This window comes from Lissotriton vulgaris, chromosome 4_1, assembly GCF_964263255.1.
Source record: "Lissotriton vulgaris chromosome 4_1, aLisVul1.2, whole genome shotgun sequence".
Lineage (NCBI taxonomy): Eukaryota > Metazoa > Chordata > Amphibia > Caudata > Salamandridae > Lissotriton > Lissotriton vulgaris.
The window spans coordinates 178,031,674-179,185,106 of NC_141691.1; the positions used below are offsets into that span (position 1 = coordinate 178,031,674).

General features: G+C 44.4%; 1 pseudogene; it reads left to right on the forward strand.

The window, feature by feature from the left end:
• The first annotated feature begins 487,811 nt into the window (after positions 1-487,811).
• Positions 487,812-488,516, forward strand: LOC147718550 (baculoviral IAP repeat-containing protein 5.1 pseudogene; annotated as a pseudogene).
• Positions 488,517-1,153,433: the final 664,917 nt, after the last annotated feature.

Below are 1,153,433 nucleotides of genomic sequence, written 5' to 3' on the forward strand. Positions count from 1 at the left end.
GGAGTCGGCGGTTGAATTGGGTATGCGCCTGTGTGGCACATTTGATGTAGTTTGCGATCTGATCCTTGCGAATGTCAAGGGGGATGCAGTGAACTTTCAGGTTGCTAACGCATTGGCGTTGGTTCCCGAGGCCGAGAGACCCCGTCGGTTAGCAAGGATCATTGTGGCTGCTTATAAAACGGTTGGCCGCAATGCGAAGGGGCTTAAGGCTTTTCCTGATAAAGAGAAAAAGCAGCCCCAGGGTCAGTCTTCGGATACTAGTGGTCAACCTAAGTCCAAGAAACAAAATTGGCCCAAAAAGCAGAATCAGGGTAAGCAACAACAACAACAAACACAGGTTTCTGCTCCTGCGTCTCCGTTGCCTGCGCAGTCGGATCGAGTTTATGATTTGCGCGATCGCGCGATGATTAAATCACCTGAAAGGTTTCAGGCTTCTGACCAACGCTCCCCTCGTTCCTTTCAGGACTCATCGGCTCCGTCAACCGGTGGTGGAGGGGGCGGCAGGGGCCGGGGTGGCCAACAAGGACGTGGTCAGCCCCGCCCGCGTAACGGTGGAGATCAGCAGGAAGGCGCTACGCCCAAGAGACCACAGTTTGCCACGAAGAAAGTCGCCACCCTGACAGCGCATCGATATGCCCCAGATAGTAAGAACGCGGCTTCGGAATCTGACGTGGGCTCTGACCTTGCTGGACAGCGCAGCAGAGATTACCATAGTGAGAGAGGCCCTCCGTCCACTGTTGAAGGTGACAGCGACTGACACTTATGTTGTAATTGAAACTGCTGATACGCATGTTGCTCCCCCTGAATGTCTTTTTGAAATTGTCCTGTTAATCGAAGGTGACATGCAGCGAACTGTAAAAGGGGTATTTTGGGAAAATCTTTCGTCTACGTATGACATTTTGCTTTCGGAGGCTGACTGGCCCCCACTTTTTGTTCTCGCAGCTCCGCGAGGGGAGGAGGTAATCCTTCCCAGTTTCGCGCACACTGTATCGAGAGTGGAAGCGTTGCATTTTGCAGAAGAGTGGGCTCTGGCGCTTGCGCCGGCTGTGTACCGCAATCAGTGTGGCTGGGATAAATTATCTCCAAGCCATGAGATTCCGTTACGGTCTCAGCCGCAGCCTCAACCTTAATATCCCATACGGCGTGAAGCCAAAGCTTCAGTCGCGGCTATCCTTGAACAATTGGAATATCAAGGTGTAATTAAAACGTGTGTGTCACCGATGAATAACCCCCTCTTTACTGTAAACAAGCCGGACGGCTCATATCGTTTGGTTTTGGATTATAGGCATTTAAACTCGCATTGCCGTAACTGCGCAGTACAGAATACTCATGGCTCTGCTTTGGTGAATAGTCTTGAGCGTAAACGGTTCAAAACCACGCTTGACATTTCCAATGGTTTTTATGCACATAGATTAGATGGTCTAAGTTCCCAATGGACCAGTTTTACATGCGGCGGTGTGCAAAAAATGTTTCGGCGTCTCCCAATGGGCTATAAGAATAGTCCTGGGGTATTCTCCGCCCGCATTGTCTCTCTTCTGGAGGGCATCGACCCAGTTGCTTGTTCGTATGTGGATGATATTTATCTCACGGACGACGATCTTTGGGAGCATTTGTGTCAAGTAAATAGCATAATTTGTAACTTTGCAGATATAGGTTACAACTTTAACTTTGCAAAGTTGCACATTGCAGAGTACACAGTGTTGTTTCTAGGCTACGAGCTTAACAACGAGGGAAAGGGGTTAGCGCCTCACTTCCTGGAGAAATGCGCACAGTTGCGCTCTCCGACAAGACTGAAAAAATTACAATCTTTGTTGGGTTTTTTGAATTTCGGGAGGACTTACATTCCGGAATATGCCCAGTGTATCAAGCCTTTGTATGCTTTGATACAACCATCTTTCTCCAAATCATGCTGGCTGCCTGAGCATTCAGCCATTTTGCAGTGCTTGCAGGCTGATTTGCTCGCTTCTGAATACTTACAGACTCGTGATAACCAGACCAACCTGGTGATAAGAATTATCCCTGGGGCGGTGGGTTTCACGTACCTGACTTTTAATGAAGGAGATACAGTACCTATTGCTTACAAGTCACACTTGTACACATCGGCTGAATTGCGTTTTTCCACTGTGGAGAAAGTCTTGACGGCTGTGCAGATGGCTATTCTTAAAGAACGTGCCCTGTCACAGGGAAAACGCATGTTGGTTGTTACCCCGTGTCCTGCCTTGGAGGCCCTGAAGGGTTCACAGAAGTCAGACCTGATCCCCGTTTTGAAGAAGATTATACTGTCACGACTTATTCTGTGGGGAAGCTGTGTCAGAATTCGTTACAACATTCCACATTAGCTGCAGTTAAACTACATCTGTCTCAATTAACTAAAAATGTGGATTTGAACGATTTTATAAAAGGCCCAGCTAAAGGTAGATCTAAACGTTGGATTTATGCGATTTACAATGAAATTTGGAAAGTTTCTCAAATTGAGGCTGCTAAGCGCCTGAGGGCAATTGATCAAGCAAATTTAGAAAAAGTTCTTGCAGTTGTCGATAACAGTATTAACACTCTTTCTTCCCGAATTTACACGTTGAACAATATAGTGTCTTCTGTTGTTGACATTGTACATGATGAAGTGTCCGTGTTGTATCATGGTCAAAATCAATTGCGTTCTGTCATGCAGTTTGCTTGGACACTACAGACTCTGAAGGCTGGTCGAGTGCCTTGGAGTTATATGAACGTCTCATCACTATTTGCCCGGTTTAATTTGACTGACAAACAGCGCATGCTTTCCATGCGAGATGCATAATTTTCTATGTTACACATTGAAAAATTAGAATCCTTGCCCTTTTCTGTGGCTGAGGTAACTGCTGCTACATGGCTTATCCATGGTATTATTACCTTACCTTTTGCTCTGTATAAATTTACAAATTGTATGAGATATATTGCTATAGGGCGATATGAACCATTAGGCAGTGCTTTCCTCCATGAGACATGGTCTTTACCATACACATACAGATGTCTACAAGGAGGGGAATAAAGTGAATCTGAATGGTGAAGAATGTACACAGTCGCATGACCGTTCACTAATATGCAGACACATCCAGTTGCATAGTTCTTGTAATCAGGACAAGCCTAATTTAGCGTGTGTTTTAAAAGGAACACCGGTTCCTGCAATAGTTCCCACCTTCACTTTATTGTCTAACGGTAGTTATTTACTTTTGAATAACGAAATGTGTTGTGGGTTAATGGTCGGTATCGCCTATGTGGTTACTGTATCAGAACGTGTGGTGTGTTGCAAGAATGTGTTATATCCACCCGCGCATGGGAATTCAGATGTTTCCATTTGGCCACGAATACCAACCTTGAGAGCGGAGTTCAATAGTTTGAGCCGAATAAGAGCCCTATTGTCTCAAAAAGAAGTGGCCCTGAGCTCGGCCCGTGAAACTTATGTCCTTCACGGTAACTAGACATAATATCGACTCCATAATATCGAATGGACAAAATATCGAGTTAAAAATATCGACAATAATAAAATATCGATATCAAAATTATCGTTGGTCAAAATATCGACTAATATAATGATAAAAAAATATCGTTTACAAAAATATCGACACAAAAATATCGACCAGACAAAATATCGATAAATAGTCAAAGTGAAAAATATCGAGAATATGTAGAAAAAATGTTAAAAAAAAATAATAATAATAATATTAATATAAATTGTAGTTAATGTTTCGGAGCGGGTTTTGGGTTTATAGGGGAATAGGGTGGGAAGTAATTTAATAATAATTAATTAATTAATATATGTTTGTAAAAAATGTTTTTTATTATTAATTAATTGGTAATTAATTAATATTAATTAGTTAATTTATTAATATAATTTTTTATATATTTGTTTTAGTAATTAATTGGTAATTAATTAATTGTAATTAGTCAATTACATTAATTAGAGTAATTTTTTATTATCTATAATTTTGTGTTATTGTTAATTAATTAATTTGTTTGGAAAAATTATTATTAATTAAGAAAAAATGTTATTTTTTTTTTTAATTAATATTATTATAAATTGTAGTAAATGTTTAGGAGCGGGTTGTGGGTTTATAGGGGAATAGGGTGGGAAGTAATTTAATAATAATTAATTAATTAATATATGTTTGTATAATTTTTTATTATTAATTATTTGGTAATTGATTAATATTAATTAGTTAATTAATTAATATAATTTTTACAATATTTTTTTTGTAATTAATTGGTAATTAATTAATTGTAATTAGTTAATTACATAAATTAGAGTAATTTTTATTACCTATAATTTTGTGTTATTGTTAATTAATTAATTGGGAAAAATTAATATTAATTAATTAATTCAATTAATTACAGCTAATGTGCTAATATATTTACTTTATTGTTATTGTTAATTATTAATTAATTGGTAATTAAATAATAATAATTAATGTTGTGTAAAGGGGTATTTTTTTGGGTTCAGGGTCAGTTTTCAATTTGTGGGTAAAGGTGTTTTGTTAGGGTTCAGGGTCAGTTTTCAGTTTTTTGGTAAAGGGGTATTTTTTGGGTTCAGGGTCAGTTTTAAGTTTGTGGGTAAAGCGGTTTTTTAAGGGTTCAGGGTCAGTTTTCAGTTTTTGGTAAAGGGGTATTGTTAGGGTTCTGGGTCAGTTTTCAGTTCTTGGGTAAAGGGGTATTTTTAGGGTTCCGGGTTAGTTTTCAGTTTGTGGTTAAAGGGGTTTTTGTAAGGGTTCAGGGTCAGTTTTTAGTTTTTGGGTAAAGGGGTATTTTTAGGGTTCAGGGTCAGTTTTCAGTTCTTGGGTAAAGGTGTATTTTTTGAGGTTCAGGGTCAGTTTTCAGTTTTTGGGTAAAGGGGTATTTGTAGGGTTCAGGGTCAGTTTTCAGTTCTTGGGTAAAGGGGTATTTTTTGGGTTCAGGGTCAGTTTTCAGTTTTTGGGTAAAGGGGTATTTGTAGGGTTCTGGGTCAGTTTTCAGTTCTTGGGTAAAGGGGTATTTTTTGGGTTCAGGGTCAGTTTTCAGTTTGTGGGTTAAGGATTTTTTTGAAGGGTTCAGGGTCAGTTTTCAGTTTTTGGGTAAAGGGGTATTTTTAGGGTTCAGGGTCAGTTTTTAGTTCTTAGGTAAAGGGGTATTGTTTGGGTTTTGGGTCAGTTTTCAGTTTTTGGGTAAAGGTTTTTTTTTTAGGGTTCAGGGTCAGTTTTGGGTTTTTGGGTGAAGGGGTATTTTTAGTGTTCAGGGTCAGTTTTGGGTTTTTGCGGTACAGGCGTACAGGGTAAAAAAATAAAATTATACAATTTAAGCTACTAAATGAAATTAAAAATAAAAATATTACATTACATTATTAAGTTTTTAATTTATTTAAAAATTATATGTATTAGCACCTTCCCTGATATTAGCTAGATTGGAGTTGGAATAGTAATTATTAATTGGTTAGTGTCCAGCACCTTCCCTGATATTAGCTACACTGGAGTTGGATTAGTAATTAATCATTGGTCAGTGTCCACCACCTTCCCTGATATTAGCTTGACTGGAGTAGGAATAGTAAATAAATATTGTTCAGTGTCCAGCACCTTCCATGATATTAGCTTGACTGGAGTAGCAATAGTAAATATTAAATTGTTCAGTGTCCAGCACATTTGCATATATTTTTACATTACTGTGTTATTATATTAAAAAATAATGCAAAATGGATGTTTTCATTTTTAATTTTTTTATGTGTACTACAATACAATGACTAACAAAAATAACATAACATTATTTTGAAATGTAGTATTCGCAGAATAACACATTATCATTTATATACATGTTGTAAATTATCACACAAAATTATTTAACAACATTTTTTCTGTAAATACATTTTTTTTTCATCATTAACTTTGAGTTACAAGTATTTATATTGAATTAAATAAAAAACAAGTTTTTTTTCAGCTTCTTCCATTTATATTTAATAATGTTAATATTATATATTAATATTATTAAATATATATTTTTTACATTTACATTTTTTATAAAGTAACATGACAATTATTATATTTGCTCAAGAAATGGAAATACAAATTAAGAAATTTTTTGTTACATATTTCAGACAATTTTGTTTTTAAATTAACAATATAAATATATTATGTTGTAAACTTTATAACAGTATAGGGGAACAATATGTTTAATAATAATATCTGGTATTGCCAAAAGATTATTTATGCAATTATATACTTTTATAATACTTAGAAATTATTATAAAACATTTTGTAATAATTAATAAAAATAATAACAAATATATTTATTATTATTATTATTAATTACTAAACATAATCATTTATTTCTTCTTTTCTGAAAAACATACATTCAGAGAAAATAAAATACATTATTTCAGGGCTTTGTTTATATATTAAATGGTTATAATTGTGATATTAATAACAATAAATTAGTTATATTATTTATTATAATTAATTATTACCATTAACAATTATAATGTTTAGTTACAAACACAAAGTTATTCCTATAAATGTACACAATAAGAAAATATTTACATATAATATTTCAAGTCTTACATAATTTTTTAATATTATTAATATATATTAATTACTATATGTTAATTAATATTAAATATATTTATATTTTTTAAACATGTTAAATTATAATGAGTCTAGTGTATTAATTTGTTAAAATAACAATGTGTATGTATTATATTTTTTAACTATAACATTGTATTGTCTATGATACCTTTTCAAAAATGGTTTAAGGGGACTACTTTTTTACCGCGTAAGGTTATTGCGCTTCATTCAGGACTGGAGAAGCTCGCGGTTGGGAGTTGCTTCGCGCGGAGAGAGGTAAGATTATTTTTACATACAAATTATAACTGAGTGGTAATGTTTGAGGGTATATTCGAACTGTGTAGTGTTTTTGTGTGTATGTATGAATTGCTTAAGTAGCGTTTAGGTGAAATGTCGTCGTTATGGATGCGTCGTGTATGTTTTAGTTCTAGTGTTATTTTAAGTGTTAGGAAATGTCTTCTTACATGGTTACTGTTAATTGTGAGTGTATTTACAAATGTTATGGGCTATTTGTGTGTGGGTTTCGTTATGTCTGTTTTTTTACAGGTTCCGGTTCCTCGCATGAAAACTACATGGAAGGAAGCGTGTTTTTTTCCGGAGAAACTAATGTATGACTTATTATGGTTATATTTTGTCATGTATCTCCTATTTTTCGTGTTTGCCAGGAGCGGATTTTACAAATTTTAAACATTTTTCGGGTTTTTGGAGGGTTTCGAATTGGATTGATACATTGATATGCGTGACCGTTTTTTAAAAGTTGTGTGTATATCACTTTAAATACTAAAGTGTCCACACTACTGTTTTTCGGGATTTCCTGGAGCGTTTATTTCTTTTTTACTTAATTTTCGGGTTTTTGAGGGTTTCCCATATTGGAATTGTCCTATATTGGAATGGATTGTATGGATTGTATTTTGCTTGATTACGTCTTTTTCATCTACAAAAATTGTAAGTATTTAAAGTACTTTTTTTATTGGGTGGGAAATGTCGATCTTTATGTAATGTGTATGTGTGATGTACTTATAAATATTGCATATTTGTTCAGAAATAATGTCCCAAATTTTGATAAGTTTGTTAAACAAATATGTATTATTTATAATTGTTTACAAATGTTTATGATTTGTAAAATTACCATTATTGTAAGAAGACATTAGTATATTTTGTAGACATTTTTTATAGTAGACTTTTAGCTATTATTGACAGGTATTCTAATCCTCTAGTTGTAGGATATAGTGTGTCTTGACTTTGCAGTAGTCAGAACATTTGTTTAGTTTGTTTAGTGAGTTTTGGACCAATTTGGGTCACAGATTGTTCCATTCTTAGTTCTTGATAGCTTTGTTCTTTTTTCAAAGCTTCTAGTAGGTTATGGAATGTGGGTTTTCCTCTGCTTGTGGTAGCTTGGAAAGCATTATGCCACCCTTCTACACTGTTGTTTGTTTTAGCCTCTTGGTTTAAAGTACTATGATAGACATTCCACCAAGGGATTTGGAATTTGGGTTGGTGTCGATGTCCAGATCTGTGCAACCTTCCCACCCAAGTATCTTCGAAATAGTCCAGTAATGGGGTTAGTTTATCTTCATTCCTCTTGTAATATGTGCTGTCAATTAATAAATTGTAGTGTTCCGCTACATCGGTAACAGGAACGTAGGCCAGTGCTATCAATTTTTTAACTTGATAGGCAAAGGTGCTATCTGTTGAGTATAGTATACTTAAAGTTGATTTTTGGAGATGCCTCCATATGCTCTGATTGAAATGATAATAGCAACCCTGGATTGCTGTGTGGGGAAATGTTCTCAAAATGCTATTAATCATAGCTAATTCGAAATCAATAATTATTTTTTGTGGAAAATAATTATTGATTTCAGTTTTGAGAACATTTAATATTTCTGTATAAGTGTTTCGCTGTTTGTTGGGTAGCAAACAGTAAATGAAAGGTATGTTAGAGTTATGGTATAAACCGTGGATGGAATATAGTTGATAAAAAGGTTTTGGGCATGGTTTAAATGTTCCATCCATCATCCATTGGGGACACTGTTGGATTTTCCTAAATTACTTGCAGTTGCAAACATAATGATTCTGTTTGTACTGCTTTCATTGTCAAAAAGGATAAATTTGTCTTTATTGTGTGTGATGCCCATTTCTGGTGAAATAATATTTTCCTCAAAAGTAGTAGGGTTGGGTTGGGTTGTGCTAGTGAGTCTTTTAGTGCGTGCAATTGTGCGTTTCAGGGAATCAATAGAGGGTAGTTGACCTGAAGCATGGGCTGGGACTTTTAACAGTTCTTCTTTAAGGATTTGTGTTGTTGGTTTATCACTTTGTGTGCTAGCACTTTTAATACTTTCTAAAGCATCTCTTATTTCAATTTCTGTGACATTTGGGGGATGATTGTGTTCCCTGGTAAATAACACATTAGTTTCCTCAGTAGTAGCCCTCCCATAACATTTGTTTGAGTAATATTTGGTACACTTCCAAAAAACTTTTCTACCACTTTGTCTTTCCTGATTATACACATAACCCATATAACATAATAGTAATTTATTTTTCTGTGACATAACAAATTCTGCACCTTCTGTCATTTTGTTTTACTTGTTCTAGGAAAGAGTAGAAAGAAACAAAATCAAAAAACATATATTTCACTTTGTGGTGCAAACATAATTAATGATGTATTTATACTAACAGTTACTAAAAGTAGTAATCACAAATGCAGAACTGTATTTTGAAGTGTTTTCTTGTATGTATTTCTTTATTTACTGTTGGTATGAAAATATAGAAATGCTAAGTTAATGTTTACACATAACAAACGTTTTTCCTAGGAAAAAGCAGTTGTCTATTTTGCTTAGTAGTACATTTGATGTCAACATTACATATACTTACTTGTTTAAATAGTTGAGTTGTAGTATTTGGTGGAGTACATCAAGGTAGTAAAGTTCAGATCTGTAGAGAAGATAGAATAAATAAATGTAAATTATTATAAATAATAGTTTGAACCGTTGGGAAATGGAAAATATTTAAAAGTATACTAACTTCTAAAGAAGTAGTTTTCTTTGCTGTAGGTAGAATAGCTGTATGATGTATTCAGAATATCTATAGAGGAAATATAAATTATGTAACATGGTGTTAAGAACATAGTTTGCGTTTTTTTCGGAAGTTTTAGACAAATTACAAGTATACTTACATTTTTTACAAGGGTAGTCTTGTCTTTTGGTATAGTTGGTGTTGGATGTTTTTATAGGATCTGTAGAATAGATGTATGATGTATTCAGAATATCTGTAGAGGAAATATAAAATATATTACATGGTGTTAAGAACATAGTTTGCGTTTTTTTTGGAATTGTTAGACAAATTACAAGTATACTTACATTTTTTACAAGGGTAGTCTTGTCTTTTGGTATAGTTGATGTTGGATGTTTTTATAGGATCTGTAGGGAAGATGTAATATGCAAGATATGTTGTTTAGAAAATAGCAGTTTTAATATTGGGTGTTTAATAACAAAAACATATATACTTACATGTTTAATTAGTGTAGTTTTATACATTTGTAGTGTAGAAATAGGAAAAGCTCAGAATATCTGTGAATAAAATGTTTAAAATAAAGAATGAAGCTTGTGAAATAGTGTTTAAAAACAGCAGTTGGTGTATAACAGAGCATTAATATATACTTACTATCTGATTTTCCAGGTGAAGAAATATGAGCATGTATTAGGAATTTATTTGGAGTAGTTTCTATCAGAAATGTAGGAGGAGATAAAAATAAAATAAGTGCAAGAGTTAGGAGAGATAAGTAAAATAGTACACTACTAATTTAGATTTCTAAATAATGCACTGTAACTTACTTGAATAATTAGCTAGTGAGCTGGATCTTTAAAGATGTTTGCTCAGGAACAAAATCTTCAGAGTGTTGGCATCTTCTTTTTATAGAGTTAGAAGCAACAAATGGAAGAATGCATGTATCCCTTTTATAGTATGTGTATTTTGTGTGCTTTGATTTGATTGGTTGTAGGATGTAATGAAGCATTGTATAGGCTAGTTTGACATTTTTTTTGTTAATTGGTGTGTTTGTTGATGTGAGAATGGTGGTATGTGGTGATTTTCGCATTAAAGTTAGTTGTTAAATAAAATATATGTGTAAGTGAAAATAAGTAATGAAAATGTTTGTTAAATGTAAAGAATATTTTTAAAATGATAGAACGCATTTAATAGAATGTATAGCAAATGTAGATAAATAGGAATGTTATAAAAGTAACAGGTATATGTAAAATGTATTTTGTATAGAGCAATGACTTTTATTGATGATTAATATGGTATTTTATACATGAAAGGGTACAAAAATGAACTCGATATTTTTTTGTAAACGATATTTTAGTAGTCTATATTTTAGTTGTCGATATTTTTGTAGTGTTAGGGGTAATTTCATGTAAAACGATATATTTGTAGTCGATATTTATTATTGCGATATTTATGTTCTCGATATTATTAAGAGTCGATATTTTTGACTCGATATTTTTGTATAGAAAGTCGATATTTTTGTCGTCGATAATTTTTCAACGATATTTTAGCAAGTCGATAATGTGACCGTCGATAATATTTCAGTGATCCGTCCTTCACATAGCTAACACACGGACAGAGGTGCAGGCACTTTTAAATACTGATTTGCTGTTTCATTTCTGCGAGCTGGTTCATCAAATCTTTAATGCCTCCTCCATGTCTGGCCTGGCACATTTTTTTAAATTGGTTAGCAGTGGTCTCGTGACTACGTTTGAAAGAGTATTTGGTATAATCCCTGCGTTTTTCCATTCTATATTCGCAAGCTTGTTTGGCGGATTCCCTGTTTTTCTGGCTTTGGCTGCAGGCGTTCTGGTGATATTTTGCTTTATAAAACATGGATGCCCATCCTGCGCAAGAAAACGCTCAGCCCCTACTGATGCTGTTTCGCAACCGGATGCTTGATTACTATGGCTCCTTACCGCTTGCGACTTTAAGCACGGCTTTTGGATTATCGTTTCGATTTTCCTATTTCACATGTGTCCAGCCTGTGTTTCATTGCCTTAGCTGTGATTTCGACTGGGCCATTGATTTGTGTCTCTGCTTACCGACTTCTCCTGACGTCGATCAGCTAATGAGCCCCGTAGTTGCTCACGAGTTGGTTTGTTCTGGCGAAAGGGTTATGGCCGTGGCAGCGACGCATGGACTAATGGGTCAGTGGGACATATCCGCAGTGGCGCATGACTTTCTGGCACATAGCATTCTCGAGAACCCACTGAGTTGTCCTCTGATGTTGCTAGAGGATTCGGTGCTGGAGGAGCACGTTTGTTCTTTCCCATTACTTAATTGGATGGCTGAACAGTTTTCGGATGATGACAGTGATTTCATGTTGGAAGCTGTGGCTACCTATTTTGCATATTCTATCCACCCATGAGTGGCTTTGGAGACTTTCACTATTATGGAACGTGACTTTTTAGTAATTCTGAATGGTGCCTTTTCTATTACGAACGTTGGACTTTTTATATGTTCTGGGCCTATGATTTTATAAATGGCCTCAAGTTCAAGTTTTTTATAATTTTGTGTGGCCACTATAGGCATTCATACATATTTTGTATTATTGATTTTTATATACATTTACATACATTTAGCTTGGCTCAATATTATTGAACTCTGCTTTCATGTTTTGCCTTTCTTATAGTATTGGCTTAATTTTTTCCTTTTTTGACCGTCCTCGGATCATTGGGGGGGGTGTCATATGGTTACTACGTTTCTATATATTGTGTTATGTTAGCATGAGTTTATTAAATGTTTAAACACCATATTTTCCTTCGGCTTCAGTTTGCACACGACACCTAATTGTCATTGTAGCTTTCAACCTAGACGAAAGATGTCATTTATTTGAGAATAATATGTTATTGCTCTGATATCAGTCGTGCTTGGTACACTTGGTACAAATGTCTGCACACTGAGAACTGCACCCTCTAAGAATAACCTAACACAAGGTTGCTGAAGGCCTGATCCTCGCACCACATTAGACATAACACAAATAATGTTGCTGCCAACATTGGGCTCTACGCGGGTTTAAGATAGAGTTACAGGGAATGAATCAACACACTTGATGCTTCGCATGCAGAGAGCTGGTAGCTGTTGATGTGATCTACTCCTACTGAAATTTAGAGGTATGGGCCCGCCCTGCTAGAACCCAAATGAGACCTTCTTAGATATAATATAATATGCTAAATAGGGTGCGCGAAATATAGGTGATACAGAATTCTATAGAGTTTTGCATTATAACATGCTATCACCTTTTGCTTACTATGGATTAGTGACTATGCTGCTAACTCTGATTTTTATAATATGTATTTTGATATTATATAAGATACTGCGTTTGAGAACTTTGCATTGAAAAATAAACATTTCAAACTTGCACGTGTTTTCTTTGCCTCCCAGTTTCGGTTTGTAATGATTATATAACGAAAGAGTGTTCATGTGTTCCACGATACCTGAGGTACCCTAAGTTCATGTTCTGGATTGTCTAAGTCATTGGGAAGTTATTACTCCCTATGAGACACTGTAGCTAGCTTGGTAAGGGGATTTCTGAAACTAAAGTGAGTTTTGGGTCACCCTAACTCACCCAGGTTCTAGATCTCTGTCCACAGTTCTGTGGGAGAACGGAAACCCTGCTACAGTTCCACATCTACAGGGGGGCTGGCAGTACCCGACTTTGAGGCATACTATTTAGCAGCACAGCTGCAGTGGCTTGTGAGATGGTTGGCAGACAGCAGAAACACCTACAGGGTACACTCACTGTTTGCCCCGGAACCCCCAGTTCTAACAAAAATACTATTAAGACTGAAGCAGGACCCATGCAGGCAGATGGAAGAAGAGACAGCAATCATGAGGTGCTGGGCGAGAGGGCTACGGAGTACGGTCTGTAGACTCCCTTACTCCTTAAACATACCTATCAAAATGCTCTGACTGTTACCGCATGGGGGGAACTGGGCTGGACTGGATGACTGAAAGGCAGTGGGACTACAATTGATTGGGGACCTCTTTATGGAATCCAAATGCTCCCATTTGAGGACCTCCGTGAGGAGTTTGACCTTCCGCAGGGACATTTCCTACTACATAGCGCCATTAGGGCGGCATTCTGGAGACACTCGGATATGGGGATGACAGAACCCAGGGCATTGGACTGCTGCAGATATGTGGTTCTTTCAGCAGGTAGGATAAAAACGATCTCCTGCATCTATAGAGCCATCGGATGGGACATACAGAAACCTGTGGAGCACCTGAGAGCACAATGGGAAGAGGACTTAGGAGTACGGATTATAGAAAAAGACTGAGACACCATTGTAGAGCATACCTTGAAGATCTCCAGAAGTGCTAGGTTCAAGCTCATAAACTATTATGTGCTTCAAAGGGCGTACCTCATGCTAGTCAGAATCAGATGCTACTTACAAACGGAGGAAGCGGTTTGCCCTAGATGCAGAGATAAAGAAGTGCATATCCTCCACATTTCTGGAACTGCCCGGGCCTGAGGGGATTCTGGGAGGAGATACGAAAGACAGTTGAGAACATAATAGATAAGGAAGCTCAGCACACTCCAAGTCGATGCATATTACACTGGTTCCAACACATGGCCAAGATAATGGTCACAGGGAGGTTTCAAGACTTAGCATTTGTATTAGCAAAAAGGGAAATCATGAGGAATTGGAAGTTCAAAAGAGGCCCGCAAATAGAGGACTGGAAAAGGGAAGTGGGCAAATGCAGAAAATAGAATCTTATTGCGTGCAGCGCACAGAGGCATAGGGAACTTAGACACAATGAGAGCTCGGGGGAGTCTAGTGGACGATTTACGTACATCAGACCTAGGTGACACAACAGACAATCCACCAAATTCGCCACTGCAAGAAAGGGACGATAAGATGGAGGCACAGAGGGCCTAAGGTAAAATAGGCACTGGGATGACAGTCGCCCCCTCTATTTAGCCACACACAAGACCCCGAGCAAATTTTGCACAGATAGATGAAGAATCTTCACACACTGCAGACATCTATATATAAAATGGAACTCTATAAAGACATTAAAACAGTAAAGAGGAAGAGCAATGTAACATAAACAAGTGAATGTTAAGAAAACTGCTCAATTGTATGTTATGTGTACCAAATGGTAATAAAATCTGTTTAAAAAAAAAGATTGATGCAAATAGAGGATGCAATGGGTAAAGTCCCAGAACGGCTAGCTGAAGCCGAGCAATGAGTCTCCAGTCTAGAGGACAAGGAGATAATTCGTGAGCAGGAAATAATAAAAATCAGGCTAAATATGGAGATACTGGAATCAAAGTTGCAAGACATGGAAAATCTATAATAGACGGTCAAATTTATGGCTAGTAGGTGTCCCAATACCAGAAGAGGGACTTCAGACCGAGGACTGGGTTGAATCTCCATTACAAAAAGCCATCCCAGAACTCTCAGGTGATCTTATGATCACAATAGCTGATTGGGTACCTTTCCATCGCCCCAACAAACAGAAATACTGATGCACTATTCTAGTAGACTTTAGGATCAAGCAAAAGACTCTCTCCAAGGCAATTGCAAATAGAACTTTGTCAACACAAGAAATTCCACAATTCAAGATGTTTTCGGACATGTCAGAAATAGCAGCTAAAAGGCAGAAAGAATTTATCCGGATGATTAAGTTGTTTAAATCAAAGGGGCACAAATAATTATTGTTCAGCAATGAAAGTTGAAGGTTCTCGTAAATGGCAAGTTCCATCTACTGGACAATGTAGCAAAGGCGCAAGAACTGGTACAGCGAATATCAAATCGATTATGTTCTTTTCTTTCTTCTTTCTCTCTATTATCTTTCTTTTACTCTTTGGGGTGGTGGCTGGGCACTGGGCGACATGATCGCCCGGTGGAATGGCGCAGCACCAATGGGTGCAACACTATGGTACCCAGTACACTAGGAGGGGGGGGGGGTTTGGGAGGAGATGTGGGCCATTCTTCCACACTTTCCACAGGGTGGGGGTCTCACTGGGGATTTGTGTGTATGGGGGCACTGGGATTGTGCAGAGAGGGTTTGCAGGATGAAAAAAAGGGGATAGGTATTTTAAACATCAATACGTCCACGTGATATTTGGAGCCAATACAGTACAAATAAAGTTAATGAATGGAAACACCATATTAGTTCTCCAGGCATTACTGCTACAGAGTATCATCATGCACTTTATACTGCTGCAGAGCATTTTTGTGCACTTTATATGCTAATCGCACTGCATTGTCACTTTATCTGGTTTTTACATACAGACATTTTAACTTGCTATGTCATTCATTGTTAGGTGTTAATTATATTGCAGTGTCATTTTATCTGTTCTATATGCACATACACTTTAATTTACAAAAAAGGCTTATACACTGAAAGACACCTCAACGTCTTTTGGAGGTTATATTAATGCTGAATTCAATTAAGCACTTTATATGCTATTTGTATTGCATTGTCACTTTAGCCATTTCTTATGTACAGATATTTATAAGTTAAATTACGTACTGTTAGATGTAAGCTGAATAAGGAGAATAAGCGGCAAGAATATTTCAACTCTACAGGGATCTCTATTGATGGTCAAGATATTCAAGCACGAATATGGTATTTTATTGTATCATTCTTTTTGGGTGCAGATATTTTGGCTAAAACATCTATTAGCACATTGACCTGTTTTAAAATGTGTTTTAAAACAGAGATAAATATGCAGGCACACTGTATTTTGAATATAATCTTTCTCAACCGCTGATCTCTTATTAGTATGCAGCTAAGGACTCTGTAAGAATTCTCTTTTTTAATGCGAATGGTTTGAATAATAAAATTGAAGCTGGGGCTGTTTACAAATGGATTAAAGGCAATTCCCCAGGCATTATATTGATACAGGAAACGCATTATGTAGATAAGAGGAAGCTCTCATTTACCATGTTTCAGCAATGGGCAGGCAGTAGCCATTGTTCATCAGCAGTATCACCCCAAACGGGGGTAGCAATCTTTTTTAACACATTTTTCCCCTTGCCGATCTCATATTCCCAAATAGACAAAGAGGGAAGATGGGGGTTAGTTATTGGCTCAATTAATAAAACCAGACTGGCTATAGCCATGATTTATGCCCAAATAGAGCCAACCCTGCATCCCAATTGAACCTGTATTACGCATTGCTGCTACTTCTTGGTATGGTCATTATAGGTGGGGACTTTAATTACCTACAGAATCCTGGTCCTGATTCATCTTCCGGGGTTTTGAAAGCAAAATAAACAACATCCAGGTGAGGTTTTAGTGGAATGTATGGAAAAATTAACTCTGATAGACATCTGGCGGGCAAGATTTCGTACAAAAAAAAGAATATTTGTGCTTCTCAGCCAAATATAACACTGCTGCTAGGCTGGACTACTTTCTAATCTCTAAGAGTATAAATTTGGTTAATTGTACTTAAAAACAAAACAGCTTCTCAGATCATGCTTTAGTAAATCTTGAACTGATCGGGCTTGGGATGGTGAAGAAAATAATATAAATGGACATTTAACCTAGTATATCTAGAAGATGAAGATTGGTGTAAGAAACCCAAAGGGAGATTGAATGCTTTTTTTCAGTAAGAATTGAAATACGGCCACAGTAGAAAAAGTGTGGGAGGCCTTTAAAGCTACAATACGTGGAGTTATAACATCTAAACAGATTGGTATTAGACGTGCTCAAAATATAAAGAGAGTACATCTTGAAGATGAAGTTAGGCGTACTTACAAACAATATTTAAGGGAGAAGAGCAGTAAAAATAAATCTCCTTTAGAGTCAGCTAGTCAAGCCATGCAAAATTACTACTATGAAAAAGTATATATGGCCAATTCTGTCTGGCAGATAAAAGCTAAAGAGGCCGAGATCTGGGTTCATGCGTTGACCAATAAAATTACTAAAATCCGCATTACAAATGAAGAGCAAATACAAAAGGCGTTTTTAGAACACTACAACACTATTTATTCAGGTAGACAGGAGGTGGGCAACCCGAAACTAAAATCATTTTTGTATTGCTTGCAAATTCCAAAATGACAGCTAAATGAAAGTACAAGCGTGACCGCTACTATTACACTACAAGAAAGCAAAGTAATTGTTCAATCCATGGCTAATGGTAAAGCATGTGGGGAGGAGGGCATTCTGGCAGAAGTAAAAAAAAATAGGGCCATTTAATCAGGATTTAGTTTTGTTAGCTAATTATATTTTAGAAGGATGGAAAGATACCATGTTTCTTCCAAATGGCTGAGGTAGTTAGTTTCCTGAAAAAAACAAAGATAAAGAGGATGTAAATTCTTATAGACCTATCAGTCTGTTTAACACAGATTATAAAATCATAGCCAAACTATTAGTAAATAGAATGAGCAGCTGCGTATGGTCAATTATACATAAAGACCAGTTTGGATTTGTTACAGTCCGATATCTATCTTTTAATACTACCGTTTTAGTTGTGGCCCTGGACTATTTTACTCAAAATAAAATCCAGACACAAATTATGCTACTAGATACCAAAAAGGGTTTTGACCTTGTGTGCTGCAAAAGTCTGTTTTATATATTGGTTGAATGTGGATTCTCCTCTGAGCTGTAATCTCTAAATTTTATGAGGGGGTCACAGCTCAAATAATTGTAAATGCCAATAAAGTTAGCAACTGCAGAGTTGTTAGAGGGACAGCACAAGGTTGCTCTCTATCGCCTATACTTTTTGCATGCTTTATAGAGCCCCTTGTCATATCCATTCACTCAATTAGCAGTTCAACATCTCCAATGCTGGATAAAACAAACATCAAGATTTATGCGGATGATATTGCCCTCTTTTTAAAACCTGACATTGAAGTCCAAAATCACACATTTAGTATATTTCAGGAATTTCAATGTATCTGGGGATACAGAAAAAATAAATCTAAGACAGAGATACTGCCTTGTAATTCAGCATCTGGCTCTTTATTGGCAGAATTGAATCTAAGAGCCAAAGAGGTACCTAGGCATGCATGTTATGAAGAATGTTAATGATCTTTATACCTTAAATTATATTCCTTTTTTAATAAGATGAAAGACAAACTGATAAAATGGAAAGATCTTCCTATATCAATAATAGGTTGAGTAGCCATAATCCTTATGATGATTTTACAATTACGTAACTTTCTCTTTATAGCTATTCCAAATGCTGTTCAAATGAAGTGTTTTAAAGAAGTGCAAGGCCTGTTTTTCACTGTTATTTGGGGAAATAAGGTTTCGAGACTCGCTATGGATGCACTTTATAGGCCCGGTGCAGAAGTGGGACTAGCTCTTCCTGACCGGAGAGAATACTACTTTGCGAATTTTACACATGCCATGTACAGAACAATGAAGTTGTTAAATATTAATGGTATGATAATTTATTTATAGATCTAATGCACAAGGAATATGTAATCAAGGATGTAATGGGTTTAACAAAAGTTCCCCAAAAATTCAGATGCAAAACATTACAATGGAATATTAAGTTTAAAAAAATGCTTTTTAGTCAATATGTGATCCCAATATTAATGGAACTTTGCTCTCTGATATATATATTGACCAAGACCCATTGCTAGATGTGGTGGTTATAGCCAAATTGAGAAGTCAGGGCTTTAGCAAAATAGGGGACTATTTAATTGGGGACTGGAAAACCTGGACTAAAATAGAGCCATGTGTTGAACATAGTAAAATAATTCTTCAATGGTCTTTTGTCATAGTTAGACATTTTCTGAATGAACGTAATCCTATACATATTAATGAGGCCAGCGAATTAGCAGGGCAACTATTAGACCCTGAACACCGTAAACCGATCAGTGGATGGGCCTCCTTCTTTCGTGCTTGAGTCGTAGATTAATTGTATCATGATAGCACAGAGAAAGTGGGAAAGAAACTCAGGAAGGGCATCAGATCTCTACTATGGCATGGAATCAGATGAATACGTTTAATGGCTCATTATTGAAAACAGCCAATCTAAGATGAATACAATATTACTCTAAGTGGCTTCTCTATCAACCGCCAGATTGTTTGCATGAAATAAATCCTCAGATTTTTACAAGCTGGTTTCCCTGCAATATGGAAGGAGGAGGGAAGTGGACACATATCATCTGGGAGTGTTCAAAGTTAAGTAGATTTTGGGGAATGATTAATCAGTACTGCTGTAACATATTGAAATCCCCACACATGCTAGATACCTAAACAGTGGTGTTAGGATACTCTCCCAACTTAATAGCTACACTTTGCAAAAAAAACATATATATATTTTCTTTCTGGCAGCCCGGTTGCAAATGCTAGACAGGATTAAGGAATGTGAAAGAAAATATGCTCTAAGATTGAGTTCATAAAGGAAGTTTATGACTCTTTGAGGAAATATGTGTTAAGAGACAGTAGTTTCTTGGTATGCTGTTGGGTTGGATACACAAAAATCATAATATTATGAATTATGCTAAATGATTCTTGTTCTGAAATATGTACTATTCAAATTGTGCTTCTTTTATTGTATATAGTTTTTATGTTATGTTACTGTCCATTTGTAGAGCGCACATCCACCAGACATTCTCTTGGCGCTAGGTAACCAGTTAACTTCAACCCCCTTTAGTGATAAGCCTGTCTAAAAAACAGTGTTTTCCGGAGTTTCCTAAATGTGACAAGGTCCAACAAGGCCCTTAGGTCCAAAGGCAGGCTATTCCATAAATGAGGGGCAATAACTGCAAACCTATGCCTGCCAATCCTTTGTTTTTTCCAGGGCGGAATTGTCAAGAGGTGCGAGTTACAAGGTCTTAAAACTCTGGTTGGGCAGTATTTAAAAATTCTAGACTTCACAAAGGCAGGGTAGCTCAGGTACAGGGACTGAAAAAAAATGCAACAAGCTTTACACATTTATCTCTGTATAACTGGCAGCCAATGAAGGTCGGTCCTTGCCTGGGAGATGTGGCAACGTTTGGGCAGGGTGTAAATCAGCAGAGCAGCCTGATTTTGAATAAGCTGGATGCTGCTGCGCTGAAGAATTTTAGGGAGGCCCAGGTAAACTGGGTTTGATTAGTCTAATCTAGACATGACTAGAGCTATGATTACTTGGATGAAAGCCTCCCTAAAAAGTCAATTATTTATCTTATTTATGCAACATAGCTGGCAGAAGCAGGCAGAAGTCACGGCTCCGACCTGCTGCCTAAAAGAAAGTTACCATCTATTATGACACCCAAGCTTTTAAAGCTTTTTTGGGCGTGGAGGGAGAGACCATCTCGCTAGGCCAGAACGAAGGACACCAATAGTTCACCTTACTTTGTATGAGCATTATCTCTGTTTTATCTGGGTTCTGCTTCAGATGATTGCTGTTCATCCAGTCTCGGATGAACAGCATAGAATCCTGAAACAAGGGGTGAGAGGAAGTACAATCATAAATTGAAAATAATTGTTGCATGTCATCTGCATAATTAAAGATGTTGATTTCTTTATGTTTGAGGGCATTATTCAGGGGACAAATATAGATGTTAAAAAGATGGAGAGACAGCGAAGAACCTTGAGGAATCCCTCAATTCAGTTGCACCTCTGAAGATGAGTAAGGAGGTAGCCTAACTGATTGAGATCTGTCCCTCACAAAGGAAGGAAGCCAGTTCAATGCTGAATATCAGAAGCCCGCGGCCCTGATCCGGTCTGCCAAAACTATGATCGACCGTATCAAAGGCCAATAACACCACGATTTGGGTGTTGCCATTATCTACCTCTTTTCGCATGTAATCAACAACAGACATAATCACTGCTTCTGTAAAGTGTGCTGGTCGAAATCCTGCTTGTGCAGGATCCAAGAAGGCTGACTCTTCGATGAATAGAAATAGATGACATGCTATGTGGCACTCGAGTAGTTTGGCAAAACATGGTAAAAGCGAGATAGGCCTGAAGTTTTTCATACCTGTAGGATCAGCACCAGCTTTCTTTAGAATTGGAGCAATTATTGCTTTCTTCAAGGACCAAGGGACCACCTCCATATTGACAGATTGGTTAAGAAATGACAGTATATGGTCAGGCAACCAAGTACATACTGCTTTCAAAATCCTCGGGACAGATGTCAATTGGTGAACCAGACTGTACCTTTGTCAATAGGAGTACTCTGTCCTCTTGCATTAAGTCGAGGAAGCAGGGAAGAGTTTGACTATTTACCAGGTCTGTGAACAGATTATTAAGTGGAGGATAGGGACGGATGTTGTTCATGATGGCCTCAATCTTATTTACAAAAAAGGCGTTCAGAGAGTTTCACAGATCTTGACTGGATAAAATCGGCAGTGTAACTCAGTTACAGTTAGAAAGATCAGAGACAATCCTGAAAATCTCTTTAGATTTATTAGATGCATTCATGATTCTGCCTGTAAAAAAGCTTACTTTAGATTGCCGCTATAGATTTTTATGATTTTTACGTTGCTTAGTGTACTCTCTTTTCAGTTCTGGTGTGTATCTCGACTGCCATTTTCTTTCTGCTTGTAGAAGGCTAAGCTTGGCAATTTAAAAATCATCCGAGAACCATTTATTGGCCTTGTGGCGTCTAGGTTCTCTAGTTCTAAGGAGGGGTGCATGATCATTGCTGGCCGCTCTCAGCCAGCTTGTGATGTCCTGCGCAATAATTTATTATTGTACGAAGCCCCGAGGAACTATCCTTAAATAAAAATATTTCAATGTAAAAAGGAAATAAGAAAAATGTACTATAATCAGTGGATGTAAAACAAGTGCACTGTATATATATATATATGAGATTAAGGTTGTGTCGTGAAACTTGTATAAATAAAGTTTTTGTTGAGGTGTGGGTAGTGGCAACTGCCCCTTTAAATAGGCACTCTGCACATACATCGCTTTCGCCCTGTTGAAGGCTATGGTTGAAATGTGTAGGCCATTACAACCTGCTGCTGCACATGGTTGTTTCAATAAATAAATAAATAAATAAATAAATCATCTTCAGATAATTGTTCAGAGGTGCTATGCCCTGCTTTTCAGCGCCAAAGGGATTGCTGTGCTCTCGTTCAGTGGACTGAGATGGAAATAATATGCGATGACTGGATCGCACAGACGAGCACCTGGAAGTAAGGTTGAGGACGAATCCGGTGTGCATCAATCAATCAATCAATCAATCAATTAGTGTATTTGAAGAGTGCACTACTCATCTGTGAGGGTCTCGAGGCGCTAAAGGGGGGTGCTGCTACTGTTCGAACAGTCAGGTCTTGAGAAGTCTTCTGAAGGTCAGCTGGCCCTGGTCTGTCTCAGGTGGATGGGGGAAGATGTTCCATGTCATTGCGGCGAGGTGACAGAATGATCTGCCACTGATGGTCGTTCGGTGGATACGTGGAACGGTGGCAAGGGCGAGGTCGGCGGAGTGAAGCTTGTGGTTCGGGGTGTAGAAGGTGAGTCGTTGAGGTATGCTGCTCCGGCATTGCGGAGTTCTTTGTGAGCATGGCTGAGGATCTTGAAGGTGATCCTCTTGCTGATGGGGAGCCAGTACGGGTCTCCCAGGTGGGCAGTGATGTGGCTGTGGCGGGAATGTCTAGGATGAGGCGTGCGGAGGCCTTCTGTATGCGTTGGAGCCTTTTTTTAGGAGTTTGTCCATGGTTCCCACGTAGAGGGCATTGCCGTAGTCCAGACTATTGCCTGGGAAAGGAATTGAGTGATCCAGGAAGCTGAGTTAGTCGGTAAAGAAGAGAGAAAAACACCTGTGATTCAGTGAGTGCCGAGCAGGCTTTGCAGGGATGGAGAGCGGTTTTTCGGTGGCGTCTAGGAGGGGGCGTGGCAGGTGAGTCTCGATACCACCCCTGATCTTCCCTGCAGCATGGCAGAGAGTAGGAATAAGGAAAAGATTATCGTGCAACAAGGGTATTTTTCGGTGGTAGACTTTGCATACAAAGTATTCAAATGAAGGCGTGACATGGAAGTCCAATCCAAATGTTTATCTATATTGGAAATGTGGATTAACCATCATTAAATACGGGTGCCCCAGCAGCAATGATTTATGAGACGACTAGACCTCTTTTTATGAAAAACACATACTTAATTTGTGCCATCCACAAAAATAACAATGACGCAAACTACAAACAATAATGTTGCTTAAAAGAATTATTCACTGTGGAATACAATTCCAGCCATTATAAATACTCGTTGAGAGAAAAAGAGAAAGTAGAATTAAACGGGAACCTGAACAGGGAAACTGCATAAGAGACTGAAGCAAGTGCATACATTGGAACCTGGTCTTATTAATGAGATAAAATCATACACAACAGATCTCCAATGGAATGAGGAGTATAAAAAGGAAAATTATATGAGAGATGTGAGGAACAACAAAAAACAAAAAATATAAAAAATACGGGCCATATGTATCATAGTTCCGTTTTGCGATTCCTAAATAGCGATTTTTAAGGAATCGCTATTTAGGAATCGCAAAATGGTATGTATGAAGAAAATCGCTTTTAATTAGCGATTCCTTAATCTTCCGTAATTGCGAATTCGCATTTTGCGAATTCGCAATTAAGGAATAATTTCCAATGCATTCCTATGGGCCAGGAATCACAATTTGAGAATTATTGCAAGGGTGCAGGGGTGTTTCAAGGATACCCTGCTGCACCCCTGTAAATTACATGTGTGTGCATATGGCGCACATACATGCCCCATGGGCATGTATGTGCGTCACATGCCACAATCAAAAATACAAATTAGTGTATTTTGAACAGAAATCGCAATTTACCACCAACTGGAAGTTGGTGGTAAATTGCGATTCCTTAAGCTGAATTTGCAACAGTAAAATGCTTCATACATAGCATTTAAGGAATCGCAAAACTGCGATTTCTTAAATGCTATGGCAAATTAAGGAAACGCAAGTATTTGTGATTCCTTAAGATGCGATTGTTTGATACATTTCAATTCGTGCTAATTAGCCTTTTGCGATTCGCAAAGGCCGAAATTCGGCGAATTTCGGCCTTTGCGAATCAAAAAAGGCTCTATACATATGGCCCTACGTTTGGACCTTGTATTTTTCAAGGTGTTATAATAATGGTGAATAGATTCAGCAAACCTGAACAAACTACGAATGAAATGTTTGTAGACAGTAGGGCATAGGAACAAAGAAGACGAGATTCACATGACTAGGATAGGGGCGAGGAAGTGATCCAAAACTAATGTTAAAGGAATTGAAAAAAATGAGGGTTGCAGAAACAAATAAGCGGTGGGAAAGTGCTACTTTTCAAAAATATATTGAATGTCAACGAATACCGAGAGGTTTGTGGATATTGATTTTGCCAACCTTAAATGATATGGATCCAGATCTATTTACTCAGTGGCAAGCTGATACAATAGAACCCTCAGTGAAACCTATGAAAACCCTCCTCATCCATGCAGATAGAAAAATGTCAACCATATCAAAGTTAAGGATTTGGAAAAAAGTTTAGAGAGATTTGGAGACACGGAAGAAGGCAAAAAACTGCTTGAGGACTTAGAAAAGAAAATTGATAAATGTAAAAAAGAATTTCAACTGAAAAAGCTTAAAATGTTTAACAGAGAAACAACATATTATGCACCGGGAAGAATATACACATTCACTAGCCGATATGACATTCTGCATAATAGACAAAGGATGGATCAAATGAGGGGCAGAGCAGATTTACAGTCAAGTGTGAAGAGCTCAAAGTGAGCTCTTGAGTTGAGGGGGCCTCTGAAAACTTACCAAAGCTGGATTTCTCCAGGGAACTTTGTCTCCGCCAGATGACAACGAAGGGGAGGAGCAGAGGAATAAATCTACCATATAAAAAAGAACAAGAAGGCGTCAGAAAAGGAAAATGCGTCAGAAGAGGAGAGACATAGAAAAATCAGAAGGATCAATGAGAAAAGAAATAAAATCGGTAGAGGAAGACTTGGTGATCAATCTTTCAAGTATTAAATTAAGTAGGAAGCATTTAGGAGTCCTACATAAGGGACTATATTTTTGTCCAAAATACCAATTTGGATTTGGCAAATGCCTGGATCAACCTTTACAAATTCTTTTGCAAACCGAAACTTAGAAAATATTTTGCCACACGGAAACATCAGACACCTGCAGGATAAACAACACCAGTACTGTCTATACTGAAACAAATAGATTAATCACATTTACAAACACTCATGAATTTAGAAGAGAAAGTTAGAACTGATGAAAATTACTTGAGTGATAAAGAACTGTGTGGGTTTAACATTGATACTAGCATGTCATTAAGCAGTGGTAGTAAGAGTAACTCAAAATTCTGACCTTAATTGCCACCAGGAAATAAAGTGTATCTCTTTCAGGAATTGGTGTCAGATGGTTTAAGAAAGCTGCTTGTCAAGGATGCAAAGGAATACCCTAGTAAAAGTAGAGAAAACATGACAAAAGATGATTGGTCAGCTCTAAAGCAATTACAGGAGAACCAAAATATAATCATAAAACCTTCAGATAAAAGGGGGAACATCGTGATAATGGACAGAAGTCAATATGTATTAGTAGTAAGAAGGCAACTCAATAATCGCGATCATTATGAAATTACCAGGTAATCTATTAAAGGAAGTGATGAAGACTTTCCATAACAAATTAAAGAAATGGCATGACTTGCACCTCCTTGATGATAACCATTATCACTACTTAAAGAAGGACTACCGCACTTTACCAACTATTTACTTCTTATCAAAAGTTCATAACAACTCTGACTCCCCTCCAGGAAGACATATTGTGAGTTCCTATGATTCCTTTTTTGAAAATGCCTCAAGGTTTGTAGACAATTTTCTTTTCCCATTCGTGTCAACTCTTCCTTTCTATCCTAGAGATTTGATGGATTTCTAAAATAGAATAAATGACATCCCTTGGAAACCCAATTATATAATGGCAACAGTGGATGTTGTCTCATTGTATAATTCAATAAGGCATAAGGATGGTTTGACAGTGAGTAAACATTATCTGAAATCAAGGTCACTCAGTTTATTGGATCACACAGAAATGCTGGTAGACTCATAATGTTTTGTCTAACAAACAGCATATCTTTATTTGATGGAAAGTAATATATACAAAAACAGGGGTCAGCCATGGTGTCTTCCTTTGCTCCAACGTATGCCAATCTTGCAATGAGTTATTGGGAAACTGAAGTAGTTGGAGCAGGAAGAAACATAGAACAATTGAAGAAAGTGGTACTATAGCTCTGGTTTATCGACAACCATTTTCTGCTACAGGAAGGTGAACAAGCAGAACTGATTGACTTTTTGGACCCAAGGTTTTAAATTCACATATGTAATCAGCAAAATGACTTGACCTTTCTTGACGTCAAGCTATATGTAGCAAATGAAAGGATTTGCACAAAGGCCTTTAGAAAACCTACGAGCTCTAGCAATTTACTTTTTGCGAACAGCGCACATCCAAAAGCTCTAAAATGGAGCATACCTTATGGCCAATACCTGAGAGTAAAAAGAAATTGCTCAGATGAAAAAGACTTGTGATGGAAATGACACCGAGATTCACAAGACGTGGGTATCTAACTTCAGTATTGATGAATGCTTTGAAGCGAACAAAAGAAAAGAATAGAAATTATCTCATATTAACGTAAAAGAAAAAGAAAATGGACCAGAATAAAGAATGCATAATCCAATATATCATGGATTTTAGTAACTCTATGAAAGATGTAAAAATATTGATGAGAGAAAATTGGAAAATTCACAAAGAAGATGCAGACCTCAGAGATGTGGTAGGAAATCATCCAAGCATAACGTATCGAAAGTTGCAATCATTGGAAGATCATTTAGATCATAGTTATATGTCAACTCGAGACCAATCAGGTAACTGAACAACACCAGGCAGATTTGGCTTCGATAAATGTACTAAATGTAAATCCTGTAAAAGGGGTGACAATAGAGCTGAAGTGAAATTGACCGGTGTAAGAGTGAAGAAAATCAAAGAGAACCACTCACTCAGTCAAAATACTTTATTCAACTCTAAATAAGGCCATACAAGGTTGCACATACATATTTTACAGATTATGAAATGACTAGTATTTACTACGAATCTTAAAAAAAATAGAAAGATCATTTAAAATGCAATATATAATATAATTTATTCCTAGGGAGAGTAAGTATTCCATTGCCAGTTTATAATTTCTAATCCCTGCTGCAAGTAATAATGGGCAAATAAACTGCTTCCTCTAGGGGGTGTAAAAACTACAAAATAAAATAAAATGCGAAGTTATTTGGCAACTCATGTAGTCTATGTACTGAAGTGTGAATGTGAAATGATGTACATAGGAAGCACTATCAACAAATTAAAGCTTCATATACTACAACACATTCGAGCAATTTCAAAGAAAGGCTTCACTTCGGTCATCGCAAAACATATTTGGGAATCTCGCAATGGTGCTGTAAACACATTTGTATATTATGGAATCCAATAGTTATCATCTAAATTGAAAGGCGGCGATGGAGAGCTGAGACAATGGAGGGCAGAATCAAGATGTATTCTCTCCATTGGTACTGAAAATAAATCCATGGGCTTAGAACATGGATGCAGAACTGTGAATGCACCCTTCTTAGCTAATAATGATATAGCATTCATAGAGATCTCCATTAAGGAAAAAGAGTGGATAAAACATTACTCTAAACTATATAACAACCCTGTATCAGGGGGGGGGCGCTAGGTGGCACACATGCAGATGGCCACACACAAGTGAGGCTCCTGTCGCCCGGGAGTTTTATCCTGTTATTTATCCTGCTCAAAGGTTCACTAGACACATGCAACGGCATCAAATGAAGGGCATTAACACTCAGCAGACTCGCTGAAAGTTTGGAGTGCATCGGACTACGGGTGCCACCATTAGCGCAAGGTGAAGCTTTGACCTGGAGCAGAGGTGGTGAGCAAGGCCGCAGCAAAGAGCACTATAGACCATGGCTGCGCAGAAAACGCTCAGAACTCAGAACGTGGGCGGACACGGAGGGCCCCAGGATTTCGGCGCATCGCTGCGGCCGTGATTGCGGTGTGCCTGGTGGCGGAGCCCCGCCGGGAGCCGGAAGAGTGCTGGCGGAGGTCTGGAGGTACTGGGAAGGAGAACCGCGGCGAGCCGGAGGCAGCGGGACCTGTGGCAGCTCGGCAGGGGAGACGGAAGCCTGCACTGCAGCCTGGACACTCCGTTTTGTGCTCGCTCCCCCCCCGCTCTCCGATAAGGGGATTTGATGTGCTCCCCCCCAGGCGGCTGGCGCGGAGAATCTCCTGTGGCAGAAAGGCCTAAGTGCCTACCGGGAGCCAGCCGCCCCCCTCGCCTGCCTGATGTAGTGCGGTTAGCACTCTAGTGGACGCACGCACACGCATCCATGCATCCGCAGGCCAGGCGTGGCCTGCGGGGATCAATAAAAGGAAGGCGTGCGCTCGGGCACGTCACTTCCGACTGGGACGATTGTGTGGTTCACTGGCTGGCGCTGCGCGTTAACACCCCTGCGCAAGCGGCCATCCATGCCTGGCAAGGCCCACACATCCCCACACAACATTGGCGACGAGCGGAGGGGGCCCAACCCTCGCCCGTACACCGTGCTTTGAGCGGAGCAGTCTGCTCGCCCCCGCGGTGCATACCGCATGTGACCTGACGCACTCTCCTGCGTCCCGGGAGCCGGCGCGCTCCTTCCTGCCTGCCCCTTGCCTGCTGGAGGGCGCCGATCGTCCGCCCTCGCTGCCCTGCCCCGGGGGAGAAGCACAGAGCGTGTGCCTGCACCGGCGACCGCCGCGGAAGGCTGTGTGGAGCGGTCCGACGAGGCGCACGTGGTACCAATCACCACGCATCTCGCGTGGTACGCGAGGACGCCGCTCCAAGCAATTTCTCACGCATTTGGGGTGAGAAAACGACGAGACACACCTCAAAGCCGCTGTGGATACTGCGGACATGAACCTCATGCAGCCAAAGACTGCCCCGCTCAAGGTCAAACCTGCGGGAACTGCGGAATCCCCAATCATTTCGCGTCAGTCTGTCGCAGAAAGAGCCAACCCAGGAATTCTAAGAAACCGTGGACACCCACCAAAGCTGTCCGCCAACTATCACTTATAGACCCACCCCCGGAGAGAGCAGACAAGTTCCTACCAACAACATATGACGAGTCAGAATCGGAAGACGAGGAGGCGTATGTAATTTCCTTTGCTCGGGAGCTAAAACTCAGACGACGACCACAGCCAATGTGTGTAGTGCAGGTGGGAGAGAATGAGGTAAAAGCCGTCATTGACACCGGCGCCACCGTCAACGTCATGGGGCTGCAAGAATTTAACAAGCTACGCCCTCGTCCGGAGGTCCTACGCTCCAAGACTAGAATCTTCGCCTATGGAGCACACACTCCCCTCCCTCTGAAGGGAAAAATCGTAATACCCATACGAGCTGACGAGGCTGAAGTGACCGCAACGATACACATTATCGACCGAGAAGCCGACACGCTGTTGAGCAGCCACACGGCGGAGGACTTGAAATTGATCGCCTTTGCTAACCGCATCTGGAACCATCAGGTAGAGGAATTACTGGAGCGCTTCCCTGAACTGTTCAAAGGTCTGGATCAAATGCGACCCTATTAAGCTCCATATCGACAAGTCTGTCACCCCTACAGCCCTACGCCATCGGCGAATACCGTTCCACCTGCGGCCGCTGGTGGAGAAGGAACTCGAAAAACTGGAGAATATGGGGGTCATTGAAAAAGTAACAGGACCTACCCCCTGGGTTTCCCCCATGGTCATAGTCGAAAAGCCCAAGCAACCTGGCGAGATCCGACTATGCATCGATATGCGGCTGCCGAACACCGCAATCAGAAGGGAGAGACACTTAACACCCACGATGGATGACATAATAGCCGACGTGAATGGATCGAGATGGTTCTCGAAAATCGATCTCAATGCGGGCTACCACCAACTGCCCCTTGCCGAGGAAAGCCGCTTCATTACGACATTCAGTACCCACCTTGGCCTCCGGCGGTACAAACGCCTCAACTTTGGCATATCTTCGGCAGCGGAGGTATTCCAGAACACCATCAGGGAGCTGCTGTCAGGACTGCCGGGGGTAATCAATGTGAGCGACGATATCCTCATCCATTCCGCCACCGCATCCGAACACTACAAACAGCTGAGGGATGTGTTAAAAAGACTGAGCACCTATGGAGCAACCCTCCACAATGAAAAATGCCAATTTTTTCAATCGTCGATCGAATTCTTTGGTTATGTTTTCAACCAGGAAGGGGTCCAAATTGATCCAAGAAAGTCAAAATCCATCAAAGACGCCCCAGCTCCGAAATCCCCAACGGAGGTGAGGAGCTTCCTCGGGATGGCCACGTACTGTGGCCGCTTCATACCGGGACTGGCAACCCGCAGCGAGCCCCTCCGAGCACTAACGAAGACGGACGCCACTTGGACATGGGGCCCGAAGGAACACGAGGCATTTCAGGGCATAAAAGACGCCCTCCTTGAAAACGCAACGCTCTCATACTTTGACCCCGCCAAGCGGACCGAGGTCATTGTGGACGCAAGCCCAGTGGACCTAGGGGCAGTCCTGACACAAGAACATGAACCAGGAAAATGGACGGCCCTGGCTTTTGCCAGTAAGGCGCTAACCCCGACCGAGACCAGATATGCACAGATAGAGCGAGAGGCCCTAGCAATCAAGTGGGCCTGCAGCCATTTTAATCTTTACCTGCAAGGACAGTCGTTCGTGATGGTCACCGATCATCAACCCTTAGTGCCGCTCTTCAAGGGCACTGCCCCCCATCCGCTGCCACGCATTGAGAGGTGGGTGATCCAGCTGCAAACATATGACATGGAAGTGGTATATAGACCGGGAGCCAAAAACCCAGCCGACTACCTATCGCGCCACCCACTACCTCAAGAGCCAGTAGCTGCTGATGGAGATTGCGAAGAGTATGTCCAGTGGGTAGCACTCACATCCTGCCCCCAGTGCATGACCGTCGAGGAAATCAAGGAGGCGACAGTGGACGATAACCCGTATATGAGGTCTCTGCAAGCGGTACAAGAGGGATCCTGGACTGACTACTTACATCCCCCCAACACCTGGACGGCCTCGGACAAGGAAGCCCTCATGAAATTCTGGCACATCTGCCACGAGCTCAGCGCCACGGAAGAGGGTATACTGCTGAGAGGGACACGCCTAGTGATACCAAAACGCCTCAGGCACCGAGCCACCCAGCTCGCGCATGGGGGCCACCAGGGTGCCACGAAAATGAAGGCGCGCATGCGCGAGAAGGTGTGGTTCCCCGAACTAGAAAACACCGTGGAAGAGTATGTCAAGAACTGCATGTCCTGCCAGCAGACTAGTGATCCAGAAAGGCCGCATAATTACAGAGGAAGCATGCACGACCCCGTGGTCTAAAGTCAGCGTGGACTTTGGAAGCTTCCCTGGAGAGGGCCACACCCTGGTAGTCATTGACTCGTACTCCAAATACCCCATTGTGGAAAGAGTGCCATCCACGGCATTCACACACGTGGGGCCAGCGCTAGAAAAAATGTTCTCCTTGTTTGGATTCCCCGGCGAGGTCAAAAGTGACAACGGGCCACCATTCCAGGGAGCGGAATTTGCCACATTCTTGAAAACCAGAGGCATCACCCACCGGCGCATCACTCCCCAGTGGCCACAAGCCAACGCAGAGGCAGAAAGGTTCATGCGGACTCTCAATAAAATGTTCAGGATTGCAGTGGTAGAGGAAGCTGACCCGGAGCAAAGACTACATGAGTTTCTGAGAGAATATCGAGGAACGCCCCACTGCACTACTCAGAAGAGCCCGTGGTCCCTCATGTTTCAAGGCCAACGCAGAGACCTCCTTCCCATCTCCACAGGACCAACACCGGTGAGGAATGACATGAGGGAGGTTCAGGAACGCCGACGCAGGAACAACATGCGAGTGAGCCACCGGCGCAGAGCGACACCAAAACAACTACATCAAGGAGATCGGGTTGTCATCAGGAACAGACGCCCAGGGTGGAAATTTCAAACATTCTACGAACCAGGCCCGTGGACTGTAACCAACACGAAGGGAACCATGGTGACTGCCAGCAGGGAGGGGGAAGAAGTTTCGAGAAACACCTCATGGTTCAAAATGGTCCCTCCTAGCCCGAGCGCGGACACCGAAGCCATGGATGGAACCAACGAGCCACCTCGAGCAGCGACACAAGAAGAAAAGGGCAGCTCAATAAACGACACCCGAGGGCCGGTGCCAGAGCCGGGAGGGGGAACATCGATCATGTCCACCCCCAACCGGAATCCATCGCGCAGCGGGGAACGAGGGCCAGGCCGCACCCCACGATACAGTCTGAGGCCCAATCCCCGCCCAAGTCAAAGACTCAACGACTACGCCTGTCAGCTGAGACCCTGAAGCCTTCATCAAATGGACACGCAAGTACAGAGCGCCTGATCTAATTCATTGTGGCATTATGAACAGTTTGGTTTGAACATTTTCAAATTTGTGTATAGTTGGATAGAGATGTAGTGCCGTTAGCACTCTAGTGGACGCACGCACACGCATCCATGCATCCGCAGGCCAGGCGTGGCCTGCGGGGATGAATAAAAGGAAGGCGTGCGCTCGGGCACGTCACTTCCGACTGGGACGATTGTGTGGTTCACTGGCTGGCGCTGCGCATTAACACCCCTGCGCAAGCGGCCATCCATGCCTGGCAAGGCCCACACATCCCCACACAACACCTGACACCTTGGAAACCGGAGCTCGGCCCAGCACTTACCGGAGCTGATAGCTGCTGCTGCGGCTGAGGTGAGGGGAGTGCCTAGTAATAAACGAACACCATAGAGGCCTGCTGAGGGACTGTTTGCAAGTTTGTCCCCTGAATTGGCACCAATTTATACCAGGGTGCCAGATGGCCGCCATTTTGAGCAGTAGGGAGCAGGACATATTGATTGGAGGCTTTATACTGTGGCCAGGAGAGCACCCCTCTGTATGAGATGTGGCTACTGGGGGGAACCACTGTGAGTGACCTGGGGCCTGAGCGGAGACTACCTGCCATCCACTCCTGGGAGCAGCCAAGCAAGGAGGGCCTGCTGGGCTTTATGCATGGTGTGGCGCCACTGGAGTACTGCCCTTGGGACTGCTGTGCCTGGGCCGGTGGCAGATCGTGGTCTGTGATTGGCCCTGCTTAAAGTTGCTGCACCTTTACCAACGCGCCTTGCACCAGGGACGCTGACGGAGACCCCCCGACCCCACGTAGCCTGGTGGGTGTATTTAGGACAGTACAGTTGAGCGCCGATTGCTGGCTTTCACAGACCCACTGCTTTACTCTACCTGAAGGGAGATGAAGAGGCGCTATAAGTACACTTGACTGCACCACACGTTGGTGCCAAGATAGGAAAGTCAGACAACAGAAATTGAACTTTGAGGCCACCAAGAAGGGTGCCCAGAATGGCCAGGAAGATCGGAACGCAGAGTGAGGAGGAGATGCAAGAGGAGAGGAGGCCATGCATGGTACTGATGTACAGACTATCCTGCACGAGGTCCGACAAGAATTCACCACAATTGTGGATAAAGTTGATCACATCTCTTCACGCATGGACGCCATGGCGCACAAATTGGAGGGGCATGAGGACCTTATTGAAGAGATGGAGAGGCGCATCTCGACACGGAAGACACAACAGCCAGGAATGTCATGCAGCTTGCACACATGGACAAACTGCTTAAACTTATTGCAGCAAACAACGAGGATTCAGAAGCGAGCAGTAGGCGCAATAACATTCGCGTAATTGGTATTCCAGAATCAACCAACATTAGAAAAATGGAAGAATATGTGGAAAAATGCTCCTGGCTGCCATTGGGGCTGAATCTTTCTCACAGCAGCTTATGGTGGAGCGGGCTCACATGTCCCTTAGGCCGCGACCACCACCGGGTACCACTCCCCATCCCATAATATCACGGCTCCTAAACTACAGGGACCGCAATGTGGCTTTGCGTGCAGCAAGGAGCAAGCGGACATTGTCGTATGAAGGGGACACTTTTTCAATTTACCCGGACTTCACGCTCATAGTGCAGGAAGAAAGACGTAAATTTATGGATGTCAAGATGAAGCTGAGAAAAGCATAGATTGATTATGCGTTGCTGTACTCGGCACGTCTCCTAGTGACGCATCAGGGCAGGCAGCGGTTCTTCACCAAGCCACAGCAAGAGGAGGATTTCCTCAAACACATATGGCAGATGGCGCGAAGTGATGGAGAAATGCCGACATCACAACAATCGGCATCAACCGGTGCAGAAGAAGACTCGCAATGAGAAGATGCACATCGCCCTATTTAACTGTTATGATAATAAGTAATATGCTGTGTTGGTGGGTGGTAGGTCCCACACCAAAGTGCATCAATAGTATTCTATGATGGGATAAAATGAGCCTATATAATATGCACCGGGCACCCACTGCCCTCTAGGGTGTGGATGCTCCACCTGTGGTGGGCTCTGGGGGCAGGGGAGGTCTGTGTTGCCACCTGGAAATGACCCCCGATGGGTGACCCCCCTGGGTTTGTAAGTTACATGCCAGTTGCAGGAAATTTAGGAATGTTTTTGTTAAGAGTGGGTATGTGGGAAGGAGGGTGGGAGACTTTTTCTGGCAAGTTGGGGCTGCTTCAGTGGGTGGGGGGAGGGGAGAATATTTTTTTTTCTTCAGGTTGGAGTAGAACAGTTTTGCATCAGGAATCGCTTTGTTTCAGAACTACAAAGATACAATCTAGGCCGCGAATTGAGCGTCACAGATGGCTACCAGATGTGCTGCATGCCGGGGTCCCGGGTAGGGGCTGTATTCCCTTTGAGAACATACAGGTTGCTGAGGAATATTGAGACCTATGGCTGAGGTGAACGCGGAAGCGCTAAATGTCATAACATGGAATATGAGGGGGCTGGGGGATCCACGAAAGAAAAGGCAAATTTTGGCGTATCTAGACAGGCATCGTACACACATAGTTATGTTGCAGGAAACGCACTTCACACCCCAAAAAACTAATATCTTTGTAAGCAAATGGGCAGAACATCGAATATTCTCCTCTTATTCCTCTTACGCGAGGGGAATGGCGATCCTTGTTAAGAAACAGGTACTGTTCCACCTGGCAGGAGCCACTTGGAACTCGCAGGGTCGCTATTGCCTAGCATGGAGACAGTTGGGTTACGAGTCTGTCACACTGGCCTGCTGCTACAGGCCAAATGTGGATGATCCAGATTTTTGTGTCACATTATGGGCCAAGATCTTTGATATAGGCTCTAGTCACATAATATGGGGGTTGATTTTAATGTTACATATAATCCTACTTTGGACAGATCACAAACCTTGTCCCCACCATCATACTAAAGCGTGCGTAACGCTACAAGATACCATAGCCACATATCACCTAACAGACGCTTGGAGGCACATACACCCATGCGCACAGGAAGGGACACACTTCACAGCGCAGGCAGCATCATTGGCACGGCTGGATTATTGGTTGTTGTCCCATGGACTGGGCCCAGCAGTGGCCGGTGTGCGACACTTGCCCAGAACTTTTTCTGACCATGCCCCGGTGGCGCTTACTCTTTCCAGCGCTGAATTTGGCATACCACGCAGCAGCTGGCGGCTTTATGCCCCTAGTTTGTTAGATACAGCTTTCCAAGAAGACCTGCTGGAGGACATACAAGTTTTTTTGTCCGTAACAAAGATACGGTGGATAGTGTTGAAACCATTTAGGGGGCATTCAAGGTTACACTTCGTGGGATATGCATAACAAAGGGATCAGGGGTGCTTAAAGACATAACGAATTCACTGCAAGTACTGGAGGCATGACTGAAATCCTTAGAGACCGAACTATCCATGGACCCGAACGGCTCTGCTCAGGGCCAGTTTCGGGAAACACTCACTGAATTTATGAACACAGCACAGTGAGAGACCATATTTAGGGGTAAATACTGGGTGGCCCGGTGTTATGGAGAGGGGGAGATTGTTCGGAAACCTCGGTACTCTGGTTATATTTTGGGATTGGAGGGAGTGGTCTATCGAGACACGGACAATATTCTTAATGCCTTTATGCGACAATGAACGCCTCTACACTACACAGCAGGTGGGCGACATGGAGTTGGACAATTTTCTGGGAGTTGTGTCACTTGGTTGGCTTAGCGATGTGCAGCATACCTTTTTATGCACCCCATTCGAATTGGATGAGATCAGGGACGCCATTATGAGTATGCAGTCCGGGAAAGCCACTGCAACGGATGGTATCCCTGTAGAATGTTACAAAACAAACATAGACTTAATGGCCCTCATCCTGCGGAAATATATGAGGACGTGCTTGAGGTTGGTCACCTCCCCACATCCATGAGGGAGGCTCTTATAATTTTGAGATTGAAGCCTGAAAAACTGCCTCGGCAATATGACTCCCATAGGCCCCTGTCCCTTCTAAACTGTGACGCCAAAATACTGGTCAAATTGATAGCTAACCAACGGAGCTTGTTGATGGAATACTTAATTCTCCCTGACCAATTGGGCTTTGTGCCCGGAGGGGCCACCTCCCACAACCTGACAACACTATTTTCCGTCTTAAATACCGTCTCGCTGGATTTGCCGCTAGCTGCAGTCTTTTTTAGACGCCACTAAGGCTTTTGATTCCATTGAGTGGGACTACATTTTAGGGGTGATGCTGCAAATGGGTTTTCTACCTTTGTTCCTCTCTTGGATCAAGCTGTTATATCAGAAGTCATTTGCAAAGGTGCTCATTAATGGCCGTATATCACACACCTTTCAGATTACATGGGGCACCAGGCAAGGGTGTCCACTCTCCCCGCTGCTCTTTGCCATTGCCATAGAACCGCTAACGGCGTGACTGAGGCAGCATCATAATGACAAGGCCTTAAGATGTAACATGCAGCAAATACTTATATCATTATATGCCGATGATATCACCTTATACATCCGGGATCCGCACCACAATTTGAACCCGATTCTCAGGGAATTTATAACACCTCGCTTTTCTTTAGACTATCCCTCGGAGTGGTGTGATGAGGAACTGCGCTATTTGGGAGTGCGGGTAACTAGAGACAGGGAGGAACTCAATAAGGATATTAGGAACTTCTATCCCCCATCTTAACCTGTTCTTTGCAGAGTCTTTAAGCTCCCTCTCTTGTGTTTTGATTCCCACAACTCTTTATCTATCAATATATATAATATTTTAAAGTAGTGTTTGGAGATCTCATAAAATGAATGTTGAATCACATATAGATATCTTGGTAGGACAAACATTTTTATATTTGCGATTTTACCCATGAGGCACAATGTTAGCCCTTGCCAAAAGCACACAGAACCCTTCACCCTGTCTACTACTCTCCCTGTGTTTAATTCCAAATGTCTCTCTGGTGTATTTGCCAGCCTAATTCCCAGGTATTTGGGATCAGCTTCTGCCCATGGTAATCCCATCATTGGCTTACCGGCCAAATATTGGGCCGCTGCGAGGAGCTCGGTAAAACCACATCTAACCAGCCATGCTGCCAAGCCACGCCCCTACATGATGCTCTCTTTTGGATGGAAGCTCGATCATGAAAAAATGCACATTGCACTTTGCAAATATTCATTAGCACTTTTTGGAGTAAATCGCTTTAAATGACATCTGCCACTTTAAATCCAGTTTCGATATTTACAAATATCCACTTTGTGCAACGAAAACCTTGGAACATCAATATGGTGTTCTCTCTTCTTTGTATATAGAAATGGATCATCAAAGTGGGCACATTGCACTTTAAAAGCCTTACAAGCTGCTATTGCTATGACAAAGTGTTGGATATGAAATCATTTGCACTTTATGGAGATTGGGACTAATTATCATATGGAGAGTACTCAGCACTTTAAAATCTATTTCAGAGTTGTGCAATAAGAGCATTTTTTTCAAAAATATATAGCACTTTAAATCAGTTTTTTCTATATTGTGCAATAGTGTTTCATAAATAGTATGTACTTTACGTGGATACTCTATATAAGGACTTTATCATTAAACAAGCAGAAGGCGCTTCATGGTTTTTTATAAATTGTCATTACATGACATATATTAATTGATACTTTATTCAGAAGGGAGGGATTTTGGAAAGAAGATCATAAGGCAGTTTTCTGACTTATTAGCTGTATAACAATGACTCTCTTTAGAATAAATAGTATTGAGGACTCCCCGTAATAGTAACTGTGAAAGTACAGAAGCAACAGGATTTGATGGTGAGCACAGAGATATACCCAGCAATCTAAAATATATAAATAATGACACAGAGCCTTGAAAAACGCATAAACAGTTTTGTCTTCTGTAAATTTAATAAAGCAATAAAAAATTACTCTCTTTAAACACATGGCACTTTAAATTTGCCTTCAAGCATTGACATTGTGCAATGATACTTTATCTCTATGAGGTCTTTGCACTTTATGATACTTGTCTATATAGGAACTCAAATGGTGTAACCAGCACTATGCACTTTATAAAAGTCTATAAAGTGCGATCATTATGTTATATGATGTGATATGCGATAACCAGTACCTTGAGAGGATGGAGGACAATTTTTGATGTGACAGCATAAGGCATTAGAAATCTGGATTCAAGTTGTGGAATAGAAACTTTCTCTAAAATGATATTTTGGTACTTAAACAAGGAGGATGCATGTTTAAAAATCACTGTGAAATCCCAGAAGGAAATTCAAAATAAAGGAAATGGCTTATGTTGCTTTCCATAATCCTCCTCATATTTAGTTCCAGTGAAAACAGGATTTTGAGAAAGACACCTTGCACATTAATTGTTTGTTGTCATTCATTAAAATGAGATTTAAATAGATCTGAATGTAATTTGGTACATTTTGTAAACTTATTATTTTTTTTTTGTCCTCATTCACCTCAGGTATTGGTCACTTTTACCTTTGCCAAAGACCTCTATAACTGGGGAAGACTCCGGACCCAGCCACAAAATAGTGATAGGGAAAGAAAAGAGAGGGAAAGAAGGCGCAGGCACTAAGAACACCATTCAGCTGTTAATGCATCTCTCTCAAACAACATCCAGTTTCCTTGAGGGCTCCCTAGAAGAAAACTGTGGGAGGGGGGACCTCCACAGCCATGTCAGAGAGCTCTATAGCCATAATCATTGGACAGGGGGTACATCTTGTTACCTTAAATGCTGTACACTAAGCCACTTCCTGGCTACTGTTACCCCCTACCCAGTTATTAAGAATCCCCCCCTAAAAATTCCTCTTTTTGGACCCATCACCAAATTAATCCATTCTGGACATATAGAACATGGATTCTAGCCATGTTGCGTGCTGTGGCGGTGCTACTTATCCAACTTCTACAAATCTCCCTATTAGCTAGCAGCAATGCATAAAACAATAAATTCCTAGATGCACCAGTCACACCCTTCGCAATCCCAAAAATGATTTGTTCAAGGCTGACCTTAATATGTATTATCAGAATACCTGTAAGTGTCGATTCAACCTCATGCCAGAAGCTTTAAATCTGCGTGCATTGGAAAAACATATGTATGTCTGTCGTTTTTTCTAAGCCACACTTTGCACAAGCCGCCGCCTTTCCATTCCCCATTTTGGACAGCTTCTCTAGAGTGAAGTTTGCTCTAGGGAGTGAGAAGAAATGGTTCCTTTTAAAAAATGCAGGCTTAACAATAGAATAAAGAGTATGCATCAGTACTTGCCACTTATGTTGTAAATTGCAGATCGGCAAGCATCTACCCCAGGTGTCTTCTGCCAAGGTGAATTCTCCATCGAAGTTGTCCTGCAGAGCCCAATACCACAGGGATACTTCTTTTACACCCAGAGGTTTATTAGCCAACATCTCCTCTAGTTCTGTAACAACTCTCACTGGTATTTTTCGTGCCTGTGTCCAGCTCTTAAGTTGTATATATTTAAATAAGACATTTTGCCCTTCATAAGGTCCTTCATCTCACTCCACTGGATTAACTGTCCATTTTGCGTAATCCCACCCCAGACCAGGACACCTGACTCTCTCATTGACCACGCCAGCTTATTCTTAAGGCATTCAGGAGTACCTGGAGAGTCCCATATAGGTGCATGGAATGAATAATAATCTACTCTAAGCCGCTTACATATCAAATACCACATGTGAGAAGTTGGCCTGATATGTGATGTCCACTATTCTAGTGGGCACCCTGTATCAGTCCAAACAACCCTTATGGTGATGGTTGTAAAGTCAACCTTATAAACCAGCTATCCTAGTGGTAGCATGGACAAAGCAGTCTTTGGCTAAACTCAAGAGGGCATGTGAAGCCAGCTGTTTTACCATATGTAACCCCATTAATACCAAATGAAAGGACATCACACAGGTTATATATAAAATGTATATGTATTTATTTCTAACACAACCCCTCTGAACTCTTTATGAGGTCAGAGGCACAAGCACATAACAAGATACTTAATTATCATACAATAAGTTGCACAATATACAGTAGCACCCTAGGGGCACATCAAAACATATACTAAAATAGTAGTATAAGAACCACGTCACGAACAAAGGATAGGCCTAGGGCCTAGGGAATGGCTGGGGCTACACTGTACTACCAAAGGATAGGAAGTAGGAGGCCCAAGGGAGGTGTGTGCAGTGTCTTTACACACACGCAAGTTACCATAGAGTTAGAATAGGAACAAAAGAATTGGAAACTAGTTCTTTTAGGTCACTTCCGGATGGACTAGGAGAAAGCTACTGAAAACTGTGAGACTAGGATAGTTAATACCCACAGGAGCACTAGAGTACTCGCGTTACCTCACCCACAGGAAGCGGGTGCATAGGTGTTAAAGTGTGTCGGGTTTCGTCACTGAATCCTATGCAGCCTTGAAGAAAGATGCTGCAGGCGACCAGGAGAGAAGTGTCCGGTTGGATCCAAGGGCCGATCGAGGATGAAGAGTACCTGAAAGCAGAGGGGACAGAGTCTGGGTCACTAGCCAGTGACCAGGAAGAAATCAGGAAGGAAACGGGCGATGTCACGAAGCAATCAGGTGATGTCGTAAAGCTTGTCTCTGCAGCCACGTGGTCCAGGAGATGTCGACGACAACCAGGAGCTCAGCGCGGACTATCCCACAAAGGATCTCACTGTCAGCGGTGTCGGCTTCCGGATTGGAGTCAACAAGCCTTGGCTAAGGCAACCCACATTGGAATCAAAGATGGCTTCTGGATCAGACCAGCAAGGTCCGATGGGCTTCTCCTTTTCAGGAAAGCAAGGGCCAGCCGGGAGAAATCCGGCCAGTGGTATAAATTTGTAGGTTCATCGTCACAGAGGCCACTAGCCAATGGGCAAGTGACCAGACAGACGCATCAAGCAGGAAAATGCAAAAGGGCCCCACACAGCACTCGTGGAGTGTGGAGTTCTGGTCTTTGGTGCAGATGATGCTCGGGGTTTGGGCTTCTCAGTCCCCAATGCATAACTTTGAGGGTGCCTCAGAAGTTGCACGGAAAGCAATTCACTTTATTTCCAAGATGGCCGGTCCCACGTCTCGCGTTGGCTCCACGGGTCTCAGCTTTGCTGTGGCTGTGGATCGGGCTGAAGGAAGTCTGGAAGTCTGGGTCTTGTCAGGCTCTGTGTTCGGGCTCTGGCAGGAGCAATGACAAAGCAAACTGTTGATCGCTTGATGGTGCCTGCTTGTGTGTGTGGTCACTCGTTGACCACACAGGAGATTCTTCAAGTTTCATTTCAAGTTTCAGTCAGGATAAATCTAAAGTCTCTAGACTCAGCTCCTACCTATATACTAATCTAAGGGGCTGGATTACCGACTAGGTCCCTCCTAGCAGGTTACACCCCTTTCCCTTTGTCCAGTTTCGCACCAGAGTTGTGGCTGGAGTGCCCCAACAACTGGTTTGAACCGGACTATGCATGGGACACCTTGTGTGCCCCAGGCAGTGTCTCATTTCATTCAGCCCTCCATGCCCCAATACACTATGGCCTGTCTGGGGTGGTGCTAGCACCTCCCAAGACTGGAAACCTATTGTCCAAGCCTCCCTCACTGGAAGGACTCCCAGCAGCAGGAGGTCAGACTTGTGTCTGTGGCACCAGCATCCATTTTGTGATGCTGAGTCTCTGGTTAACTTTAACCGGGTTTAGTGGGAACAACATGTCTTCTCCCTCTAGAAGGGTGGAATGCTACCCCCGTCGCCAGAACTGGCGAGGGAGTAGTACTCCAAAGCGAATGGCACCTTACACGACATGTTTTGATAAAGCCAAACCAAAGTTAGCATTCAACCGCGAGGATTATAATGCACTTAAGAGTATATGGTATGGCTATATCATAGGACAGCTATAAGGGCATGGTTCCGTAGGCTGCAGACAGGCTCAGCTCATGCTAGAGCCTCATCTCACATAAAACCAAGCACTCTGCCTCCTGGATTGCTAAGGCCTGCCATAGGAGTGACTTATAGGTATATATGTGTCTATAGGTAAAGGTAGGTATAGGGATACTACACCTAAGCAAGGGGTGATTACACAACCTTGCCCCAGCTGAGTGATCAGCCAGGTGTGTCAATGTGAGTGGCCAACCAGGGGTGGCATAATACATACTGCAGCCCCTGGTAGGCCTTGGATGCACCTATGCCCTGGGTACCTATAGTACACTGTACAGCGGCTCATAAGGTGACCCAATGTCCTAAAGTACATGGTATTGAATTTAGAGAGAGCACAGCTTGGCAGCTGGGCTGTGGGTCTGATTAGCGGCCCACAGCCACATTAAGTCGAAAACCAGTGAAGCAAAAAGCAAAAAGTGGGGTGACCATAGGAAAGCAGACCCTACTCTCCTACACCACTTTCTCAAAAAGGCTTGTAACACCTTCATCTTAACTTTCTTAAAAAAGTTTGGGTCCCCAATCTTAAGGAGGAAACCATCATGTCCCCCTCTACTCTCCTTTGTCATACTAGAAAACATATGTCCAATATCCAAAACATCCAAGGTACTGAAAACCATTCTAGAATTGGAGATTTGAAAAGCTCAAGCATATAGTTAATTGTAAATTGTAAATTGTTGTGTCTTGTAAAGCGCACTGCTACCCGGAGGCCTCGTAGCGCTATAGACCGCTGGGGAACCCGTCCTGGCTTTCCCTGTGAGATAGTCCCTCCTGGGGGTCTCCAAGGTGAAACCAGGCATCCCCGGCGTTTGTGTGGGGCCGTTGTGGAGATGAGGCAAGCTAATGCCCAGAGTTGCCGAGTGTGCTCCCTGGTCGGAGTAGGCACCGATGCGAGAATTATCAGTCCGCTGATCCTGGTCCAAGACCCTGCCGCGTCGGGAATCGAACCCTGGTCCCGGGCCGTTCTCTGCACTCGGGTCTGCCGCCTCTAACCAGTGAGCCACACCTCTCCACACAGTTGGATATCTAGTAGTGAGAAACCCCTTTTTTCCTTCTGTCTCCGCAGCTTTTTGCAAGATATTCGCACACCTTTAAATGCCCAGATGAAAGAATGTATAGCCTGTTGGATTTTGTCGATCGTTAGTTTCTCAAAATGAAGTAGTATGGTGCTAAATAGATATGTAATTTTTTGGCAATATCACCATTTTACCAGATTAACTCATATAAAAATCGTGATGGGAAGATGTACCCAACTCTTTATTAGTTGAACTATTTCCTTATAGATTTTTAGTAGGTTAATTTCCGAGATTTTTTTAATGTCTTCAACTATTTTGATCCCCAAGTATTTCATGTCCTCCGATTCCAAACCATGATCTCAGTTTTAGCCTCATTTATCTGGTATCCAGAAATACTGCCTAACCTTTTAGCTAGCTGGAGGACAGGTGTCAATGTAACCTCGAGACCTGAAGTGAAAATAACTTAGTCATCTGCATATAGAGCAACTTTCTTCTCCCAAGAACCCCAACAAAAGGGGGGAATGGTAGTTGTCTTTTCAATTTCTCTGCAAATGGCTCTATATGCAAAATAAACAAAAGGGTCGATAGAGGGCATCCGTGTCTTGTGCCTCTTGTGATAATTATAGATGTGGTTAGATTGCCATTTACTAGAACTCTGGCCATGGGGTTTTGATATATTAGTTGTATTGAGTAAACAAAGAAGGGGGTTCCCCGTGGGTAGCTTTAGGATATGGGCAGGTAGTATGGGGGAGAAACCAATTTGAATAGAAAGAAAGGACACCCTACGGTTATTGTCCTAACTACATCAGGACCCGTAGTTAAAATCATCTACCTGGACCAACATCCCGATCCATACAACACATTAACCACCTATGTGTTGTACTCGCCAGGATCAGAAGAATGAATGGTAGAATGAATGGTGAATGGTATAAGATGAAATAGAGTGGGAAGAGATTGAAGTGAGTGAGACAGTGTGTTTGAAGTGTGGCCGGTACTGGGTAGGACTATCCTCCCTTTCGTTGTTGCCCCCATATCTATGTATGTCTTATTTATGATCTAAATGTATTTGTGATACGAAAGTTCTATTTAATGTTTATATCCTTGCCATCCTAAAAAAATAAAAATATATATATTTCTAACATGAACTGTAGAGTCTATTTGGTTTGACCATGTGATTGTTATGTGTAGTGTCAGCTCCTAGGTTAATCACCCCTTCACATATATCTGTTGGACCCTCTAGCTAGGGCCTTTATATCCCGAGGCAGGGTGTCCTTTCTTTCTATTCATATTAGTTGTATTGGCCTACATAATCTATCCCCTAATTCTAATCTCTTCGAAACCATTACCAAATATGACCATCTGACCCTGTCAAATGCCATAGCGGCATCTATTATAATAACCACAAGGGGGACAGAGTGAGCTGTTGCCACATCAATTGCTCCAATAAGCCCGTGAGTTAGTTCATGGATATGCCTCCCTATGATAAATCCCTTCTGATCTCTATAGATCATCCCACCAACAGCCTTACTTAATCTCCCAGCCAATATTGAAGTAAAGATTTTATAATCCACATTCAGAAGGCATATAGGCCTGTATGATTCGCGGTTTGTGGGGTCCTTGCCAGGTTTTAAAATAAGAGAGATCGTCACTTCATTCCAAGATCTTGGGAGTTGTAACCCGTTATCAAAGATCTCGTTAATTACCACTGTCAAATAGGGGATTAAGAATTCCCCCAAAATCTTATACAGTTCTACTAGGATACCATTGAGGCCTGCAGCTATACCCCCTTAGATATTTGTATGGCCCTCCTCACTTCTTCCTCTGTTACCTCCTGATTAAGGCTCATTCTCCGATCTTGATCTAAAGGATTTACAGACTGTATTAGCCTGGCATCTACCTCCTCCTCTGAGACCTCTTCCTCTTCCGAGTAAAGGTCCTGGAAATATTAAAACAGGCCTCTTCCACCTCGGAGCCCCGAGTTAACATTGTACAATTCTGGCCCGACTTAATACCATTTATATGATTTCTATTTTGTAAACTTATTGTCCATATTTGTGAATCAGCAGAGAAATACAAGGGCGATAAATTAAGTTATAGCTATCTTGTTTAAACACAGGGAAACTTCAAGTTTTATCGGGATGTAATATTGGAAGTAAGGTACAATAATTGAATGTGAACTTTGCTAAGTCTTCAGGATGTGCACTAGGAAATATTGGTTCTTCACCATACTTCTGTCTTGCTTTTGATTTTTATCTTGAAAAGAATGTGAGCTTATTGACAAATATGCTGAAGAAAAGAAAAAAACACAAAAAGGAAAAAAAGAAAAGATTGATGTACTATAATCAGTGGATGAAAAACAAGGGCATTGTATACATGAGATTATTGTTGTGTCGTGAAATTTGCATAAGTAAAGTTTTTGTTGAGGTGTGGGTAGGAGCATCTGCCACTTTAAATAGACACTCTGCACATACTAGGGCCCTGTTGATGGCTACGGCTGAAATGCGTTGGCCATTATACACTGCTGCTGCACATGGTTGTTTAAATAAATAAATAAATAAATAACATTACATTTGTAAAGGGCACATATTACCCAAAGGTCTCAAGGAGCTGAATAACAGATGTATATTGTTACCCAACTCAATAGTGCTCATTTTATTGACCTCAGATGGATGAAAGGCCAAGTGGACCCGCCGGGATTAGGACCTGTGACCATGAGGTCGAACACAGGCCCCTACAGTGGATGCATTAGTCCACTATGCCACTAGACCCGGCTCAATCATCTTCAGATAATTTTTTGGAGGTGCTGTGTCCTGCTTTTGAGCACCAAAGGGATGGCTGTGCTCCTTTTCAGTCAACTGAGATGGAAATATTATGCAAAGACCGGATCACACAGACACGCAACCCAGAAGTGAGGCAGAGGACGGATCCGGTGTGGACAGAAGAAATTGATAAATAACCTCAGGTCTCTGCCCTGGCCAAACAGAACTCAAATTATTATAACACTGATCCGACGAGGGCACACTGCACTACAGACTACAGTACGATTAACTTTTCTTTTCTTTTATTTCAAACGGCCATCAGTGCAAAAAATGGATGACAGTTGACGCGTTTTGGCAACCAGCATTCTACTGGACCATAGACACAGGGCTGGCTCTGGATCGGTGCAAACGGTGCCATAGCACCGGGTGCTGGCTTCCTAGGGGCTCCCTGTTTGCATGTTTATTATGTTTCTAAAGTGCCTAGGGCAGTGTTCCTTTCCTCAGCAATTACCATGCCTCACAAAAATGTCAAGATCACTCCTGTGATTAATGTCCTTCATGGAGAGAGATCAGAGTTTTGTATAGTTGAGGTTTTGACTTATGTGAAGGTAGTGCAGAGGGTTAATATGCCTGCTGCAACGAACATGTACCAAGTAGATTACAGAGTGCATATAATGTAAACAGGTTAGCAGGTTACTGCTGTTAAAAGAGACGTCTTTTTGTTACTTGCAATTTATAACTTAAAGTCCTAATAAAGAACAGTGAGCTATTAACTTTCTTCAAAGAACTGCATAGACACTGCAAAGTATACAGTAGAACATTGATTGAAGTTGCAAAAAGGGTTAATTTGGCTACAAATTGATTCTTATTAATAAAGGAAACTCCCAACTATGCTGTTTCTTTTTTGACTCTGAGTTTGGGCTTCTCTTGACCAAGCACTCTTAAACTATTTAAGTACGGATACCCGGCACTCTAAAGTGATTTATATTCTGTGTATTTAGTACAAAGCGAAAAAGTTCTGGATATTGACCCAAATACTACTGGCTACGTGCTGCAGGTCCAGATAATCTTCCCGCCGTTTTAATTAAAACTCAGATAGATTGGTGGGCAGGATTTTTTTCTCACATGTTTGCAGCAATCCTGGACTCAGGTCATTTTCCTAAATCCTGGAGAGGGGCCATAATTAGACCCTTGCATAAAAAGGGGGAAAAGAAGGACCCTAAGAACTACAGGCTGATCAACTTGCTGGATATTGGCGAAAAGATTTTCTCAAAAATTATCCTTGGCAGGTTAAAGGAGTGGGCGGAGCGGCAGTCAATAGTCCCAATAGAGCAGGGGGGCTTCAAGGAAGGGCACTCTACTGTTGATCACTGCTTCGCACTGTGGGCTGTAGCGAGGAAGTCCATGGAGCAGCAGGGCAAATTGTTTTGTTGCTTTGTTGACTTTCGCGCTGCTTTTGATTTGGTGGATAGGGACTGCCTGTGGGAGACATTGCGAAATTTTGAGGTTCCTGCCGACCTTTTGCAAGTAATCCAAGAACTGCACAGCCAAAATTGGGCACAAGTAATCAAAGATACCTCTGGTGGCCTTACAACGGAAATAGAGATATATAATGGGTTGAGGCAAGGCTGCGTTTTGGCACCGTTACTCTTTGCCATATTTTTAGCAGACTTGCCTCCTCTCTTGGGCACAGCCAGAGGTGCAAGCCCAAAAATAAATGGTAAGCACCTGTCCTGTCTGTTGTACGCGGATGACCTTGTAATAATGGACCAAACAGAGGTGGGGCTTCAGAGGAAGTTAAATGTATTTAATGAATATTGCACTGCAAAGCGTCTTACAGTAAACATGGATAAAACAAAAATTCTATGCTTCGGGAAGAAGTGTACGAAATTTAGCTGGTACTTGGGCCAAACTAAATTAGATACTGTAAGCGAATATAAATACCTCGGAATATGGTTTACAAGGTCCCTGAGGTGGGAAACCCACTTGGAAGCTCAGAAATTAAAAGCGCATTTAGCGGTATGCGGGCTGAAAAGATTCAACAATAGCTATGGCGATATGTCACACAAACCTCTATTGACTGCCTTTAAGGCTATGGTCCCTCCGCAATTCCAATATGGGGCAGAAGTAATCTGCATTGACGGGAAAAGCTCTTGGGATAAAGAGGAGGGCAAATGTTTAAAATCCCTTCTATCTCTTCCTGGGTCGGTAATGGTCCAGGCAGTTAGATTAGAAGTAGGCCTAACCGCATGGAATGTCCAGGTGCAGATGAGTCTTCTTAGATTTTGGAATCGATTGGGGCAGGGGGAAGTTACAAAGGTGTCACAATGGTGTATGAAAGAAATCCAGACCAGTGAGTTAAAGTGGGCCAAGGCAACAAGAAGTAAACTCCGGGCCATTTGTGACCACCTGAATGTGAACATTGACCCTCTGACACTCCAAACTAATGTAATAAAGAGCGTACTAAAAGCACAGGGAAAAGAAATTTCAAGGGGCACAGACCAAGAGTATTTGAGAAAGAAGGACTCCGTGAAATTTATGAGCCCAGGTTGGGAGAAAGACTTAAGCTTTCCATATATAGACTTGCTACCAAACCGTTGGTTAAGGATAGAAGTTCTTAAGTTAAGAATAGGTATTAACCCGATATTTTTAAATAGTGCAATTAAATCAGCTTTAACGCATCCTGATGGCAAATGTGTGTGTAAGCTAGGAATGAAATGTAATATTTTGCACATTTTATTGGATTGTGATATGTTTTTAAATTTACGTAAACAGTTCCTTCGTCCGATATTTTTAAAATACGAGGTTGAGGTGCGTTCTCAAGCACGGGAGCTTCTAGTTGTTATGGAAAATTTAGACATTGCAATAGCCATCGGGAAATTTATGCTGGGTGTTTATAAGTTCCCGGTTTGGCAGGAGGCTCAAAAACAGCAAGTAGCTTTATAATCCAAATGAATCCTTGTTTTAAACTGTATAAAGGTAGTTTTTAGGATAATTTGACTTTTTATTGATATGAATATGAAATTGTGATACGTTGATTTTATATGACAAAGTAGGTTCTCTGGTTTATAGATCAATTGGTCTAAATAAACTTTATTTTTGACTTGACTACTGGCAACAGACAAGTTTTGGTTCTCAAAATCAAATGAGTTTTTAATTCATAAATATTTTTGAATCATGGTGATTCTTAAAACACACAAAGAGTACAGTTTCAAAAAGAGTTCAAGTACATAGACCAAAAGACTCCCCTAATTTTGATAACTAGTCAAAAGACTAAGAATGGTAGTTATGTCCTCTCCATCCTGGTCCACAATGAGCAACAGCCGACACATGTTTCGTCACGCCAAGTGACTTTCTCAAGGCTGCAAAAGTAATGATGTTCTTAGCATTGATTTGTGCGTACACATTTTTTAACTTTTAAAAAAAAATTCTTACAAACATTTGTTTAAACTCTTTGTCACCAACATTGTATACTCAGAAAAGAAGATACCAAGAGAGTACACCATGTGAAGTGAAAAGTTGGAAGTGGAAGATAATGTGGAAAGTAAAGATCCCAAGAGTAAGATCCCAACAGACTTTATTACATGAGTTGTGACTGTATTCTACCAAACAAGAACAAAAATAGAACCCACATCCACACCGTGCTGAAAGAGCAAGTTACCATGCACATTAAATGAGTTAGAGACCCACTGAATTAGTGTTGGTTCAAAAATCACTGACCTTTGTCCCAAATTCTAAGGGATATTAGATACGATGGTACAATATAATTTCGGTTGAGGCAGTGAGCAAGAGTCTAAAGCAAAGGGCACACAAAAGAAGATAATAATTAGTCCATCCAGGTTTACTGATGGAAAAAAATAATTTCCCGAGTTCTGATCAAAGGGACAACTCACTTTGTGATAATATTTCAAGATCCTCCCAATTTTAAAAAAAACGCCTGTATTGCACGATCCGGTACGTTTCTCACCACTTGGTATAATACACAGAATATAAATCACTGTAGAGTGCCGGGGTATCCGTACTTAAATATTCTCTTTCATAGTAACTGCTTGCCATTTACTATAAACTTTAGCATCTAGGTAGTAGGGTGCATATTTATCCTGAGTGGCACCAACCCCAAATTGTTATTCTTAGTCTCATTGAATTTACAATACATCATACTTGCTTGACCCCATCTGCTATCACTTGTATGTGAGGTGCGCCTCCTTTACATTGCTACCAGGAAGTTATTTATAAACTCTTAAAGTATAATGCCTACCAGTATGGATGACATGTGACTCCTACACTTTTAGTCCTTTGGTTTAAGTAACATTCCCTATACATCCCTGTGTAATGTGTGTATGATGCCAAGTGTTCGACACCTTACACTGGTATGAGTGGTGCTATATATCTAATTCAATGCATCTGAGAGAGACTTGGCCACTGTTTAAGGGGGGTACTGAGAGAATCCGTGGTGGAGGTGGTCATTGTAGGGGCGCCAACAAACATGGTTGCACCGGGCGCCACCAGCGCTAAAGCCGGCCCTACATAGACTCCTGTTTTCTTGAACATCATTTAAAGTGCTCTTATGCTATAACACCTCATTACTGTTTATTGTACAAAACTAACTAGACTGTAAGTCTTCCTTTTGCTTATTGGCAATTCATAAGAGCCATTTTTCATTCATGTAAAGTACAAAACACCCCTTTGTAAACAGAGTTACATCTAACAATGTTTCACAATAAAACATTTTTGAATATAAAATATTTTGTTAGTATATCCAATTTACAAAGAAGGCAGAACCTCAATTGAGCATTAAAGTGCGAGTGCTTCAAAGAAGATACAAAAAATATATATTCCATATATAATATAATATATGCATTCACACGTTATGCCAGATATGTCTTATTTCATATGATGAAGATATTAGTCACTTTTTAAAGAAAAACAAAATTCAATGGTGTTTGATGTACTAGTGGGGTTAAGAGGGCCACAATAAAGGAAAGAAGAAGGAAGCTAGCCTGGACAATTAAAAGAAAATATTTCTAACATCCTAAAAATATTTTCCATTTCTTGACATAAGAGTCATATCAAATAAACTTTATTCGGTTTTAGACATATAAAACCATAAAAGTTGACAATACATAAAATGATTATAATTTTCTAAAACATCCACAGAATTTATCATAATATATCACATGGTCGGACTGTAACATAAAACCTGGCACTATTGTCGAGGTGGCCCAGGACTCAGGGCATCTTTCTCTAGCCATTGCGTTAATAACGGCTGTAAGCACAGGTGCCCAAAAGGGTACATCAGATTTAAACGGTCCGAGGGGATACCATCAGGTCCCAGCGCTTTATTTCTTGTCAAGCCAGCAATACCCTCCGCAACCTCCCCCAATCCAACAGTTAATACTGGAAAATCTACCCCTCGACCAAGCTGGCAAGATTGCTCAGACAGGCTTTGTTAGAACCGGCTGTCTCTAGTTGGCAGAGGTATACACTTCTGACAAATAGGGACACACCTTTTCTAGTCAGGGCAAGGGGATCACACCCTTCGATAACCCCTGCTCACCCCCTTGGTAGCTTGGCAGAGCAGACAGGCTTATCATAGAGGCTGTGTGTTAAGCATTTATGACCACATACAGTAATAAAGTGAATACACTACAAATGGACACGACACAGTAGTATTATAAAAATAAGTATTTTTATATAAGGCTTAGCACAAGACCAAATAACGACAAAAATGTACAGTGCTTAGCAACAGGGTAACCCACACGGGGGCTACACGACGTCGAGGCAAAGTTAATCCAAAGGTTCGGCGTCGACCGCGAGGAGCGCTACGTCGAGCCCGGAGTCACACGGACCCCCAACAACACAGTACCTTTGGAAAAGGAAGCACACGATGATCAGCGGCGTCGAGCAATCCGGCGCCGCGGCTTCGGTGTCGATCAGGCCTCAGCAGGCGTTGTCGTCGATGATGCGGTTGCACAGAGTGAGCAGCACTCACGGCGTCGAGAGGGCACGAGGGCGATGCGATCAGCAGCGTTGCAGACACGAGGTCCCTTGGAGCTGGAGCCGAACTCACTACTCACTGGCGTTGCTGCTGGCGTCGATCGGGCCCGGCGGCCGGCGTCGAGGAAGCGGGACACTTGAGCCGTCACTCACGGTGTCGAGCTGGATTCGGCGATGTCCGTCGGTGTCGAGATTGCTGGCTCTTTCAGAGGTGCTGGATTCACAGGTTCCAGCAAATAGCACTTTAAGCAGATGAAGTCCTTTTGCCCTGTGACTTCAGCAGGAGACTGGCACTTTTCCAGTCCTTGGAGATTTTCTTAGCAAGCGTGAGAGTACACACACAGTTCCTCTCTCCTGGTTCCTTGGCAAAAATAAAGAAGCACTGCAGGATTCCCCCAGCAACCGGCACACTGGCAGAAGGGGCAGGCAAGTCCTTAGATCAGCAGGCCTCTTGTCCTTGGTTTCAGGGTTCCTTGTCAGAAGTGATCTGATTTCTTGGCTCAGGGGTCCTTCTCTTATACCCCTTTTCGGCTTTGATCCCTTTGTCCATGCAGGGGAATTTCCCAACATCCTGGGTCTGTTGTGGGTGGAGCCAGGCAGAAGAACCTGGCCTATTCACTGAGCAGGGCTGGGTCCTCAGACGCCCAGCAGGCGGTGGAGCCGGCATTGACACTGGCAGGAGCAGAGCTATCGGCCTCCTGGTAGGAGGTGGGGCGAGGATAGTCCATGGCAGGCACAGAGCCATCAGCCGCTTGGCAGGAGGTGGAGCCAGCATTGTATCAGGCAGGGCAGGCTATCAGCAACTACTCTCCCCCTACTCTCAACGCAAATGTCCCACTCATCCCATACTGACTCATCCAGACCTGTGGAGCCACCCAGCTCCTGTCACACACACGCAAGACCAGCAGAAACCAGATATGGTTAGACAAGAAAATAGACACTTTCTAAAAGTGCTATTTTCAAACCCAGAGTCCAAAAACCATCCACACCAACGGATGCGTAATCAAACCCCGAGTTCAGGGATACCAAACTCGACATTGCACCACGCTCCCCGAGCCAGCTAGGATCATAGCATTAATAATCCCGGCGGCCCATTCTAACTAATGGAGAGCAGGCTACCTCGCAATAGTGAAGAACGAAGATGGCTGCAATTCACTATTAGGACATGCCAACTTGGTCAGGCGTGTCCTACCTTATACTTACAATGCACCCTGCCCGCCGGCCTACCATAGGGGTGACTAACATGGAGTCAAGGGAAGGTTTGAGGGGCTGGCAAGTAGGTATACTTGCGCAGCCTGCGTGACAGCACTAGGCTGCACGTGGGTCTCGCAATGACCGGCCCGTAGACATTCTTTTACGAGGCCGCTCCTGTGGGTGGCACAACATGTGCTGCGAGCCCACGAGCGGCATTTGTATTTACAAGCCCCGGCACTCCTGGTGCACTAGACTAGGGACTGACAGTAAACCAAATAGGCCAAACATGGATACAATAGATACATCAATTTAACATAGGGAGCACTTGCGCTGTGGCACTGATCAGCAGTGGCACAGCACCCAAAGCATATACCAGCAAAACATCGTAAAACAGTGGAGGCAAACAGAAAAAATGGAGGAGAGACTCAAGCCAATGATGTCAGGTCTAACATGTGTCCCCTCCAGCTGAAATGTGGGGAGAACTACCCTTGACCTAGGGGGTCCTCTTCACTAAGGCGGAAAAATCTGGACAGACCATCAGCATTGGTGTGATCGGTACCAGGGTGGTGTTCCACCGTAAAGTCCATCCCCTGTAAGGAAATGGACCACCTCAACAGTTTCGGATTCTCACCCCTCATCTGCATCAACCATCTGAGGGGCATGTGGTCTGTCTGAACCCGGAAGTGAGTCCCAAACAGGTAGGGTCTTAGCTTCTTCAGCGCCCAGACCACAGCAAATGCTTCTCTCTCTATCGCACTCCACCTCGTTTCCCTGGGAAGTAACCTCCTACTGATGAAGGCTACAGGCAAGTCTCGGCCCTCTTCATTCACCTGAGCTAGAACAGCCCCCACGCCATGCTCTGAAGCTTCCGTCTGGACAATAAATTCTTTCGAAAAGTCGGGTGCCTGGAGTATAGGTGCTGTGCACATTGCAGTTTTCAGGGTATCGAAGGCCGTTTGACAGGCATCAGTCCAGATCACGTTTCGTGGCTGCTTCCTGGAAGTCAGCGAAGTCAAGGGGTGCACAATGTTACCGTAATCCTTGACAAACCTCCTGTAATAACCCGTGAGTCCTAAGAAGGCTCTCACCTGAGTTTGGGTTTTGGGCGGCGCCCAAGCCAGGATGGTATCAATCTTGGGTTGCAGGGGGGCAACCTTGCCGCTCCCTACTTGGTGCCCCAAGTACACCACCGAACCCTGCCCAATCTGGCACTTACTGGCTTTGATTGTGAGGCCTGCTCTGCGCAGGGCCAACAACACTTCCTGGAGGTGGCGCAAGTGTTCCTCCCAGCTGGCGCTGAACACTGCGATGACGTCCAGGTAGGCGGCACTGAAATCCTCCAGTCCAGCCAAGACCTGGTTGACCAACCTCTGGAAGGTGGCAGGGGCATTCTTCATCCCAAAGGGCATCACCCGGAACTGGTATAGCCCATCTGGTGTGGAGAATGCGGACCTCTCCTTTGCCCCATCAGTCAAGGCGATCTGCCAGTACCCAGATGTTAGATCAAACGTACTAAGGTACCGGGCAGCCCCCAACCGATCGATGAGCTCATCAGCTCTGGGGATGGGGTGTGCGTCAGTCTTCGTGACCGAATTGAGTCCTCGGTAATCCACGCAGAACCGGAGTTCCGGTGAAGCACCAGGCGCTGCAGCCTTCGGGACCAAGACCACTGGGCTGGCCCAAGGACTGCTAGAGGACTCAACCACCCCTAACGCAAACATCTTGGAGACCTCCTCCTTAATGTATGCTCGAACCTTGTCAGTCACCCTGTAAGCCTTGTGCTTCACAGGAGGGCTGTCTCCGGTGTCAACCTCATGGACACACCAATGAGTGACACCCGGAACCAAGGAAAACAGATCCGGGAATTGTCCCAACAGGTGGCAACAATCCTGTTTCTGCTCAAGGGTCAGTGTGTCAGAGAGGACCACACCATCCACTGACCCGTCCTGCTCTTTAGCACACAGGAGGTCAGGAAGAGGCTCACTCTCCTCCTCCATTCCCGCATCTGTAGCTAGGAGCATGCCCACTTCGGACCTCTCTAAGTGGGGTTTCAAACGGTTGACATACAGGACCCGCAAGGGGTTCCTGGGAGATTTCAAGCCCACCAAGTAGGTGACATCGCTCTTCTTCTCCACAACCTTAAACGGTCCAGTCCACCTGTCCTTGAGCGCACAAGGTTCCACAGGGGACATGACCCACACTTCTTGACCAGGCTGAAGCTCTACCATAGTGGCATTCCGGTCGTACCAACGCTTCATCTCCTCCTGGCTGGCCTCCAGATTTGCCTGAGCAAGTTCTCTGAAGCGCCGAGTCTGGTTCCGAAAGGCCAGCATGTAGCTGTATACATCCTGGGGAGGTTTCCTGGGAGATTGCTCCCAGCCTTCCTTGACCAGACTCAAAGGCCCTCTTACCGGGTGACCGTACAAAAGCTCAAAGGGGCTGAACCCTAGAGACTTCTGCGGCACCTCTCGGTAAGCAAACAACAGGCATGGCAAGAGGACGTCCCATTTCCGCCTCATTGGTTCTTCAAGACCCATGATCATGCCTTTCAGGGTCTGGTTGAATCTCTCACCAGCCCATTTCCTTGAGGGTGGTAAGGAGTGGTGAACTTGTAGGTTACCCCACACTCCTTCCACAGAGACTTCATATAGTTCGAAATGAAGTTGGTGCCTCGGTCTGACACCACCTCTCTGGGGAACCCCATCCGGGAGAAAACACCCATCAGTGCCCGTCCCACCACGGGGGCCGTCACTGTTCTGAGAGGGATGGCTTCCGGGTACCGTGTGGCATGGTCCACCAAGACCAGGATGAACCTGTTGCCCAGGGCTGTCTTGGGGTCCAGGGGCCCAACAATGTCAATACCCACCCGGTCAAAGGGGGTACTGACCACTGGAAAAGGTTGGAGGGGAGCCTTCTGCTTCCTTCCACTTTTCCCACTTGCCTGGCAAGTGTGACAAGTCTTGCAATGGATGTCTACATCCCTTAGCATCTGAGGCCAATAAAAATGGGTGACAAGCCTGTCATAGGTCTTGTCCTGCCCCAGATGTCCAGCTAACGGAACGTCATGAGCCAAACACAGTAGGAAGGCTCTAAAGCGCTGGGGTACCACCAGCACACGGGCTGACCCAGGCTCAGCAGCCTTAGGCTCGCTATACAGGAGGTCGTTCTCCCAGTACACAAAATGTGACCCTGACTGATCACCTGAGGATTGGGCTGAGGCCTGCTGCCTCATGCCCACAAGAGAAGGGCACACTTTCTGTTCCGCACAGAATTCCTCCCTGGAGGGACCACCATCCTGCTGCCTATGGGTCAGCTCGGGCAGGTCTCCCAGTTCGGCAATTTGTTCCCCTGTGGGCTCCAGGGCATCCCCCTCAGGGTCTACCTCCTCCTGGACCACGGGAACTACGGCGGACGGTTTCTCACGCCCCCTGCCTCTTCTCTTCACAGCTGGGTCCTGGGCCGTACTTTCAGGCTCCGGGACCCCATCAACACCCTTACTCGCTGTCATCGATCGAGTGGTTGCACACACCCACTCTGGCACGCCCAACATTCTCAAGTGCGTCTCCCTCTCCACCTTAGCCCAAGGGGAGTCTTCTAAATCATTGCCCAGGAGACAATCGACAGGCATGGCGGGCCTCACAGCAACTTGAAGAGTACCTGAAACTCCCCCCCATTCAAAGGAAACCTGAGCTACTTCACACTCTTTCTGGGAGTTGTCAGCAGCTATCACAGGGTAGAATGCATGGGGAACCACCTGCTCTCTGGACACCAAGTGACACTTGACAGCTGTCACACTCGCTCCGGTGTCTCTGAGAGCTTCCACTCTATGGCCATTATTGGTCACCCACTGCCTATATTTACTAATGTTACTAGGCAGAGGGGGTGGAGGGACCATTTGCATGTCTCCTAGCGAGACCAGGGACATTTCTGCGGGACCCCTCCCACCATGGACAACCACCTCCTCCCCTCCCAGGGCTACACTCGCCAACTGACGGGGGAGTGCACGCGGCGGTGCATTTGAATCCTTTTTGGGACACTGGGGGTCATAAAACCGGTGTCCCACCTGCCCACAACCGTAGCAGGTTAGGGGGCCCCTATGAACAGGTTTACCCGTCGGGGCCCCTGGCTTCTTCTCAGGGGGAGGCTGGGAACCTTTCTCTTGGTTCCCCTGGGGATTACTTTGGGGCCCTTTCTGAGACTCCTTCTGTTTACCCTTGTCCCCCCCACTCTTCTGCTGGGGACCCTGCCCACCTTTGGCTGAGTCTCCCACTGGACCCTTGTGGACCCTGGTACTGACCCAGCGGTCCGCCTCCTCAGCAAGTTTTCTAGGGTTAGATATCTTGCTATCAATCAGGTGCTGGCGCAGCTCTGGAAAACAGTTATTAGACAAATGCTCCCAAGCAAACAAATCATAAAGAGCTTCATAACTTTCCACTTTGCTGCCCTTTACCCAACCATCCATGGCTCTGCAAAAATAAGACACATATTCAACCCACGTCGTACCAGGCAACTTCTTACATTCTCTAAAAGCTTGTCTGTACTTCTCGGGGGTTAGGCCATACCGCAACATTAAAGCATCTTTCATATGAGCATACGACATCCTATCCTCAACAGGCATGTCTAACAGGGTATCTCTTCCCTCATTCACAAAGCGACCCCACAACCCCGCTCCCCAATTCTTCTCAGGGACCTGGTGGGCCGACAATGCTAACTCATATGCTTTAAACCACTGACCAATATCTTCGTTCCTATGATAATCTTTTATCACATCTTTGGGAAAGTAAAACTTACTTTCTGCAGGCCCAGATGGGATGCTGCCACCAGAGGGATTCAATTCTAACTTCTTAGCTTGGATGTCCAACTCCCTCAACTTGGTATCACGCTCCAAAGCTAACTTCTCTCTTTCAAAATCTAACCTTTTGGTCTCCAAATCAGCTTCTCTTCTACCTCTTGCATTTTCTAACTCCAACTGCCCATTTATCTTTAGCCTTGCCATTTCCATGTTGTATGCACGCTCCTTCGCCCTTTCTTCTCTTTCTTCAGGGGAAAGACCTTTGGAGGAAACACTGCTTCCGGGAGAGGACTCGGGCCCATTCGCTGGCGCCTCCTCATCCCCTTCCACTGGCGGTACCACAACCGGATCAGTGGGATCTCTGGCCTCTAACCAGGCTTGCAATGCTTTGAGATATTCCTCCTTAATCTTGAGGCCCTTGGTAGGAACTTTGAATTTCTTGCAAAAGGATTTCAGCTCCTCCAGTTTGTAGATGTTTATCTTCGCTCTGTCGAATATCTCCACGACAACAACAGGGGTAGTGACTCCGGTGTCACTCATGGTCAAAACTGGCAGTGTTCAAAAAATCAAGCTTCAGAAAAGCGGAGAACCAAAAATAGGATCCTTCCCAATTAGATTGTGAATGCGCTATGGTCTGCTTTCACTATGTAGCGCACACTAATCACTGCACATGGGTCATAAATGCAAGGTCCAAATCCGCACCGCTGCATCCAATGTTAGAACCGGCTGTCTCTAGTTGGCAGAGGTATACACTTCTGAGAAATAGGGACACACCTTTTCTAGTCAGTGCAAGGGGATCACACCCTTCGATAACCCCTGCTCACCCCCTTGGTAGCTTGGCAGAGCAGACAGGCTTATCTCAGAGGCTGTGTGTTAAGCATTTATGACCACATACAGTAATAAAGTGAATACACTACGAATGGACATGACACAGTAGTATTATAAAAATAAGTATTTTTATATAAGGCTTAGCACAAGACCAAATAACGACAAAAATGTACACAATCTTAATAAATACTCTGGGAAGGGAAAAATAGTTCACGGTAGTTTCTTCTTTAGGGCAAAGTCTTTCGTATCAAAAGTAAATCTTCTTCTTGGAAACACAGTTCTTAGCAACAGGGTAACCCACACGGGGGCTACACGACGTCGAGGCAAAGTTAATCCAATTCCGGACCATTTCATCCCAAGATAAGGATAACGTACGGTATACGATACCGGTTCATGACCATATTTTCTCCCGTTTTTCATTAACTCCACAGAATACGTTTTGAGCTTTGTGGCCTCTCCCCTCAATCCCCGTGCAGCAAGCATTTTCCCATTGAGGAGTGAGCATTTTTTAATATTCTGGCAATATATGTGTAGTGTGTTGTTTGTCTTGTGTTGAATGTAATCTTGGTTCAAGTTGGTATAGTATCACGTCGGTAATCCCTGGCACTAATAATATTGAGTCATGACTTAGGCACACACAATATGGCTTGTGTAAGACTGGCTATTAAAAAATAGAAATATATATGCGTGTTCACTCTCACACCCATATTGATAGGTGTGCCCTTCTAGGAACAAATAGTTTCCACTTAGAAACAATGCTGATACACCGCACTATGGATAACTCACATTAATTGAATGTGGAATGACTCACAGATAGAGCGGACTACGTCACTTCACTACGTTACAGGCATGTAAACAGCCTTTATGACTTATGATCCTCTCTTTCTCCACAGGTTTTTTGCAATTTTTATTGTAACCACTCTTGGGTTACAATTATTTTTACCCACTTAGCAATTTGCTATTTAGGGTCCTGAAAGGGTTGCAGGTATGGCAGGGTGTTAGTGTATCCTGACCACCCAACTCCTTTTACATCATTTTGGTCCTGAAGAAAAACCGGTAACTCCCATTTTGGTTTGAAACATGTAGACCTAACACATACCACAGATACACTAGGTCCTATTAAAGCCTTTATTGTATCAACATACACTGTTTTTAATATTGTCCAGTAGTCCTAGAATAAATAATCTTTGGATAAGTCATACCAGGACAATTTTTAACTCACTGACTTTTTTTCTTTTTCACATTCATCACTCACATACCCGCTCCACTGTATCTCAGGTGTCGCAGCACAACTTGACGGCACTCGGCTGTCAAGGTGGCCCCGATGATGAAGCATGTCACCGACCAGGTCGGTGAGTGAGGGGTTCCTTAAAAACAAAGAAGGACTTCTTCTTTTTGAACACTAGTGTCTCATTCCACCAATATTGGTTGTCTAACCTTGTCTTTGGTGGTACTCCTTATTTTTTGTTAGATAGTTACCTAACCAGGGGATTAGGAGTACCCTTCCGTCCACCGAAGTGGATAAAATCCCTTTGCTCTCTAACCTTGTTGAATACTTCTCCAGAAGTGAGCCAACTGAGCTGACATTCGGTCTGGCTAGTGGTTTTATTAGTAACGTGTGTTCTTTTGGAAGAAATTATATGGTCAGGGCAAAAGGATGCTCAACTTTAAAATATATATATATTCTTCAAAATCAATTAATTCCAAATCTTTCTATTTCTGTAACTTGAGATCGTACCCCTGGGTGATGATTTCCATGGGATTGCTTTTAAGTTTTTCATAGTGTGCATTATTTCCTAGTTTTCTAGATTGGAGCTAGTAGAGTCCTCATCTGCAGAGCTTATGTCTGTGCTATCCATTGTTTCTAATGTTTCATAGCCAGTACATTTGTCCATTACAACTCTATTTCTAAAGGCATCATATTTCCTGGCAAATGTATAACTTTGTCCACTGGCATAATCTAATCTATCCCTGTTGAATGTATTTTCTTCTCTCTTCTCCACTTCCATTTCATGTGTGTTAATCTTTTTCTCCATTGTTTCCAGAGCTCCTTTAATTTCTTCATTAAAAGCATATTTCCCCAAATATTATTCCAATCCCTAACGTTTGCAATTACTTTTTCCTGTTCCATCTAAGTATGTATTATTAAAGTCTTCTTTAATCAAAAAGAACATTAATTTGTATCAGCTTACCATTGTTTGATTAAATCTCCAACAAGATAATTTAAAGTTGCCATTAATAAAATCCAGAGGCCCCTTGGTGCCCCTTGGTACCCTCTTATGTTCGATGTACTTCTTGACCGTGGTTATTTCCCAACATTTGTTAACTCTCATCATTTATCTATATTCCAAGTCTTTGATAATATTGTTCACTGTTCATTTACTTCCTTTTGTATGTACACCTTTAGTATTTGTTGCCAATGCTGAGTCAGTATTTAGTAATTCAATTGCCCTCAGAGCCCTATTTATGCCTCTATCTGCCATATTGGCAATTTTCGAAGACCCCTTGACTGTCCCATAATGCACTAAACAAATATTGGTTTACGATTTCCACTTTATGAGTCTGATTTTCCCGATTATTCTAAGTACCTGGTGTAATATCCAATTTGTAATCCTTTAAAATTTTTCTGTGTCAACTGAACTGTCGTTTATCTGAATAGTTGCTCAGAGTGTGGAACTGGTGCAGTTCAATCACCTGCAGTTCTCTTTCCAGTGTGGGGTTGGCAGGAACCACCCGTCACCACTACCTATGCAGCGCAGAGTACATCATTACCCCGTACCACCATATGGATTTCCCACTAGTGTTTTCCTGCTCACCGCTTACTGGTATCCGTTTCTCTGTGGTCGGCGAGGATGGTGCACAGATAAACAATCGTTTTGGGGCAGAGATGCCAGGGAATCCTTTACAGTACTCCAAAATCCCTGCCAAAACCAATGTCTCCTCTCACGCCTTGGGTGCACTTGATGTGCAGCACAGTAACTGCACTCAAAACATTTGACAGTCTCTGTCCCACTGATCTGACAAGGACATATGTTTTCACATCTTTTTATTTGATTTTAATACACCATCTGCGCAAAATGGACCGACGGTCTACCCGTTTCTGCACCCAACCTTCTTCTGGAGTATAGAGTCCTGTTGTCTAGAATGTCATTTAAAGTGCTTTTGTGCTATACCATTCATTGCTGTTAATTTTACAAAACTAGACTGTGAGACTTCCTTTTGTTTATTTGCAATTGATAAGCACCGTTTTTATATATATACATGTTTACATAGAACACGTATTCTAGAAACAAAGGTACCCCTTAATTTTTGATTTGGTGGTCTGGGATAAAAGGGGAAAACTGAAATATATATGTATACAAGTACATCCCACTCGACCAACACTGATTGTACTCTGGCTAATTAAGGTTCTGTTGGGCTATCCCTTTGATTTAAATGATTACAAAAAATAAATGAAAACATCAATTCATATTTATTTATTATTTTTGTTATTCTGTTTTTCAATCATCTTGAATGATAAAAACCCCATAGGTTTTCTTCTTTTTTCATTTGAAGAGTGCTGGAATGTTGCGAACTCTTAGGCCTGATGGAATTACCCCTGATCTCAAATATTCCAACATGAATAAGGCATGTGATTCTGTTCTTTTTGCCTTTTACTTCAAGTTCATCAATTTTGTCCATTCTCCATTATCCACATTTGACACCACTACCCTTTTATTTGTTGTCTGTAGTTCTCCTATTAAGGCAGAGAGGTCCTCATCGGTAAAGCCGAACGTTCTGAGGGCTTCCATAGTCTATGTTTAAGGGAGGGCTAATATGAACAGGTAAACCCAAAATCTGGTCTCTGTCTTTAATCTTATGCCAAGTGATTAGATGTTTAAATATGTAATTGCCTATCACTAAATGCTAATAGTTATAAAAAAGTGTGAAAAGATCTAAAGATATATGTGCTTCAATAAGTACTGTCAAAGAAAGTATATAAATTAAATTTATACAGCAATAGAGGCTAAAAATAATTGCACTATTGCATGCCTTAAAAAACCTGTGATTAAACAACCACGGATTAACACTCTAGAAACAAAGTTAGCCCTTAGTTTTTGATTTTGTGGTTTGGGAGAAAAGGGGAAAACAGAAATATATATGTATACAAGTACTTCCCATTCGACCAACACTGATTGTACAATTGCTAATTCAAGCTCCTTTGGGCTATCCCTTTGATTTAAATTATCCCAAAAGATCTACAAAAACATCAATTCATATTTAATAATTAATTTTGTTATTCTGTTTTTCAATCATCTCTTTCTTTAAAATACATTTTGGAATGATAAAAACCCCATAGGGTGTATTCTTTTTTTAATTGTGCATTACAAAACGTGAAAGATGCAAGTTTGATATAATCCTTGTTAAATATGCAAATTTGAAAAGAATAATAATGCACTAAATACATACATAACAAACTTAAATTTGTCCCCATACCACAATCACATTTACACTCACCTCACATACAGTCATTGCATACCAAACATACTCATACACACTTCACATCACATTCAGTATTTTCCAGCTAAAAGATGGCTTGCAACAAAAAACACATGGTGAGAATTCTTCATTAATATCCATGGTTATGCCACCAACTGGAAAAGAATTAAGCCGACGCACGTTTCAGTGGATACGTATGATTCAATCCACCTTCATAAGGACCACTTGCTTTCTTTTATTTTATGCAGCGTAGGTTTAATAGGGAATCTAAAAATGAAAAAGGGATTCGAATCATTTATAGTGCCCAGAAATAATTTCATTTAAGGGTATATTTTTTGTTTTTCACTGCTCTATAGGTATTGATCTAATAGGTATAGGGAAGATTTCCTAGTAAAGAAGTGCCACACCATGCTTCTAAAGAAAAGAAATTGAAATCATGAGGAATAGATGCTCTACTGTGAAGTGAGGCCAGTCTATTAATATAAGGCCTAGATTTGTCATTATAAACTTTTTTTGGGTGAGCTGATGTGTTGTTACCTTATGTCCCTCATGCCTGTTTACTGCTTTTATAATTGTGTGACTAACCAGTAAGTCTGTATCTGGCTATTTTTCTTTACTCATTGTCACGCTCATATATCCTTCACAAGTTACGCATTGGTAATAGTCCGTCTTGTAGTGGTTAGTGCTCCAACATTGTGTGGTCACTATAACACTGTAGTAGACAAAAGAGAGTCATCCTTTCTCATAATTGTTTTACTTTATATTTTCTGTATTATCCTTTTTATTAATAGGACTTGGCGTCACATTTGTAGAGTGGGTGATTTAAACAGCTATGCAGGATCCATTGTTATGTTTCAGCTCTCTTTTTTGGGGTTTATAATATCTAAAAATGAAAAAATAAAAAAAATCAGTTATAATTGTTCTGACTGCATATTTTGTATCCTCAATTTTGATCGTTCCAGAGGATACTGTTATTTTTGTAGGTTACGCAGTACTATTCCTTTATTTTGTCTTAATTTAATTAGCCTATTTACAGTGGATAGCATATCGATAAAAGTCTATGTCATAATTCTCAAACGTGGCTTCTCTTTTATTACCACTATACACAGCTGCTTCTCAAACAGTAGGAAAACATACTCTATGCGCAAGCAGCCTATTTGGATCTTTTCTACTCTCTGCGGTTATATTTGGCTAAGTTTTTATCGCCTTAAAGCACATTCCAATATCGGACTGAGCAGATTGTCAGTAAGTCTGAGCTGTTACAGAAACTGATTGTATAAGTCTGTCACGCTTATCTAATACAACTGACATGTTCAATAAATTTCACGTAATGATGTATATATCTGTGTCATATTCACAGTAATAGATATCACTATATACCTATAGTAATCAGTGGTAAAAGATACTGTACTGTCGTTCTCATTTGGCTTGTACAGTATGTAAGCAATGTTTTTTTTTAATTTAAGACAGAAAGGCGCTGGATTTTGAGACATTATTATGCTAAATACGTTGTCCAGGATAAGGATGCTAGGGGAGAGCAAGGAAGGAACGGACCAAAAATTCTGGATGTAACCTGTGGTAGCATTGCCACAGAAGTGACCCCCCAACCATCTCCTTCACCTTTGACAGGTGTTACAAAACTAAAAGCCATAAGAATGGGTGAGAAAAACCAGGAAGGAAGCATGGAACTATTAAATAGTAATAGGTACCAGGTTCTCTCTACACAGGAGCCAGAAACAGGAGGAGCAGCTCCAAAAGGGGCTGCTCCCGAGGGAGGAGCAGTCACCATCCTGAACACTAGACAAGACCCATTACCCTTCGTTAGTCCCCATGCAGAGAAAATCCTAAGAGATGATGAAGGAGATGAGAGCCAATTTTGCAACCTCAGAGAGGAATTAAACAAAGATACAAGAAGGTTGTGAGGCACTTGACCAAAAAATTAACATGCTCATAGACAGAGTGACTCGGGTGGAGGTGGAAGTTAAAACACTGAGCAAAATGGCAGAGGCTAATCACGATGAAATAACCAGGTTGAAAACCAAAGAAATTGAGATTAGTGAAAGAATGGAATCCCTGGAAAATAACGCTAGGAGGAATAACTTCAAAATCCTAAACATGCCAGAAGATATTAAAGGGAAAGATATAAAGCTTCAGCTTTTGGGGGATAAAATTACCTGGACCAAAACAGTTAACCTTGCAGAAAATATCCAAAGGATACACCGAGACCCCTTTAGGAAAGGAAAACCCAAGAAAAATCTTAATCAACTTCAAGACATATACTCTGAAATAGAAAATCCAGGGCGAAGGTCTTAAGGCTGGCTCGTTTTCTAAGGATGATCGGTCTTGCAAAATCAGGTCAAACATATCCAGAATAACCCAAGACAGACAATGGGAACTGGGCCAGCATATGCCACAGCTAAGATCGCTCGGTGCTACTGTCCAAATGTACTTTCCAGCTTCCTTAAAAATAATGTGGGACAATAAGATGCATAATACGAGAGACTCAAAGGAAGTTGAAGGCGTTATTGAATGCATTAAAGTACAACAGAAGGACCACTCCTCAGATATAAGATATAAGTTATAAAGTTGGACTTTTACGGTGATAGATGTCAATAAAATAAAATAAATCATGTTTGACGGGCAGGGAGCTCAAAAGGGCGGAATTCTGCCCAGAAAAAAAAGAAGAAAAATTAGGCTTTTCCACGGAGGGGGGAGGTCTAGTGTATGGAATGCATATTAGAAAAGTTTGAAAAAGAAAAAAAAACATAACACTGGGTGGGGAGCAAAATGGGGAAAAAAGGAAAAAAAAGTCCTAAAGGCAAAACTAAGAGGAGGAAGGACCCCCCTAAGAAATACAAAGGGGATCAAAGAATATGCTAGCCGCTGGTAGATAAGCCAAAGAAAAAACTGTTAACATCCTATTGTGAAACACAAATGGGATCAGGATAAAAAAACGGAGATTGAAGATCCTGGAATACTTCAAAAAATATTGACAGTGAAATAATCATATTACAGGAAGCACATTTACTAAAGGATGAATGGGCATTGATTTGCAAAAATCAAAGATGGGTGGATCACTGTATATGTACAAACCAGGAGTGTAACGTAAAGGGTGTAGCAATTTCATTTAAAAAATCTTTGAAAGCAGTGGTCGAAAAAGCAGAAGTAGACAAAAAAGGAATATGGGCAATTGTAAAAGTGAGGATCTACAATAATCTCTATACAGTAGTGGGATACTGTGGCCCTAACATGGATGACTTTGAGCCTCTCCAAAAAATATATTCTCTTCTAATAACAACCCAAGCCCTGATAATAATTGGGGGGGATTTTAACGTAATACTAAATCCCAAAGAGGATAGATACCCAGCAAAAAATTAGCCCATCTACCAAAAATGAGAACATGGTGTGGTATGAATCGGCATGTGTATCAAGGACCTGGGGATTGTGGATGTATGGAAAGAAAACGGAAATACAAATCGCAGATTTACTCTTCAAAACAAAAGGCTAGGTCATGCTTCTCGAATAGATTTTTTTCTGATTGACCGAAGCCTGGTTGACTGCACAGTGAAGGTTGAGCATATACCAGAACATATCTCGGATCATTCAGCAGTGCAACTTAGTCTTAATTTAAAAACCTCCCTCTGCAATCAGAGATGGACAGTGGACAGAGTTATCTTCGCAGATACATCCTGTACTGACAAGCTAGCGGAACATACAGAACTATTCTTTCAGCTGAACAAGGAAGGCACAACAAAACAAATAGCCTGGGACGCATATAAGGCCTTTATCAGGGGGAGAAATATTACCATCACAGGGCATAAAACAAGTAGAAAAAGACTTACATCAAAGAAAATGAAAAAGATCTTATAGCACTGGACGCAGAGCTTAAGAAAGTAAAAACCGCCCATGAGAAGGTAGTAATAGAGGGAAAAAAAGAAAGAAAAAAGGGTAGAATTTGCGGATTTCCTCAAAACAATAGTTAGAGACAGATAGAAGGCCAGGAAATTATCGAATTACGAGTATGGAGAAGGTTGTGGGAGAATTCTGGCATGGAAGACAACAACAGAATCAACATGCAATAGGGTCATGAAGATACAGAAGGAAGGCCAACTCCGCTGTTGTTTAGAAGATATTGAGATCAGGCGAGAATTTACAGAATTCTTTGACAATCTCTATACGGAAGAAATATCTAGAACTAAAGAGCAAATAAAACGTTTTTTAGATAAAATAACTCCCTCAGCGGCCCCCAACCAAAGAATAGCCATCAATCAGGAAATTTCTAGAGAATAAGTCTTAGAAGCAATAAAACGCCTAAAACGAAGGAAAGGCGGCAGACCCAGATGCGCTACTAAACGAATTATATGTAACCCTAAGGGAAATACTAGCAATTCCCTTAACAGAACTTTTAAATGATATCTTCTGAGGGTAAAAGGACCTTCCAGATTCATGGAACGACGCAATAGTGAGTATCTTACTAAAACCAGGGAAGGACCCAGCCAAAAGGGAGTCATATAGATCTATCTCACTATCTCACTACAAGATGTACGCACAAATAATGGCCAAAAGACTAGGGGAAGTGGCAGGGTCTTTGATTCATCCAAATCAGAAAGGGTTCATTAAAGGCAGACAAATCTATGAATTATCACACACGCTCATCAGTGCTATAGACGTTGCAATTTATAAATCCACACCATTGGCAATTATAACTTTAGACGCTGCAAAAGCATTTGATAGGGTCAGCTGGCCTTTTCTGAATGCCAACCTTGCCAAATGTAATCTTAGGGATAACTATGAAGGTGCAATCACAAATACATATAAAAACCCTGGAGCTAAGGTACTGGTTAGTGACGCTCTTACTGACAACATAAAGATGAAGAGAGGCACAAGACAAGGGTGCCCCCTTTCCCTATTACTCTTTATTTTTTACATAGACCCTTTAGCGTGCTTTTTAAGAAGGGACGAGGAGATATTACCTTTTAAACATCAAGACTGGGAAAAAAAGGTAGCACTATATGCAGATGACTTAATGGTATTCACAGGCAATTTAAACGTTTCGCTCCCAAAAATAGAAGAGATTATAAATCAGTTTGGAGACGTCTCAGGATATCTTGTGAACCAATCTAAATCTGAGATCTTAGAGTCGGATCCAAACTCTGGAAACACATTAGTGAAAGAAAGAATAAAATATCTAGGGATAGAATATATTAAAGATATAGATGGGATAGCCAGCATGAACTTTGATAGAATCCATGAAGATACAAGGAAACTTCTTAAGGCTTGGGCAGGTTTTACAACTGTCTTTTTTAGGGAAATCCAACATAATTAAAATGAGCATACTACCAAAATTCACGTACTTATTGAGCTCTATCCCGCTGGATTTTAAGACAGAGCAGATAAACGAAATTGCAAGGGGAGTTATCTAGTTTCATTTGGGCGGCAAAGGGTATAAGAATTGGCTGAAAAAAATAAGAAGGACTAAGGCGCAGGGTGGAATCGCGAATCCTGATATTATCGAGTACTGCAGAGTCTTTCAATTTAAAAATATAAGGAGACTACTGATTAATTGGGAGTCATGGCCGGCATATATGAAAGCCTTAGTCGATTCAGTCGGAAATCATTTTCTTTATAAATTTGGTCATCCCAAATATTTCAAAAAGATCAAACTAAAGACTTTGAGATCAGCTGCAAAAACCTGGTATGAAGTAAGAAAAACCCTAGGAACTCCTTACTACAGCAAGCATGCACCAATCTGGGACTCCCCAGGTACCCCTGAATGTCTAAAAGACAGACTTGTGATCCCTTGAGAGAAGGAAACATAAACAACTGGGGACAGTTACTTGAAAACAACAGAATCATAGACTGGGAGAACCTAAAGAAAGAGACTCATGGAACACTAGCGAGATACAAATACTTCCAACTCAACAGTTGGATAAAATACATAAAGGAAAATCTACAAGGGGATGATGATATTGAACAAAAGTTGTTGGACACAAAGCCCTGTAACCCCTTGCATGCTCATGACGAGCTCAGCTCGTCATGAGCTACAGTGCTCCGGTGCTCATGATGAGCTGAGCTCGTCATGGCCTTTAGAACGCTCGCACGCTGGGCTAATTCTCCTGCTGTGCTGAGCGTTCTAAAGAAATGGGTGTGGCCGTGACGAGCTCAGCTCGTCATGAGCACAGGAGCACTGTAGCTCATGACGAGCTGAGCTCGTCATGAGCATGGGAGCGCTGCGCACGCCCCCCCCAGCCCCTCCACCCAGCACAGCAGGGGAATGTGCTGAGCAGGGAATGGGTTAAAAAGGAAATATCGTTTTGGTACTGGGCACTTATAAGAGCTGGTGAAACTGAATACAAAGCCCCAGAGGAAATCTGAGGAAAAGCCTTGCCAGATCTGGACATCCTCCAATATTGACAAACCTCAATGGCAATCTGCTGACACGTGGAAAAATCCGTTCCACTGAGGAAAAATCCCCTGTTCACGGCACATAGATCATATTGGACACTGAAAAGGCTGACTAAGATCAGCAATAATAAGGTAAAAAGGTGCCCCAAATGTGAGGAGAATAGAGCAGATGAATAGTAACATGTACAGGTACTGCATACAGCTGGAGGAATTCTGGAGACAAACGGGTAAGACTCTCATCCGAGATGCTGGAACAGCCCGTGGAAGCAGTTATTTTTGGGATTAAACAACAAAATATAAATTATCACACAATGACTAAAGATCAGGAAAATATCTTCATCCTATTAATACTGCTAGCCAGAAGAGAGATATGCATCAAATTGGTGAAAGATATACTACCAACACATAATGAATGGCTGATTTCCATACAAAGGGTGTACAAATTAGATACACAAGGGAAAAAGAGCAAGAGGTTTAAATTCTGGAATATTTGGGAACAATACAATTTAGTGAACAACAGTATGTCCAATGATTAAGGCAATGGCAACAACGATTTCAAGCTGGGCCTTGAATTGAGTAGTCATTATGACTAGCTCCCCCAATCCAACAATCTTGTGCCTGGAGACGGACAAAAAGGGGCCCTGGTGGACAAGGCTAGATGTATCTTCTATATGATACTGTAAGGATCCGATACAGTGGGAACAGATTGTTTAAAGGGGCCCCTGACTCCTCAAAGTCCTAAAACTTTGCTTGATGGGGAAAAAAAATTTAAAAAAATACTTTTAGTCTGAGATGTCGCGGACCGGCTTTAAAGCGCATGTCGAAAAAAGTCTGCTGAATAGGTTGTCAATCAATCTAGGTTGTCACTTACTCGCTTTGCTTTTAGAAAAAGGTACATGAATTGACTATCTATATCCTGTTGATCTTCTCTCCTACTACACTTTCTATTTAAGGACGATAGTGAAGCTCTTCCTGTTCGGAAACGGTATTGTATAACGGTAGAGATCTAGTTATTTGGGTCACTATGTCGCCAGGGGCAAGTCTCTATTGTCACACCTTGTACCTTAGATAAACTGAAAGAAACTTATTTCAAACAATATAAGATTAACATTTCTTACCTTCTCTATGTAGCCTATAGTGCTATGCGGACTCCCACTGCCTGCTAACCCGCTAGTCAGGAACTAAGAGAGACGACGCCATGAAACGTCTGCTTGTATTGTGCGCCGAACTCACGTGACTTAATACACCACAATTCACCACAATATATTTGTGGTGAATCGGCTATAGACCGACAGCGCCATCTTGAGTGGTAACTTTAAGCTTATCACTATACGCTGTTAGCGATCAGTGGTAAGGAAACCATCCTGTCGCTCTTGTTTAGTAGGTACAATATGTAGGCAAAAATGTACATGTAGTATGCATATGTAGTATGATGATATTGTCACCGCAAGATGCTACCAGATGACAATAAATTACTCGCTTTGCCGCAATGTTGTAGCTACTAAGGAGATCCTCACATATTTAATAACCAGAACTTTTTTTCTCACGTTCACCTATTAGCCATTTCAATCACTAAATGTTTAATCTAAATTTTCGTCCGATTAAAACTCAGACGCCATTTTTGAATACCTTCATTGATCTTGGCACTATAATGTGAAAAGAGATACCGGGCTGTTAAATAGACACAGTCTCATGCATGTTGTTGACATGTAATTAAAATGACCCACAAGACTCCATTTTGTGTTGCCATGCTCTCGGCAACCTGGTGAATAATTTCTTTCCACGTCCCTGTTGAAACTTGCACAACCCTCCTTCCTCCTTGTGGTCGAGCCAATTCCGAGAAGCTGCCTGTGTACCTCACCCCCCAGTTGTGTCAGAGACTAAGCCACATCCTGCCCACCATTGGTAACTCAGCCTGTCACAACCAACTCCTGTGCTCTGTGACCACACCATCTGGTCAAGGAAGCACGAGGCTGTGCCCCGTGACCACACCATCTGGTCAAGGAAGCACGAGGCTGCGCCCTGTGACCACACAATTGGGCAAGGAAGCACGAGGCTATGTACATTGTGCAATCAGAGACAGATGTCCCATGGCCACGATTGCACCACATGAGATTGACGAAGAACTTGTCTGATGAGGTACTTGTCAAATGTGGAACTATGTATTGTGCAAATGGGCGTGGCTAGCGCTATAAGTATGTGTGCGCTGCGAAGTAAAGCAGCAGTCTCGTAGAATTGTATTTGTACCATTCTTGGCCCCTGTCCTTAGCTCGAGCTAATAAATAACTCACTTCCCTCCACGGCTGGTTGTCCTGGTCTCTTTGGTAATGTATGATTTAAGCAAGAAGAATCCGTAGATTCTAGTTGTCCCCTGCACCGCTGGCTTTGACTCCCCTAGTGGGGGAGGGGTCTCTAAAAAGCCGGTTCTACAATTTGGCGCCCAGCGTGGGGCGTCTTTGGTCGTAGTCATCGAGCCTGGTGGTCGTGAGGGGTCCGTGATCGAATTCCAACAGAGGCGCGCCACTACATCGGCTGATAATTGTCGTTTTGGGCCCGAGGTCTCCGATTGCGTGATTCCTCCCTCCAGTGGGCTACCCAACTGCGGCCCCGACTGACGCCCCAGCTCTAGTTCCTAGTTTTTGGAGCTCAAGACCTTTGTGACACTTGCCGTGTGATGGAAGATTAACGGTCAGGTAAGAGTGGGAGTGGACCACTTATCTGGTGAATTGTATTTTGGTTTTGGGTATTGTTCGACTCTTGCAAAAGCCGAAGCCAGAGGATAAGTACAGTTGTATGCTGTAAATATTAGATTTTACCATTTGATGTTTGGAACGAGGATACACGTCTAGAGATGCCTGGATTTAGTACGTTTCGGAAATGGTGTTGTTGTTCTTGTACACAAGGACTCCGCATTGGAGGAATCTTGTCTTATTACTCCTTTGGGGACCCCTAATCATGAAGTCTATAGTAAACATGATGTTGGCCCGATTAGGTTTTCCTCACTTTGGCACAAATATACAAAGGGTAGTGCTGAATTACAATGGCCAAAGTACGGTAGTTTTGAACCTCCTGTATTAGATAATTTAGAGGTAAAGTTGTTTCAAAGAAAAGCTAGATCTGTGATGTTTGATTCCTTTCTGGTTTGGCGCAAGGAGTCCAAACAGAAAGAAATCAAACTCAAAAAGAACGAAGCTAAAATAATGCGTATGAGTGTTATTCAGAAAGCCCAGACTCATGATAATCAGAGAATAGAAGAGGGTATAGTAATACAGGATAGATTAAATAGAATGCAGGTAGATGGATGTTACATTACAAAGAAGGTCCCCGAAAAGGCCTGGGACAAGGAGGATGACCCTCTCATGACCTCCATGTTGAACACCCCTCTACCCTATACCCCCACCATGTATCCGGCCCTTGGTCCCACACAATTGACTCCCGCTACTGCTCCAGTTGTTGCCCCTGCCCATGCCCTGGTTTGTCAGATTCCTCAGCCACTTGTCCCCAATGCCCGACTATTCAGGCCACTGTACCAATGGAAGTCCACCTTTCCCTTCCCCTTGTTGCACATTCCACTGGTCCCGTACCTGTCCAACCTAATATGCCTTCAACTCCTATTGCAACTAACCCATTTCTTGTTGACTGTCATCCGACACCTTCCCCCAGTGAAGGGCTATTAGCGAATGCCTGGTCAGTGGTCCGTGATTATATCCCTTATGTAACTCTGCATAGACCACCCACTCCCAGATGACGCACCTTGCTCAGACTGATAGGTAGTACACAGGAACGACTCGCTATGAGTCAACAAGCTTGTATGTGGATGGAAAATAACACTATGTACACCGCTCAGGATATAGGGATGACAATGGATCAGTGGAAACGCATTCAACAGATTTACATTTTTAGTGAAATGTGTGACATACTGATCCAAAAGTGGGAGGATTTTGTAGAATCAGGTCCACCCCCAGGTCTGTCCGACCTTCACTACAAGGTTGAAAAAGGGGACATTCAGGGCCCAGCACTATTATGTGATCTAATCACGCTGGTAGCCTACAGAGACTCCTTATCTGATGTTACGTTAAATAAGGGTCTTCCAATGAGGGAGGTACAGCCTGTTTGGAGAGACCGTGTTGTTGGCATAGATGGCAACCCTGACACACTGGCAGGTTTTAGACAAATGTGGGTCCATGTCCCTTTGAAAAGGTCTGACGTCCTCCAACTTAAAAGCCAATTGCCTGACCCAAGTAAAAATCCAGCAGGTTATTATAAGGAATTGACTCAGACACTCCAATCTTGCGTAATGACTTTAGCAGATATAGATATGTTAATGGGACAGGTAGTACCGACTGAAGTATGGTCCAAAATACGCCATAATGATCAGACAGAATTTGGCCATACGTGGAAGGAATTTGAGGAAGCTGACAGAGATTGAACTGGTGGTGAGAAACCCGATCCCCTGATCTTAGCCCTTCCGGCCCAGATACTTACTGCCATGAAAAAGATGTTGACACCTCACCGTATCAATTGGGACAGATTAGCTGCTTGGAAATAGAAGAAAGATGAAAGTGTCTCTGACTTTTTCACACGATTCGAAAGCACATTCACCGACTATAGTGGACAGGACATGACTTTAGAAGGGGGACACCGACTGTTTGTGGAAAAATGTGTGTCCAATCTGTTAGCAGAGCTTGGGACTAAGCTAAACATGTCAGAAAGTGCATGGCACATCTCCACCCCTTCTGGTATTTTGACAATGACCCAGTATTATAGGAATAGGGAGAATGAAGAGGAGATAGAACGGATAAAAAGACTAAAGACTTAAAGACAAAGGTATTACTCTAACAAGCATACCTGATCCAGTCCCAAAACAGAGGTGCCCCTAAGTTTCAATGAATAGCTCAGAGACCTGCCTCTGTGACTCCTCGCCCACCGCTGGGACCCAACCAGTGCGCTTATTGTCGTCCAGGAGGGTCATTGGCGCGACGAGTGTCCCTTGTTGGCCCAGAACAACTTTGCCCCTGCTGACTGCTTTACAGGACAACATCCCCAAAGAGGATGAGGGCGAGGCAAACCTAGAACGCAGTTACAGTACAGGCGCCCCCTTATGCAAGAGAATAGATTTGATACCGCTAATTATGAGGACCGCAATCATTTTACTGAGGATTATGAGCCTTAAGAAGGGACAGGGTTTTTGTCCCACTAGGATTGCCAAGGACAAGAGAAGGGACCCGTGCCTATTCCTGTTGACCAAAAGGGATCGTATGTCCATGTAACAACATTGGGCTCTACAGAAAAATTCTTGGTCGACACTGGTGCAACCAAAAGTTCTATTGCTAGGTCTAAAGTCCCTGCGGCCCCCTTGTCTGGCACACATAACATTTCTGTGGGGTTTTCTGGCATCCCAGTATTCAGCCCTGTTTCACAACCACTGGAACTAACAATAGGACCCTACACAGTTGATTCTCCTTTAGTTTTGACTTCCACATGTGGCGAAAATTTGTTGCGTTTAGATCTATTAAAAAGATTACATGCAACCATATACTGTTCTCCTGATGGGGTTTACATCACTGTGGGTCCCCCTACCACACACCCAGTATATTTAGCCTCCTCAGATCCCATTCTTCAGGAACTTCAGAATGTCCCTCCTGCTCTTTGGGCCCAAGGTGATACTGATGTCGGCCTTTTGTCCATACCCCCCTTTTCTGTTAAACTGAAGGAAAATGCTCGCCCTCCCTGACTTCCCCAATACAAAATACCCAAAGAAGGGGAAAGGGCATTACTCCAGATCATTTCTGAACTTGTATACAAGAGTGTGGTTGAGGAGACAAGAGGAAATGTGTGCAATAGCCCAATTTTGCCTGTCCTAAAACGCACCAATCCTTCCAAGCCCCCTGTTTATCGTTTTGTCATTGATTTGCGCGAGATAAACAAAATAGTAGTACCCCTGTTTCCTGTAGTCCCAGATATCACCACTCTACTGACTATGGTTCCCCCGTCTGCATGTTTCTTCTCTGTCATTGACTTAAAAAACGCCTTCTTTAGTATACCCGTTGATGAACAGAGTAGGGACCTTTTTGGATTTTCCTTGGCAGGACGAAGTTTTAGGTTCTGCAGAGCTCCACAAGGATATGCAGAGAGCCCCTCAATTTACAGTCAGGTCCTCAAGGGCCATCTTGATTCCCTGACCCTACCCCAAGGTACTGCATTACTCCAGTACGTTGATGCTTTGCTTATAGCGGCAGACACCAAGGCGTTATGTAAAGAAGCTACAATGAGAGTGCGCCTGCATCTGGCACAGTTCAATCAGAAAGTTTCCCTCTCCAAACTCCAATTTTGTCGACATGAGGTGACGTACTTAGGTCATCTCCTGTCGAAGGAGGGACGCCGCCTCACCCCTGAACGAATAAAACAATCAGTAAGATGCCCCCACCAAAAATGCAGAAAGAAGTACGTGCTTTTATTGGTATCACCTCCTACTGCCGCCAGTGGATACCCAATTTTTCTTTACTCATTAAACCTTTATTGACCCTCACACCTAAAGATGTTCCCCACCCACTCCCTTGGACAAATAAGTGCCAGCATGCATTTGAAGAACTGAAAACAGCCTTGTTTCGGCCCCGGTGCTAGGCACCCCTAGTTATCAGAAGCTCTTCACACTTTTTGTACACGAGCATAATGGTTGCGCATTGTCAGTGCTAACACAGTGTTTTGGTGACAGACAATGCCCCTGTGCATATTTGTCTGCAGTTCTAGATCCCTTGGCCAGCACACTACCCAGTTGCTTGAGAGCAGGAGCTGCAACTGCCATATCCATTTGCTAATCTACTGGCCTGGTCCTTGATACTGCACTTACAGTTATGGCTCCTCACGCAGTTGACACTTTATTAAATAGGACAAAAACTCAACACCTTACTAGTGCACGTTGGTCCGGATATGAATTGACTCTCTTAGCCAGTCATATCACCATCCGCCGCTGCACTACGCTCAATCCAGCCACATTGCTACCCTTTGTTGATGATGCCGCTAATTCTGATACGCATGATTGTGTCCTCCGGATGGAGGAAGAGACTTAAGGCTGTGCGGATTTGATTGACACACCCCTAACTGACCCTGATGGTACCCTGTATGTGGATGGTTCTTGCTTCAAACTTCCTGATGGTAGCACAACTGCTGCCTATGCTATCACCACATTACAGACAGTAGTGGAGAGTGAAAGAATACCTTACCATTCAGCCCAGGCCGCTGAGTTAGTGGCACTAATTAGAGCCTGTGAACTGAGTACAGGGATGGCCGTCAACATCTACACTGACAGCCACTATGCCTTTGGAGTGGCCCATAATTTTGGGCGACTATGGGCTGAGAGCAGATTTTTTTACTTCTCACGGTACTAAGATACAGCATGGTCATCTGGTCAGCAGGCTGTTAGAAGCATTGACTCTTCCTTCAAAGATAGCTGTGGTCAAATGTAGCGCCCACAAGAAAGTAACTGATGACATAAGAAGGGGAAATACATTTGCTAACCAGACTGTAAAGGTAACAGCTAAAGATGTCTCTGCCCGTATGTATGTAGCTGGCCCCTCAAACTGGGTACCGGAGAAAGGGATGCACGAGGATACTATTGAGAATGTGAAGGAAATAAAGGCAGAGGCGACTAGAGAGGAAAAGGCTCTCTGGGAAGAGCAAACAGGCCTATTAAATAAGAATGGCTGTTGGACGGATCTTTCTGAACAACAGCGATGGTTGTTACCCGATACCTATGTTTTGCCAGAGGTCACTATGGCTCATGGCCCAGCTCACATTAGTGCAAAAGGTATTTGCAAATTGCTAGCTCCGGTATGGCAAAACAAACACATCCCAAAACATGCTGAGAGGTTAGTCAGGAATTGCATGATTTGTTTGATGCATAACCCGGGAAAAGGCACACCAACACATGCTGGGAAATTTGCACCCCCATCTTACCCCTTCGAAGTGCTCCAAATAGATTACATACAGATGGAAAGATGCAACAATTTCCGATATGTCCTGGTAGTTGTGTGTGCCTTTAGTAAGTGGATCGGGGCCTACCCCTTTAAGGGTAACACTGCTATAAGCACTGCCAAAATACTGTTGAATGACTTTTTTCCCAGGTTTGGGATGCCCAGAATTATCTGGAGCGACAACGGAAGCCACTTTACAGGGGAAATAATGAAGAAAGTGTGTATAGGGATGGGGATCAGACAGAAATTCTTGCCCCCAGTCAGCAGGTTTGGTTGAGCGCCACAATGGAACACTGAAATTAAAAATGGCAAAGCTCCAGGCTGACACAGGACTGTCTTGGCCGGACGCCCTGCCCCTTGCCGTCCTATCAACTAGAGCCACGGTGCATTCTCGTACCGGACTATCTCCGTACGAAATAGTGTTTGGTCGGCCAGCAAATATTTGGGTAGTACCCCGCCCAAAGAAGAACTCTGACATTTAATACCCATTGTTGATTGATTATTTACATGAATTGACCACTAACCTACGTCTCATTCATCGTCAGGTACAAGATATCCTGCCACCCAAACCTGAGGGCACTGGTCACACCATCCAGCCAGGTGACTGGGTCTGCATCCGAAATTTCCAGAGAACAAAGAATTGGGAGCAGAGGTGGAAGCCGCCCCAGCAAGTGCTGCTGGCTACCAGGTCTGCAGTGAAGGTGGCACGATGAAAAAACTGGGTCCACGGAGTGCATTGCAAGAAGGTGCCTCTACCACTACCATACGACCAGTGGGTCAAGGAAGGCTTGGGAGACGATGAATGTGAGAAAGTCCTGCGCCTTGTACCCTTCAGTGACGCCAACATTGCCTGGGCTTCATCTGAACGAGAGGACCACGACATCCAGCAATATGCCGTTCCTCCGCACCTGAGGTTGAGGGACACTCAACAGCCAGAGCCTTTGTTTCCTGATCAAACAAATCCCAGGTCCACCCAGTACAAGTTCCGAACCAGAAAAAAGGACTGAAGACAGAGACAAAGGTCTCTGTCCTCTGCTTGACATGGTTTGACAAATCGCTACAGGGCTGTGATACACCGTCATTTTTTTTTTCAAAACCATTTTTATTAGGAGTTCGATCAGGTTTAAGCACAGCCCTCCACAATCAGGAGGAGACTGTCAACAGTAGATACAAAAAGACACATCATTGTCATAGCATCGAACCCAGTGCATAAAGCGGATTTTGCCAAACTACTCCCACCCACCTACCCCAAAACACCCACCAACCCCGTCCACTACCCACCCCTTATCCCGCCCTAACCCGGTGCACGTGATCATAAGTCAGCCATAAGAGAAGGTGTACAAAGGTGGAGCCGGCCAACGGCCTAGGGTGCGGGGTCAACATCCTGTGGCAGTGCATCGTCCATGTCCTAGGAGGGTCGTGAGTCAGGCCCCTATAGTCTGCCCACCGTTTCCATATTTTGAAATGTTTGCGGGGACATCCCCGAGCCTCAAAAACTGGCTGTTCCAAGCCCATAATGAAGTCCAGGCCCGCTCTCCAGGCACTGAGGGGGGGGGCCCGCTCGCTCTTCCAGGCCTGTGCCAGGTCCCTCTTCGCTACCACCAGTCCCAGCAACAACAAATGGCGCTTGTAGATGTTACCCCCAACATTTTCTAGGACATGAAGAAGGCCCAACCTAGGCGTACGGGGCAGGTCCCACCCCAACACCTCAGACAGACAGCCCCAGACCCCGGCCCAGAACCGAGTCAACCGCACACAGGACCACACAGTGTGAAAGAGGGTGCCTCTCTCCGAACTACATCTCAGGCATTCCGGGGTTGCAATCAGGCCCGCCCGCCACAAACGGTCCCTTGTGAAATACGCTCGATGTAGGTATTTGAACTGAATGAAGCGGAGACGGACTGCAATAGCAGCCCCGCGGGGGGATTCAAGGGCCTCGCGCCAATCGTCTTCGTCCAAGGGACCGACATCAGCCTCCCACAGGGCCTTCAGTGTCGAGAGCGAGGGGGAGCAGTGTGTGACCAAGGAGCGGTAAATCTGGGAGACTTTTTTGTCACCCAGATCTCCCATAAACAGTTTCGCCTCTATGGGACTGAAGTCCGGGAGCTGTTCCAGCCCCACCAGGCTAGGAGTAAGAGCGTGGCGAAATTGAAGGTAACGAAAGAACTGAGACCTGGGCATGTTGAATTCAGCACTAAGATCCTGAAAGGATTTAAGAGTGGTGCCGGAGAGGACATGCCCCAAGGACGAGACCCCTATTGCGTCCCAGCCGTCGAAGCCCTGCAGCGACGCCAGCGCCGGCAGCAGGCCATTACGCCACAACGGAGTCTCCGCCGTCAGTTTACCCCACCAGCCCATGCGGTGCAGGGCCCTCCGCCAGACAGCAAAAACCACCTGAGTGACTCGCGGGAGCAGCCGCCTCCTCCTGGCCGAATACAACAGCGTATGAAGGGAGGCGTCGCCCATTAGAGAGTGTTCCAAGGCATAGGCTGGGTCACAGCGGTCCCCATACCACCACTCGTTGAGCACTAGGAGATGGGAGGCCTGATAGTAGGACAACATATCCGCGGTAGCCAAGCCGCCGCAGTAAGTAGAGAGGAAGCACGTACGAAGCGCCACCCTGGAGGCACCTCCAGCCCACAGGAACCTGCCCAACGCGGAGTCAACACTGCGAAACCACTGCGGATCGATCGGGTAGGGATGATTCTGCAGTTGGTACAGGAGACGGGGCAAGGCCACCATCTTAAAGATGGCCGATCGACCGTAAATGTTAAGAGGCATACGCGTCCACGTCTTGATGTCCAGCTGGACCCGGTCCCAAACCGGTTGAATGTTCCGGCTCCACGCCTCCGTGGGCGAGGCAGAGAGGAAAACTCCCAGGTATTTCACTCCCTCCACCGCGATCCGAAGGGACGCAGCCCATGGGAATTCCACCGCGCCACCACCCAGCACCCATAGGGTCGACTTGTGTGGGTTAAGAAAGAGCCCCGACGCCTGACCAAAGCCCTGCATCAAGTCCAGAACCCACGGGCCCGTATGCTGCAGGTCGGTCATGAAGAACAGCACATCGTCCGCATACAAAGCAATGCGGTCCGTATGATCCACGCTCCAGACAAAGCCGCGATAAAGCGCATCACTGCGGACCCTGGCGGCCAGCGGCTCCATGGCCAGCGCAAAGAGGTAGGGGGAAAGCGGACACCCCTGACGCGTGCCCCGAGTCACTGGGAATCGAGCCGAGGCAGCCCCCGAGACCCGCACCGAGGCCGTAACCTCAGTGTAGAGCAGGCGGACGTAAGAGATGAAAACCGGTCCGAGGTTCAGCAGAGGCAGAAGGGTGAAGAGGAAAGTCCAGCTGACTGAATCAAAGGCACTATCGATGTCAGCCAGTAACAACGCCGCCTGATCCTCCGAAGCCCCGATCGCATCAATCGCCGCCTGTGCCCGCCGTATATTGTGCCGTGTTGCCCGGCGTGGCATAAAGCCAGCCTGATCAGGATGAACAAGGGCAGAGATATGAGGAAGCAAGCGATTCGCGAGCGCCTTGGCCAGAAGCTTGGCCTCGAAGTTAATAAGGGAGATGGGGCGATAAGAGTCATGGCGGTCCGGTGGCCTTCCCGGCTTCTGGAACACAACGATTTCGGCATGACGCCAGACCGGTGGGAGGCGGCCCTGCTCTCGCGCCAGCTCCAGGGCACGCAGGTAGTGCGGCCCGAGCTGTAGATGGAACTTCCTATAGAATTCACTGGGAAAGCCGCTCGGTCCCGGTGCCTTGCCCACATTCAGTTGACCCAGCGCTTCCCCGAGTTCCTCAGCCGTCAGGGGGAGATCCAGGGCGTCACGCACCTCATCAGACACAGTGGCGGGGGGAACCAATGTGAGATAATCCGCAATAGCAGCGGGGGAGAGAGTCTCCCGGGAGGCATATTGACGCCCATAATAGTGCGCGAAGCTCGCGGTAAGAGTGGCCGGGTCTGTAATTGCCACACCTGCGGCATCGACGAGACCCGGGAGCGTAAGGGGCTGCAATGTCTGTTGACAGAGCCGATGGAGCATTGTGCATGACTTGTCGCCCCACTGGTATACCCGGCTACGGGTGGCCAGCCACGCCTGGCGAGCCTCGTTCAATAAGACTGAAGAGTATGTTTGCTGCGCCTGCAGGAGCCGCCGCAGGGCGACTTCATCCGCCGCATCTCTGTGGCGAGCCTCTAGTTCATCCACCCGCCCCGCCGCAGCGGCAATGCCCTCCAGCCGAGTCCGACGAGCCGATGCACACCAGGCAAGATCAACACCCCGCAGAGTGGGCTTCATGGCCTCCCAGACAGTCACCGCATCTACACCCACGGCAAGGTTGTCCTGCCAGTATTGGGCGATCGCGCCATGAAGATGCTGGGAATAGTCAGGTCGTTGTAGATGCCACGTGGACATCCGCCATCTGAAGGGCTTGCGCGGTCTATGTAGGTCTATCTGGACTGCTACCGGGGAATGGTCGGAGAGCCCGCGAGGCCGAATCGCCGCCCCTTTAACTCTAGCAAGGAAGGCCCTCGGAACAAACACATAGTCCAGGCGCGAAAGGGAGCCATGGACCGCTGAGACGTAGGTGTACTCGCGACGCTCCGCATGTAAATGCCTCCAGACATCTGCCCATCCTAGCACATCCATCATAGCCCCCAACCGCGTAGGGGAGGGAACAGGCGCCACCCCAGGCCTCCGCTGCCGGTCCACAGCCACATCCACAACATCATTCCAGTCGCCCCCAATCACCGCCAAGGAGTCGGGAAGTTCAGTCCACAAGGCAAATAACCACTCAGCCAAGGCCCATTGCAGGGGGGGGGCATAGACACATCCAAACACCACAGGTTCCGCACCAACCTTCCCCTGGACAAACACAAAACGCCCCTGAGGGTCGAGCCACTGACGCTCGTGGGTGTATGCCAGCCGCCTATGAATAAGAATGGCTACCCCCCTGGAACCCCTGGCAAACCCAGCATGGAACACCTGGTGGAAGCCAAAGCGCTGGAGACTCAGGGCCTTCGTGCCCAGCATGTGCGTTTCCTGGAGCATGAGCACATCTGCTAGATCCCTCTTGGCCCAGCGAAGTACCGCCCCCCGTTTAATCTTGTCCAAGAGACCCCGGACATTCCAGCTAAGAACATGCATGGAGGCGCCAGAAGGCGCTAAACGAGGGACATCAACCATCGTCACGACTCACCCAGCCCCACAATCCCCGGCCCCCGGCCCAGGCCCCACACCCCAAAGTAGCATAGGTCAGAAAGATCACGTGCACCCCAGAGAACAGTACCCCAATACCCACACCCCCCACAACGCCAACCCCCCCAACTCGCCACCAAACAGCCCCAAACCCCCCACCCCCACCCCAATACCTCAAGAAACAATGAAGTATCTGTCGCGGCATACGGTACGTCAGGCACAAAACAGAGCGCCCAAAGTCAGGCATGCCAATGGATCCCACACAACCCCCTAGCACCAACCAAGCACACACCCAAAAACCTCCCCCAACCCCAACAGGAGAAAGCAGCCCTCAAAACATGCCCCGTCCTCCCCCCCATCAATAAGCACAATCAATAACATTGCAAAACATAGTGCATTTGTACACAGGAGTCCCAGCTAGGCACTTAGGAGTCAGGTAATACTGCACCAGATAAGGTCCGAACCGTCGTGCAGCAGGTCGCCGCCGCAGCAGGCGGCCACAATAGAGATGCAAGAGTCAAGGGTCGGTGAACAGAAGTCACGACCCCCCGCCAGAGTGATCCGTCTCCGGCTGCGTGTCCCCCAAAAGGGGGTCCCTAGACAGGGACCTCCGCCTCGAACGGGACTTGCGGTGCGGCTTCCCTTTGGCCTGTTGATCGCTCCGCTCCTGAGATGAACTGCGGGAGGAGCCGGAGTGTAGCCCCGGCTGGACGTGTGGCCGAAGCCAGACCGCCTCGTCCGTCCAGGCAAAGACAGCCTCCGGAGAATCAAAGAAGTGGGTCCTCGAATTGTAGATGACCCGGAGGCGGGCCGGGTATAGCAATGAGTATTGAAGTTTCAGACCCCGGAGCTTGGCCTTGGCCGCCAGAAAGGAATGCCGCTGCTGTTCAACCAACTTGGTATAGTCTGGGAAGATCATGATTTTGCAATTTTCAAACAGCAGGGTGTCCTTGAGTCTCGCCTCCCGGAGGATGGCATCCCTGTCGTAGAAATTCAGGATCCGAGCAATGATCGGGCGAGGCCGCTCCCCAGCCGGCGGCTTCTGTGTCAGGGCGCGGTGGGCGCGTTCGACCACAAAACAGCGTGACAGGGTGTCCGGGGGTAACCAGCTCTCCAGCCACCGGGAAAGGGACACATCCATAGGCCCCTTCTCGCATCCCTCCGGAAAGCCCACAAAGCGCAGATTGTTCCGCCGTGCCCGCCCTTCGGCATCCTCCACACGGAGCGCCAGGCCCCGCTGAGTCTGCTCCAGGTCGGCCACTCTCTTCTTCAGGGCATCGACATCGCCTTCTACCGTCGTGACCCTGGTTTCGGCCTCCGTGATGCGAGCAACTGCGTTGCGGAGGTCCTGGCGCAGCAGCATCATGTCGGCGCCCACCGCGCCGATCTTCGCATCCAACATATCACGGGATTGCGTGATGGCCGTTAACAGCGCTGCATTGTCCGGGCCCGCCGCCTGACTCCCTCCGGCAGCCCCGGCACCATTCCCGGGGCCGGTGAACTTGTCGATGGGTTCCGTAGTGGCTGTATTGAGACCGCCTTTGCCTCTCGTCATGGCCGCCGGCGGGGTAGGCCGGCGATAGATACCCGCTATGGGTCACCCCACGGGAGCTGGTAGCAGATGGGACATCCACGGCACCGCCGTCCCTCGGGTTCAGCTCGCCCCAGTTCGTCAAGAGATAGGCCAGACCCAAGGGGGGGGGCACACTCCACCAAGGCGCAGGGACCACCAGGCAAGGGCCCAAGGCTGAATCGCCGGATTGGCGCCACCAGATCGTCCGCCCCAGGGAGCGCCGCTGCCCGACGAGAGCGTCTGGGCAGGCCGATCAGGATACACTGCTGGTCCACACCACCAACGCGTTGGGACCCAACTCCGCTGGGTATGGTCACGAGCCCCCAGTCTCTCGGCTCCAGTGACTCCGCTCCGGCGATGCGGACCGAGATGTATGACTCCCAGCCGGCGTCAGGGCCCCCTGGCGGGCAGGAGGAAAATCGAGGCCCCGGCTCACCACGCGGCAGGTAGGCCCAGTATGGACGGCCCCCGATGGTCGCGCCAGCGGGGTTCTGGGGCTCCAACAACCACACCACCGGGATCCACCGGACTCCAGCAAACTCCTGCACTAGTAGAGACGGGGGAAGAGGGTGTAGGGCAAGGATAAATTAGCGGATAAGGATTGGGCCGGCAGGAGCTCTACAGAGCCGCGTCCGCCATCTTCGCCCTCGAAGCCACGCCTACACCGTCATTTTTTATTTGACCGGAGCCAGTACAGCGGACCGGAGCGTGCCAATAGGACTGCCGGAATCACTGACCGGTAAAGCAACCACCAATCACAGGCAGCAACTAGGGAAGACTAAGTGAAGCAGACGATGAACAAAATTAACCCTGAAAGCTTGAAGAGCAAAGAAATAAAGAAACAAGAATACATAAAGACAATACGTGGCCAGTACTCGATCTGCCTAATCGTACTAATGACTATTTCACTGGGCCTGGCCTGCCTCAGATGGATAATACACGCTGCCCTGGCATCACCTGAGCCTCCTACCTCTTCAGAATCGCCTCATCAACATGTGTCATTACCCACCCATGAGAAGAACAGAAGGACAGGTTTCTTTAACAACACTTTCATTCAAATGTTACACCAGCACCAGCTTGTGGTGAACACAACAAACTGTTGGGTATGTTGGTTGCTGCCCCATACTGCAAGCACCGGAATGTCCCTGATTCCTGCTCCTTTCTATCGAGCTGGTTCGGCCAACAGCTAGTACACTGTGTTCTTTGACGCATTCTATTCAGGTGACACATCCACACAATCCCTGGGGAAGATCAGTAGTAGACAAGCATTCCACCACATCATGGCTGCGGAGTCGCCAAGCATGGATAAAGATTCAGCAGAAAAGAATGAATATGAGAACAATCATGGGTCTTTTTATCCATCGAACATCTACAATGGTGGGGGAAAGAAAAGACTGCCACCTCTCAGGGATCTCCCTGTCTACCCACATCCTGGACAATACTGCATGAAGAGCAGTGGAACAGTATGGGTGGGAGAAATCGACTGTGCCTACACACTTCAGCTCAATGGTTCGACTCTCCCAGTTCTGGTGTCTTCACTGAATACCTACTTTGTGTGTGGGAACAAGGCCTACAACTGGCTGCCCAAGTCTTGGGCAGGCACCTGTTACATTGCTTGGTTGCTCCCCCCCACTTACACAGCCGATGCAAAACACCACATCCAGAAGAGAGGTGTGGCTGATACTGAATACACAACTGGCCAAGAATTTGGTGACTTTGCTAAAGGGTTCTTCCCCTTTTGGTGCCCTATGGTCAATAGTCACAATCTCCGACATCTCACCAGGGTGGTAGAGGCCACCATCAATGTGACTGCTGGTGCCCTCAGTAACATCACGGCTGAACTTCAAGCAGACCGCCTTATGACTTTACAGAACAGAATGGCGCTTGATATAATACGGGCGGACCGTGGAGGAGTCTGCACATTGATCAAAACAAGTTGCTGTATTTACATACCTGATAATGCACCGAGAGTTTATCAATCAATCTAGAAGCTCCATAAGATTGCTTCCGACATCCATCAGGATGAGGGTTCGTGGTCCCTAACAGGCTGGTTTTCGAGCATGGTATCTCAGTGGGGATGAAGATAATGATTTTCATTGCCATCATTGCAGCCGCATTGTTCTCCTGCTGCCTTTGTGTTCAATGCATGCCCGCGCTGTGTGGGCTCTGTGCCACCTCTTTGGCACACAAACAAGTGAATTCACACCATCACAATGCCATGATGATGATCAAGAAAGAGGTCCAGGAGATGATGGACATTGACCTAGATGACGACTGATTGTTGCCTCTGCATGGCAAAAGGAGGGACTGTTGAACTGTAATTAAAGTGACCCACAAGACTCCGTTTTGTGTTGCCATGCTCTCGGTAACCTGGTGAAGAATTGCTTTCCAAGTCCCTGTTGAAACTTGCACAACTCTCCTTCCTCCTTGTGGTCGAGCCAATTCTGAGAACCTGCCTGTGCACCTCACCCCCCAGTTGTGTCAGTGACTTAGCCACATCCTGCCCACCGTTGGTAACTCAGCCTGTCATGACCAACTCCTGTGCCCCGTGACCACATCATCTGGTCAAGAAAGCACGAGGCTGTGCCCCGTGACCAGACCATCTGATCAAGGAAGCACGAGGCTGCGCCATGTGACCACAAAATTGGGCAAGGAAGCACAAGGCTGTGAACATTGTGCAATCAGAGACAGATGTCCCCTGGCCACGATTGCACCACACGATACTGACAAAGAACTTGTCTGATCAGGAACTTGTCAAAATGTGGAACTATGTATTGTGCAAATGGGCGTGGCTAGCGCTATAAGTATGTGTGCGCTGCGGAGTAAAGCAGCAGTCTCCGTAGAATTGTCTTTGTACCATTCTGGGACCCTGTCCGTAGCTCGAGCTAATAAATAACTCACTTCCCTCCACGGCTGGTTATCCTGGTCTCTTTGGTAATGTATGATGTAAGCAAGAAGAACCTAGGTGTCCCCTGCACTGCTGGATTTGACTCTCCTAGTGGGGGAGGGGTCTCCAAAAAGCCGGTTCTACAATGTGTTTTATTGTATATGTAAATTTGGATAAAAATGGTACTTAGTTTTTTTGAGTGATTCTGAATACTGTCATGACTTTGAAGCTAATAGCTGTGTAGATTGACAGGTAAGTGGTTAAAAAATAAAGAAATTATTGTTATGAGGCTTTAACTCAAATAGATATGCAAAATGTTGATACTAAAATGTTCCTGTTTTTATATATGTGCATTGATTTATCATCCGGCGGATTTCATATTATTGAAATTTGTAATACATTCAGATAAGAGTTTACATTTATTGTTTAAATAAATGTGGACATGTACTATTTTTGCTTCATTTGTCTCACAAAACCCAAAATAAAAATGGATAAATACTGGTAAAATTAGTGAAAAATAAATATGGATGAATACAGATGGAAATGTCAAGAAAATAAGTACCATAGAGCGGGGAGCCCTCTTATGATAAACAATTGTTAAACATGCTATCACAAAGGTTTGTGCATGACAACAATAATAGTGTTCATATCAAATCAAATCAAATCAAAATCGAGCTTTATTCGATCATATACATATATAACATATACATATAATCATAAAAGCAAACATCAAAATCTATAGAAAAGATAAATCACAATATAAAAATACAGATCTCAAGGGAATGATAAAACTGTACATTTTAAAATATTTATACAAATAAGTTTAAAAGGGGAAAAGGGGAAAAGCCCATCAGGGATCAAAAAACATACTTTTCCTCAGCCACACAGCTTTCTTCAAAAAGCTAGAAACCCTCCAAGCCACAAATTCATTCTCTAAATATTGCAATTGCACGAGGGCTGGACGACATTGTCTTAGGCCGAAGGAACTCAGAATTGGAAGTATCCAGAATTTCCTTAATTCATGTTAAAATTTACAAAAGAAAAATAAGTGAATGGTAGACTGTTCTGATCTAGAGTCACACATACACCGAGGAAGTTCTCTTGACCAGTCATTCATTAGCGGGATAGTCACAATTCTGTGGACTAAGCCTAACCGGAATCTCATTAATAACATTCTGTCATGATCTTTGGAGAAAAGATTTAAGTAAGGTTCCATGTCGAAGGTTGTAAGCCTTAGCTGATGGTAGATGACTGTGGGTTTTGGAGCTTCAACTGCTAATCTCACATATCCCAATATAGCCAAGCAATCTCTCTTCAGGTATTTCCTTGACATTTGTGTCATTGAGTTCCGTTTTAAATAATACTCAGGATGACCAAGATCTTTGGCAAACTGGAATATATACCTGAGAATTTTCAATGCTCCATCTAGCTTCACTCAATCGAGCAGGATATTGCAATTTAATTGGGTCTATTCACTAGACTAAATTCTGTGCCAAAAGAGTATGTTCTCAAGTTTAATAAGATCCATAATATATGAAAGACCGAACTCCTCATAGCAAACAAAAGAAGACGTACCAGGTGGAACACCAAGAATAAATCGAAGAAAGAGATTTTCTACTGTTTGTAGGGAGTTGGGCCCTAAACCCCAGCCCCATATACCGCAGCCGATACACACTGAGCCTTGTATATTTGTTTAAGCTCCCTGGGTAGTTTCCTCCCTAATCTTTTGTTAAAGGTGGTCAAGGCACTAATGGATCTTTTAAAGGACAATGTTACTGTGCGATTGCTTGGCTCCAAGTATGGTTGTAGCTAAAGAGGACACCTAGATATGAAAAGGTCCTTGTATTAGCTATCTTGTTTCCATCCAGAAAAATGTCTCAGCCAGTAGTGCTCCGAGACCCAGATACACAATTCATTGTAAAGGTCTTAGATAGGTTTATTTTTAATCCCAGGTCACCCATAAAAGCACTAAAACTTTGCAGGCCATTGCCTGTGCGCTTTAATGACCCCGTCGTTGGCTTAGAGGAGAGCAGTGTTCATATCATGATTGATTCCCCTTGTGAAGAAAATATAGTGAAACTGATTCTATGTAACCTATGGCCCACTTGGGATCCAATATGGCATCTGATGATGCACATACGTGCTTAACGACGGAGGTTTCCCTCCAATGACTTCCCACATCAGAATTTCATGAAATCTTTCTGCATGACTATGGCCCACTAGGTCCCAAACAGGGTTTCTTTACAGTATATTATCATTGCACATGCATCGTGATTCCTATTTTCATTTTGGGCATCCGGGGCTCTTGAGAATGCATATATTTATTATACCATGCTGAACAATATTTCCAGCGACTATTGTGTAATTAGATGTAACAACCATAGGAAGAATGATGCCCTATGTCAAAACTGCAGGACAATGACTAAATATACTAATAATTCCCTCATTATTGTCGGCTTTATAAGCTCACTCGGAGAATGCCACACACAACACATGCCATTGTGCAAGGAACAAGTGAGAAATGATAGATATGCGAAAATGCATCTATATATTTGAATGATGTCATTCAATATAATGGAGCAGTAAATTTACAATATTATTATATGTCATTTGGATTTCATTTGTATTGCAATCTTATTTTGAGCACTATACAAATACTTGTGTATTTTACATTACAATCAATGTCTTTATTTTGTTCTAATTTTTACATAGTCTATCTACTATGTGTTTTATGTTGGTGATTGGTTTGCGCTATTTATTTTTCAAAGTGGATTTAACCCACACTTGCGAAGGGCGGAAAAGTTGAAACTCGTTGTCACAGGTAACGTAAAAAATTGGATATTTCATTGTGAGGAATGTATTGGATTATTATTGCGTGTATGAGCATATATATATATTCTATAGTTTGTTGTCTGCTGGTGTTCTTCCTGAATGCTGGTGGTACAGGTAAAGGCATTGCCACTAACTCTTAGACACAAAAAAGATGTCCTCCCCGTCAGAGAAAAAGGATTGCACTCCAGAATATAAGTAATCACAGTTTTTATTTTGATCAGCCCTTTTCACCTAAAGAGCACCATATCTACAAACAATTGATATTCACCATGTGATGCTAATTAGACCAACATAAGTTAAATACTTCGAAATGTCTGATCTTGCAGTCTGAAAGGTAACATATCACAAGGAAATACAGCAATGTAATAAAATCATAACTTTCAGCTGTAAATGCAATAAGAAATAAATTGAAATGAAAGTGTAACTTGAGATGTCATCAGTAATGTCATCAGTGATGTCAGTGACCATGTCATGAGTGATGTAGTATGTGAGGTCCTAAGCAGTGCATTGTGGGAGCATATGTTATAGTTAGCTCAGGTAACTATAACTGTTGAATTTCAATGATTTTGTGCAAGTGAAATTTGAGCCTAACTATAATGTCCTTGAAACCTTAGGGTTTTCTCAGTGGATTTCAAAGTTTTTTTTAATTCTATTTCCTAACTATAAGGCCCCTGTAACTTTTGTTTTTTTCAGTTAATTGCTAATGTTTTTGAATGTTATTTCCTAATTATACCGTCCCTGTACCCTTTTTTAAGTGAATTTCAAAGGTTTTTATTATTTTATTTCCTAACTGTAAACTGTAACCTTTGAGAGTGGGTGTGTGAGTGGCAGTATTTGTCAGTGAGTGAGTTTGTGAGTAGCTGTATGGGTCTGTGAGTGGGAGTGTGAGAATTTGTGTGTTTGTGATAGTGGGTGTGTGAGTGGATGTATATGTCAGTGAGTGGGTTTGTGAGTGGGTGTGTGAGTATTTGTGTGGTAGTGGTAGTGGGTGTGTTTGTGGCTGTTTGGATCAGTAAGTGGGTATGAGAGTGGTTGTATGTGTCTGTGAGTGGGTGTGTTCAAGTGCTTGCAAATGTCTGTGATGGATGTGTGAGTGGCTATATGGGTCGGTGACTGGGTGTAGGAGTGGCTGTATGGGTCTGTGAGTGGGTGTGTGTGTATCTGTAAGGGTGTATGAGTTGGTATGTGGGTAATTTTGAGGGTGTATGAGTGAGTGTTTGAGTGGATTCTTGAGTCGGCGAGCGTGTGTGTGTGAGTGCTTTATGGATCTGCGAGTGGGTGTGTGAATGGCTGTATGGGTCTGTGATAGGTGTGTGAGTGGCTGTATGGGTCTGTGAGTAGGAGTGTGAGTACCTATAAGGGTGTAGTTGTGGGTCAGTGAGTAGTTTTGAGGTTGTGAGAGGGTGTTTGAGTGTATTTGTGAGTAGGTGTGTGAGTGGTTTTATGGGTGTGTGAGTAGATGTGTGAGTGTCTGTATGGGTCAGTGAGAGGGTTTTGTGAATGGTTATGTGGATCTGTGAGTGACTATCTGGGTCTATAAAAGGGTATGTGATTGGTTTTGATGGTGTGTCAGTGGGTGTGTGAGTGACTGTACAGGTGTGTGAGTGGCTGTGTTGGTCTATGAGTAGATGTGACAGTGGCTTAAAGGGTGTGTGAGTTGGTGTCTGAGTGTCTGTGTATGTGTGTGTGTGTGTGTGTGTCAGTAGCTATGTGACTGACCGGGCCTGAAAGGAAGCTAATCAGCCAGGAGCCCACAGTTTTGCACAAAACGTCTACCCAACGGTAGTACTTTCTACTGGTTAATTAGTAAATGCTAACTCTTTGGGTAAATGTCTAGTGCATAGTCAACACTACGGCTGCTTAATGGACCAGGAGGAAATGTCTCCAGTGACGTTCTGTGCATTTAATTTTGGCATCGTGATTCTTCCTCATCTGTCTTTTTCCAGAAATCTGTTATAACATGAAATCACCTACAGAGAAGATGACAAGACGACAAAGAGGTGAATCTCTGAGAAACACGAGCATTTCCTCTTAACTATATAAAGTAATTCCTTGATGTTGGAGATGTCCACATATTTATCACATCAAGAAGGTGTCACCAAAATCAGCGGGAAACGTGCTGGAGGGCCTATTGGTAAACTGTCCATCATACTGGCAAGAGGCAGGAAGAACTTTTGTATTCTACTAAGGAGGATGGGCGGGCGGGGCAAATGGGCAAGGCTTCTAGGTGATTTTGCACACTCTTAGTAATTTAAAGGGAGAACCATGGACCCCGATTTCGCCAGAAGAGGACAAGAATGATCCCACTCATCACAGTCACTACAGATTGCGCTCTGATAGATAGATGATGCATTCACCACCACCAAGGATTTCAGACAATTTTTCAGTGAGGAATTGCTGAGAAAACGTATTTACTTGCCTTCTCCAAGCCCAGGTACATAGGATAATTTGTCCTTAACTGGAGTGGAGCTTCAACTGATACACCTGCTATATTTATATTTGTAAGAGTTTCTCATTCAAGTTTAATTTGTGTAAAATCAGCATCAGGGCCAGAAAGAAATCTCAGCTGCCTATTTATCTTACAAGAGTCCACTATTTTGCACAAAATGGGTCTGCGGTTGGAGCTCCAATGCCCCTGCTGTCCCTGCCACTTTCCCGCCTCCAGGGTGAGCTGGCATTGCTCCTGTATACAGAGCGCATCAAATATGCTGCTCCCTGCATTTAGGAGCTATTATTTCATCTGCTCTCCTGTCTGAAAACAGATAAACAGTATGCTCTCACTTGACGTGAGCTGTCAAAGCTCCCTCTAAGTGACGGTAAACTACTATGTCCTAAGGGTGGGCAACGGAGGGCATAGGGAGTTGGCCCTCGGGGGACATAGTTCCTTGGACCATGGAACATTAATGGCTCTAGGCCTTCTTTGTTTATGTAGAGCCATCCCTGGGGAGGTGGTGGTCCCCGGGGGCAGGGAGGGGCAGGGCCAGGCCATGGGAGGGAGGGAGGAGGAGGATTGGCAGGTGCACTTTTAAAATAACATGCGCACTTAGGTTTAACCAACCCATCTCTATTGCACAGCCGGGTTGGAGAACCAGCACAGTGCCTGAGTGAGCATTACTCCAGCCTACTCAGGCCAATCCCAACACTGCTCTCATGCTTGAAAGCAGCATTGGGATTGGATGAGGAGTCTGGTGCTGGCCCAGTGACTGCTGGTCCCAGGTAAGAATTTTTGTTTAACTATTAACCCCCACTGGTACTCCCTCCACCTGCCACACCACTCCTGATCAGCATTGACCACCACTGCACTCTGCCCAATCCAAAGCTCAACTCCCTAACAAAGTAAAGTAGATCTCTTCAATGCCCACTCTGCAGAAAATAATAGACTTCTTATAAATGTCCTAATCACTAATGACGGATTTAATCTTCTGAGTTTGACAGAAATCTGGTTTCCCAACGACTGTAGCTCTATGTTTAAAGACTTGGTGCAGGATAACAATACAATTATTAGATGTGAATGTTCTGATAGATGGGCCGATGGGGTTTCCTTAACACTTAACATGCCCCTGAAAATGAGTTTGAAACCCTACTGGCACTAAGCCATTTTGCTTAGTATTGAAGGCAATCATAAATTCCCCCTGGTTTGCATTCTATCCTACTGAGACCCTCAACCCCCACATTGATTATTCCTCATGACTTGAAGAACTCAATCAGCCAATCATTGGAGTCACTTCCCCCTGGGTGAAGGGTTCATGTCCAGTCTTCCTTTATCAGGAAGCAGGGTAGCGGCCAGTAGGGCAGCAGAGTAGCAGGGCAGCACAGTGCCAGTGCTTCTGACAGCAGAACAGCATAGCAGGCCTTCTCCTTTATTATCCATCGGTCCAGAGGTTCATTGAAGCGTTGGGTCTGATGTTTCATTATGACACAGACTGCAGACATAAAATGGTTTGGACAAGAAAATGCCAACTTTTTAAAAGTACAAAAACAACACAACTGCCAATACTGGAAATACTAATTTCTTATTTGACAAAGATCTGCTATGAATAAAACATGGCAGTCTATTCAGAATAGACTGCCATGTGTGTTGTTTTTGTGGTTTAAATAGGCTTAGCCTTACTGTAGAGGAGCCAAGACCCTGTTTTGTTCCTACAACTTTCTAAAAGTGACTTGAAATCTGAGTTTACCATTTAAGAGGTCATCAGACTGAAATTCTTTAGACACTAAACTCAAGATTGCTATTTGTAGCCAATTGAAAGTCATCACTCATTAAATGTAATAAGGTAACCCATTATTATCCTATGGGATAGGCATGTCCTGCAGCAGTGAAATACGAATTTAAGGGTTTTTCACTACCAGGAAATGTAAACATTAAAAGCACATGTCCAACTGTTTAAATACACTACACCTGCCCTATGGGCTGTTTAGGACCTACCCTAGGGGTAACATGTATTAAACAGGAAAGTATAGGCCTGGAAAAAGGTTTATTTTACCAGGTAGAAATGGCAGTTTAAAATTGCATATACAGGCTGCAATGGCTGGCCTGAGACTTTCTGGCAGACTAATTTAGCAGGTGGCACAATCAGTGCTGCATGCCCACTAGTAACATTTAATGTACAGGCCCTGGGTACATATAGTACCACTTTACAAGGGACGTAGAAGTAAATTGAATGTGGCAATTGGGTGTAAGCCGATTCTACCATATTTAAAGGAGAGAGCACAAGCATTTTAGCACTGGTTAGCAGTGGTAAAGGGCACAGATTCATAAAAGCCAACAAAAACAGATTCAGAAAACAGGAGAGTGAAGGCAAAAAGGTTTTGGATGACCCCGTAGGATGAGCCAAATCTAATAGTAATTTTTAATATATCTTACGTTAAAAATGAAGAGGGTATATATTCACAACAGGTCAGTACAGCCAGCTGCAATTGAAAACTAAGGGCCTGGAGTCCCATAGGTCTAGTCAAGTCAAAGTAACTTTATTTCGGCCAACATGACCTAGAAAGTACAGAATTGACAGCATTAATTTACGAAAATACATCAGAAGAATTAGGGTAGAAACTCAAAACATTTATGAGGATTAAAAAGACGTATAAAAAAGCATTATATAAATACGTAAAATCAATAGATATTTGATTTTAAAAAGGAGGAAGGCTATTTATACAAAAAGGGCATGTCACAATTCCATGAAAAATTTCATTTAAAGTGCATAGTGCTTTTTAAAATTAGATTGATCAAGCTAGGCGTTGATAAAAAGAAGAAGGAGAAAAAACTGTTCAATTAAATGATATATTACATTGTGAGAGGAGGATTTGCGAATTAGTAAATTTAAACCTGTCAATTACTAATTCTAATCTAGTGGCTCATTAAGTGTTTTAAGAAAGACCCTTCTTGCACACCACATAGAAAACAAAAACCCCGCAAACGAATAGACAATTGGGATGTTGAGATCATATTTCAATATCCTGAACACTTCATTGCAACGTCTACTGCCCAAGTTTCTACAAATCTGTATCAACCATCTTTTTCTCATTTTACTGTATCCCGGACATCCCAAAAAAACGTGAAGCTCAGATTCCTTGGGATAGTTACAAGCAGTACACCTATCCTTGTTTTGCGTTTTCCACTTTGAGGTGAAACAGCGGAGAGGTAAAACCCAAAATCTAAATTGCAAATAAAGATTTGTAGCTGTCGGGGGTTTAATGAGGTTGAGAACCTTTTCAAAGTCAGAATTGTCCTTAATTTCCAAAAAGGTTGAAGTTAATTTACCTATATTGGGATTAGAGTATAATAAGGCCATTCTATAGTTCTCATATTTGGCCTTCATTTATTATTTAGAAATTTGGGGGCAAGATACCTCTGGATCAAACCAACATTCCCCCAGACCCATGTCAATTAACAGATGTTTTATATGGGAAAACCAGGGAAGTCTGGCAGCACCAATAATTTCTAGAACTTCGGACAATTCTTCTCTGTATGGTAGGAGTTTGGGTGTCGACTATAGGCGGCGCCAGTATAAAAGGGGTCTGAGACATAGCACTTCCTCCAATTCCATCAATCCGAGGTCTAGACGTAGTGGAACTAGAGGAGTACTACATGGTAATCTAAAAAGATTCCTAATATATTGATTCTCAATCTGTAATAAAAATTTAGGTTTACAGTGGCCCCAAAAGTTCTGCGTCATACAGTGCACCCCCACATTCCTGAACCTTATAAATTTCCAGCACCGGGCTAACAGCGCTCATATCTGATTTATTAAATACCTTCAAAATTCCCCCTGTTGACTGGGCTAATTTTAATGCTGACTTCGCTATGTGTGCCCCCAGGTCCATGGTCTCAGTGATGGTAATGCCAAGATACATGAACGATGTTACTCTTTCCAAGGGATCACCATTAAGTGAAGGATTTGGATGAGTACTCTTTGGTTTGTTAAAAACCATAAATTTCGTTTTCTCGAGGTTGATCTCGAGCCCTCTTTCTTCACAGAACAACTGAAATCTGTCCAACACCCTTTGAATCCCCATGGAAGATTTAGACACCAAAAGTGTGTCGTCGGCAAACATCATAGCTGAGATCTTACGTGAAGCTATTTTGGGGGCATCAAGATCTCTTTCTTGCGACAATGCGTTAATCAGACCGTTAATATAAAGGCTGAACAGTGTAGGAGCGAGTACACAGCCCTGGTGTACACCACGTTTGATTGGTATGGGTGCTGATAATTTTCCATCCCTGCCAAATCTTATTTGTGCAAAGTTGTTATCATGCAAACGTCTAATGAGATATATCAGATACACCGGGGCCCCCATCTCAAGTAAGACAGACCATAATTTATGCCTTGGCACCAAGTCAAATGCTGACCTCAGATCTACGAATACTAAGTACAAGCTACCCCTCTCCAGACAAACCGTCTTCCAGTGGAGTAGTTGTAATCTTAATACTTGGTCCAGGGTTGACAGCTTTTCCCTAAACCCTCCCTGGAGCGGAGAAAGAATGCTGTCAACATCCATCCAGGATTGAAGTCTGAGTAATAGGACTCGTGCAAAAAATGTTTGGGGAATGCCTATTAAACTGATTGGCCTATAGTTACTTGGTAGTAAAGGGGAACCCTTTTTAAAGATTGGAATTATCTCTGCCCCAGCCCAACTTGTAGGGATTTTCATACCCATCAAAATTGCATTAAAGAGGACCCAGAGATAAGGGGCCCAGATGGCTGGCTCGCTCCTAAAAAGATCCCCAGGGATCTTATCCAGACCAGGGGCTTTGCCTGGGGCTATTTTATCTATTGCAGCCTTAACTTCCTGTAGTGTTATAATCGGCCCTGGGGTGTCAACAGAGTGATGATCGCATGGGGCAAATCTGAGTTCTCCTTTTCCTTATAAAGAGATTCGAAGTGTTCCCGCCAGACCCCTTCTCCTAGAGTCGGTTCTAACGCTCTTCTGGGTACCGTCGAGCCTGAATTTACCACTCCCCAGAACGTTCTCATGTCTCTTTCCCCAAGAGAAGTTTTTAGTAGGTCCCAGTTTTCCATTTCTCACCTGCGTTTAGCTTCCGGGACAGCTTCTTTATAAGCCCTTCTCAGGGTTTTGATTTGGGGCTATCCTTTGATTTAATTGAGGTCACAAATGCGCTTTTAGCTTTCCGAACAAAATTTGTTGTACCACGGGTGGGGCACAGACCTACTCTTTTTTTATTTGGTTGGGAAAAAGTATTCTAATAAAATGTCTTTTAATTTTTCAAGGTTTAGCCCAATCGCCTCTTTGTCCATAAGGTCCCTATTTGAATTATATGGGGTAGAGCCTTCTAAGAACACCGGTAATAAAGCATCATAAAGGGTGCTCATATTTTCCTGTGATTGGATAAAATTGACCCATCGTACTCGCCTCCTACAGTTTGAAACAGTTATCCCATGATCGTCATGGGGGTTGGCACAATGTGATACCATAGGGGTAACTGTATGGAGGTCGACTACTAACGCATCGTGGAGGCTATCAATACGGGGACAAATTCTAAAATCAATAAAAGAATCCATGGTACAGCACCCATATTTTTGTCTAATAAATTCAAGAAATACTTATATTTTTGTAACTTAAGATCCGCCAGCATCCTATCTCAGAAATTAATATTTAACAGGGTATAGTCCAATAGGAACCCTCGGTCCTTACTATGGAACGTGACGGCACATGATGTTTCGGAAGGCGATCTACCATTGCATGCTCTAAATTAGTGTTTTAGAGTAAGGCAATTCATCTGAATTACCAAGGGTGTCCATTTGGTCAATGGTGGGCAACTAGATTCTGGGATTTCAAGAAGGAGGTCCTCCTTGGGAGTACTATCACAATACAAGCCCGAGAGGGGCTCGAACTGCTGTTAAATCCCCTCCTAGTATAACCATGTGGTTTAAAGGAATACTGGATAGAACTATATCAAGCACCTTAAGAGTAGAAGACTCATTTCCTATAAGTGTATGTCTTGAGTATACATTGATTAATATGATAGGGCTATGGAGAGGAAACTGCAGTTGAACACATAGTGTATCTCTAGAGGATGTATCTAGTTGAATTGCCGTGAAGCCTAAATGGACACCTACCCATGTGATTAGTCCCCCGAAGGTCTTCCTATGCCAGCGGAGTTTGCCGGAATATGGAAAGAGGCAAACCCCTGCATAGTGACCTCTCCTCTTGCCCTCTAGTATACATATATCATGTTCCACAATTAATAAATTCCACTGCGGGTCGTCTAATTTACTATTAATTCCTGCTACATTCCAGGATAAGACTTTTGTAATATCATCGTTAACTGATTTCTTATTACCAATTTCCAGAGCCAAGGGATGGTGGTTTATAGGTCCTGAGTGTAAAGCTGCTTGTATATCTGCCTTATCAGTGCTTCTCACAACTGTGGGACAGGGGGAGCCTACTGGCAATACCGACCCAACCCCTATTAGTGGACTGGTTCGGGAACCGCTTAAGTACTATCCGACCTGACCTTCCTGTCTAAGGGTATGGGACTCAGAGGGGTGCACCCCAATATCAAAATTATCTAAATTTGCAAGGCTAACCTCCTGGGCCACTGCTGGGTCTAACATCAGTCAATCTGCCCCTTCTAGGGGGCTAAACCTGTTTCCAGTGGGTATGTTAAAACTGGGCTGGTTTCTCCAGTTTTGGCCAATGTTTAGCGAACAGTGATGACTATTTAGAGATCTCATTTGATTACAGTGCTCATACCGCTCAGGAGCTCTGGGGGGGGGGTGGAAAGAAACCCAAAGGGAGTAAAAGAATATTACCTGTGTTCATACCAGACACTGATGCTAAAATTCTTTCTGTGGTTGCAGGAGTTCTAAAATTAATAACTATACAGTTACAATGGATATCTTTGTGACGTGCACCAATCCAGCCCACCCTTCTAGTAAATAAAATCTCTTCTGGATTTTCGTATCCCAAATCACTATGGTTACTTAACCAATGAACACTTTTATTTTTTAACTCTTGATGAGATTCTGTCTGGCGCTTCCTTAGCCCAGGTACCCCAGCCAGGATCAGCACATTTAGGGTTGATGCCGGCGGAAGATTTATGTTTGGTGGGTTAGAAAGTTGGTTGGTTTGCTCAAAAAGTGGACGTGCTACTAATTGTCCTTGACCAGTAATCTTTTCTTTTTCCCCCACACTACCTGTTACTAATGGTTGGGCCATTTTTCCCTTTGCTTGATTTGGAATAGGATTAACTACTCCCTTTTCCGTAGTGGACCCTGCCTGCATTTGGGCACCTGGAATTATATTAAATATTGGGGATAAAACTCTTCTACTTCTAGGGGTATTGGGTTTATCTCTCGTAGGAGTATTTGTAGTATTATTACTTACTTAGTTAACACCAGAACCTGGGCTGCTATGGGAATTCCCAAGGACATATTATCAAGCCCATTATCGCCGTTTTAGCGGCAGTTTCCTGTCACTAAAGCAGCGATACTTTTATCGCAGTTCTTGATAATATGCCCCTAGATTCTTCCTGTTTTCATTGAAAGTAACCACTGGGACACAGCAATATGGCCTCCCTCTCTAGTAGATTGTCCTTTGTCAGTATCATCATTTAGAGATCTGAGATTGATCTTAGAAACTGATCTCAACCTTGGAAACCAAATCATAAATGCCACAAAAACATGTGCTCTCCACATTTGGGTCCTGATAGGAATCATACCTTTTCTCTCCTTTATTCATGGGATAATGGTCACCATGCCATGGCAATTAGGCCTACCTCGGTTTACCTAAAAAATCCATTAAGTGATCGTAAAAAATCAAAAAAACTCTAGCCAGTAAAGTTGTTAGTCTTAGGAAATCTGCCTCAGTTTCCACCCTCTTATACCAACTTCATTGGCTCTCTGTAGAGAGGCACATCAATTTCAAGGCTTTAAGTATGTTGTATAAAAGAATCCATGGTACAGCACCCATATTTGTATCTAATAAATTCAAGAAATACTTATCTTTTTGTAACTTAAGATCCGCCAGCAATGCCACTTTTATGACTCCTATTTATAAGTATTCAAATTTGACTTCTAGACCCTTTAGAGATTGGGGCGCCATACTCTGGAATAATATTTCTAAATAAATTAACCGCATCGCTGCTGCGGTGATTTTTGCGCTGTGCTGCAAATGATCATTTTGCTGTTTACATGACGAGCTCAGCTCGTCATCAGCACACGACACCCGTGGGTGATGACGAGCTGAGCTCGTCATCAGCATCGAAAGGGTTAAAAATCCTCCTCCCCTAAATACGTTTAGGAAGGCCTTAAGAAAGAGACCCTTCTGTAATTGAAGCAACCCAAGTCCATCAGCAAATCTACATCTATTTGTGCTGTATTTAGAATCAAGATGCTCATGCCAGGGTGATATTTGCACTCAATAAATATCCCTACATAAATAAATAAATAAATATATAATAAATAGATGCATAGATATTGCTAATGACAGTATGAAAACAGGGAGTCCAATGAGAGAATTCAAGATTCTAATCCATTAATTGTTTTTTTAAAGTAATGTTAATCTTTAAGAATTTAATTTAAAAACATTTTAATTATTTTCTGTAACCCGTGCTTTACCGAAGTAATTTTACGGAAATTATAAGGCAGTGTTGCAATTTAAAGCATAACAGTGGTAAAACTGAATAGAAATGTGCATAGCGTGGTGATTCTGAACCTAAGACTTTCTGAATAAGTTGTGGCACATTGTATAAACTTTAAAGCATAGCATAAGAGTATCATTGCGCACTATCTGATGAGTTTTGAAAAACATTTTTACTGGGCGAGTTTGTGATCTTCGGCAAAGATTATGAGGCTAAAGGGGCTTTGCCTTAGGTATTTTCACTGAAATTATTGTTTAAAAATTGGGAAGACTTGGTAGCATTTAAATGCAGTTTTTTGCAATGGCTGGGGTGGTTTGCCGTTATGGAATTATGGAGTAAATGGCCTTTCAAATCACCTAGGATTTGGAAATTTGCCTAAACTGGTTATAATTTGACTATCTTCCCCAGAATTTGCAAATTGAGTCGCAAAACAACTATTGGGAAACATTGGGAAAGTGCATAATAAAGGCTCATGTTTATGCAGCAGTGGGCATTCAAACACATTAAAAAAAGTTGTTCTAAAGCAGAGGTCTCCAAACGTTTGTTGCCGAGACCCCCCTGTCAACATTTATAGGCGAAAGGACTTCCTCCTGACAAAAATGTCTAAACCTCTAGGCAGGGCTACTGGAATTATGAGGCAGGTGAGTACCAAATTATGCAACAGGCTTGACTAAATTGTGTGAGTAGAAAATGTAAATAATGTTCTGTGATGCTGCGTATTTTGGGATAGCATTGCTTTATTATTTTGAAATTTTTTAAACACAGTAACACTGAGGAAAGATGTCACCCTATCAGTGCCAGTTTATAACCAAAATACAGCAATTAACATAAGAAAGATGTCTAGTCCACCTTTGTGAAGGGCCTCCCACTCGACCGGAATACGCGCTGCCACATTAGAAGCTCACCTGGCCATGGCCGGGAGCAGCAAGGGTCCCCTCAAACCCTGACAGTCTTGTGCAGATTTAAGCAGTTTACGCATGCCCCTTTCCTCTCACCACTTCCTTCCATCCCTCTCTTCTCTCCTCTCCCAACCCCGGATCCCTCTCTCACATTGCAGGCAGATGGTTATTAGCCCCAAGACACTTTTTGCTAACAGTAGTGCACTACAAATGTAAATAATAACAGGCAGAAGCAGGGGATCCACTACACCTGAACTTCGGGGGGTTTTAACACTCCCAGCCATGGCTGGCCCTAGCACTGGTCGCACACGGTACAACAGTCTTTTCACCTTCTCCATGAATTCCCTCACTACCACTCACCAAAAATACATCTCATCTCTCTATAGCACCTGTCATACAAAATACTCATAATTTACTCACACTCACTTCTGTGATGTGAATGGTACATCTTCTGTGTACCAGGTACTTTAACCTTCTGCACTGTGTGGGTGACAAGAGTGCCCATGTGACTGCACGGAAAGCAATGCAACAGTGTGAGAGTAGGGTAAAAGGAGTGACTACAAGTTGAGTGAGGTGACCATATGAATTTGGGTTCGGCTGTAAGTGCAGAGTGGGACAAATTAGTGCATGGTTAGTGATGGCCTTGTTTGGATGAGCTACAGATTGAGCAGTGAGGGGGGGCAGGTAAGTGAAGTGTCCCATGAGTGCAGGATGACAAGTGTGCTTGTGTGCCTGCTGGGTGAGGTACAGAGTGAACAATGCAAGCACACAAGTGATTACTGTGAGAGCAGGGTGAGAGCAGGGTGAGCGGTGAATGTTGTGAGTGCATGGTGATCAGTGGGAGTGCATTGTGAACAGTGTGAGTGCAGGGTGAGCGGGTGAGTGTGAGTGCATTGTGATCAGTGTGAGTGCATTGTGATCATTGTGAGTGCAGGGGGAGCGGGTGAATGGTGTGAGTGCATTGTGATCAGTGTGAGTGCATTGTGATCGCTGTGAGTGCAGGGTGAGCGGGTAAATGTTGTGAGTGCATTGTGATCAGTGTGACTGCAATGTGATCACTGTGAGTGCAGGGTGAGCGGGTGAATGGTGTGAATGCATGGTGATTGGTGTGAGTGCATGGTGATCAGTGTGAGTGCATGGTGATCAGTGTGAGTGCATGGTGATCAGTGTGAGTGCACGGTGATCAGTGTGAGTGCATGGTGATCAGTGTGAATAGTGTGAGTGCATGGAGATCAGTGTGAGTACATTGTGATCAGTGTGAGTGCATTGTGATCAGTGTGAGTGCCTGGTGATCAGTGTGAGTGCATTGTGATCAGTGTGAGTGCATTGTGATCACTGTGAGTGTGGGGTGAGCGGGTAAATGTGAGTGCATGGTGATCAGTGTGAGTGCATGGAGATCAGTGTGAGTGCATGGTGATCAGTGTGAGTGCAGGGTGATCAGTGTGAGTGCATTGTGATCAGTGTGAGTGCATTGTGATCACTGCGAGTGCAGGGTGAGTGGGTGAATGGTGTGAGTGCATTGTGATCAGTGTGACTGCATTGTGATCACTGTGAGTGCAGGGTGAGCGGGTGAATGGTGTGAGTGCATGGTGATTGGTGTGACTGCATGGTGATTTATGTGAGTGCAGGGTGAGCGGGTAAATGGTGTGAGTGCATGGTGATTGGTGTGACTGCATGGTGATTTATATGAGTGCATGGTGATCAGTGTGAGTGCATGGTGATCAGGGTGAGTGCACGGTGATCAGTGTGAGTGCAGGGTGAGCGGGTGAATAATGTGAGTGCATGGTGATCAGTGTGAGTGCATTGTGATCAGTGTGAGTGCATTGTGATCAGTGTGAGTGCATTGTGATCAGTGTGAGTGCATTGTGATTGCTGTGAGTGCATGGCGATCGCTGTGAGTGCATGGCGATCATTGTGAGGGCATGGCGATCATTGTGAGGGCATGGGGATCATTGGGAGGGCATGGCGATCAGTATGAGTGCATGGCAATCAGTGTGAGTGCATGGCGATCAGTGTGAGTGCATGGCGATCAGTGTGAGTGCATTGTGATCACTATGAGTGCATGGTGATCAGTGCGAGTGCATTGTGATCGCTGCGAGTGCAGGGTGAGCATGAAAGTGAAGGCAAGAATGAGAAGTAAGTTGTCTGAAAGCAGGGCGCATCCCCAGAAACTTGAAGTGTAGGGTTTCAGATATAAGTTAAACTATTGCTATAATGGCATTAATCAGGGATTGAGGGTGGAGAAAATAAATAATGTGCTGATCCTGCAACAAGCCTCCAGTCTTATGATTAGGGTTCCCAGCTCATTATTTTGATGGCCCAGAATAAGCAGTCACCTAAAGCTGTATTTTTAGCACTTATCTGTGAATACTTAGAACAGCAAATATAAATTGAAACCACTTTTAATTGTGTCACTTTTAATTGTGTTCTAGTGCTTCCTCAATGATCCATGACTGAAAATTAATGAGAACAAAGACAGAAAAGTCACATAACTAATTAATACATACTTTGTTATTTATAACTCAATTTAGTGTCGAGCAGGCATTTTTCTTTTGGCAACCCAACTTTATATTCCTTTTCATTAAATGCATTCTCACACTACAGCAAGAAGTGTAAAAATACAAAATGTAAGGAATAGGCAGAGTGGGGGCCCAGGGGGTACTGGAACCATAAAAAACATTAAGCCTCTGTAACCAGTTTACAAAGGCATGTAAATATGCTAATGGTCTTTAAAGACCTGTGAAAAACTCAGGCATGCCGGAGTTAAAACTCCAGACACTGCCCAGCAGAGCCCCCAGCAGCTCGAGTTTCACTGCAGCAGCCCGGACTGAGACACAGGACGTGGGAAGAGGGGGGCTGAAGCCCTAGAGGCCAGGGCAGACGTGTCACTGTGAATGCGCGACCCCCTTCACACCACTCCAAGGCCCCCCTGGGGGTCGCGCCCCACAGTTTGAAGACCCCTGTTCTAAAGACATAGGCCACTGACATGGGGATAAAATCACAGGACAGACAGCACAGAAAAAAGGGCACACAAAGAGGTGTGGCCTGTACTGTCATTATAAAGCAGCACATTAGGGGATCCAAGCGATTCTTGAATGGGAGGCCCAAGTGGGTCACACAGAAGCAGGACAAATAAAGAGAGCAGGTATGGGCGAGTTGGAGAGCACAAGGAAGTGTTGTAACCTAGCTGGGCAGGGCTGTCTTGACTCATGCTCTGCTCTGTGGCTTCTCTCTTCTGGGCTACTTGTGTAACTATTTTGGCTAAGCGGAAAGAGTCACAGTTGCCCGGGGAAAAATAATCCCTTCTCTCCTTTTAATGCCTTATGGTGAGGACCTCTAGTCAGCTATTTCTCAATTCCTGGACTGATTCCCACACTGGTCATAAGTGAAACACACCTGTTTGTGCATAATGACTGCAGAAATCAAAAGGCGATCCTGCCATTGCTTTAAACTAAAAATATATTGTGTGAGGTGACTTCCATAAACAGTGGGGCATCCTGATGTGAATCTACATGTGGAATCAAGAATGCTTGTCACCGCTGCATTACTATTACATTAGTATGATACCTTTCATTTACAATACTTTTCTGCAGTGCCATTAATCCAGCCATCAGGGCACCAGAAAAAACCTTTCTCCGAAGGTGTACCAACATTATTATGTACTGGAAACTGCCAATACTCCATAGCGGGATGTCATACTTTTTTTTGATTGGTTCACCGCTTCTCAACAAGATTAATTAACCTGTAGTATTGTACGTCCCAGCACACCACCCTTCTTAGAATGGAAGCTGTTCACTTATTAAACAACTGGTGACCCAGATTCGTATTATATAAGAGTAATACCTGTCAGCAGGTACCACATAGCAGGTTGATTTCTATTCACAAAGTTTGGGTTGCCACTTTAGTACTCCATGAACATGGGCATACATCATGTACATTACCCACAGGGGCTCTAAGGGAGGCTGGGGCTTTGTCTTCCACACAGATATCGATTTCTAAGTGGTCTCGATGGTGGCAGGCGTGGAGAGGGTAGATTGTGGTGTGGGTCGTGGACTCCTTACAACAGGTGGTACAAGACCGGTTCAGTTGAGCTAGATCTGTGCAAGAGTTTCTGCAGATTTGTAAATATTCTATTCAGATTCGCTCTGCCTTGGAATTGGCTCTTCTGAACCTATGTTGGTCACTCCACCCTTAAAGCATGGTGGACTCTAAGACAGGGTGAGGGCTCACTGCAACATGGCAAACTCAGAGAATTATGCATAATCCCCAAACATGGTTGCAAATGTTGGAGTGGAATACTTCCTGAAAGGGGTGTAGACTCAGAGGGAGGGGGAAATCTGTCAGTTAGTGTAGATATCTGTCTGAAAAGGAGTGACCACTTTCAAAATGCAATTTATGCCATTTGAAGTAAAGCATGTTTTACTCTACTTAGCTGTGATCCAGTTTCAATGGAATTCTTACCAAAAGAATTATTTTATCAATACCATACCATACTGATACAGACTAAGACAATCAGTTAATTGACTCTGGATTTTTCGTGTGTCTCTAGTTATTTTGAAACTATATCCAATAGGATATTCACAAGAAAAGCAGAGTTTGGAATGCAATAACACATAGAGGCACCAGTTTTACACCTACTTATAACAACTGTATTTGGTTGGTTTATTCAAACCGCAGCAGGTCAGCCATAAGTTTGCCTTGGTCATCTTGTTTTTCTTTCTCCATCCCCAAGGACGACCCTGGTGCACCATATAGAAGGACACTCACTGCTTCCATTTGACAGACCTCTATCACAAGTCTAACGGGTGGATTTAGAAGTTGCCAAATGCGGGACATACACCCAAAAAGCAGCAGATGTCCTGTCCCTGATTAGAGTCTACTGATATCTATGCCCTGAGTAAAGCAGACAGGGCACTCGTCACATTTTAGTGAATGTGCTTTTGCCGAACTCTAAATCAGGTTTTAAGACGCTAATGTGGAGTAGGGTAGGGTGTATCTGGTCTTTGCTCCCTAGGAAGTTCCCAGCTGCTCAATTTTTTTTGTACAAATCTCTTTATTTATTTTATTTTATTGGCAGATATGGTATTAGTATGCATTAATGTCTGAATTGCCATGACCAGTCTGTAGGAATTCAAAAACATATAGAATCTCAAGTGTAATCCTTACATACACTTACCAATTAAACTACACAGTAAACGCAGGACTTAGAATCAGAACAATGTTCATGACCATATAGTTCCAGTCATCATGTAGTACAAATATATGATTGCATATCTACTTCTACTGGCCTTTACTTTTGGTAGCATACAGAGAAGGTGAGACATCAGTATTATTAGAAGGCTGGCCAATGCCTACAAATTGGCCAGTTAAGGCATTTAATATAGATAGAAGTGCATGAACTATTAAAAGAAACCTTTAAACATATGACACAGCTGTTCAGCCCATTGTGTCCGATCATGTCGGGTATACATTCTGGTGTTGCTCCTATTGTCAGTGGTCACCCGATTTCCCGCACCCTATAGGCATGTGTCGGTGTATGTACACTAGTAACTTGTACTCATGGATTTAAAAACCAGATACCTGCTAGAAAAGGGGCAATGGCTAAATATTATTGGCGGATGAGGGAAGCCAATGATAACACCCAGGCCCATTTCTGGGAAGAGATAAAAAAACAAGCCAAGCTAAAGAATTCAATCATTACCATCCTAAAAGAGTCACTTTTGGTCCTTCAACTCAAGAAAGCATGGCTCACAATTCCCACATATTCAAAACAGCAGCGAATAACGGAATTAAAAAGGTCTCTCTGCTAATGGACAAAACTACTTTTGCCATGAAAAGTCACGCATGGGGCGTGATACAATCATATCAGTTGCTGAAGCCTATCTGAACACTTCTCACACCATAAAAAGCACTTTTTGACGTTACTGCGGCTGGGCTCTTTTCCCACGAAAGACTTAACTCCGGAGTGGAAATGCAGCTGGCCGACCAAGAATGCTGCCTATGTGGACAAGGAGAAGAGTCACTGCTACACCTTCTATGTATTTTCCCCTCATTACTAGAAATCAGAAAAACATTGCTCCGCAAGTTGCTGAGGCAGGCACAAACAAGGACATGTAGAGGGGCAGTCATACTATGTCTCGGAGGCTCGTCAATTCAACTATCTTGCAGAGCCATAACCTTCTGGCAAATGGCGGCAAAGGAACTGGATAAAAAAGCAAATGAAATAACTGGCGCAGTCCAGAACTGAACGGCCAGCTCAATTTTTAAATAGCATCCCCATCTTGCATTTTATTGTTTGTAAAAAAAATTGGAATAATATTTTATTTCACAATCAGATACCTGTAAAGCTATCGCGCGCCGATTCTCAAGCACCTTATCGCGTTACGCATGTACTTTGAGCATTATCAAAGATTCCTCATGTTGTATTTACAATGTATTATAGTGGTTTGTATACCCTGTTATGATTTTAATGAAATCAAATAAAAGTATTGTGACTGACTAGTAACTTGTATTCTGTCAGTCCAGAGTGTCACAGTGCATCTACACTCCATCCCGCGAACGTGTTAGTTGTTCACCAATTGTGTATCAGTGGAAATCCCATTTACCATGTCTGTACCAAGCTGTAAAGCAATATATAGCTCATCCCAGCTTGCTGCAATTGAAGTCTTATGCAGTCCCAGTGTTTCCACCCGTCTGATAGCAAGGTTGGCCCCCTTGGCCCATGCTAGCATTGAATCTCTTCAGGCAGTTATGTTAGGAGAGTCCGGTGAGTTCCATTTCTTAGTAATCAGTCTTTTGGCTACTATCAGCCCTAGGTCTAAGAATCTGGAAGTGACCTTTGTATTAGGTTTTCTATGGAACTTATGCAGCAGATAGGTGGGCCTATGAAAGGATAGCTTGCGACCTGTACAGTCGTATAACACTTTTGCTACTGCATTCCAGTAAGTACCTACCAGGGCACAGCTCCAAAGCATGGGCACTAGGTCGGCTTCATTTTCAGCACACCTCAGGCATTCTGCATCCATGTGATGTATATATTGGTTGATATTAGCAGGTGTAAGGTATGCCCTGTGGATTATATAACGCTGTATTTGGCGGAAGCGTACATTCCAGGGTATACCTCCAACACCCGGACCTAATTCTTGTCTGCAAGTTGGTGTCCAAAGTCCATCTCCCACTTTGGGCGGAGTGTCTCCAGGCCAATGACAGCATGAATCCTCAGAGACGCTGCGAACCAGTGTGTTAAATGACTACCTGACCCCACAACATGTAAGTGCTGCATGGTGAGATGCGTTTGTAGGTCCACAGTGATGTCTCCCAGATGGCCGTTAGTGAGGCCACCAAAGAGCGGTGTATTTGAAAGTGGCCCTGTGGAAGCCCATCCTCATCTATTAGTGATGTGTAAGGTGTGAGTACCCTCTCATGGTAGAGATCACCAAGCGTATGAACGCCGTTTTCCTGTCATTCTTGAAGTGCTGTTCTGGAGATCACTGCCTGTCTACTCAGAGTTCCCTCCAAGGGTATCACTGGCGCATAAGGAGTCACCTAACGGGTTATGTAGAGACTTCTACAAAAACATCTGTAGGCAACAGAGAGAAACAAGGACTCAGGCGACCTCAAACGTGTTCCTAGATAGAAAAGGTCCTCCAAAGAGTAGGGTGGCCTCGTAGTGGCCGTGTCCCCACGATGTTGGTCTGAGAGCCATCGCGTCACCCACTGTAGCTGGGAGGGCAGATAATAATGTTCAAGGCAAGGAGCTGCTAGCCCTCCTTGGTCTGTCGGCAAATACAGCTTCTTCAGCGCCACTCTGTCGGGCGTTGTCCCATATAAAATCTCAAATCTGTTTTTCGAGGGAAGTAATTCCCAGCTGCTCAATTGAGAGATCCCCACAAGCACACAGAAATCTCACAGCCTTCAATCCCAGCACTGGTGCAGCGATTGCAGTGCATGAAAACCACTTTGCTGAGGAGTCACCTGTAGTGCGGGTGGCATAGTATTTCGGCTCTGTACAGAAAAGATTTTTGTTTTTCAAAATGGCACTTTGTTTATGAAAGCTAACAAATCAGTGGCATGGACACACTGGAAGTTGTTTTCCTAAACATCCGGGTCATTGTTTGAAATCTAGTGATGGTCACCCCACCCCAAACAGGGCAAGTTAACAAGAAGGAACCAGCGCTCTGAACTGTGACTTCAACATACGAATTTGTATTTGATTGGCCAGCTGCATCCGCTTAACTCTGACATTCCAGCCCTTTGTAGCAATGCATGCTAATGTGCTAGAAGAACTGCTGCTATATTTAACAACAAAGAACAAATTATCTGAAATGTGACTTCAAATTACTGACTTGCAACTGCACCTTGCTCAGAATAACGCTTGGAGATATTGCTCTGGAGGAGGGAGGGAAGCAAGTGGCCTTATTTTTTGCCATGTCCAAGAATCGACTGACTGGTCAGCTGCATCTTCTTAATCCTAACCCTCGCTAACAGGCCCTTTTTAGCTGTGCATGCTCATGCGCTAGAGGAACTGCTGTTGTTATTTGCCAGGAACAAGCTCTCTGAAGTGTGGCTTCAGCTTACTAACTTGTGACTGCATTGTTTCATTCCTCATCACCAGCCCAATCAATTCTGTCCCCACTGTGGCATCCCGAGAGCTGTGACTTTAGGATCCATTTGAGTGACAGGCTGCAGCAGGATTTGAGGATTTACTGCAGGAGTAGAGAATCTTGGTTTCGAGGATCTACTGCTAGATTTGAGGATCCTGCAGTCTATAAAAGCCATGCCCAGGGCCTGAGTCGGTTCTGTTGATGAGAGGAAGCCTCTGCTTGGGATCAGCCCTTCTACTGTGTTCCTGGCTCTCTAGTCGACATTATCTTCGAAGCAGACATTAAAAACATCTCCCCAGAAGTGTTCTGTTTGCTGTGTTTCTTGCAATTGCCTCTGCAGCATCACCTCAAAGACTTTCCTTGTATCCTTGGAATTATTGGACCTCTCCCAGCGCTATCTCCGGAGGCCTTGGGTTAGTGATAGCTAGGGAGAGTGGATGTCACATCTGAGCTGCCCACATAATACCTCCAATCACTAGTGTAATTAATCATGGTCCCAGGTGGGCCCCCCGTAAGCTGCGACAGTATACCATAACAAGACAGACTCCAGCAGGGTTGTACGAATTCCTAGTGGCATCACCTCAAGCACTGTCCTTACATTCTTGGAATTATTCAACCTCTCCCAGTGCTCTAAGGTGGCCAAAGAGTAGTGATTGCTAGGGAGAGTATTACTGCTTTGTAGAGTCCAACACCTTCCCTGCTTTTGCTAGGTTGAAATGGGAATAATAAATGTGACTTCCTTCAAAGCTCAACACTTTCGCCACTGTTGCTGACTGTGGACATAGAATAGTAAATCAGACACCATCAAATCCCAATACTTGCTATACAATTACTCTGATTGGGGCTGGAATCATTAATTCTAATCCCTCCAAAGTCCAGCACCTTCCATACTGGTCCTCCTACTGGTGTGGGAATAGAAAATCTAACCACTTCAAAGCGTGCCATTTTCCATACTGTTGCTCAAATGTGAGTGTTAGTAGTAAAGCTAACTCCTCCATGGTCCAACTCTTTTCTTGTTTCTGCTTATGTTGTGATAGTTAGGGAAAGTGATTGAAATACCTGAGCTGCCCAGTTATTACCTCTATCATCAGTGCAGTCAATCCTGTCTCCTTATGGGAATCCCAAAAGCTGTGACAGTATGTCCCATCAGGGTGACAGGCTCCAGCAGGATTTGAGAAATTCCTTCTGCAGCATCACCTCAAAGACTTACCTTACATCCACAGTATTATTCAACCTTTCCCAGCACTATCTTCGGAGGCCTCAACTTAGTGCTAGAGATACTACTTCTAGGGAGATATTAGAAAGAGTATTGTTGTTTTGCAGTGACCAACAATTTCCCTAATGTTGCTTATGTTGGAGTGGAAATAGTAAATGTGACCCCTTCAAAGGTCAAAACTTTCCTTACTTTTCCCAAATTGGAGTGAGAATAGTATACCTAACACCCCCAAAGTTCGACATCTTCCATACTGTTTTTCAGTGGAATAGTAATCTAACCACTTCAAAATCCAACACATCCTCTACTGTAGCTCAGGTATGAGTGGGAATAGTAAGTATAACTCCTCTACAGTCCAACACTTTCCCTGCTTTAGCTTACATTATAATAGGAACAGTAAATGTGACCCTCTCCAAAATCAAATACATTCCATACTGTTGCTGACTTTAGAGTTAGAATAGTATTAAACGTATTTAAAATAAAAAATGTATCTGAAGATATATAAAAGAAAAGTAATAAAAAAATACAACTGTTAAGCTCCAAAATAAATATGAATAAAAAAATATATGAATATCCTTCCCACCTAACTATAGCCCAAAAAAAATAAAGAATTACAATTAATTAAAAAAAACAAAAATGAAACACTATTTATATTATATTAATTATTAGATTAATCAATTCACTTTAAATCATAATACATCAAAAACTAATTTTCAAATTTCATAAATAAATAAACTGATCAACCAATTCACAATTAATTGAATAGTAAGTAATTGAACTAACAATTAATCAATCAGAGAATTTACAGAATTATTTATCAATTCATAACTTAATTAATGAAAAAATAAATAATAAAAAAACAATAATTTATATTTTAAATAACTATCCTTCCTAATCCCCTACAAACCTAACAAACAGCGGCTGAATTAAAAGTTACTAGTTACATGAAAAAAAAATCAGATTCACCTTAAAAACTGCAAACCATTCTAATGCGAATACATCATAATAACGCACTGTATAAGATATATTGAATTGATTAAAAATCTGTATTTATACAAGTATATTAAAGAAAACAATATTATTATGTATAACAATATTTATTACAATGATATTATATACCTAAAAAAATTATATTCTTATCTTCTATAAACAGTCCTACGGTAGTTTTGAGTTGACAATATTTTTACATGATATTCTCGTATCACAGTATTTATTTTAATGTTTTGACGGAATACCTGAATTAGATTAGGAGTTTTGATTGTCAGTAGTATAGAGGCTTAATGCCAGCACTGATGGCTTATAACAGAAAATGTGTCTACAGTAGCAGCTCCTCGAGGGAGGGCTGCAGGGCGGTGCGGGGGGCTTTGCGAGGGGTAGTAAACTACAGCGTACGGCCAAACGGAGGCAAGTAAATAAATAAATAAATAAATAAAAATAATTATATTGCACGCCCTGCATCGCCATTTTGCGCCCTTGCAGGGTGTCAGAGCTCTTAATGTAACATACATATTATACGTTGAGAATAAATCATGTACATGTGTAAATCAATGTACAAGATGAGTTACATGAGGCAGTGAGTGTTGCAAATTGTAGGAGTCACATGTCCTTCATACCTCATTGTGGTCTTTTAGAAGGATTACAATTTATAAACTGCCGCTAACAAAAGGATCTCTGTGTTTAAAGCAGTAACCCACTTATCTATCCACATAAAATACAAACCTGTGAGTTAGATGAAGTGCTTTGCAGTAGACACATTTACCTTCTCTACTACTTTGATTCAAATCTGGGACTTCACAAAATACAGCTCTTTCCAGCAAGTGCATTAACTAACAGAGTTATCTCACCATTATTATTATTCCCTGAGATTTACTGGGCACCTTAACAGCAGATGCCTTAACATAATCAAATATTTTAAAAAATGTAGACTTTGCAACCAATTAAGCATAACAGATCTACCACCATGATGTTCCTGTTGCCAATGTCTTTGTGGCAGGGTTTAAAAAACATAAATGTATTAGATGAGCCCAGATTTTGGGTCGGATTGTGCCAATTTTTGGCAAAACCCCGATGCTAAATCTCATTTGTTAAATCACATAAGGCGCTTAAATGTACTCCTGATATACCTGATAAACATATGTGTCAGGTCTTAATATCTGATGTCACTTCTTGTGATGTCACTTCCAGTGATGTCAGTTCTTGTGGTCTTGTGCAATGTCACGCAGTGTGACATAATGCGCTGTGATGGCACGTGTCAGGATTTCACTTGCATACTGCCTAACCTGGTTAGTCCCCCACTTCTATTTTTTGGGACTTGTACCCTGTGCAGGGTACTGCGCAACTGGAAAGTTGAAAAAAAATGACGTTCCAATGGCGCAATCCCGATGTACATATGCCCCTCTGATTTTGTAAATCATGGAACTTGGTGCTACCAAAGCAACTTATTTCTGTGTTCTAAGTCCTGTTAACTTTACTTTTACATTTACCTGAACTGGAACTTGTTTAAACGTCATTTTGGTGTCTTATATTTAATAAAATGCTTGTGATACTGTGGGCCAGTATAATATCCTGACACTTTAAAACTAGTTTTAATTCTAGGTTGTTAGTCACACATATGAAAGGCAGCTCAGTTACATATTCAGGAACTTTGACAATAAGATTATTGCATCAGTCAAGATCTTGAACTGAACATTTTCTTAACGTGAAGGCCTCGGCCCAGCCGGAGACCGGCGCTGATTTGCATTCGCGGTCTGACTTGCGGAGGTGATTGTCGGGCCTTCCGGATGCCAGTCTAATGAGCTCAGGTGACCAGCTGCATCAAGCGCCTGTCCATCACCTGCACAGAGCAGAAGTAATGGTATGCTAAGTCCCCCCTTGTCTTCAATAACAGCCGAGAATAACTGTATTAATTCGGACACATCTGCTCGCTCGTGGTTCCCGGGGCACCTACGCCCAGGATTGACACGTGAGCTGTACCAGATTCATGGACTCTGACACTCGCCTCCACTTTGCGCTCAGAAGCATCTTGAGAAGAGTTGACATCCTGGTAATGGATCACTTCCTCACAGGCTGGAGAGAAAGGGCAGCCACTGATGCAGGAGGGTGTTGAATATACACAGACCTGGAGTTTGCTGCTCACCCTGCATGTAAAGCAGACACAGACTTGGATCCTTCTGCCCTAGAAGTGTTAATGAGCTGGAGTTAGAGCTCAGCTCTAACCCGATGCAAACATGCAATGACAGTTTCTCTGTCTAACTAGGGTGGCTGATGCAGTATTTTAAACATGTGAGCTCATTAAATGAACACCTGGCGCAATGGAGTACTGACAACTGTTGTGCCTGTTCTCAGTATGATGCACTGAAAACAATCGGAAAGTAAGAACAAATGCATATCATTCAGTGAAATGTCTCAACCTTTGCATTCTTTGATGTGGTCAGATGCCTATACAGGGTGGTTCTGATCCAGCCTGTGGAGGTGGGCAATATTTGGCAAGGAGGATAGGGTGAATCCTCTGGGAGGAATGAAGGCAGAAGCTGCTATGGTGGGACAATAAGAATCAGTTCATCAGACTTTAGCTTTCCACATTTTTCAGCTAACTGACCAGAAGTAGGCTGCCCAGAGCGCATCAGTGCCTGGCAAATGAGGCATGGGCTAGACCAGCTGCAAGGATAGGGAGTCATCATGTGCCTGCTGCAAGGATCAAAGGGTAGGAGTGTTGTTGGAACTGGGGGTCTCTAGTTGGCAGAGTTAGGTACCTTTGACCAAATAGGGACCCTTGCTTCTAGTCAGGTTAAGGGGGATACACACTTTAGATAACCCCTGCTCACCCCCCTTGGTAGCTTGGCACGAGCAGACAGGCTTATCCCAAAGGCAGTGTGTAAAGTATTTGTACCAACACTCACAGTAATAAGGTGAAAACACCACAAATGGTCACCAAACCAGTTTAGAAAAATAAAATATCTTTATCTAAACTAAACAAGACCAAAACGACAAAAATCCAACATACAGATACTCAGTAGAATGTCTTTAAAAAGAGTTGTTGCAAAAATAAACTTGTAGATGGTAAATGCAACACTTTTCTCTCAAAGTACCTTAAATGCGTAACACAGGGAAGGTGATGCGTCGACTCTTCCTGCGCTCCGATTGCGATGAGAGTAGATGGCGCCTCAATGCATTGCTACGATCGGGTGCGATGCGATAAAATGGCGCCCTGGTGCGATGAGACAACGTGGATGAGATTCGTGCACTCTCGATGGACATGCGGCAAAATCAGTGGTTTCTTGAGCTGGGACAGGCCCTGCGACACGCTTCTCCGGGGATGCGACGGCCAACAGAGGCAGCAGCAACACACTTTCTTGGTGATGCCATGGTGGCTGCTGCAGCGGCGGCATGCTTCTCCCTTTTTGCGTCGCGCTTCCAGCTCCCAGCAGGAAGGGCCTCACACACAGTTACAGGCTCCTCAGGGCAGGTCAGAACTTCCAGCAAGGAAGTCAGGGAAACTGGGGGTGTAGGCCTTTTGTGCCTGGGTCTTCAGAAACAGGAGTCCAGCTCTTCTCAGGCCCTTTGAGAGTTTTCTTCAGATGGACACATCACACAGCAAAGTCCTTCTTCAAGCAGGGGACAAAGCACACAGCAAAGTCCCTTGATCCTCTCCTCAGCAAAAACAGCAAACTGTAGGCCAGTCCCAGACACACAGCAAGGGCAGTACTTCTCCTCAGTCTCTTCGGCTGGTCTTTTTGGCAGGGATTCCTCTTGATCAAGAAGTAGTCTTGGAAACCGGTGTTTCCATTACAAGAAGCCAGCTTTTCTCAGGCCCTTGGAGACTTTTTTTTCAGGACATAGCACACAGCACAGCCTTGTCAAGAAGGGGGACACAGCACACAGCAAAGTCCCTTGTCCTTCCTTTGGAAGAAATAGCAACTGCAGGCCAACCCCAGACATACAGGAAAGGCAGTACTTATCCTCCAGCCCTTCACATTTTCTCTGCAACAAAGGTTCCTCCTTAGTTCCAAAGTAGTCTAAAGTTCAGGGGTTTCAGTTCTCATAGTTATACTACAAAAGTCTTTGTTCTCTATGTGTGAGTCGGTCCAAACCAGTTCTGGGTTCACTATGCCAGTGCATAACCTCTTCCTTCGTCAGTGTGGGCCAGGGTCATCAGACACACCACAGGAGGTGGAACCAGCATTTTGGAAGGCAGGCACAGCCCTATTCCGGCCCAGGTGCTACTACCTAGTGGTGACTCAACCCAGACTCCTGAAGCCACCCCATCCCCTGTCACTCTCAAACCAGACAGTCAATCCAAAAACAGGCAGAGGTACACAGAAAGGTTGAACAAGAAAATAACCATTTTCTAAAAGTGCTATTTTCAAACACAGAATTTAAAAACCATCTTTACTAAAAGATTTGTTATTAAATTCTGAGTTCAGGGATACCAGACTCCAATTTTTAATCTCACTCCTATATGAAGATATATAGGTAAACATATTACACAGCATTCCCCATTCTGTCCTATGGGCAAGATATCCTTTCAATAGTGAAAAACGAACTTGGTAGTAGTTTACTATCAGGACATATTACATACACTAGTACATGTCCTACCTTTTCCATACACTGCACCCTGCCCGGAGGGGTATCTTGGGCCTACCATAAGAAAAGGGAAGGGTAAGACCTGGCAAGCGGGTACACTGGCCAGGTCAATGTGGCAGTTAGAAAACTCTGCACAGGCACTGCAGTGGCAGGTTTGAGACATCTCTTTGGGGCTACTCATGTGGGTCGCACAATCAGTGCTGCAGTCCCACTAGTAGCATTTGAGTTACCAGCCCATGCACACTCAGTGCACTTCACTAGGGACCTACTGGTAAAACAAATATGCCAATGATGGATAACCAATCACAATAACAATTTACACAGCGAGCATATGCACTTTAGAACTGATCAGCAGTGGTAAAGTGCCATTTCCAACAAGAGTGTACATAGTTGATCAAAGCCAGGGGTGGCAGTTATATGTGGTTTCGGCCATTTACCCTGCCATGGGTGCTGGAAGCACTGGGAGAAAGAGTAGGTCTAGGGACGGAGACAGGGGTACATTGACCCAGAGATATTGAGTCTGGACTTGTGCCTCGTCTAAACTTCAGGCAGCACCAAGATCTCTGTTTGTGATAAGGGTAAGTGAACCAGAGTTAATGAAGGGTGCAGGCCTTAGCTGGTGGGATTGCAGCACTGATTGTGCCTCCCATAGAAGCAGCCTGTAAAATATGGTTCAGGCCTGCCATTGCAGAGCCTGTGTGCAGTCTGCCATGTTGACTTGGCAAGTGCACACACTTGCCAGTCCCTAAACCTTCCCTTTTCGACATGTTAGTCACCCCTAAGGTAGGCCCAAGGTACCCATGTGGGCAGGATGCACTGTATGGGAAATGTAGGACATACCCTGATGTGTGTGGCATTTCACTATTGTAAGGCTATCTGTTTTCATAGGTCAGAACGGCAGTTTGATTATAACATCTTATAAACATAGCTGACCCAGGGCAAAGGATTGGAAAAAAAGTTTAGTATGCCTGAATTCAGAATGTTAAAGTGCATCTTTTAGTGTGGGTGATTTTAACTTTCTGTGTTTGAAAATACCACTTTTAGAAAGTAGGTATTTTCTTGCCTAAATAACCAGTGTGCCTCTCCTAATCTCTGTAATAGAAGACAAGAAAGATCTAGCCAACAGAGCGCATGGATGGATAATGGTGGGAGATTACGGCAAAATACGACCACAAGCATATCTTAATATCGGGATGAAAATAAAAATCAAAGAAAAGTTCCTGAAACTGCGTCTTGGAGCTATCCCGATATTACCGCACCTGCCACCATGGGAGAGATCTCACGCCTCAGCCTTGTTTTGCCTGTGTAAATCTGGCAAGGAGGACATTATCCAAGTGATATGCATTTGCCCGAGATTAAGTGACCTGAGGCGTAAGCTGTTGCTACCATTTTTTAGACTACATGCTGTTCGGACCTGTAGGCAGGCAGTTAAACTGTGTTTTTCCTCCAGCAACATTAAACTGAACTGACAGGTTGTGAAATTCTTTGATTTAACAATGGAAAGACTCAAGCACACTTGAAAGACTCATCGGGACTTAGTAACAACCCTGAATTGACAATAGTAATTGCTGTATTTTAAATCATTTGTACTGTCATATGGCGTTTTATATTTTTGTAAAGATTTTAATTAATCATATACAAATAAATATTACCTGGTAAATATTACCAGTGTGCCTCTCCTAGATTTGTGTATTGCATGTCTGGCTTGTGAGTGACAGGAGCAGGCAGAGGGCTGCGGCTCCAGCAGGGCTGGGCTGAATGGGACCTGGGTTGAATTTAGAGTAGGGGGAGGAGATTTCCTTTCACCTGCCTGGGCCAAGTCTGCTTTCAATAATGTTGTCTCAACCTCCTGCCAGGAAGCTGCACCAGTGAGGACAGAACTGGTTTCGGCTGGGTACAGACACTCTCTGCCTTCAGAGACAAAGGATTTGTGTGTAGAAAAAGAGGGACCAGACCCGAGAACTTTAGATCACTTCTGGGAAATCAAGAGGGACCTTTCCGAAGGTGAAGAAACTGGAGAAGCTGAAGGAGGATGACTGCCCCTGTGCTGGTTGCTGTTTGGGGTTAGCCTGCAGTGGTTACTTGTTGCCAAGGAAAGGAGAAAAAGGACTTTACTGTCTGCTTTGTCATCTTGAGGAAAATCTCCAAGGGCTTGAAATTGAGTGTGCCTCCTGTCTGAAGTCTCAGGGACACCAAGTCAAAGAAAAAATCACTTTTGGGCGATTCAATAGCATACACAAATACTCAAACTTCAATCATACCTTACTCATATATCAACCATAAAAATGCCAAAGAGTAGTATATAGATGTTTTATTCACTAAGTGAATGCATAAAAAATATATATTTTTATATCCAGCAAGATATCTAAATCTAATATACAAACAAAAAAACAATATAATACACGATATTTAAAAGAATCACTTTGTGAAACACATCAGCAAGATGAATATTTCGTAATTCGATATTATAAACAATCAGTATTTAATACATAATTAAAAACATATCATATGTATGTGAACAATTCATATGTGAGCCTCATAAAGAACACCAAAATAAATAAAAAAATGGCCAAGGGCAACACGTTTCGTTGGCAGTAACTGGTCCAAACCACCTTCTTCAGGCTTTCTTATACAAATGTGTACAAGACTCAAAACATCTATAAAAAGAAGATAAAATGTATCTAGATATTGCATTCAATTTACATGGCAATAATAATACTACCAATAAGCAATTGTTAGAAAAGGCTTCTCCTTTAAATAAATCACCCATATACCAACCCAATGGGCTTGAAATTGAGCTTGCCTCCTGTCTGAAATCTCAGGGACAACAAGTCAAAGAAAAATTCCCTTTGGGGCTATTCAATAGCATACACAAATACTCAAACGTCAATCATTCCTTACTTATCAACCATAAAAAATGCCAAAGAGTAGCAACTAGATGTTTTATTCATTAAGTGAATGCATACAAAATATATATTTTAATATCCAGCAAGATATCTAAATCTAATATACAAACAAAAAAACAATATAATACACAATATTTAAAAGAATCACTTTATGATAGGCTCATACAACGCCTGGCAGAGATAGGGCTAAAAGATCAAGCACTTGGATGGGTTCAGTCATACCTATCACTGAGAACACAGAAGGTGGCATTGGGTCGCATGGTATCTAAACCCACCAAGATAAAATGTGGCGTTCCTCAGGGGTCGGCCCTGAGCCCGCTTCTATTTAATGTTTACTTGGCACCTCTGTTCACACTCATCTCAAACTGGGGGGTCAAGGCAATATCTTATGCGGATGACACCCAGCTGGTGTTTCCATACTCGGAGGTGTCGGAAGAAGCTTTTGCGACTTTTAAGGGGTGCCTCCGAGATGTGACCAGCTGGATGAACGCTAATAAACTTAAATTGAATGCTGAGAAGACAGAGGTCATTTTCTTTGGCAAGGGATCGCCCCCCCCCCCTGCAGAGTTTTGGTGGCCGGTGGAAATGGGGATGTCCCCGGCGCTGAGCCAGAGCGCAAAAAACTTGGGAGTCCGCTGGGATAGCAGTCTCTCTTTTGACTCTCATATTCGGCAGGTAGCAGGATGCTGTCTATCCAAGCTGAGGAATCTGCGCAAGATCCTGAGACTTCTACCAGAAGAGTGTCGTAAAACTGTAGTCCATGCCACAGTTACATCGAGGCTGGACTACGCCAACGGACTCTATCTAGGTCTTCCCCGATAGTCAATCCAGCGCCTACAGTTGGTGCAGAATGCGGCTGCGAGCCTGTTGAGGTGTATTCCCTTCAAGCACCCTGTCTCTCCGCATCTTCCGGCACTGCAGTGGCTTCCAGTGGCCAGTAGGATCAAGTTTAAAACCTTGACGCTGGCCTTCAGGTCCCTGTATGGCATCTGTCCTAATTATCTGAGAGCCAGGCTACCTAGGTATCACCAGTCGAGGACCCTCCGCTCCAATGGGCTGGTGCAGCTTGTGGTCCCCCGAGCACGAAGAGTGCGGCTGGGTGGAAGAACCTTCTCGGCCAATGTGGCGGGGCTATGGAACTCTCTCCCTCCTGCATTACAGCAGGTCCCTTCTGAAACTTGTTTTAAACGACTGCTAAAAACCTGGCTATTTACTACACTATGCTAAGATCTGCCACCTGACTTATGGCTAGTATGTTCTCATAGCGCCGGGACACCTCCATGTGAGGTAGCTGTTCGAGCTCTTACAAGACTCATTATTATTATTATTATTATATTGTGAAAAACACCCAAAAAAAAAAAATGGCCAAGGGCAACGCGTTTCGGTGGCAGTAACTGGTCCAAACCACCTTCTTCAGGCTTTCTTATACAAATGTGTCCAAGACTCAAAACATCTATAAAAAGAAGATAAAATGTACATAGATATTGCATTCAATTTACATTGCTATAATAATACTACCAATAATCAATTGTTAGAAAAGGCTTCACCTTTAAATAAATGACCCATATACCAACCCAATGGCATTATCATAAAGAAACCATATCTGTGTTTCATACATTACACATTTCCATTCACTCACCAATATCTTCACACAAAAGTTCCAGCTCAAATAGAGTTTGGAATTAATGCCAACGAGAGGTGATAAAAAACTCATTAAAAGGCATTATCCTCAGAAAGTGTAGCTCATCCCTTTTATTCCATGTACTTTTAATCTATAGCTCAAAGTGGCAATGTAAATGTAAATGTGTTGTACTTGTAAAGCGCACAGCTGCCCCAGCGACGGGGTGTCCTGGCTGCACTCATACCGCTGTGGAACCCTTCCTGGCTTGTCCTGTGAAATGTCCACTCCTGGGCACCCCCAAGGAGAAGCCAGGCATCCAAGCGGTGCTGGGGCCTTGTGGAGATTAGGAAAGCTATTGCCCAGAGTCACAGAGTGGGACACATGATTAGACTAGGCACCAAGGCTAGAGTTATCAGGTCCGGGGAGATTGAGTCCAAGGGCCGCCGAGGCAGGAATTGAACCCTAGTCCCGGGCCAGACCTCTGCATCAGGGTCTGCTGCTCTAACCATTGAGCCAGGATGAACCTGGCTGTCAAGTTTTGGATGATTTACAGTCTTCTAGTGAGTTGCTTGGTGATCCTTGCATAGATACTGTTCCTGTTGTCCAACTTGCTGATGACTAGGGCATAAGTGAAAGCTTGGGAGACATTTGACCATCTTCCTCAGCATCTTCATGGTGTGGAAGCAGGATGCAGAGTCAGTATTGACTTGGGTCTGGGTGTGGGTTTGAGTATGGCCAGCCACCAATTGGAGTCCCAAGGTGATGTGTTCTTACTGATGATTACTACTTCTATCTTGCTGATGTTGGCCTTCATTCCGTCTTTGGCATTGTAAGTGGTGAACTTGTTTCTTCTTTGGGGTTCTTGTTTGAGAGGGAGATATGTGTGTTGCTGGGGAAGGAGTAGTGGTGTTGTGTGTGTGGATGGCATTGGCCGGATGTATCATGTATGCATTGAAAAGGGTGTGGCAGATTGATGAATCATGAGGCACTCCACAGGTGAGCTTGTGAGCTTCGGGGGAGTAAGGTGCCAGGTTGACAGCTTGTGTTGTATCTGTTAAGGAGCAGACCCACTGGAGAGCAAATCCTTGGATGCCAATTTCATGCAGGCCTCTGATAAGGGTGAGGTGTGAGAGCATATCAAATTCTGCAAAGAGATCTAGGAGAAAGAGGGCTGCTGTGTCTCCTCTGTAAAGAATCATGAAGATGGTGTCTGTTGTGGTAGTGAGTGTTTTTTCTATATTGTGGTTAGGCTTGAATCCGGTCTGTGTGGTATTTAGGTTCTGGTGGTTGCTGAGGTGGTTGGTGAGGCATCAATTGATTAGTTTCTCTAGTCTAAGACCTTTGACATGTATGGTAGGAGGGATAAGGGTGTTTAGTTGGCTGCATCAGTGAATGGTTTCTTGAGCAGCGGTGTGATGGTGGCATGTTTCCGCCTGTCCAAGAATGTAGCTGAGCCAATGGAGGTGTTCAGAATGGACATTTGTGCTTCACTTGGTGGGAGCAATGGTCAGATAGGGCCCCTGAGTGGATGCTCTTTATAGTACCAATGATTTTGACTGTGGGGAGGGTGTGCCAAGAGTTCAGGGTTAGTTTTTCAGCCATGATTGTGACATGACAGGGTCTGGTTGACAGTCGAAGTTACTGAATAGGTAGTAAAATTTGTTACAGAATCAATCCTAGAGCTTGTAATGGTCTTGTGCTGGGGCAATGTTGCTGGACGCGGCAGGAGACAAAATGAAATCTTTCATGATGGCAAAGATTTCTGTGCTGCTGTTAGTGCCAGCGTCAATGTGATCAGCAAGAGCTGTACACTTGATGTTCCATATCTGCTGGTGGTAGAGTCTTAGGGCTGATTTGAAGATGTCTTTAGCTGAGGTGTCTTGCCTAATTTTCCATTTGCGCACCAGTTGCTTGCAGTGGCATCTCATCAACCTTAGCTCCTTTAGGTATCAGCTGGCATGTGGCCAGGCTCTTGCCATTGGGTTGCTCTTCAGGGGAGCCAGAGTGTCAGTGAATGAGGTGATTCACCTCTTGAGGTTCTTGATGGCTTTTGGCAAGTTCATGGAGAGAGCAGAAGCCCACACCTCTTCCAACATGCTTTTCCAGCGGTGGACGGTGGTTCTAGTACTGGTAAACACAAGGAGATGATGAACAGAGTGCGGGAACTTTTCAAACACTTAGCCCCAGTCACGGATCTGGGTTGAATCCATCATCATTCTTTAGCTCACCATGCCACCCCAGTTCAGACTCAGCAATATGCACATCAGTCTTGACCCTGTTCCTTTTGGGAACAGTTCAGCCTGAAATGCCAAGCCAGGTCGTCCCTGGACCAGAAACAAACATCCTTGGACCGGTTTTAGGGTAACACCCCTCATCAGCCAGGCTAGCTTAAATCCAGTGGCAAAGAGAGCAAGGGAGCCACGTGTAGTGGTCTTAAGCCTGTGTTGGTGTGGAATGTGTATGCTAACCTAATGGCGCAGTCTATCCAGGTTAGGTTGGCTTGTCGACTGTGATGTTGCTGATTGAGGAGATAATCAGGTCCAATAGGGGGTCTGGCAGTGTGGGTTGGTTTGGTAGCATGCTGGATGAGGCCAATATTTCTGAGGCTTTCTAGAAGGGCTGTGGAGTTTGAGTAGGTGCGGTCTCTTAGGTGAAAGTTCAGATCTCTAAGTAGGATGGAGTTGCTGACTTTGATGACGAGGTGTGTCACAAAATCTGTGATGTCAATGGGGAAATTGGTGCAGCATCTTGGTGGTCTGCGTATGAGGGTTCCGCCCTGGGAGAAGTTGGCTGTGATGCGTATCTTTAATGTGAGGTGTTCCATGTATCTGGTGGAGTTGTCCATCTATGTGGTGTAGCTGATGGTATCTTTAACCCCTTCGATGATCATGACGAGCTCAGCTCGTCATGAGGTACACCTCTCGTACACTCATGACGAGCTGAGCTCGTCATGAACAATGGGAATCTATTTTGGTCAGCGCACAGGGTAAATCTGCACCGCACCAATGGTGTTAAATATTATGGGGACTCCAGCTCTGGGCTAGTGGTGATGATCTTGCTTAGAAATCCTATAGCCTACGAGGATGGCTGCTATGATGTCTACTACAGAGTTTCAGTTTGGCCATGTTTCCATGAGAAAGGTCCAAGGAGTGATTGTTGAGTTGGCCCCATATCTCTGTGGAGTGTTTAGTGACCAATCGGGCTCTGAGGAGAATGTATGCAAGTGTGCCATGTTATGTGGTTGGTGTTTGATTTGTGTGAGTGTGAGCAGTTGGCTGGTTTGTGTGATCGTGCAGAGTACTGTCTGTAATTGGTGCAGGAGTGGTGGCTGTGGGGGGTGGGAGAGTGCATTAGAACTTGCAGGAGGTGTATGTGAATGCTCCATTCATGCTGTGTGGTGTGGCAAGAGTGCAGTGATTGGTAGCCAGGTTTGAGAGCATGTAGGAGTATGACATGGTAGCAGTGGTAAGTAGTAAAGTACAAGTAAGAAGAAAACTCTTTTGGAGCTAATAGACTATATCACATATCAATCATTCCCAATCAAATCTTTAGGAAGAAATATATCTTAATCGATCTTGCACACACCCAAACTGTGGGCCCCAACAAACAGCTACACGCACATTGGTGAACTTCTCAATAAGTTTATAAAAATACAATTTTATAAAAAATACATTTTTCTAAAAAGATATAGAAATACAATAATGTGATTGAAAATCGCAATTAAAAATTACAAATTACAGTGGTAAAACCAGGGTTTCTGTTGCTGGGTACGGTCTATGCCCAGGATGGATTGCCTTTGGCACCCCTTTGGCCTGCAGCAACTATTTAGGAGGTCCTAAGAGGGGGAAAGAGCGCTGGGTGGCGTGGATGGGAAACCAAAGATGTAATTTCTTCTACAGATAAATGATCGGAGAGAAGTCCCCTTGCCTGACGTCTTAACGACAGTTTTGGTGGGAAACCAGATATGTAACTTCCTGTGCAGGTGGATGATGGGAAATCCAGTGAAGTCACTTCCTGTGCGGATAGGTGATAGGTGATGTCAGAAGATTTCATGGCTCAATTGGCCTCCTAATGGATTGAGGGTTGCCCACGTGGAGAAAAAGTATGTTTTTCGACACGTCTATGTAGAGAAAGCTTTCATACAAGGGATGGATGTGCCAGAGTGGTGAATGATGACTGATTCTGACTGTGTTTTAGGGTTTGTGTATATGGAAACAGTGGCAAGGTGTTATCTTTCTACAGTTATGGTCTGCTGTCTGTAACCTGGTTCTCTTTGGCTCTGTCTTGTCTATCACGGGGAGCCTAATTTCCTGGTCTCTATCTATTAGATAATCAACATTTCAGACTATTAAGGATGGTCTCCTTGTGGTTGTTATGTTATGTGTATTTGTAAAACCCACTGTCACCTGACAGGGTGTCCTGGATTTTTGGTCGAAGCACCAATGGGACCTCTTTCTCCAAACTAGACACTGTCTGCTCCAAGTTGCTTTGGCTTGGAGTCTGGACGTCACGTCTTGGGTCTTTGTCCCATTACATGTCACTTTGAGCTTTTTTTTCTTAAGGTTGGTTAAGTTCTAACAAAACACATCTAGTCAATAATGCTACTTTCCTGTTTCACTTGTTTGATTTTTTCTAATTTCGAAAGTATGGGTGGAGGATATGCCTGTTTCAAGAAGTAAGGTCAGTCTGTGATCAGAGTTGTATATTCCTTTTATGGGGACGAGTTATAGCCCTAATTAGTACATCCAAAATACTTAATGGCAGGGTCTTGGAAAATGAGTAAAGTTGTAAGGGCCCAATTACTTATTGCTAATCTTTATTTCTAAGAGTCCAGGGGCCATATGTAGGTAGCCCAATACCGGTCGGTAATGGCCAAAATTACCGAATGTCGACTGTTACCGACCGGTATTTAGGGATTAGAGATGTAGGTGGCTGGATTTCAGGATTCGGTAATTTACCGAATCGGTGTTTCAGGAATCGGTAAATTACCGAATTCTTAAAATACCGAATCGGTAAATTACCGAATTCTTATGTGGTGAGCACTCTAAGGGTGCATTTCTCATTCAAGGATTCGTTATTTACCACTAACTACAAGTTGGTGATAAATATCGAAAACCTTTAAAAAAGCAATTTTGTGCTTTTTTAAAAGTGCCATGGCATGTATGTGTGCCATATGTGCACACATGCATGATTCAGGGGTACAACAGGGTGTCAATGTGACACCCTGCAACCGTTGAATGTGTTCCCCCTATTACCGATTCGGTATTTACCAAATCGGTAATGGTGTATGGCTTCCCATTCATTCCTAAAGGAATGAATGGGAAATACCGATTCGGTAAATACCAAATCGATATTACCGAATTTTAACGATTCGGTAAAATCTACCGAATAATTACCTACATACCTTTTACCTATTCCTAAATACAGGATCTGTAAAATTCGGTTTTTAAGAATAGGTAAATAGGGATTACCTACATATGGTCCCAGGTCTTTCTCATCACAGTCCTTGCATTTCCACCCTTTAATAGGGCCCTGATAGGCCCTCATCCACTATTGCTGCTCATTGATAGTAAACAGTATCTGCAGTGTGCCAAGGGGGCTCCTGTAGAAACTGGAAGGGAGGAGATTAATTATGAAACAATGAGGTAGGTATAATTAAAGATTTTGTGTGGTGCTATTTTTTTCATAAGTTTCAAACAAGTTGATTTTCTCAAGAAGAATCACCTCAATAAGTAAAGACTAAGGGGCATATTATGAAGCACGGCGATAAAATTATCGCTGGTTTAGCGGCAGAAAACTGCAGCTAAAGGGTCGATAATGGGCTTGATAACATGCCCATGAGAATTCAAATAGAAGCCCATGTTCTGGTGTTAACATGGGATTCAATTGGAATTCTCAAGGGCATATTATTAAGCCCATTATCGCCGCTGTAGTGGCAGTTTTCTGCCAGTAAAGCAGTGATAATTTTAACGTCCGTCCTTGATAATATGCCCCTAAATTAAGAAATTTCAATGCTCAGAGTAATGAGGATTACTGGTACGTAATCTGGCTATTTATGCCGCAAAAATGTAGTACCATGTACAATCCTCCAGCCAAACAGCTTTTTCTGCTTTTCTAAGTTAAATGAGAGTGGAGGAAAGGAAAGTGAGTGACTCAGGGCTCTATAGAGTACAATGTTTGAAACAAGTGTGTTTCCAGTGCGTGAAAGGAAGTATAAACCGCCTATTGCCTGGAGGATAGATTTTCCCCACATTAAAAAATATTTTCTCTCTGGACTTGAGGATTTACATCCTGTGATTGACTATGCTGCAGGATACAGGAGGTCCAGTTCTAGATCTGTTTCCAGAGGCTTGTGTGTTGAAGAGTTACAATTGCTCTATGTGTTGAAAGCATGAAGACGGATTTGCTGTACTTGCATGGTGTGTTATGTTTTGTGCATAGGTGTTTGTGGGTGAATGTTATTACTACTTTTGTTAAAAGATACCTGTGCATATGTGAACAGTGACTGCACTTCCACTGGTTATATTGTGGTATTGGGTTCCCAAGGCCTACATGCTCCGCAGAAATACCCACTTACACCAAAAGAACTGTTGGCACGGAAACTGAAAAGTACAAAAGACAAGTTTATTAAGACCCCATGGGGTGGTGGTACATTCCTACAGCACCCTTCGGCAATGCAAGAAGTATCACACCGAACGCTTCTTTTATACAGATTTACAGTAATAAAAAGGTAGGCGGTACATGGTTACAAGGTTTAGGTACATATATGGTCATTTTTGGAACACAGCCAACTCATGGGAGGGGTTACAACACCACTGGTCAGTTTGGTGGAACATTCTTAAGGGGTGACTGGTCAGTCGGAACTGTGCATGTACAGGCTTGACCGTTACTAAAAATAGCCTGTTGCTGGGCAAACTCGAGTGGTCAGTGGCACGGACAAAGGACTAAAGGGCATGCTGACCACGAGACCGCTCATTCCCTAAGATGGCCGCCGTAACATACAAAATGGCGTTTTCGAATGAGGCAAAGTTAAGGGAAATAACGTGTAGCAAAGCTAAGCGCTAACGCAGCCATCGTCAAATTACGACAGACGACCCTTTTAACGTTTAGCTGAAGCTACCTCATAGTGGACGTAGTCGGGATACTCATCTTCTATATCAATTGTCATAATTTGCGCCACTTCTTTATGAAGCATCAGTTCATTTTTAGCAAGAGCTCGTCTAGATGGAATACAAGCTGATAAACACATGGAACATAATGCAGGACCACATTGTATACATAAACACAAGAAGAATAAGATCCCAACTATGATACATAAGATTGTCAGTAGCTTCCAGCCCCATGTACTAAGCATAGACCAGAACCACCCCGAAAAGGTCCATGTACCATTGTCCGGATGTATTTCAGCAGCAATTTTATGCAGTTTTGAGATTGCATCATATACAGATGGTGAGTTGTCAGGAACGTAAACACAACAGCTACTTCCGATAATTGTACATGCCCCCCCTCGATCAGCTAGAACAACATCTAGGACCATCCGGTTCTGGAGCGTAACAATTCTAGATATTTGAAGCTCTTCTGTTATATTTCCCAATGCAAAAGCGGTATCATTAGCTACAGCCTCAACAACACGGTTCAGTCGTCGTATTTTCCGACTGTTGAGAGCAGCCCCCACAAAGGAGAACAAACCCAAATTGAAGTCTACATATTGTTGTAGTGCAGTAACGGTCTGGTCAATGTCTTCCAGGACTACAGCACGTTTAACTCTATTCAACACAAAATCATGGTACAGTACATAATCATTATGGTACATAGGTGGGGCAATGAATACAGGGGGCAATACAAAAGAGATATAACATGTACCTAACCATCCTAACGGGAGACGATGATAACCTTTATTGCCACAAATGAAGTATGTATTTCGAGATGCCACAAAGGATATGCCATTCGGGCTGTCAAATGTAAGTGTGGTGTTACATTCACTTTTTCCAACCGGGATTGTACCTTTATTTTGTATGCAAAGATCAGCCTTAGTCTCTATAAAATTAATGACATGAGAGCTGGACATATTTATGTTCCGTTGATTACTGTAGACTTGGGGTGCAGACACATTGTCGGGGCGGTACTCTTCCCATTCGAATCGAGTACCCTCAGCTTGTGGATAGCCATCCCGATCATGATAGCATATCTTGTTTAAACGGAAAAGCACCCCCCCTTTTGTTGGCCAGCGCAAAGTGAACAGAAGAGTATACCAAGCATTGCAGGAACCATTATGGGAAAACGGGAGTGGGATGAGTGGTGTGCCCCCTTTCTTCTGATGCCCAGGCAACATTCCACACACCCAACAGTTAGAAGGGTTCGTCATATTGTGAGTATGATGCAAGATTTGAATGAAGCTATTGTTCAAATAAGTCTGTTGGTGCCGTTCTTCATGATAGGGTAAGGTGAAATGAAAATGTTCAGATGGAGCCGGGGTAGTCGGCAGCAAATGTTCTCGTACAGGCACCACAAGTTCTACTACCCAGGCTATCACTGCTATTACCACAATTGTCAATACGAACAGTATAGCACCAATAATTCTTTTGTCTCGTGCTGCAGAAGACGCCATAGTTCAAAAGAGTTCACAATGTCTCAAATATACAACAAAAAAAATAAAAATGAGAGTGCTGAGCTCCGAGGTAGCCGTTGTTTTCTTCTCCGGGGTCAAGACGGGTGTCGCTACTCTTGGCAGAACTGATCCCCCCCCCTTGAGATTGCCGGCTTCCGTTTCACAAACCTCAGAGCAGTAACCAACCAGTCTCGCACCAAAAAAAAATCATCTTTCTATCTTGGCCGCAGATTATAATCCTGTTGTCCAGAAACGGTGTGGTCCGGGAAGCCTCCCTCCGATTCGGCCGACGTCACAGCTGGGCTCTTTTCCTCGTCCAAAATATCTCTGTAGTCGGACAGCAAAGTAGGAATCACCAGGTCCGGAGAGACGCGACGGCAGTGAGTTGAATGCACCCACCGCTTCCTGTTGGTCACTCGTACAGCCGTTCGAGTCGCAAGCAAGACTTGCTCAGGGCCACGCCACCTCGGTTCCAAGCTGTTCGCTCTCTCAAACGATTTGACCATCACGAAGTCACCAGGACTAAGATTGTGAGCCTCTCCAATGGAATTGTCAGGGAGCGCTTCTCGAACCTGTTGGTGAATAGAAAGTAAATCATTTGTTAATCGTGCCAGATAATCGTTCATCATTATACAAGGCACATCATGTAACAATCGCGGCTTAGGAACTCCCCATATATTCATAGGCCTTCCAAACACCACTTCATAAGGTGTGAGGCCAGTTCGAGAGTGGGGCACTGATCTAATAGCGAGTAATGCTAGCGGCAAAGTGTCCGGCCATTTCAAAGACGTGGACGCCACAATCTTAGCCAGTTTTAGTTTCAACGTGGCACTGTACCACTCGACAAGACCTGCTGACTGAGGATGGAACACAGCATGGAACTTTTGCTGGATCCCCAATCCCTTTGGCACATATTCCACAATTTTCCCAACAAAATGAGGACCATTATCGCTCCAGAAAAATTTTCAAACTCCAAATCGAGGGAAGTACTCTTTGAGCAGAACCTTAGCTGTTGTCAAAGCCGTATTATCTTTCGTGGGGAAAGCCTCAACCCATTTGCCAAAGGTACACACCACCACTAAGACATACTTAAGGTTATTGCAACGCTCAAGCTGAATGTAGTCCATTTGTAGTACCTCGAATGGTGCGGAAGGTGGAATGAACCCTCCTTTCGGAGTATGTGTCCCTTTTGCAGGATTGTGCTGTAAACATATCAAACAAGTCTGCACTACTCTCTTAGCAGTATTGGCAATCTCAGGATGCTCCCAAACTCGTGTTAACAGTCGAGCGATTGCAAGAGCTCCAACATGTGCCAACCCATGTGTCATCTGGACCATCGCTTGCAAGTAAGCTGCAGGCAATTTCCATCGTTCCATATCTTTACTCCTCCAACAACCCTCATCATCCAGTACTCCCTCTGCTGCCCAGGATGCAAGTTCTGCTTCAGTCGCTGATTTTTGAATGTCTAGTATCTCTGCTCTAACATCATGCCATCGGTCGGCCTGCGACTTCACTACATACATGGGGGAGTCATTTCGTGACATAGCTGTTTGTCTTGCTATACTGTCTGCAAAAGCATTACCTTGTCCCACTTTGTCAGTGACCTTTTTGTGTGCACTGCATTTGATTATCGCTACTTTCTTTGGACAAAGTAACGCGTTTAGGAGATCACGCACTAATTCTCCGTGCATAATGTGTACTCCATGAAAAGTCAAAAACCCACGCTCTCTTCAGAGTAGGCCGAAGTCATGCGCTACTCCGAAGGCGTACCGGCTATCTGTGTAGATGTTCACACATAAGTCAGCACTCAATTCGCAGGCTCTTGTCAAAGCTATCAGCTCCGCTGCTTGGGCTGATTTCTGGGGTATTCGTGCTGTTTCTACCACCGTCTTAAGTGTTGTGATCGCATATGCAGCAGAAGTTGTGCCATCTGGCAGCCTCAAACACGATCCATCAACCCACAGTTCCCCATCCACATCTGAACGTGGCATATCCTGTAAGTCGACACGACCCTTTGTTTGTTCCTCGGTCAGGAAAACACAATCATGGTGTTTTTCCTCCTGACCCTCTTCAACCGGATATGGCAATAAAGTGGCAGGGTTCAGGGTAGCACATCTTTTCAGTGTGATATGTGGCGCCAGGAGTGTGAGCTCATATCCTGTTAAACGTGCACACCTCTATTGATCTCAGACAAGCCTCTTGCTTTTGTTTATTTGGATCAATGCAGACCCTTACACTCAGATAGGTCTTATTAATACATCACATAAGCTTTGGATTGTTGTTCACAATTCCTGTGGTTATGGCCACAGAGATTGACTGATGGTCAAACTGTTATAAAGGACCTGCAAGTCTTTTTTAGCACGTAAGCAGTAGCCACATTCCATCCGTACCTATGCTCAGCGTTTGCCTCTAGGCCTTACAGAGATACCATGGGTGTGACTATGCATTATTATTACTCCCCATAACATCTAGAGGGAAATGCAGTTGGGGAGAGAAAAACCATGATTTAAAGCAGTCTTTAATGGCTAGTGCTTAAGTTTCAGGACACAGTTGGGTCCACCACCTGTATGGGGTACAGAGAGCCTTAAACAATCAACCAAGAAGATCCTTTGGTGGTCAGACTCCCTATGAGGTCCTGTTTGGGGTTAAACTGTGAGTTACAAACCTTAACAGTCCCAGTACAGTGGCTGCGGAAATGCCTTTTGATATCAGTGAACGCTTGGATTCTTTGCAGGACCTGAACGACTTTCGAGTTGCTCAAAGCAACGTCCAACAGTAACGTTCTGCCACTGGTGAAGTGATGGAACCACCGGCAGCTCCTGGTTGGATTCTGAAGATAGGGGATATAGTGCGGGAGAAAATACCATACAAAAGAAGTTCAAGCCTTTCCTAGATGTTGAAAGTACCTGAACTGTACTTTTACGGCCTCTTACTGGCAGCAAACACAAGAGACGTGCTTCCGTGATCTCATCAAAGCTTTTTATGTGGCTGGTTCTAGATAGTAGACCAGGAGGCATCAATGGTAGTTACCTGCCGCCTCTCACTACCATGCAGGAAATCTCTACGCAAGTTGTAACTAACAAAGAAGTTTGTTCTCCCTGGCTCGGGACAACTAATACTGAAGTTGCATTACTTCCAGTTATGTCTACAAACACAATAAAAGCATCAGGTGTGACTACAGAGAATTCAACACAACAAGCAAAAAATGAAGTTGTTTATAACATCCTACTAGAGGAGTTACCCTGCCAGTTCTACACAGCTCCACGAGCCTCCCACATTTGCACAAAATGTCTCAGGCTACTTTGTCGACTTTGAACACTTTTCTTTGGATCCGCAGATTCACCTCCAAAACCAGGCCTACGCAAATTTTTAATTTGCCTTAAAAAGATATACATTAGCCCACCCTGAATATACATCTGGATTACAATTTTGTTAATTTTCCTTTTTTTTGGATTGGTTTTATGACTCTCTTTTTCATGCTTCTGAATGGACACTATCACTCACTGTATTTGAAAGTGAAGAAATGTATGATGGTACATCTAATTATGGTGAAAGGTTTTGTTTTCTCCATTATGGTCGCATTCGTTTACATAGAGCAAGTACTCCACATACAGTATTTAAATTACACACAATGGGAACACTGCCCTACACCACCCCCTGGTCACAATCCATCAGACAAGTTAGTCCTATTATTATAAACTTACAACTTCCCTGGAGAAGTAAAAATATGCTGACTGGCACAAAGTAGATTTATTCCGTCTCTTTCCTTTCCCAGTTGTCAACACTAGGGACCCTATCACCCGGGGCCAGTGTACTTTTTGAGGAGGGTAACATTGTCCCCCTCCCTGGCCTATTGCCAAATGGGGGGGCATCCAACAAAGGGTGGGTGCACTGCTGCCCTCCCAGGGCACCCACCACACTATGGTGGGTGCTGCACTGAAAGCACAGAGGCCCCCACGACCTCAGGAACCCAGCATTACTCATAGACACAGGGAGCAGCAAAAGCTGCTGCTCTCGGCGGGCTGGAGCAATATTCAGATCTGTTTATAGGCCTGCATCACTGCGGGCAGGAGAAAAGATCTGAAGTCTGCTCCCAGCTAGCGGGAGTATTTTGAAAATACCCACCAACCGAGGAAGTACTTCTCTCGCTTGGCTAGAGCTTTGGAATTGCTCATGCCATGTGTGAGAAAATATGGGTTTCCGTGCCCATGCACGTGTGGGCAGGGAAACCGCTATGTCCCAGGGGTGGGAACCCTGTGAAATAGCAGGAGCCGGCCCTGGGAGATGGGGTATCCAAAACAATTGGTGGCTCCAGGTCTTTTGACCCCTTCATATTTATATGCAGGCCAGGCCCTGCGAAGGAATTCCATGGGCCAAAATATGCCCAGGGAGTAGGCCCAGACAACCCACTCCCCTTATCAATATCAGTGAGGAACCAATAATAGGGTCCCTGGGGCCATTGTCAGCCTGGGAGGGGGTCACATGCCTCCCACCCAGTCAATTTTAAAGCCCGGGCCCCAGGGCCAAAATTATCCTGAAGAGAGGTGCCATGCATTTCCCCCTCCCCAAAATGTATTAATACCCCCGGGACCTGGCTCACACAGGGGAATTAAAAAACAAGCACCTGAGACCATGCATGTTTTTTTTGATTTCCTGCGAACCCCAATCAAATTTGTGGCAAAATTGAAACAAACATTTTCTTTGACCATCAATGGGGTTACTATGGGACCCCATGACCATGCCTAGGGGGTTAGGGAATTCTCACCCTACCCCTTTTGTAGTTTGTTTTGGATTTCTTGGGACTATGGTTGAGTCCCGAGTCTCAAGATGGCTGCAACCTCTTCCTAGTTGTAGTGGTCGCAGCCAATCACATCTCAGCATGAGATCTGTCGGACCCGTGGACACACCGCAACCCTAGATATACATAACTACTTAGACAGCAGCTGAAATGAGTACCAAACTAGTTTAGATTCGTCAAATGGCGCCAAAGCTATTAGTAAAACAAAAAATGCTTTTCCTATGAAACTAGGTTGAAATCTTTATTGTTAGAACCAGGATCCCTAGTTGGATGAGGTAGGTACCTTAGGCCAAGCAGGGGCCCTCGTTTCCACATCAGGGAAAGGAAGCACACCTTCTCAGAAGACAGAATGGGGGTTTGGGACCAATGTCTGCACCAACTTTGGTGAAAAACTCCAGCTAATTGTCTAGTAAGTTTGAGCTGTGTACTGCATTTACCAGGATGCAAAAGGGCGAACTGTGCTGGGACAGTGAGGCAGTGTGCTCCCAACCCCCATTCTGTTTAAAAGGCTCCCTTGAGTCAGCAAGCTGACGAGCTTTGGAGATGCACCTGTGTGCCTGTGAGTGGTACTGTGACCTGAGAGGAACTTGGCAGCATTTCCAGCAACCCCAGATGATTATTCTTTGCTCCCTAAAAACTGCTGTTCTCTACTGATGAAGGGCTCAACCCAGAAACACGTGTCTCTAGAGATATACAGCAATGTCTGCACCAACTTTGTTGAAAATCTCCAGCTAATTGTGAAGTAAGTTTGAACTGTGTACTGAATTTACAAGGATGCAAAGGGGAGAACTGTGCTGGGACTATGAGGCAGTGTGCTCCCAACCCCCATTCTACCTTCTTGGAAGACCCCTGCTCACCCCCTTGGTAGCTTGACACGAGCAGCCAGGCTTATCTTTAAGGTAAATGTGTAAGGTATTTGCAACCACGCTCCCAGTGACACCACAAAAGGACTCCACATGAGTTTCATATAAAAACAAGTATAAGTTTATATAAAAAGATATACGATGAGACTACACAATAAAAATCCAACATATGCGTATTTGTAATATACCTCCTGGCCAGTTATTAGGTCAGCCAACAATGAGATCAGTTCACTAGAAAGTTCGGACAATTAAAAAAAGTATTTTGATGATATGCTGGCACATCTGCATAAAGATGAGGAGGTTATTAAAACGCGTATGGCTTATAAATTTCTAAGGGACAAATTAGACTATCAGAATGGCCAAGACTTTACCATTGCACAAAAATATGATGCAGTTAAAGGTAAAAACAAAGAAGGTACTCTGTTCATGAAATCAACCAGTGTGAACAACATGACACCAGTTTCTACCTCAGCATCCGAACTAATTTTGGCACCGGAAAGTGAATCCGATAATGAATAGGCAAGAGCCAGTTTGGATTTGGGCTTTATCAAACTGTCATTTGCCCAAGAAGTAGATTGCCTCCACCAAGATCGGAGACAAACACTGCGCCCCCATGCTCAAAGGAAACAAGGCGCAAAAGAAACATCCAAAAACTCAGAGAAAGATGCCAGTGCAGCAACAGGCGGAAGATAGGCAAACAAAAAAACAGCGCATGTGAGATGGAAACTCTACTAAATGAATGTGGCGTCACCACAGAATCTAATGCAGTGATCAACCTAACTGACATTGATGTAAACATGGCTGAGAAACAAATGTTGCCACTTGGTCTATCCTACAGTCCCAAAATCAATTTCAATTATGCAGAAACACGTATAGATGTTTTTAGATTCATAGGCAAACTGAAACTGCAGAAATCTAATCTATTGCAATCAAAACAAAACAAGAAACCTCAAGTACAAGTGACAAACTAACACTCAAAGTCCAACATTGCTGGTTGCAGGGGACGTTGATCTATTGTTAGATTTATACCAGTTACGGAGCGAACAGAATAACGGCGAGAGTATGAATGGAACAGAAAAAAATCAGTGATTCCATACGAATGCCGTTCAACCTAAGTCAACTTTTCAACCTGTAATGCTACACAACAATTAGGTTATTTTCCATGATCAAGTAACAGCTGAATTGAAGAAACTTTATAAAATCACTGCGTGTGCCCAACGTAACATCAGCCAGAAAAATACCTACTATATACAACTAATGAAGAAATTGCAAGGCAAGGACAACATCATCATACGGCAATCGGACAAAGGGGGCAATGTGTTTTTTTTGTTGTTTTTTTAAAATTCTGTTTATTGATTTTCAAAAGCATAGAATACTCCATGCTGCCACACAGGGCAACATACCATCATTAAAAACAAAAAACACAACAAAACAATTGTGATTTAAAATGCCACATACACTTTTATGCCATTAACTGGAACATACACCCCACCAAATTATACTGGTTAGTGATCAGTGGTGAGGTCATAGTGATTCTGTGCTAGCATGTATTGTCGCAGTGGTTCTCAAATGTCTTTGGGTTTAGAGGAGGACGGCAGTTCTTCAACATATAGCTCAAGGGTCTCTCTGCAATACACCATGTCTTTTATCCAGTGGTCCATCTTAGGGAACATCTTACTTTCCCACGTCAGCGACACACGTCGCTTAGCTAATAACAAGGCAATTTGCAGAAACCTCCCCAGCGTGCCTTTAGCTTGCGTAACAAAACACAACAGACAGACAGCTGGTGTACACTGTAGCATCTGACTCAACATGTCCTCAAACACTGGACAACCTCTGTCCAGTATTGAGCAACAGGAGTACAGCGCCATGCTAGGTGCCAGAAATCTGCATCCGGTTTATCACACCTCTTGCAGTTGCTCATGACTCAAAGACCTAGTCTATGCAGTCTGGACGGAGTGTGATAAATCTGGTGGATACATTTAAAATGGATAATCCGGAGGTTGTCGTTAGGGGTCCGCCTGCCGGTGAGTCTATATATGTGCTCCCAATCCATGAGTGTAAGTGGAGGGTCCAATGTGTTATTCCACCACGCCAGACTTCCATCTTCTACTTGGACTCCCTCGGCCCTCATCGCCTTGTATAGCTTTGTTACCTGTTTTCGTTTTGAAGGCGTCAACAGAAGAAGCTGCAACGATTGCAAAGCGGATGGCTCCTCAGGAGAGGAGTCGTAATGTGTTTTGAGGGCAAGTTTTAACCTCTTCTGTGCTCATGGCGAGCTGAGCTCGTCATGACTCACGGTGCCGCTGTGCTCATGACAAGCTGAGCTCGTAATAATACGCGCGGCGCCCACACGCTGGGGTAATTCCACCGCTGTGCTAAGCGTTTGATGAAAACGGGTGTGGTCATGACGAGCTCAGCTTAATAAGAAGCCAAGTTTGCGGCAGCAGTCCCGGTCCCCGTGAGCACTCTCGTCTCGCTCGATGCACAGAGCAGACAGCGGGAAGCCCAGCAGGTGGCAGAAATCCCTACTGCACCGTTATCGACATAGCAGCCATCACTGCTATAACCTGGTCGCTCCAGCAGTTACGGCCCACCACTCTGCCTAGCAACCACGGAGGTTTTGTGCGCTACCTTTCCCTCTCAATTAGGCCATAAGCCGGGTCAGGCGATATTCCAATGGCCAGCTCCCTCACCAACTCTCGCTGCCCTCACCAGTAAGTATGGGTGAAATTTGCGAATTTGCGTTCCGCGAATTCACGCGAAATCGAATTCGCAATCCGCAAAATCTGCGAATTCGTGCGAATTTGCGGATTTTTTTTTGCGTGTTCGCAGGGTTTTTGCGTGTTCGCGGGGTTTTTTGTGTGTTCACAGAGCTTTTTGCGTGTTCGCGGGCCGCTTGCATGGCGAAGTTACCCATGCCGTCGTGTATAGGCAAACTCCCTCTGGTTCACCATTGCCACCCTCTGGTTCATCACTGCCACCCTCTGGTTCACCACTGCCACCCTCTGATTCACCCCTGCCACCCTCTGGTTCACCCCTGCCACCCTCTGGTTCAGCACTGCCACTCTCTGGTTCACCCCTGCCACCCTCTGGTTCAGCACTTTCACCCTCTGGTTTACCACTGCTACCCTCTGGTTCATGACTGCCACTCTCTGGTGCATCACAGCACCTCTGGTTCACCACTGCCACCCTCTGGTTAACCACTGTCACCCTCTGTTTCAGCACTGCCACCCTCTGGTTCACCACTGCCAGCCTCTGGTTCACCCCTGCCACCCTCTGGTTCACCACTGCCACCCTCTGGTTCATCACTGCACCCTCTGGTTCACCCCTGCCACCCTCTGGTTCAGCGCTGTCATCCTCTGGTTCACGACTGCGGCCCTCTGGTTCACAACTGCCACCCTCTGGTTCATCACAGCACCTCTGGTTCACCACTGCCACCCTCTGGTTAACCACCGTCACCCTCTGGTTCAGCACTGCCACCCTCTGGTTCACCACTGCCACTCTCTGGTTCACCACTGCCAACCTCTGGCTCACCCATGGCACCCTCTGGTTCACCACTGCCACCCTCTGGTTCACCCCTGCCACCATCTGGTTCACCCCTGCCACCCTCTGGTTCAGCACTGTCACCCTCTGGTTCACCCCTGCCACCCTCTGATTCATCGCTGTCACCCTCTGGTTCATCACTGCCACCCTCTGGTTCACCACTGCCACCCTCTACCGAGACCTTTTGTGATGCAATGGCAGCACAAAAGATGCACCATGGTGCTGGGTATTAACAACGTGACGATTCTGAGAGATGCGTCACGTTGTAAAGCCCTGCGCCATCACGAGGCGTTCCGGCGCAGGGGAGGGCGTTCCTATGCAGGAACGCCTCCTAAAAATGGCTGAGTGAAATCTCCGAAATTTCACTCAGCCACTTTTAGGCCAATGCTGCGTCAAAACCCTGCGCCTGCTTGAAGCAGGCGGAAGGCTTGATGCAGCATTGGGGAGATAGGGCCCCCCAGAGCATTGCTGGAGCTGCATCGCAAGCGCGACGCAGCTCCAGCAATGCGCTGCTTTTACGGCACAGATGCGTGACGCATCTGTGCCATTTTTGCCACATGGTGCGCCGCATTGTAAATGCGGCACACCATGGGTGGCGGAGCTGCGGCGCACAATAACTGGCGAATCCCAGGGGATGCACCCGTTATTGTAAATTTGCCCCTATACATTTAGCCAACGATGGAGCACTTACTGATTAGACAGTAGAAAGTACTCCAGTTGAGTAGAGGTATTGCACAAAAAGGTGGCATCTTCGTAGACAAACACGCAGGGCGGGATTCATTCTGCCCCCTGTTAGACTCGTTTTTTGTGCCCTTCTGCACTCTGTTAGACTCGTTTTTCCCTTGATTTTCTGCCATTCTGCCCCGTTTGACTCGTTTTTTTTGCCCTTCTGCCCTCTGTTAGACTCGTTTTTCCCTTGTTTTTTGGTTTGCCCTTCTGTCCTCTGTGAGACTCTTTTTTTGTGCCCTTCTGGCTTCTGTTAGATTCGTTTTTTCCTTGTTTTTCCGCCCTTCTGCCCTTTGTTAGACTGCTTTTTGTGCCTTTCTGCCCTCTGCATCACCACATCATCACTCAGCAACACCACATTATCACCCAGCACCACTACATTATCACTCAGCACCACCACAGCACGACTCAGCACCACCACAGCATCACTCAACACCACCACAGCATCAATCAGCACCACCACAGCACCACTCAGCACCACCACAGCACCACTCAGTGCCACCACAGCATCACTCAGCACCCCTACAGCCTCACTCAGCACTGCCACATTATCACTCAGCACCACCACAGCACCACTCAGCACCACCACAGCATCACTCAGCACCACCACATCATCACTCAGCTCCACCACAGCACCACTCAGCCCCACCACAGCATCACTCGGCACCACTCAACGCCACCACAGCATCACTCAGTGCCACTACAGCATCACTCAGCGCCACCACATTATCACTCAGCACCACCACAGCACCACTCAGCACCACCACATCATCACTCAGCACCACCACCACATCACTCAGCATCACCACAGCACCAATCAGCACCACCACAGCACCACTCAGTGCCACCACAGCATCACTCAGCACCACCACAGCATCACTCAGCACCACCACATTATCACTCAGCACCACCACAGAACCACTCATCACCACCACAGCATCACTCAGCACCACCACAACATCACTCAGCACCACTCAGCACCACCCCAGCATCACTCAGCACCATCCAGTATCACTCAGCACCACCACAGCACCATTTAGCATCACCACAGCACCACTCAGCACCACCACATCACCACTCAGCGCCACCCCAGCATCAATCTGCACAACTATTCAACAACAACGGGTTCAAATATGTTCTCTCAATGTTTCAAACTTTATTACAAATGTCACAAAAAGATGTTAATATTTCACTTCTGTTCTTGGATTTTCGTCACAATAAAATACACTGAACATAATCTTCACAAAAGTTATTTACAAAAGTTTAAGCTATTGCCATCATAAATTAATATCACTTTTATTTAAGTATTAATTATTTAAAAAAATTAAAAGCCATTGTAATTTGTAATATCAATACAGCTAAGTCACGTAAATACAAAACATGTTGCATTACAAATGCTATAGGTGTCACATTTGCGAAAGTTATAACTATTGGCATTGTAAATGACAAAGCTATTAATTTAGCTATTTTCAAAACCAACACATAAATAAAAAAAATTGTCCTTTGCAAGACCAATAGCTCAAACTTTCCTAATGCGAGACCTATTGCATTGCAAATGCTTGTTTTTATATTTGTCAGTGCTTCCTGTTGAGGTTTAATTTTCGTGACAGGCGCCTCATTGCCTACTTGTAACTATTCTCTGACCATGCTTCAAGGGTCAGAGAATAGTTGCAAGTAGGCAACAAGGCGCCAGGAAGCACTTACAGGCTTACAGCAGCAGGTGCCCAAGTTGAAGTTAATTTCTTTGTAACCCTTTTGTAAAAGGTTACAAAAAATTGGCTTCAACTTTTGCACCTGCTGCTGTAAGCATCATTTTAAGACCCTAGTGTAATTTTCCCGATTTATGCCCTTATATAGGCATTATTCACATTACCCTTACATAGGCATAGAAATCATAACCATATTTAGACATAACCCATCCAGTCCCAAAACGGCATGGCTACTTCCACTAGTTCTAAAAAGCCACAACGATTTCTTGGAAAACTTGGCTTCAGCAGTCACAAATTTCTTGAATATTGATTTGTCCTAGAAATCATGGCGTTTTCAAAGAACTTCGATGCCCTTGGGGTCTTTGGTGACGTTACGTCAATCCAGGCACTTTCAAGTTATAAATATGCCTACACTTGCTCTGGCAAACACACAGTGGTTTGGAGCAGTTCGACTATCTACTTGCCCGACGCATCTCGCTACAACAAGTGCCAAAGGAAGCCGACCCTCCAGCTGACGCACTGACAGAGAGGCTGCCTTTCTCTCACTGAGAATTAATCTCCAGTGTTTCCAAGCTCCCCTTGCAGGGTGTTGGGAAATCGAGTCACGAGACAGAGATACCAGACCTCCTTCATTCTAAACCAAGGTACCGAGCTGATTAGACGCTAAGAGAAATCTTGGATAGATTCTTGGCAAAGAAGCTAAACACATACTTACGTCTTCCCTTGTGCTAGACATAGGTTAGGTACATCAGGGTAGGCGTATTTTAGAAGCACCAGTTGAGTACTTTTAGTCTTTGTTATTTATGTATGTATTTTATGTTTTAGAAACCATACCATGCCTTAACAGTATTATTTTATAATACTCTTCTTGCTGTACGCATTATACTTTACAGCCAGTATTACGATTGTGGCAGTTCATTTCTTCTGCATGAGAAAGAGGACTGTTCAATGAATACTTTTATTAAAAACGCCTGTCTCTCTATGACTCTACACCTCTGGTGAAACGAAGCATGCACGATTGACTGAGTGAAATATCTATCTATTGTTTCCACGACTCTGAAGATCAGTTTTATCTTGGGGAAACAAAGTTGTCATGTTTATGCGGTTGTCAGAAACTGATCCCTTCTTGTTTATTCTAGAAAGTTTCTAGTGACCTCTGAGCTAGCTGGCACTCAAAATTAAGTCTAATATATTTGATAGAGACCTAGTCAATCAAAGTCCTACGTCAAATATATAGGATAGATTATTCCAATATGCAGAGCCTATTGGGAATATAGGAACTACAGTACAGTATCCTAAAGCCGGGGTCCGACCCTCGCCAGGTCTATCGCTGCAGCAACGTCGCCATGCTGGGAGAAAGCGGCGTACCGGGTTCCGGCGCACTCACCTGACAATGCAACTTTGCCAGCAATCTACAGGCCCCAGTCAGCAATCCGGACTCCCGCCGCAATATCAACAAGTCTAGAGATGAGTAATGTGACCAGGGATTCTGCATGCATTTTTATTACTCTGGATGTCACGTCACTGTATACAAGCATCAGACATCAAGATGGGGTCAAAGCCATTGAACATTATTTGACCAATGGGCTTGTATATGCATAATAAAATGTTGGTTGACATGATAGTGATGTGCTCGGAAAGCAACTTTTTCCTCTTTCAAAACCAGGTTTACCAGCAGACCAGAGGTGTGGTGATGGGGCTTGCTTCTCGCCTAGTTACTCCTGCTTGCATATGGGCCTATGGGAGGAGCAAGTCCTCACATAATTTATGCAGACATCTTGAGCCAACACATTTGCCATTGGTACAGGTTTATTGATGACCTGTTCCTGATTTGGAGGGGACCTGAAGATCTGGCACTCCATTTCATAGAACAGATTAATTCCAACAACCTTAGCTCTCACTTCACTGCACATATGAGTAGAGAAAGAGTCTGCTTTCTTGATGTTGATGTTTTTATTTGTGAGGGAAAAGTTGAATCTATAATGTACAGAACCAACGGCTGGGAATGAGATATTACATGCTACCAGCCATCATCCCAGACACCTTATCCAAGCATACCCTATGGAGAGATGCTGCGCACTGAGCACATCTGCAGCACCCCATATGATTGCGACTTGGCCCAACAAGAAAGTAGGGAAAGGTTCCTTGCTAGGGGATATTCCTCCAAGACCATAGAGAATACCACATTATCAAGCGTGACCTCCAGACTTTATACTGATATTTGCTGTCGTTTTCACAACCAAAAACCATTTCTACCACGGCATCTTACAGAGTATCAAAGCACTCAGAGCCAGAACAGTAAACGGTCCACGCATGAGTCCCTTGTTGTTTGTTTTTTAGAATATTTGGATATTTGAACGCTATAAGATCGTATGTCCCTTTTTCGTGTCTGATGAGACAAACACTAATCATTTTGACTGGACTATGGGTAAATTCTGACAACATTATCTAGGGCCTGGGCCGTTTACGTGTTCTTTGAAGATTATTCTAGGCTAAGGACACACGCCACAGATTCAGAAGAATACCGTTGATCTTTAGCCTTGAAAAAGTCGTCAAAAGACGAAACACGTGTCGGCTGTCTCTGTTCTTCCTCTCCGTGCCAACATTGAAGATTATAAGAGAATAAAAGAATCAATGTTTTTTGTATACGACTTGTTCTGTTTTAATATTGTTCACTTTCCTTTTAGACTCACTGGAGTCATTGGCTTTGACTTTGTAGGTTTGTGCTCTGTCAAACAAATGTGTGTATTGTGTTTGTATAGGGGTATCCTTTGTACATAGCAACACTGTTGGTTGCACAGTGTTTTGACATAGAGCACACTGGAGAATATCCACATCATCTCTCTAACTTTGGGGCAAAACTACTATAGATGTGCTGGCTGAAGTATACCACTGCCATCAAGTGCCTTTTCTGATAACCATAGAGAATGCCATTGCCAAGACTAACAACATTGAGAGGGTGGACACTCTGATATCAAGTCCCATGACAACAGCACGAGCTCTACCAATCCAGTGACGCAAATGATTCTTACATATAACATACAGCACCAATGAATCTGCAGAATACTGGATACGAACTGGGTGTTGGTAGGCAATTATTCGGTATTAGGGGACCAGATACCTAAAACCCCTGATGTAACATTTAGAAAGGCACGATCGATGAGCAATATTCTGGTTAGAAGCAGTCCAGAGATGGTGACGGGTAAAACCTGGTTATCCTCCTGTAAGGGATTTGTGAAATGTTCCTCGTGCAAGGCATGTAGATTTGCTACCAATAAAACATCATATGCTAGCTCCTTTAAAACAGAAACAATACCTATAACAAAGCTGTTAACATGCAAAACAGAGTATGCAATATATGTGCTGGAGTGTCCCTGTGGCCTGTCATATGTGGGCAGTACCAAGTTGCAGGTCCACAAGAGGATACTCCAGCACATCAGGGCAATCAACAACTGTGACCCCGCGTACCCAGTTGCGAGACATTTCAAGGACAAACATAATAAAAATCAAGAGTTCTTAAAATACTAGGTGTTAGATACCATCCTTCCATTAAGAAGGGGAGGTAATCGTGAGGCCCGTCTATGTCATTTGGAAACTAGTTATATCCTAGAATTAGACACAAAGACACCATCTGGTCCAGCGAGGATTTTCACTCCTGACTGTAACATACTTGAAATTTTATGTTTGCTCTATTTGCACATTTACAAGATTATCTGACAAGCGTTTTATATTTGCTTTTATGCTTCTTCACTTTTTAGTTTCCTTAATATTAGCAGACAAGATTATCTGACAAGCGTTTTATATTTGCTTTTATGCTTCTTCACTTTTTAGTTTCCTTAATATTAGCACTTAGCACTTTAAGAAACATGGGTGGCTTTGCGGGTAGCACGTTTACGCACTTTGACAAAACAGAAGAAGAATTGAGTCAATGCCCACTCAAGGCTGTATTAATTTGCAACAATACTCAATAGATACTCAGTACTAAAATTTCTGAATGGCATCATTTCGCAGGACTTGACTTAATTCTTATTATTAGATTAAGTGCAGTTGGTATTATGTATTTACATGTCATTAACTGTTTACAATCTCTTATTATCTTTTTGATTGTTTGCCAATCTTACAAATATGCTACATATTGTGCTTTTTTAGATGAAGTTTTGGCGTAACCCTTTTTAACATATTGAATTGTTTTTAAGGATTTTTTATTGTTTGTGCCTTTACCTCTGTATTTATTGAAATTACTGGTCTGTTGCTGCTATTTGATATTTTCGACGATCGTGAAACTATTCTTCTATGTCTATTGATCATGTGACAAGTCACGAGTGATTGCACAAGCACTTTATTCAAGAGAAAGCACTTCACATGCACGTTATGTGAACAAGACCTCTGGAAGGTCGAAACGCATCCTGGCGGAAGTGCTGGGCATACAAATGAAATCCTGAGCACTGAATTGTGGGTCCTAAAATTGGACTGTGTACGAGGACTTCTTTGGCTATATATATATATATATATATATATATATATATATATATATATATATATATATATATATATATATATATATATATATATATATATATATATATATATATATATATGTATATATATATATATATATGTATATGTATATATATATATATACATATATATATACATATATATATATATATATATATATATATATATATATATATATATATATATATATATATATATATATATATATATATATATATATATATATATATATATATATATATATGAGACAATCCCTGCTTGCTCTCGCCTGGAGCCCAATCCTGGATACCACAGTGCAGAAGAAGAGAGGAGACCCAAGTGCAGGTGAGCAGTGTATTTTATTTAGTTGGGAAGACGGCACACCTCAGCATGACGTTTCGGCCTTCACGGAGGCCTTGATCACATGACGCATGCTAGGGAGGAGGCAACTTTTAAAGTGCAAATGCTGGTCTTAATGTTAAATCATTGGTGGAACATGGTCACATGCAAAATATCTTGAGACATAGACATAGACAACATTTCAATGCTGATTGCAACGCAGATCTCGGGATAATCCCTGATTTCAGCTTAAGTCGCAATGTGCAAACAACAGTAAATAAAGTGATTGTGCCATACTGTCATTTTTAGCAATACAAGTTAAAAATCACCGGATAATCCAATTTAAGAGATTCAAAATGCAGTGCAAATTTGGCAATGTGCAAGACGTCAGTAAAGTGCAAATAGTGTTATGTAACAAATTGTCATATCAATAAATAACAATTAATCCAACTTGATCTAAAATATCATGTTAAAAGCAGGTGTAGAAAAATAAATCATTTATATATATATATACATATATAAAACCATGAATGTACAAGTATATTCATAATAAATATATATACACCAAACATACACTATTTACACAAGATGAGACCTCAGGTGACCAGAATACATAGCTGCCTAAATGCATTTTAAGCCTGTACACCGAGATCGCAGCATCCTGACTCCATTCTACGCACTAGCCAATCATGTGTCTATGTTCTGCTAGAGGGTAGAGAGGAGAGGAGATGTAAACCAACCACTCGGATTGGAGAACATCGCAGCCTCACCTCCCCTACCTCCATACTAAGGCAAGTAACCATAAATTGAACAACACCATTCCAGCATTACGCATAAGAGTGAAAAGTGAAGTGAAAGTTTTTATGTGCATTTTTTTGAGTATTTTATAAAGTTTTTTATGAATCTTCATTTTTTCTATGTTATCATACTTTATCAAAGTAGATGTTATACTTAGCATTTGATGCATCATCATGCAGCCTAAGCCTAGGCTGCACTGCACACTGAAACCATACGCACCACTAGACATGTACTAATCATTGGACAGAGAATTTCATATATTCACATCCAGTTGGATAACTTGGCAGAAAAAATAAGTGGATGAGTTTGGGATGGATGGTTCAGAACCACTAGGTACACTTATGTTGGTAATTCAGAGACAAGTGTAAAAGTCTTCTGTGGAATTTAATCCCCCCGGGGCTCGACTATCCATTTCCAGTATATACCTGGTCTCCAATTTTCTAAGGGCACCATCCCTGTCACCTCCTCTTCTTAAAGGGCCCACACAATCTACAGCATAGTAACGTAGGAGGGTGCTATCATTGTTGTGGTGCTCCTTGAAATGGCGGGCCACCGGATACGCCGGGTCACTGGTGTTGATGGCCCTTATGTGCTGGAGTATCCTCTTGTGCACCTGCAGCTTGGTGCTACCCACATACCGCAGGGCACACGGACACTCCAGCACATAAACCACATATTCACTCTTGCAAGTCAGTTGTTTTTTGATCTTGCGTGCATTGGGGGTGAATGGGACTGCATATTCTGTTTTATTAAGCCCATGCTGGCATGCCTTACAGGAAGAGCACTTCCTGAAGCCTTTGCTCTTATCAAGCCAGTTCTTCCGTGACGAAACCTCTGGGCTGGATTTAACTAATGCATCTTGCATTGAATATGCTTTCCTATAGGTGATTGATGGTGTAGCTGGAATTTTGTCACCTATAACGGGATCACATTTGATTAGGCCCCAGTGTTTAGAGATGATTTTACCGAGCGCCCTATGCTGCCTATTGTAGGCCCAGATCAATCTCACTTTTTGATCCTGGGAGGTAGTTTGCGCAACCGTGGCCTTGCGTTGCAAGGCTTCACTACGTGACAGGGCATTTGCCTTAGTTATGGCCTTGTCAACCACTGCAGTGTTGTACCCTCTCGCCAGAAATCTGGACCTACTGGCTTGCTGAGCTAGATGGCATTGAGCTTCAGTGCTGCTCAGTCATCTAATACGCAGCATCTCGCCATACGGGATACTGCGTATGAGATGAGCAGGGTGATGACTGCTGGCATGGAGTATTGTATTTCCTGCCGTTGGCTTTCGGTACAACCTAGTTTCAAGTTTGTCTCTTCCAGGTGAAACTGTCATGTCTAGAAAATGTACCTGTTCTTTGCAAATTGTTGAGGTAAACTTCAAGTTATAATCATTACAATTCAACATTTCAATAAAGTGCTCAGCTTCTAGACGAGTGCCCTTCCAGACTAGGAACACATCGTCTATATAACGATACCACCGTAGAATTGACCGCCTGGCAATGTCAGAGTGTTCGCCAAAGAGGACCTGTCTCTCCCAGTAGCCCATATGGAGACAGGCATAACTGGGAGAGAAACAGGCCCCCATGGCTACACCCCTGACTTGCTGGTAGTATCTGTTGTTGAACATGAAGAAATTATGGTGCAAACAGAATGAGATCATAGATAGTAACATGCAATTATGATCAGCCATGATGATTGGTCTTAGTCCTAGAAAGAATTCTATGGCTCGCAGTCCGTCTTGATGGTTAATACTCGTATATAAAGACGTGACGTCTAATGTAATGAGCCACAAGTCCGAATCCCACTTGATGTCTTCAATTTTCCTTACAAAGTCATTTGAGTCCTGAACAAAGGATGGTAAGCTCTGTACGAACTCTTGTAGGAATGAGTACACATAAACAGTTGTCTTCTCAAGCAAACCCCGCATGCTGCTATTATTGGCCTACCAGGGGGTTTCGCCGGATTCTTGTGGACCTTCGGGATTAGGTATAGGACTGGCATGACTGGATTGTTGTTTTTGAGGTACTTGAGTTCATCCATACTCAACAGTCCAACAGATCTCCACCCCATTAACAATGAATAAAAGTCTTCCTGGGCTTTCTTAATCAGGGTGATGTCACTGTGTCTGTAACAATCCGAATCATTCAGCTGAGAGAGGGCTTCCTCCAAATATAGTTTTCGCGGCCATAAAACTATATTCCCTCCCTTATCAGATTGCCTGACAATGACATTCTCATTTGATTGGATCTTTTGGATGAGTCGCAAGTACTGATCATTCTGTGTGTATTTCTTACGTTTGGATTTGAGCACTTTTGAATGTAACAACTTGATGTCCTTTACAGCAGCATCATGAAAGATGTCAAGATTGTCGTATAGCATCACTGGAGTATAAGTGGAGCGTGGTTTGAAAGATGTTAACACCCCTATCCTATTTGGCACACATACTGGGGCTTCCTGGAATGTTGATTGCTCCATTCTTAGGGATTCCAAAGCCTCCAAGCCTGGGGCATCACGAACTTGCAGTCCTTCATTCGTTGGTTCAGTCCTCATCTGGGTGCTGCGTGTTTTACTACCCATGAAATGTTTCTGCAATTTCGTCTTGCGGACAAATTTGTACAGATCAATCCTAGTGTCCACATAATTAAAATCGCATGGAGGACAAAATGTTAGGCCCTTTGATAAAATGTGATGTTCAGCCTCTGATAAAACCATGTCAGTCAGATTAATTATAGAGGGGGCAATGTCTGTTACTCCTGATTGAGTGCTCACTTCCTGTTCCATCTTTTTGTGCTCTTTTTCTTTTTCTGCTGATTTTTTTCTCCCTCTTGATTTGGCCTTTCGGCGTTGGTAGCGCTTGGCATTGCGGATTTTGTTCCTGAGTGCGACTGGGTTCTCGGGCGTAGAGTCTCGCGCCAGTCCTTCCTTATGCAGTCGAGTTCCTCTGCTGGTGTAAGTTTGGTAAACCCCAATTGCCCCTCAGTTTGAGACAAATTGGAGTCTGAGTCACTATTTATGCAAGAGCTTAAATTCGACTCGGAAGAGTCATCCTGCTGTGCTGCCCCTGAACCATGCCTTTGAGTGGGGCGGTTTACTGCTGCCACAGCTTTGAGTCGTCTTGAGGCTTTGATGGCATCATATTTTTTTGCAAAAGTAAAAATGCACCCTTCCGCATAGTCAGCCTTGTCTCTTTGAAATTTATAGGCCATTCTTTTGCTGATTGCCTCCTCTTCTTTTTGGAGCCTTGCCATCATATCACTTCTTAACTTTGCACATTCACTCATGCAGTCCCCACTAGATGACTCAATATCCTGATTTAACTCTTCAATGTTAGACTGCGTTTTGAGACGGTCACTCTCTGCATAGCGCACTAGTATCTGGACTAACCTGCGCGATGACTCCAAGTTACAATCCGCCCACTCCCTGAGCATTTCTGGGTCTGGGTCTTCGTAGCTTGGGGCTAGCATTACTCGCAGACCCCGCGGTATCCTATTGACCTCCAAATAACGACTTAAGGAGCGGTGCTCCCACCATTTTGAGAGCTCTCGTTTCATTAACTTTTCCAGTTTTTTAAATTTGTCGCGAACGCTGCCAAGTTCATTTGCTGGTACATTTTGTGCAGATGGTACAGAGGACCCCCCAGCCGGGGAGTCATCAAACGCATTCAGCGCTGCCAGTTCCCTTGCTTTCAATGCGTCAGCTGACATGCCGCTTCCCTGCTTCTATAACACACAATGCGTTCTCACAGCCACTCAACGGATTAAGCAATTGCAGACCGCCGAGCAGCCAGGCACAAACTTCTCTTACCGGCGTAATCTGTGCTTGATTCCAAACACCGCAACCCGACTTCAGATGTCTCGTAGAGAGCAGGACGCTCTCCGTGCTCCTCGTCAGGTCCGTGCACCAGATCGGCGTTCACAGTAGCCGGGGGCTGGAGCTATTACTCCCTAACGGGAGAAGACAAACGACTTCCGGGTCACCAGAGGTCTTGGCTTCCTGTTGCTCCGCCGCTCGTAGGAGAAGGGGTCATCCAAATACCAGCGAAGCACTCTGCCGGTTTGTAGAGATGAGACAATCCCTGCTTGCTCTCGCCTGGAGCCCAATCCTGGATACCACAACGCAGAAGAAGAGAGGAGACCCAAGTGCAGGTGAGCAGTGTATTTTATTTAGTTGGGAAGACGGCACACCTCAGCATGACGTTTCGGCCTTCACGGAGGCCTTGATCACATGACGCATGCTAGGGAGGAGGCAACTTTTAAAGTGCAAATGCTGGTCTTAATGTTAAATCATTGGTGGAACATGGTCACATGCAAAATATCTTGAGACATAGACATAGACAACATTTATTATTAGATTAAGTGCAGTTGGTATTATGTATTTACATGTCATTAACTGTTTACAATCTCTTATTATCTTTTTGATTGTTTGCCAATCTTACATATATGCTACATATTGTGCTTTTTTAGATGAAGTTTTGGCGTAACCCTTTTTAACATATTGAATTGTTTTTAAGGATTTTTTATTGTTTGTGCCTTTACCTCTGTATTTATTGAAATTACTGGTCTGTTGCTGCTATTTGATATTTTCGACGATCGTGAAACTATTCTTCTATGTCTATTGATCATGTGACAAGTCACGAGTGATTGCACAAGCACTTTATTCAAGAGAAAGCACTTCACATGCACGTTATGTGAACAAGACCTCTGGAAGGTCGAAACGCATCCTGGCGGAAGTGCTGGGCATACAAATGAAATCCTGAGCACTGAATTGTGGGTCCTAAAATTGGACTGTGTACGGGGACTTCTTTGGCTATATATATATATATATATATATATATATATATATATATATATATATATATATATATATATATATATATATATATATATATATATATATATATATATATATATATATATATAGATATATGTATGTATATATATATATATGTATATATATATATGTATATATATATGTATATATATATATATGTATATATATATATATATATTTGCACAGGGTCTCCCCGGTCCCGGGGAGGGGTGGAGTCGCTGAAGGACGGAACTGACACGCTTTTTTTCAGTAGTGGTTGTTTATTTCATCATTCGTGTGGGGGATTTAAACAACAAAAAGCAACCAACGCGTTTCGACAGCGTCCGCTGTCTTGATCACGGTCAGTTTGGGAAAGGAGCTCACAGTTTTTGTAAAGCACACACAGCATTAGGTTACACCCATTGTTAATTGGTCCCACCCACATCCTCAGGTGTTATGGGATATGTAGTTCCATTATGTTGTGTTGCTGTTGCGCTCAAAATATGGAAGTGCCAATAATTAGTAAAATGGTTCAGTTATAATTAAAATGGATATATATATATGTGAGACAATCCCTGCTTGCTCTCGCCTGGAGCCCAATCCTGGATACCACAGTGCAGAAGAAGAGAGGAGACCCAAGTGCAGGTAGGCAGTGTATTTTATTTAGTTGGGAAGACGGCACACCTCAGCATGACGTTTCGGCCTTCACGGAGGCCTTGATCACATGACGCATGCTAGGGAGGAGGCAACTTTTAAAGTGCAAATGCTGGTCTTAATGTTAAATCATTGGTGGAACATGGTCACATGCAAAATATCTTGAGACATAGACATAGACAACATTTCAATGCTGATTGCAACGCAGATCTCGGGATAATCCCTGATTTCAGCTTAAGTCGCAATGTGCAAACAACAGTAAATAAAGTGCTAGTGCCATACTGTAATTTTTAGCAATACAAGTTAAAAATATATATATATATATATTCCTCTCAAATGCCCTGAGCTTTACAAGCAAGGAATCAAGAAACGAAATGGATGCAAAAAACTGCAAGCAGCCTCGAGGCTTCTAAACCGGATGGTAAAGAGCTGCATTGTGTGACCTTTGTAAAGCTCAGGGCATTTGAGAGGAAGATTAAGTACACTGCAGTCCTGGCCGTGGCAGAGGAGCACCATTTCCGATTAACTATATGGAAAGGCTAGGAAGGAAACCCTTTCTTTCTGTGAAAGCATGTAGCTCTAGGCAAAACGAAGCCTGCAGTTTTTGAAATCCAGCCAACTTAAGGATATAATAAGCTTCATAAAAAAACACAGAGACAATGAACTTTCAAATGAACTTTTATTATAATACTCACCCCAAGAACTACACGGACCATCATGCCATCGGGCAACTGTGTGCCACGCCCACTGGGGGCGATGTTCTCAATAAAATAATCAGAGAGACAAAACTGGTGAGGCATTCATTTTTTCTGTGTAGCCCCCAAGAGGAAGAGGCATTCTGCCTCGAAACGCGTCGAGAATCAAGCAAGGAATCAAGAAACTAAATGGATGCAAAAAACTGCAAGCAGCCTCGAGGCTTCTAAACCGGATGGTAAAGAGCTGCATTGTGTGACCTTGTAAAGCTCAGGGCATTTGAGAGGAATATATATATATATATAAATCTCTATTGTTAGAACCGGGAACCCTAGTTAGCGGAGGTAGGTACCTTAGGCAAAGCAGGGACCCTCACTTCCATGTCAAGGAAAGGAAGGACAACTTCTCAGATAAACCCTGCTCACCGCCTTGGTAGCATGGCACGATCAGCCAGGCTTATCATCAAGGTAAATGTGTAAGGTATTTCCAGTGACCCAATGGTGACATCATAAAAGGACTCCACACGAGTTTCATCTCAAAACAAGTATACGTTTATATAAAAAGATATACGATGAGACCACACAATAAGCGAACCCAACATATGCATATTTGTAATATACCTCCTGGCCAGGGATTAGGTCAGCTAACTCTTGTAAGTTCCGGTGGTATTAATGAGCAGTTCTAGGTGATCCTATGCAGTTTGTAATGCTAGAATCAGGCACTTTATGTTATGTCAAAATCATTTATATAGCGCACTTACACCAAACGGTTTCATGGCGCTGTGAACAGGGTGCAGCAGTGGAGTGGTAACAAAAACCTACTCATATGCCTGAAAGAACAGATGGGTTTTTAAAAGAGTTCTGAACTGAGTGTAAGAAGATACTGATCTAAATTCCATAGGGAGGGAGTTCCAAAATTGAGGAGCCAGAAAAGAGAATCTCAGACCGCCATGCTTCTTTCTTTTGACAGAGGGGGAGATAAGCAGGTTCAAATGAGAAGAGCGGAGTACACGGACAGGAGTATAACAATGTATCAAGGAAGAAATAAATGCCGGTCCTTGGCCGGCCAGGGCTTTGAAGATGGTACATTTCAATTTAAATAAACAGCGTTTGGCCACCGGGAGCCAGTGAAGGCTCTTCATCAGAGGGCGAACATGTTGATGTCTGGGTTGATGGAAAATGAGCCTGGCTGCTTGGTTTTGTACCACTTGTAAGCGATGGAGCTGATAGGCAGGAATGCCAACATAAAGTGAGTTGGCATAATCAATGTGGGTGATATCCAGTGCAAGAAGGACCAGAGTTAAAGCTTCAGTGGTTTAAAATCTACAGAGTTTCCGTACTCGCCGTAAATGAAAAAAGCAGGAGGATACCACTGTGCCGATCTGAGATTTCATAGACAGATCTTTGCTTATTATTTCCCCAAGACTTTTTACAGGTTCAGCTGGGCAAGGGGGATTACCTAAGCGAGGAGGCCAAAAATTCGAACTCAAAGGATTGGACGTGCCTCCAGTCAGAATCAGCTCAGTCTTATCAGGGTTGAGCTTAAGTTGGCTGACATACATCCAGTTGCTAATGAGGTTCATGGTGGATTGAAATTTGAAAATTAGACACTGAAGTGGTAGAAGAATCAATATCAAACACCAACTGAAGATCATCAGCATAGTTGAAGGCGGCAACGTTACTGTTGCGAAGAGACTAGATCAAAGGTGACATATACAAATTAAAAAGAAGTGGTAAAATAGAGGACCCCTGGGGGACTCCGCAAGTCAACCTAACCTTCTCAGCCAAAAAATTGCCAAGACGAACTGCCTGAAAGTGATTGTGCAAGAAGGAGGAGATCCACCCAAGGGCCAGTCTCTGGATGTCAACATTATTGACACGGTCGATCAGGAGATCATGATCGACCGTGTCAAAAGCAGCAGACAAATACAGGAGTACCAGTGCCTGGGTGATATTTTGGTCGGCCCCCTTCCTAAGTTCATCCATGACTGCTAGGATGACCAGCTCCGTAGAATGTGCTGGTCTAAATCCAGCTTGCTGACAGTCAAGGAATTGTGAATGTTCAATAAAAGAGCTGAGGCAGTTAGCTACATGGCTTCTAAGATCTTACTGAGGTAGGGAAGTAACGAAATGGGGTGAAAATTGCTCAATATCAGAGGATCGGCGTTGGGCTTCTTCAAGATGGGAATGATTTCAGCAAGTTTTACAATATCAGGGACAATGCCTTGTCTAAGAGAATTATTGAGGAGTGCAAGAGGGAGGTCTGGAAAAGTGGAGAAAGCTTCTTGCAAAATATGCAGAGGGCACCAATCTGTTGGGGAACCTGAACTGACTTTTTTTAATAGGACTACAAACTCCTCTCTGGAGATCAACTGTATTTGATCCAGTATCTGAGAGTTTTTAAACAGAGAGGGAGAAGTTGTTAGCAAGACAGGAGAAGGAATGCTGCTATTTATAGTAACAATTTTCTCCATAAAATACGAATTTAAAGAGTCACTGAGTGTTTGTGAAGGAATAGGTCTATCACTCTGTCTGGTTGTGAAACTTTCTCGACTATAGAGAAGATGTCCTAAGTCTTAGAACCGGAGTTTGTGATTTTCAGAGAAAAGTTAGATATCTTTGTCTGAATATTGGAATTTCTATAATCTTTTAACAGAGAAGTGTAGATTAATTTTTTTTCCGGGGTATAATCTCGTCTCCATCTGCGCTCAGATTGCCTGAGTGCAAGTTTCTTAATTTTCAACTCGTCGAAGAACCAATGCTGAGCACCATGGGGGCGTTTAAGGTTTATTCTCTTGAATGGGGCAACAATATTGCCAGCTGTTTCAAGCCAATGCTTGGCGCTGGTTGCCTGACTACCTAAAGAGTCCTGTTCGCTAGGGGAGGAGGCTTTTTAAAGCACAAAAGTCGCTGATATTAGCACGATTCCAGTTCCTGGAGGGTGGTTCTCTAAGAGTGGAGATTTTATGGGGAGAATGCAGTCCAAGGAGAATGTAATAATATGATGGTTTGACCACGGACATGGGGAGATTAAAAGTTGTGTAATGCCCAGGTTTGAGGTCCAAACTTGGTCCAGAATATGTCCCTTAATATGAGTAGCGACCTGTATATGCTGGGTATAGTTAAGTCCGGATAAGAGATCCGTAAATTCGAAAGGCCTGGAGCTCTCTTTTACATCCGTGGGCCAGTAATTGAAGTCTCCTATGATAATAATCCTAGCATTGTTAATGATTATTTGGGAGATCATTTCACCTAGCAATTGAGGGAACTGGGGCGTATGGTGAGGGGGTCGATAGAAAAGACCACAGATATAAAAGAATTGGGGCGATTCAAATTTTAGAATGAGGCTATTGACAGAGGGTATGCCAGCGACTTCAAGGGCAGTGAACCTAAGTTTATGACAAGTAATAGCTGCAATCCCGCCTCCATGCTTCCCTAGCAGCCTATTGGCCTGAAGTATATAATAGCCCGTGGGCACTGCTGCCAGAATGTGGGGTACAGACTCAGTATTGAGCCATGTTTCCGATAAAAGAAGTATATCAGGTTTGTTGGAATCGAGTAATTGAAATATTTCTAATTGGTGTTTCACTAGCGAGAGAGCGTTCAAGTAGCTAATTGTCAAGGTCTTTTTTTTCCCTAAAGGAGGCAAGTTGCCGGTAAAGATGAGGTTTTAACACTAACAGAAAAGTTCTGCTGTGAAGGTAAGGCAGAAAGTTCAGGAAAGGTATTCCTGAGTTTAAAAATTCCCTGTGGAATGCAAGGAGGCCTTAGTGCAGGGGCTGATAGGGCAATTATCTTGTAAGCGCCTCAGTTCCATTGCCGTGTAGGAGATAAATTGGGCATAATGAGGGGCCCCTGGCCCCGGCTGGCCGCGGACAGGCGCAGACGGGCTGCGCATGTCTGCTGCGGGTTGCTTGTATTATCTGATTTAAGTAGGGAGGGTTGGGACACTACAGCGCCAACATCCTTCCGCCGGAAGTGAGTGTGTGCAGTAGAATTAGGCTAAAAAACTAAATCACAGAACCTCCCTCCACATCAAATGAGTGGAGCTCGCGGTGGACCAGGGAGTCAGAAACAGGTTAAAAAGTAAGCAGCAGTTCAAAGATATTTAGTGCAGAACAAATCCTACACCAAAAGCATTTTTTTAAAAAATAGCATGTGCAAATCAAGTCAGAGTCACCATACAATGCGTGCATCTGCTCGCAGGGCCTGTATCTTTGGAATTAAGTAGGGAGGGTTGGGGCACTAGAGCGCCAACCTCCTTCCGCTGGAAGTGAGTGAGTGCAATAGAATTAGGCTAAAAACAAAATCACAGAACCTCCCTCCACATCAAACAAGAGACGCTCACGGTGGACCGGGGAGTCAGAAACAGACACTTTACAATGTAAGAATAATACAGTTTGTGATGTAAACTAATGCAATGCCTAATATAATCAGCCAGCAGTTCGTTATGCTGAAATAATGCAATGTGTGATGAAACAACCAGGTAGTTGGTTCTGCAAACGAATGCAATGCGCAATACAACAATCAGGCAGTTTGTTACGAAGAATTAATGCAATGGGTAAATCAACAATCAGGCAACTTTGTTATGCAGAATTAATGCAATGCATAGTGCAACAATCAGGTAGTTCGTCCTGCAAACGAATGCAATGCGTAATGCACCCCGGCACCGATCACGGTGCTTCAGACGGTCTCTCCGCCCCTCTGACTGACACGCGGTCAGTTTCCCTTACCATATGCCCCCAACACAGATCTGTTGTAAACCACAGTGCAGCTCCCCGCTCAGGCCCGGTACTGCTGCTCCTTGGCACGTACGGGCCACAACATAAGCTGGGACAGAAGCTCGCGCATCCAGAAGGGAAGAGGCTGAGAGTGTCTCTCTCCGAGCTTGGTCCCCACCCCAGGCGCGGTCACACGTTACCTGTGGGGTGCGACCTCGCTCTCCTCTCCGCCTCTCGTGAATTGGGCCTCCGATGAGGCTTGGTTGTTTCCGGGTCGATGACGATAACGAAGAGCTCAGGCTGCAACAGGGCACACACAGCGTCGCTGAGACTCCCTTGTGCCTCAGGTGTGCACGGTCACTGGGCAATCCTTACAAAGGACTCAGGCTACACGAAGCACACACACACAGCTTCGCTGAGACTCGATTGGACTCCAGATGCCCATGATCACAGAGCACATCTTATGAAGGTCTCAGGCTGCAAAAAGCACACACACAGAGTGTCGCTCAGACACTTCTGGGAACTATTTTGTTCCTGTGTTTCCACAACAGTTAGCCAGCTCACCACGGGCCCTTGGGGTTAAGTTACTTCAGGACACAGCACAGAAAAGTCCTTTCATGTAGGGAGACACATTACATATCAAAGTCCATGTAGCCTCTTCCTTGGTTAAAACAACAAACTGCAGGCCATCCCCAGAACACAGAGCAAGGGTCAATCCTTTCCTTCAGTGTATTAAGCTTTTTCTTCCTTGGCAGAGGTCCCTCTTGACCATGAAGTAGTTTCAGTCCAGTCCAATCTTGAACAGTCCATCCAATTCCAATTCCATTCCAGTTCCAGTTCCAAAATCCAGAGTTTTGAGCTCTCATAGTTATACCGCTAAATGTATCTGAAGTCTTTGTGTTCAAGGGGGAACTGAGCCCTGTTCACAACCACCTTCATAAAAATATGTGTTATCACAATGTGAGTTCAGGCATACTAAACTTCACCTCTCCATCTTAAGCCTTTGGGAAGATAGGCTCCAAAACATATTACACATCCTCCCCATTTTGTCCTATGGGGAAGATGGCCTTTCAACAGTGAAAAATGAAATGGAGATTTTTCCACTCTCAGGACATGGTACACACCTCAGTACATGTCCTACCTTTCACATACACTGCACCCTGCCCAGGGGATACCTTGGACTTACAATAGGGGTGTCTGATGTGCATAGAAAGGGAAGGGGAAGGGGAAGGACTGGCAAGTGGGTGCACTTGTCAGAACAACGTAGTAGTTTACCAAACTGCACCCAGGCACTGCAGTGGCAGGCCTGAGTTTCTCTCTTTAAGGCTACTTGTGTGGGTGGCACAATTAGTACTGCAGGTCCACTAGTAGCATTTGCATTACTAGCCCTGGCACACATAGTGCACGTTACTAGGGACATTACTAGTAAGGCAAACATACCAATCATGGACAACCAATTACCATTATACTTTACACAGGGTGCACTTGCACTTTGACACTGATCAGCAGTGGCAAAGTGCCCAAAGCATCTAAGTTGGCAACACCATGTCATAAAAAAGGTATGGGGGAAAGCAAAAAGTTTAGGGAACTTCAACCAAAAAGGGCCAAGTCCAACACAACCCCTTCCCAGCCAAAAGTCAGGGTAGACCAATCATCTACCTTGATGGGCTTTCCTGCTTAGTGCGCTAGAACATGGACACAGGCACGCCACCGCAGGGACACCCTCCTGCTCTATGCCTTCCTGACCCCAGGGGATTCTCTTGGTCACTACTCCCTTGGCCAACTATGCCATTCTATGGGTACTTCCTGGCAGTTGGAGCCTCTTTAGGGGTGCTCTAGGGGTGGTGCTCCCTTGCCAATCCCCACCTAGATTGGTACCGCTGGAATACTGTCCCCAGTTATCCTGCCTCCCATGTTAGAAGTGGGTTTACCCTGGTCACTTCAAGGGGACCTAGCCCTACAGGCTGGGCACTGTCCTGTGGGTTTTCCTACGGAGGGACACCTCCTTCTCTTAACCTTCCATTTAGACTTCTGTGCCTACCATTTAGGGATGGCACCCATAAACTTCAGGGCCGCGGGGGCACTGGTTACAGATACCACATGTCCTCCTGATGCTAGGTGTTCTTCCTCGCTGTCAAGTAGGTACTTTGCCTCCCACCTGGTGCTCTTCCAAGGAACCCTCCAGTCTCTGGGTTGGGGTGGTGAACCTCTGGGGACGCTGCTCACACTCCCTCCCTCTCCTTTGAAATAGGGTGCTAGCCCGCATGCCACCCCCATTACTTTGGAACCTCACTACTCTACTTTGCCTCTCTTCCCTCTCTAAGGCTTCCTCAGACCCTTGAACCCATGACCAGGGGTCAGGCTCATGTGCCAGCTCCCGGGAATTGAAGAGCTCGCATCCTAGCACGAGTTTGGCCAATCCTGGAAAACAATTAATGAGCCTAGGCTCCCTAGGGGCAAATTTAAGCAACCCCTTCAAATAATTTTCAGTGCTAACCAACACCAATCGTCCAGTACATGCTTGTACTTATCCACACTTGGCACTGGCTGTACGCTGCCATCGTTCAAACTGGACTCTGCCTGTTTAACGGTAATGTCCAGCTCCCTCATGCTTAACTCATGAGCTAAAAGAATCTTTTTCTCTTCCAGGGCGAGAGCATTCCTACTCTCCTCTGCTCGCTTTTCACTTTCAATGAGCAGCTTTTTCTCCTCTGCTTGAGTTTTAAGTTTTAAAACCACCAACTCTTGCTGTCTGACCCTCTGGTTTTCCTCCAGCTCCTCTGGGGAAAAAATCCTCCCTGAATGGATACTACCAGCCCCTGAGGCTGGTCCCTCCACTGGCAAATCCTGTGAACCAAATCCATTCCCTGGGTCATCCTCATCCACCTCAACATCACCCGTCTCCTGAGCCCCTTTGGCTTCCCACAAGGCCCAGAAGGCTATTTGTAGCTCCTCCTTCTTGGCGCTACTTTTCATTGGACAAAGCTCTGCAGAATTGCCTATATTGATCAACTTTGTAGGTAAGCAATGCCTCAATGTCGAACTCAAATTCTTCAGCCTCGCTGGCTACTTGACTCCTCTGAGGCTTGATGTGTGGCTTAAAGGTTGCTCAAAAATAAAACCAAAAAATCAAAACACAATATGTGGTTACGTCGTGGTCTGCGCTAACCTTGTGATGTACACCAATCACTGTGAGTGAATTTGCAAATACACGTACAATTCCAAACCCGCTGACTACCAACAGTAGGTCCCAACTGCTACTTCCAATGTTAGGTCCCAACTGCTGCCACCGATGTTAGAACCGGGATCCCTAGTTGGCTGAGGTAGGTACCTTAGGCCAAGTAGGAACCCTCGCTTCCATGTCAGGAAAGGAAGGACCCCTTCTCAGATAACCCCTGCTCCCCCCCTTGGTACACAGCATCTCTGAGACTCCCTTGAACTCCTGGCGGACCGATCACAGGGCAATTCTTCCAAGGGTCTCAGGATGCAAAAAGCACATGGACACAGTGTTGCTGAGACTCACTTGAACTTCTGGTGCCCACGTTCACAGGGCAATTCTTCTGAGGGTCTCAGGCTGCAGGAAGCACCCACAGACAGGGGCGCTGAGACCCTCTTGAACTTCTGGTGCCCACGATCACAGGGCAATTCTTCAGAGGTTCTCAGGATGCAAAAAAGCACATGCACACAGCGTCGCTCAGACTCGATTGGACTCCACGTGCCCACGATCACAGAGCACGGCTTACAAAGGTCTCAGGTTGCAAAAGGCACACGCACACACCGTCGCTGAGACACTTCGGGAAAATGTAGTGTTCCTGAGTTTCCACAACAGGGAGCCAGCTCACCTCGGGCCCTTGGGGTTAAGCTACTTTAGGACACAGCAAGCAAAAGTCCTTTCAAACAGGGGGACACAGCACACATTAAAGTCCCTGTAGCCTCTTCCTTGGTTAAAACAACAAACTGCAGGCCAGCCCCAGAACACACAGCAAGGGTCAGTCCTTTCCTTCTGTCTATTCAGCTGTTTCTTCCTTGGCAGAGGTTCCTCTTGACCACAAAGTAGTTTCAGTCCTGTTCAGTCTTGAACAGTCCATCCAATTCCAATTCCATTCCAGTTCCAGTTCCAAAGTCTGGTGGTTTCAGCTCTCATAGTTATACACCTAAATGTATCTGAAGTCTTTGTGCTCAGGGGGGCACTGACCCCTGTTGAAACCAGTTCTGGGTACCTCCATGCTGGTGACACGTTCTTCCTTTGATTAGTGGTGGTCTGGATTCTCAATCACTCAGCAGGGGATGGAGCCATTGCTTTATGGCTGCAGCCCAGGCCTCTTCACCTCTAGGGGCTACTCCTCCCCCCTACACTCCAGATGCAGGTCAGCCTGTTGGTGTCTCACCTCCTCCCCTGGATCAAGACATTCCCCAGATCCTATAACTTTCAAATCCAGACAGTCAATCGACAACCAGGCAGAGACACACAGACATGATAGAGCACAAAAACTCAGCCACTTCTAAAAGAGTGATTTCTAAACACTCAATGCAAAAACCACCTTCATATAAAGATGTGGTATTACATTGTGAGTTCAGGCCTACTAAACTTCACCTCTCCATCTTAAGCCTTTGGGAAGATAGACTGGAAAACATATTACACAGCCTCCCTATTCTGTACTATGGGCAAGATGGCCTTTCAACGTGAAAAACAAAATGGAGATTATTTCACTGTCAGGAATAATAATAATATTGTCATTTGTAGAGCGCAAACAGCTACCTCCTAGGACATGGTACACACCTCAGTACATGTCCTACCTTTCTCATACACTGCGCACCTCCCAGGGGGTATCTTGGACTTACAATAGGGGTGTCTGATAGGTATAAAAAGGGAAGGGTAAGGTCTGGCAAGTGGGTGCACTTGTTAGAACAACATGGTAGTTTACCCAAACTGCGTGTAGGCACTGCAGTGGCAGGCCTGAGTTTCTCTCTTTAAGGCTACTTGTGTGGGTGGCACTATTAGTGCTGCAGGCCCACTAGTAGATTTTACATTACAAGCCCTGGCACACATAGTGCTCTTTACTAGGGACTTTACTAATCAATGCATTAATCAGGGGATTAGAAAGCGCGCTACTCACCTGTGAGGGCCTCAAGGCGCTGGGGGGAGAAGGGGGTGTAGCAGCTCCGGATCAGTCGAAGAGCCAAGTCTTGAGGTACTTCCTGAACATGTGCACGGTCAGGGATTATCTGATGTTCACAGGGAGATCGCTCCAGGTCTTGGCTACGATGTAGGAGAAGAGTCTCCCGCCTGTTCTGTTTCTGCAGATGCGGGGGCCCTCTGCCATGGCGAGGTCTGCGGAGCGGTGGTTATTCTTGGGGAGGTGGAAGGATACTCTCTCATTGAGGAATTTGGGTCCGATGTTGTTAAGGGATTTATAAGAGTGGGTGAGGAGTTTGAAGGTGACCCACTTCGCCACGGGAAGCAGGTGGAGGTCTTGTAGGTGTTGGGTCATGTATTCGTGATGCGGAGTCCCAAGGATGAGTCTGGCTGCAGCGTTCTGGATGGTTTGGAGTTTGTGTAGAAGGGTTCAGTTGATTATGGCATACAGGGAGTTGCCGTAGTCGAGTCTGGTAGTTATGAGCCCGTGGGTGACTGTCCTTCTGCACTTTGGGGGGATCCATTTGAAGGTCTTGTGGAGGATGTGGAGGCAGTTGAAACTGGTGTAGGCCACGGCGTTGTTCTGGTGGTTCATGGACGAGCAGGGTCCGAAGATGATGACCTCGGTCTTCTCTGAGTTGAGCTTCAAACAGCTGTCTTTCATCCAGGCTGCCACGTTCCACATTCCTTCCTGGAAACAGAGTCTGGTGTCTTCGGGTTTCTTTGTGAGTGAGAAGATGAGCTGGGTGCCGTCGGTGTAGGATACAATGCTGAGCCCATGCTGTATGACGATGGCAGCGAGGGGGGCCATGTAGAAGTTGAAGAGCGTGGGGATGAGTGATGATCCTTGGGGTACCCTGCAGTTAATATCGGAGGGTTCAGAGAGGAAGGGAGGGAGTCTGACTCTCTGGGTTCTGCTGGAGAGAAAGGATTGGATCCAGCCGAGGGCGATTCCTTGTATCCCTGCGTCGTGAAGTCTGGCTGTGAGAATGAGATATGAAACCAGAAACTAGTGAAACTAGTAAGGACATACATACAAATCATGGACAACCAATTACCATTATACTTTACACAGGGAGCACGTGCACTTTGACACTGGTCAGCAGTGGCAAAGCGCCCAAACCATCTAAGTTGGCAACACCATGTCAGTAAAAGCGTTTAGGGGGAAAGCAAAAAAGTTCAGGGAACTTTAGCCAAAAAGGGCGAAGTCCATCATCTATAATATATAGTCACAAAAAAATTCCAAAGTTACAGGGACGTTATATTAGGTACAGATGTCACCGTACAAAACCATAGAAATGCAGCAGTTAGCTGAGCTAACCATAATTTACAGCTCCGAAATAGTAGCACTCATTAATAGTACACAAAGTATACTAATTTAACTTTTGTGGTATCTTGGTATATATTTTTAACAATCAGAAACTTTAAAAAAACACTCACAATCATTTGGGATGCCATCAGTGATGCCACTGACCATGTCATGAGTGATGGAATATGTGCGGTCATAAGCAGTAGATTGTGGGGGTGTAAGTTATAGTTAACTTAGGTACCTATAATTGCTGAATTACTCTGGTTTTGAAGGAGTACAATGTCAGCCTAACTATAACGTCCATGTAACCTTTGTTTTTTCTGTGAATGTCTAAGGTTTTTTAAATTCTATTTTGTAACTATAACGTCCCTGTCACCTTTGGTTTTTTCTGTGAATTTCTAAGTTTTTTTAATGCTAATTCCTAACTTCAACGTTCCTGTAACTTTTGCTTTTTTAAGTGAATTTCTAAATTTTTCTATTTCATAACTATAACGTCCCTGCATTTTTTGATATAATTAGATATTGAACATTATATTTGCATGGTGCACCACATATAGTTATATTTGTCATCTATTAATTTAAAAAGTACATTAATCATCTCACTTCAAGATATTTTTGATTTTGGCGATGACGTCGAGTCTAGCTGTTCAGTAAGATATTAATTGTACTTTTCCCTTTGTATTAATTTGTCGAAAAAAGTACATCAAAAATACAATTTACTCGTACATGGCGAAAACAGAAAGTCGCAATGACGATAATCCCAATTGACATCAATGATAAGGTCACTGATGATATCATTGACAGAACCACTCATGCTCCCATACAACCTCTGGTACACCCACTCATATACCCATACAACCACTCACATACCCATTCACAGACCCCTACCAGTAAATACATACCCACTCATTCCTCCACACTGATATTCACACACCCACTCATTTACTCATGCACCCACTTGTGCAACCATTCACTCACCCATACAGCCACCCACACAACCAGTCACTCACCAGTTCAGCCACTCCCTTACCCACTCACTCACCCATACAGTCTTTCAACACAGCCACTTACTCACCCATACAAGCATTCACATACTCACACATTTTATATACACATTCACACATCCGCTCACTCACCCATACATATATACATATACTCACACACAAATGCACTCACCCATACATATATATACAAACACGCATACAAAGACTCCTCTACCTATGAAGGTTGACACGTTTCAAGCATATCAAAAGGTGGCCTCCTCATTACGGAATGCACTAGTGAACACACTTCTTGAAAGCAATCAACTCAATCAAACAATTGAGCCTTCTTTCAAAATTATGGAGAACAGAGAGCTTATGTTGCATTCCATAGGGGGTGCTCTCCAAATAACCCTTTGTGAGTCAGTGTTGTTCCTGCTAGATTGTGGAAATGGTCTCCTAGTTGGAACAAGTCCCATCAGAAATGTCAGAACGCACAGTTTACTGCAATTGGCTTGTAAGAGGAAAGCAACTATGACTAGAAAATTGAAATATAGACACTAGTCAACCAGGCACGTACAGCCACACAAAAACAGAAAGTCCAGCAGTTGAACCTCACAAGGCATTGTAAGGTTCAAGATGCAGAACGATTTGGACACAGCCATTCTCGCTCACCCACACACATGATGGGCAAATATGTTGACCAATCTCATATCTCATTGCCTGTCAGATTTCATAGTTTGTTTTCAGTTTTGACCTCAACGCCATTCACAAGCACATATTATTCCATATAGAAAATACAATGGCTATGGATCTATTGGAAAAGGTCTGGTAAGGGCAGGGAAAAGGAGGGTTAAAGATGTAAGTAGTGAGAAGCTTTTTGATACAGGAAAGTATGAAATAAAAAAATAAACATTCTGCGTTCCTTCATGCATATTGGATGCCAAATACATGGATTATGGCACAAATTATTTTCATGGCTGGCATTACGTCTTGCATAGAAGCATGAATGAGTCTGTATTTCACCAGCGGAACTGCAGCAAAGACGTTATGGTTATTTTAGATTTACCCATAGGTGAAATACTGTTAATTGTTATTGGAAACTGTCAGAAAAGAAAATACTTTTTGGCTTGCAACATCCTTAATTTGGTATAAAGAAAGCTCCTGTGGTATGGCTCTCTGGCCTAGTAATGCTTTCTGTGGAGCTAAGAGTGCATGGGCTTTCTGGATGCTTTCTGGACGGGGCAGGTCGACTACTTACCAAGTTGACCACCTAAGAATTAACCTTCTGCCCTCCACTCCTAAATCTGTACAACATCAGCTTTCAGAGGAGTCATCCAGACTCCGAACACATTCCTTATGGTGAAGACTAACTTTAAATGTGCCCACTGGCTGGAAAGGCAACACTGATCAGTGCAGAAGGCTGGGCGGTGGTGTGGCACTTACGTGGTGGGCTCTGATGTTTGAGGTCTCCGGATGTGGTTTGCATGGGATGGCCATCTTCTGGTTGTTAACGCCTTCACTCTACAATGGGGATGAAGCCTTTGTGTCTATTCACAGCTATCTTGTGCAGTGGTAGGGGTTGAAGCTATGACAGAGTGTCAGACTGCCATTAAAAGGAGCTTCCAACATCTTATCTGACTCACAAGAGGCCTGTTTGGGGGAGGGTAGGGGGGCGGGGTGAGTCTGCTTCCCATTTGTTGCAGGACGCCAGATACCGAGCAATGGTATACTCTTGTGAAGAGCTGAGATGTGAGTACTCTTGTACTTCAAATTACCTGCACCCCTTGGAAACGCTACTCGTGGTTCTCTAGTCATGAAAGATCTAGAGAAAGTCAAAGTTCAGCCTAACACGATAGAGCATGGTTCAGATATAAGGACCATGTCAATCCTGCTGAAAAAGTTACCTTCTAAAGTCCAGCTTGATGAGTTCTGTTCATGATGGTGGATGGTGGATGGTGCGAGAAGCAGGGAGAGCGTTGTGGATGGTCGTCGCTATAGCGCAATGAGCAGAGCGGGTGTTCCAGATGGTCGTTGCTGTAGTGTGAAGATCCTGTTGGGTGTCGCAGATGATTGTTGCTAGAGATCTGCATTCGTAGTTACCAAGGGTGAAGTGCGAAGTGCAGCTCCTGTGTTGCCATTCGTTGCTGGCACTCACTGTAGCACAAAGAGTCGGGTTCACCGGAGTTTTGTGATGGTGGTCAATGCTGGAGGCAAGAACTTTGAGTGAACAGGCCAGTTCGCAATTGCAAAGAGCACACAACTTATGGTTTTCTTCCTTTCTACATAGAGGAGTTCCACTGCTGCCCTACCAAGGCTCCAGGACCTGAGGGGCACCTCTTGGGATCAGGTAAGCACACCAGCAGTGGCCAGTAGCGCTCAGGCAGTTCCAGTTGTAAGTCTAGGCAGCAGGTCAGCTGGGCAGATGCAGCAAGGAGGGCAGGCCTCAAGCAGCAGTGCAGCAGAGCATTCGTCTTCTGTAGTAGCCACAGGTTGAGGAGTATACTGAAGAGAGGGTCTGAGGTTCCTCTTTTTATACCTGGTGCCCACTTTGAAGTGGGAGAAGGCTCTGGAGTTCCCCCTTACAGAGGTGTCAGGAATCTCCTGCCTCCCTGCCCTCTCTCCAGTCTGTCTGCGGGCACAATATTCTAGTGTGTAGTCCTTTGTGTGTGTGGTGAAGGAGCCCCATTGTATTGCAAGAGTGGCAGGTCACAGTACCGCCCCCTTTTCCTGTCAGAGATGGCTCATCCTCCAGCATCCTCTACATTGTGTGGCTATCTAAGAGGAATAAATAAAGGCTAACTGCTAACTATCCCTCCTCATGCGACACAGGAACCCAGAAGCAGGCATAAGAATTACTTGCTGGATGAGAATACTATGAACTGGAGGTCTGAATTTAATATCTCCAAGGAATGTCCTGTCGGTAGTTTAAATGTGGAATGTAAGGAGCATTTATTGTTTTTTTTGTACTATGTATCCAAGGCAAAAATATAGATGGATAACCCCGCTTTGTTACCTTCTGTGATGTACAAAGCATTTTTCCGGTCCCAAACGACCCTATGCGCGGAATTGGGCTGTTTCAATCAATCAATCATGTACTTGTTAAGCGTGACTACTCACCCGTGGTCCGAGCTGGTCTTTCTGGCGCAGGGGACCACGGCGAAGGAGAGCTGGGGTGATCTAGGGTCCTTTGGGGTGCTTGGAATTCTAGTCGGCTGTTCAGGTGTGCTGGTCCGGCTTTGTGTGCGTGGGTGAGAATCTTGAAGGTTATTTTAACCTTGATGGGGAGCCAGTGGAGTGTGCGCAGGTGCTGGGAGATATGTCAGTCTTGGCAGGTTGAGGACCAGTCTTGCGGCGGGGTTCTGAGTGTTTTGTAGCTTGCTGGTGAGGTTTGTGTTTATTCCGGCATAGAGTGTGTTGCCGTAGTCAAGTCTGCTGGTGACGAGGGCATGAGTGACAGTCTTTCTGGCTCAAGGAGGATCCATTTGAAGGTTTTACATGGGAGGTTGAGGTATTAAAAGCAGGAGGATGCAAAGGAGTTGATCTGGCGGTCCATTTTGAGCCTGGAGTCAAACATGACTGCGACATGACATTTATTTTTTCAAATATACATAATGCAAAATGTGATTCAGTAATTTGATGCCGAATCACAATGTGTATTTACGTCTTCTCTTCCAAATGTCAAAACAGTATGGCATGTATTACTGTTTTGCGACTGAATTGCGTTCACAAAACAGTAATACTTTAGCACCATTTTAAAAGTGGCGGTAACCCATTCGCAAATGGGAAGGGATTCCCTTGGGTCCCCTCCCCCTTGGAGAATGTTTTTTAAGAGCAGGGAGTGCAAAGTTGTGAAAAGGATGGCGTATCAATGACACCTAGCGGACCCCCCTCCACTGCCATATTGTGGGAATTTTTTTGATGACTCTCTGCTTTAATAAATAAAAACGGACAGTTTTGACTTTACCATCCTCAAGTAGTTTTTGGGTGTTTATTTATATATGGGAGGATATTCTTGAGGATCCACCTCCATTACTCTCCTACTGGGTCAGATGGTGACATATATTGCCAATTAGTGGCACATACTTTTATCCACAAGAAAAACATAAAAATCCCTCCCTTGTTTGCGTATAAGAACGTTATGCTATTATTCTATTTTTTTTCCAAAAAGTTTCCACGGTTAAACACATAGATTTAATTCTTGAGCTATACGACATGCATGTCTAATAAATTAAGGATGCAAACATGGAAGACACAAATTGAAATGCTTAGTTTTGTGAAATTAATCAGAAAAGGGCCTCATTAATTTTGCGGCATGCGGAAAGAATATAAATATAATACAATATTGAGTGGCAAGCAATTGCTATATGACCTCATTATAGTAAAGATGTAAATTATATAAAGCATACATTGATTTACATACTCACCAGCAGAAAGTATGCATTAGCAAACTGCAGTTTGGTTTGAAGGCCATGGTGAGGTATTTGAAACAACATTTATTAAAGTATTCCATTTTTATACTAATGATGTTCAGAGATATCTTTCTATACTTGATGATTCTACATATTTGCTGCCTGTGAGAACATGCCAACATGCTAAATTTGTTTTAATTTCAAAACTTTAATGTGCTCTTGTATAGAGGACACAAATCTGGCTGGGCCACTCATTCTTTCACATTATGTTTACTGACATGTAAACTGTCAAATCATTTTTGCAAAATAATCACCTTGCCAACCCTTAAACTACCTATTTATTACATTCAAGTCACCCATAAAGTAGGCCCTAGACACCTTATAGGGCAGGGTGCATTGCAATTAAAAGGCCGGACAGGTTTTTTTTATGTTTTACATGTCTTGGTAGTGAAAACCACCTACATTTGTTTTTCACTACAGCAAGGCCTTCCTCTCCCATTGGATAACATTGGCTTACCTTATCACAGTCAATAAGTGATTTTTTTTAAACAAACTTTATTGATGACTTTGCCTCATCGTATAATGTAAGGGATAGTCAACAGAGACTTTCTTTTTCTCTTTTATTACAATAGTTATAGTATATATGTCGTATACAGATTCTGCGTATTTTACTCCGTGTGACATAGAAATCGAGGATCATGGTCTCTGGTGACATTGTTGGTAATAAAACAGTAGATTTTTAACATAAGCATCGTCAATTTAAAGCCATGTACATTTGCAATTAACAAAAAGAGGAACCTGTTCAATCACGTTTCCCCCCCCCTCCTTAGCCCTCCCACCCCGACTCCTGGTCAATCCTACTTCAGTTTTCATGGCAATCAAGGTGAATAACTATAGGTGTATTACTCCAAGGGCTGTAGTATCTCAAAGTTAGAATGTGTTAGTATGGGTTTCAGGACCTAGGGATGAGGAGTCGCATGGCGACCTTGTGTGTTATGGGGTCAGGGTATCTGTAGGGGAGATAAATCAAGCGATTACAGTTCAAGTAGCATTGCCTCCCATTCCATCGAGATGAGTTGCTTCCTCAGCCCCTTCTCTTCCTCCCTACGAAGAGCTGCACCCTCTGCCCTCCCCCTTTGAAGCATTTCAGCCTGCCAAGTGGATACCGCTGGACATCTGGGGGACTTCCATCTCATGGTGAGGGCTCTTACTGCTAAAATGAGTGCCAGATCTAAAAACTTTAACCGTACCTTTTGTACCCCTGAGCGCCTGCGGAGGCCTATGAGGCAATTTAGAGGTTCATCCGGGACCGGGAGTTGCGTAACTGCATTCAGCGAGTGGCGTACTCCCCATCAATAATCCCGGAGGCAAATACAAGACCATAGCATATGAAGAAAGTCCGCCTCGTCTCCCCTACAACGGAGGCAGCAATGGGAGGAGTCCGGAAACATGCGATGGATCCTCTTGGGGGTAAGATACAAGCAAGCATCTCAGTCCATCGTTATTTTGCACACCATGCCATCTCCAGGGCCCTGTAGTTGTCTTGGGATACTCTTAACCTGAGAGGTAGCGGGAAAGACACTTAAACGGACACCAGAGGATCGTGAATTCAGCGGGACCCCACAGGAGCAACCCTGCACTGAGTTTAACAGAGAAACGCGGCTAATTCAGAGATGAGAGAGACCGGACCAGGTTCCAAAATGGCATCACCTGCCATGCTTGTATCGGGGAAGCAGAGGCTCTGAACTGCAGCGCCCACGACTGCAGTGATAACATCTGCCCTTTCGGAGAAAATCTCTGGAGTTCGGCACCTGAGCGAAATACGGCAGTACCGGCGGAGTACATTCAATGCGGGGATAAGGTGGAGCCAACTATACGAAGACTCCACTCCCATCTGAGATACATGACGGAGTTTGAAAGGCGGTGAGCCGGGCCTTGGAGGGGGGCACCGGGAGTCCCGTTGGAAAATACGGGTGGCCAGGGGTTCCCAACATAATCCTCAATAGACCTTTTGGCAACACACTTTGAGGGGTATAAGAAGCAGACCATTGCACACCTGACTCCAAAATGGAGCTCGCAATGGATGTTCACCAGGGAGCATAAGGTGGCATGGGGCCCGGTCACTGCCCACAAAAAGGAGATGCGGCCTCAGCGGAGATACCCGACATATTTCTGGAGCTCAATAATACATGTAGCTGTAAGCAGAGATGAGCTGTGTTCATCATACCCCCTTCCGCCCTTAATTGTGTGGCACATTTTGAACAGCAACAGGAGGTGGTGAATGCCTAGCTGCCCCTCCAGTCCCCTTACCCCTTGAAGAGACAGTGCAGGGGTGATGGGGGTCCCTTCACAAGTTCTATGAGCAGTAAGAATGAAACCGGAGGTGCACCACGCCGCCTGATCTTAAAATGGCGGCCGTCTGTCCCCCTTTGCAGCTATATTATTACAATACTCCACTCCTCTGGAGGCTCAACCTGCTCCATTGCACAACCCCCCCACCTTGAATGCGGGGGTCGCACAGCGTTCACCCCTGAAAGCCTGCCTTGGCACCACCTCTGGCGATCTCTCTTTCTGCACCCCGGACCCTTAATGGCGGCTGAATAGGCATCGAGGAGAAGTCTCCTACTGAAACAGCCTAAGAGACACCTCGAGAAGCTGCGCAATTAACCTTGGGGCCCTGTGAATACATAGGGGAAAGATAAAAATGGGGACCGCCAGAATGAAACACCAGGGGCAGAATCCCTTGCCTGATCCCAGGCTGGCTGCCACAGTGGTCCTTTACCACGTTGTGCTACTACTCTTGGACACAATTGGACATTGACCAGACCTCGAGCATATCCCCCATCCGGCTCACCCATCAGGGCATGGAATCTGTTAACTTGCCTCTGACCGTTGAGACCTAGCAGTTTGACCGATGCATGATGGAGCTACCTTGATAACTATAGAGGAGATGGGCTGTGGACTTTCCCCTCGGCCGTCACCTACCCAGCCGGACTTTGGGCAGACTTTCCTTCGTATCTCCTCCGTATCTTCCTCCTACCCTTTTTGCCTTACTCCCCTACCCTTCCACGCTCCTTTTATCTTGTCTTCTATGCTCTTTAAATGTTTTTTTGCAACAAATATAACTTGTAACTGATGTAACTTTGTAACTTTCTGGAACCTCATGTAAAGCACTCTGATACCTCCAGGTCTAGCCAGCGCTATATAAAACTCATCAAATAAAAAAATAAAAAAATAAAAACCATCGACTGGATAAACTTTAGTTACGTGTTACTCGACACTTTTTTGGGGTGTTCTTGCATACATTTCCATGCCTTCTTAGTAATTTCAACGCTAGAGTCCTCGGACCAATGTGCTCTAAGGGAGGTGAGTGCTCGGACGCCTATGTATAACCACCGTATCAGGTGTCCTCCAGTTCCCATGTAGTATAAGAGATGTACCAGGCTATGCTGCGGGGGTTTATTCCGCTGTGGGGCCCAAGTATTCCTAATGTAATGTGTCACTGTAGCGTGTAACAAGTATTAGCGTGGTGGTGCACCCGTGGCCTGTAAAAAGGAGTCATGATTGAGTATGGTGCCATCGCTGAAGAATGCACCCACGTCCTCCATCCCATTATCTACCCAGCCATGTATCCTGTCCCTCGTGAGTCTTCCCTGTGGTGTAGGAATACCCAAGATGGGGATGTTCATGGCATAAGGGGTCGAAGAGGCTGTGAACAATAGGGCCTTCCTTCAGCATTGTAGGGTGGTCTTCAGTAGGGGAGGGCAATATGGAGGAATCTTAGCTTTCGGTAAAAGCAAGGAATGTAACTCGCCCAATCTAACCTCTGTGGCATGAACCCAATCTCCTGCAAATTTCTCCCCGCAGTCCAATACGATAACAACTGGAGCTGACTTGCGTAGTAGTAGCTCAGAAAATCAGGAACTTCCAGGCTGCCACTTCGGGTCTCCAGTTGGAGTTTCCGGAGGCTTACTGTTCTGCGGCCAGCACCCCAAATGAGATTAACCAATATAGCATTCAATGTGTTAAAATGGATTGTGGATGAACCACGGGTAAATTTACGAAATAGTATAATAGACAAGGCAGCATCAGATTTCGTACAAGAGTGTGTCATCTGCATAGATGGATATTAGGTAATGCACCCCATCAATGGGCATGCCGAGCTGGTCCGCTAAGCCTCTAAGAACTACAGATAGGGTCTTCAGTGCGAGCACAAACAACAGGGGGGATAGTGGGCATCCCTGCCTTGTGCCCCTGTAAATATTATATTGATCCGAGATGTAATGGCCGGTGCGTGCTCTGGCCGTGGGGATGCATATAATAAACAAAGCCATTTAATATACGTGTCCGGGAACCCAAACTGTCGCAGTGTCACAAACATGAAGTTCCAAGAGAGGGAGTCAAAGGCCTGCCTAAGGTCCAGTGCTATGCACCCTGCATATTGGAAATCCTTTGGGGTGGCCTTTATTACAAAGTGTAACCGTCTGGTGTTGAGATAAATATTGCGTTTCAGTAGTAATCCGCATTGGTCACCGTGGACTAGTGTATTAAGGTATGGCTGTATGTGATTAGCAAGGGCCTTAATTTTATATTCAGTGGACAGCAAGGAGAGGGGTCTATAATTAGACAGCTGTAAGCCATCTCATCCTGGTTTGGGTATTGATGTGACCAGTGCTTGCATGGTGGTATCTGGTAGGTGACTAGTCTCAAAGGCCACCTTGTACATGGATTCCAGTGTAGGTACCATGGTCTCTGAGTAGGTATGGTAAAACTTGATTAGGAGTCCATCAATCCCAGGCACTTTGTTACGATTTAGACCCTTAATTGCAGCACGGGTTTCATGTTGAGTTTTCGGGCCATCTATGTCTTTTTTGTACGTCATCGGGAACCACCGGAAAGGGAAGATCTTGTAGAAACTCTGTTGTGCCCCTTTTGCCTTCTGTTCCACTCGTTTTTTGTGCCCTTCTGCCCTCTGTTCCCCTCGTTTTTTGTGCCCTTCTGCCCTCTGTGCCATTCGTTTTTCCCTTGTTTTTGTGCCCCTTTTGCCTTCTGTGCCACTCATTTTTTGTGCCCTTCTGCCCTCTGTTCCACTCGTTTTTTGTGCCCTTCTGCCCTCTGTGCCATTAATTTTCCCTTGTTTTTGTGCCCATTTTGCCTTCTGTGCCACTCATTTTTTGAGCCCTTCTGCCCTCTGTTCCACTCGTTTTTTGTGCTCTTTTGCCCTCTGTGCCACTCGTTTTCCCCTCATTTCTGTGCCCCTTTTGCCTTCGGTTCCACTCATTTTTGTGCCCTTTTGTCTTCTGTGCCACTCGTTTTCCCCTTGATTTTGTGCCCCTATTTCCTTCTGTTTCCTTCGTTGTCCCTCACTGCCCTCGCCGCTGGGTCCCCTGCGGCCCGCCCCCCCTGACGGCCCACTGACCATTCGCTGCCCCCGAACCCGCCTCCCAGCTACTCCTCCCTTTAACCACCCCATATATGTCAGCCGCTGTCACAAGCCCTGTGCGACTCCCTCGCCACCTTCTTACACCGCAAGATAGCAGACATCCATGACAGCTTCAACACCTAGACAGCCCCAACAGACAGCAACACAACAGACCCTCCGCACACCATCGACCGCGACCCCCTGCTAGCCTGGGCCAGCATAAGCATCGATGACACCATCAAGACCATGTGCACAATCCACTCCGGCTCTCCGTCAGACCCATTCCCGCACCACGTATTCAACTGAGCAAGCAGCTCCATCGCACCCCACCTGCGCAACGTCCTCAATCTCTCCCTCGAGACCGCAACCTTCCCAGAGATCTGGAAACACACGAGATCAACGCCCTACTCACAAAACCTAAGGCAGACCAAAGAGACCTCAAGAACTTCCGGCCCATCTCTCTGCTCCCCTTCCCAGCCTAGGTCATCGAGAAAACTGTCAACAGAGCGCTTACCCGATACCTCGAAGAAAACAGAATCCTAGACCCTTCCCAGTCAGGGTTCTGCAGTAACCACAGCACTGAGACTGCCCTCATCGCCACCACCGATGACATCAGGACCCTGCTGGACAACGGCGAAACAGCAGTACTCATCCTCCTAGACCTCCCTGCCACCTTCGACACTGTCTGCCCCCACACACTACACGCACGCCTCCATGCCGCAGGGATCCGAGACAAGGCTCTGGATTGGACCACCTCCTTCCTCTCTGGCAGAACCCAGAGCATCCGCCTCCCCCATTCCATTCCAAAGCCTCCGAGATCATCTGCGGCGTACCCCAGGGATCCTCCCACAGCCCGACGCTGTTCAACATTTACATGGCCCGCTCGCACACGTAGTCTGACAGCACGACCTCAACATAATCTCCTACGTTGACGACACTCAGCTGTTCCTCCCCCTCACCAAGGACCCCATCACCGCCAAAGGCAACCTCCATGAAGGAATTAAGGCCGTCGCCGACTGGATGAAGACCAGCCGTCTGAAGCTGAACTCGGACATGACGGAGGTCCTCATCCTCGGCTCCAACCCTTCAGCCTAGGACGACTCCTGGTGGCCGACGGCAGTGGACGCAGCCCCGACATCCACCAACCATGCACGCAACCTGGGAATCATCCTCGACTCATCGCTTTCAATGACAAAGCATTGTCAATGCTGTCTCCTCCTCCTACTTCAACACACTCCGCATATTCCGCAAGATCTACAGATGAATCCCAACAGATACAAGAAAGATAGTCACCCAGGCCCTCGTCAGCAGCAGACTCGACTACTGACGCCCTCTATGCGGGAGCCCCGACCAAGCTCATCAAACGACTACAACGCATCCAAAACACCTCGGCACGACTTATCCTCGACGTACCACTCCACGCCCACATCACCCCCCACCTGAGAACCATGCACTGGCACCCCGTCAACAAGAGGATATCCTTCAAGCTCCTCACCCACGCACACAATGCACTCCACAAAACCGGCCCAGCCTATCTCAATAGACGGCTCTCCTACATCCCCAACTGCCAGCTAGGCCCCTTGCGACCTCTAACTCGCCACCGTCCCTTGCATTCGAAGAACCACGGGTGGGAGAACCTTCTCCCACCTCGCCAGCAAGACATGGAACACCCTCCGACTCAGCTTACGACAGACCCAAGACCTGCTGACCTTCAGGAGGATACTTAAGACCTGGCTGTTTGATCAGTAGCGCCCCCCCCCCCAGCTCCTTGAGACCCTTGCGGGTATGTAGTGCACTTTACAAATGATTGATTGATTGATAGAGGGGCCTTCCACAGGAGCAGGGCTGCATAAAGCGCTTCAAGATGATCATGAAAGGCTGTATTTATTTATTTTTGTGTGTGGACTATGTGACCTGTAAGTGTACGGATTCTAGTTATGACTGTCGGGTCCGGCCTATCCCTAACTATGCGGGCAAGCAGTGCACCTGACCTGTCTGCTTCTGTGTGTTTCCGTTGAAGAAATGCTCTATGATCTATTGTCTGCAGTGTCTCTAATGTTTCCCCATGGTCTATGTGGGCAGACTGCAATGCTCCTTGTTTGTCTGGGTCGGATACCGACTCCCGATCTAATGTATCCAATAGTTGTTCGATGCTCATTAATCGTTGGTGCGTCTCCTGTCTGGCCCCCACTAACTGTCTGATTGACGTTCCCCTTACCACCAATTTCAGGGCATCGCAGTCAATTAAGTTGGAGGGGGCTGTGTTCCAGTTTTCGGCCAAATAATTAGTAATAGTATTGGAGAGGGTTGTGCGGAATGGGGCGTCTTCTAGTAATTGTGGATGTAATTTCCAGGTGGGCACTGTACCCCAGCCAAGTGTGAGCTCTAGGGGTTGTGGTCGGAGAAGGTTTTTGCTAAATATGTGGATTTGTGGGTCCTAGTAATGATGGATCTAGAGCATAGGAATCGGTCAATTCTGGTATGGAGACTGTGTACTGAGGAATAAAAGGAATATTCTTTGTGGGTAGGGTAATGGCATCGCCATGCATCAGAGAGTGTTCACCCCTCCGCCCATGTCATGAATTGGTCAGCCAGTTTGCCAGCGTTCGTGCCATGTAAGCGTGGATGTGACCTGTCTAGGGCAGTGTCCAATTCAGCATTCCAATCCCCTCCCAGTATCCAGGAGATACCATCCCAATCCGCTAATACTGTACCCAGTGAGAGCAATCTCTATTAGGACTTCACCGACCTTTTACTTGGTCTGAACTGCAGTCAGTATATCACTGAGGCTACCCATAACAAGGGTCATATTCTTGACCAAGTTTGGATGGCCAACCTTGATATCTCCCCCCCTCAGTCTATCCCTGTTCTTGGTCCGATCACTTCTTTATCTCATTCTCTATCAAGCTCTCTCTGCCTGTTCACTCTAGTCCCATCACTAACTTCACTGCCCGTAATTGGAAGCATGCCAATCTCGAGGAATTCCTTGTCACCTTAGCCTCCACGGCCCCTCTGGATTTGGCCTCATTGTCTGATCAGGCCTCCCAACTCCTGCAGTGGTTGGTATCTGCCTGTGATAAAGTGGCCCGCTAAAAATTATAAAATCCAAGTGTCCTCTTGATGCTCAGCGGTGGTTCACTGATCAATTGAAACTGGATAAACTGTCCCTCCATCAAGCCGAGCGCCGTTGGAGGCGTAACTATGACCCTACATCTAAAAAGGAATATGTCAACCTACTGAAACAGTATAAAAAATCAATTTTACTGGCTAAAACCTCTTACTTCTCCCAGGAGATCTTGGATTCGGCCTCCAAGTCTAAGGACATCTTTTCTATCGTGGAGGAGCTTACTTTGCCTGATCGTGTCACTGTTCAACCTCTACCTTCTCAAGCCCTTTGTGATTCTTTGAATTCATATTTTATTGAAAAAATTGTCACTATCAAGAACAATATTCCCTCTCCCTCCTCCCCTACCCCTCCTCCCTTGCCACCCATGAATCCCTGTCGTCTGGATGTTTTTCCCCCTATCTCCCCGACCGAGTTCATCTCTTTGTTAAATTCAGTGAGCTCGGGCTCTCCTAATGATTGCTGCCCCCCTCAAATCCTTAAAGAAGCTTTCTTAGCCTGTCCGGATCCTCCGCTGTCATTGCTCAACAACTTGCTTGCCACCGGCATAGTCCCAGCCTCTTTCAAACAGGCGGTTGTAGTTCCCATTCTAAAGAAACCCGGCGCAGCTCCCTCGGTTATGATTAATTTTTGACCTATCTCCCTTCTCCCCTATCTGGGGAAAGTCTTGGAGACTTATGTCACTCGTTGTCTCAGCACATTTATTGAGGGTTCTTCTTTTCTGGAAAACCAGCAAGCCGGCTTTCGACCAGCTCATTCCACCGTAGCTGTCATTGTGGCTGTGATGGATGTGTTACAACAAGGTGCCGACAAGAACATCGCCCAGGCTCTTGTATTACTGGATCTGTTGGCTTCGTTTGACACGGTCGATCATACCATCTTGATCGACCGTGTCAACAATGCGGGCATCCAGGGCACAGCCCTTGCTTGTATCAGATCCTTTCTGCACCAGCGTTCCCAGGCAGTTCACCTGTCTACTTTCTCTGCTTCTTATTCCCCCCTTTCCTGTGGAGTCCCTCAGGGCTCTGCTCTGTCGCCACTTCTGTTCAACCTTTTTATGCATCCCCTCATGGTTTCCCTCTGTCACACCCCAGATACTATCTTTAATTATGCTGATGACTTACAATTGATTTTTCCTGTTGATTCCTCCGCCTCTTCCTGCACTAACTTTCAATTCACCATGCTTGCTATCTCTGAGTGGATCACTACAGGCAGCTGAAGCTTAACCCTAACAAGACGGAGCTGGTTCTGATGGGTGGGCCAGCCAACCCTTGGAATTCCAGCTTCTGGCCTCCCACTCTCGGGACCTCGCCCTGCCCTGTCAACTCGGTAAAGAGGCTTGGTGTCATTATAAGTAGTGACCTATCTATAAGGCCTCAAATTAATGCAGTTACATCATCCTGCTTCTTCCATCTGCGCAGGATATGCAAAATCCGTAGGTTTCTCACTACTGAGGTGATCACCCTTGTCATCTCGCCCCAGCTCAGGAGACTGCATTGGCTTCCTGTGGCCTACCGCTGTATGTTCAAACTTGGCTGTAATGTTTTTAAGGCTCTTGCCGATCAGGCTTCTGCCTTCATCACCTCTAGCCTTCAGCGGTACATCCCCTCGAGAGACCTTCGGTCCATCTCTCACAACCTTTTGATGGGCCCAAGGTACAAACGTAAAAAGCACAGTGGCTCGTGTTTTTCTTTACTGTCCCCCACTCTGTGGAATTCCCTCCCCATTTCTCTCAGACTATGCCCCAGTTATGTCCACTTTCGTAAACTTCTTAAAACGCACTTCTTCCAGATAGCCTATTGAGTTATTCTGCTGCACTGCTTACCCGCTGATGTCTATGAGCGCCATGAAACCATTTTGGTGACCGTGCGCGGTATAAATGTTTTTAACATAACATAACATAACAGCCTATGTAAGAAATGGTCCTGATCAAAGTTAGGGGCATAAACGCTACCAAGGACCACCAGGGACCCATCAAGTGTGCCTTTCACCAGGATGTGTCTGCCCTGGACATCAACCCGGTGCTCCAGCTCAAGGAAATGGACCCCATGGCATATCCAAATGGTCAGATCCCTAGCAAAGGCTGAATAATTAGTCGAATAAATGTGCCCTCTCATTTTTTGCGCATTTATTGTGCTCCAGATTCAGTTAAATGCGATTCTTGGATGAACGCCACCTGTGTCTTATGCCTGAGGAGGTATGCATGAATACGGTGGTTTTTCTGGATTGCCCCCAACCCACATATATTCCATGTGATTAGGTTGTAAGACCCTATGGTGTTAACATTCCTGGACATGTGTGTAGTGTGGAGCTCCCTCGTACGTGGAGCCGGTTGATGAAACCTGACCAGGAGTACTGTTTCCCCAAAACCTTAACAAAACTTGGCGCAATGCCTGAACTACGCTGGGCCCATTAATAGTGTACAAGTAGTACAACACAGATAACAATGCGTAGGCTAGTAGGGAGGCGGCCATCCTCAAACATGGTCATGGTCACATAAGGGTCTGTAACTCGGCGGCTCTACAGAACTCCACCCCGGGGGGGTGTGCGATAAGATATGTTGGGGTCAGTGTTTCCATTGCAATCAATCATATGTAAGGGTGTTCCGGAACCCCCCCCTATGGCAGAACATAACCCATAATTGTAGGGGTGCGTACTCTATACCAATTTAGCAATTTAGCATCTAATTTGAGCCCTTTACAGTACCAAACAGAGCACAGCAGAGTGATAACCTTCATATAAACAGTACAAGTTAAAGGATATGATTGTCTGTGAGGCGTGGAGGCCATGCTATCTGTAGAGGCTAACACCACTGCATCTTTCTCGGGTAATGTAGACTTGCCGTCTGTGGTCAGTTATCAATCATGTCATCAGCTTTCCCGGGTGTGATCGTGGGGAAGAGAGTTATACTGTGTTCGGTGTCGGAATGAAGAGTACTGTCTTCTGAATCCGTGGGAATTTTGTTTGAGTCTTCAAAAAATGCAACCGCAATCGCTCCCTCTTGTTCTCGTGACGGGCCCGCACCTCCTTTACCTCTGTTGGATTTCTGGGAGCGATGAGCGTTCCGTTTTGGGAGTTTGTCTGAGTCCTGTGAGGAGAAGTCCGAGTGGCTGAGTTGGCTAGAACCAATGCACATTACTTCCATCCATTCCTCGGCCACTGCTGGACTTTCAAAAAAGTGTTTTTTTTTTGCCATGAATAGCTTTTCAGCCGGGCTGGGTATAAAAGTACGTATTTGAGTTGTGCTTTCTGGAGTTTTTTCTTTACAGCTTGGTAGGATGATCTCTGTTTTTGGACCAAGATGGTATAGTCTGGGTACAATGATTACTGTGGTTTTTGATCTGGATTAGTGCCTTGTCTCTCGCTTTATGTAGTAAGACGTCACGGTCCCTATAATTGAGAATTTTCACTATCAGAGGGCGGTGCTGTGCGCCATGTCTGGGTTGTCTGGTCTGAATTCTGTGGGCCCGTTCAATGCAAAAGTACGGGGAGAGCCCTTCAGGTGCCACGTGGTCTCTGAACCATGACTCCATAAAGTCTGCCGCCTTACTCCCTTGGCTGCGTTCCGGCAGGCCAATAACATGTATATTATTGCATCTGTTTCTGCCCTCCGCATCCTCCAACGGGTCCATAAGTATTGTCATCTGTTGCTGTAGTTGTTGCAAGGTAGACAAGTGTTCCGCAACTCTAGGGGCGAGGTCTGTAAGAGATTGGCCCTGATCCTTGAGCGTGTCAGCCAGCTTACCATGGTCCGCCCTGAGTAGCGTTAGTCCTGTGGTGAGAGTACCCATCTGTAGCTTGAGCGCCGCTCTAGAGTCTCGCATTTCCTTGAGAAGGAGGTCTCGGACCCTTCCTATGATGAAAATCTTCCACTAAGCTCAGAGCTAGCTCGTCTCTGTGAGTAAGCCAAAGGGGGTGTTGCAATGTCCCGGGCAGTGATATTGTACTGTCCTGTTGTTACTCAGTGTGTGCTGGATGAGTATTGACATTGAGCCAAGGAGTAAGTATTATGGCGTCACGTTAATTAGGCCAGGACAAAAATTAGGGTTCTAGCAGTAGTACACAGTGGCGCACTAAGGTTGGCGGGTAGGACCTCTGGCCAATATCAGCTGGTGTGTCCCCTCCTGCACATTAGCTATGTTGCACAACGCGGTGGGATCACACTGTATGCTCCCCAGGCAGTGTGTAGGCTCAGCACGTGGAATGTGGGCCCAGGCCCCGGTGGGATGCTTACTGCAGTGCTGTATCTCTGTGGGAGGCGGCATAGCGAGTACCAGGGGTCCTGCATGAGGAAGCTCTTCACTGTGGGGGAAGGTGGGGGAAGGGGTCCCAGCTACGGCCAGTCTTTTTCGGCACACTATGAAATCACTTCCTTGCTAATATTTGCGATTACTCACACGCATTTTGGGCCATTTGCATCATCATCAAGTTTTACGATTCTCAAATAGCGATTTTTAAGAAATCGCTATTTGAGAATCGCAAATAAATATGTATGTACAAAATAGCATTTTTTTGCGATTTCTTAAAATTCCTTCATTGCGATTCGCAAATTGCGAATTGCAATTAAGGAATACTTTCCCATTCATTTCTATGGGCCAGGAGGCCCATATGAATGAATGGGAAGTTATTCTCAATTTGCAATTCGCAATTTGCTAATCGCAAATTGAGAATAATTTCAAGGGTGCAGGGGTGTCCAAAGGACACCCTGTTGCACCCCTGAAATATTCATGAGTGCACATGTGGCACGCATACATGCCCTAAGGGCATGTATGTGCGTCTCAAGGCACTTTGAAAAATGCAAAAATTTGCATTTTTCATGGAATTCGTAACTTTCCACCAACTAGAAGTTGGTGGTAATTTGTGATTCCTTAAGGACACTTTGCAAATTTTTTTAGCGTCATACATTGCATTTAAGGAATCACAAAATTTGCGATTCCTTAAATACAAAATTTGTGATTCCTTAAATGCAAATTTTGCGATTCCTTCTTTTGCTCCAGATTTTGGTTTATACATACCATTTAGCAAATTCGCATTCGCAAAGGTCCCTTGTTAATTATTTATCAGTTTTACCTCCATGTCAAGAAACGTTAGGGCAGTCTTACTCTTGGTCACTGTGAATTTGATGTCTGGATGTCTTGTGTTAAGCCAATCATAGAATTGCATTAACGTTAGTTCAGTGCCGTTCCAAAGACACCAAATATCATCTATGTACCGATACCAATTCAAAAGATGTTGTATGAAGGGATTATTTTCATGAATTAACACTATCTTCAAACCTGGCCATGTATATGACTGCCATTTCCAGGGCAAGAGGACAACCCATGGCAGTCCCTTTAGTCTGAATATAAAAGTTTTCATTAAACTTGAAACAGTTCTTCTTTAATGCCATTGTCGCATGCTGGAGGATTAACTCGGTGGGTACATGCTGGGGATGTTCACTCGTGTCCAGATATGTTTCAAGAACTTCAAGCACCTCTTTCTGAGGAATTTGTGTGTAAAATGATACCACGCTGAATGAAACAAGTAGTTGAGAGCTGGAAACGAAATGGAGGCCCTCTATTTTGTTAATAAAGTCCATCATATGCCTCAGATATGATGGAACTTGCTGGAGAAAGGGCTTTAGGAAGATGTCCACATATTTGGAAATGGGCTCTAATAGGTAATCACACCCGGAACCTATTGGTCTACCTGGTGAATCCATTAGTTGTTTGTGGATTTTTGGTAACAAATACATCACCGGTATTCGGGGATGCTTTGTATTTAAGAAGTCGTATTCCTTTGGACCGAGTATTCCAGCTTTATAAGGCACGGATGAGGATAGATTTTATAACTTTCTGGATTTCTTAAGTGGAATCATGCCTTAAATTTCGATAACAGACATCATTCTGCACCTGTTTGAGTACATGTACATGTTCTTTGGCCAAAGAACTAATGCACCCCCTTTGTCAGCTGGCTTTATCACAATTGAGGTGTCCCGCCTGAGCTCTCTTAAGGTCTTATATTGTTGTGCTGTTAAATTGTTCAGTTGGAAAGACTGTTTTTTCTCAATTTGCTGGATTGCTGAGAGTACAACTTGTTCAAATGCCAGGATTTGTTTTGGGACTGTGTGAGGACATGGGATGAAAGTAGACCTGTTTACTAAGCCTGTTGTTTCTTTTGGAGTTGTATTTTCTTTATTGTGAAAGAAGACTCGCAGCCTGATTTTTAAAAAAAATTCCACTGCTTCAATTTTGAGGTGAGTTACATCTGGTTTACGTCTAGGTACATACTTCGAGCTGCGTTCAAGAACAGAGGTTTCTGCAGGAGTCAAACTTTTATTAGAGAGATTGGCAATTGGAGAAGGTGCTACAATTTGTAGAAATGTTACCTGGTCCTCATTTCCCATGGCTGGGCTTTGAAACATACTTTTTGTTGTTGTTGGCGTTTCTCTAAAAAAACTTTCTGCCTTTGTTGAATACGGTTGGAGGAGCCCTCACCGGGATCTGAGTCCCCCATTGAATCTGAAGATTATGTTTTGGAGAAAGAAAGAAACCTATTCTTAGATCTTCCTCTGTAGTCAAATAGGGCTCTTCATGATTCCAATCATGGGTAAAAGTCCTCCTTTGAATACGGGTAGTCCACTTCAATATTAAAAGTCTTTTTATCCTTTTCAAATTGTGCAGTTTTATAATTAATTGTGTTATCTTTAAATTAGTTAGTTCTTTGTCAATTTTTTCGAGCAAGGTCTTTGCTTCTGCTACTGTGTTGTTATCTGTTATCGCCTGTAAGAGTTTTTCAACTTCAACCACTTTAAAAAAAAAAGAACAAAAAAAACTTCATCCACTTGTTGCTTACAGATCCTTTGGGTGGTATCAATGGTATGAACCAGCAAGTCACGACTGCATTTTGTGCTAATGAAACTAAAACCCTTTTTGTAATCTGGATCTTCAGTAAGGATGACTGGAGTGTTTTTAACTTGTAGTCCCCATGAAATTGTGCCTGCCTTTAGGTGTTACAAAAGAAAATAGCCATGAAGTTCAGTGCTAATAATTTTCTTTTTCAAATGAGTGAGTTGGTCAGTTTCATTTTCCTGTTGGGCTGTAGTGATCAAAGTTATAGGGGAGAAAGGAGATGGAGCAGAGATTACGTTTTGGATGTAATCCTCTGTAAATAACAGTGTAGCTTTTTGGTAGAACGCTGGCCTTCTGTTTTTCTACCCAGTTGGTACATTCAGCCTCTGTCCTGGATGACATGACTAGGTGTAGCTGGCAGTTGGTCTTTGTATTGCTCACAGACAGTGAGACAGAGGAGAGTAGATGTTGGCAGGATGGGCCATCTCTGATTTGATAGGTGGGGCACAGCTGTAACCTACCACAATTGCACATCACAAAGAATCTGCCACAGCACACTCAAAACGGGTTTCACATTAGTCCTTTGTACCCTCAGACATGTTTAGGACAGGGCAGAGAGACAAGAAATTCCAAACCTCTTTGGGAGGTGGAAACCTCCAGAACCTTATCCTACTTCATAGCTGGCACAAAATATGAATATTGGACCCTCAGACTCAACTCTTCAGATCACTTCTGGACCTGTGGGCTCTGCCATGAAGAAGGTTTGCCCTGCTGACCTGCTTACTTACCAAGGACTGCTTACTGCTGAGGCCTGCAGTTGATGCACCAGGACTCTTCTGTTGCTGGTAGATGCCCTGCTGAAACCCGCGTGCCTGTGCGGACTCAGCATTTCAGTACATCTCCAAGGGTCGTTAGGCTGGCCCCCTGTGCAAAACCACAGAGACATAACAGGCTTCTTCGACGTATCTCCATGAATCTCAACCCAGGGCTTTTGCAGCCTGCCATCAACTCTAGCCCAGCATGATGCAGCTCTTTCTCTACACATCTTACTGCGAGTCCTCGCAGCCAGCAGCGGCTTCATTGATGCCGACTCAGCTGGATGTAGACACGGGCCCATGGCAAAGCATCTCATCCCCTGTGCTGATGAATTGCACTGCAAGTCTCCACAAGACATACCAGCTTCCTCAACAAGGATGCAGGACCTCGCATCACAGCTCCTTGTCAACATTATCGACTATGACACTGTGCAACACATCTCAACGCCAAACTTTGAATCGCAGCTCCTCGTCGACGGCTCCTTGATGCTGGCCTGCGCATCCCAACTAAAGGACTTTACATCTTGACAGCCAGATCCACAAGGTACTTTTTCAGCACACTGAACTAAGTCATGTATCCAGGCTGTGCTCCATTGCAGTCAGCCTGAGCTTGTGACTTGAACCCGGTTTACTGCAACCATATAACCGGAGTTAGTGTTTTTTCTTCTTAGCGCTTGATTTTCACAAAACCTTAAAAAATTGAATCTCTCTGTTTCTACTAATTTGATTTTTTATTGTTTTGGTCACATATAATTATAAAATTGTATGCTATGTTTATACATTCATGTGGGATTTTTCTTGTGCAGTGTTTTCACTTCATTACTGTTTGAAGTGCTGCCTAAATACTTGACACATTGCCTCAGAGTTCGGCTGGCTGCTTTCGTGCAAAGCTACCATAGGGTTAAGCACAGGTTAATTTGTGGTTTGCTTGTGTTTCTCATTGACAAAAAGTGTGGTTGCTTCTTGAGTAGGGTTTCACCACCCTGAGCCTTTAACCCACTTTCCTACACTGCAGGACATCTGATTCACCACCTGTGTCACCTAAACCATTCCCATAGTGCCTACGAACAGCACTCAAATACCAGAACCAGGCAGAGACTGTAAACAAATAAAACAAGTGCCCTGTCCTGTAAACAGGATGGGCAAAATTTGCTAAGACTTTGCGTAGGCTTTGCGTCACAAAAGGGTTGTGGTGGAAATCACGTTCCAATTTAAATCATGATTTTGTATGGGAAAATTGCATAATTAAAACACAGCAGTGCTATATACTACTTTGCACTACTTTAAATCATGGGAGAATGCCATGGATGGGAAATGGGTGGTTCCCAAGCAATCTCCAGTGGGGTTTGATGCATATCCTAACCTACTAACGATGGTAGACAGGGAATTTACGCCAAAACAATTACCGATCCTCAAGGCAGGCGTTAGTCCTGGCATCCTTGGTGTGGTTTACACCCTAACTTTTTATTTTAGCCTTCAACCCTCCTGCTTGATGGTTTCTGTTTTTTCTGGCTTTAGGACTCTGCACACTTTGCTACTGCTAACAAGTGCTAAAAAACAAGTGCTTGTGCTCTCTCTTTGCACATCGTAAAATTGGCTTCCAACTTTAACATATTTAATTTACCTGCAAGTCCCTAGTAAGATGGCACTATCTGTTCCCAGAGCCTGGTAATTAAATGCTACTAGTGGGCCAACATCACTCTTTGTGCCTTCCACTTAAGTAGCCTGTGCAGACTTAAACTGCCATTTTGACCTGGCAAATTACACCCTTTGCCAGGTCCAAACCTTTCTTTTTATTACATATAAGACTCCCCTAGGGTAGCCCCTGGAGAGCCCAGAAGCTCTCCAGTGGTTGAATATGTGCTTTTATGCTTTACATACCCTGGTAGAGGAAAACTCTTAAATCTGTGTGTCACTACTGAAAGGTCTACCTCTCCTATAGGATAACATCAGAGTTACCATATTACATAATTTCCAAATGGGAACATGTAATCAGTTCATCTTTGGTGTCTTTGGAATTGTAATAACACATCCTAACTCGTGGTGAAGTTGGATTGTAAATTATAATTTCAAAATGTCACTTTTAGAACATTGGCTTTTTTCTACCTTAGCCATTTGGTGGCTCAGCCTATCTCTGGGTCACATGACCGGGTGTAGCTGACATGACAGTTTGGCTTTGTGTATTTCTCCTAGATAGCCACACATAATGGGAAGCTTAGGTTTGCCTGGATGGGCCATCACTGGCAGGATGGGACCGAGGAGCTGAGCCAAGCCCTGCTTACACTTGAAAAGGCTGTGTCCTGTCACCACACAAAAGGGCTGCAGATCCCCTGTAGTTAGTCTGGAGCCAGGGTCATGAAAGGCAGGGCATCTGTGCACTTCAAAGTCCTGCCTCTAGTATCTTCTCTCCACTTCGAAGTCACAACTGGGTCTTTATATACTGGACCTCAGACAACAGCATTTTAGTTCACTTCTGGAATTGTGGATACTCTGCCAAGAAGAAGAACTGCTGTGCAGCTGAAAGGACTGCCACTTTGCTGGACTGCTGCACTGGAGGAACTGCTGTCATGCTGTGCTGACGTGCTGCCTAATGCCCTCTTGCCTGGGTGTGAAGGACTAGACCTGCATCTCTTGAACCCAAAACCCAGAGTGACTCAAAAGGCTAGTTGGCTGGCCTCCTGATCTGAAGCCTCAGGGACAAAACAAGCTTCCAACAACCTTGCACCTTCACCCTGCCATTTGTGAGTCTATCCAGCTAAGTGGTGCAACCCAAGTCCTGAACACTTTGATGATGACACTGGACTCCACATCGCAGTCTCGTCTCTACTTGGAACCAACGTATTGCCCAGACTGCATGCCGCAACCTCGCCACCGGACTTTGCATTGCAAGCCCCGTTGAAGGGATCCTCGACAGCAATGCAGGCCTTCATATTGCAGTCTCATCACATCTCAGAATCGACCCATCTCTTCAGCTGTGCAACGCATCTTTAATCCAGATCCTCGCAACAGTCCGTAAACCAGGATTTAAGGTACTTTGTACAGCGGGCCTAACTGGATTCCTGTAGCCTGCTAACATTCCATTGAAGTCAGCCTGATCTTGTAACTTTGTCTTGGTCCAGCATGACCAGGTTTCCACAGTTAGCACTGTGTGCTTTTTGCAGCTATTTTTCTGAAACCTTTAAAATGTAATATCTCTAGTTCTACTGATTGGATATTTGTCATTTGTGTCTTGTTTTATTCATTAAAGAAAGTTATATTTTCTAACATGGCGTGTGACCCTTTTTGTGTGGTGTTTTTCACTGCATTACTGTTTGCAGTGTTGCACAAATATTTTACGCATTGCCTTTAAGTTATGCCTGACTGTTCTGTGCCAAGGTACCACAGGGCTGAGGCCTGGTTAATATATGGCCAGATTGCCTCACCATGACAAGGATTGTAGTGTCTGCTCACCAAGGCTCACATCCCAGTCAACCACCAACCCAATTTCTTACAGCAGGATTAACAGTCCAGCCACTTTTAAAATATTTTCACATTTTACCAACTTTGCACATGTGCTGCACTGTACAACACACATGCAAAATGGAAAAAAGTTTAAATCATAGTTTTGTGCTTTGCTTGCCCTAATGCACTGTGACGGTGTGTGAGTTGACACAATGCAGCAGCCTAAAGACTGCCAGTTCTGGGCGTAGGGGGTGGAGAACAGCAGCTTCATTTATTAGCAGACATGAAACTATTCTTTTCTGTCCCTTTGAAGTAACGCAAAACTGGGACTTTTGTTTATAAAAGTTACCCAATTTACCCCTTGTGCAGAAGCACTTCTTGTCCATTAAGTGTTCCCAGTCCGGCCCTGAACACAGGAAATCTTTTTGATAATTCCTTTCATTAAGAGTTACTGCAGTGATTCCATATCAGTGAGATTTTAGACTACTATAGCTATGTCAGAAGACAAATGCCTTGGTAATTTAAGAAATACTAGATCTCGTTTTGAGTGACATTTTATTTGTTGTAGTAATACCACAAGCGGTAAGTGCTGATACTGCATGATGCAATATTTACCGTGAGCTGCTTTACATTTTCCGTTCATCTCACTGGAATGTGGAAAACAGTAATACCTCTTGAATTCCCGCTTCACTGAGTTGCAAAAGGTGGCACATTGTAGTGTTCTTTGCATAATATTCAGAAGGTTTTCCCTGGTTGCTTGTTGGATGAGAATTTGAGCCAATGTGGGTCAATTAGACCTGCCAATGGACTTTGGAAGTGGGATATCAAGATACTCTATGATGGCTTTGCACAGCCCAAATAACTTAATTCAAACCAAATTCCTCTCTTGCAACACAGGTAACATTCTTAGAATTCATTTCATTAAATTGTAGAATAAAATCGACTGCCAGCAGCATTAGAAACAACATCTAATTAAACCATTCTCACCTACTCTATACTTGGAAAACTTTTTTATTTGCAGTTGGGGTGACTTAGACTCATTATCACCAAGTCTTAATCATCATCCTAACTTTGGCGTGAACATTTTCATTGAATGCAATTAAGCTTGCTTGTTGTGAAGACATAAAAGTTATTTTCTATTGCCATCACAGCTAGAAATGACTGTTTGAATACAAAATCCGTTCATGGTGTCTGAATTTTAGCTGCAAGCCACAATATTTGTCCTATTTTCTTGCGGTTTGCTTCATAAGCTTCGCATTAGAATTGAACAGGCAGATGTGAATGGCGTGCTTTCTGCTATTTGTAAGATTAACGTGGTCTCCAGGTTGGTGGTCTCCAGGTTGCTGTGTATTTCTTTAATTTACTAAGGGGCTGATTTACGGTTTGGTGGATGGAGTACACTCCGTCAGCGTGGCAGAGGAGATTACCTCTGACACCCTGACGGACTACTATCTTCAATTACGAGATGACCACCAGCCCAGCGGTCATCTTGTCATCCAGCGGTCATCTCTGCACATTGGAAGACACCTCCATCATGGCGGTTCCTATCAAGGTACAAAATGTTATGTACTATGCATTTTACTTCATGTATGGAGCATCGTTCTTTCTTGTGCTGGCTGGCTCATGCCGCTAGGGAGCTGCTATGTTGAGTCTGGAACCCTGGTGGCAAATAACGGTTTCTCCTGCCAGGGGTTGGTTGACTACTGTCTATAATCATATAAACTATGTTGTTCTTCACAAATCGAAAGGTTTGGTGGTTGGTCGCTGTTGGTTTTAATGGACGTTCACCAAACTTAAAAAACTTTTTGGTTTTCAAAAACAAACTCCCTACTTCTTAAAAACACAAAGGGTTTTTTCTTTCCCTCACTAAATTATTTGAGAACAAAACAACAAATATCCAATCAGTCTCATTGGAAATATGCAATTTTAAATATTTAGATAAAAGTAACAACAAAAGGCGCAATTAGGCAACTTAGGGTATCTGGTCACACTGGATTGGGACAAAGTCACACGTTCAGGCCGACTATGTGGGAGGGCAGGCTAAGCACAGGACCAAGATTGGCCCGCTGAGGATGTCCCTAATGCCTAAATACCATGGTGTACGGTCTGTGCGGTGTTGCTATCACATCATTTGGTGTCGGTTCTAGTGAAACAGTGCGACTTTGCGGGGCATTGCGTTGCTTGGCGTAGATTCCAATGAGCCTTGCAGGTCTATGGTGAGGCTTTGCTGTGCTTTGTTTCACTTCTCATTGGTTACAATGAAGCTTGCAGCTGTGTGGCAAGCTTTATGTGGTGTTACGTCGCTTTTGCCAGATTTGGTGGAAACTTCCGGTAGGCCACAAGTAGTTCTCTTCCATATTAGCCAATAGCCCAGGACCGAGGGTGGCAACACTTGGGGATCAAGAACTCACACCAGCAGAAGCCAGCAAGAGGGGTTTAAATTACTATCATTCAGACACTAAACATGACTTTCCTACCTATTCCCAATCAAAGGTTCTTACTTATTGAGTGTAACAAGGTAACCCAATGTTTTCCTATGGCAGAGGTAGGCACAGCAACAATGAACAACGGGACATGTAAATCCTAAAAGTACATGTCCAACTTTTTAAATACCATTTACCTTGCCCTGTGGGCTGTTTAGTACCTACCCCAGGGTGACTTATATGTACTAAAAAGGAAGGTTTAGGTCTAGCAAAAGGATTCTGTTGCTTGGTCGAAATGGTAGTCTTAAACTGCATATCTCAAGTATCTGAAGTAGTGTGGCTCACTGGTTAGAGGCGGCAGACCCGAGAGCAGAGGACGGCCCGGGACCAGGGTTCGTTTCCCGGCGCGGCAGGTTTCTGGACCAGGGTCAGCGGACTCGATAATTCTCTCGCCTCGGTGCCCACTCTGATCAGCAATCACACTCGGCAACTCTGGGCATTAGCTTGCCTCATCTTCACTAACGGCCCAACCAGACCGCCGGGGATGCCTGGTCTCACCCTGGAGATACCCATTAAGGGACCATCTCTCAGGGAAGCCAGGAAGGGTTTCGCAGCGGTCGAAGCGCCTTGGGACCCTACGGGTAAGTAGTGCGCTATATAAATGCCAATACACATACATATACATACTGCAATGGCAGGCCTGAGACATGTTTAAAGAAAGCTACTTAAGTGGGTGACACAATTACGATTTAATTTACAGGCCCTGGGTACCCATACTACCATGTTACTAGGTACTTACAAGTAAATTGAATCTGCCAATTGGGTGTAAGCCAATATTACCATATTTAAAGTCGAAAGCACAAGCACTTCAGCACTGGTAAGTAGTGAGTGAAGTACACAGTCCTAAAAGAGAGCAAAACTGGTTCAGAAAACAGGAGGGTTAAAGTAAAAAGTTTGAAGGTGACCCTGTAGAGAGGGCCAAGTTCAACACTCATCTTACTGCCTCCATTGCTCTACAATAAGCATTCACAAAACCATTGGTTTTGGCTTTTTTGTAATGAAATAGTTTCGTACCGCACTAGTGAAAGATTGCTAAACCCCCAGGAAAAATTATATTTTACTAATAGGTCTTTAACTGTCTACAACAAGACAATTTGTGAAGTCACTTGTTGTAATCTGGTACCCTCTTGTGACCAGTTGTGGTCTAAGTAACTGCCATTGGTAACCTTAATGTTGCACTCAGTGCGGTTTTACCAGATTTGTATTGTATTGCAGAATGTATATAGCACTCTATATCCATGACAGACAATCCTGGTTTGGCCAATTATTGCCTACACTTAAGTATGAAGTATTGCAAAAATCAGAAGGTAGGAATACAGTCGCACTAGTGAGTACATATTTTTTCTTTAGCAGGAGTTTGTCTCATAGAACGGTGCGGTTGAAAGTAGTCAGGTTTTTATTGTTCTCCATAATTCAAGGTGTTTTCAAGTCTTCTTATTCTTACAGAAATCAAAATGACATAATGAAAGGTTGTATTGCAGTAAGACATTTTGAGGGACAAAATGGTCAGAGGTTGGTCAATTCTAAGAAATAGCAACCAAGGGGTAGCGTTTTTAAATGTTGAGCCAGGTTTTCATCATGTAAGTGATACAAAGAGGCTGAAAATATTTCTTTGGAATCTACTTTCCAGCACAAAATGTGTTTTGTGCTGGAAAGTTGCCTGAAAGTAATGCAAAGCAGTGCTTTGAGCAAACTTAATAAAGAGAGAAAAGGATGGAGCTCCGGGTCCCAACGGTATCCCTTTTGCCCTCTACAAAGAGGACCCCCTATTATGGACCACCTATCTGACAAAGGTTTTCAATGAAATTATCCATACAGGGCAATACCACAATCCTGGAGAGGATCACTTATATCGCCCGTGTTCAAAAAGGGAAATTGGCAACTACCGGAGAATTACCGTCTGATCACCCTGCAAGATACGGACGCCAAGTTATTCGCTGGTCTCTTATTATCAATTTTGACAGATTGGGTCAAGGAAATGTCAATACTTCCCCCAAACCAAACCGGCTTCATTAAGGGCTTAGGCACCACAACCAATTTGTTAATTTTATCAGTTTTAATGGATAAGACACTTTTTTCTAAGCAGTCACTTTAATTTTGTTTTTTCGATTTCAGATCGGCCTTTGAGTTAGTAAATAGGTCCCTCCTATGGAAAAAACTCGAGGGCTACGGAATCCCAGGCTCACTACTGACTCTTATTAAGCTATTGCACTCTGATAATTGGGTCAAGGTGAGGATAGGTGATGGCCGAGCTTTGACCAATAAAATACTGGTGACTCGTGGCCTTAAACAGGGATGCGTGCATGCACCTTTACTTTTCAACTTATTTGTGGCTGATCTTACTAACTCATTAAATGAGGTAAACTCACATCCACCTAGGGTAGCCGGGAAACAAATGTCTAACTTGCTATACGCAGATGACGTGGTGTTGCTGAGCCGCACAAAAGTGGGACTGCAAAGACTGATCGATCGTACACTTAAATATGAAAAGGATAACCAAATGACAATAAATGAGACAAAAACAAAAATAATGGTTGTGACAGGAAGAAAAAGACAAAAGATGAAATGGTTGCTGGGACAAACACAACTAGAGCAAGTGGAGAGTTATCGATATCTCGGTGTCCTTTTCAATGAGACCGGAAGTTTTGTACCACAAAGGGAAGATATTGTAAGGAAGGCGAATAGCTTGATAGCTGCCAAACTATTACCATCCTTAACATACGGTGCTGAAGTGCTAAACGGGAAGGATGCTGTGCTTATCAACAATGCTGTGGCAAAAACCTATAAAATATTATTCACCCTACCATGTAATGCCTCACAAGCGCAAATAAGGATGGAATTCGGTATGAACAATCAGCTATATGCCCGGCAAGGCCAAATATTAAAAGTTTGGAATAGGGGAAAAAATTATCAGGACAATCAATTGTCTATAGCTTTGTGGAGAGAGGTTAAAGACAACCAGAAACTGCAAGCGTAGAAATACCTAAACAACGCAAAAGAAGAATTTGGAATATCAGCAATCTGGGAAAACACAATAATGCAGGAAAGCTTTAATAAAACAATCAATAAGCTGGTTACTCACCTATCGCTGCTAAAAGACAAAGCTCTATTAGTAAAACGCAAGCATTCATGGCCAATCATAAACAGCTAAAAAAAAAAACAAGTCCAAGCTTACCTTCATACTGCATGGTCAGTCCAAAGTAAGCGAACATTTATTGGAGCACGCTTTGGTCTATGGCCAGGTTTGTGTCATCTTCCACCCTGGAAGTCAAACGAGGGCAATACGTTATGTAGACTTTGCAAGGGGGGAAAAGAAGACATTGTGCACTTGGTATGTCTGTGCCCTGCCATAGACTCAAAAAGGAGACAAATCCTCAGGAGGTTGTTTAATGCACGAGATATAAGAACCTGTAGACAAGCAATAATGGCGTGCTTAAGCCCGAATGACCTACCAATGAATGTTGCTTTTGTAAAAATTTTAAATGTGATTGCCAAAGGTCTTAAGGAAAATTTTTATCTAGTTCTACATATATATATATATACTTTTTTTTAATGACATTTACTATTTACTATTAAATGTGTATTGATGCTGATATTTTCTCTATGGTCACATTTTTGTAAGATTTTAATTAATCAAACAAATAAACTTAAACTTAAACAGTGCTTTGAGCTGCTTTGCATTACTTTATGTTACTTTGCATTAAGAGGGAATTCCACAGGTGGTACGTGGGCCTTTCCATGCATCCACCGTGATTTGTAATGCAAAACTCTACCTAATAATAATTGCAGGAAGGTTTTGTATGGCAACATAACTCCTCTTTGTTTCAAGTGGCAAAAGAAAAAAAAATGCATTTCTTCAAACTTTTCTGTTTTTGCATGTGTTTTACAGTATGCAGCCCTCATCAAAAGTGGAAAAAGTTTTAAAGTTTGTCTAGGCATAGTATTTTGCATTGGAATTGTGCCTTTTCAGTACACAACCTGTTCCAGATATGACACAGTCATCTTTTCACTCTTTTGCAATGGTGTGTACATGGTGCTCGGCAGCCTGCTTGTGCACCAGCCCTAGAGAGAGAGACCTGGACAGAGCCATATGTTAGTAGACAGGGGACTTTCCTGCTCTCTATAGCAGCTTTGGTTGGTGTGCTGCGTTGCATGCATTTTTGGTAAATCTCTCCTCTATTTTAACAGTAGGTGTTGAGCATTTTCTGAAGGATGTGGTTCAATACTGTGGATAACCTGGTGTGCTCCTGGGTAGGTAGGTTAAGGAATTGTTTGGCGGCTGTGTTTTACTTTGTAATCTGTAACACGTAAATGACAGCATCCAAAGTATAGCCCCTTGACGTAATCAAGATGGAAAAAAGCAATGGTAGTGGTCAGTACTCTTTCAGGGACACCTAGGTAAGGAAAGATTTGCTAAAGGCATCACATCATCTAGGCGGAACCATTTTGTGTGCGCAGTTGATTGGCAGGTAGAAATTGGCCAATTTTTCAAATATATTTAGTTCAGTGTTTAGACCTCAATTGAGGTGGGTAAATAGTGTCCAGTAGTCGACATCTTGGAGGTACTTACCAATATCTGATGAGCGTTCAAGGTTTAGTCAGATTTAAATATTATCAGCATTGTTGAAGCAATGGAACGTAAAAGAAGTGACAAGGTTAGGGTGAGGGCTGAAATATACATTAATGGGACGTGAGGTGAGGACAGATCCTGAAGGACTCCTGATGTGGAGGGGAATGCCACCAGAACAAAGGGAGAAAGTAAGATGATAAGGGATTTAGTTGCTAAGTAGTAGCCAATCCACTGAAGAAACATCCCTCAGTATCACCATACTGGTAAGTCGTTGAAGCAATGTAGGGTGACAGGCAGTGTCGAAAGCAGAGAGGTCTAGCAGTAGAAGTAAAGTGACTCATTTTAACACAACAGTTGTGTGGATGTCCTCTCATGTGTTGATGAAGGGAGTTCCTATTGTATGATCAGGATGGAATCTAGGTTTGTGATTCTACAGAGCATAGTTTAATTTGACGACTGCCAATGTATGGTGAAAGGTGTATCTTTGATGAATTTACTTAGCAAAAGGCTATTAGATATGGTCTATAATAAGAAATGCCTGCAGTATTGATGCTTTGTGTTTTAAGAATTAGGTTGATATAGAAGGCGTTGAAGACATGTAGGCATCCTCCCAAGGCAAATGAATGGTTAATGATTGGATGGCTGCTGAGATATTAGGAAGGATGATATTGAAATATGGGCCAGGCATGGTTTTGAACGTGAACATGTGGTGCCACATGCAGTGAAGTGGCTGGTAAAATCATAAGATGAAACTGGGTTAAAGAAGAGTAATCTTAGTTGATGGATGGGCTAAGAAGACACAAATGTGATTGGTTCAACTGATTTTTGCATTGTGATTTTCACGTCAAGACAGTTGCTGAGTTCATTGGTTTTCCATCTTAAGTAGTCTACCGGAAAATCACATAGTTATTCAGAAATAGATACTCTGGAGGCAATGCAATTTGGTTTCCGGAATACCATAATTATTTGGTGAAGTTGATTTGATGGGCAGGTAGCATCTGAGATGGGGGAGCAATTATGCCTTGATGAATTCAGTAGTAATGCTGGCATAGTAGTTTGTCCTTTGTCTTAATTGTAGTTATTTATTTTCTTGCTGTGTCTTCAGAGGTTTTATGTGAGGTGTCCACTATCAGGCTTTCCATCAGTGTTGGGTAGCTGAGGGAGACTTGAATAGAATTAGGTTGATAAGAACGGATGAGCCACTTTGTAAACCCCTGCGCCACATTATACCTGTGCTAGGTATAATGTATGCAGGGTGGGCATTCTGACGCAAGTAAGCCTTGTAGAAGTGACGCAGTGATATGCATGAGATTTTACTGCATCACTTCTAGGACGCAAATGCATCCATATCTTATGCCTGCCTCACAGCTGGCGTAAGACTGATGCAGGCACATTTGAAATGGGACTTGCCCATATGAAATGACCCATTGAAACATTCGTGAAACACTCCAGCAATTTGTCATTTTTGTGCCTAAAGATACGTCAGGAATACTGACGTATCTGTAACTCCTTGCGACATGATGCGTCATACTGTAAGTACAACACATCCAGCATGTCGCAAGGAGGGCGCAATGAAGAGTGACACATCGCTGTTTTCACGCAGCGATGCGTCTTTTTTCATAAATGAGATCCTCATGAGTCCAGCCATCCAAATATCTATATTTTTTAGCCTTAATATCGTTTAAACTACTGAACGGATTACACCAAATCATAAAAAGCACACTTTGTCATCAAGATCTAGCTTCCTGTCGAATTTGGTGTCATTCTTTTTAGATGTTTTTGCTGGTGCCCATCTTAGAAGTCTATTGAAAATGAATGAGGATTTTGCATTTAGAGACCTCCTTTTTTCTCTGCCCCGCCAGCAGATCATTTCCAAGAAGGAGCTGTGGTTTGGAAAGTTTTGTGCTGATTAGTTAAACGGGGCCAAAGTTATTAGCAAACCCAATAAACCTCCATCTATGGAAAAGCATACCTAACTCGCGGACTGGTGCTCTTGTCGCGGGGGTGTACCCGAGTTATTTATGGTAGCTCCACAGCCCCATAGGCAGTCAGACCCAATGAGAGGCACTCGCGGGGTGAGTTCTTAGTCTATTTTCTTTGAACTAGTGCAAAAACAAACTTGTTTCGGCTGTCACCTTCTTCAGTGTCATTGGGTGCACCGGAAATGGCCATTATTTAACATTTATGAATTTATTAACCTGAAAAAAGGACATTAGGATCTCCTTGCTATGTATAGTACAGCGCCATCCTAACACAATCTCACTTATAATCGGTATGACTTTTGTGGCAATATTTTGGCAGTATTTTCAAAGGTTCTAATACTGATATGTGCATTTTTACCTTTACAGGCTGTTGTATTCAATATACAATAGTGTCTAACACACCTTCAAAGTTAATCGTGATACAGGTATTATCCATGTATACCCATTAACAGCTCAGTCAATACTGGACTCGATATCTCGTCCTTGATGAGCCCGGTGTCAATTCAATGTGATACCAAGTAAAACAATAAAACATTGGCCCCAAATTTGGGTTCACTACATTCCGCCCTGAATAGGCTTCTTTTGCCTGCCATGAATAAACTAATGTAGGCAAATTGTGTCCATTTATGGGCTAAGAGTGGATTGGTCCTATGTCCTAAATGATTATAAAGGAAAATGGAACATGGAATCAAATTACAGAATTCATTGGTTATGAAGTAGAGGCCAAGATCCAAGTAAGGCAAAAGGAAAAGAGAGAAAAAGAAAATATAAAAAGAATATGTATACAGAAAATAATTGAAAAGGTATGGAAACAATATAATAACAATATACGAAGAAAATAGAATATAGGAAAACAAGAGAAATAAGGGAAAGAGAAAAGAGAAGAAATCCAGAGAGAAAGTCTAAACCTGGGAGTTCATTCATACACATAACCGATTACTCTTCAGATGAACTGCCAGTTCTTCACTTGCTTCATGCTTTGTGGGCCTTGGTCTGTAAATCAATTATATATTGGGATTCAAGTCTTCTTAATCTGAGGATTGTATCCCTACTCCTTGGATTAGCAAGGACATGATCAATGCAGCAGAAGGTCCCTTTTGCTGCGGTGTTCCTTGATAAAATGTCTAGCAAACCAGATACGAAGCATCCCCATTAGTAATGGCTCTCATGTGCTCTAATGATGCGTACCTTGGTGGGGTGTATAGTGCTGCCGATGTACTTTAATCCACATGGAGATGTAAAGCAATAAACCATGTACGGTGTCGTGCAAGTCATGACTTTATTAAGGTATCTGTGCTTATCCAATCATGGAAGTTTAAAGGAAAAGATTCTCTTACTATTGCAGCACCCCTTGCATTTCCCACATGGGAAGAAGCCAAATAATGTTTTAAGTGTGGATCCTATTGCTTCTTTTTCATGATGACTATGGACCAGATTGTTACTTAGGGGCCTGACTTTTCTAAAGGTAAACAGGGGGTTAGGTGGTATGTCCTGACCTATGATGGGATCTGTTTTCAAGGTATGCCAATTCTTGCACATGATGCTCCTTAGATCATTGGCATTCTCCGAAAAGGTGGATAATATCCCGAATTTACTGATATCTTCAGTATCTTTTGGTGTATCTTTTAATAAATCTAACCATTCAAAATCAAGATGGCCGCAATGTAAGAGCTCAAGGCTAGAGCTCCTGGGTTCGAGATAACTTATTCTTTAAATCCCTGAATAACCCTGGCCGAAACAACCCCCAACCTCCCCCCCTGGACACCAGGACACTAAGGTTAATAGAGGATTTACAGCAACCTACCTCTGCAGAGGAGAACCAGGGGTCCAATGCGCCATCCGGACCTCTGGACTGCCCAGGCGAACAATGGCGGTGATTTTGCTGAAGACACATGAAGGAGAGTGACGACTGAGGCCACCGGGAAATACGCCGGACCGATCGCAGCGGGTGATGAGCGAGGAGCGGAGAGCAAGGACCTACTGTGTGGCAGGGGTAGCGAGACGACGACGACGACGATTGAGAGCAGAGGAGGAGCGTCGCCGACGAGTGCATGAACCGGAGGGGACCAGCGGATCTACAGCGCGACGTAGGTGGCGATCGCAGGAAGAGAAGGAGTTAAATGACTGTTACTCAGGAAATTATGTGGAAGTGCTCGGAGCGGCGCGCCTGACCCTAAAATGGCGACCGCTTAGGACATAAGGGGCACCAGAACGCGCTTGACAACGAAGAAAACGGAGGAGACCCACTGCACTTCACTTAGAAGCCGGGGATGGCCTCAAGGAGAGAAGGAGATAGACAAATACAACAGTAGAAGTGCTGTAGAAGTGTCCGCAGCAGCGCACCTGACCCAAAATGGCGGCCGCTTAGGACATTAGGACGCTGACTCACTTCTATGCCCGAACAACGAGATAAACAAAGGAGACCTATTGCACTTCAGCTAGAAGCTGGTGATGGCTTCATGAAGAGAAGGATACCAATAACTACAACTGTGGAAGTGATCTGGAAGTGTTTGAGGTGGCGCGCCTGACCCAAAATGGCGGCCGCATAGGACATCTGGACACTGATACACTGGAATGCCCTCGAAGTTCAACCATTACAGCGGACATCTTGGAATGGTTAGCTTTGCGCAATAAGAACACATTTAAGACTAGTCCTACTACCCCTATCTAAAATTACAACTCCTAGGCGGCTTCTTAAGTATATTACTCGAAATAGATAATTACATACTTAAACGTACAACCTCAGTACTGCAACAATCTAGGATTCTAATGGAGAAAAGTCAAAACATATCCCACAACGCAGAGCAAACATGGGCGTAAGAGACCGGGAGGCTCTTGGCTCGAAGGCTACGAGCATAAAATATCCAACTAAATTATCTAAAAATGCAGCAAAAAAGTATAAACATAATACTCTAAGGAAAATCCCTGACACTCTGTTCTCTGACCCTTACTTTAATATAGATAAAGGCATTATAATGAATGACCTAATATTCTTCTCAAATAAAACGGCTAAATGGCGCAATGCCTTCACAAGTATGCTTAACATAAAAACTATGAAAAACATCCCTCATGGAACAAAAATAATGACCTCACCCTCAAGAAATTGTGAAGCCGAACTATGCATTACAATATATAAAACTGGTATAGTGCTGATACAAGCAGCGAACAGCGAGCTAGATAAGTTCGACAAGGTATTCCCAACCTTAAAAGAGATGCTAGAGAGCCCAAGATACCAACTACATCTGACCTCTGCAGAAGCCCCTCCTGTCAACAACAATACCATTACCAGAGACGCCAATCGAATTTGAGGTCACCAGGATCAAGCCATTAACTCTAGATTTAATAGCGAAACAGGCCTGAAAATATTGGAGAATGAGACTGAAAGGACAGGATGGTCGTCTAGTTATGAGAACAATGGACAGGACCAACCCCAAAAGGAGAAGTCGACGCCACTCCCAAATGTTAAGATTTCTTGTACGGAACAGACACCAACCTCGAGTGAATCACTTAATGAAAATCGGGAAACAAACTAGGTCGAAGGTATCAACCTCCCTTTACCTCCTTCTAGCACGGTACTAGAGTCACTCAGATCCTCACCCACAGAAACACTCCCAGCATCTCAAAACCTAGATAGCACTACTATCATTTCAAAAAGAAACGGAACAGACAATCAAACAGTGGATATAAAGAAAAAGACTGCGACATTAAGAACTGACCAAAAACAGGGAAGAGGAAAATGCAGAACACGGATAGACAGATTAGCCATTTCTAAGAAGTCACGCCAAAATCAGAAAGATATTAAAGAGCTTCAGAAACTAATCGGCAACATGGCACAAGATACAATTAGTTCTCTACAAGCGATTGAAAGAATACTGGAAATGACGATGAGCACTCACTCCAAGGTCACGCACATACAAAATCTGGTACACTCCTCACAAAGAAAGAGCAACAAGATAGCCATGCCATTAGCAAAAAGGCACAACAGACCACATAGAACAAAATCCTTGTCGAAGGAGGAAACTCTTGCCCTAATCCGTACTTATGAACCAGCGGACAGTAAGAGAGAGGAGTGAATCAAAACAGTACCAGTCGACTCTAATAGAACATCCAGAAACAATGATAAGAAACCTGACCTCAACAATTTACATCGAATTCAGCTTATATCTGAAGCCGAAGAGATGAACCATAGTAACTCTGGGAAGTCAATGACATGCCTCTTACTCAATTGTCGATCGGCAACCAAACATGCCTCAGACATAGCAGACCTCATCATCAAAAAGGAAATTGATCTGGCAGTCCTTACAGAAACATGGCTCTCAGAATCATCTTCGCCAACAATGGATCTATTAGTACCTCCTCAATATAACATTGTGAGACTAGATAGACTAAAAAAGACTGGCGGAGGGATAGCCTGCATTCACCGAGCGGATATAGAGGTCAACCAAATACATTCTGATCCACTAGAATCTTGTGAATACTTAGGTCTTAATATAAGATCGGCAACAAATCAAAGATGCAACCTACATGCGTTCTACCACCCACCTGGAGAGAATGCAGAGTTCACAGAGCAGTTAATGGAGATCATAACGGCCAACTCTAACCCTGATGCTAAGAATATATTCCTAGGTGATTTAAACTTACACTGGGAAGACCACAATGACAAACTAGTTAACTCGCTTAAAGACTTCCTCACCGAGCTAAACCTCAAACAAGCATGCACACAACCTACTCATTCGAAAGGAGCAACGTTAGACTGGATTATTTCAAGAGAAAAGGATACATCAATCCTCGCAATAACACCATGTGATTGGTCAGATCACCACGCTATAACATCCATGATACCTGTAGTGAAAAAGGGCAAGACCACCTAACCCTACAAGGTCAAAAAATGGATTTGAGACACAAAAGAGGCTAATATTGAGCTATTCGTAGAAAGCTGTGAAAGAGACCTAAAGACACCTAGCAACCTGCAGAATGTAAATGAGATGACAGATCACTACATAACTTCAGTCGGGAACATCGTCAAAGACACCATGCCAATAAAACTGAAAAAAATCACGGAGAAGGTAAAAAATCCATGGTTTAATGAATCACTGAACGAAGACAGGCGCAAACTGAGAATGGCCGAAAGAAAATGGAGACAACACCCATCATCACCGGAGCTGAAAGTCCTCAGAAACATCAGAAACCAATATAACAAAAAGGTCATCGACTCCAAAAAGGAATTTATAAGATCTGAACTGGACAATGCCAAAAACCGACCACAGAAACTCTTTGAAATCCTAAAGCAGCAATCAAATAAACTAGCCAAAACCGCCCATGAGATCTCAAAGACTCCTCTAAGCTGCGAGGAATTCTCGACATTCTTTTCGGAGAAGGCCAAAGCGCTGGAAGTAGAGCTCACTAGCGCAGCGGCTAACATTCCCATCCAATCTCTGGCTACGAACGATTCCGACTCGACAACAGAGGGTAACAAAACGAAAAACAAAGCATACTGGGACACTTTCGAATTATATGACCAGGACAAGGTCGCCAGAACGCTCTCCAATATTAAGCCTAACAATCACTATCACGACCCCTTACACGCGAAGTACTTAAGAAAATTAGCCATATTGTAGTCCCAATCTGGACCAAAATAATAAACGCATCACTGTCACAAGGGATCCTCCCCGACTGTCTAAAAACAGGGCAAGTTGTTCCCATAATCAAAAAACCTACAGCGGATGCAACAGATCCAAATAACTTTCGCCCAGTAACCAACATCCCTATACTGGCCAAACTAATTGAGAAATGCGTGCAGTGCCAACTGAGCCAACACATCACCAAGTTCTCCCTACTAGATGAATGCCAATCAGGATTCAGATCTGGGCATAGCACGGAAACAGCGATCCTCCATATTGTCGATGATGCGCTACAGGCCCTAGACCAAAACCAAGCATGCTTACTGATTCTCCTGGACCTGTCATCGGCATTTGACACAGTCAATCACAAAGCTTTGCTGACCAGGCTGCAGGACAGTATGGGTCTAGCGGGAAATGTGCTGAAATGGTTCGAATCTTTCTTACGGAACAGAACTCAACGATTACTGGTCAACCAATCAATCTCATCTATATGCCCTAATTCAATTGGAGTTCCACAAGGATCGACACTATCCTCTGACTTGTTTAACTTGTATGTCGAACCTCTCACAGAAATTCTCCGAAAATCACATATATCCTATCACATGTATGCGGACGACACGCAGATATACATAAAGATCGCCTCCCTTGAAGACATTGAGCTAATGAATGGGACTCTAAAAACGGCATTGCAATGGTTAACTTCCAATCATCTGAAGCTAAACGCCCACAAAACAGAGTCCTTCTAATTTCACCAACAAGGAGCCAGGCAGAAATAAAGGAATGGACCCAGCTGGTGACGGCGCTGAACTGCACCCCTACTCTAGTCAATTCAGCGAAATCGCTAGGAATCACTTTAGATGAAAACCTTGACATGAAAGCTCACATTAATTCAATGGCTAAAAGTGCCCGCTTCCACCTGAACTACTTAAGAAAATTGAAGCCATTCCTCTCAGAGACAGATCGCAAAGTTGCAATCCAATCCCTAGTTATCTCTAGGATCGAATATGGCTGCACCAACCTAGCTGGCCTACCAAAAATGTCCACAGCACCTCTAAAAGCTTGCCTCAACGGAGCTGCAAGACTCATCACGGGTTCAAGAAAATTTGACCATATATCCCCTCACCTGAAAGCTTTAAACTGGCTACCCGTTTAGCCAGAATTCATCTAAAGATAGCGTGTATCACCCATAAAGCGCTCCACTACAACACGCCGAGATAGCTAGCCAAAAAGATTAAGCTATTGGGAGGTAACAGACCAACGAGGAGTGCCAAGGAACTGCTGCTGCGACCAGCCTTTTTCAGAAAGAAAAAAACTTATGACAGAGCGTTCTCAGGAGCCGCCCCTAGAATTTGGAACTCACTCCCTCCAAACATCAGGAAGATTCAAGATATTGGAACATTACAGCGAGAAGTGAAGAGCTTCATGATGTGTAAATATCTTACATAGGTTTATTGATCACGGTTACAAACAAGTGCAGCTCTACTTCAGAACATTCCCGCCATCAGTAAATCTAAGCCTCAACGAGAATAAGTTGTAGGATTCAATGATTTGAGACTGGCGTCATTACTGAGGCAGGCATCACTACCTCATGTCAATGTAAATTTACATATTACCTTACATCGTAAAGCCATATAATCTTCTACCTCATACTGATTTGCTTAAATAGATGTGTTGTAGTTAACCGTAACCGACCTCATAAGGCACAATGTTCATTCTGAGGTATTTATATCTATACGCTCCTCCCAAAGCCTTATAATTATCTACCTCTTACTTGTGTGACGTGGCTATCTACCTCAGTTCTATGTGATGTTATCTATATGTCTTTATATGTTACTCATTAACATGCTCTCTTTTGTATGTGAAGCGCTCTGATACCCATGGGTCTTGTTCGCGCTATACAAAACACTATAATAAATAAATAAATAAATAAATAAACCTGGGTAGAGAATTTACAATTTTTAAGGCCTGTGTTAAGGTTTGAGTGCTATACACATGGGAAATGAAAAGTGCCATACTCTCTTTGGCAGCTAGTTGGAATCATGGTCTATTGTGCTGTTCCTTTTTAGTCTCAAAGCTCACTGTAAGGGATTCTGCTAATGAGCTTGTGTGGATAACTTCTTGTGGAGTGAAGTGTCAAGATACCCGCTGTAGGTTTTCTGCACTTTTGGTATCTAGAACAAGGGAACCCGTAAAGGTAGCGAAGGACCCCGGGTAGTACTAGTTTTATAGTTGAACAATGGTCCTTAGCTTAAAAATAGAAAAAGGATGAACATAGGCTAAAAATGAAGACTGTGTGTTTTCTTCAGTGTCCAGCCGGACATAGAAGCATTTATTTAAAGGATTCAAAGAATTCATACATTTAAGGTGAAACAAGTCACACAATGATAACTGGGCACAAGCCTGTACCAAGTCAGGAAAGGACAATACATAGGGGAGAAAGTAACAGGCAAAAAAGCAGGAGAAACGGCGGCTTACAATACAATACATTTTTTAAGTAAGCTCTAGCCCACAGTAACTGCAACACAAATCATAAATCGAAAAAGGAGCAGTACTATGTAAACAGTCGACGAACGTTTTGGGACCTTGCCCACGCCCATGAGCACGGCCTCTTAGGTAATTCCTTGATCCGGGATCACCCATCAAGTAACCGCCTCCTTCGTATCACTTACGGTATAGAATTCAATCAATGCACTGTCACCAAGTTGCACGCACTACGCTAGAGTGCCACGTTCAGTCCACCTGCTGCCCTCACAAATGGCCTGAAATTCACTTGGCACTCACCGTCCATTCTCACCCCCACTCGGCATGAGCTAAATAAATGGGCTCCTTTAATTATGAGCCGAATAACTGCATGGTATTGCACCTTCCCAAATATGAGCACATCACCAGCAGTGCCCTTTGGAATACAACAATCATACCTGATAAAAAATATGCAACCTTCCTGGCAGCTGGCAGGGGCCAGGTGCAGACGGGAGCAGACAGACTTGCTCAAATCCGGGCTCTGCTTAAATAGCCTATTGGTCCCTCGGAAAAGAGCAGTTAATAAATGCTAGACCGCTAACTACCCAAAAACAGTGATTAATCCTTCTGTCTTGAGTAATTTATGACCCCATGACCTGCAGAAACATTGTGCAACACACAGTACTACAGTCCGACTTTGGACCTTAAGGTCACTCACGGACTACGTTGCATGTTAATCATTGAAGCACTTCATTTAAGCAACTTAGAGTGCCTAAATCAAATCGTCACACCAGGAATTTTCGTGACCCACTGAAGAATTTTACCGTTTACCCCAAGACGATAGAGGGCTGTCTCCAAATCGGCTGTGTTTCCTACACCATGTCCTGAAAAAGACCCATTTTTAACATCATTAATTGGGACAGCGATAGGGTCGAAACGTCGACGGCTAATTATCCATACTTCAATAGGTCTCTAAGCTGAGAACTTAATTGCAATTGCCGCTCGCAGCCTGGTGTGAGCATTGGACACTTTGGCTGTTCATTCACGACGGGGGAAAAGTGAAAACCGCCGTACTTTGCCGGATTGACCGGGGAGGCTCAGAAGGCTGTCTTGCTGTGTGAGGGCGGGACTGCGAGTCCCAGCAGGAGGAGCGCCTCGATCAGCAGCGCACCTGCGACTCTTCCCGCCCACCCTCCTCCCCCTGCTGCTTAAAGACGGCTCGCGGCCCCCGCTCCGCGGGAGCCGCTCGCAGCCTGGTGTGAGCATTGGAGACTTTGGCTGTTCATTCATGACGGGGGAAAAGTGAAAATCGCCGTACTTTGCCGGATTGACCGGGGAGGCTCAGAAGGCTGTCTTGCTGTGTAAGGGCGGGGCTGCGAGTCCCAGCAGGAGGAGCGCCTCGATCAGCAGCGCACCTGCGACTCTTCCCGCCCACCCCCCTATCTACATAACCCCGCCCATCGACGCGCACGCGGGACGCGCGCGGGCGGACGCCGGGCTAAGACCGGGCAAAGAGCGGGCCGTTTTAGGCCAGTAGAGGTCGGTAGAGACCGGACCGGGCCACCCCTCTGACGTTCCCTTTCCTACGGCCCTTACCTGCACAACTGTATTATGGCGTCCAGGGTCTCAAGGAGTAAAGCTGCACAACAGTGCTCAAGTACACTGGAATTTTTTTTTCCTAAGGTCAGCGCTCTAGCTAATAAATGCCAGCCAGTCCTGGACACTCACCTGGAGATGGGCTTTGAAAACGTGACATTGGATCCCATGGACTCTTCTATTGACGATAGTACCCCTTTACTACTGGACGCCACCCATATGTCACTCATGGACAGTATCGATCAGACCATTGAGTCGGTCCTGCAGCAGTTAAGAACCCCATCAAACTCTCAGAGGGATAGAGACTCCCCACGGCCATCTGGGATCGCTGATCCCTCTTCTAATGTGGTTTGCATGGGATCAGAGTCGCAGGAAGTGAGCCAGGTTGCTCTCCTCACAGAGCCTGTAAATAGTGGAGTAGAACAACCACCAAAAAGGAAAAGGACTAGGAAACTAAAAAGGGCAAAGAGGGCCAAAGTTGATACAACCGAGCAAAATCTGGATGTTAGTACAGACATCTCGGCCTCCCCTGAGGTTACTTCACCAGGGTCCAGGTCGGCTTATACAGGCCCTTCATTACCGACGGCCTTACGACTGCAGCTGGGTCCATTTATATTCGGCGGGGCAACTTCTAATAGCACAGACATGCTAATTAGTTCATTCACAGACATTGTCAAGAACTTGCTGATCCCTATCTCTGACAAACTGGATGCCATTGAGGCTAGACTCTTGGCCATGGAAAATATTCACAAAAGGAACAGCCCTGGGTTGGCTCCAAATGCTCCACCAGTTTCCCGGGAGACGTCTGGGAACAGACCGTCGTCTTCTGCATTGACCACCCAGGATTCAAATTTGGATTTGCGCAGTAAAAACGGTGCGCCTGCCACCCAAACGCACCCATTGCCATCTCTAACGCCAAGGCCCCTTGTTCCTGCCCCCAGGAGATCTAAGCCACTCCCAGCTTCTCAACCGATGGGAGATGAGAACTCTATCAATGGTCCCACCACCCATACCAATAGCCCCCATGACAGGCGTAGGGTGGTCAACCTGCCCCCAGAAGCAGTACCGTACACGGCAATCATGGTGGGAGTGCCTGAGCTAACTGGTGACACAAGGGAGCCACAGGACTCTTTACGCAACAAGGTCATAAGTTGGCTGAGTATTAACAGGCCGCTGCCCCCGAACTTGAAAGGTGAGGTTTTGATGGTCAGGAGGATCCCATGGATTGGTTTTACACCAAAGAACAGGGCAGGGGATTGTATCATTGTTAGTTTCAAAAGCCCACATGTCGCCAACTATATTTGTAACTAGCTTGTAAGGCCTGATAAGTCCACCATCGAATTAGTACCTCTCTCACACTTCTACCCAAATGTTTGCAATACGGAGGTGGGGAGGGAGCAGGGGTGGACTAGAGTAGGCTTTGCTGTAGATGGCTCACTTTATAGACCAAAGCATTACTTACCTCCTGTTCCGGCCAATATCATACATCACAATAGATTTTCCTGTCTAGATCAAGTGGACTGACCACAAACGGGGGAGATTTCACTCAGCCCTGAAAAGCTAGCTGGTGAGGTCCTAAGTAGGGTGGGATTGAGTGCTGTCCCTGTAATTGATTGTGGCCCACAGGATACTAAAGAATGAATGGGTACCCTGGATGACATTCCGGGCCAACTAGGGCCATCATTTAACACTGGGTTTGGTCATAGTCTACAACCAGTGGAGGTGGATGCTTTATCCATTATCCCGGTTCATAACAATGGCCCGCAAGACTCTAACCCCCCCCACAGCCAACGTACCACCTTCCACTGGAGGCCCAGGCACACTACCACAAAATCCAGGGCTGAGAATTCTCTCCTGGAATGTGGCAGGAATTGCAAACAAGGAAGGTACACCGGAGTGGGATCTCCTGTTAGGTGCTAGTGATATCCTCCTTTTTCAGGAAACATGGGCGAGGGAACCTCAAACTAGGAGAGGGTTCGAAATATTTGAAATCCCTGCTAAATGGAGTGGGAGGGGGAGGCCGTCAGGAGGCTTGGTAATCTGGATAGCGAGTCACATTGGGTGCCAGGCGGGAAAGATGCATACGTCTTCGCGGGACATCCAGTGTGTGTTGTTCACATGGCCTGGCAAACCACCGTGGGCCATTGTTAATGTCTACTCGCGACCAGTTGCCGCGCCAAATGAATCACCCACCCTAAACGAACTGTCCTCCTTCCTGGGCCAACTGCCAGGAGACTACAAGGTAGTGCTGGAGGAGACTTTAACTGTCACTTTGAACCCTTGGAAGGTCTACTGGAGGGTTCCCTCACTGCTGAGGATGACTACTGGTGGGTCTCACCCTCGTCCTCGCCTCACCCTAAAGCCTGGTCCCCTCTAGCAGTACAACTCACGTCCCTCACCTTGAACTTCGCACTGAGGGCTTGTAATGGTCGTACTCCTTCCGATACCCCCTCAGTGTGTACTTTCAACAGAAAGGGCCATGAGTCGAGGCTAGATTATATAATGCTAGACATCACACTGTGGCCAAAAGTCCTCGACTTCAGGGTGATAAATAGGTCAGACAGTGACCACAATGCCCTCTGCTTAAACATCCAGCAGCCCCTGCCCCTAGCGGGCCTGCCCGCCGAAACTGGCGGAGAGGACCAGGGGGATATGCTTCTCACAACAAATAGGCATCGGGTCAAATGGGGAAAGCTCTTGAGCTCAGAAGATGCCATTAATAAGTTATACGGTCTGGCACACCCTAGGTTCATGGAGGTGGATGCGCTTTTAAATGAACCAAGAACCCCAGAATATAATGAGAAACTTGGTAGCATTCACCAGGAATTAGTGAGGGATCTGGCAGAGGTATTCCATCCGGTGGTACCAACCCGAAAGAAAAAGACCCGTGTTCCCACCTGGTACACCTCCTCCTGCAGGGCAGTTAAATCTGAGCTCATTGCCACAATCAAGGAGGGGTCAAATAAGGCCAAGGTACGAGGCCTTAGGAGGGAGTACAAAGCAGTAATGGCTAATGCAAGGGCCGAGTGGGATTGGAACCACTGGCATGACCTCCATGATGCCCTTAAAGCCAGAGACTCCAGGAAATTCTGGGCCTTGGTAAATAATGGGATGGGGGAACTCAAAACAGCAATTGAACCTAACATCGCCCCCTCGCTTTGGGAGGCTCACTTTGGGGCACTCTATCAAGACACTAATACTTGGCCAGACGGAGTCTTGTCAGTGCCCACAAGCACCCCGGACTCGGCCCTGGAACTTTCTTTAGGGGAGGTGGAGTCTGCTCTGGAGCACTTAACACTGGGGAAGGCGCCGGGGCTGGATAAGTTACCGGGGGATCTCTTTAGGCATCATCCGGACATCTGGGGTCCATACCTCCTTATTCTTTTTAATGCCATTCTAGGAGGTATGGGGATCCCCGGCTCTTGGCTGGGGGCAGAGATTGTACCGATTCATAAGAAGGGGTCTCCTCTGCTTCCGGCCAACTATAGGCCGATTAGCCTAATAGATGTACCCCAAAAGCTCTTTGCGCGCCTCATTCTTAACCATCGGCTGGATTGGGTGGAGGATAACGACATCATGAGCCCCCTCCAGGCTGGCTTCAGAAAGAACACGTCCACCATGGACCAGATCTTCCGCCTCCTCCTCCTCTATTGGAAGACGGTGACGTTAGAGGGGGGAAGGCTGTACATGGTCTTCGTGGATCTGAGGTCAGCCTTCGATCTAGTCCCTCGAAGGAAATTATGGGCGGTTTTGGAAAAGCTAGGAGTACCCCCTCAATTACTCAGCATTATAATCAGGTTGCATGAGAACAACTATGCACAAGTGAGGTGTGGGAGGGATGGCAAGCTCTCGTCCAGGTTTCCGGTCCACCGAGGAGTCGGGCAGGGCTGTGTCTTGGCACCGACCCTGTTCTGTCTTTTCATTAACAGTGTTATACTGCATCTAGATAACGTCAAGGACAATGATGCCCCACTCCTGGCAGGCAGGAGGGTCCCGGCAATAATGTTTGCTGACGATACCCTCCTGCTTTCCAAATCCCCCATGGGGATTCAGATTATCGTGAACGGATTTGGCCTTTTCTGTCGCCAACACGGGTTGGAGGTGAACACAGAAAAGACCAAGTTCATGATTTTCAATCCTCCCACCAAAACCAGACCCAACCCCACCTTGGGAACAGTTAGCCTTGAGAGGGTGTCGACCTTTATATATTTGGGGGTAACACTCCAGGAAAACCTCTCATGGGACTGCCAGATAGCTAGATCAAGGGTAAAACTGTCCCAGCTATCGGGTGCAATTCTGAAGGTGGCAAACAAGTCCACCTTTAAGCCTTTAAGCCCGGCCCTGGAAACATATAGGTCTCAAGCCAAGGCAGCAGCCATGTATGGCAGTGAGTTATGGGGCCATAAAGCAGGGAAAGTTTTGGCAGGAGTGGAAAACAGTTTTCCAAGACGCCTACTTGGTCTCCCGCAAGGCACGCCACTTCTGCCCTTAAGACTAGACATGGGTCTTCCCTCCATTGCTGAAGATCTTGTGTCAAAGCCGGTGAAGTTTTGGCACCGGCTTTGGTCCACTGACGAACTGCACCACTACAGACAGGACCTTATTCACGTAATGAGCTTGAACAGCAACAATAAAATCCCCTGGCTCGCCCTCATCAAGAATGAATTGCTCAGTAAGAACTTGCCAGACCTATGGGACGATCCAGCTCAAGGTTGCCAAAGGATTACCCGCAAAACCCTGGCCCAGATGTATAAGAATAAGAACCTGTCTGGAATCCAAAAATTCTTATGTCTTTGAACATTTCATGGATTTTATTTTTCCTGTCCTGGCGAGGAAATTGTTCGTGTAATGGAGGTTCGGCACACTTCCTACTAAAACATTTACTTGCAAATGGTCCATAGGGGGTGACAAACTGTGCCCATGCTGCAACGCTCATGAGGAAGATGACCTCATATATTGTTTGTATGCCATGCTTACCATAGACCCAGGAAACACTGGATAGCACCGCTCTGCAGAAACCTGGGATTCAGGAAGTATCTACAGGCATACAGGGTCATGAAAACCAGCACTCTGGGCCACATTGTGTTTGCCGTATCCAAATTCTTAATGGCAGCATGGTCAATCAGAAAGAAAATGTCCCCCTGAACTGGTACTGTCCTGCAGCCTCTATTCCTCGCTGGTCCAGTAGAGACTTTTTTACATGTATTTAATTTTGTATTTTAAATGTATGTATTGTATTTTTATTGCATCTTTTATGGCCTATATGGCCGAAATAAAGAATTTTTGGAATTGGAAATTGCAATTTTATTACGAAGCTTGAGATAGTCAAGTCAAGTCAAGTCAAAGATTTATATAGCGCGCTACATACCCGGAGGGTCTCAAGGCGCTTGAAGAAGGGTGGGGAATTACTTGTCGAATATCCAAGTTTTAAGTTGCTTTCTGAATGCTAGGTGGTTCTGAGTGAGACGAAGGTGAGTGGGGAGTGAGTTCCAGGTTTTAGCTGCGAGTTAGGAGAAGGATCTACCTCCCATGGTGGTTTTATTGATGCGAGGTACGGTGGCAAGCGCTTGGTTGGAGGAACGTAGTTGGCGAGAGGGGGTGTAGAAGGAAAGTCGTGTGTTGAGGCATTCGGGTCCAAGTTCGTAAAGTGCTTTGTGTGCGTGGGTTAGGAGGCGGAAAGTAATCCTCTTATTGACGGGGAGCCAGTGGAGGTTTTTCAGGTGATTAGAGATGTTGTCTTTACGTGGGATGTCTAGTATGAGTCTGGCTGATGCGTTCTGGATGCGTTGGAGTTTTTTCTGGAGTTTTGCGGTGATACCTGCGTATAGGGTGTTTCCGTTATTATTACGGTGTTATTACGTGATGGAATTGGACCCCCTTTCCTTCCCTCTCCAGAAAATGTGCTATTTGTGAATATATGTACAGCATTTTGTCTCCTAATTGTATAATACACTTAAACTGTCACTTTCTCTTTATCCACTTGTCACTTTGAGTCATTTTTTCACCTGCGTCGCTTAATTATTTGAACATAACTGACAGCCAAGCGATTATTCAATATTATTTTTTGAAATGATAAGTAAAAAGAATATTGCTTTTTTGCATTTTCTGTGTTGGTGTGTTTATCTATAATTTGTTTTTCAAAAGAATTGTTTCTGTTCTTGTTTGCCTCAAACTAAATTGGGCATATTTGCAAATGAATTGATTTAATTTTACAAAAAAATTGTGTAACCCGACAGAACCAATTGTTGTAGGTATGTATGAAGATGTGGTGGGGGCAGGGGTCTGTTGGTGTTCCCGAGTGGATGGAGGTCATGATTGCTGTGGTTTTTGGTGTGGTGAACTGTGTCCAATCGGTGAGGTGTCTGCTGGAGTTCTCGGTGTATGTCAGGGGGTGGTTAGGGTTGGTTGGTTATGGGGTTGCAGAGGGTTTGAAAAGGGCCAATTTTGGTCTCTGTGGCAAACAGCAGGAGAATACTCTGACAATGCTGCAGATTTCTTTTGTGCGATTGGTGCTAGTCTCAATGCAGATAGTTAGTATGTCCTTTTTGGCTTCCTTGAGGCAGTGGTGGTATTTGCAAAGGGCAGCTTTGAAGGAGGTGAGATCTGAGGGGTTCCTGTTGGCACGTCTGCATCTCTCCAGGTGCCTACAGTCATTTTTGAATGCCCAGCATTCAGAGGTGAACCAGCTGGCATAGTTGTTGGGTTCCTTGGAGCTGGCTGTTTTTATGGGTGCAATTGCGTCGGTGCAGTTGGAGAGCTAGTTGGAGAAGTTTTGGATGGCTTGCTTGAGGTTGTTAGTGGAGTGGGGTCTGGTGGTGTTAAGGGTGGCAGTCCATTGGGCCTCTGTGATTTTGTTCCATAGGTGGTGGGAGAGGGTGAGGAGGTCGGTCGTGGTGAGCCTGCAATGGTAAAGTGTATGATGTTGTGGTCTGTCCAGGCGAGTTCAGTGGTGTGGTTGAATTTGATTCTGTCGCTGGCGCAGTGTCTGGGGCTGGTGACGAGTTGTGTGAGTCTGATGTTGCTCATGCTGTCCAGGAGCTTGGCGGAGTTGGTGTTGTTGGGGTCCTCCAACTGGAAGTTGAGGTTACCGAGGATGCTATAGTGCTTGGAGTTGATTGGCAGGGGGATGAGGAGTTTGGATATGATCTCCCAGAAGCTGGGCTGGGGACCCACGGGTCTGTAGGCGAGGGTTCCTCTGACGGTAGCATTTGCATCAATTCGGATTTGGAAGTTGAGCTGTTCCATGATTGGTGAGATGTCATCTACAGTAGGGGTGCAGGGGGTGCATTGGAAGGTTTCCTTGTGGATGATGAAGATGCCTCTTCCGTGTTTCTTGGTCAGGTCTCTGTGTATTATCTTGTAGCCATATTGCGTTGAGATCACAATGTTGGGTGCTGTGGATTGTGGGTCCTAGGTCTCGGTGATGACCATCACTTCTGGGCTGTAGGTTGTAATGGTGTCCTGGATTTCCATGGTGTGCTTTCCGAGGGAACGGGCATTGAGCAGCATGCACTGAAGCTGTTCAAGGGGGTTGGAGGTCACCTGTGTTGGTGCAGTGGGGTTTCAGTGTTGCAGGTGAACCGGCATCGGTGGCAGGTGAGGGGTCCTTCCGTACTTCTCAGGGAGGCAATGCAGCAGTTGTCATCGTGGCCTCCAGGGCTTGGAGCTCTGAGATGGTATAGCCATGGCTGGCGAGCCAGGGTTCCTAGCTCTTAGCGCTGTCCAGGCATGGACGGGTGCAGACGGGCTTGCCTTTAGTGTACCTTTGGCACGATAGAGCTGCAACCGTGCATCGACCTCCATAAGTAGTCCTGGGAGGTGGGAGGGGCTGGCTCGGAGGTGGGAGGGCAGGACCAAGCATGGTCTAGGAGTGTGAAAACAATGACAGCAGCAGCTGAAGTTAACAACATACAAATGCAAATGCATAAGAGTGGACAAAAAGAACAGTAACAACAGTGCCGACAGGGGTGAAAGCACAAGAAAATAAAAGGCACAAGAAAAAATTAAAATAAGGAAATAGGCAAAAAGGCTATTGCGGATGATAGAATTCTTCAACGTCTGGCTCTCTCTAATGAATTCACACTTACGTCCCGCCCGCTGCCCACTTTAGAACTGAGATCAATCAGCCAATTTTCAAAAATACTCTCTCATTCCATCAATCAGAGATGTTTAGGTGTTGAATAGTTTGTCTTTTATTCAGTTTTATCCGGATCTGTAAGACTCTGATATTCTTCCTGATTTTAATTTAGGGATTAAATGTTGAACACCTTTTAAGCTATGGGTCTCCCAGGTGTTCATCACCCATGTTTCCTGAAGTACATTCATGTCATGAGTTGGTCTTTATCTTGACAGCGTTCCTCCTATGTCTCATTCTACGGTGTTAGCGTTCTTGTGGAAATGCAGCACTAAGAGCCAGATTTACAAACATTAGGAATACCGCTTTCCTAATTGTGATTCTCTGTGAATCGCAATTAGGAAATCAGTATTCCTAATGCATGAATCTTATTGAGTTTCATTTAGGGATTCCATACGGGCAGTAAATCAACCTACCTCATGCATATTACTGAGGTAGATCACAGTTTGTGACCCAATAGGAATGACAGCCATCACAGGCATGGTGGCCTGCTGAAGTCAAAAGACCACTGTGTCTGTGATGCAGTTTTAGTAGAGCAATCTTTTTCTTTTAAATGCAACGCGTTTTCATTAGAGGGAAACTGGATGCATTTAAACAGAAAAAAATTCAACCTTGAAGCTTCACTATTTAAGAGTAGGCAGTGGTCTGCAGGACCACAGCCTGCTCCTAAAATATATTATTTACATATTCAAAGGGGAAGGGGGCCCTTGGGGACCTCTTCCCCTTTACGAATGGGTTACCATCAATTTTACACTGGTGATTCAATATTACTGTTTTGCACCCGGAATTTGGTTGCAAAACAGTACTACATATCTAACTGATTCAGGGCCGTATTTATGAAGACCTTGCTCTGTCGGTGCATAGCTTTTCAGTGATGCTCTGTCGGCATAATAAATGCCCCATACTGCATCCTATTTACAAGTGATGCATCTGACCAGATGCATCACTTTGTTAAAGCCTGACTTACATTATACCTGCCTCAGAGATAGCAGGGTGGGTGTTCCCAAGTAAAATACGTATGTAGAAATCTATGAGATTTCACTGCACCCCTTCTACAACTTCGATGCGTCAAATCCTTACACCTGATTCAAGTAGGCATATTGAGTGACGCAGGGCCTTTCACATGTGTAATGATTAAGCATGGGCTGAAAATTCGTTCCGCTAGTGGAATTTGCGAATTTTTGGCAATTTCGCAGTCCGCGAATCGCGCGAAATTGCCAAACGATTCGCAATTCGCAAGTTGGCAAATTTTTTTGCTTGGTCGCGGTTCAAACATACAATCTCGCACGTGCGGCGTTGACTTACCGTGATTCTGATTTCGCCGAGTTGTTTTCCTCCCGGTTTGGTGCACTGCGCCATTTTGGATCTGGCTGTGTGATCGCGCTAGACTTTTCGACCATGAGTACGTCATGGAGTCCCATCATCTTGCACTGCGAATACGTCATAAGGGCCCGCGATCACGCATCGCAAGAGTAAACAATAGCGAATACGTAGATGCGACGGGAGATTTGAACAGCTCGCTTACCCGAAGTCGCAAAAATATTCTGCAGAAGAAATCTATCGCTGGCAGCATAAACCTTCTGAAAATGATGATTTGGATCAGAATAACTCCTCAGATTGACATTTGGCTGCACTTTTTTGTGCAAGAGTCTATTTTTGGGGGGTGGGAGGAAGGAAGTGCCCCAGTGTCTCCAACTTCCTGTTCCTGTCCAGCAGGCTCTTCCCAGTGCTTTGTCCATGTCCTGGTCACTTTTCATTTGAATCTGGAGCTGGAAGGATTACTCTTTGTGGCTGCTGTTGGATATTTGTATTTGAGGACTTTTTATTTGGATCTCTTTTGGATTTGAGATTTTACAAGTAAGTTGGTGTTGTTTGTTTGGGGCATTGCAGTTGCTTCAACTACAATTTATAAACTTTTTCACAACTTTAAAAAAAATATATTGTGGGTAGCCACAGTATCCAGTAGGCCCAGGGTTATTCATGGGTGCATGATACAACTGTTTCTGTGAGTTTTGTTGAACTTAAATGTCATTTACGGCATGGATGGCATGGAATTGAATAGCTCACTGTTTTATGTGGAAGTTTGTTTTAATTTTGGGGTGCGTGTTAAAGCCACACTAGCCAGTAGGCCCAGGGGTACTCAGTGGTGCATGGACCAAGTCTTTCTGTGGGGTCTCTTGAATTTAAACATCATTTAGGGCATGGATGGCATTGGATTGAGGTGATTTTTGTGTGTATTTCGATTTTTTGGGTTTTATTGGGACCTGGTCCAGGGCCTGGCCATGTGGGTGGGGGCCATTTTGATGCCTGGTCCAGGGCCTGGCCATATGGGTGGGGGTCTAGGGGCCATTTTGAAGCCAGGCAGTGTGCTTTGTGCCATAGGCCTTCACCCAGTCTGCCTTGCTTTCATCAATTATGCCCAGGGGTACTCAGTGGTACATTGACCACGTTTTTCTGTGGGATCTCTTGAATTTAAACATCATTTAGGGCATGGATGGCATTGGATTGGGGTGATTTTTGTGTGTATTTTGATTTTTTGGGTGTTGTTGGGGCCTGGTCCAGGCCCTGGCCATGTGGGTGGGGGCCATTTTGAGGCCTGGTCCAGGGCCTGGCCATGTGGGTGGGGGTCTAGGGGCCATTTTAAAGCCAGGCAGTGTGCTTTGTGCCATAGGCCTGCACCCATTCTGCCTTGCTTTCATCCATTATGCCCAGGGGTACTCAGTGGTGCATGGGCCAAGTCTTTCTGTGGGGTCTCTTGAATTTAAACATCATTTAGCGCATGGATGGCATTGGATTGATGTGATTTTTGTGTGTATTTCAATTTTTTGGGTGTTGTTGGGGCCTGTTCCAGGGCCTGGCCATGTGGGTGGGGGCCATTCTGAGGCCTGGTCCAGGGCCTGGCCATGTGGGTGGGGGTCTAGGGGCCATTTTGAAGCCAAGCACTGTGCTATGTCCCGAAAGCCTGCACCCAGTCTGCCTTGCTTTCATCCATTATGCCCATCGGTACTTAGTGGTGCATGGGCCAAGTCTTTCTTTGGGGTCTCTTGATTTTAAACATCATTTAGGGCATGGATGGCATTGGATTGAGGTGATTTTTTGTGTGTATTTCCATTTTTTGGGTGTTGTTGGGGCCTGGTCCAGGGCCTGGCCATGTGGGTGGGGGCCATTTTGAGGACTGGTCCAGGGCCTGGCCATGCAGGTTGGGGTATAGGGGCCATTTTGCAGCCAGGCAGTGTGCTTTGTGCCGTAGGCCTGCACCCAGTCTGCCTTGCTTTCATCAATTATGCCCAGGGGTACTCATTGGTGCATGGACCCAGTCTGTCTGTGGGGTCTCTTGAATTGAAACATCATTTAGGGCATGGATGGCATTGGATTGAGGTGATTTTTGTATGTATTTCCATTTTTTGGGTGTTGTTGGGGCCTGGTCCAGGACCTGGCCATGTGGGTGGGGTCCATTTTGAGGCCTGGTCCATGGCCTGGCCATGTGGGTGGGGGGCATATTGAGGCCAGGCAGTATTTGCCATAGGCAGGCAAGCTTGGGGGCCTGTAGGCATAGGGCTATGATTGGGTGCAACAAAGAACTCTTCCTGTGTGGTCTCTCTTCTATTAATTTAAATATCAATTTTTGATTAGAATTGTAATTTTTATTTTGGGTCTTTCTGTTTTTGGGTGTGTTGTGTCAATAATGATAAATGCTTAGTTGCAATAGTATTAATTGAAGCACGACATATGCAACATTTATTTAACAGATGTTCCTCTGGCTTCTTTGCTTTTAGGTGCACAAAGACTTAGAACCAGGAATCATCCTCATCATCATCACTTGTAGTGCCAGGAAGAAGTCCTGCTGCGGTGTGTGCACAACGTCACGTGACGTCACGTGTGGCCTCAGACAACTCTGCAACTCGTGCAACTGCATCCTGCTGTTCTGATATCTGAAGAAGATGGGCCCAAAGAAAGGTGGCCGTAGCTCCTCTACCAAGAAAGTTGCCAGTGCCACTGCCTGTAAGAAGGAGCAGAAGAAGCAAGTGGCAACACTTACCAAGGAGACTGGTGTTCTGACCAACACTTTTTTTGGGGAAAAAGAAAACTACGCCGGCAGCAGCGATGTCTGGCATTAATGGCAGTAATATAGTTAAGGCCATGGCTGATGGTTGCTATTTCAGAGTGCTGTGTTGGCGCACAGCATTAACATTATTGTTCAAGATTTCTTGAAAAAGGAAAACACAGTCAGCAAGTTACTGACCACCTGCTGAAGAATCTGCACACATTTCAGCCATTCTTTTAAGTCCCGGAAGCAGCTGAGGATCATTCAACGTGACCGTAGAGTGCTAGTAAGAGGACTCATCCAGGAGGTGGCAACGTGTTGGAACTCAACCTTCTACATGCTTGAGCGTCTGTTTGAGCAGTACTTGGTAGTCAATGAGTATGTCTTTCACACACAGGGTGCTTCTATGAAAGACATGAGGCTAGAGGTGGAGGAATGGGACCTAGTTATAAGCCTGACAGACATGCTTCGTCCTTTTGAGGTGTTCACACGTGAAGTCAGCAGAGAGGACTGTACTTTGGGCAAAGCTATCCCATTGTTGCACATGCTAGAGCACCAACTGAAGGCGGTGGCTTCAACGTTCCAAGTTGATGCTGTAAAACAAGACACTTATCAGTTGGTGGGTAGCTTATTAAGCCACCTAGTTGACAATGCAAGGCTTAAAGCAATATTCAGAACAACATTACATTTGTGCCACTATTCTGGATCCACGGTACAAAAAGGCAATACATTCATTCCTTTTTCTGATGCAGATGTTTCCAAGTACAAACATTGACTAGCTCTGTCAGGCACTCGGTTCGGAAAAGAGCGGCAGGAAATTGAAGGAACCACCACAAGTACTACTGAAGCAGCAGGCCATCCGGCGTCAAGGTCCACTTCTGTGGCCGAAGGCAGTCACTTTCCCTCAGAGCCGTTAACGACACCAGCAACCATATCATCATCACCTGCACCAGGCCCAGCAATAATATTGTCGGAAGCAGATTGGATAAGTCATTAAGGGTTTGCTCGTTCCAGTGTTGATGCAAAGGCAACAGATGGTACGCAAAGTGGAGCACCCCTGGAGGACCTTGAGTGGATGGTGCAGGCCTATCTGGATGACCCAACATAGGTCTTCTTTGATCAGAACCCATTGGTGTATTGGTATGGGAAAAGGCCTCAATGGCCACTGATCACCAAGCTGCCTATAAATTATTTGGCTTGCCCACTCGCAGGCATGTCTTCTGAACGTGTTTTCAGTGCTGCTGGTGCCATTGTAACTTCAAAAAGGACCCGCCTCTCGCCCAAAAATGTGGAGACGTTAACAATGATCAAGATGAATCAGCACTTCATACCACCATATTACAAAATACGTGAATCCACGCAGGAAGAAGAGGACACCGACTTAGGTGACGGAAGATCTTCTCTGTTAGCTGACCTACTCCTGTTTCAATTCACAGAGTTAGAGGACGAGCTCTACTTCCCTGACACCTAGGCTTGAAATACTTACTTATTTTTTTGTTCTTATTCACTTTTATTTCTGTGTGTCTTTCTTTGTTTTGCAACTTTTAGCACAACAAAACTCTAATCACAACAAATCCATCAGCAGCACTGTCTTCGTCTTATTTCCATATTGAAGGTGCCGCTGTCTACATTCCTGAAGTTCACAAGTTCACAAGTCATGCTCCTCTATCCTCCTCCTCCAGACTCCTCCTATCCATTTCCCTCAAGGCAGATGGCCAGATTACGCAGAATCAAGAAACTGTTGCTTCGTAGACGAGTCCCCTCAAAAGAAGTGGGACTGGAATGACTGACTATGCTGACTGTTACTTCTGAAATTGGCACGAGAGGCTGCCCTGTGGCTCTTCACTTAAGAATAAGTTGCTGACAAAAAGTGGAACAGGTTATGAATGATGAGATGGCATGCAGTGGACAACACCGGTTGTCTGGCTCTGATGAAAGCAATTGCTGTTTGTTTGTTGTGCATGAAATGAATCCTATGTGTTCTGTTATTATTTAATCTATTACACACTAAATGTAACTCAAGTCCACTCTGTTTACCTTGTTTAATGCAAATTGTACTTCTATTGCAGGGGCCACTACGTTGCATTTTTAATATGGAAAATATCCTTGGACTCACTGTGTGTAGACTGTGACTGCATGAACAACATTGAGTTTGCCAACACCATGATGATGATGAGTCATGATGACCAAAGCTACATAATATCTTTACAGTCATTCACTGGGATGGATGGATCAGCATCGTCGATTTACAGAAGAACAATGGCCATTTCGTGAGTGGCAAACAGGTAAACAAGTCAACAACAACCACAGCAGAAGTACATGTCTGTCTAGTCGTGGTATGGAGTGGTCGAGCCAGTGTAGTGTTATGCCAGAATCCAGACAGCGGTTCATGTAAAATTGTGGCTATGTGGCTTGCTGTATAAAATTAGATCTGCTTTGTCTGTCTGTGTCAAAGAGGTATACTACATGGAGGTTGGTTCACTCAGTGGTGCCTGCTTTGACCGTCTGCATGGCCCTGGCCTGCTGTGTGCTAATTATTATCCTGGAAACAGAGACTCAGAGTAGGCACTTTAGAAAAGATGCATGTATGTAATACTGTCGCCTCTGAAAGTGAAAGTGTTATTTTTTCACTAAACACGGTACCATATATTTTTCCTCCGGGGTGTTTTAATATCCCTTTCTGTTTTTCCATCAACAATTACAGGCCTGCACTTACCCTGTGCGATGGGAAAAACATTAACTCAGGCTTACCATAGCAATCCGCAATTCCGCATCCGCCAGGCAGGCATTGGACAGTGTGGTCACCAAGATTGATCGACGGAGCGCCGATGGAATGGAGGAGTACCACAAATAAGAGGAATGGCTGGATGCATGCAACTTCCCAATTTGACCAGGTATGTGTTTTTTCTCTCTGAGGGCAGATAGGCAAGTGAAATTGCGTAATTACTGCAACCCTGTACTGTCTAATTGTTTAGTACTAGTTAGTAAGTTGTAGTAAATACTACTTTTCAGTAACCTAACCATCCATTTAGCAAACAACTTCATGCATGCACTTCCTTTATGTCCTTTAAAAGATTTATGGATATCTTCGTATCCAAAGATTTGTTTTTCTTCATTTGTTGTTTGTCCATGCTTGTTTTTTTTCTCTCTCCCAAATACCCCCATTCCCATCCATTTTTCAAACCCTAACCCTCTTCCCCAAGGCTGTGTGGTTTTCATTGAGGTGTGACTAAATGATACCTATAATTCCACATGCTTGCTGGGGAGGATAAGGTCAAAAGCAACAGAAAATCAATTTCAAGGCAGGTCAAGGAATCCGAGGATATATTCTTTTTCTGCTTGACACACACCCATGAGTATTTTCAAATCAATTCAGAATTTCATGTCCGCCATCAAGTGGATTCGTTATCAAAGATCATTCTCCTGCACGTGACGAAAGCTTACGCAGCTGTGTCCTTCAGTACTAGTTCTTGTGGTAGCCATAATCCACGCAACTAGTAGTTACCTTTTGATTGAATACTTTAGCATTGCTTAGGCTACAATTTATGGCACTGTTCTTGTGTACCTCTACTATCGTCCTGTTCTAATGCTCCTCTCAGGCCACTCAATGTCTCATTTCCTTTTTTTCATAGGCTGCTACTGCTAGTGTGTACCACTATTACCACCACCACAACAATGCCATTTCATCCATCCAGCATTCCATAGCCAACCTTAATCGCCATTTGCCATGCAGCCAGCCCTGTGCCTAGCCCTATTCTCAAACATGAATCACAGGTAAGATAAGCATTTTGGGGGAGGAAGAATAATGGAGTAGGAGGAGAGGAGAGACTGACGGTAGTACTTGTAAAGTAGTAGGACAATTGAATTCACTAACTCTGTCAGTGGCTCTTTTGTACAAATTTGGGCGATTACTTAGACAATTGGAATAATCCAGCCAGTTAAGTTTCAGGCGAACAAACGTACAGATAACCCCCCCTGCCTCTCCCACAAAACAGTAAAAACACGTATGCTATGTTTAAGTAGAAAATAAATAATTATTTCGACCCTAACAAAAATAAACTATCCCACAAGATCCGACTCACCCCCCTCCCTAACCCCAACCAATGTCCATGAAATGTCCCCAAAAGTCATAAACCCCCAACACCCAATTCCCACCCCCTCAAAAGTCTTTAAAAAAGGGGCAAGGGACAGTCTCTACTTTGGCCGGCGGTGTCCTGTAGCCAGGTGGTCACGCAGCTCTACCCGGAGGGCCTTGAGCAGGACTTTCTGCCTCTCTACCTCCTGCTCAAGGTAGGCCACTTGCAGGGTTAGGCGCTGCACACGCGCCTTGCAGGTACTGTGGGGGCAGCTGTTTTTTTCGCTGCTCGGCGGCGGCGGGTGGCTGCCGGACCACGTTGCCGTACTGCAGGAGGATTGCGCTGGCTGTATGACCCAGGGGCAGTGGAGGAGGTTACAGCTGTTGTTGACTGAGAGTCATCTTCCTCCTCCCGAGCCACCAGCCACCGATATTCGGCGACAATGGCCTCCAGTTTCCGTTGCCTGGCCTGGATAGCCAATTGCTTCCTTGATAGTTTAGAAGGAGTATCTATATGAAGAAAGAAAAAATACTGTAACCAATACTCTTTAAGATTAACACAAAATATTTCAACAGAAAGTTGTGTCACAGTAGCACTAGCAACTTGGAAGCACAGTACATAACATTTGTGGCATGTATCTCTCTAACGTCCCACTTCGTCAGCCTCTGCTCTAACATTAGTGGGAGTTTCAGGAATTCTACTAGCACTATGGACTCACTACATTAGACTCAGACAGTACACCAGTCTTCTTCTTCTCTCTTGTTTAGCGAAATTAGTACGTAAACTTGTGGAAGCCAGCATAATGCCAGCGCAGTCAGCTTGCACCCAAGAAAAACAAACGCAAGCCATGATGACGCAGACTCGCGTTACTGTTACCAGTACATGCAGGTGGGGAAGCTCTTACTTTTCTATTACGAGTGGCACTGGCCATACTCTGTTACAAGTTACAACAAGGGATACTGCTCAATTAATTTAACTTTCACCCTGCCCTGCTCTTGACTACTACGAAAGGAAAATGAAGAAGATAATACGATCATCTATCCCTTCACATGATATATGCTCATATAAGGGATGACTTAGGTGCTTTGTTTTTATTGATTGAGTGAACACCGAAAGGCCACACATGAATGACAGAGTTGAAAAAAAATTATTAACATAGGTAGTGAGTGGTCCCCAAAATCGCCGGAGGAAGGCACTTGTGACTTGTCTTGATAATGTGAACTATACAATATAGATACACAATATATGCTGTGCTTGCAAACTACTGTTAGTCAAGGGAGTATTCAGAAAAATTACAACTTCTACTTTCCTCGGCTTTGCTACTCTGGCACGGACGTGCAGTGTTACATGCTCTTCAAACTAACACTCTTCATCCAGTGACCGTCTACTCTGTCTACTCTACATACACCTATGCTATCTATGAGGAAGGTACCATCCAGGCATCCATCCGTTCATATTAAATGTCAATCATTCTTCTTAATGTCTCAACTGGACAAACCTTACTTTTTCTCACCGAAAACACCCTTATTTATTTGGTAAACCGCCACCCATGCATCCGTGCTTGACCTGCATTTGAATTTGACCCAAAGGATATATTGCGCACACATACAGTTTCTGTTTCACCCACCCAGGCAGTCCTCTTTTCTTTCTCCTTCCACCCATCCTTGCTTCAACCGGCCATGCATCAGATTCCTACCAGCCACCTCTGCCTGCATTCAAAAACATGTATCATTCTTTGCCAGTCATTATTTTAATTCGCTCGTCCTTCCTTACTCCATTCTTTCCCTTTTCGTTGATTCCATCCATCAAGTTCATCTCTGATCTGACTTGGCTTCTCAATAAAACTTTCACAGCTGAGTTGAAGTCAAATTTAGAGGAGGCCATTGGTTACTCGTCAACTCCCGCCGCTAATGCTATTGCTAATGCGAAGTGAAGGGTGACTGTCTTCTACCTGGTTGACAAAAATGTAGTTCTAAATTTGTAAGTCTTCTTAACAGTAAAGTGTACTTGTACTGTACAACATATACATCCCTGCAGCGAGCCTACTCTGCAATCTCAATAAGTAAGGAATATAATAGCTTACCACTGCCCGCCACTACCGAGGCATCCCCCACAGCAGTTCCTGCTGGTACTGGTGGCACCGCATCCGCCCCTGGAGTGACCACCTCCGTGCTGACATGGCACTGGTGGTGGGCTGTGCCGATGGTTTTCCACCTAGAAAATACATTTCATATTTTAGATGCCATATACACCACTCCCTATTTTGTCTAGGAATGAAAAAAATATGTTACTACATAAACAAATTTAATTATTTGTGACTCTGTAGTCTAAAATAAAAATTCCCCTTTTACGCTTAGCCATAACATGCTACACTTTTTGGCATAACTGACGAATGCTTACTTTTTAACACTCACCATTTTTCTCATAACAGACAGAAGCTTCCCTTCTACGAACAAGAGCAATATGTTACTCATCATCATCACCACCAGTACTTTAAGTTGCACCTGCGCCTTCCTAGGCCTGGTCGCCCCCACGCTCCTCTTGCCTCCTGCTACCTGGTTTTGGCCGCTGACTGCTTTTGATGGCAACTTCTTTTCCTGCAGGCGCCCCAGCCGCCGCTGAGCCGCCTGCCAGCCCGCACTCGATTTTCCCGCCGCTGCCTCCCTGCGGCCCGCCCCCGCCAGCCGATTGGCTCCCACGCTCCCGCCACCCAGCGGACCCTCCCTCCCGGCTCCCTTCTTAAGGGGACCCTGCCACCATCTCGGGAACGACCACTGCTCCTTCCTAGGCCTGTTCGCCCCCACGCTCCTCTTGCCTCCTGCTACCTGGTTTTGCCGCTGACTGTTTTTGACACCGACTTCTTTTCCTGCAGGCGCCCCAGCCGCCGCTGAGCCGCCCGCCAGCCCGCACTCGATTTTCCTGCTGCTGCCTCCCTGCGGCCCAGCCCCCGCCAGCCGATTGGCTCCCGCCACCTACGGGACCCTTCCACCCGGCTCCCTTCTTATGACGCCCCCACGCACGCGCAGCGTTGACGTGCAGCGGGTGTGCCGATTATGCGTCGAAGGTGCGCCAAAGGCAAGCCCATCTGCGCCCGTCCGCACCTGGACCGCGCCCAGCGCCAGGACCCCTGGCCCCCGCCGATGCAATTCTACCCAACGGACCTATGACGTTCTAAGCACCCTCTAAGCACTCAACGCCGGCCGGAACCCTGCCTGCTACCGAGCCACCCCGAGACGCACCCACAGACCCTTCACCTGCCACTCCTGCAAGTTCTCCGGCATCCGGACCTGCACTGCACCCGCCAAGCCGACCCCCAGCCGCAACCACCTCAAGTGCATCCTGCTCAACACCTGCTCCGTCCACAGACACGCCGTGGAGCTCTGGAACCACCTCGACTCGACAGCTCCAGACGTCGCCTTCCTCACGGAAACATGGTTGAACGCCTCCTCAGCGCCTGACATCGCCATCGCCATCCCAGACGGCTACAAGATCACCCGGAGGGACCGCGTCAACCAGACGGGAGAAGGCATTGCCATCGCCCACAAGAACACCATCCGCATCACGACCAACACCAACGACACCCTCACAGCCGCCGAACACCTGCACTTCCAGATCCACACCGACCCCAAGACCACCCTCAGAGGCACCCTCATCTACAGACCCCTGGGACCGTGCACACAATTCAGCGAAGACATTGCCAACTTCATCAGCCCGCACGCCCTCCCCTCCGCCGACTACATCCTCCTCAGGGACCTCAACTTCCACCTGGAGAACAACAACGACCGCAACACCACCACCCTGCTGGACAACATAGCCAACCTCGGACTCAAGCAGCTGGTGACCACCCCCATCCACTACGCCGGCCACACGCTTGACCCCGTCTTCTCCTCCAGCAAGGACATCTCCTTCAGCCACGCCACCGGACTCCACTGGACGGACCACAGCTGCGTCCACTTCAGCTTCAGAAGGAACACGATCCACCACCACCAGCAACAGGCTCCACTCAGAAGCTGGAACAAGATCACAGCCGACCAGCTCACAACATCCCTGAGCCAGAACCCTCCCGCCAGCTCAGCGAACCCCAACCATGCCGCCATCAACCTCTTGAGGTGGATCAACAACTGCGCTGACGACCTCGCCCCACTGAGGACCCCTCCCAGCAGACCCAGCAGCAAGAAATCATTCTGGTTCACCGACGAACTCAAGAGCTCCAAGAAGTACTGCCGAGCCCTCGAGAAAGCCTGGCGCAGAGACCCGACACCAGACAACATGACCACCCTCAAGCTCGCCACTTGAAAACACCACCATCTGATCCACACCACCAAGAAAACAGCATTCAAGAAAAGACTGGACAACAACGCCCACAACAGCAAGGAACTCTTCAACATCGTCAAAGAGCTCTCCAACCCCAGCGCCGGAAACAACATCACCCCATCGCAAGACCTCTGCAACTCACTCACCTCGTACTTCCACAACAAGATCGCAGACATACACAACAGCTTCAGCACACAGCCGACACACCCTACGACCGCACCAGTGCTCCCCACCACCACCCTCCGCGCCTGGACCCTGATCAACACCGAAGAGACCATACGCACGATGAACTCCATCCACTCCGGATCTACAACCGACCCCTGCCCTCATCATATCTTCAACAAGGCCGACTCCGTCATCGCACCCCATCTCCGGGACATCATCAACGCCTCCTTCGACACTGCAACCTTCCCGGAGAGCTGGAAGCATGCCGAACTCAGCGCCCTCCTAAAGAAACCATCAGCCAACCCCACCGACCTCAAGAACTACCGCCCCATCTCACTGCTCCCGTTTCCTGCCAAAGTCATCGAGAAGACCGTCAACAGACAGCTGGCCGCCTTCCTCGAGACGAATGGTTCCCTCGACCCCTCGCAGTCTGGCTTCCGGGCGAACCACAGTACCGAGACCGCCCTCATCGCAGCCACGGACGGCATCCGAGCCCTGCTCGACAACGGCGTAACAGCGGCCCTAATTCTCCTGACCTCTCCGCGGCGTTCGACACTGTCTGCCACCGCACTCTAGTGCAACGCCTCAGCAACGTCGGAATCTAAGAGAAGGCACTGGAATGGATCGTCTCCTTCCTCACCGGAAGGACACAGACAGTCCGCCTCCCCCCGTTCAGATCAGAAGCCACCGAAGTCATCTGCGGCGTACCACAAGGATCTTCACTCAGCCCCACGCTGTTCAACATCTACATGAGCCCCCTTGCGGCCATCGCACGCCAACACAACCTCAACATCATCTCCTATGCCGACGACACCCAGCTGATACTCTCCCTCACCAACGACCCCGCCACCGCCAGAACCAACCTACACGAAGGGATGAAAGACGTAGCCGAGTGGATGAGGAACAGCCGCACGAAACTAAATTCAGATAAGACGGAAGCCCTCATCCTGGGATCGTCGCCATCCTCCTGGGACGACTCCTGGTGGCCCCCTGCCCTGGGCAGCGCACCCAAACCAACGGACCACGCACGCAACCTGGGCTTCATCCTGGACTCCTCCCTCTCCATGACCAGACAAGTCAACGCCGTCTTCGTCATGCTTGAACATCCTACGCATGCTACGGAAGATCTTCCGGTGGATCCCCACCGAAACCAGGAAGACGGTCACCCAGGCCCTCGTCACCAGCCGACTGGACCACGGCAACTCCCTCTACGCCGGAACCACTGCCAAACTCCAGAAAAGACTTCAGCGGATTCAGAACGCCTCAGCACGACTCATCCTGGACATCCCCCGACACAGCCACATCTACACACACCTGAGAAAGTTGTCAAGAGTTCACCGTTTCTCTTCTATGAAGTTGATTTTAATATATGTTTTTATATAATGCATAATTGAAAATTAATATACAGAGTACACACAGAGCTAGTTGTTTTACTTTTAATAAAGCTTTAAAACTTACATAGACTCTGTGGTTTTTGGACATGAGTGAGTGAGCGAAAGGGTTTGCAATTTGCAAGCATGATTCTGTGACTCTGAGGGGTCGGGACTCTGACTCTGTAGTCTTATGTTCTAGGTTGTATAATCATTGAGGATCATAGCTGCATTCGGGAGCTAAAGAATGACTCTGACACACTAGGTCAGGGGTCTTCAAACTGTGGGGCGCGACCCCCAGGGGGGCCGTGGAGTGGTGTGAGGATGTATGATGTTACTCCGCATACTATTACTCCGCATACCGTTACAACGCGACTTTTACAACGCATACCATTACAACGCATAGCGCTTTGAGGTGCTGGATAGTGGTAAGTATAATTTACTATTCTAACTCCAGTCCCCGTGGACCCTAGGGAAGGTGTTGGATAGTAAATTATACTTATTCCCTATCCTAGAGCGCCCCCCCAGCGCAATGCGTTGTAATGGTATGCGGAGTAAAAGTCGCGTTGTAATGGTAGTGCGGAGTAAAAGATGCGTTGTAACGGGTGTATACCGTGGTGTGAAGGGGGTCGCGCCTTCACAGTCACACGTCTACCCTGGCCTCCAGGGCTTCAGCCCCCCTCTTCCCCCGTCCTGTGTCTCAGCCGGCTGCTGCAGTGAAACTTGAGCTGCTGGGGGCTCGGCTGGGCAGTGTCTGGAGTCTTATCTCCGGCACTGGGTTTTTCACAGGTCTTTAAAGACCATTAGCATATTTACATGCCTTTGTAAACTGGTAACAGGGGCTTAATGTTTTTTATGGTTCCAGTACCCCCTGGGCCCCCACTCTGCCTATTCCTTACATTTGAATTTTTACACTTCTTTCTGTAGTGTGAGAATTCATTTAATGAAAAGGAATATAAAGTTGGGTTGCCAAAAGAAAAATGCCTGCTCTTGACACTAAATAGAGTTATGAATAAAAAAGTATGTATTAATTAGTTATGTGACTTTTCTTCTTTGTTCTCTTAAATTTTCAGTCATGGATCATTGAGGCAGCCCTAGAACACAATTAAAAGTGACACAATTAAATGTGCTTTCTATTTATATTTGCTGTTCTAAGTATTCACAGATAAGTGCTAAAAATACAGCTTTAGGTGACTGCTTAATTCTTGGCCATCAAAATAATGAGCTGGTAACCCTAATCATAAGAATGGAAGTTTGTTGCAGGATCAGCACCTTATTTATTTCCTCCACCCTCAATCCCTGATTAATGCCATTATAGCAATAGTTTAACTATTATCTTAAACCCTACACTTCAAGTTTCTGGGAATGCACCCTGCTTTCAGACAACTCACTTCTCATTCTCGCCTTCACTTTCACGCTCACCCTGCACTCGCAGCGATCACAATGCACTTGCACTGATCACCATGCACTCATAGCAATTACAATACACTCACACTGATCGCCATGCACTCACAGCGATCGCCATGCACTCACAGCGATCGCCATGCACTCACAGCGATCACAATGCACTCACAGCGATCACAATGCACTCACACCGATCACAATGCACTCACACTGATCACAATGCACTCACACTGATCTCCATGCACTCACAACATTCACCCGCTCACCCTGCTCTCACAGTGATCACTCTGCACTAAAAATGTGCTTGCATTGTTCACTCTGTACCTCACCCTGCAGTCACACGTGCACACTTCTCATCCTGCACTCATGTGACACTCCACTCACCTGTCCCCCCCTCACTGCTCAATCAGTAGCTCACTCAAACAAGGCCATCACTAACCATGCACTCATTTGTCCCACTCTGCACTTACAGCCGAACCCAATTCATATGGTCACCTCACTCAACCTGTAGTCACTCCTTTTACGCTACTCTCACACTGTTGCATCGCTCACCGTGCAGTCACTTGGGTACTCTTGTCACCCACACAGTGCAGAAGGTTAAAGTACCTGGTACACAGAAGATGTACCATTCACATCACAGAAGTGAGTGTGAGTAAACTATGAGTATTTTGTCAGACAGGTGCTATATAGAGATGAGGTATATTGTTGGTGAGTGGTAGTGAGGGAATTCATGGAGAAGGTGGAAAGACTGTTGCACCGTGTGCGACCAGGGCTAGGGCCAGCCCTGGCTGGGAGTGTTAAAGCCCCCCGAAGTTCGGGTTTAGTGGATCCCCTGCTTCTGCCTATTATTATTTACATTTGTAGTGCGCTACTGTTACCAAAAGGTGTCATGGGGCTAATAATCATCTGCCTGCAATGTGAGAGAGGGATCCGGGGTTGGGAGAGGAGAGAAGAGAGTGATGGAAGGAAGGGGTGAGAGGAAAGGGGCATGGGTAAACTGCTTAACTCTGCACAAGACCGCCAGGGTTTGAAGGGACCCTTGCTGCTCCCGGCCATGGCCAGGTGAGTTTCTAATGTGGCAGCGCGTATTCCTGCGCAGTGGGAGGCCCTTCACAAAGGTTGACTAGACATCTTTCTGATGTTAATTGCTGTATTTTGGTTATAAACTGGCACTGATGGGGTGAAATCTTTCCTCAGTGTTACTGTGTTTAAAAAATTTCAAAATAATAAAGCAATGCTATCCCAAAATACGCAGCATCACAGAACATTATTTAAATTTTCTACTCACACAATTTAGTCAAGCCTGTCGCATAATTTGGTACTCACCTGCCTCATAATTCCAGTAGCCCTGCCTAGAGGTTTAGACAGTTTTTTAAGGAGGGGGTCCTTACGCCTGTAAATGTTGACAGGGGGGTCTCGGTATCCAAAAGTTTGAAGACCTCTGCACTAGGTAGTCAGTGAGTAGATTGGGGGTTCAACTTCTGTTATTACTGAGGTATGTGGAAAGTCTAACTGCGCCTATTATCACCAATGCCCTATTTCTTGTCCATAGTTCTGTAAGTACAGAATATTCCTTGCAACAGTAGTAGTATGTCCTCCTATCCAATCAAAAAGTGAACTAGTATCTTATTCTTGGTGACCATTGACATTTTAATGTTGGGAGTTGTCAAAGCATAAACATTAAGAAGACTTCAAAAGGCATTATGGACAACCCAGAGGACTGCACTCAGTTCCTAGAGCTATTGCTGAACAGGAGTTTTGTTTAACACCTTTTGCCAACTGTGCAAGCTTAGCTAGCTACACAGACAGACTAATAATAATAAATAGTAGTAGCACAGAGAGTCATAGTAGAGGCAGGATAAGAATTTAGAAACAGTCTACAAGAAGATCATAGACGATTTAGGAAAAATTAGAATTATGATGAACGTTTGGAATAAATAGGTGCTGTAAAAGTTAGGGAAGCATAATTATTAATATTAACAGGAAAACTTACTGGGGCCAGCAGAAGAGCCCTCGGTGGACCGATTCTGGCCTTCCTGCACCGCCTGTGCTGCCACCGCCACCTCTGTCCTCTTGCCCCTGGGAGGCGCTGATGTACATGAAAGAAATACACAAACATGGATGATTGTTGTCAACGAAATCAAACATTTAAAAAAACAATAACAAATTATTTTGGGGAAATAAACAACAATTGTGCTAAATTTATTGACCTATCTGATGTGGTCTACTAGGATATTAGTATTGCTGGATTCGCGTACCGCATACTTGGAAAGTTATGTAACTCACTAATGCAACTACAAAAAGGTTCTACTAGGACTGGCAGCACTCAGCAGCACGCAAAGTGACAGACACGGTCCGTCATGACTGCAGACCACTAAAAAATGTCCTACTAAATAACAAATCATAATATACTCAACCTATTAATCCACCACCATTATCTCTTCTTAGTGGCAGGAGTGCAAAGGAAGGACTGGACTTGAGTCTCTAGTCTCTCTAGCATTACGCAGTTCTGTATTGTACACTCAGACATAATCACTCAGGCCAAATGAGCACAAAATTGAAAACAAGTAAGCATAGTCGCACCGCCACTGACTGAGCAGGCGAGCACCTGCAATCACAGAAGCTTTTGAAACATAATTTACCTGCAATGTAATCGGCAGCATTCTTGCTCATCGGAAAAAAACATATATTTGCAATATAACACAGAGCAGAATAAAATAAAGTAGTTATTAAATAGCTACTAGTACTCACCAAGCCCAGGAATCTCGACACCAAGCAGGTCGAGCAGGTCTTGTTCCCGGACCAGTATGTCGGACCACCGGTGCGTCACCTGCTTGTAGGTGCGCCGGACTCCTGACTCCCGATACATGGCCCGGCACACCTAACCCCATAGCTGGCGACGCTCCCGGAGGCCGTACCCGGTACCAGGTATGCCGCCTGCTGTGATGGTCTTGGGGAGGTGGCGCTGAAAAAAGAAGACCAGTGCGGCCACCTTCACCGTGCTGAAGATCTCCCTGGGACTGACAGACTCTCCCGTTAAACGTCCGCAAGGGAGCCGTCTGCGGGGTGCTGGACTCTTCCCCTTGGACTTGCCGGCTCCCTTTGCCATGGTCCTGGGTTAAAGAAAGGAAAAATTAGAAAGAATAGGGGAAAAAAGTAAATAAAACAAAAGAGAGAGCTAAAAAAAAAGTAGCTATTAAAGTAACAAAAAGTAAAAAAAAAATTTTTTTAGATGTATAAAAATAGAGAGATAGATAATGAGTAAAAGAGATTTTAAAAAAGTTCAAACAAACAAAGGATTACAAAGACTGAAGCAGGATAGAAAAGGCATGCCCAGAACCATAGCAATGAATGAAAAACAAGATGGCCGCGCCCATTGCAACCACGTGGGTAAGTTTGCGCAATATTTTCCCCGCGAGCACGCAAAAACGGACGCAAACACGCAAATGCACCCCAGAAGAGGAAATGCACAACGCGAGCATGCAACTAGCACCCGGAAACGGAAATACGCAAAGTGAACAGTGAAAACATGGCCGCGCCCATATACGACCGCATGGGTAACTTTGCGGTAGCCACTGTGAAATCCCGCAAACTTGCAAAAATAAAAAAAATCCAAAATCTCACGAAAGTTTGCATATTTTACAGACGGCGAGTACGCTTTTGTGTGAATTTGCATACTGCGAATTCGCAAAATTCACCCATACTTAGTAATGATACCATTGCTGGAGTTGCGTCAGTTGACCGAAACACTCCAGCAATGCATCATCACTGTCCCACCAGATATGTCGGGATTCTTGACATATCTGGTATATCCTTGTGACATGGACTCGCAAGGAGGACGCACTGAAAAGTGTTGCATCGCTATTTTCCCCCAGCGATGTGACAGTCCTCATTATTAGAAAGGGATGCCCAAATGCGCCCCTCCCAAATACTGAATAGAAAATGCGATTCGGTAACAAGTTACCAAATCTGATTTTTTACATTTCTTTTTGGAGTGTTATATAGTGCGAACTAGACCTGTAGGTATCATAGCGTTTTACATGAGCACCAGTTGTGTTACAGATGGCCACATTAATTTTTGTTAGGCACTGGGAGATTACGCAATTTACCCAGAATCACAGGATGTTGAGCGTCCCTGCTGAAAATCGAACCCGGTTCGCCAGCTTCAATTTCACCCACCCTAGCCGTTGGGCCACATCCTCTCCCCAACTTTTGAAAAAGCATTTTTCTTCTCGCATATTAATGCAATTTGTGACCGGAAAAATACATTGCACGTAAGTGATATCCTTTTACTTTTATGTGTGGCTACATGTTGGTAAAAAATGTCTTTAATGAAAATTGAGCGAGGTAAAGTGAGAGAAAGAGAGAGACTGAGAGAAATAGAGTGAACCAAAGATGAGAGCGAAATAAAGAAGGAAGAGTGAGAGCACAAGGGAAGGAGAGAGGGGAACACTAATAAAGAAGAGGCAGAGAGAGATGGGGAGAGAGAAGTAATAAGAGAAAGTCAAAGACAGGAATATCGTGATAAAGGGGGAGGGAGAGAATATGAGAGAGTAAACGTGAGAGAGGGAGAAGACAGCGAGGAAATGAGACAACGAGGAAGAGAGAGAAATAGAGGCAGGGAGGGAGAGAAGAAGAAGGTGTGAGTCAAACAAGATGATAGCGAGAGGGAGATGGGGAGAGATAGGATGACTGAGAATGACAGAGAGAAACTTAAAAAAAGAGAGAGAGATAGAGTAAGAAAGTGTATGAAGAAAACGGGAACCTAATACAAAACTCGTATACTTCGGCTCAACACGATCCCTGGTTATTCAAGTGTGCAGGCATTACATTTCTGCGGCATAATTTCCTACAAGTGTTTAACAGTTAATTAAACCAAATGTCAGTCTTCATAATGATTCATGAAACCGTCTAATTGATAGCGCAGCTGCTTCTCCATCATCTCTCCCCGTCTTTTCATGCCTGAAAATCGAGCTCTTATCCAAGCCTATTCTCCCTGGATAAACAAGTTTGAAAGCACGCCTCCCGCAGCTGCAGCAGACATGGAATGGTCCAGCTGGAGTCAATATCCCCTTCATTTCTCACGAGTTTACTAATGAGAGAAGAGCTCACTTTTGACGAGCATCTCCACCCTGCTGCAGTAACGTGCGGGGTAGACAGGGCCTGGGCGCCCTCGGAGATTTCATTTCCGAGACAGGATAATAACAGCCCATTATGAATTGTTTCAATAAACATAATGCCGGGAATCAAACGGACACATTATTTATCAGAATCGGCACAGAATATTTATATTGGCATATCATAGTACATAATAGATCGAATAGATTTTTTTTATTGGCATACAAACAAGTGGATAGAAGGATGCACTTGCACTTACTGCTTTTTGAGGGTCCATTATAGAACTTGTAAATGTATGTACACACGTGTAGACGGATGTATAGAGTACTCGATAAACTATGAGGAATCTCTGATCATTCACAAATGAGACAGCAGAACTCAGATTTCCAAAAGGTTTGGGGGCATTCTATGTTTTTCTCAATAATTTGTAAACATGTGCATTTGTTAGAGAATTCACAAGAAATCCTTGCAAATTGCAGCTGTCCACGCATACTGGTACTCCGTACCTTCTCAGGCAGACAAGCCACATAGATTCATTTATAGATTTCTTTTATTTTTTTCCAACTGCAAAGTAGTTTTCCAGTTGAAGAAACCACTTATTTTACCCGTCATGAAACACAGAGGAGTTTGTGCATTTATTCACACACACAAATTCCAACCTCTGCTGGCACTAAATGTGAGTGCACAAATTGGGTGTGAAAAATGGTTGGGAAGATTGGTCAGAACCATTGGAAAGATTTGTGAAAGCCATAAAGTTATGACTTTTTGAGCTTTTCTTATCTTCTTCGTAGACACCTCACCCTTTTTTGACAACTCTGTGTGCCCCCTAGTTCAACGCACAGGTCCTAAAAAATGAAGTGGGGGGACTAACCTAGTTAGGCAGTATGCAAGTGACATCACAGCACGTGAAATCACAATGCAAGACATCATGGTGCGTGACATCCCGGTACGTGACATCATGGTGTGTGACATCACATGTGGCGTCACAGGAATTTACATCACAGGGAGTGACATCACAAGAAGTGGCATCAGATTGTAAGCCCTCACATATGTGTTTAGCAGGTCTATCAGACGTTTGTTTGAGCGCATTTTGAGGATACATGCAAACATTCCTGATTTAGGCAGAAGATTCACTCTTTTGAAGCAACACAATGTTGCCTTTTGTCAGAGTAAAGCTTCCTTTACCCAAGGATTAAACAAACTAACTCTACTATCAGCCTACTCAACCAGGCATAATATTCCATGTGCAGCACATTTCCATGTGGATGCCTGCACTCTCCAGAGGTGAGTGAGACCAATCTCCTATGTGAAGTATTCTTACTCAGCCTTACCCACCTGCACTCATTTTGGGAGGTTGGGGCTCATTGTTCACCAACAGACCATGACCTAAAACCAGATAGAAAGACAGAAAGGGAAGAAAGGAGAAAGAGTGATAAGAAAACAATGATGGATGCAGAAAAGGGGATGAAAAAAGAACCTGTAAAAATAAGCAATTTTAGGGTAGTGAAAGAAAAAGGTTATGGCAAGCTTGGCATTCAGCAATAGGAACATAAGAAAAGGTTTGGGGCTCTGCATTTATGTTTTAACAAATTGCACACTGCCCCCAAAACCCAAAATGTCATCTACATACACATTTAACAGCAGACATCTCTCATGCTATTATTGTGGGCTTAACTATATCTAAACTCACTCTTGAATCAGTACCACCAGAATACCCACACAAAGGATGGACCATAAATTTCAAAGTAAGAGGAATCAGCTCCACATCAAAATATGTTTAAGTCGCACAGTGTCCAAGGATGAAATGGAAATGGTGACAAAGGTAACTGGCAAGAAAAATGAACATGTAATTCCAGTCCCAAATAGCACGTTCAAGAAAATATTGGTCTTACAAAGGAAATATTACTAGTTTGCATAGAAAATCTACCCAAATGGGGAGATGTAGGAACAGTGAGGGACACCACACACTATCGCCAGTAATAAGAATTAACACTAGACTATGCTCGCTAATGAGACCTCTGCATATTATAGACATGTTACACAGCCAACATGGTGCACCAGAGACGGCCTGCTTGTTTAAAGTAACACTGACATGTGAGTTTCACCTATTCAATGTAACCTCATCCTGAAGGAGCCAACCCTAAGTAAGCACACATTATCTTTCATTTTATAGATAGCATAACTCTGAATTACATCAGTCTCCCAGACCTAGGAGCATCATAACAACAAAGCTAACCTGTGTTATTGTTTTTTAATACAGTAAATAGCAAACTTTGCAACATCGCAACAGTAGATAGGTGTGAGAAGGGCAAAAAATAAAACCACCCAGACATCTGCAGAGTAATAACTTGGCAAAATGTAACACTGCCATATCCAGCGCTCTTGAATTTTCAGTTACAAAAATGCAACTTGTCTGTCTTTCAGGGAAAATAGCTCTTCAACATTTTGTGATTGGATTTTCTCCTTCAAGCTCCTCACACAGGTCTACAAAGTCTTCCACGATGCCGGACCAGCATACCTGAATCACCGCCTTTCATTCCACGCACCCACCAGACTCCTATGCTCTGCACAACTGGGCCTCACCACCATCCCTTGAATCCTCAAGACAAGGACCAGAGGAAGATTCTTCTCCTACCTCACCACCAAATCCTGGAATGCCATACCTCTCAGCCTCAAGCTCTCCCCATCTCTGACACAATTCAGGAAGGGTCTCAAGACCTGTCTCTCTGCAGGAACCACAGTGCCCAGTCGGACCAGCACCCCCCATCTTGTGCCGTGAGACCCTCATGGGTGAGTAGCTGCGCTTAACAAGCACTGACAGATTGATTGATTGAACTGGTAAATAAAGCACACAATTTCGAATGTTCGGAAATCATTTTTTGTTGTCACTGATTTGGATACATCTGAACAAACCTGAAATATCTGGGTCATTAAAGAGCAAGCAGAATTATGCAAGCCAGTACTTATTTGAAGTGAAAAGTGGACAGTTGTGGCATTTGCCCGCCACACACTCTTTAACCCATTTTGCCAAGAATTAAAGACAAAGCATTAACCTTTGATGTAAAACAGGAGAAATAAAGATATGTTCATCTAATTATTGAAATGAACAATGCGAAAATAGAAAATCTGGGATTAATCCTGGCTCCCCAGCTTGACAAAATTCTGTGATCCTAGGCAAATCACGCTCTAGTGTTTGCTTTAATAGGCTGTAATGTTGCACCATCTATGATAAGAGTCTAGGATGCTGGTAAGGAGGAATCAAATAAGTTCATGGCAGAGAAGAGACCTGTGATGAAATTTTAACCACAAGGTCAACTTGCCTCCTTACCCTCATGGAGCTCTAAATAGGATGCTACTAAAGAAATGCACACACAGAGACCAAATGGGTCAGTATGTAAGGCATGTATGAGTATGGTGAATGGAAGCTTCACAATTGAATGCAAACAAATAGGATGTTAACAGGATCCTCCTGAGGCGCAGATGAAAGCCAACTACCCCTGTAAGGCATTGGTGTGATGTCTGAAACATGTTGACCCAAAGGATACTAATTTCCTTAGTGCATCCCCACCTATTTTTACTCCGTCAGGGTGCCCTTTGAAAATAGAATTAACCTTCAAAACACCCTAGACTATTTTAAATCAAAGATCCTTTCAACTAACCAAAGAGCTTCCTTGGCTACCAAGGTTGAGCCCACCTAGATACGCTAACTATCTATACAAGGCCTCTATGATGAAACATGCCACCTGGAATAGGGTGATCCCCTTGGGTTGCTATGAAGAGATAGGCTAAGCAGGGTAGAGGTTAATTCCTGTTGTTTTTCTATGGCTAGGTGTTTGGGAAGGTGAGCAAATCCTGTATCACTTCCAAGTCACTCCTTCTTGGAATATAGTAATATGAATCTAAGCCATAAATATAATACATTTGGCACTTGGCTTTCATGTGGTTTCTGCCTGCCAGCGACATTGTAACCTCATGCACCAACAATTAAAGACAAAACATTGGCCTTTGATGTGAAATAGGAAAAATAAAGAGATGTCCATTCAGTGGTTGAATTGCCCAAATTAAATGCAGAAAACCTGGGTGCTGCCCATAACCTCCGTAATACAGGTGGGGGCTGTGGTGATGAATGAGGGCTGTAGTCCTGGTGTAATGCTCTATCGAGAAAAGGGGCATTGCACTGTGCAATGCTGTGACCTGTAGGTAAGCATGAGCGAATTTTGCGGATCTCGCGTTCGCGAATTTTGCGGATTTGCGGATTCGCAATCCGCAAAATCCGCGAATTCCCGCGAATTTGCGGATTTTTTTTTTTTTGTGTTCGCCCGTGTTTCTGCCAGTTCGCGAGGGTTTTGTACACTTTCGCAAATTGCGAACTTACCTGTCGGGTCGCAAGTTTCGCGAACTTGTTGTTTCTACGTGTCCAGCCTGTTTGGGACACTCTTCTTCATCACTGCCACTCTCTGTCACCACTGCCACTCTCTGACTACTCATGCCACCCTCTGGCCCACCCATGCCACCCTCTGTTTCATCACCACACCCTCTGGTTGTCCAGTGTACATTATTTTCGGCAAAGCAAAGCACACCTTCCCTGCCTCAAGTGACCTGAATTAATTTGGGGCTGATTAATGTGTCACAGAATATTTTTTTAGCTGGCACCTGCTTCCTTAGTGCGCCCTGATTAGTGATCTTTTGCACTTGCTAAGTGCTTTCATTGTTGCAAAATTAGTTACAACACCTGCCCTGCCCCAACTGACAATAATGAATTAGGGGCTGATTAATGGATTTTAACTTCCAGCCTGGCTCCTGCTTGTCTCCCTTAGCTGTAATTCAGGACCTTTGTGGCATATGTGTAACTATTCTGAGGTTCAGAGCAGGGTCACATAATAGTTTCAACTGGCAACTGAACTCTGGAGGGGCCCCTCAGGAAGCACTACAGGAAATGGCTACTAATGATGAGCCTGAACTTTTGAACCTGGTAAGTAGTTACTTTCAGTTTTGCTAAGATCGTATTTCTGCAATTTTGCACTTATTCGCGGGGCGCGAACTCACGCGAACTCACGCGAACAGTGCGAGCAGTGCGAGCAAAATCCGCTGCTCGCGGATTTGCGGATTTTGCGGGAGATTCGCAAATCTCGCGGATTGCGGATTTCCCGAAAATCCGCAAAATCCGCGAGCGGAACGGATTTTCCGCCCATGCCTACCTGTAGGGGCTGTTTTCCTGTGTGCGCTGTCACAACCACTGTATGCTATCAGGAAGGCTGTGGTGAAGTGAGCAGGCTGTCACCCTGGAGCAGCATGCAGCTTTGAATGAGAGGCAAGCCATAACTCCCAGAGTAAGAGCAACGATTCACCAACCCAACAATGCAGGAGAACTCAAGACCTGCCACCGAATTCAGGTAGGCTTACTACATAAGTGGAGGAGCGTGTGGACACCTGCCACCTCTACCGTCGCATTTAGTTTTCTGCTCACCACCGGGCTGCAAACCCGAGACAGGGCCCTCTGACCCTCGACTCCAGCAAAAGCCGGTAATACTGAATACTGTAGTGTAAATACTGGGCTTGCTCTGACTGACACATTACACCGCAGAGGCACGTTGACTTTCTCAGACTGGAAATCACTAGCAGGGCCTAGCTAAAATGCTTCCTCACATAAATAGGGAATAACCTTGATTCTTTTACAGGGAAGTGGAACTCAAGAGCTGATCCAAGGAAAGCTAGTGAGCCTACCTTTTGAAAACTGCTTATATTATTTGCATACAAAATACATGGGTTGATGTATGGGAATGCCAATGCACCACACATGCAAAACCTACCTGAAGCATGTGATGGAACCAGGTTTGGCACGCAAAGCGCCTTGCTTGGACTCAACCCTCTCAAAATAATAAGTATTGTATTAACCAACATATTTCGTCTTATCAACAATGCAAAACACAACATTTCTAGTAAGCTGGGGAAGGTTGCATATGTGCTTTTACTAACCGTAACTCGATTACTCTAAAATGGCCGCCGCAACGCGGGAACTTTTCTGCGTATGTGTCTGTCATATTCATGTGACATGACGTACTTGCTGCTTGGTGGGAAAACATTGCTTCTGCGCACTAGAACTAAAGATGGCTGCTCTATGTTCTCATGTGCTAAAAACTTGCATTGCTGCTTTTACTAAGTTGTTCGTTCGGCATAATCTCTAATGCTGTAGTTAAAATAAAGAAATGGGAATAGAGTAGAGATAACTGGTATACAGCAATCATTTATAAAAGTTTCTAAAATTGTTTCTCTTTGACTTTGCAATTAGCTCGTGTTCTGACAAATCGAGTATATTTATGTTCCATCTTGGGTCCTGAAACTGGGCATGCGCCGAATTCACCAGAGTCTACAAGCCATGGCATTGAAATCCTGCCAACTCCTGACTTGCTAGAAGATGTTTCTGGGAAATCGACCTCCTGAACCTCCAAGAGGATGTCAAATTATACATTGTATTTACTATTGGAACATAAATTGTCGGGTGGGAGAAAAGTGCATGGGAAAATAAAATATTGGGCGGGAACAGTAATCTGAATATTGAAGAGCATGACCTCATAACAGGTATGGTGTGATGACCTCTCCTCGTCTTATGACCAATCAATTGAATACACACATTTGCAAAATTGGGGGGTGGTACACTGCCCTGGCAAATGGTATATCTAAGGTAGGCTTAGCTAGTTAAATTGTCCGACTTGTCCGAATAGCTGACCTGTCACTGACCCATCGCACTCAATAGGCGATCAAGAGCAGAGTTGCTGGCGGAGCACTCTGTCAGAAGATGCGGGAGCAGAGGTGCTGGTGGAGCACTCTGTCAGAAGATTTGACAACCCTATCGAGGTTCTGGGAAGGAGTTCGATAACACAATCGGGGTTCCTGAGGGAGAAGATTCGCTAACCCAATCTGGGTCCGACTGTTAGCTCCAGAGAGGGGGTGTGACGCTGGCGTTGCACTTTAGCTGTGGGTGCCGGTTCTGATCTGCTGTGGTCCTGTCCTGATCCAATTTGGTCCGTACTGATTCTGGTCTGCACCTGTGCTATCCTGTTGGAACCTGCATTATCAGGGGTCCTGTCCTTTATCCCAGCCCGTGGCCAGGGTTGGTCTTCACACCATTCTAAGTAAATATAAAGCTGAGCGGGATATGTAATTGTGCTGGTTCCCTCTTCTTACCCTTCCTATGTTTCAATGCTTAAAGAACATTTCATGATAATTTCACATCATCGTGCTCTGATTTTATTCTTTCTAATTGATCAAGCTCTGATTAATCTAGTATGGACATTGACATTTAAAGCGTTTAAACCTTTCCCAGGTCTGTGGTTATTTTATGAATGCAAATGTTTATTTACTACCTATTTTCTTGCTAACTCCCTTGATCCCTTAGGACTCTAGGTACCAGTGACAAGGTTTGGTAAGTCAAGGTATAGGTCCTAAAAAGGTTAAATAAGTCACTGGTTAAGCGTTGGTTTACCTGTTCTAAGTGTATATGTGTTTATGGGCCCATGTAAGTATGGTAGGATTTTGGGTAGGTGAACCCGCGCTCTATCACACGATAACACAAGCCACTATGAGGATAGTTATTCTAACCCGGAAGGAGTTTTTCCGGACAGCCCCCCGAAAGCCTCAGAGTCGGAGAGCATTGCATCGGTGGACGCCGCTGAGGATTCGGGATAGCATCCACGGAGTCGGAGGATGCCGCCGGATGCTGGAGCAGCTTCACTGCGGTAAGCCGAGCATACTCAGAGGACTGGGCATTTAGTGCGGGTGGAGAGACAAGGCTCGCAATACACTGAGTATACAATTCAGGTGAAAGAAGCATTTCCCGCCTAAGTATACAGTGCTCACATCTCCATATTTTAAATCAACCATGACCACCGAAGCTGACGTGCTAAAAGATAGGGAAGCAGCGGCGGACGCCATGTTTTCGAACTTACCAGATGTCGGTAATAATTCCATAGGTACAGTAATGTATAGCGGGCTCATGAAAGATGACGACACTAAGACACTATTAAAGCAACTGGAGAAACTGCTGCGTAGTGAGCTCACCAAATAGTGGGAGAGAAAATCGCTGGAAAAGTATGTGGAGGCAGGCAGAGTGCCTCGTGGATTGAGAGTGTTAATAGCTCCATCGTTCGAAAATCCAAACCCAGCAATGCTTAAGGAGTGGGCCTCTAACAACTTGGAGGCTTCTATGAACATGGTCAAAATTCTAGTAAAATATGCTGCCATAGACCGTGTTGAGATCCTTAAACAAATGGAAGCAATTCATGAGAAATTGGAGGCACTTGACCAAAAAGAAACAATTAAGAAAGGCAGAGAAGAAATCAATGTCAGACTGAAAAAAACATGAAGAAACCATCGAGACAAGGAAGTTATTCAAATTTGCAAGGGACAAACAAGACTATGAATCAGGTCGTGTCTTTACATTCTCCCGCAAATTTGACACTGTCAAAAGGAAAGCCATGACAGTCAAAACTGACAAACAGGTATCAGGAAGTAACGCCAATCAGGATGGTGCAAGCACAGACCTAAGCTCACTAACTAGTAGCTCAGATTCTGATGACAGTACACAGTCAAGGCAACAACCTCTTGCACCCACTAACTATACACTTTCAGAAGAGCTGGGTTTTTTAATAGAAGACCGCTGCCAGACGTTGCGGTCAAGACCAACCCAAAAGAAACCCGAAGAAGGAGAAACCAACGCCGGAAACAAAGGCGCCAACTCAGGTGCAAACAAGAGAAAAAGGAAAGTCAAAGCCTACCAAAAGAACTAGCATGCAATAGTTCAGATAATATGGATTCCATTGACAACACTGTCATCAATTTGTCTGATATTAATCTCGACAAAGCCGAACTCCAACAGCTCTCTTTAGGTTTGACCTACTGCCCTAACCCCAGCTTCAAATATGCACAAGCACGCATAGATGTCTTCAAGATTATCCGCAAGTTAAAATTAAGAAAATTCTTCAAACTTAATAATGCTGTGGAATCTGCCTCCATTCCCGACACTACCAACCAACCTAGCAATATGTTTCAAGTTTCAGACATTCCCACTTTGAGAACTGTTCATTCTCTCAGTTCAAACACAGATGATTTCATGTTTGACACCCAAGCAAAGCTCCAACAAATGGGTATCCCATGCAACAGTGCGATCAGCAGCCCCTTCCGTCCACAATCCACCTTTGTCCCCATGATGCCAAAGGACTGTATTGACACATTCCATAATGTGGTAACAACTGAGTTGAAGTCTTTAAACAAAAAAAGTCTTGGGCAGAACAAAACAACAGAAATACACTGAAATCCAATATTCTAAACTTATGTGCAAATTGAAGAAATCTAAAAATGTAATAAACAACAAAGCTAACAAAGGTGGCAACATAGTGTTATGGCCTAGAGAAATGTACATGACGGAAGCTGAACACCATCTATCTGATACAGCCTGCTACAGCAAAGTTACCAACAGAGCCATCACAGATACTAAAGAACTGGTGCACACAACCCTGTCCCAATGGAAAAGGGAAGGCTTACTGAGCACAAATGAACACAAATTCCTAAAAAATGATCATCCCATCACTCCGGTGTTTTATTTCATCCCCAAGATCCACATAAATGAAACTCCGGTACCAGGTTGCCCGATAATTTCTGCCCAAAATAGTCTGCTAGAGGCGTCAAGTAAATAGGGGAATTCTTTTAACAAGAATTTGTTGAACTGTTACCCTCTTACATTAAGGACACTGGACATTTTTTATCCAAACTTAAAACAGTCATTTGGCAAAATGATTACCTACTGATGGTGATGAACATTAGTTCACTGTACACCAGTATAATTCATAGTGATGGTTCTAGATTCAAGGGGTGTTCAGTACTATAAACACAATGCCATAATAATAAAAATGATTGCACTCTGCCTGTATAACAATGTATTCCTTTTCAACAGGGAAGTGCATCGGCACATGAGCGGGGTGGCCATGGGGGCGTGCTTCTCCCCCAGCTACGCGTGCTTACATGTAGGCTGGTGGGAGGAGCATGTTCGTAGGCGCACCCGCGGGCAGCTGTTTGACGCACACATTGTTCAATGGTGGCGTTTTATAGACAACATCTTTATTATATGGCAGGGTTCTGCACAGTCAGCTGCCAGTTTTGTTGACACTATCAATATCAATGATTCCAACCTCCATTTCACAGCACATATCAGTGATCAGAAGGTTCAGTTTTTAGATGTAGTAATTTACATCAGGAATCAGACCATCCAAACTAAATTACACAGGAAGGCTACAGCAGGGAATTCCATTTTACACGCTCACAGCAGTCACCCTCGACATTTAATAAGGAGCATTCCCTATGGGGAGTTTCTTAGAATTAACAGAATCTGTAGCCTGGAGCCAGATCGTGAAATTTGTCAGCCAGATGCCTTTAAGAGATTTTGACAATGAGTAGCACTTACTAAGGCCAACACCAATGAGAGAGAAGAGACAATAACAAGTGGTACTTACCCTGTGTCCTTGGGCACTGATCCTACAGAATCCAACACGATCATATTAATCACCACATACAGTGATCAGGAACATCAAGTCAGAAAGATAATACTTAACAACTGGCACACCATTAAAACTGACCTAACTCTCTCACAAATACTCCCAGACATACCTTCTATCACATTTAGAAGGGCTCCCTCAATGCGTGATAGTTTGGTGAGAACTAGCCCTGAAGTGGTTGAGGCCTCTACAAACTGGCTATCCCTGAAGAATGGATTTTTTAAATGCAGTACCTGCAGGGCCTGCAAATTCGGTATTATTGAAACCGAATACACTGATGCATTCCATCCTCAACCCATTCAAATCAAGGGCAGATATACTTGTCGCAATGAGTGTGCAGTCTACGTGTTAGAGTGCACTTGTCATCTCAGGTACGTCGTAATCACAAAGCTTCAAGTGTACAATCGCATCTTACAGAATTTAAGGGCCATTGTCAACACAGACCACAATTACCCAGTGGCCCGATTTTTCAACTTAGTACACAAGAATAATCTTAAGGACCTGATGTACTATTTCATAGATGCAGTTCCGAAATCACTGAGAGGGGGCAACAAAGAGAGAAAACGTCATCAGCTAGAATCCAACTATATCCTGACACTCGACACAAAGATGCCCAATGGGATGAACACAGGCGAGGATTTGCACAATTGTCTGTAAATAATTTGGAACTGAGGGATATTCTTCAGAGTTGTACAGTGGTTATCTCACTATATGAATGTTTTAACTTATTCCCTAACATTGATGGTTGCTGAGGGGTATTCTTCAGAGTTGTACAGTGGTTATCTCACTATATGAATGTTTTAACTTGTTCCCTAACATTGATGGTTACCCTGTCTTTTAGTGCTGGTTTTCTATATCACTCCTTTTATTCCAGTATTTTAAACCTCAGTCTTTTATCCTGATTTTACAGTTCTTGGCCTTTGTGGTTTTTATCTGTGATTATGGGTTTTAGAAATGTGGATTTTATCTGGTTTTACTGTGGAGAGGTTTTGAAAACTACACCATACAGACAACACACTATATGAACAACAGACAGTATTTATCTATTATTCCTCATATCAATATGTTATCATTTTAATGGGTTACATGTTTACATATTTATTTCTATGTGAGTCTGTAGATGGTATAAGGAGAGTTAGGATAATGCTCTGATGTACCCTACCTACTATGCTGCTATATATCTGTATGCTCTGATTTAGCATTATTTTGCACATTTGGGATTTTCCCATTCATTGGTGCTATGCATTTATTCTGCTATCGTTGCAAATAATCTACCTCATTCCATTATCTATAACTCGGCACACTTGTTCATCTACAGGCAAGCTCCCGCTATTCACTTCATGCAGTACCCAACCTGATATTTAAGGATCATTACTATTTTTTTTTAAATGACATCTGTCAATGCAATTTTTTTACCCAATTTTTTGCAATCTGGGTTACTTCCAGTTTCCGCCCCTAAGTACTTCCCAATGAACTTTTTTTAACATACAGCACGTGTCATATTTTGCACATTATCAGCACTTGCACTTTCTAAAGCCATTTCCATTAAGATATATAACTTGATTAATTATTTTGTTTCCACATAAGATGAATGCGAGCTTGGAACACTGTTCAAAACCTTGAGAATACTTTAGGCCACTTGGCCACACATTTCTATCACATAAAGTTTGTTGTATTTGTGACAATGAGGAGAACAGTCATGAGAAAGTTGTACTCATTTATTTATGTGTTCTGTTATCGCAGCTTCTTATTTTATGTGAGCAAGATGGGGGTTTCTTCCATGTCTATTGAAATGTGAGGAGTGGCTTACTTTGTACATGCACTATTTAAGACACTCCTCTATGTTGGCACGTCATGTGTACAAGACCAGGGATATCTGGTCGAAACGGGTCATGCTAGAGAGGTTGTGGTGAAATAAAGAAGCACTGTCATGAGCTGCTTGCGGTTTTTTTCCTCCAGTCCTGAGGGGAAAACGAACTTTGGTAGCAGGACTTGTTTTTACAATATATATAAATAAATAAATATATATATATATATATATATATATATATATATATATATATATATATATATATATATATATATATGTCGCTTCTGTTGCACCCTACTCACGCACTCGTACACGGTTTGTGTCAAAATATATGAATGGATGCAGACGAAAATCTTGGAACCCATATGTAACGCCTACATGACATAAGGTAACACAAGGTAAAGCAATGTGCTGCCTTACGTAATTTCTTTTTTCTTTTTATTTTTACAAATGCACACAAACTGGAATTGTGCGGTACAGTAAAGTCCAAAACAGATTTTACATTAGGGTGCCAGAAAAGTTACGTAAGCCTGATGCAAAATCTGGGCCTCAACTTATACATTTTCTTTTTTTAAACTCTAGCACATAGAAAGTGGCAAAAAGAAGAAAAGTTACTGTGAATCTGTTCTACTTAATTGATTGCAAAGACTGTATTTTAAAATATCTTACAGTGTTAAGGTACCTGCTGCAGAGATCTGTGTATTTCCAGTAAATCTGAGTGAATAACAATTGTCAGATAACGCTGGAGGTTAATGCACTTGCAGGAAAGATCTGTGTTTAGTCTGGCCTCAGTTTTGACCTAAAGTAGAATAGAGAGTTAATGTGCCTCCTGCAAAGCACATCATTTAACATACAAAGTCCCCTCTGTATCTGTCTGAACTCCTGTCCCTGTATAATCCCACACGTCAGCTGAGGTCAGGTGGGGTAGGCTTGGTGTGCGTTCCTACTATCAAAAAGGCCAGGATGGGTGGTCAGTCTTTCCGACTACTGGCGGCTAAACAATGGAATGCCCTCCCGACGGAGCTCCGGATGGAGACTCAGGAGAGAAGTTTCAGGAAAAAATTAAAAACGTTTATCTTTCCCCAAGTATAGTTGGGTGAGGGCTCTGGGCTTCTGATTTCTGGCTGACTTTACCGCAGCGCGGGGACACACTGGCATTAGTGTAACCATTGCGCTTTACAAATGGACTTATTATTTATTATTAAATGAAGATTTTATTTTATGTAGATAGCTAAGAGGGTTACTGCTTTGAACAAAGAGATGCTTATGTTACTTGCAGTTCCATTGTAATCCTTCTAATATAGCACACTAAGCTATAGAAGATGATATGTGACCTCTACATCATAAAATCCTCCAGTTTTATGTAACACATCCTGTACATTCATTTACAAACGTATATAATTTATTGTAAATGGAATATGTACGTGTGATGTAAGACACTCTGACACCCTGCATTGGGATGAGTAGCGCTATACAAGAAAAAAATTGTGTAAGTACTGGGAAAGACCAACACATCTGACATTCTTACACTGCATGAATATCTCCTAAACAGGAACTGAACAAAGTGAAAAGCTGCCTCTTTTAAGTATGTGTGAAATGCTACAAAGTTGTGAGTTTTTGTTTCCCCTCTGCTACTTTTGCATCTAGGCGTGAGGCTCCTGACTGCTCCCAGCCAGGACACTTGAACAAAAGGAGTCCTGATGACCCTTTCAAATTCAGCTTTTTTTATGGGCACAGGTGGAGTCTGAAATAAGAAAGCCCCATCCCCGCCTGCACGTTGTTGCAAATGGAAAGCAGACAACGTGCAGATGCTGCTGAATGTGTCCCGATGTTTGACAATTACTCCTGGATGAGTTCAGCACACTATCCATTGGGGCCCAACTTCTTAGCCCGGTGGATGGCGTTCACCCTGTGAAAATGGTGGATGGACACCTTCCACCCGCTAGTATTCCTGACTTGTGCCCTGGTCTAGTTGCCAAACTATTTCTAGAAAAAGTGTGCAGCTTTACATCCATGCTATTTCCCTTTGTCCCTGAAAGATGGAGCAAATTGAACAAAGCCTCCGTCTCTTCCCCATTCCCCCAAAACAGATTTAAACAACCCTATACAAAGAAGAATCAAAAACAACAATTCCCTAAAAACTCATGGCCATGGTGTGTAAAATGCTGACACCACGCTCCTCAGGGAGGTTCATTATTTTTTTTCATCTTCATTTTTTTCCTCTTCTCCAGCATAAAATGAAAGATGGGATGCAGGTTCATTCAGCACGTCAGAGGCTAGCCAGTCTGCACCCATTGATTTTTATAATTCTGAGTTTCAATGTAAGAATTGATTCTGAGTTTCAATGTAAGATTGTATGGCTGGGCAGAAAAAACAGGAAGGTTGGTGCATGTTTATGATCAACTGCAGGTCTCTCTCTATCCCTAAACATGACTTATCCTCTCTTCTGGAAGACGAAGGGCCAGATGTGGTCTTTCTTACTGAAACATGGTTGTATGAAAACTCAATGACTTATATAGTTCAAGGTCTTCCTTTGGGATATTATTTTTGCCTGAGAGATCATATGAACAAAACAGGTGGGGGAATAGCTATCATCCTTAAAGAGTCTTTGGAGTGCACATATGATCTGTTAACCATTCCTGACTGTGAGATTGTTTCCCTTTCCATATCCATGACCCTGGCATTTACTTTTTCAGGAGATCTTATATATTGACCCCCATGGTCCGTGTTCTCATTTTGCTCAGGCTCTTCCAGATTTAAGTTCCAGTTAAGTGATTGGCAAGCCGAACTTAGAAGGGGAACTTTAATGTTCTCTTCGAAGATTTCAATAAACCCCTTTCTTTAAGCATAATGCAGGATCTTGGTTCCCTACAGCTGATATGAAATGTGGCTAGTTCTACTCATGTGAAAGGGCATCTCATTGACCCATTCTTTAGAAATGGCCCTAATCTTAAGAGTGCTGTGGTCGGATTATTATTTATACCCAATATTAAATATACCCAATATTTTTGTATTCTTCTGCACCTTCTCCCCTTGCTGGGTATTCGGATGGATCGTAGGTGGTCTAACTGTGATAATGAAGAATGGAAATCTATTCTTGACTCCAGCGGACCCGAAATGGTAAATCATGCCTCCTCAGCGAATGATACGTTTATCGAATGGGTTAAACACTCCTTAGATCTGGTGATCCCAGTGAAAACTGTTAAAATGAACCAGAAGAGTAAATCTTCCTCTTGAGTCACCTCTCATCTACTGACCTTGAGGAAAGAATGTAAAAAGCTAGAGAGAAAATGGAGGAAGTCATGATGAGAAGTGTAAGAACTATCACCTGGCCCTCAGAATTTAGCATTAAGAAATTAGATCTAACCAAGCCTCTTACTTAGAATCTAAGATTAATAGGGAATCTAATTCTCCTCTGGAAATATTTCAAATTGTTAAACCACTAAACAAGTCGAAATCGGACAGCCTTCTACCAGAGCCTATAGTATTTAGGATTGTGGAGGGAAATCCACTAACTGTTTAGCAACCTTTCCTGATATTACTTCTGACCTTTAGCTAGAGTTTTTCTGTAAGGTGAAACCAGGTTCCACTCTTGTTCCTTCCCCTCCTCATATCCTCTTACAAGGAAGAGAATTCATTTTTCCAGTCCTGTTGGACCTTCTTTACCTTTCATTCTCTCTAGAGGTAGAGTTCCTCATGCTTGGAAACATACAGTTGTACAACCTTTTTAAAAAAAGCCTAACATGGACCCATTGTGTCGAGGAAATTACAGGCCAATTTTGCAGCTTCCCATAGCTGGCAAGGTGCTGGAGAAACATGTAAATCAGTATCTGCCCCTGTATTTGGAGGGAGGCTAATGCCACCCTGCATTCCACCTAGACTGGGTTTCGCCCTCAACACAATTGAAACTGTACTTTTAGCGGTAGTTGAGGGGCTTAAGGTGCTGGTGGATAGGGGATGTTCAGCAGCAATTATTACTCCTCAACCTCAATGCTCGTTCTACACAGTAAAAAGAGTAATGCTGGAAAAAAAGACAATGCTTTAAAATGGCTTACACCATTTCTAGTGGACAGGACTTTTCAGATCTGTTATAAAACCTGTTATTCAAATTTTTTCCCCCTGAAATGTGGAGTACCTCGGGGCACAGCACTTAGTCCAATGCTCTTAATTTTTACATGCGCCCTCGTGCAGGGATTGTTCTTGAATTTGGTTTGTCAATCATTTCCTACACAGATGACACTAAATTAGTGTTCTCTATTTCACCCAAGCATGGTCCACAAGCTCAACAACTTGGTCCATGTCTCGAGCGGGTAGCTAGTTAGATGGCCAGCTGCCGCCTTAAGCTCAGTAGAGACAAGACTGAGATCATGATGCTGGGCAAAAATCTGAATTTCCATCTCCATTAGGGTGGTTTGAATGTCTAGGCACTGCACCCTCTCCTAAAGCCCCTATAAAAAGTTTGCAGATATAGCTAGATAAATCTCTTTCAATGGAAGCCCAAGCGAGGAAACTTTCAGCCAGCTGCTATGGCTTTTTTAGAATGCTTTGAAACTGTTTAGGTTTGCTCCCCCTCCTTTCTAGACAGAGTAGTGTGTAGGCTTTGATACGCTCATGCCTAAATTATGGGAACTCACTCTACCTGGGGGTCTGCGATTTGTGACCAGAAGGCTGCAAGTCATCCAAAATGTTGCAGTTCACCTTCTGCTCAATATCCTAAGACATATTTCAACTCAGAGTGCCCTGGTTACACTTTACTGTCTTCCTATTGATCAGCAACTGAAGTTTCAGGCTCTATGTATTGCACATAGAGTACTTCATGCAAAAAGCCCTCCTCTATTATGGGCTGCTATGCTGCCATACTCTCCAAGTAGGACCCTGAGGTCGACCAATGCATGACTCCTGATAGTTCCTCAAATACACAGGATTAGCTGTGAGGGGCACTCCTTTGTCGACCCTGTCTCCAAACTTTGGAATTCTATGCTTATTAGCCTATGTTTGGTTGAGAATAAAACTTCATTCAGGAACCACTTGAACGCCTGGATCAATGTAGTTTAGTCTTTATTTGATGGAATGTCCTACTGAGCATTGAGTGTCAGTTGTTTTGTGGGTGCTAGCACTGGGAAGCCTCTGGGTAGCCATGCGCTGTATCAATCCAAATCTAATAGAATGGTTTATGTTAGAACTGGGGGTCTCTAGTTGGCTGAGGTAGGTACCTTAGTCCAAATAGGGACCCTTGATTCTAGTCAGGGAAAGGAGGGATACCCTCTTAGATAACCCCTGCTCACCCCTGATAGCTTGGCACGAGCAGTTAGGCTTATCTCCAAGGCAATGTGTAAAGTATTTGCAACCACACTCCCAGTAACACAGTGATAACACCACAAATGGACACCACACTGGTTTTTACAAAAATAGCGGTATCTTTATCAAAAGGAATACGATGAGACCAAACAATAGAAATCCAACATATGCGGATTTCACTTTGCCGGTTATTAGGCCAGCAATCACTTGATAGGTTCTTGCTGTATTAATGAGCAGTTCACAATGATCTCCTACAGTCCTAATGCAATGCTATGTAGTTTGTAATGCAGTTCGTAATGTAGTAATAACACAACCCTTGATGCACGTATTAATGCAGTTCGTACCGTGAGAAAAATGCGATTCGTAATGCAAAAAACAGGCAGTTCGTTATGCAAGAATAAGGCAGTGCGTAATGCAAGAATCAGGCAGTATGTGATGCAAGAAAGTTGCGATTGGTAATGCAAGAGTCAGGCAGTCCGTAAATCAGGGAAAAATGCTACATGCCAAACTTCACAGTCATACCGGGCCCCCACTAGGCCCCAACAACAGAGACAACTGTCATGCTCTTAAAAGGAGGGCCCGGTACTGCTGGGCAGGTACGGGCCACTCGGGGACTCAGAGCAGCTGGAGAGAGCTCGGAGCACTCCGGCACTCCTCCTGCTCGCCTCCCCAGGCCCCCGACCGGACTCCAAGCCTTACCTGGGGGCGCGCTGCCTTGCTCTCTCTCTCGCCCCACTTGTCGGACGTCCTGCTGGGTGGCCCGATGACATTCAGCTATGGTGTTAGGCGACGCTTTAGCCAGACGGGCTATGGCGCTCCGTTCTCCTTCGTTGATGATCTTGGACAGATTCCTCTCGGTGAACAACTATCACGATCCCTTTCACCTTGCAGCTCTCTTAGTTTCAAGAAATCCTTTAGAACGTTGCGGCTCGGGCCGGCGGCAGTGATCCTCACTCACAGCCTCAGTTACGATGATAGCTCGGGCCACAAACAACAAAACAGCAGCGTGGATGATGTTTCATGCTGGAGGGACAATGCGATCACGGGGCACCTTGCAAACAGTACCATGGACCACACAGCAGTCTCCCAGAAATCCTGTAGCACATTGCTGCTTGGGCCGGCAGCGGCGATCCTCACTCACAGCCTCAGTTACGATGACGGCTCGGGCCACAAACAGCAATACAGCAGCGTGGACAATGTTTCATGATGCAGGGGCAATGCGATCTCAGGGCACCTCGTAAACAGTACCACAGACCACACGGCAGTCTCAGACATGCAAAAGCACGATGCACCAAGCGTCGCTGAGACACTGTTGAAAACTTTTATGTTCCTGAGTTTTCACAACAAGTGACAAGCTCTCCTATAGCCCTTGAAGAGACATGCTATTTCAGGACGCAGCACACAGCAAAGTCCTCACAAGCAGGGGGACACATCACAAAGCAAAGTCCCTTATCCTCTCCTTAGACAAATCAGCAAACTGCAGGTCAGCCCCAGAACACACAGCAAGGGCAGTCCTTTTCTACAGTCTCTTCAGCTATTCCTCTTTGGCAGAGGTTCCTCTTGATTACGAAGTAGGCACAATCCTTTTTCAGTCTGGATTTCAGTCTGGCGTTCAGTCTGGATTTCAGTCTTGAGTTCAGGGGTTTCAGCTCTCACATTCATACCCCTAAATGCCTTTGAAGTCTTTGTGCTCAGGGGGCTCTGAGCCCAGCCCAAACCAGACCTGGGTGTCTTTCTGCCAGTGCACAACCTCTCCCTTTGATAGTGAGGGTCTGGGCCCCAGACGCTCAGCAGGAAGTGGAGCTATCCTTTTGTAGCAGCAACACAGCCCTCTTCAAATCCAGTGGGGCTACTCCCCCCCACATCAAATGCAGGCCAACCTGTTGCTTTCTCACCAACTCCTCTCTGAGGTCAGGACACTCCCCGGACCCTGTCACATCCAAACCCAGATGGTCAATACACAAACAGGCACAGGCACACAGGGTGGTTTAGGACAAGAAACCAGCTACTTCTAAAAGTGTGGTTTCTAAGCACACAATTTAAAAACCATTGTCACAAAAAGATGTGTTAAAAAATTCTGAGGTCAGGCACACTAAACTCCTTCTCTCCATCTTATGCCTACGGGAAGATATGCTGGAAACATGTGACACAACATTCCCCATTCTGTCCTATGAGCAAGATGGCCTTGCAACAGTGAAAAATTAATTTGCCATTATTTCACTGTCAGAACATGGTGCACACCTCAGTACATATCCTACCTTTCACATGCTCTGCACCCTGCCCAGGGGGGTACCTTGGGCCTACTATAGGGGTATCTGATGTGCACTAAAAGGGAAGGTAAGGCCTGGCAAGTGGGCGTACTTGTCAGGACAACAAGGCAGTTAACAAACTGTGCACAGGCACTGCAGTGGCAGGCCTGAGCTCTCTTTTTAGTGCTACTTGTTTGGATGGCACAATTAATGCTGCAGACCCACTAGTAGCATTTGTATTACCAGCCCTGGCACACATAGCGCACTTTACTAGGGACTTTACTAGTAAGGCAAACATACCAATTATGGACAACCAATTACCATAACACTTTACACAAGGAGCACTTGCACTTTGACACTGATCAGCAGTTGCAAAGTGCCCAAAGCATCTAAGTCAGCAAAATAATGTCAGAAAAAGGTCTAGGAGGAAGGCAAAAAGTTTAAGGAACTTTAGCCACAAAGGGCCATGTCCAACACAACGCCCTCCCAGACTAAAGCCAGGGTAGCCTAATCAACTACCTTGATGGACTCTCCTGCTTGGGGCAAAAGAACCCGAATGCGGGCCCCCCATTACAGGGACATCCTCCTGTTCTATGCCTTCATGGGGCCAGGGGGTTCCCTTGGTTACAACTGCCAGGGCCAACTAAGGTACTCCACTGATACTTCCTGGCAGTCTTGTGCCCTCTAGGGGTGCTTGTTCCTTGCCAACTCCCATCTGGATCTGTACCCCTGGGGGACCCAGTGGCCAGGGCACTGTTTACAGTTATCCTACCCTCCAGGTTAGAGGTGGGGTTACCCTGGTGACATCTAGGGGACCCAGCCCTTCTGGCTGGGCCCCTACCCACGGGTTCTCCTACTGGGGAACACCTACCCCTCTCAACCTTCCCTCTAGACTTCTGGGCCTGCCACTTAGGAATGGAACCAACAAACTTCAGGAGCCCTGGTTACCAATGCCCCACGACCTCCTGACACTAGGTGTTCTTCCTTGCACAGCTGGCAAGTAGGTTCTAGACCTGCAACCGGGAGCTCTCCTAAGAAACCCTCCAGTCTCTGGGGTGGGCCTTAGGACGTCCAGGGATGCTGCTTACACTCCCTCCCTCTCCTTTGAGACAGGGTGCTAGCCTGCACGCCCCCCCACTTCTCTGGGACCTGACTGTGCCACTCAGTCCTTCTTCCCTCCCATGGGACCGGAAAAGCTCTGAGTAACTGCTGGAATACCCCTTTAGTGCCTCTTCAGACCCTCTGTCCCTTAACCAGGGGCCTGTGTCTGGTGCAAGCTCCTGGGAATCAAATAGCTCGCACACTAACAGGTGTTGGCGTAACTTAGTAAAATGATTACTGAGCCGTGGCTCCCTGGGGCCCAAATTGAGCAATCCCTTCAAATCATTTGCCATGCTAACCATCACCCAATCATCCAGTGCATGTGTGTACTTATCCAAACCCCCACTCCAAGGACTGGATTTCAGTTCCTTGAAGTTCCTGAATTTCTGCCTGTACTGATCAGGAGTGAGTCCATACCTGAGGCATAAAGCCTCCTTCATGTTGGCGTAGGTCAGGGTTCCCGCCCTCTCTAAAGGTGGTAAAACATCCCACCAAGAAGCCTCAAAGTGTTTCCATAGGCATGCCCCCCCAATGCTTCTCAGGCACCTCATTCATCCTCAGTGAGATCTCATATACCGTGAACCTCACATAAATATCATCACCCCTTTGGTAACCTTGCACTAAGTCTTTGGGAATGTACACCTTTCCCGCTGGCACTGGCTGTGCGCTGCAACCATTCAAACTGAACACCACCTGTTTAGCCTTAATGTCCAGTTGCCTCATGCTTAACTCATGAGCTAAGAGAATCTTCTTTTCTTCCAAGGCGAGAGGATTCTTGCTCTCCTCTGCTTGCTTTTTACTTTCAATGAGCAGCTTTTTCTCCTCTGCTTGAGCCTTAAGTTTTAAAACCTCAAACTCATACTCCATGGCCCTTTAGTTTTCCTCCAGCTCCTCAGGAAAAAAGTTCCTCCCTTAATGGTTACTACCAGCCCCTGAAGCTGGTCCTTCCACCGGCAAATCCATTCCCTGGGTCATCCTCATCCACCTCAGCTTCACCTGTCTCCTGAGCCTCCTTGGCTTCCCACCAGGCCCTCAAGGCCATTTGCAGCTCCTCCTTGGCGTTACCTTTCATGGGACATCCCAAAGCTCTGCAGAATTGCCTCAGTTGATCAACTTTGTAGGTAAGCAATGCCTCAATGTTGAATTCCAATTCTGCAGCCTCACTCGATACTTGACTCCTTTGAGACATGATGTGTGGCTTAAAGGTCACTTAAAATAGAACCCAAAATCATAAATACAATATGTGGTTGCGTTGTGGTCTACGCTAAACCAGTAATGTACACCAATCACTGTGAGTCAGTTGCAAATACAAGTTCAAATCCCTAACCTCTGACCACCACTAAGTCTTTGGGAATGTACACCTTGCCCGCTGGCACTGGCTGTGCGCTGCAACCATTCAAACTGAACACCGCCTGTTTAGCCTTACTGTCCAGTTGCCTCATGCTTAACTCATGAGCTAAGAGAATCTTCTTTTCTTCCAAGGCGAGAGGATTCTTGCTCTCCTCTGCTTGCTTTTTACTTTCAATGAGCAGCTTTTTCTCCTCTGCTTGAGCCTTAAGTTTTAAAACCTCAAACTCATGCTCTATGGCCCTTTAGTTTTTCTCCAGCTCCTCAGGAAAAAAGTTCCTCCCTTAATGGTTACTACCAGCCCCTGAAGCTGGTCCTTCCACCGGCAAATCCATTCCCTGGGTCATCCTCATCCACCTCAGCATCACCTGTCTCCTGAGCCTCCTTGGCTTCCCACCAGGCCCTCAAGGCCATTTGCAGCTCCTCCTTGGCGTTACTTTTCATGGGACATCCCAAAGCTCTGCAGAATTGCCTCAGTTGATCAACTTTGTAGGTAAGCAATGCCTCAATGTTGAATTCCAATTCTGCAGCCTCACTCGCTACTTGACTCCTTTGAGACATGATGTGTGGCTTAAAGGTCACTTAACAATAGAACCCAAAATCATAAATACAATATGTGGTTGCGTTGTGGTCTACGCTAAACTAGTGATGTACACCAATCACTGTGAGTCAGTTGCAAATACAAGTTCAAATCCCTAACCTCTGACCACCAATGCTAGAACTGGGGGTCTCTAGTTGGCTGAGGTAGGTACCTTAGTCCAAATAGGGACCCTTGCTTCTAGTCAGGGAAAGTAGATATACCGTCTTAGATAACTCCTGCTCACCCCCAATGTAGCTTGGCACGAGCAGCCGGGCTTATCTCCAAGGCAATGTGTAAAGTATTTGCAACCACACTCCCAGTAACACAGTGATAACACCACAAATGGACACCACACTGGTTTTTACAAAAATAGAGGTATCTTTATCAGAAGGAATATGATGAGACCAAACAATAGAAATACTACATATGCTTATGTGTAAAATTTCACTTTGCCGGTTATTAGGCCACCAATCACATAATAGGTTTTTGCGGTATTAATGAGCAATTGACAATGATCTCCTGCAGTCCTAATGCAATGCTATGCAGTTCATAACACAGTTCGTAATGCAGTTCGTAATGCAGTTCATAATGAACGAATAATGTGATTCTTAATGCAAGAATCAAGCAGTTCGTTATGCAGGTATAAGGCAGTTTGTAATGAAGAATCAGGCAGTTTGTAATGCAAGGAATGATGCTGTACGCCAATGAGCACGGTCAACTCTGGCCCTCACTAGGCCCCAACAACAGAGACAATGGTCCTACCATTAAAAGGACGGCCAAGGTACTGCTCGGCAGGTACGGGTGCTCGAGGACTAAGTGCGTCTCATGCGGAGCAGCTGGAGAGAGCTCGGAGCACTCCTGTACTCCTCCTGCATGCATCCTCAGGCCACACAAGCTTGCGGGTCCCAACCAGACTCCAAGCTTTACCTGGGGGGTGCACTGCCTCGCTCTCTCTCTCTCCCCCACTCGTCGGATGTCCTGCTGGGTGGCACCAATGACGTTCAGCTCCGGTGTTAGGCGACGCTGTAGCCGGACGGGTTACCGCGCTGCCTTCTCCTTCGTTGACGATCTGGAGCAGATTTCTCTCGGTGAACAACGATCACAATTCCGTTCACCTTGCAGCTCTTTTAGCTTCAAGAAATCCTTTAGCACGTTGCGGCTCAGGCGGGCAGCAGTGATCCTCACTCAGAGCCTCAGTTACGATGACGGCTCAGGCCACAAACAGCAATACAGCCGCGTTGGCGATGTTTCACTCTGGGGGCAATGCGATCACGGGGCACCAGTGTGATCCGTACCACACTGCAGTCTCAAGCTTGCAAAAGCACCATGAATCAAGCACCGCTGAGACACGGTTGGAAACTGTTATCTTCCTGAGTTTCCACAAGCGGCCAGCTCTCTTTGGGCCCTTGGAGACACGCTACTTCAGGACACAGCACACAACAAAGTCCATTGTTCTCCCCTTAGTCAAATCACCAAACTGCAGGCCAGCCCCAGAGCACACAGCAAGGGCAGTACTTCTCTTCAGTCTCTTCAGTTGTTCTTCTTTGGCAGAGGTTCCTCCTGATCACAAAGTAGGTCCAATCTTTTTCAGTCTGGATTTCAGTCTGGATTTCAGTCTTAAGATCAGGTTTTTCAGCTCTCATGTTTATAACCCTCAATGCCTTTGAAGTCTTTGTGTTCAGGGGGCTATGAGCCCAGTCCAAACCAGACCTGGGTGTCTTACTGCCAGTGCACACTGTCTCCCTTCGATAGTGAGGGTCTGGGCCCCAGACGCTCAGCAAGAGGTGGAGCCATCCTTTTGTGGCAGCAACACAACCCTCTTTACATGTAGGGGGGCTACTCCTCCCCCACATCAAATGCAGACTAGCCTTGTCCCCTATTGCTAAAACATACCAAACAGGGAGGAAGGAGACCTTTTTATAGAACTAAGTGCAGACAAAATTAATTCTGCAAACCCCTTAGTACGATCGCTGCGAGCCAAACATTCATTCTCGCCTTGTTGCCAACCATAATGCAGTGACATTTTCATTATTTTGAGGGCTCTGGCAAGATATACTTTAGAGGCCACTGTTTGAAACAATGTTGTATTTCATTACCCGTTTTCTTCTAATTCAAGCCTGAGATGCCAGACAGTACTAAATAATACATTAAAGGGTGAGACAGAAAAATATGCATGAGTGAGATAGGGAGATAAAGTTTGTTTTGCCAGGATACCTTAGGAGGTGGGGTTCCTGCAAAATTGTCATCTTTACTCATGCATTAACCTCTTGGCTGCTAATGACAAGGGTAACTCGTCATGCACTTTTCATTGATTTCAATGGAAATTAGAGTATAATAATAAAATGGCCTTAGCAGTAAAGGGGTTAAAATGTGTTTATCTTAAAACCACCAATAACTTGCCTTTTGTGTTAAAAATATTTTATTATATTTTTGAGAATATGTAACATACAAAAAAGAGCTCTGAAAGGGAACACACATAAATCCAATACTATAATAAGAATAAAGATAAAAATTGTAATATCATAAGCAACACATTTGAGATTATATTATAAAGTACCTACATAACTAAATTATATCACTGTAAATAAAATCAAAAGAACAAAATCAAATACTCATAAGAACAGATTACTGAGCTACTAAAGCTAAGAAGTCATACTATATGAAGATATAATTAAACTTTTACATACTTTGGATTCAACAATAGATAATCATCAATTGGTTTCCAGAAATGCAAATAGTTTGAATTGATAAGATTAACACCAGATAAAGTCAAATTAGCACCTTTTCTTGTAAAAAAAAATCCAGGCCCACCATGCATGAGCAGATAAAGAAGAGGATTCTTTCCAATTAGTAGTAATTGACTTCACAGCTGCTGACATTAAAAAAGCCAAAAAGTTTGTTATTTAATAAATACAGTTTAGTATTGGGTGAAGAGGATTTGCAAATAATTAATTCATATGACAAAGTATCTAATACATTCAAAATACTAGAAATACATTGTCAAACTTCATCCCAAAAAGTCTTAATGAAAGGACAATCAAATAACATATGTCTTAATGATCCAACATTTAAAGTACAATTCCAGCAATTAGAAGAAGTTAAAAGTTTGGCATTATGTAATTTAAAAGGGGTCCATAAACAATTAAAAAGTATAAAGGAGTTAGTTTTGTATAATGTTACAGTCAATCAACATGAAATAGAATTCAACCAAATCTTCCTCCATGATTCCAAAAAGGAAAGGACGACTGTAATTCTGCATTCCAAAATGTAGCAAGAAAGTTGATATTATCTCCATGAGAAATATTACATTTTTTATATAGTAAGGAAACTATATCAGAAGAGGGCACAATTGTTTGGAGAAACACTTCTAAATCAGAATAAACAGTGAATGTAAATCCTTTTGGGAAAGAATCAAGAATAGAGCTACAAAGCAATTCATATTTAACAATATCTGGCGGTAGCAGATAAAATCTTTGTTGTGAATCATCAAAACTCATAAAGGCATTATCATGAAAAATATCTTTAAAGTACAAAATGACAGCTTTTATCCATGAATTCCAAAAACTTGTATGACAAACTAATTTTGATGATGAGTTATACCGATGCGATAAACTCAATGCATTATAAATAGAACACTGAAAAATAGGATCTAAATCACGTAAAATCAATCTAGTAGATTTCAATATTACTGATTTCTTTAAACATTGTAAGCAGAGCAGCAAGAGGAAAAGGTGTTACTGAATTCTGTTCAATACGTAGACATGCTGGTGAGTTATTATACTCCTAATTTGGAACCATAAAATTCTTTGTTTTAAAATAAAGGCTTTATGGTATTTTAGAAAATCTGGTAATCCAAACCCAACCATTGAGTTTAGACCGTTTCAATTTTTTGTAACTTAACAGTGGCTTTTTATTATTCCAAATAAAATTGGATAAAACTTTGTCTATATCTTTATAACTTTTGAGAGGAAGTTGAACAGTAATCATTGAAAAAATATAAAATCAATCAGGGGTTTATATAGCACGCTACTCACCCATAAGGATCTCAAGTTGCTGGGGGGGGGGGTAACGGCTCCGGATCAGTTGAAAAGCCAGGTCTTGAGGTCCTTCCTTAACGTGTGCAGGGTTGGGGAGCATCTGATATTCACAGGGATCTTGTTCCAGGTCTTGGCTGTGATGTTGGAGAAAGCTCTCCAGCCAGTTCGGTTTCTGCGGATGTGGAGGACCTCTGCCAGGGCAAGGTTGGCGGAGTGAACGATCCTCTTAGGTATGTGGAAGGACACTCTGTCATTGAGGTATTTGGGTCCAGTGTTGTTGAGGGATTTGTAGACGTGGGTGAGGAGTTTGTGTAGACGAGTTCTATTGATTCCGGCATAGAGGCCGTTGCCGTAGTCCAGTCTGCTGATTATGAGTGCGTGGGTGATCATCCTTCTGCAGTCGGGGGGATCCATTTGAAGGTCTTACAGAGGATGCAAGGGCAGCTAAAACTAGTGGAGGCTAAGGAGTTGTACTGGCGGTTCATGGAGAGAGAGGAGTCATGGATGATGCTGAGATTCTGAGCGTGCTCTGTAAGGGTGGGTGGGCTTCCGAGGGTGGAGGGCAAGCAGGTGTTGCCTCAGGCAGAGGTGCAGAGTACAAGGATGAGGACCTCAGTTTTCTCTGAGTTGAACTTCAAGTAGCTGTCTTTAATCCAGGCTGCCACATTCTTTATTCCTTCCTGGAAGCAGAGTCTGGTGTCTTCAGGATTCTTCGTTAGCGAGAGGATGAGCTGAGTGTCGTCGACGTAAGAAACGATGCTGAGCCCATGCTGTCTGACGATGGCGGCAAGGGGGGCCATGTATATTTTGAAAAACGTGTGGCTGAGTGATGATCCCTGAGATACTCAGCAGTTGATTTCCGTGGGTTTGGAGAGGAAGGGCGAGAGTTGAATCCTCTGGGTTCGGCTGGGAGGAAGGATTGGATCCAGTTGAGGGTGGCTCCTTGTATCCCTGCATTGTGAAATCTGGCTGTGAGAGTGCGATGTGAGACGGTGTCGAAGGCTGGGGAGATGTCTAGAAGGATGAGGGCCGCAGTGTGTCCTTGGTCTAGTAGCATATGGATGTCGTCATTGGTGGTGAGGAGGGCGGTCTCAGTGCTGTGGTTGCTGCAGAATCCAGACTGGGAGGCATCTAGGATGGAGTTCTCTTCAATGAAGACAGTCAGCTAGGCATTTACGGGTCTCTCTGTGACTTTGGCTGCAAAGGGGAGGAGAAAGATGGGCCAGACGTTTTTCAGGTCCGTTGGGTCGGCCGTTGGTTTCTTGAGGAGGGGTTTCACCTCTGCCTGTTTCCAGTTGTCTGGGCAGATGCCGGATCTGAGGGAGGCATTGATGGCACGTCCTAGTTGGGTTGCGATGACGGCTGTAGCCCTGAGGAATATGTGCAGTGGACTGGGGTCCGTTGGGGCTCCTGAGTGTGTTTTCCCAGGACGTGATGGTAGGTTTATAGGTGGCGGTGGGCAGGGTGGGGGTGTCTAGCGCTGGTTCGCTGAAGTTGTCGCAGAGGACCTTGATGTTCAGATGGAAGTAGGAGCTGAGCTTGTCGCAGAGTTCCTGAGAAGGTGATGTCCGTGGATTCGCAGGTTGGTTTTGCGAACTGCTGGATGATGTTGAACAGTTCCTTGGCGTTGGTCGTTGTGTTCTGGACGTTGTCTCTTATGAAGGTCAGTTTGGTGTCTCTTATGCACTGGTGGTATTCCTTCAGGGCACTCCTGGGGTTTTTCCATGCTTCCATGGTTTTCTGGTTTTGCCCGGTTCCCTCTAGGTGTCTGCAGGAGAGCTGTGGCTTCTTGAAGCTCTGTGGTGAACCAGGTGGGCTTCAGAGGTCATTGTTTGGCGGGGTGGTGGAGGGGTGTGAGCTTGTCCATGCAGGAGGAGACCCAGCAATGAAATTCCCTGGCTGCGGAGTTGGTATCGGTCGTGGCGCTGGGGAGGTTTTGACAGAGGGTGGTGTTGAGGTGATCCTCTGTGACCTTGCTCAAGTTCCGGCATGGCGGGCGCGAGATGGGCTAGGGTGGGGTGGTGGTATTGAAGATGTAGTGGACGCAGTAGTGGACTGTCCAGAGGGGCTGGGTGGTGTGGCTCCGAAGCCACCAAGATCATCTGCGGCGTACCCCAAGGCTCATCTCTCAGCCCAACGTTGTTCAATGTCTACATGACCCAACTCCACATGTTGCTCAACATCACGACCTAAACATCATCTCCTACGCCGACGACACTCAGCTGATTCTCTCGCTCACCAAGGACCCCCACACCGCCAAAACCAACCTCCACGAAGGAATGAAGGCCCTCGCCGACTGGATGAGGAACAGCTGACTGAAGCTGAACTCGGACAAGACAGAGGTCCTCATCCTCGGCTCCACCCCCTCGGCCCTGGACGACTCCTGGTGGCGGACGGCACTAGGAGCACCCCCTACACCCACCAACCTAGGGGTCATCCTTGATTCCACACTCTCCATGACAAAGCAGGTCAACGCAGTATCCTCCTCCTGCTTCAACACCCTCCGCATGCTTTGCAGGATCTTCAAGTGGATCCCCACCGAAACTAGAAGGACGGTCACCGAGGCCATCGTCAGCATCAGACTACACTACGGCAACGCACTCTACACAGGAGCCCCGGCCAAACTCCTGAAACTACTCCAACGCATCCAGAACGCCTCAGCACGCCTGATCCAAAACATCTCGCACCGCAGCCACTTCACACCCCAACTGAAAGACCTGCACTAGCTCCCCACCAACAAGAGGATAACCTTCAAGCTCCACACCCACGCACACAAGGCACTCCACAACACCGGACCAGTGTACCACAACAGACGACTCAGCCTCTACACCCCCGCCCGCCAGCTCTGCTCCGCAGACCACGCCCTCACCACCGTCCCCTGCATCTGAAGAATGACCACCGGCGGCGGATCATTCTCCCACCTCGCCGCCAAGATGTGGCACACCCTCCCCATCCGCCTATGGCAGACCGAAGACCTTCTAACCTTCAGGAGACTCCTCAAGACCTGGCTCTTCGAACAGTAGCAGCACCCCCGCCCCCCAGTGCCTTGAAACCCTCACGGATATGTAGTGCACTTTACAAATGCTATGATTGATTGATTGATTGATTGATTGAAGATGGGGTCCAGGGTATGACCCGGTCTTTGAATGGGCGTGTTGACGAGCTGCTTCAGTCCTAGGTTGGTGAGGTTGTCGAGGAGAGTATTGTTGTCGGGTCGTTGTGAAAATTCAGGTCTCCAAGCAGAATATAGTCCGTAGAGGTGATGGTGTGGGGTGCGGCAAGCTCGGCGATGGTAGTTGCGGACTGGGTGGGAGGACCTGGTGGTCTGTAGATGAGGGTGCTGCATAGCGTGGTCCTGGGGCTGGTCTGGATCTGGAAGTAGAGGTGTTCTGTGTTGGAGTGGGGGTCACTTGTGCTGGATGTGGAGAGTCGGAGGGGGTTTTGTGTGCAATGGCAAGTCCCCCTCCTGGGCGGTGAGGGCAGTCCTTTCTCTGGATCTTATAGCCGTCGGGGATGGCAGTGGTGATGTTGGGACTGGAGGTGGCGTTGGTCCAGGTTTCCGTGAAGAAGGTGACGTCGGGCGAGAGGGTTTCGATCAGGTCCTAGATTTCAGTGTCGTTGCAGGGAGCGCACGTTGAGGAGGATTCAAGTCAGGGTTTCGGTGGTGCGTGCATCAGGCGGGCTTTCAGCAGTCGCGAGAGCTTTGTCGATGGTGAAGGATCTACGGCACAGTCTGCATGAGAACTGCCCATGGGTGGGGTTTGGGGAGGATCGCAATTGGCGTGTCTTCTAGGATTGAGTGCGTGGAGGGTGGTTGAGTCGTAGTGGTGATGCCTCAGAGAACCAGGGTTCCTGGCGCTGGTCGCGGTCGGGCCGCGGACTCGTGCAGACAGACTTGCCTTAGGTGCGCCTTTGGCGTGGTAGCGGCACGCCCAGTGCACATGTCCCCCGTGCAAGCACGCAGCAGTCATCATTAAGTAGGGGAGGGGGCTGTACCAGAGGTTGGGTGGCTGGAACGGTGCTGTGTCTGGGGGCGTGGCCACAGGGGCAGCAGAGGGTGGAATAGAGTACAAACGAACAACAGTATGTGGCAAAAGAAAATACAGTACACAACATGCTATGAACCAGGCAAAGATAACGAATAAAAGAGATGGGGACATTACTGTAAGAGTGGAAAGGCAGGCAGAAGGGAAGAACACCTGAGGCACGCTGCCGGCGCAAACTCTGCTGTGGAGGGACTCAGAGTTGGAGCGGTGCCACTGCGAGCCGCTGCTGCTGGGGACTGCTGGCCTGTACCAGGGGTCAAGGCTTTACACGTGCCCCGCAGCGGTTGGCATTAGGTAGGGGAGGGGCGGGCGCGGGCTGTGTCCGGTGGCGGTGCCGCAGGAGCAGCAGCAGCAGGAAAAGAGTACAAAAGAACAACAGTATGGGGCAAAGGAAAATATAGTACAAAACACACAATGAACCAGGCAAATATAAAGAATAAAAGAGATGTGAGAAGCAGGCAGAAGGGAGAAACACCGGAGATGCTTTGCTGGCGCCAACTTTGCTGTGGAGGGGCTCAGAGCCGGAGAGGTGCGACTGCGAGGCCGAGATGTGAGTCGGGGCTGCTGGGGAGTGCTAGCCTGGACCAAGGGTCAAGGCTTTATATAACAATTTAGGAGTTAAAATCATTTTAACCACATCTTTATTCTACCCCACCAAGATAAACACAAAAGGACTATTTATGAATTTTGACCCTGATATACGTCAAAGTAGACTCAAAATTTAGAGACACAGTTTGTTTAACATTTTTGACAAATAATATACCCAAGTATTTAAGTTTATCTTTTTGCCAAACAATTTCTTTATTAGTTAGTGTATCAGGTGAACAATGAATACTTAAAGGGAAAAATTATGTCTTGTTAGTGTTAAGTTTATAGCCTGAAATATTAGATTCAGCAATGGGGGGAATAGAAGATTCAGGATTTGCAATATATAAAAGTATATCATCTTTTGGTGGACAGAATACAGAAAAGTGTAATACATTCACACCAGTACAGAGATCTGGGCCTAAATCCATTGTTTTTTTGCTCACCATGCCATTCCAGTTTGGACCCAGCCATATGCAAATCAGTGTTGACCCTCCGTGCAATGGGAACAGTCCAGCCCAGACTGCCAAGGCAGGTCCTCCCTGGACTGGAAACAAGCATCCTGGGACCGGTTTCGGGGTTTCACTCCTCTTCAGCTAGGATAGCTTGATTCCAGTGGCATGGAGACCAGGGGACTCACGCCTGAGCATACCCGTCCCACTCAGGGTGACAAATGTAAAAATAACTATTGATGGACCGAATGCAGACCAGACCCGTGCTCTCCATGCCACTGGAGTCAAGCTATCCTGGCTGACGAGGGCTGAAACCTGAGTTACCGGGTTTTAAAGGCTCCTGCATGCAAAGTACAGACTGATGTTCATCTAACCACCACACACTAATTCATCGATGCATATTGAGTGCAAGACTCTCAGTTGGTGACTGAGGGTTTGGCCCTTGGCAGCATCAAATGAAGTTGGTAAAGCAGTGATATGTCAAAAGGTGCGCCACTTCTGGACTATAGCAGTGAAGAATGGAAGTTTGCCTGCATCTGTGGTTGCACAGTTAGAAGGGCATTGCCTCCATTGATGTGGAACAGGACCAGTGTATACACCACTTCACAAAACCCCCACTAGGGATGATCGGTTTGATGTTTTTGAGGAGGCAATGTTGGCACATGGCGTTCCTATAATCCTAACTTTGTGATAGTGAATGTGGAAGTAGCCATCGATGAAGAACCTTATGATAATTCACTGAAAATTATATTGATCACATTGTTGTCAGATCATTGAGTCTTCCTGGATAACACATTTCTAGCAGCACTTAAGTTGACTCGCCCATTTTCTAGCTCCCAACTGTGCACTCTGTTAGTTTCTCCTTTCTGAAAGGTAAATACATTCTTCGATTTGAATACCAAGCTTCTACTTTCAAGTTCGGGTTACTGCCGGATTTGAACAGAAAACCACATGCAAGTACACAAAAAGGTCTAATGCTGGTGTGATTCCAATGCATATGTGAGAGGTATAGGAAATTCGTTACTACGGAGTTTAGTCACATCGTGGCGGGCTGGGATGTAAAATCTTAGCTATTCGTGTAAAGCCTGAATTAATAAATTATCCCGATCTGATTTTGCCTCAAATACTAATGCCAAAGAAAAAGAGCTGCAACATTTGTGCTTTACTGTAAAGCACATAACTTCAATACCTGAGCCCTGTGCTGATGTCTACATGTATGAATGTGTACTTCAGAGAGCACCTCCTTTGCAAATCTTCGGTTAGATAGTGCAGAGTCTTGTTAGCACCACAGTGCAAACAACATGTGCCAATGGTAGGTAATAATCATCAGAGCCTCCACACCAGTAGCGGCCCGTGGTGGAAGTGCTGCTGGGTGCTGACATGGGGAGGGGCAAGGTGGAGGGTAGTAACCTACGGATTACGGCCGATTAGAGGTAACATAAATAAAACGAATTTCGTTGCGCGCATGCATCGCCAAATTAAAAGTCTCGCCTGATCAAAGAGCTTGGAGTAAACATTAAAAACAGGAACAGACTGATTTTTCACCAAAGTCATTCGGAATAGTAAGAACTCTTTGAACATTTAAACATTTATTCAAGATAAAAGTCGATATGTCTAAAGGATACATCATAATATTCTCTTACTAACATAGCGGCCAGAAGGAGCAAATATCTCTGGAGTCCTTCCTCCACCATTCAGAAACGCCAATCAGGTGAGACTTTTTCTTATTTCAAATGCATGCCGTGCATCGGTCATTGTTACACTTTTTAAAGCACTGATGAAAGCTGTTTGCTGAAACGCATATGCTAATTAATAAAAGTGGATACCAATCCAGGTGAGTGCCCATGCATGCTATATCATTGCATGCATTGGAGCTGTCATTTAAACTGGAGTCCCACCATCACGAACATTATGGCACCCGCCTTAAGAGTTTGGCGATTCCTGTCCGTGATGGGATTGGAATATATATATATATATATATATATATATATATATATATATATATATATATATATATATATATATATATATATATATTACCTACTGGCGGTCGCCAGTAGGTAGTTATAGTTAGGATTTTTTTCAATGTTAAATCTCAAACTTTTATTTGGAATAACTTTGGCGCCGGTTGACGAATCTGACTGAAAAATTCCTCAAAATGGCCTCGCGGCGTTCCGTTCCTTCCCTGAAAGTTTGGGGGGGATTCATCAAGCGGGGGCCAAGATAAAAGGGGTGTCCCAAAACGCGTTTTCCCCATGTTAATTTCCATAGGGCGGTCGATTTCACTTTTAGCCCGAACGGCTGAATGGATTTCCACCAAATTTGGCAAAATTGTAGGGACTGGTAGCCCGATGTGCCTTTGCTATGTCTCAAGATATGTGCTCCAGTGGATTTTGAGTTCAAAAAAATATATATATCTATAGGCGCGCTCCGGTGCGCGCACCGGGGAGCGCACCAGGCGCGACACGCGACTTGCGCGCGGAAAGCTGATTTGCTCACGGGTGTCTGTAAACATTCGAAACAGTCCGGAGCGGCCGCCATCTTGTGTCTCGGTAGGATCGAGACACAAGAGGTGACATAAAAAAAGGGAGAAATGACTATAAGGGGGCAGGGTAGACCCCCTCCTGACCCCCTAGGTTTAATGTGGGGGCTAAAATAGGGTCCCGCGGGGCATTTAAAAAAAATATTTTTTTTCGATTTGCGCGGGGGGAGCGCCGGTACGCGCACCGGGGAGCGAAGCACAGGGAAAATCCAGGACCTTATTTATGAAGGCCTTGCGACAGTTTTGCGCCGCCTGTGCGTCACTTTTTGTGACGCACCAGCAGTGTAAAAAAAATGCGCATCGTTGCGCTATATTTAAAAAGTGACGCATCTGGGTAGATGGGTCACTTTTTAAAACCGTGCGCCACATTATACTTGCGTCAGGTATAATGTATGCAGAGGGGGCGCTCCCCCGCAAAAAGCTTGGTAATAGCGGCACAGTGAAATCTATGAGATTTCACTGCGTCACTTTTAGGATGCTGTTGCGTCAAAATCTTGCGCCTGCCTCACAGCAGGTGTAAGACTGACGCAAGACCATTCACAAGGTGCTTTCCCCATGTGAAAGGACGCATTACTGGAGTTGCGTCACTTTTGTGACGCACTCCAGCAATGCGTTACTTTTGTGTTTACAGATACGTCAGAAATACTGACGTATCTGTAACTCCTTGCGACATGATTCGTCATACATTAAATATGACACATCTGGAATGTCGTAAGGAGTGCGCACAGAAAAGTGACGCATCGCACCAGCGGTGTAAAAAAATGCGCCTCGTTGCGCTATATTTAAAAAGTGACGCATCTAGGTAGATAGGTCACTTTTCAAAACCCTGCGCCACATTATACCTGCGTCAGGTATAATGTATGCAGAGGGAGATTTCCCCCGCAAAAAGCTTCGTAATAGCGACGCAGTGAAATCTATGAGATTTCACTGCGTCACTTTTAGGATGCTGTTGCGTCAAAATCTTGCGCCTGCCTCACAGCAGATGTAAGACTGACGCAAGACCTTTCACATGGTGCTTTCCCCATGTGAAAGGATGCATTACTGGAGTTGCGTCACTTTTGTGACGCACTCCAGCAATGCGTCACTTTTGTGTTTACAGATACGTCAGAAATACTGACGTATCTGTAACTCCTTGCGACATGATTCGTCATACATTAAATATAACACATCTGGAATGTCGTAAGGAGTGCGCACAGAAAAGTGACGCATCGCACCAGCGGTGTAAAAAAATGCGCCTCGTTGTGCTATATTTAAAAAGTGATGCATCTAGGTAGATGGGTCACGTTTTAAAACCCTGCGCCACATTATACCTGCGTCAGGTATAATGTATGCAGAGGGGGCGTTCCCCCGCAAAAAGCTTCGTGATAGTGACGCAGTGAAATCTATGAGATTTCACTGCGTCACTTTTAGGATGCTGTTACGTCAAAATCTTGCGCCTGCCTCACAGCAGGTGTAAGACTGACGCAAGACCTTTCACATGGTGCTTTCCCTATGTGAAAGGACGCATTACTGGAATTCAGTCACTTTTGTGACGCAATTCAGCAATGCGTCACTTTTGTGTTTACAGATACGTCAGAAATACTGACGTATCTGTAACTCCTTGCGACATGATTCGTCATACATTAAATATGACACATCTGGAATGTCGTAAGGAGTGCGCACAGAAAAGTGACGCATCGCTGTTTTCACGCAGCGATGCGTCACTTTTCAGAAATGAGGCCTCCAGTTTATTCACTGTGTCACCTCTATGACCCTTTCTTGCGTCAATATGTCCCTTTTGCATACATTACACCTGACGTAGGAATAATGTGTCGCAGGGGTTTACAAAGTGACGTATTTACCTAGATACGCCACTTTGTAAATATGAATAAATAAGGTGCATTTTTTATTGGACTGATGCGTCACAAAAAGTGATGCTTTGGTGGAGTTAAAGTGACGCATGGCTTCATAAATGAGGCCTTCTGCCTTCAACTCCAGCAATGCATCTTTTCTTATCCTTCCACACCCCTGTTCCTTTTCAACATTTTCTTTGAATATCAACATTCCCCATATTCACTCTTCTTCTCCTTACTTTCTTTCCTAACACTCACCTTCTTTCAGTCCTCCTACTTCACTTCCTTTCTCCTCTCATACCTTTCTGTTCTTTCTTACTCATTTTCCTTTCCATTATCAATGCACTCTATTTCACTTACTCCTTTTAAATTTTTTTAAGAATATAGCTCTTTGATGAGAATTGGAGGTAGTTCTGAAAAGAACTTTTTGTTTTCTTCTTTTTTCTAAACAGGAACAAAAACAGGGAATGGAAACTGCTCAACAGGAGCAAAAAAAACAAAAAAAATTAGGAGTGGGAAGGGCAGCGATGGTTTTCTAATGCTCGAACCATGAGCTGTACACTTTGTTCTCCAAAGGTAAGCAGTCGATTGCAGTATCTGCATCTGAGGGCACCATGGTTAAAAGCAGGTTGAATATTCGGAACCAGCTCTTGTGATCTCCCCCTCCCAGAAAAAATTGCTCCTCCGGTTGATGTAGAGGCCCCATCACTGGGAACCTCTCGTGCCAGAGCCCTGACATTTTCCCGGGCAAAATTCTGGGGGTGCTTCCTCTCCAAATGTCGGATCATTGTGAAGTTTCCAAATGAGTATTTTTTTAAGGGGTTACCCCGTGACAGCACTTCTTTGCAGATCCTGCACTCCACTTTTGGAGCATTCACCTTTTTTTGGTTAGGTGGGATTTAAAAAAAATTCCAAATAAAATGTTCCTTAACCTTTCGTAGAGGAGGCTCTTCATTGATAAATTCAGGTTCTTCATCACTGCTGGATTCTCTGGCAGCCATGGTAAAACCAAGACATATCCAGGAGCAAAAAGGCAGGTCTTGCAGTCACAAAAGTGAAAGAAGAAGTGAAGGAAATGGGTGGGGATTTCATTCTTTGTAAAAAAAACTGTTAGCAACCAATAAAAAGTGTTTTTTTAAGGTCACATGACTTGACGCGCTGACGCTGCGCGCACCGGAGCACTTCCGGGGCGCATAGGCGGCGCGAACGTAGGCGCTTCCGGGGGCGCACACGCGGCGCGAACGTAGGCGCTTCCGGGGCGCATACGCGGCGCGAACGTAGGCGCTTCTGGGGGCGCACACGCGGCGCGAACGTAGGCGCTTCCGGGGGCGCTTACGTTGCGCGCCGAAGTGACGTCATCATAGTTTTACGGAAATGCATAATCATTTTTCTTATAAAAAAAACTGCTTTTATTTGTATGGTACGAAATGTTTTGCGTTATTAATAACTTTTCATTCATATTTTTTTCCCGAACGAAAGTAGCGCTCAGGGTGCGCTTTCCGGAGAGCTTACCGGAGAGCTTACCGGAGCGCGCACCCAGAGCGCCCCAGGAAAAAATGATATAAAAAAAACTCAAAAATTAATACTTACACAAAACAGCAAATTGTAAAAAAAACATAGGTTAGAAACTCGATATAGAAAGGAATTAGCATTTAAAAAACCTATGAAATTCAATGAAAAAACCATAGGTTTCACACCAGTTATAGTTAGGAATTAGCATTTAAAAAACTTATTAAATTCACTGAAAAAACCATAGGTTTCACACCAGTTATAGTTAGCTGGAAATTTTATTGACATAAAACCATTGAAATTCCCACGTTATAGTTAGTTGGACTCACTATAACTTGCGCGCCGGCAATGCACTGCTGATGACGTCACATATTACATCACTCATGACATGGTCAGTGACATCACTCATGACATCACTGATGACACCATCCTTGTGACAGAGTGAGAGACCTCCTTTCAGTGTAATGTAAGCCTTGAAACACATATTCAAGAATAGTATTTAACATTTTCAAAAAAGTGGAGATACCAATACCAGTTACAACAAACAATTCAGTAATTCCACCATCTATATACACATCCACTCATTCACAAACAGTTCTATATAGTCACTCATACATATACTCACTCATTATATGTAGTGATACACCTATACATCCTGTTACACTTCGACAGTCATCCAAAAGTTACTCACACACATATTCACACATGCAAAAAAACTAATGAACATTCATTTATTTGCATATACAGCAATACATACACTACCACTTTACTTCTAAGAATACTTACACATACTTACTCTCTTAAACAATCACTTATATAAACACATACTAATTTAAACAGGAACTCTTATAATCTCTCACTCTCACATATACTCACTTTTATAAATCAATACTCACATATACTAGATTAAAACATATGTCGTTACTGAAAAAGACAATAGTGAGACAGTTGTTTACTCACTAACATACACATATACACACTCATACATCCATACAGTCCTGTACATATGCAGTCTTCAAAACACATACAAACAGTGAGTCAGTCACCAACCCACACAGCCACTTATACACAAAGTGAAACACTGATACATACATTTCAATATATAAAAGTTACTTGCTAATATATGTATTCACTAAGATACACTTAATAAGGCAGTTAGCTAATCAATTCTTTTAAAAACAAACATCCATTTACACACTTATTTAACCATTTATTCTTCCATCGTACTTTACAAATACATATAAAAAATTTTTTTTTTCAGAAAGACACACATTCACTGGATGGTGTCATCAGTGATGTCATGAGTGATGTCACTGACCATGTCATGAGTGATGTAATATGTGACGTCATCAGCAGTGCATTGCAGGCGCGCAAGTTATAGTGAGTCCAACTAACTATAACGTGGGAATTTCAATGGTTTTATGTCAATAAAATTTCCAGCTAACTATAACTGGTGTGAAACCTATGGTTTTTTCTGTGAATTTAATAGGTTTTTTAAATGCTAATTCCTATCTATAACTGGTGTGAAACCTATGGTTTTTTCAGTGAATATATATATTTATATATATATTCACTGAATAAACCAGTGAATATATATATTTATATATTTATATATATATTCACTGAATAAACCATAGGTTTGACAATTGTTATAGTTAGGAATTAGTATTTAAAAAACCTTTGAAATTTACTGAAAAAACCATAGGTTTCACACAAGTTATAGTTAGCTGAACATTTTACTCATACAAAACCATTGAAATTCCCATGTAATAGTTAGGTGGACTCACTATAACTCGCGCGCCCGCAATCCACTGCCAATGATGTCACATATTACATCATTCATGACATGGTCAGTGACATCACTGATGATATCACTGATGACATCTCAAATGACATCACTGATGACATCACTGATGACATCATCCAGTGAATGTGGTTTGCTTTGATATTTAAATATGTATTATAAATACAGTACTTTGCATTGAAGAATGGGTATATATACAAATATAAATGGGTGAATAGTGGATTTAGTAACAGTGTCATTGATTGTTTCCTTGACAAATTTGTAGAGTCTCACTATATATATTGTGTAGTTATTTAACTGTGTGAAAGTCTTTATTGCTTTGTCTTAATTGGTATGTTAAAGACTATATTTGTTGTGGTTTCTTAACTGAGATTTGTATGGGAAAATGAATGTGTATATGATTTTGTGGGAGGTATATTATTGCTCAAAAATGTGTGAATAATTCATTCAGTAGATAATACGGTTCTGACTACATGTTACAACAGTTGTTTTAGTGAGTGCATATGTTTATAGGTGTGGTGGTGATGAAAAATATCTCTCCAGAGTATATCTCTATTAAATTTGAATAAAAAAACAGTATATGTTACAGTAATGTCTAATTAAGTAAGCCTTAGAATTAGTGATCGTATGAGTCCCTATATGGATAACTGTATATTTTAAATAGTTAATTTATAACACACTAAGTGAATAGATGAATATATAAAGTGGTTTTCGTATATGTGTGTAGGTGAGTAAATGTAAATATGATCCATTCTTTGCATAAGTCAATAAGATGTTTTTATAAGTGAATACAATGTATCTTGGTTTTTTAATGTTGAAATAGGCGTATAAGTATATTTATTAGTGTTCTATTAATTATTCACTGCATATAACACTGAATCTATAGGTAAGTGATTAGATGTGTGTATAGATCTATGATTCACTGAGTGGGTGTTTAGAAAATACCATTGGTGTGTCAATGGTTTCAAATAGGGCACCTTCTATTTTGCATTGATGAAAAAAACTTATAGTAGTGTATGATGAGGTGTATTTCATTACCACATGGATGATGTCATCAGTGATATCATTTGAGATGTCATCAGTGATGTCATCAGTGATGTCACTGACCATGTCATGAATGATGTAATATGTGACATCATCAGCAGTGGATTGTGGGCGCGCGAGTTATAGTGAGTCCAACTAACTATAACGTGGGAATTTCAATGGTTTTGTATGAGTAAAATGTTCAGCTAACTATAACTGGTGTGAAACCTATGGTTTTTTCAGTGAATTGCAAGGGTTTTTTAAATGCTAATTCCTAACTATAACGAGTGTCAAATCTATGATTTTTTCAGTGAATTTCAAAGGTTTTTTAAATGCTATTGCCTAACTATAACGAATGTCAAACCTATGGTTTTTTCAGTGAATTTCAAAGGTTTTTTAAATGCTAATTCCTAACTATAACGAGTGTTAAACCTATGGTTTTTTCAGTGAATTGCAAAGGTTTTTTTAAAAGCTAATTCCTAATTATAACGAGTTTGAAACCTACGGTTTTGAAAGTGAATTATTAAGTTTTTTTAATAGCTATTTTTTATAGCTATTAATTATTATAATTTTTTTTAAATTATTTAAAAAATGTATATTTTTTCTAACATTAATTTTTCAATGTATTTTTCCTGTGTTTTTTTTAAAAATCTTTTTACCCCAGAGCGCTCAGGGTACGCGCACCCGTGAACCCATCCGTGCACGTAGCGTGAGCGCTATTCCCGCGAGCGAAAACAAATATAAATATGTATTTAAAGTAAATAATAATGCAAGACATTCAGTGGCATACTCATAAAAGTAGTATTTTTGATTTTTAAAAAACGTATTTTGACTCTAAATACATTTCCGAAAATCAAGTAAAACGTCATTCATACGCGCAGTGTAAGCGCACCCGGAAGCGCCTCCGTATGCGCCTACGTACGTGCCGTGTAAGCGCACCCGGAAGCGCTCCGGAGCACGTATCGTAAGCGCGTCAAACCATGTGACCTTAAAACAACACTTTTCATTGGTTCATAACAGTTTATTTTTCCAAATATTGAAAGCCCCCACCCATTTCCATCACTACCACTTTGAACTTGGTTCTTCTGCAGCATCTTGTCATTTTCTGAAGAATGGCTGGAAGACAGTCAACCTCCAGTGACTCTGATGAAGGGTTTTTGCCTGAGAACCCTCCTCAGCGCAAAATCAAAGAACATTTTATTTGGAAATTTTTTACCTTTCCAGAAGGTGAGGAAAAGGTGAATGCGGCGAAGGTGTGCTGCAAAATCTGTGGCACCACCTTGTCACGTGGTGACCCAACAACAGCTTTGGCAACGCCACCGTAATCAGGCATGTCGAGAGGAGGCACCCCAATAACTTTGCGAGGGAGAGTGTCAGGGACCTGGCACGCAATCCCCCATGAGATGGCGACAACACCTCCACCGGAGGAGCAACACCCTCTGGGAGAGCAGCAGCTCACTTGATTCCTAATATCCAGCCGGTCTTCGGAGACTTGAAGATCGTCTGCAAGCAGTGCGACGAACTGCTCTGCTATGGGGAGCAGAGCATTGAGCTGATTGTTCGCAAGAAGGTGTAACACCGCTGCTCCACGCAGCACTAATTTTTCCCTTTTTTTTTGCTCCTGTTGAGCATTTTTGGATTCCCTGGTTTTGTTTTTCTCCCCTAAAAAAACCCAAAAAAGTATAAAATCGTTCTGAAAAAGTATTAAAAAAATTATAATATCGAAAAAAGAAGAAAAAAAGTTATTTTTAGAACTACCTCCAATTCTCCAAAAAGAGCTATATTCCTTAAATATTGTGTTTTTCTTTTTTTCAATGAATGTGCAATGCATAAATGAATGGATAAAATGACTGAATGAAGGGTAGAAAGTGACTGAGGGAACAAATGACAGAAGGGGAGTGAGTGAGGGTGAGTTGATGACAGTGAGGGATGGAAGGTGAGTGAGGGTGAGTGAAGGGGGATTCACAGAGTGAGGGGATGGAGGGAGTGAGGGTAATATAGAGGGAGTGAGGGAAGAGGAGTGAGGAAGTGAGAGGACAGAGGGACTGAGAGAAGGAGTGAGTGATGTGGAGTACGGTGAGAGAGGAAAGGAAAATGAGTGAGGGAGCGAAGGAAGGGAAGAGAGGGGAAGGGAAGTGAAGCAGGGGGACTGAAAGATGGTGAGTGTGGGAGGGGAGTGAGGGGAAGGGGAGTGAACATGGGGAATGAGGATAAGTGAGGGAAGCGGAGTAAGGGAACAGGAGTAAGGGAGGGTAAGTGAAGAGCAGTGAGTTTGAGGAAAGAGTGGTGATAGAGGGTGGATAAAGGCAAGTGAGGGTGAAACAAGGGGAGTGAGGGAGTGAGGAGACAGAGGGAGTGAAGGAAAGAGTGAGAGAAGGGGACAGAGTGAGGGAGCATAGAAAGGAAAGTGAGGGAGTGTGGGTGAGTTAAAGGGAGTGAGCATGAGGGAAGGGGACTGAGAGTGAGGGGATGGAGGGAGTGATGCAAAGAAAGAGGGAGTGAGGGAAGGATAGTGAGGATGTGAGAGGACAGAGGGAGAGAGAGAAGAAGCGAGTGAAGTGGAGTAAGGTGAGTGAGGGAAGGGGGATGAGTGAGGGAGTGTAGGAAGGGAATAGAGGGGAAGAGGACTGAAGCAGAGGTACTGAGAGAAGGTGAGTAGGGGATGAAAGTAAATGGAAGGGAAGTGAAGGATGGGGATTGAGGGGAAGTGAGGGAACCGAAGTAAGGGAACGGGGGTGAGGGAGGGTGAGAGAAGGGCAGTGAGCGTGAGTAAAGAGGGGTGAAAGAGGGTGGATAAAAGTCAGTTGGACAGCTGATCTGTGGAGCAGTTACCAGGAAATGGAAGAGTTGGAATTGTTGGCAGACGATGAAGTTACATTTGGAGTGCAGTTGGAGTGAAGCTAGTACGTTGGTGATGGTGAAGGCGAGAGAGTCCTGATTCCACCAGAGAGAGTAACAGACAGTTGCACCCTTCTTAACAGGGTGAGGTATTCTTAGCTAGTTTGCACTATATATAATCATTCATCCCCTTTTGTTTTCTAGGTCATATTTAGGTTCCTGTTTGCATCAATAATTCCCTACTGTATTATTGCAATGTTTTCTTTGTCTTGTTCTCTTTCTAATAAAGACCCCAATACCTGCTTGTACATCATTATTAATCAATTTTCTTTCAGCCATGTGTGAATTGATATTTTAGTAATAAAGCTTCCTTCTTGTCGTTATAATAAAGAGACCCCAATGTACATTAGTATCATTTGTATGTTTTCCTTTGGGAGGGAGTAAGTGGGCTTTTCATAGCCAGGTGCTGACGTACAGAAGGCTGGTGATCCCCTTCTTACAGGTAACTGAAGACAGTGAAGTGTACTGCTTCTGATCAGAGAATAACTGCAAATGCATTAGTCAGATCTGTGTATCTTTTAGGTGTGTATGTGTGCATTCTCATGATTAATTATTTTCTCTTTCATCTATATTGCTATTCCTCCTTGTCATCCTATTAGTGTGTAAAGAGGCCCCAATACGTAGTAATTGCACTTGAGAGTTGTTTACTAAGACAGAATTAACCTTTCTTTTTAGCCAGGTGCTGTCGTATAGAAGGATGTGCAATTCCCTTCTTACAGGTAACTGAGAAATGGAAGACAGGGTAGTTTTGATAGGAAATAACTTCCGGTGAATATTAGGTACTTAGGAACTTCCCAATAGAGAGAGAGAGAGAGCAGAAGGTATTAATAGGACAGTGAGATCGCTCAAGATAGGGCGTTAATGAGAACACCAATTGGGATTGGTGTGTAATGAGATTGCTCAAGATAGGGCATTAGTGAGGACACCGATTGGGGATGGTGTGTAGTGAGTTTGCTCAAGATAGGGCGTTAATGAGAACACCAATTGTGGTTTTGTGTGGTATAGTGAGCTGCTCTCCAATATGAGAGGGAGGGTAAAATAGTCCGGGACAGAATGGTGCGGGGCAATAAGGTGAGATCATAGGATGAGATATGGAATTCCGTAGTTATTAGTGACTATTCTTGTATATTGCGAATTTCCCATTCCCGGGTAAGTACTCAGGTACTGTTGTAAATAGGATCCGGGAAGGGATGGTGTTACGTTTTGGCCGGGTTGGTTGCATCTAGGTGAGTGGATAGTTTTTGGTCCGAGAATCCGGTCATTACAGTGTCTAAGTGGGTCTGTGAGTGGATGCATGAGTGCCTGAGTAGGTCTATGAGTAGGTGCATGAGTCTCTGAGTGGGTCTCTGAGTGAGTGCATGAGTTTCTGAGTAGGTCTGTGAGTGAGTGCATGAGTCTCTGAGTGGGTCTGTGGCTGATTCCATGAATCTGAATGGGACTGTGAGTGGATGTGTGAGTGTCTAGGTAGGTCTGTAAGTGGGTGTGTGAAAGGGTCTGTGAGTGGGGGCTTGAGTCTCTGAATAGGCCTGTGAGTGAGCACATGAGTTATTGAGAGAGTCTGTGAGTGAGAGCATGAGTCTGAGTGGGCTTATGAGTGTCTAAGTGGGTCTGTGAATAGGTGCGTGAGTACCTGAGTAGGTCTGTGAGTAGGTGCATGAGTCTCTGAGTGGGTGCGTGAGTGAGTGCATGAGTTTCTGAGTGGGTCATGTGAGTGAGTGCATTTGTTTCTGAGTGGGTCTGTGAATGGGTTTGTGAACCTGAGTGGGTCTGTGAGAGGGTACATGAGTCCCTGAGTAGGTCTGTGAGTGGGTGCATGACTGGGTCAGTGAGTACTTGCATGAATCCCTGAGTTGGTTGTGAGTGCTTTTAGGAGTGTCTCATTGGATCTGTGAGTGGGAGTGGGAGGGAGGCTCTGAATGGGAGTGGGAGTGTCTGAGTGCTCCCTATTTTGCCCTCTTCTGCCCTGTTTTGCATTTTCTGCTTGTTTTTCTGCACTCTGTTTTTCCTTTCTGGCTCTTTTTCCTGCCTCTGTTTTACCTTTCCTGGTCATTTTTGTGCCCTCTGTTCTGCCTTCTTCATCTTTGTTTTGCCTTTTCTGCTAATTTTTCTTCCTCTGGTTTGCCTTCTATAGCTTGTTTTTCTACCCACTGGTCTTTTTTGCCTTCTGATATGGACCTTTCTGCTCTCTGTCCATCCTTTAGCCATTTCTGCAAATTTTTCTGGCCTCTGCACAGGGGAGGGGGCCATGCACCCCCTCCCTGGGCTGATTCTGGCCGGAGGACACCATCCCCCAGTATTATTCAATGGAGAGAAGGGCAACTCTGTTCCCCTTCCGGGGCTGATTTCATCCCCAAGGCCCTCACCCTCTGGTCCCTCCCTGGGCCAATTTTATCCACAAACCCCATGCCCCAGGGCCGGCTATGTTTCCCTTGGTGCCCTGAAGCCTGCCAATGGCACCCAGCGTGCAATGGGACCACAGGGAGCCTCAAGTCCCCGTGGTCCCTGCCAGCTCCCAGCCAGTATTACTATTATACACAAAGAGCTGCTGGTAATGCCCCTTCCTGTGTGCAAAAGCAATTTTTTGATGTCTGTGGACAGGGAAAGAGAGGAAACCTCCACTTCCAGTGGGGGAAGCACTTTGACAACTCCTGCCACCTGGAATTGGAGTGTTTGCTTTTGTTTGGCAGGTGCTGTGAGCTCCCACCAAGCAGAAGCAAACAGCTAGGTCCTGGGGTGGGCACCCTGGGACATACCAGGAGCAGCCACTGGGCGGTTGTGATCCCTAGGGCCATAATTGGCTCAAGGAGAGGGCCATGAACCCTTACTCCTTATTTGCATTTTGCCCTGGGGTGGTGGTGGTCCCCAGCGGTGGGGATCTGTGAGGACCCTCCCTATAATGTTAATTGCAGTCCTTGGGAGGTGCTGGTCCCTGGAGATTGCGTGGATCCTTGCAGCCCCTGTATTAAATTTAAGAAAAGATCCAGGGAGGTGGTGGTTCTCAGAGGTCCACACGGTCCCCCTGTCAGACTCCACGCTGCCGGATCCGGTCGCCGTACATATGACTCCACCTCCCTATCTCACCAACACGCTAGTACGTAAAACACAGCGAGTTCGAGTGATAGAGCGAGGGAATAAAGAAGAAAACAAAACAAGGAGGGGACGGAAGGGGACTGCAGGGAAGGGATGGCTGAAAGACAAAAACAACAGGCACCCAGGTTATAAATGCTCTCAGGGAATTCCTACTCTCATTTGCTTTCTCACTACTGGTAAAAAGAGTTTCACCTTTCATGAAGCAAGGCGCTCCACCTTTCCCCAGTATTTTCTAATATGAATAACTGCGATGATAGTCCCCTGCCTTGTGTGTTTCAGTAATCAAAGAAAACAAGTGTCAAAATTCTCTATTATAATGTGAATCCAAAAACCAAAGTCTGTCTTTCAAACGCTAATTCCTTCCTTCAGGAATGTCTAGCCAATAGTCCTTAAGGTACACGGTAAGTCGTAGCGTTCTACCACTGACTTCCGCTCTCACTTGCAATGGCACAATCCTTGGATAACAAAGCTCCAAACACGGCAAGGTGTAGGCTTTCCCCACTGCCCTCCGCTTTGGCAATTGCACGTACAAACACTAGTGTTTCTCTTCGTAACGGCAGTGAGCAGGAAGTTGTCTCCCACTACACCCCGCTCTCACTTTAATCTTCAAACACGCTTTGCCGTGCATTAAGGTCCCCAAAGGAAAGTCTGCATTACTGTTCAAGCGGCGCGTTATGATCTCACGCGCCGCTCGGTAACTCACAGTTATGATGCCGCTTTCTGGCTTCTCGCTGTCCGTTCTCTGTTCGTATTTAAATGCTCTCCTTCCTCGTCTCCGGTAGGGAACGGATCACTGGTTCGCTAAGGAAACCAAAATAACAAACAAGTTGCGCGTCCCAAGCGCTACTCGACCAAGACTCGAGTGAACAAAATCCCAGGTGTTTTTAGCGGCTCCTCTTACACAGGACACGATAAAGAAAAGAAAAAAAAACAAACTCTCTCTGTTTCATAGAAAAGACAGCACAGCACTCCACTAAAGTTGTTCCAATACACTGAGGTTACAAAATCACGAACAAAGTGGGGATGGTCCTCCCTACCTTTATAGAACCACGCCCCTTCTAAGGATTCTGGGAGATGTAGTTCAAGGGTGGGGTAGGCGCTTTTGGCGGATCCTGACAGTATGTCCCCGTCCCTAGCGCCTTCTAGGGCCAGGCTTAGCAGGAAACCTTTGACGATAAGACAGCACCTTCCCAGGAGCATGCACCTCGGAACAGCCCACCCCTTGCATATACTCCTCCTTGACCTTGTTCAAACATCCCTGCACCCCATTGTGAGCCCTCTGCAGTATTAATACCCTTTCCTTAACTAATGGCTGAAATTGGAGATCAAAAGGAATATCAACCGGCAAAGTGTTGGCATCAATTCCGGAATTAGCTAGGAAGGGGAATATTACAGGGGGACTATGCCACGCATTCTTACAGGACCTCTCCGCCCTCATCATGCAATGAACCTTCCCCTTAAGAATGATCGACTGTTTATCGTCCACTCCCTCCTTGATTGGCAGTATCTGTCGGGTTAATGTGTCTGTCTTCTGACTACTCAACCCAGTGCGGACGGTGACCACCTCTTTCTTTGCCAATGTGGCCACCCTGAACTGACATGCGACTACCTCTAACGGTGAGGATGCATAAGACACCAGATGTTCCTGACAATACCCAGACAAAAAATGTACTGTTCGAGTTCTCCAGTCTATAGAAGGGTTGTGGTACGTAAACCACGGCATCCCCAATATGATCTCGTATTGAGGAGCTTCTATGATGTTAAACGTTATCTTTTCCACATGTCTCCCTTCTGACACATCTATTGACAACATTACCTCAGCTGTCTTCTCAACTATTAGACCTGATTTTATAGGCTGTCCATCTACTGCCAAAACCTCCTCTGGTATATCTCTAGGTACTCTGGGTATAGCTAAGCGAGACACTAACCCATTATCAATAAAATTACCTGTGGCTCCTGCGTCCAGCATAACTCTAACTTGATGACTTTTTTGCTCATACTCTAAGGACATGTTAAGAACCAGGTGTGACTCATTCACTCCTATACCAGGTGAAGATAGGGAAGTGAGTCTCCAAACAGGTATCACTTTCTCTCGAGATGACGGTGCTAACAAGTTGTCTGTCTCCCTTCCCATAGTGGAAACAGCTAATCTTTTATTCTTGTTCCAACTAGAGGGGTTTTGGGGCTTAGAAGGGCATTCACGCACGTAATGCCCTTTTTTGCCACAGTACATACAAAGACTGTGTACTCTTCTGCTTTCTTTCTCATCATTGGACAGAGGGGATCTAATAGCTCCTATTTCCATAGGTTCTGCCCCGTCTTCCGATGCCTCTAGAGCTCTAGGAGGGGAACTCACTATTCTGTTGTAACCCCTGTCCCATTTTCTTCTATCCCCACTCAGCTCAGTCAGCCTACCATCCAATCTCAGGACCAAGTTCACCATATCTACACAAGTGGTGGGTTGAGGATCTATGTAGGCCACAGCGTTCTTCAATTCATCCCTCAAACCCTGATAAAATAGGGACATTCTTTTGCCTTCGGGCCATTCAGTTTCTGCAATCAAACGATTGAACGTGGTTAAATAAGTAATCAAGTCACCCCTACCCTGACGCAGAGACAATAACTCCTTATCTGCGCTGAAATTAGTGGCCCTCCTGTCAAAGACTTTCTCAAATTCGTCCCTGAACGCGGTCCAGTTGGACAACATGGCATCATCTCTTTTTACCAGAGGGACTGCCCAATTGGCCGCGTCCCCCACTAGATAAGAGATAGCAAACGCCACCCTGGAATGGTTCGTAGGGAAGGAGGCTGGTTTACAAGAAAAATGGAGCATGATTTGAGTCATGAAAGCTTGTGTTTTACAAGGGTCCCCCCCATATCGTTCTGGGGTAGCTAAAGGAATAGGGGGAGGAACAGTAACCTGAATCTGAGAAGGACCTGAAGAAAAAGGGTTTTTTGATAACTGTTCAACCCTATCCTTAAGAAGTACAGCCTCCGCCTTGGACGCTGCCAATTCTTGTTGGACCACAACTAGGGCCCTCAACACATCATCCAAGGTGGCCATATGTACCCCGACCGGATCAGGCAGAATGCAATTCGTGGGTTCGTGATTCTGTCAGACTCCACGCTGCAGGATCCGATCGCCGTACATATGACTCCACCTCCCTATCTCACCAACACGCTAGTACGTAAAACACAGCGAGTTCGAGTGATAGAGCGAGGGAATAAAGAAGAAAACAAAACAAGGAGGGGACGGAAGGGGACTGCAGGGAAGGGATGGCTGAAAGACAAAAACAACAGGCACCCAGGTTATAAATGCTCTCAGGGAATTCCTACTCTCATTTGCTTTCTCACTACTGGTAAAAAGAGTTTCACCTTTCATGAAGCAAGGCGCTCCACCTTTCCCCAGTATTTTCTAATATGAATAACTGCGATGATAGTCCCCTGCCTTGTGTGTTTCAGTAATCAAAGAAAACAAGTGTCAAAATTCTCTATTATAATGTGAATCCAAAAACCAAAGTCTGTCTTTCAAACGCTAATTCCTTCCTTCAGGAATGTCTAGCCAATAGTCCTTAAGGTACACGGTAAGTCGTAGCGTTCTACCACTGACTTCCGCTCTCACTTGCAATAGCACAATCCTTGGATAACAAAGCTCCAAACACGGCAAGGTGTAGGCTTTCCCCACTGCCCTCCGCTTTGGCAATTGCACGTACAAACACTAGTGTTTCTCTTCGTAACGGCAGTGAGCAGGAAGTTGTCTCCCACTACACCCCGCTCTCACTTTAATCTTCAAACACGCTTTGCCGTGCATTAAGGTCCCCAAAGGAAAGTCTGCATTACTGTTCAAGCGGCGCGTTATGATCTCACGCGCCGCTCGGTAACTCACAGTTATGATGCCGCTTTCTGGCTTCTCGCTGTCTGTTCTCTGTTCGTATTTAAATGCTCTCCTTCCTCGTCTCCGGTAGGGAACGGATCACTGGTTCGCTAAGGAAACCAAAATAACAAACAAGTTGCGCGTCCCAAGCGCTACTCGACCAAGACTCGAGTGAACAAAATCCCAGGTGTTTTTACCGGCTCCTCTTACACAGGACACGATAAAGAAAAGAAAAAAAAACAAACTCTCTCTGTTTCATAGAAAAGACAGCACAGCACTCCACTAAAGTTGTTCCAATACACTGAGGTTACAAAATCACGAACAAAGTGGGGATGGTCCTCCCTACCTTTATAGAACCACGCCCCTTCTAAGGATTCTGGGAGATGTAGTTCAAGGGTGGGGTAGGCGCTTTTGGCGGATCCTGACACCCCCCACATTCATTTAACTAAAGCCCTGGAAAGGTGGTGGTCATCAGGGCTCAGTGGATCTGCGGGCCCCCATACTCATTTTATTTATTGCACCTGGGAGGTGGTGGTCCATGGGGCCTAGTGGGTCTATGGGGCTCCCTTGTATTACAGTTACTAAAAGCCCCAGGGAGGTGGTGGTCCCTAGGGATCCAGGGGTTTCATGCAGCCCGCGCTTTTACATTGACATTAGCCCCAGGGAGATGGTGGTCCCTAGGGCATAAGATGGGGTCTTGATTAAAAACAAGTGCAGGGGACAGCACTTGTTTTTTTGACCAGAGCTAAGGGGTCAGGGTATTCCTACCCTGTCCCCTTGTCATATGGTAACTGCGTTTCTGTATATTGTGTTAAGTTAGCATGAGTTTATTAAATGTTTAAACAACATATTTTCCTTCGGGTTCAGTTTGCACACGACACCTAATTGTTATTGTGCCTTTCAACCTAGACGAAAGATGTGATTTATTTGAGAATAATATTTTATTGCTCTGATATCAGTCGTGCTTGGTACAACTGTCTGCACACTGAGAACTGCACCCTCTAAGAATAACCTAACACAAGGTTGCTGAAAGCCTGATCCTCGCACCACATTAGACATAACACAAATAATGTTGCTGCCAACATTGGGCTCTACTCGGGTTTAAGATAGAGTTACAGGGAATGAATCAACACACTTGATGCTTCGCATGCAGAGAGCTGGTAGCTGTTGATGTGATCTGCTCCTACTGACCATTAGAGGTATGGGCCCGCCCTGCTAAAAACCCAAATGAGACCTTCTTAGATATAAAATAATATGCTAGATAGGGTGCGCGAAATATAGGTGATACAGAATTTCTATAGATTTTGCATTATAATATGCTATAAATTATTTATTATTTATTTAAAACACTTGTAGAGCGCATCTGTCACCTGGCAGGTATCCTGGCGCTGAGAGCTTACTCCTGAGAAGGAAGAGATGGGAGGCTGTTTAGGGGAAGGCCGTGACGGGATTAGGGGAAGAGCCAAGTTTTAATTCGCTCCCTGAATGGCAGGAGCTGTGGAATTTGGCGAATGTCGACCGGCAAACTGTTCCAAAGCTTGGCGGCGGCCACTCTGAAGGATCTTCCCCCGGTCCTTACCTTGTTAAATCTGGGTACCGTCACAAGGCAGGCTGTGGTGGATCGTAGAGTTCTGGTGGGGATCTACCAGGAAAACATTTTTTGTAGGGATCTGGGGCCCGTTCCGTGTAGTGCCTTAAAGACCAGGCAGAGTGCTTTAAAAGCTATTCGTTGCTTCAAAGGGAGCCAATGTAGCTCGGCTAAGGCTGCTGTGGCCGAGGATCTCCTGGTCCAACCAAGGGCCAGTTTGGCTGCAGCCGACTGGACTCTTTGGAGTCTGTCCAGTAGAACAGCTGGGGACTCGAGCAGAAGAGCATTACAATAGTCAAGGCGACTAAGGATAGTGCACCTGACTATCAGTGCTCGGGCCTGGGCGGGGAGTAGTGGCATGATTTTGCGTAACGAACGCAGCAGGGCCGAGCAGGTGGAGACTGTTTTGGTTACCTGCGTTTCCATGCTGAGGTTGTTGTTTAGCATAACACCCAGATTGCGGACACTGGTAACCGGCTGTGGTTCAACGTTCGCTTATTATGGACTAGTGACTATGCTGATAACTCTGATTTTTATAATATGTATGTTGATATTGTATAAGATACTGCGTTTGAGAACCTTGCATTGAAAAATAAACATTTCAAACTTGCACGTGTGTTCTTTGACTCCCCGTTTTGGTTTGTAATGATTATATAACGAAAGAGTGTTCATGTGTTCCATGATACCTGAGGTACTCTAAGTTCATGTTCTGGATTGTCTAAGTCATTGGGAAGTTATTAGTACCAATGAGACACTGTAGCTAGCTTGGTAAGGGGATTTCTGATACTAAGGTGAGTTTTGGGTCACCCTAACTCACTAAGGTTCTAGATCTCTGTGCACAGTTCTGTGGGAGAACGGAAACCCTGCTACATGGCGCCCATACGTTGTTGGCCTTATATCATGACACTCGAGTAGTATATCATTCAAACCTTAACACCTTCATTCCCGTTTCCGGAAAACGGTGGTGTCGGACAACCTACCTATTTTTGACATAGGTCTTTTTCAAGCTTGAATTTATCTAAAACGGTTTCTTTGGATTACTACCCAGTTGTGCTACAAAGTATTCTTTGTTTTTTCGAGTTCCTGTGCTACCATGGCACAAGCCGTGGACATCTCGCAGCATAGTCGCATTGAGGTGCGTGACCACTTGCGGGCTTTTAATGTCCCTGTGGAAGGCTTGGCTGTGGTTCTGGTGGTGAGTGCGGAACATGCTTACCCGTACCAACTATTTTATTCGTGGGTGACGTTTCCGGCGGTGAACGCTAATTCTGGTGTTTTCCATTCATACACTGCTTCAGCTGTACCGGTTGCGTATGCTCCGTACAGGGCACTGGAGGTTCCTATTGATGCTTGGCAGCATGGAGTTTGGTTTGGTGGCGCCCTACCACACGCTTTAACCGCTCCGAGGTTGGGTCCTTTGTCCATTCCAGGCACTAATTGGCCCGCTTTGGCTGGATTCACTCCTCACCCTAATCGCGCCACTTGTAACGTGGCTGAGCTGCGGCAACTTCATGAGGTCGCAGTGTCTGTGATTAGAGCGCTTGTTCATTACACAAGCCGTAATGTTCAGGACGCAGCCCCTAGGGGTGCGCAGCTTCGTGCAGAACAGGCTGGTTTGAAAATCAGTCCTGTCATGGTGAATTCCGTGATGGGCAAAAAGCCCCAGGACAAGGATGATTTTCCGTTCGGGCTTGCAGAGAAATTCGGCCAGCTGGAAGCTGTGTTTCCTAATACGAATCCTGGTGACAAACACAGGATTCTTACGCTTAGTTTACCGAAAGATTTGGCACCTGAACTTGTTGACTGTGAGACCTGGGGTAAGACTTTTGCAGCGGTCTATTCGAGGTGCTATGGCACCCCGTCTGTGACCAATCTGGGTGCGGTCCTTAAACGTGTTCAAGATGACCACGGACCGGAATCGGCGGTTGAGTTGGGTATGCGCCTGTGTGGCACCTTCGATGTAGTTTGCGATCTGATCCTTGCGAATGTCAAGGGGGATGCAGTGAACTTTCAGGTTGCTAACGCTTTAGCGTTAATTCCCGAGGCCGAGAAACCCCGTCAGTTGGCAAGAATAATTGTGGCGGCTTATAAAACGGTTGGCCGCAATGCGAAGGGTCTAAAGGCTTTTCCTGATAAAGAGAAAAAGCAGCCCCAGGGTCAGTCTTCGGAAACTAGTGGTCAACAAAAGTCCAAGAAACAGAATTGGCCTAAAAAGCAGAATCAGGGTAAGCAACAACAACAAACACAGGTTTCTGCTCCTGCGTCTCCGTTGCCTGCGCAGTCGGATCGAGTTTATGATTTGCGCGATCGCGCGATGATTAAATCACCTGAAAGGTTTCAGGCTTCTGACCAACGCTCTCCTCGTTCCTTTCAGGCCTCATTGGCTCCGTCAACCGGTGGTGGAGGGGGCGGCAGGGGCAGGGGTGGCCAGCAAGGACGTGGTCAGCCCCGCCCGCGTAACGATGGAGATCAGCAGGAAGGCGCTACGCCCAAGAGACCACAGTTTGCCACGAAAAAAGTCGCCGCCCTGACAGCGCATCGATATGCCCCAGATAGTGAGAACGCGGCTTCGGAATCTGACGTGGGCTCTGACCTTGCTGGACAGCGCAGCGGAGATTACCATAGTGAGAGAGGCCCTCCGTCCACTTTTGAAGGTGACAGCGACTGACACTTATGTTGTGATTGAAACTGCTGATACGCATGTTGCTCCCCCTGAACGCCTTTTTGAAATTGTCCTGTTAATCGAAGGTGACATGCAGCGAACTGTAAAAGGGGTATTTTGGGAAAATCTTTCGTCTACGTATGACGTTTTGCTTTCGGAGGCTGACTGGCCCCCGCCTTTTGTTCTCGCAGCTCCGCGAGGGTAGGGGGTGATCCTCCCCAGTTTCGGGCACACTGTATCGAGAGTGGAGGCGCTGCATTTTGCAGAAGAGTGGGCTCTGGCGCTTGCGCCGGCTGTGTACCGCAATCAGTGTGGCTGGGATAAATTGTATCCAAGCCACGAGATTCCGTTACGGTCTCAGCCGCAGCCTCAACCTCAATATCCCATACGACGTGAAGCCAAAGCTTCAGTCGCGGCTATCCTTGAACAATTGGAATATCAAGGTGTAATTGAAACGTGTGTGTCACCGATGAATAACCCCCTTTTTACTGTAAACAAGCCGGACGGCTCATATCGTTTGGTTTTGGATTATAGGGATTTAAACTCGCATTGCCGTAACTGCGCAGTACAGAATACTCATGACTCTGCTTTAGTGAATAGTCTTGAGCGTAAACGGTTCAAAACCACGCTTGACATTTCCAATGGTTTTTATGCCCATAGATTAGATGGTCTAAGTTCCCAATGGACCAGCTTTACATGCGGCGGTGTGCAAAAAATGTTTCGCCGTCTCCCAATGGGCTATAAGAATAGTCCTGGAGTATTCTCCGCCCGCATAGTCTCTCTTTTGGAGGGCTTCGACCCAGTTGCTTGTTCGTATGTGGATGACATTTATCTCACAGACGACGATCTTTGGGAGCATCTGTGTCGAGTAAATAGCATAATTTGTAACTTTGCAGACATAGGTTACAAGTTTAACTTTGCAAAGACGCACATTGCAGAGTACACAGTGTTGTTTCTCGGCTACGAGCTTAACAACGAGGGAAAGGGGTTGGCACCTCACTTCCTGGCGAAATGCGCACTGTTGCGCTCTCCGACAACACTGAAAAAATTACAATCTTTGCTGGGTTTTTTGAATTTCGGGAGGACTTACATTCCGGAATATGCCCAGCGTATCAAGCCTTTGTATGCTTTGAAACAACCATCTTTTTCCAAATCATGCTGGCTGCCTGAGCATTCAGCCATTCTGCAGTCTTTGCAGGCTGATTTGCCAGCTTCTGAATAGTTACAGACTCGTGATAACCAGACCAACCTGGTGATAAGAATTATCCCTGGGGCGGTGGGTTTCACGTACCTGACTTTTAATGAAGGATATACAGTACCTATTGCTTACCAGTCACACTTGTACACGTCGGCTGAACTGCGTTTTTCCACTGTGGAGAAAGTTTTAACGGCTGTGCAGATGGCAATTCTTAAAGAACGTGCCCTGTCACAAGGAAAACGCATGTTGGTTGTTACCTCGTGTCCTGCCTTGGAGGCCGTTACGAAAGCCAGTGTACCAAATTCCAAAGCTTTGCACCCTAGGTGGATTCAGTGGGCTGCATCCTTGACATCCCAGGATGTCACGTTTATTTTTGACGCCACTTTACGGTCGCAGGAGTATTTACAGTATGAATTTGTTCATCCTGCTCCTTTAGCAATGCGGCCGTTGGAGGATTTCCATTGCATCTTTCACACTGATGGTTCGGCGCAGGTTGCGCATGGCTCTAAACATGCCTACGTTTCCGCATGCGCTATTGTGGTCGGTGCCATGGTGAACGATGAGTTCAAGTCCAGTGTCGTGCACACGCAGACGCTTGGGGACTGCACCGCACAATTAGCAGAGCTTCGTGCTCTGATGCTTGCATTGGAGTACGCTGATCCTAGTGTGACGACTTTGATCGTAAGTGACTCTTACTACTGTGTCCAGTCTTACAATGAGAACTTGTTCTTTTGGATTCAGAATGAATTTCGTGATTCCAAAGGTAGCACAATAAAACATAAAATGATCTGGGTCCGAGTGGCGGAACTTTAATACAAGTTGCCACTCGTGTTTGTGATTCATACTCTCGGCCATCAGCGCGTGGGGGTCCACGCTGTTGGTAATTCGCTTGCTGATGAAGCAGCGAAGTCAGCGGTATCGAAATACTTAGTTGCAGCAGTCACGAGGTCCAAAACGCAAAATAGATGATGACATCTTGGCAGCTGTTGCTGCAACCGAGAAGGGAGGTAAATATCCTGCGGGGTTCCCTTCTAAATACACATACCATTTAAGCCCTGATAAGTTTCCTTTTGTAAAAATTCCTGATGTTGGCGAACGTATAGTTCCCAACTCGGATCGCAGGGCTGCTTTGATTACAGCGGCTAATGAAGGTGTGGCGTCTGAGCATGCGGGCGTCTCAGCCACTGTAACTCAGCTACAACAAAGGTTCTGGTGGCGAGGACTGTACAAACAGACACGCGATTATGTCCTTCAATGTGACATTTGCCAGCAGATTAAACCTTCAACTGCTGCGCGTCCGCCTCAGACACAGTTGTACATCTCTGATAAACCGCTTGGATGCGTTTATTTGGATCACTGCGGTCCATTTTCTTCTGATACTGCGTACAAGTACATCTTAGTAGCAGTTGATTCATGCACACGCTTTGTGTGGGTATGGCCACATCGGAGCGCTGATTCACGAACTGTCATCAAGGATTTGCGAGTCTTTATAGGGATTTTTGCCTGTGGTACCTCCCATTCGGATCAGGGTCCGGCTTTCGCCTCTAAGGCGTATAAGGATGCTATGGTTTTGTTGGGGGTCCAAGTCAAATTTTCGAGTCCGTACAGACCCGAGGGTAACAGTGTAGTGGAACAAATGAACCGTGACTTAAAGCAATCTTTGACAGCTCGATTTATAGGCACTGGCAGAAACTGGTTAGCCCATCTCAATGGCGTGCAGCGTGCGCTTAATAATCTCCCTAGAAGGTCTCTGGGTGGGCGGTCCCCATATGAAATGCTCTTTGGTATCAAGATGTACGTCCCTGACCTCGACGGTCTAGACTGCAAGGCCCAGGCCACGGCCTTTGACGTAGATGAACATTGCAATGTTTTACAGGATCTACAAAAGACCAGAGACAGTCTAGCAGAGGAACATATGCCCTCCACATCGGATGATGCGTTGCAGATCCCGGTAGTTGGCTGGCTACCCCAAGTTGGAGAACTGGTTCGAGAGAAGATCGATAACAAGAAAGAGTTTTGTCCCTCATATCGTGCACCGGTTCGAGTTCTTGGAGTGAAGGGCACAAGAACAGTCATTTTACCACCACTTCCAGGTCGTAAGGAAAACAGATTTATTTCTATTGACAATGTCAAGACACACAGGGTGGCCGATTCTTCATAGCATGACACCGGCTGTTTCCTGTCCTACCATGGTGAGGCATTCTGTGCTGGCAATAACTTCTGGTGCTGAACAGGATGTGTCCCTCGAAATGCCTGCCATATCCAGTCCTTTATTAAATACTATTCCTGTTACTGACATTGATGAGCTGAACTACACCTATCCTGCTGACTTATCTATGCCAGATTTGCAGACTCGTTTGGCCGGCCAGTCCAGATTCTCTTTTGACTCTGTTTCGGAACTTTCAAAGAAACCCTCAACTATTGCAAAATATGCCACCTTATTTAAAAAACATTTTTTAATTCCCCCTTGGACATACATTTGGTTGATTCTATTTTCGTTTTACCTTTTTATGTCAATTGGTTTTGTGTTTTATTTTTTCCGCCTGATCGATGGTCACTACGTTAAAGAGAGAACAGGAATTTGGTACCTTAATGGAACATTGGCCCCTCTTTCCTCTTCACATTCAGCACACAGACTGAAACGAAACTTGAATACAGTCAACATTACTGCGTGGCCTGTCCTTGATGGGATTGTGTGGGATGCGGTTAGAATTCAAATACATGGGCCAACTGAAGTGATTAATGTTCCGAATGTGCTTAGGGTAAACATGGGAGATGTGATTAAACAAAATATACGTTCTGATGATTGGGATATTCAGGCCGTAGAAGCATTATTCTCTGATTTGAAGTACTATGCTGCCTTTGATGCTGAGGATCTTTATTTAGATTCTATTAATTATGGTGATTTGTTTTGTTTTCAACATTAGGGTAATCATTTTTTACATAAGACAAACTCCAGGAGGGTTGCTGTTAATTACACACAGTGGGAACACTGCCCTGCTCCATTGGGAGGCAGCTCCGATACATTTCTGAAAAAATACACTTATTTTACAGACTTTAATCAATCAAATCCTGAGTCATTTTATTTCAAAATGACACAAAAGTCCATGTCCAAAGTTAGACTTACCGATACAAAGTTGCTGTATTCGAAGTCCTTTCTAGACAAGTTGGCTGTAGATGGCTACAAGTTCTGGAAGGGAATAATTGACCTTAAATCGGTTTGGGGTACCAAAGATTGGCAGGTACAAGGCACTGAGGCTTTGCACCGTGCATGTCTCATTCCGAATCACATGTTGTTTCTAAATTCTACCATTTCCCAAACAACATGCTTTGGATTGGCTACTTCTAAAAAATTGAATACACCAATTATCCCCGAATTAGAAGAATATTCAGGATGGGGTAATTTCTCTGATTTGTCTATTAGTGAGATACAGTCTCTAATACACAATTCGTCCTTTAATGTATCCAGTTTGGATCCAAAGGGTTGGCTGTTGTGGCAAAGAAGTGCTGATTCTTGCCAACGTCGCTTTCTGGGGTTGGCTGAAGGGTTCACGCTAGTCAGACCAGATCCCGTTTTGAAGAAGATTATACTGTCACCACTTACTCTGTGGGGAAACTGTGTCAGAATTGGTTACAACATTCCACGTTAGCTGCAGTTAAACTACATCTGTCCCAGTTAACTGAAAATGTGGATTTAAATGATTTTATAAAAGGCACGGTTAAGGGTAGATCTAAACGGTGGATTTATGCAGTTTACAATGAAATTTGGAAAGTTTCTCAAATTGAGGCTGCTAAGCGCCTAAGGGCAATTAACCAAGCAAATTTGGAAAAAGTACTTGCAGTTGTCGATAACAGTATTAACACGCTTTCTTCCCAAATTTACACGTTGAACAATATTGTGTCTTCTGTTGTTGACATTGTGCATGATGAAGTGTCTGTATTGTATCATGGTCAAAATCAATTGCGTTCTGTCATGCAGTTTCCTTGGACACTACAGACTCTGAAGGCTGGTCGAGTGCCTTGGAGTTATATGAACGTCACATCACTATTTGCCCCATTTAATTTGACTGACAAGCAGCGCATGCTTTCCATGCGAGATGCATCATTTTCTATGTTACACATTGAAAAATTAGAATCTTTGCCCTTTTCTGTAGCTGAGGCAGCTGCTGCTACATGGCTTATCCATGGTATTATTACTTTACCATTTGCTCTGTATAAATTTACAAATTGTATGCAATATATTGCTATAGGACGATATGAACCACTTGGCAGTGCTTTCCTCCATGGAACAGAATGAACTTAAGACTCAATCCTAAACTTACTACTATTTTGACATTCACAGAATGCACTTACTACTTTTGGCATTCACAGAATGAACTTACTACTTTTGGTATTCACAGAAGTTAGGATTTTGTCTTAAGTTTGTCTTAAGACAAACTTAAGACAGACTTAAGACAGACTTAAGACAAACTTAAGACAGACTTAAGACAGACTTAAGACAAAATCCTAACTTCTGTGAATACCAAAAGTAGTAAGTTCATTCTGTGAATGCCAAAAGTAGTAAGTGCATTCTGTGAATATCAAAATAGTAGTAAGTTTAGGATTGAGTCTTAAGTTCATTCTGTGAATCGGGCCCATGGTCTTTACCATACACATACAGATGTCTAAAGGAGGGGAAAGGAGTGAATCTGAATGGTGAAGAATGCACACAGTCGCCTGACCGTTCACTAATATGCAGACACATCCAGTTGCATGGTTCTTGTAATCAGGACAGGCCTAATTTAGCCTGTGTTTTAAAAGGCACACCGGTTCCTGCAATAGTTCCCACATTCACTTTATTGTCTAACGGTAGTTATTTACTTTTGAATAACGAAATGTGTTGTGGGTTAATGGTCGGTATCGCCTATGTGGTTACTGTATCAGAACGTGTGGTGTGATGCAAGAACGTGTTATATCCACCCACGCATGGGAATTCAGATGTTTCCATTTGGCCGCGAATCCCACCTTGAGAGCAGAGTTCAACGGTTTGAGCCGAATAAGAGCCCTTTTGTCTCAGAAAGAAGTGGCCCTGAGCTCGGCCCGTGAAACTTATGTACTTCACATAGCTAACACACGCACAGAGGTGCAGGCACTTTTAAATACTGACTTGCCGTTTCATTTCTGCGAGCTGGTTCATCAGATCTTTAATGCCTCCTCCACGTCTGGAATCGCACATGTTTTTAAATTGATTAGCAGTGGTCTCGTGACTACGTTTGAAAAAGTATTTGGTATTATCCCTGCTTTCTTTCATTCTATATTCGCAAGTTTGTTTGGCGGATTCCCTGTTTTGCTGGCTTTGGCTGCAGGCGTTTTGGTGATATTTTGCTTTATAAAACATGGATGCCCATCCTGCACAAGGAGCCGCTCAGCCCCTTCTAACACTGTTTCGCATCCGGATGCTTGAATACTATGGCACCTTACCGCTTGCGATTTTAAGCACGGCTTTTGGATTGTCGTTTCGATTTTCCTATTTCACATGTGTCCAGCCTGTGTTTCATTGCCTGAGCTGTGATTTCGACTGGGCCATTGATTTGTGTCTCTGCTTGACGACTTCTCCTGACGTCGATTTTGATCAGCTGATGAGCCCCGTAGTTGCTCACGAGTTGGTTTGTTCTGGCGAAAGGGTTATGGCCGTGGCAGCGATTCATGGACTAATGGGTCAGTGGGACATATCCGCAGCAGCGCATGACTTTCTGGCACATGGCGTTCTCGAGAACCCACTGAGTTGTCCTCTGATGTTGCTAGAGGATTCGGTGCTGGAGGAGCTCGTATGTTCCCATTGCTTAATTGGATGGCTGAACTGTTTTCGGATGATGACAGTGATTTCATGTTGGAAGCTGTGGCTACCTATTTTGCATATTCTATCCACCCGTGAGTGGATTTGAAGACTTTCATTATAATGGCACATGACTTTTTAGTAATTCTGAATGGTGTCTTTTCTGTTACGAACATTCAACTTTTATATGGTCTGGGCCTATGATTTTATACATGGCCTCAAGTTCTAATTTTTATATTTTTGTGTGGCCACTATAGGCATTCATACATATTTTGTATTATTATTTCTTACATATAGTTACATACATTTAGCTTGGCTCAATATTGTTGAACTCTGCTTTCATGTTTTGCCTTTCTTATAGTATTGGCTTGTTTTTTTTTCTCTCTCCTTTTTTAACCGTCCTCGGATCATTGGGGGGGTGTCATATGGTTACTGTGTTTCTATATATTGTGTTAAGTTAGCATCAGTTTATTAAATGTTTAAACGACATATTTTCCTTCGGGTTCAGTTTGCACACGACACCTAATTGTTATTGTAGCTTTCAACCTAGACGAAAGATGTGATTTATTTGACAATAATATGTTATTGCTCTGATATCAGTCGTGCTTGGTACAACTGTCTGCACACTGAGAACTGCACCCTCTAAGAATAACCTAACACAAGGTTGCTGAAAGCCTGATCCTTGCACCACATTAGACATAACACAAATAATGTTGCAGCCAACATTGGGCTCTACGCGGGTTTAAGATAGAGTTACAGGGAATGAATCAACACACTTGATGCTTCGCATGCAGAGAGCTGGTAGCTGTTGATGTGATCTGCTCCTACTGACCATTAGAGGTATGGGCCCGCCCTGCTAAAAACCCAAATGAGACCTTCTTAGATATAAAATAATATGCTAGATAGGGTACGCGAAATATAGGTGATACAGAATTTCTATAGATTTAGCATTATAATATGCTATCACCGTTAGCTTATTATGGACTAGTGACTATGCTGATAACTCTGATTTTTATAATATGCATGTTGATATTATATAAGATACTGCGTTTGAGAACCTTGCATTGAAAAATAAACATTTCAAACTTGCACGTGTGTTCTTTGACTCCCCATTTTGGTTTGTAATGATTATATAACGAAAGAGTGTTCATGTGTTCCACGATACCTGAGGTACCCTAAGTTCATGTTCTGGATTGTCTAAGTCATTGGGAAGTTATTAGTACCAATGAGACACTGTAGCTAGCTTGGTAAGGGGATTTCTGATACTAAGGTGAGTTTTGGGTCACCCTAACTCACCTAGGTTCTAGATCTCTGTGCACAGTTCTGTGGGAGAACGGAAACCCTGCTACACCCTTTTCTTTTTTTCACTTGTTTTTGGGACCTGGCTATAGCCAAGTACCAAGATGGCTACCAACACTTCCTGGTTTGAATGTTGGCAGTCATTCATAGCTCTGCAGACCTCCACACGTGCTTCTTATTATTGGTGAAATAGCCACAATCGTAGATATAAAAATTTGAATTTCCCTAAATTTCACAACCACTGCTGTGCAAATGTATACCAAATAACTGAAAGGGTGATCTGTGAACCAACATCTACCTATCCTACAAATTGGGTGCAATTTTGTCCAGTGGTTCGGACTGTAGGAGCATCTAAAGCTCCTATGGGAATTAACATGGGAAATGCACTTTTTTTGACTCACCCCCATTTTCTCAGCTACTGTCTGACAGATCACCCTAAAGGTTTCCATGCACAACAAGATTCACTGGGGAGATTTATTTAGGAAACATTATGTGACGATTCGTCATGTGACATAAAATATATAGGGAAGTCAAAAAATGTTTTTCTTATGGAAACATGGACCTAACTATAACTACCTACTGTTGACCCATTCATGCACTCATTCAACCACTCACAGAACCCCTGAGAGACTCACGCATACACACACACAGACCCGCTCAGAGACTCACACACCCACTCATACACTCATGCACCCACTCAGAGACTCACATACCCACTCACAGATACACTCAGACACTCTGCCACACACTCCCAGACCCGCTTAGAAACTATCACACACTCTCAAAGACCAACTGACTCACAACCCACTCATGTCCTCATTCACAGGCCCACTCAGAGACAAATGCACCCACTCACAGATCTACTCTGACTCACACACCCACTCCAGACCCACTCAGACACTTACAGACCAATTCACAGACCCACTGAGATACTCATGCACCCACACACTCACCCACTTAGAGACTCAAACACCCACTCACCTACCTATTTAGCCATTTGCACACTCACACTCAAAGGTTACAGGTACAATATACAATTTTAAAAACCGTAAAAATTCACTGACAAAATCAAAGGTCACAGAAATGTTATAGGTAGGAAATTGAATTATCATGCTGTACAAATTCACTGAAAAAAATCAAAGATTACAGGGACAGTATAGTTAGAAAATAGAATTAAGAAAACTTTAGATATTTAATGAAAAAAACAAAGGTTACCCGGAAGTTATATATATAGTCAAATTCTATTTTTAAAATGGGACAAGGGATACTCGGCCCTCCTGGGCCATTCTCAGCCCTGGGGACTTGTATCCTCTAGGGCTGGCTCCTGCTATATCCTGGGGAGGACATATCTGTTTGCTGTGGCTTGGCAGGATCTTTAACCACTCCTGCCAAGCCATAGCAAACAATCTGCTTTCAGCAAGCTCTGGCTTGCTGGAAGCAGAGCATGCGTCTGTTTCCCTGCCCGCTATCAAGCTAGCAGGTAAACAGATGCATTGTTTTCACACACAGGGGCTGCATTTCCAGCATCTTCATGTGTGTGAAAGCAGGGCCGGCTACCCCATGAGGCAGGGAGCTGGCAGGGACTGTGGGGGCCTTCAATCTCCCCCGTGGCCAGTGGAGACCCAGAGAAAGATGGTTAGGCCCTGGGGATGGGGTGCCCAGGGAGGGGGTCACTCAGCTCCCTCCCATACTTCAGATATATTATAATAAAGGCCAGGCCCTCGAGGATACGATTACCAGGCTGAAATTATTCTAGGGCAGGAGGACCATCTCCTGCATTGCAAAAAAGCCTGTCCACCGGGGAATAGGGTCTGTGGGGCCAGAATTGGCCCAGGAAAGGGGGGGTCAATGCGGCCCCTCTTGCCTAATTACATTTTTTTTAAATGCATAGGGGCCTTCTGGCGCACAACTTGCTGAGGGATGAAATCCCCTTGGCTGGTGAGGGTCCTTGGGGCCAAGAACCCCCCTGCTACCTCCAGTAAGTCCCATACAGCAGGATTGCTCAGAGCTGATTGGAGGCTCTGCTCCTTTCCCCACAACTCTGCAAATTCACCTTGTGGTGCACCACAGGTTGCGGAGTGATGTCTTCTTGGTGGCTGAGGGTCCTTGGGGACCAAGAACTCCTTCTGTTGCCTCCAGTAATTCCCACACAGCAGGATTGCTGAGAGCTAGTCAGAGGCCCTGCCCCCTTTTTCTCCACCACTGTGAAAATGCACCTAGTAGTTAAAAAAAACATAGAAGTTCATTTAAAAACCCCAAAGGATACAGGGACGTTATAGTTAGAAAACAGAATTTATAAAACCCTGGATATTCATGAGAAAAAACCAAAGGTTGCAGGGACGTTATAGTTAGGAAATAGAATTTAAAAAAACCTTAGAAATTCACTGAAAAAACACAAAGGTTACAGTGATGTTATAGTTAGAAATTCAGCAGTTAAAGTTACCTGAGCTAACTATAACTAGTGCCCCTGTAATGCACTGCTCATGACCTATTGCATCACTCATGACATGGTCAGTGTTATCACTCATGACATTACTTATGACATCTCAAATGACATCACTGATGACATCATCCACAGAAACACTTGTATGCCCACTTACACACCCACACAACCAGTCACATATCCATTCACAGACCTATACAAGTACTTGTACATCCACTTACTCATCCATAGAGCCACCCACACAATCATACAGCCACTCACTCACCCATACAGCCACTCACACAGCCACACATTCACCCATATAGCTACTACATACCTACCTATAGAGCCTCCTACACACGCACTCATTCACCCATACCGCCTCTCAACCCAGCTACTCACTCACTCATACAACCAATCACACACACATTCGCATACCCACAAACCCACTTACATACCCATACACACATATATGGAAGTACTTATACATTGACTCACTCACCGATACAGCCTTTCACACAGACACATACTCTCCAATACAGCCACTCACACACCATTTTTTTTAACAAAACTCCCACTCAAAGAGTCAATCACTCACCCAAACAGCACACTTACACACCCAGTCACTCACTCATACAGCCTTTAAAACACCCACTCACTTACCCATAGTCATTCACTCACCCACTCATCCATCCATAGAACCACTGACAAACCCACTCACTCACCAATAAAGCTACTCACACAGTCACTCACTGTAGGAAGCTGGGTCTGTATATACTATACCAAAGTGAGGTATAGTGTGCACAGAGTCCAATGGAACCCAAAAGTTAGGCAGAGTAAAGTAGATATCACCTCACTCTCTCCACAACTGTTCAGGATAACAATCGACGATGGCATGAGCCCGCAACGTTTGATAGGCACCTCAGAGATTGTGTTTTTGTGTGTTGGCAGGGAGCTGCTATCACAGTATTTACTCTCTCTGCCTACACTGTTTTACGGGGGTTTTGTTCTATATATCTGGGGTCTTGTTTTTTTTATTATTTCACTTATGCTGTTCGGGTGTGATAATCCTTATCACCTCGCCAGGATTATCTTGCTCTCCCTGATTTGCGGTGTCCGTCCCTGCGAGCGGACCCACCATCTTGGGAGTTAGTGTTTCAGCTCTCCACGACTGTTCAGGATAAAAATCGACAATGGCGTGAGCGTGCAGTGGATGCGTGCAGCGGGCGCGTCTGCGCCCATCGATGCTTAGCGCCAGCCTTGCTGCTCCTTTTGATTAAAATTTGGGATCTAATAGAGTCTGTTGTCATATTAGTTACACCTGTGAAGAGCTTCACAATATTGGTGAGTGGGGCAAAGATAATGGGGAATTTATTCTTGCTGAGACTGCTTTCCCGACATCAGCCTTTTTAAAAAAAGGTCTTTTGAGTTGTGGGCTATTAAATGTAAGATCTTTGCTCAAGCACTGCGTGGAAATTCAAGTTGTTGCTGGAACTTCATGAACTAGATGTTCTGTTCATGACAGAGACCTAGACTCACTTAGAATGTGAGGTTGACCCAGGCTGGGCCTGCCCGCCTGGCTAAAAAATGTGCCATAAACAGAGATTGAGTGGGAGGGGTGGTGGGGTTGGTGTGATCTATAAAGATACCTGGAACCTTGTTACCATTGAGATTGATGTGGTTTTATGTTTTGAATTACTTGGCTTTGCCATTAAGAATGATCATGGTCGTGTTCTAACAGGGATTATCTGTTATAGACCCCCGGGGGCTTTTAGTGTGCTTCAGCAGCAAACATTGTTGGAGATCTTCACTAATATGGCCGACTCTCATAGCAGATTAGTGATTCTGGGTGATTTTAATCTTTGCCTGAATGGAACCCTTGACTCAGGTTATCATAATGTCCTTCAATCATGTGAAGGCCTTGGCCTTTTTCAGCGGGTGGCTAAAGCCACTCCTAAGGGTGGGCACATACTTGATCTAATTTTCTCAGGTGCTTGACATCTTAACATTGTGGAAATTCTGCCTATGGACTGGTCTGATCACTTTTTCATTAAATTCCATGTGGATACTGCTACTAATAATAATCAGGCAGAGGGAGATCAGTCAACATCATTGGAAGTGTTTCATGGCTGCCTGTGTGACACTGCTCATTGGTTGAAGGAAAACTCATTGCAGTTTAATGCGGAAAAGACCGAGGTGCTCTACTGCTCAGTGAGTAGGGTTCCTTCTGTGCTGCCTAGCAATTTCTGGCCCATCGACACATCGACCGTAGTTAGGCCCGTTGAAACGGCCCATAACCTGGGTGTTATGTTTAACAACAAACTTACTATGGAGGCTCAGGTTACTAAAACGGTTGGCTGTTGCTTTACTATTATTAGATCTTTACGGAAAAACTTCCCCCTGTTTGCCTCCTCACGTGGGTTCGTTAGTGGCACAAAGTACCATTTTAAGCAGATTAGACTACTGCAACGCCCTTCGGTTAGAGTCTCCGAAATTTCTTCTGGATAGTCTCCTGAGGATTCAGTCAACAGCAGCCAAGCTAGCCCTAGGCTGGCCCAGAAGCTCTTCATCCTCATCGGTCTTGGCAGAGTTGCATTGGCTCCCGTTGAGACAGAGAATCCAGTTTAAGTCCCTCTGTCTAGTGTTTAAAGTTCTGCATGGGCCTGGTCCTGCTTCTATGTGGAGAAAGTTTGAATGGTACGTTCCAGTTTGAAGCCTCCGTTCCTCATTGGCGAGATTGGTTAGAATACCGAGAGTCAGGAAAGTTAAATTGGGTGGCAGAACTTTTGGCGTAGCAGCTGCTAGACTTTGGAATGAACTCCCACTGGAACTGAGACAAGTCAGTGATCTCTCTTTTTAGAAAGAGACTAAAAACCGGGATGTTCCCCAAAGTCTAATCTGGCTGTTTGCTTTCCGAGCACACTTATATACTGTACTCTGAGCATGCTAGCTCCAGGATGCCTGTTAGGTGTTAGAGCGCTTTATAAATGAAATAAATAAATAAATAATACATATTTGTGGTAGTGTGGTTGAGCAGTAGGGCTTTATCAGAGGACAGTGTTAAGCATTTATTGCACACATTCAGTCAGAAAATTAATTTATACACTCAAAGACTGAACTTCAGTTCTATTGTTTTTATATAGAAATATTCTTCTAGTTATTTTATTTCCTAGAACCAAGCAAACTGGCACAGATATGGATTTCTTTAGATTTTCCAACTCCACACTTAGAAACTTTTCATAGAAAAACAGTCAATGTCATCCTATGGAGGAAAATAGTGTTAACGGTTTAAAGGTAAGTACTTTATTGTGGGAGTTAGTATTCTGGGGTTAGACTCATGGGTCCCCCAGGTTCAAGGATGCACTCTTGTTACACCCTCATCGGCACTAGGGCGGTCTGGTGCAGAGTGCTGATGCCCAATGTTATCCAACAGGGGATCGGGGCCTCCGATTGGTGTCTGCTGACGGACAACAGGGGTGTGGGAGAAAAGCTCCCAGACTTAAGCTCAGGGCAAATGGGGGTTTAGGCCAGCACAAAAGATACACCCTCAGCAGCACTGGGGCAGCTGGGTACAGAGTGCGGTTTTGGTGTCTGATACCCTGTAGCTTTCAAGGAGAGTCTCTGGTTTGCAAAAGCAATGCAAGCTCGGGGACGAAGGTCTTCTGGGTGCGACCACCACCTGGAGAGGTAAGTTAGGATCTTAGGAGTTGGTTAGGCTTTGTCAGTTGGGCCACACAAGGCCGTGGGGTATCAGGTGCAGGGGTGCCTCTTAGGGAGGGGTCTTCTTACGAGCTCCTGCTTGCGGTTGGGGGGACCTTCCGGTTTGAGGCTGTAGGAGTTGGCTGGAGGTTTGAGGCAGGTCAGGGTTGTGGAATCTTGGGTCAGGATCACTGGGGAGACCTCCTCTTGGTGTTGGGCCACTGTCCCCTGGGAGGTGGGCATTGGGTGCAGAGTAGTGCAAACACGTGAAACCTTGTGGAGCTGGAATCTGTTGTTTGAACAAGTCCGGTGTTCACTGGAGACAGAGCCTTGGGAATTAAAGGTAGGCAGGTCCTCCAAGTTTCTTGAGGTTGCTGGCTGCAGGACACACTGGGATTTCGCAGGAGCAGGATCAAGGTGGGGACAGGCCGGCAGGGCTGGGGCCGAGTCAGTGGCGTCTTCGGTCCTTCTTCTTCTTCTAGTTTCTTCTTCTCTGGGGAAGCAAGGTTCAGGAGTGTCCCTAAGTACTAGATTTATGGGTGTTATGGGTAGGTAAGAGGTTGGGACCAATGGGTCCCTTCACTGGGTGGGTACACCCCACTATTATACCACCCTCTAGCGGGAGGGGGCATAAGCCTTTCACTGGTTGGCTGCGTCCCCCATCTGCAAGATGGTTGGGACTGAGAGTTGTGCTTCACCTCGCTTCCCCCACCTGGTGGGGCGGAGTTGGCAGAGGTAGGCACACCTCTCTTCTTCACTTGTTTTTCCCACCGGTTCTCCCACCCAAAGTGGGTGTCAGAACCAGTGGGGACCAGTTGCTGAAATCAGCAAGTGGCCTGGAGAAGCTCACATAGGCGACAAGCCTTTGAAGCTTCCCCTTTGTGGACCCTGCCCATCCTGAGCGAGGAGGCTTGGTACCTCATCCCAGGATATGCATTGTTTCAGGCCCCCGAGAGCAGCAGGCTCTAGACCCAGGGGTCCAGAAACATGTCCTGTGGAGGCAGCTGAAAGCAACCACTCAGCCTGGACACTAGTGCTAGGTCAGTTTTCAAGGGGCATCTCTAAGGTGCCCTCTGTGTGCATTTTTCATTAAAACCCACACTGGCATCAGTGTGGGTTTAATGTGCTGAGAAGTTTGATGCCAAGCTTCTCAATTTTCAGTGAAGCCCTTATGGTGCTGTGGAGTTTGTAAAGACAAGCTCCCAGCACCACATACTCTTAATGGCAGCACTGCACAGCACTGCACTTACAATGTCTAAGAATGGACTAAGACACTGTAGGGGTACAGGGCTCATGCATCACTGGTATAGGGCACCCAGCTAGAGGGGTGACTGATTGATGCCAGGGCAGTGGGTTGTAGGCATAGTGCACAGGGATGTATGCCATGTCGACCCTTCACTTTGTTCTGTACCAAGAAACGCAGCCTTCAAAGGCAGTGTGTGTGTGTACAGGTGCAGGACCTCTAAGGGTGGCACAATAAGTGCTGCAGCCCTTAGAGTCCTTCCCTGGTCACACACCCTTGGGAACCTGTTGTACCATTTACCGGGTGCTGATCTGTGGCCAGATATACCAATTGGGTTTTCGTTAGTTTTGGTTAAAGAACATAGGACCTGGGAACCTGATTGCCAGGGACCCAGGCACATCAAGTCAAAGTGCATCAGTAGTCTGGCAAAATGTGAGGGGGATTACTGCAACAGAAACCCAGCTTTTCACACCCACCCACACAGCTTTGGCTATCAAACTTTGGCTATCCAGACTACTCAGGGCTTGGATTGGGGCTCTGAAATTAGTAAACCCCAGGGTTCGTTTGGGACAAGTTTCATGCCAGATTCTCCTTAAACATCTACCATGGCTTTGTCAGTGCAACCTTACCGCTATTTGATTGCCCGATGTCCTCTACACTGACCACCCTGTATCATTAGAGGGAAGCAGACAGTACTCAAAAGATTAAGTTAAATCTGTTCCTATATACCCCTATTATAGGTACCTCAGACTTTCTTCCAGGTATGTTGGCTAGGAAGTGGCATAGGGGCACAGACCTTACCCTTAAGGATTTGTACATAGATGGGATCCTCAAAAATAGAGATCTATGTGCAACCATTTTCTCTCTACACCGCACTGTTTTACACAGAGTTCACAGGAACATACTATTCAGGCAATAACATGGGAAACACATCTTCTGGAGGATACCTTGTGATGAGGGGACGAAAACAAACTTTCCCCTCTGCAAAACACTGGAAACTCATCTTGATATCACTATGGTTAGCTACATTGCACAGTGGTCACTGGACCTGGGCATGGATATTGAGTATGGTGATTGGAGTGTTGTATGGAAGAGAGTGGGTAAGACCTCAGTTTGTACTCAATATAGGGAAAATGTATGCACATTGGTTCCAAGCTAGTATTTCACACCTGCTTGGTTGTCACATATAGTGGGGAGGGTTGTAGGTCGCATGGAATGTATAGTCACATGTGGTGGGAGTGTTGTGTGGTGGCCGTCTTCTGGAAACAGGTGTTCCACCACATTTCTGTAATCTTGAATATTACGCTTCACCCCATCCCCAAGCAGGCTCTCTTGGCGATACAGGACAATTATGGCCTCTACCCACTTAACCCTCCTTCGGGCATATTGATCACACACTGTTTCCTAGCTGCTAGATTAGTGGTTTCTTTTCAGTGGAAGGGCCCAGAGACCCCATCATGATTCTTTGGTAGGCTAAGATTTGGACCCGATTTGTTGTTGAAAACTTGACCATCAGTGCACCCATCATGAGGCTTTGCTTCGACAAACTATGGACCCCCATTTTGGCATATGTAAAGGATAGAACCACATGCCATGCGATGACACATCCTTATGGTCTGATAGCTACTGTGGGCCTCGCTGGTCACCAAGGAGGTGACATTGATTGATGTGTTATGGGAAATAGGAAGTTTGCTAGGGTGTGTGTGGGAGCCCCCGTGATACCCTTCAGTTCCCCTGTATTTGTGCTGTGGTTGAAGGGGTTGGAGGAGTGGTAGCTTTGGATGTGGCACATTGGCTTAGGGGGTTGTATGCTTTGCACTCTATTGCTTTTGAGTTCTTGGTCTGTGACCAATGACTATTGTATTATTCTTTTGCATACATTTGTATGAAGCGGACTGCTACGGTGTACATGTTATTGTTTTTATTTGCTCTAAGTATCATCTTTCTTGATTTTTTGTTTCCATTCATCTTTCAATAAAAGCTAATTTGCTAATAAAAAAAGAATATCAGGAAATTTCAAGGGATCCAGTCTATATACAAAGGTGGAAGCAAAAAAGGCCATAGTCCATAAAGAGTTTAAACACAATAGTCTACTGTCTACATTTATAAAAAGTCAAGCCCCCCAAGACAGAGGGTGTGTTCAACTCAGGTTCCTGGCTTAGACCAAAGGTCACTGGCCATCCTCGCTCTCCATTTTGACCACTGTGTGGAGATCTGCCTTCTACGCAGACACAAAATTGCTGGCTGATCCATGCTGATGTGGCACAGTAGAACACCCTGCCATTATCCCTAGTAGGCAGGGCTGTGCTCTATGAAATTATGACCCTCCCTTAGCTCCCATATGTGCTCCAAAACACCCTACCAATTTCCGATGGAGTTCTTCAGTAACGTCAATCATGAACTCTGTCGTCTACTTATTTGGAATATCAGAACTCCATGTGTTGACCAATGTAAACTGCAAAGAGGGGCCTATGTTGGGGACTCGCAATCCCGGACATCAGAAAATACTACTGGACCTCGCATTTACCAGTAGCCTACAAATGGGTGTCCTTAGACAGAAGGGAACCGGCCTATCGGGTCACAGGGATGCAATGAGAAACGGCGAACACGAGGCGGTCCTGTACTGTCAGCAGTTGGAAAAGAAACTGCCAACACACTCGGGGACAGTTGCCAGGATCTGGAGGGAGGTGGAAGGATACTTGGGCTGGAAGGGCAGACTTACAGCTTTGACCCCTCTGTGGAACAGCGATCGGCTCAAAGAAGTTGCTTCCCCAACGTGCTTCTGCTGGTGGGCGACAATATGTATAGACCACTTGGGCGATGTGTGGAGCGATAGATCCCTGAAAAGGTTTGAGGTCCTACGTCAGAAATCCGAATTGCCGGAAACCGGACATTTTCACTATTTGCTATTGGGTCATGCGCTGCAAGTTCACATGCGGGAGGAACATTCCTGCCTGATGCATAGCCCATAGAGGATTGTTTGCTCATTGAACCCATCCCTGATAACGGGGTCTCCAATGATCAACCTGAAGTTGATAAATACCTCTCCTGACCTGTTGTGGGCATTGAGAAATACTTGGATGGATGACCTAGGGGAAATTAACGATGGCGTCTGTGCCGAGACTCTCCAGGGTCCAAGGGAAATAGCTATTCAAGCCTGCTTCAGACTAGTCCAACTTAAAATACTCCAGTGGTCATTTTATTCACACACTCTTTTACCTAGAATTTGGACGGCTTATATGTTGCGAAGCATCAGGGGTTGCTCCCAAGAGGCCACCTTCTTCAACATCTTGTGGAAGTGGCCAGTGATCCTAGGCTTCTGGTTGGGGTGACAAGGGTGCTATTCTTGGTGTGCTTGTGCGAGTGCCCCTTGATGCCAAGTGGCTTTTATTGGCATGCAGGGGGAGGAGGTTTGACCTTGTTACACAAAGATTTGGTTCACAATGCAGAATGGAAGGTGGATCTTGATTGGTGTCAGGGGGCGAAGGAGGTGTTCTGTCAAGTCAGGGGATTCCCCTGAAAATGGGAAAAGGTGTGGGAAGTATGGTGAGAGTACCCTGGCACTGAAATGGTGACACACTGAGGCAATAAAGCTAAGCTGTGTGAATGATGGATTATGGATTTGGTGAGACCCAATATACCGTAAGGCGGTAAAAGCACCATTGGGGGACTTAATGTTCAATGCTAGTTAGTTACTCCTACTATGTGCCTGCTACAGTACTGTACCCAATTCTCCCGACTGCTACATCTCTCTCTGTGCTACATTATATGACGAGCTTTGTTCAATAAAAAGTTTAGAAATAAAAATGGTTGGGTGTGGCAGGGCTAGACACCCAATAGTAAGAATGAAACAGAGGGGTAGCAGGGGAAACAGAGATCACAGATTAACTTGGAGATGGAACTGCAGGAGGTAGGTCATGTTGGGGAGGCAGATGAGACATACCAACTGCTTTCAGTGAGGTCATGATGTCACATTAAGTTTGTTGCTGCCCAGATATAATCTCTCATAGCATCTGGACATCCCCACCTAAGTCTCAAATATCCAGAGTGAGCACTCCCTGAACCTCTACAACTAACATCTGAGCCTTCTTGACAGCAGTAACTGACACATATTCCAGGGGAAAGGATTGGACCACACACAAAAGATGTGGCATGTCAGGGGTAGAAGTTCTTCTGGGTGGGCACTAGTAGGAGGAGGTAATGCATGTGCAAGCGATGCAGCTGGAGGCACTGATGGAATGGGGGCCTCAGGACATAAGGAAGAGCTGGGTGCAGGCCCAGTTGGTGTTGGATCCTGCCATTTAGAAATCATTGGTTAGTCTTGCTCAAGGCCAGAAGACCCATGAACTTCCTACCTGTGGCCAGTGGTGTCAACATCCACTGCCCCGAGGTGACTGGTAGTCCTCCACTAGGGTCTCTTGTCGACAGATCTTGTTAGTCTCAGAGCACTACAGCTGGTGGTGGGTTCTTTCACCTCATTGGAGGTGTCAAATGGTTGTGCATACCTCTGAGTCGAGGATCCATGTTCTTGCCTCTGATCCTGCTGTGATGATTGTGGGCCAGCCCACTCTGCTGAAAAAGAATGTGAAGTAAGAGAAACTTTATTAATTCATTGGGTCAATAATGCATATCTACATAGTCTTACCTAAAAGAGTATATTTTTCCGATTTACAAGTGCTGACTATGTGGAGACTTTAACAACTTCTCAGTACCCTGTACCTTCATAGTCAAATGTTGGTAAATCAAAATCCTTAGCATGGAAACATTACAGTATAGCTGTTGACGCAGCCATAGCTGAGGAATGCAAACAAATAATGTTAGGTACTGGGCTGCAAAGGATTTTAAAGGAGGTTTAACTGGCCTATGTTTCAGGAAACTAAACGTTGTACACATTATGCATTGATTGTGTGAATTTTGAATGTAAAACTTAGTACATAGTGGTTAGGAAGTAGGGTAAAGGTATACAATGTCAGCATCACATAAAGAAAAATTGACAAAACAAAAATGTTGCACATTTTTAACATCCAATATGTGTTCAAAATTTTATGTGGCCAGGCATTACAAATTTTTTACAAGCATTTCAATAATTTCAACAACAGATTAGTAGTGAAGCCAAATAAAGCAAACAATCATCATTCATATTATTAAAGTTGACATTTCAAAATGTTCATACCACATCAAAACATGTTAAATAGAACATGTAAGGTTCTGACAAATCTCACAGTGAACACCTTTACAGCACAGCACTCTAAAAATACATGTACACCGATGTACCAAATACTGATATACACTTACTTATTGTCTCTCTGCTGCTCATACTCTTCAAGATGAGCATGAAAGGTGAGCCAGGCAGCTTTCTGCACCCTATGGTATAGTGGTGCCATGAGGGCCTGCTGAGTAGTTGGCTGGAAGGAGGAGCCCATGATGTCCTTGACGTTACTTCGGGCCAACTGATGAAGGTCCTCCCAGCGCTTGTGACACAACCTCTCCCGACAGGTTTGGACAACCATGATTAGCTATGTATCAGGACCCCCTAAAGTTCAGCATACTTGCAAATGAATCTTTCTGTGATGATGGAGAACTCACACTTTGAAAATATCTGGGAATCATTTTGGGGGCAAGATTTCACAAAGAATCTGAAGAATGCAGGAAGATGGTTCTTGGAAGAGAGGATGGCTTAGAGTGAAAACAAATGCATGACTTCCTCTTCCTATGTAACATGTTCCATTAGTCACTGTCAGTGGGCATCTTCAACCTGAGTGCATAGGTTGTGCCCCATGCTCAGAGGAGAACCTCTGAATGTGGGAGAGAGACACCCTACATGTACAACAAGAAATAAAGGTGAGACTGCATGAACATTAAAACAAGGTGGTTTGTGTGCCTAATATGTGTGTGCTTAGTTATGATTTTATAATGTTTTCCCTAAAACATGAGTATTGTATTTGAGATATTACGGTTACGTGTTGGTCTCAGTACATCTTACAGTGTTTGAGAAAATGAACAAGCAACTTTTTTAATACACTTACGCACAGCAAGTTATTTAGCGACATTATACAAAGTAAATAGCATTGTCTCAGGAAGGTATGTATGGACAGTGTGTTAGTCATCCACCATTCATCATTGACAAGAGACTGCCAACCACATAAATTCATTCAATAAACTAGCAGCTCAAGAGAGAAATTAGTTGACCAGCCGATCCTGCACATGCATACCCGGACCTTTGTTCTTTACTCCCCCTCCCCCCCGGGTAGCTGTGTGCGGCTGTAGATCATGATCAACATCTATATGCAAGCCCTGTTGTATGGTGATGTTGTACAACACCCAACAGGCTACAACAATCTGGCACACAACATCATGGGAGTACACTATCACGCACCTATAAGACCAAGCTTGAACCGCAACTTGACAACCCCAAAAGTGAGTTCAATAATGGTTCATATATGTATGTTTGCCACAATGTATCTCTGCTGAGATACTATGGTTGTATGTCTGTATAGTGTGAGGGGAAAGGGAGAGACAGCATTAATTGTATCACCTGCAATAAATGTGATCTTTTCTGTGTATTGTGTGGTATTGATCATTGACTATGTTTACAATTCCAACCCCAGATACAAATGTAGGCCCAGTGTGAGGTGTTGTTACTTACCAATACAAAAACCCCAGCAGCAAAACGGCATGCAAAAGATGACTTGGAAAATGTTGCTGTTGTGTTTACTTCCAGGAAAGGTAGCGTACATATCAGTAACTCAAACTGTGGCATCACAGACAGCCTACACATTGATGGAACGCCAGCAGTGGCTATGGCTAAAGGTGTACTGTGCGTTGTGGTGGCTGAAGTGACACAAGGCTTCGGTTAATGGCACCTAGCAGTGCACATGAGAGAAGTGGGCAAAGGCATTCCTGCCAGTAACCGCGGCATGGTGATAAACTAGTGCACTCTTCTGTTGATGCATCTCAGTTCCTCGTGCAAGCATTAGGACTAACTTGCCTGTGAGATGCCACTGTTGTCAGAGGAGACACTCTGGGAAGATCCAGTGAGCAGGATATAGACTTCAACCAGTGTTTTAACATAGTCTGGGGTAGTCTGGGAGAGACCATAAGCTGCATCCAGCTCCTGCCCTCAGTCAGCAACCATGTCTAGGATCATTTCAGGTGAGAATCTGGCAATGAGAGATTCATTGGGCATATCAAATATGGTGATCCTTTGCTTGCAAATCCTCTCTCTCTCCTCCTCCTCAAACAATTCCTCCTCAAAAGAGGGGCTAAGTCTCCAAAGATGTTCACGGACATAGTGAAGGCAAGAAAAGAGGTTTGGTGTATGGGTTCCTTTCATATGTTGTCAGCCTGGCTGGGATTGGTTGTTGTTGAAATGAGATTCAGCTGGAGATGGTGAATTGAAAATAATCACACATTTCATCACCAGGTGGGTTGCATGTGCTGTAATGCTTTGTATGCAAATCTAAAGCATTTCAATCAATCAATCAATCAAGGTGGGATTCATAGAGCACTACTTGTCACCCGTGAGGGTACCAAAGGCGCTGGGATGGGTGAATGTTGCTGCTCTGCTCTATGTGTTGAAGAGCCAGGTTTTCAGTTTCTTCCTGAACTCCAAAATTGATGTAGCTGATCGCAGGGGCAGAGGGAGGTCATTCCATAATGTGGGTGCCAGGTGGGAGAAGGAACTGCAACCGCTTCTGTGGATACGGGGGGAGTGGGTGAGGAGGAGGGAGGCGAGTGGAGTGGTATCTTGGGCTAATGGAAGTTCACTCTCTGGTTGAGGTATGCTGGTCCCTTGGTGTGGAGGGTTTCGTAGGTGTGGATGAGTAGTTTGAAGTGGCAACGTTTGCCCATGGGCAGCCAGTGTAGGCTCCTGAGGTATGGATGTCATTTGGGTTCATCTCGGGAGGTCGAGGACGAGCCTAGTGCAGCCTTCTGTATGGTCTGGAGTCTGTGGTGGAATTGGGTGTTCATCCATACATACGGGTGCTGCTATAGACCAGGCAACTGGTAACACTTGCTTTGTTTTTGTTGCCCCTGCTAGTGCTCTTGTTTTAAGTCCTACCATATAAAACAAAGTCAATGCAGATGTTGGAAGTGAAACTGTTGTTGTTGGTTTAGTAGTAGCCTGCAATGTTTTTGGGTGCTCCTGCTGCAGTTTAGACTAGCTTCTGAAGTACTGACAGGCCAACTGTCTCACCCTCTCTGGAGGTTGAAGGCTGCACTTCAGTCCTGCCCTGAAATTTGCCGTCATTCATCTTGTAGATCACCAGCATTCCTGATGATCTGATTTTTGTAAATTTAGACTTCCAGAGAGGAGCCAGAACTTCTTTTACTGCGACTCTGTTATTGTGATACAGATTGACTCTTGGGGAGTACACACTCTTTTTTCAGCCTTTGCTTTTTGTTCAAGTGAATAATTAAACTGTTGATTAAGGAATGGGGCTTTGTTGGACCAGGCCCTTTTTGTAGGGTTATTTCCACACTTTTCTCCTTCCTCTGCCTATTTTTCTGACCATCTTTTTGTTGGTGTTAGGGATATGGCAGTTTACCACTGCTAATCAGTGCTAAAGGGCATGTGCTCTCTCCCTAAAACATGGTATGATTGGTTTATACCTGTCTGGCATATTTAATTTACATGTATGTCCCTTGTAAACTGGTATCCCATATAACCAGGGCCTGTAAATGAAATGCTACTAGTGGACCTGCAACACTGCTTGTGCCACTCACTTTTAACTGCCATGCCAATCTGGCAAGTACCCCTACTTGGCAGGCCCAAACTTTCCCTTTTATTACATGTAAGGTAGCATGGGCAGGGTGCAGTGTATTTAAAAGTTATCTAAGATGTTGGCATATATATGTGATTTCTACATGATGAACATCACAACTGTTGCATGCTGCAGAATTTCTCAAAAAGCATCAACAGGAGTGAGACCAGTAGCAAGCCTATGCTCACTCCACTGGAACTATCCAGTACCAGTTTGACTATGATTTTGCTTTAAGGTTGCATACCTTTTGTGGTGCAGCTTCAATGCAAAATACTTTTTGCCATTTTCTAAGACGTTTGGAGACAGTTTGGATGCCTTTGTGGGGTTCAGTAAATACAAAGTAATGCAACTCAGTGCATAGCACTGCCTGCCTTACTTTGCATTGGGTAGGCGTTACATGGGAGGATCATGGGCGTTGCCATGCATCGACCCAATGAATTATGACATAAACCGAGATTTACCAAGGCTTGTTAACCTAGGTTTGCACCAACATGGTGCATCTACCTGAAAGAGGTATAACAAGGAGAAATATCTTTATTTCACTGTATAACTTCCTTTTTCTGTGTGTACTACATTCTGCAGCTCACATAGAAAGAAGACTATGCCTTTAAAGATTGTTTTTGAGCAGGAAGGCATCGCTTTCTGCACAAAAACAATCCTGTCAATAAGTTAGGCACCTTTGTACTATAGTGCAAGGGTGCTGGCATTGGGGCTAGGCAGCACACTGTGCCTGAGCAAGGAGAGAGAAGAAATGTTCCATATCTTTGTGAATATAGAGCATTTCTGCTCTCTCCCTCTCATGCAACACAGTGCAGAAAGTTTCCTTGAAGTGCGTGAAATAAAAGTAAATGCGCCCCCAGTGTGCACTGATGCACATGTAATCTGTTGCTTGACAACTTGTTCACATGTCTATTATGAGGTGAAAATACTTAACAGTGCGCTTCTTCATTGCTTCACAGAAGAAAAATTACTGCTCATAATGGTGAGAGAAGAAGCTCTTCCAAGGAAACAAATCTGGTATGCTGAACTTTAATTGCTGATCTTATATATGTCTTATCTACCTATTGCTGTATTACAAAGAAGTTTGCGAAGGTCTACTTGATCCTATGTTCAAAGGCATCAGAAATGATGAAATAACTCAGATGTTTACAAAAATTATGAAGAAAACCCAATGATGGGGGAAAAGTGGGGGAAGTATTAAGAGTTTAATAATCAAGCCTCTTTTTTCAGGAATCCTTCTATGCTGTTCTCTTCCCCAGTCACTTTCCCTCACTATAACACTTTGATCAGCCGTGGTCAGTGCAGGTAAGAGCGGTGGGCCATGGGACCGTGTTGGCTGGGATTTGACAGACGACCACACGGGAAACTCCCTCCCACCCAGTTTGGAAACAGCAGCTGCCATTTTGGATTATCAGATCTAACTTCCCTTGTGCTTCATAGTGTCCTTGCTTTTCAATTCTGGCACAATGTTGCTGCAACCATGCCCTTGCAACATAGATCCAGGTCTTACTTTGCAAGGAACAATTGCTTCTTTAGCAGTTTGGTGGAAGACATTTGGGAATACAGAGAAGTATTCTGAAGTTCAAGTAGAGTAAGAAAATTAATTACTGTAAATTATTTTGAAAATGCAAATTTGAGCTTTACTAAAGTCTATAAAGACTGTTGCATTTGAACATTTGGGCAGATTTACTAATATATGTTGCAACAAAGAAAGACAACTCAATGCACTGTGTTAAATGGAGAGGGCATACCATTTTGACACATTCCCTGGTTTACTAGTGTTAGTAAATCTGGGAATGTGATAAAAACCATGGGTGGATTCATGGAAACACCCATGTTCCACTCATGAAATGTCTTTCCCGGGTAGAGTAACTCATGGCAGAGACTTTTGCTGCCTTGCATTGCTCCAGTTTTACTATGCTGGCTTTGCGTGGCACAGTAAGTTGCCCTGAAAGGCTTGTGTTGCCCTTTCATCACCTTTTGTGACGTAAGGGTAACACATGATAATTACATCAGGCCCTTGGGGTTTAATAAGGTGACAGAATAGGAAGATTTCTCATAACAAGACAATGTTACACATGATATGTATATATTATTATGCATAAGGAATTAAATGTTCTTGTCAAGGAATATATCAATTGCTAAGACAGAAATCAAAGAATAATAATATCTGGTAATTACTTTTCCAGTGTCACAAAGAGTCAAGTAGGAACTCAGCCTGTTTTCTGCAGAGATTGCATAATTTTGAAGTTTGAGGTAGTTACCTTACTAATATGGAGTAGTATTAATGTGCCTGCATTCAAGATACTCTTATCTTTTATATTTTAGTCTCAGGAACACCAGGGGGTATAATATCAAGAACGGCGTAAAAAATGATCGCCGGTTTAGCGGCAGAAAACTGCTGCTAAAGTGGCGATAATGGGCGTGATAATATGCCCTTGTGAATTCCTTTTTTTTAAACAGTTCTTTATTAAGATTTTTACACATTTTAACCGACCGTCCCCCCCAACCCCCCATCCCTCCCTCCCCTACAGGCATGTCACTTTAAATATACACATACATAGTCAGGCAAAAGCATAGTTTAAACAAGTAACAAAAAAAATATCAATCATATTCAACACTGTGACCTAATTCAATATTTAATCAGGACCTTTCTACCCATCGTGTGAGGGTATCCTAAATTTCTAAACCTTTCCTTTTCTTTTTCCTTCCCCTCCTACTGTAGATAGCTATATATAAGCTGTGTGTTGCTAGTAAACGTGCTCGCCATTGTTGAAAAGTAGGCGGGTTTGGGTCCAGCCATGCCGATGCCAAGCAAATTAGGAGTACTGCCATAGAGATGAATATAAGCCCTTTCATTCTATTCGTTCTGATGTCCCCTTCTACTCCTAGCATTATTTCAATTATTGAGATCTCGATTCTGGATTCAAAGATTCCCGATAAAAAGATAGAGATTTCCCGTTTAATGTGCCTAAGTGTGCTGCAAGCAGCGAATATGTGTATTATATCCGCTTTGTGTAGAGCGCATTGTGGGCAGGCCGTGCCTTTGCCCATACTCCATTTGGCTATTCTCTGAGGTGTATAATACAATTGAAAAACTGTCTTATAATACTGGGCTTGTAATTTAGTTGACATTAGTGATACTTGGGAAAGTTCAAATGCCCTCTGAATCGAGCTCTCTGGTGTATCTAGTTTATTCTGCCATTTTTGCGTATGTTTGTCCAAATCATCAGGTAGTTCGGAAAGTAAGTTAGTATAAATTTCCCCAATTTTAACTATAGTGTTAATGTTTTGGGCAACTAGATCGATTGTATGAATTCTCTGAAATGCGGCTCTGCCGCCCCCCTTTTTCATTAAGAAATCTCTAATTTGTAAATATTTAAAGAAATCCCGATGTTCTAAACTGAATTCTCTTTTTAACTCTTCGAAAGAAATAAAGCCTGATGGCGTGTAAAAGGAGCCACATCGGGTTATACCCGATCTAACCCATTTATTTATACATGCATCTGTAAAGATCTCTGGGAGGTTGTTCTTTCTAAGGAGAGCCGTATAGTAAGAGAACCTGCCGATCCCAAAGAGTTTACATACGTGATTCCATGCAGTATAGATAACTTTCAAAGTTTTGAAGCGGACTTTCTTGAAGTGACAGTTATAAGTCAGATGCCACAGATGTTCTCCCGCTTCATTGCCAAGAATAAGTTCCTGTGGAGTTGGGATCCCCTCCATTTACTCAGGGTCTCTAATTGGGCCCAAAAGTACCCTACTATATTTAAGTATTGTAGCCCACCAGTAATCTTTGAGATTAGGTACGGCGAGGCCTCCTCTTTCCTTCGGGAGAGTAATATATCTGTAAGCTCTTCGAGATCTGTGATACCCCCAGATGTAGCGGGTAAATATATTATCTATTTCTTTAAAGATCTGTGAATTAAAGTTTAGACACATTGTTCTAAAAAAAATAGAAATTTTGGGAAAAATAACATTTTAATAACATTGCATCTACCTAATATAGTTAGATGTAGGTTATGCAGTCTACTAATGCTTTTTTCCGTCTGTTTCATGAGTGGGCTCATATTGATTTTAACCAAGTTATCTAAATTAGAGGTGATGTTAACTCCCAGATATAATGTGTTTTCCACTATCCAGGCATCAATATAGATACAATTATTGTTCATGACTATCTGTGTTTTATCTTGATTTAGTTTATAGCCTGAGATTTCGCTGAATACCCGGCTTCCTCTTTCATTGCTTTAACTGCTTCGCTTGGGTTGCTTGTCACAATTGCGATATCGTCCGCGTACGCTAAGACTTTGTTTCTCCATTTGGGGTCTTAATCGGTGTTATGGTTAAATTAGCTTCTAACCTACGGATAAACGCGTCTATAAATATAGCGAATAAAAGGGGGGATCATGGACACCCCTGACTTGTCCCTCTAGTCACCTTGATGTTGTCTGACATTTCCCCATTAATCATAACCGCGGCTTCGGGGTTAACATATAACATCTGGACAGCTCTAATGAATTGTTCCCCAATCCCACTAGATACTGCCAGGAGACCCTATCAAAGGCCTTCTCTGCGTCTAATAATATTAATTAATACGATAGGGTCTCCTACTACTTCTGCTATGTCAAAGAGTGGGATTACCCTCTGTAAATGGTCAGTGGTTGATCTACCGGGAACGAATCCGTGCTGCCAGGTCGAAATAATCTTATGTATTACTGGTGCGAGTAGACTAGCCAGAATGCTTTTATGGTCATGTATAATGTACCTAATAAAGATTTTTGAATTGCCTATGCATGTAGGTTTCTCTAAAACATTAGCGATTCCTACATATTCCTTAATTGCACATAGCAAATTGCAATTTGCAATTAAGGAATAGCTTCCACTTCATACCTATGGGCCGAGAGGCCCATGGGAATAAATGGGAATTGCATGCGCAATTTGCGAGTACCAAATAGGTACTTGCAAATTGTGCATGCAATTGCAGGGGGGGAAAGGGGGCCAAAAGGCCACCCTAATGCACCCTCGAAATTGGCTTGTGTGCACATCTGGCACACACACACACGCCCCAAGAGCATGTGTGTGCGTCACATGGCACTTTGAAAAATGCCGTTTTTGCAAATTACCATTAACTTGCAGTTGATGGTAATTAGCTTTTCCAAAATGCGAAGTCGCATTTAGGAAAGGATTGTTGCATCCCAAATAGGGACTCGCAATTTGCAATTCCCTAACTGCATTTGCAAATTAGGTAAACGCAAATTTAGCAATTACCTATATTACAAATTTGCATTTGGGTTGATGCATCACAAATGCCAAAATACAGGTCGCAAAGGGGCTGATTCTGTGAATCGGCCCGTTTGCGACCGGTATTTTGGTTGATGTATGTGCCCCAATTTTCTTTATCCCAAATCACAAATACATTTGTAAATCTATTGCCATATGATTATAACCTCACAAGGGTGCAGATTTGCAACTTTGTGGATTCACAAACCTTTCCATGAGTACAACCTCCAAAGCAAAACTAGTCCAAGGTTTAAGGAATATTGCTGCTAAACTTGTGTGGACTGCTTTTTTCACATCCTACAGTGATGAAAAACTCAGAGCAACCGCGATCGTACGTTCCAACTTTTTTTCTCCATGGGAAATCGTTTTTCCCATGCAGAAACCTCTTTTCTTACACCCCTATCATTTATTCCTACTATTGACGGATGTGAGGCCCACATACATCATAGGAAGTATTGCGATTTCTAAATTGTGATTTTTAAGAAATCGCAATTAAGGAATCACAATTCCTTATGCATGTAGGAATCGCAAATAAAATTGCGATTCCTACACATTCTTTAATTGCGACTTGCAAATTGTGAATCGCAATTAAGGAATAGCTTCCCATTCATTCCTATGGGGCTAGAGGCCCATAGGAATGAATGGGAATTGCATGTGCAATTTGCGAGTACCAAATAGGTACTCGCAAATTGCGCATGCAATTTCAAGGGTGCCAAAAGGACACCCTGATGCATCCCTGAAATAACGCGTGACTACATATTGCGCACACAATTACCCCAAGGGCATGTGTTTGTGTAACATGGAACTTTGAAAAATGAACTTTAGTTCATTTTTCATAGTTTTCGCAAATTATTATTAAATTGATGATAATTAGTGATCCCTTATTGCAAAATTGCAGTTTAAAATTGCAACATGCATTGCATTTAGGGAATCACAATTTGTGATTCCCTAAATGCAATCGCAATTTAAGTAATTGCGAATTTTTCGATTACTTAAATTGCCTATTCACATTTGGTTTGATGCATCCCAAATGCAAAAATACTGATTGCAAAGGTTTGCAACTGGTATTTAGAATGATGCATGTGCCCCTAAATCTCTGACTATTTGCAGGATGAGAAGGAATCAGAAAGTTGTTTGTTGATACCCAGAAATGTGTGAAGTAGTAAGATTGTGGGTGTACACAAACTCCAAGGCCTTAATGCAAGGAAGGTCGCTCACTATAAAACCTCTATGTGAGAAAATCTACTTATGAGCATGTACTCAACTTCTCTGAAATCCAAAGGTGGCTTTGTATATGTGCAAATTCCTGTGTCCTAATAACTTTATGATTCAGGCCGCTTGAGTACAAAATCTCTTCCAGAGCCGGACAGGCCTTTCATTCCACTGGTCACTTAACGGTGGGCTCTAGGAAGTTTTTGAAAGTCCTGGTGCCTCAGTCACTTCCTCAGCTCCTCGAGGTTAATTGCAGCAGGCAGGGAGGCATCATGAAAGAGAGGGAGGTGGTGAAGGTGCAGCAAAAAAGACCAGAGAGGGAGAAGAGAGAGAGGGGGTGGCGGGGGGAGTCGGCGAGAAGGAGACACAGAATGTGTACGAAATGAGAGAAATTACTCGAGGAGAGGAAGGGAAAGCGGCTGGTTTGGCTCCCTCATCGGGTCCTGTTCTCAAGGATGTTATATGGTCAGTCATTTGCAGCCGTTTCAGTGGTTTATGAATACTGTCTAGAAATAAATGTTTTTTTCCCTTTTCTCATTCTTCACGTTAAGAAATCAATGCTGCGAGTTTATCGGATAAATAACAGCAATGCCACACTCGGATATTCGATATAACCCGCAATTACCGGTGATAAACAATTTATGTTGCTGTCTGGGAGTTTGGAGGCTCTTTCACTGGATTATGTCCCAAAATCCAATATTGTCTGCGAGATTGTTTTTCAATTACTTGTCTCAAACTGAAGTTTCAAGTGGCTGCAGAATTGACGATTACATTTATTTGCTTTTTATTTCATCCTTCAGGGCTGTTTTTTTTTTACAAACTTACTTTTAGTTCGAGTGACATTTCCCACAATTGGAAAGCACTCTATTGCGTTGTTTTCCTCTTTTTATCTGGTAGTTGTTCGTTTTCTGTGGCACTATGTTTTCTTACTTTACTAGTTATTCTTTCTTTTTTTGGTAAAAAAAAAAAAATTGCAACAGAAAAAAACTGAACAGAAAAAAGCACAAACTGTGTTCTCTTCCTCACAAAAAATACAGGTATTTGCTGTCCAAGGTGCGCATGTAGTTAATTTTACTCTTTAGAAGATACATTATTCTGCTCAAGCAGAGAGCAGGCTCTAACTGTTTAGAAAGTAGGACAGGCCCATGCAGCCCAAAGGGGTGTGGCTTCCATTGGAGCAGCAGGTGCAGGGGCACCGGGGCCCAGGGGGCTGAGGTGCCCACTAAACCATGCTTATTGCTGTATTTTATAATGAAATACCAGCCAGGAGGCTCATTAACTTCTTGCATGACACACTGGGTACCTACTGGCAGCCCACTTCCTCAATGCAATTCATGGCTGAGTGCCCTGGGACTGACTAACCCTTTCTCTTTACATTACAGGTAAGGCCATGATTTATTTGAATGGATGTCCGCTGTCCTGTACAGACTTTCATAACCAGAGCTACATCACACATGTTGTGGTACAATCCAAAACATGTAGTAACAGGTCAGTAGATAGTAAATCGAAGGTGGGCAATAGGGTGGAAGTTGGTGAGGTCAGCTTGAACCATGGATGGTTTCTATAGAAGGAAAAAGATCTTACCTGAGTTAATGGCATCTGGGAATTTCCCTTTTCTTAGTGAGGCTTTGCAAATGAGGAAAAGAATGTGAGAGACTTCCCTTTATAGTGATTACATGATGGAAGAAGAATGGGTGTTGTCTTAAAAGAGTTATGTTTAATCGAGATATCAGCACGCAAGAGGGGTAGATAGAAGTTTATTTGATGGTGATGCAAAGGTTTACAGCTGAAAGTGACATGGCCATTCAAGTGGTAGTGATGATGGATCTGATTTTTTCGTTCTCAGCGAAGAACAAGTTTATGGTGTTGCATTTGTCTACTGAAGCAAGGTCGGTGAGTTTTGGAGCGTATTGGTGCAGTGTTTAACAGCCTAGAAGCGAGTGTGTTTTCTGATGATTGCCTCTCTCGTAGTAAGACGCTTTAGCTTTGACTTTTGGGATCGGTGATCAGAGTGGAGTGAGTTTTGATCTTCTCCATTTCCTTTCCTGTTTTTGTATGGTATGTTTATTTTCAGTAAGCTCATGAATGACCAAGGAAGCTAATGTTTGGTGGAAATATTTTTCATTGGAATACAGCATTCAAGATGAGTTCTCATAGTGGTGATGTAGAGTACATCATTAACATCTGTGGTGGGCTGTAAGTGTACTAGCTGGTTGTTTTGTTCATCTTGGATTGTTTCAGATGGAGCAGAAGGTTGTTTTTCTTTTCATCATTTCATTTATGCTGGTGTTGTTTATAAAATGACACAGAGGTCAGCCAACCCAGGGCTATATGTGTATGACTATGGATACTAAGAGGGACTGATATGATGAGGTCCAGCATGTTGCATTTGGTGTGGGTTGGGTTATTGATGTATTTTTTTCCAGTCTGTTGAGAATTGTGTTCAAGCTATCATTTGTGTTGGGATCCTGTTTAGTATAGAGTTGGCAGTTGATTGGAGTATAGATTTTAGTATTGTGATGTCTGTAAATAGAATGTATAACTATTGAAATAAGTAGAATGTATACTGAAGAATAAATACTATATTTACAAGTATTACCTTTGAGGTGTATCTTTTAGTGGCGATGAGTAGACTGGCAAGGTTCCATCATGCAGATTGTGGTTTCTTGTATTTTTATAGGATTGCCTGGAATTAGCTTTTCATTTGGAGTGTGTTTTGGACGTTTCCTCCTTAGGCTCGTTTGGCACACATTGCCTGACAAGCATGCTTGAGGAGGACCTGTTCCACCTTGAACGTAATTAATTATTGCAGGATTTGTGACAATGTTGTAAAATGAGGTGGCCGTTGACAACGTTGTTGCCTGGCTGTGTTCAGGTCGACGGGCCTGACGACATTTGACTCTGTTCTATTCAGCTCGATGTGGTTCCAAATTGACTTGCTTGACTACATTGGACGCTGCTCCCATCAGCATGCAGGTGGGGTTCCCTGCTCATGCTTGTACTCTACGTTGCCAGTACACAGAGGTCCGTGTGGATCAGATGCTCCCATATCAACCAAAGGTCTTTCCTTCTGTTGAAGATGTGTAGCTTTCATAAAATGACACATTTTTATGATGGCATGACAGACTTAGAAAGTCAGGTATTTGACACAAATTCTCTACAATGTCATGACAGACTTACAAATTGAGGTATTTGGTTCAGTATGTTGCCATTTCTTTGGTGACATGCACATCGCAATTTCAGAAATTGTACTTGGTATTTACTATCAATCAATCAATCAGGTAATTGTAAGCATGCTACTCATCTGTGAGGGTCTCAATGCACTGGTGGGGTGGGGGGGAGGGGTACCTAGCTCTGTTCAGTCTAATAGCCAGGCCTGGCGTGTCTTCCTGAAGATGAGAGGGGGCACGCCTGATGTCGACCTGGAGCTTGTTCCAGGTCTTGTCTGCAATGTAGGAGAAGGCCCTTCTGCCTCTTCTGGCTCTGCTCATGCGTCGGGTTTCAGCAAGGGCGAGGTCGGCAAATCGGACGTTTCTCTGGGTGCGTGGAAGGAGATTTTCTCAGTGAGGTGTCGGGGGCAGAGCGCCGTTGGTCCAGGTTTATGTGAAAAAGGCGACATTGGCGAGATGGTGCAGAGGAGGTTATAAATCTCTACGGGACATTTTAGCAGGGAGCGTTCATTGAGGAGGATGCATTTTAGGGCTTCTGTGGTGTTGGTGTCCGATGTTGGAGTGGTGTTTGTGGGAGTGCAGAGGGTGGTGAAGGTCTGGTGGCAGTGATGGCAGGAGACAGCTCGCAGTTGTAGTTTCTTCCAGGGTTGAGTGGGAGGAAGACAGCTGAGTCGTAGCAGTGGATGCTCGGAGACCCAGGGTCCCTGGCGCTGGTCGCAGTCAGGTCGCGGAGGGGCGCAATATACTACTGTATAATGCAATGTCTTCGGTGACACGCACACTGTAATTCTTAAATTCTGTCATTGATTAGTTTGTGTTGCTATTTCTTTGATGACTACCACATCACACCATATTCAGCAGATGTAAGGCAGCGCCTATTGAATACAGTGATACGAACTCATAAATTCAAGAACTTTGAAATAGTGTAGCTTTTACCAGCATGTTTCCAGTAACAGTGATTTCTGTGGCACGCACATCATAGTGTGTGAGATTTACTTAGGCATCTTCATCCTTGGATATACTAACACGCACACTTTAAATCGGGGAGTATATACAGTAAATATTTTGTTTGAGGTAGTTTGTGCTTAGGCAGTTATTTTAGTATACCTTAACAGGATTACAGTTACCACTGTGCAACACAATATTGTACCTCCACATGCATTTGTTCCCAGTCCTGAACAAGTTAGTATTGATTGGGAACAATGGCTTGAGAGTTTTCAAGCTTACGTGGAAGCCATAGATGGCGTTGATTTTACAGACAAAGAAAACGTATGTTGTGTTCAGACACTGTTCAAGTACAGAAGGAAGGAAGATTTTAAAATGTTTACCTAGACAAGTGGTGTTGGGTGTAGGTGATTCGGAAAATGAATTTGCATCTGTCCTCAAGATGCTTGATGCCAGATTTTATCCTCATAAAAAGGTAAATAAAGAGAGGCACAGATTCTATAGAAGGTATCAGTTACCAGGGGAACCAGTGGAAAGGTATTTGGGTGCATTAAGAACACTAGCTAGAGGTTGAGAATGAACTAATTTGTGGTCAGGTGGTTGAGTACATAGTAATAGAAAAGTTTAGGCAGTTTTAGTTACAACACCTAATTTAACATTGAGTAGAGTTGTTAAATTGAAAACTAGCATAGAAAATAGTGCATCATAAATGGCACAAATGTCAATTTGACATGACAGTAAAGAAGTAGTTGCGAAAGGGATGGTAAGGGAGAAAAGACATTTACCAAGAATCAGAAAGTATAAAAAAAGGTGCCTATAATGTGTTTCAGGTGTGGCAGTCTTTCTCATCTAGGCTAGACCTGTGCTTGTCCTGCTACTGAAAACATTTGCGCAAAAGGAAGGAGCATGGTGCCATGGAATGAAGATCAAAATATAAAGGGAAAAAGAAGACTGTAGGTGCACTAAATGAAAATGATGATAATTACAAATCATCAGAATCATGTGATGAGTACTGAAGAATGCTAATCAGCTAATGTAGAAAATGTTATCATAATTTGTTCTTGGTGAGGATGCCTGGGATTAAAAGACCTCATTGTCAAGTGAGTGTTGGAGATTTGACGGGACGGTGAACATGATGGTGGATTCTGGGTCACCATTCACATTGATTGGTGTGAATGATTAGATACATTTTGGCAATAAAAGTATTGTATTGATGAAATCGGGTATAAAACCAGTTGCATATGGTGGAAAACCTGTAGAAGTAATTTGTGAGTTGAATACCATGTTATCCTTCAATGGAGATATGTCTCCTGCCACTGTATATGTAGCCAGGTATGGATCTTCATTATTGGGTTGGTTGTAGCAGAGAAGTTTGGAGATAATTCTGAGACCCATTAATGCTGGTCTTGTTAAAGAAAGAATGTATGAGTGTATGGGCACTGCAAGTGACTGAGTGGGGAAATGAAATTTCCAAATGCATTCACTGATAAGGTTGGAATGCTGTGAGGTTTCAAGCATAGGATACAACTCAAGCAGAGGGTGGAGCCTCCAGTGCATAAGATAGGGAAGGCTCTTTTGATGATGAGAGAGGAATTGTAAAAGGAACTGAGCAAATTTCAACAACAGGACGTATTTGAACTGATTGAAGGGTCGGAATGGTTATCCCCTGTGGTCATTGAGCAGAAACCAAATGGGTCATTATGCATGTGTGTTGACTGAAGAGACTTAAATAACCTGATCTAGGTAGACAGAAAACCATGGCCAATTATTACACAGATGCTCTCATTAATAAAATGGGCTAAGTATTTTGCCACATTAGATTTTGCATCCTCATACAGTCATGTGGTGTTGGATCGCAAATCGCCTCATCTAACCTCATTTATCACTCCAGAGGGAGCATTTCATTTCAAGAGGATGGCATTTAGGATAGCTTTGGCTTCTGCCATTTTTCAAAGACAAATGGAATACCTGTTCAGACAGGTAGAGGGAGTCATCTGTTTCTAGGATGCTTGTCAGTGTATGCTGGTGAGAAAGCAAGTCATGACAGGAAATTGGCTTGTCAAATCAAGTCAAAGTTTATTGTATGATTAATTAAAATCTTTACAAATATCTCTCCCCAAAAATATCTTTACATTCGCAGTTAAAACCAGACAACATTGATAATATCCCATTGGTTGTTTAGCTAAAATGTGTGTATTTAACCAAAATGTTATAAATACAATAATTAAAATTAAATCCAACTTCCATGAGCCTGCTAACTAAATAGATTCTTGGTATGTTTTACTTTCAGTCCATATATTATGCAGCTGGCTCCGCTGGGCCCATGCCTGATGGTCATACTTCTTTGTTTTCCTCCAGATCGGCTTGCCGTAAACGTTTTCTTACCTCTGCCAGGTATTTTACTCATTGGCAGGCCAGAATTATGGAGGAATCATCCAGCCAGCGTATTACAGCTTGCTTACACGTAAGGATAATCAGGTCGTTAAAAATGGGTTTTAAGTACTGTCTCCTCAGGACCATGACTTCTGGGCATGCACATAGTAGGTGGATTAGAGATTCCTTATGATAGCCACACAGTCGACACTGTGGTGTTTGTTTGAAGTGTTTCCTGGATGGCTGTAGGTCTTTTTAATTATGCAAGCCCATCCAGTAGTCTTTGTAGCTCATTTCTAACTGCAGGCTAAAGTGGGATATTAAGTATACTTGCTGCTTTAATGATTTACAAGAGGTGATGACCGTCCACCCATACCGACGTTTGGAAGTTTTATTTTTGTCCTCCAGAAAAGATTTCTTTTTTGCTGCGTCATTAGCCGCTTTACTGATGCTTGCTTTATCTGCCATGTTTTCCCATACTGTTTGTATTTCCAAGTTGGCCAAACAAGTTCTCAAATAACTTACAGATGAGCTCAATTTTTCTTGGCCCACTTGGTGCTTAATTTCTTCCCAGCACAAGCTGTCCATTGTGTCTGGGTCTGCAGAGCGAAATTTCTGGCATAGCTTAACAAAGCCACTCATACCCCGGAATTTCTGGTCTTGGAGACCGAATTTAAGCCGTACTTTCGACGCGGAGGCAGACTTTGGTAGACTGAAAATGGCCTCGTAAATCTTTGGCTGGAGATCATTTAACACCTCAACCTCCTTGCCACGCCAAGTGACTAAACCATATGATAGAGTGGGCAAGCTTTGCGCAGACATCACTTTTAAAAGATGGTTTTGATTCGGGCAATCCAATTTTGTTTTAAGTTGCCTCTACGCAAAAATTAAGGATTGCGCTTTGGCTTTTATGGGCAGTTTGTGCTCCTTGTGTGTTGTGCCCTGCCCTATTGTTATGCCAAGTTATTTATAGGACCCTTGCTCTTCCACCGTTGCCCTTTCACCGAGCATTTAAACTTAATTTTTTTGAAATCCAATAGGCAGACGACTTTTGTTTTTTCTTTATTTAGTTCAAAGTTTTCCTGGTCCATATAGGATACTAAGTTGTTTATCGCTCTTTGTAGACCAATGGGGGTTTGGCTTAATAGTACAATATCATCCGCGTACTGTAAAACAGAAATCGGCTTGTTGGCCATGTTTGGCGGATGACAATTGGCTGCTTACATGTTTTTGCTGATGTCTGAGAGAAACAGGTTGAATGGACTTGGTGCTAACATGCATCCTTGTTTTAAACCTTGCTGCTTGTCGATGCTCGAAGTTGTACTGCATCCATCACCTAATTTCACTTTTGCCCAGGTGTCACTGTATAGGGCAGTTATTGCATTTGGTAATTGACTCGGCAATCCCCAAAGGTGGATTTTATATCAACAAAACATGCAAACAGCCAGTTCTCTTTTTTACTGCATTTTCGGTTAAAAGTGCCAGGAAAGCCAGGTTTTTTATTGTACGCATCCCTTGTCTAAAGCCTGTTTGGAATTTGGAAATGATGTCCTTATCATCCATCCAATCTCTCAGCTGAACTAGGAGGCAGGAAGCGTAGAGCTTGGCCTCTACCTCAATTAGAGATATCAGCCTGTAATTCCCTGGTTTGCAATGCAATTTAAATATTGGATGGATTATGTTCCCTTTCCAAGAACCGGGGACGTCGATTTGCGTGTAGATATGATTGAAGAGCGGCATTAAATTCTCTGACCAGAAATCTGGGTCATTCTTGAAAAGCGCATTGGGTAGCCAATTCAGACCTGCCACTTCTTTTGTCTTAAGCTTTTGTATTATACCTAGTAATTGTTTATTGTTGGTCAGGGTATTTTGTTCATTGCCATCTTTCTCTTGTTCTGGGTCTTTGCGTTCCATGTTGTCCTGTCTAGATTTTGTTTTTATTTTCTCCACTACCAACGACGTCCCTCGGGAACCTTCAATGGTCCCTAATTTCATACCACTGTACATATTCCGCACATGTTTAACCCACATTTCCTCTACAATTCCTGCTTCTTGTTGAAGTCTTGCTCCTTTATTCAGATTATTTATGATGCCCCAGAAGCCCCTGCTGTTTGGCAATTTACTTGCACGCAATAGTTTTGTCCAGATGGTTTCCTTATATGCTGTTTTAGCATTCCTCAATGTCTTCCTGTAGTTGTTCCTTATTTCCTTCAATTTATTTTATTTGGTTTTCTTCCCAATCTTATCGCCCGTATTTGTAATCGTACCTCTCTTTCGATCCTTCTCTTTTGTTCTTGTAGGTCAGTATTGAACCAGGGCTCCCTCCTGGTGTTTATTCTTCTTTGGCTACCCGGCAAGGCTGGGAATTTTCGGGTGAGGACCTGGGCCAGGTGTTCCCAAGTTTTTACACGTTCCTCCTCTGTCTGTGGCCACAATCTGCTCACATGCTCCCTTGCTGTCTCCTGAATGCTTTCAAGTCCCCCCCCCCTCGCCATTTTAGTTTTCTTAGGTTAAACTTTTCGGCATGTCGTATAAGGGAGTTAATTTTTTGGGCCTGTGTGAGAGAGATATTCATTCTCGTTATTTGGGGGAAGTGATCACTTTCTCTGCGCTGGACGATACAAAATGTTTCAGTACAAGGGAGTTGCTTATTACTGAAATTGCGAAATCTATTGTTGAATGAACATTACCACTCAAGTGTGTTATTGCCACTGGTGTGTCTCCCTTTGTGGTACCATCCAGAATTGTCAATCCCAGGTCTTCTAACTTGTTCATTATTATTAGTCCTCCCCAGTTCACTAGCCTCTTTTCTTTTATCCAATTTTTGGTTGTGAGATTACAATTGAAGTCTCCTGAGATGAACATAGGACATTGCTCATGAGATCTTAGCATTGTTTTGATCAAGGTCATTAAAGTAGAATACTTTTCTTTCTTGGTCTTTCTCTCTGGATGAATGTAAACATTAATCAGTAGAAGTTGCCACTTTAATTTATTTTGTAGGGACTTACCACTAATTTTAATCACTTGTACCCAATTAACCCCAACATTCAGTTCTTCGGTTAACCAATCATACTTTTGTGCGGCATATATTGATAAACCGCCTCACGGGTGCCCAAAAGTTGAAAATCTTTGTGCAAGAATGTGGTGTTCTTTAAATCCTGGAATTAAAGATGGAGTCATATTCCAAGTTTCCTGGAGCAAGATTATGTCTTGTTGTTGGAAAAAGGCTAGGGTTTCATGGTGCTGGTCCATATATTTAAATCCGTGGAAATTCCATGAGCAGATCATAATACTATCCAGCCTTTTTTCCTCAGAGTTCTGGTCCTGCGTCTCTTCTCCTATTGTTGGTTTTGACTCTTAGTTAGGTATGTTTTTTACTTTACGCCGTTAGCAGCCATGACCAATCCAGCCTGTCAAGTGTTCCGCTTCCCTCATTTTGAGTGCTTGCTGATATATTAGCCCCATTTCCGATGGATATTGTAACAGGCGTAGTGGATCGCGCACCTCGTATTCTGGCATATCCCGAATCTGTTTCTTGGACTATTTAGTAGGGGGTAGGGGTACCTTGGACGTTTGTGTAGCATCAACATGATTCCCCAGGTTCCGAAACTTGATCTTGTTGAGTATATTTTGTTCACTAATTCCTTTGAGGACCAAGTTGTCACGGAATCTTCAATGTCTGGATTTAATCTTTTTTGTTGAAATTCGACAGCTATTAAGTGTTGTGACGCAATTCCATTTAGTTCTGGGATTGCTTTAAACAACTTTAACAAGTTCCCTTGGTTCAGAATTTCTTGCCTTCCCTTGGTAGAATATTCAGACACGAATGTCAATTTTAATTTGAACGCATCTGACTTGGTTTGAAAGCCATCGGAAGATTGTAAGATTTTATATTTAGCAGCTGCGATGTTGTTAATTGTTGATGAATCACGCACTATGTGAGCTTCTTGTTCCGATTGTTCTTCATTCACCTTCTCCTTTTTCTTTTCTATTTTTCCCGTTTTTTTTGTTATCCTTATCCCTGTTGGATGCGGTTCTGATTTCATGGGAGGAAGAATGCATTTTTGGTCCTTTCCAGTTATTGTGACCTTTATCGAATTATGCTGGAGTTGAGGTTTGATTTTTATTTACTCCAGCCACCGCTTGCTTATTGAATCTTCCTTGTTTCTTTTTTCGTTCCGTATTTTACTTTCCTCTTTCCGGTGTGAGGATTTGTCTCCTATATCTGTGTTTGGAAATGTGTTACTCCAAGAAGCGTTTTTTTCTACAATTTGAGCTGTTGCTACTTGCCCTATGCCTTTAACTGATGGAGGTCTTTCAGGTATCCATGTTTCCTGGATATACTTTTGATCTATTTCTTTTGTTAGCGGGCGTCCTACATCTGTAGGGAGTCATTGATTCGTCTTATGTTTTTGAAGCGTGGGGACGGTGTAAACAGGGACACGTGAGCTTTCCTGCGTTTGCGTGGGTTCTTGTGTATGTTTCAACTGAACTACGTCAGTTATTACTGCCCCACACATGGGCACATTCAGTGATTTGTTTTTGCCCCCTTGAGAGGTTTTGAATGCAAATATTAAAAACATTTTCTCTGAATATATGCTTTGTTGCTTTTTATATTTATGCCTAGTCTTCCTTGCGGGTTTTCTTTGCCTTTTTGTTGGTTTTACAGGTCTTAAAGGAATTCTGTGTTACTTCCATTTGATTATCTGTAGTGTTCGGTTGCTCATCAAGTTCCACTTTAGGTTGTCATTGGCCTTACTACTTGACTTTATTATTGATTTGTTGCATTCATAGTTACCTTCATATCCGTCATATGTAGAGTTTCCATTTTCTGCTTGTTGTTACTGGTTAGTTTCACGGCCCCTAGAATGTCCTTTAAAATATCAAGGAGACTTGCCAATTTCTACATTATACTCCCGCAGCCACAATTAGGCTGTTGTTTATCTTTATTTGTTTGATCCTCCGGGTTTCACCTGTGTGTTAGTAGGGACGTAATTAAGTCCATCTTGGAGTTTATGCCTGAGATGTGGCCAGCAATTAGATTTATGAGATCTATTTGTACTTCCATTTTATCAGATTGCTAATTCAGTACCCTTATTGCTTGGTCCTGTGTGCCTAGCAAGGACTGACTCCATTGTGTGCTTGGCTGTTGTTCACAGCACTTTCCCGAAACCCCTGACTCATGATCCATCATACTTATGGATGAAATTGTTATTGGTGCTGGCAAATTCAATTGGTTTACTTTTGTTACAAACCTTCTACTTTCGTCTGATACAATACGTTGTTGATCATTGCTGGCTGGCGGGCTTCGTGGGGTTGATGCCGCCCTTCCCTGTCTGCTCTGTTGAGCTTCCAAATGAGTTTCTGATAGCAAGGCGTTCCCTTGAGGTTCTTTTTTCTGCGTTATTGTTTCCATGATTTCTCAAAAGTTGGGGTCATTGGATATGCAGAATTAGTTTGACCAGGGTTCCTCCCCTAGGGCTACCTGCTTTGATGATTCACTTAACTTTAATATTCCTTCCGTAGGTTCCTCCATATGTTCCTTTACGTTTATGTTTCCCTCGGTTGCTATGCTTTTGATTTTTTCGCTTCTGCCTGGTTTGTTTAATTTTACTTTTACCTCCATGGGTTGCTCTACCCTTCACTTGTTTACTGTGCTTCTAGTTGTTTGCCTTGCGTTTGTTGTGGATTTAGTCTGGCGCACCTGTGCAGTCACTGTTACCAGCTTGCTCGCTGGTTGATCTATCATTGATTTCTGTGGGGTTTTCTTCCCTATTGGAGCATTGTTGATATTTGCCAGAACCTGTACAGAGGGAACATTTGTTATATCTGGGAACATAGGGCTTGGCAGTTTGGTGGCCTCAACGGTTGGTGCATAAATCGCCTCCATTGGGTCCTTTAAAAAGAAGAATTTTTGAATCCCGGTTTTCCTACTTGGACTCAGCGTTGTTGTATCAGGAGTCGGTGAGAAGACCAACCTCTCTCTTGGTCTTGAAGCCTTTCCTTTTTGGCTTGTAGGTGAGCCTTCTTCAAAGGATTTTTTAGATTTTACTTTTTTAGATTTTTTGCCTGTCACCGCTTGACGAATTTTCCCCAATCTCATTTCTTTCCTTGCTTCTATGCTCCTTTGCCATTCTTCTGTTTCACTTATACCTTTACCCTGAAGTTTGAAGTGGAGTTTTGGCCTCAAGTAGTCTCCTAGCCTCTGAGCCTCGATGGGGCCCGAAGTGGAGAGAAAATGTAACAGCCCGGTGATGAAAAATAGTGGGGGACCGGCGTGGCTGCAGGTGGCTGCACGGGTGGAACTTTAAAGCTGATCACCACTGGCTCCACTGGCTCTGCCGCTTCTGCCTCCACCACTACCCCAGAATAGCCTTGCCTTGCCGCTTGCCACCGCTTGCCACAGCGGCTCTCCTCAGACTTGTCCTCCTCTATGGTCTCTGTTCTCCCTGTGGTCTGTTGTCTCCACAATCCTTCCTACCACTACTGCCCCCAGCTCCCCTGGCAGGGACAATGATTGTGGGATTGGGAGTTGAACTTTGTAGACTCCGTTGCTCTCCAAGCTATTCCCGCACTCTCACGCTCCTGTGCTGCAGCTGCCTTGTGGTAGCCTTATGTGTCCTTATGTCCTTGTGGCTGCCTTATGGGAGCTCCTTGCAGTCCTCCCTGTGGTCCTCCACAGTCCTCCTTTGAATCCTGGGAACTCCCACCACTACTGCTGCCCGCCACCCTGCTTTCCCGCAGGCAGGGAGGCAGGTAGTCAGGCAGTCAGGCACAATTAAATTTGCATACTTGGATGTTTCATCTGAGCACTTTGGTTTTCTACCTTGAACAGTTATTTGCCTTGTAGCTGAAGAACAGTGGTAAGGCAAGGAGACCGCCCCAGCTATGAGCAGGCAAGCTAGCAGGGAAGCAGGGAGAGCTTGCGGCTCCACTTCTACGCCGCTCGTGCCTTGCTCCTGCAGTTGCTAACCCTGCTGCGTCTCCGCAGAACAGCGGCTCACGGCGGCTCACAGCACTTGCGGTACTTGCGGCACTTACCAGCAATCAGCGACCCACCGGCTCATTGGCTCACGGGCTCTCGTAGCCCCCTCTCGCGGCCCCCGTGATTCCTCGTGGCTCCCGGGCTCACGCCGCCCGGTACCGCTACTGCCGCTGCCCCCGCTCAGGCTTGCTCAGACTCGCGCTCGTGATCGTACTGCAAAACCCGGAGTGGAAAACTACTTATGGAACAACTTGGATTGTGTTTTGTGGGTATTGGAGGACAAGGGAATGACATTGAAGGCTGACAAAATGTAGATTTGCTGTTGAGAGTGTAAATTATTTAGAACAGATGTTGTTGGCACGTGGCATAGAACCGAAAAAGGATCTGGTGATAGCCATAGCAGATGCACCGGTAACAGAAGGAAAGGACCAGTTACATTCTTTTATGGGTCTAATGGAATACAATTCAAGATGTATTCCATGATGTGCTGAAAGAACACATAATCTACGCTTATTGTTGAACAAAGGGGAAAGGTTAACATGGAATGATGCATGTGACAGAGAATTTGATGATGTAAAAATGTGTTTTTCCAATGCCATTCCAATCAAGCAATTTAACACTAAAGAAGCCAGCATCCTAATCACTTATGCTAGTCAATATGGGGTAGGAGTAGTGATATTACAAAGAATGAATGGGGGAGATGAAGTAGTAGCATTTGACAGTCATGGACTGAGGGGTGCCGAATCATCCTATTCTGTAGTGGAATGCAAGCATTACCATGTTGGTGGGGAGTTGATAATTTCCGACAGTATCTGTGGGGTTCAAAATTTGTGGTCAGTGTGGACCACAGGTCATTGATTGATATGTTCACCACAAAAGGAGATACAAGATCCACTCCAGGAATAGCACAATGGCAGTACACACTACAGGCTAACCCTATTAAATGGATTACATACCGGGTGTAAAGAACATCATGGCAGATTGTCTGCCTAGGTTGCCAATAAGTGATAAGGGCATGTTTTAAAATGACAAAGTAGATGAAGAGATAGTAATTAACAAGTTATCCAATGCAACCAGAAATGCCATTCGGAATATGAGTGGATAGACATTTTCGAAAAGGAATTTATTTTGAATGAGGTAAAGGGTTATGTGAAAAAGGGTTGGCCTAATGCAAGTTTTCTGTTGCCAATTTGGATACGTATAGAAATGTGGGCCCTGAGCTATCAATTTTGAAGGATGTGCTTAGTAGAGCAGAGGTCTTGGTTGTACTTGAGACTTTGAGAGGGAAAGTAATTGAACTAGCACATGAAGGCCAGCTCGGGATATGGGTAATGAAAATTCGAGTGAGAGATACTTCCTGTTGGGCAGGCATAAATAGAGAGGTGGATTGATATGTACAGCAGTGTGTAGATTGTGTTGCCAGTAACAAGGTTCAGTTAACTATATCAAGTTCTATATATGCTGTACCAGTTTCAGAAAAGGCCTAGTCTAAATTAGCTGTGGATATTATTGGACCTGTGAGTCTAAATAGTTGCCAGGAGAAAGATGGAGCAGTGGTAATAGAATATAACTCAAGGTGGCTGAAGATGAAATTTGTAAACAGCATTACATCATCCGCGGCCAGAAGTGTTATGGAAAATATGTTTCTGAGAGAAGGGGTTCCTGATAAAGTTGTGTCCAATAATTGGCCACAGTTTGTGTTACAAGAGTTTGGGGACTTCACAAGTGAATTTGGAATCAAACATATCACAAACTCACGGTATCACCCTACAAGCAAAGGCCTTGCCGAGAGGTTCAACTTAGTGATAAAAAAGAATCTACAATTATCAGCTTTCAGTGGAATTTTTTGGAAGGAAAAGATTAAGAATCCACGTGTCACTCTTTGTATTGTGGAAAGGTAGGGTGCCAGTTTAAAAAATGAATAGAGTGTGGATGAGTAAGAAGGTTCCATCAGATGAGGCAATGGGAGAAAGGAGGAGGGCACAAGATAAATACATCAAAGTGAATTTAGAAGAGTTAATGATGAAAGAATGGGACATGATGAAAATCATTCTGTGTTTGTAGAGTGATGTTGAAAGGGGCATGGCCTCCTACCATCTCTCAGCAATCCCTCTGTGTTAGGCTTACTGGAGGTACCTGGTGGGCTAGTTTGCCCCAGTGAACCCTCACCAGTTATGGGGACTTCATCCCCCGAACCAGAGCATGCCAGGAGGCGTGTTTGCAGAGTCGTGCAGGGAGGGGGCCGGGCCACTGGCAAGCGCTTGTTCTTTTTTTATGTGTGAACCCCCCTTCCCTTGACCCTTTTGGGCCCTGGGGACCCCATCCCCAGGGCCTGAGCCATTAAAAACAAAAAAAATAAAACTGAAAAGGGAGAGGGCCATGCGTCCCCCCTCTTGAGGCCAATTACTGCCCAGGAACCTCATCACCCGGGGCTTGGCCATTTCTATTTTGTTTTAAGTATATTTAAAAGAGGGGGCCCATACAGCCCCCCCCCCCACCTGAGGACAATTTCGGCCCAGGGACCCCACACCCTTGGGCTAGGCCATTTAACAAAATAATATTCTATTGGAGGGGAGCCGGGCGGCCCCCATCCCAGGCCATTTTTGACCCTGGGGACCCAATTTCCTGGGGCCTGGCCCTTGGTTGGAGACTGCAGGAGGAGCCCCAATGCCCCTATTGTCCCTACCGGCCCCCGCCTCCCGCAGGAGCCAGCTTTTCTTTTGGGCATAGGGCGCTGCAAACATGCAGCTCCCTTTGCCCAAAAGCAATTCTACTTCTCCTCATGGAATCAAGAGCAGTTTTCCTGCTCTCCCTTCCATGAAGCGAAGCAGAAGTTAGCTATGGCATGGCGGGAGCAGTGCTCCTGCCATGCCATAGCAAACTGCAATGTGCTGGGCCTCCAGGGCCAAGGTGGACTTCAGGCTTTGGGGCTGCGTGGCCCCCTTCCCATCTTGTGTTCAGCTCCGGGGAGGTTTTGGTCTCTGGGGGTCCACAATGAACCCCCACACTTAATTGATGTATTCCATGTGGAGGTGGCGGTCACCAGGGCAGTGTGGGGGGTCCCAATACCCCCACACTTCATTTTTTAAAAGTGGCCCCAGAGAGATGGCCATCCCCAGGGCTTTGGGGGCCCTTGAAGCCCCATTGATAAATAAAGCCCTGGGGAGGTGGTGGTTTCTAGGGTTTAGGGGGGCCCACAATGCCCCCTGCCCATAGATAAAGCCCCGGGGAAGTGGTGGCCCCTGGGACATGGAGGGGGAAGAGCCCCCCACGTTACTTAACAGATATCCCCAGGGAGATGGTGGACCTCATGGGCCCTCGCATGATAATTAACCATTGCCCCAGGGACCTGGCCCACTCAGGGTGCTTCAAGAAAACACAGCGAGAAAGCCCACGACTCCCGCAGATTTTTTTTAATGCTTTTTTGAACTTGGGGCTCCTTGTGGGATCTCCTGAGCAGACCTAGGGTGTCAGGGTGTTTCTACCCGGACCCCTTTTGTTATTTTTCTTTGTTTTTTTACCTTTTTCCTTGTGACTCGGTTCAACTGAGTCACAAGGTGGCTGCCAATACTTCCTGGTTGGATCTGTTGGCAGCCAATGAAATTCCAAGGATCGCGATCGGGAGGGTTTGCGGATCCTTCACCTCCATATATAGATATCTGTAAATATTAAATTTTCTCAAAAACTACAGAACAGATGTTCAAATTTTAACAAAAAGAGTGCACGCTGGACTAAGAGCTACCTTTTTGCCAAATTTGGTGTAATTCCGTTCATCTGTTTGGGCTGTTGCCTGACTCTATTTCTTGCCCCCGCTTGAAGAATCACCCCGAAACTTTCAACACAGCAGCTGCACTGAGCGGGCCATTAGTTTAGAAAATTTCGCAAACATTCGTCAAATTGCGCCAAAGATATTGGCAAAAAACAAAAACACTTTTTGAATAGAAACAAGGTCATAACTATAACTACCTACTGGCGACCGACAGCAAGTAATATATATATCTATATATATATAGATATATTTATATCTGTTTCAATTGATTGTAAAATGTACCATTTCGTCTATTATATGTATTCAAATATAAGACTGAGAATCAGTTCTATTTTTTTCTATCTTATTATATTAGTTGTATGAGGGGAACATATGTTGGGAACTTGTTTAGCATAGAGTGGGCGGTTGGATGGAGTATAGAATGTGGTTATTGTGATGTCTACAAATAGAACGTATACGTTTGAACAAGAGACCAGACAGTTGCTGAGAGCCTGTGACCCCGCTAGTCAATTCTGAAAGATACTGAAGAATAAATACAAAATTTAAGAGTATTACCTTTGAGGTGTATTTTGTTAATTTATATATTTCATGTTGCATTTGCCAGGGAGATTGTAGTCCCTGAGGAATATGGGGTGAATGCGTTGGATAGCAGATGCTATGATGCCTGGGATTTGTTATAGGAAGCGCTTACTAGGCCTTAGGTATCTGTAAATAAGATGAAAGGAGGCTGTTTTGGAGATTGAAAGAGGAGGTGGCATGAGAGGAGCTCAAGAGATTTCGATTTGGTAGAGCTGCTCAGATTGTGGGGCATATTATGTTCTTTGTGGCTGTTGGTTCCTCTCCTGTTATAAGTGTACAGTCGATGTGTTGAAATCTATAACTATTAGGGATGAGGGCATGTATAGGAGGATGTGAACTAGCTTTGAGTGATGAAGAGTGCATCTTGTTTGTCTTGGGTGACAATGTTGATGAGGTATGAAGTGCATGACTGCAGAGTGTACATTGATTAGCGTCAATTGAGTGTGTTATGTTGTCGTGGGTTGGGTGGTCTAGTGAGTAGCATGGGGAGGAGGTTATAGGCGTTAGAAATGCAAATGGGGTGAATGTGTTTGTGTGGTCTGTGTATCATTGGGGAAATATGAGGCTTGTTAGCCACATGATTAAGTTAGTTTACTTGCAGCAGGGGCTCAGGCCCTTGGTCTTTCCTGAACTCAACAGGTCCAAACAGGTGAAACCCTTCCCTGTATTCACTCTTAGCTTCAGTTGTCTGTTGGTAGGACTCCCTTAACCTCTTTGGTGCTCAGGGCGGCCCCTGGCCGTCCGACATCACAGTGGGCATGTGCTGACGATGACCGGGGGCCACCCGAATCCCGCCCTCTTATTAATTCTCCCGCACAGCTGGAGATTCGCGCAGCGCCGAAGCGGTTAAGATTTGGCTAAACTAGTAAAGGTGACAGAAAATGACAAATGGAATCAATTTTTATATCCCATTGAATAGATTATGAATTCTGGGAAATATAGTAATGTTGCTTCCTGTAGAAATGGATGCTGGGAAATCCAGAGATAGCTTCCTTTTGAGATGGATGCTAGGAAATTAGGTCCATGTGCCTGGCTTCTTCCTTTAAAGATGATTTTTGACAGGAAACCAATGCCTTGCAGAGATTGATGCTATCAAGTGCAGTAATGTAACTTCCTGTAGCAATGGATTTTGGGAAACTCAGTGATATAATTTCCATTAGAGGGATGTTGGGAAGTCCAGAGATTGGGAATGAGGTCTGCTTGCTTGGCTCTTGTTTTAAAGCTAGTTTTGGTAGCAGAAACAACAAAGCACCAGCTAACGAACTGTGGGAAGAGGGAAATGAATACCCAATGCAACCCAGACCATAGCCTCACCAGACTCCCAGACATACAAATATCATGACAGTAAGCAAAAGTGGAGGAGAACCAGTGGAAGGGGTAGTGGGACCAAGAATAATGGAACATAAGGCCATTGCCTTGTAATTACACCCTTTATCGGCCTGCCCGCATCGGCCTGATAGTGCCTGAACCACTAGTGGTATAACTGTGGCGACTAGTGGGTTTCCAGCCCTACATGAGAGGAATATAAGACCAAACCATTGCAGACAATCTCCCCCCAGAAGTTACCCTTTTGGTAGCCGTTCTAGTAGGAGTGCCCCCACTTGGAGCCCATGATGATTAACCCACTCCGGCTGTGATACAAAAAAACAAAAATTGGTGTGACCAACAATGTACTGGTAACCCCAAGATTTCATCTAACATCAAATTGGCTAAACGGGTGGGGTGGGTGGTAACTGTCCCAAACAGGTCGACAGCGATTATTGCTAATTTTAATAAATGGGACCTAGTCGTCAGGTTGTTCTGGGATGCTTCTGACCTAGAGAAGGGGGTATTAGGGCTTTGCCGCTGGGTTTTGTCTATTCCCCAGCTAGGCGACCATCCGTACCTGATAGACCTTACATCGAGACTCACTCGAAGAGGACATACCAGACCTTTAATCGTCCCTCTCGTAATAGAGTCCCTGAGCCCCGTCCAGAAAGGCCCTGTTGGAGAGAAGTGCCAGCCCCACAATTGCTATCCTCGCAATTAGGGCTCGAAGGAGGCGGCTTAGCTCTAACAAATAGATTTTTCCCACTGTCCCAGTTGTTTGTGAATGATTGACTGGAGGCACGGGATGATCATTTGCCTGAATACAGCTATAACGATCGGGCCATAGAGGTAGAATATCCCCCTAAATGTACAATGATCAGCTTGAGCATGGCAGGTCTTATAACCAAAAGAATAGATCCAAGCTGGTTGAACTTTATAAAACAATAAGATACAATCGCTCTCCATGAAACGTGGACAGGGGGGATAATTTCTGGTAGGATGGGTTTATATTGTACTGCTTACCTGCATGCCCTGCCCCGGTAGGAAGAGCAAAGGGGGGTCTAGTGTTAAGTTTTTTCTTTAAAGCTAAAAGGGTCACCAAAGAGGTTGGAGGTGGGCTCCAATAACTGCCTGATAGTAGAATTAACCACCCCTAAGTACCCCAAAATATTATTAGTTAATTTTTATAATTCCGGGGAATGTGATGTTATGAATCAACAACTATGTTATCTGAAATGCTTTTTAGAAGAGTACATGTCGAAGCAATCCACTTTTTATCATATTGTACTTATGGACAATTTTGATTTGTGTGATTTGTGTGATTTGAATTGTTATGTTGATGATCATTTAGGGCATGCTCATTCAGTGACTCCCCACTTTGGGCACACACATCAGGGGGTGGCCTTTTGTGGACCTCCTGGCTGGAGCTGATCTCTCCGAACCTAGTTTTAATGATCGAACTGACCGGCTTCCTAAGTTTAAAGCCAAGAATAGGGACACCATTATTGATGACATATTTGTGTCCCCCTCGATGCTAGCTAAGGTAGCGATCTATAACGCTAGGTTGTCCCCCTTCAGTGATCTCAATCCTGTAATTTTTGAGTTAGATAAAGATTGTGTTCTTCTGGGCACAGCGGGAAAGCATATGGTTGCTAACTCTGTTGCATTAAGTGAACAGGGTAGGAGACTTAAATGGTCCAAAGTAATTCCCGATTCCTTTTTTACGGATCTCTGTATGAAGGCCAAAAAACCATTGCAAAGTGTGCTGATCATACCAGGCTCTTAGAACCTCAACCAAGGGTTGAGGTTCTAAGAGCCTTTGAAGGTATTTGTGGCCAGATAGCATCTGACCTGACTGTCACAACCAAACCCTGATTAGAAAAGGGAGAAAGGTAGTTTGATAACAACTGTTCACAGGCCCACCGTAACCTACTTCACGCCCTGAAATTACACCTCGAGATAGGTAACAGGTAGCCAGCCTGAAGAAGCAATATAAGTTAGCGGTCCACATACACAAAAATAAGATTAAAGAAGAGGCTAGGAACGCACTTTTATCGGTTGAAGTCTTAAAGGATAGCTCGAGATTCCGGGCTATCGTTAATACTCCCTTTTTAACTGGTCTAGAAAATGATGCCCTGGAAAGTAACATCACAGAGGCACAGTGGCTTTCTCATTTTGTGGTAATTTATGGTTATAATGTGGTTTTGGGCCCTTGCCTTAGCTCAGTATCCCAGAGGGCTTCATCTTCATTTGTTTTTAAGGAGGAGGACACCGAAAGAGTTATAATAGAGATTTATAGTAATATAGCACCTGGTCCCGACTGTGTCCCTGCAAATTTGTATGAACGTCACCCTACATTTTGGGCAAAGATATTAACAAACGTTTTTAATGCATCAGGTGCTCAGGGGTTTCCTGCATCTTGTTCATTGTCACCAATTATACCAGTTGTTAAAAACGGTCAGAGAGGGGACCCACGGTGCTATAGACCAATATCATTGATCGAGTCCGCTGTCAAAATACTAGGCAAAGTGATCATAGCTAAAGTCAGGGACTGGGTGAATGAAAATGAAGTCTTATCCAACCTACAGTATGGCTTTAGACAAGGTAGAAGCACCATGGACTAGTGCCCTAATCTATATTTATTAATAGGCAAATGTACTATGGCTAAAGAAGGTTCACTACAGATGGCTTTTATGGACCTCTCCTCAGCGTTCGATCTGGTTAACAGATCGAAGCTGTGGACTATTTTGCTTGATATGGGCATTGATCCTTGCCTAGTTTACTTTTTGGCAGATCTACACCGGGATCTTTCAGCATCAGTTAGGATCACTCAGGAAGGCAAATGCACAAGGCACTTTAAATCGGACAGGGGCATCCGTCAGGGGTGTATATTGGTGCTACTACTTTTTACCCTTTATATTAATGTGCTAGATAAATCTTTAGCTGTGGCAACCCTGGACATTCCGGGGGAGAACAGACTATTCCGGTTCTTATATATGCAGACGCCGCCGTGTTACTAGCTTGTACTGCTGTAGGCCTTCAGAAACTCTTGGATGCCTTTGAGGCTATATTCAGTCCTTGGACCTGATAGTGAACATCTCGAAATCACATGTTATGACAATGGGCTGAGGAAACAGAAAAGTTAAATCCTTTTTCTGTAATGGAGCAGAGGTGACCAGGGTGAGCTCCTTTACTTATTTGGGGTTATTATTTGATGAAAGATGCTCTTGGGTCTCTCAACTGAAAGTAAAAAAAAATGCAGTAGTCAGATCTACTTCAGTTCTATTAGGGTTTGCACAGCGTTTGGGGGCTAGGGCATTAGAGGCCATGCTTAATATCTATAGATCCAAATGCTTGGCTATTGATATATATGGCTCATCTATTTGGGGCTATAAACAGCAGGAAGGGGTGCAGGTAGCAGAAAATAGATTTTTACGCACCCTCCTGTCTGTACCTCAATCAACCCCAACCGTAGCTATCCATCAGGAACTGGGGCTGGGTTATGTGTCTGACTCGTTGAGATTAGCCCCGTTGGCCTGCTGGCTTACAACCTGGCTTAATCCAGATATAACCTTAAATCATCAGATTTAGCAGGATTGTGTTAACCTGGATAAAACCAGTAGCTTCCCGCGTTGTCCTAGGTTAAGCTTATGTTCTTTAAACTGGGACGTCCTGAACTTTTTAATACTCCTGATGGGATTAAAAAAGAAGATGTGAAATGGGAGCTACAGAAACCCCAGGTTAGGGCTCACTATTTGATCAAATCCTCCTTGTTAATTGAGCCTTATCTGCGAATTGTGACCAAGCCTTTCCATCGCTGGCTACTGATCAGGTTCCGTTTTAATTTAATTCACTTCTCGATGGGTAACTTGTCGTGGGGGTGTAAACCAGAGGATGTAGCCCTGTGTCAATGTGATAATCACTCACCACAGGATACATTGCATTTGATGATGTTTTGTGGTTATTATAATGAAATTCACAGGAAGATTTTAGTCCCTTTATTGAAGGGTAAAGGCTTTTTTACAGGACAGACAAGCATCGCTTTACATTCAAATGCTTAGTAATACCTGGGAAATTTTTAATATTGCCTGTTTTCTTGTTGCTGCCTTACGTCTTAGGAAAAGAAGATACCCTATGATATACTATGTATAAATCTCCTATTTTATAGTTCAAGGAAATTGTATTCAATGTCAAGTCAATAATCTTTATTTCGTTGCAATTGCATCATAAAAGATATACAAAATAAATAATATACATGACCACATTATTATCAACAAATGTACAAAAATATATATCAAGGAAAGTGCTGGTGCATGACCAAAAAAAGATTACCATAACCCTACACAGCTAGATCATGAGTTGGGGCTTGAAACACACATCAATAAATATAATTAAAAAAAATTGGTTAAAATATTTACAAGGTTAAAAAAGCATTAAATTCGGTTATAACTGCCAGTTAACAATTTTCGCTGCATACGCTTAAAATGGCAGAGACAATTTTTGTCTAATGAATTTTAAAGCCAAGAGAAATCTACTGATACCAAACACAATTACTTGACTAGTGTCCGTAGTTAATATTCTGCCAGCTTCCTTATGAGAAGTTGATCCGATATTACGGCACAATGGCACTATCCATTTCCTTCTTGTTTCTGCATAGCTTGAACAGAAAAATAGAATGTGAAAAATGTCTTCTCTTACATTGTTTGTGCATAAAGTGCATTTATCATTGCTGGTTTTCCCCCATTTTGTCTCGGTTTCCTGGGTTCTTAGTATACCATACCTGTATTTTAAATACAGGGTTTTCGCCAATGGTGGCTGAATCTCATCAAGAAATATTTCAAACTGGGCCACACTTTTTACCATAAAAAAATTTTCAGTTATGGGGCCATGTGTTCCAACGTATACTGCGTCATGGCTCGCAAGGGCCCAAAAGGAAAGTTTGACTATTTTCTTTGAGCACACAGTCAAAGATTCTGGCTGGCTCCAAAAATGGGATAAACCCAGTTTTGTTAACCAAGTTTTAACATGTTTGAACCAAGAAATCTTACTGCTAATATCTAATTTCAAAACTTCAACCAGTCCATTTTTATATTCAGTTAGCTCAGGGGTAGTCCACAACCTGACCCATAACAATAGTGGTCTTAATATTGCATGTAGATCGATGCGTCGTATATTCATATCGAGGAGTGGGGGTAATAATGGAGTATTATTAGGAACCTTTAATAATCCCCTTATGAACTTATTCTCCAAGATTTCGAAGGACTTTCTACACACAGGTCCCCAGAGTTCTGCCCCATACAATACTGCTGACTGAACCTTGCATTTAAAGAGCTCTAATGCTGGGGTAACTGCCTTATTTGCACATTTGTTATGTCTTTTCAGTATCGGAAGACAATTTTGCTTGAACACAATTTTTGATTTGTATTCAATGTGATATACTATGTTTTAATCGTGATGAATTATATTAATGATGTTGTTGTTTTGATTTCTTTTTAATGTTGCTCATATATTTGTATTGCTAATAAGATAGTGTTTACTGTATATTTTGTTTTGTACTTTTATGATTTTAAATAATCGAATAGTATGGATTGACTGACACTATTGAATTAGCAATGGGCAGCAGGCATTGAGTAGAGGCAGGGGATGAGTGTAAGAAATTGGATTGTTGGTTGAGGGGGATTGAGATGCTACTCAAGCAACAGCTGCAATCCCTCTCAGGGTGTACCGCAAAAAAGTCATTAAATTGACTTGCACATAACCCTCTGGTAGCTTGTCACAAAGACTGCAGGCTTCACTTAGAGGCAATATGTAAAGTATTTATGCAGCACTTAAACAGTAAGAAAGTGAAAACACAACACAAGAAAAATTCCACACTAATTTAGAAAAATAACATGCATTTTAATAATTAATTTGACACCAAATTGACAAAAATCCAATCAATTAAACTAGATTTTTTAATTAAAAAATGTGAAGTGCAAAATAGTAGTTAAAAGATCAAAGTGTCAACTGCTGACATCTAGTCACGTGCGACAGGAGCAAAGTCAAAAGTTATGGCTGACTGAAATGGAGCACAGTTCAAATGCAAGATGTGGATTGAGACCGGTCTCCACCTAACTTAAGCATTAGACGAAATTTCAAGAAGATATGTCTGAGAAGACGGAGTTCAGGGGCCAAGGCAGGTTGCAGTGTCCAAGGTAGAGTCATCATCATGGAATAGCAGCTGGACAAAGCTGCGGTGAAGATTTCTTCTTGCAGACTTGGCCCCTCTGTCACTTTTCCGTCAGTTAGTCCATCTGCCTACTAGGCGGTCTTCCTGCTCAATTTAGATGCTGGTGGATCTATGGATGATATAAGCATCAGCCTAGGCAAAAGCGGTTGTCGGAGGGAGTTTAGCCAATATTTCTGCTGGGCCAATCACAATAGGCCTTCCCGTCGACATAACTTTGGCGGGTAAACCTCCACACCTGAGTTGGCGATTTCAAAGGATTATAAGGAAGAAAAATACATTATTTTCTTTTTTTCACACCCCTTGCCATCATGAACACAATCGTCCAAGTCCTTCCTTTGCTACTTGACCACGAAGATAATCAACCCGTTGTCGCTGAAATTAAAGGTAAACTTATTTTTCATTTGTTTTCTTTTGACTTGGATGTTTACATTTGTTTTGGGCTCATGCATTTTTTAATTTCTCTTACAAGCTATTTTTTCTAATGTGTAAATCATATGTGTGTGATGTTGTCATTTAAGACATTTTGAGAAACACGCCTGCATAAACTATTTTTTTCTTCAAATATGTTACATCCAAGGACCGATTTCGGACTTTCAGCCCTCATCAGCCTGGATAGCTTGATTCCAGTGGCATGGAGAATACGGGACTCACGTCTGAGCATACCCGTCCCACTCGGGGTGACAAATGCAAAAACAACAGTTGATGGACAGAATGCAGAACAATGTCATACATTCACCCCAGTACAGAGATCTGAGCCTAAATCTATTGCTTTTTGCTCACCATGCTATTCCAGTTTGAACCCCGCCATATGCAAATCAGTCTTGACCCTGTGCCCCATGGGAACAGTCCAGCCGGAACTTCCAAGCCAGGTCCTCCCTGGACTGGAAAAAAGCATCCAAGGACTAGTTTCGGGCTTTCAGCCCTCATCAGCCTGGATAGCTTGATTCCAGTGGCATGGAGAGCACAGTACTCACGTCTGAACATACCGGTCCTACTCGGGGCGACAAATGCAAAAACAACAGTTGATGGACAGAATGCGGAACAGTGTCATACATTCACCCCAGTACAGATGTCTGGGCCTAAATCCATCATTTGTTTGCTCACCATGCCATTCCAGTTTGAACCCAGCCATATGCAAATCAGTCTTGACCCTGTGCCCCATGGGAACATTCCAGCCCGAACTGCCAAGCCAGGTCCTCCCTGGACTGGAAACAAGCATGCAAGGACCAGTTTCGGGCTTTCAGCCCTCATCAGTCTGGATAGCTTGATTCCAGTGGCATGGAGAGCACGGGACTCACGTCTGAGCATACCCGTCCCACTCAGGGTGACAAATGCAAAAACAACAGTTGATGGACAGAATGCAGAACAATGTCATACATTCACCCCAGTACAGAGATCTGAGCCTAAATCTATTGCTTTTTGCTCACCATGCTATTCCAGTTTGAACCCCGCCATATGCAAATCAGTCTTGACCCTGTGCCCCATGGGAACAGTCCAGCCGGAACTTCCAAGCCAGGTCCTCCCTGGACTGGAAAAAAGCATCCAAGGACTAGTTTCGGGCTTTCAGCCCTCATCAGTCTGGATAGCTTGATTCCAGTGGCATGGAGAGCACGGGACTCACGTCTGAGCATACCCGTCCCACTCGGGGTGACAAATGCAAAAACAACAGTTGATGGACAGAATGCAGAACAATGTCATACATTCACCCCAGTACAGAGATGTGGGCCTAATCCATAATTGTTTTGCCCACCATGACATTCCAGTTTGAACCCAACCATATGCAAATCAGTCTTTCCCCTGTGCCCCATGGGAACAGTCCAGCCCAAACTGCCACTGGATTCAAGCTAGCCTGGCTGATGATGGCTGATTAGCCAGAAACCGGTCCCAGGATGCATGTTTCCGGCTCAGGAAAGACAGGGCTTGGCAGTTCGGGCTGGACTGTTCCCCTGAGCCACAGGGTCAGACTGATTTGCATATGGCCATGTCTAAACTGGGGTGGCGGAGTGAGCTAAAGAATGATGATAGACTAAACCCAGATCAGTTGACTGGGGGTGAGTGCTTGCAATGTTCAACACTCGGTCCATCAACCCCTTCGGTTTTGCTTTGTAAACCCTAAGTTGGTAGAGTATGCCCAGACGTGGGTCCCTTGCTCACTTTGCCACTGGATTCAAGCTAGCCTGGCTGATGATGGCTGATTAGCCAGAAACCGGTCCCAGGATCCTTGTTTCCGGTCCAGGGAAGACATGGCTATGCAGTTCGTGCTGGACTGTTCCCATGAGGCACAGGGTCAGACTGATTTGCATATGGCCATGTCTGAAATGGGGTGGCGAAGTGAGCTAAAGAATGATGATGGATTAAACCCAGATCCGTTGACTGAGGGTGAGTGCTTGCAATGTTCAACACTCCGTCCATCATCCCCTTTGGTTTTGCTTTGTTCACATTTCCCATTGTCTACTTCATTATTTGTATTCTATTAAATGTTAAACATAAGTGTTTATTTTTTCACTTATTAACACTTAAAAATGCAAATTTTGGTGTAATGTCTATTATCATGATGTATGCTTTCACCAACATGTTAAAGTACATTACATTTTTTTGCTAATGTTTGGACTTTTCAAATATGTCATTAAAAATATTTTGCATTTTCTGTTATAAATGTATTTCCCACCTTTTCATCATTAACAGTTTTAATAATCAATAAAAAATGTGTATTTCTAATTGAGATAATTCTCTCCTTGTGGCTTTGTTGCCCATACCTTGCCTCCTAAACATAGTCCAAGGGTAACCTTCTCAGAAAGTGGCATCAATTGGGCACAGAGCAGGCACCTCTTTGGCAGGGTGATTTTGGGTTTGGTAGACAGATAATAAAATATTTTGGAAGGAGGAGTAAGGGTAGAAGGAGTGGTAGAGTATTTACTTTTGGTGGTAGTGGGATCTGAAGTAGATGACGTACTTGTGCCTGTATGTTTGACAGTTGCATGTTGGTCTATTGTTTGTTATGTATGTTTGGCTGTGTGTTTTTGTCTGGTGTTTAATATTCTGGTGAGTGTATGTGTATGCCATTGGTCGGCGTTGCTTTGTGTGTAGGTGTGCTTTTGTGTGAGTATGTTGGTTTTTATGAGTGTTTTGTTGTGTTGGTGTGACTGTGGTGCTTGTAGGTGTGGTTGTGGGTATGGTGGTGGTTGTGGTGATGGTTGTGGCGCCCACAGTGGTTTGTTGGTTTGGTGAATGTAGTTGTGAATGTGGTGGTGGTTGTGTATGTTGTGGTAGTTGTGTGTGAGTGTGGGTGTGAGTGTGGTGATGGTTGAGTGTGTGGTGGTGGTTGTGGTGCTTGTGGGTGGTGGTTGTGGTGTGAGGGTGGCAGATGTGGGTTTTTTGGTTGTTATGGTGATTGTGTGTGTTGTGCATGTGGTGCTTGTGGGTGTAGTTTCAAAAGTATTTGTATGCTTTTTGTTTCCATTTCTTTGAGTGTTTCTATTTATGTGTGCGTGTGGTTGTACTGCTTGTGTCTGTTGGAGTGAGTGGCTGCAAAGAGGTGAGTGCGCATTGGATTGCGGTGAGAGTTTGTATTTGATTTCCGGAAGGGACCTGAGTTGGGGAAGAAGGTTCGGTGGGTTGGGAAGCTGGGGTGAGTGAGGAGGCTGCTATTCTGGCAAGTAATCTTTGCATACCAGTCATTGAACTGTGAATGGCACCCAGAAATGCAACTTTTGTGGCATTTGGCAGGTTAGCACCTGGATTTCATTCACTATCACTTTTGTGCCTACAGGGATGCTGCTTGATAGGTCAGTTGCCTCCTCACTCAACGCAGCTGGGGTGACATGGCACTAGGTGAGGTCCCTGTGGGAAAATAGACCCCAGCCCTTTAAGGGATTTGGTTTTGACAACTGGGGGAGCATTAGGGGGGGGAGATGTTTCTCTGGATGGTTTATAGTTCGGGTACAGTCTACTAACATAAGGACTAGTTGCTTGTGGAGGCCTCCAAAGAATATGATGATGTGGTGCCCAATGTTCCAATCCCCTCCCACTCCATGCCACTGTGTCCATCTGTGTCTGATGTTTCACAACCCAAACACAGTGGCCAGCTAATACTCCTCCTTCTTGGCCAAACTTTGGTTCATGTTTATCTTCATCCCCTGTATGTAGGGAACATCTTCAGAAACCATTTGGACATAGATTAGTAATTTTCTGATATTGCTCTTAATTTATTTTTGATCATTTTAAAAAACTATTTTCAGTTCTCTCCAGGAACTGTTTTCCATTTTTGAATGGTTCTGATTTCTTGTTTTCAATAATAAATTTAATATAAAACAAAGTCCTTTTGTACACTGTGTGTACAAGGCAAAAAATGCAGTTTCTCTATTCAAAAAAATCAAAATATAAATCAATATGTGTTAATATTTACGGCAATGTTGTACCAATATTTATGTAAACCGAAAGTCTGTTATTTGGTGGTCATTTCACAATGGTGAAAATTACTTTAATAAATCCAAGTATTTTTTATATGTTCAGTACTCAAGTTGCTTATTAATGTATCCCACCCTATGTATTTACTTATGCTGTTCAAGAAATCCCCAAAAATATTTTTTTGTTTTCAATTACTTCTACAGCATAAATATATACATGGGGCTGGATACATATGTAATCCATTATAGTAAAGATAGAAACTACTATACATTTTTCTCTAGAATGTCGTAAGCTATTTTTAGTTTGTTTTATCATTGGGAAAATAAAAAAAACAAGTATTGTATCTTCAGTTTAGGAAAAACATGTTACACCAAAAAATATTTTTAAACACATTTATTCATATATATTTTTAAATACAAAATTCAAACTGCAATTTACAATAAAACATTTTTTTACTTTGATGCATTTCAAATATTTCTAAATAAGTAATGTTTTATGCCTGATTTTGAGTTTTGTAAATGGGATACTCCAACATAAATGTGACAGAATTTCCAGCCGCCAACTTCCAAGTGCATTATAAAATATTACTCTTGGAATAGGTTCGACAAAATATCAGTTTCAATTGTGACAGAACATTTCATCTGCAAACATCTCTTCAAGAATTACATTTTTTTCATTCTTGATTTTTTAAATTAGTTTAAAGATTATTTTTAGTTAAGAATACAAATAAACATGAAATCAAACTGCCATTTCATAAGAAGAATATATTATGCAATGAAATAAAAACAAGTCCTAATATAAATGTGAATACTATCAAAATGTACAGGTAATAAAATTGATAGGGTGAAAGAACAGAAAAGACTGAAGAAAAGGAAAGGGGTAGAAAGAAGAGAAACAGCTCTTCATAAGAAAGATCTAAAAATATAATATATCAACAGAAAAAAAGAAATTACAACAGTAGGTCGGATTAATCTCAAATCAATGCTAATGAGTTTATAATAAGCATTATAAAATGTTTAGGAGATTAAACATTAGCAACATTAGAAAAATAAATAGTGAGAGGTGACCACAAAATTTTGTTTTTAGTCAGTTTTGGAAGAGTTCATAAATTAGATGTGTCGAGTCCTTCAATGTGATACACTAAGTTCCACAATTGTTTAATGTTGAGATTTCCAGTGAGACATGAAGACTTGTAAAGCCAGTGCAAGCAACTGATCTATAAATCTACCATATATTTTGTTGTTTGCCCATATTGTATGTAATCCACCAAGAAATATTTTGACTAGGGAGAATGGTGCCTAAATCCCAGTGATGGCAGTGATTATGCCCCAAAATGCATCCAGAAATCAGAAACCACTTGACATTTAAAGAATGTATGACTGTAGCTGACAAAATGAGAGTTGCATTGCCAGCAAGTATCTTTCCCTAAGAAGTTTGAGTTTGAACATGTTAGCAGGTATATAAAATAATATATCATAAAAATATAATGTTTGAGTTAAATTAGCTGGGCCACCTGTTGAATATATATTGACCCCTATTTTATCCGACAAAGAGGCCAGCAATATTGTAAGTCAGTTTCCTATGATGTTTCCTTCTTAGATTTGATTGGAAGAGAATTGGAAAAGGAATACCTGAATTATTTGTAATAAGTTGAGAAACAGTAAGTAGACCCTTGTCAATCCATCTCTTCCATAGAAGAGGTTTCCCTTTAAGGATAAGCATTTTGTGATATCAAAAGGGGCTTTGGAGAAATTGATGATATGTAGAAGTATTAGAGATAAGAAGCAGATTGATCAAGGAATATGAGTATGAAATATTAAAGGATAACCAAAACAGAGGGTTGGGAAATAGAGATAATCTGTTTGATGGAGAAATGAAGGATTATGGAGGATTCAAGTGTAAACCATAATTTACGTTCTGTAGTAGTAGACTTAAAAATAAGGATTGACTTCATTAAATACTGAAAGCCTTGTGCTAAAGGTAGAAGTTAGGAAAGTTAACATTGTCTGTCTATTTGGGTAATTTAAGTCTGTTCAATCATATGCAAGACCTTTTTCCAATCTATAAGAATTTAGATAACATTTTATCCAGTGAAATAAAATATTTCTTGGGGGTCTTAATTGGTAATATCAGAAGAAAAAAATGGATAATGGGGAGAATCATCATTTTAATTGTATTGAGACATCTCCACAAAGATAAGTGGAGTTGTGATCAACCCTGGGTAAGGTGCATGCTTCTAGTGATACTATTAAGATTAATTATTATAGTGTCTCTAAGGTTATTGGTATAGAAAATCCCACAACATTTAATCTCTGCAGGATTCCAGGATTCTCCTGACATAGTACTATGACTCTTTATGAAATATTTATTAAGAGGTAGAACTTCAGACTTATCCAATTTGAGCTGATATACCAACACCGCAGAATACGATCTCAATTCTTCAGAGAAATTCAGTAGTGTGATGTTGGGTTGTGAAATGAAAACAAGAATTTCCTCGGCATATGCAGTATATTTGATGTGAGTGTCTTTGACTTTGAATCCATGTAAGGTTTCAGACGTTTTTAGTTGAAGTAAGAAGGGTTTCAGTGCTAATATGAATAATTGCCTAGATAAGGGGAAGCCTTGCCAGGTACCTGTCTTGAGAGGACAATAAGGTGATTGCATGCCATTTCCTAATACTGTAGAATGAGTTGATGCATATAGTAAGGATATACGTTGGGGAAATCTGGGCCCCAAATCATGGCATTTTAAAGCTTTTATAAGGAACAGCCAATTTACTCTGTCAAATGCTTTTTCCGCATCCAGAGTAAGTGTTGCAAGGGTGGACATATGTTTTATTGCTTAACTAATAATATTTAAAAAATATGTAAGTATCTGCAATATTCCTGTGTTTTATTTAGCTAGACTATTCCTGGGAAACCAGATCCTGGAGTATATTAATTAAAATTGAATATAATGTGTTCAAAATCATCCATAGAATTATCAAACTTAAAGCAACTTTTAACATTTAGGAATCTGGTGGATAAAGTGCCAAGTGACCTGGCAAGAAGAGTAAAAAAAATCCCAGTACCTTTTTTTAAGTTGGGTAATATTTTTTTAGTAATGGACTGCAGATCGTCCCACATAATCCCCAACCCCAATTAAAAAAAACACTGTCTAACCTTTCTAAACTAGACCAATTGCCTAGTTTATCTTTCGAGATTTAATATTTCTTCCACTGCATCCTTTACTGGGATCTGGGTATTATTGGTCCAGAGTCTTAGCCAGAACATAAGCACCTTAAGGACAGCTGTGTGGGTGACAGACTTAAAGCCAAGATCAAGGCATAATGGTAATAATGGTATGTTCATTGGGAGATTAAGGATTGATCATAAGAATTTATTTTCTGCAACTTCTAACTAATTCAGAAAGTTTGGCCCCATACAGGGCTGCACACAACCCTTTGGCCTGATGTAGTTCTAAGGTGGGAGAAAAAGGGCGGAAGGCTGATCATTGGACTCTTTAGTATTGCACAATCCACATGCTGATATATAAAAGTGCTCTTCAGAATTTGGGGAGTCCATGCCATGTTATCGCTAATTCTAACAACCAAGTAATGAAGGACCTTAACCTGCTTTAATAGTTAGGAGCCCAACCTCAATTTCCCCTTAGTGGATTAATAAGGAAAAAAAAACATAAACTTTGTTTTAGAGCAGTTTATTTCAAGTTCCTGTTCCTTGCATGCGAATGCAAACATAGTTAAAACTTTCTGAATGCCCATTGGGGTTTTAGAGATGAGCAGCGTGTCGTCTGCTAATAGAAGAGAGGAAAATATTTTTCCAGCTAATTTTGGGGTGTCACCTCCACAGTCATAAAGATCATTAAAGAGCCTTTGTGTACAAGTTAAATAGGGTTGGAGCCAAAACAGAACCCTGGCTCACCCCCTTTGTGACCGATATGTGGTCCGTTAGACTGCCATCGGAGTTCCACCTCATTTTGGCATAATTACCTTGATGTAAACAGAGCAGGCCGCAAGGAAGCCCAAGGTCCCTAAGGGCAGCCCAAATCCTGGTACGATCTATAGAATCATATGATGTTTTGAGATTGACAAACACAACATACAGGTGGCCCCTCTTGATCGTGACTTCCTTCCAAATAAGCAGAAGGAAGCGGAAAACCTGATATAAAGTACTCTTGGAAGCTCTAAAACCAGCCTGCAAGTGGGAAAATATACTGTTTTGCTATCCTATCCAACCGTTAACATGCGACAACATCATTTTACTAAAGACTTTCTGGGATACATCTATAAGGCTAATATGCCTGTAATTTGAGGGGTCCCCTTTATTCCCATTATAAAACATGGGGATTATTTCAGCACCCTTCCAGGTTGCGTGGATATCCCCCCTCGTGTGATGGCATTAAAAACTATATAAAGCACTGTTGGTGACAGTGTAATGTAGCCATCAGAGAAGTCCGCCACATTGAAGGAGGTGAGCTGCACATGCAACGGTAAACACTCTGTCAACGCTGACAGAGGATCAGCCCGCCCACATCTAAATAGGGTTGGTGAGAGTCTGTCGGCTGGATGGAGCACCTGTTAAAAATGCAACAAAGGGATGACGGGTGTCCTGCCAAGATCTAAATCAGGCCCTAGGTGTCTTTCTTTGTAAGTCTAAATCCTTTACCGGGACAAATCTGCAGGTTGTAGCTGACGAGAGCTCCACAAGGCCGATACACCTTTTGCAAGGTGTCCCTGAACTGGATTTGCTGCTGAGTAAAAGAATGTAGCTGGAGCTGCCACAAAGTAAGGTTGGCCGGTGATGCACCTGGGCGGAGCATGTAGGCCCCGGTATCCTCTCGGTTCTCAGAGCACTTTTTGGCAGAAGATTTTCTAAGTACCAAGTTTTGATTTGGGCTATCTGGGCACCTTTAGCACTACTTCTAATGGTTCAGGACCGAAAGACCACCACAAGGAGGGTAGGACTCACTCAGGCCAACACCAGGTGCTGGCTGAAGATGGTGCCTTTTCTAGCCCATATGAGATCAGCCAACAAGCTTTTACAGCCAATCTGGAACTATTGGGTTCAAGCAGGAAAACAGGACTCAAGCATCAAAGCAGTCCTCGGAGGGCACAAGGCAGGCTTCAGGCAGTAGGATAGTCCTTTAGAGTACACAGCAAGCCAAAAGCAGCAGGGCAGTCCTCTGAGAGTCATTCTATTGGTCCAGAAGTGAACTGAACAGTAGGTCTGAAGGTTAAATTTGTATACCTTGTGTCCCCTTTGAGGTGAAGAAACTTCTGGAGTTTTCCCTCTACACAAGTGTATGGAATTTCCTGCCTCCCTGCCCTGGCCCCAGTCTGTTTGCAGGCACAATAGGCTAGAGTGAAGTTCTTATGTGTGAGCTGAAGCAGTGTCAATAAAGTGTAATCAGGGCTGTGCCGAGCTCGGTCACCCATCATGTCTTGGATCCAGTCTCTTTATTGTGTGACTGTCTGGGAGAAATACCCAAAAGCCAACTTCAAACTACACCTAGTTATGTGACCACCCGGGAAATAGCTGCAGCAAGCACCGAATGGTTAGGACATGAAAATCCCAATTTTCTTAAAGTGGCATTTTCTGAATTACAGAATTTACAAATTTACCATTAAAGACAATTTTTAATTATAATTCCCTAGACACCATACATGATATTTGTATCTGCTGCCAGTTTCATAGTATTTCTTTTGGGACATTTCCATCTGCATTTATCAATAGTTCGTTTTTGCTAATTTTATCTGTATTTATCCATATTTATGTTTGGTTTCGTGAAAAAATGAATCTGAAATGAGTATATTTATACATTTATTTGACCCATAAATATGCACTCATGCCTGAACGAGTGACGTTTTCAGGGATATAAACACACTCAGATGAAGAAATATGATCTTATAAGACAACAAGCATATTTAAATATCAAGGTTGTGCATATCCATGGTTGTATATTTGTATATATTTGTATATTTATTTGTAAAGCGCAACATTCATCCAGAAGGATATCACAGTACTGTGCTAAGACTCACAGTAGATGACTGAGCTATTATTGAGTTTGGCCAGTATTAGGTTTTAGAGAACAGGTGGGTCTTGAGTTTTTTCCTGAAGACAAGATAGTCCTCAGTAATGGCACAGGCCTTGTTGTAGATCATTCCAGTGCCTTGCTGCCAAGTATGAAAAGCTACGACCCCTGCCCTTGCTTTCTTAATGCGTTTTGTTGTGAATTGAGCTAGGGACCATGATCTTAGGCACCTAGTAGGTACATAAAATTCAACTTTATTCTGTAGGATAGTAGGCCCTCGTTGGTGCAGCTAAGCAGCTTAAATTTCGCTCTTTGGCACATTGGCAGCCAATGAAGTAGGCTCAGGCACTCAGATGCTGAGCTGAGTCTGTCTTTGTTACTTACCAGTTTGGCGGCGGCATTTCTCACCACTTGTAGGCGTGTAAAAAGGTAGTCTGCCATGCCCATGAACAATGCATTACCATAATATAATCTACTGGTAAGTAATGCTTGTGTGACAGTTCTCCTCCAAACTTGTTTGATCCAAGGAAATAGCCTTTTTAGAGCTTCCGCATCGCAAAGCTTCTTCCACAAAGAACTGGCACATGGTCCTGCATGGATAGGGTATTGTCCATAAGGACCCCCATATTCTTTGTGTTTTGCTTTGGTGCCCAGAAGCAAGTGACGTTTCGACCGGAGATCCACGGAGAAATAGCGACCAGGCGAAAGGTCTACCGATGGTAACCACTCGAACCATGACAAACCCAGTGATTAACATCTCAACTTATACGTTGAGCGATGAAGAGATTAAGATTCTGAGTAAGGGCCTCCCCTATGTTCCCACTACACCGCCAAATAGGTTTGCCCTTAAAAATGAATTGTACAGTTTCTTCCGCAAAATTCGCCTGCGCTACTACTTCAGGAACTCCAACACTGAACAAAGAGTCTCTGAAACAGGTTTCAGAATACCCTCAAAATCCTAAATGACCACAAATACACCAAGTTTAACACCACCAAAGTCGAGAGTATTGCTCTAGACACCCTGAAGAACAACAAACAATTGGTAATCAAACCAGCCGATAAGGGCGGAGCCATCGTGGTGCAAGATGTGGACAAGTACAAGAAGGAGATTTACAGACAATTGACTGACGGGGTGAGCTATAGGAAATTACCTACTGACCCCTCTAAGGATCTGGCAGCTAAAATTCTCCGGATTACACAAAAAGGTTGTGATATGGGTTTCATAACTGAACATGAATTTCGTTTTCTGAACCAGAGCCACCCGAGACTCCCAACAATTTACACATTACCCAATATACACAAAGCATAACTGACCCACCAGGCCGTCCAATCATATCAGGCTGTGGTTCTATGTTAGAACCCCTACGTAAATATATTGATCACTTTTTGAATTCCATTGTGGAGAAAACCAAGGCATATATACGTGATACAATGCAGACTATTAATATGGTAGAGGAGTATCCTTTTGATTCCAACAGACAGCTACTACTTACATGCGATATTGTGTCCCTGTACATGAGCATCCCCCAAAAAGAAGCACTGGAGGTGGCAGAGAAAGTACTCAACCAAAGAATAGCGCCAGTACCCGTCCCAACAGATTTCATCATCGATCTGTTGAGAATCGCAATGATGGAGAATTTCTTTATTTTCCAAAACGAATTCTTTCTGCAAACAAAAGGCGTAGCCATGGGTGCATCATTTGCTCCCAATTTGGCCATCATTTTCATGGACGATTTCGAGAAAGAGCACATATTCAGTGACCAAAATCCGTTCAGTGCCAACATGGACACATGGGTCCACTATATAGATGACGTCCTGATGATCTGGACTGGCAACACTCTGGACCTGACCCGTTTCCACTCCTGGCTGAATGAAAAAAGCTCAGATATACAATTCACACTGTAATCTAACAATGAATCCATAGACTTTCTGGATATTACCGTCTATACAGACAACGGCTATACACACGACTCTCTAGGAAACCGGCAGAACTCAACTCCCTCCTAAAATACGACAGTCATCACCCGAGGGGACTGCGGGACAATTTACCATTTGGGCAGTTTCTGCGTTTATTCAGGAATTGCTCAATAAAAGCAGATTATTTGAACGAATCACAAGAATTGACAGATCACCTGCTCGAACGGGGATACCCCGCATGACTGATCAAATGGGCTCGTAAGCGTGCTTGGTACAGCCCATGTGAGTACCTACTACAACCCAAGGATAAAAACAACGAAGCCAATGATAGGATGATATGTGTGACGACTTTTTCCACACGAAGCAATGCCATCAAAAAAATCATTAATAAACACTGGACATTGATAACGGATGATCTAGAACAACATGATCTCCCCCTCCATGCATACCGAAGAGCAAGGAACATCAGGGACCAGATAGTCCATTCATTTCTTGACCCACCTAATCCAGCCACTATGCTCACAATGTGGAATCTTCCACCTATTATAGGACACTACAGATGTTGATCCTGTAAAGCTTGTGACACAACCGTGCTAAGGAAAGATTTTGACCACGGAACACACAAGGTCCACCTTAAATCACATACAAACTGTAATACAATGAATGTGATTTACTTGATACAATGTCCATGTGACCTGTTATACATAGGGAAAACCCAACAGAAAGTAAAAGTACGGATTATGCAACATCAAAGCCAAATACGATGTGAGATACAAGGAGCCCCATTGGTAGAACATTTTAAAAGGAAGAAGCATGACCATGATTGTCTAAAGTGGATGGTCTTAGAGAAAGTAAACCTGGGCCCCAGAGATAGGAATACAAGCATGATCTTGAACATTCCGGAATCCAAATGGATGGCATTCTTCGATACAATCAACAATGAACTCAATGAAGCTGACAGCAGCTATGCCCAATTAGTAATCCTAGGCAGATAATACTTTCAACCTCTTTAGTGGCTAAAAACTAACTATCAGTTAATCCATTTTAAATGGTCCGCCTCTATAGACATTTGACTGTACATTTACATATAAACACATGAGGATGAATGAGCCTTTTAAATACAAGTGTTTTACAAAACATCTCTTGAGACGCTTTCACCATCATGTTCGTAAGAGGTGCGCACTCGGATTTGTTATGACATCCACAAGACATTATTTTTAGGTCTGTCGGGGCAACTATCTGAATTGTGTTTATTGACTTCCCCAGGGGCGTATTTACCCTCATGTTGTGGAGATGTACACCCAACTGATCATAATTGCTATAGGCTCTGGGGGGTAATGACGGTCAATTCATGAATGCACACACCCTGTTGTACGCATATAATGTCTGTAGTATATATACTGAAATGATAACATTGTTATTGCCTTCTTGAAATTCAATTTGACATCAATCCATTTTAGACCAGCATTCTGTAACCATAGCAACCAGTGAAGACTGCTAGTCTTTCTACTATGCCATTACGCATTACGCGTTAGTTTCGCTCATGTCTGGTGCTTAAATAATACCCGTTCCGCCACGGCCTGGTGACTGCATTTGGAGCAGCTTTCTACCAGGACCCCAGGCCTGCACTGCGGCGACCACCGGCTCAGGTACCCAGCGTCAAAAATTTGAGGATACCATTATTTCCTAGCACACACGTCGCCCTTAGTAACGTAAGGCTGTGTACTTCTTTCTTGTCTTGCAGGCCTTGCATTCACGGCGGCCATCGAACAAGCACGTTCTCAAAGCTTCATCTATTCTGCTACTAGTGAGCGCTCTTTCTTTATCTTTTTCTAGGCACTCTGAATGACCGTCCGTGTGAAAGCTGCGTTTTAAAACACACGCATTGCTTTATCTAATGTGGGCTGCGCCCTGTTGTTCCATTTTGTAGATCATGCAGACCTGACGGTCGCCGTTCCCACTCATATTTGAAGTCGGAACCACAATACAAGTGAGCAAGGGCCATGACTATTTTTCCATTTCCCTAATGTAAACTTTACTGTATTGATCGAGCACTTCACCCAGCACAACATTTTGAATATAATCCTCCGTGTTTTTAATTTCTCAGCTGAAAACAACCAAATCTAATTGGAGATTTGAGCCCTTATCTATCCCTATAGCCAGGATCATGATGGCAACTTGATCCATGTGAGTATATCCACCCCTTGTATAAATGGTTCAAATTAGCTACCAGTGATATGAAAGCTGATCAATTTTTCTTTTTTACAGTTTCACGTACAAGCACCTTCCCTTTCTGGAGCCAGATGGCCCAAAGTTCAACCTCCCCTCCATGGTAATTTAATATATATGGTCTTCGAATATCCCAATTCTACTGAATCTGAACAGTTGCTTAAACTTATTTAATTATCCACCTCCTTTTTAGGTAACCCGGCCCGCCCTCCACTTCCACTGTCCTGATGAAGACCCCCGCTATAAGGTCACATTTGATACCTAACACAACTGTTGGGGTTGAAACGTCAACAACCTTCTCACCTAAACCAGCTCACGCTACCCCACTTGAACAGATTGATACAGCACAATTGTTGCATGGTTTCTCTGAAATGTATTTGATAACGTTAATTGTTTCCATGTATGCTGGCTCCATGTAGAAACTATAGATGATTTTTTCAACTTATCTCTTTAGCTATTAGGCACTATTGTATTTCTTTAAAAACCTTGCACTTGCTTTCCTTTCATGCTCACCCTTCCCTACAATTTGCTTTATGGGGCACTAAATTGTTGATTCATGACAAATGAAATTGCACTCACACTGTGAATACATAACAGTGTTGACTAATTGAATTGTCGATTTCCCATCCTATTTTCATATATGTTTGACTTGAATATTTGCCTTTGGTTATTTATGCAATCTTTATGTACAGGGACCCCTATTTTTGTATCGTATTGGAGATGGGGCCTCACCGAATGCCTGGGACCACCAAGTGGTATTCCAGACAAGTTTAGCTCCTCCCTACAGTAGAATTTCAGATTTCCCTGCATTTAATTTAAGGTAGTGTTCTGCCATCCAGGTTGCCACCTCCAAGAGATAGTTATTCAGTTTTAATCTTGAGTTCTCGTGCCGTTCTTCAATGGTTATCAGCAGTTGGGTATCATCATCTTAGGAGCAAATACCAAAGCCCCAATTCTCACTGATTTTTTAAAGAGATGACACATTGACATTAAAGAGTTTGGGGCTCAGGGATGCCCCCTATGGAACACCACAGCTGATGGGTTTTGGTTTAGATGACAACTCCACCATTTGTACGATTTGTTTTCTGTTGTTTAAGAAATAGCTCAGCCATTGAAGGGCTTTAGCATAAATTCCTTTTTCATAAAGAATCTCCAAGTGGCGATTGTGTGAGACAGTGTCAAACGCTGCCGATAGATCTAATAAAATCAGGGCGGCCGCTTCCCTTGGTCAACTAAGGATGTTATGTTGTCTGACATGGCTAGGTGAGTTGTTTCTGTACTGTTCGCGGTTTGTGGAATTTTGGGTAATTCCGAGTTCTCCGCGGAACGCGAAATTACCCAAATTCCGCGAGCGGAACAGAATTTCCCACCCAGGACTATCCAGTAGGTCATTTGACTCAAAATAGTTCGACAGCTATCTATTAACCAGTTTTTCCATGACTTTGGAAAGGTATGGGAGTTGGGAAATAGGTCGGTAGTATTCAGGATTGCGCACATCGGTTCCTGATTTCTTCAGAAGGGGGGTCACTACGGCATGTTTCCATGATTCTGGAAATACTGCACTATCCAGAAAGTTATTAAATAGCTGGGTGACGTATGGGCAGATTATAGGTGTGATCTGAGCAAAAACAAAATGAGCACAGGGATCAAGGGGAGACCCAACTTAACTTCCCCCATTGTTTTATCAACTTCTCTCTCTCTCTAAGTGGAGAGAAGCTGCCCATGCAGGCAGATGTATCGGGGAGAAGGGTTGATGTTTCACAGTTGATTGCTAGCAGTGGGGTGTTGGTGTTAAATGTGGAGTATATTTTACTGATTTTGTCTGAGAAAAACTCACTGATTTCTTCGCAGCATTCCTCTGAGGGCGGCAAGGTTGGGGATAGTCTCTCTGGGTTGCATAGCTCCCTTACTATTTTGTACAATTCCTTAGTTGAGTTACAATTCTCATTAATTATTCTGGCAAAATAGGTCTTCTTAGCTTTCCTAATTGCATTATTGTAATTCCTCAACTCATGTGTATACCCCTTTTCTGTTTGAGATTTGCTTGACTCCTTAATGGCAGCTTAGGTGCATACGAATCTAAAGGGTTGGTGATTTCTTTTTCGAGATTTGTTGTTTCCCTATTGGCCTGGAGGATACTTAAGGCCTCTGGTTTCCTGGGGCGAAAATGGAACCGAAAGGTATCTTCGGTGACCAACCTCCATGCTCTCCTCAGCCCCTGTGAGTGTCTCAAGGGCTTAGTTGAATTTGATGGGAGCTTAAGTACAAAAGATATAAGTGAGTGATCTGTCTAGGAGAGGGGTTTAGTTTCCTGTATAGAAATCGATTTGAAGTTTGAAAATAGTAAAACCTAAGTATGCTCTGCAATGTGGCTGGGCCCTGTGACCCACTGCTTTAGTTGAAGAATATGCATATCATTCTCCAGGTGCAAGGCTGATGAGTTGTTGGCTTTCTCAAAGTGGATATTGAAATTCCCTATGACTAAGTAATATTTATATTTCAGACAGGGGGGAAATAGTTGAGTAAGTAAGTGGTCGCTAAGTTCAGATTGGTGCCCAGGGGGGTTGTAAATTACGGCTCTGACGAGTAATACGTGGCCCTCTCTGGCCACCTGAAATGATATTACCTCATGCTTCCCTACTCGTGCCACTGCAACATGAAGGCAGGTGAGGTGATCTTTAATAAGAATGGCCAGTCCCCCTCCTTTCCGTCCCTGCCTATCTTGTTTTAAAATGTAGTAGTCTGTAGGTAGGGCGGTGGCAATATCAGGGGAGTTGCTTTCATCCAGCCATGTTTCCGTTAGTAAAACCAAATCAGGGTGCATTTTGTTTATGGTATCCCAGATAACAAGGGAATGTTTGGGTACAGAGCGAGCATTAAGTCACTTTTCTGACCCTGCTACTTGAAAACCTAGCATCTGCTTGAAGCAGGCGTAAGGCTTGACGCACCATGTTGGACATAGGCAGGGTTGGAACAGTGCGGGAGTTGCATTGTGCCCACAACCCAACTCTAGCACTGGGCCAACCTTACGCCGGCAAATGCGACACGCATCTGTTTATCCTTGCTCCATGGTGTGCTGGATTGTAAATGCGGCTATTCTGTGGTGTCGGAGGGTAAACTTACGTAACGCATCTTTCCTGGCGCATCCCTGCTGATTTTCAGGGATGCACCACGAAACGTAAATCTGGCCCTAAGAGTGCTGGTGGACAGTCAGGCTGGAATGAGAGTGAGACCTGAATGTATGAGTGTAGCAGGAAGAAGGGAAAAGAGAGTGTGAAATTCTTGAAGTAAGGAGGACTAGTTTGGAGTAGGTGAAAGAAGTTATTTATTCATCAATTAAGAAGATCCTATCCAACAGGCACAACAGCTGGCACCAACTAACACAATATGACACAGGCTAGTCCTTAGACTATGACATTTAAACATTTTAATGACATGTATAACATTCCAGGGACGTGGGAATACATTACATCAATAAGATAAAGGGGGCGTGGCTTGGAAGCCGATGCAAGCGGAGGCATGAGCGCTGAGCTCCGCTCCGAGGGTACTGATCTTATCCTTATTAAGAGGCATCTTGACCCCCCAAGGGTCCCCTGGTGATCGGAGACAGTGGGGACACTGCACTGAGATACTTGGAGCCCCCCAAACAGCAAGTTTTGCGGAGTTTTGCGGAGTTTTGGCGGCTTTCCAGGCCGCGCTGCTGGCTAACGGCAAAACTAAAATGGCGGCGCTGTACTGATCGGCGGCCCCCGAGCTATACTGTCGTGGAGTGCCGGAGAGCAGAGGAGCCATCGTTGTGGGGGAGCAGGGCCGGACGGAGCTGGCGGAGGCGGACAACGGAGAATAAACAATCTGTCCCGGCGGTGACCTGATGGAGCTTCTGAAGCGCTGATCGGCAGCTCCTGGGCAGCGCTGAAGAGGAGACGGACTGTGACCGAGAAGGGCAGGCGAGAAGAGGAATCGCCTCTGTAGGAGAGCGGAGCTGACCGGAAATAACGGCCCACCCTGGCGGAGCCATAGCGGTGTTGCCAGGACCTTGTGGGTGCTGCGGAGAGAGCGACCTGGGAGCCCCTTCTTCCCCTCTTCCCCCCCCCCCGACCCCAGGGGAATACCGCAGGCAGTGGCGGGCTGTGGCCCCGAAGTAGGCCTGCCTGGTGGACCTGCGCTACCTGACTCTGAGCTGGTGAGTGGGGCCGGGAGCAGCCTGTAGACTGGTGCCACCGGCTGCAGCAGCGGGTGTGCAGCCCGAAATCCACTGAGCACGGCGAGCCCTCGTTTGGGCAGGAGTGGGAGCCTGGAAGACTGTCCTGTGGGCTGTGCGGCGATTGTGGGGGAAACTGCTGTTTGTGCCTGGACCGCGAACCTAGGTTCTTGCCCCGAAGGAGGTTGTCCATGAGGCCACAGTGCGCGAGGGATCAGCGAGGGAAGCTGAGGGGAACGGAGGAGCACTGACTCTGCATGCGCTTGAGTGGGGACCACTGCGTCACCCGGGAGCTGCTATAGCTGGCGATCACTACAGGGGAAAGCACGAGACCTAGAATTGTGAATAAGCTGCAGTAAAATTGGGGAAATTTTCCGGCCTTTCCCTGTGCTGTTGCTGGGGCTGCGGAATAATCCGTGGTGCTGAACTGGGACACGTTGACGTCAGCGAGCTGTCCCTCTGGAGTCTGGGGAAGGCTGACCCACTTGGAGACATGCTGCAGTTACACCTGGGGGCATACGAAGGCGATCTAGCATCTCGGGCCCTGTGTAGGCGGCCCGGAGAGCTTTAACATGTGCAAACCCAAGGGGAAGAAGGATGGAACGCAGCAACAGTCGGGCGCGGAGCCCCACCTCAACAGGACCAGGAGACATGCGAAACCCCGCAGGGCATAAGGCTACAGGGCCAGCTAGATACGATCTTGGCGGCCATTACAGATACTCATGCTGCCCTGCAGAAAGACATTGCACAGGTGGCGACAGGCCTTGGGCTGTTGAGGGCGGACCACGTTAAGTTAACAGACAGGGTGCAGAACGTGAAGAAGGTGGTCAGAGAGGTGGAGCCTGCACAGAAAGCACTGGCTGCAACCTTGACGTCTGCTTTGGGACGTATCGCGGTGCTGGAGAGGAGAGCCGAAGACGCGGAAGGGAGGAACAGGCGGAACAACATCCTGCCGGAAAAAGCGGAGGGGCCAGATATGATTCGCTACTTGGAGGACTGGTTGCGGACCGTGGTGGCTCCTGAGGGTCTATCGTCTTTTTACACACTGCAGTGGGCGCATCGAGTCCCGACGAGACCACCGCAGCAGGGGCGGCCACCCCGGCCAGTGGTAGCCAGGCTGCTGCACTTTAAAGATAGGGATTTGCTGCTCCAGACGGCCCGCACTGATGGGCCGTTGCATGTGGGTAACAGTAAAGTCACTATCACCCACATGCATCATTCATAGTTTTTGCGATTCTTAATTTGCGAAAATTATCGAATCGCAAATAAAGAATCGCAAAATGCTATGCATCAATTTTTTCGCAATTTCTTTGCGATTCGGTAAAAATCGCAATTTTTACCGAATCGCAAGGAAAATGCGATGTTTGAAGTGCGAATTCGCAATTTGCAAATTCACAATTTGATGCATATCAATGAGGACACACCCAGGAAGCCAGTACACTGATAACACACACCTGAAGCCTAGTTCAAACTGCAGGAGTGGCTTTTGGCAGTTGGAGCTCTTAGCTACATGTTTATATCATTTACAATTTTCATGCATTATTGTGACCTTTGTTTCTCATTACTTCCTTTATGGTTTGAAATAAATTTCACTCAGATTAACTGAAAGTTCACTTGCTTCTTACCTCTTTTAAAAATAATGTTCAGTGATTTCTGTTCTCCTTCGTCTTCCTTCTGCTTCATCTGGTCCATGAATTCTTGCATGTGGTTGTTGTGGCTTGTTGTCAATGTTTGGTAGCATGTCATCTAAATCCAGTTCCAAGCCTTTCCTTGTGGCTATGTTGTGCAGCATGGCACATGCTGTGACTATTTTGCAGCACACCTCAGGACGATATTGCAGTGCTCCACCAGTTTTGTGCAGTATCCGAAACCTAGACTTCATGACCCCAAAGGTCCTCTCTACGACATTTTGGGTGGATATATGGGCATGGTTGTATTGCTGTTCTTTACGGGTTGCTGGATTAAGGTATGGTGTAAGTATATATGATCTCACACCATATGCACTATCACCTATAGGGGTGTAAAATGGTAGAAATGCAGTTAACATATCACATGTGACTGCATGTGAAGTAAATGAAGATTAGGAAAAAGAACAGTATTTACCAAGCAAATATCCATCTCCAAATTCACCTGACAGCAGTCGACCATGGATGGCACTATGTTTGAAAATGTAAGAGTCATGGGCACTCCCAGGATAACTTGAAACTAAATCTGTGATGAGTGATTTTGAATTACAAATGACTTGGATGTTTAAAGAGTGATAATTCTTTCTGTTGCGAAACATATACTCATTCACAGATGGGGGACAAATGGGAACATGTGTGCCATCTACGCAGCCTATGACATGAGGAAAATTAGCCATGTTATAGAAGTCTAACTTTGTTTTCATCAATTCCTGCTGAGTTTTTGGGAAATAAATGTGAAGACGTATCCTTTGCAACATTGCATTTAGGAAATCATTAACAAATCTAGAAAGTGCACTCTGTGAGACCCCACCAGCAACAGCTATGACTCCCTGGAAGGACCCAGAGGCTAGAAGGTGTAGAGAACATAACACCTGTACATGGGTGAGTATGGCTAGGGTCCTACGAGTTTCTCTACCCAAAATCGGGTCTAATTCAGCAATGAGATCTAAAATGGAGTCAGCATTAAGCCTATACTTATCATATATTTCAGCCTGTGTCTGGCCAAACAAAGTGATGCGCAATCTAAATATCCTTTCACTAAGCATCCACCTTCCCCTTCCTGCTGCTCTCAACCTCCACCTACGTGCCAGGACAATGACTGCTGCCATCCTCAAAGAAGTCTGGCTCAACTGTGGAACCCCTTAAGTACCCTACAAATTGGTCTCACATGTTTTCCCAGAAAAAAAAATTACCACCTGCTCCCAGTACTTCTAAATTTAAGAATTCTTAAATGCGATTCCTTAGAAAATCGCTATTTTGCGAATTTTGATGCATACACTTTCTTTGAAATTTTTTGCGATTCCTTGAATTAGTGATTTTTTAAAGAATCGCAATTCAAAATGCGATTTCAAAAATTGCGAAAAATATATTTTAACATGATGCATCTCAAAAAAGGAAATTGCATTCGCAAACGGCCGAATTTTGCGATTCGCACCGTTTGCGAATGCAATTCTGCTTGATGCATGTGGGTGTATATTCCCGGACTATACCTTTGAGACGCAGAGGGGCCGTGCATCGTTCCAAGCGGTCAAGAAGGAACTGCGGGTAGAGGGGCTCCAGTACTACCTGTTGTTCCTTGCCAGACTTCGAATAATCCTTGATGGGAAAACGTGCTTTCATGAAACGCCGGAGGATGCGTGGACATGGCTGGAGTCTTATAGAGCTGGCAAGGATGGATCAGAGCAAAGGTCCCGGGGCCCGGCTGGGTCTTTGCAGGTCCGGATGTCGCAGCGGATACGGCGTAGACAACGGAATCTGCAGAAGCCTTCTGTTTCACAGACTGACGAGGAGCACAGGAAAGCCTTGGCAGCAGTGTCGTCCATTTCGGGGGACTTGATGGAGATTAGGATGCTAGAGTCAGATGCGGAGAAGGACAAAGAACGATCAGGAGCTGAGTCGACGGGGTCCAAAACTGTACGCTTGCCGCTAGTCACGCCCGGAACTGCAGACGACCTCATCAATGAATGATTATTGCACTTTCTGTGGGGTGGAGGGGATGTAGAGATTGGGATGGACGGGCAGACGGTGCGTGGAACTTGCCGTATGGTCCTGAGAGCCTGTAGCTTGGGGGAGGTCCAGATTTGAACTCCAGAGGCCGCATTTAAATATTAGCTGTACGTTGTGGGGCACTAATTGCAGACAGGAGGGGGGACTTGATTTATCATGTTCTACGGGATCCTCGGGGGGGATGCTTTGGTGTTGTTTTCATGCCTGATTGATTGATTGCTAGGCTCTATCCAGCTCCCACCGGATGGTCCCAGTGGGTACGTCTTTAATACTATAAGGGCAATTGTTGGGTTAGTTTGGACGGGAATTGCTATGTTAGTGCCTGTTCTTGGGAGGGAGGGCGAGGCGGAGGGGGGTGGGAGAAATTTGGGGCGAGGGGATGTTACAGTTTGGTATTGGGACTCACCGGCGTGTCTAGGAAGAAATAGTGCTTTTTGGGGTCTAGAGTTACAGTACAATGAGCCCATTACCTGATGTAAAATGTATGACTTGGAATGTGCGGGGGTTAAACTCTATGCAGCGTAGGTACAAAGTCCACTCGTATTTAGTCCGAAGGAGTGCGCAAATAGTCTTCTTACAGGAAACTCATCTGACTAAGGCTGTGGGGTTGGCATTGCAGCACAGATGGCGGGGCCAGCTCTATTACACCATCTACTCAGCTTTTGCGAGGGGAGTGCTGATCTGGGTCCGGGCCGGGGTCCCCTTCCAATTGACAGATCAGTTGATAGATCCTGAGGGCTGGTACGTGGCTGTTAGGGGCCGCCTGAATTGGAGAGATGTGACACTCTGTAGTGTTTATGCCCCTAATGTGCAACAAGCAACTTTCTTTGCACACATGTCTGATGCCCTAGCCGGTTACCTCACAAACCCGGTATTGCAGGGAGGGGACTTCAACTCCATTGCAGATGTGACCATGGATAGGTCCCATCCGCCATTGCCGGCTGCTCCAATACATAAACTCTCAAAGATTAGAGCACAGTGGCAGATTTGCAGGCGACTTATAGATGTATGGCGAGCACAGCACCCTAATGAACGTGACTACTCCTTTTTTTCAGCTACGCATGATTTGCATGTGCGACTGGATGCTGTATTGTGAAGCGCAGACCTGGCCCCTCTGGTGGTCCATAGTGAATACTTAGCTCGCATGGTGTCGGACCATAACCCGTTATTGGTGAGTTTCTGCTGGACCAGGGAGCGCTCAGCAATCCCGGCATGGCGGCTATGCCCGGAGATGCTGGAGGACCCGGCCTTCGGGGCTGCCCTAGAGACGGGGATAGAGCAGTACTTTCATGACAACGAGGGCTCTGCTATGACGACCGCATTTGAATGGGATGACTTCAAAGTGGTGGTCCGTGGATTCTGCATAGCCAATTGGGTGGGAGTGAGGAAAACGCTGTCGCAGGAAATAGAAACAGCGGAGGAAAATCTTAGGGGAGCTGAACGAGAGCACTCTACTGACCCTGAAAAACGGGAAGAGGTCATGGAATTGAGGGGAAAAGGTAGCAGCGGTAGTGGAACGATTGCGCTGTTTTGACCATAGGCCTTATTTGGCCTGAGCACATGCTGAGCGGGACAAGACGGGTACCTTACTGGCATGGCTGGCCAACCCCCACCCTAAATGTGTCCCTATACTGGCATTGGTTGGTGTATACTCAACATCAAATAAATGATCGCTTTCGAGATTACTACGCTGATTTATATAGTAGCCAGTTACAGGCTGGGGAAGCGGAGGCACAGGCTTTCTTGGAAGACCTAGAGTTGCCCACCTTGAACAATGAGCAGGCGGACTCTCTCAGCTGTGATATTACACTTGCGAAAGTCCGGTGCGCTATAAAACAACTGGCCCGGAACAAAACTCCAGGGGCTGATGGTCTGCCCATCGAGTTTTACTCGGCTTATGTCGACATCCTTGCACCTAGGCTGCTATTGATGTTTAGGGAAACAGGCCAACTGGGGATGCTGCCGTCCTTGACTAGGGAAGCTACTATTATCCCTTTGCTTAAACCTTGGAAAGCCCTGACGGACCCTTCTGGGTACCGTCCGCTATCCATGCTTACAACTTATTATAAAATTTTGAGTCGTATCCAGGCTGCCTGATTACTCCCGCACATGTTACACTTGGTACACCCTAATCAGGCTGGTTTCATCCCTACCCGCAATACGGGCAGTAGTATACGTAAGTTGATACGAATTTTGAGCGGAGACGATGGGGCGGACAATCGGGCGGTGGTCCTTTCAGTGGATATAGCAAAAGCATTTGATAGCTTGGAGTGGCCCTACTTGTTCGCAGTTATGAGGACTTTTGGGCTGGAAGAGGGATATGTCCGCTGGACTGAAATTTTGTATTCGTCAGTCAGCGGTAGAGTAAAGGTGGGAACGATCATCTTCTCCTCGTACCCAGTAGGGGGAGGCACCCAACAGGGTTGCCCGCTCTCCACTCTGTTATTTGGTCTGGCTATTGAACCATTAGCAACTTGCGCTCGATTGGGTAGGGCGTTTCGGGGCCTGAGGCTCCGTGATCAGACACACTTCATATCACTATATGCGGATGACCTATTGATGTTCCTAGAGGACGATGGGGAGGCATTGGAGGGGACGCGTGCTCTCCTCCGCAGGTTCAGAGACATCTCTGGCTTAAGGGTAAATTGGGGGAAGACTTGCCTTTTCCCTGTGTCCCGGGCATGTGACCCACCTACGAATGTGCATGATGTCACATGGGAGCCTCATTGCCTCTCTTACTTGGGGACACATGTTTATCATACCCAGGAAGACTTACTTGATGGAAATATTGGAAGAGCTATGAGAGGGCTTAGGAGTAGCATGCAATTCTGGGGAACGTTGCCACTGTCGATGGCGGGCCGAGCGGCGTTGCTGAAGATGGTGGCCCTTCCCCGTCTGTTTTACTTCTTCCGTACATTGCCGGTGTGGATACCTGTCACCCTCTTTCGTCAACTCTGTTCTATGGTGACCGGTTTTCTCTGGGGAAGTGGACGGAGAAGGGTGACGTTGGATACCCTGATGCGGCCCAGGGCAGAGGGGGGACTTGCTGTCCCAGATTTCGAACTGTACTAACTGGCTGCGCAGTTCCAGGGGCTCACCCAGGTAGTGGCGCTGGAGTTTAGGGGACCTGAATGTCCATTTGAACCAGAGGTGGCACGGCACGTCTTGTCCTTTGTGATCTTGCAACAAAAGCTAAGGATGGATTCATTAACTATGGAGACTTTGTTGGAAAAGGTACCATAGCAAGATAGGAGTGCAATCCCCTTATGCCTAAGAGATACCACTGGGCATGTGTACGGCACTTCCGCATGGGGGAGATTGGTCGGCCCTTGCGACATGGGAGGAGCTTGGGTTGCAGGTAGTGGGGGACCTGTATAGCGAGGGCGTTCTCTTGTCTTATGACGAACTGCAGGAGAGATTTGGACTGCCATAGGGTCATTACTTAATCCATACAGCCTTGGTTACCGCCATTCAGAGATACTGGGGGACGGGCCTGTTAGAACCGGCAGTGAGTACTGCATGCCAATATGTAACGATGGCGGCGGGTACATTCAAGGCAGTAACCTGTTTATATAGGCGAATGATTGAGGAGGGGCTGGCACCACTGCAGCGACTACGATCACACTGGGAAGCAGATATGGATAAGCAAATACCGGACTTGGCCTGGACGCAAATAGTTAGGAGGGCATGGAAGGGCACTAGGAATGCTAGATTTCAATTGGTTCATTTCTGTGTATTGCATAGTCAATCAATCAATCAGGAGTTTGTCAAAGCGCGACTACTCACCCGTAAGGGTCTCAAGGCGCTAGGGGTGGGGGGGTTAGGGGGGTGCAGGTTCCATTCCATCAAGTAGGGGGTCTGTCGAAGAGCCAGGTTTTGAGGTTTCTTGCGAAGATGGGGAGCGATATCTGTCTGAGGTGGAGCGGAAGGGCGTTCCATGCTTTGGCCGTGTGGAAGGAGAAGGGCGTACCTTACTCCAGAGAAGATTAATCAATACTTTCGGGTAGACTCTGCGCATTGCCCCCGCTGCAAGTTAAGGGATGCGGGCCTTCTGCACATGCTGTGGGATTGTCCGCAGTTGGGCACTTATTGGGAGGACATTGTCACAGTATTAAAGGATATTACGGAATGACAGATTAATCCGGATAAAGGAACCAGTCTTTTACATTGGTTTCCCCACACTAGCAAGACAAAACTGACGAGCAAGTTCCTGGACTTGGGGTTGGTGTTGGCCAAGAGAGAAATTACGTCTAATTGGAAGACCCAGGGGGGGCCAGTTTCATTAGATGGAGGGCTGGTCTACTTACATGGGCGGGGAGTGAGAGTGTGATTCTGATGCAGCAGGCCCAAAAATCACACAATGATAAGGCACTAGAAGCAGCACGGGCAAGGGAAACTTTGGTCGCAGAACTAAGAATGGATGGGACGGACACTGATTCGGAGCTGAGTGCACCTGTAGGGAATGACGGATTGTAGTGTAACGGTCCTAATACAGCAATGTGGAGAGACATGGAAAAGGTTTCCCCCCACTTTTGATGTAGTCACGAGATTACGTATGGCTGCATGACTGGTACCATGACAATGTTCAGTTATTTTATTTTAACAAATTGTTGCACTGAATAGACTTGATTGACACGCCGGTGAGATGGGATGGGGGAGGGGAAGTAGTGCAGGTTGACCTAATTATGCTGAGGCATTATGGTGCGATGTACAGGATATACATGAATATCCTTATGTTCATGTGGAACGATTCGTGCTATGGGCAGGCTCTTAACGATTGTTTGAATGTTCTGCTTTGATTGCACTGTAGCGAGTCAAGGTATTGCAGCCTGTGCCCTGACGAGACCACGCACTTGTGTAATTTGGATTGGTCATCTTGTATGCTAGTTTTGAATAAAAATATATTTTTAAAAAATCAATAAGATAAAGGAACATGGCAATACTACTAACATACCAAGAATAGTTGTATGAGCAGAATACAGAGAGATTGAAGGATATGTGAAGAATGAGGAAAAAAGGATGGTGAACTTCAGCAAACAATTGATGTATGGCCATGAAGTGGAAGAACAAAAGCACAAGCATTAGAAGGAGATTGACTGCAGGTTCAGTGGTAACCCTGTAGCCCTATGGTGAAGACCGTGCTACCAGGCAGCAGAGGGATCTGGAAATGTTATAGTACTAGCAGCTGATATCAGCTTTGTAATTATTGACAGCAATGTCCAACAGGGATTCAATATTCAAAAAAGACATGGAGTATTTAGATGATAGTATCTCAAAAACACAATGAATGTGAAATAAACATATGCAAAAGAGAAAAGATATGGCCATGTATAACAGTTGGGAAAAAGTTTATAAAATATAAGCAATGATTGTGAGATATAGTATAATTGTGTAAAACAGAGTAAGGAGAAATAGACATGCGTTCAGGTTGCAAAGTAAACTTGTGGTGCTGAAAACGAAAGTGGCCCAAAAAGATCATCAAACAGGGAATCGGAGATAAACTATACATAATTTGATATGCCGCACACTATTGTAACAAAGCTCACTAAGAATAGTGCTTTTCTTACAATATTCCCAAAGGTAATTTTGGCCGTATGGATGTCAACGCCGTTTCCACCCGTGATGAATAAACTGGTTGTCATCAGAACCAGGACGTTTTTTCTGAGCCCAAGTTGAGAACTATGGGTCTGATTACCAATTTGGAAGCCTTACCACTGTCGCACTGCTGCTGCGATACCAAGTACTCTGCCGAGATGTCGGCCTTCCCGCCTGCCACATTATGAGTTTCCCATGGGACAGGTAGTATCACAGTGTAGGAGTAATGCCAGAGGTATGTTTTACCCTGGAAACAAGCCATATTCCTATGCTGCCCACACTTAGAATGTGATCCCAGCTGGCTGGGCATCTGTTTTAGGCCACCACTGATGACATCACTGAACAAATAATGAAAATAGAAAAGAGCTGTAATGACGAGACTGCATGCTGACCTGTAAGTTAATTCACATAGGTGTTCAGCAATGTATATTTTTAAATTATTTTTAATGACCTTGTGTTATTGGAGTGATTTCCATGTGCACCAGTGACATTACATAAGGACACAATAACCCTTGGCAAAATTTTAGGGCAAGTGTCTTTCTGTGGACTCTCGCATGGCAGTGTCCCTGCCAGGAAAAGGTTGGCAGAAAGGCAAGTCGTAATTTGGCCAGAGGTAAGCTTGGGAAGACCGCCTGCCTCCATGGGCTGCCTCTGCTACCACAGTAGCAGAAATGTCAGCTGCTGCCTGGAGGTGGTGTTCCCACTGACAATGGACTGCCGAAAAGCAACAGAGGTTCACTTACCACTGAAGTAGTAATCAGGCCCTATTCCACTTGAATCCATACAGGTAATAATTATGAGGAAAGTGCTGGGTTTCCTTGAAAACATTTCAGCCGCTATTGGGAAGAGGAAATCAGCAGTTGCCCCAGTACAACTTTGTGGTATCTACAGCTCCCATGGGAACCGTCAGGCTGTATGAGAAGTTGATACACAACTGTACTTGAAAGGTTCCTCTGATTCAGACATCCAACACCTCAAAAACTGACTGCACATCATCCAGACTTGCATTTCTAGTCCCTAACTATAGCCCAATCCAACCAAGGCAGGATTCTTGTTATGTGCCAAGAACAGTAAAAAAGGACCAGTTCAAACCTGGATCAAAGATATGCACATTGATGACTTCAAACCCCAACTTCGAGCGAATGACAAGCTACTTGGATTTTTCCTGGACACCCAAATTACCCTCAAGGAACAGACACAAATTTGGAAAGAGCTGAAAACACATCTCTTTAAAGGGCACTACATCATAATACAATAATGGTCCACAAACCAGCTACTTCTATCACTCATTGACTGGTCCTTGGCTTTGAGTCTGTACAGCGCTCTGTTGGCTTTTGACTAGGTTTACATTATTGAAGTACCATAGACATATATAAATACCATGCAACATCGTTACGCAAAGGCACAAAGCATCAAGCACAACACACTACCACCAAAACAAAATGCAACACAATAACACAACAGATCACCACTAGACCACATCAACAAAAATAACATAATGGTACAAAACAGCAAAACAATTTGACACACTTTAACAACAGAATAACAACACACCACAACATAGATAAACAATAGCCAAACCAATAGTATACACCTGAATAATTCAAGAACACACACACAACAGAATGACAATATGGCACAAAGCAATACAACAAAACAGGATAAAAGCACAACTGCCGCACAATACCACCACAACCCAACCCAAATACCCAAAAATATAACATGACCCACCACAACACAACTTCAAATGGGCACTCCTGTGCTGGTGGCAGTGTGTAGTATTGCACTGTTGTTTTGTTGTTGTCCAGTAGTTGTTGTGTTTTCTTTATTTTGTCAAGGTATCATTTTGTTGCATTTTGATTGTGTTGAATTGTGTTTCTGTGCTGCACATTTTGTTTTAGATTGTGTTGCACTGTTATGGTAGGATTTTGTGTTTTTGTAGTACTGAATTGAAGGAACAGATCTGATGTTAGGGGAATATATTTTGTATTTCACGTCAAAAGGTAAGCATGTAGCATACAACAACTGGTTTTAGGAAATCTAGAGATACAACATGTATCATGGATCTTAAGAGGTCAGGTGTACAAGTGGTTAACACGACAACTCCAGCAACACCACAAATAATTGGTCACAGGCACAGGTTAAACAATCTCAACACAATCAATTGAAATTAAGGGTCCTGTTATTGGAGGAAACATGAATTTTAGTAGATGGATTGTTGAACCTCACCTCAGAGCGGCAAGTATGGAGTCATGCTGCTGCGGAGGTGGATAGTGCGGACCACACACTGAGCTGCCTTAGAATCGAATATCCTCAAACCTACCCCAAGTTAGTAAGTTCCTCCTTTTATTAAAGTTTAGTATATGATGATGGCTGAAAGGAGTGTGTGTTATTGCTCTCAGGTGTAGCACACAATTGTACTATCTCTGGTAGGACATTTTACATCATCAGTGCAAACTCAGTTGTATCATGAAGACTGGTGATCTCCTGTGTGTCATTAATACTTTTAGATTGCAATATGAATATGATTGCACAATGAGACTTCATTCATTTTGTCTCATTTCCCTTGGAATTATGCTCTTGTCTTTTAAGGATGTTTTTGTTGTGAAACAATTTGCAGTGCGCAGAGGCCAGTGATAGCTGCAAAGACTCTAACAGAGCCCATGAAGACAGTGGGCTGTGCTACTGTTGGAATGAGGAAACACTAGTAGTAGAAGTAAGCTGTACCAATGTTGGATGTGTGCTCCTATCTTCTAAAAGAAATTTTGGGCCGTGGTACTTATCCTTTTACACATAAAGCTCTGACAGGCATGGAATCCCCATCAAATGATTATGACAGCATCAAGCGCCACAACAAGAAGAATGACTATACCACAGCCAAGGAACAAAGTAAGGGCTGGGACCAAGAGAGCAATAAGTCAGAAGAAAACTGGCAAACATTCTTACACCATCTGAGGAGACCCCAAGCCTCAATACCCACTTACTCATAAACAGAAACACAGAAATAATGAAAGACTGAACTGCTATTTATTGTTCAGCCCACAGTCCAAGAAAATATACAAAAATATGAAAAACATACTTCCATTTTCTTGCAGCATCCACCACAAATTTGGACAAACCAAAGCTTGCATTTAAGCAGTCCAAAAACATAAAAGACTATTCCACCTTGATGCCAATGTTTACCATCACTGACATTTGGGTCTATCACTGATTACTGTACCTAAGAAGTGTGGAAACAGTTCCATTGAAAATAGCAAGATTTTTAAACATTCAACTTCACCATAAACTCTCAAGAAACATAGGGTCTTATTTATGAAGGCCTTGCGCCGATGGTGCGTCACTTTTAAAATGGGAAATATTGACATATCGGCGGTGCCGGGCTTTCATAAATAAAGCCCATAGGGCCTAATTCAGAGGTGGCGTGACCTCCATCAAGGTGATTGATGACATTAGGTCCACCCCACTAGTGGCCTACCACCCGCCAGATGTATAGACCATTTGGTGGATGGCCGATGATGGTTTTAACTGCTGTTAACCAAACATTATATTCTCAAAAGCAAACTGATAAAGGGGGAGTTTGTTTTTGAAAACAAATAACTAATGACCCGCCCACCTAGGGATTTTTTTTACCTGGTAGGGAGGTTCAATATTTAACATTTTCTGTTCAATCACTGCCAGATTTTCCCTGGCAGTGGAGGACAGAAATAAAAGAACATCAGACAGTCAGCCCTAAATAGGGCGAGTGGTGTGATGTTCATACGCCGACAGCCAGCACTCTGTCAGACTGTGGAAGTAAGATTTTCTTCGATGGAGCCCAACTGGGGCACCACCAACAAAGAGCTGAATAGGGTGGGGGACTGAGAATTTGGTGTACAGGCTACTCTCTCAGAGAATCTCTAAATTGGACTCATAGTAATTTTAAAAGCAAATATTTAGTGCGTGCAATATGGTGATCTCTGTTAGGCAAACTACTCAACCTGTAAAAGCTAGTTTTTTACAACAGTACATCAGTATTAGGTTTAGGATCCTGATTGAAGCATTGGCCATCCATGATACAGGAGATGGTGTGGTAGCTTTTCTTATCTATATGTTAATGCAGATGGACTGATCACTAACAATGAGTTAAATGGAGTGGATAAATGGAATGCTATTTAATTATGTTATGAGACCGATTTTGTTGAATGAAGTATTAAACACAACTGACATACTGTAACGAAATTGAAATGTCACATGTTGGCGTCCCTGAAAAATGTATGTTTGATGGAATTGCAAGAATTTTGTTTGTTAAAATCCAAGTAATTCAATTGCCATTTTGGTACACTCCCACAGAGTAAGATATTTTATATAATTTAGTTTCAGAACTCAATTTAGGTTGTACCAGCTCTATGGCCCATTGTACTGGTTCTGTGTGCTAATCAGTTTCTTATGTGAAAGCGAATTGACGCAATGGCACAGTGTAAACTCTTTGACAAACATTGTATATTTACAGTTTGAACAATTGCACATTTCTCTGTGCATTATATATTTCACTGAAAGATTGTGACCCTTTTCGATGTTTTGGTAATGTATTTCCTCTTTCAATGTTTTTATTATATTGTTTATATTGTAAATGCAAGTACTTCACCATCGGCCCTCTGGAAGCCACAGCAAGACACCACTTCACACTTGCAGATGGGACAGCATCACCAAACCTTATTTTGATCACCGCCCTAAACAAAACTAGACCACCCGCCACGGACTCCCTCAAACTCAACATCTGGAATTTCTCCAACTGGATTACCTCAACCACCAACACCATTGCCCCCCTGAAGAACAATCCCAGAGGAAGAACCAACAAGCAAGTCAACTGGTTCACCCCCAAACTCCTGACCCTCAGACGCCACTGCAAGAAACTGGAAAGACTCTGGCATTCCAACAAGCCCTCCCGCCTCAAACTGCAATTCTTTCAGTACCTTCTTCAACAGCTACCAGCAATGGCACAAGCAATCCAAGAATGAATCCATCACCTCGCTCCTTGTGGTGAGCACCAACCACACCAAGGAGCTCTTCAACACTGTTGGGGAATTTGCCTGCCCCTCCACCACTGAGAACACGGTCCGCCCATTCCCAATCCCTCTGTGACACATTGGCAGACTTCTTTCACTGCAAGATCACTAACCTCTACTTTGACTGTCAAGCTACCAACCTCCCCCACCCCAGCACCCCGACACCACCCTCCACTGCATCACCCAATTGAAACATCTCTCACCGGAAGACATAATGTCTATCATGAACTCCGGATCCTACTTGGACTCCTGTCTCATAACATCTTCAACCTAGGAAGTGGAGCCTTTGGAGCCCACCTGAAAGGACTTCTCAACACCTCCATCACTACAGCTACCATACCCAATGCATGGGAGAACGCCAAGGCCAAACACCTGCTGAAGAAACCCACAGCCAAGTTCCTTGACAATAACAACAAGCCTGACCTCTCCCAGCCAGGATTCTGACTTAACCAGAGTACTGAGACTGCCCTGATCGCAGCCACAGTCAACATCGGACGACTCCTCACCAATGAGGGCTGTGCTGCCCTCATCTTCATCGACCTATCGGTGGACTTTGACATGGTCTCCTACCACACCATCATCACCAGACTTCACCACATAGACATCCAGGGCATAGCTCTTGACTGGATCACCTCCTTCCTCTCCGGACAAACCCAGAGCATCCACCTCCCCCCCTTCACCTCTGCACTCAAAGAAATTGTATGCAACATCCTCCAGGGCTCCTCCCTCACCCCCACCCTCATCAACACATACATGACATCTCTGAAAACATCACTTGCACACATGGACTCAACATCGTCTTCTATGCCGACGACACCCAGCTTGTGAAATTCATCTCAGAAGACCCAGTCACAGGAAGACGTAGCTTGCAAACCACCATGATCAACATCTCCACCTGGATAACACCTGCCTAAAATTCAAGTCAGACAAGAAAAAGATCATTATTTCCTGAAACAAACCCTCCCCTTGGGACGACACCTCGAGGCCTCCTCACTTGGCCCACTACCCTCCATGTTGAGCAAAGCACCCAACCCCTGCATCATCCTGGCCACCCACCTTACCATGAAACAACAGGTCAATGAAGTCTCCCCTGCCTGCTTTCCCACTTCTGCATGCTCCACAAGATCTTATGGTGGATCCCCACCTCAACAAGGAAGACAGTAACCCAGGCCCTCATCTCCAGCCAACTCGATTATGGCAATGCTCTTTACGCCAGAATCACCAAACAGCTCCTCAATCACCTCCAAACCATCCATAACTCGACAGCAAGACTCATCCTTAACCAGCTTGAAGAGCCCGCATCAAACCTCACCTCAGAGCCCTTCACTGGCTCCCGGGGCAGAAGAGATATCTCTTCAAGCTCCTCACTCACGCCTACAAAGCCCTCCGCAAAACCGGTCCCACCTCCATCAGCAACCGCCTGACCTACCAAGCAACGAGAGAACTCGGCTCTGCCACTCTTGCATTAGCACACATCCCACGCATCCGTCGCAGCCGATCTGGTGGCCGCACCATCTCCTACCTTGCCGCCAAGTTCTGGACCAACCTTCACCTGCACATGCCCCCCTCGCTGAGTGAGTTCAAGAAGCAGCTTAAGACTGGGCTTTTCGACTGCCACCTCTGTCCAACAGAGGATCAGGCAAACCACACAGCGACTGGAGACCCCCCGGTATGACAAGCCACACTCTATAAGCCCCTATGATTGATTGATTGATTGAACAGCAAATTGATTTTTTTATTACTGAACACACAGACACGTTGAGTATTTAGCAATAGCAAACAATCGGACCCCCTGAAAAACAAGTCATAGTTCATTTGTACCCCCTTTTCTTAATTTTACAGTTTCTCACCAAATCCTCCAAACTTTCTTGTCAACAAAGTTTTCATACACTCTATTGGCAGTATCTGTTTATGTTTATAATAGGTAATACTTTCAGTTTTTTTATATTTCCAAGGATTTTTAATAAACCATGTCACATATTTTCAATGTGTTTACCTACTATTATTTATAGGCCCCTAATTCTGACACCATACCCATGAGTCCTCTCAAAAATATGTTCTAGACTAATACCCATTATTGTTTTATCTTTGTTATATTTTAATCTTTTATATCTTTGTTTACTCCACATCATCACCTCGTATTGATATAAAATTTAAGAATTAGATATGAATTCTGTTGTACAATTACAAAAATCTGGTACATATTATAATTGGCAGTGATGCATATATTTCCGAAAATGAGAGATTGATGTATTTTCAACCTACAATAGAGCAAACCTTTTATATGACTACCATGTGCAAATAATACCAAAAGCATGCACCTATAAATGAGAAATATACATACATGAACAAATTAAATGCAATCAGGACACATAAACAAAAAAATGCAAAGTGTGCAAAATACTGACATCCCACTCTTACAGGGAGATATCACACACAACTAGGCAACCTGAACATGGCAGTCATAAGGATGAGACACCACCATGTCTGGGCTTGGCCACCATGTACACGCCACATTACCCACAAGCATTCAAAGGAAATGCTGGTGGTGGAAAGGCACCCGCATCCAGAAAATTGACTCCTCAGCTGAGGCAACTGGTCAGGCCATGTTAGGTACATTCACAGGTCAATATGCTAGGTATTAAGACAGGCTACCCATTACATGTTGGAATACAAAGAGGAAAAGGTGGAAAATCAAACACCTGCAGCAAAGGTCATCAACTTCTTTCTTTTGAAACAGAAAAACAAGAGGAAGACCTGGGGTTCTCTGGGCGGTCGGGGTAGGTCAGGAGCACATAAAATGGAAGAACGACTCCTCCACAGGGTGGGTAAAGGAGCACTTCTTTTCAGGCACGGCTTGCACAGGTAAGAGTGGTGAGCAGTTGGTGGGTAAGTCGACAGACGCCGGGATAGGTAAATGTAAATAAAACCACTTACCTTGTTCTCACCGCATCGCCGAGTGAAATGGAACTCAACTTTAGCTGAGATATACTCACACACAGGAAAATTAATCGATATAAAGGAGCCACAATGTTTTTCAAGCACGCTAAAGTGAGGTTGCTGCCTGAGATGTTCAGCAAGTAACAAACAAATGAACAACAAATCATTTGATAACTGATTTTGATTTTCTCAGATTGCAGTGTATCTGCTCACTTGCTCATTGTGCATTTATTAGAATGTCCTCGCATTTGCGCCCAGAAGGGCCAGATTCACGATTTATTTTTCATGAGGAGGAATTGCTCACGTAAGCCTCACGTGTGTGTAGGTTCACAAGCACGTCACACCTAGGGGCATTTGTAACAAAGTGACGTAGTGCGGCGTTAGACTTCTTGGCTTAACTCCGCACTCCGCCACTTCAGAAATGCAGGGCTGCACCATATTTACAACAATATGGTGCAGCCCTGCATTTCCCCCTACCCTGGCGCTAAACTTAGCAGCCTAACACCAATGCAGGCACCCTTGCAACATAGTGCAAGGGTGTCTGCATTGTGGGGAAGAATGTTTATGTACAGGAAGGTCTCCCTTCCTTCAGCAGCATACATAGAAGTTGCAAAACATTATTTTGTTTTTTACATTGTTTATGTGAATTAAGGAATGGCAATTAGCTGTTTCTATGTATGCTGCTGCTGAACAAGGCTGCACACATGGAAACAGCAAAAAACGAAGAGAAATAAAGCATTTCTCCTCATTTCGTTTGTTTAAGACCAGGTTTACCCTTGTCTTAATGTTGGTGCTGCCTCCTATTTACACCACCCTTGTAAATAGGGGGCAGTGTCAAAATAAATGGGCCCACCGCAACACCCATTGCCCTCCCCTTTCACGTACAGCTTTAAAGGGTGCCTTATTTACAAGGCAGCATTAAGCCACGTAAAGTGGCCTGACGCTGCCTTGTAAATAAGGCAAAGTCCCTATCGCCACCACAACATCACTGTGGTGATAGGGGCTTGTAAATATGCCCCCTAATCTTACAAACATAGTTTACTCAATTCGATACAAGTTTGCCCATTTCAAGGGTGGTATGAAAAACACAAGAAGTAAAAATTCACGTCTTCTTTTCATCTTGCTCAAGAAGTGGTAAACAACGGGTGTTTGTACAGAGAAACCCTCCCTATGAAGCCGGAGAGCAATCCACAATAAAAGAGGGTCTGAGGTGGTGGAAAGACATACTTCCTTACAAACAGCATGACATTATTTTATGTTTGTGAACTGCTGGAGACTGAAGACCCTGGCGACTTTGTGGCCACTCAAGGGAACAAATTCATTTTTTTACATTGCTTTTTCCTGTCCCTCGACTCTCACTACATTGCCCATCTAGTTTATCCAATTTGCATTGTAACCACCTACGTAAAATCTGCTACGTTATAATTCATATATTATAGTTCACTTTTCTCCATGCCAATATTCTCGGATAGGCTTGTGTTGTTTACATATTTTCTTGTGGGAGATGCCTCAGTATTTTCTATGCTATGTGTGCTCTACAGTCATATTGTTTATGCAATAAAAACCTCCACTCCCTGTGTGCTAAAGGGAAATGTTGGCACTACATGTCTAAAGCAGTGTTTGTCACATATAATTGCTAGAGGTGAGGAAACTTTGAACCCTGTTCGTTTGGTTTCTTATAAAGCTGCTGCATTGGAAAGGGACTTTGAAACCATGTCTAGGCAGGTAATGCAATTCAGATGATAAGACATGTAGAACACTAACTCAGTGATTTCAATATTTAATATAGTCTCTTTAAATTATTCTTTGCAAATGCAGCATATGTTAATTTATTGCTGAGTGTTCCTGAAACGGTTTCCTTTTCCATTATTAATTTTTAATTTGTTGGTTTATTTTTTTTGCTAGGAAACTTTGTTTCAAAGGTATTTACAGTGCTGAGCTATAATTTCCATATGCAGTATAGAAATTCGAACGCCTTATCATATAAAAGAGTTAGTGTATTTTCTTTACTTCCAGCAGTCCTCCTAAATAACTATTGATTATGATTTAAAACATATCGCTATGAAACTTACATCAATAGCTACGAGGTTAGGCTTCGATCCGCTTAAGAACAAGTACAGACGATTCAATACAACAACGGAAACTACTGGTGACACTTTTCACTGTTGAAAAACTATCTTAACTAATTCATGATTGGCCTCATCTTGATGATTGGCTGACGCCGCTTGCACCCATCCTATTTTGACAGATATCAAATAACAACACAAAGAAATTATTGATTCTCCAAGACAATATGAACCAGAGCAAGTTTTTATGAAAAGTTCAGTTTGCTTATTAAGTAAAGACTGAGAGGCAGACGTGCAGCTTTATTTTTTTGGATGGAAAGGAAGATGCCCACTCAGTTGTATCCTTCTTATAATAACAATTACTGTTTCGTAATTTAGGGGTGCAAAGTGTAGGAGTTGGGCCTTACTAATAACCACACCGAGCCCAAGTAGTGGTTGTACTTAATAACTTTATTCGCCCCGAGCGCCGGGAACAACACCGATCACCTCAGTGTGTGCGGCACCCAAAATGTCCGCCCGCACGTTCCCAGCATGCTTTGCAACTGAGCTCTAAAAGATTAGAACGCAACACCACATATCTCCCCCCTTTGCAATGAAAGTCAAGAACAGGGAAAACAAAAGGGTGGAAAGGAATATACGAGTAACCATCATCTTCGATAACTTTATTTCGACCACTGATGGTCATAAAAGTACATATCATAATAAAAGTGAACAATAAAATACTTTTAGTACACAGGTTAAGAACATAATTCATATATATACACATAACTTACAGTAAAAATTAATCATGATTAAAAATAAGAATTAAACCGACTAAGTAGTTATCAAATGATTCAGCAATACTGTTAAAAGAATACTGGGATCTAGAATTAAGTCATTATAAAAGTTCTACGCTTGATCCACATACTGTTTAAAAAACGGGACACAGCAAAAACAATCGGTGGGTGGGTTTCATATTTAAGTATCCTAAGCGCGAATTCACATTCACGAAAGCCCAGATTCTTATAAATGGGTTTAATCCACCTGGGCATGTCTAGGGCCAGTGCTATGTTATAAACACCCACTGTTATGTTGAAAACACACACATGCATTGGGATACACTATGTATTAGGGTACATATATAATTGGCCTAACCTACCCTTTCAGTACCTAGTAGATAATAGGGTGGTGAAGTTAAAACTATCTAGAAGTCCATGGTAAATAATAGGGCAGTTTAGAGGCATCAGCCCTATGCATTTGCATGTGTGCATTGCTGAATGCCTGAGGTTATTTTAAAAGCAGCCCGGCATTGCAGCACTGCGTTTAAATGTAAATTGTGACCAAACTCGACTGTGGTGGTAGGGGCACTTAAAAAGTGATAATCTACATTATATGTACATATTAGGTACTCCCAAGTTCTCCCCTACCTGTCTCATGGGTGGAAGGCCATGTACTTATAAGCATGGTCCTCATAAAAGATGTTATATATGACCTGAAGATAGGGAAATTGCACATTTTACTCACTGTAGTAAACCCCCTTCCCAATTTGACTTAGGTGCTGTAAGCACTGTGGAGCGAGGATCTACACTATTTTTGCATATCCGGGACCCCTAAGGTCTCCCCTAGGTGTCTCAGGTGTGGGGGTCATGTTACTATAAGCAGGGCAAAAAACATGACAGCCTTTATCACACCTCAGGGACTATACCAATACACCAGCTTGCCGCTTGGCTTAGCATCTGCAGCCTCAGTCTTTCAAAGGGTGATGTTCCTCATATTCATGGATGCTGACAAATATGTTAAGTGCTTTCAAGACGACATCCTAATCTTCTCTAGTAATGTGGAGGAACATGTGAAACATTCATTAGAAGTGGTGAAAGACTGAGGAAGAGTGGCTTAACTTTAAAAGCCAGCAAATGTAAAATGTTTAAAACCTCTGTGGAATATCCAGGGCACACTTTATCTGGAGATGGTGTAGTGCCCAAGAAATCGAATGTTGATAGTATCACGAATGCGCCCCCTTCTGTGAACAAAGAACAATTACTTTCATTTACAGGCATGCGTGAATACTATAGTAGGTTTGTGAAAAATGTTGCATCCAAAATGGAGCCCCTTAGAAAGGTGCTGAGACATAATGCTACTTATGAATGGAAACAGGAGCAACAGCAAGCGTTTGAGTCAATTAAAACTGATATCCTTAAAGCTCCCACACTCAAACCTTTCTGTATGAACAGGGAGTGTGTCATTACTGTGAATGCGAGTTTATATGGCATTGGTGAAGTTTTGTCCCAGAGGTGTGGGAAAGATAAATGGAATGTTTGCTTTGCTTCCCACACCGTCAATGATACAGAATGCAGGTACGCGGTTATTGAGAAAGAATTGCTGGCCTGCGTATGGGCAATTGAAAACCATCAAAATTACATTTGGGGTAGTAAATTCATATTAAGGACGTACCACAAACCCCTAGTTAACATTCTTTCCACGTGTGGCGGGTGGAACTCCACGACTCGCATTGCAAGGTTGACCACTAGTTTGCAGGAGTACTGTCTTAAACCTGAGTTTGTTCTAGTTAAGAAAAATGTTATGGCTGATTTCATGTCTCGGCTCCCTTGTCAACTCACCTGTGATCACGATCTTAATGACTCTAACGTAGTCACCACCATCGAAGATGTAATGACTGGGACCTTCGAAGGTATCACTGAAGAATCTTGGAAAGTCTCTGAAGAAAAGATCTCACATGGCAAACTATTAAGAAGTACATTCTAGACGGTTGGCCAGATAGGAAGAATTTAGCAGAGGAATTCATGCCCATGTTCAGAGTGTCTGATGATCTAGAATTGGAAGGAGAATAATATATAAAGGTGGGAAATGTGTGACACCCTATTGTATCCAAATGTCATTTTGGAGTTGGCGCACAAATCTCACCCTGGAATGTGTTTAATGAAACGTATGGTCAGGAACTATTTTTTGTGGCCAGGATTAGATCGCATGGTTAATCGAACGGTTAGGCAATGTGAGGTTTGCATGAATAGTGAGAAGATGATGAAACTCAATGTGCCCCCGTTAAAGAGTTCTGACTGGCTGGTTGTACCATGGAAAAAAGTTGCTTTTGATATTTCAGGTCCTTTCATGTGTCTACCCCTTGATTCTCACTATGCTTTTGTTCTGGTGGACTATCACTCCAAGTGGCCTAGAGTGAAATTTACCTTCAACTCCTCTACCAATACGGTTATTGAATTTTTCAAAGAAGTGTTCTCCAGAGAGGGTTGTCCCTCAGTCCTTGTCACAGACAATGGAGTAGAACTCACTTCTACTGAAATGGAAAACGTTCTAAAATGTCAGAATATCAAGCACCATACTGCTTTAGTTTATGAACCACACAAAAATGGTCTTGCAGAATGCTTTAATAGAGTTCTAAAGGTTTATTTATCTCAGTCAGTCAGTCAAATCACTTTATTTGATTAATTAAAATCATAAAAGTACAGTACACTTTGCACAATATAATAAAATCATGTAACCCAATAAGACATATGAGCGATTTTTTTTAAAGGAATTTAATACAGCAAGAACAATTTTCTAATACAAAAGAGCTTAAAAGACAATTAAGAATAATTTCATAAAAATAAAGCATGATATAAACTCATACTGATTTTAACATAGGTACCTTTTTTTATTAAGACAAACCACTGCCACTAAAAAACTGGCAATGTTAAAAATCTCCCAATGATCGTTAAGCAGTTGAAGATAAAATAAGGCTGTCTGACCTGTAATAAACCCTTTCCCCTTAACAGAGGAACTAAAAACCTCCTAGGAATCTCCCTATAATAGTCAAAAACATTATGAGATGCATTGTGTCCTGTGGTGAAAAATTATCACAAGGACATGGGCCTTTATCCTCTGGTTTGCACCAGCCTTGCAGATTACCTAGGGAGAAATGGATTAAGCTAAACCGGAACCTAATTAAAAGCCAACGGTGAAAGGGCTTGGTAACAATTCTTAGGTCGGGCTCTATCAAAGGGGAGGTTTTTAACAGAAAGTGAGCCCTAACTGAAGGTTTCAATAACTCGGTCTCCTCACGCTTAAGGAACATATGCTTGACGTAATGCAGCCACGGGATGCTACTAGCTTTCTCCAGGGTAACACAGTCCTGAATGATATGATGAGTCTGGGTTAAGACAGGTTCGAAGCCAGCATACTACTGGGGCCAACCTCAACGAGTCTGATACTTATCTGAGCACCAATTCCTGATGAATAACAAACGTTGGGGTTGATTGGGGGACCAACAACTGGGTACACAGACGTTTATTTTCAGGTATCTGCACCCCTTCCTAGTGCTTGTAGCCCCAAATGTCAGAGCCATAGAGAGCAATAGCCAAGCATTTAGATCTATAAATATGAAGCATGTCTTCGAAAAGCCTAGCCCCCAGACGCTGTGCGAACCCTTGAATAGCATCAGTTGATCTTACCACTGCATTTCTTTTGATTTTCTATTGGGAGACCCAGGAACCTCTCTCATCAAATAGAACCCCAAGATAGGTGAAAGAGTCACCCTAGAGACCCCAACTCCATTGCAATAAAGGCATTTTACCTTTCTGTTTCTTCGACCCATAGACATAACGTGGGATTTTGCTATGTGCACTATTAAGTCCCAGGATTTCATATAGTCTCCAAAGGGATCCAATAGAGTCTAAAGGCCCAAGGCTGTACGGGCTAAAAAGACTGCATCATCCATGTATAGGAGAACAGGAATACCCCTTTCTCCTACTCGCGGGATATCCAAACTTGCCAAGTCTAAAAACTTTTCTAAATTATTAATATAATGGGTAAAAACTGGCGCACCTCTACTGCCTTGTGCATTTTCCTTCCTGAGTAACCCTAACTGTAGCTGAGAGATTCATGTGTAAATTTACCAGGAAATAGACTCAAATTGGGTCAAGGCCTATATCCAGCAGAATGGACCACAACTTTGATCTGTTAACCAGATCAAAAGCTGAGGAGAGGTCCATAAAGGCCAACCAGGGAGGGGTGGCTGTTTTGATTCTGTTGGATTTTCTGGCAGCCTTCGACACGGTCCACCATGGGGTGTTGATGGACCGGTTGTCGTGGGTGCTGGTGGATGGCTCGGCCTGGAGCCTCCTGAAATCCTTTTTGGCTGACAGAATACAAACAATTGAACTGGAGTTGGACAAATCTAAACCTTTTGCCCTCCCTTGCGAGGTGCTGCAGGGGTCCTCCCTGAGTCCAATGCTCTTTAATATCTATGTCAGCCCGTTGGCGGCCTTGTAAGATCTTTTGGACGGCAACTTACATCTTATGCAGATGATATGCAAATTGTGTTATCCATACAAAAGAGGGTCCCAAGGGGGATATGCAGCGATATGCCATGATTGTCGGAAAAATGTTGCTGGCTGGATGGCCTCCAACTGCCGTAAACTGAATGCGGGGAAGACAAGATCATCATTTTTGGGAATAACCCCAACATCTGGACCTGTGATATGTGGCCAGAGGCCTTGGGAGAGGCCAAAAATCTGGGTGTTATTATGGACCAAAATCTTGACTTCGGGAATCAGGTTAGTGGAGTGGTTTCGACCTGCTTCCATATCCTTAGGATATTAAGAAAAATTAAATTTTTTCTTCCAGTCGATGGTTTCAGGACAACAGTCTCAGCCCTCATTATGTCGTGCTTGGACTACTGTAATAGTCTGTACATTAATTTGAAGCAAAAAATACAGGTACAGATTGAAGCTGGTTCAAAAGGCGGCAGCGAGACTGCTGACAGGGATCCCCAGGTTTGCCTCAGTACAAGAGGGTCTCCGGCAACTACATTGGCTGCCTGTAACAAGACGTGCACAATTCAAAGCCCTGTGTTCTGTCTTCAAAGCTCTGATGGGCAGTGACCCAGAGTTTTTGAGTAGGTGTTTTAAGTGGTATGTACCGGGGAGAGCGCTTCGCTCGGCCGAAGGCAGACTAGTTGCGGTGCCATAAATGAAAAAGGCTAGTTGGTGAGGAAACAGCTTCTCCTACTGTGCAACTAAAGCCTGGAATAGCCTGCCGGCGCACCTCAGAAATTCCTCAGAGCTCCTCTCTTTCAGAAAGGGGCTTAATACCTAGTAATTCAGGGATTAGATCCGCGAATGCTCTCTCGGGAGTCGGTATGCAGTGCCAGGACGCCCTTGGGTAAAAGTGCGCTTTATAAGCTCCTAATAATAATAATAATAACTGTAAAGTGCCTTCTTTAGCTATGGTACATTTACCTATTAACAAATGTATGTAAAGGCACTGATTCATAGTACTCCTACCTTGTCTAAAACCATATTGTAGGTTCGATGAGACCTAATTTTCGTTCACCCAGTCCGTGACTTTGGCTAGGATCACTCTACCTAGTATTTTCACAGCAGAATCAATTAGAGAAATTGGTCTATAGCACTGTGGATCCCCTCTCTGACCCTTTTTAAAAACTGGGATGATCGTGGATAAAGACCATGATGTAGGGAAACCCTAGGAACTTAAGACATTAAAAACATTAGATAGTATTTTAGCCCAAAATTTGGGATTGCATTTATACAGATCAGGAGGGATGGCATCAGGACCAGGGACTTTATTGCTAGACATCTGTACTATTGCCCTTTCTACATTGTCCTCCTTAAAGACCACAGGAGAAAAAACCCTATCTGCTTCTATGCTACGGGAGCAACCACAGTAACAATAGACCCATACATTTTTTTCAAAATAGGAAAGCCACTGGTCTTCTGTAATGTTACATTCTAGAGAGCCATTCTCTATACCACGGAAACATGTTTTATTGACAATGGCCCAAAATCTAGAACTGTACTTAAGAACTTCAACTGTTAATAGTGCGTTCCAAGATTCCTCTTTAATCTCATTTTTCCGTGTAGAAACAGCAATCTTATACTGTTTCCTTAGCATAGCTATCTGGCCCTTATCCTGTGAGATGTTTTTAAGGCTTGAACCAGATTACGATGTGCCCGTGAACAGTTGTTATCAAACCACCTTTCAGCCATTGTTAATCTGGGTTTAGTTGTCATTTTCAGATCGGAGGCCACCTGACCACAAATACCTTCAAAAGCTCTAAGAACATTTACCTCTTGACTGGTATTATCAAAGCATATTGCAATATTGTCCTTAGCCTTCTCACATAGGTTCCAAAAAAAGAGGTCCGGGATTACCTTGGCCCATTTAAGCCTCCTTCCCTGATCACTTGTTAACACGCTATAAACTCCCTCTTTCATTCCCGTATTTACCAGGAGGCCACATTCTTTATCTAACATCAGAATAACTGGAATGTGATCACTAAATGGTGACAACTTGGCATTATAATACAGCACCTGGGATAGCATGGAGGGGGAGATGAATATATAATCTATAACAGTGTCCTGCTCCTGTGCTTTAAAGGTAGGGATCCGGTCTGTAGAATCACTGAAACTAGGTTCAAAAAGATCTTCCCCAGCCAAAAGATCCTCCAGGTTTATGTATCTGATGTAGTCAAGCTAGGGGGAAGTTGGAGACATTTTTTGAGAGAAAAACTGTCAGTCCCTTTCGCCTTCTCAAAGGGTGAGACCCTGTGTCTAAAATTTCCCCCTTGTGGTTTAAAGAGAAGTATAAAAATAAGTTGTTTTCCAATGGGTTGGTAAGTGATGTTGCCCAAAGGGTAGAACCCAAACAAGCCAAAACAAAAATATAGTATGATTGCAAATGGAATACCAAGAGCCCTAGTTTTAACATTGGAGATTGGGTCAGAGTTAAGAAGCCAGATTTCATGACCAAATGTTCTGATACATTTGGTAAGCCCAAGAAAATTGTAAAAGTTTTTAACAACAGTGTCATTACACAAGATGGTAAGTTATGGAATATCAAACGTGTTGCCAAGTGTCTACTTGTCCCCAACAATGTTAGAGATTGCTCTCTGGAATTCCCCGGAATTCCCAAAGATGCTGTGGCATCTAGGGAAAAAACATTGGTTCGCTCAAGATGCCCTCCCAAAAGATTGGCCCACTACATTACACAGCGAAACCTCTTGCACAAGTTATTTCCTTTTGGGAGCAAGGAGGAATGTTACAATTGCACTGCTTCTTGGGCTTCCCAGATTGCGGTCATTAACCAGGGCACTTATGGGGCTGTTGCGGATCCTGAATTCACGATGGATAGGTGGCTTCTCCGTGGAGGTAATTACAACAGAGCATTGTATGCTAAGTCAGTGACATTGCGCTTGACAGGGCCAACTAAACATGCGGTTCGGATCTGGCACTACGCCACGAGTTCGTTGGGATGGAGGGACCGATTGACACTAGCCTCTCCACTGTTTGACTCTGAGAAATTAGGAAAGCTTTGGAACATAAGTGGTTTTGACAAGTGGGATTTGATAGTGATTGCAACCATCGGGGACATCTGGGATAAGGGGAGGATTAAAACATTTGAAGACCCGCAGGCTGAATTTGCCCTGAGTAGAACTGAGTACTTTCGCTATGCACAGGTCCAGCATGCGTTGAAGGCGGCCCTGCCTGCGGAGGCGGACCTTCCAGAGGCCTCGCCCCTTGAGGATCGGATTCTGGATGGCCATTTGCCTGATAAGACTATCTCCCTGATCTATAAGAAATTGATTAATCACAGAGTGGATCTCCTCACAGCTCTGAGAGATAAATGGATGCCAGACTGCATTGAATTGGATGCTTAGGACTGGCAATCTGCTGTGTCCTCGCCGAAGGAATTTGTGATCCCAGCGCGACTGAGGCTTGTTCAGTTGAAGATACTACACAGGGTTTATGTCACTGAGCCCCGCTTAGTACAGATGGGGCCATAAGCAAAAGAGCTGTGTAGGCGGAAGTCTGGTCTTGTGGGTATGTTCCTCCATGTCCTTTGCGAATGTCGGTATATACTGGAGTATTAGGGTAGGATCCACGACACTATGCATGAGGTCTTGGGAGTTGCAGTATTGACGAAGGCAAGGAGATGCCTCCTGAATATTTGGGAGCCCACGGATCTTAACCTGGCACAGACTTATTGAGAAACACTTGGTTGTATGGTTGCAAAGAGAAATATTGCTCAGCTGTGGGGATCCGAGCGAATTCCTAACCTTGAGGGGTGGAAGGAAGACATGGATTGGTGTATGTATTGTGAAAATACTGTTTACATAGCGAGAGGCCTGCCTCGAAAGTGGGCGTCATGTGGGGACCATGTAACCGGTATAGGGGGGAGATCTGTGTATCGCCTAGAGACTCTGTTATTGAATTTCCCACGTCCCCTTGAGTTCTTGATGTGTATGTACCCCGCTCCCCCCCTCCTCGATGACATTTTGTAATGTGAAAAGTGTCTCTTCTGTACTGTGATTTTTATTGTTGATGCCTTGTCTTAATAAAAAGGAAAAAAAAACTAAAAAAACAATTGCACTGCTTCTATATGTTTTGTTTCCTTATTTACCCTTCCCCTTTAATACTCTTGTATTTTACAATGTACATTACAGTTCCTTTTGGAGCCCTGGGTTTGCTGCTAGGCACTCAGGTCAGTTGCACTGTTCCTGTTTGCTGACCAGTTGTACCTTGTTGCTGTGCTGCATTTAACTGAATAAACAACTTTAATTCTTCTGGATTGTCATAATTTCAACAGCCACGCAACAGCTTTGGATGCTGCCCTGCTTTAGGTGACTGAGTCGTAAGTGTACTCCCAGGAGATGTGCCATGTTTAGGATTACAAAATTCTTTATCACTGATGAGGGTGATAGATGATTCAGAATCAACCATTACCTTGACTACCTGTCAATGCATGCATACATCACATACATCAATGGATGCTTTTTCAACCGCATCATCTTTCCCACTCTCACAACTGGATCTCATAACAAATCTCTATCTTCACTTGTGGTATTGTCAATTAGTTTAACAGGATGGTTGTCACTCCCCTTGTGGATCCTGCATCATGTTTAAATGACCCTTCTATGCACTTAGAAGATGCTTGATGTTGGCTTCTACATAGCTTGGCATTCTTCATATATGATATGCTACCACAATGAAAATGCTCACTTTCATTTTTTTACACATCCCATTGGATCCAAAATTCTAATTTTACACTTGCATTTAATCAATATCTGATGTAGCATTTTTTTTCTCCCTCAGTAATGTTAAATACTTCTGGCTACATTAAATGTAGTGTCTAGGCCAGGATCTTCTGTTAACATAAACTTTTTCTGAAATACACTTTTTTATTGATTGGTCTCTAAAGATCTTGGGCCCGATTCACAAAGGTAAACCTGGATAAAAGTGAAACTTTACGAATTTTGATATTCACAAAGGACATTTACTACTCATAAATGCCCTTTGTAAATACTGAAAGTCATAAAGTTAGACTTTCGGTATTAAGAAAGGGGATTTACACAAAAGTTGTGAATTGTGCCTTCACCTTTGTGATCACAAAAACTGCACCTAGTTGCTAGCATTCGTAAATTAGCTGCAAATTCATCAATTGAAATTCCTGGGAAATGAAAATCTATGTAAGAACTGATGTTGTTCCAATGGAACATTTTTTTCTGGGATTGAATCTTTTATCAAGAAAAATGAAAAATACGCATGCAAAAATCCCAAACTGAGCTCCAAAAAGCAAGAACAGTTTTTTTAGGTTCCCTATCTGATATTTTAGACTTACATTCATATAATGCTAAATTATTTGATCTTTTCATTGCAACTGCTTTTAAAGTAATTTTGTCCTGTTGGAAGGATAATGCTAAACTGTCTGTGCATACATGGTGGAATTTCATATGTGATGAGCATAGAATTGCAATTGCTTCTTCTTCTTCTGTCACCTTAAAAATTAAATCCGATCTTACCTGGCTGCCTTTCTCTAACTTCTTATCATCCCCCCCTCCCTAACTTTTCCTTCTTTTCTCTCTCTCCCCTTCTTTTTCTTTTCTTTTCTCCTCTTACTTTCTTCTTCCATTCTCTTCCTTTTCACACATTATCTGAACCATTTCTCCTCTTCATCTCCTTCTCATTGTTTTTTCATATTGGTTCTGATTTTTTGTAATACTGTAATATTATGTTGTACTCTTTCTTAAACTGAATCTTTTATCAAGAGTTTTTTAGAGAGAGACATATTCATCAACAATTTCAGTGACATTTCCTCCTTCACCTGTGCATACCTTAACAACCTCTAAAGGCAAGGTTTTCAACAAACTTCTATGTCCCGGACCTGAGCTATAAATAAGTAAGGCTTTTTTTCGTTTTTGAAGAAAAAGTGTTTCCAGCAATGGTGTCAAGTTATGCTTCAAATGCCTCACAGCACAGTTCCCAATTAAATGGTGGTGTACTAGTTCTTGACATGAAAAGAAAAAGGGCTGAGCTTCTTTCCACCACTATATTTAGAGGCTACATACAATTAAACTTGCTAATTTAAAGGCTTTTGTCTAATGAAGTGTTGTAGATATTAATTACTTGTGCACATTAGTGAGTCACTGCCAAATGTGCTCAATATGCGCTCAATGTGCATGTGGGAAAAAAAGAGGATTGCAGGCAAAATTACCAAAGAAGTGTTTTAGATGTTCTTGTCACCGTAAACTGTCAAGTGATGCATTGAGGAAGACACAGTTAATAGGTGTGGTTGTCACCCCATTGCAATAGGCAATGTTGTGATACTGCTTACATTTCTTGTTACCCAATTAATTAAAGTAAAAATGAGATTCAATTGGACACAGCTGATTTTATCCCATACTTCTGTTAAAGTCGCAGCACATTGTTAACACAGGCGGTGCTGGTTGTTACATAATAACAATTGAAGTCAAGGATATTTAAAAATAATTTTACATAACCATCAGTTTTTATTCCTGGCAGCAACTGCCAGAAAATAGATTCTTACAGAGAAAAACACATTCCCATGTTCTGGAATTCAAATTGTCCAGTCTGCAAACGTCAGAAGTTCACTGATTCTCACAGTGCAAAGCTTCTATACCGATGATTTGTCAGAGGGGGTACCAGCATCGAAACCCTTGCCTACAATGGTCAAGGGTCCATGTCATAAAATACCTATCTTTAGGCTTTGCTACAGTGTAATAATAATCCACTCTCAAATGCTTATAGACTTTAACATATGCGATGATAAATATGTCAGGCCTACTGGCTTTATCATGACTTTTCATAACAAACAATCAAGCCTGCAACCTATATCAATGTCTTATCATCATAACCAACTCAGACATTCTGTGATGTGCAAAAGCTTCTCATAAGCATACCAAAATAAGATTACAAAATTAATTCTGTCAAAACAATATAAAATCCCTCCTAAAACACCCTTATGAGAATAATTGTAATGCATCTTTTCTATCCCCATGGTTTGCTCGAGTGGATCACCAACACCAAAAGCCTTGTCTAGTGTGAGATCTACGAAATTACTTGGTACAAAATTCCTGCCCGTAGCCTTTATCACCGTGTAATACCAATCCAATTGTTATACAGTGTGTATTAGACCAACACAAACTTCATAGTACAGACTTAGGGCCTGATCTTGATCTTTGTGATTTTACCACCATCATGCCCTAGTGGCAGTCTCTAGTACTTCACCGAGCCTACAGTCTTTCAGCAGCCATATTTAGATCCATGCAGTCTGACTCGCATTCAGCGCCAACTATGTTTCCTGCTGCCGTCAACGCATATTGCTGTTGATGTAGTGGACTCCAATGCTCTTGAATACTACTCCATCACAGTCAGGGGGGTGGGTTCCACTGAACTGATTTAGATTTCACAGGTGTGCTGGCAGTCTACTAGCTCCGGTTCAAAGATGGATTGAGTCTGTCGCGGTACATGCTCAACAATGCACCCTCACTGTGGCCACTGGATGGATGCTAGCAGAACACATTTGATGTCAATTGGCCAAATGCAAACACCTGCATACCACACTATAAAATACACCACATTTCAGACCATGATTCTTTTACATTCCAGCTCCATCATAACGTTTGATCCCAGAGGCTCTGCCAGTGAGATTTTATGGTTTTCATTCTCACCCGTCTCCTAACCCTTAAACCCCTTTCCTTTAGTACCTTGTAGTTAATAATTATCTTATTTTTCATTTTATGCACAATGGCAGGCTCCAAAATTCCACATTTTACTGAGGGAGAATTGTCAGTCACGGTGGATGAAATTCTAAGAGTAGAGCAACCATTGTATGGAGCCCAAGACCAAAATACACCCCTATTACAGAAAAGTCTAATGTGGGCCAGCATAGTTAACAGAGTGAATGCAGTAGCTACCAACCTGTGCTCAAAGGAGGAAATTAGGAAGAGGTGGAACAACCTGCGGGGGAGGGTTCATTTCCTGGCCTCCAAGCATCATCTGGAGGCTAACAGGACAAGTGGTGGTTCTCCCAGGCCCCCAGTACCATTCATGCCATGGGAGGAGAAGGTCTTGCAGATCCTATATACTGACGGCATGACAGGAATACCTGGTGGAGTGGAGTCTGGTAAGTGCCAATTTGCAAAGTCACAATAAACCTCAATGTTCTGTTTGTTCTCAAATCAGCTATTGCCAATGTGCCCTACACATATTTTCAAAATACACAAACCTCAAAGTATCAGTATCAGATAATTATTATTGTTTGTGTGAATGCATTGTGTTGCATCTAATATTACAGATGTCAATCTCGATTATATGTCACATGATGGAATGGTGCCTGTAAGCGTTACAACACCAAATAACCCATTACCCATTTGTGTGTCAAAATGTAAGTGTCTGGGTATTTGCCACTGCATATATTTCACAGATATGTTCCAATACAGATTTTGCAAGTGTTGGGAAGTTGTCTTTGAAAAGACTACAACTACCACAATGCCCTGTTTCTCTTACTCTATTAAATAGTGTTATATCATGCTGCTCATTGTTTTTTTCCTAACAGATTTCAACACATGATAAAGTGTCATGTAGTGATCAATCCCTTTTCAATTTTCTCCAATGAAAATGGTTTGAGTTGTTTTCTGAATGTTGTTCTGCTCCACTCAGCCAATTGAAATGAAGTCATGAGTTTCACTAATCAAACAGTGTTGACACTTTGTCATGTATGCAAAGGACTATGCTGAATATAAGTGGTACTTGCAAATATTGACACTGCACTGTTCATATGATGACTAATGCCAAACATCTATCCAAGTAGTGGAAATGTCTGTTTTTTAGTCAGACAGGCCTTGGATTTGTCAGTTACATATTTCACCTCTCCACTGTGTTGGGATGAATTGTTGGAAGATGTCAGGTATACTCTCTAATCAGTTCATGAACATTTCAGGATATCTGATTCCCTGCTGATTTGAAGTTCCACTGTTTGAAATTGAAAAATGTTTTGGAAGTATATTCATTACCACTGGAAGCTATCATCACAATACGTTCTACCTATTTTGTCTTCTAGGCATACACATTGTTTGTCTCAAATGATTTGAATGTACAATAAATACTTTTTCTAATGAAAATGTTCTCCATTTCTCAATTAATCAAACAGGCCGAGCATGTAACCAGGTTCCAGCCACTGACGGAACCTCCACTCCTGCTGAGGATCAAGGCTTTAGTGAGTGCTCCTGGTGAAACAGAGGAGATTGAGGATCCTGGTACATCTGCTCAGACTGGGCCAATGGCTCCAGTGACACTGTCTGTGCCCATACTGATACCTCCCACACCAGCTGTGACAAATCAGTAACATGAAGCCTCAACCTTCTGTGTCCCTCCCACTCTGACACTAGTTGTGTTCCCCCCCAGCTCTGAGTGATGTTGAGATCACATCACCTCCAGCTCACCTAGGACCCAGTCTGATGGGCCTCACTGGGCCAAGGGCACAAGGTAGTGGGGTTAGGGGTTGTGAGAGGGTGTTTGTGGGCCTGTGTTCTGAGTTCATTGGGGTCACTGAAACCCATACCACCATCAACCAAGTCTTGTGAGCCTACCATCAGTCCCAAGACTTGAAGGCCAGTTACTCACTCATCTTCGGGAATGCAGCAGCTGCAGAGTGAGTAAAGCCACCAGATGGAGGCCCATAATACTAATATGAGCTCCCTGATTGGAGTGCTGCAGAATATTTTCACCCAAATGTGCAGGGCATTCCCAACACATCTACCCCGTCCTGGGGTCCTACAACAGCAGTTCCATCTGTATTGGCCACAGGAAGGGAGGTTGTGCCACTGGAAGATCCACGTGCAACCCTCCTTACCTTTGCAGCTGTGGATCCTGACTCCCCACACCAGGGGATGTCCACACAGATCACCCGGAGGGGAGGATGGCAAGACCTCTGCCACTGCCAGCAAGAAACGCAATGCTAATTTCCTCCAGTGTGCGCCTACCATTTACTTTGAGGACTATTTCTGGACACATTTGCCTTGCTGATTCTAGTAGAAGTTTGGACATTGTGCTTCAAACAATTTTGGATCTACAACTAGGGTTTCATTCACCATGACAAATCTCTTCACTTTTTGCTTTACTTTTGATATGTTCACCCTCTTTATTTTCATCATGTTTGGTAGAATAAATTTGCAAGTCAAAAATCATAGACTGGTGTTGTATATATCAACTCTTTCAATTAATTTGTTTAATTCCATCATAACTTGACAATTACAGAATATGAAACTATTGTGTTAACATGGATGATTTGCTAATAGGTATTGTTTATTTCAATCTCCCAAACATGAATCCCAAAATATGGCATACCATTCAATCATGATCTACTATGCGTATCCCATTTGACTAATACTTGTCTGTCAACATTTGCGCTAACATAGCAATCCATGAATTAGACTAATAATAGTCTATGCCAGTATTCACTTTTCCAGTTCCAGACCTTGCCAACATTGAAGAAGGGGATATGTCCAAAACAATAAAATAGAATAGGCACATTTTCCTTGATTCATGCCATCAGCTGGAGCCAGATCTTCTGGCTCACATAAGTAAGACCAAATCAATAACACCGAGAGACAAAGCCATGACAGCGCTACATTTTGTAGACAAATAATCATTACAGAACACTGTTCCAGTATCAAGTGGAATATCACTTCCAAATTTCAGTGGTGTGCCACAAAAAGCATGTCCTACAATGATGAGACACATCAACAGCTACATACCCTTTATAAACAATGAGGATTTTGCCAACGTGTAGGGAGATAAGCATGAGTTGGCTCCACAACCACATGTGTTTTGAGCAAATGATGGCACACATATACCTTTAGTGCCAATATATGACAGAGAAGCAGTCCAATGTAATATTCAAATCGCCCATCAAATCACAGTGAAAGTTGCATTGGTATAAGATTTGTACATCTAAAGTCTTTGTATATCTTTCCCAGGATCAAGCCAGGTTCCCTTTGTCCTTGGAAACAGCACCATACAGCTGCAAATGTCACAACCCTGAAATGTCCAAATGAAGATGACACGGTAAAGGAACATAAAACAGATCAAAAAAATAAACAAAACTTTACCATTCACACAGAACATGATGGCCACATTACAAAGTCAACTTTTGGAGGGCACAGTTTTACAATGCAATAATGAATAACCAATGTAACTGAACCCAGTCGATGTGTCCACATTTTGGTCTACAAACAACTTTGGCCTGATTGCCTTAGAACTTGACCTTCCCATCAAAGTACCACCACATACTACTTTCATCAGCATATCAATAGTTGGTGTAATCGTACAAGACATTACATGTAAAAATATACTTACACTCATGAGAGAAGTTATCAATGGCATCTTGATGTAAGTCAACTCATTCCTCTTAACTACTATCATCTTCATTTGGCATATCAGGATACTCTTCATGGTCTCCATCCTCTGCGATGTAAGGGATGTTCCGTTGCAGGGTGATGTTGTGGAGCATGCAGAAGGCCACGTTGATTTGGCACACCTTAGCGGGTGAGTAGAGGAGGGCTCCACAAGTTATGCCCGGGAATCGAAATCTGGCCTTTAGGAGTCCAAAAGCCCATTCAACTGTCCTCCATGTTCGGCCATGGGTCCCATTGAAGTGGACTTCCAATGGTGTTGTTGGATTCCTCAGTGGTTCCAACAAGCATGATTGGTTGGGATAAGCTGAGTCTTCTAGATTGAAGACTAAAAAGGTCCAAATCTATGTAACACAACACCAGATCATGAAACTAGCAATACCCCAAAACATATTATGAATGATTGTACCTTCCAGCAAGCCAGGCCCTCTCAGGTCCAAGTTGAAACATTTTCAGGGGCTTGGGGATGTTCCACAGTACAAAGGAATCATGGGCAGAGCTGGGGAAACTGGCACCAATGTCTGTGATGTACAAATCCGATAATCAGACAACTTGTACATTGTTTGAATGGAAGTTCTTTTGATTCCAGCATACCTGTTCTCTGGTGTGTGGTGACACTAAGGCAATATGTGTGTCATCAATTACTCCAACCACAGGTGGTAGGCGACCCAAGCTGTAGAAATCACACTCCATATTGGCTAAGTTCTGCTGGCGTGGAAACTGGAAGAAGCTGCTGATCTGTTTCATCATTGAAGATAACCCAGTATTTTGTAACCCGGTATTTGTAAAGCACAAATGAATCACCCTTATGGGTCTCAAGGCGCTGGGGCCATTGGAGATATTAAGCGAGCTATTGCCCAGAGTCACATCGTGCTGGGCTGAGCTGCCTCTCGTGCCGGGGATTGTACCTTGAACCACGTGCTCCTGAGTCAGCCTCCCTGGCCCCAGTGCCACACCTCTTCCTGATAGAACTTCTTTTTGCACACCACTGAAAGCTGGTATTGAAATACCACCAGATACTGCCATAGTGTATTGGTAGGATCCTGTGGCCATAAAATAAAGTACAGCCATGCTTTTGACAATTGGTGTAATAGATGAGGGATGTCTGCTGTGAGGTTGTAGATCTGGCTCCAGCTGATGACATTAATCCAGTATTGTTTGCCTTTTCAACCTGAATTTCTTGATGATATCCCTATCTTCCATGGTGGCAAGGGCTGGACAAGGGTGGTACAACGGAGATGGCTGTCTCCTCAGTCTCCCAGGGTTCATATATCTGCATTGTAAAAACATGTGAACATTTAATACTTGATCCTCAGCTACTCATGTGCTGCAAAAGACACCTATTTTTAAAAATTATATGGGTTAAAAAATATTAAAAAGCTACATTTGCTTCTTGTCATTTAGTTTACAACAAGAGGGAGAAATCTTTTTAGAAGAAGGGCAATCACCACTCCTAATGAGTGGTAGGTCCAGCCACTGTAGTGCCCTCAGATGAAGAGTAATTACAAAAAAGCTGGGCCGTTCCTGAGTTTAAGGAATGTACGTGTCCCTGTGGTGTGAAGGATGTTGTAGGGCCTCGTGGAGTCCTACGATTGGGCATCCATTTTGTTGGATGTAATAGCCTCACACACCCTTTCAGGTGTCATGCTTCATCATCTGGGCTTGGTCCTCGTTGGGTTGGCGGTGCAATACCCAACCGGCGACACCTCAAAGAGGGGCTCTTTGGCGGAGATCTTCTTCCAACTGTCGTTTAGATGAAGTGCGGGTGTGGGGCCAGAAGTGCGTAGACGTGTAAGTGTGGGTTAAAATAAAGCTAGGAGTACCAGGAATGACTTTATTCTGGGGGTCCCCTGCTCTAATTAAAATCGAAACTATCCAGTACTCGCTGGGATTTTATGCTTCCTATTCAAGAGTTAGTGTGTGCTATAGTCGGTCGACATGTTTCTCGCTCTAGTGCAGTGGCATGCAATTCTTCAGGACCTATAAGTTATTGTTATTGTTATTGTTAGTTTAGATTTATAGCGCGCCCAATCACCTGCAGGTCTCTAAGCGCTTGGAAATCGATGTCATTACAATAACTTGGCTCACTCCTGAGAGAGACGCAGCTACAGGACTACATTGCGATCAAGGCTCTTCCAAACAGCAGGGTTTTCAGTGATTTCCTGAACCGTAGGAGATTCATCTCCCTGCGTAGCCCCTCAGGCAGCTTGTTCCATAATTGGGGGGCCAGAACAGAGAAGGCTCTCCCTCCCTTAGTCACTAATTTATAGCGGGGGAAGACCAATGGCTGAGAGTCCGATGATCTGAGTGTTCTCTTCGGGTTGTATGCTTCCAGGCGAGCTTTGATGTAGGCCGGCGCATGGCCGTAGATCGCCTTGTGCGCTATACAGAGGCTCTTAAACTCAACCCTCTCCTTAACAGGGAGCCAATGAAGGTTTTGGAGGAGAGGAGAGGCCTTTGTTCGTCTGGGCAATCCGAAGATTAGCCGTGCGGCGTCATTCATTACGACCTGGAGTCTGTTTGTCAATGTTTTTGGGAGGCCAAGATACAGGGCATTCCCATAATCGATCCGTGAAATGACAGTTGCTGCTACAATTGAGCGCATCATAGAATGAGAGAGGAAGGAAGCTAGCTTTCTCAATTGTCTGATGATGTTCATGCAGGTTCCAACAACAGCGGAGATTTGACTGCACATTGACAGGTCACAATCTAATTTAATCCCCAGACTCTTTACGTTGGCACTAGGTTTTGAGGCTGATCCAAGCTCTGCAGGCCAATACAGATCACTCCACGGTGAGGTGGTAGATGGAATTACCAATACCTCGGTCTTATCCGGGTTGATCTTTAGTAGGTTTTCCGTCATCCACCCTACGGTGTACCTCAGGATATTTTGATATTAAGTAGAAAGTATATCTAAGGTATCGACTGTCTAAGTTTGTATGGTTAGTGTCTAATATTTAGAATACATTCAAGTGTAATTAGCTCACAGAAAAATAGGTGTTTCCTGCGTAGTACCTGTGTTGGGCTGCATCTACCTGGATTGGGAGAAAAGGAACAAATCACAACAGGTATGGAGATAAAACAATGGGTGATATTGTACATTCCTTGTGCCATGCTAGATCAGGTGCTGCTGGCATGTGGGTTCAACATAAATGAACAAGTGTTCGTGCAAATCCTTAGTGAGCAACATGGTGGGCACGCTCCTGTGGACAACTGTAAAAAACGTATGCCTAAAAACAAATTATATGTCAACAATTAGAGGTGGTATAGCTTCTAACTCACCTAGTTGGTTATGTATACAGACAACAACAGTATCCGGCGGGTTATACAGTGGGTTAAACCATCAGGTATCTGGCGGGTCATGGGAGGAAACCGTAGTTAAGGGCCTGTACCTGGTAGTGTATGTCACAGGCAACTGGTATCACAACAGACAACGAGTGGTTAAGGGTTGGCGGTGGCTCCATATCCCTAATGAGACCTCTGCATTATAAAGTGCATCTAACTCGAAAGGGCCCTCCCCTTATATTAGATTGTGATCCCTCTAATACCGGAGGATACTCGCCTCTGTGTCACCCTTGTTTTTGGCTGACTAAAGTCTGGTAAATGAACAAGGTGTTTGGGAAGTCCCAGGCTGTGGTGGACCCTGCATGGTGTGCTTGTGTTAGGAACTCAGGGTACTGGTGCACAAAAGTTAAGCGGCGCTGTGCTGCGTGCCCCGGGTTTCGCTTAATTGGCTACAACCGCGACACATTATCTCTGAAGAGTGCGGTGGGTGTCGCGGTGTAGCCAGGTGGCGTGTTACTTTCATCGTGTGTTGACAGTGGTTAAGAAGCACATCTCCCGTGGCGGGCTGCCCGGTGTATTGCGGAAGTACTCTCTCACGCAATTATCCCCATGGTGTAAGTAGCGCTAACCGTTGACGAGCTCAATTCACTGGGCATCGAGAGACAGTGTCACCGAACCGGCCCGTTGTGGAAGGTTGTCGTTCCCCAAGTACGCTGTAAATGAAACGCTGTGTGCCCAGGTGTCGGCGGTCTCAGTATGTGAGCACCTTTTAACTCAAGTATTCCCTCGTAGTGGGTCCTTCACCCCGTTAGTGAGATAAATTAGACCGAGAGTTGCGTGTGCCTTCTCTCTAGGTGCTCCGTAAAGCTGGACTATTTGCAATTACTTAGTTAATCCCGTGTGGCCTCCTCTGTCACCTACCCCTCGCCGCCGGATCCGGGTGGTGGTTAGCGGTCCGGCGGCTTCGCTTCAAGTAAAGGTTCCCGCGGTCACGTGGTAACGTGGTAACGTGCCTCGGCGGAAAGGTGTGTATCCTGTTTGGCAGGGGGAACATGGTGGCCATCTTAGAATAGGGTGCTGTCCCTATGCTCGCAGAGTGTTAGCCTCTATCGAGCCAGTGCCTTTGCCCTTGCAGCTAGGGTGTAGATTGTCATAAATGTTGTAATGATATTAGAAGACTGTAAAAGACCGGTAATGACGAATATTAGTGAGCGAGTCCTCTACAGTTCGTATATCAATGTTCGTGTATGTTGCTCATTTGCGTAGCATAATAGCCCTTGAGTTATGTAGCGTGTCCGGTGTGGAAACATGCATGTCAACATTGGAGTGCATGAATAAGGGGTTGGGGTTAAAGTCAGAGTGGGTAACCTGACAGTGTGGAAGGTCACATGACTAAGAGTGTAAGGCAGGTGGCCATGACACAGTGGAGCTCACTAGCTGGAAAAACTGGGTCGGAGTCCCTAGGGGAACCCCCCAAAGGGGGGCAGGTGTTACACAAGAGGTGAAAGTCAGAAGTGTAAGTTAGTCGTCTTAGTCACTATATTGTATGTCATAAATTGCTTGTAGAGAACAAGTGTAGTGTGCTCTGGAGAGGTCGTTGTAAGGTCACGTGTAGCAGAAAGCTTACAGGGCACTCAATGGTATTTCCTCGTTAAGGCCTCTACTGTCAGAAGATAGTCTATGTATCCAACGTTGTTCTTTAAAAAACAAGTTCTGTTTCGATGTTCTGGGACTGGCTTCTAGGACCAACCATTGTAGTGAGTCAGGTGTGTGGTTCAACTCTAGGTAGTGTCTGCACATCTTCGTATTACTCTTTTTACACCAGATGTTGCTCCGGTGTTCAGAAATGCGCGTCTTTATTGGGCGGGTCGTCATCCCAATGTAGTACAGGTCACATGGGCATATCAAGAGGTAAATGCAATTGACGCTGTTGCAAATTGTGTGACCCCTCATCTCCCAAGTGAAGGTATTGGACAGAGTGATAGTCTTGTGTGTTCTAGTGAATGGGGTAATTGCCACAAGGTGGTTTGTACTCTTATCATCTGTTGCTTCTTAGGTCTCGTGTGTACCAGTATGTCCTTGATGTTCTTTGCCCTTTTAAATGCGAACCTAGGTGGTTCTAGTTCTAGGGTTCCTGTATTCAGGATCTTCCAATGTCGTTTCAAAATTTTCCTAACTTCGTTGGAGGTTGGTGTGTAAGTTGTGACGCATGTCATCGGTTGGTTTTCTAAGGGCTCCCTTATTCTGTGTTCAAGCAGACTCTCCCTGTGGGTATTTAGTGCCCTTTTCCTAGCTCTGGTGATTTCCCTAGTGGGGTAACCCCTATCCGTTAGGTTCCTTGATAGAAGTGTGTATTCTGTTTTGTAGTTCTCAAGGCCACTACAATTGCGTCTGACACTTAAGAACTGCCCAAAAGGTAGATTGACTCTGAGAGCCCTGGGATGATGGATCATGAAATGCAGGAGGTTGTTGCGGTCAGTACTCTTCCTGAACATGGTGGTGCTCAATCTACCACCTACCCCCCTCTGGATGGTGAGGTCTAGAAAAGCAATCTGTGAAGCAGATGCTGTCATGGTGAACTTCAAGAATGAATTCAGTTTATTTAACCAGCTGAAGAACTCAGTGTAAGATTCTCTACTGCCTGCCCAGAAGACCAGAATGTCATCTATAAAGAGTTTCCAAAGTTTTATATTGGTCTAATAAGGGTTTGACTGTGGGGAGATGTGCTTGCCCTCAAAGTCTGCCACATATAGACAGCCAACACTCGGGGCAAAGGTGCTACCCATCGAGGTACCCTGTGTCTGATGGCAGTACTGGCCCTTGAACTCAAAATAGTTCTCAGTTAAGGCATTTTCTGAACATTCCATGATAAATGTTGTGGGTGTGGGTGACTCCCATAAACCTGTATTTAGTACTTCCTCAATTACGTCGAGGGTGGCCCTCTGTGGAATGTTGGTGTAGAGGGCCTCCACATCGAGCGTGATGAGGAAGTCAAATTGAGTACAGTCTTCGAAATCGTGCAGAAGGCGTAACATGTCCATTGTATCCAGGATGTTGGAAGGGATATGTTTTACCAGCGGTTGGAGGAAGTGGTCGCAAAATTGCGACAGGGGTTCCAGTACTGAGTCAATCCCGGAGACTATCGAGCGACCTGGGACTGGAGTGGTCTCCTTATGGATTTCCGGGAGAATGTAGAAATAAGGGACCTTAGGGTCTTTCTCAACCAGAAATTCAGCCTCCATTTTGCTGATCCACCCTTGGCATTCAGCTGACCCTACCATCCCTGAAATTGTGTTTTTGAGGTGTTCATTGTGGGGAATGGGTGTGTAGTAGCGTATGTTGCTCAGTTGTCTATGACATCCAGCGTCATAGTCTGTTGTGTTCATCAACACTGTAGCACCCCCCTTATCCGCCTGTTTGATCGTGATTTGAGAGTCATTAGCCAGTGATTCCAGTATCTCAAGTTCTTTCTTAGAAATGTTGGTGTGGTTGCTATATCCATGAGGTTTTTGATATATTTCAGTACCGCCTGTTCATATGTCAGTATCTCGTTTGGGACCATCCCGCTGTGTGGTGTGAAAGTTGAGGTATTGCGGAGGCCAGAATTTTCACTGGTTTCTGTCGGTTTCCCCTCAAAGAAGGCTTTCAGCCTGATTTTGAGAAAGAATTGTTGTATTTCAACAGTTTGTTGGAAGTTGTCTGCTCTGGGGGTCGGAACAAATCCAAGACCCTTCCGTAGGACCCTTTCTTCATCTAGGGTGAGTTGGCGTGTAGAGAGGTTTACTACCAAACTCACTTCCTGTTGGTTTTGCTCCTGGTGTCCATTCCCTGTGTTGTGGCATCCTCCCATTGAACTCTCTTGTCTGGCCCATTGCCTCTCTTTTGCCCTCGCCTTCTGCCCCAGCCTCTGTCCAAAAAAGGTTGGTTGTTAAATTGTGGGGCGAATTGTGGCGGGTATTGGGGACCAAACAGTGGCATCGTTTGTGGGAATGTGGGGTATTGCCAAAAGGGAGGTCCCTGGTAGGGTGGGTGTGGGTAGTAATATTGTCCTCGCCTACCTCCTCTAGCCCCTCTACACTGGCGAGGTTGTCACTCATCCCCGCTTGAGTTGCTATCGCTGTTGGAGCCTCTCCTTGAGGAATTAGCGCTAGAGTCCGAGAGGTAGCCTGCACCTGGGGGGATATAATCCGCTTTCAGGTAAGGATAGACCTTCTCCTTCTCAAAGCGTTGAATGTCCTTCTGAAGTTTAGTTATTTTTTGTTTCATAAGGTATTCCTTATGTTCGGTCAGTTCCTTGTTTATTTCAGCTAGTTTAGTCTTAAAGCCAGGGTTGGGGACAGAGCTCTTGAGTGTGCTCTCCAAAGTCTGGATACGCACTAGTAGTTCATCTGCTAGGCGTTTGGCTGTGCTCACTATCAAAATCAACAGATCATGAGTGCACTTCCAGGATATTTGTGACAATTCTATTTTGAATTGGCCATCTTCCCAACAGATCCTGGAGAAGTTCTTAACGATTAAGCCATTAGGTGCTATCTTGGCTTTAAAACACTCTGCCATGAGCGCGCCATGGAGTGAGATTCTCACCCATTCTCTCTTAAGGTCTGCTAGAGTCTGCCAATCAGCTGAATTGCTACCAGTGGCGCTATCAGTCTCTAGGCCCAGGATAGAAGGTGACCTAAGGATTGCTGCCGCATCATCTTCCCCAAAGCTCAAACCTTGACCGTCCATGGTGAACTCTTGGGAGTGAAGAAGGTATAAATCACCCAAATTATGGATGAAGAAGGACCCCTCTGGTGGATAGGGAGTGCAGGGTGGGGGATAGAACTGATCTTACCCACCTTTAGGTGCTCCCACGGTGGTTAGCCGTGCATGGGATAGTTTACAACAAGAAGGAGAAATCTTTTTAGAAGAAGGGCAATCACCACTCCTAATGAGTGGTAGGTCCAGCCACAGTAGTGTCCTCAGATGAAGAGTAATTACAAAAAAGCTATGACAGAGGAGTGCAAATAGTCCAGCTTTACGGAGCACCTAGAGAGAAGGCACACGCAACTCTTGGTCTAATTTATCTCACTAACGGGGTGAAGGACCCACTAGAGGGAATACTTGAGTTAAACAGTGCTCACATTCTGAGACTGCCGACACCGGGGCACACAGCGTTTCATTGACAGCGTACTTGGGGAACCTTCCACAACGGGCCGGTTCGGGGACACGGGTGACACTGTCTCCCGATGCCCAGTGAACTGAGCCTGCAACGGTTAGCGCTACTTACACCATGGGAATAATTGCGTGAGAGAGGACTTCCGCACTACACCGGGCAGCCCGCCACGGGGATGTGCTTCTTAACCACTGTCAATACGCGATGAAAGTAGCATGCCACCTGGCAACACCGCGACACCCACCGCACTTTTCAAAGATAATGGGTCGCGGCTGTCGCCAGTTAAGCGAAACCCGGCGCACGCAGCACAGCGCCGCTTAGCTTCTGTGCACCAGTACCCTGAGTTCCTAACACGGGCACACCATGCAGGTTCCACCACAGCCTGGGACTTCCCAAATACCTTGTTCATTTACCAGACTTTAGTCAGCCAAAAACAAGGGTGACACAGAGGCGAGTATCCTCCGGTATTAGTGGGATCAAAATCTATTAAAAGGGGAGGGCCCTTTCGAGTTACATCCACTTTGTAATGCAGAGGTCTTATTAGGGATATGGAGCCACCGCCAACCCTTAACCACTCTTTGTCTGTTGTGATACCAGTTGCCTGTGACATACTCTACCAGGTACCGGCCCATAACTACGGTTTCCTCCCATGACCCGCCAGATACCTGATGGTTTAACCCGCTGTATAACCCACTGGATATTGTTGTTGTCTGTATACATAACCAACTAGGTGAGTTAGAATCTATACCACCTCTAATTGTTGACATATAATTTGTTTTAACCATAGGTTTTTTACAGTTGTCCACAGGAGCATGCCCACCATGTTCAATGTCACCAATTGTTTTATCTCCATACCTGTTGTGATTTGCTCCTTTTCTCCCAATCCAGGTAGATGCAGCCCAACACAGATACTACGCAGGAAACACCTATTTTTCTGTGAGCTAATTACACTTGAATGTATTCTAAATATTAGACACTAACCATACAGACGTAGACAGTCAATACCTTAGATATACTTTCTACTTATAGGTCCTGAAGAATTGCTAGCCATTGCACTAGAGCGAGAAACATGTTGACCGACTATAGCACACACTAAACCATCACTCATGACTTGGAAGCATAAAATCCCAGCAAGTAACGGATAGTTTTGATTTTAGTTAGAGCAGGGGACCCCCAGAATAAAGTCATTCCTGGTACTCCTAGCTTTATTTTAACCCACACTTACACGCCTACGCACTTCTGGCCCCACACCTGCACTTCATCTAAACGGCAGTTGGAAGAAGATCTCTGCCAAAGAGTCCCTCTTTGAGGTGTCGCCCGTTGGGTATTGCACCGCCGACCCAACGAGGAGCAAGCCCAGACGATGAAGCATGACACCTGAAAGGGTGTGTGAGGGCATTACATCCAACAAAATGGATGCTCAATCGTAGGACTCCACGAGGCCCTACAACATCCTTCACACCACAGGGACACGTACATTCCCTAAACTCAGGAACAGCCCTTCTTTTTATTTAACCATCACAATCCTGTTAAAATTTATTACTCACACAATTTTATATATTTTGACTAATTTCCTCCCTAAACACCGTCAACGGAGGTGGACACAACACATCGCTAATCTCACATTTCAGCACAGTAACACACTACACATAAATGGGTTTTTCTGGAAAAAAAGTGTCCATTGAAGTGTTGTTATTTGAACAAAGTAGCCCCCATTTGGAGTCAAGATAACACAATAGTTTGGAGTCCTAAAATGGCAGATGCATGACCTTGCCAATAGGACATTTGGAATCAGATGGCAGCATCAGTCAACCACGCAGTGTCTGGTTAACTCCACAAAGAACACATCCATAGGCTAAGGCTGGTAAATGTAATGGTAGAAGACCAATGGCTCTGTCCATCTATGCTGATGAACGGCTAAGTCGCATACATGTAAGCAGAGGCTGGAAAAAATCTCACTTGCCTCCTAACACTACTGCTATCAAGACCTCCTCTACTTTCGCTGCTGTTTCTGACCTCTGCGAGCAACCATGCCAGGTCCAACAACTGAGAGGGCCCCTGCCTTTAAGCCACAGGATTTGGAGTTGCTGGCAAAGGAGGTCCTCTCCTCATATGATCATCTCTATGGCTCACCAGAAGAACAGGTACTTCTGGCATACATATGTAAATCAGTTTAACTGACTCTTTTCCATTTACACAGGCTACAATGCTCCTTTGAGTTCCAGGATGAAGTGTAGTAATTGATGGCAGGGGTCACATAATGTGGTCCTTACACAGGACAGTGATGTTACGGAATGTTATGCTTTCTTCATTGTCATATACAACTCCATCAACATGTGTTGTGTTACAAGCCCTAGGTTCACATGCTTACGTAGAGATCAATGAATGTATATGTTTGATGTACTCCTGATAAGGTGTCAAATAACTTCATGGTAAATGATAAACACATCATAAACTATTTTACCTGGAGATATGTATATACTGTATCCAACCAATTTGAAAATTATGTTAGCTATATGTATAGTCCCACAAATAATTCAGCCTGGAATAGGGCTCTCCAAAATGTAGTTTGGGAGCTCCCAGACCCCTCCAGAGTAGCACACAGCCTTGAGGTGACTTATTGGATGAGCACAAGGTGACCCTTGTAAAGTAACTGTTGAGGAAAGGAGGTGTTCATGTGACATCATGATCATCAGGCTGCAGATAGCAAAGCCTGTCACTGAGCAGTGCTCATTCAGATTCATGGGCCAGGCTGGGCCTGAGTCAAATGGTCATACAGATGCACTGAGGTACAGCTGACAAGAACATAACTCCTTGCAGATCAAAATCTGGGTGTGCTTAGATTATGCCCCTGAAAGCTTTTATATGGACAACAGTTGAAAGTGGAAGTTCGCTGACTTCTTGAGCTAATACATATTTTCAATGGACTAACATTTCAAAGACTGTCATGTACAAACTAGGGGCCACTATTCACTATCCCATAATCATTAATGTTTAGGCCTCAGTAGTTCCCAATCTTTAGCAATGATCAGGAGTAGGTCACATTACAGATTATCTAGGGGTTCCTGGACTAGATGATGTCACAGGCCTGGATTTGTGTGTTGAGACCATGACAAGGGATGAAGATTGGCAACAGCTCACTATTAAAGTCTATATGAGGATATTTATTTATTTATTTATTTAATGACATTTGTACAGCGCGTACAATTACCCGTGGGCGTCTCGGTTTAGGTCAATGTATTGACGATACACATGTTGTATCTTAACTTATGAGTTATGCTACTGATAGCTGTAGACAATTTTTGTGTCAGCAATACCGACAAACAAAAAGTCTCAATACCATTGATTGTTCTTTCCTTTCATGTATCCATACAGGTCAACGCCCATCAGGAGCATCAGGAGGTATTTGAAAGGCCATAGCCAGGATGGTGAGAACACTGGGTGTCTACAGGCAGTGCAATGTCCATTGCTGCAAGAGGTATGAGGACCTAAGATGCTGGACCCAAAAGATTCAGACATCCAGCTTGGGAGGTCCTCACAATAAGTGAGGGCTGGGCACTGCACACCGACCCCCATAAATGGCCCGCATTCTTGAAGTGTTTATCCAAAGCTTGATGTAAGTTGAGGGCCAAACATGAGCAAAAAGGGGGTAAGTTACAGAGTTACACAGTACATGACCCATTTTTTGTTACAGCCAGGCTATAGTTTTTGGATAATGTTCCCACCTGATTCTTGTCCCCAATCAATTGACTGTTCTGAGCAGACACATGGCTGCCTAAACTCCACATACTCATCCTGTTGTTTTATGTTATGAGGGACAGTTGTAACAAACAGGCACTGGTCTTCATTGTGTCAGATATGATGCTTCTTCACTGATGTGGATGATGCCATGTTAGCCCTAATACAGGTGACATAGTATACTAGGCACTTATGATACAGTAGATGTACCAAACGATTGTTGGTAAGGTGAGATTCTACACAAACAAGAGTGAGCTTATGATCAAACATGGAGACTGCAGAATTAATGACTACATATTTGTAGAAAGAGTTATTCGAAATGTGCTCTGTATCAGAAATACTGTTTCATGCATGTTAATCAGTGACACATTACTGCTTCACAAATGTGTGTGTAAGGCAGTCTGCTTTTGGCCAAATTATTGAGCTAGGCATACAACTTTTATGAAACACAGACAGGATTGTGTTCACAATGGTGACAGAGTATCAAATAGCCCAGACCATATGTATGAGTATTCCATCAGCAAAACTCAGATGCAGGCCAAACTCATGACTCATTAGGCAAATGATGAAATGCATAAAGGTGCATTATGATGCATATTGTGATTAATATTTCAATCTTTGAAGTAAATACATTCAATCAATCAATCAATCAAAGACATTTATAGAGCGCACTACTTACCCATAGGGTCTCAAGGCGCTTGGGGGGGGGGGGGGGGGGGGTGCCGTTACTGCTCGAATAGCCAGGTCTTCAGCTTCTTCCTGAAGGAGAGGTGGTCTTGGGTCAGGCGCAGGTCGGTCGGGAGGGAGTTCCAGGTCTTGGAGGTGAGGTAGGAGAAGGACCTTCCTCCTGTTGTCGCTCTTCGGATGCGGGGGACGGCGGCGAGGGCGTGGCTGGCCGATCGGAGGTGGCGTTTCGGAGCGTAGAAGTTGATTCGGTTGTTGAGGTAGCTCGGGCCTTGGTCGTGTAAGGCTTTGTGTGGGTGGGTGAGGAGACGGAAGGTGATTCTTTTGTTGACGGGGAGCCAGTGCAGGTCTCTCAGATGTCCGGAGATGTGGCTGTTGCGAGGGATGTCGAGGATGAGTCTGGCTGAGGCGTTCTGGATCAGCTGGAGTCTCTTCTGGAGCTTGGCGATGGTACCGGCGTAGAGGGCGTTGCCGTAGTCCAGTCGGCTGGTGACGAGGGCCTGGGTGACGGTCTTCCTGGTCTCGGTGGGGATCCACCAGAAGATCTTCCGTAGCATACGCAGGATGTTGAAGCACGACGAGGAGACGGCGTTGACTTGTCTGGTCATGGAGAGCGAGGAGTCCAGGATGAAGCCCAGGTTGCGTGCGTGGTCTGTCGGTTTGGGTGCGGTGCCCAGGGCGGGGGGCCACCAGGAGTCGTCCCAGGCGGAGGGCGAGGAGCCCAGGATGAGGACCTCCGTCTTGTCTGAGTTCAGTTTCAGGCGGCTGGTCGTCATCCACTCGGCTACATCTTTCATCCCTTCGTGCAGGTTGGCTCTGGCGGCGGCAGGGTCGTTGGTCAGGGACAGGATCAGCTGGGTGTCGTCGGCGTAGGAGATTATGTTGAGGTTGTGTTGGCGTGCGATGGCCGCGAGGGGGCTCATGTAGACGTTGAAGAGGGTGGGGCTCAGAGATGATCCTTGGGGGATGCCGCAGATGACTTCGGTGGCCTCTGACTTGTACGGTGGTAGGCGGACTCTCTGCGTTCTTCCGTCGAGGAAGGAGATGATCCAATCCAGTGCCTTCTCCTGGATTCCGACGTTGCTGAGGCGATGCACTAGGGTGCGGTGGCAGACCCTGTCGAATGCCGCGGAGAGGTCTAGGAGGATGAGGGCCGCTGTGTCTCCGTTGTCCATCAGGGCTCGGATGTCGTCGGTGGCAGCGATGAGGGCGGTCTCGGTGTTGTGGTTGGCTCGGAAGCCAGACTGTGAGGGGTCGAGGGATCCATTCGTCTCGAGGAAGGCGGCCAGCTGTTTGTTGACGGTCTTCTCGATGACTTTTGCTGGAAACGGAAGGAGCGAGATGGGGCGGTAGTTCTTGAGTTCGGTGGGGTCCACTGTGGGTTTCTTGAGTAGAGCGTTGAGTTCGGCGTGCTTCCAGCTCTCAGGGAAGGTGGCGGAGTCGAAGGAGGTGTTGATAATGTCCCGTAGGTGGGGTGCGATGATAGCGTCGGCTTTGTTGAAGACGTGGTGAGGGCAGGGGTCGGTCGGAGATCCGGAGTGGACGGAGTTCATCATGCGGACCGTGTCTTCGGTGCTGATCGGGGTCCAGGCGCGGAGGGTGGTGGTGGGTGGCGTTGCTGCGGTCGTGGCGTGCGTCGGTTGACTGCTGAAGCTGTTGTGTATGTCCGCGATCTTGTTGTGGAAGTAGGAGGCGAGGGAGTTGCAGAGGTCTTGCGATGGGGTGATGTCGTTGTTTCCTGCGCTGGGGTTGGAGAGCTCTTTCACGATGTTAAAGAGTTCCTTGCAGTTGTGTGCGTTGTTGTCCAGCCGGTCCTTGAATACAGTTTTCTTGGCGGTGCGGATCAGTTGGTGGTGCTTCCGGGTGGCGAGCTTGAGGGTGGTCATGTTGTTCGGTGTAGGTTCCCTTCTCCAGACTTTCTCGAGGGCTCGGCAGTTCTTCTTGGAGCTCTTGAGTTCGTCGGTGAACCATGGTGCTTTCTTGCTGCCGGGTCTGCTGGGCGGGGTCCTCAGAGGGGCGAGTTCGTCCGCGCAGTTGCTGATCCACTTCGTGAGGTTGTCGGCGGCCTGGCTGGGGTTCGCTGAGCTGGCAGGTGGGTGCTGGCTCAGGGAGGCGGCGAGTTGGTCGGCTGTGATCTTGTTCCAGCTTCTTCGAGCAACCTGTTGCTGGTGGTGGTGGATCGTCGTTCTTTTGAAGGTGAAGTGGACGCAGCTGTGGTCCGTCCAGTGGAGTCCTGTGGCGTGGCTGAAGGCGATGTCTGTGCTGGATGAGAAGACGGCGTCGAGTGTGTGTCCGGCGAGGTGGGTGGAGGTGGACACCAGCTGCTTGAGTCCAAGGTTGGCGAGGTTGTCGAGCAGGGTGCTGGTGTTGCGGTCGTTGTTGTTCTCCAGGTGGAAGTTGAGGTCCCCCAGGAGGATGTAGTCAGCGGAGCGGAGGGCGTGCGGGCTGATGAAGTCGGCGATGTCCTCGCTGAATTGAGTGCGTGGTCCCGGGGGTCGGTAGATCAGGGTGCCTCTGAGGGTGGTCTTCGGGTCGGTGTGGATCTGGAAATGCAGGTGTTCGGCGGTGGTTAGGGTGTCGTCGGTGCTAGTCGTGATGCGGACGGTGTTCTTGTGGATGATGGCGATGCCTCCTCCCGTCTGGTTGGCGGTGCGGTCCCTCAGGGTGATCTTATAGCCTTCTGGGATGGCGATGGCGATGTCGGGCGCTGAAGAGGCGTTCATCCAGGTCTCCGTGAGGAAGGCAACATCCGGGGCTGCGGTGTCTAGGAGGTTCCAGAGTTCGATGGCGTGTCTGTGGACGGAGCGGGTGTTGAGCAGGATGCACTTGAGGTGGTTGCTGCTGTGTGGAAATTAGCAAAATTAATGTACCTAAGCGGCGTTCATTTGCCCTCTCCCGTCCCCCTCCCTGTAGGCACCACGTATACCCTGAAATGTTGACCGCATCATTCTGCCAATGAAAGCCCGTGCCCATATGTACATGACAGTCATTTTAGGCCATGGCCTCTCTGTCCGTTTTTATAAAATCCCCGGCTTCCCTCCTGTGTGCATTTGAGCACCCCCCTCCCACTCTCACATGCATAGACCATGAAACCCAGCACTCTGCGCGACCCTGCTATGAAAGGCAACCCTCCTGCTTGACCCAGGCACCCCCCCCCCATTTCCCTCTTGAAGAAGCATCCTTCGCCTCAGCTGACACAGCCCCCCAGCTGTATCTGACTGCCCCTGTTCTCTCATGTACGGGTCATAAGACCTCTCTCTCTCTGTACGACTCTGACCCTGCGCGCACCCTGACCCCCTCCTTCTCCCTCACATGGACAAGTCATAACCTTCCTCCTCTGCAAGACCCTGTCCTTGGGAATCACGGCCACGCCTGACCAACACCTCCTTTCCCTCCATGAATGCCCCTCTGTTGACAAGCCTTCCCTCCGCGCTCGATTGTCCACGCGGCATGAATACCACTCCTTTGATGACCCCTTCCCCCGAGTCCGACTGACCACACATGTCCGAGGCCATCGCCTAAGCCAGGAGATATCATTTACGGCCCTTTATTGTATGAAGTCACTCCTCTTCAAAGGACCCACTATTGATCCTGGTCTCCCCACCCCCTGGGCTACGATCAGGCGCACACATCCTAATAATCAGCGGAACATTCAGCTGCGTCATTGCCCCCTCTCCTATCAGCAGGTCAAGGGTCCCTATTGTGAACACATGTGGGGTGGGATTGACACGAGGATTATGGGGTTATCTTTTCTTTGTTTCACAATGCTGTGACTGTAATGCCAAGTGTTCTGTAAAGTATAAAAGACAGAGTCTCAGCTCACTTGTTAGAGCACCTCCCGATGGCACCTTGTTTCGTGTCTGAAATGACAGGCTCTCCTCATGAGAATTAAACTCTGTTCTTGATTCCTGCTTCAAGCGCCCGTCTCTTTATTTGGTAACTATTCAGAATGGGAACTAAGAGGCGTCTTGCGCCAGCAGCCTGGGCATCGATTGTCATATGGGCTGACTTTCCACAATTGGCGTCCCAACGCGGGGTCCATCAGTGACATACGGTCCAGTAAGAGAGATCCAGACGATGAGGTGAACATCTAAAATAATCGGAGTATACCTGCCTTGAGAGGACCCTCGTCCGGCTGCCGATTGAATGAACTTCACCTATTCTGAACGGACCTCTCTTGAGTGACCTACTGTCCTGACTGGAATCCCACAGGACTGCTGCGGTAAAATCATGGAGTAAGAGAACGATCGGGCGCTGGAAGGAGGAAGGCGAAGAACTGCCCACACGGTCCGGTCCGGGTAAGGTCGCGTAAATGCGACAAATTGAGAAATGATTGTTTGTTGGATAATACTAGTATTACGCTTTGATTGAAACCTCTGGAGATTCACTGTCTGCAAACGGAGAAAAACAAACAGGCTCTCTCTTTGCAAGCAGTGAAGGATAGGTAACGCAGACTTTTGTCCCCGTTGTAATCCGTCGTGCCTATCTTCCTCCCCCACTGTTTCCCGAACTGTCGTTCGTGGATTATTGTCTGGAGATTCTTTGTCTGCAAACAGGGAAGAACAAGGTCTCTCTCTGCAGGTAGAGAAAGAGTGGGTAGCGATAACTTTTCGTGCCCACTTATTCTCCCCACTGAATTGTTTGATTGGCCGATTGATTCGGTATTGGTTCATTTGAGGTATTCACCGCCGCCAAACAACGGAGAATAGAAATATTCTGCCTAGTCTTTGCCCGCTGTGATAAGATAGGTAATGCAGACTTTTGTCCCCGTTGTAATCCGTCATGCCTATCTTCTCCCCACTGGTTGGTAGCCTGTTTAGCCCGGACCGTTTATTGGAAGTTGAACTATCCAGCTCCACTGGAGGACACACCTAATAAGGACCTGTTCATTAAGTGTGGACTAGTCGCTATGGCTTATAATAGGTTATGGCATAAAAATACAAGAAAAGGAGTTGGGCGAAATCAGTAGGCCACTGAGGAGTTATCAACTTCGTTAAAAATAAAATAAAAAACGTTAGAAATAACTAGCAATAAGAAACATAAAAATGGCGAGGGAAGACAAGCCTGACACCAAGGCAGCCACGAGGTAGCTAGGTTCCGTTGCCTATTTCTGCCCTAAACATGTCTGCCTCATTGCCCACCACGCCCAAATAACGGTTACATGAAATAGATACAAATAAATAGGTACCTACCCCCATTCCGGAAGCTCCCGAAGTGCAACAAGTTCGCGGTTACGCCCATCCGGAAGGCGAGGCCTCGAGGCATGTGGGGCTCGCCTGGCCGCGGTCAGAAGGAGATGCTGTTGGGTGGACGGCCCAGAAAACGGTGATGGCCTCTCCTTCTTTCCTCTTCTGCTGCCCTGCAGGCCACGGGGGGGGCTGTCTTGCCTCAGCCACCGACCACCCCCCCCCTCTCTTTCTCCCGCCTGATCCGGCCCGCAAAGAAGGCCAAAGCCAAAAGCGAGGACGGCGGCGCTTACAGGTAGTCCCGCCACATGTCAAATTCCTGGATAGTTACAGGTAGTCCCGCCACATGTCCACCCCTGGAGAGTTGGAGGTAGTCCCGCCACATGTCGAAAGGTGGGGGGGGGGCTGTCTTGCCTCAGCCACCGACCACCCCCCCATCTTCGATAGCCGGCACGGCCAATATCGAAACGGCAGAGCCGAGGATCGGCGAGGGGTCGCTGGAAGGGGGAGGTGGCGCGAACGAACCTCCCCCACCTCCCTCCAGGTGGAGGCTTCCAGCGACACCCCAACGCTCTTACTTAAAGAGGGTCCACATTGAAAAGCGGTCTTTTGCCCGGGGCGGGCACATGCCCCATGCCGTCTCTCCTCAACCTTGAAGATTCTATGAGAGCCGGGGGGCCCCCGACCCCTCTGCATGGGTGCCCCCGTCCCCCTCACTGGGACCCGCGACATCGACACACTCCTGCCGGCGCCAGCCTCAGTTTGGAAATGGCTAAAACACAGCCAAGGTACAGACTTGTTCAGTTCCGGTGGAACACCAGAATGACCCGGTAGGAAAATTGTTGTTGCCCTCCCCACTCTTTGACTGATGGTCCATTTGTTAGACTGTTATCACATTGCGAAAAACTTTTTGAACTGCCAACGGAAGGTTCTGGTCCAACCATGAGTCATTGGAGACATTCTGACTATACCGGAACCTGCCTGACCTCGCCCAAAATGGCGCCGATACACGAAACGAAACTTTCGAACTCCCTGTTCATCTGGATTGCTCGAATATTGGTGCTCTGAGATATGTATGCATTTTTGGACAATGAAAGTCGATAAGATGGATAGTGATTATGTGCTTAGAGAAGAAAGCAATACAGATATTGATCATGTGTTTTGACAATGACCTGATTTAGGGTGGGTACTTATTATGAATGGGAACAATGAATTGGTGTAATTTAGACAGTGAACGAGCATCTGGATAATGAATTAATTTAATATGACTGAATCCTTGACATGCATCATGCTTGCTCTGTAGTAAAGTTTTATACGATTTTATTGCACTGCCGCACTTTATGCAATGAACTGCCACCAACTTCGTTCTTCCTAGGTACAGTTCCACTCTGCTCCGTGGCCGGTCCACTGGGTTGTAGGCCTGTATTTATACATCAACACTTTTTATTAAAAGTATTTTGAAAAAGAAAGCATAGTTGTAGCGGTTGCATTAATGAGTTTTGGATCTTTTTCTACTGTGAGCGAAGAATAAGTATGATGAAAGCTGAAGGTAAAAATAGCAAGCTACATTATGTGTCACAGGCAGCTGGAAAAATGTTTTAGACGCACTTAAAACGACATCACAGAAATACCTCCTGACCGCCACCCTTGCACCCAACAAAAGGGGTTGCGACCAAGTAACTCATGTAGATACGCAGATCGTAAATGATTATATATCTGGCATTACTGGTCCCTCTGGGCTTAAACGCCGAGATGGTAAAGAAATGCACTACGTGGAGATAGGTCGAGTATGTGGTAGGTAAAAACATTTTCGGATTTATGCGCGCTGATGTGTTTTGAATGCTGTACCCCCCCCCCCCTTCTTCTCCTCCCTTCTGCAGGTCCCGTCGGAACGTCGGCTGAAGTATGGAAAAGCGACGATCGAGCGACCGACAAAAGGAGAAAAAGGGGATCTGAGCATAGTACTTATGCTAACAAGCTTTGACAGACGTAGACGTAGATATGACTGTTCCCCCGTTAGAGCATAACGACTGGGAGGATGGACTGACATAGAAACTTGACGGGTACTGTATGACGGAAATTGACTCGACATTAGCACGCTAGATAACGCGAGTATGATGTTTAATTAGATAGGGAAAGGACTAGGAAAAGTCCTGAGGTAAGGGTACCCAGGCACCACCCGTCTGGGAAGTTAGAAATATTGTTGATGTTCGAAATGTACCACCTCCTTCTCACCCCCTTATAGATATAACGAAACTGCCCGACTGTTCTCCTGATCGATACCCTCTGTTGCCTCAGCCCGGAGAACATCCAGCCAAAGGAAGAAAATCAAAAGTGGTTTAAGATCCACCTATGGGCAATAGCCCAGCCAGGTTAATTCCTGACCAACTGACTGCGGTGTGAGTATTAGCAACTGAGAACACTCGCGAAGATAGTAAACGAGAGGATAAGGAGGAAAAAGGTAAAAAGAGCTCAACATGAAAATAAATAGGATACTAAAGATGCACAGCATGCAGAAGTTCTGTTTGGCCAATAACTGTTTTATGTTTTGTCGTGAACTCTTTTGTATGTAACACATGTACTGTCCTCCCTTGTCTGAGTTTGTGTGTATGTAATGTACGGGTTTATGTCTTCCCTCTGTCTGCGTTTGCGTGTTACCTGACCTCTGTCGTTCTGTGTTGTGAGCACACTAAATGACCTATTTTCGTACACGTCTCTCTCTCTCTCTCTCTCTCTCTCTCTCTCTCTCTCTCCCTCTCTCTACATGTCATACGTGTACCGAATGGCTCGTTTAGGTTGCAGGCGACTCTCACTCCCTACGAGAGTCTCCCTGTCCCATCCTTTTTGTATGGTAATATTGTGCCCCGTCGGCACCAGTCTGATTGGATACTTATTGAACGCGAAGGTGTTCAGCGAAATTGACCGAAACTAAAATGATTGTATCTCGCCATATTACTACCTCTCCTTTCTACAAAATGAATGAATCTGAAATTGGCTGAGAAGGAAAGGACAGGTAAGACGACTAAGGTCCCCCAATTTGGCCTTTTATAGGGGAACTGTATGTCAATGGCACCTTATTTTTCTGTTCATTAGAGACGAGCACCAACGTCTAGATTGACCCCCAATGCCCCGATTGCCCCACTCCCCTTTCTTTTTGCACCCAAGCGCGAATGCCCGAAGCGTCCCCGCCCCATTTGATTGACCCCGGCTGCTGTCCCCGATATATATATATGATGACCATGAGTAACTGCCGCCCTTCGAGAAAAACCTGTTTGACCCTGTCTTTCAATGATTGCACCCCGCTCTGTTTGAAAGAGTTAGCCAGCTCTAAAGGGAAATGTAAGACTGTTCAGGCTAGGGTTAGAAGGACGAGTCTCCCCTGAATGTTGTCAATCTTAGGGTTTTTGATGAAATACGCAAGTGACAGGAGTCTGACCTCTGTCCATATATGTCATGAACGAATGCCGATTGGACTTGGTGCGGACGCAGTAGAAATACCCACCTACTTACTTCATGGTAACAGACTTCTGACTATGACCAATGAGCATAACGCCAGGTGCTAGGATTGCGGGTGGAATTCAAATGTAAAAATCTCTTCTCCTGCTAGTTCTCTAAAACTTGTTTTGTACCTATTCAAAGATTCACGATCACCGGAAGGAGAAGGGTCGGACGTGACGTACAGCCTGGCTGCAGATCTTGGGACACGTGTGACCTCGACCAAAGGTGGAGCTGCAGAGCAACAAGATACGGGACGAGACAGCAATTTCAACGTGGGAAATGAGAAATGACGGGCCGCCCTGAAGCCCTCCGTCTGCTAACCCACGTGTGCCTGGAGTCTCCGTCCCCCTTCTTTGGGCCCGATTGATGGGCCAGCCTGCTTGTTATCCTTTGCTCCCTTGGTCCCTTTTGTGTGTCCCAGGAACTCTGACCCAACTCCTCCTCTCTCCTATCGACTATTTGAACCACACACGCCCTCTTTTCCCCGTGACTTGTTGCCAAAAGGAAGAACTGCATTCAAAGGGGAATAGGGCGTTGCCACAGAAGTATAGGTGCCGAGCATAAGGCGCCGCCAAACGGATTGGTTAGGGAACAGGACTGTGGTCTAACAGCAGAGGACTGACCGCACCCTGCAACGCGTGAGGATAGACCCGAGCTGGACCTATAGCTCCACCGCCGGTGCTCAACAGCGCCAACGAAAGGACACGGACTAGAGCCTACCAGTGATGGCTCACTGCTAAAAGACACTGTGACGAAGAGATCTTGTGTATTGAACTGAATTCCGCCCTCAACTGCTTGGTCAAAATGTTCATTGGTCACATTTTTAAGTCAGAAACGTTTATGCTATGTAGTGCTTCTGAAATGATAGGAACTCGACAAATGCAATTTCCTATGTACTGCATTCTGCCCATCGCATCAACTGTTCCTGATTTTTTTTTGTGCAATATGTTAGTATTGACAAATGCTATTTCATCAACCACCTGTTTATATGTACGCCCCTTAATTAGGAAGGATAGGAAGATGAGCTTTGTCGCTTATATGTACGCCCATCAACTAGGAAGAATAGGAAAATGAACTCGCTTATGTTAAAAGCGGCGACTGTGGAAATTAGCAAAATTAATGTACCTAAGCGGCGTTTATTTGCCCTCTCCCGTCCCCCTCCCTGTAGGCACCACGTATACCCTGAAATGTTGACCGCATCATTCTGCCAATGAAAGCCTGTGCCCATATGTACATGACAGTCATTTTAGGCCATGGCCTCTCTGTCCGTTTTTATAAAATCCCCGGCTTCCCTCCTGTGTGCATTTGAGCACCCCCCTCCCACTCTCACATGCATAGACCATGAAACCCAGCACTCTGCGCGACCCTGCTATGAAAGGCAACCCTCCTGCTTGACCCAGGCACCCCCCCCATTTCCCTCTTGAAGAAGCATCCTTCGCCTCAGCTGACACAGCCCCCCAGCTGTATCTGACTGCCCCTGTTCTCTCATGTACGGGTCATAAGACCTCTCTCTCTCTGTACGACTCTGACCCTGCGCGCACCCTGACCCCCTCCTTCTCCCTCACATGGACAAGTCATAACCTTCCTCCTCTGCAAGACCCTGTCCTTGGGAATCACGGCCGCGCCTGACCAACACCTCCTTTCCCTCCATGAATGCCCCTCTGTTGACAAGCCTTCCCTCCGCGCTCGATTGTCCACGCGGCATGAATACCACTCCTTTGATGACCCCTTCCCCCGAGTCCGACTGACCACACATGTCCGAGGCCATCGCCTAAGCCAGGAGATATCATTTACGGCCCTTTATTGTATGAAGTCACTCCTCTTCAAAGGACCCACTATTGATCCTGGTCTCCCCACCCCCTGGGCTACGATCAGGCGCACACATCCTAATAATCAGCGGAACATTCAGCTGCGTCATTGCCCCCTCTCCTATCAGCAGGTCAAGGGTCCCTATTGTGAACACATGTGGGGTGGGATTGACACGAGGATTATGGGGTTATCTTTTCTTTGTTTCACAATGCTGTGACTGTAATGCCAAGTGTTCTGTAAAGTATAAAAGACAGAGTCTCAGCTCACTTGTTAGAGCACCTCCCGATGGCACCTTGTTTCGTGTCTGAAATGACAGGCTCTCCTCATGAGAATTAAACTCTGTTCTTGATTCCTGCTTCAAGCGCCCGTCTCTTTATTTGGTAACTATTCAGAATGGGAACTAAGAGGCGTCTTGCGCCAGCAGCCTGGGCATCGATTGTCATATGGGCTGACTTTCCACAGCTGGTGTTAGGCTTGGCCGGTGCAGGTGCCGGGCAGGTCCGGATGCAGGTGAACTTGCAGGCGTGGCAGCTGAAGGGTCCGTGGGTGCGTCGTGGGGTGGCTCGGCAGCATCCAGGGATTCGGCCGGTGTTGAGTGCGATGAGGGTGGCGGCGGTGTACGTCAGGCGGGTCGGTCGGGGTCCTCGTGGGCCAGGGGTCCTGGCACTGGGCGCGGTCCAGGCGCGGACGGGCGTAGACGGGCTTACCTTTGGCGCGCCTTCGGCGCACAATCGGCACGCCCGCTGCGCGTGACCGCTGCGCGTGACCGCTGTGCGTTTGCACGGTCGTCATATATGGCGAAGTGCGCGGGGGCGGAGCAGCTGGGAGGCGGGAGCGGGGAGGGTACAGAAGGGAAAAAGGGTGGGGTTAGCGGCGGTGGCGGGAAGCGGGGAGGGAGTACGAAGGGCGGCAAGACAACAGGGCAAACAGGAAGGAAAACGCAATTACGATCACAAAATTACAGAACAGGCACTAAGGAAAGGCAAAAACAAAAACAATAACAAAACTAAACCAGCAGGCGAGCACGGACCACGCCGCTCGAAGGAGGGGGCGTGGTCACGCGGCGGCAGCGAGGAAGGCAACGAGGCAGGCAAGGCAAGGGGGCACACGCAGCAGCTGGTGGCCGTGCGGCGCGGGGGTGTCCTACAACTGGGTCACACTCACCTGCGTCGCACGGTCGCCATATATGGCCAAGTGCGCGGGGGGCGGAGCAGCTGGGAGGCGGGAGCGGGGAGGGTACAGAAGGGAAAAAGGGGCGGGGTTAGCGGCGGTGGCGGGAAGCGGGGAGGGAGTACGAAGGGCGGCAAGACAACAGGGCAAACAGGAAGGAAAACGCAATTACGATCACAAAATTACAGAACAGGCACTAGTCAAGTCAAAACCACTTTATTCGATTTAGTTAAAAATCATAAAAGCATTCTACAATCACATCACAGGAGGGCAGAACAAATTCATAAGCAAATACAAAAGCATCAGTCAGTAATAATTTCATAAAAATACATGATATGAGGAAACGACAATAATAATTAATTAATATACATTATAAAAGTACATCATAAAAGAGAGAATACTCAGTAAAATAGACATTTAAAATGAGAACAACATCCATTTCATTTATCTTCACAAGACACTAATATTTACATCTTTAAGTCTTTTCCTCCTGATCCTAACCGCAGCAACAAGATAATTGGCCACGCTAAACATGGCCAACGTAGAATCCATTAATTGGAGGTACAGGAGAGCAGGTTTTGCCTGAAGAAAAGCTTTTTCCTTCAATAATGGTACAAGGTATTTCTGTCTGGGCTCAATGAAGAAATTACAGAATAGCATAAAGTGCATATTATTTTGAGCAGAAAAACTATCACAATTACAGACAGGGGCATCCTCCTCCTTAAACCAACCGTGACTGTCACACAAGACTGTATAAATCTGGTTAAACCGAAGTTTAACCAGGAGCCACCTATGAAAGGGTATAGTGACGATAGTAAGGTACGGTTGGATGGTAAGACGCGTAATGGTCAGATAATGGGCTCTGACCGTGGGCTTGAGTAGTTGGCATTCTTCCCTCTCCACGTTTTTCCTAGTTATAAAATTGGCCTTCACCCAAACTAAGTCTGATTTCTTAAGACCCTGAGGAGTAAGAAAAATATCAGGGCGACCCAGATCCAAGGAGCACTTCTTTATGTGTGAAAGCCAATTTATACTTTTATAGTTATCCAGTTTTAAGCAGTCCGCCAGTATTTTATGATTAAGACCCAAGTTTTTATTGGTCCAAAGCCTTATCCATAACAAGATAGGAGCCATAAGAAGGGTGTCCGATATATAGCCAAACCCAACTTCCTGGTGGACTGAAAACGTGGCTGTAGATTGGGGGAGCCCTAAGGTGGAACGCAGGAATTTATTTTCTTCCCTTTGAATTGATTCACTATTTACATAGCCCCACAGACCAGAGCCGTACCTGGCTATTGCCACTGATTTTGCCCTGTACAAGTTAAGTAAGGCACCTGTTGGCTTCCCGCCCAGTCTCCTAGCAAAACTTAGGATAGCAGTGGCTGAGCTTCTGACCGCTTTAGTTTTAGCTACAATTTGCGGAGCCCAACTCCCCTTGGTGTCAAAAATTACGCCCAAGTATGTAAAAACTTTAACATTGGTGATCACGTCGCCATTACAATAAAACTGTCTGGAGTTGTTTTTACCAGCCCCAAAAGCCATGACGTGTGATTTGGAGTTGTTTATCACTAAGTCTAATGATAGCATAAAATCATTAAAAGCATTTAAAAGTTTTTGTAGACCTATGGGAGTCTGAGCTATTAAAGCGGCATCATCCGCGTACAGGAGAACCGGAATACGAGTTTCCCCTGCACGCGGAGTATCCAAGGTCGCAGATAAAAGAGTTTCCTCAAGTGAGTTTATATACAAGGTGAATAGCATGGGCGCAAGAATGCAGCCCTGCCGCACTCCCCTGCTGGATTTGAACCAGGCGGTACGATTACCTTCCTGGTCCATTCTGATTGAAGCTTTCAGATCTTTGTGTAATTCTGCCAAAAAATATACAAGGGGGGGTCCAAACCCAGCTTTAACAACATAGTCCACAGCCGAGCTCTATTCACCAAATCGAAAGCTGTGGATAGGTCCATGAATGCAGCATAAATTGACCCTTTTTTGACAGTTGTGTATTTCGAGATTAACAAATGAAGATTTAGGCATTGGTCCTCAGTCCCCCTCCCAGCACGGAACCCATATTGGGCATCTACTAGAATATTATTATCTGTGGACCAGGTGTTAATTCTAGCAAGCAGGACTTTGCCCAAAATCTTCATTGAAGAATCCAATAACGAAATTGGCCGAAAACACTTTGGGTCGCTTCTTAGGCCCTTTTTAAAAATAGGTACTATAATGGCACATGACCATGATTTTGGCAACCCCCCCTCATACACACAATTAAAAACGTTAGCTAAAATCTCAGCCCACAACTCTGAGTTAAGTTTGTATAGGTCCGGGGGAACCCCATCCGGGCCCGGGGCTTTATTTGCAGCTGAGCCTAAAATTGCCAGCTCTACTTCTGATTTGGTGAAATCTAGATTAGTAGGAGAAGCAGGGGAGTAAGGTATTTTAAACACCTCAGCAATTTCATTGGAACCATATATGTTGGAGAAATGATTAATCCAATCAGCTTCAGATATATTAATTTCAAGGTCCAGATTAGATGTGTGAGAGAACAAGGGATTATTAATTATAGTCCAAAATTTGGAGCTATGTTTAAGGGTTGTGGGATCCATCAAAGAGTCCCAGGCTTCATCTTTGATGGCTTTTTTTCGAAGTTTGACTGCCAAAGCGTATTGTCTTCTTAGATCTGCCACCAAAGTCCTATCTCTAGGCGATTTTTTAAGACCTTTCAGCAGAGCTGCGTGTGCCTGTGAGCAGGAATGGTCAAACCATCTACACACTGGGACCGAACCCCTCCCTGGTTTGGCTCTAAGATCTTTATCCACTCTAGCACAAATAGCTTCAAAGGCACTCACAACTTCCCCTCCCCTCATCTCATCTCTCTATTCATACATATCCCAAATTCAACTCCCATATCCTGCACAATACGACCATGAAAATCCTCTGGGCAGACTTTGCACCATTTGAGGCGTCTGCCTTGGTCTTTACTCCTCACGTCCCTTATAGAGGTAGTCCTTACTACTCCTTTATACAAACCAGAGAGAGTATCTAAAACCAATAACACAGGGTTGCGGTCACTAAATCCACTGACAATTGCATTATAAAACAATACATAACGAAGGAGCCCTGGGGACATAAAAAAGTAGTCTATAATCGATTCACTGCCCCTTGCGTTATACGTGACCACACGGTTTGTTGTATCTGAGAACCCTGGTTCATTTAGATCATTTGATGAGAGCAAGTTTTCCATCGCCACACCCTTTGGACTATGTTCAAAGTGTGGCGGTGAAGTGTAATCAGGACCGTTTTCATCAATAATCTGGCAATGGGACTCACACAAATGAACATTAAAATCACCCATCATTATACACTGGACAAAAGTGGTTTGTTTTGACATGTATTTAGTTAAAAAGTCTGATAGACCATCTAAAACAAAATTTGGGGGTCCCCCCTGCATGGAGTTATAACAGTTTATTAATACAATCTTGTTCTTATCTGCCAAACACATTTCCACCATTTGAAAGTAGTGAGAAGAGCTAGGGATTTCTCTAACATTACCAGCAATTTTAACTGAAACAAGGAATAGCAAACCCCCTCTGTCCCTACCCGATGTGGAACTCAGGGCATCAACAAAGAAAGAAATATATCCTTCTACCCAGAAACCTTTATCTTTCGTCCAAGTTTCTTGTAATGCGACAATATCATGGTTCTTCACTGATTGTAACCAAATAAAGTCATCTTGTTTTGCCCGTAGGCCCGCGATGTTCCATGATAGTAACCGTATGTGCCCTTCCCCTAACTGTAATGGGTCATTAATAACAGATTCGACTCTAACAACAGGTAGGGCCACATCAGTATTGACTGGGAGTTGGCAAAGCAAGTTATCCTGTTCGGGTGCAGGTGCTAGTCATTCAATGTCTACTCTATCAGCTAATGCTGAAAACATGTTTGGCTAATGCTGAAAACATGTTTAGCTAACAGGCACTAAGGAAAGGCAAAAACAAAAACAATAACAAAACTAAACCAGCAGGCGAGCACGGACCACGCAGCTCGAAGGAGGGGGCGTGGTCAGGACACCCCCGCGCCGCACGGCCACCAGCTGCTGCGTGTGCCCCCTTGCCTTGCCTGCCTCGTTGCCTGCCTCGCTGCCGCCGCGTGGATAATATATATTATTCATTATATGCAATGATTAGTGTGATGTTTTTCAACGTTTTGAGTACGGTGAAAACCAGCAAAGTTAGTGAAAACATTTCACAAAGACACAACAGGGTTTAAATACCTATAGATATTTAGGAGCCGAATGTGAAGATGCTTTTGTTCTTTACTGAGGTGTATTATAATGTTACAAGGGCTATACATGTACTAATGTTGTACCAACAAGAGCTAGGCACCTATCCAGAGCCGGCCTTAGCCGTAAAAAGCCAGGGCATCAAAATCGATGCCAAGCTCTCCGTGACCCAGCAGGTGTTGGCAGTAGTGGCAACATGTGTCGGCATGCTGAGACAGCTGCAAAAACGTGCCCCCCTTCTGACCTTAGCCAAACTTAGACAGGCCGTATCAGCCATGATACTCTTGCGACTGGATTATGGCAACTCCCTGTATATCGGCCTCCCGGTAAAACTGCTGGCCAGATTATGGGTCATTATGAATGATTCCGCCAGACTAATTTTCAGAGCGACTAGACAAGCCCACATCACCCCCCTCCTTTGTCAGCTGCACTGGCTCCCGTTCAGGCTGAGAACAAAGTTCAAGGGACTTTGCATTGCACATAAACTGAGAAAAATCCTAACTTTAAGACCCCTTTAGTGTCCAATACCTTCCCCAAATTGGTATAGATTTGAGTGGGAGTAGTAAATGTCACCCCTTTAGTGTCTAGCACCTTCCCCGAACTGGTTTAGTTTAGAGTGGGACAAGTGAATGTCACCTCTTTCGTGTGCTGCTAAAGACTATAGGCATAATTATGACTTAGCCACGGTGGCGGTGCAGGCACCGCCGCACCAGCAGTCCGACCACCCTATTACAAGTTGAGCAGTCAGACTGCCATTGGACCGCCGTAAACCTTCATGGATCAGTGTTGCAGCAGCCTTGAGGTCACCTTGGACCCGATTCACAGAACTAACTTAAGACAAAATCCTAAACTTACTACCATTTTGGTATTCACAGAAGGCACTTACTCATTTTGGTGTTCACAGAAGGCACTTACTCATTTCGGTATTCACAGAAGTTAGGAGTTCTAACTTTAGGACTCCTAAATGCCTTCTGTGAATAACGAAAGTCCTAAAGTTAGGATTTTTCCCAGTTTAGGAGTAGTAAAGTTAGGACTCCTAACTTTAGGACTTCTAAATGCCTTATGTGAATACTGAAGCCCAAAATGATACCTTACAGCAAGCGCGTATAGCTATGATAGTGGCCATATGAGATTGGCTCCGAAGCACTGGCAATCAGTCTATGGAATTAGGCCTGTTGAACTGATCTTATAGATCTCATTCTGGCCCCATACACTGTGCTTATAGTATTATAGTCCCATGACCTGCTCAGATTCTTTTCCATCGGCGAGCGCTGCCTCCCGTGAGCCGAGCACCGAGGAGAGCATTGGAAGCAGTGCAAGGCACCATAAAGCATGCTGCGCTAGGGCCGGCTGATTAATGCACAGTGACAGCCCGAGCTTTCTTCTTAGAGACAGACCTGCTGCACCTCTTGGGTTCTGAAATATGACATGCACCTTTTTAGACATGCGCCCCATTTGAAGATTTCTACCTACAGTCCCCCAAGCTTCCATTTAATTGGAATGGAGGAGTCTGATTAATTATTGCAGTGTACATAGGATTGGGCTACACACCACGGATGCGTGAGGGTTTTTGTTATTCCTTCATGTTTGTATCAGCATTGGACCACCTTCCATTTAGACTGCTATTGTTTATTGTATACTGCAGCCATCTATATTACAAAAATGATTTGGTGTAAAAGATAAATTGTTCTTCATATGTACAGTATATATGTTGTGATGTTTTGTCAATGTTTTAAATGTTTGTTTGTTGGATAAAGAACAACCGAGATTTTGAATTGGGGTTATGCTAGTGATTTTAGAATTATACAAGTATGTGTTGATAGGGATAGTGACATCCAGCAATAAAGATCAATTTATGTTTTCTCTTTTTTGAGTGATTCTTGAATGTATTCCCTGTGTTTATCACTGTGTTTATATATGATAAAGCACTTAAAGTAGCAGTGTACTTCTAGTACTACAGCACCAGCTAGTGAGTCTGGGTAGCACTGGTAGTTATAGTTCTGATATTTGACCTCTATTACTAAGCCATGTTCTGGTGTTACAACATTGTGTCTATGGCCACCCATGAACAGCTGCACAGTTGGGGTCATCCACGGTGCAGGACATGAGGACTATTGACGAACAGCACTGGCTCACACAGTACTTCACCTTAACAGAGTGCATGTGCCTCAGGATAGTGAGGAGGTATGGAAATTCACTTCTACAGGGTTCTTTTGTTGCCTCTCCTACCTGATAGCAGCACACATAAGCAAACACACTGATCCATTACCTGCTCCCATTCCTCTTACTGCTTTCCTCTTTTTGCTTGGATGGCACAATTACTGATTGCCTCTCTCTTGCTTGTTGTCATCTCCTTAGATGAGGAGGAACCACCTTCCCGGTCTGGTCTAGGAGGTAAAACCTCCATGTAGGACCCCAATTGGTGCCTGCTGCATGGTGCACTCTGGCTACTACTTTTAGCAGTTGCTGCCTACCATTGCTGCCACACCACAGCTACTCTCAGGGGCAAGAGAATTCATGTCTACCTGGTGGCCCCGTCAGAGGCATCCCATTCTCATCCCTCTATCCATCTAATGATCGACCGACATAGACATCTGCTGCGCAACCTATCCACCACACTCATCTAGAAGTCCAAACTCTCATCCACTCACTTGACAGTCGTCACCCACTCATATATCCACTGTTGTCCATGCACTTATTCAACCAGCTATCCACTTTAAAACAAGTAGCCAATCATACATCCATCACATCACTCTTCCATCCATCCACACAACAGTCCAACCAGGCATTCACACCTAAACATGCTGACAAACTCACTCAGATGTAAACACTTTCATTTATATATGACCCTGATCTACTGCCTTTGCCAATGTCATGAGTGTGGAATGTTTTGTAAATTGTATTCAATTCATGAGTGGTCACAGCACAGAGGTAACAATGTGCCACTTGTCCACAGACAATCAAAATAGATAACGCTGAGGTGATTAGGGTAAAGTAAACAACATCTAAAGGTCAATGGGAAGTAAAGAAAAGATGGATTTCTACAGACTTGTTCTTCATAGAGGTGTCTGTGCTTCTTCTGTATCTAGTGTCAACTCGGGCTCTGCTTCCTGTTTTGAAAGGCGAGCCTCTATTTTACCTCAATCTAACTAGGTCACAAGACTCAGCTACATTTTTTACTTAACTCCCTCCTGCTGTCCAATTTAGAGAAAACCTTCTTCTTTGCCTGATAACAGCAGGGAAAGGCAGACGATGATCTAATGCTAGGCTTTTGCATGTAAAGTCCACTGAGCCTTACTGTACCCCTGTTTTGCCCTTTCCATTTTCCCACACTGCTTAACATGGCTTGCGGCTCAGTTTCGTGGATGGAATCAATGACATAGGCAGTGGAAACAAATGTCAGTCAGCTATGCATCTTAAGCAAAGGGTACAACATTACACAGTTGTTTTAACATTCTGTCATTTGCTGAAGAAGCAAGATCAATCAATCAATTATACCACTTGTATAGCGCGCTACTCACCCGGAAGGGTCTCAAGGAGCTTGGGGGAAGGGGGCCGCTACTGCTCAAACAGCCAGGTCTTGAGTTGTCTCCTGAATGCGAGGTGGTCCTGGGTCAGCCGAAGGTGGATGGGGAGGGAGTTCCATGTCTTGGCCGCCAGGTAGGAGAAGGATCTGCCTCCGGCGGTGGCTCTTCGGATGCGTGGTACGGCGGCGAGGGCGAGGCTAGCGGAACGTAGCTGGCGGGTGGGCGTGTGGAAGGTCAGGCGGTCGTTGAGGTACTTGTGGCCCAGGTTGTGGAGAGACTTGTGTGCGTGGGTGAGGAGCCTAAACGTGATCCTCTTGTTGATGGGGAGCCAGTGCTGGTTCCTCAGGTGGCCGGAGATGTGGCTGCGTCGAGGGATGTCCAGGGTGAGTCGGGCGGAGGCGTTCTGGATGCGTTGGAGTCTTTTCTGTAGCTTGGCTGTGGTTCCGGCATAGAGGGTGTTTCCGTAGTCCAGCTGGCTGGTGACGAGGGCCTGGGTGACCGTCTTCCTGGTTTCGATCGGGATCCATCCGAAGATCTTGCGGAGCATGCGGAGGGTGTGAAAGCAGGAAGAGGAGACGGCGTTGACTTGTCTGGTCATCGAGAGGGAGGAGTCCAGGATGAAGCCCAGGTTGCGTGCGTGGTCTGTCGGCTTGGGGGCGGTGCCCAGGGCTGGAGCCACCAGGAGTCGTCCCAGGCGGAGGGTGATGGTCCTAGGATAAGGACTTCCGTCTTGTCTGAGTTCAGTTTCAGGCGGCTGTTCTTCAGCCACTCGGCGACGTCTTTCATCCCTTCGTGGAGGCTGGTTCTGGCAGGGTCGGGGTCTCTGGTGAGGGAGAGGATCAGCTGGGTGTTGTCGGCGTAGGAGATGATGTTGAGGTTGTGTTGGCATGCGATGGCTGCGAGAGGCTTCATGTAGACGTTGAAGAGGGTGGGGCTGAGTGATGATCCTTGTGGGACGCCGCAGATGACTTTGGTGGCCTCGGAGCGAAACGGGGGGTGGCGGACTCTTTGTGTTCTTCCAGCGAGGAACGAGATGATCCACTTCAATGCCTTTCTTGGATGCCGGTGTTGCTGAGGTGTTGGACTAGGGTGCGGTGGCAGACAGTGTCGAACGCGGGGGAGAGGTCCAGGAGGATGAGTGCCGCTGTTTCCCCGTTGTCGAGAAGGGCTCAGATGTCGTCGGTGGCTGCGATGAGGGCGGTCTCGGTGCTGTGTCTGAAACCGGACTGCGAGGGGTCGAGGGATCCATTTGTCTCGAGGAAGGCGGCAAGCTGTCTGTTGGCGATCTTCTCGATGACTTTGGCAGGAAAAGGGAGGAGCGAGATGGGGCGGAAGTTTTTGAGGTCGGTGGGGTCCGCTGTTGGTTTCTTCAGTAGGGCGCTGAGCTCGGCATCAGCAAGATGATTTCGTTTTCTGTAAGTGAGCTGCTAATGTGTGTTTGTGAATGGTGGGGCATGGCCCCAACGCACAATGAAAGTGAGCTGCCATCGGTTGTCTACCATCTTTGATGTATCAGTCATGTAAGTGCATGTGAGTTGGAATGTGCAGCATGTGTGGTAAACATGCCCAAAGAAAATACAGCAATATATGGCAACATGTTCAGATAGTTTGTGATAGCAAATGAGAGTATGTACATGTTGTGATGGCCTACAAAAGACTGTAGACACTACGCAACAAAAATGTCAGATGTAAACGGTGGCTTCGATGTTAGGCCACTCAGAAGGCATAACTCAATACCAAAATTAGGGGTCTATTAGAATAGCGGGTGGATCGCCATCACCCGCCTACCATGTCCCCCCGCCATATTACTATTGTGGGGGGGACCCCGGTAGATGGAAACGGGGCTGAATATGGTGGCGGTGTCTGCGAGACACCGCCATCCATGTTATAATGCAGGCGGGGATGTGCCTTTGCATGGCGGCGTTGCCACCATGGAAAGGCATGTGGTTACTGCATGTAGGGGCCCGTTGTGGGCCCCCGGAGTGTTGGGGGGATGGGTGGTGCACATGGGGTGTACCAGGTACCCCTACATTGGTGTGCACAAGGTGGCAGGCACCGCACAGTGCCTGTCACCTCGTGCATGCCAATGCACAAGGTGCATCCACAGCACACAGCAACGCCTGCCACAATGTTGTGGATGGGGGATGCCACCGCCACTGTGGTGGTGGCATCCTAATTGCTGGTGTGGACCGCCGCACTACTGGTGGCCGGTCCCAGGACTGCTAGGGTGACAGGCGGATGAAATCCCACCCGTCATCCTAATAGACCCCTTAGTGTTACTACAGGGAGTGAGAGCAGACACGTGGAAAGAATATGGTATTTTCACATGGTCAGTCGTTGTAGGGTGGTCATAGGAAAAAAAACAGAGGTCCATCATAAAGATAAATATATAAGATTCTGCATTTTGTGTCTCTTTAGGTCCACACTGTTGTTTTAAAATCCAAATGCTGTCCTTATCTGTAGTTTAAGATCTCACTTGATTCCACAGCTATTGTGAGCATCTGATCAATGCTGTACAATTCAAATTAACTCATTATTTAGCATCTTTAAATAATGTTTTGTAAGTGGATCTGCATCACTGACTGCAGGCGTTAAGCTGACATTTGGTGCTACCTACAGAAGCACGTGATTACGAGAATAACCTATACAGATTTACATTTTTTCTATGGTTTCTTTTGGCATGAATTTGTGCCCAAATATTTACAATGCTTGCTCTGTTTGAAGCCATATTTGTCTATGCAACAGTTGGAGCAAGTAGAAAATCCTGCAGGTTTGGTTAACTCGGTAATGTTTTGTTCTTTGTGGTGGATTTTGGTTGTGATTGGCATGTCAAACTTGTGTTAATGAGATGGGCTTGAATGGATGGGCTATTTTTTGAATATTGCAGTCATTTTCCTGTGATTCATTTAAGAACTTTGTGAGTAGTCTAATTATGGTGTTATGCTGAGTTAGCTTGTGACTACTGAGGAGCAGCCTTCTGACAAAGTCAATGGTATATGTTGTGGCATTTTGAAGAGTTTATCATCATATCCACAAATCTTCAAATTGTTCTTTGAACATTGGGTCTTCATACAGCTTCTTTCACGTACCCGTGGTATGTATTTTAACTTGCTGGTTGGTTTTTATTTGTTGAAGGTTTTTATATAGAATACTTTCTGTAGAACAGATTATATAGACCCTCATATTACAAAACAACAAGTGTAAAACAATATACAAGAGACATTAGTATGAACAGTTGTGCCAATCAAAATGGGTTGCAGTACAGCATCTTATGACATGATGAACCAGAGGAGAGAGAAACAATATAGTATAGTGAAAGACAAATAATAGGGTAATGTACATCTGTAAAAAAAGTATAGAGGAATGGCCCATAGTATGTTATGTATAAACACACGATGGCCGACTACATACAAAATGCAATAGGATGAACAAATGTGTGAATTAAAACAGGTTGTAGGAAAAAAATTGGAATCAGGAGAACTAAAGAAGAGAAAAACAATATCGTATAGTAGGGGATAGGGCAAAGGGCGAGATACATCTCCAAACAAGGTGCAGTGGAGTGGCCCTTGATGAGAATCGTCATAGGGACAATTTAGGACTGTGCAAGAGACAGTTGAAGGTTGGCCGGCTGCTGTATGTTTTTTAATGAAAATATTGTGCAGATCTCACTGGTAAAATGAAACCAATAGCTGAGGCCTTCCTGATGTTTGATTGATATGCATAGGATAAAAAAATAAAATCAAAAGTAACCAGAAAATAGTAGTCTTGCCAGAGTATTCTTTGTAGTTTGGCGAGGATATCCATGTTGTCCCTAATGTAGGACGTTAATTCTAGTGCTAGTAGTTCTAGTTAGATATTCTGAAAATCTGGCAGCAATGGAGTTGATGCCAGATGGTATTGATCCACCTAGTGGCTGTCTGTTTAGTTTGTTCAGACACCTCACACCTTTCACAAGGCTCATCTATTTATAAATATGCCTCTCTTGACCACATTTCTGTTATTTCATCAGTGCATTATGTTATGTCTTGCTTGGGATTTCTATGTCCTGTTCAAGCAGGCTGTTTTCCTCCCGTGACCCACTTGGCTTTGGGAAACCAGAGAAAAAATATGGATCAGCCATTTATTGTTTTTCCCCTTTTTGTTTATTTCATTCATCATCTCTGTCACAACCTTGACTCCACGTCGTATCCTGCTCGAGCTCATCAATTGTTGTCTGAACCCCTTATCCCCCTTGCTGCTTTAATACCTTTGATTATCTCACCAACATTGGAAGAAGGATAAAGTTAAATATTGCCTAAATAACAGTTCATATTGAACGGACATGTATTCAGTTAGTCAGTCAGTCAAAACATATGTTTATTTAGACCATAGTCTTTAAACAGAATTTCTTAAAAACACAAGCAGAAGATAAAATCAGTTGAGAGACACTCAATATAAAACACAAAATAAAATACAACTAAAACACAATTCATTCACTTAGAAATCTACATCTCCTAAAATGCTCCTCATTATTCTTTAAAAGTATATCAATTTGACTGAAAAAAATGTATCCACAGACAATAGAAATCACCCTATAGTGCACTTCACATCATTAAATCTCATTTCGACCAATAATTTAATCGCTTACCCCCTAACCTTATTATGATATTTTATAAAACCAAGTTCTAATAAAGAGTTCAGTTCAGCTAAAACCATAGACAATCCACAAGAGGGTAAATTAAATCCCCTATCATGTTTAGGCCACATTTAAAAATATTTTTCTTCTTTTAGAAAAATGTTGCGCCGTTCTGACAGCAGAACTTGATTTACCCCAAATCTAAACTTCAAGAGACTTCAATACATCTTCATATTGGGAAGTTTCTCCATATAGGGAAAGGTCTTGTCTCACATCAATGAATTTATCAGCAGACAGATTGATTCTTCTTTACATATATAAGATCTTCCTCCCTGGAGACCTGTTTTGTTTTTCTTCTCAACTCCTCCTCACTCAGCCCTATCTGTTCAATACCATCTGCTGTTTATCTTTTTAATTCCCTACAGCAAATTAGGATCCTCCCTCTGATTCCAAATGCCCTGGTTACCTCACTGTACAATATCTCCCTTTTACATAGCAGAGAAATGTTAGAAATGTCCCCACAATCTATTCACACCCAGAATTGTGTTTTCTCTGCATGTGCTAAGTTAGTCCAGCCCGTCAGGTCCATTTCTACTCAAACTGCCTGCACCATTGAAGAAGATGGGAGAGAAAGTAGTCTTTTTAGGCACCTTCCTTCTTTGTGGCACCAGCTCTTTTTGCTTCCTATGTCAAACACCTCAGCACCATACTGAAACTGCAGCCTTATCATGGCCTGATAGGCCAACAGTACCGGCTGCATTGGGGGGCCCCCAGAGCATATCATTCATTTATTCAGTCCCCCTACTGATGAGAGTGCCTTGGATTGTGCCAAGGCTAAATAAATCATAGCTTAAATCATGGGAGAGCTATACCCCTAAGAATTTATATTTAATAACTCTCTCTATTTTGGCTATTTATTGGCCAACCCACGCTTTTTCTCAGCTTTTTTATTGGGAGTCCTTTAGTCTTTTCCAGGTTTATTTTTCATTTTATTTCTTGTAGTAATCCTCAAATATATCTAGTTTTATATGAAGGCCAATTCCTTGTCAAACCAAAAATGATCCAATCTTTTTTATCCAAGCTTTTTTATTGGGAGTCCTTTAGTCTTTTCCAGGTTTATTTTTCATTTTATTTCTTGTAGTAATCCTCAAATATACCTAGTTTTATATGAAGGCCAATTCCTTGTCAAACCAAAAATGATCCAATCCCACTGCGTATAAAAGACAGCTAACATGCGTGCCATACATTTGTGGGCTAAAAGTATTCAATTTGCTGAGTACTTTAGGGAGATCGGTCAAAAACAGAGAAACTAGTGTCGGTGCCAATACACATCCTGGTCTCAGGCAATTTCTTATATTGAATCTCTTAGAAAGGGATCCCTCACTATTGAGCTCTATTTTGGCCACTTATTTGATTATACCCAGATTACAATAAGTCCAAACCCTTTAGTTTCTTTTTTTTATAAAGTAATGAGATACAAAAGAAGATAAATTATGTGAATTAAAATGATTGCACCAAAAGGTTATCAAGTACGATTGAAGGTAAGTGTGAATGAATATTGATTGTCATAACTCTGTAGTGCAGAATATGTGATCCTCTGAAGGCACAACATTCTATACAATCGTCACATCAAGATCTTTTAAGATCTACAATTAGAATTTAACTTCAAACCCTCATAGATTTCGAGGTATATTCAGCGGCTCATGCTGCCTAAAGTGCCAAGTGCTGGGAGTCAGGCATGTACCCATGGCAGTCCATTAAGTTAAAGAGTGCCATAACAAAATTACATTTTTTGTGTCAAAAACCAATGCATCATTTTAAGGAGCTTTTTGATGGGTTCAAATAATATTAATGACTTTGATTTTAAAAAGTGATACCATTCTTTCAGGCCATTCTGTCTGTTGCGGGTACATTATGTGGAGACACTCATGGTGACTATCATATAATTGGGTTCCCATCTAATATCAAGGAGCCACTTGAGTAAATCAATCAAGTCCTTGTTGAAAAAATAGGAGAGTCTTCACAAATGGTCTGATGAAGGAAAATATATTGACAGATGGAAGAGACTATAATTAGCAGAAATAATTGGGTACCCAGGAGGCTTCCTAGAGTTTGTATGCACCTTAACTAAAAGGTATGTAGACAATCATTTATCAAACAATATTAATTGTCCATTTCAACAATCCAGTCTCTCACCATGATTTAAGTTTTCTGAAACATTTCTCTTTCCCCTTCAAATATTCATCCTCAAATATTCTTTCATAACGGTTCTAATAATTAAGATTGTTTCATTACATCCTTTCCATGGACTGTCCATGGCCTTAATACTGTATTTTCTCATTGTCTGCCAGCTTCACTCCAGAATTGGGGTCTGCTTTTGAAATCTTTTGTTGCTCATGGTAAGGTTTCATCTTACCTTGTTTCTTACTCTCGTGCACAAATGAGCAGTGCTTATCTACAATTCGTTTACATCTGACACCACAGAGGTATTGAAGTTGTTAATATGGCAAATTGGGTCCAAATTTAGATTTAGTTTCAAGGTGGCATATAGCACCATATTTCTAATGAGGGAATCGTCATTAAAATTTGGGGTGTCTGCTCTTCCTGTGTGTTGTGGTGCTTCATTCATTCATTCTCAAGCTCTATTAAATCCATCAGTATTCTGTCCTCCTAATTTACAGGTGTCACGGTTGTTGTTAAATATATATTGGATTACCTTTCTTGGGCACTTAAATCTGCCAGAGCATCCACGTCTCTAATACCATGATTCCCTATGGGATCCTGTGAGTGGATACTGGGGTTATGTTTGTTTTTCTAACATGAAATGTTTGCCTTATTTCAATATACAAATACATTTTTAGAGATCCACCCTCAACTGTGAATACACAAATGTTGTCTATGGGTAGAAAGCAAGTCTCAAATTAAGAAATTGAGTCTCTGAAACAGTCAGTTTTCTCTCTTAGACTAGTTACAATTTGCTTCTTGAACTCAGTTCTTCTTGTTCATTTTCTTGTGTTGGTGGGTGTGATCTTTACCTTCTGCCCTCTTTTGTTCTTGAAAATCAAAAAACGACAAAGTTGCCTATACCACAATTATTTTAAGCTCTCAATATTCTTTTTTTTGTCCTCATTCACCTCAGATAAAAAGAGAAGAACGCCAATTTTTTCTGCCCATATCATTTGTGAGGGTTACCGACCACCAGCGGGCATACTCCAATAGACCCCAACTTTTCTACGGCTATGTCTCACCCTGCTTTGTTTTCGAAATAATCCGTAAAGGCCCTAAAGCAGTCCAGGAGCATTAGCCGGTGTAATCATTGGACACGAACTGCTACCAATTTGACAAGTCTGGCCTCCGTTTTGCTTTACACACCCTCTAATCAAACGGTAAATGGTTTCCAGAAAGCTTTATTTTTGAACATTTTCCCCGAGAGATCCACTCTAGACATATATATTAGGGATTTCAGCCAATCCCAGTGCTGTGGACTTATATTGCTTACCCATTTACGTCAAATTTCCCCTAATAATACAGCATAAAACAGAAAGTCTCTAGGGATTCCTGTTAACTCTTCATCCACCCCAAGGATGACCAGAAGAAGGCTTACCTTTATTAGCCGACCCAAAATACCTGTCATGATTGTTTCTACTTTGCTCCAGAAGTCGCTGATTTCTGGACATAGGAAGAACATGTGGACATCAGTTGCCTTTTCCAATCCACATTTCACGCAACTGTTTCGGCTTCCTTTCCCCATCTTAGATAGTTTCTCTGGTGATATGTAAGCTGTATGGAGTGAGAAAAGGTGGTTTCTTCTTAAAAACACTGGTTTATCTATAAAGTATATAGATACTTGCCAAATATTCTAAAAATGGTCCCCAGGCAAGTGCTTTCCCCACAACTCCTCCGCCAAAATTAATTCTCTGTCCATGCTGTCTTGAAGGTGCCAATACCACAGAGATACTTCTTTACTTCCCGGTGGCTTACTTATCAGTTGGTCTTCCAAGATGTTACTAGTCCCAAATGACGATGCCTTGCTTTGCACCCAACTTTTTAATTGAATGTATTTGAATTTTGAGAGGGAACCCATCATCAAGCCGTTTAAATCATATCAAGAGAGCAATTGTCCATCACTAAACAGGTCTCCCAGGTGTTTAAGTTCGCTTCCCTAAGTGGTAACGCCAATTTATCATTGAGACATTCGGGGGTCCCTGGGGAATCCCAGATAGGGCCGAAATAGGAATAATAATCTATTTTCAACAGGCTTCGTATTTGGTACCACATTAATGCCATTGAGTGTACAACCTTCAATGTAACTTTTTTGATGCATTTTGGATCTCCAAATTTGAAAAGAAAGCCATCAGGTTTTATTTTTTGCTCTTTTAGCATAGCTGCGAACATGGAGCCTATTTTTGATCCATGAGGGATCTTTATAAGCACTTTAGAGTTTTTCAATTGGATGGCCCATGCACACAGGTGGATATCAGGTAAGGATAGTCCCCCTTCTCCCTTCTTCTACGTAGCTTCTTCCAAGAAATCCTAATCCCTTTATTAGCCCAAATAAAATAATGAATTGCTTGCTGGATACTGTGTATAGTAGCTTTAATTTTTTTTTAACTGAGAACAAGTAGGACCATTGAACCTTATCGAATGCCTTAGAGGCATCCAGTGATGTTAAGGCTAATGGTGTACCGGAGCAGGTTGAAAAGTCGACGGCCCCAACAAGCTCATAAGAGAGCTCATGTAGGTATCACTATCTACCTTTTACGAAACCTCTCTGGTCTTCATAGATTATATAACCCGCAATTTTAGCTAACCTATCAGATAACATTTTTGTAAAAAATATATAATCTGAGTTTAAAAGGGATATTGGTCTATAGGACTCACAAGACACAGAGTTTTTACCTGGTTTCAGAGTAAGGGTAATTGTAGCCTCGTTCCATGATTTAGGTGATTGTATACCCTGACTTAATATCTCATTTATCACTAATGTTAAAAGGGAAGATATTTCATCAACTAGGATCTTATACATCTCGTTAGGGATACCATCTGGCCCTGCCGCACTACCTCCTTTACTGGATTGAATTACCTTGATTACTTCATCCTTGCTAATTTCTTGATTTAAGATGATCTGTTGACTAATATCTAAAGGTCTAATAGATTTGTCAAGCCAATCCTCTACCTCAGTATCTACCATATCCTCTTTTCCTTCTGTATATAGGTCACTTAAAAAGTCCTTGATGGTCTCTCGTATATCCTTCTCCCTACTTAGTATGATGCCAAACTGTTCTTCTTAGATCTCCTTAATCCTATTCCTGTTCCGTTCTGACTTGACTTTCCAAGCTAAAAGTTTTCCCGCTCCCTCACTATGCTCAAAGTGTGCAAGTCTACTGATCTCCCACCTTTTTTTAACTCTTAGTTGGAGAATATTTGATAGTTGATTCTTCTTAACTAGTAGTTGCTTTCCAAGCTCCTCTACTTTCTCCTCTGATTTAGATTTTTTTATTTCTAGTTCTATGTTTCTCATCTCTTCTTCTAATTGTGAAATTTTTCTTCTTTATGTCTTATTTCTATGGCACGTAATACTGGAGATTTTGCCATGATATAGGCCTTTAGACTGTCCCACACTATTCCGTTTGATGCCGAACCTATATTATTCTCTATGTAATCTAAACCTCAGCCTTAAGCTTTTCCATCACTTCATTATCAATTAATATTGTTCGATCCAGTGTCCACCTAACATCTTCACCTTCATCCCTATTTTTAAGCGTTAAGAGTACCGATGAGTGGTCCGATAAATGGGCTGCCTTGTATTCGATGTTTAAGATATCCTCCCTGAGACTCCAATCAACAAGGAAATAGTCGATTCTTGACTTACTGCCGTATTTTTTGTTGTGAAAAGATATTCCCTGGAAGGTCCCTACCCTTTCTCTCCAAAGATCGCATATTGTGTGTTGAGTCATCAAGTTCTTTAATAGTGCATGTGATTTTGGGGTTGGTGTTTACTAGATTTGTCCAATTTTAAATCTAGTACAACATTAAAATCCCCTCCCATAATGATCAAACCCGTAAAATCCAAAAGATTTGAGAATAGGTTTGTCAATGGTTCACAATCGTCATAATTCGGGCCGTAATAGCCTACTATTGTCAGTAATCTATCATGCATTTTGGCTTCAGCAATAATCCATCTACCCCCTTTATCTGTTTTTGTACGTGTTACCCAGACTTTTGTCTGTTTTTTATTATTATGGCCCTAATATTCCCACTCTGATCTGTACAAAAAACTTGTTGTACCCATCTTAGTTTTCTAAAAATGTCTAGGCACTCCTTTTTTAATAGATGTGTTTCTTGTAGGATCTGTATCGCACGGGGGAGTCTTTTAGATATTGGAGAAGCCTATCTTTTTGACCCTTTAATCGTGACCCATTAACATTTCATGTTAATATCTGCATGGATATATCTTTGGTACTGCTATTTTGAGTGTTAAATTTAATTCTGAGGTGTTAGAGAAATTTTTATTGTTTTTTTCCATATGCTCCCCACCCTGTGACTCCCCCCCACTCCCCTGGAGAACCCACCCTTGCTTCTTCCTTTTGGACATAGTGTTGGTCCAAGTTAGACTTTTGCTCCATTTTGCCCCTCGTCTTGTCAAGTCTCAATACATCTCACTAAATGCATAGATGTGCATCCTATATATGTGCCTATTGTACATATTCAATACGAGTACTTAAAAACCCAAGAACCTAAGAACCTATTCTTTTCTTTTTTTCTTTTTTCTTTTTTTTAGACTAACTTCCTCCTCTGTTACCTCCATTTTCACTTCCCCCATTAATGCTCTCTAGCAGGTCGTTTGCCTCTCTTGCGCTCCTAATCATATGCATTTTATTGTTAAACATGACTCGTAGTGAGGCTGGGAATTTTAGTTGTACAGTTGCCCCCAATTTTTTGAATTTATCCATGCACCTCCCAAGTTCCCACTGTCTGTCAAGAGTGGTTTGGGATAAATCCGAACGTATTTTAAAAGAAATATCTGGGCCCTTTAGGTAGTTAAAGTTTTAATGCAGCTATCAATATTTTTTCTTTAAGAGCATACGTGTGGAAGTTGATCAGGATCTTCCTTGCCTTTGTTCTCCCTGGGGCTCTTTTAAAAGTATCCCTATGTATTCGTTGAATGTCTTTTGCAATGTCGATGTTGCTCTTATCCACCTGAACTGCTGCTTTTACAAGGGCTACTATATATGATTATAGGTCCTCCCCTTCTTTTCCTTTAGAAACATTAAGCATTCCTAGATTATGCTTTCTAGATTTATTTTCCAACTGTTCAACCTTTTCCAGAAACCCCTGTTCCTCTTTGCGCAATAATAAAAGTTCCTTTCTATTGGTAACAAGGTCCTTTTGTAACTCCTCCACTGTGTCTTCCAGGATCTCTGTCCTATCTGCCAGTGTATCTAGTTTGTTTTCCAAAGTTTCACAAAATCCGCAAATTTCACGCTGATTTGCCTCAGACTTCGCGAACCCGCTCCTTATTTCTGCTGATAAGCTCCCCATCATTTTCTCTAATGAATTAACCAGAGGGGCGTGCGACTGAACATTTTTACTACTTGCAGATGTCTTGATTGTTATATCTATTTCTGGGATTGTAATAATATTAGAAACTGGTCTGTTTTCAACCTGGTCACTGCCAGCCACCTGATCCATTTGACCTATATCTAGGGTGTCAGTAAAAGTATTTACCCCTTGGTGTAGTACTCCATTCGGGGGGTCAGATATAACAACATCACTCTCCATAGCAAGGGTGATAGAGTCAGTGGCCATATTGTCCAATGTCTCTGCTGTAACACTTGAACTTAAGTTGAGATCTACTGGTGCAGGCAATAAGGGTCTTTTTAGGGCAAGTACTGAAGACTGGACTTTGAAAAAGGAGCGTAAGGGTGGTGTAACCTTAATTTTGGGCTCTACAGACTCCCCTCTCTTTTTTGTTTTTCTTTTTTATGTCTCGCTTCGAGATACACTTGGGTGACCCCTTCTGCGAGTGTTTAGGTGTAGCAGATGTAGCAGTAGTGAGGCCAGGGGAGACTGATTCACCCCTCCCCTTCTTTCTCGTTGCACCCACTTTGTCTCCTTTGTCCCACCCTTTCCCCCTCCGCTAAAGACCCCAGTTCAACCCGGTTACCAAATTCGCCAAACAGGGGCTCCACAATAGGCAGTTTCCTACCTTTCTTGTCCTGTAGCTTTTCCACCCTGCCGATGTTAATGCTGGTAATGGCGGCTGGTTGCCTCGAGGAAGCTCCCACTTCCAAACAGCCCAGGCGTGTAGCAATAGCATATGTGCTGACGCTGCCACTACTCGACTGGGGATAGCTTTGTGCTGCTGCCCTGCGGCTCTTCCTGAGCTCCAGGGCAGCCGAGACACAACGCGGACCACTGTCCAATTTCCAAACGGCACCAAGCAAAGTGGGGCTCGGAGGACTGAATTTAAATTTCCCCCTAATGCACATGGGGGGCATAAGGTACGTTTCTATGTGGTTCAACGTGGTTCTGCTAAACTCAGCAGTTAATTACGTAGAGTTTTCAGGCGCGATTCATGACTTGACTCAACTGGAGCTGCTGGAGCTTGCGACCTACGCGCTACGTGGTCGCCATGTTCTCCCAGAGCACATCATCGGGTGCGCTGCATTGTGATAAAGCTGCACGCCAGAACAAAGTGAGTGAGTAAAGGGGCCAATAGTTGACATATTCGTCATGAGGCGAGACTTACAAGCTTTAAACCAATTGGAAGGCAGCATTTACTGACCTAAGCCAATAAAAATGATGGATGGAGAGTGGGCAGAGCTTAAACGAAGCTTCCACACTAAAGTGTATACTGGATGTCGCAGAGAGACAGCGCAAGCACTGTCTAGGTGAGACCTAAAAAACAAGACTGCTAACCCATTGACAATCTTCTGGGTTGATTTTGGCAACATATGTATTAAACCTTCAACCTGATAGCTGGTTGCCTGGCAATGATTTGTGTAGTTGTATGGCTCCTCTGCTTGCTAACTATTGTATCACCCGGCACAATCCACTTTGTCATTCTTCTTCCTTCGGCTGTGCTGGTTCCTTTCATAAGTTAGGATATGCTTATTTCTCTATTATCTGTGTCTGTGTATCTATTGTTACAGCCAGCTTCTACCTTAGTATTTCTTGGTCTCGAGTGGAGTGGTTCTCCATCAGTTTCCAGCTGGTGAGACAGCTCGTTATAGCATCATCCACCTTGAAGTCTGGAAAATGGTTCAAATCATCTTTTATTTAACAGTAATGTTATTCATCAACATAATTAATTGACCTTCTGCTCCCTTTCTCCTCTGTGGTAAACAGCAGACTGGAGATCCTCTGTGCTAAAAGACCTGATGACTAAACTGGTTCATGCTGATGACCAGCTTCTGTGTGTCTTTTTCCTTGTCACCGTTCCCCTTCACCACCCCTTAGGATCAGCTTTTGTTAGTAATAGCCACTTGATGTAGATCATGTGGGATAATCGGAATTCTAAGCGCATTCATCTCTTTCAGCCAAACTTAACACAAACTATTTCTGAATCATACCTGATTTGGGGAGAATGTTGCAGGCAAACGCAGTTACTGTGTTTTTTAGAGGGAGAAACATATTTCTTTTCTAAAATTGTTGTTGATGCAATATTTTAAATGTTTAGTAACAATAGCTTGTGATTTGTATTGTAGTTTCTTGGCCCTTTTTATCTGAAACTGCTAAACATAACAGTCGTTTTTCGAATCATCTCAGGGGTACCCATGTTATCGATCTCAGAAGGAACAAAATCTAATTCTGCCCTGCCAGAGGTTTTAGTTTGAAGGTGAAAAATGATCTCAGCATTGACTGCATATCTCAGTGACCTACCTTTAAAGTTCTTCTTCAATTTCATTATTACCTGCTGACTCAGACACTTTACCATACCAGACAGTATACATGTATAGGCTCATAATCTTTGTACGAGTGTATGCTATGTATGCTCAATGACTCAAATTCACTGGCGAGAAGTTGCAATTTAAAATGTAATGAGTTGCGTCTCTATAACCCAGAACGGTGTTTTGGTACAGGTTAGCAAGTATCAGCCACATTCCACCAAACTCTGCATATAACTTGACCGTAGATGTTGACTTGGTTTCTGTCCAACCACTCAGCATTTCCTCCTTCAACAGATGAGGTACAATAACATTCCTTATTTTGTACTGTGAAAAAGTGCCCCTTTTGCATGGCCACTCCCATTGTTGCTGCATTTTTATTGCTGGTTTTAGACTCTGTGCATTGAGGCACTGCTGTTCAGTGCCTAGGATATGTGCTCTTATCTTAAAACATGCACAAAATGTCCAATCGTGATCAATATATTCAGCCTCCTCTAAGGCCATAGTATATGGTATAGAAACTACACAAATGACATGGAAAGTCAAATGTTACATGAGAATACAGCAGTTATTGTGCCTTCCATTAGTATGGCATGGAAAACAGGGCTTTAGGCCTCGAATGGAAGCCTGACTGCTGCAGTTTAAATCCACAGCTCAGCCTGCCAAAATAATCCTGGCAACAAGGAAAAGTTTAAATTGAGGTACATCACTCCACGTAGGCCTTGTAGCCCAATAGGTAGTTAGTGTGCATGGTATTTAAAAGTGGGAAATTCAATATCACCATGCCTCTACAGTGACACAGAACCAAAATATATTTACACTGTGGAAGGCCGGGGCAGCATGCCTGTAAGGAAAACTAGAGTACAAGGAAGGAAGGATTCCACCATTTTGGATTTTGGCAGGGATTGTTTACAGTAAAACAAACAGGAACTGCTACAAAAGTGGTTAGGGCTACCCCCGGCAACATTTATTGCAGTGGTGAGAAAGGATGAAGGAGCAAGCCCCACCCATTAGCTAGTGCCATCCATTCAGGTGGCTTCCTATGGCACCCTCTACAAAATACTTTCTGGCCCTCTGGAATAACAGAAAAAGGACTTAACCTGATGTTTGATACCTGTGAGAAACCTGAATGGCTGCACATGCTCCTACTTGTAACAGAACAAAGAAATGGACTCTAAGTTTCAGTTGTATTAACTCCACTGGGGCTTCAGGGATACTAGACGCTGCAAGAGGCCTTTACCCTAAGGTAACCAGCTGACCAGTAGAAACTGGGCCTGGGAAGTTGTGACTTATAATGTTTTCGGACTACCACAACTCCGGAGGCCCATCTACTCAAGCCTATCCATCCAATGTGTGACTTTGCTTGAATGAAGAAACGGGTTTATCCTGCATGGAGTTTTTTCACAGATGAAAATTCTTTTCAGCGACCCACTGCCAGATGGAATCCATCCTTGCAGAACTCATTGTCAGATACAGCTTGTAACCTTCTCCTGTTGGAGGATTCTGAACTCTGAAAAACTGACTAAGCCCAAATGTAGAAATCTTGACTGAGAAAAGGTGCTGGAAGAATCCCGCCAACACAAAGATTTCCCTAGGTGCAAAATTTTAATTTTCCCACCAAAACCAACAGCTTTAGCTGCACCTCATCCCACATCTATACAACTTTAAGAGGACTTCCTCAGATATAATCTGCACCCCTAACCCACCGGAAGATGTTGATCCCCATTTCAAAGACTAAGGGCCTGATTTAGTTCCTGGCAGATGACGGATATCCAATTTCCCAAAATATAAATTTCAGTTACATTCATATAATGTCGCGATTTATATTCCAACGAGCAGGATATTCATCACCTTTTGACGTAGTAACCCATTCACCAAGATCTGAATCTAAGTCCTTAGGTAAAACCTCTGACCAGTTCAAACCTGGTTGATGTATTCGACTGGTTCTAACAGAAATTGCGCTCAGTTACCGTCTGGCATGACCAAAGATTATCATTGGTGCTTAATTATACTTAAATCTTCTAAAATTGATATCTATGGTTCCCCTCTTTGGATGTTGGCTATTTTGGTGGCATTCTGTTTATTCCATCTTATTCTTTTTTTCAAAATTACAGTGGAAATTTTATGGTGCTGTACCTTTTACCAATTTTGGTACTTCTAACTGCTTTATACATTTTCTTTAATTAAGCCTGTCTGCTTTATGCCATAGCTGCCAGGGTTTGAGCTCAGCTTTTAAATATTGTATGCTTTGACTGGGCCTAAGAGGTTAGCAACTTTGCTACTCGAAGTGGACTTCCAATGGAATTACTAATTCACTGTTTTACAGGTTCAATATCTTGTTTGCAGCTGTAATTTTCACTATCAGTAATTCGTCCTCAACAGCATAACCAAGCATACCTCTATCTGCCCCTTGCCACCACGGTACATATTGCGTAACAGTGCAGGCTTTATTCCAGCTTTAAATATTTGGAACTCCCTCAGGAAATATGCTTATTTTTCTTTTTTCCACTATTCCAAGGGTTGTGGATTTGCTAAGGATCAGCATTCTTTAGATGTTGATGCTTCAGACTTGCGCAATACATTTGATTGGCTTTTCTGCCTCTGCCAGATTGGGGCATGGTACAGGCTATTAAAGATTAAAGAGGTTCTGGAAGTGCAACCAAAACATGATCATCTCAGTTATTATCAGGTTATTGTTCTATAGTGACAGTGCCCAAAACCTATTTTCACTGTGAAATGCTCTAGGTAGCCTGTAAGAAAAACAAGCTTACAATTTAAAATATTAATTCTCCTAACTCAGGTGAGGTCACGCTAGAACAATGGTTTAACAACTGTTTTTATAATGAATCAAAAACTCGATTTAATGGTGAAGTTGTATTTTCAATAAATATTTAGGAAAAGTAACTTTTAGAAAGGTATTCTCTGCCTAAAGATCCTAGAGGCTAATTTGTATTACCTCTCCTGCAGCTGAGCGGCCAGTACTAGACCGTAATGAGCTTTGAACGCTCACAGGATTCGAAGGCTTCTGATCTTCAAAGCGGAGGCACGGTTAGTTGGTTGGACCTAGAAAGAGGACTTCAGGAAAGTAGGATGTTCATGAACACCATAAAAGAGTCTGTGGGACAGTGTCTGAATATATATATACATTTTGGAGGTTTTAATATGTGTGCAAAGTTTGCCCAAGGGCATTAGAGTGTGTTACACAAGAACAACACTTTGTTAAATGATTTGCCCAGAATCACAGGATATTTAGCAACAGCTGGCACATTCTAACTTGGTTCCCCAGTTCCAAAGTCAGAGCTCTGGCTGTTTGGACACATCTCCTCCACATATATATGTCAGAAGTGTAGGAATGGGCTCCTAATCTATTGACAGGCATCACAAAGTCAAAGCACATGCCATTTTGTTTATCCAGATTTAGTCTAGCCTTGTCATAAAGAGATTGGGAACTGACTACGAGTTGGGCGGACAGGGTTACCCCGTCAAACATTACAGATATCCTGTCCACCAAATTCCAATTCCAATTCCATTATATCCTATGGAACTTGTAACACAAGATACCTGTTACGTTTGTGATGAGTATCCCATCTGCCAAACTCGTAATCAGGTACTTAGTCAATGCTTAGAAGAAACAAACCAATATAACTGCTTGCCTATGGACCAGCAAAATGATCAACTAAAAAATCAGTTGTTTGCTTATTTACTGAGTTTTTTCACAAACCTTTGTTGGCTTCTGTCTAATAGGATCACTTCATCCAGGCATCATTTAATTTCAGTCGGTATTAGACCAGCAGTTGCTCCTTTGCTATGGCTGTTGAGCATCGCCCCCACCCCTGCCAGCACCTTCAAAAACATGAACGATAAAACGATAATAAAGCAGGTTTAAATCCTGTTTTATTATGGTTCATCTTGCTTCTGTCTTAGGGGTGGGCAAAGGGGGTAACAGTACTTGGTACTACCTTCAATGTGCATGACAGTTGGTCCGGTCGGCTAAGGCCGGCAACAAAGTCATTGCCACTGAAGCGCTCTCCAACCGGAGCTGTGCTGTCGAGTTGGAGAGAGCAGGCAGAGGCTCCCAGTCTGTCTGGGAGTGCAAATTTGAATTGCACAGGCCAATCCTGAAGCTGCTCTCATGCATAAGAACAGCTTTATGATTAGCCACAGGGCAGTCTGGAAGCCTGAGCCAGCCTGCAGGGAAGACAAAAGAGTGCAACGCTGGAGGGCAGTTCTTTTTATTTTTCTCTGTTCCCCCATCCCCCCACCTGCCTCTTTTCCCTGACACAAGCAACTCCAGTATTAGACCAAGTGCTGGGAGATATATGGTTAAAAGTTTGAGCTTTTTTACATATAACTTAGCCCCTCTATCTCTCTTCTGGTCCCTGTCATGACAAAAGATAACAAGCATTAAAAATGCAATAGGTCTCACCTTTTCTTAAGTTAAAGCTATTTGCTTTGCTAATGGACTTGCATAGCAAAGCAGATGGCTTTAACTTAATGAAAGGCGAGACCTATTATATTGTTAATGCTTGTTTACCGTCATGCCCTCCCAGTCACCACCCCCACCCGATTTCCAAAGCCAAGAGACCTTCAAGCTCTACTAATGCTCGTTCTGTTTACAAAACTCACATCACTAGAACGTCCTGATGCTACTATAGGGCCATATTGTACAGTGTTTTGCTATGCATTCTATTAATGTGACAACCTGAGATATGTAAAATACATAAGGGTAAATCCTAAGGTATTACAAAGCCATTGAAGGGTTCTAGAGTCACAGTGTTTGCAAATATCACCTGAGCCCAGAGATGGCATTTAAGACCAGAATATTCCTTTTTTCTGGGAGATACTTTATAAATTAAACGCAGATGCTTTCTAATGCTGGCTCATGACTGAAATCCTTGACTTATGGAAGCATGCACCTCCCACTAAGAGAACATATGTAGCTATGCTTTGTACATTTGTATAACGTTTCTCCCCAATTGTAGGGCATTGTTACTTTGAACTCAGCTTAGAAACCACTGCTGTTTTGTGCGATATGAATAGCTGAACATGGAATACATATAAACAATGATATACATTAATACTGCTCTTGTTTCATTAATAGCTGCACTGATAATTATACCCTCTCAAACGACTTCCAAATAAATAAACATCTCATAAAAGGCCACAATTCGGAAATTGTTTTGCTCTAATAAAGCTCATCATTTTCTAGCAAGCTAATGCTAATAGGAGGCCGGGGTGGAGTGCTTCCTGCTTGGAGAATACGTCAATGATGACCTATCCAGAGGTGTCATACAGCAGTCACTTATTCACTATGGCAACAGTTAATGATACCGGGAGGAGGAAGGGGGTGGAATGATCCAGAGAGGGGACTGGTTGTCATGTGGATTGTAGGGATGTAAAAATTGTATAAATGGTACTAAAACGATAAACAAATGTATCTCAAGTGACCAAATAATAAAATGATTAATTCAGACAGAATTTGAAGTCTTTTACCCATGTTAGGTTTAATTCCAATGTACTGCGTAAAAAGAGTTTAATTAAGGACAACAGTATTGGCATCTGTTCAGTTTAGTGTTCCTGGATGTGCAGCTTGTGCACAGTGTCAGTGTTGCAGACTTTAGGGGGCTCCTGTGATCAAGACGGAGGCCCTCGCGGTGCAGCAGTATGCCGATGAAGACACGAGACCAGCGCAAAGTCACCACAATTGCTGGTAAGTGGGGTATATCTACATTTAAAACATTTAAAGACTTACATGTTGAATGCTGGTGTAAGTGCAGTGTCGACGCAAAAGTGAAACTGCATGCTTTTGCCTCAGGACAGGAGATGTGCGCGTGGCTGGACGTGCGCGTGCCACAGATCACAATCGCGGCGCTTGCCCTGGTCTGTCCCCCTTGAGAGGCATCTCAACAGCAACAGGTCTCGAGAGCGAGACCTAAGAAAAACAACACTGATATAATGTCAAAGGTTCGACTGTATTAAATCCTAATATGCAAACCAATTCAGTTTTACTGAATGCAGCATGAGATGAATCATCATTGTCATGATGAAAGAGCTATTTTGAAATCCTTTATTTGTCTATGATGTTTTCTTTCTTTCAGTCGCAATAATTGGTGTAAGTATGTAAGACAATCATCCTTCTTGTTACTCAGAAGAATGTGGCCATTACCCAGTTAGTTCTGTCGAAATAGATTACCAGTACTGAGCATGGTTATGGCCCATTGCCTCCTTTGAGTCTATTACCATAGGGCATTGTCTGTGCACTTTATCTCCCAATAACAGTGCCAATATTTAGCATTTTTGCCTGTGTGGTTGCTTTATGATGACGAAGGTCAAGGGTAAAGATCACAGGCATAATCGTAGGCCGATAATAGTCAGAATCTAGTAACTCATAGGTATTAAAATCATTGTACTCAGGTTGAATTTAGGGTCTCCTTTTAAATAGCTCTTATTAGCAAAAATAACCCAACATGTTTTTTTGTTTTTTTAAATTGAGATACAACAACATTTAAAATTCATCCATGTAACATGATATAATTTATTGGATATACACCACTAATCTGTAAGTACAGGACACAAAATCTGTATTATAAAAAATAGAAAACATTATACAGTGTAGAATAGGAGCAAGGATAACAATGCTATTAATAATCATTAGAAACGAGGTACAGTACACATTTTTGCAATAAAAAGTGACTAAGTATGTAAAGTGCATGAAGTGCAAACAAGGCAAGAATGTGCAAATGTGCAAAATGTCTGTCCATATATATATATATGGAAACCAAATCCTTCCATGTACATATGCAAACCTCCGCGCTGCCACACCAACAGGAACGGACCACAGCAAAGGTAGTTTATAAAGTGCAATTTATTTCATAAGTCACAACATGACGCATTTCGGCCAGGTTACCCCAGCCTTGATCACATGACATGTCAGAAAAAAACATGCCCTTAAATCTCATGACGTCCGCTCTAGGTCCTCCCATTGATAATAAACAGTGAAGAAAGACACAGTTAGAAAGTGCAAGTGCTCACATTTTCAAATGTAAAAATTATCACAATCATAATATATAACAATTGGATAATTTTAAAATTATAAGCTCCTATATTAAATCGAAAAAATCGAAAAAATCGAAAAAATCCAGGGCAAGTACCCAAGTTCTATTTAAAAGGAGAAATGTATGCAAATTCAATATTGCAAACTGTGTGAATAAAGGAGATTTGAATCCATTTCGTGTGTGGCTCTCTCTGAATGGGTACCTGTGCTTTGTTGGATTAGGAGACGGCCGTGGAGAAGAAGCCCGCTGTTTTAACAGACCAAGTGCTGTTCCCACAGGGAGCTGCAAGGACACGAATGTTCTGGGGCCCTGCAGGGGTGGCCCCTGGGACACTCCTTCACCAGCTGAGAAGCGGGGCAGGCTGAAGGCAGAGATGTTTCCTCCCATCCACTGTGATGTTAATTTTGTTCGAGTTAAGTGAAAATGCTCCACTGAATTTTAACAGGACTTCAGATCCCACAACGCCACTGAGACTTTACACGCCCAGGTGGGCGGGGACTGTACATATTAAGGGGCGCTTTCAAGTGACTGAACCAGAGCCATTGATGAAGAGAGCCTGGCCTCTCGAAACGCGTTTGGCAGCCTTTGTAGAACACCGAGGCCAGAAGCCTGCTTGCAAACTGTGTGAATAAAGGAGATATGAATCCATTTCGTGTGTGGCTCTCTCCGAATGGGTACCTGCGCTTTGTTGGATTAAGAGACGGCCGTCCCGGTCATGGAGAAGAAGCCTGCTGTTTTAACAGACCAAGTGCTGTTCCCACAGGGGGCAGCAAGGACACGAATGCTCCGGGGCCCTGCAGGGGGGGCCCCTGGGACACTCCTTCACCAGCTGAGAAGCAGGGCCGGCTGAAGGCAGAGATGTTTCCTCCCATCCACTGTGATGTTAATTATGTTCGAGTTAAGTGAAAATGCTCCACTGAATTTTAACAGGACTTCAGATCCCACAATGCCACTGAGACTTTACATGCCCAGGTGGGCGGGGACTGTACATATTAAGGGGCTCTTTCAAGTGACTGAACCTGCGCTTTGTTGGATATATATCATGTGAACAAGGCTCCTCGGAGCCGAAACGTCATGCGTTGTGCCTGCTCGAATTAAATAGACTGCACAAAAATTGGACCGTGTCTGCGTCTTTCTAGGGTGTGGGAGGACGCCGCACCCGTGTAGAAACTCGAACGTGGATTTCGTGGATATATATATATATATATATATATATATGAGCTCCGGTACGTAGGGAGTACCTGGCTTCCGGCTCACAAGCAGATACTGCAGCACATAAGGGCAATCAGTACCAAAGATCAATCCTACCCAGTGGCACGCCATTTTGAGAGCACCCATGACAGTGACCCGAAACATCTGAAATAAGAACTATCATTATGGAACCAAACACACAAGGGAGGGGCTCCTCTCTTTCACACTTTGTTAATATGTATTGTTGAATTTTTAATTCGTTTAATTTTAGCACTTTGCACTTTCTATATAATTTGCACTATACAGCAACAACTGCTCTTTGTCACATTGAGTGATGTATATTGAAATTAAGTTTACATGTGAATATGAAATCTTTGCATAAGCACTTTATTCAGATCCCCACTTGGGAATTATGAACGACATGGGTTTTTTTGTACAAGGAAATATATGATCTTTTATGTGATTTTATCTACGTATGGTTTTATGATGTTACATATTTATATTTATTTATATGTATATACACATGACCATTGCGATTTATTGCACATATTTATTACATCATCATTGAGAATTATGTATGTTCTTTACTCACTATGAGTTTTATCATTCAGACTAAGGGCTATTATGTTATCTTTAGTCTTTTCTTTGTTTCCTTGAAAATAACCCATGACATGTGGAGGGTGGGAATTAATGGTCCACCCTCTGTGTTTACTATTCATAGCTCACTCGTGACATAGCAATCACATCATGTGATCAAGACTGTAGAGACAGTTGAAACGCGTTATGGCGGCATGCTGAGCAGAATTATGCAAAAATAAAGCACCTTTGTTCTGGTACCAATTTGGGTTCGACTCATCGTCAATTTTTCTGGTTGAAACGAGAACTGGAGGCACTGCTAGCGTCTGGCGAGGCTTTGTTCATATATATATATATACGTATATATATATATATCCTACTGGCGATATCAGCAGTGGATTGCGGGTGCGCGAAATATAGTTAGTACAACTTTTTGGATGAGAATTCACGCATGGGGCAATATCTATATGTAAAACGTCTGGCTTACATCCACATAATATAATTTCTGTTTTCATTTTTTTCATTTTATACCCACCAAGACCCTCGTAATGTGTAAAAATCTAAAAAACCATTGTCCTGAACTCCCTTATCGCAATTGAGAATTAACACAACATCATTTGCATATAATTTTCATTTCCCCATAGATGGCAAATGGGGACGAATATCGACACTGTCTCAAATTGCAATGGTGAGTGGCTCAATAAAAGAAGCAAACAAAATAGAGGACAACGGGAATCCTTGTCTGTTCTCTCACTTAACACCGATTTTCTCAACCTCAGCAGAATTGACAAAAATGTTGGCTTCTGCCTTTTGGTACATTCTTTGCATCAAGCCTGTGATCTGGGAAGGTATGCCGAATCTGGACAAGATACGAAATAACTTCTCCCAGACCACAAGGTCAAATGCCATCTCGGCGTCCAGCAAGAGTACCAGGGCCGGTATTTTCCTAGTCTCAAAGTAATCTGATGCTTCAGCTAAATAGTCTGTATTCATCCCTAGCTGTCTTCCTGAAATAAAACCATTTTGATCAGTATGGATCAGATTTACCCCTATTTCTTTGAATCCGTTAGCTAGATGTTTTGTGATAACTTTATAATCCAAATTCTATAGTGTATTTAGACGATATGAGTTGGGGTCCTCACCATCCTTCCCCTTTTTCAAAAAGCTTACCACATTCCCTTTGTAGAATGACTCTAGTACCGGGCCCCCCTCTAACACTGTATTGGCAACCAATCAGAAATAATCAAGTAGATCCCCAGAAAAAAATGTGAGACATTCTGTTGGTAGACCATCAGGTCCGCAGGCTTTGCCATTTGGGAGATTCCAAATAACCTCGGCCACTTCTTCTTTAGAAAAGGGGAGCCCGATAATTACCCGCTCAATCTCAGACAATACCGGAATATTCCCGAAGGAGAGCCTCAACGGACTCACTATTAATCGATTGTTTTTGTCCATAAAGACATCTATAATGTTCCAGCATAATTCAACCAATGCCGACCGGATCTTCTGTCCTCATGCCGCTAACAAGACAATTCAATGCATTTATCCGATTACTTGCAGCTTGTTCTCGTGCCTGCCATGCAAGGAACCTCCCAGTAAACTTGCTTAACTCATATACCTTTTGTAAATAGGTGCGGTTCAAGGTATCAGATTTTAAAGAATATGCTTCACTTAACTCCCATTTAGCCTGATCAAAATGTCTTTGATTAGAAGGCGAAAGGCTTCTTAATAGTTCAGTTCAGTTCATTAAGCTTTATTCGGCTTTGTTTCAACCATAAAAGCATACAATATAAAATAAGAATACAATCACAAAAAAAAAAAACAACATACATTTTTAAAAGCAACAAAATTTCGTTAGGTCCAATAAAAATTGCTGATCCAGTAGTTGTTAGTGACTAAGAAGTTTACAAGGTAAACACCCACCTAGTATTGACAGTTGTTATATGACGAAAAAGGGTTGAATTGAGGTAGCTTGCTATGCTTCAAAATACATTGCGGATAAAAGTTAAGAGAGGGGAAAATGTGCTCATTTGATGGGCTGAATCTATAACCCTGCTTAATGTTGTGACCCTGCATGATGTTGTGATCGATATTTTGTTTCCGTGAGGGCAGAAATGAATCACTTGGATAGAAGTCATGTAGGTCCCAAGTTTTTATAGGACCGTCACCTTCCTGGGGCTGCCATGACTGGAGATATGGGACAACTAGTCTGCTTCTGAATCTGATTAAAACCAGATCCCCACCAATATCTTTACGTAGGGGTCCCAACCATCCCACTCTCCTCACGCTGACTATCCTACCATCAAGGTTGTGGGGTAGGGGTCTGTTCTTTGATAGCCAGAACTTAACTTTATTTAGCAAATCAGATGATCTCTCAATTTTTCCATGTTTCAGGGGAGGAACCACCGATAGAATGGACACAAATGGAGCGGCCACTGGGGGAAGATTGATACGTAGAGTCTTAGCACTTTTTAATCTAGGCTCAACAATACGTTCTGAGGCAGGTAAAGATAGAGCTTTAGGGACAGGGACAGATGGATACACAATAGTGGAGACAGTTTCGGGTGATAGGGGAACTGGGTTTTGCGTAGTTTCTTTGGGCAACTCAGGAAGACCGACCTGTGGTAAACACTTAGAAGTTACTGTGTTTGGCTGGTTAAGTTTGACAATATCCTCAATCCCCGTCAGTCTGTCCCCCAAGGTGTTAAGTTTGTCGATCAAGGGGTGGATGATGGTTTTGATCAACTGTTCGATTAAGGTCAGTAAGGCCATTTGGGGAGAGGATGCGGGGTTATCTACTTTTTTGCCCAGCTCAGGAGTTAACAGATCCATAAAAACAGGCGGGTTAAAATCAGATGATGCCCTTTGCGGATTAGATGTTTTGTTTGGGGACCCACTATCTCCAACCTCGTCATGTTTCCTTTTGCCAGAAGTAACCATAACGGGAGTAGTATTTTTTACAATTACTTTTCTGGGTGACGGAAAAAGACCCTGTGTGTTGCCAATGTGGGCTGGCGAGCTAACGTTGGCTACCAGATGAGGAGAGGTGACTAAGGTATACCTGATATTGCACATACTGTTTAGATCGTCTAGCCAGGTAAAATTGGACGCTGTATTAGACGTTTTAAAAGGGGGATCCATGCTGATAGGGGAAAGTGTAAGGCGAACAATGTAAAAATAACAAAACAAACAGCTATACTATTTGTTCAATCGAACCACCATAGGAATGCATAACATTCTTATGGTGGCTTCTTAATATATTTTCTTAGCACTGCTGTCTGCTTCGCTCTAAATTTTGCTTTTGAACTTTACTTTTTTTTTATTTCTGCATCTTTACCTATTCCCAGCCCACAAAATATGCCTTTAAGGAGTGCCAGACAATATGAGGGGGAGCTTTCTCGTGATTAATTGCCAGAAATTCCTTTATCTCTGTTTTACAAAATCGCACCTAACTTCCTTCCTGTAAGAACTGTTTGTTAAGAACCCAGCACCTAGGTTGTACTAAGATTCTCCCTAACTCAACCATGAGAACAATCATTGCGTGGTCTGGCAATCCATTTGGTAAGAATCATTGATTAAAAAAAGTTAGGGTTTTAGATACAAGGAATAAATCTATCCGAGAAGAGGTGTGAAATCTACCCGAAAAACAAGTATACACAATTTTAGTAGGGAAAGTCTCCCCACCAGGGATCAATTAACCCCAAAGTCTTAATATATTTTTGAATACATTTAAAGGGTTTTGTTTTTAATTGCCTTTTGGTTTTAACTAAGGAATCAATCCTTGGATATTGGAGGACATTATGATCTCCCCCTATAATTACTTCCCTGGGAATCTGTATTAAAGATTGGAATAATTCCACATATAGCTCAGCGTTATCTTCAATGGTTCAGTGACTAAAGATCTAGGGACAGAATATCGACTGTCCATAATATTGATGCCAAAATATCGAGGGACAGAATATCGAGTCCCTATCTACAAACAGGTAAAATATAGTTAACTAAAATATCGATTTTTTTTAATGTATTAAAAATATAAAAACACAATTAAATAAAACATAGTTACAATAATGTAAAAAAGCTTAAAATGTAAAAATAATAAATGTAATGTAAAAAAAGCATACATTTTTCAACATATATATTTACTTAATAATATATAAAAAAATTGTTCATCTTAATTATAAAATATTTAAAACATTATTGAAATATATTTACATATATATATTAACCTATTATATAAATATAAAAATAAATAATATATAATAATTTAAATATTTAAAGTAATACTTGTTATGTTAATTAATAACTTACACTACAATGAATATAACAAAATTAAAAACGTTGCATAGCTAAGGGAATAAAATTAGTATTCACACTCCAACAAGTGCAAAAGTAAAGAATTCTTTGGATAGCGGGTGGGTACAAATTACTATTCCCACTCCAGTGAGTGCAACAGTAGGGAAAGCGTTGGATAGCGGGAGGGTAAACATTACTATTCCCACTCCAGTGAGGGCAACAGTGAGGAAAGCGTTGGATAGCGTAAGGGTAAAAATTACTATTCCTACTCCAGAGAGTGAAATAGTAAGGAAAGCGTTGGATAGCGTAGCATGTGTGAATACCTGCCTTCCAATATCTCGCAAGAAATTAAATAATCACCGCCCCCCTGCTCCTTGGTTCACAGAAAAGCTGTAAGCTGAAAAAACTAAATGCAAAGCCTTGGAAAGATATTGGAGGAAGGATTATGCACCTGTATGCAAGCATAGCTATAAACTTGCTAAGAGAGAATACAATGCCCTTTGCAAAGCGGCTCATGCCGAGCATGTGAACAATACTATTGTATCTGCACATAATAACTGCAAAGTGCTGTTTAAAATAGTTAAGGAGCTCTGTGGAGCAACCTGTCAACCGACGCCCCCAGTACTAGATAAAGAACACTGGGAAGACGTGGCTAAGTTCTTCATTGAGAAAGTAGAGAAGATGTATGCAGAAATAAATATGGTAACAATTAATGATGAACAGCAAATAGTGAACTCACCACCCATTTTAGGCTGTAACACGCCACATGAAACCCCTGATTCTGTGTCCACTCACAGAATTAAAAATTGGCAGCCATTAGACCCTTCGTCTTTTAATTGTATCTTAAATAACCTTAAATCAGGCTCTCCTAACGACCTGCTTCTTGCTCACATTCTCCAAAAATTAGAACCCACCTCATTGGAACCTATTAGGGAGTTACCTAATGCTTCACTGAGGGAAGCTACTTTACCAGCTGAGTGGAAACACGCAATGGCTCTCCCTCTTCTGAAAAAAACTAATGCTGACCCGGCTGAACCTTCAATCTTCTGCCCGTTCTCCCTGCTCCCCGCTTTTTCAAAAAACTTGGAAAAACATGTTAACCAACATCTCACGCAGTTTGTGGAATCCCATAAAATCCTGCATGTATCTAAATCAAGCTTTAGAGCTGGGTACTCCACAGAGACAACTCTCCTAGGAGTGACAGAAACACTACGTCAGCATCTGGACAAAGGGGAAACGGTGGCACACATTTTACTGGATTTGAGTGCAGCTTTTGATACAGTGTCCCATTTAGCTCTTCTAAAGGTACTCCAGTCCCTGGGGATTGTTGGATAAGCTCTGGATTGGATTAAAAACGTTCTCACTGGAAGGACCTTTCAGGTTTTTTGCCCATCTGCCAGTTCTAAGACCTATGGGTCTCCGTATGGTGTATACAGGGCTCGATCCTTAGCCCTGTGCTATTCATTCTCTATGTCAGCCCTCTAGCTACCATTGTGGAAGAAGCTGGGTAGTCTATCTTTTCTTGTGCGGATGACACCCAGCTTCTCTTCTCCCTTTCCTCCAATGAACCTTCCACAGTGTCATCTCTACATGTAGGGCTCCATAAAATAGCCAGTTGGATGCACACTAACAGGCTAAAGTTAAATGGTGGAAACACTGAGGTTCTGATCCTGGGGAAAAATAAAGATATCTGGGGGCCTCATCATTGGCCGCCAGAAATGGGCGAACAGCACGCAATTTAGGTGTGATGATCGATGATCAGCAGTCTATGAGACAGCAAGTAGTCAAGATTGCATCAACTTGCTTTACCATCCTAAAATGGCTCAGTAAAACACTTTGGATGTTGCCTGGTCCCATTGAAAGAACCGTGATCCAAGCCTTGATCATGTCTAGGTTGGACTATGGCAACGTCCTGTACCTAGAAGCCAATGAGGAGGTAGTTTGCAAATTTTTCAGTTCAGTGGTTCAGAACTTGGCGGCTAGACTGCTCTCCCATGTGCCAAAAACATCTTCCATCCCAGGTGCTCTCCGCAATCTCCACTGGCTCAGGATAGAGCAACGGACCAAATTTAAGGCCCTATTCTAAGTGCACAAGATCAAACAGGGCAGAGCAGCCCTTTATCTATGCTCCTTAGCCCAGGCCTATCTCCCGACATGTCTGCTCTGCTCTGTCTGCTCTTCTCCTCATCTCAAGCCAAATTTCCTAGGTTTAAACTGTCACGCATGGGCGGACGGTCCTTTTCCTATCTGCCACCTGTACTGTGGAATTTGCTACCCACACCACTCCGTCATGAAGTCAGCCATAAGATCTTCTGTACAGGCCTCAAAACCTGGCTATTTAACCAGTAGATGTTGTCCTCGGTTGCATTTTGTCCATTGGTGCCGAGAAACCTCCCTGTTGCTGTGCGTCTTACAAATTAAATTAAATTTAATAATAATAATAATAAAGTGTTTACTGTTCAATGCTGAGAACTGGCCATTGCCATTGCCACAGCATGATGTGTCCATAAGTGCCATAAGTGTGCACCGCCACTGTAATCACGGCCATTGACACCAATTGAAAGATGCATGATTGCGGTAGCAACCACCTGTTCCCTGCGGAGTGGCACCGCCAATGCCCATGCCCTTTCAGCCAATGGGACCCACGATCATGGTAGTGAAATACCCATTTGAACATCGCTGTAGGCCTGCACTGCCACTGCAATCACTGCCATTGGCACCTCATTGAAAGGTGCACGATTGCGGTAGCGACCACCTGGCCCTTGCCGCATGACACCGCCAATGCCCATGCCCTTTCAGCCAATGGGACCCGCGACCGCAGTAGTGAAATACACATTTGAACATTGCGCTAGGCATGCACCGCCACCGCAATCACGGCCTTTGCCACCAATTGACAGATGTCAATTCACTGTAGTGACCACCTGGCACATGTGATGTAACATCGCCAATCCCCATGCCCTTTCAGCCTAGGGGACCAGTGATTGCGGTAGTGAAATACACATTTGAACATCGCTGTAGGCATGCTTCGCTACTGCGGGCCGGTCATTGGATACAATTGAAAGATGCACGATTGCGGTAGCAACCGCCTGGGCCCCGTGGTGTGACACCGCCAATGCCCATGCCCTTTCAGCCAATGGGAACCCTGAGCGCGGTGGTGAACTACACATTTGAAAATCACAGTATGTGTGCACCGCCACCACAGGGCTGGTCATTGGTCACATTTGAAGAAAGCTGACCTGGAACACCAATTGCAGCATCTGAGTACCATTGAAACAACCCCAGGGGGCTATATATGTCTGTGAGAGAGCCACACATTTCCACAGCATCCAGTCACAGCTGCCTACCATTCTTCAACACCAACTGCTGCTGTACCTGTCTCCTGGACCCAGTGATGGCAAGAACTGAGAACATCAGGGCCCGTCACTTCACCACAGAGGAGCTGGAGGTCCTGGTGGATGAGGTGCTTTCACAATATGGGAGGCTGTATGGTGCTCCTGATGTAGTGGTAAGAGTTTCGTTTCAGAGTGAAAGTTGGAGAGTGCAAAGAGTGCACACATGAATTTGATCTGCTGTAGTATGTGCCTGTGAGTGCAAGTTTGTGTGATACACTGCCTAGCATGCTGACTTCAGGTAAATGGGGTTTGTAGCCTAATTTCCACAGATCCATGGCAGCATTTCAGGATGGTAGGGACATGCAGTGTTTTTGCAGCCATACAGTAATACTGCTTGTTTGTACAGTGTGAGTCAGAACAAACATTGCCTGTGCTACTGGATGTCCGAGTCCATGAGCTTTTCACATGGTCATTTGTGTCATCACAAATGTGTTTCGTACAGAGTGTACTGAAGGATGTGTGTACTATTTTTATATTGCCACCATGGATATGTATGCATTATCCACAAGATTGTGATGCCTGAGTATGACACTGTTGGTGGAAATTCACCTATGACACATCAGCTTGATGTACTGCTGAAACATCATCCTTCCATTGTTTTCATTATGTGTACTGACTCACATGTGTAGGCACTGTTTGCCCTCTCATGTTATCTATGCATGTGAATGTTCTGATGGCCAACGTTTAACCTCAGTGTGAGTCTCCCTGGCCTGCACAAATACTGCCCAATTTGACAAGGACCCATCAGTAAATGGACAGTGCAACATATGGGTTGTCTGCCACCCTATTCATCTGAGGAAATATAAATTTTATGGTCAAGATGTGTTCCCTAGCGCGTACCCCACCGTCTCCATGTACGAATAAAGGTGCATGTAACTTCCCTCCTGTACCAGCTATGAAGACGCAAATACATTTGCGTCCAACGTTAACATGTCCTCTTTCAGACCCACCTTGAATGGGTTGAATGGTCCGTTCCTAAGTATGCTATGCCAACGTCTTTTTGTAGTGTACTTCTACGTTTTTCAGCTCTAGCTGAGTAGGCCCTGAATTTCTGCCACCGAGCCTCTTCCTTGGCTTCTGACTCCAAGGGCCTCTGCCCAGGCTGCCTCTGTACCCGTGAACTCTGACTTACTTTCAGCGCGGCCCCTCGCGCTCAGCTCAGCCTGCTGCCTGCCAAGATTGACTATAACCTTCGAGTTATCTGTTCCGCTCCCCGAAAATACATTCCTGCCTGCTAGTTTCAGTCAACATTCCCCTCAGCTGCAGAGCCAAAGGGCCGGCCTGTCTCTGTGCAAGTAATTCAAGTAATTCATAGCCCTGTTGCCATGCTCCCATGGAAGGCCCATGCCCCCACGCTTCTCATGCAGACACTCAGGCGCTTATACACGCACTCAAAGCGAGTATAGAATAGCTTCTGCCCTAGAGACCTTTCCGCCCAGATAGCTTAGTTCCTAAACACCAGATATCAGATATGATAGAAGCACAAGTTGATCTGACATGCCAGACTTCTGTCTCTTTCCGTCAGTGTAAATGTCAAGTCCCCTGCACCCTCCAGCTTCACGTCAACCACACGTCATGCAGCTGCGCGCGCATCCAAGCTTCCGATTTCTGCTGACACTGCAACATTTCTGGTAGTGCCACCCCTTTTGTGACGCCTACCTGTGACGTTTCTAGCACACACCTCTAGTTCACGCCTTCTGATTACGCACTTGTAACACGTGTATACTGTTATCTTGTCTTCTCTCAGCTGTTACGCCCATTACAACTGTTTCTTGTGACATAGATTAAGTATATAAGCTATGTAATGTAATAAAGCATTGCTCTATCCCTTCTGACACCCCTGTGGTGGTCAGAACATGATATCCTGGTCAAGACCATTCCTTTTTAAGGAATAAAAACCCCTAAGAACTCTAACACCACGGACTCTGTTTTCTTTCTTTCCGATTGAGTTATTATTGATTAAGTACTTACCTGCATAGAAATTAAGAGAGTAAATTAATTATTTACGTCATTTGGCGCCCGAACAGGAACCCCTCCCCCACCTCACGCGCCGGTTGGTGCATTTGCAAGCTGTGTCCCCTGCCATCAGTTAGACGGAATCTACGCGTACCGGCAGGATTTCCTGCATCTCCCTCTGACCCACGGAGGTGACGAAGACTGCGATCAGTACCCAGACGAGGCGGTGAGGAGTGCAGAGGATCCCGATCAGAGCCTAGCCGAAAGAAGCAAGGTCCGAGGTGTCGAGAGGCCCACCAGGTTTCCGAAGTTTTCCGAAGTTTTCCGAAGTGTCGAGTCGAGTCCAGTCGAGTTTTCCGGGGCCTTCTGTTTTCCGTGCTTCCCGGTGAGTACCATTGCTGGGACGTATCTAGACGGGTTTGGGTACACAAGTCCGGTCTGCACTGTTTTTAGACAGTGTATCTGTACTGTTTAGCAGTATATCTAGTATTCTGAATTTCTGAAATTTCTGCACTGTTACATCAGTGTATCTGTACTGTTTAGCAGTACATCCAGTATAGGGGGTAGTCATCTATGTCTAAAATGTCTTTCTTATGTGATTAATGTCGTGGTATGAATGTGAATGTGACCGTTTTTTTATGTGAATTATTGTGTTTTCTTGTACAATACTCAGTATTAAAAAGTAAACTAAGGATTGAGCATTCAGTATTAAGTAAGCAAAATGCCGTTTTTCAACAAATTAAAGCAGATAGGAACTAGGAAAGGGATACTAGAGGAAGAAATTCCTATCCCCCCTAGGGACACTCCAGGTAACTTTATGTACCATAAACATGGCATAGACGCCATATTGTATCTAGACTTATGGACTGACTATACTAAACACCTAGACGAAAGACACCGATGGCCCGTTAACGGAACATGGGATGCCGAGTGCATCATGAAGGTCGAGGAAGCACTATGGAAAAAGAAAGCCAGACAATCTCAGAAAGATGCCATAGAATTTTGGCGTAAGGAATCACATAAACGTGCTGAAACAGCACTCCGTAGAGAAGACAGACTTAAAGAATCAGAGAAAGCACAGGAAAATGAACTAGTTACCGAGGGGATCCGAGTAAAAACTGAACAGATAGACCGCGCACGACATAATCTTGTGAACGGTATGTATCTTGTGGCCGAGGGTACACCTGAGGCCCTATCAGAAATACCGAAAAATTTACCGTCACCATTAGTTCCAACTAAAGTAATGCATAAGACTACTAAAGATATATTCCTAAATTCTTATCTAGAGGATGTAGCACCGGCTTACACCAATCTGCCTGTTTGCACCTTGCCTACTGACGGGGACGGGGGCACCCCACCTCCAGATCATGTTCCGCCAGTACCGCGACAGACCTCCCCCGTTCCGCCAGCCCCGCCACTTCCCGCACCCAAAACAGACCTACCGAAACCACGTTTACCTGATCTAACAAAACGACAAATTCAAGTTCAAAAACAGACTCCACAGGGAGATAATGCACAAGCCTCCGCTTCAGGAGGTGCGACCGCGGGTCCTCGGACCCCGCCATTGACTCATAGATTAAATCTCAGGGATATACAGAGTCCTCTCACGTTCAGGTCACCCCGCTTCGACGCATTTAAGGAAAACATTTCAGTTTGCAGATACGATCCAGTACCCGGAAAAGACGACCTGATGATATTGGCATCACTACGGTTAAGATCTGCTACTGATATGTTGCTATGTTATGTAGGGATGAAGGATCGTCTAGATAGAATATATGAGTTTGTTCAGACAGGGAAAGACCCTGACAGTATTAAGGAGGCCATGGAGAAACAGAAAGTTGACATCCAAGCACAGATACTACGATTTTTCATAAACTGTCTAATAAGAGAACGAGATAGGCCTGGAACAGATCAGAGTGAATTAGATGCACTGAACAAGTGGGGTCAAAATATAGCTGAAGGAAAACATGATAAAGGGACCTGCATAGCCACAATGTATAGGAAAATTAGGAAAGCAGTGCTAGCAGTACACCAAAAAGAGAAAGAAAAAGCTTCCTCCGAGGAGGAAGAGGAATTTGAAGAACCTGAAAGAGCTGCAGACACTATAGCATATGTAGGTAAGGGAAATTACCTCAGGAAAGGCATCCGTCCAGAAAGCAAGAGAGTTTTTTTCTCTGCCTTGACAAATCCGAATTCTGCTGAGCATCAGTTCCAGGAAACTGATAAAAGGCTTCGAGATCGAGTTGGGTACCACGTACTCAATTCTATGGATGAACAAGAACTAGCCCGATCAGCTGTATCATGGGCCGAAAATCCAGACATATATAATGATGACACAGTAGCGCAGACATTTCTGAACCTCTCCCCAGACGAGCAGAAATTAGCAGGTGTATACATGATTCAGCACCTCCTCATCAAATACAGAAAACATTATTCTGATCCAGGTCCCTTACACGAAACACTAGAAGCACTACTCATGGATAGATGGAGAGGCTTAAGTACCAAGTTAATACAAATAATTCTAGAACAACGCCGTAGATATGACACTTTCATCAGCTCCGAATATGTTCCCGCCCCGCCTCCAGAAAGGAAGATGTACCACATGCAATGCGGGGTTGGCATTGAAAGTCAGAACCCCTTACGAGAAGTACACCCTGTTATGGGTACTGATCACCTCTTGAAACGTGTATATGTACACACGCCTCTGACCAAGTTAGAACTATTAGAAATGAAGAAACTAGTACCGTGTCACGATAAAGATCCCGCAGGTTTTCACAGAGAGCTTAAAGACATGTTACTGATGGGGGATTACACATATGATGACATCATGAAAATGTTAAAAGTACTGCTGCCCACGGGCATCTACGAGAAACTAAAGGAAAAGGAATGGGAGGTGGGAGACACAAAGATTGCATGGGCGGAAATAGAAGATGAAGAAAGTAAACGGGTCCCAGGGGTAGGCCTTGGGGACAAAACTAAAGCATTACCAGGTTTGATAGTACAGGTCCTGCCAAGATTATTGACGACTAGAAAGGAAGATTGGGACGCGATCTCGTCCTGTAAACAGAAACATGATGAAGATACTAGTGACTTCTATTCAAGATTCGAGAAATGTTTTATTATTAACAGTGGCCTCAAACCAAGTAGCGAGTCATATCCGCATCTTTTTGTATCAAAACTAGTCGAGAATTCCCTACCATTAGTTAAAAACCGAGTGTACAAGGTTGAAAGTACTTGGCAGGCAAATACACCATCCCAGATGTTACAGATGCTCCAATATCATCAGAACAGAATTAGGGAAGAACACGATCAGGAACAAAAACGCATGAAAGACACGAAGATGAAAATGTTAGTAGCTCAGACGGTCCCAGCCGATGGTCAGAGAAAGGGTGGGACCCAGACAAGTCACACTACAGCTCCCGTTAAAGGGACATGTAATTATTGTAAGCAGCCAGGTCATTACGTACATGAATGCCCGGTCCTGAAACATAATATAGCGACAGGTAAAACAAAAGAAAGACCGCATCCGCCTAGACAAGACCATAACCAGCATCAGTCTTCACAGAATACACTGAATACACAGCCTATGCATGCTTCTTCGCCTCCAGCACAGACAGTAGCGGTACCACAGCCACAGCCCATTGCCGCGTCTCAGCAAGTTTCACAGCAGATGTACCAGTATGCCCAGTCCGCATACCCAGATTACCCCCGATATACATGAAACAGCCTAGAGAGGGAAGGTGGCTTGCCTCTTATTGAAATTCCTGTAGATCAAGAAGGTCCTTATGTACACAGTCACGTATTGGGAAAAGACAGAAAGTTTTTAATTGACACAGGGGCAAGTCGCACTACGATCAGTCATGATGAAGTCCCAGGGGCACCCCTCTCAGGCTCACAGAATGTTTCCCTTGGTTTTTCAGGACAGCCCATTGTAAATGAAGTATCAGAACCAGTCCCCCTGGCTGTAGGTCCATTATCACGTGTTACAGACCTGTTACTTACAAAATCATGTCTGGAAAATCTGTTAGGGATTAAAACGTTGAAAGCTCTAGGAGCTATAATATGCTGTTCCCCGGAGGGAGTTAGACTCTTTCTACGGGATTTCAAGGGTCATTATGTTTTGCGAGAATTCGATGTCAGATTAAAAAATGTGCCAGATTACTTGTGGGCAAAAGGCCCAACTGATGTAGGTTGCATGCATATCACTCCATACCGCGTTACACTAAAGGCAGGTGTTGTTTTACCCCGAGTCAGACAATACAAGTTACCACCCGATGCTGTAGTGGCTTTACTGAAAATTATTGACGAGCTGATTGCCCAAGGAGTGGTCGTAGAGACCGACTCCAATGTCTGTAATTCACCCATTATTCAGATTCTTAAACGTACTGATCCCAATGCATCGCCAGTATATCGGCTGGTGATTGATCTTCGAGAACTGAATAAATGCATTATACCACAGTACCCTGTGGTCCCCGATATCTCATCCCTATTGACTGCTATTGATTCAGAAGCGACGTTCTTTACTGTAATTGACCTCAAGAACGCCTTCTTCAGCGTGCCTATTGATCCAGAGAGCCAATATCTCTTCGGATTCAGTTTAAATGGACGCAGCTTCAAATTTTCACGCGCACCTCAAGGATTCACAGAAAGCCCCAGCATCTACAGTCAAGTACTGAAAAGACAACTAGATTGTATTCAAATGCCAGTTAACACCGCTTTACTGCAATACGTCGATGATCTACTGATCACCGCACGAAGTGAACCCGAATGTGAACAAGCATCACTGACAGTTTTACATTTTTTGGCCGACAAGGGACACAAGGTGTCTCCTTCGAAGCTACAATTCTGTGTTCAGCAAGTTGTGTACTTGGGTCACTTGCTGTCCAAAGTGGGGAGACAGCTCACTCCCGATCGCATTCAGTTAATTGTAAATATGCCACAACCCCAGACACAAAAGGAAGTGCGGGCCTTCATAGGCCTCACCTCATACTGCAGACAATGGATTCCTCAATATGCATTTCTAGCTAAACCACTTATCCAGTTAACAACACAGGAGGCCGCGACCTCGACTGCCCTCCCTTGGACTCCGGAACACACACAAGCTTTTGAAGAATTAAAGAAAGCCTTATGCCAAGCACCAGTTTTAGCGACACCATGTTACAGCAAACCGTTTACACTTTTTGTTACAGAACGTGATGGTACAGCTTTGTCTGTCCTCACTCAAGATCAAGCAGGTTCACATAAGCCTTGCGCTTATTTCTCAAGTACATTGGATTCAGTAGCCCAGGCACTCCCTGCGTGCTTGAAGTCAGTAGCAGCAACAGCATTAGCCATCAGACAGAGTGATTCAATTGTGTTAGGCCATCAATTAACAGTACAAGTTCCACACTCTGTAGAGGTTCTGTTAAACAGAACCCAGACTCAGCACTTGACTATAGCACGACTGACAGGTTATGAATTAACGCTGTTCCAGCCACACATAGAAATCAGACGCTGCAGTATTCTGAACCCCGCAACACTGTTACCTACAATTATGACAGATCCAGCCCCGCATGATTGTATAGAAATCATTAATGCAGTAACAAAGCCACGACGAGACTTAACAGATGTCCCACTGACAAATCCAGACCTGACACTTTATGTGGACGGTTCATGCATGAGAACAAGTACAGGAGAATTAGTGGCCGCATATGCAGTGACCACTGAAACTGAAGTTAAAGAAACACATTGTATTGACACACTGTCTGCTCAAGCAGCAGAGCTCATCGCTCTGACCCGAGCTTGTATACTAGCCAAGAACAGAAATGCCAACATATACACCGATTCCCGTTATGCGTTCGGAGTCGTACACGACTTCGGCATGTTATGGCAAGAAAGAGGTTTTTTGACCTCCCACGGTGCCAAGATACAACACGGTCCCCTCATTCAAGCCCTGCTAGAAGCAATACACTTGCCTTCGGGCATATCAGTCATGAAGTGTAAAGCACATACTAAGGTCACAGATTCTGTTTCCCAGGGTAACGACCTGGCAGACCAGACAGCAAAACATACAGCACTGACTCACACCCAGACAACTGATGTGACAAAGACAATAGTACCGACAAAGTGTATGGCAGTCAAGGATCCCGCTCTAGATGTAATTGACATTCAGGCACATGCTACCCCAGATGAAATAAAGAAATGGATTGAACTAGGAGGGATCCAGACAGATCAAGGTTGGATGACGAAGGGAAAATGTACATGGTTTCTCCCTGACTCTATGGTTCAAGTTATGATTAATACAGCACATAGCCCAGCACATCTAGGAGAGAAAGCGATGTTAGACAGTTTACAAAATCTCTGGAGCAATAAACACTTACGAGCAGCAGCAAAACAGAAAGTGCGTACTTGCATGATCTGTTGTCAGTTCAATCCAGGTAAAAGCGTCCCTGTAGAGCAAGGTGGATTTCATCCTCCCGATCACCCTTTTGAAGTCCTCCAGATGGATTATATCCAGATGGACCGATGTCGAGGATTCAAGTATGTCCTTGTAGTTGTTTGTGCTTTGTCCCGTTGGACCGAAGCATACCCAGTTCCAGACTATACTGCTCCGACCACTGCCCGGCAGTTGGTTCGTGAATTCTTCCCACGATACGGTTTGCCTCGTGTCGTATACTCAGATAATGGACAACCCTTCTCGTCCGAGTTAATGAAGCAGGTTTCTTTACTGTTAGGTTACCAGTGGAAATTCCATTGTGTCCGACATCCTGAAGCCGCAGGCCTTGTAGAAAGGCATAACCAGACACTAAAAATCCGCCTTGCAAAGATATGTCAGGAGAAAGGGGTCGACTGGATAGTCGCCCTGCCCGTGGCACTATTCTACATGAGAATGGTTGCCCACTCGAGATCAGGGCTATCCCCGTACGAAGTGGTTTTTGGCAGACCACCGAATATGTGGGGGACGCCCATTCCGAAAAAGATCACTGATGTTGATTGTAACATGTTGACAGATTACCTTGCCTCCTTGATGTCTGCACTCCAATCATGTCGTTCACAGGTTGCCGCAGCCTTCCCTGACAACACTGATGTAAAGCCGCACGAGGTCCGTCCTGGGGACCTGGTACTGGTCCGAAATTTCGACAGAAAGAGTCCGCTGGAGCCCCGCTGGAAATCTCCGAAGACCGTCCTTCTCACCACGAGGACCGGCCGTGAAGATTGAGGGGAGAAAGGGGTGGGTCCACACGAGTCATGTGAAAAAATTTTGTGAACTGAAACCTGATCGAGACTCGTCCACCCCCACCAAAGACTGTGTTGAGCCAAAAGACTTTACAGTATCCGAACGAGAAAAAACCCCCCAAGAGGAGTACCGGTCGAAACTCCGATCTAGCAAGTCAGACAGTTTAATTGTTTAAGTCCTCCCCTAGGTGAATCGGTTAAATAGTTTCTGACATGTATCCCCTAGATCGAGATAGAGAGAGACAAGTTAAAAAAGGTGCATATTGTAAATCACTCCGTAGTCACTGTATAGTGACACTATTAATCATGTTTATTCTAAGTATTTTAGTTATTGTTGCTAGCCTTCTGCTACCTATCTACTGGCCTATTTTCAAGCGTGAACAATCTGTTTACAATGTCTCTGCTGAACACACTTTTAGTGAATTACCTGCACACGAACTCTCTTACAGACTTGCGCTGCGCAACAATACATTCATTAGTATGTTACACCACTCCCATCAGACGAACAATGCTACAGACTGCTGCATATGTGGCAGACTCCCTCCCTACCAGAATTACAAGGGAGCTCTGCCCCTTTTTCCGTACCCGTTCACTCATAATGGCTCCTGTGGGGCATGGTTTAAAATAATTAATTCCTTAGATCCTGATATTGCTGTTTTCGATGGGGGCTGGGTTTGGGGAAACTTGAACTTAGTCCTGCTCGACGTCTGTTACCCTGATAAGGAGGGACTCCCCACTCGAATAGGAACTGATCTAGAAAATGAAGTATATGGATTAGGTAACTACACAATTAGCCTTATGATCCTTACTGTTGAATCCGAAGCTGCACCAGTTCTGCCCCATATGCTAGTATTACCAGTCACTGGTGAATTATGTGTCCGAAAGAAAGGGTCAGTACACTTAGGTCATAGTAAATGCACTACTGTGGTCGAATTCAGTGATCATGGTAAATCGTCCTTCAAAGCTATCAATCACTCTTATTTTGTTTGTGGTCATACCGCATACATACGTTTGCCTCCAGATTGGGATGGTACCTGTTATATTGCATTCCTTCTGCCACCTGTTTTTCTAGCCCCCCCTGATTACCATAGAAATACAAATCTTGTAAAGAATAGACCCAAAAGAGATATCCCACTTGTCGACTACACAGAAACGGCATGGGAACAGTACACTGATTTTAACAAGGGATTCTTTTTCTTTTTAGGACCTGTCCAAAACAGTAAATTAATACGTAGATTAACTAGAACACTTGAAGTTGTAGTACATGAAACTGCCTCCGCCTTAGGTAACTTAACAGAGGAGCAATCTGCTATGCGGGTTGTTGTCCTTCAAAATCGTCTTGTTATTGACGTCATCTTGGCAGATAGAGGTGGAGCCTGTAAGGTCATCGGGTCAAGTTGCTGCGTTTTCATCCCACAAAATGCGCCATCTGTCTATCAAGCTATTACCCGTCTGCATAAAATTGCAAATCAGATACATCAGAATCCAGGCACCTGGACTTGGTCCGGTTGGTTCTGGACAACGTTAACTGCTTGGGGATGGAAGATCCTATCCTTCCTAGGTTTTGGCCTTGTCATAGTATTCAGCTGCTGCCTGTGCCTACAGTGTGGGCCGGCGATATGTGGACTGTGTGCCACATCGTGCATTGAACATTCCAGTTTCCTCTCAAACCGTCAAAGAAAGAAAGATGAGCAAATGATGTTGCAAGAACAAACTGATCAATTTATGATGATTAATATATCATGAAGGGTCCGTAGGGAACAAGGAGGGAATGAGGAAATATACATTTTATGGTCAAGATGTGTTCCCTAGCGCGTACCCCACCGTCTCCATGTACGAATAAAGGTGCATGTAACTTCCCTCCTGTACCAGCTATGAAGACGCAAATACATTTGCGTCCAACGTTAACATGTCCTCTTTCAGACCCACCTTGAATGGGTTGAATGGTCCGTTCCTAAGTATGCTATGCCAACGTCTTTTTGTAGTGTACTTCTACGTTTTTCAGCTCTAGCTGAGTAGGCCCTGAATTTCTGCCACCGAGCCTCTTCCTTGGCTTCTGACTCCAAGGGCCTCTGCCCAGGCTGCCTCTGTACCCGTGAACTCTGACTTACTTTCAGCGCGGCCCCTCGCGCTCAGCTCAGCCTGCTGCCTGCCAAGATTGACTATAACCTTCGAGTTATCTGTTCCGCTCCCCGAAAATACATTCCTGCCTGCTAGTTTCAGTCAACATTCCCCTCAGCTGCAGAGCCAAAGGGCCGGCCTGTCTCTGTGCAAGTAATTCAAGTAATTCATAGCCCTGTTGCCATGCTCCCATGGAAGGCCCATGCCCCCACGCTTCTCATGCAGACACTCAGGCGCTTATACACGCACTCACAGCGAGTATAGAATAGCTTCTGCCCTAGAGACCTTTCCGCCCAGATAGCTTAGTTCCTAAACACCAGATATCAGATATGATAGAAGCACAAGTTGATCTGACATGCCAGACTTCTGTCTCTTTCCGTCAGTGTAAATGTCAAGTCCCCTGCACCCTCCAGCTTCACGTCAACCACACGTCATGCAGCTGCGCGCGCATCCAAGCTTCCGATTTCTGCTGACACTGCAACATTTCTGGTAGTGCCACCCCTTTTGTGACGCCTACCTGTGACGTTTCTAGCACACACCTCTAGTTCACGCCTTCTGATTACGCACTTGTAACACGTGTATACTGTTATCTTGTCTTCTCTCAGCTGTTACGCCCATTACAACTGTTTCTTGTGACATAGATTAAGTATATAAGCTATGTAATGTAATAAAGCATTGCTCTATCCCTTCTGACACCCCTGTGGTGGTCAGAACATGATATCCTGGTCAAGACCATTCCTTTTTAAGGAATAAAAACCCCTAAGAACTCTAACACCACAGACTCTGTTTTCTTTCTTTCCGATTGAGTTATTATTGATTAAGTACTTACCTGCATAGAAATTAAGAGAGTAAATTAATTATTTACGTCACATCAATGAGGTAGCTTAGGCATGAGGATTGCACAAGATAGACCTTGTGATAAGGGTGTGAGAATGTAAGATCATGTCCCTGAATGTGACCTCCATGACACATTGAGCCATTCACAGTCAAAGGACATTGAGGGGCGTGTAGTGTTGGTCACAGTGAGTCTGCTCCCATACATCATTTACAATGTAATGCATGTCTTACTCCCTCTCATACTGCATCACAAATGAAGTCCTTCTTCACATTGCTTTCTGTGCTGGCATTCTGCATGTGTATGAGATGGCCAGGTGCTGTGTTCATCCTTATACCGGCATGCATGTCTATGCGTTTACCTGATGCAAATTTACTATGTGTCATGCTGTATGGCCTCTGCTCAACATTTCTGTATAGCTGTGCTAAGTTTGTGCATGCTCCTGTACTGAGACACAGTGGTACATAACACAGTGTCACTGAAACCTCCTCTTCTTATCTCTCATGCCTGCAGCTTAAAGTCCACCAGAGTAACGCCTTATGAAGGGTCATTGCTCACAAGGTGTGGGCTCTGGGTGTCTCCAACAGATGACACATATACTTTCAGAAGTGGTGGGATGACGGCTGAGCAAAAATGTGGCAGAGATGGCACTGGGGCTACTCCGTCGGAGTGGCAGGTTGGCGCGCAGGAGCCTGGAACAACTAATGGCCCGTATCTTGGCAGTAACACAGCCAGAGCTGGATGGGCGTTTGAGGGCCCATCAGCAGCAAGCTGGGGGTGAGTATTCTGTGAAGGGTGACTTTTGGTTTGAAGTGACTGCATTAAGGGTGGGCGTAGTTCGCGAAGTAGCGCTACGTGAAGCTACACGAAGTGCACTTCGCACTACGCGAACTTCACGTAGCACTACGCAAGCTGTGTAGTAGCATGTTCGCACTGTGCAAGATGTGTTTTCAATGATTGCACAGTGCGGACAAGCATCCGGCACTGTGCAATCATTGAAAACGGCATCTTGCACAGTGCGAGCTGTAGTTTTCTGCTGCTCGAGTAGATTATTACTGGAGCTGCAGCTTTCTCAACACGAACTGGTAGTTTCTCATTGAGAGCGGTCGCGAGCATGTGCAACCACTCACAATGAGAAACCTTACCTTCCCGCTTTGAGAATCTCGCCGGGATGTCATTTTGCTTGTTCGCGGTCGCGAACATGACGTTCAGGACCGCAAACAAGAAAAAATGAGCGCTGCACTACGCTACGCTGCACTACGCGTGTTCGCACTGTGCTACGTGCAGCTCGCGTAGTGCGAAGTTGAGCAAACTTCGCAAACTCCGCGAGCGTAGTGTAGTGCTTCGCCCAGGGTTAGACTGCATGTATCTCAACCATGAGCCAGTGCGGGGCTCTGTGATGTTTCTAGTGTGATGCAATGGCTTGTAAGTGGACTTTGTGTTGAGTGCAGCTGTCCTACATTTTTGCTACATGTACTTCCTCATGTGTTTAGTAAAATGGCTCTTGACATTGCAAGATGAGGTGTGGCCCTCTGACATCTGCTGCATTATGAGTTTCATAGCCATCACTGAGCAGTGAACAGCAGTGTGCATCATCTTAGTGTGCTTTTGGAGAAGTGTGCAGTGTTTAACTTGTAAATTGTGAGAACTACACATCTGACACCAATGTGCAACGGTCGTTGTGCTTCAAAGCACAACATGGTGGACATCAGTAGCTCATGGCCATTGTAAAAGGACATTTTTGAGTCAGTATCTGTGTTGTCCCCTTAAAGTGATTCCATATGTGACTGAGACAACATGTTGAGGTGTATATCTATCTCGCCTACTGGCACGTAGGTATTCTTACAGAGATCAGTATGTTAGCTAACAATGAGGCAGAGGCCAGCTATTTGGCTGTGTGAAGGTCACATGTGTCATTAATGTCAAGAATACATGTTTCCATGCATCTCCTGAGTTTTGCATTAAGGTTGCACATGCAGCCTGCACAGGGTGATGTGCAAAAGGAGGGTATCATATTCTAGTTTTGGGCTTTGTTTGCATATGATGTTTGTGAGTATGGCACTATACTTAACCTATGTCTCTGTCTGTTGTAGCATCTACCAAGGGCACGGAAGGAATGTGGAAGGACACGGAGACTGATGTGACCAGTGCCTCGGAGCAGGACAGGAGTGCCCTTGAAGTCTCACTAACAGAAACACCAACCTCAACATCATCTGACTCCAGAGGGGACTCCTTGATGTTGGCGGGCACAGGGAGTGAGAATGCTGCCTTTTCTTCCACCACACATTGTCCAGTGCCTACCCTCCCAGCTACTACCACTAGTGCTGTCCATGCCCATGACCCTAGGAAGAGTAGAGTGTCCTTCCCCACCAAGTAATGCTGCCCCTGCTCCTGTCTCCCCTGTTGCCCTGTGTTGGTCAGAGAACTCTCCTGAATGCCTTCGAGGATCATGACAAGAAGCTGGCACAGGTAGTTGCCTTCATGGAGGGCATTCATTCTGATGTGGGTGGGCTGCACCGCACTGTCCAGTCTTTGTCCTCCACAGTGACGCCAGCCATTAAGCTGTCACAGGCTCAAGTCTTTGTCCTCCACAGTGATGCCAGCCATTAAGCTGTCACAGGCTCAAAGTCCAGCTCCAGTCCCTTCACCAACCACCCTGCCAGTGGCACCATCTGACGAGAGTGCCCACATACCACAGCCCTCAGGCTCCACGTACTCCACACGCAGCACACAACAGCAGCACTCTAAGCGGCCCAATGCAAAGACACCATCCCCCAAAAAAAAGAGGCACACAGGAGCATGAAGGAAAAAGCCCTTCAAGGGATACCCAGGGGTATCAGGCAAAGAGGCACGCCTCAAGCCCACATTAATCCAAATCACCCCCCTCCCAGGATACTCCAATCTCCATAACTGCTCCTAAAGACAAACAAACAGTTGCCCTGCCTGCTGTGAAGCTGTTTCCTTCAAAGAGTCAGCACAAAAAGCTCTCTAAGGCAGATTCACCCACAACCTCAACTCCCACCCACACACCGGTGAAGCTGGGACAGGAGAGCAATGTAGGGCTTTACCTGGACAACAGGGGATGGAGGCAAAAAGGCAAGGCCACCCAGGCATACCACCAAATCCTGCAAATCCCCACTAGGAGAGCCACCTGCACCTAAGACACCTTTGGTGGGGAGTGAGGCTATTGTGCCCACCCCACTTCCCATTCCTACCAAACAAAATTCTTGGCTATAGAATCCCCAAGAAGTGGAGAGGTAGCTCTCCACATTCACCCTCACACACTGTGTCTCAGGGCAGCATGTCTTTGCCTCCCCGTGCCACCATGCCACCCGGTCCAAGCAGCCCTCCAGCTCCCACAGCCACTGATGCCTCTAGCTCACCTGGTCCTCTCTCTCCCAGGTTCAGTCCGACATCTGGCCATGACAATCAGCCACCTTCCATTTCAACTGATAGTCAGGTCTGATGCAAAGTCCTCCTCTCAAACCCATCTCTTCCACAGCGGTCCCTGGACTGCCCATTGTTATCCTGGAGCTGTGGTGATTCCCATGGCAGTGGACAGTGTTACCCATTCCCTGTATAGTATCTCATGCACACATGTACATACTCTAAACTATGGACTGGCCAATGACCTTGCTGTTTGTCACTTTGGATACCCATTCCCAGTGCAGTTTCTCAAGCACACATGTACTTTTTTCTACTTAGTACTGGCCAATGGCCTTGCTGTACACATGTACATACTTTGCACTTTGGACTGGCCAATGGCCTTGCTGTTTGTCATTTTGGATGCCCATTCCCTGTGCAGTTTCTCATGCACACATGTACTTTTTCTACTTTGTACTGGCCAATGGCCTTGCTGTTTGTCACTTTGGATACCCATACCCTGTGCAGTTTCTCATGCACATATGTACATACTTTGAACTATGGACTGGCCAATGGCCTTGCTGTTTGTCACTTTGGATGCCTATCTGGGTGATATGTAATAAAGATAGTTACTCCTGTTGTCAGCTTTGTCTATGTCCTTGCTTAATAAAAGGCTTTATGTATGGGTATGGTTTCACTATACTTTAACATTGCTAATTGCTTGTTTTACTTTTTCAGAGTTTGCCAGAGGTGACAGGCACTTTCGTCCTTCTTGACACTGAGGCTTGAGGGTGCATTGATGGTTGTTAGTGATGATCTACTCTTATCCTAATCATTGTATGGTCAGGTTTGTTAAATTGTACACGTCATGTTAGGATGCAATACAAGAACAGAGGTGAATTCTAGCAACAGGATTACTTGCGGGGTGGCCAGGGTCTATCATATCTGTATGATCTTTCTTGATGTCTGAAATCAGTGTTGATGTGTGGTCATCTGGTGTAGGCCTGTCTTCCTAGTCACTTGGGTACATTTGAATATGTGAACTTGAGTGGTCATACAATGTGAATGGTCTGTCATTGTCAGTAGTGTTGATGTGTGTGCCCCTGAAATGCCAACTGCACACATGTATGATCCAGGTAATGAGTGCCTGTTTGTTGTCTTGCATGTGCTTCAGATTTTGGGCGCATGTAGGAGTTGTAGGTTAGGCACTGTGCAGTGTGTTTGTGTGTCCTTACACTCCTGGGGACACCTACTTGTTGTTGCGGCCAGTTGGGAGTATGCAGAGTGTGTGACTGTCAAGTCTGTGTTATGTTTGATTGATCAACCATATGTCTTGTTACTGTTTGTGCTCACTGTGCTGACCTGCTCAGCCACACTGACATTATTTGTGAGTTTTCTCATGCATTGCTGTCACTTGACCCATTTTTGGCTCCAGTATGGAATGTGGTATGTGGAGTCCTGCCATCCCCTATATGTGCTTCTGATGCCTACACATTGTTAGTAACTCCTATGTGTTTGTGTACTGTACACTCCTCACCTGTCCACTACTGAAGTACACACCAATTCAAACTCATGTCTTCCACCCTGTGGCTTGCCAGTGTGTTAGCCTCCCCACCACTTCATAGTGTGACATTATGCTGTGTGAGGCTGAACTGTGTAAAGGACCAATGTGGCACTCAGGACAGTTTTCCAATTAGTTATGTGTTATTTTCTTCTACTGGTTTGCTAACATGGTTGCTCGTGTGCAGTGCATATGTTTGAGCAGCACAGTCCTCTAGTCATGTTGTTTGCACCGGGGTGTCCCTGAGTTGTGCATCTGTGGGTGGTGTCTTATTACTTACCGGTAATCTTTCATTACCCTGATTAGGGTCCTCCCCGTCCCAGTCCTTACTACGTGAGGCAGTCCTGCCCCCACCCAGCCAATCAAAACACCAGAAATCCAAAGTTCGAAGGTTACATAAGCCCCTCCCACCCATCGCCATGCCTGTTATCAACAAGACTCAGACACAAACACTGAGTTAGGGAGGGAGGGAAGAGGACTGGGACAGGGAGGACCCTAATCGGGGTAATGAAGATTACCGGTAAGTAATAAGACATTACCCCCTCATGGGTCCTCCCCGTCCCAGTCCTTACTACGTAAGGAACTCACAAGCAAAGATCCAAGAAGAAAAAACGCAGGCCACCAGGGATCCATACAAAAGTACAAAACTTTAAACAATAAAGTATCAACGAACAACAGCGTACAAGACGCCACCAGAAATAGTCAGAAGAGGCAAGTAAAACATCAAGCTGAGAACGTCGCACAAAAGTGTGACAGGACCGCCAAATGCCTGGATAGAGACCCCGCCGCCTCAGCACAGGAAGCAGACACAGAACCCACAGGAGACAAACAGGGCAGGAGAAACCCGAGACTGCAGCGAACGTTAGAGGCTAATCAGAAGAGCCCTGCGAACACCCAAAGAAGGGGAACAGGAGAAACCCCATCAGCAGGCAAAACAGGAAGCAACACCTCCAGCCGCAAAAGGAAACTCGAAGAAACAGGCAGAAAAGCCGGATTAAGACGCAAAACAACTCAAAAGAGGAGAAACTGCAAAGAAGGAAACAAAACGAGCAAGGCACCCAACTCACCCAACCGACAAGCGGTAATGAAGGCCAGCAAAAAAGCCACCGCAGCGGACAACCACAAGTCCGCCACCAACAAGGGCACGAAAGGGGCAACCGCAGACCGTGCAAAACAGCAGGCAAAGCCTCAAGAAGAATCGAGCACAGGAGAGCCTGGACAACGAAGCACAAAGCTCTGGAGAAGCTGACTCACCAAAGGGCAACAACCACCAAGGAAGCCCCAAGGCCCGACAAGCACAAACCACCACCAACGAGCAGACAAAGTGGAAGGGGAAAAAGCCCAACTACAAAGCCAAGCTGGAGAATACAGTACAGAAACAAGAACCCCAGCACGGATTCCGACCAAGAGAAGAGCACCAGGAATCAAAAGAGCCCCAAAGTGCATCCCAGAAGAACAGCTCAAAGACGCTAAAGGCAACTGCTCAAGAGTCAGGCCGTCAGAAGCAAGCGACAAAGATAGAGCAAAGACAGCTGCAGACCCAGAAGCAGAGCTAGAGGCAAGGGAGGCTGGCCAAATCCGACTCCCACCAGCAACATCAGGAGTGGAAATCAAAGACAGCACGGCCATCCCAACAACACTGACACCCCCCCAAACCTCCGCAGAACCCACGGGAAGAGAAAACAGGAGGGAAGACATACATAAAACACGAAGGCCAAGGAAACGAGAGAGCGACCCCCACGGACAGACCACCCCGGAACAAAAACCGGGGGAGAAGAGCAACAGGAGGGGAAGCAAACAAGACCAAACCAACAGTCCCAAACCAAAGACTGAAGGACCTTGAACAGACAGAGGGAATGCTACACGAATCAGCATGACAACCCAGCGCAGGGACCATTCCAAGCACCTGCGTATAGTCCCAAGCACCTGTGCATTGTCCCAATATAAGAATATATCCCGCCGAAACGAGCACCAGACAGCACCAAACAGAGGACGGGAGGAAGCGGCCCAAGTCACCAAAAGAATGCACAATTAGAGTACTTTTTCTTTAAAGAAACCAACCGCCTTAACAGGGATGTTTCCCAAGACCCTCTGAAAGCCAACAGAGAAGATGCCGCCCAGAAACAAAACACTCAAGCCAACAGGAACAAAGACACGTACCTGGATCCCCCAAGAAGACCCAAACAACAACGAGCCACCGGAACGCCAGCCCAAACCACAGACAAGCCGGCCACCAAGGAACCCAACGGGCCCCCAACCCAAGGACAGACGTCCGAGGACAACAAAAGGAGAGAGGAAAGTAGAAACGCACCCCCACACCAGGTTGGGAGAGCAAAGCCACCAGACCAGGGAAAAGAGGAACCAGAGCACCGTAACCAGCAAGAAAAAGGACCCAACGAGTCAACAGAAGAAACACCAAGGACACGAGGTGCAGGAGAGCCCAAGGAACCACAGTCGTGGAGGCATCCACCACCCTTCGGACCCACAACCAACCCCGAGCCGGGGCAGGAGGGTGACCCAGCAGGACCGGCAGAAGATCCAACAGGGCAGAGAACAGATTCAGACATATAGAACGCCTCAGGAAATGCATGTCATCCTTGCGCATGGGGCCATGCCAACCCCCCTAGTCATCTTCAATTTATTTGCAGGTGCTCGGACCCGCTGGGCTAAGGGAAGTTTTCTTCCTGCTGGAGTCTGCAGCCTGAGTCCCGGCGCCTCCTGCCTGAGCCCTTGATCCTGGTCCCGGCACCTCTTCCCTGAGCCTTTGATCTTGGGCCCGGCGCCTCCTCGTTAAGCCTTTGATCTTGGGCCCAGCGCCTCCTCTCTGAGCCTGTGATCTTGTGTCCCGGCGCCTCCTCTCTGAGCCTTTGATCCTGGTCCCGGCGCCTCCTCCCTGAGCCTTTGATCTTGGGCCCGGCGCCTCCTCATTAAGCCTTTGATCTTGTGTCCCGGCGCCTCCTCTCTGAGCCTTTGATCTTGGTCCCGGTGCCTCCTCCCTGAGCCTTTGATCTTGGGCCCCTGGTCCCGGCGCCTCCTCGGTGAGCCTTTGATCTTGGGCCCCTGGTCCCGGCGCCTCCTCTCGGAGCCTTTGATCCTGGGCTCTTGGTCCCCGGTGAGGGATGGAGATGCTGCATCAGTACCGAGAGATGTACGACTTCAGCAACCGGCTGAAGACCTTCGGGGACTGGCCCTTCGCCGAGAACTGCAGCTGCACCCCAGAAAACATGGCCAAAGCTGGCTTTGTGCACAGTCCCACCAACAATGAGCCAGACGTTGTCCGCTGCTTCTTTTGCCTGATCGAGTTGGAGGGATGGGAGCCTGACGATTACCCCTGGCATGAGCACGCTAAGCGCTCGGCCACCTGCAGCTTCCTGAGTATGCAGAAGGACATCCGCGCACTCACAGTGGAGGAGTTCTTGAAACTGGAGCTGGAAAGGTTCAAGAGTTGTGTTCATAAAAAAACCAAGGAAAAGATTGTTCACATCCAAGAAGTGTTGGCCAGCACCACCAAACGTCTCCAGAAGTACTTTGAAGCTGAGCACGGGTGCGTTGTGGACTTGGAGCCCTAGTATGGATGCTGAAACTCTCAAGCCGCGGCGGTGGCTGTAGACACAGAGCACATCAGAGCACAGGAGGCCTCCTGGACACAGAGCTTCAAGGATACAAGACCTCTTCTGGGGATGGGTCTTCACCTCGACACCTTGAAGTATCGAGGACCATGAACACTTCCACGTCATGTCAACTTGCACTTTGAGATCGGAATGTACGGAATGCTGAGTGTTCCTGGTCCAGGTAATTGTGAAGCTGGACCTTGATATTGGAGGTGCTGGTCAATCCAGTTCAACATATGTCACACATCTGCTCCAATATGAGCGTATCATCTGCAATAATTACTACTTTACTAAGTAGACAACGCCATACTACTTGTTCACTGTAAATGGTCCTCTTTTGCTAAATAATATCACCATTGGTGAAATCTGACACTGCTGACTTCTTGCACAATGCTGCTCTCTTTAGTATAGTGGAGGAAGTGCAGTAGCATTTGGCGGGTTTTACACTTTTTGTACATTGTGGATTTGTCCTTAACCACTTGGCTGCTAAGGCAATATTTTACTCTTCATTGTTTTTCCATTGAAATCAATGGAAAGTCCATGACGAGTTACCCTTGTCATTAGCGGCGAAGAGGTTAAACAAATGGGATATTGTAGTTTAGGTTTTTTTTTTCTCCTGTGTTTTCAATAAACATGTTGATTTAAAAGAAAAAAAAAAAGAAAAAAAAACCAAATTATTTGCATATGAGCCGCCGAAGCGAGCACTGAGAAAACAGCTCCCTGCAAAGCGTCAAACTGGTCCCGAGAAACTGAAGCCTCCAAACAGGAACCAGACGAGGAATTGCCAGACCCAATACGACCCCAGAAACCGGAACAGGACAGCAAACCCCCACAGCAGGAGCCAGCACCGTGGAAAAAACCCGAGGAGCAGGACAGAAAACAGGAAACAGAACCCAACCACTGCAAACCGAAGGAAACCTCTGATCAGCCAGATGGATGGGAATGTGAAAAATAGGTGACTCCCATACCCAGGGAAGCCAAAATCACCCATCAGGAAGAGGGGAATGCCGGACTGCAAGGGGCACAACCGAAAGGGACACAGCAGCACCAACCCGACCAAAGCCCCAGGAGGCAGAACCGTACTGAAGGACCAACGGGAGCCAGGACCAGGAACAGAGAGTAAGACGACCCCCGGCCCCACTCCTTCACCAAAACCAGCACAACAGAGTGTAGTGACAAAAAATAGGCTGACGCTAAAGAAGATGGCAGGAAGCATCACAGTGCCAATGTATTACGAAGCAACCGTGAACACAGCCTAAAAGAGGGACAGCTCCGGAATGGAAACCGGCAACCAAGAGCGATCACCGGCAAGACCCACCATTCGGAAATCAGACTGAACCAATGAGCCAGGAACAACTGAGCCGAGCCCCCAAATTGCAAAAATGTCAACAAAGGAGACAGGGGACCTACAAGTAGGCCAACACCAGGAGGGGAACACACAACCCGAAGAGGAAGAGACGCAACCACCAGGCCACGGAGATTCCTCCTGCGCACAACACATGCGACCGACACCCAGGGGCAACAACAGGCGTCGCAGAGGCTGGGAACCAAACTGAATCCAAAAAAGGGCGCGGGCCAGAGATAAATCTCACCAGGTAGCCGAGGACAAGGCCCAACCATCCGGGCCAAGACAGGAAGGAGGGACCCCCAAGAAAATAACCTGCGAAGCACAGGTCGAAAAAGAGCAAGCACGCACCCCAAAAGGAGAAGCAACATTCGAACTCTCGAGAGTGGAATCCACCAGCTGCCCAACCTGGACCTCCAGGGAAGGCGCCTCCGAAGACATAGGGAGAAGGAGCAAAAAGAAGAAAGGGAGGATACTGGGTGACAAAGAACGCCAGGCGAAACCGTGTCCCCAAAAAGCAAGGAACCCCACATGGCAATGCCAGCCCACACCACAGCCAGTACAGCCAACAGGACAGCATGAAATGGTAGGTCAAAAAAATTGGAATAAACCCCACAGAAGATAATGAATCAGGGAGAAGACCCAGCACTACCATACCATGGACCACCAAACCCTGAACGCATACTCCAACAGGGGAAAATGTCCAAGATGCCACCAACAGTAGGTGATGGTCTAGCCACATGTACCGGCAGTGCAGACAGCGCAAAACAGTCCAAGAAAAACTGCAAAAGAACACCTCCCCCCCCTGCAGCTCCAGGACAACATGCTGCGTGGATAAAGAGAATGCACTTTTTGAAAGCACAGCATTAAAATTAAACATCTCATGTCACTTCGACAACATTGGTAGGACTTGAACCCTTGTCTTGTGGGAGCTTGTCACACCAGAGGCATAAGACATACCATTGAGCTATAGTTCCTTGGATGCACCGGAGAGGAAGTCCCCTCACACATGGCGAGCAAAGTAGTAAACCCCACAGAAAACTCCCAACACACCAATAATGGAAGTGCCCAGCAGCCTCCCGAAACACTGTCCCCAAACATCAATCTTGCATTTGAGACCGGAAAATAAACAAAAAGGGCCGCCCTACAGTCTCCACCCACAGTCACATATTAAGAACATGGCTGCAGGGGCCGGACGCTGCATTAAAGCACCAGCGCCAGAAGTACCTGGGGCCGGAACCACCAGGAGGGCTCCCTGCCCAGCACAAGAACAGGGAGAATCCTGACTCCAGAAGAGGAGCGTGGCCGACTGGAAGACCGGAGCGGCTGCGCCGGGAGAAATGTGAAAAGACCGACATCAGAAACATTTAAAAATGCAAAAGAAACACTCACTGCACCGCCAAACCATCCAGAAGCAAAACGGAACAGAGGCAGGAACCAGGAGCACCAGCGTTCCAAAAGCCATCGGAACAGAAAAAAAACAGGTATGGCGGTGGGTGGGAGGGGCTTGTAACCTTCAAACTTTGGATTTCTGGCATTTTGATTGGCTGGGTGGAGGCAGGACTGCCTCACGTAGTAAGGACTGGGACGGGGAGGACCGATGAGGGGGTAATGGGTAAGATGTGTGTGTGATTGCTGAGGTACTGCTACCATTACTGAGTGTGATCTTCTCTGTGTGCTGTGATGATTTGTGTTTTGGGAGGTCATGGTGTGGCACTCAGATGTGTGTGCTACTGGTTTGGTGGATGTGCATGCAGTGCTGTGAGTATTTGTTGCCTTGTACTTGCCTGGTGTGCATTTCCCAGATGTCCAGCTGAGTTTACAATGTGATGGATTGGTAAGTGCATCTGTTGTGTTTGTGTTGTGGATGTATGCAGTGCTTGGCCTGTGTTGGCTCTTTTTACAGACAGATGCTATGTGTGTGCTATGTTGTATTTGCATGACATTGTGTGTGAGTAGTTGTTGCTGTGTGATACATTCAGACGTATGCATTACTATGTGTCTGTCACATGTAGCAAGGTGGATTCTTGTTCCTGAGCTTGTTTTGAGTGCACTTTTGTGGTTTGTTCTCCTATTTTTGACCTGCCACTTTTCAGGATTGTGCATGTGCACGTTTGTGGTATACTATGACACCATGTTCTGTTGATGTGTGGTGTGGTGTCTCTGTCTGTGTTAGCTGATTGTCCCATTGATCCCAGTTTTGTGTTCATGATTGTTTTGAGATGATGCAATTCTTGTTTGTGTTGGGGTATGGTATCTGTGCATTGGCACTGAGTGACAATGGTGTGTACTCCTGTTCTATTTAAGGTCACATTGCCTTTCCACTGTTTGGCTGCACATACCTGGGTTTGTTGGACTTCTGTGGATGTTGTTTGTGAGCTTTGTGTTTGGCTATTGTTTTTGTGTCAGTGTGATGTTTATGGAATAACACAGGGAGTGTGATTGTTTGTCATTTAACTCACAGGACAATATTTTGACCATTATGTGTGTTTCTCACAGGTGTTGAGTATTGCAGGTGTGAGCTGGGTAGAGGAGGGGTATGTCTTACTTGTGTTTGACAGTCAGGGAGTGTTACAATGAGCCATGTGTGTTGTGCTGCTGACATACACATGTCAACGTAGTTGACACAGATGTGTGACTGGTCACTGTATGACTTCTGACACTTCCTATCATTCATGTGCCTATGCATGGGTTGCCTCGATGTCCTCCTGAGTTGTTGCACAGAGGCCACCTTGGTTTCTCACTGTGCCGCCCATGTCTGATTATATGACCTAAGGGTTGTGTGATATGTTCCTTCTCTTGCATGTGATGTACAGATGCTATGTGACTTGCTCCATGGTTTTTTCAGCACTGTCCACTTCACTTTTGGCTCGCCCATTTATTGTCCTCCATTTCTGCTGACCTATGGTATGAGTATGTGGCTGGGTGTCAGTGTTGGGTATTTGTGAGTGACTTAACAGGCAGTGTGAACAGTTCAGTGGATGTTCATATGCAGTGTGAGTTTTCATTTTGTAATCATACTCAGTTTACCTCACATGATTGGAAGGTTGGTGTGAGAAGGAGGGTTGTCCAGCCCCTGAGCTTCTGTGCATGGTGTTCCTCTTCACCCCATCTTCCCAGTCAATCTTCCTTGTCATTTGATGTGTGAGGCGCGAGGTCTGGCTACACCTGGCAGAGTAATTGTGCCTGGGGGGTACAGGAAGAGCATATAGCATGTTCCCAAATGGGTGTGGGAAGTGTAGTGTGTGAAGAGTGAAGGTGGAGCCCTGTGAATCTGGCCGGACTGCCCATGCCTGGCACAGGCCCTGCCTACTACATTGTGTGGGGTTTTCCCATGTCTTCCCTGCTGCGGCGAAGTGACCGGGACATTGCAGTGATATCGCGTTGATGGGTGACCCGGAAGCTGAGGGGTGAGTTTTTGGCAGGTAGAACATGCGTGTGTACACTGGGGCATATGTTCCTGTCCCCACCATGGTCTCTGATGTGGACAGGATCCGTTTGTCAGCACAGGAATTGTCACATGTCACAAATCACACTAACATGAAAATGTCTTTGTGACTTCGGCCACTGTTTCCATTCTAATTTGCATTACATTTGGGTCCAGAATTACAAAAGTATTTTCAATGAAGCCCTAAGAAGTGATGCAGTTCTGCTCTCTCCCTGTGCTGGTGCACATTTGGCAGCCATGCACTATTGAAGGCACACTTGCACCAGAGTGCAAGGGTGTCTGTGCTGTGGTCAGCATATGTTTTTGTGCAGGAAGGGGTCCCTTGTTGTATAAAAAACACTCTTTAAGGAAGGCAGTGTCCTCTTTGTATGTGTGCTGTAAAATGTGGCATTCATGCAAAGTGGAAAATATTAGGAGAAATTAAAACATTTCTCCTCAATATGCCTACCTTAGGGAGGCACTGGATTTTGGTGCAAATTCTGTTCTACAATTCTTTTAGATAGGGATTTGAGTCAAAACTCATAGCTGGTTACCACTGTATTCAGAATAATTTATATATCATGTGTGGGCCAGATTTACAAAAACTTACCCCCACGCAACACAGAAAGTAAAGTTGATGAGTTGCATGAACTGGAAAGAGCAGAACTGCGCCATATCTATTAAGAAGTAGTGCAGTTCTGCTCTCTCCCTGCACTAGTGCACTTTTAGTAGTCATGTGACAATGCAGGAACCTGTGCACTGTAGTGTAAGAAAGTTGCAGTCTGCATCGTTTTTGCACTTTAAGTGGTCCCTTCACAAAAACTATGCTTTAAAGAATTCTCCTCTTTGTATGTGTGCTGTAGAATGTAGCATGCATACAAGGAGGAAAAAACAAAAAGAAATTAAAATAATTCTCCCCGTTACACCTGCCACAGAGAGGCACAGGATTTTGGTGAAAATCCCTGTCTACAATTTGTTGTAGGTTTGGATTTGCGTCAGAACTCATGGGTGGCTGCATGGGAATGCCTATGTACCATCCATGGAAAGTCCCCTTGATGCAATGTAACACATGTTAGCGCATTGTGCTGCCTTGTGTTGCTTTGAGTTACAGTCTTACAGAAAACATAATTTGCATTGCATGATAAATCCCACTAGTAGACTTCGTATCAAATCTTCATTAAAAAAGTAACGCAAAGCTTTTGCCAACAAGACTTTGTAAATCTGGGCCCGGATGTCTATTTGTCTTTTTCCAGTTGCATGTAATGCATGCATGCATACATTATGACTTTACATAGATTCTGCTCTAGTTTTGAGAAAAATGATCTAAATTGGCCTCTGTCAGTTTGTCACAACTGGAACATAAAGTGGGATTCATCACACATCTAATAGCTTGTTAATGCGATGAACTTCCTTAATAAGTGAAATGCACAAAAGTGAGTATATGTAGACTAGAAAGGTGCATACAAGGGCAAGTTAAGAAGTGCTGCTTATGCGTTCAGAATGTTATCGAAGCTTTATTTTCTGCAGTGAGAGTAATATCAATAATTTGGCTGTCATACCCTGCTCCTTGTATCCCATACCATTCTACCCCAATGTCTTTAGTGTTTGTAAAATATTCTCCTTTCAGCTTTCCAGGCACGTAGAAGGTCAGGGAAAAGTAAATAGGATTCAGAAACTGGGCACACAAAATGTAAATATGCTTCCAATCGTGATTATTTGTACATAGAATACCCTGCACTATATGCTTGCGCTAATAAAATACACATAATGTTACTGAATAAGGAGGACAGTTGGGAAAGTCAATATGTTGTTCAGAAAAAAACATCAACTTAATACAAACAGCCTGCCACAAGTGGCTTATGCAAAATTACGTTTATAACTTTAACAAAATGTCATGTAAAACTGTTTGCTATCTGACAAATTGAATTTTCATAGCAGTGCATCATTCACAAAAGTGTTATTGATTGTGACAGAGGGATATTGAATTTACATTATTCATTTTTATTGATTGAGCTGCCCATCACCACAGATATGAGAGAATGAAATCTTAGACATACATTGTACCCTTGTAATTTGTCAAGGGATCTAACCGTATTTTTCGGTCTTGCAGGTGGCAATTTCCCAAACTCTCCTAGTTTAGCAATATGGAGTTACAATATTTTCTAAAAACTGTTAATAAACTCTTTCCATGTAGGTCTGCTAGGAATTTGGCTCACAAAAGCAGTGTGAAACCTAATAACCCATGTTTTATTTAACAAATTGAACTGTGCAGCCTGCCAGCAGTTTATCCATCTGGGATTTTGAGGTAACATATCATTCTCAGTGAGAGATTTGTCTTTTATTTTTTACTTACAGCTCTTTTGTAGTCTTGTGCTTGCGTCGTGCTGAATAGTTGAAAGGCAAGAAAATGCTATTCTACTTCTGAAACTTTCAGACTCAGACAGATACATCTTTCTTAATGCCCCTGTTCACCTTCAATTAATATGTCAGCGAGAACCTTTACAGGGTAAAGTTTCCCTAAGGGCCACCTCCCATTTGTGTTATGTTTACAAAGGATTTCACAAGCTCCTTGCCAGATGCTGTCTTATTTCAGTTCAGTTACCATGTCCTGGCTTCACATTTTTCTCCTTTCACTCTCTGTTTACTTGTGTGCACTGATCACCCTGATGAAGCAATGGTGTGGTATCTTGCTGGCACTGATCATAACTTACTTTAGTTCTAGTTTTTGTTTAAATGTTAAAGAGTTGTACTTAACTGGATAGTCTTCCATTATACTCTAATTTTACCCCTGCGAATTTTTTGTTTTTAATCTTTGCCTATTTCTTCTTTCTCTTTTTCCCTTTCCCCTTTTGTGTGTTTACCTTTATGGCGCACAGGGGCATTACTGACATTTACAACAGTGTTATAAACGGTGTGTAACAAAAACACACAGCAGTTCCAGGAGTACTTCACAGTAGCATATTTTCATACTAATTTCCTCTGTTGTTTTGTGCTTACTTGAAGATGTGTAGTTCTTGCGTTGTTTCCTTGTAATGCCTTTTCTTAAGGTAATTTCCATAACACATTGTTTGCAACACCCTTGTTTAATCCACCTCTCTCTCTCTCTCTCTCTCTCTCTCTCTCTCTGTATCTCTCCCTCTGTCATTCTAAGCAGCCTTGAAGAAAAAGGTGGCAGCTACTCTGGTCCGCCCCATGGACTTCCATTTCTATCGGGCTGTGCCAGCAATTCTGTGGCCTGGCTTGCTAACCCTGAGTGTAAGAAAGGCTGCTTGAATATAATTCGCACTCTGCAGTTATTAACTTATGATGGTTATTATAGAAGGAGTCAAATGATTAAGATTTACTGACCATGCTCACCTGTTAGCAAGCTCTACTGTGGGAATTCGACAAGACAAAATGATTTCATCCAAAGAAAACAATAAATCTCAACTTGATTATTTTATTGTTTTATTGTCAGAGACTTCATTCCTGAAAGAATATTTAAACGTGAAAGGATGCTACTGAGTCACAGTTATGGCTGTGATCAACAGCATCTCCCACTGCTAACACAAAACTATTACCTTTATAAAATACAAAAATACAAGCAGCATTTTATCTTTACTGAATGACTATAAAAAAATACACAATTTCAGGGTATATTTTGTAATGTTTGTGAGAAACAAATTTAGGCCTGCATCCTGGACCTTTTTGACGTATGGTAATTAGGTACTACATTTTCATCATGTTGCGTCACACGAGCATCCACATAAAATTTAGCACATATACCCCTAAATGTGCCAACCAAGTAACATACCATTGGAATTGAAATGGTTTAAAATGTTTACACTTTTATTGAATAGTAAGATCAATGATTACGTTAAGAGTAAAAGAGATACATGGAAAATATATTAGGTGAAAAGTACATCTAAATGTTCCTTACAAATACATATGTGTGCCGACGTTTCTTAGATTTGTTCCATTTTTAATACTGTTTTAATACAGTTTTCAGTCAAAGGTCTGGTTCATATTGATAATAAGGCAAAGGCATGACTAGAAATGTAATATATCATGAGACACTTTGTGCATGTATCCCTGTTAACAAGCAGTTGAGTTTGAATTATTAATGATACCATTAAGAGAGCATAGATTCTTAGAGTAATCTCTTAATTCATTATTTAGTGTTTCTTCATTGCCTGACTGATATACCAACTACAATAAGGGTAGCTATAAAGATACTTGTAAAGAGCTATGAATACTTTGTATAGTTTGTGCAATGTATTATTGCTAATGGTCCTAGTTGGCTACAAAGCATAGAGTGTATATAGATACACGTATAATACCCAGTGGCAGTCACCACTGGGTAGTTATAGTAAGGAAATCATTTCCCTTTGAAATGCCTTTTTTGTTTTGCTTATAGCTTTTGCACCATTTGATGAATAGTCATAAAACTTTTTGAAAAAGGTGCTCCCCTTCGCCTTGTTTGTATGTGGAAAATTTTAGGGGCCAAGAAAAAAGGGGGATCCCTAAACACAAAATCATAATTTATTTTTCATTGACTTTTTTCAAAAGCATTTTCTCAATTACTGCTAAATGGAATTACATCAAATTTTGCAGGAATCTAGATCTTTGTTTGCAGATTGTGCTTTTTGTGAATCTGTTCAGTAGTTTTTGAGAAATTAAGGTTTAAAAATCATTGTATAAAAAAATCCTCATCAGTGATGTCATCTGAGATATCATAGAACATGTCATGAGTGAAGTAATATATAAGGTAATGAGCAGCGCAAGTTATAATTAGCTCCATTAAATATAACTGGTGAATTTCTGTGTTGCATTTTGTTTAAAACATTAATGGTGTAACTGACAGCATCGCCTAACTAAAATGTCACTTTTACCTTAGTTTTTTTCAGTGAATATAAATCTATATATTTCTGTTGGTGGTTTGTACTTCCCCTGATATGAGAATGTGCCACACATGAATTGATTCCTGGTAGGCATCGCCGAGTTGTAGTCTGCACAATTAGTTCCATGGTCGCACAGTTAGAAAACAATGCACTTGCTATATTTTTGTGCTCATAGGAGACGACTCTTGGTCCCCAGATTTACTAACTGCTGTTCTGACCTTTGGTACAGTAAGATAGAGATGGTTTTAATATTTGAATAGCATCCATACTGAATCCGATGAGAGATACAATTATTGTGGTATTGTGGAAGCTGCTGTGACCTGTGACTGAGATGTAGCCCTGCTGGCTCGACCTTCATCCTGAGAAGGAAGATAACCGTATGAGAGAAGTATGCAGGCCTGCACATTTTAACTGGTGCATTTGTTAATGCACTAAGGTCAGCTTCCTGACACATAATGATAAGATATGGGGTTAGATCATTCCAACAGGTCTGACTCTTTCTAGTGTAGAATTACTAGTGATAGATTGGAGTAACATTACGAATAATTATCATGGTTGAATTGCTTGTGTTTTTCACTATTCCTATAATGTTCGTAACAATGATGTGTCTCATCTGTCTAATAATCATAACTGATGTTTTATTTTTAAGGATTAGAGCTTTTCAATAAATATTTAAAAATGCAATATTGTTTTTTTTCTTTGTAACATCTTGGGGATGCAAAAGCGACAAATAAAAGGGTTATATCTGTTTTCATAAATTCCATGTGAATCAGAGTGGTCATGTTGCAGGCTACCAGTAACATCTATGACTCTGAAAGGTTTGGGGTGTAGATATGAAACTGTGATCTAGCCAAAAACAACATTTACTGATGATATTAGCAGACTCAGTCTCTATATTGTGAAGTTTTGTTGCCCTGATACACAGTCCTACTAAATACGTAGGGACAAAGAAGTTCACCAGCAGAGGGTGTATTAGAGGCATGGCCCCACGTTGATTTACCTAAGCACCATCCTAAGGTTTTCCTTCCACTAATTGAGTTGCCTAGGGCCGGTAGGTTAGGTTTGTAGCCTGACACCCTTTTCACCACAGCCCTGCCTACAGAATTTTGACTCAATATGTGCAAAACATTTTTGCTGTGTAACTTATCACATACATATTGGGAGAAAATCTTCGTTTTGCTCTCCATTTTCTCCATTTTGCTGCCAGACACTTTCCATTCTACATCTTGGCTCCAATCATATTACATGGTTGCAGTCAATGTTTTATATGCAACTAAAAAAAGACGTCTTGCACTTTCCTGTAGCTATATATCATTGAACATTTTCACTGCAGCTTTTTTGCGAAGCTGGTGACGAATCTAATGTCTGAGTTTAGCATTTCTGAATCTGGGTCTCTACGATTTACAAAGAAAGATAAACTTTATTTTACCTCTTTTTCACTAATGGGAATGTGTTATGTCTGCCTGCCCTGGACAGAAGTTCAAATTTACAATAAAGTTATGATGGGAAGTCACACCTGTCCCGGTAGCCTCAAAATTGGTCTCACCAGACAGTCTAGTATTAAAGCTCGCATTAGAAAAATTGGTATCTAATTGGAATATTCTAGATAGTGGGTGAATGACCGCATACATGTTTGAATATTTGTCTCAGATGTGAGTTTGACTTAGGGTGGTGACCTTCATAAATAAGTGGTGGCCACATATGAGTTGACACACAATCAGCTGAAGACTAAGGTCTGTAGCACTGAGCTACTAACAACCCAATGTGCAGTGAGACATAATTGCAATGCAATTTGAGGGATGGGCACTTAATTGAGTAACACTCATGGCCCTCCATCGAAGTCCACAATACTTGCCCATTGCCTTTAGAATGGCCAATCTATAATTGGTCGGGATGAACACTGAAAAAGTAGTGGGAGTTGGCTTGGGTATGGCATATATAAAGCATGGCTTTCTTAAAAAAGTAATTTTGGAGTGGAGTCCTAGAGAACATACTCTGATACTGATACAGGTGAATGAGGCCAGATAACATTTAACACTTTTGAATCATTATGTGCTTGTTTACATTCTGTGACTCTGGTGGTGCTGGATAGCCTGGTGGGGTTTATTTGTCACAAAGATACCAGTTAATATTATGGTAGATATTGATCATGTGCAACACAGTCATTGATGTGTCTACTTGGTTCTTAACGTTTCTTTTGAAAGGGAGGGGAACTGCAAATCTAAGCATGTTCTTTCAGTACAGGGAGGCATATGAAGTCAATAAGCATACACTAGACTTGTAAAAAAATGATTGTTTCTATCAATCTAGCACAGTGAGCATTTCCTCTTCCAGGCATTGGTTCAGTCTGGCTGTTCATACTTGTACAGGAAACTGGTGTACAAATCAGAAGATATGCCAGATTTTTTATATGGCCCTTGGGCAATTTTGACAAGTTGGTTTATGAAGTATGTAAATTTCAGTTCCCAAAATAAACCTGCTAATATTTATATTATATGGTGTGCTATATAGGTGTGTTTATATGACCTTTTCTTTAGTGTTACATTGTAGTCAACTTTAGTCAAGTCTGAAATGTTGAACTTCCTGTCAGGATACATTAACCTTGAGCTTGTACTCCAGTAGGATGGATGTATGCACCTGTCTCTCACCGCCTCCACCATTGACCTCATTCCAAGGAATATGAAGGCTAGTGAAACAAGGGACAGAAAATGGGATAAGAGAGGACACCGAGGCACTGGACTCCACCACTGTAACTCATCACTTCTACTGGTCAGAGCTGTTTGTAAACTGAGGTGCACATTTATAACCAACCAAACATCCACAGTAACTTTTCATGAAAGTTCAGCACTTAACTGAAATTGTGATTGGATGTACCTCGGCAATACCTCTGTATAACCAACTCTTTGTAGTTTGGTGTAGAACTTGCAATTCCTCAATCAAAATTTAAAAATGGTGAGTAGCTTGAATATATGTTCACTAAACACTTTTCAATACATATAGAATAATATAATGATCTTTAGCTTTGTCACTATACGCTCTCTGTGGAAAATGAGTTATAGATTCTACTTGACGGGTATAGCACTCCAATGTAACTAACAAACATTAAATACTGAGGTATTCCTTATCTAGTAATTTATGTAAATCTACTAAACCTCTCATACCTAACACTTTTATATACATTTTCAATAGTTCTCGCTTATTAGTGATTTCTGTTACATCATAGGAAACCTTCAAGTGCAATACTACCAATACACAGTCTAATATTCATGTTAAAATCGTTGAAAGTTTGCTTCCCCTTAACAACCTGACCTCTGGAAATTCCTCTCTGTATTCACGATGTCCTTTAGTACAATCCAAATAATCAACTCAAGTGAAAGTACAAGATGGGTGCAAGAAGGTCCTGGATACAACAACATTTTATCAAGAAGCCTAGTAAAGCCGCCAATAACCACAATGGGAGTTAAACTCAAATGTCCAAGATGAGTACCATGCCACCAAAAAATGCAAATGCAACCGAGTACCCTGTAAACCAAACAGACAGTCCATCAACCCTATTTAGTTTCTGGAGGACAACATCTTACTTTCATCGAAGCCCCAATTGGGTCTGTTGATGGTAACATTTCCTCTGACAGCCTTAAAAGAAATGGGGCAGTCTGAGGATGGGCTTTACACTTCCTGCACTATGTAGGGTGGATGGTGTAATAGCCTGTTTTCACTGTATGTCTCCACCAGGCAAAACCTTGATTAGAGTGAGGGACAACAAAACATTAATAATGATTCTCACATCCAAGGAAAAAACAACCTGTTGCTGGAGTCAGTAGTTCTTTTGTTTGTCAATCACAAAAAAAAAACCTTTGCAACTGTCCACCAAACCTTATGGTGTCAAAGTACTTAGATCACCGCTGGGCTAGTGGTGCTCTCTATATTCAAGGAACTGCACTTTGTCAGAGTGGAAGATAATGGCCTTCACCACCCTGACAGAACGCTCTATGCAAAGGAGGATGTTGACCAAAAAGAGGGCAAACCTAGGGTCATATTTACAACGAAGTGACGGAGTGTGGCGTTAGCCTTCCTGGCTTAACGCCGCACTCTGCCACTTCAGAAATGCAGGGCTGCACCATATTCACAACAATTTGGTGCAGCTGTGCGTTTCCCTCCGCGCTGACGGTAAACTTTGCAGCCTATCGACAACGCAGGCTCCCTTGCACCATAGTGCAAGGGTGTCTGTGTTGAGGGGGGAGATCTGCCTTCCTGCACAAAAACAATCTTTAAATTACGTTTTGTGACTTTTATGTGCGCTGCTTAATGCAACACACATAGAAGTTGCAAACCATCATTTTTTTTATTCTTTATTGGTAGGGTCAACTTCCTGCACATAAAAAATCAATGGTAATTTGCTGTTTTTATGTGTGCTGGACAACGTGGCAAACATGGAAACAGCAAAAACGAGAAAAAATAAAGCATTTCTCCTTGTTACGCCTGTTTAAGATCAGGTTTTCCCTGGTTTTAATTTTGGCGCTGCAACTTATTTACGCCACCCTTGTAAATAGCGGGCAGCGTAAAAATCAATGAGTGTTGTCTTGGAACGCCCACCGCAACACCCATTACCCTTCCCTTTCACGCTAAGTACAGAGTGAAAGCCTGCCTTGTAAATAAGGCGAAGCTCCTACCATCACCACAACGTCATTGAAAGTGACATTGTGGTTGCAATAGGGGCTTGTAATTATGCCCCTTAATCTTTTTTTGTCAGAACTTATTTTCTGTGATTAGAGATTTCCTTAATTTTGAACAACGACAAGAGATTTTGGAAGCACAAGCAAGAGCTGTGCAGGCAAACCTAAACATTTTCATAAATGTCCTTGGATGTTTCAGTAATTTAGGGAATGTTTTTGAAAACTCTGTATTCACTACACAACGACTTTTGTATACCCTGTTTTACTAAGAGCATACAGGATGTACCATACTGAGGTGTGATTGAAACAATTTAAGCCAGATACTTAACATAATCCACACAAAGAAAAACTAGTAAAATTATGTAGTGATTATAAGCACAGATGCAGAAAAGGATTTCAATATCTTAACTTTGAAAGTATTTGTGACTCACCCTCCAATCTATGAATTCTGCTGCAACCTTTAGAGAGGCACTGAAGGATTTAAAGTGTAATAAGTTAATGTGGGTTCCAGAGAACACCTACACTGTAAAGCACTCGGGTATCTTCCTTGAACTTGTATGTGTTCAATGCAAAATTTACAATATATTTTCATACAATTAGCATATGTAGGGCCTGCGTTCCTCGCTCACCTTCAGTAATGCACGTTCTCTAAATAAAAATTTGTGCATGATATGTTATTTTTGTACTTACATTTTAACTATTTTTTTCGTGGTCCTTTACTCTACATTTCTAACTGCATTGCCTGTACTGCATTATTATTATAAACTATCTGGAGCACACTGATAATGCACAGTAGATGTAAGCAGTTGGGCACTTATAAACATAAAGTACGCATTTCTCTTTTGAAAGAAATTACTATCATTTGAATTATGTGTCATGCCCTTTTTTGGACAAGCCTGATTACCCCCAGGTCCCTTATGTCCTCATCCCATTCATAAATACGTGGAGATAACCATCTCCCGACAGAAAAAAAGATCAGAAGAATGCTGAGACACTAACCCCGCCCCTCCCACTGGGAGTACATAAGGGATACTTACCCAGCATTTCACCTGTTCTTTTTTTCTGTCTGTCGACAGAATGGTCTGGATGCTGTTGCTGCTCCTGCTGGGCTGGGGTGGCGTACGCTTCTTCTCTTCTCCCCCTGCCCGGCTGCCTGGCTTCGTGGGCGGGGGGGGGTTTATGTTGGTCTACCTCCTGGCCTGTCGGGCTTGCTGGGAGGTTCGGCCGTTCCTGGCTGGAAGTGCTGATTGTTACCGGCCCTTTGCGGCTGGTGCGCCGCCTCCCGGTTGCTTCTGGGTCGCTGTGGGTGTCTTGCTGGGGCCTGGCCGGGCGGAAGACGTCCTGCGCTTGCTGTTGCAGTGGTTTTCTAAGCTGGATGTTGGGGTGGGGGCCTGGGTCCTCTTGGTGTTCTGGCCTTGGATCCTTCATTGTGCTTGCTCCTCCGGCGCTGCCACAGTTTCTGTCCCTGGGCGGGTGTTCGTGGCCTCTGTGCCTCGCTCTCCTCGCTCTCCTCCTGCCGTGCTGGCTGGCTGTTTGCTGGTCGCGCGCTGGTGCTGCCTACGCTCGGTGCTTTGGTCTGGCCTTAGGTTGCTGGGGATTGGCCCGATATCGCACTCAGTCTGGTGGCTTCTTGGACTTATGCCTCCACTTAGTTGACCGGCCTTGTCCTCAAGTTCAGATCCCTGTGGGTCCACGCAGCCTTTCTTCCTTCTAGGGTCGGTAGAAGGGGTACCAATGTGTTGGGGTTGCTATATGCATGTGTTATTCTGCGCCATGGTTTAAGATTCCTCTGCAGTCACGCATCTTCGTGGCCTCGACGTGCTCAGGAGTGCGGAATGGCGCCCGGTTAGGTGCCCTGTTTCTCTGGTCCCTGAGAGCTGGAGTGGCTACAGTTCCGCTGTGCGGAGAACATGTGCTGTTGTTCAGGGGTGTGTAGCTCGGTGGGCTGGACGTTTCACTGAGCGTTTTTTTTTTTCGCCTTTGGGTGCTCCTGTTACCCTTTTCTGTCCTTGCTGTTCTGGCGGGGGTGGATGTGGCCTATGGGCTTGAGTGGTTGGCCTAGAAACTGGGGTTCCGGTATTCGTGCTGCGGCGGGGCGCTCCGTGAGTGCCATGCCTGGTGCTCCTGTACTGCGCTCTGATTCCTCCGGGTCTGCTTGGCGCTATGTTCCCCTCCCCTATGGGGGTTCCTGTGAGTTTTTCTTTTGTAGCGTGCTGCATGGTTCTCAGTGTTTCTGTGTGCCTCGTTGGGTGGCACCTCTACTTTCTGCCTGTTGGCGGGCTAGGCTTCTGGTTACGGCTAGGCTGCGCTGCGTGGCATGGCTTTGCCACTGGGCTTCTTCCCCTCTTCTGCCCTCTGTTGCCCTTTCTGGGGGGGCTACTTTGCTGCCTCCTGTTCGGTCACGTGCAGTTTGGTGTGCTGTGGTTCCTTTGCTCCTTTTGGGTGTGTGTTTCGTCCTCTTGGGGCTCGCTGGGCTGCGTCCTGAGGGCCTGCGCTCCTGCCTTTGCGCCTTGTCACGTTTGCGTGCTTTGCTTCTCCTGCGCCTTTGGTGTTGGGTTTTCTGTGGCTGTGGCTGTGGACGCGCGCTGTTTTTGCTTCCTGTTCTTTGGGCTGCCTTTCCTCCTGTTTGGCTGGCTCATCCTGGTGGGGCTGGGGCCTGTTGTTGGGCTCTGCTTGGGTCCTGGGTTCTCCCTCTGTTCTGAGGACTGCGCTCTTACTTCTAGGCTCTGGCGTTGCCTTCGTGGCTGCCTTGGGCTGTCGGTCGGGTGGGGGGCCCTGTTCCCTGAGGTGTCCTGGCTCTCCTCCTGGTCTGCGGGGCTGTGGCCTTCGTGTTCCTTTGGGTGCTCTGTTTCTCTCCCTGTTTTGGGGGGGGGGTGTGTTTGTGTCTCCCTCTCCTCCTTTGTGCTGCGGTCCTTCTCTGGGTTTCTCGGCCCGGGCCTGGCCTTGGCCTTTCCTGTGTCTCTGGGGTGGTGCTCTGGGCTCCGGTGCCTCTGTGGGTCTCTGCCTGAGGCTTTACTGGATGATGAGCCTGTGGCTGCAGTGCCATGTTGTGGTCTCGGTCTTCCTGCTTCTGTTCTGCCTCGTTTTGGTCCCTTTCCGTGTTGCCTTTGCTTGCACTTCTGTGTGGTTCTTCTGTCCCACTTGTTGTGCTGCATTTGGCCCTGTTGGTCTGCTGGTCCTTTCTTTCGGGCTTGGTGTTGGCGCTCCTTGGCTGTGTCCTGGGCCTGGTTGTTACGTTCCTGCTCTCCGTGGCTTTTGCCTGTGTTCTTTCCTCCCTGTGGTTGGCTTCTGTTTTGGGTGAGGTCGCCCGTTTGGGGTTTCTGTAAGGTTTCCCTGGGCTCCTGGTTCTTGTCTGGCGCTGTGGTCCTGGTCTGGCCTCCCTTCTGGGTCTGTCGTCCTTGCCGGTGTGCCTGGGTTGCTCTGGTCGTGCCTCTCTGCTCCTCTCTGCTGCATGGTGTTCTGGACGCCTCGTCTGCTCTGGATGCCTTGGTGGTGTTTGGCTTCCCCTGGGGTGTCTTGTGTATGGCTTCTGGGCGGTTGGCGGTGCTTCTTCCTTCGGTTTTCTTCCCTGCCTCTTCTGGTTTTGGTGGTGGTGCTGGGTGGCCGTTGTTGTTGCCTTTTCTGACCTGGGGTGTTCTTCTCTGCCCTGGTTTCCTGTGGGGGGGAGGGGTGGCTGGCCCCGCCCTTTCTAGTGGTTCTGTCACTGGAGTTGTGCCTCAGCTTTCCCTGTTCTCCTGTTGTTCGGGGGGGCTGTTTTTTGGTCACTCCTGGTCTGCTGGCTTGAGGTTGCTTCTGCTTGTCCTTCGGCAGTGGCTTCCTGTGGTTGCCTGTTGCCTTGGGCTTCCTCCCTGTTGGCCCCTGTTCTTGACTGGTCTGCTGGTTTCTGTTTGGTACATCCAGCTCTGGGTTGCCTGGTTGAGCTCTTTCTGCAGTCCTGGGCTGCCTGATTGGGACTCTATTGGGGGTTTCTTGGATTGCCTGGCGCTTCTTTTCGGTGTCCTGTCTGCCTGTGGGGTGGCTGGTCCCTCTGCTGTCGGGTTCCGGTTCCTTGAGGGTGTGATGTGTTCCTGTCTGCATCTTGGTTCTGGTCGTGCCTGTTTGGTGCTGTCACCCTCTTGTTTTTCCTGCTTGCCTCCTCTTGGGTTTCGTTGGGGCGACGCCGGGGCTGTTGGCTCTCCGGCCTGTGCTCTGTTGGGGACTTCCCTTCTTTGGCCTTCCCCCGGTTTGGGTTGGTTCTATGGGTTGCTTGTGGCTTCGGCTTTGGCTTCCTGTCTGTATCCTCGGTTGCAGTTTTGTGCCCTGTGGGGTTCCTCCCCTGTGCGTGCCCTGCCTTGGGGCTTGCCGGGCTGTGGGGTTAGGTTTGCTTGTGCTTTCCTCCCTGGCTTCTGTTGCTTCTGTGGGGTCCTCTGGGGTTGTTGTGCCTCGGTCTCTCTGGACTCTGGGTCTTTGCTCCGGCCCTCTGCTTGGGCAGTTTGGGGTCGTTTATGTCTGGCCTGTCTCTGGTTTGGCTTGGCTGTGGTTGGTGATGGCTTCCTTCAGGTTCCCTTGCTGTCGTCTTGGGTTCCCCAGGTCCTTAGTCCGTCCGGTTAAGCTCCTTCTATGGTGCTCGGGTGTGCCTTCTTTGGGCTGTTGCTTCCTGCTCCTGTTTCCTCCGGTTTGGCTGGAGTTGTATTTTGGGGTTCCTGGGGTTCCTTCGGTTCCCTTTTCCTCTTTTTTTTCCAGGTCTCTTTGTCCTGCTTGGTTGCCCTTGTTGGTTCTTGCTGCTCGGGTTTCCTGGAGGTGCTGGTTCCCTTTGGTGCCTTGTTTCCTCGTCTTTCGGGGCCTGGTGCCTTGGCTTCCTGGGGTTTGCTCTTCGTTCCCTGGTTCCTGGGCTTTCCCTCTTTCCCTGTCCGTGGGCTCTGTCTTGCCTTCCGGGATGGGTGCTGGTTGGCTTCCGCCGGCTGCTGGCCCTTTTTTTTTTCTTGTGGCCTGCTGCTCTTTGTGCGGTTCCGGGGGTTGTTTTCCTCTGTTCTCTCTGGGGTCGGGTCGTTTGCTTCCCTTCTCTTCGGGTTTGGTTCTGCTCTTGGTGGATTTCTCGCGCCTTTGGTTTGCCAGGGTCGGCTTTGGTTGGGACTTTGTGTTCCTCTGGCCCGCTTGTCCCCTGCCTGTTTTCTTTCTTTCCGGGGTCTGGATTTGCCTGGCGTGGGGTGTCTGTGCCTGGGTTTGACTCCTTTTGCCCGGTTCTGGCTTGCTGGCTTGCGGGCCTGGTGGCTCTTGGCCTTTCTCTTTGGTTGGCCTCCCCTCTATTTTTTTCCTCTTGCCTATGTTGGCTTCGGTGTCTGTGCTCTCCCCTTCACTGGTTGGCTGTGTGGTGTTCCTGCAGTGGGCTGGTTGACCTCTGTGGCTGCCGGTCTGGTCGTCTGGCTGTGCTCCCATGGTTTTGTTGGGTGTGTGCTGGTCTGGTGGGGGTCCCTCTTCGCGGGTGCTCTGCCTGGGGCTACGCCGGTTCTGCCTTTTGCTGCCTGCGGTTGCTGCCTTGGTGTGGTTTCCTGGGGTGGCTTCTACTTGATTTGGGAAGGCCGGCTTTTTCTGCTTTGGTATTCTCCACGTATTTATGAATGGGACGAGGACATAAGGGACCTGGGGGTAATGCTCTATTACTTACTGGTAATCTTCATTACTCCAGGTCCCGTTGTCCTCGTCCCATTCATGCGACCCGCCCTCCCTCCCGGGCGGCCGGCCTTCCTGTTGTGGGCTTGGTTGTTCAGGTGGAATGCTGGGTAAGTACCCCTCATCTACTTCCGGTGGGAGGGGCGGGGTTAGTGTCCCAGCATTCTTCTGATCTTTTTTTCTGTCGGGAGTTGGTTATCTCCACGTATTTTTGAATGGGACGAGGACAACAGGACCTGGAGTAATGAAGATTACCGGTAAGTAATAGAGCAATCCTATAGCATACCTAAAAACAATCAAGCACTATGTTCTGTCACACCACATAATCACATAGCACACACAAATCCAGTTGTGCAAACGCAGTACCATACCATATCATGCTGAGCGTAACTGGAAGAATTGCAACACCTTATGAAATACTATGAATGGAGTGATAAGAATTCCATGGAACGTGTTTCAAAGGAAAAAAAACATTAAAATAGCATAAGCTATAAAAATGCACAATACCATAATTTCAACACCCTGTCTGTGATGTCAGGCCTGGGAGCATGGGAGGACACTACTGCTATTCCTCTATGATTACCATCTGCCATATATAGCTAAGTAGCTGACCGGTTTCCGTACCAGAATATGATCCAGAATTTATCTATTTGAAATCCATGAAGCTGAGTTGGACACGAATAACTAAGTAAGGTACAAATAGTTCATGTAACTTACTATAATAAGGATTGTGTTAATACTAATCATCATCCATTCTAAATAAGTAGTGGGCTAATAACTTAGATATATAGGCTATTCGATAGTTTTACACATTATCTTTGACATTATTAAACAACTGTCCTTATCCTTTTCGATGTCATTCTTTCTATTAGCGTCTAAACAATTAGGTATATAGGATATCCATCGACCTCAAGATATTCCCCTTGCTACAATTAAAGAAATATCTTCAAACTTCCCCAATAGAAACTTCGGAACGATATTGTGCCCAATGCATCTGTACCTTATATATTTAGCTATGTAGAAAAAATGCTATTTAGTCGATCTAAGGATAGGAAAGCAATATTTTTAGCTCAAGTTTTCCTTATTATTCACAGAGTCGTCCCACAAACTACTAACCTATTCAAAGTCCTAGTATATTGTCCTGATTGGAAGATATAAATAGGAGTCCTTATAACATTTCGTATACCAATACATTCAAAGTAAGTAAAGCCCTATATCCTATTACCTCTTGACCATTAAGCTATATTTATAGATACATACAAAGGAATGCTATTTACTAATGTACTGGTAAACGTTAAACCTCTTCTCCCTATTTTGAGAAACTATAATACATAGGGAGAACAGACATATGGATAGTCCTAAATGAGGAATCTGGTTAGAGCTCCTGTAGATGAGTCTAATGTGATGTCAACCTGACCAATAACCTTAAATAAATGAAAAATCAAGTATAAATATTGTAATCAAATATAGGTCACATGTCTTTAAAAATATTTCCTGAAGAACTAAGTTTAGACATGAATGTTACCTGCCTTAGTGGTTTTATAATATATTAATACTGACCCTATGTTAAAGAATGTATTATATAGTGTGTATTTTTATAATGCGACTGACATATATATTTATGTGTTTCTTTCTGTAGATTTTTGTTGCACATTACACATTGTTAAGTCTGTACTTCACGAATGACGGTCACCTGACGAAGGCCACATGCCGAAACGCGCGTAGTGTTTTATTCCACCGCATTACCTACCTCAAGTTTGTGCTTTATTCCATCTTGTTGCCTACCTCAGTTTCCCATCGACCAAATTTCATGTCTGTTTTGATTTTTTCACCAATGTATGTGTTATATAATTATATGGATTTTTGTTTGTACAACTAATATCTTCTTTGTATAAATAATATTTGTAAGAAAAGAGAGAGGAAAAAAACTATTTTTATACAATAATGAATATACATAATAAACCAAAAGAAAAAAGAAAAAATATGTTGGTCTGTTTACTAATAAACAAATGTTGCATGCTAAATCATAAATATTGATTATATAAAAGGGCAGTTTTGTGATAATTGTTTGCTATTGAGAGTGTTGCACCCTCTCTTTCCACAATTGGACAATCCGATCCCTACAGGACAAAACTCAACTTGCAAGGAATTCTCCCTGGCCATTTACCCTTTCTTCAGACTACCTCGTGCTGGAAACAAGGTTTGGACCTTCCACATATCTTAACTGCTCAACTAAAATGAGGCTGGAATTGCGTGATAGTTTAGGGAATCTGCTGTGAAAAAAACACAAACTGTAAGGAGGCTTGCCTTTGAATGTGCCAAATGCCCTTCTTCAGTGCCTCTTCTCACTCATTATGAAACTAAGGGCCCGATTTACAAAGCTCTTGCATTGCCCTTGCGATGCGCACTGTTGCGTTCACAAGGTGTGCCGGATGCAAACAGGAACAATGTGCCCTTTTAGAGATAATGTGCTGCCCAGGGCAGTTGTGAACCTGCGTGTGACATGGGGTCAGCCATTTATGAAAGGCAGACCGGTTTGAAGCAACCAAAACATCTTTGATTTGAAGGCAGCACCTGGTCTGCTTTTAGAGGGGGGCACAGCTCCTCCTGCTGATGGGTAGAATGAGTGACTAAACTCACCTCTCGGGAAGGTCTGGGAGGCTCCCTGGGACCATTTTGCAGGGGGTGTACTAACTGTTTACACACATCTTTGCAGCTCGGTCAGGGCTCCTTCTGACAGTGAGTCTATCTGCTTTTGTACACATGTCCATAATACATTATAGTCACAGTTGAAAACCGTTTCTTGATTTGTATGGGTCCAGGCACCATGCATATGAGGGAATGTCCCCTTTGGATTGCACTTGGGACCACAGAAAGCATCTTCTGCATCTTCGGTAATGCCAAAGTGTCCCTAGCACCCAGTATGTCATAAGGCCCGAAGTGCAAAAATTGACAAAGACACAAGCATACATTTAGCCATGCCATTGAGACATGCCATAACCCAGCGCTCACAATATGCATTTGCAATAGGAAGAATGTGGGGAGTGATGAAGGATTCTGCAACATAAGGAAAAAAGCTCCAAACTTGAATGCCTACGGAAAGTGCCATCATTATCACTAAATCCTAAACCTGTTTATAAGGCTGTGGGAGGAAATATCACGTGGAATAGCAATTGCTTTAATATGGCAATTTGCAACGAGAAATCACATAATTTCGGTATCACCTACCATCGTACACATAGATTTGACTTGCTGTATACGACAAGGCAGAATCACTGCCGTCTAGTTCTTAAACGTAGGGTTCCTATCCCCTGAACAGATAATGTAAATTAGTTTTCCAAACGAGAGCGAGATATACGATCTTGATCGAACGACTGACTGTGAATGGACTGGGTGGCAAGGCACTGGACTGGATAAAGAGCTTTCTCTCCGACCGGACCCAATGTGTCACCATGGGTGAATTTCGGTCGGATGAAGTTAAGATCACCAAGGGGGTGCCACAGGGCTCATGTTTGAGCCCAACTCTCTTTAACACCTATGTGGCACCCCTGGCAGATATAACTAGAGCCTTTGGTTTCTGTCCAGTGTCTTATGCTGATGATACCCAGCTGGTTTTTCCTTTTAAATCACTGACCCCGGAGGTTATACAATCTTTCTCCGAGGGGATGAAAGCAGTATCCCAGTGGATGTCTTCCAACTTTCTTCAGTGTAACGTTGGTAAGACTGAGGTGATGCTTTTCGGTGAGGCCAAGATACTATGGTCCCCTGACTGGTGGCCTTTAGATTTAGGACCAGTCCCCGAACCAAAACTAGTAATCAAGAACCTTGGGGTACGTCTGGAGCCGGAGATGACTATGAAACAACATGGAAATAATACGGTGGGGTCCTGTTTCCATGTGATAGGACTCCTCCGCAGGATATTCCCGCTCCTTCCTGACTCCATTAGAAAGACTCTGGTTCAAGCTCTAGTGATCAGCCGACTTGATTACTGTAATGGTCTTCTGGTGTCTGCAAATAAAGAGGTGTTGGACCGACTACAAGTGGTACAAAACACAGCAGCCAGGCTAGTCCTCAATGCTCCCCCCAGATCCTCCTCTAAACCTCTGTTGGAGAGACTTCACTGGTTATCCATCCACCAAAGAGTGAAATTCAAGACTTGCTGTATTGTACATAAAGGACTACATGATCTAGGCCCGGTCTATTTAGCTAATAAATTTGTTCCATATGTTCCCACACGCACCCTTAGGTCAGGTGAGCAGCTGCTGCTAAGGGTACCTAAGGTTAGCAGGACCAGACTGGGTGGCAAGGCTCTGTCAGTGGTAGGTCCTATTTTGTGGAATAGCCTTCCTCTCCAACTAAGACAGTGTCACGACCATTCTGTTTTCAGAAAACAATTGAAAACCTTTTTGTTTCAGGTTTAACCAGTTAAGTCAAGTGGCACTCAAAGATCTGCCACTTTGTGAGTTTTTGGTCCTGTGCTGTTGTATCGTCCTGGTTTTTGCTTCTGCTGTCTCTCAGCGCGGAGATACTTCTTCTGGAGTTTATTCAAGCGCTTTACAAACTCGCAAATAAATAAATAAATAAATAAATATCATTTTTCTTTTTACTTCAAAAAAGTAACGGATTAAGAAACACATAGAAATGAAATGTTACTAATCCAACAATAATACCAAATAGGTAAATGCAGTCAAGCAGACAACATCATTGTTGACAGAAATGGAGGCTTCTGTAATATCAGTGAAGGTCTGCCCAAGTACTGGAGAACCGCAGCCTTAAGGCCCGGCGGCGCAGGGTACGCCTGAAATCCCCGGGATTCACCTGCCTTGTCAAGAACAGAGACACAGACTCTTTGTCTGGCGTAGAAGATGGTATTTATTAGCTGCAGCTAGTACAGTGGTCTTAGAAGTCGTCAGTACAACGAGGTTCAAAAGAGACTGCCACTTAACTCCGTGGCGCACAGGTTTATATACGATACAATACAATGCAAAATGCAATCACACAAGAGCATGATCTATAGGCAAACGTTATAGACAATGTTTTAAGACCAAAGCAACTCAAGTTTCCGGTTCTGTTTGTCACTCGACTCCTTAAGTAAATCACAAATGAATCCACATAATTCAATTTACAAGTAGAGAACAGGGCCGGACTGGGAACCAAAACTGGCCCTGGCAAAGTGCTCGGCCGCGCCCCCCCCGGGGGTTAGGGGTGCCGCTGAGCTCTTTGCCAGGGCCGGTTTTCAGCTGATTTTGTTACAGGGCCGATTTTGCAGCTATGCTGCAATAAAGGCCCTGTAACAAAATTGTCCCCCAGGGGCCCAAAACCGGCCCCCACCCGTGCGGCGCACCGGGGGATTGCCCGGTGCCCGCTACGGTCAGTCCGGCCCTGGTAGAGAAAACACAGCTGTGTGTTGCAGAAGGACAGTCGTGAAACAGGAGAATGCATGAGACATGTAGCGAAGGACAGCAGATAAGATAACTAAAAGGAAACAATGGTGTGAACCAACATGTAGTCCGGACGGGGATTAATCAGCTCAGACAGGAATTAGTGTACTCGGCCAGACCCTGACACTCGTTAGTAAACATAAGCAAAGAAGCCACCTGACACGCAAAGGCAGAAACGACAAAAACATTGCGTTCGCCGAGCTGCCTGAGTGAGGGCAACATAAAATGGCGGTGATCACAAAATGGAGGCTGAGCACGAACAAATTTGTAATTTACAGAACCTCAGACCCTCCTTTTGCCATTACTCAGGCAAAAACAAACCAACTCATGTTAATCTGAGTCGGAATCAACACTGATGTTCATAAGATCCCCAAGCTGTTGCTGCTCTATCATTCTAATATTCTCTGTCTTCTGAGTGGCAGATTGTGGAACACATAAAGTAGCCAACAGGCCACAGACTGCAGGACCACATTGGACGCATAGGCAACAATGCGTCCAATGTGGCCAATGATGCCCAAAATTGCTCCAAGGAACGTTTAGATTTTCCATCCCCAAGTTGACAATATTCCCCAAAACCATCCCATTAAAGACCAATCTCCTTCATCCTGATGAATCGACTCGGAGACCGTGTGCAATTTGGAAATGGCTTGGTATACTGCCGGGGCGTCATCTGGAATATAAATGCAGCAACTAGATACGATCAATCTACAGACACCTCCTCGGTCTGCTAAGATCACATCTAACGCAATTCGATTTTGTAACGTCATAAGACGGTCTGCCTGAAGCTCGGCTGTAATGTTACCTATCGCACCTGCAGTAACATTAATAGTGGTCTCAACCACTCAAACCAATTGCCTGATGTGTCTGCTATTGACCATCGGGCCCCAAAAGGGAAGGAATCCTTTAAGGATATCTCCTCCCTCTTGTTCTGCCGTGTCTTTGGCATCAAATACACCTCTGCTATGTCTAACTCTGTGATGGTCTGACGGAGCTGTATATGTAGGGGGAAGGAGGAAAGCTATGTAACAGGTTCCAGAAAAATTAGAAGGCAGCCAATTATAAGCTCGGTCGTTGCAGACAAAATATGTTCCTTGAGACGGAACTAACGGAGAGAAATCAAGGGACGAGAAAATATATGTATATGAACATTTCTGATTGACATCAGCTTTCTTGCTGTTAACTTGGAGACAAAAATTACCTTGATGGGGCACAGTCCACACTGGAGAAGACTCACCCTTTCTAGTTTTGTCACCATGAATAGAGACATAATGGGTAACATTTCATCCATCATAAGCTCTCTTCTCATCTAATGGAATCTTACTCTTCTCTATAATCTTGGCCATTACCACTATACCTTTAATCAAGGAGCTGTGACTAAAATCTAGTCCATTCCCAGAAGTTCTCACAGGGCTTCTAAGTCTGTTGTGGTATGCGACTGAAAACTTTGTCAAATAGGCCCAAGCTGAACCTTCGTATGAGAAAGGAAGAACCAAATATGGCATTCCCTTTTGTGTATTGTGTGGCATGAGTCCGCACACCCAACAATCAGTCATATTAATGGCCAACTGATGTTGGTGCAACAACTGAATAAACGTATTATTCATATACTCGGCTCTCCTTATCTGTTCATGGGGGGGGGTAGAGTATGCATTTTGTGCGAAAAGACAGAAAGACGAGAAGGCAAAGAAATTGTAGAATTAGCAACATTTCTTGATTGCAAAACATGTATGATCCAACCTGTATAGATGGAGGGACTTTCACAATAGCCTTGAGCAGCTCTTTTAAATCGAAAACCTCGGCCACCCAGAGAGAAACCAAAGTTATCCCTACTTTCTTCAGCAATAGGAATACTAAAGAAAGCGTTCTTGAGGTCTATCACCGAAAACCAAGCTGCCGAAGCAGGAATCATTGTCAATAAAGCTGTAATATCCGGAACAATAGGGAACTGTGGCACCACTATTTTATTGACTTTCCTCAGATCGATAGACAGGAGGCTGCGAAGTATCCGTCCTCTTGAGGATCGGAAGAACAGGGCTGTTACAAACATTGCCTCTGGTCTCTGCGACCACACCTTTCTGAATAAAATCATCAACAATGGCCAACAGTGCTCTCTCTCCGTCACTAGAAATACGATATTGGGGATTGCGTGGCATTCTAACATTATCTTTAACTGTGACAACATACGGTGGGATCGCAAGACGACCCACGTCATTCGGGCCCGTGGTCCAAAGACTTTCTGGGAGAGAAAGCAACTCGGGTGGAAACTGGTCCCGGGACAAATACATGGGGGAAATCAATCTCTTTCCCAACGTAAGATCCACACCAGAAGGGGAACAATACAATGTTGCATGCAGCCTTTTCGACAGATCCAAACCCAGCAAATTCTCACCACAACCAGTTGTCAGGATAAGTGGAGCTTCCAAATCATAGGGACCAATCGAGACAGGCAAGGGACAAGAAACCGGATTACGGACTGGAGCGCCAGAAAATCCCACAGAGATATTCATTAAGCCAGACAAAGGTGCCCCAGGGAGTTTAGAATGAATGATAGAACTTCTCATCGCACCAGTATCCAAAAGAAACGGTTCTGAAACACCCATAGTATTGACAATGACATATGGTACATTTTGACCTACTGGAATCGACACAACTCCCTTACTTTGTCCATGGCTGTCCTATTCAATCTGAAAATCGTCAGCCCTATCTTCAACATGATAATCATCATTGTAATATTGCGTGGACGGAATTGTCTGTTGATCAAAGTAATTCGAAGTAGATGAAGGGAAAGAATGCTGCCCCTGAGAGGACGCACCTCGTCCTCTACCTCTAGATCCTGTCTGAAAATTACCACGACCTCAGGAAGTGGACATCCCATTATTACGCTGTAATAAAACCGGGAAACTATTCTTGAAATGTCCTTCTTCCCTGCAATATGCACATTGATTAGGACCTAACGAAGGTCACGGCGTAAAATACTCGGGCTTCTGCAACAATCTCTGAAACTGTGGAGGTTGCTGAAACTGGGAATTTTGCTGGTGCTGATTCAAGCGAGGTGGATACACCTGCTGCAGAAGAACCTTTGTTTTCAAATCTTTGTTTTTCTTGTCTTGTTTTTCCTTCTCCTCCTTATCCCTATTCTCGTAATATTGTACAGTAGCCAATATGTTAGCAGGAGAAGAGACAGCCCATGCGCTTTCGGAACTCTTTAATTTGTTCGATAACTCGAGAAGCAAATTATATATGAATTTGTCCACAAACAATCGCTGACCACCCTCTACACTCAAATCCTGACCACTGTGGTCAATAAACATATCTTCAAAGCGAGTGAAGAAATCCGAGACGCTTTCATCTTTCTTCTGCTTACATGCGGCCAACTTATCCCAATTTACTCGCACCGCAGGCATCATTGTTTTCATCAATTCGATTATTCTACCTGGAAGAGCCGTAATCAAATCCTCGGGTTTCGCACCACCCACCTGATTCGCATCTGTAGCTCTGATAGCAGCCCAATCACCGCCTAATTAGGCCACAGGGTTTTCCCTACGAATCCAGGCCCATATACCTTGCGGAACAACATTTCCAAATAACATATCAATGTCAGCCAAATTCATAATACAGGTGTCAACTGTTTGGGACAATTCTTTGTAATATCCAGCAGGATTTTTACGCGGGTCTGGAAGAGTTTGCTTAAGTGCCAACACTTCAGACCTTTTCCAAGGTTCGTGGACCCATATACGCTGGAAATGAGCAGGGACTTGAGGTGGACCAATCACCTCTTCTCTCCATATGGGAGGACCTTCACGCATTGGATAATTCTTACTACCTTTTTTATTAGCGAGATCAGCCTCGGAAAAGGACAGAGACAAAAACATTGTTCGAAACGCAATGAGTCTATTCACTGCCTCTTCAACTCAATACCCTATAATAAAACCTTTATCAAAATCAGCTTGTCATTTTAGTAGTTCAGACGGAACTGTATCTGACTCCATATCTTCCCAACCTCTAAGAGTTTGACACATAACATTGAAAACATATCTCTGCGTGGGCTCTCCCCATTGATAAAAGCAACTCATGATATCTTCGCTACTACATCCTAGTCCATGCTCAATCCATTTACGAGCGAGAGAACCCAAAACTACTTTCTCGTCCGTAAGGGGAAGTTGACAACGAGATTGTCGTTTAGAAAAAGCTGCAGACAGATTTAAAGACCTAACAAAAGGAGAAAAGAAACTTGAAACAGCATCTGCTATCCTCCTCTGTGAAGTAGGAGAATCCCTCGCGAAGATAGAAGGCATTTCAGATGTAGAAGACAACGGAGACTGAAACGTACCTTACTGAAGAGTAAGAGCGGGAGAAGGTGGGGGCTGAATTACAGACTGTGAGGATGGAGCAGAAGCAGGCAAAGAAGCATTAATAGGCTGAGCCGGTTGTTGGACAATCGGCAAGTGAGCAACCACTTGTTGAGCGACAGGAGGGGGTAACGGAGGTGCATTAGCATTTTGGGCATAGGGCGGAGGTGAATTCAATAAACAAGACATTAGGGAATCTTCTTCTAGTTCCTTATTTTTATCTGAAGAGGAAGTAGGCAGCATCGGATAGCATCTATCTATCTCCATGCGATGTTGTCTCTCTAATACCTCCTTCGCACCATCTACTTCGTTGTCTTTAAACTGTTGGGAAGCCTGTAAAATCGACATGTCTTGTGCTTTCTTATCCTTTTTCGCTTGTTTGTTTCTTTCTGTTTGGCTTCTTTATGCCAAAGGCGAAAGGAGTCAAACATAGCTGGCCGGGCTTTTCCTCCAAACAGAATTGATTCCAAATTATCTAGTATAGCGGGGTCAAAACTACCATTCTGGGGCCATCTCAAAACTCCACTATTTTTCGTATATCGGACCCATGTCTCGTTAAAGGTAATGGGACCAATACCGTGTTTCGAATAGAGCTCATAAGTGGGAGTTCCAACTGGAGGGATCAGACATGACTCCTCCAACTGGTAATCCCTCGTACAACCTAAACAACAAAATCTTTTAAACTTACTCAGCCCAGGTATCGTCACTTCTCTAGACTGATCACAAACAACAAGGGGTATAGATCAGTAAAACAGTACAATCGTACTTACCCCTTGGCTTCAGCTATTGCAATACCTGAATAAAAAAAAAAAACAAAGGTCTGTGGGGGCGACCCACCAAATACTTAACTAAGGATCGTTCTACACCAGCGAAGGTCTGTCTATCGTCTCGCTTTACCAAACGTCATCAGAAGGGTCCAAGGCAGGGCGACAGTCAGGGCAGCAGTCACCAGCAGCCGTCGGAGAGGAGTAGCCACGCTGTCAAAGACCTTCGGTCCACTTCTGACATACAGGGGTCGATCACGTGGTGTGCTTCCTCCGGAATTTTCTTGCGGGGCTCCTCACGACCCTCGTGCTCAACCGCTACAGCTCCACGTTGGGCGCCAGTTGGAGAACCGCAGCCTTAAGGCCCGGCGGCGCAGGGTACGCCTGAAATCCCCGGGATTCACCTGCCTTGTCAAGAACAGAGACACGGACTCTTCGTCTGGCGTAGAAGATGGTATTTATTAGCTGCAGCTAGTACAGTGGTCTTAGAAGTCGTCAGTACAACGAGGTTCAAAAGAGACTGCCACTTAACTCCGTGGCGCACAGGTTTATATACAATACAATACAATGCAAAATGCAATCACACAAGAGCATGAGCTATAGGCAAACGTTATAGACAATGTTTTAAGACCAAAGCAACTCAAGTTCCCGGTTCTGTTTGTCACTCGACCCCTAAGTAAATCACAAATGAATCCACACAATTCAATTTACAAGTAGAGAAAACACAGCTGTGTGTTGTAGAAGGACAGTTGTGAAACAGGAGAATGCATGAGACATGTAGCGAAGGACAGCAGATAAGATAACTAAAAGGAAACAATGGTGTGAACCAACATGTAGTCCGGACGGGGATTAATCAGCTCAGACAGGAATTAGCGTACTCGGCCAGACCCTGACATTCGTTAGTAAACATAAGCAAAGAAGCCACCTGACACGCAAAGGCAGAAACGACAAAAACATCGCGTTCGCCGAGCTGCCTGAATGAGGCCAACATAAAATGGCGGCGATCACAAAATGGAGGCTGAGCACGAACGAATTTGTAATTTACAGAACCTCAGTACATCAAACCTAGCGAGATCCTGAAAGAGAATTGAACAAAGACAGGCCCCACAAAAGTTCTTTTGTAATTAACAAGCAATTCATCATTATTATTCTTACTTGAAAATGGAAAGTAAAACCTAAATTGCAAATTATTGGATCAGTGAGGCACCACATAATTGCACACTGGTTATCTTCCAGTTCCTACAGGGATTACCCTCACCCTTGGACTAGAATGCAGTGCTGAAAATAATATGAATCATAGTGATGTCTGGGTGATGCAAGGAATAGGCAGGAAACCTAAACATGGAAATAGCTTACAGTGTCAGTTAGAACAGGAACCCTCGGGTAAAATTATGGTGTGTCAATCCTTGTCTTTGACATAGCAAGAATAAAGAACTGTTCCAATGCTCCAAGAGTAACAGAGCTATAGCATGGGCAAACAGGGAATTCTCATTTACTGGTACCCTAATGATTAGGGTGTTGATCACATCAATATTATAGCGCCACAAAGGTCTACTGTGACAATGACAGAAGTGACAAAATGCAATACAACCACACTTTTTCTCATTTAGGTCTAACATTTGGAAAACCATCCCTAGGTTTTGGCAGTCCCAGTGCTAGGACAGACTCACACCATGGGAACTATTCAGCCTAAGTCTCACAGATGGTACTTTGACCCAGTGGTTCCGCATCAAGGTACAGCCACCATATGCTTGAACCAAACAGCAATTCTGATATGCTATTGCAGCAGCACCTTTTTGCAGTATTCTCACTTATCGGCCTAAAACATAAGAAAAACAGATTATAATGAACAGAAGCTTAATTTTTGTGTTTATAAAAATGCTAATGAAATAAATAACACCTATACACACTTTTGAGTTTTTCCATCATGGACTCAGTGGGATCTGCATATCTGATGCTGATCTTGGTTGCATTGACACAATGAATTAAGCAAACTTGCTTGATTCTTGACAGCAGAGTAAAACACAAATGACAGAGAGTAAACCTAGAAAAAATGCCCATATGAGGAGAACCTTGATCATCTATTCTGGATGACCTCAGGAGCCTCACGGAACATGAACACCCATGCACATTGCTACAGATCTCTCACTCAGAGGAAGTTAGTCAGAAACACCCTCAACGCTGGGTCAAGAAGTCTCTGCTACGCAAACTCCAGACTATATAGAACAGACTCGTCCTCGGGATCCCTCGACACGAGCGCATCACCCAACACCTGCAGAACCTCCACTGGCTCCCCATAGAAAAGAGAATCACCTTCAAGACACTCACCCATACCGACAAATGCCTTCACAACCCCGGACCCCAATAGCTCAACGAGAGAATCTCATTCCACGCACACAAGCCTAACCTCCGATCTGCAGATCTCGTCCTTGCCGAAATACTGCAGATCCGCAGAGCCAGAACAGGGGGAATAGCTTTCTCCTACATTGTGGCCAAGACCCGGAATGAGCTCCCGATCAACATTAGACGCGCCCCCTCCCTGAATATCTTCAGGAAGACACTCAAGACCTGGGTCTTCGACTGAATGGAGCTGCTTACCCACCCCTCCCCTCCTAGTGCCTTGAGACCCTCATGGGTGAGTAGTGCCCTTACAGTTCCCTTGATTGATTGATTGATTGAAATATGCTGCAATGTCTTGAGAGGATCAGCCTCATGTACATGTGAACTGCAGTCTCAAGAACATGTGCACTGCAGTCAACAATTGTACAGAAAATCACTTCTCAACGGAGCTCCTAAAACAATAAATATCACTAAATATAGATCTCAATGTGCAGAACAACAAAATAACGTCTAATGTGGTGTGTGGTGAGAGCTGGAGAGTCCTATAAAATACCAGAAAGCAATTATTCTTATTAATAATATTCGTATAATGGTAAATACAAAAGACATACTTACTTTGATAGCACGGTCTAAAGAATATCTATCAACAGCAGAATATCCAGCTTGCCTCAGTGTTAATATATGTCCTACTCTATGCACCAGCAAGGATCTGCGATGGGGAGAAAGAAATTTCTCCTGCAAGGTACAACATTCCAGTGACAATCCTAAAGAGGGCAATACATTTAAACTGAATCTAGCTCCCCAGCACATAAATTTGGACTTATCTGTTAGGGATGATGGTTCACAGCAAATGAGTACTTCCATAGGTTGCCTTATAGGCTAGAATAAGCAATTGCATCTCACATCTGAATGATACAAATTGTTGGAAGTGAAAATCCTAATTATCAAAGGTTGGGCTGAGATTTGCAGCCCAAAAATATCTCCCAAACTCAAAGAAGGTGTACTACCATAAGGTTGGAGAGAAGAGAGAAGAAATATTGAACCTGCATTTGATAGTCTTGATTTAAAATATTGTTAAAGAACAAAGTTGTTAAGTCTTCTAATTACCAAGGAGGCAGACATAAATTGCTGGGAATATTTACAGCAGATCTTCATGATACACCATCAATATCTCTTCCATTCTGGGCACGGTGGAGGCTGCAGAGTCGGCCCGCAATTTGGGAGTTCTGTTTGAGCCTAACCTACAGCTTGACGCCTCTGTAAATAAGACCGCGGCGACCTGTATGGGCCTGCTTCGTGCCCTACGTAAGATCTTGCCATTACTTCCTCTGGGAGCCAGACCAGAGGTAGTGCGTAGCTCCATTCTCAGTAGGTTAGACTACTGCAACGCACTACTTCTGGGAGCCCCTAAGACCTTGATCCTAAAGCTGCAGAGGATTCAAAACATGGCTGCTAAACTGGCCCTTTCTCGTCCACGCTCTGCTTCTTCTCCTGCAGCACTAGCGGATCTTCATTGGCTACCTGTCCAGCAGAGGATTGCCTTTAAGGCTTTATGCCTTGTCTTCAGGGCTCTGCACGGACTAGGACCGATACCACTTCAAAATCTTTTCTCTTGATATCAAGCTGCCAGACTTCTGAGATCTTCCTCTGCGTTCCTGGTGAGGACTCCTAGGATTAACAGAGTGAGGATGGGCGGCCGTGCTTTTAGTTTCACGGCCGCCACGATTTGGAACACCCTTCCTCTGGCGCTGAGGAGTAGACAAGATCTGACCTCCTTCAAAAGGGATCTTAAGACCTACCTGTTTCCAAGAGCATTGTAGTGCACTGCACCTGATGGTTAGATATGGTCTCAGCGCCAGGATACCCTTGGGTGACAGCCGCGCTTAATAAGTATAAATACTACTACTTGCAAGACGCAGCTTCAGCTCCAACACTCTGTGGCTATAATCTCACTACTCCCACAGAGACTCCTAGTATTCTCTCATACATTGCCAATATTCCAAATAAAAAAACTGTTAAAGGACAAAGTCATGTCCAATATGTTAAACATAATAAAAGACACAGAACCCCTGCCTTGTACACTGTACAGTTGAATGTCTCATCTCCCAATGCAACGAAGGGACAATCCCATTGATCTCATTGATGTGGCTCGGCGGTAAGGTTAGTTGCTGATGGAAACCCCATAGTGAGGAAGCTCACCATCCTAAACACAGACCTACAAAGGGACACTAAAGGACGAACTGCAGTAATGTATAACTACAAAAAGTACACCACAGCTAGTGTATGTCAAATTAGGCACCCTCAAGTACGGACTGGTCTCCTATATATGATCTGCATGGAATGGCTCATCTTGATAATCAAGGAATAGCAAAGCCAAAAATTAGTTCCTAGTTGTAGCCACAAAACGATTGTAAATCTTCTCCAATGCACATCCCAAAAACAAAAAATTAGAAATAAAAAATGTAATGCAAAGAAAATAAGATAAGGATCCGAGCCAGACACAGAGCAGAACCTTGCTACCAGTACTGAGTCAGCCTCACTGGAAACAGATAATCAGTGGATATCTCCTCTGAGCAGATGTGGGCTTACTTAATGCTGCTTGTTTCAAAGGATTTGTGCACTTGCCTGTTGCCAGGACTTCACCCACTCTCATTAGTGTAAGGCCTATGAGGAGGAAGTGTTGCAAAGAGGTAAAGGGGTGACACTGATCATATTCATCATTGCCTGTGTATTCTGGAAAAGGACTAACATAGCATAACTGTGTATCCACCTAAACCTTTGGCAATACTGCAATGGATGAGAGTCACACACTCATGCAAGAGAGCCTAGAGTTTAAGGAAATGCATTTAAAATACAAAGATATTTTTTATTTAATACACAATCTCCATTGAACTATTTATTGGATAGTTGTATATCTGGGGCACTTCTCCTTGCCTGTGCTCTAATTGGAAGACTCATATCCTTCCACTGCTTGCTTGTTTTTGTTTTTTTTTCTTCTAGAACTACATCAGAAACCATGTGGTTTCTTGCTTTTTCCTCATGTGCTACTTCCTTCCTCAAATCCCACCACTCTTTGTGTTGCCCCAACCCTGCACTCACAGCTATTCTGTTGCCACCCTGCATGCGTTTTAAAAATCAAAATATAAACCCCCTCCTCTTCACCACCCACTTCTCTATTGCTCTCCGGCCCCTCTTGCAGCCTTTTTTCACACCTTGTTTATTTGCGAGTTCCAAGCAGCTGTAATTTTACCCTGAGCTGCTTCGTTCTTTAGAAGGGCTTTAGATTACATGTATTTCATTTTTTTATTCACTGCTCCAAGATGGGAGTCTACCATCTTGGAGCAGTAACTTACTACATGCATGGTGATGCAGAGAAGCCTGTATAGGTCATCCTGCTGGGCCTCCATGGCGTCCTGACGCATAAGCTTTCATATGAGCTGATGTAGGTATAAATAGCCGCATTTTTTTTTGCCAAGGCTGATTAGCATTTGCAATCAAGAATTCCAAAAAGCTAATAGACCTGCTTCGCTAATAAATACCATTTGACTTTGCTAATGCTTGTTTTATTTCCGTTCCTGGAACTGAGTTACGAAAGAGCAAAGTAGGAGCAGTACCGCTAAATGGCATCCATGATATTCTTTGTTTTAAGTTCCACAACGTACAATTGTAAATAACATTTTTGTATTATTTTTTGAATAAATATATACAATTGTAATCAATAAAAAAGCTTCAAATTGCGAACAACAATATTGCCCAATAAAACGTGTGGGAATATAGTGGTTTAGCGAGCTGTCGGATTTTTGAAACTGTGAACAGTAATTTAGTACAGTTTTCTGTAGTTACTTTTATCGAGCTTTGAAATATGTTTGGATTGATGGCTTTCATGTTTTGCATCTTCTTTACCTAAATAAACACGCAAGTGCTGCTTACACTAAAATATACGGTAACCCATTGTTCCTCCTGTGAAGAATCCCATACCGTGATGTCATACAGAACATATGCAGTGGCTAAGTTTCAGTTTGACAGGAGCCCTCAAGAGGGCGGAGAGACTTAATTGTAAGGGTGCCAGAAGACGGAGACAGGTATCTCTTCTCCTTTGATGTGTGAATACACCCACCAATGAACGGCCTTTCATCTATTTCTCAGCTGTTAAATTCATCATTATCAAAGCTGTCATCTTCAATAACCTGCGCTCCTTTAAAGGTTTAAGAAAGAACGAGTGGGCTGGCTGTGCAAGCAGCATTTTCTGCTTCCTCCTTGCCATGCTTCATGCTGTGAGTTAAATATTTTCATTTAGAAGGAAAAGTCGATGCAAGTAGGACAGGCACACGTATTTGTCATTAAATAACCCGATTAAGGCAAGACGTTCTTCAACATAAACATGTTTTTCTCCAGTCGCTTTATAAGAATTATTTTATATAATCACTGCTCTACCTCGACATTTCAATATATATTGTTTTTTGGTGCCTTAACCAGATATTTTTTTTACATAAACAGGGAGTAATGGCTTAGCACTCAGTGCTTGATAAAGTAAATGCGAGTGTGGCAAAGTGCTTCATTAAATGCATCAAACGAACCCCTCACTACTATGTGCAGGCAAAGTCTTCTGGGCTTTGAACTTTGACGGCCTCATTATAAGTACAGAGGTCCTGGAACCACCGTACTCGTGGTTGTGATCCAACCGTCACCACCCCGGTGGTCCGACAGCAGTATTAGGATGGTGGCAGGGGGACCACCACAAAACCGCCAACTCTGCCGGGATCCAGGATCCCATGGCGGTGTGGAAAGAGACAGAAAATGGTGGCGGTGCCGATGCCGGCACAGCAGAGCAGATTATGACTTGTAGTTCAACTGTGGGTGGGGGCCCTGCCACATGTTGTGCTCCCCTAGAATTGCATCTTTGAGCGCGCACTGTCTGGCATGCTCGATATGGTGCATGTCACACAGTGCATGAACGTGTTGTAGGTGCTGTCACAGCGGCAGTGTGCTGTTTAGGCTCTCCTATGAGCTTAACATACCTGCCACCATGACACAGCAGCAGCACCGCCTGCCTTCAATGGTTTCAACTCATAATCCTGTTCAGCAAGTTCACCACATCCTTATTGATATTCCTAAAACCACTGCGGTGCTAACCGCAGCAAACCCAAATGGGATGATGGATGGAGTTTTAAACATTGCAAGCACTCAACGCCAGTCAACTGATCTGGGTTTAATCCATCATCATTGTTTAGCTCACTCCGCCACCCCAGTTCAGACATGGCCATATGCAAATCAGTCTGACCTTGTGCCTCATGGAGTGGTGTAGCTCACTGGTTAGAGGCGGCAGACCCGGAAGCAGAGGACGACCCGGGACCAGGGTTCAATTCCCGACGCGGCAGGGTCGTGAACCAGGGTCAGCGGACTCGATAATTCTCGCCTCTGTGCCTACTCTAACCAGGGATCACACTCGGCAACTCTGGGCATTAGATTGCCTCATCTCCACAACGGCCCCCCACAAACGCCGAGAATGCCTGTTTTCACCTTGGAGATACCCAGGAGGGAACATCTCACAGGGAAAGCCAGGACGGGTTCCCCAGCGGTCTATAGCGCCACAACGCCTATGGGTAGCAGTGCGCTTTACAAGACACACACATTTACATTTACACATTTAACAGTCCTGCACGAACTGCCAAGCCATGTCTTCCCTGGACCGTAAATAAGCATCCTGGGACCGGTTTCTGGCTAATCAGCCGTCATCAGCCAGGCTAGCTTGAATCCAGTTGAAGTACTGGGTTTTTAAGAACCCAGCGGTGCCAGGGAACACACCCTAAGACTTCGAGTCCTTCCTGTTTAAGACTACAGAAACACAGAGTCTTCTTGGTGAAGTCAAAGATCATATTTATTGGCTGCAGCCAGTAACAGGTATCCTAGAAGTACAACACAGTGTATATTCTCAGGAGACTGCTCAATCTTACAAAGCCAGCCTTCTCTTTTTATAAAAAATGTTATGCTTCAGGCAAACATTCCTTATTTTACAGTTGACCATTCACATATTTTCACTACAAAGAAAAAGCAGAGCCATGATGACAAGCCCATATTTTAGTTTGTCCAGCCCACAATCAATTACCCGGCAAGGCCCAGTATTTTCATCAGATATCGACTGACCCCCAATAAAAACGGGCACCTCCTCCTCGTAAAGCAAGCCATAAAGAAAGAAAACAGGGACAGGTGTGTGTAAGATTAGGCATGGTTTGTGTGCGATGAAAGGTTTATGATATGTTGTGCCTTGATACTAATCTCATTCGGCCACTGGGAAAGGAACTGGCCGAACAGGTTTGGCTTCAGGCAGTGGAGTCAGCTTGCCCAGGTCACAGAGAAGTCAGCAAAGGTGTGCGTGTCCTTCAGACTCGTTTTTGGCATTAGTCATTTGGCCTATGTGAGGGCAATCACAGAATGGCTGCCGTTCACAAAATGGAACCCGAGGGTTCAGGATGGAAACTCTAATTTCAGGGAGATTTCGTCACCCGAATACGACGAAAATGCTTGTGCATAGTATTCTAATCATTCTCGGTCTGCTGATACCAAAATCGTCATGATACGACGATGTTTATAACACGGGTCCAGAATTTTCAGTACCACAGCCCTCCTTTTGCCCTTACATAGGCAATAACCTATACTCACGCTAATCTGAGTCCAGGTCTATATTCATTAAGTCATTGAGATGTTGCTGTAGCATCATCCTATTACTTGCTCGTTTCTTGATACAGGTTTCCTTACGCACGATGTAGCACAGAGGCCACATATTGCAGGAGCACACTGTACACACAGACAGAACAGGAAAAGAATGGCTAAGATCATCCCAATGACCATCAGAATCTTCCATCCCCAGGCCGATATCAGTTCCCAGAACCACCCCATCAATGACCAATCTCCTTTATCCACGTGAATAGATTCAGCGATCTTATGCAGTTTGGAAACGGCCTCGTAGACTGTTGGAGCGTTGTCTGGGATGAAAACACAGCAACTTGATTGGATCACTTTACATACCCCACCTCGGTCTGCAAGTATGATGTCTAATGCGACCCTGTTCTGAAGAGTCATAAGGCGATCCGACTGGAGCTCAGCTGTCAAATTACTAAAGGCACCGGCGGTTTCAACTACAGTGGATTCAACCACCCTTGTCAATTGCCTTATGTTCCTGCTGTTAACCATAGGTCCCCAAAACGGCAGAAAACCCTTTACGAAATCTCCAAATTCTTGTCCTGCAGTGTCTTCTCCACTGATGACACCTCTAACTATCCTTGTCTTATGGTAATCTGCCGCGGCCGTGTAGGTGGGAGGCAACAGGAATGAAACAAAACATGTGCCAGAGAAGTCAGGGGGCAACCATGTATAGGCTCTATCATGGCAGATGAAATAGGTACCCTTAGCTGCTAGAAACGAAGGGGAAATCCGAGACGCAAAAACATATGTTTCAGTGCGATACTTTTCCCTAACTGAGCTCTGGGATTCTTGCCATTACCTTGCAGAACTAGGTGACCCTGATGGGGTACAATCCAAATCGGGGAGGATCTCTTTGCTCGCTGGTTCTCCCTCAGAGTAGCTCCATATCCTGTTACATTCCATCTAGCGTAAGCTTGTAACTCATCTCTGGGAATCGTTCTATACGAGTCAATGTTTCTGCTCATATTTGTGATTCTCACTACCAATGCCTTGTTGCTCGATTTACTTCTCGTGGAACGTGGGGGATATGGTTCGATGGCATACATGAACATCGTCTGAAACGCCCACAAAGAACCATTGTAACTAAATGGTAAGCCCAAGTATGGGATACCCTTATCTGTTGTATGTGGCATAAGACTACACACCCAACAATTAGTTGTGTTCACTACTAATTGGTGTTGGTGTGAGGAAATATAAATTTTCTGGTCAGAAATGTTCCCTAACGTGCACCCCACCGTCTTCATGTACGAGCTTAAAGTGCATGTAACTTCCCTTCTGTGCCAGCTATGAAGACGCAAATACATTTGCGTCCAACGTTAACATGTCCTCTTTCAGATCCGCCATGAATGGGTCGGATATTCCGTTCCTAAGTGTGCCTTGCCAACGTCTTTACATGGTGCACTCTTCACGTTTTCCCTGGCTCAGGCGAGTTAGGCCCTGATTTCTGTCATCGAGTCTTTTCCTGCCTTCTGTCTCTGGATACTGCAGCCTGGACCTGCATCTGTATCCCTGAGCTTTGTCTTACTCCCTGCGCGGCTAGCGGTGCCAGGCTCGGCCTGCTTGCCTGCCAAGACTGTATCTTGCCTTCAAGTTATCTGCTCCGCTCCTCGAAAATACATTCCTGTCTAGTAGTTTAGGAAAACATCCTTCCCAGCTGCAGAGCAGAGGGCCCGGCCTCACTGTCTCCATGCAAGTAATTCATAGCTCCTGTTACCATGGTAGGCCCATGCCCCCCCTTGCTTTACACGTAGACACATAGACGCATATGCACGCACTAGCCGTCAGTATAGAATAGCCTCTGCCCGAGAGACCTTTTCCTTCCAGATAATACAGTCCTCCAAACACCCGATATTAGATATGATTTGGGATTAGGTTGTTCTGACACCCCAGACTTCTGTCTCCTCATGTAAGGCTAAATGTCAAGTCCCCTTCACCCTCCAGTTCCACGTCAATTACACGTCATGCTGCTGCGCGCGCATCCCTGCCATGTATTTCTGCTGACACTGCAGGATTCTCCTATGGATCCACCCACCTGTTACACCTCCATAATGACGTTTCTAGTACACGCCCTTATGCACGCCTTCTGCTACGCCTTTTCCATTACGTATGTGTATTCTTATCTCTTCTCTCAGCTGTTACGCCTTCTGCATCTGTCATTAATGTAATGCATTGACTATATATATGATATTCTGCCAATAAAGTAATGTCTGTTCCTTCCTGAACCTTCCTGGTGATGGAATGCGATTTGCCTGGTTCGAACCAATTCCTTTTTAAGGAATAAAACCCCTTTTAAAACTCAAATGCCCCGGATTCTGCCTCTTATTTTTGACTGAGTTATTCTTATTGAACTTTACCGCATAAATTAAGTATAGGTAATTTAAATTTACCACATAATTGGCGCCCGAATAGGGACCCCTCCCCCACCTTACGCGCCGGCGGTGCGTTGCAGGCCCGGTCCCCTGCCACAGCCGGACGGACAACTACGCGTACCCGCAGGATTTCCTGTATCTCCCTCAGGCCAACGGAGGTGACTGAGGCTGCGATCGACACCCAGACGAGGCGGTGAGGAGTGCGGAGGATCCCGACCAGAGCCTAGCTGAGAGAGCAAAGTCCGAGGTATTCAGAGGCCCACCAGGTTCCGAAGTTCCGAAGTACCTACGTCGCGAGTCGAGTCGAGTCGAGTCGAGTCCAGTCCAGTGTCGAGTTTCCGAGGCCTTCTGTTCCGTGCTTCCCGGTGAGTACCGTTGCTGGGGACGCATCTAGACGAGCGCATTAATTTGTGCCGGTCAAGACGGGTTTGGGTACACAGACCCGGTATGCACTGTTTTTAGCGGTGTATCTGTACTGTTTAGCAGTATATCCGGTCTGCACTGTTTTAGCGGTGTATCTGTACTGTTTAGCAGTATATCGAGTATGCAGGTAGTTAGTTTTCTCCTAATTGTTATTGTTCGTTTTACATTGTGGTAATGTGTTTTCAAATGTCGTGGTATGAGTGATTGTTCGATCTTCATTACTGTGTTTATTGTATTCACTGTGTTCAAGTTCGCGTAAGTATCAAGTAGCAGGGTTTAAGATGCCGCTGTTCTCCAAATTAAGACAGATAAAAACTAGAAAAGGGATACTCGAGGAAGCTGTTTCTATTCCACCTAGGGACACTCCAGGGTACTTTATGTACCATAAACATGGCCTAGATGCCGTATTATATCTCGATTTGTGGGTGGATTACACCAAAGATTTAGCAGAGAATCAGAGATGGCCCGCTGCTGGGACATGGGATGCTGACTGCATCATGAGAGTAGAAGAAGCATTATGGAAAAAGAAAGCCAGACAGTCACAGAAGGATGCCTTTGAATTGTGGCGTAAAGAATCGCATAGACGCACAGAGAAAGCACTCAGAAAGGCAGAAAAGAGTAGAGAGGATTCAGACAAAACCCGAGAAAACGTATTAGTGGAGGAAGGTATACGAGTTAAAGCAGAACAAGTAGACAGACAACAAAATACTCTTATGAATGGTATGTATCCTCTTCTGACCGAGGGTTTACCTAAGGCCACCCAGGAAGTACCAAAAGACCTGCCACCTCCATTACTCCCGACTAAATTACATCACAAGACCGCAAAGAACATATTCCTTTCTTCCTATTTAGACGATGTAGCCCCCGAATATGTTAATATTCCGCCGCCACACACACCACCTGCTAACGGCACCCCACCCCGAGACAATCTGCACCCACTTCCACAACAACGAACTCCTCCGCCCGGTCTACATCCTGCGCCCGTTCCTCCAGCCCCGGTCCTTCCTACACCTATTCTCCCTGGCATGAATCCACTAAATCCCTTTTTACCTGGCACCTCAGGAGGTGCGGCAGGAGGTTTCCAGACACCGCCACCAACACATCGAACGACTTATAGGGATTTAGCACAACAACGTACACCTCAAACAACGAGTTACGACATATTTAAAGAACCTCTTACAGACTGTAGATATGATCCAGTACCCGGTAAAGACAACAGAATGATGCTATCATCACTACGTCTACGACGAGTTGCAAACTATTTAATGTTACTACCAGGAATGATTGAACATCTAGACAGAATATATCTCTTTGTCCAAACGGGGCAAGGCCCGGAAAGTATTGGCGAGGCTATGGCACCCCAGAAAGTTGACACTCAAAAAATGATATTACGTTTCTTCATAAACTGCTTGATAAGGGACCGAGATAGGCCTGGTGTAGACCCGGAAGAAATGAAAGCACTTAACAAATGGGGCCAGAATATAGCAGATGGAAAGCATGATAAACAAAGTTGTATAGAAAATATGTATCGACGGATCTGAAAAACAGTAGAGCAAATACACGAAAGAAGACAGCCAGAAAGGGAAATAGATACAGACAAGAATGATTCCTCAGAGGAGGAACAACCAGAAACAGCAACAGGAACAGTGCAGTTACCAGCTAGAGAAATGATAGCATATGTAGGTATGGGAAGATACTTTAATATTAGTATGCGTCCAGTACGTCCAGAAAGTAAGAGAGTTTTACAAGCAGCCATGTCAAATCCAAAAACACCTGAACACCTATTTCAGGCTACCGATAAAATACTTCAAGAACGAATGGGGTACCATGTGCTCGACTCCATGGATGAACAAGAATTAGCCAGGTCAGCAGTACAATGGGCTGACAGTCCTGATAAATATAGTGATGACATGTTAGCACAAACGTTTTTGAATCTTTCCCCAGGTGAACAGCGTCTAGCTGGTATGTACATGATACAACACCTCCTTATATTATATAAAAGCCAACACTCTGATCCTGGTCCCCTACCTGACATATTAATAGAACTACTCATGAATAAATGGAGAGGCCTAGGTACCGATTTAATTAAAGTAATTCTAGAACATCGGCACAGATATAGCGCCTTCCTGTGTCCACAGTTTGATCCAGCTGCATCCATAGAAAGAAAGACGTACTACATAGACAGACAGAATCCCTTACGAGAAGTGCACCCAGTTAGGAATGATGATAATACTTTGAGACGCATGTTTGTATACACACCCATAACTAAAATAGAACTATTGGAAATGAAGAAATTAGTGCCCAGCCATGACAAAGATCCGGCAGGTTTCCACCGTGAAATAAAAGACATGTTACTCATGGGTGATTATACCTATCCCGATATCATGAAAATATTGAAAGTATTATTGCCTGCCGGTATTTACGAGAAACTCAAAGAAAAAGAATGGGAGGTGGGAGAGCAAAAGATTGAGTGGGCTGCATTAGAAAACGAAGAAAACACTCGAACTCCAGGCCTAGGGCTTGGGGACAAAACTAAAGCATTACCAGGATTGTTAGTACAAGTATTGCCACGTTTATTGGCAATGAAAAAGGAAGACTGGGATGCAATCTCAGCCTGCAAACAGAAACCCGATGAAGACACTAGTGATTTTTATTCCCGATTTGAGAAATGTTTTGGTATTAATAGTGGCCTGAAAGCAAGTAGCGAGTCATATCCACATCTTTTTGTATCCAAATTAGTCGAGAATTCCCTGCCCCAGGTTAAGAACCGAGTATTGAAAGTCGAAAGCACCTGGCAAGCTAATACCCCTTCACAAATGTTACAAATGTTACAGTACCACCAGAATAGAATTAGAGAAGAACATGAACACGAACAAGGACGTATGAAAGACACGAAAATGAAAATGCTAGTTGCTCAGTCAGTTCCAGCTGACGGTCAGAAAAAGGGTACGACACAGTCCAATAATTCAGCAGGTCCTGTTAAAGGGACATGTAACTACTGTAAACAGCCAGGTCACTATATAAACGATTGTGCAGTTTTGAAACATAATATCTCTACGGGTAAAACCAAAGAGAGACCACGTCCACCTAGACAAGACCAGGTCCAACAACAAGTACCACAGAATATCCAGCCTATGCAAGCCTCACAACAGACAGTACAGACCGTAGCAGTGCCACAGTCACAGCCCATCACCGCAACACAAAACACGACACAACAGATGTACCAGTATGCGCAAAATGATTATCCTGATTATCAGCGATACACATGAAACAGCCTAGAGAGGTAGGTTGGCTTGCCTCTTATTGAGGTTCCTGTAGATCAAGAGGGTCCTTATGTACATAGTCAAGTATTAGGGAAAGACAGAAAGTTTTTAATTGATACAGGGGCAAGCAGGACAACTATAAGTCACGACGAGGTTCCAGGGGCACCCCTCTCAGGCTCACAGAATGTTTCCCTTGGATTTTCAGGAAAACCTATTGTTAACGAAGTATCGCAACCCCTTCCTCTTGCAGTTGGTCCATTGACACGTACTACAGATTTATTACTAACGAAATCATGCCCAGAAAATTTGTTAGGTATAAAGACACTGAAAGCTCTAGGAGCTGTGATTTGCTGTTCTCCGGAAGGAGTGAGATTGTTCCTACGTGACTTTAAGGGTCACTATGTGTTGAGAGATATTGATCCCAGATTACAGAATGTCCCTGCACATTTATGGGCACAAGGCCCCACTGATGTAGGTTGTATGCACATCACACCATATCGAGTTACACTCAAACCAGGAGTGGTATTACCACGAATGCGACAATACAATTTACCCCCAGATGCTGTAGTGGCTTTACTGCAAATCATTGACGAACTCATTGCACAAGGAGTGGTTGTGGAAACCGACTCCAATGTATGTAATTCCCCTATCATTCCAATTCTTAAACGCACCAATCCCAATGCACCTCCAGTTTATCGATTAGTTATTGATTTGTGCGAATTGAATAAATGGGTATAGAGACAAAATATCGACTCCAAAATATCGACTGGACATAATATCGAGTTTTTAATATAGACTGGACAAAATATCGACTGGACATAATATCGACTACAAAAATATCGTTTTTCAGGTAAGTGAAGTAATATCGACTGTATAAAATATAGATAGCAAAAATATCGATTTTTTAATAATATATAATATTTTATAGTGTATTTTTATGTAATAATATGTGTGAATAGTGTGTATTAATGTTATAAAATATTTTATTACATGAATTTTGTTTTTATAATAATTGCGTAATGTAATTCTGTAGCGGGTTGTGGGTTTATAGGGGAATAGGGTGGGAAGTAATTTAATAATAATTAATTAATTAATATATGTTTGTTAATATTTTTAATTAATAATTAATTGATAATTAATTAATATTAATTAGTTAATTAATTAATATAATTTTGAACATATTTTGTATTAGTAAATAATTGTTAATTAATTAATTGTAATTAGTTAATTACATTAATTAGAGTACATTTTTAATATATATAATTTTGTGTAATTTTTAAGTAATTAATTTTGAAAAAATAATATTAATTATTAACATAATTACAGCTAATGTTCTAATATATTTACTTTATTGTTATTGTTAATTAATAATTAATTGCTAATTAAATAATATTGATCAATTTTGGGTAAAGGAGCATTTTTAGGGTTCTGGGTCAGTTTTCAGTTCATGGGTAATGGGGTATTTTTAGGGTTCAGGGTCAGTTTTCAGTTCATGGGTAAAGGGGTATTTTTAGGGTTCAGGGTCAGTTTTCAGTTCATGGGTAAAGGGGTATTTTTAGGGTTCAGGGTCAGTTTTCAGTTCATGGGTAAAGGGGTATTTTTAGGGTTCAGGGTCAGTTTTCAGTTCATGGGTAAAGAGGTATTTTTAGGGTTCAGGGTCAGTTTTCAGTTCATGGGTAAAGGGGTATTTTTAGGGTTCAGGGTCAGTTTTCAGTTCATGGGTAAAGGTTTTATTTTTAGGGTTCAGGGTCAGTTTTCAGTTTTTGGGTAAAGGGGCATTTTTAGGGTTCAGGGTCAGTTTTCAGTTTTTGGGTAAAGGGGTATTTTTAGGGTTCAGGGTCAGTTTTGGGTTTTTGGGTAAAGGGGTATTTTTAGGGTTCAGGGTCAGTTTTGGGTTTTTGGGTAAAGGGGTATTTTTAGGGTTCAGGGTCAGTTTTGGGTTTTTGGGTAAAGGGGTATTTTTAGGGTTCAGGGTCAACAAATAAGATTTTAAAAAATTATTTTTATTATTTTCATTTATTATTTAATTATTATAATTTAATTTAAGTCGTTTTAAGTATATTTTAGTAATTAAAATTTAATATTAATTTAATTTAACACTGTTTTTAATAAAGTCGATATTTTTTACATCTATATTTTTGTTAACGATATTTTGTACTCAATATTTTTGTACTTACCTGTTTGTAGATACAACCTCGATATTTTGACTGTCGATATTTTGTCCACGATATTTTGGCAACTCGATATTTTGTCCGTCGATATTATTTCAGTGATCCGAATAAATGCATTGTACCACAGTATCCCGTGGTTCCAGATATCTCATCTCTATTGACAGCCATTGATTCCGAAGCAGCGTTCTTTACTGTAATTGATCTGAAGAACGCTTTCTTTAGTGTCCCAATCGATCCGGAAAACCAATATTTGTTCGGATTCTGTTTAAATGGACGAAGCTTCAAATTTGCACGCGCACCTCAAGGATTCACAGAAAGCCCCAGCATCTATAGCCAAGCACTGAAAAGACAACTTGACAGTATTCATATGCCTGATAACACTGCTCTGCTTCAGTATGTCGATGATCTGCTGATCACCGCCCGAAGCGAACCTGAATGTGAGCGAGCATCACTGACGGTTTTACATTTTCTGGCTGACAAGGGGCACAAGGTGTCCCCTTCAAAGCTTCAATTCTGTGTTCAGCAAGTTGTTTACCTTGGGCACTTGCTGTCCAAAGGGGGGAGACAGCTCACACCTGACCGCATCCAGTTAATTGTAAATATGTCACGATCCAAGACACAAAAGGAGGTGCGGGCCTTCATAGGCCTCACTTCATACTGTAGACAATGGATTCCCCAGTACGCATTTCTAGCAAAACCACTCATTCAGTTGACAACTCAGGAGGCAGCGTCTTCGACTGTCCTCCCTTGGACTCAGGAACATACACAAGCTTTTGAAGACTTAAAGAAAGCCTTATGCCAAGCACCTGTTTTAGCAACACCATGTTATAGCAAGCCTTTTACACTTTTTGTTACAGAACGTGAAGGTACTGCATTGTCAGTACTCACTCAGGAACAAGCAGGTTCACACAAACCGTGTGCTTATTTTTCTAGCACATTAGATCCAGTAGCCCAGGCTCTGCCTGCGTGCTTGAAATCAGTAGCAGCAACAGCTCTAGCAATCAGACAAAGTGATTCCATAGTGTTAGGACATCAATTGACAGTGCAAGTTCCACACTCCGTGGAAGTTCTTTTAAACCGAACACAGACCCAGCACTTGACTATAGCACGACTGACAGGTTATGAATTGACATTGTTTCAGCCACACATAGAAATCAGACGATGTAACACATTGAATCCTGCCACACTTCTGCCATTAAGTGGAACAGACCCATTGGCACATGATTGTATTGAAGTCATTACTATTACAACAAAACCTAGACAAGACTTGACAGACACTCCATTGCCCGATGCAGACCTGACACTTTATGTGGATGGTTCATGCATGAGAACAAGTACAGGAGAATTAGTGGCCGCTTATGCAGTCACAACAGAAACTGAAGTCATAGAAACAAATTGTATTGACACCCTGTCAGCTCAAGCAGCAGAGCTCATCGCTCTGACTCAAGCCTGTATTCAAGCCAAAAATAAGAGAGTTAACATATACACAGATTCACGTTATGCATTCGGAGTTGTACACGACTTCAGAGTCCTTTGGCGAGAGAGAGGTTATTTGACTTCTCACGGTGCCAACATTCAACACGGACCCCTCATTCAAGCTCTGTTAGATGCAATACATCTGCCTACTGCTATATCCATCATGAAGTGCAAGGCACATACAAAAGTTACCGATATCATTTCCCAGGGTAACGACCTGGCAGACCGGACAGCCAAGCATACAGCTCAGAATCGGACTCATGCAACTGACTCGACAAAGACAATAGTTCCGACACCGACACATTGCATGACAGTTAGGGATCCCGCCCTTGATGTAATTGACATACAGACACATGCTACACTAGATGAAATCAAGAAATGGACTGAACTAGGAGGGATCCAAACAGATCAGGGATGGATGACGAAGGGAAAATCTACATGGTTTCTCCCCGACTCTATGGTTCAAGTTATCATTAACACAGTACACAGTCCTGCACATTTAGGAGAAAAAGCTATGCTAGACAGTATTTAAAACATCTGGTTCAATAAACACTTACGAGCAGCAGCCAAACAGAAAGTGCGTACTTGCATGATTTGTTGTCAGTTCAACCCAGGTAAAAGCATTCCTGTAGAGCAAGGTGGATTTCATCCTCCCGATCACCCTTTTGAAGTCCTCCAGATGGATTATATCCAGATGGAACGTTGTCGAGGATTCAAATATGTCCTCGTAGTTGTATGTGCACTCTCCCGATGGACAGAAGCATATCCAGTCCCAGATTACACTGCTCCGACCACTGCCAAGCAGCTGGTTCGTGAATTTTTCCCCAGGTATGGCTTGCCCCGTATCGTATACTCAGATAACGGTCAGCCATTCTCATCCGAGCTTGTAAAACAAGTTACACTCCTGTTAGGCTATCAGTGGAAATTCCACTGTGTCCGACATCCCGAGGCAGCAGGTCTCGTGGAGCGTCATAATCAGACTTTGAAAATTCGACTTGCCAAAATCTGTAGAGAGAAAGGAGTTGACTGGATAGTAGCTTTGCCAGTCGCGCTCTTTTACATAAGAATGGTCCCACACTCCAGAACAGGGCTATCCCCGTATGAGGTGGTCTTTGGTAGGCCACCGAATATGTGGGGGACGCCTTTGCCTCGAAAAATTACCGATGTTGATTGTATTATGCTGACCGATTACCTTGCCTCCTTGATGTCTGCACTATAATCTTGTCGTTCACAGGTAGCTGCAGCCTTTCCCGACAACACCGAGGTGAAGCCCCATGAAGTGGTTCCAGGCGATTATGTGTTTATCAGAAATTTCGACCGACGGAGTCCGCTGGAGCCCCGTTGGCAGACGCCGAAATTAGTACTCTTAACAACAAGGACAGCAGTGAAAGTCGAGGGCCGCAAGGGCTGGCTTCACTCGAGTCACATAAAAAAATTTCATGGACTGCCTTCAGATCTGAACTCTCAGCCCTGCCCTCCTCCACAGACTGACTCAAAACTCCCCCTGGTCGAGAAAACTGCTTCCCAAGAATATAAACAGAAACTAAGGTCTAGCAAGTCAGACAGTTTAATTGTTTAAGTCCTCCCCTAGGTGAATCGGTTAAATTAGTCTCTGACATGTATCCCCTAGACCGAAATAGAGAGAGAGATAGACAGAAACAGCTCAAGAAACGTGAATATTGTAAATCACTTCGTAGTCACTGCATAGTGACACTATTGATTATGTTTTTTCTAAGTCTTTTGATTATTGCTGCAAGTATACTGTTGCACATATACTACCCTATTTTCAAGCGTGCACATTCTGCTTTCAATGCTACTGCTGAACACTCTTTTAGTGAATTACCCCCGCATGAATTGTCTTACCGACTTGCGCTGCGCAACAACACCTTCATTAGTATGTTACATCACTCTCATCAGACCAGCAACGCTACAAATTGTTGGATATGTGGCCGACTCCCTTCCTATCAGAAATACAAGGGAGTTCTGCCCCTTTTCCCGTACCCGTTTACACAAAATGGTTCCTGTGGTGCATGGTTTAGATTAATGAACTCTCTAGATTCCAATTCCGTAGTTTACCAGGGCAACTGGGTATGGGGAAACCTGAACACAGTTCTGCATAAAGTATGTTACCCTGACAAGGAGGGTCTACCAAAAAGGACAGGGACTGATCTAGAAAATGAAGTATATGGATTAGGTAACTTTACACTTAATCTCATGATTCTGAATGTTGAATCCGAATCCGAGCCAGTCTTGCCTGCTATGTCAGTATTACCAGTCAAAGGTGAATTATGTGTTAGAAAGAATGGTTCAGTACACCTGGGTCATAGTAAATGTACTACTGTGATCGAATTCAGTGATAAGGGCAAGTCTGCGTTTAAAGCTTCACGTCATTCCTATTTCATTTGTGGTCATACCGCATATATACGCTTACCTCTAGATTGGGATGGCACCTGTTACATTGCATTCCTTCTGCCACCTGTTTTCCTAGCCCCTCCTGATTATCATAGGAATACCCATCTAGTACACAATAGACCCCAGAGAGATCTCCCGATTGTCGACTATACTGAAACGGCATGGGAGCAATACACAGATTTCAACAAAGGTTTCTTTCCCTACTTAGGTGCTGTCTTTAATAGTAAACTGATACGCAAGTTAACCAGAACCCTCGAAGCAGTAGTGAATGAGACTACTTCTGCCCTAGGCAACTTAACGGAGGAGCAGTCTGCGATGCGGATTGTTGTTCTTCAAAATCGTCTCGTCCTTGACGTCATCCTGGCCGATAGGGGCGGAGCCTGTAGAGTCATCGGATCTAGCTGCTGTGTTTTCATTCCAGAAAACGCGCCATCTGTATATAGAGCCATCACTCGTCTTCACAAGATTGCAAGTTTGATACACCAGAATCCAGGCACCTGGACTTGGTCCGGTTGGTTCTGGACCACGTTGTCAGCCTGGGGATGGAAGGTCCTATCCTTCCTAGGTATTGCCCTTCTCATAGTATTCAGTTGTTGCTTATGTCTACAATGTGGGCCAGCGATTTGCGGCTTGTGCGCCACATCATGTATTCCTCATTCAAGTTCTCACTCAAAACGACATAAGAAGAAAGAAGAGCAAATGATACTACGTGAACAGATGGATAGATTTATGAGGATCGATATATCATGAAGGGTCCGTAGGGAACAAGGAGGGAATGAGGAAATATAAATTTTCTGGTCAGAAATGTTCCCTAACGTGTACCCCACCGTCTTCATGTACGAGCTTAAAGTGCATGTAACTTCCCTTCTGTGCCAGCTATGAAGACGCAAATACATTTGCGTCCAACGTTAACATGTCCTCTTTCAGATCCGCCATGAATGGGTTGGATATTCCGTTCCTAAGTGTGCCTTGCCAACGTCTTTACATGGTGCACTCTTCACGTTTTCCCTGGCTCAGGCGAGTTAGGCCCTGATTTCTGTCATCGAGTCTTTTCCTGCCTTCTGTCTCTGGATACTGCAGCCTGGACCTGCATCTGTAACCCTGACCTTTGTCTTACTCCCTGCGCGGCTAGCGGTGCCAGGCTCGGCCTGCTTGCCTGCCAAGACTGTATCTTGCCTTCAAGTTATCTGCTCCGCTCCTCGAAAATACATTCCTGTCTAGTAGTTTAGGAAAACATCCTTCCCAGCTGCAGAGCAGAGGGCCCGGCCTCACTGTCTCCATGCAAGTAATTCATAGCTCCTGTTACCATGGTAGGCCCATGCCCCCCTTGCTTTACACGTAGACACGTAGACGCATATGCACGCACTAGCAGTCAGTATAGAATAGCCTCTGCCCGAGAGACCTTTTCCTTCCAGATAATACAGTCCTCCAAACACCCGATATTAGATATGATTTGGGATTAGGTTGTTCTGACACCCCAGACTTCTGTCTCCTCATGTAAGGCTAAATGTCAAGTCCCCTTCACCCTCCAGTTCCACGTTAATTACACGTCATGCTGCTGCGCGCGCATCCCTGCCATGTATTTCTGCTGACACTGCAGGATTCTCCTATGGATCCACCCACCTGTTACACCTCCATAATGACGTTTCTAGTACACGCCCTTATGCACGCCTTCTGCTACGCCTTTTCCATTACGTATGTGTATTCTTATCTCTTCTCTCAGCTGTTACGCCTTCTGCATCTGTCATTAATGTAATGCATTGACTATATATATGATATTCTGCCAATAAAGTATTGTCTGTCCCTTCCTGAACCTTCCTGGTGATGGAATGCGATTTGCCTGGTTCGAACCAATTCCTTTTTAAGGAATAAAACCCCTTTTAAAACTCAAATGCCCCGGATTCTGCCTCTTATTTTTGACTGAGTTATTCTTATTGAACTTTACCGCATAAATTAAGTATAGGTAATTTAAATTTACCACAGGTGTAAGAGCTGAATGAAGGAGTTATTGATAAACTCCAATCTTCTAGTGGACTCATGCTCAGGCAGAGGGTGAAAAGAATGCGAGGAAACAGTAGAAGGAGGTATGGGCTGTGTAGTGGGTGCAAAGGTCACTTGAAAAGAGAATAAAACATATCCTATTAAAAACGTCATTACACTAAGCAACATGAAAATACATAATATCAAAAATCATTTCTTTGTCATCAATATACACATTCTGGCTTTAAAGTCCATCTGTTTGGCAGGTCTCTCCATCTAAAAAAACTCCATCCTCTGTAATTGCTGCTTGCGGCGGTAGGGTGTTCTATGCTAAGGAATGCTTCTGTCAGTCCAGGGCAACTCCCTTAGACCGACCAGAACTGTCGACCTAACGTCTTCAGCTGCACTCCAAAGACTTGGGCAACCACGACCCTAACAGCTGAACCCGGTTGGCGGTTCGAAAAACAAAAATAAGAAAAATTCTCAGACGAGAGAGCTGCACTTTCAAAAATAGAAAGAAAAAAAAGGAATTTTTTATTTGTCCATAGTTCTAGGCCTCAAATTATAACAGCTTTTTCCAGGTACTGTCTGGTTCTGGAACAAGAGTTCAGGCTCTGTAGTGTTCAATCGAATTGACGGTGGCACAGCTTCTTGCAAAAGATTGCCACTTTCTCGTTCAGAAATTGTTCCTTTTACACGTGCATCGCTAAAAGGCAGAAAACGAGGCACAGTCTCAGTCTCAGAGTCAGCGATCCCCTCCTGGACCCACCGGTCGTACGGTAGAGGCAAAGGGACCCTCTTGCAGTGTACGCCGTGGATCCAGTTCTTTTTCCCTTCCACTCGAACAGCTGATCTTGTTGAGAGAAGGACGAGGTGAGGGCCGGTCCAACGGGGCTGGGTCATTCTTTGTCCGTTGGAAGTTCTTGACCAGCACCCATGATCCAGGATCGATAGGATGTCCTGGAGCTTCAGAGACCTGAGGCAGAGTATCGTGAACCTGTTGGTGTAAAACACACAATTTAGCCGTCAATTCATACAAATAATCAAGCAGTACAGGGTGTTCGATCTCACTGAATTTTGTCAGCCTTGGCACTCCCCATATATTGGCCGGGCGGCCGAACACAATTTCATAGGGACTAAGTCCCACTTGCGAATGCACAGTCATTCTGTTGATAGGGGTGCTAAAGGCAGAGCGTCAGGCCATTTAAGACCAGAACCCGCTTGGATCTTGGCCAATTTCAGTTTTAGTGTGCCATTATAGCACTCTACTAGTCCAGCTGATTGGGGGTGATTTGCAGCATGGAATGTTTGTTGGATACCTAGCCCTTCACATACTTTCTTCATCACTCGACCCTCAAATTCACTCCCATTACCACTCCAGACCATTCTCGGCATTCCAAACCTAGGGAAGAATTCTTTGACAAGGGCTTTAGCTGTGGATATGGCAGTGTTGTCTTTTAAGGGATATGCTTCTACCCATCTCGAAAAGGCACAAACAACAACGAGTACGTATTTCAAATTGTTGCACCTTTCCATGTGGATGAAATCTAGCTGCAAAACCTAGAACGGATACGTTGGAGGCGCAAAATGACCAGCTGGAGTTGGGGTTCCCCTACCAGGATTTTATTTCAGACACACCATGCAATTCTTGACCACATTCTCTGCACACTTAGGAATTCCAAAATTTTGCCATACTGGTGCTAACAACTTACAAATCCCTTCACACTGATATGAGCCATTCCATGGGCCATTGTCACCACTGCAAGCACATACGCATCGGGTAACAACCATCGCTGATGTTCTGACAATTCAACCCAACAACCATTTGCATCCAATTTACCCGTACTCTCTCTCCACACACTCAACTCTTTCTCTGAAGCTTCAGCTTGAATAGACTTCACACTCTCTATCGTATCTTCACACATTCCAACGTCACCAACCCATCTTGCAGGGCCTGCAACATACATTCGATTCATTACAACTTTTGCTGTTTCTTTTGCGATTTCGTCAGCAAATGCATTTCCACGACCAACATCATCAGTAACTTTTTTGTGTGCACTGCATTTCATAATCGCAACTTGTAACTGCAAGGTCAGTGACTAAAGAAGCTCATTCACCAACTGACCATGTTGTATCTTAGCTCCATGCGAAGTCAGGAACCCACGTTCTTTCCACAATCGTCCAAAACTATGAGCCACACCAAAGGCATACTGGCTGTCAGTATATATGGTCACTCTCATTCCTTTCGACAACACACACGCTCTCGTAAGTGCAATCAATTCTGCTGCTTGAGCTGAATTATGTGGGATACGTGCAGTTTCAACAATCGTATGCAAAGTCGTGACAGCATATGCCGCAGTCGTATCACCATTTGGAAGCTTGAAGCATGAACCATCCACCCATAAGGTTCCGTCACACTTCAAAGAGGAGTATCTTTTAGATCTACTTTCCCTTTTGTTTCTTCTTCTGTCCTGAGAAAACAATCGTGCTGTTCGATATCATCTGTCTCTACTGAAATCGGCAATAACGTGGCTGGATTCAACGTATTGCACCTCTTCATGTGCACATGACTCGCTAACAGTGTCAACTCATAACCTGACAAACGAGCACTAGTTAAGTGCTGTGTCTTGGTCCTGTTTAACAAAGTGTCCACCGCATGTGGAACCATCACAATCAACATATTATTCATCACTAATCCAGCAGACTGTTGGATAGAAACAGCTGTTGCCACTGTGGCTCTCAAGCAACTCGGCAACGCCTTAGCTACCGGATCAAAAGTCGACGAAAAATACGCGCATGGACGCTGTTTGTCTCCGAAAGACTGTGTCAGAACTGACAATGCACAACCTTCTTTCTCGTGGACATACAGTGTAAAGGGCTTACTGTAGTCGGGGCTACCCAACACAGGAGCCGAACACAATGCATCAGGCAATTCGGAAAAACTTTTCTGACAATCTTCAGACCACGGAATGGGATTCGGTGTATCTTTACAAGTTAATGCCACGAAAGGTTTGGCCAAAAAAGAAAAATTCGGTATCCATTGTCTGCAATATGATGTAATGCCCAAGAAAGCACGTACTTCTCTCTGTGTCCTTGGCACACTGAATTTGGAAAGGGGCGACCAATCGGTCCCCCCGAACGTATGGTGGAGTACCACGATCCCCCCGGGAAGCCATCTTGGGCGGGAGGCGAGTCTCGGCTGGTATGCCCGAAGCGGCGTAGCCGGGGCGCGCCTTTTTCCCGCCCTAGGGTGGGCTGGCCTAGACACCAACGCGGCCGGCCACGCCCTCGGAGGCAGGCGGGGGCGGGTTCACGCCCACCCTGAAGACGGATAAAAGGAGCGGAAGCCAAGAAAGCATCCTCTTGTTCCTGTGCTCTGAAGCTGCACCTCCCCGCTGCACGTGAGCTCGAGACGGAACGAAGAGCAATTTTGAGCGTTGTAATCCCTCTTTTTGTCTTACAGATATCCCGTCTAAGAATGCCCAAGAAGGTCGGAAAGCGGGTCGGTACCGAGGAGATGCTCCGCATACTCATGAAGGAGATAGCCGATCTGAAGAGAAAGGTTGAGGCTAAGGACGGGGAGGGAGGACCAAAACGGCCTTTACAGGGAACAATTCCCGGTGGAAAAAGCAAGAGGCCCAGAAGGGGAGCACTTGGGGGGGAGACCCCGGTTCCCGAAGCCCCACGAGAGGAGCCAACCCCGGCGCCAAAGGAGGGGAATCCAATCCCGGTGGTGGTCACCCCTGCGAACTGGGAGGATATGCCCCCCGAGTTAGCGGCACAATTGGCAGCGTGGTTGGGAAACGATAGCGAGGGCGCCACGGCTGACGACGCCCGGGCAGTGATGAGGCAACTGCGGGAATCTAGGGAGGCTGCGAAGACGCCATCTTCGGTTCCCCCACAGGTCCCGGCGGTTGGAAGTACAGCAGGCCCAAGTTCGGCGACAAGCGTGGGGTCTACTTCAGGTAAGCGGCCATTGCCGATTGCGGGGGGGGAGTCTGCACCTTCTCGAAAGGAGAAGATTGCCCAGCACGTCCCACTAGAAGTCAAGGAATTGATTTGGGCGGATAAATATGTAAACATGTTTTCATTGCTTACCGACCATTATGAGATCGAGCATGTAAAGAGTCAAAAGGAGCTCATGCATCCGAGTGTTTGGCGCGCAAAAATGGCCGCCTTTAAGGTCGACGAGACCATTGGTACTTGGGGCAGAGCGTGGGGAATTTTTACTTCCATCATGGGGGAGCGCAGGCCTGAGTTGTTGACCGAGTTACCCATTTATCAGTCACGTATTATGGAGTATTCTGTGGCATATGGGGGCAATCAGTGGTTCTGCTATGATAATCTGTTTAGAAAAGCTAAAGAACACAACCCGTTGTTGTCTTGGGACTGTTACGACTCTGTGTCTTGGCAAAAAATGGAGAGTACAGGGATGTTGAAGGTGCCATTAGTGGGGAGTAGCGGGGGGGAATCCTCCCGCCAAAACCCTGGGACGCCCTTTCGGACGGGTGCAGGTAACGAGTTCCACACGAAGCCGAGTGGCAACACAGGTAAAAGGGGGATCTGTTGGAATTTTAACAGGGGCAAATGTACCAGGCCCCAGGGGTCATGCAAATTCAGACATGAGTGTGGGGGGTGCGGGCAGCCATCCCATCCTGAGTCCATGTGCAGAGCCAAAACGGGTGATAACGGTGGTAAGGGAGGCGCCAAACAGGTCTAATATAGTCCGAGGGGTGCCTTTACCGACCCCGATTGATACCATGGCAATGATCCCTTGGCTCAGCGAATACCCAGATCATGCTTCCGCTGGGGTGTTACGGAACGGGTTTTCATATGGTTTCCGCATCCCAGTGGGGGATTTTCAGGGGGTACCGGACTGTAAGAATCAAATGTCGGTCTTACAGCACACGGCAGTGGTGCAGGTAAAAATTGGGAAAGAGGTGACTCGAGGTCGTGTCGCCGGTCCATTCGATTTGCCACCAGTTGCTAATTTTGTGTGTTCTCCTCTAGGGGTGGTTCCCAAGAAGGACCCGGGTGAGTTTCGGCTGATACATAATTTGTCAGCCCCACGTGGTCTTTCCGTGAATGACGCGATAGACCCGGAAATATGTTCGGTGCGGTACGCATCTTTCGATGAGGCCGTTACCATGTTGAATCGCCTGGGGCCCGGGACGCTGATGGCCAAATCGGACATCGAGTCAGCGTTCCGGTTGCTCCCGGTACACCCAGACGATCAGCGTCTCCTTGGCTTTCGGTTTCAGGGTCGCTATTACATGGATAAATGTATGCCAATGGGATGCTCGATTTCATGTGCCTATTTCGAGAAATTCAGTTGTTTTCTGCAGTGGGTATTCACGAGGAAGACAGGTTTTCAACATGTTATGCATTATCTCGATGACTTTCTGTTTCTGGGGGCAGCCGGGGATTCTGAGTGTGGACAGGCCTTACATGAATTTTGTGTCCTAATGAATCAATTCGGTGTGCCATTGGCGCCAGGTAAGACGGTGGGTCCCTCGACCTCGATCGAGTTTCTGGGAATCGAGCTCGACTCGGTGGAAGGTTGTTTTCGATTACCTAAAGAAAAAGTGTTAAAATTCAGGTTATCCCTTGAGGCATGTATTCGTGCAACGAAAGTGAACCTGCATCAATTGCAACAGGTGGTGGGTCAGTTGAATTTTGCCCTAAGAGTAATGCCGATGGCGCGCCCCTTTTCCCGCTCGATTGCACAGTCCATGGTCGGCTTGAAGGAAGGACATCATCGTACGAGACTCTCGGCAGAGGTTCGCCAGGACATGCGCATTTGGATTGCATTCCTGGCGGATTTCAATGGTCGAATTGTCTGGAATAAACCAGCAGTGTCTTCCGAGGAGTTGGGGCTATGGACAGACTCGGCGGGGAGTATGGGTTTTGGCGCCATATTGGGTACACAATGGTCGGCTCAAAAATGGCCGTCATGGTGGCATGAGTGCGGGTTGACGAGTAACATTGCTTTTCTCGAACTGTTCCCTATTCTGGTGGCCTTGAAAACATGGCCAGAAGGGTTTAGGGATCACTCTGTGGTGTTCTGGTCTGATAACATGACCGTGGTTGAGTGTATCAATAGTCAGGCAGCACGTTGCAAACTGATTTTGAGACTGCTCAAGGAAATTGTGTTGTTGTGCATGCAACTGAATGTACTGTTTAGGGCGCGACACGTGCCGGGGGTGATGAACCAAGCGGCTGATGCGCTCTCTCGTTTCCGTATGCAGGCCTTCTGGGGTTTTCTGTCCACAGCGGACCCGGTGGCGGCACCCTTTCCCGAAGCTCTCTGGTCTCTCGGTGCCCCGAACTACAAGACCTCGTGGGAGAGAGTTTAGCACCCAGGACGAGGAAGGCATATGAAGGGGCGTTCCGTTCCTATTGGGCCTTTTTGGGTACTGCCGGGAGGGAGCTTTGGGGTCTGGAAGAGTGTGTAGTGAGATTCCTGCTCTCTACGTCACGCAGGCAAGTCAGTAGCTACGGCCCAGAGGCATCGGGCCGCCATTTCCTTCATGGCAAGGGCTCATGGGATCCAGGACCCGACAGCGTCTTTCGTTGTGCAGAAAGCGCTACGTGGGTGGCAACGCCTTGAGGGTCGCAGAGTAGACGATAGGCACCCGATAGGTCTGGATAGGTTGGCCCTGTTATTTTCCGTGCTACCGGTAACATGTTCATCCCAGTACGAAGCAGTGTTGTTCCGAGCCGCATTTGCATTAGCATTCCATGGGGCTATGCGGGTAAGCGAATTAGTGGCAAAGAACAAGCAGGATACGATGGGGGGACTGTGCCGGGAACACATTCAGGTTAGGGAGGAGACGATGACGGTCTCGTTTGTCGGTCCAAATCCGATCAGGATGCAATCGGGGACTGCGTAATCATCCAGAGGATCCCCGGGTCTGCCATGTGCCCTGTTGGGTGCGTAGAGGAATATTTAGCGCAGAGGGTGGCAGCATGGGGGGGAACCTTGTTAAGACACGCTGACGCCACCCCACTGACGAGGTTTCAGTTTCAGCGGGTGCTTGCGATGTCGATTTCTGCCGCGGGCTTGAACCCCGGCGACTTTGGGACCCATTCCTTTCGGATAGGGGCTGCTACGGAAGCTACAGCCAGGGGTCTGAATGTTGAACAAGTAAAACGTGTGGGGCGTTGGTCCTCGAACTGTTATAAGAGGTATGTGCGGTTGCACATGTTGTGAAGCTGTAATGATGTACTCACGCTTTTTGTTTTTGTTTGGTTTTCAGTTGCGCAAGCCTACGAGGCGGGGCGGACTGTCCAGTCGACCCGACACCGGGGGGCCAGCGGTCAGACATTACCGGCTGTGAGAAAGGAGGTGTGGGTCGTGGGCCACTCATACGTGAGGCGTGCCGCGGACGTATTCAAAGCAGGTGACATGATTCACGTGGCTGGGGAATACGGGTACAGTGTGTCCTTCTACGGAAAGGGCGGGCTCTGTATTGACCAGTTTCGATCATTTTTCGAGGGTTTGTTAGGGCGGACAAGGTCACCGCCGTCTGTAGTCATAGTACATCTTGGGGGCAATGATTTGGTGACCACTGGTAGACGACTTCTTCTTGAGGCGATGCTTTCCACGGTAAGTTGGTTGGCGAGAAGAGTTCCAGGGTGCACAATTGCATGGTCCCATATGATCCCACGGAAAGTGTGGCGGGGGGCTATTTCTGTTTCTGCTGTGAATCATTCAGTAAGGAAAATTAATAATAAAGTGAGTAGACTGTTCCGTTCAAGTACACTGCATTCTATTTCGCATGGTTGTATTAAAGGGGACAGTATGTATTCGGGGGATGGTGTTCATTTGTCCCGGATGGGGAACGAGTTACTCATAGGAGACCTGATAGCCTGGCTAAAGACTTTATGAAATGACCTTTAGGCAGGAGTGTTGTGGGGGGTCCGGATAGCCGGTCAACTATCCGGCCTGTGGCGGTAAGGTCATGATCGGTGAGCAGTAATTCGAAGATCCCTATGAGGGGGCGTCACCCATTACGGATGGGAGCGCGCGGGGGAGGTGGCCAATTGGCCCCTCAACGGGGAGGCGGTCCTGTCTAAGGAGAGGCCGCCGGAAGGAAAGGAAAGGTGGTCAAGGCCCCTTCCTGGATAGGAGGGGCTACGGCCCCTCCTGGGGAATTTCCCGGGGCCAGGACATCTGCGACGGCAGATGGGTAAGTTGTGTGGGGTGCGGGAGGGGGTTTACGCTACCTTTTTAGACACCTCACACGAGTCCTCGAACGACCGTTAAATGGCGTCGAGTTTATTGGGGCCCCCGTCAAGTACAAAGGGAAATTGGTAGATGCACTTGAGGTACGCCTCTGTGCGGTCGCTCCTCTCACAAGTGAGGGGGGTATTTCTGGTTTAGGGATCTGACACCGGTTACGACCTTGCCGTTGGCCCTTAAACGTTAGGATGTACAATTTCAAGTCAAATGTTTTGTAGGATGTTAGTTCGGCTAGGAGAACCTTTGTATTAGAGATCTGTTAAGGTTAGCCAAACATCGTAATGTGGAAATGAAATTGTACATTATATGAAACTGTTATTTTAATGTTTTCTTTTTGTTTCATATTTTAATAAATACGGCCGGGAAGGGTGACTCCCTTCCCGCCTTCCAAAAGTTCAAGAACTGTTTCCGGTTTCCCAATTCTTGGGGATTGTGTTGAGAGGGGGTGGCGGGTATCTCGGCCATATGGAAAGGGGCGACCAATCGGTCCCCCCGAACGTATGGTGGAGTACCACGATCCCCCCGGGAAGCCATCTTGGGCGGGAGGCGAGTCTCGGCTGGTATGCCCGAAGCGGCGTAGCCGGGGCGCGCCTTTTTCCCGCCCTAGAGTGGGCTGGCCTAGACACCAACGCGGCCGGCCACGCCCTCGGAGGCAGGCGGGGGCGGGTTCACGCCCACCCTGAAGACGGATAAAAGGAGCGGAAGCCAAGAAAGCATCCTCTTGTTCCTGTGCTCTGAAGCTGCACCTCCCCGCTGCACGTGAGCTCGAGACGGAACGAAGAGCAATTTTGACCCACCCACCAGCCCCTGAGGACAGCAATTCGTTGTGAATACAGTTGATATAGTATCTGTTTGTTTTCTCTGTTTTCTTACAGGTTGTGTTGATTGTCGTGAAATTTCTTAAAGATGCAATAAAGATTGGTTATTTTCAGTATGTTTTCCAAATAAAGTAATTTCGAACAAGGATTGATCAGTATTTACGCTTGATAATAAATGTTGTTTTGGTTTGTAAATCTTAGTAACTTAGGTAGAACTGTCGTATTTATTTTGGTCGGGCGGTAAGGTCATGATCGGTGAGCAGTAATTCGAAGATCCCTATGAGGGGGCGTCACCCATTACGGATGGGAGCGCGCGGGGGAGGTGGCCAATTGGCCCCTCAACGGGGAGGCGGTCCTGTCTAAGGAGAGGCCGCCGGAAGGAAAGGAAAGGTGGTCAAGGCCCCTTCTTGGATAGGAGGGGCTACGGCCCCTCCTGGGGAATTTCCCGGGGCCAGGACATCTGCGACGGCAGATGGGTAAGTTGTGTGGGGTGCGGGAGGGGGTTTACGCTACCTTTTTAGACACCTCACACGAGTCCTCGAACGACCGTTAAATGGCGTCGAGTTTATTGGGGCCCCCGTCAAGTACAAAGGGAAATTGGTAGATGCACTTGAGGTACGCCTCTGTGCGGTCGCTCCTCTCACAAGTGAGGGGGGTATTTCTGGTTTAGGGATCTGACACCGGTTACGACCTTGCCGTTGGCCCTTAAACGTTAGGATGTACAATTTCAAGTCAAATGTTTTGTAGGATGTTAGTTCGGCTAGGAGAACCTTTGTATTAGAGATCTGTTAAGGTTAGCCAAACATCGTAATGTGGAAATGAAATTGTACATTATATGAAACTGTTATTTTAATGTTTTCTTTTTGTTTCATATTTTAATAAATACGGCCGGGAAGGGTGACTCCCTTCCCGCCTTCCAAAAGTTCAAGAACTGTTTCCGGTTTCCCAATTCTTGGGGATTGTGTTGAGATGGGGTGGCGGGTATCTCGGCCATATTGCAATTGCCTGAATTCTTTCTGGGGTCAGTTTCCTTCCCTCCTCCGATAAGAGGTGACCTAAGTAGGTTACTTCTTGTTGACAATATTGCAATTTTGAAAGAGACACTTTGTGATGCAAATCATACAAATGACGCAACAACGACAAGGTGGCTTATTTACAAATCTCCTCAGTATCTGCAGCGACTAGCAAATCGTCAACGTACTGAATAAGGGTAGCGCCATCAGGAAAAACAATCGTATCAAGCTGTGTTTTTAAAGCCTGACTGTATATCGATGGACTTTCACAGTAGCCTTGAGGAGGGCGTTTGAAGCGGAAGCTTCGGCCTCCTAAACTGAAGCCAAAAATATCCCTGCTCTCCTCGGCAATCGGGATGCTGAAGAAAGCATTCTTCAAGTCAATCACCGAGAACCAAGTGGCTGAAGCTGGAATCATAGTCAATAGGGCAGTGATATCAGGGATAATGGGAAACTGTGGCACAACTATTTTATTTACCTCTCTAAGATCAATCACAAACCTGTAAACAGGTGGCTGGGAAGGGTCGGTACGCTTCAAAACAGGCAGAACAGGACTATTACAAACATTGCCTTTTGTCTCTTCAATTACATCTTTTTCGATCAGATCATAAATGATCGCTAACAACGCCTTTTCACCTTCGCTAGAGATCTTGTATTGGGGAATGCGCTGCATTCTAACATTGGCTTTCAATGTTACAATATATGGTGGTATTTCCAAAAGACCCACGTCGTTAGGACCAGTAGCCCAAAGAGCATCCGGAAGAGAAGACAATTCTGTCGGAAGTGTATCCTTCGACAAATACATCGGGGAGACCACTCTCTTGCCCAGTGTAAGTTGTACTCCCGAAGGAGAACAATACAACTTTGCATATAGTCTTTTCAACAGATCCAATCCTAGAAGGTTCTCCCCACAACCTGTCATCAGAATAAGGGGTGCTTCAAATTCATAAGGTCCAACAGAAAGAGACATAGGACTAGAAATCGGGTTCCTAACCGGGGCGCCAGAAAAACCTACTGAAACATTCATTTAGCCAGACAAAGGTGCGCCAGGGAGTTTTGAGTGCATAATAGAACTCTTTGTAGCATCAGTATCCAACAGAAAAGGCTCTGACACACCTGATGTAATCACCTCAACATAAGGTCCACTCTGATCTACTGGAACTGAAAAAAGTCCCTCTCTTTGTCCATGGCTGTCCTAACAATCATTACCATTCATTTCCTCACCTTCATTATAGTAATCGTCAGTATAGTACTGAGCGTTCTTACCAGATGAACCTCGCTGTTGATCAAAACTATTCATCGAGTTCTGTGGAGGCAAAGAAAGTACATTCTGTCCACGACCTCTACCTCTAGGCGCTTGTTGAGCACCTCTACCTCTTATACCAGAAACACCATTCATACGCTGCAACAAAACCGGACAACTATTTTTGTAATGACCCTCTTCTTTGCAATACGCACACTGATTAGGCCCATACGGGAAACGCTGTTGAGAAGACTCGTTTCTTTGCGAGTTTCTTGAATACTGCTGATTCTGCTGATAATCACGTTGATTATTAGTACGGGGTGGATAAGCTTGCTGTAGAAGAACTTTAGTTTTCAATTCCTTAGTCTTCTTATCCGCTTTCTCTAACTCATCTTTGCGCCTATTTTCATACTACTGGGCAGTAGCCAAGATCTGTGCTGACGTGGAAACGGGCCAAGCACTCTCGGAATCCTTCAACTTAGTGCACAACTCGGGAAGCAAATTATGCACGAATTTATCAACAAACAATTCGACCGCCCTCTGTAGCCATATCCTGACCACTATGGTCGACGAAGGTCTCTTCGAACCTCGTGAAAAAGTCAGACACTGTTTCGTCTTTCTTCTGCTTACATGCAGACAACTTGTCCCAATTGACACGCAATTCGGGCATTAAAGTCTTCATATACGTAATAATATTATCAGGAAGTTCAGTAATCAAATCCTCAGGCTTAGCACCGCCTACTTGCCTATTGTCAGCATCTCTAGGATTAACCCATGTATCACCCAATTCGACCGCATGATCCGTATGACGAATCTTACTCCAAATAGGTTGTGGAACAACATTGCCAAACAACATGTCGATGTCCACCAAATTCATAATACACGAACCCACAGTCTGGGTCAACTCTTTATAGTACCCTTGCTGGATTTTTGCGTGGATCAGGCAAAGACTGCTTAATAGCTAAAACTTCCGCACGTTTCCATTTAACATGTACCCAGACACGCTGAAAATGAGCTGGTACAGCTGGCGGATTATTACCTGCACCAGCAACCACTGCTTCTTTCCACACCGGAGGAACGTCTCTCATTGGATATTGTCATGCCTTTCTCCCAACTGAAGAATCAGGCCCGAACAATTGTCGAGAAGGAGACTCACTCCTAAATGACAACAACATTGCGACCGCTTTCCCAACATTGGATGGACTTACAATAGTTCCTTTTCGCGAATTCGGAACCTATGCTGTACAACTCGTCAGGAGCTTGCCCCACTTCCTCATCCCATTTTTCAACAAGGAAAGCACACATAGTATCGAAAACGTACCGTTGCTTCGGTGCTTCCCATTGAAGGAAAACATGCATAACACCCTCAAGATCATACTGTGTTTCGTACATAATCCATTTACGCGCCATGTGGTCCAAATTCGTACGCTCATCCATATTCGGCAACTGACTACGTGACTGTCTACGCTCAGTAACAGGGGACATACCCAATTGTCCCAACAAAGGAGAAAAGAAACTAGTAACTGCAGTAGTCATTCGTTGTCTAGCAGAAGGAGAAGGTGAAAGAATAAGAGAAGACGGAACAATAGCAGAAGAATTTGAAGTCGGAATGGAGGGAGCATTAAGAACAGGCGTAGGAGTAGCAGACGAAGAAGGAGGCAAAGGTGGCGGCCCCTGTGGTGGCTGCGCCATAGAAATAGTAGCCAACGGAAAGGGAGCTGGCTGTGGTGGAATCACAGGTGGCACAACAACTGGGTGTTGTGCAACCACAGCTGGTGGTGGGGGTGCCGTAGCATTTTGTGCATAAGGGGGTGGCGAACTCAAGAGATGCGACATTAAAGGATCTTTCTCAAGATCTTTCTTTTCTTCCTGTTCTTTACGCGGCAAAACTGGGTAGCATCTATCTACCGCTAACTTCTTCACCCTAAGCATCTGTTCACGTTCTTGCTCTTCCTCATTATCCCTAAACGCAACAGCAGCTTGTACCATTGACATACCTCGTTCTCGTTTATTTTTCTTCGCTAATTTCATTTCTCTCTGTTTGGCTTCTTTGCGCCATATGCGAAAAGAGTCAAACATTGCCGGCCAGGCTTTCTTCTTAAAAAGTTTAACCTCTAGATTATCCAAAGTCTCCGCGTCAAAATTACCATATTGGGGCCATTTTAAAACACCATCTTTCCTGGTGTATCAGATCCATACTTCATTATATGCGATCGGGCCTACGCCATGTTTCACATAAAGTTCATAGGTTGGAGTTCCAATCGGAGGAACCGGACACGAGTCCTCCAATCGGGAATCCCTATTACAACCAAGACAAAACAGATTTCCAAGTCTGCTAAGACCAGGCATCTTCGCTCTCTAGTCTAGCTTCAAACTTCAAAGGATTATCGAATACGATAGTCTCGTGAATACACGAGTCCCTCGGCTTTGGTACTTGCAAGTTCCAAATTAAAGCGATCCCAAGGGGATACCCAAAAACTAAGAACCAAACTAAGGACTGGGAGACGCTCCACTCATACTTAACTGAGGTATCGATGACGTCACCAGAAGACTCGTCTAACGTTTCGCTCTACAAATCATCAAGGGTCCAAAACAGGGTGATAGTCAGGGCAGCAGTCCTTCATAGCCGTTGGGAAGCGGAGAACCTCGCAGCAAAGACTTTCGGACCACGTCGACATACAGGGGTCGATGAAGTGGCGGCCTTCCTCCAGAATTTTCACACGAAGCTCCTCACAAACCTCTGGCTTGGACTGGTACCGCTGATATCGCCCCACGTTGGGCGCCAACTGAAGTACTGGGTTTTTAAGAACCCAGCGGTGCCAGGGAACACACCCTAAGACTTCAAGTCCTTCCTGTTTAAGACTAGAGAAACACAGAGTCTTCTTGGTGAAGTCAAAGATCGTATTTATTGGCTGCAGCCAGTAACAGGTATCCTAGAAGTACAACACGGTGTATATTCTCAGGACACTGCTCAATCTTAAAAAGCCAGCCTTCTCTTTTTATACAAAATGTAATGCTTTAGGCAAACATTCCTTAGTTTACAGTTGACCATTCACATATTTTCACTACAAAGAAAAAGCAGAGTGATGATGACAAGCCCATATTTTAGTTTGTCCAGCCCACAATCAATTACCCGGCAAAGCCCAGTATTTTCATCAGATATCGACGGACCCCCAATCAAAACGGGCACCTCCTCCTCGTAAAGCAAGTCATAAAAAAAGAAAACAGGGACAGGTGTGTGTAAGATTAGGCATGGTTTGTGTGCGATGAAAGGTTTATGATATGTTGTGCCTTGATACTAATCTCATTCGGCCACTGGGAAAGGAACTGGCCGAACAGGTTTGGCTTCAGGCAGTGGAGTCAGCTTGCCCAGGTCACAGAGGAGTCAGCAAAGGTGTGCGTGTCCTTCAGACTCGTTTTTGGCCTTAGTCATTTGGCTTATGTGAGGGCAATCACAAAATGGCTGCCGTTCACAAAATGGAACCCGAGGGTTCAGGACGGAAACTCTGATTTCAGGGTGATTTCGTCACCCGAATACGACGAAAATGCTTGTGCATAGTATTCTAATCGTTCTCGGTCTGCTGATACCAAAATCGTCATGATACGACGATGTTTATAACACGGGTCCCGAATTTTCAGTACCACAGTGGCAAAGTGAGCAAGGGACCCATGTCTGGGCATACCCTGCCAAATTAGGGCGAACAAAGCAAAACCAAAGGGGATGATGGACGGAGTGTTGAACATTGCAAGCACTCACCCCCAGTCAAATGATCTCGGTTTAATCCGTCATCATTCTTTAGCTCACTCCGCCACCCCAGTTGAGACATGGCCATATGCAAATCAGTCTGACCCTGTGCCTCATGAAAACAGTCCAGCCCAAACTGCCTGATGGCGGGCTGATTAGCCAGAAACCGGTCCCAGGATGCTTGATTCCGGTCCAGGGAAGACACGACTTGGCAGTAGGGTAGGGTTATCACACCCTTTGTTTATTATCCTGATTTCTTACAGGGCTAAATTCTGATCCCTGTGCAAAACAGGGTTTTTACAGGGATAGGAATTACGAGCGGAAAGTTTATTATCACAACCTTCACGTTTTCATTTTGTTAAACTCCTGCAGGTCAATCCGGCCAAAACAGAGGATCAGGCAGAGAAAAAAGCAAAACATACAAAATTCAGTGCGTTAAAACGAATTCTGCATGTTATGCTATGCCTTCTTATTGAAAACTTGAAATAGGAAGTATTTATCAGACACTGTAAATGCCTAAGCTGTGAATTATGATATTTACTATTACATGTGGTAAATACCTGATCTATTCCCACCAAAATCTAATAATGACCATTGTGTAGAAATGCAAAATAGATTATAAAGAAAAGGATCATCAGGGACCCATCCTCAAGGGTGGTAGGGCCCTCTCCCAAAACCTCTCGGCAGATATGAAGAGTGTCTGTCAGGCTGAGTAAAGGTCGGTCTTTCAGACACACTTTATGTTGGGGTCAGGCAGCCAGGCAATACTAAATGTGCAGGCGCATGACTGCTTGACATGAACCCGGTTGAAGATGTCAAGCCCCGTGGGTGCAACCTCCTCAGCCCAGCAAAGCTCTGTGGGGTCCTCCTCCTGATGACCAGGGGAGATTTACTGATGGCTTCAGACCTGGGCACTTCAGTTTTAAGCTCCAAAGTGCCCAGGGCCAAGTGTCCATCAGTGAAACCTCGTCAAAAAGTGGAGTAGCATGAGCAGAGCTCAGTGACCCCACCCACTCTGTAACAAGTAACAAACTCCTGCCTCCACTGAGAGGAGGCAGCAGTTTCAACACTCCAGGAACCTCAAGGCTTCCATGGAGCAGCTGAGATCACTGCAGCAGCTGTTACGTTTTTATTTCATGTTTGGTGTGTGCTTACATATTTGTATGTACGAATGTATGTGTATTTTGTGAATGCAGTCTGCGAATGAATATGTGTATGCTTGCGAATGTTGGGTGTATGTGGACATGCCTGTGAATGCATGGGTGTCAGTGACTGTGTAGGTGGGTGAGTGTATCTGTGTGTGTCACTCGGCACCGGAACTTAATTGCCAGCACCATTGCTTGTGACAGTATGGCTAATTTAAACAAGTCCACAACAACAATTACATATTAATTCAATATACATTAAAAATTACTTTTACCTGCCTCCCAAACCATTCTTATAGCTTTGGGGACATGGACTAGTCTGAATTGTCACACTTGTAGTAGCTGTGTTTTTTCTATCGTTGGCAGCAGGGCTGGACTGGCAGTAGCAGGCAGCGTGTAGCGTGTAGCGGGCATTTCCCCAGTAGGCTGCAAGTGTGGGGGTAATTCTGCAGTTGAGGGGACGTTTTTGTTACTAGGGCCGGTTTTGCAGCAGTGCTGCTATATCGGCCACCAGTAACAAAAGCACCAGGCGGGACTGGTCCATCAACAGCCTGGGTTGCTTTGGGCCCCCAGTCCAGCCCTGATTGGCGGCATGGTAGGGGCAATGTGTGATGCAAGCTGCAGTGGCCTCCCGACTAGAGCCCTGCACTTCATTTTGTACAAATTAAGCACTGTGTTGTGGCCCGCCCGCTTCCTCTGATCGAATTTACCGGTTGCCCCCGTTAAATTCATAAACGAGTGAACTACACTGGGAAACCATTGTGTGAAAAATATTGAATACGGCTCTTCAGCTACTGAGCTCTGTGCTAATAGTGTTACAGAGAGCAAAGTGTATGCTCCCATTTAGATTATAATAATTTTAAGGTTGGTTCATTCCATTTGGGACATCTGCCATGCCTGGGTCTGATGCTGACAATGAAAATAGTTTCCCAGACGGAAGGCTCGAAGTGCAACGAGCCTCTGATTGCATCGGTCCCCAAGATGTTTACAGGACAATTCCCAATTTTAATTGGATTAGTTACACTGGGTGTGAGCCAGCCCACTATACACATGAAAATCCAGCAATGGAGTAACCGCTGCATCATTCTTTATGTTTGAAACTCGGATTTATTTTAGCCAGAAAGACATGTTAATGAACTGAGAATTGTTTTACAGCTGATGGTTCAGTGCAGGCTTTCACTGGCCACCACTACCACATGTAATACCGTTTTTGCTGAAGTTGAATTCGCCTAGTCAGAGCTGTTTATCATACCTTTCCTTTTTTGATGATGAACCATGCTGAGGTAATACTAATGCTGTATTATTGTTTATGATTCTAGGCAAAATATCTACACAATAAACGACTTTAAGTACCACCTAATGCTTGAGACACTGTGGGGCCTATTTACAATTTGGGGGACCGAGGTTTGGCAGTCTGGGGGGCTGAGTAATTACTTCATCGCCTTGATTGCACCTCTGCCTGCCTTATTATGAAATGACCCCCAAGCCGGCTGTCTTTTCTTAAAGCATTACCAGGAAGCACAACCAAAGCGGTTCCTGGAAAATTGATGCACTTTGATGGACAGAGTATGGATAGTCGGTTGCTGTTACTACGGGGTATCCATACCGCCGGGATATGAATCGGGCCCTATCTGTAGTTTATTTATGAAAAAACATGGTGTAAACTTGCAGCTTTCGTTCCACAACGCTGAAATATTCTTACTGAAAATCTGTGTAAACGAAGCCACAAAGAAATGTTAATCCCCAATGTTTTTTTCTCCATCTAATCAATTCGTACAGACTTAGCAATAGCCACTTTTAACATACACAATGAAAAAGTCTTTTGTGATGGTGAATTCACATTCCCAGCAATGTTTACACCAAATTCTCAATGTTGATTACATCGGTCGCAGGTGATACTAATCCACATTAAATCCACAATGCTGTGACCGAGGCATGCCTGCAGGTAAGAGCCATTTTATCGTAGACTAAATCTCCAAATCAGAAGAGCCTAATCTTGGAGTCATTTTTGATGAACTATTTACTTTTTAGAAAGAGGCGCTAGATGGTATGGGTTAACAGACAACTTTTCTTCGACAATGCAGATAAAAACCTACTGGAAAGATGTGCAAACGAGGCTTATCACCCTATTCCCGGGACGAAACTAGCCATTGTCCAGCAGGTGCAGTGGCACCAGAGACCATGGACCTCGCTGGCCGGCTGCACCCTGATCGTGGAGGTTTTTACTACTCAACTAAGAGCATAAATTGACCCAGTTCATCGATTGCACTAGGGACAAGGAACCTCGACCTTACCACTGATCAGTGAACATAGAAAAATGCTAAATCCGTTCTTATATTTAAGAAGTGTTTCAAAAATGCGGCAAATTGACCATGTCACATGCCGCTGCCATGGAAATGCTCTGCATCGGGATGCTGCTGCCCGCCTCTCTCTCTCTCTCTAACAGCTGATTCTTCATGGCTTTTTTAAAGCGACTTGATTAGCTGCAATCATCCTCAGCTGTCTCCCCACATGATTGACAGGCAGGAGGGCTCAGAGTAGAATGATTTCCCCAGTGTCCTGGTGTGCAACTTTCCAGCCAGGGATCCACAGGGCTGCAAATTGCTTATATTTTAGTTTTAACGTTATTTTTGCTCAACGCCTCTTCGGTTTAATATAGTGCTATAGTGCAGTATACATTTTCCTATAAATGTTGCTTTGATCTCTTATGACGGATGAAGTCCACTTTAAATCAATGCACGAATAAAATAGATATAATCCAATATTACATGCACATATTGCAGGGCATTTCGATGGTGAGAGTAATCACTTATTTTAGGCAGTGCTTCACAATGCAAGTTGTCGTTTCAGAGTACTGTAAACAACAGATGTTATATTACCCAGTGTAACAGGTGTCACCTATAAAAACAAATGTCAGCACCACCTATAAAAACATTGTACTTAAACATTGGCCAATTTTACAACTGGAGCCAGATTTCAATGACATATTCAAGTCTTTACCACTGTTTGCCTACACCAGGGGCAAAAACTTAGGAGAAATCCTCAAACAACCAAAAAGACCGGTCCATCAATCTCGTGGAACGAGACCATGTAACAATTGCAATAATTGTAACAACATAATACCAGGCAACGACATAACACACCCCATGAAAGGACAAACAATTCATCTACAAGTAACTGCCACATGTGATACCAACAACTGCATTTACCTCCTAAAATGCCCGTGTGGAAAAACTTACGTGGGGAAAACCGAGCGAAAGATGAAAATTCGCTTAAACGAACACAAGTCAAACATTCGCACCATGAATCAGAAATCCACAGTAGCCATTCATTTCAATGAAATGAAACCCACCATTTCTCAGCTAAAATACACCATTTTGGAGATTGTTGATAAGGTTGAGGGAAGAGACAACAACAAACATTTACTTCAAAGGGAAAATTACCGGATATATAGACTACAGTCTATGAGACCTTTTGGTCTAAATGAACGCATCGAATTCTCTTGTTATTTGTAAATATGATTCATTGAAATCCCCACTGGGGGATCAGTAGTTCTGTACACTCTTCTTGTTGTTCACTTTAGCAGTCCTATATTTGTCTGTGTGAATATTCATGATTATTATTCTTCATACGTACAGTTAATTTTCATGTTGTGTTTCACACCAGTTTGTTTAGTCATGTGACCGGATATTTGCACATTTTAGTTAACATCCCGTCATTACCATTCTCATCTTCATTTTCATTTTTACTTTACTTTATTCACCATTCACCATTATTCACCATTTCATTTACCATTTCACCCACAGTTCCTGCTCCATCACCTAACCTACACACCTTGGTTTTTGTTAGTCTTTCGTCTCACTTCATGCTCACCACGTGACCGATCTAGCAGCCCTTATCCAAACACTTCTGGGTTTACCGCGGTAACCCACAACAGAGTTTTCTAACCGGCGTGTATCCACCCGTAACCATCGGTAAGTTTGGCAAGCACTTTGCATGTTCTAAATCCGTAGCCGTTATGATTCCCGACCACTTTTTGGGCGATGATTCGACCCGTTTGTTTAAGTTAATTGTACACATCACGATATGCTCACTCCGTTCTCGGCTTAAAACCAGCACCCAGTCACTGCCTGATGAAACCGTTTCACCCGTTATTCATTTCCAGTACTTGGTCACAGCATACAATATGTTTCTTTATTTAACTATTTGCTATACGTCTTCATTAGCACAGACTACATAGGTTTTTTATGTCGTTTTTTTCAGATGCTCCCCGACGAAGGACTATTGTCCGAAATGCATTGGAGCAATACGTGGAGCAATATGTAAAAAAAGTAGAAAGCATCATTGCAATGAATATGTGAATTAACATTATTCAAACTGAATACCATGGAATAAAAACTTTTCCGACCATGAACATAATCATGTTTCTTTGAATGGTGAAGGCAAGAATCGCCTAACAGTGTGCCCTAAGGGATGCTATCAGTTTCTTGACAGCACTTCATACCATATTACCCAGTGTAACAGGTGTCAGTGCTGATAGCCATTATAAATATTATAAGCTGTAACCATCCGTGCCCATGGGTGGACATTTGATATTTTTTGTGGTGTGTTATAACACTACTTCTATCACTACTACTAATAATAATAATTATAATACCTTATGCCAGGAAAATGTCTTACCCCCTCTGAGATTGAGGCAGAGTTCTGTGTTATTTATTGCTGTAGGATGTATAAGCTTTCTTTTCTTTAGATTTGTTTCCCATTCTTTATCTTTATTTCATTTTATTTTGTTTTCTTCTTTTTTACTTTCTGTGAAAGAGCAGGTACCTAGGGGCACAGATGAGAGCCCATGTTGAGGTTCATGCAGCCAAGGTGCCAGAAGGTCCCTGACAGGCACCCAACTCTCTGACAGACAAGGGCCATCTCTGAAGGTGAACTACTGATTGAGAACAAAAAGATAATAGAAATGAAGGGTAGATGAAAACTAGCTGGTAAAGCTTGACATGCGAATCATTTCCCATTTAAGTTTCTGAGTCTGGTCAAAGTGAGTATCCACTCATTGTACTTGTCTTCAGACACTAAACTCTGAAGAAATGATAATGTAAAACGTGCTATATTTCTATGGATGCTCTGTTTTAAGCACTCCAATAGCACAATCAATTGCATGCCTTGTTTTAGAAAATCAATTTTAATACATTTCACTTTGAATACAGGGTTTTGCCATGACTATGCTCTGCAGACATTCTGTGTAAAACATCTATTCCTATTCTGCTGCAAGCGCAAATCAATGGGTAGGACCATTGTCACCCCACAATGCTTAGCAAGGAGTGAGATCCATTTAAGCATTCAATCCATCCCATTTTGTGCAGAAGCCACTTTCCTATAACCCTCTACCCTACCTGGTCTGGGGTTTCTGGTGTTCTTGTTCAGAGGGGACCTGGCCGAGCAGTGTGGACGTGTTAGAAACAGGATTTCTGGTTGGCTAGGGCATGCCCCTAAGCCAGGCAGAAACCCCCACTCTGGTCAGGGCAAGGGAGCTACACTCTGAAGATAACCCCTGCTCAACCCCTTGGTAGCTTGGCAGAGCAGTCAGGCTTATCCCAGAGGCAATGTGTAAAGTGTTTGCGCACACACTGACTCAGCAGCGACACACCAGGCACACCACAAAAGGAACTCCACACATTGTTAAATACAAAAAACCTTTGTATTATCCATTAACCAAATTAGAACATAATAACATATATTACAATGTGTCACCAGGCACTTGTCATGACTTTACAGGAATTTACATAACCGTTTCGGCCAATCGGGCCAATATCATAAATATTACATAAATCACAGTTAGTTAGGGCGACCAGTAACTACTGGTAAGGGTGCACTTAGCACCAAACCTTATGTTAACACATCATCCCCAGTGCACCAGAGTAAACACTTGTAGTGTGCACATATTAAGGAAATCTCATGCTAACATATATGCATACCACCATAACAGAACATATGGAATCAACACCACTGCACATAAGGGTGCCTTCATTGGTAATTAGCCTAATATACATGTGAACATCAGGTATTAGGCATGACCATAATTACTGAGCCTGATCCGTCTTGTGGGAAGGGAAAACGTAACAGCCCCATAGTCCGAGAGTTCCCAGAGCCCTTTTGGCCAGGCATATACTCCCCCTTAGGGGTGGCGGTGATTCCCTTGACCCCCCACCAACACAAGGCCTCCAACCTTTCCCTAGGTGCAGCCCATGGTGCCGTAAACCTCAGTTCAGCCGCCTGAATTATGAGGAGGCAGAGACCCGGGACCGTGCTGCTTGGAGCACCCAGGAAGGAGGAACAACAGTCTGGGCAGTCCTGAACAGGACCGCGGCCCACTGACCTGGGTGCAATCACTGGCGCAGAGTCAGGAAACCAAGGAGGACTTGGGTGGCCATGCCCATCCTAGAGGCCCTACTCACCAGAACCTCTTCTGTCTTTTCCGGTATCCTCGCTGAGATCTGCTATCACTGCTGACCCACCTCTCCCTCTATCAGGTGGGGGTGAGGGGGGCAGGAAGTAGTGGAATTGAGCATGCAATGCTCTGGTTCTCCTTTTCTGGCAATATCTGCTTGAGGAGCCCACAAGGCGGCAACTCTATCTTGTCGCGGACCCACAACCAGGCTTCCCCTGCCTGACTTCTGGCCTCTGGTGGGCCGTCCGCATGCAGATGAAAGTATCTGTTGACTTCAAGTTCAAGTTCAAGTTCCAAAATTTGTATAGCGCACTAGTCACCCAGAGGGTCTCAAGGCGCTTGAGGGAGGGGGGTGCTTTACATATTGAATATCCAAGTTTTTAGTTGCTTTCTGAAGGAGAGGTGGTTCTGTGTAAGGCGGAGGTGGGAGGGGAGAGAATTCCAGGTTTTGGCCGCTAAGTAGGAGAAGGATCTTCCCCCCATGGTGGATCTATGGATGCGCGGAATTGCGGCGAGGGCTTGATTGGACGATCGTAGTTGGTGGGAGGGGGTGTAGAAGGATAGTCGCGTGTTGAGGCATTCGGGTCCTAGGTCGTAGAGGGCTTTGTGTGCGTGGGTGGGGAGATGGAACGTTATTCTCTTGTTTACAGGGAGCCAATGGAGGTCTTTCAGGTGGCCGGAAATGTGAGCTTGCCGAGGGATGTCCAATATGAGTCTGGCTGAGGCGTTTAGGATGCGTTGGAGTTTTTTCTGTAGTTTCGCTGTGGTTCCGGCGTAAAGGGTGTTTCCGTAATCCAGTCGGCTGGTGACCAGTGTGTGAGTGACTGTTTTTCTTGTTTCGGTGGGGATCCAACTGAAGATTTTTTTGAGCATGCGTAGGATGTTGAAGCATGATGATGAGACGGCGTTGGTTTGTCTGGTCATCGAGAAGGAGGAGTCCAGGATGAAGCCCAGGTTACGTGCATGATCCGTAGGTATGGGTGCAGTTCCTAGGGCCGGTGGCCACCATGAGTCGTCCCAGGCAGAGGGGGATGACCCTAAGATGAGGACTTCGGTTTTGTCCGAGTTTAGTTTTAAACGGCTGTTCTTCATCCATTCGGCTACTTCTTTCATTCCTTTGTGTAAGTTGGTTTTGGCGGTGTTTGGGTCTTTGGAGAGGGAGAAGATCAGCTGGGTGTCGTCTGCGTAGGAGATGATGTTGAGGTTGTGTTGGCGCGCGATGGATGCGAGGGGACTCATGTATACGTTGAAGAGGGTGGGACTGAGTGATGATCCTTGTGGTACGCCGCAGATGACTTCGCTGGCCTTTGATCTAAAAGGGGGGAGGCGGACTCTCTGGGTTCTTCCGGCGAGGAACGAGATGATCCAGTCCAATGCTTTTCCTTGTATTCCGACGTTTCTAGGCGTTGTATGAGGGTGCTATGACAGACTGTGTCGAAGGCTGCGGAGAGGTCAAGTAGAATGAGGGCAACTGTTTCTCCGTTGTCCAGTAGTGTTCGAATGTCGTCTTTTGCTGCGATGAGGGCGGTTTCGGTGCAGTGTTTGGCTCGGAAGCCGGACTGTGAAGGGTCGAGGGATTTGTTGGATTCAAGGAAGGCGGCGAGCTGACTATTGATGGCTTTCTCAATGACTTTGGCAGGGAATGGGAGGAGCGAGATGGGGCAGTAGTTCTTAAGATCAGTGGGGTCTGCTGTGGGTTTCTTCAGAAGGGCTCTGAGTTCGGCAAGTTTCCAGCTTTCCGGGAAGGTAGCGGAGTTGAAGGAACAGTTGATGACATCGCGGAGATGGGGTGCGATGATGGAGTCTGCTTTGTTGAAAATGTGGTGGGGACATGGGTCGGTTGGCGATCCTGAGTGGATGGAGTTCATCAGGCGATGGTGTCTTCGGTGGTGATTGGGTTCCAGGCGCAAAGGTTGTTAGTGTGCGGTTTTGGTTCGGAGTTGGGTGGAGTGGACTGGTCTTCGGACTGGTTTTCAAAGCTGTTATGTATTTCGGCGATTTTGTTGTGGAAGAATGAGGATAGAGAGTCGCAGAGGTCTTGGGAGGGAGTGATGTCGTTGGGGCCGGCGGTGGGGTTGGTAAATTCTTTGACAATGTTGAATAGTTCCTTGCTGTTTTGAGTGTTGTTGTCAAGTCGAACCTTGAATGCTGATTTCTTGGTGGATCGGATCAGTTGGTGGTGTTTGTGGGTGGCGTTCTTGAAGGTGGCTAGGTTGTCAGTGGTTGGGTTTTTTCTCCAGGTTTTCTCGAGAGTACGACAGAACTTCTTGGATTTCTTGAGGTCATCGTTGAACCAGGGGGCTTTTTTGCTACCTTGCTTGATTAGATGGTTTTTCAAGGGTGCTAGTTCATCGGCGCTGTGGGTGATCCATTTTGTGAGGTTGATGGCTGCTTGGTTTGGGTCCGATGATTTGGCAGGGGGGTTTTGGTGAAGCGATGTGAAGAGCTGGTCGGTGGTGATTTTGTTCCAATTTCTTCGAGCAATAGGTTGTGGGTGGTGGTCTTTTTGTAGTTGAAATGAACGCAGCTGTGGTCCATCCAATGGAGAGCTGTGGTGTGATCGAAGGAGATGTGCTTGCTGGAGGTGAATATAGGGTCGAGCGTGTGTCCGGCAAAGTGGGTGGGGGTGTCAACAAGTTGTTTGAGTCCGAGATTGGCCAGGTTGTCCAGAAGGGTGGTGGTGTTGCTGTAGTTCTCGGAGGGGAGGGCATGTGGGCTGATGAAGTCAGTGATGTCTTCGCAGAATTGTGTGCGGGGTCCTGGTGGTCTGTAGATGAGTGTGCATCTGAGTGTAGTTTTGGGGTCGGTGTGGATCTGGAAGTGAAGGTGTTCGGCGGTAGCGAGGCTATTGTCGGAACTGGTCGTGATGCGGATGGTGTTCTTATGGACAATGGTGATGCCTCCTCCTGTTTGGTTGGTGCGATCTTTTCGGATGATCTTGTAGGCGTCCGGGATGGCTATGGCGATGTCGGGCGCTGATGAGGCGTTCATCCATGTTTCTGTAAGGAAGGCGACGTCCGGCGATGTAGTGTCGAGTAGGTTCCAGAGTTCAATGGAGTGTCTGTGGACTGAGCGGGTGTTGAGCAGGATGCACTTTAGGTGGTTAGTGTCGGAGCTCTGTTTGGAGTTAGTGGATTTGGTGTGGGTAGTGATGCAGTCGAACTTGCAGGAGTGGCAGGTGAAGGGTCCATGGGTGTGTCCTGATGTGGCTTGGTAGCATTGTGGTGTGAGGCCAGGGTTAAGGGCTGAGAGGGTTGCGGCGTCGTATATTATGCGGGTTGAATGGGATTTGCGGGGGGCAGGGAGTCTGGCACTGGGTGAGGTCCAGGTGCGGACGGGCGTAGATGGGCTTACCTTTTGCGCACCTTCGGGCCGCTTAGGGCGCGTCCCCTGCGCATGAACACTGCGCGCAAATGCATCTGACATAAGTGGAGAGTGGAGGGGGGAGGGGCGAGGGAGGAGCAGCTGGGAGGCGGGAGCGGGGTGGAGAGACGGGCAGGGAGGCACAACAACAAACAACAAAATGGCAGCAAGCCAAAAGCGAAACAGGATTGGGGCACAATCGAAATAAACGCGATGAAAATTGCAGTGGCACCGGCACAGTCAGGCACAAATGAAATATTCAGGCAAAGGCAGCACAGCACAATTTAAATCTCATGAAAGCGCACTTTCGCAATATAGCGCTACAATACAAATGTAATATGCAATCAGGGACTAATAATTGTGGGAGCAATGCGAGGTAGCAGAGAGCAATCTGCCAGTATAGCGCTACAATACCACAGGCGGCAAGCAGATCAGGGAGCAGCGTGAGGAGCAACCGCTTCTGAAGGGATCAGGACGGTCACAGCGCTACAACAGGAGAGTGGAGCCTAAGCTATCAGTGGGAGGGAGGAGCAGCTGGGAGGCGGGAGCGGGGCGGAGAGCCGGGCAGGGAGGCACAACAACAAAATGGCAGCAAGCCAAAAGCGAAACAGGATTGGGGCACAATCGAAATAAACGCGATGAAAATGGCAGTGGCACCGGCACAGTCAGGCACAAATGAAATATTCAGGCAAAGGCAGCACAGCACAATTTAAATCTCGTGAAAGCGCACTTTCGCAATATAGCGCTACAATACAAATGTAATATGCAATCAGGCACTATAATTGTGGGAGCAATGCGAGGTAGCAGAGAGCAATCTGCCAGTATAGCGCTATGATACCACAGGCGGCAAGCAGAGCAGGGAGCAGCGTGAGGACCAACCGCTTCTGAAGGGATCAGGATGGTCACAGCGCTACAACAGGAGAGCGGAGCCTAAGCTATCAGTGGGAGGGAGGAGCAGCTGGGAGGCGGGAGCAGGGTGGAAAGCCGGGCAGGGAGGCACAACAACAAACAACAAAATGGCAGCAAGCCAAAAGCGAAACAGGATTGGGGCACAATCGAAATAAACGCGATGAAAATGGCAGTGGCACCGGCACAGTCAGGCACAAATGAAATATTCAGGCAAAGGCAGCACAGCACAATTTAAATCTCGTAAAAAAGCGCACTTTCGCAATATAGCGCTACAATACAAATGTAATATGCAATCAGGCACTGATAATTGTGGGAGCAATGCGAGGTAGCAGAGAGCAATCTGCCAGTATAGCGCTACGATACCACAGGCGGCAAGCAGAGCAGGGAGCAGCGTGAGGAGCAACCGCTTCTGAAGGGATCAGAAGCTCCCAGAACCAGGCTTTTAACTCTGCCTGACATCTGGCCACACAAGGGGCTCTTCCTTCACCGCCCGACGGCGCCCGTCCCGTCCAAGGTGAGAGACCACTTCTTGGGCTCCTGGTAATGGCAAGATCCAGGGCTACAGGACAACTAGAAGAAAAGGAAGCGGTCAGCCTGTATCCCACTTCAAGGCACAACCAGGGAGCAGGCAGCACTGTTCTCTAGGAATCCACAATGGCAGAGCTGAGCACAGGCAGGCTAGCATGCAGGGCCTTCCAGCAAGTAGTAGCTGGGTCCCACTGCGGTTCCTCCTGGCAGAGCGCTCTTCATATTCAAGTCAGTTCAAAATACATGGGGTCACAGACGGAATATTTATAGGGCACAAAGTCTTTGTTCTGCCCTGGTACAGGACCCTGGACCCAGTCTGAACCAGTTTTGGGGGCACTTAAAAAGTACACAACACTCCCCATTGTAAGTGTAAGCCCTGGCCCCAGACACACCACAGGGGAGCGGAGCCATCATTGTGGAAGGCAGGCACAGTCCTATTTAGGTGCAGGTGCTACTTCTCCGGCCACTCAAAATGCAGACCAGGCCTATTCAGCTTGGCGCTTACTCATCCAGGATCTCTGGAGCCACTGCACCTCCACAGCACCTGTCACTCTACGGCCAGGCAGGCACAAAGACACATAGCACACAGAAATGCCCACTTCTAAAAGTGACATTTCTAAAATAGTAATAATAAATCCATGAACATCCATGTGGAGTATTTCTCACCACTATTCCAAACACATCAATCTTAATCATGCTAACCTTCTCAGATCAGGAATTACCACTGACTCACATATCAGGTAATCCCCAATGCATTCCTATGAGAGGGCAGCTTAACAGCAGTGAGAAACCAAACAGGCTGTTTGTCACTACCAGGACATGCCACACAGTTAAGGGACATATCCGACCTTTTTCCTACACCGCACCCTGCCCATAGGGATAGCTAGGGCCTACGTTAGGGGTGACTGCTATGTAGTAAAAGGGGAGTCACAGACATGGCAACCACTTCATGACTGCGGCAGTAAACTGCGAGCTGCAGTGGCAGGGGCCTGAGACAGGTTTGAAAGGCTACTTGGGTGGGTGGCACAAGCCGCGCTGTAAGCCCACCGTAGCATTTAATTTACTGACCCTGGGTATATAGGATACCACAATAGACTAACTGGTAAATTAAATATGCAAAACAGGTGTATAACAATCTTCCCAAGTTAACCATAGAGAGCACATGCACTTTTGCACTGAACGGCAGTGATAAAGTGCCCAGAGTCCTAAAACCGCCAACAACAATAGGTCAGAAAAAATACAGGAGGAAGGCAAAAAGTTCTGGGATGACCCTGAAAAAAGGGCCATGTCCAACAGGACGTCAGCATAATTTTTGGGGTGAAACCAAGACTGATTTCCATACAGTCCGTCCATAACTGTCCTGGAATGTATGCTGTACTGGAATGCAATGTTAATATATTATGCTCCGCTGAGTTTAATTGTAGCATTTCATCCATCACTTGTTGTGATTTCTAAAACCAAACTGATCTTTTTCAGTGAGTGCAGAAGAAGAGATACAGACATGATGGAGGTGAACATGGAGTATAGTGACATCTTCTAATTTTGTGTCCACAGTTTCATTCAATGTTACACATCACATACAACTGTATTAAAGTACCTGGAGGCAGAATAAGTAAGTCAAAGCCATACTTTCATTTTGACTAAAATGAGTAATAACTTCCACAACATTATGCCAAATCTGAAATGTGGTGTTTCCCAATGTTACATTCGCGTAACCTACATATTTTTTCAGCTAAAGTAACCAATCGTTTATTCATATGAGTACTTCTGGCCAGATGTCCTTTGTTTCGCACAGTGCAGCGTTGGCAACCAAACTGGCCAAGCTGACCTGCAGAAGAGGAAGAAATAGAGCAAAGCAATAGGTGCTAAGAATGGCTGTTGCTGCTTTCCTAACCTGCGCTTACACAGCCTTGTGCAATGTACAGTCTGGAGCACAGGTGAGTCTGCCAGTGGCGGCTGCCATCTACTGAGGGGGGAGCACATTGGTGAGTGCATGTGTGGGCAAACAAAATACAAATTTAAAGAAAACTCTTACCGGATCGTGACAGATGACATCCTCCTCACTCTGGACCTCTTCTGCTGGGAGTGTAGTGCAGGCCCTAGCAAAACTCTCTCAACCAATCCTGGCTTGTTCACCTGAAGTTAACCAGCATGAGACCATCGCCCCGATTGGTGGAAGCAGCCTCTCTCAGCATTCCCCAGCGCACTGGAGGTCTCCACTTGCAATCAACCTAGCTGTCCTAATACAACTTGGCTGAGAGGTTTAAAGTGCACGTCTGGCTGACTATCGCAAGACGGCCGGCTGAAGAGACATGCGCAATTTGAACAGTGCAAAGGCAGCCCTCTGCCCACCCCCCTCCCTGCTGTCACTCAGCAGGCCCCACCCCGCCCTGACAATCGGTTTGGGACAGCTGGTGAAAAATAAAATAATAGTGAATTGCAATTTTATTTTTCGTCCCTGGGATTTTGGGGGGCACTTAAGTGGGGTGATGCTCCTCCGCTCCAATTTCGGCGCTGCCCCTGGAGTCTGAGCTGTTCAGCAGACGATCAATGCATTGGATGAGTAGTGCGCACTTCAGCACACATGCAACGTGTTGCCTTTTTAGAGAAATTAACACATTTCATCTGGTTAATGCCTGCTACTTGGCGGATTTATTCTCAATGCAGTCTGGCCTGGCTAACTTAGTATACCATGCTTTGTGTCAAAATCTTTGGGCTTGTGTTGATGTGCCCAAGTAACATCCCAGTAACTCCTCTGTGAAACAAAGGTACACAAAACAGCACAAAGTGCTTTTTATCACTTCAAAATACTCTTTGCAACGGCACACCCACAGTTCCCGTACTACTGGACCTAGGATGTAGATCAATTGTGGATCAGGCACGACTACGGCCCCTATTGTTGTGGGCTCGTTTGTGGAGGGTCCCCGAACTTGCCTCATACGCTGAGGGCCTGTCCGAGGTGATGGCCATGGGGGGTTGGCACAGGAATAAGTGGTTGAGGGATGTCAAAAGCCTCTTGGGGGAGTTGGGATTGGGCGAAGCATGGGTCATTCGCTCTGCCCCACCCAAAGCCACCCTGAAGAAACTGTACTGGGACTGGGTCTCTTCCAAACTCATTAGCAACCCACAACACTGCAATTCCACCGCAGCTTTCTTATGAATCAAAGACGTGGTGGCCTACGATCCCTATCTTGATTTGGTTTCCATCGCATTTGATAGGGCATTGTACTTTAGGTTTAGGATGGGCACCCTACCAGTAGGCAATTTGCTATAGAGATGGAAATCGACCTCTCAGCATTCCCCCTACTGTGCCCTATGTCCCACGCGGGTGGAGACGGTTGCTCACATCCTTTTTGAATGCCCAGACTATTGTAACCCAAGGAAGCATTGGCTCAAACCAGTGTGCAGATCATTTGGCACCCGCCAATATTCAGTGGCCCTACGTATTCTATTAACAGACACTTCGGCCCTTGTAGTTTGTGGCATCTCAAAATTTTTAAAATGGCCTTGGTTGATTCGTTCAAATAGGCTTTCTGTATCAATTTAATTCTTTTTTAACTGTATTTATCCCAATGTTTTTATCGTCTTTTTTATCTCTTTGGATGTATTGTTATGTACATTTGGTGAATGCCCTTTTTTAAATATTTGTTGTACGTACTGCTTTTAAGATATTTTTATGTATCGAAATAAAGCATATCAACCAACATTTCATCTGGTTAATGCCTGCTACTTGGCGGATTTATTTTTCAATGCAGTCTGGCCTGGCTAACTTAGTATACCATGCTTTGTGTCAAAATCTTTGGGCGTTTGTGTTGATGTGCCCAAGTAACATCCCAGTAACTCCTCTGTGAAACAAAGGAACGCAAAAGAGCACAAAGTGCTTTTTATCACTTCAAAATACTCTTTGCAACGGAAATTAACCCCTTAAGTGCTGCTGACGGCCAACGGTCGTCAGCAGCGCTACCTCCCCAGTGCTGCGCACGACCATTGGACGTCCATTCAGCACTGGTTCCAATGGACAGCGCAGCACTGGGGAGGGATGTTTACACGCAGCTAAGGTGTTAAAGACCAGTCCATCACTTTGTGTCATTGTGCTTTACTTTGCAATGCCGCAAAGCTTTAGTAAATGTAGGTCTTCCTTTGGAGGATTACACAAGTAATCCCATGGTAAGTGATTTCCTGCTAAAGATATCCCGTGTACAACTTTGGGTGCACCTTTGTGGGTTACCGGTAGGAACATTGCAAATTCTTGTAACAACATATTCAGAGGTAGTTTGGGACTCGGGGGCTTGATTCCTCCATCCTCTATTCTATATACATTATGAATCCAATGTAGCTTAGAGGCAATCTTCGAAAGTCCAAGCATCTGTTACAGATTTTTAGGACATCCACATATATAAAACAAATAATCTAAGTAGTACTACTATACATCGTCCCTAGTTATCCAGAAAGTCTGACTTGTGTCTAGCCCTCCTGAATATATTGGACCATGAAAACCATCTCCTATTATCCTTTATATTTCTACTTGTAATGTTGGTTCAATGTGTGCAAAAAGAAACAGACATGCTCACATTCATTTTGAATCGCTGGAACAAAATGGTAGTCGGTAACTGTTTTTGCGTTATTCATGTAAAAGCAATCATTGAAAGCTAGAGTGTCAGAAATTACGTTTCAAGACAGACTTGACTTTCACCTCCTGACTAATCTCATGAATGTTCAGTAGGGTGAAACTGTCACTAAGTGGTCTTTTTAATAAAACATTTTTGGGTATGTGAAGAACAACTTGAGTAGTACTACTTAATGTTCTCAGAAATGATATTCACTAATTTATAGAGGAATGCCCCAACTCACTCCTGACCTGCCTCTTACGTGTGGAGTTTTCCGCCCTGAGGGAGGAGAACTTCCAACACAGTGGCAAAGATTCTTGGTGAAAATGTGAGTGGGCCAGTGTGAGTGATTTGGAAAGGTGCATGGTCTGCCACAAAATGAGAAGAGCAAATGGAAATATAATGAGGGAAAAAAGGAAGGTGTAAACACAACCACAAAATAGTAAGCACTTGCTATTCACCAGTTTCACAACAAGCGCACATCGCTTCCAATCAAGCAAAAAAGTAAATCACACATGGCAAGTGGCCAATCACTGGTACTGCAAGTCACACTCACAGAAACGGAGTCAAGGAATAACACTAACACAAAAGAGGGAAAAACAGGAAAGACGAACATATTTTTGTCAAGAGATGAAATGTATTTTTTTTTTAAAACACAGACATGTCAGTAAGAATAGCTGCAATTAGTAGAAAGCACAAATGGCAAAAAGGCTTAATCTATATGACACATCTGCTAGTGCAAGGGGAAGGGGTTGCATAGTAACGATTCACCACACTCATCAGGAGATGAAACTCACTCAATAGCATATGGACTGCTCTAACAAAACCACTTTTGGAAAGGAGATAAATAATTTACAGATCGCGGATCATTATATTTGAGATATCCGGAGAGTAGTCATTGCTAAATACAGCTTCTCTCCAGGTGTAATTTTTTACATGATTTCAGACTTAACACATGAGCTCACTTCACCTAAAGTCCACTCCCAGGCCATCCATGCACATGTCAAAATACTGGATGCACTACATTATCCACCTGCCACGGGTGTTGTGAGCCATGGGTTGTACCCACACATCACGTTAGCCAACCTCCCACAAACATCTCCATTTCTGTAACAGATTTGCGTGCAGTCCATCACTGTGCAAGCTTGTTGCGATGCAAGAGGCTGCTTCACTGAGGTGTATTCTACATTTCCCAGGTGCACAGACACCCTTCATTGATACCTTTAGAATACTCAGTATGTTGAAAAAAAGGACACAGATTTGGTGTGGATACCTTATGTGAACAAAACGTTATGGGGGTCTAAGAGCTAACTAACCCAAATAGCCCAAAACATGCTTAGAACAGTGGGGGAAAGGCCTAACAGTGATGCATGCATGTATATAATGTCACCATTAATATCAAGGTAACCACATCATACAAAATAATGTTGTGTTCCATATAGGTACCCCAAAATAGGCTTAGCGAATCACCAACCTTTCAACTATATTCTTCTCTACCATTACACGGCATAATGGTTCTTAGTACTGACCTGTTACCTAGTTACGTTAATTTCCAAAGATGACACGAGGTTTTCTTCAAAAATCGTAAACTTCATTCATTATGCATGAGGATTCTTGTAATCACAGCAAGACGGATGTATGACGTTAGCACACATACTATTACCACGCATACCTTTACAACGCGGTATTTACAACGAATACCGTTGCAACGCATAGCGCTTTGAGGTGCTGGATAGCGGTAAGTATAATTTTATATTCCAACTCCAGTCCCCGTGGACACTAGGGAAGGTGTGGGATATAAAATTAAACTTATTCCCTATCCTAGAGCGCCCCCCCAGCGCAATGCGTTGTAATGGTATGCGTGGTAATGCCTGCGTTGTAATGGTAGTGCGTTGTAAAAAATGCGTGCTAAATGTTGTATACCCAGCAAGACAGCCGACCTACCGTCTCCTGCATAATAACCATGAATAAGGGTCATTCCTTCCGTCATCCCAGTCTGACATGACACAGGGAGGTATATTCCCAGGGGGTATCACTTTTGGTATATATACACCATCTCTTACTAAGGTAGTAAGAGGAAAAAAAGACTTCCATGCCGACAAACTGAGGAGAGACACTGAGGCTCCTGCACGCAGTGGTCTGACATCCCTTGTGGGGTGTCCATCTCAAGATCAAGACGAGGTCTCACAGTCTCTCACTTCAGGTAATGGGGTTGACTTTATCCTAGAGGGACTCCTGGCTTTACACCCACATACATGCTAGGTACATTCAGGCACATCTAGTTAGGGACACATCATAGGAGTACGCATTTTTACTGTCATGTATTTTATATACTTGTCTGTATTCATTGTTTTAGCACAATGGTAGAAATCTATAATCCTTTTACTATGTTAGTGCTTATTATCATTTATATCTGTTACTGTCTAATGGTTGTTTCAGCACCCCTATTTTACACTAGAATGACGCTGGTTCAATAAATGTTATTGAGAAACCTCCCCACTGTTTATTCTCTGTATCTCTCTGAGACAAGGTGAGCACGAGTGACTAGGTGAAAAGTGGCATTGTTTTCACGATCCCTGATGGGACAGGGTTGTCATGTTCAATAGTTGCCAAGAACAAGTCTCTCCTTGGTAAGAGGGGTTTCTAGTGGCACTGTGAACCAGCTGGTATACAGGCTAACATATTTGGTAGGGGTGTCTGGAATCAGTCTGACTCCAATCCTCCAGTATATGTTGTCTAAACGCTCAGATCTAATAAACGTTTATAGGAACTGCACAAAAATATCACATCTTTGTTTTGGGTGACACCAGGCATACCTCTCTCCCCATTCCGACATCCATCCACAAATCCTCAACAGAGGTATAACACACATGTGCAAGCTACGAGTGAGAACACTTTTACCAACCCCAGGTTGCCCTTCAGATGTCTTGCCCCTAGCATTGGATGCTCCGGTACATCTCAGGAGAAGCATGCAAAATGATTGCAGCACAACATCAGCTTCTGATGGGGCTTACATGCAGACCCTACACATGATTTAAAGCCCCATGCCGGCTTCAGGGTGGCATAAAGAACAAAGGTCAGGGTCTGAAGATGCACAACTGACTAGTTGTCTCACATTTCACATGAATTGCTAGTTTGATTGCTGCATCCCAGCATTGGGACAGTGTTGAGTCAATAATGGACGATGAACTATGAAACCATCCACATATGTTACTGCCATGATGTCACATCGAAACATGCAAGTCTAGTATACTGTACATCCATTAACACATCACTGACTTAGGGCCTAATTATGACTATGGCATACGATGGACCGCCTAAGCCAAGGTGTTGGTGCGAGCACCGTTGCAAGTTAGCCGATCAGGCTGCCATGAGACCGCTGCAACCCCCAGGGATCAGAGATCCCTGGCAGTGCTGTTGTGGTCTTGAGGCCGTAATATGCTTGGCACTGCTGCTGCGGCACCGCCAGGCTTATTACGGGTTTCCTCTACATTATGTTTTTCATGGTGGTGAGGTGGCATGAAAACTGTGGCAGAAAGGAAACAAAGGCCTCAGGACCATTGGGTGCATGTAGGGGGGCACATGTTGTTCCCCCAGTGTGCATGCACCCCAGTTCCTGCAAGGCATGGACGGCACCAGTCCATTCTGTGCAGAAACTGCCTTTGACACTTCCATTGCTGTGCCTCTTTCATTGGCACTGCCATTAGAATTCCAAAGAACCGCCCACCAGAGACTAAAAAAGTCATAATATGGCGGGCAGTGTCAGTAAGACTTTGGCAGTCTAGGAGCGGGGAGGAGGCATGGAGGCCTAGCCCCAAGACCGCCAAAGTTGTAATTAAGAACTTACTTATTCACATAGTCCATTGTTCAACTGCATTTATAATTCACAAACTTGTTAGTGTCAGCTAAAATCATTACACAATACATATAGCGTATGAACAATAACAAATAAACTTCATATGCACATGAATATACTTATGTATAATAAAAAGTAGTAACCGTGCATTATTTTTTTCATGTAACACTAGGGGAACTTTAACATCACCAGACATGTTTTCCCCTTTATTTTCTATGAATACCTATTTTACCTATATATTGTGCAGATGCCCCAGAACTTGCTGCCTCAGCTATGCATGAGGAGAACTTTATTGCAGAAATGGAGAACTCTGTAGTTGGAGCAGAGTTGTCCAGAAATTTCCATTTTGATTTGTGTTTTTCATCATTAGAGAAGTAAATTACCTTGGGTAGACATTGCTAATCAGGGTCAAATTTTTCTGCATGACATTTTTGAAAAGGACGAATGTGTTACAGTGAGGTTGTAATATTTCAGGAACCATGACACCTATATTCTTCATTTTGGTGTCAAATCATAGGTTTTGGGGGTCAAGTAGTCTTGTAGAGACAGCGAATAACTTCTCAGAGCAACCTTTCTGCCATTTTTCAAAATGGAAGCTCTATACTGATGTGTTTTAGCCATCATATTGGTAATTTATTTTAATATTATTTTTGTTTCAGGTTTACTATTGATTCAAATTTGCCAAACGCCAGGAAACTGAATCTTTGTCAATCTTAATGGTCTTGGGAGACTGCAACGTCCACCCTTAACTTCCTGCTGTTCCCACTGTTCCCGCTGTTCCCGCTGCTTGCCAACTATCAAGGCGGTCAGAGGGACTACAAGTCCCGGCATCCCCCTTGTGTCCACGGTCATTCATGCCACCAGCAAGTACCAGGAGGCGCTTGAAAAGCGGAGTGGGGGTGCTGCTTTATTGGGCTTCGCCAAACACCAGGACACTGAATCTTAGTCGCACTTAACGGTCTTGGGAGACCGCACCGTCCACCCTTACCTTCCTGCTGTTCCCGCTGCTCACCAACTACCAACGCGGGCAGAGGGACTACAAGTCCTGGCATCCCCCTTGTGGCGACAGTCGTTCATGCCACCAGCAAGCACTAGGAGGAGCTTGAAAAGCAGAGTGGAGGTGATGCTTTCTTGGGCTTTGCCAAATGCCAGGACACTGAATCTTTGTCGCTCCTAACGGTCTTGGGAGACCGCATCGTCCACCCTTACCTTCCTGTTGTTCCCGCTGTTCCCGCTGCTCGCCAACTACCAACACAGGCAGAGGGACTACAAGTCCCCGCATCCCCCTTCTGGCGACGGTCATTCATGCCACCAGCAAGCGCCAGGGGGCGCTTGAAAAGCAGAGTAGGGCTTAATTTTGCAGAACGCGCACAGGCACGCGTCGGGCGAAGCCCAGGCAAAGGGCAGGACCTTTTGAGACAGTTGGAGGCCGGCATAGGCCGAGCCAGTCCCCCCCCTTCAAACTTCTACTACAGGGTTAGACATATTGTTTATCTGTGCTCTATACCTGGGTGTGGGGTGTGATATCTTGGAACAGCCTCTAACGTACTCCTCAGCTTACGATGACAACTTGCGACAGAAATGGGATGAAAGTGGTAATGGGCGGGAGTGTAGCTGGGACACTTGATCAGTTTATTACTAGAGCCACCTCAGTGCTATCCCAGGAAATTGCCGTGACTGAGTGTCGCCTTACGTTGGACCCTTTGCATTCAAAATGATCATCTCTGGGGGATCTGATGTTGGCACGCTCACCCAAACAGCACCTAGTTGTAGATTCTGACTCCTGTGACTTGGGTGACAGCAATGGTATAATACAGGAATATCCCCTAACAGCCCAGTCCATCGATCAAATACTGGTGGACTCTCCTCTGCCATATCCCCACGAGTTTCTGCAAGGTCTGTGCCTAAACATATATCCCAAGCTGTGGACCTCGTACCGGGACCGACATCTAAGAGCAAGCGAGGAGAAAGTCCACAAAGGGGAAATAACCCAAAGATGCCAAAAAATAATAACTCCGGCGGGAATGTGACTATAGTCTTGTCAACGATAGCAGAGTCCCAGAAAACTATTCCTCCACCAGATACTTTGAACTTGGACCCTGCTGGCTTCTTTTTGCCCCAAGTTGAAGAGGGATTTTGGGCTAAAGTAGGGACACTTATTTCATCATCTATGTTACCTCTACTCGAGAGGTTGTCATCAATTGAGGATAGACTAGTAAATTTTGAACAGTCAACTGTGTCTAACCTTGAATCTATAAAAAATAGTCTGGTGGAAATCCCTGGGATAATTGATGTGGCAACAAATGTAACTCGAGATGTTGTAACCCTTAATCCCTCACTGCCCACTCCAAGTATATCTAATCCAGTGGCTGTCCCATCTTCTGGGAATGATGGGGCTGGCACTTACAGTGGTCCAGTGGTACATGGAGGGATGGGACCACTCATCAGGTGTGAGAGCAGAACCTTTAACCTGTGGGAAGTATAGTGCAGTAAAGATCCCTGGAAGAGACAAGGAAAGTGATTCTTATGTTTTTATACCAAACACTAGTGACAATAAACCTACCCTCCCATGTACTGATCTACCCCTGAGTCTTCCTCATACGTTGTTTTCTTGGTTGGGGTACCTGACCTGGAAAAAGGTAGTGTGGAAACTTAAACTGAATTAAAAAACAAGTCTATTCACTGGCTAAATAAAAATAGACCCCTCCCCCCCCAGGTGGACAGTGACATTTTATTTGTACGTAGACTAAGTTGCGTGAGTCAGAGGGTAAAAGATAACGCAGGTAATTGTATTCTGATCAACTTTAGAGATAGGCGGGTGGTCCAATTTATATGTGATTGGTGCCAGCCGAGGGCAACAACTAGAATTCAAACCCTGGAGCTAAGTTATTTTTATCCTCCGCCCTTCCTGACAGAGAGACTTGGAAATTCAGCCAAGAATTGGGAAGTGAGAGCCCAGCTAGGTAGTGTTCATAATAGGGGAGGGAATGATGATATATTCCTAGTACCCAATGTCCCTGTCAGCAACATATTTAGCGTATTAGGTGACAGTGGCGTCACTAGTGGGGTGCGGGGGGTGCGGACCGCACCGGGTGTCACCCCATCATGGGGTGACACCAATCTGGTTACACTGCTGGTTCGCCTCGCTGTGTAACACAAACACAGCACTGCACTGCAGTGCAGCTTCAACTCTGCTCTGAGTGTGCTGCTTTATTATGGTGCGCAGCGCCCCCATCTGCTTCTGCTTGCAAATCGAAATACTGCAGTCAGTGCAGTGCTGCCAATGCACGTCGTAACGCACGCACCCACCACCTACTATAGTGGTGATGTGATGGTGCGATGCACGGCGGCGTACCGAGTTTGTGGGTCCCAGGGCCGTCAATCTTTAGAGCTACCAATGACGGCCCTGGGACAGCCCCCGCGCGCTGTGCTCCTCAACGCGTCACGGCGGTCGCGCGCCAGCGTACCACGTCTGTGGAGAGACAGTCTCTGTCAGTGTTTGATATCGCGCGCCGTCATCTCCCCTTCATCCGGTAATGGGTCCGGAGGCCAGGTGAGAAGAAATGTTATTTATTTTATGAAGGAGTTTACTTTAGAAATGGTGGTAAATGGATTTGGGGAGAGTGTTTTTTATATAGTGCTCTTAATTGGGCTTGTCGGAATAATTGGTAGTAAAATTGGATAAGTGTCTACCATAGTGAAAGATCGGCTCCGGTGTCCCAAAAAGCGCTAATACACATATGTAAAAAGTGCCTGACCTGCTTTGAACTGGGAGGGAGCGGCGTCGCGCACTACTGTGTTGTGAGTGTCCAGTGTCCGATCGTATCAAGTGTTTGAAGTCGGTGAGTAGGTACCTGGATGTGGGTGCAAATGGAAATGTGGCACACAACAATCAGATCGCATTCGCAATCGCATTAGAGTCCCAGTCCCCAAGGTCGGGCCAAGACAGTCACACAGTGGGTGCTATAAAAAAGGAAGCTTTAAAGACGTGTCAAGGAGCGAACTAATGATTTCAAGGCTGGTGCTCGCTATCGCTTCATTATTTATGTGCGCTGGCTTGGCGTTGCTGTCAACTCTTTGGGGGGCGGGTTTGGTACTGAAGGTCACTACATTTCCCTAAATATAACCAGGCACTAAATGTGTGCCACCAAACTCAAAACCCCAATTGAAATAGCAGCACCACAATACCGTATGAGGAGCTGGCCGGCGGTCAGGGCCTGTCTGCTTTTACATAGCTGCCAAGGTTTCAGATTGCTATGCGTGACATTTTCGTAATTACAGTGTTATTATGAGTGACATTTCAATGACTATGACTATGAGTGACACTTTCTCACGAACACAGTCAAGCAATGAAGACGATTGAAACATATAAATGTTAGAAGTTAAACCCGTGTGAGGAATAAGAAACTCCAAATAAACAAAATCTTAAAACTGCTGCTATACCAGAAATGGAAGGACACTAACTAATATGGCACAGAGAGCCCTGCCCCCAAACAGGTCACTTGTTTCTGCTAGGAAGTCTCAGCTTCCATGCTCGCAACAATATCAGAATGCACATTAGTGTTATTAAAAATATTTACCTAAAGTACAGAGAAACGCCAATAAGAACAGGGCACTCTGCAGCCAGCCAGCCAGCACTTGACGGTAGCGCCTGGAACACAACACTACACAACATTCAGAATTACATAATATTGCAGATGTAAAACAAAATAGATAACAAAAGATAATGCACATTTTCTTTTAACTCTTCTATGTAGTATGATAGATGCGATGAAAATATTTCGTAATGGAAAAGGTCAGAAGTTCGTAATGTAAAAAAATAATCCTACTGATTATTTAAGTTTTACTTGTCTTTCATTTTAAAGTGTGTGAGCTATGATTTTATATGCAGTTTAAAGTGAACTGTGCCTATACCTTACACTTGGCCACTGCGAACACCGATGCTGACCAGACATGACAGCCAGAATGGGTTGACTCAGTGATAGCTATAATCATTTTCAAACTGGGGCCATACTGCGGGATCACAGGGGTGCAGACTGAGGAAGGTCTGCTCTTTGGCTTGGACGGACGGTGTTCAGACACATGGCTTGCCCAGGAGCACGACCACATACAGGCCCCAAAGACCACAAAGAATAGGGTCGCTCTGTGTCACCTTCTCTGGGTGTGGAATTGACAGGCACCCCAGCACACAGCAGAACATGTCCCAACATTACCTAGGATCACAGTTCTGCCTGATGATGGGGACCCCCCCATGTAAACGGGGATATTTGAGGGCATCAAATGCGTCTTACAAATGAGAAGTGGCTTGTCACGATTGTCGAGCAGGTGCAGTGTTGTTCTGCTGCCCCAGCCCCACAGCCGGTGAGGCACCAGCCACAGCTAGAGTGAGTATACTAATTATGGTCACCGTTATAGTGGAGCTACAGGCTTTGAGGCCTCAGGTTCAGCTGCTTCAACTTTAGTTTGCTCAGTATCAGACATGTTTAAAATAATTGGAGAAGAATTGGAGATTACCTTGTGACACAGACACTTACTTGTACTCTGTAGCAGGCAGCGCCATCAGAGGAAAGGGCCAGCCCGCTGCAACGACTTTCTGCAGCCCCGCATAAGGGCTCCTGGCAGCAGCCGCGGTTATTTGCCATCTGTGTCCACTGGCGGACTCAGAGCGGATGAGGGCCATGCGGTAAGTTATGAGGGGGTGACACCATGAGTTACCAGCACCGGGTGACACCAACCCTAGTGACGCCACTGTTAGGTGAGGTACATTGACTGACCCCAACTGTTCATCACCCACTAATCATGATTAGGCAGTTGGGTGAATGTACTTTGGGCGTGGGAGTCGAGGTAATAACCCAGCAGTCGTTCATTGGTAATGAGTTGGTGAATGAGGAGATTAGTAAAGATATTATCGATAGTGCTCACGAGGCCCTACATAGTCTCCAGTACCCCAGCCTGAAAAGATGACAACTATTGATCTGCCACCAAAATACCAAACGTTAGGAAGTGTCGATATTCATTTTGAGGCCCCTGAAGTGGACTACAGTAGAGAATTGGAGGAGATCCTGTCATTAGCATTGCAACATAGGGAGCCCTTTTTGGCGAATGAGACTAAAATGGTAGAAAGACGACAGAGTTCAAGGATTCTGTCGTGGAATATAGCGGGTCTAACAGCTAAGATGGATCTCCCAAATTGGGGAGCTTATACAGATTCCCATGAGATCTGCTTATTCCAAGAGACTTAGGCTCCAAATCCACTGTATAGAGTAGGCTTCGTAGCATATTGTGAAGCGGCTGTGAAAGGTCCAAAGGGTAGACCTTAGGGGGGATTGTGTATTTGGGTTGTATGGTAAAAAGGTTAGAAACCCTTTCCCCTGATATTTTATGTATTCTTCTTACCCTCAGGAATCTTCCTAAGTTGGCTATCATCAATGTCTACTCTCGCCCAGTAAGGTATGGGCAGACGTCACCGACGCTAGATTGTCTGGCTGCTCTTGTTTCCACGTTGTCTGGGAAATCTCAGGTTCTAATTGGTGAGGATTTTAATTGCGACTTTGAACCCCTTATGGGTTTACCATCTTCTATTACCAGCGATGAGCATTCAACCTGGGCAATTCCCGTGTGTAATAGCTATCAGGTTAGGGGGAGGTCTCCACTAGTACTGCAACTGACCTCGCTCACCATCAATTATTCTATGAGGGCATGTAATGGGAGATTCTCTGCTGACGACCCTGGGCATTTTACCTTTAATAGAAACGGCCACGCATCTACAATTGGTAATATTCTGATAAATGTGGAAATCTGGCACAAGGTTTAGAATTTTTCTGTCCATTGTCGTGGAGAGAGTGACCACGACCCGTTGGTTGTCATTTTAGATAGACATTTGTTTGAAGTAGAGCAAGGTCCGGACAACCCACTACCCCACAATTTGATAGTGGTCGAAGGAGGGAGAAACATACATTGGGGCACAATAGCTCAATCACCAGAAGAAATGTCCTCTATGTATAACTAAATTATACCACTTCTGGAAAAGGCAAGCCTTGCCTCCAGACATAGGGATAACTCAGAACCCCTAGAAGGCTTAGGAAAAATCCACCAGGACTTGTTTGCAACCCTTGCAGACTTTTTCTATAGTAGCAAGCCCAATAAAGGTAATCAACTTAGAGTAAAAAACTCCTGGCACAACAGGGCATGTAGGGATGCAAAGAGTGCCCTGTTGTCAAGCCTTAAGGAGGTGAATAGTAAACGTATAAGGGAAGCAAGGGCATCCTTAAAGAAAATTCTTTTAGCTGCCAAATCTGAATGGGTGATTGAAAGATGGCAGGCACTCAACAGTGCCCTAGATAATAAAGATACAAGAGGTTTTTGGAATCTGGTTAAAACCGGAAAACCCGAGGGCAGGTCCGCTATCGAGCCAAACATTGGGGAGGAAGTTTGGCGAGCCCATTTTAAAGTTTTATGCTCTAGCCTACATAATGGAGCCAGTGAGATAAGGATACTGGTTAGCACTCAAACCTTTGACTCTTCTGGAGATATACCCCCTTGCACATTGGCCGAGGTATTAGTGGCCAAGGACAAAGTATTATTAAATAAAGCTCCTGGTCTGGATAGGATCCCTGGTGATTTATATAGGAACGAACAGGTAGTATGGGCTCCATATCTGCAGACCCTTTTTAATGCTATCCTTCATGGTATGGCAAAACCCCTAACTTGGACAGAGACTCAGATTATTCCGATTAACAGAAAAGGCTACCCCCTAGAACCAGCAAATTATAGGCCGATTAGCCTTATCGATGTAACTCAGAAGATTTTTGCTCGAGTCCTACTAGGAAGACTGCAGGAATGGATGGAAGACCTTAATATCTTAACACCCCTACAAGCAGGCTTTATACCAAAAACCTCGACCATAGACCAGTTATTTAGACTCCAACTGATCTATTGGAAAATTATTGTATTAGAGGTGGTAGCCTCTACCTTACATTCGTGAACCTCAAATCTGCGTATGATATAGTAGACCGCAAACAGCTGTGGGGCTTATTGTTTGACTTGGGAGCCCCATCCTATCTGTGTCAGCAGCTCAAACCCCTCAACGAGGGAACCTTTGCTAGGGTAAGGTTTGTCAAGAATGAGGAATTAACAGCTCCCTTCCCCATAGAAAAGGGGGTGAGACAGGGCTGTGTGCTTGCGCCAACCCTTTTCTCGCTCTTCCTTAACTGGTTGATTAAGGATCTTCTTGTCGTTAAGGATATTGACTCCCAGCGACTTTATTACCGTGAAATACCTGCATTATTGTCTGCGGATGATAGCCTGCTCCTTTCTAAAACACCTATGGGGATGCAGCGTCTCTTAGAGGAGTTTAGCTTGTTTTGTAAGAGGCGGAATTTGAAAGTCAATATAAAGAAAACAAAGTATATGGTCTGTCACGCTGATTCCACAAATTGTCCACATCCAAAAATGGAAAATAGGCCCCTGGAAAGGGTACCTATATATGACTACTTGGGGCTAACCCTAAATGATAAAATGGGGTGGGGACCTCAAATTAATAAAGCAAACTTAAAGTTAATCCAGGCCACTGGGGGGATCCTACAAGTGCATAGAAGTTGTGCAACAAAGGTAATAAGCCCACCTGAAGAAATGTATAAGGTCCAAGCAAGGGGGGCATCATTGTATGGTGCTGAACTCTGGGGACACTGTTCAGCAAATGTCCTATCCTTGACAGAAAATAACTTTCCAAGACAACTATTGTGTCTGCCCAAAATTACCCCCTCAATACCCCTAAGGATGGATTTGGGTACTATTCCCATTGCAGACTTGATTGCTTTTCATCCACTCCTCTACTGGCGGCTGTTATGGAGTATGCCAGAGTTAGGATACTACAGGGAGGAACTAAAAGCTGTTATGTCTGTTTTGGGGGCGGGGAAAATTCAGTGGCTGTCATTTATTAGGATTGCATTTCGTGCAATAGGGAGGGATGACCTTTGGTCGGTACCAGAGAAAACATGCCCAGCTATCTAAAAAAAATCATTAGTAACTGCCTTGAAAGAGTATAAATTGGCATGTATGCTACAGACAGTAGATTCTTCTAGTCTGACCTCTGGGTTTTGGATGCAAACCATCTTTATAGCATGGAGTTGGTGTTGGATTCTATCCAACCTCTAGCAGCAAAGAATTAGTTTTCGCAATTTAGATACGGGCCGCTCCCGCTAGATGCGTTTACAAATAAGTGGGCGGGCGCTACTAAACAATACTGCCTGGGGTGCCTGGTAGCGGAAGAAATAGAAATTCATGTGCTGTTCCTCTGCCTGGCTTATAAAAAGGTCAGGTCTAAATGGGTCCTTCAATTTAGCAGAATTCTGGGGATAAGAAACTATAGAGAATTTTATAGGGTATTAAAATACAACACCTACCCAGTTTTTGTTGCTGCAATCCCCAAATTTTTGCTCGTTATGTGGTGCAAGCACAGGTATCTGTTGAAAGACCGATGTGAGAACTAGAAAATCCTGTTCTCGTATGAAATTACTGTGATCTCAATTTTGTATAAAATTGGGCTGTAAAATAATCTTCTTTTAACATTTTCTGTTTAAATTATATTTTTAATGATCTTTTTAATTGTTAATATTTCCTATTATCGATGAAAATGATGCCATTATTATAATATTTGTATTTGTTTGCTGCCATACCGTTGAACCCTGATCCTAGGGGCTTTGATTCTCGGTACGTTGGTAACTCTTAATCACTTAGTGGCTCTAATGATAATTGTATTTTTTTCGTTTTTATGGGAATTGTTGAGACTGTGCTTTTTAATATATATGTGCTTTTATGGCTGTGATAGCCGAAATAAAGTCTTTAACAACAACAACTTGTAAACATGAGTGAAGCAGGTGGTAGCAGAGGCTCTTTACCTCCTGACAAAGTGTTGATAACTATAAAAGGTAAGGACTCCTACAAAGAAAAATGTGTCAAATGCCAAACTAATCAGACAGAAAAGCTAACATCAATTGTGGTTGGACAGAAGAGAATATGAGATGCTGCAGATATAGGCAAAACAAAGTTCATAAAAGATTGAAACTGATAGGTGAAGAGGATCAAAATGTTATTGTTGTAGCAACAAGTGCTACAAGTCATATACAATAGAAAAAAACATGGAAAATGTAAAAAAAATAGCAGAAACCAGTGAATCACAACAAGAATTGAAGTCTTCTGAGAAAGCGACAACAACTAAACCAAAAACCCATTCACTTGAAGATCGATGGCTACCCCTCATCCACCTCCAACAACTGACCAGAAAGCAGAATATCTTCAATGCATTATTTGTGGTTTAGCCAGAACAAGGGCAAAAAGGATTGACAAAAGATCAAAGGGAAGAGTATGTGAATCTCAAATGGCAAACATGTTTTAATCTGCAGCTAGTTTCTTCAAAGATGAAGTTTTCTGCCGAGTAGATGATCCAAACAGCGAGGTTAATATATTTGTAGCACAGTTGTATGTCCAACTAAACTGCATGCATGCTTACATTTGAAAATATGAATGTACAATGAGCTTCCAGCAGCAACCTAACTGCCAACCATCAGTTAAGTTTGCACTATTTGAAAAAGCAAATTAAGGTGTCGATTAGGATGGAGAACGGACCTGCGTCAGTCCGCCACCCCCGAGGTGGAGGGACTGTCCGCAGGGGCAGCGGTGTTCCCTCCATAGGAATTAGGATGTGACCGCCACCCTGGCGGTCACATCTTGTATATTTAACATTGCGGCGGGTGCTGCTTAAAGCAGCACCCGCCGCAAAGTTAAAAAGGCATGCTTTTCATGTGCATGCACAAAGCGGCAGGCACCGCTCGGTGCCTGCCGCTTTTTGCATGCACATGCAGGGGCATACCATAGGTAGCCCCCAAGTGCACCCCCCACCCCCAACATCCTGGGGGCCCGCAAGGGGCCCCTAGAAGCAAAGGTCCACATGCTTTTCCACAGCGGAATATCCGCCGCGGAAAAGCATGTCTCCGCACCTATCATAATATGGATGGCGGTGTCTTGCAGACACCACCACCATATTGTGGTCCACACCCCGCGGATCAGCGGCAGATGGACCTGCCATCCGCTGCTGATCACACGCCATCATCATCTGGCGATGGGTGTTTTCAAGGACCGCAGAGGTGAATCCGCATCCTCCGGGCCAGCGGTGGCTTCCACGGGCCCGGACGATGCGAATTCACCGCCATCATAATCGACCCCTTTGTTTTAAAGCCACTCTTGAGTGCTGGCTATTTGTTCACACTTAGTGATATCGGAGAAATCATTGTTAACATTGATGAAACTGCATTGATCCATAATAATGAACAGATGACAGAATTAGTTTTTGTCAGTGTAACAAAAGACCCACACACACCTCTTCTCAGCTGATTTGACTCCAGAAGTTCTTGATGCTGATCTCAGGATGCAGAACCAGCAGCAGGAACCATTTTAAGAAACATCCTCAAAGATGTAGATTTTGGACTTAAAGAGAACTTTTGTGATGGTTAGTTAATCAAAAGGTAGGAACCAGAAGCTTTTTGGTAGGTTCTGCACAATTCTCCTAAGAAGGTACATAAGTGAAAAGGATGTGCAGTTCCCTCGAGGAGGGTGGGAGTGTACAGGTCTCTTATGGATTGCTCTCACACACCCTGAAGGATGTCATGCTTCATCATTGGGCTGGGCTCTTCATTGGGCCGGTGCTGCAATGCCCAACGGGCACCCGCAAAGGGGTTCTTTGCCGGAGATCTTTTAAGAGACAGCTGTTGGGTATGCGTGGGTATGTGGTCAAGGTGGTGAAGTGAGTGTGAATCATGAATTAAAGTAGGTTGAGTACTACTCTGTATGTAACAAATTTTATTCTTGGTGTGTACTAACCTAATTAAAAATGCGTGAGCCCTGGCTGGAGCCAATGATCCTACAGGGTCTAATTAGTGTAAATGGTCGATATGTTTCTCACCTTATGCCCTTAATGGGTCAGTCAGAAATTCTTCAGGACTGATGTATAAAAAGAAGTATAGTTATCCTGACTCTAAGACTACCATAAAGCCAGTGCTGAGTACCGTCTTGTCACTAGCGTTGCTTAGGGTGTTCCAGGATTGAAGACCTGGACTTTTGAGACCTGAAAAAGTTAAGGTTGGATAAAAACTATTACAGTTCCCATACTTCCAGAACTGGGTCTGGTTAGCAACATAGTCCAACAATGGTGCAGTGAATACATGCGTTTACTTATTGCTGCCTGGAAGGCTGGTGGTGGAAAAAATAAATCATTGGGTTCTTAAAACAATTATGACTTAGTGCACATCTCATAGTACTATATAGTAAGTCGCTTAGATAACACACACCCAAACCAGACCAAAACAAATATGTAAGAGTGCACACGTTTGGCAATGTGATCATATGGGATATTGTAATACTGTCACAAAGACCTAACTAGTGCAGTTAGGTACGTGACAAAGGACATGTCACCAAGGGTTCATGGTATCAGTACTTTCACTAGGAATGTGAGGCAAGAGTCTGTGGGTTTTTTATGCACCTCCAGTAATCTAGTTTGTTAGGTGTGCAATTCTGCCACATGCCGGCGCAGTTATGAGGTACACCAAAGTAGATATTTAGCACCAGTATCGTGTTGGCAGCTTTATCGTAGTTGTGCACATCGCATATCGTTTGAGCATTAATCACACACAACCACTCACCACTGGTAATGGGGTCAAATACTGATGGGATTGCCAAAAGAGCACCTCGTTGCTGGATTCTGAAAAATACAATTAACAGACAGGCGGGCAGATGCAAGCATCTAAGCGTGAGCACAGGCAAACAAAGTCTTACCGGCCTCTTGTTAAATCACTCACCTGTAGTCGCATTTAGGTCAGTACTCACATTAGGTTGGCGCACAACTAGCAGTGGTCCTACCCCTGCTCTGTCTCCCGTGGCTCTGCCTTCCAGGGTTGAGTATAGGTGTATTTTGTTATCGCATACTAGCAAACAACACTAGAACGTGATGGAGGGCGGCCATCTTGGTGGTTTCAATAGAGCTCCATTGAGAGGATTGTATGTGTAACACTGTTCGTATTTAATTAACTTTTGTGGTGCCCCAGAGAGCCACAAATCACTGCTTAATATCAGCAAATCAAAACTGTTACAAACTAAAGTATTTGAGTTTGCAACAGAAGCCAACAACATTGATGATGACTTTAAAGATATACGCGAAGAACTGAAAGGCAATCCTATAAACCGACAGGTTTATGCTGTGTAAATGTACTGTGTTTTCCACATCATGTTTTATTAATTACATCACAGCAAAAATAAAACTCTGCTACACATGATTACTGCCCACACAGTCAATGACAAGAGCAAAAACTAGAGAGCTAATCAGTTCAAGAACTAGGATTGGTGTATCAACAAGTTATAATGACATAGTAAGGAGAAGAAACTTGTTTGCAGCTCATTCTGTAAAATCGTGTGTACTCAACAGTGCACAACTTCCAAGTCACTTTACCAGGAAAGGATTGCTGATCTTGTTTATTTTGAATTTGAAAAAATCTCATCTTTGTTTGGAACATCCAGCACACTTAATACTGCCATGGTGATTTTAAAAGCCTTGAAAAATGAGGTAGCTGCTGGAAAACAAGCTGTGTCAGCTGTAGGCATAATGAAGCTACAAACTTATAACCTTACTGCCTTGCCAATGTGTGCAAAATCCCTACAAGCCACCAACATGTCATAGTGTAACAGAAGGTTTCAAAGTACCTGAGGTCATGGTTCTTCTTCTCCCTGATGCTGCGGTCCGCAAATATGATAAAGCTGAATATATCATATAATTTATTTGTTTCAGACTGAAGGATGAAGAAAAGGCAGTTCGTCCATGGTCTGAAATCCATGCCTTGATCTCTCAGAATTACGTTCCACCGAAGAAGGTTGGGTTTTAACCGGTAATACCATCTCTGATCACAAACTACGCAACAGTATATACATCTCTAGATAATTTATAAAATGTGCATGCTCAGCTTGAAGACCAGCCTGTCCTGCCAAATTTCTTTGTTGAGGGTGTTTTCTGTATTGCAGATGACATTTATATGACCAATCCAATAGAATTTGATGATCTTTATCGATTGATGGCATTTTCCACCTGGCAAATGTTGTGTTGCGTTGTGTAGGAAATTATATCAATGGATGTGGCATAGATGATGCACTTATTGAGACTGAAATCTGTGGAAGCAAAACTGTCTGTCAATATAGAGCAGAACTCATTATGTTTGTTCATTAAAAGATTTGCTCATCATACCTAAGGCTATAGAAACATTGCGTTGGAATGCTATCTGGAACAAGAATGACAAATTAGGTTTTGCATATCTTATCTCAGAAGTGAACAAGGCACAGGTTGCATTTCAGTAAAAAGACATAATTCAGAGCCAGGCAATGTTCAATACACTAAGTTCAAAATCAGATAACCAAGGGCAGATTTACAAGAAAGTGACTCAGTGTGTTCCGCAAGCCATTTGGCTACGCCACACTGAGTCACTTTCAAAGCACAGAGATGCAACATATTTACAACACTATGTGACATCTCTGTACTTCCCCCTGCATTAGTCCACAAACTGCTGCCATGCGCCAGCGCCGGCACCCTTGTACCATGGTGCAAAGATGCCTCCATCGTGTGGAGATTCTTTTTGTTCAGTGAGGGTGTCCTTTCTGCACAAAAACAATCAGAAATGACATTTTTCAAATTCTATATGTGCTGCATTAGCACACATAGAAGTTGAAAAGAAGCATTGTTTCAATGATTGCTTAAGTGCAGGAAGGGACCCCTTCCTAAACAAAAACAATATTTAGAGGTGATTTCCTCTTTCTATGCGTGCTGCAGAATGCAGCACGCATAGAAAGAGGAAAAGAAAACGAGGAGAAATTAAAACATTTCTCCTCGTTGTGTCTCGCCTTCACAAGCATTTCCAGATCCACGATTCCTCTTAAATCTGGAAATGTGTCTGGTTCCATGGGTGTTACGTGGGTCACTCAGGGTGGCTTTTCCTGTCCTTGTAAATATGGAGCAGGAAAATACGCCACCAGTACGTCACAAAAAGTGATGTACCCACAGTTTATAGAGTTTTTCATAGAATGTGAAAAAAATCAGAACTTTACAAGTTTTGGTGAAATGTTTAACACATGATAGCTCCAGTAAAAAACTTGATACATGCTGATTGGGAGGTGATTGGGTGCTGTACTTGAAGGCTGAGGAGTCACTGATCACCGTGTTTCGTGAATCATATTGCATAAACTAACTGAGATATAGGTCTCAGCATTTGGAAAGATTGGAGAACCTAGATCTGTGACTGGGAGTCTGAAAAGTTTCAGCGCTCTGTCCATCATCTTGTATTTTCTTTGTTTGCCCTAAGATTGCAGGGTATGCCCAGACATGGGTCCCTTGCTCACTTTGCCACTGGATTCAAGCGAGCCTTGGTGATGAAGGGTGTTACCCAGAACTGGTCCCAGGATGCTTGTCTCCGGTTCAGGAAAGATCTGGCTTGGCAGTTCGGGCTGAACTGTTCCCATGAGGCACAGGGTCAAGACTGATTTGCATATAGCTGGGTCTGAACTGAGGTGACGAATTGAGCTAAAGAATGATGATGGATTATACCCAGATCTGTGACTGGGGGTGAGTGTCTGAAAAGTTTCAGAGCTCCGTCCATCATCTCCTTGCGTTGTGGACTATTGTTAGAAAGGGGATCTCTGGTTGGCTAAGGCTTGTGCCAAAGCCAGGCAGAAGCCACCGCTCTAGTCAGGACAAGGGAGGTACACACCAAAGATAACCCCTGCTCACCCACTTGGTAGCTTGGCTCGAGCAGTCAGGCTTATCCCGGAGGCCATGTGTAAAGTGTTTGCGCACACACACAGCAACAACATACCAGGCACACCACAAAAGGAACTCCATGCAAGGTTATATCAAAAATAGCCTTTGTATTGTCATAAACACATAGAATAGTAATCACACAATAAACACTGTGCCAACTGGCACTGGGAAATATTTACAGGGGATTATAAACACCTGACAGGGCCAATTAGACCACTGTCAGAACAATCACAAGTGAAAATAGTAAATTTAGAACATATCATAAAAGTAGAACACATTGTAGATGTAGAATATAACCAGTAATTACTAGCAAAATCTCAAACTCAGCCTCATCCTGCAATCATAAATCATAATATGCAGTCATCATCACATTAGGCGTGAACTATATTCTGGGCCAACCTCCTGAGCCTAAACACATTAGATCCTAACCTCCTAAGCATAAATCACATGAGACAGAAAACTACATTATGCACCAACCTCAGCAACCTAAATCACATAAAGTTATAGGCATCACCAGTATAAACACACTGGGCATGCTGGTATACAGTCTAGCATATTTGGTAGGGGTGTCTTGAATCAGCCAGACTCCAATCCTCCAGTATATGTTGTCAAAAAGCGCTGATCCTATATATGTTTATAGGAAGTACACAACAATATCACATCTTTGTTTTGGGTGACACCAGGTATATCTCTCTCCCCATCTCCTCACCCCCTTCCGACATCCATCCACTAATCCTCAACAGAGGTATAACACACATGTGCAAGCTACAAGGGAGAATATTTTTACCAACCTCAGGTTGCCTTTCAGATGTCTTGCCCTTACATTGGGTGCTCCTGTACATCTCAGGAGAAGCATGCAAAATGATTGCAGCACGACATCAGCTTCCGATGGGGCTTACATGCAGACCTTACACATCATTTAAAGCCCCACGCAGGCTTCAGGGTGGCATAAAGAACAAAGGTCAGGGTCTGAAGATGCACAACTGACTAGTTGTCTCACATTTCAACTAAATTGCTAGTTTGATTGCTGCATCCCAGTTGTGGGACCGTGTTGAGTCAATAATGGACGATGAACTATGAAACCATCCACATATGTTACTGCCATGATGTCACATCGAAACATGCAAGTCTAGAACACTGTACATCCATTAACACATCACTGACGTAGGGCCTAATTGTGACCATGGCAGTCCGATGGACCTCCTAAGCCAAGGTTTTGGTGCGAGCAACGTTGCACCGGTGGTCAGACCACCCTATTACAAGTTGGCTTCAGGCTGCCATGAGACCGCTGCAACCCCCAGGGATCAGAGATCACCGGCAGTGTTGTGGTGGTCTTGATGCCGTAATATGCTTGGTGCTGCTGCTGCAGCACCGCCAGGCTTATTACGGGTTTCCTCTCCATTATATTTTTCATGGTGGTGAGCTGCCATGAAAACTGTGGCAGAAAAGAAACAAAGGCCTCAGGACCATTGGGTGCATGTAGGGGGGCACATGTTGTTCCCCCAGTGTGCATGCACCCCAGTTCCTGCAAGGCAAGGACTGCACCAGTCCATTCTGTACATAAACTGCCTTTGACACTCCCATTGCTGTGCCTCTTTCATTGGCACTGCCATGAGAATGCCAAAGAACCGCCCACCAGAGACTAAAAAAGTCATAATATGGCGGGCAGTGTCAATAAGGCTTTGGCGGTCTAGGAGTGGGGAGGCGGCATGGCAGCCAGCCCCCGACCAGCAAAGTCATCATTAGGACCTTACTTATTCAAATAGTCCATTGTTCAACTGCATTTATCATTCACACACTTGTTAGTTTCAGCTAAAATCATTACACAATACATATAGCGTATGAACAATAACACATAAAACTTCATATGCACATGAATCTAGTAACAGTGCATTATTTTTTCATGTAACACTAGGGGAACTTTAACATCCCCAGATATGTTTTCCCCTTTATTTCTATGAATACCTATTTAATGTGCAGATGTCCCAGAATTTGCTGCCTCAGCTATGTAAGAGGACAACTTTATTGCAGAAATTGAGTACTCTGTAGTTGGAGCATAGTTCTATGTCAACCGCAACAAACAGAATGTGAAATACAGGAATAAGCCCTTATAATTCTGGCACCTTGATATATTTCCATAAACAAATAGCTGTCCTGAAATTTCCATTTTGATTTGTGTTGTTCATCATTAGAGAAGTTAATTAGCTTCGGTAGACATTGCTAATCAGGGCCAAATTTTTCTTCATGACATTTGTGAAAATGACGGATGTGTTACAGTGATGATGTAAAATTTCAGGAACCAAGACACCTATATACTTCATTTTGGTGTCAAATCATAGGTTTTGCGGGTCAAGTAGTCTTATAGAGACAGCTAATAACTCCTCAGAGCAACCCTTCTGCCATTTTCCAAAATGGAAGCTCTATACTGATGTGTTTTAGCCATCTTATTGGTAACTTATTTTAATATTATTTTTGTTTCAAGTTTACTATTGATTCAAATTTGCCACACGCCATGACACTGAATCTTTGTCGCTCTTAACGGTCTTGGGAGACCGCAACATCCACCCTTACCTTCCTGCTGTTCCCGCTGTTCCTGCTGCTCGCCAACTACCAAGGCGGGCAGAGGGACTACAAGTCCCGGCATCCCCCTTGTGGCGACGTTCATTCATGCCACCAGCAAGTCCCAGGAGGTGCTTGAAAAGTGCTGTGGGGGTGCTGCTTTCTTGGGCTTCGCCAAACACCACAACACTGAATCTTTGTCGCTCTTAACGGTCTTGGGGGACCACAACGTCCACCCTTACCTTCCTTCTCCTCCTCTGTTACCGCTGCTCCCCAACTACCAAGGCGGGCAAAGGGACTACAAGTCCCGGCATCCCCTTTGTGGGGACGGTCATTCACCCCACCAGCAAGTGCAGGGAGGTGCTTGAAAAGCGGAGTGGGGGTGTTGCTTTCTTGGGCTTCGCCAAATGCCAGGACACTGAATCTTTGTCGCTCTTAATGGTCTTGGGAGACTGCAAAGTCCACCCTTACCTTCCTGCTGTTCCCGCTGTTCCCCCTGCTCGCCAACTAGCAACACGGGCAGAGGGACTACAAGTCCCACCATTCCCCTTGTGGCGACGGTCATTCATGTCACCAGCAAGTGCCAGGAGGCACTTGAACAGCAGACTAGGGCTTCCGCTTTGCGAGACGTGCGCAGGCGCGCGTCGTCCGAAGCCCGGGTGGGCACTTTGGAGCTCGTTGGAGGCCGGCATAGGACGGGACGGGCCCCCCTTCAAACTTCTACTACAAGGTTAGACATATGGTTTATCTGTGCTCTGTATCTGGGAGTGGGGTGTGATATACCGGGACAGTCTCTAATATACTCCCCAGCTTACGATGACAACTCGCGTCGGAAATGGGAAGAAAGTGGTAATGGGCAGGAATGTAGCTGGGACACTTGATCAGTTTATTACTAGAGCCACCTCAGTGCTAGCACATGAAATTGCCTTGACTGAGCGTCGCCTATCATTGGACCCCTTGCAATCAAAACGATCAACTCTGGGGGCCCTGATGTTGGCACGCTCACCCGAATAGCACCTAGTTGTAGATTCTGACTCCTGTGACTTGGGTGGAAGCAATGGTATAATACAAGAATCTCCCCTCACAGCCCCGTCCATCGATCAAATTCTGCCAGACTCTACCTCTGCCATATCCCCACGTGTTTCTACAAGGTCCGTGCCTAAACATATATCCCAAGCTGCGGGCCTCGTACCCGGACCGACATCTAAGAGGAAGCGAGGAGGGGGTCCACAAAGGGGAAATAACCCAAAGATGCTAAAACATAATACGTCCAACGGGGCTGTGACTACAGTCTTGTCAACAACAGCAGAGTCCCAGAAAACTATTCCTCCACCAGATACTTTGAACTTGGACCCTGCTGGCTTCTTTTTGCCCCAAGTTGAAGAGGGATTTTGGACTAAAGTAGGGACACTTATTTCATCATCTATGTTACCTCTACTCGAGAGGTTTTCATCATTTGTCTAACCTTGAATCTATAAAAAATAGTCTGGGGGGAAGCCCTGGGATAATTGATGTGGCAACAAATGTAACTCGAGATGTTGTAACCCATAATCCCTCACTGCCCACTCCAAGTATATCTAATACAGTGGTTGTCCCATCTTATGGGAATGATGGGGCTGGGACTTACAGTGGTCCAGTGGTACATGGAGGGATGGGACCGCTCATCGGGTGTGAGAGCAGAACCTTTAACCCGGGGAATGGATAGGGCGGTAAAGTTCCCTGGAAGAGACAAGGAAAGTGATTCTTATGTTTTATACCAAACACTATTGACACCAAACCTACCCTTCCATGTATTTATCTACCCCCAAGTCTTCGTCATACGTTCTTGTCTTGGTTGGGGTATCTGACCTAGAAAAAGGTGGTGTGGAAACTTACACTGAATTAAAAAACAAGTCTATTTACTGGCTGAATAAAAATAGACCCCTCCCACCCCAGCTGCACAGTGAAATGTTATTTGCACGTAGAGTAGGATGGGTGGGTCAGAGGGTAAAAGATTTTACAGGTGATTGTATTCTGATCAACTTTAAAGATAGGCGGGTGGTCCAATATATATGTGATTGGTGCCAGCCGAGGGCAACAACTAGAATTCCAATCCTGGAGCTAAGTTATTTTTATCCTCCGCCCTTCCTGCCAGAGAAACTTGGGAATTCAACAAGAATTGGGAAGTGAGATCCCAGCTAGGTAGTGTTCATAATAGGGGAGGGGATGATGATATATTCCTTGTACCCAACATCCCTGTCAGCAACAGATTTAGCTTATTAGATGAGGTAGATTGACTGACCCCAACTGTTCATCATCTACTAATCATGATTAAGCAAGCAGTTAATGAATGTACTTTGGGCGTGGGAGTCGAGGTAATAACCAGCAGTCGTACATTGGTAATGAGTTAGTGAATGAGGAGATTAGTAAAGATATTATCAATAGTGCTCAGGAGGCCCTACATAGTCTCCCCGTTGCAGAGATGGGAAATTGGTCTCCGTGTACCCCAGCCTGAAAAGATGACAACTAGTGAGTTGCCACCAAAATACCAAACGTTAGGAAGTGTTGATAATAATTTCGAGGCCCCTGAAGTGGACCACAGTAGAGAATTGGAGGAGATCTTGTCATTAGCATTGCAACATAGGGAGCCCTTTTTGGCGAATGACACTGAAATGGTAGAAAGACGACAGAGTTCAAGGATTCTGTTGTGGAATATAGAGGGTCTAACAGCTAAGATGGACCTCCCAGATTGGGGAGCTTATATAGATTCCCATGAGATCTGCATATTCCAAGAGACTTGGGCTCTAAATCTACTGTATAGAGTATCTTTTGTAGCGTATTGTGAAGCGGCTGTGAAAGGTCCAAGGGGTAGACCCCAGGGGGATTGGGTATTTGGGTTGGTACCCACTTGGGTTGTATGCTAAAAAGGTTAGAAACCCATTCCCCCGATATTTTATGTATTCTTCTTACCCTGAGGAATCTTCCTAAGTTGACTATCATCAATGTCTACTCTCGCCCAGTAAGGTATGGACAGACGTCACCGAAGCTAGATTGTCTGGTTGCTCTTCTTTCCACGTTGTCTGGGAAAGTTCAGGTTCTAATTGGTGGGGATTTTAATTGTGACTTTGAACCCCTCTTCTATTACCAGCGATGAGGATTCAACCTGGGCAATTCCCGTGTGTAATAGCTACCGGGTTAGGGAGTGGTCTCCACTAGTACTGCAACTGATATCGCTCACCCTCAATTATTCTCTGAGGGCATGTAATGGGAGATTCTCTGCTGACGACCCTGGGTATTTTTCCTTTGATAGAAATGGCCACGCATCTACAATTGATTATATTCTGATGAATGTGGAAATCTGGCACACGGTTTTGAATTTTTCTGTCCATTGTCATGGAGAGAGTGACCACAACCCCTTTGTTTGTAATTTTAGATAGCCATTTACTGGAAGTAGGGCAAGGTCCGGACAACCCACCACCCCACAATTTGATAGGTGTCGAAGGAGGGAGAAAGATACGTTGGGGCACAATAGCACAATCACCAGCAGAAATGTCCTCTATGCATAACTATATTATACCATTTCTGGAAAAGGCAGGCCTTGACTCCGGACATAGTGCTAACTCAGAACCCCTAGAAGGCTTAGGAAAAATCCACCAGGACTTGGTTGCAACCCTGGTGTACTTTTTCTATAGTCGCAAGCTGAAGAAAGGTAATCAACGTAGAGTAAAAAGCCCCTGATACAACAGGGCATCTAAGGATGTAAAGAGTGTCCTGTTGTCAAGCCTTAAGGAGAGAATAGTAAACGTATAAGGGAAGCAAGGGCATCCTTAAAGAAAATTCTTTTAGCTGCCAAATCTGAATGGGAGAATGAAAGATGGCAGGTCATTTAGAGTGCCCTAGATAATAAAGATACAAAAGGTTTTTGGAATCTGATTAAAACCGGAAAAACCGAGGGAAGGTCTGCTATCGAGCCAAACATTGGGGAGGAAGTTTGGCGAACCTATTTTAAAGTTTTATACTCTAGCCTACATAATGGAGCCAGTGAGATAAGTATACCAGTTAGCACTCAAACTTTTGACTCTTCTGTAGATACACCCCCTTGCACATTGGCCGAGGTATTAGTGGCCAAGACCAAAGAATTACCAAATAAAGCTCCTGGTCTGGATAGGATCCCTGGTGATTTATATAGGAACGAGCAGGTAGTATGGGCTCCATATCGGCAGACCCTTTTTAATGCTATCCTTCATGGTATGGCAAAACCCCATACTTGGGCAGGGGCTGAGATTATTTATATTCACAAAAAAGGCTCCCCCTAGAACCAGCAAATTATAGGCTGATTAGCCTTATCGATGTAACTCAGAAGATTTTTGCTCCAGTCCTACTAGGAAGACTTCAGAAATGGATGGTAGACCTTAATATCTTAACACCACTACAAGCAGGCTTTAGACCAAAAACCTCGACCATAGACCAGTTATTTATACTCCAACTGATCTAGTGGAAAAATTTAGTATTGGAGGGCGGTAGCCTCTACCTTACATTCGTGGACCTCAAATTTGCGTTTCATAAGGTAGACCTCGAACAGCTGTGGGGCTCATTGTTTGACATAGGAGCCCCATCCTATCTGTGTCAACAGCTCAAACGCCTCCATGAGGGAACCTTTGTTAGGGTAAGGTTCGGCAAGAATGGTGAATTAAGAGCTCCCTTCCCCGAAGAAAAGGGGTTGAGAGAGGGCAGTGTGCTTGCGGCAACCCTTTTCTCGCTCTTCCTTAACGGGTTGATTAAGGATCTTCTTGCCGTTAAGGATATTTACTCCCCAAGACTTGCTAACTGCAAAATACCTGCATTAATGTTTGCTGATGATACCCTGCTCCTTTCTAAAACACCTATGGAGATGCAGCGTGTCTTAGGGGAGTTTAGTTTGTTTTGTAAGAGGCATAATTTGAAAGTCAATATAAAGAAAACAAATTATATGGTCTTTCACGCTGATTCCACAAATTGTCCACATCAAAAAATGGACAATAGGCCCCTGGAAAGGGTACCTATATTTAATTACTTGGGGCTAACCCTAAATAATAAAATGGGGGGGGGACATCAAATTAATAAAGCAAACTTAAAGTTAATCCAGGCTACTGGGGGGTCCGAAAAGTACATAGAAGTTGTGCCACAAAGGTTATAAGCCCCCCTGTAGAAATTTATAAGGTCCAAGCAAGAGGGGCATCATTGTATGGTGCTGAACTCTGGGGACATTGTTCAGAAAATGTCCTATCCATGACAGAAAATAACTTTCCAATACAACTATCGTGTCTGCCCAAAAGTACACCCTCAATACCCCTAAGGATGAATTTGGGTATTATCCCCATTGCAGACTTGATTGCTTTTCGTCCACTCCTCTACAGGCTACGTTTATAGAGTACGCCAGAGTTAGGATACTACAGAGAGGAAATAAAGGCTGTTATGTCTGTTTTGTCGGCGGGGAAAATTCTGTGGCTGTATTTATTAGGAATGCATTTCGTGCAATAGGGAGAGATGACCGTTGGTCGGTACCAGATGAGACATGCCAAGCTATCTCGAAAAAATCATTAGTAACTGCCTTGAAAGAGTTTAAATTGGCTTGTATACTACAGACAGTAGATTCATCTAGTCTGACCTCTGGGTTTTTGGATGCAAAACATCATTTTAACATAGTGTTGGTGTTGGATTCTATCCAACCTCTAGCAGCAAAGAATTTGTTTTCGCAATTTAGAAACGGGACGCTCCCGCTACATGCGTTTACAAATAAGTGGGCGGGCGCTACTAAACAATACTGCCCGGGGTGCCTGGAAGCCGAAGAAACAGAAATTCATGTGTTGTTCTTCTGGCTGGCATATAAAAATGTCAGGTCTGAATGGGTCCTTCAACTTTGCAGAAATCTGGGGATAAGAAAAAAAAGAGAATTTTATAGGGTATTAAAATACAACACCCATCCAGTTTTTGTTGCTGCAATCTCCAAATTTTTGCTCGCTATGTGATGCAAGCACAGGTATCTGTTGAAAGAACGATCGGAGAACTGGCAAATCCTGTTCTCGTATGAAATTACTGTGATCTTAATTTTGTATAAACATAGACTGTAAAATACTCTTTTAATATTTTCTGTTTAAATTATATTTGTAATGATATTTTTAATAGTTTATATTTCATATTATCGATGAAATTATGCCTTTATTATAATATTTGTATTTGTTTGCTGCCCTACCGGTGAACCCTGATCCTAGGGGGTTTGATTCCCCGTACGTTGATACTTCTTACTCACTTAGTGGCTCTAATGATAATTGTATTTTGTTTCGTTTTTATATGAATTGCTGAGACTGTGCTTTTTATATATGTGCTTTTATGGCTGTAATAGCCAAAATAAAGTCTTTAACAACAACAACTTGTAAACATGAGGGAAGCAGGTGGTAGCAGAGGATCTTTACCTCCTGATAAAGTGTTGATAACTACTAATTGTAAGGACTTCTACAAAGAAAAATGTGTCAAATGCCAAGCTAATCAGACAGAAAAGCTAATATCAACTGTGGCTGGACAGAAGAGAATTTGAGGTGCTGCAGAAATAGGCAAAACGAAGTTCACAAAAGATTGAAACTGATAGGTGAAGAGGAGCAACATTTTATTGTTGTAACAACAAGTGCTACAAGTCATATACAATTAAAAAAAGCTTGAAAAATGTAAAAAAAATAGCAGAAACCAGTGAATCACAACAAGAATTGAAGTTTTCAGAGAAAGCAACAACAACTAAACCAAATACCCATCCACTTGAAGATCGATGGCTACCCCTCATCCACCTCCAACAACTGAGCAGAAAGCAGAGGATCTACAATGCGTTATCTGTGGTTTAGCCAGAACAAGGGCAAAAAGGATTGACAAAAAATCAAAGGGCAGAGTATGTGAAGCTCATATGGCAAACATTTTTATCTGTAGCTAGTTTCTTCAAAGATGAAGTTTTCAGCTGAGTAGATGATCCAAACAGCGAGGTAAATGTATTCGTAGTACAGTTGTATGTCCAACTAAACTGCATGCATGCATACATTTGAAAATATGAATTACAATGAGCTCCCAGCAGCAACGTAACTGCCAACCATCAGTTAAGTTTGCACTCTTTGAAAAAGCAAATAAAGTTTTAAAGCCACTCTTGAGTGCTGGCTACTTGTTCACACTTAGTGAGATCAGAGAAATCATTGTTAACATTGATGAAATTGCATTGATCCCTAATAATGAACAGATGACAGAATTGCTTTTGTCTGTGTAAAAAAAAGAATCAGACACTTAGGGGGTTCTCAGCTGATTTGACTCCAGAAGTTAATGTTGCCGATCTCAGGATGCAGTTACAGCAGCAGGAACCATTTTAAGAAACGGCCTCAAAGATGTAGATTTTGGACTTAATGAAAACGTTTGCGATGCTTAGTTAATCAAAAGGTAGGAACTGTAGTGTAGTTCCTATATTCCCAATCGGCTCTGCGCATTGGAATAATATATTCAGCAGTGTAGACGTAGGACTGAGGTCAACCAGGTCTCTACTGACTATATTAGACCTAAGGTTTGCCAGCTAGCTCAGAGGTCACTAGAAACTTTCTCGAATAAACGAGGAGGAATTTAACCTCCCTGGATAGACAAGAAGGGATTAGCTTCTGACAACCATATAACATGACAACTTTGCTCCCTCAGAATAAGAGTGTATCTCTAGAGTCGTGTGAAAACAATAGACAGCTATTTCACCTAGTCAAATGTGCGTACTTAGTTTGACCAGAGTGCAGAGAAAAGAGAGATGGACGTTTTCAATAAAAGATGTAATTTATTGAGCAATCTTCTTTCTCATGCAAGAAAAATGAATTGCCATAATTGCAATACTTAATGTAAAGTAAAGTGCGTACAGTAAAAAGAGTATTATGAAATAATACTGTAAAAGCATTGATATGGTTTCTTAGCCATAAGATACTTTAAAATAGATAAAATATATACATACATATATACATTGACTAATCATACTCAACTGGTGCTTCTAACTTTGCCTACCCCGGTGTACCTGACCTAAGCCTAATACGTGGGAAAGAGTAAGTAAGTAGCAGTTTAAGTTAAGTTGGCTTTGCCAAGAATCTGACTCAAGAATTCTCTTTAAGGGTTTAGTCAGCTCCGTACCTGGGTAATAGAATGCAGGAGATCTGGTATCTCTCTTTCAGGACTCGATATCCCAGCAGCCCGCGAAGGCGGCTGAGAACACCGGAGCTGGATTTCTCTGCAGGAGAAAAGACAGCATCTCTCTCAGTGCGTCAAAGAGGAGGGGCAGCGTCCATGGGCTCTCGCATCAGCTGGGCTCTCGGGCAAGTAGATAGCTGCTCGGCTCCAAAACCACCACCGTGTGTTTGCTTAAGGCAACGTTGATATATTTATATCAGAAAGGTGCTGAGTTTGACGTAAGGTTTGGACATAAGACGTCAATAAAGATGTCACTAAGAACTGACTGTTCCTTTAGTGTTCGCAGGAGTTCAATGACAAATCAAAACAAAAGCAAATGGGGATTTCAAAGGTTGCTGGAGGTTTGGTGTGTCGAAAGAACTCGTTGTGCTTTCTAGGAATCCAAGGAAGTAGCTTCTGCTGTGCTTTGGACTGCAATGGCTATTTACTTAAATATGGATCTGATTCTCATGCCATTATAGGGATATTATTGATTATAGCCGTACAAGGGCATAAAAGAGCAATATTGATTCAGGTTCCTAGATAAAAACACAATAGAACCAGGAGCATTTTAGTAGGTTCTGCACAATTCTCCTAGGAAGGTACGTAAGTGAAAGGATGTGCAGTTCCCCCGGGGAGGGTGGAAGTGTACAGGTCTCTTATGGATTGCCCTCACACACCTTGAAGGATGTCATGCTTCATCATTGGGCTGTGCTCCTCGTTGGGCTGTTGCTGCAATGCCCGACGGGCACCCGCGAAGGGGCTCTTTGACGGAGATCTTTTAAGAGACAGCTGTTGTGTGTGCGAGGGTATGTGGTCAAGGTGGTGAAGTGAGTGTGAATCATGAATTAAAGTAGGCTGAGTACTGCCCTGTCTGTAACACATTTTATTCTTGGGGTGTACTAACCTAATTAAAAATGTGTGAGCCCTAACTGGAGGCAATGAGCCTACAGGGTCTAGTTGGTGTATGTAAATGGTTGACATGTTTCCCGCCTTCTGCCCCCAACCGGTCACTCAGCAATTCTTCAGGACCGGTGTCCAAAAAGGAGTATAGTTATCCTTACTCTAACACTACCCTAAAGCCGGTGCTGAGTACCGTCATGTCACCAGCGTTGCTTAGGGTGTTCCAGGATTGAAGACCTGGACCGTTGAGACCTGAAAAAGATAAGGTGGGATAAAAACTATTACAGTTCCCATACTTCCAGAATTGGGTCTGGATAGCAACATAGTGCAACAATGGTGCAGTGATTAAATGCGTTTACTTATTGCTGCCTGGGAGGCTGGTGGTGGATAAAATAAATCATGGGGTGGTAAAACAATTATGACTCAGTGCACATCTCATAGTACTGTATAGCAAGTCGCTTAGCTAACACACACCCAAACTGGACCAATGAAAGTATGGAAGAGTGCACACGTTTGGCAAAGTGATCATATGGGATGTTGTAATACTGTCAAAAAAGACCTAACTAGTGCCGTTAGGTACGTGAAAAACGGCCCGTCACCAAGGGTTCATGGTATCAGTACTTTCACTAAGAATGTGAGGCAAGAGTCCGCGTGTGTCCTATGCACCTCCAGTAATCTAGTTTGTTAGGTGTGCAATGCTGCCACATGCCGGCGCAGTTATAAGGTACGCCAAAGTGGATATTTAACAGCAGTATCGTGTTGGCAGCTTTATCGTAGTTGTGCACATCACATATCATTTGAGCATTAATCACACACAACCACTCACCCCTGGTAATGGGGTCAAATACTGATGGGATTGCCAAAAGATCACCTCGTTACTCAATTCTGAAAAATACAATTAAGAGACAGGTGGGCAGACGTAAGCATCTAAGCGTGAGCACAGGCAAACAAAGTCTACCGGCCTCTTGTTAAATCACTCAAATGTGGTCGCATTTAGGTCAGTACTCACATTAGGTTGGCGCACAACCACTGGTGACCCTATCCCTGCTCTGTCTCCCATGGCTCTGCCTTCCAGGGTTGAGTATAAGTGTGTTTCGTCATCGCGTACTTTGCGAACAACACTAGAACGTGATGGAGGGCGGCCATCTTGGATGTTTCAATAGAGCTTTATTGAGAGGATTGTGCGTGTAACACTGCTCGAATTTAATTAACTTTTGTGATGCCCCAGAGATCCACAAATCACTGCTTAATATCAGCAAATCAAAACTATTACAAACTAAAGTATTTGAGTTTGCAACAGAAGCCAACAACATTAATGATGATTTGAAGATATAAGCGAAGAAGTGTAAGGCAATCCTATGAACCAACTCAGACGTCAACCTCGCTAGCGCCGAACACCTTCACTTCCAGATCCACACCGACCCCAAGACCACACTCAGAGGCACCCTCCTCTACAGGCCACCAGGACCCCGGGCACAATTCAGTGAAGACATCACTGACTTTATCACCCCACACGCCCTCCCCTCCGAGGACTACATTCCATTGGGAGACCTCAATTTTCACCTGGAAAAGAGCAACGACCGCAACGCCACCACCCTTCTGGACAATCTCGCCAACCTCGGACTCAAACAACTCGTTAATACCCCCACTCACTACGCAGGTCACACACTCGACCCTATCTTCACCTCCAGCAAACATATCTCCTTCAGTCACACCACAGTTCTCCATTGGTCGGACCACAGCTGCGTTCACTTTATCTACAAAAAGACCACAACCCACAACCATCCTCAACCTACTCTACGAAGAAACTGGAACAAAATCACCATCGACCAGATCACCTCATCGCTTCTTCAAAACCCCCCGCCCACTCCTCGAACTCCAACCAAGCAGCCATTAACCTCACTCAATGGCTAACCAACAGCGCCGTGACCTAGCACCTTTGAAAAAACATCAAATCAAACTAGGCTGCAAAAACGCCTCCTGGTTCAACAATGATCTTAAAAAGATCCAAACACCAGCACCAGGGACGCCTTCAAAAACGCCACCCGCATACACCACCAACTGATCCGGACTGCCAAGAAAGCCGCATTCAAAGACCGACTAGACAACAACGCCCACAACAGCAAGGAACTATTCAACATCGTCAAAGAGTTCACCAACCCCACTGCCAACTCCAACGACATCACTCCCTCTCAAACCCTCTGCGACTCCCTAGCTTCGTTCTTCCACGACAAAATCGCAGACATCCACAACAGCTTCGACAACCAACCCGGAGACCAACCCACACAACCTTCTGCTGTACCTTCACCCCCCTTGAACATCCTTAATGACTGGAACCCAATCTCCACTGAGGACACCATCCGCCTGATGAACTCCATCCACTCAGGATTCCCCACAGACCCATGCCCTCACCACATCTTCAACAAAGCAGACTCCATCATAGCACCACACCTCCGAGACGTCATCAACTGCTCCCTCAACTCCGCCACCTTCCCGGAAAGCTAGAAACACGCCGAACTCAGCGCCCTTCTGAAAAAACCCACAGCTGACCCCACCGAACTCAAAAACTACCGCCCCATCTCGCTCCTTCCATTCCCGGCCAAAGTCATCGAGAAAGCTGTCAACAACCAGCTCGCCGCCTTCCTCGAAACCAACAAATCCCTCGACTCCTCACAGTCCGGCTTCCGAGCCAAACACAGCACTGAGACCGCACTCATCGCAGCAACAGACAACATTCGAACTCTACTGGACAATGGAGACACAGTCGCCCTCATACTCCTCGACCTCTCCGCAGCCTTCGACACAGTCTGTCATAGCACCCTGTTACAACGCCTCAGAAACATCGGAATCCAAGGAAAAGCACTGGAATGGATCACCTCGTTCCTTGCCGGAAGAACTCAGAGAGTCCGCCTCCCACCATTCAAGTCAGAGGCCACTGAAGTCATTTGCGGAGTACCACAAGGATCTTCACTTAGCCCCACCCTCTTCAACGTATACATGAGCCCCCTCGCGTCCATCGCACGCCAACACAACCTCAACATCATCTCCTACGCTGATGACACTCAACTGATCCTCTCACTCACCAAAGACCCTAACACCGCCAAAACCAACCTACATGAAGGAATGAAAGAAGTAGCCAAGTGGATGAATCACAAACTGAATTCAGACAAAACAGAAGTCCTTATCTTAGGTACCTCCCCCTCCGCCTGGGACGACTCTTGGTGGCCAGAGGCCCTGGAAAAGCACCCATCCAGACGGACCACGCACGGAACCTGGGCGTCATCCTGGACCCCTCACTCTCGATGACCAGACAAGTCAACGCCGTCTCATCATCTTGCTTCAACATTCTCCGCATGCTCAAAAAAACTTTTCGCTGGATCCCCACCGAAACTAGAAAAACGGTCACCCACGCACTAGTTACAAGCAGCCTGGACTACGGAAACACCCTATACGCAGGTACCACCGCAAAACTTCAGAAAAAACTCCAACATATCCAGAACGCAGCAGCCAGACTCATACTAGACATCCCACGTAAAGACCACATTTCTGGTCACCTGAAAGACCTCGACTGGCTCCCCGTCAATAAGAGGATAACATTCCGCCTCCTAACCCACACACACAAAGCTCTTTACGAAGGCCTCAACACAAGACTTTCCTTCTACACCCCCCCTGCCAGCTACGCTCTTCCAACCAAGCCCTTGCATTAACAAAACCACCATGGGCGGAAGATCCTTCTCCTACCTGGCGGCTAAAACCTGCAACTCACTTCCCATTCACCTTCTCCTCACTCAGAACCACCTAGCATTCAGAAAGCAACTTAAAACCTGGATATTCGACAAGTAATTCCCCACCCTTCTTCAAGCGCCTTGAGACCCTCTGGGTATGTAGCGCGCTATATAAATTCATTGACTTGACTATGCGTGTAAATGTACAGTGTTTTCCACATCATGTTTTATGAATTTCATCACAGCAAAAATAAAACTCTGCTACACATGATTACTGCCCACACAGTCTATGACAAGTGCAAAAGTAGAGAGCTAATCAGTTCAAGGACTAGGATTGGTGTATTAACAAGTTATAATGACAAAGTAAGGAGAAGAAACTTGTTTGCAGCTCATTCTGTAAAATCTTGTGTATTCGACAGTGCACCACTTCCAAGTAACTTTACCAGGAAAGGATTGCTGATCTTGTTAATTTTTAATTTGAAAACAGCTCATCTTTGTCCGGAACAACCTGCACACATAATACTGCCATGGTGATTTTTCAGTACAAAAGGGGGTGGTGATGGACGGAGCATCTGAAACAATCAAACACTGACACCCAGTCATAAGATCTGGGTTTGATCCATCACCGTTCTTTAGCCCACTCTGCCACCCCAGTTCAGACATGGCTATATGCAAATCAGTCTGACCCTGTGCCTCATGGGAACAGTCCAGCCCGAACTGCCAAGCCATGTCTTCCCTGGATCGGAAACAAGCTTCCGAGGATCGGTTTCTGGCATTCCAGCCGTCTTCAGACCGGCTTGCTTGAATCCAGTGGCAAAGTGAGCAAGGGACTCACGTCTGAGCTTACCCTGCCACACTTATGGCGGCCAAAAGTGGTACAAAAGGGGGTGGTGATGGACGGAGCATCTGAATCAATCAAACACTCACACCCAGTCAAAAGATCTGGGTTTGATCCATCACCGTTCTTTAGCCTACTCTGCCACCCCAGTTCAGACATGGCTATATGCAAATCAGTCTGACCCTGTGCCTCATGGGAACAGTCCAGCCCGAACTGCCAAGCTGTGTCTTCCCTGGACAGGAAAGAAGCTCCCGAAGACCGGTTTCTGGCATTCCAGCCGTCTTCAGCCCGGCTTGCTTGAATCCAGTGGCAAAGTGAGCAAGGAACTCACGTCTGAGCATACCCTGCCACACTTTTGGCAGCCAAAAGCGGTACAAAAGAGGGTAGTGATGGACGGAGCATCTGAATCAATCAAACACTCACACCCAGTCAAAAGATCTGGGTTTGATCCATCGCCGTTCTTTAGCCCACTCTGCCACCCCAGTTCAGACATGGCTATATGCAAATCAGTCTGACCCTGTGCCTCATGGGAACAGTCCAGCCCGAACTTCCAAGCTATGTCTTCCCTGGACCGGAAACAAGCGTCCGAGGACCGGTTTCTGGCATTCCAGCCTTCTTCAGCGTGACTTGCTTGAATCCAGTGGCAAAGTGAGCAAGCCTGGACCAATGAAGAAGCTGCTAGAAAACAAGCTGTGTCAGCTGTAGGCATAAACGAAGCTGCAAACGTATAACTCTACTACCTTGCCAATGTGTGCAAAATCCCTACAAGCAATCAACATGTCCCAGTGTAACAGAAGGTTTCAAAGTACCTGATGACATGGATCTTCTTCTACCTGATGCTGCGGTCTGCAAAGCTGATATAACTGAGTATATCATATAATTTATTTGTTTCAGACTGAAGGATGAAGAAAAGGCAGTTCGTCCATGGTCTGGAATCCATGCCTTGATTTCTCAGAATTACGTTCCTCTGAAGAAGGTTGGGTTTTAACCAGTAATACCATCTCCGATCACAAACTACGCAACAGTATATACAGCTCTAGATAATTTCCAAAATGTGCATGCTCAGCTTGAAGACCAACCTATCCTGCCAATTTTCTGTGTTGAAGGTGTTTTCCGTATTGCAGATGACATTTACATGACCAATCCAGTAGAATTTGATGATCTTTATTGATTGATGGTGTTTTCCACCTGGCAAATGCTGTGTTGCAGTGTGCCGGAAGTTATATCAGTGGATGTGGCATAGATGATGCACTTATTGAGACTGAAATCTGTGGAAGCAAAACTGTCTGTCAGTATAGAGCAGAACTCATTATGTAGGTTCATTAAAAGATTTGCTCATCATACCTAAGGCTATAGAAACATTGCGTTGGAATGCTATCTGGAACAAGAATGACAAATTATGTTTTGCATATCTTATCTCAAAGTGAACAAGGGACAGGGTGCATTTCTGTAAAAAGACATAATTCAAAGCAAGGAAATGTTCATTACACTAAGTTCAAAATCAGAGAACCAAGGGCTGATTTACAAGAAAGTGACTCAGTGCGTTCCGCAAGCCATTTGGCTACGCCGCACTGAGTCATTTTCAAAGCACAGAAAGGCAACATATTTACAACACTATGTCACATCTCTGTCCTTCCCCCTGCATTGGTCCACAAACTGCTGCCATGCGCCAGCGCAGGCACCCTTGTACCATGGTGCAAGGATGCCTGCGTCGTGTGGAGATTCTTTTCCTCGAGTCAAAAAGACCAGACACGGAGGCAGAGCACTGTCCGTAGCAGGACCCAATCTATGGAATCGACTCCCCTTAAATCTCAGACTCTGTACCTCTCACTTACAGTTTAGAAAACTCCTTAAAACTGTTCTATTTAAAAATGAGATCTAATCCGTATCAGTGCTCTTATCTGTATTTGTTGACTGGCCCAAAAGCGCAGAGATACTCCTGATGGAGTCGATTCCAGCGCTATATAAGCTTGTAAATAAATAAATAAATAAGGGTTCCCTTCCTGCACAAAAACAATCAGAAATTACATTTTTTTAATTCTATATGTGCTGCATTAGCACACATAGACGTTGAACAGCAGCATTGTTTCAATGATTGCTTATGTGCAGGAAGGGAACCCTTCCTGAACAAAAACCATAATTAGAGGTGATTTTCTCTTTCTATGCGTGCTGCAGCACTCATAGAAAGAGGAAAGGAAAAGGAGGAGAAATTAAAACATTTCTCCTTGTTGTGTCTTACCTTCACAAGCATTTCCAGATTCACTATTCCTCTTAAATCTGGAAATGTGTCTGGTTCCATGGGTGTTACGTGGGAACACCCACGGAAACACCCATGGAACCCCCCTTTCATGCAAAGTGCTGTGTGTAAAGGAGCCCTATTTACAAGGACAGAAAAAGCCACTCAGGGTGGCTTTTCCTGTCCTTGTAAATAAGGAGCAGGAAAATATGCCACCAGTAAGTCACAAAAAGTGATGTACTGGTGGCGCAGGGGGCTTGTAAATCTACCCACAGTTCATAGAGTTTTTCATAGAATGTGAAAAAAAATTAGAACTTTACAAGTTTTAGGAAAATGTTTAACACATGATAACTCTAGTAAAAACTTGATACATGCTGATTGGAAGGTGATTGGGTGCTGTACTTGAAGGCTGAGGAGTCACTGATCGCCGTTTTTCGTGAATCATAATGCATAAACTAAGTGAGATATAGGTCTCAGCATTTGGAAAGATTGGAGAACCTAGATCTGTGACTGGGGGTGAATGTCTGAAAACGCTCCGTCCATCATCTTGTGTTTACCCTGTTTGCCCTAAGATTGCAGGGTATGCCCAGATGTGGGTCCCTTGCTCACTTTGCCACTGGATTAAAGCTAGCCTTGGTGATGAAGGGTGTTAGCCTGAACCGGCCCCAGGATGCTTGTTTCGGGTTCAGGGAAGATCTGGCTTGGCAGTTCGGGCAGAACTGTTCCCAAGAGGCACAGGGTCAAGACTGATTTGAATATAGCTGGGTCTGAACTGAGGTGGGGAATTGAGCTAAAGAATGATGATGAATTCAACCCAGATCTGTGACTGGGGCTGAGTGTCTGAAAAGTTTCAGAGCTACGTTCATCATCTCCTTGCGTTGTGGGCTATTGTTAGAAAGGGGATCTCTGGTTGGCTAAGGCTTGCGCCAAAGCCAGGCAGAGGACACCACTCTAGTCAGGGCAAGGGAGATACACACCAAAGATAACCCCTGCTCACCCACTTGGTAGCTGGGCTCGAGCAGTCAGGCTTATCCCGGAGGCCATGTGTAAAACGTTTGCGCACACACACAGCAACAACATACCAGGCACACATAAAATAGTAATCACACAATATACACTGGGCCAACTGACACTGGACAATATTTACAGGGGATTATATACACCTGGCATGGCCAAATAGACCACTGTCAGAACCATCACAAGTGAAAATAGTAGATGTAGAACATATCATAAAAGTAGAACAAATTGTAGATGTAGAATATAACCAGTAATTACTAGCAAAACCTCGTACTCAGCCTCATCCTGCAATCATAAATCATAATAGGCAGTCATCATCACATTAGGCGTGAACTATATTCTGTCCCAACCTCCTGAGTCTAAACACATTAGACCCTAACCTCCTAAGCATCAATCACATGAGGCAGAAAACTACATTATGCACCAACCTCATAAACCTAAATCACATGACTGACTGACTGACTGACTGTACTTATAAAGCCCACTACTGCCGAGGTGTCTTGGCGCTGTGTAGAGTAAAATATCAATCATGAAGGCATCTTACTATTGCTGGGGAAAGAGCCATGTTTTAATTTCTTTCCTGAATGCCTGTCTATTTGATAGACTTCTGAGATGTAGTGGAAGGGTATTCCAAAGTTTGGACGCCAGGAATGAGAAACGTTTTCCTCCGCAGAGATTGTACATCTTTCGCACCCTCTCCGGACAAGGCTTTATGAACGAGACAGAGTGATTTAAATTCTATTTGTCTTCGTACAGGGGAGACAGTGAAGGTTTCTGATGGCTTTTGATGTAGGGTAATATCTGGGGAGCCCAAGCAGTACTCTGGCTGCTGCGTTTTGAATAGCCTGAAGCTTATCTAGTTGCGCAGCACCCATTTCCAAGTAAAGGGCGTTGCATTAGTCAATTCTGGACAGAATGGTAGAGACAATTACCATTTTCCTTAGGGCAAAAGGAATATACGGGAGAATCTTTCTCAATCCTCTTAGGGTGAAGAAACATGGGGACGTGACATGATTGATTTGTGGGTCCCAGGTCAGATTTTTATCGACCATTACTCCTAGATTCCTAGCTTTTGAAACTGGTATCGGGGTGATCCAGCAACATTCGGCCACCATAGCTCGCTCCTGATTTGTTCTTTTGCGCCGAATTCCAAGACTTCTGTTTTTGCCGCGTTTAATTTTAGAAAATTCAAATTCATCCAACTCATCAGGGATGAGATGCAATCACAGAAATCCGTGGCCCGGGTGTCTCCTGACTCAGCTACAGATGCTATAAGCTGCGTATTGTCAGCATAGGACACCAACTTGAAGCCATGGCTCTTTATCATTCTGGCCAATGGCGCCACATATATGTTAAATAATGTTGGCGATAAGTCCGATCCCTGTGGGACTCCACCCGGCAAGGTGAAGTCTTCGGATCTTAGGCCATTCCAGCAAATCATTTGTATCCTGTCTGACAGAAAGGATGATAAAAGAGAGAGTGCTGTGCCCCTTACACAAACCTCCTGCAGGCTTTGATTAAGCACGGTATGATTTACCATTTCAAAGGCTGCCGTTAGGTCAAGCAGGACTAATATAGCCCTTCCCCCTTCATTTGTTACCTTGCGTATTTCTTCTTTTGCCATAATTAGAGCAGTCTCCGTAGAATGTTTAGCGCGGAAACCATGTTTAGTGGTATCTAACAGATTGTTTGGTTCCAAAAATGACATCAGTTCCCAGTTTATAGCTTTTTCCAATACCTTTGCTGCAAATGGCAAGCATGAGATGGGTCTATAGTTCATCTCAACCTGTGGGTCCATTTTAGATTTTTTCAGAAGTGGACGTATACAAGCTTTTTTCCATGCCTTGGGGAACAGTCCATCAGACAGACTTTTATTAATTAGTGGAGATAAGGCAGAGCTGATAACTTTTGATGCCATGTGAACTATATATGGGGGACAAGGATTCATAGGGGAGCCCGACTTAATACTTAGAACCAATTCCTCTACCCTTTCTTCTGAAATTGGGGAGAATGATAGCAAGCCCCCATGTTCCGTCATAGATTCTGATTGCACTTTATTTGTGTGTCCTGTGTTATGTCTAAGCTATCATACACTGTTTGCACTTTGTTTTGGAAAAAAGTGGCTATTTTATTTACAAATTCGTGTTCAGGCATGAACATTGGTAATAACATGAGGTAATAAGCATCACCAGTATAAACACACTGGGCCTCACATTAGGACCTTGTGCCCTACCAATACTCAACTGACGCCCTGGCCAACTGGCCTTCCAATGGGGCTCAAATGCTGTTTTGTCCAGAAATGTCTGGGCGTAATGAGGGGACCTCTCAAGGGCCCTCGGGCTGCCTCAGCAACGAATGCAAAGGGCACAAAGCACTGTGCACGTGGGAGCTCCGCTCTGGGACTCTGAAAATAAACTATGCCCCAAACGTTGCAGCCGCTTGTGTTCTCGCAGGACAACTGGGAAATTAGCACTGGCACCTATGGTGTCTCTGAAGCCCCACTCCCGGATTCCTAATATCAAAAATGGCCCCCTTGGTGCAGCTTCCCTCAACTGCGGCGCAACTGTGAAACTGACTTGGGCACCACTGTGCCTCAGGGAACAATGATCACTGCGCAATGGAGGGGGGCAAGCACCGAAAATGTGCCTCAAAACACCCCTTGACAACAGGACTACAGCTCCACTCACTGTGGCTCTACAGGACTCCTCCAGACTCTGCAGACATAGCTGGGCTCTCCTCGTGGTTACGGGAGCCACGCCACCAGTCAGGCTGTTTTTCCCCTCTCAGCGTCACTCACCCGAGTTCTGAAGGACTCCTCCGGACTCTGCTCTGGATGCGCAGGACTCTGTCTCCTGGGACCTTTTGGGCCCCTACTGATGCCACTTCTGGCCCCCGGAAAGCATTGTGGAGCCCGTGAAGCTCTGGACTCTTCAGCCACACGAGGGGCTCATAACGGCACGGGAGCCCCGCCTTCAGACAGGCTGCTTCATGACTCCCGCTGTGCTGCTACTCTTTCTTCCGGATGGCCTGGGCTTCATTCTTGCGGCCCCGCCCACTGTCAGGCAGCCTGCCTTACTTCCCGCTTCGCCGGCGGAGAATATTTGCCGCTTTTGCATGTGCTGCGGCAATGCGGGGTGGGCACCCGCCAGTTAGCTCCACATGCGGGGTGGGCACCAGCCTTCTAATAATAGAGCAAATCTGCACCAATACACGGGGTGGGCACCCGCTTCCTCGGCAGCTCAGGAGAATCCTCACATCGGGATTTCCTCAAGAATCACGGCAGCAGCACTCTGCACACCACCAGCTCCTCACTCTCCTCTGGGGAAATAATAAAAGTGCTCACGAGGTGCTGGCTACCAGGCACAGGCTGGGATAAAACTATAGGCTCACATGGCACTAGAAGCCAGGAATTTTGGAGGGCCAAAGCTGGGCACAGGGGCCAGCACGCAGGATCCCGCTGTTGTTCCTCCTGGCAGAGTGTCCCCTCCAAGTCAGCACAATCACACTTTCATGGGGTCACAGCCCCTTCCTTTATAGGACACTTTCCCTTTGTCTGTAGGACAGTGCATGGGGGAACCAGATACAACTGGTTCAGGGGGGGGGTCTGGAGCACTTTGTTTTTTCAAGCTCCTCTTCCCCATTGTCAGGTGGGGGCTTAGTGATCAGACACACCACAGGGGACGGAGCCAGCATTGTACAGGGCAGGCACACTCCTATTCAGAGTCAGGGGATTACTCATCCCAGCCCAGGTGTCCCATTCAGCCCAGCGCTGACTCACCCTGCCCCTCCTGGAGCCACACACACCTCCCTGCTCCTGTCACTCACAAGCCAGACATGCAATTCACATCAAGCAGGCAGACACATAGTACACAGAAATGCCAACTTCTAAAAGTGGCATCTTTAAAATGCCCACAATAAATCTGCGCACACCATCATTGTGCAGCATTTATTCTCATAATTTCATACATACCAGTCTTGACCACACTGCTCCTCTCATAACAGGAATTACTACTGACACACACTGATCAGGGAATTCCTAATACATTCCTAAGGGAGGGCAGGCCAATCTCACTAATGTAACACAGAGAGCGCACGCACTTTACACTGGTCCACAGTGCTAAAGTGCCCAGAGGCCTAAAACCACCAACACTACACAGGGAAAAGGCTAGGAGGTAGGCAAAACGTTAATGGGGTGAACGTGCCAAAAAGGGCCAAGTCCAACAACTATATGTCACACTTGCGAATGGTGAAGATTTCATCCATGCAAAACTTTGGAGAGGTCGTTCAGACATTTCTACAGATATCAAAGTCAGTGCACATCTTGTAAGGACTGCACATTGTCTTTGACAGTTATCTTGAACTATCTGTCAAAGAATGTAAGAGAATCAGACAAACGCCTACAGGTGGAACAATTGACCTTGCCTGCATCAAAAATTTGACACCTATACCTGTGCAACTTGATCAATTCTGGTCATCAACATCGAACAAGATGAACTTGGAGATGTTATTGTGCCAAAACATTGTTGAAGCTTTAGTGAACACTGAATTTATTATTATTGCAAGTGGAAAGATTGTTAATGAGGAATTGGTGCCTGCAGAGATATTTTCAAAAAGTACTGGCCATATTGTTCAAGAACATAGCAACTTGGAGGATGCTGACCTTCGTGTTGTGTCACATGTTGATTGGACTGTTTGAAATGGTTCCAATCAAGTCATTGTACTGTCAAATGACACAGATGTCATTATTGAGCTACTTAGATTTGTTGCAATTTTCATAAGTCAGGGACTGTCAAAGTTATGGATACATTATGGAACCGGCTAGAAAAGACACTTAATCCCGCTGCATATTCCGTACAAGAAACTTGAGATGCGCAGTGTTCTTATCAAGGTACATATTCTTACTGGTTATGACACTATGAGCAAAATTAGAACAAAGCTTTGAGCTTTAACTGCTGAACCTGTGAAGTTTCTATCAGTCCTGCTATGTGACCTCTACCAATGTCATATTTGATGTGTTGAACTATTAAAAGTGTGTTCTACTGTATCAGAAAATGTGTAATTGTTTTGGATCATGCATATGTGGAGAAAGATCCATGAGAATTTGGTTGGGAAGATATTGATGGGGTGCTAAAACCTACAACATTTTTTAAGAGTCTACCCACAGAACTTATACGTACATGTACTTGCAAACCCTGTGCTACAAAAAGATGTCCCTGTCAATATGCTCTTCTCAAATGTTCAACATTCTGTAAATGTACCATGAGCGATTGCCAAAACAAATAAATAAAGTGAAATATGAAAATGTGTCTAAAAGAGGAGTGATAAACATTTTTTTTCTTATTCAGATCATAAACATTGTTTTGTGTGCCAATAAAAGGATTACATAACATTATTACATGTTTCATTTCTATTTATGTCTCTTCCTCCTCTATTGGAAAATAGTGGAAGGGTTGCTCTGATGAGTTATTTTTTGACACCATAAGAATACTTGAACCCAAAAAAATATGTTTTGACACCAAAATGAAGTATATAGGTCTTATGATTCCTGAAATATTACATCATCACTGCATACATCTGCCATTTTAAAAAATGTTATCCAGGAAATTTGGCCTGCATCAGCAATGTCTACCAAAACTAAAATACTTTTCTAATGATTCAAAAACACAAATCAAAAATTAAAATCTCTGGACCACAATTTCTTTTACAGAGGCATATCAGGGGGCGGGGATTATTACTAAGACACTTCTCCTTCATCCTGCTGCTCAGTTTGGTATAGAAGTCCTCCAAGAGGCTAGGAATTGAGATGAGAGAGTCACCAGTTTCTCCCAGGAGGAATTAAAGTTCTTAGGGTAGGAGGTTCTCTAGAAGCATCTCCGGTATTACAGAGGATCTGAAACTCATCTGCATGGCACACCATGGAATGAGATTTGGCAGGACATCACCACAAACTGCAGTGCATAGGTGTTTAAAACCAAGAGCCAGAGAGTGCCGCAAATACTGAGATAACTTCTGGCAGTGTGCAAGGTTGATGGCAGAGGATGTGCTGTGGTTATCTCAGGCAATCCTCACTGCATAGGAGGATCTTCCAAGCAGCAACTCTCCACAAAGGTATTCAACCTTTACTAAGAATTTTTTATTCCGAATACATTTACCACGTATACTTTCACTCCGCAAATACATTCATTCCTAATACTTTCACTCCGCAAATACATTCATTCCGAAAACTTTCTTCACGTAATACTATTACTCCGCAAGGAAAAATTGCAAGTCAGTGACAAATTATAGAGAGATGAGTTGGTTATTGTAGTTGAGAAAGAGATGGTGCATGTTTGCTTGGGGATTGAAGTATTTCGAAAAAGTCGCTTTTACATTTAAGCTATATACTAAAAGGACATTTGATGGTTTGATGAAGTGACACACAAATAAACATGCGGAACAGATCAATTTAGTTACATTTTTTATAAGAATGCTCCAAATGCAAAATCTCATGCTGTTGTAGCTATAAATAATGTTCAAAATCAAAATTTAAGTTTGTGCGCAAAGTAAAGAAAGGAAAAAGAACACATTTTTAAAAAAAGAGACGTACTAAAATAATTTAGGGTGAATCCGGTCACTCAATGGAGCACTGCATTCTCATATAAAGATGGAGTATTTGTATACTTTAAATGAGCAAATAAAAAGGACGAAACTTATTTCTAGAAAAAAAGTTGACGGAGCGAGGGAATAATGATGTGGAGTGGATGAAGAATTTTGCAGATGGTGAAGCACTTTACCAGGTAAGTGTAGGGTAATGTTGAAAAAATGTGTCTCTTTTTTACTACTTTTGACGAAAGCGGTAATTCATTATAACAATACTTTTACTTTGCAGAGTGACTTCTACGGGAAGGAATGCTGGAAAGATCTTAGGAAAGGTACGTTAGATTTTCTTAACAGTAATTGAATTAAAATGATAGTACGTTTATGAGGATGGCATTTCAATGACTTTCATTTACGTTGTGAAAACAAACGTTCACAAATGCGTGATAAATATAGTTTTAAAGGTTTCAATACATTTTTAGTTGTCATTCCTTCGTTGTAAAAAATGCTGAGTCATTGTTTTTGCGGACTTAAAAATGTGCTGTGATGGTATGCCGAATCATATCATGCGGAATAAAGTCATATATTCCTTCACAATCAGCTGAAGGCCAACAAACAGCAGCAAGGTCAAGGCAAGGCAGAAGTTCCATGGAGAGGCAGAGGAACATGGAGGCCACCAGCTAAACAGCCGCGGTTGCGCTCACCTCAACTCATAGTGATGGTTGGAATGACGATCGAATAGCGGCTATTTATCGTCCGCAATGTTTCTTTGATTTTTTTTGATCGGGTGCCCTTCGAGGAGTCCTACTGCCAGAACGCGGGGTTTCCCGATGCTGTTTGGTCTGGCGAGCGCGGCAGGCGCAGCAGACGTGGTGAGTGACTGGAGGTGGGAGGATGCAGTGCGGCTGCGGAAGCGTCGGGACGCTGCCTGCCTCTGCTTTCGGTTTGGAGCAGGGAACAGTGAAGCTGGGTGTGCTTTGTCGGCTCCTGTGAGGTCGCCATTGCCGCTAAAGTTGAAGCGGGGGAACGTCTCTTCGAGCCTAACAACCAAGGCCAGTGTACTGAATCTAGAGTGGGTGAGCCGGTCAGCAGTAACTCTTGGTGTCGGATTTTTCAGCAGGGGTGGGGTTGGTGATACGATTGTCCCGTTATATGGGCATTGTGCAGCTGGTTTCTTTTTTGGTAATTTCTCCCATTGTATGGAGGAAAAGAGAGGGGGCCACAAAGAACCAACGTTTGCCGAGGAGGGTAAAGGGCTTATATCCCCTCCAAAAATAGGGCGTTATACTCTAAGAACACGAGCCACCCATTTAGTACCGAATTTAGATAGTGACCCCAAGGAAATCCCCTCCTATTATTGAGACCAGTATTAGGGGACAGTGGAGGAAACAGAATGCCATGAAAGAAGGGGAAGTAAGATCAAGGGAGGTTCCGAAAAGCAGAGGGAAGAGTAGGGGAAAGAAGGGGGTTGCTTAAAAGACCAGAATAACACCCTTGTTGAAAACTTAACAGAAAATAATGTCCTCCACTACAAGTCCCAGCAAGGTGGTTGAAACAAGTAGTCAAGGAGAGCAGGAAAATGGGATTTCTAAATCTAAAACCAAGGTCAAAACAAAATACCAGATGCCGACAAGGACTTCCCACCCCTGCTGACCTCGTTTCAGCAATGTAAGCAGAGGAGGGCTAAACAATCTAATGTATTGAATTGTGTAAATCCATCTCCAATCTTGTCTAAATCTCAGCCTCATGCAGAAGTTTTGCTGTCTAATAGATTTAGGTCTTTGAAAGTTCAGGACCAGCACATTCCCCCCTTGGATCCCCATGGTGCACAAGGAGAAGTGAACGCGATATTAAATCTGGGAGAGGTCTCCTCTCAGGATGTGACTATTATTACTGAATTTGAACCTGAACCTGATTCTGAACACGAGCTTGGGGATGTTGATTCAGAAAAATTTGGAGCCTCTGCAGATAATGGATCTGCGGCCCATTCCTTGTCCGATATCTTAATGGCAAAGGGGAGATGATAACGGGCTTTAAGATCTCGGAGATGAATCAAGCCGAACTAGCGAGCAGATTCTCTGTCTCCGAAGCTAATCAAGCGGCAATTAAAACCTCCTGTGAGGTGTTGGCCCAGAATTTAGAGGAGGTAGCAGCAAGAACAGATAAAATTGAGGCAGAGATCTCATCATTAAGAAGGCAATAAGCTCCGCTACTTCAGAAATGGCAAATCTGGCAGCCCAGAATAAGACGTTGAGGGAAGACCGAGAAGGACTGGCGAACCATTCCCGGAAGAATATTTTTAGATTTTTGAATGTCCCGGAAACCCTCGAAGGAGCTGCTCTGAAGGGATTTTTTATTTTGTTGTTACAGGGGACAGTTCTCAAAAGCTCTCCGGACATAAATCTAGCTCAAGAGATTCAAAGTGTTCATCTGGACCCTTTTAGGAAGAAGTAAGGCCAACTTAAGCCCGGGAAGATTTTGGTTAATTTTCTATCCTATGCTGTCAAAGAACAAATATTGTCTGCTGGTCTTAAGGAGGGCTCTGTCTCCTTCTCTCTTACAGGACATGAACCAATTACCTTTCAAATAGAATCGGATATATCCCATTCTACAGCTACCAGGCAATGGGAATTTGGGAGCAGATTAGAAGAATTAAAAGGATTAGGAGTTAAGGCCTAACTGACGTTTACAGCTCCGTTACGAGCTATGTTCAATAATAAAATGCATCAGTTTCGTACTACTGAAGAGGTTGATGACTTTATAGTAAAGATCAGAGGTGGGAAACCCTGTAATTAACTAAGGGAGTGTGTTACTCTGGGGGTATGAAGATAGCATGAATTACTTTATTATCGCAGTTAGGATCGTCTATTCATTCTTTTTTTTTTCTTAGTAAGTTTTCTTGTTGAGGTGGGCGGGACTAAATAGGCTTAGCCTATCTGGAAGGAAGGGTTCCTCAAGGGAGTGATGGGGCACAGGTGGAAGGGCGGGTGGGGCGGGGGGCACTGGGTAGGGGGCATAGGGATAAAATGAAAAAAATGCTATTCTCACTTTAGGATTTCAGTTTATGGGCCGGTGGCTCTAGGTCAAAGACTTCTGAGGATATGGCGGGAGTAGCGACTCAGTCTAGTAAGAAAATCTTTGTCTCCTGGAATGTCAATGGAATGAGATGTCCTAGGAGACAGAGACTGGTAATGAAGTATCTAGAGCTCTCTGAGGCGCAGATATGCGTTTTGCAAGAGACACATTTGACGGCCGAGGAATCTAGAAAATAATTTTCAAATACTTCTTGGGTCGAGAGGTTCTGTTCCTCTGGTCAAACAACAAATACTCGAGGAGTTGCAATTCTAATAAAACGTGGGTTAGCGTGTCCGATAAAATCCTTTCAGACGGACCAAACCGAGAGGTGGGTCATTGCACGCTTGGATCTAGAGGGTATGGATTTGGTCTGTGTTTCTTTTTATGGACCTAATGTGGATGACCCAACATATATTTCCAAACTTTATTCAAAGTTAATTCTGGAGAATCGCCCAATGTTTGTAGGGGGGACTTTAATGTCCTCCTGGACCCTTATAAGGACAGGTCAAATCAGTGGCATTATATAGGGGCACTTCATATTCGGCGTGCAATGAAAAACCTGATGCACGACATAGGGTTGGTAGATGTCTGGAGGGACGTGATGGGAGAAGTGGCTGGGTTTACGTTTTACAGTAAAAGACATCATCATTTTTCAAGGATCGATTATATACTTACGAGTAGAGATCTCTTGTCTAAAACCGCCGTTATTTCTATTCTCCCTAGTCACCTCTCGGACCGCGCCCCTGTTTTATTTTCATGCAAAAGAACAATGAAGGTAACACTTAATAGGAGAATATTAACTGACTCTGAAATCATCTCGGCCATTAGAGCCTCCTCTTTGGAGTTATTTTAGATTAATATCGGCTCAACGTCCATAGGGGTCGTATGTGACGCCTTTAAGGCCAATCTTAGAGGTAGGCTACATGGTCGTATATCTTCTAAAAACAATATTGAAGGTCACCAGTTAAAACAGAAAGAAAAAAAAATTAAGAAGCAAGAAGCCGATCTTCTCTTGTTAATGGGGGGTCCACCCGAAAGGGTTGGTAAAGTACAGGAGGATCTTGAGATAGCTAGGTTGGATTTTAGAGGAAAGTTAGATGAGAAATGTAGGGCTCAATGGTTAAATAAAATATGGAGAACTTTGAATATGGCGAGAAGGCTGGCGCCTTGCTGACATGGAAGGCCAGAACTTATCGCACTAACAATAATATAAGCAAGTTAGTTATTAATAGCAGTGGGGATAAATCCGCAGATATAGAGGACATAAAGAACTGCCTTCTCTCCCTCTTCACAGACCTCTATAAGGAGGACTTGAAACCCTCAAAAAATCAAATGCAGACCTGGCTGAGTACTAAATCACTATCATCCCTAATGCAGGAGGGTAGAGACCTTTTGAACTCCCCAATCTCGTTGGAGGAAATACAAACCCAAATAAAGTTATCTAAAAATAGGAAATCAGCAGGTCCGGATGCCCTCCCGAATGAGGTATACAAACTTCTGGGGGAAGAGATAGCGCCAACATTGGGAACCTTATTTCAATCAATCTATAGCCCATCAGGGCAAATTCCAAGTTCATGGAGAGAGGCGACCATTGTACTAATACCTAAACCTTGGAAGGATCCTTTGAGGGCAGACTCTTATCGGCCAATCTCCCTGCTAAATTTTGATTATAAATACTTTATGGGTATTTTGACAGGGAGATTGGCCAAATTGGCTCCTGGGTTTGGTTAGTTCTGATCAAAAGGGGTTTATTAGTGGCCGCTTCATTCAGGAACAGATACAGCTCTTCATCGGCAATATTGACTTGGCCACAGCAAGATCCGAACGCTTGGCGGTAATCGCTTTAGACGCCGCCAAGGCGTTCAATAGGGTCTGTTGGTCCTACCTTTGGCAGGTTCTGGAAGCTATCAGCGTAGGCCCTGTGTTTATTCATACCCCCAGACAATGCTATCAAAAATCTTGGTAAACGGGATGCTCACTTCTAGCTTTGAGATTCAGAGGGGAACCAGGCAGGACCTATATATAGAGCCATTGGCCCAGGCAATAAAGTTAGATGATTGGATAGTGCCTTTTAAATCTCAGCAGTATACATCAAAGATAGCACTATATGCAGATGACATTATTTTCTACACCAGCGATCCAGAAGTAACAATGCCAAGGGTTGTGACCCTCTTGGGGGAGTTTGGCTCAATTTCTGGATATCTAGCCAACTCCTCCAAGATGGAGGTAATGTGCTGGAATGTAACACGCTGGATGGGGCAGACCATTACAGAGTTTAAATATCTTGGCATTACAATAGTCAGCGAGCTGGATAGAATTGCTCCCTTGAATTTGAAAAATGTCATCAATGAATTGGATCGTTTGTTCCTAAGGTGGAAGAATCTTCCATTGACTATTTTTAGCAAGGTAAATTTAGTTAAAATGACTGTCCTCCCCAAGTTGACATATATCTTTAATGCTGTTCCCCTGAGGTTCCCTCAATATGATATTTCGAAAATACAGGGTAAGATCAGGAGTTTTATATGGGGGACAAAGGAGTGAGGTTGTCCTGGAAGAAATTGAGGCGGAGGTTGCTCAAAGGTGGGTTAGCTCTTCTAGATATTAGTTGGTACCTGGTAGCATTTCAATTTAAAGCCATTGGATGCTTTTAACAAAACCTACGCTTTCAGCCTGGGGGCTTCCGCTTAGTGAGTTGGTGAAGGGGGCAGAACCTAAGGGTTCCTTTATAAATTTGGAGCACCAAATTTTTTAAGAAGATGCGCCTGAAGGTCCTGAAAAATGCACTAGAAATCTGGTGTAAAGTAGGGACTAGGTGCGAGATCGGGTACTATTCGGACCACGCCACCATTTGGGACTCCCCGGGGACTCCTGTTTGCCTTAAAGATGGGTTGGTTGCTCCTATTAGGGAAGCTGGAGTTTTTATTTGGTCAGATCGGGGGGATGCTAATGGGGTGCATTCATGGGAAATATTGAAAGCTAAGATAGGCCCTGGACTCTCCAAATTCAAATTTTTACAACTGAAATCCTGGTTCGAGGCAGAGAGCGGGGGTATAATGGGAGATTGGGATACTGGGCTCCTCTTTATGTTGAACCATCTGTTAAAGAGAGAGGTATCAATTTGGTACAAGAAATTGGTCGAAGCAGATGACAAAGATATTCCATCTCAGGCTTTGGTGTGGAGACAATCTCATTTTGAATTTGTTATAGAGGAGTTATTAGAGCCCTCCTTAAATCTTCTTTACAAATTTACAAAATCAGCCAGCTTAAAGAAGAACCATTTCTTTGTTACCAATCGTATGTATTATACCTCAGATAAAATAGCAAAGGTTGCCCCAACGCCCGAGCCTAAATGTTATAGATGCATGGCCCCTAAAGTAAATGACATTAATGTTTTTTTAATGCACAAAGCTTGCAACATTTTGGGAAGGGATTGGGGGCTACCTGCGCAGGATTTTTGGTGTAAATTTCATGGTCAATGGGACTCTAGTCTTTTTTGCAGATGACTGCTCCTCAACAAGTACTTGGCAGTGAAGGACAGAGGACTTTTACTGTGTCTTATTTTGCAAGCGCGCAGGGAAATCTGTCTGAAATGGAAAGATACTAACCCCCCAAGAATGGAAGAATGGTTCAACTCTGCATTCGCAATGGCCCGCCTCGATATTGCCAGTGTTGGTAACATCTAAAATAGTCTCTGGAAACCTCTTATTGCCATGGGCAGAGATCTGAGACTGTGTAGACAATGAAGTGCGAAGGCTCCCGATCCTATGATTACACCTTAAAACTCCAGTGTAAGGAGTTGGTCTGGGGACCTAAGCATGTGCAGTCAGCCAGAGGGAGCCCAGGTCCATAAAAACGGCTGTAACATTCTACAATTTGCTTAAATGTGAGATGAGGACAAAAAAAACAGAAGCAAGTCAGACTTTACAAGAAATGTAAAACTTGGAGAGGTGGAGTCAAGCACCTGGGATGATAGCAGTGCTGGTATAGAGTTCCACAGTGAACTATCCAGTGAGGCCTGATACAGATTCTAGTGATTCTCAAATGACTGTCACCTACCTAGTGGCCAAGAGCAGGAGGTTAATGGAAACTGCTGAGGCCTGCAGTGTGACCATTATGAGGCGAAATCCCAGTTGGAGGGTGGACGAGTCCAACACTTCTCTGTAATGAGCTATGCAAGGACAAGATATGTGTGGTTACCCTTCACCCATTGAGGGGCCTCCTCCTGGGTGCCAATGAGTTAAATCTATGAACGGCTGGAGCATCTGCCCTAGATCCTCGCAGCACAAGTGGAACAGAAAGAAATGATAGAAAGAGTACTGCAGGCGGCTAACTTGTATAGGCTGTCTGCTTAGATCAACACCATTAATCCGAAAGTGTCCTCACTGCTGACACCTTATAAGCTGTGAGCATTCTCACTGACATTTTATGCTTAGGGTCTAATCTGAATAGTAAAGTACCTCAGAAACAAATTCCTATGGAGATATAAACTAAAAGGCCTTTTCTCCCATTTTGGGTGTTCTATAACTCGCCAATCATCCTCACATCAATCAATCAGGGGTTTATAGAGTGCGCTACTCACCCGTGAGGGTCTCAAGGCGTTTGGGGGGTTGCAGCTCCGATCATTCGAAGATCCAAGTCTTGAGGCTCTTCTTGAAGGTGTGTAGAGTGGGGGAATATCTGATGTTGACAGGGAGCTCATTCCAGGTGTTTGCTGCGAAGTAGAAGAAGGCCTTACTGCCTGCTCTGGTTCTGCAGATGCGTGGGGTCCCTGCCAGGGCGAGGTCGGCAGAGCGGAGGTTCCTTTTGGGTACGTGGAAGGAGACTCTTTGATTGAGGTATTTGTGTCCGATGTGGTGGAGGGATTTGTAGGCATGGATAAGTAACTTGAATGCTACTCTTTTCACAATGGGGAGCCAGTGTAGGTCTTGTAGGTGCTGGTTCATGTACTTGTGTCATGGAGTTCCGAGGAAGAGTCTGGCTGCGGTGTTCTGGATGGTCTGGAGCTTGTGTAGCAGGGTTTTGTTGTTTCCGGGGTAGAGGGCATTGTCATTGTCCAATCTGCTGGTTAAGTGTGTGGGTAACGTTTTTTCTGTATTCAGGGGAATCCACTTGAAGGTCTTGCGGAGTGTGCAGAGAGAGTTGAAGCAGTTGGATGTAGAATGATGCCGAGGTTCCTGGCATGGCCCGTCAGGAAGGGTGTGTTTCTTAGCTCAGGGGGCCACCAGGAGCTCTCCCATGCAGTGGGGAAGCATCTGAGGACAAGGACCTCAGTCTTCTCCAGGTTCAGTTTTAGGTTATTGTCATTCATCCATGCTGCAATGTCTTTCATTCGTTCTTGGAGGCTGAGTCTGGTGTCTTCTGGGTTCTTCGTGAGAGAGAGGATGAGCTAGGTTTCGTCGGCGTACAATACTATGCTGAGCCCATGCTGTCTGATGATGGAAGCGAGGGGGGCCATGTAGATGTTGAAGAGCGTGGGGCTGAGCGAGGATCCTTGGGGTACTCTTCGGTTGATCTATGTAGGTTCAGAGAGGAAGGGGGAAGTCTGATCCTTTGGGTTCTGCCTGAGAGAAAGGAGCGGATCCAGTAGAGGGCAGGTCCTGGTATTCCGGTGTTGTGTAGTCTGGCTGAGAGAGTGCGGTGTGAGATGGTGTCGAAGGGTGTGGAGGCTAGTAGGATGAGGGCCGCAGTGTGACCCTGTTCAAGTGGCATGCAGATGTCATCAGTGGCGGCAAGGAGGGCAGTCTCGGTGCTGTGGTTGCTGTGAAATCTGGAATGGGAGGAGTCGAGGATGGCGTCATCTTCGATGAAAGTGATCAGCTGAGCGTTGATGAATCTCTTGGTGACTTTGGCTGCAAAGGGAAGGAGAGAGCTGGGCTGGTAGTTTTTCAGGTCCGTCGGACTGCCAAGGGTTTCTTGAGGAGGGACTTGACCTCAGCTCGTTTCCAGTCTTCTGAGAAGATGCCGGAATCGAGGGGAGGCTTTGATGGTCCGGCATAGTCCGGGTGCTATGGCGGGGGCGGCTCTGTGGTAGATATGCAGTGGTACGTGGGGCCTCCTGAGTGGATCTTCTTCATGGTCGTGGTGGCGTCTTCGGTAGTAGTGGTTTTTCCAGGTGGTGATGGTTGGTTGGTTGCCGGTGGTGGGGAGGGGGGTGGTGATCGGAGTCTGTTCGCTGAAGTTCTCATAGAGGTCCTTGATTTTCAGGTGAGAGTAGGAGCTGACCTTCTTGCAGAGGTCCTGGGAAGGTATGCCGCCTGTCGCTTTCCTGGGGGGTTTACATAACCTGGCAGAAATCTGTCTCTATAGCCCAAAGCTATCCACATTTTTGGAAATGCTTTATTTGTTCTTTTATTCACTGCCCTTCTCTATCTTTCTTAGACTCCTAGACTCTGGATGTCCCCGACCAGAGACTATGTACTTCATACAAGCCCTTTGGCAGTTCAGTACAACAATGGATGGTCCAGATTTGGGAGTTCCAAAATAAACAAATTCCCAATCGGCATCACATTACTTTGTCTTTACAGAGTAGGCATCAGAAAGGCCCCCATCGGCATCAGAACAAGTGGCTACACCACAGGACTTGGAGCTTGTTGGACTTGACCCTCTCTGCAGAGACACCCACAAACATTTTGCCTTCATCCCTCATGTTTTCTGAGTTTGTTTTTATTGGCATTAGGACTCTGTTCACTTTACTACGTCTATCCAGTGCTAAATTGCTTGTGTGCCCATACCATTATAAAATTGACCGAAACCTGATTGACAAAATGTATTTGCTTATGAGTCTCTAGTATATGCTGCCATATGTACGCAGGGCCTGTAAATTAAATAGTTAGCAGCACTCATTGTGACACCCACAAAGATACACCTTTAAAACATGTCACAGGCCTGTAGTTTTTTAAAACTGCCATTTCGACCTGGAAAATAAACTGTTTTCCAGGCCTAAACCATACTTTTTACTACATGTAAGTCACCCCTTAAGGCAAGCCCTAAACGGTCCAGAGGGCAGGACACATTGTATTTTAAAAATAGGACATTCGGTTTTAAGTTTAGCATGTTCTGTTAGTGAAAACCCCCAAAATTATTTTTTCCAGCGGCCTGAGCCTTTTAATGGCTCCCCTATTAAGGATGTATATTGAGTCCAGACAGTGAACAATCGGGGACCAGGGGCTAGATGTACAAACATTGCTATTACTAATGTATTGGAATAAAATATATTCCTGGATTCCAAATTAACCATTCTTAGTAGGTTGCAAATAGACTTACCTCATGAATATTAAAAAGGTACGCTGTCGTGTAGTTCCTATAGATCCCATACAGGATCTGCACGTTCGGATAACATAAACTGTGGGTTTGGTGGCAGACTGGTTCAGAGCACCCCCACCGGATATGTTAGCTTGTTTGCATTAGCTAGCTCACAGTGCCACTAGAATCTCCTCTTTTCGGGGAGAGAATAGTTTCTGGCAACCTCAGAACATGACCACCCAGATCCCTCAGGATCGTGGAAATAATATACTACTTTTCGTTCAGTCACTCGTGCTCACTTAGTTTGTCTCAGAGATACACAGAATAAACAGTGTGGGCATTTCAATAAAGATTTATTGAACCATTCTTATTTTAGTGTAGAATAGAATTGCTGTAACAACCATTAGCCAGCAGCAGAGATATATGATTAGCAGTACTATGAAAGGAAAGGGATGGTACAGTTCTACCATTTTGCAGTAATCATGAATATATACAAGTACATAAAACACATGATAAGAAAGTGCATACTCCTACAATGCCTATATGTACCTAAATGTATATTGCATCGGTGCAGGTGTTATGCAGTATGCAAAGAATCCCTCTAAGGTCTATTCAACCCCCTTACCTGAGTGAGGATAGAATATGGGACCCCTTCCTGGTCTCTAGTTGGACACCCCGCGAGGGATGTTAGACCACTGCTAGCTGGAGCGTCTGCATGCAGGAGCCTCAGAGTCTCTGTTCAGTGTGTCAGCTGGAAAGTCTCGGTCTTCTCTGTCTGTCTAAGCAAGACATGATGTATATATACCCACAGGTCTCCCCAGGGGTCTGACCTTGCTGTGTTACTGTGTCAGTCTAAAGGATGACATCAGGCTTGAATTTCAAAATAGATATTATACAGGAGATGTTCATCCTGCTGTGAGCCCGGCTGTGCTTCCAAGAAGCCTCATGCATAATGTATGAGTATCAAACCAGGGAAAAACCTGCGTTCTGAATGAAGTTTGTATCTAGGTAAAAGTTCAGTCCCTATGAACCGTTATGTATGAAATGTAGGGAGGGATATAGGTGAAAGTTTGCAGTGTTATCTGTGCCTTTATAGGGTACCATCATGGAATATAACACCCACCCCTCTTCCGACTGGACGACATATGGTACCTATAAGTGTACTACTATTCTAACTAGACATTGGTATGCACTAAAAGTGTTAAAACATTTCTTTAGTTAAAAATGTTTAAAAAAACAACAACAATTCTAAAAAGATTTTAAAACATAACAAGAAAGAGTTTTTGCAGGCCATAGCTCTAAAAGGGCTGCTATATTCGGATCCATCATAAGCATTAGAAAGCCATTCATGGCCAATAAATGAAAATGAATGGCAATTTTGTATGTGAGTTCCAAATTGAGCTTGTTATTAAAAAGGGTGAATTTCTTCCAGCACACGACAAGCCAAAATGAGTCAATTGTTTATGTGTCCTGGATGGTTGCTTGCTCCCACAGTAAATGGCCCCTGTAACACCTCGCAGAGTACGTCAATTGAGCACAGATGATCTTCTGTGCCGTCTGCAGCCAGTGCTGGGGCAGCATGTGTGCCGTCCAAAGCCTGGGTGCCAGTGGAGGAGCCAGTGTTCATACCAACAGGTGCAGTTACAACCTGTGGTGGCTCAAGAAATGCCACCAACAACATTGGCATGCGCTGAGGACACTACAGAACATAGGCCGTTTTCGGGTCCAGTAGAGCATTCAGGTCCGGTTGTGCACATGATGGGAGTGTCAAAAAAGGTTCTAACACGCATTCTTCTCCGCAAAACAGGCATCGGAGGAAGGTAAGAAGGAGTCCATCCAGACTGCTCGAAATGACAGGAACCAAGATGCACTTAGTTCTATCAGGCGAGGCTAGGTGTTGTACCATTCGGTCATGGTATTTCAGCTCCAGGAGTGCTTTTTCCATCTCCTTGGTAACTGTGATGTCAATTGCATAGCAGGTAGAAGAAAATCAGGATACCTGCTATTAGAAACAGGATCAGCGGAAGTCCTCCAAAGAAGCTTACGAATACAGAGTGAATGCAGTTTGGTATAATTCCAAATGCCGCCTGAAAGGTGCTTAAAAGTCCAGAACATATGATCTTAAATAGGTGGACAATGTCAGTCGTATCAGACACGTTAAAGATACGATTTACCATTTCTGCAAAATGTAAAGGGCAATTTGTGTGGATAGGTGCCTGTATCTCAGCCGAAGACCTTGCGATCTCGAGTTCAAAAGGCTTTTGAGTGGAGGGTAAAAGCACAGACTTCTGAAAAAGCATGGCTTTCGTTCTGCCTAGAGTATCCAACCGTATTAAAGAAACATTCAGGGAAGGCCATAGCGGCACCTCCCTCACTGTATGTGTCGGTGGAAACAGTACTTACATACAACAAGTAACCCTGGAGCTCACAGTTACCAGATATGCGATGCCGGGAGCATTCCGCAGCAGCCTTGACTGTTCAGCATCAAGTAACTCCAATTCGAAAGTAGCCGGAAGGCTGGAGTAATCATGGCAGCTCGGGCACCCCTCAGATGACAGGACAAGTTCACCACAGAACCATTACAAGCACCGTGCAGCATAATATCCTGACATATGAGTGATCCACTTAAAGCCTCTCACAGTCTGTACCACTGAGAAATAATTCTTGATCCCTACTCCGGCATCGAAATCTCTATGGTAATTCTCAAAAAATCTCTAGCAGTGGTAGACAATGGGTTAACAACATTGACCTCCAGGCTATATTCCGTAGGCAACATTGTATCTCTACTGTGATAGATGTATGGCCAAATCTTGTTCCAGTATGTCTATTGCAGAAGATACAATGTTGCCTAAGGAATATAGCCTGGAGGTCAATGTTGTTAACCCAACGTCTACCTCTGCTAGAGATTTTTCTAAGTTAATAAGTTCTATTTCCTCTAATCTCTCTGTGGCCTCCTGGTGGGATATTTTCCAAATTTCATTGTGGGCAGCATAAATGCCAGCATATATGAAAACGTTACTGACGTTGCTTCCTGGGACCTTCTGTTTCACCTCTGTTAGTGTTGGGTATTGAAATAGCATCTGACCAGGATTTTATAAAACCAATTTGACAACACTTATTTAAAACATTCATTATTAGTGGTGCCCAGAGGTCGGTATTTGACTGATATACGTCAACTGGGACAGCGTCCGGCCCTGGAGCCTTACCTGGTGCACTTTTTTGTATTGCACAAACTATCTCATCCAGGGAAAAACTAATATCAAGAGGATATACAAGTGGGCTCACATGATTCTCATAACTACCCACTGCCTCAAAGCTTCTAGCTCGGGGTAGTACCCTCTCTGTCTCATTATCTCCTTCGCTCATACCGGCATTGTATAAACCATTAAAGTAGCATAACCAGCTATCTTCTATGATGGCTATATCCATCTTATCACCAACACTCTCAGAGAGATATGGGGAATTTACTATTTTCCAAAACTTAATATTATCTTTCTCTATACAGCCTCATGGAAGTCTGGCAAGTCTTTTAGTTAAGATTTTCTGGCTTTCCTTATCTCTTCTCTATTTCTAGGTTTCTTTTTCAGTGCTATTTTTAATATCTTGTATTTGTATTTGTATTTGTATTTGTAGTTGAATTACACAAGGGGTCTCCCGGCGCCGGTTGAAATAGTACTACAAATAACCGTTGTTATTGAGGAAAGAGCCAGGTTTTAAGGTCTCTGCGAAATTTCATCAGAGATGTTTCAAGTTTCAGTGTAACCGGAAGAGAGTTCCATAGCCTAGGAGCAACACAGGAGAAGGAGCGTCCACCCATTCTCGTCAGTTTGAAAAGCGGGATCAAAATGTTTCCTTGAGATGAGGATCTGAGAGGGCAAGATGGAGAATATTGTTGGACGAGAGACTGTAGGTAGGCCGAGGCCAACCCTTGCTTGATCTTATGCATAAAGCAAAGAGCTTTAAATTTAACTCTGCTTTCAATACGGAGCCAGTGAAGGTCCTTAAGAAAGGGGGAGATAGGGGATCTCCACGAGTCCTTACAGAGGAGGCGAGCCGCCGAGTTCTGGACAAGTTGAAGTTTCCTCTGAATCTCCAAGGTAACTCCAAGATAAAGCACATTACCGTAGTCCAAGTGAGAGGTAATCAAAGACTGGACCACAGTGCGCCTTGTCGAGACTGGGAGCATCCATAGGATTTTCCGGAGCCACCCCAAGATGGAAAGCAGGTGGCTGCCACCTTGACCACTTGTTGCCGCATGGAGAGCGAGACATCCAGAACAAAGCCAAGATTGCGTACCTGCGTAACTGGAAGGGGTGGAGAACCCATTTCCATTATTATCCTCCGCTAAGCACACATTGAAATCCTCTTGTGTCTCTTTTACAAGCTGTCCCAAAAAGGCAGTAGGATCCACCTTCTGCCATTTTTATGTATAACCATTTATACTTGATAGATGTATTTCCTGGTTATATAAAACTCCCACCTCCTCCATTCTATTATGGGTACAATTTTCAAAAACAAGGGAGACACTGTTGGGATAGTGATCACTCACCGCATTACAGAGTGTCGAATATGTAAGGATCCTTATAAAGTTCCTATTTTTTTAGAATAAAACAAAATCAATCATTTTATTACATCCTATACCTATGTATGTGGGCTTAAAAACTACTGGGGGTGTACATCATTCATTAGCATAATTCAGATTAAATTCAGATATGATTTAATTTAACAAGTCTCCCACAGCAGAATGTGTAAAGTGAGGTACCACATCATCAATTTCCTCCCCTAGGCCACATATGCCACTCTGATGGTACCTGCACAAATAACAATTAAAATTCAAAGCCTGGACCACAGTGCGCCTTGTCGAGACTGGGAGCATCCATAGGATTTTCCGGAGCCACCCCAAGATGGAAAAGCAGGTGGCTGCCACCTTGACCACTTGTTGCCGCATGGAGAGCGAGTCATCCAGAACAAAGCCAAGATTGCGTACCTGCATAAATGGAAGGGGTGGAGAACCCATTTCCTACAGCCAGTGTTGGGGCCTCCAGAGGTGCTTATGCTTGCACAATATCGTGTGTGCTTTACTACAATCATGATCGAACCAACCCCGCTTTTTATTCAGTATCATCTTTTGTTTAACCGTGAGGATTTCTTTAATCTTAGCTGAAATGTTCTCGACGGCTTAAATCACGTCCACATCCTTATTCTTTAGGGAGGCAGGTGTCTCTGGTCCAGCCCTGAGTCTCCTCAATTCCTTTCTCCTAGATAGGGAACAGAGAGTGATGCTCGGCAACCACCTCTCCCCAGCAAAGTCTTTGCAATGCGGGGTGCCACAGGGGTCGGCATTAAGTCCGACCCTGTTCAACATCTACGTGGCCCCCCTTGCTAGACTTGTGAGATCGCTGGGGTTGGAGGTGGTATCATACGCCGACGACACCCAGATTATGATTTCACTCACCCGGTCCTCTGTCATAACATCTGCCTCCTGCTTCAGGACCTGTATGCAACATGTTGCAGATTGGATGGTTACCAACTCCCTGAAGCTAAATGGCGACAAGACTGAGGTTTTGGTTTTTGGGAAGGACCAAGATATCTGGTCGAGTGAGTGGTGGCCTTCCTCTCTTGGAACTTGCCCCACTCCCTCTCAATCCGCCAAAAATCTGGGTGTGGTGTTCGATACATCACTCTCGATGTCTCTACAGGTGAGTCGGACTGTCGCGACCTGCTGGGGCGTGATCAGGACACTCAACAGAATCCGCAGCTACTTGTCCCCTCAAGCACGCAAGCAGATTGCAGTCGCCCTTGTTGGTTCCAGGCTAGACTACTGCAACTCTCTCTACATGGAAACCAACAAGGGCCTCATACATCGACTGCAAGTAGTGCAGAACGCTGCTGCACGCTTTGTCCTGGATCTTCCCAGGTCTTCTTCTGCTACTGCTGCGAGGAGAGACCTTCACTGGCTGCCTATTCAGCACAGAATTTATTTTAAAATTCTGTGTCTGACCTATAGAGCTCTCGAGGAAGGACCCAAAGACGCTATCAGCTCCCTACTTACTCGCTATCACCCTCCAAGGTGTCTGCGCTCCTCGGGACAACTTCAACTTGTCATCCCTCGCTTTAAGCTCACCAGATGGGGAGCCAGGGCCTTCTCCGTCGTTGCCCCACAGCTTTGGAACATCCTGCCGATGGAGATGAAGACGCTACCTTCTTTGGTGCTGTTTAAAAAGGCCCTAAAAACATGGTGCTTCTCTAGAGCCTATACAGGTTGAGTTGCAGAGTTCTTTATTATGTGCTGGATTTGGAATTAGGCGCCTTGATGCCCACTGGGCTAAGTTTGCGCACGATAAGATCCCTTTATTATTATTATTATTATTATTATTATTCTCTTCCGCTAAGCACACATTGAAATCCTCTTGTGTCTCTTTTACAAGCCGTCCCAAAAAGGCAGTGGGATCCACCTTCTGCCATTTTTATGTATAACCATTTATACTTGATAGATTTATTTCCTGGTAATATAAAACTCCCACCTCCTCCATTCTATTATGGGTACCATTCTTAAAAACAAGGGAGACACTGTTAGGATAGTGATCACTCACCGCATTACAGAGTGTCGCATATGTAAGGATCCTTATAAAGTTCTTATTTTTTTACAATAAAACAAAATCAATCATTGTATTACATCCTCTACCTATGTATGTGTGATTAAAAACTACTGGGGGTATACATTATTCATTAGCATAATTCAGATTAAATTCAGACATGATTTCATTTAACAAGTCTCCCACTGCAGAATGTGTAAAGTGAGGTACCACATCATCAATTTCCTCCCCTAGGCCACATATGCCACTCTGATGGTACCTGCACAAATAACAATTAAAATTCAAAGCCTGGACCACAGTGCGCCTTGTCGAGACTGGGAGCATCCATAGGATTTTCCGGAGCCACCCTAAGATGGAAAAGCAGGTGGCTGCCACCTTGACCACTTGTTGCCGCATGGTGAGCGAGTCATCCAGAACAAAGCCAAGATTGCGTACCTGCGTAACTGGAAGGGGTGGAGAACCCATTTCCGACGGCCAGTTTTGGGGTCTCCAGGGGTGCTTATGCTTGCACAATATTGTGTGTGCTTTACTGCAATCATGATCGAACCAACCCCGCTTTTTATTCAGTATCATCTTTTGTTTAACCGTGAGGATTTCTTTAATCTTAGCTGAAATTTTCTCGACGGCTTAAATCACGTCCACATCCTTATTCTCTTCCGCTAAGCACACCTTGAAATCCTCTTGTGTCTCTTTTACAAGCCGTCCCAAAAAGGCAGTGGGATCCACCTTCTGCCATTTTTATGTATAACCATTTATACTTGATAGATTTATTTCCTGGTTATATAAAACTCTCACCTCCTCCATTCTATTATGGGTGCCATTCTCAAAAACAAGGGAGACACTGTTAAGATAGTGATCACTCACCGCATTACAGAGTGTCGCATATGTAAGGATCCTTATAAAGTTCTTATTTTTTTAAAATAAAACAAAATCAATCATTGTATTACATCCTCTACCTATGTATGTGTGATTAAAAACTACTGGGGGTATACATCATTCATTAGCATAATTAAGATTAAATTCAGACATGATTTCATTTAACAAGTCTCCCACAGCAGAATGTGTAAAATGAGGTACCACATCATCAATTTCCTCCCCTAGGCCACATATGCCACTCTGATGGTACCTGCACAAATAACAATTAGAATCCACACCCCATATGCAACACAGTTCCCCTTTAGGTCTCTCTTGAATTTTTTCTCAGGTCCCTTTGTAATTGGTTCAAAACACTCAACATGGTATCTTTTGGTACATGGTTATAAAAATCAATAATTATCAGACAGCCAACTCCCTTCAACTTAATATCCACAATCTGGTAGAAGTCACTATTTTTTGCAAACGTCAATTTCTCAATACAGATTCAAAATATAGGTACATAGCCCACCTTTAGGTCCGCCAGCTTTACTAGGGAGTGCCGGAATATGATGGGTCTTGAACCCCTCCATGTGCAACTCACTAATTTGCCTGGTCTCTTGTAAGCAAATTATCAAGTGACCATTCATGACTTTCAGCCTTGCTGGCTCCTGAATTTTTGTGGCCAGCCCGCGGTGCTCCAAAACAATAGTTTACAGTATTGTTTCCCTAATGATGATTGTAACCTGTCAGATAGCTCAAAATTAGCATTATTTATACCATTTGTAGAGGTACTGTCAGGAGAATATTCCTTTACATGACTCACAGTTTCTGGGTCTACATTTCTTGTCGATTAATAGTAAGTTTAATAAGTGCCTAAGAATCAATCATTTTATTACTCTCCAGGGGGTTATTCGCTCCATATTGTGGTAGGGGCACATCGATTACCCTATTCTCTGCCCACATTACGGCAGGCGGGTCATTGGTTAGCATGTAGTCCTTACTACCCCCTCTAAGGTTATAGGGCGTTAGTCAATCAACATTCCCTAGTGATGATAGAGGTTCGAATCTATTTTGTACATCCACATTAAAAGGATTCCCCCTGGGTCTATAATTCAACCCAGGGTGGGTGCACTGTCTTTGCAAATTTAAAGGAATATAGAAAAAACCCAAAGGAAGTACACACATTTCTTTCTCAGTAATGTGTGGTTTTCCTATCCTAGTCAATATTGCATGGATAAGTCTCGGGTCTCTGAACGTTAGGACGATACAGTCCCCCTCTGCCATTTTCCCTTTATTACCTACCCAGCTTACAAGGCGTGCCATTTTAAAGTTTAAAAAAAGAGCTTCATGCAAACCAGTCTTCTTCCCTAGCCATGAGAGGGATTTATTTTTTAACGTTTCCCAAGATTCATAAGCTGCTTCCCGCAGTGGAGGGACATTTGCTATCACAAATACTATTATTATTAATAGTATTATCAGGTTTACCTGAGATATCATGCTTTACAGGGCCATTCACGCAAGCAATAACAGTTTTTAATGGTTGTGGTAACCTGCCAGGTACACATGGGTGACTTTTATTGACATTGTGCCTCTGTAAATCATTATTTTTTAATTGAGTTTCAATCACCTCAATTTTTTCAAAGAGTTTTCCGAGGGAGCCTGTTAGAAAGGTGTACAATTTATCCAATGTTTTTGTTATATTAATCAAATCCTATCTGTATTTGCCCATAGGGAGTCCGGTTTTATCGTACCCATCACACACCTGTTTCTTGATCTTATCTGTCTTGCTAGTGGTTTTCCTTTTAGTACCTAATGTTTTTTTTTATTATTAGCCATATTTATATTCAAGACTTCAGTCACCTGTTGATTACCCTTATTCAGTGATGGGTTTTTTGGTCTTTACATGGCGGCTCAATCTCTTGCTCAGAATCGGACATCTCAATCTGATCGGAGACATCCCATACACACCCATTTATTGCACCTGTCTTAATTTCCCCTGAGTTAAGCAAATGCTCTTGACTACATTGGACATCTTCCCCTAAACTTGAATCTGCCGGTAGGGACAATCTGCCCTGTGATAACGTCTCCTCAACCGATATTATTTGTTCCTCATTCGCACCCATGGCCCCTTTTAAATACATCATTAATGATTGTTGTCAGCCTTGGCCTCCTCTTTCTATATTAGTGCGGGAGGTAGAAACATTCTATCTTTTTCCCATGGTGTATATTTATACAATGTAACTTACCCAACAGGAGATTTAGCCAGAAATAGGGCAGCACCCTGCGAGTAAAAGAATTGAGCAGAATTATCCTGGGATGGAGGTAACAAGAAATAAGTTGACAATGGGCATACAGCAAAGTGCAAAAGTGTAAAAAGAGCACGTATGCAAATTCGACGAAGGTACAGGGCTAAAGTGCCAATTAGCAAGCAGCAAGATACCCGAATGTGCAAATTGTGCGGAATTAGGGGGTACAGGGCTAAAGTGCCAATTAGCGAGCAGCAAAATACCAAAATGTGTAAAGAACGCTTTAATTATAACTGCACACTACACAAACAATGTGCATATTGCGCGGAAATAGGGGGTATAGGGCTAAAGTGCCGGTTAGCAGGCAGCAGAATACCAAAATGTGCAAAGAACGCTTTGATTATAACAGCACACTGCACAAGCAATGTGCAAAATACGCTAGAATGAGGAAGTATAATAAAGTGCCGCTAAGCGAACAGCAGAATGCCGGAATGTGCAAAAAAGACTTGTAGCGCAACCATGCACTACAAGAACAATGTGCATGTTACACTAAGATAAAAAGGGGATAAAGAACCAATATGTCAGCTACAAAATACCACAATATTCACTAAACATTTGTACTGATTTGTGCTCACAGTCGGGTCCTCCATCAAACTTATATTGAATGGTACATAAAAAATACGTTAAAAAGCTGGTCAGAAATACTAAGAATATGTTAACAATCACGGTTTACATGCTAATAAAAGTGGAGTACACATTAAGAACAGCAGTTTTGTATTACATATATAGGAGTCGGAGTTCTGGGGGGGCAAAGTATAGATGTGTGGGATACAAGTCACAGTCCATAGGCAATCTAGCACAGTACCTCTCCTATATCAAGAATTTAGTTATCAGAGAGGGGGCCCTGCCCAGCCTCCTCCTGAAGATGATGGGCAAGATGGGTCCGCCCTTGGCCCAGGTGCTGACCGGGCGCTGACCGTGCGCTGCCTGCGCGCTGCCTGCGCGAGTCCTGCGCGCGTTCTGCGCCGAGGGAAGTCTGTGCCATTTTTCTGCAGCTGGTGGCCCCTCCCCATGCAGCTGTGGTCAGTGGCGATTAGCGTGGGGCTCCCTGGGACATGGAGTCCCACCAGGGAGAGCGTGAGTCTGACACAGAGCTGAGAGGCAGCAGCGTGATGTAGGTGGCTCGCATAAGATCCTGGAACACATGTCCCACCAGGATTCAGGTGTTTAGAGGCAGAGTAACCCCCAGCAAACTACTCCTCTGGGACCCACGCCGCGGGAAGGCTGCGCCGCTTTTCTGCGGCAGGTGACTCCTCTTCCTGCAGCTGTGGTCAGTGGCGATTAGCGCAGGGCTCCCTGGAACATGGAGTCCCACCAGGGAGAGCGCGAGTCTGGCACATCGCTAACAGGCAGCAGGGTGATGCGGGTGGCTCGCAAAAGATCCTAGGACACAGGTCGCACCAGAATTCAGGTGTTTAGAGGCAGAGTAACACCCAGCAAACAACTCTTCCGGGACCCCTTGTTCAGAAAACTGGGCAATAAAGGATGCAGAGCAAATTTCTTTGGTGTTTGTCAACATATTTTTTTTTTGCTGATGTCAGTGCAACCTTATAATAGCATGAGGCTGAGTCAGACATATTAAACCCTGAAAAATATGGAAACTTTAGTGCAAAGGTTTTTGAGCTGCCTTTTGGCGGTGTTGGACAATGTTCTCACTGGTGGTATGTGAACACATTTCTAGGATTAGCAGATTCATGCAAAGAATGATGACCATAATGCTGTTACCAATACATTAATTTGTAATCTGCTGAGCTCTCCAATGTTTCAATATTAGAAAATGCAGCATTTTTTTCTAAATCAGACATGTTATTAACAGTTTCAAAATCCCAATCATCGGAAAATGTACTTGAGGTAATGATATCACTCAAAGATATTTTAAATAAATGAAGAATTTTTTAAATCTCTGTCGGGCCAAATATATCGAAATCAACCTTGTCCCAAACTATACCATCCGGTACAGGAACTGCTGTAATGTTCGCTGACGACAAGTATTTTTTGTTCTCAATGAGATGATTGATGCGATTTAAAATTTAATTTAACTTCTTGGTCAGTAGAACTTTGCCGAATGTATCATCCACTAATAAGCTTAAACAGAAAAGAAAGAAAAGAATCCCGGAAGTTACCCATAGTTCTACCCATGGTGACACCTGGTAAGTCTTTATAAGAAAGTTGAAAAAGTCTTTAACTTGCTGCTTGCGTATTTTCTGTGCTGGTGTTATTTCCAGTTCACTAGGATCCAAAGAAAATGTATCAAAGTTTATGAAGTAGCCAGAAGCAGTTTGATCAATTGTTGGAATGGCATCAGGACTTGCTGAAATCGTACTTTAATTTTATTGAGGTATGTTGACGTAGACATCTGTATTTGGTCTAATTGCAACTTGAGCATTATTTTGAGTTTCATTTTGAAGTTGAATTTCAGGTTCAAGGGGAACGAGTTCCACAGCATTGTTGCATAGTCCTTCGTTCCATATAGGTGACTCTTTGAACGTGATGAGTCTTTCAGTTTGAACTTCTTGAATAGTAGCGAGAGGAAGGCATCTGCTACTGTGGAGTCCACGCTGCCTACTGCTTAGTATTGGCAACATATTGTACTTTGATTTGGTCAATTGAGACAAATCTTTTCTCCTTTTTTTCCGGCAAGAGGCGGTAAAAGTACAGTTCTTGTTCCTTCAATTTCTAGGACTGGTACAGGTTTTCTGAAGGATGGCCCAAATTCTTTCTTGTCCGCTATTTTCTCCCTGCCCTGATCCCTGACACTAAACCACCTCCTGTGGCAAGATATTCAACAGAGGGTGAGTTCACCAGCATGACTATACCTTCAGGAGGAACTGACAAACACAGGCCTTTCGTCCTTATGGGACACACTCTGCCACCATGCAGCTTTAAAAAAAGTGGTGTGGAAGTCGCTGAAAATAAACTCACTGTTGGAGGACAAAGCAGCTTTTTCTGTCAGAGAGCACGCTTGGAAGACTCTGAATTCATACAAGATCCTAGCCCCAGAACAATATTTCAACTTGGGCTATTCAAAAGCACTGAAATTAAAATTCCTAAAGTTCAGTCTCGGAGCGTTATCAGCTACGCAGCACCTCCCTCCCTGGAAAAGGATGCAGACCTTCACACTATGTAGCCTGTGCAAAAACAGCCAGGGGGATATTATACATACCATCTGCACTTGCACGGAGATGCTTCAAGAAAGGAGGCAGCTGCTAAAAACTCCCTTTAACCAAAGAGGGATTAAGACAAGGAGACAAGCAGTTTTGGTATGTTTTGACCCCGCATCGCCACCATTGAACACTAGACTAGTCAGATTCCTTGAAGCGGTTCGGGCAAAATTGCCAAACTGACTCTAAAGCTGCAGGGTATTGGAACATTGGGCTAAAGTTTTACTAGGGGGATGACTAATTGTCACAGTTGACCGCATTATTCTCATAGGTGGTTCTTGCATGGCTAAATCTGTATTTTAAAACAGTAAAGCTACGGAAGCGTTTTAGATTTTAAATACCATGACACTTACGATGGTGCCTGAATATTTTAAATATCGTTTTCTTTTGTATGTATTGCAATGGTTTTAAGTGACTCTGCAAATAAAGAATTTGTACCTTTGTAGATCCCTGACTTTTGGGATCCAGACAGGTCTTCCTGTGACTGATTTGACTTCCCCAGTGTCGGTCTGCTTCATGTGGACATTACTTAGTTGTGGCTGGATTCGTTTAGATCCTATAAAATTGCAAAACGATCATTGATGTCAAAAGGTTTTTCATCCGCCACTGCACCTTCACAATCAAGATCAGGTACCCACATTGTTGTTCCAAATAGGACCTCATATGGAGTGACCCCCCCTCAGAGAACTTATTGGCATGTTATTAAGAGCCCGCTGGACTCCATAAAGAGGTTTTACCCAACTCTCGCCCATGCCTAATACTTTAGCTGTTAAAGATTGCTTTGTCTTGTTTTTTTTCTCTCCACTACTAAATTTCCCCCGGGATGGTACAGAGATGAGTACCGCAATGCTACACCCAAACTTCCCATGGCCTCCTTGTAAGCCCGAGTGCTAAACGCAGGGCCCTGGCGAGAATGTAATGTGCCAAATACGTATGTCCCTATGAAGACTTTCAATTTCTTTATAACAGTTCGAGCTACAGATGAGTGCTGGGGCCACACCCATGGGAATATCGAGGTGGAGTCCACTATTACCATTATATATGTTTTAGCCCCATCTCTTTTTAAGGTGCCGCAGTGGTCTACGTAGACGCATGCTAGTGGTTTGTCAGCTATCAACAACAGTGTCTGCACTGGACGTGTCACAGTGGAACCTTTCATCTGTTGGCAGATGTCGCATTTCAAGACGTAGTCTTTAGTCTGCTTTGTTAAACCATGCCACCAACAGCGTTGTTTCAATAAACAGTCGCCGTAACTCCTGCATGAGCAGAACCCAGCCCTTCGTGTGCTGCCAGAATGAAACCTAACCTACAATCCATGTCTGGAATTACTTTATCCCCCACTCCAGGAATCTGACCAAATGGAATGTTATTGGCATCTAACTTGTAGGACTACTTGATTGGAAATCTTTTTGGTATTGCGCCGCTGTTTTTGCGTGAAGCAATAACAGCCACCATAATCTCACCGTCCATTCTCATTTTAGAACGAGTAATTGCAGCTATGGAAGCCATGCGTACAGCACTCTTCATGGCTTCATTAGCCAATGAATTCCCTTCAACGTGAACTTCATCACGCTGATGACTCAGTGTGTGTATCACGTGAGGCCTAGGTAGTTCGGATTTCAACTTCACTACCTGGTCCCATAGCATTTTATGCTTAATTGTGCCACCTCTAGCTTCGTTGAACCCATTTTGAAACCAGTATTGCAAGTATTAATTATATGACTGTACACAGTAAAAGGAATTGCACACAATTAGTGTGGGGAATTCTCAATCCGTATTTACAAGTGCCATTATCAGTGCTTTTGCCAACTGTGCCGTGCAGACTCCTAGAGATTGCATTTTAGTGTAACTTGGATGGAACTTTCCATCCCACAGGCGACCTTTAACGATTGCACATGCTGCGCTATATTGTTGCTTACTTCCTATGGCTGGTTGAGCAGATCCGTCAGTGTAAATAATATATCCATGCTGATCCAAAGGCATTATTTCATTATGTAGACGATATACTTGTTCGTATTGCAGGAATGCTTGTGTCTTTAAATGTGGGTTGTACCTGTATTCTACATCTGTTGCAGTGAGAGAATTAGCTCCTTGTATCCATCTCGGATTTAAGAGTTTAGCGTTAGGGACGCTTGCTTTTGTCGCAGCCTCTAAGGCTGGAACCAGGGCCACTACTATTATTCGTTTCCACTGAGCCAGTGTTCTTTCTCTCACTACAGCAGTCTCTACCACTGTCAGAATCTTTTCAGTGGATGTGAAGCGCATCTCAGCATTAGTGTACAAATGTGATTTGTATGTAATTGGAACTGTTTTATCTTTATTGTATTGGTGATTGAGATTGGTATACCTGGATTGACCCGCAACTATACAGATCACCAAGTTGAGTACGTTTATGCCTGTCTCTTAGTGTTTGGAAGCAATCATGTCAGCTTCTAAGGAAGGTAGTGTATCTGTGTGTTCCTGTGTCCAATTTCTTGCTGAGAATTCAGGTTTAATTAAGCCATAGAAAGATTTTACTCTTTCTGCGTAATCCAAAATGTATGTTCATTAAAAGTTAGGAATCACAGTATTGATTGTAGATTTTTCAATGGGTTGAAGCAGCGCACATTTTTCGAAAAAATTGGCTGCCAGGTTGTTTCCGTTACTTGAAAGCTTGTATCCTAAAAACAGGACCCTGTGGTGGGCAATTTTTGATTTTGTTAAAGTTATATTTTTAGCCCTCAGATGCAAATCCCAAAATTATGGTATTCACCCTGTTCAAGTGTATATCTAGGTCATCATCAGTTAGATATATATCATCCACGTAGGACAATGCCTCTTCATCTAATTTTTGTAGTAACTCTGTTACTGTGGCCGAAAACAACCCTGGGCTGTTCTTATACCCCTGGGGGAGTCGTCGAAATTGCACCGGGACCCAATAGCTGAGAATGTTGTTAACTACCTGCTTTCAGGCGCTATATTTTGACAGATATCAAGTGTTGTTTTGTATACTCATTAATGCTGCGTTCTGTGCAAATGTCTTAGTGCAAGTGTTTAAATGTCTGTAATCTAAAAATAGACAATATGTATTGTCTGGTTTCATGTCTGGAAACTAAGGATTTTTCATTTGGGAAGTGCATGTTTCAATTACCCCTTGGTATTCAAGTTGATCTAAGATCTCCCTGACCTGTTTTTTAGCTTCTTGCTTTATTGGATACTGCCTACGTGCAGTTGGAGTATTTTTTAAAGGAATTATGTCATGGGTTGAATCCTCATCCAATCCAACATGGTTTTTATATAATGTTGGAGCTTGGGCTACCGCCCACTCCTCTGCTTATGTGTGTTGCAAATACCTAGGAAAATGGACAGAGAATGCCGGTAGAATTAGTGTTTCTCCTTTAGGACTATCCTGGACGAATGCTGGCGGCTATTCTCGTTCAGCTAACAAAATGTTATAGCCAAACGTAAACTTCTTCCAAAATAGATCTCTAATTTTTCTACACTTATCCTCCTACATCTGGATGTTATTTCGTATACTTTATGTGGGACATTCACCGTAGTGACAAGTGTTTCTACCGTGATATATTTATTCAAGTCCGCTATCACCAGAAATTCAATCAGGTTCCGGCAAGCTATTGTTACTTCTGCCGCACTGTCTAGCATCGTCTGAGCCCATTCCCCTTTCAGCAGTCGAGTCCTGCAACCTTCTTGTTTTTGAACTGTGGCTTTTGCTTTGTCTTCTCTTCTTTTTTGGAAGTGTAATCTTGAGCGTGCTGCTTGCCTCTGGGCTTTGTACGCTCTTGTTGTCTTTCTGACCGTCCTTCCATTACTGAGTTTTTCGATGAATCCTGAAAGGAACAACAGGAACATGTATCAGTATCCTGAAACCTGTCAGGTTTCTTAATATTATCCCTATTCCTGAGATTACACCTTCTTTTCAGAGGGTTCCTGTAGAAGAGATCTACCTTAGGATTGAGATCTGTTTCCTTTAAATGTTTGTTATTTTTTACTGTCCCACTTCTTTTCGCAAGAAGCAGGTGTCTGCTTTGAAGTGTCGCTTTCAGGACTTCCCATCAGTTGTGGTTTTAATGTTTTCCCACCCTAATTCTGCATATGCAGCTTCGATTATCTTTGGTAGTTTGTGTTCCTGTTCCAAATGAATACTGGATAATGCACAAAAAGTTGAAAGACAAGAAGACAATATCTGCTTTTCCAGAATGTCCAAGCAATTGAAAGGCAGTGACATGATATTGTTTCTAGCTTGCTTCATACCAGAACTCAACTTAAGATTTGAACCATTACTAGAATTGCAGCAAGCACACGGATTGCAATCCAGACAGCCAAATACCAGAGAAGGACCATGACAAGTGATTGCCTCCAACAGCAGCATATACAGCTAGTAATGACAGAAGCAAAACATTAAGGCCCGACCATTTCTCCTAGGGCACCCGTCCAAAGGAGAAAGACATTCCTGGTGCAGACACCATGCATGAAGAAACTAGGCATAGGATACAGCCTGTTAGAATCTGCTAATATGCTGATCAAACATGACAACAAGACTTCGGAATACAACAACCGTGGCCTGCTGGAGTGTTTCTTGGACACTATTGGTAGCTTTGACATGGAAGTTGTGCAGAAGCATGAGGAACAAAGATCACTCCAGTGAGGACTACACCTCTCATAGGTTTACATTGGGAATTCCTTAATACACTGATATGCTGTAATTCATGATTGAGGAGAACTAGCTCTGTCATGTTTCATATCATTATAATGGTAATGATGAATAAATTTTGTAGCAAAGTTGAATTTATCATCACTATTTTAGAAAATCCATTTTTAGAAAGATTGCATTTCTCTGCTCTTACTTCTGTGTGCCTGCAGCATGTCTCCAATACATGCCTGGGTTAGGTGACAGCTGGACTTTGTGCCTTCCTTCAATAGATGGTTAGGTGTGACTGATTGGTTATCCACATCCTGATGGGGCTTCATGGGCAGGATGGGAGGGAGGAGCTGACACCTAAACCTGAAAAGGCGGCATTCAGTCCCCACATAAAGGGCTGCATACCCCCTGTAGTGAATCTGGAGCCAGAGCTGGAAGGGAGGACCTCTGTGCTCTTCAAAGCCCCTCTTTGAAGTCACCTCCACTTAAAAGGCACATCTGGGTATAACTGCTGGGTCTCTGACACCACCAAGTCAGACACTACTGGACCTGTTAAGAACTCTGCCAGGGGGAAGGACTGCTGTGCTGCTACAAGGACTTCCACTCTGCTGCACTGCTGCTCTTGAAGAAGTACTTGTCTGCTGTGCTCCCTGCTGCCTGCTATCCTCTGCCTTGCTGAGGAAGATTTGGACTCTTCATTGAACTCAGATCTCCAAGGGCATGCTGGCTTGCCACCTGCTCTGAGACTCATGGATATCATTGTCTTACCCTCTGCTCCTGTGCCTAGTCAATTTGAAGTGGATCCAGGTGCTTGCTCTAGTGGAACTGACATATCCTCTGCTGTGTGAAGCAGAACTGATGCATTGCTACTGTTGTGGGAACCGAGCCAGCGCATATCACTTGAAACCAGCAAATTGCAGTCGGAACCGATGCATCAGGACCACCACATCACCGTCGCTGCAGTGAGAGGCCATTGGCATACCCCCTCATCTATGTGGAGAAAGCCAGCGCAGTGGCTTCAGAAGCACTGCATCTTGGACCTGGTGCTTCATCTTCGGAACCGGCACGATGTCATTGTTGCTTGGAGAAAATCATTGCATTACCTTAACTACAAGATCAACGCTAAGGTATCGCTGCAGTTGCAACACGGATCAAGGCACTTTTGTCCAGCGGGCCTTGCTTAGCTCCTGTATCCAGCCTATGGTCCATGCCGTCAGGCCTGAACTCTTGACTTTGACCTGGTCCAGCGCGACCTGATAACCACATAGGTGTTCATTGCTTCTAGGCGCAATTTTTAATTTTATTCTTTAAAAATGTATATCTCAACTTCTACTTATTGGACTTTTGTCGTTTTGGTCAAAATATTTTTTCCTAAACTGGTGTGGAGTTTTTATGTGGTGTTTTCACTTTCTTAATGTTTGAAGTGTTGCACAAATATTTTACACATTGCCTCTTACGTTAAGCCTGCCTGCTCTGTGCTAAGCTACCAGACAGTGAGCACAGGTTAATTTATGGTGTGTATCTGGTTTACCTTGACTAGGATTGTGGTTCTTTCTTGGACAGGGTGCATACCTCTGCCAACCAGAAACTAATTTCCAACACAACACCTTCAGAATAAAAAATCTTGGCCCAGATGTAGGAAGCCTAATACTGGTCGGTAACGGCCGAAATTACTGAATTTCTGCTGTTACCGACCGGTATTAGGCTTTCCAGATGTAGGAGGCCAAAATGAAGGATTCGGTAATTTACCGAATCGGTAATTTAAGAAATCGGTAAATTGCCAAATTCTTAAAATACCGATTTGGCAAATTACCGAATCCTTAATGTAGGGAGCACTCAAATGAGTGCTTTTCCCATTTCAGGATTCGTTATTTACCACCAACTACAAGTTACAAATATCGAAAACCCTAAAAAAAGCAGTTTTGTGCTTTTTTCAACTGTGCCATGTGGCACACATACATGCCCTTAGGGCATGTATGTGTGCCACATGTGCACCCATGCACTCAGTGTCAATGTGACACCCTGCCACCCTTGTAAGTCTACTCCCTATTACCAAATTGGTATTTACCGAATCGTTAATTCTCATTCATTCCTATGGGCCTCGAGGCCCATAGGAATGAATAGGGAATACCGAATCGTTGAATACCGAATCGTTATTTACCGAATTTTACTGATTCGGTCAAATTTACCGAATCATTAGCTACATATCATTTACTGATTCTAAAATACCGAATCGGTAAAATTCAGTATATTACAATCGATAAACAATATTTACCTATATCTGGCCACTTATCTCCAAACGGGGCTGAACGGTTACAGACTCCCTCCATTGACCACATAAAAGGTGAGAGATGCTGGAGGTAGCTCTTCCGGGTTAAGGAGTTATTTACTGTCTCCCATCTGTACTAGACTACTACGGCACTGTGGCTACTCCTAGCCATATTACTCTAAACCCACGACTAGATGATCACATATCAAAGCTCATGCTTTCACACATACCATCCTTTTAATCGCTGTTTGGTATATGGCATATTCAGGCTTCCCAATTAAGATAGTAGCTATATGACGTACTGACAATGCAGTTGAATGGCTTTCTCTGACACTCTCACAGTTAAATCACTAAAAGCAAATCTTCCCCACTCATTTTATAAAAAGAAAGAAAGTACTTAGATACCCACACACGCAGACCTCATAATGCCCTTCTGCAGGAAACCAACATTTCCAATTAGGAAAACCTGAAACTTAGATAGCAATGGGTGGGTAAAGAATAAAATGCTTGCAAAGACCCCAAGATATGGGAACATGCTTTTCTGCCACATCATATGATAAAAGTGACAGTGCCATCCTGATCAAGCGTGGTCTTCCTCTCAAGTTCACAATGTGTATTATGACCCATAACGTCTCTATGTTTTTATCAAAGCCACCCTGCAAAGTCACACTCTCTAGACAGGTTCAGATCATGCACCATCACTTGACAGAGGAGAGGATGTGGCCTAAAGGCTAGGGCTGTTGACCTTGAATCTAGGAACCGTGTTCGAGTCTCGGCAATGACACTCAACATCCTGATTCTGGGCCGATCACTTAATCTCTCTGTGCCTAACAAATAAATGAATGTGTCCATCTGCAACGCAACTGGTGCTCATGTCAAGTGCTCTGATACCTTTGGGTCTCGTTCACGCTATATAATACTCAGGAAGAAACAAAAATATTTATAGCAATTTCCAGGATACTACTGTCAAAAGCCAGATCCAAAGCACTTAAGTAGGGGATTGGTATCTGGTACTAGATCCCTACGTATATAATTCAAACAACCCACTATTACGAGGCCTAACAGGAGACTTTTTAACCGACTTCGCCGTTACCGACGCTTGGAGATTACCACATCTAATGACCATAGATTACGCATATACTTCCTGTGCACACTGCACCTGCACTTGTATTGACTATTTTTTTGCCTCAGCACCACTATTGAGCAAGGTGGTGCTTACAGCTTGTATGAAATTTGATCAGTTATTGAAGTGGGTGAGAGCCCACTTCAAAGAATAATCATATTCCTTACAATGGTGAACCACAAAAGTCACTAAATAACCATGGGTCAGATGTAGGTAATCCCTTTTTACCGATTCTAAAATACCGAATTTTACTGATTCAGTATTTTAGAATCGGTAAATGTGATGTAGCACATAATTCGTTAAAATTTCACGAATCGGTAACATTCGGAATCTCTGATTCGGTATTTACCGAATCGGTATTTATAGATTCGGTAAATACCGATTCGGTTAATACTGAATCGAAGATACAAAATACAAGCAATTGAGGATTGAACCAATCATGTGCATCGACCCCACCCCACAACCAAGCAACAGAGGAACCAACCAATCCTGTGCATCCACCCCACCCCACAACCAGGAAGTGGGCACACCCATGCAGGTGCAGACTAACTGAACAATTTGGAGAGCTGTGAGACAGTGAGCTACTGGCTGTACTGAGCAAAGCGGAAGTGCAGGATGGATTCCCAGGACTCATAGAGGGAAGTAGCAGACCGCAAAAGAAAATTAAAGTTCAGCACAGGTGAACTGCAGGTGTTGGTGGAGGAGGTGGTGAAACACACCACACCCAGCTATCTGAAAAACAGTCTCTGCAGGTAGCAAAGGCTGCGAAAAGGAACACCTGGCTGGAAATCCAGGCAAAGGCAAACACCATAGGGGTGACCACACGAGAAGTAGATGACCTCAAAAAACGCTGGTATGATCTCAGGATCATAACAAAGAAGAAGCTGGCAGCACAGAAGAAGAAGAAGGCCAGTGTCACAGGGGGAGGAAGGAGCAGGACACCTGCCCTTACAGACCTAGAGCAGTTGGTAGAGTCCACCCTGGAGCCCTAGAGTGTTTTTGGGATCGGGGATGCTGACAGCTCAGCCCGAGCTGCAACAAAACAAAACAAGGTAAGGAGCATGTCCAGCAGTCCTCCCCCGTTCCCTCTCCCCCTTCCCCAATGTGGCTGTGTGTTTCACACTCCAGTACAGGTTTTGGGATACACCAGCAATGCATCATGGGAGAGGTAGTCATTCAAACATACATCAGTATAGTCACCACACAAAACAGCAAGGCATGCCACACACTACATCCAGAAGCTATTGAAGACATTGATATTGTGTCACAGGATTGTAATTTAATATTGAAATACAGGGTTCAATCACCACTAAGCCAATGTCTATATCTGTCCACAGGAGAGTCATCGCGCAGGACAGCGCACGAGAGGGAGAAAAGGGCACCCCAGAAGGAAAGGGGTGAGGATGCGAGCAGGAGTGCAGGGCAAAGTACTAAAACACCAACCACAGCCACATTACAGGCAGCTGCCACACCAGAGGCAGGCACAACAGCACAACCATAATAGTCTCTGCTGCATGATTCACCACAGCAGGACCCACCAGCACAGTCTCCCTCACCAGCTTCAGAGTCATCGGAAGTGGTAAGGCCCATGTACCCCCTCTCCAACTCATGGCGACGTCCTCTGAGGAAGAAATGGTGGGTGACACCCAAACTGCTCCCCGTAGGGTCCGGGAGAGCAGCACAACTGGGCGTGGTGACAGGGTCTTCTGCGGGCTGGAGGCCACAATGGTAAAAGTGCAGCGCCTGCCGGCAAAAGGCGTACTATTAGAGCAGATACAGATGCGCCAATGAAACAACTGAATGGGCAATATGAACCAGGGCATCAGCTTCATGGCGGAGAGCATGAGGGAAATGGTGGAGGGGATGCGGGATATGTCCCAATCCATGATGGCCCTCTGCGATAAACTTGACGAGGACCGCACACAAAGGCGCCAGTAGAGGCAGTGTATGCAGCATCACACCAAGGCGGTGAACCGTTTGGCAACTGCCACTTCCCTGCTATATAGGCAATCTGTGGTGATGCAAGAGGGGCTTGTTCACTGCTGCACAGATGTCTCCGGGGGGATGGGGAGGGTGACATCTGCTATGTAACTGCTGCTGACAAACCAGTCAGCCAAGTCTGGCAAGCTAGGTGTGGGGGACACTAAAGACACCACCAGCCGGAGCAGCAGTAGCACACCCATACAGGACATACCGAGGAGTAGCAGGCGCCAATCTGCAGGCCCTGGCTCAACAGCCAGTGTTAAAACCCAGCCACGGACATCCCACACTGTTGTGCGTGGGCACAGACAATAATGCTACCCACGTTCCAGAGAACATGTTAGGGTGAAGTAACCCGTGACCGCCTAGTTAGGTTATCTCAAATTGGACTACTATGGTGTGCTATTTGTCATTTGCCGTAGTGCCCATTAAACTACGTCTTTCACATTCAACACCTGGCTGTGTCTCCTAACTTACTTAAAAATAGCTGCGTGTGATCTCTGCCCGTCTCAGTCTCCCATCTGTTGCTGGCGCTACTTCTGCTGTATAGGGCTCTGGCTATTCAGTTCCATCATAAATGTCCTCATGATAAGTCATATCAACTTCTGTGCCTTTTGTGGTGGCAAGGTTGTGCAGCATGGCACAGGTTGGAATGATTTTACTGCAGATAATGGGTGTGTACTGATGTACAGCTTCGCTCTTGTGGAGGCAGCGGAACCTGCTTTTTAAGAGTCCAAATGTGCGCTCCACAATGTTGCGTGTTTCTCTGTGTGCCACATTGTAACGTCTCTGACTCCGGGTTGATGGGTTCATGTAGAGAGTGAGAACAAAGGACCGCAGGGCATAAGCGCTATCGCCTAGGTGGGAAAGAGAGTGGCATTAGTTACATGTCATTTCAAACATTCAGCTGCAGTTACTATCATGGTGTGTTACAGTGATTTACCTAGCAGGTATCCTTCCCCAAATTCTCCAGCAGACAGGCGTGTGTAGATCCCACTGTTCTGGAATATGTAGGAGTTGTGGGTGCTCCTTGGAAATTTGGCCACAATGTCGGTAATTATGTTGCCAGGGTCGCAGATCACCTGCACATTTATTGAGTGGGTGGACTCTCTGTTTCTGTAAATGTACTTTGTGGCAGCAGGTGGGCGGATTGGGATGTGGGTGCCATCAATGCAGCCGATGACGTGTGGAAAGTGTGCCAGTTGATAGAAGTCAGTCTTGGTCTTTAGCAGTTCCGTGTGTGTGTTAGGGAAGCAGATGTAGTGATGCATTCTCTGCATTATGTCCTCTGAGAACTTCCAGAAGAAACGAGACAGGCAGCTCTGGGACACCCCACCTACCGCAGCAAAATCTTCCAGATCCAAGCAGGAGTAGGCTACAGAGCACCTGCGCATGAGGTGGGATGGCATGCGCCATTGGGTTTGGGTGCTCCAAAATTGGGTGCAGGTCCCTGATCAAGTCCAGGATGGTTTGGGGGTGTAGCCTGTACCTTTGCAAGATCTCTGCCTCTGTGATTTGGAAGAGTGTTATCCGCTGTCTGTAGACTTTCTCCTCACTTAGCCAGACCCTCTCTCCTTCTGCCTGTAGCTGTAGAACCCTTGCTATCATGTAGAATGCTGCCATTCTGGTCACACTGTTGCATTTTGGGGCCTTTTTTTGTAGCCTGCACCTGGTTACCACCCGCTTTCAATCCATGGTAATTACCGACTCTTAAATACCGAATTTCATGTAATTCGGTATTTAAGATGTTTCCTACATCTCAATACTCATGTTTTGCCATTTCTTATTTACCGATTCGGAAAATGCTGATTCTGTAAATACCGATTTGGTAAATTCCGATTCGGTAAATTCCCGATCGGTAAATTACAGATTCGTATTTACCGAATCGGTCTTTTTTGTCTCCTACATCTCAAAAGCCACATACCGGCCAATAACGGCCAAAATTCGGTATTTTCGGCCGTTACCGACCGGTATTTGGCTACCTATATCTGTCCCCATATTCTTAACCCTCTGGCAGCTTGGCACAAAAGCAGGCAGGCAACATGTGAAGTATTTATGCACTATTCAAACAGTAATAAAGGGAAATGCAGCCCAAGAAAAATAATAAGCCAATTTTCATTCACAGTGAATATGTTCATATATTCACAAATAACATGAAGCAAAAATGGCAAAACTACAATAAGTAGAACTGGGGATATGATTTTTTAAAGTTTGAATAAAAAATAGTGGCAAAAACCACAAAGAGCTATACTCAGTTATATGGTCACACTGGACCAAATGAAAGTCAAAAGTTAAGGCTGACCGCAAAGGAGCACAGGTCAGATACAATGACCAGGTTTGTCCCGGTGGAAAGGTTACCTTCTGACTTAAACATTTTTGGGAGAAAAAGTGGTAATTGATGAGTTATCAGCAGGGCAAACTGCAAGGTGGTTCAGAAGCAGGGCTCAACGATGGTCGGCTGCTGAAGAGTGAGGTCCTGGTGCATTCATTAACAATGGCAGGAATGCTCCTAGTGGGTGAGGTCCTTAGCATGTGCCCGAGAATCCTTTACATTGACAGGTTGTTACTTGCCATCCCAAAGACTCACTCTAGGTTCAGACTTAGTAACCTTTCTGGAAGTCAATTCTCCTTCAATAGAGCAAACCAGCAAGTAGAGGTTGGCTGACAATTCAGAGTAGATGGCTGTGGTTTTGACAGATGTCCTAACCTCTGTGACAGTTCTCCAGGTAAAAAGCTGGCAAAAGGTTTCCAAGAGCAACAAAACGATTCCCTATTTCCTGCACCTCTTGTACTATAATAAAATGTGAAACTCTTTAAAAAATTGCTGCTGGTGTAGCTGATTTACTCCATCATGGTGAGTAATGGCAACAAGGGAAATTTTAATTTTTTCACTTTAATACATTTCAAATATACAAAAATAATATAATGTAAAAGAAATATTTATATTAATTATATGTATATATTTCACCTACTGGCAGTCACCTGTAGGTAGCTATAGTTAGGATCTAGTTTCCATAGGACAAGCGTTTTTGACTTGACTATATCTTTGGTGTCGTTTAACAAATCTTCACAAAATATTTCAAAAAAAGTGTCAATTTGGGTCTAGCTGTGCATGGCAAATTTCGGGGAAAGTCAATGAAAAGGGGTGGTCAAAAAATTGTGTTTCCCATGTTTGTTCCCATAGGGATTTTAGACATGACTATAGCCCAAACTGCTGGACGGAATCACACCAAATATAGCAGAAAGGTAGCTCTTGGTCCAGAAAGCGCCCTTTTTGTGATTTGGTTTAAATCCATTCAGTAGTTTTAGGGTTATTAAAAGAAATCTAAATTTGTATATATAGGTATGCAGGTCCTTTTTGAACCTCCTGATCTTGTGCTGTTATCAGATTGGCTCCCAACACTTCATCCAGGAAGAGTTGGAAGCCACCTTGGGACTTGACTTCAGCAGATTCCCAGAAATTATGGTAAAAAAAAGAAAAGGAAGCAAGGTAGTTATATCCTGACCCCCTAGACCTGGTCCTGGGTTCCCAGATGGATGCCAACAGGGCAAAAAAAGCTTTCTCTTTAAAATGTTTGCCACAAAATCACATTGGTGTCCTAAATTTACATGACAACCACAAAAAACCACAAGCGCTGTCTACTGTGCTTGTTTTTAATGAAGCCCCCAGGTGGGCCAGGTCCTGGGGCATGCAGAGTTTATATAAACAATGGAGGGGGTGCACATGGTCCCCCGCATAGGGCTTGTAGAAGCCACGAGGACCATAACCTACTCAGGGCAAAAAACAACATGAAGGCTGTCCACGCTCACCCATTGCCTGAGTACCAGCACTTCCCCAAGGCCACTTACTAAAAGTAAACATGGAGCCGGCCCATACATGACAACAGAGGGGGGCCACATGGCCACCCTCCTAGAGCCATACAGGGCCTTGGGACAACCACCTCCAAGGGTCCACTCCTTTGGGATAGCAGATTGCTTTTGCTTGGTGTGAGCTATGACAGTTATTGCCAAACAAAAGCAAACACTCTGCTTCCAGCAAGCGGAAGCTGTCAAAGTGTTCCTGATTGCTGGAAGCTGAGTTTTAATCTTTTTCTCTTCCCACATACATAAAGGCAGGGAAAGAGATGAAAGTATTGCTGTCACATGCAGGGAGTTCCATTTCCAGTAGCTCCCTGTGTGTGAAAGCAATGGTGGCTCCTGCAGGAGGTGGGGAGCTGTCTGAGACCACAGTGGCTTTACAACACGCCTATTTAATGCTCGTCCCTTCGCGCAGCGGATTCGAGGAGTGGGTGCTGAGGTTCTGTAGCGATCCGAACCCGTGTTTTCGGTATCGTAGTACTGACACGATTTTGGAACCTGTGAACCGTAAATGATCCCTTTAGTATGTGGCAGTGTTTTCGCTGTGCTACAAGCACGGATTCACTGAGAAACAGGGCATTCTGTTGATAACACACGGCATCCATTTTAGATACGGCGTCCATCTTGTTTCTTGCCCTCACATAGTCAATGGACGAACGTTGAACCCGGCTGAATCACCTTGTTAGGGACACGTAGGCTTTAGTTCAAGAAAGCTGATGCTGCGTGACTTGGCAGAAGCTGCCTCCCTTTTAGTGAGGCCAGTCCTGCTATACTGGTTCTCGTGTTCGTTGGCCTGATTACAATTAGGAGGCCGAAGACAGTGGCCGTGCCCGTTTTATGACCCTCAAGCATTTCTTATCCTGCCCTTCTATCTTCTACACCTGGCTCTGCTCCTTTCCTTCTGGGCTTTTACTATGGGGAGGAAACATTTTTTACGATGAGGCGGATCGATCTATGAATAGAAAACTGACATGAAGACTTGATCGAATACTGGAAACTTGCAAATAATTATCGTTTGGTATATGTTTATTGTTTGTTTGGGATACCGGGCTAGGCATGAAAGATATTTTAACAATGTTGCCTAAAGTCATTTTTCATGTATATAAGGAGCGACCCACTTTGTACAATTTGAACAGTCTCCTAGAATCTGCCTTTGTGTGGTTCCTGTGACTTCTGTATCTCTGCAGTAAATAAACCTTGGTCTCTGACGCCATCATCGAGAAGCCCGTGTCTCTGTTTATTTGTGCACCGAGACAGGAAGGAACTCAGGGGTCTTTGGGTGTTTTTCCCTGACACCTCTGGACATTAGACAAATAGTCCAGAACCTCAATTGGCGCCCAACGTCGGGGCGACGTCAACTGGTACCGGTCCAAAGCCTGAAGATTTCGAGGAGCTTCGTGGGAGATTCTGGAGGGAGGTACCCCGCTTAATCGATCCCTGCATGTTGTAAAAGTGGTCCGACGATCTCTTCCGCGAGCGTTCCCGTTCCCAGACGGCTACAGAGGACCGCTACCCTGACTGTCGCCCTGTCTTGGACCTGAGGTAGACCTTAGTACGGCGAGACATAGACGGGTTCTCCTTGGTGACGTCTTCGACATTTCAGTTAAGTAGTAAGTGGGTTACACCCAGTTTGGTTGCTCTTGGTTGCTCTTGTAAGGATCTATCATTGGTTGCTCTTGTACGGATAATCCTTTTGTTTTCTGGATACACTTGTTTTGTATTTGTAGATTATCACCGGTTGCTCTTGTCAAGATAATCTTTGGTTTTTGGTATTGGTTCATTTGGATACTCGTGGTAGGCCTAAGTTCTTTGCGCATTTGGTTAGAATTTTGTCCTTAGTTTGCAATGGCTAGCCGTAGTAATTGTTTCCTGTCCTGGTTAAGTTGCAACAGGGATTCCCGGTTGGAGAACTCGTGTCCGGTTCCTCCAATTGGAACTCCAGCGTATGAGCTCTACTGTAAACATGGTGTGGGTCCTATCACTTATAATGAAGTATGGGTCCGATACACCAGGAAAGATGGTGTCCTTAGTTGGCCACCACATGGTAGCTTCGAAACTGAAATTCTAGATAATCTGGAAGTGAAATTATTTAAGAAGAAAGCCCGGCTGGCAATGTTTGATTCTTTCCGTTTTTGGCGTAAGGAAGCCAGACAGAGAGAAATAAGAAAAAGAAAAAAGGAACAGAAAGAGAAAGAGTTGACTCTAATGCAGTCTGCTAGGCAGTTGCATGTCAACAAAACTGAAAAAGCGATAGAGGTAGCGAATAGAGAGCATAATCTGGCGATTGACAAGTGCTACCCTGCCTTGCCATCGTGTCCTGCTAAGCCAGTAGAGGACCCTGAAAAGGATCCCCTGTTGTCTTATCTTTTGAGATCACCTCCACCGTATGCACAGGGTGTTACGACACCTCAGTTGCCACCTGTCGTACAACCGGCTGTGGGTGAGCCTGGAATAGTTGTTCCTCCTCTTTTGATCTAAGCTCCTGTCCTTCCTGTGGTTAATGTTCCTGCGGCACCCCCTCTTCCTGGGTTGCCTATTCCGCCTGTGCCTGTCGTTTCGCAAACTGCTTTGCCTACTACTCCTACCCTTACAACTTCATCTGCTCCAGCTTCCTTGTCCCTGACCTCTGTAAAAATTCTGACTCCGCTTTCTGTTTGTCGGAAAATAACTGACTCTGTAACTAATATTTTAACTCCTTTTTACAGGTCTTTAATTAAGACCCCCGTTTCTGACTCTACACAGAGACGTAGTCAGCTTCCTGGTCCCCAGGAATGAGAAATGCTAGATTCGACAGCTCTTAGGTGGGTTTCGAAAACTGTGAAATATGATGCACAAAGAGTGTTGGATACGTTTATGCAATGGAATGAACCAACTCGGTGATACGTATTTGATGTGATGTGTTCCCTTTTGCGTGAGGAATGGGATGATGATGACTTGGATTCAGTTCCCGCTGATTTGATACATACTCAGCGAAGGTTCGCTGCAGGAATGATAGTAGGTCCGGACGTAAAGGAAGCAATAGAACTGATTTTAGCATACAGGTCTGATTCTCCTCTTCGATCATCAAGGGACTCAGATGGTTCTCCGATTGCTAGGAAGAAGCGAGGTCAGTATCCGATGAGGGAAGTTCCGCCGATATGGCGCTAAGCAGTTCAAGCTAATGCGAATCTGGGTATTCAAGCTGCCCCAGCACAGTTTCAGAGAGTGTGGATACACATTCCGTAGAAACGGGCTGAAGTGTTAGCAGTAAAACAGGCATTGCCAGACCCGCGTAAGAATCCTGCTGGCTATTATAAAGAGTTGACCCAGACAGTTCAACCTTGTGTCATGAATTTGGCAGACAATGAGATGCTATTTGACAACGTAGTACCACAGCCTATTTGGGCCAAAATTCGCCATGAGGATCATCAAGTTGCCTTAGGAGGTGATTGGCCAGCTATTGTAGCGGCAGATGCACAACAAATTGGTGGTGCTAAACCTGAGCCCCTGATTGCTGCTTTGCCTGGCAGAATAATCAATTTGATGAAAACTTTGATGCCAGCGTTACGTGTCAACTGGGATAAATTATCAGCATGCAAGCAAAAGAAGGATGAAAGTGTCTCTGATTTCTTCACCAGATTTGAAGAGACTTTCGTAGACCAGAGTGGTCAAGATATGAGTACTGAGGGAGGCCAGAGATTGTTTGTCGACAAGTTTGTGTTTAATCTGTTGCCTAAATTAAGTAATAAGTTGAAGGATTCTGAAAGTGCATGGGCGGTATCGATGACAGCACAGATACTTGCAACTGCTCAGTATTACGAAAATAGAGAAAAAGAAGAGAAGGAAAAGTCAGAGAAGAAGACGAAAGACTTGAAAACTAAAGTTCTTTTGCAACAGGCGTATCCGCCTCGCTCGAATCAGTCAGATTCACAGCAGCGACCCCAGTTTCAGCAACAGCCACAGTTCCAGCAAGGAATGTCCCAAAGGTTTGATTATGGTATTCCACGGCAACAGGTAGCATGGAATCAGTGTGCCTATTGTAAAAAGGAGGGTCATTATAAGAATGAGTGTCCAGTTCTGCATCCACAAACTAGTGGTGTCCCAGCTACGAGAGGCCGTGGTGATATTAGGCAAGCTCCTAGAGGCAGAGGACCCGGTGCTGTGCCTCCACAGACTGATCGTTCCTCTAATTATTTTGATCAGCAGAATGTGCCATCGGGTAGATCTCAACAATACCATGTTGAAGATTATTATGAGGGTAATGGAGAAGTTCAGCAAAGTGTGTACTAGGACAGCCATAGGCAAAGAGAGGGAGTAGTATCAGTTCCAGTCGACCAGAGTGGACCTTATGTCAAAGTAGTTACATCAGGGTTGATTGAACCGTTTCTGTTGGATACTGGTGCGGCTAAAAGTTCAATTATGCATGCGAAACTCCCTGGCGCACCTTTGTCTGGCTTAACAAACGTTTCGGTAGAATTCTCAGGCGCCCCTGTTCACAACCCTGTTTCTGGTCCCTTGTCCATTTCTGTTGGACCATGTCATCTAGAAGCACCCCTTATTCTAACGACTGGTTGTAATGAGAATCTGCTTGGTCTAGATCTGTTAAAACGCCTGCATGCGACATTGTACTGCTCTCCTTCTGGAGTACAGCTCACGTTGGGTAAGAGAGTGATCTCTCCAATGTATTTTCAATGGATAAGCTCCCACCGGAGCTAAGTTCTCTCCCTGATACTCTTTGGGCAACTGGTCCTAATGATGTAGGTCTTTTGGAAATTCCTCCTTATGTGGTGAGTTTGAAGGCGAATGTTAGATTTCCATGAATCCCACAGTATCGGATTTCAAATGAAGGTGAACGTGCACTTTTACTGATCGTAAAGGATTTGATACAGAAAGATGTGATAGAAGAAACTAGAGTAAATATATGCAACAGTCCTGTTTTGCCGATTTTGAAACGCACTGATCCTTCCAAACCTCCAGTCTACAGATTTGTGATTGACCTTAGAGAGGTTAATAAAATTGTGGTTCCGCAATTTTCTGTGGTCCCGGATATCACTGCATTACTGACATTGATTTCTGCCTCAGCTACATGGTTTTCAGTGATTGACTTGAAGAATGCTTTCTTCAGCATTCCGATAGCCGAAGAAAGTAGGGATATTTTTGGTTTCTCCTTAGGTGGTCGTAGTTTTAGATTCAAACGCGCTCCACAAGGCTATTGTGAGAGCCCTTCGATTTACAGCCAAGCATTAAAAAGTCATTTAGATAATTTCGTGCTTCCTCCTGGTGCTGCTCTCATCCAATATGTAGACGATCTCTTAGTGGCTGCTGATGACGAGGAAACTTGCAAAACAGCTACAATTCCTTTGCTGCATCATTTATCAGACTTACATCACAAGGTGTCACCTTCTAAACTGCAATATTGTTGCCAAGAAGTGACCTATTTAGGTCATCTTTTGTCAAAGGAGGGAAGAAGGTTGACCCCACAGAGAATTAAAGCAATTTCGCAGATGACGGTACCAAGCACACAAAGAGAAGTGCGTGCGTTTTTGGGTATTACGTCATATTGCAGACAATGGATCCCAAATTTTTCTCTTATGGCAAAACCATTGGTGGCTCTGACTGGAAAAGGTGTTTCGAGTCCTTTGCCATGGTCTGATGAATGTCAGCAGAGTTTCTCTGATTTGCGTGATGCGTTGTGTTCAGCTCCTGTGTTGGGTACTCCTGACTACAGTAAGCCGTTTACACTATATGTCCACGAAAGAGAGGGTTGCACGTTGAGTGTCTTGACGCAACAATTCGGGGACAAGAAACGACCTTGTGCGTATTTCTCATCAACATTAGATCCGGTAGCCAGAGCGTTGCCAAGTTGTTTGAGAGCTACAGCAGCAGCTGCAGTGTCTATTCGACAAGTCTGCTGGATTGGTCATGAACAACATGTTAGTAGTCATGGTTCCACATGCCGTGGATACACTCATGAATCGAATGAAAACTCAGCACCTCACCAGTGCTAGACTAGCAGGCTATGAGCTGACGCTTTTGGCAAGTCACATTCAGATTAAGAGATGCAGCATATTGAATCCAGCAACACTATTGCCCACTACTCAGGAGTCGAGTGATTTGGAACCCCATGATTGTTGTTTCAGAACTGAGGAAGAGACAAAAGGACGGATTGATTTAAAAGATACTCCATTACCAGACCCAGATGGTATTTTGTATGGGGGACGGATCTTGTTTTAAACTCCAGAATGGTGATGTGACTAGTGCGTATGCAGTTACGACTTTGAGCACGATTGTCGAGACTGCAAGAGTGAGTCAGAATTCTGCCCAAGCTGCAGAATTTTTTGCATTGACGAGAGCGTGTGTTTTAGCTGAGGAAAAGAGAGTGAATGTGTTTACTGATAGTCAATATGCCTTTGGTGTAGCACACAGTTTTGGTCGTTTGTGGAAGGAAAGAGGTTTCTTTACGTCCCATGGGACTAAGATCCAACATGGACAATTAGTCAATGACCTGTTGGAATCTCTGACCTTACCGAAGGAAGTTGCGATTGTGAAATGCAGTGCCCATCGAAAGGTTACGGATGACGTTGGTCATGGGAATGCGTTCGCAGATGAGGTCGCTAAGGAGACGGCCAAGAATATGACGAGTCGAATGTATGTTGCAATGTCTGCAAGATGGATTGCTGAATCAGGGATGTGCGAGAATACGATTGAAAGTGTAAAGGCAATCCAGAATGAAGCCACTGAAAGTGAGAAGAATGCATGGAAGGAGAAAATGGGTAAATTGGATTCGAATGGATGCTGGATTGATTTGTCAGAGCATCAGCGACGGATGTGTACGTACTTGCGGTGGTTACGATGGCTCATGGAATAGCGCACATCCGTACGAAAGGCATCAGTAAGATGTTAGCTCCCGTATGGAAGAATGATGGAATTGCTAAGTGTGCGGAGAGAGTGGTGAAAAATTGCATGGTATGCCTGATGCATAATCCTGGTAAGGGAACCCCAACCCCAGCTGGACACTTTGCTCCCCCTTCTTGTCCCTTTGAAGTGATTCAGTTAGATTTTATCCACATGGACAGGTGTAACAACCTCAAATATGTCCTAGTGGTAGTCTGTGCATTTTCGAGATGGATTGAAGCTTATCCGTTAAAGGATAACACTGCCCTGTCCACTGCCAAAATCCTCCTCAAAGAGTATTTCCCTAGGTATGGCATGCCACAGATTGTATGGTCGGACAATGGAAGTGAGTTCGTAGGGAAAGTTATGCAAAGTGTGTGTGCAGGTTTGGGAATTAAGCAAATATTCCACAGTGCAAATCATCCATAGTCAGCAGGTTTGGTTGAGGGGTACAATGGTACCTTGAAGCTGAAACTTGCTAAAATCCAGGCTTCCACTGGTTTATCTTGGCCGGATGCACTGCCTTTGGCCTTACTGTCTACCAGAGCGACTGTACATTCTCGAGTAGGGCTTAGCCCATATGAGATTGTGTTTGGTCGCCCTGCTAATGTTTGGGGAGTTCCTAGGCCCAAGGAATTCAACCAGATCGAATATCCAATGTTGATTGATTACCTTTTTGACCTGACTGCTAAATTGAGTCTTATTCATCAACAGGTATTTGAATCCTTGCCTAAGCCGCCAGAGGGTCCAGGACACGCATTGAAACCCGGGGATTTTGTCCTCGTAAGGAATTTTGGACGAACCCGAAACCTTCAGCCGAGATTTGTTGGTCCTTTTCAAGTGCTCCTGGCCACAAGAACTGCTGTGCGCCTAGCCGGCAGGAAAAATTGGGTGCACGCTACCCATACGAAGCGTGTGCCTCTCCCACTCCCCTATGACAGTTGGGTTAGACAGGGAATTGGTGATTCCGAGACAGAACCTGTTCCTAGGCTTGTCCCTTTCAGTGATGCAGAGTATATAACGGACAGACAAACTGAAACACAGAACTCTGACATTGCACCAGGAACTGTTTCTTTGAACCCTGAACAGAGCATTGTACAAAATGAACATTTGCCACCTGTGGATTTGAACATTGCCGCATCTTCAGATCCGTTGTTTCGAGATCAGACACAACCTAAAAAAATTCTGTTACAACTTGCGTTCTCATTTTATGAACCAATAACATTGCATAAGTACTTTTCTATTTGAAAACTGATCAATCTTACCATTTTCCTTTCAGTCAGGAAGTTTTGCTCATTAATTTTTTGTTTTATTTCTCTTAACCTTGCCATCTGGGTTACCGTAGGGTCGCAACGTTTGCCTAGTTTTAACTTGCAGGGGGCCAGACACAAGGTCGGTTTCTTCTGTTTATTTTGGGAACTCCCAGGTTAGACAGAGGCATTTTTAAACAGGTACAAATCATCCGATTGCGAACGGTTGTAGAAGATGGAGCTTCCTGAACTGCGACGAGTTAACGTTATCAATACTCGAAAGACAAAACTGTACAAAATTCTGCATAGCAAATGTTTCATAATGCAATGTGCTCTGACATTTTTGACTGTTTTAATAACTTTGGTGGGCGGAATTGTTTTCGGTATCCAGTAAATTTTTGCACCTGTTACATCTACAGTACCTCTCCATGTTTCTGTTTCTCCGACTATTGTTCCCCTTCATTCTTTCCACCCTTTTCCTGCACATGAGCAAGCTCGACGCTCTGAGTTTATAAATAACACTTTCATTCAGCTGTTGCACCGACACCAACTGGTAGTAAATACAACAAACTGCTGGGTGTGCGGTCTGATACCACATACCATGGACAAGGGTATCCCCTATCCTGTTCTGCCCTTTAGTTATAATGGATCATTTTGGGCATTTCAGACAATGTTCGTTTATGCTCTTGAGACCTATCCCCCTCAACCTCGGCGTTCCACTAGGTATAACTCCGCCAATAGAGCCTTGATAAAGGGAATAACTGACATGGTTAGAGATATCAATAACACTCCGTTTATTCCCAAGGATGAGTTGCGAGTTTATATGGGTTGGAATGCTACAGACTATGGCATTAGTTTGGGAGAAAACAAGCGCAAGAGCTCGACTCCGAGAGCCCGGCTAGGGAAGAGCGACTGTACTGAAACGTACGTTTTTCCATCACAGTCTTCCCCTGCATTCTTAGCTGCTAAGGGTACCTATTTTGTCTGCCAAGACAGAGCGTATACATAGCTGCCTGCTGACTTTTCAGGCTTGCCTGACTGTTACCTCCGACATACACTGCTGCACCGGATTATCACAAGACTAGAGTTGTGAGAGGTGTCTTTGACAAGGAAGATACTGCTGGCCAAGAAGCAGGAGACTTTTTCAAGGGTTTCCTTCCGTTCTGGGGGCCCATGGCCAATAGTAGGAACTTGCGTCAACTAACACGGGTAGTTAAATCCACTGTTGCTGAAACTGCTGGTGCCCTTAGTAACTTGACAGCTGAGCTCCAGGCGGATCGCCTCATGACGTTGCAGAACCGTATGGTTCTTGACGTAATACTTGCAGACCGAGGTGGAGTATGTAAGATGATCCAATCGAGTTGCTGTGTTTTTATTCCTAATAATGCTCCAACAGTGTACGAGGCCATTTCTAAGTTACACAAGATCGCTGACTCTATTCACGTAGATAAAGGTGATTGGTCGCTGATGGGATGGCTTTGGAATCTGTTATCTGCATGGGGATGGAAGGTTCTGATGGTCATTGGTGTTGTGTTGGTGTTCCTATTCTCATGCTGTCTCATTGTTCAGTGTGGTCCTGCCTTATGTGGCCTCTGTGCTGCAACATGCGCAAGAAGGCCGCCTGTTTTGGGAAAGACGTTACGAGATAGAATGATGCTCCAACACCATATCAGTGATTTGATGAATATAGAGATAGACTCTGACATAGAGTGAGTTATTGCCTATGTAAGGGCAAAAGGACGGTCTGAGGTTCTGTAGCGATTCGAACCCGTGTTTTCGGTATCGTAGTACTGACACGATTTTGGTACCAGTGAACCGTAAATGATCCCTTTAGTATGTGGCAGTGTTTTCGCTGTGCTACAAGCACGGATTCACTGAGAAACAGGGCATTCTCTTGATAACACACGGCATCCATTTTAGATACGGCGTCCATCTTGTTTCTTGCCCTCACATAGTCAATGGACGAACGTTGAACCCGGCTGAATCACCTTGTTAGGGACACGTAGGCTTTAGTTCAAGAAAGCTGATGCTGCGTGACTTGGCAGAAGCTGCCTCCCTTTTAGTGAGGCCAGTCCTGCTATACTGGTTCTCGTGTTCGTTGGCCTGATTACGATTAGGAGGCCGAAGACAGTGGCCGTGCCCGTTTTATGACCCTCAAGCATTTCTTATCCTGCCCTTCTATCTTCCTCACCTGGCTCTGCTCCTTTCCTTCCGGGCTTTTACTATGGGGAGGATACATTTTTTACAATGAGGCGGATCGATCTATGAATAGAAAACTGACATGAAGACTTGATCGAATACTGGAAACTTGCAAATAATTATCGTTTGGTATATGTTTATTGTTTGTTTGGGATACCGGGCTAGGCATGAAAGATATTTTACCAAGGTTGCCTAAAGTCATTTTACATGTATATAAGGAGCGACCTACTTTGTACAATTCGAACAGTCTCCTAGAAGCTGCCTTTGTGTGGTTCCTGTGACTTCTGTATCCCTGCAGTAAATAAACCTTGGTCTCTGACGCCATCATCGATAAGCCAGTGTCTCTGTTTATTTGTGCACCGAGACAGGAAGGAACTCAGGGGTCTTTGGGTGTGTTTCCCTGACACCTCTGGACATTAGACAAATAGTCCAGAACCTCAGTGCGCCTCGCTGTGCCTGAGTCGTGCCAGAGTCCTGCCCGTCTGCGCCCGTCAGCGCTAAGGCAGGGCTAGGGCAGGACACTCTGGACACTTCCACTATGCTTTCTGGTGACTTTCTATTCGGTCTCCGCCATAAGGTAAGTTCATGCGCTCATGACGCGCTCGACCCCCTTTGTGGGCCTTTTCAGTGTCCTACGTGTTCTTTTGTGCTCCCGTTGCCCCTCCCTATCACCGACTTACAGCCCTCACAAACGGTCCTTAGTGGAGCAGACCTCCCTGCTGTTATTCACCGTCAGACAACACTTAAAATATTCCATCTTAATGTCAGATCATTGGTCTGTCACCATTTAGATGTTTTCACAATACTCACAGACGAAAAACCTGACATTTGTTTTATGACGGAAACATGGCTTCAAGACGATGCCACAGCAGCTATGAATCTTGCGCTACCTGAGGAGTACGTTTTGCACACTCTGAATCGTAACTCAAGAGGTGGCGGGATTGTGATTAAGGCATGTTACCCATGTTCATGGAAGGCCATTGTTATAGCGGGCTGTGAAAGCGCCCATTTTGCAATTTCCATAAACCCTCATCTTACCATCTCCGGACTTCTCATTTATAGACCCCCTGGCCCGGACGCGGCCTTTCGGCTTGCCCTCCCTGAGGTAGTCTCCTCTCTGGCCCTCAGTTCGGCTACCTTTAGTATAGTAGGTGACCTCAATGTCCACCTGGATACTCCCCTTTCCTCTGCTGCCAGTGGTTTACTCGCAGACCTTGAGGCTTTAAAACTACATCAGCTTATCAACCATCAGACTCATGTGGGTGGACATATTCTAGATCCCTTTCTGACGAATCTCCATAATGCTATCACGTTTCCACCCAAACCCATGGCCTGGACAGATCATCACCTGATCGAAGTTCGGCTTATTTCGAATGTTTCTCCTTTTAAGAGCTCCACTCCGGCGGTCTTTAAGCGCCCTTGGAGGAAATTGAAACTGGCCGACTTCCATCAGCTTCTGGCACTACATCCACCGGACCCCCCGAAAGATGCCTCTTTGGGATATGACCATTTTTGCGAGTGGTTGACCCAAGCCCTGGACACTTTAATTCCAGCGAGATGGAGTAAAGTCCGGTCTGGCCCCTCTAGCCCGTGGTATGATGATTCCCTCAGGCTTCTTAAGACTACATGTAAACGGGCTGAAGGAGCCTGGCGTAAGGCATATGATCCCGACCTCAAGCAGATCTATCTGGCTAGTATTAAGTTCTACCATCGATCCATTTGCAAAGCCCGAGCCACATTTTACTCCTTGGAGTTTAAGAACAGCCCTAACCCTATAAAACTCATCTTTAAGGTCTGTAAAGATCTTACTAACAAGAAAACTGCGGTAATGGAAAAACGCTCCCTGACTCATTGTGAAGAGCTAGCGGCTTTCTTTGTGGAGAATCGAGGCAATCTATCGAACATTTCCCCCTCAAACTGTGCCTGCTAATAACCTGGGATGCACTCCTGTGACCTCTAGGTCTCTTTCGTCATTACCTAAGCCACCTCAGGAAGAGTTTAAATCTCTTGCTACGAAAGTTAAATCGGGCTCGCCTGCGGATCCACTAAGACCTATACAATTTAAAGAATCCGCTGAAGTTTGCTTTCCCCCTTTGTACGATCTTATTAGGTTATCTTTTGAGTCCGGGACTGTTCCCAGTAAATAGAAGCAGGCTACGGTCATTCCAATTTTAAAGAAGCCCACCCTGGACCCATCAAAACCTGAAGATTACCGACCCATCTCTCTCCTCCCATGGGTATCCAAACTTGCGGAGGCCCACGGCAACAAAATCTTGTCTTGCCATCTTCAAAAATCAGGCATCCTAGATCCACATCAGAATGGTTTCCGCGCAGGCCACAGCACGGAGACTGCCCTGTTGGCTATGGTGGAGCACTTGCGGAGGATGTTGGACTCAGGACAGATGGCGGCACTGATCCTTTTGGATCTTAGTGCCGCTTTCAACACTGTCTCCCACTCCATCCTTCTTCAACGTCTGAGAGAGGCCGGTGTGGAGAATACAGCATTTGAATGGTTTCGCTCATTTCTATCAGGGCGTACCTTCAAAGTATCCACCCCTCCATTTGAATCTGCCTCCCACAACATTTCCCAAGGAGTCCCGCAAGGTTCGGCACTCAGCCCGACCCTTTTTAAACTGTATGTGCAGCCGCTAGGTGCCGTCGCCCAGAGATGGGGTCTAACTATGGTGTCGTACGCTGACGACACCCAGCTAGCGGTTGCACTAAATGGGGACTCTACGGTCAGTGTCCCTAAATTCCAGACTGCCCTAAAGGAGGTGGCAAGTTGGATGACGGACAACTGTCTCCAACTTAATGCAGCGAAGACAGAGGTCTTAGTTCTGGGCAAACAGGTTCATCTCTGGGGAGACCGTTGGTGGCCACCGGAGCTAGGCCAAGCCCCAATTCCTGTGACAGAGGCAAAGAACCTTGGGGTCTGGCTTGATTCCAACTTATCTTTTATTTCTCATACTAAAAGAGTTGCTGGTACCTGTTTTGGTGTTCTTCAGAGCCTCAGACCCATTTTTAGATGTTTTGATGCCCCTAACAGGCAACTCATCGTCCAAGCTACGGTGCTCTCTAGATTAGATTACGCCAGCTCGCTTCTTTTGGGCGTTAGCCAAGCTGAACTTACACGCCTCCAGCGTGTGCAAAACGCGGCTGCCAGAATGCTGGTAGGCCTGCCTAAATTCTGTTCTGCCAGGCGTACCATCTATGACCTACATTGGCTGCCCGTCGGGCAGAGGATCAACCTTGTGCCTGGTATTTAAGATCTTAAAGGCTTCATCTCCCCCCATTCTTGCACAGGCGATTTCCTACTACATTCCTTCTAGACTTTTACGTTCGACGGGTCAATTTCTGGCCTGTGTTCCTCGCTTCAGGAAAGCCAGAGTTGGTGGCCGCTCCTTTGGTGTCCTGGCAGCGAGTCTTTGGAACACTTTACCCGTTGATATTCGTGCCATACCGGATCTGCTGTCTTTCAGAAGAGCTGTCAAAACTTTTTTGTTCCCACTAGTCTAATTTGTCTCTTTAGCTCTGTCTGATATCTCCATTTGGTTATGTTATTCTGTCCAACATAGCGCCGGGACACCACTTTGCTGTGGCAGCTGCGCGCTTTACAAATTAATATAACATAACATAACATAACATAACAAGGCTCCCTCCACAGTCTCCAACATACACCCTGGGTGCCCTGTGTGGCACCCATATATATATATATAAACATAGAAGGAGTCCCAACTGAATCTCCACTTCTGCAAATGTCAAATGATCCTGACTTGCTGGGTTTGATGAAGGAAAAGCAAGTGTTTTTTCTCGGCAATTTCACATTGAAAGACAATCTGAAATGCTTCGTGGAGGTTAATGCATCATTGAACTATTGAAGCGCAATCTGTAGTGACAGTGATGTGTGGGTTTTTTGTTGTCCTTACCGGGTGAAAACATGGTTTTCCCTTTAAATTGCTATGAATATAAAACGTGGAAAATCACTTGGAAGCTTTTCTCATTTGGCCCCGCCCACCTTAGTAGTATGCAACGGTCTTCCTGCCTTTTTCCAGGATGATGGACACTTAACAAGAGGTCCCCCAGCATCTTTCTTGCCAATTTTAGTGACATGTTCTTGATGCCGAGGAATAAGGGGACATCACCACCATAGAAAGCAGCACTTACTTAATAAAGTTCAGAAGAAGGCCCTTTCTTTGGTGGAAATTTACCTCCTTGTACTCTCATCGTCTTCTCTATTAGATGATTCATGGTATCACAAATTTCTGGATAAAGATGCACGAGGAACAATCACATTACCAACATGTACACAAGGTCACTGATGACATGTCCTTGTGCTCCATAACGCAGATGTAATATAGAATATCCACTCGACATTTACACAAGAATGTAGCATTAGTAATTAACTGCAGTTGGGTGGATATTTGGTGCAAAACTATGGACTCTTTTTGGATAAAGGGGTAGGTGTGGTTCCTTTGTGGCCCAGTCACTGGCACAGCTACTGACACACCCACACAGACATGTAAACACCCACTCACATAGTCAGGCACTTGCACACCCACTGACAGAGTCACTTATAAACCCACTCACAGACCCACGCAGACACTCACACACCCACTCAGACCCACTCACACACCCACTAACAGACCTACTCAGACATTCATACATGCACTCATAGTCCCACTCAGATATCCGTGCACCCACTCACACATGCAGAGACACTCTCATATGCACTCACAAACCTATTCAGGCCCTCAGGCACCCACTCACTGAACCACTCAGATGCATACACTCACTCACAGACCCCCTCAGACACTCATGCACCCACTTACAGAACCACTCATTCCCTCTCACACTCACTCACAGACCTACTAAGACACTTACTCACAGACCCACTCAGAGACTCATGCACCCACTCACAGACCATTCAGATACTAATGCACTTACTCACAGACTGACTCACACACTGTTGGAGGCACTCACAAACCCATTCAGACACTCTCATACCTACTCGCAGACCCACCCAGACACTCACTCAGAAACTCATGTTCTCACTCAGCCACCTACTCCCGCACCTACTTATGCAGCTACTTCCAGACCCACTAGATTTCGCGATCACACCCAACTACCGCAAAGGCAGGGAGTGGAAAAAAATGCATGATATAGACAACCAAACATCATTATTTACTGACTCCATTGTGTTTGACACAAATAACTCTGTGGAAATCACCAACCAGGAATTCTGTAGGCAGATCAATAAGACGCTTGACCAGATTATTCCTATAAAAAATCTAAGAAGTAAACATAAACGATTTGACCCCTGGTTGAACGAGAATTTAAAAGTTCTCAGACACAACTGCAAATTGGCAGATAGAAAATAGAGGAAAGGCAATGCTACTGCCAATAAAGAAGCATTGAAGGTCACCTTGAACAACTACAAAAATGAAATTTCCAAGCTAATGTGGATTTTTTTTCCAATTCTATTTTGGAGGCCCCTAATAAACCCGTAGGGTCTTCAAAACAGTTGGAGAACTAGCCAAACATGACTCTCTAAAAATGTGGACTGTCGCAACTCAAGAATTCTGCGACAGCTTAGCTATTTTCTTTCTAGGAGAAAATTTCCAAGATAATAACTGGGCTGGAAGTAAAACAGGATAACTCGAGTAATATTGCCTCTGAGACTTACGAGCAGTCATCTGCAGGTCAAATAAATTAAGAGGCTTGAGAGCACAAACCAACAACTCTAAGCCAGTTTGTTCTTCCTACGGACGATGAGTTCTACAAACTTGCTATGAGAACTAAATCTGGATACCCCTTGGACCCTCTCCCCCCCAAGGTTTGGAAGGAGTGTGGCAGACAGTTACTGCCACAGCTCCATAGGATCTGCATTCAATCTTTGAGCAGTAGGATAGTCCCTTCCTGCTGGAAACAGGTATTAGTGACATCCCTGCTGAGGAAACCCAACCTTGACCCTCAGTGTCCGAACAACTACCGTCCTATATCACTTCTCACCTACCCGGTAAAACGTCTTGAATGCCTGGTCAGCAGAGCTCTGTCTACCTTTTGGGAAACCAATATGAGATTCAAAGATGAGCAATTTCGTTTTCAACCAGGCCACGGGACAGAGACATCATTGGTTGTTTTCTTGGACGAACTTAGAAGGAGGGCAGACAGAGGTCAATCAACTGTGTTGATTTTACTCAATATGTCTGCCGCTTTTGACACGGTCAACCACAAAATTTTATTAAGGCGGCTTGCGGAACTTGGGCTGGAAGACCTTGCTTTTAACTGGGTCAAGTCCTATTTCGAGAATAGGCAACAAGCAATATGACTCCCCCCCTTCATCCAATTTTAGAACGGTTGGGCATGGGGTCCCTCAAGGATTTTCCATTAGTCCGATCCTCTTCAATATTTATTTAAGACCTCTGATTTCCATCATTAAATTCTATAACATCAAGCTGTTGAAATATGTTGATGACACACAGCTCATCCTGTCTCTGGAAGGCAGGGAGTCTGTGTCACTCAGTGACTTCCACAAGTGCATGCAGAAGATGGCTAGTTGGCTTATGGCCAATTCCCTGCAATTTAATGGTGGGAAAACAGGAATGCCTCGCCCACTTCCAGATGAATTTTGGCCTATCCAGCCAGGCACACCTCCCATACCAGTGGCTGATGTGCGCAATCTGGGGGTAGTCTTCGACAACAAACTGAGTATGGAGAAACATGTAAATAAAACAGTTTTTTCTCCCTTGCGGAAGATCCTTCTCATGCTGCCTCTGTCAGCCAGGGCTCTAGTAGTCAGAAGCGTCATCTTGAGACGGCTAGACTACTGTAACGCCCTGCTTCTTGGTGAACCTAATTTTCTCATTAAGAGACTACAAAGAATTCAAACAATAGCCGCCAAGTTAGCCTTAAAGAGGATGATGGGATGACTGCATCTGCGGCTCTTATCGATCTCCTCTGGCTTCCTCTGGCCCAGAGAATCCAGTTCAAAGCTGCATGCATTGTGTTCAAGGCCCTCCATGGTTTCTGACCCTGGACTCTGCAGAAAATAATTGTCTGGTACTCCCCTTCACAAACTCTTCACTCCTCCACTGATTACCTGGCCTGCACCACCAGAACACAAACTTATAGATTGGTGGCAGAGCATTCAGCTGTGCAGCTGCACAGCTGTGGAATAACCTCCCACTCAACATCAGAGAATCAGAGGAGTTTGTATAGTTTAGAAAAAAAACCTAAAACCCATGTTTTTTCCCAGGGGGTAGTGTTATATCACCTGCGGTAGCCTAACTCTGCCTGTGTATTGGAACTCCTATCTTTCAGCGCCAGGATACCCGTGGGGTGATAGGGCGCTTTATAAATATTGGCTACATTACATTACTAAGACACTTACACACCTGTTGAGACCCTGACACCTTACTCACTCACAAGCCCACTAAGGCTACAGGTTACAGTTGGGAAATATAAACTTTTAAAGCCTTAGAAAATCACTAACAAATACAAAGGTTACAGGGATGTCATAGTTAGCAAATAACATTTTAATTTTTTTTTTAATTTACTGAATAAAAAATAGTTACAGGGATGTTATAGTTAGGTTCAGATTTCACTTGAAGAAAACCATAGAAATTCAGCAGTTATAGTTACCTCACATATGACATCACTCATGACATGTTCAGTGACATCACTGATGATATTTCAAATTACCTCACTGATGATATCACTGTTTACATCATCTCACACCTCAATACAACCTCTCATTCACCCATACCCATACAGCTACTCACATGCCCATTCACAGACCTATACATGACTGACACACACACTCCACGTACTCATACAGCCACTCTCACAACCATACAGCCACTCACACCACATACCCACAAATCACTCACGCACCTACTCACAGACCCATACAGCGCTTCACATATCCACTCACACACTGGCACAGCCACTCACACAACCAATCACCCATACAGCCACTCATGTCCCCATATAGCTACTAACAGAGCTTTTTACTCACCCACACACTAACTCACACATCCATTTACTCATCCACAAAGCCACTTACATACCCATTCACATATCGATACAAGCACTCACATGCCCACTGACTTACCTTTACAGTCAGTCACAAATGTGATTACTTCACAAAACAGCCACTCATACACCCACTCACTTATCCATACTCACCAATACAGCCACTCTCACAACCACTCACTTATCCATACATCAACTTGAACAGCGACTCACTTACCATACATTTACTTAAACCCAGTCACTCACCCATAGAGCCATTCACACAGCCAGTCACCCACCCATACAGCAACTCACATACACACTCACTCACCCATAGAGCGCTCACACAGCCACTCAACCATCCATACATCATCTCACATAAACTCACCTACCCATACAGCCACTCAGACACCTACTCACTCACCAATACAGCCACTCACACAGTCACTCACTCACCCATACAGCTACTCACTCACCCACATATTCACCCATACAACCAATCATACCCATACAACCACTTAGACGCCCACTTCCACCCTGATACAGACAATCGGAGTGCCACTCAGACAAAGGATACAGGAACGTTATAGTTAGACTCAGATTTCACACATATAAATTCATGGAAATTCAGTAGTTATAGTTACCTGAGCTAACTGCAACTTACACCCCTGCAATGCACAGCTTATAACCTCACATATTACATCACTCATGACATGATCATTGACATCTCTGATTAAATCACTGATAATATTTCAAATTATATTACTGACGACATCACTGATTACATCATCAAGTGAGGGTGTTTCGTAAACGCTTCTGAGACTTAAAGATATATACTAAGCTACTGCCTAAGTTAAATTACTGTTCTTTCTGTACTACTAATGAGTGATACTATTCCTAATATATGTGATCGGAAAGGCTTTGTGACTGTCTGCATCTGTGCGAGGTGTTGTCTGAGTGCCTTTATGAGTGTGTGAGTGGGTGTGTTAGTGGCTGTATAGGTTTGTCAGTGAGTATGTGAGTGGCTGTATGGGTCTGCAAATGTGTTTGTGGGTGGTTTACTGGGTATGTGAGTGGTTGTCTGGGTGTAGAATGGGCATGTGGGTGGTATATGGCTATGTGAGTGAGTGGCAGTGAGAGTGGCTGTATTGGTGAGTTAGTGGCTGTGAAAGTGAGTGACTGGGTGTATAAGTGGGTGCATGGGTGAGTGAGTTGCTGTTTGAGTGGGAGTATGGGAAAGTGACTGGGTGTGTGAGAGGCTGTTTTGCACAGTCAGTGTCTGTGTGAGTGGCTGTATGGTGAGTGAGTGGGCTTGTGAGTGGTTCTATGGATGTGTGAATTCATATGTAAGTGGTTGTGGGGTGTGAGTGTCTGTATAGGTGAACATGTGAGTGTGTGAGTAGCTGTATGGGTAAGTGAGTAGCTGTATGGATCAGTAGCTGGTTGAGAAGGTGCATGGGTAAGTGAGCGGCTGTGTGAGCAGCTGTAATGGTGAGTGATTGGGTGTGTGAGTGGCTCTATGGATGCATGACCGGTTATGTGAGTGGTTGTGTGGGTCTGAGTAGGTGTATGAGAGGCATGAGTAGTTTCATAGATGATGTAATCAGTGATGTCATTTGGGATGTTTTCAGTGATGTCACTGACCATGTCATAAGTCATGTAATATGTGTGGTCATAAGCAGTGCAGTGGGGGTAACTTTTTTTTTGCTCAGGTAACTATAACTGATGAATTATATAGTTGTGTGCATGTGAAATCTGAGCCTGACTGTAATATCCCTGTAACCTATGGCTTATATATATATATATATATATATATTTATTTTTTTATTGTAATACATTTAAAATAGAAGAAAATGTATATAATTTAAAATAATTGTATTTCTCATTGTGTTACTGTCCTAGTTAGGCCCATGAATGAACGCTGCCATTTTCCAGCAAGAACACATTTCTTACATTGCCTTTCCCTTTCACACAATAACCTTTTACACACATTTGCGTGCATAAAAATACTGGATTAGTTACTCTGAAACTGCTTCGCTTACAGAATCCACTTCACGAAACTATTATCACAACTCTTTGAACACAATGTACAATGCCTCAACACGCATTGTGAAAACATAAGAGATACGGCTATCAATAACCATAACAATGCTGGCTTGCCCAGGACACACAAGGATGCTTCTCATTATAAAATAAACAAGCATTTCTGGGTTTAGTTAGAATATCACTCAGTTGACATTGGGCAGCCTGCTTATATCTCTGTGAAGGGTGTCCAGGTTGTGACCAAGATGTGGACTTACATTTTTTCCTTTTAGGCAACAGGGGTTGGATCATTCAGTATGGAGATTTGTTGTAAATAGAATTAAGTAAGTAGCAGGACACGTCTTCTAGTAGTTAGATGGTATTTATTAAGTTACTAGGAATAAGTTAAGAAGTTAAGACACAGAGCAGTAGTTCCCCACAGCTGACCAGACCAACTGCCAGTAGTAGAATCCCCAACACTACAGATAGAATACAGCTATGTAAGAAGACAGAAACACAGAGAAAGGACTAAGGAAGCTAAGAAGCAATGTAAGAATGTACAACAAGATTCTTGGCAGAACACATAAACAAGCCATTGATACTTAGCTTAGTGAACAGATGGTAGGAGTATGCCATATTTCTATATTGATTTATTGCCTGCATTTATACATTGCTTCAGAATGATGGTGGAACTTTTTATTCTGTTCCCTGTCCTGGTACTTCTAATAACTTTCATGTACTTCTGTCTATTGGTAATTACAGCAGATATATTCTACACAAGAATCACATTTGTTCAATAAACATTGACAACGTCCCACTGTGGGTTCCTTGCATATTTCTCTGAGAGATCGAGAGCATGAGTGGCTGAGCAAAAGGGGTCTAGATCTGCTTCCAAGATCCTTGTCTAGCTTCATCAGTACTCCTGGTGGCACTGTGAGATAGCTGGCCTATGGCAGAACTTATCCTGAAAGGGTACACAGAATCAGTCTTGTACCATCCCAAGGGTCGCGCCATCCACAAACACACAGTTCCTCCTGTAGGGTGGAAACCACATGACACATGACATTACAGTATATTAGTCTATATGTGTGTGTGTTGTTTATATACGTACATATTTTTACATAGTATTAAATATTCGAGGAATAGACTTAATTTTCATATCATAAATTAAAATATTTAACATTTACTACATAAACTTTATTTGTATTTAAAAGCGATACGTTTGTCTATTTTTGAACACTATTAGTGTCAACAATATTTTTTCAATATTTTCGTACCACCCATTATAAGTATAGGGGTACAATATCGTGGGAAACAATATTTTGACACAATATTTTTGTCATTCAATATGGCTACAACTATATTGTGTCAGTGATCAATTTAGCCATGGACACATCCCCAACACAGATGCTTCAATGTTTTAGTTTAAATGTAAACTGTAAAATTCGTTATTTTTTAGAGCTAAAAAGGATATGCTGTTACTCTTTGAGGTGTGTGGGTATATTTAAAGATGTATGTGAGTGTGTTGGTGTGGAGATTTGTGTTAAATTATATATTTCTCTAACACATTTCTTTTCATTATTTTCATACACATATCTTTATGTCCAGGTGCACATGCAATGACATAGAAGTAAAAGGCAAGTGCAACTTTAACTATCAATACTGGTGAGATGAGTTCTTAGAAAAGTTGGGGTGTGTTGTGTGAAGATGGGCCAAAGAGTGGCTGGTACATTTTTTATTGTGGTGGTGATGCCAAAGCCCAAGGGAGCACAATATTGTGCTCACATTAGATTGAGATTTGGATGCGAAATGGAAGCAGCTGTGGTTGTGGCGGTGCAAGTGGCTTGTTTGTAAAGATGGGAGGAGGTGTGCCCCTTGCAATTTGGTGTTGGTTCCCAGTTATTTTAGGCACTTTATGTGGCGTTGCAGCTTGACACAGGCACCTGTGTGATATGGCCTGTATCATATGCATGTCCCATGCTTGATAAACAGAGGTGTTCTTGGTGCAACGTCATGAGGTTGTGTAGAAATGTATCTATGTCTCCAAGTCATGTGTCAGTTTCTCACTCAACCTTGGGATCTGTTCCTGGAGTGGGAACTCCAATGCTGGACAGGGATATTCTCATTTGATGAAATACAGTAGACAGAGCAATCAGGATGTTTCTTCTATCATGTCATTTAAAGGAGAGGGAAATATGTGCTGCTGAGCTGCATCTCAGTGTGCCTGGAAGCAAACCTTGTGCATCTGACTCAGAAACCTGCAGGGTGCCCATTTGTGGGACAATTGCTGTCATCACCATCAAGTTAGAAATTACAAAGGCTGCTGGTTTCTCTGACCCAGTGTGTGCCTTTCTGAATTCTCCCATGCAAAGTCAACCTGCATCCAGTGCAGATCATCCAAGATTGAAAGAGATTTCTCATTTTCATTTGCCCCTCCAAGAAGGTCTCAGAAATAACCCATATCCTTCTTGTTAAGTGAGGACGTGCTATCCACCCAACTCAAAAATTTTGAAGTTTTGTCCACTTTCCGATTGCTGTGCTGCTCTAAGTTTTTTGGGGGATTCCTGCCCAAAGGCTATGGCAAGGGCGTATATTGTTACTAGTATTATATTCATAGTGGTTGAACTGAAGCACACCCTTCATTTACATTATTTTTATTCCTTTTGTTTGTTTTCTCAATTTCGGCGTGCATTGACTCAAAAGCGCTCTGTCCCGAGTGCGCTTATTAATACATCAAGAGAGTATGAAGCGCGATTTACGAGTCATGAAAGAGTTGCACAGCCTTCTGCACATTTGTGATCCAAGTATTACACGTAATCAATGCTGTATGTAAAGTTCATCCAATTTATTCCAGTTATTTACGCAGTCTTTTTCCATCACGTCCAAGGTACTAAGTTCCATTATTTCATGCGTTTTTAATTGCTCAAGAATTGCCCATCCAGGCCTATTCACAGGTATGTATTGAAAATCGATTCCTCCATCACATTAAAATCACCCAATGCATTTCGGTTTCTCTCAACCTTCATCAGGGGTATCTGTGGTGTTTAAAAATATGCATCAACTACACATCGTTCACATGCAGCAAAATGATTTCTGTGACAAACACTTCATTTCCCACTCTAAACATCCCAAAAAAACTCAAAACGAACCATGCTATTAGAACACAACATACATTTATATTTCCCTTTCTTAATCAGTGCTCCCCTACAAATCCTCCCCTAATCCTCATATTAGTTCTCAAACAATGCCCCCCTGAATTGCACCCTATTATTTACTCATATATAACTCTCATGTAAACCGTTTACCATCCCTCGAACACCAACAAGATTCTTTTTTTTTTTTAGGCTTGAGTTTATTGAGCATTAAAGAAAACATAAAAGAATCTGAGCGCAGAAAAAACAGTCAAATGCTAATTCATCGAGAAATACAACAGCATGTCAATTACATCAGAAAGAAATATCCAATAACGACAAAGTAAGCATAAAAGTTAAAAAAAGGTAAACAATTAATAATAATAAATGTTCAAGGTGGTTTGCGTACCTCAGTAGAATGAGCATCATGAGTAACGGATGAAGAAGCAGAGGAGGAGAGGTAATTCACTAAAGGGAGCCACAGGAGATCACGCTTAATTGCTAGGGAAATAGGGGAAACACAATTAGTATCTAACCTGTGATGGAAACACCGCATTCCACCATGCAGTGAATGAGATATTTGTGGCTTGTTTCCAATTAGATGTAATATGATGGAAAGCAATGGCGATGAGGAGGTCAAGAAGGAGAAAATGTCGGTGTGACTGGGGTAATGCCGGGGACAGGGAACCTAAAAAGATGTGTGTTGGGGAAAAGGGGATCCGAAAATGAAAGATTTTATGGAGTTGTAGCCAAACCAAGTTCCAAAAACGCAGGATAGGTGGGCATTCAAACAGCATGTGTTTCAGATCTGCGGATGTACAAGGACAAGACCAGCAGGTAGAAGGAGTATCCGGGGAGAAAGAGGATAAAACAGAAGGAGTTAGTAAAGTGTGATTGTAAATGAAGTATAGAGTTTGAGTCGTATATGGCAGCTCTAGAGGTTTTATGAAGTTTAGACCAGATATTTTCCCACAATACAATCGACCAATCAAGAGAGAAATTGCGTTCCCAGGCTAACTCGACTTTTATTTTGGACCTGTGTACAGAAGTTCGGGCCAAATTATAAAGAAAGGAAGCAGAAGGAGAGGAATCTATTGCCGAAGCTATAGAATGACAAGCAGGGGGGATGGAGTTAGAGGCTGGCAAAGATGCGAGATAAGATCGAAGAACGGGAAGTAACGCGTCATATTGTGAGCGTGCATTAGCGGGCAAGGAGAAATGAGCCAGAGGAATCAAGAAAGATACAGGAGAACCTTGAGACAAAAGTTGAGAAATCCACCGTAGACCACGAGAATGCCAGGTCTTCCAAAAGAAAGAGCGATTTTGAAGTAAAAGTTGTTTATTATGCCAAATGGGCTGCTCATGAGTCGAGGAAATGGAGGCATACGAAGAGGATAAGAAGGGAGAAAGAAGTTTGCGAGAATGAGATATGATGAAGTTACACAGTCTAGTCAAAGGTGAAGTGTAGGATAAGAATTCACGAAAGTCAAAAGGGGAAATGAAAGAAGACTCAATTGTTAACCAAAGGGGGGGGATAAAAAGGAAGATCAAAAGAAACCCAACTAGCCGACTGCTTGAGCAAAAAGGCACGGTGAAAAGCTTTGAAATCCGGGAAACGAACTCCCGAGTGAGGTTTGTCTTTTCGCAAAGAAGCAAGAGCAATGCCAGGTTTTTTTTCTTGCCACAAAAAATTTGCCAAAATAGAGTCAGCCTTTTTAAAATAGCAATCAGGAATGCGAATCGGTATCATGGATAAAGTCAAGAGAAGCGGGGAAAGCATCATTTTGATCGAATTCAAACAACCCCACCAGGACAAGAAGAGCGGATTCCAACAAGAGCTTGCAGACTCTAGTTTTTTGGAAATATATTCAAAATTGAACTTCAAAGTGTCCGATAAAATGGGAGCGAACCAAACACTTAAATACTTAATTTTAGTTGGTTGCCATGAAAACCCAGAGATCGCAAATAGATGCTTTTGACTTAGAGCATTTAAGGGGAGAATCTCACATTTATCGACATTAGGTCGATAGCCCGAAACAGCGGAAAAGTAGGAGACCTGCTGTAAGAAAGAAGGGAGAGAAGAGACTGGATCCGAACAATAAAAGAGAATGTCGTCGGCATAAACCGATAGCTTGACTTGCTGGGAAGCATAGGGGAAGCCAGAAATATATCCATCCTGCCGGACTTTGGTATGGAAGGGTTCTAAGGCCAACACAAATAATAAAGGAGAGAGAGGGCAACCCTGCCGTACGCCTCTCTGGAGATCAAAATATTCTGAAGTTGCACCATTGACAAAAATCTACGCTTGGGGACAAGAATAAAGCAGGGAAACAAGAGAAATAAATTTGGAAGGAATCCGATCGAAGGCTTTCTCAGCATCCAGAGAGATGGCAGCCAGTAGACTTCCTAAGGAAGAAGCTTTACTCAGAATATTGAAAAATACCCTAGAGTTATCGGAGGACAATCGACCCTTAACAAACCCAGATTGCTCAGGGCCGGGACACCCTTTGGGGTAGCCGTGCGCTCTAAAAGTGTGGCTAACATTAACATTAACATTAACATAATGGGCAATATGGGATCTAAGCGAAGAGCCAGAATTTTAGCCAGAATCTTATAATCGATATTTACTAAAGAGATAGGCCGGTAATTTTTACAGAGAGAGTGGTCTTTGTACTCTTTAGGGATTAAACAAATTAAGGCTTGTTGAAAGGACCCACTCGACATACCTGAGCACTGTAAGGATTGAAACAAAAGTAAGAGTTTTGGTAGGAGAAATGAAGTGAAATGGCTGTAGAACTCAATTGTAAAACCGTCAGGGCCAGGAGCTTTACGATGACCCAATTTGGAGACAGCGTGAGAAATTTCAGAAATGGAGATGTCAACATCTGAAGGCCCAAAGTGGGAAGAGGGAGGGGGAAGATAGAATGAAAATAAGATAGGACATCTGCCGAAGAGGGAACTAGTTCAGGTGTGTATAAATTCCGGTAAAAAAGCATAAATTCATTAAGAATATCTTTATCCTTAAACAAAGAATCCCCATTTGAGGATTTAATCAGTTCATTTCTCGCTCGTTCCTTTCAAATCTTCAAATAATTGGCAAGTAATTTCCCCATTTTGTTTTGGCCCCCGTAGTGGCGTGCATTACATTTCAGCAACAAATTGGAAGCAGCGTCTGTGGTGAATTTATTAAAAGAAAGTTTGGCGTCAATGAGATCTTTAAAGGAGGATTCAGAATTTAAGGAATGATAAGCAAGTTCAAGTTGCTTAATCTTAGAAAGTAAAAGAGAAGATTTATCCGCATTCGCTTTTTTCCTGCGGGAGATGAAGTTGATAATAAAACCCCTAGAAGCTGCCTTAAAAGAATCCCAAACCATGACAAAAGAAGAATCCGGAGTTTGGTTGAGTGAGAAGGACTTGGATGCAAATGTAGAAAATTCTGTACAGAAGGCAGTGTCAAGGAGCAGTGAATTATTGAATCTCCATCTGCCAGAGTGAGGGGAAAAGGGAAGAAGATCAATATCAACGAGTACAGGGGCATGATCAGAGATGAGGATAGAGCCGATTTCAGAATGAATAGCGTGTTGAGTTAGGGATTTACTAAGGAAGAGATAGTCAATACGTGATTGGGAGTTGTGTGCGGGAGAATAAAAACTATATTCTCTAAGTTCAGGATTACATAGTCTCCAAATGTCTACTAATGCGTTGTTCTGAGTGGATTAGACAAATTGTGAATGCATCCTAGATGGGGAGAACTTAACTTTGGAATGTCGGTCAAGGAAGGGGTCAAAGATATGATTGCAATCGCCACCAAAGATAATGTAGTCCTCAGGGAGGGTGGAGAGTTTGCCAGAGATAGTGGGCCAAAAAAGCTTATCAACGCCCGTAGGGGCATAAACATTAAAGAACACAATTGGTATCTTGTCTATAAGCAACCTAACAATTAACCAACAACCCTGCGAGTCACATTCCTGAGATACTACAGAGACATTTAACTTTTTATGAAAGAGAATCAAAACTCCACCTTTTTTAGTGTCAGTGGGAGAAAAGAAAACATGTCTCACCCAACAACGTTTAACTTTCAAGGCTTCATCTTTGGACAAATGAGACTCCTGGATGAATGCAACATCAGTTTTAAGCTGAGCAAGATGTGACAGTACTTGTTGTCTCTTAATTGGGTTATTCAAACCCTTAACATTCCAGGTAGTGGCACGGAATGGAATACAGTGAAAATAAATACATCAGAAGAATGCTTACTAAGTCAGTTAAAAAGGAAAAAAGGAAAAAAGTCTCATGGTAGAAAAAAGAAGAGTTGAGGATGATAGAAGGAAAGAATAGGAGGGAGAAAAGAGAGAAAAAGAAGAGCAATGATGAAGAGAGAGAAAAGAGAGAAGGGATGAGAAACATGAAGAAAGTACAAGTCAAAAACATACCTACAAGACAAACGCGAAACGGGAAATGACAGCACCAGAGACAGCGACGAAAACAGCGAAGACAACCGCCTCCAGACCACCGCCTGCACAGAGATAAAAAGAAGAGAGGCAGTATAAGAAACTATCAAAGGAAACAGTAGGGTGGAAATACCTGGGCATGAACTTATAGGAAGGGGAAATAAAGCAAAGGTTAGAAAAAGAGGAGGAAACAATAGGAAGTTGAAAGAGCACAGCGCTGGAACACGGAATACAGGACTAAGACCAAACAGGGACCATTAAGTCCAATCAGGTTGCTCGAGAAGTGTCCATGTCGCTCGCCCCATGTCGATAGAGAAACTCTTGCAGTGCGGCAGGATCTTCAAAAGTAGTGGTCTTCTCTTTATAAGTGACCTTGAAGAGACATGGATGTAGGAGGCCGTATCTAGCGTTGAGAGCTCGCAGCTGCGGATGCATATCAAGGAAACGCTTCTGGTGGTCAGCAGTGACTTTAGCCACATCTTGCAATAGGTAGAGATGTGAGAACTTGCAAGAGATCTGTATATTGTAAGAACACATGATGACGCCACGTGGTTTAGAGGACACTCTAGGACCCAAGCGATGAGCTCGCTGTATATTAATGGAAGACAAGGCAGGCACATCCGATATCTTCGGAAGGAAGGATTGGAAGAAAGCTGTGGGGTTTGACCCCTCTGAAAGTTCAGGAAGACCATAAAGGTGAAGATTATTCCTCCGGTTCCGATTTTCCAAATCCTCTGTCTGCCTTTTGAGGAGAAGAATCTCAGCCTCCATAGACGGACTTTGGGAACAGGTGCTCTGAACAGATTCCGTGGATTGTTCGAGAAGTAAAACACGAGAGTCTAAGGTCATCCATTTATCCTGCATACTTTGCAATGTTTGAGAGGTCGATTCCATGAAAGGTCATAGAGCTCGTAACTCTTCCAATATAAAATCCCGGGAGGAAGGAGAGGGAGCATTGTCTGGAGCAGGAGGATCTTTTTTAGGATGCTTAGAAGAGGTCAGAGTGGTCGGGAGTTTGCTGCCGTTATGAGATTTGGAAATGGCCCCCAAGGAAGCTTCAGGTTTAGTCATCGCTCCGCCCTCCATATCCTGGGAAGGGGAGTCAGAGTCTGAGTTAGGGAGGCCTTTAGTCATAGTAGTGAGCTTCAAGTTGCGGAGTCTCCCCATGTATGGGCTAAAGGTCAAAATTGGTGATGAAAGTCAGTGAGACAGGAGGTCCATGAACAGAGTGAGAAGGAAAGCCAGGGTCCATCCAGATGACCAGATAACCAGAAAGTGGCAAAAAGAGTTTATAATAGGTTATATGTTCCTCTAAGCCTGGGAAAATTGGAGCCAGGATAGAACATCACATCAGGCAGTTGAAGAAGCAAGAGCGTCACGAAATATAGGATATCCGGTTCGTGATAGGCAAACAAAGCAAAGAGAGAGCCTCCAAGGACACCCAGCGTGGCAAAAAGAAGTAGAGAAAGCAAAAAGTCCCCCTCTAGGGCACAAAGTTCATGCAGTGCTTCAAAGTGAAAAAAGGCTACAGCTTCAAAACATAGGCAGTCTGGCGGCGTTCAGTGTAGCAGGAAACTGTACAGGAGAAAAAACATTGTCCCGTTATTGAGGCGCACTGTACTCAAAATAAGAGGAGAAAGTGCAGAAAATAATGTGGGAGAGCCCTCCGTCATGAGGGCAGACAGTGCGTAAATACCAAAGAGCTGAAATGGCGGCCGAAATGGCAAAAACTGGACCGCGACCTGTATTTATCAAAGAAATGCCTTTAATGCTGAGACTGTGTAGAAGTCAGGGGCTCACCTCGCAGAGAAAGCTGAAAAAACCATTCCGACGCCGCAGGGAGAGATCCACAATGAGAGGGACACACTGTTGCAGAAGTCGGAGCCTGCCGCTTGAAGTCGCAAAATGGCGGACAGAGCCGCGGAAGCAACGTTCCTCTGAAGTGCGCTGGAAACGTGCCGAAGCTGAAAAACTAAGATAACGCTGCATTCACTGCATTGTAGGCTGGTAGAAACAGTACTTCCTACTCGAAATACTGCCCGGATGAATTTAAAAGAGATACAGGATCGGAGGTCTTTACGGGAGCTCCGCAACTACCCCGCCATCTTGGCTGGCGCTGAAGCCACGCCCCCACCAACAAGATTCTAACTTTCTCATTATGCCACATCATGTAAACGTTCCTCGGTCTGCTAACAACCTTATCTACTACACAAAGCATTCAAATCCCAGCTCGTACCTGTTGTTTTCATGCCGAAGCCCAAACAGCATAACTGCCTTAACACTGCTCAAACGTCAATCCGATTCGAATCTCCCATCACAACTGTTTTAATCGTGCATTTCCTCACCTGTGGGCCATTAGTATCACGTATTGGTAGTAGCATGGTCGTTTTGAGTTTTTTTGGGAGGTTTAGAGTGGGAATTAATCGGAATGAATTGGATGAACTTTACCTACAACATTGATAATGTGTAATACTTGGATCACAAATGTGCAGAAGGCTGTGCAACTCTTTCATGACTCTTAAATCATGCGTCATACTTTCTTGATGTACTAATGTTATTATCTCATATTGCTGCTGCTCCAAAAGCTTTCACTTGAGAATGTTGTCTAACACCACAAGTTGACCAAGTGAACAAGTAGATATCCACAGCCTGTATTATGGAGATAGTATAGTTATTTTTTACTTATTTCCCACTGGATTCCAATGTGTGCTAGATTCATTTGCTGAGTACTTTAGAGACAATTATTTAAAGATCATTTAAAAATTGTTGTGAGTCCCCTAAAGGGTCCGCTGTAGTTTTCCCCTATATTAGTCTAACTGCACACGTTGTAAGCCGCTTTTGCTTTGCACATGTTACATAGAACCATGTTTGTTTTGTGCCACACAATTATCCTAGTAATAGGCAGCACATGTTTTGTAATACAGCTCCTCTGCTGGGATTCAGCCTGCATATTTTGTACAAGGTCAAACAACACTGTGCCCTGTTTCTCTCTGAGGACGGACACTAACACCTAGCCATAATAGAGAGGTCCAGCTGCTGTTTGTTAGCATGGCATTCATTATCATATAAGCATAGTCTTGCCGTTTTAAAAAGAGAGAGGAGAATTTATTGCAGAAGAAAGATTCTGGGACGAGCACGTCAGCCTTGCGCAATCTGAGAAGCAGATCAGCTAACGGCACATGCCAGGTATGGGGCCTGGCTCCAAACCCAAAGATCTGTGATATATCATTGTGCTCACGTAGTGAATCTAGTCTTAGGCAGATATACTAGTACCCACACTAGGGCTTTTCATTGTCTGCAGTTTATTAGAAATGCTAATCACACTCCTAAGTTTTGTATGTTTTCTAATTGCAGCACAGTTGCTTCAGTTTCAATAAATATTGTAAACTGTTCTCATGTCTCATTTCTGTTTACTATGGACATTCATGAGTGAGAGAACGAAAGGGGATGACCTGTTATCGCAGTTCACCTTGGGGACTAGGGTGTTATGTTTTGGGATGCCAACTTACCTGTTACTCTGGGAAGGTTAGGAGGGCAGGTAAGGCATTATGAACTGGTCCCGATTCAGGCCATAGGTACTGATGTTGTATGGTGAGTCAGTCCCTACATACTGACATTCTGTGATCCCAAGCATAGTATTGTTTTCAAAATAGAATCCTGGAACAAAACTAATGGAAAAAAAAGGTCATGGTATTCCGTAAGAGACAATTCAGTTTGACTTTCAGCTCGAGGCATAATTACCACCAACTACAAAATCTAACCAGACACTGCTATTTGGGGCAGAATTTCTCTAATATCAAATGCAATCAACATGCTGACTTTGTGATTAACTAGAAAAGGACATTTGCCGAAGCTCTACGGAAATTAATTGCCAATGTTGCCCATAAATCAGTTGAAATACTAAAGGAGACTTATGAGCTGGAATTTTGGGGCATTTTATCAAAGGGGTTTATCTCCGCTTTTTTGGCTTTAAAAGCCAAGAAAGCGGATATAAAATTATCTCCCTATTACCTAGCTGTCGCTAACACCAGTTAGCGACAGCTAGTAGGAGATAGCGACCATCTTGGGCCCCACTTTGCATGTCAGTGATATTTATCACTAATGACATGCAAAGTGGGCGTGCCAAGATGTTAGCGACTGGAAACAGTCGTTAACATCGCTATCTCCTATTACCAACTGTTGGAGATATTCGCGCTTAGCACGAATATCTCCAAAAGCTAACACCTGCCCTGAGCAGTTCTTAACTATAAACCAAAAAGAGCACCAATATTGCCACACTACTTAAACTTGGATCAAAGATGATCGCTCGAATCACTGAATTAAACAGTAACTCTCGGGAAATGTTTTATCCGGAATAAATCCAATGGGTTTTATTAGTTTTGCGTCACAAATATCATATAAATGAGCAAATTTTTTCAATTTGAATACAAACAACACTTATTTGACTCCACGTCACATATGAAAAGGCATTTTTTTGGACAAACACAAAAAAACAGTTTTTTTACGAACTACCAACTTGCATTCAAACACTCATACAAAACAACACATTGATATATACACACATATAATAATTATACAACAATATTTACAAAATCGTGATTTGGAAAACGTAGCATTGGATTAAGCAAATGAAAAGTTTTGAAATGCTTGATAATCAATCAAATATTCCTAATGCTGGGTAGAGGAGGTCTACGCGTTTCGATAACCCCTTGTTGTGGGGAAATCTCATCAGGACCATGTGCCTGTAAATGGAGAACAAGAATGAATCAACTGGGGGGAAAAAACCATGCCTCTCAACACTACAGTAGGGGGTGGAAAGACTAATCCTACCTCTCGGGTGCTTGGTTTTCTCTTGTTTGCTGAAACTGTAACAAAAATGGAGCCTCTTTAGCTTCTGATTCCAAAAAAGCGCTTACACTCTCTTCATTAGCACATTCATACGTGGATACTCACAAAATTTTACGCATGCCGCGATTTAGCGAATTCCATGTTTATCACAGCTTAGGTGGAAGTGGAGATCTAAAAGAATAGAAGAACTTGTCAGGGTGCGGTGACTTTTGTGCTGGCTGCTGCGGCCGCTGTGGATGGAATGGGAGCGACTTTAGCGTGTACGTAGGTCGGGTGCTATTTCCCGGGTATGACGACGAGTCTTCTCTTTCTAGTTTTCTGAAAGAAGGGGGAGACTTGTGTAAGGTCTCTGTTTGTATGATCATTCGTCTTGCGGTTCTGATCTATCACGGCGTCTTAAATTACCTGAAATATTCTTTTGCGCTGAATTCATCAGGGGGTCCACGCTCTTCGGTCTCTGTCAGCAAATGCAGCGGCCGGCACTATCCAGTCGGTGTAACTGATCTCGCGTCTCCTAGTTTTACTCACTTCCTGGTTCCAAGGATTGTGGGGATTGTGGTTTCATTGTCGGTCGTCATGGGGACGATGTAAGTTTGTGTTGAATCGGACCTTGTGCAGCCGATCTCGCGGACTACAGCGGAGACCGCATACCGATTGGGGATGTTTACATGTTCATTACTGCGTCTGGGGTATTTACAAACGGTAAATCTCGGAGAATTCATTCAGACCACTTGTCGCCGTGTTAAACTTAACTATTAGCATGGCTTCATTACGTGATAGTTTTTCTTCGATGTCACCACCTCTGGAGTCTTTTTCAATTTTAGCGATCACTGTCCATTTTAAATCATCTAGTGTGTGCTCATGATTCTTCCAATGATTGACTAGTGGGGCAGTTATCACATTCTTTTTTATCCGTGATTTGTGTTGGGTAATACGGCATCTCACCTCCTGACTTGTTTTGCCGATGTACAACTTGTCACAAGGGCATTTTATGCCATATATGACGTACCTTGACTTACAATTCGTGAATTTTTCATGTTTCCAGAACTGTTGCTTATGTTGGAACAGGCACCCTTCTTCCGTACTTGCACAACAAATGCAAGACCCGCATTTGTGATGTCCTTGAATTGGTGGCAATCCTAGCATCGTACCAATTGTTGGTGTAGTCTTCTTTATTGCTGCACGAACTAAATGGTTAGCAACAAGCAGTTCTTAGCCATGTTATCCAATGGGAGGTGGATAACATGGCCAAGAGCATGTGCTCGGTAATGCATGAATATCGCTGACTTTTCAGCGATATTCATGCATTTCGGACGAATTTTATCGCTTAGGAGATAAACCTTGATAATATCAAGGCTCCTAAGCGATAAAAATCACCGCAGCTCGGCGATAAAAATATTGCCGCTAAGCCAACCTAGCGATAATTATCGCTAGTTGTTGGTATTATGCCCCATTGAGTCTTTTAGCATATGGCGTTGAAGTTCTGTGCAGGAACGATTTATCCAGAATTCGAATAAAAGAAATGACCATGTCCAAATGGTGAATTTGGTTAGCAAGCAGCACTCCAGGATTTGCCTTGAGACTGGAGTTGTGTGTGATTGATAAGGGGCAGCTCCATGGCAATGGCAGAGGAGAGCCGCATCACTGGCAGAGCCAGCACTAATAAATAAAACAATATTTGATTATTGTTTTATTTTTGAGCAGCTGGCTCATCCAGCGTGTGCAGGGAGGGGTGGGTCCAGGGCATGGGAGGGGGTAGGAGGAGTGCTATGTGCATTCTCTAAATGTGTATATGTGTTTGGCTGGCTGTCTCAGACCGACCAAAACACACACGTGCACTTAGGTTTCTCCAGCCCAGCTGCATTGAGCAGCCAGCCTGGAGAAACCTCACAGACTCCCTGACCTGAGCGGAGCGTCTTTTAAGCCCGCTCAGGCTAATCCCTGCGCTGATTGGACAGGGAGTCTGATACCGTCCCAATTCCTGCTGGGACACAGAAGAGGAAGCACCCGGCGAGACACAGCCGTCAACTTAAGGTGAGTGTTTTCTTTTTTTAATTCCCTGATCCACACTCCCTCTCCTGTGCGCCTCCCTCCTGCACTCCACTAACTATTGTATGTGGCAGCCGCCACTGATTTTATTTAAATAGTATAAGAAAGTACTGAATGTTGGCATCGTATTATAACACCAAGAGAAGCCTCCTTAATTTATACAATGAAAGAACTCTTGAAAAAAACAAAATACATGGCTATGGTATGACAACAAACATCAAATATTGTTAAGTAGGAAAAAGAGGAAATTATTTTTGATACACAAGTACCCTTGAAAAGGGATTGGGTATGGTGCTAAAAGTACTTCATAAGGTTCAGGCAAGCAGCTATGCTAAGGTTATCCAAGATATGAGTATATAATCAACTCAGAATTGACAGTGCACCCACAGTCAAATTTGATAAGTTTCCAATCTAGAAAAATCCGGAGATGAATATTAAAATTGAGAATTGGCCAATTACCCTTTCAAAGAAGAGGAGTGAGTGAAACAAAAAATTGAATCCTGCTGTGAAATGTCTGATATGCCAGTGTGTTAATGGATCGATCCTTCCTGTGATGCTAATTTGTGGTTATGAAAGAACAAGTCAGAGTTTTGCTCCTTTCACCTGTCAAAATCTTCCATGGTCTAGGAGCATATATTTTATGTTGTGCAGTGTGAAAATATGTGTCTATGTTATAAACTGGGAAAGGTTTTTAATACTCTTAAATTAATAATGAAAGTGGACGATTTTGTATAAAATGGTCTTTTTATGAGAAGTGAATTGGACAGACCTGATTCAAAAAGGTAGGTAAACTTACACTTTTGTGTAAATTTGCATTTTTTTGGCATTCACAAACTTCGAATTTAATTTTACTACTAGTAAGTTTACGACCGCTTAGGCTCTGCCTTTGTGGCAATGAATACACACATATAAAGATAGGCCTGTCCAATCTTTTAATGTGCAGAGATCTCAGCCCCGATTGAGGAAACCCGAAAGTCACAAAATGACTGAGAGTAAAATTGAACTTGTAGTTTGTAAAAGGCAAAAGACTAGTAGATTGGTGCTCAATGTGCAGTAGCAATATCTGTATTTTTGAAGGAGCAGTGCAGGTATTTCCGACCCCTTCTGTAATACCAAAGTAGTCCTGGAGCACAGAAAGCATGGAGCGCACGCTTGTAGTGCCCAGTGGCACTTTATGTACTTCAACCCCAGGGGGTCTTAAGATGGCCATGAAGAATGGGGCAAGGGACAAGCTCTTCCACCAGATTTGTTCTCTTCCATTCACTCTCTGTGCACTTTGCACCTACCACTGATCCATGACCTCTGGGAAAAGCCCGCCTCTTCACTCTACTGTCCTGATCCTGTTGGTGGTGTGTGAGCAGATGGGATCAGACCCCCCTCGGTGCTTGCTTGTCACACCTCCTCACCTCCCTCCACTGGTATAAATTAAATTTAAAGGGGTCAATGCCATCACAGTAACTTGGACCTCAGACTACAGGTAAATCTTTCTTCAAATGAAAATGGTACAAATTCGCAGACAAACATTTATTTTGAAATTGATTTAGAATTGCATGATTGGATATTTGAAAGAGCGACATGTCAACGTGGAATCAATTTGTCTGCAGTTTCCAGTTAAAATTATACCTAATCCCAAATGTAGTTTCAAGTTAAACAGGTTTTCCAGGGTTCAGTACATTTTTGCATTGTTCGGCAAAAGACCATACAGAATTATGCAACACCTCCGTGTTGGAAATGATTTCATAATTAGATTCTAAAGGCCCAATTTGAGACAACCAGATTAAAGTGGGATGTCTAGTGAGTTCCGTAAACGTCCATATTCGGCAGAACAACAGCATCGTAATTGTTGTGGTGTCACGGTGAAGGTGACAACGAGTCTAGAAGTTTGCTTCAGGGAATGCTAACGGAGGCGGGAAGGTGTAATGTACACATCGGGAGCATGTTGAGGTGTAAATATTTCCAGCAGTTTATGCAAATGACAAAGTGTGTTTTACATTTATCAACGCTACATTTGCGGTTGTAATATGCAGTGAAAGAAAGAATACCGCGAACACGTATGTCAGGAGTATTGAGGTGCAAAGACTCCGACGTGAAATCAACTTCGAGAAAAGCATAAACTCTGTCAAAAGTCTGCGCGTGGCCTGCGGGTAAACATTTCCTCTCTGGAGAGGTTGAGTTCCTTTGCTCTTTAGATGGATGTACGCTGCTACGGCTGGCCACCTTTTTGTGCTACGCTCATGATGGAATGCCGGTCTTGTTGTCGACCCTTGCTTGCATTATACAGCCATTGATTTTGTTTCTCGGGAGAATCAGTTTATGGAACGCCTCAGCGTCAAGCAAGTGTGTACACTTCGGAGCACAGAGCGGGGAAGGGTGGAGGAGCCCCGGATGGCACGGAGGGACTCATCGGACGTCACCACACCAGGGCAGGCTTGGGGAGGTGGAAGGGGAGGGAGGTGTCCCGCAGATAAATAGCAATGAGAAGTAATGTGGGGTCAAAGGGTGCGCCGGAGCATGTCTGAGAAGTAAGTGAGAGGCTGAAAAATGTTTCAGCCAACAATAATATGTGGATGAGAAACAGCCTTAGATAAAGTGCCTGCACAGGAGAGTAGGTTAGAGTTTATGTTACGATGCTTTCTTATCAATAAAAGGTTCATTTTGTTATGTTACCTAATGTGAAGCGAGGAACTAATATGACTATTCTGGCAACATCATTTCATATAATTTGAAGTCTATGAACTTGTTGTTTACAGATATCTTTGTGTGGGGCATTATTATATTATAGCCTTAGAGCCGCTATTAAAGGCCCCTTCTAGCGTTAAAGGCCAGAGCCGAAGGAGAGGGCCTTTAACAAAGGACCCACCACGTAGGACTCTAAGGCTATTGGAACATTCCGCCCCTAGAGGACAAAATTATCTGATTTGTAAAACAAAGGCTTAATGGAGCCGGAGGGGATTGAAATTACATCCGGCTCCATGAGGCCTTTGCCAAACATTGGAATGTTGATTCTCCGGGCTTCTACCGGCCATTAGAAGCTCTGAGCACTCCATTGTTTTCAATAGAGCGGTCAACATTTCAATGTTCTAATATAGCCTTATAGCCCGCCGTAGTGGGTTATACCGGCTATTAAAGGCCAGCTGAATCGTTACAGGCCCGAGCCGAAGGCGAGGGACTTTAACGAGACAGCGGGACATTAATAGCCGGTATAGCCCTGCTACGAAGGGCTATAAGGCTATTAGAACATTCTGCCACTAGAGGGCAGAATGTTCTAACAAATTAAACAAAGGGTTCTCGAAGTTCGAGGGGATAGAAATCCCCTCGAGCTTCGAGAAGCCTTTGTAGAACATTGGAATGTTGCTCTGCGGGCCTTTACCAGCCCGTAGAAGCAGGGAGCACTCCATTGTCTGCAATGGAGCTCCCAACATTCCAATGTTCTAATTGAGCTTAGAGCCAATACACGCTGCTATTGCAGTTCTCCTACCATCTTCAGAGAGAAGGATAAAATGGTAAAACTTTCAATGCGATTTAGGTTGGGGGCAAGGGCCTGGGAAGGGTGGCCAGTTCACTGACCTCCATGCATTGGGGTCATTCCCTCTTACCAGGATCTCAGTTTTCTCTGTGTTTAATTTAGGCAAGTTTTTGACATCACATAGACATTCAGTAAGTATCTCTCAAAATAAGTTTAGGGTCATCGGCATGAGAATAGGATTTGCATTCATAATTCTTGAAGAAATGAGGAAAAAGTCTATATGTAAATATTGTATAAAAGGTGAAAAGACTCAACCCTTAAGAAACTTCAATAGTTGGGAAATTGGGGTGAGAAAGAATGTTATTCACCCATTTCTCTTTGAGATCTGTTATTTAGAAAGGAAAGTAGCCAGGTAATGGTAGTTCTGTTTACGTCTCAGCCTGGTGTTACTAGATTGAAATGGATGGGGTTCACTGAGAACCCCTACTGTGAACATCAGAATCTAACACTGGTAATTCACTGCTGTAGGGTAGAGGCAGGGGTTTCTAAAAATTGATTATAAAGGAATTCCAGTTGGTGTGACAGTGCTATCTGAGAGCCCGTTAGTGCAGCACTCTTGTTGTCTATTTGATGTCACTCAGAACTCCTCAGCAAAAACCATCTCAATTACTCACTGTTATGCATCCATAATATTATATATAGCCCACTGTATTGAAGATTGATAATAAATCCCCCAAAAATCAAAACACTCATGAGCCTGGAATCAGAAGTCATTCAGACCTTTAAAATAGTTATTAAACAGGTCTTGTTCTTTTTGGACGAAATACAACTTGGTCTTCATCCATTATTAAATAATATTTCAAATAGAGGACAATTACTTTGCCACTAAGCTTTCTAAACTTTTGCCTGCGGCAGGCAAAATTTAATATGACAGTATTTGAACAGTAGTTAGTTATTGGTTCTTAATAGGACTTTGTCAAAAGGGGTTTCACAATGCTTTGCGCGAGCTCAGGTGGAACAATTTATTAGTGTAAAAAAAGGTATATAACTGGATGGCAACTGCTCATGTAATTTGAGTAAATTCATGAATGTCTAGCAGCATCATTTCGATAGGGACAGGATCAGCTGGAAAAATTGATTTACAAGTTTTCACTACTTTAAGAAAAAAATTTAAAGTTGGACAACAAGTAGTTCAAAGAAATGGGGTGAAGTATCTCTATTTTGGTAGAAGAAAGATCATTGTAGTGTATAGGACTATTACCAGCATTTGTGCTGGCAGAAGATGACAAAGGTGAATTACCTTATATGGTTTCACAGAAGCGATTTATCCTATCTTCAAAGGAGTCAGAGAGTTTGTTACAAAACGATTGAGAGTCAATTTTCTTGATTGGGTCATGTTGCTCCTCCCTTCTTTCATCCATGGAAATAAATAACATAATTAATGTGTCCGTCTGTAGCGCAACTAGTGCTCATGTAAAGCGTTCTGATACCTGATAGCTTCGGGTTGAGTTTGCGCTAAATAAAACTCCCCACAAATATATATATATATATTACACTCTGCACAACTGCATACATAGTTTATGCCATGGTATTCTAGGGAAGAGGTGTGGCGCCGTGACCAGGGCGACTGACACTGGACGCTGGGGCTCACGGTTTGATCCCCGGCTCCGGCGGCAGGGGTGTGCCCAGCACCATGTGACTCTGGGCAATAGCTCGCTTAATCTTCCCAAGGCCCCCAGCGCCGGGACACCTCCAGGTAGCTGTGCACTTTACAAATACTGGATTTACATTTACATTTTATTTACATGTGGACTTGTTTTAGCAAAAAAGTATTTACAAACAAACAGTAAGCAAACATTTTGTGCAATATGGTACAATTACATCAAAATAATTTGTGACTGTTAGGAAGCTTTTTATTTACTGTTTTAAGTAATATCTACATGAAATGTGTAACGCAGTAATGTTGTTCTCTTGTCAATGTCAATTTTTGCTATACTGTGGTAAAAAAACTTTAATTTGACCTTTGAAATGAAGAATATTTATTTATCAGTACAGTATATATATATCTTCCTTGAATCCAGGAGTTGGATTTTTTCTTCATATAGGCGAAACCATCTTATCACTATGGGAAATAAAAATCACTGTCCTCAGAGTAAGTTATTGAATAGAAGCTCTTGTTATAAAAATAAATAAACAAGAGAAAAAATTAAAGGCACTAACAAAAATATGTCACAAACAAAAGAGGTCCTAGAGGAGGTTTTAGGACCTGCGTGGGCACTCTCCCCACTCGTAATAACTAACACACAATGAGCCCACGGGTCCAGGGTACAGGTCTGATACGTATGTGGACTATACACGAGAAAAGGGGGAATATCCCTTTTTAAGAACGGTTCCCCTCACACATCAGAGGTGTCATGCTTTATCATAGGGGTGCGTCCTTGCGTCAAGAACCTAGTCTTATCTCGGGCTACAACCCCCACTCTATGAAGGAGGAGCTCAGGGATGTTTTCTCAATTCAAGCACATGGGTTGTCCTAAAAACCCTATGTGAGCGTGGGGTATGAAAAAGTATGGTTGCAGTGTTGAGGTGAATGTGAATATGAATTAAAACTGCCCACAGAGCTAGCTATCAGCAACCTTTATTCAGCTACCCTGTGACAGGATTAAAAACAATAGGCTGGATAATGAGACTGTCAAGGGAGGGGAGGTGTAGGATTCTGGCACATTCCCAGGTTCATGGGATGTTGTAAATCTGGAAATGCGACGGAATTTAAGGGTGTTGCGTGGAAACACCCAAAGCAACACCTATGGCACACCCCTTTCACACAAAGTGATGCGTGAAAAGGGGCCATATTTACAAGGACAGGAAAAGCCACGCAGGGTGGGTTTGCGTGGCCTTCAAAATATGGGTCAGCACACTGTGCTTCCAGTGCGTCAAAAAATGTGACGTACCGGCAGAGCAAGGGGCCTGTAAATAAGCCCCCAAGTATGTTCCATTTTAACTGATAAGACATTCATGTGCAACTTTTCTTGCACTCATGAATGTTCATAAGAAATGAGACTCATAGCCTTATGTAGACCTTGGTGAATGGAATAATATGTATCAAATGTGACTGATATCCTGTCCTCCATATTATCATCTCCATATCATCTCAATTCCTTCTGACCTGAAGCTGAGAAGTGCATTGGTCCTGTAATTGCAGCTTTGTTTTCAGCTGCAGTTAGCATTTCTGTTGTATCTTGGTAACTGTTGCTAGCCGCCCTGGGTTATGGAAGGGGATTCAAGCAGATGGAGATGTGATGTTGCTGGAGAAGAAGGACGTGTACAATCTCAAACAAATACCGCTGCCTTCTTAACTAAGTCTGCACATCTGAAAAATGGCAACGAGGGTGGGATGTAGAATTATGGACAACATTTGCAAACTGCAGCAGAATTGCTGTGTATTTTTTGACCGAGAAATATCTGACCTTCTGGAAGATTGGGTGCCAAAAGATTGGTGACAACGATAGGATCAGCTGTTAGATCTGTGAAGCACTCAACTCTCATAAGCATTATTTTGTGGTTTGTCTAGCCTGCGAGTGTGCGAAATTTGAGGAGAGCCTTGGAATTCAAGGAGAGCCGGTTTGCCGAGCAGTTGAGCAAATTTGGATTTTGGCGTTACTGTGGGTTGAGCAAGTGCTAATCCAGCGAACTGAGGAGGATTGCTATTGGTACTTTTTCACTACCGGCAAAGGGGTCAGATTTTGGGTTAGGCAGCATGCGCATATTGTTGTTATTTGAAAAGCGCGTCTTACCAACACTGTCTTGATTGCAGAGCACATGTGCAGGAACTGCTAGTGTACACCGAGGATTCCTTTACCAAGCGTTCCCTGTTCCCAACGCACACAAGTCTTGCGAGTGCGTCGTCAGATACTGTGCCAGGGTCGTTGCTTTGGCAACCATTACAGCTGACAAGCAAGTTTACGTGACATGAGCATACCGGAGTTCTTGCCCAAGTGTTCGAAATGGGGTTTATGGTTGGCTAGGGTAGGCACCTATGCCAGGCAGAACCTACCACTCCAGTCAGGGCAAGGGAGTTACACACTAAAGATTACCCCTGCTCAACCCCTTGGTAGCTTTGCAGAGCAGTCAGGGTTATCCCAGAGGAAATGTGTAAGTGCGTTTGCGCAACAAACTCACACAACAGCGACACACTAGGCACTCCACAAAAAAACTCCACACAAGGTTATATAAACAATATCCTTTGTATTATCCATAAAAACATATTAAATCACAATCACATATATTACTGTGCCACTAGGCACTTGTCGTGGCTTCACAGGGATTATATAAATCACTTGGCCAATCGGGCCATTTGTCATAAACGTCACTGTAAGGATAACCAGTAACTTCTGGTAGGATCGCCCTTATCATAACACCTTGTGCATAAGCATCATCAGCAGTGCACCATTGTAAACTGACTGTACAGGGGGTGCCAAACCCTGGCAATGTAACAATACCCACCTATTCCTTTAGGGCACAACACAATCATATTACCAGTGTACACAGTCAGCGCGGCCCCTGCGCTCCTATTAGGGAACCTGGTGTCCTTTCCATAGGCTTCTGGGCCACGTGCCCGCCAACACCAGGAATTGCGGCAATTCTAGGCGGGGGACCTCCATCGAGGTCTCACCCCTAGCTTCCCAAGTGACAGCAATGTCCCTTGTATGTGCACCACAGGTAGGGGAGGCACCCACTCTACCCACGTTGGCCGGGGACCTCCCTTCACCCCAAAGGACTGGTCCTCTCAAGCGTGCAGCTCTGCGGCCTAATACAGTGAAACTCAACCCCACCGACCACTCCTTGTGGGCTGAGCAGGTTAGGGTGCAGCTATCCACATTAACCAATGATAAAGGGCCTGCTGCTTCTAGTGGGAGGCAGCAGCAAGTAGTGCTCTGATCTGCCACTTTAGGACTAGCAGACACGGGGCGCTGTCTCCGTCCTCCTCTCCACCTCTCCTCGTCTTGCTGTTCAAGAACGTTGTCCCGCTTGGCCCTGCCCACAACCCGGCTCGGCCACATGGCCCGTCACCTCTGCCTGGCTTCTGGCTGCTGCAGGGGCTTCCTGCTGGGTGGCAGAAAGCCGCCACTCCTCTCCACAGCTTCTCTCTCCCCCAGGCAGGTAGAGCTGTTCTTCTGCCCAGAGAACCCGCTTGGATCCTTGCTCACCTGCATCCTCTTCCAGCACCACGCTGATGATGTGGTGTCTTTGTAAGCTTCTGCGGGCGTGGCTAGGCAACGCTGAGAGCTCCGATTGCCCAGCAATGCTGCTGAAAAAATTGCACTGGGATGGGCAGTTCACTAACCACTCTGGGCTCCTGCACAAAACTTCAAGGTGACTGCTTCCTTGCGAGTATGAGGACCATAAGCCCTGAACTTTCCCAACTGCACAGGGAATGCGTACGGAAAGGAAAAAAACACTCCTCCCTGGCAGCAAGGTTGAAGTCCTTCAGGTAGCCCAGCAGACCCTAGATTAACACGCAAAGTAAGTTGAAATGGCAGTTCCTTCTGCCAGCCCAATACCTCCTCGTTACCAGTCCCACGCAGTGTCTTCGTCTTTGCATGGGTTCACTGCCCCTGTACTTGTAGAACTAGTGTCTTTGTTCTGGGGGCACTTTAAAACACATTTACAAGTGAGCAACACTCCCCATTTACATTGCAAGCCCTGGCCCCAGACACACCACAGGAGGGCGGAGACAGTATTGTAGAATGCAGACACAGCCCTATTCAGGTGTAGGTGCTACTCCTCCCACCACTCCAAATGCAGACCAGGCCTATTCAGGTGCAAGGGAAAACTCCTCGGCCTACTCTTAATTCAGCCAAGGTCTATTCAGTCTAGCGCTGAGTCACCCAGGCAGGGCAGGACACACCTCAACCCTCCATGGACTGGCTGGAGTAAATGCACATCCCCTCTCCCCTGTCAGTCAGAACCAGTTGGTCAATACACATCCAGGCATAGCATAAAGACACATCAGCACACAGAAATGCCCGCTTCTAAAAGTGGCATTTCTAAAATAGTAATAATAAATCCGCTTTCACCGATAGCAGGATTTAGCACTACTGTTCCAAACATACCAAACACGGTCATGCTACCCCTCTATGAGAGGGCAGCCTCGCAGCAGTGAGAAACCAAATAGGCTGTTTCTCACTACCAGGGCATGCCACACAGTTAAGTCACATGGCCTACCTTTTAACTACACCACACCTTGCCCATAGGGCTAGCTAGGTCCTACCTTAGGGGTGACTGATATGTAGTAAAAGGGAAGTTGCAGACGTGGCAACCACTTTATATACCATGTCGCAGTGGCACTAAACTGCATGTGCAGGCCATGCAGTGGCAGAGGCCTGAGACAGGTTTGAAAAGTCTATTTAGGTGGGTGGAGCAAGCATTGCTGCAAGCCCAACAGTATCAGTTCATTTACAGGCCCTGGGTATATTGAATACAACTGTACAAGGGACTTACAGGTAAACTAAATATGCCAAACAGGTGTAGACCAATCTTACCAAGTTTACAAGAGAGAGCACACACACTTTAGCACTGATTAGCAGTGATAAAGTGCAAATATTCATAAAACCACCAACAACAGGTCAGAAAAAATACAAGAGGAAGGAAAAAAGAACTGGGATGACCCTGCAAAAAGGGCCAAGTCCAACACTTGGCAACTGTCAGTGCCAGCAGGCGCTTTCCGTGAGACACGTATTCTCGGTGCACAGCATTTCTGATGCTGATTCTGGTTAGTGTTGAGGGGCTGTTAGAACTGCCAGCCTTGGGGTGGTCCTTCCTAACTTTTTTTCCCTTTTTGCCTTCTCATATTTTTACTTTTGTGTCCACTGTAATTTTTGGTGTTGTCCATAGGGCTTCTGGTACCTCATCCTACTCACATAATCCTGAGGTAAAGGTGCCCTACCAAAATGGAGAGTAGGGAGACACAAAATGGTGGCCTTTGTAACTGCCAATTCCTACCTCATAGCTGGGGGTCATTGGGCAATAGGAGGGGTTCCAGAACTTTCTGGCCCACTCTGGGCCCTCTGGACCTAGACTATAAATGATGGAATGTTGTGCGGCCATTTTGAGTAGAGTGGTGTGCTGAGGTGTGGGGAGTTGGAGCTCAGACTGTGAGAAGAGGAGGTCAGCGCAGAGTGGAAAGCTTGACCGCCTTGAGGGGCTGCTCTTCCTAGTTCCTGACGCTGTCCCTCAATTACTGACCTGACCCATCCGGAGTACCGGCCACTGTACCCTCAAAACGACCAAGGGAGTGTTCCTCTCAGAACTAGTCCGGGACATTAACTGAAAGGGCCGGACAGGTGAGGGTGGCTGTGACTGCCTTCCTTGTGTAATCTGGACCAGACGCCCCCCCCCTCGCTTACGGCATGCTGTGTAGAACTTAGCTGCTAAACGACATCGCGGCCAGATCTGCTTTGCCAGCGGCTCTGCGACCTGCCTGAAGTTGCCCAGTGTTATCCAGGAACCTACCGGAGTGGTGGGGAAGACGGCGACTCCTGGAGTGTCCACGGTGGTGTGAGGCCCCCATGCGATAGGCTTCTGAGGTGAGGTGCGCCACACGGGGTTGGCGGAGTCATCAGTACCTACGGAGCAAAGCCAACAAGGGGAGGCGGAAGCTGCTGAGGGAAGCCGCTGGGTGGAAAAGGGGGAATGACGTACCCGACCCTTCTGAGCACTGGGACGACGCAAGGGGAGAGGAAGAGTGAGAGAAGGCCGGGTTTGGGCGGGAACCTTCCTGTGAGAGGACAGTCAGGGGGAGGATCCTAGTGGAACCCGGGAGCCCCAACCGAAACCGTCGAGGGAAGGCTCTTAGCCGTGCTGAGTGTATAGCACGTCAACTACTGACAGGAGAACAGCCAGGAGTCAGCACCGAGGTGAGGGCCTTGTCAACTTGGCATTGGCGTGAGTTAGGAATCGGAGCCAGTGGAGAAAAGGAACCTCCTCCCGGTCCGGAGGGACCAGCAGACCTGCCAATAAAGTAAGCGGGAAGCATAGGCTAGCAGGGAGGAAGGGCAAAAAGGAGGAAGAAACCTGTGACTGAGAACTTGGCCCCGTCTGAGTGATTTTACTGCGAGCCCTGAAAGTCGTTTCCTGCTAGGTAAGGCATAATCCCTGTTGGGGAGGAGACTTCTCTAGATAAGGAGGAGGAGGGAAATTTGTACCAAAAGCCAAGGGGACTCTCGAGTGAGGAAGAGCCAAATTAACACTGCGGGTCATGGAACACGTCGCGATGGTTAAAGGGGGAATGTGTTGATGCTGCTTATAATTAATTCTAGATTGGAAAGATTCATGGTGTGAACCGGAACGGTCCGGTTGTTTGCAGCAGAAAATAGAAAGCTAACTGTGATAAGTGAATAATTTGCCTGTACCATTTCTAGATTCGGTTGTTCAGATATAGTTGTGTTTTCAACAGTACAGCCTGCGGAGCTATATGCTGAATCCTGAACTTCACGAGCGTAATGACAGATGAACCTTGAAGGGTAATGTGCATACTGACCTCGTAGGAAAGCGTTATCCTTTTTGTTTACCTCAACTATCTGGTATTTTATAGCTGGAAAGTGAGGGTGCGGGGGAAATTGCTGAAAGACTTTCATTGTGGGAAAAAGTAATTATTAAAGCAGTGTAAAGTCTTAAGAATGCCAATAATCGAATGTGGAGACATCTACTGAACTAAATGTAATTACTGCTAAGAGAAAAAGGGATGCTAGAAGGATTATTTTTATAAAACAGTTCGTATTTTCCTAAACATTGGTGTAGTGTCTTTCTTTTCTTGTGGATGGTCGCTGAGTTACTGTAAGGGTGTGACGCAAGCTTAACAATTTTGCCTTTAGGTTAGACCTTTCCACTCTGTGCCAGGCTACCCTATGTGGACTGGTGACCCCAGGTCCAACAGGGGCACTATGTACCGAGATAACTAGTTTAAGCAGGAAATAGTTTCAAAGGTCGGAGGAAGGAGCCTACAAGTACAAGAGGACATAAAGAAAAGATACACCTCACGTGGCTTGTGACTGTTTTTATCTTGATTACCAGTGACCACATCATTTATTTTCATTAGTTTTTTACCATGTAATCTAACATAACATGTGTATGACCTTGGTCCAAGGATCTCACCCCTCTCCGCAGCTCCCCAGCAGCTCAGCGCGGCTCTGCGCCGCCTCGCACCCAGCCTGCCCTCCTGTGCAGTGTTTTTTCATTCCAAGCTCAAACCCCACTGACTGCCATGGTAATTCCTGCTTTTACTTCATTTTATTTCCTTGACCTGATTGCCACTCTTATCTCTGGTTTACTGGTTTGGACTGCAACTGTTTTGTCTTCTTTTTTCTCACATTCTGATCTCCCCCTTCTTCTGGCATCTGCACTCCTATCCCTGACCCATCCCCTCCCGCCCGCCTCACAGCTGATAGTCCCTCCCCCCTCGTCTTCAAATGGCGACCGCTGTGCGGTCGCGCCATTTGCGCGCGAAAGTCTTGCCTAAGCCAAGCCTGTCTGCGCGCGTCCCAGCCTGGACCGCCCCCAACGCCAGAACCCCTGGCCCCGACGAATGCCATGGCGCCTGTCTCCATTACGACCCGGTAGCTTGTCTCCTTTCTGGTGAAGAATTGGCTTGGTAGTTTAGTCTGCCCTGTTCCCATGATGCACTGGGCCAGGGACAGACTGATTTGCATATAGCCAGGTTCTGAGCTGGGATGGGGCAGTGAGATAAATAACGGTGATGGATCAAGCCCTGATCTTTGGACTGGGTAAGAGTGGTCTGCTTAACTCAGACACTCTGTTCATCACCACCCCCTTTTCTAAATCGTTTTTGGCCACTATAGGTGTGGCAGGGTATACTCAGACATGAGTCCCTTTCTCACTGCTCCATCAGGATTCAAGCAAGCCGGGCCGAAGAAGGCTGAAATGCCAGAAACCGGTCCCCGGTAGCTTGTCTCCTTTCTGGTGAAGAATTGGCTTGGTAGTTTGGTCTGCCCTGTTCCCATGATGCACTGGGCCAGGGACAGACTGATTTGCATATAGCCAGGTTCTGAGCTGGGATGGGGCAGTGAGATAAATAACGGTGATGGATCAAGCCCTGATCTTTGGACTGGGTAAGAGTGGTCTGCTTAACTCAGACACTCTGTTCATCACCACCCCCTTTTCTAAATCGTTTTTGGCCACTATAGGTGTGGCAGGGTATACTCAGACATGAGTCCCTTTCTCACTGCTCCATCAGGATTCAAGCAAGCCGGGCCGAAGAAGGCTGAAATGCCAGAAACCGGTCCCCGGTAGCTTGTCTCCTTTCTGGTGAAGAATTGGCTTGGTAGTTTAGTCTGCCCTGTTCCCATGATGCACTGGGCCAGGGACAGACTGATTTGCATATAGCCAGGTTCTGAGCTGGGATGGGGCAGTGAGATAAATAACAGTGATGAATCAAGCCCTGATCTTTGGACTGGGTAAGAGTGGTCTGCTTAACTCAGACACTCTGTTCATCACCACCCCCTTTTCTAAATCGTTTTTGGCCACTATAGGTGTGGCAGGGTATACTCAGACATGAGTCCCTTTCTCACTGCTCCATCAGGATTCAAGCAAGCCGGGCCGAAGAAGGCTGAAATGCCAGAAACCCGTCCCCGGTAGCTTGTCTCCTTTCTGGTGAAGAATTGGCTTGGTAGTTTAGTCTGCCCTGTTCCCATGATGCACTGGGCCAGGGACAGACTGATTTGCATATAGCCAGGTTCTGAGCTGGGATGGGGCAGTGAGATAAATAACGGTGATGGATCAAGCCCTGATCTTTGGACTGGGTAAGAGTGGTCTGCTTAACTCAGACACTCTGTTCATCACCACCCCCTTTTCTAAATCGTTTTTGGCCACTATAGGTGTGGCAGGGTATACTCAGACATGAGTCCCTTTCTCACTGCTCCATCAGGATTCAAGCAAGCCGGGCCGAAGAAGGCTGAAATGCCAGAAACCGGTCCCCGGTAGCTTGTCTCCTTTCTGGTGAAGAATTGGCTTGGTAGTTTAGTCTGCCCTGTTCCCATGATGCACTGGGCCAGGGACAGACTGATTTGCATATAGCCAGGTTCTGAGCTGGGATGGGGCAGTGAGATAAATAACAGTGATGGATCAAGCCCTGATCTTTGGACTGGGTAAGAGTGGTCTGCTTAACTCAGACACTCTGTTCATCACCACCCCCTTTTCTAAATCGTTTTTGGCCACTATAGGTGTGGCAGGGTATACTCAGACATGAGTCCCTTTCTCACTGCTCCATCAGGATTCAAGCAAGCCGGGCCGAAGAAGGCTGAAATGCCAGAAACCGGTCCCCGGTAGCTTGTCTCCTTTCTGGTGAAGAATTGGCTTGGTAGTTTAGTCTGCCCTGTTCCCATGATGCACTGGGCCAGGGACAGACTGATTTGCATATAGCCAGGTTCTGAGCTGGGATGGGGCAGTGAGATAAATAACGGTGATGGATCAAGCCCTGATCTTTGGACTGGGTAAGAGTGGTCTGCTTAACTCAGACACTCTGTTCATCACCACCCCCTTTTCTAAATCGTTTTTGGCCACTATAGGTGTGGCAGGGTATACTCAGACATGAGTCCCTTTCTCACTGCTCCATCAGGATTCAAGCAAGCCGGGCCGAAGAAGGCTGAAATGCCAGAATCCGGTCCCCGGTAGCTTGTCTCCTTTCTGGTGAAGAATTGGCTTGGTAGTTTAGTCTGCCCTGTTCCCATGATGCACTGGGCCAGGGACAGACTGATTTGCATATAGCCAGGTTCTGAGCTGGGATGGGGCAGTGAGATAAATAACGGTGATGGATCAAGCCCTGATCTTTGGACTGGGTAAGAGTGGTCTGCTTAACTCAGACACTCTGTTCATCACCACCCCCTTTTCTAAATCGTTTTTGGCCACTATAGGTGTGGCAGGGTATACTCAGACATGAGTCCCTTTGTCACTGCTCCATCAGGATTCAAGCAAGCCGGGCCGAAGAAGGCTGAAATGCCAGAAACCGGTCCCCGGTAGCTTGTCTCCTTTCTGGTGAAGAATTGGCTTGGTAGTTTAGTCTGCCCTGTTCCCATGATGCACTGGGCCAGGGACAGACTGATTTGCATATAGCCAGGTTCTGAGCTGGGATGGGGCAGTGAGATAAATAACGGTGATGGATCAAGCCCTGATCTTTGGACTGGGTAAGAGTGGTCTGCTTAACTCAGACACTCTGTTCATCACCACCCCCTTTTCTAAATCGTTTTTGGCCACTATAGGTGTGGCAGGGTATACTCAGACATGAGTCCCTTTCTCACTGCTCCATCAGGATTCAAGCAAGCCGGGCCGAAGAAGGCTGAAATGCCAGAAACCGGTCCCCGGTAGCTTGTCTCCTTTCTGGTGAAGAATTGGCTTGGTAGTTTAGTCTGCCCTGTTCCCATGATGCACTGGGCCAGGGACAGACTGATTTGCATATAGCCAGGTTCTGAGCTGGGATGGGGCAGTGAGATAAATAACGGTGATGGATCAAGCCCTGATCTTTGGACTGGGTAAGAGTGGTCTGCTTAACTCAGACACTCTGTTCATCACCACCCCCTTTTCTAAATCGTTTTTGGCCACTATAGGTGTGGCAGGGTATACTCAGACATGAGTCCCTTTCTCACTGCTCCATCAGGATTCAAGCAAGCCGGGCCGAAGAAGGCTGAAATGCCAGAAACCGGTCCCCGGTAGCTTGTCTCCTTTCTGGTGAAGAATTGGCTTGGTAGTTTAGTCTGCCCTGTTCCCATGATGCACTGGGCCAGGGACAGACTGATTTGCATATAGCCAGGTTCTGAGCTGGGATGGGGCAGTGAGATAAATAACGGTGATGGATCAAGCCCTGATCTTTGGACTGGGTAAGAGTGGTCTGCTTAACTCAGACACTCTGTTCATCACCACCCCCTTTTCTAAATCGTTTTTGGCCACTATAGGTGTGGCAGGGTATACTCAGACATGAGTCCCTTTCTCACTGCTCCATCAGGATTCAAGCAAGCCGGGCCGAAGAAGGCTGAAATGCCAGAAACCGGTCCCCGGTAGCTTGTCTCCTTTCTGGTGAAGAATTGGCTTGGTAGTTTAGTCTGCCCTGTTCCCATGATGCACTGGGCCAGGGACAGACTGATTTGCATATAGCCAGGTTCTGAGCTGGGATGGGGCAGTGAGATAAATAACGGTGATGGATCAAGCCCTGATCTTTGGACTGGGTAAGAGTGGTCTGCTTAACTCAGACACTCTGTTCATCACCACCCCCTTTTCTAAATCGTTTTTGGCCACTATAGGTGTGGCAGGGTATACTCAGACATGAGTCCCTTTCTCACTGCTCCATCAGGATTCAAGCAAGCCGGGCCGAAGAAGGCTGAAATGCCAGAAACCGGTCCCCGGTAGCTTGTCTCCTTTCTGGTGAAGAATTGGCTTGGTAGTTTAGTCTGCCCTGTTCCCATGATGCACTGGGCCAGGGACAGACTGATTTGCATATAGCCAGGTTCTGAGCTGGGATGGGGCAGTGAGATAAATAACGGTGATGGATCAAGCCCTGATCTTTGGACTGGGTAAGAGTGGTCTGCTTAACTCAGACACTCTGTTCATCACCACCCCCTTTTCTAAATCGTTTTTGGCCACTATAGGTGTGGCAGGGTATACTCAGACATGAGTCCCTTTCTCACTGCTCCATCAGGATTCAAGCAAGCCGGGCCGAAGAAGGCTGAAATGCCAGAAACCGGTCCCCGGTAGCTTGTCTCCTTTCTGGTGAAGAATTGGCTTGGTAGTTTAGTCTGCCCTGTTCCCATGATGCACTGGGCCAGGGACAGACTGATTTGCATATAGCCAGGTTCTGAGCTGGGATGGGGCAGTGAGATAAATAACGGTGATGGATCAAGCCCTGATCTTTGGACTGGGTAAGAGTGGTCTGCTTAACTCAGACACTCTGTTCATCACCACCCCCTTTTCTAAATCGTTTTTGGCCACTATAGGTGTGGCAGGGTATACTCAGACATGAGTCCCTTTCTCACTGCTCCATCAGGATTCAAGCAAGCCGGGCCGAAGAAGGCTGAAATGCCAGAAACCGGTCCCCGGTAGCTTGTCTCCTTTCTGGTGAAGAATTGGCTTGGTAGTTTAGTCTGCCCTGTTCCCATGATGCACTGGGCCAGGGACAGACTGATTTGCATATAGCCAGGTTCTGAGCTGGGATGGGGCAGTGAGATAAATAACGGTGATGGATCAAGCCCTGATCTTTGGACTGGGTAAGAGTGGTCTGCTTAACTCAGACACTCTGTTCATCACCACCCCCTTTTCTAAATCGTTTTTGGCCACTATAGGTGTGGCAGGGTATACTCAGACATGAGTCCCTTTCTCACTGCTCCATCAGGATTCAAGCAAGCCGGGCCGAAGAAGGCTGAAATGCCAGAAACCGGTCCCCGGTAGCTTGTCTCCTTTCTGGTGAAGAATTGGCTTGGTAGTTTAGTCTGCCCTGTTCCCATGATGCACTGGGCCAGGGACAGACTGATTTGCATATAGCCAGGTTCTGAGCTGGGATGGGGCAGTGAGATAAATAACGGTGATGGATCAAGCCCTGATCTTTGGACTGGGTAAGAGTGGTCTGCTTAACTCAGACACTCTGTTCATCACCACCCCCTTTTCTAAATCGTTTTTGGCCACTATAGGTGTGGCAGGGTATACTCAGACATGAGTCCCTTTCTCACTGCTCCATCAGGATTCAAGCAAGCCGGGCCGAAGAAGGCTGAAATGCCAGAAACCGGTCCCCGGTAGCTTGTCTCCTTTCTGGTGAAGAATTGGCTTGGTAGTTTAGTCTGCCCTGTTCCCATGATGCACTGGGCCAGGGACAGACTGATTTGCATATAGCCAGGTTCTGAGCTGGGATGGGGCAGTGAGATAAATAACGGTGATGGATCAAGCCCGGATCTTTGGACTGGGTAAGAGTGGTCTGCTTAACTCAGACACTCTGTTCATCACCACCCCCTTTTCTAAATCGTCCATTACGACTCCAGCACCCTCCACGCACTCAACGCCGGACGAGCACGAACCTGCTACCTGGCCGCCCAAAGCGCACCCAAGGGCCCTTCTCCTGCCAGAACTGCAGCTTCACCAGCATCTGACCCGCCAACCCAACCAACAGGAAAGAACCCAACTACTTCAGATACATTCTTCTCAACACCCGAACTGCCCAAAAACACACCGTTGAACTCTGGGACCTGCTCGACTCAACCTCCCCAGACGTCGCCTTCCTGACAGAGACCTGGATGAACCTCTCCCCGGCACCCAACATCGCCATAGCCATCCCGAAAGGCTACGAGATCACCCGCAGGGACCGCACCAATAGAGAAGGAGAAGGAATCGCCATCGTCCACTGGAACAGAGTCTCGACCAACACCGACGACACTCTCAGCACCACCGAACAACTCCACTTCCAGATCCACACCGACCCCAACACCACCCTCAGAGGAACCCTTGTCTACATTACCCCGGACCCCGACCACAGTTCAGCGACTCTGTCGCCGACTGCCTCAGCTCACACGCCCTAGCCTCCATGGACTACATCCTCCTCGGAGACCTGAACTTCCACTTCGAGAACAACAGCAATGCCAACTCCACCTCCCTGATTGACAACCTCGCCAACCTCGGACTCAGACAACTCGTCACAACACCCACCCCCTCCGCTGGCCACACGCTTGACCCCATCTTCTCTGCAAACTCCCACGTCACCTTCAGCCACACTACTGAACTCCACTGCACCGACCATCACTGCATCCACTTCACCTTCTGGATACCCACCACCACACACAACAGATGCCCCACCGCTGCTAGAGTAAAGTCACCAAAGACCAGCTAACCACCACCCTTGCCCAGAGCCCACCTGCCCACCCCACTGACCCCGACACCGCCGCCCGCAACCTCAGACAGTGGATCTACGATTGCATCAACACCCTCGCCCTGCTCAAGAAACCCTCCAAAAGCCACACCAGCAAGAAAGCCAGCTGATTCACTGAAGACCTCCAGGCCTCCAAATAACCTGCCGAAAGCTAGAGTAGAACTGGCTCCATGAACGAACACCGGACAGCTTCGCAGCCCACAAAAACGCCACCCGCAGAAACCACCACCTCATCTGATCGGCCAGAAGGGTCTCCTTCAAAGACCGCCTAGAAAAACAACGCACGGAACAGAAAAGAGCTCTTCAACATCGTGAAGGAACTCTCCAACCCCACCTCTAACTCCAACGACATGCCACCTTCGCAAGACCTGTGCAACTCACTTGCCACCTTCTTCCATCTCAAGATCGCGAACATCCACAACAGCTTCAATGCCACAACAACCTCAACCACCACGGAGACACCCGAACGCCCACGACCACCACTCACACCAGGCACCTGCTCTCCTGAACCAACATCAACGATGACGACACTATCAAGATCATGAACAACATCCACCCTGGAAGCCAGCACCGCCATCGCACCCCATCTCCGGAAAGCCATCAACATCTCCTTCGAGACAGCACCCTTCCCGGAGAGCTGGAAGCACGGCAAGATCAACGTTTTACTCAAGAAACTCAAGGCGGACCCCAAGGACCTCAAGAACTTTGAGTCTACCTCCCTGCTCCCGTTCCCGTCAAAGGTCATCGAGAATTCAGTCAACAAACAACTGACCAGCTACCTTGAGGAGAACAACATCCTGGACCACAGCACCACAGCACCGAAACTGTCCTCATCGCTGCCACCGATTACATCAGAACCCTGCTAGACAACAGAGAAACTGCAGCCCTCATCCTCCTGGACCTGTCAGCCGCCTTCGACACGGTCTACCACCGCACACTACGAACACGCCTCCATGACGCCGGGATCCAAGAGAAGGCCCTGTACTAGATCACCTCCTTCCTCTCCGGTATCACACAGAGCGTCCGCCTCCCCCTTTTGCTCCGAAGCCACCAAGATCATCTGCGGCGTATCCCAGGGCTCATCCCTCAGCCCAACGCTGTTCAACATCTACATGGCACCGCTCACCCACGTCGTGCCACTACATGACCTCAACATCATCTCCTAAACCGATGACACCCAACCGATCCTCTCCCTCACCAAGGACCCCCACACCGCCCAAACCAACCTCTATGAAGGAATGAAGGCAGTCGCCGAATGGATGAGGAACAGCTGACTGAAGCTTAACTCAGACAAGATGGTGGTTCTCATGCTCGGTTCCACCCCTTCGGCATGGGATGACTCCTGGTGGCTGACCGCACCGGGAACAGCCCCCAACACCCACCGACCGGGCACGCAACCTAGGGATCATCCTTGACTCCACCCTCTCAATGACTACGCAGGTCAACGCCATCCCTGCCTCCTGCTTCAACACCCTCCGCATGCTCCGCAAGATCTACAAGTGGATACCCTCCAAAACAAGAAGAACATTCACCCAGGCCCTCGTCAGCAGCAGGTTGGACTATGGAAACGCACTCTATGCTACAGCCTCGGCAAAACTCCTGAAAAGGCTTCAAAGCATCCAGAACGCCTCTGCACGCCTGATCCTTGACATCCCTTGCCGCAGCCTCATCATACCCCACCTGAGAGACCTGCACTGGCTCCCTGTTAGCAAGAGGGTAACCTTCAAGCTCCTCACCCACGCACACAAGGCACTCCACAACACCAGACCAGAGTACCTCAACAGACGACTCAACTTCTATACCCCTACCCGCCAGCTCCGCTCCGCTGACCTCCCCCTCGCAACAATCCCCTGCATCCAAAGACCAACCTCCGGCGGCAGGTAGTTCTCTAACCTCACCACAAAGACCTGGAACACCCGCCCTATCCACCTTCGGGAGACCCAAGACCTGCTGACCTTCAGAAGACTTCTCAAGACTTGGCTATTCGAGCAGTAGTAGCATTTCCCTCCCCCCATCGCCTTGTGACCCTCACAGGTGTGTAGCGCGCTTTACAAATGCAATGATTGATTGATGATCAGCAGTGTAAATTGTATGTTAATACTATATTTGTTGCACCAGTAAGAGGGTAAGACTCAACCATAATAGGTATTGATATGTCTTCAATAATAACTCCCCCAAACTTTTTACAAAGTCCGGAAGTACATGGAATGGTATGGGAGTATTGTATTGTATTGTATTGTTATTTATATTATTGGTTAGAATCCTTTGAAACCTATTTAGAAGCAATTGGAGGGGAAGATTTTGTAGCTTAAGGTAGCTTTATTGAAGCATATTTTAGGAGTTGAAGGCATAAAGGTTTTAAAAAGTTTACATATACTCACACGTGTAAATTCTACTAACCAAGAAGGAGAAGAAGGCGAAGAAGGTGAAGATGTGAGAGGGGAACAGTGTTGACGAATATACAGAAGTGATAAAAGTTTTAGAGGAAACTTTTGGAAAGAAAAATACCATTGTAGTAGAGAGACACATATTTTTCTCCAGATCACAACAATCAGGTGAATCAGTAGAGCAATATATTTCTGTATTAAGGACATTACCGTCAACTTGCAGGTTTAGAGACAATTTATCAATAAAACAAGTAATGTTAAGATACAAGAACAATTACTGAATTTAAAAGATCCATCCTTACCAAAAACTGTAGATGTGGCAAGACTGATAGAGAACACATCTTAGTATGTCAAGGAATTGAATAGTGACCAAGCTAAAGAAAAGGGTAATTCCAATAAGGTATATGGTGTGGAAAAAATCCTACTAAAAAAAAGGATGACAGGAATTTTGAGGGAATATCTTTAAAACACAATTGTGTTTGTTATAGGTGTGGGAGTACCCAACCCACAGCTGACTTGGAAAGATGTTCTTCAACTAAAGTAAGATGTTATAAGTGCAAGAAACTGGGTAATTTCCTACGTATATGCAAATTTGGCTCACCAGATGGCTGGAAGCGTTCAGATCAAGGAGTACAGTGGGGAGGATTCAGATGGGGAAATGTACAATGTAGAAGTTGGAGTACAGTGGGGAGGACTCATATGGGGAAATTGACATTGCCGAAGTTTTGGTTGTGTGATTAGTGAAATTCAGGAAGGTTACAGTCCATCTAAGAGCACCATGGAAATGAATGGCACTAAGATATGGTTTGGGCAGACTCATTCTCGCCTTATACCATCATGGACAAGGATATATGGGGAAAGGTAGGCAAGGGTAAATTGAAACTTCCAGACATAGAATCTTTAGATTATTCTGGCATAAAACATCCACTATTGGAGTAGATAGTAAGGTATACATTGTGGAAAAAGGGAGAGCACTGTTGGGTTGGTGCGAACAAAAAATGTTGGGAATCAATCATCTTGGATTCCAATCTCCCCCAACAAGAATTATTTACTGAGGATGCTGAAAGATCAAGGTGGAGTGCTAAGTACCCCAAGTTGTTTGGAGGTGATGTCAGATGTTTAACCAAATCCATGCAAATTGGAAGGAAATGTGCGCATGTACATAGACTTGAGAGATATAAAAAAAGCCGTAACATTTGGGTTGACCACTACCCATTACTCCACATTAATGAGATGGTGTTTTCTGTTACGAATGCGGTTTATTTTTCTTTGATTGATTTGTCAAATGCATACCACCAAATTCATTTACATCCAACATCTAAACAACAAACGCTATTCATAATGCAGGAAGGTGCGTTCCAGTTTGTACGGATGCCCTTATGTTTAGCTTCTGCTTCTACAGTTTTTCAAAAAGTAATGTGTAGTATTTTAGGAAAAAGTGGCAGTTTTACTGTTTCAAGATGATGTTCTGGTTTGGGGGTGCAACAATGAACAGCGTGATGAAACGTTGAACAAGACTCTAGAAAAAATGCAAGAAGCAGGACTGACTGTGGGTGCCAGCAAGTGCAAGTTTGGGGTCAAGTTAGTTGACTACTTAAGACATACCTTATCTGGGGAGGGTGTGCAACAAAAAATTAAAATTGTTGGATGCCATTGAAAGTGGACCACTGCATTGTGATGAAAACAATTACTTTCATTTGTTGGACTAGCTGAATTTTATTCATAATTTGTTCAACATTTTGCAGACAAGGGTCATGATTTAAGAGAAATGATGAAAAAAAGAAGCAAGTTTGAGTAGTCAAATTATTGTCAAACTGCCTTTGATGATATCAAGGAACAAATAGTAAGGGCAGTTGCTTTATAACCCTTTCACCCACAAGACCAGAGTGGAATTGTAGTAGATGCCAGTGCTTATGGCTTAGGAGCTGTTTTGATGCAGAAAAGATATGGTCAAGAGCAGGTGGTGGCATTTGCATTACGAACACTGAAGGAAGCGGAAGACACATACTCGGTTATAGAGGAGGCCCTGGCATGCTGGTGGGGTGTTAACTACTTCAAAACATTCATGACGGTAACACAGTTTGAAGTAAGATTTGATCACAGACCCCTGATAGATTTATTCACAACCAAGAGAAAAGGCAAGGCAACACCCAGAATTGCCAAGTGGCTGTACAGATTACAGTGGTATGATTTTGTTTTGAATTATGTTCCTGGGAATTGCAAGATTAATGCAGATTGTTTATCTTGTTTGCCTTTACAGTGTGTGGAAGAGGATGATGAAACAAGCAATTACTGTGTTGTGGCCACTGTATTTGAATCTGGTAATGGTGCCATAACCGAGGTTGAGTGAAAACAAGAGGTAAGGGAAGACAACACTATGCATGTGTTGTTGAATGAATAGTCCAAACCTTCTAAATTCAATTAGTTTGAGGAGAGATTTTGGTGAATACAGGACAGTATGGTCAGAACTTTCGGTTGAGGATGGTGAAGTGTGCAGGGATGGCAGATTAGTGGTGCCAGAAGGTTTGCGATCTAAGTTACTCAATTTATTGCATGAGGGACATATCGGTATGCCGGGTATGAAAAGGAGCACAAGGGAAACCTTTTGGTGGCCATGAATGGACAGAGAGGTGGAGAGGGGTGTACAAAATTCCATTGATTGCATGTGTAGTGACAAGACTCATCGATCTGAAGAATCTTCCATTGCCTCTATCAAGTTACCTGACAAGCCATGGCAAAGGTGGCTGCGGACATTTTTGGTCCTTTCTCAGCCAGGGGTGCAAAAAGGAACAATTAGACACTTGTATTGATAAATTACAACTCTAAATGTCCAGAGTTGCTATTCAAAACAGAAATGAAGGCAGCTAATATATTTGAATTGTGTGACCAGATTTTCCACAGGGAAGGGTGTCCGGAAACCCTGGTCATGGACAACGGACCTCAATTTGTAGCAGATTAATTTAAAGTATACCTGTCAAAAATGGGAGTGTCACATCACACCACAGCTATATATCCTCCTAGGGAAAATGGTCTTGTTGAGAGATTTAAATGTGTACTAAAGAAGTGTATACAGTTATGTGAGGCAGGTAGTGGGGATTGTAGAGAGGCAGTCAAGGAGATGTTTTGGAGCTACCACAGTACGCCCCATTCTGTCATAATGTAAACTCCTTTTATGCTTTTGAAGGGAAAACAAGCAGGAACCATGGTCTCACCAGCATTGGATGTTTAGGGGTGATGCACAATGTGTGAATAAAAAGGTTTTGGAGTACAGGGCCAAGAAGTATCAAGATAAGTATGTGTGGAGACACAACGACAAATTGAGGAAGGGGTGTTGCATGTTCGTGGTTGGGAATTGGGTAAAGACCAGCAGGATGAGTACCCAGAAGGTGGGGTGTCTAGATGGTCTGAGTCCAAATGCATCAGAATGGTGTCTGGGAATAATGTGTAGTTTGATGATGGGAAGAGGTTTAATGTTCAGAAAATCTCTTTACGCAATGAACTCGAACGAGACACGTGGTTAGGGAAATCAGGTGGTGGCTTGGCAGAAGAATTGTGTAATTCCCCGGCTTCAAAAAGTCAGGACGAATGTAGTGAATCCACTGCCATAAAGAAAGATAATAAACGTGTCAAGAAGAGACCCAAATGTCAAGATGACTGTGTATGTTCATAGTCTTACTGGTGATGTACCTACTAGTGACATGTACAATCACAAATGTTATTTTTTTTATTCTTGTATTTTGTTGTTATTTTATTTTTATTGTTTCAGGAAAGGGAGATGTGTTGTATCTTGGTAACTGTTGCTGACCTCCCAGGGTTCTGGAAGGGGATTCATGCAGTTGGAGATGTGATGTTTCTGGAGAAAAGGAAATGTGCAGCGGTTGATTCTATGATGTTAAATAGACACCTCTACCTTCTTAACTAAGTCTGTGCTTCTTAAAATGTGTAATACGCTTTTTCTGCCTATAGTGAAGCCTGCTAAGGAAACATATCAACAGCTCCACCTAGTAGCAATCAATGTTTTTGTATTACTTAACTTTCCTGTTGAATTTATCCCAGCCACTGGTCTCTCTTGTTATCCATTCTTTCCCATTCATATTTATTCTGAAAGGCTGTCACTTTTTACATTCTTATTTGAGATCATACAAATGATTCAAATATGGCTTCTACAAGCATGCAGAGTCACCTTTTCACAGGGTCTTTAAAAAAGTGTAGACACTCTAAGCTTTCTATGTGATTCTACCCTTGTTCATTATGGGGATGCATTAACTTCTTATTCTGTGGTAAAATGGAAATGTGACTTGTATTGGCTCAATGAACTAGCAAAAAGTAAGCATAAACCTTATATCGAGAAGTTCTGCTTTTGGAAACTTATGTACTATATTTGTCAAACACTCGCGGGTGCAAACACCCTGACTGCCTGCCAGCAACATCAGGAAAATATTGCTGGCAGCCATTACAGGACTTTGGCCCGCATTTCATAAGGGGAAGGGGCATACCTTCCCCTGCCCCAGCCATTATGGACTCTGGGGAGCCCAACCCAGGGCCAGAATAAGTACAAAAGAAGAGGGGGGCTATTGCAACCCCCCTCCCCAAGCCATGAAAGATCCCCTGCGATTGAAATGTGCCATATAGGGACTGAAATGTGCCACATAGCCCTACACCCCAAGCCTTCAAATAGCCTCAGAAGCCCACCTTTGGGCCTTTTTTGTTGAATTAAAGGAGAAGGGGCTGTGCACTCCCATTCCTGATCCATTATAGGCCCTAGGGAGCCCACCCTCATGGCTGAAACTTACATAAAAGGGGAGTGGGCCCTCTCTGCAAGCCTGTAAAAGGCCCTGGAACCCATACCCCCTGTGGCACTACTTTGAACAAAAAGCAATGTCATCAATTATGTAATTACAGGTGTGGCCAGCACAGTTAAAAGCAGTGGGGCAGTCAGGTTGGCTCGGTTGGTATTTTACCAATTCAAAGCTGTAATACTGTGCCTGGAGTGGTAAATGGCGTTTGTCTTTTACAACACAGCATGCACAGCACTGTGCACTTTGCTGTAGAGATGGCAAAATACTTTTTCCCTTTCTATCTCGGTGTGGATGGCACTGAGCCTATCCTATGCTGGAAGACTTTGATAGAAAAGCAGACATTTGAGGTGAGCAGATCTAGGGTGTCACTAGTGTTGAGAGTGCTCTATACAGGAGCTGCTTTCCACCTAAACTTGAGAACTACCCAAAGTTATCCGCTTTTTTTGTTGCATAATTTGTGTGTCAATCTATGCCTGAAAGGGTATTGTTTTGACTTATACTAGGTGCTCTCTTGTCTCTGGACAAAGCTTTACATCTCCAGGAGCTGTAATTAGAGTAAAACACTGTGTCAGGGGTTGCTTTTACTCATTTCAGGTTTGCTTGGTTGGTATTTTACCAATTCGAAGCTGTAATACTGTGCCTGGAGTGGTAAAAGGCTGTTGTCATTTTACAGCTCAGCATGGACAGCACTGTGCTAGTCCTATGCTTAAAGACTTTGCTGTAGAAATGGAAAAAGATGTTGTCCCTTTCTATCTCGGGGTGAATAGCACTGTGCTTATCCTATGCTTAAAGACTTTGCTAGAAAAGCAGACATTTGAGGTGAGCAGATCTAGAGTGGCGCTGGTGTTGAGAGTGCTCTATACGGGAGCTGCTTTCAACCTAAACTTGAGAACTACCCAGAGATCTCTGCTTCTTTTGTTGCATATATATATATATATTTCCACCATACCAGTCTTGATCATCAAAGAAGGCGCTGACTCCGTGTATCTTAATTCAAACGTTTTAATTCACAAATCAGCTTCTGCTCAGATGCGTTTTGGCGGCTTCTCCCGCCTTGCTCACTAACATCTGACCACTGAATAGTGCGCTTTATATACATCTTACATTGTGTCTTGAGTTACAATTAACATAGCTAATTGGCATTCCTTGTTGCCAAGGTGACGTGGTTACACCCTCGTGTTGACGTGACTGTTAACATGCCTAATACATTTCTGGCGGACTTGTTAACTTGTGATTCACGTATTTTCACACTTATTTTAAACATTAACAACATGTCTAAAATACCTTTGTTTAAACAATATCTTTCTGAATTTGCCACACTCGTTGTTTTGACACATTTATATTTTGTCTTCATAATCCCTGTATTTAGTCAATTACATTCCCCCGCTTGACAGATGTGTAGTGTTTCACCTGAGGCGTCTCCCATAGCGTCATGGAAATTTTGGTGTGTCATGGGAGAGAAACGTGTCACGTATGTGATTGGGTCTGAGTTTAGAGCGGGTGATGTAAGGGATCGAGCTTACCGAAGATCGGTTTGTCGGCCTGTTGGCAGAGTCAGAACAAGTTCCGTTGTGCCCAGTTCAAACTCTTGCCGGTAAGCTCGCAGTTCGTTAGACCACAAGTGTGTATGTCTCCCCTCGTTTGCCTAAACTGTTTACCAAAGTGTTGATTACAGCTCTAGCCCAGATTCTAAGCAATGGTCAATGGCTTGATGTAGTGCAAGTGTGCACCTCTTACAACATTAATGTGTCGAATCGCCACCTCAACTTAGGGGGTTGCGGTGATCGATGGTAACAGGGTTTATGTTGGGTGTGTTCAGGTGATAGTGTCAGTGTGGACTGACGGATGTGGTTTGTTCTCCTGTGACACGCAGTGTATAGATATTTACAGTGATAGCGCATACTGGGTAGGTGTTGTTAGGGGGACTAGGGTGGGGGAGGCTGCACTAGATATGGACACTTAGGGCTTCATCAGCATTTAGCCCTGAAGGAATCTTAGAATTCAGCAGAATAATATATCTAGATTCCAGGCGGCGTAACGCGAGTTTTCGGTTCCCGCCCCTCACGTTCTTGGGGATACTGTCAATGACAAAATATGTCAGACCTTTAGAATCACCTTCATGAATCTCATGGATATGGCGTGCTACTGGGTAGGATGGATCCCTATTCGTAATTGCCCGTAGGTGCTGCAGGATTCTAACATGCACTGGGTGAATTGTGGACCCTACATATTGTTTGCCGCATACACATGTGAGCACATATACGGCATATTCCGTCTTACATGTGTAATGCTCTCTGATGGAGTAGGGTTTTCTTCTGAATGGTACTTTTATACTCGTTGTGTTGCTCCCATGACTGCAAGCCTTGCATTTGGCGCACTTTTTAAAACCTTTTTGGGATTGGAGCCAGTTTTTTTGTTTTGTGATAACAGGGGCATTGCGTACCAGTTGTTGACGCATTGATCTGGCTTTCCTAAAGGACACAAATGGTTTTTCACCCATTCTATCCCCTATGGTCGTGTCATTCCGGACCAAAGACCAGTGCCTTCGGAGTATTTTTCGAAGGTTCACATGGTAGCGAATAAAACCTGTAATTAACCTGGGGGGTTGTCTTTCTTGTGTCGTAGTTACTGACTCAGTTACCACTGGGAACAGTAAGTCATGTCGATTTTTAGTGCTGCATTTCATTTCGGCAGTCTTGCAGGTTTTGTCAGTGTACCCTCTCTTTTTCAATCTCGTGAAAAGGTTATTTTTAGCTTCAGATAGCCCTTCACTGGCGCTACAGTTGCGTGTCATCCTGAGGCATTCCGCATAAGGGATGGACTGTTTGAGTGGTGTTGGGTGGAAACTATATTTAATATATATATATATATATATATATATATATATATATATATATATATATATATATATATATATATATATTTATAAAGTTAGTATTGTAGTACCCTCTTTTTAAAAAAATTGATTTTACTTAAAAAAAATCTTTGTTGGTGCATACCTCGCCAAACCCACTTTTGATTTATTTAGGTATTATTATTCCCTTCTTTTTAACTTTGTCACCTTAGACCCCTACCCACCCTAAAATACAAAAATGCCCTTGCCACCCGATACCCCTACTTACCTCATAACCCAAAAATGCCCTTATAACTGTGAACTCTAAAAAATACACTTACCACCCTAGACCCCTACCCAACCTAAACCCTAAAAACACCCTTACCACCTTATGCTCCTACCAACCTCTAAACCCTAAAAATACCCTTGCCACCCTATAACCATATCCATACCTAAACCCTAATTTATAAATACATACATATACACATACTTACCTTAAATACACATATCTCATATTGTTAAGGCATATGTGGTAAAAGTGTATGCATGTTAAAGGCATGCTTGGTAAAGGAATTGAGTTTTAAAGGTAATGTGTGGGACAGGATGAGCGGTAAAGGCATTGCATTGTGATGCCTGCGTTGTAAAGGCTATTTCTCATTTTGGGTTATCCTAACTCAAAATCCCTTCTGATGTCACAAAAAAGGACACATATGAACCTTTGACCTGATCCACCAAAGCAGCGCATGCCTTTTTGGCTCCAAACAAATGCATTGTCTGTTGCTCCTGCCCTAGGTTGGCGTATTATTCAAAACCTCTGTTTTGTCATGAAACTGAGTACTTTGACCTCAGGGCATTCGCACAAGATAATGGCAATAAAAAAAACCTTTCTGCTTATTAGAACATTGGAATGTTCAAAGCACCATTGAAGATAATGGAGCAGCTCTGACCTATATTGGCTGGTATAAGCCCGGAGCTGAACATACCAATGTTTGTCTTAATGTTTCTTCCTTTTTAATTTAGAACATTCTACCGTTAGCAGGTAGATTGTTCTAGTAGCCTTATTGCCTTTCTGCCTCAGGCTATACAGGTAATTAAAGGCCCTCTACCTTGTTATAGGTCCTCATCTTGGGTTTGGGCCGATAACTTGGGTTAGAGGCCTTTAACAAATAGTGCAAATATCGGCAGCAGGTAATAAGGCCATATTATACATGTGTTCCTGGTGTAGTATCTGTGGGGCTACCTCCATGCCTACATGGAGTGGTAGTGGCTGACTATCTAGTATAAGAGTCTGAAAACATTGTACTTGTATTACCTCTTATTTTTGGCTGCGTTGCATGCTGTGTTTGTGGTATTATTAACTACTATGACTTAGGACCACTCTAGGTTGTCAAGATATCAAATATTGTTGCTTTCCGCCTCTCATAATACCTTGATAAGATGCTTGGTGTTAAATCCAGTATCATTGTTTCTTCCCTCTTATAATGGGTTGCTGCATGATTACATCATCACTACTGCCAATATCAGAAAACCTAACATTCATGCTATTCATACACAAATCCTAATTGTGATGTTGTATGTTATGTCTCAGTAATTACAATAGGAAACCAGTGGTGGAATTTGCAGTGTCCACGTAGCCATAATGAAATCTGCTGCTCACAAATCACAGGATGAGGTGTCACATAGAGCGACTTTTTGATAGTGATGCTAAAATTGCCACCTCGTCTTCCCATTCCAATGTAACTTAATATAAGTCCCAAACTGCTGTACCCATCTGACCACTCACAGCTGGTCTGTCTTCAGACCAACCTAAAGAAAGCAAGATGAAAGTGTTTTTGGTAAAGGCAGAGGTGTCTCAGGCCTTCAGATGAGCGGTGCTGGGATAAGGATGGTAAAATGGTTGCTTTTAAAATATTGGTACAGAAATGATTGCAACTATATCATGGCTTTGGATGTGTTAGCAAGGGAGCAATGATCTGTACTGCAATTACCTCAGTGGTTTGCACGATGATTTCCCTATATTGTCCAGCAAAGTTGTCATGCTGTGTCAAGCCCATAATGTTGTTAAAATTGTAAAAAAAACTGTCAAAGCGGCCCTTCTGTTACATGGGGCTCTCCATCTGGGTACAAATTAATTCATTCAAATGACTCAATGTTGCATTTGTGTCTGTTTATTTTGAGTGATGGTCTATATGTTTTTGGGAAAGGTCTACCCCTGTGATGAGCTATCACTATCACCATTGCCAAAGCATTGGTCCATGATTTTATCCTCAAGTTGAGTATCCAATTTAAGAGTGGAAGTGATAAAGGAACTACTTTGTGTCATCATAAATGCAAGATCTGCTCAAGGACCTCGTCTTTTAATAAGATTGCCATTGTGCTTATCATTCGGAGTCCTCATGGAATGTAGAGCAGTTTATTGGAATAATAATGGACTGAACTCTTTAAAAATAAGATGATGTAGATATGTGAAAAGGCTCCTCAAATGGCCAGATGCCTTTTCCTTTGCCCATATGTCAATGAGTGTATTTCCAAATCAAAACACAAAGGGGCTAATTACAAGTCTGGCGGTCCATGGACAGTCAGAGTCACACGGGCACAGAGGCAGTGGTCATCCAACTGCCTTATTACAACTAGGGCAGTCGGGCTGCCTGGGACCTCTGCAACTGACAGGGATCAATCCCTGGCAGTGGTGCGGCGGTCTTGATGCCGCAATACACTTGGCGGGATGCAGACTTCCGGCAACATTCTGCAAATCAAATGTGGCTGAAGTTTTCCTCTTGTGAGGCTCCAGAAATGTGAGCTGGAAAGCGTGAGCAAGATTTGGCATCCCTTCCTGGTATTTCCAGTAGCTAGGAGGACTTCTGACAAGATTTTCAAAATCGGCGGTCACCAGTGTTTGCGTGCATGGTCACGGCCAGAATGCTGCTGCTCGAGTAAATTTCTAAATGTACAGGAAGCATCTCAACACAGCAGCATGACAAATGCAAATTGCACCACAAAACACATCATGAAATCATTAAAAGTACTTTGGCTATTAAATAGCGTGGCGTATTAGGTAAATGCTGAGAACCACAGCCATAACATTTTCTGATTCAGGGTGGGACGTGGGGATTCAGAAAGGCAATTTACCCTTTTTAAGTACAAAATAGTTTTATTAAAAGATGAAGGGTGCCAGAATACAATATATAGGGTTAAATACAAATCATTACATAAAATAATCTCTCCAACATAAATATGTGAATTGGATTAACGCATGAAAACAATGTAAAGACAATATTAAAAAGAATTAAGAATGCAATGAATATCCAGATAAACAATTAAGTAACATCTAGGGATTCATGGGGGTTTAAGTACTTCTTGTTGAGAAGGTTGCAACAATAAGGAATTCTTAGCATTTGCATCAAAGTATAGTGTAATAGGCAACCATAACTGGATACGTTTCAGAGCCATTTGCACAGGATAAACAAAGAAAGTGTCAAACATATGATTATGGCAAATAGCATACACCAAGCCGTGTAAGAGATGTTTGTGAAGTCTTTCCAATTCCTGGTTATTTGCTGAAAAGCAACCACCAATAACAGAGCAATAATTTTAACATATAGGGCTCGATTCCGATCCGGTAAAAAAATCCACCGTACGATTCGTATTCGTAGCCCTTTCCGTACGAATCATACCCGTCCGTCCGAGTCGCGTAGTACGATCCGCATTCCGTGAATCCGTCCGAATCATCGCGATCCGTACGTTTTGCAAGGCTTAGACTGTGAACCGTATGACTCGTACACACGCCGTACGACCCGACAAGTACGATCCGGACCGGGGAATCAGGACGTGATTCGTACGGTCCACGTCAGGTAAGGGTGATTCGTACGGAAAAGCGCACGATTACATACACCCCGTACAGCGCGTAGCCCCCCATGATTGCAGTGGTACGGCACGTACCCCTGCGATCATGGGGTGTACGAGCCGTACCCCCATTGTACGATCGGTGTACGATCGGTGTACGAGCCGTACCCCCAATCAGTGTACGAGCCTACGATCGGTGTACGAGCCGTACCCCCATTGTACGATCGGTGTACGATCGGTGTATGAGCCGTACCCCCATTGTACGATCAGTGTACGAGCCGTACCCCATGTACGATCAGTGTACGAGCCTGTACCCCATGTAGGACCGGTGTACGTACATGGGGTACGGCTCGTACACCGATCGTACACCGATCGTACAATGGGGGTACGGCTCGTACACCGATCGTACACTGATCGTACAATGGGGGTACGGCTCGTACACCGATCGTACATGGGGTATGGCTCGTACACCGATCGTACAATGGGGGTACGGCTCGTACACCCCATGATCGCAGGGGTACGGTGCGTACCCCTGCGAACATGGGGGGTACGCACCGTACCGGGGGGCCGTTCCGTACCTGTTTCGGCACGAACTCTGCTTTTACGGCTGTTTTCAGCTCCCATAGAAAAAGGGTCATACGGTGCATACCCGACACGTATCGTACTTGCTGGGTCGTAAAAACCAGCCGGGAACCATACAGATATCGCGTACAGCAGGTTCCGAGGGAGAATCGTGCGGAGATTAGAGTCGTACGGTGTCTTGTACGACTCGTACGGAGTACGGCTCCTGGTACGAATCGTACTTCATCGTACGTACGGGGGACGTTGCAGGGTACGATTCGTACGGGAAAAACGCTCCGAACGGCTATTCGGAGCGGTTTTTCCCGAATCGGAATCGACCCCTAAGTGTATGAAAACTCCACACAGGTGAAAGACTACCTAAAAAAAGTGGATAAAGGAAAAAGAAACATTGGTTCCAAAAATTGAATTGATTCAAAACCATACACATTTCCAGAAGCTTTGTACAAGCAAACAGGAGATTAACATATGAAACAAATCAGCATCTGTGAATGAACATGTCCAACAAGTATCTGGTACTGCAGAAAATCTTTTACTTAGAGTATTCGGAGATAATATAAGTTTATTATATACAAAGAATAGTGTTTGTGTTATATTTGCAGCTCTTGAGGACTTTCTTATCTTACCACATATATTATTCCACAGGGAATTTGCCATTATGTGTTGAGATCATGCTCCCACGCACTCTCTATTTTCGATTTTTGTCTAATTTGCATTGTAAAAAATTATATATAATAGATGCTTAGGGTACAGTGCAACAAGGTAGACAAGTCTTGAGATGTAGCGGGAGTATGTGCATTAATGGTTGTTTGGTGAATTGAGCGCATGCATTTAACACAGGTTTCTTAAGGAGGTTATATTTAGAGTTGAATGAGGCAGGTAGACAAAATAATTGCCTAAGTGTGGGAAAGGATATAAATTCTGTTAGCGAAAATAATTGATAAATCCAAATTAAGCCTTTTTGCCTCCACAATTTCCAATAGAAGGGTTTATTGCTTATTAATAAAAGTTTATTGTGCCATATAGTAGTGTTAAGAAAGGATTCTAGAGTCTCATTAGTTAAAGGGTTAAGTGACCTGAGGAGTTTGAAAGTAAGCTTGATTACAGGAGTAGAAACGGATTTGGATGTGCGTGAGAAAGAAGGGTATTCTTGAAAAGAAAAAGAGTGTAGAAATGATTTTTCAACTGACGTCCATAATGGACAATCTTCAATGGAGTCAAACAACCAATATGAAGCTTGGCAAAATAAAAAGGCTTTTTGATAAGCAGAGAAGTTAGGAAAGTTAACTCCCCCTTCCGTCTTAGGACGGATTCGTTTTGAGAGAGACATACATGGTCTCATCTTGTTCCATAAAAAGGAGGATAGTATGGAGTTGATTTTTTGAAACAATTTAGCAGAGATGGAAACTGGAATGTTGGAGATAGTGTATAATACCATAGGAGAAAGCATTATCTTGATAGTGTCAAGACGACTCCACCAGGACAGGTAAAGAGGGTGCCATTTAGTTGTAAGTTCTGTGATTTTTTAAATTCAGTTATTCACGAACAGGGTCACTGTGTCTGAGACTGTGAGCATAAATTGCAATCCTAAATATTTAATATGATTGGGGCTCCATGTAAAGATAGAGAGGGCAAAATCCACTTTAAAAGTAAATTTAGTCAGAATTAAAATCTTGCAGTTATTGCTATTTAATTTGTGACCTGAGATTGAGGAGAAGGATTGTACTTCTGCTAAAAAAGCAGGAATCGTATCACTGGGTTTTGAGATAGAGAGCAAAATGTTGTCAGCGTATGCAGCAAGCTTAATATGAGAAGTTGGTGTTTCAAAACCATATATGTGTGGATTTTGACGGATGTTTGAAAGAAAAGGATCTAGTGCCAAATTAAAAAGAAAAGAGGACAAGGGGCGAACGCGACGCACCCCTCTGCCTAAATCGAAAAATTTAGATATTAGGCCATTAGCGCAGACAGCAGCGCGAGGATTAGAATAGAGAAGGAAGATTAGGGAAATAAATTTAGGTCCAAATCCAAACCAGTTAACAATAAAACACAGATAAGGCCATTCAACTCTATCGAACTCCTTTTCTGTGTCTAATGCTACTGCTGCGAGAGGGTGTTTTAAATGCAATGTTTTAGATAAACTATTGAAGAAAAGTCAAGTGTTGTCGGTGATAACTCGTCCCTTGATGAAACCAGATTGCTCTTTGCCTAATATATATGGTAAATGGAAATCTAAACAAAAAGCTAGCGCTTTGGATAAAAATTATTATCAATATTAACAAGAGAGATAGGTCTATAATTTTTACAATACCTTAGATATTTGCATCTTTGGGAATGAGACATATGTGTGCTTCTGAAAAAGAGCCAACTGAATTTTTTACAGAGCATAAAGAATTAGTCAGAAGATGTAGTCTGGGCAGTAATCATTTAGAAAAAATTAAGAAAGAATTCAACAGTGAAACAGTCTGGCCCAGGTGCTTTATCTTTTTTGAGATGTTGGAGAGCATCTAACAGTTCCTTTTGTGTTAGGTCAGACTCGAGGTGGGATAGAGCAGGAGGATTATGTTGAGGTTTTTTTATGGTGGAGAAAAATGGTGATAGTGAAAGCTATGTAGGGTTTGCTTCTAAGGAATATAGGGGCATATTATCAAGGGGGTTTATCTCCGCTTTTTTGGCTTTAAAAGCCAAGAAAGCGGAGATAAAATTATCTCCCTATTACCTAGCTGTCGCTAACACCAGTTAGCGACAGCTAGTAGGAGATAGCGACCATCCTGGGCCCCACTTTGCATGTCAGTGATATTTATCACTAATGACATGCAAAGTGGGCGTGCCAAGATGTTAGCGACTGAAAACAGTCGTTAACATCGCTATCTCCTATTACCAACTTTTGGAGATATTCGCTCTAAGCGCGAATATCTCCAAAAGCTAACACCTGCCCTGAGCAGTTCTTAGCCATGTTATCCAATGGGAGGTGGATAACATGGCTAAGAGCATTAGCTCGGTAATGCATGAATATCGCAGACTTTTCAGCGATATTCATGCATTGTGGCGATTTTTATCGCATTTGCGATAAACCTTGGTAATACCAAGAAGGTTTATTTGCGGTAAAAATCGCCGCAGCTCAGCGGTAAATTTTTGTCTCTAACCAAGCAATAGCGATAATTATCGCTATTGCTTGGTAATATGCCCCATAATGATTTGTAAAACAAAGAAAATTCATTCAAATGTTCTGCATCTTAAAATTTTAGGACGGATTGTTCATCATAAATAGACTCAATATTCAGTTTGTTATTCCTAGCTTTTAAGTAATTGGCCAAGATTTTCCCTGCTTTATTTTTACCTCCATAACATGTTGCACTTGATTTCAACAAGTATAATGAGGCATTGTCAGTAGATTCTTTGTTAAACAGTAATTTAGCTTTTATAAGAGCAGCAAGAACGTCCTTAGAATTAGATGTGTAATATGAGTGCTCTAGCCTCTTTAAGTGTTGAAAGAGAGTGGTAGTGCGAATGTGCCCTGTTTTACGTTTCTTGCAAACATAATGTATGATGAAATCTGTCGCCAAGGCCTTAAAAGCATCCCAAATAGTGGAGAAGGATAGCAAGTCATCTTGGTTTAACAAAAAATATTCATTAAAAAAAGCAGTGAAGGAAGAGGTAAATGGCGGATCCAAAAGAAAGCATTATTAAAATGCCATCTTCTGGGAATATTAACCTTAGACATTGTGTCTAGGCCAATTGAAATGGGGGTGTGATCCGATAGTAATAAGGGACACATTTCTGCACTTGTGAGAGTTTGTTATATGTTGTGGGATACAAAAAAGTTATCTATGCGGGATTGGGTATAATGAACGGGGGAGTAAAAAGTATATTCTCTTGTATCAGGATTGCATGCATCTAGGAGCCTGTGCTGCGTGATAGTATGAATAAAAGATTTGTGAGGTTTATTGGGGGTGAAAAAAACCTTGGAATTACGATCAATAAATGGATCATAAATCTGATTGTAGTCACCAGCCAAAATAAAATCGTCTTCAATACATAGAGAAACTTGCTGAGCTAGTGATCTCCAAAAAGAAGAGTCACCTCCAGTGGGTGCATAAATATTCAGAAAAGAGACCAGAGCACCCCTCAATTACAGTTTAACATTGAGCCAACGACCAGCTGTATCAGATTCCAGTGATATGCATTTAACAGGTAGTGATTTACGACAAACTATCATAACTCTGTTGGGTTTACCATCACCTTGTGAAAAAAAGCTTCACCTACCTATCCCTTCTTTAGTGTTAACAATTCAACATCTGTAAGGTGAGTTTCTTGAAGAAATACTATGTCAGCTTCTAATTTAGCCAAGTGGGTTAAGACTCTTTGTCTTTTGATAGGAGAATTTAATCTCTTAACATTCCATGAAACTAGTTTTAACCGCATGTCCGGAGAGGAAGGACATAAGAGAGTGAAACAACAATAATCCAATTTAACACTAAAGGAATAGAGAATAAAGAGAAGAAGGAATATCACATACACAACCAATTTAACTATGAAATATAAAAATAAAGACAAAATAGTTAATAGAAAAGAACAGGAAGATTGATGAGATACAACAATTGTTTTAAGACATTAGGGGAGTTGTGGGTAGAGAGATGAATAAAAAAGGGAGGGAGGAATAGAGGAAAGGAATAATAATGACACTTGTATTGAGAAAAAGACTTATAAAAGATTTGGGAGAAGATAAAAGAAAAAAGTGTAAAGGAGAAGAGAGAATATAAAAACTAACATACCTATATGAGGGAGATTCAGAGAGACGTGAAGGGGGGGGTGGAGCCACATGGAGCAGACAGTAAATCCGGGTATGGTCACGCGGCGAGGCGCGGAGGAAAACGTCACAAGGATGAGACATCAGTGGAAGCGAATGAACAACAAATATTAAGAAGATTTGTAAAACTTACATTGAACCACAAAACAATACGACTAAACAGAGTAACTCAATGTACACAAAAACCTGACTCATACTGTAAAACTGTTCTAGAGCCAAAGGAGAGCGTATTAAGCTCTATACCCTTCTAGATTTAAACGGAAAAAAAGAAAAAAGAGTAATTTAAGATTATATAACATTGCAAGAAGTAAAACAAAGCATAGGAATCTGCAAGGAAAATACAATTGGTTAAGCATTATGCAAAAACGAGGATCCCGATGCTTCCATGGCATCCGTCTTGCCTGAATTAATGAAGCTTTGTAGGTGTAGCGGATCTTCATACGTTGTTGTTCTGTTTTTGTATGTTACTTTAAAAAGGCATGGATGAACGAGGCCATTTTAACAGATCTGTGTACTCCAGAAAATATAAGGTGACACCTCTTGGTTGCTGTGTAGATGAGGCATTGGATGAGAGACGACCCAATCTGTGAGATCATTGGATATTGAGAACTGTATCCTCTGGCAGATGGAGCAATTTGGGGAGGAAGGATTTAAAGAATGTGAGAGGGTCATTTCCTTCAACTCCCTCCGCCAGACCATAAATGTGGAGGTTATTCTGCCTATTATGATTTTCAAGGTCTTCGAATTACTTTTGAAGCAGAGAGACTTGAGATTTAGGTTGAGCAACTTTGATATAAATATCTCCCAATGAGGACTTGCTATTTTCAACTGTAGCGAGCCTTGTATCGAGTTAAGACCATTGATCAGTAAGAATTTGTATCTTGGCATTGGTTTCTTCCACAAAGGGTCGAAGTGCCCCTAAGAACAGCTCCATGGAGACAGGCGATACTGTTTTACGTGGTGAGCGAGGATCATTTTTCAAACATTTAGAAAGTGTTTTCCCTGATGGCGCAATATTGGAGTCTACTGTTGTTTCAAAACTCAGTGATGAATGAGCCAGAGAATCTTCCAACTTAGAAAATTCAGATTTTATTTTTTGAATTTTTACCAAAAATGTGTTTTGGTTTGGAGTGCACAGAAAGAGATCCTTTCATTCTGCTCATCGGTTACATAAGAAGAGCTGCACTAGGCAATAACACAGCTGCACTTGGCATTGATAAGCGTGCATCCACCTTGAAAATAAGGAATGTGCAATCGTTTTGACATCATCCAGATTGAGATATTACTTATGTACTCACCGGGGACATAATTGAAAGGAAGAATGAATAGAAGAAGTGAAGGAGAGTACCTACAAAAATACTCAGCTTCTTAACTTAATATGCTGTATCATTTTGGTCACATAAAATGTAGTTAGTATTCACAGGCGAGTTTAACCATGAGATCCTGAATTAAAAAGTCCAGAAAACTATTAATAGATGACAAAAAATTCACCAACTGATTAAATAGGAGGGTGGACAAAATGGCTGTCTCATCATTTCTCCTTAGCGAGTGCAAGCAGTGAGGTAAACTGAGAGCTCACCACATGTCCACAAGAAATAAGGGAGAGGCAGTTCTTTCAAAGGAATTCAGGAGGCTGGGAGAGAGTTAGGGGCTTTTTGAAGTAAGCATCGCTTCAATTTGAGAGGGCTCGGTAACTCGTAAGCTCCGTGGCTCGTAAGCAAAAACAAACAAAATAGAGGCCACACGTCGCCGCAAACTAGATTTAACTCACAAGCAAAGTCTTTCCAATGATTCAGGCAGGGGCAACAAAGGTCGCATTGTGTTCACGAGACCTTCCGATGTGCCTGGAGCTTGAAATCTTCGCGGTAAATGTTCTGCTAACGGGAAGCCTCCGTGCCGTACCGGAGAGCCTCACCTGAAAGCCGCCATAATCCTTGGGTGCCAGGCACACCATCTCAATTTACCCTTTTTATTCTCACAAGCACAATAAAACTAGTAGTGTTTATGCACTCTGATAGCCATTGTGAGACATGCATTTTTGTCTAACAAGCGCACCATCACCGCTGGTGCCCTTCATGTGTCTTGCTTGTTGAGACTTCCTGAGTTCCATTCCAGGAATGATGGTGCATTCAGAGTGGGCAAAGCTAGAGCTACAACACAGAAGGGTGATTGCCTGCCTTTGAGCAGTGGATTAGCTTGGAGAGTCTCCTTTTGCACACTGATAGCCCTCAGACATGATGAAGACATTTCTATTGTTCGTGACATGTACTGGTAAATTAGCATGCCTTACCACTGCTCCTTGACTGCTTCCAGTGTCTGGATCCTAGAGATGCCCGTACTGGACTCTTTGCCTGAGGAAATGCACAGAAGAAGAGTTAGAGATACAACAGAGGATTAGCTGTCTTCTGAAAATCAGACCTATTTGGAGAATATCCTGTCGCTAGGGTGACCACATTCTGAAAACTACAAACTGGGACATTTCTCAAACAGAGAAGTAGGACTATAATTTTGAAGTGACTGAGGGCCTCAGAATGACTTAAGATAGAGGGGGATATGTACAATAAAGTGGCGGAGCGTGTCATTATCCTCCTGGGCCTAACAACATGCTCCGCCACTTCGGAAACGCAAGGCTTCAAAATATTTACAAGAATGTGGTGCAGCCTTGCGTTTCCCCTAGCGATGGCACTAATTTGATCAACTTAGCACCAACGCAGGCACCCTTGCAGCAAAGTGCAAGCGTGTCTGTGTGCAGGGGAGGATTGGTTATGTGTAGGAAGGTAGCACACGTAGAAAAAGTGAAAATTAGGAGAAATAATGCATTTCTCCTCGTATCGCCAACTTAACACCAGGATTTTCCTGGTCTTAATTTTGGCGCTGACTCATATATACGCCACCCTTGTACATGGGCAGTGTTAAATACAATGGGTGTTGTGGTAGAACGCCCACCACAACACCCACTGCACGCCCCTTTCACTTTAAACATAGCGTGAAAAGGGTGCCTTGTGTACAAGGCAGGGTTAAGCCATGTTAGGTGGCTTAACACTTCCTTGTACATAAGGCAAGGCACCTATCGCCATGGGAATGACACAAAAAATTACGTTTCCGCAGCGATAGGGGCTTGTACATATGCCCCAGAGTTCATTGAAATAGGAAACGCAGAGAAAGAGGCCATTAGGGGAATTAATTAAATTTAACTTTTGCAGAGAGAATCATCCATGTTAAATAAACCTGATAAGGCTGGTAACTAATCTCATAGTGGAGCACATAAAAGTTTACTCCCCTCTCGGTTGACTTCATTCTCCTTAAAAGCTGGGACATGAGCTGGTTTTAGTGAAATCCGCAAGGACAGCTAATGGAAAACTGTGTCCTGGCAAATCGGCACCTGGTTATCCAATGATTTGTACTCTCATGCCCTTCATCCAGAAAAGACATTTCTTTTGTTTGAGAGAAGCACTGCAGCATGCACACCCCTTGATCACTACTGCTTCTATACCTCTTATAGTGTCTGTTCCTTTTCTTTTGTAAGCCATGGAATAGTGCAGTAGCAACATGTATTAAGTGCACTAACTTGGCTAATGAGCCAATAGAATGGTCCGGGGGCGTAAACTTGAAGATGTTGATTTCTAATAGCTCAAAACCATTCTAACATATCTTACCATGTTCTGTATTTTTAAAGTTTTGAATGTTATTTCAAAATGTTTTCAAGATCAAGCATTAATGATAAATTGCCACAGCAATTAGTTATAGAAACTGAAGCAGAAAACACTATTGCCCACTCCCGTGACATACAGCTAATGCCACCAAAACAAACCAGGCCTTTAAGATGCACTTGATCATAGAGAGGTACCTTAGGAACTGATCCAGTATGTTAAGCACTCCCAAAGAAAAGGACTGCGCTCTGTTGATTATAGTCAAATAGCTTGGTACATGTTTCCAAAGATGTAACAACTGACTGTGCTTATATGGATGATAAATACATTTAACTGTAAGTACAAATATTGCTATGAACTGCATATACCTTAATGTCTCATATACCATAATGGTTCAATTGTGTGGGGAGATCACACTGCTGGCATCTTAGCATTAGTCCTCCAAAGGGCATTTTTTTGGTACCATAAAAATGCCCTTGGGAGGACTAATGCTAAAATGACAGCAGTGTGATGCACCCAAATTGTTCAAATTGGGCTGTAGAATTCCTCCAATCATTGGCTAGGGCTTAGGATAAATCTGGCAACTTAGCCACCACCACCTCTCCGAACCTTCCTGGACACTGAAGTCTCCAACTATAGAAAAAGGCCCTGCAGGAAGAAGAATACTGACCTCTGACTCGTTGCTCCTGTTGGAATAGGGAAACTCACACAAGGATTCAAGGACTCAAGGATCACCAAGTCCTGCTGGCACCAGGTCCTGAAAGCATTCATCAAGCGTCAATTGGTTGGCTTGTTTACTTACTTCAGCGACACCGAAAGCAGAAGTACTCCTAACTTCAAGACAGCCCAGTTGTCTAAAGAGGTTTAAACCTGTGTGAGCTGTGGCTGGATAGGAACCTGGTACCCAGAAGTCTTCCGGGGGGGCTAGGGGATGTAGAACTAACAAGAAGAAGCTTTTCTAGGAGCTGGGTACTAGGTCTGAAGGTAAAACTTTAACAGGGACAACCCACTTGGTGCCAGATGTAGGTAAATTAAATGTAGCGAGTCCTTAATAGCTATTTTTACTGAATCGCTATTAAGGACTCGCTAAATTGAATGTAGGTAGGAATCACTAAAATATTAGCGATTCCTTAATATTCCTTAATAACAAATCGCTAATTGAGAATCGTTAATAAGGAATACCTACCCATTCATTCCTACGGGCTAGGAGGCCCATAGGAATGGATAGGAAGATATTCACTATTTGCGATTCGGTATTAAAGAATCGGAAATAGCGGGCGCTATTTCGAGGGTGCCAGGGTGTCAAAAGGACATCCTGTTGCACCCCTAAAATGTGCATGTGTGCATATGTGGCGCACATACATGCCGTAAGGGCATGAATGTGTGACACATGGCACTTTAAAAAAAGCAAAAACATTTTTTTAAAGGAGATCGCTAATTACCACCAACTTGAATTTGGTGGTAATTAGCGATTCCTTAAGGCTAAAGTGCACTTTTTTTAGTGCAATTTCTGATTCCTTAAATGCAAGAGCAAAATAAGGAATCACAATTTTGCGATTCCTTATTTTGCTAGTAGGTTAAAACTCACCTCCATTGCTCTCAGCCAAATATTGGTCGGTAATGCAGAAATTCAGCGAATTTCTGCGTTACCGCTCGGTATTTGGACACCTACATCTGGCCCTTGGTGTGTCTGATCTCTACTCCATTCCAGTCAGTGCTAAGTTGTGCCTAGATACTGGTTTACCAAGCACTGTTGTTTTTCCATAGTGTTTCACTGTTCTAGGCGCTTTTTCCCTAAAACTTTAAAAATCCTAATCTCTGGTTCCCCATAACCTATTTTGATGATCTTAGTGTCTTTTTCTCACTACTTTTGAATTATTACTCTATTTATTTATATTGGTTTGGGATTTTTATTGTGTTGTGTTCTTTACTTTGGAATTGTTGGTACTGCGCAAACTTAACACTTACCTCTGTCAGGATTGCCTGCTGCTTGTGCAATAGATACCATGGATACAGCAGGCATTTTCTCAGAACTGTGCTCTGACCTACCACAATTGGGTGAATTGAGATGATAGGGGTACCACCTTCCCAAATTAATAACTGATAGTAAGAATAGTAAATATGCCCCCTAAATATATGCGCTTCCTTAAATAATAGTTGGATTGGATTTTTAATAGGAAATATGACCACCCTAAAATAGTTGAAGGTTTCCCAATTTTAATTGGAGTAGTGTTTCAATAGTTAAACTCAACCCCCGAAAACATATGCACTTTCCCTAAAGTTAGCTGTACTAGTGGTAGAATAGTAAATTTGTCTACCTAAATAAATGGAGTGGAGTGGTGTGGCTCACTGGTTAGAGGCGGCAGACCCAGAAGCAGAGAACTGCCCCGGACCAGGGTTCAAATCCCGACGCAGCAGGGTTGTGGACCAGGGTCAGCGGACTCGATATTTCTCACCTCGGTGCCTACTCTAACCAGGGATCAGACACGGCAACTCTGGGCATTAGCTTGCCTCATCTCTACAACAGCCCCCCACATTCGCTGGGGATGCCTGGTTTCACCTTGGAGATACCCAGTAGGGACCATCTCACAGGGATAGCCAGGACGGGTTCCCCAGCAGTCTACAGTGCCACGACGCCTCAGGGCAGCAGTGCGCTTTACAAGACACATACATTACAAATGCACATTCCCCAAAGTTAGTAGTATTGGAGTTGGACTAGTAGGCATGATCAGCCTCCCTGTTTTTATTAAACTTTTTTATACTTTTACACATTTCAAAGATGATTTTATATTTTTACAAATTAACAAATATTTTTAATGATATCATTTCAAACTATTTTTATTTTTGGACAAATAAATGTTCACGAACATTATATTGAAATGTTTATTATCAATTTATGTTTCTTGGTTTACATATTTTGTAATATGAAAATGTTATTTACTTTATTGATTATTAATGAGTTTAAATAAAAATCTGTAAAGAATAATTATAAAATAACTTACATTTAATTATGAGAATATTTTTTTTAAAGAATAAAATTTTTTTAAAATGGCAAATTATTTTTTAAATAAATACAGTTCATATTTGTAATAATCCTATCAATATTTAACATATATTTGGGTTTCAATATTTTTGTTAAATGTAATGTTAACTTTAAACTCTTTATTTTTGGTTTTTATATTTCGGAAGTAGGTTTTTTTATTTTGGATTTGATGTCTTTGAAATTTCACATATGAGTATATATTTCACAATATTTTGGCCTTTATATTATGGTAGATGGATATTTTTTTGTAGTCACTATTCAGTATTACAGCTAGGCCCAGATGGAATATTTAATTCTGCTCACGAAATTGGAGAAATTTGGTGACTTTGTGTTAGAATAATCATACACTACACCACCTACAGGTAAGATTTCTCAAAGCAGGTCACTACCGCTCTCGTTGAGGAATCTGCCACTGGAGTAGAACATCTATGCAAGTGGCAGAAAGAAGCAGTGCCCGCTTGTGCTGCGTGTGGTGCAGTTCACGCTGATTTTACAGGCACAACTCCCAGAACTTAAAATCAGCGCGAGCAACCTGACTTACCACACCCTGCCACTTGCAGAACCCCGTGGAGCATGGCAGAGGTTTTTTTTTAGCACTGTGAACTTCGCTCAGACCTTGTACCTGTACGAAACAGCTCTGAAACCTGTCTTTGTCTCTAGCCATGTGTGTTTGGTCCTAGACATGGAACCAGCTGAGCTAAACTGATCTTCTTTGTGTCACCTAATGCCATTGAGAGGTTAAGCACACCTTCACCTTTTCACCCTATGATCTGTTTTACAGGTGAATTCAGAGATGTCTGTAAAATGTGTAATCATATTCAATTATAGGCAATTGTGCTATAAATGCCAGGAAAGAGCCTACGTTACACTGTACAACATTTGAGTATTAAAAGTGATCAATATAGCGTGAGTTTAGAAGATAAAACCTTGAGTTGTACCATTCAATAGCATGACTGTATCCAACTAGTGAGGAAGAGGAGAATATTTCAAGGTTCATTCTTAATGGAAAAGTCCTCTGCATGGTTAAAAACATGTACCCTTACCTGAGTGCCCTATTGTACTGTTGTCTGGATAATCCTGCCGCTCTTTACACTAATGCTATTTTTTGTCATAGGTGAACATAGGTCATGCATGAGCACCATGACATAGGCCTGCCTCATGGATTGTAATCTTTTTGGGCGGGAAGGGGCACCCATAGCGCTACCCTCATAGTAGTGGAAGGCTAATGCCTTCACCAGGATTTAAGCAACACAAGCATGTTGGTGGCACTATATTGTGTAGTGTAGTGTGTAGTAGTGAATAGGACCTTGTTACCATTGCGGCTCACTTACTTTTTTAACAGTTCCACTGCTGTGAGCTGAACTCACCGTTGGCCTACACCAGGTAGATGTGGAGTGCTGCATAGTTTAGGAATAGTGACTCTGCGCTGGTTCTATGCATGCCTGGGAAGGGTGCAGTACAGGGCTAGGTTAGGGCATATACTGGGATGTTGGAAATTGGGTCTCTAGTTGGCAGAGGTATGCACCCTGTCTTAGTAGGGACCACAATCCTAGTCAGGGTAAGCTAGAAACACAGTAAAAGATAACTTGTGTTCACTCTCTGGTAGCTTAACTCAGAGCAAGCAGGCTTATCTGAAGAGGCAATGTGTCAAGTATTTGTGTAACACACATGCAGTAGCACAATGAAAACAACGCAAATGTACTCCACACAGGTTTAGCAACATAGAGACTAATTTTATAAGTAACAGAAGATGAAAATGACAAAAATCCAAGAAGTAGAACCAGAGTTATGAATGTTTAAAGACTAAACCAAAAATAGTGCTCAGGGGCTACTTGAGGTTGCGCTAGTCTGGGTAAATCCAACTGCAGGCTGACCGAGATGGTGGTCAGTCCAGCTACAGTACTCAGGCAGCTCCCGCTGACAAAGTACCTTGGATGGAGCAAACAATGATGTTTTCCTTTATGATGCAGGCACCGCGTTAATGTTGAGCAGTGCTCTCTGTCATTGTTGAACTGCACAGTCCATCAAGGCACTGTCATAGATCGAGTCCTGCATCAGCATCAAAAGGCAATGTATCGATTCCAATCAGCACAAAGTCACCACTGCATCCATATTAAAGCAAATACAGCTGCAGAACCCACTTTTGAGGCACAGGACTTGATTGGAACCTCAGGCAAGGGAGTACTCACAGATGGCAGAGTCCAGCAGCAGGGTTGCTGGAAGTCTTTGATGACCCTGAGACTTCAGGACAGGGAGAAAGTCTTGGAGTCCCTCTGGGTTCAAGTGAGATGAATTCAGTACTTGTCGTCAGCAGGGCAGAGATCAGCAGAGCAGCTCAGCGAGACAGAAGCAGTTCCTTCAGAACAGTCAGTCAAGCGGAGTGGCAATCTTTGCAGCACAGCAGTCTTTACTCCTGGCAGAGTTCTTTACAGGTCCACTAGTGTACTGACTTGGTAGGGTTAGAGCACCAGTACTTATACCCAAATTTGTCTTAGAAGTGGGGGTGACTTCAAAGCAGGTCCTTGAAGTGAGCAGGTCTGCTTTCCATTCTTGGAAGCCCAGGCCTGCATGAGGAGGAGAGAAATACCCCAAGACAGCTACTGTATTGCTGCAGTCCGGTGAGCTGGATGGGACACACACAGGAAGAAAGAAGGAAGAGACCCCCTTTACACTTAAAAAAGCTGCTCTTTGATTCAGTGATAGATCACAGGGAAGTAACCTGGAAGCATCTCAGAAGGGAGATGGGGCTGATAAGGAAATCATAAAGAGTAGGGCTGGGGGTCTGGGATTAACCTTTTGATGCAAGCATCAGAGTGGCTGACAGCAAGGCATGAACCATTGTCACTCCCATTGTATTAGGGGACAATCAGCTTAGGGGTTGTGCCTGCTGTGACAGACAGTCTTATTAATGAGGAAGGAAGAGAAGGAAATTGTCCACTTCAGAAGAAGCAGAAGTGCAACATAAATATTCATTGACTCAGACCCCAAATTACATTTTTTTGTCTAGAAATGGGCTATAAGAACGGGAGGTTGAGACCCAAAAATCTGTCAAGTAGCCAGACAGGCTATGTAAGAAGACGAAGCTCTGCAAGACTTCTGCCTGTGACCTGGACTGGGGACAAAGGCCTGCTAGTCTACTTGTTAAGTGAGAAGACATCACCCAGGACACCAAGGACACCTATCTAGACCCTGAAATGCCTGCCTGCTTGCCCTGATCAGTGTTGCCTGTGAGGAAGAGGAGATCGTTGGAGGGAGTGAGGCCCATTGAGGGGCCCTTCAAAAGGATTCACTGAGTGAGATGTGAGGCTGTGCACTGACTGGGCCATTGCCCATATGCCGTGTCGCTTCGACGATCCTCAATGCTAGGAGAGAGCTGCTGGAGAGTGAGCTGAGAGTGAAGTGCTGTGCAGGCCCTGGGCAAACATGTACTACCACATTACAGTAAGAATGTACGCCAGAGAGGGCCACTTTTTATCACTGCTGAATCCTTGAGACCCGTGACCATCTCAGTGTCGACATTTACACCAAGAAAGTTGGCGCCTGTGTGTTTCCAAGTACAGCAGCAACCTTGTATGCCAGGAGGGACTGCTGGTATCTATCTGCAAACGGATTTCAGTCATTAGCTGAAGGCCAGACTGAAGCTACGTTAGAAATTATTAACTTCTTTTGTTTCCTATAAAAGTATTTGACCGGACATTGATTTATTGTTTGTACTGTGTGTCCTTTGAATTATGAGTTGTGTTTACTAACCAGTATCTATAGACTTGGCATCCATTGTAGGTTGGACGCCCACAACATCAGGAGTAAAATGCCTTAGCCACCACAGTTGGGTCCAGTAACCCCTGCATGCCTCTTGGCCCTCAGAATTGGATTCTGACAAAATTACTTGCATCATCTGGTTTTTAGTTTAATTAAAGCATAGAAAGTGAAATGAGGAAGATATGGACAATCAAAACTGAAAACACAGATCAAACCCTATTGAAACTTGCTATGTCATCATTACACCACTCTAAACCACTTAAAAAGGAGATTGAATCTATGCTGTGGTATTTTACTTTCTATGTTGTCTCAGTTCGTACACAGGTCTCCATCGGAACAAAAGGGAAGCAACCTAGTAATCAAATATCAAAGAAAGTAGTTTTAACTTCTCAGTTTGATAACCAATTATATTTGCAAACTAAGGGTGTTGTGATAGGGGCAGTTTTGGCCCCAGATCTGGCTAACCTACTCTTGTCAGACTACAGAGGGACATAGATCTTCCTCTCTCATAATGCTTTCCGTGAAAATATCAAAGTGTGGGTTAGATATAATGCTGAGGTTTTCTTACTATATAGAGGCACAGAATCCAGACTGCAGGAATATCACATATGCCTTAATGATTTGTCCAATTACATCCAATTTACAATCAACTATGACTATGTTTCTATTCCATTTTTGGATCTTATAGTGAAAGATCTTACAGTGAAAGTAGACAGGGGTAAAATATATACATCTCTCGGCAGAAAGCCTATGGTAAATGATTATTTATTACAATACCAGAGACACCATCCTAGAAGTCTTAAGGAAAACCTCCCCTTTGGGTAGTTTCCCAAAATAAGTAGGAGCTGTAATAAGAGATTTGATTTTGTCCAGGAATCTGACATACTAATAACGAGACTCATAGAGTGAGGTTTCCCTGAAAGACTTCTCAAACAAGCCTAGAAGCAAGCCAGGTAAAGCCCAAGTAGTTGGAACCTTGCATATGTGAGGAGGATCTAGATCGACTAATGCGTGTTATGGCATTTAGTACAGCCAGCAATAAAGTGAAAGAAATCACACCCTAGTCCAAGTCCAAGACCAAGACTAAATGCCCAAGCCTGATGTTCCACTGCTCCTATTCAAAAGAGGTGCGAATTTGGAAGACCAACTAATAAGAACTGCATTGCCCAAATCTGATGAACCTCACATAATTGCATGATGGGGGATGCTGCCTGTGTTGGGAGAAGTGATATTCAGTGTTGATATGCAGATATTTTGTCCGAAGATGTCAGAACTGATTTAAGGTCTTTTACAAACTGTAACTCTGAGGATGTGATCTATTCCATGTTGCCCTTTCACTTAATCTATGCTGATCAAGCTACCCAAAGTGTAAAAATGTGTATTATGGAACACAAGAGCTGCATTGGATGTGGAACGAGAAGAGCTCTACTGGTTGATCATTATCAATGCCTACATCACTGGGCAGATGGCAAAAAAATTTATCAAGTGCTTCCAGGACCATCTGGTGGCAAACATAAAGTGTTATCAAGAAAGGAACTATAATGGAAAGATTTAACTGACTTTATTGCTAATTGCTTGAACTATGTTGAGGATTGGAGACTGTGATATTCTAACATTGCATGGTTGGAAAAGTGCCAGCTATTTGATTAACTTATACTATGCTGTAAACTCAATGTGTTTAATATTTTTAGATTATTTACATTTAATAGATGAGACTGTGAATCTGACTGCATTTGTTTTTCTCAGATTATCCTCATTCGTCTGCTGGTCTTTCTTTATTTCATGCTGTCTTGGCTTGTAAATCTGTAGTTTATTTAATTTCTAATATTTTCATTCCTTGTGTCACCGCCTTAACTACATATCTTTCCTGGGGACTCCTATAATTTTCTAGTACTGATCTAGCGTGGCTGAAAAGAGAGTGACTATTTATTGTTTGCTAGCTTTGGAGGGATGATAGTATTGAGAAAATACATGTTGTTACTTGAGGTTGTGAAATGTGCAAGTTACATCACCTCCCACCCATGTAACCACATAATGGAGAACTGTTATTACGCACCCAAACCAATCTACTGTGTCCTGGTATCTAGTAAACACAAGGAGATAATGGACGGAGTGCTGAAACTTTTCAGACACTCACCCACAGTCACAGATCTGGGTTGAATCCATCATGGTTCTTTAGCTCACTTCACCTCCCCAGTTCAGACAGAGCTATATGCAATTCATCTTCTTTTTTTGTCTTTTTTTTACAAACGGGAGACACACCTCCTCAACGCAGAAGCCACCGAAATATTAAAAAAAGCAGAGATGGATTGATAAATTCATATGTACAGACCACAATGCAAATATCAGAGGGATCCTCTTTATTTTTAAAAAATCAGCAAAAGTCCAGATACTAGATTATAAAGAGGATCATGGTGGGGGATGGCTCCTATTAAGAATCTCGGTAGATGGTTGGATTTGTACATTGGTGGGCTATTATGGTCCAAACCAAGATGATCCATCATACTTGGACATTATCAGGAATCATCTGGTAACTTCCCAAGACCCCGTAATTTGGGTGGGCGATTTTAATATTGTACTCAACCCTAAATTAGATAAATCCCCTAACTCTAGAGCCTGCACACTCTCTAAATCAAGGCAAACCCTTGTAACAATAATGACACAGCTGGGTCTAGCGGATCTATGGAGGGAAAGGGTAGGCAATAAATTGGGGGTTTCTTTTCGGAACCTTAAATATAAGCATAAATCGAGAATCGATTATGCTTTGTTTAGCTATTGTCTTAAAGACTCATTGACGGCGATAGTATATCTCCCCTCCCATCTTTCCGACCACTCAGCTATTTTGTTCACTTTAAGATCTGACCAGCAGATTAGACATGCGTTGTGGTCCTTTGATCAGACCCTTCTATTAGAGGATGATGAAATCAGTTTTCTTTTAGCAGAGTCCAAACTATTTTTGGAGATTAATCTCAAATCTGCTGTTATAGCCACGGTGTGGGAGGCCCTGAAAGCTTTTTTGAGAGGGTGTATAACCAACAGAGCCTCCCATAGGCGGAAGACATATAGGGAGAAGATAAAAACTCTGGAGCTGGAGATGAATTTAATCGAGCAAAAGCTTGGCACCTCCATGGGTTTAACAGACAAGCAAAGGAAGCTGGCTGACCTGAAAAAACAGCTGGAGAACATCTTACAAGAAAGGGTGGCTGAGAGATGGGAGGCAAGTCGATCTCCCATTTTGAATTTGGGGAAGCGGCAGGTAGGGTTTTGGCCTGGAAAGTTAAAGCTGGCCAAGCTCAAAATTACATCAGAGAAATAAAACTGGAAGGGGAGGCTGCTTCCAGGATTTCTAATTCAGATATCGGGAGCGCTTTTCTGGATTTCTTCGAGGGGATATATAAAGAGGACATTATCAACGACTATCTGGCAAGGGATTCTTGGCTTGATAAAATCTCTCTGCCGACTCTCTCAATAGTGCAAAGCAACCGTTTAGAGATGGAAATATCGGAGGCAGAAGTGAGCAAAGCCATTGGACAACTTCAGCGAGGGAAGGCGGCTGACCCTGATGGCCGACCAGGAGAGTTATATTGTGTGTTAGGTGTAGCTATTGTTCCAACACTGACAGCCCTTTTTAATGGGATTCTCATGAAGGGGGAGGCTCCCCCAAAGTCTTTGAGGGAAGCGACTATCGTTTTCATCCCTAAGCCAGGGAAAGACCTGACTGAGTGCGGATCCTACCAGCCAATTTCGCTCCTGAACAGCGATTATAAAATCTTTGCAACTATCATGTCAACTAGATTGGGGAGTGTAATTGGCTCAATTGTACATCAAAACCAGAAAGGGTTCATTAAAGGGCGTCAGTTAGTTGATCTTACGCACGATTTCATGGGAGCTATAGACATCGCCTCCGCCTTCTCCCTTCCTCTGGCAACCTTCACTTTAGACGGAACAAAAGCCTTCGATAGGGTCAATTGCCCCTATCTGGCCGCGGTTCTGAAAAAATTTAAATTTGGAGAGGATTTCTGTTGAGTTATCACTCTCATGTATGAGGCCCCATCGCCCAGGTTGTTAATTAATGGTGTCCTGACAGAACCCTTTAAAATTACGAGGGGAACTAGGCAGGGCTGCCCGCTCTCTCCCCTCCTCTTCAATTTGTACATTGAACCGTTCGCTCAGGTTTTGAGAAAAGAGGTTAACATCCCACCTTTCAAATTCGAGGGGTGGGAGAGTCGGGTAGCACTCTATGCAGACGATATACTCATCTTTACGTCTGACCCGGATCTATCATGTCCCACTGTTATCAAGAGGGCAGTGGAGTTTGGACGGATTTCGGGGTACGAGATTAAAGCCAGTAAAACAGAAATAATGGCATGGAACATTGCTAACATACAGCTGGATGTGATCTCCTCCATGCAATATCTTGGAATCCGGGTTACCCAAGAAGTTGGAAATATTGTGTAAAACAATCTAGACCGGGTTTATAACGAATGTCTGAAGCTATTAAAATCTTAGGTTCACCTTCCACTTACCATACTGGGGAGGATAAGTTTAGTAAAGATGGCTATTCTTCCCAAATTTACATTTATCTTTAAAACATTCCCTTAGCCTTTGATGCTAAATAGCTGGATAAATGTCAGCAAGAGATTAATTCCTTTATTTGGAACTATAAAGCCACTAGATTGGCATAGAAGAAGTTGAGGAGGAGGAGGGAAAAGGGAGGGCTGGCACTACCTGACTTACAGTACTATGCATGGGCTTTTCAGTTGTCCCACTCTAGAATGCTTTTGAAAACACCATCCAGTCTATCAATAGGGGCAATATTTCAAGCCATGCTAGTTGGGGCGGGCCTACCAATTGACGGATTTCTGTTTAAATTCGGGGACCAGAAATTTTTCAAAAAAGTTACGTTAAAAATTCTTCAATCCTTGATAAAAGCCTGGGCACGGATTAGAAAGAGATAAGGGCTTTCCTATTTCTCAAACTTTGCGCCAGTGTGGAATTCCCCAGGTTTACCGTTATGTTTAAAGGACAGTTTGTTGACTCCTGTGAAGGATGGTGGGATTGTAAGATGGGGAGACCTGTTGGCAGGAGGGTCTATGATGGCATGGGAAGAGTTATGGGATAGGGTAGGCCCTGGATTATCCAGATTTAAGTATATGCAGCTCGATAGCTGGGCTAGGGCCCTGTGTAGGAAAGGTGCTCTTCTGGGGAAAGTTAGCAACCTGGAACAGCAGTTGGTAGAGAGGCAAGGGGGAGGTAAAGGGGTAGCTTTGTGGTACTTGAGTTTGCTGGAAGAGGTTGATGGGGAGTTTACCCTACCTGATGAGCTGTGGGGGGGAGAGCTAGGCTTTCAGTGCGAGCAGATATGGATAAAATCTTTTACTCTCCTCTATAAAACCGTTAAACCGGCATGGCTGAGGCGTAACCATCTGTTCACGGCACATCAGGCTTACCTCTCCCTTCTAAGGCTATCAAAATTCCAGCCAAGAAAAAGATGTAACAAATGTAATCTCCCCGAAGCATCTGACGTACACATGTTTAAGGACTGCTCTTCCATCTGCCGGTTCTGGGAAGAAGTGAAGTCATTATTGGACTCTATGCTTAATACATCATTGTCTATCACTCTGCCACTAATAATTTTCGGCTTGGATGCTAGCATCACTGGTCAGGCAAGGTCTTTCTTATGTTATGCAATTCTTCTAGCCAGAAGGCAAATTTGTAAATTTTGTGTTGAAACAACGGCACCATCACACTCAGGCTAGCTGACGTCCCTATATGAAACATCTACGGTGGACATGGCCAGACTATGTAGTAAACTTAACTTGACTTTTTAGGATTTATTGGTTCAGTGGAGATAGGGTTCCGGGTTTTTTTTTTCCCAGGGTCCTATGATTATGCCTACAACCCTCCATGGACCTTGGGTTGTTGGTCCCCTCAGATACTGTAACGGCCCAACAGGTTGGAAAATACCTTGATGGAGTAATTGCTAGCCCACACCCTCTTTCCCCCTCTTGTTCTTCTGGATTCTTCTTCCACCAATATGTCAATCGTGTCTTGGGTATCGGAGATAATAAAAATCTTTGTCTCTCAGGGTAGGACACGCAAGGTGGTTGGCGTCTCTTGAAAAAAGGGTAAGGCAAATGAGGACATTAAAAAAAAAAATGCAAATCATATTGACCCTGTGCCTCATGGGAACAGTCCAGCCTGAACCTCCAAGCCATGTCTTCCCTGAACCGGAAACAAGCATCCTAAGACTGGTTTCAGGCTAACAGCCCTCATCAGCCAGGCTAGCTTGAATCCAGTGGCAAAGTGAGCAAGATACCCATGTCTGGGCATACCCTGCCAACTTAGGGCAAAAAAAGCAACCACTGGAGTCAAGCTAATCTGGCTGATGAGGGCTGAAAGCCGGAAACCATTCCTAGGATGCTTGTTTTCAGTCCAGGGAGGACCAGGCCTGGAAGTTCTGGCTTGACTATTCCCATTCTGTGCCAGGTCCAGACTGATTTGCATATGGCTGGGTCCAAGCTGCAATGTCATAGAGAGCTAAAAAACTATGGATTTAGACCCAGATCGCTGTACTGGGGTGAATGTATGACATTGTTCTGCATTCTGTCCATCAATTGTTCTTTTTGCATTTGTTACCCCGAGAGGGACGGGTATGCCAAGGCCTGGGTCCTGTGCTCTCCATGCCACTGGAGTTAAGCTATTATGGCTGATGAGGGCTGAAAGCCCAAAACCAGTCCTAGGATGCTTGATTCCAGTCCAGGGAGAATATGGCCTTGCAGTTCGGATTTGACTGTTCCCATTGGGCGCGGGGTCAAGACTGATTTGCATATGGCTCGGTCCAAACTGGAATGGCATGGTGAGCAAATAAATTATGGATTTAGGCCCAGATCTCTGTACTGGGGTGAATGTATGGCATTGTTCTGCATTCTGTCCATCAATTGTCCTTTTTGCATTTGTCACCCCGAGTGTGATGGGTATGCCCAGACGTGGGTCCCATGCTCTCCTTGCCACTGGAGTCAAGCTATCCTGGCTGATGAGGGCTCAAAGCCCGCAACTGGTCCTAGGATGCTTGTTTCCAGTCCAGGGAGGACCTGGCCTGACAGTTCGGGCTGGACTGCTCCCATTAGGTGCAGGGTCAAGACTGATTTGCATATGACTGGGTCCAACTGGAATGGCAACCAATATGATGGATTTAGGCCCAGATCTCTGTACTGGGGTGAATGTATGACATTGTTCTGCATTCTGTCCATCAATTGTTCTTTTTGATGGTATCTAGTAGCAGGAGCACCAGGATGTGTATGTGTCTGGTCTATCCACTTGATGGCAGAAGCATGCCATTTTTTTCAGTGCTCCAGTGTCCTTACCTGGTATATCTTTTCTATGTTCCTTTGAGAATGATACAAATTAAGGGACCGATTATGATGGCGGACGGACCTGAGTCCGTCCGCCACCCCGGAGTAGGAGGGACCATCTGCAGGGGCAGCGGCGGTCCCTCCGTGCAAATTAGGATGTGACCGCCACCCTCACGGTCACATCCTGTATTTTTAACATTGCGGTGGGTGCTGCTTGAAGCAGCACCCGCCGCAATGTTAAAAATGTAAGCTGTGCATTTGCATGCACAAATGCAGGGGGGTACCATAGGTACCACCCTTGTGCACCCCCCACGCCCCCCTCACCCCTGGGGCCCGCAACAGGCCCCCAAACAAAAATCCGTATGCCTTTGCACGGCGGAAATGCAGCCGTGTAAAGGCATAGTACTCCAGACATCCTAATATGGCTGGCAGTGTCTGATAGACACCGCCAGCCATGTTAGTGCTTTTCCACCGCGTTAGGAAGGCGACCGCAGCGGAAAAGCTGCGGACGAAATGCCAGACCCACCAGCCATCCTAATATGGCGGTGGGTCTTTCGAGGCTCCGCGGCGGTTTTCCCGCATCCACAGGGCCGGCGGTGGCTTCCGCCGGCCCGGAGGATGCGGGAAAACCGCAATCATAATAGGCCCCTTAGTCTTTTAATCATTTGTGGTTCCTGACATGTGTGGCTATTTTATCCATACATTGTGAGATCTTAACAACTTTATTTGGGATAAACAGACCATTACACCTGCATGCAACGTATGTTCTTTTATCTGTGACATATGTCTTTTCGTTATGTTTTGCATATTTTAACCAAGACTTAACATGGCAGGGACATCCCCTGTATGATGAGGTGGTAATATTGTCTATCTATTAGTATATTTTGCATTGGAATCATGGATTCTATTTCATTTATTTGATTTTCCGTTGTATGGTGAACTTCTGTTTTCTGATTAGGTCTGTCAAATACATCTAGGAATCATATACAGCATTCTATGCCCCAGTTTTCTCCCATGATCTGTATGTTCCAGTTCATATCATCTATGTAAGGAGACTTTCTTTACCCAGATTATCACACAAGATTCTGCCTGAAAACTGCCTCACCTACTGCTGGCACACTTCAAAAATGCTACGTCTTGCTCAGTGCTGATAAAGTTGAGTCCTGGAGGAAGGCTGCTGCCTCAGCGCATGTTCGCCCTTCACAGGGAATACTGTCTTTATGTGAATATTGATAACAGCATCACTTGCTGTCAACAAGATATGTGGTGCGACTCTTCTCCCTAATAAACTCTAGACTGCAAGTTGATGTGCTTTCCGTATTCTTTGTAAGTGTAGCACAATATTTTTAACATGTTAGATATGTTCATTTTATTTTTGTTGATTACAACGTGCTTTCTTGCTGTTTTAATGGTATACTGTGAAGTTATTTAGAATGTTCTGAGAAACAGGTTTCTGTTGTAATAAATGTTTTTAATTAAAACTGTCTATTCTTCTTAGTGCAGTCGGTGCGATATTGTGAACAACAAAATTGTTTTGCTTTTGTTACGGCACTGTCCCTGATTCCTTTTTTGGGATTGGTATTAATCCAAAAGCAATAACTCTACTGCAACAATAAATTGGACATGGTTCTGCAGGGCTACTACCACCTGTCTTTTACATTCAGCACTGGTGCATTGAACTAAGTTCACCTGTGTCACACATTGGTGAGAATGCAAACCTTGTAGTACTATGCCAAAGTCGTAGTTTAGTCAACTAATTGTTCTGCAAGTGCTAGTGAAAAACCACCCAGAAATGAAGCTTTCATGATGGCCAAAACTAACTTTCAAAAAGAATCAATATTTAGTTATTGTTCACGAAAGAGAGGAATCTTGCTGCTGCTCAGCTGCCTTTCATGATTTCTTGGTTTTCCCGTAAGTGAGATCTTTCTTGCAGTGTTCAAATGAAAATGATATTGAAGAAGTCAGAATAAGAAACACTAATAGTATAAGTCAGATTACTAGTGTTTTAGGGGTATACATTAGATTCTGCATAGTATTGCTCTTGTGATATTTGGCACCAAATGCTCAAAAATACTTTGTGTAGGAAAATGGAATTTTTTGCACATCATCTCCTTTTTTTGCTATTTTTTTCTGCTGGTTTTTGCTTTCTGCATAATGCAACAATACTGTCCAGTACCAAACATATGTGTTACAACCCAAAAAAATGTGTCAGACTGTCTTTGCTCATAATCGACATGTTTAACTTGCCGTTTAACTTGCTAGTTTATTTTACAAAGGGTTCTCTGGGCCTGTAAGTTAAATATGATTAGTAGACTGCATAACATATTGTACCACCACTAAAGTGATAATGGAAGACATGTCTCCAGGCCTGTCCCTGCAGCCTGGGTATGCAGTTTTAAAACTGCCAATTCAACCTGATAAAATAAACTGATAGCCAGGCATTAACCTTCCTTTTTGATGCTTACAAATCACTGCTAATGTAGGTCCTAAATGTCCACAGGGCTGGGAGCATGGTATTTAAAAAGTAGGACATGTCCTGGCAGTGAAAACTTCTACAGTCATTTTCCACTTACCAAGGCTGGCTCTCCCATGGGAAAACACTGGGTTACATTATAAATTCTTATATACTTAACTTTAGTTTGGTAATAGCTAAAAAAATTATTCAAGGACTCATTTTAAAAGTAATTTGAAATCCAACCTAATGCTATAGTCGTATTTTATGTAACTATTTTAAAAATGAAACTTTTAGAAAGTTTCCATTATTAGGTGTGATCCAGATGTGCCTTTCGGTCATTGTTCACTGTCATCCAGGAGCTGAATGGCTCCTTGATCAGGTGTAATGAGGCCCTCAGTGCTGAGACAAAGGGAGTGGGGTTGACCATCTCCTGATATGATGGTAAGCTGGGATTGTGACCAGGGACCTAATTAACTTCAAAGGATAAACCTACCCTGTCTCTGACAGACATAGCTCACACCTGGGTATGTCCCCTTTTATTGCTTATCTAGCTTGTAAGGCAGTGGAAGAAGAACTGCCACCAGAACTGGTTTTGAGTGACATCAGGAAGAGTTTTGCCCATCATGAAAGCCTCACTTTTGGGTAGGTTTAAGGAGCTTTGCAAAGAGAAAGAAAAGTTATTGATGTAGGTGTATAGGGGTATTATGGGATAGTATACAGTAAAACACACAGGAGGTGATGAGAAACATATTGGGGAAACCTTGGGAATGTTTGTCCCATTGGTTAGGGAGTGACCAGGAGTTTCCCTTTGCCAACAGGCTGGTACTGGGCATACATGTGGCACTCTGAGTAATCTTTTATGAACACTGCTGCACATGTGGAAGACAGATGAAGGACTACACTAGCTATTTTGATCTGCCACAGCCTGTAGCACTGCCCCACTGGAAAAAACCTGAGCTCCAAAAAAGTGACTAGGTCCAAAGGTAGAAATCTTTACCAGGTGAAGGCTCAACAAAATTATCCAGCTGGCGAGGGACCCTCCTTCGGGCAAATATTTTAGTCCTACTATACTAAGCTATCCCACTGTAAGTCAAAGGTTTCACATGGACTGTGTCCAATGGCTATCCTGCCTCATAGAAAAAACTTATCAGCCACAGCCTGCTGTCTTGTCCTTCTGAGGATTTTTTGACTCCCATTTTAGAGACTTAAGGCCTTACTAAGAGTTTGGCAGTCCATCGAACTGCCAAACCCATTGGGGATCTTTGACCACCGCCACACTGCAGGTTCAGCTGCAGCATTACGATTGGGCAGTCGGACTGCCACAGAACCACTGTGACCATCGGGGATCCAGGATCCTATGAAGCTCTTGCATCGGTTAGATGCTGAACTTTGCTAGTGGTGCAGCAGTGGCACCATTAAGCATATTTTGAAATGCCTCTCCACTGCCTTTTTCACTGCAGTCAGCCTGCCATGAAAATGGGGTGGGAGGCAACAAAGAAGGACTGCCATTGTCAGACTGCCGCACAACCACTTTCCAGACTAGGATTAAGTCCTAATGAGGCGGACGGCAGCTCCACGGCTTTAGTGGTCCTACAGCAGACAGCATGTTGTGTGGTTGGCAGTAGAACCGCCAAAGTTGTAATAAGGCCCTAAGTCAGAAGGTAAAACCTTTGGCCAGAAGAAACCTATTCTCTGCATCCTACCTGTGCTCCATCATGGTGAACCTTAACTAGTGCCTAGGTGCCAGAGACGCGCAACCAGATTTCCACGATAACACTTTTTGGGTTGCATGTATCAAAATTGTAAATTGCAAAGACCTAATTGCGAATTTCTGAGAATCACAATTATGCAATCACAATTTACAATGTATGAAACTCAAAGAGTTTCAGATATTAATTCCTAGGGGGACTCAAATCGCTCTACCTTATTATTAATAATGAGATAGATCTCAAGTTGCGACTGCTAAGAATCGCAAAAATCACAGGGATGGTGGCCTGCTGGGGTCAGCAGACCACCATGCCCATGATTGCTTTTAAATAAAGCAATCTTTTTTGTTTTAAAGCACCCCGTTTTCCTTAAAGGAAAGCAAGATGCTCTACAAAAAATAAAATGAAATGTTTTCTTTTCATTTTTTAAGAACAGGCAGTGGTCCGTTGGACCACTGCTGGCTCTTCACATGCTTTTACAAACATTCACAAAGAGGAAGGGGTCCTTCAGGGACCCCTTCCAGTTTGAGAATGGGTTACCACCTACTTGAAGTAGTTGGTAATATGAGAATGGATTGCAACTGCATTCACGGTCACAAAACATTCATACATACCATTAGGATTCGGTATTTGGAAGGGACGCCCTTAACTCGCCCCTTCCAAATACCGAATCACAAACCCATTTTGCGATTCGGTAACAGGTTACTAAATAACAAATTAGGGTTTGATGCTTGGCAAGAACATTTTGATACATATTTGCCTAAGGGAATGTGATGGTCAGTGGTGGGGGCAAAATTACTATTTAAACTCAACAGGTCTTTGCCTCTGGGAAAGTGCTGGTCAGTGAAGGAGGGCAAAAATAATATTCTAACTCCAACTGGTGTTTGCCTTAGTGAAAATGGTGGTCAGAGGAGGGGAGCATAATTAGTATTGAAACTCCAACAGGTGTTTGCCTCAGTGAATGTGCTGGTCAGTGGTAGGGGGCAAATTACTATTCAAACTCCAACCGGTGTTTACCTCAGGAAAAATGCTGGTCATTAATAATTACTTATAGGGCAGATTGCAACTATCTTGCAGGTTTGCTGTAATTAGCATCATTCAATACGCAAATGGCTCAGACTGTCATGCAAAATTTGCACTGCAACCATCTCCTAATATTTTCATTGGTACACCTTTAGCAGGAAATACTTTCCTCACAGAAATTCATCATATTGCAGATATTCAACAAGTCCACCAAATTTCAGAGATTACACCTTAGTGAATTACTGCATGTAGTGCTTTAGATCTGCATTAAAATGTAAGTTAGTCCCAGGTGGAATTTTAATTCTGTGAGTGGAATTGGAGAATTTTGGCGACTCAGCGTTACTCTTCTAACACGGATCCTCAGCCTAAAATCTGTCAATTGCTGCATGGCAGAATTTTTTTCTCATTTCAGTAACATGATGACAATGGGCTAATTGTGAGTCTTCAAAATGAAAGCTGGCAAGCATCCTCTAGCACGATTTCCAGTCTCTAGGAGGACTTGCGGCGAGATTTTGCAAACATGGGCAGTTGCGAACGGTAACTGTCAGAGGGCTGCTTTCCGACTAGATTTTCTACTTGAGCACCAGCAAAATCAACTTGAAAACAACATGGTGCAGTCAAGCTGATTTTCCAGTGCAAAGGGCATTACTGGCACAAAAATGGTATGGCTAGTAGCACAACATGCATTCTCCACCAGTTGGAAGAACTCTGTGAAAACTTGCAGAGTTTTTATGTTACTCTGCGTGATTCCATAGAGTAAAATCCAGTGAGTCCCGCCCAGGTCTGAAGTAAATACCAGGTTTTAACACATTGCTGTTGAGAGAAGTACAGTAAATGAAAGGAAATCCAATTGTTGCTGAAATGGGTAACAAAAACACAATTTCTTCAGAAACTGAAACACTCATAAACCAAAAAATACTTTACAGCAGCAAACTAAAAAATATTACATTTTAAAATAATAAAGAGGAAATGTCTATTGTTTCCTATTTTCACTCTCTTCATCCATGTGGTTGGCTTCCTAGTGGCACATGTCATGTGCAACACCTTTAGTAATATTTTTGGCTTTTAGCCTCATCGTTTTGCATTTACCAATGTAAGTGTGGATCTAAAGACGACAAAATGCGACTGTAAAATAACATTTTTAAATCAGACTGATGTCACCAAACATGAGACAAAGGATTTTGCATATGAGTCCACGTGGATGCATTACTTGGACATGTCTGAACATCTGTGTAAATGGCTTCCTATAAGAAACTTGATGGTTTACATCTACCCACAACTAATACAAAATCTGATAATGCTCTTCTTTGTATTTGCAAAATGCCATGCATGAGTGGCCTCCACAGTAACAATATTTATTTCTAATCTGATAAGTGTAACTCTGAGTTTGTAATGGGAAAATATTACAAGTCTGAGACGGCAAACAAAAACAACTGGGCCCATATTTATCATAGTTTTGTGTCACCCTTGCTCTAACGTCAAGTTCATCAAGCCACCCAAGACCCCTTACGCAGCCCTGCATGGCTTGATGAATCTAGCGTAATGAAAGGCAGTGCAAATCACTGCCTTGTGTTACTCTGCCCTAGGAAGGTGTTCCATGGGTGAAGCGTGGGTGTTCCAATACATTCACCAATGGATTTTGGTGCATTCCCAGATTTACCATTAGTAGTAGACCTGGGTATTTGTTGAAATGTTACGCCTCAACAGGGGAGGTGTAACAAGGAGAAATACCTTTATTTCTCCTCATGTTTTTCTCTTTCCCTGTGTGCTGCATTTCCACACTTGCAAAAGGGAAATGTCTCTTGTTTTGGGAATGTTTTTGTGTCTGTTCCTGCACAAAAACAATCCTATTTACAATGCAGGCACCCTTGTACTTTGTTGGAAGGGTTGGCGTTAGGCAGCCAAAACTGAACCGGCCTGCAAGGAGGAAAACGCTGTTTCTCTGCTTGTGGTGGCCCTGAGGATGGGGTCACCACCACAAGTGTTCAAGTGTCAGTGGGAGCTTCAGGAGCAGCGCAGTCTCCCCCAGCACAACGAAGAAAAGTCCTTTCCTAAGTCTCATGGGGACTGGAAAAGGAGAACCCCTCAAGGGGTCAGCCAGCATTTAACACCTTCTGGGCTGGAACTTTTGTTCCACAGCTGAGGGTGTATGGAGAAGTGCATCAAGGAGTAAAGGGCTGATTTGGGGTTGTCTGGAGAAGGGCACCCCCTGGAGGGGAAGAGGTGTAATTGCACCCAAAATGGATTTACGGAGGTTATTTCTTATCGAGGGACTGAAGGTCACATGTGTAATGTGAAATACCCGTGTAAGGTGATGTCATAGGCAAAGTGGGGTTATGTTGCCAGACATTTCTGCTAGGGTGTCTGGCTGTATATGCGTAATCCTGTGATTTTATCTGTGATGCCTTTAGGGGGTGTAATTGCAATGCATTCTAATGATCCACAAATGTGTTGAGTAATGTCATTCTAAAGTGATGCTTTAACATGTATTCTTGCTGTTGCGCTTAGGTGAAGAACCCAGGCAACAAAGAATAAACGTAGGGAGGGTCAAATAGGGCTATATTTAACGACCAAAACCACTCATGCCCTAAGAGAGACTGTCAATAAACAAAAAAGTGGCCTGGTCAGAAACCTGTAGGTGTGCCGCAACTGAACTAGTACCCCAAGACCATTAGTAGCACTAGAAGTGATAACCCGGGTCTGTTAAGAAAAATTCCCATCAGCCCACCCATGTGGTGGAATGTCGTCATGTGGGAGATGTCACCAATCCAATTCTCAAACAGTGCACCTAGTCATGGTGCAGAGATGGATTAACATGGTGTAAATACAGACCACTGGGCTTCACTGGTGATGCTAATGGGGTGCAGTCACATTTAACAGTCATCACCCACGCTCCCTGAGGGAGAACCTTCCGGTGGGCCAGTTCCTCCGGGTTAGGAGGAATTGTTCATCCAGAGAACTCTTCAACAAACATGCAACCACATTAGCCACTCACCTAGAGGAACGCTATTACCCCAAGCATCTGGTGAACAAAGCATGGAAACGTGCCTCGAATAACAACCGCGAGGCACTGATTGAAAAACGCCCATCTAAACCACCAAGGGAGTGCCTGACATTTGTTAGTACGTTTAGTACAATGTCTAACTCTGTCCAGAAAATGGTTCGCAAACACTGGATGATTTTGAACAGTACTGGGGCAAACCTTCCATTACCACTGTTTTCATTTAAAAGGGCACCTAGTCTTCGAGACACTCTTGTCCATACAAGACCCAGGACTACCAAGACTGATGGCTCAACAACCCTATGGAACCTTCCTCCAGTTTCTGGTCACTACCCTTGTGGGTCATGTAGTGTCTGCCCCCAGACTGAGAAAACCACTACAGTCGACATAGGGACTGGGAGGACATGGTTGCTCAAGAAGCATACTAATTGTAACACCGACAACGCCATCTATATGATAACGTGTCCCTGTTCCCTTAGATATGTTGGCTATACCACCCGCAAGATTAAAATAAGAATAGGGGAGCACAAAAGCACCATCAGGTGTCGCAAACAGGCTACCAAACTAACAAACCACTTTTTGGAGCAAGGACACTCTGCTGATGAAATGAAATGGGTCATTTTAGAACGGCCATTTATTCCGTCTCACATCAGTGACGTGGCCAAATTTCTGTTCAGGAAGGAGCAGAAATGGATTTTTCTTTTGAAAAGTCACATGCAAGGTTTAAACGATGACATACCATGGACATCGCTGTAATCCAACTAGTCCTGAGTTTTTGTCATCTGTCTTCTACATTGACTCATTCTGTTATCATCTTTGAGGTCATTCAAGATACTCCATCTCAGACTAAATTAAGTCATTTTTCGCCTGATACAGTATTCCACACATATAATGACTTATTTTTAGCACATATAGTCCAATTGTCACTACCTGTAGTCATTAGGAGTATATGCACTGTTGCTTCTACTGTGGCTCAATCTACACATAAATACTTACTTTTTCCCATTTTGGTAATAGGGATTATAAATGAGCACATATGATCCCCTTCTCACATCTTTCAGCACATGCACTAAGAATTAATTATATTTTTGTGCCTCTGATACAGCTGTCTGCTTGTTTGACAACAGTAACGCTCCTTTTACTTTGTGGTGGTACACACCGGCAATGGGATCGCCATTGGACGTGTCCTAATATCGGCGCATGAGCAGTACACTCTGGCGCATGCGCGGATCGATGCACATGGCTCAGAGCCCGCGCATGCGCATTGTGGCCGAAGTGCCGTGCGCAGGCGCGTTTCAGTTCACTGCTCACGCGTCGTACTACTGGGATGCCTAGCGCATGCGCACAATAGCGCGGGCATCCCTTTTACGAAGCAGACGCGGTGGATAATAGAAACAGCTGCAGCCCATTACCCAATCAACCAGGGTATAAATAGACATGCGCGCTGTGTGTCGGTACCTCCGTTCCTTCTCGGACGCCGGCATCGAGGTACCGACGGATAGGTAGGGCACCACACCATCATTTGCTATTTCCTATAGGGCGAGTCATCTCAGCACTAGCAAGAGTCCCTTAAGGAGTGGCTCTGCCTACCTTAAGTCTTCAGCCATTTGCCCAATACTTGGTTACTGATAGCGCCAGTGCCTCCTTTAGTCATCTTATCGCTAGCTAGAGTCCTCCAAGGAGTGGCTTTGCCCTCTAACTTTGGTTAATTAATTCTTGCAGAGTCTTATAGTCATTTTCCTTATACTTGGTTGAGTCTTTTTTCTGTTTAAAGCTAGGTCTTGTTAAGAATAGTTTTGGAAATGGTAGCTATTATTGTTGTTAGTCCCTTTGCTACTTTTCAAAGGTACTTTCTTGTCCATTTCCCTCCTTAACTAGAGCGGGGCCTCCCTTTTTCCCAAGTGGGTTCCGGGTGAGGTGAGGCGTACTCCCACATAATGCTGGGTAAGTTACCACATCTATTCCCATATGTGTGATTTTATACACTGATTAAAACATAGTAGTATAATTAGCGGGGAGAGATTGTCTCCATCGCCCTGTTTGTGTGCTTAGCATCTTGTACTTGTTTTCCTAAAATCTGTTGTGCACTACATGGTTTTTGATTCACGCTTATGTCTCTTCCTTAGGAGATATATAAAGTTCTGGACTTCCTACAGTATTCATCTGGGCTCAGAGGAACTGGTAGGACTTATCCAATGTACATTAGCGTGCATCACTAATTTTTGATTTGCAGTCGCAGTTTCCTAATGGTCCTGGAGAAAGCTAAGACCAACAGTCAATACAGCTGAAACATGTCGACCTCCACTCACTTTGCCCACATATAGTTATTATTTCAAACTATTTTGGCAAATTTTAATCTTGACCCGAGCGCCATACTGATTAAAATTAATTTTGGCCCTTGGAGTCAATTTTAGTTTCACGTTTTTCACTTTAATTTTTTGCACTGCACCCCATTAGCATCACCAGTGAAGCCCAGTGGTCTGTATTTACACCATGTTAATCCATCTCTGCACCATGACTAGGTGCACTGTTTGAGAATTGGATTGGTGACATCTCCCACATGACGACATTCCACCACATGGGTGGGCTGATGGGAATTTTTCTTAACAGACCCAGGTTATCACTTCTAGTGCTACTAATGGTCTTGGGGTACTAGTTCAGTTGCGGCACACCTACAGGTTTCTGACCAGGCCACTTTTTTGTTTATTGAAGAACCCAGGCTGCCGGCCCTTAAGATATAGAGGTGCATACTTTATGGTCAATAGGAAATGCTCGGGGTTATGTGTCACCAAGGCAGGGTTACCTATTTTAAGTGCTTGTTGAGATAATGGGGTGGGTCGCCACTGGGCTGGTGCCGGTGCGCAGGGTCCTTGCTCCAGATTATGTTCAACTAACTGCATTCAGGGCACGATGATGTGCATACATGGGAGTGGTGGTACTAGACCCCACCCCCCCTGCGGGATGGGTGGAGATGTTGTGCAATGTCACAAAGTAATAACAGCAGCTTATGTATATTTGTAAATTAGTGCATAGTATTGAGTAGTGTGTATGTTTAACTCGTTCGCTGCGGCGGCTATTCCGCAGCAGCGCTAAGAGGGCGGCGCGGCCGCATGCTGGTAACAGAACCGCTCCATCACCAGCCGTGGTTGGGCTGTGCTCGTGACGGAGCGGTTCCGTCATGGCCCGCCCCGCTCAATAGAATGCGCCGCGCAGGCGCAAAATCAGCGCCGCGCAGGCGCGGCGGCCGGGCCATGACGGAACCGCTCCGTCATCAGCACAGCCCAACGCAGCTGATGACGGAGCGGTTCCGTCATCAGCATCGAACGGGTTAATAAATGTACTCTTACTTTTATAAAGCAAAGTACAGACTGGACAATCAATTATTGAGTGTTATTGCTGCACACCTGTAATGGCGATTACTAGCCCACACCACCTCCCTTGAGAAATCCTTCGACTGCTCTGCAACGCTACCCTCTGAGAGTCAGGCGCTGCCCTAGGGTGTTTGGTTCCCAGTGAAGGAAACATGTGACATGTTATTTGTGCAGGCCTCACAGATGCTGCATTTTGTTTTCCAACAATCCCTCACTCGTTCCCTGATGCACAGCATCCAGTGATGTCCACTAGATCTCTTCTGAAATACCCACCCAGGTCCAGTGCGACACACATCCCTCAGTGCTCTCCTGAGTCCTGACCCTGGTACTCTCCGCGTTCGCGTCACCCTTTACTCATTTCCTGCACACCATCATGTGCCCCTGCGATGCACAACCTTCTGTGCTATTATATGTATGATATTCGGTCTTCGTTCACTGACTTCTGCATGTCACGGTTGCCTCTGCGATTGCTGTGCTTTATGAAAACTGCCTTTGCTAGGTGTGTTTTTCAATGTGGGATGTTGGTAGGCGCTGTAGTTGCACCAGTAAGTTGTGTGCCCACAAGGTAATGCACTATGCAAAAGCAAAACTATCGACTTTCTCAAGGCTCCGTTTAGAAGTAGTTAACAATAACTTCTTCATACAAGCCGAAAACATTTTAAATGTATTTAAAATCCATTAGCCTAAATAACTAAAAAACTTCCACGCTAAACGTTCGAGAGCCAGGAATGGACTATGCCAACAGATAAGATTGCTTTTTCGTCAAGAAAGCGTTAATTAGATGGCGAGGCGGGTCTTATATTACACAGATTTCTGTGAGAAATCCCCGGCGTACAGAAGCTGCGCATCGCTTCCTGCTCAGACGTCAGGCAGCCATTGCTGCTGGGAAGATATGAATCTTCCGGATTTATGGCACTGTAACAAAGGCTCTGTCAGGAAAAATGTACAGGGGAGTTTTATGCAGCACCACCCCTGCCAACAAGCAAATCTTGTGATGAGATCTGCTGCTGATAGAGCACAATGGATGCTGTTTATCACTCGGGAGGCAACTGTGCAGATATTTATAGCAGGCCAGGCCAACAGGCAGCTAGCTCCTTCCACATGCTTAACCTTGACTGTGTTCCCGCTCAACCACAGCATTTCCATCATGGACTCCGACAGGCCTATGTGTTTGAAATACCTTCTCGTCAAGAGGCAAGATTCGAAATAATTTGAACAGGTGGCTTTTGCACAATTCAATCTTAATTGCCGTTTGAAAACTTGAATAAATGCCCAATGATGCGGGCGTTTTTTGTTAAACTGATGCCTTCCGGCATATGCACTTTGTGGTGTCTCCTATGCCTTGGCTGACCCGATAGTGTACTTTTATGTGGCAGACATAATTTTTAAAGGTGGTGGGAGGTGTCAGTTTCATGGGACAGAGTTCATGGATATACACACAGACCTCGATCTGATCCAGTGTAAATTTGTTAGAGACCAAAACACAGGGGCATATTAGCAAGGGCCATATCGGCGCTTTAGAGGCACTTTTTTGCCGCTAAAGCAGTGATATTTTTATCGCCCTATCAGCAAGCTGTCGCTAACAGCAGTTAGCGACTGCTTTCAGGCGATAGCTACTGGTTTGGGGCCCGCTTTGCATGTCAGTGATATTTATCGCTAATGACATGCAAAGTGGGGGTACCCAAACTGTTAGCGACTGAATGGACTGGTGCCGGAGATGGAGTTGACTGGTACCGGACCACCACTCAGATGGAGCATTATGAGACATTGGGGCATATTATCAAGAAACAGCGTTAAAATGATCGGCGCTTTGGTGGCAGGAAACTGCTGCTAAAGCAGTGATAATGGGCTTGATAATATGCCCTCATGAATTCCCATAAAAGCCCATGTTCTGGTGTGAACATGGGCTTCCATTGGAATACTCAAGGGCATATTATCAACCCATTATTGCTGCATTAGCAGCATTTTCCTGCCGCTAAAGCGGCAATAATCTTAACGCCGTTCTTGATAATATGCCCCAAAATTCCCACATCAGCTCGGGATATAAAATAGATTTTACTCTTTACAGTTGACTGCCCGGAAAAGGTATAGGAGGCTTTTGAGGCCAGCATCATTAACCCCACTCAGGAAAGCTGAGGATAATTTTTGTAAGCCTGGCCCACTAGGGCACACGAGAGTGAGCGTGAAAATACACCTTTTCACCATGTGAGCATGAACCTGGCATTCCAGAGATACGGAATAATGTGATTATTATTGAGTACAGTGCACAGCCTTCCGCATATGTGTTTATTTAGGAGATAAATGAAGGTAAGTTTTGGCCCTGCAATTCAAAATGAGATCTCTTTGATTTAAAGCTATTACATAATATGGCTCTACATACATTATGCAAACACTGCGGCTGCTGACAAACAATTTATTTATTTATTTATTTAGTGTGTTTTGTTTAGCGCACAGCTACCCCAACGGGGTGTCCCGGCGCTTCTGTATGTATGCGCTTCTGTATGTATGCTGGGTCTCACTGATGTGGAATTTTAGCAGAAGAGGAATGTTTTCAGAGCCTTACGAAAAGGCAACTCCTCCTGAATCAACCTATTAGAGTTAAGGAGTTTATTCCATTGATAGGAGGCACAGACCTGAAAGGTTTTTTCCCCAGAACGTGCTTTTTTGAATCTGGGGGTGCACAGAAGATTTTTTGAGCTGGATCGGAGGTGTCTAGCATTGCTGTAAGGGCGGAGACAGGAAGAGAGATATGTGGAGCCCTTTCCCTTGATTGCACGATGTGCCAAGGTGAGTGCTTTGAATTCTGCCCTTTTCTGAACTGGCAACCAGTGAAGCCTTCGTCAGTGTGGTGAGATTGTACTGTAGTTCCTATTTTCCCATAGGCTCTGCGCATTGGAATAACATAAACAGCAGTGTAGACGTAGGACTGAGGTCTTCTAGGTCTCTACTGTGGAGAAGTGTGGCTCAGGGGTTAGAGGCGGCAGACCCGGAAGCTGAGATCGGCCCTGGACCAGGGTTCAATTCCCCGCCTCGGTGGGTCTTGGGCTAAAATTCCACGGACTCGATAATTCTCGCTCCGGTGCCTTCTCGACTCACGGGTTCACACTCTGCGACTCTGGGCAATAGCTTGCTTAATCTCCACAATGGCCCCTCGCGGCGGTATGCCTGGCTTTCACCTTGTGGATACCCTGCTGGGGTTATCTCACAGGGGAATACCAGGACGGGTTCCCTAAGCAAGCGCCAGGATGCCCTTTGGGTGACAGGTTGCGCTATATAAGTACACCTACATTTACATTTGCTGACTACGTTAAACTTAATTTAGGTTTGTGCCAGCTAGCTCAGAGGTCACTGGAAACTTCCTTGAATGAATAAGGAGGGATGAACTTCCCTGGGTCAGACAAGAAGGGATTTAGTTTCCGACAACCGCATAAACATGACAACTTTGCTCCCTCAAAATAAGAGTGTATCTCTAGAGTTGTGTGAAAACAATAGACAGCTATTTCACTCAGTTAGCATTGCATACTTAGTTTCACCAAAATGCAAAGAAATAGAGAGACAGGCGTTTTCAATAAAAGGTGTTATTTATTGAGCAGTCTTCTTCTTCGTGCAAGAGAAATGAATTGCCACAATTGCAATACTTAAAGTAAAGTAAAGTGCGTACAGTAAAAGTAGTATTATGAAATAATACTGTAAAAGCATTGACATGGTTTCTTAGCCATATGATACTTTAAAATGAATCAAATATATACATACACAAATACATTGACTAACGTACTCAACTGGTGCTTCTAACTAAGCCTACCCCGGTGTACCTGACCTAAGCCTAATACATGGGACGGGATGAGTAAGTAGCAGTTTAAGTTAAGTTGGTTGAGATAGTTTTGCCAGGAATCTGCGTCAAGAATTCTCTCAAGGGTTTAGTCAGCTCCGTACCTTGGTAATAGAATGTGGGAGGTCTGGTATCTCTTTCCTCAGGATTCGATATCCCAGCCACCCGCAAGAGTAGGTTGGAGACACCGGAGCTGGATTTTCTCGGCTGGAGAAAAAGACAGCGTCTCTCTCAGGCCGTCAAAAGGGAGGGGCGGCTTCCGTGGGCTCTTGCATCAGCTGGGCTCTCAGGCAAGTAGATGGCTGCTCTGCTCCAAACCACTGTGTGTTTGGCAACTGTTGGTATTTTATACCTGGAAGGGGCCGGGTTTGACGTAAGGTTGGACATAAGACGTCACTAAGAACTAACAGTTCTTTCTGGACTTCAGGAGTTCTTGTTCAAATCAAAACAAAAGCAGGGGGGATATTCCCGGGCTGCTGGAGGCTTGGTTTGTTTAAAGAACGCGTTGTGCTTTCTAGGAGTCGATGGGAGTAGCCGTGCTGTGCTTTGGACTGCATGGGATATTACTGAATATGGATCTGATTCTTATGCCTTTATCAGGATATTATTGATTATAACCTCACAAGGGCATAAATCGGGAATATTGAATTAGGGTACTAGATATAAACACGACAAGATGTGCTCTCGAAGAGAGATTCCGTAGACCAGCCGGACTGCAGCATTCTGGACTGTCTGTAACCAATGGAAAAGGCCAGAAGCAAGTCCAAGGTACCGACTGTTGGCATAATCCAAATGGGAGGTTATTAATGCCTGGACAATGATTTTCCTGGTATTACTAGGAAGGAAATTAATACATTTTTTAATCATCCTAATTTTTGATAGGCATGCAGCAGTCAACATCTGGACTTAGTTTTGGAAGGAGAGGCTAGAATCCCATCTAACCCCCAGGTTTTTTATTGATTTCTTAGGGGAAGGGGGCATGCTCGAATCAAGAGGCCACCAGAGGTTCGAGTCCAGTGGGGAGGATTGGTGAAAGAAGAGGACCTCGGTTTTCCCAGCGTTTAATCGAAGGAAGTTATTATCCATCCAGCGGGTGATGTTGCGGAGACAATCTTTTAGTGGGTCAAAAGTGATCTGGGTAGGGGTTTCATAGGAAAATAAAAGCTGAATATCATCAGCATACGAGGTTGCCTTAATTCCTGACTGAGCAATAAGCTCAGCCATGGGGGAAAAATAAACATTAAACAGAAGGGGGCTCAATGAGAAGCCCTGTGGGACTCCCCATTTTAACGGGCGACTTTTGGAGGTGTAGGGAGGGGTAAACACCGCTTGTGTCCAGTTGGATAAAAACGAGGACAGCCAGTCCAAGGCTTTGCCTTGAATGCCTTTAGCCCGGAGGCGGTTAAATAGGACGGGGTGAGAGACGGTGTCAAATGCTGCTGACAAATCAAGCAACACTAACACCGCTCTCGAACCCCCGTCCAACTTCCAACGCATGGAGTCAGCCATCTCTATTAGGGCTGACTCGGTGCTATGGCCTGGTCTTAACCCGTGTTGTGAATCGTGGAATAGGACATGGGTTTCGAAGAAGCCCGCTAGTTGCTGGTGCACTAGCTTTTCAAGAACCTTAGCTGGGGCGGGCAGTAGTGAAATGGGCCTATAGTTGGCTGGTTCATCTGGGTCTGCATTGACTTTTTTGAGGATAGGAACTAATTGGGCATGTTTCCATGCCTCCGGAAATGTGCCTGTCTTAAGGGAACCGTTCCAAATGCAGTTGAGTGTGAGGTTTAGAAGAGGGGCCAGTGCTTTGTATTGTTTGGCCAGCCAACCTGATCTGCATTTTAATAGTTCTGCCAGAGAACGTTCTAAGGTGATCTCCTCAAAGTCTGAGAAAACGGGAGCAGATTCTGGGTGATCTACGGGTTTATCATCAGTATTGGGACTGCTGTTGCAGGGGCAGGAGTCATAGATAGAGGCAATTTTTTCCTCGAAATAATCAGAGAGGCGAGTGCAGAGGGATTGTGATACCGGGGATTGGAGTTTGAGGGCCACAGGATTAGTGAAAGTTCTAACTGTGTTGAAGATTTCCCTAGTGGATCCTTGTGCTCTATTTATTTTCTCCTCCAGTTAGATCTTTTTATGGTCAATTATCTTCTTTCGATAGTCTTTAAGGGCTAATTTATATTTCATTTTACTGTCTGGGGAGTACGATTGTCTCCAACGGCGCTCCAAGAGTTTGCAAGCGGATTTACACTTACGGAGTTCGACGGAGTACCAAGGTGCCGACGGGGCAGATTGAAAAGTTTTCATAGGCCTGATAGGAGTGATAGAGTCGATGGCGGAGGTGACCCAGTAGTTGAAATTAGTCAACCTGGAGTCCAAGTCAGGGGCATCCACAGGGGCAGTTGTAGAAAAATGTGCAGCAAGGCTGTCTGGGGAGATCTTACTCCAGTTACGGCCGACCAGCTTGGCCGGAACCCGAGGTTTGTCTTGGTGACATAAGGGGAAAGAGAAAGGGATAAAAAAATGGTCTGACCAGATCACTGGGTATGGTTCACTGATAGAAATGTCCACCAGGTTAGAGCAGATAAGGTCAATTGTATGCCCAGCCTTGTGAGTTGGGTGGGATACCAATTGGTTTAATCCGCCAGCAGTTAAGGTGGAGAGAAAATTGAGGCTGGTAGGGTCGGAGGCGTCCTCCACATGTAAGTTAAAATCCCCAAGTAGGGTGAAATTCGCATAGCGAGAGCTAGCCTGAAGGACGAAGTCCAGAAGAACTGGAAGGAAGGATACCTTGGATTTGGGAGGCGATATACAAGTAGGCCTGAGCATGTAATATTTGCAGCAGGTTTGATACAGAATGCTAATGCTTCGATGGATTCGATTTGAGTGTAGGGGAAAGAAGAGATCGTCCATTGCGATCCATAAATTATAGCTACGCCCCCCCCCATGGTTGTGGCTTTGTCGGTTGGGACACAAGATGTTATAATCAGGGGGAATGGCTAGAGATAAATCTGGATTAGTTTCATCCCCCCAACCAAGTTTCCGTTAGGAAAAGGAGATCCCACTTGTTGTCCATCAAGGTTTGAGCTATATCCAAGGAATGTTTTTCTAGTGACCGACAGTTAATTAGACCTGCTTTAAGAGTAAGTTTCTTTCCATCAGGGGCAGGCCCGGTGGGTACCTGTAGGAGAGGGCATTGAAATGCAGGGTTGTCAACTTCCTGTCCGGCGCTGCAGGGCTTGCATGGGTAAGAGGAAGTGGAGAGATCCGGGGGAATGGTATGTGAGAAGGAACAGTGTTTAGGTTTTAGCAGTAGTAGAGTCTCCCTGCCGTAGGAAAAACTGGGAGGGGTGCCAAAATCAGCAGAGTCCGTAGCCGTGGCCGCGTCATGGTCGCGGACGGGCGCAGACGGGCAGTACTCTGGCACCACTCAGGTGCAGATCCGGCGCTTCCGCTGGTCGCGTCGGCTGCGCGGAGACATGACCATCTCCTTTTATGCTGGCCACTAGAATGCGTGCAAACGCTTCCCTCACCCAAGATGGCCGCCACGAATTTCAGCCCGGCCGGGACAGAAAGACCTCAGTGCCTGAGTTGGGAGAGACTGGCCCGGGTAGCGTGGGAGTGCGGGGGTGGGTAAGTAGCGATACCGCGTTTGGTGATTCGAGTGGGATGAGAGGTGCAAATACAATTTATAAAATGATTAGTGAGTCAAGTAGGGGTACTATACAATTTTAAAATGCTTAGTGAATCAAGCAAGGGTAAAATACAATTTTAGAAAGGCTTAGTGAATCAAGCAAAATAATGGTTCAGAGAATGGCGCAAATCAATACAGCACAACACAGCAACCTCCCGGCTTCCGCCTCAGGAGAGAATCATACACACAGCTGAGTCAGCGCCTGGCTCAGGGTGCTCCTTTTATGCTGGCCACTAGAATGCGTGCAAACGCTTCCCTCACCCAAGATGGACACCACGAATTTCAGCCCGGCCGGGAGAGAAATACCTCAGCGCCTGAGTCCGGAGGGACTGGCCCGGGTAGCGTGGGAGTGCGGGGGTGGGTAAGTAGCGATACAGCGTTTGGCGATTCGAACGGGATGAGAGGTGCAAATACAATTTATAAAATGCTTAGTGAGTCAAGCAGGGGTACTATACAATTTTAAAACGCTTAGTGAATCAAGCAAGGGTAAAATACAATTTTAGAAAGGCTTAGTGAATCAAGCGAAATAATGGTTCACAGAATGGCGCAAAGCAACACAGCACAACACAGCAACCTCCCGGCTTCCGCCTCAGGAGGGAATCATACACACAGCTGTATGATTATATTACAATATTTAGATCAACATAAATGAGTGCCACGCAGTGGTATAAAATATCACTTAGGCCCTCATCATGAGTGGACAGGATATTTGGGAATGCATTTTCCCGTAGATCCAGCATGTGATATTTACAGATCCACCAGACAATGCCTGGAGAACTTTCCCTCATAAAAAGGCCAGAGTTAAGGGTTTACCTGCAAAAAGCGATGCAGAAATACAACATTTTGCATGATATGGCACAATCCATATGGGCTGTGGAGACTGTGAGAAAGTGGATCATTAGTTGAAGTGGATGGTATTCCATCACAAGTAATAATGGCACTATTCTTGTTAGGCCCAGTAAAGGTTTCAATAATTTACACCTGAGCTCAGCCCTGGTAGCAACGGCACATAGCAGGCAGGCTTAACTTAAGAAAACTAGTGAAACATTCAGAAATACCAAAAGAAATAAACAGTCGACAACACAACACATAAAAAATCCCACTCCCATTTTTAAAAATAGACAATTATGAAATTAACAAAATGACACAAAATGACAAAATTTCATTAGTATAGATGAGCACTCTTTCTCCTACAGTAAGGAGTATTTGAGAGAAGAGCAAGGGCATGTGGTGAGGGTGTTACTGAGTAACCTAATTTCCAGTAGACGAACCAAGACATTATGACCTATTCAGTTGTTTTTTTTCAAAGAGCACTTTCAGATCACCTGGCAGAGATAGAGACCGGAAATCCCGGTCTAGATCCTCCTTGGACCTATCGTCCTTCTGCGGCACCGGGGATTTCCGGTCTCTATCTCTGCCAGGTGACCCACGGAAGCCTTTGACAGCAAACAGCCAGTCAAAACTAGAGGGAATCCCCCTCTTACATGTAATCGCACCTTAGCGAGTGCGACACATATCAAAACACAAACACTATAATTTAGTTTTTTGCACCTTACACTTACTCACTTGGTCCTGAGGAAAGCCAGTTTTAAAATCAATAAGGCCTGGCTGAAACATGTAGACCACACAAGACGCAGGAGGTCATAATCCACACTCCACCGCATCTGACAGCCTTTTTTAACGCTAACAGTGGCCCAGTCATTAAAATTAAAATTATCTACTTACCCTCGGGTACTGGGACCTACTGTATAGCTTTTAAACTTCACTTTCTCACTCACGACACTGCACTCTCAGCAATTACACCAGCTCCGCAGTAATCTGGCGTCGCAGCACACCCGGGACACATTCGGTGTCACTGAGGTGGGCCCGATGATGAAGCATGCCACCAACCAGGTTGGTGGGTGAGGGCTTCATGAACAACCTAACAGGTTTGCCAGCCAGCGTACTTCTCTGAGTCCCCCCCTTCCCCCATAACTACTAGCTAGTCCTTTCTTGATCTGTACATACAATCCATTACATATACCATTAATGGAAATGAATTGCATTTAAAGAAAAAGAAAGTTACATGAACAAACTTATTGAAATGTTTTTGGCTGAAAAAAATTAAATACTAATTTATATATAATGTTCTAATCTTTAAATTACATTTAGATATATTTTTAAATAGGCCAACCACTGATATTGGAACACCTTCCAATGGCAAATAATAGAAGCAGAGACCTAAAATAGAACCTCACAGCAAAAAATGTTAAATGAAATTTGGAGCTGTGGGTGCAACAAGTTGAGACCAAGGCCCCATTTAATAAAAAAAATGCTGACTCCCACCTGCACCCATGGTGGGTGTCATCTGAAGAGCCAGCTGGGACCATAGGAGCCTGGGGCTCCCACTGTGTACCTGGGAGACTTAAAGATGTGGGTTTCCGTCTAGGCACCGGGACACCCAAAATGTCATTATCCATAATTTAAGAATAATAAATGAGCAGTAGAAGCCACTCCTTTAATATTCAATGTCCCTTGAAAGGTGTGTGCCATAATGCCCTTGGGCATTTTTTAATTATTTGTTTTGTTTCTGGTGATGTCCCTAGAAGGGGCAGGATAATCACCAACTATGTTTTTATGTTGGGCGCTGTAGGGAATGCAGCAGTTCCCCAACAACATAAAAAAACACAGGGGCATATTCTCAAGCCTCTATCACCACAGGAACGTCACTTTTTCTGACGTTCCCCTGGTGATAGGGTCAGCACCTTATTCTCAAGGCAGCGTTAACCCACTTAACATGGCTTTAAGCCATGTTAAGTGGCTTAACACTGCCTTGAGAATAGGACCCCTTTAATGCTAAATTTAGCGTGAATGGGGCATGCAATGGGTGTTGTGGTGGGCGTTCCACCGCAACACCCATTGTGATCAGCACTGCCACCTCTTTTTAAGGGCAGCGATAATAGGTGGCAGCGCCGAACTTAAGACCAGAAAAATCCTGGTCTTAAGTTGGCGAAACGAGGAGAAATGCTTTATTTTTCCTCGTTTTTGCTTTTTCCATTGTGCAGCACACATGGAAAGAGCAAATTGCCATGGTTTGTTCATGTACAGGAAGGTGTTCCTTCCTGTACCAGAACAAACCTTTTCAAAAATGCCATTTTGTAACTTTCATGTGTGCTGCACAAAGCAGCACACATGAAAGTTACAAAATTGATTTAGGATTGTTAATGTGTAGGAAGGGGTACCTTCCTGTACATAAACAACCCTCCCCTGCACACAGACACCCTTGCACTCTGGTGCAAGGGTGCCTGCGTTGGCGCTAAGTAGTGAAACTTAGCGCCATCATAGGCGGAAACGCCTGACTGCACCACATTCTTGAGAACATGGTGCAGCCTCTAGTTTCCAAAGTGGTTGAGAGAGGCGCTAAGCTAAGAAGGCTATCGCCTCTCACCACCACTTCCTTGAGAATATCCCCCACAGTAAGGATACTGGGTCATTGAATCTAGGACCTCGATAGAGGTTACAATATTTCTTTAAAGCACTCAGAGATGGAGGTCTATGCTTTCAGCTGGAGTTCTAAGACCTCTAGTGGTTGATTTTATGGTTATACTTAGTAACCTGAACATGTTTAAAATACTCAAACACATGTTATTGTTTTTTTAAATGGGCTTTTAGAGTTAAATGAAAATGTTTGTTAAAACATACTGGTTTAAACTAACAAAACAGCTGAAATTAACCAATTATAGTTATCTCAAGTAGCTGTAACTCATACGCAAAAGTAACTATAAGTCGGGGCCATGCCATGCCCTGCTTGGTACCTCCCAAATTACATCCCTCATCACATGTGCTATGACATCAATGATAAAATCAGTGCAGCATCTGAAATGGCATGATTGATGACAACATTGTCCATGGTGGGGCTAGACTTATAGTTACTTTTGGACAGGAGTTACAGTTACTTGAGATAATTATAAATGGTGAATTTCAGTGGTTTTGTTAACTTAAAACAGTAGCTTTTAACAGACATTTTCACGCCCCTTTACCCTTTGATTTTTTAAGTAAATTTCTAAAGTTTTTTTTAAAAATTACTAATTACACGCGTTTCCTTAACCTTTTTTTGTGTGAATATAAATAGACAGACAGACTGACAGCTAGATATATAGATAAGGAGATAGATAGATAGATAGATAGATAGATAGATAGATAGATAGATAGATAGATAGATAGATAGATAGATAGATAGATAGATAGACAGATAGATAGATAGATAATTTACTGTTAAAAAATAATTAGAAAGGTAAATATTATAACAAAAACGTTATTTTTATGATAAACTAGCCTGATAAACTTTTCACTGTAAAAATAAATGTAACTTTATTTTTCTAAATACGTAATTACATTGTTTTAAACTATTTCTATGCATATCTTTTACTATGAGTTTTAATATTTGATAACTAAATATAAACCTTTTACTTTAGTTGGGAGTTTTACATAAATATAAAACAAAATAATGTTGATATAATTTATGTATTTAATTTAATTAAGCTTTAATTAAAAATTAAGTTTGATATGCTGTAGTTTTTTTTAGCTTTGTTCTACATTTAAAATAAATAATTGTGCTTTTCTATAGTGAGCTCTCAACTCCAGCAGCAAAAGTCTACCAATTGTAAAATATTCAAAAAAAGTTAAACCTTTATTAAACTTCAAAACAATTAAAATAAAATAAATTTTTGATAAATATTAATGTTAATTTATTTTAGGTTTACTGTAAACATGGAGAAGCATTTCAAAAGGTTACTGCATTAACAACTTAATTTAAGTATAAAATGTAATTATTTTGAATGTATTAAATTTAAAAAAACATATTTTAGGAGGTTTCAATACCCAAATTCTCACATAAAGTAGACAAATATTTTTTGTTATGTAGTAGAATTATTAAAAATATTTATCAAATAATTTAATGTAAACGAAATATGTTAATGAAAAATAATGTTTTTAAATACCTAAAATGTTATTAAAATGTTTCAATAAAGCAAGAAATGCTTATTTTTAGGTAATATTTGTAAATAATTTACATTTTTTAATTTTTTACTTTAACATCATTTCCTATTATGTTTTATTTCAGAGCCCTATTGCCAATATTTTCAATGTGGTAGTACATATGTATGACTATTGGCTTGATTATGATGGCGGTCTGACTTTCATCCGGCCGCCATACTGACAGGAATGGGACTGCCCGACTAGCTGTCAGTGATCCCGCCATTGGAATTATGATGCAACCACCTTCAAGGTGGTCACAATGTGTATGATTTGTATTGTGGCGTATTCTGCAGGCTGCAAGCACACATTCCTGAACAAAAGAAAAAACACATTTTGCTTATCGCTGTACTACTTGGCAGGCACTATGCAGTGCCTGCCATATGGTGCAGGGATATGTAGGGGGACACAATAGGTGTCCCCAGAACCTAAGGCCGAGAGCAAAGGGGAAGAGGGGCTCAGTAGGGCCCCACAAAGTCCCTTTCTGCCTGCCTTTTCATGGCTGTTGAACCACCATGAAACAGCTGGCGGAAAGGAACATTGTAATCCCTGCGGTGGTGACTGAGCAAGTACTGCCACTGTAGTAGGGATTCCAGTCCCTCTGATGCACTGATGGGCTCCACGAGCCTGTTGGATGCATGGCAGTCAGTCTCTCTGATGGCCAACCATACGCCTGCCATTGTAATGTGGCAGGCGGACCTCCAAGGTCCAATGGCAGTGCAACCGCCACCGTCGGGCTGACAGTGGTGGTCTCACCGCCATCATAATCAGGCCCTATGTGGGGAGCTGGACTTACTTAAGTTTATTAAGTTTGGAAGTGCTGTTTGTGAATAGGAAAGGGTTTACTCTTTTGCAGGTGAGTGCATGTCCTCACTAACTATTCCTAAACCCTCCCTTGATCTTCCCTAAAACCCTCCGCTTTAGTCAAAGTGGTCCTCATTTTAAAACCACTGTCCATTTAGGCCTAAAATGTAGATTTATGTGTGCGGAGACTCCTCAGCTGGGACAGAGGCATCCGCACAAAAAAAGAGAGGTGTAGGTGGAACCTCCTAATGTAGGTTTGTGAACTGCATTTTGTAGTAAGTACAGATACACTACTTCACGTACTACAAAATGCCATTTATGAAGCACTCCCAAAAGTTGCTACCCTTAACTTGATTTGTACAAGCAGCACAAATGAATCAGATCATGTGGATGATCAGTGGCCTCATTTGAAGTGCTAATGAGAGCTGACAAAAAAGCATGCATCAGGAGTAAAAAGGTCCAAGAGATATGCTATGTTATAACTTTGTATTTTAGATATTAAATCAAATATGGAAATGGATCAACCTTCCCATTAACATAAACATTTTGATTTTCAAAAACATTTTTGTTTAAATTAAACAAAATATTTCATAATGTATGTATTTGTGTAATGTGTACTATTTTCTGTGGTTGTGTGTATTAGTTTGAGGTTCAAATAGCAGAAATTGCTAAAGCAGTGTCCCTACCTTCCAATAGTCCTTCATTGGGGAGTCCATAAAAGTCAAAAGATGATGTGCGGGGCAAACCTGTAGGAAGACATCATACAGTGGGACATCTCAGAAACTGTGATGTTGAAGTGAATTTGACAGCTAGGGAGGAGGAGATAGAGTTGATTAAATAGACGTAAAACAATAGTATTCTGCAGAGAAGCATGTAGTACAATTATGGCTGATCGAGAAGGTAAGGAGGTCCAGAAAGTGTAAAGTCTCGGAGCAACAGCTACTATGTTCAACAGCAAACCTTTGAATGTGAGAAACATTGATTGGAAGGGGATGTGTGAAACGTCCTAGTTTTTGCATGACATTTCTCAAAAATGGAAAATAAAGAACTCTAGTTTGCAGGTTTTTTGTGAAAATCTCATATAAATCCAGTGAGATAAACTGATAATCCGGTTTGAGCAGAAAATATTTTTCAGCAAGAAATTCTCTGCTTGAAATTGTCTTCCACTGGCAACATTATAAAAACAGCACATACTGCGAAATTCCAAAAAATGTTGCAAATTTTACACAATGCAAAATGTCTTTTATGTAATTAAACCCCTTGCCTGCTGATGACGAGCCCAGCTCGTCATCAGGCACAGTGGAGCTGTGCTCATGATGAGCTCATGAGTCATAACAGCAGCGCCACTCCCCCGCGAAGTGAATTCCACACCTGTGCGGACGTTCTATCGGAGTTGGCGGAGTCATGACGAGCCCAGTTGGGCATGAGCACAGTTGCATTGTGCCTCATGACGTCCTGGGCTCATCATGAGCAGATGTACGTTGTTACAACGCATGCTTTTACCACGCATGCCTTTACAACACAGGTTTTTCAACGCAAGTCATTACAATGACTTACGTTGGGGGGGTGCTGGATAGTGAATAGTTTAATTTACTATTCCAACTCCAGTCCCCGTGGATAGTAGGGAAGGTGTTGGATAGTAAATTAAACTATTACCTATCCTAGAGCGCCCCCCAGCGCAAGTCGTTGTAATGACTTGCGTTGAAAAACCTGCGTTGTAAAGGTACTGCATGGTGAAAGTTGCGTCGTAAAGGATGGTTCCTGTCATGGGCACCGCAGCACCGTGCTCGGCCCCCCTCCCCCCGCACAGGAGGAGAATTACGCCCACGGTTAATGGGTTAAAATGTTGCCTGGACCTAATACTTAGGAATAGGCAGAACTCCTGGAGTTTTACTCCACAGATTCGGAGAAGTTACCTAAAAACTCAGCTAGATAACATAGAGTTCTGCAAGCAGAGGAATACTGGTCCGTCGCGCTGCTCATGCAAATTTTTAATGCTGGGAACTTGTCCCACACTGTAAAATTAGAGCGAACTGCACTGTGTGGCGTGTCAGAGGGGACTGCTTCTTTCTGCAGCTAAAGTACATTTTCTACTCAAGTGGCAGCTTTCTCAATGCGAGTGGTAGTCATCTGCTGCGACCAGGAGGTGGTCTAGTGTTTTTGTTTTTTCTTGCTTGCACTCGCCAACTTAACGCTGGCGAGTCGCGGTTGACGGACTTTTTGCTGCACTGAGTGGGCAAAATTCTGCCCACGCAGTGGAGTTTACCACCCCCTACTAATGATGAGCCAACGTAACCAATCCTGCAGCTTCAGATTGGTTTGAGTGGCAGTCATGAAGTTTAACCTGCCAAAAAACTGAAAATCCTTCCAGGTGTAGCACACTATCCAGGTATTCTAACAATCTCTTGCATGCTTAGAATGGTGTGCCCGAACCATCAACACCGGGCAGTGTTTTTTCACTACCAAGCAATTCGAACAAATTCAAAAACGTGCTGTCTCTGAGCTGAGTCGTGAAGGAATACAGACACATGGAGAGTGATGCTGGGTTACAGATTGGCCTGTGCCACAGAAACTGTATTCAGCATGACGGTGTAGGAGCGCTACAAATGGGTGAGCAACCTCATCAAACAACAGTGGCAGGCAAATTAAATTGTTGCACGGTTGGACTGCCCTGGTAAACTCAGGATGGCTGTTAGCATCAGACATGGCTTTTTGAAGCAAGGTACAACCTCTTAGAAGCCCCACGTTTACATGGAAAACATAATGGGAGTAGTGGGGAAACATAAGGCCGGAGTACACCATCCAGATGGCAAAGTACTTTAGCCTTTTCTTTTCAAAAGTAGGAAATGTTTTCATGTTATGTCTGTTTTCTCTGTTCTGTTAGATGCAGGACATTTCGAGGGAGACTAGAGTGGGAGAATAAGGAGCTGTCTAGTGAGGTCACCCTGAATGCCTATGGAGAATCATCAGTTGTAACTAAGTGTACATTCAAGCAGGCATGTGTTCTTAAGTTGCCGGGAGACCCCTTTTGTGGAAAGATGTGAACGGTTCAATTGGTCAGATGTTGAATTTTCACTTCCTTGTCAGGATTCCTCACACAGCGAGACACAAAAATGAGCAGTAAATGTGCAACTGATGACTGATGGATTAACTGACCTGGTAGATGACACAACGTGCCATGTTTTTATCCTAGATTGAAGTGTGAGTCTGATGGAGCGAGGTGGAATTGCAAAATTTTGCGTACCCATTGTGAAGTCATACTTCAAGAACTATAATTCGTACTAATGGAATGATACCCTCCGGCCCACCTGATCAACCGGACTCCAGCTACTCTCTTTCAACACTCCCGCTCCTGACCCATAAAGACTCACACTACTCCCTTTCAACCCTCCCGCTCCTGACCCATAAAGACCTCGAGCTCCTGGCTATCAAGGTAAAGTCTGGGTCACCCGATGACCCTGTCAAACCTGAAACTTTCAGGCAATTCCAGGACTCCATTCTGCACGAGGGCTGGGAATTGATCAACAGATCCCTCCAGTCATCTACAGTCCCCAGATCATGGAAACATGCTAAAGTCATCCCCCTGCTGAAAAAGCCCACCATGGACCCCTCCCTCCTAGAAAACTTCAGACCTATCTCCCTTATACCGTACCTGGCTAAGGTGATGGAGGCTCATGTGAACTCCACCCTGACCAGATACCTGGAAGCACATGGGATCCTGGATGAGTCATAAAATGGCTTCCGGGCAAAACATAGCACGGAGTCCACGCTCCTGGCAGTCACGGAGCAACTGAGGGCATCACAGGACCTTGGACACATCTCAGCTCTGATACTGCTTGACTTGAGTGCGGCGTTCGACACGGTCTCCCATGAGATCGTACTCAAACATCTCAGGGAGATCGGGTCAGTCGCGAGGCTCTGGAGTGGTTTGCCTCCTTTCAGATTCACGCGCCACCCTATTCATCCAGCAATTTCCCTACGCTGTTTAACATGTACGTCCGCCCCCTGGCCCTGTTAGCAAAGGAACATAAGATCAAATTGATCTCGTATGCAGAGGACACGCAGCTTATCTTTACCTTTTCCAACAACACCATATCGGACCTGGCAAAATTTCAGGAAGATATCATAGCCATCTCAAGCTGGATGACGGAGAACTGCCTCCAACTTAACTCTTCTAAAATGGAGGTGCTCCTGATTGGTCGGGACTCACAAAAATGGGGTGACCAGTGGTGGCCCCAGACGATGGGGCCCCCCCAATTCCAAAGAAGGAAGTTAAGAACTTGGGCGTCCTAATGGACAACTCACTTTGGCTGGTACCTGTTTCAGCCGCCTACGCACCCTTAAGCCCATTCTGGGCTTCTTTGAGCCACCCACCAGACAAGTAATAGTCCAGTCCTTGGTCCTATCCCATCTGGACTACTGTAACGGTATATTGCCTGGTACCAACCTGACGCCTATGAATAGACTCCAAAGGGCTCAAAACGCAGTGGCTCGCACACTTCTTGCCCTTCCTAAACACTGCCACACTTCACACATCCTCCGCCGACTTCACTGGCTGCCTGTGAAACAGAAAATCCAATTTAAAACACTCTGTCTAACCCACAAAATCATATATGGCCAAGCTCCCCAAATACTACAGGGTCTCTGCTCTTTCTACGTCCCCACACGTGCCCTATGCTCTGCGAACCTCCACCTCGCTCGCACCATTAGGATATGCAAGAGCAGAGCAGGTGGTCGATCCTTCCAATCCCTGGCTCCTGCCCTCTGGAATTCCATCCCTCTCGAGGCACGCGCCACACAAGACCAGTGGCTCTTCCGGAAAAAAATTAAAACCTGGTTGTTCGCTTCCATTTAGCACAAGCATCTCTGGCTCAGCCTGCTAACCTTGCTCACTCCACTGTCTATTCTATCGCACTACGCTGGTTGACATGTCTGCAAGTGCTGGGACGCCCTGTTGCTGGGGCAGCCATGCGCTATACAAACATAATTAACATAACATAACATAACATATGTGTGACTAACCAACATAGAATAAGAAATGCACCTACACAAATACACGCGGGAAACTAATGTTGCTTATGTTGCAATCATAATCAACTAATTATGTGATTTTGTCATGTTCCAAACTAATGAGCAGCTTTAAGACAATGAAATCCAGCATAAATGTGCTTTTGTTTATGTGTTTTTGTGACAAAACGCGAGGTTAAAGTGAGTATATTGCGTTTAAGTGTGGCTATTTGCTAGGTAACTATTAACAGGAAAAACCTTAGTAAAGGGGGAGGTAAACAGAAAGGTTAAATCACTTAAAATTAATGTTTAGGATAGGGTTGACAGTGGCAGTGTCGCCCGTTCTGCTTGATGACAACAGCTTGCATCAGCTCAGGTACACAGTAACGAGCTTTTTAACTGTCTGAAATCAGGAATACTGAATAATTTTAAAAACGTCATTGGTTGATTTTAAAACCACTCGTTTCTGCCTCATAGTGTAAAATCTGCTTGCATGTTAATCAGTGTACTGGGGGTGATTTAGAAACTTACCTGCACTGGGAAGTCGGCGCTCGATGCTGTAGCCTGCCCGCCCTGGTCCGACTCGGCAATTATTGCCGTTGAGCGGAGGGCGGACAGGTAAGAGCCTGACGAACTACCTCACTTCCGCCAGCCCTTCGGTTAGCGGTCTAGCCTCACACACGGAGGGGCTATTTAGCCCTCTCGTCGCCTGAGCGCGCAGCGGTCGCGCGCAGGGGAGCGCCGGAGGACGCGCCGGAGACAAGCCAGAGAGAAGCCCGTCTGTGCCCGTCCGGGCCTGGACGGGGCCATGGGCAGGAAACCATGGCTGTCCCAACTACCATCATGAGAACCCCTGATACTGGCCATCTAACATACTCATCACAGGTACTATGGGATCTACGTACCAGTATAGGTTCCACATGTGATGTTACTTTTCATCCTAATCTTGAAGGCCCTTTTACATGCTCTGACTGTTATACACATTTTGGCCTCGAGGCAGTGGATAACATTCCTTTGCGAGTTCCAATCAAACCGCTATGCTCCACACATAAAACCGGCCCAGGAAAAATTACCAAGGATCCCACCCCCATAGGAAGTAAACATCTACTATGTAATGTGCGCTCATTACCAAAGCATGCATCACAGGTGTGGGACCTGATTTCTACAGAGAAGCCTGATCTCTGCTTTTTAACAGAGACCTGGCTTAAGCCTCATTCAATCTCAGCTATCACTCTGTGCATTCCGATGGGCTATAAGGTCTCTAGACTGGACCGTCCACAAAAAATAGGTGGTGGAATAGCCATTGCTTATAGGGAGGAACTAATTGTCACAATATTGGAGGAAATCAGCACCCCTCTGATGGAACTAATGATTTTTAAAGTTAGCTCCGCCTCTGGGGAGAATAGAAGGGGTGCGGTTTTATATCGACCCCCAGGTTCAAGCGTGGATTTCCCGATCTCACTTATGGAGGTTCTTGCGCCGTTCATCCTAAATGACCAGAACTTCTTATTAGTGGGAGACTTCAACTTCCACAGTGAATTAGAGACATGCTTGGAGGCCAGAACACTTCTTATGGACATGGAACACATAGGTCTTAAAAAGATGAATCAGGGACCCACACATGAGGCAGGTCACACGTTGGATCTGGTGTTCTCCAACTCATCTTTATATTTGTGTACACCCTCCACTCAAGTAGAATGGAAAGATCATTTTATTCTAAAATTCTACACTAAGCCCATGGGTAAATCAAATGTAACGACCACCTTAGCGACCAAGAGAAGACCTTGGCACAAATTAACACAGGACACTTTCCGAGAAGCTTATCAAGCCCCTATGATTAATGAGCATGAGGGAATGATGTCAACTGAGCTCAATCGGTTTGTAAATGCTGTCAGTGAAGTAATTGATGGCATTATACCGCTGAAAGTGTATAAACCCCGTCAAGCAGCCAGACAAGAAGTCTGGTACTCTGAAGACCTGAGACATATGAAACAAAAGTCCAGAAAGCTGGAAAATGTATGGAGACAATCCCGGAGTCAGGAGGATAAACAATGTTACTTAATATCCCTTAGATCTTATCATAAAGCCATAAGGATGGCCCGGAAAAGTCACATTGCTATGCAACTTGCAGAGGCGGGGAAGGACTCTAAAGTTCTTTTTCAAATCCTGCAAACTTTCACCAAGCCTGTAGCATGCGAGACGGTGGAGGTTGCTTCACAAGAATTATGTGATGGGATCTCACACTTTTTCATGAACAAAATCGATTCTATTTATGCAAAGATACTGGCTGCTAAATCGACTAAAGTAGCCGATCCTAATACCCCCTCTCACAATAGTCCGCAGCGGGACACACAGGCCAATCAATTAAAAAACTTTCCCCCTATTTCCTTAGAGGAAGTCATCGCCCTTACAAAAATGATTAAGAGCGGTAGTCAGCAGGACATTGTTCCCACCCGTATCATGCCCATGTTGGTTGAAACTCTTGGTCCTGGTATCCAGAAACTAATTAATCTATCGTTAAGCACGGGAGAAGTTCCGAGAGATTGGAAACGGGCTCTGGTAAGACCGCTAAGGAAAAATACCACCATTCCTTGGACGGATCTTGCCAACCTACGTCCCATCTCTCTTCTCCCTTTTATGGGCAAAATGATAGAGAAATATGTTAACAGACATCTGTCCAGGTTCGTTGAGGATACACATGGCCTGGACCCCTCTCAATCGGGCTTCAGGCCAAGCCATAGCACCGAGACCACCTTGCTGTCAGTCGCAGACGATCTACATATGTACCAGGATGGGGGCTACTCCGTCATCCTGGTTCTATTGGATCTGTCTGCTGCGTTTGACACCGTGTCACATGACATCATGACTACCAGACTTGTGAACATCGGTCTGGAAGGTGGAGCTCTGGCATGGTTAAGGAGTTTTCTGACTGACCGCACACAGTCATCCTGGGTCCTCACCGGTCAGAGGAGTTGGAGATCTCAAAGGGGGTGCCACAGGGTTCTTGCTTAAGCCCAACCCTGTTTAATATCTATGTGGCCCCCCTGGCAAACATCCTGAGATCTCATGGGTTCATCCCTATGTCATACGCGGATGACACCCAACTCCTCTTTCCGTTTAAACATCTTACAGAGACGGTCAGGAACTCTTTCTCCTCGGGGATGAAGGCAGTGGCCCATTGGATGGCATCTAACTTCTTGCAATGCAATGTTGCAAAAACGGAAGTGATGCTGTTCGGTGAGGCAAAGCTCCTATGGTCCCCAGACTGGTGGCCGCAAGATCTAGGCCCAGTCCCAGAGCCAAAGCAGGTGGTAAAAAATCTCGGCGTGCACCTGGACCAGGAGCTTTCCCTGAAACAATACAGCAACCAAGTGGTGAGCTCATGCTTCCATGTGATCGCCATGCTGAGGAAAGTTTTCCCTATGCTCCCTGACTCAACTAGGAGAACATTAGTGCAGGCCCTAATACTGAGTCGTCTGGACTACTGCAACGGGATGCTCCTATCAGCAAATGAGGGAGTTATTGCGAGATTGCAAGTAGTCCAGAACACTGCGGCCCGTCTTGTACTAAATCAGCCCCCCCGCACACCATCGAAGCCCCTTTTGAACACCTTACATTGGCTACCCATTAAACAAAGGGTGAAGTACAAGATTGGATGTACTATACATAAAAGCCTCCAGAATAGAGGGCCTGGGTATCTAAACAGCAGATTCTCCCTCTATAAACCTGTACGGTCCCTGAGATCTAGTGACCAAGCCTTACTACAGGTCCCAAGAGCTAGAAAGACCAGGCAAGGTGGAAGGGCGCTATCCATAGCCGGACCAAGGTTGTGGAACAGCCTCCCTCTCTCTCTGAGACTCTGCCAGGACTATCTCCCGTTCAGAAAACAGTTAAAAACCTTCCTATTTTCCAACTAATGATATCTGTGTACCTACTGTCACAAGCTGTAAAGGTTTTCAAAGGCGCGGAGATACTCCTTCGGGAGGTGATCCTAGCGCGGTATAAACCCGTAAATAAATAAATTTGTTTCTATGATAGTTCCCATTTTGACTCGTGAGGCCAGAGAGAAAATGGAGTCACTCGATTATTGTGGCCACAAAAGAAATACGCATGCGCAAATCTGAATGCGAGCTGCTTGTGCCTGGAGTGCCTACGGTTCAAGGACATGTTAGCCTGGAAGTATAGATGGCTGCCAAAAGGATGAGCACAATGGTACAGAACGTGGGAATACAGACCAAAGTTACAAATAGGGAACAGGGCTAGGCCGGACTCTTGCTAAACAATGGACCCATTAGAAAACTGCGCACGGAAGGAAAATTAATTTGTGATGACGAGATGATGTTCATCCACCCCAAAATTGACCAAACAGGACTCGAATTCAGGTTGAAAGTTACACTTTTAGATAGATAGAGCTAGTGAAAAAGGTATAAAAAGTGCTGTTTTTACTGAAGAGGAGCTCTATTTTCGATTTCCTCCAGAGATACTGCCGGAATGCTGATTTTCCTGATATGTAAGATTTCAATAACTCTTAATTCTTTCCACAGGGAGATGCACTTTAGATTGAGTCTAGTTAGGAATGTTAGGAGAATAAGTGAATATTTGGGAACTATATGTCTTTTGCTAATACTTGTTATATAATATTAATGAAAATTATCTATCTTTGAGTTTTCCTTAAATAAATGAATCTAACTGTCCTGAATTTAAACTTTATTTTAAATGTTGTTCTTTTGAAATAAAGAAATAGATAAAATAAATAATCTTAGACATGCTGAATATGCTCTTAATAAAAAATAGATACATGGAGAATTAAGCTGGTCTTGAGTTTTCCTACGCCTATTTTTTTACTAGCAGATCCATTGATCTTAATGGTGGTGTGTTTAAATAAAATGTCATATTAAATGAAAACCATGGTAAATGTATTTTAAACTGCAGGTGTAAATAGTATAAATATTTAATTTTAGTTTTAGATACTCCACTATGATACAGCAGCTCTTCTTTTGAATTTCACCGATCCATGAAGCAGAGTGTAAGTGGATTTGGATGATTCACAATGTTATGGGCCCCACTGTTTGAGAATATGTCAGAAGTTGCATTTCAGGAAAAGGTGACATGGATTTAGAAATTATTTCCTGAGGAGCGATGCATCAGTAATTAGCTTGCTAGCAGAGCATTGGTTGCTATAGAATTAGGTAGGATTATGTAAAATCTTACATAAGAGTTTTGATGTACAGAATTATGACTAACATCTGTTGAGTTCGCATTGCGTTATATGTAGTCCTGAAAAGGCTTCCGAGTATTTCGTGAAGCTGGTGCCTCTGTCCGCAGGCAGAGGAAGTGTGACAAGTGAAGTTGCACATCGCATAGTCTGTTTAAAAAAAGTAGTGTTGTCGTACACTGCCGTGGTATCGTCGTATATCACGGTTTAGGGACACTACTTGTGAAAGGATAAATGTATAGCGAGGACAGTCTATAAAATCTTGGCCTTCGAGTAAAGGGATCATTGGGTATGCTGGTTTAACACTTATCGCTGAGAGAGTAATAGGGCTTAACCCGAGCTTGTAAGATGGGTAAAGGCAGAGGCAAGCACTGTTTTATCGGCGAGTGTAAAATTCTGTGGTAGAGTAGAGGTAAGTGATGTCTATGGAAATACAGAATACATGTATAATTGAGCAAACTATCCCTTTGTTTAGCGAAACAGACAAATGGAGTTGTTTTAGTGTAAGTTACTAACTGATTTTGTCAAATATCTTGTAAATACGGCTTCTTGAAAATTCCTGTAAAGGAGGGGTCAGTCGGCGCTGCAGAAGTCGGAGCGCTGGTGATTTCAAACGTGTCGCGCTGGGATTGGTCCTCGTGACCAAGACAGAGTAGGAGCTGATAGGTTCATCACGAAAAAGCAGCAGTATCATTGGTTAAGCACTAAGAAGACGTATCTTGTTCTAATTGGTGCGTTAGTGTAAACCGCGCTGCGATAGGTTGGTGTTACGGAACAGCAACAGGGAAGTACGCGATCTTTTGAAAGACAGGGAATTTATCAAAAATTGATTACTATTATGGAGTGGAAAGAAAGAAACCTTCATGGTTTAAGAAGTTGAAAAGTGTGTTTGTAAAGGATAAAGAAATTACCACGAGAGAGGGAAAAATACTTCCGCCACCAAAAACGCCTGCTTCCTATATGTTGTCGAAATATGGTTACCATGTGTGTGTTTGGTTAGAGAACTGGGTATGGTATACAAAAAATGATGGTGTATTAGCTTTCCCGGAAGGAGGATCACTTGATTTGGCAGTTTTGAGAAATTTGAGAGAGAAGATGATGAATCTTGACCTAAGACCTAGGCCGACTCAATTTGAAGCTCTAGCTGAATGGGAGAATGAGATGCATGAGTTGGAAAGATTGCTAGGACATATCAGACCCCGCTGTAGATTTAGAAATCTATGTAGAGAGACACATGAGACTAGAATGCGCAGGTGGGGAAAATGCTAATATGTGTGATGGTATGTATCCAGTCAGATTAGTGGATGATTATGAAGAACGGAAATGTACAGAAAAGAGAAATAATATAGAAACAGGGAATCAAAGCTATGGTGAAAGTGAAACGGAGAATGCTGTACTAGTGGAAATATTAAATAGAAGACCACTACAGTATCAACCAGGTTCTTTTTGGACTACACCTAATGCTCCAACTGTAGATGAGAGGATTAATGAAACCCCAAAACAATTTTCTAATTTTAATGATGTACCTGAAAGAGTAGAAGTGAGATATAATCAAAGTACCTCAAGAACAGAACCAAGATTTACTGGTACCCCCAAGCAAAGTAATGATCGAGGAAATGTAAATAGTGTAGAAAGGCGTCCGTACTTCTGAATATATAAGATCTACAAATGCATCGACAGAGCAGATGCAGGAACTTACAAAAAACATGGAAGCTGTAACAGTTCCAGTAACGATAGGACTAAGCATGGGCGGAAAATCCGTTACGCTCGCGGATTTTGCGGATTTTCGGTAAATTCGCAATCCGCGAACGCTCGCGAATTTACCGAAAATCCGCAAATTCGCACGCAGCGGATTTTTTTTTCTTTGCGGTGTAAGTTCACAATTGCGAACATGTAGGTGCGGCGGGCAGCAACAATCTCGCACTCGCGAAATTACAAAAATTGCAATTCTGCACAAGAAATCTACTAGCAAGCAGCATAGACCTTCTGAAAATGATGATTTTTATCAGAATAACTCCTCAGGTTGACATTTGCCTGCACTTTTTTGGATTTGAGGCCTTTTGATTTTCTTTGGATAACTTGGATTAGAAATCAACTTTCTCATATAAGCTTGGTGGGGCATTACAGTTGCTGTAATGCTGTTCTGCAGAAAAACGAGTTTTGCAAAAGTGAAAGCAGGTTCAAAAGTTCAAACTCATCATTAGTAACCGTTCCCTGTAGTGCTTCCTGACAAGGGCCCCTCCAGAGTTCAGTTGCTAGTTGCAACAATTGTATGACCCTGCTCTGACCCTCACAGCAGGCTCATAGAATAGCTACAAGTAGGCCACAAAGGTCCTGGAAAAAAAAATTGCACTGCAACAGAAAGCAAATTACAGATAAGGAAGCAGGTGCCAGACTGGAATTTTAAAACAGTGACACATTAATAAATCAACCCCAAATTAATTCATGTCAGTTGAAGCAGGCAGGTGTGCTTGCTTTTCCCCCCCATAATCTACAGTGATGATGAACCAGAGGGTGGCATGGGTGAAACAGAGGGTGGCAGGGGTGAAACAGAGGGTGCTGAGAACCTGTGATGATGAACCAGACGTAGAAACAACATAATCGTGACCGTTGCGAGCCGACATGTAAGTTCGCAATTGCGAACTGTTACAAAACCCTTGCGAACTGTCAGAAATCCTTGCGAACTGGCAGAAATCCTTACAAACACACAAAAAAATCCGCAAATTCACGAGAATTCGTGGATTTTGCGGATTGCGAGTTCGCAAATTCGCAAAATTCGCGAACGCCAGATTCGCAAAATTCACCCATGCTTAGATAGGACGTGTAATTCCAGTATTTGAGAATCAAAGAATAAAAGAGCCAAGTTTAACAATTCCTTTACAACAGAGTTTACAGAACTTAAAACAAAACATCTATCCTGATTTGTCAGAAATTAGACGAACCAATAATGTAAATCCAGCTGAATTGACTTTCAATCTGATTTTACCCTATAAATATGCGACCGGAGCAGAATCTGATTCCGCTACACCTGAAAAGAGCATAGAAAAAATGGATTTAACGCAAACATCTGTAGGACCATCAGAGCAGGAATTAAGTGATTGGATCAAAACCTTGAAATTAAAAGAGCATGAATCTAAAGTATTGGACGTAGCAAAATTAAAAGTAGATATGGAAGAATTAATTATTTAGACAATTGGAACAGATAGATTAAAAACGTACCAAGATGATGAACCTATGTTCATGTGTAAAAGTATAACATGGAAAGCGAAATCAGTGCATGATCAGCTGGAAAATCTGGCAAATGAATTCAAAATAGAACTTGCAAAGAATACGTTGTTGCAGAAATCCTATAGAGTAGACTTTTCAGAAAAGGACATTGAAAACATGAACACTGCAGGAAGATTAACCCAAATAAAAGAGTTCATTGTTTTGTTACGAAAATGGGGAGTGAGATGGGCAAAGAAGAAAGAGGAAACCTGTGACAAATCAACGTTAGCATTTCCAATTAGGGAAAAGGAGACAGTTGCAAATGAGTTCCCTATGAGAAAAGTACCAGGAGGAGGATATGTACATGTTCCATGGAGTAGACAGGATATATTATCATTCACAAATGGTTTCCCTACATTGAGAGAAAAACCAGTAGAATGGTATCGACAAGTAGATAGATTTGTGAAAGTTTCAAAAGTATTATGGGTCGATCTGGATGGATTGTTTGACATAGTTGTGCCAGCAGATTTATGGACTGAGTACAAAATCACTGTAGATTGGCCAAAAGAGGAATATCCTCGAGACAAGGTAACAGGTGCTCCGTCACCTGATGTGATGAGGAAATATGAACAAGTAATTGTATTTTTGAAGGATAAAATTACACCAAAAGAGACAGCGTGGGTAAAAATAGACAGAACCACACAGGAACCAAAGGAATCTGTACACTCATTCTATGAAAGACTGTTGTTAGTTCTCAAACAATACAGTGAATATGAGGAGTTGAATGAAAAAGACATTAGTCATTTTATTTATATGTTTGTGTATGGATTAAGACCAGAAATTGGAGACATGATACAACATTATATGATAGGTTTGCAGTCAGGTACTGTAGACGAAGTTTTGAGAAAAGCAAAATATTGTAGTGAAGAGATCGATGCTAAACAAAAGAAGCGGAAGGAAAAGGCTATGTGGGCACAAGTGAAAGTAGCAGAACATCAAGTGGCACAAATGGAAAAAAAGAATATTGATGTGAATCAAGGGAAACTGAAAGGAAATTTCCCAAAAACAAAATTAGTAGGGAATATAGATGACCTTAAGAAGAAGTTTCTCTGTCATAATTGCGGAAGGATAGGGCATTGGAAGAAAGAGTGTAAGTATCCACCAAGAGTTAATCCGGAAAATGCACCATTGAATCCACAGGTGCAGAATGATGTAATTCCACAGCAACCGCAACAACAGCAGATAGTTAATCAGCAAAGTCAGGTGCCACACCCGCCACTTCCACACAGTGTAAAACAACAGATATAGTGCAGAGACAGGATTCAGCGGAGTCGAGCAGGTAAATAGATCACCTGGAGTGAATGTGAGTCCTCAGTATTGGTTGCAAGAAGAAGATGGGAGTGAGTCGGATGAAAGTTTCTGACGGTGCCTGATAGAGGAAGAAGAGTGTGTACTTTTAGACACTCTTGAGGTAGATCAGTCTGGTCTATTTGTAAGCGGAAAGATGAATGATGTAGAAATAACTTTCCCAGTGGACACTGGCACTACCCGTTCTACTGTTAGATCAGTGGAAGTTCTAAAAATTCCTCCCTCAAGAGACTCCATCCAAGTTGTAGCTGTTGCCAATAGACAGATTAAAACATCCTTGACACAACCTGTTGAAGATGAGATTAGAAATGTCAAAGACATGCATCGATTTGTGGTGTGTGATAGTAGCCCTGTAAATTTGTTAGGACGAGATATTTTGTGTAAGACCAACTGTGCCATATACGGTTCACCAGATGGCATAGAATTGCAAACCCCAGATGAAGATAGTTTGTACAAAATGACCATGCTTATGCAGAACAAAACAAATTGTTTCCTGTATTTAATTGAGAAAAGATACCGGATGAATTGAAAAAGGTAGTAACAGAGAAGGTGTTGGGATTTCACAGGTGAAGATATTGGACTAATGAAAGATGTATATCCTGTAAAAGTCTCAATAAAGGAAGGTGCAAGTTACCCGAATAATCCTCAGTATAAAATGACTGCAGAATTAATTGAAGGAATAACCCCAGTGATAGATAAAATGATTGAACAAGACATACTAAGAGAAATAGAGACTAGTCCTTGTAATTTGCCAATAATGGGATTGAAAAAGCCAAATGGAACCTTTAGAATAGTACAAGATTTGAGAAAGGTTAATAAAATAGTTGTGCCATGTTGTCCGATTGTACCAAATCCAGCAGTGATTTTATATCAAATTCCCCATGATGCAGAATGGTACACTGTGATTGATCTGTGTAATGTGTTCTTTACAGTTCCGTTGCACCCGGAAAGCGAGCCAATTTTTGCGTTCCGATTTGGAGATCGTATTTTGGCATGGTGCCGAATTCCTCAAGGGTATACTGAAAGTCCATCTATCTTTAATCAATTGCTAAAGAAATCATTAGAGCTTTTGAACTTGCTTGGAGAATCTGTATTGGTTCAATATATCGACGATCTCCTTGTGGCATCAAAGACAAAAGATGCATGTGTAACAGATACCATTGCATTGTTGAATAATTTGGCTGAAGAGGGACATAAAGTGTCTCTGTCAAAGTTACAATTTTGTCAAAAGGAAGTACAGTACCTAGGACATAAAATTGCCAAAGGAATTAGACAAGTAACTACGGAAAGAATCAAAATGATACAGGGAATGCAGCCACCAAAAACCAAAAGACAAGTGAGAATGTTCCTAGAGATGGTGGGTTATTGCCGACAATGGATTAGTGAATTTTCATTAATTGCAAAACCACTGCAGAGATTAACAAGAGTAGATATCAGAGACCCTATAATTCTGACTAAAACTGAAATGAAAGCATTTGAACAGCTGAAAACAAGTTTATGTGAAGCACCAGCTTTAGGGATGCCCGATTACAAGAAGGAATTCAAACTGTATTGTAGTGAATGAGAAGGATGTGCATTGTCAGCACTGATTCAAAGACATGGAAAACTGGGAAAACCTATTGCGTACTTCTCAGCTGTTTTGGACTCAGTTGCAAAAGCATTGCCAGGTTGTCTGAAAGCAGTAGCAGCCACAAGTGTTAGTCTAGAACAAAGTGAAGGAATAGTGATGTGATTTCCTGTAAGAGTGAATGTACCTCACTCTGTGGAGATTCTCCTCACTAGAACGAAAACACAGTATTTGACCAACAATAGAATGACCAAATATGAAAAGGTAATTCTTGGAGCAGAAAATGTAACAATTTCTAGATGCGTGAATGTGAATCCTTCCACATTGTTGCCTGACACAATGGAAACAGAAGTGAAAAATGAAGTTGATCACAAATGCTTAGATGTTCTTGAATATTGTACCAAACCAAGAGCAGACATTAAAGAGGAGCCATTGCCTGAATCTTATTATGTGATGTTTGTAGATGGTTCGGGTCTGAGAACAGATGAGGGTGCCTTGAGCGCAGCGTATGCCGTCTGTACGATGGCAAATGTACTGGAAGCTTCTTGTTTGAAAGGAATGCGATTGCCCTGATTTGAGCATGTGAGTTGGGAAAATAAATCAAAGTAACTATAGTGACTGACAGTCAGTGTGGCTTTGGAGTTGTTCATGACTATGGACAGCTGTGGTCCCAAAGAGGTTATTTGACTTTTGCAGGAACACCCATACGTAATGCTGAATTTGTGTGAATGTTGCTTGATGCCATTCAACTGCCAGACAAATTGGCTGTGGTAAAATGTGCAGCACACAAAAAGGGGGATGATTATATCAACCGAGGTAACAGGTATGTAGACTCAATTGCGAAATACTGTGCCAAAAACTCTTGCCTCTATCAATAGGGAAAGAGAGAAATAACATGTTCCAAGTCCTTTAAAGCTAACAACTATAGTTGAAACTTGGCAGGAAGTGAGGCAAATGCAGGAAGAAGCTGATGAGGAAGAGAAAAATATCTGGTTAAAATCAGGATGTAGACAAAGAGAGGAAGATGAGATCTGGGTTTACAAAGATGAAAGACCAGTAATGCCTGATAGCATGATTTCAAATATGGCTAGAATGTATCATGGCCAAGCACATATTGGAAGAGATGCCATGCTTCGCTTATTCAGACAGACATGGTATAATCCCAAGTTTAGGATAATAGCTGAGAGCCTGTGTCAGAGATGCTTGGTTTGTCAACACTTTAATCCAAACAGAAGAACTATTGTGAGTTTGGGAACCATAGGACGGGAGGAAGGTCCATTTACACGAATGCAGTTGGACTTCATTGAGCTTCCACCATGTAACAGACTCAGATATGTTTTGGTGATCATCTGTTTGTTCTCGCGATGGGTGGAAGCTTTCCCCACAAGGAGGAATGATGGGCTAACTGTTGCAAAACTACTTTTAAGGGAAATAATACCTAGGTTTGGTTTCCCAGTGACGATTGAAACTGATCGTGGCCCTCATTTCCAAAATGAGCTCATACAAATCGTATGTGAAGCACTGGACATTCGTCAGAGACTGCATTGTGCTTACCGACCTGAGGCTTCAGGAGTGGTAGAGCAAGTAAATGGTACAATAAAAAACAGAATTGTAAAGATATGCTTAGCAACAGAATTAAAGTAGCCTGATGCCTTGCCACTTGTTTTGATGACCCTAAGAAGCATTCCTGACAGGAAAACTGGATTGAGTCCACATTAGACCTTGATGGGAAGGGTGCTGAGACAAGCATATGTGCCAGTTAGTAAACTGTTAACAATTAATGATGACATCATCTGGATTACTGCAAAAACCTGTCTGACGTGGTAACTTCTGTGTTCCATCAGGTGGGAATCAAACACCAAAGAGAAAAGTCCAGCACATGATCTAGTCCCTGGAGACTGGGTGAGAATATAGGTACACCGTAGAAGAAACTGTTTGGTACCTCTTCGGCAGAGACCAAGACAAGTTGTTTAGGTTAGTACTACTCCAGTCAAATGTGCTGGAGTAAAGAGATGGGTACACACAAGCCATGCTATTTGTGTGCCTGAACCTGAAAATTTAAACGAAGAAGGTGAAAGCACAACTGATTCGGATTCTGAAGGTGAACCAGAGAAAAGTCCAGATACTGAAGATCGACTGGAACATCGATATCTGGAAGTATCAGATACTAGGTCTGTGTCTGAAGGAGAAGAAGAAAGTCCTGAAATACCGAATTGTGAAGATCAATCTGAAGATCGAGAATTGGTAAAGACTGACACCAGTAAGAATACTGAGCAAAGAGAAGATAAAACTGGTGAAGAAGAAAATCCTGAAAAACAGACTGGAAGCTCTGAAAGCAGGAACGAAAATCCTGAGACTGGGAAGAAGGAAACAGCTCATGAAGGAGATGAAATTCCGAGTACGAGCTATGGAGATGTTCCTAACAGAGTGAAAGAACTGTCAAAAGAGAAAACTGACTCTGAAAAGGAGAAATACGCTGTGAAAATCATTACCAACTAAACTGTTGAAGACACTAAAAGTGAGACTGATGAGAGTGCAGATGAAACTCCATTAGGAAAGAGGTCAAGGAAAAGGGCTTGGCGAGTGGAATATAACACCACGGAGCCTAAGACAAAGAGATTTTGCAAAGGGGATAATTGGCCTAAAGGAAATGATGGACTGAGATTTAAACTGGTTAAGAAAGAAAGACAACAAGAAGAGCAGGTCAATGGGATAACCAGTCAAAGGGAAGCATTGGGAAAGAAAATAGAAGTTGTGCAAATGCCAGATAGAGTAAGAAGACCAAATCAGAAGTACAAATCACCTGAATGTACATACATTGTCCTACCTCCAATTGAAGAAGTGAACAGCAGTCAAGGAAACTTAAATTGCCCAAAGACAAATGGGAAAAGTGAGTAAAGAATTGAGTCACAAAGAAAAGTGGTAATTGATCAAGAGGGACAAAGAGGAAAGTGAAACTGAAATTCAGAAGGAGAAAAAGAAAAGGGGCATTGTAAGTAGAAAGAACATTTTGTAAGTGACACAAGTTCGAACAAAATTCTCTTAGACACTAAAACTTGTAGGTGACATTAGGTCAAAGAAAACTTGTTAGAAGAGAAGAGGCTTATAGGTGACATAAGGTCAAAGAAAATCTGTTAACAAAACTTACTGTGAAAACAAAAATGGTGTCTTACGATCATAAAACTAAATGTTCTATTTTTTGAAAATGATGCAGGATGTGCCTAATATGTACTGGTTTATTAATATTGATATGGATAATTTTTGCTATTATTATACCTTTCCAAGATAATTTAGTGAAATTGAAACATAATGTGAATTCAAGTGAGAAAGATGTGGAATCAAAACCGAATAAGCAACATGTATATAGGCCAGAATTACATCAAGATAGTTCTATTAGTGATTTTACTAAAAACACATTTTCAAGATTGTTAACTGAGTATGTTAGGAAAATGGACTCCAGCGATTGCTATGTATGTGTAAAATTACCTGCATCTGTTTCTGAGGGGGTGACATATCACCACCTTCCACTTACATATGGAGTCACGTGTAGTGTGATTGCAAGCTTGTTTAATCAAACCGGCAAATTAGAATATCATTATTCCAATTCAGATGAAGTGTTCGCGAAATTGAAAATAGATAATGCACTGAATAAGAAAAAGCCTGCTAAAGTTATGGGAGAATATTTCTTAGATGAGTTAAGTCACGACTATGCGTTTAAAAATAATTTAACATGTAAAATGAGAGTAGAAGAAAAGGCATTATTAGATATGGTTGAAGAAAGACAACTTGCTTATAAACTTAAAGAAAAAGTGAAGCATGAAAAAGCGAAAAATTGGTCATTTAATGATGAAAATATTGATGAAAGAAATGTGAATGTAGCAATAAACATAGACACTCCATTGTTAGGGAAATTTGGTATTAGGAGAGACAATACCATGTATGACATTTATTTTGTGGTAGCAAGTCAATGTAAAGACACTTAACAAATCCAAGGGAAATGGGGATTTAAAGGGGGAAATTATCCTGTTTATCCAGGTGTGTAGTTTATCTGTGGTAACAAGACGTATTATAGATTACCTGATCACTGGTATGGGACATGCTATGTGGATTTGGTCTTTCCTAAATATTTTCATGTAGATAGAGGTACTAATGGAATTCATGAGATAGGTAAACCTTTAAGTCGTAGAAAAAGAGAGCGTGTCATAGAAATAATAGGTGATGTTTTTGGAGCACTGATACCAGCAGTGGGAATATCTTTCAATGCAAATCGAATTCGAAAATTGTCAACAATAGTAGACAGTTTGTCAACAGACACAGCAGGGGGATTCCTAATGGTAAACACTGAAATGATTGCAATGAGAACTATGGTAATGCAAAATTGTCTAGCACTTGACATTATATTGGCAACAGAGGGAGGAGTTTGTGGGATTTTGAAGGTACAGCATTGCTGTACATACATTCCAGATAAAAGTCAAAACATTGAGAAATATATTACAAATATTACAGAATTGCACAGAGAAATTGAACCACTGGAGGTTGATGGTATTCTTGAACAACTTGGGAAACGTTTTACAGCAGTTAAACATTGGTTTCAAGAACTAGGTAGTTCAATTATAGGTAAAATACTAATTCCAGGAACAGTAATAGTATTAGTCATTTTAATGATAAGGTTATGTTGCAGTTGCAGAAAAGGAAGGAATGTTAGAAAATCATGAAAGAAGGTGATCCAAGAAAGACGAGAAAGAGAAAGAGAAAAAGGTGATATAGAAATGGAAGAGTTTCAAGAAAATATTTTTAAGGAGACAAGAGAAAATGATACTAAAGTATAGACATACTAAACTGAAAAATTTGAAATATGTTCTGAAATAATATGTTGCAAATATTTTGGGAGGTATTTGGTGATAAATCACCAAAGGGGGGAGATGATGGAGCAAGGTGGAATTGCAAAATTTTGCGTACCCCTTGTGAAGTCATACTTCATTAACTATAATTTGTACTAATGGAATGCTATGTGTGACTAACATAGAATAAGAAATGCACCTACACAAATACACGAGGGAAACAAATTTTGCTTATGTTGCAATCATAATCAACTAATTATGTGATTTTGTCGTGTTCCAAACTAATGAGCAGCTTTAAAAAAATGGAATGCGGCATACATGTGCTTTTGTTTATGTGTTTTTGTGACAAAACGTGAGGTTAAAGTGAGTATATCACTTTTAAGTGTGGCTATTTGCTAGGTAACTATTAACAGGAAAAACCTTAGAAAGGGAGGAGTTAAACAGAAAGGTTAAATCACTTAAAATTAATGTTTATTTGTGTTTGTTTCTACGATAGTTCCCATTTTGACTTGTGAGGCCTAAAAGAAAATGGAGTCACTCGATTATTGTGGCCACGAAAGAAATACGCATGCGCAAGTCTGAATGCGAGCTGCTTGTGCGTGGAGTGACTACGGTTCAAGGACATGTTAGCCTGGATGTGTAGATGGCTGCCAAAAGGATGAGCACAAGGGTACAGAATGTGGGAATACAGACCAAAGTTACAAATAGGGAACAGGACTAGGCCAGACTATTGCTAAACAATGGACCCATTAGAAAACTGCGGACGGAAGGAAAATTAATTTGTGATGACAAGATGATGATCATTCACCCCAAAATTGTCCAATCAGGACTCGAATTCAGGTTGAAAGTTACACTTTTAGATAGATAGAGCTAGTGAAAAGGGTATAAAAAGTGCTGTTTTTACTGAAGAGAAGCTCTCTTTTTGATTTCCTCCAGAGATGCTGTCGGAATGCTGATTTTCCTGATATGTAAGATTTCAATAACTCTTAATTCTTTCCACAGGGAGATGCACTTTAGATTGAGTCTAGTTAGGAATGTTAGGAGAATAGGTGATTATTTGGGAACTATCTGTCTTTTGATAATACTTGTCATATAATATTAATGAAAATTATCTATCTTTGAGTTTTCCTTAAATAAATGACCCCAACTGTCCTGAATTTAAACTTTTTTTTAAAAGTCGTTCTTTTGAAATAAAGAAATAGATAAAATAAATAATCTTAGACATGCTGAATTTGCTCTCAATAAAAATTAGATAAATGAAGAATTAAGCTGGTCTTGAGTTTTCCTACACCTTATTTTTTACTAGCAGATCCAATGGTGGTGTGTCTAAATAAAATGTCATATTAAATGAAAACCATAGTAAATGTATTTTAAACTGCAGGTGTAAATAGTATAAATATTTAATTTTAGTTTTAGATACTCCACTATGATACAGCAGCTCTTCTTTTGAATTTCACCGATCCATGAAGTAGAGTGTGAGTGGTTTTGGATGATTTACAGTGTTATGGGCCCCACTGTTTGAGAATATGTCAGAAGATGAATTTCAGGGAAAGGTGACATGGATTTAGAAATTATTTCCTGAGGAGCGCTGCATCAAGTCCTCCTAGCACACTGACGTAAAAGTTAATATGCAGCACAACAATGTATTTGTCAAATCATGTTTGTAGTGTAATGTCTAACATTGTGTCACAATCGATGGATCTTGTCCAGTTATTAATCAGCCAAGGATTTTGATATAAACATAAGGACAACTAAATTTCTATGTGGGCAAACCATGAGATGGATATATTTGTGTATGACAATGGATACAGATTTTCCAGGAGAAGGCCCATGGATGACTGAGAATGTTTCAGCTTTAGCGTATGATTGATATATGTAAACTTCTGACGGGTTCAGAGGGTCTGGCCAGCTTTTGAAGAGTTGAGAACATCGGCCTGTCTTTCTACATGTGTGCATGGAAGCGTGTCCTTGTGAATAAAGTCTTCAAAAGATTAAGCACCAGGCATTACACTTTTTTGGAGGCTTGGATAGAAAAACTGCATTAAAAGATTGACATCAAAATACCAACTTTTAAGAATGCCTCCTATGAGAATGCATTCATATGTATTCTTTATTGTTTCAGGTAACTAAAACCATAACAATATCGCAATTGGAACCACAACAGTATTGCAATTAAAGAATAAGTTAAGGAAAAGTGCAACCATTTGTTCTAAACAAGCAACTACGGGGCTTGTTACGATGTCGGGCGGACAAGCTTGTGACCTCAGTCAAAGCTGGATTGAGACCGGCCAACAAGGAGTCGCTGGTCCCACCCACCATATTTTGATCAGACCACCATGGATGTTTGATGGGAACCACGTATGCCCTCCTGGCCACTTAGCAGTGGCCCGTGGGGGATGGAGGCCCAGCTTGGGGCCACCAAAGTCCCATTCTGACAGCCTTTTCATGCCGGTGGGCCCACCATTAAAAGACGGTGCAAAATGGACATCATGGGCTTAAAGGCGGTGCCTGAGCAGGCACTGCCTCCATTCAGGATCACAATTCCAACTGCTGCCCAGTTGGGATCATTAGATCCTTGCCGAGGTGGTTTCCTGTCCCCCGACAAACAAGTATCTGACTGCCTGCATCCTAATGTGGCGGTCGGCCCGAAGGGCTGTCTGTCTGTGAGACAGCCACCGACAGCATGTCGGTGGTGGTCCCACTGGCATCATGATGTGCCAATATATCTTCATTGATGCACCTGATTGATTGATTGATTGAGTGAGTGAATGAGTGATAAAATGAGTTTTAAAATGAAGCTTATTAGTTATAAAACAAGAGCAGATCTGTATTTGTGCAATGAATCAGGCCGAAGTAAACTTATGTCCAGGCTGCAAGGTTCAAACCTGGGATATCAATTCCTTTTGTTGGCATCAATCTGTTCACCTGATGACACTATTTACTTTACTAAAGAATCGGACAAGGGTTTATCAATTTGGGCCATTGTCTAAAATCTCTCAAGTTTACAGTTTAACTGTGGGTGCCCGGGGCTAAGGTTTGCGATTATTGCCTCTCTGCATATCTGGATGCCTCTATCAATGAAGCTGCTCCTTAGTATTGATAAATAAAGCTTGCGCAGTTAAAGACAAATTCAGACCTAATGGCTAAAATCCTCCTTTGTTGCTTTGCAAAGTCTACTTAGAACCAGGGATGGCCTGGGAACCAAAATTAGCCCTGGCAAAGCGGGGGTGGGGAGTAACCAATTTTTTGTGTGGGGACAGAACACTGCCTATTCAAGTGAAGTGTTAGCACCTCCCTTCCATCCTGCCCAGGCAAAGGCATCAGAATGCAGATGTATGTAGATGGGTATTCAGACAAACCTATCCTTCCTGTGTTTTGGTTGTCTAGAGGAACTGCACAAAGCTGTCACCCACCCCAGAAGAGTATTGGAGACAGGCTGTCAGGCAAAATGAGCAGTACGTTCATCGAAATGTCCACTTTTGAAAAGTGGCATTTCTAAAGCAGTAATGTAAAATCCAAGTTCACCAGTAATGAGAATTTATCATTACCATTCCAAAGATATGAAACTTGAAAAAGCTACTCTTCTTTGATCACTAATTACAGATTAAAGGTGTATTAAGAAATTTCAGATGCTAGGCTATGAGACGAGTAGGCCACACAGTTCGGAAAAATGATATAGGCGGTGTGTCACTACGAGGAAATGCAAAACATAAAGGTTCCAGCACCTTGAGACCCTCATGGGTGATGAGTCACGCTTTATAAGAGCACTGAATGATTGATTGATTTTACTTACATAGCACCCTGACTTTAGGGTACTTAGGGCCTCGCCCTAGAGGTGACTTAAATGTAATAAAAGGGGAGTTTAAGGATTGGCAAGTAGTGTTAAATGCCAAGTTGAAGCGGCAGTAAAATGTACACACAAGCCCTTCAGTATCAGGCCAGATATTGAGACAGGTTTGAAAGGCTACTTCCATGGGTGGCACAATCAGTGTTGCATCCCACTAGTAGCACTGGAACTACAGGCCATGGGTATATGGAATACAACAATGGGTGACCAGCTGGTTTGTAAGGGCTGATCACAGATTGCGGGTAGGTGTGTATCTCTGAATGATATTGGAGATGAATTCTAGGCATTTGCCATGTAACGATTTGAAGATAAGACAGCCGATTTTGAAGGTACATCGTGGGAGTACAGGGAGTCATTGTAGCTTCTTCGTGAGAGGGGAGGCATGTTGCCATCTAGGCTGCCGAAACATGACTCTTGCAGACTGATTCTTGATGAGTTGCAGTCTCTTTATCAGGTATGATGGCAGGCTGAAGTATAGGGAGTTAGCGTAATATATGTGGGACATGACGAGGGCTAAAACTTTCATTAAACAGAATGCACACTGCCCATTCTGTTGAAAGATGCAATTATTTCCCAAATATCCATGTCCTATGACAGTAGGAGCCATAACATGGATCTTACAAAAACTATCCTTTAAAAAGGTCAACATGCAGTGTTAATACAACTGTTGTACTTCTCTTAAGCCTGAAGAAATTACAACAGTTTGAAATACTGTGGCAGAGCATAATGTCTATTAAGACGTGTTGTAGCCAGTTAATATACTATCAAGGGGGCAGATTCACAGAACTAATCTGAGATAACATCCTAAACTTACTACTTTTGGTATTCATAGAAGGCATTTAGTAGTAGTAAAGTTAGGACTCCTAACTTTACTACTACTAAACTGAGATACAATCCTAAACGTACTACTTTTGGTAATCACAGAAGGCATTTAGTAGTAGTAAAGTTAGGACTCCTTATTTTTCCTACTACTATATGCCTTTTGTGAATACTGAAAGTCATAAAGTTAGTATTCTGTGTCAGTCTAGTATTAGTAAAGTTATGAGTCATAACTTTACTACTACTTAATGCCTTCTGTGAATACTAAAAATACTAAGTTTAGGATTTTATCTCAGATTAGTTCTGTGAATTGGCCCCATAGTTTCTGTGCCAAAAAAAAAATACATTGCAATGATATTGTTTTCATACGTCAAGATGCTGTCGTCCTATAACAAGGTACTTCGATTATAGTTGTAGCTACCCACGTCGCAGGTGCAGGCTTGCAGCTGTGCCCATCTCAGATCTCCATAAGTCGAATAATAAACAGAGAATCCTGACATAACAGTTAAGCAAAGAAATGAGTCATCCACTAACAGAACAAAAGAGAACTGTATGCCATATATTTAAATATGTAATCTTAATCGACTAGGAAGACTTAACATACATAAAATTGCAATGCCAACACATAATCCAATAGCATGCCACCCTATCCTCTTTTTTCTTCACTAAACACAAAATTGCAAATCTAACCACAGTCAAACCAACAAACTGTTAATCGTGATTCAACAACTCTAAATTAGCCAGATGCCAAACTGCCAAATCGTTCATATAAATTCAATGACTCAAACCGAGAAAGATGGTCCCAATACCTTAAACCAATTATGAACAGATAAATGAACAAAACTCTCCTCAAGAAAGTGAGATGACCGGATCTCAAGCAACTACCATTTAGGCTAACACCCCAGTTTCCTGTACAGCCATATTCAAAGGAACAGCTGAACTGCAGGTCTAGAGAAAGCAAACCACCATCTAAATATTACCACAATAATATCTCCTGCATCAGGTGCTCAGCCAATAGAGCAAGCCTTATATAGGGGAAACCCATCCATAAACATAAAGAAGCTCAACTTGAGCAATTGCTTAGGTCCATCAAAGGAAATGAGAGCCAGATGTACGACGCCCAAAATAGCTCTTCGCAATTTGCGAGGCTCTATTTTGAATGTACAACAGTATGTAATACACTGTTAGCAATTCCCAGTGGAGTCGCAAATTGAGAGGCTCATGAATATTAATGAGCCTCTCGCAATTTGCGACCCCATTGGGAATGGCAGGCACTCCCAGGTATGTCTGGGACTGCTTTCAAATAAAGCAGTTTTTTTTATATGCAGCCCGTTTTCCTTAATGGAAAACGAGGTGCATTACAAAGAAAAAAAAAGAAATGTTTTTGTTTAACTTTTTAAGGACACGCAGTGGTCCCTGGGACCACTACCTGCCCTTAAAAAATATTTTCCCCTGCGTTTGCAAAGGGGAAGGAGTCCCTTGGGAACGCCTTCCTTTTTGTGACGCCATTACCACCCTCTTGAAGATGGTGGTAATTTGCGAGCGTTTTGCGACCACAATTGTGGTCCCAAAACATTTGTACATGGCGTTGCGCTCGCTATTAGGGAACACCCCACACTAATAGTGATTCGCAATTCCAAAATAGCCTGTCGCAAATAAATTGTGACTTGCTATTTTGGTATGGTACATAACCCTATTGGTTTTTGCATGCGCAAACGGGTTCGCAAACCCGTTTACGCATGCAAAAACCGTCGTACATCTGGCCCTTAAACTAAGAACTGTAACTTTCTACAACTACTTCACACTACCTGAGAATCTGCTAAATGATCTAGTGATTCGATGTTTCGGCATTTCTATTTTAAACTTGTGGAGAGTTCTACTAGTTGCTTGATCGATAAGCTTTGAAATTGCATAATGTAAGCTTTGAACTTCTCTAATATTGACCTCCAGGTCGTGACATAAAATGTAGATTTTCCAAAACCTAGTGGGCTGAAAATCTGGATTGTATTAAACACACACAGGCTAATATTATCCTACCCAGTTAGGCCAACCCATTTAAAATATATCTGATTGCTTTCTCATAGTTCAACTGTAAATTGGACTGAAATCATGGCAAAGTGAAAAATGAATTAGTTAACAAGAAGAATCGAGAGATTTTAGTGATAAGTTAAACGCTTTACTGTTTTACAGTTTGCCTGCAGCCAATGTAAAAGAAGGAAGCACAATGTTTTTATTGAACTCTAGAATGTTGAGGAGTTCTGTGGTCGGTGGAGACGGCATAATAATGACCTGCGGGTCTTGACATTAAATCACAGGTCCTCAAATACGCCAAACATTTAGCTGTGCCACAGAGTGGATACCCTCCCATTGCAGTGCTCAGGATGCCATGAGTTATTGCCCTCATGTTGCAAGTCTCTCCAGCTCAGGCCTCCAACAATAGATATTTTCTTTTTCCCACAGATGATATAATGCCAGTGTCCACAAGGCTGCAATATATAATGCACATTTTAATAAGTCAGATTGCACATTGCTCTAGTATGGTTTGCACACTGCCACTATAATGTAGACATTGAAATGGCAGCACAACACTGATAATCTACTTTCCAGATTGCAGCGTTGTTAGGCATGCATGTTCATGGCACTATTCGGATTCCCCTATTAAGTTAAGTGCACCTTTTCTTGTCAATTTCCACATTCTCATGACAGAACGTAGCAACAGAACGTAGCAACAAAGTACCAGTATGTGGACTACAGTGGCTTTCCCATAACCACATTCTCCAAGTAAAAAATCAATTGTACAACTGCAAAAACTTTAGCTGTAGGTACTGTCACGTTTTTCTTTTCCAGTGCCAACTTTGCAACACTAGAGAGCACAAATAGCAACTTCTCCAGCTTGACCACTGGAATGCGATGATTGGACGCATGACATGACTAAACTTTGAAGTGCATGAAATAATTCCCATTGGACTCTGTACAATTGTGTGTGCTTAAGGACTTTTTGTTGTTTCAACAATACAGTGTCCCTGATATTTTGGGTAAAGAACCAAAAAAAAAATGTTCTTTATGAGTTATGATTTAATTGAAGAGATACTTTAATACTTTCAGATCTACCCCTGTTATTTATTTAAATGATGATGTGTATATAAGACACTTGCCTGTTAATCTACCCCTGTTATTAATTCAAATAATGATGTGTTTATAAGACACTTGGCTGTTAATCTAACATTTAAAGCAAAGAAACAAATGTAATTCAGTCCTTATTAGTGACCTTAAGGAAAGTGCCTTGGTTTCTCCTTTACAAAAATTGTAAGATTTCTGCGATTTATATTTGATCCCACACTTTCAATCATGTAGGGAATTCACCCTTTCATGTGGCCTACCCAGTTATTTATTGCTTTTATGGGTTTGGATAGGCTGCCTCTGACAACTAGGATAATGCCAGTGCATATGATTTTACCACAGCACATGGTGATGTTAAAAGACTGGCTAACACCAATTGGAATATTCAACTTTTTTTATGGAAACAATACATTGGTGCACGAAGTGCGCGAGTGGCATAAAAGTGTTACATGTGGACTGTGGTGAACATTTATACAGCCTACGAGAATGACATCAAATGGATCACTTCACTCCTGCAGCTTTATGAGCAACGTTGTAACAGACATGTGAATGAAATAGTTTTTGAAATGCATAAAAGTCCATTTTTTGCATTATCTAAGTCACCTATAAGTAGTGCATTGGAAACTGCAAGCTTTCGGTCGAAAGGTTAGATTATCTACAATAGAAATTGGTATCCCACAGCAGCAACAAAATAACACGCATGCTCTTTTCCATTGTATTTACTGTGTATTGTATTGGATTGCATTTATGTAGCAGTCGGCACCCGTTGTGAAGTATTGAGACACTTTACACAGGGCAGCACACTGCTCTGCACCCCAAGTTTCAAGGTTACTTGCTAAATGTATTATTGGATATTGTTGGTTATTGTGATTAATCGTGTGCCCTTATGAAATGAAATTAAATGAAATGAAAAAGGGTTTTATAGGGTGCATGGCAACCCGGAAGTGTCCGAGCGCTAATCAATCATAAGGATAACAGGATTTAAGGGAAAAGCCAAGTCTTTAAGTGCTTCCGAAAAGCGAATTGGTTAGGTTCTCTACGAAGGTGCAGTGGGAGAGCATTCCACAGTTTGGGAGCCTTGTATGAAAAGAGCCTACCTCCAGTCCTTGCCTTTCTGATCCTAAGAACTACTGCTAGGTGAAGTGAATCTGAGCGAAGGTTTCTAGTGGTTTTATGAGGGCGAATCAGGGCTTTCATGATGGAAGGACTATTCCCTACTAGGGACTTGTGGGCGATACATAAAGTCTTAAAGTGGATTCTTTCTCTGACCGGGAGCCAATGCAAAGCACGAATGGCTGGATTTGCGGAGCAGCGGTCGCTGGTACTGGTCAACAATCTAGCCGCCGCATTCTGGAGAATCTGCAACCTCTTGATCACCAGGCTTGGTGTCCCCAAATAAAGAGCATTGCCAAAATCAATCCTAGAAAGGATCAGGGCCTGGACCAGTATCTTTTTTGCTGGAAATGGAAGTAGTGGGAGTACTTTCCGAATCATTTTTAGCAGGCCACGGTTTTTCTGGCTTGGGTTTTAAAGGAGAGATCTTGATCTATCCATATGCCGAGGCTTTTTATTTCTGGTTTAGGAATTGGGGGAGGGCCCATGCATACTGGCCAGATCCAGTTGATGTTAGAGCTGCTCTGATTTCCCAGCAGCATCACCTCAGTTTTGTCGCTATTTAACTTCAGCTGGGAGAGGCTCATCTATTTAACCACTTCCTCTAAACAGGAGTGGAGATCAATGGGCCACTGGTAGGGTTGATTCAGTGCTACGACCAGTTGCGTATCATCGGCGTATGATAGAATATGAATCCCGAAGAGGGCAACAATGTCCGCTAAGGGAGACATATTAACATTGGAGAGGGTGGGGCTCAGGGAGGAGCCCTGAGGGGCACCACAACTCAACGGCAAAGGGTCTGAGATGAAGTTGACCTCGAACACTTGATATGATCTTCCTTCCAAAAAGGATTGTAGCCACTTAAGGGCACAGCCTGACACACCGACATTCCTGAAACGTTGGATCAGGGTTTGATGGTTCACCATGTCAAAGGCTGTGCTGAGGTCAAGGAGGATGATGGCAGAAGTACCTCCTTGATCGAGAATCTTTCTTGCTTCCTCTACTACCATCATTAACACGGTTTTGGTTCCTTGGCCAGGACGGAAACTAGTTTGAGATGGGTGGAGCAGATCGTGGGATTCAAGAAATGTGCAGAGGGAGCTGTTGACATGTTTTTCTGCGATTTTACTTACTCCAGGAAGGAGCGAGATGGGTCGGTAATTTGCTAGGTTCGTGGAATCCAAATGAGGTTTTTTAAAAAGTGCTCTGACCATCGTTTTTTTCCATTCCGCGGGGACCGAAATAGAAGAGAGAGAGGTGTTGATTAAGTTAAGGATTGTAGGGGTGATGGCGGGTGATACCTTTTTGAAAATATGAAGTGGTGCCGGATCGTGGGGCGATCCACTTTTTACAGCGGCTAGGATAGGTAAAAGGGAGTTCAGTGCGAGAGGTATAAATGCTTCTAGGCGGGGGCGATCTCTGCAGGACATGTCTTTTCTACTGATGAGAAAGGATTCATTTCTTTAGTAGGGAAGAAGTTAAAAATATTCTGGATTTTGACAGAGAAGAATTGAGCCAGTTTATTACAGCGGTTCCCTGTGGGATCAGGGATCATAGGTGGGTCTGGGACCTTCAAGATAGTTTTTGAGAACTTAAAGATTTCTCTGGGGGCATTTGCTGCAAGGGAGATCTTTTTCTCAAAAAAGAGGCCTGAGTTTTTTTTGTTTCTGCCTTATATATGCGTAACAAGGTTCAATATTCCATTTTGTTGCTATGGGAGAAGTCTTTCCTCCATTGTCTTTCCAGCTTTTTACATTGTTTTTTTAGTTGCTGAAGTTTCGGGGAAAACCAGGGAGATTTATGGTGTCTGTTTTTTTTCAGCATAAGTTTTTTTGGTAGTACTGAGTTGAGTGAATCTTCAATCCAGGAGTTGAAGAGATCATATGCTACCTGCGGGTTGGGGTCTGGAGTGGGTGTAGATCTACCAAGTTCCTGGGACCACTCCTCAAGAAGGAGTTTCGTCCATGGGCAGTTAAAGTGTCAAGGAATGTGGGTTTGTGGGGCTCTAGACATAGGGGACCTGGTAAAAGGAACTAAAAAATGGTGTGACCAGGAAATAGGGATAGGAGGATCTCCAACCAGTTCATCTAGGCTTGAGAAAATCAGGTTCGGGAGATGACCTTTAATATCAATCAATCAATCAATCAATCAGAGCATTTTTATAGCACGCTACTCACCCGGAGGGTCTCAAGGCGCTTGAGGAGGGGGATCCGCTACTGCTCGAACAGCCAGGTCTTGAGCTGCTTCCTGAAGGCGAGGTGGTCCTGGGTCAGGCGGAGGTGGGTCGGGAAGGAGTTCCAGGTCTTGGCGGCGAGGTAGGAGAAGGACCTCACCCCTGTGGTAGCTCTTCGATGCGGGGGACGGCGGCGAGGGCGTGGCCGGTCGATCGGAGCTGGCATTTGGGAGCGTAGAAGTTGAGGCTGCTGTTGAGGTATCCTGGTCCTTGGTTGTGCAGGGCTTTGTGTGCGTGGGTGAGGAGACGGAAGGTGATTCTCTTGTTGACCGGGAGCCAGTGCAGGTCTCACAGGTGTCCGGAGATGTGGTTGCGGCGGGGGATGTCCAGGATGAGTCTTGCTGAGGCGTTCTGGATCCGCTGGAGTCTCTTCTGGAGTTTGGCGGTGATTCCGGCATAGAGGGAGTTGCCGTAGTCCAGTCGGCTGGTGACGAGGGCCTGGGTGACCGTCTTCCTGGTCTCGGTGGGGATCCACCGGAAGATCTTGCGTATCATGCGTAGGATGTTGAAGCACGACGAGGAGACGGCGTTGACTTGCCCGGTCATGGAGAGGGAGGAGTGCAGGATGAAGCCCAGGTTGCGTGCGTGGTCTGTTGGTTTGGGTGCGCTGCCTAGGGCGGGTGGCCACCAGGAGTCATCCCAGGCAGAGGGTGAGGATCCCAGGATGAGGACTTTCGTCTTGTCCGAGTTCAGTTTCAAGCGGCTGTTCTTCATCCATTCGGCTACTTCCTTCATCCCTTCGTGTAGGTTGGCTCTGGCGGTGGCGGGGTCGTTGGTGAGGGAGAGGATCAGCTGGGTGTCGTCGGCGTAGGAGATGATGTTGAGGTTGTGCTGTCGTGCGATGGCTGCAAGGGGACTCATGTAGACGTTGAAGAGGGTTGGGCTGAGCGAAGAGCCTTGAGGAACGCCGCAGATGACTTCGGTGGCTTCTGATCTGAACGGGGGGAGGCGGACTCTCTGTGTCCTTCCGGCGAGGAGGGAGATGGTCCACTCCAGTGCCTTATCCTGGATTCCGACGTTGCTGAGGCGCTGTACTAGGGTACGGTGGCAGACGGTGTCGAAGGCCGCGGAGAGGTCTAGGAGGATGAGGGCCGCTGTTTCTCCGTTGTCGAGCAGAGCTCGGATGTCATCGTGGCTGCGATCAGGGCGGTCTCGGTGCTGTGGTTGGCCCTGAAGCCAGACTGCGAGAGGTCGAGGGATCCGTTTGTCTCGAGGAAGGCAGCCAGCTGCTTGTTGACGGTCTTCTCGATGACTTTTGCGGGGAACGGGAGCAGCGAGATGGGTCGGTAGTTCTTGAGGTCGGAGGGGTCGGCTGATGGCTTCTTTAGTAGGGCGCTGAGTTCGGCGTGCTTCCAGTTCTCCGGGAAGGTGGCGGTGTTGAAGGAGGTGTTGATGATGTCCCGCAGGTGGGGTGCGATGACAGCGTCGGCCTTGTTGAAGACGTGGTGAGGGCAAGGGTCGGTCGGAGATCCGGAGTGGATGGAGTTCATCGTGCGGATGGTGTCTTCGGTGCTGATCGGGGTCCAGGCGCGGAGGGTGGTGGTGGGGGACGGTGGTTCGGTCATGGCGTGCGTCGGTTGAGTGCTGAAGCTGTTGTGTATGTCTGCGATCTTGTTGTGGAAGTAGGAGGCGAGGGAGTTGCAGAGGTCTTGCGAAGGGGTGATGTCGTTGTTTCCGGCGTTGGGGTTGGAGAGTTCTTTAACGATGTTGAAGAGTTCCTTGCTGTTGTGTGCGTTGTTGCCCAGTCGTTCCTTGAATGCAGTTTTCTTGGTGGTGTGGATCAGTTGGTGGTGTGTTCGGGTGGCGAGCTTGAGGGCAGTCATGTTGTCCGGTGTTGGGTCTCTGCGCCAGGCTTTCTCAAGGGCTCTGAAGTTCTTCTTCGAGTTCTTGAGTTTGTCGGTGAACCATGGGGCTTTCTTGCTGCCGGGTTTGCTAGGCGGGGTCCTCAGAGGGGCGAGGTCGTGTGCGCAGTCGCTGATCCACTTCATAAGGTTGGTAGCCGCTTGGCTGGGGTTCGTTGTGCTGGTGGGTGGGTTCTTGCTCAGGGAGGTTGCGAGCTGGTCGGCTGTGATCTTGTTCCAGCTTCTGCGTGCAACCTGTTGCTGGTGGTGGTGGGTGGATCGTGGTCCTTTTGAAGCTGAAGTGGACGCAGCTGTGGTCCGTCCAGTGGAGTCCAGTGGCGTGGCTGAAGGTGATGTCCTTGCTGGAGGAGAAGACGGGGTCAAGAGTGTGTCCAGCGTAGTGGGTAGGGGTGGTCACCAGTTGCTTGAGTCCGAGGTTGGCGAGGTTGTCCAGCAGGGTGGTGGTGTTGCGGTCGTTGTTGTTCTCCAGGTGGAAGTTGAAGTCCCCGAGGAGGATGTAGTCAGCGGAGGGGAGGGCATGCGGGCTGACAAAGTCGGCGATGTCCTCGCTGAATTGTGTGCGTGGTCCTGGGGGTCTGTAGATGAGGGTGCCTCTGAGGGTGGTCCTGGGGTTGATGTGGATCTGGAAGTGCAGGTGCTCGGCGGGTGCGAGGGTGTCGTCGGTGTTGGTCGTGATGCGGATGGAGTTCCTGTGGATGATGGCGATGCCTCCTCCTGTCTGATTGATGCGGTCCCTCCGGATGATCTTGTAGCCGTCCTGTGGTAAATATAATTTACCGTACAAGTTTTTCCATATAATTACTGACAAGTAAAAGAATAGCTCAATCAAATGAGAGTCAGAGTCCGGGGTGTCTGAGTCATACGGGCTTTAATTAGGATGGCTCGAGCCATGGAAATCAATTCCATCAATACAAGGGTTCGGGGAATATGCAATGATGGCAAAAAGATGTCAACGATTTATTAACAGTACATGACATATATAGTAAAACTGTACAATGGCGATGGATACAGTAGGCGTGACAAGTGATAAGAACACATGTGCGTAGCAGAAAGGCGTGTACAAAGGTGTGCACGGAGGTGTGTGCTGGAAACGTCACAGAAACGTGTCATAAGTGGGTGGGTGCATAGAGGATTCTGCAGAGTCAGCAGGAAGTGCGGATGCGCGCGCAACTAGCATGACGTGACATAGACGTGTAACTGGGGAGAACTTTAACACTAGTAAAGGAGACAGAAGTCTGGGATGTCGGAACGACCTGGACCTATAACATATCTGGTATCTTATGTTTGGAGGATGTATTATCTGGAGTAAAAGGTCTCTCGGGCAGAGGCTATACTATACTGGATGCTAGTGCATGCATATGTGTCTACGTGTCTACGTGCGGGGCCATGGGCCTACTATGGCAACGGGAACTGTAAATTACTTGCATGGAGACAGGAAGACTTGCTCTTTGCTCTGCAGCCGGGGATATGTTTACCTAAATCACTAGACAGGAATGTATTTTCGAGGAGGCGGAACAGATAACTTGAAGGCAAAATACTGTCTTGGCAGGCAGGCCAGGTTGAGCCAGGCACCGCTTCGCTTGGCAGGAAGTAAGGCAGAGGTCAGGGATGCATCTCCATGCTGCAGCTTTCAGAGGCAGAGACAGAAGTGGTTCGAGGGCAGAAATCAGGGCCTAGCTCGGCAGAGCCAGGAAAACGTGAAAGTGCACCATGTAAAGACGTTGGCATGGCATAGTTAGGAACTGAATTATCAATCCATTCATGGTGGATCTGATAGAGGACATGTTGACGTTGGACGCAAATGTATTTGCGTCTTCAGATTCGGTTGCGGAGGGAAGTTACATGTACTTTAAGCACGTACATGGAGACGTTGGGGTACACGTTAGGGGACATATCTGACCATAAAAATTTCAATTACCTCATTCCCTCCTTGTCCCCTACGGACCCTTCAGGATATATCTATTTTCATGAGACCATCTATTTGTTCGTATAACATCATTTGTTCTTCTTTCTTTATTCGGGAATGGGAACGTGAACTTGGGCGAGGAATACAAGCTGTGGCGCACAAGCCGCAAATCGCTGGCCCACATTGAAGACACAGACAGCAACCGAATACTATGGCCAATATAATCCCTAGGAATGACAGTAGCTTCCATCCCCAGGCTGTTATTACACTCCAGAGCCAACCGGACCAAGTCCAGGAGCCTGGGTTCTGATGTATCTGATGGGCAATTTCGTGAAGTCTGGTGATGGCCTTATAGACTGATGGCGCGTTATTAGGAATAAACACGCAACAACTGGATCCGATGACTCTACAAGCTCCGCCCCTATCGGCCAGGATGACGTAAAGGACAAGGCGGTTCTGAAGGACAACAAGTCTCATAGCAGACTGCTCCTCCGTTAAGTTGCCCACAGCAGAAGTAGTCTCATTCACTACTGCTTCGAGGATTCTGGTTAATTTGCGTATCAGTTTACTATTTGAGACAGTGCCTAAATAAGGAAAGAATCCTTTATTGAAATCTGTATATTGTTCCCATGTAGTTTCAGTCTGATCAACGATTGGGAGACCTCTCCTTTGTCTAACGTGAGTGAGGCGGGAATTCCTGTGATAATCAGATGGGGCTAGAAAAACTGGTGGCAATAGGAATGCAATGAAACAAGTACCATCCCAATCTAGAGGTAATCGTACATAGGCCGTCTGACCACAAATAAAATAGGAATGTCGGGAAGCTTTGAATGTAGACTTGCCTTCATCACTGAATTCGACCACAGTAGTACAGTCACTATGGCCTAGATGTACTGAACCATTCTTTCTGACGCATAATACACCTTTTGCTGGTAAAACTGATATAGATGGCAAGTCTGGACTAGTTTCTGACTGAACATTTAGAATCATGAGGTTAAGTGTAAAATTACCTAATCCATACACTTCATTTTCTAGATCGGTCCCTGTCATTTGTGGAAGACCCTCTTCGTCTGGGAAACATGCTTTGTTCATGACTGTGTTCAGATTTCCCCATATCCATTTGCCTTGGGAAACACGGGACTCAGTGTCTAAAGAGGATATTAAACTAAACCATGCACCACAGGAACCATTATGTGTAAACGGGTAAGGAAAGAGGGGCAGAGCTCCCTTGTAGTCCTGATAGGGAGGGAGTCGGCCACATATCCAACAATTAGTAGCATTGTTGATCTGGTGAGAATGGTGTAACATACGGATGAATGTATTGTTGCGCAGTGCAAGGCGATAAGACAATTCATGTGGGGGTAGTTCACTAAACGTGTGCTCTGCAGTGATATTAGAAAAAGAATGTGCAATGGGAAAGTACATATATAACATCCAACTGTTATATATATAACATCCCGTTTCCGCCCCTGTGCCGTAGTGCATGACGGCTGGGGTTCGTCATCAGCATGCAAGGGGTTAACGCAAGACTCAGAAAAAACATAATGAGTAACGTGCAGATACAACGGCTTCGGAGATTTTTACAATAGCGTCTTTTCTTGATCTCCTGTCTATCTCTCTCTCTTTTGGGGTCTAACTTATACATGTCAAGAAACTGTCTAACCGCTTTACCCAGGAGGGGACTTAAACAATTAAACTGTCTGACTTACTAGACCTCAATTTCAATCTGTACTCCTGCTGAGGAGTTTTCTCTACCAGGGGGAGTTTAGTATCAGTGTCTGGAATGCGAAAGTCCTGGGAATCAGTCTTTGGCGGAAGTCCATAAAATCTTTTCACATGGCTGGAGTGGATCCAGCCCTTCCTCACCTCGATCTAGACTGCAGTCCTCGTGGTCAACAAAACGATCTTCGGCTCTTTCCAGCGGGGCTCCAGAGGGCTTGACCAGTCAGAATTGCGGACTACGACGACATCTCCTGGGACCAGCTCATGCGGCTTCACCTCGGTGTTGTCTGGGAAGGCTGCCGCGACCTGTGAACGACATGATAGTAGTGCAGACATCAAGGAAGCAAGGTAATCTGTCAGCATAGTACTGTCGACATCGGTTATTTTACGTGGCATAGGCGTCCCCCACATATTAGGAGGTCTACCGAAGACCACCTCATACGGGGATAGCCCTGACCTAGAATGGGCTACCATTCGCATATAAAAAAGGGCAACTGGTAAAGCTACTATCCAATCTACTCCTTTCTCTTTACACACTTTGGCAAGACGGGTTTTCAGAGTCTGATTGTGTCTCTCCACTAATCCAGCTGCTTCAGGATGTCGAACACAGTGGAACTTCCATTGATAACCTAACAGAAGTGAAACCTGCTTCATGAGTTCAGACGAGAATGGCTGACCATTATCTCAATACACGACACGGGGCAAGCCGTACCGTGGGAAGAATTCACGAACCAACTGCTTGGCAGTGGTCGGGGCAGTGTAATCTGGGACGGGATATGCTTCAGTCCATCGGGATAGAGCACATACAACAACGAGGACATACTTGAATCCTCGGCATCTGTCCATCTGGATATAATCCATCTGGAGGACTTCAAAAGGATGGTCGGGAGGATGAAATCCACCTCGTTCCACGGGGACACCTTTTCCTGGATTGAACTGACAACAGATCATGCAGGTACGTACTTTCTGTTTTGCTGCTGCTCGTAAGTGCTTGTTGAACCAGAGGTTCTGTAAACTGTCTAACATGGCTTTCTCTCCTAAATGTGCTGGACTATGTGCTGTGTTGATGATAACTTGAACCATAGAGTCGGGGAGAAACCATGTGGTCTTTCCCTTCGTCATCCATCCCTGTTCTGTCTGGACCCCTCCTTGTTCAGTCCATTTCTTTATTTCATCTGGAGTAGCATGTGTCTGTATGTCAATGACATCTTGTGTGGGGTCCTTTACTGTCATGCAATGTGTCAGTGAAGATACGTCAGTCTTTGTCATGTCAGTCGTATGAGTATGAGTCTGGGCTGTATGTTTCGCTGTTCGATCTGCCAGGTCGTTACCCTGGGAAATAGTGTCTGTGACTTTTGTATGTGCTTTGCACTTCATGATGGCTATTGCTGTAGGCAAATGAATTGCTTCCAACAGAGCTTGGATGAGGGGACCATGCTGGATTTTGGCTCCGTGAGAGGTCAGGAAACCCCTCTCTTGCCAGAGAACACCGAAGTCGTGTACGACTCCAAATGCATAGCGTGAATCTGTGTATATGTTTACTTTCAGGTTCTTGGCTCGTATACAGGCTTGGGTCAGAGCAATGAGCTCTGCTGCTTGAGCTGACAGGGTGTCAATGCGATGTGTTTCTAAGACTTTAGTTTCAGTGGTCACTGCATATGCGGCCACTAGCTCTCCTGTACTTGTTCTCATACATGAACCATCCACATAAAGTGTCAGGTCTGGATCGGGTAGTGCAACATCTGTCAAATCTTGTCTGGGCTTCGTGATTGTGTTAATGACATCCACGCAGTCATGTGGAGTAGGATCTGTTGTGCTCGATGGTAGAAGTGTAGCAGGATTTAGTGTATTGCAGCGTCTGATTTCTATGTGTGGTTGGAATAATGTCAATTCATAACCTGTCAGTCGTGCTATGGTCAAGTGCTGGGTCTGTGTTCTGTTTAGGAGGACTTCCACAGAGTGTGGAACCTGTACTGTCAATTGATGTCCTAATACAATGGAGTCACTTTGTCTGATTGCTAGAGCTGTTGCTGCAACTGATTTTAAGCACGCAGGCAAGGCCTGGGCTACTGGATCCAATGTACTCGAAAAATAAGCACACGGTCTGTGTTTGTCTGCTTGAACCTGAGTGAGAACCGATAACGCTGTGCCATCGCGTTCTGTGACAAAAAGTGTAAAAGGTTTGCTGTAACATGGTGTCGCTAAAACAGGTGCTTGACATAAGGCTTTCTTTAATTCGTCAAAAGCTTGTGTATGTTCCTGAGTCCAAGGGAGGTCTCTCTTTAGTTTTACCTGTGGCTATATTGTGTTTCAGAACTGCACAATCGTTTACATAGTGACCTGGCTGTTTACAATAGTTGCATGTCCCTTTAACAGGAGCTGCTGAATTATTGGACTGTGTCGTACCCCTTTTCTGACCATCAGCCGGAACTGACTGAGCAACTAGCACTTTCATTTTCGTGTCTTTCATACGTCTCTGTTCGTGATCATGTTCCTCTCTAATTCTGTTCTGGTGGTACTGTAGCATTTGTAACATTTGGGAAGGCGTATTTGCTTGCCATGTGCTCTCGACTTTCAATACATGGTTCTTAACCTGGGGTAATGAATTCTCGACTAATTTGGTCACAAACAGGTGTGGGTAAGACTCGCTACTTGTTTTCAGGCCACTATTAACAATAAAACATTTCTCGAATCTAGAATAAAAATCACTAGTGTCTTCGTCGTGTTTCTGTTTGCAGGCTGAGATTGCATCCCAGTCCTCCTTTTCAGTTGTCAACAATCTAGGCAAAACCTGTACTAATAATCCTGGTAATGCTTTAGTTTTATCCCCAAGACCTAGACCTGGGGTTCGTCCGGCTTCTTCGTTTTCCAATTCAGTCCAATTAATCTTTTTATCTCCCACTTCCCATTCTTTTTATTTGAGTTTCTCGTAAAAACCGGCAGGCAATAGCACTTTTAATATTTTCATAATATCGGGATATGTATAATCTCCCATGAGTAACATGTCTTTTATTTCACGATGAAACCCTGCTGGATCTTTATCATGACTAGGCACTATTTTCTTCATTTCCAATAATTTCATTTTAGTTATGGGCGTGTATACAAATACGCGTTGGAGCGCACCCCCGGGAGTTGCCTGGACGGGATGAACTTCTCGTAAAGGGTTCTGTCTATCTAGGTGAAAAGGATAGCTTACTGGGGGTGGAACCGGAACGAAATGTGGAGTCAAAAACGTTCTGTATCTATGACGTTGTTCGAGAATAACATTAATCAAATCAGTACCCAGGCCTCTCCACCTATTCAGGAGTAATTCGTCTAATACATTATATAGGGGACCTGGATCAGAATGCTGACTTTCATATAGCAGCATAATATGTTGGATCATGTACATACCAACTAAACGTTGTTCAGTCGGAGTAAGACTCAAAAATGTTTGCGCTACTGAATCGTCACTATACACGCTGTCATTATCGGCCCACTGTACTGCGGACCGTGCTAGTTCTTGTTCACGCATTGTACTAAGTTCATTGTAACCTATTCTATCTTTCAGGATTTTATCAGTGGCTTGGAATAACTGTTCAAGGGAACATTTTTCTGGTATGGGGGGAAGAAAACGTCTTTTATTTTCTAGATGTATCGGTCTGTCAAAAGGTCTATCAGAAGAGTACTGTTTAGGGAGTTTCGCCCTACCTACATAAGCTATCGTGTCTTCAGTCGCTGCTGTATTCTCTGGTTCTTCCTCCTCTGAGGAGTCATTTTCGTCCCCTGTTTCGGTTGTCCTGTCGGCTTTGCGTCGGGCATGTATGGCTACTATTTCTTTACGGATCTTTCTAGACATGGCATCTATACATTTCTCTTTGTCATGCTTACAATCTGCAATATTCTGACTCCATTTTGTCAATCGTTCCATTTCTTTTTGGGAATAACCTGGCTGATCTTGTTCCCTTATCAAACAATTAATTAAAAATCGCAATATTAACCCTTGAGTCTCGACTTTCTGATATGCCATGGCTTCACGAACACATTCTGGACCCTCCCCCGATCGAATAAAGTGATATATTTTGTCTAGATGTTCTGGCATTTCTGGTAATGTCATCAAATAATCTGTAACACGTCTTAAACGTAATGATGCTAACAACAGGTCCCCTTGCTTGCCAGGGACAGGATCGTATCTACAATCTCCAATTATTTGTTTGAGCTTTTCAGCTGGGCTTGCTTTGGGCGTACGCTGCATTGCTAATTCTCTCATTGACAATCGATGTAACTGTGGCGGAGTGTGGGGGAGGCCGCCTGTGGCACCTCCTGAAGCGGAAGCATGGGCATAACCTGACTGTGGGGCGGGTATATGTAGTGGGATTGAACCCTGAGTTGCATCTGTTGAAAAAGGATTAGTAGGGGGAACAGTAGTAGGAAGGCCAGTAGGGGAAGTGGCAACATGTGCGGGAAATTGGTGACGTGGAGGGGTTGTGGCTTGATTAGCCGGTGCAGGGTGCTGAGCATTGTTATCAGGGGGTACGGGTAGTACGGGCACATTGGTATAAGCTGGAGCTACACCATCTAAATAGGAAGAAAGGAATATATCTGCTGCGGTCTGTTTGTGACGAATTTTAGCCGGAACTAATGGTGGCGGCAGATCACTTGGCATATCCGGGGCCGCCTTGGGCAGGCCCTCGGCTAGAACTGGATACAGTCCTGTAATAAGGGCATTTCTCTGTCGGTCATGTTGTTCTATTCTGACTCGTTCTCCTTCTTCTAGTAGTTCCTTTTCTCTAGCTTTTTCAGAATCCTCTCTACTTTTCTCTGCTTTTCTGAGTTCTTTCTCTGTCCGTCTATGCGATTCTTTGCGCCACAATTCTATGGCATCTTTCTGCGATTGTCTGGCTTTCTTTTTCCATAATGCTTCTTCTACTCTCATGATGCACTCGGCATCCCATGTCCCTGTAACGGGCCATCTCTGATTCTCTTCCAAGTCCTTCGTATAGTCCACTCATAAGTCTAAGTACAGTATGGCATCTAAGCCATGCTTATGGTACATAAAATGACCAGGAGTGTCCCTAGGTGGGACGGGAACTGCTTCTTTGAGTATCCCTTTCCTAGTTCCTATCTGTCGTAACTTTGAGAATAACGGCATGGTTATCTTACTCTGGACGTGAACACAATAATCACAGTAATGAAATGCAAACAATCACTCAAACCACGACATTAAACACATTGAAACATTTCGAACAAAACAAAGAATACTGAAACACTGAATCACTGTATTACTAGATGTACTGCTAAACAGTACAGATGCACTGCTAAAACAGTACAGACCGGATATGTGTACCCAAACCCGTCTTGACCGGATACAAATTAATGCACCCGTCTTGATGCGTCCCCAGCAACGGTACTCACCGGGAAGCACGGAACGGAAGGCCTCGGAAACTCGACTGGACTGGACTGCTACGGCGTCACTGCTGCTGCGCACTACGCATGCGCCTCGACGCTTCGGACAGGTGGGCCTCTGGACACCTCGGACACTGCACTCTCGGCTGGGCTCTGGTCGGGATCCTCCGCACTCCTCACCGCCTCGTCTGGATGTCGACCGCAGTCTCCGTCACCTCCGTAGGCCTGAGGGAGATACAGGAAAACCTGCAGATGCGCATAGGAGTCCGTCACGGCTGTGGTAGGGAGCAAGGCCTGCGACGCATCGCCGGCGCGTGGGGTGGAGGAGGGGTCCCTATTCGGGCGCCAAATTATGTGGTAAATATAATTTACCGTACAAGTTTTTCCATATAATTACTGACAAGTAAAAAAATAGCTCAATCAAATGAGAGTCAGAGTCCGGGGTGTCTGAGTCATACGGGCTTTAATTAGGATGGCTCGAGCCATGGAAATCAATTCCATCAATACAAGGGTTCGGGGAATATGCAATGATGGCAAAAAGATGTCAACGATTTATTAACAGTACATGACATATATAGTAAAACTGTACAATGGCGATGGATACAGTAGGCGTGACAAGTGATAAGAACACATGTGCGTAGCAGAAAGGCGTGTACAAAGGTGTGCACGGAGGTGTGTGCTGGAAACGTCACAGAAACGTGTCATAAGTGGGTGGGTGCATAGAGGATTCTGCAGAGTCAGCAGTAAGTGCGGATGCGCGCGCAACTAGCATGACGTGACATAGACGTGTAACTGGGGAGAACTTTAACACTAGTAAAGGAGACAGAAGTCTGGGATGTCAGATCGACCTGGACCTATAACATATCTGGTATCTTATGTTTGGAGGATGTATTATCTGGAGTAAAAGGTCTCTCGGGCAGAGGCTATACTATACTGGATGCTAGTGCATGCATATTTGTCTACGTGTCTACATGCGGGGCCATGGGCCTACTATGGCAACGGGAACTGTAAATTACTTGCATGGAGACAGGAAGACTTGCTCTTTGCTCTGCAGCCGGGGATATGTTTACCTAAATCACTAGACAGGAATGTATTTTCGAGGAGGCGGAACAGATAACTTGAAGGCAAAATACTGTCTTGGCAGGCAGGCCAGGTTGAGCCAGGCACCGCTTCGCTTGGCAGGAAGTAAGGCAGAGGTCAGGGATGCATCTCCATGCTGCAGCTTTCAGAGGCAGAGACAGAAGTGGTTCGAGGGCAGAAATCAGGGCCTAGCTCGGCAGAGCCAGGAAAACGTGAAAGTGCACCATGTAAAGACGTTGGCATGGCATAGTTAGGAACTGAATTATCAATCCATTCATGGTGGATCTGATAGAGGACATGTTGACGTTGGACGCAAATGTATTTGCGTCTTCAGATTCGGTTGCGGAGGGAAGTTACATGTACTTTAAGCACGTACATGGAGACGTTGGGGTACACGTTAGGGGACATATCTGACCATAAAAATTTCAATTACCTCAGTCCGGGATGGCGATGGCGATGTCGGGCTCTGAGGAGGCGTTCATCAAGGTTTCCGTGAGGAAGGCGACGTCCGGTGATGTTGTGTCGAGCAGGTTCCAGAGCTCGACGGCGTGTCTGTGGACTGAGCGGGTGTTGAGCAGGATGCACTTCAGGTGCTGCTGCTGATGCTTGTCGAGGTCTTGGGCACTGCTGGAGTGGTGTAGGTCCGGATGCAGGTGAACTTGCAGGCGTTGCAGCAGAAGGGTCCGTGGGTGCGTCTCGGGGTGGCTCGGTAGCAGCCCGGGAGACTGCCGGTGTTGAGTGCATAGAGGTCGGTGACGGCGTAGGTCCGGCTGGAGGGCTGGTGACTGCGGGAGCCAGGGGTCCTGGCACTGGGCGTGGTCCAGGCGCGGACGGGCGCAGACGGGCTTACCTTTGGCACACCTTCGGCGCTCAGGCGGATTCTGCGGCAGGCACAGGCGGCGGGCACAGGCAGCAGGTAGGCACAGGAGCGGGAGCGGGAGATAGGAGGAGCGTGGGGGCGACCAGGCCAGTAGAGGCGCATAGGATGGTGGACCTTCTGTTGTAGATTGTAGGATAGCAGGTCTTGAGTAAGCTCCGTGGCTACCGTTACCGACGGATCATCAAAATTAAGATTAAGATCACATAGAAGAGTGAAGTTGGCGTTTGTGTTAGCCAGGTCCATCACTGCTTTGAACAGAGAAGTACATAAATGACCTGGCGTCCCAAGGGGGCGCTAAATGAGGATCCCTGATCATGTGAGTGATGGAGTGAATTCTATGGAGAAACGGATGTCCTCACAGTCTGCCGTTGTGCTACCAAGTAGGCGATACGTCTTATCGTTTTTATATATGATAGCAATCCCGCCTCCTTTGCCCGTCGTTCGATCTGCCCTTTGGATAGAGTAGCCTGTGGGAAGGGCACTGACAATATCGGGATCAGAGTTAGCAGTGAGCCAAGTCTCTGTCAAGAAAAGTACTTTGGGGTCAAATTCTATTAGCAGCAGGGCAATTTCAGTAGAATGTTTTGGGAGTGATCTTTAAAGTTGAGTAGAAGTAGTTTGAAGTGGGAAAGATTCTCTGCAGGGATTGGAGTAGCTGTATTTGTAAATAGTTTGTATTGACAGTGCCCACACTTATCTACACTATCCTCCATCTTGATGGATTGGGTGCATAGTGGGTTTTGAGATTTGTTCATTGATTTTAATTGGTTGCTGGTGTAAGTTAGGGGTATTGGGGAGAAAGATACAGGGGTCATGGTCCCTGGTCACGGTCGGGCACGGACGGGCGCAGACGGGCTTGCCTTTGGAGCATCTAGGGCGTGCTCGCTGCGCACGTACGCGCCGTTTCTCTCTTTTTATTCGCGGTTTCGTTGCTGCGAAAGAATTAGACTGCTCTGTGTAAAATGGCGGTTTTTGGTGTCCCTAGCAGGAAGTGAATCACCTCTGTGAATTAAGCCGGTATCTCCCTCCACACAAACAGCCCGCTAATGACTGCGGTGGACCGGGGAGATTACAGGCGTATGAGGTGCTGTTCGCCTATTAGGTGAGGTACAGAATGTATTCATTAAAAAGAGCAAGTGGCACAGTGTATAATCCCAGCAGTGCAGTTAAATTTTAACATAAAAATGAGTACACTTTTAAAAACGACCTACGTAGTTGGTAGACCGCTAAGGTGTCCCACAAAAGTCTGCCTGTATAGCTGTAATTTTTCCTTGACTTAAGGAGACCACTCCATGCAACTGCATCAGTTTCTCAGTGGTAGGGTATAATAAATTGATAGGGATAGAGGTGATCATTAGTGGGGTCTATGTGAGTGTAGGTAAATTATTGGTGGGATTTACAGATAGGCTATAAAAGATTAGGTATTGTTTTATTGCTGGGGTTTGGTTTCAAAGAAGGAGAACTTGTGATCTATGAAATGAGGTGTAGACAGTTTGTAGAAGTACAATAATAGAGATTAAGGAAAACAGGTGTGCAACTCAGCAGTACGCTGTATTCCAAGAGAGGATGAAGGGATGGAATGTAAGAAGAGGGTAATTCAAAAGAAAACAATATTTGGACATTTTAAGTCGGTTAATTTTTTTTTCTAGGTTTTAGGAATATGGAGGAAACATTTTGGGATAGCATGCAATCTGAGAATGCAAAACTGTCAAAAGAAACAACATGATTTGCTTGTGAGATCGTGCTGCATTAGGTACTATTGATGGGCATTTGAAATGGTGGGCACGTGGGCTGTCTGCTGCTTGGTTACCTCTCGATAACTGTCATTAAATAAAGGAATAAAATACGTCAGAGAGAGTATGGTCTACTGACGCCTATCAAGTACAATTCCATTAGTTTGCGAAATCCAGAGCTTATCATTGCAATCCCATGTGCATGTTAAATGTGTGTACAGTGAGAGTGTGACTTTTTATATTTGAGTCTGAGTACTAAAGCCACTGGGGTCAATTTTAGATGCTCCTGGTGTAGCATGATGCAATATGGAAAGTGAGGATAGTTCCTCTGTTGAAGTATATTGTCTGCATTTCTTTGGCTGGAGACCCAGACACTGAAGCAAGAAGGATGGAGAAATCATTAATTCTGTAGAACCTGACTGCAGGCACTTTGTCTTGCTGTACTATTTCATCGGCCTCACTGCACCCCATCTAAAGCCAAAGGCACCACCCTGATTGCAGCCCCATTTACCCCCAAACTAGGAATACAATCCAGACACCTCTTGAAGCTGGATCCAGTTCCCAGACTGCAGCCAACATCCAAGGTTTGTTGTCAACGAGAAGAGTGTCCTTGCAATGGTTAAGAATAGAGAATGAGGGAGTCCACAAGTGCCTATTTAGAAATCAAACAAAAAAAGACATCCTGCACCTGATATGCCCTTGTAAAGGCCTGGACACAGAGCGTAGATGCCATCTAAAACAGCATTTCAACGAGCTGGGTATAAGGACACATCGGCAGGCGATAATAGCTCGCTTTGATGGAAAGAACATTCAATTAGCAAGCCATGTTGTTAAATTCTTGGAGGAGGCAGAAAAGAAACAAGAGAGACAGAGGACCAAAACAGGATGAGGCTAACTTAAGAAGCAAGTCTCAAATGGTCACTGAAAAGGGATCAATCACACGACATGGGCAACAGACTGTCTCCGGATGGGCCTCTAACACATAATGAAACAGTAGGGAACCCAAAAAGAACTAACAGACTTCATGAAAAAAAAATCATGCACTTTTTTATGCTTGTAACATTCATCACAGTTTGGTTCCAATCGAGGAGCCAAACAAGTTACTCGCTCTCCTTTTTAATACTATGCTCAGCCCGAAAGAAGCATAAATCTTTTTGTACTATTTACTATTTTTATACGAAGTCATTCCTATTTTATACCTTTTTACAACAATTGTATTTAACTAATGTTTTTATTTTTTTTATTATTATTTGCTAATATCTGCAATGGTTTTAATTAACTGTGCAAACAAGATTTACTTACTTACTATTTAAAAATCTGATCTCACAAAAGCAGACAAACTTCCCTCCACCCCTTGTGCACTACCTAAAACAGTCTGCAGAGCTTCACGACCCATGTTAAACAATAGACACTTAAGAACACCAAAAACACTTGGCCTACCCTTAAAAAAGAATCAACACTCCTGTTTTTATTAGACCCTCTACCAACACTGTCATTGGCACACACCGTAAACCCAAGCTTGTCTTTCCTTTCTCAATTGCCATCCTACCCTTGCCATAATTTGTCACATGTTACTCTTTAATGCCCAACTTAGCATCAAATTTTGCTTTGAGACTTCATGCCAAAGTGCCCTATTCCGATCTCATAAGGACAGCATCCCGACCTATTCGGATCTGGAATGCTTTCCATACGATTCAGTGCGCTGAACTCTATGGGAGCCTGTATACAGGACGCATACGCAGGCTCCCATAGCAAAAAGGGGTGGTTGGTGAAAAGCGTGCACACTGTGGTAGGCACCCCATGGTGTCCACCACACTTTGCATGCTTCGATTGGGAGACCCATGGGCACCCCAACGGGTCTCATTCGGAGGGCTCCAGGTAAAGGGGGGCCTGCTATGGGCCTCCAAAGAACGATTCTGGCAGCCTTTTCAATCCAGACATACCAAATTGTGAAGGCTGTCTGAATCGTTCGTCGTACTTGTTAGCTCGTAATAGAGTCCATAGAGCTGTACAAATCGTCTACGCACGAGTTGTACAGACTGGATCGGGTTCCTAAACTATCGGTCAACGCGGACACGATATCCGCATCGTACTTGGTTTTTCAGAATGTGGGACGATTCAGTCGGGAACAATGGCTCCGTAATGGTTTAGGCAATTCCGTACACGATTCGGACTCCTTCCTTACGAGATCGGAATCGGGCCCAAAGTGTGAGTCTGCTGACCCCACCCACAAAATTCTACTCAATCTGTCCTTATCTCTTTCAGCCCATTCTTTCCTCTGGGTACACATAAACCCTGACGTATAAATAGAAGCTATTCTAACCTGTTTTTTATGGTCACAAGTAGTTTTAATATTATACTGTGCCCTCCTTTACCGGTAGCAACAATGTGCTTCTCATAAAAAATGACACTGTCCCTACCACCAAAGAACTGAAAGCCTCCCTCTTCCTCTCTTCCACTGAGAGCTTTTCCTTTTCAACCTATTTGGAAGATCACAAATACCCTCTCTTCCCCCACCATCTACCCCATAGCCCCATGCCCCATACCCTCAACACCCTTTAATCCATATCCTCTGGTATAAGCTGACTTTCAAGGCCTAGACAGTAATTAACACAGTTACTGCAGACTCGGTCTTCTTCAAAGACACTGATTATGTCCTTAAAGAAGTGTGAAATACCTTCCTTGGAAGGTATAATAGGGCTAGGCATGCTGGGTGGAAGACAGGGAGGAGCAATTACTTGCTACTTAACTTGGAATGTGGAAGAAGGGAGTAGGCAGAAACATCAGATAGCCTAAATAAGACTAGGCTGTGGGCTCGAAAGTTGGCATGTTGAGGAAGGCCTTTGCTGGTTGTATTTCTCAGAAGGTCACACTCAGAATGGTCCATGGTTGGTTTACAATGAGATATGCCTAATTTCAATAAGGCATCTCCTGTGTGGGAATTAAAAGCTTCAGAAACTGACACTGAGGTCCTCACACCTTGAAGAACTTCGAGAAAGGTTTTGCAAGAGGAAGTGTTACAAAAGAAGGCAGGTTTAGCTGTCCAAATTATCTTGAGATTGGACTATGCATTGCCACCAGTCACTTGATTGTGGGAACTGTAACAACCACTGTCCACCAGCACCACATCAAAATGCAAATGGCCAGACACCGCAGTAGAGGTATAATTATCCTATACTAATTTAGAATGTGTATACTTGATCATGTAAAGGGGAACATACAGGGAGATAAAATGTGGCTATGGAATGTGTTAGTGTTAATGTTTAAAACTGTTTGGTTACTGATGCATCCGTAAAAGAAACTATGCCGTATTTTTGTATTCTACCTACATACACATGTATAACTGGCCATATGGGTCAAATGTGGCCACAAATGCAAATAAAATATAGGTTGAAGAAAAAAAAAATGCAACTGTCCTTGGAAAAGGAAAATGTATTTGTGGCTGCCCGAGAAGGACTAATGCCTCCGTTACTGCTTACCCTTATACTTAAGCTTTCAAAGTACTTCTCAATAATAAGATCAACCTGCCTCCTGTAGGCTTAGAGTGATAAAATGCAAAGTAGTGGCATCATGAATAGGGCCAACTGTGCTGGAAGCCCTCACTGAAGAAAGTGGTTCAGCTAGCCTATGACTGCTGACCGTGGCCCGGGAACTGTGCAGAAGGTTCTGGCTGCAGAAAGTGGTTCCACTGTTGCTCCACTGCTTACAGTAGCCTGTTACTCTAAATGCCCCATCTCATTATATCTAAAATCTTTAAGATGGACCAGGATCTCCTGTAGCTCCTAAGGCAACTGATAAGATCTGAAGATTTGCCACATTCTGAGATTATAGATAGGCTATCCTATTTTAGGTTTAAAGCTATAACTGGTAAAACCCCACTGAAAGGAAAACTCCCTCATTAGTGTAAACATATACACATTGATAAATACCTGCACAACAACAAACATTCAAATAAAGGAACATGAGAAAGAACGAGGCATTTGTATTTATTTCTGTAGTGGCCAGCACAATGTAACTTTGTTACATATTTATCAGCAAGATGGACTGATCTAAAATTATTCTGCATGAGTATTATTGTTTAGGGGTGTCACTAAAAATAGTTTCTTCTTCCATTTGTTTTCTCCAGTTGTGTGGGGTTTAGTTATTATTGCATGATATAGAAGCATATTTTTGGGTCCGATCTAATTGTTTTATACACTGCAGAGAATTTAAGGATATTAAAATCGTACTTGATTGTTTGGCACTGTTTCATTTTTTTACTGATTGTTGAAATGGCTGACTCATATGAACCTTGTCCAATATGTACTACCACATCTACCAGAGACACAGAACAAGTCCATATTGACAGCAGGTCAACTGCCAAGCACTCCAGGCTGTAAACATTGAATGCAAGCTGTAGAGGCAGGTACCGTGAAAACAGTGCTGTCATTATGCATATAGGATAGTGGTGAGAATATGACACAATATTTTCCACATGCCTACAAAATTCATAGCTTCAAGGGTTTCAATTGTTTTGTGTGATACCTTGAGCTAATCCAGTCTTTTTACCCAACTAAATTTCACTGCATATAATGTATTGTTTGTGAAAAGGTCAGGCCTGAGGGGAATGAGCCTGAACTATGTCCATGAATTTAAATATTAAAACAGTTCAATATATCACTCTTACTTTTTAAATTCAATACTATTTATGCAAACCAGACAGAGTCCTGCCAGTGTGAGTATGAGAGGTAATGAGGTATAAGAGAAGGTAATGAGATGTGAGTGTGAGAGTGCAATGCACAGACTTTGTATGCTTGAACCCCAACAGTCTAACATAAGTGCATCAAATGCACTGCCGAATGGAAAACACTACATACCAAGCATTACTTCTTTAAATTAATTATGTGCTTTTTAAAAATCACTGCTAAAACATGATTGGTAAAAACTGGATAAACATAGCTTTGTTTTTTTGGGGGGCTTGGGGGTCAGGTAGCTGAATAAACAGTGATTAGCACTGATTTCAAAAGGTTTTGAAAACATTGAGAAAACACAACTGAAATCCCAAAAAATAAACACTGAAAACAAGACAGCTTAATTATAACAATCTGTGAACAAGATGTTGCAGAAGGCGTTTCCTTTTTTTGCAACTCAAAGTGTAGACCTGATGTTTTAAGAACATTTTAGCTGCTGTCTGTGCTTACTCAGATTACAAATGTTTTGTGGTTAGATGAATGGGCTCATAAAGCCCGATCCTTCCCTTTTAACCTACAGGTTAATGATTACTTCTGTTGTGAACAGTTTTCAGGTAGGTGATTCCTTCCCCATGCACAATGTGTCATTTCTTCTCCTCCAAGGTAAAAAGCAGTAGCACTGGCAGGGCTTTGGGCCTACCCTTCTGACTAGCCTTGATGGCCTCCACTAAAGTATCCCCATGCCCTCAGCCAAAAAACACACTTGGTGCCAGCAAGCTCCAGACAATCAAGCTCAAAGCCTCTTCTTGGGTGACAAAGCATTGCAACAGGACCCAATGGTTCTCACTCTGCAGGGGTCAATGCCCAGGGCATAAACTTTCAAATCTCTATGGGTTCTGGGAGAGAGAATGGAGATTGGCCCTACCAACCCTGGAGAGTCCAGTTACAATTCAGAGATAAAAACCAAGAGGCACTCATTTTATCCATTTCCTAAAGCTCTGTGAGTCTTCAGTCTCCTTTTCAAGGTATTCCTTCCTGTGTAAGAGGTTTTCAATGAAGGTGGGGAATCTTGTTATCGGAGAACCCGCACCACATCTAATATTGCCACATCATTCCTCCAGATATATCTAACGCTGTCAATGGAAAGCACTGAATATCAAGGATGCTGGGATATTTCCAAGATTTTGAAAATCCCCTACAGATGTTCAGATCTGCTCTGCTGTGTTTCTCTCAACCCCACCAGTACTCCTCCTTCACTCTCAAAACTCAAAGGTATACACTAGAAGTAAGTGGATACATAACTCTACACTATCTCTTTTGTCTATGCTGAAAATATGATCTGATCCAATTATCAGAAGAATGGTGGAGTCCACTAGTGAAATTCACAGCCCTGCCCACTTCCTCCTGCATCAGAAACTAATCAAATCTGGAACGAGGCATATTTTCTGAAGGGCCTCTGAGCTACCTACCGGGAGCATAATAATTATCTATAATGAGCCAGGTTAGCCAAAAGCGAACTCTATTAACTATGTGATTTGAAAAGTCATAACTTATACACAGCCATATGCAAGTACTCATGTGGAGTAAATGTGACTCTAATAATAAAGTCCAAACCCACCAAATGCACAAAAACACCATATCTGGCCTCCATACAATCCCACTATCAAACTTACATCTTAACACATTTTAGACTGAAATCCAGACAGCAGAACGCTGCAGCTTCTATACTTTATAAAAAATTGGCACTTTTCCAAAAACTCTAAGCTAACTTACCAACTGTTGACAGGGGGCCTGGCCATTATAACCAGACCCTCAAAGCTTTCCTGAAGGTTATGTAATTGAAGAGTTATTTTAAACAGGGTCAACTCATCCCAAAGACTGGAAGTCTGATAACAAAAAACAGAGAAGCCCAGTAGAAGACTTCTCTAGCTATGGAATCTGGCAGAGAAATTGATTTGTTAATCTCAGAGTCATTAAGGGGCAGTAGTGCTTTAGGTTTAGATATGTACTTTTTTTTGTCCCTGAAATAGTTTTTATGGGTCAAACATGGAAACTTGAAGGGGCATATTATCAAGGGGGTTTAACTCCGCTTTTTTGGCTTTAAAAGCCAAGAAAGCGGAGATAAAATTATCTCCCTATTACCTAGCTGTCGCTAACACCAGTAGCGACAGCTAGTAGGAGATAGCGACCATCTTGGGCCCCACTTTGCATGTCAGTGATATTTATCACTAATGACATGCAAAGTGGGCGTGCCAAGATGTTAGCGACTGAAAACAGTTGCTAACATCGCTATCTCCTATTACCAGCTAACACCTGCCCTGAGCAGTTCTTAGCCATGTTATCCAATGGGAGGTGGATAACATGGCTAAGAGCATTAGCTCGGTAATGCGTGAATATCGCAGACCTTTCAGCGATATTCATGCATTGCGGCGATTTTTATCGCATTTGCGATAAACCTTGGTAATACCAAGGTTTATTTGCGGTAAAAATCGCCGCAGCTCAGCGGTAAATTTTTGTCTCTAACCAAGCAATAGTGATAATTATCGCTATTGCTTGGTAATATGCCCCGAAATTAATTCTTTGTTTCACTTGTAGCTAGTGGGGAGAGATTAAATTAGCTCAAAGTATGAACCAATCTGACCACCAAACTTCTAATGTGCTGCAGCTTGGTGATTTGTGATGATTATGAACCACCAAAGGGCATTACAGCAATGTAAGTGTGCCAGGATGCAAGCCGATACTATGGACTGCCGAGCATTTTTTGTCAAAAAAGAAAAGCACTTTCTCAATAACTTGAGCAGACTGAAGCTAGAGTTGATAAGCTATGTAGCCTTTATCCGGATGGGAATGGATGAGGGAGGTAGGGTCACGTTGATTTTACTAGATCTCACGGCGGCCTTTGACACCGTAAACCATGAGGTACTTATCCAACGGCTGCAGGATATCGGTGTCAAGGGCCTAGCGTTAGATCTCCTCTCATCCTTCCTGTCGCACAGGGAGCAAGTTGTCTCCTGGAACGGCCATCAGCCAGACAACTTTACCCTGCCCGGAGGAGTTCCTCAGGGTTCTGCGTTATCACCTACCCTGTTTAATATTTGTCTCCCCTCTGGCCAAGATAATAAAGAACCTGGGCTTTAAGCTGGTATCATACGCTGATGACACCCAGTTGATTGTTTCCATGTCCCATTCTGTAGACTTCAAACCCACTGATTTCGCCTGCTGTATGTCGGCTGTCATGCAGTGGATGAATTCGAACTTTTTAAAATTGAATACAGAGCAGACATAAGTCCTAGAATTTGGACAGAAAGCATCCATCTGGAACCACAACTGGTGGCCTACGACGGCGGGAGCCTGTCCGGTTCCAGTGGTGAAAGCAAGGAACCTTGGGTTCATTTTTGACAAAGATCTGGCTTGGAGGCCACAGGTGAACCAGGTAGTGTCTGCTTGTTTCTTTGTGCTTAAGGGGCTGAGAAAGATCTTGCAGTTTATTCCTTACCATCTTAGGAAAACGGTTATAATCGCCACTATCTTTTCAAGAATAGATTACGGCAATGCCCTTTATTTGGGAGCAGGGTGTGCACAACTGGCCAAATTGCAGTCTATCCAGAACGCCTCTGCCAGATTGCTACTCTGTTTGCCCAAATATCATTCCACCTCACAGGCCATCAGGCAGCTACACTGGCTCCCAGTCCAGAGGAGGATTGACTTTAAAGCTCTGTGCTTAGTGCACAAAGCACTGGTGGGAGCGGGGGCCTCCGATCTTCAACATCTATTTTCAAGGTACATGCCAACCCGCCTGCTGAGGTCTGCCTCTCGCGGGATGGCTTTGGTGTCTAAGATCAATAGACAACGTTGGGGAGGGAAGAGCTTCTCCCATCTGGCCTCTAGGCTTTGGAATGCATTACCTCAACAGCTAAGGCAAATTTCCAATCATCTGCGGTTCAGGAAGGAAATTAAAACATGGCTTTTTACTAGATAGGATAGTGGCAAGTACTTTCAGTACGTTACCCTGCATAGCGCCAAGACGCCTCGGCATTAGTGCGCAAATACCAGCACTCACTCACTCACTCCATCTGTTATGTAGTTCCTATAAACCTATATAGGATTTGCGAGTTTAGACAACAGACTGTGGGGTTGGTGTCCAGACTGATTCTAGGCACCTGCACCGGTTATGTTTGCCTCTATACCAGCTAGCTCACACTACCACTGTAAACTCTTATCAAGGAGAGAATATTTCTTGGCAACTACCGAACATGACAACTCTGTCCCATCAGGAATCATGGAAACAGTACAGTACTTTTATCTCAGTCACTCGTGCTCACTTAGTCTCAGAGAAGTACACAGAATAAATGGTGGGGATGTTTTCCAATAAACATTTATTGAACCGGCGTCATTCTAATGTAAAACAGGTGTGCTGAAAAAACCATAAGACAGAAGTAAATATCAATGATTGTAAGTACCAATAGAGTAAAAGGATGATTTTACCATAGTCCTAAAACAATGAATATATGCAAGCATATAAATACATGACAGTAATAATTCTTACTCCTACAATGCAACCCTAACTAGATGTACCTAAGTGTACCTAGCATGTATGTAGGTGTAGAGCCAAGATTTCCTCTAGGATAAAGCCAACCCCATTGCCTGAAGTGAGAGACTGTGGGACCCCGTCTTGGTCTTGAGATGGACACCCTGCGAGGGTTGTCAGACAACTGCGAGCGTCTGCGTGCCTGAACCTCAGGGTCTCGCGTCAGTGTGTGAACATGGGAGTCCTTTTTCTCCTCTCTCTACCTATGTAAAGATATGGTGTTTATATACTTAAAGTGGTACCCTCAGGGGATCTACCTTGCTGAATTATGTCGGACTAGGATGATGGGAGGAATGACCCTTATACATAGTTAGTATGCAGGAGATGGTAGTCCTTCTGAGATTCCAAGAATTCTCATGCATAATGAATGGGGCTTTTTGGAGAAAACCCCACGTCATTTAAGCAGTACCATAACTAGGTTAAAGGTCAGTGCCAAGAACGGTTAGGTAGTGTAATGGCAGAGAAATATGGGTGAAAGCTCTGGTTACTACCTGAGCCTTTATCAGGCTGCCTGTATGAAACATTGCAGTTTGTTAATTAGCTTGAAACTAAGAACAACATTACATATAGCATCTCTACAAGCTTGTCATTCATATGGCTGCCTGACTGGAATCACTCTACATAGCCATTATAACTCCCTTTAAATTCCTCCTTGCATTTTATGATCGGTATCTTGTAAAAGCTCATCCCATTTGGCCCACATTATCAGTAGCCCTTAGCACTATAACGTATGCACAACCACCAGTTTGTGCAGAGACAGAAATCAATTTAGTGGACTCTATCACACCCAATCATTACTGTCAACCCAGTAGTTTAATAAATTGAAATAACACCACCAGAAAATGTGTCTGTTACATCCAGGTCTGAGACATCTAGTCATGCATTAGAAGATCTAGTCAACATGCAGACAGTTGTATCACTTTCTGAATCAGAACCAGTTAAATCGGAAACAACTGCAGAAAGATTCAGATTGATTTATACATTGAAAGTAGCCTAAAACCTAAATCTAACATCTTTCCAGGATTGATAAATGAAGGTAACATTGACAACTTTCAAAGTCTCAATTCAATACAGGCATGAACCAATGGATTTAGATAAAAAACAATGGCAGGTCCTCAGCGATGTACAAACCAACCATGATATTGATAGAAGAAATACTGATAAAGGAGCTGTAATTGTTGTACTGAACAGGTTATGACCTGGAAGCAAGGCGACAGTTGTCCGATTTTTTCTGTTATGTTACTGTTGCACAAAGTCTTCTAAAAAGGAATGTCTAAAATTAAATAAGACCTTATCAACATGGAAAGAAATTGGTCTTTTAGCTGATGAAGTATAGATTGTGAAAGACATGTTACATTGGGAAGAGGACACCGCCTATAAGCTATTGGACTCTGTTGATGTGGAGGAGTGGTGCATGTCGCAGTTAGGCAACATCAAACAAGAATTGAAACAGGCCAAAATTCGATATCCTTGACTAAGCACAGGAGAGTAGTGTGAAAAGTACTGTTAACTGATACATGTTCCTTCTTGTTTTACGCTCCTGGGTGGATAAGGCCTGGCTTTCATGAATGGCAACTTTGCAGTACTGCATTTGATGCCATTTGCCAATCAAACGGGCCACTCGCATTCTGACTTGTTTCCCAGTCATCAAAATTCACTTTTACTACACTATACTGTCACTGTCACAAAAACCCGCTCCGGAGTAGCCTGGCATTGCAGCACACTAGGGGGGGCATTCGGCCACTCCTGGTGGGGCCCACTGATGAAGCATGTCACCGGCCAGGTCGGTGAGTGAGGGCCTTCAAAAAAAACCTACATAGTTAATATCTTTGACTGTGTCGATTAAACTACATGTTTGCTCTTCTACAAATATCTTTTGCAAAAACATTCCTCTGTTGATGGTTATATTCATTTTTAGGGGAGCTAAGAGTGCTTTTTTAATCCCTTCCTCTCTTGTTGTTCAATCCCTTCCTCTCTTGTTGTTATCAGTAATCAATAAAAGGGCCTTTTATTAGAACACAGGAAACTACAGATTTGCATTCTCTATTGCAGAATTAGGAAACACCCTGTTCTTAAAGAGCACTTGACTACATGCTGTCCAGAATACACCCCAACCAAAGCCAGGAGGAGAAGGTGGGGCAAGAACTGGTGCTTCTTTGAATCAGGCAACGCAGGTTAATTTTGGTGTATTCACAAGCCTCTGGGTTGGACCACATTGTCCAGAAAACATCCGTCCCAAGCTAGGAGGGGCAAAAGGTGGCGCAAAAACTGCTGCAGCGCTTAAAGTGCTTCTTTGAATCCTGCAACGCAGGGTCTTTTTGGTGTGCTCACTTGCCTCTGGGCTGGACCACATTGGCCAGAATACATTCCACCACAAACCAGGGTTAAGGGAAGGTGGGGCAGAAACTGCTTCAGTTCTTAAAATACTTCTTTGAGTCTCAAAGCATGGAACATGCCCGGGCCAAGGTCAGGTCAAGAGCGGGTACAACTGCGCCTGTCAGAGTCCGAAAGAGGCAGGGCTGGCCAATCCCTCTTTATTATGTTACTTAATCATGTGTTCATTGGTTTCCTGAACCACTGGTACTGGAAAAGTGATATTTTTGCCAAAATAGGTACCAGAAAATCAACTAATCCCATTGGGGGAAAAGAACAGAGGACCAAAACAGTACCCTAAATTATAAACTATTTTACAAGTGTGAAGGGGGCAATTAATACTCAGATTGGCCTCATCGAAGAAAGATTAGAAGCACAGCGCCAATCTATGCATTTTTTGAGCGGAGAGTGAAGTGTTGGTGCAACCAAATCCTTCAGATTTATTACCTGGAAATAAGAGTACCTTTGTAAAAGTTGATAATGTTCAAACTTTAGCCCTTAAGCCATGCATACTGCACAATCCTTTATCAATTATTTCAGATGGTGCATTGCAGCCCAATAGCTCCCCTCCAGTGAAAAAGAAGAAAAAAAATGAAACTCATTCCATACATAATACAACAAACAAAATCTGTTGAGAGTCCTGTTGTGCCATCTGAGGTGGACCAGGGAAGCGAGGGCTTCTCTGTCTCAGGCATTTCAAAATGTATAGATTTGAATACTCTGTATCAGGACTCGGTGAACACTTACATAGGGACTGTGAGAAGTTGGCCTGGCATATGATGTCCACTATTCTAGTGGGCACCTTGCACCACTCCAAACGACCCTTATTGATGGTAGGTTTAAAGTCAACCTTTATAGAAAGCTATCCTAGTGGTAGCTGTGGAGAGCAGCCTTCAGGCTAAAACTTAGAAGCGAGTTAAGCTAGTTGTTTTACCAATTATAATCTCTTGAATGATTCAATGAAAGCACACCACACAAGGTATATATCAAATATATGTATTTATTCTAAACACAACACCTCTGGACTCTTTATGAGGTCAGAGGTAAAAGTACAATACAAGGAACTAAATTAGCATACGATAAGTTGCACAGTATAAGTTATTCCCTAGGGGCCTCACAAACCATATACTAAAATAGTAGTATAAGAACCACATGAAAGTTAGAAAGCTGGCCTAGGGCCTGTAGAGCCGCTGGGGCTACCAAGAACCACCCAAGGTCAGGATTCAGGAGTCCCACGGGGCACGCTTGCAGTGTCTAAACACAGCTGCGGATCACCATTGACTTTCTATTGAGGACGAACAAGTTACAATTTTAAAGATTAAGGGCACTTAGAGGTGAACTACGATGGAACCCTTTTAGACTAGGACACTCAAGACCCACTAGAGAACCGGAGAATTTGTGTTACCTCACCCAGGGAAGCTGGGTGCATAGGTGTCTTTTGATGTTGGGTGTCGTTGTCGATTCCTATGGAGAGCTGCAAAGAAATGCTGCAGGCGAAAATTTTCCGGGTGGATCCAAGGGTGGATCAGAGATGTGAAGAACCTGAAAGCAGAAGGGACAGAGTCTGGGTCACTAGCCAATGACCAGGAGGGCGAGGAGACGATGCCAGATGATGTCGGGTGTTTTCAGGTGAAAGAGGTGAAGCTTGAATCTTCAGCCACAAAGACAAGGAGGCGTTGACAACAACCAGGAGCTGGATTCGAGCTGCCCCATGGAGGATCTAGCTGACTGCGACATCAGAATCCAGATTGGACCCAACAAGACTTGGCAACAGCAAACCACGCAAGATGACAAGATTGACTTCGGTGCAGACCAGCATGGTCTGAGGGACTCCTCCTTTGAAGAGGAATGAGAACGCGTCTAGAGCAACCAAGAAAAATCAAGAAACATAGGATTGGCCTTTGTGGGGCCCTCTCACACAAAACCAAGCACTATGCCTTCAGGATTGTCAAGTCCTGCCATAGGAGTGACTTATAGGTTACTATGGGCCATATGTAGGTGGCCAAATACCGGTCGGTAACGGCCGATTTGAGCCGTTACCGACCGGTATTTGTAGTTTCAGATGTAGGGGGCCAAAAAATGACCAATTCTGTATATTTACCGAATCGGTAAATTTACCGAATCTGTAAATTACCGAATTGGTAAATGTACAGAATCGGTAATATGGTATGTAGGTGATAGGTAATATGGGATGTAGGTGGCACTGGAAACAGTGCCACAGGCCCTTAGGAAGTCGTTATTTACCATGAAATACAATGGCATGGTAAATAACGAATTTCTGTGTACATGCACATCTGTGCATGTACACCTGTGCCATGTGACACACATACATGACCTGAGGCACACAAGCCAGAATCAAGGGTGCAACAGGGTGTCAAAGTGACACCATGTCCCCCTTGACAGTTCTGTAAATTTACCAAATCGGTATTTACCGATTCGGTAATTGCCATTGATTCCTATGGGCCTCAAGGCCCATAGGAATCAATGGCAATTACCAAATCGGTAAATACCGATTCAGTAATTACCGAATCATAACGATTCGGAAATTGATACCGAATAATTACCTACATGGCATTTACCGATTTGTAAATACCGAATCGGTAAAATTCGGTATTTACGATTCGGTAAATGCCATTTACCTACATATGACCCAATGTGTCTATATATAAGGTAGATATAGGTATTGTTAGACCTGGCATCTTTGGCGTGGTTTCCCCTGTCTTTTTGGCCTCGACCTCCTGTATTTTTGATGTTGTGCTGGATTTCGTTTTTGCTGGTTTAGATGCTTTGGACACTCTGCCACTGCTGATCAGTGCCAGAGTGTAAGAGCTCCCTGTGTAAATTGTTATGATGCTTAGATATACATGATTGGCATATTTGTATCACCAAGATGTCCCTAGTAAAGTGCACTGGGTGTGCCAGGGCTGGTGATGACAAATGCTACTAGTGGACCTCCAGCACTGATTGTGCCACCCACATGAGTAGCCCCAAAATGGTGTCTCAGGCCTGCCACTGCAGTGCCTGTGTGCAGTCTGTGAACTGCCATGTCCACCTGGTCAGTGTCCCCACTGACCAGGCCTAACCCTACTCTTTTTGTGCACATTGGTCACCCCTATGGAAGGCCCAAGGTACCCCCCTGGGCAGGGTGCAGTGCATGTGAAAGGTAGAGCATGTACTGGTGCAGGTGACATGCTCTGGTAGTGAATTACAGCCATTTTCGTTGTTCACTATTGTAAGGCTATCTTGCTCCATAGGTTAACATGGGGGATGCTGGCTACAGTGGCTATCAGCATTTCTTCCCATAGGAACAAGATAGGACATAAGAGTCTAATATCCCTGAACTCAGATTTTAATCACACATCTTTTAGGAAAGGTTGTTTTTGAATCCTGTGTTTGAGAGCAGCACTTTTAGAAAGTTGCTGTTCTCTTGTCTGACCTTCCTGTGTGCCTTGGCCTGTTTGTGTATTGACTGTCTGGTTAGAGAGTGACGGGGGATGGGGATTCCCCAGGAGGCTGGCTGAGTCAGCCCTAGGCTGAATGACTGCATTTGCAACTTGAGTGGTGGGAGGAGATAGCACCTGGGCCTGAATAGGGCTGTGCCTGCCTTCCACAATGCTGGTTCCACCTCCTGCTGGGCGGCTGACGACCCTGCCCCTCACTCTGAAAGGAAAGAAGAAGCCAGGAAAACAAAGTGCTCAAGAAACACCCAGAACCGGTTCAGACCGGGCTCAGGGCCCACATGCACAAAGAGAACAAAGACATTTAGGGGTATAAGTACAGGACCCCTGACAACAGAAAATTAGATCATCCTGGAATCAAGAAGGAACCTCTGCCAAGGAGAAAGCTGAAACTTAAGAAGGAAGATTGTCCAGCTGTTGCTCTGCTGGATTGCCTTGCTGTTGCTTTGCTGCCAAGGAGAGGGGAAGGACTTTGCTTTGTGCTATGTCCCCTTGCTTGAAGGAATCTCCAAGGGCCTGAGAAGAGCTGGCTCCCTGTTTTGAAGTCCAAGGAACAAAAGTACTTCACCCCCAGCTTCCCCTGAGCTCTACTGAGAGAGTTCTGTCCTCCCTGGAGTGTGTGGCCCATGTGTGGTGCCTCTGGAAGTTGTACCTGTGCTGGGAAGCTAGGAACCAAGATTTGAGAGACTTTGCTACAGAAAAGTTATAGCATCGCTCACTACGGAGCGCATCCCCGACAGTGCGAGGAAATTCCCCCCGCTACAAAGGCCGAGATCGTCGCAGCGCCTGTTGCCGCTGCCAGTGCCGTTGCATCCTTCATTTGCGGGACGCACCAGACCGGTGCGGGAAGACTAACATCGCTGCGAGTGTCGTCGCAGAGCCTGTCATCGCTGGGTGAGAACGCCGCACCGCTTGCTTGCGGACCGCATCACGTCGCTGCGAACATCGTCGCAGATCATCGCATCGAGGAGCTGCGAGAGAGAGATCGCCGCTGGATCGCACATCGTCGCCCTGGAGATCGTCGCAGCCCCTATGAGATCGTCGCATCGTGCCTTTGCGAGAACAAACTTCCTACGGAACCTACGCACCGAAATCCATACAAGTGGCTTTCCTCCCCATACAGACCGGATTCATCGCAACACGCCCGCTACTGCAGCGGGGCTGTCGCATCGCCTCCCCAAGTTCTCAGGAGCAACGCATTGCTTGTTTTCTACCGCACCAGCTTCTGCTTTTGGAACTTTGACGCAACTAAATGTACTGTGTCGGAAACGTGACGCAACTGTGAACTTTTCACGCAACTGTAGATTATTTTATCGCAACCTAAAGAACTTTATCGCAACCTTAAGAAGTCTTTTTGAAACCATATTCTTGAACTGTGTATGTTGGATTTTTGTCGTTTTGGTCCTGTGTAGTTTAGATTAAATCCCTTTATTTTTCTAAACTGTTGTGGAGTCAGTTTGTGGTGTTTTCACTGTGTTACTGTGAGTGTTGGTACAAATACTTTACACATTGCCTTCTGATTAGCCTTGACTGCTCGTGCCAAGCTACCTAGAGGGTGAGCAGGGATTATCTCAGAGGGTTTCCTCCTTACCCTGACTAGAAGCAAGGATCCCTATTTGGACGGTGGTACCTACCTCTGCCAACTAGAGACCCCCAGTTCTAACAATTATACTAAGGATGGTTAACCCACCTTACCCAGGCTGCAAGTGCAGACCTGTGGTGTCAGTTTGGAAGGCTAACCAGGGGAGGCACAATACATGCTGCAGCCCCTGGTAGGTCTCTGGGGTACCTATGCCCTGGGTACCTAGGATACCAGCTATAGGGACTCACAAGGGTAATCCAGTAACCAATGTGGTATGTACCTAAAGTACATGGGATCAATGTAGAGAGAGACCAGCTAGACTGTGGGCCTGATTAGCAGGGCCACAGCCATACTAAAGTCGAAAAACCAGTGAAACACAGCAAAAAGTGGGCGTAACCATAGGAAGCAGACCCTACTCTCCTACAGAGACTGCTGGCGTTCCCTCAAGGCTGCTCTACCTATACATGTCACAGAGAGTTAGGATTCTCTTTTGTTGCAGACCAAGTCAAGCCATGTCAGATTCAGGTGCAGAGCCTTACACAACAGATTATAAAAGACTGTTTTGTTTTGGACAAGGCTCTGCCTATTCTCTGGCTAGCTTATTGAAAAAATGCTTTTCATTTGCTGCGGTTGACTGAGCTCTTTAGTAACCCAAGATGTGAACATACAGGGCCATGGAAAGCAACTGCATAGTGTGAATCGCGAGGACTCCAGGCTAGTACAGAATCCAAGTAAATCCTCAATTCAGTACCAACTTGATTTACTGACAGAGACGGGCCCGAACTACCAACTGATGGTTAGAAATCCTCAGCTCAGATTTTGACGCATTTTAGATTAAATACTGTGCACTTCCTGGTTGCGTTCCTTATCTGTGATACTTGCTTTGAAAATCTCGTTGAATGCCCCTGCCACAATTATAATGCACAGAGCACTGTGCACTTAATATTTTTTTGTAAATGTTATACTTTGCCCAGGAAAAGCTTTTTTATTCTAGGTAGGTTATGACTTCCTTTTAGCATAACTAGGACTTTACAACAATTAGCTTCAGAAAAAGTTGGCCTGACTATAATACATTTTATTGAAAGAAATATGAAATCATTATGGTCTGGTAGCATTGTGAATGACGTTTTTAAGATAAAAATACCCAGCTAAGCATCAATAACTGTTGGCAAAAAAAGGGTTAAAGCTGTCCACCACTAAGGGTTTTAATTGAACAATTTGGACATCCAGGCAGGCCTCATGATTCGCATTGGCATGTCTGGTTGCGGTTAGTCTAGGCACACTGCCACAGCAATAGGCCCGGGCCCACTGGGGCGCAGGAGGACCGACGGTGGCCAGCTAGCCTCAGATTACAACAATCACTGCGCCAGCACGCAGGCCACCTGCAGGAGACGCTCTGCCTGCTGGGTCTGAAACTGGATTTAGTAGCGGATTGTGAAATTAGGCCCGACTGACCTCGAACTTCCTAAACAACATTATACTTTTCACTGTACAGCGTGCAGTTCAGTAAATCTGTGTGCAACTGAGGTGAACAATATCACAAAAGATTACAACGGGGAGACCACGTCCAAACTGATAGACTCATTGCCACGTAAATCAGCGCAGCCTGGCCCTTTCCAGAAACAGCTGCACCTGACAGTGGCACGTGTTTTTCTTTTAGATCTGCCAAGAAACAATAATGTGCGTCGTTGGAGGTGAGACAAGAGCCGCGTTAGCTGAAGTGTTGGCGGCAATTAAGTTCCAAACAAGCTGGATTGTTGCTTCACGCGGTGTTTATCAGCCCATGCTCTAAAAGATCAGCGGGGATTGTTTTTAAGTAGGTGTTTCTGGCCAGCCTCAGACCGAACAAAAGCCCAAAGAGGCGGGGGAGAAGACCAGCAGTGTGGAGTAAAAAGGTCAGAGACAAACAGGTGCTGAAGCGTTTGAAAAACATGTCAATGGCATTATTTCTACTCGCTGGGGTGGTGGTGTACACGCATTGACTCCTGAAAGGTTTTTAGTTCCATGTTGTGGCAAACGTTTTATTGGATTTTAGGTGAATAATTTTATAAATAGTTGAACGATTCAAGTGCTATAGCACGGTTTCTTCACTTTTACTTGTGTAAATGGGTGTACTTCCTCGCATCCCCTTTCACCTCCATACTACCTAGCAAATATAAACACGGACTATAAAATGATGGATGGTTGCAATATTGCAAATACTTCGGTTAGTGTCTAAAAGAGCTGAAATAGATACAAAACTATTAACATAGTGAACTACAGGAACAAAAAAATGTGTTTGATCTTGTGAGTCATTCTTCAAACTGTTTTGGGGCACGCATTCATCAATTATTTAAAATGCATTTTTTTCAGTGCAGTATTCAGTTTTGCAGTTACTCAGATTAAGGGGCTCATTATGATGCCTGACAGAAGGCCATCAGTGCTGGTTGCAGTGGCTGAAAATGTTCATTTTCCAGCTCCAGGTGCTGTCATTACGACCACCAAATTATAATGGTCCCACATACAGGGCCGGACTGGCTGTAGCAGGCACCGGGCCTTTTCCCGGTGGGCCGCTAGGGTTGGGGCCGGCTTTGGGCCCATGGGGGGCCAATTTTGTTACCGGGGTTCAGCAATATTGGCCCCTGTAACAAAATCGGCTGAACCCGGCCCTCGCAAACTGCTCGGCTGCACTCCCCTTCACCCTTGGGGTTTGCCAGGACCAGTTTCTGTTCCCAGTCCGGGCCTGCCCACAGAGGCCATTTACCGCGGTGTATCAGGCTCCGCACGATTTTTGCGTACGCAAGGGTGGCGGAAGGAGCCAATAGAGCAGGACCGTTTCATCCGCCAAACAGATTATGATGTTGCAGACAGCCTTTCCCATCACCGCGCACAAACCACCACGTTCCAGATGGCAGAAAAACAACAATGGAGAGGAAAAACCGATGCAGTACCCATCTAAACCACCGTAGCCACCAGGGATCCTGCTCCACAAGCCTTCCTGCTGCACTACCTGCTGCATCTCCGGCAGAGAAGACGCAGCCGTGCTCAACAGCAAAGGTACGTACCAAACGTCTCCATGCATGCAACACCTGAACAGCTACAACTCCCAGCAATCGTGGCGGCACCACGATGAATGTGGCACCCTGCCAAATGCAAAGTGCAAGGCTGACCCAATCCTTACGAGTGACCCTGGGTGCCCCTGAAGGCAATTGGGGCCAATGCCGAGCCCTGCAGTTTCAGAGCGCGCACTCTGTAATTTCAAAATATGTACGCCGCAAAAGGCTCTCATTGGCTGATGGCTTATTCGCGTAGTGTGTGTCACACCGCAGCGGCATGGGTGCTGCGACCGCAATCCTGCAACATTCAGTTGGGGCTAATGCGTGTCGTTGCTGTGGATGCCAGCTACCGTGCATGCAAACACATACTGCATTTGCCTTGTAGCCATGCGAATTGCATCACACATCACAACTCATTCGCCTAAAGTGATTGGTGCACCGCATGTGTAATGCTAAGGGCCACGGGGTCCTCATGCATATCAAGTCACCACACACAGAGACACTGTATTTCCATGGGAGAACTGGCCCAGGGCACGTGCGTACTTCCACGTTTGTTAACAGGGTCACAGGCCAAGTGACGCCTGTGCAGGGTGGCTGTGGGGAGGGGGTGTGCCAGCCCTCTGGGAGTGGCTGGTACATCAGAACAACTAAAACAGTGACCAGCTGCTCACCGCACTGTGAAGGTATGAAAGAGGGGGACTTATGAGTCAAGTCATCACACACATGGAATGTCCGGGAAAGTAGAGAGAAATGACATACATTGTCATGCTTCGTGGTCAGCATGTACTGAAATGGGTGAAGGAGTCCAAAAGGACAAAGGTCTCTTGCACTGTACCTATGTTGTGCAATGAACATCCAAATTGTGAACATCGCTTGTATATCCCTTGACATCTGACTGGCGTCTCTTGGCCAGGGGTCGTCTTGTGAAGGGGCAGTGATGTAGGCACACAATAAGAGGTGTCCATACTTGTAATCCCTAGCACTTCCAACACACGTACTGGTGTGGTGTGTTGTCTGCCCAGCTGCCATTGCCTGTAAATGTCCTCACACACGTCATAGGAGTGCACATGTGGATCAAACAAACATAGCTCTGACCCACATCATCGGATATTGGCAGCCATGTGGGTATGTTTACACAAGCAATGAGTAGGTGTGCCTCATTCAAGTGAACATTGCAAAGTCTGTGATGCTAAATCCTCACATACTCACGCAGGACTGAGCCATGATGTCCACATGTGTCTGTTTCCCATGCTGTACATCCATGTTGCGTTGTCCAGATGACACTCACTGCCTTCATTCTGCAAGTTGTCGTGAATAGAGGGACTAAAGTTTGCGGCCTTGCAGTGACATCAAATACATGCAACCCAGCACTGATACTGGGAAACACAAGTGCTGTGCCATCTAAACCACATGGCAGCTCATCCTTGATGTAGCAGTGTACTATATGCTATACACATCGAGTTCTTTGGACGTTGTAGTGTCTGTATGGGGAGTGAGCAACGAAAAACAACATCTGAATGCAGGTCACTTGTGCATTTCATGTGACCATGAGTCCCCTCAATGTTGTGGTTGTGTGAGTGTCTGGGTAAGCTGTTCACCACATCTCATTTATGACTCAGCTCATGGTCATGTACCCTGACATACTTAGGAGGACACCACAGATCCTTCGACTTGGAGATGTTGGAGGACATCGAAATCAACCAGAAATACCGTTTGGATCCCCGCCCACTAGGGAACCCATGTGCCCAGTTGGAGGCCCATGTGAAGCCCAAAAGAACACATCCGGCTGCATTGTTTGCTACAATGAAGGTTATGGCTGCATGCATTTCTCCGCTAATGTGTCTTTCCAGTACACTGCGGCGAGCGCCGGTGGGATTTAACAGCTCATGTTCAGCATGGTGGTGTGTGATGTCCTGTCAGCATTGATGCTTCACAAGGACAGACATGTCCACTTCTCGAGATGGGATGACTTGTCAGATGTGAAGGGGGAGTATATGACCTGGGAGCACGCCCGGTCCTAGCGGGTGGGCTGGGTGGGCCAGGCCGACCCAAACATGATCCTTGGCCCTGGCAGTGATCGCACGAAGGCCAGTAGTAAATGGCCACATTCATGTGAAATGTTCCTTCAAACGTTGATTATCTTCCTGGTCTTGGAGTTGCGGATTTGGGCCGGAACTCTCTCCCACAGGCACCCCCAATCACACATCTCCTTTCAGAAAGGTGGGATGTGTCCCCGCCTACTTGTGCAGCTAAAATATGGCCATGGCAAAGGGGACACATTTTCTCTCCTGCACTGGTTAACCTCAACCGTTCTGCTGTGTGGATATCTCCTTCTCAATTCCACCGGGAGAAGAAAAGTTTTTTCTTTCGGATTCACCTTACCTGGCCACTGCTGCTGCTTAGCAGATCAGGCAGTGAGTAGGAACCGAGCAGGTGAGAGAATGTCTGGCAATTTTATCTACATGAAATCATCATGGAATGCCCAGCAAAAAACATACTTCCTGTATACCTCATTTAAACAATATGTATCTTTATCAAGGCTCTGCCATGGATGCAAGGCAAGAATAAAAAGGTCCCGATAACTGGTGATTAATGATCCTGCCAATCCTGTGTCTGTTGGCAGTTTTGAAATGCAGATAAACTGCATTTGATGGGGGATAGCTCAGTGGTTCACTTCCTTTGTCACAGAGATACTTGTGTAAGTAGCAGCACAGACGTTACAAACCTATCATAGGACAGTGACCTAGGAACTGTCATCAAAGAGCTGCATGATAACCTGAATTAATAGTCAGAACTTGGCTTCATATCTGGGTTGTAACATAGTCATAACTTACCCAGTCTTTCATCATTCAAATGTTGCCATAAAGAGGATTTGTTGGGCAGATATACACCTTGATCAGAAAATCCAACCTATAACCACTGGGCTGTGCACTAAATCATGAGTGAGTATTTCTCCAGACCAAACATTTTAAAAATGTCCTGCCCACCAGTATGGATGACTTATGATTCTCACACCTTGTAATCCTCATTGTCTTCCGTGACATTCCCTGTAGACTGATTTACTCACATACTGGCATGATTGATTGTCTCTGTACACTTTGCGCATGATGTAAAGTACTGTCACACCCAACACTGATATCACTATCGCAAAACAGCAAATAAAATGCACATGAGAGAGTGGCTATGGACACATGAGGAGTGCTGGAGGAGGGTGGCAGTGAGGGAATCCGAGGAGGAGTGCATGAGTGAGAGCCTGAGAAGTGTCACTTGCCTGATACTCCCACCTCAGGAAACCTCACCCTCCCATCAGAGGACTGCTTATGGAAAAACACTTTTTGAGAGAGATAACACCCAGAAAGAGATTTTGGAAGAAAAGATGGCGTTTCACTGGCCCTTGTAAAACTGAGTAGAGATAAAGGAGCGCCCAGATGCAGGCCTGGTGAGAGAGTTATAAGTGACAAATCGGCCCCGTAGTGGCACACCCAAATGCATTGTTGGCCACCCAAATAAAAATTCCATGACCCGGGCCTGCTTGGGAGGGAGCCCAAATGTTGTGGGAGCCACCGATGGTACCCACTTTGCCCTCGCTCCACAACAGGCAAGTGAATCCATCTATAGGAACCACAAATACTACCACTCCATCAAGGTGCTAGTGGTTTGCCATGCAGATCAGATCATCTCACATGTGTGTGCAAAGTATCCAGGGTCAGCACATGAATGCTACATCTGGCCGAACAGCACCATCGCCCCACTCACAACCCACACATGCCCAGTCACGATGACAGTGGTGAGGAAGAAGGTCTTGACCACAGTCAACAGTACATCATCAACTACTTCTATTGAGTGTAAGTTAACAATGAGGGACCATGACTGTGTCTGTGTTCCCTACTGTTGTCTCACAAACTTTGTGAATTGTTCTTGAGATGTTGTACACATACTGAACTATGTGCAGGATTGGAAAACTTTGGCATGCAGGTACTGAGCACCCCGAAGCACTCCTAAGGACAGGACAAAATTGCTACACTCCCTCACTAGCTCTCCTACTCACTCAGAGGCAATCAATCACCTGTACACAAGTATAAGTTGAAAACAAGAAACGGTTTTACATGTTAACTTTTTACTACAGTGTCAAAGCATGCAACACACATGCCACTACAGGTTGAGAATGCATGAGTACCTAACCAGTAACCTCAGTGACATATCCATTTAACATGAAGCAAGGTGTTGCATCAATAATCCCTCTGGACAGAGACCCACAAGCATATCCCCCCACCCCTTGCAGGAAGGAGTTGTACGGGATGTCCCTGGTCTATGGGCTTTGTCAGCAGACCCCATTACTTAGCCTATATATGATGAAATGTACATAAAATTTCCTGTGTCGCTCCTATCACTGGATGGATCACTCTCCAAGTGAGGGGCATGTAGCCAGCCTCCTCATGACATCCAAAGAGGATCCGTGTCCTCTGTCAACAGTTAGACGTTGTTGAGTCGGGGCTAGGGCCAGAACAGACCAGAATGACAAGGGCCAATGACTGGAAAGTACACTGGGACAAGTTCAGCATATTTATGTGGGGAACAACTTCTTCACAAGGGGGACAGCGTCCATCCTGTGAAAAGAGGGGCGGGGAGCTGTGTACCTGCGTGTACCCCAACTCCATGCCTGGGTACTTGCAAAACAACTACGCCATGTAATCTTTGTGTGCTACAACTTCATGCCAGATGACAATATCCACGACGATCAGATGACAGCCTCCACTTGCTGAGGTCTGTGGTACCAAGCAAAACAGACCACACAGCTCAGCATAGTCACAGCCAAAGCAGACTGGGTTAAAGTCAGAGAGCAGGATGACAAATCTTGTCAGGAGGCATGAAGAAATGTAAACAAAAATTGAATTAGCCACCAACAGTTACTGTTCCTGTTAAGTAGTTACGAATCCAAGAAGGCACAGGTAGCTCTGAAAGGCAATCAGTTCCAAATCATCTTCAGCAAAAAGGACCGCCATCCAATCCAGCAGTATGAAGAAACAGATGTGCTCCTTGCACCACAAGTTTGAAAGGAGCATGCCATCGTAACCTGGGGGAGGTTCGATGTAGGCATAGCACAGGCGCCATTGCGCAAACGTACAGGCACAGCTGTCAGCCTGTCTGACATATTAAAAGGCATCCTATAAACGTGTCTCACTGAAGCAGTCCTGCTCATGGACCAACAAAGGTCTCACCCACAGCTTATGATCCAGGGTAGCAAGGTATGTGTTTGAAAGGCAGACATCCATGGCCAACCGAAACTGACATCTTCTGCAGTAAAGACAGGTTGCACGCAGGTGAAATGCACATAGCGGAACTTTAGCCTATAACTGATGCACAGCACAGCCAATGGGACACATCCAAAGAGAAGCTGCATGCAGTCACAGTACAGTTGCAACTGATCGGGCTTGGCCTGACCCATAGGGCGGTCAGACATGGTGATAGCACTCTTAGAACCAGCGCTCGGCTCTACAGACAAAGTAATGATCTGTAAACGCTGAATGCAGTATGGAATTTGGAGGAATGACACCCTGTGGCACTCCAGAAGAAGCATGAAACTAAGGGACAAGGCTGAAGCCCACATGTTTAAAAAAAGTGTTCAACAGCCTTCAGTATCAGACGCAATAATTAATTTGTGTGTCAGTTCACAGAGTAAATAGTGGGAGTACCGTGTTCAGCAATGACTGAATCGCACGGGACGGTACAGACACCTGGTATTCGAAGGTCTCCAGGCTGTTGTTGAAGTGACTACTTGTGTGAACAGAGGTCCATTGTGCATGCACACCTATTGAAGTATGCTTTCGCTGTGGGAATGTGAGGTCACAATGGCTAGCCACAATGACATATGGAGAGGTAGGATAACATTGCCACAAAAGGACATGTTGTGCAGCACTTCCTATATATGTGATGCCTGGGCTGTGCCCGCAGCAGTTGTACTCATGCAGGTGAAGCTAAATACACTTGGAAAATAGATTTAGCATGGGTATGTTGTCAGAGACTGGTGTTCATGTGGGTAAACATGCATGAATTGCACATGTCACAAGAAAAGCCCTGTGCAACAGTACTTGAGTGTGTGAATGCAACAAGGTAACCATCGTCCACATGACAGGATGGGGTGTGATGCTGGCTCCTATTGGCACACTGCATGAGGATTTCATTGTTCTGCGCTATGTATTCTGTGACAACTTCCATCATGTTCATGTTGATGTTATTAGTGGTTTGGGTGCACACTGCTTCACCTCCCAGAACAGTCCATCCCTTAGCCTTCTGGTAAATGCATTTCAGTCATGATGCTTACTTGTCATGGGACTGAAGTGTCTCACCTGATTTGGGCATGGAGAGGTACAGAGACTCGAGTGGATTGTGGCAGGTTCCTCAGCAGACACCGATCACAATGTATCTTACCTCTACTGCTGTAGGATGATAACGTGACACACAAGTGTCACAGCACTGACCTGCACCAAGCTTGGTGACACACAACAAGGTTGACAAAAAGTAAGTGTTTCAGCGGAACCGCATTTACCAGGATGCTAAGGGGTGATCTGTGTTGGAAGGTGTGGTTGCGTGATCCAGTCCTCCTACTGTCCATGTTAATGATGTTGGCTGGTGTTCTCTGGAAGGCATATTGTACAGTGCTGCCTGGTGGTGTCCTTTTGGGTTTTTTCCATCATATGTCAATGGACTGTTATTTCGTTGTGTCTATCCTGGTTCCTCCAATCTCTCAATGGATCTTCGCTTTTACATCTTCTGACACATAGCGATGTGAGTTAACAGGCTACTTACTGTAATGAAAATATGTGGTAGCTGCAATCCTTATGATGTAGCTCTGCTGCGGTGGAACTGCATCACACCAACGATTTCACAAATGGGCAGTATTTTTTGTATTGCTGAAGGTTGTGCATGTTTAGTGTACTCTCCAATAAACTTCATTGAGAAGCTGAATTTGAATTTGCCTGGATTACAACAATTTTGGTGACGAGTTGGTCCTGCGCAAAGGGCAGGAGACACTTCAACCTTCACCTCTGCAACGCCGCTAATTACTAAATTAGCGCTATTGAAGGATTTCCCTTTGTCGCTTCTTGGCAACATCTTTCATCGATCTGTGAGTTATTGTTCAATTTGAGGTGCCAGCGCTGCTATATTTTTGTTAATTTTTTATTTTCATTTATATTAGAGCGAGAAGTTAGCCTTACATCCGAACAGCATGTTTAAACCTTGCACGCGAGTGTCTCGAGGCTTCACTTACGTGCAAATGAGCTTGTGGCCTTATGCAGCATTCACCTAGCAACTAGAGCGGCTTTGTTGCTTAGCAACCACAACTTGTGGGGCACGATATTGCTTAAGTGCTGCTCCCATTGCTTGCTACCTGGGATCAGAATCTGTGGGCCGCATTTCGCATTAGTAGTAGGCCTCATTATGCGCTGCTGTTTTCGTCTGAAGCTTGTGGGCTGCATTCCACCATGCTGTAGGTCTCTTTTATTGGCTGCCCGATCCTTAGCCACAAGTATTAGGGCTATGGCGATCTCGAGAGTGGATAGTCTTGTTTTGTTGCTTGCTGTCACCATGTTAGAGAATTTAAGAAGATAGAAGAAGGACTCACGACTTCCTTTCCTGCATTGAAAAGGAAGAAGGACTCATGACTTCGTGTCCTGCATTGAAATAAACAACAGACTAGAGATAAAGTTAGTTCTAGAAGAGCAGGAATTCATTGATTTATTGTGTTAGTTGATTATTTTAGTTAATATTTTTAATATTTATTTTAATGGGTTATTTTAATTGATTATTTTAGTTAAATATTTAATTGATTATTTAGATTATTTATTTTGGATTGTCGTTTCAGCTTGTTGTATTAGATTGTTATATTATTCTGTTGTTTTAGTTTGATAATTAAACATTATTGCAGGTATGTCTGAGCAAAGTATGTCAGCACGTCCAAGTTTCTTACCTGTTCCAGGGGAACCATCAATTCCCTGGAAGCGATGGAAAAATATTATTTTTACGTATTTATTGGCTATTGGAGGTGACAAATATGGTACTTTGTGGAAACAATCTATACTTTTATATCATCTTAGCGTAGAAGGAAGAAGTATATATGATGATTTGCCTGAAACATCATTAGGCATGGGAAATGGTCAACCAATGAATCTTTACGATATGTTGTTACAGGTGTTAGAGAAACATTTTACTCCTAAAGTGAACGTTGTTTTTGAAAGGCATACATTTTTTACAGAGTACAAAATCTGGATGAGGATATAATGACATATGTGGCTTCTTTGCGTGGCTTAGCAGGTACGTGTGAATTCCAAGGTTTATTTGACTCTTTGATAAGGGACCAGATTGTAAAATGTACAAATAATAAAAAGGTGAAGGAAAGGTTACTCTTAAAGGATCCTACTTTGGAAGAAGCTATCCAAATTGCCTGAAGTATGGAAAACACAGCTGATTGGATGAAAGAAATTGACAAAGAGAAAGATGTAAGTGGAAGTGCAGTAGTAACAATGGGGAAAAGAAATGCCTGCTGAAGTGAAGGAAGTTAAAAGAGAAATTGTCTAGAAGCCACTCAATAAAAACAGTGAGTATGTGCCTGTGTGCATATGTCCCTGTAAAGGTTGATGAGAGGCGACCCATAATTTGTTATAGATGTGCGTGTCCTGGACATGTAGGTTCTAGTTTTACAGGTGGAGGGAGAAACTATTCATGTAGATCTCGTGGTAAAAGGGGGCATTTAGCGAAAGCCTGCAGATCTAAAGGTAGAGCACAAACTACCAGCATAAAGGAAGTTGAGGGTAAAAGGGAGGATCATGAGGAGATATTCTTGGCTATAGATGGTACATAATTAGGGCTCCCGGTTTTAAGGTATTTATTTTTTAACATTTCTATCTGTATTTATCCATATTTATTTTTTTGTCATTTTATCTGTATATATCTGTATTTATTTTTGTCGCAAGCAAAAAAGAGGTTGCAGCTAGTATTTTTCCACATTTATCTAAATAGACAGTGCACACGGTTTAGCTATATGTATATATGCGCCAAATTAAGTAATCACAATACAGTGTTGCCAAATGCTGAGGTTGCCCAATAAAAAGCTTTCATTCACCATTCTACACTTCCAGTATCAATATCCCACACTTGTTTTTGTTCTTTTTCTATTCCTGCTTTATCCCCATGACACTGTTTTCCTATATTTCGTGTCCTCCTTTCTCCCTTGTCCACATTTTTCTATTTACCTCTGTGCCATAATGTGTTGTATAATTAGCTCCCATCCCAAAAACGAGGGCCAGTGCCCACCACCTGCTACCACAGAACAAATTAAGTAGTGCCAATTACAGACCGTTTAGATGAAAAACGGTGCACACACAATAAATCAATAGTTATTTTTTTTTAAAAATGGAAGAAAAGTCCCAGCCAAGGAATGCCACTCAACGAATTATGCACTCACCTTAATATGTTGAAATCACACTTTCACCCAAGTTTTCATTGTGAAATGTGCCAGATTGAGTGTCAGACAAATCTTTCCAGTTCAGCTAGCGATTGGTGGCACCGTAAATAAGATGTTGAGCATTTTAAACGAAATCCTGCATGAAACATAATTATCTGAAATGATATTGTTGGGGAAAAAAACACTTCCTTTCAGCGTTTTAAGTGAACGCCTCCAAAGGAAACATGTGACAAATTTAAAAGAGAGGGGAAAGGGCTAAAAATATATGTGCAGGTCAGGATGCAGCTTTTGCAATAGCAAAGCCTGGACTCCAGAGACATGTTTGAATGGACTGGCTCTGAAAGAGGCCATTGGGGTTAATAATGGGGCAGAATGCAATCTTTAATTGTATAAACGGTAAACATTTTACCGAGTGCTTTCTTTTAACCATGGCAATGTTTCACATTATTGAAGTAATGGTTATAAAGCTGAGAAGAAGACGCTTCATAAATGCAGCCCTCATTACCCAGTATAACCCACCACAAATGGTTGTACCTGCGTTGCACACGGACCCCTGCCTGGCCTGCTCTTATCTTCAAAGCACCCCCTCCCTCCCCCCAACTCTCTAACTTGGGAAACACAATGCCAGGCCTACAGGAGCACTCTAGACATCTGGGAACTCCCAATAGACATGCCATTATCGCACTATAACCCCACTCTTTCCCAAGTCGTCACAGGCCAGGGTGGGATCAGTGATGTTCGTTGACCCAACCCCAGACTGTGACGTCTTGAGAAAGAGCTGAGTTAGTGATTTATGGATCGATTAGTGATGCACAGCTCTGAAAGTACAGGGCTGATGTCCTATGCGCCCAGTGCAGCGTGTGTCTGATAAATGAGCCTGGCTGCCTGCCCTCGCATACGAGAGGGTCAAAGATTGTGCAGGAGGACAGTATAAGTATTTAGTGCTGCCAGAATACTTCCTACTACGTGTAGACCCATTAATGGAAAAACAACGTGGATGATAATTACTATTAGCAATTACCATTCACAAAATGATGAAAATTGCATGGGCGTAGTCCCTCCGTCCATAGAGAGCAGTCACCACTGGCTCAAAGGGCTTCAGCCCCTGAGCCCCCTTTGTGTGTCAGCCCGGGCTGAGACAGCTCCCAGAGCACACACAAAGATGAGCTCATCGCCGCACCCGAGTACTTCGAAGGTCTTTAAAAGACCATTTAAGTGTTAACTAGGCCCCTGTCAGAGATTAATGGCCCAGAAGGTGTTAATGTGGGCAGGCATACCCCCGCAGTCAGGAAGAGGGGCATGTCAGCAAACCCTGGACTCAGGGCTGGAGCAGGGATTGCGGAACAATTCTTGGAATCCGATGTAGTTGTATTTTTCCGCTTCTATTTATAAATACAGACGGAAGGAAAATATTTTTCCGTCTGTATTTATATGTAAAAATCTGTTTAAACGGAAAACCAGGAGCCTTATACATAATGTGTTCCGTCTCAAGTTATTGAATCTGTCGAAAAGTGTAATCTTGACTCTGTTTTGAATATACATGACAATAATTTAAATTTAAAGAAGGAGAGTACAGGCAAACTGTAAATGTCTCTTTATGAAATCACATTAGATAAAGGAAGAGTCAAATTGTTGACTTACTGTGGTAGCCTATTTACCTTAATTTCTCAAGAAACTTTCCAAAAGAACTCGGTGGAAAGATCAAGGATTTGTTACAAGCAGGTGTGAAAGCAGCTGGGTACGGTGGAACAAAAATTAACATTTTGGGAATGCAATGTCTGAACATCATGTTTAATCAGAATGGTGTTAATGGAAGGGTTTATGTCACACATAAAGGGTCAGATCTTTTGGGTTGGCGACATCAGCAGGACTTGAACATTATACTTAATCCTAACGCTGCAGAACCGGTTATGGTTGTTGAACCAGTAATTGAGCCTATATGGTCTAAACATTATGTGGAGGATGGATGGGCAAGCATTTAAGAAAAAGTATCCACATGTCTTTTCTGATAAGTTGGGTGTATTAAAAGGATTTTCTAATCAAATATTCCTCAAGAAAAATGCTAAACTTGTTGTACATGAGGTTAAAACAATACTGTATATGATCAGAGAATCACTTCAAAGTGAATTGGACAAGTTGTTAAAGGCCAATATTAAAAAACCTATAGAGTCATCTGAATGGTTCTCTCCGATTGTGGTTGCCCCCAAGGAGGGTAACAAGATTCATTTGTGCATAGATTTGAGGGATCGTAATAAAAATATATGGGTTGATGCACAATCTTTACCAAATATCGTAAAAATGTTATACATGATGGGGGCTTGCAGTGTCTTCGGTGTTCTGAACATGTCTTCAGCGTACCATCAAGTAAACTTACACCCTGACTCAATTCCTTTGACTACTGTAGTTACACCTTCAGGAACATTTCGATATTGCAGAATGCCTTTTGGATTGGCGTCAGCCTCTGCCGTATTTCAAGGAATTATGCAAAACATTTTTAAAGGGATTGAAAGGGTGTTATGTTTTCAGGACAACATCATGGTTGTTGATAGGTCATTTGAAGAACATGATGAATTAATGGAGGAAGTTTTGCAAAGAATTGCAAGCCATGGATTAACTATCAAAAAAGAAAAATGTCAAAAAAGACAAAGAGAAGTCAATTATTTAGGTCATCAGATATCTGTTAGTGGTATTAGACCCAAAGTCAGCATTGGAAAGGCTATAGAAGATGTCCCCTGCCCTATTACCAAAGAACCGTTGAAATCATTCTTAGGGCTTGCTGAAGATTGCTCGAAATTTGTACCAACCTTTGCCGATCTCGTAGAACCAATGCGACTCCTTCTTAAGAAAGTAAGTGTGTTCGAATGGAATTCCACTTGTGAAAATGTGTTTGCTAGTGTGAAAAGATTTCTTTCTCGTGCTCCATCTCTGGGACATTTTGAGTCCATATTAATTACTGATGCAAGCAATTTTGAGCTTGGAGCAGTTTTGTTTCACGTAGGTAACAAGGTGCCAAAAGATCTTATTCAGCTAAAGAAAATGAGGCTTTACCTTGTTGCTGGGGGATAGCACATTTTAGGTATTACTTCTGGGGTTTGCCTTTTGTTTTGAAACATGATCACAAACCACTTATTTATATTTTTAAAGGTGGTCATGGTCTAGATGGAAGTGTAACTCCTCGTATTTCAAGGTGGCTTTTATCTGTGCTAGATTACCATTTTGTGGTAGAGTACGTTTGTGGCAACAAGATTATTATTGCGGATTGCATGTCTAGAATGCCAGTGGAGGATGATTCATGCATACAAGTTATGGAGGACCAAGTGGTTAGTGTTGATGGTAAGTGTGCAGTTGGACAAGAAGAGTGGAAGGAGGCAGTACAAAATGATAAGGAGTATAAGGTGTTGATGGAACTCATTATGGGTTGTTGGAAGGATGTTAATGGCCGTGAGGAAGAGGTTATGCAATATTTGACAGTGAAAGATGAGCTTAGTGTGCAAGGCGATAAAGTTTTAAGAAGAGATCGTATAGTTCCCCATAGTTTGTTGAGAACAAGACTGTTAAAGATTGTTGATCGGTAGTGGTGCTTCCAAAATGGAAAAAACCCCACTTGCACAGATTATTTTAAATAGACAATTGTACTGGATTAGTAATATAATCTTAAATTTTTTAAGATGGAGTGTTACATAGACCACTGTCACTCACTACCAAGATAGACTACTGCCAATCAAAGATTGGCACTTATATAGCTACAGAAGAGGGGTCAAGGAGAGCACATTCCTAAAGTACACGTAAGCATAAATGACTAATTAGTCATACTGTAATTGAACAACAGTCAAGCTATAGATATCAAGTAGTGTTCACATTCGGACAGGACAGAAGAGTAAAGAGTTCATATTTTCATTTTCGCCTAGGGATGGTGTGAGTAGAAGCCGGTGATTGGTCTGAATGATTGACGGACAGAAAGAAACAATAATTTTACAAATTGGTCAGTACATGAGCTGGAAATAGAGACTTTAATTTGGGCTTGCTAACCGCTATGTTATCCAGTGGTCAGAATAAAGCCTAGCCAGAAATGAATTATCACTTTGACGGATTGGTTTCTTTTTGGTGACGCACGTGTGATACACCGATTAACATAGGATGACTTTCCAGCTGGAAATACATTTGTAAATTCGGTTTGTTACTCGCCAGGTAATTGGTTAAAAAATGGTTTAAATGCAGGAACCACGCGGGATATACAAACACAGAATGACTGCTCGATATTTGGAATTCTGGCTCAGATGAGGCAGATGAGTATATAACAAAGCTTTTGTCTCTTAAGCAAATTAGAGACTAAAACCCAGATTTGTTCTTTTTTTTGTGCAAGCTGAACAAAATTAACATGGTTCAGCTTTTTCATAAATTTAAAGTGTTGCTTTAGTATCATTGGAATAATTAGTTTGTCTGGGTAATAATGTAAGACACTAGATATATTTATTTTATTTATTTATTTAAACTTTTACCGTGCACAGCTACCCACAGTGGGTTTCGCGGCACTAGGGACAGACTGGAGAAGAAGATATCAGATAGCCAGCATACAGGAACCAACTAATTATGTGAACAACAGCGTTTTCAGTGCTCTGCGAAAACGAAGAAGACTGGTCTCTAATTTAAGGGCAGTGGGCAGGGCATTCCAATATTTGGGACCAAGATAGGAGAAGGAACGTCCCCCCATCCTTGCCAGCTTAAATCTTGGTATAGAGAAATTACCAATTTCCGAGGATCGTAAGGTACGTTTGGGCCTGTAAAGTTGCACCAGTTTTTGTAAGTAAGTAGGTGCAATGCCTTGCTTGATCCTAAACATGTAGCATAATGCCTTAAACATTATGCGGCTGGAGATCTTCAACCAATGAAGATCATGCAAGGCAGATAATGCAGAGTTTCTTCTAGGGACATTCTTCAAGAGTCGCGCGGCTGCATTTTGAGCAACCTGCAATACTTTAACAGTGGCTACATCAGCACCCAAATATAGTATGTTGCCATAGTCCAGGCGAGATGTTATCAATGCCTGGACAACCGTTCTACGGGAAGGAATGGGAAGCATCCATAAGATCTTTTGTAGCCACCTGAGAGTAGAAAAACAGGTTGCTGCGACCTTAGTGGCCTGCTGCTTCATTGTTAACTTGTCGTCAATTTGAACGCCCAAGTTACGTACAGAATGTGTGGGTACAGGAAGTGCACCCATCTCATTAGGCCAATGCTGAGGGCCCCAGAGGTTCTTATTTTTTCCCAGAATGACCACCTCTGTCTTCTCCCCATTCAGTTTGAGACAGTTCCTCTGCATCCAGTCCGCCACAAGAATGAGGCCCGACTTTAGTGCAGAGGGGTTATTCTCGTCTCGCCCTGATAGGGAGAAGACGATCTGGGTGTCATCAGCGTAAGAGAACAGGGTCAGCCCCGCCTGCTCTACGATGTTAGCCAAGGGTTTTACATAAAGATTGTATAATAGGGGGCTGAGTATGGACCCCTGGGGGACACCCCGCGCTGAGGAACAGACCGCTGATGCCGCCTTAGGGGAGAAAACTTGAAAGGTTCGCTCGCCAAGAAAGGAGGCCACCCAGGCTAAGGCCCAACCAGTCACGACGAGTGACCGCAGAGAGTCAAGAAGGATGGAATGTGACACGGTGTCGAATGCTGCGCTAAAATCCAACAGGATGAGCGCCATAGTTTCACCCTGGTCGACACTGTGTCGGAGACTCTCTGTCACCCCAAGAAGGGCTGTCTCGGTCGAGTGGCAGGACCGAAAACCCGACTGGGAGGAATGTAAGAAACCAGAACTTTCCACCAGTTCAGTGAGCTGGGTATTAATGTGTCTCTCTAACACTTTAGAGAAGATGGGTAGCAGGGATATTGGACGAAAGTTGGCAAGATTCGAGATATCAGCACCAGACTTTTTTAACAAGGGCACTACCATAGCGTGTTTCCATGGCTGGGGTACATATGCCTCAGTAAGTGAGGCGTTTAACAATTTAACAAAAATCTGATGGGTGGAGGGATCTAATTGTTTGAGTATTTTAGCCGGAAGTGCATCGCACGGAGAGCCAGAGCGCACACTATTTAGACAAGAAGAAAAAGAACTATAGTCTAATGGCTGCCATACAGAGAGTTTGGCAACGTTGTCAACATTAGCAGATGACTGCACAGCGCCAGATGCAAAAGGTGTTACCATTGGTGGCGGGGTAAAAAGATCATAGATCAAGTCGACTTTTTTAACAAAAAAGTCAGCTAAGGATTGGCATTGAACCTTGTCAAGCGCGGGAGGCGTAGGAATAGAGTCCGCTCCTGTCAGTTTTTTTACAACTGAAAAGAGCACCTTAGGGCAGTTTTGTGCATCTGAAACAATTTTTTTAGTATAGTCTGCTCTGGCTGTTTTGCAGCTGTTATGATAGCCCTTCAGAGCTTCTCTGTAAGCTACTTTGCGTGTAGGAGAATAATTGCGCCTCCATTTCCTTTCTAAAATCTTACATTGAGTGCGAAGGCACTTAAGCTTGTCGGAAAACCAAGGTGTAGGTGGATGATGAGGCATAGTTTTCTTATATGTCAAGGGAAGCGTGGAATCAACAGCATTATTTAACCACTGACCAACTGCACAATTTAGTGCAGAGATAGATAGGTCGGTGTTAGGAAGTGTCCTTAATAATTGTTTATTAAGTTCTGGCATGTTAATTTTCCCCCAACTGCGTGTCCGTTTATCTATTTCCTTTCCGATCTGTAATGCTGTCCTGGTAATATCCAATGAAAAAGGAACAGCAAAGTGGTCAGACCATTCTATTGGGCGTGCTTTCTGAGAGCAGTCCAACTGTAGATTTGACAGGATGGGATCGAATAAGTGACCAGCAAGATGTGTAGGGGCAGAGATAACAGCAAGAGTAACAGAATAAGGCTTCCCTTATGAGAGTGTGGATGCGGAAGCATTCATAATAATATAATAACCTTTATTCTGTAGGCCCACTTTGACTTCGATGCAGAATACCAAGATGTGGATTTTCAAATCCTCGATAAAAGATAGGTAATTCTGATAGTTTTGATAATTAATTGTTGGGATAGATTTGACTGCCGAAATTTTGTTTGCACGTTGTGTTCTTTAGATGGATCCCTTTAAAATTGAAGTCGGTGTTTGGTGATTGATGTAGGTCATCTTCTTACCTCACCAGCAGGTTTAAATATATTTTATATGTTATCAGGAGAATAGACATTGAATGTACATATTAGTGATTTTTTTTACTTACTCCGCTTTTCAGATCATAATAGAGGGTACCACACCTTGCATACAGATTAGAACTGAACTTGTTTGGATTCTATTTCACAAAAAATTATTTGTCGACTTCTTAAAAACACATTGGCTATTGGAGGAAAATATCCAAGTGAGTGGATTTCTATTCGTAGTAGTAAAGTGTATAATGATCTGTGTGAATATCAGAGATTTGGGTTTATCATCTATTTAATAAACAATGAAAAACCTGTTAAAATGTGATTGCTATATTCAATTATATGATTGCAAAAGGAATATTGGTAATCTTTTGTTTTGCTCTCTTTCAGCACGTATATAGGCAGGGAGTCTTGAGTGTTGATTTTATAAAAAATTGTGATTGAAGGGTAATTTTGTATTTTGTGAATATTTAATATATAGGCTTATTTGTATCTTTTTTTATTTTGCAGCCCTGATGAAGTTCTGTTGGGCGAAACACTTTGGCTGGGCTGCTATACACTTGCAAAATGACTTCAATAAAGTGGATTTGAATACCAATGAGCAAGACTCCTTGATGAATGGAATGAATATGATGGATTAATATATATAATTGTACTTACAATTAATTAATATATATTGAAATATGATCCTTGTTTGTTTATCAATGTTTGTGTTATTGGTGACTTCAAAGCAGTGGGACATGAAAAATAGAGCTTTGAGGATTAAAACATTGATTAGAAATCTATACTAGTGTGACACTAGATGGCCCACACTGCTAGCATTTGGAATTGGTTCGGCTTGTTGGATAGGTTGTTATCAGAGAGTCTTCCACCTTACAACCCACTCAGAGGAGGGAAGACAAGAGTTGGCAAATACAGGGAACATGGAAAGTGTGTCGGCATCTCAGACAGGTCCTAGTGCAGGGGTAGTGGGAGGATCTCTACAAGTGCATGGGGAACAGGACTATCTGTTTTGGGAGGTGCGGAAACAAGAGGAGTCAATGCTGTTTCATGGTTAACGGAAGCTCTTACAGTACCAGTCACCATTGGTCCTATTGTCTCTGTGTATGACCCAAACTCATTGGGAAACTCTAGTCAGTTACAACCATTGTTGGTGGAGGGAACTGGATTGCGAGTAACGGGAAACCTGAACGGGAACCGGCCGTTCGTGTTGCCGGTAGAGTCTAGTACACCTCTCCCAGCGACTGCTGATCTTTCAGGAATAAGCATTGGTTCTAGTACTATATGATCTATACCCGTGAACAAGAGTTCAGACTTAAGAATGTGGGAAACTGTAGTGCGGGCACCAGTAAGCATGACATTAGAAGCAAGTGGATTTCAGGGAGTCACTGGAAACCAACATGTCCTAGATGCCACAGATTTAGAGACTTGGTTGAGAGATCACAATAACAGTAAGGAAGGACAAATCAGTACGTCAAGTCAGGTAACGATCAAGGCTGTGAAAAAGGCAAGATTGTTGGATGTGATGAGGTTGAAGGTTGAGGTAGACAAAATAACCAGTGGGAACTTGCCTTTGGAAAGAATAGAGACTTATGATCCAGAGGAACTGTTATTTGTGGCAAAGGATATCACCCACAAAGCGAGATGAGCACATGAGAAGTTATCAGAATTGGTTCAGATATATGATGTAGACCTGTCTCGAACAAAAATGCTTCAGGGAAACCACAGTCTTAACTAAAGTAATCAGGAGCTAGAGGAGAAGAGAGTAACAGGATCGAAAGCACACACCCGGGAACTGTTTATAGGGCTTGGAGTATGCTTGATAAGTGGGAGGAAAGGTGGTAAAAAATTAGAAGCGTCAGGAGACTCACAGGGGAAAATGCCATCTCCATGAGGGAGAATATCTGGAGCTGAGGCTTATCCATAGCGAAAAGTGCCTAGTGGAGGGTATGTGCATGTTCCTTGGAGCAGGGGTGATCTTACTGCATTCACATGTGATTTTCCTAGGTTGAGGGAGAAGCCTGCTGAATGATATAAGCAAGTTGAACGCTTTATTAAGATCTCGAAAGTGTTGTGAATTGATCTGAATACACTGTTCGAAATTGTGGTTCCTAGTGATATATGGCCTGCATGTAAAATTGTTATTGATTGGCCTCCTGCTGAGTCAGAGAGAGATCCTGTAACTCATAGTCCTTCGCCCTTGGTTATGAAAAAGTGCGAACAGATGATTCTATGGTTGCAGTCTAAAATAGCCCCACAGGACATTGGTTAAGATAGATCGAACAACCCAGGAGCCTAAAGAGTCAGTACTTGCCTACTATGAAAGAGTTTTGCAAACCTTCAAGCATTACAGTGGGTTAGATACACTTGAACCCAAGGACATGGGACAATTTGTCTCAACATTTCTGATGTTATTGAGACCGGAGATTAGCCTCATGATCCAGCAACATTTGATCTGCTGGCAAAATAAGCCTGTGGATGAAATTCTACAATATGCCATATATTGGAGTGATGAGGTGGACTCGAAGCTTCTGCACAAACAGTAGATCAGATACAGGAGAATGAAGGAACAATGGGCCGAAATCATGGAAATGCCCAAGGAAATGTGCGAAACTCTTTGGGTGCTATTGGACAGGGAAGAGGGAAAGGTAATTTTATAGATCCCAAAAGAGGAATAGACATTGCCACGCTAAAGAAGACAACCACTTGCCATTTTTGCCACAAAAATGGGCATTGGAAGCACAAGTGTCGATTGAATTCAGAAAATTAGATGTAGCAGGGAGATTTAGTGCAAGTGCCAGATGTGGTAAATACCAGGACCAGGCAACGGGGAACCAAAATCAATTAGTTCAAGGGTCTACCACATAAAAGAAAGTCAGGATGTTTTTGGCAGTGGGTGACTACTGCCAACAATGGATCCCAAACTTCTCCTTGATGGGAAGCCTTTAAAGATAGTAACCCACAAAGAAGTGAGTGATCTGGTTTCCTGGGATAACGACTGCTGCATTACCTTCTTGAAGCTGAGATAGTGCCTTTGTAACGCCTCAGCTTTAGGAATGCCTGATTACACCAAAGTGTTTTTGCTGTTCTGTTGTGAGATGGAGGGTTGCGCTCTTTCTATATTCTCCCAGATGCATGGGAGTGTCTGTAGACCAGTGGTCTATTTTTCAGCTACATTAGATCCTTTGGCTTCAGCATTGCCTGGATGTCTCAAATCCGTTGCTGTAATGAGTGTCAGCATTGAGAGATGTGAAAGCATCATGATGGGTCATCTGCTTACTATATACACTCCACACTCAGATGAGCTTCTGATGACAAGAACCAAAACTCAACATGAACCTATGGCTGGTCAACAATTGTTAACACAGGCTTAGCTGCTCACAACTTAACTGAAATTTATCGATCAAACTTGTTTTATACTTTTATGTACATATTATTTATTCATAATTTTCTTAACATCAAATCAAACTTTTTCAACAAAACATTCTATGTTGATTTATGTACATATGATTCTTCCATTTGTGCAACAATATAAAACATTTTATACGAACAAGAAAACATTAAATTCTCTTTAGTGTGTTGTAGTTCGCCCAATGCATTTCGGGACTAAAGTGGGTCCCTTCGTCAGGGGAAATGCTGAAAAATAACATATACAGGCGCATAAGTTTGGTTATAAATATTACAGGGTCACAAGATTCAAATTTTTTTTTTACATCAAGCACCTCCACCAGAAAATATATAAATAACACCCTAAGTGAAAAAGACCGTGAAACAACCAAAACCACTTAGAACCATCTAAGTTCCACTCACATATACACACGTTGAATAATTCTTCTCTCCCTTCTAGGCTCCTCTAGGAAGAAAACTCCTACAAAAAGTGAGGCATAGAAAATCAAACTAACAACCAGGCATTAAACAGAAAAGGCTCTACAGTGTCTTTAATCAGCTAAGATGCATACCTTTTATAATTACAGGTGTAAGCTGCACGTAGACAATCTCCCGTTCAAACGCGCTTCTCTTTCAGGTGCCTATTCAAAAAACGGAACATTATAATGTTGCCCATATGCGTAACTAACCAAGGTTTACAAAATACTCGCTTTTTCTATTTACCGCTCTTACCGTTTCTCGAAAACAGATCCACAGGGTGTTCCTCTACCGAATGAAGTAACCCGCGTATGTCTAAAACGACAACATTTCCTGATTTAACTAGTATACCGGCTCTTCCTATTGGACAAAACTGCTCATGTGCCTACCAATCAGGTCCGATGTAACTCCCGTTGGCATCTACGTCACTAGTTGCTACGGACAACACTTCTCTGTGTATACTTCATATTTAAGCAAACGTCAAAGAATTAAAAGGCGAAATCGCAAACCAACACACTGGGTCTGCACACGATAACATATCGACATCACTATCAGGCCACCTCCGCGTTTCCCTAAAGATGAAGAAACATTCGGCGTGCGATCACCCCGCCCAGCAAACACCTCGACTGCCAGCCAATGTCAACAACACCATGTGTTCAAACCAGCCTCAAAACTTTAATTGACACATCGCATGAACAACAGACAAAGATCAGCACTAGGTCAACACTAGTCTGGTACACCAAGCATTCGCCAGAGTCAAAACACTCAGCAACTCTTCCACATAAGTGCACAAGTAAAAGAGTAAAAATAAAATAAAAACTAATACAAAAATAAACCAAGAGTGAAAGAAAAAAGAGTTTTCTCTCAGTTTTTCCCACATATAGAAGTCCGCAGGGACATTTGATTGTACATATAACTTGATTGTTGTTACAGTCTCCTTCAAACTTTAGTTGAATAGTTCTCCCAGAGTGAGGATGGGTAATTACATTCCCTACAATTACATTATTACAATGTACACAGTTTGCACATCTCCTCATTCCTTTATACTCCTTCTTTTTTGGGATCTCTGAATGTTTCAGCAGTTCTTTCAAGTTTTTTGAACGGGTGTAAGCAAAGAGGGGTTTGTCCTTGAAACTTGTATGAAAATCACTTTCTTGCTGTAGAAGCTCCCATCTTTGATGAATGTTATTCTTGATTTTTTGTGAATTTACCGAATATTTTGAAACAAAAACATTTCGTCTCTGCACTTCTTTTTGAGTTTTCAATAGTAGGTCAGCGCGGTTTCTCTCAATTACTTTACTTTGCGCAGTATCTAATATCTCCATTGGGTAACCTCTCTTCTTATAGTTTTCCTTATATTCGTTGATAAAATCCAGGCATTCATCTTCTTTAGTCACTATTCTCTTGATTCTCAAGAATTGAGAGTATGGAAGGTTTTTCAGTAAATTCTGGGGATGAAAACTTTGAAAATGCAATATGCTGTTCTTGTCAGTACGTTTGCGATACAAAGAAGTATTAATATTTACTTCATCGAGTTCTACCATCACATCCAAATACGCAATCTTTGATCTGCTGACAGTGTGTGTAACTTGAATCCGATGATTCCTTGAATTCAATATCTCTATATTTTGATTTAGTTGAGATTCTGTGCCAGACCATATTACAAACATGTCGTCAATGAAGCGACAAAAAAATTCAAGATTTTCTGTCCATTCTTTGTGTGCGAAAACATGCTCATGCTCGAATTTCGCCATGTAGGTGTTGGCAAATACTGGAGCCCCAGTAAAGCCCATTGATGTTCCGATCAGTTGCATGTAGAATCTTTCTGACCACTGAAAATAACTGTTTTTTAAACAGAACTGTGTTAACTCAAGCAAAAATACTGGGTTGATTTCCATTTCTGGATGTTGTAACAACATCCATTCTTCAGCTTCAGGCCCATCGGTATGTCCAATCGAAGTGTACAAAGACACAACATCTATGGTACACAAAAACTCAGCATTTGACAAATAACAGGTTGACAAGAATTGAGCAGATTTGGCTTGCAGTGGAGAATGCGACCTTCAATCGATGTTCTGTGTTAAATCCTGCTAACTTGTCACCTGTTCCAAATGTTGATGAGGAAGATTGTGAAGACCGTGACTGTCTAGATGTTACTGAACTTTGCACCAAACCGAGACCTGACTTTGCCAATGAGCCATTGTCTGATCATGATCAAGTACTTTTTGTTGATTGTTTGTGCCTAAGTGACAATGAAGGTAGTTTGAGAACAGCATTTGCTGTCTGCACCTTTTCTGGAGTTGTGGAAGCTGCTTGTTTACAGAGAGTATACTCCACACAAGTAGATGAGATCATTGCCTTTACCCATGCTTACCTTTTTTCTGAAATCCGAGTCACCATCTATACCAATAGCCATTACGGTTTCAGCGTAGTTCATGACTTTGGCCAGTTATGGTCCCAGAGAGCTTTCTTAACATCTTCAGGATCTCCCATAAGAATCTGAGAATATGTGAGACAATTGTTGGAAGCGTTAAAATTACCAAAGGAGTGGCAGTTGTGAAATGTGCTTCTTGTGAGAGGGGGAGGATTTTTTCGCAGTATGAAATTGCTACACAGACGAAGTTGCTCATTTTTGTGCCACACATGCGTGCATCTATAATGGGGAATATGTTGGCGAGAACACAGAGAAGACCAAACTCAGCATGATGCTAGCTATTGCAGATACTTGGAATGAAGTCAGGTGACTACAATTGGAAGCAACAGATCAGGAACAAGCCAGTTGGATCAAAGCAGGTTGTGAAAAGGAGGAAGATGATATTTGGATTTCAACTGATGGTAGAGCGGTGCTATTGGATTGTCTGTTGAGTCTAATGGCGAGACAGATTCATGGAGCAGCTCACATAGGGAGAGACGCAATGGAGAAATTGTTCAGGCAAACTTGGTTTACCCAAGATTCCGTGTGCTGGAAAGAAAACTGTGGTTGCCTTGAGTCACATTGGGAGTTCAGGGGGTCCTTTCAATCAGATTCAGTTGGACTTTGTTGAAATGCCTATGTGTAATGGATTGAGGGATATCCTGGTTGTTGTGTACATCTTTTCATGGTGGGTGGAGGCTTATCCGACTAGAAGGTGTGATAGCCTCCAGTAGCAAAGTTGTTGTTGAGGGAGCTTATTCCGTTCTTCAGATGTCCAACTACATTGGAGTCAGATAGAGGAAGACACTTTCACAGCGAGATCATGAAGCTTCTATGTACTGCCTTAAATGTGGATCAGAGACTGCATTGTAGCTACAGGCCAGAGGCATCAGGAATTGTGGAACAGATTAATGGGACGCTAAAGGCGAGAACAGTAAAAGTGTGTGCTTCAACATCCTTGAAATAGCCTGATGTGTTGCCTTTGATTCTAATGAGTTTACGCAGCATTCCTGATAGAAAAACTGTCTATGAAATCTTCATGGGGAGAGCGATGCGCTTACATGCAGTGCCATCCACAGCACCAGTTAACATCACAGATGATTTGGTCCTTGATTACTGCAAAGGATTGGCTGATGTGGTTTATTCTGTGTCTTTTCAGGTTGAAGCTGCGACTGCACTGACATCAAAAGACCTGCACTGACCTAAGCCCCAGAGATTGTGGGCTAGTCTGAAAGTACGTAAGAAAGAACTGTCTTGACTCACATGACATGGACCATACCGAGTGATCTTGGTGACAAATACCACTGTGAAGTGTGGAGGCCTGCCGAACTGGACACACCTGACGAGTGAAACAGCTCCTCTGCCAGAAGCAACCCCAGCTGTGGTCGCAAGATCACCGGATATGGCAAGGCAAGCTGTGGGGGTTCCTGAAGACTCTGGATACCCACCAGGTGGAGCTGAGGGAGGTCAAGCTACACAGGGCCCAGAAAAAGACGCTCAGGGAGGTGGTAATGTTGCAAGTGGTATAGAGTCTGACTCAGCAGAAGAGGCTGTTGTGGAGACTGGTCGTCTACTTTCAAGGAAGGAAGAGGTCACAAACAAATTGTGGCCAGAGAGACAGGAAAGACAACATTTGAGACTTGCCTTTGAGAAAGATCTTGTACCAATACCTGAATCATTTGAATCTGATCGAAGTGAGTCAGAACAAGCACAAATGAGCGTAAGGAGATAAAGAAGAGCAAGAGTGATGTGTCAGAGATATGATTCTCCTGAGTGAACTTATCTAGCTACAAATGCCAGGGAAAGTGAGGTCTGAGGCATCAATACTGATTATTGAGACCCTGCTGAGAGTTCCTGGAATAGAGAATAATGCAGTTTTGTCATTGACTGTGCCTTATCCACCAAGGTTGAGTGGCTTACCGACTTTGATTTTGGAAGACATTGAATTCCCGAGGTTTGGAAATCAGCCACTGCCTTGGGAGATTGCAGCAGTCCAAGCTGAATTGTTACAGCAAGTCATCGACGAAATTGGCTCTGACTTCATAAGGGATGGAAACTGAACTTTGTGAATTCAAATTCTTGCTTGAAAGACGATAACCTAGGCCAGAGTGGGAAAAGGATAAAAGTAGGCATTTTTCTTTAGAAGAAAGAGGTCTTGGAAAGTCTTCCAGGCTGTGTAAATAGTTTGCGAGACACTGTTAAAGAATGTTCCAAGATCCCAAAGAAGCCGCTCAAGGAATTTATTGTACAGTAATAAGAGGCGAAAGAAAGAGACTTTGCATTGATCCGCTTACAGCTACAATTCGAGCCAACTTGAGAATGGACTCTGGAAATTCGAACCATAGGCAACATGTATAATAGGTACACTTATTGTAGAAATAATTATAGCGATAGCTGAAGTCGTTACTGAGTCCATTATAAGTGCACATAAAGCTGAGGTACAGGGAGTGGAGGTACATGGGATATCCACACTACCACTACCACCTCAAAAGATGGTTCATTAGGATCTGATAGAGGCTTAATAGAGCAAAATAGTCACTTGCTACATGTAGATTTGTCTAAAGGTGATTACATGCTGAATGCTTATACAAAACTGTTGTATGAGTATGTGGACCTATGGATGTGAGAGACTGCTATGTTTATATGCAATTGCCTGCTTCGAGGAGAAGGATATAAGGTATCATCACCTGCCCTTGATGTATGATGTTAGTTGCAGTAGGCTTCTTAAAATGTTTTATGGAAAGGGTCACTATGAGTACTATTTCACAAATTATGAGTTGGTGCTTTCAGAAATTCCAGTTTACAAACATCTGGACAAATATGATTATTACAAGGAAGAAGAGAGAATGGGAATGTATTTTGTACTCGCAGTCACACTAGACACTGCCTATGGGCAAAGACATAATTTAACTTGCACACTAACAGTTATAGAGAAGAAATGTGTAGATCAAGTAGAATATAGACACAGAGGACTAATAGTTAAACTTAATAAAAGGGAGGAAACTTTTTAGTGGACTGAGGAAGAATTAGCTCACAAGGCTATGAGAAGATATGGTACTATAGCTCTAGATTGGTAACAACGAGGCTAACTTTGCATTCGACAAGTGTAAACATGCTATGATACCATTTTTGTGGGACAGAGTACGTGCAAACACACATTTTTGATTGATGCTTCTTTAAAGAAATTCTTACAGGAAGCTGTTAAAGTGGTGCTAAGTGTTTATTTTGCATGTGGGAGAAATCCATATGTTTGACTCCCGGAAAATGGTATGGTACTTTTTATGTGACTATTGTGTTTCCAAAGGTATACCATGTTGAGGATTTGGAGAGTTTGGAAGGAAAGTCAGCCCAAAGAGAGAAACATGGAACAAGTGCTGGAGTAATTGTGGGGGATATATTTGGAGCAATGATACCTAGTTTGGGAGTGGTCCTGAATTACATCAAGATTAGAAGGTTATCAACTATCATGGAAAAGTTGTCGGTTAATACAGCTCAGTCAAGTCAAGTCAAAAATTCTTTATTTGGATTTCATAGTATTTAGGAAACCATAAAAGTATATAATAAAAACTGTTAAAACGATAATTAATCCGTACAAATTATCATCAATTTAAGAGATAGAATAAAACAAGGAATTGCTAAAATAAAAATGCCAACTCTTAAAATTACAAGTCTCATAAAATTTCTTTGTAGAACAAATAGAGGATAGATGGTTAAAAACAGCTCAGTCATTAATGCTTGTAGATGAAGAGATGGTTTCAATAAGAGCTTTGGTAATGCAAAACCTTCTTGCTTTAGATGTGTTATTAGCAAAATATGGACAGAGACTGTAAAATGCTGAAGGTCCAACAGTGTTGTATTTACATAATTTATAATAGCAAGGCTTTCGGGAAATATGTAAGCAACATCACTGAGATACAAAATGAGATACATGATCTGGTAACTGAGGGAATTTTGGATAAGATTGGGAAGGGAATTCTTGGATATATCTTTAAGCCAATATTTATTTTTGTGGTCTGTGTTATCATCTTGTTGGGCACAGTGTTGGCATACAAATGGAACAAGTCGAGGCAATTGGTGAATTCCATTAGAGAGAGAGAGAAAGGAGAATTGCAAGACTGCAGGCCACTCACTATGAGAACCTAAGTGTTTGGAAGAATTTAGACAGGGGGGATTAGGTACAACATTGGTTTAGATCGGTCTAATCAACGGGGGGTTAGAGTATTGTGATAACACAGGTCATCAGAGGAGGGACAGGTATAGCGCAAAATCCATTTTTAATTGTAGCGGTGCATTATAATTTTTGTGTAGAATGCATCCGCATATAATCTTTTGTCATTTTAACGTACGTGTTAGGATCTTGTAATGTAATAACATGATTGTGCGTGTAGGCCAAAATGTAAAATATGTGAAGAAGTAAAGTGGAAGATCTAATGTAACCACCGGAAAACATTAACGGAATCACTTGTTGAACTGACAATCATTTTATTATTGAATGTGCTTATTAATCATATCTTTTTATATGTAGATGAAAATATTAACTGTACATGTCGCAATTCCTATATAACTCCGTAAAGCTCATGTTCCATTTCTCTTACGCAAGCTGAATATTCTAGGCCTGAAAAACATTTCTCTAGAAGCTCTTGCATTTGAATTAATAGTCAAATTTTATGTGCATGTTAGATTCTGTTCTTTCTCACATTTATGTTGCAGGTGGAAGAAGCATCCTTTTTTATTAGAATAATGTCTTTGTTTTAAGAGTTAGGCAATGAGAGGCGAGGATACTTTAGGAGCTAATGCCGATAAGGAGAACTGCTGTATTTTCTCACCAGAGAAGGCCTTGGAAACAAGGTCGACGTGTTACTGTTTGGGAGTAATCGTCGTTGCATGGAAATCTACCTATGAGAATGTGACCTGATCGGATTGTGTGACCTCAAATGAATTATAGGAAGACACCTGTGATATTTGGAGTATTTTAAATAGGGAAAAAACCCACTGCTTCTCTGCCTTTTGGAGAGAGAGCATCTTAGAATGAGCTCTGTCTCAGTAGCTTTAAGCTACCTGACCCAACTAATCAATCCAGCCCGAAAAAAGCTTACATAGGGATGCCACTTTAGTGCTAGTAAGGGATAGATATTGGTTTACCTTCACAAATCCTTAATGTAGGGCAATTTGGATCCCTGTTACCTGATATTTTGTATGCTGATTCCTCTAATAATTGTCTTGTGTATGTTGCCCGGACTCAATCTTTTTTGTAGATTTGGGTTTATGTTGGTTTCAATGTATGTCTACACCCTCATCTTGAGGTGTCTGTATGTCCAGTTGTTTTGGGCTTTTTAATAAATGAACTAACCTTAGTAGTCTGTGATTTTTATGGACCTAGAGCACTCATGCTGAGAAAAGGTCCCATCAACTTGAGGTTCTCGAGCAGATCTGGAACATGCTGTTCAGGCTCCTTCACATGCTCTATTACAAAATCATTTTTCATGTTCTTTGGGAAAATAGGGCACTCAGAGTGCTCTGTGAAAGAGCATAGGGAGGTGGTCCAGTACTTAGTTCTCAAACAGAAGTCTTTACACTCTTGTCAATTATCCAGTTTTAATATAGCCTGGCTCAGATATGATTCATGACTGACAGCAAGGGTCTTCCAAAACTTATATAGGCATCACTCAAAAGGTTGCTTCCAAATCATATAAGATAATGCATTTTGTGATATCCTAGCTGCTGATGCACATCTCATGGACAATCTAGCAATATGTCCAGACGCTCTTAATAAACCTTCTTTAGTTAATAACTTTGTCAATGACATATGATCAAAGTGGACAATAAACTTTCTACACCCAAAAAATTTATTAAAATGGTCAAGTGTCCAGATACAAGCCAACGGCTCTCTTTCAATCACAGAGTACTTTTCCTCTGTGGATGTCAACGACCTAGGCGTGAAAGCAAATACAACTTCACACTCACCATTGCTTTTCTGTGTGAGTACACTTCCTAACCCATTTCCCCTGGCCTCTGTGCTGATAAAAGTTTCAGCAGTGGGTCAAAGCCTTGCAAGGTAGGTGCACTGCCAATTGCCTACTTAATTTCCAAGAAAGACTTTTGGCACTAAACTTCAAATTTACTCTTGCATATCTCATGTGTCTTTTCTGAGAATGTTTTTAAAAATTTGGAATTGAACTCCGCTAATAACAAAAATTAGCCAAGTTCACCCTTGTTTTTTAAGCGAAAGGGCTTTACTACTGGCTTCTACCAATTTTTCTTTGGGCATAATACCTTTATCACCAATTTTATATCCCAGGGGTGACAGTACCCTCTGCAAATTCACATTTGTTTACTTCCGCAGTAAGCCCTTTTCCTCTTTTAAAATATACAAAACTTTTTCAAGATGTCATTGTGGTGCTTTCTACTTTTTCCCATGATGAGTATGTCAGCCTGGAAAAAGTTACCTCTCGCACATGCCTAAACAACTGTGTAATGAGCATTTAGAAGACTGTCGCTGCACACAAAAGACCAAACGGCATGCGTCGGAATTGGTAGCATCCAAATGGCATGTAAAATGTCATAATGTGTTTACTGCCAGCATCCAGAACCACCTGATGATAGCCAGCGGAAAGATCCAAAGTAGAAAACAACTTAGCGTTCCTAGTGAACGATAGCATTTAATCAATACATGTTAATGGAAATTGGTCCACTATTATGTTGTTGTTCAACCCACTTAAGTCCACTCATAAACAAACTCTGCCATTTGCTTGTCTGGCTACCACAAATGGGGAATTCCATTCAGAAGCATCCACAGGCTCAATAATGTGAGCTTCAATGAGCTTATCCAGCTCCAATTTAACCTTCTCTCTCACAATAAATGTGTTTTGCATGCTTTATGTATTTTCGGATTAGCATCTTGTTTCATTCATATTTTATGTGCAAAAACCTTTAATTTTTCCAATTTTTCTTCTGAAAACAGCTGGAAATTCTTCTAACAGTCATTTTCTAGAGACTAACTACTACTTCAACATAACTTGTGTTGGAAGGTCTGTCAGAACCGCCCGATTTAAATGGGTGGACATGCAGTGATTTTTTACTGTTTCATACTGCCAGGTGAAGCTTGGTGGTAAGAAACATTAAAAACAATATAATGACCCCCGCCATTGGAGAAGAACATGTTTAGAGGAACATTATAATGGATTACTTTTTTTCTTTTCTAATGGAAATCCTATTTTGGGATTTGTTTTTGAAAAGACCAAAAGAATACTGTTTGCTACACAGCTGCCTCCTTCCGACGCAGCCCCATAGCAAAACACATTGACAGGAACCGCTGTGATGGAAGGTCCTTCCAAAATGCCTTTATTAATGATGCCAGCTAGGCAGTCATTTAAAAATCTTGCCAGTGGAGTAGCCTCAGCCTGACAGCCGTTAAGGGAGGCTAAAGGAGAATACTCCATCCACCAGTAATTAAATCAGCCCGAGTCTTCAACCTCTTTTTAAACAATATAATGGGCAGTTTCTGATTGATAATAAAAACTAAAGTATGTACAATCTTTACACAATTTGGATCTTTTTTCTCAAACATTGCTCATTATTTACTGTCAATGTTTGGTGAAAAACTGTTATCATTTAGTTGGCATTGATATGGGAAGGAGTACAAAGGATCTCTCAAGTTCCATGCACAACACCCCAAAGTTCCTGAAAAAGAGTGTACACTGGCCTCTGTCGATATCAGGGTCTCTGGTGCAGGAAGTCCCAAGGCCATTCTATTTCAACAGGACTGCACAAAATGCACTTAAAAGGGCCAACATATGAAAAATGTCTGATTCAGTCTCAAAACCCAATCAGACATCCTCAACCAAAGGTACCTTCAAAAATTACTAATATTGATAACTGTTGGTGGTGCAGTAGTGGCTCAAAAGAACAGTTTTTTTCTATTAATTGGAAGGTCCATCTAAAGTAATGGTCGAAGGTCACATTCTTAATATTTACTTTAGCAGTGAGCAGTGGTACTTCTTGGCTATTGAGTATTCATGCAAACTAACTAAACAGTAATCTTGCATCTTGCAACCGATGTTATTTCACCCCATCTCAGACCCATTTTTAATGAAATATTTGGAACAGGAATTTCTTCTGAATCATGGAAGAAATCAACTATTTGTTCATTAATAAAAAAAAGCCAATCTTCCAGCCTTGGATGCTGCGAACTACAGCCCTATATCTTGCCTGCCTCTGCCAGTAAAAATCTTAGACAAAGCCCTTAATCAGGAATTATCTATTTTCATGTTAACGAAAATGGCCTCCTAAATGACTCATAGTATTAGTATTAGTATAGTATTAGTGGTATCGGAGCCAGCATAGCAACACAACTGCACTCTTAGAGGCTGCTGTGAGCATAAGATCTGTCATCAACAAGGGAGACAATACTGCCTGGATACTTTTAGATCGTTCAGCGGCATTTGATACCATCAACCACCATATGCTAATAAATTGGTTATACGAACTAGGTATCGGAGACACAGCTCTATATTGACATCCTACCTTGCAGACAGGGAACAACATATTACTCTAGGCAACTTTGCCTCCAACTCTTGGCACTCACCCTGTGGAGCACAATAGGGGGCATCATTGAGCTCTTCTCTTTGTAATTTATACATCTCTCCCCATGTCAAGTTGTTGAAACCTTTGGTTTCTCGGTTGTTTCTTAAGGAGACGATACACAAATTGTGCTGTCTGTCACAGGAAACCCTACTCATACAGCTTCCCAATTCCGCCTATGTATGGAGAATGTCAGATCTTAGATGACGGAAAAATGACCGGGATTGAACTCGGATCAAACAGAGACCCTGCTCTTCTGTAACAATTCCAACTTCTGGTCCCAGAACTGGTGGCCGCCTGATACAGGCCGGTTGTAAGTCGTTACACCGAATTCCGTTGCAACGCATGCCTTTACCACACATGTGTTACAAGGGAATTAGTTTTCTAGATATAACCTTTACCACTAATATACCACGCATAGATTAACAACGTTTTTCATTGTTAATTTATGCATGGTGAGGGCATATTCTTGTTAAAGGTTATACCTCTCCCCTTACACGCCCCCAGCCTCCACTACTTATAATTACCCCTGCCCTTAACCCTTACATTTTTTTTAATTACATTTCCCCTTACCCTTTTAACTGTCTCCTCTCCATCTTCGTTGGTTACGTCGGTCGAACGTCGTAAAGAGGAAGTCAAAGTTTAATTCCGTTTCCTCTCTAACAACGCTGATTGCTTGATCTTTGGCACTGGAGGTTAGTTTGGGTTTTTTTTGGTGGGGGGAGACCCCCACAACCCCCTTTTTAATCCCATGTTTTTTTAGTTTTTGGGGGGAGACCCCCAAACCCCCTTTTTTCCCATTTACCACACATACCTTTACTATGTATTTCGTAGTAAAGGTATGCCTGGTAAAGCCTCTCATCGTTACCACGCATGCGTTGTAATGCATGCGTGGTAAAGGTTTTTGTGGAAACGGCCGCGTTCTAGTGGCAGTTTCCAATACAGGTCCTGTCCCATTCCGTGTAAATACAGTGAAAATGTGGGTGTCATTTTTGAAAAAAAAAATCCTTTTAAAATCAAGATAATCACATAGCCTCTTTGGTCTACTATCTTTTGAAGATCTTGAAAAGAAATTCTCCATTACATTCCCGCAAATCTTCAGGAATTGGCCATGCCATCCCTAATTCTGTGTGGACTTGATTATTGCAAAAGCTTGTACATTGGTTTGCTACAAGAAATCTTGGAAAAGCTTCAAACTCTGCAGAATGCTGCAGCACACTTTATGTTCGGCCTTCCCAAGTTTCACTCAGCAGCCACAGCACTGAACCAACTTCACTTATTGCCCATGAAAAAAAAGATTGTTTAAGGCTCTATAGGGCATATTCACAACAAAGTGGTGAAGAGTGTTGTAAAGCCAAGAAGGCTAACAACATGCTCCATCACTTTTGAAATGCAGAGCTGTAACATATTTACAAGAATATGGTGCAGCCCAGCGTTCCCCATGCGCTGGCGCTAAATTTAGATGCCTAGCGCCAACGCAAGCCCCCTTGCACTTTAGTGCAAGAGTGTGTGCATTGAGGGAAAAATGATTTATGTGCAGGACGGTCTCACTTCCTGCACATAAACAATCTTTAAATGGCGTTTTGTTACTTTTATGTGTGCTGCTTAATGCAACACACATAGAAGTTACAAAATTTTATTTTATTAATTGATTGTTTATGTGCAAGAAGGGAGACCTTCCAGCACATAAACAATTATTGGCATTTTGCTGTTTCCATGTGTGCTGCACAAAACAGCACATGTGGAAACAGCAAAAACAAGGAGAAATAAAGCATTCCTCCTCATTTTGCCTGTTTAAGACCAGGTTTTTCCTGGTCTTGATTTTGGTGCTGCCTCTAATTCACACCACCCTTGTAAATAGGAGCTGTGTCAAATCAATGGGTGATGTGGTGGAACGCCCACCCCAACGCCTATTTCCCTCCCTTTCACGCTAAGTACAGCGTGAAAGGCTGCCTTGTAGAAGAGGCAAAGCCTGTATCACCACCACACTGTCACTGAAAGTGAGTGTGGTGGCGATAGGGATTAGAAATATGCCACTATTTATTGCCCATAAGGGACTTCATAATACGGGTTCGGCATCCCTTATCTAGAGTTTCTCCATTTAGACCTTTATGTTCATTGGCCAGGAAAAACATCCTTGTTCCCAAATTTAGCATGGCCCACTGGTGTGAAAAAAGCTTTGTGACCTGCAGGGCAATACTATGGAACTCCCTAATCTTTGATATGGAAAATAATATTTTACTTTTTAAGAATTGGAAAAATATATTTTAAGGAAATGAATTTTATCCTTTTTCTACTAAATTGAAATTTGTATATGTATACTTTATGGTTGTGATAAACCAAATAAAGTTAATTTTTGACTGACTGACTGATATGAAAAATTCTCAAAACCTCTTACATTTTAGGAATGCATTGAAAACATGGTGCTTTATCCAAAAACCGTGGCTATCGGGGATTCATCCACTTAGTCTAATCATTCTTATTCAAGGCAGTGCCAAGACACCTTTGGATTTTCAAGTGCCATATAAAAGCTAATAACAACATTACTCAGTACTTAATTATCAGAGCCGGGGCCACAAGCATCTTGCTGCATGTCGTCATTCATTGATATATTGAATTTACCCCACTACTGGACTTGGCGCAGAGTTTTGTGTTCAACTTCTTGTCCGTCTCCCGTCCAGAGTGAGTCAGTCCCGGGCCGTGAAGTGTGTTGCGGGTGCGGCTGTGATTCTGAGTCTGCCCTGCTCTGGCTGAGCCAAGAGGAGATTCATATGAATAAATCTCAATCTGATTCATATGTTCATAGTGGATATGTTGATGGCGCAGCGGCGCTTAGTTCAACGTTGCCAGCCCGGTGGGCGGGGCACTGATTTGGGCTGGATTCTGGTTCTGCAGGGGTTGGGGCTGTGCGGCCCCATGTGCAAATTATTTCAGGTTGCTTAGCCACGCCCCAGCATACCCACAAGGCCGCACCCCACCACCGAGTCATTGTCGGTTCAACGGTTCAACACTGAACTGAGTACCAGGCCAGCTTGACCCGACAATGACGTTGAGGACTGTCAGGCAGCAGCCAGTACTATCAACAGCACCAGGCAGGCCTAATAGTCAGTTCCATAAAGTTAAAGGCAGTGCAGTGCAGTGTGTGTCCCGTCGCCCGGCCTACCACAAACAGTAAGAAGTTATGTACTAGTCGCCATGCCAATAATATGCCGTGGACCTGGTGGACCATCCATGCCAAACCAAAACTGTTTTTTTAGGACCGTGGTGGTGTGACGGTCATCAGCATTATGTAGTGTACATGATCACCATAAAATGTCCTACAGACTCATCAGAGGCAGGCCTGTGCATTAGAAGCCTCGATCTAGAGCTGTTTTCTTATGGCCGACAGTGACTGTACAAACCTTCTCCATATCTGGAAACCACAGGCCCGATGCAAAAATCTTTTAACCTCTCGTATTCAAAGTTGTTCGGGTGACGGGTCTCCTCATGGTCATACCCCACATTAGAATTAAGAACAGGTCCACTAGTTTAATGCGGGACGTGAAAATGTCGCGTTCTGCTCTTATGGTTTTGTTAGCTGTAGTGCAGTCACTAGTGTGGGCTGTGACTGTGGTGCCCTTGAAAGCTGGTTTGCAGCCTCCCGTGTGGTCTGTGGTGCCCTGGAGAAGTATAGTTGCAGTCTCTAGTGTGGCCGGCTGTGGTGCTCTGGAGAGCCGTGGTACATTGACATTCCCCAGTGTGGGATGTGATGCTCTGGAAAGCTGCATGTGGCACGTCCTTGCATGTGATTGCTGGGCAGGCTTCCAAAACCTGGACAAGCGTCAGTTTTACACTACTGCCAGGGGCACCAGACAGAGGGTACCCGAGTGTGCTTTGCAAGTGATCAGCAAAACCATTCGTTGTTTATAGCGTTCGAAGGCTGGTTTCCCAGCTCCGAAGACAGCAGCTCTGGCCATTACTCCACATCCTCCCCCCACTTTCTTGGTTAGTAGTTGGTTCTGTTTTATGCATCGCTAACAAAAGAAATGGGCTGGCTCTTGACGAGAGCACCGGCACTTATTTATTCTTACAAATTAACCACTGCATAACGTAAATACAATTTCTTAAACAGATCCTTACGTTACAAGCGGGCAAGGCCCCATCAGAAAACACGTGACATAATGGACTGAAGTAACAAGATAAGATGAAGTACTATTGTAATGTTAAAGAGCCCACTCTTCAGCTGGCCTGACTTCTGGTATTTTCTCTCAGGTGTCTGTTTTTTAAGAAGCTCCTACAGTGAAGGGTTATGATTTTCTCTCCGCCACTGGTGCGCGGGAAAGGAGTCCTTGCTTAGCTAAAGAGGAGAATTTCACCAGAACATGAGGTGCTCGAAAATGTCTTTGTGCTTCAGGCAGTGTGAAAAGAGATATCCTGGCGCTGCTTCCGAGAGCTAACGCACAAACACGGAAGAGGTGCCTCTCTGACCTGCGCCAACGAAGGGATGATGCAAGCTGGGGTCATCACCTTCATGCTTGTCTGCGCCTGTTCTCACTTAATGGCTCTTGCGTGTATTATTACCAAGCTAGGGGTTTTATTTCAGGACATTACCTAGGTCTGCGAAGGCAGTTCTGAATGTAATTCCACAAGTCATTGCGGTCCATTCTGTGAAATAGTACAAAAAGATATGTTGTGATGAAACCTGTTTTCCTCAGTCTTTTTCAGCACCGTTATCACACAGGTACTGCGGCTGATTGAGAGGGAGGAGGGAGTCAAGGCACGTGAAAGAGGGAGTAACAAAGGAGGTCAAAGAGAAAGGACAGATGAGTGGGATAGATGGCGAGAGGAAAGGAATGAGAAGGAGGAACATGTTAAAGTAAACAGGTGGAGTAAGGAAGGAGGTAAAGATGAAAAGAATGATATTGGTATGTAAGAGCAGGGAATAGGGCGAATATGAGGTTGGAAAGCAGAAATAAAGACAATGAATGACGAAAATAATAAAGGAAGAAGGAACAGTGGGAAGAAGAAAGGTCGGAAGGAAGTAAAAACATGCATTTGTACGGCCTTATGTTTCAGTTCAACTGAGAAAGAGAAGGGGGAAGATGAGTTCTGCCGACCCCTCTTGCGCTACTAAATCTGGACAATATGCGTTGCATTGTCCTACATGTCTTGTAATTGTTGATGCAGGGAGAAATCTGAAAAGTAGTTAAGGAGAGAGTAAGGAAAACAATGACGGAGTGTGGGAAGAAGGAGGAATTAAGTTAAAGTAGATATGGAAGGAAAAGCAAAGGAATCATGAGTGACTGAATTATGGGAGGAAGAACAGATGGTGGAACAAAGGGAAGAAGAAATGATGGAACAGGGATAAAATGATGAAAACAACATGAAGAACGGAAGAAAGATAGCAATAGAAACAGGAATAAATAATGGATGTGAAGAAGAAAAGCTCAGAGAAAGAGAGATACCGGATGTGGAAAGGAAAGAAAGTTGTAAGTGTTAGACCTGTAATCCTTGGGGTGGTCTTCCCCCAAACTGTCTTACTCCTCCATTTTTGCTGATCTCATCTTTGTTGTTGGTCTTAGGGCTCTGTGTACGTTACCACTGCATGCTCATTTCCTAAAACATGGTAAAATTGTCTTACACCCAATTGACACATTTAATTTACTTGTATGCTCCTAGTAAAGTGGTACTACATGTACCCAGGTCCTGTAAATTAAATGCTATTAGGTGGCCTGCAGCACTCATTGTTCCACCCAGTTAAATAGCCCTTTAAACATGTCTCAGGCCTGCCATCACATAAGGTGGATTCAGGTTCAAACTACCATTTCGACCTGGCAAAATAAACCTTTAGTCAGGCCTAAACTTTCCTTTTAATACATTTAAGTCACCTCTGGGGTAACTCATAAATTCGTTTTTCACCTCTGCAAGGCATATCAAACCCATAGGATAACTCAGGGTTCCCTTATTACATTTATTAAATGATAACTTTCAATTGGGAACATGTTGGAATGTTGAGTTTGGTTTCTAAAGCATTGCAATTTAAAACCCTCTTTAAAGGTGGATTTTAAATTGCAATTCTGAAAATGACACTTTTAGAAAGTTGGTATTATCTGGTCTGAACCATTCGGGGCTTTGCGGCCTGTATCCAGGGTCATATGAATACATGTAGCTGGCATTTCATCTTTGTGTATATTCACAGATTGTGAGACAAAGGGAGAATAAGTGTTGGAAGGAGGGGCCAGCTCCATCTTGATAGGGGGGAGGAGTGTCACCTACCATGCTTTCTCATCCCAAACACTAAGCACACTCATAAAGGGTCTCACACTAGTCTTCTGTTTTCCCGGACAAGTTGGGGGCAGGGCAAAAACGCAGGAAATCCCAAACAGCTCTGGAGGTGGAAACCTCCAGAACCTTCTCCTACTTCAAAGCTGGTACAAGTATAAATACTGGACACTACAGAAGATGGATGGCCTACTGCCTGAAGCCTACCCTGCTTGCTGAGATGGAAGACTAGACATGCACACTTTATCCAAGCCTGAAGTGATTCTAAGGGTCAGGTGACTGATCTCCTGTTAGAGCTACAGGGACATACAAGCTCCAGAGACCCCCGTTCACCTGCCCAGCTGCCCTGCTGTTTGGACCTGCAACTCGACCTACCTGAACCCTGCTTGCCTCTGCCAGAGGGAGTCCCGGATCCCCTAGAGGCACCCTTCAGGTCATAGACCCTTGGCGTGGCATGAGTTGAACTCCTCCTTGAAAAGTAGAAATCTCTTTTCTCTACAGTGAACAGGCCTGCTCACCACATGATCTTGCTACCTGCACAGGCTGCCTAGGTGAAAATCAGTGAACCTGAATCTTCGTGCTACAATGACTACCAGAAACGCCTCATAACATGGGATCAGCCCTTTGTGCTACAGCATCAGAAGCCTGTGGTAACCGCCAACATGAATCTCCAGCAACCACCTTCCATGACTCCAGACAAAATCTTCTCGCTATGGCGACAAGCTTACGCGATGCTCAGCCAGCGGTTCGCACTACAGCGACGATCATCTGCTACGCTCTCCCGGCTCTTTCCAGCCTCCTTCACCCCAAACTGAACTTTTCATGCAGGACTTTAGAAGATCCTTTTTCAGTGGGATGAACCTGGTCCCTGTATCTGTCTAGCACTCCATCGTGGTCAGCCTGAACTTGTGACTTTCACCCGTCTCACACAACCAGATGACCACAAGTGGTGTTTTGTGTTTTTAGGTGCTATACTTACCTTGAAATCTTTTTCTGCATATTTTTTATTGAAATATTAAAAATTCTTATCTCATGTTCCCCATACTTAATGTTTGTCATTTTGTTCTTGTTTTAATCTATTAAAGTTTAATCTATTTTTCTAAATTGGTTTGGGATTTTTGCCATGTTGTGTTTTGACGATATTACTGTTCTGGTATAGTATAACTACTTTACACATTGCCTCTGTCTGTTCTGTGCCATTGCTATAACAAATTGAGCTCAGGTTAATTTAGTGACGTTAGTGGTTCATCCTGGCAAAAAAAGGTGGGTAGTCATTTCTTACCTAGCAACCTAATTTCTTACAAGATGGAATGAAGGGTAGAAGGAATGAAGGAAAGAAGGCAGGCAATGAGCGTTCACCAAATACTGCCATAAGTAGCTTCAATCAAAGGACTGATGTAAGCCAACACTGTAGCAATAAGAAAGTAATGCATTGCAGGACTGAAAAAGGGATAGCACATCCAAGTGATAAAGACGGAGTTTGCAAGAGAAACAGTGAGAAACAGTGGCGAGTAGAGAAGAGAATGAGATCATGGCAGGATAGATGGACAGATGGATTGATGTAAAGGCCAAACACAGAATTGCAGTTTTTATTGACTGCTGATGGATAAAAGGAAAACAGAGGTGGACAAAAATGGGTAGCAGAGAGGAAGGAATGAGGCAAGAATGAAGGAGGGTCAGAAGAACAAAGAGGGTGTAAAAACGGCTCTTAAGTTAGAAAAACTGGAATCTTTGTCTCAAAGCCAGTTAGCCTGCAACAGAAGGTCTGCCAAGGCTCTTCCTCTGTCCAACCCTATTCAATCTTGAGCCTTTCTGTGTGACTCTTGAGAAAGCTGGAACTTCTTTCACATGTACACCAAGGATACTCAATTCTACTTGAAGGTTGCATCCCCAGATGACATCCCACTCCTATCCAACACCTTGATGAGAAATGAGAATTGAGTCATGGATATCAAATCACCACATTGCACTAAACTCTGCAAAATCAGAATTACTTCTTGTATGTTGGAAGAAAGCACATTCATCTGTGTAAGTTTAGTTGGAATTCCTTCCTGCCTTGGAGTGGCCACCCTCCATTGTTCAGAACACTCCGTCACTTGGCTTCACCCTTGACATCCACCTCAACCTCAGGGTCATTTAGTAACCTTGGCCAAGAATATCTATTTTCATCTAATGCTACTCCTTGAGATAAGGTGGCTCATTCCATAAAAGGACCTAAAATCAGTTGTACAGATGTTAGTTCTTTCAGTACTTAACTTCGGGAATTCACTCGCTCAGGCATCGGTTAGGCCCACTCGGAGCAGCTCTGTATGCTGTTGCCCACGTTGTTAGCAATGCAAAAAGAGCAGATGATGGAGGGAATGCTGAATTAATCAAATATTCAGCCCCAGTCACAGATCTGGGTTATATCCATCGGTTTATTGCATCTCACGCCATTCCAGTTTAGACCCAGCCATATGCAAATTAGTCATGACCCAGTACCAAAGTCTAGCCCAAACATATCAGACAGGCTAGCTTGAATCTGGTGGTGTTGCAAGTATGGAACACATGTCTGGGCATACCCTCCCCATTGCGACAAATGGAAAAAGAACAGATGATGGACCAGTCACAAGACATTTGTCCACATTACTCCTGTTTTTCTATTCCTCCCATGGTTGCCTGTAGAAAGAAAGCCAAATGTAAAACTGCCTGCACCACACACATGGCACTACACTCCTCTTCACCCATGTACCGAGATGAAAAATTGAAAATCTCGGGTGCAAAATGCAGTTCAAGAAAGGCTGATCCTGAATTGGACTCCCACTTTCAAACAAGAGCGATTCCTAAACCAGTTATTCTCATGAAGTGCCACAGTAATTTATGACTCCCTCCCTCTGACTCTGCTTATGACCACTACACGCTACCTTAAAAAAATATCTCAAGCTCTTCTATTTGAGAGACACTTAGGTTAAACCCTTTTTCTTCCACTTGCTCTTGCATATCAACTTAAAATGTTTCCTCTGTTATATCTTAAATGCACTCCTCATTGATTGTTTGGAAACTGTATCACATACAGTTCTCTTCCACTTACTCCCGATTATCTGATTGCATTTTTTCCTAGGTTGTATCCCCAGTGTACATCTCCTGTGAATGTTTGATAACTTTACTCTTTTAAAGAGCTCTGATGCCCATGTCCCTGGTATATAAAATCACAAAAATAAATAATAAATATGGGAAGCAGGGGAGAAGGAGAGGTAGAGATAAAGGAAGGGAAGTATTGAGGAACAACTGCGTGTGTGTGTGTGTAAGCGAAGGGGGATAAGTGAGCAGGGAGGCATGATGGGAGTAAATAAAGGTGAGAATGAACAAAAGAGGGAGAAATTGTGAACACATCAGGGTATGGTATTGATTTTCTGAGACCTATATGAGACAAAGGGGTTGTTGTTGAATATGCATGCCTTTACAATGTATGCATTTACCCGAGGCATTACCACATGTTGACCATTACAAAGCATTGCAATGCAGGGCTTTAGTATGCATTACCTTCCCATGCAACTACAGTGGTATATTTTAAATTTACATATTAGTCAATACCACTGACTAATAGATATAAAATGTTAATGAAAAAACCAAAGGTTAAATTAACATTATAGTTAGATATGGTAAAATGATCTTACCTTACTTTAATAAAAAATCAAATTCACGCAAAAAAAACAAAAGTTTGAAATACCCAAAAAAGTATTTTTAAAAAGTAAAACATCTGAAATTCACCAGTTTTAGTTTACTGAGCTAACTATAACTTGTGCCTATACAAAGCGTTGCTTCTTACCTCATATATTGCATCACTCATGACATATTCAATGAGATCATTGATGACATCTCTGATTACATCATCAAGTGATTGTTGCAAAGTCATAGGGTCTGTGTGTTTGAAGTAATATGGCTGAGATACCCGCCACCCCCTCTCAACACAATCCCCAAGAATTGGGAAACCGGAAACAGTTCTTGAACTTTTGGAAGGCGGGAAGGGAGTTACCCTTCCCGGCCGTATTTATTAAAATATGAAACAAAATAAAACATTAAAATAACAGTTTCATATTATGTACAATTTCATTTCCACATTACGATGTTTGGCTAACCTTAACAGATCTCTAATACAAAGGTTCTCCTAGCCGAACTAACATCCTATAAAACATTTGACTTGAAATTGTACATCCTAACGTTAAGGGCCAACGGCAAGGTCGTAACCGGTGTCAGATCCCTAAACCAGAAATACCCCCCTCACTTGCGAGAGGAGCGACCGCACAGAGGCGTACCTCAAGTGCATCTACCAATTTCCCTTTGTACTTGACGGGGGCCCCAATAAACTCGACGCCATTTAACGGTCGTTCGAGGACTCGTGTGAGGTGTCTAAAAGGTAGCGTAAACCCCCTCCCGCACCCCACACAACTTACCCATCTGCCGTCGCAGATGTCCTGGCCCCGGGAAATTCCCCAGGAGGGGCCGTAGCCCCTCCTATCCAGGAAGGGGCCTTGACCACCTTTCCTTTCCTTCCGGCGGCCTCTCCTTAGACAGGACCGCCTCCCCGTTGAGGGGCCAATTGGCCACCTCCCCCGAGCGCTCCCATCCGTAATGGGTGACGCCCCCTCATAGGGATCTTCGAATTACTGCTCACCGATCATGACCTTACCGCCCGACCAAAATAAATACGACAATTCTACCTAAGTTACTAAGATTACAAAGCAAACATCACTTATTACCAAGCGTAAATACTGATCAATCCTTGTTCCAAATTACTTTATTTGCAAAACATACTGAAAATAACCAATCTTTATTGCATCTTAAGAAATTTCACGATAATCATCACAACCTGTAAGAAAACAGAGAAAACAAAAATATACTATATCAACTGTATTCACAACGAATCGCTGTCCTCAGGGGCTGGTGGGTGGGTCAAAATTGGCTCTTCGTTCCGTCTCGAGCTCACGTGCAGCGGGGAGGTGCAGCTTCAGAGCACAGGAACAAGAGGATGCTTTCTTGGCTTCCGCTCCTTTTATCCGTCTTCAGGGCGGGCGTAAACCCGCCCCCGCCTGCCTCCGAGGGCGTGGCCGGCCGCGTCGGTGTCTAGGCCAGCCCACTCTAGGGCGGGAAAAAGGCGCGCCCCGGCTACGCCGCTTCGGGCATACCAGCCGAGACTCGCCTCCCGCCCAAGATGGCTTCCCGGGGGGATCGTGGTACTCCACCATACGTTCGGGGGGACCGAATGGTCGCCCCTTTCCATTCAACTTGCTGTACCTGTGGCCCATTTTCTATTCACTTTCACGGGATTTCCCTCTTCACATGACCAACACTTTTATAAGTCAAATGCTTGACAGGTATAATTTCAACCTTTTGCCAGCCTCTCCCTAATTGGTAGAATACACAACACAGATTCCTGAGATGAGCACAATGACCTACTGCCCATGAGCCATGCTAACAGTTCCAGTGTGAGATAAATCACATCTAGGTGGGACATCTCTACTTACTACAAAATTTAACAGTCCACAATGCAACAAAATCTTCAATGATAGCAACAAACATCCACACCTTATAAACGTCTTCACTCATAGAATGTGCATATTCCACTGTATTTCAACTATTTACTCTCGGCACAACCCCAGATATTCACCGGTGAATAATACATTGTCAACAGAAGCTTTGGCCTTTCTACATATTTTTGGAACATCCTTTGGCTTAAGAAACCTACCTTGAAACATACTTCTACAGCCCACATCAAGTGCACTCCGGCCTTACCCTGTTTAACAGGGAGTAACATTTGTACTTCAAACTTTAGTGATTAGTTTGACATCTCCCCCCCCCATCGCTCTGCACCATTTCTGTTCCCTCAAACCCTCAAAATACTCTTCAATATCATCCACACACCCATTTTCCACGTAATCATCTTGTGAAGTATTCTCAGGTAACGGCACTGTACTTTAAAAATCTGCAATTTGATTCTTAACTCCAGGACCATAACATACACAGTAATTGTAGTCCAATATTCTAGTAGACAACCGAGCAAGGAATGGTGATGCATTAAACAATTCTTTAGTAGTCAAACTTTTTGTTAAGGGTTTGTGATCACTATGAAGTATAACCTGTGCGTTCCAAATATAGGATCTAAAATGCACCATCCCGCACACACACGCTAACGCCTCTCTCTCAATCACCGAATATCTCAGTTCAGAGGATGTCAATGAGCATGAAGCAAATGCTATGACATGCTCACTGTTATTCTTATCAAACTGCGTCACCACAGCACCTAATCCCTTGCCAATGGCAGCTGCTGTAACTACAGATTTTAGCATAGGAGCAAATCCTTGCAAGGTAGGTGCCATACATATAATTTTTCTATTTCTAAAAATGCTTTATGACATTCTTTGGACCATAAGAGCTCACAATTGTTTTTCAATAATTGCCTAATGGGAAAAGTTCTACTTTAAAAAATTCATAACAAATTTTCAATAGTATTCTGCTAGTCCTAAAAACTCTCTCACGTCATCTTTGTTTGACGGAGTAGGTGTATTCATAATAGCTTCCACAAGAGCAGGTTTCAGTTCTACCCCTTCACTACTAATTTTGTGAACTAAATAAGTCACAGTATTCTTTTGAAAATGTACATTTTGCCTACTCTAAAGTTAAACCTTTCTACTGCAATATTTCTACAATTTTTGTTAACACACTGCATGTAACATCTTCGTTTTTCCCATAGCTAAAATGTCATCTTGGAAAAACATAGAATTTTTACTCATCCTTAAATAACCTATACATTAGTCTTTGAATGTCGCAGAGGCCAAACCAAAATGCACTCTCACAAACTGATAACACCCAAAACGGAAAATAAATTCTGTTAATCGTCAATTCTCTGTGTGCAAATGCACCTGGTGGTAAGCCACAGTCAAATCTTTAGTGTTAAACCATTTCATATCTTTTGTAGTGGACAACAGTTCAACAATCTTGGGCAGGGCAAATGGTCAATTAATATATTCTTGTTCAGATCCCTAAAATCTACATACAGACAGAGTTATCCATTGACCCGGTGTGCCACGATCAGCGGAGATACCAAGTCGGAGGATTCTACTGACTCAATTATACCAGCATTAACTAGCTTCTCTAATTCAGTTGATACCTCCTCTCTGATTGACATTGATATGTTCTTGCCTTATGGACACAAGGAACATAATTTTCCTTTAAAACAATGCTGTGATGAAATCCTTTTTGTTCCCCTATACTACCCGAAAAAACTCCAGGAAATGCATTCAATATTATTTTTTTTTTTTTAAATATATTTTTTTTCCTAACTTCTGTCCTGTGAAATTACTAACAGAGGTTCCAAACTACTGGGATGAAGGACAATTCCTAAATCTCCTTGATCCCACCAGCCTAGCACTGATGGGTCCTTCTCTGAAACATATAGGTTACACTCAGATTCATGGTTTTTAAACACAAATTTCTACATACCAACTATGTTCTCCCCATGAAGCCTTTGGGGGAAATGTCAGGTGGTAATAATTTATCTCCCATTACTGAAATGAAATATATTTTTCTTTCCAAATCTGTTAATTGACTATTGTATAGGTGGAACCTGAATCCTCTGTTATGGTAATACTCACTCCTCCTATGATCATATTACGTTTTTGTTTTTTCTTATCTTTACAATCACTTACAACCTCTGTATTTAGATCAGTATGCAGAACACACATGTTAGTCTCATCACAGTCAGTTTCAATAGAGTCCGAATTGGAGCTGTCCTTCAACACTTTAACCTTTTTAGTACTTTTTTTCTGCAAACCTTCTGGAAATGTTCTAAAATACCACATTCTGAACACTTCTATTTTCTAGCAGGACATTTTGTGTCTTTGGCAAAATGCCCTGTGTAACCACATCTATAACATTTAAGCACTTTTTGTTCCACTCGTTTTTCTTTAAACTCTTCTTTACCTTAGGTGGATTTTTGGAGAATGTGTGTCTTTACCTTGCTGAACTTTATTGAACTCTTCATGAATGCCATTACGATTTGAATTCTTTTTGGTATTCCCCCAGGACTGCTTTTGCACATCTCCCAGATAATTCAGCCCTTTTTACGAAATCGAGGGTCTCTTGTAAAGGTGATTCTCATTTATCCCATAAAATGTATTCACCTGAAGTGTTCGCAGCATGCATAACTGTTTGATCTCGTATCAGTTCTTCATGCAGTACTCCAAAACGACAAATTCTTTAAAGCTGAAACAAATTCCTCAATAGATTTGTCTGTTACTTGTTTCCTCTGATAAATTGTATACATGTTTATACCTAAGGCCACTGAGGGCGCATAATATATATTCATATCTTCTAAAGTATGAATAAACACGTTACCCTGCCCCTCTGGTCTTGTTTTTTCCACAATTCTGTTATAAATGTGTAAACCAATTGGCTCTAAAGACTGTAGAAGAAGTTTCTTCTTTTTTTCTGGGGTAAAGTCATCATCTTCATCTAACATAGAAATGTAGTTAATGAAATACTCACGCCACTCATGCCATTTCGAGGAAATATCTTTAGCAGATGGTAAAAATGGTTGAGGTGGAATGATGTTCATCGTATTTTCAGATGCCATATTTCTCAGAAGTATGAGCATCTTGAAATCGTGCTATGTACTAGCAAAATCCAAAATGGAAAAAAATATTTAATAATATAGCACTTGCGTACACAGCATAAAAGGCAACATATTGGTAAAATAGTGAAGGCGTGCCTATCGCCAATGAAATTAATTAAAGTAATAGAGAAATACAGGTGTGATTATCGCCAAAACTCCTTGAATTATGAGACAGGCAAAAGCATGCCTATCCCTGTAAAGCAGCACACAGAGAAGACGTTTCCCAATTAAAGATGGCCTCTATACGTATGTTGCAGCATATCGTCATCCTGACGTATAGACATACATCTGCGGCGTTCTCTCAGCTTGTTACATGGCAGCTGACGTGGAACGATGCACTGCTCGCGGTGATGGAATGGCTCATGCCAATGTAACCACTCGCGGTGAGTACCTGTCGTTATAGAAAATTTTCAAGAACAATAATGGAAACCGCTGACCCGTAGGCAAAGCACTCGTCCACGGAGGTCCTTCTGGATCAGGATACAGAGGGTACCTTCCTTGTGATTCTGCATTGTACCACCAGGAAAACGCAATTGTAGGCCATTCCTCTCATGCACAACCATGTCAGCAATGCGGGTTCAGATTGAGGCCAGTCCTCGCCAAATTTGTAGAGATAAAACGAAGACTTAAATTGAAGTTAGGTTCTTTATTCAACATAACATGCCCAAACCGCAAGGAAGCCCAGGAGCATCCTTCTCCATTCAATTATTTCTCCCCAACTGCCCCTACATTCCATCAACATTCTCTTACATCACAGTACGTACTGGTGACATAGTGAGACTAAGAGGGCTCTTTGGGGACAACCTTGGTCCATATTACAATCGCTCAGTTCATGTAACTAGTGAATTACAGTGTTTTTCATGTTTGAACATTTGTTTTTGTGTCATTTCAACACCTCACTCTAATGTTTGTGTTCTTCTGTTAATTTCTACAGCTATTAGTAGTAAGCAGATATCTTATTAACATACCATATTGTAACATAGTTTTTTTCCCAGTTAATGGGTGTATATGTATGTAGTAGGTTGCTATAATAAGGACCTTGTTTCTACTCAAAAAGCGTTTTTTCTTTTGCCAATATCTTTACCGCCGTTTGACGAGTCTTCGTGAAATTTTCCAACTAATGGTTCACTCAAGTCAGCTCCTGTCTTGGAAGTTTCAGGGTGATTTGTCAAGGGGGCTGAGAAAAAAGGGGGGACCCAAAACTCGTTTTCCCTATGTTAATTTCCATAGGAACTTTAGACAAAGCTGCAGCCTAACTGCTGAATGGAATTACACCAAATTTGGCAAAAAGGTAGGTCTTGGTCCAGAAAGCGTACTTTAAAAAAATGGTTTAAATCCATTCAGTAGTTGCTGAGAAATTAAAAAAAATAAAAATATTGTTATCTGAGAACCAAGGAGGATTTGCGAACCCTTACGAGCATAGGCTTCATTATGATTGGCTGCTAACACTCCATACCAGAATGTGTTAGCAGCCATCTTGTGATTTGATAAAATGAGTCAAAAGAAATCAATAAAAAAAAGGATAAAAAACAAGAAAAGGGGGCAGGGTAGAAACACCCTGACACCCTAGGCCTGCTCAAGGGTCCCACACGGACCCCCAGGGCCCAAAAAAGCATTAAAAAAATGAATTAGTCTGAATTTGCGCCGGGTGCGTGAATCTGGCGGAAAAAATAAAACAAAGCGCGGGCTTCATTTTCTATACGCCCCCCGGGTGGAACAGTTCCCGGGGGCAATACCTAATTATGTTGAAGTGAGTCCACGGGGCAACCGCAGCCAACAGGACCTCAGGACGCAAGTGAACTTCATCCCACGAGCAGCAATGAGCCAGGAGGCGTGTTTGCAGAGTGGTGTCAAAAGGGGGCGTAACCTCGGACCTCTCTCAGCAATCTATCTGTGTGGGGGCTTACTGGAGGTACCTGGTGGGCTAGGTGGCCCCCAGGGACCCTCAGAAGGCAAAGGGACATCATCCCTTAACAAAGAACATGCCAGGAGGTGCATTTGCAGAGTGGTGGGAAAAGGAGGTGCGGCCTGTATCCATCTATCAGCAGTCCCACTATTTGGGTCATACTGGAGGTATCAGGTAGGCTGGTTGGCCCATAAGGACCCCCAACAGTGAAGTGGACTTTAATCCCCATCCAAGAGTGTGCCAGGGAGCACGTTTGCAGACTGGTGGGGCCTACTGTGAGAACTTAGCAATGCTTCTGTGTGGGGTTTACTAGAGATAATAGGAGGGGTAGTTGGGCCGCAAGGTTGTCTCTGGGGTCCAACTTCCCCTCCAGTTACCTCCACTAAGTCCCACATAGTGGTATCGCTAAGAGGTCTTCGGAGTCCACACATCCCCTTTCTCCACCACTCTGCAAATGCGCCTCCTGGCACAGTACTGGTTGGGGATGAAGTCCACTTTACTCCTGAGGGACTTTAGGGGCCAAGAAGCCCTCCTGGTACCTCCTGTAATTCATAGGCAGCAGAATTCCTGAGCGCTGGTTGGAGGACCAGCCCCCTTTCTCCACCACTCTGTAAACATGACTACCAGTTAAATGAGCATTTGTAATTTATTAGGTCTCGTTTTTGCAAGAGTTAGAGCTATTGGCAATGTAAATGTTAAAGTTTTATACTAATGTTTTGTGGAGTGGAGTGGATGCATGTTGTGTGTAGTGGAATTATGTGGTATGTTGTGCAGTAAAATTATGTGGCTAGAAAGTATGTGGGATTTAGTGTATAGGAATTATATAGAGTGGGATTATGTGCTATGGAGAGCAATTATGTGGTATGGTAGTCTGTGTTGTGGACTGGTAACCTCAGGTTTAGTCTTCCTCATTTCCATAGAAGCTAAACTATGAACTCAATGAGACAAAAAAAGAAGGAATCACCGAGGAGAACTTCTGGACCTAGTCAGAGGTATGAGCAGGGCCAATGGAATCATGCAGCTGTTTGGCTGCACCAACTTTCGCACAGGTATACATTTTCTGCATTAGCCACATAATCCATCATCTGCCGCCTAATCTGCAGATTTGAACAAAACAAAAACTTCTTACTAGCTGAAACGGGTCAAACCTTACTAAAAATGCAGCAACAAGTGTTACAGCGTGGTGGAAGGTCCTTTGTAAACCTTGAATGGTCACCTGCTTGTTATTGCTAAATGTGGGTGTTAAATTGGTAATAATTGGCGGGCAAACCACCCTTGCTTCTTTCTGCACCTCTCGCACCTTTCTGTATTTATGTTGCTTCTTTCTGTACCTTTCTTTCTTTTTCTGCACTTCTCTTGCCTATTTCTGTACATCTCGCCCACTTTCAGCACCACTTTTGCCTCTTTCTGCACCTCTATTGCTTCTTTCTGCACCTTACTTGCTTCTTTGTGCACCCCTCTTGCCTCTTTCTGCCCCTCTCTTCCCTCTTTCTGCACCCCTCCTGCCTCTTTCTTCACCTATGTTCCTTCTTTCTGCACTTCTTTTGTTTCTTTCTGCACCTCTCTCGCTTTTTTTTGCACCTCTCTTTCTTCTTTCGCCACACCTTTCTGCATGTCTTTTGCTTCTTTATGCACTTCTCTTACCTCTTTCTCCACACCTCTTCCCTCTTTCTGCATCTCTGTTGCTTCTTTCTGCACTTATATTGCATCGTTCTATACCTTTCTTGCTTCTTTCTGCACCCCTCTTCTCTTTCTGCACTCCACTTGCCTCTTTCTGCACCTCTGTTCCCTCTTTCTGCACTTTTGTTTTCTTCTGCACCCCTCTTGCCTCTTTCTGCTCCTCTATTCCTTCTTTTAGTAATTGTTTTGTTTCTTTCTTCAGCTCTCTTGGTTCTTTCTGCACCACCTTGCCTCTTTCTCTACCCCTCTTCCCTCTTTCTTCACCTCTGTTGCCTCTTTCTGCAGTTCTGTTCCTTCTTTATGCACCTCTTTTTTTTATTTCTCGACATCTGTATCCCTCGTGCCTCTTTCGGTTCCCCTCTTCCCTCTTTGTTCACCCCTTGTGCCTCTTTCTTCACCTCTGTTGCTTCTTTCTGCAATACTCTTGCTTCTTTTTGCATCCTTCTTCCCTCTTTCTGCACTTTTCCTGTCTCTTTCCTCTTTTTTTCTGCATCTCTCCTTCTTCTTTCTGCACCCCTCTTGCCACTTTCTCCACCCCATCTCACTCTTTGTGCACATCTGTTGCTTCTTTTTGCAGTTCTCTTGCTTCTGTCTGCACCTCTGTCCCTTCTTTGTGCACCCCTCTATATTCTTTCTACACCTCTCTTGCCTCTATGCACCTCTGTTCCTTCTTTCTTTACTTCTTTTGTTTCTTTCTGCAGCTCTCTTGGGTCGTTCTGCACCCCCTTGCCTCTTTCTCCACCCCTCTTCCCTCCTTCTGCACCTCTGTTGCTTCTTTCTGCACTTATATTGCATCTTTCTATACCTTTCTTGTTTCTTTCTGCACCCCTCTTCCCTCTTTCTGCACTTCTTTTGTTTTCTTCTGCACCCCTCTTGCCTCTTTCTGCTCCTCTGTTCCTTCATTTAGTACTTGTTTTGTTTCTTCCTGCAGCTCTCTTGGTTCTTTCTGCACCCCTTTGCCTCTTTCTCCACCCCTCTTCTTTCTTTCTTCACCCATGTTGCCTCTTTCTGCACCTCTATCCCTCTTACCTCTTTCTGCAGTTCTCTTGTCACTTTCTGTACCTCTCTTGCCTCTTTCTGCACCTCACTTGCTTCTCTGTGATTCCCTCTTGCCTTTCTCCACCCCTCTTCTGTCTTTCTGCATCTCTGTTATTTCTTTCTGCACTTCTCTTGCCCCTTTCTGCACCCCTCTTCCCTCTTTCTGCACCTCTGTTGCTTCTTTCTGCACTTCTCTTGCTTCTTTCTGCACCCCTCGTGCCTGTTTCTGCACCCATTTTCGCTATTTCTGTACCTTTCTTGCCTCTCTCTCACCTTCTTTCTGCACTTCTTTTGTTTCTTTCTCCAGCTCTCTTGCTTCTTTCTATACCCCGTGCCTCTTTCTCCACCCCTTAGCCCTTTCTGCACCTGTTGCCTCTTTATGCACCTCTGTTCCTTCTTTCTTCACTTCTTTTGTTCCTTTCTGCACATCTCCTGCTTCTTTCTGCACGACTCGTGCCTCTTAATGCACACCTCTTCCCTCTTTTTGTACCTCTATTCCTTCTTTCTGCATTTGTTTTGTTTCTTTCTGTACCCTTCTTCACTTTTTTGCATAACTATTGCCTCTTTCTGCAGTTCACATATCATTTTCTGTACGTCTTTTGCCTCTTTCTACACCTCACTTGCCTCTTTCTGCATTTCTCTTGCTTCTTTCTACACCTCTGTTGCTTATTTCAGCATTTCTCTTGCCTCTTTCTGTACTTCTCGTACTTGTTTCTGCACCTCTCTTGCTTCTTTCTTCACCTCTGTTGCCTCTTTCTGCACCTCACATGTTTCTTTCTGCACCCCTTTTTTCTGCACCTCTCTTGCTTGTTTCTGCATGCTTCTTCCCTTTTTAGCATCTATCTTGCCTCTTTCTGCATTTCCCTTGTCATTTTCCACACATCACTTTCCTCTTTCTGTACCTCACTTGCCTCTTTCTATACTTCTTTTGCTTCTTTCTACACCTCTGTTGCTTCTTTCAACAATTCTCATGCCTCCTTCTGCACTTCTTTTGCTTGTTTCTGCCCTCTCTTGTGTTTTTCTACATTTCTGTTGCCTCTTTCTGCACCTCTCTTGCCTCTTTCTGCATCCCACTTCCATCTTTCTGTACCTTTCCTGTCGGTTTCTGCACCTCTCTTGCCTCTTTCTGTACCTCTTGCTTCCTTCTACACTCCACTTCTCTTGCCTGTTTCTGCACCCTTTTAACCTCGTTCAGCACCTCTGTTGCTTCTTTCTGCACTTCTCTTCCTTCTGTCTGTACCCCTATGCCTCTTTCTGGAAACCTCTTGCATCTTTATGGACCTCTCTTGCTTCTTTCTGTACCTCATTTGCTTCCTTCTGTACTTTTCTTGCCTCTTTCTATACCCCTCTTGCCTCCTCCCCCACCTCTGTTGGTTCTTTCTGCACTGCTCTTTCTTCTTTTTGCACCTCTGTTGCAAATTTCTGAATCTCTCTTGCCTCTTTCTGTACCCTTCTTCCCTCTTTCTGCACTCCTGTTTCTTATTTCTACACCCCTTTTGCCTGTTTCTGCAACTCTATTGCCTCTTTCTGCAGTTCTCTTGCCTCATTCTACACCACACTTGCCTCTTTCTACACCCTTCTTTCCTTTTCTGCTTATCTCCTGCCTCTTTCAGCACCTCTCTTGCCTTTTTCTGCACATCTCTTGGGTCTTTCTACACTACTCTTTCCTCTTTCTTTACCCCTCTTGCCTCTTTCTGCACCTCTTTTGCTTCTTTCTCCACTTCTCTCGTCTTTCTGCACCCTCTTGCCTCTTTCAGCACCTCTGTTGCTTTTTTCTGTATGTCTCTTCCTTATTTCTGCGCTGCTCTTGCCTCTTACTGCACCCCTCTTGCCTATGTCTGTTGGTTTTTACTGCATTGCTCTTGCTTCTTTCTGCACCTCTCTTGCAAATTTCGGCACGCCTCTTGCCTCTTTATGCACCCCTCTTGTCTATTTCTGCACCTCTGTTGGTTCTTTTTTGGACTGCTCTTGCTTCTTTCTGTACTTCTTTTGCCTGTTTCTGCAACTCTTTTGCCTCTTTCTGCATGTCTCTTGCCTCCTTCTGCTACTCTGTTGCTTCTTTTTTGTACTTCTCATCTTTTTTCTGCACACCTCTTACCTATTTGTGCACCTCTGTTGCTTCTTTCTGCACCCCTGTTCCCTCTTTTTGCACATCTCTTGCCCGTTTCTGCAACTCTCCTGCCTCTTTCAGCAGTTTTCTTGTCTCTTTCTGCACCTCTTTTACTTCTTTCTGCACTTCTCTTGCCTCTTTATGCACCTCTCTTGGTTTTTTCCTGTACTGCTCTTGTTTCTTTCTGCACCTGTCTTGCACATTTCTGAAGCCCTCTTGCCGCTTTCTGCACCCCTTTCTGCACCTCTTTTGCCTCTGTCTGTACCCCTGTCGCCCCTTTCTGTACCTCTATTCATTCTTTCTATGCTTCTCCTGCTTCTTTCTGCACCCCTCTTGCCTCTTTCTGCATCTCTGTTGCTTCTTTCTGCACTTCTCTTGCTTCTTTCTGTAACTCTCTAGCGTATTTATATACCCTTCATGTCAATGTGTGAACCTCTCTTGCCTCTTTCTGTTCCTCTCTTGCCTCTTTCTGTACCCCTCTTGCCTCTTTCTGCACCTCTGTTGGTTCTCTTTGCACTGTTCTTGCTTCTATCTGCAACTCTCTTGTACATGTCTGTACCCCTCTTGCCTCTTTCTGCACCTCTGTTGGTTCTTTTTATATCTCTCTTGCCTCGGTGTGCATGTCTGTTCCTTCTTTTCTGTGTGCACATCTTTTCCCTCTCTGTGTACCTCTTTTGCCTGTTTCTCAAACTCCTTACCTCTTTCTGCACTTTTCTTGACTCTAGTCTACACCTTTGCTGCTTCCTTCTGCACTGTAGAGTGGAGAAGTGTGGCTCACTGGTTAGAGGAGGCATAACCTGAAGCAGAGGTCAGACCTGGGACCAGGCTTCAATTCCCGACGCTGCAGGGTGTAAGCCCAAGTGTCCACGGACTCGATAATTCTCACTTCGGTGCCTACTCGAATCACAGGTTCACACTCTGCAACTCTGGGCAATAGCTTGCTTAATCTCCACTACGGCCCCCGCGGCGGGATGCCGGGCTTTCAACTTGGGGATGCCCAGTACGAGTTATCTCACAGGGAAAAAGCCAGGACGGGTTCCCAATGCAAGCGCCGAGATTCCCTAGGGTAAGTCGAGCGCTATATAAGAACAAACATACATACATACATACATACTTCTCTTGCCTCTTTCTGTACCTCTGTGGCCCTTTTCTGCACTTCTCTTGCTTCTTTCTTTACCTTTTGCTTCTTTCTGCTTCTTTCTGCCCTTCTTCCCTTTTCCTGCACATCTCTTTGTTCTTTCTGCACTGCTCTTACCTCTTTCTGCACCCCTCTTGCCTCTGTCTGTACCTCTTTTGCTTGTTTCTGTAATTCTTTTTCCTCTTTCTGTACCCCTCTTGCCTCCTTCTGCACCTCTGTTCTTTCTTCTGCACTGCTCTTGCTTCTTTCTACACCTCTCTTGCAAACTTCTGCACCCCTCTTGCCTCTTTCTGCACCTCTGTCAGTTCTTTCTGCACTGCTCTTTCCTCATTTTTGGAGTCACAGAGGGGGTAGCGCTCTTTTTTAGTAAGAAGCTCAATGTCCAGATTGTTCACACAGAGCAAGGGCGATCAGGTCGCTGGTGCTGGGCTACATTTGTTATTCTAAATAGAGTAAGCCCCGTTACTTTGGTTAGCTTTTATGCCCCAGTAGAGGATAGAACAGAGATCTATGAGGAATTGTTTCAATCTCTTTTAACGGTCAAAGGCGAGATTATTATAGGTGGGGATTTCAATATTACTATGAATGCAAAATTGAACTCAACTAGCTATTCGAAGAAACAATCCAAACCTAAATCTTTCACATCAATTAATAATAATATGTCTTTATTTGATCTCTGCAACCCCTGGCGTACTCAGAATCCATCCAAAAAAGAATACACCTGCTGGTCTGGTAGGTTTAAATCCTCTTCCCGGATAGATTTTTTTCTCATCTCACGTCAAATTAAGTTTTCTAAACAAACGATGCTCCACAATGGTTTCTCGAACCACGCAATGATAATTATTGAACTGGCATTAGTTGATAAAGTTCGAGCCCCATAACGTTGGTAATTTAATAAAAAATATTTGAGTGACGATACATGGGTGGCAGGTGTTAAAACTGAGATCTCGGAGTTCATCACTCGTAATATGGGAACTGCTCCTCTTAATTGTGTATGGGACTCTCTTAAGGCCTATATTCGGGGGTTAGTGATTGGGAGAGACGCCGCAGACTCTTTAGCAGCCAAAAATAAGAATAAATCTCTGCAGCAAAAAATTCAGGCCTTGACTGTACTTAGGCAACAAACCTCAGCTAGTATTGTTCACAAGCAATTAAATGAGGCAAAAAGAGAACTTTGTCAAAATTTCTATACTCTTAGTGAAGAGATTTTCTTTAAGAGCTCGCAAAAGATTTACGAGGAGAGTAATTTCACCGGCAAACTCCTGGCGTGGTAGGCCAGAGAGCAAGCTGCTTCTAATCTTATTCACTCCTTAAAGCCTCAGTTACCCTAATACTGCTCTTGCTTCTTTCTGAACCTCTGTTGTTTCTTTCTGCACTTCTCTTGCTTCTTTCCCCACCTCTCTTGCCTCTTTGTGCACCTCATTTCCCTCTTGCTATACCCTTCTTCCCTCTTTGTGCACCTCTCTTGCCTCTTTCTGCACCTCTCTTGCTGCTTTCTGTACCCCTCTTGCCTCTTTCCATACCTCTTTTGCTTGTTTCTGTACTTCTTTTGCCTCTTTCTGTACCCTTTTTGCCTCCTTCTGCACCTCTGTTATTTTTTTTGCAACTCTCTTGCAAATTTCTGCATCCCTCTTGCTTGTTTCTGCACCCCTCTTGCCTCCTTCTGCATCTCTGCCGTTTTTTTCTACACTGATATTGCTTCTTTCTGCACCTCTTTTGCCTGTTTCTGCAACTCTATTGCCTCTTTCTGCACTTCTCTTGCCTCTTTCGGCACCTCTGTTGCTTATTTCTGTACTTCTCTTGACTCTTTCTGTACACCTCTTGGTTCTTTCTGCACTTCCCATGTTTCTTTCTGCACTACTGTTGCTTCTTTCTGTACACCTCTTGCCTCTTTCTGTACCTATTTTGCTTCTTTCTGCACCTCTCTTGTCTCTTTCTTCACTCACAGGGCTACTTTTAAACTTACTGCAGGCTCAGCAGTGCTCACATGCAAGTGCAGAAAAGGGCTGCTGGCCTCTAAACTGACATGCCCTATTATATGATGGGGACTTAGAGGTAGTTTTAACCCCCCTGTCCTATTATGTACCAGGGACTTACAGGGGAGGCCATGCCAATCACAGGGGTACCCCAATCTATGGTGTACCCTAATGTATGTAGGTGTTTTCACTATTTTCTAAGCGTCTTTCAGCATAGCACTGGCTCCGGGCCTGGTTAGGCAAAACCCCGGATCAGTCAGAGTCAGTTACCACCAGTACCAGTTAGCAATAAGTTGGGGGGTGCCCAGGGCACAGGATGACTTTGCAACAAGGCCTCTTTCTGCACCTCTGCTGGTTCTTTTTTGGACTGCTCTTGCTTCTTTCTGTACCTCTTTTGCCTGTTTCTGCAACTCTTTTGCCTCTTTCTGCATGTCTCTTGCCTCCTTCTGCTACTCTGTTGCTTCTTTTTTGTACTTCTCATCTTCTTTCCGCACACCTCTTACCTATTTTTGCACCTCTGTTGCTTCTTTCTGCACCCCTGTTCCCTCTTTCTGCACATCTCTTGCCTGTTTCTGCAACTCTCCTGCCTCTTTCTGCAGTTTTCTTGTCTCTTTCTGCACCTCTTTTACTTCTTTCTGCACTTCTCTTGCCTCTTTATGCACCTCTCTTGGTTTTTTCCTGTACTGCTCTTGTTTCTTTCTGCACCTGTCTTGCAAATTTCTGAACCCATCTTGCCGCTTTCTGCACCCCTTTCTGCACCTCTTTTGCCTCTGTCTGTATCCCTGTTGCCTCTTTCTGCACCTCTATTCCTTCTTTCTATACTTCTCCTGCTTCTTTCTGCACCCCTCTTGCCTCTTTCTGCATCTCTGTTGCTTCTTTATGCACTTCTCTTGCTTCTTTCTGTAACTCTCTAGCGTATTTATGTACCCTTTGTGTCTCTGTGTGAACCTTTCTTTCCTCTTTCTGTTCCTCTCTTGCCTCTTTCTGCACCCCTCTTGCCTCTTTCTGCACCTCTGTTGGTTCTCTCTGCACTGTTCTTGCTTCTATCTGCAACTCTCTTGTACATGTCTGTACCCCTCTTCCCTCTTTCTGTACCTATTTTGCTTCTTTCTGCACCTCTCTTGTCTCTTTCTTCACTCACAGGGCTACTTTTAAACTGACCGCAGGCTCAGCAGTGCTCACATGCAAGTGCAGAAAAGGGCTGCTGGCCTCTAAACTGCCATGCCCTATTATATGATGGGGACTTAGAGATAGTTTTAATCCCCTTGTCCTATTATGTACTAGGGACTTACAGGGGAGGTCATGCCAATCACAGGGGTACCCCAATCTATAGTGTACCCTAATGTATGTAGGTGTTTTCACTATTTTCTAAGCGTCTTTCAGCATAGCACTGGCTCCGGGCCTGGTTAGGCAGAGCCCCGGATCAGTCAGAGTCAGTTACCACCAGTACCAGTTAGCAATAAGTTATGGGGTGCCCAGGGCACAGGATGACTTTGCAACAAGGCCTCTTTCTGCACCTCTTTTGGTTCTTTCTGCATATCTCTTGCTTCTTTTTGCACCTTTCTTCCTCTTTCTGGACTTCTGTTGCCTCTTTATGAATTTCTCTTGCTTCTATCTGTGCCTTTTTCCCTCTTTCTGCACATGTCCTATCTCTGTAGGCATAGTTAGAAGTTAGCATTTAAAAAACCTTAGAAATTCACTGAAAAAGTCATAGGTTTCAGGGAAGTGATAGTTTGTTAGACATTTCACTCATACAAAAACAAGAGAAATGTGTCCGTTATAGTTAGTTGAGCTAAGTATAACTCGCGCCCCTGCAATGCACTGCTGATGAGATCACATATTACATCACTCATGACATGGTCAGTGACATCAAAAAAGGGGGGTTGCTGCACTGTTCCTAGAGGAAGAAGAGGTGGGGGAATTCTTGCTGGCGTGACCAAGGGGGGATTTTAATGATACCCTGGGGCATCCATTATGTTGGATGTATTTGCCTCACACACCCCGAGGAGTGTCATGCTTCATCATCGGCGGTTGCTCCTCGTCGGGGAGGCGGTGCAATCCCCGACGGGCACACCTCAGAGAGGGGATCTTTGGCGGAGATCTTTTTCCAACTGCCTATTGGTGAAGTGGGGGTATGTGGGCAGGGTGGTGTGTACCTATGATAAGGTGGCTAAAATGTAACAAGGGGTACCGGAATGGACTTTATTCTGGGGGTCCCCTGGCTACGGTTAAAAGGTGAAGCTAGTTTCCTAGGTGTCAACCTATTATGTTGTGTGACCCTAGAAGATACTAGCGGTGCATGTGGTCAACATGTTTCTCGCTAATGGTATATTAACCGCGATTCTTCAGGACCAAAGTGAAAACAACAACATGCTCGTGTCATATGTGTTGTATTGTTACCTTAGTGGATCCTCCTATGCCTATGTATAGAGAAAGGATAAGGAAACAGTAATTAAACAAAAATTGCCAGTCACAATATTGCCAGGAAGAAAATATACTAACATGCTGGTGGTATTGGAAGTGATTTTACTCATCCACCGCATGCCAAGTGTATTGTGCGTGCAATGTAAAGGTGAAGAGCACACGCAATAACTAGAACTGTGACCAGGACCGTGGACAGTGAGGGTGATGGTTTAAAAACAGGAGTGTAAAAATACAAAGTTAAAAATGCAGCAGTATTAATCTGAATGCCTGCCTGTAGCATGTCAGGTATTGGGCAGGACTTTTGTGCAAACACCACTAGGTAGCTTAATAGGCATAACATTACACTTCCACTGTGATATTTATAAACCATTGCAATAAGCATGTGTAGAATCCCCTACTCACCTACTGATCATATCCTAGAGGCCACATGAGTGTTCGGCAGGGCTGAACTACAGCGCTGAGCCCACGGTGTGGCTGGAGTAGGGGTAGGGAAAAAACGCAGTAAAGTGAATGTATCCCTGCATTAATCAGGCTAAAAACCTGTATTGGCGCTAATTGCTCTTCCTGTGCCAAGCGCTAAACGCACTCACCTGAAGTCTGCTGTGTCCGGGTGTAGTGACCTACCCATCTCCGCCGAGCTCGAGTAGATGTTTGAGCTCGGCGGCGGGGGTTATTTCAACAACACCGGGAAGTGAGCGTGACGCGTTGAGTAACCGCCCCCTGCCCAAGGTCACGTGTGCGTAGCCGAGAACGTGGCGGCCATCTTATGATGGTGTAAACACTACGGATCGGCTATTACCCTGGATAACCGCCCGTTTAAAAACTTAACAGAGCCTCAACTACTTTGGTTGCATAGATCTCTGTACAGTGTGGCAAGCCAAGGGGTCTGGCGAATGAGATTTAAACCCATTTGTAGGTGTGGCTCACAGGTAGTGGTGAACAATGTTGATGCCTTATTGCAGATGGCGGCCATGATACAAGGGGTCCCTCGGAGTCGCCAGTGTAGCAGGATATAGGTTACTATTAAGAGGTGACCCCGCCCACAGGTCGCCCTGGTATCAAGGACTACCCTCACTGTGTCACAGTATGACGGTGATAACATCCGGTCTATATATGTAGTGGGACCAAGGTTACCATATGTTGGGGGCCCATGTTAGTGGGTGTCCTAGGGTCAGTGGTGGCACTTTCAGGGAAGGGAGTGGCCCGGAAGTGGTATATGGTCTATGTCACTGTCAAATCTCGTGGCATGGGGTTGTGTCAGGTCACTATCTCATGGGTGGATATTTTAAACGTGGGAGTTCATAATGAATATATATCAAAAGGAGGGGAAGTGGATCAAATCAAGATCCAAGGGCTCAAATTACCATTCGTGAAAATTTCAGAATGGAAGGTCCAGCCACAGTCAGAGCCCAAAGGGACAACGTCGAGCAAAGATAGACTATACTGTTCCTACAAATCAGAAGTAAAGAGAAGTAAGATGAGGTAAAGGTATGGTCACAAGGAGGGTAAGGGTAGTGCTCTGTGGAGGACTACTCTGGGTATCCACTATGTTGGTAATAATGGCCTAACACACCCTTGCGAGTGTCATGCTTCATCATTGGCGTTTGCTCCTCGTTGGGCAGGCGGTGCAATGCCCAACGGGCTCACCTCTGGGAGGGGCTCTTTAGCGGAGATCTTTTTACCAACTGCCTACAGGTGAAGTGTGGGTGAGGGGCCAGAAAGGAAGGGATAGTGTAATACGTGAGTTAAAATGTGGCACAAGGTACCGGAGATCAATTTATTCTGGTGGTCCCTTGCCACATGTAAAAACAGTGGGTAGCCTATGATTGCTGGAACTTATGATTCCTTATCACAATCTAGGGCTACAAGATATTTCGTGAGGTCAACATGTTTCTCGCCTATGCACACTGGCTGCGATTCTTCAGGACCTAGCGGTTACATCTATCTCTAGTATAACGTGACCTAGACTAGTGTCAATTTAAAATAGTTGTACTACCTGTATGGGACAGCTCTTGCCTAAGGAGACAAAAGAGATCATTACCATGATTTAGTTACAACAACCCTTTTAGTGACCGTGAACACGCAGTGCTGTGCAAGGTGCAGTGACACAAAAGTAGTGACATACCAGTGTAACATTAGTGACCAGTATGTGTTAAATTATATCACAGTGCTACATTACACTGCACTACTAGGTTAAAACCAAAGGTAAAGATTTAGGAATTAAAAACAGCAGCAATTACTTAGAACTCTTATATACAAACCTATAGCAAGGGTAAAGAGTTTACTCACCTAAGGTCAAGGTGTCTAGGTGTCAACAGTACCCGGTAGGTTTTACATCAAGGGAAAAGAACCATAGGGGTTTAAGGCTGAAGGGGGTTAAACACAGAGGCAATCTGTGTGAATCACATTCATTATCTCTTTTCAAACAAACCCCTTTTAGTGTTGGGAGGGAATAGATACAGCACAGTGGTGTGTGTTGTGTAATATCAAAACATTTATTTGCTGTAGGATGTTGTTTCTTTTGATATCCCATAGACTATTATTGGGTTGAATTTGAAACTTTGTATGCTATACTCTGTTGAGTGGTATAGTGCAACTTACATCTAGGGTTTATGCAGGGAGTGAGCCTAAACTGTTGCAATCGTATCTGCACAGTATCTATTCAGAGGGGTGCATTATAATATCCCCTCTCTCCACCAATTATAAAATGGTATTATACCAGTGTTCCCTTAGTTGATGAAGCAGATTAGTCTCTCCTGTTGATGCCCGCTTTGTGAGTGGTATTCGCGCTTAACTGGGGCCAAAAGCGGGTCATTTGCAGGGAGGGAAATGTTAGTTCCCGTGTAGCGCGCTGCTGCACCGAGCGTCCCTTCACCACTAGTCAGGCAGATTAACGGGTGCACACTTATATGCCGATCTCGCTCGGGCAGCGCATAATTGTTACACTCTATGTTAGAGCGCGGGGTCGTAGTGTAAAGTGCTCTTATCTTTGTTTAGTCAGATGGGTTTCCCGATGCCCTTTAAAATGCCGGTCTGTTTTACATCGCGGTTGCTGGGTCGCGATCAGGCAGCGTTTACTTACGCGCGGTGCTAGACAATTAAATCTAATAAAGTGCAGGGAGTCCCTGCCCGGTCTAGGTATCTCAGCATCGGAGATCTAAATTGCTACGCGCTTAATAGTTATACTGCGGTATAAACTATTGCATCTCGATGTGCGTGATGCGATATAAAACGGGGTTGCACTTACTTCAAAAAGCCTTGGTAAACACACGATTTGCCTACCCATCTCTACCGGGGTCCGGATAGTACCGAGACCCCGGGTAGGAGTCTAGTTAAGTGATTTGTTTGGGGCGTGATCGAGGCAGTCTCTCCCTGCAGGTCATGTGACACCCAGTGTTTAAATGGGGGCCATCTTGGAAGGGACACTTCCTTATTGAAGCTGTTACAATGTAGGGTGGAGGAGTTGGTAAAAATTGTATATAGAGGAGTAGGAAGTATAATCCGTAGTCTAGGAATAATGTTTACAATGTGAGTCTCGTGAATAATTCCATATATTCCAAGTAAGCATGGGTGAATTTTGCGGATCTCGCGTTCGCGAATTTTGCGGATTTGCGGATTCGCAATCCGCAAAATCCGCGAATTCCCGCGAATTTGCGGATTTTTTTTTTTTGTGTTCGCCCGTGTTTCTGCCAGTTCGCAAGGGTTTTTACAATTTCGCAATTTGCGAACTTACCTGTCGGGTCGCAAGTTTTGCGAACTTGTTGTTTCTACATGTCCAGCCTGTTTGGGACACTCTTCTTCATCACTGCCACTCTCTGTCACCACTGCCACTCTCTGACTACTCATGCCACCCTCTGGCCCACCCATGCCACCCTCTATTTCATCACCACACCCTCTGGTTGTCCAGTGTACATTATTTTCGGCAAAGCAAAGCACACCTTCCCTGCCTCAAGTGACCTGAATTAATTCGGGGCTGATTAATGTGTCACAGAATATTTTTTTAGCTGGCACCTGCTTCCTTAGTGCGCCCTGATTAGTGATCTTTTGCACTTGCTAAGTGCTTTCATTGTTGCAAAATTAGTTACAACACCTGCCCTGCCCCAACTGACAATAATGAATTAGGGGCTAATTAATGTGTCACTGAAAGAATTTAAAGTTCCAGCCTGGCACCTGCTTGTCTGCTCCTTTAGCTGTAAATCAGGACCTTTGTGGCATACAGTTAAGGTCAGAGCAGGGTCACACAAAATAGTTGCAAGCAGGCAACCGAATTCTGGAGGGCCCCCTCAGGAAGCACTACAAAGAATCGTTACAAATCATGAGGTTGACCTTTTGCACCTGCTCATTGCTTTTGCTTTTGCTGAAATCGTTTTTCGGTTTTTTTCGCGCTATTCGCGGGGCGCGGCGTCGTGCGAAACCGACCGCGGAAGCCGCCAATTCGTGCGAATGAGCATTTTATTTTTTTGCGGCTTGTTGTTTCGCGAGTTTTTTTGCAGTATTCGCGAGCCGCTTGCAGCGCAACACGCGAATTTACCCCAAGGTCGAGTACGGGCGCGGCCATTTTGTTTCCGTGACGTATTTCCGTTTCCGCCCGCTATGTATAATCTCGCGCACTAAGCGCATTGCGAGTAGAGGTTCGCACGAGATCGCGCGGGAAATCTACAGGTTCGCACGAGATCGCGAGGAAAATCTCGCGCGAACTTTCTTTCGCGCTCGTGAACGGGCGCCGGCCATCTTGTTTTTCATTCATTTCCTGTGTCTGGGCATGGTGTTTAATCCTCTTGGTATCTTTGCCATCCTTTGCTTGTTTTCAGTTTTTTTTTTACGATTTTGCTTCTTATCTATCCCTCTCTTTTCCTAGCTGTATATTTTTGTCTTTTCTGCTTTTTTTCTTTACTTTTAAACTACTTTTTTAAACTCTTTTCTTTTCTTCTTCCCTATCCTATTCTTTCTTAATTTTCTACTTCTTCCTACCTTACCTGCCCAGACCATGGTCAAGCCAGGCGCCGTGAAGCTGCCCAGGCACTTGAGGGCCGCAGCGGCGGCGGGGAGTAGTGCTGGACCCAGTGGCAGGACAGCATGCGGGAGATTGAGGGGGGAGCAGGTGACGCGACGGGAGATCTTCAGCCCGGAGGAAGTGGGCGCGCTGGTCTACTTCGTCCAGCGCCGCCTGCCCAGGACCATCGCGGGAGGCGGCAGGATCGCGGCCGGCGGCTACAACATGCGGGAGCGCCGGAAGCGGTGGGAGAAGGTGTGCTGGGCCATATCCCACCTCTACGGGGTCCAGCGCACCTACAGCCAGGTCACCCATCGCTGGACGGACCTCCTGGACCGCGAGCGCAACCTGCTGGACCAGCTCGGCTTGGAGATCCCCGGGCTTGGTGAGTAGTAGTAGCCATTTAATCACTCACTACTATGATGTTTTCTCCTGCTCTGTGTTGTTGTATTGCAAATATTTGTTTTTTACATGGAGCAAGCCAATAATGCCGCTGATGACGATTACATTGTAGTTAAATTATATTTCAAAATCTTCTGTGCATTTCAGGTGCACTGCTCTCCTTCTCAGTGGCGTTGCTACTATGCTTATTTGTTTTCTATTTCGTGGTCTCATTGGCCTGAGTAACTATTATGTATGAGTGTACTTTACAGAACTGCGTAATGCTAGACACTAGGGGGCAGATTACATTTACAAGCCCCTTGCGCCACGTTTACGTTGCCTTGCGTGACGCAACAGCGGCGTAAACGTGCCGCATCCCTGCGAGTCATTTACAGCATGACGCATCTAGGGAGATGCGTCATGTTATAAAGCCATGGGCCTGCACCACAATGGGTGCGTTCCTAGTACGCAGGGTGGGCGCCGCGGTCCAGCGGCTGTGCGCCTCGCAAAATTGCCTGCGTGAAATGTACAAGATTTAACGCAGGCACTTCTGCGACGCTGCTACGTCAATTCAATTCCTTATGTCTGCTCAAAGCAGGCGAAAGGACTGACACAGCATGTTAAGTATTGGGTGGCCCTGAGCATTACTGGAGTTGCATTGCGTTGGCGACGTGACTCCAGCGATGCGCCGCTCTTACGTGACGAGATGCCTCACGCAAGTGCCTACCCTTGCGCCAGGGCGCGCCGCATTGTAAATGAGGCACATCTGCCGTGTCGCAAGGGTAGTTTTGCGTGACGCATTTGATCTGGCGCATCTCTGGAGATGCGCCAGAACGCGTAAGTAAGTATGCCCCTAAGGGGCAGAATTGCAATTACCGTCGCATCCCTGCAAAGTAGCAGGGATGCGCCATTAATTGTGCGGCCCGCTACCACCACCAAACATGGTGCGCCGTATTTGCAATGCGGCGCACCATGGGCCCAAAACGTCACCGAAGCTTTACTGCTGGAGTTGCGTCGCAACGATGGCGCAGCTCCATCAATGCTCTGGGGTACCCTATCTCCCCAATGCTGGGTCAAGCCGTACGTCTGCTTCAAGCAGGTGCAGGGTTTGTGTGACGCATCATTGTCCTAAAGGTGACTGATTGATATTTTGTAGATTTCCCTCAGCCACTATTAGGATGTGTTCCAGCGCAGGAATGCCCTCCCTTGCGCCGGAACGCCCCCTGATGGCGCAGGGCTTTATAACGGGATGCATCTCCCAAACGCGTCACGTTGTTATAATATTATACGCCGCACCATGGCGCCCTTTTTTGTTTAGCTGCTGCGTCACAAAAGTCACGCAAGAACGGCGCAAAAGAGCCGCAAGGGCTTAAATCTGCCCCTTCCTTTGTAACCCTGACAATAAGAAAAATAGTGGCGGTGGATTGATAGTTTGACTATTTAAATGACTGGTAATGTAGCAGGCAACTGTTAGTGTTGTCACTGATCTGACTGAAATCACAATGGAGTTTGTCTGTCACTTTGCGTCTTGCCTGCGGACTGCTGCCTGCCAGTCCTAGGTGAACGTTTCAGTACTTTGTTTAGTGAGTTACGTGACTTTCGAAGTCACAGGTCCGCAAATAAATGAAAAGTAACCATAATCAATATAATTTCGCAGAAATATTTTGTTATTGTTCTTTTGAAATGTTTGATTTGGTTGACATTGACAAGCAACAATCATCCATGTTTTCTGTTCTTTCTTTCATGTTGTACGTCAGCTCCCCCCAGGGGCGAGAGGAGGACACAGGAGCAGCAGGCGGCGGATGCTGTTCATCAACAGGGCCAGGATCGGGCAGGCGAGGGCTCCTCTGCTGGCCCCAGTAAGTTTTCATTTTAGACTAGTACCCATTTTTCCTAGCGTTCCTCATTTGACTTTTTTCAAAATTGTCTTTGCTCTTCTTGTAGACTGTATCTAAATTCTTATCCTGCCTCTACTATGACTCCCTGTGGTATTACTAGATTATTCTTATTAGTCTGTCTGTGTAGCTAACTAAGATTGCACGGTTGGCGAAACTCCCATGATTCTAGTCAGCAATAGCTCTATCAACTTAGTGCAGTCCTCTGGGATTGTCCATAATGTCTTTTGAACTGTTCTATTTGGACTCATGCTTGCAAAAATTGCAAAACCTTTCGCTCAGTCACTCTAGTCTGGACCAAAAAACACAGATTGTATTTAAGTTTAAAAGCTTTATTAAAAGTAAACACATTTATTAAATGAAGTCATAATAAAACTAAACGTTTAACTGATAATGGAAAAGTGGTTAGTGCTGACGATTAATTGAAGACATTTCTTGTGGTCGAGCCGAGCTCTCACCTGGTTTCAACTTGATCTTGTTGTTAGAAGTCCATCTTCTGTCTGTGTGGAGAAAAATGGTGCGTGTTAAAAAAACAGATTTCATCAGTTGTGCCTAAAAGTGCAGCAAGACAACCTTCCCTGGAAAAAGGGACATTTTTTTTAAGTTTAACGTAGACAGTCACAAATTACATTGTTTTCACATGTCTTCATTCCTAGACCAAATACTAGTGACTAGTGAGTGCTTCATTCTAACATTCCTAAATGTACTTTGTAGGTGGAACATCTGGTGGCGGGGCCAGTGTGGAGGTGGTGGTGCTCGACACGGAGGCAGAGGGCGATTCTTCAGGGGAGGAGGCGGCGGCGGCAGCTGTGAGAGTTGAGACGGTGGTGGTGGCGGCCAGAGGTAAGCTCTTATATATTCCTTACTTATTGAGATTGAAGACTAGCTGGGAAGGCAAGAATATGAGATGCATGGCTGGGTGAATGATGAAGCAATGATGGGTGGAAGGACAACAGCCTGGGTGGGTGACACAGAAACTGTATGTGTCCATATACCTGGATCATGCTACTATCTGACTCTTAGATAGCATATGTGTATCTAGAGCAGGGGTACTCCTAGTACGGCCCGCGGGCCGGTGGTGGCCCGGCAAGCCTTCGTTGGCGGTGCGCAGACCTTGCAGACAATCACTGCTCCCCCGGCCCCCACAGAGCAGAGGCTTTTTTGTATTTCACCTGTTAGCACCCCTGCATCTCCACTCTGACAATCACTGCTCCCCCGGCCCCCACAGAGCAGAGTGGAGATGCAAGGCCACAAAGAGGTGAAATAGAACAAAGCCTCTGCTCTGTGGGGCCGGGCAAGCAGTGATTGTCAGGGTGGAGAAGCAGGGGCGCTAAAACAAACAAAGCCTCAATAATATGTTAATGGTCTTTTAAAGACCTGTTAAGTACTTTGGTGTTGTTGTCTGTGTGTGCGCGTTGAGGAAGCGGTCTCAACCCGGGCTGAAGGCTGACACAGATAGACACACACACAGTGAGATGACAGAGGGGGAGGGAGAGGGAGGGCAGGAGGGAGAGAGAGATGGAGGGAGGGCAGGAGGGAGAGCAGGAGGGAGAGAGATGTATGTAAATGCTGGGTCTGGTGGCTCAGTGGATGAGGGCATCTGCTGCAGGGACCTGTGTGCAACCTCATGGTCACAAGTTATCGTTTTGCTTTAGCCCCGCCCCCTCTGACTCCGCCCCCACCAGTGCGTCCCTCGGCCCCAAACTACACTGTAAATGTAGCCCCTGAGAGAAAGTTTGTGAGTACCCATGATCTAGAGAGAGTAGATGGTCAGTGGATGAACTAAGTGTAACTTTGAAGAGCATGTAACACTGCACCCGCACGTCCGTTCCAGTGTAGGAAAGGCAAGGAAAAGAACTTTTAATTTTGTCCAAATACTACCATAAATAGTAGCAGTAGTTTGTATTGCAAGCACTGCATAGATCCGGTTATTATGGTGGCCACTCCCTACCTCTCTTAATAAGTTTAGTAGTACTCAGTCATTCATGTGTGGATGTATCACTGGTCACTCAATAAAAAGCAAAGCACCTAAAGTCATCCCATATATAAGCAAAAACATCCCATGTGAAGTGATAGATAATCAGATTATTTATCTTCTTCAATTTTCCATTTCTAGTACTCATTTCCACTGTAGGGTGAAAGTTAAATTAATTAAGCAGTAGCCCTTGAGTTGTAACAGAGTATTCTCAGTGCCACCCGTAATAGAAAAGTAAGAGATTCACCACCTGCATGTACTGGACGGGTACAGTAACGCAACGGCAACGCAAGTCTAGGTCACTCCTCATGGCGTGCGTCTCTTTTTCTCGGGTGCAAGTTTACCGCGCTGGCATTATGCCGGCTTGCAGAAAATAACGTACCAATTTTCCAAAACAAGAGATAAGAAGAAGAATAAGACTGGTGTACTTTCATAGTCGACTCCAATGGAAGTCCACAGTGCTCATAGAATTTGTTCCTTAAACTCCCACTAATGTTAGAGCAAGGATGAAGAAGTGTGAGGTTAGATAGATACTGGCCTCAATAGTTATGTAATGCGCTTGCAAGTTGCTAGTTGTACTGCAGCACAAATTTCTGCTGAATGATTGAGTTAATCTTAAAGAGCATTGGTTACAGACTATGTCTTTCTTTCTTCATATAGGTTCTCCTTCCAAACGAACAAGGAGGAAGGAGCTGGCTAGAGCGGCCCGGCAACGGAGGATCGAGGCCACTGTTGCGGAATATCGGCGGCTGGTGGCCCTGGAGGACGTGGAAAGTGTGCGGTCGACAACTACGACAACGTCGTCTGCATCGGCCTCCGTGGCCCCACGGGCTGCCACCCAGCACAGTGGTCCACCGAGACTGAGCCGGGCTGCCAAAGGCAAACGCCACCGCCGAGCAGCAAGGCCAACAGCTGCCTCTCACAGGCCTTGCACCTGCAAGGCAGTGAAGGCACGCCTGCGCTGCACTACCCTGATGGTGTCCCGCCTTCAGCAGGAGCTCGCCTTGCTCCGCGAGGAGCATGATGCCCTGGCCCAAAAAGTTAACAGCATCCACCCATAGTGTCCCTTGCCCCTTTTTTAGAGACTTTTGGGGGGTGGGAATTGGGAGTTGGGTTTTTGGGGACTTTTGAAGGACAATCGTTGGGGTTAGGGAGGGTCTTGCGGGAGATTATTTTGTTAGGGATATAAATATACTTTTTCAAACTTTATCTGAGCATACCTGTTTTTTACTGCTTGCCTGGTGGGTGGGGGTTTAACGTTGACTGTTTTCCTGAAAGTTTAGTTCCATTTTCTTCCTTTAAGTGTAAATGCCCAAATGTTTTCAACACTAAGTGCCTCTCACAGACTAAGTGAAGTGAATCCAAGAGTCCTAGGACTTTAGTAGTACTACCTTCAGTCTCTCGTCTCTCGTACTAATACTCCATTATACCCCCAAACCACCAAACGCTTATCTTACCTGTAATTTGTGTTTGAAAGTAGGGCTAGGCCCAGGGCTGGCTCCACGGGAAACACCGAATAACGTTGGCAATCTTGGTCGGATAAAATTTCCTCATAGCGGTGGTACTAGTGGTGTGACACAGTGGCAGTTGCATGCCTATGAAAAAAAAGAAAATGAAATCTGGTTTGTCCTCCTGAGCAATTCAACGGTACAACTGAGAATATAGCAGGTGACAGAAGTACAGTAGAGCAGTGCAACATGCGAGCCTAACAAATGGTAAAGTATAACTACTAATTCGGTTGAAGTTCTTTCACATTAGCAATGGTTCTTTGTCAAGCAGAGTAAGAATATATCATCGACAACTGTGGAAAGAAAGAATGCGACAGTACAGGGCCTGTGTGGAATTATTGATAACGATATTCAACATAAGGTCTCTGTAGCCAGATACCCGAGAGCCTTGCTGGTCACTATAAATCCATTCACAACAACACTCAATGGGGTTGGTCTGGAAGGTGTCAGGTTTACTCCCCGTGATCCAGTCGATGCAAATATGGTTCCACCTCCAAATGTCACCAACACCCAGAAGTGTAAACACAGGGTGTTCGAGGCATTAGGCGAGGGAGAAAAATAACAAACTAAAATAAAAAATGTGGGATGGGTAAAGGTAGGGTCAGCAGGGAAAGGAGACCTGTAACAGAAGACAAGACAGGCATCAGTGAAGTGCTGTCCTAACATACAAGGGTACTCTCATATAGTCTCACTAAATAGTCTGCAAGTCTCCCGCCTACTCATGGGAAATGTAGTTTCATAGTACGGTAGGCGCTTAGGGGCTGCGTAACCTGACAGAAGGTATAGTAGATAGAAAAGGAGAAATTGCTTTTTTTCTAGGTGTCCCCTCACTCACCAGGGTTGCCCCTTGGTGACATGCTTCATCATTGGGGCCATCCCAGTCCTCTACGGCCTGGGGCGTGCTGCGACTTGCGAATTACGTAGGAGCACTTACAAATGACTATGTGTGGTGCAGATAGTGGAGTGGACTAAGTGATGTGTTAAGGGATCAATGTAGAAGCCGAGAGAGAGCCAAGAAATGCAGTCACAGTCAGAGAAAAAGGCAAGGGATACTGTATCTATGTGGTTGTAGTGGTCCTGTTGGAAGTGGTAAGTAAGTTGCCCGCAGAAAAAAAATCCTCCTATTAGCGGCACTCCTCCATTGCAGCCGACGCTTCGTCCACCGATGTTGGTCACCAGAAGACACCCTGTCCACTGCCTGCCTGATGCTGAATTGTGGCTCGCTACTGTGAAGCCTGACTCCATCCTTTTTTCCCCATTGCAGAGACTGAAACCCGGCCTGTAATTATTCAACGAAAAACAGGAAGTGATATAATATTACAACACCACTGATAAATAAATATAAGGTATGTAGGCTGTGGAGTGCAAAAAGTCACAATTTGTTTTTCCTAGTAGACAGTACAATGTTTTTGAAAGTGCGTACTCTGAGTCACCTTTTGAAGGATAAATAAGTATGGGCAAATTAATGTAGCGGATCTTGCCCCTCAAGCTAGGTGTACTGTAAACTGTGTTTTAGAACAAAATTAGATCTTCCTAGCAGTGCTCCCACCCAGACCCTTACTAAAGCCAGTCGCAAAAATGTAGAAGACCCCCAATCAAATCTCAAAAAACGAGGCCTAGCAGAAAACTGGTGACAAAACTTACTTTGAAAGTAAAAGTAGGCCGAAGTACCCTAATTACCCATTACCCACCGTGGATTGCATTCAAACCACTTGCAAGCAACCAAGCAAAAGTAGCCATAGCCAGCATCGCTCCAAGACTCGAAATCCCCCCCACTCAAACACATGCAATAGAAATACTGCTAACCCTAACGAACCCTAAGTTAAGAATAGTGGCAAAGGCTTTCTTTAACTATGCCAAATCCCCCCTTTCCCACCATGGATTTTCTTCAAATGACTTGCAACCAAAATTACACATTCTCACGAGTGCTCTAAGACCCCAGAACTCAGTTTGAAAAATCTAGAACACCCCGAAACACATGCAATCCTGCTGCTAGGGCTAACCCTAACGAACCCTAAGTTACAAAAAGTGCCAAAACTAAAGGCTTTTCCGCGCGGATTTTGTCCCAACCACTTCTACCCGGTATTAGACCTTCCCAGGAATGCCCCAAGACCCGGCAACCCACCCGCCAAGAAGCGTAACACCCCCAAACAGGCCAAAAGCAAAATCTCATACTTGCAATATTTCTGGGCCTTCGGTCCAAACGCGCTGCGTAGCTAGGCCATAAGTCGGGGTTGGCACGACGGATTTCCTGAAAAGCAAATGCAATCAAGATTAGAGTGTCCCAGCAGTGCTCCCAGACCACGAAACTCACCCGCAAACAGACGGAACCCCCCCTAAGAGCACCTCAAAGGCAAGCAAGTCATCAAAAACACAAAAAAAATTCCGCCTGGGATTTGGTCCAAAACACTTTTATCCGGTATTAGAGCTTCCCAGCAATGGCCCCAGAGCCGTCAACCCAGGAGAAGACGAGTAGAAGACCCCCAAACAGCCAAAGAGCAAAAGTACAAAAATGGGGACTTAGTCAATTTTTCACAAATTTCCCAAATCACTCCGCGCGCGCTCTGCAGCTAGGCCCTAAGTCCCCTCTGCCACCATGGATTTGCTTCAAACCTCTTGCAAAGTAAAGTATATATAGCCAGCAGTGCTCCCAGACCACGAAACTCACCCACAAACACCAGGAAGCCCCCCAAACAGGCCCCCGAAAACGCTACATAGAGCAAAATGTCAGAAATAGCCAAAAAAAAAATCGGCCTGGATTTTGTCCCAACCACTTCTACCCGGTATTAGACCTTCCCAGGAATGCCCCAAGACCCGGCAACCCACCCGCCAAGAAGCATAACACCCCCAAACAGGCCAAAAGCAAAATCTCATACTTGCAATATTTCTGGGCCTTCGGTCCAAACGCGCTGCGTAGCTAGGCCATAAGTCGGGGTTGGCACAACGGATTTCCTGAAAAGCAAATGCAATCAAGATTAGAGTGTCCCAGCAGTGCTCCCAGACCACGAAACTCACCCGCAAACACCAGGAAGCCCCCCAATTGGCCCCCGAAAACGCTACATAGAGCAAAATGTCAGAAATAGCCCAAAAAAAAATCGGCCTGGATTTTGTCCCAACCACTTCTACCCGGTATTAGACCTTCCCAGGAATGCCCCAAGACCCGGCAACCCACCCGCCAAGAAGCGTAACACCCCCAAACAGGCCAAAAGCAAAATCTCATACTTGCAATATTTCTGGGCCTTCGGTCCAAACGCGCTGCGTAGCTAGGCCATAAGTCGGGGTTGGCACGACGGATTTCCTGAAAAGCAAATGCAATCAAGATTAGAGTGTCCCAGCAGTGCTCCCAGACCACGAAACTCACCCGCAAACACCAGGAAGCCCCCCAAACAGGCCCCCGAAAACGCTACATAGAGCAAAATGTCAGAAATAGCCAAAAAAAAAATCGGCCTGGATTTTGTCCCAACCACTTCTACCCGGTATTAGACCTTCCCAGGAATGCCCCAAGACCCGGCAACCCACCCGCCAAGAAGCGTAACACCCCCAAACAGGCCAAAAGCAAAATCTCATACTTGCAATATTTCTGGGCCTTCGGTCCAAACGCGCTGCGTAGCTAGGCCATAAGTCGGGGTTGGCACGACGGATTTCCTGAAAAGCAAATGCAATCAAGATTAGAGTGTCCCAGCAGTGCTCCCAGACCACGAAACTCACCCGCAAACACCAGGAAGCCCCCCAATTGGCCCCCGAAAACGCTACATAGAGCAAAATGTCAGAAATAGCCCAAAAAAAAATCGGCCTGGATTTTGTCCCAACCACTTCTACCCGGTATTAGACCTTCCCAGGAATGCCCCAAGACCCGGCAACCCACCCGCCAAGAAGCGTAACACCCCCAAACAGGCCAAAAGCAAAATCTCATACTTGCAATATTTCTGGGCCTTCGGTCCAAACGCGCTGCGTAGCTAGGCCATAAGTCGGGGTTGGCACGACGGATTTCCTGAAAAGCAAATGCAATCAAGATTAGAGTGTCCCAGCAGTGCTCCCAGACCACGAAACTCACCCGCAAACACCAGGAAGCCCCCCAAACAGGCCCCCGAAAACGCTACATAGAGCAAAATGTCAGAAATAGCCACAAAAAAAATCGGCCTGGATTTTGTCCCAACCACTTCTACCCGGTATTAGACCTTCCCAGGAATGCCCCAAGAACCGGCAACCCACCCGCCAAGAAGCGTAACACCCCCAAACAGGCCAAAAGCAAAATCTCATACTTGCAATATTTCTGGGCCTTCGGTCCAAACGCGCTGCGTAGCTAGGCCATAAGTCGGGGTTGGCACGACGGATTTCCTGAAAAGCAAATGCAATCAAGATTAGAGTGTCCCAGCAGTGCTCCCAGACCACGAAACTCACCCGCAAACACCAGGAAGCCCCCCAAACAGGCCCCCGAAAACGCTACATAGAGCAAAATGTCAGAAATAGCCAAAAAAAAAAATCGGCCTGGATTTTGTCCCAACCACTTCTACCCGGTATTAGACCTTCCCAGGAATGCCCCAAGACCCGGCAACCCACCCGCCAAGAAGCATAACACCCCCAAACAGGTCAAAAGCAAAATCTCATACTTGCAATATTTCTGGGCCTTCGGTCCAAACGCGCTGCGTAGCTAGGCCATAAGTCGGGGTTGGCACGACGGATTTCCTGAAAAGCAAATGCAATCAAGATTAGAGTGTCCCAGCAATGCTCTCAGACCACGAAACTCACCCACAAACAGACGGAACCCCCCCTAAGAGCACCTCAAAGGCAAGCAAGTCATCAAAAACACAAAAAATTTTCCGCCTCGGATTTGGTCCAAACCACTTTTAGTGCTTCCCAGCAATGGCCCCAGACCCGTCAACTCACCTGCAAAGAGGTAGAACAACACCCCCACAAGTGCTGAGTCTTTCTTCATTGGGCGTAAACCAGCCCTCTGCTTTGATGGAAATAGGAGTCTGGAGGATAGAGGAGCATGTTCTTCTGAACTTGTGAACCTGAGGAATGCAGACTGCGGCACCTTCAAATAAATTAGCAAACAAGTGAAGACAGTTCTGCTGATGGGCTTGTTTTTGTGATTATCTGATTAAAGTTTGAATTATATTAACTGTGCACAACAAAGAAAGACAGAGACACAGGAATAAAAGTGAATAAGGATGAAAAAGAAAGTTATTGATTCGTTGTCTCATTTTCAGGGCTCGAAGTCGGTATCACGGTCCAGGAATAAGAATAAGGCTTCGTCATCATACTCTGCGAATTCAGCCAGGGTGAGGTCAGTGCCACCTGACAGAGTAGAAATTCCCTCATCTATGGTGCTGGCCACCTCCTCTTCATCCGGCACGCTCTCTCGTACTCTTATATCTGGTGGTATGAGGTGCTGATTCATCTTGATCATTGTTAACCTCTCCACATTTTTGGGCGAGAGGCGGCTCCGTTTGGGAGTTACAATCCCACCAGCCGCACTGAAAACCCGTTCAGAAGACACACTTGCGAGTGGGCAAGACAAGTAGTTTATAGCCAGGTTGGTGAGCTGTGGCCACAATTCTTTTTTCCCATGCCAATACGCCAATGGGTCAGAATTAACATAGACCTCTGTGGAGTCATTCAGATAGTCCTTCACCATCGACTCAAGGTCCTCCTCCAAGGTTCCTCCACTTTGCGTAGCTCTTGCTGTGCCTCTGACCTTTTGAGAACCAAACCCACGCAGAGCTAGCCAATCCTCTTCAGCCTCCAATGTTTCTGTTGTCTTTCGTGCAGATGATCCGGTTGCCGGTGTCTTTAACGGCTGAGAGGTCACTTGTGCCACAGCCACAGGTGCAGAAGTGGATTGTTTTGACTGGGGATGGCCTGCTGATGTACTGCCATTTCCTTCAATTTCCAGCCATTCTGTTTCAAACTTCTTGGCTGACAAGGCTAGCCAACGTTTGTACTTTGTAACATCTTCATCACCAAAAGGAAAGAATGCTCTGCCTGCCAGCGCCTTTTTGTAGCGTGGATCCAGAATAGTAGCACAAATGTAATGCTGTTCTGAGTGGATCTTTTGAAGACGTTCATCACCTTGTAGGAGCTCTAATAATTGCTCAGCCAGAAGCAAAGAGTCTTTCTTTTTGTCATCTTTTCGAAACACAGAACACACCTCCTTCAGTTGGTCCTCCAGCATGTACAACAATGGGATAGCTTTTCCCAAATTAGAGTCCTCCTTGCTGACTGCACGCGTGAAGACCTCAAAAGGACGAAGCATGCGTGTTAGGCTTTCAACTATGTTCCATTGCGGCCCACCCATCCTCAGCTCCTCTATACCCTCTTTCAAGAAATATTGATCGAGTTGCGTATACTGCTCATACAGACGCTCAAGCATGTAGAAGGTTGAGTTCCAACGTGTTACCACCTCCTGGATGAGTGCTTTCACTGGCATTTGACATTGATATAGCATGCTCCTCAGCTGCTTCCGGGCCTTAAAAGAATGCCTGAAATGCTTGCAAATTTTTCGGCAGTTCTCCAATACACTGTACGCTGCACTGCGTTTATTACCCAAGAATTTTTGGACAACCAGGTTTATACAGTGCGCCAAACACGGCACTCTGAAATAGTAACCGTCCCTCATGGCCTTAACTATATTGGAGCCATTGTCCGTGGAAACATAACCAACCTTGCGTTTTAGTGGGGACAGACAGTTAAGGACCTTTGTGTTAAAGACATCCAAAATGTTTTCTGCTGTGTGACGTTTCTCCAAACCAAACATGGCTAGTGTTGCATGTTTCCGAGCACCTTTAAAAACAATGTTAGTGTCAACACCTGAGTTTAGCTTTGCTTTAGCCCCTGAAAAAGAGACCCAGTGTGCAGTGATGCACATGTAATCAGCGCCTGCGCCACTGGTCCACATGTCTGTTGTCAGATGTATAGTGTGAACAGCACTCTTCTGCAAAGCTGCCCCAATCACCTTCAGAACATCTTCATGTAGTGCTGGAACCGCAACTCGGGCAAAATAGAACCGGCTAGGAACCTTCCATTTAGGGCAGAGCACTGCCACTAATTCTAGAAAACCAACCCCTTCTACAAAAGAAAAAGGGAGAAGGTCCAGAGCTAGCATTTTAGCCAGCTTAGTGTTATACAGACGGGTCATTGGGTGGTTGCGTTCATATTGCGCTTCTGTAAACAACATCTTTTTAATGTTGCCCTGGACCAATGATTTACGGGATGATGATGATCTCTTCGACCCAGTTACGCTCGCTGATGAACTTTTCCGCATTGATGTCTCACTCTCTCCCACACTCTTAGTGTGGCTCCCATGGGGTGTGCTGCTGACATGGGAACTGGGTGTAAGTGAAGTGTTTGAATCGTCTTCTTGTACCTCCTCGTCATCAGCAGATGACAAATCAACGTTTTCATTACGTGCAATTCCGGCTTTCTTGACCGCCTCTAGGTGCGGAAACCATTGGACAGGGTGCGCTCTCTCAAGATGACCTCTCTGGCCTCCGGTACCATAGTTAGAACCAAGCTTACCACGACTAACTAGAAGCTTACAAAGGCTACAAATGGCTACGTTTTCCTTTTTTGGGCAAACACTAAAGAAGTCCCAAACTGGAGACTTGAAATGTCTTTGGGGGCCGGAGGAGGCGGCGATACTGGTGGTGGTGGTCCTGCTGCTAATGACAGATGAAGTGGAGGATGTGGATTGCCGAACTTCAGTACGTTTTGCACTTTCACCACCACGAATTGAGGTCGAGGACGAGGTGGGTACCTTCTTGCGAAGAAATATGGAAGCGGTAGGTTTTGGTGTACTACTTAACTCCAAATCTAATGATTCCATTTCCATTGCCTCCTCGCCGACATCATCATCACGCTCAGCAGCTTCTCGGGATAGGGTCAAAATGTCTCTTTGCTGCATGCCCGGTGGGGCTGCAGTGACCTTTGTGATGACTGGCTCGTCGTCATCGTGAGAGGCTTCATCACCAGCAGTATCTGTCACTTCTTGTTGAGCCTCATCACACTCCATAGGTTTGAGTTTTTGGACGACCTTCCTTTTACGCTTAGGTGCCGGTGTCAGATCATGGTGTGCCTCTGCCTCACTGTCAGACCGCAGTTGTGGTGGTTCCCAAGACAGATCACTTGCACCAGAACGAGGTGGGCTTGAAGAAGATGTAGACACCCCCCTTGATCTTTTCCTTGCTAGGGATGTGGAAGACAATGAATGATCATCAGGAGGAGTGGCTTCCAATGATACCTCAGCTTCAATGTCGATTTCCAAATGTGCCCCTACTTCGGGAGGAACAACTATTGTGGGCACTTGTGAACCTCCATGCACCTTTGCTTGCGCATCTCCTTTTGCTGCCTCTCCTTCCACATGTACTTGGGCGTGTACTTGCACATGGTGTTGTTGTTGCGGCTGTGGTTGTTCAACACTTGTCAGATGAGTTACAACAACCTGTGTTGATTCAGGGACATTGCTGCTACTTTCTTGCGATGAGCCAACATCACTGGTCGATGGTGATTGGAGAAGTACACTGACTGCCTCTGAAGCACTCAAGGGCTTTGACTTAAGTTGGCGTGGTGGTGGAGGCACTGAACCCAATGGAGCAGGGGTGCTGCTCTCAGCTTGGTCCCCAGCAGATCCTGCTGCTGCAGGCGTACTTTTTTTTTTGCTCCCAAAAAAAGTGGCGGGTGGCACACCAGCCTCCTTGGTAACTTGCTTCTTCTGCTCCTTACTAGCAACTTTCTTGCTAGAGGAGCTACGGAGAACTTTCTTTGGGGCCATCTTCTTCAGAGCAGGTCAGACAGCAGGCCGCAGTTGCACGAATTGTAGAGTTGTCTGAGGCCAGACGTGACGTCGCGTGACGTTATGCTGCACACACACACCGCTGCAGGACTTCTTCCTGGCACTGGTGGTTCTCTTGAGTCTTGTGCACCTAAAAAAAATGGAAGACAGAGGAACATCAGTTCAGTTATAGAGCACAAAAAAATCGAAAAACACTGCAAAATCAGCACAATCCCAATCCATCCATGCCCTCCATAATGTTTAAATTCAAGACAACCCACAGAAAGACTAGGCCCATGCAAGACTCACTACCCCTGGGCATAAATAAAGGTTGAAAAGTAGGCAAAATGGTTGGAGGCCTAACAACAAAGCCTGCATTTAAAATGGCCACTTGCCTGCCAGCACATGGCCAGTGCCTGTAGCTGCACTCAAAATGGCCACCAGCCACATGGCATGTCCCTCCCCATGAACACCCCCAAAAATCGAAAAACACTGCAAAATCAGCACAATCCCATTCCATCCATGGCCTCCATGATGTTTAGATTCAAGACAGCCCACAGAAAGACTAGGCCCATGCTAGACTCAAATACCCCTGGTGAAAAGGCCACAAGTACAGGCCCAAAAATCGAAAAACACTGCAAAATCAGCACAATGCCATTCCATCCATGGCCTCCATGATGTTTAAATTCAAGACAGCCCACAGAAAGACTAGGCCCATGCACCACTCACTACCCCTGGTCAAGGCCCCAACAACAGGTCAAAAATCGAAAAACACAAAATTTTACAAAAAAAAAAATCGAAAAACACAGAAAAATCAGTACAATCCCATTCCATCCATGGCCTCCATGATGTTTAAATTCAAGACAGCCCACAGAAAGACTAGGCCCATGCTAGACTCAAATACCCCTGGTGAAAAGGCCACAAGTACAGGCCCAAAAATCGAAAAACACTGCAAAATCAGCACAATCCCATTCAATCCATGGCCTCCATGATGTTTAAATTCAAGACAACCCACAGAAATACTAGGCCCATGCAAGACTCACTACCCCTGGGCATAAATAAAGGTTGAAAAGTAGGCAAAATGGTTGGAGGCCTAACAACAAAGCCTGCATTCAAAATGGCCACTTGCCTGCCAGCACATGGCCAGTGCCTGTAGCTGCACTCAAAATGGCCACCAGCCACATGGCATGTCCCTCCCCATGAACACCCCCAAAAATCGAAAAACACTGCAAAATCAGCACAATCCCATTCCATCCATGGCCTCCATGATGTTTAGATTCAAGACAGCCCACAGAAAGACTAGGCCCATGCTAGACTCAAATACCCCTGGTGAAAAGGCCACAAGTACAGGCCCAAAAATCGAAAAACACTGCAAAATCAGCACAATGCCATTCCATCCATGGCCTCCATGATGTTTAAATTCAAGACAGCCCACAGAAAGACTAGGCCCATGCACCACTCACTACCCCTGGTCAAGGCCCCAACAACAGGTCAAAAATCGAAAAACACAAAATTTTACAAAAAAAAAAATCGAAAAACACAGAAAAATCAGTACAATCCCATTCCATCCATGGCCTCCATGATGTTTAAATTCAAGACAGCCCACAGAAAGACTAGGCCCATGCTAGACTCAAATACCCCTGGTGAAAAGGCCACAAGTACAGGCCCAAAAATCGAAAAACACTGCAAAATCAGCACAATCCCATTCAATCCATGGCCTCCATGATGTTTAAATTCAAGACAACCCACAGAAATACTAGGCCCATGCAAGACTCACTACCCCTGGGCATAAATAAAGGTTGAAAAGTAGGCAAAATGGTTGGAGGCCTAACAACAAAGCCTGCATTCAAAATGGCCACTTGCCTGCCAGCACATGGCCAGTGCCTGTAGCTGCACTCAAAATGGCCACCAGCCACATGGCATGTCCCTCCCCATGAACACCCCCAAAAATCGAAAAACACTGCAAAATCAGCACAATCCCATTCCATCCATGGCCTCCATGATGTTTAGATTCAAGACAGCCCACAGAAAGACTAGGCCCATGCTAGACTCAAATACCCCTGGTGAAAAGGCCACAAGTACAGGCCCAAAAATCGAAAAACACTGCAAAATCAGCACAATCCCATTCCATCCATGGCCTCCATGATGTTTAAATTCAAGACAGCCCACAGAAAGACTAGGCCCATGCACCACTCACTACCCCTGGTCAAGGCCCCAACAACAGGTCAAAAATCGAAAAACACAAAATTTTACAAAAAAAAAAAAATCGAAAAACACAGAAAAATCAGCACAATCCCATTCCATCCATGGCCTCCATGATGTTTAAATTCAAGACAGCCCACAGAAAGACTAGGCCCATGCTAGACTCAAATACCCCTGGTGAAAAGGCCACAAGTACAGGCCCAAAAATCGAAAAACACTTCAAAATCAGCACAATCCCATTCAATCCATGGCCTCCATGATGTTTAAATTCAAGACAACCCACAGAAATACTAGGCCCATGCTAGACTCAAATACCCCTGGTGAAAAGGCCACAAGTACAGGCCCAAAAATCGAAAAACACTGCAAAATCAGCACAATCCCATTCAATCCATGGCCTCCATGATGTTTAAATTCAAGACAGCCCACAGAAAGACTAGGCCCATGCACCACTCACTACCCCTGGTCAAGGCCCCAACAACAGGTCAAAAATCGAAAAACACAAAATTTTACAAAAAAAAAAATCGAAAAACACAGAAAAATCAGCAGAATCCCAATTCATCTATGGCCTCCGTGATGTTTAAGTTCAAGACAACCCACAGAAAGAATCAGTCCACCCACCACTGAGTACCCCTGGGGAAAAGGCCCCAAAACAGCCCAAAAATCGAAAATCCCAAAATTTTAGTTGCAGCAACTGTAATGCCCCAAACAAACTTACTTGTAAAATTTCTAATCCAACAGTGATCCAAAGAAAGTCAAAAAGGCCTCAAATCCAAAGATCCAGCAGCATCCACAAAAAGTAATCCTTCCAGGTCCACATCCGAATGAAAAGTGACCAGGAGATGGACAAAGCACTGGGAGGAGCCTGCTGAACTGGAACAGGAAGTTGAAGACTATGGGGCACTTCCTTCCTCCCACCCCCCTGCCCCCCTCCCCAAAATGGACTCCTCGCTAAAAAAGTGCAGGCAAATGTCAAACTAAGGAGTTATTCACATAAAAATCATCATTTCTAGAAGGTTTATGCTGCTTGCTGGTGGATTTCTTGTGCAGAATTGCAAATTTATATTTTCGCTCGCCGCATCTCAAATCTCGCAATTGCGAAGTACCGCGAGACGTGATCTCGTCGTACTCGCGTTGACAAACTATCGCTGGCAAGCCGCGATGACGTAATCGCGCTCGCCAATTCCCGCGGGATCACACAGCAAGATCCAAAATGGCGCAGCACTCGCAAACTATCGAAAAAAACAACTCGGCAAACGATGATAAACGCCGCGCGCCGCAAAAATTGTATCACCAACGCCGCGCGCCGCCAAAAAAATCCGCTGCGTGCGAATTTGCGGATTTTGCGGGAAATCCGCAAATCTCGCGGATTGCGGATTTCCCGAAAATCCGCAAAATCCGCGAGCGGAACGGATTTTCCGCCCACGCTTAATTCCAAGTCAGACTCAACCATAAGGGAAATGTCCTAACGGTGTATTATAAATTCCATATATTCCAAGTCAGACTCAACCATAAGGGAAATGTCCTAACGGTGTATTATAAAGGACGGGTCATGTTCTGATATAACCGATACAGTTTTGGAGTGATAGAATTATCATTAAGTAAATTCTGAATTAGAAATCTCAATTCATGGGATCTAATTACAAGGTGTGTCGTCAATATTCAATATGTTCCGAGCCATACTCAACCATAAGGGCATTATCATAATTGGATATTTAGCTGGTGTATTCAAGGGTGTCATAGTGTACTCCAAGGTATGTCTTCATTGAGTCCCCGCCTGTCTGAGGACAGCCTATGTATCCACCTCATGACACTCGCAAGGGTGTGTGAGGCCATTATTACCAACATAGTGGATACCCAGAGTAGTCCTCCACAGAGCACTACCCTTACCCTCCTTGTGACCATACCTTTACCTCATCTTACTTCTCTTTACTTCTGATTTGTAGGAACAGTATAGTCTATCTTTGCTCGACGAAGTTCATAATGAATGCCAGGGAATGTCTTCATTGAGCCCATGTCGGTCAGATGACAGCCGATGTACCCATCTCTGTTCCTTGTTGAAGAGTACTTTTGTAGGGCAGTTAGGACTGGACTCCAGAACTACCCACTTCATTGAATTCTCATCATGGTTGGCTTCCACATAATGTTTGCACATTTTGGTGTGGGTCTTTCTGCAGCGGAAATTGCTGCGATGTTCTATGATTCGAGTCTTGATTGGGCGGGTTGTCATCCCTATGTACTGCAGGTTACACGGGCATATTAACAGGTACACGCAGTGGGATGTATTGCAATTCGTGTGTTGCCTGAGTTCCCATTTGAAGTTGTCAGAGAGTTGTATAGTTTTGAGAGTCAGGGTGTATCTACAGACCCCACACATGCCACAGGGGTAGTGGCCCATCACTGGGGGTAAATTCCATAAAGTTAGTTGGGTTTCTTTCCTCGTATGTTTAGGCCTGGTGCTAATCAAGATATCTTTTAGGTTTTGTGACCTCTTAAAAGCAAATCTGGGTTCCTCTAGGGTCATGTCACCTGTGTTGAGTATGCCCCAGTGATGTTTAATCGTATTCCTGATTTTATTGGACAGGGGGGTAAATGTGGTAACACATGTGATTGGTTGGTTCTCAACAGGGGCTCTCTCCTGTCGTTCCAGCAGGGCTTCTCTATTATTGTTTCTGGCACGTTTCCTTGCCTTGAGAATATCACTCTTGGGGTAACCCCTATCGAGGAGGTTCCTAGAGAGAAGAGCAGATTCCTTCTTGTAATCGGCCACCGCGCTACAATTCCGCCTGATTCGTAAGAATTGGCCAAAGGGCAGATTGGTACGTAGGGCCCTGGGATGGTGACTCGTGTAGTGCAGGAGGCTGTTACGATCTGTAGGTTTACGGTACATGGTGGTCTTTATGGAACCTGCTTCCAATCTGATCGTTAGGTCAAGGAAAGCGATTTCATGGGGTGAGGCTGTCATGGTGAAATGTAGGTGAGGGTTAAGTGTGTTAACCCAAACCAAGAAGCCTTCATATGAGGTCGGTGGACCGTTCCATAGGATAAGGATGTCATCTATGAAGCGTTTCCACATTCTGATGTTATTGCGGAAGGGATTAGACTCATGGTGTATATGAGTCTCTTCAAATTTGGCCATGTATAAACAGGCCACCGAGGGGGCGAAGGTACTGCCCATAGAGGTCCCCTGGGTTTGATGGTAGAATTTGCCTCTGTATTCAAAATAGTTTTCCGTCAGGGCTAATGTGGCGCACTCCATGATGAAGGTCTGGGGAGTGTTGGAGCTCCACAATTCTTGCCCAAGTCTTTCCTCAATTACCTCAAGAGTCGCCCTCTGGGGGATGTTCGTATAAAGTGCTTCGACGTCTAGGGTAATTAGAAGGTCAATCTCTCCTGGGTCCTGGACTGTATCCAGTATTCTAAGGACATCCGTAGTGTCCTGAATGTAGGAGGGGATGCTTTTCACCAGGGGTTGCAGGAAGTGGTCGCAAAACTGTGACAGGGGCTCTAGCACAGAGTCAATCCCAGAGACAATTGGCCTCCCTGGTACTGGTCTGGTGGCTTTATGGATCTTAGGCAGGATGTAAAAATATGGTACCCTGGGGTCCTTTTTCATGAGAAATTCTGCCTCCTTTTTACTGATCCATTGATCACATTCAGCACCGGATACCAGGCTTGTGATCTTGGTCTGTAAGCGCGTGGTCGGGTCATCAGTGATTGGAGTGTAATATCTCTGGTCACTGAGCTGTCTGGTGCATTCCAACTCGTAATCCACAGTGTTCATCAGAACTGTGGCTCCCCCTTTGTCTGCCTGTTTGATTGTGATTGAGGAATCATTTGCCAGTGACTTGAGTATTGCCAACTCATTCTTGGAGATGTTGGAATGTGGTGTCAGCCGGTCAAGCTTATTGATGTCTTTCAGTACTGCCTGTTCAAACGTCAGCACTTCGTTAGGAATCATACCGTTGTGAGGTGTAAAAGTTGAGGGATTATGGAGTCCAGAATCTTCTGTGGGTTCACTGGGTTTTCCCTCAAAGAAGGTTTTTAACCTTATTTTTCTGAAGAAGGCTTTGAGTTCCCTAGTTTGTTGGAACTGGTCGATCCTAGGTGTTGGGACGAAGCCCAAGCCATTTTGTAGGACTTCTTCCTCTCTTTGAGTAAGGTGGCGATCTGAGAGATTGACCACCAAACTCACTGTTGCCCTGACCGGCTCGTGCTCCTCGTGTCCATCCCTTGGGGGCGTGTGTCCTCCCATTGGACCCTTTTCTCTGCTGTGTTGCCTCTTTTTCGCCCTCGCCCTCTGCCCCAACCTCTGCCTAAAAAAGGAGGGTGTGTAGGGTTTTGGGGGGGATAGAATGCAGGGTATTGTGGGCCAAACGGTGGTTGGAAGTGGGGGAATTGTGGGTATTGCCAGAGTGGGGGGCCCATAGGTTGCCCCTGATTTTGGTAATTGGGGAAGTTGTGCTGTCCCCGTCCCCTACCTCTTTTAGCCCTGGGGGGCATCTGTGCAGGGTTGTTGTCCTCACTGCTGTCCGAGCCACTATTTGAGCCCCTCCTTGATGAGGTCGTGCTGGAGTCTGAACTATAGCTAGTACCTGGGGGAACATAGTCATCCCTTAAATAGGGGTAGACTTTCTCTTTAGAGAATTTTTTGATGTCCTTTTGTAATTTGGCTACCTTTTGGTTCATAAGATATTCCTTATGTTCTGCCATTTCTTTGTTGATCTCGGCAAGTTTTGTTTTAAAGCCTGGATTTTGTACCGAGGTCTTCAAGGCAGCCTCTGCTGCTTGTATTTTAACCAGCAGAGCATCGGCTAGTCGCTTTGCCGTGTTAACTATAAGGATGAGGAGGTCGTGGGTGCATTTCCACGAGACCTGTGACCATTCCACCTTAAATTGTCCGTCCTCCCAGAATATTCTTGGGAAGTTTTTCACTATCAATCCGTTGGGTGCAATTTTAGCTTTAAAATATTGTGCCATCATAGCTCCATGGATAGTTACCCTAATCCATTCCCGTTTGAGGTCTGACAGGGATTGCCATTCAGGGGTGCTGCTGCTCGTTCCTGGTTCGATATCGATGCCAAAAAGAGAAGGTGTCCTCATTATGGCTGCTGCATCCTCCTCACCGAAACTCAGTCCCTGCCCCTCCATGGTGGTGGGGTCTGATAGGAATGGTCCCGGTGTGTTGGGGTCCTTCACAGAAGGTAGGGAAAGAAAGAATGAGGAGAAGCAGGGGTGGTTCACTTTGGAAGCAACCCTTAAGAGAGATAAGAGTAGGTCCAATACTGGATTCGGCTATGGACCGGGTATGAGCCACCGCAGAGGTGTAGGCTCAAGTTTTTTGGGGGATTTGAACAGACTCACCCACCATATGATAGCTCCCACGGTTTGCACCGTGCACGAGTAGGTTTCCAAGAGGGGGGAGGCGAGAGGACACTATTAACCACTCAAGATGGTGGAAGGTCCAGTAGCAGCTTAGTGTCCGTACTGAGTACTAGAGAGTCAAATCAAAAAAGGGGGGTTGCTGCACTGTTCCTAGAGGAAGAAGAGGTGGGGGAATTCTTGCTGGCGTGACCAAGGGGGGGGATTTTAATGATACCCTGGGGCATCCATTATGTTGGATGTATTTGCCTCACACACCCCGAGGAGTGTCATGCTTCATCATCGGCGGTTGCTCCTCGTCGGGGAGGCGGTGCAATCCCCGACGGGCACACCTCAGAGAGGGGCTCTTTGGCGGAGATCTTTTTCCAACTGCCTATTGGTGAAGTGGGGGTATGTGGGCAGGGTGGTGTGTACCTATGATAAGGTGGCTAAAATGTAACAAGGGGTACCGGAATGGACTTTATTCTGGGGGTCCCCTGGCTACGGTTAAAAGGTGAAGCTAGTTTCCTAGGTGTCAACCTATTATGTTGTGTGACCCTAGAAGATACTAGCGGTGCATGTGGTCAACATGTTTCTCGCTAATGGTATATTAACCGCGATTCTTCAGGACCAAAGTGAAAACAACAACATGCTCGTGTCATATGTGTTGTATTGTTACCTTAGTGGATCCTCCTATGCCTATGTATAGAGAAAGGATAAGGAAACAGTAATTAAACAAAAATTGCCAGTCACAATATTGCCAGGAAGAAAATATACTAACATGCTGGTGGTATTGGAAGTGATTTTACTCATCCACCGCATGCCAAGTGTATTGTGCGTGCAATGTAAAGGTGAAGAGCACACGCAATAACTAGAACTGTGACCAGGACCGTGGACAGTGAGGGTGATGGTTTAAAAACAGGAGTGTAAAAATACAAAGTTAAAAATGCAGCAGTATTAATCTCAATGCCTGCCTGTAGCATGTCAGGTATTGGGCAGGACTTTTGTGCAAACACCACTAGGTAGCTTAATAGGCATAACAGCACACTTCCACTGTGATATTTATAAACCATTGCAATAAGCATGTGTAGAATCCCCTACTCACCTACTGATCATATCCTAGAGGCCACATGAGTGTTCGGCAGGGCTGAACTACAGCGCTGAGCCCACGGTGTGGCTGGAGTAGGGGTAGGGAAAAAACGCAGTAAAGTGAATGTATCCTTGCATTAATCAGGCTAAAAACCTGTATTGGCGCAAATTGCTCTTCCTGTGCCAAGCGCTAAACGCACTCACCTGAAGTCTGCTGTGTCCGGGTGTAGTGACCTACCCATCCCCGCCGAGCTCGAGTAGATGTTTGAGCTCGGCGGCGGGGGTTATTTCAACAACACCGGGAAGTCAGCGTGACGCGTTGAGTAACCGCCCCCTGCCCAAGGTCACGTGTGCGTAGCCGAGAACGTGGCGGCCATCTTATGATGGTGTAAACACTACGGATCGGCTATTACCCTGGATAACCGCCCCGTTTAAAAACTTAACAGAGCCTCAACTACTTCGGTTGCATAGATCTCTGTACAGTGTGGCAAGCCAAGGGGTCTTGCGAATGAGATTTAAACCCATTTGTAGGTGTGGCTCACAGGTAGTGGTGAACAATGTTGATGCCTTATTGCAGATGGCGGCCATGATACAAGGGGTCCCTCGGAGTCGCCAGTGTAGCAGGATATAGGTTACTATTAAGAGGTGACCCCGCCCACAGGTCGCCCTGGTATCAAGGACTACCCTCACTGTGTCACAGTATGACGGTGATAACATCCGGTCTATATATGTAGTGGGACCAAGGTTACCATATGTTGGGGGCCCGTGTTAGTGGGTGTCCTAGGGTCAGTGGTGGCACTTTCAGGGAAGGGAGTGGCCCGGAAGTGGTATATGGTCTATGTCACTGTCAAATCTCGTGGCATGGGGTTGTGTCAGGTTACCTTGGTCCCACTACATATATAGACCGGATGTTATCACCGTCATACTGTGACACAGTGAGGGTAGTCCTTGATACCAGGGCGACCTGTGGGCGGGGTCACCTCTTAATAGTAACCTATATCCTGCTACACTGGCGACTCCGAGGGACCCCTTGTATCATGGCCGCCATCTGCAATAAGGCATCAACATTGTTCACCACTACCTGTGAGCCACACCTACAAATGGGTTTAAATCTCATTCGCCAGACCCCTTGGCTTGCCACACTGTACAGAGATCTATGCAACCGAAGTAGTTGAGGCTCTGTTAAGTTTTTAAACGGGGCGGTTATTCAGGGTAATAGCCGATCCGTAGTGTTTAAGATGGCCGCCACGTTCTCGGCTACGCACACGTGACCTTGGGCAGGGGGCGGTTACTCAACGCGTCACGCTGACTTCCCGGTGTTCTTGAAATAACCCCCGCCGCCGAGCTCAAACATCTACTCGAGCTCGGCGGGGATGGGTAGGTCACTACACCCGGACACAGCAGACTTCAGGTGAGTGCGTTTAGCGCTTGGCACAGGAAGAGCAATTTGCGCCAATACAGGTTTTTAGCCTGATTAATGCAGGGATACATTCACTTTACTGCGTTTTTTCCCTACCCCTACTCCAGCCACACCGTGGGCTCAGCGCTGTAGTTCAGCCCTGCCGAACACTCATGTGGCCTCTAGGATATGATCAGTAGGTGAGTAGGGGATTCTACACATGCTTATTGCAATGGTTTATAAATATCACAGTGGAAGTGTGCTGTTATGCCTATTAAGCTACCTAGTGGTGTTTGCACAAAAGTCCTGCCCAATACCTGACATGCTACAGGCAGGCATTGAGATTAATACTGCTGCATTTTTAACTTTGTATTTTTACACTCCTGTTTTTAAACCATCACCCTCACTGTCCACGGTCCTGGTCACAGTTCTAGTTATTGCGTGTGCTCTTCACCTTTACATTGCACGCACAATACACTTGGCATGCGGTGGATGAGTAAAATCACTTCCAATACCACCAGCATGTTAGTATATTTTCTTCCTGGCAATATTGTGACTGGCAATTTTTGTTTAATTACTGTTTCCTTATCCTTTCTCTATACATAGGCATAGGAGGATCCACTAAGGTAACAATACAACACATATGACACGAGCATGTTGTTGTTTTCACTTTGGTCCTGAAGAATCGCGGTTAATATACCATTAGCGAGAAACATGTTGACCACATGCACCGCTAGTATCTTCTAGGGTCACACAACATAATAGGTTGACACCTAGGAAACTAGCTTCACCTTTTAACCGTAGCCAGGGGACCCCCAGAATAAAGTCCATTCCGGTACCCCTTGTTACATTTTAGCCACCTTATCATAGGTACACACCACCCTGCCCACATACCCCCACTTCACCAATAGGCAGTTGGAAAAAGATCTCCGCCAAAGAGCCCCTCTCTGAGGTGTGCCCGTCGGGGATTGCACCGCCTCCCCGACGAGGAGCAACCGCCGATGATGAAGCATGACACTCCTCGGGGTGTGTGAGGCAAATACATCCAACATAATGGATGCCCCAGGGTATCATTAAAATCCCCCCCTTGGTCACGCCAGCAAGAATTCCCCCACCTCTTCTTCCTCTAGGAACAGTGCAGCAACCCCCCTTTTTTGATTTGACTCTCTAGTACTCAGTACGGACACTAAGCTGCTACTGGACCTTCCACCATCTTGAGTGGTTAATAGTGTCCTCTCGCCTCCCCCCTCTTGGAAACCTACTCGTGCACGGTGCAAACCGTGGGAGCTATCATATGGTGGGTGAGTCTGTTCAAATCCCCCAAAAAACTTGAGCCTACACCTCTGTGGTGGCTCATACCCGGTCCATAGCCGAATCCAGTATTGGACCTACTCTTATCTCTCTTAAGGGTTGCTTCCAAAGTGAACCACCCCTGCTTCTCCTCATTCTTTCTTTCCCTACCTTCTGTGAAGGACCCCACCACACCGGGACCATTCCTATCAGACCCCACCACCATGGAGGGGCAGGGACTGAGTTTCGGTGAGGAGGATGCAGCAGCCATAATGAGGACACCTTCTCTTTTTGGCATCGATATCGAACCAGGAACGAGCAGCAGCACCCCTGAATGGCAATCCCTGTCAGACCTCAAACGGGAATGGATTAGGGTAACTATCCATGGAGCTATGATGGCACAATATTTTAAAGCTAAAATTGCACCCAACGGATTGATAGTGAAAAACTTCCCAAGAATATTCTGGGAGGACGGACAATTTAAGGTGGAATGGTCACAGGTCTCGTGGAAATGCACCCACGACCTCCTCATCCTTATAGTTAACACGGCAAAGCGACTAGCCGATGCTCTGCTGGTTAAAATACAAGCAGCAGAGGCTGCCTTGAAGACCTCGGTACAAAATCCAGGCTTTAAAACAAAACTTGCCGAGATCAACAAAGAAATGGCAGAACATAAGGAATATCTTATGAACCAAAAGGTAGCCAAATTACAAAAGGACATCAAAAAATTCTCTAAAGAGAAAGTCTACCCCTATTTAAGGGATGACTATGTTCCCCCAGGTACTAGCTATAGTTCAGACTCCAGCACGACTTCATCAAGGAGGGGCTCAAATAGTGGCTCGGACAGCAGTGAGGACAACAACCCTGCACAGATGCCCCCCAGGGCTAAAAGAGGTAGGGGACGGGGACAGCACAACTTCCCCAATTACCAAAATCAGGGGCAACCTATGCCCCACTCTGGCAATACCCACAATTCCCCCACTTCCAACCACCGTTTGGCCCACAATACCCTGCATTCTATCCCCCCCAAAACCCTACACACCCTCCTTTTTTAGGCAGAGGTTGGGGCAGAGGGCGAGGGCGAAAAAGAGGCAACACAGCAGAGAAAAGGGTCCAATGGGAGGACGCACGCCCCCAAGGGATGGACACGAGGAGCACGAGCCGGTCAGGGCAACAGTGAGTTTGGTGGTCAATCTCTCAGATCGCCACCTTACTCAAAGAGAGGAAGAAGTCCTACAAAAGGGCTTGGGCTTCGTCCCAACACCTAGGATCGACCAGTTCCAACAAACTAGGGAACTCAAAGCCTTCTTCAGAAAAATAAGGTTAAAAACCTTCTTTGAGGGAAAACCCAGTGAACCCACAGAAGATTCTGGACTCCATAATCCCTCAACTTTTACACCTCACAACGGTATGATTCCTAACGAAGTGCTGACGTTTGAACAGGCAGTACTGAAAGACATCAATAAGCTTGACCGGCTGACACCACATTCCAACATCTCCAAGAATGAGTTGGCAATACTCAAGTCACTGGCAAATGATTACTCAATCACAATCAAACAGGCAGACAAAGGGGGAGCCACAGTTCTGATGAACACTGTGGATTACGAGTTGGAATGCACCAGACAGCTCAGTGACCAGAGATATTACACTCCAATCACTGATGACCCGACCACGCGCTTACAGACCAAGATCACAAGCCTGGTATCCGGTGCTGAATGTGATCAATGGATCAGTAAAAAGGAGGCAGAATTTCTCATGAAAAAGGACCCCAGGGTACCATATTTTTACATCCTGCCTAAGATCCATAAAGCCACCAGACCAGTACCAGGGAGGCCAATTGTCTCTGGGATTGACTCTGTCCTAGAGCCCCTGTCACAGTTTTGCGACCACTTCCTGCAACCCCTGGTGAAAAGCATCCCCTCCTACATTCAGGACACTACGGATGTCCTTAGAATACTGGATACAGTCCAGGACCCAGGAGAGATTGACCTTCTAATTACCCTAGATGTCGAAGCACTTTATACGAACATCCCCCAGAGGGCGACTCTTGAGGTAATTGAGGAAAGACTTGGGCAAGAATTGTGGAGCTCCAACACTCCCCAGACCTTCATCATGGAGTGCGCCACATTAGCCCTGACGGAAAACTATTTTGAATACAGAGGCAAATTCTACCATCAAACCCAGGGGACCTCTATGGGCAGTACCTTCGCCCCCTCGGTGGCCTGTTTATACATGGCCAAATTTGAAGAGACTCATATACACCATGAGTCTAATCCCTTCCGCAATAACATCAGAATGTGGAAACGCTTCATAGATGACATCCTTATCCTATGGAACGGTCCACCGACCTCATACGAAGGCTTCTTGGTTTGGGTTAACACACTTAACCCTCACCTACATTTCACCATGACAGCCTCACCCCATGAAATCGCTTTCCTTGACCTAACGATCAGATTGGAAGCAGGTTCCATAAAGACCACCATGTACCGTAAACCTACAGATCGTAACAGCCTCCTGCACTACACGAGTCACCATCCCAGGGCCCTACGTACCAATCTGCCCTTTGGCCAATTCTTACGAATCAGGCGGAATTGTAACGCGGTGGCCGATTACAAGAAGGAATCTGCTCTTCTCTCTAGGAACCTCCTCGATAGGGGTTACCCCAAGAGTGATGTTCTCAAGGCAAGGAAACGTGCCAGAAACAATAATAGAGAAGCCCTGCTGGAACGACAGGAGAGAGCCCCTGTTGAGAACCAACCAATCACATGTGTTACCACATTTACCCCCCTGTCCAATAAAATCAGGAATACGATTAAACATCACTGGGGCATACTCAACACAGGTGACATGACCCTAGAGGAACCCAGATTTGCTTTTAAGAGGTCACAAAACCTAAAAGATATCTTGATTAGCACCAGGCCTAAACATACGAGGAAAGAAACCCAACTAACTTTATGGAATTTACCCCCAGTGATGGGCCACTACCCCTGTGGCATGTGTGGGGTCTGTAGATACACCCTGACTCTCAAAACTATACAACTCTCTGACACCTTCAAATGGGAACTCAGGCAACACACGAATTGCAATACATCCCACTGCGTGTACCTGTTAATATGCCCGTGTAACCTGCAGTACATAGGGATGACAACCCGCCCAATCAAGACTCGAATCATAGAACATCGCAGCAATTTCCGCTGCAGAAAGACCCACACCAAAATGTGCAAACATTATGTGGAAGCCAACCATGATGAGAATTCAATGAAGTGGGTAGTTCTGGAGTCCAGTCCTAACTGCCCTACAAAAGTACTCTTCAACAAGGAACAGAGATGGGTACATCGGCTGTCATCTGACCGACATGGGCTCAATGAAGACATTCCCTGGCATTCATTATGAACTCCCACGTTTAAAATATCCACCCATGAGATAGTGACCTGACACAACCCCATGCCACGAGATTTGACAGTGACATAGACCATATACCACTTCCGGGCCACTCCCTTCCCTGAAAGTGCCACCACTGACCCTAGGACACCCACTAACACGGGCCCCCAACATATGGTAACCTTGGTCCCACTACATATATAGACCGGATGTTATCACCGTCATACTGTGACACAGTGAGGGTAGTCCTTGATACCAGGGCGACCTGTGGGCGGGGTCACCTCTTAATAGTAACCTATATCCTGCTACACTGGCGACTCCGAGGGACCCCTTGTATCATGGCTGCCATCTGCAATAAGGCATCAACATTGTTCACCACTACCTGTGAGCCACACCTACAAATGGGTTTAAATCTCATTCGCCAGACCCCTTGGCTTGCCACACTGTACAGAGATCTATGCAACCGAAGTAGTTGAGGCTCTGTTAAGTTTTTAAACGGGGCGGTTATCCAGGGTAATAGCCGATCCGTAGTGTTTACACCATCATAAGATGGCCGCCACGTTCTCGGCTACGCACACGTGACCTTGGGCAGGGGGCGGTTACTCAACGCGTCACGCTGACTTCCCGGTGTTGTTGAAATAACCCCCGCCGCCGAGCTCAAACATCTACTCGAGCTCGGCGGGGATGGGTAGGTCACTACACCCGGACACAGCAGACTTCAGGTGAGTGCGTTTAGCGCTTGGCACAGGAAGAGCAATTAGCGCCAATACAGGTTTTTAGCCTGATTAATGCAGGGATACATTCACTTTACTGCGTTTTTTCCCTACCCCTACTCCAGCCACACCGTGGGCTCAGCGCTGTAGTTCAGCCCTGCCGAACACTCATGTGGCCTCTAGGATATGATCAGTAGGTGAGTAGGGGATTCTACACATGCTTATTGCAATGGTTTATAAATATCACAGTGGAAGTGTGCTGTTATGCCTATTAAGCTACCTAGTGGTGTTTGCACAAAAGTCCTGCCCAATACCTGACATGCTACAGGCAGGCATTGAGATTAATACTGCTGCATTTTTAACTTTGTATTTTTACTCTCCTGTTTTTAAACCATCACCCTCACTGTCCACGGTCCTGGTCACAGTTCTAGTTATTGCGTGTGCTCTTCACCTTTACATTGCACGCACAATACACTTGGCATGCGGTGGATGAGTAAAATCACTTCCAATACCACCAGCATGTTAGTATATTTTCTTCCTGGCAATATTGTGACTGGCAATTTTTGTTTAATTACTGTTTCCTTATCCTTTCTCTATACATAGGCATAGGAGGATCCACTAAGGTAACAATACAACACATATGACACGAGCATGTTGTTGTTTTCACTTTGGTCCTGAAGAATCGCGGTTAATATACCATTAGCGAGAAACATGTTGACCACATGCACCGCTAGTATCTTCTAGGGTCACACAACATAATAGGTTGACACCTAGGAAACTAGCTTCACCTTTTAACCGTAGCCAGGGGACCCCCAGAATAAAGTCCATTCCGGTACCCCTTGTTACATTTTAGCCACCTTATCATAGGTACACACCACCCTGCCCACATACCCCCACTTCACCAATAGGCAGTTGGAAAAAGATCTCCGCCAAAGAGCCCCTCTCTGAGGTGTGCCCGTCGGGGATTGCACCGCCTCCCCGACGAGGAGCAACCGCCGATGATGAAGCATGACACTCCTCGGGGTGTGTGAGGCAAATACATCCAACATAATGGATGCCCCAGGGTATCATTAAAATCCCCCCCTTGGTCACGCCAGCAAGAATTCCCCCACCTCTTCTTCCTCTAGGAACAGTGCAGCAACCCCCCTTTTTTTATTTGACTCTCTAGTACTCAGTACGGACACTAAGCTGCTACTGGACCTTCCACCATCTTGAGTGGTTAATAGTGTCCTCTCGCCTCCCCCCTCTTGGAAACCCCATGGTCAGTGACATCACGGATTACATCAGTGATGACATCTCAAATGACATCACTGATGATATCGCTGATGACATTATCCACGTGATAATCTGATGCACCTCATCACACCCTAATATAACCTTTGAAACAACCACTCTAAAATACAGACCATTCTTAAAACCATAGACACACCAATAGCAATAAGTACATACCCTCTCACTGATTCCTAGGTTCACACAAACATCCACTCACTCACCCATACTGTCATTCGTACATGCAGCCACTCATCAATACAGCCACTAACATATGCATTCATGTAGCTATACAGACACTCACACACCACCACTCACCCATAGAATTACGTACACAGCTAGTTAGTCATGCAAAGAGTCAATCACACTCCCATTTACTCATTTATATAATTATACACACACACCACCTTACTTATTCATACAGATACTAACACATACTAACACAATCACTGACACAAGCACACACTCATCCACACAGCCACTCTCACTATCACTCACTCTCACAAGTAGTCATTTATATACTCCCAACATTCACATACTCTGTTTTTCACATATGAAGTTACTTACACATTACCACTGAGATATCCATTCACTCACCAATACAGCCATTCACATCCATAAAGCCCCTCACAGACGCACTCTTGAACCCATACACCCAGTGAATCACCCACACACACATCCATGCATTGAATCACACACACACCGCACCCACACAGACACTCAGTTACCCTTACAGATACTGAGACAACCAACAATAACCCATATAGACACTTATGTGCCTACTCACCAACCCATGCAGCTGCTTCGACACCAACAGACAGACTGATACAGACATTCACTCAGTTTAGTCACTAACCCATGCATTCAGTAAGACACGTTTAATCACTTATACAGTGAGGCACACACCTACTAAATCATCAATTCAGATAGTCATACACCCACTCATTCTTCAATACAGCTTGGTCTATATATATAAAACATATTTAAACTTTACAGAAACACACTGTCACTGGATGATGTCATCAGTTTTGTCATCAGTGATGTCACTCCCCATGTTTTGAGTGATGTAATATGTGATGTCATCAGCAGTGTAATGTGAGGTCGCGAGTTATACTTAGCTCAACTAACTATAACGGCCGAATTTCTCTGTGCACGAGTGAAATGTCCAACAGGTGTATAACGTCCCTGAAACCTGTGTTTTATTCAGAGAACACATATATATGTATATATGCTCCAAACTCACCTTCACTTCTCTCTGCCACACGAAAAGACGAGCGTGGACCCAGTAGTTCAGTTCAGATATTCTTTATTCAGCCAATGCCACCATTATGTGTTTTGGGCGATCCGGCCCTTGATCAATATATTTGTTTTATTAGGTCGAGCATCAGGGTCTATGCGCTGTTTGCAAGACCTGCTGTAATCACTCACACTGAGTGTAATCCCGCCTGCCACTTGCCATTGGTTCATTTGTGTGGCACCAAAACTTCCTGGCTCCTTATTGGTTGGTGCTCCTGGTACATCACTTCCGTTTTAGGCCAGGAGCACTGGCCAACTACAGTTTCCTTACAGTGTAGTTCCATATTTATTATTTGGGGACTGCATATTCTTTAACATGACGCCTACTACACTCGCACCTACGCAGGTACTGGGTGCTGCACATTTTTTCAGCATGCATGCTTCACTCGCAATCAAGCACATACTGGGCGCTGCGCTTTTTTCACCATTGCTTCTTCCACCTCAACTCTTTATAAAGCTCAAATTTAAATCAGTGTGGCGCCGATTTTACAAGCGCTGCACTTTAATTTCATATGCAGCTTTAAAGCGCTGAGCTTTAAGTTTATTTGCAGTGTCAAAGCTGCATCTGCTCCCCCTCCAGCAACTCAAAACATGCTGCCTAGTTCACGCTCCTCCCACATCTTCATCAGCGGACGGGCAAAAGACTCTTCTGGCTATGGTGATCAGCCACTGAGCAGGTCTCTGACCTGCCTGTCTCCCCTCCTCCTCTGCAGCAGCTGATCAGCTGCTCACAACACCAGAACGAGTTGTGTGGCTGCCAGGAAACCGATGCATGTGAGTCACTGCTTTTGTAAAATATCTTTAAAATATAAACTTTCTTACAGAGTGACACAATCCCTTATTTGAAATAAGGGACTAAAATTCCCCTCTTCCTGTGTCAGAATGGACTATGTCATTCAGTAAGTAAGTTGATATTTTAAAGAGATTTATGCCGTTATAGTGCCTTTTGTATTTTCATGAGATCAGTCTGATGCAGTGATGTGGCGAAGATGCTGTATGTTTAATGTTATCAGCGTAGCTGTGCTGAATCCACGCTTTGGGTTACCACTTCTCTATGCCCTATTAAGCAGTCCACTTCCGGTCATGGTGATCAGCCGCTTAGTACAAACATCGGCCCATACCCCAGCCCTCCCACAACAATTAAATGAATAACAGACACAACACAATTGTTTGGTGGAGAAAGTTGCTGCAGGTTTATTTGCATAACACTATGCCTACTTGTTGGGTTATTTTACGGGCAATCCAGGGGCAGGCAGCCCCTCGCCACCTGCCCACCTGATGAGCCATAAAACCCCAGTGGTATTAACGGCGGGGTGTTGTCAATTTGGGGGAAGAGATAGCCCCTCCCACTGGCGGACCTCCAGTCCACCCCTTACTCACGCCCCTCCCTGCTACGGGGGAGTGGAGAGTAGTAGGCAACCCCCGGTTGCTCAGCTCTACAACCGCCCGTAGGACTAACGGGGCGCCATCCCTCCTCCAGGATCCCACGTGAGGACCTCCCTGGGGGATAATTGGCTTTAGCACCTTTACTGTGCTCATGTAGAGGGTACCCTTCTGTACCTTATAGCCTTTGGATCGACCTGTAACTCCACCTGCAACACAAAGCAAATAGTATTAGATGCACCACCCCCCGCTGCTCGACCGCCGGTTCGCGGTAGGGAGGGAAAACAGTGATCGGCCAGCTCGGCTCGGCAGGAGGAGGGGGACTGTCCTCGTCGTCGACCAGGACCAAAGAGGGCGCTAGGTGGGCGACAATGGTACTAATACCTCTCCCCCCCAGTCCCCTCCTCCCACGCGGGAAGTGACATCACCATGGGACCCTCACAGGTCCCAGACACTAGAATGCTACTGGTATATGTGCCATCGTGTGGCACTAAAGGTGGCCGCCCTCTTAGGTGGCCCCCTTTGGTGGCCTGGGGCAGCCTGGCAGAGCCGGGCTCTGTCCTGCCAGCCTCCCCTCCTCCACAACACCAGAACAAGTTGTGTGGCTGCCAGGAACCCGATGCATGTGAGTCACTGCTTTTGAAAAATATCTTTAAACTATCAACTTACTTACAATCCGATGCAGTGTGTGGCAAAGATGCACCATGTTTAACATTATCAGTGCAGTTGTGCTAAGTCCTCGCATGGGGTTAATGCTTCTGGGAGCGATGTGGGAGTCCAGGACCGAAGGTGAAGGTAAGTTTTTAAATTTTTAGAAATTAAAATAACCCCCATCACCTCTCAGCGCGATGCCCCGCCTCCCCACCCACGGTTCATGCCGGCCGCGACTGAATGCTTCTCAATGCTCCAATAGGTAGTCTGCTGTAGCAGCACTGTAGGAGATGGTGTTATTTATATGGAAGAGTATGGCGGTGCAGAACCTGCACGCTGCTTCTTCAATGCTCCAGTATTTGAATTGAAATATTAAAATAACCTTTACCTATTGTCCTCCTTTGGGACATGGAGGAACAACTGAAATGCATTATGAATATGGTGGGCGCCACTGAAGATAACACCAGAACGAGTTGTGCAGCTGCAAGGAACTCTAGACTCCATACACCTGGCCTAGTCTGATCATGAATCCATCGATGCATGTGAGTCACTGCTTTTGTGTCTCTGACAGTTCCCATGCGCGTGGGGTCCCCAGGGGTGCAGCATGGGCATAACAGAGGTAAAAGCAGACTCGAAGTCTGAGAGGGCAGGCAAGACTGTCGGGTTATCAGCAAAGGTTCCTCGATGCCCCGTCTCGTGCTTGTTCTGATGCTCTTCACAGCTGCTGGCAGCAGTTTACTATCATGGGCAGCCTGGGCATGCTTTGGCATCTGAAACCAATAAGCATTGTCTCTTTCTCCCCTTTCTTTACTGTTCTATTCACTTCCCTTCTTTTTCTTTTTCTCCTCCCTTTTATTATTCTGCTTTTTGTTCCCCCACCATTTTCTTCTTCTCCTTTTCTCTAGTCCTTTTCTCCTCTGTTGTACTACACTTGATGCCACGCCAATCCACTCCACTCCACTCATCTCTCTTTCTTCACTAAAATGGAGTGAAATGCTACAAGAAATCTTATAAAGATGTCCGACTTTAGCCTACTCTCAACATTAAAACTACGTAGTTAACAGAATATTAGAGTAAGAATTTTGTTTATTGTTAACAGAAATGCCAAATGTGTTGGTGTCATTTCTTACTGAAATTATCCATAGTTTTGGGCTTCGTTTACAAACGTTCTTCTTTGAGTAGGTGAGAAGTAGTCCAAGATATCCAGGAGAAAGTGAACAGAAAAATGTTTGTGAATGGGGTATTGTGTTAGCAATTAAAGAGTACCAGAACATTATTGTTTTTGAATGTATGAAGGGTGACATGCTTAGTGAGCCACTTCAAGCTTCCTCAGCTGGAGGTGGGGGCCAGGTTCTTCGTTTCTGAAGGCCAGGTTCTATGCCTGACCAAGAATGCTGCGGCAAAGCATGGTCCATTGCCTGGATCCCTGAACTGCCAAGCGTTATTCACATTTGGAACAGCGTTGTCTTCTAAAGATTTAAAGTGCGCAGAGTAAGGGTAGGCTGATTTGGCAAAAGTGTTAAGTTGCTGTTAATGCATGCAGTGGCATTCCCATGGGTGCATTAAAAGAGTGAAAAAAAATTGCCCTCAGTATAGCCAAGAGTTTTGCCAGGTCAGAAAGATTATCAAAAGTGGGGTGATTTGGCCCCTGTAGTTTCACAGCTGTTAACCATTCCTACAGTTTTTAGGTCAGGACTGGGCAGCACATGCACTGCTCTGCTGCATACTGTATTAAAGTATGGACTTGAACTCAACATACTGTCTGCCCATAGTTTTCATTGGCTTGTATCATTGTCCTTTGTAAATGCTGACTTCTTATTCGTTAATAGTGGTGTTAGTCCCTCCTTAGTACTGCCTTGGCTTTATTTGTAACCTCCTATGAGGACTGGCCCATTTACTCCCGTTGTTACGAGGTATGTCCTTTAGAGCACCATGCTCACTTTCACTTTCCACGCAGCCCAGGACAATGACGTCTGCTTCTTTGAAGTGAAATAGGTCTCGAATTTAAAAGAGTTTGAGCTATTGCCATGGTAAATGACAATGCCTTTTATATATGTGTTAATTAACAAAACAAATAAATAAAAGGCATTGTCATGTACAGTGCCAATAGTTTAAACTCTTGCAAATGAAAGACCTATTGCATTGCAAATGCTTGTTTTTTCCCAATGCAAAATCCAAACGTTACTTTACTGTGGCTACCGAGTTCAATACACTGTGTATGGAGATGGCAGAGTTGAAATAATTTGGAGTTGTTGTGTACATTTTACATTAAATGTATAAGTATAAGTTTAGAATTCATCATTTTTGTGTAGCATAAGTGTGGTTTGTATCTAAAGAATAAATACATCTATAGTAATTTAAAGGTGGAGCGTGAATTCTAAATGTAGAGTATAACTATGACTTTAGAATTTGTAATCTACTGTGTAGTTTAGGTTTGGTATAAATAGAAAAAATAAATACATTCTTCCTAACTATAACACAAAAAGCAGAATAATAAAAGGGAGGAGAAAAAGAAAAAGAAGGGAATTAAATAGAACAGTAAAGAAAGGAGAGAAACACCTTTTGTTTTTTTCATTACATTTTAATGGTTTTTTATACTACTAAATCTATCATATAGAGTATAGTTTTGTATAGTGGAGCAGAGTGGAGTGTGGTTAAGTGGCATAGTGTAGAGTGGAGTGGCATAGTGTAGTGTAGTACAGTAGAGTAGTGTACGGTTGAATAGCAATAGTTGAGTCATGTAAAGTGGAGTGGCATAGAGTAGAGTATGGTATAGTCATTGGCATACAGTGGAATACCATAGAGTGGAGTGGCATAGAGTGGAATAGCATGAGTGGAGTGACATAAAGTGGAGTAGGGTAAAGTGTATTGGGGTACAGCAGGAGTGGGTGGTGAACTCCGCTCCACCAGCTGAGTTTGTGGAGTTTTGCCAACCCTGCACTCTGCTGGAAGCTCAGAGTTTGGCAAAAAACTCTGATTCCATCACCTGGTGGAGTTTGCCTCGCTGTCCACCACTAATCGACAAAACTGACTGCAACCTCCAAGCTTGTGCACTGGGTTGGCTTTACCAACCGGGTGATCTGCTGCAGTGAGCCTGAGCTGGGTCATTTGTTGTAAGATACCAATAGTAGTGGCAGTCAGGAATTTTGCAGCTCTTCCTTGCTACTGTCCTGCCCCCCACACTCCGAACAGAGGCAGGCTGTGATCAGGCAGAAATAGTGAAAAAGAGACATTGGTGTGCTGCCCACCAACTAGACATGGGGCGGAGAGACGCACCTGAACACTGGGACATGCTGTCTCGCTGGAACTCCTCCATGCAAAGATCTCCAGAGATGATCCTCACGCCGACCTTTAGTTCTTTAAAAACTAGAGCGCGGCGGTGCTTTCCAGAGACAAGGAAGCTGCACTTCAGCAGATTGCATTATGTCTCAACCAGGGATCACAGAGCAGGAGGCGCATCACGATGAAATGCTTAGCAGGGAGGGACGAAGCATCTTAAATCCACTTCTGCACCAAATAACAGCTTCACAAAGCTAGATTTACCTCCCCACCTGAAGTAGCTCCGCAGCCAACACTGATCATGTTCTTAGGGAACAGGAGCAAAAGGCTGGAGCAGTGGAGCGAGGGAACTGGATAGCAGCGTGGAAAGAATGAGGCTAAGGGACATGCAGGAGGCACTGGGAGATGGTACAGCTGGAGCAGGGATAACAGGAGGGAAAGGATGGCGGGATAGATGGAGGGGAGAGAGGGAGAGGAGATATCTGAGGCATTGCAGTGATTCAGGTGACAGAGAGGGGAGGAGGGTTGAAGAGGGCACGGGAAAAGTAGGGATTGGGGGTGAAAGGTAATAGACATAGAAGGGAAGATGGTTGTAGGGCAGAGTGGAACTCCGTGGAATTCTACAGAGTTTTCAAGCAACCCTGTGAACTCTGCCCACCACCAGAGTATAGTCAAATAGAGTAGAGTGTAGTGTCATACACTGCAATGGCATACAGTGGAGTTGAGTACAGTGGAAAAGGATACTGTGGAGTTACGTACAATGGAGTGCCATAGAGTTGAGGGGCGTACAGTGTAATGGGTTTGAGTGAAGTAGTGTACACTGGAGTTCATAAAGTAGAATGGAGTGGCATAGAGCGGAATAGCATAGAGTGTAATGGTGTAGAGTGGATTGGTGTACAGTGAAGTGGCATAGAGTAGAGTGGAATATAGTGGAGTGGCGTAGAGTGGATTGGCTACAGTGGAGTGGTCAACAGTGTGTTAGGATTCGGTCCCCAGTCCTCTTTTGATGACCATGTCTTTGCTGTCACATGACACGCCAGTTACACACAAAAGTTAGTCCTACCATAGTGTTGGTGCTTGTTATTGCTAACCTGTGGGTTCCCGCTATCCTGGTTCCTGTGTAGCTTGTTGGCTGTTGCTGATTCTCACGGGCTCGTGAGAATCATTGGAGTATTCCCTTTTTTCCTTCTCCCTTTTCCCTTGTCCTGGAGTCCCGTTGTGGTTATTTGCCTGTTCCTTCCTTCTTGTTTCCTGAACGCCCGTTCCCTTGTGAATTGTAGTTAGTTAGTGTGCTTCCCTTATTTTTGGTTTTCCCCTTTCTCTTTATAGAGACTTGCCAACGACATCCAGGGGTTCCTGTTTGTCAGACACCGGTTAGGTGCCTTTTCCTTTTGTACCAGAGACGTTGTATAGAAGATTATTGGACGCTAGGCGTTCGCGCTGTAAACACGTCTTGTGGTAACCGTTCCGCATCGTTATGGGCGGATATGACGTTTGAGTGGAATCCCGGCTGGGTATTGCCATTCAGTCCTCCTGAGAACCGAGTCGTTATCGATTCTCGGATCCCCTGTTTTCTCCCCCACAATCCTTTCTGAAGACACAGGGGTTTTTTGTTCATGCCCGCTATTTTGGCATGTTTTTTACCCTGTGAATGCACACACGCCCAAACCAAACACCCGAAATACTAGTCCTGTTTTAAGGCTATTACAAGAGAAGTTATCTTGGAGTTTTTATACCCTGGACTAGACCCCCCTCGAAGCAAACCCTGCATTCGTTTCTGGTAAGTGCATGTGTGGTGAATTGCTGGATATGGTCATTCTATACAGAGGTAGGATTGGGGACTGAGCGGTTATTGTGAGGTGTATTTTTGTCTCCCTGTTTATGCAGGTGCGGAAGCGAGGAGGAGGGTGTTATTTGAACTACGCTCTACAGGGGTGGAAGGTTTGGTGCCTTCATGTATATTCCACCCCCTTTTCTGGGTCATCGGTTTACTCATCTGTATCATTTAGTGAGTGACCGGTGAGTCAGGGAAGTGGTTGGGACATACCTCGTTCCTGCAGTGTGTGGGTTGGGCAGGAGCCTAACACAGTGGAATAGGGTACTGTGGAGTGGTGTAGCCTCTGATGGCATAAATTGGAATAGCCTAGAGTGGAGAGGCCTACAGTGGACTTGTGTACAGTGGAACAGTATACAGTGGAGTGGTGTAGAGAGGAGTGTCACACAATGGAGTAGTGTAGAGTAGAGTGGTGTAGAGTGGAATAGCATTGACTGTAGTGGTGTAGAGAGAATGAATGAATGAATATAAAACTTGTAAAGTGTTAACTTTGCCCAAGGGTGTCAAGGCACTAACAGCGGAAGATAAATTCAGACAGCAGAGGCAACCCTAAACCAACGTCTGAGGAAACAGCCAGGTTTTAACATTTTACAAAATAGCGTGTGTGAACATTGTCCAGCAATTTCGTCAGGAAGAGAATTGCACAACTTAGCAACAGTCACTGAGAAGGATCTCCCGCCCCATCTCAGCGGCTTAAATCTAGGCACCGCTAGAAGATGCTTACTGGCGGACCTAAGGTTCTTATTAGGGACGTAATGATGAAATAATGCTTCAATACCATCCGTGCCCCTGCCATAGTAGGCATTATGAGTAAGGCAAAGAGCTTTAAACGTGACCCTGCGGTCAATTGGGAGCAAATGCAGAGACCGAAAGGAGAATGAGGCTGAATGATGTTTAGGCACATCAGTCACCAGCCTAACCGCAGTGTTTTGCGCCAACTGCAGATGCCGCAACTGTCCCTTATTAATGCTCAGATAAAGGGCGTTGCAATAATCTAGTCTGGAGAGTATTAAAGCAAAACAACTTGTTTGCGGGCAGTGAGTGAAAGACTCTGTGCGACCTTCTTTATGATCTTTATGAGCCTGAAACAAGTAGCCACCATCCTACTGATCTGTAGATTGAGGGACAATGAATTGTCCAACAGGACTCCCAAGTTCTTACCATGGGGAACAGGGCCGGGGCAAGTACCCAAAGATTTGGGCCACCACTCCCCGGACCAAATGTTTGCCTTGTCCCCAAAAATAAGAACCTCTGTCTTCTCACCATTCAATTTAAGATAGATTTTGGCCATCCATGATGATACTTCCTGCAAACAGCTTTTAAAATTGCAGGCAGCATCACTGATGTTATGAGTGATGGACACCATGATCTGCGTGTAATTTGCATATGATAACATTTCCAGACCAAAAGATTATTTACCACCTTTGCGAGCGGGGCAATGTAGATATTAAACAATGTAGGGCTCAGCGAAGAGCCCTGAGGCACACCGCATAGCAAGGGGGTTGGGTCAGAGTAGAAATTACCCAGTTTCACTGTTTGCGTCCGATCACTAAGAAAGAAGGCGAGAAGACCTAGGGGCACATGCATTAATATTGTTTTTTTGCGATTGCTTAATTGCAAAAAATAAGGAATCGCAATTAAGGAATCGCAAAATGCAATGCATCAAGAAATCGCCTAAAAAATAGTGATTTCTTAATATTTCTTAATTGCGACTCGCAAATAGCGAGTTGCAATTAAGGAATACCTCCCCAATCATTCCTATGGGCAGACATTCTCAATGTGCGATTAGCAATTAGCGAATCGCAAATTGAGAATGCGATTTTAAGGGGGCAGGGTTGTCCAAAGGACACCCTGTTGCACCCCTGAAATCAATCTGTGCACAAGTGTGTGCACAACATAAAACTTTGAAAAAAGCACAAAAGTGCATTTTTCAAAGTTTTCGCAAATTACCATGAGGTTCAACCACATGGTAATTTGCTCCCCCAATTGCGAAATCGCAATTATTTTAAGTTTCATGCATTGCATTTAAGGAATCGCAAAATGCGATTCCTTCTCAAATTGCGAGGGCCTTCACCCTTCATGCATTCCAAAAGCAGATTTTGCGATCGCAAACGACCGATTTTTGCGATTCGCACCGTTTGCTATCGCAAAATCCTTTGATGCATGTGCCCCTTAGAGGCGAGCCTCCAACCCCTATCTCCCTGAGGCGATGCACAAGCCTCAGTGGAGAAAGGGTATCAAAAGATGTTATAAGGTCCAGTAAAATCAGCAGAGTAGTATGTCCTGCATCCACCTGAGTGCGAATGTTATCAAGCACCGTGGTGAGCACAGTTTCGGTGCTATGTTAATTTCTAATGCCATGTTGAGACCCATCAAGGATTTGGTGGTCTCTCAAATAGGCACTCAAATGATGGTTAAGGTGGGATTCTAGGATTTTAGCTGGGTTGATAATTCTTCAATTCCAGCGAATCCAGTGATGGCTTTTTTAGGGAAGGCCTAACTACTGCCGCCTTCCAGGCAAAGGGGTATTGTCCCTCCGAAATAGCCAAATTAAGGACAGTGGTGAGATGCGGTAAAATGGCATCTTTTGCACTCTTTAAAACTTTCAGGAGACAAGAGTCCATTGGTGAGCCAGACTTAGTTCCTTCTAACAAACGGTCTGTACTCTCAAAAGACAGACTCAGGAAGGAGAGTAAGCTGGGGAACTTGTTGTTACTAGAGCTTTCCCCCAAGCCACTTTCGTACTGAATATCTGAGTGCAGATTAAGATTTTGGGCTTCCAACTGAGTGTATATCTCTTGGATCTTTGTACGAAAGAAAGCTGAGAGCCTGTCACAGAGCTCCTGTGACACCTCACTAGAGTTGTTAATTGTAGGAGGCATCAGGGAGTTTACCATATTAAAGAGATCCTTAGAAGATTTAATAGACTCAGAGATTACTAATAAAGAACCTTCCCTTCTCTTCCAAAATGGCCGCCTTATATACCTTCAGACAATGTTTATGCAGGTTTCTGCCTGATGATGTAGGCTCAGTGAGCTATGATCTTTCCAGCCTCCTACACTTCTGTCTCAGCTTACGTAGTCTATCCGAAAACCACGGTGCTGAGGGTCTTTTCCTTGCTGAGTAATGGGTTTTTAAGGGAGCTAAACTATCCAGTACTACTACTAGCTTTTCGGAAAGCTCAATTGGTGCTAAATTAGCACTTAAGTGACCTGGAATATGGAACTTTACCAAGGTGGTAGCTACATCCTCATTATTGATCAACTTTAGATTACATTTTTCAAGCTTTTTCTTGTTATAGGGTTGCAAGAACCCCGGCGCTGAGACCCTCAGATTAACATGAAGGGCAAAGTGATCTGACCAAGCTAACGGAAGGGGATTTCCTACCCTAATACGGTGATCGTTGGAAAAGATCCCATCCAGGGTGTGGCCCACCACATGGGAAGGGAGAGTGACTAGTTGAGAAAAGCCACAACCATTCATATTTTCCAAAAGGGATAGGGTATCATGATTTGCAGAATTCTCTAAGTGAAAAGTAAAATCACCAAGAAGGGTGAAACTAGTTCTATCTAAATAAGGCCCCAAAAGCTTAAAAAAATCCTGAGGAAAGGAAAACCTAGATCCCAGTTGCCGATAATAAAGCACTCTGGAGAAACTTTCGGTGGGATGGATGTTAATAGAGAAGTATAAGGCCTGATATTGATTGGCCAGAGATGTAAGTTGTTTGGAGCGACAGGTAAAAGAATCCCTGCACAGAATGCCCAATCCCCACCGCGTCTACCTACTCGTTCAAATCTTGTGAGGCAATATCCGTCAGGGATAGCCTCTACCAGATCAGCGCCTGAAAAATCATTAGCCCATGTTTCTATTATAAATACCCATTCAGGATTTTGTTGTAGTACAAAATCTTTGAAGGCAACATTATTTTTAATCAGGGATCTAACATTTATCAGGAACCCCACGACTACCTTCACCATGGCCTTGTTGATAACCGGGCTCTCCTCTACTCCCCCTGTAGTTCTGAAATCACAGAGCGCACAAGAGGGGGATAATTTGTTAGCCAGAATATCGGGGTCCATGGTCTGTGTGCAATGGGCTGTAGCCTTACAGATACCCAATAGTTCCTCTCTGGAGTACCTCAAAACAGCACTTCCATCAGGCAACAAAGAGCCAGCATCCCCGGCCTCTGGCGTGGACTTGGCATGGACGGGCACAGACAGGCTTGACTTTGGCTCGCCTTTGGCGAGCCCGCTGCGCGGCTGGCAGGGCATGCTCTTTTTATGGGTTTCGCGCACTAGAGCGCTAACCCAGCTATCTCCACCCTGTGACCGTGCCGAGGAGCAATGGAGCCTCGTGCACCCTCCACAACAAATGGTAACAACCGCAATGGAACGGGGTGCGAGGCAGGACTTCTAAGAACAGGGAGATTGCTCCCAATCGCGTGCAAGGTAAGCGATTACAGTGCAAGAGAGGGTATTGTTAAAATGTACAAGAAATTGAAAGTGACACAAACATACAATTTTAATACCGGTATGGCAGTCGAGAACCCCCAACAAGGCGAGTAAAAGAACCCTGGCGTATCTGCCTCCAACCGCTGCGCGGCCGAAGGGCATGCTCTTTGTATGGGTTTGGCGCACTAGAGCGCTAACCCAGCTGTCTCCGCCCTCGTGACCCTGCCGAGGAGCAATGGAGCCTCCTGCACCCTCCACAACAAACGGTAACAAACGCGGTGGAACGGGGTGCAAGGCAGGACTTCTAAGAACAGAGAGAGAGTTCCCAATTGCGTGCAAGGTAAGTGATTACAGTGTGAGAAGAGGTATGCAGTGGAATGGGGTAGAAAAGAATGGCGTACATGGAATAGCATATAGTGGAATGTCGTAGAGTGCCAGAGAGCGTATTCACTGGAGTGGATTGGCATACAGTGGAATGGCGTAGAGCAGCGGTCTTCAATCTGTGGGGCGCGACCCCCAGGGGGGTCGAGGAGTCCTGGGAAGGGGGTTGCAGATTCTGCAGAGTGCAGTTCCTGGCATTGGGCTGGTCGAGGGTGCTCACGGCAGAGGCCTAATTCACACCGAGGTGTGAAAAACTTCAACGCCTCATTAACAAGTAAAAGGTCTTTTAAAGACCTGTCAAGTACTTGGGCGTGACTGTGTGTGTGTCCCAGCTGGGCTCACATACACGAGCTGGGGGGAGCTGGGGGGGCGGGGGGGGGGCTGGGGGAGTGGCTGTAGTGTAGCCCTTTGAGTTCAATGGATGTTGTGCGCCTGGAGCTGTGGGTCCCGTGACACGTCCCCCGCCCCCAGCAGGGAGGCACAGAGATGTCCTCCCATGAGCGGGAAAGAAGGAAGACGACGCAGAGAGATACTGATTACCCCTCCATGGAAGAGGAACAGAAAAGGTGGGTGGATGAATAATGGGTGGATGGATGGATGAAAGGCTGAAGGATGGATGTGTGAAAAGGTGGGTGGATGAATGATGAGTGGATGGATGGATGAAAGGCTGAAGGATGGATGGATGTGTGAAAAGGTGGGTGGATGGATGAATGAAAGGGTGGATGGATGAATGATGGATGTATGGATGGAAGATGAAAGGGTGGATGGATGAAGGATAGATTGATGAAGGATAGATGTATGGATGGAAGAATGAAAGGGTGGACGGATGAAGGATGGATGGATGAAAGGGTGGATGGATGAATGATGGATGGATGAATGTGTAAAAAGATGGGTGGATGAATGATGGGTGAATGGATGGATGAAAGGGTGGATGGAACAATGATGGATGTATGGATGGAAGGATGAAAGGGTGGGTGGATGAAGGATAGATTGGTGAAGGATAGATGTATGGATGGAAGGATGAAAGGGTGGACGGATGAAGGATGTATGGATGGATGTGTGAAAAGGTGGGGGGATGAATGATGGGTAGATGAATGGATGAAAGGGTGGGTGGATGGATGGATGAAAGGGTGGATGGATGAAGGATGGATGTATGGATGGGAGGATGAAAGGGTGGATGGATGAAGGATGGATGTATGGATGGGAAGATGAAAGGGTGGATGGATGTATGAATGGATAAAAGGTTGCATGGATGAATGATGGATGGATTTTTGAAAAGGTGGGTGGATGAATGATGGGTGGATGAATGATGGGTGGATGGAAGGAAGGGTGGATGGGTGATGGATGGAAGGATGAAAGGGTGGAAGGATGAAGGATGGATGTATGGATGGAAGGATGAAAGGGTGGATGGATGGATGTGTGAAAATGTGGGTGGATGAATGATGGAGGGATGTGATGAGGTCTAACAGGCGCATTTATGGTTGTCAAAAGTTGATGATGAGGAGTACCAGTTTCTAGAAACTTTTGTCGGAAGGTTTTACAAGAGGGTCTTGGCATCAAAAAGTTTGAAGACCTCGGGCGTAGAGTCTAGTGACATTGAATGGACTGGCATACAATTCAATAGAGTAGAGTGAAGTGGAGTGTTGTAAACTGGAGTGTCGTACAGAGTGGTAGCATTCATTGGAGTGTCATACAGGGAAGCCATACAATGGATTGGGGTAGAGTGGAGTGGCATTGACTGGAATAGCATAAAGTGGACTGGTGAACAGTGTAGTGGCATACAGTGGAATATTTTAGAGTGGAGTAGTATACAGTGGAAGGCCATATAACGGTGTGGCGAGGAAAGGAGTGTCTTAGATTGAGGTGGTGTAGAGTGGAGTTACGTAGAGAGGAATAACGTAGACTATAGTGGCACAGAGTGGAATGCAGTAGAGTGGAGTGGGTTGCAGTGGAGTACCATGCAGTGGAGTGGTGTAGAGTCAAATAACACAGAGCATAGTGGGGTAAAGTGTAGTGACAAAGATTGGAGTGCCATATAGTGGAATAGCGCAGAATGGAGTGTCATAGAATCAAGTTTTGTGCCGCAGGATTAGCATAGACTGTAATGTGTCAGAATTTAAAGTATTAGGTGTAAATGCAAATTTTTGCAGTAGATGAAAATAGTGCGCATATTGTTAAAGTTATGTTTAAAATACTGAGCCTTATTACAAGTCTTGAGATCGCCATACTCGGTGGTGGTTTGAACACCACTACCTGTCCACCCAAGTACGAGTGTGGGACCGCCACAAGACTGCTGCCTCTGCCAGGATCAAGGATCTCGCTGTAGCGGCGGTCTGATAACAACCTAAATATGCTGGTGGTGATGATGCAGTCCCACCGATCATATTCTGACCTGCATATCCACCACCCTTTTCATGGCGGTGACATGTCATGAAAAGGATGGCAGACATACACACAATTTGGTCCCCTCTGGAACTTCATACTGCCGTTGTGAGAGTGATGCAGCACATTGTACCATGCACAACATGATGCATGCCACACCATGCAGGAACGTGCTGCATCACTCCCTCAACGGGAAACGACCTTTACAACGACTCATTCACAACGAAGTGCCTGAACCACGACTCCTTAACAACGACTGAACCTGAATCACGAGTCTTTTAACCACTTGAATCTGGCAAGCCTCACAGTGGAGAAGCAGCCCTTTTAAGACCGAACTGTGCTTTTGTTGCCCTGAAGCCCACCAGAGGGAAACAATTTGGCTAAAAAGACCGGCATTTTTGCAGGACCCACCGGAGGGGAAATCATTGTGTTTTTTCAGACGGACTACAGGGTCTTGCATGCCTTGCAGGAACTCAGCACTGGAGCAACCCACCAGGGGGTTAAAATCGATCATCATGCAACCCTGAAAAACTGCTTGGAATCACTCACCTGCAGACACCAGCTAAGCCACGCCCATGATTAAGGAGCAGGGGGCTCCGAAACCGGTCGGGCATGAAAGAATTCAGGACACTTTTACTGGTTCCCCTTAATAAAAACGTTCGTATGAAACGCGGTTGCTGTGTGCGTCCTCATGCTTTTGGGCACTTCTGGAGACAATATATATATATATATATATATATATATATACATATATATATATATATATATATATATATATATATATATATATATATATATATATATATATATATATATATATATATATATATATATATATGTATATATATATATATATATATATATTACAATACACACAGAGATGGCGTGCTCGAGCCCCTTGGACGGCGGGCTCACGACGGGGTTCACCAGCCCCTTAAATTCCACACACTCCAGGTTCGTATTCCCTTTGTAGAAAAACCAGAGTCGGAGCCCAAATGGAGAACGGTGCTGTCAGAGTTTATTCGACAGAAGAAAAACACCCAACGCGTTTCGAGATCAGCCGATCTCTTGCTCACGGGTGGAGCTTATCGGTACCATCGTTGTTTTTAAAGAGACATACAGTGTTATGCTTTAGTCACACGTGATCATAGACATAGTGGAAACATTTTGTATAAACAAGTGTGGCCAATAAAAATGAAGAGTTTCATGTGAACAATCAAATACTTATCCACTGCAAAACGGTACATCAGCAATTAAAGTCACATTACATTAGCAGTTAATTCAAGCAGCGTAAACAATACAGCACTGGCCAACAGAATTCATTATTAGCCATGTGGCCGTTAATTGTCGATATACACCGGTAAAGAGTCCCCCGGCAGAAATGGCTGTTTTGTGTCATGCCATGTCATGAATGATGTAATATGTGACATCATCAGCAGTGGATTGCGGGCGCGCGAGTTATAGTGTGTCTAACTAACTATAACGTGGGAATTTCAATGGTTTTGTATGAGTAAAATGTCCAGCTAACTATAACTGGTGTAAAACCTATGTTTTTTTCAGTGAATTTCTAAGGTTTTTTTTAATGCTAATTCCTAACTATAACAAGTGTTAAACCTATGGTTTTTTCAGTGAATTTCAAAGGTTTTTTAAATGCTAATTCCTAACTATAACGAATTTGAAACCTACGGTTTTTTAAGTGAATTATTACGTTTTTTCATTAGCTAATTTTTATAGCTATTAATTTTTATAATTTTTTCTAATTATTCCAATATTCTATATTTTTATAATATTCATTTTTGAATGTTTTTTCCTGTTTATTTATTTTTTAACATTTAAACTCCGGTGCGCTCAGGGTGCGCGCACTCGTACACGCACCCGTACACGTAGCCTGAGTGCAATTCCCGCGAGCGACAAAATATATTTATGTATTTAAAGTAAATAATAATGCTAGACCTTTAGTAGCATACTCATAAAAGTAGTATTTTTGATTTTTAAGAACCGTATTTTAACTTTAAATGCATTTCCGAAAATTTAGCAAAACGTCATTCATACGCGCCGCGTAGGTGCCCCTGTATGCGCCTCCGTAAGCACCCCGGAGCGCGCAGCGTAAGCGCGCGTCAAGCCATGTGACCTTATAACAACACTTTCGATTGGTTCATTACAATTTTTTTCACAACTATGGAAAGTCCCCACCCATTTTCCTCACTACCCCTTTGCAATTGCTGAGAGAACACCTCTTCCCTGTTTCTCAAACTCATTTTTCAAGGATGTCTGCTTCCCAGGATCCCTCCACAGATTCTGATGTGGAATTCCTGCCTGAGGAGCACCCCCCAAAAAAATTAAAGAGCATTTTATTTGGAAGTTCTTTACTCTCCCAGAGGGGGAAAAGAGACGCAATGCTGCAAAGGTAACGTGCTGGTTTGTGACACAACTCTGTCATGTGGGGATCCCACCCGAAAATACAGCTTTGGGAATGCCACCTTGATCCGGCATGTGGAGAGGAGGCATCCTAACAACTTTGCCAGAGAGAGCACCAGGGACCTGGCATGCAATCCCCCTAGAGATGGCGCCACCACCTCTACCGGAGCATCTACATCATCTGGGAGAGGAACAACAACTTTAATCCCCAACATCCAGCCGGTGTTTGCAGATTTGAAAATCCACTACAAACAGTGTAATCAACTGCCCTGCTACGGGGAGCAGAGCATTGAACTAATTGTCCGTAAGAAGGACGACCACCACTGCTTTTCCCAGCCCTAATTTTTCCCTTTTTTTGCTCCTGTTGAGCAGTTTTGGATGCCCTGGTTTTGTTTTTCTCCTGAAAAAAATTCCCCAAAAATATAAAATTGTTCTTAAAAAGTAGAACATTAAAAAAAATAATAATAATAAAAAAAGATATTTTCAGAACTACCTCCAATTCTCCAAAAAGAGCTATATTCCTTATATATTGTGTCATTCTTTTTTTCAAAGAATGTGTACTGAATAAATGAATGAATAAAATGACTGAATGAAGGGGAGAAAGTGACTGAGGGAACAAGTGACAGAAGGGAAGTGAGGGAAGGTGAGTTGTGAACAGGAGTGAGTCGAAGTGGAGTGAACAAAGGAGAGTGACAGGGAGTGAGAGAAGGGAATGAGTAAAGGTAAAAAAAAGGGGATTGATATTGAGGGAAAGAGGGTGAGGGAGGTTAAAGTAATGGGAGTGAGAGTAAGGCAAGGGGAGTGAGGGAGAAGGAAGGGGGAGTGAGTGAGGGTGGGTTGATGACAGTGAGGGATGGAAGATGAGTGAGGGTGAGTGAAGGGAAGTGAGAGAGTGAGGGGACGAAGGGAGTGAGGGTAAGACAGATGGAGTGAGGGAAGAGGAGTGAGGAAGTGAGAGGACAGAGGGAGTGTGAGAAGGAGTGAGTGAAGTAGAGTATGGTAAGTGAGGAAAGGAGAATGAGTGAGGGAGTGGAGGATGAAAAGGTTGCAAATGAACCCAGCAAATGTGTTTGACTTCTCAATATACAAGCTTATTCTGTGCAATGTTTCTTTCAATGACTTTTTCCCAACCATTAGAATTATGTCTTTCAACAAACAGAAGCATGCACCCTAATTTTCAGTGTTGAATTTTCAGAAACCACCAATCATTTCTTATTCTTCAAGTGCTCTCATCCACATTTTTTCTAAACTTCTACTTTTCAAACTGCCATTTCATTTACAGAGCCCATCTGAGTACAACAAAATCTACCTTCAAGATGCCTAAAGTGGGGATTGTGGGACACAGCTATATTTACTGGAGTAAAAAGGTATGCAGCAAACAGAGGTATCCCCAACCTTGATTTACCAAATGTGGATATTATGTGGATTGGCCAGAGAGGATTGAGATGTCACCAATTGATACCATTGGTAAAATCCTTTTTCCATCTCCCACACCCTGACCTCATAAATGTGCACTATAGTGGAAATGACCTAGGCACATTGACTGGGGTAGGTCTGGAAAGGCTTTTAGAGGACACCTTTGGGAAATTGATGTCACTTTTTCCTCAAACTGCCTTTGTATATTCTAATATATGCCAAAGGAAAAAATTGAAGTGGTCCAACCAATATTGTCCACAGATTGAGAAAGCAAGGAAACATGTGAATACGTCTGTTTCTGCTTTCCTTAGAGACTATGGTATGGGTTGTATATACCACATCAACTTGCGTTACAACATGCAAGGCATTTATAGAGGAGAAGGTGTAAATTTTTACAGATGAGGGGAACAGAATCTTCCTCTTGAATTTTAGACTCTGCATCGGTATCTACTTGTAGGTACTTAAATCACCCACATAACACAACAGCTCTTTTTAGAGCTACCCTACCCCTAAGCACTCTAAATTCTTATTTTACTCTATTGTTTTTCACTGTTTTTCCCCGTGGTACGCTTAGGGTTCTTCCAAGACACAAGATGGCGGACTCTCCGGACCATTTGGAATGTTTTTACAGACACCCAAGAGCCAATCAGCTTTCCGCTCGCGCACTTCCGTGGCGCGCCAGGTGTGCTTACCGGTACGCGTACCCAAAGCGCTCGAAGCGCGCATATATAGATATATACATTTGTTTGAAGTTAATTTTCATAAAAACCACTGGAGCGATTTTCAGCAAATATGGAAAAGACCCTACTGCGTACCAGTCCCTACCATTTTGCCAAGTTTGGTGTAATTCCGTTCAGCGGTTCAGGCTGTAACCGTGTCTAATCGTTCTATGGAAATTAACATGCGGAAAACATGTTTTGGGACCCCCTCTTTTTTCTCGACCCCCGCTTCACGAATCCCCCTGACACTTTCAGGGAAGGAGCGGAGCGTAACGGGCCATCTTCTTTGAGAAATTCACAAAGATTCATCCACCAACGGCAAAGTTATTCCCAATAGAATGCTGGGGATTTCCTATGGAAACTAGGTCCTAACTATAACTACCTACTGGCGACCGCCAGTAGGTAATATATACAGACGAACTGGTCAGGATACACTTTTGCCGATTGAGCTGTTTTTTCAAAACGAACGGATTGCAACCTCGACTTGACTTGATAGCCAGTCTTCTTTGGACCAACGGATGTGGTCTTACCTTTTGATCTTTAAAAATTAATTTGTTGCCAACCGGTCCCTCGTAGACCTACGGATGTGGTCTTAACTTTCAAACTTGAAGAGATTTCTTTTCAGCATTTGAATAAACATCATCCTGATGATGCTCTTTTTGACGACTGCAGCCAAGACCGAAACGTCGACACCTCATCATCTCCTTTAATGTTGTTCTGTGACACGAACTTACAACCACTTTTTATTGATTAATTTGGGTTGTTTGCCTCATGTATTAGGAGTTGATGCTTTGAGTTATGAACTATAGAGAAAACATTGTCTATCTTTGTTCATGACTTTTTGCTTTAATTGATTTGTTGGTATTTATCTCCCCAAACTTTTTTGTAGTAAAAACTTTGTTTGAAATATAACTCTTTTTGCTCTGTTTTTCCTTCAACCTTCCATTAATTCATTTACAATTGTACAGTAAGATTGTTATCCTGTGGATACCACTGAGTGTGTTACTGTGGTACAACTCACAAATCACACTGAATGATTTAGAAATAAGTCCCTTGTAGCATTTCTTGACTTGAATCGTACAGTGCCCAAGCCTACAATGGTTAATTGGGTTTCCCCTGCCTATAACATCCACAGGAAAAAGCACTCTTGGGGATGTTTAAATCAATTTATTCGGAAACAAACACAGCAAACAAACAGACGCGTTTCGGTCGTAACCTTCTTCTATGTTTACCGAAGCGTCATCCAGACTGTCATTAAATACAGGTTGTTCTAAATAAGACACAAACAAAGGACATCTCCCTAATATATTATGGGAGTTAGTTAAGGAACTTGCGCGCCATCTTGGAATGCATACCATTAGCGCGTTTCCCATCCAACTTAAATGTCGTAATTCATTATCGACATGAAAAGCTATACTGCCCACAGATGGGCCTGTAGTGAAATCAACTCACATTTCTTTAGCATAACAATTGCAATTCTGCCCTGGATGGGCAAATATTCCCTTGATAAAAGGACAGTCTTGGAAGTGGACCACAAACACGACATCAACAATTAATATAGTCATGATCTAGAAATCATCAGTACAAGGATCATAAGTATAGGAGAAGCAATCGCTCAGAGGAGAGAACAGTACAGAAAAACAAAGAGTTAATTAAGTGATACAGCAAAAATACTTCAGAAAGGAGGGCAGGTCCTCACGTTCTCTAAGAAATATGACCACCTACGCTCCCAGACCCCATTGACCAAAACCACTGCAGAATTAACTAGACCTTCCTTGGATGCAATAGAAGGAAATGATAATGTGCAGGAGGATGAAACAGAGGAGGGTGACAACCAACAGGATGAAAGGGGTGCGGGCTTCTTAAGCCCAAAAGATCAAATTTTAAAAGAATTTTCGCTCATGGCAAAATGAAGATTGGAAGCCCAGAGCAAGACAAACGTAGGAGGAACAAGAGGACGAGGGAGAGGAGGCAGAGGAGGAAAGACGCCACACGCAATGGATGTGAGCGTATCGAGCCCGGTGGGAACAAGAACAAGAACAAGGGGCCAGAAAAAGCTCAAACGAAAGACGCCAAGACGGTGGTCAACCTCTCCAGCCGGAAACTCAATGATGCAGAAATTGAGGTACTGTCATTTGGGTTATCTTTTTGTCCCTCAGCTAACTTTAACTATACCCAAAGTCGAATCGATCTCTTTCAGTTTACGAGAAAACTCAGACTGAAAAAGTGGTTTGCCACGAGGATGAGCCAAGAACCTTGCAGCAACACATTAACCCTGAGTACACTTGAGATAGCCGATGCTGAAATGTTACAAGTGTTACATGACCTAGGGGAACCCAGAAGTAATTGAAAACCCCACCCTTAACCTGATCAACGAAAACATACGGTTGGACCTCAACAGTAACAGTGGGATCAAACCGAGATCAATTTTTTTCCCCATGATAACTGAGATGCTATCGATGTTTTCGAAAGAGGAGTGGTGGCTGAATTTAAAGAATTAGCCAAGAGAAAAATAGGGACAGAAACAATCTCAGTCAAGCACAAAGACTAGCTATTGACAGTTTGAGAAATGATACAAGTATTGTTGTAAATAAATCCGATAAAGGGGGGAATATTGTGATTATGTCCAGAGAAATGTACATTAATGAAGGTCTGAACCAACTAAATGATGTTGAGAAATATGAGAAAAGTAACAAAAAAGTTTATGATTCTGAAAATAATAGATATCAAGATCGGTTAAATGAATGGTAAAGTCAGGGTTTGATTGAGACAGATGAGTTTAACTTTGTGAGATTTAAATTTCCCAAGTTACCAGCTCTTTATCTACTGCCTAAACTGCACAAAAACCCCACTAGCTCCCCGGGAAGGCCTATAGTATCTTCCAGGAATAGTTGCCTGGAAAACACGTCTAGATACGTGCATCACTTTCTGCAGCCATTAGTGCAGGGCCTCCCGGCGTACCTCAGAGATTCTGGGGATTTTCTTAGAGAAGATTACCAACATTGAATTGAATACAGGGTGTTTGCTGATGACCCTTGACGTAAATAGCCTGTATATCAACATCCCACATGAGATGGGAATCAAAGCCTGCAGACATTTTTTAAGCTTGGTACATCCATGGGTACCTGCTTCGCCCCCAGTTTTGCAGGGTTATACCTGGGCTGGTGGGAGGAGCAGGTAGTCCGACCAATTGACCAATACCGTACTGGAGTACGTAAATGGCTCGGGTACATTGATGATATCTTCATCATTTGGGAAGGCAGCGTGGAGGAAGCTGAAGATTTTGTTAAGATCCTTAATGCTAATGATTTTAACCTTACCTTCACCAGCCACATCAGTAAAACGACTGTGAATTTCTTAGATTTCAGAGTCACAATAGAGACCAACAGTCTCACGGCAGCCCTGTACAGGAAGGAGACGGCTGGCAACAGCCTCCTCCACGCACAGAGCTGTCACCCTCGGAATTTGATTAACTCTATCCCTTTTGGGGAGCTCCTCAGAGCTAAAAGGAACTGTACAAAACCAGAAGATTATGAAAAAGAAAGAGTGGTTATGTGTGAGTGGTTCAGAGTCAGAGGGTACAGCAAAAAGTGTATTGCAACTGCTGTACAGAAAGTCAAAGACAGAGAGCTAGTGGAAAATTCTGTAGTGAAAGATGATGACACCGGGAACCTAGAAGGGGTGAGGTTCATCACAGACCACAACTCACAGTCAAAAGAGGTCAGGGGAGCCATTAATACATTTTTGAGCGCCCTGAAAACAGACAAGGACATTAAACAAGGCATCCAGGAATTCCCAGAGATCACTTACAGAAGACCTAGGTCACTTAAGGACAGGGTCTGCCAGACACTGGTTGCTAACAAAAGAAGGAGAATCCTATTCAGGGATTCTATGTTTGTGGCCGCTGTAAAGCGTGTAAATACAGCCACAACAGAAAAGAGATTAAGATGTCTAAAACCTGTGACCCTTTCAAGATCTTGAAACTTGTCTCATGTTACACAAAGTACGCCGTTTACGCACTGAGATGCCCCTGTAACAAATTCTATGTGGGAAGCACCATCAAACCCTCGAAAGATAGAGTTCTCCAACACCTGAGGGCAATAAAAAACCTCGACAAGCAATACCCAGTAGCGAGGCACTTTGCAACACACCACCAGAGCAACAGCAGTCTCTTGTCTTTCGTGGTGCTAGATCAAGTACCAATAAGAGAGAGAGGTGGTAATAGACTACAGGAACTGAGACGCCTTGAGTATAGGTTCATTATCAAATACCACACCATGCAACCCCAAGGCCATAACTGTGATGAGGCACTAGGAGTACATCTGGGATGAATGAATAGAATATACTGTTTGCCTATGAGACACCGCTGCTTCACTGTCTTTTAATTTTAACTGTATGAATGTGCACAAATCACGGTTGTCTGTGAGATAATCACTTGTTTATTTTGTTTTCACCGCAGGTACCGATTTTATTAATTTTGGGAGAATGTGAGACACAGCACCACCAAGACAGAGATGCTGGGGCGAGTCGAATCAAGTGTTGCATTGCATAAATCTTGAGCTCATGAAATGAACGTTATGATCACCCAACACTACCTGGGGTAAGGTAGAATCACTAATAGAATGAAGAGGCAGACACGCAAGGAAATGTTTGAATCAAAAGACATGCAGTATGTGGAATGAGGTTGCAACTGGGCTGATTTGGTCTGAGCCCACTGGAGTAAGTATGGGCGGAAAATCCGTTTCGCTCGCGGATTTTGCGGATTTTCGGTAAATTCGCAATCCGCGAGATTCGCGAATCTCCCGCAAAATCCGCAAATCCGCAAGCAGCGGATTTTATGGCTTGCTCGCACTGTTCGCGTGAGTTTGCGGCTTCCCAGTACAACTTCGCGCCCCGCGAATAAGCGCTAAATTGCAGAAATACGATCTTAGCAAAACTGAAACTACTTACCAGGTTCAAAAGTTCAGGCTCATCATTAGTAGCCATTTCCTGTAGTGCTTCCTGAGGGGCCCCTCCAGAGTTCAGTTGCCTACTTGCAACTATTATGTGACCCTGCTCTGAACCTCAGAATAGTTACACATATGCCACAAAGGTCCTGAATTACAGCTAAGGGAGACAAGCAGGAGCCAGGCTGGAAGTTCAAATCCATTAATCAGCCCCTAATTCATTATTGTCAGTTGGGGCAGGGCAGGTGTTGTAACTAATTTTGCAACAATGAAAGCACTTAGCAAGTGCAAAAGATCACTAATCAGGAAGCACTAAGGAAGCAGGTGCCAGCTAAAAAAATATTCTGTGACACATTAATCAGACCCAAATTAATTCAGGTCACTTGAGGCAGGGAAGGTGTGCTTTGCTTTGCCACAATAATGTACACTGACTGGACAACCAGAGGGTGCTGTGATGAAACAGAGGGTGGCATGGGTGGGCCAGAGGGTGGCATGAGTAGTCAGAGAGTGGCAGTGGTGACAGAGAGTGGCAGTGATGAAGAAGAGTGTCCCAAACAGGCTGGACACGTAGAAACAACAAGTTCGCAAAACTTGCGACCCGACTGGTAAGTTCGCGTTTGCGAAATTGTACAAAACCCTCGCGAACTGGCAGAAAAACGCGTGAACACAAAAAAAAAATCTGCAAATTCGCGAGAATTCGCGGATTTTGCGGATTGCGAGTTCGCAAATCCGCAAAATTCGCGAACGCGAGATTCGCAAAATTCGCCCACGCTTACACTGGAGCAAGAACTGTAAAACACCAAGAATAGTTACAAGAAGCCTGATTGACTATAAGCCCATAGGGGCACAAAAACTGTAAACTTCAGATATCGAAGCCGCATAGCCCACCATGGCCAGGGAACTTAAACAAGGTAGAGGTGGCGCACGATACTAATGCATCGATAACGTGATGCGGTAGGTCTGAGGACGCGAGTTCACACCCTTGTCATGCTTTACTTTATTTTAATTTAATTTTGGATCCCGGTGATGTGCATGTGATCGAATGCATTATTTTCCAAATACAGGTTACAAATGTATTATGATTTATGTAACTACAAGATTGAAAATATGTAATCAATTTCGCCTAAGTTTGCTGACTGAGCGAGGTGAATCTGTTCTCATAGCTCCGAATGACTAGTTAATTGGTAGTCTGCTTTTTATGTTTACTGCAACTGTGGTCACATGATATGCATTTAAACTGGACTGTAAACAAGCACATTTACTCGTGAGCAAGGGAAGCTGTTCCCGAAACGCGTCGAGTGCGCTGTGAAGAAAACACCAGTTGCTTGAACCAAGCTGCTGGCCTGGACGCCGTTCTTTAAAATAAGGTGCAAACGAATGTGTTGGAATATATATATATATATATATAAAAAAAAAATATATATATACATATATATATATTCACTGAAAAAACTATAGGTTATAGACTATATATAGTTAGGAATTAGCATTTACAAAACCTTATTTTACTCAAACAAAACCATTGAAATTCGCATATATAGTTAGTTGCACTAACTATATATCGCGCACCCGCAATCCACTGCTGATGATGTCACATATGACATCATTCATGACATGGTCAGTGACATCACTGATGACATCACTGACGACATCATCCAGTGACTGTATTTTTCTGTAAAGTTAAAATATGTCTTACATATTGAAGAATGAGTGGATGTATAAGTGTCTGGATGAAGGATTTAGTAGGTGCATAACTGACTGTATGAGAGAGTGATTAAATGTGTCTCACTGAGTGCATGGGTTAGTGATTAAACTGTCTTCATTTGTGCATCATTATATCTGTTGTTCTGTAAAGTGAACAGTGATGATGTGTGAACAGTTGATTCACTAGATGTATGGGTTCAAAACTGCATGTGGAAACAGCTGTATGGGTGGTTGACTGTGTGCATGAGTGTATTGGTGAGTGAATGGATATCTCAGTGCTACATGTCAAGGTAAGTACATATGTAAAATACAGTACATGTGAGAGTTGACATATATAAATTACTGTGTATAAGAGCCTGTGAATGTGTGAGTGGCTGCATGGATCATTGAAAACTTGTATCAGTGATTGTATAAGAGAGTAAATATGTGTTAGAATATGTTTAAATAAGTAAGGTGTGTATAACTGTAAAGTTGAGGAAATGGAGGTGTGATTGATTCTTTGCATGTCTGACTAGGTGTATGAGTAACTCCATGGATGAGTGACAATCTGTGAGTGTCTGTTTACACTGAGTGTATCTAAGGTTATATTAGAGTCTGAAGAGGTTCATCATATTAACACAGCAGGGTAATGGCACTAGGAGTAAAAGTGTGCGGCTAAAGTGTCCTATTCCCTCCCAGAGCTCAAATGGGCCCTTGGTACCCCATCCCAAGGGCCATAAATGTACTACAGTGGAGTAGGCACAGGGCTCCCTTATCCAGCCTTAAGAAACCACAGGGACTACATTCTTCAGGACCAAAAGCTATTATTTTAGGGGAGGGGTGCATGCCCTTTTGATGAGCCTTAAAAGGTCTCAGAGACCCATCCCCGTAGGCAAACATATTTATATTAGGGGAGTGTGTGCGGGCCCCCCATCCCTGAGCCCAAATTATCCTAGGGGACTCCATCTCTCAAGGCCATAAATTAATGGAATGGGGTCCCAAGGCCTAATAAGGCTTAGGAAGGAGGGCCACATGCCCCTTCCCATTAATTAATGTAGTGGACAAAAAGGATGGGGTCCCTAAGGTGCTAAATGGGTACAAGGAGGGGACCTACTCACACCTTCACCCCAAATATTTATAGAAAGTGGTGGGCTGCCATTTTCTTTTTTTTTATTGCCACAATCTTGTGGGAGTCCTGCAGGATTGCAGTAAATGCGCCCATTATTTTTTATTATCTCCCATAAGGCCCAGGGGACCAGGGTATCACTGCTAAGCCCCCTTGCATTATTTTTACTTTTTAGCTTCAGGACAGGGTAATAAGTCACCAAGTCCTGTAGTAGCTACCAGCAACATTTTTCTTCATGTTGCTGATAACCAATCAGTGCACTCACTCCAGTGTATCTCCCATGAGAGTAATTGGCCCAAGGGAAAATAAGCTCCCTGGGCAAATCAGAACACTTTATTTTTTTTTATTGGGCTCGAGGAACTTTTGTGAGAGTCCTCAAACCCAACCGTACAGATATACAAATATTTTTCGAGCTTAATATCTTCAAAAGGATCTGCACCAAATCAGTTAAGCAAATTTTGCAATATCGCTTTCGAATAAAGTCTACGGAAAATGCATAGGAGTTTTATGTTTTGGGACTCTCTTTTTACTTGGTCCCTGTTTCACTAATCTCCCTCAGTAAATTTCCAGTTTTTTTAACATAAGCAAAGACCTTATTACCATAACCAACTATAACATAGTTTTTCGTTAATTCTAGGGAAGTTGATATTACATTACCTCACTACAACATCTATTTAACCTTTGGGCTTTTTTTTAGATAATTTGAATATATTCAGCCAGGCATTTGCAACTGGATTTGGCACAGGCCCTCCCTGCTGGTGACCAACCCACTGAAGCCTGTCTTTCATGATCAGCTTGCTGCCTCTTTCCCTGCTCCCCTCCTTTTTGCCCTCTGTTCTCCGTCTGCATACCCCTGCCCACACCGCCTGTCCTCCTTGGTCAGCTTCCTGCACCTGTCCCTCCTGACTTCTCTCTGTTCTCTGCCTGGGTGCCCATGCTCCTCCAGATGTTCTCAATGATCAGCTTGCTACTGCTGACACCTGCCCTCCATTCTTTGTGTGCGTGACCATGCCCCCTCTCACCTACCCTCCATGCTCTATTGTGCTGCCCTTGCCCATTCCAGCGTGTCCTCTGTGGTCAGCTTGTTACCCCTGCTACCCCACCTGCCCTCCGTTCTCCATGTGCATGCCCCACAACACCCTCCTGCCCTCCACGGTCAATTGTGCTGACCCTTCCTATACTGACCTGTTCACCATGGTCAGAGTGCTACCCTGGCCCCCCTTCTGCTTACCTTCCATTTACCAATCGCGTACCTCTTCCCGCCCTGCCATCCATCTGTGGAGAGCTTACTGCCCCTGCCAGCCTGCCGTACATGGTCAGCTTTCTGCCCCTGCTCCCACCCCCTCCTCCCTGCCCTTTGATCTCCATGTGAGTGCCCCTACATGGTTTGTTTTGCTGATCCTTCCGCTAAGGTCAGCATGCTGCCCCCATCTACCTGCCATCCATTGACTAAGTCTGTGCCCTGCCCCTATCTTCCTGCTGTGCATAGTTTGTTTGCTGCCACTGCCCCTCCTGTTTGCCCTCCATGCTTAGCTGGTTGCCCATACCCCCCAGCTATCCTCTGTTGTCCGGCGACTTCTCATACTGTTCCCATTCATAGGTGTCATTACTCTGGGTAACAGTAATATTTTTATTGGTGGATGGGACTTTTCAGCTTGTTGTCTAGAGTGTATTAAAATGAAGAGTGGGTCGACCATCTGTTATTGATGACTGCAACTCATGAAAGCTAATGGAAGTGCTGATGACATCAGGTAGGAGTAACTATTTGCGATCAGTGAAGTCCCTAACCTTTGGTGATGGCACTGCCCCTTCTATCTCTAGTGTCGGTCATGAAAACAGATGCAGGAAGAAATACTGTGCATGCCCCTCATAGGCTTGTTTACTTTCTGAAGTTTCCTTACCTTTACCCCTCCGGTTAGGAGGATGCTGAAGGGATAAGATTAGGGCAAAGAATTTGCTCTATTAAGTCATCTGGATCAAAGGGGGCTTAATCTCACTTCTTCTGCCCCTAGCACTTCGGTAAATCCGATCTCCAGGAGGAAATGTATTACTTTCTTAGTCCCTAAACAACACAATTTTGCTCAGTTAAAAATTGTGCTATATAAAATGTACTTAAATCAGATTAAGGTTCCACAAAATTAGGCGCAATATATTTTGACCACTTCCCTGTTGAAATTTACAACTATGACCACCTTAACTAGGTAATAATCTGGAGTAGCTACAGTAATCTGTATCTAAATCTCTGTAACATGGTACTTGGGTAAGAAATTACAGGCCACATTTATATGCTGGCAGGAACCATAGTCTACATAATGGGCTGCCCACCTAATTCAGAAGTGGATGGGCCTTTAGTTTAATCATGGCAGAGACTACCCCCTCTCTGCTGTGATTAAACCCCTTTGATGTCCCAATGCATTAAGGGGTTTTAAGGCACACCGCAAATTCCACCCACCAAATTTAGGAGGTTGGAATTAGAGCGAAGTCAATTTTCACTTCCCGTCATCGCCAGGTCATGTTGACGGAGCCTTCATGAAACTTCAAAAAGATTGACAGGAACCACAGGGATGCCAGTTCCTGGCAATGTTTGAAGGAGAGACTGCCAGTTTGGTGGTCATTTCTAAACCTAACAGATTGTACCTCCGCTAAGGCAATGCAGTAATGTGCATTATGAATCTGGCAGTACGTACCCAAATGAGACAGAGTACCTAATTGTAAAAGATGACCAGAGCGGTCTAGAGGGATGTCTGAAGCACACACAATAGAATTTGTAATGGAGTAAAACATGCATCATTTTTTAAGAAAGTAATTCAAGTGAAGACTTTAGTTTAGTTAATTATTAGTGGTATTATTTTCAGTTTTTATTTGTCCTGTGGGTGAGCCCTACTAAAACGCACATAATCACCATGAACAGATACCATTAAAATCATAGCAAAGTCCTAAACAGACCTTTCTCATTCGCACCAAAGCTACAGCCGTAATGCTTTCCTTTCCTAAGAACTCCTAAGGACACACAGTACAATTAAATAAGTCATTAGCATTTGCATTTAAAGTCTGGTTCTGTGTAATGGGTTTATATTAACCAACCACCATATATGACTCAAAATTAATCACCGCAAAGGCCCATTTTCGTTAATTGGGAGAGATTAGAACATTAAACTTGTCACATTATTTACAATCAAATTAGGAGGTTGCAATAAAGTTCATTAGGTCTACAGCCATAATTCAAGATGCAACTTTATGTTCAGAGAAGGCGGGCAATTTAATGAACTTTAACGGAGAAATTTCAAAACAGCAAGGGTATAATCAGTAGCCTCTGACTGTTTACATGCACCCCCATGTGAACCGGAAGCTTGAAAACATAAAGATCGAAAAGGTTGATCTACATTAAAAGCTGTGTTTTACGACTCACCATTGTTTGTTCTCCTTTAAAGAATGATTTCCTTTAATATTTGGTCTATGATCTCTACGTGACCTATTTTATTTCCTAGTCTACAAAAAGAAAATCTTCGGGTTTCTGTCCAAAATGTCAGAACGGATGTCACCACGTAATGCACAGTAATGCAACCAGGTGCACTGCCTGGCTTTAACACTATACACACGAACACCTGTCTCGAGAGCACGGTAGAAAGCCCTGCTTGTAAGTATGATGTCGGTCCTACTCATCAAATGTACAAGCAGCATTCAAACATAAAGTGATATAATTGTAAGGACTAAAGTCCTCAACAAACAAGTCAGCTGCCCCCCACGCCTGTGGTTTTTCTTTTGCCCCTAAACGTACTGCTGTCTTGACAGAATTCACACCTTGGTGTATTTGGGATATTCACAAACATTATTAACATAAATGCATACAGTGTAAATGCCAAATGAACTACTGGTGCGTATGCTGGCATGATGGCTCAGTGAGCTGAATATTTGATGCACAAACAAAATGCAATCTTTAGGTACCGGGCCTTTCTTCCTTTTTGCAGGGGTGCAGCTTAGTGACTTCAATTCCGGGGTGTGAATCTGAAATTTCTGAACTAAAAAGCAGTGGCAGTAGGGTGGAGGTTTGAGATGGCCATGGTTGGGGATGGACTGTTTCCATTAAGATCAAGGGCAGTACTGCCTGCATCATGTGGGCCTCTGTCTGGAGTGGGACAGTGGATGAGCAATGATGGTTTGAAACCAACGATTATTACTGGTTATACTATTTGCAAGCATTACTCCCATCACCTTTTGGGTGTACAACTGCCAGTAGTATGCCTGGAAACTTGAGACTAGTGCAGTTTTCCAAGGCCCTACTGCCAATATTTGTGAATTTAAAAAAATAGTAAATTTGCACCATTTCAAAGAGTACTTCTTTAAATGCATATTTACTATTTTTTGGAAAACAAGTCACTTTATACATTTAAGATCCCAATCCAAAAATGTTTTAAACCTCTTAGTGAATTTAGAACAATGAGAAACTACCAAACTTGGAAGGGTGTCACACTCCAAACAACCCCGCTGAAGCAACAAACCCTGCCCTTCCCTCCTAGGTCTGGTGGTTCTTCTTGGGAACTCATGATTACTGTCATGTACAACACAAAGGCCAAGAGTCCATGATCTGAGATCACTTTAGATGTATTTTCAATGGACGCACTGGTTTTCATTAGAGTTGTCAATTCGGTGCCAGGAGGCAGGGCGCCATGTTTGCCATCCTCACTTTCTACCTATCATTTATCAAGTGGCTAACAGCTCCATGTACTAAGCCCAAGCCTCATATAAAATAGAACACACGGGGAAATTATTATGGCACGCTGAGGCTTGGCTCCAAGAATCTGTGCGGGAGCCAAGACATGAAAACTTTTTTGCATGGATAATGTTCAACAAACATAATGTAAAAACAATACAATCTCTTCAGAATCAAAAAAGTTTATTTCTTTAATCTGCAGACGTGTTTCTCCTTAGTACATTAGATTATGTCACTGCATAGACAGACATGTATTAGAAGTTATAGGGGCAGATTTACAAGCCCCTTGCGCAACTGATGAGTCACTTTTTGAGAGGCATCAGTGTTTTTGTTTTTTGTGCGCAGAATTTACAAGGTGACGCATCCATGAAGATGCAACAAGTAAACCGAGACGCAACAGAATGAAGCTGTGCGAGATTTGGCTGCATCGGGTAAGTACTAATATATGCAAGGTAGGAGTTACTACTCAAAAACGCATTTCCAGCGCAAGCATATTTACGGCATTCCACCGCATCAACGCATCTACAAAATGCGTCATGCAAATGTGAAAAAGCACTCGCAAGCCTACCCCTCATAAACCCATAAGAAGGAAATGACGCAAGTACACCAGAACAACAAAAAAAGTGCAGCAGAGTTGTTTTGAAGCAGAGCAAGCAACATGGACCTACTAATTCTGCGGCTGGGAGTTGCACCAAGAAGTCAACAACCACCCCCGCAACGATTCCCACAACCTCACCCTCCACCATTACCACAAAGGCAGCGCAGGAGAAAGGAGCACATTTACCGTCCAAGAACCACCCTCATTGGACTCCGGGACAAACAAGTCATCAAAATGTATTGCTTAAAGAGAGCCTCAATTGTGACCCTGCTGCGGCAGATCACACCACAGCTACAGACTCCAAATGAAAGGGGCATCAACATCCCACCGCTGACAAAGTTACTGGTGGTTTTACACATATTGGCCTCTGGATCATTTCAAACAAAAGCAGCACAAGTGGCAGGGGTCTCACAGGCATCCTTCTCTGACTTCCTCCCTTCGGTCTTGGATGCCATCATTCAATTCACATCACAGTACATCCATTTCCAAAACACCCACCAGCAGCAGATGGACATTAAACAAGGCTGCTAAGCCATCGCTGGAATCCCACATGTGCTTGGAGCAATGGACTGCACTCATGTTCAGCTTGTACCACCTGCAGCAACTTCACACCTGTACCGCAACCGAAAGCACACACACTCCATCAATGTCCAAGCCATTGTGGACCATCGGGGACTATACATCAATGTACTTATCAAATAACCTGGGAGTGTGCATGATGCATACATGTTCCGAAACAGCATCATCAATGACCGTTTCCAAAATGGACAATAAGGCAATGGGCTCCTTTTAGGTAACCACAAATTAATGTACATACAAGTATACTCTGCAACAATAATTGGAACTCTGCCACATTACATGCCCTTAGGTCAACATGATGCAAGAAGTCAATGTGAAAATGCAAACCCACATATACACTATAACCACATAACATACAGTGCAAAGCTGCATACACACAAAGCAGCATAACCTAAACTCCCAAGGGACTCCAGATAGGAATGCATGCAAATATCCCACATTAAATTGTGTACATCAATAAGTCACACTGACCACATATGCTCACATGGCATCTAACAAACATTAACTATTGAAAGGAACAGTGCGTTGTAATAAATGCATGTAAATAGGGAAATAATTTAATTATAATGGGTATCCATGTGTATATCAGTGCAAATTTCAATTAAAGTCATGAAGCATGTATAGGTGCACCATGTGACAACCGGACCTGTTCAGGGGCATGTCAAGCCTAATGACTGACAATGCAGGGCCAAATTAATCTAAACTGTGTACCACCAAAATGTGTTGGACCACAATGCCAGGCTACTGATTCTCCTTTGTACAGAATAAACCTCGGGGCACATTTATATGACCCCACGCCACCAGTACATCACTTCTCTTGACATACTGGTGGCGCAGGGGGCTCCTCCATATTTACAAGGAGAGGAAAAGTCACCCTGTGTGGTTACTCCTATCCTTGTCAATACAGCCTTTTTACACGCATCACTTTGTGTTGAAGGGGCGTCCTAAAGGTGTTACTGTGGATGTTCAAACGCAACACCCATGGAACAAGGCACATCTCCAGACTTACCACAATCGTAAATCTGGAGATGCATCTGAATGCTACGCCACCCTAGAGGTGGCGTAGCTAGGCGTATCGAAGAGAAATGTTATCATTACTCCTCGGTTTTTCCTCTTTCAATGTGTGCTGATTTCTACAGCACACATTGGAGGAAAATGCCTGTACTTATTGTTGTTGCCCATTCCTGCACAAAAAACAATCTCCCCATGCTGCAGGCATCCTTCCACCATGGTGCAAGGGTGCCTGCGCCAGTGAATGGCTGCAGTTACTGCACCACCACAGGGGGATGCACAGAGATGCTACATATCCTTGAAAAATGTTGCATCTCTGTGCCTCTGAAGTGCCGCAGCGTGGCGCAGCCAAAGGGCTTGTGGTGCCATGCGGTGGTACTTCCTTGTACCTCTTCCTAAATACATCTGGCATAAATATTACCATGTCACCCCAGCTGTGGTCAATGGACCCACCCTGTCCTGTACCGTTGGAAATATGCAGGATTCAGAACTATCCACACAAATGACACCCACCATGCCAAGCTCATTGAGCAGTTGTTTTGGCCTTGCAATGCTTCCTCTGTGTTTGCCTGGAACACCAGTGAACATCTGCCTACAGGGCAATATGACAAATTTGAACTTTCATGCATTAGCACTGGTAATTCAGACCTGTGGCAAGGAGTACTACTCCTAAGGCAAACAAAAGAGGGGCAGCATGCATCCCTGACTTGTGCCTCGGGAGACATCACAAGTATCAGATATCAAGCTGCCTGTTTCAAATCGTTTGTCGCGTGTATATATAACAACCCATACGTTTCACAAACTTATCTTCCAGCCCAATCTTATACATCACATGGAAATAATGGGACATTTTAGCCAATCAAATCCATCAGCAATGTCCAATAATAAAATAGCGGACTCGTACTCTTGGTAAGAATTGGTTTCGAGTATCTGCTATAGCTGCTAAACTTTCATAGCTGGATTCCTGGTTGGGATGAACCGGGACTGACCCTTATTTACTAAAGTAGACATATAGGGAAGTATGCAGATGGCCATTATATGGCTCAGGGTCTGGTAATCCATGCTGAGCATGGACAATGGGCGGAATGCAGATTGACCACAAAGTGCTCTCGCAGGTTTAAGGAGTGGGACGATTACTGTGTCTTGGGTTGTGACAGCGAACTGGCCACGTACATTAGCATCATCATAAAGCGTCAAATGTAGGCGACAATTGGTCAGTGTAGGAGAGGTAGAACTCCAATGGGAGTCCATCGGTCCCTGGAGTTTTATTCCTCCCCATATGCTTAATTGCCCCCTCATCCCTTGCAGCTCAATGTCTCACACCAGAATGTCTGCCTGATCTCTTCCAAAATGCAACAGCAGAGCTGCTGCCATAAACCCAGCCAATACGTTCTCTGACAGAACCAAGATTTTATATTTATTTTTAAAAGGCTGAAAATATTAATGGAAAGACTCATATATACCCTGTTGAGTATTGCAAGCTGACCCTCATTAATCCCCGATTTACAGAATTATTTAACCTTGCTTATTTGGGCTGGACAACCATGCCAAAAGTGCCACAGATTTTTCTCCTCTGGCATCAGTGCGTGTGATGTACGTTTACTATTTTTTAGCTGCGCAATTGTTCAACTTGTGCTGCCACAGCTTCCTTTGCCTCCAGGAATACCCCCTGTCCATCTGGTCCCTCCACACGGTCCCTCATACTTCACGCAGGCATTGATAAGATTCCTGCACTACTTCACATAACCCTTTGGGCAACCCTCCATGACATGCAACAACCTCTAATAACTGTTTTCAGGCATCCCACTCCACTAAAGTAGATGTAGCTGTGCCCTTGTCATCTAGTAAGTTTTGAGTTATATCTGTGTGCACTATTTCAGCTTGCGTGCGAGTACACTGTACATAGATCAAGAAGGGGTTATGTTCATACAGTGTCCTTGTGAGGTATATACTACCTCAGAATGCACACCACGAGAGCTCAAAAATGCTTTGCGGCAGATGTGGAGTTCATGCAAATCAGAAAAAAAGGAATAGTACCGGTCCTCAGGGTGCTGGGCCCTCCAGGGATACACCAACTGGCATCTAATATGCCAATTGCGTCTTGGCTCTGCTGTTTTATGAGTGGGTGTGTTCAAGAAGTGGGGGATGTGAATGATCTGGAAACACATTGTAAGACAAATAAAATCACCCCTGATCAACAATGATCCTGTAAGAAAGTGTGCCAACCTCCAGGACAGATGTGAAAAGAAGGCAGGCAGCTTCATATCGAATGGGCCCCCAGATCTCGCATGTTGCAGGAGCAGGTCCTGGTCATGTAAAAATAGCAAACACCCCACTACTGGGCGCGGAGGCCTCCCCGGAGCCAACGTCCTTGCTGGCACCTGATGTGCGCACTACAGAGTGTAGAAAGCTGACAGGCCCTCAGAAGCCACCAAATTCCAAAACCAATTTGCCAGAAAATACACCATGTCATCTCCTTCCGACCCCTCCAGGGGACCCACGAACCTGATGTCAGCACTGCGGGTGCAGCCCTCCATGTCCTCAGCCCTAGGCTCTAATAGATGTACTATGAGGGCTCACATTTGTTGTTCTATGGCTTTCTGCGCTGGAGTCAGTTCTGCAATGATGGTTTCAGTACACTTAAACCTTTCTGAGAGTTACCTGTGCTATTACCACAATAGACCAAGCCCAACCACAACAGTGCTAATGTACTGGCGCAGAGTAGCCTTTGTGTCAGCTATGGCCTCCAATATTTAAGGGAACTGCTGCTGTACAGGTTCCTCTAAAGTGGACTGTGGCTGCTCAGGGGTGCATTGCTCCAGGTCTTGGGTAGCACCAGCCTGGCGTCCACCTTGGTTTACCATGATGGCATGGTAGCAATAAATATCAGTGAAAACAGTACCTCCTCTTCCACTTCTTTCACAATGCATTACACAGTGGTTGCAAAGTGGCTGTTCACCATTCACAGTCACACTTCTTTGGTTGCATATAGGCGCACCTGCCTACGTTGCCTCCCACAACAGTCGGGCTCCTCCAGATTCCCCTGGGTGAGTGCTGACCTTCAGTGTCCCAAACCATTTAACACAGGGAATAGGTATAACATCCCAACAAATGGGTTAACAGTCAGGGGACGTGTAGTCTGGCAGGTATTTATCAGGGCATAGAAAAGGCATATGATCCCTCGGCCCAGTCCCTGCAATGCACAAGTATACAAACACACCTGCAGCTCCCACTGTGAAAGGGTAAGGTTCAGTCCATACCCAGGATGAAGCTCTGCCAATCGCCACTGGACACAGTAATGGCCACCACTTCATGCAGGTACAGAGGTGCGTAATGACATCAGGGCTCAGTGGCATACAGCTGTCCCCGAGGGGACATTGCAGCTCTTGTTTGCTAGGTCCGCTACTCTTAAGGACCAATGTGCCACAGTCACTCCCCAGGCAACAAGTGTCTCTGCATGGCATTCCACCCACTGCAAGTCTCCATCTTGCGCCTCTGCCAGGGAAAACTCCAGACCTGCAAGGAATTGTAAAAGCCACAAAAGTCACAGCAGCAACCACACACAGCAACACCCAAGTAAGCACCATCAACGGGAAGTGCTGCATGTAGAGGAACCAATTTATCAAGGACAGAAAAATTCACCCAGGGGGTCTCTCTCCATCCCTGCTAATAGGGTGCTGTGCACTGCACTGCCAATGTGTCACAAAAAGTTAAGTAGTGTCAGGGGCATGGAAAGCTGATCAGCAACCTCAAACACAACATGCAACTGACACCAATGTAATTCACCATTTCAATCTTCACAAACTTGATGTACAACATATTCCATGTATACTGATGTCACCCTAAAGTAACACGTTTGTACTTACTTTCAGCTGATCAAGGATATGGTCTCCAGACATGGGTGATGACACCATTTGGAAATTCAAAGACTGAACTGCAAAAGGCATACAACCATGCCCATTGCAAGATACAAAACATTATTCAAAGAAGCTTTGGAATGCTTAAGTCCCGGTTCCGTTGCCTAGATTTATCAGGCAGAAGGCTACTCTATTCTCCCGAAAGTGTGTGCAAGATTATAATGACATGTGCAATACTCCACAACATATGTGTAAAAACATATGTGCCCTGGGATGAAGAGGACCAGCACCGTGAACACATGGATGATGATGATGAAGGTGAAGCAGAAGGACAAGACATCCGACACACTGCAGCAGGGATAAGACACCGCACACACATTGTCACACAATTCTTCTCATGATTTACCAAAATTAAGTATGTAACAATGTGCAATAAATGACAAACAAAAAATTAAAGTAGGAGCATCAACTTTATGTCCATGAACTTTACAAGCCATATGATAGGCAAATATGTGTATGGAAGTCCGTTTCCCATTTCTCCTGGAGGGGTGCAAGGGTGGGTTGCTTAAGGGTCCGTATGGCTTTATATATCCAAGTAACTGAATGGTGCATGGGGCCCATCTGTAGTAACATTTGAATGACCGGGTGTGTGAGGCTTTCGGTATCTATTGTTCCCCACCTTTTGCCACAGTCTTCTAAAAACTGCCTATAGAAAAGGAATGGTCCTCTAGGGAGGTTGAGGTCTTCCAGGAGTGTCTCAAAGGTCTATAGTTGGCCGTTGAGACATAGTGTGCCAACGTCTGTCAGTGTTCAGTCCACGTGCGGAGCAGCCACTCCATGTAGTGCGGCCTTCCCTTGGGGGACCCCACCAGCGGCAGGAGAGGGGAGTACGGGGTGATGCACCGTCATTTCTGAGATGCGTTACAGAAAGGCATGTGCTCTCATCGTCTGGGGTGGCTTTGCCCCTGGCAGTAGTAGTTGGTTGATGGCTGGGATCTGGATTTGCCCGGCTATTGTGACCAGTTTCCCCTGTGCCCGCATGCTATCCAACGCGACACCCATTGCAGTTGGGCAGCTAAAAATTAAGCCTCAAAGGATGGGGCAGCTAGTCCACCCTGATCGAGGGGCAGCTGCAGCTTGGCAAGGGCAATACGCCTGAGTCCAGATCCCCATATGAGGGTCCTGAGGAGTGTGACAAGATCGCTAAAAAAGGAACAGGGGGACCACCGGAAGATAAGAGAAGTATTATAATAGCCGCAGAACGAGGATCATCTTAGCGACTGCTATTTTCCCCATGACAGCCAGTGGGAGATCTTTCCAGAAGTGTATAGAGGTTCTGATGCCAGCCATCCCCCTGCGGTAATTGCCCTTGTAAATGTCCTGAGGTGAGTGATATAGCGGGACTCCAAGATAGTGGACCACCTGGGGGATCCAGGAGATGTTGACGTTGCCCAGTCCCAGTGGGCATTGGGGCAGCATGGCTTGTGCCAAAGGATATATAGCTGATTAGGACCTATTTATTTTGAGTCCCGCTACCTCCTCAAAGTCCTGCAGGATGCGTAATATAGGGGAGAGGTCCACCGCAATATTGCTGACATAGATAAGCACGTCATCCGCGTACATCAATACCACATGAGTGGAATCAGCAATTGGGTTTCCCCAAAACTCGCCTGCGGTGCAAAGGTGGATTGCCAGAGGTTATATCGCCATGGCGAAGAGTAGGAGGAGAGTGGGCATCCCTGCCGAGTGCCTCGACGTACCAGGAATTGGGTTGATATGAGGGGCCCTAATCGTGCTCCAGATGTGGGTGTGGAGTATATTAGCTTGGCCTATGCCTGAAGATGAGGTCCCTCTCCCATGTACCGCAGGACCTGGAGTAGATACTGCCATGAGAGGATGTCAAATGCTTCCTCCAGGTCCAGGACAAAGCAGCCTGCTCGGGTGAAGCAATCTTGTATCTGATCCTGGACATGGAACAGCTGCCGTAAATTAGAAGAGGTGTTCCTACCAGGCACAAATACATTCTGATCCGGGTTGATCAATCTTGGGAGGACCATGGCATATCTATCCGCAAGAATCTTCACGTAGATTTTATTGTCCACGGGCAATAGGGCTATTGGCCATCAGGAGCCCAATTCATGGGGATTACTGTCCGGCTTCAGGAGGGACACTATAAATGACTCGCACATGGATTGTGGCAAGGCGCCATCATCGAGGGCCGATTGAAACTGAGTGACCAATTGAGGTACCAGTTGGGGCACAAAGGTGTGATAAACCCCCAGTGGGAGGCCGTCTGATCGGGGAGTCTTACAGGTGGCAGGAGCCTTCATCGCCTGCTTGATTTCAGTCACCTCTATAGGCTCGTCTACTTCCTGTTGGTCATTGCAATCTATATTAGGTAGTCTGAGTCGACTTAGCAATTGGGTAAGGATGTCCGCATGCACTGGAGCGGGGCTAGTGTATAGTTGTGAATAATGCCTCCAGAATTCAGATCTGTGAGTGGAGGTAAGTGTTTGGGCCACTGTGGAAGGCCCTGATTGGTGGGAGGGTGGAGTCTTGTCTGACGAGCCAAGCCAGGAGTGCGCCCGCTCTGTCTTATTCTTTGTCCACCCGGGCAGCATACACCACAAAATAATATTGGCGCAGGCTCGCTAGTGTCTCTGCATATGCAGTCTTGGTGTCAGCGATTTGAGCTGGTGTGGCCTTCGCTGGGTCTGTTTCCTGTGTGAATGCGGCTAGTGTTTACTCTGCAGTTTAGATGTTGCATTCAAGGACCTGATGGACCCCTGTAATGTGTTGAATACATGTGCCCCGCATGACAATTTTGAAGGCATCCCATTCCTTTGTGCGTGTTGTGGCCATACCAGAAATCTCCTGAAAGTAGTTCCATATGTGCTCTCCAGAGCCCGCTTAAAAAACGGGTCATCCAGACAGTCCCTGGGGAGGCGCCAGGTGGGGACGGGGGCCGGGGTGGCCGTCACTGGAGTGTGAGTGTGTGGGTATCATGGTCCGAGAGGACCCTGCCTAGGTACTCAGAGTCAGAAATGGTAAGCGAGATACAGGGAGAGCAAAGGAAACTGTCCAAGCGTACCTTGAGACCATGTGGCACTGAGTGAAATTAGTAAAGCCTGGTGCTGTGGTTCTGCGAGTGCCAGGCATCCGTTAAGGACCAGTGTGCTGCCCATGTTGCAAATCACTTTGCCTGTCTTATAATGGGGATGCTGGGTGGGGGGAATAGGATCTATCTAGTGTTGTATTTAGTATGCAGGTATAATCCCCTCACAGTATCCAGGGGATCTGTGTATGCAAGCTCAAGGGAAGGGAGAGCGTGTCCCATAATTTACTCTGGTGAGCGTTGGGCGCATATACTCCCCAGAAGCACGGGTTGACCGTCTACTACAACCAGCAGTAGGGAGTAGCGTCCGTCTGGGTCTATGGATCTGGACTGCTCTAGGAATGGGATGCCAGGTCGCATCCATATAAGGGTCCTCTGGCATAGGCCCAGTATCTCGTGGTGCAAAGGATTCCCCGCCAGTGCTTGCGCAGCTTTGCTAATTCCCTTGTGGTGAGGTGTGTCTCCCATGAGAACGCGATCTGTGCATGATGCCATTGGATGTACACTTATACTGAGTAACGCTTGCGCACAGTGTGCATGCCTCGCACATTCAGTGTGAGGATAGTGGTGGTGCCTTTATATGCCATTGGTAGGTGTGTGGGGCAAGGGGGAAGTACAGGTTGCTTGGACTCTCCTGTGGGCCTCCAGTCTCAGTCCTCCCCTTGGACCACCTGCGCTGTTTGGACGTAAGTGCTGCCTTCCAGTGGTGTGGATGTAGCGACAAAGTGTAGTGTAGGTGGATGCAGGGGAAGGGAATAACTGGGGTGGGGCAAAAACAGTCCCAATTCTGGGGACCTATTGTCAACGGCGATATGTCCAAACTTGCTCTTGCTTGATGTGAGAGCATGAAAATTCTGTGGGGTTGGCGGCGCATGCCCGAAAGGTAACTCATCCAAAGCAAGCCATATGAAATCAGATCGTCAGTAGTTTGTGGGGTGACCGACGGGAGGGCCACCAAGTCTACTCCAGACTGTGTCTCCTTGCTGCCCTCCTCCCCCTCTGAGGAAAAAAGGTGTGGACCTCGCTTAATGTCCGTAGTGTCTGAGGTGGGCCGAAGGCTCGCTACCACCATTCAGGGCTTTGCATCGTTCACACACAATTTGTTCCAGGTCGGGCAATCCCAGGAAGTGCAATAGCAACTTGGGGCTTCCCTGCCGATTGTGACGTTGCGAGCGGCGTCTTCTGGGGCCTGACGTCCTTGTGTGCTGGTCTCGGGTGCTCCCTGTGTTATGGCTTGTGTTGCAGTTCTGGTCTACCCAGTCGTGCACGTCCTCTGCGGATGTGAATACGTGAGTAATAAGTGAGTGGTGCTATCGTGTATGATTATAAGACGGGCTGGGAACAGAAGGGAGTACTGTATATTTTCTGTCCGTAGGCGTCGTTTCTCCTCTAGGAAGGATAACCTCTGTCTTTGGATGGCTCGGGAGTAGTCTGGGAAGAGCATGATGTCTTTATTCTCAACTCTGAGTGGACCAGATTGCCGGGCCGCCCCTAGGACTGCATCTCTATCTCGGAAGTGCTGAAATTTTTCCAGCATCGGTCGAGGCGGTGCACCCTGCAGGGGTTGACGTCCAGGGACACGGTGTGCCCATTCAATGGAGAAGAACGTGGTCTGGTCTGCATCAGGGGTGAAGGATTCTGTCCAGGCCTCCATGTATACCACTGTGTCTGATTCTTCCATTCCTTCGGGCAGGCCAGGAACGCTTACGTTACAGCACCTCGATTGTCCCTTGAAGTCATCAATGCACTCTTCCATAATGGACACTTGGCCAAGTAAGGCTTGTAGCAAGTCCTGGGGCGCCTGCACTGAAGGCGTAATACAGGAAACTATCTTCTCAGTGTCCGAGACCTTTTTAGCCAGTTTAAAGTGCTGATCGTGGAAGAGGCTGATGTCCATGTTGAGGGTGCCCAACTTTTGCTCCATGGATACTCTAGAGTGTACGATTGCCGCCAGCATTCTGTCCAGTTTGTCTGAGAGGGAATGACCCGTCACAGCCGCAGTGTCTTTTGAGGAGGTAGATTGATTGCTGGTGGAAGCGCCCCCTGGGTCACCTCCATTGCCCTGGGCTACCCCATCGTATCAACTGCAGTTCCGCCTGGGTGGCAAGTGCTAGTTCTAGGTTAGCGCTGCTGTCTCTGCAGGTGGTGCGCCTCCACCTGGCCTGGTGTCGTGTTTTCTGGTGCTGTCAATGTCTCTTGCGCACCATATAAGTGGGATGAGATGAGGCACAGGGGGCCCAGGGTTGATGTCCCGGGAGGGGGATTCACAGCTCTGTAGGGTTGGAGAGGCACGTTGGGAAGGTCACCTTCGGCCCCGATGGGCCATCCCTGCAGGTCTGCAGCGTTCACTCCAGGCGTTCCCTCCCAGCAGCAACCATGTCCCCTGCACTTGTTGAGTCGCTGTGTCGTTGCTGCCCCCTGCATTTGGGGTTCACCTTATGTTGAAGTAGGGGGGAGGCCCCTCAATCCTGTCTAACGTGGCCTTGCGGGACAGTGCCAGGCTCAGGCTGTTCCTGCTATGGGGACGCCACCTGGTGTAAGCATTGGTCTGAGCACAAAAGTCGGCAGACGCCATGCTAGCGTCAGGCAGGTCTCCACCGTAGCATGTGGTGGGATATGGATATTGATGTGGGCCATTCTGGTCCTCTGTCTCAAGTATGGGGCTGATGTCATTGAGCGGCAAGTATACTGGGAAAGTCTATGCCATTAACGCCTGGAAGCAGGGTATCAGCACCCTACACGGGAGCAGTAGCAGTGCAGCGGCGCCATCTTAGGGTCAGGCAGGCCCTTACTTTTGGCAGAAACCCAGGTGCAGGCAAGGCCCCTTCTGCCCCCCCTAGGCCTCCCCTGTCTGAGTTACCCATCGCAATGTCAGCAGAGGCAAGCCACAAGAGCACTCTGCCATACCTCGCCACCAGGGCGATCCACCACGGGGGTGAAATTCACCATTGCACATCGGTGACCCCCGCCGGCCAGGAGACTAGTGCCTTCGAGTCTGTCTTTGGTCCTGAGGTAGGGAGCTTCAGTTGTTGGCACGTTGTGAGGCGCTAGTGTTGGGGGCGGCCGGGGGCGGTCTCCTAGGTGCGCGCCCGAAGTCCACAGTACTGAGGCATTTGCTTCTGGGTCTGTGAGCCCGTTCTTGCCATTTCCCTCGGTTAACCCCCTGCCTGGAGGGCCTGTGGGATGTTGTGGCTTTGATTCGGATACCTCTGGGTCTGTGCTGGATTCAAGTGATTAGGTGAGGGTCCACAGGAGGGGTGGGCGCTATTTTCCTTCCTGTGACAATTCTCTGCATTGAGGGTCTGTTTTCTGCCGCCACAAGTATGCAATCCCACTGGGTGCCCCCTACATTCCTGTGCCATCCTTTGTGTATGGAGACCAGCTGGACTCAGCGTGAATAGGCAAGGTGAAAGCCTGTTCTCAGAGCCTCAGCAGGTCGCATCCACCATGGTAGCCAGCTTGGCCATGCCAACCATACGCCAAGTTGCGCCTTATTTGCAACGTGACATATCTAGGAAGATATGTCACGGTTTAAAGCCTTGCGCTACAAAAAACCTGCATTAAGTTTCATGTGGGCGTTCCATCGCAGGGTGGGCGTTCCATTGCAGGAACGTGTCGTCAAAGTGACGCAATGAAATGTACAAGATTTCACTGCATCACTTTTACTTCCCGGCTGCGTCAAAACCTTATACCTGCTTGTAGCAAGCGTAAGGAGTGACGTAGCACAGAAAGTATAGGGCACCCGTGAGCAGTGCTGGTGTTGCATTGCGCTTGCAACACAACCCCAGCATTGAGTCACCTTCACACCGACAGATGCGTCACTCATCTCTCCATCCTTGTAAATGTGGCCCATCCATGTTGCCGCAAGGGGTTTCAACCGTCACACAAAATGACTGGCGCATCCCTGCTGATTTGCAGGGATGCACCAGTTATGGTAAATCTGCCACATAATGCTTGTATTGATTGTTCATGGTCATGAAGGTGCCCCTTCATGCACACAGACAATTGCCCCATGACGCAGGGTGCAAGGGGTCTGGTGCCTGCGCATGGAAGCAGTTTGTACGCCAGCGCAGGGGGAAGCACAGAGATGCAACATGTTCCTGTGAATATGTGGCATCACTGTGCTTTCCAGACTGCCGCAACGTGGCACAGCCAAAAGACCTGTGATGCCACGCTGCAGAACTTCCTGGTAGATCTTTACCCACAAACACTCATCTATAAAGTGAAAAATCTGATATGAGTCACTCAGATCACAGATAAGTGTTGCATCTCCCTGTAAAGTGTAACAAGTACCCAGGTGTTTAGCATCTTCAACTTTGACTACTCATTCAGCTTCCCTAAAAAGTGTCACATCTACCCGTAAAGTGTTGCAAAGCCACAAAAACGGGTAGCATCTGAACAAACCACGACGCAAAATGAAAAATGTACCGCTTTATAATGCCAATTGCATGTCAACGTATGATGCAACACTCAAAACAGAGAATAGTGACGCATGCAGATGTTTAGATGAACTGCAATAGTCAAAATAAGTACGCATCGTCGGAAGCGTGGCGCAAAACGTCAAAACATGTAGCATCTAAGCAGGAAATGATGTCATGATTCCAGAATCCTGCAAACCAGGAAGTGCACTGTTAATTTCACTTTCTGTTACTCTATTTAGGTGTGTGTTTGGTGGAATAAGGTGGGTGTTTGACTTTGTGGTAATTGAGAGTTGTCTTTTGCAGTGTTTTTGTCTGTCGTCTGTGTATTTTGAAGTTCATTGGTCTGTCTTTTGTCATTTGTTAGTCTTGTGCATGTCAATTGTTATTTGTCTTTAGGGGTGTGTGCTTATAGGTGTTAGTGTTAGTGTTAACTTACGGGTAGGGTAATTCCATTTTTTCTCTGTTATATTTAATTTTAAGTTTCCTTTATTAGCTTTTATAAGTTTCCTTTTTTCACTAAAAAACACTGCTGACAATGTCGGGCAGGTCAAGGAATACGACCGACAAGGAGTTTTGTGGGCTCTTATGGCTCACCTTTCATTACTTGCCGAGAATGATCAGCACGGGGGCCATGTCAGCCAGAAATACGGCACAGCGAAGCGAAAGGAAGGTGGATGCTGGGCCAGCAACATTCCGGCTGTCTATTTCAAGTAGAACGCACAACCCACCAAATCAAGCACCACAGGCAGGACACTATCAGCCGGGAGGGTGACCTGCTCGACCATCTTGGCCTGGATGTTGGTGGTCCAACCGGTGAGTACATGTGTATCCTTACTCATATTGTTGTAGTCACAGCTGCAGAGCAATGCCAAATCTTGCTAGGTCTAAAAATCTAGAAAATGTTCATTTGCGCAGATTTATGAGTGTGTTGTATCCTGTGGCGTAAGGGTGGTGCATTGGTGGAGTCTTGTTGCAAACACAATGAGGCTCAATCAATGCTCAGGGGCCCCCTATGTCTAACATGTTGCGTCACTCCTTAAGCCTGCTTCAAGCATGCACAGGGTTGTAACGTGGCATTTGCAAGGCATTCCTGCAACATATTGACAACTTGAAACCTAACGCATGTTTAATGTGGTGCAGGGCTTTACACTGTGACGCATCTGCCTAGATCTATCACGTAGCAAATAAGGTGCAACATAGGGCCTGGTTTACGCCGCCGCTGCATCACAGAAGTGACGCAACAGCGGCGTAAATGTGGCGCATGAGGCTTGTTAATATGCCACACTGCCGTTGCAATGATCTTGGTTGAAAATACATATGACCTCAAGGCAAATTGGGATTGTTGCGTGGTGACAGACACATATGTTGAAAACAATGGGGCAGATTTTAAACTTCTGGCGCATCTCTGCTAATCAGCAGGGATGCGCCAGAATAGTTGCGACACGCCAAACCACCCGTGCGCCACCACGGATGCGCCGCATTTACAATGCGGCGCACCGTGGAACACGGTTGGCCAAATGCGTGTCTCATCCCCCGCGGAAATGCGGCACATTACTAGAGTTGCTTCGCAAGCGCGACTCAGCTCCAGCAAGGCTCCCGGTGCCCCTATTCCTAACATGCTGCGTCAATCCTTACACCTGCTTCAAGCAGGTGCAGGATGTTCACACAGCCTGGCCGTAAAAGTAACTGAGTGAAATCTTGTAGAATTCACTCGGACACTTTTCCGAGGCGTTCCTGTGCTGAAACGCCCCCTCCCTGTGCCGGAAAAAACCCCACATGTGGCGTAGGGCTTTACAACGTGACAGATTTCCCTAGATGTGTCAGTTGTAAATACCCCGCAGCATGGCTCTGGCTTAGCTTCGCCGCTGCGTCACAAAAGTGATGCAACAGTGGTGCAAATGTGGCGTACAGGGCTTGTAAATCTGCCACAATATATATATATATATTTTTTTTGAAAACCTTTATTGGACAATATAAGCAAACAAATACGGGCCTACAACCTACCGGCCGGCCTCGACATCATTTAAAGCACAATAGCAAGCAGTTGGGCGACTCAGCAGCATATCAAAGCAAGCACGATCAATCTGAGTTACACTGTAAGTATTTGCGCTACCGAGAGGTAGGAGAAGTGAAGGTTTAATTTTAAAGTTTTTAAAGTATGTCCAAAATAGTAGGAGCTAAAAAGGATCAAAGTCCAAACAATCCGTTCAGGACAAAAGTGGGCAACGGTCTTCAGAAAAAAACAGCTAACATTATCTACTAAACAAATGGCTGGAGGCGAGTAGCACAGGAGAAATGACGAGCAAACAGTGTGATACACCCCAGCCACTACCCACATCGCCTCAATCCACCCTATGACCCAGGGAAATAGGAGAAGAAAAGAGTAGAAGAAGAAGAAGAAAAAATAAAAGGCCCATAGGAACTGAAACGAACAAAGAAAAACCCCCCCGCCACCCCCCACCCTACACGCATGCAGAGGCTACGGCCTACCCCCCCCTAGCAGTGTGTCTGTCGCCCCAAAAGAGTACCCGAAATTCAGAAGCAGAAGAAAGAAAGAAAAAGAGAATCACATAAGACCGGAGGAGGGCCAGAGAAATGACCAAACCAACCAGCACGTTTACCCTCGGCCACCCATCCCCGGACCCCGACCCAGTACCTAACCAACATTTACCTCCCATAACTGTCCATTACAGTCCCAGCAATGCACACGGCCACAATATATTTGATGATGACCTGTAAATGGTATATCTTCACACACACACAGGCAACAGTCCCAAAAGTTGCAATTTTCTGGTGATGCTTAAAACTACGGAAAATAAACAGTTGATGGACGGAATGCTGGAGAAGTCAAACATTCACCCCCAGTCGCAAGGATCTGGGTTTAATCCATCATTCTTTTGCTCACCACACCACCCCAGTCTGGACCCAGCCATATGCAAATCAGTCTTGATCCTGTTCCTTGTGGGAATAGTCCAGCCGTACTGCCTGGCCAGGTCGTAGGAGGCATGTTTCCAGTCCAGGGAGGACCAGGCCTGGTAGTTCGGGCGGGACGGTTCCCATTGGGCGCAGGGTAAAGACTAAATAGCATATGGCTCGGTCCAAACTGGAATGGCATAGTGATCAAATGAAAGATGCATTCAGGCCCAGATCTCTGTGATGGGCTGAATGTATGACATTGTTCTGCATTCTGTCCATCATGATAGACATGACCCTGGTAGTGAATGTAGGCATGACGCCTCATTTGGCAAGCCAACCAGGCATTGAAATCATGGGCAAGCCAGCCAGGAATTGGACTCATAGGTGGGATACTCACATGTGAGGCTCTGAATGCAGGTGCAGCTGCAGAATCTGTTCTATAAAGTTCCAAGGAAGATGTGCAGCGTGTGGTCTGCGCAGGAAGATTGTTGTCAGCTCATTGAATGTGGGTCGTCATTAGGCACACTTGAACTCAATGTGCAAAATGTCAATATTTCACAGCTGTGTTCATAGACATTTTTTATTGCTGGAGTGATGACTGCCAACACTTGATAGAAGAGGTTTGGGACAGGGGTCCATTTGTGATCATCAGTGTATACCTCTCATGGTAGATGCGTAGTCTGGTCTGCTGATTATTATCCAGGATGAGATAGAGGGGTAGCTGGGATAGCATTAAGATTGTGTGCTTTCATAGACCTCTGTCTTGTATTGTAACTTATACTAGAGGCACATGCCATCCGTGTGGGAGTATGAGCCGAGCATATTGTAATCGTCCTGGGAGGGGGAGATGTCAGTATTGCCAATGCAAGTTATGCAAATGTAACTGATGAAGATGATCCTTAACGTTGCATTCCTGGAGTTAGTGAGGATTGAGTGTAGGAGCCATTTTTAATTTTTTTAAGAAAATTATGTGTGGGTGGATTGTTGATATGGTGTTCTTACATTTCGAACCTTCTTCAGGGAATTTGCTGTTATACATCTTTGCAGCAAGGTGTCTGCATGTGCCTCACAATTGATGTGGTCTGTCGGGAAACCATGTTGCCTTCCTGTGCTGCTGTGTGTTGGTGTTAGAGACTTGTTCAAGTTCTTCAACACATAACGCTAACCATCTTTGTGGTCCATTTGAAACCAAGCTTGTGTTGTGCAAGGTGTCTGTGGCATTGCGTTTGTGACTCATCATATTTTTTTCATGTCCATCTTCTGTCATTTCCTTTGTGGTGTTCATTTTTTTTTTCTGGATGCAGATGTATAGTTTACATGGAGGTGTACATAAGGCTGCTCAGACCAATAGGGGTATGTGGTCTGGGTGTAGTGGATGTCTTGATGTTTGGACCTGGCTTGTGGTTGTGAGTCGTGACAAGTTGTTACTGTCAGATGTTTACAAGGTGGTTCTTGCAGTTTGCAAATATGTTGCCACTGATGTTAGCAAGATGTGAGCTGAGGTATGTGACAAGTATGTTGAACATGTATATGGTGGCAAGTGTTGCAATAATGTATGTGATGTAGGTGTTGTACACAGTTCAAAGCTTGGTAGGTCTTTGGACAAGGGTCCCTTGGAGTGTAGTCCTTGGGCAGGCCTGGATCTGTGAGCGCGGGTGTGTGGTGTTGAGTGTGCTGTGGCTTGAGCTTCAGTTTGTGATTTGGATGTAGCTACTGGGTGTAAAGGAATGGCCTCATACCGTACAGTTGTTGCAGACCATTCATGAAATCTGAAAATTATTTGGTAATGTTGTTGGCAAAGGTACCGTTTCCCGTATTCCTGTGAGTAACACAAGATCTGGTTCAAGGTTGTCAAGGATGATACAGCTCTCCATGGCTAGTCTTCAAAGGGTGGACACTTTGAGGATGATGCAGTTTATGATCTAGAGTTGGTGCAGTTTGGTGTGTACGTAGTGTGTGCAGTTGGTGTTGAAGGCCTGAGGGCAGTGTAGTCTGGATTACTGACCATGGGTGTTGCTCAGAGTGTAAAGGTAGTATTGTTGAGATTTTCCACTGGTACAGTCCATTGAAGTTTATCAGAGTCATAGCTGATGCATTGTGTATGAGCATGACTTGTGGCGATGATTGTGTATGCAAGTTTTTGATGGCTAAAGAGGGGTTTGGCTGATGAGCTACTGCTGTGCATGTCTGCTGCGTGTACAAGCATCACAACCCATGTTATTGTGAATGGTTTATGGATGTGCACCTGGAACTCGGAATTGGTCTGGGTGGTGGTACTTTGGATGAATCAGTATCAGGAATGGAGGGTGAAGCAGGCAGCCTAAAGAATCACAAAGCAAAATGTAGTGCCCATTGCCAATTCACTGGGGAAGCAGAATCCAAGTGTAAATGACAGCATAAGATAGCTGACATATGGACAGGAGGGCATGCTGGACACACTGCTCACTTCATGTGGGTAGTGAAGGTGTTGTGCCCAATCGTTGTACAGGGCGTGGTCTCAGGATTGCAGTATGGGTGCAAGCTCAGAGTCAGCTGTTCTGGGGAAGCACATGGCTTGCTAGGCTTTTCAACAGTGATTGGATGTGATGACACAGAGAACAACCAAGCACTAACTGGCTATGCTCAGTGTCCATGATTGTCATGTGTATCTCCACGAAATTGGACTTTTGTATTGTGAACACGTATAGTTCTGTGACTGTTTATGTCTTCCGCGCCTCAATTTATGCATGTACCTTGCTAGGAATACATGTTCAGTTATGCATTTTCCAACAACATGCCTAGCCCAGACTCATCTTCATGCGACTGAGCCATAGGAATGGCAGTCTGCGTAATGTATTTGATTGGGGTACTCCTTGTGCTGTGTCTATGACAACATCAAAATGTAAAATATACAAATGACCATTGGATAACTTTTTAACAGGCGTGTATTACACATAATCGACTACTAGCAGAGATTTGCAAGGTATGGAGACAGCAGTATCCCCTTTGTTCATCAGTTGTCTCTCTTCCCAGTTCCATACTCCAATGTGTGCGGGTGGCGCCAGGGGATCCTGTGTCTTGTGCATAAAGTTATCTAGTTCTAATACCACACTGTGCTGTGTAGTGTATTGGGAGGTAAATGTGTTTAGTATATTTTCAGTATCGCAATGCCGCACTTCACCAGGACCCTGAATTTACAATATATACTATGAGAATCGTGGGCGCCTGATCACCTCAGCCAAAGCTTGTCCTGGCCTTTCGCCTTCACCATACCTACCAGCCTCCCAATATCGTCCCCGGAATTTCAACTCTTTTGTTGCAGTGTCCTCATATTCCGTTAATTTCATTTGGAAATCTTTCTGCACCTGCCCCGTTTACCCCCGCTTCCATCCGAGCCTCCAATGCATTTAGGTCTTTTTCCAGAGACTTTAATGTTCTCTGGATGTCCGGAAGGACCCCAAACATTTTAGAAATACAGAACCCTCGGATTGTAACCTTAAATGCCTAACATCTTATTTCCATTCTGTCCACTGACCCTTTGTTTCTCTGGAAGAAATCCTGAATCTCCTCCCACAATTTGAGATTGTCAACTGTATCTAGTAACACCATGGGTTGTAGCCTCCAGCTAGGCCTGGGTTTGTCATACCCAGGTGGGAGGAGCACTAGTGTCACTGGGCGGTGATCGGAAAGTGTTCTGGCGGGTCTGTGACAGCTCAGATGGTCGGCCTCCGTCCCCACGTGGTCAGGAAGTAGTCTATTTTGGTCCTAGTTGCCTTCCCCGGCTTCAGGGTGAGTGTGGCGCCAGGTATCGATCAGCCCTCCTGGTGGTGCGCAGCATTAGACATGTCTTGGGCAGGGTTTAGGGCAACATTAAAGTCACCACACCAGATTATGTGGGTAGAGAATATTTTGACAAGTTTACCCCAGATGTTGTTAAAATAATCTGTTAATAAACCTGCTAGGGAAAAAGGTGTATGTATTTTCATTAGTATTGCTGTGCCATCGGGCGTAGGAGGGATAATAGGAATAAAGACGGCATTCTGCACATTTGCTAGCAAACGTATTAGGGAGCTTGGGGTTGACGTGGGTCTCCTGGACCATAGCAATGTTTATTAGGTGATAGTCAAGGTAGGACAATAGCTGCCTTTGTTTCTGCAGATCCCCCCGCCCACTGACATTCCAAGACATGAGTCGCAAATGAGGTGTGTCTGTCACATTACCCATGTTTCCCTTGGACATTGGTCCTGCCATAGTGTGGGTCTGTACTCAGTGCTCAAACATGAAGAAAGGCCCATGATACCAATGGATAGATGTACATTGTGCATACCTAAACATTCATAAAACCAAATCTCTACCACCCCCTCCCACTGAAGCATCACAAACATGCCAGAAACATCATTCCTGTCCCCCTCCCAAATACACACAGAACAGAACATTATGTTAAACATTTCTAGTCAACGACCAGAAGTAACTGGACAGGGGGATCTCCCTTAGGGGGAACACTGCTGGGAGGCGCATGGGTACCTCTTGCCCTTCAGGGACCAGTAAGTTGACAACAATTCCCCCTGTTAGGCACGAGGGCGCCTGGCAGCAGCTGATCCTCCTTGCCCATCCCAGGGCATACATCACCAGTTTGCGTGTGCATTCTATTCGGACAAGGTTAGTTTATTGAGGTGTTCATTACGCCAGATCAGGAAAGGTCCGGTATTCAGTAGGGGAAAGTCTGCAGCCTCATCCCAAGTTATCTATCACTTCATAGGCGTCAAGAGTGATGTAGGCAAGCCCACCGATGGGGCTGCTGCAGTCTTATGGGTTTTGTGCCATTTTAGCAAGTCTTCAACTTGCTGGGGCTTTGTATGGAACATATGTTTATCGTGAAACGTGACCCGTAAAGGGGCAGGGTAGAGAAGAGCGTAAGCTATTTGGGCCTATCGCAGCTTTAGTTTCACTGGTAGAAATTTGCGTCTTTCTTCTGGAATGGAATGGAATGGAATGGAATGGAATGGATGGAATGGAATGGAAATAGATTTATAGAGCGCGATTGCTGCCCGGGGGCGTCCAAGCGCTGGGAGGTAAGAATTGAAGGGACCGGTGAAGTGACACATTATAGCTCGGAGACTTTGGTGAATAGTAAGGTCTTCAGGTTTTTACGGAATGACAGTAGGTCCGGGTTGGAACGGAGTGAGAGGGGGAGGGTGTTCCAAAGTTTGGCGGTGTTCACCGAGAACATCCTACCACCGGCTCTGGCTTTCTTTACTCGGGGGACCACTGCCAGAAAGGCCTCAGAGGAGCGGAAGTTCCTGTTTGGGTGGTAGGGGATGACGAGCTTGCTGTTAATAGCAGATCCTGTTTTCCAGAATGCTCGGTGTGCAATGCACAACGCCTTGAATGACACTCTGTGTTTAACTGGCAGCCAGTGAAGACTTTTTAGTGCGGATCTGGCTGACTGAGCTCGAGGAATTTTTTACTTCTTGCACTGCAGCAGTTAAATCAGGATACATGGTGAAGGGTACTCCCTCAAAGTGCGATAATGGTTCTGGGCGTGTTTCCAGGGAGTGGTTTTGGTCCGAGCGAGCGATGTGCCCGCTCAACTATGAAGTGAGGGGAGAGACGTTCCGCCCCTACCACTTCTAGCAATGGCCTCTCAATTTCCTTCTCCATTTTGCTCGTGTTTGTGCTCTCAGGATTTCCCAGTACACGTCTCGTCTCATCTTCTGCATCTGATATGCGCTGTTCTGTCCCCTTTATACATGCCTCATGGCCCCCAAACTTACAGGCAACCGCGTCCATGCGTGCGGTCAGGGTGTCTATCTTGCCAGCTAAGCCTGTAACGCCCTGCAGGACTACTAGTAATAGCACTTTCAGTTCTTCACTCTGTGAGGGTTGTGTATCAGGCTGTGGCACATCAGCCCCTTCCTCTACATCCGCTGTATGCTGTCAGGTGTTTTCCTTAGCTTCAATGGTGATGCACGGTTGACGTGCGCCTGGTTTCCCCATTCTAGGCACTAGGAACCATTAGACGAAATGGGAATTGTGATGGGGTGTCAGTACAGCGGGATCACCGGAGTGGTTTTGCAGTGAGGGCTGTCTTTGTGCTGCTTGTTTTTAACTGGCTCTTGGTTGTGTCAGGGCAGTTGAGGCAACCCGATAACTGTTGGCCTATGCCCTGAGAGAGGATGTGCTGCTGCCTGGAAGCAGGCTGCCATGCCTGGCTCTCCTGCTCGATTCATGCACACCCTTGTACCAGAAATGCCCGTGAGCTCAGGAGGTAGACTCTGCTGCCTCTAGCAGTTCTATGTGTCTCCCATGCCCCTCTTCAGTACTTAATGGTCGGTAGTCTGGAATGTCTGACAGGGTGAATCTGGTTCCACCTTCTCATTAGATACTGGCATTTATTTGCCAATTACTGTAGGTCAAGAAGGGGAATATCACTCGTACCACGCCGTCACAAAATCTGAGCCTTCCGATGTTCAGCAAAATGTCAGTGGAGCCTCCCCACACCACAGCGCACAATTTTTGTCCTTGCCGAGGGAGGTTCACTTTCATGCTTTGCTGCAATTCGCCCATGTATGCAGAGTGCGCAATGAGAACACCGGGAGACTCACTGCGCTGTGCTGCTGATGCTACGCACGTAATAGACAAATGGGAAAAAGAAACACCATTAACAACAGTGAAACAAACAACTTTGTTGATAAAAAAACTAAAAGCCGAAGGAGCAGCAGGCCCCAACGGGCTTCCAAACGCCATATTTAAACAAGATCCTGACTTTTGGGCAAAATATCTTACCCCACTTTTCAATCAACTATTCAGCGACAAAAAGATACCAGGATCCTGGTATGGCAACATCTTCCACCCTATTTACAAAAACGGGAGTAGAACGGAACCCGGGAATTTCAGGCTGATAGCCCTCATTGATGTAGAGGCAAAACTCTTCTCATCATGTTTATTACAGCATCTTCAGGAATGGATAAATAAAAACAAAATAGTCCCGAAGTTCCAAACAGGTTTTAGGGAAGGTATGGGATGCACTACAAATCTTTCCGTTTTGGCGCTGTTAACAGAAAGAGCTGTAAAAAAGAAGGTAGGATTACTGGCATGCTATATCGATCTAAAATCAGCGTTCGATAGAGTACCAAGAGATCGGTTATTGAAAAAGTTAGAAGCTTGGGGACTCCCACAGAAGCTTACTGATATAATAAAGGCCTTATACAGTGGAACATGGGCTAAAGTAAAACTGGGAGATGGAAGAATAATATCATCACAAATACACATAAGAAATGGCTTAAAACAAGGCTGTGTACTCTCCCCAAGTCTCTTTAACGTATACTTAGCCGAATTAAATAGCCACCTTCAACAGGTAAATGGTCATCCACCAAAACTGGGAAACGAATCAATTCAGTTTCTACAATATGCAGATGACATTGCGGTCTTATTCACACACCGATTGGCCTGCAGCGGGTCATAAATAAATTAATAGAGTACTTCGACGTAGTAGGTTTGGAACTTAACGATAAAAAAAACAAAGGTCGTGAGATTATGGGGCCCAAGCCAAGGATCTTTTAAATGGTACGCAAAGAATACTCAAATCGAGGAGATACCCACATATAAATATTTGGGCATTAAACTGTGCAGAAATATGTCCATGGTGGACCAAAATCGTGATATCACGGCCAAAGCACAATCACTTATTTTTGCTTATAAACTGCTCCAAAAGAAACTACAATGCCCCTCATATGGACACATTTTAAAAGTAATGGCAGCTCAAGTGTTACCTACCTTGTCTTATGGGTTAGAAATATGGCACAGGAATGAAATCTACATATTAAATAAATTACAGATAAGAGTATACAAATCTGTGTTTAATCTTTTCAAAGGAGCATCCCCAGCACAAATACGCCTGGAATTCGGCCTACAAAACCAAGTCTACCAGAGGAAAGCCATCTTTGCAAAATGGTGCTCGAAACTTAGAGCATCGGAAATAGGTATACTAAACAACCTATGTTGGCTAGAGATCAAGAAACAATACGAGGAAAAAGAACCAAACACCTGGGGTACCTATTTGCGAATAGCCCTCGAAGAACTAAACATCGAGGAAGTTTGGAATAGTCAGTTGGAACGAGCATCATTCAACAAAATTTGTAAATTAAATGCAAAGTCACTATCCCTGTTAGAGGACAAAAAAACCTTGGCTAATCGCCGACATGCCTGGACAGCAATTAACTCATATAAAAGACTAGAACCACAATTTTATCTAGAAGCTCATTTCCGGCTATCGCTAAAAAAGAAATTTATGGCATATAGACTGGGCGATCATTGCTCAATGGACCTAATCCCAACCTGGAAAGTAAAAAAGAAAGAAAAGACATGCCGCCTCCGTGGGTACCACACAGAAAGTCTGTATCATCTATTGTGCACTTGCGAGACCCTAAAAGCCGAAAGAAGAACTATGCTGAAAGCAGTTCTAAACGTCTTAGGAATTCGCACCTGTAGGCAGGTGGTCACAAGTTGGTTTGGGTGCATCTTCGAACATTCTAATATGCCGTGGAGTAAAATTTATGACTCTTGTAGAGACATTACTATCAAAAATTGAAACTGATCAAATTTTGAATCTAGATAGCGATTGTGTTTTAGGAACTGTAAAGTTTTGATGATTTATGTAATTTTATCTTGTTTTTTATAATTATGGTTATTTTATATGTATACTTTAAGGTTGTGAAAAACCAAATAAAGTCAAATTTGAACCTGGAAAACCTGGAACCTGAACCTGGATGCTCCGCCTCTTGGGCCCACACACCACGTGGGATCCCCAGCCACTGCATGAGCAGCCAGTCTCAGCGGCAGCTCCAGAGCAATCGGGATGACAAAGCGGGGGTTGCTACTCATGGCCGGCGTTCCTGCATATCTTTGCAGATCGGTGCCTAACTTGCAACGCTGGCTCCCTAGTGTTCAGGCTCTTCGAATCCTGCTCGTTTTTGGAGATCTGTACTGTTCTGGACAGGATTCTTGACAGGATGATCATGCCAGGCTGTGGGAGCCTCACATAATGGCAGCCACCTAGCGCACCCTGCTTCCATGTGCTTTGGTGCATATGGTAGATGACAATTTTGAACTGTGTCATCAAACAAGTGTTGGACATCCTGTATTCCAAAATTGCATTCACTCATGACAACGTCAGACTTATGTCATGTTGATGTGATGCATCCTTGATCCTTTGTCATGAGGACTAAGTGGCTATGATTGAACAGTAGATATGTTATGTGTGTCATAGATCAGACAATATAAAATAATAATTTGGTCACATTTTTAAGCCAGTTTCATGTATGCTGTCCAAATAAAGCTGATGTGCAGTTCACCCTTCTAGTACTACCTGACATGCTGCATGCCAGTCAACTTGGGTACTGAAATAAATTCTGAAGTTCATTGGTGTAGAGACAGGAACCATATCTATGTGTCCCAAAAAGCAAATAGCAAGTACAGTGCATTACTCTGTTGTAGTGTTAAATGAACGGCCAAGTGGTAAATAGGGCAATAGAAAATGTTCTTCTTCCATGACACACTGTGACACTGTCCGAACTTAGCAGCCATTGCACAATGAGTATCACATTACTCCATGACTTATACATGGGGAGACAGATATTGTGAGATTTTGGAAGTAATGATCAAATGCCATGATGTCTGCTGACTGGTTTGTTATTCCTATGGCTCCTCATTAATTTGTTAGCATGTCCAGTGTGGAAATGATTTACTTGCAACCTTGCCATTCAGTTGACTGCATGTTATGTGATAAACAAAATCTGCATTTTTGTATTTGGTTGTGTGGGCCCCAAAGTTACCAGAAGATTGGCCCACATGTTGGTTACATCACACATGATACCATGCAGTTCCTATGAACTTCTGTCCGTCATGTGCTGGTTGACGTACACATATGTCCCTCTTTTCATACAGTTAACATGAATGCAGAAGAGGAACGGGTGTTCCGCATTCGTAAGGCCCAATATGGCCATATCTTATTTATTTATTTATTTATTTATTTTTTGCAATTTTTAAAGCGCTACAATTACCCGTAGGTGTCTCGGCGCTCGGGCTTCGGGTGGACCACCCGGTAGTATGACAAACAGAAGGCAGACAAAACATGGGTGACCGCCTCACCAGCGAAGAAGGGGACATCAATAGGACAGCAACCTATAGCAAGTGGGGCCCGAAGCACTGCACCTGGAGCTTCCGGACCCCCACCCTCCATGTCTGGGTAGACAAGTGGGCCGGGCATGTCACCAAGTGTTGAGGAGCAATTGCAGAAGAGTGTGGATGGTTTGGATGGCAAAATTGACATTTTAACCCAACAAGTCGGCAAACTGCAGCAGACCCTTGACTACATTATAACCCTGATCTGAGGGCGGCTTGGACATGTTTCACATTTGAATTGTGTTTTAGTTTATATGTAAGTTTCCTTTCTCATTTTTAATATTTGTAGGCAAAGTTAGGTGTTCATTTTTGATAGGTTAATATAGGTTTTTATTATAGGGTCTTTTATTAACATTTAGGGTGGATGGGTTATTTTATGTGTGTTGACATGTTTTATAAGAAATATATATATATATATATATATATATATATATATATATATATATATATATATATATATATATATATATATATATATATATATATATATATATATATATATATATGTATATATATTTGTTTTTAACTAGATTTCTACTTAGTCCATGTATAGGATAAGTATATGTATGTCTGTTGTGCATTTATGAGTTAAGGGGGATGGGGGATGATCTTTAGTGGTCCTGCGTGAATATAGTTTAGGTTATGATATGTAAGTTAAGTTAGGTAGGTTAAGGTTAGTTAGTTTAGATAGCTTTAGAGATTTTTTCAATAGTTTTTAGTGTAAAATTTTCAGAATGTGTGTTATTGATGTACATTTTCCCAAAATCATTTTTTACATATGAAACGTTTTGATTTACCTAGTTCAGGCTATATTATTTGATGTTCAGCATTTACTATGTTATATGTGTGAGTAAGTGGGCACATTGACTGAACACATGTTCATGTTTGAGTGCTTGTAATTAGTGCATTCTAGTATGTTGCTGCTCCATGTGTGACTAGATGTACATGTTCATGCAACATCTGTGCTTCAAATTTTTGTGTACCCACTGTTGGTGTGACACATTCATATGTTTTTGATTCTAATCATGAGTTTTTGGAAAAGCTCGGCATGTGTATCTATCATGTATCAGTACCAGCTGGGTATGACTTTGCTATATGTAAGTGAAATATGAGTTTACTCATACACAGATGTACAGAGTGTACGCACCACACATTATCTCACTTGGTGTTGTAATAGCTATGCCATGTTAATGGATAAGTAGTCATTGTGTTACTATTGGCTGGTTCATATGACTGGACAACACAATGTCTGTGTGCAGGCACAGTTGATCTTTAATACTGGTGTATGATGTACCTCGGTCACAGCTTCAGGACATCTTGTTTGCTGGTATGTTTGATTTGTTAGGGCATAGCAATCGTATATTTTGATACAACGTCATCAATGTTGGATGTGCAGATTCTAAATACACTTGCGCTGCCAGCACGTGACTTTTTGTGACGTACTGGCCTTGCTTTTCTCAGCCCTGTATTGACAAAGACTTACCAAGCCATCCGGTGTGGACTTTGTCATGTTATGTTCTGTGTAGACTCTGATATTGTGCACACCTGCCCCAGCAAAGGAGTACACCAGCACTGATTGCACACAGAATAGGAGGCATGTGACAGAAGGAGTCCTAAATTTGAGGTAAGAGGTTGATCTTGATGGCCTTACAAAAGACCAGAGAATGATCTATGATGCAAATGTGTGTATGAAATGAGTTGAAGAGTTTAGCTGCTAGTGTGCAGAAAGAGCACCCACCAGCTCAGCCCCTCCTTACCTGGTTGACAACGGCCAGCTGATGACCTATTAAGCCGAGTTGGGGTGTGGTGGTGTATTGTCAGAGCATGTTGGCCAGGATGCCAGGAGAAGATGAATTAAAGACCTTCAACTTGAACATAGAAATTTGCACTCCACTCCTCTGGCCAATGGCAGCCAGTAAAGCAGACAACTGGTGCTGGTGTTGGAGCAGGTTATAGGGAGACCAAGAGGAGTCCTGGCAGCTGCTTTAGGGACCCTCTGCAGTCTCACAATCTCAGACTTGTTTGCCCCCAGCTGGAGCAAGGTGCCATAATACAGTCTCAATAAAACAGAGGCCTGGACAATAAACTGACTGATGGATGGCTTGACAAAGAAAAAACAAACAGCATTGTGAGCCCACGTAGTATACCAAAACACATTCCTGGCACTGTCTTAAATTGTGCCTGGAGGAGGGGAGCCGAGTAAAACCAATTATCTAGGTCTTTCACCACTTATTTCTGTGTGGGGGCATTACCAAGGGATGCAGGCCACCATCATTCAATCAACAGCTCAGGATGTTTACCCACCAACAACACCTTAGACTTGCTGGCAGTGAGCTGGCGGCAGTTGGCAGTCATCCACCCAGCAACAGCAGCAAGATTACTCCAGAACTTATGTCCATCCTGCACCCGGTGCTTGGAGAGTGCAACTACCAACTGTGTGTGATACTACTGTGAGCCATCAAATCCTGGACAGCGCCCTGTGGCACACTCTGTTTAATAGTGTGAAACATGGAGGTGGAAGGGGGGGTCCATTACATGGAAGGTCCTCTCAGGAAGAAAAGATTTGAACCAGTCCAGTGTAATGTCTGCTATCTCTGCCTACTTCAACCTTTGCAGTGTAATCTTTTGGTAGACCGTGTCATGCACAGATATCCACTGGGACAACTGCCAAAATACGTTCCTCGTCCAATGCTGCCCTTGTCACTACAGCCAGTATTTGCAACGCTGTATTTGTGAATGTAGCATTCCATGTCAGTTGATGTGTGTGTTGACACCTCAGAACCCTGGCAGAAGACGGATGTCAAGCTTTTCAAGGAATCCTATTCCTGCTAATGCATCAGAATGCTAGACCACATTAGGGGTTACAGAGAGTGGGCCATTGATGACCAAACTTTGCCTACTCCACATTTCAGTGGGTTAGAAGTTGTGTTGCAGTCTACAGCATGCTTTGCTTTGGAGAACAGCCAGTTGTGACACTTCTTGCGTGGGGGTGGGGAACCTTCATGCACAACTATTCATCCCACTATGACTCAGGCATCCTTGAGGGATGTTGCGACGGTGCATACACAGGCACATGGCAGATGTTCCAGCACCAGCACAGGGTAGAGCACAGGAATAGTACATTTCATTGAATATGTGTGGCATTCCTGTGTTCAGAAAGGTGTTGTTAAGATGCGCTGCGGCACATTCATGAGAAATTGTCACTTATGTCAACATATGTCAGCATATATTTTCACATTTGCAGATTATTTTCATACTAACAAACCTTGACCAAGTACTTAGCCAAACTTCCACATGTGTCTGCATTTCACATCAGACAGTGTACCAAGTGCTATTGTGGAATGGTACAGACCTGATACAAGTGCACATTGTTCTTGACACACAGGTGGTGAGGCAGCAATCATTGACATGTTTGACTGTGTTAGTATAAGGATATTTTATTTCAGCAGTATCTTGGTGAATAATACATTGTTATTGTCACAATGTGATTTCTGTGTTTCATGCAAAAAATATGTGGTGTGGCACAATTTTTCATACTGCTATTGTCTGTCGAACATTGTTCTCCTTGATGTAAAATGTTGTGGGTTGTCCTATGATACCTGTGAGATAATGTCATTTACTGACTAGTCTTCTTTCTGGATTTTTGTTGAAAACTCATCATCAGAGTCCTCCAATTGTGGGTTGATTTGATCGGTACGTGCAGGGCATGTTGTGCGACTGCTACCACTAGCAGTGGCAGAGGAGGTTTGAAGGTAGACAAGTTCCGTGAGTTTAAGTTAGCCATTTAGCCATTCAGCATCAGTTGTTGATTTTTGATCACAGTCAGCAACTCTGCATGAATGGCTGTCATGGTTGATATGTAGAGGTCTTGCCGTTGCTGCATGTCTCTCATTATGTTGTCAATTTTTTGTAGGCGCTGGGCTATATCCCTGGTGGCATTTTGTGGTGGCATTTGGACATGCCTCTGACTCTTGATGTTTGAAATGTTTTACAGAGATTGAGCTACTCCCGGTGTTTGGGTGGAGGTGGGTTGGTCAGTGGCGATGTTAGCCAAATCCAGACTCATACTTCGTAGTATGCCTCGCAGGATGCTGCCCATACTCTCCAATGCAACATGTACCTCGCTGAGGAGTTCCCGCTGTAAAGATACAGCGGTCCTTTTAAACTCACGCTGTGTGTTTTCCCACTCAGTGCACATGTTTGTAGTGGAAGGTTCAGGTTGTGGTGGTGGTTGGGTTTCCGCTTGAGCGGCAACCACAACATTGTCACGCTCTGGAGGTGGTGTAGGTGACCGTATGGTGGTTATTCGCTCCTCGAGTGTGTGTGTCAATGGTGGAAGGGTTGTCATCCGTATCATCCAACAGATTTGTGTCAATCAGCTGTTGTGATGTTGATGCAGCATCCACTGGAAAAAAAGGTGAAAATCTGTTAGTAGTGTTGGCGTGTTCTATTGTAGTGATGTTTAGTAAGAGGCCTTACGTGTGGCTTATCATAGCTGATCTTTTTATCACATTCAAGCAATCTTTGTCCTGATGCAGACTGATGATTTAGACTCATACCCACTTGTGTGGTCATTGCACCACTTATTGTTACAGTAGTGGTGCAGATCATTGGTATGCATTGATACTGACCTGTTAACATACACCACATCGGTAATGTTGGTCTCCTTTCAAACCAATATAATGAGATGCGTCATTAGGTACTTACTCAAAGTACAACAAACCCTAGTTATCATAAGTTTGTTGTGTGCCAGCCTATCACCCTCTAAGGACACATTGTTTGAGATGTTCTCACAACATGTTCTGACATGGCAGGATTTGCAATTGTCTGCAATTAAGAGTGACGGACACACTGCTATGAAAGCATTGGTAATTACATTGTAAGCAAGCAGTGACTGATAAAAGACACTTTTGAAAAAAAATTGATGAAATTATTCAACACTATTTCTTCTGACAAAAACATTTTGTAACTGAGCCTAGGAGTCGACCTACAATGATGACTAGGTAACTGACATTGTTTATCATGCAGAATGGATTAGCCTGGCCCCAGCACCTCACAGATCAACAAATCCCAAAGATCCCCCAAATGCCATGACGATCCAGAGACCAAGGCAAAGGCAGAAAGCTGGGCTATACTACTGAGTACATGCACTTTGATGAGCAATACCAGTGTGCATGACATCTCATTTGACACTTTTACTACACAATGGCATACCAACCATTCTAAGCACCGATAATTTCCCGGATCAGGGTGCCAGTGCTGGTCTGCCATTTATAAGCCAACATGGGATGCTGTGGTGCAGTGGAGATGCTGGAATGTGTTGGTTAACACCCTAACCTGGTGTTGTAGCCTGCAAGGTTGCATGGAGGCCTGTTGCAGACTTGTGGGCGAATGCACCCTGGACCCCCATGTATTTGTGGATGTTACCTGTCCTCTGGAGTGAGTAACTAGGGAGGAACACATCACATACCATGCAACAACAGTACACTGTACTGCACCAAATATATTGCCAATGGTGGCCAATGCATATCTGCATCCTGGGCAACAGGGTGGGTGACTGGCCATAAGCTGTGGAGGGTTGTGGCCCTGAGATGAATCCCACTCATGCTGCTCTGGCATTAAAACTACACACATTATGGATGCATGTTGCATCTCCATCATGTCATTGCCCAGCTGTCTTGGCAGCGAATGCAGTACCCAAGCCTGTTTCAGCACACCTAGCAGTGGCTCATGCTGGCAGATTCCCCAGCATTGTGAGGGTGCATCAGATCACACCACCGTGTGGATGTCCAGGTAAGTGGAAGGTGTGATGTGTAGTGAATGATGCCTATGATATTGGGATGCGCAGGTGTAGCACCTGTGGGTGCAGGTCCCCCATTGTGAGTTAATCCTTTATGGAGCTGAAGCATTGTGCCCATGATTTTGAAAATTGCTAGACGGTGAATCAGATACCATGATGGTCATTGATCTATGTAGTCGTGCTATGTTTCCTTTTTTGGTATGATGGTGATTGGGGCTGCTCTACTCAGGATTGGACCCAGGAATCAGTGATATGCCTACTGAAGTGCACAATGTCTATTCATTTGTTCTCTCAGTCTGGCCAAAACAGTCAGGTGCAGTTCCATGTTCACAATGCAGCCAGCACTGTAGAGTGCATGGAGGACATGGCCACCCATCAAGCCTCTGCCATAACACACTGTCCCTGTGTGCATAAGCAATTACAACACCACATTGCAGGCCTGAGATTGACTTGGGTGAGGGAGCCTGGCTGCTTACTGTCCCTTGAAGCAGACTCATAGGCAGAGGTGTATAAATGATGCATGTCCAGGCCTTGTTGCACATTTACAATTTTATTGTGATGTCAAACCCTCTCTCACACCCACCCCTCACATCCATGCCCCCTACAGTGTATTTCCAGGATTTACCCTCCAGCAGCTGTCCAGTGCCCCAACATCATTTCTCACTGCCAGATGCTGTGCATACATGCGCAGCAGGCAGACCAGTTATGGGCCAAATTATGAGCAATTTTGTTGCAAGGCATACCATTAAATTGCCATTGTTTTTCAATATGATGCATACCAATAGGTCTCATATCACGACTGTGTAGTGAGAGCTGGATGGGATAGCATTGTGAATTACAGTTCCCACTACAGTGAGTGCAACCCTAAAAGGAACACTTATGACACCTAACAACCCCAATTACCTGATATTCATCTCAGCCCTCCCAAAGGACACTAGATATAATATTGGCAGACTTCACCCTATTTCCATGTATAGCCCACTATTTAAATGGATTACCCCCCCATGACACCCTTTTTTCATGTTTCCCCCACAAAACATCACCCTATTGTCAGATTTTGGCCCAGAGGACACCCTGTGTATATATGTTGCCCCCTAAATACACCCCAATTTAATATTTACCAACCAAAATACACCCTATTTTCATTTTTTGCCCAAGAAAACACCCTATTTTCATAGGTTGCCACCAAAATGTACCCTATTTTTATGTTTTGCCCTCAAAATACACCCTAATTTCATATTTTGCTCCGGAATACACCCTATTTTCACATGTTGCCCCAGAGGACACCCTATTGTCTTATTTTTCACCGAAAATACACCCTGCTGTCATTTTTTAAACCCAGAACGGCAGCTAAATTTCAATGTTTGACCCCAAAGGACACAGTTTAAATTTTTTACCCCAAAAGAAGTCCTGTTTTGTTTTGGAACAATTAATAAAATGAGACTATTGTCCATTATTTGTACACAGGACAGCCAATCTTTCTTATTTGTTCACAATGAAAATCCCTTACTTTGCTATGTCATACCAGAACACATTGCCTACGCATGAACTACTGTAACTCCATTAGTTGCATAACAATCCGTTCATATGACATGCAATGTGAATGCAATTGCGTGCCTGTTGTTACTTGGAATTGACATGCAAATGTGATACCTGTGTTATATACATCTGGCATTGCAGACAAAAACCATGAATAAGACCATATGCAGCTATTTGCCACAGGACCACACTCACCAGTTAGGACCATTCATCTTCTATAATCCTCTGCTGCAACACAAACACGCTCCTTAACATCCACCCTGTACACAAACACACCAGCCACCTTGCCGGACAGTATGCTTATCTTGCACCCTGCACAACTCATGCACACCACAGAAATGTCACACTACATTGCTGTTAACTCTTCATATGTCACCTACTTCACAGATACATGCACCTACATTTGTTCTAGATCTATGTTCACCATCACCCTCAGTGAAAGCTACTTAATATCCCACAAGGCCCACATCAAGGGGGAGGCATTGCCATCTCCTACAATTTAGGAGGACACTCTGTCTAAACATGCACCTGAATGACCCAGCTGTGACCATGGTACTACAGCACTTGCATAGCCAGACCAGGCAGGAGCATATCCACTTTGGCCCCTTCATTTGCAGGCCCCCATGGCCATGAACACCCATTCACCCATGCCATTGTAGCCACCATTGCACACCAGGCTTACACACCCCAACAACATTACTACATTGTGAACTGTGTCCTCAAGTTCCATCTAAAATACCACCATGAACAGGACACCATCACCTCCTTGGTGATAATTCTGACATCACAATGAGGCTGCTATTGTGAACACCAAGCCACAATGCAGGAGACACAGATAGGCACATATCCTCCACAGTAGCCAGATCCAACAGCAGCCACACCACCATATTGACCTGCACCAGCCATCATTGTGATTGTCACATATTCACCATGCCCACCAAACACCACCACCATCATTGATCCACTTCACAAAGGGATACTGGACATCTAATAAGTTATCATGGAGCCCCTTGGCCACAGCACTCCGCCTAAGCTTACATACAATGACCCCGCTGCACACGTCCTCCACCCATTGTTCGCTACCTACCGAAACAAACTGGCACACCCCAAGGACAGGCAGGCAGTATGTGGCACCACTTTGCATCTTATTGCCTACGTTAAGCATGTAGGCCAATACATGGCCCTGTGCACATATTTTATGTGGTCCTTGCAAGTTTGACTTACATTGGGAAAAAGTACGAGGACTACAAGATGCACACATCAGACTATGGCATAGGGAAATTTCTAGCTGCAATGATCACCATGACCCATCACTGACATCTGTGCACTTATTGCGACTTACCCGTTGTCTGCTCTACAGTTTCTCTGGCGGCACCGTCCTGTCCAGAGATTCCTATTACTATTTCCTATGGTACAACTTGTGCCACCTGCTCCTCCAGGTCATCCAGGACCTCCTGGTCTGCTGGGCTGCCTCCTCCAGTTCCAAGGGCTGCCCTGCGGTTTGCCGCAAGCTTTTCTTTTGTGCGGTGCTTGCAGTCATGTCACCTTTTTTTGCAGTCAAGGACAGTCCTCTTGGCCTCCCCCATGCTGTTGATTTTGATGACAATTCGCTGCCATATTGCCTCTTTTTTCCCATGGGGCAGCTTGAAATTTACAAACAGCTGGTAATGGTGCTGGTGGTTGGTGACCTCTGTCACCAGGATTTCATTTTCCTCATCGCTGAAGTTTGACTTCCGTTTTCGTTTGCCCTCAACCTGTGCATCTGGGCTTCTGCTGGCAGGGTTTGCCTGAGGGTTCCGGCTGCTGATGTGTGCTTCCTGTTCCATTTTGTGGTCCTCTGTGGTCCACAGATCTCTCAATTGGTATTTGCGTCGCTTTCCCACCTTGCCTTTTGACACTTCCCGCAGTGTACGCTGTTGCGACGGCGTCCGAATGGGATTATGTGTCGCAAACGTGACTTTTCCTCAAGTTGCGTCAGGCTGCCTTTGATGCACTTTTGCGGCACCTACGTCAGTTTCTCTGACGCAGGTTGCCGCGTTGCGATACGCTCTGTCACCTTGATGATTTGGGTCTTTAGCATTGACTTGCGTCATTTGCAGCGGTGACACAAGATTGTTGACGCATCTCTGCATTGCGGCAGTAATGCGTCACTTTTCGTAAATCTTCCCCATAGTTTTTAGAAACGTTCATGGCTCACCCCACTAAAACAATGCCATTAGTGAACTAAGAGGCAATTCAGTAGTCATATAAATCTTAAACGTGATCTAGATTCTTTTTATAGTTGGAGCAACATTATCGTCAATGAAATCAAATATAAGGTAAGTATTTAAACATGCACTCATAAGTGTTTATTTAGAAAAAGCTGATTCTGTGAAATTAACTATTTCATTAGGACCACACAATTTGGATGAACAGGGAAGTGAGTATTGATTCCAGGTTATCTGTTTTCACAATTTTAAGTTCAACCACTAAATGAGTATTTCTCTCTCCCGTTTACATCAAAGCTCACTGTTTTCTCTTTAACTTTTGGCTCACAATGAGAAAACAAACAAAGAGATAGCAGACCCAACTCAGGATATCCAGACCCAACTAACAAGCCAAGAATGCATTTATTTGGGTGATGTCACACCCCAAACACCCTCCCCAAGCTACACACCTGTCTGTTTGCAGGGCAACATAAATAGGATAATAGCATTATCAGGTACTCACGGTACATAGAAATTGCATAAATGTGGTATGAAGTACTATATGAACAAAAAAGTAATAATATATTTATTAGGTTGGGGTGCGTTTAGCCATTTAGTTTTGTATGTTTGTATGAATGAGGAAAGATGACTGCTGCTCCAAAAGGACAAACGCATCTCCTCTCTCCACTGCGGGTTCATTGTTAACTCAACTGTTCAGAAGAGTGGGCATGTAGGGATGTATAGGGCTTACCACTACTGCAGCCCACTGGAAGGTGTACCAAGACATCTGCATATGGTCAGTGACTACAGCAATACACTCAGAGAAGAGGACATTCCTTAGGAAGAGAAACCCTGTCTCAGCCAAATTGGCTACATCTGTTCAATCTAGTGGAAGCACACACTCTGTAAAGCAGTGGGATCAAACCTATGTGCCTGAGCTTAGAGATAATGCAGGAGTTTTCTTCATGCTTCTTGAATGTCTTGGATCTAGAGTGGTGTGGACCTTGCTGCTCATGGTGCATCTAGAATGTGTTGCTGAGTGCTTCCTGTTTCTACTTGGCTACCGCTACAAGTACAGATTAGCTGGGTGAGGGCTCTTCCTAGTGAGCACACTCTCTCTCTCTTACACCGTTTGGTATTTTACCTCTTCGTGTATCCCTTTTGCTTTTATGGTAATCCAACACCTGGTTGGATAGGCAGATTGGGAGAAACCTCTCTAGTATGAGGAAAGTACCTGTGTGCTTGCATCCATTTCTCTGTCTCAGATCATTCTGTGGCCCCTGCAGTGAGTGAGGTGCCACCCCACTTAGCAAGATATCCCTATTTTCGGTGACCAATTTTTATAAGTATGTCTATAATGCAACCTGTAGAGTGCAAACTTGGCTGGAAGCAACAAACTGCAGAACAATGGAAGAAACTCCAGGGGGATGATTCGCACTCACTTACAATGATGCATGTGACAATTAGGGGGATAATGCTCAATCCGAAGGTGTGACTCCAGTGTCTTTCTAGGTTAAAGGAGGGCAGGAGCAGTTCTGATGTCTACTGGGATGTTGTTCTAGATCCCAGCTTCATAGACGTAGAAGGTTTGATATCTAGGTTTTTCCTTCTTGAACTTCTTTATCTTCGGTCTGGCTATGCCCTGCCGGGATGTTTTCCATACATTCTGTATTTTTCAAACACAAATGCAATGCCACGTTTCTTTGCAGGTACAATGTACACTTTACTATTCTTTTACCATTGTGTATGCTTTGTTTCTACATTATTTCAGGTGTTTGGGATCACGAGAGTCATTAACAGTAAATGTCACCAACTCACAGCAAAGTAAAGCAGGCTGAATTTGCAAAAGATGACATACTTGTGTGGTGCTAAGCGGTGGAAACAGAGCATTACCCACGTTTCCTGTGCTAAATGTTTTTTGCACTGACAATCGACCCTTGCAGATCAGAAGGTTTCTGCCATCAATTTCCATCCTCCCAATCATTTGGGTAAAACGAGCGCATTTGGGACGAGTACCCCTTGTTGGAAGTGATGCAAAAACAGATCGTCTCACATGCACTAGCAGCGCACGAGCTTTGAAGATGGTGGGCTGTAATACCTGCCCCGTAGTCCAAGCGAGTTTAGCAAGCAACCCAAACCGGGGGGGGGCTTAGGGATGTTCTTTCCAGGTAAAAAAGAAATAAAAATAGGTTTAAATGTTGCGTTTTAATACACAATTTCCGTGTGAATTATCTAAAAAGCCATAGGCTCGGGAAAGACACTAATAAAATATTCCAATACTTTCAATCTGTGCCAATGAAGCCTAACACTTTTTTTTTCAAATGTTGCTATGTGGTTCCACTCATATGATATGCTTCACCTCCAGTGTGCCACTGCTAGTTTTTGTGTGATTGGTACCCCTTTATATCAAGATTTGCAGACAATATGTGAGTACCAGAATTTTGCCATTCATTCGGCCCGTATGTCATGATTGCTCCACATGTCCAAAATGCTTCTAGTATGTCAGTGCCAATATTTTCTTGTGGGTGCCTCCCCCTACCTCCAATGCCATGGTTATACTCCCTTGGGTCAAGAATGACCTTCAATTTTCAAGCAGCAGCATTGTTTCATTAAGTGTCCTTATATTACAAGAGACAGCCTCCAGTATTCCCGGGCTAGCATTTATATCACATGTGCCCCCTTACAAGTATTACTTCCATTAACCCAGTTTCAATAGGTAGCAACACTCTTATCCTAACTCTCTCAAACTAGCCTATATTCACTCCAACTCACTGGTGAATCTTCCATGGCAAAAGCTTAACAGCAACCCAGCGCTGGGCATAGCAACCAGCAAAACATCAAACGAAATAAGGAGCCAAACAGGGCAGCAGAACCACAAAGAAGACCCGCCTGAAGCCCAGTCCCAGCTTCTGGCAGTGCTAGAACTCAAAGTCCAACCAGAAGCTAGGACAAGGCTTGGGATCACCTCCCTTTCCCCGCTGCTAAGTGTGGATTTTTCCTAGAGATAGGGATGCACTTATATGCAACCTGACAACCCCTTTTTAGCAGATAAACTGTACAGCCAGAAACATGCTCAATATATCAGGTAAATTAAATGAGTATGCCTGTGTGAGGGGATCGTAGTTTAATTGCAGCCCTCATACATGCATATTACAAACATCTACCTACCAAGTTTGTTCGTAAACAACATTCTGTAGATGGCTCATGGCAAATCCCCCTCCTCTTCCTCCTGTTATCAGAATCCTGGAAAGGCCAAGAGAGCTGACACGGACTCTTCCAGTGTACATGAAAACATGCAAGTCATGTTTCAGGAACTGCTAAATCAAATAAAGAACAATGTAGGCAGAGGCAAGAGGCAGTATGTGGGTATGTGGATTGCTCACAGGTACTAACCTGAGGACCCTGTTGACATGTTGCAATAGGTCAAATAGCTTGACCAGGCCGTACATCAGTTTCATAGGCAAAGTGAAGCCAGGCACAAACAAGGAATCAAGTTGTATATATATACATATATATCTATCTATCTATCTATCTATCTATCTATCTATCTATATATATATATATATATATATATATATATATATATATATATATATATATATATATATATATATATATATATATATATATATATATATATATATATATATATATATATATATATATATATATATATATCAAGTCAAGTCAAAAGATCTTTATTCGGATTCAACATCCATAAAAGTACATAAAATCTCAACATCATGGAATATCATACAAGAAACCAAGTCTAATGCGCTTACATTTAAAATCCTGTAATAAAAACAGCAAATTCATCATGGGCTGTATGTGCAAATAACTTCAAAATTAGAAGTATTGAGTTTTGAGTTCATAAAAAAGAGTTGCATTTATATATTTATACTAATATAATAAAGAGAGAGCCCACACCTTAGAGGCGGGTCATCTCTGGAACCACAGCACCAATCACAACACCCAATACAGTGTTGGAAAGGACAGTTGCAGCAGAATGACATAGGCTATGCAGACGCCCACCATATACATTTAAAAGGTAAAAGAACCGTTCCAGCAAAGCAGTCCCTTGTGGGCGTGTCTGCGTTGTGCTGTGGGCGTGTGCTGGGGGCGTGACAAATGCTGGGGGCGTGTGGTACGTTCCGCTCTTCATGCCATGTCTCATATCATGTGCTGTGGGCGTGTGCTGGTGGTGTGGCTGGAACGAATAATGTTATGGGTTCGTTACATTGACGACCTATTCATTATTTGGCATGGCACGGATGAGCAATTCAAAATCTATTTCAACAAACTGAACAAGAACGAAGTCGGGTTGCAATTTACATGCAACACGAACACAAAAGAAATAGATTTCTTGGACACTAAAATATATGTACACAATGGAAAACTGGAATCCACCCTATTTCGAAAAAAGACAGCTACAAATAGTGTACTTCATGGTACAAATTTTCATCCCACACCCCTTCTACGTAGCATACCATATGGAGAATTCACAAGACTGAAGAGAAATTGTTCGTTACCAGAAGATGCAGAGAAAATCATTGAAGAAAGTAAATGTAGATTCAGAGCGAGAGGCTATGAAGAAAGAGTGTTAACTAATTGCAAACGGAAAATTGATCAAAAAACACGAACTCAAACAATGATGGAACAACCGAAAAAAAGTGAAACTAACACACCTCCAAGACTAGTAATGACTTACAGCAAAGAAAGTTCAAACATTGCCCGTATAATGAAAAAATATTGGCATGTGCTAACAAAAGATCCTGACATTGGCACTACCATTGGAAATGCTCCACTAATAACATACAAAAAGAATACTTCACTCAAAGACTTACTGGTCAAGAGCCATTTCCAAGAAAAACCAAAACAGAATTGGCTGGAAATACAACGAAATGGATTCCAACCCTGCAATTCATGTAAATCTTACAAAATTGGCAAAAACATGAAAATGATTGAGGAACCAGATGGCAAGTTAATGAGAATAGAACAACAAATCTCATGCAGCTCGAAAAACGTTGTCTACATAATTCAATGTAAGTGTGGAATGAAGTATGTGGGGAGCACAACCTGCATGTTGAAGAAAAGAATTTTAGAACACATAAGAGCGGTAAAAAACTCCAACATGCGATACGCTACTGCCAAACATATGAGCTCATGCCAGAATGGAGATTGGAGGCAAATGCATTTCTTTGGGGCAAAAGTACTGGACAAAATGGAAAGAGGAGGTGATGTGGTCCGAAGACTGCGACAAATGGAGTCGCGGATGATCATCAGACTCCGGACCAAACACCCTAAGGGGATGAACTTTGGAGAGGACCTGCACATTCACCTGGACTAATCAACCTCAGAAGAAAATCGGGTACTATACCCTGAACATCTTTTGATAAATTATAAAACATCATGAAAAGACTAGGGTACTATACCCAGAATTAAGAACACTATACAAATGTTACCATAATGCTGAAAATTATAAGCATGCCAAGTCTTTCTTTTCTTTTATTAATTATTTTCACTGAAAATGTAACCAAACTACAGATCCCATAATGCCTCATAAATGGCTAACTATGGGCTAGTATAAATAGAAACACAGTAGAGGGACTAACCAACCGTGAGCAAGGCCGTGTAAGGCTGAAACGCGTTGGTGGGGTGAAAGTCTTGAAATAAATAAGGCTTGAAAAAAGATATCCTGATTGTGCCGCCTCCTTTGTTTCCTAAAATTGCTTGGGTCAGGATCCGACCCCTAGGCAGAGCACACACTGATGAGCGCGTCCAGAAGGCTGAAGGATCACTTTGTATGCATATATATATATATATATATATATATATATATATATATATATATATATACACATATTACCTACTGGCGGTCGCCAGTAGGTAGTTATAGTTAGGACCTAGTTTCCATAGGAAATCCTCAATATTCTATTTGGAATAACTTTGGCCCTGGTTGAAGAATCTTAGCGAATTTCTCAAAGAAGATGGCTCAGTCCGCTGCGCTCCTTCCCTAAAAGTTTGGGGGGGATTGGTCAAGTGGGGGCTGAGATAAAAGGGGGGTCCCAAAACGTGTTTTCTCCATGTTATTTTCCATAGGACCTTTAGACTCGGCTACAGGTCGAACGGGTGAATGGATTTATAAGAAATTTGGCAAAACTGTACAGTCCGGCTCGCAGATTACGCTTTTTTTAGAATGGTGTAAATCCGTTCAGTAGTTGTTGAGAAAATTAAAGTTAAAGTCAATTATATATCTATAGGCGCGCACACGTGCACGCACCCAAGCGGCTGCGCGTGAGCGGTATTTTTTTTGGCTGCGTGACGTCTGTTAACGTTCGATTAGAAGGAAATCAGGAAGTTTTGTCCGCCATTTTGTCACTGCGAGTAAATATATTGTTCATTTCAAAGCGTTGAAACATGGAAAGGGGAGAAGGTAGAGATTGTCTTCCTGCGTAGGTTTTCTCAGGGTGTGCAGTAAGGCCCTTAAACGCGAAAAGATATAATTTTTCTCCGAAAAAAAAATACGGGGTGCGCGCACTCGGTCGCGCACACCTATTTACAAGAGTGTGAAAATGGAGGTAAATCAGAAGTTTGAGTGCTTAGATATAAGGTGGCTCTGAAAAGAGCCCTTGTGTTAATTGAGTGTTTTCTGCATTTATAAGTAAGTACCGATGCAGAGCCTGATGTTGCAGAGGAAGATTCTGTTTCCCTCATTCGTGAAATGAACACCGTCTCTCCTATAGACGTCTTGCATGTGGTAGCGCAAGTTGTTGTGGTAAATAGAACCCATGCTATAATCTCTGAGGAACGCAGAAACAGATTTATTTACATGTCTCCTTGCTTTCTCAAATTGTGCACAATGGTGATTGGACCAATTCCATTTCTGTCTTTGGCATATATTGGAATATACCAAGGCAGATCGAGGAAAAAGTGTCATCAATTGTCGAAAGGTGTCTTTTAGAAGCATTTCCAGACCTACCCCAGTGATTGTGCCTAGATCGTTCCCACCACAGTGCACAATTATAAGGTCTGGTTCTGGGAGATGCATAAAAGTTTTCACCAATGGAATCAATTGGTGACATTTCAATCCTCTTTTGGAAATCCATGTTATGTGTACATTTGGTAAGCTGAGGTTGCAAATTCGTCTGCTTACTGCATATTTTTCACTCCAGTGAATATAACTGTGTCCTATTAGCCAGACCTTCATTTTCAAGGGATTTGTAGTCGTCCTCCGATCGGTTCTGGAAGTGGAATGGTAGTTAGAAGTTGAAATTCTAAATAAAGAAAAAGGAAGAGGCTGGGTGTGGTTTAAAAAATAAAAATGATTGGTTGATTGTAAGAAGTGGAGATTGAACAGTACGTTGCATGTTAATGTTTATGTTAAACGAAAAGTACTATTGGGTGTGAAAAAACAAGACATGTAACAGAGTTGTGGATTGGCAGGTGTTTCTGGAGGGAAAATAGTGTTATTAGTTAGCTGTAGAACGTTGAGAGATGAACTTTTGACCTGTGCCTTCAGCAAGGTGCAGAATGAGGTGTTACCATGGAAACAGCCGGAGATGGCAGTTGGTGATGGGTTCACTCTTTGGTGCCTCTGCATCTGAGTCTGTTCTCTGGTGGCTGGAGGACAACTGTTTGGTATTGTGGAGATGAAAGGGTGATAAGGAGAGAAATACGACATAGCGTCTGGCCTGTAGAAGCGTGGGAGCAGTGATTAACTCTGAGTAAAGCGGAACTGTGTCGGTGCTTAGTAACAGTAAAAAAAAAATGTTAACAGTGGTATAACTGTGTTTACGGTGCGCGACCTACTAAGAAAGAGTTCACGGGCCGTAATTGGCTTGGAGGTTCTAGTATCAGTAAGTGAGTTCAAGAAAAGAAAACATTCAGGACTTTATTTATGAAGGCCTTGCGCCACCGGTGCGTTACTTTTTCCCATTTTAAAAAATGAGGCCCCGGCGGCGGAAGGTCTTCATAAATAAGGTCCTCAGTGTCTACAGTTAAGGTTATGTGGAACCCATGAATAGTTTTTCAATATAATATCATTTCAGTTGAGATTATGGATTAAAAGAGAAACCGTGAATATTTGAAATGTTTATTTAGAAATGTACTATTTTAAAGGCAAATCATTATGTAATCTGAGTACAGAAATTGCAAAAAACACAGTAATTGGTATTGTCAGTAGTACATGGAATACAAACGCTATAGTTGAAGAAAAATGAATATAGTTGGAAAAAAACATTGTACAGTCTTATAAGGAAGTATATTATATTTTAATAAATGGAAGACGGTTTGTGGCCTTTCAGTTTAGGAACGATATATGAAAATGCAAGTGGTTATACATCATTACTTTATGAATCAGCTGTCAAACAACACGAAATCATAATGTCCATTGTTAGAAAAAGCAAATAGGTCTGTTCTTCAAAAGAAAATATGGAAAATAACGTGAAGAATATAGAAAACCAAAAGGAAATGAGGACGTCATTGGGTTGTTTGAGAGTTATTGAAGCATTGTTTAGGCAAAATAGGTAGTTTCTGCTTGTAACAGGAAATCAGTTTTATCATTTGAAATTATGTCAGCTATCCAATGGAAAAGAGTAAAGCAGTACTGATAATCTCTTATAATCGGAGCCTCTTTTACCATCAGAGTGCAGGTCGGTGGGTTTTCGATGTAGCTCGCTGTTAGGAAAGAGTTAATTGTCCATTGTGTAGGCAAAGTATGCAGCAAGTGCCTCTAACATGAAATCACTGTTATCATCTGAAAACATGTCAGCCATCCAATTGAGAAGATCAAAGGAGCATTCATGATCTGTCATTATTGGAGCGTCTTTTACCATCATTGGGCAGCTCGGTGGGTTTTCGATGTAGCTCTCTGTTAGGAAATCTTGCGCCGCTGCGAATATATTCCAATGACCCAGAACTCCTTGTATCACTGCAAAGGCCATAAACCCTCCGTTGTAACAAAGCTGTTCATGATCAAGTAACGGATTCATGAGGTGATTGTAATTCGGTTCAGGAGGTACCAAATTGCAGAGACATAAATCCAGGGCCCACGTGAAATCACAGCTCAGGCAATGAAATACAGGCTGCACACAGGTGAAATACGAATATCGAAATGATAATCGATATGATGCATTCAAAGTCGAGAGTGGTAAGATGCCGTAGTAGTCAAGCATCCTCTGGCGAAATAGTTCTAAGTGGCCCGGCTCGTTTGCGAAGGCAGGAGGGACATCCATTTTGAATTTCCCAAGATGGTAAAGGAAACGGCGCAGCACCGCTGGTTGTATAGCAACTCCACAGAATTAGGTCGCCGGCTATGCAGTGGAGAGAAGCAGAATGACTTGATACATTTTCTAAGAGTCTAGTCACTTATATATTGCTTAGTGGTTATTAAAAAAGTAGCTTTTTTTGAACTGGAGGATGCGTTAAAAAATAAGGGAGTGATTTGAGGGAGTTGTAAAGCAAGGTCAATTTTTTTTTACATCAATGCTGTTTTCTGTGAATGTTAGCTTAGTGAAAGATATGTGTGTGAGCAGATGCAACGTTCAGTTTTAAATGTGACAATGGCGGTCTTGTTCATGTCTTCCGATTCAAGGTCGGTATTCGCTGCCAAATACAAAGATTAAGAAACGCATGCGTGGGGTACATAGTGTGCATTCTTAAAGGAAAGCAAATGAAGGGTTATTTTTACCGCGTTAGCATTGTCGTACAAAAAGTTATAGTGATTTCTATTATATGTGAAGAAAGTGTCACTGATGAAGACTGAAAATAAATCCTTATAAATGATACGGACTGGTGTATTTTAGAAAAGGTTTGTAACATTACATGAATTGTGTAAAAAAAATAATGTAATTGAAAGTGTATGGTTTGAAAATGAAAAGTAGAGGTTTATAGTTCATGTTTTAAAAGCAGTTCTACAGCGTCAGAAGAAAGTGTATGGTTTGAAAATGAAAAGTAGAGGTTTATAGTTCACGTTTTGAAAGCAGTTCTAGAGGGTCAGATGCATGATAGATTTATTAAAAATAGAACATGTTTTTAAATAGTATTTTGGAAAAAAATTGTGCCTTTATGTACTATTTACATTATGTGCCTGTTGCGTATTCTTTGAGTTTTAGTAATCCTGTGTCTTATAAGTTTTCTAGGGGCGGTTTGAGGTTCATGGTGGGTTTGGGCAGGGAGGGTAGGTTGGGGGTTTGTAATAGGGGGTTCGGCTGGGGTGGAGTGCGGAGTTTAGTGAAAAGTAAGGGGGGCGGGGAGTTACGGTGTTTGGTAATGGAGCAGAGTCAGAGGACGCCACATTTGTGTTATGGGCTGCCACGGAAATATGTATTTATTCTCAGAGGTTTATTATATTAAGCATATATATTAGCATGGTGGCTCTTGTCGTTTTGTGGTTCTGTGTATGTTTATAATGCTGGCTCTGTAGTTTTTGTTTATGGACCTTATTGCGACACACAGGGGACCTACGTTGCACAGTTGGAGATCAGAGACTTAGGAAATAAAACTTTATAATTGTAAGGGCTGTAAGCGATAGAAATCACCCGTTCTCGGTGTAAAAAATATCACCGCTATTGGTGGTATTTTCTACGGTGTTAGTACTCAAAGGAGACTAGTAACATATATGTGAAAAAAAATTCTGTAATAGGCTCAGCATTTTACATTATCTTGGAAAACAAAAGTTGCTTTTACATAGCAATAAGTCTCTTATAATTAAGGGACGGAGTGTATATAGTGCTATTTAGTACGTGATTGATGTCGAATATTTCATAAGAGGAGGCTTTAAAAGTTTTACGATAAACTGGTTTTCTAGGGAAGTGGGTGGAGTGTTCCGTGTAAATTGCAGAATAGAAACTAGTAAGAACCAATTGGAAGTGTTGTTTTAAAGTCACATGACTGCACATGCGTGTCTCGACGCGATAGGTGGGTGCGCGCACCCGGTCGCGCACTATAAGAAAGCGGCGAGAAAATATCAGCTACTATCCTCTTCAAGCTTGTTTTGGTACAAAGAGTTAGTTCTGAAAAGAACTTTTTTTTTTTTTTTTTTTTTTGGAAACAAGTGTTATGATGCTTTTGATTTCTTGAAGTTGCGACGACATTTTTCAGTATGTCATACTATCCAAATAAAGTGAAGAAATTTAACTTTTCTTGGAGCATTTATGACTCTCAATTATTTGTTTAATTAGAGTAAAGCTTTGCTCTCCGTATACAAGAAGTTCTCCACAGTTCGTGCATTTCATGTGCACGTTCGCCAGATATGGTCTCAAGTCCATCTCAGCACTCGATGGAGATACAGGTCGTCCACCGGAAGATGTGTTGATTACTTCTGATGGTAATAGCGTGGCCTCCGTTTTTCTTGTCAAAGGTGGTCGCTCATTTTCATCAGATTCGGAAGATGAATGCGGAACGGTAGCCATTGTACCGAAGTCTTCGGGAAGATGTTCGACGTTGTTGTCTCTTGAGAGTAGAAAAGAAAGTGATGGTAGTGGGTGGAGTGCTGCGTGTAAATTGCAGAATAGAAACTACCAAGAACCAATTAGAAGTGTTGTTTAGAAGTCACATGACTTCACATGGGAGTGTCAGGTCCTGTACGCGATAGGAGGGTGCGCGCACCCGGTCTCGCACTAAAATAAAGCGGCGAAAAAACATCTTATAATATGCTCTTCGAGCATGTTTTGGTGGAAAGAGTTAGTTCTGAAAATAACTTTTTTTTTTTTTTTTTTGGAAACAAGTGTTTTGATGCATTTGATTTCTTAAAGTTGCTACTACATTTTTCAGTATGTAATAGTTTGAAAATGAAGTGAAGAAATTTATCTTTTCTTGGGGCATTTATGACTTTCAATTTTGAGTTTAATAAGAACGAGGCTCTGCTCTCCATACAAAAGAATTTTTCCACACTCGTTGCATTTCATGTGCACCTTCGCAAGATATGGTCTCAAGTCCATCTCAGCACTCGATGGAGATACAGGTCGTCCACCAGAAGATGTGCTGGCCACCTCTGATGGTAATAGCGTGGCCAGGGCTCTTGTCGATGCTTTTGCATAATGTTCAGGATGCCTTTGTTTAACATGCCGCTGCATGGTGTGTGCAGAAAAGGAATATTTTTTATTTGGATTTCCCCTTGAGAGCTCTGAATTGCATATCGTGCAGGTTACTTTTGGCGCATTCACTTTCTTTTGATCTTCAGGATAAGTGAAAAATTGCCAAATGAAAGATTCCTTTTTTCTTCTTAACGGTGGTCGCTCATTTCCTTCAGATTCGGAAGATGAATCTGGTAGGGCAGCCAGTTCAGCAAAGTCTTCTGGAAGATGCTCGACGTTGTTGTCTCTTGAGAGTAGAAAAGATTGTGAGGAAAGTGGGTGGAGTGCTGCGTGTATATTCCAGAACAGAAACTACTAATAACCAATTGGAAATTTTGTTTTCAAGTCACATGACTTTACATGCGCTTCTCAGGACGTGTAGGCGGTGATACTATCTAGTTATGAACGTGATTACATACTTAGGAACTAGCATTCAAAAAAACGATGAAATTTACTGAAAAAACCATAGGTTTTACACACGTTATAGTTAGGAAGTAGCATTTGAAAAACCTATGAAATTCACTGAAAAAACCATAGGTTTGACACCAGTTATAGTTAGCTGGAAATTTTACTGACATAAAACCAATGAAATTCCACGTTATAGTTAGTTGGACTCACTATAACTTGCGCGTGTAATGCACTGCTGATGACATTACATATTACATCACTCATGACATGGTCAGTGACATCACTTATGACACCATCCAGTGAATGTGTGTCTTTCTAAAAAATAAATATGTTTTATATATGTATATGTAAAGGTCGAGGGAAGAATAAATGTTTAAATTATTGTCTTAATGAATGTTTTTTTCAAAAAGAAATGATTGGATAACTGGCTTATTAAGTGCATCTTAGTGAATACATATATTAGCGAGTAATGTTTAAATATTTGATTATATGTATCAGTGTTTCACTTTGTGAATAACTGGTTGCATGGATTGATGAGTACCTACATGTGTAGGTATTTGGGTTCTTAGATGTTTTTTTAGTATCAGTATGAGTGTTTCTATGGTTTTATGGGGGTATTACTAATCACATAGATGCATGAATGACTAACTTTTTTTTGTATGTGTTTAGAAGACACCATATGTGCAGGACTGTATGGGTGGTTGAGTGTGTATAGTTTTATATGCAAATAAATGGATATTCAATAGTTTATTTGCATGTGTGAGTATGTGTGTGAGTAACTTTTGGATGATTGTCGGTGTGTTACAGGATGTATAGGTGTATCACTACATATGATGAGTGAGTATATGTATGAGTGACTATATAGAACTGTTGGTAAATGAGAGAATGTGTATATAGATGGTGGAATTACTGAACTGGTTGTTGTAACTGGTATGGGTATCTCCATTTTTTTGAAAATGTTAATTTCTATTTTCCAATATGTGTTTTAAGGGTTACCTTACACTGAAAGGAGGTCTGTCACTCTGTCACAAAGATGGTGTCATCAGTGATGTCATGAGTGATGTAATATATAATGTCATCAGCAGTGCATTACACGCGCAAGTCCAACTAACTATAACGTGGAATTTCATTGGTTTTATGTCAGTAAAATTTCCAGCTAACTATAACTGGTGTCAAACCTATGGTTTTTTCAGTGAATATAATGTATATATAAATATATATATGCACGCAAATTCGTCACAAACAGCTGAAGCAGCCGCCTCAGTCCTTGAATCAAGAAATGACGAAAGAACAGACCCAGTGATAAGGGCTTAATCAAGGTGATTTATTCTTGCCAGCAAGCCTGCCGCCGCCATTACGCGTTTCGCCTTTACAAAGCTTGATCACATATATACTTTATTTAATTAAAAGATTTATTCTTTCAAATTGCATTATTTATATTATTTATATTTATTATTATATTTTATTACCCTTTACATCCTAAAAACTAATCCCACCTTGCTCCCTTTAAATACCCCTGTACCCCATAATCATAACACACCTTTACTCCTTAAAATACGCCAACACCCTTAAACACTAACCCATCTCAACCCTATAAATATACCCTGTACCCCAAAACACAAACCTATCACTAAACCCTAAAAATACCCCTGTACCCCAAAACCCAAACCTAGCCCTCAACCCCATAAATACCCCTGTACCTCAAAACCCAAAACTACCCCTGAACCCTTACAATACCCCTGTACCCCAAAACCAAAACCTAGCCGGATCCCCATAAATACCCCTGTACTTCAAATCCCAAACCTACCCCTGGACCCTAAAATACCCCTGTACCCCAAAACCTAAACCTAGCCATGAACCCTTAAAATATCCCTGTACCCCAAAACCCAAACCTACCCCTAAACCCTAAAAATACCCCTGTACCCCAAAACCCAAACCTAGCCCGGAACCCTAAAAATAACACTGTACCCCAAAACCCAAACCTACCCCTGAACCCTAAAATACCCCTGTACCCCAAAACCCAAACCCAGCGCTGAACCCTTAAAATGCCCCTGTACCCCAAACCCCAAACCTACCTCTGAACCCTAAAAATACCCCTATACCCCAAAACCCAAACCTAGGCCTGAAACCTAAAAATACCCCTGTACCCCAAAACCCATACCTATCCCTAAACCCTAAAACTACACCTGTACCCCATAACCCAAAGCTATATCTGAAACCTTAAAATAACCAAACACCCCAAAACATATACCTCAGTGCCCCAAAACATATACACCTATACCCATACTTACCTTATCCAAACATTAAAAAAAACATGCTTTTACCATTCATGCATTTACAATGAATTTCGTTGTAAATGTATGTGTGGTAAAAGCATATAAAATGTAATGCCATGCGTTATAATGGCATTGCGGAGTCATGGTACTTTCCTAATGAAAGTATGTGGAGTGGTGGTATGCAGAAAGAAAGTTGCTAAATAATGGGTGTTTACCCTCTCCCGGTAAGTACATTGGTGGCACGGCGGCCCAAATCTCCAGCAACATACTCATATTTTTTCACCACCCATTTAAAAAATGCACAGTTCTCTCTCATTGATGGCCAGCACCGACATACACTTTTAGACACACCTCCCGCCACAAGTTCTAGAATTGCGAACTTTAGAGCTGGGGAGCTACGTTCGAATCTCGTCATCTGCTCAACATCCTGTGATGACAGGCAAATCGCTTTGTCTCCCCATGCCTACCACAAATGAATGTGTTCTTCTGTAATGTAAATTGTGCTCATGCCATGTTGTCGAGTACGCGCTATATAATGTTGCATGGAAAAATAAAGAAGGGAAACTCGAGTTCACACACTACTGACCGCGCACTCTTAAGTGCATCAGCAGTGCACTGTGAATTGGAGCGTTTCACAGGCCTGTCACAGATAAGAAATGCTATCAAAACGAAATCCTACACAACAATATACTACTGGCCGGCAGCAATTCATACTCGGACAACGTCAGGACGTGCTGCTAGTATATATATATATGGATCCAATCCTGGTTCTTACGTCTTCTGAAAAACAAGCACCAACTCCATGGGTTTGAAGATCACAAGTTTTTAATCACAAAAAAGCGACCAGACGCGTTTCGGCAGACAAGTCCGCCTTGTTCACTACATCTGTCATCACTTAGGTAGTGGGCTTATTTATAGTGGAACAAAGTAACCGATTGGAGGTCAGGAGAGCGACCCAGATAACATGTGACATACAATAGACATGGAAAAGTTGGTGTCAGGTAAGAGGGTGCAGGTCATGGTTTAAATAATAAAAGACATGTAAATAACTCTTTACATTTGGAGCTTTAAATACTTTTGTTTGGCTTCTGCACATGTTCACAATCATATCACATTTAATTACTTCTGTGACCCTCTGTTATTGTGCATCTTCTACGTGCATGTACGTGCTATAATGGACATGGAAGAATTGTTTGGGCCGTTTTATATGGATCCTGCCTCGCGGTCTCTGTAAGGCCAGTCATACAGGTAAGCTCCTACGGCTGTTTATAATGTGTTTGTTACCTTAGTGTTATCGTAATTTGGCGGACATCCTTGTACTTTGTTAAACAATGTGTGTATGTGCCTGAGATCCCCGCTCTGTGCCTGGATAGAATGCCGCTCAGTTTGAGGGATGGTTGAGGCAGCGACGGTGGGGGAAAGGTTTGGATGCGGAAAGCGCGCTATGGAGTGACCGTGCGGGATTTGACAAGGTGCTTTGGTGTGTAGAGACGGGGATCCCTTGGCGGGTAGTGCCGCTGGTGGCAAGCACTCAGCAAGTCATAAGTGCTCGGACTGCTGGCCAAGAAAAGGGTCATGGAAAGGGGCGACCGAATCGGTCCCCCCGAACTTATGGCCGAGTGCCTCGATCCCCCCGGGAAGCCATTTTTGGGCGGGAGGCGCGTCTCAGCTGGTATGCCCGAAGCGGCGTAGCTGGGGCGCGCTCGTTCCCGCCCTAGAGTGGGCTGGCCTAGACACCGACGCAGCCAGCCACGCCCTCAGGGGCAGGCAGGGGCGGGTATACGCCCGCCCTGAAGACGGATAAAAAGGGACGCAAGACCAGAAGACATCCTCTTGTTCTTGTGCCCTGAAGCTGCACCTCCTCGCTGCACGTGAGCTCGGGACAGAACGAAGAGCCAATTTTGAGCGTTTTAATCTCTCTCTTTGTCTTTTAGATACTTCGTCGGAAGGATGCCCAAGAAAGGAGCAAAGAGAATGTCGACTGACCAGTTGGTTCGGGCACTCATGAAGGACATGTCCGAAATTAAGAAGCGGTTGGCGGAGCGAGACGGCGAGGAGGGATCGGGGCGTCCACCGGCCGGAGGGAAGCCAAAGAGGCCGAGAAGGGGGCCGGTCGGGGGAGACGTCCCGGTTCCCTGTTCCCCGCTCGAGGCGCCAGCCCCGGTACCGGCCCCGGTACCGGATGAAGGGAATCCGATTCCCGTGATAGTTACCCCGACGTCTGCCGGAGATATGCCTCCCGAGTTGGCGGCACAGTTAGCAGCATGGTTGGGGGACAGTAATGGGGGCGCCATGGCTACCGAAGCGCAAGCTCTCATAAAGCAGTTGCGCGAGAAACATGATACAGCCAAGGTGCCCGCGCCGGATGCGGCGATAGACAAGCCACGAGGGACGGAAGCAGCGTCCGGTGCAGGTAAGCGGCCATTGCCGATTGCAAGGGATGAATCAACACCCTCTCGTAGAGAAAGATTGGGGCAACATGTTCCTTTGCCAATAAAGGAAAAGATTTGGGCGGGGGAGTACGTTAACATTTTCTCCCTGCTCATTGATCACTATGAGGTCGAAACTGTTAAGGGTCAAAAGGATCTGATGCATCCGAGTGTTTGGCGCGCAAAAATGGCCGCCTTTAAAGTGAATGAAAATATTGGTAACTGGGGTAATGCTTGGGGAATTTTCACGGCAATTTTGGGGGAACGGAGGCCTGATTTGCTCCCTGAATTTCCAGTATATCAGTCACGAATTATGGGGTACTCGACATCACACCAAGGTAACCAATGGTTCTGTTATGACAACCTTTTCAGGAAAGCGATGGAGCATAACAAAAGTTTAACCTGGGACTGTTACGATTCTTTAACATGGAATAAGATGAAAGAGTCGGGAATGTTGAAAGTGCCATTGGTAGGGAGTGCTGTTAGTGAGTCCTCCCGCCAAAATGGGGGGACGCCCTTTCGGTCGGGTTCGGGTACAGACGATTACCCGAGACCCGCCGGCAATACAGGGAAGAGGGGGTTCTGTTTCAATTTCAACAGAAGCAAATGTACTAGGCCCCCGGGGTCTTGTAAGTTCAAACACGAATGTAGTAGTTGTGGGGCACCCCATCCTGAGTCCTCGTGCAGAGCCAAATCGGGTGAAAATGGGGGTAGAGGAGGCGCTAAACAGGTCTAATATAGTCCGAGGGGCGCCTTTACCAACCCCGATTGATACCCTGGCGATGATTCCCTGGCTCAGCGAATACCCAGATCGTACTTCTGCTGGGGTGCTACGAAACGGTTTTTCATATGGTTTCCGCATCCCGGTGGGTAGCTTTCAGGGTGTCGGGTCGTGCAAAAATCAACTTTCCGTCTTGCAGCATACTACTGTAGTACAGGATAAGATCCGGAAAGAGGTTAACCGAGGTCGGGTTGCCGGCCCGTTTCCTGTCCCCCCGGTACCGAACTTTGTTTGTTCTCCTTTAGGGGTGGTCCCCAAGAAGGACCTGGGTGAGTTTCGATTGATTCACAATTTATCAGCCCCTCATGGCCTTTCTGTAAACGATGCAATTAATCCAGAAATGTGTTCGGTGCGGTACGCATCATTCGATGAGGCCGTAGCCATTTTGAATCGCCTGGGGCCCGGGACGCTGATGGCGAAATCAGATATCGAGTCAGCGTTCCGTTTGCTCCCGGTATACCCAGATGATCAACGTTTGTTGGGATTTACGTTTCAAGGTTTGTATTACATGGACAGGTGTATGCCAATGGGGTGCTCGATATCTTGTGCTTATTTCGAGAAATTCAGTAGTTTTCTGCAATGGGTTTACACGAAGAAAACAGGTTTTCGGAATGTGATGCATTACCTCGATGATTTTCTGTTCCTTGGGGCCGCTGGGGATGATGAATGTGCCCGGGCCTTGACTGAATTTTGTGTTTTAATGAATCAATTTGGCGTGCCGTTGGCACCAGGTAAAACTGTGGGTCCCACGACTTGCCTCGAGTTCCTCGGGATCGAGTTGGACTCTAGTGAGGGTTGTTTTCGTTTACCAGCTTCCAAAGTATCGAAATTCAAGACAGCCCTGCAAATGTGTATCACTGCATCTAAAGTTACGCTGCATCAATTGCAGCAATTGGTGGGGAAGTTGAATTTTGCCTTACGGGTGATCCCGATGGCACGCCCCTTCTCCCGTTCGATTGCTCAGGCGATGGTCGGCCTAAAAGAGGGTCACCATCGCACGAGGTTATCGGCCGAGGTCCGCCAAGACATGCGTATTTGGTTAGCATTCCTGGCGGATTTCAATGGTCGAGTCGTCTGGAACAAACCGGCCTTGTCCTCTGAAGAGCTGGGTCTATGGACGGATTCAGCGGGAAGCATGGGTTTCGGCGCCATCTTCGGCACAAAATGGTCGGCACAAAAGTGGCCAACATGGTGGCACGATGAGGGGCTGACGAGTAATATTGCTTTCCTTGAGCTGTTTCCTATTTTGGTGGCCCTCAGATCCTGGCCCGATGGTTTCAAAAATCATTCTGTCATATTTTGGTCTGACAATATGACCGTTGTAGAATGCATTAATAGTCAGGCAGCACGTTGTAAAATGATTTTGAGGCTGCTTAAAGAAATTGTCTTACTGTGTATGCAACTGAACGTGGTATTCAGAGCAAAACATGTCCCGGGGGTGATGAATCAGGCTGCTGATGCACTGTCTCGTTTTCAAATGCAGGCTTTCTCGGGTTTCCTTCCCTCAGCGGACCCCGAGCCAGCACCCTTTCCCGAAGCTCTCTGGTCTCTCGGTGCCCCGAACTTCGTTACCTCGTGGGAGAGAGTCTAGCACCAAGGACGAGGAAGGCATACGAAGGGGCGTTTCGGGCTTATTTGGCCTTTTTGGGGACTGAGAAAGGGGGACTTTGGGGGCATGAGGATTGGGTAGTACATTTTCTGATGTCCTTGCGTAAGGCTGGGAAGTCGGTGGCTACAGCCCAGAGGCATCGTGCTGCCATCTCCTTTGTTGCCAGGGCTCATAATATCCAGGACCCGACAGCGTCTTTTGCTGTACAGAAAGCGCTGCGTGGGTGGCAACGCCTTGAGGGTCGCAGAGTAGATGAGAGGCGCCCGATAGGTCTGGATAGGTTGTCCCAGTTGCTGGCCACACTCCCCGACATATGCTCGTCTCAGTTCGAGGCCTGTTTGTTCCGAGCCGCTTTTACGCTTGCATTTCACGGGGCTATGAGGATAAGTGAGCTGGTGGCAAGGAGCAAGCGGGATGTGGCGGGGGGTTTGTGCCGGGAACACGTTCAGATCAGGGGTGAGACTATGACGGTATCCTTTGTCAAGTCAAAAACCGATCAAAGTGGGGTGGGAGACTGCATAGTCATTCGCAGGATTCCAGGGTCCTCCATGTGTCCGGTGAGGTGTTTAGAGAATTACCTAGCACAAAGGGTGGCATCATGGGGGGGGACAATGTTGAGACACGCGGACGCCACCCCACTGACAAAGTTTCAGTTTCAGCGGGTGCTCGCGATGTCAATTACCGCAGCAGGCTTGGACCCGGGTGAGTTTGGGACCCATTCCTTTCGGATAGGGGCTGCCACTGAAGCTGCAGCCAGGGGTCTTAATGTTGAACAAGTAAAACGAGTGGGGCGTTGGTCCTCCAATTGTTATAAGAGGTATGTGCGGTTGCACATGTTGTGAAGCTGTAACAATGTACTCACGCTTCTTGTCTTTTGTTTGGTTTTCAGTTACGCAAGCCTTCGAGGCGGGGCGGACTATGCAGTCGACCCAACACCGGGCCAGCGGTCAGACATCACCGGCTGTGAGAAAGGAGGTGTGGGTCGTGGGCCACTCATACGTGAGGCGTGCCGCAGACGTATTCAAAGCAGGTGACATGATTCACGTAGCTGGGGAATACGGGTACAGGATGTCCTTCTACGGAAGGGGCGGTCTCTGTATTGACCAGTTTCAAGCTTACTTTGAGGGTTTGTTAGGGCGGATGAGGTCACCGCCGTCTATAGTCATAGTACGTTTAGGGGGCAATGATTTGGTCACCACCGGTAGACGACTTCTCCTGGAGGCAATGCTTTCCACCGTAAGTTGGTTGGCGAGGAAAGTTCCGGGGTGCATAATTGCGTGGTCTCATATGATCCCACGAAAAGTGTGGCGGGGGGCTATTTCGATCCCTGCTTTGAACCATTCTGTTAGGAAACTTAATAACAAAATGAGTAGGTTGTTCCGTTCCAGGACATTGCATTCTATCTCGCACGGTTGTATTAATGATGACAGTATGTATATGGGGGATGGTGTGCATTTGTCTCGGGTGGGAAATGAGTTACTCATAGGAGACTTCTTAGCATGGTTGAAAACGTTGGAACATGACCTTTAGCTAGGAGTTTTGGTGGGGGGCCCGGATAGCCGGTCAACTATCCGGGCCTGTGGCGGTAAGGTCATGATCGGTGAGCACTAATTAGTAGATCCCTATGAGTGGGCGTCACCCAACACGGATGGGAGCGCTCGGGAGAGGTGGCCATTGGCCCCTCTATGGGGAGGCGGTCCCTTCTAAGGATGGGTCGCCGGAAGTAAAGGAAAGGCGTTCAAGGCCCCTTCCTTTGTAGGAGGGGTTACAGCCCCCTCCTGGGGAATTTCCCGGGGCCAGTGACATCTGCGACGGCAGATGCGGTAAGTTGTGTGGGGTTGGGATAAGGGCCACGATACCTTCTAGATACCTCACACGAGTATTCGAACGACCTTTAACTGGCGTCGAGTTTTAGGTGCCCCCGTCAAGTCAAGGGAAATTGGTAGTAGTTGCACTTGAGGTACGCCTCCGTGCTGTCGCCCATCCCAAGTGGGAGGGGTAAGTCCGGTTAGGGATCTTGACACCGGTTATGACCTTGCCGTTGGCCCTTAAACGTTAGGTTGTACAATTTCAATATGTCAAGAAATGTTTTGTAGGTTGCTAGTTCGGCTAGGAGAACCTCTGTATTAGAGAATCTGTTAAGGTTAGCCAAACATCGCAATATGGTAATGAAATTGTACATAACATGAAACGTTTAATGTTTTAATTTTGTTTTAATAAATACGGCCGGGATGGTCACTCCATCCCACTTCCAAAAACTTCAAGAACTGTTTCCGGTTTCACTCCTTTTGGGGATTGTGTTGAGAGGGGGTGGCGGGTATCTCGGCTATATGGAAAGGGGCGACCGAATCGGTCCCCCCGAACTTATGGCCGAGTGCCTCGATCCCCCCGGGAAGCCATTTTTGGGCGGGAGGCGCGTCTCAGCTGGTATGCCCGAAGCGGCGTAGCTGGGGCGCGCTCGTTCCCGCCCTAGAGTGGGCTGGCCTAGACACCGACGCAGCCAGCCACGCCCTCAGGGGCAGGCAGGGGCGGGTATACGCCCGCCCTGAAGACGGATAAAAAGGGACGCAAGACCAGAAGACATCCTCTTGTTCTTGTGCCCTGAAGCTGCACCTCCTCGCTGCACGTGAGCTCGGGACAGAACGAAGAGCCAATTTTGACCCACCCACCAGCCCCTGAAGACAGCCAGTTGTGTATAATAAAGTTGATTAATTTTGTTTTGTTTTCGTTTCCAGGTTGTAGTGCCATGTTGATTTTGAGTTAATAAAGAATGTTCGTTTTGAGTATGTTTGCCATTAAAGATATTCAGTTAGTGTCGAATTTTGATGTATGCTCTTTCGGTCATAGTGGCCAATGTATTCTTAGGTTAATTTGCACTGTCGTATTTATTTTGGTAGGCGGTAAGGTCATGATCGGTGAGCACTAATTAGTAGATCCCTATGAGTGGGCGTCACCCAACACGGATGGGAGCGCTCGGGAGAGGTGGCCATTGGCCCCTCTATGGGGAGGCGGTCCCTTCTAAGGATGGGTCGCCGGAAGTAAAGGAAAGGCGGTCAAGGCCCCTTCCTTTGTAGGAGGGGTTACAGCCCCCTCCTGGGGAATTTCCCGGGGCCAGTGACATCTGCGACGGCAGATGCGGTAAGTTGTGTGGGGTTGGGATAAGGGCCACGATACCTTCTAGATACCTCACACGAGTATTCGAACGACCTTTAACTGGCGTCGAGTTTTAGGTGCCCCCGTCAAGTCAAGGGAAATTGGTAGTAGTTGCACTTGAGGTACGCCTCCGTGCTGTCGCCCATCCCAAGTGGGAGGGGTAAGTCCGGTTAGGGATCTTGACACCGGTTATGACCTTGCCGTTGGCCCTTAAACGTTAGGTTGTACAATTTCAATATGTCAAGAAATGTTTTGTAGGTTGCTAGTTCGGCTAGGAGAACCTCTGTATTAGAGAATCTGTTAAGGTTAGCCAAACATCGCAATATGGTAATGAAATTGTACATAACATGAAACGTTTAATGTTTTAATTTTGTTTTAATAAATACGGCCGGGATGGTCACTCCATCCCACTTCCAAAAACTTCAAGAACTGTTTCCGGTTTCACTCCTTTTGGGGATTGTGTTGAGAGGGGGTGGCGGGTATCTCGGCTATATTGGCATGTGCCGGAGTTACGAGGGTATAGATTAGCGCTTAGTGCGGTAATGAAGTTAACCTCTTCTGCAACCGAATATTGTGCTTGGGAAACATTGGATCGGGCCCATGTGGGCGAGCAGACTAGTTAATTGAGCGTCTAATGCCCATGATCGCTGTCTTGATTTGCATTCGTCTATGTATCGTGCTGTTTGTGGATCGGTGGCGGCCATGTTAATTGCAGCTGATTCCAACAATAGTCCATGCAAAAGAGAACGAGGGTCGGAAATTACGTATCTCATGTGTATGCATCTGTGACTGTGTTCGTGATCATGTGGCCTGAGTCAAGTGCTTGTTAAGTGTGGTGGGTGAGTGGTTACTATTTACATTGTTACGTGCTGTGTGTGAGTTTAAAAAAGATGGTGAAGCTAGATGTTCTCAGGAGAATGGGTTGCTGTAGTTTTGCAGGTAAGTTTAACATTGAAAGCCTTTAGTAGGTTGTGTGCCTCCATGTATACAATTAGAGCAAGCCTGGGGACGTTTTGTTGTAAACCAAGCCTACTGGGGGAGGACTTATTCAAATAAACCGCGTTTGAATAAGCAGGTGAGAGTGGTGTGCCACCATGTAATGTCCATGATGAAGGGTCGGTTGGGCCCCGAAACGCGTCAGACTCAAGTTTTTAGTGCTGGGGGAAGGTTGCACAACTGCTCGGGAGCCATGTATCAGCCATCCGGCTGGAGAATGTGGTGGTGAGCCTTTTCTGAAGCGCAGGAGCGCATTGGTGTAACATGTGACAGACGGTCGGCTCGCTTCGTGGAAAAGAGCTGCACTTTGAACAGGCGTGCAGTATTGGTACGCCGGCAGAGACTGGGGAGAGATGACAGCGTTTTTCCTAACAGCGCGACATTCTCAAGAAATATGCAACCGTGCAGCTTATCTTCCACTTCCTACTATAGGATTGTAATGAAGGATTAATTGTATACATGGAGGCACACAACCTACTAAAGGCTTTCAATGTTAAACTTACCTGCAAAACTACAGTAACCAGCAAGCCTGGGGACGTTTTGTTGTTAACCACGCCTACTGAGGGAGGACTGATTCAAATAAACCGTGTTTGAATCAGCAGGTGAGAGTGGTGTGCCTCTATGTAATGTCCATGATGAAGGGGCGGTTGGGCCCCGAAACGCGTAGGACTCACGTTTTTAGTGCTGGGGGAAGGTTGCACAACTGCTCGGGAGCCAAGTATCAGCCATCCGGCTGGGGAATGTGGTGGTGAGCCTTTTCTGAAGTGCAGGAGCACATTGGTGTAACATGTGACAGACGGTCGGCTCGGTTCGTGGAAAAGAGCTCCACTTTGAACAGGCGTGCAGTGTTGCTACGCCGGCAGAGACTGGGGAGAGATGACAGCATTTTTCCTAACAGCGCGACATTCTCAAGAAATATGCAACCGTGCAGCTTATCTTCCACTTCCTACTATAGAATTGTAATGAAGGATTAATTGTATACATGGAGGCACACAACCTACTAAAGGCTTTCAATGTTAAACTTACCTGCAAAACTACAGTAACCAGCAAGCCTGGAGAAGTTTTGTTGTAAACCACGCCCACTGAGGGAGGACTTATTCAAATAAACCGCGTTTGAATCAGCAGGTGAGAGTGTTGTGCCTCTATGTAATGTCCATGATGAAGGGGCGGTTGGGCCCCGAAACGCGTTGGACTCAACTTTTTAGTGCTGGGGGAAGGTTGCACAACTGCTCGGGAGCCAAGTATCAGCCATCCGGCTGGAGAATGTGGTGGTGAGCCTTTTCTGAAGCGAAGGAGCACATTGGTGTAACATATATATATATATATATATATATATATATATGTATATATATATATATATATATATATATATATATATATATATATATATATATATTCACAGAAAAAACCATAGGTTATAGTGGATATATAGTTAGGAATTTGCACTTACAAAACCTTGAAAATTCAATGAAAAAACCATTGGTTTTAGGCCATATATAGTTAGGGATTTGCATTTACAAAACCTTATTTTACTCGCATAAAACCATTGAAATTCCATATATAGTTATAAGCGCTAACTATATATCGCGCACCCGCAATCCACTGCTGATGATGTCACATATTACATCATTCATGACATGGTTAGTGACATCACTGATGACATCACTGATGACATCTCAAATGACATCACTGATGACATCACTGATGACAACATCCAGTGACTGTATGTTTCTGTAAAGTTAAAATATGTCTTACATATTGAAGAATGAGTGGATGTATAAGTGTCTGGATGAAGGATTTAGTAGGTGCATGACTGACTGTATGAGTGAGTGATTAAATGTGTCTCACTGAGTGCATGGGTTAGTGACTAAACTGTTTTAATTTGTGCATCATTATGTCTGTTGTTCTGTACACTGCTGCATGTGTTGATCAGTAGCTATATGAGTAACTGTATGGGTTATTCATTGGTTGTCCAAGTATTTGTATGGGAAACTGAGTGTGTGTGTATGGGTGGCTGGGAGGTGTGTGACTGTACATAGATGTGTGAGTAGTTGATTCACTATATGTATGGATTCAAAAGTGTATGTGGAAACAGCTGTATGGGCGGTTGACTGTGCATGAGTGTATTAGTGAGTGAATGGATATCTCAGTGCTACATGTCAAATTAAGTACATATGTAAAACACAGTACATGTGAGAGATGACATCTATAAATAACTGTGCATAAGAGCCAGTGAATGTGTGAGTGGCTGTATGGATCATTGAGAACATGTATCAGAGATTGTATAAGAGAGTAAAGTAAATATGTGTTAGTATATGTTTGAATAAGTAAGGTGTGTATAACTGTATAGTTGAGAAAATGGAGGTGTGATTGATTTTTGGCATAACTGACTAGGTGTGTGAGTAACTCCATGGATGAGTGACAGTCTGTGACTGTCTGTTTACACTGATTGTATCTAAGGTTATATTAGAGTCTGAAGAGGTTCATGGCATTATCACATGAATGATATCATCAGTGATGTTATCAGTCATGTCAAATGAGATGTTTTCAGTGATGTCATCAGTGATGTCATTTGAGATGTCATCAGTGATGTCATCAGTGATGTCACTAACCATGTCATGAATGATGTAATATGTGACATCATCAGCAGTGGATTGCGGGTGCGCGATATATAGTTAGCGCTTATAACTATATATGGAATTTCAATGGTTTTATGCGAGTAAAATAAGGTTTTGTAAATGCAAATCCCTAACTATATATGGCCTAAAACCAATGGTTTTTTCATTGAATTTTCAAGGTTTTGTAAGTGCAAATTCCTAACTATATATCCACTATAACCTTTTTGTTTTTTCTGTGAATTTCATTGGTTTTTTAATAGCAAATATGAAAAGCTTTAAAATGTCAAGTACGTGATAGATAAAAACATTTTCGTATTTATGCACGCTGATGTGCTTTGAACGCTGCCCCCCCCCTCCCCTCTTTTCTCTTAGTAGTACTCTCTCTTTGCAGATACTGAACAGTAGTTAACGCAGGCCTTTGCCCCCGTTGTAATCCGTCGTGCCTGCTTGTCTCTCCATTTGATTGATTGTTATCCAAGCATTTACTGTTTTAGAATTGGTTCTCTTTGGATCATTCTCTATTTACAAACAAGCACAAAGTCGCAATACTCTGTTTAGTTTTTGCAGATAGTGAAAAATCGTGTAAAAAAATAAAAGTAATCGAGCAAAATCAGTAGGCCACTAATTGGATCTCTTTTTGACCTCGCTAAAATAGAAATATTAGGAACAACCCTTCATGAGAAATACGAAAATAGTGAGATGAACTGAGCTCCACACCATGAGGGCTGCAAGACAGCTCGACTCCGTCACCCACCCCGCCCAAAATAACGACAAACCCTATGCAAATATTAAAAATATAGACAACACACCAGCAAAGAAACAGGGTAAAACATTTTATTAAATAACTATTTACATAACTATTTTATACTTTTTATTGCCCGATCCGGCTAGCTCAATCGATCGAGCATGAAACTCATGCATTCTGATAGCAAGCGTTGCTACTGATGCTTTGCAGACCAAAACTGGTTTTCAGTTTGTACATTTTTCTAGATTTTTCAATCCAAGGTTGGTTGACTTTGTAGAACGATGGCTTCAGATTTTCAACATACGGTGTGGTGGCGCGGACTGGGAGGGGGCGCTTCGCTCCTGCCCCCTCCCCAAGTAAGTTTTTCATACGTGAAAGTACGTTAATGGTTTGGGTCCCTGAGTTGCTTCAATGTCACTGCCATTCTCAAATGGCATAAGTTCTGGATGTTGGGTGCCATAGTTAAGAGTTCTGAGCAGTGCTTGTAACACTGTCTGAAGCTTATTTCCACCTACTGCAGCTTCACTATTCTCAAAGTAAGTGAGTGTCGTTTGTGGACCTGACTGCATTAGAAAACAATGTGATATGTTACCTTCCTAAACAGCTTGACGGAGGCCCCTGAGGGGCGGTGTGATGGCAATGGACTCGGAGAAGACACTTGGCTCCGACACCCTCCCCAAGTCTTATAGCACTGGTGTAGCCTGAGATCGCCCCCGACATAAGCGGCCGGCTCCCGGGGTCCGGCGGAACTTTTTGCCTTTTGATGACTCTTCAATTCTGGACCTTGTCCCACAATCCGTTTGACCTGAAGACACGCTGTAGTGGGGCGCCCCTTTACCGTTTCAGTTGCCATTCCGCCCGCTTTTGCTACACTGTGCCTCTTCCGCCATTCAGCTGTTTACCGCCCGCTCTTGCGACTACAGCGTCTCGCTCATCATGTAGTTGAGTTGCTCCCGCTCTTGCGGTGCAGCGATAGGCGGCTGCCACAGGACTCTCAAAATGGCGGCCGGCTCTTCGGTTTTGGGCCTGGTCCACTAAAATGGCCCTGGGACACCTTTGAACTCGGACGCTTCCCTGATAGGGCTTGGGTCCCATTCTCGAAAGCGTCCCCTCAGCCGTGAAGATTCTACAAAAGTCTTGGGGGCCTCCGACTCCCGCAGGCTTCTGGTGGGGAGCGGCTGCCATGATTGCTCGTGGAATAGCCACGACGGAGCTACGAGATGGTAGTGCTCTCATGCTGACGCCAGTTTTAGTCTGAAACATCCAGAAACACTGTAGACTACCAATTCGATCAGTTCCGGTAGCGCCCCAACATGACCTGGAAGAGAAGAACTTGCCCTCCCCTCTTTGACTGATGGTTCTTCTTGCCTGTCCCCTCTGTTGTCATTTAACAGAACTTTTTGGACTGCTGAAAGGGGTTGTGTTCCGAACGCTGGTTGGTGGAGACATTTTGACTATATTCTTGACCTACATTGTCGCGTAATGCGTTATATGACACGCCGCGTTAGCGCACCCGGAAGTGATCCGAGGCGCGGCGCGCAGCGCGTAACGTAAGCATAACAGGTCATGTGACTTGTTAATAAAACTTTTCATTGGTTCTTTTTGCTTTTGTTATTTTAATGATGAAAAGCTTGGTCATATGACCTAAAAATTACGCTTTTTATTGTTTTCGAACATTATTTTTTTTAAAACATATATGTTACAATATTCCAGGCTAATGTACTTTCCCGGAAAATTTACAACTGTCCTGCAAGTAAAATATATTCCTTTTTCGAGAAAAAGGTTGTTTCTTCATTCCATGACGGAGCCGTTGAGTAAAAGAGACTCGGCCTGCTCTCTTAGTCGCCGATACGCCTGATTATCAGATTCTTATCGATCACTTTATGTTGCAGAAATGAAAAACACAACTGCCCTTGACCATTTATCTTTACTGCGTTCCTACATATTATACCTTTTATCCGTCATGTAATTGGACTGCTTTATTTCACTTGCCTTTTACTGATTCGAAAACAGTGACTAAAAGTAAAAACTTTACCAATGTAAATACTACTACCGTGTTTTGTTTTAAAAACCTTTATTGTGAAAATGTCAGTATACAAATACGGGCCTATAACCACGTGGGCCGGCCACGGAGCAAACTGAAATCGTATATGATGAGGAGACATTTACACTGAAGAGGAACGTAACGAGCGGGCCATTAGGTTGCTAGAACAAAGGTGTCTAACAGTTGCGGAATCGGTGGACGTACATTTTGTAATTAAAATACGACAGGGCCACTTACAATAACATTTTCTAGATATACATTTGCGGCCAAGGAGTTACGAGTCCCATTTATACCGGCGCCATTTTGTGCGAGGCCGGGCAGGTCCAAGATATAGTCAAAATGTCTCCACCAACCATCAGCCAGACCAGAACCCCTTTCGGCCCTTTATGCTACAAGATGGTGTCTTCCATTCAGAAAATATTGTTGGCAGCATTTTGAAAGGAAACAGAAACAGCCGTTCTCCTAGTGAGTTTCACATTGTTACATTTAGGAAGAATGTTGAAGAGTAGTATGTGGAAAATCTGAAGCCATTTTTCTACAAACTCTCAATCAGACTTGGATAGAAAAAAAAATCCTGAAGAATGTACAAACTGAAAACCAATTTTTGTCTGTATAGCATCAACAGCAACGCTTGAGTCAGCTTTGTGTCAAGCCGCCATTTTCATTCAATCAATAGCGTCCCCCTGCACACATTCAGGGACCTGGTCGTGTCTTCAGATGAAACGGATTGTAGGAAAAGAAGCAGAAAGGAAAAGGAAAAAAGTTCCGCCGGACCTCGGGAGCCGGCCGCCTATGTCATGTGCGACCTTTGGCCACACAAGGGCAATAGTGAAGCTGCAGCAGGTGCAAATAAGCTTCAGACAGTCTTACAAGCACTGCTCAGAAATCTCAACTGAGGCACTCAACATCCAGGACTTGCCATTCGGATCTTGGCGCCTTGTGCTGGTTCCGACCTATTCACACATCGGTCCACTACTGACATCACCTCATAAGCCAACGGGGCACCCCACGCCGACTTTCGGCGCAGCATTGTAGGATGGCCACACCAGTGCGGCAAATTGCTGGACACAACCTCGGTGCCATCCGGATCTCGGCGCGTTCGACTCACTGTACCGCAAGAGTGACCGCAACTCAGCTGGACACGCCGTCTTTCGGCGCAGCATTGTAGGATGGCCACACCAGTGCGGCAATTTGCTGGACACCACCCCGGTGCCATCCGGATCTCGGCGCGTTCGAGTCACTGTACCGCAAGAGTGACCGCAACTCAGCTGGACACGCCGTCTTTCGGCGCAGCATTGTAGGATGGCCACACCAGTGCGGCAATTTGCTGGACACCACCTCGGTGCCATCCGGATCTCGACGCGTTGTGCTGCCTTCGGCCTATTCGCACATCGGTCCGCTACTGACGCCGCCTCACGTGCCAACGGATTTTCTACGCTTTTTGTAGCCCTATGCCGCATAACAGGTCATGTGACTTGTTTATAAAACTTTTCATTGGATCATTTTACTTTTGGTTTCCTAAAGATGGAAGGCTTGGTCATATGACCTAAAAATAACACTTTTCATTGGTTTAGAACATTTTTTTTTCCCAAACGATGAAAGCCCCACCTTGTTTCTGGATCATTCAGACTGAAGTTGGCGTCAGCATGAGAGCACCACCATCTCGTGGCTCCGTCGTGGTCATTCCGCGAGCAATCATGGCAGCCGCTCCCCACCGGAAGCCTGCGGGAGTCGGGGGCCCCAAGACTTTTGTAGAATCTTCACGGCTGAGGGGACGCTTTTCGAGAATGGAGCCCAAGCCCTAGCAGGCAAGCGTCCGAGTTCCAAGGTGTCCCAGGGCCATTTCAGTGCACCAGGCCCAAAACCGAAGAGCCGTCCGCCATTTTAAGAGTCCTGTGGCAGGCGCCTATCGCTGCACTGCAAGAGTGGGAGCAACTCAACAACATGGTGAGCGAGACGCTGTAGCCGCAAGAGCGGGCGTAACTCAGCTGGATGGCCGCCACCTGGGGAGGCCCGTTCACGCCGCCTCCCCCACGGCCCCCCCCCCCCGGGCCGCCGCACGCCAATTTTCGGAGCAGCATTGTAGGATACCAAAACCAGTGCGGCAGTTTACTGGACATCACCTGGGTGCCATCAACATCTCAGCGCGTTCTGCTGCCTTGGGACTATTCGCACAACAGACCACTACTGACGAGGCCTCCCCTCGCCCCACCCGGGACGCCCCACGCCAATTTTCGGAGCAGCATTGTAGGATCCCAAAACCAGTGCGGCACCCAGGCGACATCACCTGGGTGCCGTCCAGAATTCTGCACGTTGTGCTGCCTTGGGACTATTCGCACAAAAGACAGCTTCTGACCATTGTTGCTTTTTTGGGTGAAAAATGTTTAAATGTTTTTACAGTTTTTGTTCCGTTCATTATAGTTAAATGTTAATAAAGTTTTAAAATCTAACTTTGTTGGAGTGCTATATATGTTTAAAAAATCGGGTGAATGGGGCCTTGAATCGGGTTATTGTCATGTGTGGGCTTTGCAAGTGTACTGCTACAAGATCGGACATTTCAAACTCAAATGCACGTTCTTTTTCTTACCTTTCCGAAGCATGGAGCGCAATAGCAGGCAGAGAAAGGGTGACGCACGTGTTGAACACTGCCTGGCCTGGCAAGTTGCTGGCAGTGCCCCCCCCGCCCGCTCCTGAAAGAGGGCACACACACACCGCCGCCCCGAGTACTTCACAAATCTTTAAAAGACCATGCGCTTGTTCATGAGGCTTAAATGGTTTATCACCCCTTCTAGAACCCCTGCATCGACCCTCTGACGTTTCCTGGAAGAATTAGCACGTAACACAATACCAAGCCCTGTCAGCTGAAACTCCAGAGAAATCATGGGGCATATTATCAAGGGGGTTTATTTCCGCTTTTTGGACTTTAAAAGCCAAAAAAAAAAGGAGATAAAATTATCTCCCTATTACCAAGCTGTCGCTAACACCAGTTAGTGACAGCTAAAAGGTGATAGCGACCATCTTGGGCCCCGCTTTGCATATCAGTGATATTTATCACTAATGACATGCAAAGTGGGCGTGCCAAGATGTTAGCGACTGGAAACAGTCCCTATCCATCTCTATCTCCTATTACCAACTTTTGGAGATATTCGCGCTAAGCGCGAATATCTCCAAAATCTAACACCTGCCCTGAGCAGTTCTTAGCCATGTTATCCAATGGGAGGTGGATAACATGGCTAAGAGCATTTGCTCGATAATACATGAATATCGCTGACTTTTCTGCGATAATAGCAAAGTTTATCTGTGATAAAAATCGCCGATGTGCGGCGATAATTTTTGTCTCTAAACAAGTTAGAGACAAAAATTATCGCTAGTTGTTCGTAATATGCCCCCGGGTTTTTGCTTGCAGAAATCGGGAGGCGGGAGACTAGCACTGAAATCAGTAGTCTCACGCCTGAATCGGGAGGGTTGGCATGTCTGAATTCTCTACAGCTGGGGCCATAAACTACATCCGCAGGGGTAGGTGATAGCCTGGGACCAGCCTGGCATCTAAAATGGCTGCTGTGCACGACAAAATTGTGGCATTGGAAAAAAGGCAAGATGGCGCAGCCGCTGGAAGAGATGTATCAACATATATGAGCCTCCTCAGCCACCCTCAGGAAACATAGGGGATTAGGATACGTCTCCCGCACCCCCTTATACCTAGTAATTTAATTAACGAAGCACAAAATGGCGAATTCCCGTTTCGCTACCAGTTTGCGGCCCAGTTTGCGGCCCGTGAAGCGCTTCTACCGTGAAAAATCATTTTTTTTTTATTTTCCCCACGGGACCCTTTAATAACCCCAACAACATTCCTAGGGGGTCAAGAGGGGGATACCTTGGCCCCTTTCATTAAATTCCCCCTTCGTTTTTCACCTCTTCTTCTCTCTCGATCCTACCGAGAGATAAGATGGCGGCCGCTCCGGACTGTCACGCAGCAAAAAAAAAAAAGCTCACGCACAGCCGCTGGAAGAGATGTATCAACATATATGAGCCTCCTCAGCCACCCTCAGGAAACATAGGGGATTAGGATACGTCTCCCGCACCCCCTTATACCTAGTAATTTAATTAACGAAGCACAAAATGGCGAATTCCCGTTTCGCTACCAGTTTGCGGCCCAGTTCGCGGCCCGTGAAGCGCTTCTACCGTGAAAAATCATTTTTTTTTTATTTTCCCCACGGGACCCTTTAATAACCCCAACAACATTCCTAGGGGGTCAAGAGGGGTATACCTTGCCCCCTTTCAATAAATTCCCCCTTCGTTTTTCACCTCTTCTTCTCTCTCGATCCTACCGAGAGATAAGATGGCGGCCGCTCCGGACTGTTTAGAATGTTGACAGACACCGGAGAGCCAATCAGCTTTCTGCGCGCAAAGTTCCGTTTCGCGAAAAGTAAGCGGACCGGATCGCTGCCCAGAGCGCTGTTACAGATATATATCTTGTTTTGAACGTTAATTTCTCAAAAACTACTGGAGCACATATATTGAGACCTAGCAAAGGCACATCGGGCTAACAGTCCCTACAATTTTGCCAAGTTTCGTGCAAATCCATTCAGCCGTTCGAGCTAAAAGTGAGTCCAACCGCCCTATGGAAATTAACATGGGAAAAACGTGTTTTGGGACCCCCCTTTTTTCTCGGCTCCCCCTCGACAAAACCCCCCCAAATTTTCAAGGGCTGCTCAGAAACAAAATGTGCCATTTTCCTGAAAATTTCAGCCGATTCCGTCCACAAACGCCAAAGTTATTAGACATAGAATTTTCAAAAATGCCATAGGGAAAAAATCCTAACTATATATACCTACTGGCGATAGCCAGTAGGTAATATATATATATATATTCACTGAAAAAACCATTGGTTATAGACCATATATAGTTAGGGATTAGCCTTTTCAAAACCTTATTTTACTCACACAAAACCATTGAAATTTCATATATAGTTAGTTCCACTAACTATATATCGCGCACCCGCAATCCACTGCTGATGATGTCACATATTACATCATTCATGACATGGTTAGTGACATCACTGATGACATCACTGATGACATCTCAAATGACATCACTGATGACATCTCAAATGACATCACTGATGACAACATCCAGTGACTGTATGTTTCTGTAAAGTTAAAATATGTCTTACATATTGAAGAATGAGTGGATGTATAAGTGTCTGGATGAAGGATTTAGTAGGTGCATGACTGACTGTATGAGTGAGTGATTAAATGTGTCTCACTGAGTGCATGGGTTAGTGACTAAACTGTTTTAATTTGTGCATCATTATATCTGTTGTTCTACAAACTGCTGCATATGCTGATCAGTAGCTATATGAGTAACTGTATGGGTTATTCATTGGTTGTCCAAGTATTTGTATGGGAAACTGAGTGTGTGTATATGGGTGGCTGGGAGGTGTGTGACTCTGTACATAGCTGTGTGAGTAGTTGATTCACTATATGTATAGGTTCAAAAGTGCATGTGGAAACAGCTGTATGGGCGGTTGACTGTGCATGAGTGTATTAGTGAGTGAATGGATATCTCAGTGCTACATGTCAAAGTAAGTACATATGTAAAACACAGTACATGTGAGAGTTGACATATATAAATAACTGTGCATAAGAGCCAGTGAATGTGTGAGTGGCTGTATGGATCATTGTGAACATGTATCAGGGATTGTATAAGAGAGTAAAGTAAATATGTGTTAGTATATGTTTGAATAAGTAAGGTATGTATAACTGTATAGTTGAGAAAATGGAGGTGTGATTGATTTTTTGCATAACTGACTAGGTGTGTGAGTAACTCCATGGATGAGTGACAGTCTGTGACTGTCTGTTTACACTGATTGTATCTAAGGTTATATTAGAGTCTGAAGAGGTTCATGGTATTATCACATGAATGATATCATCAGTGATGTGATCAGTCATGTCAAATGAGATGTTATCACTGATTTTATCAGTGATGTCATTTGAGATGTCATCAGTGATGTCATTTGAGATGTCATCAGTGATGTCATTTGAGATGTCATCAGTGATGTCATCAGTGATGTCACTAACCATGTCATGAATGATGTAATATGTGACATCATCAGCAGTGGATTGCGGGTGCGCGATATATAGTTAGTGGAACTAACTATATATGAAATTTCAATGGTTTTGTGTGAGTAAAATAAGGTTTTGAAAAGGCTAATCCCTAACTATATATGGTCTATAACCAATGGTTTTTTCAGTGAATTTTCAAGGTTTTGTAAATGCAAATTCCTAACTATATATGGCCTATAACCTATGGTTTTTTCAGTGAATTTCATTGGTTTTTTAATAGCAAATATCAAAAGCTGTAAAATGTCAAGTACGTGATAGGTAAAAACTTTTTGGTGTTTATGCACGCTGATGTGCTTTGAACGCTGCCCTCCTCCCCTCTTTTCTCTTAGTAGTACTCTCTCTTTGCAGATAGTGAAGAGTAGTTAACGCAGGCCTTTACCCCCGTTGGAATCCGTCGTGCCTGCTTGTCTCTCCATTTGATTGATTGTTATCCAAGCATTTACTGTTTTACAATTGATTCTCTTTGGTTCATTCTCTATTTACAAACAAGCACAAAGTCGCAATACTCTGTTTAGTCTTTGCAGATAGTGAAAAATCGTGAAAAATCGTGTAAAAAAATAAAAGTAATCGAGCAAAATCAGTAGGCCACTAATTGGATCTCTTTTTGACCTCGCTAAAATAGAAACATTAGGAACAACCCTTCATGAGAAATACGAAAATAGTGAGATGAACTGAGCTCCACACCATGAGGGCTGCAAGACAGCTCGGCTCCGTCACCCACCCCGCCCAAAATAACGACAAACCCTATGCAAATATTAAAAATATAGACAACACACCAGCAAAGTAACAGGGTAAAACATTTTATTAAATAACTATTTACATTACGTTGGTTTATGAGATGATGTCAGTAGTGGACCGATGTGTGAATAGGTCGGAAGCAGCACAAGGCGCCAAGATCCGGATATCAAGTCCTGGATGTTGGGTGCCACAGTTCAGAGTTCTGAGTTTGAGCCTTTTTCAATGCCTGTGCTTTGTTGTTTCCCCTCCATCAAAAACAAAAAAAATATATAAAACTGTGCAAAAATACAAAAAAATCAAAAAATGTTTAGAAAAGCAGTGCTTGTAAGACTGTCTGAAGCTTATTTCCACCTACTGCAGCTTCACTATTCTCAAAGTAAGTGAGGGTCGTTTGTGGACCTGACTGCATTTGAAAACAATGTTATATGGTACCTCCCTAAACAGCTTGACGGAGGCCCCCGAGGGGCGGTGTGATGGCACGGACTCGGAGAAGGCGCTTGGCTCCGACCCCCTCCCCAAGTCTTATAGCACTGGTGTAGCCTGAGATCGCCCCCGACATAGGCGGCCGGCTCCCGGGGTCCGGCGGAACTTTTTGCCTTTTGATGACTCTTCTATTCTGGACTTTGTCCCACAATCCGTTTGACCTGAAGACACTCTGTAGTGGGGCGCCCCTTTACCGTTTTAGTTGCCATTCCGCCCGCTTTTGCTACACTGTGCCTCTTCCGCCATTCAGCTGTTTACCGCCCGCTCTTGCGACTACAGCGTCTCGCTCACCATGTAGTTGAGTTGCTCCCGCTCTTGCGGTGCAGCGATAGGCGACTGCCACAGGACTCTCAAAATGGCGGCCGGCTCTTCGGTTTTGGGCCTGGTCCACTAAAATGGCCCTGGGACACCTTGGAACTCGGACGCTTCCCTGATAGGGCTTGGGTCCCATTCTCGAAAGCGTCCCCTCAGCCGTGAAGATTCTACAAAAGTCTTGGGGGCCCCCGACTCCCGCAGGCTTCTGGTGGGGAGCGGCTGCCATGTCTGCTCGTGGAATGGCCACGACGGAGCTACGAGATGGTAGTGCTCTCATGCTGACGCCAGCTTTAGTCTGAAACATCCAGAAACACTATAGACTACCAATTCGATCAGTTCCGGTAGCGCCCCAACGTGACCCGGTAGAGAAGAACTTGCCCTCCCCTCTTTGACTGATGGTTCTTGTTGCCTGTCCCCTCTGTTGTCATTTAACAGAACTTTTTGGACTGCTGAAAGGGGTTGTGTTCCGAACGCTGGTTGGTGAAGACATTTTGACTATATTCTTGACCTACGTTGTCGCGTAATGCGTTATATGACACGCTGCGTTAGCGCACCCGGAAGTGATCCGGGGCGCGGCGCGCAGCGCGTAACGTAAGCATAACAGGTCATGTGACTTGTTAATAAAACTTTTCATTGGTTCATTTTACTTTTGTTATTTTAATGATGAAAAGCTTGGTCATATGACCTGAAAATTACGCTTTTTATTGATTTCGAACTTTTTTTTTAATAACATATACGTTATAATATTCCAGGCTAATGTACTTTCCCGGAAAATTTACAACTGTCCTGCAAGTAAAATATATTCCTTTTTCGAGAAAAAGGGCGTTTCTTCGTTCCATGACGGAGCCGTTGAGTAAAAGAGACTCGGCCTGCTGTCTTAGTCGCCGATACGCCTGATTATCAGATTCTTATCGATCACTTTATGTTGCAGGAGTGGAAAACACAACTGCCCTTGACCATTTATCTTTACTGCGTTCCTACATATTATACCTTTTATCCGTCATGTAATTGGACTGCTTTATTTCACTTGCCTTTTACTGATTCTAAAACAGTGACTAAAAGTAAAAACTTTACCAATGTAAATACTACTACCATGTTTTGTTTTAAAAACCTTTATTGTGAAAATGTCAGTATACAAATACGGGCCTATAACCACATGGGCCGGCCACGGAGCAAACTGAAATCGTATATGATGAGGAGACATTTACATTATAGAGGAACGTAACGAGCGAGCCATTAGGTTGCAAGAACTAAGATGTCTAACAGTTGCGGAATCAGTGGACGTACATTTTGTAATTAAAATACGACAGGGCCACTTACAAAAAAGTTATCTAGATATACATTTGCGTGCAAGTACCATGGGTGACGTTAATTCGAACTTTCAATAGTACAGTAATAAATAACACATCAGAACTTAATATCAATAGGGATGTAGAAATATTCAATCAATTCTCGTCCCCGCCCGCCATGAGCATCAAAACTGCATTCATATCTCGTGATATCAAGGTTGTTCAACCAGTACACAACAAGGAGTTACGAGTCCCATTTATACCGGCACCATTTTGGGCGAGGCCGGGCAGGTCCAAGATATAGTCAAAATGTCTCCACCAAACATCGGCCAGACCAGAACCCCTTTCGGCCCTTTATGCTACAAGATGGTGTCTTCCATTCAGAAAATATTGTTGGCAGCATTTTGAAAGGAAAGATAAACAGCCGTTTTCCTAGTGAGTCTCACATTGTTACATTTAGGAAGAATGTTGAAGAGTAATATGTGGAAAATCTGAAGCCATTTTTCTACAAACTCTCAATCAGCCTTGGATGGAAAAAAAATCCTGAAGAATGTACAAACTGAAAACCAATTTTTGTCTGTATAGCATCAACAGCAACGCTTGAGTCCGCTTTGTGTCAAGCCGCCATTTTCATTCAATCAATAGCGTCCCCCTGCACACATTCAGGAACCTGGTCCTGTCTTCAGGTGAAACGGATTGTGGGACAAGAAGCAGAAAGGAAAAGGAAAAAAGTTCCGCCGGACCTCGGGAGCCGGCCGCCTATGTCATGGGCGATCTTTGGCCACACCAGGGCAATAGTGAAGCTGCAGCAGGTGCAAAAGAGCTTCAGACAGTCTTACAAGCACTGCTTTTCTAAACATTTTTTGATTTTTTGTATTTTTGCACAGTTTTATATATTTTTTTTGTTTTTGATGGAGGGGAAACAACAAAAAACAGGCATTGAAAAAGGCTCAACAGTGCAGGGCGCCTTGTGCTGGTTCCGACCTATTCACACATCGGTCCACTACTGACATCACCTCATAAGCCAACGGGGCACCCCACGCTGACTTTCGGCGCAGCATTGTAGGATGGCCACACCAGTGCGGCAACTTGCTGGACACCACCTCGGTGCCATCCGGATCTCGGCGCGTTCGAGTCACTGTACCGCAAAAGTGACCGGAACTCAGCTGGACACGCCGTCTTTCGGCACAGCATTGTAGGATAGCCACACCAGTGCAGCAACTTGCTGGACACTAACTCGGTGCCATCCGGATCTCGGCGCGTTGTGCTGCCTTCGGCCTATTCGCACACCGGTCCGCTACTGACGCCGCCTCACGTGCCAACGGATTTTCTACGCTTTTTGTAGCCCTATGCCGCATAACAGGTCATGTGACTTGTTTATAAAACTTTTCATTGGTTCATTTTACTTTTGGTTTCCTAAAGATGGAAGGCTTGGTCATATGACCTAAAAATAACACTTTTCATTGGTTTAGAACATTTTTTTTTCCCAAACGATGAAAGCCCCACCTTGTTTCTGGATGATTCAGACTGAAGCTGGCGTCACCATGAGAGCACCACCATCTCGTGGCTCCGTCGTGGTCATTCCGCGAGCAATCATGGCAGCCGCTCCACACCGGAAGCCTGCAGGAGTCGAGGGCCCCCAAGACTTTTGTAGAATCTTCACGGCTGAGGGGACGCTTTTGAGAATGGAGCCCAAGCCCTAGCAGGCAAGCGTCCGAGTTCCAAGGTGTCCCAGGGCCATTTTAGTGGACCAGGCCCAAAACCGAAGAGCCGTCCGCCATTTTAAGAGTCCTGTGGCAGCCGCCTATCGCTGCACTGCAAGAGTGGGAGCAACTCAACTACATGGTGAGCGAGACGCTGTAGCCGCAAGAGCGGGCGCAACTCAGCTGGATGGCCGCCACCTGGGGAGGCCCGTTCACGCCGCCTCCCCCACGCCCCCCCCCGGGCCGCCCCACGCCAATTTTCGGAGCAGCATTGTAGGATACCAAAACCAGTGCGGCAGTTTACTGGACATCACCTGGGTGCCATCCACATCTCAGCGCGTTCTGCTGCCTTGGGACTATTCGCACAACAGACCGCTACTGACGAGGCCTCCCCCCGCACCACCCGGGACAACCCACGCTGTTTTTCTGAGCTGCATTGTAGGATCCCAAAAACCAGTGCGGCACCCAGGTGACATCACCTGGGTGCCGTCCAGAACTCAGCACGTTGTGCTGCCTTGGGACTATTCGCACAAAAGACAGCTTCTGACCATTGTTGCTTTTTTTTGTCAAAAATGTTTAAATGTTTGTTACAGTTTTTGTTCCGTTCGTTATATTTAAAAGTTAATAAAGTTTTATAATCCCACTTTGTTGGAGTGCTATATATTTTTAAAAAATCGGGTGAATGGGGCCTTGAATCAGGTTATTGTCATGTGTGGGCTTTGCAAGTGTACTGCTACAGGATACGACATTTCAAACTCAAATGCACGTTCTTTTTCTTACCTTTCCGAAGCATGGAGCGCAATAGCAGGCAGCGAAAGGGTGATGCAAGTGTTGAACACTGCCTGGCCTGGCAAGTTGCTGGCAGTGCCCCCCCCCCGCCCGCTCCTGAAAGAGGACACACACACACCGCCGCCCCGAGTACTTCACAGATCTTTAAAAGACCATGCGCTTGTTCATGAGGCTTAAATGGTTTATCACCCCTTCTAGAACCCCTGCATCGACCCTCTGACGTTTCCTGGAAAAATTACCACGTAACACAATACCAAGCCTTGTCAGCTGAAACCCCCGAGGAATCGTGGGGCATATTATCAAGGGGGTTTATCTCCGCTTTTTTGGCTTTAAAAGCCAAGAAAGCGGAGATAAAATTATCTCCCTATTACCAAGCTGTCGCTAACACCAGTTAGTGACAGCTAAAAGGAGATAGCGACCATCTTGGGCCCCGCTTTGCATGTCAGTGATATTTATCACTAATGACATGCAAAGTGGGCGTGCCAAGATGTTAGCGACTGGAAACAGTCCCTAACATCGCTATCTCCTATTACCAACTTTTGGAGATATTCGAGCTAAGCGCGAATATCTCCAAAAGCTAACACCTGACCTGAGCAGTTCTTAGCCATGTTATCCAATGGGAGGTGGATAACATGGCTAAGAGCATTTGCTCGATAATGCATGAATATCGCTGACTTTTCAGCGATATTCATGCATTGCGGCCGTTTTTTATCGCATTTGCGATAAACCTTGCTAATAACAAGGTTTATCTGCGATAAAAATCGCCGATGTGCGGCGATTATTTGTGTCTCTAAACAAGTTAGAGACAAAAATTATCGCTAGTTGTTGGTAATATGCCCCTTGGTTTTTGCTTGCAGAAATCGGGAGGCGGGAGACTAGCACTGAAATCAGTAGTCTCACGCCTGAATCGGGAGGGTTGGCATGTCTGGATTCTCTACAGCTGGGGCCATAAACTACATCCGCAGGGCTAGGTGATAGCCTGGGACCGGCCTGGCATCTAAAATGGCTGCCGTGCACGACAAAATTGTGGCATTGGAAAAAAGGCAAGATGGCGCAGACAATGTTTATCAATAAGGATTCATTTATAACAAAATATTTTATCGCACTGACAAATTGGCGGTCAACACTTCCTGATTTCCATCGAATCGAACGTTAACAGACGTCACGCAGCAAAAAAAAAAAAGCTCACGCACAGCCGCTGGAAGACATGTATCAACATATATGAGCCTCCTCAGCCACCCTCAGAAAATATAAGGGATTAGGATACGTCTCCCGCACCCCCTTATACCTAGTAATTTAATTAAAACGAAACACAAAATGGCGAATTCCCGTTTCGCTACCAGTTTGCGACCCGGTTCGCGGCCCGTGAAGCGCTTCTACCGTGAAAAATATATATTTTTTTATTTTCCCCACGGGACCCTTTAATAACCCCAACAACATTCCTAGGGGGTCAAGAGGGGTCTACCTTGCCCCCTTTCATTAAATTCCCCCTTCGTTTTTCACCTCTTCTTCTCTCTCGATCCTACCGAGAGATAAGATGGCGGCCGCTCCGGACTGTTTAGAATGTTGACAGACACCGGGGAGCAAATCAGCTTCGCATCGCAAAGTTCCGTTTCGCGAAAAGTAAGCGGACCGGAGCGCAGCCCCGAGCGCTGTTACAGATATATATCTTGTTTTGAACGTTAATTTCTCAAAATCCACTGGAGCACATATATTGAGACCTAGCAAAGGCACATCGGGCTAACAGTCCCTACAATTTTGCCAAGTTTCGTGCAAATCCATTCAGCCGTTCGAGCTAAAAGTGAGGCCAAAGGCCCTATGGAAATTAACATGGGAAAAATGCGTTTTGGGACCCCCCTTTTTTCTCGGCCCCCCCTTGACAAAACCCCCCCAAATTTTCAGGGGCTGCTCAGAAACAAGATGTGCCATTTTCCTGAAAATTTCAGCCGATTCCGTCCAAAAACGCCAAAGTTATTAGACATAGAATTTTCAAAAGTTCCATAGACAAATAATCCTAACTATATATACCTACTGGCGAACGCCAGTAGGTAATATATATATATATATATATATATATATATATATATATATATATATATATACCTATATGCCTAGGTGGAGCTGTTGATTTTACAGAGATTATTTTTGTATACCTATGGTGCAATATCGTTGCTACTAGTGGAGAATGTGTCCTCAGATATTTGGAAGCTGTCCAGTTACTATGCATTAGCACTTTATAGCACTCTCCATGACTTTAAAGTCTGCATATATTACTTGGCAATGTATGAACATGTGGGGCCCCACATGGGTACTTGCTACAATAGTATGGTTCCTATGATTAAAGTATTATACTGATAGTATTACAAGAACTTGAACATCATAGAATACCGCACTCTAACCGACAATGAATTTTAAATTGCTTTTCTGTCTTAATCCACAAACACTTTTTTGGTTTAAACTCACTGTCAATTTACCATCACCAAACATTTATTTTGCACGTTTCTTTATGTCTACAGTTGGTCATTTAAAATATTAAATGCTGAAATATATTCCACCTTTTATAAATGCATTAGCAGATATTAAAGTAAAATGTGAGTAGTCCTTAGGGGGCTAACTCTTCTATTTCCATCGCAATTGTAGTCTGACCTACATTGGTAGAATGTATTTAAACGTGTGTCAGGTGATTACCTGTGTCATGTGATCAAGCGCTCTGTGAAGCGCGAAACGCGTCGTGATGACTATGGGAATACCACTTGCTGAATAAATCATCTTTGCACCGAATTTTGGGTTTGTGTCCGTTTTTGGGAGCTGACTGAGAGCTCTGCGCTACACCGGATTATTCCTGGAATATAAATATATATATATATATATATATATATATATATATATATATATATATATATATATATATATATATATATATATATATATATATACCTATATGCCTAGGTGGAGCTGTTGATTTTACAGAGATTATTTTTGTATACCTATGGTGCAATATCGTTGCTACTAGTGGAGAATGTGTCCTCAGATATTTGGAAGCTGTCCAGTTACTATGCATTAGCACTTTATAGCACTCTCCATGACTTTAAAGTCTGCATATATTACTTGGCAATGTATGAACATGTGGGGCCCCACATGGGTACTTGCTACAATAGTATGGTTCCTATGATTAAAGTATTATACTGATAGTATTACAAGAACTTGAACATCATAGAATACCGCACTCTAACCGACAATGAATTTTAAATTGCTTTTCTGTCTTAATCCACAAACACTTTTTTGGTTTAAACTCACTGTCAATTTACCATCACCAAACATTTATTTTGCACGTTTCTTTATGTCTACAGTTGGTCATTTAAAATATTAAATGCTGAAATATATTCCACCTTTTATAAATGCATTAGCAGATATTAAAGTAAAATGTGAGTAGTCCTTAGGGGGCTAACTCTTCTATTTCCATCGCAATTGTAGTCTGACCTACATTGGTAGAATGTATTTAAACGTGTGTCAGGTGATTACCTGTGTCATGTGATCAAGCGCTCTGTGAAGCGCGAAACGCGTCGTGATGACTATGGGAATACCACTTGCTGAATAAATCATCTTTGCACCGAATTTTGGGTTTGTGTCCGTTTTTGGGAGCTGACTGAGAGCTCTGCGCTACACCGGATTATTCCTGGAATATAAATATATATATATATATATATATATATATATATATATATATATATATATATATATATATACTATATATACCTATATGCCTAGGTGGAGCTGTTGATTTTACAGAGATTATTTTTGTATACCTATGGTGCAATATCGTTGCTACTAGTGGAGAATGTGTCCTCAGATATTTGGAAGCTGTCCAGTTACTATGCATTAGCACTTTATAGCACTCTCCATGACTTTAAAGTCTGCATATATTACTTGGCAATGTATGAACATGTGGGGCCCCACATGGGTACTTGCTACAATAGTATGGTTCCTATGATTAAAGTATTATACTGATAGTATTACAAGAACTTGAACATCATAGAATACCGCACTCTAACCGACAATGAATTTTAAATTGCTTTTCTGTCTTAATCCACAAACACTTTTTTGGTTTAAACTCACTGTCAATTTACCATCACCAAACATTTATTTTGCACGTTTCTTTATGTCTACAGTTGGTCATTTAAAATATTAAATGCTGAAATATATTCCACCTTTTATAAATGCATTAGCAGATATTAAAGTAAAATGTGAGTAGTCCTTAGGGGGCTAACTCTTCTATTTCCATCGCAATTGTAGTCTGACCTACATTGGTAGAATGTATTTAAACGTGTGTCAGGGATTACCTGTGTCATGTGATCAAGCGCTCTGTGAAGCGTGAAACGCGTCGTGATGACTATGGGAATACCACTTGCTGAATAAATGATCTTTGCATAGAATTTTGGGTTTGTGTCCGTTTTTGGGAGCTGACTGAGAGCTCTGCGCTACACCGGATTATTCCTGGAATATAAATATATATATATATATATATATATATATATATATATATATATACCTATATGCCTAGGTGGAGCTGTTGATTTTACAGAGATTATTTTTGTATACCTATGGTGCAATATCGTTGCTACTAGTGGAGAATGTGTCCTCAGATATTTGGAAGCTGTCCAGTTACTATGCATTAGCACTTTATAGCACTCTCCATGACTTTAAAGTCTGCATATATTACTTGGCAATGTATGAACATGTGGGGCCCCACATGGGTACTTGCTACAATAGTATGGTTCCTATGATTAAAGTATTATACTGATAGTATTACAAGAACTTGAACATCATAGAATACCGCACTCTAACCGACAATGAATTTTAAATTGCTTTTCTGTCTTAATCCACAAACACTTTTTTGGTTTAAACTCACTGTCAATTTACCATCACCAAACATTTATTTTGCACGTTTCTTTATGTCTACAGTTGGTCATTTAAAATATTAAATGCTGAAATATATTCCACCTTTTATAAATGCATTAGCAGATATTAAAGTAAAATGTGAGTAGTCCTTAGGGGGCTAACTCTTCTATTTCCATCGCAATTGTAGTCTGACCTACATTGGTAGAATGTATTTAAACGTGTGTCAGGTGATTACCTGTGTCATGTGATCAAGCGCTCTGTGAAGCGCGAAACGCGTCGTGATGACTATGGGAATACCACTTGCTGAATAAATCATCTTTGCACCGAATTTTGGGTTTGTGTCCGTTTTTGGGAGCTGACTGAGAGCTCTGCGCTACACCGGATTATTCCTGGAATATAAATATATATATATATATATATATATATATATATATATATATATATATATATATATATATATATATATATATATATACCTATATGCCTAGGTGGAGCTGTTGATTTTACAGAGATTATTTTTGTATACCTATGGTGCAATATCGTTGCTACTAGTGGAGAATGTGTCCTCAGATATTTGGAAGCTGTCCAGTTACTATGCATTAGCACTTTATAGCACTCTCCATGACTTTAAAGTCTGCATATATTACTTGGCAATGTATGAACATGTGGGGCCCCACATGGGTACTTGCTACAATAGTATGGTTCCTATGATTAAAGTATTATACTGATAGTATTACAAGAACTTGAACATCATAGAATACCGCACTCTAACCGACAATGAATTTTAAATTGCTTTTCTGTCTTAATCCACAAACACTTTTTTGGTTTAAACTCACTGTCAATTTACCATCACCAAACATTTATTTTGCACGTTTCTTTATGTCTACAGTTGGTCATTTAAAATATTAAATGCTGAAATATATTCCACCTTTTATAAATGCATTAGCAGATATTAAAGTAAAATGTGAGTAGTCCTTAGGGGGCTAACTCTTCTATTTCCACCGCAATTGTAGTCTGACCTACATTGGTAGAATGTATTTAAACGTGTGTCAGGTGATTACCTGTGTCATGTGATCAAGCGCTCTGTGAAGCGCGAAACGCGTCGTGATGACTATGGGAATACCACTTGCTGAATAAATCATCTTTGCACCGAATTTTGGGTTTGTGTCCGTTTTTGGGAGCTGACTGAGAGCTCTGCGCTACACCGGATTATTCCTGGAATATAAATATATATATATATATATATATATGTATATATATATATATATATATATATATATATATATATATATATATATATACCTATATGCCTAGGTGGAGCTGTTGATTTTACAGAGATTATTTTTGTATACCTATGGTGCAATATCGTTGCTACTAGTGGAGAATGTGTCCTCAGATATTTGGAAGCTGTCCAGTTACTATGCATTAGCACTTTATAGCACTCTCCATGACTTTAAAGTCTGCATATATTACTTGGCAATGTATGAACATGTGGGGCCCCACATGGGTACTTGCTACAATAGTATGGTTCCTATGATTAAAGTATTATACTGATAGTATTACAAGAACTTGAACATCATAGAATACCGCACTCTAACCGACAATGAATTTTAAATTGCTTTTCTGTCTTAATCCACAAACACTTTTTTGGTTTAAACTCACTGTCAATTTACCATCACCAAACATTTATTTTGCACGTTTCTTTATGTCTACAGTTGGTCATTTAAAATATTAAATGCTGAAATATATTCCACCTTTTATAAATGCATTAGCAGATATTAAAGTAAAATGTGAGTAGTCCTTAGGGGGCTAACTCTTCTATTTCCATCGCAATTGTAGTCTGACCTACATTGGTAGAATGTATTTAAACGTGTGTCAGGTGATTACCTGTGTCATGTGATCAAGCGCTCTGTGAAGCGCGAAACGCGTCGTGATGACTATGGGAATACCACTTGCTGAATAAATCATCTTTGCATAGAATTTTGGGTTTGTGTCCGTTTTTGGGAGCTGACTGAGAGCTCTGCGCTACACCGGATTATTCCTGGAATATAAATATATATAAATATATATATATATATATATATATATATATATTCACTGAAAAAACCATAGGTTATAGACCATATATAGTTAGGGATTAGCATTTACAAAACCTTATTTTATTTGCACAAAACCATTGAAATTCCATATATAGTTAGTTGCACTAACTATATATCGCGGACCCGCAATCCACTGCTAATGATGTCACATATTACATCATTCATGACATGGTCAGTGACATCACTGATGACATCACTGATGACATCTCAAATGACATCACTGATGACATCACTGATGACATCTCAAATGACATCACTGATGACATCACTGACATCTCATTTGACATTACTGATTACATCACTGATGATATCATTTATGTGATAATACATCTTCAGACTCTAATATAACCTTAGATACACTCAGTGTAAACAGGCACTCACAGACTGTCACACATCCATGGAGTTACTCACACACCTAGTCAGTCATGCAAAGAATCAATCACATCTCCATTTCCTCAACTATACAGTTATACACACCTTACTTATTCAAACATATACTAACACATATTTACTCTCTTATACAATCCTTGATACAAGTTCACAATGATTCATACAGCCACTCTCACATTCACTGGCTCTTATGTTCAGTTATTTATATATGTCAACTCTCACGTGGAGTGTGTTTTACATATGTACTTACTTTGACATGTAGCACTGAGATATCCATTCACTCACCAATATACTCATGCACACAGTCAACTGTCCATACAGCTGTTTCTACATGCACTTTTGAACCCATACACCTAGGGAATCAACTGCTCACACATCTATGCACAGAGTTATACACCTCCCAGCCACCCACACACATACTCAGTCTCCCATACAAATACTTGGGCAACCATTAAATAACCCATATAGTTACTGATGTAGCTACTGATTTAAACATGCAGCAGTTTACAGAACAACATAAATAATGATTGCCAAATTAAGACACTTTAATCACTAACCCATGCACTCAGTGAGACACATTTAATCATTCTCTCATACAGTCAGTCATGCACCTACTAAATCCTTTATCCAGACACTTATACATCCACTCATTCTTCAATATGTAAGACATATTTAAACTTTCCAGAAAAACAGTCACTGGGTGATGTCATCAGTGATGTCATTTGAGATGTCATCAGTGATGTCATCAGTGATGTCATTTGAGATGTCATCAGTGATGTCATCAGTGATGTCACTGACCATGTCATGAATGATGTAATATGTGACATCATTAGCAGTGGATTGCGGGTCCGCGATATATAGTTAGTGCAACTAACTATATATGGAATTTCAATGGTTATGTGCAAATAAAATAAGGTTTTGTAAATGCTAATCCCTAACTATATATGGCCTATAACCTATGGTTTTTTCAGTGAATATATATATATATATATATTCACTGAAAAAACCATAGGTTAGAGACCATATATAGTTAGCTGGACATTTTATTGACATAAAACCAATGAAATTCCATATATAGTTAGTTGCACTAACTATATATCGCGCACCCGCAATCCACTGCTGATGATGTCACATATTACATCATTCATGACATGGTCAGTGACATCACTGATGACATCACTGATGACATCTCAAATGACATCACTGATGACATCACTGATGACATCTCAAATGACATCATCAGCAGTGGATTGCGGGTGCGCGATATATAGTTAGTGCAACTAACTATATATGGAATTTCATTGGTTTTATGTCAATAAAATGTCCAGCTAACTATATATGGTCTCTAACCTATGGTTTTTTCAGTGAATTTTCAAGGTTTTGTAAATGCAAATTCCTAACTATATATGGTCTATAACCTATGGTTTTTTCAGTGAATTTCATTGGTTTTTTAAAAGCTAATATCTATAGCTGTAAAATATATTCTTTATTACGTGACGTATCACGTAGGCACGTGAGACGCCTCATGACGCGTCGCATAACCGTGACGTATCGGCTCTGCAGCGCACACAAAACCCGCAACGTAAGCGTGCCGGAGCACGCTTACAGATATATATATATTTTTTAACCTTAATTAGACAAAATCCACACGTGCACATATCTTGAGGCCTTGCAAAGGCACATCAAACAAACAGTCCCTACAATTTTGTCAAGTTTGCTGGAAATCTATTCCCTTAATTTTTTTTTTACTGTTTCTCTTGGTTTTCCCCTTGTTACGCTTACCGGGACGCTACCCGGTACGCGAACCGGACGCTCCAAAAACACAAGATGGCGGACTCCCGTTACGCTGCCGGTTAGCTGCCCGGTTCGCGTACCGGGAAGCGCCTCTACCGCGAAAAATCGCGGGGGACTTTAATATCCCCCTCATCAATCCTAGGGGGTCAGGAGTGGTCTACCTTGCCCCCTTTCCTTCATTTCCCCCTTCGTTTTTCACCACATCTTGTCTCTCGATCGTACCGAGAGACAAGATGGCGGCCGCTCCGGACTGTTTAGAATGTTGACAGACACCGGAGAGCCAATCAGCTTCGCTTCGCGAAGTTCCGTTACGCGTCAGGTACGCAAACCGGGGCGCTAACCGGAGCGCTGTCACAGATATATATTTTTTTTTAAACGTTAATTTCTCAAAATCCACTGGAGCACATATATTGAGACATAGCAAAGGCACGTCGGGCAAACCATATCTACAATTTTGCCAAGTTTCATGTAAATCTATTCAGCCGTTCGAGCTAAAAGTGAGTCCAACCGCCCTATGGAAAAATGAATGGGAAAAACGTGTTTTGGGACCCCCCTTGTTTCTCGGCCCCCCCCTTAACGAAACCCCACCAAATTTTCAGGGGCTGCTCAGAAACGAAATGTGGCATTTTCCTGAAAATTTCAGCCAATTCCGTCCACAAACGCCAAAGTTATTAGACATAGAATTTTCGGAAATCCCATAGAGAAAAAATCCTAACTATATATACCCACTGGCTATCGCCAGTAGGTAATATACATATATAAACATATATAATCTGCATATCTATATAAATATAAATGCATGCATACATATACATATATGCATACATATGCATGTTATTTACATGAAAGTTTTAAAAACACTAATAAAAGCAAAGCTAAAAAGCCACCTCATTCCAAACAGAATGGCTTTAACTTAAACGAGGGTGAGATCTATTGCATTTTCAATGCTTGTTTACTTTGGTTCTATCAAGAAGGCATTCAGATGTTTCACACATTTGCCATAAATTCTGAATGTTAGCACTCTAGTTGCTCATTAGATCACTGTAGTAAAGCTAGTGCTCACCAGGGAAGTCTGCTGCTAATCATGGTTTGCAGCCATTTTCCCGCATTTTTTATCCCGCAGACTTTCAGTCTGCATACCATTATCCCGCAAGGTCATTGACCTCGCATACCATTATCCCGCATTTTTTCAAAACGCATGTGCATTTATCGCGCATGCCTTTACAAAGAATTACGTTTTAAAGGCATGTATGGTAAATGCATTTGCGTTGTGAAAACCACGATGACGAGAGAGGTAAGTGGGTTTGTGTTAATTTTTTCGTGGGTTAGTGATCGTGTAGTGTAGTGTAGTGTTGTGTAGTGTAGTGTTGTGTTAGAGTAGTGTAGAGTTGTGGATGTTGTTTAGTGTAGGGTCATGCTGGGGGTAGTGTTTTAGGGTTTAGGGTTGTGGTGTAGTGTTTGCGTAGTGTAGGGTCATGCTGGGGGTAGTGTTTTAGGGTTTAGGGTAGTGTTGTAGTGTTTGCGTAGTGTAGGGTCATGCTGGGGGTAGTGTTTTAGGGTTTAGGGTTGTGTTGTAGTGTTTGCGTAGTGTAGGGTCATGCTGGGGCTAGTGTTTTAGGGTTTAGGGTAGTGTTGTAGTGTTTGCGTAGTGTAGGGTCATGCTGGGCGTAGTGCTTTAGGGTTTAGGATAGTGTTGTAGTGTTTGCGTAGTGTAGGGTCATGCTGGGGGTAGTGTTTTAGGGTTTTGGGTAGTGTTGTAGTGTTTGCGTATTGTAGGGTCATGCTGGGGTGTAGTATTTTAGGGTTTAGGGTAGTGTTGTAGTGTTTGCCTAGTGTAGGGTCATGCTGGGGTGTAGTGTTTTAGGGTTTTGGGTAGTGTTGTAGTGTTTGCGTAGTGAAGGGTCATGCTGGGGGTAGTGTTTTAGGGTTTTGGGTAGTGCTGTAGTGTTTGCGTAGTGTAGGGTCATGCTGGGGGTAGTGTTTTAGGGTTTTGGGTAGTGCTGTAGTGTTTGCGTAGTGTAGGGTCATGCTGGGGGGTAGTGTTTTAGGGTTTAGGGTAGTGTTGTAGTGTTTGCGTAGTGTAGGGTAATGCTGGGGGTAGTGTTTTAGGGTTTAGGGTAGTGTTGTAGTGTTTGCGTAGTGTAGGGTCATGCTGGGGGTAGTGTTTTAGGGTTTAGGGTAGTGTTGTAGTGTTTGCGTAGTGTAGGGTCATGCTGGGGGTAGTGTTTTAGGGTTTAGGGTAGTGTTGCAGTGTTTGCGTAGTGTAGGGTCATGCTGGGGTGTAGTGTTTTAGGGTTTTGGGTAGTGTTGCAGTGTTTGCGTAGTGTAGGGTCATGCTGGGGGTAGTGTTTTAGGGTTTAGGGTAGTGTTGTAGTGTTTGCGTAGTGTAGGGTCATGCTGGGGTGTAGTGTTTTAGGGTTTTGGGTAGTGTTGTAGTGTTTGCGTAGTGTAGGGTCATGCTGGGGGTAGTGTTTTAGGGTTTAGGGTAGTGTTGTAGTGTTTGCGTAGTGTAGGGTCATGCTGGGGGTAGTGTTTTAGGGTTTAGGGTTGTGTTGTAGTGTTTGCGTAGTGTAGGGTCATGCTGGGGGTAGTGTTTTAGGGTTTAGGGTTGTGTTGTAGTGTTTGCGTAGTGTAGGGTCATGCTGGGGGTAGTGTTTTAGGGTTTAGGGTAGTGTTGTAGTGTTTGCGTAGTGTAGGGTCATGCTGGGGTGTAGTGTTTTAGGGTTTTGGGTAGTGTTGTAGTGTTTGCGTAGTGTAGGGTCATGCTGGGGGTAGTGTTTTAGGGTTTAGGGTAGTGTTGTACTGTTTGTGTAGTGTAGGGTCATGCTGGGGGTAGTGTTTTAGGGTTTAGGGTAGTTTAGTTGTTTAGTGTATGCTAAAGGCATATTCGTTCTAAAAGTTTTCGTTATTTTAATTTGCGGCCTAATAGTACATGCGGGATTTTTTTTGCGGACTGATGGTATGCGGGATTTCGTCATATATTCGCTAATCATACTTTCTATGGCAAAATGAACCCCCTCATTTTGTTCCTTTTTAAATTAAATGTTTTAAGAGTTACCACTTTATTCCAATCAAGATGGCTTCAGGTGTGCCATACCTTTGTAATAAGTAGGACTGTTAGCACTCTAGTTGTTCTTTAGAACACTCTGGGACATTCTGTCATTGGGCTATAGTTGGGCTACATCTGGCTGATATTTGGGCTACATTTGTTTTTTTGTCTCTGGTGGCCATCTTTGGGCTACATTGGGCTACATTGGGCTACATTGGGCTACATTTGGGCTCCAACATATATATAGCCCAAAGTAGCCCAATATATATTTTTCAAAGTTAATTTTCGTAAAAACCACTGGAGCCTATATCTTGAGACATAGCAAAGGCACATCGGGCTACCAGTCCCTACAATTTTGCCAAGTTTGGTGTAAATCCATTCAGGCGTTCAGGCTAAAAGTGAGGCCAACCGCCCTATGGAAAATTGCATGGGAAAAACACGTTTTGGGACCCCCCTTTTATCTCGGCCCCCCCTTGACGAAACCCCCCCAAATTTTCAGGGGCTGCTCAGAAACAAAATGTTCAATTTTCCTGAAAATTTCTGCCAATTCTGTCCTCAAACGCCAAAGTTATTCGACATAGAATTTTCAAAAATCCCATAGGAAAAAAATCCTAACTATATATACCTACTGGCTATCGCCAGTAGGTAATATATATATATATATATATATATATATATATATATATATATATATATATATATATATATATATATATATATATATATATATATATACCTATATGCCTAGGTGGAGCTGTTGATTTTACAGAGATTATTTTTGTATACCTATGGTGCAATATCGTTGCTACTAGTGGAGAATGTGTCCTCAGATATTTGGAAGCTGTCCAGTTACTATGCATTAGCACTTTATAGCACTCTCCATGACTTTAAAGTCTGCATATATTACTTGGCAATGTATGAACATGTGGGGCCCCACATGGGTACTTGCTACAATAGTATGGTTCCTATGATTAAAGTATTATACTGATAGTATTACAAGAACTTGAACATCATAGAATACCGCACTCTAACCGACAATGAATTTTAAATTGCTTTTCTGTCTTAATCCACAAACACTTTTTTGGTTTAAACTCACTGTCAATTTACCATCACCAAACATTTATTTTGCACGTTTCTTTATGTCTACAGTTGGTCATTTAAAATATTAAATGCTGAAATATATTCCACCTTTTATAAATGCATTAGCAGATATTAAAGTAAAATGTGAGTAGTCCTTAGGGGGCTAACTCTTCTATTTCCATCGCAATTGTAGTCTGACCTACATTGGTAGAATGTATTTAAACGTGTGTCAGGTGATTACCTGTGTCATGTGATCAAGCGCTCTGTGAAGCGCGAAACGCGTCGTGATGACTATGGGAATACCACTTGCTGAATAAATCATCTTTGCACCGAATTTTGGGTTTGTACCCAGCATACCCTGTTGCTAGGCATTTCAGAGAAAAACACAACAGTAACAGCTCTCTCTTGAAATACTATGCCATCGATACAATTGCACCTATGAGAAGGGGTGGCAACAGGGAAGCAGCGTTGAGGAGATTAGAAACACGCTACATTCTCACGCTCGATAGTAAGTTTCCCAATGGGTTGAATGCTTCAGAAGACTTGTACACCTGTTTATAAATTTGCTTTCCGTTATCTCCATTGGTTGGTCCCTCTAGGCATTGTTAATTGTGTCCCTATTTTACATAAGACAAAATGGTTAATATACAGTGTTTCCAGCTAGGCCAGCAGTTTGTCGAAGGACACACGTGCCGATATGTTGTCATTTGTTTTATTCAGTGTTCCTACTGTTCCAGTTGATAGATTGGATTACATCATATTTTTCAATATGATTTTGTTGATAATCTAAGTTTACCTGTCGGTACTTAGTTTTTTTAAATCACTATTATCTTCACTTGGACTTTTTTCCAACCAGCATGACTTTTCAGTTTTGATCCAAGCTGAGCTAAGTGTATTTTGTGAATAGGTTGTCTGTCTTGACGGTGCACGCACTTTAATGATGGCAGAAACATACGTGTGCACTTATTGCAATCTATATAGTGGATTTATCCAGGTATTGATATAGGCATAGAACTGTTAAAGCCTTTATGTCTAATATTGTTGCACACGTTTGTTGAATATCCATCTGCTCATGTGTTTATTATATCGTTTGATTTCATTACGGATTGATCCGGAGATTTTAAAATTCATTCTGTGTATATACACACGTGTTTTACAGATCATCTAAACATTTATGAAATGTAACGTGCGGGGGGATTTATCCCAACACTGTAATTGACTACCTATCAATTGTGTACATTGTTTAAATTGTATTGTACGCGCTGTTTTTGCAATACCAAGAGTTCATAGTATTTTAACTATGTCTATTGCACCATGCACTTTATTCCTTTCTGGTTGGTTAATGTTCCCAACACTAGCACTTTAAATTCTGCCTTACGTCTGCATAGCACCATGTGATCAAGGCCTGTGAGAGGCCGAAACGTTATGCTGCCGTTTGTTGCTAAATAAATACGAACTCACGGAATACTTGGTCCTGCTGTTTTTCTTCAAGGCAGCGCGGCTGCATGTAGCTTGGAGTGCCTTGGCGAGGACCCGTTTGGATATATATATATATATATATATATATTCACAGAAAAAACCATAGGTTATAGACCATATATAGTTAGGAATTTGCATTTACAAAACCTTGAAAATTCACTGAAAAAACCATAGGTTATAGACCATATATAGTTAGGGATTAGCATTTAAAAAACCTTATTTTATTTGCACAAAACCATTGAAATTCCATATATAGTTAGTTGCACTAACTATATATCGCGGACCCGCAATCCACTGCTAATGATGTCACATATTACATCATTCATGACATGGTCAGTGACATCACTGATGACATCACTGATGACATCTCAAATGACATCACTGATGACATCACTGATGACATCTCAAATGACATCACTGATGACATCACTGACATCTCATTTGACATTACTGATTACATCACTGATGATATCATTTATGTGATAATACATCTTCAGACTCTAATATAACCTTAGATACACTCAGTGTAAACAGGCATTCACAGACTGTCACACATCCATGGAGTTACTCACACACCTAGTCAGTCATGCAAAGAATCAATCACATCTCCATTTCCTTAACTATACAGTTATACACACCTTACTTATTCAAACATATACTAACACATATTTACTCTTGTATACAATCCTTGATACAAGTTCACAATGATTCATACAGCCACTCTCACATTCACTGGCTCTTATGTTCAGTTATTTATATATGTCAACTCTCACATGGAGTGTGTTTTACATATGTACTTACTTTGACATGTAGAACTGAGATATCCATTCACTCACCAATATACTCATGCACACAGTCAACTGTCCATACAGCTGTTTCTACATGCACTTTTGAACCCATACACCTAGGGAATCAACTGCTCACACATCTATGCACAGAGTTATACACCTCCCAGCCACCCACACACATACTCAGTCTCCCATACAAATACTTGGGCAACCATTCAATAACCCATATAGTTACTGATATAGCTACTGATTTAAACATGCAGCAGTTTACAGAAGAACATAAATAATGATTGCCAAATTAAGACACTTTAATCACTAACCCATGCACTCAGTGAGACACATTTAATCATTCTCTCATACAGTCAGTCATGCACCTACTAAATCCTTCATCCAGACACTTATACATCCACTCATTCTTCAATATGTAAGACATATTTTAACTTTACAGAAACATACAGTCACTGGGTGTTGTCATCAGTGATGTCATCAGTGATGTCATTTGAGATGTCATCAGTGATGTCATCAGTGATGTCACTGACCATGTCATGAATGATGTAATATGTGACATCATTAGCAGTGGATTGCGGGTCCGCGATATATAGTTAGTGCAACTAACTATATATGGAATTTCAATGGTTTTGTGCAAATAAAATAAGGTTTTTTAAATGCTAATCCCTAACTATATATGGTCTATAACCTATGGTTTTTTCAGTGAATTTTCAAGGTTTTGTAAATGCAAATTCCTAACTATATATGGTCTATAACCTATGGTTTTTTCTGTGAATTTCATTGGTTTTTTAAAAGCTAATATCTATAGCTGTAAAATATATTCTTTATTAAGTGACGTATCACGTAGCCCGTGAGACGCCTCATGATGCATCGCATAACCGCGATGTATCGTCTCTGCAGCGCAAACCAAACCCAAAACGTAAGCGCGCCAGAACACGCTTAAAGATATATATATATTTTTTTAACCTTAATTAGACAAAATCCACACGTGCACATATCACAAACGTTCAAAAAACACAATATGTCGGACTCCCGTTACGCTGCCGGTTAGCTGCCTGGTTAACGTACCAGGAAGCACCTTTACCGCGAAAAATCGCAAATTTGTTTTTTTTCACCCCCCAGGGAACTTTAATAGCCCCCTCATCAATCCTAGGGGTTCAGGAGGGGTCTGCCTTACCCCTTTCATTCATTTACACCTTTTTTTTTCCACCTCTTGTCTCTCGATCCCACAGAGAGACAAGATGGCGGCCGCTCCAGACTGTTTACAATGATAACAGCCAATCAGCTTCTCCTCAGACTCCCGTTACACTGCCGGTTAGCTTCCCGGTTAGCTGCCCGGTTAGCTGCCCAGTTCGCGTACCAAGACGCGTCTCTACGGCGAAAAAATCGGATTTTTTTTTGGTTTTTTTTTGGCCCCACGTGGCTTTATAATATCCCCCTCATCAATCCTAGGGGGTCAGAAGGAGTCTACCTTGCCCTCTTTCCTTCATTTCCCCCTTTGTTTTGGCCTCCTCTTGTCTCTCGATCCTACCGAGAGACAAGATGGCGGCCGCTCCAGACTGTTTACAATATTGACAGCCAATCAGCTACTCCTCAGACTCCCGTTACACTGCCGGTTAGCTTCCCGGTTAGCTGCCCGGTTAGCTGCCCGGTTCGCGTACCAAGACGCGTCTCTACAGCGAAAAAATCGGATTTTTTTTTTTTTTTTTTTGGGTTACACTGCCGGTTAGCTTCCCGGTTAGCTGCCCGGTTAGCTGCCCGGTTCGCGTACCAAGACGCGTCTCTACGGCGAAAAAAATCGGATTTTTTTTTTTTTTTTTTGGGTTACACTGCCGGTTAGCTTCCTGGTTAGCTGCCCGGTTAGCTGCCCGGTTCGCGAACCAAGACGCGTCTCTACGGCGAAAAAAATCGGAAATTTTTTTTTTTTTTTGGGGGCCCGGCGTGGCTCTATAATATCCCCCTCATCAATCCTAGGGGGTCAGAAGGGGTCTACCTTGCCCCCTTTCCTTCATTTCCCCCTTTGTTTTGGCCTCCTCTTGTCTCTCGATCCTACCGAGAGACAAGATGGCGGCCGCTCCGGACTGTTTAGAATGTTGACAGACACCGGAGAGCCAATCAGCTTCGCTTCGCAAAGTTCCGATACGCGAAAAGTTCGCGAACCGGAGCGCTGCCCGGAGCGCTGTTACAGATATATATCTTGTTTTAAACGTTAATTTCTCAAAATCCACTGAAGCACATATATTGAGACCTAGCAAAGGCACATCGGGCTAACAGTCCCTACAATTTTGCCAAGTTTCGTGGAAATCCATTCAGCCGTTCGGGCTAAAAGTGAGGCCAACCGCCCTATGGAAATTAACATGGGAAAAACGTGTTTTGGGACCCCCCTTTTTTCTCAGCCCCCCCTTGACGAACCCCCCCCAAATTTCCAGGAGCTGCTCAGAAACAAAATGTGCCATTTTCCTGAAAATTTCAGCCAATTCCGTCCACAAACGCCAAAGTTATTAGGCATAGAATTTTCAAAAGTTCCATAGAGAAAAAATCCTAACTATATATACCTACTGGCTATCGCCAGTAGGTAATATATATATATATATATATATATATATATATATATATATATATATATATATATATATATATATATATATATATATATATATATATATATATATATATATATATATATATATATATATATACCTATATGCCTAGGTGGAGCTGTTGATTTTACAGAGATTATTTTTGTATACCTATGGTGCAATATCATTGCTACTAGTGGTGAATGTGTCCTCAGATATTTGGAAGCTGTCCAGTTACTATGCATTAGCACTTTATAGCACTCTCCATGACTTTAAAGTCTGCATATATTACTTGGCAATGTATGAACATGTGGGGCTCCACATGGGTACTTGCTACAATAGTATGGTTCCTATGATTAAAGTATTATACTGATAGTATTACAAGAACTTGAACATCATAGAATACCGCACTCTAACCGACAATGAATTTTAAATTGCTTTTCTGTCTTAATCCACAAACACTTTTTTGGTTTAAACTCACTGTCAATTTACCATCACCAAACATTTATTTTGCACGTTTCTTTATGTCTACAGTTGGTCATTTAAAATATTAAATGCTGAAATATATTCCACCTTTTATAAATGCATTAGCAGATATTAAAGTAAAATGTGAGTAGTCCTTAGGGGGCTAACTCTTCTATTTCCATCGCAATTGTAGTCTGACCTACATTGGTAGAATGTATTTAAACGTGTGTCAGGTGATTACCTGTGTCATGTGATCAAGCGCTCTGTGAAGCGCGAAACGCGTCGTGATGACTATGGGAATACCACTTGCTGAATAAATCATCTTTGCACCGAATTTTGGGTTTGTGTCCGTTTTTGGGAGCTGACTGAGAGCTCTGCGCTACACCGGATTATTCCTGGAATATAAATAATATATATATATATATATATATATATATATATATATATATATATATATATATACACCTATATGCCTAGGTGGAGCTGTTGATTTTACAGAGATTATTATTGTATACCTATGGTGCAATATCGTTGCTACTAGTGGAGAATGTGTCCTCAGATATTTGGAAGCTGTCCAGTTACTATGCATTAGCACTTTATAGCACTCTCCATGACTTTAAAGTCTGCATATATTACTTGGCAATGTATGAACATGTGGGGCCCCACATGGGTACTTGCTACAATAGTATGGTTCCTATGATTAAAGTATTATACTGATAGTATTACAAGAACTTGAACATCATAGAATACCGCACTCTAACCGACAATGAATTTTAAATTGCTTTTCTGTCTTAATCCACAAACACTTTTTTGGTTTAAACTCACTGTCAATTTACCATCACCAAACATTTATTTTGCACGTTTCTTTATGTCTACAGTTGGTCATTTAAAATATTAAATGCTGAAATATATTCCACCTTTTATAAATGCATTAGCAGATATTAAAGTAAAATGTGAGTAGTCCTTAGGGGGCTAACTCTTCTATTTCCATCGCAATTGTAGTCTGACCTACATTGGTAGAATGGAAAGGGGCGACCAACTTGGTCCCCCCGAACGTATGGCTGAGTGCCTCGATCCCCCCGGGAAGCCATTTTTGGGCGGGAGGCGCGTCTCGGCTGGTATGCCCGAAGCGGCGTAGCCGGGGCGCGCCTGTTCCCGCCCTAGAGTGGGCTGGCCTAGACACTGACGCAGCCAGCCACGCCCTCGGGGCAGGCAGGGGCGGGTATACGCCCGCCCTGAAGACGGATAAAAAGGGACGCAAGACCAGAAGACATCCTCTTGTTCTTGTGCTCTGAAGCTGCACCTCCTCGCTGCACGTGAGCTCGGGACAGAACGAAGAGCCAATTTTGAGCGTTTTAATCTTTATTTTTGTCTTCTAGATACTTCGTTTGAAAGATGCCCAAGAAAGGCGCGAAGAGAATGTCGACTGACCAGATGGTTCGGGTTCTCATGAAGGAAATGTCCGAGATAAAGAAGCAGTTGGCGGGGCGAGACGGCGAGGAGGGATCGGGGCGTCCACCGGCCGGAGGGAGGCCTAAGAGGCCGAGAAGGGGGCCGGTCGGGGGAGACGTCCCGGTTCCCTGTTTCCCGCTCGAGCCGCCAGCCCCAGTACCAGCCCCGGTACCGCAGGAAGGGAACCCGATTCCGGTCGTAGTCACCCCGACATCCGCTGAGGGTATGCCTCCCGAGTTGGCGGCACAGCTAGCAGCGTGGTTGGGGGACAGTACCGAGGGCGCCACGGCTGCCGAAGCGCAAGCACTCATGAAACAGTTGCGCGAGAAACGTGATGCAGCCAAGGTGCCCGCGCCGGATGCGGTGATAGACAAGCCACGAGGGGCGGAAGTAGCGTCCGGTGCAGGTAAGCGGCCATTGCCGATCGCAAGGGATGAGTCAACACCCTCTCGTAGAGAAAAATTGGGGCAACATGTTCCTTTGGCAATAAAGGAAAAGATTTGGGCGGGGGAATACGTAAACATTTTCTCCCTGCTCGTTGATCACTATGAGGTCGAAACTGTTAAGGGTCAAAAGGATCTGATGCATCCGAGTGTTTGGCGCGCCAAAATGGCCGCCTTTAAAGTGAATGAGAATATTGGCAACTGGGGTAATGCTTGGGGAATTTTTACGTCAATTTTGGGGGAACGTAGGCCTGAATTGCTCCCTGAATTTCCAGTATATCAGTCACGAATTATGGGGTACTCGACATCGCACCAAGGTAACCAATGGTTCTGTTATGACAACCTTTTCAGGAAAGCGATGGAGCATAACAAAAATTTAACCTGGGACTGTTACGATTCTTTGACATGGAATAAAATGAAAGAGTCGGGGATGTTGAAAGTGCCGTTGGTGGGGAGTACTGTTGGTGAGTCCTCCCGCCAAAATGGGGGGACGCCCTTTCGGTCGGGTACGGGTACAGACGATTACCCGAGACCCGCCGGCAATACAGGGAAGAGGGGTTTCTGTTTCAATTTCAACAGAAGTAAATGTACTAGGCCCCCGGGATCTTGTAAATTCAAACACGAATGTAGTGGTTGTGGGGCACCCCATCCTGAGTCCTCGTGCAGAGCCAAATCGGGTGAAAATGGGGGTAGAGGAGGCGCCAAACAGGTCTAATATAGTCCGAGGGGCGCCTTTACCAACCCCGATTGATACCCTGGCGATGATTCCCTGGCTCAGCGAATACCCAGATCGTACTTCTGCTGGGGTGCTACGAAACGGTTTTTCATATGGTTTCCGCATCCCGGTGGGGAACTTTCAGGGTGTCGGGACGTGCAAAAACCAACTTTCCGTCTTGCAGCATACGACTGTAGTACAGGATAAGATCCGGAAAGAGGTTACCCGAGGTCGGGTTGCCGGCCCGTTTAGTGTTCCCCCGGTACCGAATTTTGTTTGTTCTCCTTTAGGGGTGGTCCCCAAGAAGGACCCAGGTGAGTTTCGATTGATTCACAATTTATCAGCTCCTCATGGCCTTTCTGTAAACGATGCAATTGATCCAGAGATATGTTCGGTGCGGTACGCATCATTCGATGAGGCCGTAGCCATTTTGAATCGCCTGGGGCCCGGGACGCTGATGGCGAAATCAGATATCGAGTCAGCGTTCCGTTTGCTCCCGGTATACCCGGAAGACCAACGTCTTTTGGGATTCATATTTCAAGGTTCGTATTACATGGATAGGTGTATGCCGATGGGGTGCTCTATATCTTGTGCATATTTCGAGAAATTCAGTAGTTTTCTACAATGGGTTTACACGAAGAAAACGGGTTTTCGAAATGTGATGCATTACCTCGATGATTTTCTGTTCCTTGGGGCCGCTGGGGATGATGAATGTGCCCGGGCCTTGACTGACTTTTGTGTTTTAATGAATCAATTTGGCGTGCCATTGGCACCAGGTAAAACTGTGGGTCCCACGACTTGCCTCGAGTTTCTCGGGATCGAGTTGGACTCTAGTGAGGGTTGTTTTCGTTTACCAGCTGCCAAAGTGTCGAAATTCAGGGCAGCCCTGCAAATGTGTATTACTGCATCTAAAGTTACGCTGCATCAATTGCAGCAATTGGTGGGGAAGTTGAATTTTGCCCTAAGGGTGATCCCGATGGCCCGCCCCTTCTCCCGTTCCATTGCCCAGGCGATGGTCGGCCTAAAAGAGGGTCATCATCGCACGAGATTATCGGCCGAGGTCCGCCAAGACATGCGTATTTGGTTAGCATTTTTGGCGGATTTCAATGGTCGAGTCGTCTGGAACAAACCGGCCTTGTCCTCTGAAGAGCTGGGTCTATGGACGGATTCAGCGGGAAGCATGGGTTTCGGCGCCATCTTCGGCACAAAATGGTCGGCACAAAGGTGGCCAACATGGTGGCATGAAGAGGGGCTGACGAGTAATATTGCTTTCCTTGAACTGTTTCCCATTTTGGTGGCCCTCAGAACCTGGCCCGATGGATTCAAAAATCACTCTGTCATATTTTGGTCTGACAATATGACCGTTGTAGAATGCATCAATAGTCAGGCAGCACGTTGTAAAATGGTTTTAAGGCTGCTTAAAGAAATTGTCTTACTGTGTATGCAACTGAACGTGGTATTCAGAGCAAAACATGTCCCAGGGGTGATGAATCAGGCTGCTGATGCACTGTCTCGTTTTCAAATGCAGGCTTTCTCGGGTTTCCTTCCCTCAGCGGACCCAGAGCCAGCACCCTTTCCCGAAGCTCTCTGGTCTCTCGGTGCCCCGAACTTCGTTACCTCGTGGGAGAGAGTCTAGCACCAAGGACGAGGAAGGCATACGAAGGGGCGTTTCGGGCTTATTTAGCCTTTTTGGGGACTGAGAGAGGGGGGCTTTGGGGGCATGAGGATTGGGTAGTACATTTTCTGATGTCCTTGCGTAAGGCTGGGAAGTCGGTGGCTACAGCCCAGAGGCATCGTGCTGCCATTTCCTTTGTTGCCAGGGCTCATAATATCCAGGACCCGACAGCGTCTTTTGTGGTACAGAAAGCGCTGCGTGGGTGGCAACGCCTTGAGGGTCGCAAAGTAGATGAGAGGCGCCCGATAGGTCTGGATAGGTTGACCCAGTTGCTGGCCACACTCCCCGCCACATGCTCGTCTCAGTTCGAGGCCTGTTTGTTCCGAGCTGCTTTTACGCTTGCATTTCACGGGGCAATGAGGATAAGTGAGCTGGTAGCAAGGAGCAAGCGGGATGTGGTGGGGGGTTTGTGCCGGGAACACGTTCAGTTCAGGGGTGAGACGATGACTGTATCCTTTGTCAAGTCAAAAACCGATCAAGGTGGGGTGGGAGACTGCATAGTCATTCGCAGGATTCCAGGGTCCTCCATGTGTCCGGTGAAGTGTTTAGAAGATTACCTAGCACGAAGGGAGGCATCATGGGGGGGGACATTGTTGAGACACGCGGACGCCACCCCACTGACGAAGTTTCAGTTTCAGCGGGTGCTCGCGATGTCAATTACCGCAGCGGGCTTGGACCCGGGTGAGTTTGGGACCCATTCCTTTCGGATAGGGGCTGCCACTGAAGCTACAGCCAGGGGTCTTAATGTGGAACAAGTAAAACGAGTGGGGCGTTGGTCCTCCAATTGTTATAAGAGGTATGTGCGGTTGCACATGTTGTGAAGCTGTAATAATGTACTCACGCTTCTTGTCTTTTGTTTGGTTTTCAGTTACGCAAGCCTTCGAGGCGGGGCGGACTATGCAGTCGACCCAACACCAGGCCAGCGGTCAGACATCACCGGCTGTGAGAAAGGAGGTGTGGGTCGTGGGCCACTCATACGTGAGGCGTGCCGCAGACGTATTCGAAGCAGGTGACATGATGCACGTAGCTGGGGAATACGGGTACAGAATGTCCTTCTACGGAAGGGGCGGTCTCTGTATTGACCAGTTTCAGGCATTCTTTGAGGGTTTGTTAGGGCGGACGAGGTCACCGCCGTCTATAGTCATAGTACATTTAGGGGGCAATGATTTGGTCACCACCGGTAGACGACTTCTCCTGGAGGCAATGCTTTCCACTGTAAGTTGGTTGGCGAGGAAAGTTCCGGGGTGCATAATTGGGTGGTCTCATATGATCCCACGAAAAGTGTGGCGGGGGGCTGTTTCGATTCCTGCTTTGAACCATTCTGTTAGAAAACTTAATAACAAAGTGAGTAGGTTGTTTCGTTCCAGGACATTGCATTCTATCTCGCACGGTTGTATTAATGATGACAGTATGTATCTAGGGGATGGTGTGCATTTGTCTCGGGTGGGGAATGAGTTACTCATAGGAGACTTCTTAGCATGGTTAAAAACGTTGAAACATGACCTTTAGCTAGGAGTTTTGTGGGGGGCCCGGATAGCCGGTCAACTATCCGGGCCTGTGGCGGTAAGGTCATGATCGGTGAGCACTAATTAGTAGATCCCTATGAGTGGGCGTCACCCAACACGGATGGGAGCGCTCGGGAGAGGTGGCCATTGGCCCCTCAATGGGGAGGCGGTCCCTTCTAAGGATGGGTCGCCGGAAGTAAAGGAAAGGCGGTCAAGGCCCCTTCCTTTGTAGGAGGGGTTACAGCCCCCTCCTGGGGAATTTCCCGGGGCCAGTGACATCTGCGACGGCAGATGCGGTAAGTTGTGTGGGGTTGGGATAAGGTCTACGGTACCTTCTAGATACCTCACACGAGTATTCGAACGACCTTTAACTGGCGTCGAGTCTTTAGGTGCCCCCGTCAAGTCAAGGGAAATTGGTAATAGTTGCACTTGAGGTACGCCTCCGTGCTGTCGCCCAGCCCAAGTGGGAGGGGTAAGTCTGGTTAGGGATCTTGACACCGGTTATGACCTTGCCGTTGGCCCTTAAACGTTAGGTTGTACAATTTCAATATGTCAAGAAATGTTTTGTAGGATGCTAGTTCGGCTAGGAGAACCTCTGTATTAGAGAATCTGTTAAGGTTAGCCAAACATCGCAATATGGTAATGAAATTGTACATAACATGAAACGTTTAATGTTTTAAATTTTGTTTTAATAAATACGGCCGGGATGGTCACTCCATCCCACTTCCAAAAACTCAAGAACTGTTTCCGGTTTCCCTCCTTTGGGGATTGTGTTGAGAGGGGGTGGCGGGTATCTCGGCCATATGTATTTAAACGTGTGTCAGGTGATTACCTGTGTCATGTGATCAAGCGCTCTGTGAAGCGCGAAACGCGTCGTGATGACTATGGGAATACCACTTGCTGAATAAATCATCTTTGCACCGAATTTTGGGTTTGTGTCCGTTTTTGGGAGCTGACTGAGAGCTCTGCGCTACACCGGATTATTCCTGGAATATATATATATATATATATATATATATATATATATATATATATATATATATATATATATATATATATATATATATATATATATATATATATATATATATATATATACCTATATGCCTAGGTGGAGCTGTTGATTTTACAGAGATTATTTTTGTATACCTATGGTGCAATATCGTTGCTACTAGTGGAGAATGTGTCCTCAGATATTTGGAAGCTGTCCAGTTACTATGCATTAGCACTTTATAGCACTCTCCATGACTTTAAAGTCTGCATATATTACTTGGCAATGTATGAACATGTGGGGCCCCACATGGGTACTTGCTACAATAGTATGGTTCCTATGATTAAAGTATTATACTGATAGTATTACAAGAACTTGAACATCATAGAATACCGCACTCTAACCGACAATGAATTTTAAATTGCTTTTCTGTCTTAATCCACAAACACTTTTTTGGTTTAAACTCACTGTCAATTTACCATCACCAAACATTTATTTTGCACGTTTCTTTATGTCTACAGTTGGTCATTTAAAATATTAAATGCTGAAATATATTCCACCTTTTATAAATGCATTAGCAGATATTAAAGTAAAATGTGAGTAGTCCTTAGGGGGCTAACTCTTCTATTTCCATCGCAATTGTAGTCTGACCTACATTGGTAGAATGTATTTAAACGTGTGTCAGGTGATTACCTGTGTCATGTGATCAAGCGCTCTGTGAAGCGCGAAACGCGTCGTGATGACTATGGGAATACCACTTGCTGAATAAATCATCTTTGCACCGAATTTTGGGTTTGTGTCCGTTTTTGGGAGCTGACTGAGAGCTCTGCGCTACACCGGATTATTCCTGAAATATAAATATATATATATATATATATATATATATATATATATATATATATATATATATATATATATATATATATATATATATATATATATATATATATATATATATACCTATATGCCTAGGTGGAGCTGTTGATTTTACAGAGATTATTTTTGTATACCTATGGTGCAATATCGTTGCTACTAGTGGAGAATGTGTCCTCAGATATTTGGAAGCTGTCCAGTTACTATGCATTAGCACTTTATAGCACTCTCCATGACTTTAAAGTCTGCATATATTACTTGGCAATGTATGAACATGTGGGGCCCCACATGGGTACTTGCTACAATAGTATGGTTCCTATGATTAAAGTATTATACTGATAGTATTACAAGAACTTGAACATCATAGAATACCGCACTCTAACCGACAATGAATTTTAAATTGCTTTTCTGTCTTAATCCACAAACACTTTTTTGGTTTAAACTCACTGTCAATTTACCATCACCAAACATTTATTTTGCACGTTTCTTTATGTCTACAGTTGGTCATTTAAAATATTAAATGCTGAAATATATTCCACCTTTTATAAATGCATTAGCAGATATTAAAGTAAAATGTGAGTAGTCCTTAGGGGGCTAACTCTTCTATTTCCATCGCAATTGTAGTCTGACCTACATTGGTAGAATGTATTTAAACGTGTGTCAGGTGATTACCTGTGTCATGTGATCAAGCGCTCTGTGAAGCGCGAAACGCGTCGTGATGACTATGGGAATACCACTTGCTGAATAAATCATCTTTGCACCGAATTTTGGGTTTGTGTCCGTTTTTGGGAGCTGACTGAGAGCTCTGCGCTACACCGGATTATTCCTGGAATATAAATATATATATATATATATATATATATATATATATATATATATATATATATATATATATATATATATATATATATATATATATATATATATATATATATATATATATATATATATATATATATATACCTATATGCCTAGGTGGAGCTGTTGATTTTACAGAGATTATTTTTGCATACCTATGGTGCAATATCGTTGCTACTAGTGGTGAATGTGTCCTCAGATATTTGGAAGCTGTCCAGTTACTATGCATTAGCACTTTATAGCACTCTCCATGACTTTAAAGTCTGCATATATTACTTGGCAATGTATGAACATGTGGGGCCCCACATGGGTACTTGCTACAATAGTATGGTTCCTATGATTAAAGTATTATACTGATAGTATTACAAGAACTTGAACATCATAGAATACCGCACTCTAACCGACAATGAATTTTAAATTGCTTTTCTGTCTTAATCCACAAACACTTTTTTGGTTTAAACTCACTGTCAATTTACCATCACCAAACATTTATTTTGCACGTTTCTTTATGTCTACAGTTGGTCATTTAAAATATTAAATGCTGAAATATATTCCACCTTTTATAAATGCATTAGCAGATATTAAAGTAAAATGTGAGTAGTCCTTAGGGGGCTAACTCTTCTATTTCCATCGCAATTGTAGTCTGACCTACATTGGTAGAATGTATTTAAACGTGTGTCAGGTGATTACCTGTGTCATGTGATCAAGCGCTCTGTGAAGCGCGAAACGCGTCGTGATGACTATGGGAATACCACTTGCTGAATAAATCATCTTTGCACCGAATTTTGGGTTTGTGTCCGTTTTTGGGAGCTGACTGAGAGCTCTGCGCTACACCGGATTATTCCTGGAATATAAATATATATATATATATATATATATATATATATATATATATATATATATATATATATATATATATATATATATATATATATATATATACCTATATGCCTAGGTGGAGCTGTTGATTTTACAGAGATTATTTTTGTATACCTATGGTGCAATATCGTTGCTACTAGTGGTGAATGTGTCCTCAGATATTTGGAAGCTGTCCAGTTACTATGCATTAGCACTTTATAGCACTCTCCATGACTTTAAAGTCTGCATATATTACTTGGCAATGTATGAACATGTGGGGCCCCACATGGGTACTTGCTACAATAGTATGGTTCCTATGATTAAAGTATTATACTGATAGTATTACAAGAACGTGAACATCATAGAATACCCCACTCTAACCGACAATGAATTTTAAATTGCTTTTCTGTCTTAATCCACAAACACTTTTTTGGTTTAAACTCACTGTCAATTTACCATCACCAAACATTTATTTTGCACGTTTCTTTATGTCTACAGTTGGTCATTTAAAATATTAAATGCTGAAATATATTCCACCTTTTATAAATGCATTAGCAGATATTAAAGTAAAATGTGAGTAGTCCTTAGGGGGCTAACTCTTCTATTTCCATCGCAATTGTAGTCTGACCTACATTGGTAGAATGTATTTAAACGTGTGTCAGGTGATTACCTGTGTCATGTGATCAAGCGCTCTGTGAAGCGCGAAACGCGCCGTGATGACTATGGGAATACCACTTGCTGAATAAATCATCTTTGCACCGAATTTTGGGTTTGTGTCCGTTTTTGGGAGCTGACTGAGAGCTCTGCGCTACACCGGATTATTCCTGGAATATAAATATATATATATATATATATATATATATATATATATATATATATATATATATATATATATATATATATATATATATATATATATATATATATATATACCTATATGCCTAGGTGGAGCTGTTGATTTTACAGAGATTATTTTTGTATACCTATGGTGCAATATCGGGACTATACAAGTCTGTGGTGCCCCGGCCATATGAGGGACACCTGCAGGAACTGTGCGGATTCGCAACAGCTGCAGGCGAGGGAGATATGCATAGCATTTAACTGAGTGTAAAGTGGCTGCCTGCTCGAGACGGCAAATAGAACATTTAATTGAGTAGTGGCCTCAAACAAACAATAGAAGTATCATTGATACTGCAATATGGGGCACTGAGGCCCCACTCATTTGTTATTCATGCTGACGTGAAAATAATACCTGCTGTTTCCTGATTGGCTGAAGCCCCACCACTGGAGTGTACATTTGTTTAACCTGCAAGATACCGAATTGCTGCCAAAGTACCTGAGTGTTGGTCCAAGGAGAACGAGCACCTGAAGAGGCTGAGCCCTCGCCCACCCGCCTCCCGCCGCCTGACCCTTGTCCCATCTGTGGGTCCACTGCTGAGCGGAGCGCGGTGCTGTGGCCTGTAAAAAACTACACTTCCCAGCATTCCCGGCGACGCTGTCCGCGTCAATTGAGCGCCAGGAGGCGCATAAATTTGTCGTCACCCCGGTCGAGTGGGGAACCTGCAAGATACCGAATTGCTGCCAAGGTACCTGAGTGTTGGTCCAAGGAGAACGAGCACCTGAAGAGGCTGAGCCCTCGCCCACCCTCCTCCCACCGCCTGACCCTTGTCCCATCTGTGGGTCCACTGCTGAGCGGAGCGCGGTGCTGTGGCCTGTAAAAAACTACACTTCCCAGCATTCCCGGCGACGCTGTCCGCGTCAATTGAGCGCCCGGAGGCGCATAAATTTGTCGTCACCCCGGTCGAGTGGGGAACCTGCAAGATACCGAATTGCTGCCAAAGTACCTGAGTGTTGGTCCAAGGAGAACGAGCACCTGAAGAGGCTGAGCCCTCGCCCACCCGCCTCCCGCCGCCTGACCCTTGTCCCATCTGTGGGTCCACTGCTGAGCGGAGCGCGGTGCTGTGGCCTGTAAAAAACTACACTTCCCAGCATTCCCGGCGACGCTGTCCGCGTCAATTGAGCGCCAGGAGGCGCATAAATTTGTCGTCACCCCCGTCTCGCGGGACGCCGGGCGAAGCCCGGGCCAAGGGCGGGCCCGTTTTAGCCCGTTCTAGACTGTGAAAGACTGGACTGGGCCATCCCTCTTTTCCCTATCATTCAAACCAACCCGTGGTAAGGCGACATACTCCTATATTTATAGTGTAATTGGTATACTATTGTTATATTTACCTCCAGGGCAGTGCTGCTTACAATTGTCTGTTCATCATGTCGAGGCAGAAAACGCCTGCCACCCCGGCTAACACAATGGATAATTATCTGGTCCAGGTAGTGACAAAAATCAATAATGATCGGAGGTCCTCTCTGGGAATTATGGATTCACCACCCTGTGCACAAATTAACCAATCTGGGGTATTTCAGTCTGCCAGTGATGAAATTATCGTCAACGACCCTATTGAGGACCCTAATGATTGCTCCGCAATAAATGTCTCCACGGCTTCTATTGCTCAGCAACCTGACCCTTTTGTAGATCTAATTAATTTAGAAGAGCCAAATAAATCTGATACAACTGTGGAGCTAGTCCCAGAGAGCAATACCCCTCCCACCCCGGTCCCTGCACCAAGAGCTAAAAAAGGGATTACCAAGCCACCGCCTAGAAGAGGTGGACTACGCTCTTGCAAGAACAAACCTGTAACTCCACCTAGAAGAACAAAGAAAAGGGCGGAAGACGGGATAAGGGAGGAAGAGTACGAAAACGTAGATGGGGAGGATACCCTCTTAAATAAGCTCATGGGCTTACTAGAGTCCAAATTATCAGGGCTAATGAAACCCCTCATATCAAAAGTAGACCAACTAGCTAATAAGGTTAACAAGTTAGAGACCCTCCTAAGGAAAACAAATGAGGGGATGGGGGAAATATCAAATTTAATAATAACCAAATTTGAACACATAGAGGCTGCAGGGAAAACACTCGGGGGGAACATGTATGCAGGCCCACAAGTTCCATCTGAGCAAATCCAACAAGTCAGCTCTAGGCACGGTGACACCCCTGATACAGTTTTAACTTTAGATCCAGTACAAACAGTAGGCAACACTACCTCTGAGATTCCCAACCCAGAAACCGGCCCAGTCGAACTAATTGTCGAAGCCTCCCCCTTGATTCTAGTACTTGCAAATACACCACCGTTGAAAACAGGACAGATCGAGTCTTCAGATTCCTTAAGAAATAAGGCTCTCCAGTGGCTTAGCAACAACATGCATATATCTCCCTGGGGTAAGGAAAAATTATCTGATGATCTGCTTACAGCAAGAAGGGTTAAGTGGATAGGCACTAAGGCAAAGAAATTCCAAGGGGACTGTGTGGTTTTGAATTTCAAGGGCCCTGAAGTATTGCCTGATGTCCTACGGAACATCTTCCCTCCACAACATAGAACAGCAGAAATAGTACCACTGACACTGGATTTCTTCTATAGCAGAAGAGGTCTAGTAGCTAAACCTAGCATACTGAGAACAAAGTGGACAGTTGTGGGAAATAGAAGGACCAGGATTAACCCAGTATGCGAGTGGGGGCTAAACTTGGATAACCACTACTCTGCGTTAACCGACCTAAACGAGTGTGATTGACTCGTATGTGCCTCCCCCGTCCCTCCTGAAATCCAGCTGGACCAAGGATATGTTAAGACTCCTACTACAGACGAGCCTCCACTAGATAAATTGTCCCTGGACTCTAATGTATCCTTCACTCAAGTTCCAGAGGAACTAAATAGAGTTCAGATGGAACCAAAAAGGGCATTAGAGGTAATTGAGAAGTTACCAACATTGAGTGGACCCCTGGCCCGAGACATAGATCGTGTAGAAACAATAAATACCCCTGATATTGACCAGACATGCCATCATATGGCCACACCGCCATTATCTATTATTTCTTGGAACATAGCTGGAATCACGAACAAGCTAAATATCCCAGACTGGGTCGACTTTATCGACCAGTACGATATTATCATGCTGCAAGAAACTTGGTCACTTACATCAATTTTCCGGCAAGGGTATTTGAACTTTTACGTTCCAGCTATAAGAAATCGAGTGGGTCGTCCCTCCGGGGGCCTGTTAACCTGGGTACGCCAAACTTTGAATTGCTCGGTCAAGCAAATGTCTATACCCTCCAATGATATTCTAGCACTCGACATTAGCTGGCAAAATGGCCAACAACTATCCCTGTTTAATCTTTATTCCAGGGGAGTTGCTAGGGGCAAACCATCAGAGACCTTATTGACCCTCGAGCATCACATTGAAATGCTACCAGTCCCACCTCATATAATAATAGGCGGGGATTTTAACACCACCTTTGAACCCTTGGGCGAAGAGGATAGGATCCTGGCCGAAGATGAGGATACCAAATGGAGAATTCCTCAATTAGACATCCCAGTAATCAGAAAATGGAATACAGTAGCAATCCAATTGAAAAGTTTTTGTCTTTCAAGAGGGCTTAGAGCAGTAAATGGTCGGGCACTGTCAGATTCAATGGGGAAAAATACTTTTGATAATGGCCGATCGGCCAGCAGAATAGATTATATACTTCTGGATGTAAGGGCCTGGGACAAATTGGTAGATATGGAAGTGAAGGACAAAATAGAAAGTGATCACAATCCCTTGTGCCTGACACTCCATCCCTACCATGAAATACCCGATCATCCAAGAGGGGATCAAATGGTTACACAAGACCTTGTAAGCTCAAATAACCTCCGCCACTTGAAGTGGAGTATGCTCCTAGAAGACATTGCTAAAATAGAGACCTTAAAGGATATAGTGGTGGACGAAGTCTCTAAGATTAAGTCCCATTATGGGATGACCGACTTCACAGACTACATGATGGCTGCCCATGAGAAATTGTTTTCCAAAATTCAAAGTTTTTTTGTTAAAACAGTAGCCTCAAACAAAAAGAAAAGGGTCCAAGAGATCAGAGGGTGGTATGACAAGAGCTGCAGGGTAGCACGAGATAATCTTAGCAGGGAACTAAGATCTGGAAGTGCAGACACTGTAAGGCTGGCGAGAAACCAGTATAGACAGGCTCAAAAATTAGCAAAGAAGTGTTGGGATGAGGATTGTTGGCGAGAACTCAAAGAGGCGTGTGCCTCCAAGGACTCGAAGCGCTTCTGGGCCACAGTAAAATGGGCAAAGGGTGGCATAGCACTCCAGCCTACTAACTATGTCCCGAAAAACAATTGGGTAGAATACTTCCAGCCACAGTATGCCCGTAATCCCATGTTTAACAATGATTGTCTTCCTCCACAAGTTTACTACAAATCATCTATATTTGTTGAAAGGGATGTGAGTATTGTATTGGATTGTGTAGCAGGGGGTAAAGCTCCAGGCATGGATGGAATTCCGGCTGATATTTTTCTATCGGATCGGAAGACCTGGTGTAGCTATTTTGCAATGCTGGCCAATGCGGTGGCTATGGGAGGGAAAGTGCCTGCCTCATGGAAGGGAGCTGAAATCATTCCCATATATAAGAAAGGTGATCGATCCCTGGCTAAAAATTATAGACCCATTAGCTTGATCGATACAGCACAAAAACTAATGGGCCGATTAGTCCAAAACAAACTGCAGCAATGGATCGACGAAAAAAATATTTTGTCACCTTATCAAGCTGGGTTTCGTCCCTCAACTAGTAGCGTTGACCAAGTCCTCCACTTCTTAACCATCTACTGGAGAAACGTTACTCTAAAGAAGGGGACATTGTATGCAGTTTTTGTGGACCTAAAAGCCGCTTTCGACTTGGTCCCCAGGGAAAAACTCTGGCAGACCTTGGCGGACGTAGGCTTAAGCCAGGAATTGCTTACACTCCTTGTTCGCCTACACGAAAATAATTTTGCAAGAATAAGGTGGGGCAAGCAAGGAGAAGTAACTGATCCCTTTCCGGTAGAACGCGGGGTGAGACAAGGGTGTGTCCTAGCGCCAACTCTCTTCTCTATTTATATAAATGGCATCGTTGAACACTTAGAGAAGATTGCTAGTGACGCCCCAGTAATTGCTGGCTCCCGTGTACCAGTCCTCATGTTTGCGGACGATACACTCTTACTTTCCCGCACCCCCAGTGGGCTCCAAAAAGTGGTTGATGCCTTTGGTGTATTTTGTGATGGGAGGGGTCTTGAATTGAACACCACCAAAACAAAATTCATGTGCCTCAACCAGCAGTCCACCTTCAAAGGTGTAATAAAATACAAAGGCACACCTCTAGAAAGAGTGGACTCTTTTTCTTACTTAGGCATCACTCTACAAGAAAACATGAGCTGGAAACAACATATAACCACAACCCAATTAAAGTTTAGGCAGCTAGCAGGTGCAATCACCCTAAAACATCGCACCTCGCTGACAAAGCCAGTAAACTGTGTGTTGGAAATTTATTCTATGAAAGTCCTGGGGGCTTGTCTATATGGCTCTGAACTATGGGGGTTTTCAAATTTGAGAGACATGGCCCGAGCTGAAAACAGGTTTTTACGAGGGATTGTGATGGTCCCCCAAAGTACACCGACAATCCCGCTAAAATTGGATCTGGGAAGAAAATGCATAGAGGACATAGCAAGGCTACGCCCACTTCTATATTGGAGAAGGATTATGGTGACCCCAGAACTAAGCCACTATGCAGCGGCATTGACGGACGTCATTAAATTCGACCGCTTCCATAGCATTCCATGGCTAAGGGAGCTCCGGGGACTCCTTATAAAATTGAAATTGGACTATCTATGGGACACCAAAGATGTATCCTGCTTCCCTTCGACGGCACAGTTAAAAGATCTATATTGGGAAATGGTTTATTTTACAATGTTTACTGACAGTACAAGCTCAAATTTAACATCTCGCTTCTTAAACATAAAAATGTACCCTTCTTGTGAACCTTTTTGGGACATTATTGAAAAACCTTACGATAGAAAACTTTATTTTCAATTTCGCATAGGTACACTTCCGTTGAACGCGTTTAAGAAGCATTGGTCCCCGGCATGGGATGAACATTGTCACCATTGTAATGAACAAACTGAACACATTTCCCACCTCTTGTTCTGTTGTCCTCTGTACTCGTCCCCCAGACGTAAATGGTTAAAACCTGTGTGCTCAAACTTGGGAACCCGTAGCCAATCTGAAGCCCTCAGGATACTTGAAACAGACTGTTCAACATTGCTTGTGGTTGGGTAGCAAAATTTCTTGCTTGGTCATGGCTAATTCGTACCCGATCGTTAATGGCAATTGCATCATAATGAAATTTTGTATATTCTCAATTTTGCACTTTGCCATATGGATTATCGTATTTTATCCTATAGAAAATCTATTTTTTATGAACTGTGACAATTTGATGTAATTTGATGTATTTTTTTAACCATGTATTTATTCGACATTTCATGTTTAATATGTATTTTTAGAAGTATTTTTACATGTAGTATTTATTGTATTAGGGCTAGGTGAATGCTTTTATGACAAATGTCGAATAAAGCTTTAAAAATGAAATGGTACATTTGTTTAAAAGGACTGAAAGCTGTGCAGAATCCATGAATGATTTATGGCACTGATGAAGGTATTATACCGAAACACTTTGCATATTAAATCATTTGGAAGACCCTGTGAGTGTTCTGAATGTGTGTAGTTGTTTTTTGACAAGACAAACTCACCTGTCGTCTATGGAGGCACCATATGTGTGTTCGGCTGCCTAGGTGGAGCTGTTGATGGGATGTTATTGGCGTGCCAGAACTGCCGCTGCTGGAGCCTGTTGACCTGGAAGGACATGGTTCACCGGCCATGTAAGGGACACCTGCAGGATCGCTGCGTATTCGAACCAGGGGCAGGCGAGGGAGACATGCACAGCTTTCAACTGAGTATAAAGTGGCTACCTGCTCGAGACGGCAAAAGAAAATTTAACTGGGTAGTGGCCTCAAACGAACAATAGAAGTATTATTGATACTGCATTATGGGATCATGTGTTATTCATGCCAATGGGAAAACAATATCTGCAGTTTCCTGATTGGCTGAAGCCCCACTAATGGAGTAAACGTTTGTTTAAAAGGACTGAAAGCTGTGCAGAATCCATGAATGATTTATGGCACTGATATAGGTATTATACCGAAACGCGTTTGCATATTAAATCATTTGGAAGACCCTGTGAGTGCTCCGAATTTGTGTAGTTATTGTGTGACAAGACGAACGTGTGTGTGTGTGTGGGTGTGGGTGTGCGTGTAACATGGGAATTACTTAAAAGCACATATTTTTCATGACTTGCCCTAATGCAGATGTTTGTACATCAGCATGTGTGTGTGTGCAGCTGTAATTGTGACCATTGGTAAATATGGCGCTGCTCTATTTTTCTATTGTTATTGGAATACATTTGCTCATGCTATGATCTGTTGGATAAAGTATAGCAATACAAGTCTCAAATTTGCTGTAAGTGCTGATAGTTTCTTTTATATTGTTTAGGAATTGCAGTTCTTATCTGTTTTTAAAAACTGGTCACTCTTGCAAATGTTTGTGTAACCACTCTCTCATGGCATTTCTGGATTGCCATTGACAATGTTTACAATTGTGTATGAGCACGCTCGATTGATAAGGTGCAGCCTGTTGGATCAGCGACATATTGTATCCAACAGAGATCCAAGTTCCCTGCATTTGATGGCTTTCCTGCCTATTTTAGTTAGCTATGTCCTTCCAATGCTTATGTTAGGGGACAATTTGTTAGGGTCGAGCCTGCAAGAGCATGTACTAATGCATGTGGCTCACTTGCAAGACACTGTTGTTAAAAAAAAGGGCTTGGACAACTCCTGTTGGTTACCATTTTTTGGCGTGTATGGCACTCTTTCTTACAGCCTCGTAATTTGTAAGGCAGGTCTAACATAATTTCTGTTCCTCTCTGTGGAGCAGGGACCAAGCACTGATTGATTCAATTTAATCAGTGCTCGTCCGCTGCTACCGACATGATTGCGTTACTATTTTATTCTATTCGACATGCAAATATTTATTTTTTATAGTTAACATTCTTATATTTTGCCAATTCTTTTTTTTCTCACTTTGCACTCAGGTTTTCCTTTTGTTTTTGTTCGTGAGCCCTGTTCTCAAACAATGAGAATTATTTTATTGCAAAGTGACATTGTTTCATTCTGATGTGCAATTTCTGAAATTTTGCTTTAACACATAATCATGCAGTACACCCCAATCCACCCCACTCCAATCCGCCCCACTCCAATCCAGGCCACCTCACACCACACTAATCCGCCACACTCAATCCAATCCAATCCACCTCAGACCAATCCAGTCCACCCCAATCCAATCCACTCTAATCCAGCACACTCTTGTCCTGCCAATCCACCCAACTCCAATCTGCCCCACTTCAATACAAAACAATATGCCCCACTCCAATCCTAAACATTCTGCCCAACTGTAATCTTCCACACTCCAATCGTTCACATTCCAAATCAACCTGCCCCACTCCAATCCAAAACAGCCTGTCCCACTCCAATCTACCCAACTGCAATCTACCTCCACTCGAATCCAAAACAATCTTCCCCACTCTAACCCACCCCACTCCAATCTGCCCCATGCCAATCCAAAAGCAATCAGCCCCACTCTAATCCATCCCATTCCAATCTTCCCCACTCCAATCCAAAGGAATCTGGCTCACTCCAATCCTAAACAATTCTGCCCCACTTCAATCCACTTCATTCCAAACCACCCCATTCCTATACTCCCTACTCCAATTCGCCGCACTCCAATCCAATCCAGCTCACCCCAATCAACCCACTCCATCCCAATTCTTCCCACTCCAATAAACCACAATCTACTCCACTCCAATCGAATCCACCCCACACGGGTGACATTCCAGCTGCACAAACCTGGAAAACATATCTATCTTTTGAATGGCCTCATAGATATGGAGTAAGGCAAGGCAGCGCAAATGGCTGTGTCGCCTTACTCTCAGCTTGGGAGGCATTCCATGGGCATTGCGGTGGGTGTTCCCACGCAACACCCATGAATTTTGTCTCTTTCCCAGATTTACAAAACCATGTAAACCTGGGAATGCTCCAAAACCTTACACTTCCCAAAGTGAAGCATAATGAGGAGAAATAGCTTCATTTCTCCTCATTTATTTCTCTTTCCATGTGTCTGCATTCTGCAGGACACATAGAAAGAGAGAAACACTCTCAAGATTGCTCCTTTTTACACATAAACAATTCTGTCGACAACACAGGCACACTTGCAAGGGTGGACAGCGTTGGGGGTAAAGGACAGGAATGCACTTTGGGGCATATTATCAAGGGATTTATCTCTGCTTTTTTGGCTTTAAAAGCCAAGAAAGCAGAGATAAAATTATCTTCCTATCAGCAACAGGGTGCTAACACGCTAATTCGCATGTTAGCACCCTTTTTCTCTACGCTTCCCCTTGCATCTCTAATGAGGTGCAAAGGGGGCGTTCCAGAGAAAAATAATAGGAGAAATGTTGGTAAGCGACATTTCTCCTATTATCAAGGATATCGCTAACCCTGTTAGTGATAAAAAAGCAGCGCTATCCGTGGTTAGCACTGCTTTTTTTACACCTGGTATTTTCCTGACTTAGCCATGATATCCTATGGAAGGTGGATATCATGGCGAAGTTTGTGAGCCTCTATCATCAAGCTAATGCCAAACTTCGAGAGATTATCGTTGGTTTTCCAGCGATAATCTCTCATTTGGCAGTTAGCGCAAGGATTTTTATCACTTCTGAGATAAACGTTGCTAATAGCAAGTTATCTCAGCGATAATTTCTGGCGATGCTTAGTGATAAAAAAATTGTTGCAAAGCCTAGTTAGCGATAAATATCGCTACTCGTTGGTAATATGCCCCTGAATTCGATAAATACAGTGCATTCTTGCCTTTTCACTTTTATGTAGGCTGCCCTATTTGAAACCCTTATAAATCAGGCCCTGAGGGCTTAGAGAATTCAAACATCATTCATTCATATTCTCACCTTTTAACTTGGATTCAGGAAATGAAGAAATATGTATCTGCGTGCAGCACCACTGCCAATTCCGGTTACACTGTATGGTGTCATTAACATTTAAAAATTGCTATTTAATATTGTGATGCTGTGTGTTTTCTTTTGTTCGGGTATTTTTAGGGGTACATCATGCATGCAAATGAATTAAGAACGGAAAGAACATTCGGGGAAAAAAATGAATTATACATGCAGAGGCAATCTCCGAGGCAGATCATTTCTTAATTGACCTTTCTGTCACTTGGCGGGGTTTTTCTCTGCATTCAGAGAATTCGGCCTTTATCACTTGTCATATTACATAGTTCATAAATGAAACAGCTGAACAGGGCCCCTGCAGGGCACATCTGGCATCAAATATTATTAAGGAATTCAGTGGTGAAATGAGTGCGCTGACACACCGATAGACACTAAACTGTAACCACCTTGCTGCAGGGATATTGCCCATTAATGATGCTTCATTCTTTATAATAACCTGAATTTAAATAGTATTTTTACCCACGCATCGAATCAGCTTTTTTTAGAATTGTGTCAGCTGTTTGCCTTTGATTCCAATTACTGTAACACCGAACATATTTGAGCCCAACTGTTGTATCATTTCAGCCCAGTATTACTCGACTGTTGGCCCCAGGCAAACACCTGTTAAATCTATGTTTTTCCAAAAGCCTCAAAAAATGTTATTTAAGGCAGGAGTTCATCTATCTGTCTTTGCCTTTCACCGCTTGGCTATCAACACAGAATGGTGCCTCACAAGCAAGCTCCACGAATGATCTTTGGGCCATGTCATCGCCAAGTTCTTTATTTTCAGTGATTCTGACCTCTTTTCTATAGGAAATAGAGAAATACGGCTAGTCTTACGTTCAGTTTATTGCTCGCCTAGGTATGCCAGAAATAGAAATGGCTGAAAATCTGTTCCAATCATCAGTCGAAAATCTTAGTGGGAGGAATGGTCATTGTTTATTTTAGTATGTTTGTAGGCAGGGCAGTCTACGTTTGCTTTAGAATGCTAAAAAATGTCAACAAAGCAATCACGGTCTTAAAGATGGCATTATTGGGTCTCTCTCGTGAGAAGAGACGGGATTTTCAGTGTCAACAAAGATGCAAATGGTCATCAATTCCTGAATCGGGTAGCTGTGTAAATAGCAGGAGGCCACCCAAAGGGCAAAGGCAATTGGCAATAAAATTTAGAAGCAGGGACACATAAGCTGTTGTAAAGTAAATTCCAATATTGACCAGAGGTAGCCAGGAAGTATATTTCAAGTAGAAGGTTTATTGGTTAGTTCAGTAGAAGTAAGTTACAGGTCTTATAGAGGTCTTAAGGAGATCCCACCACGAGCAACATGGTTGCTGCTCAGCCCACTCTCGCCAACTGTCATTCACTCCACACAAACAGCACAACAACATTCCACTCTCTCTGTCATATTCATTGTGGCTGAGCAGCTAAGGAGGAGATCCACTTGTAGGAATCAAGGTATAACATAAGCAAATTTGAGTCAAATGTGGTTTGAGGGTAATAGAGGGCCTTCTACAACATGTTTTGGGTCATTGGCATGGATTGGGACTAGATGACGGCTATCGGCTGAGCTAGCGCAGCCACTCCCCTTTCACCACGTCAGGACGATACATGGTCAGCAATGGCCCTGGTAGCTGCCGAAACCGGAGACGGAGAGTAGCTTTGGGCAGCGCGGCGCCTCACATCGGCTTTGTTATCTGCATATTGATTACATCTAGCAGCTTTGTTATTTAAACATAAAGGGGATATTGAAAGTGAATCAAAACCATAGACCCAAAAACAAAATGAAAAAGTGACAGTGTCAGTGACAGTTTATTCCTGGACCCCAACCTTACTCAGGTAATTCTGTATTTTTTATATTTAGCATGCCTGATCCTACTAGTCAGGAGGCGTCCACCCTGAGGCCAGGGATGACTATGTCCAACCTGTGTCCTTAATTACAACAACTGGTCAACATGTTTCTGCTGTCAAAAAAGCGGGATCGCGCAGCATTCGTCAGGACCACACTAATGACACTCCGGGGGTATGCACACTCTAAGGTCCACCCTCCCGTGAGGCACTTATGTGAAAAATACAAAAAAATTCTAAAAAGAGGAAAATACTCACGGTTATTAACGTGGCGGCGCACCGTGGAGTACAGTCGCCTCAAAATACTCGTAGGCTTCCTGGGTCAGGACGGCGTTGGGCAATGTTCCCTCGTTTTTCACGCCTGCGACTGGGCGGGGAGTCGCAGGCGTGAAAAACGCGGCGTGAACATTGCCCAACGCCGTCCTGACCCGGGAAGCCTACGAGTATTTTGAAATTCGTATCTTTAGGCAACTGTACTCCACGGTGCGCCGCCACGGTTAATAACCGTGAGTATTTTCCTCTTTTTAGAATTTTTTGTATTTTTCACATAAGTGCCTCACGGGAGGGTGGACCTTAGAGTGTGCATACCCCCGGAGTGCCATTAGTGTGGTCCTGACAAATGCTGCGCGATCCCGCTTTTTTGACAGCAGAAACATGTTGACCAGTTGTTGTAATTAAGGACCCAGGTCACCTAATATAGTACCAGTAGTTGTCCGATATTCACGTTTTTAACCCTAATACAGGTTGGCCTGCATTAAATATTTTGTTTTGGATTCAACCCTGTATTTTTTAATTTTGCACTCACTCTCTTTGCACACACATATGAGTTGAATCACTAGTACACTCACCACCAAACCCGCTCCGCTGTAACTCAGGCGTTGTAGCACGCTGGGGCGACATTCGGTCACCCCAGCGGGGACCCGATGATGAAGCATGTCACCAACTAGTGGTGAGTGAGGGTCCTTCTAAACAAAAGGCTGTTTGCCTTTCCCTGTTGGACATAGTCATCCCTGGTCTCAGGGTGGACGCCTCCTGACTAGTAGGATCAGGCATGCTAAATATAAAAAATACAGAATTACCTGAGTAAGGTTGGGGTCCAGGAATAAACTGTCACTGACACTGTCACTTTTTCATTTTGTTTTTGGGTCTATGGTTTTTTAAGTTACACTTATACACTCCTTTGTTGTTTAAGATATAACCTCAGGGGCACAGGAGTGTTGACTCGAGCCCTACCTCTCCCGTTGATACATTGATATTGAAAGTGAAGCCAAATAACAGGATTTGCTGGCAAAAAGGCAGACTCGAACACTCTGAGCCTCTGCAAAAAGCAGGACAGGAATAAAGGAGGGAAAACGAAGAAGCAAAAGCACAACATTTGGCAGATAGCTGCTGAAGTGTGTTTCAACTGACAGCATTAATTTCTTTGAAACTTGTTCCTGGGTCACTGGGCACAACGCAGTCCCTTTGGGCACCCTAGTTTATTTTGGGTTTTTGTTGTTGTTGTGCCTTGTGCCTTGATGGAGAACTTTCTGGACTGAGCATTTGATTTACTGGCCTGACAGGGTCTGCTTGAAGGCAGTTTCCTTTCTAGAGTCCAGCAACCAGGCATTCGGGTTACAAGAGATATAGTTCTGGTTAGCAGACGTTGAGACACGTTTTGACTGAGCTGCACCCTCTCCTCCAGGATTGGCAGCAGACCAGCGATGCACAAGAAGTGAAGCATAGAGAAGCGGAATGTTTCTATTGCCGCTGACCTCCAGGTTTCTCACCTGGTGGTAAGTGTGCACACTTTGCTGCTCTCTTTGGCAAAGTGTTGAAGCGCTACCTGGTAGAGAGTTGCTGGGGGGGTCTTAGGCGCAACAAATACATGGTACCTTGCTCTGTGTATTCGTGTACCCTAACTGCCACGGCAAACATAATTCCTGAGACTGGGATTGACTCTCAAGTGGAGAGGGGAGAGGAGGAGATGGGGAGAGTTAAAGGCTGAATGTAAAATCTATTGGAGTTAGTCTCAAAATGTGAAACTTCTCTAAAACTGCAAATCATCTAGATTTCCCTGCCCTGGCTCACAGGGTCAAAAGCGAGTTGGACAGGCTCCAGCCCAGACAAATCGGGCCACCTCTTTGCGGAAAGATCTAGCAATGCCCACGAAAACCCGGAACACATTCTGGCAGCTCCAGAACTTTTTCAAAAAAAGTGCCAAGGGGAGGGGTCAACTGATCTGGAAATGAGCCTTTGTTCTGTTGCCAGCGGCTCAATAGGGTGGTAGCCTCTCCTAACCAGATACTTGTCGAAGATTTAGCTGAGCCTAACTCAGAACATAAAGCTGAGGCTGTAAAATCTAAGGAATTTAAAGAATACTCCCTATTTGCTAAGGCAAAATCTAGTTCAAGCCTTGGCATAGTCGGTCTGGAGAATGCACAACTTGTGGTTTCACAGTCTCTGTGTTCAACAGAAGGCACGTCTTACAGTGGTGTCAGTAACACTCCATTGTCGCCTTTGGCATCTCTCACACAAATGGCGTTGGCACCACTCGTGCCAGGAACCATGGAGCAGGCAGTTACAGGAGGGGAAAAAGCCTCAGCAGCACAAACCAATTGAGGGCTGGACCCATCTGAGGAGGGCAACTCACATACTGCCACGCCTTTCACTCTGCCATGGGATGCTAAGCGTTTGCTTGATTTCATTTTGGAGAAAATTTGGAAGCTTAAACCTTACAATCTATGGAGATAGTAGCTATAAATTCCCGGCTTACCAAAATCGAAGATACTATGGCTCGAATTCCAGAGAGACTAAAGAGGCTAAGGTTGCTGCTTTTTGGAGCGAAAAGTCCACTATGGAAAATTAGTTGGAGGAGTTGGAGAATCATTTCAGGCGGTCTAATCTTCGATTTCTCGGTGTTCCACAGGGACTCGAAGGGCAGCAGAAGCTCCAATGGGTTGACTCCTTTATTAAAAAGTATGTCCTCCTGGATTTTACCGGGAATCTGACTCTCATGATGGCCTTTTGCGTACTGGCACATCTACCTCCAAACTCCAAATTTCCATGGAAATTACTGGTCAATTTTGGAGATTACCATGTAAAAGAACAAATTCTCTCTATAGCAGTTAAGCAGTGACAGTTAACTTCACCTGAAGTCCCACTACACCGTATCTTTTCAGACATGTCAGCTTTTGCTGTCAAAAGACGGAAATAGTTTGTTAAAATGCTTCATTTGTTTAAGGAACAGGGGGCACAGACAATGATTACACAGCAAAGTAAACTAAGAGTGCTTGTAAAAGGACAATTTCACATCTCTTGTAGTGTCCCTGAAGCACAGGAGCTGCTACAGGAAACATCTAAAAAGTCCCAAATCCTAATCTCAGTGCCGTCTGGTTGACTTTATGATTATCTGCACATTTGTTCCTTATTTCTCCTTTCCCTTCTTCCCTCCTTTCGTGCTCTGCCGCCTCTTTTTCAGGTTTTTTCTTTATCTCTCCCTGTCTGTTCCCTTTTTTGTCTCCTCTTCTTTTTTTTCTTTTTAACATCCTGGGGTGGTGGGATCCTGAGGTGGTGGGAGATGGGGTGGACAGGCCAATAACCCCTGGCTCAATGTCAAGGTGCCAGTCTTTGAGAATGGGATTAGCCTGTCAGGTGTGAGTGAGAAGGTGAATCACTCACCACAGGCTTTTGGAGGGGGGAGAGGGGGCATAACTGGGGGCGGTTCAGTGGTGGGGTTGGAGATTAGGGAGCATGGGTACAAAAAGTGATCCATCTTCACAATTCACTATTATTCATCAAACTCAATTCCACCATCAGAATCCTATGTATAAGTGCAACCAGTTTTTATTGATTGGAAGCACCACAGTTGTGCTGAGTGCTTTATCAACCAGCAAAGTGTCCTGGGGCCCACTCTGCATGCTCCAGGGTTTACTCAACTTAAATGCTCAATCTATTTTGTGACTCTCAATTTTGCAGTGATATATTGAATGATAGATAAGATAAGATGAATAACACTCTTAAGGTGATTTTCCAATGGCCTTATAATAAAAAGAAAATGTGGGTCATTGAAACTTGGATTAAAACAGAAAGTCCATCTGTTGTTTTAATCCAAGAGACTCATCTACCAGTGGGGAAGTTAGCAGAATTTTCCATGTTCTGATCATGGGCAGCAATATATATTGGTTTTCCTCCTCCCTGGCAGCACATCTGATCTTTTTTGGGCAAAGAATTTGAAGCAGATGTGGCGAATTTAGAGAATGATGAAAATGGAAGGTGGTGCTAGCTGACCAGTAGGTTGGGCTTAAGGTGTCTCACTTTTGTCAGTATTTATGCCCCTGTTGAGGATGGTAAACACCCAAAAATATCGAGAGGATAAAATATCGAATCCAAAATATCGAGAACACAATATAGAATAGACATACTATAGTTGGAAATAATATCGACATGTAGGTAAGTAATATCGAATGTCATTATATCGAATGACATTATATAGAATGACATAAAAAAAATTCATTATATAGAATGTCTTTATATAGAATTTTTTTAAATTGTATTATATGTTAGTGTATGTGTTAAAGTATATATATTTTTTTAATGTATGTTACAATTTCTTTAAGATAATGAATTAAATTTTTATATATATTAGTTCTGTAGTGTCTGTAGTGGGTTGTGGGTTTATAGGAGGGAATAGGGTGGGAAGTAATTTAATTTAAATAAAATGTGAATAAAAAATAAGAAAGTTTTAATTAATAATTTATTGTTTAATAATTAGGATTGGTAATTTTTGCATATATTAGTTCTGTCGCGGGTTGTGGGTTTATTGGGGAATAGGGTGGGAAGTAATTTAATTAAAATAAAAAAACATAATAATTATATAATAATGGTACGGTTAATAATTAATATTGGTAATTAAGTTAATTATTGTATTATTAAAAATTATTAATACACGTTTTTAATTAATTGATAAATATGTAAACTGTGTAAATTGGTATTAATTAGTAATTAATTAAACATTATTTTTATAGGAGTGTTTATATGTGAGTATGGTTGTTTTAAATCATTTAGAAAATACATTTTCATTATTATTTATATAATACTTATTCAAAGTTATTTTATACTGTTAATTGTGTAAATTAATTCAGATATTATTGTTTTTATTTCTTTGGTAATTGTGATTAGCTAATTAATTAAATGGTAAATAATTATGTTAATTTATTAATATTTTTTACTATTGGAGGTTACGTTTATAGTGGAAAATAGTGGGAGGTAAATTAAATTTAAATTAATAATTTTTAATTAATTTTAGGTCTACTAAATAATTCCTCTACGCTATCCAACACTTTCCCTACTGTTGCACCCTCTGGAGTGGGAACAAATGTGGATGGTATCTACATCCGAAATCCTAATGGAAGGAATAGCATGAATATTGCTTGCTAGATGTTGATTGAAATAATTAATATCTAAATTCTTACAGTTTCTGTACTTAGATTTGGGTAAGGAGGTGAGAGAATTATTCAGCCTTAAATCAATCATTACCCTAAAACTTACCAGGAAATGGTCTGACCAAAGTAAGGGAAGCGCCGTTTGGCAAGAGCTATTTGGCAAGTTAGAGAGGATAGGATCCAACAGAAGGCCAGCCCTATGGGTGGGACCAGAGTTGCAGAGTGACATATTCATGGCTTCTAGATCAGCGATCAAGGCAAAAAAAAACACTTACTCTGAACCATGCCATCAGATAGTGTAATTCAATGCTAGTGTGACATTTAAATCACTAATGACTACACGTCATGCCAGTGCACAGGATTACATGCATTGGCATGTATACCCGCACATGTCACTTATGATGTTGTTGTTCATGTACACAGATCTGTTGTGTGATGGACTATCAAATATGTACACATGTCAATGTGTGAGATGGCTAAGCAACCCACAGTAATGATGGACCGGTTACATAATGTGCCTATTTGACTGTGTAGATTGCTGAACTCATGTTTATACTTGATCTTTATCCACACACTGTGCTCATTGTGTTTGTAAACGGTGCCGAGTCAGGCAAGAAGGTGTGGCAGGTACAGCAGCTATGTAGAAGCCAGCGGTGTTGCAGTTTCAGACATGAGCTGTGTCAACTACTCTCAGGGATGGTGACGCAAGATGTTGAAATGTACCAATTGGCATTCACATAGTTGAATCTGTTTTGGAGGTACTCACTATGTACGTACTGGACACGTGTACAACTACTTTAGATCAAGGTGTCTCTACATGTGACTTGTGCTGTAAGCTGTAATTTCAGGCCAGTTATTGTTGGCACTGTGTCAGTCAAAACATAAGATGTTGGACACATCTCATAGGCGAACTGAAATGACATATGTCCCCTTTTATCTTATGTAGGAGGCAACCAAATGTGCATCGTCCATTCATATTGCTTGCGGACATGGAGGATGAGGACATCATACAGAAATTCTGTTTGGATCAACCTACTTTTCAAGACCTATGTGGTCAGTTGGAGCCCCATCTGAGGCCTCGCAGAACCTATCCAACTGCTTTGACACCAACATGTAAGGTGATGGCGGGCCTGCATTTTTTTGCAACTGGTTCGTTTCAGTGCACAGTGTCCACAGCAGGTGGGTTGTCCCAACCAATGTTCAGCATGGTGCCACGTGATGTCCTGTCCGCTATGATGACCTACAAGGACAACTACATCAATTTTCCCACACAACATAAATTGGCAGCTGTGAAAGGTGATTTTCTATGACTTGCCCACATCCCTAAAGTTGTTGGTGCCATTGACTGCACACATGTTGGCCTGGTTCCACCACAGGCATGAGAGCACATCTACAGGAACAGGAAGCTTTCCATTCCATTAATGTGCTAGTGGTATGCCAAGCAGATATGATACTCTCCCATGTCTGAATCAAGAAGAACAGTCACCGAGTGTCAAAGCCCAGCTCACCTGAGTATCCGGTTAGTTCTCAAAAAATCAAAAGAACAGGACACTTGTAACTACGTTACACAAGGTTTGTATCAGACTCCCCTCATAAACTCTATGTTATTATTCGTTGCGGTTTATGTTGTTTATCCGCCCCACATAGTCGTTGTGGCATTTATCATCGGGTTGTCTGAATGTGCTGTCTGCCAGCCTCAAACCTGAGGCAACCTCTGGTGCTGCGTAGTAGTGTCCAGAGATATGCACAAATACCCCTGTTGATGAAGGTTTAAGATAAAACACACATCTACATCCTAAAGAACTCTTTAATTGACACAGGATGTGATTTGTGATTAAAAGGAAAAATGGGTATGCACTGCGAACAGGTTTTAGGTTCTATGCATATCACTTTATCGTCAACATGTTTCTGCTCCTTTGTGCCCAGCCGGGTCTATGGAGCATTCGTCAGGACAAGACAAAATAAAAAAATACAGTTTAAAAGTACTCACACAACTTGTGCAGTATTCACTGAGTAATCTTAATTTCCCTCAGTTTTGATAAGGTAAATTGACCTGGAACATGGAAAACATTATTCATGCTACTACTCCACAATGTTCAACAATGGGGGGAAAGCACTAGCATGTTACTGCTGTTTGTAAACTGGAACTAACTATTATGTTAGGTTACAGTTATTTATCTTGTGCACTATCTGAGGCAAGAGGGATGGCGAATCTTACAAGGAGAATAAAACCAGGGAGATCATGGTGTCCTTAATTGTGTTATGATATTTCTAGTGAACGCATTGTTTCATAGTCCATTATGATGTATCTACGAAGGAATAGTGTACTAAACCCTATTCTATTGAAAACAACCATAGGTGACCCGTATTGCTATTCAGAGCTTCATTTGTAATTTGATAAGTTATGGAGCATGCACATAGATTTAAGACAATCATCTTATGTCCCTCGAGTCAGTAACGTGATGCAATCTACAAAAATACTGTCTCCTCGGTTTCTATACAGCACATGCTTGTGCACATTTAAACACACCCTTCTTACATAATACATAATTTGTACCTGTCATTCGGGGGCTTCTTTCTTCGTCAGGGGAAATTGGACCCTCGGTCCCAGGCTGTATATGAAGGGAAGTGAGAGGCTGAATATTATTGTTCTAGGCGCAAATCGCCATGCTTACCAGTAACGGGCTCCAATCTTACCCGCATCGGAAGCGATTTCCGCGTTCAGTGCTGGCTCTACCCCTGGACGCGGAGTCGTCATTTCCGGGCGACTTTTACTGTTGGTAGATAGGCAACAAAGATAGAAAGAGGACTATCTTAGCAAACAGCCGACTTTCTCGGGTCGGTTGTATTATAATTGAAAACGGACCGTTTTTGGTACAGACTCATTGAAGATGTCTTATTATCATCACAGATAAGAGGTTCATCAGTGTAAATGTAACACATTTCAAATTGTAAATTTTTTTAAAATTCTCTCAACTGTAAATGATGTGGTAATTCATAACTGGGGGAACCCAATCATTGTCTTGAAATTCAATAGATAACAGACTGTCTGGTACTCGATGCTAACATTATCGTGCTGGTCATTTTATTGTGGTGGCGGCCCATTGCTGGTGGTCTCAGCACTATGTAAGGACTTGATTCATAATTATGAAAAGTGGTGCCACTGGATGTTATCATTAAGCCCCACTTGATTTGTTTTGAGCCTGTCGACCCACGTTTGTTCCTTCTCATATAAGATTTTTTCAGCGTTGGTGGTTTTATCTTTTAGCATCTCTAGTACTGTCCATTTAAGGTCATCAGCATTATGACCCTCATCAACAAAATGTGTGCATAATTTCGTGGTAGTCTTTTTTAGCCTTATTTTGCTCTTGTGTGCTCCCACTCTTATTTTAACTCTTCTACAGGTCATGCCAATGTATCGTTTCTGACAAGGGCACGGTATCATGTAAATCACATGTGTAGAATTGGAGGTCGTATGTGCCCTTTGAGTCCAGTTTAGAGTTTCTGCAAGCTGGATGTTCTTTGTCGCAATTGTTAATTTGCATACATGACAAGTTCCACATGGGTAGTGTCCTGATACTGGGCACATACCAATGTCTCTTGGGGGTCCTGGTAGCAGAAGTTTTCTCGGGCGGGTGTGTACAAGCATGTCTTTTAAGTTCCTTGTTCGTCGGTTTGCGAACCTTGGTTTTGGCCAATCTAGATTGCCCGTTGACAACATGCGCCAGTTCTTGTTTATCAACTTTTTTACTTGATAAGTGGCAGGACTGAACGTTGTGACGCAGGTCACTAGGTCTGTGGTCGGTTCCTTTATGATTGTGTCCAGAAGGCACTGCCTTGGTTGATTCCTCGTCCTCTTGCGACATTTGGATATTACCGACTTCTTGTAGTCTCTTTCTTCAAGTTTGATAGATAGTTCTTGCGCTTGTTTTTTATAGTGGCATTCCAGGCTACAATTTCATTTGAGCCTCAAAAACTGGCTGTAGGGCAAGTTATCTCTAAGTGGTTTAGGATGGAAACTCTTATAGGATAATAGACTGTTCTTAGACGTGGGTTTGTGAAATGTTCTTGTTTCCACCTGTCCATTTTTAATAAAAATTGTCAAGTCCAAGAAGTCTATGCTCGTATTGTCCTTTATAAAGGTAAATTTCAGCCACTGGTCCCGTGTATTGAGACAGTCAATGAACAGTTGTACATCATTCTCATTCTTCCATACCATGAGGATATCATCTATATAACATTTCCAGTATACTATACTGGAAAGGTAGGGGTTGACATAGTTCTGCTGGATATTGAAGACAGTCTGATCCCACCCTCATACTGCTTGTTCCAGCACAATAGTTATTCACAGTGTACAAAGAACCAGAAGCTCCAGGGGAGGGGGAAGTGGATAAAATAAAAAAAAAGAAACAACACTGTTCCAGCGTATTCCACTGCTGAAGAGTTGAAGTAATCTGCGATTCACTCAGACTTCTTAGGAAAACAGGTGCCTAATAAAACATACACAAGAACAGGTAAATTCAACCTATCCCTAACAGTCTACCTGACTTTTTCCTTCTCTATTTAGTGTGTCGGTAAATACCTCTCTAATCCTGGTCTCTAGCTTCCAGGCTGGTGTTTTTTCTATCTTCTGGGATGTTTCTTCTATTCTGTGAAGCTTCTAAAACTAAATAGGATATTGTGGTTAGGATTGCATACATTAAATCCTATAGCTAAACCAATGGTTCTATTTGTTACAAACTCACTTGCTTACACGCCCATAAGCTCTGCAAAATGGGTTCTGTACTTTTACATCAAAGTACTGAAAACGTTTTTAATAAAAGTCTTGCATCAATGAATGTCTTGCAATTAAAGTTCTTTCAGTTCGAGTCTCAAAATTCCAAGAAAAACAATCTTCTATTCACAAAGTTCCAAAACGCGAGAGCAATACCTGAAAACAATGTCCAGTTATTTTTCACCAGAGTCTTTATGAGAATCTTGAGAGTGTAGACAAAAGATCTTGACATTTATAAATGGGTTTTCACTTACTTGATTCTCGAAGGGGATGTATATCTTATCTAACCTTGTTCTTTTTTCTTTTTCTTGCAGGTTGGTTCAATTAGTCAGGAGAGGAGCCGGGATTCTTAAGAGCCGATTGCCGGAAGACAGGTGAACCTGCGCCCACGCCCACTTGAAGCCTTTGCAGAACCAGAAGGGAACAGGATCGCCTGTGCCGATGAACAGGAGCCGTTCTCAGGTAAGCAGGAGAAAGACGAGCACAAGCGCTGGTTGAACATTTGGGTTGCCTTTTATAGACAGGGCTGGGTGTGCTTCTTACGCGCTGCACATAGTTCATGAGAAGCGTGCAGTGCTTCTGTTTTTATGTAAATTAGGACTAACATGAGAGGGCTTTGCACGTTGTCTAGGGAGTGCCACTAAGAGAAAAGCCTTGGTAAAAGCAAGAATAATCAAACATACAAAGAAAGAACATCAAGCAAATAAACCTAAAGTCTAACAGATCAGTTAGTAGAAATACTTTAACATAGTATGTGTACACGGAAGCTATTAACAAAGACACTACTGTAATGAGAGGGGACAAGCTCTCTGTTGTGCACTAACCCTAACAGTTGCCCGCCTCAAGGGCCCTCCTACCAGACGGGGTTTCCTTGGATGATTCAAATAGAATTGTTTAATTAACCGGGAAGCATGTACATAAGATGCTGGGTCCCACAAATTTTCCATTTCATCATACCCTTTCCATTCTACTAAATAGAAAAGACGTCCATGGATTCCTTTTGCGTCTTTTATGCTCTTTACTTCATATTCTAGATTTCCCTTGATTGGTATATGTGGAGGTGGTGGCTCGGGACGGGTTCCAGGGCAATATGGCTTAAGTAAAGACACATGAAAAGTTGGGTGAATCGGGTAGTCTTCAGGTAAATCGAATTTTACTGTGACCGTATTTATTATAGCGCTGATCCTAAAGGGTCCAATAAAATGGGGTTGCAGCTTCCAGGATCCTTCTACATTTAGGTTCTTGGTAGAGAGCCATACCTGGTCACCAGTCTTGGGCCTTAGTTCTGTGTTTGTCTGCTTGTTTTTTCATGCTTTCTTTGTACTTCACTAAATGTTTTCTGGCTTTGTCTTGAATATCACCTAATTTTTTTAATCTATCTGTTACTGTTGGCAGTAAAGAGCTCTCAAGTAGAATTGGTAAAGCTCTTGGATGATATCCATGCATGAAATAGAATGGTGTACAATGTAATGCTGCATGCTCAGTGTTATTATAAACAAATTCCGCTACAGGGAGAGCTTCCATTCATTCACTAGTATAGTCTGCCAATAAACAACGTAGCATCTGCAGTAAGGTCTGGTTTAGTCTTTCAGTTTGCCCATCTGTCTCTGGATGGAAAGCAGTGGACATAGCCATATCAATTTTTAGTTTTTCACACAAGCTTTTCCAAAATCTAGAATTGAATTGACTTCCTCGGTCTGACACCACTTTACTTGGTAGGCCATGTAAACGCACCATTTCTTTAAGAAAAATATCAGCAAACTCAGCTGCAGTAAGTGAGTATTCTTTATTGTTATATTATTCAAATATTACAAAATTACAATTCATAAAATTTGCTAGAATAATTAAAACCAATTAATAAAATCCATTACATCATAAAATTCATTTGATTTCATTAAAAACTTATGTTTTCAGTATCTAGTCAGCTAGTTTTCTTTTCGCTATTATTAGGAACTTTACAAAGGTAGAGTTCAAGCTTATATCATTCGAATGGAGACAGCATGTCCTTATTCCTCGTACATTAAACTGTAATTTGAGTAAGGATCTTCTTTCGTTTTGGAGTTCAGGACAAATACATAAAAGGTGGACAATATTCTCCTCACCCTTATTACAGAGTCTGCATAGTGTGCAACTTTTAATGATTTTCCATGGGGGAAGATGACAAAGTCCCGGCAAAATTCCAAATCTCGCTTTAAGAAGAACAAGTTTATTTTTTTCTGACCATGATGTTTCCAAGTATTGTTGTATTTCCTTTTTTTTTTGTAGCCATTTATTATTGTCCAAGCATGTTTTCTTTTTGTCAAATATCTTTATCATTTACTAGGGACAGTTGGTTTGTAGTTCTGTTAATAATTTTTTTGAATGATGCATTTGTTATCGTATTTTCCCAAATTGTACTGACCGCAAACTCATCTATCGCTTCCTTAAGATAATTCCATGCAGTTGACTTTACGTTGTTATTTATTTCTTTCCATAATGAAAAGGGGGGGCCCTTGGCCCCCCACCCGCATGGCGGTGCGGCGATCCCCACTCCCCTTGCCTCTCGGTGGTGTGGGGGCGTGATCTCCCGGCATCCAATGGTAATGCGGGAGGTATGCGCCACACCACCGGTCGGCCGGCGCCCAATCCCTGATCCGGGAGGCATGATGCAGTCTTCTGGGTCAAAGGGGCGGGTGTTGAGGGGTGAGGGGAGGGGCGGCCCACCCTCTCCCGCGTCCCCGGGAATAAAGGAGGGGGGAGCGCTCAGTTGGCCCTTCTTGTCGCCTGATGCTCCCCCACACTTGTCGTGCCCCGCGCTCGAGGCCTCCTAATTTTCTGTTTTATCTTTCAGGTCAAGGATTGCTGCTAGGAGTGTGGGGTAGCGCGACAGTAGAAGCAGACAGACAAGCGTGGATCGTACAGGCTGAAGCGTTCACATGGGATACCGGTGTACAGTGGATCGGTAGCGTACTGGACGTAGGACACGCAGGACATCGACAGTAAGAGGAGAGCGAGGGGCTTGCATTTCATTGCTTCGTGTGGCCGCCGGGTGGGTCTACGTTAGAGTTTGGCCAACCCTAAGAAGCGGAATAGCCGGTGTTGCGGTCGCAGTTGCGTGGTGCTCATAGCCCCTTGCTCATCCTCCGTCTCGTGAAGGTACAGGGTGCACGGGTTGTGAATCCGAGCAACAAGCGTATCAACCAATAGACAAAATGCTGGGAGCCAAGGGTGCTAAGGGGACAAACATGGAGTAGATGTTGCAGGCCATGATGCGTAAGATGAATGCCATGGATAAGAGATTGAATAAGGTTGACGGCCTAGAGGCTCGTATGATGGAAAGGATGAATGATATCGCAGGCCCACGCGGTAGACCCAAGCAGCAGATTGCTGCGCCTTTGATGGAGGCGGATTCCGACTCCTCGCCTAAAAGGAGCAAATCCAAGAGATCGAGGCACAGTGCACCCGCTCATGCACCTGTGGCTGTGCCCACTACCCCATAGCCGGTAGTCCCGGCTCCTATGGCACCGGCTCCTGCCTTGCCATCAGGGGCCGCCTGCCCCAGTTTGCCCACTTCCGTTGTCTCCTGTGCCGGCACCCATGGGGCCCACACCGCCGGTGGTGCCGGCAGCAGTACCGGAGTGCGAAGCTCCGATCCCACCCGAGCTAACTGCGCAGATAGCGGCTATACTTCCTTGGCTGCAGAAGGGGGTATGATGCCCGCAACACTAGACCATGCCGCTGAGGCGGTCAATATGGTGGAAAAAATTAGGGCGGGAACAGTTGCGGCTGCGGCCACTGTTTCTCCTTCTTCTGCAGGTTTGGATGCCGCTCGACCGAACGGAAGCGACGCAGGACCGCCCCGGTGTCTGGTAATGGTAAGGAAGTAGCCCTGCCTCTCTTAGGGGACGGTACGATCCCGTCTAGGAGCGAAGAGTTGGCACAACATGTTTCTTGGGCGGTGAAAGAGATGATTTGGGTGGGAAGGTACATATATATTTTCTCTTTTCTATTAGACAATAGGGAAATGGAAAATGCCAAAATGCTTAAAGAATGGATGCACCCTAGTGAATGGAGAGTACAGTGTGCGAAGTTTAGGGTGGAGGAAACGCTGCGCAATTGGATCAGGGCCTTCTCCATCCTTACGGCTATCACTGTTGAACGCCCTCCAAACATGCATGCGGCAATGGCTTGCTACCAGTGCAGGATTGTGGGGTGGAGCGAGCAGTATACTGGGGATGCATGGAAGGAATATGATATTAATTTCAGGAAAGCGAAGGAATTTGACTTATCATTATCATGGGACAAGGTTGACTCGCTGTCGTGGCATAAACAGTTCGCAGGCAGCACGGCACCTGCCCAGCCCACTAGCGTAGCCATTGTGTTCCCCGCTAAAACCCAGCAGCCCTTTCGTGCAGCGCCGGGGAATGAGTTCCCGGGGAATAATAGAGGAGGCGGCGGGGAAAGGAAATGGGTGTGCTTTAATAAGCGCTCCTGTACAAGGCCGGCCGGCAAATGTAGATTCAGACATGCATGCGCAATCTGTGGTCACACCTCCCATCCCGAGACAACATGCAGAACAAGAAGTGGTAATCAGAGTCAGAGGGGGGGAAGAAACCAGAATAGCGTAGGATGCATGGTTAGCCCCTCCCCCGTCAATGTCCTGGCAATGATCCCGTGGTTGAATATGTACCCAGACCACGCTGCAGCTGCGTTACTACAGGAAGGTTTCTCGCAAGGTTTCCGTATCCCGGCTGGGGGATACACAGGCAGTGCGCACTGTAGGAATCAGTTATCAGTACAACATAATGTAAATGTAAATGTAAATGTTTTTGTACTTGTATAGCGCACAGCTACCCGCAGTGGGTTTCCCGGCGCTTGTACGAATACCACAAGGGAACCCTTCCTGGCTTTCACTGTGAAGTGTCCACTCCTGAGCACCCCCATGGTGCAGACCAGGCATCCCTCGCGTTGTGGGGGCCATTGTGGAGACTAAGCAAGCTACTGCCCAGAGTTGCAGCGTGGGACCCATGATCCGAATAGGCACTGAGGCGAGAATATCCGGTCAGGGGAATTAATGAGCCTGTGACCCGCCGGGGCAGGAATCAAACCCTGGTCCCTGGCCAGAGCTCTGCATCGAGGTCTGCCTGCTCTAACCATTGAGCCACACTTCTCCACCATAATCCGGCAGTAGTTATGGCTAAGATCCAAAAGGAACTGTCCTTGGGCAGGATAGCTGGGCCATTCCAGGAAGTCCCAGTGCCCGATTTTGTGTGTTCACCATTGGGTGTAGTCCCCAAGAAAGAGAAGGGCGAGTTTAGATTTATCCACAACTTATCAGCACCGAGAGGGGCGTCCTTGAATGATGCGATAGACGAAGGTATTTGTAGTGTGAAGTATGCTTCCTTTGACCAAGCTGTAGAGCTATTGCGGGGATTGGGGCAGGCACTCTAATGGCAAATCGGACATTGAATCTGCCTTTCGTCTGTTGCAGGTGCATCCTTTGGATCACCCCTCACTTGGTTTCGCCTTTGAGGGAAAATATTACATGGACAAATGAATGCCTATGCGTTGTTCGATTTCTTGTGCATACTTTGAGACTTTTAGCTCTTTTTTAGAGTGGGTCATGAGACAGTCCACGGGCCACAAACAGGTCATGCATTACTTGGACGACTTCCTTTTCCTGGGAACAGCGGGGACTCGGGAGTGTGCCTGGGCATTGCAGGAATTTTGCATGCTCATGCGGGCTTTCGGGGTTCCGCTAACACCCGGGAAGACGGTGGGCCCGTCCACCTGTTTGGAATTCTTGGGTATCGAGATTGATTCATTGGAAGGGTGCTTCAGGTTACCCAAAGACAAAGTGTTTAAGTTCAGGGCGGCCTTGCGTCAGTGCCTACTCAAGGAAAAGGTTACCTTGCAGCAGCTACAGGAGACGGTGGGTCAATTGAACTTTGCATTGCGAGTCATACCAATGGCACTCCCCTTCTCTCGGTCGATTGCTCAAGCTGTGAAGGGTTTGAGAGAGAAACATCACCGCACTAGGTTGTCAGCTGAGGTCCGCCAGAATATGTGGATATGGACGGCATTTCTGGAGGATTTCAATGGCACGATAGTGTGGCCGGGCCCCCCCCCGACATCAGCAGAGTGGGGTTAATGGACTGACGCTGCTGGTAGCGTGGGCTTTGGCGCCATCCTGGGGACCAAGTGGGTCGCCCAGAAATGGCCTGAAGAATGTGGGTCGTGGGGTGTGACCACCAACATCGGATTCCTGGAGCTATTCCCGATATGGGTAGCACTGATGGTCTGGCCGGAACACCATAGCAATCAATCGGTGGTGTTCTGGTCGGATTACATGAGTGTGGTAGAATGCATTAACCAGCAAGCGGCACGGTGTCCATTCATTCTGCGCTTGGTAAAAGAAATTGTGCTACAATGCTTGAAATGGAATGTGACTTTCAGGGCCAAACATGTGCCAGGCGTTCTCTACAATGCAGCTGATGCCCTTTCTCGCTTTAAAATGCAGGTGTTCAGGGAGCAGCTTCCGGCAGCAGACCCATCGCCAGCACCTTTTTCGGTTGCTCTCTGGCGGATTGGTGCCCCGGACTACCGTACCTCGTGGCATCTAGCTTAGCCCCCAGGACCAAGACAGCATACGAAGGGGCGTTCTTGTCTTACTGTACTTTCTTAGGGCACAATTGGGAGGCTAGCTGGGCGCAGGAGGACAGTTTTGTTGCATACCTAGAGTTGATGCACAAAGAAGGGCACTCGGTGGCCGCCGCAAACCGGCATAGAGCGGCAGTTTCCTTCTTCACGCAAGCCAGGGGTGTAAGGGACCCTACGAACACTTTTGTAGTGCGCAAGGCTTTAAGGGGATGCCAGCAGATGCCAGCCCACCCACCGGACTTACGACGCCGCCACCCTCAACGCACTCAACATTGGCCAGATCCCCGGTTGCTGCAAGTTCTCCTGCATCCGGACCTGCACTGCACCCACCAAGCCGAGCACCAGCAGCAACCACCTGAAGTGCATCCTGCTCAACACCCGCTCCATCCACAGACACATAGTGGAACTATGGAACCTGCTCGACACCACATCTCCAGATGTGGCCTTCCTCACGGAAACTTGGATGAATGCCTCCTCAGCGCCAGACATCGCCATCGCCATCCCGGACGGATACAAGATCACCCAGAGGGACCACATCAACCAGACAGGAGGAGGCATCGCCATCGTCCACAAGAACACCATCCGCATCACGACCAACTCCAACGACACCCTCACAGCTGCCGAACATCTTCACTTCCAGATTTACACCGACCCCAAGACCACACTCAGAGGCACCCTCATCTACAGACCCCCAGGACCCCGCACACAATTCAGCGAAGACATCGCAGACTTCATCAGCCCACACGCCCTCCCCTCCGCTGACTACATCCTTCTAGGGGATCTCAACTTCCACCTGGAGAACAACGACAACAACAACACCACCACCCTGCTCGACAACCTCGCCAACCTCGGACTCAAGCAACTGGTGAACACCCCCACCCACTATGCCGGACACACGCTTGACCCAGTCTTCTCCTCCAGCAAGTACATCTCCTTCAGCCACTCCACCAGACTCCACTGGACAGACCACAGCTGCGTCCACTTCATCTTCAGAAGGACCACAACTCACCACACGTTCCCCGCAGGAGCTGGAACAAGATCACCACCGACCAGCTCACCACATCACTGAACCAGAACCCTCCCGCCAGCACAACGGACCCCAACCAAGCAGCCAACAACCTCACACATTGGATCACCAACTGCGCTGATGACCTCGCACCTCTGAAAAGCCATCCCAGCAGGCCACCCAACAAGAAAGCCTCCTGTTTCAACGACGACCTCAAGAACTCCAAGAAGAACTGCTGTACCCTCGAGAAAGCCTGCCGAAAAAACCCGACTACAGACAACATGACCGGCCTCAAGCATGCCACCCGCAAACACCACCAGCTGATCCACACCACCAAGAAGACAGCATTCTAGGAACGACTAGACATTAACGCACACAACAGCAAGGAACTTTTCAGCATCGTCAGAGAGCTCTCCAACCCCAGCGCCGGAAACAACGACATCACTCCCTCACAAGACCTCCGCCTCATTCTTCAACAGCAAGATCGCAGACATACACAACAGCTTCGGCGCACAGACCACGCACCCAACCACCGAACCAACGCCCCCCACCACCACCCTCCATGCCTGGACCCAGGTCAGCACCGAAGACGCCATCCACACGATGAACACCATCCACTCTGGATCACCAACCGACCCATGCCCCCACCACGTCTTCAACAAAGCCGACTCCGTCATCGCACCCCAGAACCGGGACAGCATGCCAAACTCAGCGCCCTCCTGAAGAAACCATCAGCAGACCCCACTGACCTCAAGAACTACCGCCCCATCTCGCTCCTCCCGTTTCCTGCCAAAGTCATCAAGAAGACCGTCAACAGCCGTCTTGCCGCCTTCCTCGAGACGAACGGATTCCTCGACCACTCGCATTCCGGCTTCCGAGCCAACCACAGCACCGAAACCGCCCTCATCGCAGCCAATGACAACATCCGATCCCTGCTCGACAACGGGGAAACAGCAGCCCTCATCCTCCTGGACCTCTCCGCAGCGTTCGATACAGTCTGCCACCGCACCCTAGTCCAGCGCCTCAGCAACATCGGAATCCAAAGGAAGGCACTGGAGTGGATCATCTCATTCCTCGCCGGAAGAACCCTGAGAGTCCGCCTCCCCCCCATTCAGATCCGAGGCCATCGAAGTCATCTGCGGAGTACCACAAAGATCATCACTCAGCCCAACCCTCTTCAACGTCTACATGAGCCCCCTCGCTGCCATCGCACGCCAAAACAACCTCAACATCATCTCCTATGCCGACGACACCCAGCTGATCCTCTCCCTCACCAACGACCCAGCCACTGCCAGAACCAACCTACACGAAGTGATGAAAGACGTAGCCGAGTGGATGATGAACAGCTGCCTGAAACTGAACTCAGACAAGATGGAAGTCCTCATCCTTGGATCTTCACCCTCTGCCTGGGACGACTCCTGGTGGCCCCCTGCCCTGGGCAGCGCACCCAAACCAACGGACCACGCACGCAACCTGGGCTTCATCCTGGACTCCTCCCTCTCGATGACCAGACAAGTCAACGCCGTCTCATCATCATGCTTCAACATCCTATGCATGCTCAGAAAGATCTTCTGATGGATCCCCACCGAAACCAGGAAGACGGTCACCCAGGCACTGGTCAACAGCCGACTGGACTACGGAAACACCCTCTACACCGGAACCACAGCCAAACTGCAGAAGAGACTCCAACGCATCCACCTCCTTCTTACCCAAGACCACCTCTCCTTCAGGAAGCAACTCAAGACCTGGCTGTTCGAGCAGTAGCGGACCCACCCCCCCCCCCCAAGCTCCTTGAGACCCTCCGGGTGAGTAGCGCGCTATACAAATTTCTTGATTGATTGATTGATTGATTGGGTGGTTTGATAAGAAATGTACTCAAGCGCATTCAAATCTGAAGCGCAAGTTACATAGACACCCTAACTTTCCTAATAGGATTAGATTGGTTAGACCGGAGTATAAACGGGCTATTAAAGTGAGGAAAAGTGCTATAAGAGATGAAGCGTGGGAATCCCTCCACAGCGGGAAACAGAAAGATAGTGCTGCTTTCTGGAGAGCAGTGAGGGCCCCTTTTTTAACTGGTGGTGAGGGTTCCTCAGTTGAGATGGCTATATCCGAGGAATCTAGGATCAAGCACTTTTCCAAGGTCTAAAGCGACCAAGGAAAGCTTGTCTCACACTCCCTTGGTACCCCTTTTGTACATACGGACAAGGTGGAGCTGCGAGTCACGCTGAAAGTAGTGAATAGAGCTCTTGTTCTCAGTCTGGGTGGTAAGACCCCTGGACATGATGGTGTACCAGTAGACTTGTTCAAATCCAATGTTTCTTTATGGGACCCTATATTAACTCAAGTTATTAACGCAAGTTGTGAGACAAATATTCCTAAGACCTGGGTGGAATCGATTATTATACCAATATATGAGAAGGTGGAAACCAATGACCCCGGTTGATATAGACCAATTTTCTTGCATTGGTCAAAATGGCAGGATGCGTTATTTTAGAATGCTTGCAAGACTGGGCAAAGGATACACATATATTATCTGATTTACAGTATGGCATTAGGGAAGGGCTCACACTATAGAACAAAGCCTGAACCTTCAAATATAATAGGAAAACATACTAGAGCTAAAAATTGTAGATTATACCTGGCCTTCGTGGACCTCACCACGACCTTTGATTCGGTCAGGCACAATAGATAATGGGAGATTCTTAAGGCTGCGGGGGTGGATGAACATATAATTGCTTTTCTACAGCGTCTATATAGCGGAGCTACTGCTAGTGTGCACTATGGCCTGGGTGGTGAGCGCTCTAAAGCCTTCCCTATCAGGAGAGGGGTCAGGCAAGGCTGTGTGCTGGCCCCCTTTCTTTTCAATCTATATATCAATGGATTGGGAGAAGCCCTACTATGGAAGGGCCCAGACTATCCCAAAGTTATGGGGGGCTGATTCCGGCTCTGCTTTACGCCGATGATGTCGTAGTGATGGTGCACACACAAATAGGCTTGCAGTGGGTCCTAGACAGTTTTAATAACTATCTGAAGGATCTTGGACTAAGTATAAACATCTCTAAGACATATATCATGAGATGCGGCCATGGGTCCCAGAGGTTGACAGATATTATGTGGATGACAGGAAATTATCCTCAACTAAGAGTTTTTACTATCTTGGCATCTTATTCAGCCAAATGATTCATGGTCCCAAACGATAACTAACAAAAAATTGGCGTTTTCTAGGACAACTAGTGAACTTGCATCTTTTGCAAAGAAGTCATGAAGGAAGCCTTCGGGTGAACTCCTGCGAATTTATAAGGCCAAGTGCAATTCCACCACAATGTATGGGGCTTGGGTGTGGGGTTTTGTTGATTCCTCTGCACTCCAAACAGTGGAAAACTCCTTTCTCAGGTATATTCTATTCCTTCCACCTAGCACCTCCTCTTATGCCTGTCACGAGGAGTTGGTTCTCCCCTTCATTTTTGGCCTCATCAAGTTAAAACCAATACGTTTATGGTATAGGCTTTGGAGTAAGGACCAGACCAAACTAAATAGGGAGATTTTAAAAGATACTCTCAGACTGGAGGGGGCCCTTACGATTCCTTGGGTTAGGTTTGTAGGTGACTTCATGAATGATCTGGGTCACCCAGAATACTTTACTAACCCAAGCGCCATGCTGGCGACTACCAGAAAGGCCTTAAAGAAAGAGGGTCTTGTATTATTGGCCTTTATAAAAATGTCGGAGGAAATCTTAAAGCCTAGCATCATGCAACATCAATTAACGCTCACAACCTTTAGGAATGGAGTCATATTTATCATTTGTAACCCAGGGGTTTGATAGGCTGCTTTTAACAAGATTTAGATTGGACAAAGTCCACAGATTAGTGACATTCACAAAAATTAGCGATTGGTCATGCATGTTGATACTTTGCCCTTGTGATAAACGATTTGAGCAATCCACCATCCACTAAGTCCTTTTCTGTAAATTGTATGTAGAGTTGAGGAAAGCGTGGATAATACCACTCTAAAAAAAACAGGGGTTGAGGCAATGCCGCCCAGGTTTAATTTGCTTGCACTTACTGGAGCACGAACCTGTAGCATTGGAGTTAGCAATGTTCATGAAAAAGGTGCTTCATTTGAGGAAGAGTATGTTAACTGCTGTGTATTCCCCCTGTTTTTGTATGTGGTTTTTAGCAGAGTCGAGTTCATCTTTATTTATTCTGTAAATATTGTGATTTGATTATTTTATTAATTTGTGTAGTTCTTAATGCAATTTAAACTGTATGTTTTATATGCTTTTATGATTGTTAAATACAACAGTCGAATAAAGCTTTCCTTGCCTTGCCTTGCCTACCCTTCCATTAATATCGCCCTGGATGGGCACATCATAAACCGGAGCCATAATCCATTATTTCATCCCGCCCTGAATGGGCCAATTTCCATCTTATTTTAGCACCGTATTTCTCGGCGCGAGGGGCCATATACAGATTAAATAATGTTGGGCTCAATATTGAGCCCTGAGGACCTCAACATTCATAAGAGAAAGTGCCACAGCAAAAGGAGTAGACCAAATGGTTTGGGAGCTGTTAACAAGAAAGGACGCAAACCAACTCAATACTGTGCCACCAATACAGCTCTCCCTGAGTCTTTGCAGTAATCTGTTATGGGGCACGGTGTCAAAGGCTTCAGAGAGGTCCAGTAAAACCAAGACTGCATTACCTCCTCCATCCAGGGTAGCTTTATTTGTTTCTGCAACTTCTAGCAGAGCTGTTTCGGTGCTAAAGTTAGCTCTGAAACCTGACTGGCCAGAATGCAACAAATGATTAGCCTCCACATAATTCGTTAAGACTCCAGTAACACATTTCTCCACAACCGTAGAGAAAAAAGGCAGGAGTGATATGGGCCTACAGTTACTGGCGGCCTCGGGATCTGCCAAAGGTTTCTTTACTAGCGGAATAATTTTAACATGTTTCCACGTTTGTGGCATAGACCCTTCTCGCAAAGCTGTGTTCAAAATTGGATTCACTATAGGGCTGATCACTTCCTATATAGAGGACAGGACTTTAGCTGGGCATGGGTCAGAGGGAGAGCCAGATTTCAGGTATTTCATAAGCACCAGAGATTACTCCGGGGTGATCCCAGGAATCTCCATAAGGGAGGCACTGGAGCGGGGACACACCTCTAAAGGAGGTCCCCCGACATCATCCAGGTCCAGCAGCTGAGCAACAAAGGAATCCTGGATAATTTAATTTTTTCCATAAAAGAAACAAGCCATACGATGGTCCAGTTGCTTGTGGGTTTTAGTTTTGTTGGCTGCCAAGTCAATTTTTGTTGCGAGAAAAAGTTTCTTTTCCTCGCGAATTTTCTTATAATGTTCTTTCAAAGCAAGTTTATAGAGCGATTTATCAGAGGAGCTATAATTTCTCCACCACTCTCTTTCAAGATGTTTGCAAGCCCTATTACTATCCCGTAGGGCTTCCGTCAACCAAGGGGCAGAGACTCGGGTGGTTTAGCAGCCCTCATCCAGCTCCAAGGCCTGGAGTTGTAGTCAACCCTCTAAGGCCTGCACATCCTGTTCCAGGATGCCACTTAAGGGAATCAGGCGGAGACTCATAGCACACTGTAGAGCCTCAGACGTCATCAAATGGAATGGCCTGAAACTATGCCTAACCCTGGCGTTGTCCAAGGATTGGGACCTAGCATGTTCTCTACGAATTTTAAACTCGACCAAACGGTGGTCTGACCAAGTTAAGGCAAGGGGGGCATCAATGTACATCTGGTTTGAGGAAACAACCTGATCCAGTATGTGCCCTTTGTCATGGGTGGGAAGACAGACATATGGTGTCAGGTTAAGAATATCAAAGGATTCACACAATCTCATGGAGTCAGGATCCAGAGGCTTGTCCATGTGAATATTGAAATCATCAAGGACCACATAATGGCTGTATTTAGCAGCAATAGGGAAAATAATATGGCTGATGGACTCCATGGACCTTCTTCGTCGGTCCGAGGGAGGAGGGGCTGTCGATTACTACTCCTGCCATAGACTGGTGGGCTGAGATAGCAGGAGGAAACCTAGACTCTCAGCCCCCTCTATATCCGTGTTTGCTAAAGGGATACAGGACAGGGAGCTCCTATATATTATGGCTAGCCCACCGCATTTCCCCGTAGGGCAATCCTTCCTCATGATCTGATAGCCCTGGGGAATCGCAATTGCAATGGTGGGATTAGAGGCACCCGTTAGCCAAGTTTCTGTAGGAAACAACAGATCAGTGGAGGAGTCGTCTAAAACATTGCATACTTCAAATTCATGTTTTATTTTAAAGAGCGAGCATTCAGTAAAGAGGCCCTCAGGAAATTACATGAAGCATCCGGCCTAATTCTGGGAGAGCTCGTGTCCATTTTAACTATGTACTCTTGGGGGCGGAGCTTGCTCGCGACCGAGATGGAAGCTTGAGCCCTTAGCTCCATATCGTCGTCACACCATCCTTAATTTATCCTACAGCATTTTGGCAAATACGCTCTTCCCACCTGTGATTAAGCGATCTGAGTGCAGCTGCAAGCTCCTGGCCCGACTTTGATCCTTCTCCGGTCAGCCGTTCTAGGGTTATCACTGCTGGAGGCTGGTCGGCGCCTGGGCCCATAATCCCCAACCTCGAGTGGAGTGGAGGGTGGGGTTGTGTCCACTGATGTGCGGCAGGATCAACCATGCCAACGCTGGTGCTGGGAGACCCGAGAACCCTACGACAGCTGTGGCTCGGGCATGATCTCTGGTACGTTGCGGAGCTAGAGAGTCCACTGCGGCAAAGTGTGGGTGAGGCGGAGGAGCACTGGCAGAGATCCGACCTGTGTATCTAGGCACTGCAGACGCCCCTGACTGCGTGACCACAAGCTCAGGCTGCAACGCAGAGGAACACGCTGCCCTAGTCGAATGCCGCATTGGTGAGTGCAGCGGAATCCAAGCGCAGCTGAAGACGCCCTCGTCTGGAATACCCTGGCGTAAAGAGCACTGTGTGAGGCCTGACACAGTGAGTGGCTGCCATTTTATATAACGTAGCGCTGGTGGCGCGGTCCTCCAGGGCCGCTGGCGGTGCACTGCAGCAGCCACAGGCGTGGGCCTGAGGCATACCAGCAGGTGAGACACATGCTGCGGGGACCTGTGCCTGATTGTGAGATCCAATGTGGTCGAGCTCGGGGTATGGGAACTACCTGATGACTGGGGAAAGACTTGACTTGGCATCCTGGTCTGGGATCTACTGGGTGGTTCCCTCTGGTGGCATTGGGGTCTGGTGTGCAGTGAGGAGCCCACAAACTGCGTGGCTGCGGTACCCCTGCTGCGGAGGCACACACTGAGCCTGGGCCCACAACCTTCCTGAAGGCACAGTGTGGTGAGCTGGAGATTGCACTGGGCGCAGCGGGGGACTAATCTGGTCTGGAATAGAGTTCAACGATGGACTATGAACTCGGTGGTGCACCACAAGAAATAACAAAGAACGCAAGTAGCGCATTGGAGTAACGACGTAATTATCTATGGGCATTCAAACCCCGGCCAAAGTAAGGAACTTGGTGCGCCACACCAGACTACGCTGCACTGCAGACTGCAAATAAGGGACTGGAGGGAGGAACGGCCCTATTTGGACGGACCTGCGACGATATCCACTAAAAGATAGCTGTTTGGCCAGTTGGAGAGTGGAACCAGTGATCCCCAGACAAGTATAGCGAGCGCCCTGACTCCAGAGAAGGCAGGCCATTGAAGTAGTGTGCCGGTGGACTCTTGACTGGTGTCTCCGCCCGGCTTCCAGCATGGGCAAAGAGCATAGAGTAAAATTTAAATTCACCTTCGAGCAGAAGCGCTCGAAATCGCACGACACCACTACGAACAAGACATCTAGAATGCGCAAATCCATGGAAGATGACCCAGGCATGGATATTCATAGCATGCACCTGTCCATGGAAAAGACTTTGCAAAGTGGCATCACCTCCCTAGGCACAAAAATGGATGCACTCTCCTACAGGATGGACAGAATGGTGGAACGCCTGGACAAGCATGCGGACATGTGTGAAAGGAGGCTTACTGAGGTGGAAGAGGCACATGCCACGTTGGACTCGGATCACAAGCATCTCGGGAAGGTCCTACAAGATAAAACAGAGGTTTTGGAGGCGCGTTCGCGTCACTGCAATTTAAGAATCACTGCCCTTCCAGAGACAACTTCCACTGGTAACATGGATCAAATCATTGAGAAGCTGTTGGTTACTCTTTTGGGAGAAGGTGTTTTTCGAACATGTTCATGGTGGAGAGAGCACATTGGTGCTTGGGTCAGCGGCCTCCAACGGGAGCTCAGCTGCGACCAATCATCGCAAAACTGCTCAATTACCGAGACAGAGATGAAGCGCTACGCCTTGCATGTGAAAAACAAGCTCTGATGTATATTGCTTTATCCGGATTTCACTAATCGTGTACAGGAGGCACGCAGCCAATTTGTTCCTATGAAGAAGCAACTGCGGGACTTGGGCCTAGACTATTCCATGCTGTATCCTGTCGAGCTACTAGTTAATCGGCAAGGATGATCACACATCTTCACAGACTGAAATGCTCTGCAGCAGGCTCTGAAGGGCTGGTCCATGGAGCAGCGCGGTAGCCCGGAGAGACTTCAGCTCGACGAAGCGGCTGACGGATCAATGGATGACCAGGATTGACACAGTTGGACACCCGTTTAATGATGAGATAAGAATTGAATGCTGGGAACTTGGGTGGGCTTGAGGGGGGAGGGTCTGCCGCAGGATGATTACAGTATTGTATAACTACTGTTCGATTCTATTAGTGCTTTGTCTGGGACATTCTGACACTGTTGCAACACGCGGGCAGAACAGGTCTCTGCGACTAACGCGGAGCTCCGGACACAGTTGGACCGAATGCTCCAGTGATGGATAACTGGGCACCAGACATAAGCTGGGGAAGAGGGACAACATAAGTGGTCCAGCACTGGTTACAACAGATAAGGACTGTTTAGTAAAAAGTTATGTATCTAATAATGGTGAAATACGTGAGACGGAGCTAATGAGTCTTTGCATTCTACCACCGGTGCATTGAGTGCTTAATGCCCACGAGTGAAACACACTAGAATTGTACTGGTTGAAGGGGGGAAGGAAAGAGGGGTTGAGTGGGTGTACTCTGGGAAGTTGCGCGACCAAGTTGGGGGAGGTCTGCCTTGGGTGGGGGGAAGGAGGGGAAGGGATGTTGTTAGATTGTATTGGTTGTTGGCAATTTTATATTGCCTTTCACATGCTGTACACACTGCACACACGACCTATATGCCAGGAGACACCAGGAGAATCGACTCTCAGGATGATGACACCTAGTGAGAGCAGCGCTCCGAAGCTGATAGACTCCGCCCGCACACTGTCATGGAATGTTCGGAGGCTTAATGACTACCATAAACTTCGGAAGGTGCTGATCTATCGGAATAGGCAAAACATTGATAAAGCCTTACTCCAGGAGACACACCTCCCACAAACAAGCACGATGCTGCGTAGTAGAGGCTTGGTGGGTAATATCAATACCTCAGGATTTAAGACACATGCCCGGGGTGTGCTGACCTGGGTTAACCCCAGAACTGCTGTTGCAGGGATTCTGCTTGTACACAGAACTCTGCACAGAGACTTGGGACCTCAGTGAATTAGGGTGTGCCAAAACTTACCTTAGTACCCAAAATCCCATACCAGACTAGCATCAGTGTCACATTGGCTCTTCCAAAAAACCAATGATTAGACAACCCAGAACATGCGACTTAGGTTACCTCAGGCAATGTGGCAAAAATGAACACTCTTTCGTTATACTCTCATACCAGTCCACAACAGGGAGCAAAAAGAGATACGAGCAAGTTTGAAATATTTATTTCTAACGCTGCATTCTCATGCGCAGCATCTTAGCTAATACAAGCAGACATATTATCAGAAACAAGATTGTCAGCATAGTTACTATTCCATAAAATACAAAGGGAGAAAGCATGTTATAATGCTAAATGGAAACAGGTTTAAAATATACCTATATTTGACCCTCCTTTGCTAGTAGGTTATTTTATAACTACAGAAGGTCTCTTGGGATTAAATAGGTGGCCCCATACCTCTGGTATTAGCAGAAGTGGATCACATCAAATTCTGCACAAGCTCTCAGCATAGGAATGTTCTCCAAGTGTGTGTGATCATGCATACGCAGTGCATTACTAAACGTGTCAAAATCAGAGGTGGCCGCAGCTGCATATGTGTTATGTCTAGAATGTGCTCTGATCTGGGCGATTAATACCCACAGTGTTGAAATAACCTTGAAGGTCTCGGCACTTACTGTTCAGACTAAGCTTACCAAGCAAAGCTATTAATGTAGAAAAACATGTTATTTTCGTGTGAAGCAAAACACTCTGCTAAACTCTAAACAATTAATAAAGCGTGTCCCGTGTGCAAAAGGCAGTAGAAAGGAAAATTGGTGTTTAAACTTCTAATAAGCTCATCAACAATCAATTTAAAGGGCACAGTGTAGGCAATGGGCCTGTAAAAAATAAAGATGGCAAAAATATCATAAATAGAAAAAATCCGATGTCCAACATGTGACGTCGGTCACAATAGGGGGAGAAGAGGAAACGCATCTCATTCCAACAGTGTATATGTACAGTACGCTGCAACAGCCTCCAACAGGAAGTCATTGTTCTCATCTGAAAACATTTCAGCCATCCAATTCAGTAAAGGGAAGGAACATACATATTCCTCAATAACCGGAGGCTCTAGCACCATCAGAGGACAACTCGGGTTCTCTTCAATATAACTGCGTGCCAAGAAGTCATGCGCCACTGCAGAAAAATTCAAACGTCCCAGGAATCCATGCATTGTGGCAAAGGTCATAATCCCGCCACCAGAACAAAACAATTCATGAGCAACTAAGGGGCTCATCAGTTGAGCATAATCTGCATTGGGAGACACCGTATTGCAGAGACACAAATCCAGGGCCCAGTCGAAATCGCAACTCAGGCAATGAAAGACAAGCTGGACACATGTGAAAAAAGAAAATCGAAAGGATAATCCATGAACTGCACTCAATGTAGCAAGAGGCAGCACTCCATAATAATCAAGCATTCTGTTGCAGAGCAGCCACAGCCGTGGCAGTTCGTCTTGTAACACAGGACGTGCATCCATTTTGAAATAAACACAGCAACAGAAGCACTACTGCACTAGAGCGAGCATCAAGTGAAATCCACCAAATAGGCTGGAAAAAATTGAATGAAAAAATGCCGGGAACATACCAAATATAGTTTGAAAAGAAGTCACAAGGACACTACTAACAACCTTAAAAAAGTGAGCCAGCCCCGTGGTGGAGGAAGCATTAAAGATAGTGTGAATTAATTCTCCAAAAAGCAAGGGCAAATCCATATTTATTAAACCATGTACCTCTGTGCGGGTGTTTGTCACGTGAAGGACAAATGTGAGGGCAACTTCTTTTTGAGACAAAATAGCTCTTATGCGACTCATATTGTTTAACTCTGCTTTCAAGGTCAGAATCGACGGCCAGATAGAAACATCCAGCTTCCCATGTGGAGGAGGAAACATTACATTTTTACAACAAACCACACGTTCAGGGACCGTATCTACATAAGGAGTTCCAGCTAACATCCCACAGCAATCTGCATTATTTAAAAGTAAATAACTACCGTTTGCTAGTAATGTGAATGTGGGTATGATAGCAGGTGTAGGTGTACCTTTCAAAACACAGGCTAAATTAGGCGCATCCTGGTCGCATGAGCCATGCAATTGGATATTCATACACACTAATGAGTGATCCGGTGTTGTTGTGTAATCCTCACCATTCAAATAAACCTCTTTTCCCTCCCTCAAGGACCTATAGGTAAAAGGAAGTGACCAAGCTTCATGGAGATAAGCAGTGCCGAGAGGTTCATATCTGCCAATTGCGTAGTACTTCATGCAAGCTTCAAATTTGAACAAAGGAAAAGGTAATGTTATTAACCCATGGACGAGCCACACAGCAGAATTTGTTTTGGCCACAGAAAACAGCAAAGGTTCTAACTTTGCAAAATGTAACATAGAAAAAGTTGCATCCTTCATAGACATAAAACGTTAATTGTCCGTCAAATTAAAAGGGGCAAACAAGGATGATGTGTTCATGTAGTGCCAAGGCAACTTTCCTTCCTTTAACTTTTGCAAGTCCATGCGAATTGCATAATTGAACGCAATTGATTTTGATACAAAACAGAGACATCACCTTGCACAATATCAACAACAGATGAAACAATATTATCTAAAGTGTAAATGCGGGAAGAAAGCGTGTTAATGCTGTTATCTACAACTGCCAGCACCTTTTCTAAATTTGCTTGATCTATTGCTCTTAAGCGGAAAGCAGCCTCAATCTGGGACAGTTTCCAAACTTCGTTGTAAATAGCATATTTCCACCTTTTGGATATGCTGGAAGCAGGGCCCTTGACAAAATCATTTAGATCAACATTGTCAGTCAATTTAGACAAATGAAGCTTAACTGACACTAAAGTGGAGTGTTTGAGCCAATTCTGACATAACTTGCCTATGGAATACGTAGTCACAGAATGGTCACTCTCAAAACGGGGATCCACCCGAACCTGTGTTTAGCCCTGGGCTAAACCAAGAAAACAATGTTGGCAAGAATCTGCACTATTGTGCCACCACAACCAACCATTAGGATCCAAACTGTATATGTTAAAAGTAGAATTCAGCAATAGGGTCTGTAATTCTCTGATTGAAAAACTGGTATTATTATCCCAACCAGGGTATTCTTCCAATTTTGTAAGAGAAGGAGCATTTCATTTTTTAGTAGTAGCCAATCCAAAGCATGTGGTTTGTGAAATCGTAGAATTCAAAACAACATATGATTTGGGAAGAGACATGCATGATGCAAAGCCTCAGTGCCTTGCACTTGCCAACTTTTAGAACCCCAAACAGATTTAAGATCAATAGTATCGTTCCACAGTTCATAGCCCCCAATAGCCAATTGGTCAAGAAAGGACTTGGAATATAACAATTTTGTGTGGGTAAGTCTAACTTTGGAAGTGGACTTTTCGGTCATCTTAAAATAAAATGCATTGGGATTAGACTTATTAAATCAGTAAAATATGTGAACCTCTTTAAAAGAGAACTGGAGCTGCCTTGAACAGGAGCGGGGCAATGTTCCCATTGCGTATAATTAACCATTTTCCTCCTGGCGTTTGCCTTGTGCAGGTAATGATTGCCAAAGTGTTGATAACAAAATAAATCACCATACTTCGCCCAATCTAAATATAAATCTTCAGCATCAAAAGAAGCATAATATTTCAAATCTGAAAACAAAGCCTCTATGGCTTGAACATTTCTATCATCAGAGCGTATATTACGTTTAATCACATCCCCCATAGAAACTTTTAGGACATTTGCAACATTTATAACCTCTGTGGGATCACAGATTTGAAATCGAACCGATGGACCAAGCAAAAGTCAGGTCCCTCTTCAATCTGTGTGATGAGGAATGGGGTGCCAATGTTCCATTAATGTGTTGAATAGACGTTCTCTCTTCAACATAGTGTCCGGTTACAAGACGTAAAATATACACCACAAATCCAATTGACATGAACAAAAAAATCGAAAAAAGTACCAACCAAATGTAGGTCCAAGGAGGATTCAAAAAATGTTTTTTAAACCATGTAGCAAAAACAGATTTTTGAAGGGGACTTTGATGTGGTAGAGTTAGTGTCAAATGAAAATCTGGGCTCAGTTGCCAAACGTGTTTGTAGATCAGGCATCAATAAGTCTGTGGGGTAAGTATATTCAGTATCATCAAGACGATCATCAGGTGGGGTACTCAATAAAGGACTTGAAACAGCAGGCATCTCGATGGCAACGTCAGGCCTGGTAAGGAGCCGGAGCCACAACAGAATGTCTCAGTGTAGATGGACAAGAGACCGCAGGTGTCATACTAAGAAGAATCGGTCACTCTGGAGATGTACCTTTTTTCTTTACGACCTGGAAATGGCGGTAAAAGGACTGTTCTTGTGCCCTGCACGCCAAGTACAGGAACTGGAGCTCGATATGAGGGACCAAATTCTTTCTTGTTCTCGATCTTCTCTCGAACCAGTTCTCCAACTCGGGGTAGCCAGCCAACTACTGAAAACTGCAACGCAGCATCTGATGTGGAGGGCAAGTGTTCCTTTGCACGACTGTCTCTCGTCTCTTGTAGATTCTGTAAAACATGACAATGTTTATCTACATCAAAGGGGGCAGCCGCCGATCACTGGTCTAGACCTTCAAGGTCCGGGACGAACATTTTGATACCAAAGAGCATTTCGTATGGGGTCCGCCCATCCAGAGACCTTCTAGGGAGATTATTAAGTGCACGCTGTATGCTATTGAGATGGGCTAGCCAGTTCCTGCCAGTACCTATAACTCTGGCTGTCAAAGACTGCTTTAAATCACGGTTCATTCGCTCCACAACATTGTTGCCCTCAGACCGGTATGGAGACGTCAACTTGACCCTGGACCCCCCAGGATCTCATGACATCCTTGTATGCCTTAGAGGCGAATGCTGGACCCTGGTCCGAATGGAAGGTGCCACAGGCAAAAATTCCCACAAAGACACGCAAGTCTCTTATGACAGTTCGCAAATCAGCGCTGCGGTGCGGCCATACCCAAACAAAGCGTGTGCAAGAATCAACTGCAACTAAGATGTCCATATTCGCATTATCAGAGGAAAAAGGACCGCAGTGATCTAAATAAACACAACTAAGTGGTCTATTAGAAATGTACAACTATGTCTGGGGCGGACGCGTAGCAGTCGAAGGCTTTATCTGCTGACAAATGTCACATTGAAGGACATAATCATGCGTCTGTCTGTACAGTCCCCGCCACCAGAAACGTTGTTGTAACTGAGATACAGTAGCCGAAACAACTGCATGCCCGGACGCAACACCCTCGTGGGCAGCTGTAATCAGTGTGGACTGCGTTGGGAATCTATCTGTCACCAATGTCCGGTATTTTCACATAAGGAACTTTTTAAGGACTTAAATGATAAGAATACTTTGAAGGAAATACAGTAGTACATTTATTTCCCTTCTCAGTAGCGGCAATTACTGCCAAGATGTCATCATCAATCTTACTTTTAGAACGTGTAACTGCTGCAACCAAAAATGTAAAAACTGCTGTCTTCACAGCCTCATCGGCCAAACTATTGCCAACAGCGTGAACTCCCACACATTGATGACCAAGAGTATGAATTACATACATGAGTGGTAGCTGCCCTTTAAGTTCCGCCACTCGAACCCAGATCATTTTATGCTTTATTGTGCTACCCTTGGAATCTCGAAAATCAGAACAGGTTTTCATTGTAAGACTGGACACAGTAGTAAGAGTCACTCACAATGAGAGTAGTCACACCAGGATCAGCGTACTCCAATTTATTTATTATTTATTTATAAATTTATAAAGCGCCTGGTGACCCGGAGGCATCCCCGCGCTATAGAGCTCTGATATCCAAGAGGAGGGGGGACCGGAAGACTATTTGGGGAATAAAAGAGTTTTTAGTTTTTTCCGGAAGAGGGCGTGGCAGGGTTCTAGACGCAAGTGGCGAGGCAGTGCGTTCCAGCCTGAGGAGGCTTTGACCGAAAAGCGACGGCCACCGGTCCGAGCCTTCTTAAATTTAGGGACGATGGCCAAATGCTCGTCGTCCGAGCGCAGTGACCTCGGGGCTTTGTAAGGGGCGACAAGGTCTTTCAGGGCGGCCGGACCGGCACCGTTAATGAGTTTGTGGCTGGTACACATTGCTTTAAACTCAACTCGCTGGCGGACAGGGAGCCAGTGCAGGGCCTTGAGGGCTGATTTGGCAGAGGCTCTAGGGGGGAGGTCCATTATGAGCCTTGCCGCGGCGTTTTGTGCCCATTGGAGTTTGGCTAAGGTAAACTCCGGTGCACCGAGGTAGACGGCGTTGCTATAGTCAAGTCTGGCTAGGATGAGCCCTTGGACCAGCAGTTTCCTGGATAGCGGAGGTAGGAGAGGGAGAATTTTGCGGGTTGACCGCAGGAGGCCAAAGCATGTTCCAGCGGTCTTGGTTGCCTGGGTCTTCATGGTGAGGCTTGGTTCCAGCCAAACGCCTAGCGTTTTGACTTCTGACTTTGGAGTGGGTATCTCACCAAAGGTGTCCGGCCACACCGAGGCGGGAATTGATGACCATTTGTTGCCCAGGAGCATAATTTCGGTTTTAGAACCGTTCAATTTTAAGGAAGATTCGCACATCCAGGAGTAGATGTCCTGGAGGCAGTTCCGCAGGCTGTCTGGGTGTTTGTCCAGCTGGGAGAGGGAGACGACAAGTTGGGTGTCGTCAGCGTAGTTGACAATTTTGATCCCATAGGGGGTCACGACGTCTTCCAGGGGGGCCATGTAAACATTAAACAGGGTGGGACTAAGCGAGGACCCCTGCGGAACTCCACATGTGAGTGGAATGGGGTCTGAGCGAGAATTGCCGTCCCACACCTGAAATGAACGGCCTGATAGGAAGGAGTTAATCCAGGCGTGTGCTGAGCCCACAATTCCTGCCCTGGCCAGGCGATGTAGAAGGACACGGTGATCCACCGTATCAAAGGCGGCACTAAGGTCCAGGAGGATCACCGCCACTGATCCTCCTGAATCCAGAATGCGCCTTGATTCCTCAATGACGGAGAGGAGGGCTGTGTCCGTGCCCTGGCCGGGCCGAAAGCCGGTTTGAGATGGGCGCAAGATTTTGTTGGTCTCAAGGAATTGGGAGAGTTGGGAATTGACTAGTTTTTCCGCCATCTTGCTGATGCAGGGAAGGAGTGATATGGGTCTATAGTTAGACATGTCGTCGGGATTCAGATGGGGTTTTTTTAGCAGGGCTTTGACAACCGCATTTTTCCAGTTGGGAGGCACTGTGCCTTGGCGTAAGGAGATGTTAATGAGATCCCTGATGGTAGTGGCTATGCTGGGGGCGGCAGCTTTTAGTAATCTGGCCGGGGCTGGGTCAAGAGGAGAGCCACTTTTCATTTTGTCTAACGTAGCGGAGACCTCAATGAGGGAGGTTGCTCTAAAGGAGGACAGCCGCGGGCTGTTAGTACAGACCTCAGTATCAGTGGAGTTGTGGGGGGTGATGCTGGGGAGAGAGTCCAGTATTCGCGAGATTTTAGAGTCGAAGAAGTAGGCAAAGTCGTTACTTCTGTCTGGGGGGGCATGAGAAACGGTGGGTGCCGATGGAATGTTGAGGAGTTCTTTGACAATCAGGTACGCTTCTTTAGTGGAATTGGTAGCGTTTTGTATTCTGTTGTCATAGAATCCTGCCTTGGCAAGTTTGAGAGCTGATTTGTAGCGTCTAACTGCACTATTGTAGAGGTCTTTGTTACTGTGGAGCCAGTCCTTTCTCCACTGCCTCTCGGCCTTTTTGCACTCTTTGCGTAGGTCCCTGAGGTCAGGAGTATACCAGGGGGCCTGGCCCTTTATCCTGTTTTTGATCTCCCGATTTTTTATGGGGATAATATTATCGAGAGTGGAGGATATCCAGTCTCTGACTTGGGAGTCGGCGGTGGAGGGGTCCTCAGAGAGACTGGGGGTCGAAGCGTCCAGGGCTGTGGACCAGTCCTCCACCGAGAGTCTGGCCCACGCTCTGTCTCTGGTGAAGGTGGGGGGATTTTGAGACCTTTTGAAAGCTCCAGGGAGATGGGTCGTGACTAGAAAGTGGTCCGTCCACGGGAGGGGTTGGGTATTAACGTAAAGGAGGGAGGGGATGTTGGAAAACACCGGGTCGAGTAGGTGCCCTTTCGTGTGAGTTGGATCAGAGTTGGCGAGAAGCAGACCCAAGGCCGCTAGATCGTCGATAAGGTCGGTTGCCACAGTGTCAAGGGGATCCTCGAGATGGATGTTTAGGTCGCCTGTTATAAGGAAGTTAGGTGTCAGGTGTCCCGCGGAGGAGACGGTTTCCAGGAGAGCGGCTGTGAAGGGGCCAGAGTGGCCGGGCGGCCGATACACCAGGAGGCCTGACAGGGAGTTAGTCGACGACAGCTGAATCGTGAAGAGGCAGCTCTCTGAGTCTTGGATCGCGCAGTCTTTGGATCGACAGGTAAAGTGGTCCCTGTAGATAATGGCTAATCCACCTCCTCTACCTAGGGGGCGAGGTTGAGACATGATAAGGAAGCCCGGGGGGAGAGCTAGGACAATGTCAGCGTTGGAATGCTCCGTGATCCAGGTTTCTGTGAGGAATAGTATGTCCAGATTAAGGTCGACAATGAGATGGTTGATAAGCAGGGCATGTTTAGGAAGTGATCGGCATTTAAGAGTCGAGATTTTAAGGACAAGGGGAGGGACCGGGGGTTTCGGAAGGGAGAGATTACCTGGTTTGCATTTGTCACAGCGGCGAAAAGGGACAGTAGGGTCGTGTAGTGCCAGACAGGCGCTGTTTTTCGTGGGTCTAAGGCTGAGAAGCTCTCTACAGGAGTAGCTTACCTTAGAGGCGGCTGGGACAGGCATAGAGTCTGGCCCTAGGCCCGGTCGTGCGCGGACGGGCGCAGACGGGCTTGCCTTAGGCGCGCCTTCGGCGCGCAGACGGCGCTCCCGCTGCGCTCGTCCGCTGCGCTGGTATGGCCGGCACATTTATATTGGGTATAAAGGGCGTGGCCTCGCAGTGGGCGTGGCTCCGCGTGGTGACCGCGCTGGCGGTGAGGGCGTTTCCCCTGTATCAGCGGTGGGCTCGCTGTTTCAGGAGGGTCTGGGAGGGCTGCCTTAGCGCTAACAAGCCGGCGCTGTAGTGCAGGTGAGCTTCGTTCGCTTTTTGTTTTAAAAACACAGAAATTCAATAGGTGACAGTTTTAAAATCAATTACTCAAATATGAGCGTGAAAGCATCAGAGCACGGAGCTTTGCCAATTGCGCGGTAAAGTCCCCTAATGTCTGCGTGTGTACGACATCGGACTTGAATTCACCATTCACCATGGTACCAACCATAATGGCGCAAGCTGAAACCTATGCGTGTTTAGACCCATGCGCAACTTGCGCTGAACCATCAGTGAAATGATACAATGGAAATCCTCCAAAGGCTGCATAGTCAAAGGAGCAGGATGAACAAACTCATACTGCAAAAACTCCTCCGACTGTAAGGAGGTGTCAAAAATGAACGTGACATCCGGAGGCGTCAGTGATGATGCCCATTGTATCCACCGTGGGTGCAAAGCTTTAGAATTAGGTACACTGGCTGTCGTCACTGCCTCTAGAGCAGGATACGGGGTAACAACCAACATGCGTTTTCCCTGCGACATTGCGCTTTACTTCAGAATCGCCATTTGCACAGCTGTCAAAACTTTTTCCACAGTGGAAAAACGCATTTCAGCCGAAGTGTACACGTGTGACTTGTAAGCGATAGGTACTCCTTAAAAGTAAGTTATGTGAAACCCACCGCCCCAGGGATTATTCTTATCACCAGGTTGGTGTGGTTATCACGAGTCAGTAAGAAGTTAGATTCCAGAAGATGAGCCTGCAAAGATTGCAAAATTGCTGAATGTTCAGGCAGCCAGCACAATTTGGTAAAAGTAGGTTGTATCAAAGCAGACAAAGGCTTGATACGCTGGGCATATTCAGGAATGTATGTACGCCTGAAATTCAAAAATCCCAGCAAAGATTGTAATTTTTTCAGAGTTGTCAGAGCGCGCAGTTGTGTGCATTTTAAGCATGGGCGGAAAATCCGTTCCGCTCGCGGATTTTGCGGATTTTCGGTAAATTCGCAATCTGCGAGATTCGCAAATTTCCCGCAAAATCCGCGAATGGAAATCCGCGAACGGGGATTGGGTCAAAAGTTCAAGCTGACTTTTGTAACTCTTTTAGAATGGCGCCAGCAAGCTGCCACAGCCATTCTAAAATAGTTACAAAAGTCAGCTTCAACAGGAAGCTCTAATAGATAAAGTAAAGCAGGTGCTGCTCAAATTCAGTTACACAATTGATTGCTACACGAGCGCAGGTCGCGCTGACACCTAGCTCGGACAACTGGTGATTTTAAAACTCCCTTTGCCTATCTTTGTTTACCTAGGTTCCTTAACCCCTGATTTTATTGCCGCTCCACTGGGCTTCTGTCCCCTTACCTGCACTTAATTTTTGGAAAATACACCGCCATTTGGCGGGTCCGGGTTCCGGGGCTGACTTCATTTGTGGGCGCCATCTTTGGTTGGGCTGAGTGTGTGTGTGCGCGGGCGCCATCTTGGAGTGTCTCGACGCTCGAGGGGATGTGGGAGACGCCTATTTAAGGCGGACTCGACTTTCAGGCATTCTGATTGATTGCTACACGAGCGCAGGTCGCGCTGACACCTAGCTCGGACAACTGGTGATTTTAAAACTCCCTTTGCCTATCTTTGTTTACCTAGGTTCCTTAACCCCTGATTTTATTGCCGCTCCACTGGGCTTCTGTCCCCTTACCTGCACTTAATTTTTGGAAAATACACCGCCATTTGGCGGGTCCGGGTTCCGGGGCTGACTTCATTTGTGGGCGCCATCTTTGGTTGGGCTGAGTGTGTGTGTGCGCGGGCGCCATCTTGGAGTGTCTCGACGCTCGAGGGGATGTGGGAGACGCCTATTTAAGGCGGACTCGACTTTCAGGCATTCTGATTGATTGCTACACGAGCGCAGGTCGCGCTGACACCTAGCTCGGACAACTGGTGATTTTAAAACTCCCTTTGCCTATCTTTGTTTACCTAGGTTCCTTAACCCCTGATTTTATTGCCGCTCCACTGGGCTTCTGTCCCCTTACCTGCACTTAATTTTTGGAAAATACACCGCCATTTGGCGGGTCCGGGTTCCGGGGCTGACTTCATTTGTGGGCGCCATCTTTGGTTGGGCTGAGTGTGTGTGTGCGCGGGCGCCATCTTGGAGTGTCTCGACGCTCGAGGGGATGTGGGAGACGCCTATTTAAGGCGGACTCGACTTTCAGGCATTCTGATTGATTGCTACACGAGCGCAGGTCGCGCTGACACCTAGCTCGGACAACTGGTGATTTTAAAACTCCCTTTGCCTATCTTTGTTTACCTAGGTTCCTTAACCCCTGATTTTATTGCCGCTCCACTGGGCTTCTGTCCCCTTACCTGCACTTAATTTTTGGAAAATACACCGCCATTTGGCGGGTCCGGGTTCCGGGGCTGACTTCATTTGTGGGCGCCATCTTTGGTTGGGCTGAGTGTGTGTGTGCGCGGGCGCCATCTTGGAGTGTCTCGACGCTCGAGGGGATGTGGGAGACGCCTATTTAAGGCGGACTCGACTTTCAGGCATTCTGATTGATTGCTACACGAGCGCAGGTCGCGCTGACACCTAGCTCGGACAACTGGTGATTTTAAAACTCCCTTTGCCTATCTTTGTTTACCTAGGTTCCTTAACCCCTGATTTTATTGCCGCTCCACTGGGCTTCTGTCCCCTTACCTGCACTTAATTTTTGGAAAATACACCGCCATTTGGCGGGTCCGGGTTCCGGGGCTGACTTCATTTGTGGGCGCCATCTTTGGTTGGGCTGAGTGTGTGTGTGCGCGGGCGCCATCTTGGAGTGTCTCGACGCTCGAGGGGATGTGGGAGACGCCTATTTAAGGCGGACTCGACTTTCAGGCATTCTGATTGATTGCTACACGAGCGCAGGTCGCGCTGACACCTAGCTCGGACAACTGGTGATTTTAAAACTCCCTTTGCCTATCTTTGTTTACCTAGGTTCCTTAACCCCTGATTTTATTGCCGCTCCACTGGGCTTCTGTCCCCTTACCTGCACTTAATTTTTGGAAAATACACAGCCATTTGGCGGGTCCGGGTTCCGGGGCTGACTTCATTTGTGGGCGCCATCTTTGGTTGGGCTGAGTGTGTGTGTGCGCGGGCGCCATCTTGGAGTGTCTCGACGCTCGAGGGGATGTGGGAGACGCCTATTTAAAGTCGTCCTCTCCCGCGCAGCGGGATCGCGCAGTGGGACGCCGTCGCTTAGCCGGAGTCGTGCCAGAGTCCTGCCCGTCTGCGCCCGTCAGCGTCCCGGAGGCGTACGAGGCGACGGGCAGGACTGAGCAATTGTATTCCATATGTAGCTTGTGCACGTGTGCATGATGCTTTACTACTCGGGTTCGGAACTTCGCTCCTTGCAACACATCAATGGCTCCTGCCGTACGGTGTTTCCTGCTCGCCACAAGGGCAAGTATTGCTGCCCTGAGTGTGGCTGGCGCCCGCAGAAACATCTTGGCGGGGCGCCGCAGAAGGTGGCGGTTAGCGCTAAACATCTGGGCTTACTGCTCAATACGAGATCTCTGGGCCGGCATGCTCTGGACATATTTGATCTGTTGGACTCAGAAAAACCCTTGTTTCTGATGCTCACCGAGACGTGGCTCGGTGAGGCGTCCAACCCAGATATTGCTACTGCTCTCCCGCCCGAGTATAACATCTTCAGGCAGGACAGGCCGAAGGGGCGTGGAGGGGGGGTTGCACTAATAGTAAATAAAATAGCCACCTGTACCATCATCCCCTCGGACGCGATCAAGGATTGCGAATCCCTTGCCTTTGCCATTGTTCTTTCACCGCACCAATCGATGAAGGGTCTCCTAGTCTATCGGCCGCCAGGGCCCATGGGCTCTTTTTTTGAAGAGTTCCAGTCGGTGACTTCTTCTTTATTACTCACGGCAGAGCATTGTATTGTTGCCGGGGATTTTAACGTCCATATGGACGTGGAAACGGATGCCGATGCGATAAAAATGCTGGAGGTCACAGCCCCTTTGGGCCTGGTTCCATATCATATCGGACCGACCCATGAGAAGGGACATACTTTAGATTTGACCTTCTCTACGACCCCTATTGAGATGCTGGCTCCTAGCCAGGTTCTTTGGTCCGACCATAGGTTGGTGAAATTTTACTTCTCGGAAGTTAGGAAGCCTTCCGGCGCCCCCCGGCAGTCTTCCGTGGGATTCAGGGCACTTCACCGGATTACTCCGGAACTGCTGGCACAAGCTTGTGCGGACCACCCTTTCGTGTTAGCAGGGAACTTAGAGGAGGATGTGGAACAACTGCAGGCCTGGTTCTCAGAGAGACTTAATGATCTGGCTCCTCTGAGACCCCTCCGCAAACCTGGAAAAGGTGCTTCTGCCCCTTGGTTTACGGAAGCATTGGCGGCCTCTCGGCGTCAATGCAAGGTAGCGGAAAGAGCATGGCGCGCTAATTACGACGCAACGGCGAAACTCACCTACAGGTCTGTGGCGAAAGCTTACCATCGGAACATCCTCGCGGAGAAGAAGGCTTACTTCGCGAGAAAAATTGAAGCTGCCTCCAATTCCTGCAAGGAGCTTTTCGCCGTTGTGCGGGAGTTTACAACGTCTCGCGCAGTACCAACCCAGTCTCCCCCTCCTGCGTCTTGGGTCAGGGCGATTGCAGATTTTTTCACCTCTAAGATCCAGCGGATCCAGGACTCCTTCCTTGTACTGGAGCCTGAGATACCGGGTCGGGTGGAGAATACCGCTGATACCCGACTTAACGCAGGTGTGGCCTTGGCAGCTTTCCCTCCTCTCTCGCTGACCGCCTCATTTGACCTGATGGCTGGCCTTAAATCAGGTTCCCCTCGGGATGCCTGTCCGGCAAAATTTTTGGCTAAAATGGCAGCTGTCATTAACCCCCTTGTGAACCCCCTGTTGAATTGTTCTCTTGCACAGGGTGTGGTTCCCCAGGCCTGGAAGCAGGCCATGATCATTCCCCTGCTTAAAAAGCCTGGCCTGGATGTGGAGGTGCTGGCGAATTATAGACCTATTTCGCTCCTGCCGGCTTTTGCAAAGGTCATTGAAAAGCATGTCCATAAGGTGCTTGCCGATTACCTGGAGTCACACGACCTACTGCACCCTACCCAGTCGGGTTTCCGCGCCAATCTTAGCACCGAAACAGCCCTCCTGGAAGTCTCGGAGGCGATTAAGGAGGTGCTGGATTCGGGCGGGAGAGCGATGCTGGTGATGCTAGATCTGTCGGCGGCCTTCGACACCGTCCCTCATGAGGGTCTTCTTGCAAGACTCTCAGAGGTTGGTCTCCGAGGGACGGTGCTCCAGTGGTTTCGATCTTTCCTGGCAGGCCGTCGACAAACGGTCTGGGCTTCTGCTTGCTCCGCCGAGATGTTGCCATTGGGTGTCGGAGTTCCTCAGGGCTCTGTCCTGAGTCCAACTCTATTTAACATCTTCATGACCCCTTTGGCGGCATTGGCGGAGTCTTTCGGGGCCCAGATCGTTTCTTATGCCGATGACACCCAGCTCCTCTTCACCTGTGAGAGGGGTGCGGACTTCGATGGAGGTAGGATCCAGGGTTGCCTTGAGGCTGTGTTTCAATGGTTTCATCACAACAGCCTCAAGTGCAACTCGGATAAATCCGAGGTCCTCTTTTTTGGGTGCAGTTCGGATCCGGACTGGAAAGTGTGGTGGCCTGAGAACATGTTTCCACCAGCAAGTTCGTCCCAGGTGGCTAAAAACCTTGGGATTAAGATCGATAATGGCCTCACACTACGTTCACAGGTAATCGGTCTCACTGGTACATGCTTTGGCCTACTCCGGATGCTACGCAAGTTCCTTCCCCTGTTATCGGAGGAACATAGGAAGATCACGGTGCAGGCGAATATAGGCTCGAGAATTGACTATTCCAACGTCCTTTATCTCGGCTTGCCAGAGTATCTGCTCCAACGGCTACAGGTTGTTCAGAATTCGGCAGCACGGGCCATTTTTGGACTATCGCGCCGTGCCAGAGCCTCGGGTCTTCTGGAGGCTCTGCATTGGCTCCCTGTCCGGAAGCGGATAATTTTTAAAACTCTTACTCTGGCGCACAAAGCCTTGCACGCCTCCGGAGCAAAATACCTGCAGAATAGGCTGGCCTTTTACCTGCCTGCTAGGTCGCTCAGGTCTGAAGCCCTGTTTCTTGCGGCGGTTCCTCGTGTGAAGAGAGCCCGCATCGGAGGCCGCTCTTTTAAACTACTAGCACCTCAGTTATGAAATAAACTGCCTGTGTCCTTGCGCAGCATTCCTAATCTGTTGGCCTTCCGGAAAGGGCTTAAAACCTGGCTCTTTTCCTCTTAGTTTCGGTCCCTTTTAGCTTCCTTCTATTTCTGTTTCTTATTTTCCCTGTTGTCTTATGAGATTAGTGTGCAATCCAAAGCGTCGGGACACTCTTCTGAGTAGCCGTACGCTATACAAAACCCCTGCATAACATAACATAACATAACAATCATTAATCACCCCCAAACTTGTGGTGATTAATGATTGTGTAACTTAATTTGACCTTCAACTGGAGCACCTGCTTTACTTTATCTATTAGTGCTTCCTGTTGAAGCTATTTCTAGCTATTTTAGAATGGTGCTGGCAGCTTGCCGGCGCCATTTTAAGTGGGGCTGAGGGCAGAAGGGCACAAAAGTGGGACAGAGGGCAGAAGGGGACAAAAAATGAATGGGGCAGAGGGCAGAAGGGCACAGAAACAAGTGGTACAGTGGGCAGATGGGCATAAAAAACAAGAGGGTGGCAGTGAATAAGCAGGCAAAAAAAAAACATGCGATATTGCAAAGCGCCTCGCGAACACCCGCAAACACGCAAAGTGCCTTGTGAACACCTGTGAACACGCAAAAATAAAAAAAAATCGCGCGAATTCGTGAATTTTGCGGATTGCCAATTCGCAAATCCGCAAATTCGCGAATTGCCAATTCGCAAAATTCGCCCATGCTTAGTGCATTTCTCCAAGAAGTGAGGAGCCTATCTTCGACCTTCATTGTTGAGCTCATAGCCCAGGAACAACACTGTGTACTCTGCAATGTGAGATTTTGCAAAGTTGAATATGTAACCGAAGTCCGCAAAATTACAAAGTATGCAGTCAACGCGGCACAGATGCGCCCATATTTCGTCGTCCGTGAGATAAATGTCATCCACATACGAACACGCATCTGGGTAGACTCTCTCTAAAAGAGATACGATACGTGCAGTAAACACTCCTGGACCATTCTTACAGCCCATGGCCAAGCATTTAAATTGGTGTTGTTTGCCACCACTGGTAAAACTGGTCCACTGGGAACTTAGACCAAACAAATTGTGGGCAAAAAAAACATTGGATATGTCAAGTTTGGTTTTAAACCGTTTTTGCACAAGACCATCCACTAAAGCAGAGCCGTGGGTATTCTGTACTGCACAGGTATGGCAATGCAAGTTTAAATGCCGGCAATCCAATACCAAACAGTATGAACCATCAGGCTTGGTCACAGTAAAAAGGAGGTTATTCAATCAATCAATCAATCAATGTAGAAATTTGTATAGCGCGCTATTCACCCATAGGGTCTTAAGGCGCTTGGGGGAGGGGGGTTTGCTACTGCTCGAAAAGCCAGGTCTTGAGTTGCTTCCTGAAGGAGAAGTGGTCTTGGGTCTGACGGAGGTGGAAGGGGAGGGAGTTCCACGTCTTGGCTGACAGGTAGGAGAAGGATCTTTCTCTCATGGTAGCTGGCGGGTGGGAGTGTAGAATGTCAGGCGGTCGTTGAGGTACCTGGGGCCCAGGTCGTGGAGAGCCTTGTGTGCGTGGCTGAGGAGTCGGAACGTGATTCTCTTGTTGACGGGAAGCCAGTGCAGGTCTCTCAGGTGTCCGGAGATGTGGCTTTGACGGGGGATGTCCAGGATGAGTCGTGCGGAGGCGTTCTGGATGCGTTGGAGTCTTTTCTGTACTTTGGCTGTGGTTCCGGTACAGAGGGTTATTCATCGGAGACAAACAAGTTTCAATCACTCCTTGATATTCCAATTGTTCAAGGATTTCTGCAACAGAAGCTTTCGCTTCACGCCACATGGGATATTGAGGTTGAGGCTGTGGCATAGACCGTAAGGGAATCTTGTGGTGGGGGGAGAATTTATCCCAGACACGGTGGGTATGGTACAAAGCCGGCGCAAGGACCTTAACCCACTCTTCTGCAAAATTCAGCGCATGCTCCTTAGACACCGTGTGCGCGAAACTAGGGAGGATTACCTCCTCCCCTCTTGGAGCTGCGAGAGCAAAAGATGGGGGCCAGTCAGCCACCGCTTACAGAATGTCATAGGCAGTTGTAAGATTTTCCCAAAATACCCCTTTTATGGTACGTTGTCAATCAAAAGATCAATTTCAAAAAGCCTTTCAGGGGGAGCTACTCTGGTATCAGCCTTCTCAACAACAATAAACTGGTCAGTCGCTGTCACCTTCAGTATTGGACGCAGGACCTCGCGTACAATGTTAATCCCAGACGCGCTGTCCAACAAGGGACATGTCAGATTCCGAAGCTGCGTCCTAACTATCTGTGGCATATCTCGCTGTTAAAGCGGTAACTTTCTTTTTCTGAAACTGGGGTCTTTTCTGTAAAGAATCGTCCTGCTTGCCTTTTTCGTCTTTCGGGTGGGGCTGGTCGCGACTCTGCTGGCCACCCTGACCCCTGCCGACGCCTCCACCATCGGACGAAGAGGCTGATGTGTCCTGTAAAGAACGAGGAGAGCATTGATCAGGAACCTGAAACCGATCAGGTGACTTAATCGTAGAGCGGTCACGCAAAACATAAACGCGCTCATTAGACGCAGGTACGGGTGATGCGGGACGGGACTCCTGTTTCTATTGTTATTTCCCCTGCTTTTTATTTCTGTTCCTATTTTGTTTTGGAGCTTTGGGTTGAACGTCTGTTTCAGGCTTCGAACCCTGAGGTTGTTTTTTATCTGTAGCAGAAATGTTGACACCAAAACTATTGCAGCAATGGTTTTATAAGCCGCCGTAATAATTCTCGGTAACTGTTGGGGTTTTTCGGCATCGGGGACATCGCGCAAGGCATTAGTCACTTGAAAGTTCACCTCATGTCTCTTTATATCAGAAAGGACTAGATCAGAAACTACGTCAAATGTGCCAACGTGTCTAATTCCCAATTCAACCGCAGCCTCAATTCCGTGTTCATCTTGAACACGCTTAATGACCGTCAGAAGAACAGCCATTGACGGAGTGCCAAGGCACCTCGTGTACACTGCCGCAAAAATTCTACCCCATGACTCGCAGTCGCCGGCTTCTGGTACCAAGTCCTTGGGTAAACTAATTGTAAGAATCCTGTGTTTTTCTACAGGAGTCAAATTAGGAAAAACTGCCTCCAGCTGGTCCCATTTCAGGGCAAGCCAAAACGGCATATCATCCTTATCCTAGGGACGCTTGCCCATAACTGCATTAACCATCACGGGACTAAGCTTGATTCAGCTCGGTCCAGCTCAAAGCCCCGCAACACCAGGGGCTCCGCCCTGGAAATTGCGGGTAATATATTGAACTAGGGCCCTGATAACACTGATTGCAGAGGTAAATAGGGGCCGTAATTCAGCAACGGGGACTATCCCCGCATGAAGATGCAGGGGAAACCATCCAAAACAGGCCAAGAAGAGCCTGGAATGGCCAAAGGACCCAATCTAATTGCCATTACACTATGGGGAAGGGCGCCGTCAAACCAAACACGGTGCAGCCATGCAGAAATAGGAATCTCCTGTGTCCTATAAGGAACATATTCCAAGGGCACGGCTGTGTGAGTGTAAGTGTGAAACACCTGAGTAGCTGAGGAGGCCCCATACCTCTGGTATTAGCAGAAGTGGATCACATCAAATTCTGCACAAGCTCTCAGCATACAAGTGTTCTCCAAGTGTGTATGATCATACCTACGCAGTGCACGCCAAAATCAGAGGTGGCCGCAGCTGCATATGTGTTATGTCTAGAACGTGCGCTGATCAGTCCGAACAATAACCACAGTGTTGAAATAACCTTGAATGTCTCTGCACTCACTGTTAAGACTAAGCTTACCAAGCAAAGCTATTAATGTAGAAAAACATGTTATTCTCGTGTGAAGCAAAACACTCTGCTAAACTCTAAACAATTAATAAAGCGTGTGCCGTGTGCAAAAGGCAGCAGAAAGGAAAAATGGCGTTTAAACTTCTAATAAGCTCATGTCAACCTAACACTGTGTGAATGCAAGGCTCAGCCCCACAACACTGCATACACGCTTCAGCAGTTGGTGTCAGATAGTGAAGGGCGTTTTGTGTTCCTTAGATGTCAGGGCAGGGGCATGGACTTGATTATTTTTAACATATATGGTCCCAATTACGACTGCCCTGAGTTTTTCACTTCCCTTAGAGTCTACGGCGAATCGGTACCAGGGCGCACAGTTTCTTTGGGATGTAGATTTCAATCTGGTTAGGAATTGGGAGTTAGCTAAGTCAGCCGGACTTGCGAGAAGGCCTGTTGCAGTTGGAGAGTGTCATGGTTAGTATGACCCCGAGTGATGTCTTGCGTATGCGCCACCTGGACAAGGGGAATTACCCGCATTATACTGCCTACCACAATATACACACTTGCAGAGATTACTGGTTTGCCACCACATCATTATTGGAGCAGGATCCTAATTACCTGGTACTCCCGCGTACACTCTCGGATCACTCGCCACTGCTGCTGATATTGAACACACCTAAGAAATCTATACCACTGTTCACTTGGTGATTCACTACTTCAAAGAAGAACTTCCAGAAGCCATTGATACGTTTTTTGCTACCAACATTGGATCAGTGGATAGCTCCCAGACTGTGTGTGAGGCTTTTAAAGCGTACATAAGAGGTGTAGCAATGGGTAAGTGCTCCGGGGTTCCACGGGCGATCCAGCAGAGGCTAACGGATCTAGAACAGAAACTGGGGAACTTGGAGTCACGTCAGGCGGCCAAGGGGGGCGAGGAGCACGAAAATGAAATTAAAGACACGCTAAGCGAATACCAGGATGCGGCAGACAGCGAAGTCAAACATCTGGGCAAGTACACCACAGCCCGCACTTACATAGAGGGGGACAGGCCTGGCTCGGTATTAGCACAAATTTTGAGGACCAAGCGTAGCAAAACGCTGATAATGGAAATTAGGTCGGCTGAGGGAACACTGCTGACTGAAGAAGCAGACATTGCAGATATATGTAGGAAATTTTATTCAGACTTATACACTTCTCGCTCTTCAGGCACGGATGAGGAAATACTTGATTATTTAGAACATATCAAGCTACCATTCCTCACCAACACGCATAGAGATTTCCTGATGCACCCCATTGAAAAGGATGAAATAATAGAGGTACTGGCGGGCATGAAAACTAACAATGGCCAGGGGAGGACAGCCTAACTGTCAGCTTTTATAAAGCCTTTCTTGACATTCTGCTCCCCATCTCTCAACGTTATTCTAAGATATGTGTATATAAGGTACAATTCCCCGGACGATGAGAGAGGCGATTATTGTTGCCATCCCCAAACAAGGTATGCCGCTAGAGGAATGTGGGACTTACCGGCCCCTCTCGTTGATCAATGTCGATACTAGGATATTAGCTAAAATACTGGCTAACCGCCTAGCCCCCTTATCCTCCACGCTAGCAGCTCCGGAGCACGCAGGGTTCATCCCTGACAGGAACCTCACCTACAACATACGCACAGTGTTTGGAACTATGCAACATGTGAAACACGACACTAGAGTGGTGGCGGTCTACCTGGATATGGAGAAGGCCTTCGTCTCTGTCGAGTGGGCCTTCATGCCACAGGTGTTGAGTAGGATGGGACTGAGGTCAGTCTTCCTTCATCTGATTGGCATTTTGTACAATGCACCCACAGAGAGGATCTGGTTGGGCAATCTGGTCACAGACTACTTTGCTATATCCAGGGGGACTAGACAAGGCTGCCCATTATCCCCCATACTGTATACCCTGGTGGCTGAGCTGCTGGCATGTGCACTCAGAGAATATCATGGACATAGAGATATCAGGTTCAAGTCCTATAGGATAATAATGTCAACATATGCGAATGACACTTTATTGTATGTCCATGATCCAGTAAACAATCTTTTCCCAGTTCTCAGGTTTTATAGGTCAACTTGGCGAAATCTCTTGTCTTCCCGCTTACCCAAATCACAGCATATTTTGAAATGGACTACCCCTTACAATAGACTACAGATTCTATTCAGTATCAGAGTATTTTCTTACACACAGACTCAGAGACAGTGTTTAGAGATAACTACGGCATCGCAATAGATACATTGGAGGACAATGTTGAGAAATGGATAAGGCTACTGCTGTCTTTAATTGGCCGAGTCTCCATTATGAAAATGGTTATATTGCCCAGACTCCTGTTCATTTTTATGAATATCCCTATAGTACTGCCATGCTCCTTCTTTCATTGACTCAATAAATCGATGGTAAAATTGGCTTGGGCGGGTAAACGAGCACAGGTAAAATGGCGGGTGCTCACATTCCCGTACCACATGGGAGGACTGGGCGTGCCAGATTTGGATCTCTATTATAGAGCGGCGCAAGGAGCACAAGCACATTATTGGATCCATGGTGCGTCGGACATACCGTTTATCCGTATGGAAAAATTGTTTGTTGAACCACTTCAGCTTCCAGTCACGATATTTGAACCCTTAGTTCGGAGAATATGGATAATAGGTTCAACACGCCTGCCATAGCCTATTGCAGGCGGGGGCTCTGCTATATGCTCCAGCAATGCCGATAGAATGGATACGTTGGCGAGCCCCCTGTAGGGACGGCGGGGTTACGCGTGCACTACACACATTGAATATAGCCACGGCGGGAGACCTATTTCAAGATGGAGTAGTTAAGACGTGGGAACAGATAACAAGTGGGGCAGACGCAGGCACACTATTACAATGCTTTCAGTTTTACAGAGTCCACATGGCTATATGTGACTTTTTGGGGAAGTTGCCACCTTTGTAGTATTGCCCAATATCTGTCAATGGGCCACACTAAGAATCCCAACTCTCATAAAATACCATCCCCCGCTGGTACCACACCATCTAGTGTACGACACACACACTATACATAGTTTCCTAACCTCTGGGACACCATGGTCAAACATATTGCCACTCACCTAGCCATTCTACGAATCTGTGTACTCCCTGTGCCAATTGCATCTGGGTCACTATCTTACTAACGCACACGAGGCAGGGCGGCAATCCCAATTTTATCAGGAAGTCAATGGATCCTCCAGCGCCACACATCAGATGCTTCCATATCTCCAATGCTTCCCTAACTATGCTTAATTTTAGTAATACTAGGCATAGTCAATCAGAGCCGAGTGTTACAGGCGCCGATGTACCAGTTCAAGAGCGTCGCCAGTACACCGGTCAATACCACGTGATACGGCGCTAGGGGCTACAACGCGTCAATCACGCCGATCCGGCTGGGCGTCATACCCTATGTCCAAACAGAGTATCAATTAGATTTGCCAATGCGACACACTAGTAGCTGGACTGCCCGTCAGGCTCCCCGAATTCATGCCACTGGTTGCATATACCAGAGCTAGCAACTATAAGCTACCAGCCCTACACTCGCCGGTGCACCAGTCTAAGATGGCCGCCACAAGATCGGCCGAGACAACGTGACACGTCACAGGGGGCGGAGACGCGTGTTACACGCCGATTTGTTTTTGTTGAGGTTAAATAACCCCGACCGCCGAGCTCACACATCTACTCGAGCTCGGCGGAGAAGGGTAGGTCACATAACCCGAACACAGGAGATTCGAGGTGAGTGCAAGAGCGGTAAACGAGGGATGGGAAGATAGGACCCCTTTGGCTTTAACGAGTTGTGCAACCATTAGTAACCCTTTGGCGCTACTTATGTCCCAACTTCAGCTGAAACCCAAGGGCTCATCCCTGATGTTCTGCCCCGCCGACCCCTCATGTGGTTTTTAGTTCTTGACCAGTAGGTGAGTTGGGAACACAAGCCTTACATACCTTAAGCTTCTTTAACCACAGAGTGTGTGTGTGTTTGTACCTAGCCACATTAAGCTACAAACGGTGTCTCTCTCTGTCTCTTTACAATGCCTGCTCATGTTAAGAACCCAGGTGGACAGTGTCTCTAGCCTGGATAGCTGCTGTATAACTTTTTTAACCTTTTTAACCTTCCCCACCCCACAAACCTCCTCACTAGCTCAGTGGTTGTTGTGTGTGCTCCACCATTTACACTATGCACACGCAATTGATTAGGCATGCAGTGGTTTTGTTCAATGCTCCACAATACCAACAGCATGCCACATTGTTCACAGATCCTATGAATGACGTGACCTGTTTTCCTTATTGCAAATTTGTATTTAACCTTTGTTTGTTTATCTCTTCCCTATGTATAGGCATAGGACAACCCACAGAGGTAACATGCACCATCACACACATGACACTAGCATGTTGTTTTTCACCTTTTTAAGGTCCAATTATTACCCATTGCGAGAAACATGTCGACCACCTTCACCCCTAGTCTCATCTAGGGTCACCTGACCTAACTTGTTGACACCTAGTGAGCTAGCCCCTTGTTTTTAATTGCAGCCAGGGGACCCCCAGAATAAAGTGAATTCCGGTACCCCAAGCTACATTTTAATATCCCATCCACTATAACACACCATCCCGCCCACACACCCACACCTCACCATAAGGCTGTTGGATAAAAAGATCTCCGCCAAAGAGCCCCTCTTTGAGGTGAGCCCGTCGGGGATTGCACCGCCTCCCCGACGAGGAGCAACCGCTGATGATGAAGCATGACACCCTTCTGGGTGTGTGAGGCAAATCCATCCAACAAAATGGATGCCCCAGGGTGTTACTTTTACACCTTTGGTCACGCCAGTTAAATCTTCCCCTGTTTTCCATTGGAACAGTCCAGCAACCCCCCTTTTTGTATTCTCAGATACGGACACACGCTGTGACTGGACCATCCACCACTCTGAGTGGTAAATAGTGTCTGTTGATCAAGTGATCACTTTTTCCTTCCTCCCTCCTTTTGACAATAACTTAAGCACGGTTTCACCGTGGGAGTTCCCCCTTGGTGGGTGAGTCTGTTCAAATCCCCCAACAGTAGTTGACCCTATACCAAGTTGGTGGGTCAAACTTGGTCCATAGCCAATTACGGCATTGGAACCTCTCCTACCTCTCTCGAGTCCTCCCTTTTCTTTCCCCTTCTTCCCTACCTTCTGTGAAGGACTCCACCCTACCGAGACCAGTCACCCTTGACTACTCCGGCATGCAGGGTCAAGGACTGAGTTTTGGCGAGGAGGATGCAGCAGCTATCATGAGGACACCCTCTTTGTTTGGCATCGATGTTGAACCAGCTACGGGGAGCAATACAACAGAGTGGCAATCCCTGTCAGACTTGAAACGAGAATGGATAAGGATAACAATCCACGGGACAATGATGGCTCAATATTTCAAAGCCAAAATAGCACCGAATGGGCTGATCGTAAAAAACTTCCCCAGGATTTTCTGGGAGGATGGACAATTTAAAGTTGAATGGTCACAGGTGTCGTGGAAGTGCACCCACGACCTCCTCATCCTAATAGTAAATACAGCTAAACGATTAGCAGATGCACTTCTGGTTAAAATACAAGCAGCCGAGGCTGCCTTGAAAACCGCGGTACAAAATCCAGGCTTCAAAACAAAATTGGCTGAGATTTATAAAGAGATGGCGGAACATAAAGAATATCTTATGAACCAGAAGGTAGCTAAACTACAAAAGGACATTAAGAAATTCTCAAAGGAGAAGGTCTATCCATACCTAAGGGATGACTATGTCGCCCCAGGGACTAGCTACAATTCGGACTCCAGTACGAATTCCTCCAGAAGGGGCTCCAACAGTGGCTCTGATAGTAGCGGGGATAACATTCCAGCACAGATACCCCCAAGGGCTAGAAGAGGAAGGGGACGTGGACAACAAAACGTCTCTAATTATCCAAATCAGGGACCACCAGCAGGGCCCCCTTTTTGGCAATATCCACAATTCCCCCACTTCCAACCCCCGTTTGCCCCACAATATCCTCCATTTTACCCCCCTCAAAACCCTACACACCCTCCTTTTTTAGGCAGAGGCTGGGGCAGAGGGCGAGGGCGAAAAAGAGGGAACGTACCAGAAAAGAGAGTACAATGGGAGGATGCACGCCCCCAAGGGATAGACACGAGGAGCACGAGCCGGTCAGGACCACAATAAGCCTGGTGGTCAATCTCTCTGACCGCCTCCTCACACAGAGAGAGGAGGATGTCTTACAGAAAGGTTTGGGTTTTGTACCCACACCCAAGATTGACTCATTCCAACAAACTAGGGAACTCAAATCATTTTTCAGAAAAATAAGGTTGAAAGCCTTTTTTGAAGGAAAGCCCTGTGAGCCTATGGATGACTCTGGACTACACAATCCATCAACCTTCACACCCCACAACGGAATGGTCCCACATGAAGTTCTCACATTTGAACAAGCTGTACTGAAAGATATCTCTAAATTGAATCGACAAACACCACATTGCAACATCTCTAGGAATGAGATGGCTATACTGAGATCATTGGCGGATGACCCGCTGATTACTATAAAACAGGCAGACAAAGGTGGTGCCACGGTCTTAATGAATACTAAGGACTATGAGTTGGAATGCACCAGACAACTGAGCAACCTAAAATACTACACACCCATCGCTAATGATCCAACCCAGCGCTTGCAGACCACGATCACAAGCCTGGTTACAGGCGCCGAGTGCGACCAATGGATCACAAGGAAAGAGGCGGATTTTCTTGTAAAAAAGGACCCAAGGGTACCATATTTTTACATCTTGCCCAAGATCCATAAAGCAACCAGACCGGTACCAGGGAGACCGATTGTCTCAGGGATAGACTCCGTCTTGGAGCCCCTCTCACAATTTTGTGACCACTTCCTGCAACCCCTCGTGAAAAGCATCCCCTCATACATCCAAGACACCACAGATGTACTACGCATTCTGGACACTATCCAGAATATAGGAGAGATTGACCTCTTGATTACCCTAGATGTAGAGGCCCTCTACACCAACATTCCCCAGAGGGCTACTCTAGAGGTAATCGAGGAGAGACTGGGTTTGGAAACTTGGAACTCAAACACTCCACAGACTTTCATCATGGAATGCGCCACCCTAACGCTGACTGAAAACTATTTTGAATATAGGGGCAAGTACTACCACCAGACCCAAGGCACCTCTATGGGAAGTACTTTTGCCCCTTCGGTGGCTTGTCTGTATATGGCCAAATTTGAAGGTATACACATACACCATGAGTCTAATCCTTTTCGGGACAACATCAAAATGTGGAAACGCTTCATTGATGACATCCTGATCTTATGGAAAGGCCCCCCAACCTCGCATGAAGCTTTCCTAGAGTGGGTCAACACATTGAACCCCCATTTACACTTCACCATGGCCGCCTCACCCAAGGAGATCGCCTTCCTGGACCTAACGATAAGACTGGATGAAGGGTCCATAAGCACGACCATGTATCGTAAACCCACCGACCGCAACAGTCTCCTACACTATAAGAGCCACCATCCGAGGGCCTTACGCACCAACTTGCCTTTCGGCCAATTTCTGCGGATAAGGCGTAATTGTAGTGCTGTGTCTGATTACAAAAAGGAGTCCACAATCCTTTCGAGGAACCTACTCGACAGGGACTACCCTAAAAGCGACGTCTTGAAAGCAAAAAAACGGGCTAGAAACAACAACCGTGAGGCACTGCTTGAGCGGCAGGAAAGAGTCCCGGTTGAGAACCAACCGATCACTTGTGTGACTACATTTACCCCATTGTCCAATCAAATTAGGAACACGATCAGACAACACTGGGACATATTAAACACAGGTGACTTGACCCTGGAAGAACCAAGGTTCGCCTTCAAGAGATCGCAAAATCTGAAGGATATCCTAATTAGCACCAGACCCAAGAGAGTCAGAAGAGAAACCCAACAAACATTGTGGCATTTACCTCCGGTCACGGGCCACTATCCTTGTGGAATGTGCGGTGTCTGCAGATACACCATGACACTCAAAACCATACAGCTCTCTGAGACTTTCACATGGGAGATCAGACACCACACAAACTGTAACACCTCGCACTGTATATACCTACTCACGTGCCCCTGTGGCTTACAGTACATCGGGATGACAACCCGTCCCGTTAAAACCCGAATCATTGAACATCGCAGCAACTTTCGTTGCAAGAAGACTCACACTAAAATGTGTAAACATTATGTAGACCACAACTATGATGAAGACTCTATGAAGTGGGTAGTATTAGAATCTAGCCCCAACTGCCCGAAAAATGCCCTCTTCCAGAAGGAACAGAGATGGGAACAGAGATGGGTCCATCGACAGTCTTCAGATAAGCAGGGACTCAACGAAGGCATTCCCTGGCACTCACTTTGAGCCATCAAGTCCCAGTCTTTATACCGTTGCCACCTTTGTAGTATTGCCCAATATCTGTCAATGGGCCACGCTAAGAATCCCAACTCTCATCAAATACCATCCCCCGCTGGTACCACACCATCTAGTGTACGACACACACACTATACATAGTTTCCTAACCTCTGGGACACCATGGTCAAACATATTGCCACTCACCTAGCCATTCTACGACTCTGTGTACTCCCTGTGCCAATTGCATCTGGGTCGCTATCTTACTAACGCACACGAGGCAGGGCGGCAATCCCAATTTTATCAGGAAGTCAATGGATCCTCCAGCGCCACACATCAGATGCTTCCATATCTCCAATGCTTCCCTAACTATGCTTAATTTTAGTAATACTAGGCATAGTCAATCAGAGCCGAGTGTTACAGGCGCCGATGTACCAGTTCAAGATGGCCGCCAGTACACCGGTCAATACCACGTGATACGGCGCTAGGGGCTACAACGCGTCAATCACGCCGATCTGGCTGGGCGTCATACCCTATGTCCAAACAGGGTATCAATTAGATTTGCCAATGCGACACACTAGTAGCTGGACTGCCCGTCAGGCTCCCCGAATTCATGCCACTGGTTGCATATACCAGAGCTAGCAACTATAAGCTACCAGCCCTACACTCGCCGGTGCACCAGTCTAAGATGGCCGCCACTAGATCGGCCGAGACAACGTGACATGTCACAGGGGGCGGAGACGCGTGTTACACGCCGATTTGTTTTTGTTGAGGTTAAATAACCCCGACCGCCGAGCTCACACATCTACTCGAGCTCGGCGGAGAAGGGTAGGTCACATAACCCAAACACAGGAGATTCGAGGTGAGTGCAAGAGCGGTAAACGAGAGATGGGTAGATAGGACCCCTTTGGCTTTAACGAGTTGTGCAACCATTAGTAACCCTTTGGCGCTACTTATGTCCCAACTTCAGCTGAAACCCAAGGGCTCATCCCTGATGTTCTGCCCCGCCGACCCCTCATGTGGTTTTTAGTTCTTGACCAGTAGGTGAGTTGGGAACACAAGCCTTACATACCTTAAGCTTCTTTAACCACAGAGTGTGTGTGTGTTTGTACCTAGCCACATTAAGCTACAAACGGTGTCTCTCTCTGTCTCTTTACAATGCCTGCTCATGTTAAGAACCCAGGTGGACAGTGTCTCTAGCCTGGATAGCTGCTGTATAACTTTTTTAACCTTTTTAACCTTCCCCACCCCACACACCTCCTCACTAGCTCAGTGGTTGTTGTGTGTGCTCCACCATTTACACTATGCACACGCAATTGATTAGGCATGCAGTGGTTTTGTTCAATGCTCCACAATACCAACAGCATGCCACATTGTTCACAGATCCTATGAATGACGTGACCTGTTTTCCTTATTGCAAATTTGTATTTAACCTTTGTTTGTTTATCTCTTCCCTATGTATAGGCATAGGACAACCCACAGAGGTAACATACACCATCACACACATGACACTAGCATGTTGTTTTTCACCTTTTTAAGGTCCTGATGAATCGCGGGCAATTATTACCCATTGCGAGAAACATGTCGACCACCTTCACCCCTAGTCTCATCTAGGGTCACCTGATCTAACTTGTTGACACCTAGTGAGCTAGCCCCTTGTTTTTAATTGCAGCCAGGGGACCCCCAGAATAAAGTGAATTCCGGTACCCCTAGCTACATTTTAATATCCCATCCACTATAACACACCATCCCGCCCACACACCCACACCTCACCATAAGGCTGTTGGATAAAAAGATCTCTGCCAAAGAGCCCCTCTTTGAGGTGAGCCCGTCGGGGATTGCACCGCCTCCCCGACGAGGAGCAACCGCCGATGATGAAGCATGACACCCTTCTGGGTGTGTGAGGCAAATCCATCCAACAAAATGGATGCCCCAGGGTGTTACTTTTACACCTTTGGTCCCGCCAGTTAAATCTTCCCCTGTTTTCCATTGGAACAGTCCAGCAACCCCCCTTTTTGTATACTTTTTGGGGAAGGACATGGCCAAGCCACCGGAGGTGCCAGAACTAACCTTTATTATAACAACGAAGTCTCCCCAAAAGATGGTCACTACCATATATAAGTTGGCTATGTCTCACAGAGGGAACCAATACACTGCGGCCCGGCTGGTCTGCAAAGGGACCTACAACTAGCAATAGAGTATCCTATGTGGCATTACTGCTGCACTAACAATAGGTCAATCTCACTGCACGGCAAACACAGACTCATACACGTCAATCACATCAATAGGGCATAGTACACTCCAGAGAGACTGCATAGGTATGGGTTGGGGGAAGATGCTGGTTGCGACAGCTGCCATGCCGTTTCAGCGAATTTTATGCATCTAGCATGGGAGTGTCCGGGAGTCTTTACTTATTGGGAGGCCATCTTCCAAAAATTGGGGGAAACCATAGATTCAGAACTTACCCCTGACCCTGTAGTCACCCTTTAGGTTATTCTAAGAAACTACCTAAGGCAATACATAGGCTCGTAGATATGGGTTTACACATGGCAAAGCGCAGAGTAACCATGTGCTGGATGAGGGGCCCGTTCCAACTTTAGAGCAATGGTCACATGATATGCTTTATTGCTGTACACAAAAGGAGAACTTTGGTAAACTGCTCCTGCCTCGTAGCAGACCTAAGAGCTTCTGGGGGCTAAACACGGCATATAGACTAAAGAAGGCTGCGGAGAGCGAAAACGAGGCAACGGCAGACCCTGAGGTACTTGTTTAATACTCCAGCATCCAAGAGTGTAGTTAGTAGTAAGCAGATGGTGAGGCCTTCTCTGCAGCACGAACAGAGGGACGCTTAATCCCATGGAAAATACAACCAGTTAAGGCAGGAGACCTGAAGGGACCGGAGATAAATAGACAACGGGACATCATATAAGAGGGTCACATCCTTCTCACATACCCGCCAGACTTTAGCAAGCGCTGAGAGACTCCTGATTGCAGTACAACGTGTCGTTTTTATTATTAATTGGTATTTGGTGCAGCAATGATAAGGTTTATGTGTAATTTATGAAAAGTATTGGATATGAGACTCTGCCTGCGCCCTTGGGATGTTGGCCTTAAAGCTTTGTACAGTATTTCTTGGTATTAAGCCCCTGGCCCCGGGTGGTAGGCGAAAGGCTGTGTATATTTGCGAATCTTTCCCTGCAATAAAATGTATTAAAAAAAAAAAGAAACTGTGCACTCTCCGAGAAAAGGGCAGACTGTCCAGTTACATTCTTTGCACCTCAGGGAAATGTTGTTCCCAGGAATGTCAAGGTGGGGTCTGCAGACCAACCGCTTACCGATGTCTAAAAGGCAGTCCCTACCATAAACAATTTCCTTGGGCGGCTCAAGAAAGAAACCAGTAGCATAACCAGCCCCGGCCCCCTCCTGAACACTGACGGGCACAGTCGGGCTTGCCTCACACGTGCCAGAGGCGCACCCGCTGAACACGTCACTGTTGCATTGATATTCCTTATTAAATGGTTGTGCACCAGGATAAGTTTTCTATATACATATATATATATATATATATATATATATACATATATATATATATATATATATATCACACCGAACCTCCTCCTTTGGCGAAGAAGCAGAGGCCACACAGGGGAGACAGTGGAAGCTTTTTTAATTAATCTGCAGCATTATGCATTTCGGCCTGGCGGCCTTCCTCAGATGCCTAGCAATGTTCAGGCGACTGCACCACTCGCTATTTGAATGTCCTGCTGGCCCTTATTGGTCAGATTTCGCCCTGCCCCCTTCCATGAGTTGTGTGCTCACCACTCGCCGCCGATGCTGACCACGAGTCCCAGAATCCCCTTCTCTGGTAAGTGTTGCACGGGGACGTTTCCATGTGGTTGGGCAAAGTCCAGGCAATTTGCGATGTGCTGACAGTCTATTTCCTGTGACTGTGATTCAAAAAATGCTTCCTCCGGTCCCCAAACGTTCCTGCCATCCAGCATACAGTGTCCACAGGGTCGGGGAAGATATGACAGTTCAATCTCCCCTCCATGAAGTCACGGACTGCGCTGCAGCTGCCCTTGTGTTGTCTGTGCTGTGTGGCGTGATTCGGGTCTTTCCAATAACTTGGACGAAGAAGAATTCATGCCGGAGCATGCACCATTATGACCCGGGCCAACTTAGAAGAACGGGACCCCTGTAGCGCGTTTCTGGCATCCGCGCGTAACATCACACCGAACCTCCTCCTTTGGCGAAGAAGCAGAGGCCACACAGGGGAGACAGTGGAAGCTTTTTTAATTAATCTGCGGCATTATGCATTTCAGCCTGGCGGCCTTCCTCAGATGCCTAGCAATGTTCAGGCGACTGCACCACTCGCTATTTGAATGTCCTGCTGGCCCTTACTGGTCAGATTTTGCCCTGCCCCCTTCCATGAGTTGTGTGCTCACCACTCGCCGCCGATGCTGACCACGAGTCCCAGAATCCCCTTCTCTGGTAAGTGTTGCACGAGGACGTTTCCATGTGGTTGGGCAAAGTCCAGGCAATTTGCGATGTGCTGACAGTCTAATTCCTGTGACTGTGATTCAAAAAATGCTTCCTCCGGTCCCCAAACGTTCCTGCCATCCAGCATACAGTGTCCACAGGGTCGGGGAAGATATGACAGTTCAATCTCCCCTGCATGAAGTCACGGACTGCGCTGCAGCTGCCCTTGTGTTGTCTGTGCTGTGTGGCGTGATCCGGGTCTTTCCAATAACTTGGACGAAGAAGAATTCATGCCGGAGCATGCACCAGTATGACCCGGGCCAACTTAGAAGAACGGGACCAATGTAGCGCGTTTCTGGCATCCGCGCGTAACATCACACCGAACCTCCTCCTTTGGCGAAGAAGCAGAGGCCACACAGGGGAGACAGTGGAAGCTTTTTTAATTAATCTGCGGCATTATGCATTTCGGCCTGGCGGCCTTCCTCAGATGCCTAGCAATGTTCAGGCGACTGCACCACTCGCTATTTGAATGTCCTGCTGGCCCTTATTGGTCAGATTTTGCCCTGCCCCCTTCCATGAGTTGTGTGCTCACCACTCGCCGCCGATGCTGACAACGAGTCCCAGAATCTCCTTCTCTGGTAAGTGTTGCACGGGGACGTTTCCATATGGTTGGGCAAAGTCCAGGCAATTTGCGATGTGCTGACAGTCTATTTCCAGTGACTGTGATTCAAAAAATGCTTCCTCCGGTCCCCAAACATTCCTGCCATCCAGCATACAGTGTCCACAGGGTCGGGGAAGATATGACAGTTCAATCTCCCCTCCATGAAGTCACGGACTGGGCTGCAGCTGCCCTTGTGTTGTCTGTGCTGTGTGGCGTGATCCGGGTCTTTCCAATAACTTGGATGAAGAAGAATTCATGCCGGAGCATGCACCAGTATGACCCGGGCCAACTTAGAAGAACGGGACCCCTGTAGCGCGTTTCTGGCATCCGCACGTAACATCACACCGAACCTCCTCCTTTGGCGAAGAAGCAGAGGCCACACAGGGGAGACAGTGGAAGCTTTTTTAATGAATCTGCGGCATTATGCATTTCGGCCTGGCGGCCTTCCTCAGATGCCTAGCAATGTTCAGGCGACTTCACCACTCGCTATTTGAATCACCTGCTGGCCCTTATTGGTCAGATTTTGCCCTGCCCCCTTCCATGAGTTGTGTGCTCACCATTCGCCGCTGATGTTGACCACGAGTCCCAGAATCCCCTTCTCTGGTAAGTGTTGCACAGGGACGTTTCCATGTGGTTGGGCAAAGTCCAGGCAATTTGCGATGTGCTGACAGTCTATTTCCTGTGACTGTGATTCAAAAAATGCTTCCTCCGGTCCCCAAACGTTCCTGCCATCCAGCATACAGTGTCCACAGGGTCGGGGAAGATATGACAGTTCAATCTCCCCATCATGAAGTCACGGTGTGCGCTGCAGCTGCCCTTGTGTTGTCTGTGCTGTGTGGCGTGATCCGGGTCTTTCCAATAACTTGGACGAAGAAGAATTCATGCCGGAGCATGCACCAGTATGACCCAGGCCAACTTAGAAGAACGGGACCCCTGTAGTGCGTTTCTGGCATCCGCGCGTAACATCACACCGAACCTCCTCCTTTGGCGAAGAAGCAGAGGCCACACAGGGGAGACAGTGGAAGCTTTTTTAATTAATCTGCGGCATTATGCATTTCGGCCTGGCGGCCTTCCTCAAATGCCTAGCAATGTTCAGGCGACTGCACCACTCGCTATTTGAATGTCCTGCTGGCCCTTATTGGTCAGATTTCGCCCTGCCCCCTTCCATGAGTTGTGTGCTCACCACTCGCCACCAATGCTGACCACGAGTCCCAGAATCCCCTTCTCTGGTAAGTGTTGCACGGGGACGTTTCCATGTGGTTGGGCAAAGTCCGGGCAATTTGCGATGTGCTGACAGTCTATTTCCTGTGACTGTGATTCAAAAAATGCTTCCTCCGGTCCCCAAACGTTCCTGCCATCCAGCATACAGTGTCCACAGGGTCGGGGAAGATATGACAGTTCAATCTCCCCTCCATGAAGTCACGGACTGCGCTGCAGCTGCCCTTGTGTTGTCTGTGCTGTGTGGCGTGATCCGGGTCTTTCCAATAACTTGGACGAAGAAGAATTCATGCCGGAGCATGCACAAGTATGACCCGGGCCAACTTAGAAGAATGGGACCCCTGTAGCTCGTTTCTGGCATCCGCGCATAACATCACACCGAACCTCCTCCTTTGGCGAAGAAGCAGAGGCCACACAGGGGAGACAGTGGAAGCTTTTTTGATTAATCTGCGGCATTATGCATTTCGGCCTGGCGGCCTTCCTCAGATGCCTAGCAATGTTCAGGCAACTGCACCACTCGCTATTTGAATGTCCTGCTGGCCCTTATTGGTCAGATTTCGCCCTGCCCCTTTCCATGAGTTGTGTGCTCACCACTCGCCGCCGATGCTGACCACGAGTCCCAGAATCCCCTTCTCTGGTAAGTGTTGCACGGGGACGTTTCCATGTGGTTGGGCAAAGTCCAGGCAATTTGCGATGTGCTGACAGTCTATTTCCTGTGACTGTGATTCAAAAAATGCTTCCTCCGGTCCCCAAACGTTCCTGCCATCCAGCATACAGTGTCCACAGGGTCCGGGAAGATATGACAGTTCAATCTCCCCTCCATGAAGTCACGGACTGCGCTGCAGCTGCCCTTGTGTTGTCTGTGCTGTGTGGCGTGATCCGGGTCTTTCCAATAACTTGGATGAAGAAGAATTCATGCCGGAGCATGCACCAGTATGACCCGGGCCAACTTAAAAGAACTGGACCCCTGTAGCGCGTTTCTGGCATCCGCGCGTAACATCACACCGAATCTCCTCCTTGGGCGAAGAAGCAGAGGCCACACAGGGGAGACAGTGGAAGCTTTTTTAATTAATCTGCGGCATTATGCATTTCGGCCTGGCGGCCTTCCTCAGTTTCCTAGCAATGTTCAGGCGACTGCACCACTCGCTATTTGAATGCTCTGCTATATGCTCCAGCAATGCCGATAGAATGGAAACGTTGGCGAGCCCCCTGTAGGGACGGCGGGGTTACACGTGCACTACACACATTGAATATAGCCACGGCGGGAGACCTATTTCAAGATGGAGTAGTTAAGACGTGGGAACAGATAACAAGTGGGGCAGACGCAGGCACACTATTACAACGCTTTCAGTTTTACAGAGTCCACATGGCTATATGTGACTTTTTGGGGAAGTACATGGCCAAGCCTCCGGAGGTGCCAGAACTAACCTTCATTATAACAACGAAGTCTCCCCAAAAGATGGTCACTACCATATATAAGTTGGCTATGTCTCACAGAGGGAACCAATACACTGCGGCCCGGCTGGTCTGCAAAGGGACCTACAACTAGCAATAGAGGATCCTATGTGGCATTACTGCTGCACTAACAATAGGTGAATCTCACTGCACGGCAAACACAGACTCATACACGTCAATCACATCAATAGGGCATAGTACACTCCAGAGAGACTGCATAGGTATGGATTGGGGGAAGATGCTAGTTGCGCCAGCTGCCATTCCGTTTCAGCTAATTTTATGCATCTAGCATGGGAGTGTCCGGGAGTGTTTACTTATTGGGAGGCCATCTTCCAAAAATTGGGGGAAACTATAGATTCAGAACTTACCCCTGACCCTGTAGTCACCCTTTAGGTTATTCTAAGAAACTACCTAAGGCAATACGTAGGCTCGTAGATATGGGTTTACACATGGCAAAGCGCAGAGTAACCATGGGCTGGATGAGGGGCCCGTTCCAACTTTAGAGCAATGGTCACATGATATGCTTTATTGCTGTACACAAACGGAGAACTTTGGTAAACTGCTCCTGCCTCGTAGCAGACCTAAGAGCTTCTGGGGGCTAAACACGGCATATAGACTAAAGAAGGCTGCGGAGAGCGAAAACGAGGCAACGGCAGACCCTGAGGTACTTGTTTAATACTCCAGCATCCAAGAGTGTAGTTAGTAGTAAGCAGATGGTGAGGCCTTCTCTGCAGCACGAACAGAGGAACGCTTAATCCCATGGAAAATACAACCGGTTAAGGCAGGAGACCCGAAGGGACCGGAGATAAATAGACAACGGGACATCATATAAGAGGGTCACATCCTTCTCACATACCCGCCAGACTTTAGCAAGCGCTGAGGGACTCCTGATTGCAGTACAACGTGTCATTTTTATTATTAATTGGTATTTGGTGCAGCAATGATAAGGTTTATGTGTAATTTATGAAAAGTATTGGATATGAGATTCTGCCTGCGCCCTTGGGATGTTGGCCTTAAAGCTTTGTACAGTATTTCGTGGTATTAAGCCCCTGGCCCCGGGTGGTAGGCGAAAGGCTGTGTATATTTGCAAATCTTTCCCTGCAATAAAATGTATTAAAAAAAAAAAGAAACTGTGCACTCTCCGAGAAAAGGGCAGACTGTCCAGTTACATTCTTTGCACCTCAGGTAAATGTTGTTCCCAGGAATGTCAAGGTGGGGTCTGCAGACCAACCGCTAACCGATGTCTAAAAGGCAGTCCCTACCATAAACAATTACCTTGGGCGGCTCAAGAACAAAACCAGTAGCATAACCAGCCCCGGCCCCCTCCTGAACACTGACGGGCACAGTCGGGCTTGCCTCACACGTGCCAGAGGCGCACCCGCTGAACACGTCACTGTTTCATTGATATTCCTTATTAAATGGTTGTGCACCAGGATAAGTTTTATTATATATATATATATATATATATATATATATATATATATATATATATATATATATATATATATATATATATATATATATAATATATACATATATATATATATATATATATATATATATAAATATATACATATATACATATATATATATATATATATATATATATATATATATATATATATATATATATATATATATATATATATATATATATATATTTATATGTTTCAGCAAGGTGCGCAAGCGCTTTGATGAGGGCTCACCGCAGCACCTTAACCCTCCGGTTTGTTTGTGGCACCCAGACGATGACTGAAGGCCCCCTCTTGATTTAAAAAGAATGTCCGACCACTCATCGCCTGTCAGCACAGCACCTTCAAGAGAAACAAAGCGATGTTTGAAGCCTACCTACGCCTTCCTACTCAAGGTTTTAAAAGACAATAATACAAGTGGGGGAAACGCCAACCTACTCAAGGTTCTAACAAACTACTCAACTTGCAAAGACTACATATACCAGAAGTCTTGGTGTCGAAGACTCCACCCACTCAGGGCAGGCGATGCCCTTTTTCAAATAAAAACGAATTTGAAAAGTGCAAGCTGAGTGTGGCGTTCTCTCTTCACAGTCCATGAAGAAGGGGCGGGTTTTGGCCCGAAACGCGTCGGACATTCTTTTTAAATCAAGAGGGGGCCTTCAGTCATCGTCTTGGTGCCATAAACAAACCGGAGGGTTAAGGTGCTGCGGTGAGCCCTCATCAAAGCGCTTGCGCACCTTGCTGAAACAATATAACCTTTGATATACCCACTGTAAAATACAGAGTACAATTGTCAAAACCAAAGACACACCATGACCAGTCACTGATTCCTAGGTCTACACACACATCTACTCATTCACCCATACAGTCACTCATACATGCAGTCACCCATCAAGACAGCACTATCATATGCACTCATACACCTATACAGACACGCTCATACCACCTCTCACCCATAGAATTACTCACACAAATAGTTAGCCATGCAAAGAATCAATCATGCTCCCATTTACTCGCCTACACAATTATACACACACCACCTCACTTATTCATAAAGATACTGACACATACTTAGTCTCTTATACAATCACTGACACAAGCACACACTCATCCATACAGGCACTCTCACAATCAGCCACTCTCACATATAGTCATTTATATAGTCCAACACTCACATATACATCCTTTCACATATGTAGCTACTCACACATGTACCACTGAGACATCTAAACACTCACCAACACACCCATACACACACACTCACCCATACAGCCCTTCACAGATGCACTCTTGAACCCATACACCCAGTGAATCACCCACTCATAAGTCTATGCACAGTCACACCCCCACACCCACTGATACTGACACTCTAGCACACATACAGATACTCAGACAACCAATCCAGAACCCATATAGACACTTATGTAGCTACTCACCAGCCCATGCAGCCGATTACACACCAACTGACAGACTGATACAGACATTCACACAGTTTAGTCACTATCCCATGAAATCAGTAGGACACATTCAATCACTCACTTATACAGTCAGTCATGCAGCTACTAAATCATCCATTTAGACAGTCATGCACCCACTTATACTTCAATACATCTTGGCCTATATATATATAAAACATTTTTAAACTTTACCGAAAAACACAGACACTGGATAATGTCAACAGTGATGTCATCAGTGATGTCATCAGTGATGTCATTTGAGATATCATCAATTATGTCATCAGTGATGTCACTGACCATGTCATGAGTGATGTAATATGTGACGTCATTAGCAGTGTATTGCAGGGGGGCGAGTTATAGTTACCTCAACTAACTATAACAATCAACTTTCTCTGGTTTTGTAAGAGTGAAATGTCAAACTAAATAGAACGTCCCTGAAACCTATGTTTTTTCAGTGAATTTCTAAGGTTTTTTAAATGCTAATTTCTAACTATAACGTCCCTGAAACCTATGTTTTTTTTCAGTGAATATATATATATATATTTATATATAATATATATATATATAATATATATATATATATATATATATATATATATATATATATATTACCTACTGGCGGTCGCCAGTAGGTAGTTATAGTTAGGATTATTTTCAATACAAAATCTCAACATTCTATTGTGAGTAACTTTGGCGCCGGTTGAGGAATCTGCCTGAAAATTTCCTCAAATTTGCCTCGCGGCGCCCTGGTCCTTCCCAGAAAGTTTGGGGGTGATTTGTCAAGTGGGGCCCAGATAAAAGGGGGGTCCCAAAACGTGTTTTCCCCGTGTTAATTTCCATAGGGCGGTCAACCTCACCTTTAGCCCGAACGGCTGAATGGATTTCCACCAAACTTGGCAAAATTGTAGGGACTGGTAGCCCGATGTGCCTTTGCTATGTCTCAAGATATGTTATCCAGTGGATTTTGAGTAATTTAGGTTCCAAAAAATATATATATCTATAAGCGCTCCGCGGTACGCGCACCGGGGCGCTAACCAGCGCGCTAAGCGAGTTCACGCGCGGAAAGCTGATTGGCTCTCGGGTGTCTGTCAACCTTCCAAACAGTCTGGAGCGGCCGCCATCTTGTGTCTCGGTAGGATCGAGACACAAGAGGTGGCAAAAACAAAGGGAGTATTGACCATAAGGGGGCAGAGTAGACCCCCCCTGACCCCTAGGTTTGATGTGGGGGCTATAAAAGGGCCCCGCGGGGCAAAAAAAAAAACTTTTTTCTTTGATTTGCGCAGGGGGAGCACCCGGTACGCACACCGCGGAGCGTACCGAGGAGCGTTCCATGGGGAAAAAAGAATATTAGAGTTTTTTAAAAATTTACCTTTTTTTTATAATTTGGAGGTAGTTCTAAAAAGAACTGTTTGCTCACCATAGGAGATGGTCTTACCACAAAAAATACATGTGATCCTGAATTCACCAAACCGTGGTTGTATGCAAGGGATTGTCTCCCTTGTCTCTGGTCCCGATGGAGTGGGTTGCTTTCTTTTGGAGGTGCTGGTTGAAGATTGGGGAGGGTTACTGGCCAGTCCTCTCACTTCTGCGGCAGCATAGTTATTCAGATGCTTGCGCTGCATGTGCCTAATCATGGTGTTATTACCAAATGAATATTTTTTGTTAGAGTTCCCCCTTGAAAGTTCAATGCCACAGATTTGGCAAGCCACCTTTGGTGCATTGACTTTCTTCTTGACCTATGGGATAGAAAAAAACTCCCATACAATGTGCTGCCTTGGCCTGTATGGGGTATTGTCTTCTGGCAGCCACCTTCTCCTCTCCTCCTCCTCCTCCTCCTCCTCCTCTTCTTCTTGACCACCAATGTGTTGTTGTGGTAGTCTTCTTGGTGGTGGTGGTGGTGGTGCAGATGCTCCAGCTGCTGCTGCTACTGCAGCCATTTTAAAGTACAAAATATTTCTCTTATATCTCCAAACAGGTCTTCCTCAGTCGAAGGACAAAGTCAGAATAAGGAAAAAAGGTGGGGGCTTTCATCATTTGAAAAAAAACCTGTCCTGACACAATGAAAAGTGTTATTTTCAGGTCACATGACCCGGGCTTTCATCATTTGGAAACCAAAACTGTTCTGCACCAATAAAAAGTGTTATTTTCAGGTCACATGACCAGACGCGCTTACGCGACGCGCCACGGGGCGCGTCGCGTAAGCGCTTCAGTTGCTTACGTTGCGCGATCGTATTCGCTCGAGTACTTCTGGGTGCACTTACGCCGTGCGTATCACACGGATCTACGCGATATGTCACAATGTTTTCGTTCGTGGCAATAGCGCTAACGGGACGTCACCGGTGCGCGACCCGGGGCGCTCCAGAAAAACTGCGCTTTCCAGTGCGCACACCGGGGCGCGCACCGGGAGCGCACCAGACCAAAAAAATAAAAAAAATAAAAATTAAAACATTTAAAAAAAGTATTATATAAATATACAATATAGGATTCATTATAAAAAATGTTACATTTCATAGGTTTGAGGCCTAGTTATAGTTAGGAATTAGCATTTAAAAAACCTATGAAATTCACTGAAAAAACCATAGGTTTCACACCAGTTATAGTTAGGAATTAGCATTTAAAAAACCTATTAAATTCACTGAAAAAAACATAGGTTTCACACCAGTTATAGTTATCTGGAAATTTTACTGACATAAAACCATAGAAA